This window comes from Muscardinus avellanarius (genome assembly GCF_963383645.1).
Source record: "Muscardinus avellanarius genome assembly, chromosome: 18".
Classification (NCBI taxonomy): domain Eukaryota; kingdom Metazoa; phylum Chordata; class Mammalia; order Rodentia; family Gliridae; genus Muscardinus; species Muscardinus avellanarius.
This window is the reverse complement of record NC_137804.1, coordinates 35,403,803-36,347,224: the sequence shown is the minus strand read 5'-3', so window position 1 is coordinate 36,347,224 and position 943,422 is coordinate 35,403,803. Positions and strand designations below refer to the sequence as shown.

Below are 943,422 nucleotides of genomic sequence, written 5' to 3'. Positions count from 1 at the left end.
AGTTGGCTGAGGTCTGTAGGTACAGATCAACAGCAACTCCTGCCCTTAGTGGCTTCACGGGAACTCCTATTAATTGAGCGACTATTCCGTGCCAGGCACTCCACGTGCTGAAAAGGACCCGCATCATCTTCACTACAGGTGATGAAATTAAGGATAAAAAGTTAAGCTACCTTGCTCACTGGTTATACAATTCTATGCATAAGAATTAGTTCATAGACACCAGCATGAAACTGATAATGCAAATGAAGGGGATATATCATTTGGGTATGAAAGTATTTGATTGTCCAATGGCACAGACTTGAGTCAAGAGTAGAAAAGCCATGATTTTTAAAAAATGTTTATGAAATTTTATGCTGCGAAAGTAAAGCATATGTCTTACAAAAATTATAAACAATTCAGAAATGTACAAAGTAAAAAGAGAGCATCTGTCCAGTACATAAGAGTTGAGAAAAGGAAGAAAATGTTTCAAGATCCCTGGAGAGGAGCTAAAAGAGTGAGTTAGATAACTAACCAAGAAATAGAGAGAACCAAGTGAGACCAGGCACAAAGGTACACACCTGAAATCTTAGTACTTGGGAGGCTCAGACAGGAGGATTGCAGGTTTGAGGCCAGTCTCAGCAACTTTGCAAGACCTTGTTTTAAAATGAAAATTAAAAGAAACTTGGGGTATAAATCAGAAGTAGAATGCCTCTGTGTTCAATTTTCCAGTACCAAAGAGACAAGCTAGGAAAGAGTAGTTCTCCAAAAACCATATCAGAAAACCAGATTCCTTTAAAAGGAGAACTCAAGCTGGCGTGGTGGCACACACTTGTAATCCCAGTACTTGGGAGGCTGAGACAGGAAGATCACAGGTTCGAGGACAGCCTCAGCAAGTAGTAAGACTCTCATCAACTTAGTGAGACCCTGTTTCAAAATAAAAATAGTCACGCGTGGTGGCGCACACTTGTAACCCCAGCATTTGGGAGGCTGAGACAGGAGGATCATAGATAAATCGATGATAGACAGATTAGATAGATAGATGACAGATGGATGATGATAGATAGATAGATAGATAGATAGGTGATAGATAGATAGATAGATAGATAGATAGATAGATAGATAGATGGTAGATAGGTGGAGAACTCACCACCACTTACCGGATTGCGGTAACTACCAGTTGGCAACACAGAGAAAGGGCCATGGGGTAAGAACTGACTGCCTTGTGCTTTCTTCTTTATTTCTTTGGCATCTCAAGCTTTCTTTTTTTCTTTTTTCATTTGTGTTATTAAAATAGAATACACATTCAGAAGAGTACACAAATCCCCAGCACAGAGCTCAAAGAATTTATCACAAAGTAAACACATTTGTGGAACAACCACCAAGTCAGGCAATAAAGCGCACTAAATAGCCGCTGGACGCCCTGTGTCCGCGTACATTCCAAGCTTCTACTCTCCCCTTACTCACCACAAGAACCATCCAGACTTCTAATAGCACAGATTAACTCACTCACTTTAAACCTGCGTGTAATGACAGTCACGGTACATAGTTGTTCACATTTGGCTTCTTTCGCATACCTTTTTGGGGGGGAGGAGTACTAGGGATTAAACACAGAGGCATTCTACCTCTGAGCTACACCTCCAGCCCTACTTCATTTTTTATTTTCGTGTGTATGTGTGACTGGGGATGGAACCCAGGAGTATTCTACCTTTGAGCTACACCTCCCAGCCCTTTTTTATTTTATTTTGAAACAGAGTCTTGCTAAGTTGCTGAGGGTGGCCTTGAACATGTAGTCCTCCTGTCTCAGCCTCCCAAGTACTAGGATTACAGGCATGCACCCTTGTCCTTGGTTTCTACCTTTAATTATTGGTATAGCTGTGGTCCATTTTCTTTTTTTGTTGCTGTATAGTATTCCGAGGCATGAATCCACCTTAACTGGTTTATCTGTGTTAAATGCTCTTTCATTTGGGGCTGTTATGAAGAACGGCACTATGAGTCTCACCCTCTGGTGCGATCGCTGGCCATGGAGCAAAGATGTTTTTAGAAGGTGCATCTTGTCTGTCGTGGAGCAAAGTTTCACTCTCACCAACAGCATGTCAGGGTTTCTGTTGTTTTCATTCTCAGCAGCATACGGTAGTGTCACTCCATTATTATTGTTGTTGTTGTTGTTGTTGTTATTATTATTATTATCATTATTATTATTAAGAAAGGCAAATTGCCGTGCACAAGGCCTCATTGGGATGTGTCTGGAGTCTTGGAAGCTTGACTATCCTGCGTTCTCCTACAAATGGACCTTGAGAGCTTGTTTGGAGGTTCTAGCAGGGGAGCGCAGCTACTCGTATACCCTTGACCAAAGATCGATCCTCCTGTATCCGGGGAAGGTCGTCCTCTTTGACCAAGCACGCAGCTTCAGGAGGGACGCACGTGGAGGGGTGAGGGAGGCAGGGGACACCCGCCTAGCCAGCCAGATCAGCCGAATCAACCCTGGTGATCCATGGGGTGACAGATGTCGCAGCCAGATCGCCCTCACATTCGTCACTCTTTAATTTGACCGTTCTGGTAGGTAGTGTGGGGGTCACCATTGTAGTTCACTGATAACAGGATGGAGTCGATTGCCTTTTAACAAGCATACTGGTACTTGGGATAGCCTCTTTTGTGGAATGCATGGAAAATTTCAGTCTTGGCATGGTGGCACATGCTTGTAATCCCAGTACTTCAGATGCTAAGACAGGAGGATTGCAGGATCAACGCCAGGCTCTGCAACTCTAGCAACTCTGTTTCAAAGAGTCTTGTAGCTCAAAGGTAGAAAACATCCAGATTCAATCCTCAGTACCAGCAAAGAGAAAGTTCTAAAGCTCTTTGAACTGGATAGTGGAGAAGAGGCCATAGGAAAGAAATGCCAGGTGGATGGGGATGTCAGGTAAAGTGCAACCTGATGGAAAAGCCTTCACTCTAACAGCCCATTGGTCCAGCACCATGCTGGGCACTCCCAGGCCTCTTCTCTGTGTTCCTTCTCAGTAGAGGGCAGGGCTCTTACAGGAGAATCACAGGTTGAACCAGGCTCAGTGACTTAGCAAGACTTTTGTTTTTTGTGGTACTGAGGGTGGAGCCCTGGGGCATTCTACCTCAGAGCTACACTCCCAGCACTATTTTTTTATTCTTTATTTTGAAACAGGGAGGGTCTCACTGAGTTGCAGAGGGCCTCACTAAGTAGCTGAGGCTGTCTTTGAATCGCGATCCTCTTGTCTCAGCCTCCCAAATGCTGGGATTACAAGCGTGCACCACCACTCCCGGCTTAAGGCGCTGTTTCAAAATAAAATAAGACTGGAAGTAAGGTATAGTTTGGAGACAGAATACCCCTGGGTTCAGTCCCAAGTACAAAAAAATAAAAAGTGTGATCTCTAATTAAAAGCATCCAGCCGGGCATAGTGGCCCACGCTTGTAATCCCTGTGCTTGGGAGGCGGAGACAGGAGGATCGCACAGGTTCGAAGCCAGCCGCCCTGGCTTAAGAGACCCTGTTTCCAAAAATAAAAAAGTATAAAATAGGTCTGGGAGTGTAGCCTGGGGGTAGAAGGGCTTCCAGGAACCCCAGTACCACCAAAAAGAAAAAAGAAAAAGAAAAAAGAAAAAAAAGCATCAAATGCACGGCCACACACATTTCTCTTAGAATGAAACCCAAACTCCTTAAAGTGGCAGGAAGGCCATAAGGGGTCCGAGCCCTGCCAAGCCCTCCAGCTTGCTCTGCTAACTCTCTGGGACCATCTTCACGTACATGCACGCTGGTGTTTCCCACCTGGGGTCACACACACACACACACACACACACACACACACACACACACAGCACCTCATCTCAGTCTTCAAGTCCCAGCTAAGACCAACTTCCCCAGGAAAGTTTTCCAGACCCCTCCCACCTTAGCACACTTCTCAGGACCTCATCCTCCTCCACAGGACGCGTGCTACCTGCCTTCATGAGTGGCTCATTCACACTGTTCTGTTTCTGCCTCTGGGACACACCGGCTCCCCTTCCAACCCAGGCACTCACAAATGCAGGCTGGTAAGTGAAGCCTGGAGTTGAGCTGGCTGCCCTTCTCTGGACCCCTTAGCCTAGGCGGTTTCCATCTTTATAGGTTCTTATAGAGGAAATGATATAGGATACAAAGGAGAGAGACAGGAAGGGTCCCTAGAGGAGGCGGCCTTGAAGCACACATACCTGAAAGAGAGAACACACAGACAGGGAGGACAACGGGCACGTGCTGGGGAGGCTGTGTTCTCCTCCCCTAGATTCCCAGGGCACACAGCGAGTACCGGGCAAATACCTGTTGACTTAGGGCACTGACGGATATGCTCACCAGCCCTGCTGGTGCGAGAGTGTCTGCAGGGGCGTGGGAGGGGCTGGGAGGGGAAGATGAGGTTAAAGCGTCAGAGGACGACATTGGCTTTCCACTAGTTTAGGTTTGTTGATCTGCACAGCCAGGTGCTAACCAATATTTTTATTTTTCCACACATTTCCATAAAATTTTAAGTTAAAAATAGAGCAAATAAAAGAGAATTTTGAGAGAAAAAGTTTAAGCTTCTTCCCACCGATCTATTTCTCTTACATAGTAGCCACGGCTAACAGATGGGTGACTCTTCTTCTCAGTGTGTCCAAATCATACACAAGTCCATGTCATAGATACGCATATTTACAGAAATAAGAATCATCCTGAGTCTGCTTGCTGGCAGCCAGCATTTTCCACTTATCGGTGTCAGGTCCCTCCTCTGCCCTCTGCACTTGTAGACGCCCCCTACGACTTTGGTAGTGGGAATGGTTTCTACTTGAGTAAGAAGTGGGATGAATTTGAGATTTGCTTGTCAAAGAAGAAACAGGAGCAAAATAAGGTAAGCCGAAAATCCTGGGTGAAATTAGGGTGGACGAGAACACAATGGAGGAAATGAACCATCTGTGAGAGTGACCCAGGAGACTGCCGGAAAACGTGTGCCCGAGACGTGGTCTACCACCCTGTGTATGAGCCTGTCTCTCTTACCACACCACCAGCTCCTCGACATCAGGGACTCTATTCCTTTGTGTATTTCTGGTGCCTGGGATACAGTAGGCACTTAATAAACGCTGCCAGACTTAAGTGGATGGAGCCAGGTGTGGTGGCATACACGGCTGTAATTCCAGTACTTGGGAGGCTAAGACAGAAGTATTGCAGGTTTGAAACTAGCCTCATAATTTCAGCAGTGTGTGTGTGTGTGTGTGTGTGTGTGTGTGTGTGTGTGTGTGTATTACTTGAGATTGAACCCAGGGGCATGCTACCTCTGAGTTCCACTCTCAACCTGATTTTTTTGATTCTTTACTTTGAAATAGGGTCTCTCTAAATTGCAAAGGGTCTGACAAGTTGCCGAAGCTGGTCACAAACCTGCCTTCCTCCTGTGTCAGCCTCACAAGTACTGAGATTACAAGCATGCACCACCATGCTTGGCTCAGCCTTAACGATTTAACAAGATCCTCAGCAACTCAGCAAAACCCTGTTTCAAAATAAAAGAAATGAGCCGGGCGTGGTGGCGCAGGCTTGGAATCCCCGCGCTTGGGAGGCTGAGACAGGAGGATCGCGCAGGTTCGAAGCCAGCCTCAGCTGGTTTAAGAGACCCTGTTTCTAAATAAAATATAAAATAGTTCTGGGAGTGTAGCCCAGAGATAGAAGGCCCCTGGGTTCCATTCCCAGTATCACTAAATAAATAAATAAATAAATAAATAAATAAACAAACAGCCAAGTGTGGTAACATGTGCCTGTTATCCCAATACTTAAGAGGCTTAGATAGAAGGATCGCAGGTTCAAAGACAACTCAGCAAGTAGCTAGACTCATCAACTTAGCAAAACTCTGTTTCAAAATAAGAAATAAGCTGGGCATGGTGGCGCACGCTTGTAATCACCGTGCTTGGGAAGCTGAGACAGGAGGATCACACAGGTTCGCAATCAGCCACAGCTACTTAGGCTCTCAGCAACTTAGTGAGACCCTATTTCCAAATAAAATATAAAATAGGTCTGGGAGTATAGCCCGGAGGTAGAAAGCCTCTGGGTTCCACCCCCAGTACCACCAAAGAGAAGGAGGAGGAGGAGGAGGAGGAGGAGGAGGAGGAGGAGGAGGAGGAGGAGTAAAAAAGGGCTGGGGGTATAGCTCCAAGATAGAATGCCCCTAGTACCCTAAAAAAATAAAGTAAAAAATAAAAAAGGCTGAGCTATAGCTCAGAGATAGAATGCCCCTGGGTTCAATTCCCAGTACTGCTAATAATTAGTAGTAGTAATAATAATAATAATAATAATAATAATAATACTGACAACAACGATAATAAAAATAAAGGGGTTGGAGTGTAGCTCAGAGGTAGAATGCCTCTGGGTTCAATCCCCAGTACCACTAATTAATAATAATAATAATAACAATAACAACAACAACAATAATAATAATGAAGGACTTGAGGGTATAGCTCAGAGGTAGAATGCCATTGGTTCAATCCCCAGTATCACTATTAATAAAATAATAATAATAATAATAATAATTAATAATAATAATAATGGGCTTGGGGTGTCCCTTGGGTTCAATCCCTAGTACTTGCCTGGAAGAACATTAGACAGGCATGCTTGCCTCTGATCATAACCAAGAAATCATCAGCTAAATATATTGCACTGTGCTCTGTGTATAAAAGAAGAACTTACAGAACATCCACCTCCCCTGCTATTATAAGCCATGCTGTTGTAAGTTTGGGTTTCGCCGGGCGTGGTGGCGCACGCTTATAATCCCCGCGCTTGGGAGGCGGAGACAGGAGGATCGCACAAGTTCGAAGCCAGCCTCAGCTACTGAGTGAGGCTCTCAGCAACTTAGTGAGACCCTGTTTCCAAATAAAATATAAAATGGGTCTGGGAGTATAGCCTGGAGGTAGAAAGCCCCTGGGCTCCACCCCCAGTACCACCAAAAAAAAAAAAAAAAAAGTTTGGGTTTCCGTAAGAATTTGAGGAGGTCAAACAAGAGTTGTATCACTATCGCTTCAGCACAAAATCTAATAAGTTCACTTCATTTAAATGTAAGATCCCAAATAAGTGTGTTCTTTGTGGCCAATTTCCATCAGACACATGATCAACAACTTCGAAATGAAGTCAAATTATGCGCAATTCTGTAATTCTTGGTAAACAAATTTTTTGAAAAATCAATATTCATCTTTTATTCAAGGTTGTTTTGCTTCATCTAAATACTGAAATTATCATCTGTTTTTCTTCTCCTGAAACTATGCATTTCATCTAAACTTAGAAAATCTGCATTTGCGGTAACTAAGCAAAACAGACAAAAAAGGCCGGCAATGATGCGACCCGCCAGCAAGGCTCTCTACCCTGATGACGGTCCGCTGAAGGTCAAAGAAAAACAGCCAGCAACAAGTTAATCACAGCCACCAGCTAGCAGAGGGATAAAACGATTACAGTTAATCACACAGCTACAAAATAGGAGGGTGCACAGGCGACAGGGGGCGAAAGTGCACACCGGAAACGCTCTTTCCTGAGGATGGACGGCGGGATGGGAAGAGCATTCGTAAGCATGGTGACGCTGGCATGCGTCCCTCTGTTCACCAGAAGCAGGTTGGCTCGTGTCCTGGGTGGTGAGGACAATCGCAAAGAATAAACACGGCTTTGTTGAAGACAGTACCATTCTCAGAGAAACTTGGAAATTTTGGAATGTGTTTAAAAGAAAAAGGGGACGATGCAAAGACAGATATCGGTGATGTTTGGTGCAAATGAAAGTAGTAGTAATAATAATAATAATAATACTGACAACAACGATAATAAAAAATAAAGGGGTTGGAGTGTAGTGATGGCTACATTTCACATTCTTTTATCTTTTTTTTTTTTTTTTGGTATTGGGGATTTAACTCACTTAGCTACATCACCAACCCTTTTTACTTTTTTATTTTGAAACAGTCTCACTAAGTTCCTGAGGCTGGCCTCACACTTGGAATCCTCCTGTCTCAAGCCTTCCAAGTACTGGGATTACAGGTGTGGTGATCGTGACATGCTTACATTTTATATTGTTGTAAAAGGGGTGGCCCAGTCCCCTTCACACCCTCCTAGGACGGGACTTGAAGCATGTTAAATTCCTCTACAGTGTCTTTGTTGTTGTTGTTCAATCAGTTAATTTCGAATGAAAAATATCCTCTAAAAAAGCAAACATGATTAAGAGACCAAAAATCCCCGAACATATGGAGAGTATTGACATAGTATGTATTTGGAAAATTTGAACTCTTCAGAGCTTTAATTAAGCGACAATTTCTGGTTTTCTGATATCAAAAGCTGAACTTGTATAAAGTGATTTCTGGCAAGATACCGCCATGTCTCTTTCTCCAAAACTCAGAATACTTGCATAGCTCTGATAATGATCCTGGAGAGATTAACTAAAGATTCCCAAATCTTTACCCTGAAGCAGCAGGATTCAACTACTCATGGCTGATGGTCTGCTTTTTCCAGGATCACCTGTGGACTGGCGGTGAAGTGTTGGGAAAAGTGTTTTACATTTTATTTTATTGGTTTTCCTCTATTTTTTTAAATTTTTAAATAGAGGAAAACCAAGTGTGGTGATGTACACCTGTAATCCCAGTACTTGGAGGCTGAGACAGGAGGCCCACACTTTTAAGACTAGCCTTAGAAACTTAGCAAGGCCCTCAGCCATTTAATGAGACCTTGTTTCAAAGTATAAATAAATAAATAGGGCTAGGGGAAGCCAGGCATGGAGGCATATGCTTATAATCCCAGAATTTGTGAGGCTGAGACTGGAGGGTCTTGGTTTTCGGGCAGCCTCAGCTACTTAGTGAGCCCCTTTGCAACTCAGTGAGACTCTCTTTCAAAATAAAGAATAAAAAATGGGGCTGGGGTATAGCTCGGAGGTAGAATGCCCCTAGGTTCCAACCCCAGTACCACACACACACACACACAAAAAAAAAATAGGGCTATGGTGTGGCTCAGAGGTTGAATGTCCCTCTGTATCACACACGCGTGCGTGCATGCACACACACACACACACACACACACACACACAATTTAAGCCTTTATCGATGCACTGTAAATATACAACATGGTGAGATTCAAAGTGACACCTTCACACATGTGCACAGTGTTTGGGGTATTTCCCTCCTCACCCCTTTACCCCCCACTCCTCCTTCCCCTCACACAGCAGTGAGATTGGTAGCAATATATTCCTAGACAGAAATGTCATTATTTGAACTGTCTTCTGTGCCTACAAAAAGAATGTGCTCCTTGTCTACATGTCTTCCTATTCTCCTTGACTTTCCTTTGACTCTGGGTCTCAGTAATAATTATCAAAGGAATGAATTCATCAATAAATGGGTCGCTCTCCATCTCTCCTCCATCACCACCGCTGCCTTAATTTGGGTTTCCTTAGACATGAACCCTTAGACAAGGATCCAAGTGAAAGCGGTTGACTCGGAAGGGGAGCCAGGAGACACTAGTGGAGAACAAAGGTTGGAAAGAGGATGCAGTCGCCGTGGGCAACGCGCCCAATTACTTTGGGGAAAGTCAAGAGCTGGGAAAGAGTGCATTTGATGGTTGTTCCTCCTGAGGATGAGCCAGCCCAGGTATTAACATCTCTTTTCTGTAGTCACTGATAAGGGCAGCCTGGAGGCTGGGCTCGGGGAGGTGAATTCTCTGCACTTTGGGGCTTGCAGGGTGGGTGACCAGAGCAGACAGACTGGTCCTCATAGCCTCAGACAAATAAATGCAAGAAGGGCAGTGAGAAGTTGGGCCTGGTCTCAGTGAAGTGCTAAGAACCGGGAAGGGTGGGCAGGACTCCGATACTACCTGCTACCATGAGTCTCACCAACACAGCGCAGAGATAGTGGCTCATCTCAGCTGAAGATAGCACGAGGAAGTCAGCTGGACCAGGCTGCACTGGGAAACTTCTCCAGAGTGGTAAAATCCGCTTCAGTCTTCAAACAATGTGATATAACAGAGCCGGAAAAGAACAAAGCAGACGTATGTGCTGGTACTGAAAGGTGATTGAGATGTATTGTTGAATTAAAAAAGAAAATCCAGAGGTGGACCAGCTTTAAAGAATTCTTGCTCCTGGACAAGGTGGTGAATGTCTATGATCCTAGTACCTGGGACACTGAGACAGAACGATCGCAGATTTGAGAACAACCTCAGCAAAACTGTTTCAAATTAAAAATAGCTGGGCATGGTGGCACACACTTGTAATCCCCACGCTTGGGAGGCGGAGACAGGGGGATCGCGCAGGTTCAAAGCCAGCCGCGCAGGTTCAAAGCCAGCCGCGCTGGCTTAAGAGACCCTGTTTCCAAATAAAAATATAAAAAAAAAAATAGGTCTGGGAGTGTAACCCGGAGGTAGAAGGGTTTCCAGGAACCCCAGTACCACCAAATAAATAAATAAATAAATAAAAATTAAAAATAAAAAGGGCTGAGGATGTAGCTTGGAGGTAGAACACCCCTGATTTCAACCTTCAGTCTCCAAAACAAAAGGAAGGGGGGGCTGAGTGTGTACCTTGGTGGTAAAGTGCCTCTGAATTCAATTAAAAGAGAAAAAATACTTTTTCCATTTATATAAAAAAAAAGCAAATTTACAAATGTGTGAGTCAAGAGACTCCATGTACACGTCATTCTGGGATCCCAGGATCCAAGTCCACAGACTGAAGGCAAAGGCTACTTCCTCTCCCGACCCCGCTGCTCACTAGAACTTAGCTAATGACCAGGTGCTGCTGTTCAAAACTTTGACCTTTTTTTTGAAACTAGGTCTTGCCAGGTTGCTGAAAGGCTGTGTCTTGCTATGTTGCTATGCTGTCCTCAAATCTGAGATCCTTCTGTCTCAGCCTCTCAAGCACAGGGATTATAGACCAACTCTTTTTTGGGGGGTGGGAGGCACTAGAGATTGAACCCAGGTGCATTCCAAGCTGCACTGCCAGCCCTTTTTAATTTTTATTTTGAAATAGAATCTCATTAAATTGCTAAGGATGACACTGAACCTATAATCTTCCAGTCTCAGCCTCCCAGGTACTGAAAGTACAGGTAAGTGCCATCCTGCCCAGCTTCTTCTTCCATGATTATTTTAATCATGGGCATTTGCTACTTTTTAAAACTAAAAACACTTCAAAAACTATAGTTTAAATAGATCGCCCTTTTAGAATGTCCCAGTAGAGACAGCAACTGGACAAGGGGAAAATGTAGAATTAAAAAGCTGGAACCGGGTGTGGTGGTGTGTGTTTGTAATCCCAGCATTTGGGAGGCTGAGACAGGAGGATCGTGTTTTGTGGACAGCCTCAGCTACTTAGTGAGGCCCTTTGCAACTCAGTGAGACCCTGTTTCCAAATAAAGAATAAAAAAATAGGACTGGGGGTGTAGCTCAGAGGTAAAATGCCGCTGGGTTCTATCCCCAGTACTGAAAAAAAAAAAAAAAACCTAAAAGCTGGGCATGGTGGCACATACCTGTAAAACCAGTACTTGGGAGACTGAGACAGGAGGATTGTAGGTTCATAGCCAGCCTCCATAACTTAGTGAGATCCTGTTTCAAAATAAAAAGTAGAGCCAGGCATGGTGGCACACGCTTATAATCCTAGTACTTGGGAGGCTGAGACAGGAGGATCTGGTTGGCGGCCAGCCTCGGCTACTTAGTGAGGCCCTCCGCGACTTAGTGAGAACCTATTTCAAAATAAAGAACAAAAAAATCGGGCTGAAGGTGTAGATCGGAGGTAGAATGCCCCTGAGTTCCATCCTCAGCACCAAAGAAAAGAATAAAAATTAAATAGGGCTTAACCGGGCGTGGTGGCGCACGCTTGTCATCTCAGTATTCGGGAGGCTGAGACCTGGAAGATCGCGGTTCGCGGACAGCCTCAGCTACTTAGTGAGGCCCTCCGCAACTCAGTGAGACCTGGTTTCAAAATAAAGAATAAAAAATTAGGGCATGGATGTAGCTCGGAGGTAGAATGCCCCTGGGTTCCATCCCCAGACCCGCAAAATAAATAAATAAATAAATAAATAAATAAATAAATAAACAAATAGGGCTGAGGATACAGGTCGGAGGTAGAATGCTTCTGGGTTCAATTCCCAGTACCCCTCCCCCCACACACACTAGCAGTAGGAGTGGATTGTAGGGCTGAGTGTCACCTCCAGCCCTCGAGGTCCTCACATCAGGGCGGGGTTTGCAGCCTGTAGTCCTCCTTGAGACAGAACTCAGAGGCTGGTGGGTGGAAACGGTAAATCACAGTAGCATTTGTAGTTCCTGTGACTTTGTCACTAAATAGAAATCACAGATATTTTCATATCACATTACAACACTACAGGAGCTGTGCTATTGACACTTATCAGTGTTTCTAAATTACGTCGGTTATTAGACCTGCCGCAGCAGCGTATTTAATGTATTAGAACAAAGCAGACCAGAGATATCTGCGCTCGTCCTGCACTGCGGCAGCGTCCACAATGCCAAGATACGGAATGAACGTCCGTGTCTACCTACGGGCAAGTGTGTGCGCATGTGTGCCCGTGTGTGTGTGTAAGACAATGCAATGCTATTTAGCTTTAAGGATGAAAGAAATCTCATCTTTTGCAACATGGACAAATCTGGAGAGTATTATGCTAAGGCACAGAAATGCGAGTACTGCCTGGCCTCAGTTCTACGTGGAATCTAAAATGGTGGAACTCGTGGAAGCAAGAGACGCGCGGCGCGCAGGAGGCTGAAACAGGAGGGTCACGGGTTCCGTGTCGCCTCAACAACTTTGAGAGTTCCTCGGCCATTTAGAAAGACTCTGTTTCCCAAAATAAAAAATAAAAAAGGCTTGGATGTCGAATGCCCATGGGTTCAAATTCCACTACCACAAAGAAGAAAGTAGAATCATGGTTTCCAGGAACTAGGGGTTTGGGGAAATGGAGAGAGGTTAGTCAAAGAGTACAAAGTCCCAGTCAGACACGACCAGGAAAATCTGGAATTCTAAAATAAAAACAAGGGGGTGGTGAATTGGCCCGGACCACCTTCACCCCATGCCATTTTGGCACGGGGCTGTAACTATTTTCTGTATTTCTATCTTTTTTAATAAACCTCTTTAAATCTTCAAAATAAAATAAAATATAAACAAAAGAAAGAACATAAGTAACACACATTGAATTTTTCAAGATTTTGATAACTATACATCAATACGATTGCAATTCTTTGGGATCTTACATATATTCTCATTTATTTTAAAGCATTATTCTGAGAAAGTCCACAGGCTTAGCAGACTGTCAGAGCGCTCTAAGGGGCAGTGCCGTGTGTGAGTCATGACCATGCACACGCACACACATACATGCGCGCGCGCACGTGTACACACACACACACACACACACACACACACACACACACACACGATGAGAACCTCTGCCCAAGATAACTCTTCCCCATCTCACTCCTTGCTTTATCCCAATTTCTCACATTTAAAATGGGGGTAGTTAAGCCGGGCGTAGTGGCACACGCTTGTAATCCTAGTACTTGGGAGGCTAAGACAGGAGGACCCCAAGTTCAAGGCCAGGCCCTCCGCAACTTAGTGAGACCTTATTTCAAAATACAGAATAAAAATAGGGCTAGGGATATAGTTTGGAGGTAGAATGCCCCTGGGTTCCATCCCCAGTACTGCAATAAATAAATAATAAATAATAAAATAGAGATAGTGTCTTTACCTTTTTATATCAATTAATTACTTGCGAGGCTGAAGATTAAATGAAGCTCTTTGCATAGTAGGCTGAATGCTATACCATCAAGACACACCCAGCCCTCCCTTCCTCCTTCTCCTCCTTCTCCCTTCCTTTCTTTCCTTCTTTCTTTCCTTCTTTCTTTCTTTCTTTCTTTCTTTCTTTCTTTCTTTCTTTCTTTCTTTCTGTGTGTATGTGTGTGTGCTAGAGATTCAGCCCAAGGGCAGGGGCATCCTATCTCTGAGCTACACCCCAGCCCTATTTTATTTTTTATTTTGAAACAGGGTCTCACTAAGTTGCTGAAGCCAGCCTCAAACCCCAAATCCTCGTCTCAGCCTCCCAAATACTAGCATTACAGGCGTGGACCAGCACACCTATCTCCCTCCTTTCTTCTTTTATACAAACCACATCACTTATACATTTGTATTTGAAAGAGTCAAACCATGAAACCAGCCAAAACAATTCCATCATTTGTAGCCTACAGTTTATTTTAGAGGCGGCATTTTTGTGTTTGTGAGTAGGGTAAGATAGCTAACAACTTTGACTGCTAATACTCGCCAAACCTCATTTCATCTGAAGTGAGGATTACCAGTCCACCTGCTTTACAAGGTCACATTGTTTAAATAATGATGATCATTGCTAGCTGGCCTGGTGGTCCACACCTGTAATCCCAGTAGTTAAGAGGCTGAGACAGGAGAATCACAGGTTTGAGGGCAGCCTCAGCAATGTAGTGAGACTCTCAGCAAACTAGTGAGACTTTTTTTTTTCAAAACAAAAAGAATATAAAATGCTGGGGGTGTAGCTCGAAGGGAGAGTGTCCCTGGGTTCAACCTGCAGTACCACGAAATTTATATATATATAGCTTTTCTTTGTGGTACTGGGGATGGAACTCAGGGGCATTCTCCCTCCAAGTTACACCCCCAGCCCTATTTTTTATTCTTTATTTGGAAATAGGGTCTCATTGAGTTGTAAAGGGCCTCACTAAGTGGCTGAGGCTGGCCACAAACCGGGATCCTACTTTCTCACCTTCCCAAATGCTGGGATTACAAGTGTGCGCCACCACACCCAGCTAATTTTGGTTTTTTTTTGTTTTGTTTTGTTTTGTTGCTTTTATTGGTGCATTATAGTCTCACATCATAATGTAAATCATGTTGAACAATAATAATAACAACCATTACTCTGCTCAGAGGGCCTGGTGCCTACCAAAAAAAACTAGTAACACTTTCTGGAGAAAGATGCTGGGGATTTAGGGTGTGGGAGAAGTTTCCTTTCCATTCTGTACTATATGATGTTGTACGAATTCAGTCGTGTTGCTGATTGTGATTACTGTATCCAAAAATCAGAAAACCCAAAACTCTGGTTTACTAAGCCCATGGCTGACGGATGATACTAATGTATTTCACTCCTTTGTGCTCTCTAGTGGAAAGCTTGGTCTACAAACACTAATCAAAAGAAAATAACACACTGAAGTACGCCAAATAAGCAGATGCTCAGATTTAACAACGGCGACAGAGACCCGTTTGCCTTGCTGTGGCTCCGCTCTCACTCTGCGGAGAAGCTCTTAGTTGTACAAGGTCAGTTTCTCCTGTGCGCTGCAGTGGAGACCTTCCCTGCACCCCGCCTGTGGGGGCCGGGAGAAGAGCCTGCAGGAAGTTTGGATTCCCTAAAGAAATAAGCATTCTCTCAATATCCAAGGAAAACCTAAGCAGATTTCTCTTCCGTTAACATCTAGTAAGGAGACAGAAAGTGCTAGCATGCATTTGGGAATCGTCAAAAGTGTACTGTCAGTCTGCTGTTAACGACCACCAGTAAGTAAGAATTGTATTTCTTTCTTTCTTTATTGGTGATGGGGATGGAACCCAGGGGCATTCTACCTCTGAGATACACCCTCATTCCTTTTTCTTTTTTTTTTTTTTCTTTTTTTTCTTTTTTTTTTTTTTTTTTTGTGGTACTGGGGTAGAACCCAAGGATCTTTTTTACCTCCGGGGTATATTCCCAGACCCTTTTTATACTTTATTTGGAAACAGGGTCTCACTAAGTTGCTGAGAGCCTCACTAAGTAGCTGAGGCTGGCTTCAAACTTGTGTGATCCGCCCGTCTCTGCCTCCCCAAGCCCTGGGATTATAAGCGTGAGTCACCACGCCCCAGCATCCCCCCCACACTTTTTTTTAAACAAGATCTCATTAAATTGCTGAGGGCCTTTCTAAGTTGCTGAGGCTGTCCTTAAACCTGTGATCCTCCTGTTTCGGCCTCCCAAGTACTGTAATTACAGGTGTGTGCCACCATGCCCGGCATAAGAATTTTGAGTTGTGAGTTGTGCAGAGCATTGAATGAGTAGGGAGAGGCCTATGGTTTTTTGTTTTTATTTTTGTGGTTCTGGGGATGGAACCAAGGAGCATTCTACCTCTAGGCCATGAATCTGGGGTCCTCCTGTCTCAGACTCTTAAATACTGGGATTACAAGCGTGCACCACCATCTATGTTTTAAACCAACATGAGGCCTGCCCTGTGCTTAAACTCTAAACACTCGTTGGGGGGAGGGGCAGTGCGTGAGGACCAAAAATAGTTGTGCAAAATGCAGTGCCAATGCTGCAAACAGAGTTCAAGGGTGTGCAGGTCACACAAAGAAAAGGGAACACAACTCTCTAGTCATCTGATTCCTCAACAAACCAAGTATACCTGCAGTTCCGGGCGGGGGCGACTCAGGGGACAAAGCTGTGGGCCTCCAGGAGGTCCAGGATTGCATGCCTACAACCCAGTACAGTACTTGGGAGGCTGACACAGAAAGATCACAGGTTTGAGACTAGCCTTAGCAACTTAGCAAAACTGTTTCAAAATAAAGTGTAGCTCAGAGGTACAATGCCTCTGGATTCAATCCCTGGTCACACACACACACACACACACACACACACACACACACACACACAGGAAGGAAGAAAAACCGGAGGGAGAGAGGAAGGGCCGAAGGGAAAGAAAGAAAGGAAGAATGGCATCATCCTTAGAAAAAGCCAGGTTTTAAAATCTCCAATAGATGAAGGATGCTGTCAGCAAAACACAGACTGTGAGAAACCATACAAGACCAAAAAAAAATGTGTGTGTGTATGAGAGAGAGAGAGAGAGAGCGAGAGAGAGAGAGAGAGAGAGAGAGAGAGAGAGAGAGAGAGAAGCAAATTATAAGAAAAAAGAAAAAAAGAAAAAGAAATGGAGAGGAAGCTATAAATTAAACCAGACATAGACATAAAAGCCATAACTACCGCCTGGCGTGGTGGCGCACACTTGTAATCCCCGCGCTTGGGAGGCAGAGACAGGAGGATCGCACAGGTTCGAAGCAGGCCTCGGCTTTAGAGTCCCTGTTTCCAAATAAAAATAAAAATAGGTCTGGGAGTGTAGCCCAGAGGTAGAAGGGCTTCCAGGAACCCCAGTACCACCAAAAAAAAAAAAAAAAAGCCATAACTACAACTACAGTGCATGAATGTTGTGACCTTACCTTTATCATGACTCAAACAAAGGAGTTTTTTTAATTACAATATTTAAGCCGGGCGTGGTGGCGCACGCTTGTAATCCCCGCGCTTGGGAGGCGGAGACAGGAGGATCGCGCAGGTTCCAAGCCAGCCGCGCTGGCTTAGGAGAACCTGTTTCCAAATAAAAATGTTAAAATAGGTCTGGGAGTGTAGCCCGGAGGTAGAAGGGCTTCCAGGAACCCCAGTACCACCAAAAAAAATAAAAATAAAAATAAAATAAAATTACAATATTTATAAGAAAATTAGAAATTTGAATATTGACTCTTTATGGATGTAAAGAAATTCTTCCTAGCATTTTAGGTGATGGTCTTTAAATTATATATGGGTGACAAAGCATTCTGTTGAGAGGGCACTAGAGAGATTTTATTGGAGCTGGGGGATGGAAAATGGGTGCATTATCTTGTTCTAAGCCTCCTTTTTGTATGTTCAGAATGACAGATAATAAAGTTTTGGTTATTTTTTGATCACCAGATGAGTCAGCAGAATGTGAGCAGTCACTAAAAGCACGCCATTCTCTAGCTGGAGGGGAGCTCAGATTCAGCAAGCAGGCTACTCTTACAGGGAAATAATCCTCTTCCTTGTACCTTCTACCTGGCAGTATGGGTGAGAACCCTGTTCTCATTTCTAGTGTGTGTGTGTGTGTGTGTGTGTGTGTGTGTGTGTGTGTGTGTGTGTGTGAGAGAGAGAGAGAGAGACAGACAGACAGACAGACAGACAGACAGAAAGACTGGGGATTTGGATTCAACCCAGGGATTTTCTACCTCTGAGCTATACCCCCAGCCCAATTTTTTTTTTTAATCTCTTCTTTGTAAAGGTCTCTTTCCTAGGTTGAAGAGATTCTCATTACATGCTGAAGCTGTCCTTGAACCTGTGATCCTCCTGTCTCAGTCTTCCAAGTACTGAGATTACAGGTGTGTCCCACCACACCTGGCTTATCTTTTATTTTGAGACGGGGTCTTTCTATGTTGGAAGGCTGGCTGTGTACATGTAATCACCCTCCCAAGTACAGGCACTATAGTCTGATTCTTTTTCTAGCAGAGGTTTGAATTGGCCTCCCGGTTAGCCAGCTTGCATTTGCAAAACATCTGGCCAAGCAAAAGCACAGCTGTATGGGAGTCCTTTGGGAGAGGCTCAGACAACCGTGAGGCTCATCAGCCCTCTGAGGCTCAGAGGCTCATCAGCCCTCTGAGGCACCTGCTTACCAAACTAGGTCTCTAGCTATAAGCCAGCAACCACGTGCAGGATCCAGGACAGAAAGTCTAGAAGACGTACAGGAATCAGCAGCCCATTTCTGACAAGGGGAGATGCTTCTCAAGGAAATGTTCAAAGGCTCAGCAGTCTGGAACCATTTGAGTGCCAAAAGACATGTGACACCGGTCTCCTCTTTCTCGGGACGGCTCTCTCTGGGACCCCCTTTCCCATATGTCTCCTCTATTCTGTCACCCAGGTCTGCACCATCATTTGTACATTCCAAGTTCTCCACAATTTGGCAACCGATTCTGCCCTGGGCAAGAACACATGGGCAAAAATAGCAATGAGATACCATTTGGGATCTATCAGATTGGTAAGATTTTTTAAAAATGATTATGCCTGGTGTTAGTAAAGGTTCTGAGAAAGAGGAATTGTCACGTCCTGCAGGTTGGAGTGGGGATAAATGTGTCCCCCCTTCTGAAGGGCAATTTGTCAGTTGGTGTCTAAAGCTTTAAAAATGTGCTTATCTCTTACCATAGTGATTCTGCTTCTGGGAATTTGTCCTACGGGAATTAGCTATGCACAGGATTCATGTGTGAGAATGTTTCTGATGGAGCTATTGCAGGAAAATGATAAACAACCTAAATACCCCAAAGCAAAGGACTACTTAGCTCATGTTAAAGATATCTAGTGAAATGCTACAGAGGCATTAAAACCACGTCTTATTAGCATACTTAAAACAGAAAGATATATCAAATGAAAGAGCAGATTATAAAACTGTATCATATGATGTCAGTCTTGTAAGTGCATAGAAAGAATATATACCAAAGAATTGTCTGTAGCGGGGCATGGTGACATACACCTGTAATCCCAATATTTGGGAGACTGAGACAGAAGAATCACAGGTTTGAGGCCAGCCTCAGCCACTTACTGAGACCCTTTTTCAGAGTACAAAATAAAATAGGGCTGGAAGTATAGCTCAAAAGTAGAATGACCCTGGGCTCAGTCCCCAGTAACACACACACACACACACACACACACACACACACACAAACACACACACACAGAGTCTATAATTTCCAGATAGTAAGATTATGTGCAATTTTAATTTTATTCTTTGTAGTTCTCTGCTTTTGCCAAAATTTCTCTATTGATGATTTTGTAAATTGTGAAAAAGCCACCTTATACACATACACACACACACACACACACACACACACACACACACACACAAAGAGTGAAGAAGAGAATAAGATTTGTACTTTGCCTTCTTTCCTCTCCTCCTCCTGTCAGCCTAAAGAACGACTGTCATCAATAACAGTCCTTATTTGAACAACAATAGCACATGCGTTGCCCGGTCTCCAGCGCTGAGCAACTTCTGCGCATCTATCTCTTGTTCCTCAGCACGCTGTGATAAAGTAGGTATCCATTTCCTGTCAAACACAGGAAACTTGGGCTTACATGTCTGTTTGATGATTTATTTGTTTGTGATACTGAGGATTGAACCTGGTAGCATTCTACCTCCTAGATACACCCCTAGCCCTATTTTTATTTTTTTTTTATTTTAAAACAGGGTCTAGCTAGTTTGATAAGAGTGTCACTGGTTACTGAAGCTGTCTTTCACCGGTTTTTGTTTTTTGTTTTTGTTTTTTTGTTTTGTTTTGTTTTGTTTTTGGTGGTACTGGGGTTCCTGGAAGCCCTTCTACCTCCGGGCTACACTCCCAGACCTATTTTTTATTTTTGGAAACAGGGTCTCTTAAGCCAGCACGGCTGGCTTCGAACCTGTGCGATCCTCCTGTCTCCGCCTCCCGAGCGCAGGGATTACAAGCGTGCGCCACCACGCCCGGCCTGTCTTTCACTTTGAATCCTTCTGTCTGGGCCTCCCAAGTGCTGGGATTACAAGTGTGTGCCTGCCACTGCAGCCTGCGCTACCTTAACATCTTAAAAAAAGATGCCTCAGGGAGACCTAGATTCACCCAAACCAGATCTTCTCTATCTCAGGTGCTAGGCATGCTAGCAAAGAACTGCCATCTCAGTGACTGGAGGCTGAGGCAGGACGATTACAAAGTTCAAGGCCAGCCTGAGCAGTGAGCTCCTGTCTCAAAATGAGATTTTTAAAAGGCTGGGAATGTAGCTCAGTGGTAGAGCATTTGGCTAGCAGTGTGAAGCCTTAGGCTTAATCACCAATAGCAAATCTTAAAAAATAATAAATAAGCTGAGTGTGGTAGCACATTCCTGTAATCCAAGTATTTGGGAGGCTGAAACGGGAGAATTGTAGGTTGGAGGCCAACCTCAACAATTTAGTAAGACTGTTTCGTGTGTGTGTGTGTGTGTGTGTGTGTGTGTGTGTGTGTGTTACTAGAGATTGAACCCAGAGGCATTCTACCTCTGAGCTACATCCCTATTTTTTATTCTTATTTTGAAACAGGGTCTCCCTACAGATGAGAGTCTCACTATTTGCTGAGGCTGTCCTCAGCAAGTGAGGCAAGCCTCAGCTGAGGCTGTCTCAGCCTCCCAAGGACTGGGATCACATGCATGTGCCTCCATGCCTGGCTGTAAGACCCTGTTTCAAAATAAAGTATAAATGAGCTGGAGGTGTAGCTCAGAGGTAGAATGCCTCTGAGTTCAATCCCCAGTATCAATAATGAAAATAATAACAACAATTATAACTAATAAAAAGAAAAGAAAAGCAGCAGCAGACACTGGGCTGCCAGGGGCGAGCCTGCCCACATACTGGGAGTGCCCGGAGAAACCACTGCTGGTTATTTTAGCCTGCAACTTCCGCTGGAGTGTGAAGCTTCTTAAAATTTTTAACCTCACTGCCAGGGAATTCTTTTGTTTTGTCTGCGGTACTGGGAATTAAATCCAGGGGCATTCTACCTCTGAACTACACCCCCAACTCTATTTTATTGCTATTTTTTATACAGAGCCTCCCTAGGTTAATGAGAGTCTCAGTACCTGCTGGGGCCCTCCTGAACCTGTGATCCTCCTGTCGCAGCCTCCCATGTACTGGGATTACAAGTGTGCATCACCAGGCCAGCTCTTCATTCTTTTTTTTTTTTTTTTTTAACTTTTCTTCCCAACCCCATCCTTTGGGAGTCTTTGGACCACTGGCCATGCCCATTACCATCCAAGGCTTGGTCTTTCAACTGGTTACAGAAGACACTTAGACAGCCTATTGGACCAATGACAGTTTAAATTTCGGAGGGATGGAGTTGTGCTGAACTTGGCAAGACCTCTGGATGGGACCATGTACGAAGTCTGAGGATACTTGAACTGGAGTTATCTTTTTAGTCTATCTGAATTAGAGCAACAGCTCTGAACCCTCCCCCCCAATACACACATACACATTGCTTTAGTGGTAGGTTTGAGTAACACACACACACACACACACACACACACACACACACCTTCATTGCTTTAGGTTTGAGTATCTGTCTTGAAATGCTGAGGTCAAATTTGCATCTCAGGCCACTGGCACAAATCACCTTGAATTTGCAAAAGAGGATTACTAAGTATTTGGTTTGGTTTCTGTGTTCTAAGCCCTTTCCCCCTCTCCCTTCTAAAATAAACTTCCCCACCCTCTCTCAGAGCAAAACTGCTAGTTCTGCTAACTGGGTCACTTGCCAGAGAGCCAAGGTTCTTGTCTTTTCTCCCCTGATGATCTTGCCTGGGGTCAAGCCCCACTGAGCTGAGCTCTAAGAACTTGTCAAGGCTTTCTAGTAATGCCAGTTCCTATACACATCCCCTACCGTGTCCTCTGGCCTTACCTAGCTCCTCCACCTCCCAAGGCTAGTCTAAGTAGCATCTCTGTAACATTCCAGGCAGTCCCCAGCCTGTGGCCATTCACCTGGCTCCCTGGATGAAGAGTAGGGTCCAAGTTCACGACCACTGCCTCTGTGCTGAAGTTGTGGGTGAGAAGACCCCTTCAAATGAGTGCCCTGATTCGGTTTGCTGTGCCCCTTGCAAGTATCCATCTCTGAAGACATCTGTGGTAGAAGTATGGATATACCTGGGTTTTTAAAGTCTATGTGAAGCTGGGCATGGTGAGGCTGAGACAGGAGGATCACAGGTTCAAGGCCAGTCTAAGAAATTTAGTGATACCCAGAGCAACTTACAGAGATTCTGCTTCAAAACAAATAAGGCTGGGGGTATAGCTCAGAGGTATTATGACTCTGGGTTCAATCCCCAGTACCAAAGAACGAAGAAGAAAGATAAGCCAGTTAATGGATGTGGTTGTCTGGTCCAAAAGAAGAAATTAAAGGAGCATTATTCAAGATACCGGAAAAGACCAGTTCTTTGAGGAACTGGGGCTGGGGTCACAGACCAGCTCATGCCAATTATTTATTTAGTGAATACCTAGTTATTATAATGCATGTATAGAAAGATAAACCAATATGTATATTTAACATTACATATTACAGATACATATAAATACACAATTAAGTATATACAGCTTTATAAATGTTCAGAAGCCAGAGCCCAGATCAGGAAACAGCTTTATCAGGCCCCTTCCTGCCCCTACTTTTTCCTATTTTGGGACTTTTTTTTTTTTTTTTAAGTACTGGGGATTGAACCCAGGGGCATTCTACCTCTGAGCTATACCTCCAGTCTACTTTTTTTACTCCCTCTCTCTCCCTCTCTCTCTCTCCCTCTCTCTCTCTCTCTCTCTCTCTCTCTATATATATATATATATATATATATATATATAGGCATATGGGTTTTTTTCAGTACTGGGGTTGGAACCCAGGGGCACTCTACCTCTGAGCTAGACCCCCAGCACTATTTTTTTTTTTTTTTTTTTGGTATTAGGGATGGAACCCAAGGGCATTTGACTTCCAAGCTATACCCACTGCCCTATTTTTGATTCTTTATTTTGAAACAGGGTCTCACTGAGTTGCAAAGGGCTTCGCTAAGTAGCTGAGGCTGTCCTTGAACCGTGATCCTCCTGTCTCAGCCTCCCAAGTGCTGGGATTACAAGCGTGTGCCACCACGATCACTGGGGTTCCTGGAAGCCCTTCTACCTCTGGGCTACACTCCCAGACCTATTTTATATTTTTGAAACAGGGTCTCTTACGCCAGCACGGCTGGCTTCGAACCTGCACGATCCTCCTGTCTCCGCCTCCCAAGCGCGGGGATTACAAAGTGTGCGCCACCAAGCTCAGCCTATTCTATATTTTGAAATAGGGTCTCACTAAGTTTCGGAGGGTCTCATTTAAGTAGCTGAGGCTGGCTGTAAACTTTTCATCCTCTTGTCTTAGCCTAAATCCTGGGATTGCATGCCTGCACCACCACACCTGGCTTATATCAGAACATTTTAAAATGGATTCACACAGTATCAAGTAAATTTAGATCTAGCTATCTTTGCTTAATGCCGTGTTTATGAGACTCATTCACACTCAAGCGTAGCAGTCAAGCGTTAGTTGATTCTGACTGATGTATAGTGCTTTATTTTGCACTATTTACTTATGGATTACAGTCCTGATGGTTATTGAATCATTTCCAGTTCAGGGCTATTACAAATAGTGTGGCTCCCAATACCCTAGGAACTGTCTTCCCATGAACCTAGGTATATATTTCCATTGGGTCTGTACTTAGGAGTGGAGTTGCTGGTTCATTAGTAATGCCAGTACTCAAACTTAGAGGATTTTCCACTCCACAAGCAGTTTAACTAATCGTTTACATATGGGCTTTGGACCAGGTGCTTAGGAGTGAGTATAGGTTCTGAAAACAACCTCTCAACCAGTTGAGGCATTACCAAGGGTCTCAATTTTTGCATCTGTATGATGGAACTATTGACAAAATACACTGACTTCATAGGATGCTGTGAGAACAGACCGGGGCGAGTGTTTAGCTTACCACTGTGTCTGGCATAGAATAGGCCAGGCTTTTAATAGAAGTAGTCACCTACTAACAGCTGCCCTCACTGCACCCTTAAAGAGGAAGGGTATGTGAGCACCAGGGAACCTGAGAGGGACACAGAAGCTGGTTGGCCCACTCTTGGAGGGGGCTCTGATTGACCTTTTTGAAGTTATTTTGTGTTTACAAACTGCAAACTCCCAGGGTGGAGCAGGCACTCAGATAACCTCACCCAGGTAAGAAGAGAAAGAGGGTTTCTGCTGTGCCTGGGAGGGCTCCAGAGCTGCGCTGCCCCCCAAAAAAGAGCTTTGGGGGAGTTTTTGTCAAAGACCAATAAACAGAGCCAAGGCACTCGTGGGGAGGGGAGGTCCCAGGGTTTCCAGTTCTCATGCTGTGCAGCCCTGGCTTCCCACCTGGACCTGCACTGGCTGCCCCAGCGAACTTCCAGAAGTTTAGAGCAATTTGAATGGGCTGCTCTCACCCGCCCCTCCGGTTCCTCCTTTTCACTGCCGGCTTAACTTCTGCTCTCAGCACTTAACGCTAATACCTTTGGGCAGGCTCCGCAGTGGAGTTTAACCAGCTGCCAAGTTAAATAACTGAGTAACGCGAGGATCCTAAACCGTCTCCCCAGAGAGTCGGAAATCCATGTCTCCCAACTGCGCAGGGCCCGTCACTCACCCAAATGCCTTTTTATTTCAAACACATATATCTGCGTGTGATATCATATATATATAATGGAATTGTTCTTTATTATATGAATTCTTGCAATTGTTTGCTCACCAAAGTCACGTGGCAAGGAAAAATCCCTGAAATTCCAGGTGCAATGGGCAACTTCTTTCCCCACCTCACCTGGGAAAAAAAATGACACATTCATTGGGAATTGCTTCACAGGAGTATTGGATCCGATTCTTAATTAAATGGCATTTCTAGGATTGTCGATAGTATCTATACATGCATGCATATACATGACATACATACATATGCATATACATGATACCCTTATATGTGCTTGTGATTATATATGCATCCAGGGCAGAGAGGAGAGCCTTCGGGTAGAGAAGGCAAACCCCCTCTGGCCTAAGAACATATACACGGACCAGGTTTCCCAAGACCCAGCGAATGTCCTCTGATGTGATCCTGCGATCCTGCAAATCCTGATAGGTTTGTATCACTGCCCCTCCTCCCCCTTCCAGTCCCAGGCTTCAAAGCCAGCAGCCCTTGGCTAATAGGCGCCCCTCTTGCTCAGGGGTGAAAAACAAGTCCTTGGGTACATTGAGATTTGTAAGCCAGTCTCTGAAAGCAAGCAGCGCTGCAAAACGGCTGCTTGGTGCAGCGGGCCGGGCACACGGCACCTAGCTGCCAGTGTGGCAGGCTCCCTAAGGATGCAAAGAGGCAAAGGACTCTAGCCCATCTGTCTTCAGTGGTCCGGGCCGAGGACTGTGCGGTACTGGAACCCAGGAGCACTCCCAGTGCGCCGGCCTCTCCAGGCCAGGGTATCTGGGGCTCTTTGTCTCCCCAGGGCACTAATCCGGAGAACAAGGCTCACTGATGGAAGGCGAGGCCCTTGTCTCCGACAAGACCGCCACAGCCTGTTCAAATGTTTTCAATAAAATGCTTCCTGGAGGGAATAAGAGGGTCGAAGAAGAATTTCTCTTCAGAAGTTAATCTATTTTCAGCAGCGTTTAAGCGCCACCAAGTAAATCAGATTTTAAATGTTCCTTTCAAATGAAGGAAAGAAAGAAAGGGGGCTAGGAGGGAAGCACACTTCTTAAAGCAGAAAGTTTGCTTGGTTTGGGTTCACTCCCCTCAAACAAATGAAGGAGAGGGGTGTGAAAGAAGGCCAGATTCGTCCGCACAGGTTTCCCCAAACTTACTTACTGCTCAACGCTCCGGGGAGGGGACCACAGGATGATAATGCGTATTAAAGTCAGGTGAGGAAGTAGTAAGAACCATTGAAAAGTTAAAAGTGTCCCCTGCCACCCAGAACCAGTGGCACAAGCCTCAGGGCTGGAATTGCAACACCTTTTGCGAATGGAAACGCTTGTCTTTTACTTCTGTGAATTCAAGGGCGGTGCAAACTTGGGAGCTTTTGCACAAGAAAGGGATTTTCCTCTGAGGTCGTCTACACCACTGTAAGGCGGGAAAGTGTCAGCTAAGTAATTTGCCCCAAAGTGTGGGCGATTCCTGGCATTTTAAAATGTTTTTTAAACAACAGTCCTTGGAAGGCTGAGACTAGAGGATCCGCAGGTTGGAAGCCAGTCTTGGGAACTTAAGGTGAGGCTGTCAGCAACTTAGAGACCCTGTTTCCAAATAAGAAAAATAAAATAAAATAGGGCTGAGAGTGTAGCTCAGAGGTGGAAACCCCCTGGGTTCCAGCTCCATTAACACACACACACACACACACACACATGTTTTTAAACAAAAGTCATCATTACAATAATTTGGACTAGTGACCATAAAAATGGCCAAGCAGGAGGAGCAGCTCAGCCCTGGCCGGTCCAGTCACACTCAATATGCTTCCTACAAGAGATACTCCTGTAAAATCAATAGGGAGCTGCGGCTGTGCTTAAATCTGGGGTGCCAATTAAAACACTGTGCTCCTGTGTGTGTGGCTGTTTCTGGATCCCCAGTTAGTGATGTGGAAGCGTCACAGAGCCTGGGATCTCCGAGGTCGAGCCACAGGCCTGCCAGGACTGGGTTTCCCACTCTGCAAGGTGGGAAGGGTTTGCAGAGGAGCTTTGGGCCTCTCTGGTGATCTCCACTGCCCCAGCAAAGGCCTGGTAGTGACCAAGGAAAGCATCCAGGTTTTGACTAGAGCTCTCAAATGAGATAGGATGGGAGCTGAGTGAGGCCTGGGCTGTGGCTGCAGGCCCAGTGACCTGTGGATGTGCTACAGCGTCTACAGGGGAGCCAGGCGGGTTGTCACAGGCCTGGGTGCTAAGACTTTGGCCCAGTGAGTCTGGGAATCCAGCCCAGAGACAGAAAAGAGGTGCGATCTACTAGGTCTCCATTGGCCAGTGCCCTCCTGCCTTCTGGTCAAGCAGCTGTGTCTGTCCCTGGTCCCCTGGTATCAGAACCTTCAGAATGGAGCTTGTATGCTGTATGAGCTGGGAAAGAGACTGGTCATTCCAGAAGGTGACCAGGGCCTAGCCTACTTCATTAGAAACACACCGCATTAAATGTCAGTCAGAACCTCTTTAGAGAGGGAGGTTTCAACAACTTTTGTTTTCCATTAATATGAGTCCCATCCCTGAAACACCTGCCTACCCCTGGAGCCTCCCATCACCCTTCAGGTCGGGTAATTTGGGATTTCCTCCTCCTCCACTGGAACTGGGTAGGAGAAAAGCTCACCCCTAATTCCATCAACTCCCTAACATTGTGAAATTTTCATTTCTGTAGTTGTCCCTCTTATTTTTTTTTTAAATCAGTCTAAAAAAAAAAAAAAGGTGCTCCATCTGAGAATGAATTTGGAGAATTTGGAGGGCTGGGTGGGTGGAGGGAGTCTCAGCACTCCCTTCAGCATTCCCAGTGTTCCCCAGTCTTCTATTATTCTGCCTGAAATAATCTCGTTTACAGAAAATATTTGTTTGCACTATTAGTTGGTACTGGAGTTAATTACTCAACGTGTTAACGTGAAGTAATATGTATAAAAGTAGGATCAGTGTTTATTGTGTGGGTGAGCTGTTGAGCAGTGCTTGAATAAACTGCAATTAGGGTTAGATAGAGATTAATTAACATGTGAGTGGCAAGGTGTAAAATAGTTTCCAACCCTCCACTTCAATATAATCTGCAGGCAGAGAAGGAGAAGTTTGTGGAAGCTAATTAAATACTTTCATAAAAGCCAGTGTATTCACCCAACATTTGGAAAGAGAGGCACATTAGGGGCAACTTGTTTTTACCCAAATGTTTGCTTTCTGTGGAGGTAGCACTCCTTTGTGATGCCCAGAGAGAGAGAGAGATGGCTTATGCAGCCACAAAAAAAAGCACCAGGGATGGCAAGACAGGTTCCCCGGGAAGCTTTGCAAGCCTTTCAGCCTGATGGAGCTTTCAAACCAGCAGATCTTTCAGCTGCTGCCGAGATCAACAATTACCCAATTTGGAAAAAGGGTTGGGGTGCGATGCCGGTGGCCGCGGGGAAGGTGGGGATAGAAATTCAGATTTTTGCGAGGCTACGGGCGTCCCGATCAATTGTTTCAGTGTTGGGGTGAGTGGTTTGTTTCATGTTTGGAGGGGGAGAGGAGGGTAATCTGTGCGGTTGTATTCAGTGAACATAGGGATGGCAGTGTGTTGGGTCTGGAATTCAGTCCCGAACATGTCCTGTCCTGAGTCTTGGAAATCTGGGAGTTGGGGGTGGTCGTGATGGTGGTGGTGATGTTAGGATTGCTGAACTTAGGGGCAGTGTCCCAGCTTAGCAGGACAAGAATATTAACCTCCTCTGGCCTCCCCTGCCCCAAGCCACTTTTCCTCAGAGATCTCTCCTTGCTTTCCAGAGACATTTTTCTTCTCCTTACCTGCCAGATCCACACGGGTCTGAAATGGCAGGTCAAAGAGGCCACAACTGGACGGCGAGTGGGAAAAGGAAGAAGTTCTGTAGAGGGGTCAAGAGTTATTTGTCTGCAGTTAAAACTAGAGTTCTCCTGGTCCAAGTCTTGTTGGCTTTGTGGTGGTGGGGGGGTATTCTGTGGTCCTGAGGGGCCTGGGATGGGACAGAACTCTTCACTGCTTCCCAGGAAGGGATGCTGGCCTCCGCCAGCACTTTCTCCCGCTGCTGCGCATGATCGTGTGTCTCCGGAGATGGAATTCACTATCAAACCCTCAACCCTGTTTGCTCATATTATACCCACCGTAATCCTCTTAAACTGTGGTTGTGGCCACAAAGCTCGTGGTCTTGCAAAAGCCGGCTGGCAAGATATAATTGTCCCCGGAACAAAACCAGCCAAAAGTTTTCAAAAACCCCTGCACCCACCCCTCCTCCTTCCCTAAACCTAATTCTCTCACTGGCTCTCTTGCTTGCCGTCCCCCCCCCCACCCCTAAGAACCCTCAGCCTCGACCACTTTTGTTGTCGCCAAGAGCGCCCGGCCTGCTGAAAGTGCTGGAGCGCCTCTGCGCAGTTTGTTGGGATACGCAGGTGGAATGTTCTGCAAACAGATGAATTCAGCCCCTCCAAGCCAAGCGCGGAGCGCGCTGCTTTTGTGCGCCGGGCACAAAACGCTGAATTCCTCCGAACTTACTTGGGGCCTGTCTAGAAAAGGGCCTTTTCTTTCCTCTGCTTCTACCTCTGGCCACACTAAGTCCCTGCCCGCCCCCCTTCAGGCCCCCTCCCTCTCCCCTCTGATAATCCTTCTCTTTATTTTAGAAAAACACAAAACCCGGTTCCACGCGGTGCTTTAGTGGCTAAAACTGAAAGAGCCGCCTTGGCAGAATTCAGCTCTATGAATCACTTCGGAAAATTGGTTCGGCTGAATGGCCTTAGGAGGAAAAACGTTTTAATAGGATCCAGGGGAGGTTCTGCTGTTTCAATCTGCTCCTTAAACAGGTGGAGATTGGACCTTCTCAATTATACAAACAGTAAGTACCCATCAGCGGGGAGAGCTGCCCTCCGAGTCCTCCCCGCACGCAGCCCTGAACCCAGCGCAGAGCCCGGCCTGGCCTTGGAGACCGATCATAAATCAGCGATTCTGATCGATCAGGATCTCCCACAGTCCTCGCGCTCGCGGCGCGGGCTCCCCCGGCCTCGGGCGGGGGGCGGCCCGGAAAGCTGGGGCGCACCCGCGGGCTGGGAGGCCCGGGGATCCCGGCGCGCGGCCCGGCTCCCGCGGACGCCCCGAGGTCGGCTCGAGCCGGCGGGAGCTCCCTCCCGACCTCCGACGCCAGCCAAGGCGAGCCCGTGGCTTGGGCACAAATTAATATTTCCCCATTAACAAGTTCCCCCCTCCAAACGCGACGCCCGCGTCCCTGCGCCACATCCTAATGAGGTAATTATCATTTGCGCGTGTTCGGGGCTGGCGCGGGCTCCGTGGGTAAATGGCAGTTTATTAGCACGATGCCCAGCTCGGCTGCGGAGGGCTAAGGGACACTTCGGCGACCAGACGGACGCCCGGGGGCTCTCTGGGGCGGCGCGCCGGGACTCCCCGCCTTCCCCGCGCGCCCCCAAACCCGCAGGCCCCCAAAGTTGTGAATCACGCACGGAACTCTGCCTGGGCTTGGGTCGGCCCCCCCTCCCTTCCACCGGCAAAACCCTCACGATTCCTCCCCTCCCCCTCCCGTCTCTCCCCTCCTTCCCGACTCGCAGCCGCTCGCACTTCCCCGAGCGGAGCGCGGGCGCCAGTTGCCTCCTTTTAAAGTTTGGGGGGCGGCGGCGGCGGCAGGGGGGACGCGGGGTCCGCTGCGGAGCCGCGCCGCCGCCCTGCCGGTGCACTTCAAGCGACTCCGTGTGATGTCAGCTGAATGTAAAAGACAGTGATCTCACGCGGAGGGGAAGATGTTCGCCACCACCATGTAACCGCGGAGGTCTGCATGGCTCCGAACGCATCTCCCCGGCGGCGGGGGAAAGAGGTAACCGCGCGGGCGGCCCCCCGGCCTCTCCAACTTTGCCGCTGCCCGTCGGGCGCCCGGCGCGCGCGGCGAGGCCTGGGTCCGGGCGAGGGCTGGGGGGTCAACTTGAGGCTCCGTCTCTCCCCCCTCTCCTTTTCCTTTGTAAGCCCTCCCCCGTCCCCCTCCCGTGGTCCCGGGGCAGGGCTGGTGGGTTCCTGCGCGCCGGGTGAATGGGCGGTAATTTGGTACCCTTGGGTGTACTTTGTTCTGTTTCTGTTCATTTGAATGCAAATGGGTGACCCGGGCCGGACTAGGTGCTTATTAAATTGCGGTCCCCCCCCCACCCCACCCCACCCCACCCCACCCCTGCCTTTTCCGGAATGCAGACTTAGAGGAGAGAGGCTGCGCCCCGGCCCGGCCGGCTCGGCTCGGCTCCGCGCGCCATGGCCAGCTCCGCGTCCCTGGAGACCATGGTACCCCCGGCCTGCCCGCGCGCCGGAGCGTCGCCGGCCACCTCCAAGACGCTGGCCTTCTCCATCGAGCGCATCATGGCCAAGACGTCGGAGCCCCGCGCGCCCTTCGAGCCCCGGCCCGGGGCGCTCGAGGCCGACTGCGGCCAGAGCAAGAAACTGCTCAACCTCTGCTCGCCGCTGCCCTGCGTGATCCCCCTGCAGCCCCTGGGCTACGAGGTGCCGTCCAAGACGCTGCTCAGTTACTCTGAGCTCTGGAAGAGCAGCCTCCGGGCGGGCGGCGGTGGAGGCGGCGGCGGCGGCGGCGGCGGCGGGGGGGCCCCAGTGTGCGGCGCCAGCGGCTTGTGCAAAACCAACTGTGGTGTGTGCTGCAAGGCCGAGCTGGGCCTGGCGCCGGCTGCGCTGCCCGCGGGCAGGGTCATCAAGCCGCAGGTCATCAACCAGGCGGTGGGGCTGCCGGCCAGCGGCTCTCTGTACTACTTCAACTACCTGGACTCGACCGCGTACCCGCCCTCGGAGCTCCTGGGCGGCCACCTTTTCCCGCCCGGCCTCCTCAACGCGCAGGCTCCCACGGCCCTGGCCGCGCACCCCAAGCTCTTCCTGCTGGAGAACGCCAAGCTGGCCGGCCTGGCCGCGGACAAGTTCCCCCACCCGGCTCCTTATCCCCACAAGGAGCGCTTGCCCGCGCCGCTGGAGCAGGTGCTCAAGGAGAACTCCGCCCTGAGCGCCGAGCGCGGGGTCGTCAAGGGCCACGGCAAGCTGCCCGGGGGCTCTGCGGACGGCAAGCCCAAAAACTTCACCTGCGAGGTGTGCGGCAAGGTGAGGCCCGAGTCCTCGGGGGCGGGAGGGGCGGCCCGGAACACCCCTTTCTCACGACACGAGCGCGCTCGGGTGCCTGCGTTCGCACCTGAGGTGTCCAGCTGGGCCTCAGCTTCCCGTTCTGTGAAATGGGAACGCCCCGTTGCGGCTGCTGCCCGGGACCGGCGTAAACAGCAGGCCCAGAAGCCCTTTGCTTCGGAGCTCCGGTTTCTGAGTGGGGGGTCTGGGTTGGGGGAGGCAGGCTGTGGCACCCCGGGGCTACTGTAGGCCCTCGTGGGGCGCAGCGCAAGGTTCCCCCTCGTCCTTCCCTAGGTGTTTAACGCCCACTATAACCTCACCCGCCACATGCCGGTCCACACCGGAGCCAGACCGTTCGTGTGCAAAGTCTGCGGGAAAGGCTTTCGCCAGGCCAGCACTCTTTGCAGACACAAAATTATCCACACCCAGGTACGTGGCCCCGGGTCAGTCCCCGCCCTCCCGCAGCACTCCCTCGCTCCCGGTCGGAGCGGTGGCGTTGGGGATAGGATGGCCCAGGATTCCCCTTACCCATCTGGGGCAACGCTGGGTCCCTTCGAGGTGTCCCCTACGTGGCCTCCGGCGCCGCGGTCCCAGCCTCACGGCGCGCCCCTCTCCGCAGGAAAAGCCTCACAAATGCAACCAATGCGGCAAAGCCTTCAACCGCAGCTCCACGCTCAACACGCACATCCGCATCCACGCGGGCTACAAGCCCTTCGTCTGCGAATTCTGCGGCAAAGGCTTTCACCAAAAAGGTACCGCGCCGGCCGAGGCCCCCCCTTCACTTAGCCTCGGGACTCGGAGGGTCCGGGCAGGTGGGGTGGGGGAAGGCGGGGCGGGGTCCGGGGAGAGGCAGCGCCGCGCCGCAGCCCGGAGCGCAGCGATGCCAGGGAACCGGGCGTGCGGGGTGCGGGTGAGAGCTCGCGGGACTGGGGTAGCCGGATCCGGGCCGCAGCACCCCGGGACCCTGGATTTGGGAAGTGGGGTGGAGGAAGGGGCCGATGGAAAAGGAAGTAGGAAAAAAGGAGAGAACTGCCCCGCAGGAAAAGGTTCCCTTTGTGGTCGGTGGGTTCCCTCCTTTCAAATGAAAAATAAAATTCTAGGCAATCTCTACCTCCTGGGGACAGCTTAACTGGGAAACCCGTCTGGTCCCCGGTGCTCCCAAGGCGGGTGGCCCGCTCAGATTTTCAAAAGCACTTTGGGGTCTCCAGGCGGTCATGGGGGAACGAGAGGGAGGAACTTTAAAAATGAGAAAGAGGGGGGGGAATGGGGGACGAAGCCTGGGTTCCTGCGAATTTCTTCCATCGAGGCATCAGCTAGAAAGACCTGGCGCGTCTCTGGGCTCAGCAAAAGTTTCCCGGCCCGCGGGAGAGCCGCTCTCGGGCCTGGGCCTCGGACCGGCCGGGCAGCGCGGCCCGCTCCGCCAGGCTCGGCCCTCCCTCCGGGCTTTCGGGGGCGCCGGGGCTTGACGCGGACGAAGTTTGACAACTAGTTCACTGGAAGAGGTCGCGCCCGCCCGGCCCAGCGTCCCCTTCTGTGCGCGGGCCGGGACGCCTGGGCCCGCTCGGTCCACTCCACACCCCTACTTTTTTGGTTTTGTTTTGTTGTTTTTGGTCTCCTGTAGGAAACTACAAGAACCACAAGCTGACCCACAGCGGCGAGAAGCAGTACAAATGCACCATCTGCAACAAGGCCTTCCACCAGGTCTACAACCTCACCTTCCACATGCACACCCACAACGACAAGAAGCCTTTCACCTGCGCCACTTGCGGCAAAGGGTTTTGCAGAAACTTTGACTTAAAGAAGCACGTGCGCAAACTCCATGACAGTGTGGGCCCCACCGCCCCCTCCGCAAAGGACCTGACCAGGACCGTGCAGAGCTGAGAGCCGCCGTCTTGCCCCTTCCCGCCCTGTACCACCCCTAAACAGATCAAACGTATAAACTTATTTCTAAAATTAAAAGGAAAAAAAAAACTATAGCAGAGAGGCTAAAATCTATTTATCAAAACCAGCATATTTTTGGAAAGTTAAACGTTTCCTGGATGACTGGCAGCAAACTCGTGGCTCCCACCTTTGCATATTCGGGAAATTTATTTAAATATTCAGTGCGCCGAAACGCATTTAATCCCGGGCCTCGGTTCTCAAGCAGCCAGTGTTGAACCTCAGCCTGTCACCGTGAACACCCCAGAAGAGCGCGGCGCCCCCAGACATCTCTATACAGCCATGTAATTCCTCTTGTGCAAGCGAACACGGAATATATACACATATGACTCAATAAACAGAATAATTAGTGCGCGTTTTCTTTCCCCCATCCCCTCAGCGGCTCCAAAGAACAGACGTGGAACTAGGTTTCCAGCGAGTCCCTTCCCAAATGCGACTGTTTGGAGCCCTGGGGCCCGGCGAGGCCGACCCGGTGTCCCAGGCAGAGAGGGCAAAGGCCTCCACCGGCTTCCGCGAGGTGCCAGGTTTTTATTGGGTCGTTGTTCAGACGCTTGGGATGCTGGGTGTTGCTTTATTGGGTTGAGAAAAGAATTCAAGGGTTAAAGTGGCTGGATGTTGGGGTGCCGGTTTCAGGTGCGCCCTGAAGTGTGGCGTCACCGGTGAGGTACAGAAGGGGCCGGCGCCCTGCCCCCTGGGCGACCCACGGAGGCCATTCCAGGCTCCTGGCCTCTGCTGGCGGCCGCAGCCCGAGCCCCGGGGATCCCAGCCCGGCCGCAGCCCCCCCCCCCCCCGGCCCCCAGGCCTGCGCGCCCCGGCCCCGAGCCCGCCGCCGTCGCCTCTCGGGTCCGGCCTTCTGCGCAGTTAGCCCAGTTCCTGAATAGCGATCTCCGCCGCCGAGCACGCAGATGAAATCATCTCACGCTTGCTTTCTAAGTAATGACCCAAATTAAGAGAGAAAACAGAGACCCTTCAAACAGCATTACATTAATCATCTAATCATTCCCAGGAGGGGGCCGGCCGCCGCCGCCCCGTTTGATCCGAAGCGGGATAATCAAGAGCTCGGATTACTGGAGCGTCGCGCCGGGCCGCCCCCACCCCCCCCGCACACTTTTAATATCCGCGCCGCGATGCAGCCCACGTCTCCTGGAACACGGGTCCCCGCGCCCGGAGGAGACGCGGCGCGGGGCCGGGAGCGCGCTTCCCCGCAGCCCGAGCGGGGCTGGAGACGGCGCGGCGGCGGCGGCTCTCTGGGGGAGCGATGGCCGAGGCTAAGGGCCACCCCAGCGAGTCTAGCGGTGACCTGAGCGCGGGCTAGCCTAACTCGAGGTATACAGTAGGTGCTCAGCGCCGAGCCGAGCTGGATACATTCTCTCGGGCGCTGACACCCTGCAAAGCTGCAGAGAACCATTCCCTCTTTACCGACGGAGAAATTGAGGCAGCGACCGTCTAAGGTTCTGTCCAGGGTTGTAGGGCTGCTGGGGCAAGGATTTAAACTCCCGGCGTCTAGGGCACCGGAGCTGCCCCCAGCCCCAATGGGTGGATGCGGAATCTCGGGATTGGGGCCCCGGGAAAGACGCTCCGGGCAGGGTAGAAGATCTGTCCTGGTCACAGCCAAAGCTTCTGTCCCCGGCCCTCGCCCAAATCGCAGACCCATTGCGCGGGGAAGGAGAATTGTCGATTTTGTTTGCACAGAGGACGGCGACAGCTTCCTCAGGCTGTCGCAGGGGTATTTTTAGTACCTCCGATTCAGAAATAGGAACGCGTACATTAGAATTCCATTTCCTGAAAGGAGAGCGTCCTCGTTTTTTTTTTTTTTTTTTTGTATTCCTCTCCTCCCTCCCCCCAAGTCTGGGAAGACGCAGCCAGGGGAGGGGGACGAGGAAGCCAGGGGGAATTTAAATGTTATCTCGTTCTGGCTGCAGTGCGCTGAGGAGAGACTGGGACCCAGAGGAGTATGCAGATTTCACTCCCAAATCTGCACATTGCTACAAACCTCAGGAAACCCCAGGATGGGGAGGAGGAGGACCTGGCCCCAAGGATGCCAGCCCTTAACTTCCAGCATCTCTGCCCTGGAGGTGACCTCACTTGCCGGCTACTGTGTTTTGCCAGCCTTGCCCGACTGACATCCCCAACACACCCTAAGTGCTGGGTCATCTTGAGAGCTCTGTGAAAGTTGTCTCCATCAAAATCCTCTCCTTTCTCCCTAAAGAGTTCTCTTCCGGTGGCTTGTCAGAGATGAAAGGACTGCTAGCCCACCTCTTCCAGAAGCTCCAGAACTTTAGGCAAGGCATTAGGATATCTACAGCAAAAGCAACCCCTTCAAGTGGGGAAGAGCAAGTTAAGTTGGCCGGTTCGGGGAAATCACGGTCAAGTTCTTTAAGAAGAAAAATAAAGATGGGTGTGGTAGCTCACGTCTGTAATCCCAGTACTTGGGAGGAGGCTAAGACTGAAAGATTGAAGGCTTGAGGCTAGCTTCAGCAATTTAGCAAGACCCTGTTTTAAATAAAAGGTCTGGGGTTGTAGCTCAGAGGTAGAAGACCCCTGAGTTCAATCCCCATTACCAAAAAAATTAAAAAATAAAAATAAAATAAGGCTGGGGGGGTGGTAGCTCAGAGGTAGAATGCCCCTGGGTTCAACCCCCAGCACCAGCTGGGCGTGGTGGCGCACGCTGTAATCCCAGTACTTGGGAGGTTGAGACGGGAGGATCTCAGGTTCAAAGCCAGCCTCAGCAGCTTAGTGAGGCTCTCAGCAACTTAATGAGACCCTATTTCCAAATAAAATACAAAAATAGATCTGGGGGTAAAGCCTGGAGGTAGAACACCCCTGGCTTCCACCCACAGTACAAAAATTAAAAAACAAAAGTAAAAACAACCCCCAGCACGAGAAGTAGAAAGAAGAGATTTAAAAAAAAAAAAAAAAAAGAGGGCTTCTACCATCATCCAGAGAGAGAACTTTCTTTGAGGACGTCTTCTGTAATAACTTTTCATGAAAAAGAGACTAAGAGGATCACCCAGCTCATAAAGCAGGTTGGCAGTTCTGAAGAGGGGCAGGGATTGTTTTCTGGTAAACTACACAGCAAATAAAATAAAAGTCTTTGATGGAGTAGGAGGGATTTCTGAAGTCAGGGCCGGGTACTGCGGCTCAGTGCTACACCTGGTAGAATTCCCTGCATCCTCCAATCTCCTTAAGGTTGTTTCCTCTTAACTTGATTGCTTCCTAACCGTCACACCAGCTTCCATCAATGGCTCTCACCTGAGAAGGTGTTATTTCACATCTGACTGTAATTGCAGGTAAACAGTCAGGGGTTGAAGCCGCTCCCAGGTTAACTTGTCGGTTTCCTTCGGGTGTGGGTTTCAGGAGAGGATTCCTTTACCTGAAAAGTAGTGCAGGAAGAACGGGTCACTGACTGCCTTCCACCGCCAGCCCAAGTTCCAGAAGCCAAGGCTGAGCTCTCCTGGGATTCTTCTTAGGTATTCACCATGCATCGGAATTAGTGGGTGAAAGGTTGTGTTTTCTGCTTTTTCTTCCCTTTCTTAATATTAAACTGTTTGCATGACTTGTAGTTTACAATATTAATAAATGACTTAAACAAGGTAGTCATCAGCTGCATATTAATATTCTAACCTTGATTAAATTGAGGAGGCCACCCTGAAAAAATGTTTTAAAAAATCAAATTGCGGGGGAAGGGAATCCTGTCACAGACACAAAAAAGACTCCAATTATCTTTTCCCCACAAGATGTTTGTTCTGTCCATGACTGCTCACACTTCAGCAATCTTGCCAGCAAGATTCAAAAAAAAAAAAAAGCCTTCTTCCAAAGCCACAGCCTTGTACATAACAGATTGTACAGTCCTATTGCCTTAGGCGGGTTAGAGGTTCCTCTCTGCAGAGAGCGACACGGAGAAGCTGCCAGGATCCAGACACATTTTGGGGGCACTGTGCTCATGCTTGCCTTGGCTGCAGAAGGGAGTCCGCAGGGGCCCCGCTTTTCTGCTTAGCTCGGGAGAGGGGAGCTGGGCGCGGGAGTTTCTCCTGCCGGGTGTCCAGGTGTGTGGGTGGAGAGTGGGCTGGGGAAGGTGGGGTGCCCAGAGAGTCTGGAGCGAATGCTGGGAAATCACCTCCAGGCAGCTGCGTTGCCCTTTTCCCTGCACTTCCCTCTCAAACGTCTGAGCAACCGGTTTGCTCCTAGAAACATGTTAATTGCCAACGGAGCTCATTAAGACATGCACATGCAAAACACAGCAAGGGAGATTAAATGGACAAAAGCACAATAATGAACTGTCAACAATCGAGCCCGTGACACGGCCAGGATCACTCCAGAACGTAGCATTTAGAGGCAACAAAGGATTGTCTGGGACAGGAAGAAAAGACGACCGAGACTTTTGTTTAGTCAACACAATTGATTACAAACGAGAGATTAACAGGATAGCTTCAGATTTTTTTTTAAAAGAGGCAGAAAAGAAAAGTCCAATTAAGTCCACCGAATGTTAACTACATTGCGTTCCATGCCTAGCCCCAAAGAAATTCTCATTAAACCATCCCTGGCGATCCCTTTTGGAAAGTAATTTGTCTCCCTGATGGAGCAGAGAAAGAGAATCGTGTAAAAAGAAAGCGTTAGTTCTTGGCACAATGAGCTTAGGAGACTCACTAGAAAGAGCCAAAGGCGGAGTTAATGAGCATCTGACGAACGGCTTGGATTCGGGCCTAGAGAACAGCGATGAAAAGATGAAATTGGCCAACAACTATTCTTTATATCAAACATAAAAAGGCCAATCTGAAATGGGGCTGCTCGAAACTGGTGGAAAAAAGTACCGAGCTCGAGAAAAGGGAGCCGAGGCCAGGCCCCTTGGTGGACAGCGGACAGGCGGTGCGCAGAGCTCAGCCGGCCAAGAGTTAGGACATCAGCCAGAGAGTGGGCTCCCTCTCCAGGGCAGAGCAAACCCAGCCGCCGGGGGCTCCGCAGGTGCCCAGCCCCGCCCTCAGGCTGCTCTTTCATGACTGAAAAATCTATCAGGCTAGTATTTGAGGGGTCCCCGGAGGAAGGAGGAAGTTCATGTAATCTGGTAATTAGCCCCCGGCATTCACCAAACCACTCCCCTCTTTCCTGGAGCCCCCCCCCCCCCAGGGGAGGAGAAAGCACCTTCGGGCTTCTGCTCTTCTTTCTGGGGACCATTCCACCTGCGTGGTGGGTGGTTGGCTTCCTTGTTCTGCGTGGAACAGAGGTGGCCAGGATTGTACCTGGCTCCGTGGAACAAATCAGCAAGTATTTAAATTTCTCATTGTCATTTGGCTCAAAACACAACCGTATTTTAATGTTTTCTTGTTTTCACCAAAGTAGGTCAAGGGTATATAAGTCCAGATGAGACACATTTTACACCTTCATTAAACACAAGCGTCCAGGCTTCCCAACAGGGGGAGTGTCTAGAGGTTGTTTTTTTTTTTACACTTGATGTTCAATAGAATCAGGTGAACAGATCCAGAGGTGAGATGGGGTTCCAGAAGCAGCCCACCAGCTAAGCCACCCAGAACAAAGCCTGTGTTTCCCTACCGGCTCATTTTGCCTGTCTTTGAGGTGGGGTGGATGCCATCTCAGATACAAGCATTTCGATCTCAGTTCCAGTTTTGTATTCTTTCTCCCAAATCCTTGGTAAGAGCTATCACATTTCTGAGGGCTTGGCTTACACTTCAAGCTTTGCTCAGGCTTCATAGAAAAAATGTACGTGTGTGTGTGTGTGTGTGTGTGTGTGTGTGTGTGTGTGTGTGTCTAGAAGTAAGGAAAGGAGAAGTATATAGTATATCAATTCAAAATAAAAACAGTCATCAAAGATTAAAGACTAGTTCTGGTTTCCAAAGCACAGGGGTCTTATAGAATCTAGAACGTATGTTTCTAGAAGAGAAGAAAAGAGTTTTCTATTCCCAATATGCCCAAGTCTGATATATTTGGTTTCTCCTGTCAAAGCCGAAAGACCGGACATGACCATTTGTTTGTCCTTTCTTTAGTCTGTCTCAGTGTTAGGGCTTATTTGCTGTCCTTTCTTTTCCTTTTTTTTTTTTTTTCTTTCTTATACTGGGGATTGAACCCAGGGATATCCTATCTCATTTCCCTTTCCTTCTTTTCTTTCTTCCTTTCTTTCTTTCAGCAGTAGAGATTGAACCTAAAGGCATTCTACCTCCGAGCTAAATTCCCAGCCCTATTTATTTTTATTCTGTAACAGGGCTCCCTAGGTTGATGAGAATCTCACTACTTGCTGAGGCTGTGCTCAAACCTGCGATCCTCCTGTTTCTGCCTCTCAAGTACTGGGATTACAGGTGTGTACCACCACACCCAGATAATATTCTATCTGTGAGCTAGGCCCTCAACCCTGTTTTAATTTTTATTTTGAAACAGGATCTCACTCAGTTGTTCAGAGTCTCACCAAATTGCTGAGGCTGTCCTCGAACATTAACTAATTAATGCAGCAAATTGAGTTGCCCCTCCAGTGCACATGACAGGAACGTGGATTTACCCTCAGATGGTTTTAGTATGGTGCCATGGTTCTAGCTAAGAGCATAATAATCACGTGGAATTTTTCCTTGGGGGGAGGCAAGGTTCTTTTTTTATGTTTTTGGTACTGAGTGTTGAGCCCAGGGGCATTCTCCCTCTGATCTATACCCCCAGCCTGTTTTATTTCTATTATATTTTTATTTTTTATTGGTACTGGGGGTGGAACCCAGGGGCTTTTCAACCTCCAGGCTATACTCCCAGACCTATTTTTTAATACTTTATTTGGAAACATGGTCTCACTAACTTGCTGAGAGCCTCACTAAGTAGCTGAGGCTGGCTTTGAACTTGTGCAATCCTCCTGTCTCAGCCTCCCAAGCGCTGGGGTTACAGGCGTGCATCACCACGCCTGACAGTGGCAGTATTTTTTATTTGTTTAAACAAGTTCTGGCTAGGTTGTTGAGTCTTACTGTGTTGCTGAGGCTGGCCTTGAACCTGTGATCCTCCTGTTTCAACTTCCCAAGTACTGAGATTATAGGTGTGGGTCATCACGCTGGGTTCACATGATTTTTTTTGCTAAAAATGTAGATTCCTCCACCTCATATACTAAGATGCCAAGTCAACAAATCTTGCCTGTGGCCCAAGAATCTGATACCATTTGTATCTGATACCATGGTTTCTCAGACTGCACTTTGAAAGACACAGGTTTATCATCTGTGTTCTTCCATCACCTTACCAGGATACTGCCTTTCAAAGATGAAACAACTGCATCAGCTCCTTGTAAGTCAGCTCTTACTTTTGACCACTCATTCAACAAACGTGGCTTAGACAACTGTTATGCGGCAGGCACTACTGTGTGCCGAGGTTACAAAGCAAACCAAAACAACCTTTGCCCTCAAAAAGTTCATAGTTTTAGTAGGGAGAAAAATACAACGATCTCCCCATGACACTTGGTTATGAAGACGGAACTGGGCATCCAATCCAGTCTGGACTGGTTGGTTTATGTTATTTTTGCCTGCAGATCATCATTCTCCTGTCTGGTAACAACATCCAGTATTTCCTTTTGCTCTCCCCACACTTTCTTGGTCAGTATGGTTAAGGTGGAATCTATTCCATCCCTCCATGATGGACATGTGACCCAGGCCTGACCAATCAGAGCACAGCATCTTCCTGGCCACAACCATTGGCTCAGGTCTGGCACTTGACTCAAAGGGAGCCAATGAGAATCCTCTCCTGGACTTATGCAGAGCAGAGGCTTTTTTGGTAGGTGGGATGTAGGTCTCTGGGGTGGGCCTCTTTGCTATGCTATTAAAGAGGAGCTCCTGAACTGAGAATTCCAGAGAAAATGAGACCTGGTTCTAGACCTTCAGGGTGTCTGGTGTGACTGACAGTGGACACACAGGTGGACTTTGCAGATATTTGCTCGAATAGAGTCTCTCTGCTCTATCCCCAAGACTTCTTAGTGATACTGGGTGGAGGAGAGGGAAGCCATGATGCCTCTGAGAAGATGTCATACTTGAAACCACAGAGAGCAGCAGGTGTTGGCTGTGGAGGAGAGCAAACAACAACTGTGAGTCCGTGCACCTGGAGGCCACTCATGGTGGCTTAGCTTATCATCAACAGAACTGACTCTGAAGCCTAGTTCTGCTTCTTGGTGACTATGAGAGCTGGACTGGAGGCTTGCCTTCTTTATGCCTTGAGGGTTTTTTTTTTCTCTCTCTCTGCAAAACGTGCACACCAAAACCACCTACCAAATTGGGCTACTGCAAAGATTTGAAGCAAAGTGGCGAGTCAGATACCACGGGTAACAGACATTCTGTAATGACAGAAATTCATCACTGGAAGGTGAGATTCCTTAAGAGGGAGTGGTTGGCCTTTGCACTTACTGAATGGTCTTCTGGATATAGAGAGATGTCTTAGGGCAGAGGGGAGCCTGCCACAGCCTGCCTGTTTCAGAGGGAGGCAGTGGGTGTAGATGAAATCTCATAGGCTTTGAAGTCACATCGACCAGCTGATTTTGACACCTGCCAGCTGCATGGGGAGGGGGTTATCTTAATATTCTGAGACCTAATTGCTTAGTCTTTTTGTGTGTGTGTGTGGTACTGGGGGTGGAACCCAGAGGCTTTCTACCTCCGGGCTATACTCCCAGACCCATTTTATATATTTTTTTTATTTGGAAACAGGGTCTCACTGAGTTACTGAGAGCCTCACTAGGTAGCTGAGGCTGGCTTCAAACCTGCGCGATCCTCCTGTCTCAGCCTCCCAAGCGCGGGGATGACAAGCGTGCGCCACCACGCCCGGCAAATTGCTTAGTCTTAACAATCTACTATTAAGAGGTTTCTAGAAACATCAAAATGAGATAAAATGTATAAAGTACTTGGCGCATAGATGTTCAGTAATTTATAGGTGTTTATTCTTCCTACTAATTACTACTGCCGATATTACCACTCAGGTAATCTTGGGATCCTGAGTCAAAAGGAAATTATGAAGGATCACAGTATATTTTTTGTGTATGTTTTTTCTTAAATTTTGGAACAGGATCCTACTAGATTATTGAGAGTCTCCCTGTGTTCCTGATCTTCCTGTGATCCTCCTGTCTCAGCCTCCCAAGTTCGGGGAATATAGGTGCTTGCTGCCACACCTGGCTTCACAGTGTTTCTTAGCAAGTGCAGTGCTGTATGCATCCTGAGAGCAGGGGCTCTGACCACTTTGTTGACTGCCTTGTGTGTGATGCTTTTCACGCAGTAGGAAACACTGAAACTGAGGTTGGATATCAGCTGTCATGCCTTCCACTGAGTGGGATGGTCACCCAGCCCAGTCTTCCAAGCAAGTACTTTGCACTTCATCCTCTAGCAATTCAGTTTTTATTTTTATTTATTTATTTATTGGTGGTACTGGGGGTGGAACTCAGGGGCTTTTCTACCTCCAGGCTATAGTCCCAGACCTATTTTTTTTTTTTTGAAACAGGGTCTCACTAAGTTGCTGAGAGCCTCACTAAGTAGCTGAGGCTGGCTTTGAACCTGCGCGATCCTCCTCTCTCAGCCTCCCAAGTGCGGGGATTACAAGCGTGCGCCACCATGCCTGGCTCTAGAAATTCAGTTTTAAAACGAATATATGGGGCCGGGTGTGATGGCGCATGCTTGTAATCCCCACGCTTGGGAGGCTGAGACAGGAGGATCACACAGGTTCGAAGCCAGCCTCAGCTACTTAGTGAGGTTCTCAGCAACTTAGTGAGACCCTGTTTCCAAACAAAATATAAAAAAGGTCTGGGAGTATATCCCCGAGGTAGAAAGCTTCTGGGTTCCACCCCCAGTGCCACCAAAAATAAAATAAAATAAAATAAAAATAAAAATAAATACAAATATACGCCGAAGGTATGCCATACGCCAGGCATCGTAGTAGGCATACAGGTATGAACCAGATAGACTTCGACCTTTTGGCTCTTTCATCCGGATGGTGAGATCATACACAAACCAAGGAGCGTGAAATAATTTAAGAGTATGATAACACCAGCAAAAAAATAAGAGGGTGAGCAGATAGGCTATGTCGAGCTATTAGAAATGGGAGGTCAGCACCAGCACTGGTGCGTTTAAAGTCCCCGATGCACCCAGAAACTTTGAAGAAGCCTCCATGCCGCTCCACTTGACCCCTCAAATTGGTCTCCTTGGATTTCATCGGAAAGCCTCCTCTCTCTGACAGGTCCAAATTGTCCATGGCTTGGTCCGGCTCAGATCTGCTTGGGTCTCTGGATAGTTTCTCAAGGTACGGCACAGAAAAGGAGGCACACCCCTGAGCAGGAGGTGGTGTAGTCCTTTGACCCACATACTGTTTTCCCACCAAATGGAATGGTAATTGATCAAAGCGAAAAATTTTATAGAGAGAGATGTTGCTTCCATGTTTTCAACCGTGTGTTTCCCAGCCAAGTCTCCAGATGGAGTCAGCAAAGCAACACATCCTTGACTTAAATGCGGCTGTTTAACAGTTATATTGGGTAGGCCATATTTTTCGACAAGGAGATGGTTGCTTGTCTTAGGAACCCGAGACTCTTAACAGACTTTTGGGTGAGAGCTTTCCAGGATACCACTCTTATCTCTCTCTCACTCTCACTTCCTGAAGTCACAGAAGTCAGAGTCCTAGCCGGGGCGTCAGGAAGGAGAGCGTGAACCCTTGCACCAGCTCACAGAACCGCAGCAAGGTTTGGAGGATGTCTTAGCGCAGCGCTTCCCACTCGAAAGCCTGAGGATGTTTCCGTTGTCTGTCTTTGCCCACCCAGCCTCCACGTTCCTTTCCTCTAGTTATCAGCATTCTGATTTTGCTTTGAGGGAGCGGGCAGCTTCTCCGCTGAGCACAGATCATTGGAACTTAAAGCCAGAACTCCATGACCCTGGCCAGGTACAGACGAGGGACTCCAGCTAAATTAGAGAGATGCTTTCTCTGGAATCTGATCCCCAAGCAGAGGATAGGACTACAAATAGCTGATGACACTCCCTGTCCAGGAGACTGTGGATTAGCCTGTTACTTATGCATTCTGAGTTACTCGAATTCCTCCCCTTCCCAAATCTGGTTTTACAGACTCCTATTGGTCTTGTTAACTTCCCCATTCCAGTAAATTTTTTTTCAACATAAATTGTCCAGAATCATTTTATGTGCCATGCAGGCAAAGATTTGCACTAGGATATTTTCCATCCATGACCCACCATCTTTTCACAGTCCTTAGAAATGGAACATTGGGAGTTTGGGATCTGATTTTCCTTCCCGGCATTGTATCGTCAACCTGAATCCCTTTTTACGGTTCTGAGAATCTTACACGTAGACATGGCCTCATGCATTCAGTGCTCTGCTTTGCTTCTGAAAATAAATGTTGGAGGAAGAAAACCTTATCCACACCCCACATTTGTGTTCAGAATAAAATTGTATTCAGGGAGAGGTGGGCCGGGCGTGGTGGCGCACGCTTGTAATCCCCGCACTTGGTAGGATCGCATGGGTTCGAAGCCAGCCTCAGCTACTTAGTGAGGCCCTCCGCAACTTAGTGAGACCCTGTTTCAAAAATAAAAAATACTAGGGCAGGGGGTGTAGCTTGGAGGTTGAATGCCCCTGGGTTTCATCCTTAGTACCGCCAAAAAGATAAAAATAAATAAATAAACAAACAAACAAACAAACACATGAAGAAAGAGGTTAAAAATACAGCACGAAGCCAGGTGTGACGGAGCATTTCTGTAATCCCAGGATTGGGAGGCTGAGACATGAGGATTGTAGGTTGGAAGCCAATCTCAACAACTTAGCAAGACCTTTACCAACTCAGCTGAATTCCTGCTTCAAAATAAATAAAGGGGCTACAGGTATAGCTCAGAGGTAGAGGGCCCCTACCAATTCCAAGCACCACAAAATAAATAAAAATATGGAAAAATATTGGAATTTTAGGTTGTTTTGCTTAGAAAGAGCCCTCAAGGAGAATCTGGTTATTTGCCCCTCCCATCCCCAGCACTCCCATGATACAGAAACAATTGTTCAAAAAAAGACCCCTGAACATAGACTTTAGCTAGATATCTGCTCAAGGTCAAGCCCTGAGATGGGAGGAAGCTTGGTTTCTAGGAACTTTATCTAGAATTCTGTGCTTTGTTTATTGAAGAAGACAAATCCTAAAAGCTGTTGCACATTTAGGACAAGAAGCTTTATTCTTTTCTTTCCAAAAATGAATTCATATGATTTTACGTAGGACCTTGGATATTCTTAAGGTTGTCAATGTAAATAGAAAACCAAGGCAAAAAAAGAAGGAAAAAACGGGAGAAAAAGATGCTAGCTATTAGAGTTACTGAGAAAGAAGCATCATTGCTTCAACAAACACTGAATGTCCTGGTAGTAAGGACAGCGGGCTCTATTGTCCTGTTATTACTCAAGAGACATCAGATGATACACCGAAGAGCTTCCTGGTTCCGACTTGAGATTTCTTTCAAGTTACTTCTTCAACTTTGAACACTGTGAAGGATGGGCTCACAACTCCTCAGCTCCCTTGCTGAGGCTGGCCTTGACCCTGCAGTCCTCCTATTTCAGCCTGCCAAGAGTATTTGGGAATTACAAGGTGTGCCCCACCGTGTTACAATTCTTAACCCGTAAAGTCAGGTTCTTACAGGCTAGCACCAGTTGGGCTGAGCAGTAATATCTAGAAGGTGCTGCCACGTTCAGCCATGGCACAGAGTTTATGGGGAAAATATGGAAAAGCCAAAGTTGTCTGATTATTGTGGCTGATTCATGAAAATGCATGGGTTTTTTTTTGTACAATTGCCCTCTTGTGTAGAATTCTCTATCCTATAAATTTCTTACATCTTATACGTCTCTATTCAAATGTGCAGGGTCTCTCCAGGGAAGAGAGCAGAGCAGAGCTGTATGTGTTCAGTGAGCCAGAATAAACACGGGATTTAAACTGTAGGTCGAGGATTAATTTGAAGAAGATGCACCAAGTCTCAGCGGTTTCCTCTCAAATCTATAAAGCTGACAACCGACCCCTGACTTTCTACTGCAAGGGAAGATTGTGCTGGAAAAAGAACATTCTGATGTTTGCAGTTGTGTCCCCCGAGAAGGGCTTAGTAGAACTACAAGTAGTTGTTCTAAGCTTAAAGTACCATCGCATCTTTCCTGGTAAGATCATGGGAAATCAGTATCCTCGGAAGTCAGTATTATATTGTCCATCCAATGGGAAAATAAATACCGAAGTGTTTGCTAGAGAGGGTGACTGGGGAGTTTTTCATCTCCCCATAAGATTTGTTTTGTTTTGTTTTGGGTACCGGGGGATTGAACCAAGGGGTGTTCTACTACTGCACTATACCCTAAGTTTTTTGTGTTGTTGTTGGTTTTTTTTGAAACAGAATCTCACTAAATTGCCAACGGTCTCACCTAGTTGCTGAAGATGATCTCGAATCTATGATCATCCTGTCTCAGTCTGCCAAGTACTGAGATTTATAGGCATGTGCCACTGCACCCAGCTTCTCCATGAGGTTTTTAAAAGAAATTGAACCCAGGGACATTCTACCTGTAAGCTACACCCTCAGCCCTTTTAATAATTTTTGTTTTGTTTTGTTTTAAAACTGGCCTTGCTCAGTTGCTGAGAACCTTGTTGCACTGCTAAGGCTGTCCTCAAGCTTTTCATTCTCCTTTCTCAGCCTCCTAAGTGCTGGGATTATAGGCATGCACCACCACGCCCAGCCCCTGCTGTTCTGTAATGGTGGCTGACATGAAATGGACATCTTCTTTCCTCCTGTGTGTCTCTCTTCTTTTGGTTGTCTTCTTCTTGTCCTGGGAGTGTAGCATATTTCAGAAAAATCTTTCCTGGAAAAGAAGGAGTTAAATAAAACTGACTGTGTAGTAATGCTTGGTATAAGTTTATCTTACAAAGAGACTTATCTTTGGAAAGAGCCTTTATTTCCCCTCTCTTCACCCACCCTAGATTTCCTGGATTCCTCTCTGTCTCACTCATTCTGCAATTCTTCCATTCCTTTCTTTCCAGGTATTTATTACAAGTCATATTTTCCTTATTCTTTCTATTTTACTCCCTAAGTGCACTGCAGTTACCACAGTGTGGGTTCAGGCTGCACCAGTACATCTGGTGCCCAGCTCCATTCTCAGCACCTTGTAGGCCATTGGATCAAGGTCGAAGGTAGGAAAAGGTCAGGTCTTCTTCCTTGAAAAAGTTGATGTTTATTTAGAGCCAGTTGATTTTCAACAAAGGTGTCAGACACATACATTGGAGAAAAGCGAGCCCTTTCAACAAACGGTGTTGGGAAAACTGGTTGTGCATTTGTAGAAAGGAGAAATAAATCCTAACCTCTCCCCCTGCACAGGAGTCAACTAATGATGGATCAAAGACCTGGAAGTTAGGCCAGAGACTGTGAAGCTACCAGAGGAGGGCAGAGGTTCAACACTCCAACATATAGGCACAGGTAGAAACTTCCTCAGCAAGACCCCCCCCCAACCCTCAGGAAATTAAAACGAGAATTAATAAGTGGGATGGCATCAAACTAAAAAGTTTCAGTGCGTCAAGAGAAATCATCAAGAGTCTAAAGAGAAAGCCTACAAAATGGGGTAAGATCTTTACTAGCTATCTCTGACAGAGGACTAATATCTAGACTGTATAAAGAACCTGAAAGACTTTGCACAAAAAAATAAGTAACTCAATCAAGAAATGGGCATTTAATTGAATAGACAGACACTTAACAAAAAAAGAGATACAAATGGCCAATAGATAGAGGAAAAAAGTTCAGCATCATTAGCAATCAGGGAGATGCAAATGAAAACTATACTGAAATTCCATCTGACCCCAATCAGAATGACAAGCATAAAGAAGTCAGACAACAGTAAATGTTGGTGAGGATGTAAGGAAATAGGGACACTTCTACACTGTTGGTGGGAGTACAGACTCGTGCAGCTGCTTATAGGAATCAGTGTGGAGATTCCTCAGAAAACTGGGAATGGATCCACCATATGATACGGCTCTACCACTCCTCTGGATATCTTTCCAAAGGGTCCAGAATCAGAGTACTACAGTAATATATGCATACCCATGTTCATAGCTGCACGGTTCATAATAGCCAAATTATGGACCCAACCTAGGTGTCCATTAAAGATGGATAGATTATAAAATTACGGGAAATACACACAATGGAACTCTACTCAGCAATAAAGAAGAAGAAAATTATGTCATTTGCAATAAAATAAAAGGATCTAGAGAGTATTATGTGAAGTGAGATTAGACAGTCACAGAAAGCGGAGGATCATATGTTTTCTCTAATACGTGCTGGATAGGGAGTAGCTGGGATACCAGAGGGACTCCAGATAGTGGAGGAGAAAACTCCGGGGAGCCAGGGAGGTGGGCTAAGGGAAGGGGAGGGGAAGAGTGAGGCTTATTAATAGAATCACTACCATCAGCTATGTGTACACATATGTAAATACCAGTGTCAGTCTCAGTCCTCTGTATTGGGAAATGGGGAAATGAGGAGCCAGTGGGTGGCCCGCCAAGTGCTGTGTGCATGTGTGTCACTGTCAACATGATTTACATTATGATATGTGATTATAATGCACCAATAAAAGCAAAAAAATTGGTGTGTTGAAATTGATATGTTACAGGTGCGATGCAGAACTTCCATTCTGTTATAACTGTGGTTACTCTAACATTTGCTATGGACAGGGACTTTTTATTTTTGTGGTACTGGAGATTGAACTGAGGGGCGTTTTCCCTCTGAGCTACACTCCCAACCCTTTTTCTCTTATGTTTTGAAATAGGATCTTGATAGTTGCTGAGAGTCTTGTTATATTGTCGAGGCTAGTCTTGAACCTGCAATCCTCCTGTCTCAGCCTCCCAATGAATGGGATTACAGATGTGTGCCACCGCATCCAGCTTGAGCAGGAACTCTTATGAATGTTTTTTAATATTTATGTTTCTGGTACTGGGATTAAACCTAGAGGCAATCTACCATTCAGCTACTTTCTTGGCCCTTTAAATTTTATTTGGAAACAGGGTCTCCAAGTTGCCTAGGCGGGTCCTGAACTTGTGTCCCTCCTGCCTCAGCTTCAAATTGCTGGGATTACAGGCATGTGCCACCGTACCTGGCCTGAATATTATTTTTCATTCTTTCCCAAACCCAAACGGCACATATCCTCATTTCAGTTGAGGAAAATAGAGATTCCCAAAGGCAGGCTTTTTTCTGTGTGTGTGTGTCACTGGGAATTGAACCCAGGGGCCTTCTATCTCTAAGCTCCACCCCTACACCTGTTTTTTGTTTTTGTTTTTGTTTTTGTTTTGTTTTGTTTTGTTTTGGTGGTACTGGGGTTCCTGGAAGCCCTTCTACCTCCAGCCTACACTCCCAGACCTATTTTTATATTTTATTTGGAAACAGGGTCTCTTAAGCCAGCGGGGCTGGCTTTGAACATGCGCGATCCTCCTGTCTCTGCCTCCCAAGCGCAGGGATTACAAGCGTGCGCCACCACGTCCGGCCTACCCCTAGACCTTTTTAAATCTATTTTTTCCAAAAACAGGATCTTGCTAAGTTGTTGAGAATCTCACTGAATTTCTGAGGTTGGTCTTGAACCTGCGATCCTCCTGTTTCAGGCTAGAATTACAAGCGCTACCACACTGGGCTCAGCAGGAACTGAAGCCGCGTGCAGCTCTCCCACGTGCCCCTCCACCTCTCGCGTTGTCTTCTGACCCTGTGGATATGTCCAGATTCTGTGACTCCTCCAAGTGTAATGCTTCCAAATGCCCCGTGTAAGTGGTCTTTCTCTTTCCTCCTCCTCTGTGTGTGTTACTGGGAATTGAACCCATGGCTATTCTACTGCCAACCCACCATTACCCCCAATTTTACTTTTAATTTTGAATCGGGGTCCCACTAAGATTAGTTGAGGGTTTCTCCAAGTTGTTGAGTCTGGCCTTCAACCTGTCATCCTCCTTTCTCAATCTCCCAAGTCCTGGGATTACAGGTATAAACCACCATCCCAGATGGATTAGCTCCACTCTTAAAACAGAAAACAAATTTTAAAAAAGCAGTCAGAAAGTGTTGGAGAAGTGAGGTCGATGAAGGGTTTTTCAATGTTATGCGTTGGAAACAAAAACCTGCATGTGCTGGGCATGGTGGCGCACGCTTGTAATCCCCGTGCTTGGAAGGCGGAGACAGGAGGATCGCTCAGGTTCAAAGCCAGCCTCAGCTACTTAGTGAGGCTCTCAGTAACTTAGAGAGACCCTGTTTCCAAATAAAGTATAAAACAGGTTTAGGAGTATAGCACGGAGATAGAAAAGCCCCTGTATTCCACCCTCAGTAACACACACACACACACACACACACACACACACACACACACACACAAAACCTGCTTGCAATTCAGGGCTTGCCATAATTAGGATGGCTATTTATTTATTTATTGGTACTGGAAATTTAACCTAAGGGCATTTTTACCTCCAGGCTACACGTCTAAGCCCCTTTGTTAAATTTTTTTTTGGAAACAAGTTCTCACTAGATGGATGAGAGTCTTACTAACTTACTGAGGCTGTCCTCAAACCTGCAACAATCCTCCTATCTCAGCCTCCCAAATACTGGGTTATAGGAGTGTGCCACCACATGTGGTAGGATTTTTTTTTTTTTTTTTCAGTACTGGGATGGAACCCAGGGGCATTCTACCTCCGAGCTACACACCCAGCTCTATTTTTTATTCTTTTTTGTTTTGTTTTGGGTTTTTTTGTGGGTCTGGAGATAGAACCCAGGGGCATTCTACCTCTGAGTTATACCCCCCAGCTCTATTTTTATTTTGTTTGTTTGTTTACAGGTCTGGGGATGGAACCCAGGGGCATTCGACCTCTGAGCTACACCCCCACTGCCCTATTTTTTTATTTTTTATTTTTTTTGGTGGTACTAGGGGTGGAACCCAGAGGCTTTCTACCTCCGGGCTATACTCCCAGACCTATTTTATATTTTTTTTATTTGGAAACAGCATCTCACTAAGTTGCCGAGAGCCTCACTAAGTAGCTGAGGCTGGCTTCAAACCTGTGTTATCCTCCTGTCTTAGCTTCCCAAATGCGGGGATTACAAGTGTGTGCCACCACGCCCGGCTCCCTGCCCTATTTTTTATTCTTTACTATGAAACCAGGTCTTGCTGAGTTGCAAAGGGCCCCACTAAGTAGCTGAGGCTGACCGCGAACTGCAATCCTCAGGTCTCAGCCTCCCAAATGCAGGGATTTCAAGCGTGCACAAATGCTGGGATTACAAACGTGCGCCACCACGCCCGGTTTATTCTTTATTTTGAAACAGGGTCTCACTGAGTTGCAAAGGGCCTAAGTAGCTAAGGCTGTCCACAAATGTGCGATCCTCCTATCTCAGCCTCCTGAATGCTGGAGTTACAAGTGTGCACCACCACACCCAGTTTAGGATGGTTTTTTATTTTATTTTATTTTTTGGTGGTACTGGGGGTGGAACCCAGAGGCTTTCTACCTCTTGTCTATACTCCCAGACCTTTTTTTATATTTTATTTGGAAACAGGATCTCGCTAAGTTGCTGAGAGCCTCACTACATAGCTGAGGCTGGCTTCGAGCCCGTGCGATCCTCCTGTCTCAGCCTCCCAAGCGCGGGGATTACAAGCGTGCGCCACCACACCCGGCTAGGATGGTTTTTTAATAACTTGGATGAGGACATGTGGGGTGGTATCTGCTTATGGGCTGCATGATTTCAATGTTTTCAACCGAGGTGTCTAAGGTGCCTGGGTCCTAGGAAGAAGCTCTAGCGTACATGTTCAGGTTTTTCCTTTGTTCGGGCCTCCTGCCTTGGTGCACTTCCCGCCTCCCTCCCCCATCGCTCTCCAGGACACTGGGCACGTCCCCGTAATGTCACCCAGGCTCTGACACAGCAGGAGTTCAAAACAGTGCGTTGAAAAATTAACAAATGGAGAGCCCGGGTACCGCTCCCCATTCCTGACTGATTTGGGTGCTAACTTCTATTTGACCTAAATGTGAGCCACACTCAAACTACTCTCCTTAGATAACATAAAATGTCTCATTTCAACATTTCAGGAAATAGAAACATCCAAGAGTCTGTACTTACCTAATCACCCTGATGTTTTCTCGCTTAGGCAATTGGATGTTAGCATAATTTAAAGGCTTCCAAGAGCAGTCTGATTAGGGATCCCTTCTTCGGTTTATTTTGCAAAGTATGAAAATTCACAGTTATTTTTAAGTATGAAGAAGCCACGAGTTTCTGCGAAAACTCACCTTTCGCTCGTTACAAATGCCCTTCAGCCAAATACCGTCTCGGTCCCTGCTCCAGAATTTGCTTCTGTTCGGCACTTCAACTGATCAATTTTTCAGAAATTGTAGGAGAAGAAAATAAATTCTGTCTCCAAATGATGTTTATAATCTCATATCTAAATTAAAACATGTCGATTCCACGGCAATAGTCACTATGGAAATAGAAACATATAGGCCTCAATTCTAAATCCAGCGTGTTTAGCTGGGTGGTATATATTTTCCATCATGTTTTTTAAAAAATCTGTTACAGTGTATGCATTTTCAAAGGCTTGGATTTGATAAGCTTTTAAGAAAGAGTACATGTGCCGGTCAGATCAAAATCCAGTGTATTTTGTAGTTTCAAGTGGGGTTTATGATGTCTTGTTTCACAGATGAGAGGATCTTGTTAAATTACTAGACTTATTATATGAGATTTAAAATCAAACAAAGCAAAAGCATATGTGAAATAAATCCAGGGAACCTTCTATGGCAGGAAGCTATGTCTACACATCATCTTCATTCGATTTCTCCCCAAATTCAAATATCGTGTCATGAATACTGACAAGTATAGGATGAATTTTCAAGTTTAAATAGAATTGCCACTCAGATCTCAATTTACACCTAATTATCAAGCTTAATTTAGTTTTAGAAACTGTTTAAAAATATATTTGCTAGTTCAAAAAATTGTCAGCTTAAAAAAAATCTCCAAGGTAATAATAGAAATAATTTATTCTAAAGTTATAGCATGCAAAAAAGACTTTGAACTTATTTAGAAGTTTTAGAAGTTAAAAAAGGCTTTTTTTTCCCTATTCAGATGAATAAACACTATGTCGTCATCCCTTTCAACTTTTTCCCCCCTAGCAGTTGGTTAACAAATATTCCTTCAGCCAGGATCTGTATGCCTACTATGTGCCAGGCAAAATGTTCTAAAATCGAATGTCACTTCCCAGATCATAGAAAACAAACATATGCTGTGATCATTTTGCTTTAAATATCATAAGCCAGGCATATAACTCTTTTACATAAAATATATCATTATTCTCATTTTAAAAGTACATGGTTCTTTTCGTTCGAGGAGCTCAAGATGTTTTTAGAGTCAAAACCCCTTATCATCACATTGCCCCCTGAAAACGAAAACCAAGTCCTACCTACCTTTTCTATCACCAGGCGGGCCTTTAAGTGGAAGGAAGGGCTTATGTGCCCTTGGTAAAGCAGATAGAAAATGACATCGTCTCGCAGGTCTGCTATTTCTTTCCCAGACAACTGTTAATTGATTGCAAAGTGAGGGTGGCTGAGTCTCCCCTTTATCATGAAAGATCTTTGGCCAAAATCCCATCTTCTCTCTTTCTCTCTCTCTCTCCCCAAACATGCGATTGGACCAGCATCTCTTCCTCTGTCGATACCTAACCTCGGAAATTGCTTGCTTATATACACCGTGCAGTACTATGTCGTGAAATATATAGGTCGGCCCATTCTGTGTGTGCTCAGAACTTTATCCGTTTGGCCAGCCTTTTGCGAGTACAGCTTGTGTCATAATTAACCGGAATCCTGACGTCTTACAGTCATGCCTCCAAATGCATCGGAGATCACGATGTGTGAAAGTGAGATGTGTGCCCTCCCTCCCCATTCTAATAGGGTTGACCCAGCATTGCTCTTGCCTGCTTTTGCTCTGCATTCAACTTTGTTTGCTAGATTACCCATAAACTTTTCAGACTTACACCTTTAACAGCTCTCCTTGTCATCCTATCAGCGCGTACATTTTTGTTTCTGAACTGAAGTGATCGCCCGTTGAGGAGTCACAGAGATCCATTTTAGTTTAATCTCACACGTTGCCTGGTAAATGATATGCTGAACTTAGTGAAGTGAGTGTGTCCTTTAGAGCTCTTCGCTGCAAGCAACCTTCCAGTGACTTAAGCAGTAAGGGCAGCAGGCCTTTCATATGGCAAGAGATGTGGAAGCAAGGGCCTCCTGTCTGTTTTGGTGGGGTTCTCTTAGACTGGCTTCCCTCCTTGTGAAGTTTTCCTTTAGGTTGGTATGAAGATCCTGCCAAAGTTCCAGCCTGTGTGCAACTCTAGGTGATAACCTTGCTGGGCAAGGTGGTGCATGCTTGGGAGACGGAGGAAGAAGGATCAAAGGTTCTAGGCCAGTCTCAGCAACTTACTGAGCGTGTGTTCCAGGGTGTGAAAGGGGGCTGGGGATGTAGCTCAGGTAGACTAGCCTTGGGTTCAATCTTCAGTACCACATGCAGGTGATATCTGAATATGATTGAGTTGTTGTCACGAGGGAGATTTATGGGACCAGAGACTTGCATGCTCGACAGCCAGTCACCCAGGTCAGAGGCACATGGTTCCAGGAAGGAGGGGAAGGAAGGTTCATGAAGTCAGAGGGACATTTCAGAACCGATGGACATGTTCCCCAGGTTAGCAGAAGGAAGGTACAGTGTTTTGTATTTCTATTTTGGATCACAGGGTTTTTAAAGAAATTCACATCTCAGCACAATAAAAACAGTCAGTATGGATTTTTTTTAATGTTGGAAATTCCCACTTAGTACAAAAATAGATTTTGTCTTAAAAAAATTTTTTTTTTTACTTCCTACAGTTGATTTGCTTTGTAAATTAGCAACTCTAAGTTAACAACAGAAATAGAGCGTTGAATAACCTTTGTGTCCAAAGTTCATCAATGGGGAAAATTAATTAGCTAAAGTCATCTAAAAACATTTCGTGATTTGTTTTCCTTCAGATTTGATTTGACATTTAGGTTAAACCCAGATTTGGGGGGGAAATGTTTTTGATGCTACTTGGCATGTCTTTGTACTACATTATGTGTTGCTGCAGAATTTACAAGATCAACATTTAGATGTCACCAAAGAGACATTCATCCTTGCGCCGTGCTAGACATTAGCGGGCACTCCCAAAGTGGCAGCAGCTATTTACATTGAACTTAAAGGGACAGCCACAGAAATGTCAAGAAGCAGTGCGTTTCTGGGAGAACTGGGCTTCCCATCAAGTGACCAGAGGGTGTCTTTTGTGCTAGAATGTCTTTGTATGCGCAGAGTAGAGACGGTAGCTGGTATCTTGAATCGTGCATCCCAAGCTTTCAGCGATCGTGAACTCAGCTTGGAAAGCATCCTTGGCACTCTTTTTTTTTTTTTTCCTCTTCTATTATTTAAAGAAAAGAACAAAAAATACCAGAGGTAATTTTGACTGAACATAGATAGTTGGGTGAGAGTAGGCTCATTTCTTTTTTCTTTTTCTTTTGAAACCGGGTCTCACTGAGTTGCCAAAGGGCCTTGCTAAGTAGCTGAGGCTGTCTGTGAACCACGATCCTCCAGTCTCAGCCTCCCGAATGCCGGGATTATAAGCATGTGCCACCATGCCTAGCGTGAGGGTAGGCTTATTTCATTTAACTTGATATTTTATTATGACAGTTTTGGCATCGACAAAGTTTTAGCAGTTTTTATTCTTATTATGAAAGTATAGACAAGGCGGAGAGAATATCTCAAATTGAATATCCCTAACCTGAAAATCCTATATCCAACATGCTCCAAAATCCCAAACTCTTTAGGTACTGACAAGATGTCATGCCTGGAAAACTCCACACCCGCCTTCCTGTGAAGGATGCCAGCCAAAACGTAAGCATGTGGAATGACCTTCAGGCCATGTGTAGAAGGTGTGTATAAAACAAAGATTTGTTCTTAGGCTTAGGTCCCATGGCCAAGACATCGCATGCATACAAATATTCAAATATTCCAAGATCTACTCCCAAAAAACTCCAAATTCTAAACAGTTTTGACCCCAAGCATTTCCTATGAGCAATACTCAGCCTGGATAATCAACCTTTCAATATCTTCCCAAGATAAAGCTTCTCTCTCTCTCTCTCTCTCTCTCTCTCTCTCTCTCTCTCTCTCTCTCTCTCTCTCTCTCTCTCTCCTGCTTCCTGCTCTAGTTCGTATGTTTTAATCATTAATATGTATCTTTTTTTTTTTGGTGGTACTGGGGTTCCTGGAAGCCCTTCTACCTCTGGGCTACACTCCCAGACCTATTTTTACATTTTTTTATTTGGAAACAGGGTCTCCTAAACCAGCGCGCGCGGCTGGCTTCGAACCTGTGCGATCCTCCTGTTTCTGCCTCCCAAGCACGGGGATTACAAGGTGGGCCACCACGCCCGGCTTAATATGTATCTTTCTGTGTGGCACTGGGGATTAAACTCAGGGGCATTCTACCTCTGAGCTGTACCCCCAGCCCTATTTTATTCTTTACTTTGAAACAGGGTTTCACTAAGTTGCAAAGGGCCTAAGCAGCTGAGCTGGTTGCATGATCCTCCTGTCACAGCTTCCCAATTACTGGGATTAATTAGAATGTGACACGATTCCCTGTTAGTATGTATCCTTAAAAACCATAGACATTAGCCAGGTGTAGTGGCGCACACTTGCAATCCCAGCGCTTGGGAGGCTGAGACAGGAGAATCACGCAGGTTCGAAGCCAGCCTCAGCTACTTAGTGAGGCTCTCAGCAACTCAGTGTAACCCTGTTTCCAAATAAAATATAAAATAGGTCTGGGAGTGTAGCCCGGAGGTAGAAAAGCCCCTGGGTTCTACCCCCAGCAACACATACACACACACACACACACACACACACACACACACACACACACACACGTTTCCTTTCCTTTCCTTTTACAGTACTAGAGACTGAACACATGGCCTTACACATGTGAGGCAAGCATTCTACCACTAAATTATTCTACCACTAAATAAATTTTTTTTTGAGACAGAGTTTCACTAAGTTGCCCAGGCTGGCCTTGAACTTGTAATCCTTCTGCCTTTGGAGTCACTGGGATCGTAGGCGTGTGCCACATACCCAGCTGACGTTTTCTTAGTCACAGTGTAAATATTATTGCTAAAAATACAATTATTTGATACCATGATAGCCTATTTTCTAATTTCCCATTTTGATTCTTCTTTCCTTCCCTCTCTTTCTTTTTTTCTCTCTCTCCCTCTCCCTCTCTCTCCGGCACTAGGCATTGAACCTGGGGAAAAGCTCTACCCAAACTCTTCCTTTTAATTTTAAATTCTGCAGCGGCATCTTGCTCGGGTGCTATGGTTGGCCTCCCAGGATCCTCTTTGTCTCAGCCTCCCAAAGACAGTGATTATAGCCTTGCACCACCACAGCCAGCTAAAAACCTAAACCCTTTTATAGTCGTTTTATTTGAAACACAAACTCGTATTATTTATGTGTCTGTACATCTGTTTGTGGCAAGCCATTATGTCAAGTTAATTTCTTCTTTTTCTTTTCTTTGTGGTCCTGAGGATTGAACTCTGCACACTCTATCACTGCCGGTGTGTGTGTGTGTGTGTGTGTGTGTGTGTGTGTGTGTGTGTGTGTAACCCAGGGGCCTTCTACCTCTCGGCTTTTCCCTCAGCCCTACTTTACTTTTTATTTGGAAATGGAGTTTCCCTAGGTCTCTGTGTGCAGACTTCAAATCTGCCGTCCTCCCGGCTCAGCCTCCCAAGTGCTGGGATTACAGGCATGTTCCACCACTCCTGGCTCTAAAGAAGTGCTTTGACTTTCCTGTTTTCCAGTATTAAAATGTTATTTTATAAATATACTAGCCAGTCATTCTCAAGGATATTTAACTATTTGTGGTATTTTAGCCAGCTAAAAAGAATTATGTGGCCACGATGGCTAGGATAATATTTAAGCTGCCTGATCACACTCTCTCCAGGTCAGCAAATCAGGGAAGAGCAGGACGCAGAGTCTTGTTCACCAGCTGCCCGCCCACCCGCCCTCCTTTGTAGTGCTGGGGATTGAACTCAGGGGCATCCTCCCTCTGAGCTGCACCTCCAGCCCAATTTTCTATTTTGAAACAGGGTCTCACTAAATTTCTGAGGCTAAGTTGTGGAGGCTGGCCTTGAGCCTGTCATCCTACGGCCTGGGCCCCCTGAGTCGTGGGATTACAGAAGTGGACGGCCATGCCCGGTGGCTGCTTCTGGGTCTTTGATGCTCCTCTTGTTTTAAAGGTTTATGTAGGTATTCATTTATCTCTTGATTTATTCAAAATATATTTACTGAGTGCCAGACACTGAGAGAGGCTCCCGAGACGGTGGCGAAGGACCAAGTTCTCGTCCTTACTGTGCCTGTGCTCTAGAGGGACACCGAGACGGCGCGCTCATCCGCGGGTGTGCGACACACTCAAGTGCCACAAAAGGAAGCAGGTAAATGGATAGTTTAATAGTAAATGGATGCGAACGAGAGGTGTCTTATTTTAATTTTTTCACGGCTTAATTAATTCTTGGTACTGGAAATTGAACCCAGAGACATTCTACACCGAAGCTGCGCCTTCAGCTCTTAAATTTTTAAATTTTGAAACAAGGAAGGTCTTACTAAATCTCTGAGGGTCTTGCTAAGTTGCTGAGGCTCCCTTCAAAGCTGCGATCCTCCTGTCTCAGCCTCCCATGTGCTGGCATTACAGATGTGGGCCATCACACCTGGCTAAGAAGAGGTGTCATCAGGGGGTGACCCCTACGAAGAGGCGAGATTTGAACAGAAACCTGAAAGGATTGAGACTTCCGATCAGAGGCACTAGTGAGCATAAAGTGCCCAGGTAGTAAGCCATGGGCGGTGTGGGTATGGGTGAAGCCCAGAGATGAGGCGGAGCGGTGGAAGCTGTCGTAAAGGTGGCCGGGGTCCGAGCCGTGCGCCACTTGGCTTACATGCAATGATGGAGTCTGTATTTTATTCCAGGGGAATTGGGGAGCCTCTGGGGCTGTGGCTAGACGGTGTCATTTAGATGACTAGCCGTTTTGTGATAAGAGGAGGGACAAGCACAGAAGCCCAGAGGACACTCCAGGGGGTCTTGCAGAAGCGAGCCCAGAGCGGCTGCATTGTGGTGACCAGGCTGGGGAGGGAGCACCCGACTGGCCACGGTTTTCAAAAGCAGAGCCAACGTGATTTGCTGACAGAGCATGTGTATGGTGGGAGAGGAAGAAGATTGGAGGACCCTGCCAAGGTTTCAACCTCCTTTGAAAAGAGGGATGGTGACAGCGCTTTCAAAGATGGAGAAGACGATATTTGAGAGGAAAAAAAAAATCTAGTACTTTGTTTTGGATATGTTAAATTGGAGCTGTTTAATAGATCATGCCTGTAATCCCAGTACTTGGGAGGCTGAGACAGGAGGATTGCAGGTTCAAGGCCAGCTTCAGCCACTCAGTGAAACCCTCAGCCAATTAGCAAGACTCCGTTTCAAGATAAGAAATAAAACAGGTAAAAGACTAACATAAATAATGAATCTCCACAGATAACCAATCTTAGTTGACTGTTGGATGGAAAATCTTGTTTCTCTGGTTCTGGTGTGAGTTACCTATTTCTTCTTTGTAGTTCATTATTTATGTTAGTCTTTTACCTATCTCTGAATTGTATTGTTTGCTTTTATTGTTGCTAACTTTTAGGATTTCTAGTTGGAATATTAATATACCTTCAGATATAGCATTTGGAAATATTTTATTCCATTCTATCAGTAACTTTTAACTCTGTTTACATTGTCTTTGGATATACAATATTTTTTTATTCTTTAGGGAGTTTGTTTACCCTTCTGTTGCCTGTGCCATTGAAATCATATCCAAGAAATCACTGCCAATTTCAATGTTGTGAGGTTTTATGACCCAGATTTTCTACTAAAAGTTTATAGTATTAAGATTTATATTTAGGTCTTTTATCTATTTTAAGCTAATATTTGTATATGTGTTAGGTAAGGGCCCAATTTTATTCTTTTTCATGTAATTATTATTTTTCAACAATATTTAGTTAAAAGATTAGTATTTCCTCCACCAAATGTTCGTGGAAACCTTGTCAAAAATAATTTGACAATATATGGAAGAATTTATCTCTAGGCTTTTATTTAACTCCAATGGTTTATATATCTGCCTTTAGAACAGTACTACACTGTTTCAATTATTGTAGCTTTATATGGTTTGAAATCAGATAATATACATCTTCTAGCTTTATTCTTCTTTGAGATTGTTTTGGGTATCTAGAGTCCATATTCCATATCAGGATAGATTTTTTCTGAAAAATAAATAAATAAATGATAGTTTCACCTAAAAAAAAGAAAAGAAAAAAATATTCTCTGGTAAGAAAGAAAGCAAAAAGAAATATTGAACTGTTATCTTTTAGTCATCAAAAGCTTGGTATCAGACAAATGAAACTGTTTTGTGAGATTATCATCGTTAATATTGGATAAATTGCTATAATACTAGATGCCAACCACTAAGCCAAGCATGGGAAGGAGGGATGGGGAGGGAATGGGGTGGGGATCGGGTAGGGGCTAACTGGGCGATGTGTGCATGTATATCTACAAAAGTATTTTCTTTATACCATTATGATTTATGAATACATTGCACCAATAAAAAAATAAAGAGAAATAAAAAAATATAAAAAAGAAAAAAAAAGAAATAAAACAGGGCTTGAGATGTAGCTTGGAGGCAAAATGCCCCTGGGTTCAATCCCCCATTACCACGAAAATAGATGATAGATTGATGATAGATAGATAGATAGATAGATAGATGATAGATAAGCAGGCCTAGGAGAATAGCTCAGGGGTAGAATACCCCTGTGTTCAGTTCCTGGTATCACAAAAGAAAAAGTTTATTTGATTCCAGATCCCCTTGATGTGGCTCTTAAGTCATTTTTGTATCTTTGGAGTATGTTGCATGTGTTACACTCCTATAACCCCAGTATCTGGAAGGCAGAGACAGAAGGTTTGCAGGTTTGAGGCCAGCTACAATGACTTAGCGAGACCCCATTTCAAAATGAAAAATAAAAAGGGCTGGAAGTATATCTTGGAGGTAGACTGTCCATAGTTCAATCTCCAATGCTAAAATAAATAACAGCTAGATACAGTGGTGCAATCCCAGCACTTGGGAGGCTGAGACAGGAGGACTATAGGTTTGAGGACAGCCTCAGTAAGCAGTGAGACTCTCATCACTGTAGTGAAACCCTGTTTAAAAAATATAAAATAGGGCTGTGGGTATAACCCAGAGGTAGAATGCTCCTGAATTGAATCTCCAGTGCCAAGATAAATAAACAAAACAAACAAACTAAAAGCAAGCACCCACTGGCTGATATCACTGAAGGAGCAGCCAGGAGGGGATAGGGTCAAAGACAGAGCCACCAGAAATACAGGGGAGCCTTTCCCCGGGGAGCAGGCAGAGGAGTGGTGGCCTGAGGCACGTCAGAGCGGGGAGCCAGGGGAGGAAGCTTTTCAGGAATGAGGGGTGATTAGATATGTCGGATGCTGCCCAGGGACTGGAGACAGATGAGAACTTAGAACAGACTCTGGGCTTAGGAAAGTAGAAGGCAGGGGTGACCTCCATTGCGCAGCCCGAGTGGGGAGAACTGGGAGGGGCTCAGATTTCAGGAAGTACAGAAGGACTGGGTGCAAGAGGGCAGATGTCAGCTTTGCTCGTCGGCCACGTCGGAAGGGGAAGGCTCTTGGCTAACTTCTCTTCTATGCCTCTTACAGTATAGCATAGATTTCTCCCATCTCCTAGCTCCCTTAGCGTCCCCACCCATCCCCATTTCCTGGGCTGTGTTAACACTTGTACATACAGTTGACCCCTCCATATTTCTCCACCCATAATTTTTATCTCCACCCATAATTCCTAATCCTTTCTGGGCCTAAGTAATAAATATTTGTTGGATTGGATATAGAAAGGGAGAATATGGTCAAAGGTAGCTTTGTAGGTGGACATGGTAGAGGATGCTTGTAATCCCAGTACTTGGAAGGCTGAGATAGGAGGATCTTGGGTTTGAGGCCAGCCTCAGCAACTTAGACCTTTAGCAACTTAGTGAGATCTTTTTTTCAAAATAAAAAATACTGGGAGTGTGCTCACAGGTAGAATGCTCTGGGTTCAGTCTCCAGTACTACAGAGAGAGAGAGAGAGAGAGAGAGAGAGAGAGAGAGAGAGAGAGAGAGAGAGAGAAGAAGAAGAAGAAGAAGAAGAAGAAGAAGGAGGAGGAGGAGGAGGAGGAGGAGGAGGAGGAGGAGGAGGAGGAGGAGGAGGAGGAGGAGAGAGAAAAGAAAGAGAAAGCAAAAGAAAATAAAAAAGAGCTTTTTTCTATCTAGTAAGTTTCCAAATTTAACTTCTAGGGGAATAAGTCCAATGTATTAGATGAGCAAGTGATCACCCCTTGGCCGCAAAATCAGCACCATTTCTCATGGTATTGGTGCTGCCAATAGCAGCAGGCTAGGCACTTCAAGGATTAGGGTTAGTATAAGGACCTTGGATCAGAGCCCTCAGCTAGATCGTGACAAGGATGCTAATTCTGTTTTGGTCTCTCAGCCTGTTGAGTTTATGAAGCTCAAATACATGATTTGTGAAGGCAGCAATTCTCTTCAGCCTCACGTGAGCTGGCAATTGTCGACCTCTGACCTCTGATGGTGCAATGGGGAGAAGGAAGGAGAGTTAAGAATGCTGAGCCCCAGAACAAGAAGAGGGCCCCATGCAATTTCAGCAGTCTGCTTCCATTTCACTGGCTAATTTTTTTTTTTTAAGTGGTACTGGAGATCAAACCCAGAGGCATCCTACCTCTGAGCTACTTATTTATTTATTTATTTATTTATTTATTTATTTATTTATTTTTGCAGTACTGGGGATGGAACCCAGGGGCATTCTACCTCTGAGCTACACCCCCAGCCCCATTGTTTTTATTCTTTATTTTGAAACAGGATCTCACTAAGTTGTAGAGGGCCTCACTAAATAGCGGAGGCTGGCTGAAAACCTGCAATCCTCCTGTCTCAGTCTCCCAAGTATTGGGATTACAAGTGTGTGCCACCACGCCAGACTCTTCTTACTTATTATTATTGTTTTTTGAAACAGGGTCTCGCTAGGTTGCTGAGGCTATCCTGGAATCGTCAATCCTCCCGTCTCAGCCTCCCAAGTACTGGGATTGCAGGTATGCGCCATCAGGCCTGGTTCCATGTCAATACTTGGATGATTAATAGAATTTATCTGTAATGTACATTTCCTATGAAAGATGCTTTGTTATCACCAAGTATTAACATTACTTTCAAGGTTTATCAAGGTCTTCTGAAGAGAAAAAAACCCTTTGATTTTGTACCCAGCTTCTTTTTATCTTCCACTGTAAGAAAACTGTGCCGATTTGTTTATCTAGCTTGAGGCCCTATGCTGCTTGGTCTTTCATAAACCTTCTCATCAAATGTACTTTAGTCAAAATATAAGTCCTCGTTTTACTATCCATCCAAAAATACTTACCGGACATCTAATACCCTCTAGAGATTGTGCTTGGATTTGGGATTCTAAAAATGAGCACACCTCATGCTGGGCGTGGTGGCGCACGCTTGTCATCCCCGCGCTTTGGAGGCGGAGACAGGAGGATTGCGCAGGTTCGAAGCCAGCCACGCTGGTTTAAGAGACCCTGTTTCCAAATAAAAAAGTATAAAAATAGGTCTGGGAGTGTAGCCCGGAGGTTAAAGGGTTTCCAGGAACCCCAGTACCACACACACACAAAGCTATATCATCTTTGAAATCCAGTGTGTAGTTCATACACCGGTAGCATATCTCCATTAGGATGCTGCTTTACATTGGACACGCTTGATATCGACTTAGGTTTCATAGAGTTTACAGTTGACAGAGTAGATTCACATGCATACGTTGTTCGAAGCATCTTTAAAATAATTTAAGCCTCCTATAGTGATGAGATGCTGTTTCAAAATAAAAAATAAAATAGGACAGGGGGTGTAGTTCAGAGGTAGAATACCCCAGGGTTCAATCCCCAGCACCACAAAAGTAAAATAATAATTTCACTTTGTAATATAATAATTTTTATTTCGGAGGTTGAGATGGGATGATCATAGGTTTGAGGCCAGCCTCAGCCTGCTTCAGTCTTGCTAAGTTACCCCTCAGCCTGGAGTAACGTAGCAAGACCCTGTTTCAGAATAAAAAATAACAGGGTTGGAGCCGGGCGTGGTGGCGCACGCTTGTAATCCCAGCATTTGGGAGTCTGAAACCAGAGGATCGCGGTTCGCGGACAGCCTCAGTTACTTAGTGATGCCCTCCGCGACTCAGGGAGACCCTGTTTCAAAATAAAGAATAAAAAAATAGGGCAGGGGGTGTAGCTCGGAGATCAAATGCCCCTGGGTTCCATCCCCAGACCTGAAAAACAAAAAACAAAACAAAACAAAAAAACAAAAACAGGGCTGGAGGTTTAGTTCAGATATCTAATGAATGCTTCTGGGTTCAGTCCCCAGCACCAAAAAAAGAAATTACATTTTGTGAGTGTGTGTGTGTGTGTGTGTGTGTGTGTGTGTGTGTGTGTGTGTATTGAACACAGGGGCATTCTATCTCCAAGCTACACCCCCAGCCCTATTTTTAGTTTTTATTTTGAAACAGGGTCTCCCTAAGTTGCTAAGGCTCTCACTAAGTTACTGAGGCTGGCCTCAAACCTGTGATGCTCCCATCTCAGCCTCCCAAGTACTGGGATTACAGGCATGTGTCACTGTGCCTGTCTGAAATTAGAATTAAAATTTGTCAGCTGCTTACACTTAGGTTAGTGGTCACGGACAGGCAGTAAGCTGCAGTGTTGGGCAGCACAGATGTAGAACATTTCCACTGTTTGCAGGAAAGTCTTCTTGACGATGCAGGCCTAACGACTCCATGGAAACAGAGCAGCGGTTAGTGGCAGCCTCAGGACCTGAACTTCCAAAGGGATTCTGTAGATGTAAAGAAGTGCCGGGCCGGGCGTGGTGGCGCATGCTTGTAATCCCCGCGCTTGGGAGGCGGAGACAGGAGGATCGCGCAGGTTCGAAGCCAGCCGCGAGAGCTGGCTTAGGAGACCCTGTTTCCAAATTTAAAAAAAATGTAAAAATAGGTCTGGGAGTGTAGCCCAGAGGTAGAGGGGCTTCAAAAAAGAAGTGCCGGACCCCAGCCTTTGAAGGGGAGGTATCCAAACAACTCCAGAACCTGGGATACGCTGCATTGTTTAAACAGCCACCCATTGCCTAGAGATGGGGCTGCATACTATCAGTTGATTTGGTCATTGTGTGAACATCATAGTGTGTCCCTGCACAATTCTAGACGGTGTGGCCCACTGCTCACCTGGGCTCTGTATTCCTGGGGTTTAGCACTGTGGTCAGTAAGATCTGCTGCGTCAATGGATGATTGAGCGACGCTCTAACGTTATCTGCCTTGTGGTCACTGGGTATTGTTTTAAAGATCTCGAGATTTGGCATCTTCTGAACATCCCAGGAAAAAAACATTTGTTTTCCTGGGGTAGAATATTCCAGTACAAAAAATGTTTATAAGTGTTACACACTCTTTGAATGTCTAGAAACAAGATATAAAAATAGTTAAGTGGTATTGGGAGAAGAGATAGAAATTTACTAGATAATTTTTTTGTGTGTGTGTGGTACTAGGTATTGAACCCAGGGGCATTCTACCTCCAAGCTCCACCTCCTGCTCTATATTTTATTTTGTATTTTGAAACAGAGTCTCATTAATTCGTGGAGGGCCTCTCAAGTGTGTTGAGGCTGGCCACAGACCTGCGATCCTCCAGTCTCAGCCTCCCAAATACTGGGATTACAAGCCTGTGCCACCACACTCGGCTTAGATAAAGTCCTTAAATTGAATTTTGCTTCCCTCTAATTTGACTATACAGTCTCTAAAATGGTCTTGTGTAAAATACCAGAAAAATTTCTCCATTGATAACCTAAATTCAGGGAAAAATTTAATCAATCTTTTTTTTGTGTGTGTGGTACTGGGATTAAACCTGGGGCATTCTACCTCCAAGCTATACCCCCAGCCCTATTATTTTTATTTTTTGGTGGTACTGGGATTCCTGGAAGCCCTTCTACCTCCGGGCTACACTCCCAGACCTTTTTTAAAAATATATTTTTATTTAGAAACAGGGTCTCTTAAGCCAGTGCGGATGGCTTTGAACCTGTGTGATCCTCCTGTCTCCGCCTTCCAAGCATGGGGATTACAAGTGTGCGCCACCACGCTCGGCCCCAGCCCTATTTTTTATTATTTATTTATTTATTTATTTGCGGTACTAGGGATGGAACCCAGGGACATTCTACCTCCAAGCTACACCCCCAGCCCTATTTTTTATTCTTTATGTTAAAACAGGGTCTCACTGAGTTGCAGAGGGCCTCACTAAGTAGCTAAGACTGGCGGTAAACCTGCGATCCTCCTGTCTCATTCTCCCAAATACTGAGACTACAAGTGTGTGCTACCATGCCTGCCTTCAGGGAGAAATTTAAAATTCACCAGCCAGGCATGGTGGCCATGCTTGTAATCCAAGAACTTGGAAGGCTGAGACAGGAGGATTGTAAGTTCCCAGGCAGCCTCAGCTACTTAGTGAGGCCCTCCACAACTTAGTGAGACCTTGTTCCCAAAAAAAAAAAAAAAAAAAATAGGTCTGGGTGTATAGCTACTAGGTAGAATGCCTCTTGGTTCAATCTCCAGTACCAAAAAATTCACCAAAAATAAAATAAAATAAAACTTCTTCATTGATAACCTGACCTCAAGGGAAGACTAATAAAATGGTATTGAGCCGGGCATGGTTGGCGCACGTTTGTAATCCCCGCGCTTGGGAGGCGGAGACAGGAGGATCACGCAGGTTCGAAGCCAGCTGTGCTGGCTTAAGAGACCCTGTTTCAAAATAAAAAAGTATAAAATGGGTCTGGGAGTGTAGCCCGGAGGTAGAAGGGTTTCCAGAAACCCCAGTACCACCAAGACAAACAAACAAACAAAAAACAAAATAAAATGGTAACGTAGAATCAAGAAGGAATAGTACAAAATAGGTCGACCTCAATGGTAGAGGTTAAATGAACAATTATCATAAATATACACACTAAATCATCATTTTCTAAAATAAATGCATTTTATGGTTTCCTTTCAGTACAAATGTTTGCTAGTGATTCCTGTAGTCAATCTAGACACTACTTTTGCAGAATTGCAGTCTGTCTTCCAGACATAATTTTGAGTTTTTAATTAATTAATTAATTAATTAATTTTTGCAGTACTGGAATGGAACCCAGGGGCATTCTATCTCTGAGCTACACTCCCAGCCCTATTTTTTTATTCTTTTATTTTGAAACAGGGTCTCACCGAGTGGCAAAGAGCTTCACTAAGTAGCTGAGGCTTGCTGTGAACCTGCGATCCTCCTGTCTCAGCCTCCCAAATGCTGGGATTGCAAGCGTGCACCACCACGCCCTGCTCTGATTTTGAGCTTTTTAAATAGCAAGAACTGGTAACAGTGCTATGATGTAGGAGAAAGCAGGGAAACTCCACTCTGTGGTAAGGTGCTGTCTAGAGGCATTTTTAGCCTCTGGCTTTGTTGGGGTCAGTCTCCTTTTCTGGGATTTAATTTTATTTATTTATTTATTTATTTATTTATTTATTTATTTATTTTTGGTGGTACTAGGGGTAGAACCCAGAGGCTTTCTACCTCTGGGCTATACTCCCAGACCTATTTTTATATTTTATTTGGAAACAGGGTCTCACTAAGTTGCTGAGAGCCTCACTAAGTAGCCGAGGCTGGCTTCGAACCTGTGCAATCCTGTCTCAGCCTCCCAAGCGCGGGGATTACAAGCATGCGTCACCACGCCCGGCTCCTTTCCTGGGATTTTAGAAGGATATAATCTCAGTTCCAGTTAGATAGGGTGATCACAAAGCCAGGTGTCAAATCCACAATACATTCCTCTCCTTAATTGCCAAAGCTTGACATCCTATTTGTCTCAGAAAACCCATTATAAGAGAAACAAATAAAAACACACACGGGGTGGGCGGAGCTCTCAGCGGAGCATGACATTTTCTCACAGTAGTCTTCCTCCCCTTCTGGGTCGTCTCCTCTAGTCCACAGATTCCTTACAGGTTTCTGACTGAGATTTACACTCCGGAGAAGGTAGGAACCAGGGGGAAAGAGGTAAAAAACAGAAGACTGTTTTAAAACATGGGGCCACTGTGAGTTGGCCAAATCTTGAAAAGGGGAGAATTCCATAGAGGGATTGAAAACCGTATTTGTTTTAAATAAAAAGGATTGCCTTTAAAACAAAAAACAAAACAAAAATCTCAAGCCAGGCATGGTGGCTCATGCTTGTAATCCCAGTACCTGGGAGGTTAAAACTGAAGGACCATAGGTCAGCAGCCAGCCTCGGCTACTTTGTGAGGCCATCTGCAACCTAGTGAGACTCGGTGTCAACAGAAAATAAAATAGGGCTGGGGGTATAGTGCAGAGATAGAATGTCCCTGCGTTCCATCCCCAGTACCACAAAAAAAAAAAAAAAAAGTAAAATAAAAGGATGTGAACTGAAGGAAAACAGAAGAATGTATTTTTGTGAATAAGCCAAATTCATGGCCTTCTACATTAAACTTTATACACTAGAACACAAACACACACACACACACATACACACACACACACACACACACACACACACACACCTGGTTTAATGCCTGGTATACACACTATTATGTAAAAAGTGATAAAATAATTTCTAAAAAGTTTAATTTTTATTCAAAAGCAAATATGCTCACATATCCACTGTTTTTTGAATGGAAAAGTGGGAACTGTATCAAAAGTTAGAGATTACCATCATTATCTACGCCTTACAAGTTAAGAGCCGGTGCTTCACGGGGAAAAGGTGCGCCCATTTGACATCACCTCTGTTGACACTGCTCCCTACACTTTGGAACGATTACAAGTCTCATTCCCAGAGGATTAGGCTTCTTTTTTCCCCCTTAGTACTTAAAATTTATGTTTTTGAATTTGGAGGAAAATTATAGGGTCTCCTGATCTTTAGCATTTTATAGTTTAATTTTATAGACCAGAATTGTTTCAGCAGAAAATGAGCTTTGAATATTTATGCATTTGCAACAATCCAAGAAAGGCTGTGGGGAAAACTCTGAATGGCTTTTATTTTGAAAATCCCATTCTTCTAAAAAACAATTTACAGAATCATAGTTATCACAGAGCCTAGTGGTTGAGTATAGTATGTTAGTACACTGACCCGATGGGGCATGAGCGGATGACACTGCTCTTTTTTATATGATTCTTACTAATCATAGAAAAATATTCTTTATATATGGTATGCCTCCCTTCCTCACAGAAAACAACGTTTGGAAAATTCCTACATAAGGCTAATTTGCAATGAGGAATACAAAGCCCTTTAATGGGATATCCAGGTCTCTATGAGAATTTTTTTTTTTTAAATAGCACCATGTGGTACAATCTGTTACAGTCTACAAGGCAGGGCAGGGTGGGGGAGCCCTGCAGGGGCCAGGAATCAATTCATCTCTGGGAGGTTTTGAGGTATTAGCTAAAATAGGGGGGGGGGGGACGGTACAGCTAAAGTCTGAAAATACCTTTCTTTCTGCCCTAAATTGCAACCCAGAGTATATTAGACTTTAAAAAATCCCAGGTCAACACAAACCAACTAGCAAGTTAGTTGAGGGGAGAAAAAAACCCAACCTCTTCTGAGATGGTTACATTGCCATTCATTTTGTATTTTAATCTAACCTACTGGTGATTTAATTTACAGATCTCAAAGGAAGCGTACACTCAAATATTGAGGACGCTAACGTATCAACCACTGTTTAATTTTGGAACGTGCCTACTTGCTTGACACAATATTTTCCCAGCTAACAAATGTTTAGCCTTTTTTTTTCCACTTGACTAAAAAGAAATAAGTTTCATGTTTCCTCATCTCATTCACCTTCCTGTGTGCATATGGGGAAAGACTGGATGTTAAAAAAAAAAAAAAAAAAAACCTTCCTCGTGTTCCTCTCTACTACATCTAAATCTGTTTACCAATTCAAAGCTGCTATAAAAACCTGCATTTTCCTGCTAAATCAACTGGATGGCTAGAAACCAAACTGTAATGTAACAGAAAAAAAAATTATCAATTTATTTTCATGACAGAACATTCTTGAGAAGGTATAAAATTGTTCAGGCCGCTCTGCCAGTTTTCTTATTTCTTCCTTTCTGTCTTCTCTTTTAAAAAAGATTTCAGCTTTTGAGCTGATACTTTTTATAGTTATATAACAGTTCTAATATTTTGTGACATTTTGTATTGTGACACTATAGATGAAATTGTTATCGGACTGACACCCTGTGCTGTTTATTCCTTAATTACAACTGTTAGCACTGTAGAGAAGTGTGCTAATCTGCCAGCACATATTATGAAAACAACGTTATTGTTACCCACACCAACACCCACTCAACAGGATATTTCCAAGATGGTAGTTTAAAGGAACTTATCAGCACCAAGGAAGGTTCGATGTATTTTTTTGTTGTGATTTTTTTTTAGCTGTCCTATTGTCTTTTAAAAACAAATCCGTTTGCAGTGTAAAACAGCTAATTTGTAATGTAACAGTGGTGCCCTTTACTAGCTGAGGCAGACTCTAGAATTGAGAAACAATAATATTTTTCTCTCCAGAGCTTTCGGACAGGGTATTTTTTCTTTTTTCTTCTTTCCCCCCTTGGTGGTCCCGGGAACTGAATCCTGAATCCGGGGGTGCTCTACCACTGAGCTATCCACAACTCTTCTTCTTTTTTGTTTTGAGACAGTTGCCCAGGCTGGCTTAGAATCCGAGATCCTTCTACGTCAACTTTCAGAGTAAGTTTGCGATTACAGGCATGTGCCTGGCTTAAATGAGAGTCTCCCCCTCCCCAATAATAAAAAGCAAAAGGGAGAGAAGGTCAGGTTTGTAGATGAAAAGATGGGAGGAAGGGTCAGCAATTCTTAAATAAGCAAGTGAAAATCCAATAACCAGTCCCAGCTCTACTAGATCTCCTGTGTGTATGTATATGTGTGTATGGTACTGGGGATTGAACCAGGGGCATTCTACCTCTAAACTGTAATCCCAGCCCTATTTTACTTAATTTTTCTTTTTTTGTGTGTGTGATACTGGAGATAGAACTCAGGGGCCTTTTATCTCCAGCTTACACTCTCAGACCTATTTTATTTTTTTACTTGGAAACAGGATCTTTCTAAGTTGCCGAGAGCCTTATTAAGTTTCTGAGGCTGTCTTCGAACATTGCAATCCTCCTGTCTCAGCCTCCAGGTACTGGGATTATAAGTATGAGCCACCAGACCTGTTTTATTTTTTTATTTTGAAACTAGTCTCATTAAGTTGTAGAGGGTCTCCCCAAGTTCTGAGGCTGGCCTTGAACTTGTGACCCCCCTTTTCAAATCCAAATCTGAGCCTTCCTAAAGCTAGCTACTTATCAAATGTTTTATCATTCATTTCTTTCCATCTGGGAGGCATAAAATCCTATGAATCTGTTTTTTGATAAGTGTTACTAAGTAACTTTCACTATCTTTTTGTCTATAGAAATAATGGGCAAGGTGTGGTGGTGCTCACTTTTAATCCCAGTACTTGAGAGGCTGAGACAGGAGGATCACAGGTTCAAGGATAGCCTCCACAAGTAATAAGACTCTCACCAACCTAGGGAGACCCTGTTTCAAAATAAAATAGGGCCTTGGCGGGGTAGCTCAGAGGTAGAATGCTCCTAGGTTCACCCCAGTACCACACACACACACAGAAAGAATGGTAACCACCCTGAACCTGTACCTTGTCCCCATAATAATGTAAATGAAAAGCAAATATTTTAGATAACTTAAAACCAGAATAAATCTATTTAGATGAGAATGATTGCAAGTATTTTAAATAACATACACAATGCTGGTTTAATAACTTATTTAATAATCCACTTTTGATTTTAACACTTCCATGAGTTTAGTAGAAAACAAGTCCATGACCTTGAAATAGCGGCAGATGATAACCAGAGATCTCAGTCCCATTTTTTTACTGTCATTTAGGAGGCCATGGATCAGTGGGAGCATATTTAATCCCAAAGGTCTCTGTGATGATCTCACCTACATACTCTTTACCACCCAGGTATCGCGGTGCCTCCTTTTGAATGGTGTTTCCTGCTTCTCTTTGATGTTCAACTCCAAGAGGATATGGTGCTCTTGCTAAAAGAAACTGTTCCCATTTGGGAATATATTCTTCCACTGATGCCCAGTAATGAGTCTGAAAAAAAAAATCCCAAAGTAAAAAAGCATACCAAGCAACTGAACTTGGCTCTTGGTAATAGTCTAAATGTTTATTCACTTAAGTGTGTGTACGTGTATACACACACACTCACACACACACACACACACACACACACTCACACATAGAATACATTTCCTCCACAGAATATTTTATGTTAATTTTAGAAAAAAAATCTGGCTACTTACTAGTGTTAATTTTCAAATTTCTCAGTAAAACCAGAGCCTGGCAGAATTACAGGTTTTAGAATTTTATTGTGATTTTACACGCCCTCTTGTGGCCAACCTTGTGATTCTTGCCAGTTCTATCATTTGTGGCTATAAATCATTAAGTGTGTTCGCTTAATGTTCCAGATCCCATTCCAAATGATACCGAACTGAAACGATTACAGTGCAATGATCAGACATGAGAAAATTCTTATGAATTCACATAAAATGATCTGGACCGAGATGAGATCAGGAATAGAAATATAAATAATAGGTTATAGGTATAGGACTAAGATGGATTGGCCTCTTAGGTGTGTGGGAAATAAGTATCTACTGTATCTCTAAAAACTGTCACTTTTATCCATATTTGTGTAGTAAGCAAACACTGTCAGTGCGGTCTAACCATTTTGAACACAAATAGTTGGGGAACAGCTGCTGTATTGTATTGTTACGGGTCTGACTTGAGTGGTCGTAAGCTATAGACGCTCTTGCAAGGTCGCCATGCATGTACAGGAGTTTGATGGTTTCTCTGTGACTTCCCTGGGAGGCTAAAGAGAGAGACACTGCTAACATTCTTGTGTCATAGGAGGACATTGTATAGTAGATCGACACTCTCAATCCCATTTTGGGAAGATTAGCTCACGAGTTAGATGGCATTAAGAGCACACAATTATTCACTCAGAACACTAAAAAAATGTGCAGCAGCCCAGACAGTGAAAGTAGTGAGGGATTCTAAATATCTAAACATCTATGCATGTGGTCTGAGAACAGCCTGACATTCTTAAAATAAAGGTCATCCTGCTGTGCAAGACCAGCAAAGAAAAATGCCATCGGAGGCCTGTGGTTGGGAGCTTCCCCACCATTCACACTGGACTAACCCCGATTGGTGGGCCCTGTGCTTGTGGAGGAAGGCATTGGAGAATCCAACAAAGGAAAAGACATGCCCAAAGCACGACTTTGTACCGTTTTTTTTTTCCCCCTATCCTTGATCACTGCCTTTTCTTATTACCCTAGATGACATGGAAAATTGAGGGGAAAATTCTCAGCCCTTAGTTTTGAGCCTATTCATAACTGCAGCTAGGTAGAAAGCAAAATTTATTTTTAAAAAAGTCATTAAAATAATCATGAAACTATTTTCTATGTAGTAAATTCCCATACATGTACCAAATATGGCTTATTTTTGCAAACCATCTTCTCAGTCTGCTTTTGAACTGAGCTAAATAAAATGGACAAAAGCTACACTATATTGTATGATAATATGCATTTAAATAGCTTTGTCAGATTTTGGTGAAAGGCCTCAACTGCTACTTCTAACAGTTCCAACAGGAAAAGCACTTGGCTAGGCAGGCTGCCACCTTAAGATTTCCAGCATGTTGTCTGTTACGGTGTAACAGGACAGTTGCTTCTAAGTGATGAGGGGAAAGGCACATTATCAAATTCTCATTAGATTAAAAACTATTTTCATCAAGAATAACATGCTACCTGTAAAAATAACACTGTGGACATAAAAAAGATGAATCAAATACATCTTGCCTAATCTGCTCAATAAGTAAACCTGGGAAACACATCTGATCACTGTTCACCTTACGTACATTACTAATGCGCCGAGTCTCTGTGGTTACGTTTGTTGCTTGTGGCTTACCTCAAGAGAAACCACCTCGAGCTGTGGATGTTGGTGAATCCTGGTCTGCAGAGACTTTTCTGCTGCTTCTATGTCTGTAACAGATACCCTCATTTTAAAATCAAAGTGTCTTTATCTAACACAAATGACACCTCTCTGACCAATGTCTCTCACCCAAATCTCTCACCTCAGCTCTCGTCTGGATGCTCAGTTCCGCCGAGGAAGGGACGCTGAGGTAGGAGAACCGATTACAGCTCAGTTAGCCCGCTTCTCTAAAGAGTGCAGTGTCTTACTTTAAAATAGAAAGGGGAGGTGGGACTTCATTCTGCCTTTGCACTTTCAATAGCTGGTAAATGCCAGTAATTTGTGCAAAAGGAGCTTCCTTTAAAAACACTCAGAGCATTAACTTCGCTTTAAAATCACCTAAAAAGTGCCAGATGGAAAAACTAACCAAGTATTCATCTATAAAACCGGCCAGATACTCAGATCCATACTGTGCTAACCTTAAAAGTGAAGAGTTCTAGTCTCTTCAGATGATATCAACAGAACACTAATGTATACATTTTGTTTGCTTAAAATTCTACCTTCAAATTTATACTTTATACAAAGACTCTACATATTTAGAAGAAATTTAGTGAAGTATCTCAGTACTTTCTGATGACCTTTCTACTAAACTCTATTTTGAGGGCTAGATTTCCAAATTAACTTCAGTCTCCTGTCATCCAACTGACGGAATTCAAACACTATTCTTTAATTCTTAGTTTAACTTGACATGAATATTTTCTCTTATGACTGCAAAAACTAGTAATTTGCTATAATTTTTACCCTGATGAATGCATAAAACACACGCCCCAAAATGCGGGATTCTGCAAGTTGTTACTAAAACATTTGCACCTCACTTAAGAAATGCTCCCCAACTGGCACTTCTGTTGCCCTGTGTCCACGTGCTGTGTTTATCAAGTTCACCGTGGCCCGGGTCCAAGGCCAGAGACATTTTGCTTCTCTTTTGAGCTTAGTGAATCGATAGAAAAGAGGAAGTTCTCTTGATCCATGTACACACATTGGAGCAATCTAAGTAGAGGGCTGTTGGACAGACGGAGAGAGATGGAAAAGGGCGTGGGCGTGGGGTGTGAAGAAGCCAATGCTGAACAGGAGAAAAAAGATAGCAGATGGTAGCGGCGGGAGCAAGGAATGGGTGTGAAATGTAAAAGGGAAAAACAGGAAATTCCCTAAAGGGACTCCCCAAAGTTGCACAACCATTAGTGCACCTGCTGTCTAGAGGAAGGTGATTTGAAGGGAAAAAAACACACGTCAATTTGGGGATTAAAAATTGATCTATTAGCATGTCTATCCCGTACCAGAAGTTTACAGCTAAGATGCAGGCGGAAGAGCATTTGATGCCAGTGCCGTAACAGCTACAGAAAAAGAGAAGCCTAACTCTTCTGTGCGCGCGTTGAGATTTTACAAGGTCCTGAAGAGATTAGGTCTTTCTTTTAGAATTCTAGTAGCCAACACACAAAGAGAATAATCACACTTTCAATTATGCCAGCATTCTAAGAACAGTTATAAAGTTATTGTTAGCTGCGGATCTAGGTGTTACTAGCACTGTAGGCAGTGTTAATGTTTTTCTTGATGACCAGAAAATAAAGATACTATCTCTTTAGACGTACAAATTTGCAAACAAAAGAGCAAGTATGGGCAGTGGCCCGGGGCTGGCAAAAGCAGAACTGTGGTCTCATCTCTCTAGTATTTTGCACCAAGGTTACTACGTCTCAGGAAAACTTCTTCCTTAGCCTAAGTGCTATTTTACTTATCTGGATGTTTTGTTTACCTCTCTCATTCTCCTCTCTTTAGCTGGCTCGTGTTTCTTTCTTTTCTTCTAAGTGTGAGTTTCTTGGGTTTTATGTCCCTTCAAGATTGTCTTTTATCAAGTTTCAACTACTGCTGCAGAGGACAGGCTAACCTTCCTTACTAGACCTTACTTCTTCACCCAATAAAACTGAGTACATCTTCCTACTGAATGAATGCTGGTGGGAATTTATTCTCCCAGATACTCACGTTGGGGTCCTCTGTCTTCAACTCTTCTCACTCCCTGGGAGTTAAAATTTCAAAGCTTTCTATGTTGTTCCTTTAGCCTTCGCTAGCCTTTTCCTTTCATTGCTGGCACCATGGTCTTATTGTCCATATTCATTCAACTAGCATATATATGGTACCTATTCTGACTCATGCCAAAAGTATATCTTGTTTTACTTCTATCTGTGCCAGTCACTGAACTGACTAGATGTTCTGATGAGTATATGCTTCGCATAAGTAAGGCCTTTGATTCCGTCCCCAGTGTGCCTATGCCGGTGCATTTGAACACACACATACATTCTAGAAGTGAGCAATGCATACGTTTTGTGTGCCAGTCCAAGCAGGAGGAATCCTGTGGCATCCCACCTTTCCTATCTAAGGTATAAGTTACTCTCTGTCCAGTGCAGCCACAGTGTACATGCTCCCTGCCCATTAGTCACTTGCTGGTTATCTGGGTTACCAGGTCCACGGTGAGTATCATAGTGCTTGTGTCTAAGTAATCCTCATATACTGGCCACTCCTGCGTCACAAGGCCTGCTGCTTCACCTCATCACACAGACAGTGTAGTCTTAAGAACCATGAGAAGTCATAATCATAGGGGTGAGTATACTATAAGATTTTGAGAGGGACCACATTCACAGTTTTTATTACAACATATTGTTAAAATGGTTCTATATTATTACTGTTAATCCCATACGGTGTCTAATTTATAAATTAAGCTTTAGATTTATGCGCAGAAATAAACAGTGTATACAGGATTATCTGTAGTTTTAGACACTCACTGGAGGTCCTGCAGATAAGGAGGGACTACCTCTATGTAGTTATGTTGAAAGATCCTTTAGGAACTGAGATTTGGGGTTTGAGAAAAATAAGTTAACAAACTGGGCACATGCCTGTAATACCATGACATGGGAGGCTGAGACAGGAGGATCACATGTTTGAAGCCAGCCTCAGCAACTTAGCAAGGTCGTAGCAACTTAGTGAGACTCTGTCTCAAAATAAAAAGTAAAATAGGGCTTGGAGTGTAGCTCAGATGTAGAATGCCTCTGGGTTCAGTCCAAGAGAGTGAGAGAAAGAAAAGAAGATATAGGCACAAGATCAATGATTCTAAGCATCTTCCGATTCTGCCTTGGAAGTAATGATAGTTCCTCTTGTATCTTATCTTAAAAAAAAAGATCAAAAGTTAGTTGCAATAAATAGTCCTACTGCCCAGATTGTGGGATCTAAATATATTTCCTGCCAAAAAGAGCCAAGGCTTCTTGAAGCAATGACCAATTCCAGGTCTGAGCAGCAAATGCACCCAACGAGCTGAGAAAAACTCATCACATCAGAAGGAAAGAAATTGATCATAGACTGTTAAGATCATGTCACAGACATTTGGGAACTCACTCGACGCTTCCACTTGGACTGGGTATAAATAAGAATAAAAAATTACAAAAGATTGAAATATTTCAAATCCCAGATCAATGAAAAACAACATACCTCACTGGTCACCGCTGGAGAATCAACCTATTATTTTAAAAACTCAACCTAGAGGCTGGAGGCTCAGTGGCAGAGCCTTGGCCCGGCATGTGTGCGGCCCACAGTTCTACCCAGCACTGCAAGAACTAAAAACCAAACTCAAACAAAACCCCAAGACACTAAAAGTAGAGTAAGAATGAAGTACTCTGCAAACTTTCCGACGTGACCTGGACTTCACGTGACTTATAAAGGAAGGAGTCTTTTCATCCACATAATCAGCACTTGAATGAGAAGGAACAAGACAACTGCGTGTCGTTCTTTACAACCTGTCATGAGTAGGTGCTCACTGATGCCAACAGCATCCGGTGAGACGCGCATGCGTCCGTTATGGAAGCGTTCTTCCCCAAAGCTCACACCTGCACCGGAGGCGGCCTCGGGATCTGCTCTGCTAGCCATCAGCCTCACCAGGCCGCTGAGTGCCTGAAATGTGGCAAGTCTGAGTTAGGCCATGCTGAAGTATGAAACACATATACATGTTTGAAGACTCAGAGGTTTTCATAGCAAACATCTGAAATATTCTGCATGTGCCTCATAAAATAAAATACATGTACAATAATAAATTCAATATATTTCTTTTGTTTCTTTCGTCTTTATTAAGAGTCGTTAGTGGAAAACCTCAGTAACTGGCGATGTTGGTGGCATTTGGCCAAAGGCCTCACTGCCACTTGTCCCAGAAAGACACCAGGCCACTCTTCAGCGGAAGCACTCGGCCTCTGAGAGCATTTCCTAGTCTTCCTTCCCCTGAAGTGTCTGTCCACCTTCCTCAGGAAAAAATGCTTTTCTGTGTCAAACTAAGTTTTCTGGGAGGTGATGGAGGAGAGGTCAGTTTATATCATAAGTGTTTACAGAAACAAAGTCTTCCCTCTCTCCTCAAATTTATAGCAATCTGATTATGTTTTTAAAAGGCATGCATTCCATTTAACAATTACTAATAGGGAAAATCAGATGGTGTTTACAAGGTTCTCTCTCGCTCTCGCTCGCTCTCTCTCGCTCTCTCTCGCTCTCTCTCGCTCTCGCTCGCTCTCTCTCGCTCTCGCTCGCTCTCTCTCGCTCTCGCTCGCTCTCTCTCGCTCTCGCTCGCTCTCTCTCGCTCTCTCTCGCTCTCTCTCGCTCTCGCTCGCTCTCTCTCGCTCTCGCTCGCTCTCTTTGCAGTATTGGGGATGGGACCCAGGGGCCTTCTACCTCCGGGCTACACCCCCGATCTATTTTATAGTTTATTTGGAAACAGGGTCTATGTTGCTGAGAGCTTCACTAAGTAGCTGAGGCTGGCTTTGAACCTGTGCACTCCTCCTGTCTCAGCTTCCCAAGTACTGGGATTACAACCATGCACCACCACGCCTGGCTTTACAAGGTTCCCTTTTATGGCACTTATTGACTGAAGTCTGAGTTTTCTTTCCTTCTTACATTCATATCAGTTCATTTACTAATATCGTCAGAATGACTGAGGTCTGAGTTTTCTTTCCTACTTATTTTCCTATCAATCCATTTTTAGCACACATACATTACTGAACCTACACATGTACCCCAGCCCATTTTCTATTTTGTTTTATTTATTTATTTATTTATTTATTTATTTATTTATTTATTTATTTAATTTATTTGGTGGTACTGGGGTTCCTAGAAACCCTTCTACCTCTGGGCTACACTCCCAGACCTATTTTATACTTTTTTATTTGGAATCAGGGTCTCCTAAGCCAGCGTGCGCGGCTGGCTTCAAACCTGCGCGATCCTCCTGTCTCTGCCTCCCAAGTGCGGGGATTACAAGCGTGCGCCACCACGCCAGGCCCTTTGCAACTTAGTGAGACCCTATTTCAAAAGAAAGAATAAAAAAAAAATAGGGCTGGGGGTATCACTCATAGGTAGAATGCCCTTGGGTTTTATCCCCAGTACCATACACACACACAAAAGGTTGAAGGTCATTCCCTTTTATTATATTGGATAGAACACCTAAAAGGTCAAATAATGGATGATGAGAGGTCACTCTTATTTTCTTACTATCATTACAGTACAAATTTTAATGGAACCGTGTGTGTGTGTGTGTGTGTGTGTGTGTGTGTGTGTGTTTGAACCTAGGGACAGTCTACCTTCCAGCTACACCCTCAGTCCTTTTTTTTTTTTTTTTTTTGAAACGTGGTCTTGCTAGGTTGCTGAGAGTTACACTACTTTCTGAGTTTGTCCTTGAACTCTTAACCCTTGTGTCTCAGTCTGGCAAAGTCCTGGGATTACAGGCATGTATTACAACAATGGAACTCCTTTTTAAGGTGTGTGTTTAGTATTCTGAAGTATTAGTCTTAGAAGTAACTTAACCTGTTCTTGACAAGAAGTGTTAGGAACTGGTAGGAACCTTATGGTTTCCTTATCTTTAAATTCAAAACATTAGGCTAGGTGTGGTGATACACACCTGTAATCCCAGTACTTGGGAGGCTGAGGCAGGAGGATCTCAGGTTCAAAGACAGCTTCTGCAAGTAGTGAGACTCATCAACCGAGACCCTGTTTCAAAATAAAAGCAAAATAGGGCTGGGGGGGTAGTTTGGAGGTAGAATGCCCGAGTTCAAACCCTAGCCCCCCCCAAAAAAAAATTCAGCTGAGATTATTGCTTTGCCTAGGTCTTAGAGCAATGGCTGGGTATAGAGGAAAGGATTAATGGGCAAGGCTTTGAGCCAAATCAAGTTTATCTATTTTATCTTTTTTTTTTTTTTTTGGTGGTACTGGGGTTCCTGGAAGCCCTTCTACCTTCGGGCTACACTCCCAGACCTATTTTTACATTTTTATTTTAGAAACAGGGTCTCCTAAGCCAGTGCGCGCAGCTGGCTTCGAACCTGTGCGATCCTCCTGTCTCCGCCTCCCAAGCGCGGGGATTACAAGCGTGCGCCACCACGCCTGGCCTATTTTATCTTTTTGAAAAAAGTTTTCGGCTAGACGTGGTGGGACATGTCAGTAATTCTAGTACTTGGGAGGCTGAGACAGGAGGATTGCAGGTTTGAGACCAGCCTCAGCAACTTACCAAGACTCTCAGCAACCTAACCCTGTTTCAAAACAAAATATAAAAAAGGTTAGGGGTGTAGCTCAGAGGTAGAACGTCCCTGGATTCAAACTCTCGTACCAGAAAATAAAGAAAAAAGAAAAAAGTTTTACTGCTAAAATTTGTATACTTTTAGATGGGAACCTAATGTAATATGTATATATGTCATTTAAAGTTTCTCCTGGGAGCTAGGGGTGTAGCTCAGCATGCTTAGCATGTGTGAGGCCCTCAGTTCAATCTCCAGCACCCACCCCAAAGTCTTTCTCATCTTAAAATTCTGTAATCAAGTCCTATTTATCTTATCTTCTCAATGACTTCTATAGTAAAGCCATTATTTCCAAAGTTCATAAAAAGAAAGAAAAGTAACATAAAAAAATGGCATATAGAGCCAGTGTGGTGGCGCACGCTTGTAATCTCAGTACGTGGAGGCTGAGACAGGAGGACTGCAGTTTTGAGGCCAGCCTCAAATATGGCCTCAAATTAGGGAGATCCTCTGCAACTTAGAAAGATCTTGTTTCAATATAAAAAATAAAATAAGGTTGGAGGCGTGGCTCAGAGCTAGAATGCCCCTGTGTTCAATCCCTAGTAACAACAATAAAATGCATATGCAATTATTTAGAGTATGTAAAAAAAAAGGAGAGACAGGGAAGAGACTACATCTAGCAGTAAAAGCTGTCTACAAATCACAGATGCTCAATAAAAGGGGACTAAAGGACAGAAAAATGTACAGAAACACACTCATTTCTGATGAGATAGAAATATGATACTTAAATCTTTTCTATCTTCTTAATTTTTTTTTTTTTACTTGAAAATACGTTATTTTGATAATCAGGGAAAAATACCATACCAAACTAAAGTTTCTCATATCTATAAAACTAAGTTTATTACTTTGTATTATAGATTCTCTTCAACTTATGATGAGATTCCATCCCATACACCCATCATAATTTGAAAACATAGTAAACAGAAATGTCCTTGAGTCCCCTAACCTACCGAATATCCTAGGTCAGCGACACACGCACTAGAGCGTGTGGCCGTCCCCTTTGTGGCGGCGTGGCTGGCGGGGAGCCACTGCACGTATCACCAGAGTCCTGAGCTGTGTGTGCTGTTAGCCTGGGAAAAGATCAGAATCTGAAATAGGGTTACTCTTGATGTGTATCACTTTTGCACCACTGAAAAGTCAAAAATATCTTTTTTTTTTTTGGTCCTGGGGATAGAACCCAGGGGGCATTCTACCTCCTAGCTCCACTCCCAGACCTATTTTATTTTTAATTTAATTAATTAATTTATTTATTTTGCGGGTCTGGGGTTGGAACCCAGGGGCATTCGACCTCCGAGCTACATCCTCTGTCCTATTTTTTTATTCTTTATTTTGAAACCGGGTCTCACTGAGTTGCGGAGGGCCTTACTAAGTAGCTGAGGCTGCCCGCGACCTGTGAGCCTCCGGTCTCAGCCTCCCGAATGCTGGGATTACAAGCGTGCGCCACCACGCCCGGCTTATTTTTATTTTGAAACAAGGTCTCATCAGGTCATTGGGGCTGTCCTCCAACCTGTGACCCTCCTGTCTCAGGCTCCAAAGTACTGAGATTACAAGCAGGTGCCACCATACCCAGCTCAAAAACACTTAAACTATTTTATGTTGGGAGTCATCTATATGCGACAATTTTTTTTTTTTAAAGGGTCTCACTAAGTTGCTGAAGGTCTTCGCTGGCCTCGATCCTCCTGTCTCAGCCTCCCAAGCGCTAGGATTACAGGCGTGCGCCACCACGCCAAGCCAGACAATTTCTTAGCTATCTTCTTAACTGTAGTTTCTGTACTCTTGAAACTACCTTGCAATTATACAACAAATAAATCTTTCTTAAATTATCCACTCATATATTTCGTATATGTCTATATATTTGCTTCTTAGCACTTTGGGTACTATATTATCTCTACACATCAAGTGTCAACTGATTTGGTCCCCAACACATATCCAGCCTTGCTTCCTGTAAAATTCTAGGCCAGTGAGTTCATAGGCCCATGAACATTAATAGAGCCATTTCCTGGCCTTACTTCTTTTAAAAAAAAAAAAAAGCCAATTAAATGCCTCGTCTCCCGCCTATTCCAACAGAGCTGAAGCTTAGCTTTCTCTCGGAAACCTCTTAGAATATTATAGCTTTCAAACATCTTTTTGTTCTTATTCCTTATAGTCACAAATCTATTATTATATAAGTCAGTGTTTGATCATGTGAAGTCTTAGCGTTCGCGATATTAGGAAGCTTAACAACCTTTGATCGTCAGCTAAGTCTGTAAGCACCTGGATGTGACGACGTCTGCTTTCGACTTATTTTGCTGTCTCCATTTCCAGTCTCTGGGTTTTCATCAAATACTTGCTCATTAAAAGGAAAAACGCTTAAAGACCAAATACTACATCACTTGTTTCAGGTAGGTAGCAATCAAACCTTCTCGTTTAGTTTTTCTAACTTTTCACAGCAAATTCCAGAATATCCTATATATTTCCATTTAAAAATAAATATTGCTAACACCATTGGGCAAGTAAGACATATGGCAATAGAGAATGCTTTGGTAGCACTATGGCTGTGACTTAAATTACTGTGGATCAAACTGCCAGAAGCTGAGAAGATAACTGAATTTTCCTCTTCCTTTATCCTCTAGTGAGGATAGAAGATAACTGTATCATGCCTATCGATGAAAATATTTAACAATCAAAAACTGAAAACACTGCTTTATAACTTAAATAATATAGTCTTACTACCAAATGTTTTAGTCATAGGATCTCTTGGAAGCTTGAATGGAAGCAAACTTTAGGGTTTTAATTATGGATGAAGGCACACAATTCTGGAAGCAAAGTATAGCAAGCAGCCAAAAATGTTACACATATGATTCTACTCCAAATGGGCACATTGGCCAAATGGTGAGGCCCTGCGCAATCACACACTTTGACCACCTCCTCCATAACCATCGAAAGATCTGGGAAGTCTGTTACCATAGATATGGATTCCATGTGTCGACTGTGGCTCCAATGGGGCAAAATCAAACTGCTCTTATTTTTACGATGCTTAATAATTCTGAGTTAAACACATTATTGGCACTTTAAGGTTTTCCAGGATCTCTCTTCAAATAAAAGAAGATGGAAGATGAAAAAGTGCATCTTTTATTTCTTACTTCTTGCACAGAGGTGACTTTATTTTTCCTGTAGGTGTTAATTTTCTGGATATTGAAAATATTCATCTATGCAAGCAACAATCTTTATTTAAAAAAATGAGAATTCAAATGTTATTTGTCCAATGGGTATGGATCTGAAAAAGGATGTTGACTTATTACTTCTACTTTTTACTGAAGCAATGAAATTATATAAATAAAAATCACAAAAGCCATGTTAATTTCTATAAAGGAGGGAAAAATCAATATACTTAAGTCATGGAGACATACCTTTAAAAGGTCAAAATTCCTCTTAAAAGCAGCCGCGGCTTCTTGCAACTGAGATTCTTCTTCTGTACTCTCATCTCCAAACTTAATCTCCATTTGTCGAGGTAATATTAATCTTTATGATATGCTAGAAAAAAAGCGGAAAATTTTAAATTCAATGCTTAATTGCATCTAACTTCAACGCTAACCTATTCTGAAAGTCAATTACTATGTCGACTAATAAGACGATTAAAAATTTAGGTAGTTCAAATAAGTCTTAAGTCAATCTGGGTAAAATTATTTTTATTTTCATTAACATATTCTTTATAGATGCCATAAGTACATGCTTCTGTTTTTTTAGTCTCTGTGGTCTTTTGAAATTATTTTAGAGTGTTGAAGATATGTTTTAATTTTTGGTGAAAATGCAAACTGTAATACATATCTCTCTCCTTGTACACATAGTTATATATACCTCCCCACACACATACATTGATATAACTTGCTATATGAAACCTTCTGCTTAACACTTCAGTACCCCTGAATCTCATGTTACACATTTAGAATTGTGCTAAACTTCCATATGTTTGAAGAAGCAATAAAAATATTTTTTTCCTCTTTTTCCAAGAGAAAGATGATGGTTTGATATATGAGTGAGAGGCAGTGTGTATAGAGGAATGCTCACAACAAGGTAAAACAGTCACTGAAGAAGGACGTAAAAGGTATATTTTCAAAGTTCTTCATTATATGTCACCTACATTGAAAGTTTCTTGCTGGTCAAATGCTCATTTGATCTTAAAATGATTAATAAGAAAATATGTTAGATGATTAAAAAATACGTATGTAGAATACAGTCTAACCGCTTCCCAAATAGTTGTAGGTTTTTAAGAAACACTGTGATTCATAGAGCTGTCTTGAAGGCAGAACTAAAAATTAAGGTCTCTGCACAGTCATCTTTTTATAAGGAAAGTATAAGACCAAGGAAAAGGGCCTGGTAATTAAGCAGAGGAAAGTCAGACAGCTCTTAGAGAAGAAAGAGGACTGATACTAAATGTGAGAGCAAGACTGGCTACACAATTTAGTTAGATTAAACTGCACCAAATGATCGAGGACTGTGACATGAGGGCATTAACCCAAGCTCAGGGCCTGTGACTGTACAGGTCAAATACCCATGAGGCCACCCTGCTAGGAGGCTGAGAGAAGTCCATTCAATACAATGCGAAGTCTAGAAAGGATGAGAGGAAGAGTGACTTTATCTAGATATTAGTAACAAAAGTAAAAAGATGTAGAACAGAATGATACCCTTTAATCTTGATTACTCTTAAGAGACAATGCATTTCTCTACATCCAAATTTTTCAAGTGTCCAAAAGTTCAAACGGCACACTTTCAAAGTTTTAAGTCTACCCCGTGCACATTGTGTTTCACTAATGAAGCCAGTACAACTCCTATGTTTGGGTTATACTCTTTAAAAACTTACATTTCCTCATGTTGTTTAGAAAGGTGAACTTCTTTAGTGAACACAGGCCATCTTTAATCAAAGCTGTATTATAAGCTGCTAAATAATAAAAAACAGTTACTTTAGCCACATCCTCAGCTTTGTAGTATTTGATTTAGTTCCTCGGCCCATTGGTTCTTTCAGGAGAGAAACCCTAATAATAATTATAAAATGAGAGAATACATTAAATCCAGGACGCATGGTTTTTCACATGCCAGATTCAGCTAAGAACACTATGAGTCAGGGGAACTCAACATAGCTCACATTTCCCCCTTTTTCTTTTTTCAGACCTAATCAGAATTAGAAACAAACAAGCAGTTGGTAATAAGATCAGTGAACATTTTATTGTATCAACAGAAAAAAAAATCCGCTGTAAAACTCAACACAGGAACACTATCCCTTATTCGTATGCGCGCGTACAGAGATAGAGAAGCAAACATGTATGAGAATCAACTGGAAACTCATGGCCTTCCCTTTATTGGAAGACTGCCCGGTTTCACGTCTCTCTTCCAAATAAAGTATTTTTCATGTGTAATTGTGTAGACACGCACAACTAAGTACCTGCATCTCTTCCCAGCCAGCCAGCACTGTTATTTGAGTTGAGGAAAACCCATTCATTTCCCTGGCACACTTTACACCATGAGCAAGCTCACCTAAAGAGCCTGGGCCAGATTACAGAGGGGTCTAGTGAAACCTTTCAAGGCCGCACGCCTGAAGGCGCACCTGGATGGGCGCCAAACCCCAAGGTAACTGACTTAAGTGGGGAAAAAGACAGGAATAAAACTCCTCCCTGGGGTGAGGCGTCCCTGAGTTTTCTGGACTCCAGACGCTGGTTGTCTGTTCACCCACGAGGAGCGAGCGCGTCACTCGCCCCCGCTGTGGAGTGGGGCGCCCAGCCCTGCCCTCCTGGCGTTTCCTTCCCAAGGCGGGGCTCCGGCTTCAGCACCGCGGACAGCGACCACGCTCTCGCCGCCCAGAGCTCTAATTACAGATATTTTCCAGCCAAGATCACCTCGGGCCAATCAGCGTGGCCTTCTTTCCAGTTTCGTTTCACAGACGCGGTGCCAAGGCCCCTGGAAAGTCGGTCCACGTTAAGTTTTCTGAACCGCCGCGGTCAGCACTTCAGACAACCCCCGGGGCAGGTTCCGCCTTTGAAGCCCGGATTCGCGCCGAGTCTGAGACCACCCCAAATCCCTCTTTCTCCCCGAGAAACACTCGAGAACTTTCCTCCTCCCCCCAGCTCTTCCCCTAATAACATCGTCCTCACCAGCCCTGCCGGCACCAGTGCCCCTTCTGACCGCTGGCGCACACACGCACCCCCCAGTAGGACCTGCCTCGCTCGCCCGCCGCGCCCACAGCCGGGCTTTTCCGGGTTGGCGCGGGCTACTGCGCAGGCGCGGGGGCTTCCGCGCAGGCCTGGGCGTGGCCACGTCACCACCTTAGCGCATGCGCGGCGCGGTGACGCCAATATATATATAAAAGGCGGACTTGCCGAAGGAGAGGTTAGTGCTGAGTTGTTGCTGTGGAGGAAAGGAGGGCTTCTTGTTGAAGGCCAGCGGGGAGATTTGTTTTGGTGGTAGATGCTTCTCGAAGTTTTTGGTAATGGGATCTCCATATGTTGAAAGGGCTTCAGAGGATGAAGCCGATTTCCTAGAAACAGGATGTCCTATTAGAGTTTGGAAGTGGATGAAATCTCCGCAAAGTAGCCCAAAATGTCGGAATGGACTTGACATTCAGTCTACTCAACAAAGCTTTAAGGAGTAACCTTGAAGTGCCTTGTACCGTTTCACTCCTAATTCTCAGCTCTTGTAGGAAAGAGAGTAATAATGATTGATCAGTTCTTGAAGGGTTACTGTGTGTGTATGTATGTACGATGTGTTTATAGGGTTGGAACCCAGAGATATTCTACTTCTGAGTTATACCCCTAGCCTGTTTATATTTTTCTCTGAAACTTGGCCTCATTATTTTGCCGAGAGTCTCACTAAATTGCTGAGGCTGGTCTTGAACCTGCCACCCTCTCTCATCCTCCTAAGCACTAGGATTACAATCGCCGTATTTACATGGATTATCTTGTTGAATCCCCACCATACCCCGCGTGATACTACTATTGGCTTTATTTAGCAGACAAGGAGACATGCTTGACCGTTGGTCTGAGTCATAGCTTTAAGCCAGCAGAGCACTTATTAAGTTTCCCAGAACCTTCAGGACACACTCTTGGTAATCATTCTTTTGTGCTGTTAAAGTACGTCCTTAAACATCTTTTTATTCTTTGAAATAACTTAGTGATATATGTGGTACTATCTCTCCTTACTTTACAATGGAAAGGTTAGTCATCTTTTTAAAGGTTATTCACCTGAAAAACATCAAAGATGAAAACTCCAATCCAGATGTCTTAAAAAAATTTCCTCCTGGAATAGCTATATAAAATTTAGCTCCTGCTCTTGGGGCTATTAAATTCGGTGGTTCCTTTGTTTAGAAAGTTCCTCACACACCTCAGATAGGTTCATTTCCAAGTATCTCAATGCTACTCCCTTACAGAAGCATTCCCTGAAATGCCAGTATTAGATCCCTACTTTCCTCCTCTTGCTTTGTTTCTCTACAACACTATAATTCTATATACATTATAATCACGTTTTCTTTTTGTTTACAAGTATACTCACCATTAGAACTAGAATTTATTTTTCTTTATAGCTGAATAGAATTCCATTGTGTGTATTTCCCATAAAATAATAGCATTTGCAAGAAGATGGAAGGTACTAGAGAACATTATGTTAAGTGAGATTAGTCAAGCACAGAAAGAGAAGGGACATATGTTTTCTCTAATATGCCCAAGCTAGGGAGTAGTGGTAATACCAGAGGGACTCCAGATGATGGAGGGGAAATCTCAGCAAAGCTTGAACGGAAGGATAGGAGAGGAAGAAAGCTGAGGTTGTTCAATGGAGGAGCTACACACGAATATGTGTAGTAGCATAAATACAACATGATTAACCTGGACACTCTCTATTGGGGGGGAAGGGCAAGGGAGGGGGAAGGGCACGAAGCACAATCTAAATGTACACCACTCTCAATATGTTCCACCTATAAAAATTAAAAATTAAAAAAAGAATTTGAATTTAGTGAGAAAAGATATTTTTGTCTCTAATTTGCTGATGTATTTTCAGCAACTATAACTGTCTAACATATAGGTGCTTCATATTTTTCAATGAATGGATGAAATAATTCTCCTCACTGAAATTCCATCATAATTTTAGAGAACTCTATCTGCAGTTGTCTGACTTACTGAGTTAATAGAGTGTTCTACCCCTCTTATCACATAGCAAAGATGACATATAGATCCTCAAATGGTCCGGTTCTAGGAATGAAATGGGGCTTTTGTATAGTTGCAAGGCATTTCTTCACGTGAGTTTGTAAATAAGGATACTAATTGGTAATGGGCTGCGTGAACTAGAGAAGTGAGAGACTGTGCGAAGCATTCATATGTTGCTTAAGACAAACTTTGCTATCTTCTCCACTTTGTGTACGTTTACATGGCAGCATCATTGGGACAAAGCTCTTTCAGCTTTGAGCCCAGTTCTTTTAGGTCACCGCCTCAACAGTGAACCAAAGAATAGCTTGTGAATTGCCTTGCACTCTTTTAGGAAAACAGTAACCAGTAATATATCATAAAAACTTAAAAGTTATCTAAATGGATTGCTTTCTATCATTCCATGAAAGTGCTTGCTTTCAAAGATCTATTGCCATAACTCCCCTTCTCATGACATATCCTGCAGATGATCCTTTCTGTGAGACACCTGGCTAGTGAGGAAGAATTTCTGGCAATTTCACAGTGTATCTATTAGTATTTCATTTCTGCATTTTTTTTTTTTTTTGGTGGTACTGGGGGGTGGAACCCAGGGGCTTTCTACTTCTGGGCTATACTCCCAGACCTATTTTTTTAATATTTTATTTGGAAACAGGGTCTCACTAAGTTGCTGAGAGCCTCACTAAGTAGCTGAGGCTGGCTTCGAACCTGTGCCATCCTCCTGTCTCAGCCTCCCAAGCACGGGGATTACAAGCGTGCGTCACCACGCCCGGCTCCATTTCTGCATTTTATAAAAGGTAAGATCTGAAAATTTTCTGGAAAGAGGCACTCAAGGTCTACATGTAAATTGATGAAACCTACTAAATAACCCCTGGCCCTAATAGGTTACCCCGTAAATGTGTAGTAATGTTTATGTTTCCTAACCCGTGGACTAGTTCTTATACCTGCATGCTATAAATTAGCTCCTTAGCCTCATTATATTGAAAGCATATTCTTTCATTCATGTATTCTTTTTATTTTATTTTTTTTTAGTGGTACTGGGGGTGGAACCCAGAGGCTTTCTACCTCTGGGCTATACTCCCAGACCTTTTTTAAAATATTTTATTTGGAAACAGGGTCTCACTAAGTTGTTGAGAGCCTCACTAAGTAGCTGAGGCTGGCTTCGAACCTGTGCAATCCTCCTGTCTCAGCCTCCCAAGCACAGAGATTACAAGCGTGCGCCACCACGCCCGGCCCTATTTTATATTTTTAATTTGGAAACAGGGTCGCTTAAGGCAGCGAGGCTGGCTTCAAACCTGCACGACCCTCCTGTCTCCGCCTCCCAAGTGCGGGGATTACAAGCATGCGCCACCACGCCCGGCCATGCATTCTATAAATATGTATTTATTAAACATTCATATGATGTAATATGCCTTTAAGAGTCTAGAATCTTACAAAAATATTAGGGTATATACACCAATGATAGAGGATGATGACTACATTAAAATGGATAATATTTATTGCAGCCTACTCTGTGTCAGGCAGTTTACATGAATTATCTCTTTTAGAGTTTATGAAAATCCTGGAAGCAAGGATGTTGAACTCTTACTGTTTCTACTTTATTTTATTTATTTATTTATTTTTTTGTGGTACTGGGGTTACTGGAAGCCCTTCTACCTCCAGGCTACGCTCCCAAACCTACTTTTACATTTTTATTTGGAAACAGGGTCTCCTAAGCCAGCGCGCACGGCTGGCTTCGAACCTGCGTGATCCTCCTGTCTCTGCCTCCCAAGCGTGGGGATTACAAGCGTGCGCCACCACGCCCAGCGTGCTTCTACTTTAATAGCTGAGGTAGAGAAATGGCTTCCTGAAGACTACGATACTGGTAAATGAACTTCATTCAACCTGTTTGATATTAGTTTTTTCTCCCAGCAAACAATATGGTTTTATAATTTTTATAATGGAAGAATTCCCCCAAAGGGGGAAATTTCTGTACTAAGGTGGGGGGCAAGGATATTTGGGACTCCCTTGGTTTTTCTCATGTCACAAGATGGCTATTGTTAAGTCAGTGTTGGAGGTTTCAATCTGGCTTTTGGCCTGTTGCTTTGGGACCTATTGCACGGCAGTATATCATGGTGGGAGTGCATGTCAGAGGAAGCTTTAGCCTACGTGTAGTTGAAGAGTGTCTTACAGATAGTGAGGATGCTGGAGGTGAGGCGGCACTATGAGCTGGAATCGTCAAAGACAGCGTTTTGGAAGACTAAGGTGAACTTTGAGAAACGGCAGGGTTTGAAAGTCTGTTTTGTGATTAGATACGGCGGGTGGCAGGGGAGTGTGAGGCGGAGGGCTCTATGTGAAGGAAGCAGTGTGCACAGAAGCGTGTGCCTGAGTACATCTGGTGTGAGGCCCAGCAGAAAGGAAGTCTGTGAAGAATTTTTTTCCCTGCATTTTCCTTAATTTTGAAAATTTTATTTCTGGTGCCAGAGAATTTGAAAATGGAAGCCTGATGGTATTAAACAGAAGGAGTTATCAGGGAAGATGAGCCTGGAGAGCAAAAAATAGAAATGAGAGCTGAAAAGAAAGGCCTGAGGTTAAGAAAAGAATGATTAAACTTTAAAGAACAAGATGTAATTGTCGAGCGTGATGCCACACGCCTGTAATCCCAGTACTTGACAGGCTGAGACAGAAGGATCCACAACTCAGTGACACCCTGTTTCAAAATAAAAGAATAAAATAGAGCTGGGGGTGTACCTTGGAGGTAGAATGCCCCTGGGTTCCATCCCCGGTACCACACACCAAAAAAAAAGAAAGAAAGAATTCAAAGAATCACAGAATCCTTTGCTATTTCAAAGACTTGATGTTACTAGTAGTAAGTTTGGATAATAGTTTATAAAGAAACATCTTTTTGTGTCCTCTTTGTACTTACTCTGGGTAAGCAAATATTAAAGACATAAAGAAATTAGGTGTGGTGGTGTACACTTGTAATCTCGGTTCTTGGGAGGCTACGACAGGAGGATCACAGGTTCGAGGCCAGCCTCAGCAACTTAGTGAGGTCCTATGCATCCTTAGTGAGACACCACTTTAAAGTAAAAGAGAATAAAAATAGGACTAGGAATTTAGCTTGGAGGTAGAATGCCCCTGGGTTCCATCCCCAGCAAAAGACAGAGAGGGAGGGAAGGAGGGAGGGGGAGGGAGGGAGGGAGAGAGAGAGGGAGGGGAGGGGGAGGAGAGGGAGGGGAAGGGAGGGAGGGAGAGGAGAGGGAGGGGAGGGAGGGAGAGGGAGGAGAGGGAAGGAGGGAGAGAGGGAGAGAGAGAGAGAAGTTCGTGAGATGGGTGTGGTGGCAAATGCCTGTAATCCCAGTACTTGGGAGGCTGAGACAGGAGGATCACAGGTTCAAAGCCAGTCTCAACAACTAAGTTAGAGCCTCTGGAACTTAGTGGATTGGGGATGTGGCTCAGAGGTAGAGGCCCCTGGGCTCAGTCCCCAGTAAAATGTATTTTCTCTGTCTGTCTGTCTGTCTCTTGTGCTTTAAATTGGCCTTGATGGATTTATTTTATTTTATTGTGGTACTAGGGATTGAACCCAGGGGCATTCTACCTCCAAGATATACCTCTACCCCTATTTTTTATTATTTTGAAACAGTGTTTCACTAAGGGGAGGGCCTCACTAAGTAGCTGAGGCTGGTTGTGAACCTGTGATCCTCCTATCTTAGCCTCCCAAGTACTGGAATTACAAGTGTGTGCTACCATGCCTGGCTTTCCTGATGGATTTTGACCAGAAAAAAAAATTTGTAACCAGGTTAAACATCTTTAGGAGCTTTTGTTAGTGAATCAGATATAAAAAATAAGTCTAGTTGGTACCTGATAGGGGGAACTTCCGCCTTGGTCCCTGCAGAAAGAAAAGAAACCAAGCCAAGTTTAGTAGCATTCAAGTTAAGAGATTCATTAGAGCTCATTGAGATAGCACTGACTGAGCAAAAGCTACTTTCCAAACAGAAGAAAGTGTGAGTTTTTAATTGATTTTCTGGGATCAGCTAGACTCTGGTAATTTTTCACTGACTAGGACACAGTTCCAAAAGATGTTTCTTCTTGTGAGAGTCTTAAACCTGGGTGACCATGGTCGAGTTGACCTTGCAACTGCTGAATTACTCTTGTACCTGCTGCTGTCAGCCTGTGAAAACATCCTGGTCTTGTGGCTCAGTCTGGGCATGTGTGTAAAAGAACACATATACCAGCTTCAGTGGGCAGCCAACATGTCTACAAGCAGAGCGGAGTACCACTTGACCCATAAGTTAAGGTTGCAGAGGGGACAGACATGATATGAGGTCAGACAGGTCAAACCTCTTTTTAATCCCCTTTCCATCACCCATAAAACATCTGCCCAGGTGAAGAATCAGTGTCATCACAAAAATCATCCTTCAAGGGCCTGAAGTACTTGAGGCAGCCATGATTATCGTAATCCACACAAGAGAGGTGATCTACAGCATAGCCAGTTAGAAATTAGTAATGAATTGATCAGCTTTGCAGACTCCAAAATTAGTGATTTTTTTTTTTTTTTTGGTGGTACTGGGGTTCCTGGAAGCCCTTCTACCTCTGGGCTACACTCCCAGACCTATTTTTTTATATTTTTATTTGGAAACAGGGTTTCTTAAGCCAGCGCGGCTGACTTCGAACATGCGCGATCCTCCTGTCTCCGCCTCCCAAGCGCGGGGATTACAGGCGTGCGCCACCACGCCCGGCGTTAAAATTAGTGATTTAAAAGTTGACTAAGGCCGAGCATGGTGGTGCACGCTTGTAATCCCCGCGCTTGGGAGGCAGAGACAGGAGGATCGCACGGGTTCGAAGCCAGCCTCAGTTACATAGTGAGGCTCTCAGCAACTTAGTGAGACCCTGTTTCCAAATAAAATATAAAATAGGGCTGGGCGTATAGCCCGGAGGTAGAAAGCCCCTGGGTTCCACCCCTGGTACCACCAAAAAAAAAAAAAAAAAAAAAAAGTTGACTAAGAACAAGTGAGGCTAGAGGGTTTTTCCCCAGTAAAACATTCTGCTTCTGAGGTTTTATCAGGGTCCCATGACTGGACTTGTTGAAAAGAACACAAGAGTAGAGAAGGAACATGGCATGCTACAAAGGGCATGCTCTACCATGCCCAGGGGTTCACTTCATCGTCCCAGCTGTCTGTTCCACCATGGTGGTCCCTGACTATCTCACAGTCAGCTAAGACACTGCAACAGAGAAAGAACTATCACAGCTCTATGTACATCATAGATATGCTTGGCTAACAAGGTCTTGCTGATAAAACCGGGCTTAATCCTAGAGATTTCCAGTGAGAATTTGCAAATACTTTTTCCTTCACTGGGAAAGTAAATTAAAAACTTCACTAGTCCTAAAACTCACTGGAGAAAGAATTATCATTTTTACATTGAAAGCACATTAGGAATTCTTAGGAAATAATTTGTATGTTATCATTTGTATATGCATGGTTAAATATGTTGACCTTTACTCACCAGATCTCAGTAATTTATTATTTATTTATTTATTTATTTATTTATTTTATTTTTGGTGGTACTGGGGGTGGAACCCAGAGGCTTTCTACCTCCGGGCTATACTACCAGACCTATTTTATATTTTATTTGAAAACATGGTCTCACTAAGTAGCTGAGGATGGCTTCGAACCTGTGCTATCCTCCTGTCTCAGCCTCCCAAGCGCGGGGATTACAAGCGTGCGCCACCACGCCCGGCTTGATCTCAGTAATTTAAAGCTCACTCAATCCTTTTGTCTTTTACGATACTCTCCTGGCTGTGTATAAAAATTTTGTTTGTCTTTCAGTCATGTCTTGATTGCCCACTGGCTCTCAATACAGTCACTAGTCCATGACTGTTTAGGCCCTTCTTGAAGTAGGCATTTTCTCATTCATGTCCTTCAAACCTGATTCTTTATTTTCTCCACACTTTTTCTACCTTTTGTTCTTATGATCCTGTGACAACTTCATCATTGGCTCACAACTGAGCCAGCATTTAAGAACCTTTTTAAATCCTGCTTGCTGCTTGGTAAGTGTTATATTCTGCCATTTCTCTTTGTAATGCTCTGCTGTTAGGTTTATTGAGAACATTCACTGCACTTTATGCCAGCCAGTTTTCCCTCACTTTTGTTTACTCTATGCACTCACTTGAAAACATTCATATAATTTCCTTTAAAAGAATAGCTGAAGTTAAGTTTTACTGGATTGCAACTTCTTTGTTTTAGGATCTACTGATGCATAAAAATATTCTCAGAAAAGGCTGCTGTCTTTCATTTATATGAAATCAGCATGAAGAAAACATAAATAATTTTTGAATACTTCATATGAATATATTGATTCTTTTTCTAGGGCATTGAGCCTTATTTTCTTTCTTTTTCTCTTTCTTTCTTTCTTTCTTCTTTCTTTCTTTCTTTCTTTTTTTTTTTTTTTTTTTTTTTTTTTTTTTTTTTTGGCCGGTACTGGGGGTGGAACCCAGAGGCTTTCTACCTCTGGGCTAAGCTCCCAGACCTTTTTTATATTTTATTTGGAAACAGGGTCTCACTAAGTTGCTGAGTGCCTCACTAAGTAGCTGAGGCTGGCTTCGAACCCGTGCGATCCTCCTGTCTCAGCCTCCCAAGCGCGGGGATTACAAGCGTGCCCACCACGCCCAGCTGCATTGAGCCTTATTTTCAAATCTAATTTTTTTCTCTTAAGTATTTCTTTTGTATGTCTTCTCAGTAAATATATTCTTAAATTGAAAGCAAAATAATAATAATGATGGTTCAGTCTTATAAACTCAAATTTGGATACAAATGCTACTTTTAAATTAAGGGTATTAAAAAGTTTATTTGGTTAGATATGCATTTGGGATTTATCCAGTTTTTATAACCATATCTTTCAGAAGTAAAAATATGAAACAATTCCTGTATATCTCTTTATTTGGTTCGTTTATTGGACTTGGGAAAAACATGAATTGGAGACTTTAAGAGCAGACTATAAATTAAGTTTAAGTTTTTAATGTATTTCTGTAAGTCCAAATATGTATTCTATTGGTCACTGGCTTGTTATAAGTCAGTAGCAGTTTCAGTGAGGGTAAATGCAAGCCTGACTTTTCACTCAACTAATGTTTGCAGCCCCTGGGGCTGTTTAACATAATTTGAAAAGTTGCATGAGTAAAGTTATTTTACAGTTTTGTTGTGGAACGAATATTTGATATGAACTAGGGGTTGAATGTGTTAGCTTATCTGTCTACAGATTCAAGGAGAAATAGTAGAGGGGAAAAGAAATGGATTCATCTTAACTCTAGATGGCAGTTAAACACAACTAACAAAGACCAACATTTTTTGAGATATAGAAACACAAAAATAGTAACATACACACGCGTCTGTTATAGTATCCAGTTAATTATATTCTCAAAATGATCTCTTAGATTGATATTACTAAACAAACAGGTATAAAATGTAATTACACACAATTGAAATAAGTAGTGGAAGCCTGTAATTACAAGATATTTTTTGAGCTAGCAATACCGCATATATCTGTATACTGTTTCATATTGCTTATATTTTTATACTGTAATTTTTTTTACTAACATTTAGTTCAGTATAGTGTCATTTTATGTAAAATTTATCAATTTAAACCATGTATCATTGGAAAAAGTAATACATATTTAATGTTTGAAATATTTAGATAGAAGCAGAGCCTATTTCCATGAAGAAATGTGTTCTATTAAATTTCACACAGAAATCTTGCTATATATCCATGCATGCACATTTGAGAGCACATTTTCTTTTCTTTGCTTTGGATTTAAAATATATTTTACAGGCAAGTATTTAATTTACATTGGTGACTTGTTGCTCTCTGGGGTGCTGAAATTATGTTTCTCACAGTCAGAGTTTGCCCATCTCATGGCCTCAGCTTTGCGTGGCCTGTCATTTCAGTAGAGTTGTAGAATGAAGCCATCGCTTGTCTTTTTTTTTTTTTTTTTTGTGAGTCTGGGGATGGAACCCAGAGGCATTAGACCTCTGAGCTACACCCCCTGCCCAATTTTTTATTCTTTATTTTGAAACAGGGTCTGAGTTGTGGAGGGCCTCAATAAGTAACTGAGGCTGACCGCGAACCACGATCCTCCAGTCTCAGCCTCCCAAATGCTGGTATTACAAGTGTGTGCCACCACGCCCGGCTCTCCATCCTTTGTCTTTGATTATCATACAGTGCTGGGATGTGTAGCTAATATTACAAAAAGGACTTCATGGAGACCAAAAGAGTCTTATCTGACTTGTCAGATGGCATAGAAAAGAAAGGGATGTTACAACTTTAAAACATTATTATTCTAGACTTTATGTGCAATAATTGAAATTAGAGAATACCATGCTAAGTAAGATAAACCAAACTTAGAAAATCAATCTTTATCTTTGAAAGGATTATCTGATTTGATTCTCATTTCTTTTACTCAGCCATTTACATGACAAGTCTTTATTTATTTATTATTTATGTATTTATTTATTTATTGCAGTACTGGGGATTGAACCCAGGGGCATTCTACCTCAGAGCTACACCCTCAGCCCTATTTTTTTTATTATTTATTTTGAAACAAGGTCTTATTGAGTTGCCAAGGGCCTCACTAAGTAGCTGAGACTGGCTCTGAACCTGTGATCCTCCTGTCTCAGCCTCCCAAGTATTAGCATTACAAGCGTGCATCACCACGCCCTACTTATGAGTCTCTTTCTAAATGGTGAATTATTACATAGACCTCACCTAAAGCCTAGGATTAAGGGCTTTACTGTCCCCATCTTTGAATATTGTTTTCAAGACAAAAGGCATAAAAGTACAGATAAACCTACTGGAATCTAGGATCTCATTGAAAAACTCAGACCTTGGATCAGTGTTTTTCTTTTGAGTTGGGTGTAGAATAAATGTCCAATAGGATCTCCAAGAGATGTGATCATATTGTAGAGCTCTGTGGCGTTGGAGTTATTTCCCTGGACTCCAGATTATTTATAATTTTTTTTAATTGTGATAATGGGGATTGAATATAGAAGCATTCGACCTCCGAGTTATACCCCTGGCCCTATTTTATTTTTTATTTTGAAACAGAGTCTCACTCAGTTACTGAGGGCCTCTTTAAATTGCCAGGCGTGGTGGCGCACGCGTGTAATCCCCGCGCTTGGGAGGCGGAGACAGGAGGATCGCGCAGGTTCGAAGCCAGCTGTGCTGGCTTGAGAGACCCTGTTTCCAAATAAAAATATAAAAATAGGTCTGGGAGTGTAGCCCGGAGGTAGAAGGGCTTCCAGGAACCCCAGTACCACCAAAAAATAAATAAATTAATTTAAAAAAATAAATTGCCAAGGCTGGCTTCAATTCTACGATCTGTCTGTCTCAGCCTTCCAAATACTGGGATTACACATATACAGTTCATACCTGGCTTAAAAAATTAATGGTGTGCTGTAATTGGACATAATAGGGAGACTCACATAACATTATTTAGGCTGTTTTCCTCCTCTTATCTCCCCTTTCCCACTCCCACTCTCCCCCTACCCGCAGACTCCTTTTTATATTCTACTCATCTCTCTCCTCATTTTCACAGTGCTCCTTTTCTTTCCTTTTTATTCTCCACCTTTTACTTATGAGAGAAGACACGTGGCCCTTGATTATAAGTTGATTCTATTTAGTATGATGTTCTCTAGTTCCATCCATTTTTTCTGCAAATGACATTCCTTTCTTGTTCTTTGCTGCTGAGTAAATTCCATTATGTGTGTAAACCACCTTTTCTCTAATCCATTTGTTAACAGACACCTAGGTTGGTTCCATAACTTGGTTATTATGAATTGTGCAATTATACACATGCGTATTTATGTATCACTATAGTATTCTGACTTTAATTCTTTTGGAGAGATACTCATGAGTGGTATAGCTGGGTAATACAGTGGTTCCCATTACTGGTCTTGTGAGGAACCTCCATACTGATCTCCGTAGTGGTTGTACTAATTTACAGTCCTACCAACAGTATTTAAGCATTGCTTTACCCCTACATTCTTGCCAGCATTTCTTTTTTTTATATTTTATTTTTTTTATTGGTGCACTGTATTCATACATCATAGTAGGATACATACTTTTGTAGACATACTTGCACACTTTTCCCAGTCAGCCCCCACCCAATCCCCACCCCATTCTCTCCCTATCCCTCCCTCCCATGCTTGGCTTAGTAGTTGACATCTAGTATTATGGCAATTTATCTAAAATTAAAAATGGTAATCTCACATAACAGTTTCATTTGTCTGATACCAAGCTTTTGATGACATTTCAATATTTCTTTTTGCTTTCTTTCTTACCAGAGAATATTTTTTTTCTATTTTTTTAGGTGAAACTATCATATATTTATATATTTATTTTTCAGAAAAAAATCTATCCTAATATGGAATATGGATTCTAGATACCCAAAACAATCTTGAAAAAGAACAAAGCTAGAAGATATATATTTTCTGATTTCAAGCCATATAAAGCTACAATAATTGAAACAGTGTAGTACTGTTCTAAAGGCAGATATATAAACCATTGAAGTTAAGTACAAGCCTAGAGCTAAATTCTTCCCTATATTGTCAAGTTATTTTTGACAAGGTTTCCACGAACATTTGGTGGTGGAAATATTAATCTTTTAACTAAATATTGTTAAAAAATAATAATTACATGGAAAAGAAAAAAATTGGACCCTTACCTAATCCCATATACAAATATTAACTCAAAATAGATAAAAGACCTAAATATAAATCTTAAGACTATAAGCTTTTAGGAGAAAATCTGGGTCATTAAACCTCACAACATTGAAATTGGCAGTGATTTCTTGGTTATGATTTCAATGGCACAGGCAACAGAAGTGTATACAAACTCCCTAAAAAATAAAAAAAATATTGTATATCCAAAGACAATGTAAACAGAGTTAACAGTTACTAATAGAATGGGATAAAATATTTCCAATTGCTATATCTGAAGGTATATTAATATTCCAACTAGAAATCCTAAAAATTAACAACAATAAAGGCAAACAATACCCTTTAGAGATAGGTAAAAGACTAACATAAATAATGAATCTCCACAGATAACCAATCTTAGTTGTCTGTTGGATGGAAAATCTTGTTTCTCTAGTTCTGGAGTGTGTTACCTATTTCTTCTTTGTAGTTAATCTCCTTGAGTATTTTCTCTAGCGCTGGTTTTGAAGACATAAATTCCTTCAGTTTATGTTTGTCATGGAAGCTTCTTATTTCTCCATCTAATTTGATAGAAAGTTTTGCTGGGTAGGAAATTTTTGGCTGGAAGTTGTTTTCTTTCAGAGTTTGGAATATGTTACTCCAAGCCCTTCTGGCTCTCGTGACTTGGTTTGGGAAGTCTGGAGTGATTCTAATTGGTTTGCCTCTGAATGTCACTTGGCCCTTTGCTTTTGTTGCCTTTAAGATTCTCTGCTTGGCTTCCACATTGGTCATTTTGACAATTATGTGGCGTGGGGATCCTCTTCTCCGATCCTGTCTAAAGGGAGTTCTATAAGTTTCCTGGACCTGTGTATCGGCCTCTTGCTCGATGTCTGGAAAATTTTCTGCTATTACTTCCTTGAAGAGATTGTTGATCCCTTTGGTTTCACTTTCTTTTCCCTCCTCTATTCCAATTATTCTTAGGTTAGCTCTCTTAAAATGGGTCCATATTTCTTCAATATCAGATTCCTGCTGTCGGATATTTTTTTCTAGATTAGAAACTATGCGTTCATTTTTGGATTGTTCATCTTCTAAGAGTGAGATTCTGTTCTCCATGTGTTCTAATCGGTTGTTTGTGCTTTGAATTGAGGCCTTTACTTCATTAATTGCATCCCTTATCTCTTTTTGGCTCTCTCTGAGTTCTTTTCGAAGCACCTCTATTATTTCTACAGTTATTTTCCTGATTTGATCTTCTAGAAATCTCTGATTTTCAGTTTTATCGGGTTCTGATGTTGTGGGGTTGTGGGCATTCATTGCTCCAGTATTATTCCTCTTTCCCATGATTTCGGATGTTTGTGCCTTCCTTGGGTTCTTCCCTTGGGTCACTATGACTTCACTTAAGGTGTTCTGGATCTCGAGTCAGTAGTATCTCAGACCCCACTACTCCTTTACTGGGTTTTATCACAGAGTCTCCGACCCAGAGAGTCGATAGAGGCTGCTTTAGACTGTGGGGGGTGCCAGGTTGCACGTTCTCCTATGGTGTGATATCACTGCCACCGCCCCTCCCCCACTGGGTCAAGTCCCAGGGAGTACAGTACTGGAATTTCTCCTCTGTGGCCCGCAATTTGACTCACTGTTCTTGAGTGCGCAGATGTAGCTGTACTGGCCTCGCTGAATTTGCTGCTGCTGCTGCCGGTGGCAATATAGCGCCGCTGCTACACCCTCGCCTATGGGGCTGGCGTTTTCTTCTTGGTTTTGATTTCGACTCTGAATCCCTGCAGCGTGTGCTGAGCTCAGCCACTGGGAGCTTTAGACGCTCTCTGCTTGGAGAAATCCCACCTGGCTGTTCCGCAGTGGCTCACCTCGGCTTGCTATAGCTGTCCCGTGAATTCGCCGGTGCCAGCAGTATGGCGCTGCTGCCGCGTCTGCCGCGTCCTCGGGCGCGAGGCCGGTTATCTCCTCTGTGGCTCTGTTCTCAGTCCGCTTTCTCTCTGGAGCCTGGTGATTTTTTGTTTCACTGGTGATGGTGTTTTCTGGCTATGAAAGGCGCTGATTTTGTGGTAATGGAGATTTGTTGTTAGCGGGGCTCTTAAGCCCCGCTTTTCTCGGTCGCCATCTTCCCGGAAGTCCTCTTGCCAGCATTTCTTATTGTATTTTTTTTTGTGTGTGTACTGGGGATCAAACGCAGAGGCATTTTATCTCTGTGCTACTCTATCAGTTCTTTCTTTCTTTCTTTCTTTCTTTCTTTTTTTATTCTTTTTGAGGAGAAGGAAGAGGGGGAGGAGGAAAAAAAAATTCACAGTAGAAGCAGGGCGTGGTGGTGCAGGCTTGTAATCCCCGTGCATGGGAGGCTGAGACAGGAAGATTGCAGGTTCAGAGTGAGCCTCAGCTACTTAGTGAGGCTCTTTGCAACTCAGTGAGACCCTGTTTCAAAATAAAAGAATAAAAAAATAGGGCTGGGGGTGTAACATGGAGGTAGAATGCCCCTAAGTTCTGTCTCTAGTACTGCAAAAAACAAGAAAGAAAAAAAAAAAAAAGAAAAGAAAAAGAAACAGCATAGGAAACACAGTCATTCGCCATAGAAGCAGCCTAAGAAATTGAGTTATATAGTTAAAATAGTTCACACTTTATTTTCTTAAGTTTTCATTATAACTTCTTTTACTTGTGAATCCTTTTGGGGGGAGGTATGTGAAATTTTTATTTGTGCAGGACAATTTTCTTTAACAGATGATTTAGTAGTGTGACAGTGGAACATTCATTTATTTCATACACCCAAAATACATTTACCAAAGCTATCTAATTTTATGGTTCAAATGAATTTCTGACAACTGTGAATGCATTGAAATTCCTTTTAAGATCACTTTTTCATTGATAGTTTGAAATATAGTCTGAGAGTACTTATGTGGCTTTATAGAAAGGTTTGTGAGAAATAGTTTATATATAGATTTACATAAAGAAGCTGGGCGTGGTAGCACACGCTTGTAATCCCAACATTTGGGAGGCTGAGACAGGAGGATCACAGTTGGTGGGCAGCCTCAGGTACTTAGTGAGGCCCTTTGCAACTCAATGAGACCCTGTTTCAAGATAAAGAATAAAAAAGTAGGGCTGAGGGTGCAGCTTGGAGGTAGAGTGCCCCTGGGTTCCATCCCCAGTACCACACAAAAAATAATAAATTTACAGAAAGTTCTATAAAGTTTACATAAACTTATTTGAACTTTGCTATGTAGAAATACTAGGAATATAAGATTTCTACCTTGATTGGAAAGAGTAGACCACATTTAAGCAAAACATGTATAAAAAAAGAAATACTACAGCTGGGCATGGCGGTGCACACTTGTAACCCCAGTACTTGGGAGGCTGAGACAGGAAGATCAGAAGTTCATGGCCAGCTTCAGCTATTTTAGTGAGGCCTTCTGCAACTTAGTGAGACCCTGTTTCAAAATAAATAATAAAAAATAGGGCTGGAGGTGTAGCTCAGAGGTTGAATGCCCTGAGGTTCAATCCCTAGTACTACCACAAAAAAGAAAAAGAAATACGAAAGTAGTAATCTCATCTTTCTATCCTACACACAATAGAAATTAGTGCCCAGTTTATGCTGTGAATAGAACTGAGCTTTGATCTTCACAATGAAGTGTGCTGGAACCTCACACTGGTCTTTGCTAGAAAGGCAATGTGTTAAAATTACTACACTATCGAATGAGAGCACATCTTTTTACGGGATGTTTGTGAAGGCCAAATGAGAGAAAGCCTATGAAAGTGACTTCGGAATTTCCAGGCTCTAGAGAGGAATTAACCGTAAATCAAATCTACTCTGTTAGACTGTACCATACTAGTTTTAGTACTGAGGTTGTATAAAAATTTTATTATATGTTAGAACATGAATCTTTCCCATGGACATGGAATCCCTTGATTATAAAACTTTGGTGTGTTTTATATGCATCTTATGAATTTCCAGTATGTGTGTGGGGGTGAGGGGGTGCAGATCAAACCAGGCCCTGGAGTTCTACCACTGAGCTTCACGCCCCATCCTGGTATCTTTTCAGAGATAATATTTTCTCTCATGATTGTAAGAATGTGAACTGAAAAGATGATAAACTCTAAATCTTATTTAGCCTTTGAATAAAGGTATTTACATATTTATTAACATGGAAATAAAGGTTAGTTTTTTGTAATAAATCTTGCGGTAGAACCTTGTGCTTTTTGTTTTTGTGCGTTTGTGTTTTATGGGGCTGGAGATTGAACCTAGGGCCTTGGCATACTCCCAACTCATGAGCTTTGAATTTTTTAATTGGGCTTTGTGAACTGATTTTTCCATGCCTTTCAGACGCACACTTTGTGAGTGTTCATCTTTTACTCTGGAACTTAAAAAATGAATGTTCTAAAGTCACCGATAATTAAATCTCAGTTTAATTTTAAAATGCTTTTAAATTCACAGAGCAAAGTTTCCCTGGAGAGTAGAATTAGATCTACTGGGTTTTGAGGTATTTCTTGAAGGTACAAAATTATAACACATACATGAAATTGATTCCATTGTTTTTGCAATATTCTTTAAAAGAGAGTTTACTATTTGTATTTAAATTTAGTAATCATTCTTAGGAACACTTTTACGTAGAATGAGCCTTATATAAAGCTGTACAAGAAAATTTTTATCTGTCTTTCCAGAGATGATGTTTTCATCTCTTTCAGAGATGATAATGTCTGCTGACTCAAATAGTCCATTTTATAGTCTTTATTTGATAGTAACTATATATAGTTAATATGTATATGTACTATATAATATATATATATATTTTTATGTGTGTGTGTGTGTGGTACTGGGGATGAAACCCAGGAGCATTCTACTGCCGAGCGACACCCCCAGCCCTCTTTTTTATTCTTTATTTTTAAACAGGGTCTCACAGAGTTGCAAAGGGCTTCACTAAGTAGATGAGGCTGTCTGTGAACCACAATCCTTCTTTCTCAGCTTCCCAAATGCTGGGATTATAAGCGTGCACAACCACACCAGGCTGATAGTAAAAATATTGATGTACCTATGTGTTTAATGATTCTTGCTTCAGGCTAACATTCAAACACTTTAGGTTGATAGTATTTTTAAATACTTTAAAGTGCTTTTAATATTTTTAAAATACGTTAAGAGCATTTTTCAGTACTTTATTTGGTACCTTCACACATCATACTGAGGTAGAGTGTTAGGAACATGCACACACACAACTCTTGGCGCTTCCCTCGGGGTCCCCTTCCCTGCCCCTCACCGTACGTGCCTTTGAGGTTAGAATTGGTCATTTTATATAAATACATAACATCATTTCAGCTGCTTCAGTCTTGGTGTCTTACTATCACTTTCAGAACAAATCAGTTTCTTTCCCCCCCCTTTGTCTCCAGTGGGACTGATGCCTCCGGGTGCGGCTCATGGTGGCTGAGGACATGGCCCTGGTTGTCTCTGTTTTTCCACCACTGAGCACAGTGTCTGGCATTTAAATGTTTAACAAATGAGCCATGGGAGAGCAAAAGATGATGCATATTCTAGATGAATAGATTATCACCTAGGTGGATGAAGTTGAACACCTCATCTATTCACTGGGGCATCCAGTTTTTTATTACCTTTTCTAAAATTCATTTTCTTCACAAATACAATATGGGTCAGATGTTTTTTAATTTTTATTGGTGTATTATATTCATACATCATATTGGGGTAAAAAACTTGTGTGTACAGACATGCGCACATCACTGATTTAACCCCCACCCAATTCCCACCCTATTCCCTCCCCTTCCCTCCCTCCCTTGCTCGGCTTAGTGGTTGACTTCGATATGTTTAAGTACATTGTGTGTTTTAGAGATTTTCCTCTTTCCCCCTCCTTTCTCCTCCTTTAGATTGTCTTGTTTGCTCCTCCATAGGATTTCCTTTTTCATCTAGAGTTCCTCCTATGACCCAATTCTCCCTAACTCTCACATATTAGGGAAAGCATCTGATTTCTTATTTTTTTGTGACTGACTAATCTCACTAGCATAATGTCCTCCTGTTCCATCCATTTTATGGGTCAGATTTCTTTTCCCATAAATTCATAATGATGGTTAAACAGGAAAATAGATGTATAAATATCCATAAATAGATGTACCTAGTGGGTCTTCAATTAATGCCAGTGAAGCCCACCCACCCAAGAGACATTTTGAGGGAAATCAGAATCTAAACAATAATAATAATGTTCGTGACTAACAGAGAGCTTCAAGAGGCAGCCCAGCCTTTCAGACACCTCCTTAACTTGCTGATATTGGGTAAATCAAGGAACTAAAATGGAAATATGCTGTTCTTAGGCTCAAATGCACATAAATTTTAGAGAAGCAGAATGGGTGACAGGTGAGTCTCCAGGGAAGAAGAAAAAACAAGAGCGAGGTGGGATGTTGCATTCCACTTGCCAGGACAACAGGCCCCTTATCTTCTGCTCTAAGCTAATGGTGCTCCCGCCCAGGACAGCAACGTTACATCAACCCTGGACCCTGCTCTTCCTTTTCTTCCATCAATTAACACACCAGGTCCAGGTGATGAGAGCGAGTGTGAAGTTCCAGGGAATGCTTTATGTGTGGTTTTGTGTTGATCTTTATGAATCTATACAGCATCAGCAAAAGCTGCTTACCTTTGTAAAACAAATCAAATCGTGCCACTGTTCTGTTTATCCATGAAGTAGTGACTAAAGCGAATCTGGCATGCACTAGGTAGGAACTGTACAGCTCACACTGCCTTAAGCGCTTCACATGAACCTCACTTATTCCCACAGCACTATGAGACACATTGCCCAACCCCTACTTTACAGGTGAGTAAGCATGAAGAGTTAGTTATTTCACAGTTACCCAGTGCATAAGCAGTGGTGTTTGGAACTTGACCACTGGGTTCTAGCCATGTGACTATGGAGCCTCTGGGATGCTATCTTCTCTCTAGGATACAGTCCACCCTGCTGCGCCCCAGGAGGCTGGTTCCTGTGGACTCGTGGCTTCAGGCTGAGTTTAGGTGGTCAGGTCCAGCAGGAGAGGGGAAGGAGGGAAGAGACAGGGCAGATGTGTACTCTTCTGCTTCCTCTCTGGGAGGTCCCCACAGTCTGACCTTTCAGAGGGCCCTCTTCACACTGCTCCACCGTGGTTTCTGCTACTCTCCTTTCTCCTTGTCTGTCTAGGTCCAGGGGTCATAGTGGCAGTGTTCTTACTGATCCCAGGGGAGGCAGTATTTTCTGTGGTTTCCTCATCCCCAGCCCACAACTCTGCGAACAGTCCCACTGTAAATAATCTCTTCAATTTGTCCTGATTTGAATGTACCTTTTGGCTCATTCAGTCCTTCAAATAATGGTTTTGACCTAAAAATGCCAGTGGTTTCCACAGTTCTGTGGTCTCCACAGTCCTGTGCCCAGCCTGCTTCTAAAGGAAAGGCTTTCCCTTGCTTTTGCAGGTGAATTCCTGCTCCCCCTATAGGACTTTTCAAAGCAGCTCTCTCAACCCTCCTCAAACCTCTGAAACCTCTCCCCCTTTATGGTAAAAAATAAAGAACTGCTTCTATTTCTTTCTATAAATGCCCCCAAACTGAGCCTAGGGACATTCTACCTCTAAGATTCACCCCCATCCTTTTAACATTTTTTTTTCACTGTGAAACAGAGTCTCATTAAGTTGCTGAGGGTCTCAATAAGTTGCTCTATAACCTGTGACCCTTTTATGTCAGCCTACTGGGATTATAGGTGCACCACCAAGCCCAGCTAATTTTAATGTATCAACTTGAGTGGGATGAGGAATCCCCAGATAACTAGTAAAACATGATCTCTGGGTGTGTCTGTGAGGCTGTTACTGGAAGAGATTAGCATTTGATTTAGTGAACTGAGTCAAGAGGACATCCCTTCCAGTGTGAGTGACCATTATCCAATTCTTCAAAGGGCTGAAGAGAACAAAAGGGTGGATCCTTCAAGTTCACTTTCTGTGTTGAGCTGAGACATCCATCTCTCCCATTCTGTACATCACTCCCGGTTCTTGAGCCTTCGGAATCACAGGGAATGGCACCACTGGCCTTCTTGGTTCTTCAGCCTCCTACCAAGAGCACATCATGGGACTTCTGTCCTCCATCACTGTGTGAGCCCATTCCTCAGATGCATCCCACATTGGTTCTGCGCTGAGCAGAACCCCGAATAACTTAATACTAACCAATGTATAAAATACTAAAAGCTCTGAAGTTTGATTTTAATGAAAATCTAACATAACTACTTGTTTTTAACTAGAACCAGGCTTTTTATTGTTTTTTGCCAATTTCTTAATAGTTTATTAGTCAGTCAACAATACTACAAATATTTAAAAATTACTTATTATAAATAGTTGGCAGCAAACTCTTCTATTGCAAAGTTAAATTACCAGTACAACAGACAGACTGGAAATTTAGACCCAAGGAAAATAACAATAAAATAAGCTACAATATTTAACAAAAAGTTTAAGCTGAAGACATCCAGTGTCCATAAAACCATGGGTTTGACTTCTGGGAAAATGGCGACCAAAAGAAGCAGCACCTACGAGTCCTGCTGACACCCAATCTCCATTGCCTCAAAAACAGCATTCTACAAAGCCGGAAAATACTATCAATAGAGGAATAAAACTGATAAATACAAGGGACAGAGAATAAAAAGATTAGACCAACCAGAGAGCAGAAATAAAACCTGCCCGCCTTGTGGCAGCAAGTGCCGCAGCAGCACCATCTTGCCTCACAGCTCGGTACTCCAGATAGGAAAACAATGACCTGAAGTGAGCAGCTGGAGATCCATGGGTTGTAAGTCATCAGTTCTTCCTGTGCAAATACCAGCCGCTTTCTCACATTGGTTCTACTGCTGAGAACTTCCAGTGGCTGAGCTCACCATGCCCTACAACTTCCAGCAGCTGAGCTCACCGTGCCCTCCTGGGATCCAGAGTAGAGCTCAACACCAGAAAAGAAACCCGCACCCCTCGCGGCTGAGGTCGCTGCAGTGGCGCCATCTTGCCAGCAGCAGCTGAGCTCACCATGCCCACCAGAGATCCAGACCAGTGTGCACCAAAATCGTAAGTGAAACTGTGGTCCCCACAGGAGAACTCCAAGAGCTGTTCCCCCAGGGACTTGTGCAGCCACAATAAACTCCCTGGGTCTGAGATGTTGTGGTTCAACCCAGCGAAGGAGTAGTGGCAGCTGAGATTACCACACCCTCCAGAGATTCAAAGTGGCACTTAGTAACACCATAAGTGAAGTCACGGTTCCCGCAGAAAACTGCACGATAAACTCCCTGGGTCTGATATTTTGCAGTCCAACCCAGTGAAGGAGTGGTGGCGGCTGAGATTACCACACCCTCCAGAGATCCAGAACACCATAAGAGAAGTCGCAGTTCCATGGGAAAATGCCCAGCCTGGCACCCACAGGGACTCATGCAGCCCTGATAAACTCCCTGTGTTTGACACTTTTTGGGACAACCTGGAGAGGTGGGAGTAGAGTCTGCTGTTGAACTTAGCAGAGGCTCAGACTCAGGCTCTGATCAATGGAAAGTGTAGGGGGAGACCTACGCCTAACACTAGACCCAACTAGTAGGATCTCTGGGATCACTACATACCTCCCAATCATGAATGAGGAGAAGTCAGATCAGTCCAGCCCCTAGCTGTGGGGAATAGAGACACCTCTGCTTACCTGCTGACATCTCTAAATTCCTACTACTAATATTGGATCAGATAATATGCACAAAATACAAGATTTTGAGACATCAGAAAAACAAGCCTGAGAACCCTGAAAACTAGGAACAGTGAAGAAATAATGGTCTCCAGGGCAGGATTTGCCAGTGGACACCTCAGGCCGCGACCGTGGGGTCTCCAGACATGTCTCTCTGGCCAGGGCCCCGAGTGCAGGAGAAAGTCTCTGCAGAAGCCAGCTCATATAGCCCCAAGGCATGGGAGCCTGCAGCAGGGTAGGCTGCAGATGCTCCCACTCAGCAATGAGTGCTGCCGCTCAGCAGAGGGAGCAGGGTGGGACAGGGGACAGGGCGAGCCTCTGGGCTGAGACCTGGGCCACCAAGAAAGTCGTCCATTTAGAGCTGCGGGTTGGATCCAACGAGGGGAAGAAATGAGAGACCGAGAGAGCTCCCCTTGACCCCTTGGAGACCAAGAGCCGGTGTGCAGCGGGCCCTTTGTGACGTCCCTGAATGCGTGATGCAGGCAGGGCGCAGGGAGCGGGGAGGAGGGGAGGGCGGCAGAGGAGGCTGGGCAGAGCGGAGGCCGCGCAGGCCCCACAGCGCTGGCCGCCCCTGGCCCCACCCGCGGCTCCCACACGCGCAGCTCCGTGGGGATCTGGGCGCCGGGTAGGATCCACTTCAGCACCGATTCCCAAGCCTCCCGGGTGCCTGGCCTGAGCATTTGTTTGGCGCCTAGAGCTGCGTGCCGCCCTCTCCTCAGGGTCACAGGCGTGGTTTTGGGCCAGGCCCTCTGGGCACCTCTCCCGTGCGTCCATGCCATCTGCATCCTCCACGCCTTCGCCCTGAAGCCCTGCTGCTGCCAGCTGGGCCTGGGTCTCCACCCGAGGACACGAGGTGCCCTCCATCGACTGGATGCTCCAGCCCCCCCACGGGCTCCCTTCGGGGCGGGCCATTTGGTAAATCAGCGTCGAAGCCCAGCCCCTCCCGAGGGCACTGTCTGGAGTGGCCCAGAAGATGCGGGCTCCAGTCCTCGCAGAGCTCATCCTCCATCTCTCCAATGGGACCCTGCAACTCAGGGTCCTTTTTGGTTTAGTGTGAAAGATCCAAATCCATAAAGACTATACACTTGATTAATATGTGTTCAGCCTGAAAGAAATTCAGTGATAATATATTTTCCATACAGATAAGAAATATATTACTGGAATGCATCTCAAGTCCAAATGTATTATTTATTTTCAAGGTACTGAACAATGTATTGGATTAAGTAAAATGATCAAAATGTCACCGTGAGCTTGCCAACGGGACCAAAGCTTCACAGCCCATTACAGTCACCTTAACTAAGTTTAGATATCCTGACATAGGAGAAACGGGACATCCTCCTGGATGTCAGGACAGGGAATCACGTAGGGCTGTCCAGGAGTCAGAAGCTTCATCATGCTAAGACTTGAAAACCCTGCACAGGACTTTGTCAGGCTTGGACCTTTTTTCTTTGGCTTTCTGCACTGGAGTGTTTTCCTGTCTCATGGGGCTAACAGGTATCAGCCACATGGAGAAGTTTCAGAACCAAGAATCACAGAGGTCAGTAAAACACTTCTCATCTATTTTTAGTTTTAAAAATCTTTTGAAGTGATATCGCACATATTTCATATATTGCAAAATGTGCCTCTGTTCAGATGATTCCTTTCATATAATGTCAGAATGAATCTGGACTTCCATCCCAACAGCCTTTGGCTTTGGTAGGACACAAAAGTTTTGCTCAGACCCAAATTCTGTTGGAAAAGAGGAGTCATTATAACCCTTTTTAATCTCCCCAGGAGCAGAAATAATTCACATTTATGGCACTTAGCCATAGTTCCTTCATATCTATTTAACTCTCTTCAAATATGGAACATGATTTTTAAATTTTTCTTTGAATAGAGCCAGGCGTGGTGGCACACACTTGTAATCCCAGCACTTGGGAGACTGGGACAGAAGGATTGCACAGGTTCGAAACCAGCTTCAGCTACTTAGTGAGGCTCTCAGCAACATAGACTCTGTTTCCAAATAATATATAAAGTAGGTCTGGGAGTGTAGCCTAGAGGTAGAAGGTCCCTGGGTTCCATCCCCAGTACCATAAAAAAAAAAAAGTTGTTACAAATTTGGAACAAATATTTTTTGTAGGAATTCTGGAAAAAATGATTGCATGTCAGATTTATGTAAAACAATAAATTACAGTTGTGTTATTCTTATTAGTTTTACCAAAAAGAAAAATTCACTATTTGATGAGTAAGGGGCTTCAGGATACTGAAAGGGCATTTGGACAAGAGTATGGACAAGAGTATCAGAGAAAAAAATCTGACAAAATCAGTTTTCTTGTCAAATAGAAAAGATAGCTGGGCATGGTGATGCAAGCTTGTAATCCCAGTACTTGTGAGGCTGAGACAAGAGGTCCAGTCTTAGCTATTTAGTGAGGCCCTCTGCAACTTAGTGAGACTCTGTTTCAATATAAAGAATAAAAAGTAGGACTGGAAGTATAGCTCAGTGGTAGAATGCCGCTGGGTTCAATCTCCACTACTGAAAAAAAGGGGCAGGGAATAGGTGGGGGGAAAATGGTTGGTTTACTTGCTTGTGGTTCAAAATAATCTTTTGTATTTGCAAGGCAAAAAAAAAGTTAGATGGTATGTACTTATTCTACGATAATTAGGCTTTGCAGAAGCAACAATGTTGAAGTAGAATTTGTTAAGGCAAAATATTTTTTGTAGGTGGCAGAAATCTCCCATTCTGTAGGCTTTCTCAGCAGACTCTTGATTTCCTTTGCTGCATAGACACTTTTTAACTCAATGTCATTCCCATTTATTAATTCTTGTTTTAATTTCCTAAGCTTTCTGGGTCTTATTGAGAAAGTTTCTACTAGTACCTTAATGCATGGCTCCCATGCCATCTTCTAGCAGTTTCAAAGTTTCTGGGCTAAATTTGAGGTCTTTGATCCATCTTGAGTTGACTCTTGTGCAGGGTGAGAGGTTGAGGTCTAATTCCATTCTTCTACAAATGTATAACCACTTTTCCCAACACTATATTTGAAAAGGCTATTTTCTTTAGCATGTTTTTGGCACCTTTATCAAAAATTAACTGGCAAGCCGAGTGTGGTGGCGCACGCTTGTAATCCCAGCATTCGGGAGGCTGAGACCTGGAGGATCTCGGTTCGCAGACAACCTCAGCTACTTAGTGAGGCCCTCTGCAACTCAGTGAGACCCGGTTTCAAAATAAAGAATAAAAAATTAGGGCAGGGGGTGTAGCTCGGAGGTCAAATGCCCCTGGGTTCCATCCCCAAACCCGCAAAAAAAAAAAAAAAAAAAAAAAAAAAAAAAAATAGGAGGATTTGTTTCTGAGTCATTTATTCTGTTCCATTGGTTGATGTGTCTGTTTTTGTGCTAATACCATGCTGTTTTATTTACTATTGCTTTGAGTATATTTTTAAACTTATTTTTATTTGTGCATTGTAATCATATATCACATTGGAATACTAGACTTGAGAGGATATACAAGCACACATCATCCAATTAGCCCTCATCCAGCCCCCATCCCATTCCCTCCCCCTCCCTCGATCCCATGCTTGTTTGGTGATTAACTTTGATACATATGTTTATGTACCTCCTGCTTTTTAAAGAGGCTCCATCCTCCCCTATTCCATACCCTCTGATTGGTCACCTTAATTGCTTCACTATAGGGCCCTTTCTATAGTTCGACCACTCCCTGTTGCCCGTTTCCTCCTAGTTATTGCTGATTAGGGGAAGCATCTGGTTTTTATTTTCTGCGATATTTTTCTGTGTATGCCGTGTTGCAAGTACTGATCCCACTCTTGACGGCCCCAGTGGCCTGGCTACCCAGTGGACTGATTCAGACCTCACTGGCTCAAGCAGCAGCCTTGCCTCATGGGAGGCCCCGATTCTGACCTCGCTGGCCGCCACACCGGCCTAACCCCTCGGCTGGCTCCGATCCTGGCCTTGGTGGCCCCAGCACCGGCCTAGCCTCAAGGCAGGCTCCGTCCCATCCTCGCTGACCCTGGCACCAGCCTAAGCCCTCAACAGACTCCTATCCTGGCCTCGGAGGCCCCAGCACCGGCCTTGCCTCACAGCAGGTTCCGATCCCAGCCTCGCTGGCCCCAGTACCGGCCTATGCCTCAGCAGGCTCTGATCCTGGCCTCGGAGGCCCTAGTAGTGGCCTTGCCTCAAGGCAGGCTCCGATGCCGGCCGCTGGCCCCGTCACTGGCCTACCCCTCGGCAGGCTCTGATCCCAGCCTCGGAGGCCCGAGCACCAGCCTTGCCTCACAGCAGGCTCCGATTCTGACCTTGCTGACCCTGGTACCGGCCTAACCCTTCGGCAGGCTCTGATCCCAGCCTCGGAGGCCCCAGCACTGGCCTTGCCTCACGGCAGACTCCAATACTGGCCTCGCTGGCCCTGGAACCGGCCTAACCCCTCGGCAGGCTCCGATCCCGGCCTCGGAGGCCCCAGCACCGGTCTTGCCTCACGGCAGACTCCGATCCCAGCCTCAGAGGCCCCGGAACCGGCCTAACCCCTCAGCAGGCTCTGATTCCAGCCTTGGAGGCCCCAGTAGCAGCCTTGCTTCACGGCAGGCTCTGATGCCGGCCACTGGCCCCGGCATCAACCTAACCCCTCAGCAGTTTCCAATCCCGGCCTAGGAGGCCCCAGCACTGGCCTTGCCTCACAACAGGCTCCGATCCCGACCTCTCTGGCCCTGGCACCAGCCTAACCCCTCGGCACGCTCCAATCACGGCCTCAGAGGCCTCAGTAGTGGCCTTGCCTCACAGAAGGCTCCAATGCCGGCCGCTGGCCCCAACACCGGCCTAACCCCTCGGCAGGCTCCGATCACGGCCTCAGAGGCCCCAGCTCTGGCCTTGCCTCACAGCAGGCTCCGATCCTGGCCTCACTGGCCCCGGCACTGGCTTAACCCCTCGGCAGGCTCCAATCCTGGCCTCGCAGGCTCCAGCACTGGCCTTGCCTCACGGCAGGCTCCAATGCTGGCTGCTGGCCCCGGCACCGGCCTAACCCCTTGGCAGGCTCTGATCCCCGCCTTGAAGGCCCCAGCACTGGCCTTGCCTCACGGCAGGCTTCAATCCCAGCTTTGCTGTGTCCATCGCCCCTCGGCAGGCTCTAATCCAAGCACCCTCTTTGCCCAGCCATTTATCACACGTTCTCAAGGGTGCATGGTGGTAGCATTCTGTCTCTGGAGTTATTACTTCAAAAGTCCAGGTGAGCTGGGCGTGGTGGCGCACGCTTGTAATCCCTGCGCTTGGGAGGCGGAGACAGGAGGATCACGCAGGTTCGAAGCCAGCCACGCTGGCATAAGAGACCCTATTTCAAAAATATAAAAAAATAGGTCTGGGAGTGTAGCCCGGAGGTAGAAGGGCTTCCAGGAACCCCAGTACCACCATAAAAAAAAAAAGTTCCAGGTGTAATGCATCAGATCTCTGCCTCCCCTGAGTACTGGCCACTGCCATTGCCACTGCCTCCACCATTTCAAATCTTTCCCAAGCTCTTTTTCCACAATGAATGTTGTCCAGTGTTCCTAAGCATGCATGACGGTAGCATTCGACGTTTGGTGTAATTTTTCCAAAAAATAAGGTTGGTAGGATCAGATTTCTGCCTCTCCTGAATACAAATCTCCACCGCCATCGCGGAGACTGCTTACAACACCGCCTTCCTCCTAGGTCTCTGCTAAACTCTCTCCTTACAGGTGATGTCCAAGATTCTTAAGAATGTAGAGAAGAAGCAGTCCTCCTTCGCGGGGAATTTTTCCAAAAGTTCCAGTTCATTTGGATAAGTTTTGTCTGCATCTCCAGTATCCTGTTATCCGCCACAGCCTTCTTGACCCCTCTCAGATATTTTTTTTTCTTTTTCTTTTCTTTTCCTTTTTTTTTTTAAATAAGAGAAGACAGTATGTGTGGTTTGAGGAGGTTGTGGGATCAGGCACTCAGTAGCATTGTGACCTGGGCCCGGTTTCCCCGGGGGTCCAGCATGCCCTGCCTGACCCCTGCCTGGGGCCCAGAGCCTTGTGACCGGGCCCCAGTTTCTCCAGGGGTCTGGCATGCTCCCCGCGATCCCACCCAGGGCCCAGGGTCCTGCGACCCGGCCCTGGTTTCTCAGGGGGTCTGGCGTGCCCCGCCTGACCCCCGCCTGGGACCCAGGGCCTTGCATCCGGGCCCCGGTTTCTCCGGGGATCTTGTGTGCTCCGTGCAATCCTGCCCAGGGTTCAGAGTCCTGCGACTCGGGCCCGGCTATACTGGGGTCCAGCGTGCTCTGCCTGACCCCCACCCGGGGCCCAGGGCTGGGCCCTGGTTTCTCCAGAGGTCTGGCGTGCCCCGCCTGACCCCCGCCCGGGACCCAGGGCCTTGCATCCGGGCCCCAGTTTCTCCGGGGATCTTGTGTGCTCCGTGCAATCCTGCCCAGGGTTCAGAGTCCTGTGACTCGGGCCGGCTCTACTGGGGTCCAGCGTGCTCTGCCTGACCCCCCACCCGGGGCCCGGTCGCAAGGCCCTGGGCCCTGGTTTCTCCAGGGGTCTGGCGTGCTCTGCACGGTCCCACCCAGGGCCCAGGGTCCTGCGACCCGTGCTTTGAGTATATTTTAAAATCAGGTATTGCAATGACTCTGGCATGATTCTTATTGCTGAAACTTGCTTTGGCTATTCTGAGTTTTGTTTTTCTAAATTAATTGTGTTGAATCTTTAGATCGCTTTTGGTAGGATGGCCATTCTGATTATATTTATTCTGCATTCTAAGATTTTTTTTTTTTTTGGTTAGTTTTTGCTCCTTTCATCTCAAAAGAACCTTTATTGATTTTTGCATATCCCCAAAGGCCAAATGGCTCTTTCTGAAGTTATGGTCCTTCAAGTGATTGCAGCTTGAACTTCATTTTTTATTATATATTTATTCTTATTTATGATAGTGATTTTTGTAAGTTGATTTTGTATCTGACTAAATTGGTAAAGTTGTTTATCACGTCTAGAATTCTTCTGGTTGAGCTTTTTGGGTCTTCTAAGTAAAGGATTATTTCTTCCGTGAACAAAGGCAATTTCAGTTCTTTCCCTATTTATATTCCTTTATTCCCTCCTCCCGTCTTATTGCTATTGCTAGATTTTCAAGTACTGTGTTGAATAAGAGTGGTGACAGTGGGTATCTTTGTCTTGTTCCTGATCTTAAAGGAAATTCTGTCAGTTTTCTTTCATTCACGATGATGCTGGCTTTGGGTTTACTATATAAAGCTTTTATAATGTTGAAGTGGGTTCCTTCTATCTTTAATTTCTTCAAGTTTTTTTTTTATCATGAAAGGATATTGGAAATTGTCAAATGTTTTTTCTGCATCTATTAAGGTCATCGTGTGATTTTTTTTGTCTTTAGCTTTATTAATGTGGTGAATTACATTTATTAATTTACATATGTGGAGTTTTATAATGCTTATTTTATTGATGTAACTTTGAATACAAATTGCTAGCATTTTATTAATCATCTGTGTTCATCCATGGTATTGGTGTTTCTTATGGTATCTATTTGGTTTGGGGATTAAGGAGATGCTGACTTCATGGAATGAGTTTGGCAGTATTTCTTCTTTATTTCATGGAATAATTTGAGGAGCATTGGACTTTATTCTTCTAGTAGAATTCAGCTGGGGATACATCTGGATTTGGACTTTTTCTTTTTATTGTTGTTTCAAATTTGCTTCTTTTTAGTCTGTTTACATTTTCTCTGTCCTTTCGTTTATTTAAGTAAATTGAAGGTGTCTCCGAATTTATCAATTTCTTCTAAGTTTTCCAGTTTATTGGAGTATAAGTTTTCTAAATAGTTTCTCATATTTTCTAAATTTTCATATTATCTGTGGTGACATCTTAATTTTTACCTCTTATTCTTGAAAATTTTGTCTGTTCTCTCTTTTAGTTGGTGGACTAAGGGTTTATCAATTTTATTTGACTTTTAAAAAACCAAGTTTTTTAAAATTGATTTTCTGGGGTTTTTTGTTTTCTATTTCATTAATTTCATCTCTGATTTTATTTCCTACCTTCTGCTGGCTTTGGGTTAGTTTGTTTCTGTTTTTCGAGGACCTTGTGGTACATCATTGGATTGTTTATTTGGAGTCTTTTTCTCTTAACACTGCCTTCAGGGTGTGCCATAGATTTTGGTAAGGTGTAAGTCTACTTTCATTTTGTTCTAGAAATTTAAAAACTTCTCCCTTTATTTGTTCTCTGACCCAGTCTTCATCATTCAAACTCCCCGTGACTGGAGTCAGTGGTGGTGCACTTCCTCCGGATCTTCTCCTTGATCTCCACTTTCAGTTCAGCATGATCTGAGAGGATGCGGGGGACGATTTTGGAGGTTTGCTGGTGATTGCTTTGTGGCCTAGAATATAGTTATTTTGGAGAAGGTCTCCTGAGCAGCTAAGAATGTGTTTTCAGATATTGTTGGATGGATATTCTTTAAATGTCTCTACCTCTGTACTGGTGTCTCCATCATTATGGGGTCGTAAGGATTTATTACAGTCTTGGTGAACTCCCCCCTCCCCAGTTTTAGGGTTCTTAGTTTGCAGTTGTGTTTTGGTAGTTTGTGTATTCTGTGTAATAGTTATCTTTTTATAGTGAAACCAGAGGTATCTGCCTCTAAGCCTCTGCTTCTTATAATCATGGGTAGGATCATTTATGGTATAGACCTCATTCTTTTTTAAGTTCATGTAAATTTTTTTAGGATAAATTTTTTTGTAAATATTTATCTAACATTCACATAGAATATCCTTTATTACTATTTTATCAAATGAAGATTTGTTAATCTTTTTTTTTTTTTTGACACTGGGACTTGAACTCAGGGACATTTTGCCCAGAGGCATTCTACTTCTAAGCTACACCCCCAGCCCTATTTTATTTTTATTTTGAAATAGGGTCCCAGTAGGTTGATGAGAGTCTCACTACTTGTTGAGGCTGGCCTCTAACCTGTGATCCTCCTTTCCTAGCTTCCCAAGTACTGGGATTACAAGCATGCACTAGCACACCCACCTAGATTTATCCATCTTTTAAGACCCAACTGAAGTATTAGGGCCTTCTTGAGGTTTTTACTCTGAACTCCTGTGACACTTATTTCTAATAATAATCATCTAGCTAGGCCCAGTGACGTTGGTGCATGCCTGTAATCCCAGTACTTGGGAGGGTGAGCCAAGAGCATGGAAAACTTGAAGCCAGCCTTGGCAACTTAGCAAGACCCTGTTACAAAATAAGGAATGAAATAGCTGCAGGTATAACTAAGTGGTAGAGCTTTCCTGGGTTTAATCCTCTCTCTCTCTCTCTCTCTCTCTCTCTTTCTCTCTCTCTCTCTCTCTCTCTCTCACACACACACACACACACACACACACACACACACACACACACATTTGGTATCTTTTTTTTAAATTGATTTATTTTTTAAATTGGTGCATTGTAGTCATATATCAATCACATTGGAGTACAAGACTTGAGAGGATATACAAGCACACATCATCCAATTAGACCTCCTCCAGCCCCCATCCCATTCCCTCCTCCTCCCTCCATCCCACACTTCTTTGGTGATTTACTTTGATACATTTGTTTATGTACCTCCTGCGTTTTAAAGAGGCTCCGTCCTCCAGTATTACATACCCTCTGATTGGTCACATTAGTTGCTTCACTATAGGGCCCTTTCTATAGCTCAACCTCCTCCTGTTGCCCTTTTCCTCCTAGTTATTGCTGATTAAGAGAAGCGTCTGATTTATATTTTCTGCGATATTTCTCTGTGCATGCTGCATTGCAAGTACCAATCCCACTCTTGATGGTCCCATTAGTGGCCTGGCTACTCAGTGGACTGATCCAGACCTCGCTGGCTCAAGCAGCGGCCTTGCCTCATGGGAGGCCCCAGTTCTGGTCTCGCTGGCCCCTGAACCGGTCTAACCCCTAAGCTAGCTTTGGTCCCGGCCTTGGAGGCCGCAGGAGTGAACTTGCCTCATGACAGGCTCCGATGCTGGCCATTGGCCCCTGCACCGGTCTAACCCCTTGGCAGGATTCCAATCCCGGCCTCGGAGGCCAGAAACCGGCCTAGCCTCATGGCAGGCTCCAATGCCGGCCTCGTTGGCCCCAGCACCAGCCTAACCCCTCGGCAGGCTCCGATCCCGGCCTCGGAGGCCCCAGCACTGGTCATGCCTCAAGGCAGGCTCCGATGCCGGCCTCACTGGCCCCAGCACCGGCCTAACCCCTCAGCAGGCTCTTATCCTGGCCTCAGAGGACCCAGTACCGGCCTTGCCTCAAGGCAGGCTCTGATTCCGGCCTCGCTGGCCCCAACACCGGCCTAACCCCTTGGCAGGCTCCGATCACGGATTTGGAGGCCCCAGTACCGGCCTTGCCTCAAGGCAGGCTCCGATGCTGGCCTCACTGGCCCCAGCACCAGCCTAACCCCTCGGCAGGCTCCGATCCCGGCCTCGGAGGCCCCAACACTGGTAATGCCTCACGGCAGGCTCCGATGCCGGCCTCAGTGGCCCCAGCACCGGCCTAACCCCTCGACAGGCTCTTATCCTGGCCTCGGAGGCCCCAGTACCGGCTTTGCCTCACGGCAGGCTCCGATGCCGGCCTCACTGGCCCCAGCACCGGCCTAACCCCCGGCAGGCTCCGATCCCGGCCTCGGAGGCCCCAGCACTGGTCATGCCTCACGGCAGGCTCCACTGCCGGCCTCGTTGGCCCCAGCACCGGCCTAACCCCTCGGCAGGCTCTTATCCTGGCCTCGGAGGCCCCAGTACCGGCCTTGCCTCACGGCAGGCTCCGATGCCGGCCTCACTGGCCCCAGCAGCGGCCTAACCCCTCGGCAGGCTCCGATCCCGGATTTGGAGGCCCCAGCACTGGTCATGCATCAAGGCAGGCTCCGATGCCGGCCTCGCTGGCCCCAGCACCGGCCTAACCCCTCAGCAGGCTCTTATCCTGGCCTCGGAGGCCCCAGTACCGGCCTTGCCTCACGGCAGGCTCCGATGCCGGCCTCGCTGGCCCCAGCACCGGCCTAACCCCTCGGCAGGCTCTTGTCCTGGCCTCGAAGGCCCCAGTACCGGCCTTGCCTCACGGCAGGCTCCGATGCCGGCCTCGCTGGCCCCAGCACTGGCCTAACCCCTCGGCAGGCTCTTGTCCTGGCCTCGAAGGCCCCAGTACCGGCCTTGCCTCACGGCAGGTTCCGATGCCGGCCTCGCTGGCCCCAGCACTGGCCTAACCCCTCGGCAGGCTCTTGTCCTGGCCTCGAAGGCCCCAGTACCGGCCTTGCCTCACGGCAGGCTCCGATGCCGGCCTCGCTGGCCCCAGCACTGGCCTAACCCCTAGGCAGGTTCCGATCCCGGCCTCGGAGGCCCCAGCACTGGTCATGCCTCAAGGCAGGCTCCGATGCCGGCCTCGCTGGCCCCAGCACTGGCCTAACCCCTCGGCAGGCTCTTATCCTGGCCTCGAAGGCCCCAGTACCGGCCTTGCCTCAAGGCAGGCTCCGATGCCAGCCTCGCTGGCCCCAGCACCGGCCTAACCCCTCAGCAGGCTCTTATCCTGGCCTCGAGGCCCCAGTACTGGCCTTGCCTCAAGGCAGGCTCCGATGCCAGCCTCACTGGCCCCAGCACCGGCCTAACCCCTCGGCAGGCTCTTATCCTGGCCTCGGAGGCCCCAGTACCGGCCTTGCCTCACGGCAGGCTCCGATGCCGGCCTCGCTGGCCCCAGCACCGGCCTAACCCCTCGGCAGGCTCTGATCCCGGCCTCGGAGGCCCCAGCACTGGTCATGCCTCAAGGCAGGCTCCGATGCCAGCCTCGCTGGCCCCAGCACCGGCCTAACCCCTCGGCAGGCTCTTATCCTGGCCTCGGAGGCCCCAGTACCGGCCTTGCCTCACGGCAGGCTCCGATGCCGGCCTCGCTGGCCCCAGCACCGGCCTAACCCCTCGGCAGGCTCTTATCCTGGCCTCGAGGCCCCAGTACTGGCCTTGCCTCAAGGCAGGCTCCGATGCCGGCCTCACTGGCCCCAGCACCAGCCTAACCCCTCGGCAGGCTCCAATCCCGGCCTCGGAGGCCCCAGCACTGGTAATGCCTCACGGCAGGCTCTGATGCCGGCCTCGCTGGCCCCAGCACCGGCCTAACCCCTCGTCAGGCTCTTATCCTGGCCTCGGAGGCCCCAGTACCGGCCTTGCCTCACGGCAGGCTCCGATGCCGGCCTCGCTGGCCCCAGCACCGGCCTAACCCCTCGGCAGGCTCTTGTCCTGGCCTCGAAGGCCCCAGTACCGGCCTTGCCTCACGGCAGGTTCCGATGCCGGCCTTGCTGGCCCCAGCACCGGCCTAACCCCTCGGCAGGCTCTTGTCCTGGCCTCGAAGGCCCCAGTACCGGCCTTGCCTCACGGCAGGCTCCGATGCCGGCCTCGCTGGCCCCAGCACTGGCCTAACCCCTCGGCAGGTTCCGATCCCGGCCTCGGAGGCCCCAGCACTGGTCATGCCTCAAGGCAGGCTCCGATGCCGGCCTCGCTGGCCCCAGCACTGGCCTAACCCCTCGGCAGGCTCTTATCCTGGCCTCGAAGGCCCCAGTACCGGCCTTGCCTCAAGGCAGGCTCCGATGCCAGCCTCGCTGGCCCCAGCACCGGCCTAACCCCTCAGCAGGCTCTTATCCTGGCCTCGAGGCCCCAGTACTGGCCTTGCCTCAAGGCAGGCTCCGATGCCAGCCTCACTGGCCCCAGCACCGGCCTAACCCCTCGGCAGGCTCTTATCCTGGCCTCGGAGGCCCCAGTACCGGCCTTGCCTCACGGCAGGCTCCGATGCCGGCCTCGCTGGCCCCAGCACCGGCCTAACCCCTCGGCAGGCTCTGATCCCGGCCTCGGAGGCCCCAGCACTGGTCATGCCTCAAGGCAGGCTCCGATGCCAGCCTCGCTGGCCCCAGCACCGGCCTAACCCCTTGGCAGGCTCTTATCCTGGCCTCGGAGGCCCCAGTACCGGCCTTGCCTCACGGCAGGCTCCGATGCCGGCCTCGCTGGCCCCAGCACCGGCCTAACCCCTCGGCAGGCTCTTATCCTGGCCTCGAGGCCCCAGTACCGGCCTTGCCTCAAGGCAGGCTCCGATGCCGGCCTCACTGGCCCCAGCACCAGCCTAACCCCTCGGCAGGCTCCAATCCCGGCCTCGGAGGCCCCAGCACTGGTAATGCCTCACGGCAGGCTCTGATGCCGGCCTTGCTGGCCCCAGCACCGGCCTAACCCCTCGGCAGGCTCTTATCCTGGCCTCGGAGGCCCCAGTACCGGCCTTGCCTCAAGGCAGGCTCCGATGCCGGCCTCACTGGCCCCAGCACCGGCCTAAGCCCTCGGCAGGCTCCAATCCCGGCCTCGGAGGCCCCAGCACTGGTAATGCCTCACGGCAGGCTCTGATGCCGGCCTCGCTGGCCCCAGCATCGGCCTAACCCCTCGGCAGGCTCTTATCCTGGCCTCGGAGGCCCCAGTACCGGCCTTGCCTCACGGCAGGCTCCGATGCCGGCCTTGCTGGCCCCAGCACCGGCCTAACCCCTCGGCAGGCTCTTATCCTGGCCTCGGAGGCCCCAGCACTGGTCATGCCTCAAGGCAGGCTCTGATGCCGGCCTCACCGGCCCCAGCACCGGCCTAACCCCTCAGCAGGCTCCGGTCCCGTCCTCGGGGGCCCCAACACTGGCCTTGCCTCACGTCAGGCTCCGATGCCGGCCTCGCTGACCCCAGCACCGGCCTAACCCCTCAGCAAGTTCCGGACCCGACCCCGGAGGCCCTAGCACAAGCCTTGCATCATGGCAGGCTCCAATGCCGGCCTCGCTGGCCCCAGCATCGGTCTAACCCCTCTGCAGGTTCCAATCCCGGCCACGGAGGCCTCAGTAGTGGCCTTGCCTCACAGCAAGCTCCGATGTCGGCCACTGGCCCCAGCGCCCGCCTAACCCCTCAGCAGGTTCCGATTACTGTCTCTGTGGTTATTATTTCAAAGGTTCCAGTTGTAATGTATCAGATCTCTGCCTCCCCCGAATATTGGCCACTGGCATTGCCACTGCCTCCACCGTTTCAAATCCTTCCCAGGCTCTTTTTCCACTCTGAATGTTGTCCAGTGTTCCTAAGCATGCGTGATGGTAGTATTCGACATTTGGTGTAATTTCTCCAAAAAAATAAAGTTGGTAAGATCCGGTTTCTGCTTCTCCTGAATACAAGTCTCCACCACCATCGCGGAGAACTCTTTCAACACCGCATTTCTCCTTGGTCTCCGCTAAACTCTCTCCTTACAGGTGATGTCTGAGATTCTTAACAATATAGAGAAATAGCAGTCCTCTTTCACGGCGTATTTTTCCATAAGTTCCAGTGCATTTAGATAAGTTTTGTCTGCATCTCCAGTGTCCTGGCATCCATAACGGCTTTCTTATCTCCTCTCCGATATTTTTCTTTATCTTTTTCTGTTCTGGGCCCGGTTTCTCCAGGGGTCTGGCGTGCTACTCGCAGTTCGGCCCGGGGCCCAGAGTCCCGCGACCCGGGCCCCAGCTGGCGTGCCCCGCCCGCGACCCCCGCCCAGAACCCAGCATCTTACTGGGCCTGGTTTCTCCAGGGGTCTGGCGTGCTACTCGAAGTTCGGCCTGGGGCCCAGAGTCCCGGGACCCGGGCCCCATCTGGCATGCCCAGCCCGCGACCCCTGCCCAGAACCCAGCGTCTTACTGGGTCCGGTTTCTCCAGGGGTCTGGCGTGCTATGCCCAGTTTGGCTGGGGCCCAGAGTCCCGCGACCCGGGCCCCATCTGGCGTGCCCCGCCCGCGACCCCCGCCCAGAACCCAGCGTCTTACTGGGCCTGGTTTCTCCAGGGGTCTGGCGTGCTACGCGCAGTTCGGCCCGGGGCTCAGGGTCCCGCGACCCGGGCCCCGGCTTTTGTGCGCCGCGCGCGACCCCCGCCCAGAACCCAGCGTCTTACTGGGCCCAGTTTCTCCAGGGGTCTGACGTGCTACTCGCAATTCGGCCCGGGGCCCAGAGTCCTGCGACCCGGGCCCCAGCTGGCGTTCCCTGCCCGCCCACATTTGGTATCTAATGATAAATTTCCATATACTGTTACTGAATTTTCAGGTGTGTATATATTTTGTGTATGTGTATGTGTATGTATATACGTATAGAGATCATATATGTCATAGGTTATTTATATGTCATAGGTTATTGTTTCAAATAGCTTCTACAGGGCATAGAATATGTAAAGATAAGCATATAAAACATATTGAATTGCTGGGCGTCCAAACATTTGGGACGCTGAGACAGGAGGATCGTGGTTTGCGGACAGCCTCAGCTACTTAGTGAGGCCCTTTGCAACTCAGTGAGATCCTGTAAAGAATAAAAAATAGAGCTGGGGCTGTAGCTCAGAGGTAGAATGCCCCTGAGCTCAATCCCCAGTACCACAAAACAAACAAACAACCCAACATTGAATAAATGTTAAAATGGTTGTGAAAGTTACTTTCTCCAGTATTGTGGTTCTTAGTTGGAAGGCTGGCTTAGTATTTATGGATGCACTGACCCCAATCCACTCATACAAATGGTATGGGCTCTTTTAGCTGAAGAATGTTTTCTCTGAAGAACAGTACCCACGTTTGGGAAAAACCAAAAAAAGTGTTTAAAGATCATTTAGGAAAACAAAGATTTAGTCATCACGTATTTTCTGTATGTTCTCACTGACTGCAAGTCCTCGCTTTACTTGCTCAAACTGGAGAGGTTATCCATCTGCCAGCTTCTCATGCTGAAGAACCATCCAGCCCAAGGAGTTCCTTGGGGGAGGGGCTGGCTATCTGATCTCATAGTGCTGGTTTATCTCATGAGCTGTGGCATAGCTAAGGTTTCTCTCATAAGGTCTGCCCTCGTTCTTCACCCATTACTATTAGCTTCTCAGGAACAGCTTCTGTTTCACCAGATAAAGAACAGATCTGGAGTAAGTTGTAATAGCAAGGGTATAAAAACCAAGTGCTTAATCTTACTATCAAGTGTTATGGGTTACAGCTGGGCAGGGTGGCACATGCTTGTAATCCCAGTACTTGTGAGGCTAAGCCAGGAGGCTATCAGTTTCGAGGAAAGCCTTAGCAATTTAGTGAGACTCTGTTTAAAAACTAAAAAATAATAGGGCCGGGGGTGTAACTCAGAGGTAGAAAAATCCTGGATTCAATCCCCAGTACTGAAAAAATAAAAAGTTATGGGGTAACTAGTCAGGAAGTGTTTCCAAGAGAGCATTGAGTGGGAGAGAAGAGGAGGGAAGTCTGAGGGGCCCGGGGAAGGTCTCCATGTAGGAAGAAGCAGAGTATGTGGATGGGTGGAGCCTGGCTGGAACCCAGGTGGGACGAGAGTTGCAGAGAAGAGGAAGTAAATGCTTGGCTGAGTGGAAGTGGTGAAGGGACAAGTTGATGTTTGCAGAAAGGGCTGTTTGAGTGTTCTAAGGAGTACTGATGCGATTAAATTAGTTGGTGTTTAAGGGAAGTTACTGTTAGGCTGGTAGTGATGCCTCTGTGTCCCACCCTTTCTATACCGTTAGGCTGGTAGTGATGCCTCCGTGTCCCACCCTTTCTATACCGTTAGGCTGGTAGTGATGCCTCCGTGTCCCACCCTTTCTATACTGTTAGGCTGGTAGTGATGCCTCCGTGTCCCACCCTTTCTATACCCGTTATTGAGGATGGTAGTGATGCCTTCATGGGGACGTACTGTTTGAATTGTCTCCTTGCTCAGCCCTCCTTCTCCCTCCTTTCCTCCTTTCCTCCTACCCCAAACCTCTTCCACTATTCTGCTACTGAAAGGAATGTGTATAATAAGATTATGTTCCTTTGCCTTTTTTTTATTTGTTTCTCTACCTGCATAATTTGAATGTGAATTTTAGTGCAGTTTTCCATGCTCTAGTGGACTCCATTAACAAAGTGACATCTTCCTTTTTCTAATTCTCAATGGTTTTTTAATTTGGGTGTTGGGTATTTAACCCATTGGCCAGTATTGCCAGCCATTGTGATTCCCTGGCCTCCAGGTCCCAAGTTGCTGGGGTTACATATCCCAGCACCACACCCAGCTATCTCAGTTTTTACTTGGTAATTTTACATAGGGATTTACTGACCTCCCAAGCTTTTTCATAAACACACTAAAGGCTGACTTTTATTTGGAAAATAAAGAGAGCCTGTAAGAGTATGACTCTAAATAGAAAATATTTTTTGCCCAATCATAAGTCATTTTGGAAGAGTAACCCCCTTTTTGCTAGCCATAGAGTCCTGGGTTGACAGAATTTATTTTTGCTTTCTTTCAACCCTTTGAACGTGTTACTCTGCTGTCTTCCGGCTGGTGTGGTTTATGACATCAGGTCTGCTGTCCTTCTTCTATACCTACAGGTCTTTGCTGTTCTGAGTCCCTGTAGCCACCTTGAAGACTCTTTCTTAGTGTTTGGCTTTTAGCAGCTTCAGTCTGCTATGCCTAGGTGTGATTTTCTGTTGTTGTAATCATTCTGTTTTGTTCCCTAAATTCCTTGGATCAGTGGTTTGGAGACTACAGGCCATGATTTTCAGAATGTTTCTTCTGCCTCTTTGTCTCTTTTTTCCCTTCTGGAATTCTAATTATATGTATGTAAAGCATTTGATATTGTTTCCCAGCACTTGGATCCTTTATACTAGTTTTAATCTATATGCCCATTTTGGATCATATGTACTTACCTTCAAATTCACTGACTTTTTTGATACTGGGATTATACTCAGAGGCATTTTACCCCCAAACTATACCCCCAGCCTTATTTTGTATTTTTTCTATTTTATTTTATTTTTTGGTGGTACTGGGGTTCCTGGAAACCCTTCTACCTCCGGGCTACACTCCCAGACCTATATTTTTTTTTTTTTTTGGTGGTACTGAGGTTCCTGGAAACCCTTCTACCTCCTCTGGGCTACACTCCCAGACCTATTTTTACATTTTTATTTGGAAACAGGGTCTCCTAAGCCAGCACGAGTGGCTGGCTTCGAACCTGTGCGATCCTCCTGTCTCTGCCTCCCAAGCACGGGGATTACAAGCATGTGCCACCACACCTGGCCAGACCTATTTTTTTTTTAATAGTTTTATTTGGAAACAGGGTCTCTTAAGCCAGCAGGGCTGGCTTCGAATCTGCGGGATCTTCCTGTCTCTGCCTCCCAAGCGCAGGGATTACAAGCAAACGCCACCACTCCTGGCTCTACTTTTATTTTTGACAGGGTCTCACTGAGTTATTGAGGCTGGCCTAGAATCTACAAACCTCCTGTCTCAGCTTCCCAAGTACTGGAATAACAGGTGTGTGATTTAATAAGTATCACATTGTGGTTTTATTTTGCATTTCCTAGTGACTAAGGATATTAAGCATCTTTTGATGTGCTTACTGGCCATCTGCATGTCTTTGATGAGGAATCTGTTTAGCTATTTTGCCCATGTTTAAACATTGTATTGTTTCTTTTTGAATGGCAGGAGCTGGGTGCAGTGGTTCATACCTGTATTTCAGAGCCAGCTTGGGCAACACAGTGATACCATGTGTCTTTTTAAAAATGGCATAAAATGAAGATAAATCAAGGATGACTGTTAAGTTTTTAGTTTGATTCCCTGAGAAGATGCTATTACTGTTTACTTAGATGGTTAAAGACTAGGGGAGGAAAAGGTTAGGGGAAAATTTTTAGCCATAACTTTGTCTGTTAGTTTGTGATTAAGTTTATTAAGGCCTATAATAATGATAATACTCAGTTGAATGCAAACTTGGATTTCAAGGTATAGATTGGGACCTGATACATTGGGACTTTGTGGGTTTCTGTCATATGGAATTATATAGTTCCATGAGATTGGATGGAGTTACCTAGGGACAGAGGCTATTGATAGGGACAAAAAAAAAAGAGCTATTTTAACAGATACCCAAGGCATTTAGATGTTGAAAATATGTGGGAAATCTAACAATGAAGACTTGAAAAATATCAGATGCTAAAGTAGGGAGAAATCCCTTCAAGCCCGTGTAACTGTCACTCTGTAGGAGTGCAGAGGGAGCTGGATTTGTCGGACCCCAGAGGTTCTCAGCATGTTCCTCACCAGGGAGATGAAAAGCATTACAAGAAAAACACAGACACCAGCCCCTGAACTTCCTTTATGTCTCGCGTGTCGATAGGCCTGATCATTTTATCGATCATCCCTTATTACTGTCTATTCTGCTTTGTCTTCTGACATTACAGTATTTTCTTGTAGACTCATTGTCTAACCATTGTAAGTTCCATGAGGCCAAGGTGTTTACTTTATAAGTGTTTTGTTTATTCTTAGCACCCAGAAAATCTCCTGTACCTGTTGGTAACAGAGGAGTTGGTTTGTAAATATTTGTTGAATGCTTGGAGAAGAGAGTGGTATGCTGAGCTGGGAATGGTGGTGCATACCTGTAATCTCAGCTACTTGGGAGTTTAAGGCAGAGTTGCAAGTTCAAGGCCATCTGGGCAATTTAGCAAGACCCTGTCTCAGAATAAAATTTTTAAAAAGGGCTGGGCATGTAGCGTGGTGGTAGAGCACTTGCCTACCGTGGGTGAGGCCTTGAGTTCAATCACCAATGTGTGTGGGGGGCATCGCTCACAGACTAGTAGAGTTGAGAGTAAAGACAAGCCGTGGCATGCTGCTGATGTAATTCCCACATGAATAGATTCAGAAATGGGTCTTGTGGCAATTCTATAGACGCTTTTATAGACAAATCTACCGGCAGTTCTGGTAGGAAGTTCTGTTGCTGTCAGTTCTGCTGCCCCTGCTCCTGGAGATTGAACTTAGGCCCCAGGTGTGCTAAGCACATGCGCCTCCATTGAATCATACCCCCAGCCCTTTCTTAGAAGTTTTACCATCCGAGGGAGTCATTAAAATGAGATTTGTCAAATGATTCTTGGCATCAAAATAAAGTTTTTCCAAGTTGGTAGTAACAGCATTTGTGGAGAAAGCATAACTGATTCAAGTAAAAAAATGGAACATGAAATTAATGGACACGAGGGAGGGCACGAAGAATGGGCTGCCTGCCTTCCCAGTGGAGACCGAGGCAGCCTTCTGTGGCCAGGGATCTGTCCTCCACGTGTCAAAGGCAGCCAAGTGCGAGCTGGAGGTGCAGGGGCTTGGTAAGACTGTTTGACTTTTGCATGAATTGTTTAGTTGACTTTTCTTTTTTTTTTTCCACTTTGCACTATTTTTTTTTTTTTTGGTGGTACTGGGGTTCCTGGAGGCCCTTCTACCTTTGGGCTACCCTCCCAGACCTATTTTATTTTTGGAAACAGGGTCTCTTAAGCCAGCACAGCTGGCTTTGAACCTACGCGATCCTCCTGTCTCTGCCTCCCAAACGCAGGGATTATAAGCGTGCGCCACCACGCCTGGCCTACTTTGCACTATTTTACAATTTAGTAGATAGCTATAGTAAAACAAGACAATAAAATTGACAGATATTTGCTAGATCAATAGAGAATCCAGAAAGAAAACATAAATACGCCCAATCAATATTTGACGTTTAAAATATCTCTGAGCCGGGCGTGGTGACACACGCCTGCAATCCCCGAGCTTGTGAGGCAGAGACAGGAGGATCGCGCAGGTTCGAAGCCAGCCTTGCTGGCTTAAGAGACCCTGTTTCCAAATAAAATATAAAATAGGTCTGGGAGTATAGCCTGAAGGTAGAAGGGTTCCATCCCCAGTAACACACACACACACACACACACACACACACACACACACACACATCCCTGAGATAACATTTTAAGCAAAGAAAAAATATGTGGCTGAAGGTGTTCCTAAGAACAAGGTAACCACTGGGCCTCTCTTATAGATGAATTCTCAGATTTGGTCTCAGACTGAACTGGATCAGTTACAGACATGACTGTGAGCTGGGAATGGTGGAACTTGCCTATAGCATCAGCACTTGAGAGGCTGAAAAGGAGAACTGCAAGTTCAAGCAACTTAACAAGACTCTGTCTCAAAACAAAATGTAAACAGGGCTGAGGGTGTAGCTCAGTAGTAGAGAACCCCTGGGTTCCATCCTCAATATCAACTAACTAAATAAACAAATAAATAAGAGACTTTTAAGAGGACAAATGATGATATATAACACTTTTTCATACAGGTGACGCTAAAGGAGGTTCTCTCTGGTCTAAATGGCCAGAGGCTGAGTTAGATGTTGCGCTGACCACTGATTTTCCTCAGTGGTTACACTAAAAAGCAATCTCTCCCTAATATGAGTTCTGGGGTACTGAGTTTCCCATCCGTGAACAGTCTTTCCACCCATGTTCCCCTGACAGGGTTTCTCTCCGTATACATCCTTTGATGCTGAGCGAGGGGAGAGCTGAGGCTGAAGGTCTTCCCACATGCCCTGCACTCACAGGGCTTCTCTCCAGCGTGGGTGATGGAATGGGGTTTGCACTCTAGCAAAAGGCTTGCCCACAGTCCACGCACCCACAGGGCTTCTCTCCATCGTGAGTCCTCTGTTGCCTTATGAGATCAACCCCGTGGCTGAAGGCCTTCCCACATTCCCTGCACTCATAAGGCTTCTATCCAGTGTGGATGCTGAAATAGCGAATGAGGTCTCCCCATCGCTGAAGGTTTCCCCACATTCTTTGCATTGGTAGGGTTTCCCTCCCTGTGGGCCCTTCTATGCAAGATAAAAGTAGAGTAGTGGGTGAAGGCCTTTGGACACTCACTGCACTCATACGGCTTCTGCCCAGTGTGGACTGCTTGAGGTGGGCCCTTCGGCTAAAAGCCCTCCCACACCCCGTGCACTTATATAGCTTCTCTCCAGTATGGATGACAGTGTTGATGAGGTCTGAGCTCTCACAGGTTTCCCCACATTCACTGCATTTGAAAGGTTTCACTCCAGTGTGAATCTGCTGGTGCCACATGAGGTTTGACCATCGGTTGAAGGCCCTCCCGTGCTGCATGCACTCATAGGGCTTCTCTCCAGTGTGGATGATAGTGTCTAGTGAAACCTGGCCTATCCTGAAATGCCTTGCCACATTCCTTGCACACAAAAGGTTTTTCTCCAGTGTGGGTCCAGTTATGCAAGACAAAGCTGGAGAGGGGGGTAGAGGCCTTTACACACTGGTTGCACTGTGAAGGCCTCTCTCCAGTGTAGATCTGCTGGGAGCTTCTCGCTCTTGAGCTCTCTCTCCCCCAGGTCCCGAGACTCCTTCCGATGTCCCATCCTGACCCCTGGGCTGCCTCAGCTGGAAGTCCCCTGTATCAGTTGTCCCTGGCCTGAGGCTCCCTTGATCCACGGCAAGTATGTAGAGGGGGGTGCTATGGTTTTATATTTTGTGTTGTCACCTGAACGGCGGTCTTGAGAGAGGTCTTTCTTGGCTGTCAATGACTCTTGGCTGTAGATTAAAGGACAGCCTAAGGAGAGTAATACATCCCAATACAAAGTCTTCTGGGTCAGGTCCAACTGACACATCACATCCCAATACAAAGTCTTCTGGGTCAGGTCCAACTGACAAATCACATCCCAATACAAAGTCTTCTGGGTCAGGTACCACTGATCCCACTTCTCCTGGGTAAAGGTCACAGCCACATCCATGAAGGTAACAGACACCTCACAGATGAGTCATCTGAGGTGGTGGCATCTGCCTGAGAAGTCGAAGGGCCTGGACCACCACCTGTGGCCTTCTATATGCCTTCTGGACCTTGAAGATGCCTATGGAGAATCCACAATGAGCCATTGCTTCTTTCTACCTGAACCTTACCAGAACTCATCTCTGAGGACAGGATGCTTCCTCCTTTTCCCATACTTCTTTTCCAAAAACAGGGAATAGGACGTAGCTATGATATCTGTGCTGGGTCTCTGTGAGCCGCCGCCATCCTGGACTGTGGCCCCCGGGGCTGGGGGTGCCGCGGGTCGACTTGTCCCCTGCGTCCCCTGCCCAGGGCAGTGACAGGCCGACAGCCGCACTCTGTGACTCAGTTACTCTACGTAAAATGCGCACAAAGCCCAGGCGCCACGTGGAGGCTGTGAAGACTCAAGGTGGGTGCGGAGGCCATGTCTGCGGCGAGCGCCCATGGGACACTCCATAATAGAGGAGGGAGGGGTACCAGGTTCCCACAAGTCGCAGGGCAGGGATGCTTCTGCCTCACTGCTCCGGTCTGCGAGTGCCTGGAAACACGTCCCTATCATCCCAATGGTTCCACAGCGGAAAAGCCTAGTCGACTTTTTCTTGAAGGCAGTCCCAAGTAATTAATTTACTAATGTAAACATGCTACCCAGTGGTCACTAGTATACCAAGAGCTTAGAGTGTTTTTGCAGTGTATAATACCATGCTTTCTATTTGAGATTATGTTTTATAAACTAGAAGAGAATCTGATGAGGGATGCTGACAAAGGACAGCTTTTGCCAGCTGAGACCTGTCCTGGTACATCTCTTCTATAATGAATTAATTTACTGGTTCAGTTTTATTGTATAGGGATTAAACCCAGGGGCATTTGACCTCTGAGCTACACCCCAGCCCTATTTTATTATTTTATTTTATTTTTGTGGTACTGGGGTTCCTGGAAGCCCTTCTACCTTTCGGCTACACTCCCAGACCTATTTTATATTTTTTGAAACAGGGTCTCTTAAACCAGCGCGGCTGGCTTCGAACCTGCGCGATCCTCCTGTGTCCGCCTCCCAAGCGCGGGGATTACAAGCATGCGCCACCACGCCCGGCTTTTATTTTATTTTTAAACAGAGTCTCACTAAGTTGCAGAGGGCCTTGCTAAATTGCTGAGACTGATCTGGAACCTGCCATCCTCCTGTCTCAACCTTCCAGGTACTGGGATTACAGGCCTGCCCTACCATGCCTGGCTGCATGCCTTCTTTAGAGGCACTGTTACCTGTGAGTTCAACCTAGCACACTTTCAGAACAGAAAATATAAAGGGAGCTTTTACAGGAGATAAGATAGCTGCTTTTCCTCAATGCTGCTCAGAATGTGAGGGGATCTTTAGGCCCACATACTTTTGAGAATAGCCAAGAACTCTTTTATAGATTTAGCAAACCAAGGGATGGTTTGGAACGATATAGCCTGGATACACACGTGCACACACCCACAGAGGCACTTAAGAAATAGAAAAGACAGAGAGGAGAGGCAGGACATGCTTTGTCTAGTAGAGGATATTTAGTCATTGGTATGGCAAAAGCTTAAAAATAACACTAGATGGTCTGTTAGGATGTTCTGTTGCAAAAGCCAGTTTAAATATTCTTTTTTAAAATTTAAAACATCTTATTAGTTTACTGCAACTTTGTATCATAGTGAGGTCCAGTGTGTTAAAAACACAGGTGCACACACAAGTCTTTGTGCGCCTCCCTCCCATCCCACCACACTCCCTCCCCTCCCCGCGAGCTAGTGAAATTGGTAGGAACGCTCTCACATGTTGACACAGCGTCTGAGTTGTTCCCTCATACATTCTCCCTCTTCTCCTCCCTACCCCTCTGCCCTAACCTTTACCCTTCAACTACCCAGTGGCTGGTTCTCCTCTCTCTGTCTCTCTGTCTCTGTCTCTGTCTCTCAAACACTCTCTCGCTCTCTCTTTGTGGTACTGGAGATTGAACCCAGAGGCATTCTGCCTCTGAGCTACATCCCCAGCCCTATTTTTAATTCTTTATTTTAAAATAGTGTGTCAGTAAGTTGCAGAGGCCCTCACTAAGTAGCTGAGGCTGCCTGCGAACCTGCGGCCCTCCTGTCTCAGCCTCCCGAATGCTGGGATTACAGGTGCACCACCACGCCCGGCTTGGTTCTCTTCTCTTTAGCTTTCAGAAATGAGTGAATACATACCAACATTGAAACCTAAGACTGGCTGATCTCACTTATTCTCCAGTTCTGTCCATTTTCCTGCAAATTTTGTTCTTTATGGCTAAGATCTCACTGTTTTCTCCATCCATTCGTCTGTTGACAGACACCTGAGTTGGTTCCATAATTTGACTATTGCAAATTCTGCTGCTATAAACACACACACACACACACACACACACCCCACACACACACATACCACACACACACACACACACACACACACACACACACACACACACGGTTCTGGGGATTGAATCCAAGGGTATTCTACCTCTGGGCTACACACGCATTTTGTTTTTTTATTTGTAAACAGGGTCTCATTAAGTTGCTGAGAGCTTTGCTAAATTGTTGAGGCTGGTTTTGAATCTGTAATGTCCTGTCTCCACCTTCCAAATACTGGGATTATAGATGTGCACCACCATGCCTGGCCAACATATTTTCTTAAGCAACATGAGATTTTTGTTCCCCAAAAAAGTTTTCTTTTTTGTTTCTGTTTTTCTGGTGGTACTAGGGATTGAACCCTGGGGCATTACCTCTGAGCCACACCTCCAGCCTTTTTATTTTTTAAGCAGGGTCTCACAGTCAGGTATGGTGGTGCACACTCGTAATTCCAGTACTTGGGAGGCTGAGCCAGGAGGATCAGAAGTTCATGACCAGCCTCAGTTAACTTAGTGAGGCTCTCTGCAACTTAGTGAGACCCTGTTTCAAAATAAGGAATAAAAAATCAGGCTGGGGGTGAAGCTCAGAGGTAATGCCTCTGAGTTTAATCTCCAGGACCACAGGGGGAAAAGAAAGAAGAAAGAAAGGTAGAAAGGAAAGAAAGAGGACCTCACTAATTTGCTGAGGCTTGCTGCCAACCTGTGATCCTCCTATCTCGGCCTCCTAAGTTATACGCATGCGCCACTATGCCCAGCTGAAAGGTATCTTGATAAATATTATTGACAAATTCTGTTTAAGTTCACATGATTGTTGTTCATCTTTCTATGAAAAAAGATGTTTCATACAAATTATCCTATTATAACAGCCTGTTCCATATTAGTTTATAAACGGTCATTTTAAGATATTGTAAGGATTCAAGAATCATGAAAAATAATGAATAAAAAAATAGGGCTTAGGGTGTAGCTAGAAGGTAGAATGCCCTAGGTTCTGTTCCTGGTAACACACACACACACACACACACACACACACACACACACACACACACACACACTGGCCCAGGAGAAAGGATTGACCACTGTTTATATTATGTTGGCTTATAGGGTTATAGTAGAGATGGAGCTCTGCTTCTTGGGATAGAAATAATGTTCACCATTTTCACAGTTTTGTTAGCTATTCTGCACTTAGTCCTTGACATTAACAAATCCCAAGAGAGGGCATCTCCTTTCTGAAGCGATGGCCCTTTTCCGTGTGAATACAATAACTAACGCTGGGATGCACTGAGGGTCAGATGCTAGCAGAGGAGGGGCAGGCTTTGGGCGCCGTGCGCATGCGCGCCCTTCCAGCTCTCGCATCTGTTTGGAGCCTGGGCACCCACGCTGGCTTCCATTCTCGGCTTCATCTCCGTCCAGTCCGTGGTCTAGTGGCAGTTGGTGGGCTGCGTCGGTGTGGAAACTTCTCAGTGTTACTACTTAAATGGGCGAGCTAAGGTAGCTGGCTTTTGTTTCATGCTTGATTATGGGTCTGCTCAATCAAATGAAGAAAGATTATAAGACAGTCTTCTCAAACTTACAGTGGCTGACACCGAGTACTTACTGTGTCGCCATCTGAAGATCTTCGCTTGCCTCGTTGTTTCCCTCTCATACCACTCTGTCGTTTCTCCGTTTTGTTCTTTGCTGGAGTAATTTGCCTCAATCGTTGTCAGTAGGTAGTAGAATTTACTGGGATGTTTGCTGTTTGACTTGAAGACAAGCCCTTATTCTTGAGCCGTGTTTCCACTGTGGGCAAGTGCTTTCTCATTTCTAGCACCTGGTTTAATGTAGAATAAACAGAGCCAGGTGTGGTGAACCACAGCTGTGATCCCAGTACTTAGGAGGCAAGACAGGAGGAGCACAGATTCAAGGCCAACTTTAGCAACTTAATGAGGCCTTGCTTCAAAATAATAAAATAAAATAAAATAGGTCTGGTGGTGTAGCTTAGAGGTAGAATGTCCCTTAGGTTCAATCCCTAATAACACACACACACACACACACACACACAAATAAATTTTAAAAAGTGAGCACAGTAATAGGAATGTCTTTTTATAAGTTTTAATGGCTTAGTTTCATGGCATCATCTAGGGTGGGTTCAGAGGCAGCCGGGAATGTGGCAACCCCCTTTACTCCATTCTGTCTGGTAGGGCTTTAATGGTGGAAAAGCATTATGAATACCTCTGTTGTTGGTTTACCAGTAGGAGGTGGATGGTCCCCCAAAGTGTCATTGTACGTCCCTGCGCACAGGATCCAGGCTGGGTAATGAAACTGACTGATGATGGTGAGGCCCTGGTGCCAGGGAAAGATGTGGACCTGAAGGACTAGAGAGCTGAGCCCCCCAGAAAGGGGCAGCTGCCCCCCAGCTTGGTACTCCTTGAGGGCTGCCAGCCCGCTGTTGTAACGGCACACATGCTGTCTGAATTTTTAAAAGTACAGGCTAAGTAAAATGTGCTATAGACTGAACAGGATCTGTACGCCATCAATATGTGACCCTCTGATAGAAAGTATTAGTCCCCATGGGCATAATCTGAGGAAGACTAGGGCTATGTCATTGGAAAGATGGTTTCTTCCATAATCCTTCTATATACTCTTGGAAGAGATTAATATATCATTTCTTAAATTCCTACTTACTTAGGGAGAATGAAATGTCAACTCCTACGTGGAAGGAAAATCTGTGGTCTTATTTATTTTGTGGTACCAGGGACTGAACCCAGGGACATTTTACCTTTGAGCTACACCCACAGCCCTATTTTTTTTTTTTTTTTTTGTGCTGGGGGTTGAACTCAGAGGCATTCCACCTTCTAGCTACACTCCCAGACCAATTTTATTTATTCAGGAACAAGATCTTACTGGGGTGTTGATTGTCTCACTACTTGCCGAGGCTGTCCTCAAACCTGCGGTCCTCCCGTCTCAGCCTCCCAAGTACAGGGATTACAGGTATGCACCAACAAGCCTGGCTCCCCACAGCCCTGTTTTTACTTTTTATTTTAAAACAGGATTTCACTAAGTTGCCAAGGCTGGCCATGAACCTGTGACCCTCCTGTTTTAGCCTCACAGGTACTGGGATTACAGGTAGACACCACCAAGTCCGGCTTTGTGGGCTTAAGAGTCAAACACCTGAGGCGGAGCCATGAAAAGGTGAGAGAATGGTGGACCCATGTCCTTTGCAAATATCAGAATTTCCTAGAAGTAGAAGCAGCTGTGCTGATTTATTTCATGGATTCTCCAAAAGTCCTGCTGAGATATGTCCTTGACCCTACATAGTAAATGTGAAGAGGGAGAAGTTGCTGCAAATGTAGTTAATATGCTAGAGAACGTGGTCATTCCTTCTACAGTTCAGCAGGAAAGCCTCAAGGCAGATGACGTTTGGTTCAGTGTGTAGGTAAACTTCATCCGTTTACTTTTTAGAGGTGGGAAAGCGTTGATTAATCGACCCGGCAAGGATAGTTCTTTTGTATTTTTGCTGCCTCTGTAATGATGACAGCTGATATTCCTTTTACTGTGATAAAAAAAGACATAGGGTTTTATTGGGTATTACTGTGATCTGTCAAAGGAAGTGAGTAAGCTGCTTTCATTGTAGACACGCTCAACACTAATGAATACATCAAAAACCATACTTTATTTCATGTATAGCAATACAATTTACATATTAAATAACACTATAATAGAATGATCTGATATAGTTTTAAACAGAAGAAAAAAGGGAAAATTTTCAGGTTACAAAACCCCTCCCCCCCAGAACAAATTTAAAAAAAAATTTACTTTTTCCAAATGGGTCAATGCGACAAATGTATTCAGTGACTAATTATGTCTAATTCCTATTGCACAAATGGTCAGTGGGGTTAAAAACAAGGCCCAACTTTCACAATCACTGCCTCAAAGAAATAACACATTGGATTCTTTTGGAATGCAAAGATGGTTCTTGCTACTTCAATACACAGAAATTTGAATTCACATATCCACCACAAAAAGAAAAGAAAAGGAAAAAAAAAACTATGTCGGAGTTGAAACTAGAAAAAAAGTAGCTTTATATGAAAATATAAAATTCTATGATTATATACCATAGATACAAAGTTCCCAGAAGATGCTTACCCAAGCAACAAAATATTTACAGATTTAATTATTTTAGCTATTTTGACATGAAGTAAAGGAAAGAGGAGTCAACGTGAAGGCTGGATTCTGTAGAAAGAATGGCTGCTTGCTAGCTTCAAGTCTCCTAACAAAAAAAGGAGTCACTACCCCAAATGTTGGAGAGTTGCGACGTTTTATAAAATTGACTTGTCTCCTTTTGTGGAGATGTTTATTTCTTAAAACTCAAGATATTTTTCTTGAAATTAATTATCCTCTGTAGAAAATGCTTCCCTTTGCAAATATTTAACAAAAATACTAAAAAGTTTAACAGCTAAGACAAAAGTAGAGGCCAAATATGATTGTTATAATTCCTTGCTATTTTTAGTGTGCCTTCTTTCTAGAGATAAGGAAAGCCAATATTGTATGTTAAATGGCAAGTGGGAGAGCACAAAGGGTGTAGTGAAATTAGCTGCTAAAAAGAAAAAGCAACAACAAAAAGCAGGCATATTTTTCCCTTCATAGAAAAATTCACTGGCACCACTTGGAACAAACATTTTAGAACACAGGAGTTGAAAATGCATTTTCCAGTATAATTGCTAAATTCTTAAGACAACTACATTTTGATTATTTTCTCTTAAATTATGAGTTTGGGTTTCTTTTATTTTTTGCTTAGAATTAGTAATATGTATCTTTGGTAAATTGGTATCTATATTTTAATTTTAAATACAGTATATATGCATTTAAGAAAAAAGTAATAACAAGGCAGTTGTGCTGTCATTAGAAAATAATTAAGGTTATTTATCTCAGTGCCGCTCTGGGCTAAAAACTCCAACAGCCAGACCTTGAACACCATAACCCTTCTTTGCGCTTGCTGGATTCTTCTACTTGAAATGGACTTGAAAAGCTCCGAGGCATAAAAATTAGGAAAAACCAACGAACTATTCTTAATCCTCTTTAGGTCAGGAAGTTATCGTTTGTGTTTTGGTGTAACGGATGGAGTTATGGCTACTGGGTGCAAGAATGTTTTATTGATGGCAATAAGATACTTTTGCTTTCCAGCATGGCCACCGATCACAGCAATTCAATTTTATATGATGTGTGCATTGTCTTCCTAGAGCTAAATTCTCTCTCTCTCTCTCACACACACACACACACACACACACACACACACACACACACACACCTTCTTTAATAAAATAGCACATGTTGACTCACAGTAGCGATATCCTTTCCTCTTGAACGCAAATAGTGATATCCTGCTTTTGAATTTTAAGCAGTGTGTTAAAACACCATCTTTGGGGATCTCTGTGTCTGGAAAGATGCAAGCATATTTTTGCCACTAATGAATGAATAATGACAGTGAGGATATCGCTGGTGAATGCGAGAAGCTGCTGATTACAACTCTCCTCAGTGAGGGGGTCTGGACCACTTTGGCAAGACGGGCAAATAGAAATTGCTCACAGTGCAGGGGGACAGGATCTGTAGGCTTTGGTTCAAGCCCGCTGTGGGTGTGTGGATTGCTCGCAGAGAACTCTGAACCTGTCTTTGATCGTGTTTCCACCCTATTTGCTAGCTGTCTGTTTTACCATCATGCTGGTACCCATGTGAGAGAGTCACAGAATTTACTGGATGGTATGCATTTATACAAATCCAGCCCTCTGTCAACAGCACAGAAGGCGGGATTATTTACCTTTAACCAGTGGGGAAAAGGTTACTGAAAGAGGGACCGTGAACTCCAATTCAAATGTCACTTTTAAAAGTCAAAGACACTGTATCATCTATTGGAAAACATTATCTCATATCAATACTCAGTACAACTACTAAACTACTCCACCTAGTTGACAAAAATTAGTAGTTTCTGCCATGATCCGAAACCTTTCCCTTCCGCATTCCTGCACCCTCGGCAGCTGTGGTGTTCCTTTGTTCCATCTTTCTTCATCTTAGCTAGAGCGCCACTTCTGGAGGAAGTAGAGGGGCAGTAAAGGTGTCTGGATGTCAAGCACACGCAACTTAGCAAACTTTGTAACACTTTTTTTCAAGACTAGCCTACTTAGTCCTTGAAAAGCAAACTGTTCCATGCTGCTGAATCTGAGTGATGGAAAGATGAGGCCAACCCTGGCAGATTTTGTAGTGCTTGGCCTCTGTTGGCCTGGCCTGCGCATTGAAACCCTTGGACGTGGTCCTCCAGTACATGTAGGCCAACTCAAGACAAACAGAAAGTCAGTGCTAGTCATCTCCATCTGTGAGGCCTACCCAAAAAGTATATACCGGCCACTGTGGCCTTTTTGTTGAAGTTTATTGGCATAAAAAATAAGCCAAACTCTGTTCTTAACAGGCCCAGTTCTGGTGATGATTTTACGTTTGTCAGAAGTTGACCCTTCAAAAGAAAATATGCAATAGAAGAAACGGATCTCAGTAAGTAGCTTATTTTTCTAGAAAATGCTACTGAAATGTCCCAGTCCTCCTAGTTTTCCCATTATGTACTGCAGGGTGACTGTGGCTCTAGGGTCTGGACCAAATACCTTCCTTGGGCTCCGTAGTGATTATCAACGTCGTTCACTGAAGTGTGTATGTTCTCGAGGCTAAATTACCCAAAAGCATTTAGAGCTGTCTCCTTCTAAAACTACTTGAAAATGTAGATATTGCCTTTTCTTTAAGATTCTAATTTTCTCAGTCCCCTATGAGATTTATCCATGTGTGAGAGTTTGATAGTCTTTTGCTAATATAGTATTTTCAATGTAATCTTCAGTAGAAGGATGTACGTATTTAAGAGATTTAATATGAAACATTTGGCCAAAAAGGAAATAAAAGAGAGTTAACTATATAGGTAGTTTCTATTAGATTGCTATGTGAATTTTAGAGGGCTAGTTTCAAAATTACACACCTGCAAAAGTTTTTTTATTCTCCTACCTACCATGAGGTATGGTAATATAAACCAAGACGCATTAGTAGAGATTAACTAAAGGGTGTCATAACCGAGTTGTGGAAAATATTGCCATCTCTCTACTGCAAAAGCCCTGATCTTAGGGTGTAGCTATTTCAGAGTCAAAATGGAAATAACACACACTGTCCACATAGCTACTGTGAAACTGTAATACAGAGTTATCCTTTATTTTGACACATTTTTTAAAAAGCTGTGAATATAACTGTGTAACTAATAAGAGATGTTCACATGAAGCAACTCTTAAGCCTTCTCATTTTTTAATGGATTTCTTAACCATCATAAACTGAGCTGTTTCTAGGCCATAATGTTGCGAGACCTTCTTCCCGGCTCTCAACAGCCTGCTACTCTGTAAGAGAATACAACGCTCATCCAGTCCATTGAAATACAGAAGGCATACGGCATTGAACAGTGCCTAAAAAAAAAAAAAAAAAAAAAAAAAATAGGAGGAAAAGTACAGAGCCTGCTAGTAGGAAGCAGTAGCAGTAAGAACGAAACCAAGAGTCACTGTCATAACAAAGATCTTCATCGCACTCAACTAAAAAGTAGCGCACTGTCATGGAATGTCACAGGGCTTGCTTTAGTGTCAGATTATAGGCAGTAACACTGATCAGATAGTGCAAACTAGGTAAAATTGCCTTTCACGGTGTGAAATGAGTAAAGGTGCAGATACTCAGTAGGATACCATTAGGACAAAAAATGGCAAAAAATAAATATCAAAACTTTTATCAGTGTAAAAAAGTAACCGGGTTATTGTATAACCTAGAGTCTGGCAAAAAAGGCCTCAGAAAAGTTCAGTCTTCAGAAGTTTACAAAGGAAGTGCCCTTTCAAGGCTCTGGTCACACCAGCGACTCCATGCTCTCGGCAGGGTCCGACTCGTCTGCGATCAGAACAGCACCATTTTTGTCCGCTGTCATGGGCCCGTTTCCATTTTCTTTAGTGCTGACCAAGCTGAGCATCGCTTTATAGACAAACTGGTACTGCTCCTGAAAAACAAGAAGACAGTTTGAGCCAAAGAACAGCTTAGTCATTTCATGGAAGGTAGAAATACCCATTTAAAATGTAGTTGTGGCCGGGCGTGGTGGCGCACGCTTGTGATCCCCGCGCTTGGGAGGCAGAGACAGGAGGATCGCGCAGGTTCGAAGCCAGCCGCGCTGGCTTAGGAGACCCTGTTTCCAAATAAAAATGTAAAAATAGGTCTGGGAGTGTAGCCCGGAGGTAGAAGGGCTTCCAGGAACCACAGTACCACCAAAAAAATAAAAAATAAAATAAAATGTAGCTGTGGAAAACATACTATAGAAACAGGAAAAGCAAAAAAGTTATCTAAGAAACAAACACAATATCACTGGAAGCCAGGTGAGAAGGTGCACACCTGTAATCCCAGCTATTTAAGAGGCAGAGGTAGGAGGACTGCAAGATCAAGGTCAGCCTGGGAAAGTTAGCAAGGTCCTGTCTCAAAATGAAAAAGAGGTCTGGGGGTACAGCTCAGTGGCAGAAGGCTTCTGGGTCCAATCCCTAGTACCACACACATAGGCACACACGCACACGCACACACACACAATACAACCTTGAGGCCTTTATGATTAAGATTTATACCTTCCTTATATCCTATTGATATCTGTTAGCACAGAACTCTAAATGCTGAAGCAAGGTTTCTCAACTGCAGCACTACCAACATTTTGGACCAGATGATGCTATTTGCTGTCAAGGGCTGTCTTATGCATGATATTAGGGCATTTAGCAGCATCCCCGGCTTCTCCGCATGCAGGACTAGAGCATCTCTCTGTCTCCAGACACTGCCAAATGACCCCAGGTGGGGGCAGCCCTCTTGGAGAGCCCCAGCTATAGAGTGCAAGTCGGGTACCATGACTTACAATGTCTGTGAACACTCCAGGTCTCATGAGGTTAATCATTTTTGCAACCTGGAAGACATCCACAGCATTCTCGTTCTCCAGCTGCTGGGACAGGGTTGTAAGGGCACATAGCATTCCTGCAGAGACTGCTCCATACCTGGGGAAGAAGGAAGGAATAAGATGTGGTTTCACATTTACCAAGGAACTCATTGATGGGAATGAAATTACCATCACTCCTCCTCCCCAAGAAACTAAGTAGACCACTCATCTAGTCTAGAAGACAGAAATGAATGGAATGCTGCACTAGGGAGGGAATGGCACCATTACGGAAACCTGCATAATGGTGACATTGGCTTAAGGATGTGAACCTCCTGAACTGCTTCGTCACATGCTTAGCTCGATGCACAATATTAAATGAGAGATGAAACAGCAGACTTGGGAAAGTTAGATTTAGTATCGGGGAGGAAAGAGTTGGGTGGTGTAATAGGAAAAATGAAATGAGAAGTGTAACTATAGATTGTAATCCAAGTACTAGTAGTTAAAGGCCTTGAAACATTTTTATAATTGCTAACATCTGGATCAAACTTACAAATATGAAAAAAAATGGAAACAGGTCGCACACTGCTTAATGACATTTCAGTTAACCATGAGTAGCAATGACAGTCGTCTTGGTAGCTTATAACGAGGCCGAGAGATTCCTGTTGCCCGGCGATGTCATGAGCTTAGCGACATCTCCGCAGGACACGGTACCTCAAGTGTTTGTGATGATGCTGGTGTCAGCACAGCCACTGTGCTGTCAGTCATATAAAGTATAGCACGCACAGTTACCTACAGTACAGAAATATGTGGCTTCCTCCTCCAGGTAGGTAGGTAAGTACACTCTCTGGTGTCAGAACTTAGCCCCACCATTAAGTGACATGTGACTGTATGGCTCAAAATGAAGTCAGAATTTTCAAAATTAGTCTCACATAATTATTTTTATGAGGAGCCTTCATTCTGTTTTCCAAAGTAGTTGAACTAATTTGCGATCCCACCGACAATGTATTAGAATTCCCACTTCTCCACATCCTCGCCAGCATTTGTTGTTGTTTGTGTTTTGAATGATGGCCATTCTAGTTGGAGTTAGGTGAAATGTCAGGGTAGTTTTGATTTGCATCTTTCTGATTGCTAATGATGTTGAGCATTTTTTTTCACACATTTATTGACCATTTGAATTTCTTATGTGAAGTGTCTATTTTAGTTCACTTGCCCATTTTTTGATTGGGATATTTGTTTTCTTAGTGCTGAGTTTCTTGAGTTATCTCTATATTCTAGATATTAGTCCTCTATCAGAGGAGTAGGTGGTACAAATTTTCTCCCATTCTGTCTGCTCTCTGTTGAGGTTCTTGATAGTTTCCTTCACTCTAGCAATGCCACTTCTGGATATCTACCCAAAAGAATGGAAACCAAACTACCAAACTAATATATGCTATGTTCATAGCTGCACAATTCACCATAGCCAAACTATGGAACCAGCCAAGATGTCCATCAACAGATGAATGAATTATAAAATTATGAGATATGTATGTAATAAAATTTTACTCAGCCATAAAGAACAAAATTATGTAATTTACAGGGAAATGGATGAAACTGGAGAACATTATGCTAAGTGAGATTAATCAGTCACACAAAAAATAAGAAATTGGATGCTCTCCCTATAATGTGGAAGTTAGGGAGAAAATGGGTCATTGGAAGAACTCATAGGCAATCTAATTGAGATGAATGGGAGGGGGAAGAAGGAAATTCCCTAACATACAGGATGTACATTAACAAATATATCAAAGTCAATCACTAAGCCAAACATGAGAAGGAGGGAGGGGGAAGGAATGGGATGGGAATTTGGTAAGGGCTAATTGGGTGATGTGTGCATATGCCTCTACCATTTTGTACTCCATTAAGAAGTTATGACTATAGCTGGGCATGGTGGTACACACTTGTAATCACAGCAATTCGGGGGCTGAGACAGGAGGATTGCAGTTCCAGGACAGCCTCAGCTACTTAGGCCCTTTGCAACTCAGTGAGACCCTGTTTCAAAATAAAGAATAAAAAATAGGGCTGGGGAGTAGTATCGCCAAAAAAAAAAAAAAAAAAAAAAAAACCCAAAAAACAAAAACGACTACAATGCACCAATATAAAAATTTTAAGAATAATTATTTTTGGCAATGAAGTAGGACTTCCCAAATGAAAGCACATTCAATGGGATTGGTGGAAAAGTAAATATGAATTTCTTTGCTTCACAAAACATATTAGAAAGGTACGAGGCTAAGCCGGGCGTGGTGGCGCATGCTTGTAATCCCCGCGCTTGGGAGGCGGAGACAGGAGGATCGCGCGAGTTCGAAGCCAGCTGTGCGCGCTGGCTTAGGAGACCCTGTTTCCAAATAAAAATGTAAAAATAGGTCTGGGAGTGTAGTCTGGAGGAAGAAGGGCTTCCAGGAACCCCAGTACCACCACCACAAAAAAAAAAAAAAAAAAAAAGAAGGAAAGAAAAAAGAAAGGTACGAGGCTTTTAGGCCAGGCCAGGTTGGCAGTTTCGTTTTTCACAGGCACCTGTGATGGCACAGACAGACGGATGGATGAGTTGCTCGAGTCGGGTCCTGGTCAGCGAGGGAAGTGAGGCGAGTGTGCAGATACCCTGTGGCATTGCTGTTTTAAAAACTACTGAATACAGAGTTTAAAAACTCATTTCTGCGTGAAATTAAAACATCTCGAATATAAGTAAGCCCCCAGGAGCCCTTACTCACCACCTAATTTTAAAGGTCAACTCTCCAGAGGTAAAAATTATGAATGCACGTAGGTGCAGGCCTTCCGGGTTTCAATCCATCCCGTCATTCCAGCCTTGGCACGTGGTCCAGTTTTACCGCCTCCCCGCGCACATTAGCGTAGAGGCCAGGAATAAAGAGCTAGGTGGGACGTATGCCCACTTTCAGGTTTTTCTGGGGGTGGTAGTAGCCAGGATTTAAACGAGGAGCATTCTACCTCCAAGCTGCTTCTCTAGCCCTTTTTACTTTTTATTTTGAAGCAGGGTCTGGCTAAGCTGCAGAGGTCTCACTAAGTTGCTGAGGCTGTCCTCAAACCTTCGATCCTCCTGAATCTGCAGCCCTCCCATCTTAGCCCCCCAAGCACTGGGATTAGAGGTGTGTGCCACCACGCCCAGCTCTGTTTTCCATTCTAACGATACTGCTGTAATTCTCTTCCAAGTGGTTAACTGCTCATATTCCTTCAGGATGAGAATATCTACGTCTCCTCATCATTTTAGACTCAAAAAGACCGCCAATTTGATGGGTGAAAAACCATCGTACTATCTGCTTGAACTGGCATGTCCTCGATCACCAGGATGGTTGAATATGTATCATGTTTATTGGTATCTATATTTCCTCTTTTGCAAATGCTTACTATACGTGGCTACTTTTCGGTAAGGTTTACTTCTTTCAAATGGATTTGTAGGTGTTATTTTATAGTGTCTGCAGTGCAAGTTGGAAGTATTTTTTCTCATTCTCTAGTTTCTCATAATATTGTGGTCACTTTTGTTACACTGTAATACGGTGTGGTTTAGATGTAAACTTGTTCATCATTTTTTCTTTACTTTGGGGAAATCTTGTTTAAGAATAGTTTCCCTAGCTCAGTATTTTAAGGACATTCTTCTCCATTTTCTAATTTAATTTTTCACATGAATTCATCCAAATTTGACTTAATTTTTTACTTAACCCATTTAAATCTTGTTTTGATATAAGGGAGGATTCTGGTGTTACTTATTTTTCAAATGGATAACCAATTGTCCCGGCATTTGTTATTGAATATTCTTATCTTTTCACATTGACACGAGCTACCTTCTTATTATCATATGCTAAATTCTTTTTTTTTTTTTTTTTTGGTGGTGGTACTGGGGGTGGAACCCAGAGGCTTTCTACTTCCGGGCTATACTCCCAGACCCATTTTATATTTTATTTAGAAACAGGGTCTCACTAAGTTACTGAGAGCCTCACTAAGTAGCTGAGGCTGGCTTTGAACCTGCACGATCCTCCTGTCTCAGCTTCCCAAGAGCGGGAATTACAAGGGTGCGCCATCATGCCCGGCCGTTGTTTTGCTTTTTTGCCTTGGCTAGAACCTAATAGTTTTATGTATAGCAATGAGAGAAGGGTTGTATCTTTTATGGGAAAACTTCTAACATTTCAATATGAAATAAAAATATCTGCTTATAGGCTTCTGGTAAATATCACTTAGCTCAAAGAGGATACTTTCTATTGCAAAAAGTATTTTGAGGGTCATGAATGAGCTTTATTTTGTTGCATCCTTTCCATTACCTATTGATTTTTTTGAAATCCCTTTAGTAATGTCCTGAATTCACCAATGGGTTTTTAATCAGCTCTACATTACCAGGATAAATCTTATTTTTTTTTTTTTAACAATGTGTAATTATCTTAGTGTACTGAGTTTTATTAGACAATTTTTTTTTTTTTTTTTTTTTTTGGTGGTACTGGGGTTCCTGGAAGCCCTTCTACCTCTGGGCTACACTCCCAGACCTATTTTTTATACTTTTTTATTTGGAAACAGGGTCTCTTAAGCCAGCGCGCGCGGCTGGCTTCGAACCTGCGCGATCCTCCTGTCTCCGCCTCCCAAGCGCGGGGATTACAAGCGTGCGCCACCACGCCCGGCTTATTAGACAATTTTTAATTCACAGGTTTATACCTATAATAAAATACACAAGATTGGCCTATTCCATTCTGGTGCTAGTCTTGCCTGTATAAATTCGGTCTCTGCAGTCTTCTCTGTGTTATTATTTAGAAGTAGCCTTGGCCAAGACTTGGTGGCCCTAACAGTTGGAGGACTTGTTCTTGAATTCTGAATGCTCATCAGAGTGTCTTGTGCTCTTGCTGTGAGCCATGCACCACAACTTAATCATCCCCATAACCCTTTGGTGTGCATATTATCTCCTTGAGAGATACTATGTCTTGAACAAGGTACTTGCTCAGGTGAAATACCTGGCCAGGTGTCGCAGAGCTTCAGTTGATGCATGCTAATGGCTCAGAGCAGAGACAGGCGCATACCACATGTTCACCAGACATCATCTCCTGTGCTTATTAGGAAGGCTTAAAATCTATTAGCAGTAAAGTTGTAGACAGTCTCAAATGTTTATTTCCTTTAAAATATCTGTACTATTTTCAGTTTTTTATTATGGAAAATGTTAGATATATGCAAGGGCACAAAAGTCAAGTAATCTTCACGTAGCCATCAGGTAGTCACAGGTTCCTAAGCTCATAGCCCTCTCCTTTTGGCTCTGCTCCCTCCCCTGCATATGCTGAAGCAAATCTCAGGTATTTGACTCATAATGATTTTAGTATAAAACTCTAAAAGACAAGGACTTAAAAATATAATGTCTTGACACCTAAACAAATTAAAAATTCTCAAGTGTTTTTAATGCAACTACAGGGAAAAATGGTAGCTTTCTTTTGTGTGTGTGTGTGTGTGTGTGTGTGTGTGTGTGTGTGTGTGTGTGTGGTACTGGGGTTCCTGGAAGCCCTTCTACCTCCGGACTACACTCCCAGACCTATTTTTTTAACTTTCTTATGTGGAAACAGGGTCTCTTAAGCCATCGAGGCTGGCTCTGAACCAGCGCGATCCTCCTGTCTCTGCCTCCCAAGCTCAGGGATTAACAGGCGTGCGCCACCACGCCCAGCAGAAAATGGTAGCTTTTTTAAACCTTTGTGAATTTGCCTGCTCTAATTGTTTTCTCCATCACATTTGCCCAAATTTTATCGTTTATTAGCCTTATTACCTCCTGGTGCCTATTTCATTGCTGTTTGCTTTTACTTTTCAGTTGCACTTGAGGGGTGGACTTATCTGTGTCTTTTTCTGGTTTCTTGAGTTAAGGGCTTAGTTTATTTTTAGTCCTTAATATATGCAGTTTGGGCTCTGATTTGTTTTTCTGACCTGTAGGTTGGTTTTATCCCACTGGATTTTGAGAGCTTATTTGGAGGTTGGAGCAGGGGAGCACAGCTACTCCTACACCCTTGACTTAATAGTCACATGCTGCAAAAGAGTTCCGTCAGTGATGGACAACATCATAATGGCAGCTATAACATAGCTCCTCTATTCAGGGAAGGTCGTCCTCTTCGACCAAGAATGTAGCACTGGGAGGGACACGTGGAGCAGTGATGGAGGAAGGGGACACCCACCTGACCAGCTAGATCGGCAGAATCAACCTTGGAGTTCAATGGAGTGACACATGCCAGAGCCAGATTGCCCTCACATCTGCCCCTCGGGATCTTGAGACGCAGATCCTTTACCAGCATTTAGTCTTGGAATTTTGTAATGGAATATTCTGGTTACCTCTTTAGCCTACGAATTATAAGTCATTCTAGATGCAAGATAAGAATTTGGGATCTTATTTCATTATTGGTGGCTAATATTAATGCATTATAATCACTGAGTGTGTCCTTGTATGGTATCTATTTTTTAGGAATATATTGAAGTTCCACTTTGGGCAATTTATATAAATAAGCCACCTGTGTTTGGAAAGAATATGAGGCCTCCATTAAGTTCGTCCTGGGTGCAGGCTTGCGTATCATTTGGTCGGGTTTGTTAACTGTGGTATCTACATCTTCTCTCTGAATGTTGCTTTTCAAAAGTACCCTGATATTAACATTTTAGAACTCAACTTTAGTTCTAGATCTAGTTTCCAATCCTAGTTTCATTTCAGCTCTATACTAACCCATCTCTCAAGTTTTTAATTTTACTGAGACATATATGTCTCTATTTATTTTCATTCTGAGGCTTTCATTTGTTTTTTATTTCATAATGTGTGCTCTTAGTTATTTCATGAAATCTTCCTTAGACCTCTCAGTATACTATTATCATTATTATCATTATCATTATTATTATTGTGCTAGGGATCTAACCCAGGAGCATTCTGCCTCTTGAGTGACATCCCAGCCCTAATTTACTTTTTAATTTGAAACAGGGTCTCACTAAGTTGGTAAATGGCTGTGAACCTGCATTCCTCCTGTCTCGGCCTCCTACGTTCTAGGATTGTATGAGTGTGCCACCATGCCCAACTGAGCATATTACTTTGATATCTTATTGTAGGTACTCTGCTAATGGATTTATTGTGGGGTTTTTCTTTTTTCTTTTTTTTTTTTTTTGCTATTGGTCATCCTGTTGTCTTCCCTCAGATTAAATTGTATTGAGTTGGCCTTATTTTAGCATGACATTTACTATTATTATTATTATTATTATTATTATTATTATTATTATTATTACAGTCCTGGGGATAGAACCCAGGGGCATTTTACCTCCGAGCTATACTCCTAGCTCAATTTTTTTATTCTTTATTTTGAAACAGGGTCTCACTGAATTGCAAAGGGCCTCACTAAGTAGCTGAGGTTGGTCGTGAACTGTGGTCCTCCTGTCTCAGCCTCCCAAATGCTGGGATTACAAGTGTGTGCCACCACACCCGGCACATTTAAAATTTGTTGTTGTTGTTGTGCTGATTTGGTTCATGAGGGAAGAACTGAACATTATTATCAGTTCTAGTGAAATAGTTAACTCAGAATCCCCCCCCCCCCCTTTTTGTGGTACTGGGGGTGGAACCCAGAGGCTTTTCTACCTCTGGCCTATACTCCCAGACCTGTTTTTATATTTTATTTGGAAACAGGGTCTCACTAAGTTGCTGAGAGCCTCACTAAGTAGCCGAGGCTGGCTTTGAACCTGTGCGATCCTCCTGTCTCAGCCTCCCAAGCACAGGGAATATAAGCGTGCGCCACCACGCCTGGCTCTCCCCTTCTTTTTCTTAGCTCTTTTTTTATCCAGTGAGATGGAAGAGTCTGGTGATTTGCATCTTTGTTATGGGGTAGTTACTCTGACCTTTCTGTGAGTTGCCTTTCTTATGTTTATTTACTTTTATTTATTTATTTTTTGGTACTATGATTTTAACCCTGGAGAATTTTACTTATGCCCTTCCCAACCCTTTTTATTTTTTTCTATTTTGAAACAGGGTCTCGCTATTTTTATTGCTGAGGCTGGCCTTGAACACGTAACACAACAGCCTCCTGTAGGCTGGACGGCCGCACAGGGCCTGGGCCTCTGTGGACGGGGCCTCAGTGTATGTCCGTGGACCTGCAGTTTGTATAATGCTCTGCATTTGCCATCTGGAATTTTTGGGGGGAAGGTTTGGTTCTGGGGATTGAACTCAGGGGCATTCTGTCTCCAAGCTACCCCTCCAAGCCCTTTTTATTTTCAAACAGGGTCTCGCTAAGTAGCTGAAGCTGGCCTCGGACCTGCAATCCTCCTGTCTTAGCCTCCCAAGTACTGGGGTTACCAGTGTGTGCCACCATGACTGGCAGATTGTTTTTTTAAAGCAAGGGGTCCTGCATTTTCATTTTACATTAGACCCTCTAAGTTATTGACCTCGTCTTGGCTTTTATACTGAGTACATTACTACACAGTTCCTAGGCAGGTCACCTCACCGTGCAGGTTTCCTCAGACATGCAATAGGGATCATAAAATTCCCTTTGCAGTGGGGTGATTTTGAGGACGGAGAGAAAGAACTGAGTAAGTTATGATTTGTGGTGACTCTGCAGCAGTTCAGATGGAAAGCAGACGATACATTTCTACCTTGCTTATAGAATCTCAGTAGTCGTCAGTGCTCTTTGATCTCAGGACCAAATTAAGATCATTTTTGATCTTTTTCTTATTTGGGATGTATAAATAAAATTTACTGTATTAGGAACTAAAGCTGAGAAAATGTTTAAATACCAGAATGTGTGGTGCAGGCACACAGCCTGCTAGTCCTGGAAGTGATTATTTCATCACATGTCCAGCAGCTCTGGGACTCCACACTCATGGCAGGATGAGAGCAAACAAGGCAGATGACAGCCCTGTATTGTTGCCAGGAGGGCCTTCCTCTCAGGAGGGCTCAGGTCACACTCTGAGAAGCACTAAATGGAACTAGTCTTCTGTGATAGACAACAGAGTGATAGAATATCTCCCAGTGAATAATTAATATCGAGTATTTGTGCAGAAAAACTACGGTTCGTTCTGTAAGGAAGGGGGATGATACAGCCAAAGGCCTTGTTTATGACTCTCCCATAAGACTGTGTTAAGGTCCACGCCTAAAGCTGGGTGTGGTGGGGCTCACCTGTAATCCCAGTACTTGGGAGGCTGAGACAGGGGGATTGCAGGTTGAAGCCAGCCCCAGCAACTTAGTGAGACTTTATTTCCAAACAAAAAAATGAAATATGGTTGGTGATGTAGCGTGGAGGTAGAAAGCCAGTGGGTTCCATTTTCAGTACCACCACTAATTAAAAAAAATATAATTGGCTCTCTTGGCTAAAGGTTCGTGTCATTCTAAACGATCTAGGGTTTTAGAGTTGACTTACAGGTTGATTTTAAACTTGAAATCTGACTAAAATATACACACATACACCATAAGGTGTATCAATGGCCCTTTCCCTCTCATGTAAGTGGAAAGAAGCTGAGTTTGAATACCCCTGTGACTTCTGTCCTGAGACCAAGCATAAGCAATTTGTTCTCTGTGAAATTCATATTCTTTACCTTTGAGTTTAACCCCAAAGTTCTATAAACCTTAAAACCATAACACAAACAGTAAACATAAGTAGCAGTGACTTCAGCTCTACTAATCAACTAACCCATATTTGTGTGTGTGTGTGTGTGTGTGTGTGTGTGTGTGTGTGTGTGTTACTAGGAATGAAAACCAGGGGCTTTCTACCTCTGAGCTATACTCCCAGACCTATTTTATATTTTATTTGGAAACAGGATCTCACTAAGTTGCTGAGAGCCTCACTAAGTAGCTGAGGCTGGCTTCGAACCTGTGCAATCCTCCTGTCTCGGTCTCCCGAGCGCTGGGATTACAAGCGTGCGCCACCACGCCCGGCCAACCCATATATTTAAAAGGTTCCTTTCTTACAAGTGATTGCTAAAATTCAGTGCAAGGATTTTAAAATAAATCCAACTAATTAATGTAAATAGCTAAGTTACTTTAATAATTTGATTATTAAAACATAAAATCAAAAAGGGCATATGATGACTTTTATAGGCTAGGAAACAGCTACTTTCCTTTTTCTAGAAGAACTGGCGCCTAGGCAGAAGTTGATCTATTCAAGAACCACAACATTCTGTATATAACAGGCACTGAAACAGCATGGACTTGTCACAGGCTGAGACAGAGGGCAGGTTTTAAAGACCATGTAGCAATTCAACAGGAACAGTATCTACATTTTAAAATTAAGCAGAGAGATACATACTCATCATGAACAATGGTGGGTCCATCCCTTGTTAAGGCCTCTTCCTTGATGACGTTGATCAGTTCAAAGGTACTGCTGATGGGGGCATCTGGATTAGGCCACTTGGGACACTGAAAGTGCCGAACTTCTAGGACATAATCATCCTGTAACCAACAGGACACGAGTTATGACCTGTCCTCTGCTTCGTGTGTCACTCGGTCAACCGAATGACTTGAACCTCCTCCTCAGAAAATACCTACTAGACATCACCAAACTGCAACTGTAAGAAGACAAAGACTGGGTGGGGGAGTCTGCCTGAGAAGGCTGTGCTAGTGAAACAGCTGCATATCATTTTGTTTTGGTGAGAATTCTAAGCAATAATAAATTATAAGACACTTTATGTCCTACTGTATCTTCTACAAAATTAAGGGAAAATAATTCAAGAGTTCCCTCCTCTTATTCTTCCCACAGGAAGGCAGTTATTATACACTAAAATATTGTTTACTCAAAAGACCTTAATATCATCATCTCTGCAGCACATTGCCAGACTTACATTTCTGATGGCAAAAAAAAAAAAAAATCTGGAGTTCAAGTATATTGTTTTTATAATGTTTTAGGTCAACAGACCTATTTGTATGCATGCTGAATCAGAGGAATGGTTACACTTCACCTAGCCAGCTGAAAAAAAGGGCAAATATTTGAAGGAAGTAAAAGGGAAATGTACACATATCAAATGAAGTCTCACTCAAATGCCTAGCCTGCTTCAAGGGTGGTAAATGACTTCACTGCTACTCAAAAGGGTGATCCGGGCCTCAGTGCAGTAGCTAAGCGGGAGGCCTGGTGTTTCCCGCACCTGTGTAGCTTCAAGGATAAAATCATGGATGATGATTTGTTCTTCATTAGAGAGGCACAGCCTGTCTTTGCTGATAAGGGTGACAGTAAAGGCCTCACAGTTCATGGATTCTTCTCGACTTGGCCAATACACAAACTCATCTTCTGCCTTTGGGAGGAAAAAAAAAAAAAAAAGACAGAAAAAATTCATCACTTGCAGAACTCCCAAACTGTTGTTTCTGAATTTTCTTGCAAAATGACTTTTTATGTTTACCATTTCCCATAACTCTCAAGTCATTTTTTAAATAAGAACCACGTCCCCATCCAGGCACGCTGAGTTCACTGGTTACCATAGTGTTTGTAAAACATTTTGACAGCACCTATTTCCTAGCACCTGTCGCTCTACAAGGGATGTATTACCCCAGTTGACAAAGGGTCTGAGGTATGATTGGCATAGTAAAAAAAAGGGATGCGATCTGGGTTATTAATTTCATTATTCCACCAAGATATGCAAATTGCTACTTCCTATGGATGATGTTAGTCCTAGTTCTATAGTTGAATAGTATTTTGCAAAGGGCTTTCATAGTCATTATTTTATTTCATTTTATAATATATTAGTAAAATAAAGGATGTTTTAAGGTTAAATTTTATTTTTCTTGTATTCCTTCCAATGGATTTTTATTACAAATATAATGTGTTGATGGTACAAAACAGACACAAAGCACAGAAAGGTATGAAGTGAGTAGGTGTCTTCTCTCCACCAGATGCCTGGTATTACTTGCAGATCTTTCCGTTATTAAGAGTATTTTAGGTGTACTTTCAGAATATTTTTTTTGTGTGTGTGGTACTGGGGATGGAACCTAGTACCTAGAACCTTCTACCTCCAAGCTACACCCCCAGCCCTATTTTTTATTCTTTATTTTGAAACAGGGTCTCACTAAGTTGCGGAGGGCCTCACTAAGGCTGAGGATGGCTAGGAACCTGCCACCCTCCTGTTTCAACCTCCAAAGTACTGGGATTACAAGCATGCACCACATGCTGTATATCTGATTTTTTTTAAAATTGGTAAGATCATGCAGTATTTTCTGCATCTGGCTTATTTCACTTAATATAATGATATCTGAGCTTACCGGCTAGTTCATTCTTCAACTATTGAGGTATTCTTTATAAGTTTTGGATATTACCCTTAGATAAAAATTTTTTATCAGATGAAGATATGATTAAGGATGTCCAAAGTCATCTAAAACCACACTGGTAATAAATGGGAATAGAACCTTTTTCAAAAGTTGTACATAAATAAGTCATATATGAATACTCGTGTTGGCTGTAAGGTCAAGGTATCTTTTTAACCTCTTTTTTAAAGAATGTCCTTCCTATTTATTTATTTATTTATTTATTGCGGGTCTGAGGATGGAACCCAGGGGCATTCAACCTCTGAGCTACACCCTCTGCCCTATTTTTTATTCTTTATTTTGAAACAGGGTCTCACTAAGTTGCGGAGGGCCTAAGTAGCTGAGGCTGTCCGCGAACCGCGATCCTCTTGTCTCCGCCTCCCAAGTACTGGGATTACAAGCGTGCGCCACCACGCCCAGCTCAAGGTATTCTTTAACAAGAAAAGTTAACCTTTCAATGTTGGATTTCTTGAGGAGGTAACAAAACAATTCAGCTTTGAATCAGGCAAGCTTTACATGTTCATCCATTTTAAGATTAAAAATAGATATTCTGGCTGGGTACTTGAATTCTGTCCCTGAAAATGACGGATGCCTAAGAGATCATTGTTGCATAGCTCGGGATATGATAATGGTGATGTACAACCCGCCCCATTCTCCCTGAAAATGCCTAGCTACTATCATTGAAGTCAGAAATAATCCTGAATAATGTTCAAAACAAAGAAGGCTTTGTTTAATTTTACATTGTTGCATCAGAAATGAGCCAGAAGTCCAATGCGACTTATCACCCTTTCAAGTTTCAATGTTGATTATTGCCAAGTACATTTTTATTTTTAAAGCTCAGCATAAGGGGAAACAGATTAGCAATTGGGTTTAGTCTATACAAAAGAAGTCTGTAACTGTTGTAGATTTTAATATGTTTTGTTCAAGGAAGTGGAAATATGATCCTATAAACAGGTATAAAATAATGGCGGCCAGGGCATTTAAATTTAACCGCCATGCACAGATTAAGCATAGATTTGATTCTTGATATGACCAAATTAGTAAATCATGTACAAACATGTAACAATTATGTTTTATAATCATTGTTACATTTTTGTAACATGGTATTTTTATAACCTATTATTATGTGTAATCATCATGCACCAATAAAAAGAAATCACAAAAAACTGGATCTGGTCCTGAATAAATGAATCCTCTAAGCCTTGATTTCCATGTTTGAAAAGTGGGAATAACAAGACTATTTGCTACAAAAATTATGCAGATAACAGAACTGTAGTGTTGCACAGTTTCAGCAGTCATAAGTAGTCATAATAAGAATAACCTAGAGGGTTCACTTTGATGCTGAACTCTTTTTATGCTTTTATTGATACACTCTAATTATATATCATGGTGAGGTTCAAAGTCATACCAACATAGATGCACATAGCTCTTCTCTCCCCACGCATGTTGGCGAGATTGGCAGGTCTCCCTTCGTACATGGACACAGCAATATTTGAACTGTTTCCTTCATCTCGCCTTACTCTCCCCCCCAACCCCCTCCCACTATTCTGGTCTTTCTCCTCATTTATCTCATTTATCTGAAGTCCTTTTTTTTTTTTTTTTTTTTTTTTTGCGGTACTGGGGATTGAACCCAGAGCCATTTTACCTGTGAGCTACACCCCATGCCCTATTTTTTATTCTTCATTTTTGAAACGGGGTCTCACTAAGTTGCGGAGGGCCTCACTGAGTAGCTGAGGCTGGCCACAAACCTCCCAAGTACCGGGATTATAAGTGTGTGCCACCATGCTTATAATAACTTTTCCCTTTTGTTTTCTATTTTTTCTCTAGCTTCTACATCAAAGAAAACATATGACCCTTGACTTTCTGTGACTGGCTGCTCTTATGTAGAACAATGGTCTCTAGTTCTACCTATTTTCATGCAAATGACATAATTTGGTTCTTTATGTCTGAGTAAAACTCCATTGAGTGTATATGCTGCCTTTTTTTTTTTTTTATGGCTGCACAATTCACAACAGCCAAATTATAGACTCCATAGGTACTTTTAGGAAGAATTGTGCAATGATGGAACGTTTGATCCCAGGGCTGAGAGCAGGCATGTATGACTCCATCCTGGCCTCCCTCAGCTCCACGTTCCCTGTGTCCCTGTCCCGAGGACACAGATCCCTCGACTGCGTCCCGTGTCCCCAAGCCCTGTCACGCAGACGGTGCGCTACGGCAACTGTCCTCTGCTAAGTGACAATAACAAAATACTGACTCATCTGACAAGCGAGTGCTTCAACAACCCCGCACGCCTCCAACTTCCACCTGCCAAACCGAATAGACCCCTGTTGCCAGCTAATTTGAAAATTTACACTCCAGCTTTTAGCGTACGATTCCCAACTTTGCTGCCATTCCACCATCCAGAAGCAGCCTCGGTATGCCGAAGCTGCAGCAAAACACGACAAAGCGAACAAGTCCTACTGCCTGGGCACACAGTCAAGTGCATGTCATCGAGATGAGGGGTTCAATCACAGGCTGTTCCTTCCTGATTAAAGAGCTCATTAATCTGACGCGCAGGGAGGCAGATCCTCATTGGGTTTTGTTCTGTTTTTCTCCTGTGGCACACACTGTCCACGCAGCAACTTTTCTAGACCCAGCTCATTCTGGCAGTTAAACTTAGTGCATGAGATCTAAGCAGAAGCACGCAATCCTGTTTATATGGTCTAGATGTCAATAGAGACTGTCTAAGGTGGCATAACGGAGCAATAGCTTAGTCTGTGTCTTAAAGAGGACCTAGAGGTTGGACCAAAATGGGTTTTTCTACCCCTTCCTTGCAGCAGGTCTGACTTGCCTGTGGAATCGGAAAAAAGCGATCCATTATTAGTTCTTCTGATACAATGATTATTTCTTGCCCAGAAACATTCCCATGATGCAGGTGGGCATAAAGTCAAAAGGTTACAACATGTGCTCCGTAGAGAGATGACTCGTATTCAAATTCTGTCTCCGGTTACTTGTGCATGCTCCTGGGTCAGTTCCCAGTTTTCTCAGGTACTAACTAAGCTCATAACATTGTTGTGAGGATTAAATGAGTCAATGCATGGAGAATAAACCCAGTTACATATTCCATAAATGGAACACATTGTCTATATTTCAAAAGTGACATAGAGCAGGGAAGATGTCACTCTAAAGTCATATAGATGAGGTTATTAAAAGGTCCTTTTTCTAAACATTCTGCCGTACTGCCAGGTACAGTGTAACTGAAGGGTAATATCAGTATCGTACAGTGTAGCTGAGGTTAATATCAATATTGTACAGTATAACTGAGGGTAATATCAATATCGTACAGTGCATCCGAGAGGTAATATCAATAGCATCAGAGAATCAAGTACTGGAACCGAAAGGCTTGACACTGTGGCAGCCTCTAAGTTCCCTCCCTAGCACTTATGATGTTGCAGCCCGGGAGAAGGTATTACAGTAATTGATGTCTGTGGCCTCCTGGGCTCATTAATATATAGCAGATGTGCTTTACTCACCAAGCTCTGGTTGTCTGGCAGCATGACAATGATCTGTGCATTATGATCCCAAATCATTCGCCAGAAATCCTTGGTGGTGTGCGGCAGAGGGTGCTGGGTTATGATAAACTCGTTGCTCCTGTGATAGCCCTGCAGTTGGGAAGAGGAAAAAATCAGTCACTGCGAGTGCTTTATGTTCACACTGTGGTAGTAAAATGAGTCCATGAAACAACACAGCATTATCCCGAGCCCACTAAAGTAACTGAAGAAGGCATTCCAGTTCATTCAGCTAATTTCTAGATATACTTCTGCTAGTATTGCAGAGACAATTTTCTCTCCATGTTCAATCCACTTCAAGTTACCCCTGCTGTTTTTACTTAATAGTCATTTCAACGTTTATTCAAAGACTAGATGGGTGAAATTAACAATAAAATTAATTCCTTAAGAAGTGTTTTTGTTAATTTAGGTATTTCTATACCCCCACTGTTTAGAAATCTTTTCTTAAAAGTTTCAAGATACAGAAATATCTCTACTTCTGGTATTACATATGGAGAAATTTTATTTCAAAAATGAAATTAATAACATAGGTGGTATCTGCTTTTTAACACCTTCCAGTTTACTTGAGTGTATTTGTGATTAACTGTTGACTCTCACCATGATATAAGAAGCATTAATGTAATCTGTTCCTTTCATTCCAGGCAACGGTGCAAGGCCCACACGAGCACGCTCAGCTACCGCATGGAAAAAAAGAGAAAAAACCAAAACAATAACACCACATTTGCCTTATTATCCGCAGGAACCAACAGCACTTCATGAGATTTACTTGGTGAATAACGTATCTCCCGGCTCCCCTTTCTGAAATGGCTTGTATGTTTAAAGAGCTAAAGTTTTAGCGGCTAAAGCAGAATGTAAAATAAAATTTTACTGCACACACCTAGGAGGTAGATTGCAGGAGTAGGTTTTTTACTGCAGGAAAGGTTTTCATAGCAGATCACTAAGAGGACATTCTGCAGGGACATGTGAGAGGGCTTTGGACAACTTCTGATATTCCTAAAGTTATAACAATATGTTGTATTTGCTCTTTTTTAACCCCTTGTCTCTTGATTTCCCCCCACACAAAGGGCTTAGAAAACATCAGCCTTCTTCAGTGAAGAGAAATCTCTCTAGTGATCACCCGTGCCTGTGTCTATGGTGCGCACCTACAGCGGCCTCTGCTCTGACCAGAGTTATTTATATAAGTGTTGTCATCAATGAAAAGTACCTAGATCTCAACTGCCAGAATAATTCACTGATGTAGTTCCAAGCTTATAGATTAATCTAGGACTCCAAGTTTTAAAGAAGTGTTAAATGTGAATTGTCGTTTTTATAATAATAAAAACGATTATTTTTAAGTTAAAATATGGCACAAGTAACCTACCTCTTGCATTTCTAGGTGAACTAAAGCCGTGTTTTGTATCAGATAGATGGAGTGACTTGCTGACACTAGAAGCCGCCCTTCCCAGTTGCTTCAAACTCTCAGTTGATTGAACATGACCGTTTCCCTTAGCAGTAGCTACCTCTTTACATGATACATAAAATCCGTTAAAAGATACTAACACATTGAACTAAGTCACAACGATCTTAAGACCTTACATGGCACAACGGAAGAGTTTCTGTTCTTTTCCTTGTTGCACTCTTTCTGAGCACTGAAGCATTCCACGTATTTTGCATTACACTGTGTCACAAGCTGCAAGGAAAGCAAGAGTTTGGTATTCATTCAATGGAGTACTGAAATAGGTGCTGCCTCGCCGGGCGTGGTGGCGCACGTAATCCCCGCGCTTGGGAGGCGGAGACAGGAGGATCGCGCAGGTTCGAAGCCAGCCTGCGCTGGCGTAAGAGACCCTGTTTCAAAAATATAAAATAGGTCTGGGAGTGTAGCCCGGAGGTAGAAGGGCTTCCAGGAACCCCAGTACCATCAAAAATAAATAAATAAATGAAATAGGTGCTGTCTCCTGTATGACAACTTGGAAGAATACCAACGTCGAATTCTTAATGAACCCAAACACTTTTGTGCCCCAAAGCATGCTCCCCGTGTTTCACAGCGGTGCTTCTTCCAACCATCAGCCCTGGGGCTCTGGCACACAGGTAGCGTGTGTGCAGTTATTAAACGGTGTGGACTTTTCTGTTGCATGATGGTACTGCGTTATGAATTTTGTCTGGAATTCCTCCATGGCACATAAGACTCAAGTGAGTCTACATGAGAAAGACTGGTGCTACTAAGAGCTAACCATGTTTCTTGAACATAAAGAACTTAGGTTCTCAGCACATTTTTGTTGAACTGAGATTTGTTCTAAGACTTATTATTTAAATCTTAGCCCAGTAGTTTGGCTCAACCAAGCCACATAAATAGAAGAAGAGCCAGTCTATTCTTTTGTATTGGGGGAGGTCTATCTTAATGGAGTATCTGGGAATAATCTTCTCCAAGGACTTTATTATTCCTGATATGGACCCTAAAGGTCATTTTTATTTCTGAGTATCTGATTTTTCTTCTTGAGTTTTAAAATTATTAGTGCCTGCAAATGAGCCAGTTACTTGGTTTTCAACCGAATAGACTATTTTCTTCAATGATTAAAAAAAAAGGTATTTTTAAACAAACAGGTCGAGTACTCCTTATATGAAATGGTTGGGACCATCAGAATTTTGGGTTCTTTGGGATCTTTAGAAATGATAAGAATCAAGTCTAAACATGAAATTTAGTTTCATTTATAATTTCTGTTTCTGTTCAATGTTATATGTTTGAGCATTAAATATATAATATTTAAAGTCATTAGAATATATACAATTTATGCTATTTTATAATATATAAAGATAGGTAAATTTTAATAATTTTGTGCACGAAACAAGGTTTACAGTGTGGAATTTCCCATTTGTATGATGTTGGCACTCAGAATGTTTTGGATTTCAGATTTTTAAGCTAGGGATGCATGTGTTAATCTTTTTTTCAGTTCTATTTTTTTTGCACACTGTTTTGGTGTAATTTTTAACTGTATGTCAGGATGCAAAGAATTAGATTACCCCGTGCAGTTTTAGTCCACATGGTAAACTTCCCATAGGCTCTGAAATCTTCCTTTGAATCTTTATTACAGTAACAGAAAAGAGAGGCAGAATTTAAGAAATGTTGGTAGTATTTTTTTAAGAACTCATTTTGAACATTTAAATGATACATTATAGCCTCATTATTAATTGCCTCAAATGGTTTTATAGTAGATGGAATGGTAAGACAGAGAGGAACTTAAAATTATTGTTATGAAGGAAGTCAGTGAAATTAATCTTTTTCACTTCATGTCCCTTGGCAGTGTCATTTCTTCAGCCAAGATTCAAATCTGCAGAAAACCTTACCATGAAAACTGCACAGACTCATCTCCCCCTTTCTACCTTGACACAAAATGAGAGACTGCTCACAGAACAGTGTGCAAAAGGGAAAAGGATTGAAAAGACTAGCGACGGCGTAACAAACAGGAACGCACTTGGTAATCGCGAAGACAGGCCGTGTTTGAGTTATCGCTGCTGCTTTTAGGGTCTTAATCTAATAGTCCTTATCGTCTCTCTTTTACCTATACATCAGTCAATTCCACCTCAACTTTGACTGCCTTTAAACTTCTTCATATCCCTACCAAAGAAAAAGAACAACTATTTTTGGAAAACTTAACTTTTTTTGTGTGTGTATGTGGTACCGGGGATTGAACCAGGGGCATTCTACCTCCCGCTACACCCCTGGCCCTATTTTTAACTCTTTATTTGAAAACAGGGTCTCACTAAAGTTGCTGAGGTTGGCCCTAAACCCTCAGTCCTCCAGTCTCAGTCTCCCAAATACTGGGATTACAAATGCGTGCCACCACGCCCAGCTAAAAGTTAATTTTTTCATAGTATTTTTTAGTTTAGCAACTTTTGTAGTTTCCAAATTATCTTCCAGAATAGGTTTTCAAACAGGCATATTTTGAGGATACTTTCTCTACAAACAATTATTCCTTCCAGGCACGATGGCACTCATAATCTCAGTACTTGGGAGGCTGAGACAGCAGGATCGCAGGTTGGAGGACAGCCTCATCAACCTAGCGAGACCCTGTTTCAAAAATAAAAATAAAATAGGGATGGAGTTAGAATGCCCCTGGGTTTTATCCCCAGTACAAAAAAAAATAATAATTCTTAATAGAGTTATCATCAAATAATTCAGAAAAAGTGTTTTGTGTGTGGGGAGAGAGAGAAAGAGACGGGGGGGGGCATTTTATGTCTGAGCCGTATCGCCAGCCATATTTTAATTTTTCTTTTCAAATAGGGTCTTGCTAAGTTGCTAATGGCCTCACTGAGTTGCTGATGTAGAATTTGTAATCCTTCTATCTCAGCCCAAGTACTGGGGTTACAGGTGTGTGCCACCGTGCTTGACTACAGGATATTTTTTGTTGACCAGAACAACTGACTCAAAGCGTTCTGACCTTGCAGGCAGAGGATGATGTCTATGTCCAAATAAAGTTAGACTGTTCAGAGTAAAATACGGCACTATTTGATCGACTGAAATGCTGACAATACAAATGTGCCTCAAAACTTCATAATCCTTAAATGTAATGCAAAGGAACATCAACGGCAATCCATTTCAGCCTAGACGTTAATGCAAAGACATGATCCCAAACTCAAGGCATTCTTCTGCTTCCTGGGTTCATACTAAAGGAATTACTCAAAGCACTACCTTGAATTGTTTTTCCAGCCGTGTCTTGCCCCCTACTCCTGGTATGAGGATACTGTTAACGTAGCTATGCAGCTGGCTTGAAGATACTTCAGTTTCCTTTCCAAGGATGGCTTCCAACAAGGCATCGTGGATGAAAATGTACTGCTCCTAGAAAGCACAGTGTGTGATGGTCACCAGTGGGAGGCGCTTGGCTGGCCACCCTCCCAAGGTCTGCCTTAGATGGACTCCACCCGCCACCCCTCCCAAGGTCTGCCTTAGATGGACTCCACCCGAAACAGCATCTTCCTTCAAGCATTTTATCTTGGAGGTTTGCTCCAACACTCACTTCTCCAGTGCACTCAAATTGAGAGCAGAGATGGTTTGGCGCTGTATTCCACACCATACCTGGAACACAGGTGGTTCCATGCAGCGAAACAGTGAGAAATGTGTGCTCAGTGAAGGCCTTAACAGCCATCCTCACCTACGTGTTTCTCGGGCCATAAGATACGTCTAACCCCCTAAAGCAGCTCACAGCTCCTGAGGCAAGGGCATCTGCTTCTTAAGTCATTGTGCTGTTACTGAGCAGTCCTAATAAGGCCCACACAGGAAACACTGATCCAAAGAAGAGACTGATGGTCAAGGTATCTTGTAAAATAAACCCATGAATTCTCACAGCCCTAAGAGAATTGAACCTGTCTGTCACCTCAATACCAATCATTCACCTTTTAGTTAAAGCATGTGCTAGAGTCATGAGGACTCTGGCAAGCTGCTCCTTACCTCAGTCTGGACGAGGTAGTTACGCTGTGTCCTGATATGCTTCAGGAATCCCAGGACATTAACTGTGCTTTTATCTTTTATCTGCTGCAGCATGCTGTCTATTACAATGTAGGTGCCTGTCCTGCCCACACCAGCGCTGGAAGAAACGAAGGTATTCAACTAGTATTTCATAGCCGTGGGTTGGGAAAATTGCAATGTAAATATCTAATGAACTTGGAAATTACCCGTTTTCTAGGTAACTGGTATAAATGGTGTAGGATATTCATATAGATAGCACCCAAAAACTTCGCAAGGGTATTTCTCACCACGTGAGTCTCAAGAGCACAGATTGCCTTTTTACCAAGGATGCTGGAGAGCGAATGGTGGATGCTTGTTTTCTCAGGCCTCTTGCAGCTCACACAGATGCGTAAGAGTCAGAGTGGCAGGGCACTGAGCGGTGGCTTATGGCTGTCCACTCTGCATGCCGTGGCTGGCGTGCCGAGGCATTGTGCAAGCGTCCCTGTTCTCCATGAAGACTTGTGCTTGGTTCTCCAGTTCTCCCAGCCAGTCTTTATTATCCTTTTAATAAACCCTTTTGTCTGTGTAACTCCCCAAGTCTGCTTCTACGGCATGAAGCTCAGAAACTAATATTCTCAGGATCATAAAGTTTTTCTTTTAAAAGGGTGTTTTCTTTCAGTAATCTAGTTACAGAATGGCGCATTTAGGGTACAGGGCTTCTTATCTGTGTATTTCTTAATTGTTATTAAGAAAATACTCAAGAAGATCTGAGTTCTGTAGTGCTGAATAATGAGCTTGTCTGGGCAGAATGCCCCAGGAAGCTCCCCTCCAGCTCAGTACCTAGGCTGTGCGATAGACTTATCTCCATGTTAGTGACTCCTAAGATTTGTGAAAAATGTGGAGCTCTCATGGCATTTTAGGTGGAAGATGTGCTCCAACTTGTGCAAAGGGCTTGTTTTCGGAAAGAGAGTCTTATAAGAAAAGCCTAAAAGGGATGCTTAGATTACCCATGGAACTAGCAGCATCGGTCACAGAATAAGAAACATCTACTTGGACACCGAAGCAAAACAAAAAGGCCATTATGCAAATAGTAAGTGAAAGTCAATAAAAGCATTTTTATTATTTTGGTTTGGTATTGGTAAATAAATCCAGGGGCATTCTGCTTTTAAGCTTACCCCCCAGTCCTTTTTATTTTTTATTTTGGAACAGGGATCTTGCTAAGTTCCTGAGGCTAGCCTCACAACCATTATCCTCCTGTCTCAGCCTCCCAAGTCCTGGGATTACAGATGTGTGTCACTATGCCTGGCTCAAAAAAGTATTTTTAAAAGAACCACTTAGAGAAGCCATTTATAAAATTTTAGAATGTCTGATATGGAAAACTCTTATAAATCCAATTTTTTATTTATTAGGATTAGCCTATAGTTTCCCTATGAACAATAGGGATTTTATTAATAAGACAATTTTCATCTACTTGTTGATTTTTAAAAATTGCACATGATTTCTTAATGTGACAGAGATGTAGTTACTTGATAAGACTACAGATTTATTTATGCCCATTTTCAAAGGGAGACTTGGCCTCAAAGTCCAACAACAGTAGTATATTTCCATGGTTCAAGTTCAAAAGGCCCAACCCCTGCCCCATTCATCTTACCTGTTGAGCCCCCAGGTGGAAGAAAGAAAGATGTGGGCCCTACCTGCAGTGCACCAACACAGGGCCCATGTCTGGCATCCGGGCTGCTGAGGACCTCCTCACGAAGGTCAGGACTGGGAGGGCGTACTCGGGAACACCCATGTCGGGCCACTGCGTGTAGTGGTACTGGATGACTACCCTCTCATTCTGACGACTCTTGGGATTTCCCTTCTGGCCCTGTGAGAAAGGTAACAAGAAGACTGCTTTAATATGAGGCTGAGCGTTCTGGATAAAGATACCATAAGGGTAGGTGGGAACATGGCCTCTGATTTCATCCTCCACTACTGCCCCCAAACTAGGTTATTTGCTCTTTGTGGTCCATGGTTGTGTCATGACATGGAGACATGACGTAGGTGGATGTGAAGCTCTGCAATCGCTTAGAAGATTAAGGTTAAACCAGGCATGAACATCCGATAGCCGTGCTGTGGACTTGAACCTGTCCACAGCACTGCGGGGGGGGGGGTTCACTCTGAGGCCTCCCTTCCCTGAGCGACCCCTGCCCCGGTGCTCTGCCTCCATCTGCTTGTGGGCCTTGGTTCGCATCCTTCTTCTGTGCCAGGAGGGACCATCAGGACCCCGAGGGGTTACTAATCCTCTAGGAAGGGAAGCTCTAAAGGGCAAAAAGATTCTCCATCTCAGAACCAGAGGCAAGGTCTCATTTACTGATCATTTATATAAATGTCTTTCTCAGAGTAGTTTTCCTTTAAGGGACTCAATTTTGATATTTTAACTACTTTGAATAAGAAACATCCTCTAGATTACCTTTTATGCCCTCTTGCATTTAAGTTTATCCTCTACAATTCTTAATCTCTTTTTTTTCTTTGATGATTCAGAGTCAGTGGTAATCTACACTGAAGCTTAAAGGTTGTGTGGCTTGGCTCTGTGCTACAAAGGCCCATAAGGGCTTAAAAAATAACACCCCCCCCAACTCTGCTTTTCCCTCTTAGCAGTGTATAGAATAGCTAAGATTCCTACTTCACATCTTTCTCTGACTTAGGCTATTTTTTATTTTTTTTTCTGGTACTGGGGGCAGAACCCAGGGGCCTTCTACCTCCAGGCTATACTGTGAGACCTATTTTTATATTTTATTTGGAAACAGGGTATTTTTTTTAAAAAGGATGTGGGCTTGTTTAAATACCTGAAGGTATTTAATAATACCATGAGTAATGGACTTTGTAAGTTCTCTACTGAGTACTGATTAGCTCGGGCCAGCCAGTAGCTTTAAGACAGAGAACACAGATACACAGCTACTGTTTTTTACATCTTGGTGCCATTTTTGGAAATAACTAGACATAGAAAGGACTGTTAATCCTGGATCACAGATGGGCTTCAGAGCCACCAAAATTGTATGTGAAATTGGAGGAAATGTGAATTCTCCTGGGGACGAGGAGGCGACTATTTTGTAGCAATCTCAAACACATCCAAGATGCCAAGAAAGGTCCCACGGCTGCAATTACCACGTCTAAGTCTCTGTCGAGTAACTACATTTTCTTGCTGGGCATCTAGCTAGAATTCCAAATATTGCTCTGATGATTCTTGTTGTGACAGTGGATTTTGAAAAGAAAAGAAACCCAGACAACTTGAAAGCAGGATTTCCATACAGTGTGATTCTCAGGATACTGGATATTCCGTAGCAAAGGGTTTGATGGTTAAGTCACATTTGGAAACACTAGGCAAAACAGATTTATTCACGTTTCTTAACTCGAACAGTCTGGTCACTTGTGTTCATTGTGAATTTCTAAAACAGGATACATACTGCATCCCATTCATTTCCCTTTTGTGGGTGTGTGTGGTACTGGGGATTGAACCTGGGGGCGTGCTCTTTCTAAGTTATACCCACAGCCCTACTTTATGCTTTATTTGGAAACGGGGTCTCGTTAAGTTGCCGAGACTGGCCTTAAATCTGCAATCCTCCCGTCTCAGCCTCCCAGGTACTGGGATTAGAGGTGTGTGCCAGCAGGCCTGGCATTCCCATTCTTATTGACGAGCAGGACTTGAGTTTTTATAAGTGTCTCATAGGGCTAGTATTCCCTGCGATACTCTTTGGGAAACAATGCTTTAAGCTGTCAGGAAGTTGGAATTAAAGAGCTGAATCAACACACAGATGATGCCATGCTGACTGCCACAAAAACCCGAGACGACGGCATTCTCAAGAGGCGAAGGCCGTGGAGAGACGAGAGAGCGCGGCGAGGCCGGTGCGGTGCTGCTCGGTGGTTAGCCAGCACCTTTCACACCAGACACTGATGTCAGTCAAAGGCTTGAGAAACACTTTTGGAAACCAAGTTGGTTATGAGATCTGGCCTCGGTCATACGGCCATTTCATACGAGCACAGAGGAAGATGCCCGCGCACCACCCACTCCCTCCACACCTTCTTCACTTTCGTGTTTCTGACTGAAAAACGGCGAACGGTGTAGCAGGCGTGGACTTTTGTGCTCTTCAGCGTGACGATTACGTTCCCATACTCCTCGCTGTTCTCTGTTGGCCAATACTGATCACATTTTCGCTACAAGAAGGAAAGAAAAGGCATCAGTTTCAGATGACAACGTTAAAACACAGGTAACACTGCCGCGGACTGAAGAAGAAACCCGTGGGCTGAAGTGCCGAGAGGCGGATGCCAGCTCTGGAGAGGTCGACGGCTTGGGAGAAGGGTGGGCAAGACCATCTGAGGAGCAGCCAGGAACTCCTGATCATGATCAGCACACGCTGTCGTTTAAAGAAGGTCTAAGAAAGAAAGCTGTATTTAGCCAGTCACACACGGGGGCAGGATTATTTTACAAATGAGATTTAAGTATCATTTAGAAGGCTAAGCTGGATTTATGGAAGGTCTTTCCTTTTTCTTTTTCTTTTTGGTGCTGTGGATTGAACCCAGGGGCATTTTACCTCTGAACTATACCTTAGCCCCTTTTTATTATTTATTTATTTATTTATTTATTTATTTATTTATTTATTTATTTATTGTTTTGAAACAGGGTCTCACTAAGATGCTGAGGCTGCCCTGGAATCCACAATCCTCCTGTCTCAGCCTCCCAAGTACTGGGATTACGGGCGCTTGTGCGCCACCACATCCAGCTATGGAAGGAAGGTCTTTTTAGGGGGAACGAGTCTTTGTGTGACAAAGTTGGGTCACAATAGGCACAGTAGGGACTCCGCAGTCACAGGAAGCATGGGAGAATCTGAATAATGAACTGGTTTATCCCAGCCTAAATTAGCACGTCTCATAGAAATTCATAATCCAGAACATTCTCTAGTAGCAGTCACTTTTTGCAAAGATCCTTTCAGTGATGGTCAAAGCGTTGAAGCCTTTCTGCTTCCCCTGAATCGGTCCTGTTAGTAGTTTTCCCACTGCACTGTGCATCTTCCAACGTCTTTGCTTTCTGTTCGTCCTGTCCCTTGTATTTAGAATGCCATTCCCTCCTATCCGCCTGCTTAGCTGCTCCTCCTCCTCGTTCAGCCCTCACCTGAAATATCAGCACCTTTAAAAACCTTCACACCATTGCGCATGCTCATCCATGCGGGCGCACACCACCAACACACATCTCTAGCAGCACACTGAATTCACACCTAAAAGGCCTCTGGCCTCTTTCCCACCAGACCATGAGCAAGATAAGGGAGAGAGCCCTTTTGCTCCCGCAGCTCTATACCTGGGCAGGTTCCTACCCAACAGCACGTACTCTACAGTATTTTATGGCTGCGTTGCTAAGAGGATAACCCAAGAAGCTCTTACTCTTCCTTTCTCCACGAGGTTCGTAATCATGACGATGATGCCCGTGTTCTGTTCCCAGATCATCCTCCAGAAATCTTCAAACGTAGACTTTAAAGGTCCCTGGGTGGCGATGTAGGCCTTCGCTTTGTTGTAACCCTTCAAAGACGACACAGCACAGTGTGAGATGAAAGAGCCTCACAGGAGCCTGGTTAATAATTCAAGCACCTACCAGGGCTGTCTTTCTGGGAGGGCTCTGTGCGGTACCCAGTGCCCGCCGCAGCCTCTGCTGCAGCGTGCGAGTTTCAGAATCGAGTTTGTAAAAACGCCTCTGACTTACATCGACATAGTTTGCATTGATGTAGTCGCTGTGTTTAGAGTCTTTCCCTGGTAAAGGCCTTAACTTCACCCGACTGTGATCATCTGTAGAGGAGAAGGAGGCAAAACCACAAGGTGTCATAAAAGACTGACTCGTAGCATTATGAATATAAGACAGGGCAATCACGGAGTGCGGCATCTCCGGGGCCCTGAGGAAATGCCTGGCAGAACTACTACTAAAAAAAAAGCAAACTAAGGTCCTTATTAGTTCATGTGGAACTACTGAACTACTGCCAAGTTGTAATCTTCCAAAATTTAATATTTATTTATTTATTTATTTATTTATTTATTTTGGTGGTACTGGGGTTCCTGGAAGCCCTTCTTCCTCCGGGTTACACTCCCAGACCTATTTTTATATATTTTTTTAATTTGGAAACAGGGTCTCTTAAGCCAGAGCTGCTGGCTTCGAACCTGCGCGATCCTCCTGTCTCCGCCTCCCAAGCGCGGGGATTACAAGCGTGCGCCACCACGCCCGGCTTTCCTCTATTTTTAAATCAAGGTCAAAGGCCTTCAAACTTATCCATGCCTTCGTCCCATTAATCAAAGTAAAAAAAGGTGAGTTTAGAATCAGAACAAATATTTTTAGGAGATTTCACTGTTAAATTCTGATGGACTCCCTGCCCTCTCCATACAACCTAACTTAAGGAACCACAGTTACTTCTCATAGTAATTTGAATGTAATAGACTTGAAGATCTAGTTGTCCTCAGCTTAGGAAGCAAATGGCGTGTGTCAATATGTCTCTACTTGCCCAGATGAGCGAGTGGTACAGGACGGCTAAACAAGCAAAGGAAGCTGAGTCGTCATTTTGTTTTTCCCTAGCTAGGAATATATTTGTTACAGTCATAATCACCAATAGGCTAAATCAAAAAGAAGTCGGCCTTGGGGATTATCCTGGGCATGCATATGTACATGTATATATGTATATATGTATATGTATATATATTATTGTGGAATTGAACTCGGTTGCATTATACCTCTGAGATATACCCCCCAATTAGTTGCTGAGAGCCTCACTAAGTTGCTGAGGCTATCCTTGAACTTGTGATCCTTTTGTCTCAGCCTCTCAAGTACTGGGATTACAGGCTTGTACCACCATGCCTGCTGAGCCTAAGTATTACTGATTTTAGATTATACCAGATACTGTTCAAAAGCCCTCATCATTTCTGAGATGCTCTGTCTAGAGTTCATAGGAAACAGGAACTGCCTGTTATAAATAGACCCCAAATGAAACATTTCTCCTAAGGCAATGAATGCAAACTGCTGTGCCTTAGTAGCCATTGTTATTTTTATTTATTTTTTGAGATAAAAAATAAATAAAAATTTATTTATCTAGAGATCGGAACCCACCTCTGAGATATACCCCCAACCCTATTTTATCTTTTTTGTATTTTTGAAACAGGGTCTTACTAAGTTGTGAAATGCCTCACTAAATTGCTGAGGCTGGGCTTTAACCTGTAGTCCACTTTGTCTCAGACTCCCAACTGGAATTACAAGCATGCACCACCACACCCAGCTCACTGTTATTTCTTAGACTGGCAAATAAGAACACACATACTCTTCAAATTGTAAAATTCCAGCCGGGCGTGGTGGCGCATGCTTGTAATCCCCGCGCTTGGGAGGCTGAGACAGGAGGATCGCGCAGGTTCGAAGCCAGCCTCAGCTACTTAGTGAGGCTCTCAGCAACAACTTAGTGAGACCCTGTTTCAAAAAAAAATTATATATATATCTGGGAGTATAGCCTGGAGGTAGAAAGCCTCTGGGTTCCACCCCCAGTACCACTGAAAAAAAAAATTGTAAAATTCATATTTAACTAAAAGGTAATAAGACTGTTAATAGATCAATATCACATGCACCCTGAAAGTTGTCATTGCCTGTGAAAGAAGGCTTTTCTTACATCATGTTTTTGGTACATTCAGGGTGTGATTTTACTTCTTTCTGTGACATCTGTATGCTAATCTTTGCTTTATAAAGGCATATATCTAGGGGTAGATGGAAGTAACAGGTGATGTGCCTGGAATCCAAGTGGCCAGGAAAACACCGGATCCCAACTCTGGACTGGTGAAAATGAAGAACCTAGTACAGCCACATTTCAGCAAAACGCCCTGGGCACGTTACACACAAGCTGCTTTGATTTTCAGCCTCTTCCCTGCCACCTACTCTTTAGGCAAAACAGAAGTCACCAGAGGTAGAGGCTGGTGACGTGGAGGGGTGCTGTGTGTGGACGTAAGCACCGCAGAGGTCCCGTGTCACCCTGCCTGGTCTGCATGGTTGGGTGCGTGCGTGGATGGCTCCTCACAAGGGCTTCATGGCAGCACCCCCCCCCCCCCCCGGCCAGAGAATGGAAGGATAGGAGAGGAAGAAGGCTGAGGCTGATCAATGGAGGAGCTATATCCGAATATATATAAAAGTATGAATGTAGCATGCTTAACTCGGACACTCACTGTCGGAAGGGGCGAGGCACCAGGCCCAGTCTAAATGTATACCATTTTCAATATGTTCCACATATAAATAAAATAAATAAAAAAACAAAGACTGGAGAAAAGGAAAATTTAACTTTTTCTTCCTTGTTCTCTTTTTCCCTCCTCTACATCCTCAGAGACAAGTGAAACAGTCTTGTTCAAAAGTGATTTTGAGTTCTTTTAAAGCTACTTAGAAAAAGCAATACCATTTCTATTCATAGACATTACAATCCCGTCTGTAGATATGCAAAGAAATCCACAAAAAAATAATACAAATGGGTTCAGCAAAGTTGCAGGACACAAAATCAATACATGAAAATCAGCTGGGTTTCTGTACTCAGCCAATGAGCAATCTGAAAAATTCTTTTACGTAAATATATTTTACTTTTACTTAAAATTTTTTCCTTTTACTTAAAAAATCTTTTACCTGAAAAATTTTTAAGAAATTGTAATAAAAATCTTAAGAAAATTTAATAAAATTTCTACTTAACATTTTAAATGTACAGATTTATTCTGTCTGCCAGTCACCGTCTTTTCCCCAAAATGTGAGCTCTTGGTCTAACTCTCACGAGACATACACAGCACTGTATGCTGCAAATTATGCAGTGCGGCTTGCGGAGGACTTTGCAGGTGCTCGGGTACAGAACACAGAGCTCAGGTCCCATCCCTGTCTTTGAATGATGAAAAATGAAGCCTCTGCTTTTGCTATGTTAGATCAAGATCAGAAAGAAGTTACTGACGCCCATGGAGCTGGAGATGCATTTGTTAAGGGTTTTGTCTCAGTGGGTCTCTGAAAACCCTTGACTGAGGACATTCGCGCCGGCCACCACACAGCACGCGTCATAGTCAGGCGGACGGGCTGTACTTTCCCCCAAAAGCCGGGCTTTCACTGACGGAAGAGCAGAACACAGCCAGAGTGCAGACGTGGCCCTGACCCCTTCCTGAGAACTCCCACATTAATAAAGAAGCCGATGATCTCCTCCTGCCTTTCCTACTATACTAATACTCATTCTTAATTTAGAGGATACAGTAATGCTCGTAGCATCTTTAGGCTCTCAACAACCTGAAAAAAACCAATCTTCATTTCCTTAGTTTATTAGTACCTCTTAAATGTCAATTAAATGGGAATATAACAAAAACTTTTATTTACAGCAGCTTTAAAAAACATTTAGGAATGAATTTAATAGAAGTAGCATGACACTTGTACACTGCAGATACCCGTTGTGAAATACATAAAAGTAAAAGAAATCTTAATAAATAGAAAGACCTCCCTGTACATGGATTAGAAGACAGTGCTGGTCAGATGGCATTGGAGTGCAGTAGCCCACACTTGTAATCCCAGTACTTGGAGGCTGAGACAAGAGGATTGCAGGATTGAGGACAGCCTCAGCAACAAAATTCTCAGCAATCTAGTGATGGGGTGTAGCTCAGAGGTAGAATGCACCTGTAACACACACACACACACACACACACACACACACACACACACACGACGGCAATGACACTTGAACTAGTCCTCTACAGGTTCAGTGCAATCCCTATCAAAATCTCAGCTCCATTTTGTGCAGTAGCAGACAAGCTGATCTAAAATTTATACGGAAACACAAAAAAGTCTTGAAAAAGAAGGCTCGCAAGTCTAGATTGAGGGCACACAGTTTCCAATTTCAAAACCTGTCACAAAGCTGTCAGTAATTGAGATAGTACAGTACTGGTAAAAGGACTGACATAAGGTTTAAAGAATAGAATTGAGAGTCCTGAAATAACCCATTGCATTATAGCCAGCTGATTTTCAATAAGAGTGCTAAGACAGTTCACTGAGGAAGAAGTCTGCAAACGGTCCTGGGACAAGTAGCTATCCACATGCGAAAGAATAAAGGCGGACTGTTAGCTCAGACCAGCATAAAAATTAACCTTAGCATCTATGCATGCGTGGGGAGGGAGAAGGGGGTAGTAAAGTCCAAGAGCTGTGTCTATGTATGCTTGTATTATATTGGATCTCACTATGATATATAATTGCATTATGCTAATAAAAGTATAAGAAAAATCAGCTTAAAAAGGATCAAAGAGCCGGGTGTGGTGGCCTGTGATCCCAGTACTTGGGAAGCCGAGACAGAAGAATTGCAGATTCAAGGTCAGCCTCAGCACGAACCTGCTTCAAAATAAAAAAGGTCTGGGGATGTGGCTCAGGCCATAAAGTCTTAGACAAAAACAAAGGGGTAAATCTTGCTGTGATTTCAGATTAGGCAATGCTTTTTCTGGACATGTCATAAAAAATATAGCCAACAACCAAAGTAGGTAAATTCGATTTCACCAAAATTTTACATTTTATATGTGGTTCAGAGGGCACCCTGACAAAAATAAAATGTGATAAAGATGACAAGAAAAGTTTTGCAAACTATAAAGTAGACAGGGGACCTATGCCCAAGATATCTATCAAGAAGTCTTACAACTCAGCAGTAAGAAGTAATCCAATGTTTAAAAAGAGAAAATAAAAGGCTAGAATAGAAACTTTTGTAAAGAAAACATACAAGTTGCCAATAAGCACACAAAAAGATGTTCAACATCACCAGTCAAAAAAGGGAAATGCAAGCCGGGCATGGTGGCGCACGCTTGTAATCCCCGCGCTTGGGAGGCGGAGACAGGAGGATCGCGCAGGTTCGAAGCCAGCCGCGTGCGCTGGCTTAGGAGACCCTGTTTCCAAATAAAAAATGTAAAAATAGGTCTGGGAGTGTAGCCCGGAGGTAGAAGGGCTTCCAGGAACCCCAGTACCAAAAAAAAAAAAAAAAAAAAAAAGGGCAAGTCAAAACTACAGTGGTGTGCTGCTGACACCATTAGGAAAGCTGTTACGCTGTTGAACAATGGGACAGTCGCTTTCAACAGTCTGGCAGTTCCTCAAAATATTAAACACGAGCCAGGCACGGTGTGACACGCCTGTAACCCCAGGACTTGGGAGTTTGAGAGAGGAGGCGAGCAAGTACTGAGACTCTCATCAACCTAGTGAGACGCTGTTTCCAAATAAAAATAAAAAAGGGCTGGAGGTGTAGCTTGACGGTAGGTAGAATGCTCCTGGGTTAAATCTCTACTGCCACATACATACACAAAAAGTTAAACACTCAGTTACCATGTAACCTAGCAAGTCAACTCATATATATATACACCCAGGAGAACTGGAAATATGTCTACATGAAGCCTAGTATATGAATGTTCATAACAGTATTATTCAAAATATTCCAAAGAATATAAGACTCAAACATCTATCAAATAATGAATGAAAAATCAAAATGTCCATACAATTAAATCATCTATACAACTAAATATTACTCAGTTATAGAATAGAGTACTGATACATGGGTACAACAAGGATGAATCGTGGTGAAACGTCCAAAATAATAAATTGCCAGAGACAGAGGAGCGGGAGAAACTGGGAGCGCTGGTTAACAAGCTGTAGGTTTCCTTATGGGGATGGTAAAAATATTCTAAAATTGGATTGTGGTGATGGTTGTATACTGCTCTGAATTTACTAAAGAACACTGAACAGTATATTTCAGCTAGATAAAATGTTTATCATTTGTGAATATATCTCCTTAAAACTTTATTGAAACAATTTTAGCTGGGCGTGGTGGCGCACACTTGTAATCCCAGTATTTGGGAGGCTGAGACAGGAGGATTGCTGTTAACAGACAGCTTCAGCTACTTAGTGAGGCCCTTTCCAACTCAGACCCTGTTTCAAAACAAAGAATAAAAAAATAGGGCTGGATGTATAGCTTAGAGGTAGAATGCCCCTAGGTTCAATCCCCGGTGCTGCAAATAAACCCCCCCCCAAAACAAACAAAAAACCCCCCAAAAAACAAAAAAACCCTACTTTATATAGTAAAGTTCAATTTTTAAGTGGTCCAACTAAAGTTACTATTCCATACAAGTGTATGTAATGTGGTCCTCACCATAGTGTATGTTAACCATAAACACCTCTGTTTCTGCATTTACTATCAAGGGATGTTATATATCCCTTATGTGAAGTGCTTGGAACCAGAAGTTTTTAAAGATCTTAATGGTTTTTCTTTTTGGATACTTTGCATAGACTCGATCACCTGAACATCTCTAGTCTGAAATGCTCCAAATCTGAGACTTTTTGAGAGTCACATCATCAGTGCTCAAGGAGGTCCAGATTTTTAGACGACATCAGCCCAATCCATATTTTCTGCTAATCACCCTAACCCTACATATCTATGAAAAGTGGTACTGCAGCCACAGAACTGGCCTGATTCGTAGGGCCTTCCTTGATGAAGAATGCCTATTTTTTTGAATCCCTAACCTCCGGGATGTTCCATACCCTGAAAATATGCTGATTCAAGGCTGAACACATGGGCCAAAATGGACTGGAGGGTTCATCACTTAAGGAAAGACCAATTAGGTAGCCTTTAAAGAACTCCTGTGAAATTCAGCTTGTTTCTGTTCCCCAAATTTCTATTTGTATTTGAAAGATTTGGATAAAAACAATGTCAAGATAGCTAAGTGACATTCAAACTTGACTCCTGACATCACTCCACGTGACAAGGGCGAGCTCAGAACCTCGTTAAGTCAAGGCGTCACCTTGTTAAGCTCTCTGCAATGTGGCAGCCCTAAAGAAAGAGTAAAGAGCAAGAAATGCTGAACTCAGACGCGGCGGAAGCCACATGACGGCACGTCTGCAAGTGGCATTCTTTCTTGGTATTCGGATTCTGGTTGCTTGACTTTTTGCTAATGACCTGCAGAGAAATCGAATTTCCTCGGAGTAGAAGGTAGTTGAACTTGTGTTACTCACATGCCAAAATGTTGATGTATCTGTTTTTGTGCTTGTTATCTGGATGGTTGGAGTGTTCTGCTGTGATGTTCATATCCGCTGTGCAGCGCTGGACTTCCTGGTGACGAAAACAAACAAGGCTTCAGTCCCACTTTAGAAAAAAAAGAATTCAAGTCACCGCATAACAATGTTTCAGTTAACTCCAACTGCACCAGCGAGCCCATTGACTGTAGCTGAAAAATTCAGATCTCCCAGTGACATCGAAGACAGCAGAGTTAGTACTCAGTGTTTGAGGTGATGCTGCCGGTTGTATAAAGTACAAAAGTACAACACATATAATTATGTATAGTACATAATACTCAATAATAAACGGCTTACTGGTTTACGTATTTACTGTACGTGTTCTTTCTCTATATACATAGAGTCGGTGGTACTGGAGATTGAAGTCAGGAGGATTCTATCTCTGAGCTACACCCCCAGCCCATTTTACTATTTTTTTTTTTTTGGTGGTACTGGGGGTGGAACCCAGAGGCCTTCTACCTCCCGGCTATACATACTCCCAGACCTATTTTATATTTTATTTGGAGACAAGGTCTCGCTAAGTTGCTGAGAGCCTCATTAAGTAGCTGAGGCTGGCTTCGAACCTGCGCGATCCTCCTGTCTCAGCCTCCCAAGCGCGGGGATTACAAGCGTGCCCCACCACGCCCGGCTCCCATTTTACTTTTTAAGACAGAGTTGTGCTGATTTACCATGTGCAGGCCTCGAACCTGCAATCGAAGACTTTCCGAGCTGCTGGGACCCCAGGTGTGTGCCACCACACCCAGCATACTATGTTACATATTTTCCGTCCTCATTGTAGACACGTAAATAAAGTTGACTGTAAACCAATATGCACTTTAATGGCTGCAGCAGTCTCACACGCCTTGTGTTGACTCTTGATTGCTTCAAGTGGCATACTGAGTAAGTGGCCGGTCACATCTAGGTTTGTACAAGTGTACCCTTTGGTGTTCACACAATGAGGAAACTGCCCCATGAGGAAGTTCTCAGACTTGTTCTCGATGCATAGCTATATGTATACACATACCTAGCCAAAGGATAAAATGATAAAATATTTCTCTGGCAATGATGTAGTCATTATTTCTGCCCAAGCAACTTCTGGTATAATTATTGCCATAATCAAAACAAGCATAAAAAAAGATAAAATGATTTTATTTACCAATTTGTTGTTCATCTACTTTATTCCAGATTTTTTTTTTTTCAGTACTGAGGATGGAACCCAGGGGCATTCTACCTCTGATCTACAGTCCCCACCCAACTTTTTATTCTTTATTTTGAAACAGGATCTGAGTTGCAAAGGGCCTCACTAAGTAGTAGCTGAGGCTGTCTGCAAACCACAATCCTCTGTCTCAGCCTCCTAAATGCTGGGATTACAAGCGTGCGCCACCACTCCCGGCTACTTTATTCCAGATTTGACTTAGGTTGAGACAAAAAAGAATTTCTCTTTTTGCATATGTCAGTCTAGGAGAAAAAAGATACTTTAGTTGCCACTCAAATGTGATCAACAGAAAGGAAGAGTGACAAAAACTGATGCAAAAATTGGTGATGGCTGGGCACGGTGGTGCACACCTGTAATCCCAGTACTTGGGATGCTCAGACAGGCGGACCGCAGGTTTGAAGACAGCCTCAGCAACCTAGCAAGACCCTCGGCAACTTAGCAAAACCTTACTTCAAAATAAAAAGAAATCAGTGTGGAGGTGTAGTTCAGAGGTAGAATATACTTGGGTTCAATTCTCTGTCACACACACACACACACACACACACACACACACACACACACGAATACAAATGTATAGGAGCGAAGAGAGAGGTAGGCTTAAAAGAGGAGATCAGAATCCTCCTGAGTCTTACAGAATGAATTAGAATTTTCACGAAGTACAATCTCCACCATGATCTGCAGTGTGCTCATGGGCTTTAGAGCCTCATGTTGTAAGCATGAGACCGCAAACTGACCATAAAGATTCAGTCCTGAAATGACACGAATAATAAATGACACCAACTAGTTGTCTAATCTGGCTCACATATGCATGGTCCTGACGAATTGTCTGTGAACTCTTAGTCTTAAGTGAACTTTAGAAAAATAACAGTGGCAGAAACAACTCCTTTCCACTATGATGGTCCTGAATGGTGACATCCCCCTTTAGCTAAATGCAAGTTTGCTGAAAAGCCAAATATTTCTACACTGTATGCTTCCAACCCAGGAAAGTACTGGAGCTAACTAATAAGGGAAGTCATTAGCGGTGCACAGCTGCTCCACGGAGCAGGCACAGAGTAACACAAATTTATCAGAAGTGTTTTACACTTAGCAGATGTAACAGAGTTTAGGAGTGTGCAGACTTTTTTTTCACAAAGGAGTTGCATAGCAGTTACGGATGTTTTCCACAGCGTTTACACTGAGCACGTGAAAAACAAGGAACTGGTTGTCTTTTATTTTCACAAAGCGCTTCCCACTGAGGGCTCCTCCCTTTTCCAGGAGGAACAGGCTGTAATCAGAGAATCTAACAAAGTATAAAACAAAGGGTTACTCTATGTTCAAAGGAGAAGTAATTATTGACTCTCCAATTCTTGGAAGCTGCATATTGAATTTTTCATAACTGTAGGCCTTCCCAGCTGCCCATTAAAAAAAAAGCCCCACAGGCGTTAATTTAATCCATTTCTTCAGGGAAAGTGTATTTCATGACTTTACCTGTTTCTTACCCTTGTTACATGTGATGCACTCTGCTGTTTCTGGCTCTATTCTAAAAGAGCTTATAACCTATGATTTTACAAACACTAGTTTAAAGGGCCTTCAGGTTGCCTTTGGCTAAAATGAGAAAGACTGTTCAAAAAGTAATGAGTCTGAATATGTTAACATCTATGAGAACGTGAGCTATGTAAACCACACTTGAATAGTGGAACCTGCCTTTTGGAAGTGCCTTGAAAGCCCCAGGCACGCTCCTGTGAATCGCTCCAAAGGCAGCAAACCTCTGAAGATGGACTGTATTCTGAATGATACGAATTCAGTCTATATACAGATCCCAGAGACAAGCTGTCAGCCTTTTGTTCCTGGGTTTTGCAAGTCAAACCTTTGGCATGGACCTCTTCAGGGCTGGTGGTTTAGATATCTTATTCTGAAACATTGCTTTTAGTACTTTCATCTGACATTTTTATGTGGATCTAGTGGCCATAGCTAGAAATGAGGCTGGGCCTGTATCAGAATATAATGTAGTTGACTGGGACAGCTTGGGAGCAGATGTCTGCACTGTTTAGAACGGTCATTCGATATGACCAAACTCTTATTATCTGAAACCCTGGGTCTGATCCGCCGCCTCTATTTCACTTTTCCAATTACATGAATGACAGAAAACAAAGAATTGTCATAAATAATGCTAAATCTGACTTGATTGGAACTCCTGGGGTTTGCCTAAGGCCTTCTGATTTCGTCTTGTGGGTAGTGATGTCCTCTGCAAGTCCTCGCAGTAATGCTTGGCTCACTGAGATGCTGATAATATCAACTGATGCTGGAGTGCTTTTCCTCCAGCAGAACTGGCATTTCAGAGTCAATGTGATTTTAATAGGCATTAAAACCCTGCAAAGTAACACTAGCCAGTGGAGGATAGAGTGTAACCTATTTAGCACTCTGGGAAACAGTCAAGTCTGTCTTTTCTTGTCTATGTGACAAAGGTAGAATTCTCAACAAACATGAATATTGTGAATATGAGCATTGAATAGGATAGGGCCAGTGGTAAAATACAGTAAGAAAAATCAAACGATGAACAAATAAAAATACTAACATTTGATATACCCAGAATTCTTAGGAGATGAGGTCATCGACATGAGAGGCTGTTTAGAGGGCACCTGACCTCCTGTTGTCTCCATCAAAAAAAAAAAAAAACTGAGCAGAAACACATATAGCAATCTTTCAGATCACTTGGCAAAGAGAGCCTGTACACACTCTTTTGGACGGGGTGCCTTGGTATTGGCCAAGCGTGTGTCCCACTCCAGCAGCCCACGGCCGTGTCAGAGCTGTCATCCCACAGGGGATGCGGCTGAGGCATGTCAGAACCGTCGCCCGTGCAGGTAGAGCGTCAGACACACAGCTGGGCCGGGGCAGGTGCAGATACGCTACATCTTCCCACCTCTGCTCTCTTCCACGCAGGCCACAGCGGCGGCCACGCTCTCCCAGCATTGTCCTCACTGCCTTTCTCTTACTCAGAACCCTCTGCAGCTTCTGGATCCTTTCAACGGTCTCCATTTCTAGTTTTTATTTATTTATTTCACTCCATGCCCTTTGGGAAGACTCCATGCTCTTGGTTTTATTGCCATTTACCTTGCTAAGAATGTCTCCTCTTCTCTTCCAAATTCCTATGTCTCTACCCAGAATGACTGTCTTTCCTCTCTGGAAAACCAGAGCCCAAACAAAATCTATCATCCTGCAGTTAAAATTATTTTTCATGTGCTTTACTCTCTTCTCTTCATAGAGCCTCAACTTAAATAGCTATGATTTTTTTCCCCTAAGGTCTTTAAAAAGGTTTTCTTTAAGATATCAAAGACCACTGAGTTATGTCACTCCTCAGTATTTTTTTCAAAAAAATAAAAATGAGAATCCTATAGCAATGCATGTGTACCCATGTTTACAGGAGCACAATTCACAATAGCCAAATTATGGGACCAACTGAGGTGTGTCAACAGATGAATGGATGAGAAAATATGGTATATACATACAATGGAATTCTACCCAACTATAAAGTACACACCAAGAGCTGTGATTTGCATCACACTGGTCCTCAGTATGATGTGTAATTGCATTACGATTGCAGTGTACATTATGTAATTACAATTACAATAAAAGTGTGTGTATGTAGTAGACAGATATCCAAGACCAGCGCCAGGCGTGGTGGCGCACGCTTGTAATCCCTGCGCTTGGGAGGTGGAAACAGGAGGATCCCGCTGGTTCAGAGCCAGCCATGCTGGCTTAAGAGACCCTGTTTCCAAATAAAAATATAAAATAGGTCTGGGAGTGTAGCCCATCCCCAGCACCACCAAAAAATAAAAAATAAGATATCCAAGACCAAGCTGACATTTTGTCACAGAGGCTCAGGGTCAGTGTCTGAGCAATACTACACCTCTGTGCAGACCCTTCCTTGATATATGTCATCAGCTACCTGGAAGTCCTTGTTCATTACACAGAGTGACTGTGGCCACCCGTCCCCCAGCGCATGGGCTCAGGTGGACAAAGCTTTGTTCTCTTGATTTAAGATGATCTGCCAGGCCAAATTTAGCTCAGCTGGTTAACTATAATAGGAGCTATCCCCCAAAGGATCTTGTCAAGGAGCTCTGGACCTCTGGCCTCCTCTCCGCTCCCAGCCTTTATTCTCTCAAACCCTGCCTATTAATGTTGTCAGTCTACAGAGCTTTGGAGAGTATGCCAGCACTGCACCTTTGGAAACCTTCGGCATTATGGCTGAGGGGACCAGGAAGGAAGCTGCTATATAAAACTCTTTCAGGAAGCCACTTCGTGGGAAGGCTAGTGACGCGGAAGCAGGCTCAGGTACAGGGTAAAGAGGAGTCATCGGATATTACCCTGAGACAAGGACTGATGTGATTTCCTGTGACTGCAAAAATCTTTCAGAGGTCTGAGTGTCTCACAGCTTCTCACAGTGTCTGAAATTTCTCTGACAAGGACAAAATGCTGGCTTTCAGCATCACCTCTAGACAAAGACTCAACTTTGCCAGTGAGTTGTCTTTCTCGTTCTTGTCTAAGCTGCAGCGCTCTGAAAACATGGCAGCTATGCACCAAAGTGTTTTAGTTCCCAGATTTTTAAACCAGACGATGGGGCAAAGAGAAATTTGCTTGCTATAACCCCTCAAACCCTGTGAATGCCTCTCTCCTCTGCACGCCTTCAAAATTGTGTGCCTGCAGCTCAGCATTTACTTAGCTCAGCTTGATTTTGCTTTCTCTCTCTTTTGTGGTATCGGAGGCTGGATTCAGAAGCATTCTACCTCCGAGCTCACCCCAGGATGAGCTGTGCAGTTTTAAGTTAAGACAGCCCTGGTCCTGCACCCAGCCGCTGCCGTTCACAACCTCAGCCACTGAAGCCTGTGTTCTGGGCGCTTCCTTCATGTGTAAAACGGCGGCAGTGAGCACCCACCTCGTGGGATCATGCCGAAAAAAAACAGGATAATACACACACAGTGCTGAGAAGATGCTCCAGCGATGCTCTCCATATAAGGGTCTAGAAATCCAGGGTAAAATGACTACTCTCTTGCCAAAATTTATTTTTATTACTTTTATATTGCACTTCTTTTTCTGTCCTTCTTCAGATAGCCTGCTACCATCTCTGTTTATAAAACAGGCCTCATAGTTTTCCTCCCCCGCCCCCTTCTTCTTATTATTATTTGAAACGGGCCTCCCAAGCAGCTGAGGCGGGCCGTGAGCCTGCGATCCTCCTGTCTCAGCCTCCCAAGTCCTAGGATTACGAGCGTGCGCCACCACGCCTGGCTATCTCTTTTTGTTTTCCCATGAGGTTTGTTACCAGCCTTTCCCTTTTGGCAGAGTTACCAAAAAGGAATCATGCATTTGTTTTAAAACACTTCAGATTTCCACATCATTAGAAGGCAACAGTGTTGGTTGGATTTTGAGCTGTCTTATTCTTCCCTTGCTGCTGTTGCTTTGCAGTTCTCTTCAGGAAGGAAAAAAAAAGAAAAAAAGAAAAAAAGAAAAAAGAAAAAAAGAAAATCCCTTTTATTCTGAATACCTTTGATTTTAAATCTTTCGAAATGATAACTGTAGAAGAACATTTCCTTCCTACCCACCTCCTCCCCTTCCCTAGGAGCAAATAATGTTTAAGCTATTAAAGTTCAATCGCTGTGACTAAAACCTTCAGTCACTACATGTATATATTTTGAGGACAGAAATAGGGTACAGATGCCCAGAATTTGTTAACAGGCATGCTTTTGATGCAGTAAAGCCCATTTTAAGTCAGATCGAGTTTACAGGGGTGTAGCTGATTATTTTGAATAATTAAATGGTGTCAAAACCAGCTGTGATGAACAGCACTGGGGTCTCAAATCATAAATAATTGAGAAGCCGGAGCGGCGTTGGGCCATCCTGATCCAGTCCCGCTCTCTGGAGGACAAGTGTTTGTCCTGAATATCATCAATATTGTTAAATGCCTCGCGCTCCCCGCTCAGTCATCCTGCCAGCAGTCGAATGAACTAAATCGCTTCGGCACCACACACATTTGCTGTTCTCATGAATACAAAATGCTCGACTTCAACCATGTTCTTTGTAGTGGAAGAGGCAACTTTCGGGGCCAGCATCTGAGAGTGGCATCGGATCCCTCACATGCTTTTGTTTGCTCCATGAACACGTGACTTTGCAGGGCAATAAGAGACTCCTTTCTCTCCACCGCCTTTGCGCTCATTCAGCTCTAGAAGTAACACGCAAACTTGACTTGAACCGAGTTGCTACTACACTTGCCTTTCCGTGAGCCTTTAGGGAATCCAGATTTGCACAGAGACAGGGGATTCGGGTCCTATGTTAGATCTCACTGTTCATGGGGGGGCGACTGCACCTCCCGGTGGCACAGCTCCCCGAGGATCCCCAGGTGTCCACCGTGCATGACCTCACAGCCCCAGAAGCCACTGCGTGAGGAGAGGCGGGCAGGGCAGCACCGCTATCCTTGTTCCCATTTTCAAGTAGAGACGAGAAAGAGAAAGGAATCGACTCACCCACAGAGCTAGAAGACAGCTGAGCTGCCATGAAAACTTGGCCTCCTCGGCACAAGTCTTGCTGCCAGAGCTGCGCCTTAGCTAAGCGCCTCAGTGAAGAAAAGGGCAGTCTGTTTAATAGCTCCTCATTGACACTTGTCACTGCTAAGCTGGCACGGACCCGGCGCTGGCAGGATGGTGCGCCGCTCTACCTTGCTTCCTATGCGCCAGTTCTTAAAATCAAAGGCTGCGTTAACCCACGCCTCCTCTCCAAGGATTAATAATCCTGACAACAGCCACCACTGACGATTTGCTTGGTTCTTAATAATTAACCCGGCACTTTCAAAGATGTTTATCATCCATGTTTTCTAACAACTTGAGAAATGTGGGTGACATGTGCACCATTTTTAAAAACGAGGAAGCTCGGGATCCGAGATGAAGTGGTTGGCCCAAGGACTGTGAAACTCACTACTGATCGAGCCAGTGCTGGGTTCCTCAGACGCCAGCCGGCATCTCCCCTGTGCCACGCACATCGCAGAGATGACAAGGAACCGGGGCATTCTTCTTTATGACTGTTGCTTCTGGACAGAATTACAAAAAAGTAAGAACCAGAAGGCCATCCCCACTCTTTGCCGCTTTGCTACCCCTGGGTCTGTTCTTTCACAGAAATGCATGTTCAGGACAAGTACAACCTTTGCCCTGACTTTACTGGGCAAAGATGCCTGTAAAAAGCAGAAATGAAAAAAAGAAAAAAGTCGCCACTCTTCACACTTGTTGTAATGCTTACGATACATTCAAGCTTATGCGAATCTCTGTGAAGCAAGAGTTATGTTTCTAAAAACTAATTTCCAGTTTGAAACATACCTCAAAATCCTCGGAGAACCCGTGCTGGTTATTAGAATAAAGCTCACCAATGTGTTTAACAAACTGTTTGACAGGAATGGCTTCCATGTCATCTGGGGGAATAAAATGATATTCAAAGTCACACAGAATACTTTCAGAAAACAAATGACAGCAGAGAAAGCAAATCACACTTATTTAAAACAAATATTTGATTTTCGCAAAGAGATGTATTGTACCATTTGAAATAAACACGCTAAAAGAAGGCTTCAGGATTTATTTTACATTAGGATCTCATTAGGACCATGAAATGTCTCTAAGCTGAGTTAAACAGGGCTTTTACAAAAAGGCACATAGAGAATTCCTTTACTTTTTATACTCAAGGCAATCTGTGCAATGAAATCACCACATCCTACTCTTAACTAAAACTCTGAATTTACCAACGGTTCCTGTTTGCCAAGAAATTTTTTACCGCAACCTAGGTTTTCTGTGTGTGTGTGTGTGTTTTTTTATGCTCTTCAGTGGGGTCCGGCTTGAACTTGGATCATTTAAGTTCTATTTCTAACCTTTCCAGTCTTCGCAATCTTTTGTACACAGAGAGATGCCCCGAACCAGCTGGCTCTGGGTACAACGCCATCTAGCTTTAAATGTGCAGAATTTTACTTCAAGACAGCTGTGTCTACAGGGTGCCAAAGAATCAGTTCAGCTGAATTAACTGGATTTTTTCTGGTGTTGACAGACTAGGTGTGGATTCAGGAAGATTCCACATTCCAATTTTCTGTAACGTTGTCATTTCCAAAGGACACTTTCAGTTCATGGGCCCGAAGTTATGTTTTTGGTGGATGTATGGAGACCCTGTCTGTTCCTATACAGCCACAACCACCTTGTGACTGCTTCCTCCTCCTCCTCCTCCCTCCCCCGCAAATATTTCCTTTTAAAAATACTCCGCTGAATTTGAGATAAACAACAGACATGACATTTACTTTATTCAGAGTGAAAGATCTTTGGCAAACGCACAAACATCTAAACTGCCACAGATGCTTTTCTTAGCAAAGGGTATGAGGATCTGTATGTGTAAATGAGGTCCTACTTTGGCAAGAATTTCATAGATCCAGGCCTGACAATCTGATTTCTCTTCATCTGGTGACAGTTAACATTGACTATGTCATCCCTCCTCTACTTTCTTGCCGGAGAGCAAAGCTCTAGGGTGGCTTTTTGCATCTATTGACATTTTCAAACTGGAATCATCCTTAGGCGGAAAATAGCATCTCTTATACTTTATTTAAGAAAGGTGATTTATATGTGCATAGTCCAAGTCGCTGAAGCCTGGAAATGCTACTTATCGAATAGATGGTGCTCTGTAAGCAGAACTTTGTTCTGTGTGAACAATTAAAGTCCCGAACATCTTAATAGGCAACCGTCTGAAAAAAATTTGCCAAGTTATTTACAAATATTTCAAGATCGAAGATGTTCATGAATATGCAATTATCTCGTACGCCCAAGAAATCTATAGCTCCCATGATGTAACCAGCATTAACAAACTGAGCGCAGCCAACACGCTTCCACAGAACACTGAGCAGAATGCACGGTTCAAGAAAGATTCCAGGCTTATCCGATCACTTAAAATGTCTAAAAGTAGGGAAATTCTACAATAATGATCAAGAGGCAAGGAGAGAATCTCAAATTTAGGGAAGAGTTAATATGGGCAAAGCTGAGAAGTCTCTGAAGAGATTAGCTTAAGGACTAACTCACTGCTGGACAAGAGGAACAATGAATGAGACCGGACACAAGGTGACCCTGCAGACATCCTAATACGCAGACCACAGCAGTTCGACTTATTTAGAAATAGGATGAGGAAAGAAAAAGAACAGAAGGAAAGCTATCATGCTTTCGAAGAGCACAGCGACACAGCTCTTGGTGTAATAGGAAGAGAGTGACCTTTATTTCATAATGATAGCTTAAAATGTTCAATTCCCAACAAAGTTACGGTGCCATGATTAAGGACGTGGACTATTGCTCCAAATAAGAAAAAGACATGTCAGATTCAGATACTTTCCCCAATAACATAAAAAAGCTTAATAAAAAGATTTTAAAGGACTGCCAGAGTCTAAGGCAAAGCCATGGCATTTAAAGGTCACAGCCTCTCTTCAGATCATCGAAAGAAATGCTTCGGGGTCAACAGCTGATTATTTTTCTCGCAAAGTGCACAACTCTAATATCCGAGCTAATGCCACACAGGCACAGAAATCAGTCTTCCTGCTGTACCCTGGCCAGCTGCAGCAAGAATCCAGCAGAGCTCAGTATGATGATCGTGGAAATATATGACTCACGATCTTCAATTTGCATCTTTACCCAAAGAAGTCTAGCTCCAGCCTCTGGGTTTCCAGGCACTACCAATAACGTCACACAAATACCAGGCAGGCAGACACACATGCGGATGTATGTTACTGAGCACCATCGGCTACAGTTCAGCATCTGCCTTTCACTCAAGATAAATAGCCAAGAGGTCATAAATTGTTTCCTCTGTGTTACAATATTATATTGCAATATAATATCTGACATATGACAAGTCCTGACGATTTCCCCCTCACACAGTTCTTCTAGGAAGTTCTAGTAACATGGGCCAGATGATTATAAAATTAATACAGCTTGCAGAAAAGCCAGCAGTTTAGCACAGCATCATAGACTTGATGTGCTCAGTCTTTATCTGGAAACATCCTGGATGCTGTGTGAAAAGGCCCATCTATAAGGGGTTGTTTCCAGTGAAGCTTCTAAGTTTCACTCAAGACTCAGAAAATAACACCAGCACTAACTAGCACCCAGGTGCTTCTGATGCACTTACATGTATGAAAATGCCAAGATGGGCACTACTGTTGCACCACCCTTACGGTTGAGATAACGTGTCCAGAATGACTGAAGGCCAGAGCGCGGCAGAGGGAGCAGGCTGCAGACCCAAAGGCAAGAATGCTGCGACCCGGGAGGGCGGGAGGCCACCTGCGCATGCCCTCACTGGGCACCTGCGTTCACTGGGCGCCCGGGGCTCGGCCGGGGCGACACGCGTTGGAGCAGAGACGATCGCACGACAGTGAGGACGAGCAGGCGTGGGACGCCTCGCGAGCGTCACACGTGCCATGAAGGATCGGATTTGGTGACCTGGGTGAGGACCAAAGTCACTGGTGTGGTGGGGGAGAAAAAACCGGGGAAAGCGAGCTGGAACCTCAGGCAGCATGCTTTCACGATTACAGGCTGGGTGGGAGGCTGGTGTGGAATAACAGACCACTGTAAAGGTGAGAGTTGGTGTCACTGTGGAAAGAGGGCCCTCATGCACCAGGCCTTCCTGGCTGCCAGAGACTGTGGTGACCTTTACAAGAAACAGAGGAGGGCACACATCCATGTAAGGAACCGTGAGCTGAAGCAGGTCCACTCTACTCCAGGTCTGCCCCCTGCCTACTGGGACCCACTGCTTGTCTCCATCCTCAAAGAACCACAGTTTCCCGGAAGACCAAGACACTAAACAGACTTTCTTGGTTATTCAAATAAAGTATTGCTTTATAATTTTGTACCAATGTCTTTACATATATAATTGTCATATGCCTATGGGTGAAGTCAGATCAAAATGAGACCATTACCTGTCATTGCTAAATGACCCCATTATATAGTGTCTGAAATAACTGAATTATTTGAAGAGTGAGCTTACTCTTATTAAATGGATTACATATGCTTAGTTCCAAGATTTTAGTTTTTTGTGGTTAAACTATGTAAATAAGAGGTGGGCGGGGGGTACAGAGGATCGAACCCAGGGGTGTTCTACCACTGAACTCTATCCCAGCTGTATTTTCTTTTTTTATTTTAAAACAGTGTCTCACTAAGTTGCAGAGGATCTCACTAAATTACTGAGGCTGGCTGTAAACTTGTGATCTTCCTGTCTCAGCTTACCAAGTACTGGGATCATAGGTGTATGCCACCATGCCCGGCTAGGAAGAGGCCTGTGATGTGAGTCAATCTACAACAAAACCTTTTTACATCAGTCTCTAGTTTGTAAGTACCCAAAGCAGTGCACGAGAGAGCGAAGAGAAGACTGCAACTTCTGCTCAAAGAAAAAGCACCATGTGGAGATACTGTTGACCTCATGTGCATCCCTGTCAGAAAAAAAAGGACTGCACACTTAAGTGGAAAGAGGAGTTGTTTCTGCTATCTACAGTGGGCTCTTGGCATCTTTAGAACTGAGAGGAGCAAATCACCGATACTCCAGGCTTCTCTAGCCTGTTCCTATAAGCTGGATTTGCTTTGTTTTTAATCTGAAGGAAAATCAGGTAAATGAAGAAGTTAACTTTTCTGTGTACACTTTGGTTTGATACCAGAAAGCACAAACCAGCATCAAAGCTGTGTCTCACAGGCCCTGCAGAGAGGATCTGCCCTGGGCCTCAGCACGCACCCTGTGGAAGGCCGTTAGCTGTAGCCCAGTAGAACTGTGTCTCAGTTGTTTTAGGGTCCCCGCTGATGGAACGCCTCCCGCGCATCAGCTCCCAGAGGTAGTGGTGTGAGCAGAGGAGCCAGGGCCAGCCTGCCGTGTGGTGCGCCTCGTCTCTCTGGGGCTCCCTTTCCTCGTCTGCGCAATGGGAATCACAATACTACCTAACTCACGGGGTACTGCGAAAAGCCAGCCAAATGAAGCAAGTACTTTAAGAACGCTTGGCCTATTCACAACTGCGGTTGCCTGCTTTACCTATAAGTCTGTGTGATCTAGGAGCTGTGATTGTTCCCACTTATAGACCAGAAAACCGTGGCTCAGGGAGATCAAGGAGCCTGCCCAAGCCCCACTGTAACCGACGACTGCAGGACCAGGCCAACTGCAGAGCCGAGTCCTTCCACATCACACTACTCTCCTGGACCTTACACTTGAAAGAAACTTTCCACGAAAAAGGGTTAAAACGGTATGCTCTGACTCAACTGAGATGGGCTTCAGTTACCTGGAAAATTCATGTGGGTCGTCGGATCAGCTTAGTGATGCCAGGTAAATCACGTAATAGAGCATTTATATCCCTGCTGAGATGCTAGCTGCTGGGTTGATCGGCCTAAGGTCTACTAAAGAAAGAATTCCCTCTTGCATGGGAAGTGGCAGGTATAAATACCATTATGGTCAGATGTCCATACATTACCTGTTCTGCAAACAATCCCTGTAAAAATTCATTTAGCCCTCAACAAAACTTTCAACCCTATCCCAAACCCCAACCACATCCACCTGTAGGCACAGTGCAGCAGCCCTGTGGCAGTACTTAGATAGTGCTAGCAAGATATTCCCCACAGTTCCCCAGACCTGGGCTATTATCAGGTATGCTAACCCTATCTCCAGTGTATAACTTCAATTTCTAAAACCTGGTCGTTCCCCAGAGGCCAAGTTCAAGTCTCTGTGCTTGGTTATAGCTCTCTGTCAACTTAGAAGGATAAATTAAATATGAGAGAAAAGAACATTGTCGATATTTTAGTTCCTGAGTTAGGACAGGACAAATAGATTTTTGTCTAAATCAGACTCTTATGCATGGAGTGTTGTGGACATTGGAACATTTTATTTCCTGCCATAAAAAGAAATCTCTTCATTTATGGAACAAAGAAGTCACTAGAGACAATTCTTCATTATAATCAAAAGACCAATGAATCTCCTTTGGAGATAATCTCTGTATAAATAAGATATGTCAACAAGGTTGGTTTAATCCCAAGGCTTTCCAGCTACATGTTTTAACCCCCTTTATATGCTGGCACTTGCTGAAGCCAGTGACCTTCACATTATTAAATTTTTTTTTTTTTGGGTGGGTCTGGGGATGGAACCCAGGAGCATTTGACCTCTGAGCTATACCTCCTGCCTTATTTTTTATTCTTTCTTTCTTTTCTTTTTTTGCGGGTCTGGGGATGGAACCCAGGGGTATCCAACCTCTGAGCTACACACCCTGCCCTATTTTTTATTCTTTATTTTGTTTGTTTGTTTGCTGGTTGGTTGGTTGGTGGTTCTGGGGTTCCTAGAAGCCCTTCTACCTCCGGGCTACAGTCCCAGACCTATTTTATTTTTGGAAACAGGGTCTCCTAAGCCAGCATGGCTGGCTTCGAACCTGCACGATCCTCCTGTCTCCGCCTCCCAAGAGCTGGGATTATAAGCGTGTGCCACCACGCCCAGCTTTATTCTTTATTTTGAAACCGGGTCTCACTGAGTTGCAGAGGTCCTCACTATGTAGCTGAGGCTGTCCGCGAACCATGATCCTCCGGTCTCAGCCTCCCGAATGCTGGGATTACAAGCGTGCGCCACCACGCCTGGCTTATTCTTTATTTTGAAACGGGGTCTCACTGAGTTACAGAGGGCCTCACTAGGTAGCTGAGGCTGTCTGCGAACTGTCCCATCTCAGCCTCCCCCACCACGCCCAGCTTATTAAGATGTATTCTAACTGCTAGAAAGAATGAAATCATTTCTGGATCTCTGAACTACTGGTTAGCCAGCAGCATCTGTTCTGTAACGTTCTTCCTAGAAAGTTAGATTTTCGAATTTCCAGAGAAAAGCATAATGAAGGACATTTGTGCTTAACAATTTGCACATTTGTAAAACTCTCTCAATATGCTTTATGAACAGGTTAATTCGTGAGTTAAGTTCTGGTTCCAAAAGATGTATAGGCAGAATGGCTGTAAGATTACAATGCGGCCGGGCGTGGTGGCACACACTTGTAATCCCCGCGCTTGGGAGGCTGAGACAGGAGGATCGCACAGGTTCGAAGCCAGCCTCAGCTACTTAGTGAGGCTCTCAGCAACTTAGTGAGACCCTGTTTCCAAATAAAATATAAAAATAGGTCTGGAGTGTAGCCCAGAGGTAACACACACACACACACACACACACACACACACACACACACACACCCAAAGAGGCAAAAAAAAGTCCTTCTAACCTGTTTCTTGGAGGGATGTGTTTGGACAGGTAGGCAAAGCTCTCCGGAGTCTATTTCTCACTACTTTTAGAAGTCAGCATGACTTACTGATTCCCTTCTGCTTTGGGGCTTAGAAACCAAAGCTACACATTTATGAAATTTAACAACAGCAGAATCATCCAGAAGTGGCTGATGTCATGTCTAAATGTGTTCAGTGCTCAGCATGTCTGTGAACTGCTCCGAAGTCATTCAAGTCACACAGGCCTGTGTTTACACAGGCAACGGGACCACTGCTAGGCTGAGTCTTTTTTTTTTTTTTTTCCAGAAAGGAGGAGAACAAAAATAACTAGAAAATAGATAATAAAAGGGGGGATTTTTTTTTTTTTTTAAGATGGAAGAAACGTCAGTTGAAGGATTATGAAATTCCCTAGAGGAGGATGAGAGAGAATTTGATGGAGAAGCAAATGGCTAGTGCCAGCGGAAGAAAGTGGGAATCGGGAACTCCACGAAAACCAGAGAGAGCATCGCCTGCATTTAAGAATGCCTTGATCCAATGACACACTATCCCAACACGCAGCTTGAGGTTTTGCGGCATGGACACTGTCAGGCGAGCGTGCCGCGAGGGCAGGGGCATTTCTAAGCTTGTGTGCTCTGGGGTCACACCGAGAATTCCAGTGTCAACTCTGCTATTTAACTGTGTAATCGGGCAAACTAAATAATGTCTCTGAGCCTCAGTTTCTTCATCTATAAAATGGGAGCTGCAACTGCCCTTATCTCTAGGACTGTAGTGAAAATAAACACGCACCACTTGGCAAACGAGCTGTAATTATTAGATAATGAGGTTTTTTATTTAAAAATTAACTGTAAAATACATTCTAGGAACAGAGTTTATTACATATTCTAAAGTGATGGCCCTGGAGTTCTATTCTATAATAGTTTGGTACCTGAATTTTAAATCTTACTCTATTGCACACATTTTAAACTGGTATAATGGTTCGCTTACCATTACACTGGTTATCTGAAAATTTGTGTGTGTGTGTGTGTGTGTGGGTCTGGGGGGAACGCAGCGGCATTCTACCTCCGAGCTACTATTTTTTATTCTTTATTTTGAAACAGGGTCTCACTGAGTTGTAGAGGGCCTCACTAAGTGGCTGAGGCTGGCCGCAAACTGCTGTCCTCTGGTCTCAGCCTCTGGAAATACCTCTTTAAAAAAGAGAAAGCAAAGCCGGGCGTGGTAGCTCATCCTTGCAATCCCGTGCTTGGGAGGTGGAGACAGGAGGATCGCGCAGGTTCAAAGCCAGCCGTGCTGGCTTAGGAGACCCTGTTTCAAAAAAAAAAAAAAAAATTGGTCTGGGAGTGTAGCCCAGAAGTAGAACGGTTTCCAGGAACCCCAGTACCACCAAAAGAAAAAGAGAGAGAGAGAGAGAGAGAGAGAGAGAGAGAGAGAGAGAGAGAGAGAGAAAGCACTTGTATCTGGGCATTATGGCACATGACTATTATACAGAACTTGGGAGGCTGAGACAGGAAGACTGCAGGCTCAGGGCAAGCCTCAGCAACTTAGCAAGACCCTGTTTCAAAATTAAAAACAGGGCTGGGGGGTGTAACTCAGAGGTAGAATGCCACTGAATTCAATTTCCAGTACCAAAAAAAAAAAAAAAATCACATTTAGATATAAATAGTAAGTTGATAGTCTGGAGCCTGGTAACTCATTTGAAATGATCCTATGAAAATCTCCATAGGCGAAAGACAACTCCATCCAATGATATGCTACCATGGTGAAAGCTTTAGTAGAATGAAAGGAACTCAGAAAGTTCTTATATTGAATTTCTTTAAAAAAAAAAAGACATAGTTGTATTGCTACAAGCAAAATAAAGCATAAGAGTAAAAATAAAAATAAAAATAAAAATGAAGCGGTCATGGTGGCACACATCTGTTAGTACCTTTACCTGGGAGGCTGATACAGGAGAATTGTAGGTTCGAGGCCAACCTCAGCAACTTAGTGAGACCCTATTTGATGACCAAAAAAATAAATATAAATGGTATGTATATGTTTCATAAATGTAGCTGCTAAATAGGACTTTTTTTTTTTTTTTTTTTTGGCGGTTCTGGGAATGAAACCCAGGGAAATTCTACCTCCGAGCTACACCCTGAGCCCTGTTTTTTTGTTCTTTTTTTTCTTTATTGTGAAACACGGTCTCACTGAGTTACAAAGGGCCTCACTAAGTATCTGAGGCTGTCCGTGAACCGCGATCCTCCTGTCTCAGCCTCCCGAATGCTGGGATTACAAGCGTGCGCCACCACGCCAGGCTGGGTTTGAAGAAAAACAAGAGACTGATCATGTTAAAAGCCCTTTAAGGAAACGTTCCACAGGGCTCATTTGTCCAGTGTGCCTCTTTCAACAAAAACCTGAGCACAGGAGCTGGGCAAGATGGTACCTGTGTAATCCCAGCTAGCCAGGAGGCTGAGGCACCAGAATCGCCAGTTGGAGGCCAGGCTGGGCAACTAGCAAGACTCTGTCTCAAAATAAAAAGGGCTGGGGGGGGGGGTAGCTCAGTGGTTAGAGCACTTGCCTAGCATATACAAGTCTCTAAGCCTCAGTCCTGAAGAAAATCGCAAAGAAGCCAAACACACCAAGTGCTGTGCATGTACATCTGTATCCTCTGGACCTCACCATGACACACAATTACAATGCACCAATAAAAGTATATGTAAGCCGGGTGTGGTGTGCACGTTTGTAATCCCAGTGCTTGGGAGGCTGAGACCTTAGGACCGCGGTTCGCGGACAGCCTCAACTACTTAATGAGGCCCTCTGCAACTCAGTGAGACCCGGTTTCAAAATGAAGAATAAAAAATAGGGCAGGGGGTGTAGCTTGGAGGTCGAATGCCCCTGGGTTCCATCCCCAAACCTGCAAAAAAAAAAACAAGATGAAAAAAAAAGTATATGTAAAAACCAAAAGCCTAATCCAAAACAGAAATCTCCCAGGAGACAGAAAGATCAACGTCAGGTGTGACCCACGTCACACGGCCTCAAAACGTGTCAAGTAGTTCATTTTTGCAAATGTGTTGCCTCCCATCAAGAACGCACCCGCGTGTGAGTGAGGTGCAATGCACTACCACGGGTGCTCAGCTGATCATCTGAAGGCCTTTTATTTCCATGTATTTACATACGACCAGTGTGTGTGAACTAGGAGAAACATCTAAAAGAGGGAAAAGCTGCCGGGCGTGGTGGCACACGCTTATAATCCCTGCGCTTGGGAGGCGGAGACAGGAGGATCGCGCAGGTTTGAACCCAGTTATACTGCCTTTAAAAGACCCCCTTTCCAAATAAAAATATAAAAAATAGGTCTGGGAGTGTAACCCGGAGGTAGAAAGGTTTCCAGGAACCCCAGTACCACCCAAAAATAAAAAAATAAAAAATAAATAAAAGAGGGGAAAGCACATGCTTAAAGAAATGCCTTGAGGGTGCTGAGCATTTTGCGTGGAACTACAGTGGAGCACATCTGCAAAGCAATTGCTGGTTTAAGGTGCTGCACACAGGGACGGCCAGGCAGGCAAATTATGGCTTTTCAGAAGAGTCTAGTGAAGCCAAAGTCCTGCAGCCACAAGAAGAGAAAGAGTGGTGCCGGGCAGGCCACATCTGGTGGATGGAGTTCCACGGATGTGAGAATCACGGGACCGCACCCCTCCAGAGGGCGGGAGAAAGACAGCGGCTAAGGGAAGGTTCCCACAGTCCTGGCACTACTTATGGCTTCCAAAGTGCTCTTATATGCTTGGCATCTCGCGTGATCTTTACAGCTGCCTCAGGTGACAAGGAGGGCAGGTGTCCTGTTCACTTCATAGATTCTGAAAACTAAGTCTTAGAGAGGTTGACACATTGACCCCAGGCCTCACGGTACAGCCAAGGCTAGATATAAGCTTTTATGAAGTCCAATTCAGAGGTAAAGTAAAAACAGCCCATGAAGGATTTCACCATTTATCCTTTAAAAAATAGATTTTGAGCTGAGTATACGGTGCGCACATTTAACCCCAGTAATTGGAAGGCTGAGAGAAGATCACAGGTTTGAGGCCAGCCCCGGCAACCTAGCAAAGCCATCAGAGACTTAGCAAAAACCTTCGAGTAACTTAGGGAGAGCCTATTTCAAATTAAAAACTAAAATAGGGCTCAGAGGTGTAACACCCCTGGGTACAACAACCCCCAGTACCAGAATCAAAACCAAACCCCCCAAAAACTGATTTCAGTTGCACGGCTACCCAGCGGCTGTGTACGTCAGATGAATGAGGTAGAACTTTCCTCTTAAGTGTTCTAGATGAGGTAAGAGGAAAGTGAATGTATGTGTGTAATTGTGCAAAGCTGGAGAACTGAACTAGATTCATTTCACAATGATAGTCTGCTAATTCTTGTCTACTCCCGCTCCTCTTCTGGGGTGTACAGCCCCCAACAAGGATAAGAGTTTACGGCTGATGGGGAGGAACGTACGGTAATAGATGACCTCACCCTGTCTGTATGGCACTCATTTAGTGGCCCAGAATGATCCAAGGAAAATGACTGATTTCCCTCCTGTTTCTGTGACAAGTTTTAGTGAGAAAAGTAGACCAGAACGGAGAGAACGTAGATAGCCCCAATTATCTAATCTCTTAACATCTCCAGCCACATAAAGGGCCAGTTAGGTCCCCAGCCATAGTCACGCCCGTGGACACTCAGCAAGCAAAGCACACCTTTTTGGCACTCAGAAAAAAAAGCCTTTTTTTCTGAAAAGTTTTGCAGATATTCATTGGTTTATTCAAGTCTCCATCCACCAACTAGTTAAGGGGTGCCTACTATTCTCAGTGCTGGGGATTATTCTAGCACTGAGAATCCACCCACTTACCCAGATGAAGCTGTCATCTAGTGGGAAACAATGCAAATAAGTAAAACATATTTGTCAGTGCAAAGTGTATGGAGAATGAGACAGACAAGCAGGATGACGGAGCTGTGGGTTGGGGGCGTGGCTCTATAAGGAAAGAACTGCCTCTGTGTACAAAGTAATGCCAAGAGGACAGATGTCTAAGATAGCTGTGTGTTTAGAAGCCCAAAATGAAAATCAGCAGTACAAAGTTCAAATCTGGCAAAAGGGAAAGGATGCCAAATAAAACCGGTGGGTAAGGTCTCCAAGTCCCACGTTCTGCTTATAACTCTCCTCCTGCAGAGCTTTTAAACGACTAGGGCATTTGCTAGAACTCACTCCGGGCTACACCTCTGCCCCTATTTCCACCACTAACCAAGTGTGTTAGCCTTTTACCTGAGGACAAAGGAGACATGGCGATCAGTATCGCATCCTCAGACTTCCACACAAACACCCTAAGAACCCAAACATCCAATATTAAGATAAATTATTTTCAAAGTAAGAAATCTTAGGAGAGCCGGGCATGGTGGCGCATGCTTGTAATCCCCGCGCTTGGGAGGCGGAGACAGGAGGATCGCGCAGGTTCGAAGCCAGCCACACGCGCCGGCTTAGGAGACCCTGTTTCCAAATAAAAATGTAAAAATAAGTCTGCAAGTGTAGCTTGGAGGTAGAAGGGCTTCCAGGAATCCCAGTACCACCAAAAAAAAAAAAAAAAAAAAAAAAAAAGAAAAGAGAGAGAGAAAATCACCTTTAACAAAATGTATCACAAGTTCTTTTTAAAACGTCAGCACAAATTGCCTATCCAAATGAATTTTAGTCCAGGTAGATGACAAATAAGATTTTTGTATGTTTTTCCATTTTCCCTCTGTTATTCTCCTTCCTGCATGTGTCTAGACTGTATAAACTCAGTTATGTGTTGTCCTAAAGAGGAGCTTCATACTGTAGACAATCAAAGATCTCATTAAATTACCCTTAGGTAAGGGTCTCTTAAGACTTAGCAAGATTTTAAAAGACTATAAAAGTAGTATTTAGCCGTGGCCATCACATAAAACAGAGAACAAAGGAGAAAACATCCCTTTGGAAGTACGAGTCCTGTCCTACTTACCCGGGATAGGGATAATAGGAATACTTTCATTGGGGACCACCCGAGGCGAACTGCTGTCCTCCACATAGAAATGGGCAGTCTGAAAGCATTTTCTGTGTGGAAAAAACACAAACATGCAAGTGGTGAGACCAGAGAAATACACTTTGCCCAAGTTCATCATTTTCCAGTTCCTCTCCCCAGCTTTCCCCAGCTTGAAGCAAGCCCATGATAAAGCCGGGAGACATGGGAAGGATGGCGCTCAGCATACTGAAGGAGCCGGCACAGCAGGTGAAGATGCAGTTCACATTACCAGCACATCTGCCCTGCGAGCAGAAAGGCCAGTGGCACTGACCCACTCGGGTGTGTGACAACTTGGCCGGCAGAGGAAACTCCCTGCACCAACCTCCAGGCTCACCCCCGCAGCATCCCCATGTTTGACACTTCACTGAGGATTCAGCTGCTACTCCACACGCCTCGCGCCAAGTTCAAAACCACACCTCGAGGGAATGCTGTCCTGCAGTCACACACCGCCCAGAGACACAGCAGCACCACACTCTGCGGAGTGAGGCCCAAGCCCCGGGCAGCTCCTTCACGGGGTCACAGGGCTCCCCGGGGCAGGCACGCCCAAGCCAGAGGCCCTCGCCACGCGCATCCCGCTGCCCTGCCTGCTTTCCGTCCTGGCTGGGTTTTACCTGTATTTCAAGCAGAGCAAGGAGCATACAGCGGTCATCACGGGACCTGCCGCGAACAGAAAAGCCATGGGCAGCTCAGGCAGCCTCTGCCCACCGACGCCGGCGGCCCGCAGCCCCCACACCCACGTCACTGCTCACTGCCGCCCTAATGAGCTGCCGGAAGCACGGGCTGAATATTTAATGAGGCAGCTCAGTGTGAATGGCCATTGTGACCAGAGAAGGGTCCCTGTTCATCTGGCGGAGGGGCTTTACAATAGCCAGCCCTACTGCTGAGGCTTTCACCAAGCAGGGCATCCTTCTGCTGCTCCGCGTCACTGGATCTGTCCCAGTCCTCTGGCGGCTGCCACCAGGCGACATTTGTACACACTATGGCTTTGTTTTTTGGGGGTCCACAGCCCAGCTACCAGACAGAGCAAGGCAACTTCTCCTGAGTGTCTGCTCTGTTAAGCAAAAGTATCCCAAATGGTTCTGTTGGGTACACCCCATTTCTATGCAGTCAAAGAAGGGGTACCCCATAAACCAGAGATCTCTGTGGGAATCCACAAGAGCTCCGCCTGCCATGGGGCCACTGTGACCCCATGCGGTCAGAAAGGGTCACACGCGAGTGCCTGGCACCTTTGCTTTCGGCGTTGCTTATCTGCAGATGGAGAGGAGCTCTGACCAACTGCACATTTGGGCGCTGTTCTATTACCAGTCTGGATTGCTCCTCCATCTAGGGTGTCCTGAACATAAATGATTCCAACTCTCAGCACATGTCTCACAGGACTGCTCTTGCAGCACTCAGGAAAAATGATTTTTATCTGTGAATTGCCTGGCGATTTCAATATATATAATAACACCAAGTTTATCATTCTTTACTTCTCTGTCTTTAGCATCATTTAATCAGGCTTAAGCATGATAGCAAATGGACTGTATTTCATTATTAGAATGATGAAAATCCAGCCGGGCGTGGTGGCGCACGCTTGTAATCCCCGCCCTTGGGAGGCTGAGACAGGAGGATCCCGCAGGTTCGAAGCCAGCCTCGGCTACTTAGTGAGGCTCTCAGCAACTTAGTGAGACCCTGTTTCCAAATAAAGTATAAAAAAAGGTCTGGGAGTATAGCCCGGAGGTAGAAAAGCCCCTGGGTTCCACCCCCAGTACCACAATAAGTAAATAAATAAATACGATGATGAGAATCCCCGTGGAAAGCATGAGTCTCAGGTTTTGTGTGATAGTCTCTTTCACATCAGTGTGCAAGTCGATGGATTAGTTATCACTTTTTGCGGTTTGATTCCTTCCTTTCTGACTTTCTTCCTGCACAGATTTCCAGAATATAGCAGGAAAGTTAGCTGGGCACAGTGGTGTACACTTACCCAGTACTTGGGAGGCTGAGACATGAGGATCTCAGTTCAAGGCCAGCCTCAAAAACTTAGGAAGGCTCTCCACAACTAAGCAAGACCTTGTTTCTAGATAAAACAATGAAAAGGGCTGGAGGTGTGGCTCCGAGGCAGAAAGCCCCTGGGTTCAATCTCAAGTACCACAAAACAATAACAACAACCTGCTAAAGTTAAAACACAGACATGGACTTCACAGATGGGTTGGACCCGTGTCACAGGTAAGGGCAATCAGCGCTTGCTGACTCAGAGTTCAGCCACTCAAGTATCCAGGACCCTTAAGAAGTGCTTACTCCAAGTCACCAGCGTGAGTAGCAAAAAGTTTACCAGGTCAGCCTTCAACCAAAGGAGAGAACAACAAAAGACCCTTTTAAGACCATCGTTACTATGCCTATTAAGTTTCTAAAACATAAAGGCACTAGCAGGCAGAATCCTTACGGGCCAAGTTACTGTCTACTCAGGAAGGCTACTCCCGTGTAGATTTGTTTTTTCTAGAAGGCAGGCAGTCCAGCTGGTCTCTCAGTTACGTGTGGAACTGAAGGATCCCCATGAAAACTGCCATGTGTACTGAAGCAAACCACACGCTAGTGCCCCAGGTGCTGCTGCTTATAATGGATTTTCCCTGGAGCAAAGTAACTCCGTGATTGCCAGAGAAAAGCACACAACTAGACACTGGGGTCAGCCACCCAGAGACAAAGCTCTGTGCATCTGCACCTTGCTCAAGTCACATGCTTTCAGCCCACAAAGAGATGCGGGTGGGCGGCTGCCTAGAGGACCTGGCTGGGGGTGTCCCTTAGAACGGCGGTTTCAATGCATCCAGAAAATGTTTGCTTAGCATAGCGGCCTGTGTGGATAATGCCTTCTCCGTGACTGTCTGCAATCCTCAAAACCATGTTTTAAGAAAGCCTGGCTGAGCCCTGGAGGAAAGGACAAACACCCCCCAAGTTTTAGTCTAGCCTGTGATCTCTTCAAAGAAGCAGCAGTACTGTCTCCAACTTCGAGCTCAGGAATGGAGAGAGAACTTCCGACAGCGCTCAAGTGTGCCACTGAGTGTACAATTTCCATTCTCTCTCTAGGTCCAGTTCACTTTCAAGCAACTGATCCCTAAAAGTCCCTCCTTCAATGAAACACAACTAGGATCATGAGCAGCCATTTTCCAAAAATTCCCTCGCCTTACAGAAACACGTTTGCCTAAGTGTCATAAAAAAGAAACACGCGTCCAAGTTGGGCTACAACTTAGAATCCAGGGGGTCCCCACCAGGCGTTCTGTACCTCAGCTCTCTGCTGGAACGCACTTACCCCGTCCCGGTTAAGGATCTGAGACCAGGTAACACGGTATTTACATTGATCCTGACTATCCTACTGATAACCTAAATTAATTACCTTCTGCTGACCTACAATTGCAGTATATATTTTTCTGACACCCGGAGTTTCTTGCTTTAGGTATACCTGAGAGTTTTGGAGGGTCCTGAAGAATAATCTCTTCTCTCTCTCATATCAAAGTTTCAGTCCAACAACGGTTACTAACTAAACAGTAGTACACAGCTGTCTAGTTTAGGGGCATTTAAGATACCCTCGTAGGGTGAGCCCACCCCACCCCTGCTGTCTCTAGCTGAGCAGCCCTGTGTATTTTGAGCAACTCCCCCCAACCAGGAGAGGAGTCGGGTGTACAGTGTTCCTGGGAGTCTCTAGCTCTGCCACGAAGAAATCACTTAAAAACAAAAAAATGTGGATGGCAGGTACCATAAAAGTATCCATAAAGGTCAGATGAGGATTTACAGCATCCCATATGGGATAAGAAACAGTCACTGAGACTTCAAGGCTATTAACATAATCATTGCAAATACAGAAAGTTGTGCTGAACGTACTTAAATAAGAATTTCAAGGTCTTCTGTGCCATTTCTTTTAGAACCTAAAAGATCAAAAACAGGAGGTAAATTCTGAAGTCGGAGCAAACTGTTCCGCTACTTACACTGAATAAGTCTTTGTAGGTTATAGAAAAGAATTTTTCTAATGAAGGTTTTTTTTTTTTCTCCTAAAGTTGCTTCTTAAACCACCCTTGTGCATTATTCCAGTTGTCCATAAGCAAAATTCATTGTAGTTTCCTTGAAGGAACTGAAGTTGTATTTACTCCAATGTTAAGAAGTTCACAACATCCTGATGTCTTGAGTTCCGAGTGTCCTGCCACTTGAACAAAAATGAAAAACCACTGTACTGCACTGCACGGCTTTCTAACCTCCATCCCCGGGGGCAAGTGCTGAGAGAGAGCAAGGGCGCCGGTGGCCCAGACTGCGCTGACGGAGCAGGAAGGACACGGCCCACTTTGCAGGAGGTGCTTTCTCAGTTCAAACTGGACAGGCACACGGGTCAGGATGAGGCTGAAGTGGACTCGCCGTTCCTAAGTTGGCCAGTCGCCTTCTTGTGTGCCAGTCACTAAGCAAGGATCCTGCCACACTGAATCAACTCCTGCTTACAGGTATGCATTTTTAAAGTAACCAGCTCCTGAAGGTCACCCGAATGCGTCCGGCGTGCAGCCAAGGAGGGCCAGCATTAGATCTTGGCACATTTCCATAGAAAGGTTCAATTAGGTACAAGCTACCTCTATTACTCATCGTCCATGCATCCCTTCTTAGAACCAGTATGAGCTTATACTTTTTTTGTGGTACTGGGGATGAAACCCTAGGGCCATTGTACCCCCAAGCTACACCCCCAGTTCTATTTTTTTAGTCTTTTTGTTTTTTGAAACAGGGTCTCACTGAGTTGCAAAGGCCTCACTAAGTAGCTGAGGCTGTCCGTAAAACATGAGCCTCCTTTCTCTGCTTCCCGAATGCTGGGATGACAAGCGTGCGCCACCACGCCTGGCGAGCTCATACATTTTGAAAACATTTCTAAGAAAGACATGACTAGCAGTCACGAGGGTGTGCGTGATGTCCTGTCCAGCAGCTGATCACTTGTGTGCGGACTCTGATCATCAGTTCCTGAGTCTCCAGCCCACGCCCACCCTGTGGGTGTCCAGCTCCTGGAGCAGGTGTCAGCTTCCTGGCAGGAGTGTGCGTCTTTGTATGAGTTTAGCTTCTGAGAAGCCCACAGGACACAAGAGGCGTACGGTCCTGAACATCTGCTCTTGGGCTGAAATTTCTAAAAATAACCATCTGTCTTTTCTTTCAAATAAGGGCGCTATTTTGAGGACAGAGACCTTTCCTTTCCAAAAATCAAAACTTCTTTTCTTGAGGAAGCAGGACACACGTGCAGGGTACAGCTTCTAATGAGCCTGACAGAAAGACCTACCCTTATCAGCTGTCAGTTCCAAGTCCTGGGCTCCCCGCTGACACACACCCGCAGCACACGACGAGTTCTGAGTGTTTAATTGGCCCTCTTGACTGATAACACATACGTGTGCACACACACATCTGCTCTGATCGTGCTTGCTAAGTATTAATCCATATTCCATTTCCCAACAAAATGTAGCAACCAGAAACTCTCTAGACTTCAATGTCTTTTCCCATTTCCTTTCAGGAATCTGACATATTCGTAAAGCAGAAGGCCCAGGATGATGATCACATTTCTGCATAAAGACCTTCTTTTCTGCTATTTCTGATTTTCCAGTAATAGTGTACATAACATTTGATAGGGGTTCACTATTTTCTTTTATCTTTTTCCTCGCCTCTGTCAAGAACCTGGGAATAAATAGGTGACCAACACTTTTCAGAAGCCAAATGCTACTCTTGAGTAGAGAAATGTCTGTAATTCTACTCAGCAATGCTGGGTTTTAAAAGCTTCTCACGGTTAGGTGTGGTGTGGCACACGTCTATAATCCCAGTACTTGGGAGGCTGAGACAGGAGATTCACAGGTTCAAGGCCAGTCTAAGAAATATAATAAAATCATTAGCAACTCAGATGAGACCCTGTTTCAAAATTAAAAAATAAGGCTGGGGTGTAGCTCAGAGGGAGACCACCCTGGGGGTTAATTCCATGTATCTGGATAAAAATAAAAAGTTCTTCAAAATGTAGGCATCTACAACTGCTTTGAAAAGAGGGGGCTTCTGAGGCCTGCTGTGGGTCGACACGCCCGTCCCTCCTGACAACAGGCGTGTGAGTTATCACACCATGCCTCCCTGTCTCCTTGGCTTACCACACCACTGTCCTCTACGACACTGACCGCTGGCTGGGGTGTGGGCTGGGAGGGGATGATAACATGGCTTTCCAAACTTGCTGGGGGCTCAGAATTACAGGCCACTCAGAGGCTGAAACACGGAGGTTAGAAATCAGGTCACTATCTTCAGACTAAGCTTTATAAGTTTTATAATCACTTCAGGTTGAGAAGGAATTTGCAGCTCAAAATTCCACTTGCAGACTATGGCAGGCCCAAGGCTGAGCTGCTACTGATGTTAATTAAGCAGCCCTACCTGGTCTAGAGACTGCCCGCATGTAAAGTGACAGAGGCACGCCCCTCAATGGGTTTGTTGTGGGGAACCTTGTATGAGTAAGAGGCACTTAATACACTAAAAGTTAAAAGGCTCCTGTGCCTCAGGGAGATGACTGAGAGCCAGGTTAAAAAGACAAGCCCGGGTTGATTTGAGAGGCTGATACAGGAGGATCGCAGGTTCAGGGCCAGCCTCTGCAACTTAGTGAAACCTGGTTTCAAAATAAAAACAGGGCTGGAGTTATAACTGGGAAGTAGAAGATACCTGGGCTTAATTCCCCAGTGTCTCAAAAAAATAAAAACAGGCATGGATCGATTTATTGGGGCAAAAGTTGCAAGAAATGGGAGCAGCCAGTGCAAGAAGTGTGTCCCCTCACCGTGCCCTCAGAGGGTCCTCCTGAAGAGGTGCCAGGGCTCCCCAGGACAGGAGCCTGCGGAGGGGCTAAGCGGAGATTGTTCATACACAGCAACTCTCTTGCTAGGCTTCCTTTGCTGTGTGTTAAACGATTCAGTTTCCACAACTCAGTTGCCACTGGCAGTGTCTTCTCAGAAAGGGATCTTCTGGAAGGAAAAACTCAGACACCAAAATACACTCATGGTTGGCATGTTTTCCAAACCGAGAAAGGGGACTTGAGATCTAAGAAATGTGAATGTGCTTTTGGGGATAACTGAGCCACGTGACTCACACCAGGTCTGCCTGGAAATCGTGGGGTGTGTACCTTGGGACAACGGGGCTTCCTGGACAGGAGGAGGGGAGGAAAGGAAGAAGGAGAGAGAAAAGAGAAAGTCATCTGAGAGATGGACGGGGCGTGAGAGAGGAGGCAGATGTTAAATCAAGGAGAAACATTTGGAGATATTTTGTATTTCAGCCAGGCCAGTGGCACACGCCTGTAATCCCAGTCCTGGGAGGCTGAGTTCAAGGCCAGCCCTGGCAATAAAGGAAGATCTTCGGCAACATAGGAAGAACCTATTTCAAAATAAAAAGGGCTGAGGGGTACAGCTTTGAAGTAGAATGTGCCTAGGTGTGATCCCCAGTATAAAAAAAGAAAGATATTGTGGATTTCACATGGCTGGAGAGATGTCCTGGTCAACTACTGTTAAAACCGGAAGTGACAAAAGTCTGATTTCTGCAGTAAGAATTTTACTGGAAATCACCTACAGTTAAATGTCTTTGAAAAGGAGAAAATTAAACATATTATAGGCACAGAAATATTCTCAAGACAATTAAACATATTATAGGCACAGAAATATTCTCAAGACAATATACCTCTCTGGCTAAACAGGACCTTTGCCAAGATATAAGGGATAAGTAATACTTTCCAGGAGACAAGAGAACAGGAGTTGCTTCATAAACTACATCTTTACAAGAACAAGAACCTGTGCATATTGGATTTTATGCTGTGGCTGGCTTCCAGGAAGCAAGTCCTACGCCGTAGTCCCCAAGGCCCCCGGCATTACCTAGAGAGGACGGCTTGACCCCAGGGGCTTTGAGCTGCAGCCTCACCTTGAGGACCCTACCTGGAATGTTCTGGACACCCAGATGAGGCTTCAGGGATTCTCCACCTCATCTGCCACTGCTCCTAAGGGTACTGACAACTCCCCTGCACCCCCAGTGACTCGGACTGTTCATAGCTGTGTGATAGTCCACCTTGTTTGGGGAAGAGGTGGAAATTAATTCTAATTTTACTTACTACACATTATTATTCTTTATTTACAATCTAAAATGGTCTGCTGGAAGACTTGCCGAGTACTTATTTAATTAACAAGTTGATTATATTTTGCTGTAAGTGATATACTGTAATATATCTGAAATCATTCAGACCATCTAGAAAAGTGGTTAGTTTAGATATCACACTATCAACCACGCTAAATTCCCAATGATTTAAGTGTTTACTATTTTTTTTTTTTTTTGCGGTACCTGGGGGTGGAACTTAGGGGTGTTCGATCTCTAAGCTATACCCCCAGCCCTATATTTTATTATTTTATTTTGAAACAGGGTCTCACTGAGTTGCAAAGGGCCTCACTAAGTAGCTGAGGCTGTTAGAGAACCACAGTCCTCCTGTCTCAGCCTCCCAAATGCTGGGATTACAAGTGTGTGCCACCACTCTTGGCTTTACTAATTAAATTTGAGCCTAGAAAAGCCTTGGGGAAAAAAAAAAAATCTAACCTCAGAATGGACAGACTTTCTAACAAAACTCAAAATCTAGAAAATAACAAAAATAAAATATAACTATCATTATGTAAAAGTCAAAGAAGTACCACAAATATAGTTAAAAAGAAAACAAAAAATTGGGAGGGGGAATACTTGTAAACCATATTACTGAAGGTATCTCTCTTGACTAGAAAAACACCAATACCCCAACAGAAATATGGGTAAAGGTCCAAACAAGCAGTGCGCAAATGACCTAACCTCACTTATAATGATGCTTAACCTCGCGTGTAAAACGACATGGAGACACCACGTCCTTGTCACTTAGGAGTTTAGCAAAAACTTCAACATACTTATGTAAAGAGCGTTCCAAGGCCACACACTGTTAATGGAAACCCACCTCGGTCTCCACCACGGGTCAATTTAGCACCCCATCAAAAGAATGCATGCTCTGAACTCCATTATCATTTATAAACATAATGTAGCAATAAAGACAAATGCATGCACCCTATGATGCCGCCCTTTTCTTGATTCTATCCTACAGATACACGTATCTACTTGCAGAATGACACCTGAAGTTATACACCACAATGGTGTCTGTCATAACAAGACAGATGACAGCAAAGAGATTGCTTAAATATGTCATGATACATCTAATCAAAAAATACGATGCTTCTTTAAAAAGGATGGAGACATACTGTATGTATAAAATACAACTCGTGACAAGTGAAGAAAGTAAGGTACATGGAGGTAGATGTAGTATATGTAAAGGGAGATAAAGGACCATTCATATGCCGGGCGTGGTGGTGCGCACCTATGATCCCAGTATCTAGGAGGACTGAGAGAGGATGATCACAGGTTCAAGGTCAGCCTTAGCAACTTTGTGAGATCCTGTTTCAAAATAAAAATTGAAGTCGGGCGTGGTGGCGCACGCTTGTAATCCCAACATTTGGGAGGCTGAGACAGGAGGATCGTGGTTCACGGACAGCCTCAGCTTCTTAATGAGGCCCTTTGCAACTCACTGAGACTTTGTTTCAAAATAAAGAATAAAAAACAGGGCTGGAGGTGTCGCTCGGAGGTAGAATGCCTCTGGGTTCCATCCTCAGTACTGCCAAAAATAATAATAATAATAATAATAATAATAATAATAATAATAATAATTGAAAAGGGTTGGGGACACAGCTGAGAGGTGTAATATCCCTAGGTTCAACCCTCAGTACCACACACACACCACAGAGCCAGTGCCAGCCCGCTGCTCTATGGCCAGCATTTCAGGGGTAGGGAGCCCCATCCTGGTCAGCCTTCTGAGGGGGCTGGCCTTCACCCTTCCCACTTTCTTCCTCCTTAGCCCAAAACGGAGTCAGAAGAAAACCTGCCAACGGTGGCTAAACAGCAGTCCCACAGCTGCAGGGACTTCACGGGCTCTGCTGGAGACCTCTGTGCAGCGCGGCCCTCCTCCCCCTGCATTCCTGATGATCTGGCAGGAGCGGGGACGTGGCCACAGAGAGGAGAGGGCACGAAACCCATACTCAAGAACTCCGAAACTCACCCTCTTAGGGAAAGCACATATAGCGCATTCACATCTGCTCACGATTCTCCTCCTCCTCCTCTCTCTTGTTAAAATATACTTTATTGGTGCATATTGAGGGTTAAAGAGATGGAACCATACAGCACACAGCACCCACTGCTTCCCTCTGGATCCCACCCGCTCCCTCCCCCTTCCCTTCAGAATACTGAAATTGGTACAGAGAGCTGCACATCGGATTGTTTGAGCCATTTCCTTCCTCAGGACGCCCTTCTCTTCCCCACCTCCTATCCCAAATCTCCTTTCACGGTTCTACCGTCTCTGGCTCCTTACGTATCCAGTCATTTCTGTTTCCCAATTTCTCTTCAGCTCCCATATTATGAGAGAAAAAAATAGATGATCCTTAAGTTTCTGAGACTAGCTAATCTCACTTAGCATATTCTCTGGTTCCATCCATTTCCCCCCAAATGACATAATTTTGTTCTTTAAGATGGCTGAGTAAAAGTCCACTGAGTGTATATCACACACTTTCATAACCCGTTCACCCGATGACAGGCGACATCACTAACAATCAGGGAAATTCAGATCAAAACTACACTGGGATTCCACCTAACCCCAGTCAGAATGACAATCGTCAAGAATATGAACAATAACAAATGCTGGCAAGGATGTGGGGAAATACGGACTCTTCTGTGCTCTTAGTAGAATTGCAAATTAATACAGCTTTTGGAGGTTTCTCAGAAGACTGGGAATGAAACCACCCTTCCTATTTTTAATCCCTACATCATCTGTACATTTGAGTTTTAGAAAGATAGGTTTCGCTTATAAGGCTAAATACATGCATTACGGTCTTTAAAGTTTTCAATCATGCAAATGTCTGAAAGAATGGAAAGAAAATGGATGCCACATGTATGAACTTACAGACACAGAGCACCCCAGTATGTACCAGTCTAGAAACAAAGCGCCCCAGCCCCAGCTGCAAAGCAAGGCAAAGCAAGCACACGAGACAGTCTGCAGTTGCCACCAGCTACCCGCAGGCTGAACTGACATCTCCCAGTCTTACTTTTGGGAGTTGGGGTAGAGTCGGCTGTCTAGAAGACTTCAATCCCCCAGGCAACAAAACAGAAACCCAGCAAGCCAGTCCCATGGAGACCCCCCTGAAGCTTGGCTGCCCCTCACCTGCTCCCCTTCTCTCCTCTCTCCCCAGAGGAAGGCACTTCATGGAAACGTCTGGGAAAGCCCTTGGACTTTATTTTGTTACACCCTCTAAATGGACAAAAAACAAGAGAGAACAGGTGTAGAAGACAATGTTTTCAGTTGGCCACCAAGAGTTCCACACAATCTCCCTCCCTCCCCTAACACAGACACCCTCGTCACCCAGCCTCATTTGGGTTGTTTATGGGGGTGGGGGGATACAGGAGGTTTATTTAGAGAAGTAATGGCACCAGATGAGAAAGGACAGGGTCACACTCCAGGAATGTAAAGGCAGCCTGGGGCAATGGGGTGTGCTCCAGAGGGGAGGTCCATTGAGCTATTTTCAAAAGAAAACGCTTGCACGCAGTGATGGCTGCTTTCAGGAAGGTCTTTGCTGCTGCAGTAAGAGGTATGAAGCTCAAACTTTGCTCTTAATGGCCTTCTTATAGAAGGCCGCATTACGCTGGTGTAAATAGAGGTAGGGAGTCGACCCATGACCTCACTCAGATACCTGCTGTTCTACTTTGGACACAGGCAAACAGGATGGTGTGAAATTCCATGGGCATAAACAACCGCTGGAGCCCACTGGCGACCATTAGGGGCCTTTCTTCTGCCACAATGTTCCGTGACTTTGGTACCCTTAGACCATGGCCTTGGGTTCTGTCTTTTCCCCATGAATTCTTGTCATCTTTGGACACTTTCCTGATTCACCACACAGATTGTAGAATACAGAGGAGAAGCATCTCAGAGAGACAGGGATAGCAATTGGCAAGTTATGACTATATATAAAGTCCTATATTTAAGTTTCCCTTGAAAATTTAAATAACCATAGCATCTGAGATGGAGCAATACACTTTGAAAGATGTATTTTTTCACAGAACACCTGAAAGTGCCTAATTAACTTGGTCCCCCCCAAGCCACCAGGGCTTCGCACTCAAGTGATTCCAAAGTCTGTGGATGGAGACGCAGAGGCCGCCTGAGACCCGTGCGCTCTCTTTTTTCGGAAGCTCTGCAGAATATCGCGTAGAACTGTGAGATCAGGTGGGCAGCTGCACTTTCCACTCGCTTCTTGCTTTTGGCAGCTTTTTCCTTCTAGGAACAAACACCCCCTAATTCTTGAGCATTAGGTTTTTTTTCCTCTTACTCCGTAGAAGCTTTCATTTATTTGGATAATTACTAGATTGCGTATTGGGTCAAGGTGCTTGGCATTTGAGCCGACACCGGGAGAGGCCAAAACTTGGGAATGTGGCTGAAAAGGGGGAGGGGAAGGATCACTGTAATTCGGAACTTCACGTCTCCCTCTGTTGAGAACATTCTGGAACTACAACAACTGTCCCCCCAAACATCACCAATATGCGTCGTGGCTAGGAACATTAATCTCGAAGAAATCACGAGAGTGTTGGAATGTTTTTACAAATTTTCGTAAAAACTTGAAATTTTCAGCTTCCTACAATATTTAGACTTTTTCTCAACCCTTAGCCCTACTCTGAATTCTGCCAGACTCACTCTTTCGGGAATTTTGGAGCAGAGCCGGCTATCTCCTCAGCTTTTCCTCACACACAATCACAGGCGCTTAAAACCACCACCCGTGAGCTGACAACACTTTGCTGCGAAGGAAACGCCGCACAATCAATACCTAATATCGAATAATCAGGGAGCTGCCTGGGCCGGCGGCCTCGACAACCAAACCCTGGGGAGAAGGCGCCGGGTTCTGAGAAATCCCAAAGAGGCGGCTGTTACCTAGAACAGACTAAACACAGAAGGCATTTCCATTTTCTGAGGTGAGCTTGGTTTAAAACTGTATCCATCCACCACCATTCTCCCAGCAGAACCAGTCCGGTCTTTGAAGTGCCAGGGAGCGCGTTTAATCGGCAACCTTTCTCTGCGTCTCCCTCCCCACGCTTTTGTCTAGTGACTGTGTTAGGCTGTTCCAAGAGCTTCCACTGGCATCTCCCGGCCAACTCGACAGCAGGGGGCCGGTTACTATAACAACTGACAGCTCTCTCGATGCTGAAAGGCCCCGAGTAGCCATTTGGGAAACAGTTACAGAGAGAAAAGTTGCCCGGGACCCAGGCACTAGCTGGCACCTGACCCAGACTGCCTGCACACCCGCATGGAGAAGGGAAAGACTGGTGCCCACCTCTTGGGACATCTGGGGACCTCGATGGCTTTCCACCCCGGGCAAGACAGTTTAGTATCATGGCCTCATAAACTAAAGTCTCCCAGGCAAGCTTCATTCTGGCATCACAAAATATGCTTTAGGTCTCCCCACTGGCCTGATGCACTGACCAGCTTTGAAGAGCTGAATGATAAAAACTATTCCTGATGATAAAAAAAAAAAAGTCGGGCGTGGTGGCACGCTTGTAATCCCAGCATTTGGGAGACTGAGAGAGGAGGGTTGGGGTTCAAGGACAGCCTCAGCTGCCTAGTGAGGCTCTTTGCAACTCAGTGAGATGCTGTTTCAAAATAAAGAATAAAAAAGTAGGGCTGGGGGTGTAGCTCAGAGGTACGATAGCCCTGGGTTCCATCCCCAGTGTCGCAAAAATATAAATAAATAAGCAAATAAAACAATTTAAAAAAAGATGCCCAGAACACTCATGGTCTGTCTGCAGAAGAGACAGGGTGATTACACAAAGCCACCAAAAAATTATGCCTGGAAGTTCAGGACAGTTTTGTAAAATCCTACCTTTTGATTTTCATTCTCTAAGCTCAAGAGGGCACTCAGCAACTGGGGCTGACCCCAGTGCCTTTGCACATGCAGAACGCCCTGGGTAGACCCAGATCCTACTCATGGAAGTGGCATTGGCTGTGCATACAGAGGGTGGTGTGCGGCAGGGATGTGGCCCTGAGTGCTCCCAGGTCATCCCTCCACGGCTGCTTCTGTTTGTCCTTTGTTTTATAAAAATTAAACCCCAGTACCCTCTCCTCTACTCTCTGGTCTTGCCCCCCCCCCATACCCTGGCCATGGTCAGGGCCTGCAAGAGCATTTCCTTTATCACCACAGCGGCCCAGGGAACGTGAGTGCTGCCTCCCAGGAGGGCCGGCTGGCAAAGGGCAGCGAGGTGGAAACCAGCCACTGGCCAGTGAGTCCCTTAGGAGCCACACGGTTGGCTCTGTCCAGCCCAACACTGCCACAAAGGCCTGAGAATGGTGTCACCAGATCTTCAGTTCACCACAGGAACCTACCAGCTGGGGTCTTAAGTTAAATATTATTTCCACTGGTCACAGTGGTACACACCTGAAATCCCAGTACTTGGGAGGCTGAGACAGAAGGATTGCATGTTGGAGGCCAGCCTCAGCTACTTTGTGAGACCCTATTTCAAAATCAAAAGATTTTTTTAAAAAAGGCTAAACAATTAAAAAGCTCAAAGGTAGAATAGCCCTGGGTTCAATCTCTACTACCAAATCTTATTTTCAAAATAATTTAAAAAATTTAGCCAGTTGTGGTGGTGCACGCTTGTAATTCCAGTACTTGGGAGTCTGAGACAGGAGGATTATGGTTCGTGGACTGCCTTAGCTAGTTAGTGAGGCCCTCTGCAACTCAGTGAGACCCTGTTTCAAAATAAGGAAGAAAGAAGTAGGGTAGGGGGTGTAGCTCAGAGGTAGAATGCCCCTGGGTCCCATCCCCAGTACTGCAAAAAAAAAAAAGTAAAATAATTAAGAAAAATTTTTTTAAAGTATGTCATCTTATAAAAAACTGGTCTGGCTGAGTGTGAGCTATAATCCCAGTACTTCGGAGGTTAAGACAGGAGGATTGCAGGTTCAAGGGCAGCCTCAGCAACTTAGTTTGACCCTGTTTCAAAATAAGAAGAAAAATAAAGCAGGGGCTGGCTTGGAGGCTGAATGTCCCGGAGTTCAATCTATAATACAAGATAATAATAGTAATAATAACAATAGTAAGAAGAAGAATTAAAAATTTAAAAAGTAATCCAGAGACCACTGTTTTGGGCCTTCTAACCTTTATCTGGAATAGCCCTTGTTTACCTTTGCTAAGCTATGAGCTCCGGCAGGACATGGACTCTGGCTCCTGGAGGAGCATCCAGTTCTTGGCACCAACTAGATGCGTAAGACACGGTGAATGAACGGACACATTAAAGAGAAAGTGGCCAGCCTGGAGAGTCTTAGGTGAGCCTAAGAGCTGTGTGATCCTGAGTCTGTCATCTCCCCTTCTGGAAAATATTTCCTATCCTAGGACAAGATGTCTGCACACTCTAGGTGGCTGCTCCAGGATTAAACAGCTCCGCGTACGTCCCGTACAATCCCATCCTTAGTGGTGGCTTTTACACAGCTTCTGCCTGCCGTGTCTTCGGGTTGCCTGGTTAGGAGAAGTCAGACTTAGTGCCTGTAGGAGAAGTTAGACTTGGTGCTTTGCTGGGGTGGGAGGGAGCTGGCCCCTGACTAACCCAGTCATCAGGCAGCCATGGAGGCGGCGCTCTAGAGCACAGGTGTGCAGAGCATGCGCCCCGCTCTCTGCAGCTCTCTGCGGCTCTCCGTGTGACTGTCATTAATGGGAATGCAGGCAGGCTCTGTGCTCGGGGAGGCGCACGTGGTCAGCCACCCGCAGGCACGAGAGAGTGCGCTGTCCCAGGCCCGCGCCCTTCCCGCGCATCTGTTTGCCTGGGCCTCCAGCTCACCAGCGCAGATCCCCACACAGCTGTGGTCCCCATCCCTTTGTATTTATCACACCCTGTCTCCCACAGAACATCCCGGGAAGAAGAGAGCCGCTGTGTCAACTAGGCTTGCTGTGCTCACGAGCAGCATCCCTGATGAAGAGGCACCAACACACGGCCAAATCCGAAAGCCAGGACGGTCCTCAGACTCACAGGCCCTTTTATCTGCATATGTAGCCGAACTGGCAGGGAACTGTTTGCTACAGATCTGCAGACGGCTCCATCATGAAGCTACCAGATCAGAGCAGGAAACCTTTCTGAGATCAGATTTACAAGCATGGGTCAGATGTTCTGTTTCCACTTTGTTGTTTCCAGGTCTTTCTTCTGGAATCTGCTGTTAGCACACACCTATCCGACTCTGAGAAGTAAAGCTGCTATGCTACTGGGAAGTCCTTTTCCAAGCTAGAAATGTGGTCAATAAGGTACTAAATTTATCAGCAAGCTGGGACTAAGACAGATGTAACAGTGAATATTATATAACATCAAAATCTCTTCGAAGTAATGGAGATAGAACTGAGTGGATATGCTCATTATTTGGCTTCGAGAACACCTGAAAATATAGTTTAATCTCTTAAGTTTTCTTCTGCGTGGTTTTGGAAAATATAAACCATAGGTTGGTTTCTCTTTGACCCCCCCAGTCTGTTGACCATTAATGTAAAATGCAGCTGAGATATTTATTTTCCTCTCTCTCCTTCTTCTTCCCTCCCTCCCCGCACCCTTTCTTGGAGTGAACCCAGGGGTGGTCTACCTCTGAGCTGCATTCCCAGCCCTATTTCAATTCTTTTTCAAAATAGGGTCTTGTTACGTTGCTGAGGCTAGCCCTGAGCCTGCAATCCTCCTGCCTCAGCCTCCCAAGTCCTAGGAATACAAGCATGCGCCAACTTGCAGTCTCCCACGGTTCCTTTTCCACGGGCGAACACTCACTATATAAGCTGGGCATGGAGGAGGCAAAGGCCTCCCTTCCAGGAATGCTAATCCCCTTGGAGGCAAGATAACATGATGGTCAGGACAGTGGCTATGAAATCACACTCCTTCATATCCAGGTTCTACCAAAGAGTAACACTGTATCTTGGGGCCCATCACCTAACTTTACTGAGCCTTCGTTTTCTCATCTGCAAAATGAACATCTAATGCTAGTGACTTCCTGAGATTAGTATTCTGATTCGGTGGGGATATAACCTTCTGAGCACATGTCTGGGATGGTGTAGTGACAGGCCCATAAAAGGTTCTTGAGCTGTGCAGGCCTCAGGGTATACAAGCCATTTCAGGGGTGAATCTCTGCTCACCACAGAGAGAGCTGCCTTCGATGCGACTCTCCTCGCAGGAAAGCATAAGTTAAAGAATAGCTTCGCAACACTCATAACTCTAAGTGCACGCTGACGCCTTGCCTGATGTAGCTAAACTCTTCTCCGGCGCAGCTGATAAACAGGCGGCACCCCTAGCACACTGATTACGGGGCACTTAGCTCCTCTCCCGGCATCTACCTCCAGTTACGCAGAGCAAAAAGCAATTCCCCAACCTTCCTCTTCTGAGTGTAGCAGCTGTGCCGCTCCAAGTCTTTTTCAGGAACATTAATGTCTTATAAATGGTTTGTCTTGGTAAGACAGGGGATCTGTGGCTCTGGGAATATGCTTTCTGACTACTAATTCAAACGATGTGCCGTTCCCATCTTGAGTAGTAAGGCCAGAACGGCACACTTCAAGAACTGCTAAACCGATTTCTTCTCCTTCATTTTCAAGGGCTTGAAATCATTTTCCAGAGCTTCGAACCATTTTTAATTGCTCTTAGTCATTTGGTCTGAAACATGCACTGCTCATGCTGAGTGCAGTGTTTCTAAGACACACAACAGGGTGCCATTTGCAAAAGGTGCGCTCAAACTGTCAGCTAACTCTTGTAGCCGCCCCGCCATTTGATTGCAGTTCTTCCTGGCCTCGCCTAAACTTCTGCCTTGGTACATGGTTCCTGCACCTCTTCAAGGCAGACATTTGCAAGGATCATTTGAGAGAGAACTGAAGCGTCCACCTGAGAGATCCCAGACAAAAATATTGGAAAGTACAACTGCCCAGCTGGGCACGATGGGATTACACCTGTAATCCCAGTACTTGGGAGGCTGAAACAGGAGGATCAAAGGTTCAAGGCCAGCCTCAGCGACTTAGTGAGACCCTATTTGAGAATAAAAAAACAAAAAGTAAAAAAGGGCTAGGAGTGTACAGCCCAGAGCTAAAATGGCCCAGGCTCAACCCCCAATATAGGAAAAGAAAGAAGAAAATAAATCTTCCCCTTGTTATGCTTGGATACAGAATGTTCCCCAGAAGAGCTCATGTGTCCGCAGTGCAGACATATTCAGAGGTGAAACAACTGAATCAGGGCTCCGGCCTTATCAGTGAGAGCTGGCAATCCATCGATGCCTTAATACTCTGACTTCTTGGGTGGCAATGGAGGCAGGGAGGGTGTGGCTGGAGGTAGGTCACTGGGGGAGTGGCGTGGGGCTCTATCTGTCCTTGGCCACTTTCTTCCTGTTTCCTGCTGCCCTGGGCAGCTTTCCTCCCATGATGCTTCTGCCCTGGAGCTGACCAGCCCTGGACAGAACTGTAAACCTCTCCTCCTCTAAGCTGCGCTTGTAAAGTAGTTTTGACACAGGGGCAAAAAAAAATTGGTTCACATTTTCCTACAGACCCATGCTGTTACCTGTAAAAATGCTGCTCAAGTAGTCTCCAATGGGACTCAATGCTAGGTGTCTTAGACATACAGATATCTGAAGCCTGTACCCATATTTTTTAGTTTTGGCTAACTGGGAAGTAGTGAGACTAATGACAGGGCTCCGAGGCTGTCCCTTTCAGGAAGCACACGCTGAGCACAGAGATGGCCGTGGACCTCAATGCTGGGGACAGCTGTGTCGGGGCTTCACCGACACCCACGTCTTCCCCTCCTTCTCTTTGTGTCCTTGGGGTGTGCGGCCATCTGTGGTCAGCACGAGTGAGCAGGACTAACTGTGCCCCGTCCAGGCCAAGCAGTTGAGAAGCGGGAGCCTGCGGAGCCGTGTGGGAGACACATACCCCAGAAAGAGGCGTCACCATCACCGCAGAGGACTGTCCCACCCGTCAGACTGCACGGGGGTGAGGGCCAGAGCTTCCGGTGCAGCTAAGCCAGCGGCCTGCCGCGGGGGCTGGTGAAGATCACTCGGTTCAGCGGGCCCTGAGTTAACGTGGCTGGCCGGCCCTGGGCCTCGGCGTGGCCTTCCCGGGTGCAGGCAGAGCCGGCCTGTGCCCCAGCCCACTTCCTCGGGCACGCCCTCTCTCAAGAGCAATACCCAAGCTGATTTCATTAACTTCACAATCACCCTTTCCTTTCTGGCACAGAGTGGTTCTGCTCAGTTGGTTAACCTACATTTACACTATATTTAGCTCTAAACAGATGACTTCTGGCTATTTCTAGCATGCACAACCGAGATCACGCAAAGGAATGAACTCCACAAGGAAATTCCCCACGTTCTTTTCAAGTCTTGTTCTATGCGATGGTCCAGCTACACAATGTGATTACATATAAGTGGCATCTGTTCAAATATGTACATTAAAATTTTATTGTTTATTTGAAATATTTTTTTTTCTTTTGTGGTACTGGAGATTGATCTCAGGAACATTCTGCAACTGAGGAATACTCCCAGCCTTTAATTTTTTTTTTTTTTTTTGAATCGGGGTCTTGCTAAGCTGCTGAAGCTGGCCTCAAACCTGCGATCCTCTTATCTTAGCCTCCAAAGTACTGGTATTACAGGTGAGCCCAACCTCCGTGGCACATTCTTAACTCTGCTTTGTAGAAGAGGAAGCTAAGCTGGTGGCGCAGTCGCTGTCCAATCATGATTCCCATCCTGCTTTTTACTGGTACTTCGCCTAAGACCCCATTAAGGACGACTTTCCTAATTGCCCGGTCCCAGTGCAAGTTGAGCACCTCTAATAACCAACAGAACTGTGTGTCTACTACATGTATATCTGTGTTTTGCACACAAAATAAGCAAGATTTTTTTTATCTTCCAGAACCAGGTTCCACCCTTTGGGGATGAGACGCTCCTGTAGACAGGAGGATCGCAGGTTCGAAGCCAGCCTCAGCAATGTAGTGGGACTCTCAGCAACCTAGTGAGACCCCGTTTCAAAACAAATAAAAAAAAGGGCTAGGGGTGTAACTTGGATGTAGAATGCCCCTGAATTCAATCTCCAGGACCAATAAAAAAAAGTATGCTTTCTGGCCACAGCGGTGTGAGCCTGGCTGAGCCTGGCTTGGAGTCCAGCCTGTGACTCGTGCGGTGTTCCCAGTTGAACGTGACAGGGGACTACAAGACGCCTCTCTCCCCGCCCTTCTGCACCGTCCTGGTCTGGCTCTGCCGCCCCACACTGTGCTCCCAGACACTCTTCCTACGTGTGTGCCTGCCTGCAGATCTCTCCATCCTCCCTCCTCCACACGCTCCTCCCCTGGCTTCCAGCTCAGATGTCACGCTCTCCAGGAGCTCCTGCCCCAGCCTGCCCCCCAGGCCATGCAGAAGCCCAGCTGGACTTCCCTTCTCCAAACGCTCTCCATACTCTGTTATATTTGCTCCTCGTCTCTTCCAGTGGACTGCACAATGTGTGCCAGGAAGAGGCCGCAGAAGGGCCTGCTAGGCGGGAGACAGCCTTATGATTGCTTTCATATCAAAACACTCAGCTGAACATTTTTTTTTCTTTTCTCTTTTCCCTTCCTTCCTTCCTTCCTTCCTTCCTTCTTTCCTTCCTTCCTTCCTTCCTTCCTTCCTTCCTTCCTTCCTTCCTTCCTTTTTTTGTGGTACTGGAAGCCAGGGGCATTCTACCTCCAAGTTACACCCCCAGCTCTATATTTTTTGTACTTTATTTTGAAACAGGGTCTTACTGAGTTGCAAAGGGCCTCACTAAGGAGCTGAGGCTGTTCATGAACTGTGATCCTCCTGTCTCAGCCTTCCAAATGCTGGGATTACAAGCGTGCACCACCATGCCCAGCTTCAGCTGAACCCTCTAGTCTCCTTTCCAGGCCTGGACCACTTCTCCACAATTCAAGCCATGGTTTTCCCAGCAGTTGCACTGACCACCCCCTCCCTTTTTGGGCTCCAGAGTCAAATTTAATCCCACTCCTGGTAAGCATGTAACGCCTATCTCTGCACATCAGAAGCCCGTGGGGATGGACTAGTACATCACTCCTGAGAGCCACCATCTTGGGACTTAACTATTAGTGAAAAGAAACAAAATCCCATCCCACTGGGATGGAGAGATAACGTGGGTCAGAGGCCACTGTGTGGAAACACAGCGGTCAGAGGGCCTGACAAGGGGAGAGGACGGGAGAGCAGATCCGGAGCCGGACTCCACCAGCCAGGGCTCAGGGCTCGGCTGCATGTTCTGTCCTCCCAGGCCAGACAGACTGGGCGCTCCTGAAGCGCTCAGTTCCACGAATCCCTAACTTCCTTCTTCTTTCTGCTTAAGGGAGCCTGAAGTGGAGTTTTATCAACTACAACAGAAAAGGGTTCTGACCAGACAGAACTGTACACTGCCTGGCCCACCCAGGCACCCAACACACACGTTGGTTCCCTTTCTCTTCCAGGTCAAAAGAGGAGAATGGTAACAGAACCTACCATGGAGATGTGTAAGAGCCCAGCGAGACGGTGCTGCCCACATGCCTGGTCCTGAAGATGGACCTGCTGGGCACCAACAGGCACTGCCAGCATGGTGCAGCGTGAGGGGCATCGGGAAGCAGGACTCAGGGACTCTGGGACCCACTTGCCACTGCTTCACAAATGCACTGATTCGCAGTCGACACTCCAAGCGAGTGCACTCAGATCCCAGATCCCACACTAGCTACGGAGAGTCGGGCCTCCCTGTGGCTGAGACTGCTGGCCCCGTGCGGGCCTGGACCCATGGGGCGATGGAAACAATTCTGGAGGCTCTGCTCTGCCCCATTCTGCTCAGGTCAGGTCCACCTGCCAGCCTCGTCACGGCTCTCACCGCGTCTCAAAGGCACAAGGGAAGCCCTGCGGCCCGGGCTGCAGAACCACAGTGCCAGGCCCCCAGGGCTCTGCCACACTTGCCTAGAATGCAAAATCCCTAGTGCCGCTTCTTCCACATTCTTACTAAGAAAAAACCCGACAGAAAAAAGGCCCCGGTCTCCCCTACGCTGTCTGTTCTTATGCTCAGCCAACTCGCCCATCCTAACGCTAAATCAGTTTTATCTTTGCTGTATAAGAATCCCCTCTTTTGCATTCTTTCTTGCTTTATTGGCATTCTGAGTTTGAAAAGTCTAGACTCTGCTGGGTGAATGCTAAACTCTGGCTCATTTAGACGAATGTTTTTGGGAAATATATATTAATGTAAAAATATCTTAGGTGTGAGCTGTTAACATCTTTTTCATGTTAACTCACTGAGCGTTTCCTTACCAATGGTTGTCATTTTCCCAAGGAAGCAGGCAGTTTTAAAGCTGGCCTTGCCATGGACACAGCCTGTCTACGGGAAGTGACAGTCAACACTTAGGTTTGGGCCTCAGGGATCCGTGCAGGGGTGCAGCGAGGACGCCCGCCACCCCGATCAGAAGCACTCGAGGGGCGTGGGCTTGAACTGTTTGGTACAAGGCGCTTCTTCACGCTAGATTGCTAAGCTGGGGTTGCTAGTGGCAGAGAGTGGTGGGACCCCTTTGTTCCTGTGGTGGCAGGGGGGCAAAATCCTCAGCGCTGAGCACAGCCAAGAGACAGGCATGCGGACCTGGTTACTTTCATGTCCCATTAAACGGGCGTTAGCAGCCTCCAGTTTCCTAGTGGGCTCCAGACAATATTTGTTAGCATGTCTAGTAGAGATGGGGCATACTAACAATATTTGTTAGTGCATTTCCTGGAGAGGGGGTGACACGGCACTGGGGCCAGTGTCCCTGTACCCACCCCAAAAACTGGTGCTCATAACCCAGCTGCTCCTACGGCTGCCGTCGGGCAGCTAGGAGGTCTGAGAAGACCCCATCCCTGTCCCCATGACCCAGCCAACGGAGCACAGAGCCTGGGACACAGCTGGTCTGTGCGCACGATCTGTCAGTCCCATCCTCGGATACATCTACGTGCAGTGGCTCCTTGCCCAGCACTACCCGGCCACGTCCCTCTTCAGTTTGGTGGTCTCCTCCTTGGGGTCTGCTTCTGCCTGGCCCTCTTCAGTCTACATGTAATAATGCAACTGAGTAATCCTGAACGTGAAGCACCAAGCCCTGCTTAGGCTAGGCTCAAGGGCACGGAGTTGACAGTACCCACAAGCCGTGAGAGCCTGGCCTCCTTTGCCCGCCTCTTCCCTTTCCCTGTGCTCAGGTGCTCCAGCAACACTCACTGCCTGCTCCTGCCATGGGGCCTTTGCACGCACTGTGATCTGTGCTTGGAGCTCACTCCAAATGGAGCCCATTTAGTTCCCTTGTTTAGGCTCAAAGGTTATTAGCCAGTTAGGCTTTTCCAGAGCACTCTGAACATGCCCAGAATGTCCCTCCTCTCTCCAGATTTAGTTTTCTCTATCACACATGTAACTTCTTGGGAATTAGCATTCTGGTTATTTGCTGTTTATGTCGGTCTCTTCCACTGAAAGGTAACCTCCGTGAGAACGGGGATGTCTCTTTGGCTCACCTTTGTATCACTAGTGCTTGGAAGCCTACGGGGCACGCAGAGGGGGCTCAGAATTAATGGAATGCGTGGAAGGCAGAAAGGGACGCAGGAAGACACACTGGGTTGTGACTGGTAAAGCTTGGTAAGGGCGGAGGCCGTCTTACCGAGATGAGAAGCAAAGGCTGCCAGGCTGAGCGGCCCGGCCTGCCGCAGCTGACCTGGCCGGGGCAGTAGGGCTGAAGACGCTGCCCCTGGGTGCAGCGGAAGACACCTGGTGGGTAACTGTAAGGGGGAGGGCTCAAAATCTGCCTCTTTTATCTTACATGTAATAGATGCCACACAGTAAGCTAAATGTCTCCCCACTGCCCATTTTAATTACAGCAAAAGGTTAGGAGAAGGTAAAGAGGAGTTCTCACGTGGCCCCAGCAAGCTGAACCGCTGTGGACCTGCGGAACTGGGGTCGCAGGAGCAGCATCTGAAGTCCGGAGCACACATGGGGTTTGAACCCCGATCGCCCGATCTTCCAGCAAGGCCTCTGGGGCACGAAGGCCCAGAAGCTCATCGTGTGGTGCCCTGAGCTCAGGGTGGCTCGGCCGTCCCGCCCTGACGCAGCCCTGCGGACTCACCTCCAGTACACGAGCACAGCGATGAGGAGGAGGAGGCACACAAAGGTCAAGGCCGACACCACGATCAGCGGGATCATCCACTCCATCCTCCCGGGCGAGGGGCGGCCGGTCATCCCAGACGTGTTCTTTTCTGCTGCAAGAGAAACCATCCCCGTTAGAGGCCAGAGCGGAGCGGAGCAGGGCCAGAGCATCACGTGGAGTCCTGCTCCGGTTCTGTGCTGTGTCGAAAACAGGCTGTTGGGTCTGGGCTGCCGTGTGGCAGGAGGGCGACCACGGCCCTCTCCAACCCACAGAGCAAGAACCTCTGCAACTCAGACCTGTTTCAAGGCAAAAACTTAAAAAGCAAAAAAGGACTGAGGGTGTAGTTCAGAGGTAGGATGCCCCTGAGTTCAATCTTCAGTACCACACAAACACACACAAAAATTAAAATATGAACAAAATAAGAAGAGCACTGTAGGCCAGGTATGGTGGCGCATGCCTATAATCCCGGCACTTGGAAGGCTGAGACAGGAGGATCGCAGGTTCAAGGCCAGCCTCAACAACTAAGTGAGACCTTGTTTTCAAATAAAAAATGAGGAGGGCTGGGCATTAGTTTAGCAGAAGTCAATTCCCGGTACCAAAACAGAAGAATGAGCTATACAGTAGACACCCAACCATATTCCAGAGCATTACCAACCCAAAAGGGACTTTGGATATGCTGACGAAATGTGACCACGTCCCTGGAAGGGCAGGGCGGGGCCATCAGAGGACCTCCCGGGCTTGTCAGTGCTGGGGGGGCACAGCGCCGTGTATTCACTAGGTGACCAGGACCCCTGGTTGGACAACAGTGCCACCTGGTCTTGCCTGCTACCCATCCATCCCTTCCTACAGCATCGACACCCCCGAGTCTGCTTTGGGAACCATCTCTCCCCAGCAGACACACCATGGGCCAACATCGGGGCTCCCCTCACCCCTGGCCGAGGGGTCTTGGGCTCCAGCCTGGGACGGCACTCTTGCCAGGAACCTTGACGAGCAGTGCAGGCTGAGGCGCAGCACCGCGGAGGAGACCCCGTGCCCCGGCCCCCCACCCCTGGGTCCCCAGAGGTGCAGTTCTGCCTCCAATCTGGTTCTCCAGCATTATTCCACACTGCCAGATACCCAACCCTCCCTCAAAGCCCCCACCTCTCTGGCTCACAGTGCATACTTGCCTCTAGACAGCACGCGACCTTGGCAAAGTTTGCTGACTGCTTCAGGATTCTCCCTGGCAGCCAGCACCTCTCACCAGGCAGCTCCTTCCTCCACCTTTCCAGGCCCCAAGGATCCTCAGCAGGAAATCCTATCCTCCCCTTGAGGAGGCAGATGCCTAGAAACGGCCAGATGGCCAGAGTGAAGCTCAGGTGTGGTGTAGGGGCGCAGGTGCAGAGCCCATGGCAGGGGCTAGCAGCGTGGAGGCAAAGGCAACGGAGACCGCGGGAGAAGACCCTGGAAAGCCCAGCGCCGCGGCCGGCAGCCGGGCCAGGCAAGGATTCCAAAGCTCTGCTAAAATGAGGCCAGCGCTCTGCCGGCCCGGAGGGTCCCTCTGCAGGATGGACTAAATGCAGGGCTAATCAGGCTGGGTTTCCTGGGGAGAGGAGCTGGTCTTGGCAGCAGGTATTTAAAGAGGCCAGATGCAGAAGCCACAGAGGGGAATGTCACAAGGCGTTTCACCGGCTTCCTGGGGTCACCGTACACACATCGCCTCTCGTGTTGGGGGTGCAGGCCTCCGAAGCAGGTGAGGTCTGATTTACAGGTAAAAAGACAGAGGCTGAGACTGGAAGATTGTGGTTCACGGACAGCCTCAGCTACTTAGTGAGGCCCTCTGCAACTTAGTGAGACCCTGTTTCAAAATCAAGAATAAAAAATAGGGCAGGGGGTGTAGCTCGAAGGTCAAATGCCCCTGGGTTCCATCCCCATACCCGAAATAAAAAAAAAAAAATTGGTAGCTGGGCAAAGCATATTGATTAAAAACCACTACTCAGGGGCACAGGCCTGTCATCTTAGTACTTGGGAGGCTGAGACAGAAGGATTGCAGATTTGAGGCCAGTGAGGATAGCTTACAAAGGCCCTGCTTCAAGATAAAAAAATAAATAAGGCTGGAAGTATCCCTTAGGGGTAGAGGTAGAGTGCCCCTCGCTTCAAGCCCCAGTATCAACCCCCCAAAACTATCGCAGATCATCCTATCATTTATTTATAATTGCCTGTCTGTGTTGACCTATTTTTGTGTGTGTGGTACTGGGGTTCTTGGAAGCCCTTCTAACTCCGGCTACACTCCCATGGGCTACACTCCCAGACCTATTTTTATACTTTTTTATGTGGAAACAGGGTCTCTTACGCCAGCGCGGCTGGCTTTGAACCTGCGCGATCCTCCTGTCTCCGCCTCCCAAGCGCGGGGATGACAAGCGTCCGCCACCACGCCGGCAACCTTTTTTAAAAAAACTGGACAGATACATGCCAGGCTCCTACTATGTGCCCGGCACGATCAGACAGGAGCAGCTACGTGCTGGTGGGATAAAGAGGCAGATCTATGACAAGTGATCTGACCCCAGCAGCCACTGTGCCAGGGGAGGGGCAGGTCAGAGGAAAGAGCATTTACTTGGTGGCACGGCCCCGCCCCCAGGAAGCAATGTTTGGGCAAGGACCTAAGCGGCTCAGCCAGGCCGCATGCCAGGGAGCAGTGTGTTCACCGTAGTGTTTCTGCATGCATTGGTGGGGGCACAGAGAGTCAGGGACGGGGGCACCAAGATGGAGAATCAGAAGCCATGTCAGCCTGGGCCTTAAGGCTGACTTTCGGGACCTGGGCTTCATCCGAGGGCGGGTGGGAGCTGCCACACGGCACAAAGCTGAGGCATCTGATGGGCATTTTCTTCTCCACATAATGCTGCTATCAAAGAGCAGTGGTGACTGGCCAGAGAACCAGAGTTGCAAAGGAGAATAATTCTGCAGGGTTCCCAGCGGGGTCTGCTTAGCCAGCAATCACCTGACTGGTGGTGGTGTGGCAGGGGGCATCTCTAAGACCCAGAGGTCCTGTTAATGCAGAAAATGTCAGGAAGGTTGATGGTACAGGCCGCGTGTCCAGTTGACTCGGCGTTTACACTTAGAAGCACGAGAACTGGGAGACTCCTGGTGTCTTCTCTGCTCTTTACGGAGGAGGACTGCTGCCTGTGCTGCTCCACCCTAAACCAGTGAACAAGACTCTTGGCCCAAACCGTTCCCTACACTGGCATTTCTAGTTAAGTCAACAGGCACAGCAGCGCCAGGCATCTCCATCTTCCTAAAACTAGCAAGACCAGTTCAGATTTTCTATGCCTCAGTGGGGATTTGGGGTAGTGCTCTGGCCGGGATCGGTGGGGACCGATGGTACGTTATGTTCCTTGAAACTGCAACTCCGAGATGCCACCTGTCCTTCCCTTCGTCCTCCTACACAGGTGAGTGTTGAGGGTGTTTACCAGATTCTCAGAGGGCCCAGGACCCTTCCGACTCCTCGTCATACATGGGGTAGACTACAAGGGTCATGAACTCACAGGAGTCAGAGTGGGCTCACACTGGGGCTTCATTTTGCTTCTGTGTATCATGTCTGTGTGGTAACATTTGGGGGAAAGTATGAGCAGGGAAGTGTAACGCTGCCTGAAATCCCACTGGGGACAATCCCCAAATGGCAGTGCCTGCGGAGACCTCAGGTCCATAGCAACTTGCAGCGTGAGACCTTAGGAACCACTCCAACAGCAGGTAGGTTTCCACCCTGCCTTCTGGCAGGCAGGTGGATTTACTCTTTTACATAAAGGCCAGACAAAAATAGGGGCGCTGCTGGGTTTATCATGTGTGGCATGGCGAAATAGATTTTATTTCCAAATCTGCTGTATTGCTTTGTCTTCATGGTAAGGGGGGCTGAGACTGGATTCCATCTCCGGGACCTCCTGACATCCACTCGTGGCACTCTCCCAGGGAGCTCCTCTTGCCCTCCGTGAGACCCCGAGCCCCTGGACAGCAGAGCAAGACCTGCCCCCTGCCCTTGTTCCAGCCACACTCTGCTTACTGGTGACCAAGATGAGACATGGCCCCACCTCTTTACTAATGCCCTGCTGTTTCCAGTGCCAGAAACGCCTTCCCTCTGGCCTCTGGAAGCTTCCTGACCCTTAGTCTTGAGAAGATCTGTTGGGAGCCATCTTAGCCCACGCAATGAGGTCACCATTTTGGACCAGCTTAGGTCATCAGCTTAGGACCATCTTAGCCCACACAATGAGGTCACCATTTTGGACCATGTACTATCTACATAGTACATGCTAAGTGGAAACTGTCTGCAAGCACACAAACTTCCTTGGACTGGATGGGACCGGAGGGTGGACTTTGATGCCCACCTATCCCTGAAGTGTTTACCTCCCTCCTCCCTACACTTAGCTGGTGATTGGTGCTCCCTAAACCTAGACCCTGACTGCCTTTCCCTAAAACTTAACTTGTGACCTCCTCACTCTTTGCTCTTTGTAAATCCTCAATAAAAGAAAGGCACTGGCTGCAGGGGGACAGAATTGCCTGGCTCCTCCTTGGCCAATCTCAGTAGTAAAAAGAGTTTTGGACCCAGAGTCATTCATGTGAGGGGCTTCAGGAAGCAGCAGCCGTGGCACCAGGACCTCATGCAGGCCCACTCTCTTGGCAAGAGTTTGCAAAACCCTCGGGCTGTGTTATCTCTGGAGGGCAGGGGAGATCTTGGGATCACAGGTTCAAATTCAGGCTCTGAGCTGCACTTGGTGGCACACACCTGTAATTCTGGTACTTGAGAAGCTAAGACCGGAGGATTAGAGGTTTGAGGCCAGACTCAGCAACTTAGTGAGATCATGTTACAAAATGAAAAATTTTAAAAAGGACTGGGGGGCAGGGCGTGGTGGCACACACGCTTGTAATCCCCATGCTTGGGAGGCGGAGACAGGAGGACCACGCAGTTTCAAAGCCAGCCTTGCTGGCTTAAGAGACCCTGTTTCCAAATAAAATATAAAATATGTCTGGAAGTGTAGCCCGGAGGTAGAAGGTTTCCATCTCCAGTACCACACACACACACACACACACACACACACAAAAAAAAAAAAGGAGGTTTAGCTTGGAGGTAGAATACCCCTGGGCTTAATCCCTAGTACTCAAACAAAGAAAAACCAACCCTGGCCTGATAATTTTCTATGTGACCTTTGACCTACAATTAAACCAGTTTGGGCCTGATCTATAAAATGGGATTAAAAGAACCCACCTAATAAGTGTGTGGGAAAAAATTCATGAAAAGATGTTTGGAAGGGTGCCTGGAGGCAGGCAAAGGCCGGTCCATGCCATCATCTCCATCACCATCACCACCATCACCATCACAACCATTATCATCACCACCATCACCATCACCACCACCATCACTATCACCATCACCATCTCCATCATCATCATCATCACCACCATCACTATCACCATTTCCATCAGCATCACTATCATCACCACCACCTCTACCACTGTCTTGTACCTCTCTGACTGCACACCTCACATTCAAGCATAACTTCTTCTGTTACTATAGGTCCCCTAAACAGGCTGACCTTCATCTGTGTTCAGAAGCACAATAATAAAGCTCTGCCTCCTACTTGCTGAGCAATTCTAGGTAGTGCTCTAACTCTCTGTGCCTGTTTCCTCCTCTGTAAATGAAGATGTCATATTGTCTGGTATACTGTGGTGGTGCGAAGATTAGAAGAGTCAATACATACGGAACCGGCGGTTGCCTGGCACTCCTCAGTCACTGGCTAGTGGTAGCTGTTCTGACTGTTACCGCCACCAACACCCCCACGACCTGCAGCAGCCTGGTCATCATCATTGCTTCCGCCCTAGCACAGGACCAGGCTGGTGGGGGGCGCTCAGTGGCTTTCTGCCACATCTAACTCCTCCCTGTAATAACTGAGTGCATAAGCAACGGCCACACACAACTTAAACGTACAGGATGAGGGTCAAGGGACAACCTGCAGTGAGACTCCTGGAGCCTCCAGGCCTCCACACTTCTTGCTGTCCTTCAGAAAGACTCTTGTCCTTCTGCCCACATCAGTCTGGGGCCCCAATCAAACAGCAGACTGCTAAAACTACCAGGAACATGCAACTCTGCACTGGCTCTGCCCCGTCTCCAACAGCCTCCCCCAGAGGCAGAAGTACTAGAAGCCCCCCAGTATATGCAGGGATAGGTTTTAGGAACCCCCAATGGATGGCAGAAAGCACCAAAGTTTGCACATACCATGGTTTTTCCTGTACATAATTACTTATGATAAAGTTTATAAATTAGACATGGTGAGAGATTGACAAGAACTAAGAATAAAATACAATTTAACCGCACAATGGAATAAAATCTACACACATGTGGTCTCTCAAAATATCTTAATGCTACAGGCATGGTGGCACATGCTTGTAATCCCAGCATTTGGGAGGCTGAGACAGGAGGATCATGGTTTACAGACAGCCTCGGCTACTTAGTGAGGCCCTTTGAAACTCAGAAACTGTTTCAAAATAAAGAATATAGGTCTGGGAGTGTAGCTCAGAAGTAGAATGTCACTGGGTTCAATTCCCAGGACCACAAAAACAAACAAACAAACAAAATCCAAAGTCTTACTGTACTGTAGATCTAAGCAACCTCAGTACAATTTTTTTTTTTTTTTTTTGGTCTTTTAGGTTGAGAACGTTTACTTTTTTATTGAAAGGAAGTGGTTTATTGGTTTTCTCTGGCATTCCAAATTGCCAGCATCACTACTCTTGTGTGGTGGCCTGACCACAAGCACTACAATACCAGAGACAGTCAACTGGTTAACAGAGATAGCATCAAGTGACTCACGAAAAGGGTGATGTGCGGGGAGAGGGGGTCGTATATACAGCAGGGATACACTGATGGATGAATGGTTCACATTCCGAGTTGGGTAGCGTGGGGCATCATGAGATTGCTTCTGGCTGCTAGGAGCGGCGAACAATTTTAAATTATGTCTAGAAATTTTCACTGAGTAATTTCAATCGGATTACAGTTGAACTAGGTAGCTGAAACAGTGGGAAGTGAGAATGTAGGTAAGGGGGACTGACGTTCAAATCTTTCAATACAACGGAGGTAGCTTGCTGAGAGGATGTGGCCCTGCACCTCAGTGAGGCAGGCCGGGTACCAGTTCTGACTTTCTGACTTGGGTCTCTGTGCAGCTCTGGGTAAATGACTGCCCGTCTCTGGGCCTCTGGTCCCTGCTCTGCTGAAGGGAAACAGATGACATCATTTGCATCTCAGGAGAGCCAGGAGGATTAAATGAGATAATCTATGTGAAGTGACTGTAATTTACAGCTACATCGTTTATAGGGCCGGATGCAAAACGAAACGAAACAGTTTGTTCAAAACTGTTAAAGAATTTCTAGAAGGGCCCGGTGCAGCAGGGCTGGCCCGGGCTGCGCAAGGGGCCGGGTCACGTGCTCATACAGCTGCTCCTGACCAGCCGGGCGCCAGGCCTGGTGCCTGGCAATGTTTCCCTTTCACGGGAACAAGCAACCGCCTGCACAGTATGGGAAACTCACATGCTTCCAACTGTCAGAGGAGGAAAAGGGACAAGAGACATCAGCTGACACCAGCCAGTCCCCAGGGATGTGGAATACCAGCTAGAAGCCAGGAGGCTAGCAAGCGCCTCCGCTCAGAGCATCACTGCACACTCCCTGCCTCCCGCAGGGTCCCACAAACCAGGCTTCCAAGAGCCCCTGGGTTCCATCCCCAGTAGTGGGGGGAAAAAATCATCAATGGAAGCTTCTGGTGGAGATGCTGAAGGCTGACAAGAGATGCCTAAAATCCCACATGGCAGACGAGCGGGCAGGAACCAACGTGTGCTCCCTTCAAACAGGGCGAGTCCCACCAGCGTGCAGTGCCAGAGTCCTCACTACTCCCTGACGCCTCACACCCCATCTGCTCTCTTCACTCCCGACTCATTCTGCCGGCCCGGTCCTAGTGTGCAGGACGTACCCTCGCCCAACCACTCAGCAGACAACCTTAACTTGGGGCTCGGGAAAAGGCCTAAGATCCGAAGCAAGGTCACAGCCTCACAAACTCCCGGCCTTGACCCTTACCTCACTGACCTGGCTCAGCAGAGGCAGTTCTATGCACAGTGGCTTCCCTCACTTAGACTCGTCTTTGAAGAGATGTTATTTTTGACCAATTAGAAGCTGACCACACATTGTTCTGGCTAGAGTGCAACACTTTCCCAGCCTGCACCTATCTGACCGGCGGGCGAGGGCGCCCCAGCAGGGAAGGCCACCGGGGCCCAGACTCAGGACGAGCCTGCTTCCAAGTCACCATCCAAAGGACACATGGGCCTACATGGGCAGGAGGCAGGAAAGGAGGCTGGGCGGCCTCCCCTCCTCTCAGTGTTCTTTTCAGAATCCGGCAGACTCTGAGTAAAGCGCCTCCATTCTGCTTTAAAAAAAAAAAAAAAAAAAACATTTAAAAAAAGAGAGGAAAGAAAAACAGTTTTCAGTGGCATATGTCATCACTGAATTAATGCTGTTTGCCTTTTACTGGCTTGGCTCTTATCCCAGTAGAAGCAAATACAAACGCGGCACAATGCACCGCAAAGGCTGCGGCGGCGCCGGCCGGTCCTGTGGGTGCTCCCGGGGTGCGGGACGCTGCCGTCTGCGGAGGGAGGCCGGACTGCAGTCGGAGACTTACAACCTTCCCGCATTGTTCTCAGAAACGCCGCTCAGTAATAACCAGGGAAGGTGGCTGGTTTTCTTTTTTTTTTTCAATTGTGATTTAAAAGAAAAATAAAGTCAAATTTACCATTTTAACCATTTCCAGGTATACCGTTTAGTAGTCTAAAGGATATTCACAGCGCAATTCAAAGTAGCCAAACTGTGGAACCAACCTAGGTGTCCAACAACAGGTGAATGCGTAATGAAAATGGGGTGCGTACACACAGTGCAGTTTTACTCAGCCATAAAGAACGAAATTGTATCATTTGCAGAAAAATAGATGGGCCTAGGGAACATGCCAAGCGAGATCAGCCAGGCGCAGAGTCGAGGCTAATGTGATTTCCCTCATTTTGGGGAGTTAGAAAATGGGAAACAGGTACTTCAGCCACGTGAGGCAGCCAGGAGACAGAGGAAGGGCTTAGGAAGCAGGTGGGGAGGGCAAAAAGGAGGGCGGAGGAAGAACGGTTCACATAACCTCATGCTCATGTGTGAGTGTCCCCGCCAAGCTCACTGCCGCGCACCGGCCGGCTGTGTGGGGACCACCCTGCGCCACGTGCAGGCAAGTTAGCATTGCGTTGGAACTCACTCTGATGGATAATTTCAATGCACCAGGAAAATATTAATATATATACAAATATATAAATATAAATATATATAAATATATATATATATAAAGTATATTTGCATTGCTAGGCAGCCAATCTCCACAATTTTTTCATCTTCCAAAACCCAAACTCCATGGCCATTAAACCACCACTTTTTCCCCTCCCCCAGCCTCTGCTTACTAACCTAGGCGTCAAATCGAGCAGGATTATACAGTATCTGTCTTTTTGTGCATGGCTTATTTAACTTGGCATGATGCTCTCAAGGCTCACCCATGCTGTAGCATACGTACACATACATACATACATACATACATACATACGAAATAAATGGCTGCCTTTTTAAGGCTGTGTATTATTCCACTGGGTGTGCACACCACATTTTGTTGATCTGCTCATCCGCTGAGGGACATCTGAGTGTCTTCCACCTCTTGGCTATTGTGAGATGCTGCCAGGAAGGTGCGTATGCAAATATTTCTTTGAGACCTGCTCTCAATTCTTTGGCGTATATATCCAGAAGCGGAATTGATGGATCATATGGTAATTCTATTTTCAATTTTTTTGAGGACAATAATTTTTTGCAGTACTGCGGATGAAACCCAGGGGCATACTACTTCTGAGCTACATCCCCAGCCCTATTTTTTTTATTCTTTATTTTTTGAAACAGGGTCTCACTGAGTTGCAAAGGACCTCACTAAGTAGCAGCTGAGGTTGGTCATGAACCATGATCCTCCTGTCTTAGCCTCCTGAATGCTGGGATTACAAGTATGTATCACCACATCCGGCTAGGAGAAATAGTTTAAATATGGTTTACCATAGTAGCAGCCGTGTGTGTATGTGTGTGTGTGTTAGTGAACACTCAGGGCATTCTACTTCTGAGCTATACCCCAGCCCTATTAATTAATTAATTACTTAATTTGGTGGTACTGGGGTTCCTGGAAGCCCTTCTACCTCCAGGCTACACTACTAGACCTATTTTATACTTTTTAAATTTTGGAAACAAGGTCTCTTAAGCCAGCGAGGCTGGCTTCGAACCAGCGCGATCCTCCTGTCTCTGCCTCCCAAGTGCGGGGATTACAAGCGTGCGCCACCACACCCGGCTTTTGTTTTTTAATTTTAAAGCAGGGTCTCACCAAGTTGCTGAGAACCTCACTAAGTTGCTGAGGCTGGCCGCGAACCTGCAAGCCTCCTGTCTCACCCCCCCAAGTGCTCAGCGGCACCATTTAACCTGTAATTTTTTCATTTCAATAGAAGCCACTCTAGTATGTGGTAACCCATCTGCTTTCCCAAAGTGCCACAGAGTTTGCCTTTATTATTGTGGTGCCGTGAGCGTGCCTACACCCCTGCAGGGCCTGCGGCTGCCCATACGCATGTCCTTGGCACAGGGCCCGGCTGCGTTCCCGCTGACGTGTGCGGGTGGGCCTGGAGCGCCATCTACGCCGGCGCCTGGCTCCCCTCTGACAAGGCTCCTTGATGTTTCCAAGGGCACGCTTCACCAGGCCTACACACCAGTGACTGTCTGCCACCTGGACTTCACTTAGATGTCAGGAAATTGCAGGAGTTTGATCATTCTTAATTCAACTTGAAGCCTCATAAATACAGCCAGTCCTCACCCACAGGCCCCTTGGCTTGCAAGATTATGTGATTCTGAAGTTAGTCCGAGGCAGAAGCCATCCCAATAGCTTTTCTTTTTTTCTTTTTCTTTTTTTGGTAGTAGTGGGGATAGAACCCTTCTCCAGGCTACTCTCCCAGACCTATTTTATACTTTTATTTGGAAACAGGGTCTCTTAAGCCAGAGCGGCTGGCTTCGAACCTGCGCGATCCTCCTGTCTCCGCCTCCCAAGCTCGGGGATTACAAGTGTGCACCACCACGCCCGGCTCCAATGGCTTTTCTACTGCTGTGACCAAGATGGCTGATGAGAAGAACTCAAGGAAGGAAAGGTCTGCTTGACCGCGGCTGGCAGGCTCTGAGGAAGAAAGGTCATGGAAGCAACCGGGCCAGCTCAAGGCAGCCAGGAGGCAGAGGAAGGGGCCAGGGACCCACCCCACCGGCCGCACCCCACCTCTGAACCCTGCCGCCCTGGAGACAGGCTTTCTACACTCTGGGGCTTTCTAGACTAAGCCCCAACAGCCTGCAGCACCTGACATCAAGTTCAGTGTCCTCTACAACCTGAATTTTGAATTCCAGCCTTCTGAGTGGGCTCCAGTTTTTGACATCAAGAAATATACAATCTCGCCGGGCGTGGTGGCGCACGCTTGTAATCCCCGCGCTTGGGAGGTGGAGACAGGAGGATCGCGCAGGTTCGAAGCCAGCCACGTGCGCTGGCTTAGGAGACCCTGTTTCCAAATAAAAATGTAAAAAAAAATAGGTCTGGGAGTGTAGCCCGGAGGTAGAAGGGCTTCCAGGAACCCCAGTACCACCAAAAAAAAAAAAAAAAAAAAAAAAAAAAAAAAACAATCTAGCTAGGTGTGTTGGCCCACACCTGTAATCCCAGTGCTTAGGAGGCTGGGACAAGAAGATCACAGGTTCAAGGCCAGCCTCAGCAACCTAGGGAGACCCTGTTTCAAAATAAAAAATAAAATAGGGCTGGAAGTGAGTATAGTTCAGAGGTAGAATGTGCCTGGGTTCAATCCCCTGTACCAAAACAAATACATACATACATACTTACATAATACATACTTACATGACTAAAAGAGAAATAAATGCATAATCTGTCCTAGTTCAAAGAATACCCTAGGGTGGGGGCTTCTAGCAGCCCTACACTTTCTGGAAGGAAACTCTACATGGCAGCTCAGCAACCCCTCTGCGCTGCCTGGAGTCGATAGCTGCCACCACTGCCAAGAAGATACCAGCCCGCAACAGGGGCAGGCTGACTTCTAAAAACCTCCCCAACAGAAACTGACCAACATTAACTGGCCTGGCCGAGAGCTACTCCTGGTAGACCACACAAGTGCCAGGTATGACTCATTGTAAATAAAGTACACTACATCGTGCCTAGGCTTTAAACAGCTGGGTGACACACTTGCGATTTCTGCCCTATCTTCATGAACCAACAGTTACTAACTTTTGTCTTTCTCTCTTTCCTTCTCTCTTTCTTTCTTTTATATTTTGGGTTTTCTTCTTTTTAATTTTTTTTTTAACTTTTGTGGTACTGGAAATTGAACCCAGGGGCATTCTACCTCTGATACAGCCCTTTTTATTTTTTATTTTGAAACAGTATCTCAATAAATTGCTGAGGCTGGCCTTGAACCTGCAATCCTCCTATCTTGGCCTCCTAAGTACAAATTATAGGCATGTGCCACTGCATTCAGCTTTATTTTTATCTATTTATCATCTATCTATCTATCATCATCATCTATCTAGCATCATCTATCTGGATTAAACCTGGAGCATTCAGCCTTCAAGCCACACCCCCCCATCCTTTTTAGTTTTATTTTCAAAAAGGGTTTCACTTAGCTGGGCGTGGTGGCGCACACTTGTAATCCCAGCATTCAGGAGGCTGAGGCAGGAGGATTGCAGTTCGTGGACAGCCTCAGCTACTTAGTGAGGCCCTCTATAACTCAGTGATGTTAAGTTGGGTCCTGCACTCATGTGACTTTGTGTCACATGACCTCTGCAGGGCAAGGGAGGGGCTGAAACCCCCGCGAGAATTGGGCATTCCCGCGAGTAAACCCCCATCTCGCGAGATGCATGCCTTTAAAAGGAGAGCCCGCATCCTCTAGCTTCGGACAGGCGTGCGGGCCCCACAGTGCCTCGCCCTGATCCCCGGGAGAGCCGTGCCATTAAAACTTTACATGCCACGTGTACCGGACCTCTCTCGTGTTTTTCACACTCCGCCGTACGCACATTATTTTTATTTTACTCGCATTTAATTTTTTATTTTACTTATCAAGTGAGACCCTGTTTCAAAATAAAGACTAAAAAAAAGCCGGGCGTGGTGGCGCACACTTGTAATCCCAGCACTTGGGAGGCTGAGACAGGAGGATCGCATAGGTTCAAAGCCAGTCTTGGCTACTTAGTGAGGCTCTTGGCAACTTAGTGAGACAGACCCTGTTTCCAAATAAAATATAAAATAGGTCTGGGAGTATAGCCTGGAGGTAGAAAAGCCCCTGGGTTCCACACTCAGTACCATATAAAAAAATAAAGAATAAAAAACAGGGCTAGGGGTGTAACTCAGAGGTAGAATGCCTCTGGGTTCCATCCCCAGTAACACACACACACACACACACACACACAGTTTCACTAAGTTTCTGAGGCTGGCCTTGGGATAGGCAGGACCAGTGGGACACACGTGCTAATGGCGGTGGCTGCTGTTATTTGGATGACGGGGCGCTGCAGGGGTGCCCTGAGGGATTCCCCAGAGGAGCAGAGTGGCCGGGGCACCTTCTGGGACAAGGCAGCAGAGCAGCCCGGGTCTTGTGGAAGAAGGCTGCGGCTAAGATTTGGCCTCCTTAGCTGTGGTCTGCTGCCCCCGGCCTGGACTGCCCCTTCAGCACCTGGCTCAGAGCCAACCAGAGGGGCAGCTGTGAAGACCACCATGAAAGTCTATGCACACTGGGGTTCTGAGCCAGAGAAATCTAAATATAAAATAGAGTTTGCCTCACTTAAGAAAACAAGACTGGCCAGCCCCAGCACTAAACTGCCGTGCTATGAGCTCTGGAATCACATTGAGAGGCCTGCTGCACCGATGGCCCCCAGGACCATCGCACGGCCTCCCCGGCCCGTGCCCACCTGCGCGCCCAGCACGGCTCCGAGGAGGCCGGGGCTGGTGTCCGCGCAGCACTGAATGCGTGCGAGAGAGGCTGGCGAGGCCTGGCTGCGGCGCCTGATCCCAGCACAGGCAGACGGGCCGTGCCAAACAGTAGCCACCTCCACAGCACAAGTCAGTGATGTGGCCCTGGATGTGTTTTTGGCACGTGTGAGAAAAAACTTTTGTTTTTAAGACCTAAAGATATTTAAAAATGGGAAGATTCTGGGCGTGGTGGCTCATGCTTGTAATCCCAGCATTTGGGAGGATCTGGGTTCACGGACAGCCTCAGCTACTTAGTGAGGCCCTTTGCAACTCAGTGAGACCCTGTTTCAAAATAAAGAGTAAAATATAGGGCTGGGGTGTAGCTCAGACATAGAATGCCCCTGGATTCTATTCCCCTTACCAAAAAATAAAAAATAAATAAAGAAAGAATTATTCACAAATACCTGGATTCCTAACTCAGCATGCCTTTTCTTTTCTCTTCTTTTCTTTTCTTTTCTTTTCTTTTCTTTTCTTTTCTTTTCTTTTCTTTTCTGGTGTGGCACTGGGGATTGAGCCTAGAGTCATTCTACTTCTGAGCTACACCCAGCCCTATTTTATTTTGAAGCAGGTCTCACTAGGTTAATGAGAGTATCACTATTTGCTGAGGCTGTCCTCCAACCTGCAATCCTCCCGTCTCAGCCTCCCAAGTACTAAGATCACAGGCGTGTGCCACAGTGCACAGCAGGAAGCATCTCAAAGGCAATCATCAGGTGGAGAGGAGATGGCTCTGTTTAGAAAAGACAAAAGACATGCGCACTGGGTGTGGTGGTGCAGGACCGTTACACCAGCGACTAGGGAGACTGAGAGAAGAGTCAAGTTCGAGGCCACGCTGGGTAACTCAGCGAGATCTGTATCAAAATAAAAACTAAAAAAGGCTGGGGACGTGGCTTGATGGGAGAGCATTTTCTCAGTGTGTGAGAGGCCCCAGCTTCGCTCCACAGAACTGGGGAAGGGGAGAGAGAAAAGAAAAAGATACGTGCTCTCTCGTTTGCTGAGGCCTGGCCACTTCCTAGGGTTTAACCCCCGGTTCTTTTCTTTTCCTAAAAGTACCTGTCTGATTTCTGCGTCGAGTGTGCCACTTTTTCTATAGAAGGATTCTCCTCTTCCCTTCCCCTAAGAGATAATGCTAAAAGCTACTCTTTATAGCACTTAAAATGATGTTAGCAATCATCAAAGGAATTTAAACTAACCTTTTGGAGATACTTATAAAAATATGACATAGTTTGTCGCTTTACACATTATCATTTTTTTCCAAAGATAATCAGTACTGATTTGAGTCACTGTTTTTACTTAGTGTGAAGAAAAATAAATATAAAACCGATTTGAGCAAATGTATACCCAAGTCTTCCAAATAAATCGGCACTAACACAAAAATTGATGGTTATTTCAGTTAAAATAAATGAGTGTCCTGCGGGAGGAGGCAGACGGGGGCCAGGACGGAATGAATGAGCTGGGCGAGACCGCAGGACCCTGACTGCTGTGGGTTTCCTGCTTTCGGCCTCAAGTTACTAACATCCTTTATTAATCAACAGGCGCATACATATTTCTGCTTAAACCAGGGACCAGCAAATGCCAGATCGTGGACCTAATCAGCCCACTGTGGTTTTGCAAACACAGTTTCCTGGCATCGGTCACATCCACTCCTTTACATAATGCCTGTGGCTTGCTGAGAGGCACACCTGAGAAATTGCAGCCAACACCCACAACCGGCATAGCTACAAATATTTACAATCTGTTTGCTGAAGAAGTTTGCCCACTTCGGGCTTAAAGAGTCCTCACCACCGGTTCCAAATTTAAATTGCCTAAAATTCTGAAAGAAGCACCTCTTCGGCTATAGGAAGAAATGGACCTTCCCAACAAGGTGAACATGGTGGGGAGCTCGGATTTCCTGGGGCTGAGGATGGATGGTAGCTCCTAGAGGTTGTCTTTTCTGATACTGAGGATTAAACTCAGGGGCGTTCTACCTCCGAGCTACACCCCAGCCTTCTTTTTATTTATCTTTATTTTATCTTTATTTTATCTTTATATTATTATTATTATTATTATTATTATTATTATTATTATTATTATTATTGCGGGTCTGGGGATAGAGCCAGTGGCATTCTACCTCTGAGCTCCACCCCCAGCTCTATTTTTTATTCTTTATTTTGAAACCGGGTCCCACGGAGTTGCAGAGGGCCTCACTAAGTAGCTGAGGCTGGCCACGAACCTGATCCTCCTGTCTCAGCCTCCCAAATGCTGGGATTACAAGCGCGCGCCACCACGCCTGGCTTGTTTACCTTTATTTTAGAACTGGGTCTCCCTAAGTTGCTGAGGGTTCCTCCTGTCTCAGCCTCCCCAGTACTGTGATTACAGGCGTCACCACCACACCTGGCTGAAAGGTTTTGATGTCAGCTCTTTAATGTCCTCAAAGACTTGAATAAAGGGCGCTTTGGGGGCCTCCTAGAGGGGCCATGGCGTGGCATCTGGCTGTTGACAGTCCCTCCTTCTTTGTCACTAACAGGAAGGGTGACTGTCCACACTGCCCGCTGCTCCAAGGGTGTTCCTCTTCGGCACAGTAGAAATGGAGGTCCAGTGGCCGAACTTACCTACTTGATCCGATCCCAAGAGCCACTCTTGCCAAGGCGGTGAGTGCTCTGTGATCTGTAGAACTGGAGCAGGAGCTGGAGCCCCGCACGCCCCATACCTGGAGGTGGGAATCTGAGTCCTAGGGCAAGAACCCATTCCCACCTACCTGGAGCAGGTGCGGCCCCGCCCCTCCAGCTGTGAACACTCCCAACCCAGACTCTCTGCGGCCATATTTTCAGGATCAGGGGCCAAGAAATATTTACAAGAGCAGACTAAGACTACTACTCGGCCAGAATCCCTAGTCACAGGTGAATGACACAAGCTTGACAATGAATCCCAAGTCCACTCCTTCCTTGTCTTGGGAGAAAACACACAAGTCAAGCCAAACAACCATCCCACCCGGCTTCCTGCGTTCACTTGGGCTCCCCTGTGTAATCTCCATGCAGAGACCCAAGAAGTCCTTTAAAAGAGCCAAGGAGGTGAGTCATCTCCTCCGCACTGAAATCTAACATGGGCTTCCCATGTCCAAGATGAATGGGTGCTCAGCATAGTCTGAACTCCTCCGGCCCTCTCCTCCTCACCCTGTGGTCTAAGGACACCGGCTTCTGACAGGCCCTCATCTGGTCCACGTGTGCACACGCTTAGGTCTCTAGCCAGGCTGCCCCCACAGCCTGAAGTGCTTTTCCAGAGGTGTCCCCGTGGCTGGCTCCTCCCACCCTGGTCACCTGTTCAGATGCCCCCTTGACCACCCAGTGCTGCACTGTCCCCTCTCTGCCTCCAGCACTTGGCACTATTTGAGGTCATGCACTTGTTCACTGGAACGTTCTCAAGCTCCCCTTTTGGAATATAAACCCCAGGAGAACAGAAGTGACCTGTGGTCTATTCCCAAGGCCCAGTCTGGTGCCTGGTATACATTGGGTGAAGACTATTTTTTCTTTAATGCCTCCAAATGTATGAAATTCAACTTTTACCCAGCCCGATTTTTGCTCACCGAGAATGTCATATCCATAAACAAATAACTTTTATAAGTGGCCCTATATTTCTTTTACTCAATTCCACAGAAGGCTCGTATGCACTTTGCCCTAAAAACACAACAAACAGCACTACCCATAGGAGACCTCTACTTAAAAAAAAATTAGTTCATACCAGCTTTAAGGGGAAAGTAATTCAAAACATGAAAATTTATTCTAAGTTGTATCTTAACATACGAGATCTCAGCTTTAGATGAATTTTAATGTTTACAAGTGCAAAAGCAAATAAATATTTACCAGTTGCCTTTTTTTTGCACTCTTATAACTCCACAACAGCTTCGATGCAAAAAAAAAATTGTTGCTAAACATCTTGTAGTCTGACAAAATGAAGAATTTCTTATTAAGAAAACCCTTGACAACAATAACCACCCCTCATGCTACAGCTCCCTTGCGGGAACTATCAGGACAGCTCATTAAGGATAGAACATACGACAGGGAGGAAAAAAGCCAGTGGTATGAATGAGACAAGAGGCCGGACCAGCCACGCACACCCCGGCCCTGCCATCTAGACACTGGGGAATCCACACGGCCACCGGCAGCTCTGGGAGAGAGCTTGGACCAGGACCACGGGCAACACCAGCTCTCCCCAGACTGAAGCCTGTCACTCTTTAGTTTCAAAGCAAATGCCCCTTCTCTAGAGTGTCCTCTGTTAATTAAGGTAGGTCTCTGTCTTCTCCATAATCTCTCTTTTTATTTTTTTGTACTCAGAATTGAGCCCAGGGGCATTTTATCTCTAAGCTACATCCCAGGCCATCATCGTCGTCATTATTATTACTATTATTATTTGTGTATGTTATTAGGGATACTCAGGACTGAACCCAGGGGCACTGTACTTCAAAGCTACACCTCCAGCCCTTTTGATTTGTTTGTTTTGCAGTACTGGGGATTGAATCCAGGGGCATTCTATCTCCAAGCTACACTCCAACCCTATTTTTTATTCTTTTGCAGGTCTAGGGATGGAACCCAGGGCCGTTTGACCTCTGAGCTACACCCTCTGCCCTATTTTTTAGTCTTTATTTTGAAACAGGGTCTCACTAGGTTGTGGAGGGCCTCACTAAGTAGGATGAGGCTGTCTGCGGACGGCAATCCTCTAGTCTCAGCCTCCAGAACGCTGGGATTACAAGTGTGCGCCACCACGCCCGACTTTTTTTTATTCTTTATTTGGAAACAGTCTCACTAAGTAGCTGAGGCTGGCTACAAACCTGAGCTCCTCTTGTCTCATCCTCCCAAGTACTAGGATTACAGGCATGCACCACCACGCCCGGATTTTTTTTTAACAGTCTCACTAGGTTGTTGAGAGTCATGCTACATTGCCGAGATTGTCCTTGAACCTGTAATCCTCTTGTCTCAGTACTGGGATTACGGTTTGTGTTACCATACCCGGCTTTGCCCTTTTTTTTTTTTTTTTTAAATAGAAACAGAGTCTTAACTAACTTGCTGAGGGCCTTGCTAAATTGCTGAAGCTATCCTTGAACCTGTGATCCTCCTGTCTCAGCCTCTCAAATACTAGGATTAAAAGAGTGAGCGACCACATCCAGCCCCACAGTTCTTGTTTCTTCCCTCTATTATCATTTCACAATAAAAAACCTGAGTTAGGTAGTTCTCTGGTCTGCCAGCTAACTTCTTTTTAGTGCCTTCTCCCCATCTCCCTGCGGCCTAACTTCAGGAAGGGGCATGCGCTCTAGCTAGCGGCTGCCAATCTACTATCTATCTACGGTATAAACCCCAGGCAGAATCCAGCCCAGTGCCTGGCACAAAACTGGCTGCCATTCACAGGTGTGTTGAATAGATGAGGAAAGACTGAACCCGCAATGAGCAAACCTCTTAGGACCGACGTCCTTTTCACTCTTTCCTGTCCTGCATAATTGAAGCCTCTGGGATTGTTCTGAGTCAAGGGCACAGATATCAAGAAGAGACATCACAGCAAAGCTAAGCAAGCAGGCTCTTCTTGTGCAAATAAAAGAGGGAAGCCGGGCATGGTGGTGCACACCTGTCAACCCAGGATTTGGGAGACTGAGACGGGAGATTCACAGGTTAGGAGCCAGCCTTGGCAATTTACTGAGGCTCTCAGCAACTTAATGAGACACTGCTTCAAAATAAAAAATAAAAGAGAGCCTGGAGTCTAGCCCAGTGGTAGGTGCTAGCACCCCTGGGTTTAACCACCAGTGCTGAAAAAAAGGGAAATAATAATAATAATATTTTGTTTTTTTGGTGGTACTGGGGTTACTGGAAGCCATTCTACCTCTGGGCTACACTCCCATATATATTTTATATTTTTTGAAACAGGGTCTCCTAAGCCAGCGCACGCGGCTGGCTTCCTTTGAACCTGCGCGATCCTCCTGTCTCCGCCTCCCAAGCGTGGGGATTACAAGCATGTGCCACCACGCCCAGCTAATAATAATAATAATGATGATAAAAAAGAGGGCTAAAGGGGAGACAAAGGAAGGCACAGGCGTGGACACGCACGTGCGCCCGGCACACAGCTTTTACATCGGGGCAGGTGTAATGCCCAGAATGTTAACTTCCTTCTCAGCCTTCACCAGCTACCCCGAATTCTGAGAAGAGCCAGCTGCCCCAGCAGGGGCCCGGGCGGCCACTCACCTGGGTCGACAGTGATGAACTTGCTGTCCTCGGGAAGCCGGTCCCCCCGGGTCAGGGGCGGCCTGGACGGCCCGGCGGGGTCGGTGGCCGCGGGCCCGGGGGTGGCGGAGGTCTCCGGGCCGCCGTCCTGGTCCTGGCGCGCGCCGGGGGCCCCGGGGGCGGCGGTGGCGCGGGGCCGGGGCTGGGGCTGGCCGGCCGGCGTGGCCGAGCCGCGCTCCTTCTTCTCGGCATCCTTGTCCTTGTCCTCCTCCTCCTGCTCGCGCTCGCCGTCCTCACTCTCGTTCTTCTCGTCCTTGTCCTTGTCGCCGTCCTCCGCGCCCTCGCCATCCCGCGTGGGCGCCGCGTCGCCGTCGGGGCCCGGGGAGCCCAGCGCCTCGGTGGTGGCCAGCACGGGCCGCGCCGCCTGCTTGCCGGCCGCCGCGGTGGGCAGGCGCGTGGGCCACACGGTGCTGGGGAAGGACGACATGCTGCCGCCGCCGAAGCCCAGCCCGGCCAGCAGCGTGCTGGTGACCACCGACGCCACCGTGGCCTGGCTGCCGCTGGACGACGGGCCCATCCCGGTCGCCATGGACACGAAGGAGAAGGGGATGCCGGAGGACGTCCAGGTGGAGGAGCCCGAGCTGATGGGGGCCATGTCGGCCGAAGAGGCGGGGGACGCTGTGGGCTGAGGGTGTCGCAGGGTGCGGGAAGAAAGGAAGACAGGGCGAATCAGTAACCAGAGCCTGGAGGGCCACCTGCTTGTCAAACCCTGGAGAGTTTTATTCATCCATTCTGAGGTTTCTGAAACTATGGCAAAAAGCTGACCAGAGGTGGCCCTGGAGTGCCCCACTCTGTGTGCGTGCATGCGTGCGTGCGTTACTAAGGATTGAACTCAGGGGTGTTCTACCTCTAGGCTACCCTCCCCAGCTCTGTTTTATTTTTTATTTTGAAACAGGGTCTCATTGAGTTGCTGCGGCTGTCCTCCAACCTGCAGTCCTCCTGTCTCAGCCTCCCAGGCACTGGGATTACAAGTGCGTGCCACCACTCCCGGCTGTCTAGTTACTTTGAATGCATTAAGAGGTTTTCCCAGTGCACGTGGCACAAGTCTGAAGTGACATTGCTCAGGCTGGCTAAGTGCAAAAAAGTAAGTGGCATTAAAGTTGGTCCAAAGACACTGAATAAGTAACAAACTGGCACCTCCCGCTAGACCCCTCTTTTTGGGGTGGCAGTGAAGGGCGGGGGCCCCTTATCTATGCATCATCCATTGGTGCTTCTGGTGAACACCTAGCTCTTAGGTCAGGGAGGGACTTGGAATCCGGTCTGCTTCCACCGCCTTGTAGCGGGAGCGAACGTGGTCGCCCAGGCGTGCCGTGGCAGGGTCAGCGGCGGCAGCCGCGCTCTCTACGGTAAGCACTGGGAACTGGTTTACATCTCTGCATCTCCACAATGACTGCCGCATGGACACTGCACCTGTCAGAGCCTCTGTGTTCTTCCATGGCAAAATCTATGCCTGTGTAGATGGCAACAACATTGGCAAAAACGCTGAGATCTCCACGTAACAAGCGCCCCACTTCACAGGCCAGGAAGGTGTTAAAGCGCTTGCCCAAGGCGCGGTGGCTAGGAGGTGCAGAGGCGGGGCCGCCTCAGCTCATCCCTACCACCACACAAAAATGGGGCTTATTTATGGAGTTTTGTTCACATAAGTTATTTTAGGAAAACAAGTGCAGTTCTGAGATATTAATTTTAGTTTATATTAGCTGGCACAGAATCTAAACTTCCTTTAAATTATTTATATAGTTAAAAACAATAATAATCAGGCCAAGATACTGGTACACACCTGTAATTCAGGCATGGTGGTACACGCCCGTAATTCTAGCTACTTGGGAGGCTGAGAAAGGAGGATGGGAAGGTTGAGACCAGCCTGTCTCCAAATTAAAATTTAAAAAAGGACTGGGGATGTAGCTTAGTACTAGAGTGGCCCAGGGTTCAATCTGTTGTCCTGTCAAAATATAGCAAAACAAAAGAACCAACGACCAGGATAACCCAGGAACTCATCAAGGCTTACACTGAAAACTTTGTACTTTACGTGTGATCGTGTCAGCCAAGAGGAGTTCCAAAGCTGGTTCCTGAGAACCTAATGCCACATAAGAAAAAGAACCGGACACAGAGAAGCCAGGCTTCCTTTAAAGTATTTATATAGTTAAAAATAATAATAATCAGGCCAGGCATACTGGTACACACCTGTAGTTCAGGCATGGCTTGAGCTTATGACCGCTCACTGCTCTCTGGGTGAGGCTGGGCTCATAATTTTGACACGCTGGACCTCGGTTTCCTCATTGGTAAAATGGGGCTGATAGTAATACCCACATCATGGCTTTTCTAGAAGTCAGCAGTCTGTGCCTGACATCCAGGAGGCACACAGAGTTCAGGTCACTGCTGTTATGGTCGCCACCACTAGGGATCCTATAATGATTATTGATCGTACCAGGAGTGGGGAAACGGGCACATCAGTTTAGATGTGTCCAGAAAGGTGGAAATGCATATAGTTTTGGGCAGGAGACCACCTCTGAGCTTGGGATAAATTAACCCTGTGGTATTACTGCAACATCTGATCCTCAGGATTCCAACTAATTGAAAATATGGAGGACCTTTATACTGACACAATTATACAATATAAGCCACTAGCATTGTTGCACAACTTGCTTTCAGAATGTGTTGAATTTTAAAGAGTGAATGGGTGATTTTTCTGGTAAGTACTTCTCAGTGAGCCATTCAACAACATTATACTGCCACCTCGTGGTAACAGGTGTAACTGCACGCAAATGAACAGCCCACCAGGACAAAGCAACCACTTTTCTCCACTTACCACTCCCGTTTTCACAATTCTAGTTCCTTGGAATATTCGGGTGGTATTAGCTGAGAAATAAAAAAAGCAAAGTGCAATCAATATGCCATTTTTACTGGTGTGGTTCTGACAAAACACTACTTTATAGACACAGATCTGAATTGCATATAATTTTCACATGCCACAAAATAGTATTCCCGGGCAGGTTTTTTCCAACCATTAAAAACTATAAAACCCTTCTTTGCTTGTCAGTCATACAAAAATATGCAGGGAAGCAATGTTCGGTAGTTTGCAGCCCTGTTTCTTAATCTACTAATGTAAAAATAATTTTATGTTTTTCCGTTTTATTGGGGTACAACTACATAGAGTAAAATGCACACGATACTTGTGTAACTCCCCCGTCTTAGGACACAGATGTTCTCCACTGCTTTGCTGGAGAAAAGGTCTGCTTGTGTCCCCATCCAGTCAGTACCTTGCCCCAAAGGTGGCCCGTGTTCTGACCTCTGCCAGAGTTGTGTCTGTTTCCAAACTTCATACATATGTATGTATTCGTACTGGGGCTTGAACCCAGGGGCATTCTACCTCTGAGCTACACTACCAGCCCTATTTTACTTTACAAACTTTTTCTCTAGCAAAGCAGTGGAAAGCCGGGCGTGGTGGCGCACGCTTGTCATCCCCCACACTTGGGAGGCGGAGACAGGAGGATCGCGCTGGTTCGGAGCCAGCCGCGCTGGCTTAAGAGACCCTGTTTCCAAATAAATAAAAGTATAAAATAGGTCTGGGAGTGTAGCCCGGAGGTAGAAGGGTTTCCAGGAATCCCAGTACCACCAAAATAAATAAATAAATAAATAAATAAATAGCAGTGGAGAACATCTGTCTCCGAAGATGGGGGGAGTTACACAAACATCTTGTGCATTTTATTTTGAGACAGGGTCTCACTAAGTCAGAGGCTGCGATCCTCCTGTCTCAGCCTTCCAAGTACTGAGCTCGCGGGCCTGCACCACTATGCCTGGTTTCTAAGCTTTATTTAAATGGAGTCGTATTACTACATTATTCCTCCTCTTATTTTTAGGTTGTCGTTTTTTCTATTATCCTCTTAGTGATTCTAATATGCGTTTTAACTTATTAGGGTTGATCATAAGTTAGTACTTGGCCACTTCTTAAAGAATACAAGAAGTGTTTTTTTTTTTTTTTTTTTTGTGTGGGTCTGGGAGTGGAACCCAGGGGCATTCGACCTCCGAGCTACACCCCTGCCCCATTTTTTATTCTTTATTTTGAAACCGGGTCTCACTGAGTTGCAGAGGCCTCACTAGGTAGCTGAGGCTGTCCGCGAACCGCGATCCTCCGGTCTCAGCCGCCGAGTGCTGGGATGACAAGCGCGCCCACCGCGCCCGGCTCGGAGTGCCTTATACCAAGCCCCACTCGCCTGCTTTAGCTTGTGTCCCTCATTTCTGTGTTTCAAAATCCTGTTAGATGCTGTCATTGTTGTTTTATGTGCTTGAATCATTTTATACTAACCACGCCTTACCCTTTGCGGTATTCATTTCCCTCTACAGCTTTGTTCCTGTATAGGACATGACTGGACAAAATTTCTTTAAGTGTGATAAGACACACAACAAACTTCACACCTTAACCGCCGCTCTGTGTTTAGCTCAGTGGTGTTAAGAACGCTCACCGTGTTGTGCAAACAGCACCCCCACTCATCTCCATTCACCTACACTGGGTCTTGCACAACTGCAACTCTTTAAGCACAAAACAACGAGGCATCCGCACCTGCCCTGAGCCTGGCGGCCTCCACTGACTTCCCGCTCCGTTGGCTTCACCTCTTCATGTGTGCGGTCACGCACATCTGCATTTTTGTGCCTAGCTTGTTTTACTTATATGTCCTCAAGGGTCATCCGTGTTATGCCATGTGTCAGACTCCCGTTTGGCCGGGCGTGGCGGCGCACGCTTGTAATCCCAGCTTTTGGGGGGCTGAGACAGGAGGATTGCAGTTCGTGGACAGCCTCAGCTACTTAGTGAGGCCCTGTTTCAAAATAAAGAATTTTTTAAAAGGGCTGCAGGTGTAGCTCGGAGTTAGAATTCCCCTGGGTTTCACCACCAGTACTATAGAAAAATAATAATTTCTTTTTTTTTTTTAAGGCTGAATAATTGCCCACTGTACGTTTATATCACATTTGCTTATCGATCTGCTGACGGGGATTTGGGTTGCTTCCGCCTATTAATGCTAAATAATATGATGCAGAAAAAAAATCAAGCTTTTTGGTGATTATTTATAAAACATTAGTAGGCCGGGCGTGGTGGTGCAGGCTTGTAATCCCAGCATTTGGGAGGCTGAGACCGGAGGATCATGGTTCGCGGACAGCCTCAGCTACTTAGTGAGGCCCTCCGCAACTTAGTGAGACCCTGTTTCAGAATAAAGAATAAAAATAGGGCAGGGGGCATAGCTCGGAGGGTGAATGCCCCTGGGTTCCATCCCCAGACCCGAAAAACACAAACAAACAAACAAAAAAACAGTATTATAAACTGAAAGCTTATCTGCTATATACATTGCATTAAAAATTAACAAAAAAATGCTAAGTACCAAAATAAATAACATTTGTACCTGCTATGGTTTTACCTAAACCAGAAACGACAAGTGACCTACATATATTTTTGTATGGCCTGCAGCTTAAAAGAAAAATAAAAACAAGCAACCTGAATTTTCTATCAACATTGTAAACAGTAGCTTCCATCTCAAAATCCCAGTTTCCCGATTATCTGAAGGACTTCAGCACTGGCAGAAGCGGGCTCCCCTCCTGGAAGGGTGACATCTAGCGGGGTCTGTGACAATAGGTCTGTCGCCCTCAGTTGGGCTATGGTCCCCGATTCCCCCTTATTTGCTCCTGTGTACACCTGGCCCCAAGCTTGCACTCCTTGGCTTAATAACACATTCGTTTTGCAGGGCTGGAAAGTGACCGCGCAGAGACCAGTGCGGAGGACAGCAGGATCCAGACGTCAGTGCACCTGTTCAGATTCCAGATCAAACGAGACAGCGAGGAAGCACGCAGCGGTCTCCCCGGGGCCGAAGCCAGCCTGCCGCCATCACGGACTTGCTCAGGGATCGATTCCCCAGGCCTTTGCAGGTGCACACACCTCCCTTCGTTAACACAGAGCGAGGCTTCCCAGAAGACCTGCCGACCTGCCCTTTGCGGAGGGCTGTAATGAAGGCCGGCCAGCTCCGCGGCCACTCCGCCAGAAGCGGCTACTCATTAGTCTTGAACGTTCTCCACCCGGGGCCCCGGGGCCCTGGCGAGCAGGAAGTTCCTCCAGGACCTCTCGGGTCAGGAGTGCTCAACCTGGGCTCCAGGGACAGCGGGAACGACATCTGTTCTGGCTCACCTCTCCTGCAGGAGTCTGCATCCTCTATGCTGGCGGCAGGCCACGACTCGGCTGCAGTCCCGAGGCCTGTGGTTCTGACTCCCGGGGAGACCACCATGGTTTGTGTGTGGGGCTAGGAATTGAACTCAGGGGCATTCTGCTTCAAAGCTACACCCACCCCTAGCCCATATTTTGAAACAGGGTCTTGCTAAAGTTGCTGAGGCTGGCCTTGAAGCTGCAATCCTCCTGTCTCAGCCTCCAAGTACTAGGGTCACAGGAGTGCACCACCACACCATGCTAATCACCATGTTTGGGTCCTGCCCCGGGGTTGCTGCAGCTCTTTGAGAATACCATGGGTACTCATTCCCAGTCAGAAATTGTAGCAGCAAACAGACCAGCCACCTGCCACTTAGTACTTAATAGAATAAATACATATACCGCTGTGTCTCAGATCTGTTTAAAATATTGTGACAACTGTATTTGAATGTAACTGGTTCCTCTTCCATGTATTTTACTTATTTGTTTAAAATTCTTCTTGGAGAGGATCCATGGGCTTGGCCAAGCTGAATCATGGGTCTGCAGCTCAAAGGAAAAGCTCGAGCAACCCCCTTTGCCTGAGCACGGAGAGTGTCGGGTGCCTGTGAACACAGAGTGGGCCTGCTTATCTCGCTGGTGGAGACGTGGGGTACTGAGTCATATTTAATCTTTGGGGTACTGAGTCATATTTAATCTTTGGGGTACTGAGTCATATTTAATCTTTGGGCTGGTTCATTGCTACATGGAAGGAATTGGGCTTTAGAATAAGAAAACCCAACAGCCAGGCATGTTGGCACTCGCCTGTAATCCCAGCACTTGGGAGGCAGAGACAAGAGTATCTCAGGTCTGAGGCCAGCCTCAGAAACTGAGCCAGACCCTATTTCAAAAACTACACAAATGCCAGGTGTGGTGGTGCACGCTTGTGATCCCCGCGCTTAGGAGGCGGAGACAGGAGGATCGCGCAGGTTCGAAGCCAGCCGTGCGCGCTGGCTTAGGAGACCCTGTTTCCAAAATGAAAATGTAAAAATAGGTCTGGGAATGTAGCCCGGAGGTAGAAGGGCTTCCAGGAACCCCAGTACCACCAAAAAAAACAAAACAAAACAAAACAAAAAACAAAACAAAAAACAACAACAACAAAAAACTACACAAATGCCGGGCGTGGTGGCGCACGCTTGTAATCCCCGCGCTTGGGAGGCAGAGACAGGAAGATCGTGCAGGTTTGAAGCCAGCCACGTGGGCTGGCTTAGGAGACCCTGTTTCCAAATAAAAATGTAAAAATAGGTCTGGGAGTGTAGCCCGGAGGTAGAAGGGCTTCCAGGAACCCCAGTACCACCAAAACAAACAAACAAACAAACAAAAAAACTACACAAACATAAATTTAAAAAGAGGCTAGGGGTATACTTCAGAAATAGAAACCCCTGGGTTCAATCCCTAGTGCCAAAAATTAAAAAAAAAAACCTGTTTTAAGTGGCTAAGGGATTTTCTCCAGTTAATTTGCACCCCAACATTATTTCCCCACTTGTAAAATAATCCCTGCAGTAGCAGCTGTGACCAAGTGAGGTTCAGATGAAATAATTTGTCACCACGCTCTGTAGCTTCGAGCTACTCCAAACCTGTTGCTTGCTATTCTTACTGCTGTTATTTCTACCTTAGAGGTAAGCATACTAATTATTATCTTATACAGAATCTAATATTGTTATATTTACTGTAATAAGGTAAACATTCCGCCCTGCTTCCTCAGGCTCCCAAATCAGATGTAAATTTATTACTAAGAAACCTAATTATGGAGAACAAGCCTTCTATGAAATTCTCTAAGCTTCTTTCATTCCTTTTAAAATTCAAGTCCAACAGAGGGCGAATTTTGCACAGTGCTTCCTCCTGCTCCCGAGCACCTCCCTGGCCTAGCAGAATAGATAAGCAAGCCCACCTTGGTCCAGATCTGCATGTTCACGGGGCATGAGAGGATATCGTAGGGAGGATGCTGAAGGCACTGTGGGGATGTGTAAAGAAAGACCCTGCATCTTTATCCACACACAGGGATGAGAACAGTAAACAGACTGAGCACATGCCCAACTCGTGTGGGCAAAGGAGGGCGAAGACAAAAGGGACACCGGCCATTTGCAAAGAGCCACTATGTTCAGACACTTAAAACACACTCTGCCTTGAATTTATAGCTGACACGGCCTTTGTTGAATTGCCTTAGATTCTAAACATGTAATTTTTCAAAGTCCATGCAGAAGCCAGGCAGCGCAGGGGCGATTAATCAGGAAGGCAGTTCTGCAGTGCCCAGGCTCTCGGCGGGAGCACAGGGGAGCCCGACCGTGATTTATGTCTCAAGTTTGGGCCGGTCGCAGTGAGCTCCTAGTCTGGCCTCCTGGTCTCTCCTCTGGGCCAGTGCAGACCCGGCCCTGGCTCATGGTTCAACTCAGTACAGGAAGGGGAACGGAACGTTCAGAGCAGGTGGACACGGCAAGCAGGATTCACTTAGGAAAAACACAGCCATGCTCATTTCAATTGGCTCGAATGGAGAGATGAGATCATTAGCAAAGAATATTTAAATACTACACATCAAATTTTCCAGCTAAAAGGGACCCTGGAAGAAATTTATACTGGGGGGCTTCTAACTCCAGCTTCATCATTTGTTTATTTATTTTTATTGAATCTAATACAGGGAGAGTGCCTATTCCCCAAATCCAAAGCCCCAAACTTTGTAAGCCCTGACGTGTTGCCCAAATGGTCTTGGATTCTGGATCCCCAATTTTTGGAATTGGGATGCTCATTTGGTAGTCTACGCAAACTCTCCCAAATCTAAAAACTCTGAAACGTGAACCTCTTTCTATCCCAAGCATTTCATCAAGAGATAGTCAGCCTGCACAGAGGAGATGCCTACCAATGGTGCCAGCAGTGAATACCAGGCTCCTGCTTCACCACACAGTACCCCATGCCACCCACCACGGCCCGGTGAGGTTGGTACTATTAATATAGCAGCAGTGTTTGAAATAGCAAGCTACAGCTTCAAGATAAGTTCTCAGGGTGGCACAGCTGCTAACCTGCAGCTGGCATTCACCTGAGGCCTTACTCAGGAGCCCCAGCTCCAGCCTGCTACTTGCCAGCCCCTAAAGGGCACACCACTGGCCCCCAGGAACAACTTCCTAGACCTCAGATTCTTGGGGTGCAGCCCTTGGTGTGGGAGGGGCCCACGAGTGTGCATGTCTCATGGGCTTCCAGCCCAGGACTGTGCTGCTCGTCCGTGACCCATGTGCTCTGCCGCGTGCCTGCATTCACATGCACGAGGCTGGCATTTGCTCAGGAAAAGATCCAAAGGCTTCATCCGGCCCACAAGTCAAAAAAAGGAGAGAACCACGGCCCTGTAGCACAGCTTTCTCATTTTCCAGATGGGACAGCCGAGGGCCCTAAGCTGGGGGTGGGGCAGGCCAGGACGGAGAAGTAGAACCAGCGCCCCGGTCCTTACTGCATGGGGCTGGCAGAGCCTGTCATCAGACTAAATCTGCACTTTGGCACCAGGCTGGCTGCCTGTTTTTGTACATAATATTGGAGCCAAGACAGAAATAGGTTTGGACGAGTCAAACAGTATAGCCTATCTTAACTTCTAAAAGTATTATTGTTATTATAGTTTTGGTTCTAAGGATTGAACTTAGGGCCTCCTGCATGCTAAGCACATGGATTTCACTGAAAGACACAAGTACCCATCTTTATTTAAAATTCTAATAGTACGTGCAATGCATGTATATATATGTATGTACGTATGTACGTATGTATACTGGGGATTGAACCCAGGGGCATTCTACCTTAAGCCCTTTTATATTACACTCCTAGCCCTTCATATATTTTGGAACAGGGTCTCAGGGTCTTGCTAAGTTGCCAAGGCTGGCCTCAAACCTGTGATTCTCTTGTCTAAGCCTCCTCCCACGTACTGGGAATATAGGTGTGCACCACCATACCTGGCTTCAAATTTTAATATTTTACTTATGAAATCTTTGTGATAATTTGGCTTTTAAAAACAAACATCTCATTAATGTGTTATATATCTTGACTGACTACAAAAACTTGGGGCACCTCTTTAAGCTCTGCGCCTCGGCAAAGTCTCACTTGCTTGACCCTAGGTCTGCCCCGGCACTTTCTCCCGTGCTTATGTCAGCAGGAGCACGCATCTCCATCACAGGGAGCTCAAGGGGCTCCAGGCTGGGCTTGTCCGTGGCTGGCACAGGAGAAGGATGACTCCGTTGTTTTAGGGCTCCAGGTGTTCTGTCTGTTTGACTGATTTTTGGTACTGGCGATGGACCTAGAATGCCTGGCCTGGGCCAGGCAGGCACTTTACTGCTGAGCTGCGTCCCAAGGTCTTCAGTTCTTGAGAACAGCAAATGGAATCCTGCTGGAACTCCAAAGAGGATATCTGACAACACGACCTGGGGTGAGCTGGTGAGAGGACACAGTACTAGACAACGGGTGGGACAAAGGCCAAATGCCTGGTTCCCCACAGCTGGAAAATAACAAAAACATGCACAAAAATTGCTTAGCGTTTCCTCCTCTCTTCTGGCTTATGAAACCTCCAACTTCAATGATCTATGTAATTCACCAGGATTTTCTGGGTATTTCAGGTCCCTACGTGGTCCTCAGGCAGAGTTCACATTCTTTTTCCTACGGTCCTACAGGAAAAGCCCAAAGCGTGAAGCGGGAGGAGGCTGTGGGCTCCGCGGGAGGAAGCGGGAGTCGGGCTCACCTTGAAAGAGCATCGTCTGGCTGAAGTCGCTGCGCATGTCGTTCCGACACACGGCCTGCACTCGGAACAGGTAAAGGCTATCGGGCGAGACGTGGCTGATGGTGGCTTTCTGCAGGGAGGAAAGAGAAAAGAGGGTAGGTGGGTGTAATTTTTTTGTTTCTTTTTTTTTTTTTTTTTGCAGGTCTGGGGATGGAACCCAGGGGCATTCGACCTCTGAGCTACACCCCTTGCCCTATTTTTTATTCTTTATTTTGAAACCGGGTCTCACTAAGTTGCAAAGGGCCTAAGTAGCTGAGGCTGGCCACCAACCGCGATCCTCTGGTCTCAGCCTCCCAAATGCTGGGATTACAAGCGTGCGCCACCACGCCCGGCTAGTCAGGTGGTTTTGAAAGCCAGGCGCACCTGGTATTTTAAGGCAAACCTGAGCGTCCCAGCCAAGGCTGAAAGCTGCTCCCACTGACCACAGCTCCCTTGGAGGGAGTAGACCACCCTGACTACCGGGCACGAGAACCTGTTTTCAGTGCAAGTGTGGAGGATGACAACTGACAGACCATTCTTTTTTTTGTTGTTGTTCTTGTAAATTAATTAATTTTTTTGTGGCTCAGGGATTGAACCAAGGACATTCTACCTCTGCTCTGAGTTACACCTTTGGCCCGATTTGAGTTTTCATTTTGAAACAGGGTCTTACTTAGTTGCTGAGGCTGGCCTCAAAGCTGTGATCTTTCTGTCTCAGCCTCCCATGTACTGGGATTACAGGTGTGAACTAACACGCCCACCGCCAGCATCATTCTCAACTATCGCTTGGACTATGGCTTCGGCACCTTTATACTCACAAAGCCTGGACTTCTGTCACAATGACTGCGCCATTTAAACTATCATTTATTCCAGACAGCCTCTGGAACGATCAATCACATGTTCTCCAGAGCCATGCAGACGTAAGATCAATAAGAAACTCTCTGCATGTGTGTTTCTTTGCAGTCTGAAGTCTCGGCCTATCTTGACAATGGAACATGGAGTGGGAAGCAGGAGCCCGAGGCAGAGCCCCCGGTCCCAAGCGGGGCATACCATTCCCTCGCTGTGATTCCAAGACAGCCTGTGGCACCTTAAACTACACAGCGAGGAGAGGAGCAGCCACCTCTGGGTACTTGTGCAGACTTCCTAATACAGGCCAGGCAAACCCTGCATATAGCACACTGCACCGAGCAGCAGAAATATCGCCACTGGTCTAGCACAGCAGATGGCCAGCTATGGCCCGCGGGCCACATCTGGCCCACCATCTGTTTTTATAAATAAAGTTTTATTGGCACAAAGCCATGGTCATTCACTCTCTGATGTATTGCTTATGGCCACTTGCACTCTATAAAGGCAGAGTTGGGTAGTTATGACAGAGACTGTATGGACTGTAAATCCTACAATATTTCCTATCTGGGCTGACAACTCTCAGATCAAGTATCACCAGCCAAATCCAGGGCACTGGTCTTCAATGTTTCATTCCAGCAGCCTTTGAAAATGTGAAAGTGGAGTCCACCTAAGGAGCAGAAGCGCGTGCTTCTTAAAGCAAGCAAACAATTTCCAGGCTCCTCATGGAGATGTCTCATCCTTGAAATGTGTGTTCAGGGCTGTGTACAGACAGCTGCTCTTGACCTGGGGCAGCCCCCGAGACCCGTGAATTGGTGTCAGTGTTACTGTGGCCACACCTTTCTCTGTCACCTGGAAGGCAGCTTCCCAGGGGGAGCTGTAGGTTGAGATCCTGCTGAAGACCACAGGCCTCCTTTCTCACTTTTGGAAAAGGTGGGTAACAGCACCCACCCCACAGGTTACCGGCCAGCATGCCGAGGAAGGACGCAGGCTACTGCTGACCTGAAATGCCACCCTTAGGTTCCCGGGCCCCAGGAACCATGAGCTGGAGAACTGCTCTGCTGCTATCGCGTCAGCACTCCTGATGTGCAGAGGAATTAAGAAAATTAATTTTGTGTGTCCCCAAGAAAATAACCAGCCCCTAGATATTCTTATGAAACAACTTGCTATCAAAGCATGTTTTTCTGGATCTCTCTCTGCCCTTCTCTGCAACTAATTTATGCCTCATTCTCTAACCCTCCAACCCCATCTTCTATTCAAGAGCAAAATCTTCAGTCCATCTATGGCGGGATTTATTAGAATTCACTTCAAGCTGGTATCTATTCATCTTTGCATGTTTAATTATTTTACACATAGAACCAGAAACTAAGTAAGCGCCTAGATAGTTTTTGCTGATTAATGCAAGCTAGCTCTACTTCAGAGAGAGAAAAGTCCCTTACGGACACCCAGCTGTGACAAGAGAAAGGTTAAACCGCGTTATAACCTTGGGTGCCTTTCAACAGATTCCTTTCTGATTTCACGAGGCTCCCTGTTCCCTAATGTGACCCAGATAACAGAGTCTAGTGGGGAAATTGAAAATATAAATGGAAATGAAGTAAAAGGATCTTCATCTAAGGAAACACGAGAAGTATTATTCTATAACTGATTGGATGGACCCCGAGGACTCGGTACTGGGAGGAAAAGAGTGATAACGGTCATTAAGAATCCCACTCGGCACCACCGCGTTTTTCATGTGCATATACAATTATGGGTTTCATTATTCCAAGGCTTCCTTTGATTAACAATAAACGCAGCATGGCTTTCAAACCCAAGCGTGTCACTTTGAGTTTCTGTGTGAAGACTTAGAGACTGGAGCTTGGTGGAGGGTTCGCTCTGATAAGGGAAGAGATGGCTTCCGAAGCCACCTGCTCTCGGGTGTGCCACACCGCACTGATGCAAATGTAAAAAGGAGAAGTTGGTCGTGCCCAGGTAGCGCAAAGTGAGGTCAGATGGTACAGGAGCTGAGGCCTGGGGAACAGAGATGAAATTACATGGCCACGGGTGTCCCGCGGGTCATGGGAGTGTGTGAGGTGGCACACAGGAGACGAGAAGGGGTTGCTGGGGGCTGCGGAGAGCAGGAGGGTGGTGCTGACAGCAGCAGGCATAGATGGAGGAGGGAAGAGAAGGTGGCAGAGAGGGAATAATTATAATAAAGTGTTAATATTATAAAGTGTGTTATGGTTTGGATTTGGAATGCCACCCAAAACCTCAGATGTCGAGCAGTGCAGCTAGGTTCAGAGGTGAAGCCCAGCTGGAAGAGGTGGGTCAGGGGGCTGTGGCCTTGGGGCCTCAGTCTGCCTGCGGTTCCCCCACTGACTCCTGGTAGCCATGAGCCGAGCAGATTCCTCCACCAGGTCCTACTGCCATGATGCTTCTGCTTTGGAGCCAGTCACGGACTGAACCTCGCAAGCTATGAGCCAAATAAACCTTTCCCTGTCTACGTTGTGCTTATCAGGTATTTTGGTAAGAGTGATTAAAAAAAAAAAAAAGCTGACTACACAGTGCTTGCTGTATGTGAGAAATTGTGGTGTACTTCCATAAGCATTACTATGTGTAAATAAGTATCCAAACAGACAGAGAGGGCCTGATGGATGCTCTGTTTGTTAATAAGGACAGCAAAAGCAGTCAGCCTTGGAAGATAAACACAAAGAACTTAACTAGGTGTTCAGGTGATGCAGGCAATGGCCACAAGGTCAGGATGGAGCCCAGGAGGCCCTACCGCCGTCCACCCTGGTGGGCAGCCTGAGGACAGAGGCACTGAGCTGGCTTGCTGGACAGTGCCTGGTGAGCGGCGCAGCAGAGGCCCCGGGACTGGGAGAACGGCGTGGGCCTTGGCTCAGAGCCTTACCAAGTCTTTGTCACTGTCCTTTGTGAACGTCTTCTCCTTCTCGTCCTCGTTCTTGGTCCAGCTGTAGGAGATCATGTAGTTCATGATGGGCGGGTGATAGATGGTCTCTGGCTGGCTCCAGGACACCTGCAGGGCTGTCTGGTTCAGAGGCTGCACCTTCATGTGGATGGGCGGGGAGCTGCAAACTGAAGACACACATGACCAAGGTCAGGGGCTTCCCCACGATACACCCCTCAACCGTGCACCCCTAAAGATGTCAGCCTCGAAGAGCCGAGACGCTAGCAAAGAAAAGACCCAGGTTGCCAGTACTTATGTCAACTTGATGGTAATATGGGTACATCTCTGTTCTCCATCCCTGAATTTCCATCTACCTACCTATGTGGACAGACACACACACACACACACACACACACACACCTGTTTTCAGTTAAAAGCAAGTTTCAGACATTCCAATACTTCAACCCTAAATTACTTGGCCTGCATTTCCTATCTTATGGACATTCTCCCACACAACTATGAAACCGCTGTCATACCTAAAAAATGAAATATTAACTCATGAATGTCATCTCACATAGCCCATGTTCAAGTCCCCAGGGTCTCAGAGATCACTCCTGTTGGCCATCCTCTCCCTTTATCCTCCCGTGACCTAGCACTACCATCAGGCTTCCATCACGAAGGACTTTTTGAGGAAGCCAGGACAACCGACTTAAGAACTGTCCCAACTAACTAAAGCGGTAGGCAAAACTATACTGTCAACAGGTCAGAGCATAAATAATAGGATTTAGCACGAGACTGGTTTAGAAGCAAAAGCTCACACATAAAGAGTGACCTTATCTGGGACACAGGGAAAGGGGAGGCTAAGTCCTCTTCTCATGCGGGGTGACTGGGAGGTTTAAAGGGTCACGGTACTTCTTCCTCTAGGTGTGGGGAGCAACAGGCCAGCCTCCATCTGTCTGGAGGGGGCTTTCTCAGCGTCAGCACCCTGGACCTCATAAGCCAGGATTCTTTGCTCTTGGGGACTGTACCGTGCAGTGGCGGCCCTGGCCTTCACCCTCTGGACGCCAGTAGAACCCTCTTCTTCCCCAGGTGATGATTAAAATGTCTCCAGATATTGGCAAACATCCCTCAGGGGACCAGCTGCTCTTGGCTGAGAAACACTGGTGTACAGGGGGGAAGGTTTGCAAGGGCATCACGCATCTGAGCTGATGCTGAACAGGAGGACCGAGCGGGGAGTGGGACATGGTGTTCTCTGTGCACAGGAGAGGAAGAGGTGCCTCGGCTATGGCCCAGGGAAGAGATGTGTGGAAATTAAGAGGGAAAGTTGGGGAAGAAGGGAGGGTAGAAGATGGAGGCACAGGAACCAGGCCAGAGGGGTGAGCCAGGCCCACGGACACTTGGAGCAGTGCCGGGTGCAGCTGGGACAGCTGGGGGCTAGACTCAAATTCAGCTCGTTCTCCCGTGAGCCTTGGAAGCCTCTAGAAAGACCTGAGCCTGAGGATGATAATCAGGTTGCTCGACAGGACCCCTTGCATGCCAGCTGAGCACAGGTGTCCCTGGTGTGGAGGGGTGGTGGCAGGTGTTGCTATGGGGCTAGCTGCTGCGGACGAGGCAGGGGACAGCAGGGCTGGGGAGGCAGGCTGTAGAGCTCACAGGAGGTACAGCTGGGAGACCTGGAGCAGGGCCAGGTAGGGAGGAGAGGGAGGTGCTGAGGTGGACACGCAGGCTGGCACAGGAGCTGGGCGCGGAGGCGGTGGGCTGGGGAACGGGGGCTCAGCTCTCACCCCCTGGAGCCCATCACGAGCCTGACTCCCCAGCTTTCCACCCCGGAGCCCAAGCCCAAGGCAGGCCCAGTAAGCGGGACAGTGTTCCTGCCAGAGGTGCACAGGCCGGCGTGAAGGCTCCCTGCTGGAGAGAGGCCGAGATGGGCTCTGATGGGAGGTGGTTTTTCTTTTTTTGCTCTTCAGCTGCCAAACCGCAGCTCAGCTGGTGAGACTCACTTTGTGTGACTGAGACAGGAAGGAAGGGATAAATTAATGAGGCATCCCCACCGCCCGCAGAGCCCCGGGCCATCCCTGCCTGCCGCAAACACAGGGCAGGAACATCAAGCAAAGAATCTGAAGGCAGGTTTCTGGAGATGCCCAGGGCGCCATGACACGGCTCGGACACCAGGTGGCGCCAAGCTACTGTTTCTAAATACCTGGACTTAGTAAGCGGCTTCTCCAGACAGCAGAGAGATCTGCACCCCCATCTTCCCAAATACTAACAGTGAACCAAGGAGATTTTACATGGTTCTTCTACAGCTCGGAATGGTGAGCCAACTTCTCCATCTACTCTCACCTCCTTCCATGTCCTATTTATCCATCCATTCCCCGCTCCAATTAATGCTAAGCTGTAGGAGACTGGGTCTCTCTAGCAGTTATATCACAGCCACATAAATATTTCTGTCACCCACAGGCAGATGCAACTATTCTTATTTATATTTTAAAATGAAAAAGTGGGGGTTTCTTGGGCAGATTAAGATGTGTTAATTTTTTAAAGTCATGTTTCCAAAGAAGAAAACAGTTAAAAGAATCACCCTAAATCTCAGTGTAGCCACAGATAACCACTGAGAACATCCGGGGATCTAACATCTGGACAGAAACCTCTCTCTTCATGTAGATGGGAAAGTCCACAAATATAGTTCAATGTAATGAAACAGGGTGTGTGCGGCTCTGCTAATGAATTTTTCCTGTTACATTTTACTCAGTAAGTCATGGGTATGTTTCCTTGTAATTAACCAGGACTTGCTTTCATTGCTTTGAATGAGAAGTACAGAATCCCACTGTCTCCACATGTTAAAAAATACTGAGTTAAGGAAGGAGGCAGGTCCGGCCTCTCTCTAACGGGATCAGCAGCCAGGGAGGGAATTCTATAATTAAGAGGCCTTCCAAGACCTTGCTTGCCCCAGGCAACACATTAGACATGTGTTGAGGTTTGCAGGCCTTGAGAAGAGCAGAAACTTCTCTTCTACTCTCTCTCTGCTCTACCCACCTGGAACAGTTAGTTTTTTTTGCTGGAAAAAGACTTGAAGGAAACCTTGTAGAATACTAGGAAGACCTAGAATGGAGGTTGGCCAACTTTCTCTGTTAAGAGCCACCTAGAAAATATTTTCAGCTTTGGTTTCAGTGAGCTTTGATTCCTCTGTTGCAACCAAGAAATACCCTAAAGCACAATGCTGCATAGATAATAAGCACAAAGGAACAAGTGGCTGTGAGCAGTGGTGCACGCCTACCATCTTGCTACTTGGGAGGTGGAGGCAGGAGGATCACAGGTTTGAGGCCAGCCTAAGGAGCTTAGCGAGAGCATCAGCAACTTAGTGAGGCTAAGTTGTTTAAAAACAACAACAACAACAACAACAACAAATCTCAGCAATAAGAACCATGCAGGAGGAATCACAACTCCCGACTTCAAATTATACTACAGAGCTATAGCAAAACAACATGGTATTGGCACAAAAACAGAAAGATAGACCAATGGAACAGAACAGAAAATACAGAAATAAATCCACATACTATAGAAATTGATTTTTGACAAAGGTACCAGACGCATACACTGGAGAAAAGATAGCCTTTTCAACAAATGGTATTGGGAAAACTGGTTATCCACTTATAGAAAAATGGAACTAAATCCTAACCTCCCACCCTGCACAGGACTCAAAAGGGATCAAAGGCCCGGAAGTTAGACAAGAGATGGTGACGCTACTAGAGGAGGCACAGGTTCAACACTATGAGGCACAGAACAACAACATAGAGGCACAGAAACTTGCTCAACAAGACACCAAAAGCTCAGGAAACTAAAACGAGAATTAATAAGTGGAATGGCATCAACCTAAAAAGTTTCTGCACATCAAAGGAAACCATCAGTGGTCTAAAGAGAAAGTTTTCTCTGTTTTGCCAGTTATCTCTCTGATAGAGGATTAATATCTAGAATATACAAAGAACTTAAAAGACTTTGCACTAAAAAAACTCAATCAAGAAATGGGCAATTGAATAGACACTTCACAAAGAAGAGATACACATGGCCAATAGATACATGAAAAAATATTTAACATCATTAGCAATCAGGGAGATGCAAATCAAAACTAAGCTGAGATTCCATCCAGCCCTGATCAGAATGGCAATGTCAAGAAGTCAAAAAACAATAAATGTTGGTGAGGATGTGAGGAAATAGGGACTCTTCTACACTGTATGGAGGAATGCAAATTAGTTCAGCTGCTTATGAAGATCAGTGCGGAGATTCCACAGAACACTAGGAATGGATCCACCGTATGATGCAGCTTTTCCACTCCTAGGTATCTTTCCAAAAGGGCTGAAATCAGATAACTATAGTAATATATGCACACCCATGTTTATAGCAATACAATTCATAATGGAACCAACCTAGGTGTCCATCAACAGATGAATAGATTACAAAACTATGGGAAATACGCACAATGGAATTCTTCTCAGCAATAAAGAACAAAATTATGTCACTTGCAAAAAAAGAAAGTGAAGGGTCATATGTTTTCTCTAATATGCACAAGGAAGGGAGTAATTGGGATACCAGAGGGACTCCAGATAATGGAAGAGAAACCACAGTGGAGCCAGGGAGGTGGTTAAGGGCAGGGGAGTGGGAAGAGTGAGGTTCATTAATGGAAATGCGCCCATCGACTGTGTGGACACGTGTGAAGATACCAACGTCAATATCAATACTCTGTACTGGGAAGGGGGCAAAGGGGGTGTGGGGGACACCAGGAGCCATGTGCATGTACATCAAAGTCAACCTTATTTACATTATAATATCAGACCAAAATGCACCAATAAAAGCATATTAAAAATAAATAAAATAAAATAAAATAAAATATTTCATTTAAAATAAAAGAGCTAGAGGACTTCTGGGAAGATGGCGACAGAGAAAAGTGAGGCTTACGAGCCCCGCTAACAACCAATCTCTTTTACTACAAAATCAGCACCTTTCATAGTCAGAAAACACCATCAGTAGAGAAACAAAAAATGTAATTACAAGGGACAGAGAAAAAGAGGGCTGCAAAAACGAAACACCAGAAAGAAACCAGATCACAGTGCTGTGGCTGGAGCCATGGCGCAGAGCGGCGGGCACCAGCTTTCCTTGCAGCACCAGTCCCCAGAGAGGAGGGGGACTCAGAATGGAGCTCAGAGCCAGACAGGAGATAAGCCGGCCTCATGGCCGAGGACGCAGCAGCAGCGCCTTACTGCCGGCGGCAGAGGCGACTTCACCGGACAGCTCCAGACGAACGCACTCAACAGCCCACCAGGCTCCAGAGAGGAGCGGCGGATAGCGAGCCGAGGTGAGCTGCTGTGGAACAGCCAGGCAGGATTTGGCAGATTTTTGGGGGTAGGGAGCATCTAAAGCTCCCAGAGGTTGGGCTCAGCTCACCCTGCAGGGACTCAGAGCAGAGAGCAAAACCAGAGAAGAAATACGCCAGCCTCATGGCCGAGGGCGTGGCAGCAGCGCCATACTGCCACGGGCGGCAGCAGCAGCGAATTCACCAAGTCCACTATAGCTCCATTGGCGCACTCAACAACAGTGAGTCAAACTGTGGCCCCTAGAGGAGAAATCCCAGTACAGCACTCCCAGGGACTTGACCCAGTGGGGGAGTGGCGGTGGCAGAGATATCACACCATAGGAGAACGCCCAACCTGGCACCCCCCATGGTCTAAAGCAGCCTCGCTTGACTACCTGGTTCTGAGACTCTGCGATACAACCCAGTAAAAGAGTAGTGGGAACTGAGACTCGAGATTCAGAGCACCTTAAGTGAAGTCTTAGTGACCCAAGGGAAGAACCCAGAGAAGGTACAAACTTCCGAAATCATGGGAAAAAGGAATAAAAATGGAGCAATGAATGCCCACAACCCCACAACATCAGAACCCAAAAAAACAGAAAATCAGAGATTTCTAGAAGATCAAATCAGGAAAATAACTGTAGAAATAATAGAGGTGTTTCGAAAAGAATTTAGAGAGAGCCAAAAAGAGATAAAGGATGCAATTAATGAAGTAAAGGCCTCAATTGAAAGTACACACAACTGATTAGACCACATGGAGAATAGAATCTTGCTCTTAGAAGATGATCACTCCAAAAATGAATGCATAGTTTCTAAATTAGAAAAAAAAATCCGACAGCAGGAATCTGACATTGAAGAAATATGGGCCCATTTTAAGAGAGCTAACCTAAGAATAATTGGAATAGAGGAGGGAAAAAGAAGGTGAAACCAAAGGGATCAACAATCTCTTCAAGGAAGTAATAGCAGAAAATTTTCCAAACATAGAGCAAGAGGTCGATACGCAGGTCCAGGAAACTTAAAGAACCCTGTTTAGACAGGATCGGAGAAGAGGATCCCCACACCACATAATTGTCAAAATGACCAATGTGGAAGCCAAGCAGAGAATCTTAAAGGCAACAAAAACAAAGGGCCAAGTGACATTCAGAGGCAAACCAATTAGAATCACTCCAGACTTCCCAAACCAAGTCATGAGAGCCAGAAGGGCTTGGAGTAACATATTCCAAACTCTGAAAGAAAACAACTTCCAGCCAAAAATTTCCTAACCAGCAAAACTTTCTATCAAATTAGATGGGGAAATAAGCTTTCATGACAAATAGAAACTGAAGGAATTTATGTCTTCAAAACCAGCACTAGAGAAAATACTCAAAGAGATTAATTACAAAGAAGAAGTAGGTAACACACACCAGAACCAGAGAAACAAGATTTTCCATCCAACAGACAACTAAGATTGGTTATCTGTGGAGATTCATTATTTATGTTAGTCTTCTACCTATCTCTAAATTGTATTGTTTGCTTTTATTGTTGATAATTTGTAGGATTTCTAGTTGGAATATTAATATACCTTCAGATATAGCATTTGGAAATATTTTATCCCATTCTATCAGTAACTTTTAACTCTGTTTACATTGTCTTTGGCTATACAATATTTTTTTTAATTTTTAGGGAGTTTGTATACCCGTCTGTGGCCTGTGCCATTGAAATCATATCCAAGAAATCACTGCCAATTTCAATGTTGTGAGGTTTAATGACCCAGATTTTTTTCTAAAAGTTTATAGTCTTAAGATTTATATTTAGGTCTTTTATCTATTTTGAGTTAATATTTGTATATGGTGTTAGGTAAGGGTCCAATTTTATTCTTTTTCATGGAATTATTATTTTTCAACAATATTTAGTTAAAAGATTATTATTTCCTCCACCAAATGTTCGTGGAAACCTTGTCAAAAATAACTTGACAATATATGGAAGAATGTATCTCTAGGCTTTTATTTAACTCCAATGGTTTATATATCTGCCTTTAGAACAGTACTACACTGTTTCAATTATTGTAGCTTTATACGGTTTGAAATCAGAAAATATACATCTTCTAGCTTTGTTCTTTTTCAAGATCGTTTTGGGTATCTAGAGTCCATATTCCACATTAGGATAGATTTTTTCTGAAAAATAAATAAATAAATAAATGTATGATAGTTTCACCTAAAAAAAAAAAAGAAAAAATATTCTGTGGTAAGAAAGAAAGCAAAAAGAAATATTGAAATGCTATCTTTAAGTCATCAAAAGCTTGGTATCAGACAAATGAAACTGTTATGTGAGATTATCATTGTTAATTTTGGATAAATTGCTATAATACTAGATGTCAACCACTAAGCCAAGCATGGGAAGGAGGGATGGGGAGGGAACAAGGTGGGGATCGGGTAGGGGCTAATTGGGCGATGTGTGCACATATGTCTACAAAAGTTTTTTTTTATTTTTTTTAATTTTTTTATTTTTTTATTGGTGGTACTGGGGTTCCTGGAAGCCCTTCTACCTCGGGGATACACTCCCAGACCTATTTTTACATTTTTATTTGGAAACAGGGTCTCCTAAGCCAGCGCACGCGGCTGGCTTCGAACCTGCGCGATCCTCCTGTCTCTGCCTCCCAAGCGTGGGGATTACAAGCGTGCGCCACCACGCCCGGCTAAAAGTTTTTTTTTTGAAATCCCATTATGATGTATGAATACAGTGCACCAATAAAAAAAATAATAAAATAAAATAAAATAAAGAGCTAGGGATATAGCCCCATTTCCAAATAAAAAGTAAAAAGGGTGAGGGGTGTAGCTTGGAGGTAGAATACCCCTGGGTTCTATTCCCAGTACTGTAAAAAAGAAAAAGGGATGAGTGTAGCTGTGCTCAGGAAAACCTTGTGTGTAAACACTAAAGCTCGCTTTCCTGTGATTTTCATCTGTCACAACACTCTTGTGTTTTTTTCCCTACTGTTTAGAAATAGAAAGCCATTCTTAGTTCAGGTTACGCAGAAGATGGTGGTCAGCGAGCTTGGGCCCACGCATCAGCATTCTGCTGGTTCCAGAAGACACCGGAGGCTGAACTCAAACTGCTATGTGACACGCATTATACAGTGCACCTGTGTTCTTAGCGCCGGATTCTGCCCCACAGCACAACCGTAGAAGCCACGTCCTCCACAGAACTCAGGGTCCCTCCCTCCCTTCCTCCTTCCTTCCCTTTCTTTGTACTGGGGTCATTCTACCAGGGAGCTACGCCCCTAGCCCTTTAAATTTTTTTTTTCTTTTGGTGGTACTGGGGTTCCTGGAAGCCCTTCTACCTCTGGGCTACACTCCCAGACCTATTTTTATATTTTTATTTGGAAACAGGGTCTCTTAAGCGAGCAAGGCTGGCTTCGAGCCTGCGCGATCCCCGTCTCTGCCTCCCAAGCTCAGGGATTAAAAGTGTGCGCCACCACGCCCGGTGTCCTTTTTTTAATTTTGAAACAGGACCTCACTAAGTTGCTGAAACTGGCCTCGAACCTGTGCTCCTCCTGTCTCAGCAGGTACTGGGGTGACGGCGCCTGGCTGAACCTTGATTCATACACAGAAGTACATTAATGCTCATGGAACGGACTACCTCTAACAACCCGCTCCCACACCGGAGGGCGCCTCCACAGGCTGGAATTGTCTCCATCTTGCACATTCCGGGCCCACAGCAGCGGCTGGCACACAGCGGGGTCTCCGTACGTACCCGCTGGGCAGAGGGCATGCTGGCTGAACATGGAGTGAAACTCAGTCCTTCCCTGGAACCCAAGGCCAGGGTGTCTTCCCCTTTCCTGCCCCCAACCCCATGGCTTCCCACCCTCCTCCCCGCTCACCCAGCCCTGCCAGGCCCACCCAGCCTCAGGGAAGATCTGGCTTGGAATCCTGCCTTCCTGGACACCAGAGGCCCCTCAGCCCTCCTCCTCATGACACCCCGCACACTGCGAACCACTTGTCCTCTCCTTCCCTCTCGTTCTTCTTGGTAGGGACTAAGCTCCTGATACCCATGGCAGGGGCCAGGGCCTTGATCTCTAGCACCACCAGGGAGGCCCCCTCGGCCTCTGGGCCACATGGCTGGTTTCTGGGGTCACCGTCAGAGCCTCCAGTTTGCATGGGAGTTCTGTCTCCAGTCTTTCAACTCATACCTGCTGTACGGGGGCGCTGGCTGATTAGGGAAGTGTGTTCAGTGTCCGCAGGCAGCAGCGCTCCCCAGGTGGCTGGGGAGGGCGAGGGGAGCAGACGCCCATCAAGGGCCAGTGGGGAAGCCAGCAGCTCCCTGGTGACTACGCCTCGCACTTCCAGAGTCCTGCCCACCCGCTCGCTGGGTGACGGAGGAAGCCCTTCCTCCCACACAGCCTTCACAGGGGTCCAAATACAAATTGTTTGGGTCGGTCTGGAAGAGCTGGTGTGAAAAGTGTGGGTTTGGAGCCAGACCGAGGCGGCCCCTTGTTTTGTCTTGTGGGAACGGGGTAAAGATTATAGCAACACTTTGGGTAAATAAGAAGCTGTGGCCTCAGGTCTACTAGCACCTCCAGGGAGAGCTACTGCACCTACACAGTGTTTACAAAACTGGTATATCTCATATATATAAGTGTGAGTATTTGGCCTTATACCCACACCTGGCAGTGGCCAGCGGGAACAACAGAGCCACCTTCTTCTCTGCCACAGTCCCTACCACTCCCTATTGCCTATCCCCAGCCCACTTCACCTATAGCTGCCTGGCCCCCAAGCCCAGGTGAATTTTCTGCTAGTGTCCTCTATGCACCAGGAGCCATTTCCTGATACATTCTTTTGTGCAAAATTGAAGCCTTTTAACCATACAGGAGGTGCAATACCCAACTGGCTAAACAAATATTTCGTGAGGGACCCCTGACACCAGCCTTCCTCTCTCCTGCTGGGGTCTAATTGCTTTTCTCAGGCATCTGGAATGATGGCATCAGCTCTGAGGATCTCTGCCTTCACCCCGAACCATATTTAATTATGATCCCGGGCTTCATCAAATAACAAAGCAGCAGCAGGCACAGAGCCTAAGGCCTGGCGATTCTAAATCAATGCCAAAGGCATTTCTCAGTGGTTCAGCAAGGAGATGCTAAGCCCCCCCACGCCAGTGCTCACGGAACCGGCTTTGGACAAACACCCGTGGCGCAATCTGGGAAGTCAGAGTAATCCCCAAGTGCCCTCAATGGTTTGAAGTGAGGGTTCCTGCCTCAGCCCGAGCTTCCTACGGGAGGCAGCAGGCCCACCATTGATCAGTGGACAGCCTGCTTCACAAAGCACTTTGGTTTACAATTTCATGATGCTATCAGCAAAAATAAAACTGCTGTGCCCTGGGTAGAGGGAGCTGTGACACTAGACCATGCAGGGGACAGGAGGAGCAGGGACTCTGGAGGGGCGTCCTGCCAGGGCCTGTCTGGCCCAGGCGACAGAGAGCAGGCACTGTCTGCTCTTAAAAGCAGAAGGGAAAGGGCTGGTGCAGAGCCAAGAGCCTTGCCTCGGAGTGCTTAATGCCTGTCATTTCTCTGCCGCCCAGCTCAGCTCAGCTCAGCTCAGAAACTCTTGAATACAGAATCCTACAGGGGACCTTTGCAAAGAAATGGCCTCAGGGAAGGATTCTCCACAGAAAGGTGTATCAAACACATGGAGAGAAACACAATGTCCCCCAAAGCAGAGTGTGTAGGCTGCAGACCTGGAACCAGTGCTCAGGGGTGTCGCCCCCCATCCCTGTCCAAGAGCTCATGAAGGGCACATACCCCGAGGAAGGGGCTGGCCCCGGAAGGAGGGGAGCAAAGCAGGACCCGACCCCAGGAGCATGTTTTAGATGTACCACTTTGTAGATATCGTGGAGCTAGAGGGCCTGGCTTGGTGTCCTCTCTGGTCATCCACACTCAACAGCTGAGTGCAAGAGGCAGCCTCGATGATCCCCTGCCCTCCATTAAGATGAGGACACTGAGCCAGACATGCACACCTGGAATCCCAGTACTTGGGAGGCTGACACAGGAGGATCGCAAATTCGTCTGAGGCCAGCCTCAGTAACTTATGCTTGGGGTATAGCTCAGAGATAGCACGCGCCTGGGTTCAACCCCTAGTAAACACACACACAAAGGATGAACACTCCAATCCAGAGAGACCAGGTGACTGCATGGAGGAGGATCAGAGCTGTGACTCCGTGGGTCATAACGGGGCGGCCGCTTGCATTTTCTCCACGTGCACTCCCTGCACGGGCTCTCTGTGCAGTAAAGATGGAGGAACATCACACAGCTGCTTAGAAGGCCTGTACCTGCGCCACTACCGGCTTCACGGTAGGTTCCTTAAAATGCTTCCCACTCTTCCACCTCATTCTATCCGCACACGCCCCACGTTTCTGCCCTCAATGACAAATGGGAGTGTGGGAATCTGTGGACAATTTCCAGAACTGCCTGGGAATTAAAAAAAAAAAAAAATCCCTCTAACACCCAACCTAGACCTGTGTCGTGGTCCCTCAGCATCACAGAGATAGTGGAAATATGCCCGGATCACCGGTGCCCAGTGCCCATGACCTTTCCTGGGTACCATTTTGTGCTGACGTATCTCAAGTAACAGGTTCATGCCGAGTCCCGCTCTGGGCTGGGTTCATGTGATCCACAAATCATATCATGAAATCTACTGTAATTTTCTGGGGTTGTGGCTCGATTATTTCTCTTGTTTTAGAGACTTAGCTGTAAGAGGGTCATTCATTCCTGTATTCACTATGAGGTCAAACTACTTCCATTCTGGGTGAAGCCAAGTAAGTGGTCTCATATAAGGCTTGCGCAAAAGCTTCCTGGACCCAAGTTCTATGAGGAACAGTAGGGTAAACACTTGCTGAGAACCTCCGGCAGCCAGCCAGCCGACCTAGTCCCTGACTCCCGGGGTGGCCCAGGCAAAAGGACACCGACCATTAAACCTCCTTAAAACAAACCCAACACTTGGGAGGTTGAGATAAGAGGATTGCGGGCGTGAGCTGGCTCTGGGTAACTTAGCAAAATACTGTTTCAAAATTTTAATTTTAATTTTAAAGAATGGCTGAAGGGTGTGACTCTTTGGTAGAATGTTCCTCGGTTCAAACTCCCAGTTCGGTTAAAAAAAAAAATCTCCCTAAGACAGAGTTCTTAATCTGGGGCTCCCGAGGGGCTCTGGAGAGAATTCAAGGCAGACCATGACTTAGATGAGAACACAGTACGCTGCTCTCTTCACTCACCTCTCAAAGGCGCCATTTCTCTGCATTCCACGTTGGCAACGCCCCTTAGCTGGGGCAGCCTGGTGTGCGGTCGGCAGCCGCCGAGTCTAGTGGTCCCCAGACCTGACGCTAGGTCTCGCTACTCAAAAGCCTTCATCAAGAAGCAGGCCAATCAGTATGTCACCATTTTAGAGTAATTCTATACTACCTTAGGACGACTGGCTTCCTGTATAACCAAACATTTTTTATTATGCATCTAAAACTCTGAGAGGAAGCTCATGGGAGCCACCAGATGCTGGAAAGGATCGAGGGTGCTCAGAAAGTTAAATACTCCTAGCATTAAGGATTACATAAGCCGGACACAGCAGTGCATGCCTGAAACCCCAGTACTTGGGAGGCTGAGACAGGAGGACCACAGGTTGAAGGCCAGCCTCAGCAATTTAGCAAGACCCAATTTAAAAATAAAAAATAAAATAGGGCTGGGGTGTAGCTCAGAGGTAGAATGCTCCCTGGATTCAATCTCAATTATAAAAAAAAAATACCTAATTATATGCTTTTATGGAAAATGTTCTTGCGGTTGTGTGTAAAGGTTTGATGAGAGAGCCTGGCCTCGATGTGGGGGGCTGTTTAGTGGAGAGCAGAGTCGTGTTTGAGCTAAAGTCTGATCAATGAGCAGGTGTTATCCCGTGAGCAGGAAGGAAAGAAGCTAGGGTGTGTCCAACAGAAAAAACAGACTGTGAAAAAAGGCCCCGAGAAGGGAAAGCTAGAGAGAAAATAAGTGCAGTCCCCGAGCAGAGCAAGAGCAAGGCCAGGAGCACTGGAGCTTGGCTCATCCCGGGAGTCTGACTCTGGGGTCACACTGTGCTGATGCGGGGCACCCTGGTCAAGGCCGCCCTGAGCTCTGCCGCACACCAGGGCAACTGCTCCGAGGATTTAAGTCCTTAGTGTCTTAAGCGTTGTAACTTGCAGCCCCTAGACTTTTCTTCTACACCATGCAATGGCACCTCCTCCATTGCTGGGGCTGAGTCACAACTCAGTTTCCTTCAAGCTCTGTGTTGCAATGGCCATGGAAGTTTGGAAACCATTGCTGCTGTGCGTATCTCAGCGCTCCACGTGCAGGTGCCTGGGAAGGGAGAGGCAGAAGCTGAGTTCTCCGTGCTCCCATTGCGCAGTCTAGGCTTTCCCACAGGAGTGCTCCTGACCTCGCCTGCGTCCTAGGAGTCATTTTTCTACAGGATGTCTCTGTTCTTCTGTGACCTCAAGGCTATGGGAGACATCCATGTCCTGTGCAGGAAAAGGCATTGTTGGCACTAAGGGAGGTGCCAAAGGTCAGAATGAGTCACCTTCCCAGCACCGGAGATCACAGCTGCCTCTTGGACTCTGGGTGGAACGCTGGGTTCCATGCTCCCTCTGGCTTCTTCCCCATAACTTTAGGATACTGTGATTTCTTGCCAAGACAGCACAGTGGACTCGTCCCGCCTTAACTGAACACAGCATCCTTCCTACATGGAGCCTCTTAACTTTCCTGCCTGGCTCCAGTCAGACCCCAAATAAAGGTTTGTACCAGAAACCGGACTGCAGATCAAGGGTGGGCAGATTCCCACGATGTTTGCAGTAGAGCAGATTTCTCCTGACTGGGTCTCCTGTTTCGTGTTGCTGTTATTGCTGCAAAGCAGAAGCTGTGTCACTTAAAATGGGCCCTAAGGCTGCCCTTGGCAAGACTGGTACCGAGACACCATCTGAGACGCAGGAGCCCGTGAGCTGGTATTATAAGTGATCCTAGGAGCCATGGCAAGAAATCCACAGAGATGGGCCATGCTAGGCTCCAATTAAATAGCTTACTTGAGATGCCTAGGGTTCACTTGGTCAACGCCCCCTTACTGTTTTTCGGTTGGTCCTTAAGTCATTTGTCTCTTAGAAACAGTCTTGATACCAGCTATGCCTGAAAGGAGTGCTGGACTCGCCTGACACCGACCTGGTGAGCCCGACCCTTGGGTCCTATCCTGCTACCTGCTGCTCGTAATGGTCACAGTTCTGCTGAGGGAGAAGTGGAAGGACCATCCACCTCACTGCAAACCCAAGGTAACATCTGAATCAACCGGTTGCTTGGTAAAGAGGCCTTACCTAGTATGGTTTCAGGGTCTCCTTCACCCAGGTACTGCCCCGAGGCAATGTCTGTAGAGCTTGGTCAAGGGACCCAAAAAGGAAACAGGGAGCCAGCCTGCTATTTACACGAAGGGGCAAGGGAGAGGCTGCGCCCTCTAGTGGCCCCAGTTGGAAATTCAGCACTTGGAAGAGGCTGAGCCTGGTTCTCCTGGCTGCCTCTACTAAACAGGTCCAACATGTTCCAAAGGGCTCCAGCTTCTCAGCTGGCAGATGAAAACCTAGAGCTGTAAATGTTCAGCATGTTCCTCACTGAGAAGCTCATCTCTTCCAGGAAGCACTGAAACCACAGGGCTCTGGCACTGGAGGGCAGTTAGAGTCAGACACGCTACAGGCGGTGCCAGCTCTGCACAGGCACAGATCTGAACGTGACAGCAGAGACATTCCCGTGGGTCCAAGCCAGTGCTCTGGAATCACGAGCCGCGCAGGAGTGGAGCCGGCAATAGTAAAGACACTGGCTGTGCTGAGGAGGAAGAGGAGGACGGAGGCCTCTACGCAGCCCCTGCTGCTGTCTTTATTACAGGTGACTCTGAGCCACACAGGCCGAGAAGGTGACACTCTCTTATGCCATGAGAAAGCAAGGGTGCTACCCATACTCCCAGACATGTAACTGTAGAAAACATTTTGGACCTCCCCGGGTCGGCTCAAGGGATGATCACTGGAGGAATGGGGAGGATGAATGGTCTTGTCTCCCAACTGTAATCCTCCCGTGGCTCTAAGGAGATGCTCACAAACTTCTCAGAGCCTCCTGCTGCATGGGCTGCGAATGCTAGTTAGCAAGAAAGAAGTGTGTTACTCGGGGAGGAAGGATGCTGTTGGCCTTTATTAATTTCTAGACTGTCATTCCCAAGCACCATGGCGCCCACATAAATAAGCCAAATGTCAGAGAAGATTTTTTTTCTGGTGAGCAAAGAAAAGCAGAAACTGTAGGAGGGTTTCTAATTCCACCTCAAAGATCAAATTCTGCCTACCTGCCTGGGGACAGAGAGGATTAAGTAATTAGGTAATATTTATAAAGTGTGAAAACGATTGGCAGTCCTCGTGTCAGTTATGGTATTGGCTCCACAGCTCCCAAGCTGCCATAGCAATGGTACCTGGGACATCCTGACAGCAGTGGTACCCGGGACATACTGACAGCAGCCTGCCACCCTAAGTGCCATGTCTCTGCTTTAGGCTGCTCGTTGAGATAGTGAGGAAAAACCTGCCTCCATGGTTTGTTTTTGGAAGTGAATGCTTTCACCTAAAGTGGCTTTTGGTCAGAGTGGAAGACGGCTTCCCAAATACCAGAAATCTCTCTGATTTCAGGTCCTGGGAATGGTGGGAATCTTACTTCAAATGCTCCCCTATACTCTCCCCATAGACTGCCTGGCCTGGCTAGATGGTAAGTACCCCAGCTATCCAACTCCTGTGGCAAAAATCTTATATTCCTGGCTATCTGACATGCTTAGTCCATCCACCAATCTACCCACCCAACTGCCCATCCATCTATTCGTCCACCCACCAACCCCTCACCCATCCACCTACCAATTATATTATCTATCCATCTACTCAACTTCTAATCCATCTACTCATCAATCATGCCATCCATCCATCCATCCACCCACCCATCCTCCCACCCATTAATCCATTCACCCATGTTCCCATCCTCCATCCACCCATCTATTCATCTTCCCCTCCATCCATTCATCCAACCATTCATATATCCACAATGTTCCCACTCATCCATTTACCCATTCATCTACTCATTCTAACATGTATTATGTATTGCGGAGGTATCAGTCATCATAGCACCTGTTCTCTAACCTCTAACGAGAGAGAGAGAGATAGAGAGAGAGAGAGAGAGAGAAACTTAAAAAGAGAGAGAATAATACAACAAAGAAGAGAAAGAGGAGGAAGAAGGGGTAAAAAGACAGTCTTGCCTTTCATGCCCTCATGGGGCTTATGGAAGAGAGAGAGAGAGACAGACAGACAGACAGACAGACAGACTAACTTAGCTCATGGGCTAGTGGAAGAGCTAGGTATTAGAGAAAAACATTCCTGTTGTGATAAGTGCTCACGGGAACGGCAACTGTGTCCCTGTGCAGTGGTTGGCTGAGACAGTCAGGGAGCTCCCCTGAAAGGGGAGCCCTGAGCAGAAATATGGTGTCTGAGGACCGGCACCAGAAGCCACAGGAAGTGCTGTGCAGCATGGGGGTGGGAGAGGACAGGGCCCGAGGGGCAGATCATATGAAGGGCAGTGGAGTTCCGTGGGCAGGCTTCACCGAGTACAGTGTGGCCTCACACTTTCTCAAGAAAGCACGGTTCTGAGACGCATCCTCTGATGTCATGTCCTGGGGGATGGGTGGTCATGAGCAGACAAGGCCGCCGCCACTCACCCTAGACGGGAAAGTGCAGTGATTTGCAGAACACTTTCCATGTCTTGGACCTTGTGCTCCATGTCCTACAGACTGTCACATTGAAAAGGCCTGAGTCTAGAGAGAGGTGTTTGTGATGGTTATTTCTATGTTAGAGACAAGGAAACAGGGCGTAGAGACCCACTGGGCAGGGTCACACTGGAGTCAGTGGCTGGCCTGGGACTTGAGTCCAGGTTTGCTCAACTCCCAAATCTGCACCCTAACCTGCCTCACACTGTCTCATCAGTCGCTGAATGAAAGACGTGCACCTCCTGTGTGGCCCACAGATTCAAGGACATGCAAGATCCTCACTCCAGAAGGCCTCCCGGTTCACACCAAGTACGTGCACCTCCCCGGAACTGACCCTGTGACAAGGGCCTCAGGGATCTGTGCCCTGAGCACCCAAGATGACCAGCGAACATAAAGCCAAGTGGGAAAGACTGAGAGCAGATTCCTTTTGGGAAGGAAAAGCACGAGACCCCATAAGCATGCTTAGTTCTAAAGCTCCTCCACTTGGGAGGGGTACCGAGCTATATTGCTCAGGCAATGGGATGGCATCTGAAACAGGTCACCACTCGGGGATCTGCCCGGTTCCATGGATAATGGGCAGAGTGCTGCATTTGGAGACGGTAGGATCTCGGTCCACATCTGGGCTCTCCTGCTTCGTGGATGAGCGGTTTTGGATGAGTCCTGTAGGGAGTGCGAGACCCTTCGGCTGTTAAGGAGAAGCTCTGACTACACTTCTCTTCTTGCTCACCCCACTTGTCCTTTATCCTAATGATTAGTGAACCTCCCAGAGCGGCTCTGCTCCAAAGTCCATCCCTGACTTCTTTTACCAGGTTCTTGTTCATTTGACCTGGAGTATCCCTTGATGCCTCCTACTGACCTTGCAGACTCTCTGCAAGTCCTCTGCAAACGTTCCTCATACTACTGCTCAAGCGACAGGCTGCCAGGCCTGTCCAGGTCATTCCACAGCATTGCTTAAGATCCTCCAAGCTGGGAGTGGTGGCGCAAATCTGCAATTCCAGTCCTTGGGAGGCTGAGACAGGAGGATGGCAGGTTCGAGGCCAATTCATGGTAACTTAGCAAGACCATATCTCAGAATACACTGTGTGTGTGTGTGTGTGTGTGTGTGTGTGTGTGTGTGTGTGTGTGTGTAGTTAAGATGTACAACACCTCTAGGTTCAATCCCTATTACCACAAAACAAAAACAAAATCCTCCAAAGGCTTCCCATAGCTGTAACAATTCATGACATTTACCAATTATTCATTATAAATTATTCATCCAGCCGGGCGTGGTGGCGCACACTTGTAATCCCCGCGCTTGGGAGGCGGAGACAGGAGGATCGCGCAGGTTTGAAGCCAGCCATGCTGGCTTAAGAGACCCTGTTTCCAAATAAAACTATAAAAAAAATGGGTTTGGGAGTGTAGCCCGGAGGTAGAAGCGCTTCCAGAAACCCCAGTACCACCAAAAAAAAAAAAAAAAAAAAAAAAAAAAGAAAGAAAGAAAGAAAGAAAGAAAAGAAAAAAAAAACAAATTATTGGTAACTTCAAGACCAATTATTCAAGACTTGGTAAATTGTAAATTCTAGACATTTACTAAGAGAGACATTGCCAGCCCCATGTGGCTCTTGACCACCTGAGCAGCCTCTTCTTGGATCTGCTTCCCCCTCCCTCGCAAGCCCTGCTGGTTCCGGTGCCAGTGACCTTTCCCGCCACCTTTCGGCAGAGGGCTCCTTGTCACCTCCTCCCCATGGCCTCCCCAGCTCCACTATCCATAGTGCGCTGCAGGAGGGGCCCTTGAAAGCGAGACGGCAGCTGGGTCACCTGTGGACCTGCTCCTCTCTCCCCTCAGCATGTCAGCATCTCAGCTGTCATGGTTGTCCAACCTATAATCCTAGTATTTAGGAGCTTGAGACAGGAGGATCACAGGTTTGCAGCCAGCCTCAGCAACTTAGACCTTGTTTCAAAAAAAAGAGAGAGAGGTGGGGGTGTACACACACACACACACACACACACACACACACACACACACACACACACGTGAACTCCATGTGAAGGAACCCCTCCTCATTCACTTTTACAGAGAATTTGTTCATAGCAGATGCTCAGTAAACCTCTGACGGGTGGCACTGCATCCTGGCAGAGGTTGTTTTGAGGATTAAATGAAAACAGATGTGGATGGAGGGAGCCAGCATAACATCTGGCACGCAAAAGCCCCTTCCTAGTCTTTTCCAAACCACAGGTGCTTATGCATGGCTCCCAAAGTCAATATCCATTTCAAAAGCAGCTGATGATACCTGACCCACGAAAAGAAACTTATAGGCCACAAAATATGAAACAAAATGGTCAATGCTTGCTATGATTTAATTATAGCTCATTTCAACCAAAGCTCATGTCGGGGCATGGCCCAATGGTTTCAAGAGGAGGCGGGGCTTGTAAGAGGGGATGGGGTCCTGGGGGGGGTCCACCTTCACGAGGGATGACTGTAGTTTCCCTGGGGAGAGAATGGTTCTCAGGAGAGCCTTTGCGGCAAGGCAGGTCAGCTCCTTTGTCCTCTCTCCCTCTTCCACAAATGCTTGTTTTCCTAGTCTTCTGCCAGGAGGACCCATCAGAGTCAGGGCAGATCCTGGCCCCTTCCCAGCCCCCAGAGCCATGAACCAACAGAAACCTCCTTCTTCTTCTTTTTTTTATTTTTACAAATGACCCAGTCTTGGGTATTCTGCTGTAGTAGCAGAAAACAGACTAAGATATACTATGTGAAATGCTGATACAGCATCAATATTATGGCACCCAATTGAAGGCAACCTACACCAATTCTTATGTATTTATGTGAAATGACAGTAATCATGGAGTGCCCGAGCACTTAAAAATTCTTGATAGAGCATAGCAGGACCTTCAAAAGTATGAGAACCGAGGATGTTGTGGAGTTTTAATACAGGGCTATGGTTTTAGCCTTCCTTCTTTGGCAAAGCCAGGTGCAGTGGTGCATGCCTGTAATCCCAGCACTAGGGAGGCTGAGACAGGATGGTAGCTTTGAGGTCAGCCTCATCAACTTAGCGAGGTCCTCAGGAGCTTAGAAACCCTGTTTGGAAATGAAAAATAAAAAGAGCTGGGGGTTCTGGGGGGTGGGGGATAGTTCAGAGATAGAATGCCACTGAGTCCAATCCCTAATACAAAAATATATGAAGTAATTAATTAGTAAAGGTGATGAAAGTTAGAAAGAAGGGGATAAAAAATATCCAAGGAGCTGCATAAAAATATCTATAGTTTTCTTCATAGTTCTTTTCTGTGCTAAAGTTTCTAGAAGCAACAGAACACCTTTCTGGAAGTTTCTGGGAGGGCTGCTGCCTACAAAGGAATTAAATGTGCATATCAGAGCTTCTTTTAATAAGATAAAGTAACTCAAGCTCATTAATCTGGTGAGGGGAAATGATGACACCGAAAATAGAACAACATTAATATTTTTCTCTCAAAATAGCAGAAAACCATGATTTCAATGTCAAACTCGTTTTTAAAGCAATCATGGATTTGCTTTTTTGTTTGCTAATTTAGGTAGAAAATGTGACACTCTTTCTCAATGCATTCTGATTTAAAATTGGCTAGTTACTTAGGCATTCTTACACAGCAATATATGTCCTTTAAAAACAGCTTTTCACCAAAACAGGAAGCAATCTTGAACATTAAAAATCGAGCTAAAAACAGATCCCTCCATCGGCAGAAGCAAAACCCACTTTCCAGAAAAAAATAGGGCTCTGGCTCATGAGATTGGAGGGTAGGAGGGTTGCCCGGCATCGCGTCCCTTTCCTTTGCTTTTATTATATTATACAGTGTCGCTTTAATTAAGCCATCAGATCAAATTATCAGATCAAGTAGTTTTGATTCCACTGTGGGCTGAACAGGTTTCGTTAAATTAATAAACCATATGTTTCATGTTGTTGGAAGCAAAGTTATTTTTCTCCATTTGCTGTTCCCAAAATCTTCACAATAGACAGGATTCAGCACTTAATCACAGAACGAGCTTCCATGAGCGGGGGACGGGTTGCAGAATAACTGACATGACAGCCCATTAAACCCCAGCGTCTGTCCAAGTTATTTACCGACAAAGGGCAGAGTGGCAAATTGGATGTCCCCGAACCATCCACTGAGCCTAAATATCGTTTCCATTTCCTGGAACTAAAGCTTTAGATTTTTTTATGGATGACATCCATTACATCTTTCTGCAGCAACAATCCAATATTAAGATGACTTCCCCTACCCCCCTCTTGGTCTCTACGTGCCTGGGCCCCTTGTACTTGGCCCGGAAAGGCTGGATTCTGTCTTCTGGCTTCCAGTATGTCCAATCAGCCCAAGCGTGAGTGGGATGGGGTGCATCCACTCCAGGGCCCACCACAGAGATGCTCTGTGATCGTAGCCAGGGGTGCTGAGGAGTGATGCTCTGTCAACTGGGGCTCTGATCAAGTGATAAGGCGATGAGTAGTCAATTACAAAGTTAAGAAATTCCTAATTGGTCCTAGGGTTGCAGTGGAATGGAAGGAAAAACAAAACCAACCAATTCACAGGCATGGTGACTCCCACCGTACCTTGGTAGTGGAGATGGAACCCAGGGCCTCGTGCACGCTAAGTACGTTTTCTAACACTGAGCTACATCCCCGGCCTCGCCATCACCTTTAACACTCTCATTATTTACCTTAATTAATTAATTAATTAATCTGCAGTACTGAGGATGGAACCCAGGGGCATTCTAACTCCAAACTACACCCCAGCCCTATTTTTTTTTAATTCTTTATTTTGAAACAGGGTCTCACTGAGTTGCGAAGGCCTCGCTAAGCAGCTGAGGCTGTCCGTGAACCGCGGTCCTCCGATTTCCGCCTCCCGAATGCTGAGATTACAAGCATGCGCCACCACGCCCAGCCTCTCAGTATTTACCTTAAAAGCAACCTATGCTTTTTCCAGTTTAGTCAGCATCATCTCCTGGCGCTGGTGTTCATAAACTGCAGTTCCCAGGCCAAATCTGTTCCGATCTTATTTGTGTCAGGGAAATTTGGCTGGAAGACGTTTCCCACACCCATTTATATATGGTTTGTGGATGGCTTCATGCTACCATGGGGGAGTTGAATCACTGCAGGAGGGACCAAAGGACCTACGAAGCCACAGGTATTTATTATTTGGCTCATGACCAAAACAGTGGAATAGCGCCTGCCTCACAGAATTACTTTATTTTTCTCTCTTCTGTGATAAAAGTACAACAAAAGCATCGGCCATCATACTTTTTTGGGCACTGAAAGCTCCGATCATAAGATGATAGGGAATGCCAATCAGATCAGCTTTGTACTTTGTGAATTACTGAAGACTACGGAATCCCACCTTCCCCTTTGAAAATATGTTCTCCCAGAAGATGGGCGAAGGGGAAAGGACCGTCCCACCGCCTTGCCTCTTACTGCTTGTCTCTAAGGTAAGTCACTGAGCCCTGGGGGCAATCTGATGATTGTGGCGGGGACTGGCGGCTTTCTGCCTGTGGCTCCCTTGAATTGCTCCCGTTTTCTTAGGGGTGGAGGAGGGGCATTTGGCCAGGCAGGGCTGCATGGCATGTATATTTAAAAACAAAAAGCGGTCCCTTCATCACTGGAGAAAAAAAATCAAAAGTACAAAGGTATGCTGTTTCCTATATACTAGGAAGGCTACACACACACACACACACACACACACACACACACACACGCACAGAAGAAAGAAAAAGATGCCCAATAGCCAGTGTTGGCAAGGACAGGAAGACAACAGAACCCTTGTACACTGTTGGGATCACACACCAGCGCCGCCACTTTGGGAAACAACTTGACAGTTCCTCAAAACTATAAACCTAGAGTTGGCGATGTCCTGAGTTTTTAATAGAAAACTTCAGGGGAGATGTCTGCAAGAAAATTATTCATAATAGGCAAAGAGGAGAGAACTAAAATGTTCAATAACTACTATGTGGACCAGCAACATGTGGCCTATCCATCCAGGGCTGTATTATTTGTCCATACAAGGGAATTAGTTTCTGATCTGTGTTCCCATTAACATGGATCCCAAAATATGCTAAGTGAAAGAAGCCAGAGACACAAAGCCATATATTCTGTGATCTGCCCAGAACAGATAAATTCAGAGACAGAAAAGTACACTGGTGGGTGGTAACCCAGGCTTGAGGAAGGGATGGCGGGGAAGGTGGGGAGGAGATGAGGCGTGAGCCACTCCTCGTGGGGATGGAGTTGCTTTTTGGGTGATGAAAATGTTCTGGAAGTAGGTAGTAGTGATGGTTGTAGAACACTATGAATATACTAAAGCCCGCTGAAGTGGACACTTAAAGAGAAAGAACTTTATGACACACAAATCAAATCTTAAAAAAGCTATTAGTACACAACAAAACAGACATACTATTCAGCAGTAAAAAGGAAAACCTACAAATCTAAGCCAGAACACAGATAACTGGAGTCCTAATGCCACGTGAAACATGAAATCAGGCCAGGGGGTGCCGGCAGAGACAGGACCAAGAGCTCAGTGTAGACAGGAATGAAGACATTGCTTGAGCTGTTGGAGAAAAGTCCCTCGCCCGGATAATAGCGGTGACGACAAATCACCAGATTGTACATGTGCAAGACCTGAATTTAATGGTAAGTAAATATGTCTCAAAAAGTCTGTAAAAAAAGAAAAGAAAATGGGTGGGTTCAGGATATAGTGCTGTGGCGAGCACTTGAGGCATGCATGAGGCCCTGGGTCAAATCTTTTAGCAATGTACAAAAGAACTCAAAAATAAGAAAGGGAAACTTTTCAATACTGCTGGCAGAGGTATAAAGTGATACATATAATCATCTTAGGAAACTGTCCAAAAATATCTAACCAATCATAAATATATGTACACTCTGGGGGAGCCATTTAATCCTGGGCACACACCCGATAGAGAGGTGTCCATAGATTCATAAAAGGCATGCTGCCCTATTGTTTTGTGGGTGGTACTGGGGATCAAACCCAGGAAGTTCTACCTCTCAGCCTGCCTGCCTGCCTTCCTTCCTTCCTTCCTCCCTGCCTTTCTCCTGCTGGGGATTGAACTTAGGAACCTTCTACCTCTGAGCTACACCCACAGTGCTGTTGCTGTTCCTTTGTTTTGAAACAGGGTCTCCCTAGGTTTCTGAGAGTCTTGCTGAGTTGCTGAGGCTGTCCTTCATCCTGGGATCCTCCTGTCTAAGCCTCCCCAGTACTGGGATCATAGGCTTATGCCATGATGCCATGATGTTCGACTTTTTTTCTTGTTGTTGTTGTTGTTGTTGTTTTTTAATTTTGAAACAGGATCTTGCTAAGTTACTGAGGCTGGCTTCAAACCGGTGATCCTCCCATCTCAGCCTCCCGAGTCCTGGGATTATAAGTGTGTGCCATCACACCCAGCTCCAATAATCTTTATTCTCATGTATACTATGAAGGGCCACTCAACTCTGGAATGGCCACACAAAGAACTACATCCTCTTTATAAGGTGAGACTACAATACACCAATAAAAGTATAAAATAAGAGTGTAAAAATAAGATTATGTTAAAAATAAAAGAATTGCATCTGCATGCTACGGCACAGGTAACTCTCAGTAGGAGGAACACAGGTGGTCTGTGTATTTGACAGGTAGGGCCAGCGGAGCCAGGGCCCAGTGGGGCGGGCCCGGGAGCACAGTGCTGAGAGCTGGGCGCCGGGCGGCGTTTCTCCATCTGGCCGTTGGCTGCTCAGGTGTACTGAGTTTGTGGAATTTCATCAAGTCATGTTCACATCACACTTGTACTTTTTGGGGTGCCTTTGGGAGTAGCTCAGGAGGCGCCGCCCCAAAACATGTTATTTTGGATTTCACATAGAACGCATCTGGGGAGGGACAAGTACGGGGCTGCTTTATCTGGGTTTCCCTTATCTGTCTACAGTCAGATCCTCTAAAAGGAAGTCAGTGGTGATGCGGGCCTTGCCTGGGAATTCCACTAACCCCGGAGACCAACTCGCATCACAGGAGGGAGGGTGGAGGTCGGCGCCAGCCGGCCAGGTGCCGTCACAGGCCACCACCTCTCCCGAGGACCCACGAGGACAGGTGACTCCTGTCCCCTGAGCTACTGCATCTCCTCTCTATCACACGCAGGCTCCTAGATCCCACGGGGAATTCAGACTTCACTATTCTGTGCAATGCCCCTGTCTGTGTAATACATTTGTAAGCCTTTTTCTTCTGTTAATCTGCCTACTGACGATTGATTTTATTGACTGGGTTATCAGACCTTCACAAGGTAGAAAGCTTTCCCTCCCGTACAAAGTAAAAGATTTAGCCAGGACTGCACCTGGATCTCCTCTCTCGAAACCTCTGGAAAGATGAGCAGCTCTTTCAATATTCTCACATCTTAAGAGTCAGTCATGGACGCCATGACATTTGGAACAAACTCTGTAAATGAAGAAGTGACACCCACTTTTAAGGATGGGTCCACGCTCAGACCAAATTCAGAGTAAGTGCACTGAGTGGAGGATCTTGCCAACTTTGAAAGTTTTAAAATATATTTTGGAGCTGGGCTTGGTGGCACATGCATGTCATCTCAATCCTTGGGAGGCTGAGACAGGAGGATCGTAGGTTCGCGGCCAGCTTCAGCTACTTCGTGAGGCCCTCTGCAACTTAGGGAGACCCCGTTTCAGAATAAAGAATAAAAATAGGGCTGGGAGTGCAGCTCTGAGGTAGAATGCCCCTGGGTTCAATCCTCAGTACTGAAAAAAAAAAAAAATGGTACTGGTAATTGAACCCAGGGGCATTTTACCTCTGAGCTACTTCCTAGCCTTTTTTCCTTTCCTTTCCCTTCCCCTCCTCCTTCTCACCCTTATCCTCTTCCTCCTCCTTCTCCTCTCTCTCTCTCTCTCTCTGGTCTCACTAAGCTGCTGAGGCTGGCCTCTACATTCCTCTTGTCTCAGCCTCCCAAGTGCTGGGGTTACAGGCCTGCGCCACCAGGCCCAGCTCCACTTTATGTGCGACACCACTGTGTTCTCCATGTGTTTGCTTTGCACAGTGGTGATGCAGGGGCACACCCAGCCTGCGCATCAGTGCCACAGCCTCAGCAGTTCCGAGTACTGCATCTGTGCTTGCTTGTGATATAAATTCCTTTGTTATCACATGTTCTCCATATAGACCTTTCTCTGTGTCCTGCTTTTCCCAAGAAAGTTCTCTTGGGAAAAAGTCTTCAAGTTTCGATATTTTCATTATTTTTAGCTATATATTAAAAAAAATAGCCCAGGAGAGGTTTTCTTCTCCTATCACGCCTAGCCCATGCGGCTGGCAGCAGTGTCAGCCCCAAGGGACTTGAAGCTCAAGTCTCCCCCAAGGGGACCTGACAGATGAGCTCCTCAAAAACCAAAGGAACAGAAAGGAACGGGGCCACACGCTCAACTTTCTTTCCTCTTCTTTCAGCTCCTTTCCAAGATACAAGAGCCTGGAAAATGGGTGCATTCTTATCATGAAAGTGCGCCTGCAAGTACCTGTGGAAGGCAATCTGGTTCCAGTTCCTATGAAGTTCATATGCTAATAAACTGGCTCTTTTTGGTGGAGGTGAAAATACCCTCTAAAGAGATCTCCCCAAGTAAGTGACCATAGTCAAAAGGCCGCAGTCTACCATAGCCTTTCCCATAGCACCTGAGCCCATAATTCTGCAGGAGGAGAGCAAGGGAAGGATGCCTCTTTTCACCTCAAAGCGCTAGGCTTTGAGCAACCTCATTCCCAAGCTCCGTGTCACAATTAGGACAAATCCCAGAGCCAAGGAGGACAGATAAGAGAAGAATCAGACTTCTGAATCACCTGGGATAGAAGCACGTGTTCATTCCACAGAAGAAAGTAGACGCGGAGAAGATGAAGATGCCTAAAGATGACAAACTTGTCTTATCAGACATGGGCTCTGAACTGTGAAACAGAAAGTGAGTGACTTCCAGTCGGACGCAGAGCCTGAGTTGGACCTAACCTGGCGTGGCTATGAGCAGGGCCAGAAGCAGCTCAAAGGCCTGACATCTGAGCTCAGAGAAAGATCTGCCTCTCACCAGGAAACAGTTAAAAAGTACAACATTCTCCAAGAGCCTTTGCTAGACACTACTAAGTAGTTCCAAAATACAATGTAAAAATACAGAAAGAATGACTGATCTGTTACTAGTCAAAAGGGCATTTTTAATTTTTTATTTATTTATTTTTATTTTTTATTTTGGTGGTTCTGGGGTTCCTGGAAGCCCTTCTATCTCTGGGCTACACACCCAGACCTATTTTTACATTTTTATTTGGAAACAGGGTTTCCTAAGCCAGTGCGCGCGGCTGGCTTCGAACCTGCGCGATCCTCCTGTCTCTGCCTCTCAAGCGCGGGGATTACAAGCGTGCGCCACCATGCCCGGCAAAAGGGCATTTTTTAAACATACCTATTTAACCAAAGCTATTCCCACAACACCTTCTATTTATCATCCAGACAAGTTTCTTCTATCAAAGGAGCATAGGCTCCTACACCAAGTCCCCATTTGTAGCAGGCTTTGAACGCTGTTTAATTTAAAGCTGTTTATGACAAGGAATCTTCCTGGGGGCCAGGCACTTAATCTGAATTTACCTTTCGAAGCTTCTGTCCCTAGTGGGTTGTCCAAGAAGTCCGCCATGTCGTGGTTCCAGGCGTCACGGACTGCAGACTTGGACACCACCCTGTCGTTCAGAGCCTGCTGTGGCCGGAAATTGTTTCTGAGGTACTCCACTGACTTGACGTGGTCTTGCTGCTCCGTGGTGAAGATGGAGTAAAAAGCCTCCAGCTGGACAAAGACACAGAAAAGGGAGAGAATTCCACGTCAGTCAGAAATGCGTGACCCAAAGCAACTCAGGAGCAAGAACAATTCGCCTTCCTGGACCGAGGCTGGTGAGCCCAAGGACAGAGCTGCCTGCAGGAAGCGCCGACAGGGACACGGCCATGGTCTCTCTCCTGCAAGTTAAACAGGCACGCCTCATTTGAGTGCTGTAGGGAACCCTTGCAGTCTGTGTCTCACATAAAGACCTTCAGTACTATGGGAAAGAACACAGGATTATCGTGAAGCTGGTAGATGCCGGAGCCAGTTGGCCTGGTGTGAACTTAAGCTTCATGACGCATCTGCTCTGTGACCCTGAGCAAGTTGCTGGATTTCTCTGAACCTCCGTTCTCTCCAATACAGTGGTGACAGCCATAAAAGTATCTACCTGACAGGTCTTGGTAAACATGACATGTTGACCAAATACCCAAGCCGTGTACAGCACTCAGAACAGTTCTCAGCACACAATAAGCGCTCCATCAATATTTGTGATCTAATTCTCATTAACAAGCCTCTTTTGATGTTTCAGGGGTCTAGTTCAGCCAAGCCATCAAGTTTCAAAGTGCTAAATGCACAGGTAAATTAAATTGCCCAAGTTCAAAACCTACTAGATGGGTAGGCACAAACTATTCAGGCTATCTAAAACTCAAATTTATTCATATGTAAAATGTTTTGTCTGAGTAGAACTTATCTACTGAGGTTCTTAAAAGGATCAGGTCTATGTAATTTTCTCAGCACACAGTCAGCCTTCATTAAGGATTAGCTGCTAGCTGACCATGGTGGTAGAAGCCTATAATCCTAGTACTTGGGAGGCTGAGACACAAGGATGGATCGTAGGCGGTTCAAGGCCAGTCTCAGCAATTTAATAGGACCCTCAGCAACTTAGTGAGACCCTGTCTCAAAATAAAGAATAAAAAATAGGGCAGGGGGTGAGGCTCAGAGGTCAAATGCCCCTGGGTTCCATCCCCAGACCCGCAAAAATAAATACATAAAAAAATAAAAAAGGTTAGCTTCTATTACTATTTTTTCCTTTTGTGCCCCTAGAATTAAATCCAGAGTGCTCTGCCTTTGAGCTACACCCCAGCCTGTTTTGTGTTTTTGTTTTGCAGCAGTCTTGCTAGTTGCCAAGAGTCTCACTACATCGAGTGAGGCTAAGTTTTGTCAGAGTGCTCCAAGGATCATATTTCTATTACTCTTGGTGGCCTATAATGTTGAGATCATTAAGATCACGCTCCCAGTATGAGAGAGGCCGAGATAGGAGGATCGTAGGTTCAAGGCCAGTCTTACAGTCTTAGCAATTTAGCAAGTCCCTGTTTCACAATGAAGAATAGGGCTGAGGTGTAGCTCCGAGTTAAAATGCCCCTAAGTTCAATCCCTAATCTCACACACACACACACACACACACACACACACACACACACACGCTGTTGTGTGTAAGAAATGGGGCTATGATCGTCTGTCATAAATGTGTTGTTTCTGGATCACAAAGTGATTCTTGTGAGGCTGAGACGTAAGGATGGAACTAAAGACACAGATCATAGACCACGATGCAGAATGTCCAGTGACCAACTACAGCAACTCCATGAAGTAGGAGAAAGATTTTAGAAGGAACGAAATCAGGACAAGGAGCTTCCGTGCCCTCTGGCTCCTCCGGGCTGAGGGGAGTGCCGCCCTAGGAGACAGTGTCAAGACACAGGGATTAGGACAGTGCTTGTCTAGCAAGGCCCAGCGGGCTGTCTTATGCTTCCAGGGAACCGGGTAGTAGCTGAACTGGCATGTAGAATGAAATATGAAAAAGAGAACTCCTATCTAGATGTTTGTTATACTTTTATTAGTGTGCTGTCGTAAGATTCAAAGTGATAAATACTATGGCTGCGGTGGCACACGCCTGTCATCTCAGTACGTGGGAGGCTGAGACAGGAGGGTCGCAGGTTCAAGGACAACCTCAGCAAACAGTGAGACTCCCATTGACCTAGGGAGACCCTGTTTCCAAATAAAAATAAAATAGGAGTGGGGGTATAGCTCAGAGGTAGAGTGTCCCAAAAACAAAGAAAAAGTGATAACACACGCACACATCTCTGCATGTGTTTCCTTCATGTCCCACCTCACCTCTCCCTTTCGCTTTCTCCTACCTCACAGTTAGTGAGACTGACTACGTAGGTTTTTGTTTGTTTTTGTACTAGGGACTGAACCAGGGGGCTTTGGGGCATTCTACCTCCAAGCTATGTCTTCAGCCCTTTTGTATTTTACTTTGAAACAGGGCCTTGCTAAGTTGCTGAGTCTGGCCTCAAACTTGGATTCTCTCGTCTCAGCCTCCCAAGTACCGGGATTACGGGTGCACCGCCACGCTTGGCCGAATGCCAAGGTTTATACAGACTCTGGGCGGCCATCCCGAAGGTGGGAGCCAACACCACTGCTTCTCCAAAAGTCTCAGAGAGCCACACACCCGGTGAAGTCTGCCACCTCGTCTCTTTGCAAGAGAAAGAGATGGATTCACATAGTGAATAGCCAGGAAAAATCATAAGTGTATGGATTCCCCATCGACCCATCTCCCTTCCAGTTTTACTGCTTATGTACAGTGGAAGTAAACCGTGACAAAATGTGTTCTGTCTTTTCACCAAGGTAATAAAACTAAGACGGCCCCTCACCAGCCTAATAACAAAAGAAGCCCTTTATAGGGGATCCCCGTTTGCTAAAAGTCACTGCACTTCTACGATTTGCCTTCCTTCCACTCTTCCTTCTACTGTTACTTCTTTTTACAGAGAGAAAGCACACACCTGTAATCCCAGCTACTCAGGCAGAAGGGCCACAATTCCGAGCACAGCCAGGGGAACTTAGCCAGACCCTCTGTCTCAAAATATAAAATGAAAGGCTTAGGAGCCAGGTGTGGTGGGGCACCACCAATACTTGGAGGCTAAGACAAGAGAATTGCAGATTTGAGACCAGCCTTAGCAACCTGGCAAGACCCTGTTTTAAAATTAAAAATAAAAAGGGTTGTAAGATGTGGAATGCTCCTGAGTTCAATCCCTAGAAGAAACAAAACAAAAAAGCAAGGGGGAGATGTAGTCATGTAGTCAGAGTTAGAGCATCCTTGATTTGATTCAAATAGACAGGGAGAAAGAGAAAGGTAATGAATGACAGACAAATTAAGGAACTGGGCTGTTTCCTTTGTCTAAGTATGAGCTGCTCAGATGGGGACAATTGAAGATGTTGAGAAGTCACATTGACCCAGGGATGTGACTCACTGGGCAGGATTACCAAAATCAGACTGAATGCATCCCAAAATAAGAGCAGGTCTCTGTTTTGTTAGACAAAATGACTTCCTAAGATTCTATGAAAGGAATTAACAAAGACCCTCTGGAGACCGTCCACGGAAAGACCAACCAAACGTGATTAAAAGGCTAGAGAATAAATCCTGCAAAGAAAGGTTAAAGGAAGCAGAATTGTTTAGCTTGGAGAAAAGGCGAGTAAGAAGTAATTTGATTAAAGGCCCTGCGTGGGGAAGATGCTGACCAGCTCTTCTCCATGTCCGGAGAAGGCCAAGAGAAAGGAAAGTGGCTTAAATCAAAGCCAGGAGATGTGAGCACTCTAGAGGAGGGAGCCCTCAGCTTTCACAGTGATTTTTTTCCCCTGGTGGAGCTGGGATTGAAGCTGGAACGTTTTACCTCTGAGCTACACTGCAGCCTTATTTATTTTATTATTATTAATTAATTATTTATTTATTTATTTATATTTACTTTTTGGTGGTACTGGGGGTGGAACCCAGAGGCTTTCTACCTCCGGGCTATACTCCCAGACCTATTTTATATTTTATTTGGAATCAGGGTCTCACTAGGTTGCTGAGAGCCTCACTAAGTAGCTGAGGCTGGCTTTGAACCTGCGCGGTCCTCCTGTCTCAGCCTCCCAAGCGCAGTTATTTTATCTTTTGAAACAGGGTTTCACTTAAGTTGCTGAGGTCTCTCACGTTGCTGAAGCTAGCCTTCAACCTGGGATCCTCCTGTCTCAGCCTCCCAAGAACTGGGATTACAGGGTGTCCCACCACATGTGGCTTGCAGGATGACCTATTTTTTAAAACATGGACAGAGCTGTCATACATAAGCAAGTTCGCCTGGGAACTTTCTGAAAGAGACAGCAATCTGTCCTGAAATAGGCTTACCTCTGAGATGCCAGAAAAGGGCAGCCTGAGAGAGCGTCCCGGCAGCATGGCCCCGAGTTTACTCTCCACCAGACTTGTTTCTTTGACAGTGACCCTTCTGTTCTTCTAAGAAGTTGATTTTGGATGCCTTGGGAAGGAGTCAGTCACACAACTCTACAAAGAGGCGGGTTCTGAATTTAACATGAGACCGCCTCCACTTGGCCCACACTCAGAGCTCAGGCAATGTCTCAGAAGCGGGGCCACCTCCTTGTGCCTAACCCACTCGCCGGGATCCTGAAGTTAGGCCGCCATGCTTCTGAGAGCGAGGTGATGACCTGAGCCATATTACACTGTCAGCTGGCTCAGAGCTTCGCTTGAGACCACACAGACCTGAGAGGCGGACAGCTCAGCAGACTCATCGGATGCCCGCCAGCAGGTTGGCAGCCTTCACTAAAACCCTGCCATTGGCTCTGTGGGGGGGAATCGCCAGGGACCTGCCTCCTGGGAGGCTGCCAAGCTTGGTCCCTGGGCGAGACCTCCGGACACTTGGCTTGGCGAGGGAGTAGATGTTCTGCACTTAGGCAGGTGAGCAGTGATCTTTGGACCAGAAACCCATGAATGTCCCGAAGCGGGCTTGGTGTTGTTCCAGGACCCTCACTCTTGCCTTGGACTTCTGTTCTGTTTGATTTCAAGAGCTGTCACAAGACCATAATAAAAAGGGAGCCCTATCTTGGCCCTGGGGCGGCCCCTGGGAGCACAGAACGGAGTATAGAGACAAAACTGCACCTGGGCCTCTGACCAGTCCACAGGTTTGCTACTTCATCTGACCTTTCTTCTACACAGTGGTTCTTTAAACATGGATAGAAGAGGATACCACACCTCTGTCCAGATCAGTCCACAGTCTCCCATCCTTATCTGAGGGACCCAATGATCTGGCCTGGGCCTAATTCTCCAACTTCAAGATTTTTACCCCTGCTACCTACATTCAAAATTCTGTTTTTAAGCCAACATTATGGCACACACCTTTTCTTTTCCAAAACAAAAATAGAGTCTCGCCAGGCGTGGTAGTGCACGCTTGTAATCCCCGCTTTTGGGAGGCAGAGACAGGAGCATCATGCAGGTTCAAAGCCAGCTGAGCTGGCTTAAGAGACCCTGTTTCCAAATAAAGATATAAAAATAGGTCTGGGAATATAACCCAGAGGTAGAAGGGTTTCCAGGAACCCCGGTACCACCAAAAACAACAACAACAACAAAAACTCCCAAACCAAAAACCAAAATAGAAAGGGCTGGAGTATAGTTTAGAGGTAGAATACCCCTGACATACATTCTATTAAAAAAAAAAAAAAAAAAGGTTCTGATTTTTACCCTCCTTGACAAAGATGTGGCCTTGGTCAATGTATCTCTGCAATAGGGATAACAGCATTACCCATCCCTCACAGAGCTACTGTAACTAGAAAGTGAATTATTTTATATACAAAGTGTTTAGGAAGCACCAGGATCACAGCCACTGTTAGCCTTTATGAAGAATGTGGTACTATGACTGTAGTCCATGGCTAGAAGAATTGTAAGGTGCTATCTCTGCTTTCTGTTCTTTTCCTCCTTGTTACTTATATTTCTCAAGTATATTATGGGCTAGATACTTTGTTAAGTACTTTACAGACATTATTTTGTTCCCAACTTCCTTTCACCTTGAAATAATACCATTAAAGCATTATTTAACCATTATTAAAAATGCTACCCCAATGTCATTAACACTAGCAGCTAATATTTTTGAGCTTCTAGTATGTGCAAGGACTTGTGCCAACAATAGTATGTAAGCTGGATATAGAGCTACATACCTGTAATCACACCTGTAATCCTAGCTATACAGGAGGCTGAGGCAGGAGGATCACAAATTTGAAGCCAGTCTGGGCAAATTAGGGATACCCTGTCTCAAAATTTAAAAATAAACAAATAAGCTGGGCGTGGTGGCTCACCTCTGTAGTCCCAGTACTTGAGAGGCTGAGACAGGATGATCATAGGTTCTAGGACAGTCTCAGTAAGTAGTGAGGGTCTCATCAACCTAGTGAGACACTGTTTCCAAATAAAAAAAATACATTGGGTTGGGGGTTTAGCTCAGAGGTAGAATGTTCCTGGGTTCAATCCATAGTACCACAATAAATAAATAAAGGGCTAGGGGTGTAGCTCAGTGGTAGAGTGCCCTAGATTCAGTCACCAGTCACACACACACACACACACACACACACACACACACACACACACTGGTGTCTACCCTTTGTTATTAATCATCATAGAGACAGTAGCAGTTGTATTGACTAATAAGGACGCTGGGCTTAGAGACACTCGGCCACTTGATGAAGGAGGGGAGTGACCGGTCTTGATCAGCTCACACCAGACCCTTGATGGGCTATGGGCAGGACACTGGAAAGAGAGACTCCACAGTGGAGAGGTTGAATGTGGCAAAAACAGAAGACCTTGAACAATTTCCTTTAGCTGACCCAAGGCCCTTCTCGGCTAGGAACCCACCACTGGTGACATAAACCTCTCAGCCTGTCTTAAACTCTGAAAAGAACAGACTGCAGCCCAGCACGGAAAGAACTGGGGGCATGCCCGGGAAAACTCTCCACAAGGCCGCGCTGATCCGCCCTGCCCTCTTCCAGAGGCGGGTAATAAAAACACTTGGATTTATCTTTACTTTAATACAAATAATGAAGTCTTTATCATTTAGTAAAAATAAATGAAAGTTTTTATTTCTACAATATTAAATTGACTTTTTAACTTCTGAAGAGAACGTGTAAAACACTTCCTTCTTTTATCCCTGCTTGGGGAGTAGTAATTGCATTTTAACGGGTGCCGTTTCAAGAACAATTTTAACCTTGAATTGCAAATGTGTTGGCTGGAAGTGTATATAAATCATTTCAACTTAGTTTTTATTACAAAAGTATTACAGAGAATAATTAGTTTTTAATCTGTCAGAATCAAAGGGAAGTTGAAATCCATTCATGGCATTCGTGGGCAGCAGGAGCTCTTGTCCACAAGATGTGGGGAGAGGACCACTGGCCAGAGGGAGAGAAGTGGGAAAACCAGAAGGAATAGAATTTGGAACCATTAAAAGGCTGATATACAGCAGGCCGGTGGTGCATGCCTATAATCCCAGTACTTAGGAAGCTGAGAAAGGAGGATCACAGGTTCAAGGCCATCCTCAGAAACAGTGAGACCCTGTTTCAAAATAAAAAATAAAATGGCCTGGGGAATAGCTTAGAGATAGAATACCCAGGGTTCAATCCCCAGTATATCTGTATGTATGTATGTATGTATACATATATATACACATACACATATATATCAATATTAAAATTAAAGAGGCTGATATGCACATTTTTGTGTTTATGTATGTGTGATACTGGGAATTGAACCCAGGGACACTCTGTCTCTGAACTATACTCCCAGACCTTTTACAATTTTTGTTTTGTTTTGTTTTGAAACAGGGTCTTACTAGGTTGCTGAGTCTCTAAATTGCTGACTGGCCTCAAACCTGTGATCCTCCTGTCTCAGCCTTCTAATAATTGGGATTAGAAGTGTGCACCACCATGCCTGGCTTGAAATACACAATATTTTGAGGTATGGATACATAGTGGATTCTAAATAAAACCAGAGTTCATTACTAGTGCAATAAGAAACCTAAGGATAAGCTTTAGGAACTAAAATGTCCAACTGAAGGTCACAGAGACACTTTGGCTGCACTCGACCTTTGAGGAAGGACAAGGCAGGCCTTGTGAATCCCAGTACTTGGGAGGCTGACACAGGAGGATTTCAGGATTGAGGACGGCCTCAGCAAGTAGGGAAACTCTCGTCAACCTAGCAAGACCTTGTTTCAAAATAAAAATAAAACAGGGTAGGGGTGTGGCTTGTAGGTAGAATGCCTCTGGGTTCGATTCCCAGTACCACCACAACAAAACAAAATAATGGGCCCTATTCAGTTTCCTGTTATTAAACTAGACAATAGTGACAGAATATTAAACTCTAAATAGCCTTGAGCATCCAGAGTTGTATTTACTGAACCATGGCTGCAAAAAATAAACTCAGGGAAGAGCTCGCTAAGCACGGGGCCGTGTCTCTCCTATAGCTACGGAGCGTTCTGCACGAAGCAATGACAGAAAGGCCTTCTACAGAGAGGAGAGCATCTCAGCAGGAGTAACTCCGAAAGCTCTCCCTTGGGGTTAAAGGGAGCACCCTCGCCCTGCCACTTAGAAACCGCCTCTGTTCACACGCAGCACACATCAAAGCGTTGGATGTGAGACTTCCTGAATTAAGGGCTCGCTAGCCGCCAAGGCCTTGAGATACGAGTGCAGAGCTCAGCAGCCAGGAGCCGTGTTAGAAGTGTGAACGGCTGCCAGGCGTGGCGGCACATGCTTGGAATCTCAGTCTGTGGGGGTCTGAGACAGAAGGATGGGAAGATTGCATGTTCGAGGCCAGCCTCACCTACTTAGTGAGGGCTTCCGCAACTTAGCAAGATTCTGTTTCAAAATAAAGACAAAGAAAATAGAGCTGGGCCCCCACACACAAAAAGTTACATAAAGTTAATTTTTGCCAGGTATGGTGGCACACATCTGTACTCTCAGTACACAGGAGGCTCAGACAGGAGGACCATAGATACAAGGACAGCCTCAGCATTTTAACAAGACTATTAACAATGTAGTGAGACTCTTCTCCAAATACTAAAAATAAACAGGGCTAGGGGTGTAGCTTGGGGTTAGTATGCCCTTGGGTTCAATCTTTAGTAACACACACACACACACACACACACACACACACACACAGTTAATTTTACCAGTTCCTCTGTTTTTACAGTGGGACTATTGAAGAACATAAAATGATGTATGTGACTTATTTTTATTTATTTTATTTATTTATTTTTTTTGGGGGGGGGTTAGGGATGGAACCCAGAGGCATTCGACCTCCAAGCTACACCCCCTGCCCTATTTTTTATTCTTTATTCTGAAACAGGGTCTCACTGGGTTGCAGAGGCCCTCAGTAAGTAGCTGAGGCTGTCCGCGAACCACGATCCTCCAGTCTCAGCCTCCCGCATGCTAGGATTGCAAGCGTGCGCCACTTATTTTTATTTTTACTGGACAGTTCTGGGAACACCTAATAACAGTAACAAAAACCAACTGAACTATCACTAAAGTACTTGCTTTGGCACCAGGCCCTCGTCTAGGCATTTCATGTACACGCCATTATTTGATCTTTGTGGTACCTCCATCCTCACACAAGGAAACACAGGCACTGGGTCATAGAGCAATTGAGTCATTTGTCCAGAGAAAGAAGTAGAAACAGAATCCAAGCAGCCTGCCTCCAAAGCCCGTGGCCTTAATTCCAAAGAGCTGCTCTATTTTTTTTTTTTTAATCACAAAGATAACTTTGGCTAAAAAATGGGTCATGTAAATAAACTTCCAAGCCAGGCATGGTGGAGCACGCATTCGGGAGGCTGAGACAGGAGGATTGAGGTTCACGGACAGCCTCAGCTACTTAGTGAGGCCTCTGCAACGCAGTGAGACTGTTTCAAAATGTCAAATACAAAATAGGGCAGCGAGTGTAGCTCGGAGGTCGAATGCCCCTGGGTTCTATCCCCAGACCCACTAAAATAAACAAACAAACAAACAAACAAACTTCCTATCCATTCTAGCTTACCATTACAAAGGAAAAAATAAAACATCCAAAATCAAACAAATTGAACATATGCAGGTGTATTTATTGCCTTGATGAGAGCACCCTTGATATTTAAGAAGAGCTTAAATAAAATTCATGCTGGAGAAAATGATTGGCACTGTCCTTCTGGCATCAAGAGGAGGCAGTGTTTCCTAAGTAGAAAACACTGGGATCGTGGCCAATGGGCAAAGAACCATCACTTAAGACCCTGGTCTACAGTAAAGCCAACTCTGGTACACTGGATTCCACGTAAGTGACTGCTGGTCATGAACACATTGCAGGCGACCGTCTCCACGTGCTGTCCCGTTGCTTCCGCCTCTCACACCAACACAGACAGCGCCACCATTTTGTTTGCGCGCCAAGGTCCTGGCATAATTTTTGCCTGATATTTAGTGGAGCCTATAAGCCATGCTGATACCAGGTACGGTGGCACACACCTATAACCCCACGTCTTGGAAGGCTGAGATAGGAAGATTCCAAGGTTCAAGGGCAGCCTCAATAACTTTGCAAGGTCCTATTTCAAAATGATGATTTAAAAGGGGGCTCGGGGCTCGGGGTATACCTGAGAGGTAGAATGCCCCTGAGTTAAATGCCTAGCACCCAAATAAACACACAATCAAACCAACCAGGTTGACTACCAGTCAACCAAGCCATTGTGTGAGTCCATGGGCAACACTGTTATTATCTAGACCACAGAGGCAGAGTTCACTGGCTGCAGGGCTGGTTCAAATGTCCAATTAGAGTCACAAAAAGAGAACACAAGCGGAAAAATACACGCCAGATGTGGTGGTGCACACCTATAATCCCAGTACCTGGGAAGCTAAAATAGAGGGATCACAGGTCACAGCCAGCCTCAGCGATTTAGTGAGGTCCTCAGCAACTCAGTGAGCCCGTGTTTCAAAAGAAAAAATAAAAAGGGCTGGGGGTGTGGCTCAGAGGTAGAATGTCCCTGAGTTCAACCCCAGTACCACACACACACACACACACACACACACACAAAGAGGAAAAATAAAATAAGTGACCGGCCGTGTGTATTCTAGAAGGCTTCAGGCGAGTCCACGGCGCGTGCGTCTCCAGTCTGCGCCGACTCCTCTATCCTATGGAGAGCACGCTCTCACTTCCCTTTCCGTGGGCCCGCAGGTACCCATGTGAGATGAGAGAGAAGAGAGGGAATGGTTTTTCTGAGCTGGCTGCCTTTCTAAAATGAGCATTCTGTGCTAGCTTCAGAGGGAACGCTGGCAGTGGCGGGGTGGGAAGGTTTGTGATGATAACACTTGATGGCGAGTGCTTTTCTGTCTGAGGGGCCACAGGGCCGTGACCTTGGCGAAGCCGGCCCGCTGGGCCATGCCAACAGGGGCTGCCTTCCCCCGCTGGAGAGACACGGACGCGCGAAGGAATGCCCGATAACAGGAGGATGTAGCTGAAGAGGGTCTGTCTGAGAGAAACTGGAATGCAAATGCAAGTAAGATCAATTCATTTCTTCTGTTTCCTTAAAACGCAATCCCTACGGAGAAGTCAGGTCTTGGAAGGCAAAGACAACCGTTTTTTCCTCTCCCCGTGTGTGTGGGGTATTGACAAAGCGCTGTCTCAAGAGCTCCTTTACTGGATGACCAAATGCTCCTAAGTGACACTGAACCCAACATCCGAGCCTCCAACTAAGCCTTCTGTTTGGACCTGCAAATACCTGGAACAGCACCAAAACCCAGTATGTGTTACGAGTCCTCAATTCTGTCCAGCTAACCCACTGCCACCTTCTGCCTCTCCCTTTACATGGGAAAAGAATGTTCAAGCCTGCATTTTTATTTCCTTTTTTCTTTTGTGGTACTGGGGATTGAACTCCGAGGATTCTACCGCTGAGATACAGCCCCAGCCACTTTAAATTTTTGTGCATGTGGTACTGGGGATTGAACCCAGGGGTGTTTTACCTCTGAACGATACCCCCAGATCTATTTCACAATTTACTTTGAATTAGGGCCTTGCTGAATTGCTGAGGCAGGCCTCGAACCTGTGATCCTGTTGTTTCTACCTCCCAAGTGATGGGATTTCAGGCATGTACCACCACATCTGGCACTTCCAGCCCTTTATATTTTTTATTTTGAAACAGGATTTAAGTTGCTGAGGCTGGCTGTGAACCTGTGATCCTCCTGTCTCTGCTTCCCAAATACTGAGCTTATAGGCCTGGGTCACGATACCCAGCTCAAATCTGCATTTCTTAACTTCCTTGTCTGAAATCTTTAAATCTTTGAGAACAAAAGCAGTTATCTTAAGTGAAAAAAGGGTCTCTTTAAAAAGTACACTCTTTCCTAATCCTACAGAAGTAAATATTTGGACCACAATTTTATTTTCCTAAATAAAAACAATGTTGGCTTTGCCATTAGGAAGAAAACGTGTTCTTTATTTCATTATTGCATACGCTGGCAGATCTAGTTCCTAAACCAATTTGCCAGTCCTTCCTTTTATTTTTTTTTTATCAGAATTGAATTAAAAAGAACAAAAGAAAAAAAAGTCTCAGAGTAAAATAACTTTCAATAGCCAGAGGCCAAATAAGTCAGTGGGGTCTGGTCCTACACCATCTAACTTTGTCAGAGGATAACGAGCCTCTCCTCTGTGTCCTTCCCCCTCCTAAAAAACTGGCTCCATTTACCCCTAGAAAGCAACACTGGACATCTTTTTTGGACACTGACACCTCTGATGGCTTATATAAACATGGACACCTGACCAAGGCCAGCCCGTCAGTGGGTTGCCCAACTGTCTCTACAGATTCATCTTTTTGAATACTTGACCTAAGACCTAAACTACTATCATTTGGGCCTTGAATTTAAAGGTCAGTTGATACTACAGCAACCAGACTGGGCCACAGAACTAAAAGAAAACAAGTGGAGAGAGCAGGGAACAGAATTTTTCAAAAATATAGAGTCAGTTCTAAAACGATATTGGAAACTCCCAAGATCTAAGAGACCACATGGACCTTGAAGGCAGAGGGAAAATTAAGCACTTCCCCTAACTCAGATAAAACAAAAACAAACAAGAAAACCTACTATTGTTTCTTGAAAGTACTCCCTCTACTTGATCTCCTTTAAGCTGTAGTTTCTGTTATTTACATCCAAAAGAGGCCTGGCCTCACCATCCAATCTTCTTCCTACCCCAGTCCCTATTCTGTGCCTTCTGCCCTGGTTAGAAAAATCTGGACTGTCCCACATGCTAGCCAGGCTCAACATCGTGTTGCCTGTTTCTTTAGTTATACTTCTGGTATTATCACATAATTCCAAAATTTCCTCTTCTATCTATAGCACCCTGACTTTAGCAGCAAAGCTGGTAGGGTGAAGGAGTCATTTCTATGAAAGATCCAAATAAGAATTGTGATAGTTTGGATTAAGAATGTTCCTCTATCCCTCACAGAAACAAGGCAGCAATGTTGGAAGCTGGGCTTGGTTGCCAAGGAGGGATCACTGGGGTATGGCCTTGGGGGTTATAGTAAATTCCCCCATTCTCTCCCTTGTTTCTGGTTTCCTTGATGAGAGAGCAGAGCCTTACTCTCTTCTCTTCTCTACTTCCTGCCGCTATGCCCTCAATCCCTCAGACCTGGCCTAACATGGATAGAACATATAAAATCTCCAAAACCTGTGAAGAAATAAATCTTTCCTCTAAGTTGTGTGGTCAGTTGTTTTGGATTAGAGTGATGAGAATGTTGAGCATAACAAGAACCTTCCTTGTTTAGACAGTCCTGATTAGTGGCTCAGACTCAACTTCATACGAACACCTCCCACTATTCCCGGCTCCAGTTTTGAGAATTAATGCAGATGAAATTTTACTCTTTTTCCTTTTTCCTTTCATCAGTACATTGTAACTATACATCATGACGCGGTTCAACGTGATGTACACACACATACACACAATACTTAAGTTTGATTCCCTCTGGGTCCCACTCCACTCCTCCCATTTCCCGTTCAAATGAGCAAAGGTTGGCAGTGATACCGTCTTGTGGGGACAGAGCATTATTTGAACTGTTTACTTCATCAAGCCTTTTTTCCTCTCTCCCCACCTTCCTCTCTCAACCCCTTTCCACTATCCTCCTGGTCTCGCTCCTCAGTATCTCAAGTCACTTTTGTTTCCTATTTTCTCTTTAGCTTCCACATATGAAAGAAATCATATGATCTTGACTTTCTGAGACTGGCTGATCTCACTTATAATGTTCTCAAGTCCCATTCATTTTCCTGCAAATGATATAATTTTGTTCTTCTTTAATGGTTGAGTAAAACTCCAGTGTGTCTATAAACCACTTTTTATTTATTTATTTTTTTTGCAGGTCTGGGGTTGGAAGCCAGGGGCATTCGACCTCCGAGCTACACCCCCTGCCCTATTTTTTATTCTTTATTTTGAAACCAGGTCTCACTGAGTTGCAGAGGGCCTCACTAGGTAGCTGAGGCTGTCTGCGAACCGCGATACTCCCGTCTCAGCCTCCCGAATGCTGGGATTACAAGCGCGCGCGCCACCACGCCCGGCTTATAAACCACATTTAAAAGAATCTATTCATCTGTTGATGGGCATCTAGGTTGGTTCCATAATTAGCTCCTCTTTTCCTCTCAGCACATGATGAATTTTGGAACTAATGTGTCCTTTCTGAGAATCCTCCCCTTCTATCTATTAATCCTCATGAGGTGATCCAGAGGCCTCTGGCCCCTTGCTGGGTCTCCTTCCTTTGATAGCGCCTAACCCCATTTCCATCAATTTTCACCTGTAGTTAATTGCTCAACTTAAATAAACCCACCCTCCCTGTTTAAATCTGTTCAAGCCACATCCAGAGAGGAGCGGTAGAGAACAGTGGTCAGAAATACTGGGGCTCTGGACCCAGATAACCTTAAGCATGGGTTCTGACCCTGGCATTTATTAACTATGCCTTCTCAGCCATGTTCAAACGTCTCTCTACCTGGATGACCAAGTTGCCAAGTTAGCGAGCGTAATGTGATTAAGTTGACATTTGTGACGTGCTTGGCATTTAGGGAGAGCTCCACCAATGGCAAATGTTGCTCCATTTCTTTATGTATACAAAGCCCTCTCTTTTCCAAACTATGGATTGACTTAGTGTTCAGAGTAGGGTCTTTGATAACAGACACCATAGCTTGGTTATCACCTCTGTGATCTGGGGAAAATTATACACCCTTTCTGTGCCTCTTAGTCTCCTCTATAAAACGGGGGTACAAATAGCCCCCTCTACATAATACTGTTTTTCATGAAGTTTAAATGGGTTAATATAGACAAAGAGCTTAGAAGCGTCTCTGATTATGAGATATCATCATGGGTGAGAGCTATAAACTCCAGATGGAATCTTTATACAGTGCGTGCCTGCAATTCTCCTCAACTAGCTAATTGGCAGCTGATAAACCATATTTCATTTCTTTGGTCCTGGGGATTGAACCCAGGGGTGCTGTACTTCTGAGCTACCCTAGCCCTGTTTTTGTTTTTTTAAACAGGGTCTCACCAAGTTGCTAAGGGCCTTGTTAAGTTGCTGAGGTTGGCCTTGAACCTGCGATCCTCCTGTCTCAGCCCCTCAAATACTGGGATTATAGGTGACCACCACCATGCCTGGCTGAGGAACTGCATTTTATATTTTATTTTTCTTGGGTTTGAAAACATGTTTGTTGGAAAGATTGAAGAAATCCATAAAGAACGAAGACTCAAAAAATAATTCTTGTAGGTGCCATCATGCACTGTTGGCTGGTTGAGTCAGGAGAATAGGCAAGCACCTGGCGTGCAGGGCAGTGGGTGTTACCTGGTGGTAGGAGATGGGGACAGGCCTCCGGAAGACGATCCACTCCACAATTTCGCTGCACGGAGGGGTGGTCAGAGAGCCTGTGTAGCGATAGTAGCTGCCCAGTGACGCAGGAAGAAGGTCTCGGAGGACAAACGGGTCCAGGAAGGTCTCCTTCTCTGTGCAGGGAGAGAGGGAGGAGAAAAACAGAGAGGTAAGCGGTGCCATCCAAGCCTTTGCATGGTGTCCTGAGACACACATGGGTGCAGAAGGGGCCCAGGAAGCAAGGCAGCGTTTCCCAGGATGTGAGCCAAGGACACCTGCACCTGGATCCCTCCCATCAAGAACACGCTGCACTGTGGACAATGGTGAGCAACTTCGTGGTCCCTCCCTCTGCCCCAGGAAACAGTAACAGCAATCCAGCAGGTGAAGCCTCGGACGGGTCCTGCAGAAAAGACACAGGCTCCACTGTGTGTCCCCCGCCCCTCCCAGCCCAGTTTCACCAGCTGAAAAACTGTTGGGACACAATGAGAAAATTGTCACTGGGAGGAAAATAAGGGGAGGGGAAGGGAGGAGAGCATTTTAGACAGTGAAAACAGCATGTGCAAAAGTCCTGAGACAGACAGGAATCCTGCAGTAAAGAAGGATGAGCGCTGCCTTATAATTCTCCCAACCAGGCACAGTAGGTCATCCACTTCCCTTCATGAATCAGAGATGAGTCTAGTTCCTACTTGCATTTCCAGATATGCAGCCCTGAATTTAACTCTCTCCTCATCCCTGTTAAAGATGTACTAAGATGATTGGCATAGAGATAAAATGTTGAGTCCTTAATGGCTTCCAGGACCTTCCTGGGGCCCCAGAGGTCTAAGTCACCTGACAGGTGCACCTGTATCTACAGGAGTATTCTCCCAAGTGTCATGCCCTCCCCCTCTTCCTCCATCGTTATTGCAGAGTATTTGGGCAAATGTTCCTAGACTCAAGAGCTCTATGTAACTGAAGGATGATGTAAAAACCCCCAGGGAAAATCAACTCCATTAGCAAAACTAAAATTGTAATTTCCTTTTGAAAGAGTCCACTGGAACACGACTTAACACTGACTTGGGTTTTATCACATGCCACACGCTATCCTATTTACACGCTACAAACATTAAGACATCACTCACTGTGCGTGTCAGGTCCTATTGTAAAAGCTTTCTACGTTTTAACTTCGTCTATAACTGAAAAGAACCCCAAGTCGGTCCTTCGATGATGCCCAGTCTGCAGAGCCAGAATGCAAAAGCACGTTCCTGTGTTGACAACCCGGGCGCCCGCCGTTCACGTCGCTACATCCTCACCCCCGCTCCAGGCGGTGCATGCTTTTAATATTACAACTTGACAGATGTGGAAATCAAGGCACAGGAAGATTCAGTCACAGATACATGCTGGGGATTAAACCCAGAGACATTCTACCTCTGAGCTATGCTCTCAGCCGACTTTATTTTGATCAGGGTCTCACCAGGTTGAGGAGGGCCCCTGAGGTTGCTGAGGCTGGTGATGGACTTTGATCCTCCTGTCTCAGCCTTGCAAGCACTGAGATTATAGGTGTGCGCCACCGCGCCTGGCTACGTTGTCTGAATTCCTGATGATTACCATTCTAATTGGGGTTAGATGAAATCTCAGTGTAGTTTTGATATACATCTCCCTGCTTGCTAATGATTTGAACATTTTAATGTAAGTATTGGCCATTTGGATTTCTTCTTTTGTGAAGTGTCTATTTAATTCAATTGTCCGTTTCTTGACTGGGTTTTTCTTTAGTGTTAAGTTTTTCAAGTTCTTTGTATAGTCTAGATATCAGTCTACTATCAGTTGGGAAGATGACAGAGCTCTCACTCTGCAGCTTCTCTCTTTAGACTCTTGGTGATTTTCTTTACAGAACGGAAACTTTTTAATTTATTTTTTTGGTACTGGAGATTGAACACAGGGGTGTTCTACCCCCGAGCTCCATCCCCAGCCCTCTGTACCTTTTATTTTCAAACAGGGTCTCACTAAGTTGCCGAGGAGGCTGGCCTTGAACCTACAATCCTCCTGCCTCCGCCTCCCATGTACTGGGATTACAGGCCTGGGTGACTGTGCCCAACTAAATTCATTTTTTTACAGCAGAAATTAAATGTTTACTAATAAATGCAAAAGTCTTCAAATCATAGAGCTCTATAATCAGAATTACCAGGGCAGTTTTTATTGGACAAAAGGCTGTAAATAGCGGACTTGCCCCTCCGCCCACTGGCAGGTCTGGGCTTTAATTTAAACCTAGTTACCAGCAGCCTAATGATGGGGGAATCTCAGCGGGCGCTTGGCTGGGACCGGGCTGGCCGGGAGAAGAAAATATTTTGGCCTTTGCTTGCTGCCTCTGGCTTCCTGGGCTGTGCGAGCGGCCAACACAAAGCCCGAAGCCACCCAGGGTGCGTGGAGAGAGGGCTGCCATCACTAGCTGCAGACCCACCACCTTGTGCTCTCCCTCGTGTTCCCGGGGGCCGCTGTGTCACACACAGCGCACCGACCTGCCTCAGGGCTGGCAACTGCAGGATCAGAGCGCTCTGCAGAGGTCCCTCCCAGGGCTGCCACTGGGGCGCCGGGTGTGCGGTCAGGAAGCCAAAACGCCTGCCTGCAGCAGCAGGGCCGCACCTGCGCACCCCAAGGCTTTAAAGAGCATAAAAGAACGCAGCCAAGAACACCTGCCTGGCCAACAGGGGGAGACTCCCTCTCGAAGGGACCTCTGGCTCAGCAGGATCGGGCCTCGCAAATTAGTTAACTTTTTTGGTGTGGTACTGGGGTTCCTGAAACCATTCTGCCTCCGGACTACACTCCCAGAACTATTTTTTATATTTTTATTTGGAAACAGGGTATCTTACGCCAGCGAGGCTGACTTCGCACCTGCGTGATCCTCCTATCTCTGCCTCCCAAGCACGGGATTACAAGCGTGCGCCACCACGCCCAGCCTAGTTATTTTAACTTTAAAAAATCAGTACATTGCGCATGATTACAAGCTTGGGAGGTGGAGACAGGAGGATCGCGCAGGTTCGAAGCCAGCCTCACTGGCCTAAGAGTCCCTGTTTTCAAATAAAAATATAAAAAATAGATCTGGGTGTGTAGCCCGGAGGTAGAAGGGGGAAAATAATCAGTACATTGTAATTGTATACAACAGCAGGACTCACTGACATATATGCACACGCATATACATAATGTGGCCACGTCCTTCCCCAGTGATGGAGGTCCTCTTTCCACCCCCACCCTCCTCAGGATCCTCTAATATGCTGGGCTTCTATTTGTGTGAGCTTCCCCGGCCTTCATCTCTGGCTTCCACCCGTGGCCCTTGACTTTCTGGGTCTGCCTTATTTAACTTAACATGATGTCCTCCAGTTCTTTCCATTTCATTATTTATGATATCATGTCGTTTTTCGTGGCTGTTCCGGTCTGCTGTGTATACCCCACATTTCTGAGGATGTTGGGGTGGGGAAGTAACACGCTTATAAACTGTTGGTAGATTGTAAATTAGTATAAACACTTGGGAGATCACTATGGAGGTTCCTCAAAAGACTAGGAATGGAGCCGCCCTATGACTCGGCTGTACCTCTCCTTGGTATTTATCCAAAAGAAATAAAGTCGGAGCGCGAAAGTGAGAGGTGCATATCCATGTTGGGAGCAGTGCAAATCAACATAGCCAGTTACGGGATGAGCAGAGAACTCTTGCCTGGGGTCCCTGTGCAGCAGAGCGCGAGACGGGTGCAGTGAGAGCGGGGTGGGGTCTGTCCTTGACTACCCCAAGGACAGGCGCTGGCTTACCTCATTAAAGTGCAATTGGAGCTGGGCCCAGTGGTGCACATCTGGGACCCTGGTACTTGGGGGGCTGAGACAGGAGGATCCCAGGTTTGAAGCCAGCCTCAGCAACCTAGCAAGACTCTCGGCAACTTAGCAAGACCCTGTTTCAAGTTTAAAAAAAAATAGGGCTGAAGATGTAGCTGGGAGGTGGAAAATCCCTGGATTCAAATCCCAGTAGAGAAAAAAAAAGTGCAATCGGAAGGTGCTGGTGACAGGGTGGGCGGCAGGGAGGGCGGCGGGCTGACCCTCCCGCCTCTGTGCTGGGCAGGCTTCAGGACACCTCCAGTGGGATGGGCCTCGGGCCGTGCCAGGTCAGGGGCCTTGAGGGAAGATGCCCGCTTCTCCAAACAGTCCCCGGAACCCAGCGGATCTAGCAGTGAAGGGCACAGCCATAGCAGCGACGGGCACAGCCATTCTGGTGGAAGAGGGATGATGGACACGGAGATGCTTTGAGAACCACCAAGTCCGTCCAGCTCTTTAATTTTAGGGCCGAGAAAGAAAGACAGCATTAAGTAACTGGCCCAAGGTCAAAAGCTGGAGAACACAGAGACCGGAATGGGATGCTCTTTCTTCAAGGAAAACACGGAGCATCTGGAACAGTCTGCCCGGAAAACAGCACCAGCACTTAGTGCTGAAAAAACATCCACGCACTCCGTGTACCAGCCTGTGCCCCCAGCAATGATGGGGAGCAGCAGGTGCTCACTGGGTGGGTTCAAGTCCCAACTCCACCACCTGTGAACTGTTGCAGAAAAAAGGGGCCAGCTCAAGAGAGGGGCTCAGGAAGCGCTAGATCACAGGAAACGTCTCAGAAGCGACGGGCATCTTTCTTACCCTAATTATTACTGTGAGTCTGCCAACCCAGAAAGGTCTTGCCATGGTCTTTATTCAACACTGTGTGTCTGTGTGTATACTTTAAAACTGGATTACTAGTACCTTAAAGACACGCCATGTCTGCCATGTCCTCCATCAGCCTGAGCAATACTGGTTAGTGAGCTCTGTCAATCTGCAAGCAAGGCCTTTGGAAGCAACTTATATTTAACACCTGTGCCACTTTAGGCAAAGGGCTTACCCTCTCTGTGCTATTTCCATGATCTGTAAAATGGTAATTATGAGAATATATACCCCTCGGGCTGCTGTCAAATTGAGAAGCTAATTGATGTAGAGGGCTTAGCACAGGCCCTGGCCCACCGTGGGCCCTGATGCGTCACCGCAGCGCTTGGCTGGGAGCAAGCCCGGCGGGTTCCATGTTGCACATTCTGTGTTTTAAACCAGGGATTAGCAAATGCTTTCTGTAAAACATCAGATAGTAAATATTTTAGGTTTTGTGGGCCAAGAAGCAAAATCAAAGATGTTGTGTAGGTACTGGCATAATAAATCCACTTCCACAACATTATTAACAATATTCAAAATGCTAATAACTGAGTGCAGTCTTCAAAATACACACATCTACTTAAATGAAAAATATATATATATATATAATTCTTTTTTTTTTGCAGAAATAACATTTCCCTTAATTAGGGCTGAAATAGAAAAATCATTCTTAGCTCAGGGGCAGTACAATATCAGGCAGTAGCCTGGATTTTGTCCACCTGATTTTAATTAAAATAGGGGCCCCAAACACTGTGAAGTCCCCTTGGCAAGCCACAGCAGACATGCAGGGCAACGGGTGTGTGGATGCATGTTCAGGCACCGCCACCATTAGGTAATCATTTATTTCTAATAGTACATTAACAATAGAGATTTAACTTATTTGGTACTAGGGTTTGAACCCAGGGGCATTCTACCCCTGAGGAGCTATAACAGCAGCCCTTTTTATTTTGAAACAGGTTCTTACATTGCTGAGGCTAGCCTCTAACCTGAAATCCTCCTGTCTCTGACTCCCAAGTACTGGGATGACAGGCCTATGCCGTGGCACTCGGGTAGAAATTAACTCATTTTGCTATGGTACTAAGAGTTGAACCCAGGAACATTCTGCCTCTGAGCTACCCTCTTCTCCAGCCCTTCCCCCCTTTCAGCTTTTAACTGTGTAACAAGGCCTCACTACATTGCCCTTGATCCTGCGATCCTCCTGCCTCAGCCTCTCAAGGACTGGGGTTACAGGCGTGCCCCACTGAGCCCAGTTTGGAATGAACTCTTCAGGTGTTTCTCCCCTTTAAGTTTTCTAATTTCAAAGGGCACATCAGTATACACTGATAATTCCACTTCCTGCTCACTCTTAGGGCAGTGCTCAGCGGACAACGGGAGCTCACAGAATAATGCCTGACTGCACACTCGGGGCCTTTCACAACAGTAGGCCAGCATCTCCCGCGCTGCCTATGAAGCTGCTTAAGCCACGGGTGCTCGGCCGGCCCAGGACAGCCCCAGGGCAGAGGGCAGTGCACTTCATCTGAGAGCTAAAACTCTTCCTTGAAGAACATTTTCATAAATGTAGGGATTATAAATAGAGAAGTGCTGGAGGCAAGTCCCCCGGATGCGAATCCTAAACTAATCCACTTAAAGGCCTGACCCACAGCAAGTTACTGAACTTCTCTGCAACCCGTTTCTTCACCTATAAAATGGGGTAATGTCAGAATCGACTTCCTGAAGACGTTCTGAGTATTCAATGAGCTGCCCTTACTGAGCAGAGAAGGAGAGTGCCCGACATACAGCAGGTGCATACACGTGCTTATTAAATACGCCTTGTCAGAAAAGGCAGCGTGACTCCATGCCATCCACATCAGAACACTCTTCCCCAACCTTTGTCCTAATTAGCAATTGCAATCTAAACACGCCTATTCCAGCCACTTACCAGTTGAGAAAAATATTTAAAACATTCTGCTTATAACACCATTCATTCCATTATACCGTAATAAGCAGGTACTGCGCATTACTAGATAAAAGAATTGAAAAGGAATGAATCTCATATTCTACTTTGCAAGGATCCTGGGTGCTGTATGCAGACAATATTATATTTTAATAATTAATTGTTCATCAAAGAAAAAGATGAGGAACAGGGATGCTAAATTCAAAGTTATTCAAATTGCAGAAATGAATAATGCATGATTTTATATTAAATACACACTGTATTAAGTAGGCTACGTTCCACCCAACTCTGTCTTTCATTTTTAAGCATTTTGAACGACAATATGAATAATCAGTGAGGGAGGTTTATTTGGAAAAGAAATACCTTATTTGAATGCAAACGGAGTCTATCGGAGGATGATTAAATTTTTCTTATCAATTAGGAGATTTTGCACTAGGGCTTTAAAGTCACGGTCGACCATTAAACCCAGCGCAGTCCAGTTATCCTTGCCACTTCCTTTCAACATTAAATTATATCTGGCTGGTTCTGTTCAATTTCTTATTTCTGATAGCAGTGCCAGGAGGCAATTTTAATTAAAGAAAATTTGAAAGATTCAAACATGCATAATTGGATTAAAAATGTGATCATTAAAACATTAGGTGATAATCATCTGATTGATTGCATTTTTCAGTGTGTTAATAACTTAATATTTTCAATGCTTTGGTTACATAGGAAACAAGGGGGCTCTTTATAAAATATGGTGTACAGTCAACATATGGGAGAGAGTCAGCAATTACTGTGAAGTAAGCCGGATAGGGTGGTGTAAGCCTATAATTCCAGTCTTTGGGAGGTTAAGATAGGAGGATCCCAGGTTTGAGGCCAGCCTTGGCAACTTAGTAAGGTTCTCGGCAACTTAGTGAGACCCTGTTTCAAAATAAAAAAAAACAGAAGGGGCTAGGAATGTTGCTTGGAGGTAGAATATTCTGGGTTCAATTTCTGGGGCAAAAAAAAAAAAGAGAGAAAGAGAGAGAGAGAGAGAGAGAGACAGAACTGTGGAGTGAGATTGAATGCACACACAAACACACAATACATAGCACCTTACACAGGATGGTGTTGAAACAGAACATCAACTACTGTAAGGGCTGATAGAGGCCACACCCCCAATAAGACACAGCCAATTCCGGGAAAATGGACGAGAAATGGAACCTCTAGTTTTCATCCAGTGATTGTTTAGTTTGTTTCAAGGTCCCCTCCTCCATTTTTTAAAAGCAATAAGATTAGTCGGGCGTGGTGGACACACTTGTAATCCCAGCATTCAGAAGGCTTAGACTGGAAGATCACGGTTCGCGGACAGCCTCGGCTACTTAGTGAGGCCCTCTGCAACTCAGTGAGACTCTGTTTCAAAATAAAGAATAAAAAATAGGGCAGGGGGTATAGCTCGGAGGTTGAATGCCCCTGGGTTCCATCCCCAGACCCGCAAAAATAAATAAATAAATAAAATAAAATAAAAGTAATAAGATCACTAGGGTGGGACTAGTCTTGGGCCTTGGGAGGGAAGGCAGAAGGGACAGAGTTATAAAAAAAATGGGCACCAAGAGGCTCCAAAGAGTAGGGTCTAGGGAGTGCTGCTAAAGTGCTCCGTGCACACAAGTCACCCACGGCTGGACCTAATGCAGGTTCTGACCCAGTAGGTCTGGGAGGCACTGAGATTCCACATCTTTAATAGTGCAGATGTAGCCGGGCTGGGACCACACTGGAGTCACAAGATTCTAGGACTGTATCAATAGGCTCCTACCCCTCTGCAGACTCATCTACTTCTACTTAGATTCTCAGGCACAGCCACGCTGGCCGCTCTGTGTTCCATGACTATACAACCCCGGGGCCTTTGCACTGGCTCTTTGCTCTTCCTGGAACACCTCTTCATTACTCCCACCACGGGTGGGTTCAGGTGAAATGTACCTCGGCTGCTGACAACACGGTCATATTCAAATGACCCATTTTTCAATGAGTTTTATCTTGGCCACTATCTTAAAAATAGTACTTTTAAGGGTAGGCTCATTAAGCAAGATGCGTCTGATTTAAAGCCCAAAGTCCTTAAATGGGAAGAAGCAGGAGCCATGGAGTTCCCTGGGGAGAACATCCCGGGCAGAGGAAAGCCAGGGTGAAGACCTCGTTCTTCCTGGTGCATTGCTGAGGGAAGTAAGCAAGAGAAAGAGCAGAGGGGAAAGTTCCTAAGCCTCCGCTTTACCAGGCTCCAGGGGAACTCAGATGCAGCACGGAGAGGTGCCATGGACAGTTTGGCTAAAATCTGCGAAGAGGCCACTTGGTGGGAGCACAGGACACCTGAGTCCGCCCCTCAGGGTCGAGTCAGGACCCGCAACACCACACAGGTACCGCGGACCTGCAAGGAGTCTCAGTCTGACCACAGGAGGCTGAGAATCAGAACCTAGGGGCTCAAGGGGTGGTGTCCAGAGGCTGGGGGAGGGCTCAGAGTATGAGATGACAGAGATCACAGTGGTGGCCGAGGCGTCCCCAGGGGAGCCTGCTGGGAGTTAGTTTTATGATCTAAACACAAGCCATCGGACCCAATGTATCTAACTGAATGTTGATTATCAGAGTTGTAGGGAGCCATTAAGGCTTTCGCCTAAATTATTATTTCTGACTCAGCTGACTGTCCTTCACCCAGAGTCAATAAGGTTTGGGGTCATGGAAAGTTCAAAGTAAAAGGTCTGGGAGAAGATCAGATGGTGATGGCACGAGGGTACTGATTAACCTGTCTGTAATATATGTGCTTTGGATTGGTCTTTATTGTATTCTGGTGGTGGTAGCATGAGGATGTTGACCTCTGGAAAAACAAACCAAGCGTTGGCACAAGAGATGATATTGACCCAGAAGTAGGCGTCGTCCAGTAGGTTGGCCAGTAAGTCGGCACCATAGAGAATACTGACCCAGGAGTAGTTGTCGACCAGCAGAGATATTGACCCTGGAGTAGGGGTCGGCCAATAGAGATAGTAGGCTGCCCCCCCATGTTAGAATTAAAATTAAATATTCTGAGAATCAAATTCTTAGAGTTGAATTCTTCATCCTCACGCGTCTCTTCAGAACCCGTACTTTTGCCGGCCGGCTCCGGCAGAGTATGTCGCCTCTCCATGTCCCCTAAGAAGGATGGAGTCAGGAAAGGACGGGATGAAATGGGGGCATCTTGCTTTCAGGGTGCAGCCGACCCAGCAGGCTTCGTGGCAGATCACTTCCAGGAAGAAGCACTGGGCTGAAACCATGGTGAGGGGATGCTGGGGAATGATCAAGAGCCACTGAGAGGCAGGGAGCTCGAGAGGGTGTCGGAGGTGTCAACGGGGCCCCGCTGCATTTTATAGACGAAGAAAATGAGGTTCAAGAGTGGAAGAGAGGGCACCCACAGCACACAGACACGGGGAGGCATTCTGGGTGTCTGGGGGCCCAGCACGGGACTCTTCCGAATGCTTTTCCCTGTAAGCTCGGCTCTGCAAGCCACGCCTGCAGTGGACGCAAGTACAACCAGGAGATGCCATCTCCCAGCTAGACTCCCAGGCGTATTCTGTTTTATATTTGCATGCACCACCATTCCTGGCTGTTCTTTTTTTTAAGCTATTTATTGATTTATTTATTTATTTATTTATTTTGCGGGTCTAGGGATGAAACCCAGGGGCATTCTACCTCCAAGCTACACCCCCAGCCCTATTTTTTATTCTTTAATTTGAAACAGGGTCTCACTGAGTTTCAAAGGTTTTCACTAAGTAGCTGAGGCTGTCCGCGAACCGCGATCCTCCTGTCTCAGCCTCCCAAATGCTGGGATTACAAGCCTGAGCCCCACACCCGGCTTCTGACTTCATTTAGAATCAAACAGGAACTCCTTGCCCTGGTCCTGAAGGCCCTGCAGGAGGTCAACCTCTTCTCTTCTTTCCTGCGGACGCTGACACCTACCTGCCCCCGCTGGCTGCTCCCTGTGCTCCCCGGCTTCCCTCCCACCCACCTCGCAGGTGAGTTCTGTTCATCTTCTGCTTGGCCAACGCTCAGATATCCCTCCCTGCCCGAGCACCTGCACGGACAACCTTTCCTCAGGACACTCCTGCTGCGACGGGCTCCCCGTGTCCTCCTCCTTCCTGTGTGTCCTTCCCAGCATCTCTTTACTTGTGTCCCGCCTGTCTCCTCCAACAGGCTAGTTATTGCACAAGGGCCTGGACTGTGCCTACATTTCCATTCGGCAGCTGAAACACTTCCCAGAGCAAAGGAGGTGCCGAATAGGCGCAAAACACAGGAGCAAAAGCACAAATAAGCACAGTACCAGTTGGTGTGATTTTTTTTTTTTTAAACAGGGTCTCACTAAGTTGGTTAAGTCTGGGCTTGACCCAGAGCTTCTCCTGTCTCAGCCTCCAAAGTACTGGCATTACAAGCGTGTGCCACCCACTACGCCCAGCAACCTGGTACATTTTAAATACCCAGAAAAGTCTGCCTACTGTGTTTCTTCAGCATCTAAATCATGATCAGTCCCAAGATGCAGCATCATTTCTCCAACCATCAGGAAAGGCGACCTGTCACTAATTAAATAACTGACTTGACCTCAACTAAAGATGCATCCTGATCTTGGTGTGGGTAAAAGAAAAAGAACTAAGAGTTGCAGAATCGATGAAAAGCATCCCAGGATGATTCAGTTCAACAGGACGCACAGCTTTACGGGTCTCGAAGGAGCTGGCTCAAGAGCTCTTTCTGTGCCCAGCAGGAAGGATTCTCTCAGGACGAGGGGCAGCATGAACTTTCATCTGTTTACACAGACTGGGTCCTCCGCCTCAATCCACCCTTCAGGGACCTGCACCCTGAGACTCCACTCCACGCTGTGGGATGTGCTGCAGCTGATCCTTCCTGAGCTCACACTCGGGAGCAGGAGTGGGGCGCCAGGCCCTGCCATGACCTGTCTCTACAGAAGGACTCAGGTCCTGTGCGGTAGGGCCGGACACCGCGAGGAGGGCTGGGAACTTCGGTAAGGGTGCAGGTTAAGAGACCTGGGTCTCCCCTACGGTCTCTGTCCTCGGTGACTGTCTAGCCTCCGAGTGGACTGGGGCTCTGTGTCAGCAGGACCAAATGCCCCAGCACCAACACGGTACTTTATATGGTAGGTGTTTTATAAGCAATCAGAGAAACTACTCAAGCTGAGTCACGAAGAAACCATTAAGTCAAAAGTGGGCAAAGAATGGCTCTTGGGCCAAATCTGGCCTCGCGCCTGTTTTTGTCAATCGAGTTTTCCTGGAACGCGGCCATGCCCATTTGTTTATGTATTGTCTGTGGCCACTTTGGGACTAGACATGCAGAGTGGAGTAGTTGTAAAAGAGAAAATACAGCTGGCAGAGTGTGAAGCATTTGCTATCAGTGCCCTTACAGAGACCGCTTGGTGATTCCTAGCCGGGGACTCCAACAGGAAGCGACGCACAGTCTCGTTTGAACATCCATAGGGCAAACGGGGCGGAGGGCGAGGCGTGCGCCTCGTTTCCACCTCTGAAAACCTCATTACTGGTGCACAGAGAATTAAAGACACCATCTCCCCTCCCAAGCAGGCACAGCCCAGAGAAGATTCCAGAGACCCATATTATGGCATAAATAACAAGTGCAGCTGTGGGGTCAGGGCAGGGGCCTTGGGGGAGAGGGGGCCACTTGAAGAATCAGATCCTCGAATTGAAGCACCCGACAGGCACAGTCTGAGGTCATGAGACAGTCACCGCATCCCAGTTCAAAGACACGCAGCCTCCTTCACTTTGTGAATGGCTTCAGAGGACCTAGTGTGGCATTTTGACCTCAGGGTGGATTTTTTTTTTTTTTTTTTTTTTTTTGTATTCTGGGGATTGAAACCAGGGGCATCCTACCTCTCAACTACACCCACAGCCCGATTTCATTTTTTACTTTTAAACAGGGTCTCATTAAGTTGCAGAGGGCCTCACTAAGTTGCCAAAACTGGCCTCAACCCTTCAGTCCTCTAGTCTCAGCTTCCCAAGTACTGGGGTTACAAGTCTGCACCACCATCTCTGCTTCCTAGAATTGATCTTTGAGTAAAATGGATGCTAATATTATTATTTCCAAAGAGTATTTACATGAAGATTGTGGTCCTGTCCACAATTCAGGAAATTTAAATTGTAGAAAGGCATTTGGTAACCAGACCCTGATACGAATGGCCATGGGGTGGGCCCAGTGCCGGTCATCCCTGCAACATTGTGGTGACCACAGTGGGCGTGACAGGCACATCTGTTCAGCCTCCTTTTGAGCCTAGTCAAGGGGCTGACTCACAAAGGAGAAACTAGCCACACCAGAATTAAGTGACTGGAACAGCAGTCAGGAAGTTGGGCGAGGCTGGAAGTTAGGAGCTGGCCCAGCGGAGTGCAAGGAAAGTCGATCTCAGAATCCAACATGGCTGGGTGAAAAACACTGCTCTCCCGCACAAGCTGAGAGGAGTGAGCGTATCTCCTGCCGCCTCTGCTTACCTACCCATAAAATGGGACTCAGACTTCGTATCTGTGTTGGCGCTGGGATGGAGTGAGATGGTTTTTATGGAGAACCTGCGCATGGCTAGGTATATGGTCAGCGTCAACAGGTGACCGATGGCTGCTTTATCCTTTACGCCACTTTCTTATTCTCTGTTCCACCATTCGCTCCCCTGACTGCAGAAGGACTAACTACCCCTATCCACCTCTAGCATTGTCAACGTCATCATTTCCTTTAGGGTGTGTGTGTGTGTGTGTGTGTGTGTGTGTACACACACATGCATGCAGTGTACTGGACACTAAAACCAGGGGCATTCTACCTTTGAGCTATATGTCCAGCCCTATTTTATTTTATATTTTGAAAGAAGATTTTGCTAAGTTGCTGAGGCTCAAAGTATGATCCTCCTGTCTCAATCTCAAATACTGGAGTTAGAGGTGTGTGTCACTGGTTACAGGTGTCACCACGCCTGGCTTCCTTTGATTTTATATGGCCCAACAACATCAAACAATATACATTCTATTTCAATAGGTAGTGACTGAGGCAGACTCTGAGCCTCTCAGTCATCCTCTGACCATAGACCCCAGACTCCAGTCAAGAGACGGCACTGGGAATGACGATGGAGGTTGCAGTGGTCATCGCTGGCACACAGCTCACGGTGTCCCAGGGTATTATGTGCACAAGTCACTGATCCTCAGGATAACCCAGCAGGCTGCACCAGCACCACCTGGTCACAGCAGAGAGGGCCACGCCAGCAGAGAGGGTAAGTGTCCTGTGCTGGTCAGATGGCTAGGCAAAGGTAGACACACAGATTCAAGGCAGCACCTCTGCTCATGGATCTAGGTGACAGATCCCCTCCCACGACCAGTGACAGACAGACAGCAGGAAAGTGGGTCAGAAAACCCCCCACTTTAGCAAGCACTGCCACAGTGGACCACTGGAGATCTATTTCTAAACTCATTGGTCTCCACATTTTGTTGAAACAACTAGGAAAGGCACGTCCCTGGACTCCCGTAACCCAGCTCCAGTGGTAAAGTATCGCCAAAGAAGGCGGGGCAAAGGCAGCAGCGAATTCAAACCTAACTGAAAAGGAGTCGCTTTTGAAGTTCATTCCTGTCTTGCCATTATTGTGAACAATGCCACAAACAGTAAAACAGAAGTCGCACCGCATCCCACTTCCTGGCTTTGGCTAAGAAAAGAGATGGAAATGGCTCTGTCTCTGGGGTGGTTTGATACTCCAAAAATCCAGGAAACGGTGGAAATGGCGTCAGTACGCCTGTTTCTAGAAGATTGTGAGATCAAAAGTGTTCAGATATGCATCAGTCCTTCCTGGATCCAATCTAAGGAGACAGGCCTAGGAGCCAGACCAGGGTGCTGTGTATTTATAGCACAATTCAGGAAAGTCCCCTGCAATTAAGTGCTGGAAATGTAAACTTCAAAGGGGAAATTCTGTTGCGTGTTATGATGTTTGAAATGATCAGTGGGCTGTAGATAACAGTATTGGCTTTCCCACTCGAAAGGGAGAAAATAATTCAAATGATTTCCTTCTCGAAGGTAAATATTAAAGCAGAACCCTGCATTCATTCAGTGGAAACATTTGGTTATACATGATGATTTGTGCAAGATCAAAACCAAAGCCCTCTCTGTGAAGTCTATCAAATGGTAAACAGTGCCCTGAGTAGGTATTCGTATCCCAGCATAAACAGACTGCTAGGCTAATGCAACACTACTTAGCAGACTACCTACAGCAGCTGATGTTTAGAAGAGGGAGGGTGGCAACTTTTTCTGTAAAGAGCCAAAGAATAAATTTGGGAGAGGTGGGTGGGTGAGTACTGCGGAATGAATCCAGGGGCATTCTACCTCTGAGCTACACTCGCACCCTTTTTCTTTGTTTTCTGTGAAACAGTAACTCACTAAGTTGCTGAGAGTCTCACTAAGCCTGGGAGGCTGGCTTCGAACCTGTGATCCTCCTGACTCAGCCTCCCAAGTACTGGAGTCCCCAGGCATGCACAACTTGCCCGGCTCAGAGTAAGTATGTAAGGCTTTGCAGGCCTGAAAATCTCTAGGTCACAACCTAGTTAGGTAACTCTGCCATTATACTACAGATACAACCACAGGCAATACAGAAACAAAGGAGTATGATGAAGCAATGAAACTATACTAACCACAACAGGCAGTGGATTTGTGTGTTCCAATAAAACTTTATTTATAAAAGCAAGCAGCAGGCCAAATTTGGCCCATAGACTACAGTCTGCTGATCCCTGATTACCAGGGCACTCGAAAGGAGTGTAGCAGGCCAGCTCCCTCTCTGTTTTCTCTCCTTAATATACTTAACAATCATACTCACTTTCATTATGCTCCTGCTACACGGGGAACTCCAGAGACAGAGAGAGTGGGCTATCTGAATGGGATTGTCAGGATTTGAATCCAGGATGGCATGGGCTCTGAAGTACAGCTGTAGAATCCTTGCTATTTTGAATTCGAAAGAAGCCAAATTAAAAAATAAATAAATAGAAACTCCTGCTTATTCATGTGAACACACGGAATTACTTTGCAGGCAAGTACCATTCATCTTTTCAGCACCAACCATGACAAGGACAGGGAAAAAAAAATCCACAGACTAACATTTTCCCAAGGGCGAAGAAAATCTTATTCCTTTTACCCTCAGTACTTTGACTAGCACTTACTAGCACTCAATGGGTAGAAGGAAGAACGAATTCTGATTACAGGAGCTTAAAGTTCACATCCACAAAACAGGCAGGGACTCCTCAAGCTACACCATTCCCCTCTGTTCTACCTTCCTGCCGTGGGGACACAGACTGCCTTTCTGCCTCCAGAATTTATCTTTTTCCAAAAAACCTAGTTCTGGAATGCGTCCTCTTCTTTCAAAGGCCAGGCAAAGTATTTTCAGAAACCTTAGCCAGTTAGCCTCAGATAGATAGCTTGTTTTGAGAGTTTAGACACCATCCTAGTTCTGGAATACATCCTCTTCTTTCAAAGGCCAGGCAAAGTATTTTCAGAAACCTTAGCCAGTTAGCCTCAGATAGATAGCTTGTTTTGAGAGTTCAGACACCATCAGCAGTCACGATGGTCTCAGAGTTGATGGTCCTATTCAGCTTCTTCACTGGCTCCCGTCACAGCATCAGTTTGATGGGACTTAATCAAGACTAATATCTGCAGGTGGAAGCCTGGCAGACACCGAGGGGGAAATGGCCTGGGAGCAGCAAGAGCCAGGGTCATGATGCCCTTGGCTGGGCTCTGGGCTGGCCCGTGCTGGGCCACTGCTCAAGGTGCGACTACAGGGAGGAGGACCTGGCCACTGCCTGCTTTCCTCTGCTGTCTAAGCCGTGTGGACCAAGGGAGTTGTATCTAGGAGGGTTTCTGGGGGATTCAGTGATACTAATTAGGGCTAATTAGACCCTTCCCTGTGCAGAGCAATCATGCACCCGGCAGCAGCCTGAAGACGCTCTTCTGTTTCCGCCCTGTAAGCCCACCCCTTTGTTGCTGACTTCCTTTTTCTATACTCCACAAGGAGATCCTGGATTCCAAAGCCATCTCTGAATGATAACGATCCCCCACAGTTCTTTCAGTGGCCTGCAATCAATTAGCAGAGAGAACAAACAGCCTGTCAAGGGTAATTACTGAAAAAAGTTTTTAGGAAAGTGCTGTCACTACCTTCTTCCCTTGCTGTGAGGCCACTTGGTTCTTGAAGTGTCCCAGAGGACAGCACTGTCTGAATCTCTCACTTTCTCATGCTAATCATTGCTTTCTTTGATTGGAAAATAAAACACATATGTGCAAAGGTGCACAAAGCATAAACGCACCACTGCTAAATAATCTTAAAGGGATATCTGGTGTGTGGCTGCCACGTGGGACTGGAGGATGGCCTCTCCTTCCTGGGTAGGTACTGCCTTGCGACCACATCCCACCTCCCAAAAGGGACCATTATCTTCATTTTGAAATGATTGCTATTTTGCTTCCTTGTTGGTTTTACCACCTGTATGTGCACCCTGGTCTCAGACAAAATTCTTACTGCTGTAATCCAAAACAACTGACTACATGACTGAGAGGAAGGGATATTTCTTTGCTCACAATTTTGGAGATTTCGGAGGCTTAGTTCAATTCATTCCGAGTCCGCAGAGCTCACAGATGGGTGGTGGGAAGCAGAGAAAGAGAGAGCAAGGGTCTCACATCATAGAGGCCGAAAGCAAGAGAGAAGAAGTGGAGGAGGGACTTAATATAATCTCCAAAGCCACACCTGTAGAGACTCCTCCTTAGCAACCGAGCCCCATTTCAAACATTATTGCCTTGTTTCTGTGAGGCCCAGGGGGACATTCTAAGTCCAAACCATTACGACGCCCAGGCATTATAAGTTGGGTTGTCTCATGTTTTGAATGTTATACTGAAGAACGTGCAATATATTTTTCAGCATCTTGTTGCATGTGCTTAACTTTAGGACCCTCTGCCGCACCCAGGCACCATGTTATTAAGTGGTTCATTTCTTTACATTGTGGAGAAGTGCTTCATTGTATGACTATACTACTTAACTTATAGAGCCTGCTAATGATGGGCTTTGAGGCACTTCTAGGTTAGAGCAATTAGAAAAAACAATGCCACAAACATGCTTGCACAATCTCTGGCCCAGTTGTAGCTGGGTTTTCTTGAGCCACGTACTCAGGAATGGGATATTTGAACCAACTTTGCTAGATACTGTCAAATGGTTTTCAAAGGTTTGTTCTGCTAAGTGACCATCTCACAGCAGCACAAGAGTCCCTGGCTTCGTGTCCTTGCCAGTGATCTTCACGTTTAGCATTTTTACTATTTTTTTTTTTTTGGTGGTACTGGGGGTGGAACCCAGGGGCTTTCTACCTCCAGGCTATACTCCCAGACCTATTTTATATTTTATTTGGAGACAGGGTCTCACTAAGTTGCTGAGAGCCTCACTAAGTAGCTGAGGCTGGCTTCGAACCCGTGCGATCCTCCTGTCTCAGCTTCCCAAGTGCGGGGATTACAAGCGTGCGCCATCACGCCCGGCTACGTTTAGCATTTTTAATATCTGACTATCTGATGCATACTACTAGGTTATTTTTTGAAGTTGTGCAGAGATAAAAAAAATCCTTGAGAAATTAATATGCAATAGACAGGGATCATTTTATAACTGCTTTACAAATAGTCAAATGGAAGCCGGGCATGGTGGCGCACGCTTGTAATCGCAGCACTCGGGAGGCTGAGCCTGGAGGATCGCGGTTCACGGACAGCCTCAGCTACTTAGTGAGGCCCTCTGCAACTCAGTGAGACCCTGCTTCAAAATAAACTATAAAAAACAGGAAAGAGCGTGTAGTTCAGAGGTCAAATGCCCCTGGGTTCCATCCCCACACCCGCAAAAAAAAAAAAAAAAAAAAAAAAAAGTCAAATGTACAAATCTAAGGGGACAAAAATTTATGTAAATTTTATTGTCTAGATCAAAATATATAATACTTTTACCACCCAAGAAAATCCACCATGTCCCTTCCCACCACTATTTTGGTTTATTGTCAAGGATTGGTTTGGCTGGTTCTTGGACATTTACATAAACGGGGTCATGCAGTTACATGCTCTTTTGTTTCTCGATAAATCAAGAGTTCACTATTTTTAACTGCTGCATAATGTTTCATGTCATGAATAGGCCACAACATGCATCTCTATGCTCCCACTAATGGACATTTGGGCTGTTTCTAGTTTGGAGATATTAGGACCCATCCTCCCAAGTATGAATCTTTTTTGTGGACATTTCTCTTGCACATATACATAAATGGTAGAATTACCAGCTCAGAGAGTGGTGCAAATTTCTAAACAGTTCACCCAGCCTAGAGACACCACTGCCGTCATGTGGACACAGGCTGCTTTAGAAGGCTGCAGAGGAAGCGTCCATGCTACTCTTCATGACCAAAACCTCAGTCCCAGCAGGGGAGATACAGCAAAAGGAAACGATGCCAAAACACCTGCTCTTACTGCTACTTGGGAAAACTTTGCAGGGCAGTCAATATGGATTTGCAAATTTACTTTCTTGTCCCCTCCCAACTTTTTTTTGTGTGTGTGTGTGTGTGTGTGTGTGTGTGTGTGTGTGTGTGTGTTACTAGAAATTGAATCTAGAGGTGCTCTACCACTGAGCCACATCTCTAGCCTGACTGCCTGCCAGCTTGCTCTTTCTTTCTCTTTCTTTCTGTTTATTTATTTTTTATTTTTTGGTGGTACTGGGGTTTCTGGAAGCCCTTCTACCTCTGGGCTACACTCCCAGACCTATTTTATACATTTTATTTGGAAACAGGGTCTCTTGAGCCAGCGTGGCTGGCTTCGAACCTGCGCAATCCTCCTGTCTCCGCCTCCCAAGCACGGGGATTACAAGCGTGAGCCACCACGCTCGGCTCTTTCTGTTTATATTGAGACATGGTCTCAGTCAGTTTCCCAGGCTGGCTTTGGACCTGCCAGCACTCCTACTTTGGCCTCCAGAGTCACTGAGATCATGGGCATGCACCCCATGATCTGGCTTCTTGCTTCCCTTTCCGCTAGGGACTGGGGTGACTTCAGCTATCCTAGGACTTTCTCCCTAGATTTGTTGGGAGATGATGAGTGTCTCAGGGCAGGGGAGGAAGAGGAGGAAAAAACACCATGAAGGTGAGTCTGGGAATGAACTGCTTAGTTGGGGAAGCTGTTTTGCAGGGGAAGGTTTTGTTTTGTTTGGGAGGATACTGAAGGAATTTTCTACCTTCTAGCTACACCTACAGTCCTTTTTTTTTTTTTTTTTTCCCCAAACAGCATCCTTCTTATCTCAGCCTCCCAAGTACTAGGATTACAAGTGTGCACCACCAGGCCTGGCTTTCAAGGAAAGCTTCAATCTTGTCCCTGCCCCATTGCTGGGGTTTGAAAAGAAAATCTTGCAAGGGCCTCATCTTGGGGCATGATTAGAAGACGCTTCTCTGTGGCGACGTACTTGCCCTGGGCAGACAGCTCTCGTAGGAGAGGTACAGAGCGGGGAGGGACGATGAAAGTAACAGCCACCTAGGCACCACCAGGGGAGACTGGCCACGTCGAAGGAAATGTCGAACTCTCCCCTCTGCACTTCCTCTGAGACAGCAAGAGGGCTGCCCCTCCCTTACAAGGTGCCCCATCCAGGAGAAGAGGGGCAGGATGGCATGGAGGGGCACGGGGAAAGGGGCTGCCGGACAATGTGCCACAACCAGGTAGACAGCGCCAGCACGCTGGCTTTAAGAAACAGAAAAACGGTCTGTTTTAGACGATTGGTGTGAGAGCCGGGGGCAGTGGCCCATGCATGAAATCACAGTACTTGGGAGGCTGAGACAGGAGGATTGCAGGTTCAAGGCTAACCTTAGCAACTTAGCAAGACTGTGTTTCAAAGCAAAAATTAAAAAGGGTTGGGGTGTAGCTCAGCTACTTTTCAGAGTATGTCTATCTATGCTTGTAGAAGGCAGGCACTATAAAGGAGAATAGAAAGTTTGCCATCCAAAACTGCAAAGAAAAACACATAGATACTTCTTAACTGACCCAGAGCAAAAAGCACATTTCTCAGCACTGACCAGTGAGGGAAAGCTGGTCACAAGAAAAGACAACAATTCCATTACAGTGCACAGAAAGGTTTCTTTTCTTTTTCAAATGACTTTTAAATAAATTTGGATTAGACTCAAATTCTTTCATTTTTTTTTTCTTTTTTCTGCAGTATTGGGGACTGAACTCAGGGGCATTCTACCTCTGAGCTACAACCTCAGTCTTTTTTTTTTCTTTTTCTTTGAAACAGAGTCTTGTTAAATCATTGAGGCTGGCTTTGAACTTTCAGTCCTCCTGTCTGTGATTAGAGGCATGAGCTGCCCTGCCCAGCTCTAGACTCAGTTCTTAGGAACTCATAGGAGGTAGGGCTGCTCACATACACTATTTTTTGTTTGCTTGTGGTGCTGGGTTCTTGCTAAATTGCTGACGCTGCCTCAATCCTGCAATCCTCCTATCTCAGGTTTCCAAGTACTGGGATTATAGGCGTGAACCACCCCACTGGGGTGTGTGTGAAAAAGAGAGAGGCAGACAGACAGAGACAGAGACAGGGGCATTGTACCTCCGAGGTACACACCCCAGCCCTGTTTCAATTTTTATTCAGAAACAGGGTCTTGTCAAGCTGCTGAAATCCTGGCTTTCGAGGCTTTTTGCTGAGGCTGCTTCGAATCTGTAATCCTCCTGTTTCAGCCTCCCAAGTACTGGCTCACACCAGCCTTTTTGATAAGTTTTATTTTGCAACAAGCTCTCGCTAAGTTGCTGAGGCTGGCCTTGAACCTGAGATCTCTTGTTTCCACCTCCCAAGTACTGGGATTCTAGGTTCAGGCAGATGTCTTTGGAGGGAAGATGGAGAGCTCTACATCAGCTGGGGAGGATACATGAAGTGATTTTTCAAGAGATACATTGCAGCTCCCAGGTCTACCAGCATCAGCAAAGAGCAGAAACGGGGCCATTCTCACCTGATGTGGGTCCTCACAGGCCCAGCTCTGCTTTGAGGCGCCCTCCAGTCCTGGGCCAAGACTTTCTTAGAGCTGCCTGAGGCCACTCTCCCACCTTCCCTCTCTCCTATCAAAGGGGTCAGACTGCCTGGGGTCCAAGCACTCTCCCCTAATCCTGCCCCTGTCCCTCCATCCTTCCCAGGAGCCCTCCCCTAGCCCCAAAGGCCTCTTTTGTATTCAGAATTCCATCTTGGCTTATGCATTATGCAAAACCCTAAAGACCAACAGCCAAGTTGGCGGCTGTGACCAAACTAGACACTGTTAATCTTGGTGCAAGAAACATACAAAATTCTTCTTTAAAAAAAAAAAAAATCTAGCCAAACATGGTGGCGCAAGCTTGTAATCTCAGCATTTGGGAGTCTGAGACAGGAGGACTCTGGTTCGCGGCCAGCCTCAGCTATTTGGTGAGGTCCTTGGCAACTCACTGAAACCCTGTTTCAAAAAAATAAAGAAGAAGCTGGGCGTGGTGGCGCACGCTTGTAATCCCAGCATTCGGGATGCTGAGACCTGGAGGATCATGGTTCTTGGACAGCCTCAGTGACTTAGTGAGGTTCTATGCAACTCAGTGAGACCCAGTTTCAAAATAAAGAATAAAAAATAGGGCAGGGGGTGTAGCTCGGAGGTAGAATGCCCCTGGGTTCTATCCCCAAACCCGCAAAAAGAAGAAGAAGAAGAAGAAGAAGAAGAAGAAGAAGAAGAAGAAGAAGAAGAAGAAGAAGAAGAAGAAGAAGGAGGAGGAGAAGAAATAGAGCTGGGGGTGTAACTCAGAGGTAGAATGCCCCTGGATTTTATCCCTAGTATGGTTAAAAAAAAAAAAAAATCAAACTGGGCATGGTGGCACTCACTTGTAATCCCACTACTTTAGAACAGATCAAGGTCAGTCTCGGCTACTTAGTGAGATCCTATTTCAAACTAAAAAATAAAAAGGGCTAGGGGTACGCTCAGAGATAGAATGCCCCCCACACACACACAAACATGCCAAGTGTGATGGTACACACCTGTAACTGCAGTACTTGGGAAGCTGAGATAGGAAGACTTGCAGGATGGAGGCAGCCTTAGCAACCTAGCAAGAAGCTATTTTAAAAAATAAAAAAGGACGGGGGTGGGCAGAGGGAGGGAAAGTTGGATGCAGTTCAAAGATAGAATGTCCCTGGGTTCAATCCCCAGTACAAAGATAGAAGAAAAAAAAAACAATAAGAAATTAAGATTCTAAGAGATAATTCCCAGAGCTGAAGAAATAGCAGCAACTTCTGAACTGCTGCAGAATCCATATTGATTTTTTCTCTTACACATCTCTATCACCGTTCCTAAGCCTGAGACTCTACGAAGGGCACAATTATTTATGCTCCTTCAAATTACCAGATCATACAAATCCCTTGTAGAACTTCAATGAAAAACACTTCTAGCCCCAATAAAAGTTCTTTTCAACTACTTGAAATGCCCATTTCAGAAGAATGAAATACTCTTACTACCTTTTCTTCTCAACCAAAGCAAAACCCAAGTAAGGTTTTATCCACTCCTCTTGGTCTAGTTTTATATTTTGGGATTACACTTAGGTGTGTGTGTGTGTGTGTGTGTGTGTGTGTGTGTGTGTGTGTGTGTGTGTGTGTGTGTATGGCCATTTGGCTGATATTTACTAAACACCTACATAATTTGGCCCTTATGAAGCTCATGCTGTGGTAGGTAATATGCAGGAGTATTGGAACAGGCCAGGTCAATCCAGTCACGTTCAAGTGCTTTGAAGAAAGAAACCTGGAAGATGAGACAGAAGGATGGGTAGGAGGTCATCTGATAGGATAGTTAAGAAAGAACATTTCTAAGAAGCCAGATCTGAACTCAAATCTGAAAGTGTAAAGGGTGCAGCAAGGAGAGACGCCCCCGACAGGGGGACAGCAAAGGAGCTGAATTAACCCCTCAGACAGGATGTAGGAACAGCCAGAGACTGTCTCAATCCTAAACAAATGAACTTCTGCAGGGCATGGTGGTGCCTACCCGTAATCCCAGCAATTGGGAAGCTGAGAGTGGAGGATCACAGGTTCAAGGCTAGCCTCGGCCACCTGGAGAGACCCGCAGTTACTTAGCAAAACACTGTTTCAAAACAAAAATTTTCGGCGGGCGTGGTGGGCACGCTTGTAATCCCCGCGCTTGGGAGGCGGAGACAGGAGGATCGCGCAGGTTCGGAGCCCGCCTCGCTGGCTTAAGAGACCCTGTTTCCAAATAAAAAAATATAAAATAGGTCTGGGAGTGTAGCCTGGAGGTAGAAGGGCTTCCAGGAACCCCAGTACCACCAAAATAAAATAAATAAATAAAATAAATATTTTAAGTGCTTGGAGTGCAGCTGGGAATTAGAATGCCCCTGCATTCAATCCTTCCTTCTCTTAAGCTGTGCTTCCTCTTCCCTAAAGAAACCTCTAATGTTCCCCTAAAAATAAAAATGAAAATAAAATAAAAACAACTTCTTCACAGGGAACTGTTTTTTACAGATCTCCCCCAACTTCCCAGGGAAGAAAGCTGGATTGAAGCCAAATCTCACAGCAGGTGAGGACACCACCTGCAGAATGTGTATGTCCTTCCCTAAGCTCCCTGGTGATGTGTTAGGTGGAACCTTGGGGAGGTGACTCATCTCGAGGGCAGAGCCCTCCCCAGTGAGATTAAAGCCTTTACTGATAGGGAGGTTTGGGAAGAAGCTTTGGAAATCTAAAATGGAAAGCTCTGTGGGTTCTTTCCAGACATCCCAGTTTTCTTCTTTCACTTGTTACTGATGCACAATTGAACCATTGTGAGAACGAACCAATTCATCCTGAATCCTATGTAACTGAACCCTGACAAATGATTCCAGTTTCCTTGGAAGAGAGGGAGTTGATGTTTGCGAAGCTCTACAGAGTTGGCTCATGTCTAAAGTCTAAAGATAATCCACCAAGGCGTGAAGGCATTTTATCGCCGCTGTGGGGATGAAGGTGAGATTTATGATGGTTCCTAATGCCGTTTCTGTCAATGTCTTTGGAATTCTAATTAGATTATTAAAACTCTACAAATCACGACATTAGATCCAGACGCCACTCCTCACTGCGACAATGATACTTTTGAGATGGGAGGATCTTGATGTCCCAGGTAATGGCACATTGCCCATAATAAAGTTGCAGGGACATTCCTCCAATAAAATCCCGTTGGAAAAGACAGAGCCCATTTGTCTTCCTTTCTCTCCAGGTTTTATGCCTGAGGATAAGATGCCTGCTGCACAGACATCACCAAACATTTCCATTCTAGCTACGGCTTGATAGCGCTCACACCACGCTGTTCACAAAGCCGGATGACTTGTGCTGGCTGCTTACTTGATTCTCCTAAATCTGAGAGGCAACTCAAAATTTATAAGTGAAAAGACACTTGAAAGAATATTTTCAGGAGAGAGATAAGACACACGGCAGGTTCAGCACATGAGGGTAGTATATCTTATGGTGTTTTGATTTATAATGTATGCATTCAAAGTGGTACCCGGAGAGAAACAAATAGCTTCTTGTTAACCCAGACCCATTTGCAGGTAATAAATGGGCGTGCTCTTTACCCATCAAATAATGGCTCTAATGCCCTTCAACATCAGGGGATGAGGAATGGGTGTTGCCCTCTGTCCTCTGCGAGATAACCTGGTTCCTTTACTTGGAGAGCTGAGCCTTTCGTGCTCCAGTAAAAGAAGTGATGTGGCTCACTTACCGTGATGGACGACGCCCTTCAACCCGTGGATAATAGGATCCAGTGCAGAGTTGTCCCTCGGACTGACCTACACGGGAAGGAAGCATGATTGGTTAAATCTATTCTGGCATCAGATACAACAGCCTCAGTTTAATCTCCTAAAGAGAAGGGGAGAAATAGATGTTATCTAGCAAGCTGCTTAGGTCTCCCATACAACAGGGCTCTCACCAAATGCAGGAGATTTATGACATAATAAAATCAAGCGAGGAAGTCTAAATCAAAGGAAAGAAACTTCTCAGAATACATTATAACAGGAGAGAAATACCATAGGCCATAGGCCTAGCAAAACCTTACAAAGCAACTGCCGGACTTTCTTCCCACTTTGTTTTATTAAAAGGAGGCCCCGATCAGCTAAAAAGTCATTGAAAGTTATCAGAGAACAATCCATCACCAGCCTCCTGGTGTTTGCCCCCCCCCTTAGAAAATACCTCCTTTTCCTGCCAGCCTCTTCTCCATTGTGAGGGTCCCAGTGCCCTATGAAAAACTTGGTAATATAAGGGGCATTTATAAGACTTGCTCAAGGTAGCAGAACAGGCAAGAGCAGTTCCAGAGACAGGCTCCACCTGCGGTCGCTGCAGTGTTCCCTAAAGCCAGCCCTCTCTGGCCTCCATCCCACCATTCTTTCCCTTTACTTTCAGATACTAATTACAAATTCTCATTCTTGCCTTTTAATTTAGAGCATCAACATTTGTGTGTGTGTGTGTGTGTGTGTGTGTGTGTGTGTGTGTGTGTGTGTGGTACTGGGGTTCGTGGAAACACTTCTACCTCCGGGCTATACTCCCAGACCTATTTTATACTTTTTTTTTTTTTATTATTTGGAAACAGGGTCTCTTAAGCCAGCACAGCTGGCTTCGAACCTGTGTGATCCTCCTGTCTCCGCCTCCCAGGCACAGGGATTACAAGCGTGCCCCACCACACCCGGCTAGAGCATTAACATTTTACCAGCAAAATTATAATGTGAGTTTCTAGGTGTTTCCCTAAGATATACATTGAAATACTTACAAATGAAACGAGGCTTCAAATTTGCCTCAAAATAACCCCAGAGTGGCCAGCAGGCAGAGCAAGTGGGGGTAGAGACCCAACAAGACTGATCTTGGACCCATCATTTGTGACCTTGAGTAACCTTGGGCATAGGATGGGGCATGATATATTTTCTCTACTTTTATGCATGCTTCACTTTCTTCCCCCAAAATAAAGAGCTTTTCCAAACCCGTGGCCAACATAGCTCATCTCTGTGGCCAACATAGCTCCCGCCCCCCTTCCCTCCTTGCTTCATAGTATTTACCACTAATTCACTGCTAACACAATGAGGTTGACATATTGATGAAGCTTTCAATGTGTTGCGAGACCCAATTCGATGTTTCCAGTTAGTAAATTCAGAGGAATGCATGTCCTCCCCTGGGCTGTCTTAAGGTTTTCCACACTCCCTCCCTCCTTTCCCAGCCTCTCTGCTGAGGTACAGGTCCTAGTTTGCTCCCTCTGACTGCGACCTATTCCTCTGCTTTAGCCTTTCCAGGTAACAGCGATGGTTCTCAGCTGGGGGTGTCCCCTGGTTTGACTATACCTGGAGACACTGTTGATTGTCACCACTGCAGGTGGGGGGAAGAGGAGGAGGAGTGGCTGCTGGAATCATGTGGGCAGAGGCCAGGACTGCAGCTCAACCTCCAATAATCCTCAGGACAGCCTGGCGTGAGATGCCAGTGGTGCAGAGGCCGGGGCTGAGAAGCCCTGAGGGCTGCTCCACTGTGGACAGGGATGCATCCGAATGTCTGGAGGCCTGCGGTAGGCGTGCATTCAGAACACAGACACTACTATGCACAATGTGATGTTACAGACAAACACGGTGCCGTGTAACTTAGTACCACACTGTAAACATCACAGGTATGCAGAGAAGGGATCAGTGCATTAAGTCTCAAAGGTAGACTTCTGGAAGTTGGCATGTGTGGACCTCCCAGATGCCTGAGAGACAGCTCAGACCAGTGATTTAATACACTGGTTGAAGCACCAAGCATTCTTGAAAGAGGACGTCCATAAGATACCAAATCAGCCGGGCGTGGTGGTGCACGCTTGTAATCCCAGTACTTGGGAGGCTGAGACAGGAGGATCGTGAAGGTTCAAAGCCAGCTTCAGCTACTTAGTGAGGCTCTTGGCAACTTAGTGAGACCCTGTGTTTGCAAATAAAAAAGAGGTCTGGAAGTGTAGCCCAGAGGTAGAAGGATCCTGGATTTCATCCCCAGCACCACACACACACACACACACACACACACAAAGATACCAAATCAAAACTCTATTTGAAAATAATATCTTATTTGCACCATACTAAGTAACTGATCAAAATTGTAAAATGTGGCCAAAATAGAATCACAACTCAAGAATACAAGAGAAACTAACTAGTAAATGTGGCCAAGTTTCAAAAGCCCAAAGAGAATGAAATAAGAAACCAGAGCTGGATGTGGTGGCACATGTCTGTAATCCCAGTACTTGGGAGGCTGAGACAGAAGGATTGTAGGTTTGAAGCCAGCCTCAGCAATAAACCATGGCTCTCAGCAACTTAGCAGGACCCTGTTTCCAATTAAAAGATAAGATCAGTCTAGGGGTATATCTCAGAGTTAGAATGCCCCAGGGTTCAATTACCAGCACTACAAAAAGGAAACCAAAGAAAGATGCCACGTCAAGCCCAAGTTGCAGGTAAAAGGTTCCTTGGCTGGGACAAGTGTCCCCAGAGGCCCATGTGTTAGAGGCCTGTGCTGTCAGGAGGTGGCAGGACCTTTGGAGAGGGTGTTTAGTCGGAAGTCCTTAGGTCACTGAGGACATGCCCTCGAGGGGACTACAGGACCCCTTCCCTTTCTCTTTGCCTTCCTGGCTAGGGAGTGGTTTCGCTGGCTCCACACCCCGTGAAGAGTACTGCCTCCAAAACTGAGCCAAAATAGGCCTCTTCTTTTATAAGATAATTATTTTAGGTATTTTGTTGCAGCAATGGGAAACTAGCCAACACAGGTGGTCTCTCTGATTCAGTCTGGTAGAGATGTTCATGTCAGTTTAACTATCTGCAATTATTGTAATGTCTGTGGGAGACAGCAAAATGGCCACAAATTCCTCCCATTCCTGCCACAGGCAATTCTGCAATTTAATCTTGCCATTCCTCCATTGGAAGTGGGTAACAGCCAGGGATGGTGGTGCATGCCTATAATCCCAGGACTTGAGAGGCAGAAACAGGAGGATTGTGGGTTCACTGCCAGCCTCAGCAACAGAGCGAGACCCTCAAAACAAAAAAATAAAGTAGGGCTGGAGGGCATAGCTTAGAGGCAGAACACCCTTGAGTTCAATCTCCGGCAGACAAAGCACTAAAGGAGTGGCTAACAATTTCTTCTGTCTTTGAAATGAGGCTTGTCTACATCACTTGCTTTAGTTAAGGGGAAATGTGTGAACTTGATAGAGACAGAGGCTTCTAAAGTACTTGGGATCCTAAGGACACCAAGTGAAGCATCCCAGATTGGCCTACTTTATGGTGACAGAGCCCGGGGAGCAGACACAGGCAGCCCTGGCCGAGCCTGCCAACTACCAGGCAGGGGTGTGAGTCCACCCAAGGCTGGAGGCCTCACTGTCCACGGCAAGCGGCGGAGCTGGCCGCCAGCAGAACTGACCGGCCATCTACAGAATGACGGGATGACACAGTAACTGTTTTAACTAATTGGGATTACTTATTAACAGAGCAAAATTTGGCTGTTAGAGCTTTCTATGAGGATGGACTCATAGAACAGAGGCGGGGGATGGAAAACATACCACTCTATCAATAATTTTCTTATCAAGGCATCTTGCTTATTGTTATGGTTTAAATGGTGGGGGTTCTTTTTCTTATTCAACTAAAGTTTGTTGAATAGAAAAATTAAAACTAATAGGCAAGGCCGGGCGTGGTGGCGCACGCTTGTAATCCCCGCGCTTGGGAGGCAGAGACAGGAGGATCACGCTGGTTCGAAGCCAGCCGCGCATGCTGGCTTAGGAGACCCTGTTTCCAAATAAAAATGTAAAAATAGGTCTGGGAGTGTAGCCCGGAGGTAGAAGGGCTTCCAGGAACCCCGGTACCACCAAAAAAACCCAAAAACAACAACAACAAAAAACTAATAGGCAGCTCAGTGCAGCTTTAACAAATCTTTATTACAAAATCAGTAGGAGATAGAGCAGTAGGAAATAGAGAAGGAAAAAGCAGCATGCTGACCCGCATGCTGGATATCCGAAAATGGAACTCTGGTCCCTTTTCAGGACCCCAGCCTTTAAATAGATTTTGTGTTGGTATCAGCGTTACCAAGGCAATGGGCTAGTTACTTATTCCTGAGCCAGGTGGTGCCTCTTTGTCTCCAGAGAGTGCACGTACTAAGTGCAAGGGTCAAGAATCTACCTGGCCCCTGTCTCTATTGTATTGGGCAGTATTAGTTGCTCATCAACTAGGGTGCTTTGAAGCCGCACACCAAGCTTACCTTTCCTATGCCCAGGCTGGATCCCAGAGGAGAGGAGGTAAACAGAGGCACCAGTTTCCTCTATTGTAGTGTTAGGGCTAAAGGCTTCAGTTGACTCTAAGGCTTTTACTACAGGTTAATGATTAGAATGAAGGGCAAAGACAGAGAGGAACTCTGCACTGTAATCGCGGCAGCCCCCTCCCTGCCTGAGTGCCTGCACAGCACCCAGGCTCTGACTAGATTTTACATTTTGGAAATTATTGAAGCAATTGTCCAATACCTGCATATTAATACATCTTGATGACTCTTCCCAATACTGGCACACTTATAGCTTCCCCTAAAGATTTCTCAATGGAGTCCAAATCATAAGCCCCAACAACTCCTGTCTTTCTAAAACTGTACTACCCTTTAGCAGCATGGCAATATTTCTTAGATACTGAAATCTCCCCTCTCCCCTTACTCTTGCTTTCACTTCCTGAATTTTTAGTTACCTACAGTCAACCCAAGTTTGAAAATAATAACTGAAGCCGGGCGTGGTGGCGCACGCTTGTAATCCCCGCGCTTGGGAGGCGGAGACAGGAGGATCGCGCAGGTTCGAAGCCAGCCGCGCATGCTGGCTTAGGAGACCCTGTTTCCAAATAAAAATGTAAAAATAGATCTGGGAGTGTAGCCTGGAGGTAGAAGGGCTTCCAGGAACCCCGGTACCACCAAAAAAAAAAAAAAAACTGAAAACATTCAGAAAGAAAAAATTCAAGCCAGATGTGCTGGTGCATGCCTATAATCCCAATACTTGGAAGGCTGAGACAGGAGAATCATTGAGGCCAGCTTTAGCAACTTAGTGAGACGCTGTTTCAAAATAAAAAGGGCTGGGGATATAGCTGAGAGGTAGAATGCTCCTGGGTTTAATCCCTGGTATCACCCCCCAAAAAAGAAAAGAAAAGAAAAGAAAAGAAAAGAAAAGAAAAGAAAGAAAGAAAAAAAAAGGGGGGAAGAATTCACAAAGTTTAAAATTATATACAGTTTTGAGTAACAGGATGAAATCTCATGCCATCCCATTCAATCCTGCCTGGAACATAAATCATCCTTGGCTCTGTGAATCCTCACTGTATCCTACCTGCTTGCTGGTCACTTAGTGGCCATCTTGGTTATCAGAACACAGTGTCCCAGTGCTTGTGTTTAAGTAACCCTTATTTTACTTAGTGATGCTAGCACTTTTATTACAGTACATTGTTACAACTGTTCTATTATGAGTTATTATTGTTATTCCTTACTATGCCTAATCTATAAATTAAACTTTATTATAGGTATGCATATATATAAACAACCTGGAGTTTGGTACTATCTGCAGTTTCAGGTATCCACTGAGGTTCTTGGAATACATCCCCTGCAGATAAGAGGGGATTACTGTACTCTGATGATCTGTCCAAAATGAGAGGGGATTTTTTTGTTTGTTTGTTTTTTGATACCGGGGATGGAACTCAGGGGCATTCTACCTCTGAGCTACACCGCCAGCCCTATTTTTTAGTCTTTTTATTTTTGAAACAGGGTCTCACTGAGTTGCGAAGGGCCTCAGTAAGTAGCTGAGGCTGTCCTCGAGCCACGATCCTCTGGTCCCCACCTCCTGAATGCTGGGATTAAAAGCGTGTGCCACCATGCCCGGTGAGAAGGGATGTTTTATAGTTAGGAGGACTCTTTAATGCACTTTGTCTTGTCAGATGATGTGAAGACTCAAAGAAAATGTTCCTAATTCCCCATGACTGATACCCAGTGATACTATCTGGAGGACATAAAAGAGGAAAATAATCAGGCAATCTGACCCAAGTTCAGTGTCTCTTCACTTGTGAGTATAGAGACCCTGTGTACTACCCTCAGATTGTGCTCGAAGGCCTGAGCCCAGGACCTCAGCCACCCCACCAATGGAGATCCTTCTACCCAGAACATTCATCTGCTCGCCTCTACCAGCGCTTGTCTGGCTGGGGTTGGGAAATCGATGAAGAGAAAGGAAAGGAAAGAGAGTGTGTTGGCTGGTTGAAGAAACTCAGTGATAATAATACAGACACAGTCTTCAGTCTATGTGTTGGCTCCGAAACTCAGGGTGGAGAATCCAAACAGCATGCTAATAGCGGGCTGGCTCCAGGAAGGTACAACTCTAACGGAAATCATCCCTTTCACTCATTGTTTTCACAATCGATTTGCTACTTAAGATTTGTGGACATAGCTGGGTGTGGTGCTGCACACTTGTAATCCCAGCATTCAGGAGGCTGAGACCAGAGGATCCCGGTTTGCAGACAGCCCTTTGCAACTCGGTCAGACTCAGTTTAAAAATAAAAGAATTTTAAAAAGGGCTGGGGTGTACCTCGGAGGTAGAATGCCCCTGGGTTCTATTCCCAGTACCGCAATAAAAAAAAAAGTTTTGGACATAATTAAATATACAGTTTGGGCAGCTTTTAAATATCAGCGTGGTGAGGAAGGCCGTTTTAGCCACCTGGGTTTCTATTCTGTTCCTGTGCAGGCTGGGGGAGGGTGGAAACCATCTGACTCAGGGTGTACCACTGAAGTGTCCAGTGGGGACACAGCCTCAACAGGCTCCTGTGAGGACTAAAAACAGAGCACAGAGCAGGACGCCGAGTCCAAAGGGGCAGCATCTGCCAAGGGCTGGGGGGCAGCGCGGGCAGGAGTCGGCCTGCACTGTGGCACGAGTGGGATGCGGCACTTGTGCCCCCCAGCTTCCCACGCAGGGCTTTCGACCTAAAACCTCCTTGAGCTCCAATTTCAAAAGCTCCTAACTAGCCAGGTGTGGCCGCGCACTCTTGTAAATCCAGAGGCTGAGAACAGAGGATGGGGGTTTGCAGACAGCCTCAGCTACTTAGCCAGCCCTTGGCAACTCAGCGAGACCCTGTTTCAAAATTGATAAAGGACTAAAAAATAGGGCTGGAGGTGCAATTCGGAGGTACATCCTGGGTTCCATCCTGAATACCACACACACCCACAAAAAAAAGCTCCCAATTTACGTTTTGTTTGACACCCACTGGATTTGGCAATGTGCTGCTCCTTTGAAAGCCATGCGAGGAGTTTCCCGGCTCCTGAAACTTGCTTCCTTCCACTTGGAGATCAAAGGAGTTGCACAGTAATTCTGAGAAGGGCGTGATTGCACAAATGAGCTTAACATGGACGGGAAGAAACAGATAACCCCTTCTCCCCGTGGAGTTTATGTTCTCATCGCGAAACTGGGCTCCTGGTGCTTCATTCTAGAGCGGCTTTTGTGGCATTAGTCATCTTCAAAAGGACGGCATGCAAATAGGACGGGGTGCTCTCGGCTACCGAGCTTCTCCGTTGTCTTCAGACGTACATCTGAAACGCACAGAGATGCTGGCATACAGAAAACTATGCCATGTAGGTTTGGACCAAAGGCCAAAGTCATACACATCACTGTAAAGTCGGAACTAAGTAAAATTTTCTTTTGAAATAATAGCTCACTGTATAGATTCAACAAATTATTAAATGAATAGCTAAGTTATCAATGGCCTCTGGAGAGGTGCTCTTTACCCAGGCCCCACAGGAGGCCTGTGTTTATTTCCACTTAAATTGAGAAGCAAGGGGGTGCATCAGAGCACACGTGCGGGCGTTCAGATGTGAGCTGCTCCGACCCCTTCCTGACCCCGGTACCTCTCGGCCCTCGTCTTCCATCTTAAACCTTTTCAACCTTTCAAGGCCTGGCCATTTACAAATATGTTGGCAAGACAACCTACTTGCCTTGAATCCGACATCGCCAGCTAATCCTTTAGCCATGTATACGTCACATCTAGGCGATGTCCTCTTGTGGGGAAAAAGACTTATGCTGCTGAGGCTGGATAGCTACACCGTCAACCGTGGCTTCAGGGAAAACTACATGCAGCAGGACCAGAGGCCCGTGCAGCCTTCCTGAATCGCAGAGATGACAACCCGCCCACCCGAGGGTTAGCAGGTGCCCACTGAGTGAGACTCTACTTTGCCTGATGGCACAAGAGCAAGGGCTTCTCGTGGGGTCTGGCTTCGTGTCGGATCCTCCTTTCGCTCCAAGGCTATTCTGACAGCAACATCTTTGGGTACCACTGACTAGACTTTGGTTGAAGCTGCTGTTCAGATCTTTCTGGCACAACATTTTCATGACTTGGCTCTTTTTTGTACCATTTCAGCTAGCTCTTAACCAGACCCAGGGCACTGAGCAGCTCCCTTTATTCCTTTATTAATCAGTAAGTTAGGCCATGTGTCTGTGCTCTAGCGTTAAACTATGAACTGCTCAGCTATATTGGCAACAGCCTCCTCTCCTGACTTTTTTTTTTTTGTTTTTTTTTTGCTGTACTGGGGACAGAACCCAGAGGCATTGCACCTCTGAGATACACCCCCCAGTCCTATTTTTTAGTCTTTTTATTTTTTGAAACAGGGTCTCACTGAGTTGTGAAGGGCCTTGCTAAGTAGCTGAGGCTGTCCACGAACCTCAGGTCTCCGCCTCCGGATGCTGGGATTGCAAGCCTGCGCCACCACGCCCGGCTCTCTCCTGACTATTATCAACTCACAAATACTACTTTTCTTCTTGTAGAGCTTAGAGACTCAATTTGGGATGCAAAAATTCTGTTTTATCTTTTGCTTTTTTATACTTTAATTGGTGCATTGTGTTCATGCATCAAGAGAGAGGTTCAAAGGGATGCGTTCATGCACACAGCGCTCTGTGCGCTTCCCTCTGCATCCTACCCAGTGCTGTTTTCTAACCTTGCCCCGGTGTCAGTGTTACAAGATTATTAAGAAGCAGAATCGCAGCTGGATGTGGTGGTGCACGCCTGTGATCTCACTACTTAGGCTGAGACGGGACGATCACAGGTTGGAGGCCAGCCTCAGCAACTTGTTGAGAATCTGTTTGAAGCCGGGCATGGTGGCTCACGCTTGTAATCCCAGCATTCGGGAGGCTGAGACCAGAGGATCACAGTACACAGACAGCCTCAGCTATTTAGTGAGGGCCGCTGCAACTCAGTGAGATCTGGTTTCAAAATAAAGAATAAAAAATAGGGCAGAGGGTGTAGCACGGAGGTCAAATGCCCCTGGGTTCCATCCCCAGACCCACAAAAAAAGAATCTGTTTGAATATAATAAAACTAAAAAGGGCTTGGAGTGTAGCTTGGAGGTAGATTCCCTTTGGGTTCAATCACTAGTAATCTAAACAAAATTAGAATCATGCCTGTAGCCCCAGTACTTGGGAGGTAAAAGCAGGAGGATCCCAGGCCTATAGCCAGCCTCAGCAATTTCACAAGATCCTGTTTCAAAATTAAAATAATAATAATAATAATAAAAGGGCTGGGGATGTAGTTCAGTGGTAGAGCTCTCATGGGTTAAATCCCCAGTACCATAAAATAGAGGTGCATCTGTATAAACACATCACTTTGAATCTACAATTAAAATTACAGTGCACCAATAAAATTATAAAATGTAAAATAAGAATCAGAATCAGAGGTACAGGTGCATTTAGCATTGCACATGGCCATGGAACAAAGTCAGGGAAGAAAAGAGGGACACAGTTCTTAAGCAGGCTTGGCAAGGGAAAAAGGAGTTTTGGGAAGCTGCAGGGCTTTCCCTGACGTGAAGGATTGCATCCTCCAATCAGCTGAAGGCTGAAGTCACCAGGTGTGCAACTGGCTGCAGAAGTGGCTCATACCAGCAGAGTGCTGGGGGGGGGGGGGCAGGAGGAAACTGGTGAGGAAAAGGGGGGTTTGGGAAGAAAAGACCAAATCATATGACATGCACATATGAACGCAGCACTGTGAGTCTCACTATGAAGCACAATTATAATCCACCAATAAAAGAGTCATGATAAACTAAATAAAATGATTCTTAAAATCCTGGGATCTGGTTTGAGGCTAGCCTCAGCAACTTAGCAAGACCCTCAGAACTGGTGGTGAGGTCCTGTTTCAAAATAAAAATAAAATGGCTGGGGGATTTGCTCGGAGGTGGAATGCCCCTGATTTCAATAATCCCCAGTCAAAAATAAAGAAAATACAGTAAAAAGTTTACCTAAGCTGAGTACATGCCTGTATTTCCAGTACTTGGGAGACTGAGACAGAAGGATCGCGAGATCCTGTTTCAAAATAAAAAATAAAGCCGGGCGTGGTGGCACACGCTTGTAATCCCCGTGCTTGGGAGGCTGAGACAGGAGGATCACGCAGGTCCGAAGCCAACCTCAGCTACTTAGTGAGGCTCTCAGCAACTTAGCGAGACCCTGTTTCCAAATTAAAAATAAAAAATAGGTCTGGGAGTATAGCCCAGAGGTAGAAGGCCTCTGGGTTCCAACCCCAGTACCACACACACACACAAAAAAAATAATAATAATAAATAAATAAATAAAATAAAATAAAAAGGGCTGGGGGTGTAGTTCAGAAGCAGAATGTCTCTAGGCCAGCTAGCCAACTAAACAACCAAACCAAACTCCTGGGATTCTACATTAAGCCTCATCTAATAAATATGTAAAACATCACCTAGGCTTCAAGGCAGAGACAGCCCCTGTCGGAGGGGAAGGGGCTGGCCTTGGATCATCACCTATTTTCCAGCTCTTGAGAAAGACTCCTGGGACAGGTTTGCCTGAGCAGAGGAGAACACTCCTAATTCCTCAGCCAAGGGAAAGATTAATATGGAAAGGAAACACAATTATAAATGCTAATAGGATTCGCCCTCCCGCCTTTAAATGGGGCTTTGAGTGCTAACACGATTTACTTACTGTTAATTCATAATATTAGTGGAAACTCGGCAATTCCCACGTTATCTATCTCCAGAGGACTGAGAGGTTTGTGACCAGAGAAAGTCACTGAGGATGTGAATTCTGTGTTCTTGGTCTACGGAGGCAGATGGCTGTCTGTCTCCCTTTCCCCCACATCTCCTGCTACCAGAGCATGTACATCTATCCAGGCCTCGGATTTGGCTTGGAGGAGTGGGGTACTGGAAACCCCATCCTTGCAGGGCAGGCAGGCTGGAGCAACGAGCAAATGGTACTTTCATAAGGACCACATGGTGACTTTTATCTTTTTTTTTCTTTTTCATTCATTTATCTGTTTATTTTTTGCTACAACCCAGGCCTACCACTGAACTACACCTCCAACCCATTTTTTTAAATTAATAGACTTTTCTGTAATTTGTATCACACTGAGCCTCACTATGATGTGACCCATCCCTCTCCCTCCCTCTCTGCAAAAGTTACTGAGATTGGCAGTGATACCTTCCTATGGGGACACAGCATTATTTAAACTGTTTACTTCCTCAAGCCTTCTTTTCCCCTCCTTCCGCTATTCACCTGGTCTCTCTCCGTATTTAGCTGAAGTCCCTTCTGTTTCCTGTTTCTTCCACAAATAAGAGAACACATATGACCCTTGGCCTTCTGAGACTGGCTGATCTCACTTAGCAGAATACTCTCTAGTTCTGTCCTTTTTCCTGCAAATGACATAATTTTATTCTTTATGGCTGAGTGAAATTCCATTGGTTGGGAGATGTGGGCAAACAGGAACTTATACACTGCTGGTGGGAGTGCAAATTAGTGCAACCACTCTGAGACCAGTGTGGGAGGGCCTCGAAAGACTAGAAATGGAGCCACCACGTGACCAACCTATTTTATTTTATTTTATTTTATTTTTTTGCAGTAGTGGGCATTGAACCCAGGGGTATTCTACCTCCAAGCTACACCCCCCAGTCCTATTTTTTATTTTGAAACAGGGTCTCACTGAGTTGCAGAGGGCCTCACTAAGTAGCTGAGGCTGCCTGCGAACCACAATTCTCCTGTCTCAGCCTCCCAAGTACTGGAATTACAAGTGTGTGCCACCATGCCGGGCCCCATTTTATTATTTATTTTGAAACAGGTTCTCCTTAAATTGCTGAAGATGGCCTTGAATCTATAATCCTTTTGTCTCAGCCTCCCAAGTGCTGAGATTACAAGCCCCCATCACCATGTCTGGCTCTGTATATTTAATGCTTGGGTGACAGGGAGCCTTTATATCCATGCAAACCAGGTCCCCAGAACCACATGTGCCAACCCTGCCAGTCAAAGTAAAGCTTCCTCCAGAACTAGAAAAAAGCATAGAAATTCCAACCTGGTAAAGCATGACCTAGAGTCTTAAGCTACAATACAAGTCATTTCATACCGATATTGTCGCGACGTTTGAATTAAAAAAGAAAGGGGAATGAAAAAAAGTCTGAGATGTGGGGGAGCCTGGGGCAAAAGAAGCTTATTTCAGGTTCAGTAGCTTGCTGCAAGTCTCTCTCCATTTGGTGTGGCAGTGCTGGGGGACTTTGACTTCCCCTTGTTAATAAGCCTGCCATGCACTGAAAAGCCCCAACAATATCAAAAGCTTAGGGGAGAAAGCAGAGCCGACGGTTTCCATGCTAGCGAGTGACTTCAACCAAAACACAGTAGATGTGAACTCTCACCTTTGCTTCTTCAGTCCCTCAAAGCAAAAAGCTGCCCCGGCACTCCATTTACAAAAGACACCGGAGCCAGAAAGCACTGTGGGGGGATGGCTGCAAATCCCCGCCATTACGGAGCAAGGAAAATATGAGAGACAAGGCAGGCTGGATCAAAGGGGTTGCCAGGCTGATCCTTCTGTTGAACAAACACCTCCTTAGGAGCACGTAAGGTCATCGCTTTCCATTATCAGGAACGGGAGAAGACTAGGTAAATACCCTATAGGTATCATATATAAAATATCAACATGAAGCTGGGGATGTAGCTCAGTGTTAGAGCTTTTGCCTAGCACGCACAAGGCTCTGGGCTCGATCCCCAGCACTTCAATGAGTGCATAAGTCAAGGAAAATAAAACAAAAAGAAAATGTTAAAAATTATCTGACTCATAGAAAGAGGTAATGGGGAACATGAGATAATGCTCTTAGCCCAAATTCCAAGCACTTAGTTCTTTAAGCTCAGTTGTTCAACTCTCTGTAAAGAGTCTATACTGCAGAATATGGGGGAGGGGGTCTGACTCTAAGGACCTCCAATGATCCCAAACTCCAGATATCCACGCCCTTGCCAAGAGCTGTATCAAGTGGCTTACTATGTTTTTATGATTCTGGGGTTTGAACCCAGGGGCATCTGCCTCCCAAGCTACATCCCCAGCCTTTTACAGGTTTTGCTTTTGAAGTAAGGTCTCTCTGGTTTTCTGAGAGTCTCACTACACTAAGTTGCTAAGGCTAGTCCCAAACCTGTGATCCTCTGTGTCTCAGCATCCCAAGTACTGGGATTCCAGGTATGTACCAGGGCACACTGCTCTAATTTCTATCTTGCTAGCAGATATAACTACTTACTGACTTGTTGGACCAGTGCACTTTGAAGAAGCCCATGTGATTGAGGAACTGAAGGTAGCCTCTGGTTGCAGTGAAGGGACCGAGCTCCTCCATTGTGGATGAGCTAGCAGCCCACAGCCCTGCTGACACCTGGGTGGCCCTATGAGAAGCCCTCACAGAGGACCCATAGCTCCCGAGATGATGTGTATTCATTAAAAGATGCTAGGTTTGTAGTCATTTGTTATCCAGCAGTAGACAACCATATGCCAAGACCTGCAGAGTGGGACAGGATATCTAATGGGACAGGATATCTAATGAGCCGAACACAACGCTCCCCCTCACAGCAGGGCAGGGCCCTGGTTCCCATAAGGAATTCCCACACAGGGCAGTCCCCTTTATTTTGTGTGAGCTCCTGGCCCTACAGACCTCAGCAGCTACTGACGTCACGGCTTCTACAGCTGGGCAAGAAGCAGTGCATTTGGAAGCCAGGTTCCAACCAGGAGAACTAGGCCAGACAGTGAGAAGACCCCAAGTGGCGTAAATAAACCTGGATCATCAGTCCTGGGACCAAGAGTTTCAGTAGCTTTATGGTTAAGCAGACACAGGAAACCAATAAAGTGCAGGAACCTGAGGCCAACATTGGGAATGATGGCCCTGAGCTAAAAGCAGGTGTGACCAGGTGCAAGCTCCTCCTACACCGCTGGCTGTGGTCAGGGGCACTCCTCGGGCTTTCTCCCTTGCTCTCTGGATGTCTCTGAAGATGGATGAACTATCAATGCACACTTCTCTGCAATTCCTCACAGATCATTCCCTACTCTAAACCACATTCTCGTGTGAAGGGTTTGCTGCCACGTACTATACAGGAGACTTAAGCTCTCTGTCACTGTCCTTTGAAATAACTCCGCTAGCTCATAAATAAACACTGCATTTAGTTTGCAAACAGGGTGGTCACTCCTGGCAAGGGCTACCAGGAAAGTTGTCCTAGCGTCTGATTTAAGAAGCGGTTGGGGGCTAACAAATAGATTGTTCAAGTGGACAAATATCTTTAAATCCATTAATTAGGGGACTTCTGTTCTGGTAAGTGGTAGTCCAAGTCTGGCCCCATCTCAGAGATAAGGCAGATTTATGCTAGTTGAACAGTTCAATTTTGTATTTAAAATGTACCGGAGTTCAACAGAGGATAAAATTAAATTGCAGGGAGGAAAGACAAAACCTTTCCCAGTAGGGCTTGATTCATAGAACGCGCCATTTGTAGCAGAACAGAATGGAAAACCAGAGAGCCTCTTCCGAGCGATCACTGCCTCGCTGGGCCAACTCTCTCTCCTTCGAGAAAATAATATGACTTCTTCATAGAGCATGTAGTCTACTTATTTAAGCAACAGTGCTCAGGTGCTTTCAATTCTTCTAGCAGCTCAGCTGGAGAGAATGGCCCCCGTGTGGGGAAGAGGGAGTACTGGTAACATTTAAGCAGAAAGAGGCTTATCTTAGAAGGCCTCCACTGAAATAACCTGAGAGTAAGTAACTTCTAGAAAAAAAAAATCAGATGGAGCTCCTGTAATTGACTGCAATTAGGTCATCTTCAGGTGGTTGGTTATATAATACTAGAGAGTGGTTAAATGCAGGGTTGGTGAAAACAGGTTGGTAGGCTCAGGTTCCATGTTCACCTCCCTACTTAATAGCTGGGCAAATTCCCCATCTATAAAATGGGCATTATGCCCCTTAATCTCATTGGGTGAGTAAAAGGACTAAATGAAGGTTTAGACCAGTTCTAAGATTCTTAAGAACTATATCACCTTTCGTCCCCCAGAGAAACAGGCATGCCCTGCTACTAACCCAACGTGGGACACACAAACACACAAATATCCAAATACACCCCTACCTTTGGTTACAGGGAGGCCAATAGTTTTGGGGTCCTGAGCTAAATTCAATCCATTATGGCCTTCTCAAAGGCACCCTCATCTCTCCTTTTCTGATATTTCACTTCAATAAAATGGTAGTGACTTTTCATGCAGCAGACCCAATCTTTAAATCTGGGAATAATTTTCATTCCTCTTTATTGTCATACCTACAAATGCTTCTTCAGCAATTCTGGAAGATTCTGCCTCCTAAACATATCTTGGATCCGCCCTGACTATCTCCCCGGCTCCGCCACTTAACTCCAGCCTGGGCCAGCACCATCCTGAACTAGAGCAATCCAACACCCTTCAGCTATGTGGGGCTTCCCTGTTCTTCCCACTCTATGCCCTCAGGTCTTATTCTGCACAACAAACCAGCAGTTCTGTCCAGGATGCTCACTGGAATCATCTTTAAGAAGTTTAAAATCCAAACTAAATCACAGAACAATGGAAAAAAAAAACCCACAAAAAACAGAAGCCTGATGTTGGTGTGGCCTGGGCATCTGGTATATTGTTACCAAGATGTTCCTGATGTACAGGCAGGGGTGAGAGCCACTGAGTTAGGAAGGTCTTCTGTGCTATTTATTTATTTGCTTATTTATTTAGTGATAGTAGGGATTGAATCCAGGGGCATTCTACCTCTGAGCTAACACCTCATTCCTTTTAATATTTGTGTTTGTTTTGAACAGGGTCTTGCTAGGTTACTAAGAGTCTCGCTACTTTGCTGAGGCTGTCCTTGAACCTGTGACCGTCCTATCTCAGTCTCCCAGGTTCTGGCATTACAGGCCTGTGCCATCATGCCCAACTAGAAAGATCTTTTAAGAAGTGAACTGAATCCCAACACTTGCCTGCCTACCATGCCTCTGGATCTGGCCCAGTCCATCTTCAGATTTATACCACATGGTTATCAGGCCTCCAGCTGAAGACTAGGGGAGAAATCTCGTGGAATAAAGGAGTTCACCAAATGTGAAGCCTTCCAGAATAGAAATGAGATGAGTGAAAATTCTCAAAAATATCACTGCTCCACTCCATCCCTGCAATGTTCTATCTACCCACTCATAATTCACTCGCTCAGACATTGGACAAATATTGACTAAGCACCTAAAAAGTGTCCAAAATTTTACTAGGCTATTTTGTACTGAAAATATGTCAATTAGAGGAACAAAAGAAAAATAAAACTCAGGAAGTGAAACATTTCTGTGAAGAATGCACTGCAAAAAGAAGCCCGGTACTCTTCCATAATATGCCTGCAAAAAGCCTTTGGCCAGGGATGGGGCCTGCTGGTTGTTACGAGGGTCTGAGGGATGGCCCAGGGGGCAGGCTCCCAGCACTCATGCAGAAACGACTCACGATTCATGGCACAGGGAACTGTATCTACTTGTAGATACCACTTGAAAATTTCCAGACTCTAAAAACAGCTTTTTACAAATGCTGTATCATTCAGATATCTTGGTATCCCTACAAGTCATTTAAAAAGACAAAGAGGAGCTGGGTGTGACGGTGCACACTTGTAATCCCAGCATTTGGAAGGCCAGGACAAGAGGATCTCGGATAGCCTAGGCTACTTAGTGAGGCCCTTTGCAACTTGGTGGGACTCTGTTTCAAAATAAAGAATAAAAATAGGGTTGAGGGTATAGCTCAGAGGTAGAATGCCTCTGGGTTCCATCCCCAGAATTGAAAAAAAAAAAAAAAAAGACTAAGAGGAACCAGGCATGGTGGTGCAGGGCTATCATCCCAGTACTAAGGAGTCTGAGACAGGATCACAGATCCAAGGCCATCCTCAGCAACCTAGTGAGACCCTGTTTCAAAAATAAAAAATAAAAGGCTAGAAGTGTGGCTTGGATGTAGAATGCCACCTCCATGAAACCTCCCTCCACACACACACACAAAGACTAAAGGATATCTGAAGGGAGCGCTGTTTTAGAATGCTACATTTACAGAGCTGAGCCGGCTGTGGTGGTGCACACTTGTAATCCCTGCATTTGGGAGGCTGAGATAGGAGGATCACCGTTTATGCACACCGTTATGCACAGCCTCAGCTACTTATTGAGGCCCTATGCAACTTAGTGAGACCCTGTTTAAAAAAAAAATAGAACTGGATGTGTAGCTTGGAGGTAGAATGCCCCTGTGTTCCATTCCCAGTACTGGAAAAAAAAAATTTCAAAGCTGCACACAGTTATAGGCTACACAGTGTTTTAATTCTGTTGGCAGGTGGCCTTAACGAAGCAGTATGACAGCACCTTGCAGAAGTCCCTTTCTAGTTCCCAACTTTATCCTGATCATTTCAGATCAAATCTTTATAAAATGTATTATTACATGCACCATTGCCTTCTTACACCTAATTTTGAATAATAATGATTGGGTGACCAGGTTCTAATAAAGCCGTCTTGGGGCATAAGTTCCTGTGCTGAGTGTCACAGGTGGTGTTGACATATAGGACCCTGAGTGTGGATAGAGGGATATATAATATCGATTCCTCTGAACTTTCAAAATTATATAAAAATCATTACCAGTCTATTAGCTTTTCAAGGATGCCAGGCAACAATACACATTTGATTGGGCGGCAACAAGAAATTCATTCAGGAACAACACGAAAACAAGGATGTCCTTAGTTAAGTTCCGTGAACACTGAGGCCCACATCAATGTACATTATGTTAAACGTGACTTTTAAGATAAAACTTTTTATCTTAAGTTTTAATTGAGATATATCATAAAACAGTCAAGTATACAAAGGTCAAGTGCAAGATGGGTGAATTTTCCCACAGGTACACCCAGGCAAGCTTGGCCAGCTGAAGGCCAACATTTCCAGCAGCCCCTGGGCTCCCTCTCCCTCAGGTCAATACCCCCATACTCCAACTCAATGGGGTCATACGCCAATCTCTAGCTTCATCCTCTTCCCTGGTCAATGTATCTGTGAGGTGCATCCACTTTCTCCAGGTAGTGGTAGCTCATTTTTACCGCTGTAGAGCATCCCATCAGGTGAAAGTACCACTGTTTACTTATCCAGTGACACACGCCATTGGTGGAAATGATTTCTTTTTCTGCTGTAGCAACTTGATGCCATTTATGGAGTGAAGGGAGGGCGCAGTGTTTCAGGAGAGGGGGAGCTCAGCAATGGTGTTGAATCTGAACATCATCTCAGTGGTGCCAATAGACAAACACCCAATACTAAGACTCCCTCTGCCCCAGGACCATGGGAGTCACAAAATGTCACGGTGAAATACAAGAATTGCTGGCGCTGAACAGACCTCTGGGTTTAAATGACAAGCCCTCACTAGGTGGCTGGCATTGGGCGAATCATTTAACCTTGAGATTCAATTCCCTAAACTTGTAAGATAGTAACTACTACTGTAATAGGAAAAGTCACTTTCAATATTTGAAAATTTTGACTGGCTAAGTAAAAACTTCATGGCAAGCTGCTTTTTGTTGTTTGTTTTTGGTGCTAGAGATTTAACCCAGGGCCTCATGCATACATATTCCAGCACTGCCATATAGACCCAGCCCACAGGCTTATCTGTTGAACAATCCTCCTAGTGTCCTCTCCTACTATTAGAATGTCCCTTCGAGCCAGGTGCGGTAGTGCAGGGCTACAACCCCAGTACTTATGAGGTAAGACAGGAGGATCACAGGTTCAAGACTAGCCGTAGCAACATAGCAAGACCATGAGCAACTTAATGAGACCCTGTCTCAAAAAATAAAAGAGGACTAGGAGCATAGCTCAGAGGTAGAATGCCCATGGGTTCAATCCCTAGTACCAAAAAAAAAAAAAAAACCCAAAACAAAACAAAAAAAAAACCCAACCTAAAACAAAACGGTGTGTGCTTTGGACCAATCAAAACTGTGCCTGGGATGGTTATATGCTATAATCTAGGTTGAAATTCTCAGATAATAAAGAGAAATTAGTAATTCTGACTTTAAGCAGATATATAAGTTCTCTTCTTTGGATTCAACTGTCAGCTGAATAGAGCAAACACGAGTTTCACATGAGTTTCACAGTCTTTCTATATCAATCACTTTTCACAGAGAAGGAGCCCATCTGCTCATATTCCCAACTCCTCAAAACTCTGTTGATATACACTACAGAACACAATTTCAGTTGGGAGTGTGCACCAAAGATAAACACACTTTTTAATCTCCTGAGGGAAAGGGGAGAGTTTCCGTGTGTGATTTTTAGTCATCTGCATTAATGTTGAGGAGATAAACCAACAGGAAGGTTATCTATGAATTTTAGATACTCCGTACCCTGCCTCTCAGGAAACCTGAGGGAGATTAGAATTTTGTCTGGTTGGTAGTCAGGCCACTAGGGTACAGAAAATCAGAAGGCAGGATGAGAAAAGAGACAAACGTGACGAAGGCCTGGAAGTCTGTATTTTCCTGATGCCCTGGAAATCTATAGCTTTGATTGTGTCTCATACAACTGAAGCATTCAGTCAAATCCCATCTTAGCGAGGACGTGTCTGCTAGTGCTAGCCCAAGAATACAAACTACCACATGTACTTGGGGTTTAAAAATAATAATGACTATTAATTGTATGTTTAGAAGTCAATATTCCTTATTCTGGTCTCTACTAACCCCCCCCCCAACCCCTAGTTAAACAGTTCAGTGTGTGAAGAACACTGACTATTGCAGACAGAAAGCAGAAAGCACACTGAACAGGAGCGTGACCTGGTGAGTTTCAACAATGGCCCCACAGCAAAAATGACTTCTGGTAATTAATGGTCCACAGGGGTACGTAAGTGGCTGAGGTAGCGGATTGTGCAAACAGCTTTTGCTCCTCCTCCTCCTCCTCCTCCTCCTCCTCCTCCTCCTCCTCCTCCCCCCTCCTCTTCCTCCTTCTCTCTCTCTCTCTCTCTCTCTCTCTCTCTCTCTCTCTCTCTCTCTCTGATATACCCATATAAAATACTTACCAGAGCACACACAAAAAAAGGAAAAATCAAATGCCAGCCTCAATCTGCGGCCCTCTCATTTCAGCCTCTCAAGCACTGAAATTATAGACATACTCTACTATGTCTGGCTCTGCAACAGCTTTTTAAATTTAAAAATGGGTATATTTGTTGGGCCAGGGATCTACTTCTGAGAATTCTGAGAATTAACAAGGAAATAAACTTAGAAAGTGACTAAGAAAACAAAAATGAAAACAATTTGATGTTCATCACGGGGGGAAAAAAGGCAAGTACTAAAAAAAACCCATTAGTAGCTAATTAGTTAAATATATGATGTTATCCCAGTACTTGGGAGGCTAAGACAGGAGGATTGCAGGTTCAAGGCCAGCCTAAGCAACTTAGTAACACAAGTAGCAACTTAGTGAGACCACATTCCTGGATTTAAACAAAACAACAAAAATTGGGGTTGGGGAATCTAGCTCAGAGGAAGAATACCCCTGGGTTCAATATCCCCAGCACAAAAGAAGGAAAGACAAAGAGAGAGAGAGAGAAGAAAGAAAGAAAGAAAGAAAGAAAGAAAGAAAGAAGGAGGAAGGAAGGAAGGAAGGAAGGAAGGAAGAAAGAACAACACTCTAAAGTGGTTAAAAAAGAATAAGAAAAGTCTGTAACTACTAATAGCTAGACATGACTATGACATATTACTAGGATCACAAGAACTTCACCCTCTTTAGGTAACATACATTTACAGACTTACTATTTTAGTACTGGGGATTGGACCCAGAGGCATTTTACCTTTAAGCTACACTCCTTGCCCTATTTTATTTTTATTTTGAATCAGGACTAAATTGATGAGTCACTACTTGCTGAAGCTGTCCTCCAAGCTGCAATCCTTCTTTCTCAGCCTTTCTCAGGTGTGTGCACCCATGACTGGCTAGGTGATATGTATGTACAAATGCTTTAAAACTTCTGGCCACAGAAAGAGCAAATGTCTATGGTTCTCTGTCGGGCTGGGATCAAGGGACATACAGCTTCCTTCTTCTTAGTAGACCTTCCTGTTGCCTGAAATATGCACAGGATCTATTTTTAGAACAACAAAAACAAGCCGGGCGTGGTGGCGCATGCTTGTAATCCCCACGCTTGGGAGGCAGAGACAGGAGGATCGCGCAGGTTCGAAGCCAGCCCCGCGTGCTGGTTTAAGAGACCCTGTTTCCAAATAAAAATGTAAAAATAGGTCTGGGAGTGTAGCCCGGAGGTAGAAGGGCCTCCAGGAACCCCAGTACCACCAAAAAAAAAAAAAAAAAAAAAGAACAACAAAAACATTGTATTCAAATGTATTGATTTATATTTGCATAAGTATCATATTTGATATGTATATTTTGTGATTTTGACCTGAGTATATATCAGAGTTGGGATGCATGTATTAAATATGTTGATATTATTTTAACTCCTTCATCATATCTCTTCTACCTCCACCTCTCTTTCTTAATCCCCTCCTCCTATTTTACTGGAGTCTCTCCTCATTTATCTAAAGTCCGTTATGTTTCCTATTTTTCTCTAGCTTCTGCCTATGAGAGAAAATATGACTCGACTTTTTGTGTGTGTGTGGTACTGGGAATGGAACTTAAGGGCATTCTACCTCTGAGCTACACCCCCAGTCAGCCCTTTTTTATTCTTATTTTGAAACAGTCTCGCTGAGTTGCAAAGGGCCTCACTAAGTAGCTGAGGCTGTCCGCAAACCTGCGATCACCCTGTCTCCGTCTGCCAAATACTAGGATTACAAGTGTGTGCCACCACGCCCGGCTGACCCTTGACTTTCTGATCTCACTTAGCATAACATTCTCTACTTCCATCCATTTTCCTGCAAGTGATGTACTTTTGTTCTTCTTGATGACTGAGTAAAATTCCATTGTGTATGTATACCACAGTTTCCTTATCCATCTATTGAGAGATTCCTAGGTTGATTCCATAATTTGGCTATCTCACTGCTATAAACATGGATATGCATGTATTATTATGACATTATTCTAACTACAATTCCTCTGCTAAGAGACTCAGAAGTGCTATAGCTGGATCATATGGTGGTTCATACACAAAAACTATCAACTCCAATATCAATAACATGTACAGGGAGAGAGAGGAGGGGGTGGGATCCAGAGGGAAACACACCAAATACTATGTGCATGCTATGTTTCTATGACTCTGAACCTCATCATGATGTGTAATTACAATGTACCAATAAAAGTATCTTAACATATATTCATGACAAATAAATTTTTATAATGTCTATATGGCACCTGGCAAGTATTTCTGCAAAGAACAACCCAGGGCACGTAGTGGAAACTGGCCCACCCTGGTGTCTAGCTGCTGCCCTGATCCTGACACACAGTCAGATGTTGTGACATCAGCCCTGGATTTCCTGGTGGCCTGATAACAGGTTATAGTCCAGTATAACTAATTTTTTAATACACTTCTACCATGTGAAGCTGGATGGAGCCAGAAAGTGCCAATCCTGAATATCTCAGTGAACACTAAGGCGCCTGGTCAAAGATCACACGGAGACTCTGCTAAGCATAAGAAGCAATTTCTCTAAATAGGTCCCAAGTGAAATCAGCTTTCAGACAGGAATCATTATTTTCCCCCATGAATGTGCGTGTCTGTCTCTACTGCAGTAGGGTTTCAGGCAACATAGTCTGTACTGACAGGTGGATGAGAACTGAAGAAACACCCCAAAGTGACCCCAGAAAGAGGAGTCACAGCAGAAGGGTCAAACTTGGACCTTGCGGGCTGGAGAGCCAACCGTGGGTGTGCACTTCTGGCTTTCTTTCCCACTCCTCCAGGACCCTTCCTCACACACATGAACACAGTCCTAGGACCTGGAAGTGCTCACAGTTCAGTATCATTACAACTTCCAGCACACCTTGCTCCAGGTAGGATGCCCCACATGCAGAAACTGATTCTTTTTCAAAATACTACCAGTAAATACCTAGGATGAGCTGAAAGGGCCACACACGACACTACTCTGGTGCTTTACGTTCACCATTCCCCTTTAGCAGCAACGATCCTGTGAGTTAAGAACAATGATGCCTCAGCTCATGGCTCCCTCAAGGATCGGTGAGTCTGCGCTGAGCTGTCTCTCCAAACAGAGGAGGAGGAAGCAGCCACACAAGCAGCCAGGGGGCTGCAGCAGACACGTGCACGTGCAGGTGAACTGCCCCAGCCACGGTGCGCATGCCTGCAAGGGAGGTCTGTCTCAGGTTATACGTGAAAACCTTCCTACTCTTTTTTTTAAAAGTTTTTATTGGTGTATTATATTCATACATCATATTGGGGTAAAAAACTTGTGTGTACATACCTGTACACATCGCTGATTTAACCCCTACCCAATTCCCACCCCATTCCCTCCCCACCCCTCCTTCCCATGCTTGGCTTAGTGGTTGACTTCGATATGTTTAAGTACATTGTGTGTTCTAGAGATTTTCCTCTTCCCCCCTCCTTTCTCCTCCTTTAGGTTGCCTTGTTTACTCCTCTATAGGATTTCCTTTTTCACCCAGAGTTCCTCCTATGACCCTTTTCTCCCTCTCATATATTAGAAAACCTTCCTACTCTTGATTTTAGCTCATCACCAACTTCATTTAGGAAACGCTCCCACTCTTCCTCTCTCCAACAGGGGAGACCTCATGCACACTGGCATTGTTTTGAAGTAAGAATTCCATGCAGCAGCTTAATCTTTCTGGATTCCAGTGTTTATAGGCATCTTGTGTGTTCAGCTGAATTAAAAACAACAGTCAGGAAAAAAAAAAGAATAAGGAATTGTCTCCACTCTACAGCGATGGCAGCCAAGACTTGGCAAACAAGGGGTTCAGTGAGTCGCAGTTGGAGGGCAATGGCAGTGGAGCTCCAAGCGGCCCTGGTCTTGCTGGCCCAATGTGAGCTACAGTCTACCCCCCCCACAATACCTGAACCTCTTGTTCTTGGTTTCTCTTCCCAGGCCTATGATCAATTAGTTAGCCCTTCAAATCCTTAAGGATGGCAGAGAACCAACAGGGTTAAATATTAATACAGGCCTGAAATGCATACCTGAAACCCCAGTACTTCAGAAACTTATGACAGGATGATCATAGACTTGAGGTCAGCCTCAGCAACTTAGCGAGATCCTTAGGAACTTAGTGAGACTCTCTTTTAGAACTAAAAAATAGAAAAGGAAAAAATCCATACAGATCCCCCCCCTCACACACACACAAACACACACACACACACACACACACACACACACACACACACATGGAAGAGCTTTGAGGACAGACACGCAAAAACATCAGATTCTGTTCTATATGATTTGTGTGAGGGGGGTGTAGGTGTTCACGTTCTAATTAGTATACAAAAGCAAGAGCAGTGTGGTACAACTGATATTTACAGGAAAAAAGGACCCAGGGAGAATAATATTTCAAGAATACTAACTTAGAAAATGACAGGTTCTTTTTACAGCGGGACATTGCAGAGCACCTTTATTACACTAGCTCACACCACCAGTCTCTTGTAGGAAGACACTCTAGTAGACAGACAGCATCTTCCAGGACTGACCAAGGTCCAGAATCCTATGGGCCAGTGCTTCTCAATGCCCAGGCAGGGAAACATATATCTAGAGAAGTTCAGAATGTCTACCTTGGTGAGGGTTCTGAATTCCAAATGGACTGGCCACCAGTACAATTTAACTATCCTACCCAATTCCATTTGAAGGATCTGCTAGAACAGTCCTGAGGTGATACCACCTCAGGTGTATGTACAGCTTTGTAGCGTACATACAGGGATGAAGAGACACCAGATGCTCTCAGGCTGGCTCTAAGAACCCTGCTCGCATGAAGGTCCCATACTAGAACCGCGTCTTCATCTGGAGCCCTACAATCTCCAAACCGTGAGACTCCAGAAAACGCTCCGGCTTCATCCTGCTTAGCTCTCTCCCAGGAATTCACACAGTGAAAGAGAGGCCCGGTCAAGCCCCGAAGTATGCATATCCAGACGCCATTCCAAAAATCTAGTGTCATAAACTATTTATTTATATCGATTACACAGGACCTGCCAATTTACAGCCCTGGCAATTCTTACCAGCAAGTGCTGCCTGTGTAGAGAAAATGGGAAACGATTGAGAAGACAAATGTACACACAGGTGCTTAGAAATGTGAACGGATCCTACAGAACAGAATATGAGTGTTCTGCAGCATTACTTAGTTGAGAAATATGAAGCCATACAAATGCTAATGGGGGCGTATACTGCCTTGCAAACGCTACTGCATTGTTGGTTAGCTCTTCACACATACACGGGTCTGTCTGCCTGACAAACTTGCAAGGCAGGGCCCGAGTGCCATTCCTTTATTTAGCACCTACTCTAGTGCCAAGCCTGCAGACGCCGCTGCATAAGTCTCTGCTGAGTGGATAAACGCCTTCAGATTACGGAGACATAAAAGAGTATTGACTTATTTTGTGCTCCGTGCAGTCATGCTGGCGAGAATATTCAGCACCTGATTATGGAACGCCTGATGTAATCTATACCAAAATAAAATCAGTTATGGAGCATGCTGAGGAAAATAGGGAATTGGTCATGAGTTGGTAGTTTAGTGGCAATTAATTCTTTTTGTAGATAGACTTTTCTCTTCTCCCTTCTCCCTTTTTTGTTAGGATCCCATTAGGAGACAGAAACTACACTGGTAATTTTTTTTTTTTTTTTTTTTTTTTTTTTTTTTGGTGGTACTGGGGATGGAACCCTTTCTACCTCCGGGCTAAGCCAGCACGACTGGCTTCGAACTTGCAAGATCTTCCTGTCTCTGCCTCCCAAGTGTGAGGATTGCAAGCGTGCGCCACCACACCCAGCAACACTGGTAATTTAAACATGAAAATTTAAATACAAACAATTGATAACTAATAAAATGTGGTTAACTATCAAAAACAAGAGTGCTTTAAGAGGTCTAGTGAAAGCGAATACAGAAAGTGGCTACTATCATAAGAAGATTAAGAGAGTGAGCAAGTAAGATATAGGAACTCAGAAGAAGCAGGCCTTAGGAGAGGGCCAATGTCACAGCTGCATGGGACTTATGACAAGGTACCACCACGGCGCGGTTGTGCTGACCCACAGATATGGCCTGGCAGAGGTGGTGAAGAGGCTTGCTGGAGCGAGAGCAGAGCAGCGCACACCCACAAGAGAGGTCCATGGAGCTGTGGAGAAAATCGCCAGGAAGCCCCTGCCAGGCTCAAAGGTCTGGCTTAGAATGTCGCTGGGCTAGAGCTGGTCACAGGGTAAGCCCATCTTTGGGGAAGGGACTCGCCGGAGATTGTGGGCTGCGGGGTCATTAGAGCTACTGAGATGAGTGCCATGGGCCTCCATCCTTAAATTACCAGCTGCCAGCCATGCTCTAAAGCAGCAGCTGGATGCAGGTGGGGACATCCCAGTCCCTGTGCTCCTCTGGCAGTGCTCCTTGGTACCCTCTACTGACAAAACCTACCAGGGTGCCAGCTAGCAAAGGAGAAATGTTTGTAGGGGCCAACTCCAGTCTCATAACCAAGTAGAGAAAGGTGACTTTGTAAGTGAGAAGCCATAAATGGCTAACTGGTATACTTTTCCTTTGAGCAAAAAGTTAGAAATTTCCATTGGTTCACCAGCAACAGATGCTAAAAGGACACTGATTAAAAGCGCTTTCCCTTTATAAAGGAGAATGAGAAAACAGTGAGTACTTGGAATGGTGGCTGGCACAAGTGGGTGAGCAATAAGAATGCAATGAATGAGTGAACAAATACACAAATAAATGTTTTTACCATTTTATCTTGAACCGTGACTCTGCCTTGCACACTTGTTTCTGAAAGAAACATCAGCTCTGCAGACACTAGGGTATAAATGTCGCACATTTTCTTTCTCACACAACCAGTTAAGAACACTTTCACTATAATATCTAACAGATTTTACTCAAAGCTCAATTCACATGGGAAAAAAAAATCTCCATCGAGGCTTTAATCTACTTTATACAATAATATTTATAGCAGATATAAACATTTCTTGGAGTTAGCATGCTATTGTCGGGAACTTGGAAACATTTTGGTTGAGGAATAAAAGCTTATCTTTATCACATTATCTGAAGTAATAGTTTTTTGTATACTTTATATGCTGAAGACATAGCTAATGCACCTATAATAGCACAGAAGACTTTTTATGAAAACTTAAGAATACACAAATCTCTACTGAAATCAGGACATGATTAACCATTTTACGGAAGGCGTGAGTGGTTTAGCGTATAGACCTTTGTAGCAGTTGGCCCTGTGATACACCTGAGCATCCAGTTCCACTGACGGCATTCCGATTGAGACGCAAAGCATCACAGGCACGCCAACTGTGAACATGAGATGTACCCGCCATATGTCCGCAATTTCTATTTCTACAACTGTTTCACGTTTCTCTTCTTCTCGGTCTTAATTGGAACACCTTGAACACATCTAATTTAAAGGTAAGAAAGATTCTAGTTCAATACAGGAAATCAAGTTCTTAAAGCTGGGAATAGCTTGGCATTGATATTTCCCGTGAAGGTAATCAAAAAAAGACAGCCACCACTTGTCTTCTCAAGAAGATGATTCCTATGTTAATATAAATCATTAGATCCATTCTATGGAAACCATATCTTAGAAAGGAGAATGGATGTTGGATATATACCCAAATGTATTCAAGAATGCAGGGACAGAGTTCAAATGATCTTAGCTATATAACTGCTAGATTGGAGGGAGGCTTGGTACACAGATACACAAAACATACTGCTATCTCTTCCTGTTGTCAGTACAAAGAAGAGTTTTACTAATGACATTATGAGGTTGTTAACTCAGTGGTACGGCACCTGCCTAGCGTACGTAAGACCCTGTGTTTGATTCCCATGACCACAAAAGACAAGAGAGAAGACTAGGAGAGAATAACAAATGCTCTGGGAGCAAGAGCATTTAACTCATGGGTCCCTGACAGAGTTCTCCCATCTCCCATCCCACTTCCCTTCCACAATTAGGACTTTCAAGACCACCCACTCAGTACATGGGGTCTGCCAACATATTCCATAATGTGCTCCCTAACTCTGAAACTCAAGTCCAGTAACACTCACACACACACACACACAAATTGCTCATTATGATTAGTGACACTGTCCTTGGCCCTCCTGTAACTTCAACTCTGTCTCCACAATGGCAAAACTAAGGGATTAGTAGAACATCTGCCCATATCATCTCCTTTTCCATTTTACTATAAATATACTATAGTATAGTTTGAGATTTTATAGGTTGAGTTCTGCATATCTGAAATGCAGACCATAAGAGTTTCAGATTTCAAGTTTTTTTTTTTATAATTTTGGAATATTTATATACCTATAATGATATATCATAGGGATATGAACCAAGTCTAAACAGGAAATGCAATTATGATTTATATACTCCTCACACACAGTTTGAAGATAATTCCATGTACTTTTTTAGTATGCCTGCACACTGACTATGACTTGTCACATATGTGAAAGTCAGGTATAGAATTCTTCACCTATAGTATCAGGCTGGTGCTCAACAATTTTTAGATTTTGAAGGGAAGGATTTGGGATTCTCAATATACATCTCTCTCTCTCTCTCTCTCTCTCTCTCTCTCTCTCTCTCTCTCTCTCTCACACACACACACACACACACACAGTCAAATTCAGCAGGGTTAGCATGAAAATAAATTTTGGGAAGTCTATTTCAGTTGTGATATGATACAGCCTTTACATTTCTAAGACAGATAACAATAACCCCTACATTTATGAATGCTACTACAGGAAAACAGTTCTACTAGAAATCCTTGCATTAAAGCAGAGCTTGTATCTGTTGTGTGTATTGCTCCATTCTAAGTAGCTCGTGTAATGTTCATTAAATTTACTCAATGAATGAATGAGGAAACTTGAAAAGAAACCACAAGCTCTAAATTGATCAAGGAACACTGGGTTACGTTACTGGCTAACTGACTAGTTCCTGATTCCCAAATTATATACCAGAGTCTTCACGTCTTCTCTCTAGAAGTTATAGAATCCGTGACTTGAAGATCCTCCATTGCCAAAACTGGAAATGCCAAATCCTACCCCCCATATCGAGGCCCTACTCTGTGCTCCCCCATCAAACTAGGTTCTCCTCCGCCCATAGGCAACTTCAGTCTCAGTCTCTTCCCCAAAGGGACCCTCCTAGTGTTACAGACCTCTGCAGGCAAACAAATTGATGAATAGCTGAAGGAAGTAAAAATCAAAAGAGGACTTCTATGCTGTGTCTACATTAGGAAATCTTCATTCTCCTACTGACACTGCGGTTTTATCGATGTTGATTTTAGTTGTCTACATTAGAAATTCATTTGCAGCAACAAAGTTAATAGCAATCTTGAATTTCCTTGAGTTTTATATGCTAGAAAAGAAATTATGTCAAAGCCTAATAAAACTATGACAGTAATTAACCCAAATCACACACCATAACATTAATATAGCTATTTGGCCACAGCGACTAATACAGATGCTCTGGAAACACAATGAATTTCCTCCTCGACTCTGACTAAAACATGTTATTTGTCTTAGTGGAGCTGCAGTCATAAATATCTCTGGACAACTTTCTCATCCCCCCAATTCATGCTAAACCAATGAAGACCCACTTGTAAAACATAGCTATTTACAACTCCAAAATAGCCTGACTTTTTAATTGAGACATTTCCTCCACTGAACTATATTGTTTAAATAATGATGACTTCTTTATTATAACACTAAGGCATGTTAATTGCAGGAAATTAGAAAAGACTGATAGGCAAACTAAAAATATAAAAACAAAAATTATGTTTATATAGCCAGAGTTTCTGTTTTTGTTAACAGGCCTTTAGTCTTTTTTCCCCCCTTCAATGTAATAACTGTAGAACAACACGATAATCCCAGAATAATACAATAACACTAGGTTTGATAAAATACGCAAAGCTCTGATTGTTTTTTTTTTTTCTTGGAGGTTTGGTAACACACGCCCTTGTAGGCCATCGGTTCTGGCTTGATCCTGCTAGTTCTATACTCATATACAGCCTTTTCCCAATGAAATGTTTAATGAATTCAGTTCATCACCAAGAGCAAGGCTAATGAAGAAGCAGAGAAATAACTTGGACTTCACTGCTTTAAATAGCCCTTGACGCGATAAACACGAAACCAGTCTACATCTCTCTCTCTCCTGGACACTGAAATTGAGATGAAATAACCTAACAGTGCCTGGCACATACTACAAACTTCATCATAATTTACTCTGGGAATGATTGGATGGCATATAAGTAAAGCCAAGGCAATTACCAAGAGAAAAACAGTCTCTAGACAACAGGGCCCAGGACTGCAAGCCCTTTAGGTCAGACTTCTCATAATCAGCAGGACTGCAAGTTAATTTAGGCTACAGAAAAGTTTTTTGGAATTTCAAAAGATATAGAAGTAATGCTCAAATCTCATATTTGGCTGATGAAGGGAAGTGAACAAGATGGTCACCATGAATCAGGGAAGCAGCAGGGGGTGGAAGGTACACAGGGCTCTGTACAATAATTTCACCAAGTCTACGAGATGTACAAAACAGCACTGTACCAATTCTTTGTGCCATTTGCAATTAAGAAAAGAAAGATCCCTGGATAGTTTTAAACCAGCATTGTACATTTTGAGTTCTGTAAGGGAGTAAAGCATGGGAGCCTCCTTCCCATGCCCCAGAAAGCACAGGCCAGACTGCACAAGACACCATTTAACTAATCCCTTGAGGGGGACACATGAGGCAGGCAGCTAAGCAATCAGAACCTGACAAGGCTTACATTGCTCGTACTCTCAGGGTGTAGCAGCCATGATGACCTGGATTTACTAACCTAGAGGTGGAATATCACTACTGTAATTTTATCTTAGGACACACTGTTGGTGATGTAGTTTGAGTCTTGAATGCCCTCGATCCCCAAGGCCCATGTGTTAAAGGCTTGGTCTGTGAAGTAGCACTCTGGGGAGATGGAGGAATCTGGAATAGGGAGGGTCTTGGGTTACTGGAGATGTGCTCTTGAGGGGCATTGTGGGACTCTGGCCCACTTCTTCTCTCTCTGCTTCCTGGCCCTGAGGTGAACAGCTCTTGCTTTGTCATGCATGGGCCCCATTATGTACTCCCCCTTGACAGGCTTCCAAGAATTGGCTAAACAATTATGGACTAAGACGTACCATACTGTGACCCAATATAAACCTTACCTCTTTATAAGTTAATTATCTTAGATATTTCATTATAGTAATGGGAAGTTGACTAATACAACTGGTTATAGTCAAGACAGTAAAGTAACTACAATTATAGTAGATATGTGGATAGATTTATCAGTTGTTCTGTTTTGGCACTCCCTACTAGAGCATTAGCTTGACAAGAGTTTAGGGAAAGAACTTTGGTAGTAAGTCATTTTAGGTTAGAGAGACACCCCCACTTGAAAATGACACAGAGATTTGATAATAGTTACACACGGGGCAAAAAATTTCCACCTCCTCTCTTTGCCAAAACACGATTCTGAGCAAGTATGCTGGAGAAACAATGGCATAGTAAAGGTAGACGTGATATTCTGGAACTCAAGCCAGCAATGTAGGATAATCAGAGGAATGGCTTGTTGCCAATTGTACATTTATTTCAAATCTTTTACTGCAGCAAGATTCTATACCTAATGGTGAGAACAGTAAGAAAAATAACTCAAATTATGAGCAACTCTTTATAAAATTCTTAAAACCCGGGGTCTACCTGAACAGTGACATCAAAACTCTACAAGCTGCCTTGACATAATGGAAGCCCTCGGCTGGTGAGGTTTCCAGGCTACCCACTTCTGCCTTGTCCCCAGATGCCATCTCAGCCTGTGAGCCTGGACTCTCCAGTGACAGGTGTCATCAAAATGCAGACATAGATACTCTGCCACCTGGCCTGAGCTTGCTGCTTTATTCGCCATCTGCCATAAAATAACAACAGAATGAAAAGAGGGGATCTACAGGAGAAGTCATCAGAGGCCTGAGATTTCTTCATCGGACCAAGGAGATGGAACAACTGGAGGGTAATTATGTATTCCTACTAGTTGCCTTTGAAGGCACACTCTGACTATAGAAACAAGGGAGAAATCAGGAAAAGCAGGCAAACATTCAATTGGACTAGTCTTGCTTGGATGGTATCTTACTCTCCTCTCCTCTCCTCCTCCTTGTGGTGCTGGGGATTGAACTCAGGGACATTCTACTTCTGAGTTACACCCCCAGCAGCCCTATGTTTTTTTCTTTTTTGAAACAGGGTCTTGCTAAATTGCTGAGGCTGGCCCTGAACCTGCCATCCTTCCATCTCAGCCTCCCAATTACTGGGATTACATGTATGAGCCACCATGCCCTGCTGGTGTTTCAATCTTGTAGAAGGATTCTAGTTTAACATTTGGGAAGAGAAGGCAAACTTCTGCACAGCACAGTAACTAATAGGGAGCTGGTGAGGGTTGACTGCCCCAACATTTCTTTAAGAGTTTGATTTAAGGGTCGTGTACCCAGAGCAATGCAACTGAAGGACTTTCTCATGTAAGAAGTGCCAGCATGCCACAGAAAGATCATAGCCTTGGGGTTGAATGTTCAATAGCTGGGAACACAAAATAAATAATTTCCATGGGAAAATACCTATTTAAGAGAGTGATTTTATACGGCCCCAAATCATGGAGTAAAGAAGGAAGCAGGATACTACAGAAGATGAATCAGTAGCAAACACCAGGTGACCTAATTTTTCAGACCAAGATAGGAAAAAAAATGGAGGTGGGCACTAAAAAGGCTAATAAAAACGCCTTCTCAGAACCTAATATACTAAGTCCTCTATTTAGGAGGTAGCATGACTGTCAGAGAAATCACTCTTCAGCACCATGTAATATGGGCAAGTTTCAAATTTCAACACAAAATACATCCTTTCTCCCCCTAATGCACCCGGCAGGAAAATGGAAGCGTATAAATCAGAGGGACGACCGGTCCTGTGTAACGCCACTTTCCTCCCAGCCTCCCCTGGGTCACCTCTGGAGAAGAGCCATGATTTTTTTTTCAATGGAAAAAAAAATAGACTTCCTGGCAACGAGTATCATAGACAATCCACTCAGAATGATATCATTAAATTCATTTTTAAAATAAAGGTGTTAAAATGTGTTAACAGTTAAGTACCTGTGCTATGCTAAGCACTAGACTGGAACTGAAGATGTAAAAATGGCTATGATGATAACAACTGCTCGGGAAGCTCCCATCTGAGAGTGAGCCTCAACCTGTTGCAAAAGCGTCACCAGGAAGGACAGCAAGAAGGGAGGGCAGGAGCAAGGGCACTGAGGTGGAAAGAAGAAGAAATGTCAGTGAAAACTGGGAAACCCATTCATCCTCAATGACCTGAAGGAAAGGAGATCTCCCCTCTCCCAACCTCTCTCTTTTCTTTCTCTCCTCTTTTTGGAGATGTTTTGAAAAAACAATAATGCCCGCTGTGGATCTGTGGATGGTGAAATGGGCACTCTTGTGCCTTGGTGGGAGAGTACACTGGTACAATCACTTTGGAGGACTCATCTAAAAATAAGGATGAAGCCTGACGTGGTGATGCACTCTTATGATCCCAGTACTTGAGAGGCTGAGACAGGAGGATCTAGGGTTTGCAGCCAGCCACGGTTATTTAGTGATGTCCTTTGCAACTCAGTGAGACCCTGTTCCAAAAATAAAGAATAAAAAATAGGGCTGGGGGTGTAGCTTGGAGGTAGAATGTCCCTGGGTTTAATCCCCGGTTACTTACACACACAAACACACACACACACACACACACACACACACACACAAATAAAATAAATAGAATAAATTTTAAAAATAAGGATGAAGAGTTTCTAAATGATTCACTGTCTTGAGACAATGTAGTCCATTTCTAGGAAACAATTTATAATAGAAAAAAACAAACTATAGGGGTGGATTGGGGCTATGTTAAAACACCTGGATTTTATTGAATCACTGCAACATTCTAGATGAAGATATTAACCCAAGTAAATGCTTTAGATACACACATAGCAGTCAAGGGTAAGACAGTAAGGGCTTATAAAAGGCTTCAAGGTAAAAGTTTTTGAGTAAACATATCAAAAACAACTATTAGTTAAGTTAAAGAAATCAAACTGCTCTTTGGTGTGGGAACCTATGCAAAGCACATGATGGATGGTAGAAAATTTCCACATTTCAGTGATTTGTATTCACAAGCAAAGTTGTATATGACTTCCTTGAAGCTGGGCATGGTGGTGCACGCTTGCAATCCTAGCATTTGGGAGGTGGAGACTGGAAGGTCAGGGTTCACGGTTTGAGGACAGCCTCAGCTACTTACTGAAGCCCTTTGCAAATCAGTGAGACCCTGTTTCAAAAATAAAAGAGACTGGCTAAGTTGAGGAGGGCCTCACTAAGTAGCGGCGGCTGGCTGTGAACCGTGATCCACAAACCCAGATCCTTCTGTCTCAGCCTCCCAAATGCTGTGATTACAAGTATGAGCCAACATGCCCGGCCTTGATGATAACTTTTCAATATATACAAAAGTGGAAAGAGTAATTCTAGTGAACTCTTGTGTGCCCATTGCTCAACTTCATGACCAACCTTCTTTCATCTATATTCTTATACTCCAATTAGGTTAAAGCAAATCCTCAACCATATAAAGAGAATATTTTCCCAAGCATTTCTAAAAGAAAGGATCTTGTTAACTCTTTTAACAAGTGCCCTTAGCATTTCTGGGTACCACTTTATCATTTCAAATTACACTTCACAGAGTCAAGCACTTAAATATGGTAGAAGGTTTAAAAGAGATAGGAAAAAGAAACAAAAGAACCACTTGGTTCTACTTTTAACCATCAAAAAATGAACAACAACAACAACAAAAAAAAACCCAAACCAAAGAATAACCCAAACAAACAAAAATCCATAAAGCCTCCCAGATAGGCTGCATTTGAAACAGCATATAAACTACCCATCTGTCCACTGCTCATTGGCAGCAGAACACCATTTGAAAATATTTCCATTATTTTGCTATAATGTCTTTACTATTATGTATCCCATGGCTAAAATGCCAAGCACTTAGCCAAATCCACTAAAAAAACATAACATGGGAAGCGAGGATTACGATTGCAGATTTGGGGTTATATATTTCCATGTGCATCTCGGGCTTTTTCCCCTCTTCGTTTGGTTATGAGTAGAAAGCAGAAAAGCATTCAGGAAAACCGAGTGTGTGTCAGAACACACTCTGTAATCAACATGGTGCCAAACCAGCAATACAGAAAGCCCTGTCACTGTGGCTTGAAGGTGCGGGAGCTAGACGACATGGGAATGACAGTGCGGGGGGTGTTCACTCAGGGACAAGAAAATCCTGGGAGGTGCCAAAGAGGCTTCTGATTGCTTGTTTTTATTTGCATTATGTTTTAATAGCCAAAATATCCTATATTCCTTATAAGACACAGGAAAGACCAGAACAGGAATAAGCCATCCAAATCCTTACCACACAGTACTCCAGTGCTCACATATGGGCCCTGTGCCTGTCCAAAAATTACACACACACACACACACTCACACACACACACACACACACACACTTGCGCACACATTCACATTTTGCATCCTGCAGCTCATATTGGGTAAAACAGCAGATGTTTAGAATTCAAATCCCACTCCCTCCAGTTTCAACCAATATGACCTATTAGAAAGACTCCAGTTTCCTCATCTAAAACTTAAGTCACTAAATATATTAATCACACAAGTACTATCACTGCTTTCCTCAAAACGACAAAGCATATGTTAAATGCCCAAAGGAGTGCCTGTAAAAACTACATGTATGAGCCAGGCGTGGTGGTGCACGCTTGTAATCCCAGCATTCAGGAGGCTGAGACTGGAGGATGACGGTCCACGGACAGCCTCAGCTACTTAGTGAGGCTCTCTGCAATTTAGTGAGACCCGGTTTCAAAATAAAGAATAAAAAATAGGGCAGAGGATGTAGCTCAGAGGTCAAATGCCCCTGGGTTCCATCCCCAGACCCGCAAAAAAAAAAAAAAAAAAAAAAACCTACATGTATGAGCCAAGCATGGTGGCACATGCTTGTAATCCCCACACTTGAGAGGCTGAGACAGGAGATCATGCAGGTTCGAAGCCAGCCTCATCTACTTAGTGAGTCTCTCAGCAACTTAGTGAGACCCTGTTTCCAAATAAAATAAAAAGATGTCTGAGAGTGTAGCCTGGAGGTAGAAGGCTCTTGGATTTCATCCCCAGTACCACACACACACACACACACACACACACACACACACACACACACACACAGAGAGAGAGAGAGAGAGAGAGAGAGAGAGAGAAGAGAAAAAAAAAACCTACATGCATCTTTGCCATTCTTTTTGTTTTTACATCCCCTAGCTCTATTTTATTTGGAAACAGAGTCTCACTAAGTTGCTGTCCTCCCTCCCTCCTTTCTTTCTTTCTTTCTTTCTTTCTTTTCTTTTCTTTTCTTTTCTTTTCTTTCTTTCTTTCTTGGATCTGGGGGTGGAACCACTGGGCATTTGACCTCCAAGCCGAACCACCTGCTCTATTTTTTTAAAAAATTATTCTTTATTTTGAAACAGAGTCTCATAAAGTTACAGAGGGCCTCACTAAGTAGCAGAGGCTGCCTGCAAACCCCAATCCTCTGGTCTCAGCCTCCCAAATGCTGGGATTACAAGCATGAGCCACCACACCTGGCTGCCATTCTTAATTGATATCCTGACATTTTATCAACAATAGCATTAAGTAATAATGTGACTCATGTCATTTAAATTCTCCGCCAAACATGATTTTCAATGGCTACATCCATCCAACTTCAGAATCATTTAATCACGTAATCATTTACAAAATGTTGGGCATTTGAGTTCTTTCCACTATCATAATAGTAAGGTCAAGACTTTTGTGCTCAAAACTTTCCCAACATTTAGGCTTTTTTGGGATTCATTTTCAGATGTGAAATATCTTTTTTTTTTTTCTTTTGGTTCTGGAAGTCGAACCCAGGGACATTCTGAGTGTGCCACTCTCAGCACTTTTTATTGTTTACTTCTTTTGAAATAGGGTCTGGCTACATCTCTGAGAATTTCGCTAAATCGCTGAGACTGGCCTCAAACCTGAAATCCTCCTGACTTAGTCCCCCAAGTCCTGGGATTCCAGACCTAAAATTCCATTTTGAAAAACTAATAAGTAGTGATGGGTGGTAAGAAATTAAAAAAAAAAATTCAGGCTCCACAGAGAAGATTTGCTTAAGCCAGACTTTGTGGTGACAGCAGAAAGAGATGGTTCTAAGACTCCTAAAGGGATCCAAGTCTGGATTCTAGCAGTCACACAAGTGTAGGAAATCCTACTTACATTGCCAAAGCCCAGGAAAGGGCCCTACTTCTAGCATCCATATCTTATTAGCAAATCAGAAGACACAGACATGTGTGGGCAGGTAGCCATGAGGAGACTTGGAAAGTCTCAGGTAAATAAAAATTCATCATCTCAGATTTCGACTGTTCAGTGATACTAAGTGCACTCTGGTTTCTAAGTCATTCTACATTTCAAACTCCTGGCCCCAGAGTCAGAATATATTCTGCAATCCATCAAGATCATGAACTCATTTCAGTTCTACCATCTACCATGAGTGGTTAGGAGATACCAAACTTTACTACCTACTATGAAGAGAATAAATACACATTAAAAAAATTAATATAACTTCTAGAATATTCACTGAACTTACCCACCTATGAAACTTAAAAGAAAGCCAGCAACTATAGAAAGATCAAGAGTCCTAGAAGGTAATAAAATTGGAATAAGCCGGGCGTGGTGGCGCACGCTTGTAATCCCCGCACTTGCGAGGCGGAGACAGGAGGATAGCGCAGGTTCGAAGCCAGCCGTGCTGGCGTAAGAGACCCTGTTTCAAAAATATAAAATAGGACTGGGAGTGTAGCCCGGAGGAAGAAGGGCTTCCAGGAACCCCAGTACCACCAAAAATAAAAAAAATAATATATAAATAAATAAATAAAATTGGAATAAAAAAGTGTGGATACTAGTTCAAACTTTGTGACACTGGGCTATTAACCCCAAGCCAGAGCTCAGAAAAGGAAGTTAAAAAATCAACTAATGAGATAGCTTCAAATTAAAAAGTTTATGCACAGCAAAGAAACCAATTAAGGCTTTAAAGTGAGAACCTACCTTCAAAATAAGAACCTGGGAGAAAATATTTTGTCAGCTACTTCTCTAATACAGGACTGATAAGAGAATATATAAAAAAGTTTAAAAAACTTAGCACTATAAAAAAAAACCACAAAAAGAAATAATCTGACTAAAAAGTAGACAACTAAACTGAATAGACACTTCTCAAAAGAAGAAATACAGCCAGTAAATTACGTTCAACATCACTAGCAATTAGGAAATTGCAAATCAAAACTACACCGAGGCCGGGCGTGGTGGCGCACGCTTGTAATCCCCGGGCTTGGGAGGCAGAGACAGGAGGATCGCGCAGGTTCCAAGCCAACTGTGCTGGCTTAAGAGACCCTGTTTCCAAATAAAAATATAAAATAGGCCTGGGAGTGTAGCCCGGAGGTAGAAGGGCATCCAGGAACCCCAGTACCACCAACAAAACAAAACACTACACTGAGATTCTGCCTAACTCCAGTTAATGGCACTTGTCAAGAATGCAAACAATAGCAAATGCTGGCCAAGATACAGGGAAACAGGAGCTCTTATACACTGCTGATGGGATTGCAAATTGGTACCACCACTATGGAGCCCAGTATGGGAGCTCCTCAAAGGTCTAGGAGTGGAGCCACTGTATGAGCACTCATCGGTATCCTTCCAAAAGAACTGAAGTGAGAGAATTACAGCGATACAAGCATATCCATGTTTATACCAGCACAATTCACAATAGCCAAAGCGTGGAATCACCTGGGTGTCTATCAACGGATGAATAAAGAAAATGCGGTGTAGACAAACGATGAAATTGTACTCCTCCATAAAGAAGGACACAATTATGTAATTTGCAGGAAAATGGATGGAAGTAAGAGACTATTATACTGAGATAAGCCAGTCTCAGAAAGTGAAGGGTTGTATATTTTCTCTCATATGTGGAAGGTAGAGAGGAAATAAGTAACACGAAGGACTTTCAATAATACAGAGAGGCCTGTATAGTGGTGGAAAAGGTTTAGGGAGGGGAAGGATTCAGGAAGGAAAGAGTTCAAATAAAACTGCGGCAATACATGAAGGTATTATAACCCACTTCACTAACATATGTGGAAGGAAAAGGGTGTGGGTGTGAGGTGGAGGAAAAGATACCAAGAGTTGTGTTCATGTATTTTTTTAAATCACAATGAACCTCATGATGATGTATAATTAAAATGCACTAATAAAATAATGAAAAGATGACAATAAAAAGTGCTGGGGTCACTGTGGAGGGCTGGGTGTCACGATGCTCATGTGTCCATCTATCTTAAGGATCAAGTAATATAGTAGTAAGGCAGTGAATAAATTCTTAAGCCCTCTAGAATAGCAAATTTCTGTTAGTTTTTTTTTTCCTAATTCTTTTATTAGTCTTGTAATCTCTCTCAAAAAAAAAAAAAAAATCCAGGGTGAATATAAACCCTAATCAAGGATAGTGAATCTCTACAGTAGCAACTGTTCAACCTGGCAAACTGTGATAGTGTTAAATATTATTCTGAGATATCTATTGCTTACTATAATGGCAGAAGCTAATTTCCTACCATAATGCTGTGCATTTAAAAACACTTCATTGGAAGTACTTTTGAGAACCCTAAATGCCACCTCCTCTAAAAAGTGCCTTGTGAGATCACATTCTGGCTTTGCTTATCAGCCCACTGAAATACTTCTAAAAATACAAATAATATTCTTATGACAGAAAACTCAGCAAGGACTGAAGAGAAAAATCAACACCACTCCTCTGTATTAAAAATGCACAATCTGATTTAACTCAGGTTTCAAAGTAGAAAGACTAAAGTAGAAAATGCAAATCATTGCATTTCTGTAAGGAAATTCTATTGAAAAGATCCTGTAAGAAAATAAATTGCTAGTGTTAAGGTACTTTCTGATCATCAGTCTATACATTTGTTGCTTTTTTTTTTTTTTTTTTGGTGGTAATGAGGTTCTTGGAAGCCCTTCTACCTCTGGGCTACACTCCCAGACCTATTTTTCTATTTGTATTTGGAAACAGGGTATCTTAAGCCAGCGAGGCCGGCTTCGAACCTGCGTGATCCTGCTGTCTCCACCTCCCAAGCGCGGGGATTACAAGCGTGCGCCACCACGCCCGGCTTGTTGCTTATTTTATATATAGTTTAATATTATTTTCATCATTATTTAATATACCTAACACAGTGACTTTTACTACTGGATTATTGGGGTTTGGGGAAGTTCCATTTTCTGAGCATGCCAGAAACAGATGATAGAAAAGATTCAGTGAAGTTTATTTCACATGAGGGCTATTACCTGGAATTTTGCTTTCTGAATAGATTTCCACATGCTGTGGTGTTTTCTAATTTGAAAAGAGGGTAGAAAAATGGTCCTCTTTTGCTCTCAGAAGAGGTGTATCCCTCCACTCACATTCATACAAGTAACATGAGCATATCCAAAGGCTAGGTGCTGTTGTGGGCTTCTTTAGGGCTTCAACTGCTGAATGGGACAAAGGTCTGCAGTAGTGCCGTCTCTGGCAGAGCATCAGGAACTCTATTTGGTGGGGGTCACATCGCCACTTCTCAGCTGGCAGAGGGTACAGGCAGGATCTCAAGGAAGTACAAAGGCTGTCCTTCACTGAGCCTGCTTTACAATGAGGTTGCACAATCACTGCCACCTGTCACGTGTGATAATAGCGATGTATGTCTGGGGGCTTCTTTGTGTGTCTGACGCGGGTGTCGATGGTGTCATCTTAAGTTACCATGGCCCTATAATTTCACTTTAAAGATGGTTGGCTTTTTTGCTTTGTGTTTTTAAGATGAGCTGGCAAACTGTGTACATTTAAACGTCCTTCTGTGCTCCAAATGAAATCGAAACGGAAGGTCTTTGGAACTGTAAATTGTAATAGCGTATAAAATGTGACCAGCATTAAAGGCCACAGCAAACAGAGACCGTCCACTCAACTTGTTCTTTTGTCTGGATAATTATAATCAGGCTGTAGCCTGGTCATCAATCTGTCCTGAAACACAGAGGGCAGAGAGATAATATGATACTATGAATGATGACTATAATTTTTACATATTATACATCTATGAACTGTTTACAAGAAAAATACTAATAAAATCCCAAGAATCTCCAGTTCTGGATTTATAGGTTTTACAATATGGCAAAAAGTTCATATTTACAATGGGAAGTGGTTAGCTTGGGTTGTAGCTAGAACACTGGCTGAGTGAACACACAGACACGACAACCTGGCCCTGTCCAACTTGCCAAAATTAAAATGGAAGCAGAAGACAGAAGGCCCATTCAGTACACTCACACAGTGCACCTAAACAAGAATAGAAAGAAATACAACAGAAGAAAACATCAAACGAGAAAAGTGGCAAAAAGTGAGCTCAGAAAAAATGGCCGGTATCAAAACAACAACAAGGATGTTTCCACAAACTCCATCATGAGCCGCGTTTATAAGCCCTGTCTGACCTGCTTTCCACTCCACAAGTGCTATTTTCATTAGTCACCAAGTGGCTTCAAATGCCTGCGCCCAGAGCCTGCAACTAATTTTCCACCTCCTACATAAGAACATAAAATTCTTACAGTCTTGGTAATAGAAAGAAATCGTTTTTCCTGAGGCCCCGGTTACTATCATTTCTTCTCTTTATGACAAGAAGATGCCAAGGCATCTTTTCCGCTTCTCTCCAGCTCTGTTCTCTCACCAGGGGTCCTCATCTGCTCAAAATGCCAACCAGATTAGTCTTCTACCCCACCAGGTCTTCAGTGGTCTCCCCAGAAGGTCTGGAGTTAATGGCCTTCTAGGCTCTTTGGAGTCCAGCAAGGTCAACAGTGTAGCTCTGGCCCTCATGGATTTCTTTCAGGTCTGGGATCACTCAGTTGCTCTGCCTCAGGGTCATCCCTGTGAAAACCCTGGAAGCTGAGAACTGGCACCTCGCAGCCTTGACTTCCTGGCGAGCTCACCTCAGCTCTCTTCTGTTTTCTGCTGGAGAGCATCACCAAATTGGACCCGATGCCCATCACAGGCTCTCAAAATACTGATGTCCCTTTCCAGCACTGGACATAATACAAGGTTAATCATATGTCCTGGCACACTTATATGATTACTATCTATTTGCACAAAAACAGGATGTGATGGCCACAGAGAAAGTCACTGCATGGCTACGCCCTCACCAGCACAGCATCTGTGCCTAGCAGAGGCACACGGTGATGAGGAGTATTTGGAGGACGAATACTGAAAAAGGCTAGATTGCACAATAAACATAAGATGGACAGATGTCGATGGCCGCACTCTGCCTTCTAGAGAATGCAAGACCACATGTGGGCCCCTACGCTGGCACGACAGACAGCTATTGTCATTTGTATCCTGAGGAGTCTGCCAAGTCCAGTTAGGTTGCATCTCTACCAAGACACAAATCTCTCTTTTTGGATGCCCTTCTTTTAGCTCACTGAAGGCCACCCAGGAGCTGGAGCTTGGACAGCCTTGATAGCTGGTGGCTTGGCTGTGTGACAGTCGCCCCCGACACCATCACTGTCCTTTGCACAAGAGCTGATGGTAAACAGTGCTCACGGCTTATGACCCGAGCATTTTTAAGAGAAGCTTTTATATCTCGATGTAATTGCAGGCACAGTACTGTGCGGGTTGTTTGGCCTTATTTCTCAAATTTGCTTGACAGGAAAACACTGCAACATTTCATCATCTTTAAGGCCAGAGAGAAGAATGTGATGTTGAGGCTGGGGAGATACAAGCAGAGATGGCAGACTGTCCTGCGAGGCACAACGGCCTGGGGACAGAGGTGCTCCTTTGTGGCAGCACTCCACAGCCTTGCTGGTCTGGGAACAACATAAAACTGCCTCTTGACGGCTCAACATGAGCAGAACTGCTCTGGCTTTCCAGAAAGTTCCAACAACTTAGGAGTCCACCCTGAGAACACCTCTGAGCCCCCCCAGTCTCACAATATGAACATGTTCCTTGGCCCAGTACAGAAATGACCTCCCAGCATCCACCCTGGACGGCTGGGGAGGCATGGCCCTGGCTGCTAAGTCAGGCAGGTGCCACCAGGGCCAGCAACATCCCAGCACAGAAGACCCAATGTCTCTTACTGGAACAACGGGACAGGTGGAGCTGTGGAGGTCTGCCTTCAAAGCACGACTGTTCAGAGCTGGTGGCGGGGCCCCATAGGCTAAAACTACGTGCCTTGGCCAGGTGTGGGAGTGCACGCCTGCAATCCCAGTACGAGGGAGGCTGAGACAGGAGGACTGCAGGTTCAAGGTCAGTGTGCACTAACTGTGAAGCAGACCCTTCAGTAACTTTGTGTGACTCTGTTTAAAAATATAAAATCGGGGTCGGGGGTATAACTATGAGGTAGAAGGCTCCTGGGTTCAACCACCAGTACTAGCCAGCCAAGCAACAAAAACAAAACTAACCAACGGCATAAAGGACGGCAGGAGGCAGCGCAAGGCTGAGGTTGAGAAGACAGTGAGGACATCTTGAGTAAGAAAGACGGGTTCAAATCCTGCCACGGGCTGGCTGTGCGGCTGCGGTGAACCTCGGAGTAGCTATGTTTCCTGGTTTCCTCATTTGCCAGCTGTGCAGGGAAGGTCCTACTTCACAGGCTGGAGGCATCACAGGATATAATGCACTTGTGTGGACACACTCAAACCCCACCAGCTCATCGGCCTTCCCCTCCTGCACCTCCCTCCTGGGGGATGGCCAGTCAAGATCCTGGTCCCTGCCCTTGTGCCTGGGCTGATGGAGCAGGCTGGGCTTGCCCTGCAGGCTCCTCATCTCCAGGGAGAGCAGGGAGGCCCATGTGGGCCTCTGCTCCCTGCACACCCTAGAGTCTGCCTCATCATGAACAAACCTCATGTCTGACTAGGAGGAGGGACAAATGATTGGACTATTCAACACTCAGGAGACAACTGCTATATATGCTAATAAAACAGGGTGGGTCCCCATGGGTCAATGACCCTTCCTGTCACTCAGCTTCTTGAACTGTACACTAAGTGAGCTTTATTGAAGTTTGCAGCTATTAGTGAGCAGAATGAGGATTTAATTATGCAAACCTATAGGGATTTAATTAGGCACTCTGGATCCAGGGTCCATTTTCAAGCTAACTCTTAACTAATCCCTCTTATTTCCATTCAGTATCTCTGTGATGCAAAGCAAAGGAGGGAGGTGTTCAGATGAGGTAACCCAATTCCTTTAGGCCACGGGAACACAGTCAACACTGTCTCAGTGTACAGGAGAACTGCATGGCACACTCCCCCATCCCATCTCCCCCCACATGCAAACTGGGACTTTTTTGTACTGGGGAATGAGCCTAGGGGTATTCTACCTTCAAGCTACATTCCTGGCCATTTTATTTTATTTTGAAACAGGGTCTCACTAAGTTGCTGAGGTTGGCCTTGAGTCTGCACTCCTCTTCTACCAGCCTCGCAAGTACTAGGATTATAGGAGCGTCTCACCACAGCAGTAATGGCTGAAGCCAGCCATCATTTCCATGCCATGGAATTTAAAATCCCCAATGACTACCTCCTTATTATTGGCACTACTTCTGACCAGGTGGACACCAACTAGGAATCTGACAGGTGAGCACACATTCCCAGCACAGATAAGGCCAAAAGCTGCTTTGTTACTTTTGATACTTGTGACCATCACATGTCTAGGAATTAAGGAATCCCTTGGGGTCGATGGGAGAATCATCTAATGGGGCCCTTTCACCCCCAGAGGGCTCCACCAGCGCCGGCAGGCATCTGGGTCCATGTGCGCGTTAACTGCCTCTCTGTCAACTGGCTGCTTCAATTAGACAACTATTTACTTCACTATCCAAGGTGTTGCAACTGATTGCTCTGCTCCTCTTCAAAGTAGTAGGAGAGGCACGTAGATGCTCCTTGAGGAAATCTGAATTTGGTTATCTCCTTCTGAATTACTGAGTTACGGCACCAATAACAACCCCTTAAAACCTGGTCTCACAGCCAAGGCAATCAGCGATCTGAAGCACCCTCCACGGCATGAATGTAGTCTGGAGAGCGCATCCTGTATGTGACACATGGGCGCGATGAGCTCATGTACCACGGTGTGTACATCATGAGCCAAAATTCGCGATATGGTTAGAAGCGTACCCTGTTGTTTGGGCATTTTCAACTCCTGTTCTTGCTAATTATTTTCATCAAAACTATTATTATTGTATCAATTTTTATAAAGTACTCCCCAAACTCCCCCACAGTGCTTCTATATAGGGCATCTCATGTGCAACCCACAAGTCAATCTGATATCATTGTTTCCATTGTAAGGACCAAGAAATTGGGAGGGGAGGCTCAAGAAATAAGCCAGCAGGCCAAAAGTCAGAATTTTGGCACATGGCACTTCATTCCAAAACTTTAGATGTTGGTTTTCTAATCAATGGAGCTTTTAGCATCTGGGGAAGGTTCTGGAATCATGGTTTCCTTCTCAGAGTGTTGTCATGAGCAGGACATGGGGTGAGGTATAAGAATAACACAATGGGTAAAGAACCTTACATAGGAGCAAATACATATCACCTATTATTATTTATATTGGAAGACAATTAGACATTGAAAGTCTCTTTTCAAAGCACTTGGAATTTTACCTGTTTAATCTGTTTTGGTAAGATGAGGATGCATAATTTAAAATATAAACCAGGCAAAGGGGTGCATGCCTGTAATCGTAGTACTTGGTAGGTAGGCTAAGGCAGGAGGAGGCACACGTTCCAGGCCAGCCGCAGTAACTTAGCAAGACCCTCAGCAACTTAGTGAGACCCTGTGAAAAATAAAGCTAAGCGTGGTGGCGCATCCTTGTAATCCCCGCGCTTGGGAGGCGGAGACAGGAGGATCGCACAGGTTCGAAGCCAGCCTCAGCTACTTAGTGTGGCTCTCAGCAACTTAGTGAGACCCTGTTTCCAAATAAAGTATAAAATAGGTCTGGGAGTATAGCCCGGAGGTAGAAAAGCCCCTGGGTTCCACCCCTAGTACCAAAAAAAAAAAAAAAAAAAAAAGTGAAAAATAGATAAATAAAAAGGGCTGGGGTGTAGCTCGGAGGTAGAATGGCCCTAAGTTCAATCTTCAGTACACACAAAATAAAAATATAGAGGAGCCTTGGTGCTTTCGGCTCATGGCCATTTTCTAAAGAGCAAAAGAGGGTAGCTAGGCTACCAAGTTCAGAAACGACCATAATTATTCATTTTCTTTCCTGAATGATTTATGAACTGGCTTTATATTAGTTACTTTCTTGCAATTCCCGAACATCTGGCACTAAATCCTGTAACTGGTTCACTGAAGAAAAAAAAATAAACTAGTCTCTTGGCAGCCACCTTTGGAGAGTGCCTAAAAATAGAAACAATTCACTGAAAGCTCATTAGAATGGTGGGCAACTTCCGCCATCTGCCAGGGAAAACAAGGCGAAGAGTCCAGTAAGTTTTCAGTAATGTGGATAAAGTCCCCAGCACTGAGTTATCAACGAGTTGGAATTGAGTCATTTCAGACCAAAAATAATTATATTATATTATACTGCAGACCAATGATTGGTGCTGTGGTTTTTAGGAGTATCCCTCACCAAATCCACTTCTATGAATACAAAAGAGACCTCTGTGGTAGCCAAAAGACTGATATCAAAGGAGTGCACATCAAATAATATGGAGTGGCAAGGCCCAGCGATGCATAGATTAAGCAGTCCTTCCCACTGCAACTTTATTATAGTACTAAATGATGCTTTCTTAAAATACAAATGTTAGTGTGGGTTTACTTCGAATTTGAGCAAAACCCAAACCCCAAATAAACAAGATTAGTTAATTCTGTAACTTCTGATTTGGTGCTGGGGATTGCACCTAGGGTCTTGCTTATGGTAAACATACACTCCACCACTGAACTACTTCCCTGGTCCCCTCTCTACTGTATCTTTAATTTTTATATTTATTTATTTATTTATTTATTTTTGCAGTGCTGGGGATGGAACCTAAGGACATTGTACTTTTGAGCTATACCCCCAGTCCTATTTTCTAGTCTTTTTATTTATTTGTTTATTTATTTTTTTGGTGGTACTGGGGTTCCTGGAAGCCCTTCTACCTCCAGGCTACACTCGCAGACCTATTTTATATTTTTATTTGGAAACAGGGTCTCCTAAGCCAGTGCGCATGGCTACCTTCGAACCTCCGCGATCCTCCTGTCTCCGCCTCCCAAGTGCGGGGATTACAAGCGTGCGCCGCCACACCTGGCGTCTTTTTATTTTTTGAGACAGGGTCTCTCTGAGTTGCGAAAGGCCTCGCTAAGTAGCTGAGGTTGTCCACGAGCCGCTATCCTCTCGTCTCAGCCTCCTTAATGCTGGGATTACAAGCACGTGCCACCATATCCGACTGTATCTTTTTATATTTAACTTCTTAGGAGTTTGTACACATACACACACGGGGAAAAAAATCATAAAGCTAGTATTTCTCCCAAATGAAATGTCTTCTGTACAAATATGTTCAGGTAAGTCAATGCAGAGGTATATTTTATGACTCCCAACAAATATCAGAATGGGAGATTGGATGCAAATAATTCCTTTAAAAGACATTTGTACAGTTACAACAGAGAAATGATGTGATCCCGAACTCCTGGGCCTTTTTACTCTGTCACATTTAGATGTTTATCGGTGGCAAGTTAAAAGCCCAGAAGGATAAAATATTTCTAGTATGGAAATTCTCCCAATAGATCCTGTATCCTCATCCCTCACAAGCCACAGGAGTTGCATTCTTGAAAAATATCACAGTTGGCAAAACAGAGTTACCAAGATCAAGGTATTACAGAAAAAAAAGAGGGATGCTGGGAAAAGCATGGAAAGGCTCACATGGTGCTGCGGAGTTTGGGTATGAATTGTCCTCCACAGGTGAATGTATTAGAAGCTGGGCCCCAAATGCAGCCACCGTGGAGGGTGGTGAGACCCGGACAGGTGGGGTCCTGGTGATGACCGCGGGGGAAGGGGTTCTGCTCCTCTCACAGGGGTGGGTTAGCTCTCACAAGAGCAGACTGGTTATGAAAGAGACCGGCCACCTCTCGCTCTCTTCCTTCCGCTCACTATGTCAGATCTGCTACACGTTCCTGCTGTCCAATCCCATGCACGCCCTCACCGTGTGCCACATGATGCCGTGTGCCAAGCTGCAACGCAGCCAGGGGGCCTCGCCACCTGCTGGCTCCATGCTGTTAGGGAGTTTCCATCTACTAGAATCATGAGCTGAATAAACTTCTTTTCATTACACATCACTCAGTGTTGGGTATTTTTATTATAGCATCACAAAGTGATGCTATAATAAATTAATTTTTTTCAAAGATTGCTATCATGGTAAAATGGTTAAAATGGATTTCCACCAAATTGGAAAGATCCATGCAAAATGCTCTGTCTTAGAATCTGTGTGGTGTACCTGACATCTGCTTTGGGAATATGGTATATAAAGACACTCGGAGACGGTGGGATCACTTGGGCTTTGGAGGAGTTTAAGACTTAATATTTATACTAAGATGCTGTAAACAGAGAAAACAAAACTTTCCATGGGCCAAGTGTGGTGGCACAAACCTATAATTTCAGTACTTAGGCAGCTGAGACAGAAGGATCTCAGGCTTGAGGACAGCCTCAGCAGCTTAGCAAGACCTTATTTTAAAATAAAACATAAAAAGGACTAGCAGTTTCAACATTAACCATAAGTATGAAATTAATAGGGAATCTCAAACTTCTCAGATGGCCAGCAAATTCTATATAATAATATTGCAGGTATCAGGATTCATATAAAAGAGTTAAAGAAGGTAAGTCATTCTGGTCATCGACGTCTACACAGCCAGCTTACAAAAATAAAATAAAAACATCAAAAGAGTCAGTAAGAATGCCTACAAGAAACCAGCATTAACGGCTTTAAAATCCTGCCCTGGGAAAATCTTTCTGCAATGCTGTGGAAGCACAGTGCTATGATTCGTGGAAGCAGACTCCCCTACAACGACGCACGGTGGTTTCATTGAGCCTCTTCGAGTTTTTCAAACTGAGTTTTCACTGATTGTAAGTTCAAAGGCACTTGCACGTTTTACCTTTGCTTGCCCTTCCACCTCTAGGTGAAGGTTCTATTAAATTGGTACTCGGTTCAAACATCCTTGCAGTGTCTGGGGCAGATGCACACATGGGCTCTGTAATTTTAGAGGACCTAGAAATACAACAGATTTAAATATTCCGGCCTGTGAATCTTTGTACTTTATGTTGGTCTTGCAACTGTCCGAGCCTTGGTTATCAAGGACAATGGGACTTGTCAAGTCTGAGATTGATAGTTATTTCTGTCGTATTAATCTGCAGCAGAACCTGAGCAGAGCTTGTTTAAGCCCCTCTGCTGAGATCAAAGCATGTGGCGTCCGCATTATGCAGCCGGTGAGCATAGAGCTAGGTTTCTCCACCTCAGAAGCATGACTTTCTTCTGCTAATCCTCCTTTGGGGGAGGGGGATCGGTACTGTGCACTGCTGTGGAATTAGCAGCATCCGCAGCCTCCATCCACTAGATGCCAGTAATACCTCTGCTCCAGCTGTACCAACCAAAGCATCTCGGATGTGACCACCTGTCCCCTACGGAGGACAATCCCCTGGCCCATCCCCACCCCCACGAGAACCATAAAACCGTTAATAAAGGACCATTGCAATCTTTACCCTGTTCACTCCCACGATGCTCATCCAATCACACTGCTCACTCAATACCTTTTATAGCCTTCACATGCAAGGAAGAAAGCTAAGAAGGAACGCTGTCACCAAATCCATAAAATAATTACATGCATGAGCCGAAGAGAATTTAGGATCAAAGGGATTTTAACTTAAGAACAAAAGAACAAGAATGTAATTTTAAGTTATAAGACAGTAACTCTTCGGGTATGCACAAAATTAAGAGAGGCTGAGAGTCCTTCTAAAAACATGGCATTAATGAAACAACTCTCTACCATCTCAACAGAAAAAGTAACTTCCTGATTCAGCTCTAAACAAAGGGCGCAACCCTGGAGAGACAATGCTGCTGTGTAATTGTGGGCTCCACAATTCACTGGCCTGATTTAATTTTGAACAATTTCTATTGAGAAAGGGTCTATCAGGCCTCAGCTTCCAAATTTTGGAAATGAAATATTGTCTTGAAGGGTCCCCAAAAAGATTAAGTAAGATAATATGCAGCAAGCACTTTGCCTTTAGCCCTCAAGGTTAACACAGCAGCAGTATTTGTATTCTACTTAGAAGCATCTTTTTGACTCGCTTATCAGGGAGAGAAGGGATGGGGCAAGAAAAGTTGTGGCCACCTCTACACTCAAATGTGCCTTTGAGTGGGGTTCTTTCTAGAGAACTCAGAAATAATCTGTACTGTGATAGTGGTGTTTTAATTTGTATAAGAGTGAAAGAGAAAAGAGAAATAGAGTCCAATTCTAAACTGCAGGAACTTCATGAAACTAGAAACTTCATGCTTTTAAAACAAACAGCTTAAGCCGGGCGTGGTGGCGCACGCTTGTAATCCCCGCGCTTGGGAGGCAGAGACAGGAGGATCGCGCAGGTTCGAAGCCAGCCGCGCGCGCTGGTTTAGGAGACCCTGTTTCCAAAATGAAAATGTAAAAAATAGGTCTGGGAGTGTAGCCCGGAGGTAGAAGGGCTTCCAGGAACCCCAGTACCACCAAAAAAATAAAATAAAATAAAATAAAACAAACAGCTTATAATTGTGAAATTATACACAAGATATAACTCTTATATTCTTCTCTTGTATTCTTTTCACCAGCTAAGGATTCTACAAGATTGTACTTTGGAGAGGTGACATCTATGAAGAAATTAGTACTGGGTTGGGAGTCACAAAATTCTAATTATTGATTTGGGGAGACTACTAAGAGATACAGGACCATGGTCAACCACTTAACCTTCCAGAGCTAGGCCCCTCATTGTCATGTTAGGGTGATCACTACGGAGGGCCGGTGACTATATCAGTCTATGACATGCATATTCTATGATGTGTATTAGAACTAATGGTTGCTGGGTGTGGTGGCACACGCTTGTAATCCCCGCGCTTGGGAGGTTGAGACAGGAGGATCGCACAGGTTCGAAGCCAGCCTCAGCAACTTAGTGAGGCCCTGTTTCCAAATAAAGTATAAAATAGGTCTGGGAGTGTAGAGGTAGAAGGTCCCTGGTTTCCATCACTAGTACCACCAAAAAAAAAAAAAAAACAAACCCTAATAGTCAAGACATTTCTGAACTATAATTCGTTGAGGTTACAAAAGCAAAGTACTTAGTAACCATCCTTGAAGTTCAATGATTTAATTAGAATAGATTTTCACATGATCACATTCAAAGAACTCAAAGTCTCTTAATTATGTAATGGTTTGCTGAAAATTAAATAGTCCTCTATAATGTCCACTAAGAAGAAATTTGAATTACAGGCCATCTATAGACAGGAGATGTACTGAAAAACCTGACAGGCAATAAATTCAACGTTGAACATCCACAAATCTATTCCAAAATTGCATCTGAATATTAAGAATGACTCTGGCCTTCACTTAATGTTAAGTCCTATGAAATCAATTAGCTGTTAAAATAATCTAATTGGAACATATGTATTTTAATTTTTGTGTGTGTATTAAAAAAAAGTCGTCTTAATCAACCCAAAACATTCTGAAATTGCACTTCTAGGTAATGTACTGAGAGAATTGAACTTCTAACGGGATAAAACCAGGGATGTGGAAAATGGGAGAAGGATGATATTCAAACAGCAGCAACTGGAAAGAATAAATTAAAATCATATTAGTACTGCAGTTTATCCTGAAAAGCGGCCTAAGAAAGATGTCGTAAATGATCTACCACCGCAAACACGTTTCAACACAAATGCACATGTTCTGATACTCAAAAATAGTAATTGGTGGGTTTAGGGTGGGGGAGTTGGACAGATGGGTAAAACTGTAATTTGTTCTCTTTCTCTCTCTGTGTGTCTGTCTCTCTGTCTGTCTCTCTGAGCAATGGCCTTCCTTCACATTACCATCAGATCTAGCAGAGAGAAAAATAGAGCTCTCTATAGCAATAATAAAAAAATTATTCTTCATAAAAAATAAAAAAGAATCCTTGTGGGTGGTTAAAAAATAAAAAGATCATTTTAGGTCACCATGAATAATAGAAATGATTTATATATTAATAATGGTGTTTTGCTTTGTAAGAATGGAAGAAAGAAGAAAAATGCAGAGAGTCCAATTCTAAAATTCACAACTAGGAACTTTATGTTCTCAAAACAAACTATTTATGAGTGTGAAATTATATACAAGACATAACTCTTGTATTCTTCCCTTGATATTTTTATCTGCCTAAACTGATCTGTCTCCCTCCATCTCCCAGTGACAAAATAATTGCCATTCAGCCGGGTGTGGTGACGCACACTTGTAATCCCCATGCTTGGGAGGCGGAGACAGGAGGATGGCGCTGGTTTGGAGCCAGTCTCGCTGGCTTAAGAGACACTGTTTCCAAATAAAAAATATAAAATAGGTCTGGGAGTGTTGCCCGGAGGTAGAAGGGCTTCCAGGAACCCCAGTACCAGAAAAAAAAAAAAATTAATTAATTAAAAATTAAAAAAATAATAATTGCCATTCATGAAGAAAGAATTTGAAGCCTCCCACCTTGAAAAACATAATGGCCCCCCTGGTACTTGGTGAGGAGGAGACAACTCTGAAGATACCTTTGCAATTTTCATGGAGCTCGGCACAGAGTCAGTGCTTGGTGAGTACTGCTGAATGTACCCATGAGTTAGATCTGAGCACATGAGTAAGTCAGTCAGCGAGAAAAGCTCACATTTTGTTCACTTGGAGAACCAGGAGAGAAAAGGGGGAGCGAGCAAGAAAAATACAGATGAATAAAGAGTAGCAAGAGCAAGAAAAAGCAAAGAGATTTACGTATAGATGCACCGAAATATTCCACAACGAACCCCTCAACTCTGATAGAAGCCCTAGAAAAAAGATAGCAAGAAAGAGACAGCAGAAGCCAAGAGGACAATTAGCAAAATAATCCATACTAGCTTCTTCCTCTACCATCTATGTAGATAAGAGTATGGAACGTCATGTAGATAAGAGTCAGGAGGACACAGAGTCCTCCAGATTTCTTGGCACTGAAGTACGTCTTTAAGGCCTCTGAATGCATGGCTACTTTAAGATTTTAAACTCCTGTAGCTTTTTCACAACTGCAGGCATGAATGAAATGGAAACATGCTGGACTCTCTGGAGTTCGAGGTCACAGTTTCCAGCCAAATGAATCACAGGACTCATACTCTTCATGTTCGATGTTCTTGACCATCTTAAGAGGCTCAAATTTCTGATATAACCGCTGTCGTTTGGGGTGAAGCTCACACAACCACCCAGAGGATGCTTTTGCAAACCCGAGTCATGAATGGTGTGGGCAGACCCTGAGAGGGCTCCTTTACCTCCATCCCACTTAGCACATACTTTCTGAGCAGCAATACAGCATGGCATGGGTGTGAGGGCTTGGGAAAGGTGTGTGTGTGTGTGTGTGTGTGTGTGTGTGTGTGTGTGTTAGATCCAAAGAGAAGAGGATCAAGGCACTCACAGTGCTTCAAAGAGCTCATGTTTTAGCATTCTCTGGTCCTGTACCTCCTAGGGCCACCTCCTAAACCTCCTTACTTACTAGGCTATCAGGACATCCCACTATAATTCAGACTAAGGCACCTAAATATAAGCTTCCACTTGGGCCTGTAATAAAGTATTTTCATAGTCAAGTCAAAGTGTTAGCAACAGGCAAGAGATATAGTGAGGAAAAGGCCTTCCGGTCCTCAATGATATTACAAGACAAAAGCAACAGAGCCCAGAAAGCAACAGCTTCAGCACAGGAGGAGGGCTGCAGGTCACATGGTCAACTGAGGAGGAAGCCCTGCAGCCTCCTGCAGGAGCCTGGGAAGGTGAAAGGCAAAGGCAGGAAGTGGAGAAAAAGGCTTCCTTGCCAGCCTGATGGATGAGTCATCAAGAAGTCCTCCTGCCTTCCCAGTGTCTATAAATAATCCCAGGTGCTGCCATTTCATTTAATTACTAAGCCTCTCCAGATGGAGAAAAATAATTAAGCAGACTGTAGTGCCGACATGATATAAAGAATGGGTTAGCAACTTGAGAGACATTTGAGTTCTGAAGTTTCCTTTCAACTATGAAATCAGGGCAGGAAGGGAGGGGGGATGGATGACTCTAGGGGCCTGAGGGGAACAAAATGACTCCAGGCAAATTGGTGGAATTTCAGTTCCCAAGAAGTAGAGCCGCCAAGACTAAGTAAAGAAATCTCAGGAGAATGAAGATAGGTTGACAAAAAGAAATGTTTCAAGGATGATACCCTATCCATGATGCAATTTATTTAACTGTATAAGAAATATATGTATTGATGGGGCTTTCACATCCAAACAAGATGATAATTTTATATTTGTGTTCAAAGATTCTCAAGTGACTATACCCAAAAAGAGAGCCAGAAAGAATGTCATATGAGCAAAGTTTATGAATGTAGATGCTCTTAAAGAATCATGCATTTACAATTCCAAAGTTGCATGGAATTGATGAAATAGAAATGAAAATTCAGGTAATCACGTAATAATGAGTAATGGAATTAGGAGGTGTTACTGCCCAAACCGTAAATCCAGCGATTATTATGTGTTTTATGGAAAAGCACAATTGGTCAAACCTGTGGAAAGGAAATGCCGAACTGCTGCAAGCACCAGACTGAAAGCCATAAGACACCGGCGTGGTTAGAAGGCCCTTTGGTCCTGGGTTCAAATACAAAGAAGTGTTAAATGAGCAAGAGTGAAGAAACACATTGGAAGCAAGAGAAAAAGAAAATCACTGGAAACAATTCAGAGGGTGATGAAAAAAGACTAGCTTTAAAAATACAGGCCTTGCCGGGTGTGGTAGCACAGGCTTGTAATCCCAGCATTTGGGAAGCTGAGAAAGTAAGATTGCGGTTCAAGGACAGCCTCAGCTACTTGGGTGAGGACCTTTGCAACTCAGTGAGACCCTGTTTCAAAATAAAGAATAAAAAATAGGGCTGGGAGTGTCACTCAGAGGTAGAATGCCCCTGGATTCTATCCCCAGTACTACAAAACAAAAAAAAAAAGAACAAGCCTCCTTAATGGAGAGGTCATTCTGGGTACCGGATACTCCTTACTCTGTGAACTTATACTGAAGCCAGTTAAGTCTTGTTTTGAATTATTTCAAAAGCAAACTATCTTTTAACAAACAGCCTAATTTTCTGACTGTCTTTACTTCATATAAGCCTGTTTTTCATATTTCTGATGTGTTTAACCGTGTAGGGTATTAGAATAATAAATATTTTAAGAGACTACTTTAATAACTTTTCATTTTTACGACAGTTGAATGAGGTTAACAGTAGAGAATAATGGAAGTTCTACTTTAAAAGGCAAAATAATTAATTTTTCTACTCACATTAATTACACAAGTCTTTATTCTCTTGAGTGTTTTAACAACAAATTCCTCTATGCCTTGCCAGTTGTTTATTTCAAAGTCCTTTAAAGCCACACTTTATCTTACTTATTCCCAATCCTTCCAGAGAGCTGTTAGCTCAAAGGTGATCTCTGTGAACTAGAAAGAGGCGCCCCTTCCTCCAGACACATTATTTTCTTGCGTTGGGAGACTGTCCTCCCTCCCTCCACTGCGCTCAACACAAGTACTCAGGGAGACCACGCGTGCCATCTCCAAACACTGGAAACTTTGTCCGCTGCCATTCAAAGATACTGAGACCATGCCAGGCATCCTGATGTTCCGATCATGTTGACATGGAGAGATGACGAAGGCCACGTGGAGGCCATGTTCCAACTGGAAGGCACAACTCTAGAAGCTGACAACCAGCCGGCGCTAGGACGCGACCACTGCTTTATTATGAGGCCCTTTCGTGTAAAATCTCCCATTCTAAACTGAAGGAAAGAAATGTGAACACTGCAGATTCTACAGATCAGGCCTATGAGCCACAGTGGGGCCTCAGGCAAGGAACTCTGAGTCGAGGCCAACATGAGACTCCTTGGTCAGACTCGGAAAATCAAGGGTCACTTGTTTTCTCTCAAACTTCGAAGCTAGAGAGAAAAAGAAAAAGAAAAGAACCTCGTACAAATAGGAGAAGCAAAGCAAATGTGCATGGAAATGTGTATCACTAGGAATGTCACGATCACGTACAATTATAATGAAGATTGCCCCATAAAAGCTTTTTAAAAAGTCCCTCAATCATGTGCCCATTAGATTTGTGTCCCTTTACTAACTTCATCGTATGTAATCACAGAAAAGGAAAGAGGAGGCACCAAACTGACCCAGCGCAACAGTCACATACTGGGGAGAGGAGGGAGTGAAGATAAGAGAACATGATTCTTGTGTATGGGGCAGGTCAGCACTGAGCCTCCAGCACCTACGGGAACTCGGCCTGGGAGGACTTGTGTCATGTTTATCATGTTACCCGGAAAAGAGCTATGTTAACTGGAAGGGCAGCCTCTAATCACAGGGGAGTGTGACAGGAAGGTGCCAGTAGACAGGAGACTGTTGTTTATTTCATTTTTAAATATATGTTTTGGTCCTGGGGATTAAACCCGGGGTTGTTCTACCACTGAACCATACCCCAACCCCTATTTTATTTTATATTTTGAAACAGGGTCTCACTAAGTTGCTGATGGCTCACTAAATCGCTGAGACTAGCCTCAGACCTGTGGTCCTCCTGTCTCGGTCTCACAAGTACTGGAATTACAGGCAGGTGTTCCTGCACATTTAATGTAGCAACTAGTATCATATGTGGCACAGTACTAAAGAGGTGATAAATACTTCTTCAACACCAGATCACTGGATGCCAGGTTTGAGTTTGGAAATGCATATCAAGAGCTCCCTATTTTGGAAAGAAACACGAAACTCTCGAACTTATTCTAACAAAGTGATTTTAAATACAAAGATCTCAAAAGTATGGGATCTAACTAGAGTGTCAAATTAAAACAATAATAATATTTTTTCTTTCTACTGCATGACAGTGTGAACTCAAATGTATAAACACACATGTGGAATGACTTATAAGCAAAAAAAAGAGTTCAACACAGCTGCTATCTAACTAAAACTCTGTTTTACATGTTATTATCTGTCCTCTGTTTTATATCTACAGGCTCACGAGCCAAAATTTAGAAAAGGACCTAACAAATGATGTGCACATTAAATTCTTCATATGCAAACTAGCAGTCATGTCCTAGAAATACTTTAAAAATTCAAAACCTAGATGTCACAGAGACGTATTTTGCTGGTGTGCCTGTCCCAGACTCTTAATTTGTCTAATATTTAACAAGTGTTTATAGAGTTGGAAAAACTGAAAACACTTGGTATAGCGTGCTGTGAACTTGTATTTCCAATACTCATAAAAACATTTAACATTTTTATTGTACTATAAGAAAGGTGCCCAATAAAGTAGCTGCTGGTTGGTGGAGCTGGGAGGGCAGACAGAGAAGGTGGGAACAGAGGCTCAGCTACATCAAAAGTGGAATGGCAGAAAGCAAGTTAAGCAGGGAGGTGGGACTACTTTCTGAGTACATTATAGGACCTGGTATTGCAAAAGGCAAACCAGTCACAGTTTAGGAGCAGGAGGGGTTCATACAGAATCCAAGTGATTTCCCAACAGGGCAGTATCAGAACAAACTTCTGTCCATTGTAGGGTCTCTACCCCACAGAAACAAAATGGGTGGCTATTCAGAAACGGTACTGAGCATTTACCAAGTGCTAACTGGGTACCAAGACTCATATCAGACTCATATAGTCATAATTACAATCTGCATAATTTATCATTTGTTAACCCCACTTAAAAGGTAAGCACACAGGGCTGGGGAGTTTAGTGACATCACCAGTCTGTGGCTCTTAGATACAGAAGATAGGGTTCAAATGTAAATATATTTTGCTCTGGTGGTTCAAATGTAAGTATATTTTGCTCTGGTGGTTCAAATGTAAATTTTTTTGCTCATGTGGTTCATGAAGATAATCAGAAAAAAAGACCTGTGTGGATAAACAATGAGGAGATCAGCCCACTACAGAGTGTAAAAAGGCAACTCCCAAACCATCTGACCGTGACCCACAGAAAATGACACCCTGACCCAGTACATAGCCAGTGTACATTATTGTGCAAAGACATTCACCCTAATTATATGTGATATATGCTAATATTTTCCAATTTTTTCTTTTTTCTTCTTTGGTGCTAGGGATTAAACCCAGGGACATTCTACCTCTGAGGTGCACCCAGCCCTTTTTTTGTTTATTTTGAAATACGGTCTCTCACTAAGTTGCTTGGGCTGGTCTCAAACCTGAGATTCTCCTGTCTCAGCTTCCCAAGTACTGGGGTTACAGGCAACTGCAACCATGCCCAGTCCCCTTCCCTCCATTTTATACTACTTATTCCATTATATTTAAAATATTGGTCAGGCCGAGTGTGGTGGCGCACACTTGTAATCCCTGCGCTTGGGAGGCTGAGACAGGAGGATCACACAGGTTTGGGGCCAGCCTCAGCTGCTTAGTGAGGCTCTCAGCAACTTAGTGAGACCCTGTTTCAAAATAAAATATAAAATAGAACTGGGAGTATAGCCCAGAGGTAGAAAGCCCCGAGACTCCACCCTCAGTACTACCCCCCCAAATTATGTGTGTGTGTGTGTGTGTGTGTGTGTGTGTGTGTGAGAAGAATCAAATAGCAATAGTTTCATAGCTCACTAGTAGAATAAAACCCAATAAAAACTGGTGCCATAACCAAGGCTTTTCATACATAATCTCCCACTGGAGTCTTTACCCAAGGAAAGGGAGAGCGGTAGTTAAGAGGGAGATAAGCAAGGGAGAAGAGGCTTGCCAATCATCCATCACCCACTACAAAGGGCAGTGAAATTAACATACTCCAAACCAAAAGGACTCCATCTCAATGACAAAGAAGTGCTCTCAAAAAGACAGGTGTGATAGACTTGTGTTGGAAAAAGGTTATGATGTCTTTAGTAAATCTTCCTTTGAATTGTCAGGAAGATGCTATTTTCCAAAACCGACTCCCCGGTACAAGGAACACCTGCTTGTAGTCTTCTGGAGAATTTTAAGACCGAAAGACAAATCATGAGTCTACTGCTCAGGTTGCCTTCCACGGGGAAAAAAGGTACCAGTTCCCGATGGGGATTTGGTCCAGACACTCACCAGCCAACACTACTTTAATTAGGTTTGACTTATTAAAAAGCTCAGGCAGCACCGTTCATGGCAGGGTGCCAGGTGTGGCTTCCATGCATGGAATCGGCACAAGAGTTCAGAGCGTTAAACCACGTGAACACATAAAAAGAGAAAGAAAGGATGAGACTTCACCAACCTGCTAACTTGGAAAGAGCTGAAAACTTTAGTCATGAGGGGACTTAAGGGAAGGAAAAAAAAGAGGCCTCCTCCGAGAGGTGGCCGCAGCTATTTCTTAATCTAGTTGCAAGTGGTGTTAAATTTTAAAGCTGCTCGGAAGAAAAACACCCTTTTATTTATTTTTTTTACATCAGCCTTTTAATATGCAAAAGGAACCTGTTCAAAACGTTTCAGCAGTAAAGGAACTTAGATGATAAATGTGTTCTCCAATCTGTGCGCCAGTCAAGTAGCAATAAAATCAGAATAATTCATGCAAAAATTTTCATTATGTTTCTAAACATACTTATTTACATTTTAAATCACACATTAGACAATATGAAATATCTTTCATTTAGACAGGTGTGAACTAGAAAACAGATGCATTCATTAAACATGGAACAATTCGGTGAATTAAAAAAATATATTCAGAGAACTCTCTCGTTGAAGTATTTCAGCCACTGCTAACTTACTTGAAAAAATACGGCCATGGCTCCAATTATTCTGTTCTCAGAAATTGCAGTTTGAAAGCTGTCAAAATCGTCTGGATTGTAAAAGAAAATCTGCATCTGTAAGACAATTAAAATTCGTATTAGAAAAAAATCTTCAGTAGTACAGTGGACCCATGCTCCCCGCTAAGATATTCATCTTTTTATGTTTTTCCTTTGCTGAAGTATTTCGGGGCAAAGCCCAGATAACATGGCATTTTACCCCTATATATTTCAGAATGCATTCTTCCCACAAAACCACGGGTGTTTATGCCACCCCAAAATAAATAATGCCAACGACTTATCACCTACGACTTGGGTCATGGTGAGAATTCCCTATTTAAAAAACCAGATTGAAGCCGGGCAGGTGGTGCACAGCTGTAATCTTAGTACTTGGCAGGCGGAGACAGGAGGGCTGCAGGTTCACGGACAGCCTCAGCAATGCAGTGAGACTTTCAGCGACCCAAGGAGAACTTGTCCAATGAGGTTAAACATCCTGAATTAGGAAACTAAGCCAGTGATATTCAGTCCACATGTTAAAACTATAAACATTCAAAGTGGGCAAAATTTTATAAGTCATTTGCACACAAATGATGAGAATTTGAAGGAAAATTTCAGAAGCTTTGAGAAAGCCTAGCAGGTATATATCAGGACATTCAAAAAGAAATATAATGGTAAGGACAATAATAATGCTTTGCAGTTTAGTTTGTAAAAGCCACCTATACGTGATTATACTTAGTCCTTTTAACAAATTCTATGAAGATAACTAAACACCAGACTGCCCAAATTCCAGGGCCTCCTATCCAGACCTCAGACACTTCTTCTTATATATGGCTTGATCTTCTTATATAAAACACAAATAAGCCATTGCATAAACACTATCCAGTTTGAATGCTTAACACACCTTGATATTTTAAAAGATTCAGAGAACCAGTCAAGTGTTGTGGCACACACCAGTAATCAGGGTCCTAAGGAAGCTGAGACAGGAAGATCGCAAGTTTCAGGCCAGCCTCAGCAACTTAGCAAGACCTTGTTTAAAAGTAATAAAAGGGGTATAGCCCAGAGTTAGAATGACCCTGGGTTCAATCCCAAGTACAAAAAAAAAAAAAAAAAATCAGTATAAAACAAGCAACAGCGCCTCCCACCTTTGTGCTCTCCTGGCTGTGTTCTCCTTTCCTCCCCCGCCTGACAATGAGGCCTCAGGCAAGCCATTTTCTGAGCATCAGCTGCCTGGTAAAAGAGGTATTCCATGTGGTAGGGTGGCTGTAAGGATCCAACGCCTCGGTGTAGTGTCAACACACTCAAACCACAGTAGTACCCCTGCGTCACCCAAGGGCTGCCATGTGCCAGGCTAATGGGTGCCAGACATCTTAAAACTTCTAATGAGAAGGCAATTCCAATAAATCTTCCAGGTCATCCCTGAAGACAATCGGGTCTCCTGTATCATTCGCTCTCTGTCATGACCTCTATTTCGCCTCTTTTCCAAACGACAGGATGTGATTTTCTTTAACAGGCTCAACCGCCCCATTCCATATGAGACTTTGGAGATTTGACATTGAACAATACATTCCCAATATACCCCAGAGTGACTAGGTGAGGCACAGGTCCAAGGTAACTGAGCCTAGATCTGTGAATGAACCAAGATGTGAGGTGGGAGGAGGCATTTGCTGTGTGACAGGTAAAATCGGGTAGGGCCACATCAGGCTACTTTCCAGAGAAATTTTTTTTTTTTTAATTTTTATTTTTTTCCGGGTCTGGGGATGGAACCCAGGGGCATTTGACCTCCGAGCTCCACCCCCTTCCCTATTTTTTATTCTTTATTTTGAAACCGGGTCTCACTGAGTCGCAGAGGGCCTCACTAAGTAGCTGAGGCTGTCCGCGAACCGCGATCCTCCAGGTCTCAGCCTCCCGAGTGCTGGGATTACAAGCGTGCGCCACCACGCCCGGCTTACTTTCCAGAGAAATTCTGGTACCTGAGTAGACGAATGGGAAAGGTGAGGGGGATTCTCGTGAAAGCTTTTCTTTCTTACCGCAAATTCTTGGGCTGCGAATTCCCAGCAATTCTGGCAGTTTCTTACAAATGTGTTACCTCTAGGTTTGGACAGCTACAGACATCATGAATTGACACTGAGAAAAATCCACTCAATGAGGTGCAGATTAAAACTGTTTAATACTGGGTCAATTGCTTTGGGTACCACGCTACTAATCCAAGAAAGAAACTCCAAGCAAGTCTATTCAGGAAATTACACTTCACTTTTCTTTTAAGACTCAGGCTTTTAAATTAAGTAGGTTCGCAGGCAGCGTTTTTATACTCCGGCCCATAAAGAGGGGTGACATTGTTTCATGCATCACCCGAATAGTGTGTGATACAAAATACTGTAAGACCTCGTCAAGGACACCTTCATTTACAACTAGGGAAAAGAGAATGCACTTTTAGAAAATGTATTGGAGTCAAGGCTCCACCCACCCCAATAATAAAATGTCTCATAAAGTGAACAGTAGCACAGGTCGGAAATATCAATTTTCCTTGCTATTTCTGTCAAGTTGGGTCTCCCAAATTACACTCGCATTTGAAGCTATCTAAAATACGAAAGAATAGAAGTAGATGAGGTTTTGCTGAGCGTCTTTTTGGGTATTGATGAGGTAAGTCTGGACAGAGGCTAGGAATAGAATACACACACATATACACTCAGAGACATGCATACACACACATGTATACGTGCACATACACACGTATATGGTTGTCAACGTGGAACACTATGGTAAGTTGAATAAGTTGAATAAACAGAATTTAGCAATATAAAAACGAGAGCCCTCTATATTATTGTCGTTATTTTTCAGAAACTGAGCGAGTACCCACTGTCTGCTGTGTACTGTGTATATGTATATGTATATGTATATGTATATGTATATGTACTTTACTCAGTGAAGAAAGTTCCACCATGATGCTCATTTTATGGGAAAGAAAACCAAGGGTTTCCAAATTTTATAATTCCCTCAATTTACAAAGCTCTTAAGAAAGGAAGGTGAAGCAGACTAGAGATAACCTCTCCAGCCTCAGAGTTCAAGGTCTTAATCACTGTGCTTCCTTCCAACTGGCAAGACTGTTTCCTTAGTGCCTGTCCTGTGTAAACTACCATGACTAATGAAGACACTATCAGTGCTCAGGAAACTAAGGGATCATGCAGAAGACAACGTTACCTTTGTCTGAAGGGGTAAAGGAGACATCTTTTCTTGTACTAGGGATTGAACCCAGGAGCTACACCTCTGTGCTACACCCCATTCAATTTAATTTCTTATTCTGAAGCAGGATCTTGCTAAGTTGCCGATGGCCTCACTGAATTGCTGAGGCTGACATCCAGCCCGTGATCCTCAGCCTCCCTCATAGAGTGATTACAGGTGTGCGCCACCACACCCAGCTGAAGGTGAACTTTTACCTTCAGGTCTATAAGCCAGACCTCAGATTGCTGGGCTAATAAAGCCCAGAAGAAAATGTCCTCTGCAGCTGGAGGAAGCCCTACATTTCGATTGCCTTCTGAAAACTCCTACTTCTCCCTGACACATCCCCCACGAGGTCCAAGAAAGAATTGTGATGAATTAAGAAAGGAGGAGCACACAGACAGCTCGGAGAAAAGCAATCTAACTGAGTGATCCTGTAGACGGTCCTGGGTGCTGCTGGGAGGTTTTTAATGCAGGGAGACACACGCGGGCCAAAGGTGTGGAACAGCTGAGTTGAGACACACAGGCGGGATGAGAGGGCCAGGAAAAAGCCCGGGAGGATGAAGTGTCGCGTGGGAGGCAGAGTGCTGAGCTGAGGAGGAGGAATGTGCATTCTGACGGTGGCGGGCAGGAGACTGCAGGAAGCCCGCTGGGCCGTGCTGGTGGATGTCAAAATGTAGTGAAGGCAACGAGAAAGCCCACCCCGTCACGGCTCTGACCACTGATTTACAGCGGGTGGCGTCACAGCTGAGGCCCGTTCTTTTTCATTTTCCTTCCTTTTGTGGTACTCTAGATTGAACCCACAGGCATCTACTTCTGTGCTACAGCACCCGACTTTTTTGTTTTGAAACAGGGTCTTGCTACATTGCTGAGGTGTCCTGAAACCCTGCACTTCTCCGGTCTCAACCTCCCACATACTGGGATTACAGACACGTCTGACTATGTCCAGCTTTTAAATAAATAATTATTCTACCCCCCCCCCCGCCCCATGGTACTGGATTTTGAGCCCAGGGACATCTCACCCCTAACTATAGGCCCAGCCCTCTTTTATTTTTTATTTTGAAACAAGGATTCATTAAATTGTCATGCACTGTCCTTGAACCAGGGACCCCCTAGTCTCAGCCTCTCAAGTACTGGGACTACAGCTGTGAACCACCACAGCCATCACTTAATTCAGTCTCACTTTTCAATTATGTTGTCATCTACATTATTATGAAGCCGCAATATTATGAAGTTGCAAATGTTCATTGCACCAGTCTGCTTCTCTCAGCCGGCGAGTGTCAGACAGGAAGATCTCTGCGTGCAAGAGTAGGTAGGCCCTGCTCAAAGATGAGCCCAGCACAGCACTGCTCCTTACAAGGACTACCTAATTTGAAGAGGGTGTGGAGGGCCAGGCCTGTAATCCCTGTACTTGGGAGGCTGCGACAGGAGGATCAGGGTTCCTGAATAGCCTCAGCTACTTAGTGGGGCTGGGGATGTAGCTCAGAGGTAGAATGCCCTAGGTTCCATCCCCAGTACTGCAAAAATAAATAAATAATAAATAAATAAATAAATAAATAAATATTAAAAGTAGGGGTATAGCTCAGAGATAGACCGCCCTGGGTTCAATCACCAGTAAAACAAACACACACAGACACAGACACACTACTACTACTACTACTACTACTACTACTACTACTACTACACTACTGATTTATTTCTGGAGTGAATAAGAAAGGAGAAACCTGGCCAGGCGTGGTGGCTCACGCTAGTAATCCCCGCGCTTGGGAGGCGGAGACAGGAAGATCGTGCAGGTTCAAGACAGCTGCATTGGCTTAAGAGGCCCTGTTTCCAAATAAAAAATATAAAATAGATCTGGGAGTATAGCCTGGAGGTAGAAGGGTTCCATCCCCAGTACCACCAAAAAATAAATAAATAAATAAAAGAAAGGAGAAGCCAGGCGTGGTGGCACACGCTTGTAATCCCAGCATTTGGGAGGCTGAGACCGGAGGATCGCGGTTCGCGGACAGCCTCAGCTACTTAGTGAGACCCTTAGCAACTCAGTGAGACCCTGTTTCAAAATAAAGAATAAAAAATTGGGCAGGGGTTGTAGTTCGGAGGTCAAATGCCTCTGTGTTCAATCCCCAGACCTGCAAAAAAAGAAAAGAAAGAAAGAAAGGAGAGAGACTGTGTATGACTAGAAGCAAAGATATTCAAATCACAAAGCCTCGGACACGTTCATGAATCTTTACTATTTTCTAGATTCAAGAATAAAGTGAGTGGAAAGGAGTGACCAGGATACTGAAAGAACAAAGAAGTTTAAAGCACTGGAGTAAATGCTTGGAAAAGTACAAATTTAGTTGCAAATCACTATGAAATGGCCAAGTGACCCCACATAAGGTTCTGCTAGACATAGGTTATGTGTATTACTTTTTCTTTAATCTACCAGAAATTCAAACCATTTTTGAATTAAATCTGGCCTGAAATTTTAATGTTCAAGGAAAAGACTAAATTTTAATTACCGAGAAGAAAGATAAACACACTATATAGTATAAACATATAAACACAAATATTATAAGTTCAGAACTGTGATACAGGAACATATTTTATTCCTTGTTACCTTTCGAAAGGATCTTCATTTTCTGTGTGCTATTTTGTGAAGCTATTTTTGTAGCTGTGATTAACACTAAAAATCAGTTGATTCTGAGTGGAACACATTAGCCTCCACAATGTGGTGGGTCTGGCCTCACCTGCTGAAGGAAGGAGGACTCCCTGAGAGATGGGACTCCAGAATGCAACATAGGAATTCCGCCCCAGTTGATAACCTTTAGACTTCACCATCACACAGGCCAGAAATACATATGCATGCACGTGTGTTACAGAACAAAAGCATCCGACCCAGTTACCTTGGGAGCTTCTTTGACCTCTGACCTCTGTCATCTCAGTGACTTCTGTCCGGGAGGATGTGGCCCCTGGGAGGCCCACTGCTCTCTCTCATGCCTGACAGAACATGCTCATGGAGGTGGCCTGAGTGACACTCCATGAAGGCCCAAGAGTATGGGCGCAGGAGTCACATCTGATTTGCACACCGGAAAACACTTGAGATCTCTGAGCCTCAGGGTCTGCTTCTGTAAGTCAAGGTCATCCTCTCCTTCTGGAACTCCTGTAATAACTTTTTGTTGTTGTTGTTCGGGGGATTGAACCCAGAGTTATATTTATATAGCTACTTCTGAGCTATATTCCAAACCCTATCTTATTATTTATTTTGAAACAGGGTCTCAATTGCAGAGGGCCTCACTAAGTGGCTAAGACGGGCCATGAACCTGCGATCCTCCTGTCTCGGCCTCCCAAGTGCTGGGATTACAAGCGTGCGCCTCCACACAGGGCTGGGAGCCTTGGAATAAACCTGAAGGAAGCACGTGCTCTTGAAGTCAGAATCAACTAAACAGCTCTTGTTTCTCTATTATGAATCTTTACGAGCAGAAGGAATCTGTAAATGAGGGTGAAGTGCTCCTCTCCTTGAGCCATGCAATGTCCCAGCAACATGTGGCAAAGAAACCCACGTGTGGGCTTTGTTGCAAGATTATTTTTAGAAGAACCGAGCTCTAAAGAATAGCAGGCATGCGGTATCTTCACAGGTAAAGGAGGTATTCGAATAAACATTCTGAAAGGTTTGCTTTATACAATATCATTAATCACAGAGTGGAAGGATCCTTAGTTATTTCCTTTTCCTCCCTTGCTCTGTACCATGGAATTATCTTTACAGCAGAAATCCCGATTTTTGAAGTGGAGGAAACCAAAGTACACAGCAGGCTGTGCGCCACGAGCGCGGTGCTGGGCGACCGGCCTGTAAAGCAACTGTGTGGCTTGTTTACTGCACTGTCAAGTCCACTTATTAGGTGATTTTCAGAATTTCTGGCTCAGTGTGCATCTGATTAATCACGTAAGAACGTAATCTTTGCAGTTCTCTTTTAATAGGGCAGAGTTCAGGCTTTTGGTTACAAAGGTATGTTAAGTTTTTCAGGAATTCATTAATGCTTCATTTCTGAGATATTTCTTTCATTTCAGCCTATGTTTGGACAAATATGAGGTAGCTTTAACAACTGGCTGTATCATGGCCACATCCACTTATCAGGTGGAATTTAATTACCCTCTTTAAGCCGTAACATCCCCATGAGTGAACTGAAAAAAATATTATGTCACTGCAAAATAAGTAAAGCACCTTTCACCATGACTGGCACACTAAAAGCTTGCTCGCATGTTTTAAAATCTTTTTTATTTTTGGGGGTCTTGGGATGGAACCCACGGGCATTCTACCTCCAAGCTACACCCCCTGCCCTATTTTTATTCTTGATTTTGAAACAGGGTCTCACTGAGTTGTGGGGGGGGGCCTCACTAAGAAGCTGAGGCTGTCCGTGAACCGCGATCCTCCTGTCTCAGCCTCCCGAATGCTGGGGTTACAAGTGTGCGCCACCACGCCCAGCTTGTTTTTAAATCTTAATTAAAGCAAGAAGAAGAAGAAGAAAAAAAAAAAACTGAGAGAAAAAATAGTGAAAGGGTAATTTGCAATTTGTCCAAACTGGAACCTACCCAAATGCGAGTCAATAACTGAATGAAATAATAAATGAGAGCAAGGCAGGTATGATGGTGCCTATAACCCCAGGACCTGGGGAATGAAACAGGATAGTCATAGGTTCGAGGCCAGTCTCAGCAACTTAATGAGACCCTCAGCAATCTAGCCCGACTGTTTCAAAATCAAAATCGAAATAGGGCCGGGCGTTGTGGCACATACTTGTAATCCCAGTACTTGGGAGCCTGAGACAGGAGGATCACAAGTTCGTGGCCAGCCTCAGCAACTTGTGAGGACCTCTATAACTTGGTGAGATCCTGTTTCAAAATAAAGAAAAAAAAAATCAGGCTAGGCGTGGAGCTCAGAGGTAAAATGGTCCTGGGTTCTATCTAGGTACCACAATAAATGAATAAATGAATGAATGAATGAATAAATAAATAAATAATAAATAAATAAATAGGGCTATGAATGGGGCTCAGAGGTACAATGCCCCTGAGTTCAATCCCCAGTAATAAATAACAATAATAATACTCTAAATACAGAAAACAATATAGAAGAACCTCACAGGGAAAGGTGAATCAATTAAGTCAAATACAAAGCAGACAGGGGGAGGGCAGGAAGGAAGGGAGGTCCCTGAGAGAATCAGGAAACACCCAGGCAGCTCAAAGTCCACTCGGCGGTCACCCTAGGGTCAGTGGCTGGAGACGGCATCCAAGGATCCTACGATTGATCTGAGCACTGGTAACAAGGGTAGGAGAACTCAGCCAATCATATTCTTATTATCTATGATCTTCTCTCCTTGATAATGACACTTTAATAATGAGTAAATGAAATCAGCAGTGAGTCAATGAAACCTGAAAACTGAGTAAATGAAACCTCAGTGTTCACTAGGGTGCACAGAGACGAACCATCTCCGCCTGCAGACCACAGCCGCACGTACTTCCCCTGCACCCGCCCGACTTGACTTAGGCTCCTCTAGACTCAGGGATAAAGCTACATAAATATGTCTGCTTGAGAGAGCGCACAAGGACTCCGCCACGGAGCCTGTAGTAGTATGTGGACCACACACTGAACACCCTCCTGCCAAGTAGAGGCTGCAGATGAAACCGAGGGACAGCCTCACCCTGAAACGCTCCAGGAAGGCTGACTAAATATACCCAATTCTTTATTGATTTCGTTTTCAATATTGGAGGTGAAACCCACTGCCTCATGCATGCTAGGCAAGCGCTCTGCACCCCTCATATACACCCCCAGCTCTTTTTAGTTTTTCCTTTTGAAACAGGGCCTCTCTGAATTGCCCAGCTGGCCTTCAACCTGCAATCCTTCTGCCTCCGGAATTAAAGGCACATTAGCATGGCTAATAAATCAAAGTCTTAACGATGTTTAACATCAATTCCCTTAATTCTTCCTTACCACCACTCTATGGAGGAGGTGCCATTACTTTTCTCATTTTATACAGTAGGAAATTAGCTCTTAGGTCTTGTCTAAGGGGTGATAAAGCGTACACCTGCATACGGCCTTTGACTGTAGGGCCGCACACTTGACTGGCTTGACCACACAACAGCCCGATGCGGGTCCCTAGCAATGAGAACTCTCTCTTAGTTATCTCTGCCATTCTAGCCCAAACTTTCCAGAACAGTGGCTCTCAACTAGGCGTGAGTCCGGTGGAAGTTGACATGGACATATCTAGAGATACGTATGGCTGTCACTACTTGGGGATTATTACTGGCATTTACTGGACAGAAGCCAGAGATTCTGCAAAACATACCACGATGCACGGGACAAGACTAATAACAACCTCACCCCAAATGTCATTAGAGCCGAGCTGCAAGAGCCCCGCTCGACACCTGCGTCACAACAAGCACTTTCAGGGCATATGGTAAGGCATTGTTTTTGCTTTTTTCCTCCTCTGTCCTCTTCTGTGAATCTCTGAGGGAGGAGGAGCAAGTCCCAGCAAAGGGGCTCGGAGCCTGGGAAAGCAGTTTTTCTGGATACATATAATAGTGAGCGACTCAGACATGGCTCTTGCCCATGCTAGAGGCTACAGGAATGACTACCTCTTGCATTCAAACACCCCCTCCCTCACTGGCACGGAGACGGTATACAAGGTTGGTCCTAGAAAGCAGAGGGGCTCACGGCCTTGGACAGGGGAGGGGAGGACTCCGGAGGGGCATCTGGAACTCATTTGTGTTTCAAAACCACAAAAATCACCACCACCGTGTTTGTGCTTTTTGTAATATGCAACTCTTCAGAAATTGCTTTGTACTGGGGAGTAACAGCCACATGATTCACCATGAAATGAAGTCTGGAAAATCACTTTGGATAAATGGACCTATAAAGTCAATAGAATTTCCATGACAACATAGACTGCAACACTCAACCACAAATAAAAGGTTATAAATCATTCAGAACCGATGAAGAATCAGCAGTACGTCTCCCATTTTGAAATACAAGAAACCTGAAATCTCGTTTACTTGTGACTTACTCACCCAAAGTTCCCATTAGAGTTCCTGCGCACTCCTGATACTGAGTTCCCACCCGGAATAGGTTCTGGGGGAAATGACGATGCTCCACGTTCGCAATCAAGCTAAGTAAAATTAACACAGGTGTGGACTGGTGGTCTCCCCTCCGGGCTCCCAGCCCCGGGCCTTCAAGAAGGTTCGTGCAGACAGGAGAGAGATCCGAAACCCTGCCTTTGCCCTCTGCTAGGGAATGCAGCCAAATCCAGCCTCTAGGAGGAAAGGGCTTATGTAAAACACTCTGAGGACACACCTCAAGGCACCCCGGGGCCTCCCAAGTGCTTTTGAGGTTATAAATCTAAACCACACGCTGCTGTCCTCAGGAGCCTCCACACTGGGGCATTTTTTAAGATTAGGTATGTCATCCAATCTACAGCATCCGTTCTCTAACACAGCTCTCCGCTCCTCAGGCCATCCTTTACTACCAGTGGAGGGCCCCTTCCGAAGGACTCACTGGATCCTGTGTCTGTGGCCTTTCTGAGCACTCTGCAGGCAGCACTGACCACTGGGCTGAGTAGTTAGTAAGCGCCATTAAATGATTGTGGGATGAATGAATGGAAGCTGTCTCACGTGAAAGGAAATGCATTTTATTTCTCCACTTGGGTCTTTTTCATTCTTCAGTCTCCCTTATAATAACCAATACTTTAATGGAGATGATTGACTGTGAGTGGCAGTGCAGGCCCGTAATCCCAGTCCTGGGGAGGCTGAGACAGGAGGATTGCAGGTTTGAGGCCAGCCTTAGCAACTTATTAAGCCCCCCAGCAATTTAGTGAGATATTGTTTCAAAATTAAAAATAAGATAATAGGACTGGGGATTGCGGCCTGGGGTAGAATCCCCAGCACTCCCCACCACATATATGGATTACTGGTAGAGGGGAAACCTTTCCAGAGCTCGGGATTTGGGATCCAGGGGTCCACGCATTCCCCCTGGAGTGGGCAGTGTCCGTCCCTTCTCATCAGATGAATGCCATGGTTCTGTCTATACCCACGAGCTGCTGACCCTCAGACACATTTGAGCCCTGATCTCCTGGGGAACAGTACATTCACAGTAACCTTCAAGGACTCCACGACCAGATGGGTTAGCAAACCCAATTACCAGTCTGTAATCGGACTCAGTGGAAAAACCACTCCTCTGGGACAAACACACAGAGAGTGCTAAGCTTCTGACAATCAACAATACAGGAGAAGGCTAGCTGCTCACAGATCAGGAACCTCATTTAAAATCGTCTTAATAATCAAGTCAGAGTAAGGACCTTCACTAACCCCCCAATATGGAGAGACTGTTCCATTATTGGAGGAGACTGCTTATTTAGAATATCAATGCTTTGCCACAAGTACTGCAAACACAAGAACAATAAATACAAGTACCCTTGCCCTATCACCATTGGTGTGAGAAGTAACAAAAATATTGATTAAACAGGAGAAAGAGCTGGGCGCAGTGGCGCACACCTGTAATCCCATTACTTGGGAGGCAGAGACAGGAGGATCTCAGGTTCCAGATCAGCTTCAAAAATTATTGAGACCCTGTTACAAAATAAAAAATGGAAAGTGCTGGGGGTGTAGCTCCAAGGTAGAATGCCTCTGGGTTCAGTCTCTAACAACACACACACACACACACACACACACACACACACGCACACACATGCACACACACTCCACTGAATAAAATTGAACACATGTTATGCACATGTACAGGTTATGCAACAATCTCTCTATCATGTAAAATGCAACAATAAAAAATCTTAAAACAATCATGCACTACAGTCCTGTATGTGTTGTGTATATAGGTGTCTGTGTCCCTGCGAGGCACACATGGCTTTGGGGAAAATAGTTTTTCTGGGGGAGGAGAGTGAGATTGGTTTGGGGCCAAGAGAGGTGTTTTGCTGGCTCTAGCAAAACCTCATTTAGGGGGAATATAAAACCCTTTGAAATGAGAAAGTAAAAGAAAAAAACTGAAAAAGAACAAAACTGAAATTGCCCCACATTGAGGAGGGGGAGTGTAAAGATACCAGATTGATGTGGGGACCCAACTCAGAAGACCAGACTCATCAGCAAAGTGCTCCCGGGGGATGAACGTGTCTGGGACACAGTGCGGCATCCTATGGGTGCCACCTTCCTCTCTGCCTCAGCTCTCTCTGACACATTTCTCTCTCCATTTAAACCTTTTTTTTTTTTGGGGGGGGGGTACTGGGGATGGAACCAGGGGCATTCTACCTCCGAGCTACACCCCAGCCCTATTTTTTATTCTTTATTTTGAAACAGGGTCTCACTGAGTTGCAGAGGGCCTCACTAAGTAGCTGAGGCTGGTCATGAACCTGCGATCTTCCTGTCTCAGCCTCCCAAGTTCTGCACCACCACGCATGGCTCCTCTCCATTTGTTTCTGACAGCAATGAACCAGATAACTCCTCATGCTCAGGGACACCATGAGGGGTGAGCGGTAGAGAAAAGGCTGGACTACTGCTTTTCATCCACACACACTATTTAATTCCATTAACACAGACCTCTGTTTTAAAAGTGTATTTATTTAACTTAATAGTTTCCTACCTATCTGGACATAAAATTAGAGGGTACAAAGAAATGGCTCACCTAGAGCGTGTCTTTGGTCAGAAAGACACCAGGGAATTACAGAGCAAAGCAGGGCTGCCCCAGAGGAGCAGGAGGCAGCCCTGCAGCAGGTAGGGGCTGAGCTGAAAGGCGCCCTGCAGGGGGAGGCTTGAGAGAGTGGCCAGAGGGCTCCACAGTAGGAAGACAGGACTGCTGCACAGTCCAGAACATGCCCGGGTGAGTAACTCTTCTTCCCCAAAGAATGACTTGGGATTTTAGAATCTCAGAATCAGAGGCCACATATGAGGGAGAAGAAGAGGTGCTATTTCACAATGGAAGTTCACACTTGGACTCTGCTTCACGGGGATGGAACCCAGGAGCACTCGACCTCCGAGCTATACTCCCTGTCCTATTTTTTATTCTTTATTTTGAAACAGGGTCTCACTGAGTTGCAAAGGGTCTCACTAGGTAGTAGCAGAGGCTGTCCGAGAACCGCGATCCTCCCCTCAGCCTCCCGAATGCTGGGATTACAAGCCTGCGCCTCCATGCCCAGCTCAATCTTTCTGCGTCCCTGTTTCCAAAGAGGAAAGCTGAGATGAAGCTATTACTAACTTTCAATGTTGATGACTTTTTTTGTTTGTTAAAAAGCTATTGGGAATTGAATCCAGGTGATTTCTACCTCTTAGTGACACCCTCAGTCCCCTTTAAAATTTTTTTTGTTTTTATTTCGAAATAGGGTCTTGCTAGGTTGCTGAGGCTCTTCTCAACCCGGTGATCCTCTTGTCTCAGCCGCTCAAGTGCTGGGATTATGGGTGTGCGTCACCATGCTCAGCTTGACAGTGGGTTTATAGAAACGTCTAAGGTTGAATATAATGTTAGAAAAGTTTGGTGCTGGGAGTTAACAGCACAGAGAAAGTAGAAATATCACAAAACTATGGGATCCTATAAACACTGTCTTTTTTCTTATTATTATTAACTTATTTACAAAAAACATTTTGTTGAACTGGTGAGTCAACACTAACTCATTTATTGCAGGACTTTTAAAATCTTATTGATCAAATTTTCCTTTTGGTGGTACTGGGGTTTCTGGAAGCCCTTCTACCTCCGGGCTACACTCCCAGACCTATTTTATATTTTTATTTGGAAACAGGGTCTCTTAAGCCAACGCAGCTGGCTTCGAACCTGCGCGATCCTCCTGTCTCCGCCTCCCAAGCGCGGGGATTACAAATGTGCATCACCGCGCCCAGCCTCAAATTTTCCTTTTTGAAGGATTTTGCTGTGAGCACCTGGACACCTCCTAGAGTCTACTGTTAGCATCTTCACAGACTTGCTTTTCAAACATAGCTGGTTCCTTCAGCCCTCATTTAAGTGGGTGCTGATTTTCAGGGGGAGACTCCATTGGCTGTCTTCAACACCCAGCCAGTGACATCAAGAGGAAACCAAGCAAAGGTTTTCAGGATGTGTCCTGCTGGCTTGTAGACGGGTTAATAACTCTATTTATTAATGAGGGCATCCTGAGACTGATAGATAAACTCAGCAGGCAACTGTTATTAATTTAGAATAAATATTGAGTTGAAAGGAAGGCATTAAAAACAACAAAATATCAAAACCGAGGCTTTATGAAGCCAAGAACCTACAGAAGACAGTTTCGACCAATAATCATGTCATTGATTAGCTTCATTCATGACCCGATCTGGCTACTTATAGAAAACATCCAGAGAGACTGTATGTTAAATAGAATTGTGCCCACACACTTGCTTCTCTCACCTGTCTCAGATCTATAATACACAATGTAACAGTGAACACGCCCAGAAATCTGCCCAGGAAGCCTGGTTCATTATCTCTAAACCTGACAATCAGCCACTACTGAGAGCTATGCTCACAGAGCCTCCTGCCCTAAATCTTAATGAAGAAGCTATTTTAAATCAAAAGATGCTTAAAATTGCCTGGCTGAGCTGGAATTCAAGCAGGGCCATGGATGTAACAAGGGAAATTTAAGGAGTTTAAGAAGCATTCTTTTAACAGCAAAAGACGGTAGACAGGTTCATTGTCAATCACTAGGAGAGTGAAGAAATAAGGGGCACCCACACTGTAGAATATTATGCTGTTATTAAAAGAATGGTTTTAATTCTGTATTGATAGGCACAGAGGCCCACGATATACTGTTGAGTTAAAAGGAAGGCCGTGGAACACTAGGTAATGATCATCCCATTTTTCAAGTAAAAGGGGAAAAATAGCCGGGCGTGGTGGCGCACGCTTGTAATCCCCGCGCTTGGGAGGCAGAGACAGGAGGATCGCGCAGGTTCGAAGCCAGCCGTACTGGCTTAAGAGACCCTGTTTCCAAATAAAAATATTAAAAAATAGGTCTGGGACTGTAGCCCGAAGGTAGAAGGGCTTCCAGGAACCCCAGGACCACCAAAAAAAAAGGGGGGGGGGATACAGAGACACAGAAAGTAGACAAAAACCTGGAACATCCTATAAGAAATTTAACCGCAGTTACCTCAGAGGACTCAAAATGCAGAGACAGAGATGAAACAATGACTCCAATTTTCACTTCATATATTCAGTACTGCTCAAAGATCTGTCAGTAAGAAGAATGTCTTTTATAAATATTTGAAGTAATGTGTGCAAGACAGCAACCTCAAAGAAAGTCTAAAACAGAAACCAAACAGCACGGGGAAGGCACAATTAGTTTTCAGACTGTACTAAATATTGACAGATATAGAAACAGAATGGTGTGCAATTCTAAGAGTGATTGTGAGTAAGCTCAATGCAGCTTAAGCATGAGCATGCCAGGAACCAGCATCCAGGTGAGAGGCCGAGACACTTGGTGTATGTGTTTTTACACTAGAGACCGAATCCAGGGGCGTTCTCCCTCTGAGGCCTTACTGTAACATACTGAGACCCTGTTTCAAAATAAAAAAAATAGGGCTGGGGTACAGCTGAGAGGTAAAATACCCCTGGGTACAATCTCCAGCAGCAAAAAATAAAGATAAACACAGTCAACACTCAACACTCAAGTGTCATCAGCTGTTAAGTTGCCCCTGAGCCTCCCCAAGGTCACTTAAGCTTGCTTTCAAAATGGTCCTTAATACAATGTAGACAAGTATCAAAGCATCGCATGGTGCCCCATGACTATGCACAACTTTTGTTTTTATGTAGGATGCAAAGATAATTTTTCTAAGTTATTATAGTTTCCCCCTATAACTTCCCTATGACTTTTTTGGGGAGGGATACTGGGGATTGAACCTAGGAGCATTCGAAACTCTGAGCTAGACCCCCACCCCATTTTAATTTTATTTTGAAAAAGGGTCTTGCAAAGTTGCTGAGGCTGACCCTGACCCTGGGATCTTCCTGTCTCAGTCTCCCAAGTACTGGGATTACAGGCCAGTATCACTATGCCTGGTTTGTAAGATTAAGTGAGGTTAGGAATGGGTTGTATCAGGGATTCCACATTAAAAAATACACAATTTAGCTGAAGAGCTATAGCTGAGTAAACACAGTCTCCCATCCTACTTTCCGAATTGTGTAAAGAAAAGCAGTAAGGCTGGGTCCGAGGGCCTGCAAGACATAGGAACCCGCCTGCTCATGCATTAGAGCCTTTTCAAGGGCAGGTTCTATTTTTATTCAGAGCATTATATTCCATCTGAATACAGGCCCATGTCCTGGCCTGGAGGTTGGAGTATTGGGCTTTATTATTTCTTCCAATTCGGACACCTCAAGTATTTCTAAACTGCCGGCTCAATAATTCCCACCCATGGATTCTTTCCCATGATTGTCTACTTGTGGTTCACTGGGGCCACCCTGGCTTTTGTTCCCAAGCTGGGAACACAGAATAGGGCAGAACCTATAGTACACTGGGATTTCTGAATCTTAAAACTCATTAGGTCTTATATGGAGTTCTTGGGCTTCGCAGCTTCTCACAGTATTAACCATACAATGGACAAATTTGTTTCCTTTTTGTTAAAGCATGTTACAAGGCATTCAGGCCACCGGCATGGTGGCTCTCAAAGCTGCAAACCTGTCGGGGAGAGTTATTTTCATTACTTGGCATTCTGTGCTCTAAAGCTCTGAGTTCATTTTTTAGGGTTTTGAGCCATGAGCAGTGTTCACAGCCGTATGAACAGTTGGGGTCAAGGGAGAAGAACACCATGGCTGGTGTGGGGACTGGATCACAGCAGTGGCTAACATGTGGGCACATCTCAGGGAATGGCGCCTCCCCAGTCCCAGCAAACCACCTGCAAAGAAGAATCTGTTCCAGAAAGAAGTGTGGAGCTCCTCCACCTTCTGGAGCAGTATGAAACAGCTTAAACTAGAGGATGGAGAATGTGGGTGGGCAGAGAATGGCTGTGGCTTCCACCCTTAAAGATGAAGGTCAAAACTTCACGGCCTGCCCTGCAGGTGTAACTGGGGTTAACTGAACCCTTTCCCTAATACCTAAGGCCCATTAAAACTCTGACCTCACTGCAAATGCTCCCCAGACAGCAAGCGAAAACATTCATTGTCAAGCTACCACCAGACTCACTGTCTTTTTTTCTGGAAACATGAATGATCCCTTGTTCAGATGAGAGATCTTTACTTTCTTCCTATATTTATTCATGAACCACTATGTTGCCTTGAAGAAAATCAAGCAGATCAAAGAGCATGCATAACATGTTCCAGGCTTCAGCTCCCTGTCGTCTGTCAACCTGTTTCTCTTTCAGGGATGATAGTCTCAGTGATTCTGCCCCTTGGGGACAATGGAAATGTCTGGGGATGTTTTGGGGTGTCACAATTGTGGCACAGTGCTGCTGGCATCGACTGTATCTCTGACGTCATCAAAGGGGCTGTTGATCACCCTATAACACATCTCACAAAAAGAATTCTCCAGCCCGAGATGTTAGTTATGAGGGTAAGATAACCTGATTCATCTTTCTACTAAGTAGAAGACTACCTAATGCCCTCTGTGCACAGAACAATATAGACAATATTATGGCTTGGGTTATAGTGATAACCACCCTAGACTTCCTTGTGATCAATGGCTTATTTAGAAATAGGGTCTTTGATACTGACTAAAATTATACTGACATCCTATCTAATCCCAATAAGAATGGCAATCATCAAGAATACAAACAATTATAAATAATGGTAAGGATGTGGGAAAAGAGGACCTTTTATACTCTATTTGTGAGACTGAGAATTAGTGTAGCTATTATGGAGATAAGTGTGGAGGTTTCTCAGAAGAGTGGGAATGGAACCACCAGACAGTCCAGCTATATCACTCCTGAGCATCTTTCCAAGATATTGAGATCAGAATATTATATTAATACCCGCATATCCATGTCTACAGCAGAACAATTCACAAGAGCCAAATTATGGGACCAGCCTAAGAGTCCATCAACAGATGAATGGGTTACAGAACTGTGGTCTATACACACAGTGGAATTCTACTAAACCACAAAGAAGAAAAAAAGTCACGTCATTTTCAGGAAAATGGATAGAACTAGAGAATATTATGCTAACGTGAGATTAGCCAGTCTCAGATTGTGATGGGTAATATGTTGTCTCTTATATGGAAGCTAGAAGAAACTGGGAAAAAAGGGGACTTCAGATAAAAAAGGAGAGACTCCAGTGGTGGGATGGAGGGGTCTAGGGAGGGTGTGCAGGGGGACCTGGTGAAGAAACACTTCAAATAATGTTATGCACATACGTGAAATTGAACTATCAGTGCCAATCTCAATATCATGTATGCGCAAGGGGAGGGAGTGGGGTGAGGTCCAGAAGAAAATTTGCCAAGTGCTGTGCGCATCTACGTTTTTATCACTTCGAACCTTAATTACGATGTACAGTCACAATGTACCAATGAAAGTATATAAAAAGCCAGGTATGGCAGTATACACTTGTTATCCCAATAAGGAGGAGGCTGAGACAGGAGGATCAAAGGTTTTAAGCCAGCCTCAGCAACTTAGTGAGGCCCTCCACAACTTAGCGATATCCTGTTTCAAAATAAAAAGTAAGCTGGGCATGGTGGTGCACGCTTGTAATCCCCGTGCTTGGGAGGTGGAGACAGGAGGATCACACAGGTTAGAAGCCAGCGGCTCTGGCTGAAGAGACCCTGTTTCCAAATAAAAATAGGTCTGGGAGTGTAACCTGGAGGTAAAAGGGTTTCCAGAAACCTCAGTACCACCAAAATATATAAAAAATAAAATAAAATAAGTAAAATGGGGTTGGGGGTATAGCTCAGAGGTAGAAGGCCCCTGGGTTCAATACCCAGTACCAACACACACACACACACACACACACACACACACACACACACACACAAGTATATTAAAAAATAAATCAGGTCTTTGCAAATGATCAACTTAAGATGAGACCATTAGGTTTGGCTCTAATCCGATATGATTATATCCCCTAAAAGAGGCAAGGTGAACACAGGGCAGATGCCTTGCAAAGGCGGCACACGATCTACGCACAAGCAGGGATCATCAGCGACTGCCAGTGAACCACTAGAAGCCAGGAGAGCAGCACAGAAGAACCTCTCTCCCAGCCCTTGACACGACCGGCCCATGGCTGCCTTGAACTTGCATTCCTGGCCCTGGGACCCTGAGACAGGGGACCTCTGCTGCTCCAGCCACCTTGTTACTGTGGAGGCAGCTGTTCATCTTAAGCCTCCACACCTGCAAAAGCGAGTTTAAATGCCATCGTCAGCTGGGCCAGTTGCCTGTCATGCTCAGTACGTGTGAGGATGAGACAAGAGGGTCACAGGTTCCAGTACAGCCTCAGCAACTTAGTGAGAATATATTTCAAACAAAAGTTGTTTTTTTTTTTTTTTTTTGGTTTTGTTTTTAAAGGAAGAGGCTCTGGGCATGGTGGTACACGCTTGGAATCCCTGGGCTCGGGAGGCTGAGACAGGAGGATCGCACAGGTTAAAAGCCAGCCTCAGCTACTTAGTGAGGCTCTCAGCAACTTAGTGAGACCCTGTTTCCAAATAAAATATAAAAAAGGTCTGGGAGTATAGCCTGGAGGTAGAAAGCCTCTGGGTTCCTTCCCCAGTACCACCAAAAAATAAAAATAAAATAAAATCTTCTGGTGAGATTCTATAGATGTGCAAATAACATGATTTAATTGAGGGGAAGGGAGGGGGAAGAGAGAAATTCTCTATTGCATATGATGTACTTTAACAAACATATCAAACTCAATCACTAAGCCACGCAGGAGGAGGAGGGAGGCTCTCAGCAACTTAGTGAGGCCCTATTTCCAAATTAAAAAAAAAATAATAAAATAGATCTGGGAGTGTAGCCCAGAGGTAGAAAGCCCCTGGGTTCCACCCTCCAGTACCAAAAAAAAAAAAAAAAAAAAAAAAAAAATTCACAATGCAGTAAGAGTGTGGACTCAATTCTACTAATACTTGAAACATAACTGAGCCTTAATTACAATATTAGCCACAATGGCAATTGACGTGAGTGAATCAGTTGAGCACCACCAGAAACAGGCGAGCTAATGGTAGAATTCTACCTAGAAAAGACCTTGGCTTTCAATATTTGAGCTAAGTGCCCAGCGCCACGTGAAACATTTCCTGAGAAGCTTCCACTGCTTGCCCGACTGTCTCTCCAAGGAAGGCCTGAGGCAGTGGCCACCTTTTGCCCACAGCAGAGCCTACAACTGGTCTGTAACTTCTTAGGGACTTACCTGCCTCTCTGTAGGTAAGCGGGGCGTGGTCTAAAACACACCTCTCTGCCCCGAGGCACAGTCGATACAGGAAGAGATAATGCGGTTCTATTAAGAGTGAAGACTAGTCAGAGTGGTGGCACAGGCTTGTAATCCCACCATTTGGGAGGCTGAGACCAGAGGATCGCGGTTCGCAGACAGCCTCAGCTACTTAGCGAGGCCCTCCTCCGCAACTCAGTGACACCTGGTTTCAAAATAAAGAATAAAAAAATGGGCAGGGGGTGTAGCTCGAAGGTCAAATGCCCCTGGGTTCCATCCCCAGACCCACAAAAAAAAAAAAAAAAAAAAAAAAAAGTGTGAGGACTGCGATTCCAAAAAAAGAACAAATATAAGAGGATCCCATTTTGTATCCATTTCCACATATGTGAAAGAAGTCGAATGTCCCGACACGGTTAGGTAGCTGCTTGAACGTCTTCTGTTAACCTTACCTCTTCTGTGCAGAATCTCCCGGCAATCAGGTGATGCTGGGTGACACCAGAATGACCGTGACTTTCCTGATGATTTCTCTGCATCGAATTACCTAGCCCTACATGGAAGTTTCACCTGCTGTTAGGAAACAGCTAATCTGATCAAGTGATCTTTACAAATGTTATTGTAGACAGTAATCACCTGGCAAGCTGTTCCAAGCATGTGCCGCGCACATTAGAGACCAACTGGAGAGCGGACAACTGAAGGGACAAAAGCGTCATTCCAAATGGTAGCTGAGGAACAGTGGACCTTGAATATTGCTGAAGGTCTTCCAGGAGATAGGCCTTTTCGTTTGCTCACAGCTATAGAGATTTTAGAATTGCTCTATAAGTTATCCGAGAATAATGTTCTAACACAGAACTGCAGTCACAGCAGTAGACATCGTTGGTCAGGAACAGGCAAAAGGGGACGGAAGAATTTAGCAGTGGATTTGAGGCGCCGGCGAGCCTACTGACTGGAGGGAGCCTGCCAGGGTCACAGAGCTCCTTCCTCTGGTTTTTGCTGACATGTGTGTTCATACATGTAAACGCCACAAAACTGTACACTTCATATGTAAATACTCTCATGTTATATCTCAATAAAAGTTTTTTTTAAAAGACAACACTTTATTTATTTATTTATTTATTTATTTACTTATTTATTTATTTATTGGTGGTACTGGGGTTCCTGGAAGCTAACTCCGGGCTACACTCCCAGTACCTATTTTATACTTTTTTATTTTTGGAAACAGGGTCTCATAAGCCAGCGTGGCTGGCTTCGAACCTGCGTGATCCTCCTGTCTCCGCCTCCCAAGCGCAGGGATTACAAACGTGCGCCACCACGCCTGGCTCAATAGAAAGTTTCTGAAACTTACTCTCGCATGAGCAACTGGCTTGAAAGAGCTAGTCAAATGTTCTAACCACTAGTTTAAGACTTGTGACCTTTTAAATGCCCAAGAGGACGGCAGAAGTTTGCACTTGACATTTAGATGAGAAGAAACCTCAGTCCCAAATCATTCTGGGGTCCTACAGAAAGCCCCAAATATGACCTGCCGCCATGCCTTGTCCTCTGCATCACAGGTGCAAGCACACACCATGCTCGTCTTCCCACAGCAAACAAATTCCTGCCTTCTGAATACCAAGCACCAGCCACAGAAGTTTCAAATGTATTAGAAGCAAGGCAGAGACGTTCAAAATACAGATAATCACTTACAAATTACTGATTTCCTTTGGAGAGCAATTACGTTTATAAATATGAATACAGTCTATATTAAACCATGAGAAATGACACTCAAGTATCTGTCAAGAGTCTGAGAAACCCAAAGGAAAAAAAGTGTTTTTCAAAGCCACAGGAATGCACACTAGCAGAGTCCTCTGTCACATGGTGTTGAAGCTGGGAAAGCAGAGGGATGAGAGGCTCAGGGATCAAAAATGGCTTAAAATTAAGGTGGGTGTGAGCAGAGTCCTGGGCTACCCTGCTCTCTCCCCCTTTTCAATGAACAAAGCAAAATTTAAATGAACCTGACAAAGAGAAAGAAAGCAATTTACTAACATGTGAATACATATGAGGTATTTTCCTTAGGGCTTAAATCTAACCCTAAATGGCAGGATTTTTACAGTGCTGGGGATGAAGCCCAGCCAGGGTCTGTTAACCACTGAGTTGCAGCCTGGCTGCCTTTTTTTCTTCCCCTCTTCCCTTCTCCTTTCTCCTATGGCTTGAACCCAGGGGTGGCCCACCTCTGAGCTACACCCCCAACCTGATTTTATTTAGTTTATTTTGAAACAGGGACTCGCTAAATGGTTGAGGCTGGTCTCCCTCTGTGATCCTCCTGTCTCAGCCTCCCAGGTACTGGGATCCCAGGTGTGCACCATCACACCCCGCTCTGTCCTATCTTCTTAAAGTCAAGTAACAATGAAATGATAGGGCAACCAAACCTACAGAAGGAGAGCCAGAGAAGTCCAAGGGCTGGTGACTCTTCAGGCGTTCCTCCTCCTCCTCCTCCTCCTCCTCCTCCTCCTCCTCCTCCTCCTCCTCCTCCTCCTCCTCCTCCTCCTCCCCCTCCTCCTCCTCCTCCTCCTCCTCCTCCCCCCCTCCTCCTCCATCTCCTTCTCTTCTTCCTCTTCCTTCTCTTTCTTTTCTGCAGAAATCCAGGAGTATCCTAGCTCCTATCATCCAAGCCTGATTTTATTTTATATTGTAACAGGCTCTCCCTAAGTTGCAGATGACCTCACTAAGTTGTGGAGACTGGCTGCGAACCTGCAATCCTCCCGTCTGTCCCTGGTAAGTACTGGAAATACAAGAGTGTGCCACCATGCCCAACTCTTCATTCTGCCTTTACAGAGCAGTGGTCTCTACACTGTTTTAGATGATGCACCTATTGGAACAGTTTTGTGTACATGCATGCATTTCCAATATTTCTGCTTACTGAATAAACTGAATACATATATAACTGTACTAAAACAGCATGTTCATCGTTAACATAGACTCAAAAGTAAAATAATTAGATATGGCAAAAGTAAAAGAGAGACATGATTTTGAAATATCATGCTAATCTTTGCTATTTGGTAATCACACGTGAAATCTCCCTCAATATCTCTCTCCACCCCCACTTCTTTCTTTCCTTTCTTTCAAGGTACTGCAGATTAAGCCCAGGGACATTCTACCTCTGACCTCAGCCCTATCTTTTTTTTAATTTTGAAACAGAGTCTCACTCAAGTTGCCAAAGGCCTCACTATAAATTGTAGAGATTGGCCATGAACTGCAATCCTGATATCTCAGCCTCCCCAGTACTGGGATTACAAGTGGGCACCACCACAGCCTGTTCAGAAAATAAATTTCAAGTGTGGTTCGTGGTTAATGAGAGGGCACACAGCAACACATACCAAGTTATAGTGATAATTTATACTTTTCATAACCAACTTCACGTCAGATGTGATTACATCCTCCTTGCTTTGTACCCAGAAGGCTCACAAAGAACATCTTGACTGCCCGTTAGTCTGCTTTGGGAGTGACAGTTCAGTTACAAACAGTAACGTATTTACACCAGGCTCACAGAAAATGCAATTGAACCCAATATGCACTATGAAAGCAACTAGATGCCCCAATCCTTTTTATTCCCACTTGTCCCATCAAATAACTACCAAACGAGACACATGACCTCCTGGTTCAGAGACCATCTGAGGATGCTCACTACAACATAAGCATTGACTATTAATACAGCTTTCTTTTAATTAATGAAACATAAACCCAGCATTCTAACAAACGCATTTCCCTAAGCCCCAATGCTTCAATGTTGTGCACACCGATTTGAAGAGTAATTTTATCACGTGTCAGAATTCACATGGGTAGCTTAAAGAAAATATAGATTTCCTAAGCCCAAGGCAAGAAATCTGAATGGGTTTCAAGTGGAGCCCTGGGATGATATTAGAGTTTAACATAGTGATTCCGTGGTACTCTGCGGAGGCACTTTGAGAAACTCAACCTTCGTCTACAGAATGACAGAAATGACCTGCAAAGGGCCTTTCTAGGGACACAGATTCGTGTTCAGAGCCTTCTTTCTTGCATGGTGGTTATTCAACCCGGACGCACAGCAGCAGCACAGGGAGGCTTGTTTCAAGTTCAGACTGCTGAGCTCTCAAGCCAACAATTCTGATCCAGTAGGCTCGAGAGAGCTATGACAAATGATCCCCAGAGCACAGGACATTGGACTCTAGTACTCGGTACCTCTGCTGTCCGCACTGAAATAGATTCAACAGTGAGCTTTCTGTATCGTCTTCATGTGTGATGCTCAGTAAATATTTGCTAGGTTAATGGTACCAGTGGAATAAATGGCAGACTGGTGAGACAGAGTCAGGAAATCTGAGGGTGCCCCTATTCTGCCCTAGGTAGCTTTGGGTGCTGTATAAGGAACACCAGTAACCTTGACCCCCCCACCCCAAGTAACCAGCTCAAGATTTCCTTTAAATAAAAATTCCTTGTCTGCCCCTGGAAGGGAAGCTTCTGTGGAACCATGGGCTACAAGGCTGGAAATGCAACCCCATTTACACAGAGCAGATGTGATCTGGGCACTTTCCTGGAAATAGTCACAGAAGTACAGGGATTGTCCCTCCCACTGGATTTGAACCTAGAAAGATATAAAATGAAAATACTGTGGGCAAGGCCAACAAGACAGGCTGCTCGAGTGAAAACCAGAGGCAGGCTACAGAGACTGATTTCCGGAACCTTGTATTCCTATCTGGGAACTAATCCCAACCCAATTTCTCAGCCCACTAAAAATTCCACAAAATTTTTCATAATTTTTTTGATAGCTTGTGATGGATTCTCCCATTGCCAACCAAAATCATGTGAACACAACTGTGCGGACTACTTAATATCCCTGTTTTTCAATGTCCTTATTTCAATAAAGCTACAGAGATGGGCATGGTGGCCCAAGCCCATGATCCGAGTACTTGGCAGGCTGGGACAGGAAGATTGCAAGTTCTAGACCAGCCTTGGTAACTTAGTGAAAGCATCAGCAACTTAGCAAGAAGAACCTGTTTCAAAGTAAAGAAATAAAAAAAGGGGCCAAGGCTGTAGCTCGGAGGTAGAACACTCCTGGGTTCAGTCCCAAGTATCAAATAAGTAAGTTAGCTAGTTAAAGTAGTCACTGAACTGTTGCTCAAACCCCTTCCAAGTCTGTATTTCTTTTATTCTCTACGTAAGTCAAGACTCTCTATTGTATTGTTTTTTACATATGATAGTTTTATGAGTTTTATCATATAACCTCTTTTTTAACAATTTCCCTGTTTCAATATTGTCCTACTTCTGATAGTGTTGACATGCACTAAAAACCTCAACAAACTTAAAATTTCCAATCTACTAGCAGCTATTAAAAAAAAAACCCTCTTTGGCTTCATTTTAATCACAGACTCGATTATTTCTAACAGTTCCCAATTTAATATTACTTTTTGATATTTTTTCAGCATCTAAGAAAAGCAACAAAAGTGAGAAATTCCATATACAAACATGTGAAAATTACTTCCGAACACCACCTTATTTCAACCAAGCCATTTTAGTTTTTCTCTGATTTTCTCTGGGCAGCCAGGTAGTGTCTTCCTTCCCTGCCTTGAATGCCCTCCGACCTGCCAGGCAAGCTGCGTGCTGAAGGACTTAGAAACTGCTCCCTGCGTGTGTTTCCCAGGAAGCTGTCCCAGCTGCAACGTATAGTATTCTAAACATAATGTGAGTTTAAACAGAAATCACTCCAGCATTTTCTGTGACCTATCTCACCGTTCAACTCTAGAAGTGACTGAGTCAAGATGAATTTTGTTACAGGAAACAGTCAACACCACTCAAAGCTAACTTCTATCACACGTAAAATGCCATTTAGTATGGAAAAGACTTTTTTTTTTTTTTTAAACCAGGCAGGGATTTTCATATTCACTTCTGAACAAACCTTTCACTCCCCAGTATACCCACTGGCCAAGCACCTCATTACTTAATTAGGCACTGGAGAATTCTGCAGATGAAAAACTCACTTTCAGTGTGAAAGGAAACGTGCCTGATCTGAGGTGCAACTTTAAAACAGCAAGCACCCTGCTCACACTACAAAGGTCTCCAATGGGTGAGGACGAGCGCCAAGCAAAGAGACCACTGAAAGGTACAAGAGGGTTACATGCAGATTTCTTTCCCTTTCCAAATCTTTTTTTAAGTACTTTTAGGATCTTCACTTTCTCACCGATTCAAGGTTATCGTTTCAAATGTGTGTCAGAGTAATTTTTTCTTTTCCTATTTCCTTATTCATTTCACAAAGCATTCATTTACGTATTGTGTCCCTTTTGAAAAGGCCTGAGGGAAACAGGCAGGAGGCTCCTTGTTCAAGCTTATCTCAAACGCCCTTTACTTGGGGCCTTTAATTAAATGAAAGTGACGTGCCTTTCCTGGACCAATGCTGAATGTTCCATTTTCTCCAGCTCTGTTCACTGGAAAAAGGGAAAAGAACGCACTCACCTTGACGGGCCAGGTAAAGGGGGGACTCTGGAATGATGGCACGCAGGTAACCTGCAGGACCCTAGCAGAACAAACCATCTCCTGAAGACCTTAACAATCTGATAGAAATGTAGTTCGCGTCATTTCACTCTACAAGTGTTCCCGAGGCTTCCTAGCAGTGAGAGAAGGTGGTAAGAGGGCCAAAGTTTAATAAAAGATTGTCTTTCCTGTTGATAACACTGGTAATTTCCTCCAGCAAGACTTTATAAGACACAACACCATTATTGATAGGTCTTGTACTTTTTTGCATGTGTGTGTATGGGGGGGGGGTGTTCTGGAGATAGAACCCGAGGGCTTTCTACCTCCGGGCTACACTCCCAGACCTATTTTATACTTTATTTGGAAACAGGGTCTCACAAAGTTGCTGAGAGCCTCACTCAGTAGCTGAGGCTGGCGTCGAACCCGTGCGATCCTCCTGTTTCAGCCTCCCAAGCGTGAGGATTACAAGTGTGCGCCACCACGCCCGGCTGCTATTTTACTCTTTGATGGCATTTAATTTTCTATACTCAGAGATAGCAAAATATATATATCTTGGGCAAAAGAAGGATACATTCTAGGCTGATGTACTTTTGTTGTTGTTGTCCCCCTAAAGACTCAAAGGCAAGTAGCAGAAAACCTTTGAATTGCTAAGCAAGAAGGTTCCAGACTCACATCCACCCGAAACTGATACACACACACACACACATACATCTGTGGACACTGTTACTATTTCCTCTACTTTTAGGAAGGAGTAATATTCAATGCTTCCATGTTGTCTTTTTCTTTCTTTTCTTCCTATTTTGTTACTTTGGGTAGGCTTCTTATAACGAGTACACAATTTGACCTCTTTTCTCCATAAAACAGCATCATTATGTTAACATGTTATATTAAATATGAAACACTCGGAGGTAGCTTGCAGAGGTAATTGTCTTACTTTCAGCAGGCTTCTGAGAAAAGCAAGTTTAGCTTCTCAATATGAAGTACAGTAATTAATGGCATGTCGGGTTACTAACGCACATTAAAAAAAATATGAGTGAAATTAGCTACATACCCCACTGTTTTAACTGCAGACTGCAGCTAAATAACTGTGCTGGCTTTTTTGCATTCCTGTAAATCTAAACCTAAAATCTGTTTTTCAGAGGCTGGGAGTAGAGCAGGAGAGTAAGGCAAGGAAAAGAGAAAAGCTTTTGGCATCTGAGAACGCAGAGACCTCTGCTGGGACCACTGACGTCGAGGGTAAAAGCGGCCTCGCATCCTGAGGCCTCTCCCTTCTCCAAGGACCTTGGCAGGCATCCAGCACCCAGTGAGCGGGAAAAACACATATTACATAAGGCGACAGTTGAATGGGATAGAGGAGGCTTATATAAAACTTGAACTTCCTGCAAGTTTGCAACAAGAGCACAGCATTGAGGGATGCTACTTAAGTATCAGGAAGCAGGGCATGTGAACTGAGAAATTCAAACAATCCCTATTTTCCAGATGCTACTTTCAAAGACAGCACCGAGCAATGGTGCAGATAGAGGTGGAGTGATGTTGGTCACTGTTAAAAACCAGAAGGGATATGATTTCAATCAGAAATGAAGCTTCAAACCTGGGTTCTATCCTGGGACCCTCTTGTGGCCCCAGTAGTTCTACACACGGTAGATTACTCTCCCCAGCCCCAGTAATATCCTTGGTAACAAGGCATGGTAATGCTGCCTACTTAGCACGTGTTAGAATTAATTGACAAAATGTTCACAAGTAGCTCCGCTCATAAACTTTCACCCTGTAAGTGCCCAATAAAGGATCGTGATAGTGATTAGCACGTTTGTCTCCATGTATACTGTAGGTCTCTAACATTTTTCCATGTAAGAGTCAAAATGACCCAGATAAATAGCCAACGTCTATCTCTAAATTAAAGGTTATCTTTCCAAAAAGGCTTTTTCAGTATCTTTACTCTGATTGAAATCAAACAAAGATGTTTGCACGGGGAAAATGTGACTGGTTCAGATTGTAGGCGATCCGTGAAATTTTAAATTTTGATTCTTTAAGAAATGAACGCAGGAACCAGATGATACAATCCTATCATCCCGGTACTTGGGAGGTTCAAGACCCGCCTCAGCAACTTGGCAAGACCCTTAGCAATTTAGCAGGACCCTGTTTGAAAGTAAAAATGGGCTAAAGGGATGGTGGTTATGACTCAGGGGTAGAATGGCCTTGCATTCAAACCCAAGTACAAACAAACAAACAAACAACAACAAAAAAAAAAAAACCCAGCATAGACAGGCTCCCCTGGCTGAGGGCAGTGTAGAAAGAGCTGGACGATGTGCAGGGGGGGGGGGGGGTAGAGGCAGAGGCAGGCTGCCCTGGCAGGCCAGTGCTGGCTGGTGGGGCGGCTGCTTGGCTCCCAACATGGAGGATGATTTATTTATTTTTGAAGATTTAAAGAAGTTTATTAAAAAGATAGAAATACAGAAGACGTTAGAGCCTCATGTTGCCCAGGGGTAACATGAGGGGGTGGTTCGAACAAATTCACCCTGGAGGAGGATTTAGAAATCCTATAACTCGGGGTACGAGCTCTCACATCAATCAGTGCAGCTGGCACAGGCCTTGGAAGTAACACACAAGGTGCTTGTTACTCCTCTACTGTCATTATCTTCCATAAAGAAAGGTCAGGGGAAGGCAGATTGTCACAAGGGAGGAAGAAACAGAAGCGACCTGCAGCCCCCTCATGTGCAACGTCAGAGTGTGGGGAGGGCCGAGTGGAGGGGGGCGCAGAAGGACACACGGGCAGGGCGGGGGGATCATCAGTCATCTGCAGCAGCCAACCTAAGGCTGCTCCAATTCCATTCTTAACTTTTTTTTTAAAATTTTGTAGTATTTGGGATTGAACCAACCCATGGCACTCTCCGTTACCCATTTTTTATTTATTTTTTCTTTCTTTCTTTCTTTCTTTTTTTTTTTTTGTGGGTCTGGGGATGGAACCCAGGGACATTCAACCTCCAAGCTATACCCCTGTCCTATTTTTTTTTTTTTATTCTTTATTTTGAAACAGGGTCTCACTAAGTTGTCAAGGGCCTCACTAAGTAGCTGAGGCTGTCCGCGAACCGGGATCCTCCAGTCTCAGCCTCCTGGATGCTGGGATTACAAGTGTGCGCCACCACACCCGGCTTACATATATTTTCTTGAAAAGGTGTTTCCCTAAATTGCTGAGGCTGGCTTTAAACCTGCAATCCTCCTGTCTGGATTAGAGGCATGCATCACCACACCCAGTTTCCAACTCCACTCTATGGGGTTAAAACTGGCCTTCTGTGAAACTCAGAGGGGTTGAAGGCACCGTGGACTAAGCAGGAGACCTGAAGGTAGAAAACCCTGGTCCTCACTCTTGGCAGCAAAGAGGAGTGGATGTTGCTTCATGCAACCCTTTGGGGGGTGGGGGGTAGAGCACCAGATAACATCATTGCTCTCCAAGGTGAGCCACCTCCTCATAATGCGGCCTCCCTTTAGAGAAAACCAGAGCCAGCTGTAGCTGAGCATTGAGAGGCTGAAACAGGAGGATCACAGATTCGAGGCTAACCTCAGCAACTTAGTGAGACCTTGTTTCAAAATATAAAAATACAAAGGGTTAGGACTGTGGCTTGGAAAAATACTCCTGGGTTCAATTCTTAGCAGAGAGAGAGAGAGAGAGAGAGAGAGAGAGAGAAGAGAAGAGAAGAGAAGAGAAGAGAAGAGAAGAGAAGAGGAGAGGAGAGGAGAGGAGAGGAGAGGAGAGGAGGGGAGGGGAGGGGAGGGGAGGGGAGGGGAGCGGAGGGGAGCGGAGGGGAGGGGGGAGGGGAGAGGGGAGGGGAGAGGGGAGGGGAGAGGGGAGGGGAGGGGAGGGGAGGGGAGGAGAGGAGAGGAGAGGAGAAGGGAAGAGAAGAGAGATGCTCAGTGTGCCTGGTCCTGTCACGCTGTCCATGCGTGCCCATCCAATATGACACCACCTCATTTCAAAAGTGACTAAGCGGGGCGATAGGAGGTACAGCCAGGCACAGGGCGCAGCGTGGACGGGGTGGCATCAGATCCAGGCAGGCAGGTGCCTGGAGCAGGGCTCTAGGTCATGGCCTGAGAAGGAAATAGCCGGCGCTGGGTGATGACGGTCGCCATCCTAGCGGGATTAAGGTATCTTCAGGAATTACCAAGGACACTTGCCAAGGTGTAGAATGCAGCAGCTTGAGAGTCCAATTAGCCTCCTGTGTCATATATACGTTTCTGATTCTGCAGAGATTTAAATCTCGACAAAAATGAAATTTGACTCTTCCAGCTCATGTCTGTTAACGATTGAAAAGGGGCAAAAACTGTCCAGGACGGAGAAAACTGTAGCAGTTTCTTGGCCAAGGGCGGTAGAGCTAACTCCCCACCAGCTCTGCAGCCGCCAAGTGGGGAAATTTAAATTTCCTTCAGATAAATGTTTTCCCAAATGAGAAAATGCTATTTTTAATGAAACCAAATAGCCTTAATTGGTTGTGATGGGAAGTAAACTCAGAGATAAACACTGCATAAATAATTCAAGGCTTTCCATCTGGGGAAACTTCTCCCTGAAATGGATGACGAATATTCAACCTAAGAAAGACTTTGCATCTTGTGAAAAGCAACACAATCTATCTCAGCTAACTTCCAAACCCAGAGCAGAGGCTCTAGCTAAGAGTCCCAGTGTTCTGGGACAGTCCCTGAGATCCTGGCTGCCAACCTGGCTGCCCTTGCCCCTCAACACCACCCCCTCTTCACTCTTATAATGGAAGAAAATTAAAACCTTCATCTGGGTCACACTACTTAAAAAAAAAAATCCTCTCCTCTACCACAATGCTGTTTAATTTAAAATAATTACTATGCTCAGGCTTGATTAAAAGGATGGGTAAGAAATGGTCCCAAGTTTCCAGGACATACATAAAATCCATTAAGTATTAAGGGCTATAATAAACATACAGGAAAAAGTAAATAAGAATATAGAAAGGTAATTAATTCCAATGGGTGCAGAGGGAGTGCTTAATGGAAGAGCTGGCATTTGGGCTGAGCAGTGACATATCTGGGATTGGAAGGATATTAATAATAATGACAATGTCACCGCAAAACGTATGGCATTGATTATTTTTATTTTTTATGAATAGCCAGGACTAAGATTTCAGGAGTATTCACTGAGTGCCACAGCCCAGATCAACTGCTCTGAATGCAGGAACTCACTTAATCTCACAATAATCATCTGACGAGGGGCGCATCACTATGAACTTGATGGAGAAACGGAGCACAGAGAGGGTAGGTGACCTGCTCGATACCGCACGCTGTGTCAGGAACACAGCTGAGAATCTCACGCGTGAGCACCTTGTCTACAAATGGCAGGCACTGAGACGCGGCAGAAAGAGAGGGTGGAGCGGTGTGAGCGGCTCCATCACCATCGGGGACAAAAATTATCCTCCACACAAACTACAAATTGCCACTCTGGCATTCCATGCTTCTTCTAGATGGTTCTGAACGTTAACCACCTCCGCTGGGCCATTATGACTGATAAGATGCTGCCGCTCAGTTTTCCAATGGCGTCTGATGGGATTTGAACGCTTCCACTAACAGTTTTGTTACCTCATTTAGATTTGTTCCTTTGGAACAAACAAAATTATACCATCCACTGGACGAAGTTTGGGCTTTCTACATTTTTGCAAACAGGGAGAGTCTATCCTGGTCTCCATCATAAAAATGGCAGGATTTTAGAAAAAAAATATGTAACTCATGAAAAAAAGCTTGTTCCTCTACACCTGAACCAAGATGCCCGAGCTTCCAAGCACGATATATTCTCCTGAACTGCCCAATATTTAACTGAAGGCCAAATAATTAAATAAATAAATCGCACAAAGGCCTTATAAATCAGAGGGTAATATTTTACCTGCCCTTTTAAAATAAAATATGACTTTCCTTCTCTGTGGCCTTTTTTTATTTTCTCATGCAAAGGGCTCTGTTGTGGTTGCACGTGGGGGGAAAGATTCTAATTGCATTATCCCCAAAGCAGATATAAAAATTCTTTTAATAAAATAAACACGACCACATTAAAATCACTCTAAAATAGAAAAGTCATTTGGCGATAATTGAATGTTGATTTAAAAAGTCTTGATGTGTGCTGCTGCAGGGAGAAAATAGGATAGGAAAATAAACAACATTGTATGTGGGAGAACAAAACACCGAAGGTGTAGCTATAGAAATCTAATGGAAAACACATCAGGCTTCCTTGTATTTGTTGAGATAATTTTTATGTGAGATCAAATTAAACAGAGTAAGAAAATGATTTCTGCCTTTCCTTATGCCTTGTGTTTGTTAAAAATGAAAATTTAAAACAGATAGACTTGTTCCAAAAACCATGAAGTGAGCTGCTGAAGAAATTTATATATATTCAAAGTGTATCTCTCAGTTGGAAATTTATCTTTACTACACATGGCTAATTGTAAACAAGTAAATGATTTGACCCTTTAAAGAGATGAGTCAAAGGAGAAAGATCACAACCTTAACTCTCTCCTCTGTTTCTTGATGCGCTTCTGAGGTTCGGTACGACACATTTATTCGAGGTGGGAACTGTGCCCAACGCTCAAGGTCTTCTGGGAGAGACAGCAGAGAGGCGAGCGCACCCAGCACTGAAGGAGACAAGGAGAGAGAAGAGGCTGCCCGAAGAACACCTAGAGGACACGGGAGCACGAAGGTGGGACAGATCGGAAGGCTTCTAGGTTGGGGCAACCAGGGAAATTTCCAAAAAAAGAAATTAATAATAAGAAACTGTCAGCTAGGGTGGGGGGGGGGTCAAAGGAAGAAAATTTAGGGCAAAGGAACAAGATTGAAAACCGGTAATGAGGGCTAAATCTGCGCGAAGTGTCAGAAGATCAGAAAAGCTAAATTCAAAAGGGGCTCAGCAAAAAAAGTCACATCATAGAAACCACACGGGCCTGGGGCCATCCTGAGACTTGTTCCTAAGGTGTGCGGCTGCTTGGATCTGCCTTCATTACACCAGGCCAAGGAGAAAACGGTGCTCACCTCTCTGCAGAAAGCTCTAGGCATCCATCCAGCCCCAAGCTCCCCCCAAACCTGGGCGCTCCTGGGGGAACTGGTGCCAGCCACGCCGGGTCTTCCACGGCCTTGGGCAGGCCGCACATGAAGTGCTTAAGAGCCAAGGCACATCTGTGTTCTGATCTCAACTCACCACTGCCTGGATAGACACAGGGAAGCCAGTGCTTGCCCATTAAAAACAAATGGTTATGATGCAGAATTAAGAAGAGGCCATGCGGCTGTGTGTAGTGATGCGTGCCTGTAATCCTGACATTTGAAAGACCAAGGCAGGAGGACCAAAAGTTCGAGGCCAGCCTTGGCAACTTAGTGAGGCTCTGTTTCAAATTTTTAAAAAGGGCTGGGGTGTACCTCAGAGGTACAGAGTGCTGGGGTTCAACCCCTGGGACCACCAAAAACTAAAATAAATAAATAAGAGGAGACTATAAGGGTTAATGAGATACGGCAGGGGACTTATCTCTCACCATGGGGCTAGTCAACAAAAGGGAGGTATCACACACACACACACACACACACACACACACACACACACACACACCTGTCATTGCCGCCACCTCCACTTCCATCACCAGTCTTCACTGCCATCCCCTTCACGACCTTCGCTACCACCTGCATGTGTGAGCACGTGGGTTCTAGCTGAAGGTTTTGCAGACAGAATGAGAAACTCCTTTTAGTTATCACATTAAAGCTGGGAGATATCACTGGATATCAGTTCTCAGGGCAACAGGGGAGATATCTGAATATTCAGGGTGAGGGGTCACTGGCTGTATATGAAGGAAGAGTTTGTGCAGAATTTCCTTGCGTGACAAAGAGGGGGAAATTCAAAGACACCCTCAATTCTTTGTCAAGCTCAGACAGAAAGTCCAGTCCCACGTGTTTCTAGAATCACGGATGGCATCCTCTCAACCTTTTGTGACAACAATCTGCTGAGCCCTGGAAAAATATGCCAGTACTCATCACAGGCTCCAACTGAAGAGAACGTGTTCTGTCTTCTGGATTTGCCACATTTGGCATCGGAAGAGGCTCCTATTTCTCCAAGTCCATCTTTCTCTGAAGCGCTGCTGCAAAGGATTAACTTTGCAGTTCAATTACACAGAAGAATGATATAATAACAGTAAAACAGTAAACATTTAGCAAAACACTTAATAGACTGTGGATGCCCAGAGCAGAAAATTTCAATATGCATCAACTCGTCTTATTTCTCCAAACCACACACACACGAATCAGACACCACCGCCACCCAGACGTTACAGAGGAAGAAACGGAAATAATGACAGGTTCAAGGACTTGATCCAGAGTCTTTGAGAAAGGCGACAGGGCCAGGGCTCCGAGCTGGGGCAGCCCAACCGCACACCTGTGCCTGCCTCTGCATCTACAGGATGTCTGCCCTTCCATTTAGCTTACATGAGACACTTGGTCCAAAGTACCAAAGTAATTGAAAATTCTGTACACGAAGAGGTCATACTCGGGCACTATTGCAGAAAAGCTTTTCCTAAAACTTAAATAAAAGTATGTTCTCAGCTCTGCCTAATTAACGTCCCTGGCCAAGCTCTGACAAACTCCTCTATGTCTCTGCATTATGGGTCAGTAGACATGACTCAGGAGAGCCTTGTGATCTTCCTTCAAGCTCTGTGAAGACAGATGCACTTTTCAGTAAGGATTCAGACGCCTTCATTGGGACAGGATATCATATGTCTTAATCATCACACAGAGCTTGTTCCTACGGTGCTCAACGCTGGATAAACATGTTTCTTCAACTGTACCTTTTTATCTGACATCTTAAAAGACATAAAACTGATAGGGGGAAAATTGTCTCCAATTTGCAAAACTTGGGAGTCTACTTCGGTGTGTGAAATATAAATATGCTAAGAAAATGAAAACACTCTCTTCTTCTGTTCATTAGGAAGAATCTTTCAAAATTTAGAGGCAATCCTCACATTATGTTTTATACACAGATGCACCAAGAAGCTATAAAAGAAACTTTTTAAATATTAAAGACTCAGAGCTGGTTTGTCGGCTAGAAAAGTAACTACCTATAAAAAATACTTAACACACTGAAAAAACCATCAGAAACCAACAATTTCTTATTAAATCTATTTAATGTCAAGAGTGTCTTGCTGAGTGAAATAACTTTTTAAAATATTTAACACACAGAGTCACTCGCAAGCCGAGAAGATATTTTTTATTAAACGTACTTAATGATTAGCGCTGTTCTAATGCTGGGGAAGGCAAGCGCCCTCAGCGTTACAAAGGTGCCAAGCGTTTTCAGCTGCCTTGGCAGGAAGGAGACCACCGTCCTTGCCAAGCACACTTAAGGCTCACCAGCTGTAGAAGGCTCCGAGACTCATCACCCCAAACACGTTCTGACGTCAGATTTGACACACAGCCACATTTGTTTAACTGGTCATCTCTGTAATTCTTCAAACCTATCGAAACATGTGATCTGGCGTTCAGATCTGTGCGCAAGACCACTGCAGGGAAATGTGGGGGCAGGATTCGGAAAACATCCCAAGCTTTTGTGTTGCTATTACTCGCCTTGTTTCCACAATTTTATTAGAGAGAAGGATTTTCCCCCCTATTGGGTCAAAACACTTAATTATTTCCAGAAGTTTCCTAGTGGCTTTACAAACATAATTTTTTGTTTTTACTTATGTTGTACTCTTCTTTTAAAAAAAATCTCTTTCTTTGCCTCTCTCGGGTTTCACATATGTAATGAATCATAAGGGCTATAATAATTTAGTGTATTTTTCTACTTTTCTAGTTTGAAAGTGGATCTTCATCACCCACTTAGAGTATGTGTACAGAGACTTCTGGAGAGAATTAAAAAAAAAATGAACAAACCCGGGCGTGGTGGCGCACGCTTGTCATCCCTGCGCTTGGGGGGCGGAGACAGGAGGATCGCGCAGGTTCGAAGCCAGCCTCAGCTACTGAGTGATGCTCACAGCAACTTAGTGAGACCCTGTTTCCAACAGTATAAAATAGGACTGGGAGTATAGCCCGGAGGTAGAAAAGCCCCTGGGTTCCACTTCTAGTACCACAAAAATAAATAAATAAATAAATAAATAAATAGGAACCAAATTTGGGTATGATGGCGCACACCTGTGATCCCAGTCCCTGGGAAGCTGAGATAGGAAATCCCAGGCAGCGAGTGAGATTCTCAGTAATGGAGCGAGAGCCTGTTTCAAAACAAAAGAAAAAAGAAATAAAAATTTCTTTCTTATTAAAAACTACACATCTTGGAGCATGGGGCAGTGGCATGCACCTATAATCCCAGTAATTGGGAGGCTAAAGAAGAAGGGTCACGGGTTCAAGGCCAGACTCAGCAATTCAGTGAGACCCTCAGTTAGTGATAACCAGTTCCAAGTAAAAATGAAAAATGGCTGGGGTTAAAGCTGGGCGTGTTGGCACACGCTTGTAATCCCAGCATTTGGGAGGCTGGGGCAGGAAGATCAGGGTTCATGGACAACCACAGCTACTACTTAGTGAGGCGCTTTGGAACTCAGTGAGACTCTTTTTCAAAAAATAAAGAGCCGGGCGTGGTGGCGCACGCTTGTCATCCCCGCGCTTGGGAGGCAGAGACAGGAGGATCGCGCAGGTTTGAAGCCAGCCGCGCGCACTGGCTTAGGAGACCCTGTTTCCAAGTAAAAATGTAAAAATAGGTCTGGGAGTGTAGCCTGGAGGTAGAAGGGCTTCCAGGAACCCCAGTACCACCAAAAAAATAATAATAATAAAAAATAAAGAATAAAAAATAGGGTCGGGGAGGTAGAATACGCCTAGGTTCCATCCCCAGTACAACAACAACAATAACAAACAAACAAACAAACAAACAAAGAGGCTGGGGGTATAGCTCAGAGGTTGAATGCCTCTGGGTTCTACCCCAGTATCAAAAACAAAAGCATTAAACACCTGGGAGCAAAGCATTTCTTTTAATCTCTAAAACCAACCTAAGAAGCAGTTTTATGCCTAGTTGCAGATAATAAATGGCGTGTAAAAAAAAAAAAGTTAGATTACTTTAAAAAAATATTGTAAAAGGGCAGGACCATGAGAGAATGCTGGACTATTTGATTTCAGCCTTCCTACACATCAAGGCTCAGTGCTGCAGGGAATGTCTGTGCTCCTCCTACTCAGATGCTGAAGCCCTAACCCTGGGGTTTCCGGGGGGAGGCAGTGGCGGTGCGGCACTCACAGGGAGGCAGTGCCCTTATACAGAGGAGACTCCAGACTTTCCACTCACTCACATCCACAAGGATGCCAGCCTGCCTGCACGCGGGCTTTGGGCTCTGTTTAGCCTCCTGAACTACAAGAAATATTTTGTTTTTGTTGTTGTTAAGCCACACGGTCTGTAGCATTTTGTCACAGGAGCCTCAGCAAACTAACACACATAGCCATGGTGAGCATTCCCTTGGTGGATTTGAAGTCTGATTAGAGAGAAGAGTCTGATTTTGGTGCAGGAGAGCAGGTGTGCGCAGCCTAAGTACCTGGTCTAGAAGTGGGAGGTTTTGCAATGTCAGGAGACATCTGGATTGTCGCAGCTGAGAGGGCTGCGATGGCACCCAGTGAGGAGAGGGTAGGAACGCTGCCACATGCCCCATAGGGCACATGGGCAGGAACGAGGATTGGAGGTGTCAGTTCAAGGCCTTCAGGTAGCATGATGAGAGACAAATATCATCAATTCTGTAATCTAGCACCAAGTCAACAGAAATAACCCATCTGTAGAGGACTCAGTATATTCTTATTAATTAATTAAATAACTTTGGTACTAGGGATTGGACCCAGAGGTATTCTGCCTCAGAGCTATACCCATATTCCTATTTTGTTTTTAATTTTGAAATAGGGTCTAACTTGCTGAGGCTAGCCTCAAACCTGTGATTCTCCTGTCTTAGCCTTCCAAATACTTGTCATGGGGCTCAACTGTTCTCAAGGTATTCTGCCATGACCAGATCTCCTGACTTCTGCTCTCACTTTCTATCTTAACTAGCTGCAGGAGCTGGGCATCACTAAGCACTCCAGGGCCCAGCTTCCATATTTATAAGCTAAGGATAAAATCAGTACTTCTCTGATAAGGTTACTGGGAGGTTAGAGAATACTCTCGAAGACTGTCAAGATTAGTGCCTATTGCTGGCTCAGGCAGGTTGGGGAGTACCGTGTGCGTGGTCCTGAGGGTGGTGGGGATGCGGTGGCGGACGGCCAGAGCTCTATGAGTGCAGGCTACCCAGGGGAGAAGAGCCACGGAGCGTGCCCCGGAGGCCTGCTGATTTGCTGGTGGCCATTTAATCAGAGGATGGTACAAACCACCCAGCATTTGTCTTCTGGCTGGCTTGGTGGCACACCCTCCCTGCTACTGTTTTTCTTGCAGTTTATTTACATTGTTTCCCTTTGGACTGGGAGCTTGGTAAAATGGCTCTGGGGACAGTTTTATCTTTTTCCTTGTCAAGAAGCTGCATATATAAGTGAACCTTTAAAACTATTCAGGCCAATGAATCACACTGAACATCAATACCGGGCACAAGCCTGCCTGCAGCCTGCACCGCCCCTGCCCAGCTCCCACAGAGCTGCCGGCACACGCCGTGACGCCGGTACACGCCGTGACGCCACACACGTCACGTCCGCAGCTCTCCGCACTCAGTTTGATTCTCAGCTGAGTGAGGAGGACAGAAGGAAACGGGACCAAGATAAAAAAGAGAAAGCATTTTTGGTGTGTAATAACCCAAGATCTATCTGTGGCTTTTTTTTCTTGATTTTTTTTTTCTTGTGGTACTAGGGATTGAACCCAAGACTGTTCTGCCTCTCAAATAAACTCCAGTCTAATGTATGTATGTATGTATGTATGTATGTATGTATGTACGTACGTATTATTAATTTTGTGGTATTGGGGAATGAATCCAGGGACAGTCTACCTCTAAGCTACACCTTCAGCCCTATTTTTATTTTGAATCAGTGTCTGGCCAGGTTGATGAAAAACTCATTATTTGCTGAGGCTATCCTCACACCTGCGATCTTCCTGTCTCAGTGTCCTAAGCACTGGGACTATAGGGGTACACCACCATGCTCTGCTCTACTTTATTTTTTATTTTAAAGCAGGCGGTGGAGACCCTCGCTAAGGTGCTGAGCCTGACCAGGAACCTGGGATCCTCCTGTCTCAGCCTCCCACATAGTGGGATTACAAGTGAGGAACACCGTGCCTGGCCTTTTATTGGCTTGTTTGGGTTTTATGTTTATTGTTTTTAAACTAACCTGGAATTTCTTGTGGGATTCTAAGTTTTTCCAAATTAGCCTTACCTCTTTGGAAGATTGGCTTAAAAATTACTTCTAATGAGGCTTGGTGAACTGTAGCCCCAAACCAAGTCCCTGGACGAAGTCATTTCCCTCAAAGCATGCTATACTTTTCCCAACAAACTTTAAAACTTATAAGATTTATAATTATTTAAATATCTTACGATTTGTCTATCTCTGAACAGAATGTAAGCTCCAGGGGTTTCTGCTCATGGATATAGTCTACGAGCATAAAGCAGGGTCTGGTACAGAGAAAGTTCATGATGCACTGAACACATCGAACCATTACAAGACGATTCTTCACTCTTAAAAAAAATGTTAAAGACTACCAGAGCCACCACCAATTACCAGACACAGGTCTATATCTATCTGAGGCTTTATTATTAGCATTACGTGCACATAGGAGAACAGCCACTCTCAACAAGGACAGCTTTTTAAATGAGGGGTTTTTGCAGTGGACGCAATGGCCAACTTTCCAGCTGGAAGCTGCAGCTTTTCCATTAGGGAATGATAAATGTCATTGTCATAATCAGAAATTTTCTGTGGTTTTCAATGTGCTGGCTTTTATGCCGAAAGCCAAAGCATTAATAAAGCAATTGAGGGAGCAGGATTATAAGTCTATGAATGTCAGCGGGAAGGCTTCGCATATGTCACTTTGCAATAATAAAGGACTTCAGAGAGAGTGCCAGGGGACTGGCCAGAGCAGGGCTGGTTGTGTTTTTTAAAAAGAGGATGGTGCAGACAGCCCCAAAAGCAAATAAATGAGAAAAATGGTGGCAAATTCAATTAATCACTTCTCTACGGACGCCTTAAAGCGTTGTTGTTACAATGACTCTGAAAGGTCCTGGAAGAATCTCCACACTGCCTCCACCCACCTGGCCACATCCAACCATTCTGGGAGCGATGGCTGAAGGGCCACTGTTCTGACTGGCTTTTACACTGGCAGTAGCTGTCCCTTGTATCTGGTGATGCCAAGGGGCATGATGACATGGGTGTATGCCTTCCTCTTCTAGCCTTGGTTTTTCCATGGAGAAGAGACAGTGGTCTCCAAATGCAGAACTGGAAAGTAGTATTATCCTCGAGCCCCAAACACAGCTTTGACATTCAGATTTTAATTTTAAATGTGCTCTGGGGTTTTGGTGTTCCCTGATCTAGTGGCATGATTTTGCTCAGAAACTTGGGGACTGCCCATTGCAGGGCTCCCATCTGGCCTCAGAACACTTAACATTCTCATCCATAACCTGAGTCGTTATGGCCTGTGCCTGCTCAAGACAGAGCTGTGGACGAGGACAGCAACATGGACTAAGTAAGAGTGAGATTGTGTGGCGGCCCTAGTGGCCAGAAATACTGAAGAACATCATAGAGAAAACCCATCAAAAGCCATAGCTTTGATATATAATTCATTTTTTCTAACTATTCTTATTTTCTTCTGCTGGTGTGGATTTTTTTTTTTTTTTTTTTTTTTTTTGGTGGTACTGGGGTTCCTCGAAGCCCTTCTACCTCTGGGCTACACTCCCAGACCTATTTTATATTTTTGAAACAGGGTCTCTTAAACCAGCGGGGCTGGCTATGAACCTGCGCGATCCTCCTGTCTCTGCCTCCCAAGCGCGCGGATTACAAGCATGCGCCACCACGCCCGGCCTGGTGTGGATATTTTAAAACTTTCTGTGGAATGAGAGATGCTGACCTACGAGTTCTGTGATTCCTTTCTTTCAGTCACTTGACTTCCCTGGTCGACCATCAGAACAGAGAGATGGGTACCAGCTGCTCAGAATTTTAATGGTCACATATCTGGAAGGAAGTTTCACTCAAAGACAAGAAAGATCAGAAAGACATTCCAACCGCAGACGCCGTGTACAGCGCTGCCCCGCTGCTCTTCCAAAGACCATACCATCAGAGCCCCTGAGGACTTGGACATAGCTACCTCCCATTTTTCCCCCCACAGCACTAGGGAATCTGAGCTACATCCCAGCCCTTCTTACTCTTTATTTTGGAACATGGTCTTGCTAGATTGCTAAGAGTCTTGGTATGTTTCTGAGGCTGACCTTGAACCTGCCATCCTCCTGTCTGAGCCTCCAAGTACTGGTACTGCAAGTGCCCTGCCACACGCTCATTCTTACTAGCTAGGTGACCAAAGCTGGTGACTGAATCTCTCTGTACCTAAGTTAGTGATTGAACCTCTCTGTACCTAAGTTTCTTCATATAATGTGCATAAAGGTAACACTGAAAACACAGGTTTCTTGTGAGAATTAAAATAATCTCAATTCTCAGCACACCCCCTCAACGGAACAGGATATTCACTGGTATCCTTGAAAACATCATTAAGGTGGTTCTTAGTCATTTTTTTCCCGCCCCAGTTTGCTTTCACTCAGAAAAGTATAGGGAACAATGACAATCCCAATCTTAACCAGAAAGTAAGAAAAGGTTTCTCCACAAGTGTCGTTGTATGGGGAGCCTGCTCAGAGGCAGGAGGAGCAGGGGAGAAGGTTCCAAGGAGTTGCGGTGGACGGGCCTTCTGAAGGGAGGAGGCCACGGCTGGGGCAGAGAGGACGGGGGAAGAGCGTCTGCAGGCGCAGCTGGGGTAAGACGCAGGAGCGGCTCGTGCACGTAGCACTTTCATATGGCAGCCACGCCAGCATGTCACAGGCAAATTGAACATCCAAAGTGAGATTAAAACAAGATGAACTCATCGTGTCTCTATCTCAGAACTAGGTCGGTCATTCAACCATTTCAATATTATCTTGCGGCAGCGAATTTATAGATAAGCCTGTGCAAATCCTGCCATCTGATTCCCCTTAGCATTAATAGTTCTGCCTGGCAGAACCATCTGCGGGCCTCACACTCCACTCGAGTCTCTTACACATGAAGAGGCGTCATGATTTTTCACTGATCTGAAATTAAAATTTTCAACCATAAAAAATATATTTAGATCCAAGGCTACATGTCACTTCTGAAACCTTGTCATTTAAATCACGTTAGGCGTTGAATGAGCTATAGGTGAAATTTAACTTTCACTGCATTTTGGTCTCGATCACAGCAAATTTATAACCCGGGAGTAAATCTTGCTGTCAAGGAAAATGTCTTCACTAAATCAGATTTGTTGCTTCCCTCCTTCCTTCAATACTTGTGTAAAATTGGAATGCTCTTCAATAAAATCTGGTTGTTTTCTCCCTTTCTGGCCACAAAGGCTCCGGTGAGGTTGCTAGTTGAGCCGGTGGAAACTTCAGAACTTCCCCAAATACTAGACTTGGTATTCAGGCTTAGGCACCAAATGGTGTGTTGACAATTTTTATTCAAATGCATATTGGCAAAAGCTAAAGCAATCACTTGGGCAATGGTCACCAGGAATCTTTCCTAGGTATCATTCCAACGGGATTGAAATCAGAATATAATAGTGATACCTGCATACCCATGTTTTGTAGCGGCATAATACACAATAGCCAAATCACGGAACAAATCTAGGTTTTCATCAACAGATGGACAGATTACATAATTACAGGACATGCACACAAGGAAATTCTACTCAGCAATAGAGAAGGACAAAATTACATCATGTGCAGAAAAATGGAAAGACCTGGAGAACATTACACTAGGTGAGGTTAGCCAGTCACAGAAAGTGAAGGGCCGTACGTTTTCTCTAATATGTGGAAGCGAGGGAGTCATGGGGATACAAGAGGGCCTTTAGATAATGGGAGAGAAACCCCAGGGGAGAAGTGGAGGGGTCTAGAGGAGGGCAGCAGAGGCCGAGAGGGAGAAAGAAGGAAGGAAACACTTTCACTGGTGCTATGCATTCATGTGAAATCTCAGTATTATGCATGAGGACGGGGAGTGGGGAGGGGACCAGGGGGAGGCTCACCGGACGCTATATACATGTGTGCGCCTATCACTTTGAACTACATCATGACACGAGACTGCAGTGCATAAATAAAAATACATTAGGAAGAAAGCTTTCCTGTAGCTGAGTTCCATGTCAGTGCTTTTCCCAAGTGACTTTGAGAGAATCTCTGATCATAACTAGTCCTCAAAACAAACATGTTATCTGCTGCAAATATGGGTTTCCCTCAAACTTCTTGAACTCTCCCATCTCAAATCAAGGTTCTCTGCTGCCTGCGCCCTTTCGGGTCCCTACATATTTCCCAAAGGTAGATATAACTCACAGTGCTCGGGACCAGCTCCCCCTGTCACTCTCTCAGTCCTAAGGCATTACTTTCTCTGTGAGGGCTAATGCCTCTCAAAGCTTTAATCCAGTCCTGACTTGACTCTTGAGTGGTAGATCCACCTAAGCCACTGGGTTCTTAGATCTCTCTAAATGTATACTGTATATGTTAAAACAGAGCCCATCTTCTTCCTCCTGTGTCTGGGCACACAGCACCAGCTTGTACCCAGCTCACAAACACACACCTTCACATCCTGTCTATGTCCTCTCCACACTCAACACCAAGCTCACCGGGTGCTGTGCATGCATGACTCTCACTCTGAACTTCATTATGATATATGATTACAAGGCACCAATATAAGAATATTTGTTAAAAAATCAAGACTTGCAAACCTCTTTTGCTAAATGTCCCTTTAACTGTATGCCTCCAGGCAGATGTGGGTAAGGAGCCATCATCACTGAGCTGTGTTAATTCTGAGCCTCCCAACCTGACTTTAGACTGTAGGTATCCTCAGTCCAATCCACTGTTCACACTGCTGTCCCAGTCATCTTCCTAATGGGCAACTCAGATCACACTATTTCCTCCTGTGGAATGTTTTAAAGGAGTGTCATTTCCCTTTGGATAACACTCAAGCTCATTACTGTGATGTCCATCCTCTGTCTGCCTCTCCATCTCCCTCTCTCATCAAGCAACCTGGCTTGGGCTCTGTCCAACAGCGCCCCGGGACACCTTCCTCAGATATGACATGCTCTCCATAAGCTCTGGCCCTGGACGCAGGGTTTCTTTGAACACACATTCCCACAGTCCCCTCTCCTCCACATTCTTTTAAGTTTCGGGACTCCATGGCTCCTTTCAGGAAGTGGTCACTGAGCTTTCAGGCTGGGTACATTACTCACCTCTTTTTTTCCCAATGTAACCTGTAAGTCATCCATTGTGCTGTAACTGCAGGAAGGGTATGAGTTGTCCTCCAATCACCTAGAACAATTACTAGAATATAGCTAGTGTTCTATACCTATTTGCTGATGACCCATTACAGAGCTGGGGTCAGGTCAGTCTAAGTCCCAGTACATTCTAGAGGTGAATCGACCTTCATCTCAAACTAGGTCAACAACAAAGCCTTGTCGTACTCGGTTTTTTGCACAATTAATTCCATTATAGAGACTCACGTTTTGACAGATTTGTCTGTAAATTAACATTCTTCATTTCACGGTATCTGCCGCTCATTAACTATTCATCTCTGACCAGACGCTTTGATTGACGAGCCCCTACCACTCTGAGACCCCTGTTTCTTCAATACTTGCTTGCTGGTCAGCTGATTGATCAACAATGGCATTTCCAGTAAAAGCCCGATTCCCTTTACCCGTAATTACGAGACATGCTCGAGCTGACTAATACACGTTTAACCACAATGCTACAAGAAATCCCTAGGCTGAAGGTTTTAATTTATAGGAATGTTGTATCATCTATTTAAAAATACTAATTAGTTTTATGTAACATTTTGCTCTCTCCCTACCACTAAAAATACCTTTAAAGTGGTATTTCAATTAGGCCATTTTTAGAAGCAATGAATTTGTAAGCAATTTGACAGGCTGACTTTAGCAAATTTTAATTTAAAGAAACTCTACCCAGAGCTGGGCACAGTGGCACATGCCTATGATCTCAGTACTTGGGAAGCTAAGAGAGGAGGATTACAGGTTTTAGCTCAGTCCTGGCAATTTAGGAAGACTCTCAGTAACCTGTGAGACCATTTCAAAATAAAATATAAAAAGTGCTAGGGGCAGTGCTACTCAGAGGTAGTGTTCAGTCAATCCCCAGTATGGAAGGAAGAAAGGGAAGAAGGAAGGAAGGAAGAAAGGTAAGGAAATAGTCCACCCCCACACCTGTTTTTGGAAATATGCCCTTATGGCCTTAGGTCAGATAATTCCAGGAAGTAAGTCAAGATAAAATTTCCCATCATTTTATAATTATGTGTATATGTAGAACAGGTATCTGCATAAAGTTAAGGCTGTGTTTGGATATTCATGATTTCACTAAAAGCCTCACGCAATTTAAAACTTGAGTAGCTCCGGATACACGAATGTAGTGGCAAATTGTAAACAATATATTTATTCCTCAAACTCGTATCCCATAATGGAACGTAAGGACAATCATGAAAGCAATTTATGAAGTCATTCAACTGGAGCCAGAAAATGCAAGATGGAAATCAGATTGGACAAAGCCTGTGACAGGTGGAAGGTCGCCAGGCAATCTGAAACACACTGCACCATTTTAAGAATGTTACTCTTGGATGATGTTTGTAATTCACATTTCATCATCACTTATAATAGAGTTTGAAGCAAACGCAAGGTTTTGTAAAGGTAGACCAGATCTTGCTGAACAAAGAGGAACAGGTGTATCAGCATTTCTGCACAATTTTTCTTTTCCCTTCTTCCCTTTGGCACAACCAGAATGGAAAGAGGCTGGCTAGGATTGGAGGAGGTTTGAAAGTCACCCAGGGTGTAGTCAATTTGCATTGAGTTTTAATTTATGTGTATTTTAAATATGGACAGCATCCAGATGGTAAGTTTTCCAATGGAGATGGATAAATTAATAAATAAATAACCCAGGCATCCCGTCAGAGGACATGCTGCTACTGTGACTTGTTCATAAATAATATCTAGGGTCTTCATAGTTTTTAAGAGCGTGCTAGGAATACAAATTGGTGAGGACAACCCTGTTCACCTTTTCATAATGAGTCCATCTTTAAATACTAGACACCTTGCTCTTCTATTCTGGGAGGAAAATCCAAAGTTTGTGGATGCTAAGCCGGGCGTGGTGGCGCGCGCTTGTAATCCCTGTGCTTGGGAGGCTGAGACAGGGGGATCACACAGGTTCGAAGCCAGCCTCAGCTACTTAGTGAGGCTCTCAGCAACTTAGTGTGACCCTGTTTCCAAATAAAATATAAAATAGGTCTGGGAGTATAGCCCAGAGGTAGAAAGCTTCTGGGTTCCACCCCCAGTACCACCAAAAAAAAAAAAAAGTTTGTGGATGTAGGAGGTGCATTCCTGAGAAAGGACTCTGATCCACACCTGTGCCAGCCCAGCTTGCTTCAGACACTACACTGTGTCCAGATGGTACGTTGAAGTTCTCAAGAAACTACCGCTCTTGAGACCAAATGCTGGGTTTCAAGTGTATCTGGCCTTGCAGAAGTTCAAATACAATAGTTTTTAGTACATACAAGAGGGGATATTTTAGGACGTCTGCCCTGCTCCATTATCTCTGGAAATACCCATACAGAAGATCCTGGGTATAAACCTGTGTCTGCCAAGTCTACTCTTTAGTCAGTGTCCACAGGCAACTGGACCAGGTATGAACCACACCACTCATGAGGGAGCAGGGCCCCAGGTCTAAAGGATTGTTGGTGAATTTCAAGATAAAAGCTACAAACTCAAAAATAGAGCATGTGGCACAAATTAAAAGAGGATACTTATAGAAGAAGGAAGAAACCATGAAGACAGAAACTAAAACCCTAAGACAAGGCTTCACTCCCCTTTCTAGCCACAACTGTGGGCTTGGATTCCAAGAGATGCTCCTCTATGGTTACAACAAATTCTCTTGTGTGTTTCAGCTGACTTGAGTGGGTCTTTGACATGCCACCCAAAAGTACTTCTGTTTTCCAACTGTGACCCAAATTTCTTCTTCATGGCCAACGCGCACCATCACATAACAAGGCGGTGAAGCATTGCTATGAAAGACGAGATAGGTGCATTCATGGAAATATGATCCCAGTACCTCAGCACTCCTGCTCCTGGTTTGAGCTAAACAATTTTCTTCTGACTGAATTAACAACAGGACTTAATGAAACCACACATTTCATAATGCGTTTGGTCATGCATTCCAGTTCTGTTTGGAATCAGATTCACTCCTCTCCCAGAATCTGACAGATTAAACTATTAAAAATGTATAGGCGGTAATTAGTGTATCGTTGCCAGAAACACAAGAACATTTTCCAGTGTAATGTGGATGTCACCACAGAAAGAACATTTTGAAAGAGTTCTTTATGATAAAAAAAAGTGTACATCTTTCAACAGGATTTAAAAAGGGTATCTTAAAAAGTGGCAGTCTTTTTATGGAGGGCTCTTTTTCTGTCTTCAAGAACAAAGGACATGCAGATTCTGACTTCCAGTAAACCGCCGTCTCATCCTTTCAGTAATTAATGGATGCTTTGATACCAAGGAATCCTAAAGAACATTTTTCAAGCCTAAAATGTAGGCTGCGCTGATTCCCACAGAGCACATCCAGAAAGATCTGGGGAATAAATAATCACGAGTTGCAAACACTTGCCTGGAGCATTTGGGCTCGAACCAGATTTCCAACAAGTGATGTGATTTTTTATTATAACAAGGAAAATTACTTACTGAAACACAAAAAGAGTGCCTCTCCTCCTAACCCCTGGCCTTGTCTTCTAGATGAACACACACATTTCCTGGATGATCATTTAGCAAATCCTTAAAAAAATAAAAATAAGGCTGGCTCTGGGGCACGTTTTTGATGGATTTGAAAATCTGTGCTCATGAAGGAATCTCATTTCTTTGGCTGGGCTTTTGACTAGGGTGAAATCTGATTAAGCTAGCCTACAGGTAAATTTTTGTCAGCTACTGGGTTTCAAATACAAGTCGGCACTTGAAAATATTTGGAGGAATTAGATTTAGCATGGCGTAGAGGCTTTTTCAGGTAAGCAACAAATTATTTTTTAAGCAGACTTACTTGTAGCCAAGACCCATGTCAGGCTCCGGCTGCTGCCTGGGGGCCTGGGGGGTGAAGTACCTGCCACAGCTCACTGCACTGGGGGCAGGGTAGGTACAGAAGGAATGCTGGGGCTCTGAAGCTGCTAGTGGCCTCAGACGAGCAGAATAAGAAGGCAGAGCAATGGAGCAAATTGTGGGAGACAGTGCTGAGCAGGGAGAGTGCCTGGTGGAACCAAGATCTCTTCATCCTTATAGTTTTCCACCGCCAGATTTGCCAGAGGAATTGTCCTCTCTGCCGTATTAATTGGAGATTTGTTATTGATTGATTGATTGATTGATTGTGCTACTTGTGATTGAATCCAGGGGCATTCTACCTCTGAGCTATACCCTCAGCCCTATTTTATAGTTTATTTTGAAACAAAGTCAAACTGTGTTGCTGAGACAAGCCACAAAACTGTGATCTTCCTGTCTCAGTCTCCCAAGTGCTGGGAGTACAAGTATGTACCACCATGACCAGCCCCCCCACACACACCCAGAGTGGTACTGGGAATTGAACCCAGTGGCATTTTAACTCTGAGCCCCAGCACTATTTTATTATTTTACATTTTGAAACAGGGTCTTGCTAAGTTTCTGAGGCTGGACTCAAACCTGTGATCCTCCTCTCTCAGCCTTTCCAAGTTTGGAGATTGTAGGTGAGCTCCCCCACACCCAACATAAATGGTGATTTTTAAAATCCTTTGCAGAAAAATCATTTTAGATGAATATAATGAAACTTCATCCCCAGTTTATTCACAGGGGCTGCGTGTGGTGTACACACCTGTAATTCCAATACTTGGGAAGCTGAGACAGGAGGATTGCAGGATCTTGGCAACTTAGGGAGGTCCTTTGTAACTTAGGGAAGACCTCGTTTCAAAATTAAAAATGAAGCCGGGCGTGGTGGCGCATGCTTGTAATCTCGCAGGTTTGAAGCAGACACACTGACTTAAGAGACCCTGTTTCCAAATAAAATTTTAAAAAGCATAAATAGGTCTGGGAGTGTAGCACAGAGGTAGAAGGGTTTCCAGGAACCCCAGTGCCACCAAAGAAAGGAAAGAAAGAAAAGAAAAGAGAGGAAGGAAGGGAGGGAGGGAGGGAGGAAGGAAGAAAGGAAGGAAGGAAGGAAGGAAGGAAGGAATAGGGTTCTGAGGTAGAATGCCCCTGGGTTCAATGTTCAGTACCTATCTATTTCTCCCCGCCCCCCCCCACACACACACAGCCATGGGGAGAACCTATAATAAAATGCACAAGGCCTTATGCTCCGAGATTGCCCACGTGGACTCTGAGGTGTGAGTCTGCTCTGACACAGCTGCAGTCCCGGCAACAGGATGAGGGGCAAAGTGTCAGAGAACACGGCTGCTCCTCACTTGCCTGCACCTGTCACCTCGCCAAGGGCAAGCAACGCAGTATTTGTTCTGTTTTACACAATGGTCTTTTTTAGAGAACTTTGTATTTCTCTTCTTGAAGTGAGACACTGAGGCCTGCAGAAATAAAGTAACATGCTTAGGTCCTACAGGAAGGAGGAGAGGGTCTTGCGTTCAAACCCCGTACAAATCGCATCTGCAAACCTGCTGTGTTATTCTTTGTGTCTCTGAGATGAACTTAAACGAGGTGTTCATGGGAACCTTAGTAATTTATGGAGATACATTAAAGATAAAAAAAACCTTAGTACTTGTTCTAGAGGGAAAAAAAGGGACAAGCAGTTAATAAGAAAAATACTCAAAAGTCCAAAATACTGCAGTGTCAATTGTTAAGCGCAAAGTTTCTGAAGCCCTTCTACCCAAAGAAGCCAACTAATCAAAGGCTAATATTTAACACAGTCATCATCAAACTTTTCTGAATGATAAAAGCTACTTCAGCCCAGAAATCAATTCCATTATGGTATTTATGCAGGGACACTAGTAAATCTAAGAGAAATAAACTGGCTTCACTTCCACCATTGATTAGCCAGCCTTAAGAGAAATATATGGGTTGCAAAATCATTTTTCTCTTTAATAACATTCCCTTTATTGAAAAAGAAATCATTTAAGCATCACGACAATAAAGCGCTGCAATTTCTATTAACCTTCTGAAAAACTTGTGATTAGAAATGTATCAGTAAAATATGAGAAAGAATATAAAAATGGTTTTGCCTTCTAAAAGCCAATAATCGAGGAAGTCACTGCTCGAGGTTTGCTTTCCTGACACTGGTAAGAATGGGTTAGAGCACCATTAAAGACTACAGTATGTATGGGCCATCCCAACAATCCTTATCATATTACTTTTATATGCCTTTATGTAAAAGCATTTATAATTTTTACATTAGTTCATACGATAATTGTTCTGGATTTTGGTGGCTTTTAAGGACAAGTAGATACTTCAAGGGAAAAAAACATTAAAATAATTGAAGTCACATGAAAAGAACTCGCAGAGACACGGGACTCCACAATGGCTCCAGTTTGTAACCACCAACCAAACAAGAAGCTCTCCTAATTCAAAGAAAAAAAAAGATAAAAATCAGATTATTATAAAAGTGGGAAGCCAGTCATCAAAAGAATGGGTAAAATGTTTTTTTGAATCATATTGAACTAGAATTCCTAAAAGAAGGGGGGAAAAATCTATTGCAGAGAGAGGAACCAGACTTTTATAGTGCTTTCCAGGTCTTCTGCCAAGTTCAGGAAAGAAATTCTCAAACATCTGCAAAAATTCTACAAGCAAAGTTCCCCAGAACATAACCTCAGCACGCCAGCATCAAGAGTATGTCATGCGCTGAATCCGGGCTAGAGCTCGGTGTAGAGCACCTGCCCAGCAAGGGTGAGGTCCTCGGATAGATTCCCACCATTCCAAAATAGAGATAAACAAATAAATGAATGAATGAATAAATATACTGCTCTATATATGCATTCAATATATACACACTTCTTTATAAATAATAAGTTTATTTCTCCAGTGCAGAGATGGTCAGGGACAGCTGGGGCACCACATATTAATTTTTTAAGTGCCGCGTCCTACTCCCTCTCTCTACTCCACTAACCCTGACTTCACTGCCCACACATAAAAACCTTCTGCTCCGTTTCCCAGACTGTTACATAAAGCTCTCCCTTCTAACTAGGGTCACAGGCTTGACTTTCAGACTCTAGAAGGATAATTCTTATACTCACAAATGACAATATGTTGCTAAGACCAGGTCCAGAAGTAGCAACCTGCTTATCAAGACAGATCACAACAGAAAATGTGGTGATTTACCATTATCAAGTAAATGAGAAGGTCTTATGTCAAATCCATAAAATATTTTGATCCTATACCCAATATGATTTAAAAGTAAAGCATTTATCAGACCTTTGGAATTTCTATTAATTTATTAGCTGATCAATCCCTAAACTACTAGAGTGTGCATTAAGGAAGGACTACAGAAGGAAGAGATGGATCCAATAATTTTTTTACTTTTTTCAAATACCCATTTAGCATGAATAACAAATGGTGAAATGTTAAAAAAGAATCTGCAGCCAGGCGTGGTGGCACACGCTTGTAATCCCAGCATTCGGGAGGCTGAAACTGGAGGATCGGGGTTCGTGGACAGCCTCAGCTACTTAGTGAGGCCCTCCGCAACTTAGTGAGACCCCGTTTCAAAATAAAGAATAAAAAATAGGGCAGGGCGTGTAGCTCAGAGGTCAAATGCCCCTGGGTTCCACCTCCAGACCCTCCCCCAAAGAATCTGCAGAGATATGAATACACTGGAATCAACTCTCAGCCAAGTAAACTCAGATCACCTCTGACTTGATTTGCGTTTTCACTCTATGTAAATGTAGGTATCACAGGCTCCCCAAGTTTGATGAAATGAAACATCAAAATTAGTTCAGGATAATAAGAGTTTCAGATATCCTTTTGAAGTTGCCTGTCATCAAACAGCAAATGTTCAGAGTTGAGGACGTATCTCGGCGAGAGCGCTTGCCTAGCATGCACAAGACCTTGAGTTTGATCCCTAGCACAGAACAAAACAAATTTTCTTTTTTCTCACAAAAACTCCACAACAATGAAGTAGTAACTTTCATTATCTACCCAGCCAAAATAACTACATGATGAAAGAATGGGGAGATGGGAGTTCTGTAACCACATCTTTGTAGCCTGATCCTGATGACCAGTGGTTTGGGGAAACCAAAGTACTGAAATAATGCCAAAAGGACTTGGGAAAGAATGACAAGAAAAGTCTAGAAGAAGAGTTGACAATACACGCATCAATTTGCTTAATTTAGGACATTCTACAATGCATGCATATAACAAAATATTGTGCAGTCTATCATATCATAAGTATCTAAGATTGCTGTTCATTAAAAAAATTTAAAAACTCAAAAAAAACTTTGGAAAGAAAAAGAGCTGGGAACTGGTATTTTCAATAGAGCTTCTTTTCTTTGTCTTTCCAGTTGACTGAGAGCTAAGCTTCTTTGAGTTCAGTCATTCTCAGAAAATGCTTAGGATATCCTAAGAGAAGCTTTGACAGTGAAGAAGACTCACATATCTCCGTACAGATAACATCACCGTCAGTGAAGGATTATTGTAGAGAACCTCATAATCTTATTGATATTTTTATAAGCCTTGCATGTGCCCAGGGTTCACTAGACGCCAAAACATGTTCACGAGCTCCTTCAACATTTACCACAGACCAGGGAAGTGGGTTTTAACCTCTCTACACTCAGGACTTGGCACTGCAAAGGTGGAGACTGGAAACTCCCAGTGGACAATCCTGCCAATTGGCTTCCCTATCAGAAAAACAGGCAGAGCTGCCTAATTGCAGGAAGTTTAGCTATACTGGCACCTGTGCATGGCATAGATTTTGTTTGTTTCTTTGCTTAGGAGTAAACAAAGATGATAAATAGAAAAGTAATGTATATTAAAAAATAACCCTTGGAGGAGTACATATGATAAAAAGTATTGTGAAGCAGATGGAGCGCTTACTAACAACTTGGAACAGAAATGGCTGGCGCAATCCCAGCAGGAAGGTGTACAGTCTGCAAGAAACAGGGTCTTCGGCTAACACCTCCCAGGAGACAGACCCTCATATCCAAAGGGCTAAAGGACAGTTGAGAAAATGTCATCAAGACCCCATTTTGATCAGTTCCATCGTTAGCCAAGTACAAGTGCTGATTTCTTAAGGTTTTCACTAGTACCTTGAAGGAGTGAATCACACTATCTTCTCATTAACATATTCATAATCTCTGAGGTTGATCTGAGGTTGTGTTTTAAACATAGTTTACTGGCAAGTTAATACGCATTTCTGTTGCTTTTATCTGTTTTATTAAATATTTAGAACAGGTAATTCAATCATAACATATGCAGTAGTAGAAAGTTATGCTGCGGACTTCTGAGGTTAAGTTTAATTAATTAGCAAAGGTTTTTCTTAAGTAATAAGTTCATTTTTTTAAATTTATTTACTATATTACTTTAATAAACAGATAGTAAGGTTGATGAAGAATTTTTTTAAAAGAAAAGGCTTGAGATAAGTGATATATCACCAAGAAATTAATTACATATTTTAAGTAAAATAATAGCATTATTTCTGTAGAAATAATAGTTCTATTAAAAAGCCACAGTTTACTGTGAAACACCTTTGAAATATAAGTGACTGTAGGTTTGTTATCTTAAGCTATTGCTAGGTGAATTTCAGACTCCAAAGACATATCATTCCAGCTCTTAGCAAATCAATTTGCTAATCCACCCCAGAGTTTATCAATCTTAGAGCCAATCTTTCTACCTATCACAAAAACCAGGGTTCTGTCCCCATTCATAAGGACATTAAACATGTCAAATAAATTGAAGGTCCCACTCAAACCCCAGTTCCCTGCCAATTCTCTTCTCTATCTCCCCTGTTCACACCTTAATCTACTTAAATTGAACAAAGCCTGTTGGGTGAGACCTCCTGAACTTTCTACCCTCCTCTGAGTCAACCCTGTGTCAAGCAGTGTGCCTGCCACTCAGTTATGTCCAAATGCAACGTCCATCAGTGCTGGGGACCGAGTGCCGAGAGCCAAGTGCCTGGATGTAACTACGAGATGTCGACATTGAGGATCTGGTTCTTCTAAACTTAGGCTGGAGGACGCCTCTGATGTCGAATTTAACTAAGAGAAAGAGCAGTGCATTCTTTCATTCAATGCAAAATCCAAACAGGTCACCTACAACACACACAGTATGGTACTCAGCACTGAGGTTACATAAATTAATGCCACAGACGTGGTCCCTGACCACAGGATGCTGGTAGACAAGTCACTCACAGCAACTTGCACTGGGACCTGTCAGCACTCAGGTCTACAGCATTGGTACTGAGGTCCTGAATAAAATTCTGTTAGTGTTGTGCGCTTTGTACTTAGATAGTAAGAGACAAATCAGTCCTATAGAAAAAAGGGACTGAACTGGGTCTGGTAGCACATACCTGTAATCCCAGTACTTAGGAGGCTGAGACAGGAAGATCACAGGTTGGAGGCCAGCCTCAGCAACTTAGAAAAGCCCTTTACAACTTAGTGAGACCTTATTTTAAAATAAAAAGGGCTGAGGGTCCAGCTCAGAGGCAGACTGCCTCTGGTTTCATCCTCCTTGGGGGCAGGGGAGGGTGGGGAGAGAGAGCGAGAGAGAGCAAGAGGGAGAACAAGAGAGGAGAGAGAGAGAGAGAGAGAGAGAGAGAGAGAGAGAGAGAGAGAGAGAGAGAGAGAGAGAGAGAGAATGAGAATGAATAAGTCTTATCTTTCTCCAGATAATTGATTTTGGGGAAGGAGTTAAAGGAAAAGAAACCCCAAAACAATTAAAAAAAATACCCACGCACAAAATTCCCACACACCTACAGGCTGTTTTTAAGTCTTGTATTAGGAGCCCTTATATTATATCCCAGTGAGAGAAAGTTATAGTTCTAGACAGTTTAAGAATTTACATACAACACTCTATCATATATAATGCCAAACTAAGTACCTTTCTGTTAAGCATCCCAAACATTCTGAGTTCAGTAGGCAGAAGTAGATAACACAAAGAACTTTAGCCTTGAGATGAAATGCCTGAGATATAAAGCCCTAACTTCTCACTCAGGCGGCCAGAGGGTATGTCTCACCTGCCAGGCAGTGCACCTTAACATAAATGGTGAAGTGTCTGTGTGAACACATATTCTTGACTTTTTAAAAGAGAGATTTCTAGCTTCTTTGGGAAAAGTCAGAAGTTCTGACTGAGATGGACTTAGCCCAGGTGTCAACAGGTCAAAGAGCACTGTGGCCCATTCCGACCTTTTCCCATCACATCCTGTGTCCATCCCCTAGAAGCCCCAAGTTTATCCCAGATACATGATCTGCACAGCTGTGACATTTCTAACAGGAATCAATGCAAACGCCAAAGGTCCACCAACAACGTGAGGCTAAAACACGTTATGCTGCGCCCGCACCACGGAGGGAGGCAGCTTATTGATTATCTAGTACGTGACACTACACTGTGCATTTTATAAACTCGCCATTTTAATTCCCACAAAATCTCTCAGCAGGTAGGTATGAGTGTCAGATGTTAGTCTACAGAAGAGGGAGCTGGTTAAAACGATCCCCAGGGTCCTGGCGTCGTCAAATATCAGGGATGAGATCTGAACACCAGCGATCTGGCCGGAAGCCTCAGCTCCAGCATGGAACAAGCTGAGCCCCGGCAGCCTGGGCCCTGCCCTGAGCTGTCCAAACTCACGGCTACTAATGCACAGCAGAGCCGCCCTCATCTACTGAGTGGATGAGCTTGTAACACTTCATGCAATGCATCAACAGTTTCTAAAGAGTGCTCTGTGTTTGCAAGAAAAAAACATACTTTAACTCATACATTGTTTGAATTATTTCATAATGAATACATATTACTTTGATAATCCAAAGACCACAGATGATTTGCATTTCAAGGAAAATTTATTTTTATGCCTTTCTATGCTGTCTTTCTACTTGTTTCTGCTTAGAAAAATGAGGTCTTGAAAATGACATTAAATTAGACGCATTGTTCTATTATCTTTTTCCTCCCTATTTTTAAAGGAAAATGCATTAATTGTGAAAAATCTGTAGCACACAATAAGGAGCAAGTAAGAAAAATTAATTTCAGAAAGACTAAGGAATATTATGAAATATGGAAAATAGTCACAATATTTGAAACCAGAAAGCAGGCTCTGAATATATTCACTTAGATACTGGCTGTATATATATATCTTTCCCACCCCGTGGCAAATACCAGAAATGTATAACAATGATTATCTTTTGGGGGCATTTAAAAATCTTTCCGAGAGGCTGGGATAGCTCAGTAGTGTATGTAGAATGAGGCCTTGGGTTCCTTCTCCAGCACTGCCAAAGGCACACATGCATGCCCACACCACAAACAAACAAAACTACTTTCTTGGCAGTTTTCAAGTACAAAATGCATTGCTATTAACCACAGTCACCATGCTAAACTCCCCCTCCCATCGGCTGTTTCTCAGGAAAGCAAGGGCCATGCGTTTCCTTCTCTACACCTGATTCAGAAGATGTCTGGGACTCAGCCCACAGCTTGTGCTCCTATTGGCTGGGCTGCTGGGTCCTAAGCTGTAACCAGGTTCCTCTATGGAGTCAGCTTCTGTAGATGCTGGATCCATCTAGGACACCAATGACCAAATTCATCTTAAAAATGTCACAGCACGAGTGCATTCTGCAAGGCCTCTCTCATCTGGAGATGAGCTAAACTCACTTACCATCAGCAATTAAATCAGAAGACCTTATGGATCTATGTTCCTCATGCTGGGCCGTCCTTCCTTGGGAGGTGGCTCCTCTAGGCTGCCCACATTTAGTCTGTCTAGAGCTCTTATGCATCTGAAACCAAGAAATGCCTTGCGCTTTAGAAAGCAACCACTGAAGCACTGTCTGATGAGTTTTATTAATGCAGCAACACATAACCAGAACTCTGACACTTTGTTCTTTCCTTAGATTTTTTTTTGGGGGGGTACTGGGGATTGAAAAATAGGAGTTTTCTATTTCTGAGGTACATCCCCAGCTTTTTTAATTTTGAAATAGGATCTTGTTAAGTTGCTGTGTGTTGGCCTTAAACCTGCAATCCTCCTGCCTCAACCTGCCTAAGTACTAGGATCCCAAGTGTGCACCACCATGCCCAGCTCCTTAGACCAGACTCTGAATAGGTAGAGACTGTGACTTATACAAAGATAACAAAGATTCTGACATCCGGGGAGAAAAGTATGCCTCCTGCAAGTCTATAAATCTTCTATTACTTGACTCAGGTGTTTGCTACCACTGGGAAGTTCTAGTAAATATTGAAAAGGAATCAGTGAGCATCTACACAGCTCCGAGGCACTGCTCGCCCATGAAAGCCAGGATGTTTAATTTGGATGTGGAAAAACAGGCTGCCAAATGAGTGTTTTTGTTTCTATTTAGCAGCAATAAGGAATGGGAAAAAAAGAATAATTCAAGTTTGGCTTTACAAGATAAGAAAAACCTATCTCCTTTCTTCTCTTCCCTCTCTTTTGTGGTACTTGGGTTTGAACCAATGGACATTCTACCTCCGAACCACACTTCAGCCCTTTTTACTTTCTTTTTTGAAACAGGGTCTCCCTAAGTTGCTGAGGGTTTCACTAAGTTGATGAAACTGGCCTCAAACTTAGAATCCTCCTGTCTTAACATCCAAAGTACTGGTATTACAGGTATGCCCAGCTCATACTTTCTTTTGATACAAGTTTTCATTCAGATGCACAGTGCTGGCCCCTTAGGTTCCATGAAATCAGGGCTTGTTCACTCTGCTGTGCCCCAGGCCTTAGCACAATGCTTCATTCCCAGTGAATACCCAGGAAGGCCCAGGTCTGGGGTGACATGAGGGTAGGGCCAACAAGAGGACACTAGCAGCCTAGGGACCCTTGTGTGTGGACACTGGACTGCCCCCCAGCGAATGACCAGCAGAGAATGCAGCTCACCACTCCAGTGGCTTCTGCATCAGCTCAGGACTGAGACAGATAATCTCCATCTAAAACCCCAAAGGCGTGCCTTTTAATTCTGTGACAGCAATTGCACGTGTGCATATTAAGAGCTCTCAAAAATCTGGACCTCATTGACTAACTGGAACAATCAGTCTTGATCTGCAGATATAATGGCTGTTACCGTAGGAGCTCTACTCCAGGACTGATCTTAGAAAAATCTAACGCTCAGCCTCGTGGCATGAGGCAAGACAATTAATGGGCTTATTTGGGGGTAACTAATTCATTTGGGTCTCCCCATCCTTCAGACAAGAGGTAGTTGTAACAGAGAATGGTTTGCTTCTTTAAACATCTTTTTAATGAATAAATATTTTCTCTTTCAGGAATTAGTTTCTCACTCTTTTTCTTTCATCTTAAGTACTGAGGATTGAACCCAGCACCATTTTACCTTCAAACAGTATCCCCCAGCCTTCGGTTGATTTTGTTTGTTTGTTTGTCTGTTTGTTTTGGTACTGAGCTTTGAACTCAGGGCCATTCTACCTCTGAGCTATACTCCCAGCCTACGTGAGTTATATTTTGAAACAGAGTCTCACTAGTTGAAGAGAGTATCACTACTTGTTGAGGCTGTACTCAAACCTGCGATTCTACCGTCTCAGCCTCCCAAGTATTATTATTACAAGTCTGCATCACCACGCCAGGCCCATTTTAATTTTGAAACAGCGTTTTGCTAAGTTGCTAAGAATGGTCTCAAACATGTGATCCTTATGACTAAGCCTCCCAAGTACGGGGGTTATAGGTATGTGCCATCATGCCTGGCACAGTTTCTTACTCTTTAAGTTAGTGTGTTCACAAGGTTAGGTTATTGTAATACAAGAATCTCATTTTGTTAATAGGTATTCCTGCTGATCCTATTATGGGACCATATTAGTTAGCAACTGAGATTCAGCAGCGAATGGATTCCTTCAGAACCCTGCAAGACAAGAAGGGGAGGGGATTTAATAAACAAGTAAGCAAATCGATAGATAATTGGGAAAACAGATGCCTGCTATTAAAACAAAATCAATGACAGAAAAAATAAAGCAACGGGGTTGGAGAGGGAACGTCGTGCAGTGTTGAAACTGGAGGGTTAGGACAGGGATGAGGGAGTAGAGGAATGCCCGGGAAAGAGCACTCTGAACGTAAAGAACACCAGGGAGCACCGTGCAGGGCAGTTAGGAGGAGAGCAAGTTACAGAAGTCAGATACAGCAGGGCCTTAAAGCCAAGTAGATCAACGTGAGGTTCCTTAAAAGACTGGGGATGGAGCCATCATGTGACCCAGCTGGAGATCTTCCCTTGGGAACTGAGGTCAGAACAGCACTGGGATACCTGGGCGTCCATGTTTATAGCAGCGTAATTCACAACAGCCAGACTATGGACCAGCTCAGATGAGTGGAATGCGAAGCTGTGGTATATACACACGATGGAATTGTATGCAGCCATAAAGAAGAACACAATTAAGTCACTTGCAGGAAAATGGACAGAACTTGGGAATATTATGCTAAATGAAGGGTCCTATGTTTTCACTCACGTGTGGAAGCTAGAGAGAAACTGGGAAACAGAGAGGACTCAGATAATGAGGGGAGGGAACAGTAGAACTGACTTGAGGAAGAAGATGTGGTGAAAGGGGAGACCTGGTAATGGGAACAGTTCAAATGATCTTCTGTTCACATAGGCAGTTATCAGTATCATGCGAGCACCACGTAGGGGAGGTGGAGGGAGCTAGGGGGAACTGGGAGGGAAACACACCGAGGCTATGCACGGGTCCGTTTCTATCACTGAACTCACTAGGGTGTGTAATGGCAATGCACCAATAAAAAAAAATGAAGAGAACTCTGGTATCTTTTAAGATATGACAGAAAAAAACCACTGGAAGATTTTATTTTTATTTATTTATTGTTATTTTTTTATTGGCGCACTGCATTCATACACATTAATGGGATACAAGATGGTGGAGAAGTACATGCATACATCCCCAATTAGCCCTTACCCAATCCTAGCCCCATTCCCTCCCCCTCCCTCCTCCCCCTGCTTGGCTTAGTGATTGAGTTTGATATGTTTGTTAAAGTACATCATATGCAATAGAGAATTTCTCTCTTCCCCCTCCCTTCCCCTCAATTAAATCATGTTATTTGCACATCTATAGAATCTCACCAGAAGATTTTATTTTATTTTATTTTATTTTTTGGTGGTACTGGGGAAGGAACCCAGAGGCTTTCTACCTCCGGGCTATACTCCGAGATCTTTTTTATATTTTATTTGGAAACAGGGTCTCACTAAGTTGCTGAGAGCCTCACTAAGTAGCTGAGGCTGGCTTCGAACCCATGCGATCATCCTGTCTCAGCCTCCCAAGCGCGGGGATTACAAGCGTGCGCCACCACGCCCGGCTGGAAGATTTTAAAACAACAAAAAAATGCAATGCAAGTGAAGTGTTTAAGAGAAAGTTTTCAAACCAGGCGTAGTGGAGCAGGACTGTGATCCCAGTACTTGGGAGGTTGAGACAGGAGGATTGTAGGTTTGTGGCCAGTCTTAGCAACTTAGTGAGACTCTGTTTAAAAAAAAAATAGAGCTGTTGAGTACAGCTCAGAGGTAGAATGCCTCTGAGTTCAATCCCAAACACTGCAAAAATAACTAACTAATTAATTAATTAATTAATTAAAACCAGGGCTGAAGGTGTAGTTCAGAGGTAGAATGCTCTTGAATTCACTCCCCAGTACCACACACACACACACACACACACACACACACACAATTGTATGGGATACAGCCAACAGAATAAGCGTCGCAGCTTAGTGATAGAGTCCACTACAGAGAGATGGCATTTCCCGGCCCCCTTCCTGCTTGTACCAATAACTGGAGCTGCTCCCTGCCACTGCCCCAGCGGCCCACCTCAAATGACCAAAATTCAAAGCTCAAGGTCTGAATTCTACTGAATGCCTATCACTTTCATGTGACCATAAGGCTGAAAATCCTAGGTCAAACCACTGCAAATGGAGGCCATTATACTGAAGGCGCAGCAAGATTCGGTCTGGTCGGGCTCAAAGTACTCTCTGTTAACTCAAATTCATCCTGTGTGGAGGGTGTTTGTTTTTATCTATATTAGATTGACTGGTCTATGTTCTATTCTTCAATGTAGAGTACTTATTATGTAATGAAAATGGGCACCTAGTAGCTATACACAAATGCAAATATTACATAATCAAAAATTCTAGAGAATTTTTTAAAAATTGTTTCTCTTTGCTTTTCCTTTTGGAATTGGAATTAAACCCAGGGGCATTCTCCTCTGAGCTAGACCCCCAACCCTTTTTTATTTTTTATGTGGAAACAGGGTTCAGCTAAGTTGCTAAGGCTGGCCTGGAACCTGTGATCCTCCTGTCTCCGCATCCCAAGTGCTGGGATCCCAGGAGTGCACCACACCACGTTCAGCTTCAATTTGTTCCTTTTTTAAATCAAGAAATACAAAGCCGGGCGTGGTGGCGCACGCTTGTAATCCCAGCATTCGGGAGGCTGAGACCTGGAGGATCACGGTTCGCGGACAGCCTCAGCTACTTAGTGAGGCCCTCTGCAACTTAGTGAGACCCGGTTTCAAAATAAAGAATTAAAAAAAAAAAAATAGGGCAGCGGGTGTAGCTCGGAGGTCAAATGACCCTGGGTTCCATCCCCAGACCCACCAAAAAAAAAAAAAAAAAAAAAAAAATCAAGAAATACAGACTTGATCACTTGAGGTCACATTACTACCTGATATCCCTTGGTATAGCCATGTTCCTTCCTTCTACCCACGCTGTCACTCTTGGCCCTTGCCATCATCTCTCTCCTGAAATACGACCACCATTCTCTCACCAGGCACCCAGCACCCAAGGACATTTCCTTTCCCAGGAATCCTTCTAAAATCTAAGCCAGAGGACACTGCTTCTCTAAAGGGAGCATCCCAACAGCTGCTTACCCCTCCTGAGCTCTCCCTGATCTATGGGGACACACAGCACTTCCACCGTTTGCTTGACTGCATCTCCTGCCCCTCTTCTTCCTCCTCTCCAGGAGCTCTGGCCTCCTGGCTTTGCCACAAATAGCTTGGACTGACCCCTGCCTCCGCACCTGCTCAGTCAAAGCCCAATGAAGCCAGGACGCTTTGTGTTCTGCACAGACAGGACTCTCTGAATCTGCTGGATAAACACGCACGCCTGAGAACATGGAACTGCGGAAGAGGAAAGGGAATACTGGAATCTCGGACCTGTCAGTACTGAGGGGAGGGAGTCCTCAGAACTTCCTTCATGGCCAGCATTTCCTGGCGTGTTCTCCCCATCATCTCACAAGGCATACAAATAAAAAGGGTCCTGTGCCCAACTGAGTTTGAGAGACACCCAGGTAAACAAAAGCCAAGCAGGTTTCTTTCCTGAAATACTTCTCAAGGTGTCGACTATGTTATCTCATTATCAAGCTGTAAGAGAAAGATGTATCATGGAATATTTCCTTCCATAACTGACCACCGCTCATTTTTAAGCAGAGCGTTTACAGACTAACATGGATCCTAAGAGTACACAGGGGGCATCGTTTCTGGGGCGCTGCCTGTGCACGTTATGATACGTCAGCTCACATTTATCCCGCCAATGAATGGCACACGTGTGATGAAGAGACAGAGAATAGAGACAGAAATAAAGACGAGCCCACGTATAGTGAAGCAATTAGGTGACCAATCAGAGGGTATGGAATAGGGGAGGATGGAGCCTCTTTAAAACGCAGGAGGTACATAGACATATGTATCAAAGTTAATCACCAAACAAGCATGGGATCTAGGGAGGGGGAGGGAATGGGATGGGGGCTGGATGAGGGCTAATTGGATGATGTGTGCTTGTATATCCTCTCAAGTCTTGTACTCCAATGTGATATATGATTACAATGCACCAATAAAAATAAATTTACCAAAAAATAAAAAATAAAGACGAGCCCAAAGGAAATGCGAACAGAGAGGCAGAACAGGTAGAACGGGTTCTACCTTTCTTTCACCCCAAGTCTTAATACTGAGAAAATTCCCCCAAATACAGAACTTTACAGACCAGCACAGTAAAGGATTTAAGAAGGAGCTTCAGAAGCAGAAGCTCTCTCCACATGGCAAAAGGTAGATTTAACAGTTATTTTACTGTTAACCCCTCAAACCTTTCACGGATTAACCTGAGTTTTAAGAGTTCTGTCTTTTAAGACATCTTCAAACACTCAAGAGATGAAAATTATATTTTTACATAAGATAGGGTTTTGATGAATTTGCCTAGCCGGCCCCTGTCGATCACGGTCAACGTACCCAGAGCGCAGGGCCAGCCATGCCGTCCGGATTGAGACGCGTTAGAAATGTTCTTCCCTTGGCATGGGGGAAGGGGAGCTGTCCTATGGATTTCTATGCCAGAGATTTAAAAGGGGGAGAGGAAATAGACTTTCTTTCAAACTTGTCATCTTTCTATTCCTTATAAATCTTTCTGACTGTCCTTTCGAGTGTCAATGTCACTGTGGAACTTGCTAAAGGCTTTAGATTTAAGATAGTTTGAAACCTTTCTGTTCAAATTCTGACAGGCCGAGACGGGGGTGGTATTACTGAACCACATGCCCATAATTCCTCCTGAACTGAACTTACAATACATCTGGTCTGGCTGCCTGAGGTCTCTCTACCATTAGTGACAAAGATCTCCCAGCCACCTTTATTTGAGTTCTTTAGCTCAGAAATGGATTCTGAGACTACAGCTCAAAGCCCTGAAAATAACTGTTATAAAAGAAGAAGAAATAATAGGAAAAAAACCCAGAAAACCCCTCAAGAAAAAAGTTCCTATGATATATCTAGCCTTTTCAGGAAATAAGGCAGATCCTGATATGAAACCCAACTTCTATAAATGTATGCATATTAATACATTTTATTGTATATATTTAAAGTAGACAACATGATGCTATAAAATAGAGTAAAATGAAAGTGAAATACATTAACATACTCAACATTTCATGTAGGTACCGCTTTTTCCCTCCTGTCAAGAGTATGCACAGTAGCTGGGCAGGGTGGTACACACCTGTAATCCCAGACTTGGAATGCCGAGACAGGAGGATTGCAGGTACCAGGCAGCCTCAGTAACACATGCCCTTAACAATTTAGGCTTAGGTCTCAGCCTCCCAAGTACTGGGATTACAGGCTGGCATCAATGCCCTGCTCCTCTGACCTATTGTGTGTGTGTGTGTGTGTGTGTGTGTGTGTGTGTGTGTGTGGTGTTGCAAGAGAAAAACTGTAAAAAAAAAAAAATCAGTACAGATTCCTCAAAAAGAACTCTGAATCTCCAAGCTCATTTATTATCTAAATTCAATTATTGTGATCTGGAACCCACAGGTCTGCATGGATCTACAGGGCAGCTGCTACCTGCATGGTGTTTCTAAACATGTGGAACCTGGAACCTGGAAAAGGCCAGCAAGAAAAGAGACAGACATGCTGTAACTATAAAATATGAACTGGCCTTGGGGAGGTGGGCCGGCAGGGAGGGAGGGAGGGCCTTAGGGAGGGCCGTGCCGGGGTAGGGAGGGCAGGCCCCAGCCCATTTAAGGAGGAGGGAGGACCTCGCCACCCCACTCACCCTGCTCCCTCCAGAGCAGCTGCAGCCACCTCAGAGCCCGCCCGGCAGCGAGTGGCCACCATGGTGAAGACCATGATGGTGAAGACCCAGATGTAGCCGGCCCAGAAGCCGGGCATGAGAGGGCTGCAGAAGCAGGTGAAGGTGTTCCAGAGCAACGCCTAGGCGGGGAACTTAATCCAGCTATCATCTCCATGGCGGAGCCCGTGCTGTGGCAGGAGGCCGCCCTGGTGGTGGGCAGGGATGGCCACTTCTTCGTGAAGGAGGACATCCAGCTCATCTTCCACATGGCCGCCGCCAATGGGATAGGTCGCCTGGTTATTGGGCAGAACGGCATCCTCTCCACTCCTGCTGTACCCAGCATCATTAGAAAACTCAAAACCATTGGTGGCACCATCCTGACGGCCAGCCACAACCGCAGAGGGCCCAATGGAGATTTTGAAATTAAATTCAATATTTCTAATGGAAGTCCTGCTCCAGAAGCAATAACTGATAAAATGTTCCAAATCAGCAAGACAATTGAAAAATATGCAATTTGCCCGGACCTGAAAGTAGACCTGGGTGTTCTGGGAAAGCAGCAATTTGACCTGGAAAATAAGTTCAAGTCCTTCACAGTGGAAATTGTGGATTCGGTGGAGTTTTATGCCACGATGCTGAGAAACATCTTTGATTTCAGTGCACTGAAAGAACTTCTATCTGGTCCGAACCGACTAAAGATCGGCATTGATGCCATGCATGGAGCCGTGGGGCCATAGGTAAAGAACTCGGTGCCCCAGTAAACTCGGCAATCAACGGTGTTCCTCTGGAAGACATTGGAGGCCACCACCCTCACCCCAACCTCACCTACACAGCTGACTTGGTGGAGACCATGAACTCAGGAGAGCTGCCTTTGAGGCTGCCTTTGATGGGGATGGGGATCAAAACATGAATCTGGGCAAGCATGGGTTCTCTGTGAACCCATCAGACTCTGCGGCTGTCATCGCTGCCAACATCTTCAGCATTCCGTATTTCCAGCAGACTGGGGTCCGTGGCTTTGCACACAGCATGCCCACAAGCGGTGTCCTAGACCAGATGGCTAAGGCTACAAAGATCGCTTTGTATGAGGCTCCAACTGGCTGGAAGATTTTTGGGAATTTGATGAATGCAAACTGTCCCTTTGTGGGGAAGAGAGCTTCGGGACTGGTTCTGACCACATCCGTGAGAAGGATGGGCTGTGGGCTGTGCTTGCTGGGCTCTCTATTCTAGCCACCGCACACAAAGCATGGAGGACATTCTCAAAGATCACTAGCAAAAGTATGGCCGGAACGTCTTCACTAGGTATGATTGCGAGGAGGTGGAAGCAGAGGGTGCAAACAAGATGATGAAGGACCTGGAGGCCCTGATGGCTGACCGCTCCTTCATGGGGAAGCAGTTCTCTGCAGGTGACAATGTCTACACTGTGGAGAAAGCTGACAAGTTTGAATACAGGGACCAAGTGGACAGGAGCATTTCGAGAAATCAGGGCTTGCGGCTCATTTTTACTGATGATTCTCGCATCATCTTCCGACTCAGTGGCAGTGGGAGCAGGGGCCACCATCTGACTAGACATCGATAGCTAGGAGAAGGACGTCACCAAGATCAGCAAGGACCCACAGGTCACGCTGGCCCCCTTGTTTCCATTGCTCTGAAGGTGTCCCAGCCCCGGGAGAGGACAAGACATACAGTGTCCACCGTCATCACCTGAGAAGACTGGCTGGCTGCGGTACGTCCCTCCACCCAGGACCCGTCCACATCATCTGATCGAAGAGCATGGAGAGAAGCACAGTGTACTCGCCCAGGCTTTTAGGATTTGACTTTTCCACTACCCGGTTGTTGATGAATGGCACGTCTGTGAGGCACTGTCCATTGAGATGCCCTTGGGAGCCAGGCGGGAGAGGGAAAGAGGACTTACACTGATGCCAGTTCCTTCTCATGCCTTCTGCCCTGCTGCTGTGTGGGCAATGGTCTCCTTGGCATCAGGCAGTGTTTATACCACATTGTAAGGTAGAGGCTAAGTGTCCACGAGCAAGGCCATATCTCACCCAGGGATGCCCACAAAATGGCAGCGTGAGTTCTGTTCTCCCTGAGGAATCCACGCCTTCCCTTTAATATTTAATTGTAATCCAACAAAATGCAATTTCTGGTGCCTTCTCTCCAATCAGTTTTCCATTGAGTGAGACATGCTCGTCTATAGCTTCCTGACTTATTTTACTGCATGTTCCCATTTGCACAGATATTCTGGAATGTTAAGGCAAAATAAGCTACAAAGAAAATAAATAAAATAAAGTATGAACTGAACCTCAAAGGCTTAGTTTAGAAATAGAATGTAAGACGTCTAAGTAATGACTTTTTATGTAACTTCATGGCTTAATAATGTTTTAGACTTATTAGGGCATAAATAGATTAAAACAAATTAAATTTTAACTGCTTTTATAATAATCAATTGTTATAACTGTAAAAATTGTATTACTGCATAATAAAATTGTATAGAAAATTTTCTTAAAATTAAATAAAATTACCTGTTTCTTGTTACTGTGTGTGTGTGTGTGTGTGTGTGTGTGTGTGTGTGTGTGGTGCTAGGGATTAAACCCATGGATATTTTACTTCTGAGCTACTTCCCTAGCCCTAAATTTATTTTTATTTTTGAAACACAGTCTCACTAAGTTGTTGAGGGGCTCTTTAAGTTGCTATGGCTGGCCAGAAACCTACAATTCTCCTGTCTCAGCCTCCCAAATACTGGCATTACAGGCATGCACCACTATGCCTGACTTCTTTTTAACCTCTTTGAATGTGGCTTCTAAAAACTTGAAAAACTTGGAAGTAGACTCTGTTGCTCACGTTATATTTGCTCTCAGACATTGCTGTTCAAAATTAGACTCAAGTGGTCAATCCAGGTAAACACATTGTATTTTCCACATAATTCTACTCAGAGAGCTGGCATTTCCTGAACACTTAATGCTGTCTCTGTGACTCAGCCATCTGGGAACACTGGAAACCTTTTGATGCTTTTCCTATTATGTAATAAACAGCAATTAAGATTCTAACAGAATTTTTCTATTGCATCGGTGGTGCTAAAAACCACCTAAAGCAATGACAAAAAAAAAACAATGAAATTATTTATCAAATACAAAAAAAAAGATGGCTCAGGTGTTGGAGGCGGCAGAGCCCAGATTCTTTTTGTGTATGCGTGTGCATTGTGATTTTGCATAATATTGAGGTATAGAGTATCATAAAAACACATGCATGTAACTCTTATTATCTTGCCCACAGGGTTCCCTCCTTGCTCAACCTCCCCCTCATGACTTTTAAATTGGAATTGATAATTTTGTATACATTCATAGCAGTATTTCAGCTACTGAATTCTTTACAAGCTTGCCCCCCCCAATCCCCTGGAGTCTCTGCTCATTTATCCGATGCTGCTCTTATTTCCATATATCTCTCTAGCTTTCACATATAAGGGAGAACATACATCTAATCGCTTTAAGAGCCCAGATGCAGAAATACTAACAATCTGTCAAGCACCTTCCTAGGACTAGAGCTCAGTCTTTCCTGCTATAAGAGAGCAATGGTAAGACCACCTCTCTCACAGGATGATAGAAAAAAATGGAAAGTTCCCAGCCCAGGGCATGTTTGTTAAGATGTCTAAGCTGTGATAACTATAACCAACCCAGCATTAAGCCATCTCTTTGGTTGTCTAAAGAGGGTTTCTACATTGAGACAATCTTCAGTTTTACCAGGCTTCCTTTACAGAGCCTCATCTCTTTGACTAGTTCTCAGTATGATTCCATCAGCTGTCAACACACCACACACTGGTGACAGGACATCAAAGGGCCCCAAGCCAAGTTCGCATTTAAGGATGATGGTGACAAGGACTGTCAGAATCACACCAGGGACAAGGCTGCTTCTACCTCCCAGAACCCGCTCTCTAGCTCTGTGGGAGTGGTGCTACTGAGCCTGCTCTAAGTACCAGGGCCCCCGCGTATGCTCCTCTTAATTAACATAGGACATGCACATAAAATACTGGCCAGATGGAAATTAAACATTTTACTACAAAAGGGTGAAATGCTCTGCTCTAAAATGGAATCTATATTTCAACAGAGTCATTAACTAAATTTCAACCAATTGTTTGCCATTTGATGCATATCACTACAGAGTAAGACAGGATAGGCTGTAACACAGAATTGGTCCCTCACACTTCCAGTATCCCAAGAAGAGGCAGGGTGAGGACAAGAGGCACGCTATGAATCTCCATTGATAAAGGACCCTGAGAAAAGGCTGATTCAGATGACCTCCAACAGACTCAGAAAGCAGGTAAAGAACTAGACATGGGACAAGAAAAAGTGTGACACCGCAGATAGTTACTCCTCTCTCATGACTTTCAAGTCAACTCACACTTTTTTTTTTGGGGGGGGGTCTGTGTGTATAGTACTGGAGATAGAACCCTAGGACACTCTGCCAGTGAACTAAATCTCTGGCTTTTTTTATTTTTAATTTTGAGACAGGGTCTTGCCAAATTATCCAGGCTGGATTTGAAGTTGAGATCCTCCTGCCTCAGCCAACCAAGTAGCATGGGACACCATACCTGGCTAAACAGAGAGAGAGAGAGACAAAGAGACAGAGAGACAGAGAGAGAGACAAAGAGAGAGAGACAGAGACAGAGAGAGAGAGAGAGAGAGAGAGAGAGAGAGAGAGAGAGAGAGAGAGAGAGAGAATGGGCAATGGGGATTGAACCTAGGGGCATTCTGCCTTTGAGCTTCACACCCAGCCTTTTATTTTTTTTAATGTTGAAACAGGGTTTTACTGAGTTTCTGAGGGTCTTAGTAAATAGCTGAGGCTAACCTTGAACTTGCATTCCCTGTCTCAACCTCCCAAGAACTGTGATTATAGGTATGCTCCACCACACCCGGTTTAAACAACTACTCTTTAACATGCAAAGATGTCCTCATACTTTTGACATAAGTAGAATGGCAAAAAAAATCTTGGTGTCCTCTGAAAATATGGCTTTGAGCAGGATAGCATTTGTTACAGGAATACGGGCTATAGAAAGAGAAGAAACTTACAAATCTGAATTTCCCAAAGAGAGATTTTATTGCAAAAAAAGAAAGGGAGGGACAGCATTCATATGTGTTTGGAAAAATATTGTGTTAAATAAGCCTAAATAGATTTCTTTATTGGAGAACTCTCCAAACCCTTAGTAAGCCAGTGCACAATATAAGTTTCCAAACAGGCATTTTCTACGGCTAAGCTTATTTTCAGCGGAACACAGACACAGAGTGCTAACCTAGGCCAGCACACTTACAAAACCATGCTCCAAAGGCCAGGCGTCACACAGGACTTTGATCTAGGTGGGCTGGCCCAATCTGAGTATGCCCAGCACCTGCCATGGTTGCAGCAGGCTGACAGTGTGATGCTTATGAGGTGTCCATGTGTCACTAGTGTGTGAGCTCACCAGGGAAAAAGAAGGTAGACGCAGGGGACCTGAGCCACACCTGGGGGTCACAGTAAGGGAACCAAGTGTGCAGGAGGCACCCCGAGCAGATGCATGGGCCAGGCATCAGCCAAGCTCAGGGCTAGAGAAGGGCAGGCAGGAGCGGGCCACACTGAGGACACAGCTGGGGACCTGGGCAGTGAAGACAGGGGCATGCCAAACAAACAAGGCAGACCTCAGGCCAAGCCAGTGGAAACCAGCAACTTCCTGCACCTAGACAATCCTTTGCCTCACAAAGGGAAGGGAGGAGGAGAAGACAAGCACCTGGACATGTCCAGCCCTCCAGACTGACAAACAGTTCAACACACATGCTCATGTCCACAACCACCTAGTGCTCTTGGAGACATGAGCTGTCAGTGGCTGACGATGTGCCCACGTGATGACCCAGGCCCCCCCTCAAAGACCAAAAGGCAGTTTTTTGTCATTTAGAATGTCGGTGTATAAAATGTTCTTGGTGCTGAAGCCTGATGTGAAGCATTGGACGCTGAGATTCTTACTCTGCATGACCATCCATCAGCCTGTGCTGGAAATGTTCAAGGTCTAAGGGGCGTGGCCCCAGGCCTGCAGGTAAGATGCAGGGCGCCGGCTGCAACACTATTCTAAAAAAAGATTCTGAATTCGGAAACATCTGGCCTCTGGCTTTCAGATAAGGGCTGGTAGACCTGTGCCATATGGTAATGTGTACACGGTCTATATTGAGAAAAATGTCTTCACTGCTTCCCTCTTGCTCAGATGCGCTAAACAGGGTTGGGACAAAGCAGCTGTGAGTTTTGCTGGAAAGGGCGCAGGCAGTCAGAGCGGATCACTTAAGCTTATTGGAGACTTCAACTCATGAAGCACCAATAAGTCTGAATCAACAACTCTTGAGCTCTCTTATTGTAATAAATAAGATTTTAATTACCTCAGACAATAAGCAAGCAGCGGACCTCTCCTTTAATGGTGCTCTCACAGGTTTTATCTGGAGCTTTCTCGCGGAATTAACTCCAACTTCAGTTATTAGTGAAAACACAGCATGACTCAATACCTATTAGTGCTGTATGAACCTTGTCTTGGGTTACCAACCACAGAATGGGAAATGGGCCAGGAACAGAGAGAAGGCTCCCATGGGGTAGAAGCCATCAGAGGTACCTACAGAAGTACAGACTGGAGAAGGGCCAGCAGTCACAGAGGAACTGGGGCCAGCCACTATAGTAGCACTGTGTTATCCGGTGGAATATTAGGAGTTTTGTGGTCTTAAACAACACCAATCACATCTACAGAATCCTTGTCCCCATCCAGATGAACAAATTCACAGGCTCCAGGGATTAGTAAATGGAAGTTTTGGGGGGCCGTTGCTATGCCTACCAGAATTCGGAGGTAATGTTACCTCTCCGTAGTCCTTAAACTTACCAAATACGAGCAGCGTTAGGGCCTTTGCACATCCCTGTCCTACCAGAAGGGTCCAGCTCATCTCCATCTTCATAAATATCACTGGCTCCAGAGACCATTTCTCTCCTGTCAAAATGTCCCTCTGCTTCAGAGACAGTGTTGCAACTCAGATTATACAGCTACTTAGGAGACTTTGTGTTCAATTTCTGTGTCACAACTACTTCCTCAACATCTTGAAGGAAGGGGCTGTCCTTTTCTAGTTTACCTGTGTGTCCCAACACCCACACAACAAATGACTCACAAGAAAAGTGGGCGCTTGGCCAGCAAGGGGGCTGGAGAAGTGGTGAGGGCAACTGGGGATCCAAATTGTGACCGGTCTCCAAGGCCTGGCTTTTTTCCTAACTTGAACTGAGGTGTGAAAGATGCTAGTTATGAGCAGGGCATGGTGGTGCATGCCTATAACCCCAGTATGTGTGGGAGGCTGAGATTTGAGGCCAGCATCAGGAATTAGCAAGACCCCATTTCTTTTCTTTTCTTTTTCTTTTTATTTGGGGGGGGGGGCAATACTGGGGATGGAAACCAGCATTCTACCGCTGAGCTACATCCCCAGCCCTATTTTTTATTCTTTATTTTGAAACAGGGTCTCACTGAGCTGTGGAGGGCTTCATTAAGTAGCTGAGGCTGTCTGCGAATTGCCATCCTCTGGTCTCAGCCTCCCGAATGCTGGATTACAAGTGTGCACCACCTCGCCCGGCTGAGACCCCGTTTCAAAAATTAAAATAATAAAAAGCCTTGGAATAAAGGTTTACTCCTCAATAAAATGTGCGCGGGCGCGCTCGTACAGAATGCTGGCTATTGAAGGGACTTTATTTTGTTTTTACAAAGACCACTGTGGTTAATTATTAGACTGGGTGTTTTTAAGTATAAGAACTATGAGACCAAATCTAGGATTTCTGCCAGAAAAATGCAGGTGTAATTTCTGGACATCTATGAAGTGCAGATGACCTCAAGACTTCCTGGGAAATGGGAAAACCTCCAACACTGGTTTGTTGCACTTAACGCTCAGGGAGAAGCCCCGGCTTCTTGTGGGCACATACTTAAAATCAGCCTGCAGAGTGCAAGTAGTGAGGGAGCATCGAAATTCCCAAGATCCTGACTGGTTCTTGAGTAGACTCCAAAGGCTCTGGGACCAGCAAGGAGATACGTACCGGGCAAGGTACATTTCCTCTCTAAAAGCCACAAGGGAGGAAGCTGCTTCTTAAGAAACAGGTCCTCGGTGTTTAAATATGTTTAAAATGTGGCCACAAAGTTTAAAAAATCTGATTTCACTAGACATAATGCTTCAACAGCTCAGTCTGACTGACACTAGAGGACCAGTGGGTCCTTGCAGCAGGGCCTCCTGTGCACTGGGATACTGCAGAGCATCCCTGACCTCTACCCCCTAGAAACGCACACCATACCACTGCCAGCGACGTGAGGACCTCCAGCCGGGGTGCCAGGGTGGAAAGAGCGCAAGCCTCAGATGACAATCATCCCACCAATCCCTGCAGAGTCTTCAGTAGTGACTTTTCTCTGGTCCCCATATGCAGTACATACAAGGTAAATACTGTCCCTGGTGCTGATAAATTATTCCATGCTATATATTCAGATCTTTACTTTACAGTCATCCAAGGTTCTTGAAGTTATAACATAGTTATAGGGAAAGAAATGAGCATCCCTGAGATGTTCAAACAGTATAAAATCTGTGGTAAGAACTAGTTTTAATAAGGATCTCAACGTAACCTAAAATATTACAGGCACGTTTTGGACAAAAGTGAGCAACTTGGCTGTGCATATTTTAAAGTGAAATTCAACTCGGTTACCTTTCATCTCTGCAATGCAAGTTTCTCCAAATATATCACAAAGGAAATTAACATGTTTATCACATTTTAAGAAAGCAAGCTAGGAACCAGATGGGTTTCAGTGAGGAACTCGCTTCATATGGGCACCCTCGCCATCTGACATTATTTAAAGAAAAAAATTCAAGCAGCATGGTCAAACATTAATCTGGGCCATTGTGGTTGCCAATATTGATTAGCTTTTGAATGCCATGGCTTCCTTTAAGGAATGGAAAACTGATTCTTTAAAGTCATAAGGTTTCAAAAGTACAGACGTCTACTCTGTGTATTTCCCTTTGCTTTTCAGGCACAGGGGATTGAACCGAGGAGTATTCTACCTCTGAGCTACATCTCACCTTATTTATTTATGTATTTATTTATTTAGAATGTATGTATGTATGTATGTATGTATGTATGTATATATTTAGCAGTACTGAGGATGGAACCCAGGGGTATTTATCTCCGCGATAGACTCCCAGCCCTATTTTTTGTCTCTCTCTCTCCTCTCTCTCTCTCTCTCTCTCTCTCTCTCTCTCTCTCTATATATATATATATATATATATATATATATATATATATATATATTGGGAGGGTCTGGGGATGGAACCCAGGAGCACTCTACCTCTGAGCTACACCCCCTGCCCCCTATTTTTTATTCTTTATTTTGAAACAGGATCTCACTAAGTTGCGGAGGGTCTCACTAAGTAGCTGAGGCTGGCCACGAACCCGGATCCTCCTGTCTCAGCCTCCCGAATTCTGGGATTACAAGCATGCGCCACCATGCCCGGTTTCTTTTTATTTTTGAAACAGGGTCTCACTGAGTTGCTAAGTGCCTTGCTAAGTAGCTGAGGCTGCCTGCAAAGCATGATCCTCCAGTCTCAGCTTCTTGAATACTGGATTATAAGTATGCATCACCATGCTCAGCTCATCCCACCTTTTAAAAAATTTTTATTTTGAAACAGGGTCTTGCTTAGTCAGTGAGTCTGGCCTCCAACCTGCAATCCTCCTGTCTCAGCCTTGCAAGTACTGAGAATACAGGAGTGTGCCAACACACTCAGCTACTCTTTGCATTTTTCTGCACTAAAGTATAAGAAGGGGACAAGTGATCTTAGATTTGGAGGGTGTAATAACAAGTGACGCTGAGTTTCCCAGGCCCAAGCTCCAGAGACCTGCTCTTCCAGGGTAGCCTCCAGATTAAATTTTAAATTTTTTAGGCAGAGCTGTTTTGTCCAGGGCAGCATTAACTAACTAAATGGTAGCCCAATTCTAAGACAAAAGGCTACAGAGTAAAACTGGCTGGACACAACTATCCCTCAACTTACCACCGATGGAAACACATCGGCAGGACCGGAAGGGAAACCCCACTCAGAAACATGATGTAATTTTGCTTCTAGGAATCAAGTTTTCCAAATATAAATAAAGCTAAGACTTCTAAGAAATGATTCAGTCCATTCAAAGGGAGCAGGAGGACCCATTAAGCAGAAACCCTACCCAGGAGACATACAATTAGTGTGACTAGGACGGGAAGTCCAGAGAGAGCCATCGTAGTGCAGGGAGGACTGGGGTACTGAGAATTTGTCAGCTCAATGAGAAAAACATGAAGCATTTTCTCAGAGCCGCCATCTCTGACTTTTCCAGGAATAGTCAATGAAAACAACCTCTATATGTCAGCACAAGCATGGGCTTTATGAGAGGTGTATTTTGGTTCTCATCCATGGTACCTCGATCTCTCTTCAAGGCAGACCATAGAAGCCAGAATTCCTCTTCCCCAAGGTAAACCATGGAAACTAATATTTCCCCTGCCTTTCTGTTTTGGAGCTACCCATGAAGAAATTATATTATCTACTTTGTCTAATAATGTATCATAGCCGGGTATAGTGGTACATGACTGTAATCTCAGTACTTGTGAGACTGAGATAGAAGGATTGCAGGTTTGAAGATAGCCTCAGCAAGTAGCGAGACCCTCATCAAACCAGAAAGAGCCTGTTTCAAAATAAAAATTTAAAAATAGGCCTGGGGTTATAGTTCAGGGGCAGAATACCCCTGGGTTCAATCCTCAGTACTCCTCACAAAATAGTATATCATAAGACCTTCATTTAAGAAGGGTCCCACCTTGTACCTAGGAAAAAGAAATCTTGTAAAGAGGGGTCACAAAGACCCCAATTTGTAAGGGTTGGCCAGAAATTCCACAGGCCTGGGCTGATGGCTGGGTCTGAAGACCTGAGCAGGTCTGTAGGGTTGAGCTGGGACCAGTGGGCCCGGGAACGCTTCCCCAGGGAGATAGTGTGAGACCTTGAACTACTTTAGTGAACACCAAGATGGGGGCTGCTGAGAACTGGTTGCTTCCTGATGGTAAGAAATCTCACAAATTGATTGGTCTGTGTTGTAAACATATAGTAGGAGGAACAGAGGATGAGCTTATGACCCCTATATCCTCAAAAATATCTATGAACAAAGAGATACTATCGATTTTCCCATCTTTAGGGGATGTTCAGGTAAGCTTCGAGGGGTCCCAGAGGGTCGATAAGCAGGCTTGAGGAGACGGCAGAATGGTGAAAGCCTATAGACCACTCCTAAATCTGTTGTCATGGTTCCGATTTGGAATGTCCCCCACAGGCTCCCGTGTTTCAAGGCTTGGTCCCCAAGGCAGCACTGTCCAGAGTCGAGCTTCTAGAAATGAATGGATTGTGAGGCTATAACCTCATCTGAGGATTCACCTATGTGATGGATTAACGAAGTGACCCAGTTGGATGGCATGCTCTTAGAAACCCTGGCTCCTCTTCCCTTCTGCCCTCCTTTTCTCTTTCTCTCTGCTTCTCGCTGCCACAAGCTAAGCAGCATTCCGCAGCCACACCCTTCAGCCATGCCTTTCTGCCTCACCTCCACCCAAAGCCATTGGGCCAGCCGACCACAGATGGAAACCTCTGAACCTGTGAGCCAAAACCAATGTTAACACATGGGTGTAGATACAGACTTTCCTTGTAAAGGGCATTGCAAATATTCATCAGATTATCAAAGCAGAATATAAATTGTGAGATACTAAGAGTTGAAAACACTGTGTGGCTACTTGCTTCCTTTGATTAAAACATGTTCCCAGTCACTCCACAGACTGAAACCATCCTCTTTAGTCCTTACACTTTTGTGGAAGGACTATACATTGGGAGAAGCAACCAACCAACAGATATGTTTATCACCACAAAAGAACATTCACACGCTGACCATGATTTAAAGAAAGAAAATCAGGTTAGTAATGGAAGGAATAAACCATCCCCAGCAGACATGACTGATGGAGCTGGCGATGTACATCCCGCTCACCCTGTGCGTAAGTTCATGACTTGGTGCACCCTGCCCTTCCATTTAGCAGCGTGGAGCTGTGAGAATACTGACACAGAAAGTCTCAGGTCTGAAGAAAAATGGCACCATCCATCTTGGCAAAGTTAAAAGAAAATCATAGCACTGATGGTGAGGGCATCTTTTGTGTGTGTGTGTGTGTGTGTGTGTGTGTGTGTGTGTGTGTGTGTGTGTGTGTGTATGGTACTAGGGATTGAACTCAGGGGCCTTCTACCTCTCTGAGATGCACCAGCAGCCCTTTTTAATGTTTTATTTTATATTAATTAATTAATTTATTTATTTATTTATTTTTGGTGGTACTGGGGTTCCTGGAAGCCCTTCTACCTCCAGGCTACACTCCCAGACCTATTTTTACATTTTTATTTTGGAAACAGGGTCTCCTAAGCCAGCGCGCGCGGCTGGCTTCAAACCTGCACGATCCTCCTGTCTCTGCCTCCCAAGCGCAGGGATTACAAGCGTGCGCCACCACGCCCGGTACTTAGTGTTTTATTTTAAAACAGGGTCTCACTAGGTATTGGAGGGTCTTGCTAAGTTTCCAAGGCTGGCTTCGAACCTGCGATCCTCCTGTCTCAGCCTCCCAAGTACTGGGATCACAAGTGAGCGTCACCACACCCTGCTAGGGCGTCTTTCTCAACAATAGGCAGGAGCAAGAAAATCTTCCACCAACTTTGCAAGTGAGAAAAGGTCCTAAGACCCTGCTTCCTACACCATGAGGCTGCCATTTCTAAAGGTGATAATTAAGCCACCTTTATTATTATCACCTTTAGAAATTTTAAGTTTCACACAAAATGTCACCTTCGGAAAGCAAGGTCATCACAAACTGAAAGAAATATGACAAACTCCAATGAGCACGGGTGAGTCTACCCAAACCAGGAGTCCCCTGACTTGTCAGTGTTTCTACAGTTGCAAAGGAGAAACTAGATGGCTAACATCTGCCACACTAAATAGATGACGTAGAGAAACAGAACCAGGTCCTGTCTGGGTCTGATGAGTCTGATGTTTGAAGATAAGTAAGATAATCCGATGGATGCGAACACCTGAAGTGCATCTACACTTGCAGGGCTCTCTCACCTCAACGGGAAACCTTCTGCCGTTCACGCTGTGTTCGGAGCCAGCCGAGCCATTGCTATGGCCCCAGTGAAACTCCACCTTCTCCGCCTTGAATCTTCCAGGAAGGCCGGCACCACTGACGAAATAGTCATCTTTCAACAGGATGGCGACTGTGTGGGACAGAAGGAAGGGGGAAAGAAAGTGAGCTGTGAAACCAAGCTAAGGATTTCTCATGTTGCTTCTAGTTCATGATTACCAGGATGAAATTGTTTCTTCATATGGCTATTAAAATACAATCCAAGCTAGGTGTGCTGGACCACACCTGAAATCCCCTTACTGGAAAGGCAGAGATAAGAGGATCACAGGTTCAAGGCCAGCCTCAGCAACATAGGAGACCCAGTTGCCAAATAAATATAATAAAAATTTGGTTTGAGGATGTAGCTTGGAGGTAGAATACCCCTAAGTTCAATCCCTAGTACCACATACACACAAAATAAAGCATAAAGATAAAATACAAGTCAGTAAGTAGGGTGTGCTGGAGCACGCCTGTAATCTCAGTACTTGGGAGGCTTAGACAGGAGGACTGCGGGTTCAAAGCCAGCCTTGGTAACTCATGAGGTCCTCCGTAACATATTGAGACCATTCCCAAATAAAGAGAAAATATGGATGGGAGCATAGAGCGCCACTGGATGCAATCCTCAAAACACACACACACACACACACACACACACACACACACACATCAACAGTTTAGATAATTTTGTTTATGCTATGGACACAGACAAAACTATCAATACCAATGTCAAGGACACCATGGGGAACTGGAGGAAATGTTGTGAGCATGGATGATTCCATCACCCTAAACCTTATTATAATGCATAATTATTATTAGTTTTATTTATTTATTTATTTGGTGGTACTGGGGTTCCTGGAAGCCCTTCTACCTCCGGGCTATACTCCCAGACCTATTTTATTTTTGGAAACAGGGTCTCTTAAGCCAGCACAGCTAGCTTCGAACCTGTGCGATCCTCCTGTCTCCGCCTCCCAAGTGTGGGGATTACAAGCGTGCGTCACCACGGCCAGCTATAATGTATAATTATACGTTAACAATAAAAGTACTAAAAAAAAATAAAAGTCAAAACCACCAGTCTAAATAAATTAGAGTATGCTAGCCACTGAATTCTCTTTGTTTCAGCCTCCCAAATAACGGGATTATAGAGCGGGATATGGTGGTGCATGCTTGTAAACCCAGTGCTTGTTAGGCTGAGACAGGAGGATCACAGGTTCACTTCTGCCTCAGATACTTAATGAGACCTTCAGCAACTTAGTAAGAACATTTCAGAATAAAAAATAAAAAACAGGGCTGGGTGTAGCTCAGAGGTGCAATGTCCCTGGGTTTTATCCTTAGTACTACGATGATGATGGTGTTGGTGGTGATGGAATTACAGGTATGCACCACCACACCTCTCTGAGATGATTCTTTTTAAGCACTAGTTCTTGGATCTACCCCAAGATTCAAGATCTGGAAAAAGAAGGGAAATATATACAGTGAACCAAATGCAAGAAGCAAGTTTCTTTAATCAGAAAGCCTAGCTAAAATATGAGGGGAAAAGACAAAACTTGCATTTTTTTTCCAATATGGCAGCAACAACTGTGGGAAGAAAGGGAGGATGGAGGACGACAGGCCTTACATGTGCTAAACATGAACTAAGGAAGTGCAGGACAAATCTTCTCATTCAGTCACCCAATACTGCAGATGAGCTGGGCATGGTGGCACATGCCTGTCATCCCAGTACCTGGGAGGCTGAGACAGGAGGTTCCCAGGTTCACAGCCAGCCCAGCAACACAGGGAGGGCCTCGGTACCTTACTGAGACCCTGTTTAAAAATAAAAAATACGAGGGCTGGTGGTGTTGTTCAGGGGTAGAACACCCCCAGGTTCAATCTCTCGTAACACACACACACACACACACACACACACACACACACACACACACACAGATTTACTCTACCCTTCTTTTAAATCTAAGAATAAAAAACCTCCCGTAGCAAAGAAGAAAATATACATGACAGCATCAACAACAGAGAACCTCAACCAATTTCAATCCTTAATTTCAATAACATACCTTTCTAAGCCAAGCGTGGTGGCACATGCTTCTAATCCCACTACTTGGGAGACTGAGACAGGAGGATCACAGGTCAACAGACAGCCTCAGCTACTTAGCGAGGCCCTCTGCAACTTAGTAAAACCCCATTTCAAAATAAATAAAAAATAGGGCTGGAGGTGTAGCCTGAAGGTAGAATGCCCCTGGGTTCATTCTCCAGTACAAAAACAAAACAAAACCTTTATTTCTTTAAATGATGGGAAAAAGAATTTGAGAATAACTTGGATTTATACTAAGAGAAAATTTTATTTTTGCAAAAGGAATATAATACCTAAATGCAAACAAGTCAGTTTTAATTCTATGAGATGAGGGATATATACTTTCTTTCTCTCTCTCCCTCTTTCTCTCTCTCTCTCCCTCTCTCTCTCTCTCTCTCTCTCTCTCTCTCTCTCTCTCTCTCTCTCTCTCTCTCCCCCCTAAAGTGGATTCATTCATTCACTTAACAAATTCTTATTGGCTGCTAAATCTGTGCAGGATGCCAACCAATAATACTGAATAGCTCCTAACCAAAAGCCAAATAGCGTGGGCCATGGGAAAGCTCTCAGATCCTCCCTGTCTCTTCCTGAGGAGATCCCAGTTAGAGCTTTGGAGGGAGATCCTGCATGCAAATTAGGTCTCTATAAAAGATAGGGACTAGACTAATGACCCGTTTCTAAAACAGGGCAATTAGTTTCAGTACTCCTCTATATAAAGAAAGCATTAAAAGCGAGTGAAGAAACCCTGCTCATATAAATCCCGTTTTATTGCATTCAAAAGACAGTTTTTCTCCAACTTCTGAAAACTATTCAGTGAATGTTCAATTAGCGGGAAGGCGAGTTAAAGGAAGAAATGAAGTCAAACAAGTGTTTCCCGTGCCAGTTAAACACGCAGTGGCGCCGTTCCAATGCTACTCTGTTTGGGGCACGTTTCAGAGCAGAGGTGAGCACTCTTTTCCTGTTCAAGGCCATTTGGTAAATATTTAGGCCTTGCAGGCAGTCTCTGGAGCAAACCCTCAGCTTCACCTCTGTGGCAAGAAGTGGCCAAAGACAGTATGTTCATAAACCTGGAAGCCTATGTTTAAGAAAGCTGCATGCAACCACCCGAAAATTCAAATTTGATAGAATTTTCACATGTCACAGAGTATTATTCTCCCTTTGATTTTTTTAATTATTTAAAAATGTACACAAAAAGGGGGCAGAGGGCCTGTCATTTTATCACCCCTAAAATATAGTATTTTAGAAGATTAAAATATGATCTAAGGTACTATACAATTGGTATGTGTGTAAAGATCATAGAAGAGGTCTTAAATAATACCATTATTATTAATATTTGTACAACTCCTCTGCCAATGTGAAAATACCGAAGCACTTAGCTCAGTAGTATCTTAAATACAGTTGTGTATCATGAGGCTGCTATAAATTGTAAATATAAAATTTTGATTTGGAATGCATCTGTTACAATACACTCAGGACTCCACATCATCCTATAAATATTTGATTTGTACCCTAAATCATTTATGTCTCTGTCAGGGGTCATTTTACTTGTTTTGTATGAATAATTAAAGGCATAATTAGGGAACTGTACAATCTGAAACGTTAATTTCATTTTTCATTTTGTAGAACTTCTCACCAGAGTACACAGCGTGCTATATGTACATCTATCCCTTTCCAAAGACAGGTTCTGGGTTGGTTGGTTGGTTTCCATATAAAACTGGGGATAGAGATCTTTGCCAGCTACCATGGCACAATTTCCTAATGACCACTGATAACAGGACTGTTTCCAAACAGAAGGGAGGGAAGGTGGCTAGAATGAGACACCGAGAGTCTCCTGAGCGTGAACTCAGGAGAAGACTGGCAGTTCACTGTGCCCCTCAGAGGAGTGCCTTTGGCACCTTACCCCTCCAGTGCACCTCAGTTTTCATGGCTGTTCAAAGGGGATAACAATAGTGCCTTCCAACGCTTCCACACCTGAAGGAAGCCACGCCTGAAAACACTGAGTGCCAGGAACCAGGCCAGCACACACCCAGGGAGTTATTGTCCATTGTTTCTAGAACTGAGGTGGGAACTCAAGTCCAACACAGAGGGGAGGCCACCCAGGTGGAACATTCCATTTTCAGAAGGAGCAAATAGTCTTGCAAGAAAATAAAACATGTCATCAGGCAGGGACCACAGGAGGGCCACATGTGGCCCAAATCCTTCCTGGGAGGAGATCTCAAGAAGCCAGTGGGTACTTTAAATTCATGAATATGCAGATTTTTAAAAAGGCATTTCCTGCTGGGCAGAAAATGGCCCCTATCTGTAATTCAGTACTCAGGAGGCCAAGACAGGAAGATTGAAGGTTTGAGGCCGGCCTAACAACTTAGCGAGGCTCTCAGAAACTTTTCGTTTCTCTCTTTGACATACGGATTTCATTTTTAAAAAACTGTTTATGTGCTTTGGTTGCATTATAGTCTCACAACATATCATGTTGACCATGGCATTCATGCACACAGAACTCTGGGCCTCTTTTCTTATAAACATTTTGTTGTCCACACTCCTGAAAATATGGCCGCAGAGAGTCTGGGTTGGGAGTGTTCACAGCTGGAGGGGCGGGGCCGCACCTGCTCCAGGTAGGTGGGAATGGGTTCTTGCCCTAGGACTCAGATTCCCACCTCCAGGTATGGGGCGTGCGGGGCTCCAGCTCCTGCTCCAGTTCTACAGATCACAGAGCACTCACCGCCTTGGCAAGAGTGGCTCTTGGGATCGGATCAACTAGACAAGCTTGGCCACTAGTCCAACCAAGACCCTCTGCCACTGTGGAGATGAGGAAAGCCGCCCTTTAGAGCAAAAGGCGATGTGAATGAACACAGACACCCTCCATACTGGGACCTCACAGTGAGCATGGCACCCATGCGGACACCCGCGACATGTCCCTTTTTCAATAAAGAGCACAACAAGGCTATCCCCAGTTAGCTGGCATTAAAAAACAAAACAAAACAAAACAAAAAAAAAACCCCTCCAAGCCAGGGGTAGTGGCACAAACCTGTAATTCCAGGACCGGAGGCCTGAGGCAGGAAGATCTCAGATTTGAGACTTAGGGCACAAACCTGTAATTCCAGGACCGGAGGCCTGAGGCAGGAAGATCTCAGATTTGAGACTTAGGGCACAAACCTGTAATTCCAGGACCGGAGGCCTGAGGCAGGAAGATCTCAGATTTGAGGCTTAGGGAGACCTTCAGCAACTTAGGGAGACGGTTTCAAAATGAAAGGGTAATATAGATCTGAGGGTGTTGCTTAAAGGACGACTGTCCCTGGGTTCAATTCCAGCACTTAAAAATAATCCAAGTCAACCACTAAGCCAAGCAAGGGAAGGACGGACGGGGAGGGAATGGGGTGGGAATTGGGTAGGGGTTAAATCAGTGATGTGTACATGTACGTACACACAAAGTTTTTACCCCTATATGATGTATGAATATAATGCACCAATAGAAAATTAAAAAATAAAAATCCTTTTACTGATTATTTCTATCCTTTCAAAGAAAGATAAACCTCAGCTTGGTGTTCACAGAACTTCCACATTTCCCCGATACCCCTTAATATGCCCCCTTTTCCCCCAAAGAGAGTATTGAACTAGAATATAATACATGAGAAATTTTTGATCATTTTTATATACTGTGGATATATTTTTATATTCATAATACATTTTATTTAATTATTTAATATGAGGAGTTTTATTTAATTTCATTAAACATGTCTTTTTCAGAAATTTACAACACACCAATAGGTGTTCTCAGATACACTGGCCATCGGGACAAAAATAAAGGATCTAAAATTATTTTAGTTTTCTTTAGTCTCTTGATAAATATATATTTTAACAATATACCTATTCATGTCAAATAGCACTAATTTTTCCATTTATGGAGTTTATAAACTTTTCTTTTAAAATCAACTCATTTAATTAAAATTCAGTAAGCAAAGATAAATAGTATATAATATGACAAGAATCACCTTTTAAGCAAGAGCAGTAACAGCTGAACACAGCTAAGGCAAAAATTCGGATGATAGAGAGAAAACAGCCTCAAATTAGAGAATGATGTTGTTATGGGTGGAACATTTGGGTCCCCTGAAAAACTCATAAACTGAAATCCAGTCCCCTGTGGAATGAAGTTAGGGGGGGCCTGTGGCAGGCGATTAGGTCTTGAGGGTGGCACCCACAGGATGGGCTTAGCGCTACTAAATGGGTCCTGCAGAGACCATGGGACCCCTCCGTGGGCTAGAAAGCAAGTCCTCACTGGACACCGGCTGCCAGTGCCTGGTCCTAGGCTTGCAGTCTCCACACCGGTGAGGACCCTCCGCTGTGTGAGCAGCCCGGCTTCTGGTCCCTTGTTAGAGCACCGAACCTACCGGGCTGGAAAGGACGGGGCGGGGACAGGGAGGAAGCATGCAGGTGACTGCACCTGGGGGTTTCAAGTTCAGGGGTTGTGAACCTAGAGGTCAGAGGTAAACAGCAACCTGCAGGATCTAGGCTGTCCAGGGAGAAGTGAAACTGTAAGCAGATGCACACGTACAAGGACCACAGCTCAGTGGACTCCGGAGACCACAAGTGTGAATTTGACTCGTGGATTCCCCACTGCCCATTTGGAGAAAGTCATCGTACTTCCTGGTGCCCTGGAAGCACTGGAGCAGGGCAGCAACCAACTCACGGGTTTTTATTTTTATTATTATTATTATTATTATTATTATTTTTTGGTGGTACTGGGGTTTCTGGAAGCTCTTCTACCTCTGGGCTATACTCCCAGACCTATTTTATATATATATATATATTTTTTTTTTAATTTGAAAACAGGGTCTCTTAAGCCAGAGCATCTGGCTTCGAACCTGTGCGATCCTCCTGTCTCCGCCTCCCAAGCACAGGGATTACAAGCGTGCGCCACCACGTCCGGCTTCACGGTTTTTAAAGAGGAGCTCACAGGCTGACACACAAAGAATGAGCAAAACAGCCTGAGAAAGTGCTGTTGATGCAAGCAACTCCCAGGGCGAGAGGTCTACGGCTTTCCCCAGAGGCCCTGTGTCAGGCCCCAGACCTGAGGCTGTGCTTAGGGCCAGGGAGTCAGGAGGGCGTCTGGCCACACCTTGAATAAAGAGCTTGTTTCCGCTTTCTCCAATGACCTGGTATTCATGGCACTCTGCGTAGGACATCCAGCAAGAACTTAAAAATTAAGTTCAACCTGTGTGCAGGGCTAAAGCAAATGTTCAAGCCAAAATCTACATAAGGAGCATCTGACACTAACAGTTAAAGAGAAATGGATGGGAGGAAAATCCAGCTGTTTATTATCCTCCCTGCTGCCCACTTCCAACTGCATAAGGTTAGAAAAGCCTATCGTGATCAGCTGCGAGCAGCAGGAGCCCCGACTGCTCCCACCACACTCCCAGGAGCACCATCTTGGGAGCACTGCCTCGGGCTTTTGGGAAAAGGGAAAGGAAAGTGTCCAAAAGTCAGGACTGCTGGATCCAGTTCCAGCCTCTCACTACTTCCCCATTGTCACTGACAATCTAATTTTTCAAACAATGAGCTAGTATTTACTGAAAAATTACTAGAGAATAATAAATAACCCACGGGAGCACAGTCAGGGGAGGCAGTGCATGCAAAGGTCCTGTGGTAGTGGAAATGGGTCAGAGTCTCCTTCCCTGACTTGATCAGAGGCAAAGAAATGAGTCAGAGTTAAGCTGTCTCTGTCCCTGGAGTCATAGGAAGCCCAGATAGAGGGGGAAAAGGCAGACCAGGGGAGAGAAAGGGTCAAATTAGGGAACTGAGTAGACTCTCCTGGAGACTACAGAGAAGACTCAGGAAGAAAGCAACACTGGTCCAAAGAAACACAAGCTAGGTTCCTTCAGTGATCAGAGAAGAGACACTGGGCATGCCGCCATGGAAGAGCTCCGAGAGATGGAAGCCTGCGGCTGCACTGGGTCTCTGCAACGCACAGCTAAAGCGGAGCAAGAGAACCTGGTGGACTTGGGGACCCTTTACCTAAGGTCAGACACATGGGTGTGGTGCCGAGGAAAGGGGCTTCGCCACGACCCTCAAAGTCCTGGGCAGCTTCCATCTTCACGGAAACCACTCCTGAATGTGGGGCTGTGGCTGCGGGGATGAAAGAAAGGAAAGGGGGTTCGCCATGCAGGAAGCGGAGCTTACAGTGCATCTCACCAAAAAGAGGACCAGGAAAATGGCTCCAGATAAGATGAGATAATAATGAGAAAATACTGAAGAACTCGGGCCTTTGGAATACAGTGATTAACAAAGCAAAAACCGGACGCGCACTTACCAGTCCCCCAAAGAAGAAGGGATTTTAAAAAGTTAATCCTAAATTTTCTCTCCTGGACCACTTCAAGCTAACCAGATACTTCAGGCTTTTAGAGACACAGGTTTGGGCACAACAGACATAAATGAATGAAGATGTTCCCAAACACTGTTCACTTTCTGGACCTTTGTCTTTTTATCAGGAAGCTTGACAACCTCTTTGTAAGTCCAAAGACCAATTCTTAATGACACAAAGAAAAGTCAGAAGAAAGAAGAAAGCTGGAGCCAGGGCTTTGGACTCACCCTATCCCACACGTGTCCCTATTGAGGACCATTTGGAACTGAAGTGAGAGCTGAGCATGGCGGCTCAAGCCTGTGATCCCAGTCCCTGGGAGGCTGAGACAGGAGGATCTCAGATTCAAGACCAGCCTCGGAAACTTAACTAGACTCTCAGGAACCCTTTTCAGAACAAAAAATAAAAAGGACTAGGGGCGTGTATCTTAGAGGCAGAATACGCCTGGGTTTGGTAGCTATCCAAAGAAATTAAATCAGAATACTATAGTTTGTAGCCTCACAATTCATAATTACCAAATTATAGAACCAACCTAGGTGTCCATCAATTGAAGAATAAACAATGAAAATGTGATATAAACACACAGTGGAATTTTACTCAACCATAATAAGAAAAAAAACCGGTGTCGTTTGTAGAAAAATGGAAGAAAGTAGAGAATGCTGTGCTCGTGAGATCAGCCAGTTTTCTCCCACAGGTGGAAGTCAGAACGAGATGGGAAGCAAAAGCGATGTCGCTCACGTGAGGAGAAAAAACAGAAGCATGGGAGGGGCTGGGGGGGGAGGAGGGGAGAAACCCGGACTGAGAGAAGGATAAATAAGTTTCTGCCTATACAGGAAAGGCTCGCTACCAATCTAGTATGTGTGGGGAGGACGGGGAGAGGGAATCACTCACACCCAGTGCTGTGTGCACGTGTGTCCGCGTCACTTTAAACCTCGCTATGATGTAAAATGCATTGCACCAATAAAATAAAATGAACAAGAGCGAGTCACGTGCGCACCGCGTGGTTCCAGGCCGCGGCCACCGACGCTATTAGGGAGAAGACAGGTTTTATTGAAATGAGACTAGATCTAGGTGGTTCCTGGCAATACTGCAATGTCCACTACACATAAAATAAATAAAAACAGTTCTAAAACTCGGATTCTTGGGGTTGGCACTTTAGCTTAGCGGTAGAGGAATTGTGTCGCAACTTACAAAGCCCCAGGTTTGACACCCAAGACCGAAAACAAAAGAACCCCTGGATTCCCTTTGGTGGAAAAGCATCAGGAAGAAGGGAGAGAAGGGAAGGGCCTGGCACAAACAGGAACAGCGGGGCCGTCCCTGAAAACGAAAAGCTCCAGGAGAAGAACGTGCCTAAAAAAGGCAGAACAAAATGAACAAAAATGCGAAGATGGACACACACACACACACACACACACACACTCACACTCACACTCACACACACACACTCACACACACACACACTCACACACACACACACACACTCACTCACACACACCTGGAAAACTTCCTTTCCATGAATACAGAAAAAGTGAGTGGCATGACCACACAATGAAGTTTTACTGAGCCATCCAAAAAGAACAAGACCATGTTATCTGTAGAAAAATGGGTGGAACTTGAGAACAGTAAGTTACACGAAAGAAGCCTGATTCAAGAAGAAAGACGAGGGTCACTGTGTGTTCTCACATGGGGAGGACAGGAGGGGCTTCATATGAAAACATTATGAAAAGGGGGTGGGGCAGGGAGACGGGAGGTACTAGGGAAGCCCTGGTATAAATATGTAACAGTGAATCTCAGTATTATGAATAAACATGATGAAACAAAACAAAATAAAGAGTGTTGTGCCAGTAAAAGAACAACAAACAAACGAAAACACTTCCTATCCAGTCTCAAGGCAGCGTGACGCTTGGGTGACCAGGCTGGTCCTGTGGAAGCCCATTTCAAGTGCTGCTGAGCAACGCAGGTCAACGGACACTCGGCATCCTGAAGGTGTCGGAAATCCCTGCCGGGCGCCCGCAGTGGCAACCGGGTGCCCACTCCCTGAGCCAGGCAGGGCCTGCGACTCCGGCAGCCTCAGAAGGGAGCAGGCATGGACTGCTTAGGACTGCCGTGGACAGTGGCGGGCGACGCTATGTCCTGCAGGGAACAGAACCCACGCTCCAGATGTGTGTGCAAAGCCACCTCCTGCCCTGCCGCTGGCCCTGGCCCTCAGCAAGCAGGACAGCAGGTGGAAGAGACCCAGAGAAGGGTCCCGCTCTCTCTTTATCCTGAACAGCATTCAGCTTGCTCTCTCTTATGTTTGTATGTTCTATGGTGCTACACAAAGCTAATCAACCTTGTCTTTTCTTTCTATTTTCTCTTTCTTCTCTTTCCTCTTTCCCTTCCTCTCTACCTCTCTTCCCCTTCCTTCCTTCCTTCCTTCCTTCCTTCCTTGGGATAAACTCCAGGGCCACTTTACCTCTAGGATACACCCCTCATCTTCCAGGATGGGAGATCTTAAAATTATTTAGCACAACCTCCATCCTTGCTTATCTTCTTACAAAGCATTCAAACAGAAAGCACAGATGAAGCATGCAGGAGGTTCTTTGGGGGAAGTTAAGGCCCTATGAGAAAGGCCTTGAGGGTGGAAAGGTGGCCTGAGGCAATGGAGTTCCAAGGCAGAGATGGCCTCCAGGATGAAAGGGGCTTGGAGTGTTCCCTGGGTTGTTTTATAGTTCCTTTGGATGCTTTCTTATACATGTTACCTCTTGGTGATTGCCTGCCTTCACACTCTAGTAACCCTCAGTTTCTTCGCTGCCCCTTCCACAGGGGAGGGGTCAAAAGGAGAAGGCTCTGCAGGTGAACTTCCAGTCTGTCCCACTGACCCCAGCTGCCAATGTCTAGCTAAGCTACAACTCTACTGTAACAACTCCAAGGCCAGGGAAGACAAAGATAATGGGACGGTCTACTAATCCTCATCTTTCCTTTTCCTTTCTCCGATTTTTCTTTTTCTGCTTTTGGTTGTTGTGTTGTGTTTTGTACTAGGAACATCACCACATCTAGACCCCTTGCCTTTCTTATTTTTTATTTTGAGACAAGGTGTCAGTAAATTGCCCAGGCTGGCTTCCAGCCTACAATCGTGCGCAGTCTGGAATCCTTGCCTTAACTTGACGGGCAATGTAAGAAAGGAAAACAATCTTTTCTACTGAAGTTCACATAGAAACAGGCAGACTTCCATTTTGTAAATGAAGCTTGGGTATCCATTTTGTACACATCTATTTGTTCCACTCCAAGGGGCACTGGTTCTGTGTTTCTCTTGTAAAATCTGCCAAGGGAAAACCAGCCAACCAGATTAGATTGTGAAGTCTTACTCCAGCCAATGGGGGACAGTGCAGCAGCACCTGCATCAGGGATAAAGGCTGAGTTGCCAGGCCACGCCCACTATGCCTGAACCTTTCTGCATAGAAGAAAATTGCCTTGGTTTCAGGTTTGTTTGTTTGTTTGCTTGTTTGTTTTTAAATCTGTTTCTAAGAGGCAACATGTTAGAAACTGGCCCTCCAGCGAGACCAGAATCGGGGCCTCCCATTAGGCAAGGCTACTGCTTTTGAGCCAGTGAGGTCTGGATCAGTCCACCAGGTAGCCAGGCCACTACTGGGGCCGTCAAGAGTGGTATGAGTACTTGCAATGCAGCATGCACAGAGAAATATCACAGAAAATAAAAAAAAAAAACCAGATGCTTCCCCTAATCAGCAATAACTAGAAGGAAAGGGGCAACAGGAAGAGATTGAGCTATAAAAAGGGCCCTATAGTGAAGCAACTAAGGTGACCAATCAGAGGGTATGGAATAGGGGAGGATGGAGCCTCTTTAAAACGCAGGAGGTACATAAACAAATGTATCAAAGTTAATCACCAAACAAGCATGGGATGGAGGGAGGGGGAATGGGATGGGGACTGGATGAGGGCTAATTGGATGATGTGTGCTTGTATATCCTCTCAAGTCTTGTATTCCAATGTGATATATGATTACAATGCACCAATAAAAATAAATTTAAAAAAACATAGCTGTAACTAACACATATCAGATATTAAAATAAATCTTATATTTAAAAAAGAAAAGAAAAGAAACTGGCCCCTGATCTATTTATCTCTACCTCTATTCCCTGCCATGGATTTTTTTTTTTTTTTTTTTTTTTTTTTGGTGGTACTGGGGTTCCTGGAAGCCCTTCTACCTCCGGGCTACACTCCCAGACCTATTTTTGCATTTTTATTTGGAAACAGGGTCTCCTAAGCCAGCGCACGCGCGGCTGGCTTCGAACCTGCGCGATCCTCCTGTCTCTGCCTCCCAAGCGCGGGGATTACAAGCGTGCGCCACCACGCCCGGCGGATCTTTTCTTAATTTAACAACCATTTCTTGAAAAGAGGTGTGCCTGGAACTGTGGTGCATGCACACAAATAAGAAAGAATATGGGCTAATAGGAAAGAACACAGAGTGGAAAAATGAAGCCGGGCGTGGTGGTGCACGCTTGTCATCTCAGCATTTGGGAGGCTGAGAGGAGGATCACAGGAGACCATTTCAAAAGAACGAATAATGAATAAGGCTGGGGAGTAGCTCCGAGGTAGTCCTGGGTTCTAAAGTAGGAAAATGGAGTGAGTGTGCTTTAGGGCAAACACACTTGCTAATCTGAAGTACAGGATTTAAGAAAAAGTAGGGGAGCCAGCCAGGAAGAGTGGCGCAAGCCTATAATCCCAGTACTTGGGAGGCTGAGGCAGGAGGATCACTGGTCATATGGCAGCCTCAGTAATTTAGTAAGGCCATCCTCAATGTAGCGAGACTCTGCCAAAATAAAAAAGAAAATAGGGCTGAGCTATAGCTCGGAGATAAAATGCCCCTGAGTTTAATTGTAAGTGGTAAAACAAAACAAAACAAAAATAAAACCCCCCGAAACAGAAAGGAAAGGTGGTAGATAAAAACAAAACAAAAAGCCTTCCTAGTGGTTAAAATTCATAGGAAGCACGGTTTATTAACATAAATCAGAAGTACCATTTGAGTCTTAAATTCCAGTTGCTGAGCGAGACTCTAATGTCAGAAACAGAAAGATTATCTCGAAATGCTCCTGATGAAAGCATTATCTTTTCATCCCACGACAGCGAAACAAAGAGAAATAACTTTAGATGAAATGAAACGAGAACTGGCAGGACAGACAGTTAGTTATGGCTTCTCCGGAAGAAACAGCGCGACACTATCCATCTTGTGAGGATCCTGGGACAACTTTCCAGAAGTGGGCGAGGTGCGACCACGCTGCTCTATTGATTATGGCGGATGGGATATATGGCAGTCTCGGGGTGAAGACAGATCTGAACATTAAAACTGTTTTATGGGAAAGTTACTGTCTGCATGTAATAGGCTGCTTTAAATATTAACTTTCTATATTCATATTTTAATATCCAAAAGACAGAGTCTATTTTACAGATAAGTGACCTGTAAATTTCCACCAGAAAAAAGAATAAATACTCCCTCTTGAATTTACTTTCTGAAAATAGGAAGTCAAGAAAATACTTTGTGAGTAGAAAAATATATGTTGCTTAAAAATTAATGATTTATGAAAAAAGCATTTTATATACATATGTATAAAAGGTATGAAATGAATGACCGCAGCTAATAGACCATATGGTTTATGTCATATGCATTTTTTAAAAAATTAAAAGTTTCAATTTTTCTGGTAATACTAGATTCACAAGCAATTTGCAAAAATACAGAGAGATACCAAGCCCCCTTTACCCCATTTCCTCCTATTATAACAGCCTCCTATTAAAACTCAAAACCAAAAATGGTACGGTGGCAAAGAATTGTAATCTGAATCCTTGGGAGGATGAGACAGAGAATGGCAGGTTCAAGGATCCCTCAGCAATTTAGTGAGGTCCTCTGTAACTCAGTGAGACCCTGTTGCAAGATATAAAATCAAATACAACTGGGGGTGTATCTCAGAGGCAGAAGGTCAAAGCCCCTGGGTTCAGTTCTCAGAAACCATCAAGAAAAAAAATCATAATAATATGTAAATTTTAAAAAAAATCTGGCCAGGCAAGGGGGTGCATGCCTGTAATCGCAGTTATTAGGAGAATGAGAGAGAAAGATCAGAAGTTCTAGGCCAGAATGTGTTAACTTAGTGAGAATCTGCTTCAGAATAAAAAATAAAACAGGGCTAGCGGTGTAGCTCAGAGGGAGATCACCCTTGTGCTCAATCCCCAGTATCACAAACTACAAATAAAAATATTTTTGAAAAGCTGGAATTAGCTAGGTTGCCAATCAACCCAATTCATTGTGGAAATTAGCAGCCATATGAGAAGATCGTCCATGTTCTTGGATAGGCAGAATAAATATCATCATGGCCATTCTTCCAAAAGTGATCTACAGATTCAATGCAATACCAAGGTCATTCCTCACAGACCTAGAAAAACCAGTACTTAAATTCATTTGGAAGCCAGGCATGATGGCACATACTTGTAATCCTAGCATTTGGGAGGCTGAGACAGGAGGAGGATCTGGTTTGTGGACAGCGTCAGCTATGTAGTGAGGTGCTCGGCCACTTAGTGAGACCCTGTTTCAAAAATAAATAATAAAAAATAGGGCTTTGGGGTATAGCTTCGAGGTAGAATGGCCCTGGGTTTCATCCCCAGTACCACACACACAAACACAAAGAAGATTTTTTTCATTTGGAACAACAACAAAAAACCATAATAGCCAAAGTAGTTCTCAGCAACAAAAGCCATGCAAGAGGCACCACAATATCTGATTATAGTTTGAAAACTATACTACAAAGCCATAGTAATAAAAACAGCAAGTACTGGCACAAAAACAGATATGCAGAGAAGCGGAACAGAAGACTCAGAAACAAATCCACACACTTACAGCCAATTGGTTTTTGACAAAAGGGCCAAAAACATACATTGAAAAAAAGATGTATTGGTCGAAAAATGGTGTTGGCAAAACTGGTTAGCAATATGCAAAAAAAAACTGGAAATAAACCCCATTTTCTCACCCCACACAAGAGTCAATTCAAGATGGATCAAAGACTTGGAAATGGACAAAAATCTTGCAGTTCCTTGAAGAGGGCATAGGTCCAACACTGCAACACATAGGCACAGTAACGTAACACATAAACTTTCTCAGCAAGACCCCAAAGGCACAAGAAACTAAAAGGCAAATCAATATGTGGGATTGCATTAAATGAACAGTTTCTGTACAGCAAAGGAAACTATCAGGAACCTCAACAGAGAGCTGACAGCATGGGAGAAAACTCTGCCAGCTATTCCTCTGAAGGAGGACTAATATCTAGAGTATACAGAGAACTCAAGAAGCTCCCAACTAAGAAAATAAATACCCAATAAAAAATGGACAAGTAGCCGGGCATGGTGGCGCACGCTTGTCATCCCCGCGCTTGGGAGGCAGAGACAGGAGGATCACGCAGGTTCGAAGCCAGCCTCACTGGCTTAAAAGACCCTATTTCCAAATAAAAATATAAAATAGGTCTGAGAGTGTAGCCCGGAGGTAGAAGGGTTTCCAGAAACCTCAGTACCACAAAATAAATAAATAAATAAAATAAAAAAATAAAAAAACCCACAAACAACAAATAATGTTGATGAGAATGTGGTTAAGAGGGAACTCTAATATATCATTGGTGGGATTGCAAATTAGTGCAACCACTGTGGAAAACAATATGGAGAATCCTCAGAAGAATGGGAAAATACTTACCATCTGATCCAGCAATACCTCTACCCAAAAGAATGGAAACCAAACTACAAAACTAATGCATGTGTATCTATGTTCAAAGCTGCACAATTCACCAACGCCAAACTACGGAACCAGCCAAGATGTCCATCGACAGATGGATGGATTACAAAACTACGGGATATGGACACAATGGAATTTTACTCAGCCATAAAGAAGAACAAAATTACACCATTTACAGGGAAATGGGTGGAACTGGAGAACATTATGTTAAGTGGGATTAGTCACAAAAAGCAAGAAATCGGATGTTCTCTCTAATATGTGAAAGCTAGGGAGAAAATGGGTCATCGGAGGAACTCTCGATGAGGAAGGAGAAACCACAGATGAGCAAGGAGGTCGACCAACCTGAGGGAAGTGGGAGAGGGCAGGAGGGAAATTCCCTAATGCATAAGATGTACATTCACAAACATATCGAAGTCAACCACTAAGCCAAACACGAGAAGGAGGGAGAGGGGAGGGCATGGGGTGAGGCTTGGGGAAGGGCTGAATGAGTGATGTGTGCCTGTATAACTCTACCATCTTATACCCCATTAAAAATTATGACTATGAGGCAACAATAAAAAAAAATTTTAAAAAGGATATGTGCTGCCGGGCATGGTGGCACACGCTTGTAATCCCCGCGCTTGGGAGGCAGAGACAGGAGGATCGCGCAGGTTCGAAGCCAGCCGTGCTGGCTTAGGAGACCCTGTTTCCAAATAAAAATGTAAAAATAGGTTTGGGAGTGTAGCCCGGAGGTAGAAGGGCTTCCAGGAACCCCGGGACCACCAAAAAAAAAAAAAAAAAAAAAAAAAAGGGATATGTGCTGTTCAATCAAACTTAGTTACTTGAATCCCCATTTCTCCAAATTATTGGAAAATTTATGAACCCGAGTGGCATTGTAAGATTGACAGAATGAAAAATTTCTAGGTTTGTGTTGTAAAAAGAAAGACCAGAAGCTGATTTCTGAACCCAAGTTTCTAAAAAACACTGGAAATTGACTCTCTCAAACCCAGAGGCATTATACCTTCAAACTACACCCCCAGCCTGATTTTATTTCTTATTTGGAAATGGGGTCTTGCTAGATTGAGGAAAGTCTATTTGCTGAGGCTGTCTTCAAACCAGCTATCCTCCTGTCTCAGCCTCCCAAGTTCTGGGATTTAAAGTGTGAGTCACCATGTCCAGCCCTGAATTTTAAATCAACACTCTTTAAGGAGATCAAGAAAATAATTTCCTGTGCTCTTTTCAAATTGCATATAACTGGCTGTCGCTTTTTCAAAACTCCTTCATGAGAAGCTGCCTCTTGGACCTGGTGTCTTGAATTTCAGAGTAATGAGTTCCCTTTGAGAAGTGCTGGACCCACCCCTGCTTCTTCACGCTGTGCTTCACACTCTTGGGGACAGACATGTCCCCGTCAGGCTAGCTGGGCTCTGAGCTGGCGTAGGAGCCAGCACTCGCTGAGAGGCAGTGGGCGGTGGATCACTGCAGGAAGTCAGCCAAGTGACAGAGATTGATAATGAGCTTCTGCAAGACCAAGGTCATGAATCAGCTGACACTCAGTGAACCCTACATACATGTGGAGCCTTTCACTGGTGATCCCCAGCTGGAAGCTGTCACCAAAACGTGTTATCTTTGAGGAAGGCTGTCAAGCCTGGCAAGTCAAGTAGAAAACCCTATCAGAGAGGCGATCCCATCGCCTGTGACAGCCTTCTAGCAGTCACAGGTGCTCAGGGCACCTCGACCTGCGCAGCATGGCCAGCTCCACTACCCGCAGGTGGGCGCAGGGGAGTTCCCACTGCACCTCTCCAGAGGACGCCTGCATTACATAGAGAGCAGGACCACCACGAGACTGCTCCGCGAGGAAGAGGCAACAGCCTGAGATGGGAGTCCAGAGACAGGAGGACACGTGCAAAGCACAGTGCTGACCCGCAGGACTTCCCTGAGCAGCTCCTCCACAGGGGAAGGACGGTACAGAGGGCAGCCTGCTGCAAGACACAAAGAACAGCTGTTTCTGGGGCCCTTATGAAAAAGAACCCAGAGCACGTGGTGAGCTGGGAGAGGAAGCAGGTCGGAGGCTTGAGGACAGCCTCAGCAAGTAGTGAGATCCTCGGCAACATAGGGAGACCCTGATCTGGAAAAAAAAAAAAATTGATGGGGGTGTAGCTTTTACCCAGGTAAAATGGACCTGGGTTTAATCCCCAGTACAAAACAAACGAAAAAAGAAAAGAAGCCCAAAGCCAGGAATCACTGGCTGGGTGGGAAGCAAGACTGTGCAAAGCCAGGCCGTGGCAAAGACACAGCTGGAGAGGAGAAAGAAGATGGACCTCAAACCTGCGTGCTCAGCCAGGTAGGCTAGAAGAAAAAGGCAGCCGGTGACCCAGGACAGGCTGGGAGCAAAGGCTCACTGTGAAGGTGTCGGACCGCAGGCTCTCCCAGCTCCAGAAGGAGTCCTTAAGGCTAAGTAATAACCTTAGCTGGAAATGGTTCATTTAGGAGAGGGGAGGGAAGAGAACTTGTCTTAAAGGGTTAAAGATAGATACAGTTAGCAAGGCATGGCGGCACAGGCCTGTAATCCCAGTACTTGGGGGCTGAGACAGGAGGATCTCAGGTTTGAAGACAGCCTCGGCAAGTAGCTAGACTCTTGGAAACCCAGCAAGAGCCAGAGGTGGGGGTGGTCTAGGGGAGGGTGGGGGAGTAGAAGAAGAATTAATGAAGAAAACATTTCCACTGATATTATGTGCAAAGGCAAGAACACCAATGCCAATCTCAGTGTCTTGTATGGGGAGGGGGAACGGGGAAGAAGTCAGGGAAAGCCCACCACGTGTTATGTGCACGGTGTCGCCATCACTACAAAATACAGTAGCATGTGGAACTCTAATGCACCAATAAAAATATTAAGAACAAAAACGAAATAAAATATCAAGACCTGGGAGTGTACCTCAGAGGTAGAAAGCCCATAAGATAAATGGCCAGTTCCACAAAAGTGAAAAAAACGCCAGTAGTTAAAATTATATCTTTAGCCATCAACGGTAACTCAGGTAGCAGAAAGCAGGGATATGATACAGCATCCGTGTCTACTTTCAGATCGGACAGTGGGGCACAGTGAGTGGATCTCTGCAACGTATATGGAAACCCAGAAACTGATAGTGGCCCAGAGGAAACGAACCGGGGGCAGCTTAGGGCGCTGGCAGTGGTAAGAGAAAGGACCACGCTGCCCATTCTCAAATCCCCGAATGGCACGTGGTAAATAAAGGGAAGTGGAGAGGGACCAAGATGCCGGCCTGATACGCAGAGGGTGCCACGGTTCACCTGGACTTGAAAGTTAACACTGCAGATCCTCCGGGAAGAAAGCAATTTTCTTTCCACTTGCACAGACCAAACAGAGCTCTCTGTAGCAGCGCTGCCTGTGATGCAAGCCGCCTGCCTGCCCTATGTGACTGGAGAGCTTTGGAAATGTGCCCAGTACAACCGAGGGACTGACTTTCAATCTTATTTAACTCTTAATTAAAACTTGATTTTAAACAGCCACGTGTGGCTATTAGCTACCATAGTGGATAGGCACCCGAAAGTCCATTATATATAGATTACATGTATTAACTCACGGAATCACTATGGTCCTATAAGGCTGGTTCTATGCTATTGTCTACATCTATATATTTTTAAGAAACTGAGGCACAGAATGGTCAGGTAATTTGCTCAAAGTCACACAGCTAGTTGTAAAACCAACAACTGATGTATGTGTCCCACAGAAACATGTGCTGATGGAGGAAGGGGCATTTACCGAAGGGAAAGACAAGCACAGGATATGCCCACAACTTCCAAGGAGGTGTGTAAAGCAGTCACAGGCTACCTGTTTTCCCCGTGTTTTTCATCCAGGTTTTGTTAGAAGACTCATTGTCGAAGCCATCAAGTTGCAGCTCCTGGTACTCATCCCCGACACGTGCATGGTGGTCCACGATGTCTATAGGAGACTGGTGACGGCCCCTGCAGCTGACACTGGACGTGACCCAGTGCTCAGGACCATAGGCACCTGGGGGGAGAAACAGCAGTGAGTCCTCAGGGATCCAGGGCCGGGGGCAGTGAACAGGCACAGGATGAGGAGCACCAGATCTGCCACAGAACGCTGCCCGGCATGCGCCATCCCAAAGAGGACAGCAGAGCACCGCGGGGTACGGCCCCAAGCCCCTGGCTCGACGTGGCAGGATTTCAGAAAGGATGTTACTTAAGATAGTTTTGTGTCTTGATTTACAATTAAACGTTTGCTAACTTAATCTTTCATCAGATACAGGGAGTTGCACAGAAGGGCTGTCAATGTTGTTCACATTTTTCAAAAAATTGCAGTTTCCTAAAATAGGCAGAGTATTCATTCACAAGAAAGCAACTTAATCAATTTAGCATGTTTTGCTATTGTCAACAAAATCCTCAATACAACTTTTTCTTAGCACATAGGAAAAACAGATCAAGGCTGGAGGTGTTGGCGCGCGCTTGTAATCCCCGCGCTTGGGAGGCTGAGACCGGAGGATCGCGCAGGTTCGAAGCCAGCCTCAGCTACTGAGTGAGGCTCTCAGCACCTTAGCGAGACCCTGTTTCCAAATAAAATGGGACTAGGAGTATAGCCTGGAGGTAGAAAAGCCCCTGGGTTCCACCCCCAGTACCACGAATAAATAAATAAAGACTGGGAGGGGGCACCTACCACAGCTATAAAGAGGTACAATTATACATTGAGATTCTAATGAGTCCTCATGGGGTAGAAACACAGAAAGCACACTGCATTTGCTTCTCTTCCCAATTTGGAGGTCAAGTATTACAGAGGCAATGTCTGCTGAGTGCCTAACAAGCTCTTGGGATTTTCCACATCCAACTTTTAACCTGGTCAACAAAGCTGCAAAACAACTTTCGCTACAGAGATACAAGGGACCCCTTTTAGAGATTTAGGCACAGGCTACGCCTAAACTTCACCACTTTATAAGGCAACACCCAAGACTGTCAGACAAAGAAGCTGAGGGTGTGTGTATACACACACACGCGCGCGCATACAAATATACATGCACACGCAAATCTAAATTTCTTAGCTTTAGAGTTTGCACACATGAGACAGAAGGATAGCCAGGGCCACGTTAGGAGACTGACCCTCTCACCCACAGGATTTCGGAGCCCCAGCACACACAGCCATGGGTGACAGAAGATGCAGGGGAACCTTAGGCAAGTCTTCCTCTGCTCCTGAGGCCCCGTGCCTGTCCTGCAGCCAGCCATTCATCCGCCACAGTTCTCCCACCCTCTTTATATCTAGGGCAGCTCCAATCAGATATAAACAAGGGCACCATGAGAACAGGGACAATCATAGAAAATCTTTTTAATCACAACACAAGCTTCATGGGTGCAAAAAGAATTGATGCGTCTCCAGAGAAATGATCCATGCTCTCTCCATTGGGCAGGGACTTTGGCCTTCATCTGGTTCCTGGGCCATTTCCCTAATTACCATCCCAAACACTAAGACAAAAACAGAATGGAATTCCCAGTCTTTGGGAGGCCCAGACAGGTTTGAGGCCACCCTTAGCAACCTTAAAAACCCTGTTTTGAAACAAAAAGAAATGGGAGTATAGCTCATAGGTAGAATACCCCTGGGTTACACTATACATATGTGTGCAGGCACACACACACACCTGTATATTCCAAAGACCTTAATACCTAGTAGATTTTCTGAATAAAAAACAAAACAAGCACTGAGCATGGTGGCGCACACTTGTAATCCCAGCATTTGGGAGGTGGAGACCAGAGGATCACAGTTTGCAAATGGCTTCAGCTACTTAGTGAGGACCTTTGCAACTCAGTGAGACCTGTTTCAAAACAACAACAACAACAACAACAACAACAACAACAAAAAATAGGCTGGGGCTATAGTTCAGAGGTAGAATGCCCCTGGGTTCTGGGTTCCATTCCCAGTAACCCCCCCCCAAAATAAAAAAGCAAAACAACATTTTTCTGGGATGGAATAGAAAAGGTCAAGCACACTTGGGGCACACTTAAGTCATTTGCAAGTGCCATGGTACCTCTTAGAAGAAGTTAGAATCACCATTCATTGAAGGTAGGACTCTAAACCAGGAAACGTCATGGGCCTTTTGTTCAAATTCCCTAAGACTGTGAAGGCTACAAAATGGAGAGAATATGAATTCTCATATATTTTAGTCGAAATTTACATTCATTTTACATCTCTATAGATAACAGTTTTTGTCTTTGTTTCAGGTTTCGTTTTCATTTAGTGGTACCAGGGATTGAACCCAGGGTGCCGTGCATGGTAGGCCAGTATTCTACCACTGAGCTACATCGTCCAATCCATGCACACGTTACCTTTGAAGAAAATGGAAAGGAGAATGCAAAGAATGGCTTCAGTGATTCTGTCCACAAGATGCCAAAAGAATACATTGAAAAACTAAACCAGACATGGTGGTGTGCTGGAGTCCCAGTACATGGGAGGCTGAGACAGAAGGACCCCAGATTTGAAGCCAGCCTCCGAAACTTAGCAAGGCTCTCAGCAACTTAGTGAAACCATTTCCAAATTAAAAAAAAAAAAAAAAAAAAAAAAAAAACACACAAAATAGGGCTGTCAGTATAGCTCGGAAGTAGAATGCCCCTGTGTTCAATCCCGAGCATCACACACATACACACATATTTTTTTAATGAAGTGGTAGCAGAGATATGTGATGGCTGACCAAAATAAGAATTTTAGTAAGCTATCACCCAGTCTGTATATTTAAAATGTAGAAAGCAGTGTTTTAATAGTGTGTATGTGTGTGTGTAGAAACTCGCTAGTACAAAAAAAAAAATCACTCAGTGGGAAGAAATGTGTGGGAAATGATAAAATAAATTCAAACACAATGACTCCAAAGACTAATAATAAACACAAACTGTCATTTGTAAATACAGAGACACCTGGTAATTACCCTACTTCCAATAATAATCAAAATATAGCCTATAATGTCAGAAAAGCACTTGCCATTCCTACTACTTCTCATAACCCCCCAGATGCGGGTGAAATATAATTTAGCGCTCTATAAAGTGTAATCGGGGTGGGTGCCCGTGGGATCCATTCATTCACTGGTAACAATCTGAGGACTGCAGCGCACCGCATGCTTGCCTTCGCTCTTCCACCCAGTAGACGTTCAAGTGCAATTTTAATTGAAACTGATCTTCCACTTCAGAGTTTAAATTAATTCTTCTTTGGAGCGGGTCATGCTTGAGACTCCCTTGCCTTGCAAAACCCCCGTGTCATTAGTAAAGGAAATAGGCCCCTTTTCCAAGCTTGCAGATATTGATTACCTATTCTCACATCAAGGCACTGTTGCCAGTCCACACTGTATAAATCTCTTTGGTGTTAAGACACTTTAGAAAGGATTGAGAAGCATATCATCAATCATCTGTAGTTGTACGCAGTTCCCCAGTATTAAATGCTTTGTTTTGATAAACTTTGAATAAATGTTTCTAACTAAAAAACATGACAGTAAATGAAGATGGTGCTTAACTCCAACCTAGGTTGGAAGGGGGGACCAGCAGAAGCCTGCCTCTCTGAGATAGGATATGACCCAAAGGAACAAGGAGACTCTTTCTTAGCATGCGAAGGATGTTTGCAGCAGCGCAGCTCAGCCCACTCATAGGAGCCCCCCAGCTCTGACATCTTGACCTAACATAGCAGTCTATGTTCTCAGAGAGGGAAGAGGCATGCGGGGAAAGAAACCACGGCCAGCTCAAGCTGCCAAAAGTAATTTCCAACCTGCCTATTCCAAGTCTGGCAGGAATGATATTTGGAGGGAGATATCCCGCCAACCTGCAGTACCAGGGGACTCTAACAGTGCTCCTCACCTCACTTATGATGGAAACATGTCTTCTTTTGAATAAATGAGTCAGAAACAGTGGCCAAAGGTCCGAGCCATGTAGATGTTCCTTTGTCAGGGGCACAGAGGGCTTTGGCGGCAGCCTGGCTCTGATTACTGGTTTCCTTTGGGTCTCATTATTACCATTTTAATTGATTATTAATTCTGATGTGTCTTCCCCCGCAGAGATAAACTTGGTGAAAACAGACCTTCCTCCTATGTCTTTTTTTTGTCTCCATATCAGTACCTAGCACAGGATTCTCCGATAGAATTAGGCCCTAAAGCACAAATAATTGCAAGCAAACACACACATATGTCTGTCTATGTATCTATATCTATCATCTATTTGTGTGTGATACTGGGAATTAAACTGTGATGGGCATTATACCTCTGAAGTATACATACTTAATTATTCTTAAACTTTTCTTATTTTCTGCATTCTTTAAAAGATTTCTAAAAAAAAAAAAGATTTCTCTAATCAAAGGAAGTTAACCAAAGAAAAATTTAATCTTATTAACCATCCACCACAGCTTCTATTCAAATATTGTCAAACCATTGTTCAGTAGCAAGGAGGCAAGAAAGAGAGAGACTTAAAGGAAAGGACAGCAGACGCTGGCTGGATGTGAGAGGAAGGGCGTGTCACTTGTGAGGCTTTCTTTCGGGGGCATCCATGACCCGACTACTCATGAGGATTACGTCTGGCAAACCCAAACTGAGGGACATTCTCTAAAATAGCCAGCACTCCTCCCCAGCATCAAGGGCATGAAAATCAAGGATAGAATAGAACCTGGTCACAAAACAGAGAAGACCGAGGAGTCCTGAGATGAAATTCAGTGTGCCGCAGCACTACCAATGGCAGAACTCAAACTGGAAATCCTGGGGAAGCGCCCGAGCTGCGTGCACCCTGGAGATCCACTAACTGATACACCAGGGAGTGCCTATAATCCCAGCGCTTAGGAGGCTGAGAAAGGAGGAGGACAGGTTTGAGGACAGCATCAGCAACGTTTTGAGGCCCTCCACAATTTAATGAGATGCTGTTTCAAAAATAAAAAATAAAAAACAGGTGGGGGTATAGCTCAGAAAAAGAATGGGTTCAGTCCTCAGTATTAACATAAAAAAAAAGTATTGCACCAGTGTTGGTTTTCCAGTTAATCGTGCAAAAAGATCACTCTTTTGTGGTTATTTTGGGAGAAAAAAAATGTCAGGTGTGATGGTGCATACCTGTAATCTCAGTTGTTGGAAGGCTGAGACAGAAGGATCTCAGCTTCAAGGACAGCCTCAGTAACTTATATAGACCCTTTACAAATTAGTGAGACCCTATTTCAAAATTTAAAAAAGTAAAATTAAAAAAAAATAAAATAGGGCTGGTGGTAGAAGGCCCCTGGGTTCAATCCCCCAACCCCCCCAAAAAAAAAGAAAAGAAAAGAAAGAAATATATGTGAAGCCAAATACTATCCTTTTTTTGGGGGGGTGGTCTGGGGATGGAACCCAGGGGCATTCGACCTCCGAGCTACACCCCCTGCCCTATTTTTTTATATTCTTTATTTTTAAACTGGGTCTCACTGAGTTGCAGAGGACCTCACTCAGTAGCTGAGGCTGTCTGCGAACTGCAATCCTCGGGTCTCAGCCTCCCGAATGCTGGGATGACAAGCGTGCACCTCCACGCCCGGCCCAAGCCATACTAGCTAAATTTTTTAAACGGATTAAATTGTAATGTACTACTACATTTACTAGTATGAATTGGGGGGCCTGTCTACCATCTGGTGAGTGTGACCAGTACTGCTGAACAGCACACTCTGCATGAGAGGAATTTGCACAGACAGAAAAGGCAGGAAGACACACACACACACACACACACACACACACACACACACACACATATTCTCTCTCTCTCTCTCTCTCTCTCTCTCTCTCTCTCTCTCAGCTTAAAAAAAAAACAACCAGCAAACCTGTAGGTGATATTTCATTATTTAAGGTTACATAAAAATATTATAGAAAGTTGCAGAAATTCACCTTTAAAAATTGCAGTTAAGAAACAACATTATTAGCCTAATTTATGGCTCGTTTGAGTCTTAAAATAACCTACGCTTCCTCCTCAGGGTGCCATTAACAAGCCACTATATTTTTTTCTTATTTTGAGACACTACAATTCTGTTGACGAGCATCAAGACAACGTATTCCTACAGGTGGAGAATAAATCACACAATTGGAGATTGATTCCAACTGGCCTGTTTAAGGCAGACAGAATTCCCCATGTGAAAATAATGGCAAATCCTGTAAATCTGGTGTCCTGTCCGAGAGCCAATTTGATATACAATCTTTCTTTTTTAAGCAGATTTAGCCCAGAGAATATGAACCGGCATGTTCCAAGTTTAAACCAATACTAGTTACTCTATTCAAACAAAAATGAAATAAAAATCGGAGACAAGCATCTTAACTTTGCCCTCACCCCACCTCTATCCATGTCTAGAAACACTGCTTAAAAGTCCAGATAAGAACAGTACCACTGGTGAGCTGCAAAACTTTTCTATCATTCAAGTAATTCTGTCTTGCTTCAGTTCTGTTAATAACTGACCTGAGAAAAACAGACCAAAGTTGCATTTTTTGAGTGTAGAAATCATACTTTTGTCTCAGAGCATGGAATTTTCAGTACCTGTCCACAATTTGTATTCCCAACAATGGTTTCTTTAAATACATAAAAGATATTTTGCTGAAAATAGCCATGCACTTTGAATTTATTTTACCACAATAGATCCAAATAATGGTTTCTGTTCACTAATGAAAAGCCATTAAAAATAATGAATTCTGTCCAAATCTAATTAAAAACAAAACTAATATACATGTTATGTGCTGTTTCTAGTCAAATATGCTTATTAATGCCCCCCTCAAGGAACTGTTATTAAAAGCATTTGCTGGATCCAAGCTTCTTATTCTGAATCTTGGTGTCTACTTTTAACCAACAGCAACAATCCAAAAATATATGTGTTCTGTTTTACTTAGTATCATAATTAATGCTTTTTCTCCCAATCTAATACACATTTTTCAATTATTCCATTTTTAATTGAACTACTTTATGGGATTCAGCTTGCAGTTCCTTTGCATATCCCAGTACTGGTAGTTTAATTACCTTCTGTGCATTTATTATTATAAAAATGAAAAATGAAAAAAGTGCTAAAAAGCATGCATTTCTTGTTATGTAAATGGAAAAAAAGTGCTAAAAAGCACTCAGATTACTCTCTACCCTTACTTTATTAATGTAAAATTAGGAAGTTGTTAAACTTTTTAAATAGAAATATTCTAATTTTGAAGTAAGTTAAGAAAAAGTACAGTTACCAACTTCTAGATAATAAAACCCGCTTGGCTTTTAAATGTTGGCTGTTAAGAATTTCATCCACTGACAGGCATGGTGGCACAGGCTTGGAATCTCAGTCCTTGAGAGGCTGAGGAAGGAGGATCGCAGGCTCCCGGCCAATGGCAGCTACTTAGGCCTTCCAAAACTTAGTGAGACGGACCCTGTTTAAAAATAAAGAATCAAGCCGGAGTGGTGGCACAGGCTTGGAATCCCAGTACTTGGGAGGCTGAGGCAGGAGAATCGCAGGTTCGCAGCCAATGTTGGCTACTTAATGATGCCCTGTGCAAATTAGTGAGACCCTGTTTCACAATGAAGAACAGGCCCAGCATGGTGATGCACGCTTGTAATCCCAGCATTCCGGAAGCTGAGACAGGAGGATCATGGTTCACAGACAGCCTCAGCTATTTAGTGAGGCACTTTGAAAATCAGTGGGACCCTGTTTCAAAAATAAAGAATTAAAATATCGGGCTGGGGAGGGGGGGTGTCTAGCTCGGAAGTAGAATGCCCCTGGATTCCAACCACAGTACAGCAAAAAAATAAAAAATAAAAAATAAAAATAGGGCTGGGGGCGTAGCTCGGAGATAGAATTCCCCAGCTCAATCTCCAGTACCCTCCAAAATCCTTTATTTGTCTATTTCACATCAATAACTAACCATAATTTTAGAAATAATAGCAGACGGTAGCACCAGAAATGAGAATTCTTTTGTTCATTATTTTACAACCATTATTTGTCTAACTTCCCAGAGTGGCTATTTTAGGAGTGGGTGTTAAAACTAATCCTGAGTCAAATTTTATATAAGACTCTCCAACTTAACAATTGCCACAATCAACTCCATCTCCGGAGTCCAAACAAGAATGGAAAGAGGAAATGCGTGGCAGGGGTGTGACCATCTACGCTCTACACCCTGTGCAGACACTGCTAAGGGATCTGGATTTCACGAATAAGAAATACTACAATCTGTGAATTGTTTGGCGCTAACATGAGGGTCAAAACTTCCTTGCCGCACTTGAATTAGAATCCAAGTTCTCAGTCTCTGCCAAGTCGCAGTCTTTTTTTTTTTTTTACTATGCAATGTGATATTCTTAATCAATCAGCTATTAAAGGGGAGGGGTCCTATATTATAATCTCAATTGGGAAGACCTGGAACCTATAAATAGTACTGAAGTAGGAGGATTTCCCCCGCCCCTGCTGGGGATGGAACCCAGGAGCATTCTACCTCTGAACTACACTCCCAGCGCTATTTTTTAATCTTTTATTTTTGAAACGGTCTCACTGAGTTGCAAAGAGACTAAGTAGTAGGTGAGGCTGTTCGTGAACCCGGATCCTCCTGTCTCTGCCTCCCAAATGCTGGGATTACAAGCATGAGGATATAAAGAGTGAATGGCCACCCTGGAGGTCTGAGCACTGACCCTGTCTTCACGGCTGGGTAAAATGACAGCGGTAAAGAATGCACCATGGCCCACACGTGCAATTCAGAACCTGGAGGAGTCTGAAGGTACCTGAGACAAAGTCAGAAAGTATGTGTGTTTGGCCGGGCGTGGTGGCACAATCTTGTAATCCCCGCACTTGGGAGGCAGAGACAGGAGGATCGTGCAGGTTCGAAGCCAGCCGCGCTGGGTTAAGAGACGCTGTTTCCAAAAATTAAAAAAGTATAAAATAGGTCTGGGAGTGTAGCCCAGAGGTAGAAGCGCTTCCAGGAACCCCAGTACCACCAAAAAAAAAAAAAAAAAAAAGGAAGTATGAGTGTTTATGTCCACTTAATATTCCAATCTACCCAACATCCAAGCACTCAATAAAATGTCTGCCACTAATTGGGATCATTTGTTCATTTGAAGTCTAGCTAGTAATGTTTCAAGTTGGGCTAAATATTTTTTTCCTTATATCTTTCTGATGCAACATGGAATTGTGACAACAAACACCCAAACTATTCACAGCCCTCACCAATTTTACCATCAAATGCCAAGCACCTCATGTGTTTATCAGATGGAGGTAGACTGGCTCCAAGCCTGAGGTTCTCAAGTGTCAAGCGAGGTATATCTTAAAGAGCAATACCTTTGATTTGCTGAAGATATGTTCTTGTCAGATTCTGATTGTCCACAAAGACAAAACAGAAACCATCATCTAAAGACCAAAGAAACCACCTAATGGTGAATGAGGCTAGCCCCTCAAGTTCTTGCTCAAATACGGGTCAACATGGTTTGACTAGCATGTCGTCACACAACTCACAGATCATAGTATTCCTTAACCATGGAGACCAGGGAGGGCAGGTGCTGACAGCCCTACCATATATTTCCTCTTCTCATTTCTGTTTCAAATCTAGATACTGGAGTTGACTGGGGGAGTAGTCAAACTTGATAAAGACTCAATGCTCTTAGACAGGTGTGGTGGCACAAGCTTGTAATCCTAGTACTTGGGAGGCTGAACTAGGAGGATTGCAGGTTCAAATCCAGCCCCAGCAACTTAGTGAGTCTCTCAGGGACCTAGTGAGATCCTGTTTACACATAAGAAACAAAATCAGTCTGGGGATGTAGCTCAGAGGTACCAGAGGGGTTCGATTCCCAGTACCACACACACACACAAAAAGACTTATTACACATTTGGAAGACTGAGACAGGAAGACCATGGTACACGAACAGCTTAAGCTGATTAGTGAAGCCCTTTGCAGCTCAATGCTTCAAAATAAAGAATAAAAAAAAAGGCCGGGGTATAGCTCGGAGGTAGAATGTCCCTGAGTTCCATCTCCAGTACCGTAAAAAAAAAAAAAAAAAAAAAAAAAAGAGTTAATACATATAAATTACAAAGTATATTTTATCATCACTAAGACTCCTGGAAATTCTAAATTCTATAAGAACACTACCTGAAAGAATCAAATAGGCACACAGGAAATTTGTTTATAGTCTCCAACCAACCTCAAAACCCTACAAGATATGTTCCTAAAAGTTAACTTCAAGGTTATAATGAGGACGGAATAAGTCATTATATCAAGAGCTTACCCAGTAGTGCTGACCAGACAGTAAGTACTCAATAAACACAACGATTTATACGTTCCTCTAGGAACCACATCTAAACGCGATGTTCTGGATGGAACGGCCCTGAATCAGCTCCAGAAACGGCACCTGGTTGGTATTTGGAAACTGGCAGAATCTCATCCTTCTCGACAGGAGGCTGAGTCAGAAAGAGGGTTGGCCCAGAACTAAAACTAACTCAGGCATGGGAATTCCCACCCAGATGGACTGGATTAGGTTGGTAATGTTCACAAGGCAAGGCCCAGACTTTAGTTCAGAGTCTGTTGAAGGAAACTGCCTCTTGGATGAGACTGAAGAGGGAAGGGAGACACAGCAAGAGGCCAAAGCTGTCAAGCCCAACACAGAAATGTGAGAAAGGAAAAAGAGCGGATCAAAGAACGACTGAAATTTAAATTATATCTCTACGCTTTTCCATTGCAAGTGCCTTTGGATTTAAGCCCACTTGAAGAAGCTTCTGCTATTTGTAACTTACAATATAGGATACAATCAGGACGTTGGTTTAAGAGAACAACAGTGAAATTACTCGGTGCTTTCTACATTCATCACGAAGACGAAAATGTCAAATTACAAAGATAAAAATCAGGAGAGCATGCGGCATGGAATTCATAAGGATAACATCTCCTGATTCGCCAATTCTTCTCTTCGCGTCCTCTCCTCTTTCCCTCTAAAGGAAGGTTAAATTTGAGGGAGGACTTAAAGATCTCATTTAGACAAAAGGACAGGAAACAAGTCCCTTGCTTTAAATTTTTACTCTGGTAACAAAGGAGTCACAGGATAAGAATTCATGAAAGACTTAATGGGAATGGGTGCCTCCTGCTAAAGTCCCCTGCCATAGAGACCTGCCCCAGCACAAGCTGTTATGTGGGGAAGACTGTTGAGAGGATCATGAATTATCCTGAGAGCTCAGAGCTGCATCTCAGACAGCAAAACAAACGTAGTAGTTAAGGTCTGGTTTAAAAGTGGCTGGGCTTCCTGTCTTTGTAGTAAGGAACTTTCTCACAGGGTTCCTCTGCTATCAGCATCCTGCTCTGCAGTAATTGGTCTACAGTAAGCTGCTCCAGATCGTGAGAAATTCCAGTAGGAGGAGGAAATTCCCAGAGACAGACTCTGAAAGGCTGGTGTTTGGGAGGACTGAGGGTCTTATACCAAGCTGCTGACATAAGTTCTGAGAGGGAAAGTGCAGAAACTAAAAACAGGTTTGAGAGGTGCTCCTTGAACAGCTGAGGGACCTGTCGTGGAATGGATACTGGACCAGAAAACATTTGAGAGCGTGTAGACAGGATGATTAACACCCTTCCTGTGACAGCTATAAAAAGAAGGATGTATGCTCTGAAATATATTAACTATTAAACACTATCAGGGGAAATGTCTAGACATCATGTGCCACATTTACGAGCAAAGCCAAAACAGCACAACGAATCCTGTGTCTTGCTGTCACGTTGGTGAAGAGTTGACTTTAGTTTGTCCTTCTTTCCATTTCAATAAATTTATCGCTTTTACATAACTGACTTCTTAATTTCCTTTCTCGAAAAGAAGGTAGACAGATTTAGTGGAAGTAGTGGTGACAAAGCCCAGTTGCTCGGGGCCTTCCCTGAACGTGGGGTCTAAGGCAGCACCACCCAGTCTCCACCTCCCCGACCTGGGGAGGAGGCCCATGGGAGAAAAGCCCCATGACGCAGGAACGTGCTCGTTTTCAATCCATACCTGTCCAACAGGGATAGGATTGGCAAGGAAGGCAAGTAGAGTACTCACTGAACTCAGCTGTCAAAATCGTGTTTCAATACAATATTTTAAAATGCGAAATAAGTGTGAAGAAACTATCATGAGCAAAATATGAACAATTTTTATTTACTTATATATCTATTTGTTGTGATACTGGGGATTGAATTTGGGCATTGTACCTCCGAGCTACACTAGACTATTTATTTATTTATTTATTTATTTATTTATTTATTTATTTATTTATTTGGTGGTACTGGGAATGGAACCCTTCTACCTCTGGGATACACTCCCTGACCTATTTTATATTTTATTTGGAAACAGGGTCTCTTAAACGAGCGAGGCTGGCTTTGAACCTGTGCGATCCTCCTGTCTCCGCCTCCCAAGTGTGGGGATTACAAGCGTGCGCCACCATGCCTGGCCTAGACTTTTTTTTTTTTTTTTTTTGGTTCATACAACTGCCTAGTAGATAGCCTCCCAGAAGACAGGAGGCCTGCTGAGTCCTGGGTTCTCTGGCCTCATGGGACTCAGTGGGGGGTGAAAGAGAGCTTTGTGTAGACAAAGATGAAAAATTCGAAGGGAAATACAGAAGCCGAGCCCGTGGCGCAGAGATCCCATACTCGTAGAAGAGCCTGAGAGGGCCTCAGAGGGTCCCTGTGTCCTGGAGCTCATGGTGGGCCTGGACCACCACTATAGCAAAGGAGGCACTGTTGAATCAGTTGTGAGCTCTGCTTTTCAGTGCCTCAGCTCTGCATGCATCAGCATCTTCAACCATCATTGCCCATCCTCTCCCTGCTTCAGTCCTGAGTATTACTGCTCTACTTCTCTTCTGTGTGTGGCCTAGACTTTTTAATTTTTGAACCAGAGTCTCCTTCGGCTGCTGAGAATCTCACTAAATTGCTGAAGCTGATTTTGAAACTGGGATGCTCCTTGTCTCAGCCTTCCAAGTACTAGAATTAAAGGCATGTGCTATTATGGTTGACTCTGAAAAATTCAAATCAAGATATTATAGTCTGAGGCAAAAGGAAAACAATTAGTAATCAAAAATATTTCACTAAAAATAATTTACCTTGATTACAGAGCTTTGGGAACCCTAGTCCTGGTCTTGGGATTAAATGACTGAGACACTGACATTTAAGAGCAGATATTAGCTGGGCATAGTGGTGCACACCTATAATTCCAGGACTTGAGAGGCTAAGACAGTGGGATCACAGGTTTAAGGCCAGCCTCAGCAATTTAGCAAGACCCTCAGGCATTTAGTGAGGCCCTGTTTCAAAATAAAAAATTAGCCTGGCATGATGGAACATTCCAGGCTCATTTGTCCTTACAGAAGAAAAATTAGTAATACCTATTAAAATTACAAATGTGCAATAATTTGATTCAGGTGTTAATTCTACACAAGGTTAAGGTCGTTCATGGTAGGTAGCACATACGCATTACCAAAGGCCTGTTAACTAAATTATGGCAAATCAGTACAGTGGCATACTGTGAAATTGAAAAAGAAATTTTAAAAATTTTCATGTAAGAAAAACCAATATGTATTACAATATGCTGATGCATTTTTAAAACTAAGAAAAGGAGGTCTGGGGTTTTATCTCAGAGGTGAGAACTTGCCCAGTACGTGTAAGACTCTAGGTTCCATCCCGGCACTGCAAAAGGAAGGGGGTGTCAACAACCACAGTATATTTCCCTGTCTATGTAACAAGTACCACTGCAAGCATATTTAAGGCCCTAAGACAATAACAAAGGAGAAGAAAATATCAGGGACAATTTTTCATAGATTATGCTTTTATACTCTTTAAACACTAAACCATATAAATGTACTGTTGAAATTTTAAATTTTAAAAAGTGCATAGAAACCGAAAAAAGAGGTAGAAGTTTCTGTACTAGTCTATGAGGGACAGCTAGCAGCAGACTTATGATTACATAATTATATCAGATCACATAAAGATAAAAACAAATACAAATCAAAACCAGGGATAGAACATACATACAGATTAAGAGGAAGCCTGTCTAGATGATCAGTAGTTATGATTACCCCTGTATTATCTCTGGAATGACAGTCAATACGCTATCATGCTCCAGGAAGAAACCTTGAGAATTTAATTTCATCTGAAGCTACATATAGCACTTCTATAATTAACAACAAAAAGCATTTAAAAATATGGAGAATTCTCTCCTTACACCTTGGCTTCATAATATTCTAGATAGAATCTGAAACTCCGGGGATCTTATTACACTAAAGCATCCCTCTCATGGGGGTAGTATAGACTCCAACAGGTCAAAGTTTGGTAACAGGGTGTAAAAATGTCTCACTCTTTATGTTTAGAGCACAATATAAAAAGAGTGCATAAACATATATACAATTTATGGTACCAAAATTTCATGGGCTACCTGGTGATTGGTGGGGGTTAGTATGAATAGCCTCCTGGCAATAAGTTAAATATCAAGAATAAAAAATAAAACCCTGATTTACGATAGGGGATAAGCAGGCAATCAGACCTGTTTTTGTGTAATTATTAATTCAGATATTTTATTAAAACAGATAGTCAACTTTAACCTAAGAAATGAGACAACTGTTAAGAGTTCACATTTCTGAGATTCAATATGGTCCACATTGTTATTTTATACTCTAATCCCATCTGAGAAACCCTGGAAGTTACTAATACACTGATTACTAGAAACGAACAATTGCAATTCACTCCCCAGCTGGCCGAGCCTGGAAGCTGTGATTGGACCCAAGGCCTGTACAACTTCTCCACCATGCTAGACTTCCAGGCATTTCCTCCTCCGTTATATTTAATTCCCACTCATCATTCTGACCTCGAGGGAACTCGGAAGATCCTGATTTTGTCGTTCAATTTTTGACCTGTGCCTCCTGGCAACGGCCATTCGCAAATTTAATAAATCCATCTCTTTTGTCAAGTTGTTTGATAAAAACGCTCAAAAGACCTGGTCCAAAGACAGAACTCTCCAGCATGACAATGGTGCATGTTTCAAAATTCCCTGGGAAGGGTTTTTCAATCTGTTATGAATCCTCATGTCTCCATCTCAACTCTAAGAATATCAAGAGATATTCTGCCAAGGCTGTTGCTGAACGCCAGATACCCATGTCGGCTGCCTTTCAAAATAAGGTAATGTTTTCAACACACCACAGGGTAACTAGGGACGTTCTTGTTCTCCAAGGGCAAGGCACACTTTAATCTCCTCACCTTTTCAGAAAATCACCTGGCAGAGTACATCTGATGCACAGATTGCATGATACAAAGGGAGTAGACCAGAAGAATGTAATAAACCACAAAAACTGCCACCTCTCATGTTTTTATTGTGTCTAAATGTGTCATAAACATAAAATGTTTGATGAGGCCAGGAATGGTACACACATCTGTAAGCCGGTACCGGGGAGGCAGAGACAGGAGGATCATAGGTTCAAGGACAGCCCCCACAACTGAGCAGGACCCTCAGCAACTTAAGGAAACTCTGTTTCAAAATAAAAAATAATAGGTCTGGGGGTATAACTCGAGGGTAGAATGCCCCTGGGTTGAATCTCCAGTACAAAACAAAAATATTTGGTGAAAATCTTCAGAAACTTTACGAATCATTATTATATTTTTAGGGACTAAAATGATAATGGAAAAAAAAGAAAAGGAGGAAGAAGAAACAAATAGGTGGCAAAATATGTGTACACCATAAAAAGTGTGTGTGTGTGTGTGTGTGTGTGTGTGTGTGTGCACGTGCGCACGAAAATACCTGTAATTTTATTTGTAAGTGAAGAACATTTTCATTTCAGATTTACATGACAAGATTTGGCAGCCCACTGATCATGGCCGGGATGAAACAGACAGGGGTTCCCAAACACTAAATCAAAGCCCAGTGCTGGGAGCTCCATTAGAAAAAACCCTACATTCCTTTGCTCCCAGAAGCATTCCAAGAGGAAACTGGGTTTTGAGAACAACAAAAATCACCTTAATACTAAGACTTGGCCCTGAAATCCAGCTACTAACATGTATATGTGCAAGAGTTTTACAATAGTCCACTGGCTTACTTTCCAAATTAACTCTAAGCCACAAACATCACTTACCATCCCTGTTGTATAGATGAGACAAGAGAGAGAGTAAGAGAGTTGAAACCACAGCCAAAGATCCCTGCCCCAGTAGACAGCTTTACTGTTAACATCCCCCGTACATCCATTCTTTATGAACAGGTAACATCAACCAGCCACTGACAATAGACCAGAGTCTACTCATTATCTTATTTATTTTTGAAAACACCATCTCCTATTCATGAATGAAGAAACTGCAACCCAGAAAGATTAAAGTATTAGGTATTTAGATCACACCATTAAGTAAGTGCACGGACAAGATTTAAACTCCAATAGAGAGGTCCAGACCCCATTTCACATCCTACACTGTACTTAAATGATAAAGACTTCTGGGCAGTTCTGAGGTTAGCCACATCTAGCAGTCAACTGTGATTCCATGACTAGGTCCAATAATTGAACTCAGCTGCTGGATCTCAAAGACTAAATCTCATGCCTGGCGTGGTGACACCTGCCTATAATTCTGGTACTTGGGAGGCTGAAACAGAAGAAATAGATTGGAGGTCAGCCTCAACAATTTAGTTAGACCCTTGGTAATTTAGGGAGACCTTGTTTTAAAAAAAAAAGAATTAAAAGTGGGGATGGGGATATAGCTCAGAGGTAGAAAAAAGTACTGGGAGTAGAAGTGTGTGACAGCATGCACAGTTTATAGTTTCATGACTAAGCACGAGAGAGTGCAGATATTTCTCCTTCTGGACTCTAGAACCAAGCCGTGGATGAAGAGCAGATGTCAAAGCCTATCCGCCATGTTGACCAACTTCACTGGAATTCTTGATTCAGAAGCTCAAATCCCAGAGAAAATGCTTAGTCATTTACAAAAGAGTTGGATCCTGGTTTTGAGAAACAAGTGCTCTAATTAGCAAATTAGAAGTCTTTTCCTTGCAGATAAAACTGCTAATGCCAACAAAGCCTAGATATAAAATAACCATTTTCAGAAGTGCTGGACAGGGAGGAGGGAGCGGGCTGTAATCAACTTCCATTCTCTGGGCAGCCGTGGTACACCACTGCAGGAAATTTAGACTATTCCAGTATCTTAGCAGGAGAGGTTGTTTTCATTTATTAGCAAGCTTTCTCCCCAAACACCTAACTCAGAAAAACAAGAGGAAAAAAAATATTTGATAAGAAACAGACAATTCTTTAAGCAGGAATCTATTAACCATGCATGCTGAGCCACATCACATAAATGGGCCTCCAAACCTTCTAGGTCTAAGCACCATTTAATGTCGTATTTAACATTTCAATTGGAATTTCTTTGAGGATATACCGAAGGAGGGCTGTTCCTTCCTCTATGAATAAGTCCCAAAGAGAAGCCAATCACAGGACACCAAGGGAAATAAATCAAAGGACACCGGGCTGCTGGTTCATGTCTCCTGCAGGTGTTGTGGCTCCTTCCTGTGTCTACAGGGAGTAGAAAGACTTTCTCTTCCAGGCGAAGAGTAATTTTAGGGCTGGGGTATAGCTGGGAGGCAGAATGCCTTGGGCTTCAAACCAAGTGCCACAGTAAAATAAAATAAAATAAAATACACAAAAAAGAAGAAATTGGATGCTTTCCCTAATATGCGAAAGCCTGGGAGAAATGGGTAACAGGAGGAACTCTAGATGAAGAAGGAAATCCTACAGAGGAGCAAATAAAGTGACCTAACTGAGGGCATGGGAGGGGGGAAGAGGGAAACTCTAAAGCACTCGATGTACTTAAACAAACATATCAAAGTCAATCACTAAGCCAAGCATGGGAAGGAGGGAGGGGGAGGAAATGGGGTGGGATCGGATATGGGCTAATTGGATGATGTGTGCATGTATGTCTCCACAAGTCTTTTATTCCATTAAGATGTATGATTACAATGCACAATAAAAAAAGTTAAAATAAAATGAAATAAAATGCTAAATTAAAAATATATTATCTTAATTCTACCTTCCCATAGAAGACCATTAATTTATATCTAAAATTACTTCCATGTCATTTTTAGTAATACTTTAAATGCTCATTTCATGGGCTCATTAGCGAAAATCTAAGAGCCATGTATACACACACACATAACCTTTTGTTTAAACATTCATTCATTTATTCATTCATGTTTAAAAATAGCCATTCTCTTCATCCCAGGAATTCCACCTTAATACATGTTTTTCAACACCTCTTAGTAAAGATAGTTGGAATGGCCATCTCAAACAACAAAGAATGCATCTGTTCGAATTAGCGAAATCCGTAATCTGTGTGAAGCATCAGTTATGTGCACTAAATATGGAAGAATGTTCCTCAATTCTCATCAGAGGAGGTCAGGATTATAAGGGAATGAATCGAGACATCTAAACTGCACCTAATATAAGGCTTAGGGTTATGATGCATTACTAACATTTGAAATGAGGCTTGAGATGGTTCCTAGGGCGGGTTAATATTTCTTACTACTTCTGACAAGTAGAAGGGAGATCAGGGAGCTGAAAGAGCAGAGATGAATTGAAGGTCTTGCTGATAAAAATGAGTAATAACAGTATTTTTCTAGTGGAGATTTTTTAACACTACACACTCCCTAGTGTGTTACAAAAAAAAAAAAACAAAAAAACAAAAAAAAAAAACCTGTTATGTCAATGCAAGAGGTCAAATCACAATTAGAAGCCTCCCTTAACAGGCCATTTTCCTACCAGGACCGTGGACAAGGTCAGCCCTATCACTTCTTTGACAGGACTGTATGGGGTCTTATAACAGCCCAGTCAGACATAGGCTCAGTTACAAGTTCATGTTAGAGCAGAAATTTCACTTCTTCACAAAGTCTTCCCTGATCCCGTATCCCATATCAGTTTACGTGGTCATAAGCTTTAAAAAATTGTATTGCGTTCCGTTGGGAAGACTAATCCCCTTGCTTTGCTTGAAAGAGTTTGAGCTTATGTTATCTGTGGCAGCTCCTACCTCCCATCATGGCGACCGCAAGTTTTATGGTGGAGCCAAGAAATGGCTAGAAGGTAACTGTGTCCCTGATCTCCCCAAAATGGATTAATAAACACCCAACCTAAGTTCCAACATAGTGCTTAATCCCAGTGTTGGATCAAGGCAGATCCTGTTACGCCCACACTGGAGGCTTAATCTTAGAGCCACCTGTCCATCTTGATCCATTGTTCCCTACAGAACAGCAAAGGTGTCTGGGTGCACCCAAGAAATGGGTACCTCATAAATTTTTCTTGAATTAATAAAGTGAGAAACAGATAAGTATAAATGGAAACTCAGTCCCTGGGCCTGGTCCTCTTAACAAATGTTGATTCTGTGGGATAGACATGGCATTATGCATTCTAAATTGTTGTCATACGGTTCTACTGGGATCACCAGACACATGCTCACAGCAGAACACCTGAGCTGAGGTTTGATTCTGAGCCCACCAACATTCCATCAGAACTAATATTCCACCCAAACAGAACGGGACCTGGCCATCTTCACATCTCCATTTCCCACTCATCAAGATGACTAATTAGCAGCCCAAGCTCAGGCATCTCAGGTAATGCCCCCTGCATTGCTGGCGGCTCCCTGTTTCCAGCACTGCCCACTGGACACACAGGAAATTAATTTGCAACCCTCTGCTGGCACTGACACACTCTGTAGAATCAAAGTCCTGGCCAGCAGGCAGGTAAGCAGGAAAGGTGCTGCCCAGGTTAAAATGCAAAGTGTCAGTCCATTGAAGACCCGGTGACATGCAGGTTCTATATCAGGTAGAGGCATGGGAACTACACTTAAATCTCATTCCTTCACTCTCCACTAATCCAGATCCTGTGTCAATGCAGAGACAGCTAGAAAAATGGCTTCCTTTCTGATACAAAAGACACATTTGCTTTAAGAGTCTTCTAAATAAAATGCACAGATATTTTTTAATAAATAAAGATATCATGCATAGCACAGAGCTAAAGAACATGGATACTGGAACCAGTGTGTCAAATTGGATATTTGTCAACTGGTATATACGTGGCCAGGGAAAGTTACCAAATCTCTGCACCCGAGTTTCCTCATCTGTAAAATGGGTCTAATTCCTACAGCTAACTCCTAGCACTGCCTGAGGTCAAGTGCTATAAATGGTTTCATGCAAACCGCACACTGTATGTTAAGTATTTGCTACTATGAGTAGGAGCTTTATTATTACTCAGTGCTTAAAACACAGTAAGACTATGTTAAGTCACTAGAAGAATGAATGAGCATACCTAAAACTATGCTTGGGAGTACTTTCAAAGAACCCTCTTAAATGGTTCATACAAGATGGATGTGGTGGCACACTCTTGTAATCTCAGTACTTGGGAGATTGAGACAGGAGGATCACAGTTCTGCGGCCAGCCTCAGCTACTTAGCAAGGACCTCCACAACTTAGTGAGACACTGGTTCAAAATAAAATAAAATAATAATAATAAGGCTCGGGCATACCTCAGAAGTAGAAATGCCTCTAGGTTCAATCCCCAGTCCCACAAAGGAAAAAAAAAATTAACTCATACATTGTCTGCTTGTTACTCAGTCCATCTCAAAGCCTTTAACTAAATGTTGTCATTAATCTAGATTCTTACTAACTACACAGGTATTTCGTTTTCGTTGGATTTTTTTAAAAAAGCTGAATAATTCAGACACACTGATCTATTCTGCACTCCTAAAAATTCTAGGTCAATGAAAAGATATGTAATCAAATGGCAATAGTGTGACAATAGTGTGGGTTGGAACTACTGAGCAACTCATCAAAAAGGCTTTTAAAACAGCATTCGAATAAAGCTTGGCGCTCAGGCTAAGCCACGAAGGTAAAGCCAGGCAAAGCAAAGACAAAGGAGCCATGACAAGGAGAAAGAGGGGCCGAGCCATGAAGACAAGGAGACTCACACGAGTAGAGGATCATCGGCTTCATGGGTACCTGGCGAGAAGACCAACAGGTCTTACTGCTTCCCTGCCAGTGAAGGGCAGTTCAGACATTTGGAATTCAACAGTGTCTGATTGAGGAGTTTGATCTCCAGTGGACATTTTGCCTGGGTGCTGAGGTAGGGCTGGTCATTAACTCATGACCCCACTGTAAATAAATGCTGACTGTGACATGCTATCCAGGAGTGGGCAGGAAGGATGGAGCCGTCCAAAAACTGCCATCCGTGTGCAAGGAAGGATCCACTTTCCCGTGGCACTTCCCACGTTCCCCACTTTGAGATGTGAGTGGAGGTGACTAATTCATCCCCTGACACCATGGTTTATGTTAGACAGCCATTCTGCCAATACCTTTGGGAAAGTCTCCAAAACACTTTAGCAATTATAGAAGAAAATTGTTCTCTCTGTCCTGTCAACTTAGTTCCACATTCTTGAAAAGATAACCACGCTAAGCATGTTAGGCTATCAGAAGAAAATTTGCATGGTGCTTGCAATTCTCCTTATACTAAAGAAGTCTGCTTACTAGTTGGCTTTATGTTTCCAGGATATATTAAACGAGGAACTATTATGAATATACCACGTAGGATGCATCTGAAAGAACAGACAGAATTACAACATTTGATTATTCATACAATTAATTACTGTCTCTCCTTTCCACCTCCCAAGTAGAAAGCATGAATATCCTCTAAATAGCCCTCCATAGAGTCCCACCCTCTAGAACAGTGCCTGACACATATTAACCATAAAAAGCCACTCTCTGGAAATATTATTCTTGTATCTTATTACATATAACACACATGAGTAATATATAACTAAATATATAGTTTACTGATTAATCAATATGTTCCCCATTTTAACTATGCTTCCTAGTGTAGGAAATTGTTCTTCAGAAAAACTTGATTAATGTTATTGTAGGTAGGAAAACCAAACCTGCAGGCCAAGAAGCTTCCTATGTCTGTACCACTCAAATCCTTTCTCCTTGAGATAGGTCTTATCACACCCATTTCACAGGTGAGGATGATGGTGCTTAGAGAAGTATTGACCCAAGCCAGACAATTTCAGGAGTAAAGCTAAGATTTTTCGCAATAAAGTACACCCAATTCTAAATCCCAAGGTTTCTAGTACATTTAGGAAAAGCTGATTTTCTTTTTACCTTAAGGAATAAAATTAACGCGTTCTTTGAGGACAGTCCGCTAACTCCAGTTTGTCTTGAGAGTCAACACACCTGTCGAATGTCTTGTACAAGGTTAAGCATACTTTTGAAGACACAGCCTTCTTACCATGGATTTCTGCTAAGACTTAGAGTAGCTTAAGGGATGTAAAAGAGCTTAAGGTGTCAGACCTATTGAGGCAGAACACAAATCAAAACACAGACCAACCCTAGAATACTCAAGTCCCCAGACAGAGATGTCTCTCTGCACCAGAAAGGCAATGAAATTCAAGGGAGCCACGTGTAAGGCAGTAGAGGAGGGTGATAACTGTAGAGATTCAAAACATAAGTTTAGCCTGAAACAGCTTCTCAACTCTGGCCGTGTAGGTATTGCCTAAGGGCCGGATCATTTCTCACTGAAGCCTAGCGATGCGCTGGGCATGGTAGTAGCGTGTGCCTGTAATCCTAGTACTTACGAGACCGAGACAGGAGGATTGCAGGTTTGAGACCACCCTTGGCAACTTAGTGACACTCTCAGCAACCTAGTAAGAGCCTGTTTCAAAAACCAAAATTTTAAAGAACTAGAGGGTATAGCTTGGAGGTAGTATATTTTCTAGATTCAATAACCAGTACCAAAGAACACAAATGATAATTTTGAAAAGGTTGGGGTAGCCTGAGAGAGGGTATAGCAATGTATACTTTTTTTTTTTTTTTTTCCCGGTACCTGGGATGGAACCTAGGGGCATTCTTCTACCTGCAAGCTATACCTCCAGCCCTATTTTTTTAGTCTTTTTTTATTTTTTTGAAACAGGGTCTCACTGAATTGTGAAGAGTCTCACTAAGTAGCTGAGGCTGTCTGTGAACTACGATCCTCCAGTCTCCAGCTCCCGAATGCTGGGGTTATAAGCATGCGCCACCACACCCAGAGAAATGTACACTTCTTATAAGACCCCAAGGCCTGTTGATGCTGCTCTTTCAGAAATCTTACTTTGAGAACAACCAGTCTAAAGAAAGCAGCTTCTATTCAGCTCTACTCGATTATTAAACCTGAGAAGTGGACACCCAGAGAAGACTTTCAAGCAAGGCTGGATTTTTCCATTCTATTTTTATTTTTTAAAACAATGCACAGATCAAACAGAGCAAGACTGGAAGACAAGCATGTCCAACCCTTGAAGAAGGATGTGCCTAATTTTCTTATTGAGTAGCTAAACAAAACATCAGACCAAATTTCCCCAGGAACCCTGAAAGCAGCTGGATGTGAGCAGAAAAAAGTAGTGAGGGAAATGGTTTCTTTCTGCTCTATTTAATCAATCCTGAATCTTAAGATGCCCTACGATACGACCACAAGGTCATTTGATTCCTACTTCTGTGGGAAACTTGTACACATATTCTTCTACACCGATGGACGCAAAAGGAGTTATCCGGAAATAATAAGTCACCACAACATGCAATGAAAAATATATGAATCCATGTTTGCAGAAGTGTATCCTGCCCACTTTTCTCTTTTGGGCCCTCCATCCAGGTAACGCCAGGGCCACTAGTGAAGGGTTTCCAGGAGGGAGGATGCGATGACGTGGCGATGCTAAGGCTTCTCAACAACTTTCTTCCATCTGACTCTGTGCTTAGAACACACATCATTCTAGTGAATTCCTACCAGAGCACTCCTTCACAAAGGAAGAAAACAGGCTGATGGGTTTGTTATCTGGTAGTTATTTTTCCTCTGTTCTTGCTTCTCCACATGGGAAAAGCCACATATAACCCACAAACGGGCTAATAAAAGAGGAGAATTTAGGGCAGCAGAGGCACCAAGTCAAGAGCTGATGAGCCAGGTGTGGTGGTGCAGGCTCGTGACACCAGAGTTTGGAAGGTTAAGACCAGAAGATGGCAGCTCTGAGGCCAGCCTCAGCAACACAGCGAGATCTTTTGCAACTCAGTGAGACACTGTCTCAAAATAAGAAGGGCTGGGGGTGTAGCTCAGAAATAAAAAGTCCCTGGGTCCAATCCCTAGTACTACCCCCCACCCACACATAAAAGGCTATGCCAAAAAGTAGAGGGGGGTGGGTTAAATTCTAGAGAATGTCAGAAAAGACGGCTTTCTGGATTTTGAAGAAGGCATGGAGTTTCGGTACCTGGGCAATCTTACATCCATTCCCTCTGAATACCCTTCCCCCGCATGCATATGCTCTTGGGGAAGTCACCCTTTCCTTTCATCTTGGTCAATCAGCATCTCCTCTGCCCCTTCCCACAGCTAGTGGGTCTCAGTGAGCCCTGCAGGGCTTTATCCTACTTTTGTTTTTTTCTTGTGGTTCTAGAGGATTGAACCTAGGCACATTCAACACCCAAGCTACTCCCCAGCCGTGTGTGTGTGTGTGTGTGTGTGTGTGTGTGTGTGTGTGTGTGTGTAACAGGTCTTGCTAAGTCGCTGAGAGCCTTGCAAACTGCTAAGGCTGGTTTTGAACCGGCAATTCTCCTGTGTCAGCCTCCCAAGAACTGGGATTACAGAACTGAGCCACCGCCCTAGTGGGGTTTATCCTTCTGATATCCCAGCATTAGATCCATCCCAATCTAGCCTGCCTACTCATCTCTAACTAAATACCTAACAGGTTAAGGAACTCATGCAAGTTAACAGCTCTCTCTACTCAACGAAGATGCTGGGATTTGGGCAGTTATAGTAGGCAACTTTCTACCCGCAGTATTGCCTGCCCTTAACTGTATGCATTTTAGAAGCAAGGGCACCCGAGAGAGCAAGGGATACTGGCCAGCACATAGGAACGGGCGACATCCTAACAGGTCCCTCTATAAAGCTGTGATTTCTTACTACCAACATCAGCAAACCTAAACCCATCTTATTCTCTGATCCAGAAGCAAAGAGGGTAAAAGTGCCTAATGCACTCATTAAAGACCCCCTACCCCTGTCATATATGGACGATTAGTCCTGTACTTGGGAAGCAAAAACAGTGACTCTGGTCAGCTGTCAGGCAGAGTGTATTACATTTCCCGTTCCCAAGACACATCCCATTGATCCGTTTTCCTGAGACTCAGTCTCCTGAGTAGACTCCATAACTTAGCTTTATGACTTGATCAAATGATGCAGAAAAACAACCTGAAAAGCTCAGTGATGATATTATGCACGTTATGAAGTGCTGCTGTAATGGCCGGGCAGCTGGCCCCGCAGACAGGGAATTCATCACCTCACATGGATGGCCTAACAAAGGGTTCCCTTTCTGATATCCAAGAAGGTTCTCTGTTGTACCTCCAGGAGCTAAAGATGACTGCATGTCAAAGAGGCATTTATGGAACTCCTACTGTATGCCAAAAAATGAGCTGCAAAATGAACAAGGAAAAGGGCTTGGGGTTTTGAATTCTAAGGGGGAAGAAAAGCATTAAGCAGGCAAACTAGAGCCCACCTGCCACGCTGTGTCTTGTAAAAAAATAAATAAATAATGCGAAACAGCTAAATGTGAAGTAAAAATACCTGGGAAACTCGTCACAATAAAGGGCCTCTTGACAGGCGACATTTAAGCTAAGCTCTGCTGGGTACACACAGGCGAGGGGAGAGCACCCCAGACACATGGAAAACACGGACAAAGCTGTGGTGCGCGGCACGATGTGCTCCCAGGCCAGTCGCGGGCCCACCACACCTGCGGCCCTGGGTCTACGCCGAGGTCTGCCCAACGCAAACAAACAAAAAGCCACAGTGCAGAAGACACAGCTCAGGATAGGTCAGAACAGGTGAGAAAGAGCGGAACGCGCCTCTCAATGCGAGTGTGAAGAAGAGCAAGGCCACTCTGGGCTCTAGTGTTCCGGGAAGTTCTTACACAACCTGATGGTGATTACACATTGGCCCACAGACGAGAGACAATCACTGGCATCCACCAATCACTTCTATTTATCTCTATGGATCCCTTAGAGAATGTGTGAGGCTCAGGGAAGGCAGCTCTCCAAATCAGATGAGCCTCTCTTAAATGTCTCCCTTTCCCCAGGGATTTTTTTTTTTTGGGTAAATTGACCTCGTTCTGAATTCAGATCCTCCTTTGAATCTGAATCCTAAGAAATCCCCCCCCCCTTTTTTTTTGCAGTAATGGGGATTGAACCCAGGGGCATTCTACCTCTGAGCTACATCCCCAGCCCTATTTTTTATCCTTTATTTTAAAACAGGGTCTCACTGAGTCTGAGTTGCAAAGGCCCTCACTAAGTAGTAGTTGAAGCTGTCCTCGAACCATGATCCTCCTGTGTTAGCCTCCCAAACACTGGGATTACAAGTATGCGTCACCACGCCCAGTAAATCCCATAATATTGACTATACAGGTAATTTGAAATTGGGACGTAAAATTAGTTGCATAAAGACCCTGGATACATACATGCACTGGAGGAAACAATCAGCATTCCTAATAGGCTAATACTTAATGGTAGAGAAAAAAATACTTGTAGATAAGACATGTCCAACTGATGGTCAGAATGATGGTGGGACAGTGGCACCAAGAACCCAGGACTTGCTCATAAATGGTCTTTATCCTTTAGCCCAGATTGGACAGGTGGGGCAGCCTTGGGTCTAACAGATACTCCTGTATGCTCCAAATAAACTCCTGTCTTTGCTTAAAGAACCCTTCTGTGGATTTCTCATCTTACCACCAAATGATCCTTGACTGATACAATGAGGGTTCAGAGGGTATTTAGACTCGAAAAATTTGACTTCCTCCAGTTTAACAAGTAATTATCAACTGTGTGTTCTGTGTTCTACAGAGGGATGCAAAGAAGAGAAAGACTGAATTCTTATCTCTGTAGAGCTTGCCATCCACAGGGAAGCCAATCATAACAGCAACTTATGTAAGCCCGACTCATAAAAGAGAGAAAGGAAAAAAAAAAAACCCGTAACTATGGAACCATACAAAAGAGGGCAATTAATTTAAACTCACAGAATCAAGGATGGCTTCATAGAAAAGACAGTGCTAAAACCTTTCACCCTCATCTGTCCTCAAATACAGGCAATGTCACTCTGGCTCTCCATTCACCAGATTCAAGAATATTTCTCCAATATTTGTAACCATCACAACAGGCAGAAATTAAAACAATAATAAAGTCTATAGTGATTTGCTTGGGGGAATGAAAAGGGTATCCAATAAACCAGCCAAACACATATACCTCATTAAAGCAAGTCCTCTAAGTCAGATAGCAAAAAGAAAGTACATGAGTCACAGATTATTAACCACTACAGATATTTGCTTTCAGATTGAAGAGGGGTGGCCAAACCACCCAAGTGCCATTGTCTCTGCCTAAAGACCCCAGCTGAGACTTCTAGGAAGGAGATTCAGCAATGCAAAGCTGGCTGCTGAGAATAAGCTAAAAGGGAATTACATGAAAACAGGGCTTCTTCATACATTACATTTCAGATATAATATAAAAATACTAAAACTGCCTGCAGGGTGCAAGATGAAATATTTTTTTCTCCCTTCTCCCTTTTTTAGTGGTACTGAGGATTGAACCCAGGGGGATTCTACCTCTGAGCTATACCCCCAGCCCTATTTTATTTTTATTTTAAAATAGGGTCTGAGTTGCAGAGGCTGGCCATGAACCTGTGATCCCCCTGTCTCAGCCTCCCAAGTGCTGGGAGTGCAAGTGTGCACCGCCATGTCCAGCTAGATGAAGCAGTCCCTGGGACTATGTGGAATGGATTCCTTCTACCTTCTGGCAGAGAAGCCACCGCAGGAACCAGATCTCAGACAGGGGAAAGGTATGGCGACACCTAATTGTTTAAAGAGATAGAAAAGAATTGGCCGTGGCAGGCATGAGAAGACCTATGTTTAGTGATTACATGTTTCCGTGTATTCCATACAAATGCTGCTTCCAAGTCTATAAATCTGCACAGCAGATTATACAGCGCGGCACATCCTTCCACCTAGAGCGTCACAGGAATGCAGCGCAGCAGATGGCAAGTGAGAAAGAAATATTGATCACCATGAATAATTTTTACTAAAAAGCATATAAAAACTGGATTTTAAAATATTTCAAAATAATTTATTCACTGTGGTCTCACTGTTTCACATTTCTGTTTATAAATATTTACAATGCACTACCTTCATAAAATAATTATTATTCAGTGTTCACAGTAAAGAGAAAAGCATCGGAGACTGCCTGTCTGTGTGTGCGTCTCTACTAATCTGTGTGACAATATTTTAATTTAGCATTAATTCTCAACTGTTCCCAGTTAAACACACACGGTTTTATTTGCTCTGTTTTTCAGGTGGTATTTATACACAAGCGACATGCATCACAGTACCAGTTTTTATTTGTAGTGATTCGGTGATACAAGGGAGAGACTCCAAGTTAATATTAATGTGGAATACTAATGTCTTCAACTCAACTTTCTGTTTATGCTAAACCAGTCAACAGAATAAAAAAGGGAGATAATAAGGATGGCATAGCCCAAAAAAAATTCCATTAAAAAGTGTTTTAAAGGAGAGTCACACAGTAGTAGTATTCAAAGATGAAAAAAGATGGCTAACTAGCCAATAACCATGACCCCTCCTGGATATCACATCACTTGTGCATTCAGAAATAATAGTACATCCGAAAATGGCCCTGAAAATAAAGGTATGCAACTGTACTCCTCCACTGCTGAGAAGTAAGTCTCAACATACAATAAAAAGAGACTTAGTATATTGTTTCATTTTAACATATCAATGATGCTGGAGATTCCACTACACTCACAGCCATATAATTAATACTTAAAAATAAAGAAGAAGAAGCCAGGTGTAATCTAAGTACTTATGCAGCTGAGAAAGACGGATCACAGGTTAAGAGACCTGTTGCAACCAGACCCTGTTTCAAAATAAAAAGGGCTGGGGGTGTAGCTTGGGGGTAGAATGCCTTCGAATTCAATGCCCAGGAAAACAAGAGAAGAATGTATTGAAATGGTTCTGCATAAAATATCAGGAATCTGTTCTATGACGTTTTCCCAACAGGAAGAACCTCTGAATATGTAGTGGAGGGTGGGTTATGAGAACTGGGTGTTCCGGTGATATACACTATGTAAATAATTAATGAAATAAAAATTAAAAATAATTCCTCACGGTCCTGTTTGGAGAAGGAGAATCACATGTCTGTTAAAAATGAAAACACAAGAAAACTCAAGGACTGAGCATTCCATTTTTAATACACATATTTGTTTCCAGAATCTTTCATTTTCAATTTAAAGTAGAGGGGTTGATATATTTGTTCCTTAAGCCCAGAAATAACGAACGTGGCAATTCTGTCCCTGAAATTTAAATTTTTTAATGAGCATAACATATTATGTTGTATTACCTGTATTAAGAGTAAAGAAGCAAAAGTAAGAATTCTATGACACTTCAGTGATATGAAACAAAGTCTTTCTGTTTTATTTTAGACAATATTAAAATCATCTATTGTTAAAGAACTTTCTCCAGTACATTTGTATATACATGTGGGTGCCTGTGAATGCCATTATTTCAGTGAGACTGAAACATAATAGAAATCTTTAACTCCCCAGAGTAACACAGAATGCAACCATCAAGCACATTCCCCTGCCAAAGTAAATTTAAGACATAGATTTTTTTTTAATAATGGGTAGCTATAAGAGAATTTGACATTTTGTTGTAACTGAGCAGGCGGGATTTTGGGGATACAAACATAGATATGAGTAAGTTTAAGCCACAGTGCTTATACTTATAGTGCTTTTATACCATTCTATTCTTGGTAACTAACTCACATACAGTCAGGTAGATGTTCATAAATTTTTTCTAACACTAAAGTAGCTACAGAATATCACTGCTGGTTATAAGTATTATTTTACGATTAAATAACAATTTACATATTACCATTGTCATTAGCTAATGGTTCCTATCATCCTGTGTGACCATAAAGGCATTAAAATTTAATTTATATAACATTTACTTCTCATAAGAAAAAAAGTGACCATTAACAGTTTTCCAGTTAAAAAACTCTAGCAATCTATTGGATGAATCACAAATGGTAAAATAATGCTTGGTCTCATAGATGGGGACCTCAAAAAGTAAAACAGGGGAAAAAGCTCAGAGATCTGACATATCTCACATAGGTCAGGACAGTCAGATATTCTACATCACACCTTCAGCCTAAACCATTGTTTAGTCCAAGACCTAAGGTAAGGGTTATTGTTAGATTAAAGACTGAAAGATGTCATTCATTATGTAAGGTCATTAAACTGAAACACTATGATGGTTACAACTATTTATCACAAGTTGATTCCATCAGACAATTATTAGGGAAGTCTCTCCCCTCCTCGGGGAGGCTGGGTTTGTTCAATCAAATTCAGATGCATGCAAAGCCATTTACCTAAGACAATTTCTCTTTAAGCATCTCCGTTCCCATCTGTGACCCTCCATCTCACCTCACTGCTCATTGAGATGTTTTTCCTGTAAATCTTTGCACCACTGAATACTCATAATTTCACCACAAAATATTTCCAGTGGACCACTGCTATAATTTAGCTCACAAGAAGAATGAAGATAGTTTGGGATTTTGTAAGGGATAAAGGGAAATATCTTACCTGAGTCAGTTTCTGAAAACTCTTCATCTTAAATTCTCCCCCTTGTTTCTCTTAAGTCCAGTCTCCCTACTTGAATCTTGTCTACCCAAACTGTGCCGTTTTTCAGGGTTGCAATAAACAGCTCCCCTGTGAATCTCTGCCGGCCCCTATTGCTTACTTCATTAAATAGAAAAGCTCTACAAGCCAAACCTGTCTTTATCTATCATTTTATCTTATACAGACCATCAAGGTGATGGGAGCAGATGGTATTTATAGCTCTTCCCAACACTCAGAGTCTGGAAGCCTGTGTTTTATCACCCTTGCCTGCCCAGCTTCTCTCAAACAATACATTCAGGTCGTGAATAAAAATGTGCAAATTTACTACTAGCAGACTTCTCAGCACACCATCACTAAGAGTTGCAAGGAATGAACCCTACCCGAGAGGAACTTACAGCTAGTCCTGCAAACATCCAAAGCTCAGTGATGGATGTGTCAGGATATGTGGTGGGTGTGGGAAGGTGGCGTAGATGGGATGCAGATGCCAGAGTCAGCAAAGAAGAGAAATCCAAGCAGTGTCCCATCAAAATTACCCCCCAAAATCCTTTCAGAAGATGAACTGGATAGAAGACCAGTGAATCTGTTCTCTTCCCAGATTTAAACCAACACTCTATGTCTAGTGAAGTACCATATATTACACAGTAGTTCAGTGTGTGTGTGTGTGTGTGCACGCGCACACTCTATTATAATACTATGCTATATAGTGATTCGCAACTTGCTCTTATGTAGTTAACAGATCTACCAGAAAATGCAGATCACATGGGGAAGTGACTACATGACCAGGTTGCAGTATCTGAGACAGCAGCAGATTCTAGGAGTCTATTTTCTCTGGGGTGTGTCCCCTTCAGGGTGGAGCATCAAGAGAACTGTGTGCTCTTATAAACATGGAAGGGTCTTTGTCTCCTTCTCACTCATGGAATACAGCTGATTCTTATAATCTCTCTCTCTCTCTCTCTCTCTCTCTCTCTCTCTCTCTCTCTCTCTATCCTTTTAAAATGGAGGTGAAAGTGCAGCAGTGAGCAGTGAGCTCTGGGCCAGAAATTATGTGACTCAGAAAAGCAGCAGGAAGGCTTGTCAGAGGAATCACTGGCCCCACAGAAGAACCTTTAGAACCACATGCATTACATTGTTTGCCTGCCACTGTGATATCAAACACTGGTTTCCTAAGAGGACCATAAGGAAGCGTGCAGAGGTGCTGCCTGGCACCCAGAGGTGCTCTTGTTTTACAGAGGCACCAACACAAGGTCTACAAAGACGGAGGGACAAATCGAGCTACAGCAAGGCTGAGCCAGACTCTGTTTCTAAGGCTGGCACAGAAGGATCAAAGGTTCGAGGATAGCCTCAGCAATGTTGTACAACTCTCAGCAACCTAGCAAGACCCCCATTTAAAAAAAAAAATGGTAAAATAGGGCTGGGGGTATAGTTCAGAGATAGAATGCCCCTACGGACAATCACCAGTACCACAAAATAAATAAAGAGATACCCTCCAAATTTCAGTGCTGAGGATGGTGGGTCACAAGAGAGCAAAGCAGGAGAGATGTCTGAAGCCTTCTGCAGTCTCCAGAGTGAGAGACAGTTACTGGGTGGTGGCAGTTGAAGGGAGAAAGAATGGATTAAAGATTCACTGAGAAGTCAGGCTGGCACTGGCTGACTCATGGTGAATCTGGCAGGAGGGGACCCAGGGTTGGGACAAATACAAAGGGACTTTTGGTCCCGCTGTTCATCTGACATATGGAAGGACAGGGAGAGGAGCTGGTGGGAGGTAAAGAAGAAGAAAGGTGGGAGGAGAGACACAGGGCTTGGTTTTAGGAAGGACCACAATGTCAAGGAGGGAAGCAGACTGCGCAAGCCTAAACCCTAAAGGGAAATCTCAGCCAGAAACTCCAAGCTGAGAGTGCTCAAAGGTTAGATAATAAATGTAGCTGTTATGAAGCAGCCATTGTAGGAGAAGCAGAGGGGCTTGGAGAGGCATTCCAACAGTTAAGGAAATTAATGAATAACAATGACAGACCTTTTATCACTCAAAGGCTGGATGTGGTTAAAATGATGACCTGTGCGAGGAATTCCCTTTCACTGCTTATAGCAAAACTGCTCTCAAAATTTGCAGATTCCTGGCTTAGCGGCCAGGTTAAACGGTGGTCCTATCATAACAGCAGTGGCTTCCCAGGACCAGGGCTAAAGCAACCCCGGGGCTCTGAAGCGAGCACACACTGCTTCTACTTCAAGGGTCTGAGGAATCCTGGGATTCTGACTGTCCTGTTTCTTATTTGAGGCTGAACTATATGTTAATACCAGCCAGACAAAGAAGCCTCACAGAACCAAATAAAGAAGTCGATTAGCAACTAAGGACAGCCTTTATGTACACGGTAAATGCCAGCAGTCACTCACTTATAGCCAAAGAGGAATCCATGTGCCCTGCTCAACCATCACTTCAGGTAGACTGCCTCCAAAGCAGATGCCAAAACAGGCACTGGGGCACCCCAGAAAATGAGGGGCATCCTTTGCCCTATAGGAGACCAGGGAGGGCAGAAGAGGAGACACTCTCCTATTCTGCCAACCAGTAATCCTGAACAAACATGGAAAGAACTCCTATACCATACAAAGATGAAGAATGTTTCTTAAAAAGAGGTCATAGGTTCAAGGTCAGCCTCAGCTACCTAAAGATCCACAGCAACTTGGCAAGACCCTGTTTCAAAAAGAAAAAATAAAAAGGGTTTGGTGTGTCGTTTGGAGGCAAAATGCTACTGGCTTCAATATTCAGCATCAAAAAAAGAGGGAGGGGCTATTATGGAACTAAGACTCTAAAAGCTACATACAGTTCAGGCAGTTCCCATGGCCCGCCTAGAAAAGGCATCACACTTCCTAGAGTTTCTGTCGAGGCCTCATAGAAAATGCTGCATGGGCTCCATTAGAAGTCACTGCTGCCTCGGTGGCAGCTCAGCAGCAGAGACTTGCCCAGTGCAGGCGAGGCCCTGGGTTCCATCCACACCACCACAGGGAAAGAAAAATAAACAAATAAAAGAGAACTGACTGCATTTCCCACTGGAGTAACTAGGAGAAAAAGTTAATTAGGAGAAGCGTGAGTTCTTCTCCCATGCCAGAAGGGGCTGAGATAGCCAGAAACGTCCCTCAAGTCTGCGTGGACACACGGGTCACAGAAACGTACCTCAAGGCTGCATGGACACACGGTCACATCTGACACTGACCACTCTCTGCCGGAGTGGGGGACGATGCTCCGCTTTGTGCATTATTCAGGAAAATGATGTTTTTAACCAGTTTTAAGCTCCTGTAGTGGGAATCCAGCAAAGAAAGAAGGGGTGAAAGGGAGGTGGCCTGGCTTGGAGTCCATCCTCCACCTGAACTGCAAGAATTCCTCCCGGCCGCAGGCCATGGGCCCCCCATCCTTAACCAGGAGAGCCTTGGAGGAAAGCACGGAGCAGCAGTGCAGCTCTCGCCCCGGTTTTGACTCCTTATATTAATAATTTAAAACTGAGGATCTAAAAATATCAACTTTCACATTTCCTGTGGCAAGTATATATAGGATAAAATAATTAAGGGGCTTGAATCAGCTAGTATAGTGACGAATCAAAACTACCCAGGTGCAGGAAGGCTTTTTTGCCCAATTACCCAAGGCACCAGGAAGGACAGGCAGTCTGCCCCTGACACAAACATACAAAAGGACCTCCAGTGACTTTTAAAAATATTAATAGAAGCCATTTAAGGCATGGCTGCTGCTGCTAAAGGTCTTCTTAGATCTTAAGTCTGAAAAATAATAGTCTTAAGAGCCAAACTGCACGCACACCATGTACACTTTCTCTGGGAGTATTCACTGCATTGCACATTCACCACATGTAAAAACACAAAGTTGGAAAAACAGATATGATACAGTCTCTGCAAGACTGGAACTCCCAGGAGAGCCACAGCCACGCATTCAGAAAAATGCAATTTGGAAGCATAAGTATCATCACAGGTATAAGCAAAACTGCTGGGGTACAAGAGGGCCTATGTGAGCTGGCAGCAGGCAGGAGATGGGGGAGGGAGAGCTGACAGCAAAGAGAACGTTGGGAAAGAGGGTAGAAGTGGAGTAAGAGCGGCGATCATCAGCTGGAGCAGCCCGTGGTGATCCCTGCAAAGGCGGACTTCCTTACCTACACTGCAAGGTGATTCAGAGATGAGGCTGGAGAACCTAGATCTCTTTTGCTATGTTTACCAGATGATTTGTGTGTGGGCGGGGGGGGGGGGGGGGGATTGGGAATGGAGCCCAGAGGCCTACCTCTAGGCTACACTCCCAGACCTATTTTATATTTTATTTGGAAACAGGATCTCGATAAGTTGCTGAGAGCCTCACTAAGTACCTGAGGCTGGCTTTGAACCTGTGCGATCCTCCTGTCTCAGCCTCCCAAGCGCCGGGATTACAAGTGTGCGCCACCACGCCCGGCTTACCAGATTATTTAAAGTACAATATCCACTGGTTCCAGATTCACCCAGCCACAGATCAGTGATGGCACATGTCTGTAATTCCAGTACTTGGGAGATGAGACAGGAGGATCTCAAATTAGAGGCCAGCCTCAGCAACTTAGACCCTGTTTCAAAGTGAAAAATAAAAAGAGCTGGGGTGTAGCTGAGGAGAAGCCCTGGGCTCATCCCCTAGTGCCTCCCCCGTTTCTGAAAGCTCCTCTTGTATTGCGCATGTGCAAACATCATTCTCTCATCACTCACTACACAGTTCCATATGACAGGTATTCAACACAGCGTTTACATCCCATTAGGTATTATTAAGTCACCTGGAGATTACTTAAAGTATATGGGATGATGTGCATAATTTATATGCAAATCTTATGTCATTGTACATAAAGTGCTTGAGCATCTATGGATTTTTATATCTGCGGGAAGTCCTGGAACTAATCCCCCCTGGCACCCATACCAAGAGAGGACTGTGTTAAAGGCAGTGGTTAAAAACCAAAGGCAAAAGCAAACAAGTTGAAAAAAAAGACAGAAAGAAAGAGAAAAGAAGGAGGAGGAGGGAGGGAGAAAGGAAGGACAAAGAAAGAAAGAGAAAGGAAGGAAGGGAGAGAGGGAGGGAGGGAGGGAGGGGCGGGCCAACCATAAGAATACACTTAAAGCTTCAGGAAGGGGGAAGAAAATACCACTTGCCAATAATAAAAACTGAATCCTTTAACCTCTGTAACAAATTCTTCACAGTTAAACTGAGTCAATGCGGGGGCTCGGGCAGGATGGACGGTGCAGGAGGAATATATCCTAGGCCTCAGCCTGGGTCCATGATCGCTGTCCCCCAAAGACACCTCAATTATGGCTTTCCCCAGCAACGTGCAGGCCTCAGGTGGTTCTCCTCTACATACTGAATTCCTCACACTCTGCCCCTCAGCCCGGCACAGCTCTTCTCCTTCAGATTTGTACCCCTCAGAAAATAAATCCTCGTCACACTCCCGTCAACAAGAGAAGCCGCATTATTTTTATTTCCCATCTGTTCACTTAAATCCATTTCCCCCTCAGTTATAAATAACCCGGTCACACCTGTTTTTGTTTAGTTACTCTGGTCTGTTTTTTGTTACTTTGGTCTGGTTTTTGTTTGTTTGTTGTTGTGTTATAAGCCATTAGGCCACAATCTCAGGAAGAGACCTTTCAGGGCAAAAACTCAGGCCATTAGGAGACTATTTGAGCATCACCATTAAGACTCGGAGTGGAAAGGTCCCAAGGCAGCTTTTGCGTCCGCATTTCTGCTAAGTGCCTTCGCGTCTTGTTAGCAAGTGAGCAAGTTGAGCTCCCTCACTGTCAGCGAAGGAGAATGCCTCTCTCCCTGACAGCTATATTCCCGCTGTGACAAAGATAATCATAGACATTAACGGCGGTAACAGGCTATTAGATCACCAAACTCGGTGCTTCTTCCAGGGCGGACAGAGCATCTAAAATAACACAGTATCATGAGCGCACTCTCAAAAGTAAATACGTTAACTCTCCCACTCCCAATTAACAAAGATGCTTCCACACACCTAGGCTAAAGCGCTCTGCGCTCGTAAACTCCTCCAGGTGCCCAGGGTCAGCCCCTCTTCAGAGGAAGGCAGAGCTTCCTCCAGCGCTTCCTCCCTTCCTTAATATACTTCATCTCCAGTTTCCTTGATTTCATCTCCCATAATCAGTCCACCCTTCTGCCCTTCACTGTAGCTATAGCAACCAACCATTCCTTACCTGGAGAACATTCCCCACTCCAGACTATCAACAAGCACCATGAAGAAAGGGACTGAAGGCGTTTTGAGCAAGGCTGGACTCCCAGCTCCTAGAGTAATGCCTGGACACAGTAAGCACTCAACTATTTCTTTCTTTCTTTCTGTCTTTCTTTCTTTCTTTCTTCCTTTTTTTTTTTTTTTTTGTTGGTACTGGAAAAAAACGCTATATGGACGGAACCCAGGGGCATTCTAGCTCCTAACTACACTCCTAGCCCCTTTTTTATTCTTTATTTTGAAACAGGGTCTCACTGAGTTGCAGAGGGCCTCACTAAGTAGCTGAGACTGTCCATGAACCGTGATCCTCCTGTCTCAGCCTCCTAAATGCTGGGATTACAAGCATGGGCCACAACGCCCGGCTGTCACTCAACTCTTTCTTGTTGACCAGATGAGTGAATGACGGGAATATCCAGGTTGCTTTTTGATTCTTTTCTGGCCTGCAATGGCTCCTCTCTTTCTCACGACCCTCTTGTATTTCCTTTTTAGAAATGATTTTCTCCATTCACACTCAGTGTTTCTGAAAGGCAAGCAAAGTGTCAGAAGCTGCTCTGAAAATCAAACCAGGCAGAAATCCAGACCTAACAAGTAGACATAGTCATCCCTCTGGATGCAGAAGGTGATGGTCCAGGGGCTGGGCCTCTGCAGGAAATCAGAGGGCAAAGAGTTCTCACTCAATGGGCACCGTAAACTGGAAGGACGATTTGAGCTCAGTGATGCTGGAAACCACTGGAAAGAAAAAGCCTGTCTAGAAAGACAGCCAAACCAGCCATAGCCCTGCACACACAGCTGAGCAGAGAGCCAGAACCCGCCTTGGCCCTTCAGTTCCTTTGGTCCATAAATTCTAGATTTGCCATAGCCTGAGGTACCTGGCTCTGGTTACACAGTCTAAAGCGGGTCCCGATGCAGAAGCACACACCTCCTCGCCCTCACCTAGGCAGCCTCCAGTGCTGAGATCTACACGACACCGCCACGCCAACACATGCCCAGAGTGCACGGGGAATCGGTCAGAGCCATTGCTTCTGAAATTCATCCATCCTTCCTTGAATGCATCTATACTGTATATATAATTCCTCAGGTCTAAATCAAGTACTGTACTTTCCACTTGAGGTGGTTTCATAAATTGTTATTCATTTTCTAACATTCATCTTTTTTGTGTGTGATTCTGGGGATGGAACGAGGGCATTTTCCCTCTGAGCAACAACCCCCGCCCCCCGTTTTTCATTCTTTATTTTGAAACAGGGTCTCACTGAGTTGCAAAGGGCCTCATTAAGTATCTGAGGTTGTCTGCGAACTGACATCCTCCTGTATCGGCCTCATGAATGCTGGGATTACAAGTGTGCGCCACCGCGCAGGTTCTAGAAACCATGCACCAGCACGCCCGGCTCCAGCCATCATCTTTGTACTTGGAATAGATACTTCTTCCACAGGCCAACTACAAAGCTGACCTTTGGGCCACCTTAGCTTATCTCTTTGTGCAGGCCCACAAGTTAGCAAGGGATCAGAAGCCGGAATGGAGACTCTGTTAACCTAGGCTATCATCTTTGCTAATAAAAACACTGTCACCCTGGTCAATCTACTTTGGTGATTTTTAAAGACAACAGGCCTTTTTTTTTTTTTTTTATAAAGAACTAAATCCCAACTGAAAAGCTCTGAAATGCTTCCTTACTTAACCCCAAGGATACATCCCCCAAGAAAGAATCAGATCGTAGCAGAACATTCATGCCTTCATTAGGAGCTGTCATTTCTCATCACGCTATGTCTAAATTTGCTCAAATGTTTTCACTAATTTTCAACATTTGGGTAAGAAATGTTCTAGAAGAGAGAAGATACCGCAGAGAGCCCTAATAAGAAGAGCTCGTGTCCTATGAGTTCTGCGCTTGAAAAGGTCTTTGAGAGTTGAAAGTAAACAGATGTCTTTAAATTTCTGCAACAGAAGAGAGCGGAGCCAAAATAGCACATGGATGCAATAAGCGACACTAATTACCCAGCGCAGGTATTTTGGGCCTCTCATTTACAACATCAAGACAGCTAAATCCACGGATCTGGAATATCATATCTGTGCTTGCTTTACCTGTGGGTAAACGTCCCATCTGGATCAAAACATGCTTACTGTAGTTCACGGGGCTCAGAGGACACCTTGTGAAGGTGGGAGCAGACTCAGTAGTCAAAGGTCACGAAAGTGCAGGGCCTGATATCCTCGCTTCAAACTTTTTTTTCTTCTCCCTTTGGTACTGGGAATTAAACCAGGGGCATTCTACCTCCAGGCTCTATCCCTAGTTCCTCCTCCTCCTCCTCCTCCTCCTCCTCCTCCTCCTCCTCCTCTTCCTCCTCCTCCTCTTTTTTTCTTTTATGGGTTTCACTAACTTGCTGACGATGGCCTCAAAACTACAATCCTCTTGTCTCAGACTCCCAAATCCTGAGATTATAGGTGTGTGCCACCATGCCCAGCTTTTCCTCTCAATCTTCTTCATTACAACCTAAGTCTTTGGACAGTCATTTCCAAATTAAATACCTCTCTCTTCCCTAAATGAAACCTCTCAGGGATAGCAGGAATTAACATTTTTATTTATCACATTTTTTTAAAGTTGTCTTTCAGTTTCTGCCAATTACTTGTTACAAGTTATTTTCTTACCAAGCACAGCACTGATCACACATCTCTACATGCTGTGTATAGGATAATGGATGGAACGAGAGACCATTACGCTACGTGAGAGCAGCCAGTCTCAGAAAGCCAAGGGTGGTATGTTTTTTTCTCACTTATGGAATCTAGAGAGAAAAGAGAAAATAAAGTAACAGGAAGATCTGAAGAGTAGTTTAAGGGGACTAAGGGAGGAGGAAGGAAGTTAGGAAGAGGAAGAAGGACTGAAGAAGGGAGCAGTTCAAATACTGTGGCATGGGCGAGGAGAAGGAGGGGAGCGGGTGGATGCGGAGGGAGGTACACAGAGAGCGTGTGCTCCTACGTTCTTATCACACGGACCCCACTCTGATGTACAATTGCAATGCACGCATAAAATAATTTTTAAAAGATTTCTGGTAGAGATTTTGTAGTAGAGATAACAGATCTGTACAGGTCTGAGTGTGTGACATAGCCCTTCAACTAAAAGCTGTGTAAATTTGAAGCTAGTTCATAAACTTTCTTGGAAAAATTGAAATGACCATCATCTATCTCAAAGACTGGGCAGAGAATTAAATGAGTATTTCAAATGTACTAGCAGAAATTTTATTACAAAACAGACAACAAACACTTGTTCAGCCTGATTTGAGGGGAAGGGTGCTGGTACCACAACTGAACTGTGGAGAGTGGCTTCAACCACTGAGCCACAACCTCAGTCCTGTTTTATTTTGAAACAAACCTTGCTTTGTTACTGTGGGCTGGCCTCGTACCTGTGACATTTCTCTTTCAATCTCCCAGATACTGGAATTACTGGTGTGCAGGCAACACTTTGCCCTGCTTGAGTCTGAATTTGACCCAATAATAAGGTCAAAATGATTTTTTTTTTTTTAAAAAAAGGCCATGTAATAAACTTACCTGAGTGAAGCCGGGTGTGATGGTGCACACAGCTTGGGAAGCTGAGACAGGAGGATCGCACAGGTTCGAAGCCAGCCTCAGCTACTTAGTGAGGCTCTCAGCAACTTAGTGAGACCCTATCTCCAAATAAGGTATAAAATAAGTCTGGGAGTATAGCCTGGAGGTAGAAAGCCCCTGGGTTCCACCTCCAGTACCACTAAAAAGAAAAGTGAAAAATAGATAAATAAAAAAGGCTGGGGTGTAGCTCGGAGGTGAAGAAGAAGAAGAAGAAGAAGAAGAAGAAGAAGAAGAAGAAGAAGAAGAAGAAGAAGAAGAAGAAGAAGAAGAAGAAGAAGAAGAAGAAGAAGAAGAGGAGGAGGAAGAAGAGGAAGGGGAAGGGGAAGGGGAAGGGGAAGGGGAAGGGGAAGGGGAAGGAGGAGGAGGAGGAGGAGGAGGAGGAGGAGGAGGAGGAGAAGGAGGAGAAGGAGGAGAAGGAGGAGAAGGAGGAGAATGAGGAGAATGAGGAGAATGAGAAGTTGTTTACACAGGAGGATCATAGTTCACAGCCAGCCTCAGCTACTTAGTGAGGCCCTCTGCAAATTAGTGAGACCCTGTTTCAAAACAAAGAATAAAAAATGGGGCTGGGGTGTGGCATGGAGGTAGAATGCCACTGAATTTCATCCCCAGAACCGCAAAAAACAAACAAACAAACAAACAAACAAACAAACAAAACCTAAAACCTACCTGAGTGAATAAGGTCAAAGGAAGCACTGTGTGCTCTTGGTCTGATTTTAATTTTATATATGTTATTTAATAGGCACATGAGCACTTATGCATACCTCTACTATTTAGAAAACAGTAGGAAGTTTGATAAATAGCAATTGACATCTGGCTTGGGAGTTAGAATTCTTAGGGATGGGTACAGACCACAGCTAACGGAAGAGCACATGTCCAGGTAAAAGAAACAGGCCCAACTTTGCTCTGGCCAGTGCTTATTATAATGAAAATTATTGTGAACTTAAAAAATGCTTATACATGTTTGTTAGCACATTAAATATTTCTTTATAAACAAAGTGTAAACCAACACACTGTGATTCAAATGGCTTGAGGACCATAAACAACCATGATGTTCAACTGAAAACTCTTATCGACTAGCAAGGTGGCCCCCATCTGTAATCCCTGGACTTGGGAAGTTGAGACGGAATGGTTGCAAGTCCCAAGCCAGTTTCAGCAATTTAGCAAGAAATTCAGCAGTTGAGCATGACCCTGTTCCAAAATAGAAAAATAAAGGACTTGGGATGTAACGTAGGGGTAGACTGTCCCTGGGTTCGGTGTTCAATCCTAGTACCAGAAATAAAAACATTATTTTCAAATAATGGTAGTTGATTGCCAAAATTAAGTGATCAGAGCAAAGTCCATTGGGGGGGGAGGGGGGAGAAGAGAGGGACTAGGGATTGTACCCAGGGATGTTCTATTTCTGAGCTACAACCTAGCCCCATTTTACTTTTTATTTAGAAAGAGAGTCTTGCTAATTTGCGGAGGGCCTTGCTGAGTTGCTGAGGCTATCCTCAAAACCGAGATCCTCCTATTTTAGCCTCTCAAGTACTGGCATTACAGGTGTGCGCCACCATACCCAGTGAAAAGTTCTTTTTTACGGCACCAAAAACCACCGGTCTCTTAACTGGTCATCTAGCCCCGTGAGATGACCCCTTGTAGAGAACTGCCAAGATGAGAGACTATTTCAGGCACCGGGCTCAGCTCTTGACAGGAATGAAGAACAGTTGGTGACTATAGGGCAATGCTTGCAGAGCAGTGACTGGTTTCATCTCTGATCTGCATGATGTATATGTGAGACAGGCTTTTCTTTCCCATTCAATGTAGGATGAAGAATGGGCAGAGTTATCAATGTAGCCCAGAAGATACACTGAGTCAGAGTGAGTGTTATGATTCACACTGTCCATCTGTCCAACCCAAATGCAGAACTCCTTTCTCCAAAGCATCTATCTGACAACCAAATAATAAGCACCTTTTGAATATACAGGACCCCATTAAAAACTAGAATTAAATTGGGTCCTTTTCTACAAAAACATATAATCCTCCTGATGGGACAAGTGTGGAAGTCATCGCAAGACATATAAGCACATGTTCAAAATCAGATGTAGAGAAACCTAGGACAAAACCCAGCAAATTGTAAATCTGAAAAACAAAATCTGATACTTTCTTATAGAATATTATCATGATTAAAAACTTACAGGTTCAGTGTCCAGATTTCTTATATTTTATTCATTCATGAGTGACTTCTGCAATTGACGCCATACACCCTTTCAACTGACTAACTACTCTGCATCTTCCTAGAAAATGACTTAACATTAAAGAATACGCAGAAAAATTAATGAACGTAACTGCGTCAAAAACAAGCTAGTGGTGAAGTCAGGACTCGAGCCCAGTCAAGAGGTCTTTCCATTCAACTCAAAAGGTTTTTCTTGTACTGGATCTCTATGTATAACACGCAAATGACCCGCCAAATACAAATGGCCCACCCTGGGGACAGCAGGCAGTGATCAGGCTGGACTAGATGCAGAAACTCAAATCCAACATTCAGTTTGGCTTTTTTCTTTTCTTTTTGGTACAGGGGATCGATCCCAGGGACATTCTATCTCTGGGCTACATCCTCCATTCAAAATTATATATATATTTTTTTCATTTTGAAATGGGGTCTTACTGGATTAATGAGAGTTTCATTATTTGTTGAGGATATTCTGGAACCTGTGATACTTCTGTCTTAACCCCCTTCCCCCAGACTGGGATTACAGGTATGTGCCACCACATTTGGCTTCTGTTCAGCTTTTCTTTAGAGGTAATCATTATTTCTTAAAATAACAAAATTCATCATGCTATTGGAACCTTAGGTTTCAAGCAAGAAAATAAAGTTAAACACATTTCTCAAAACATTTCACGTACTATTAGTAAAAACTAGCAGGGCATCATTTCAGAAATAGAGTGTGGATCAAAATGCACCACCTTCCCTCTTTTATACGGCTGAAACTCCAACAACTTTTCAGTCTTAAGCAACTGCTCTGCATCTGCACGGTATTTTCCTATGAAGTGGATCTAGCACTATGTTTTCACACTGGAATTTCATTACACATTTGCTTTCTTTCTTTTAGGTTTCATCATTTGTGACTTTTTTTGAGCCCTGCACATATTTACTCAATTTTGCTATGTAAGCATCCTCTTTCGAAGCTTACTGGAGGTAAGGAGCTTGTCTGTGGTCTGCTTAGAGGCATATGATGTTAAGTGATTTCACTGAGCTTTGCAATCTCCCTGTGAGTAAATATAGAGCTATTTTGCATCAGGAAAAGTGTTTTATTTTAGTTTCCATAATTTTTTTGAAATCCCGCTCAAAAACATACTGCCAATGTGATTAGCAGTTTGGTCTCATCTGCCCAGAATGCAAACAACTGTCTAAAACTTGGGTGTGGACAGTACAGCTATACCAGGTTCTGGTCTCTCCAGTTGAGCCAGTAATTTCTACGTATTATAATTGAAAGGAAATATTGATACTCAATGACAGTGGCCCATTTCCAACAAACAATGATAGGCCTGAGTCCACGTCTTCATTTTTAGATAAAGAATAGTTTATATATTAATTCCAATGAGAATTAATATCTACTTGTAAAAATTTCCACCCCCATCACACAAATCTGAAAAAGAATTACACTTGGACACTGAATAATAAAACTGTTTAAAAAAATACTAGTATTATCTTACTCCAAAAGGTCTACCTGCTCATTTCCTCTAGACAGGTAGATAACTGTCATTAAAGTTTTCATTTTCTCCTTTAGATTTAGATTTGTTTAATAAAAGGCGGGGGGGGGGGACAGCCAATATTCCAAACAGCCACACTCTTAAGTGAAATAATCAACAACAGCTTTCATTAGTAGACTCCAAGGAGAGGGTATTAGGAGAAATAACAAAAAGGAAAGGAGAAGTTACGCGCTTATAAACACGGTGATACTCAGCACGTGCGTGGGATGCTAAGTTTCCCTTCTCTCTTGGTATTTACAGATTCCCAAAGAACATCTCACACAGGACTGGATTCATAATAAATTTCAATTTATACAAAACTCCAGGGAAATATATATGAGGCACAGCCAAAGTCCTTTTCCAGATCAGAAAGTTTCTAATTTGCAGGATAAGACGGTACAAGTTCTTTCTTAAAACTCATGTTCAAAGTTTATGATCACACAAAAAAGTTTATACACCCATACCTTATGGTAATCCAACCAAATCTGCAGGTTTTTTTAAAAGAAGAAAATTTAAAGAAAAAGACAGGATGAGGTTAGAAAGAAATAAAAAGCTGCCTTGGGGTGGGAAGGATGCATATTAAAGCTTTGATAAAAATCAATCATTCAGATTTAGTTAACTACAGAGAAAAGAAATTTAAATGAAAAGAAAGAGTATTGTAAAAACCTTTGCTAAGATAAGATAGGTAACTTCAAATGCAGTCTTAAAACAGTGGGAAACCTTAAGTCCAGACAGAAGAAAAAGGTGGCATTATAGTTTTAAATTCCAATCAAAGCTCTCATGACACCATTCTATTCTAAGATAATTCACTGAAGAAGAGGAAGAAGGAAAAAGGAAGAAGAAACCCAAGATCAAATGCAAGATTGTTTTTCCTTTTCACTTACAGCTTAAAAGCTTCTTGGCAGCACCAGTAATCTGTCAGAAAGGGTGAAAAATTGTGCTTAATAGATAATTTTAAGACTTTTCTCAAAAAGATGTTAATAAACGCACTGGAGCTGGGACTTGGAAGTGGCACGAGGCGTTCCATGAGCTCAATGTTCTCCCTTCGCCGTCACCTGTTATAAATCTAAAAATGTCATCACTCTGGCTGCATGTGTCTTGCCTCTAAAATAAGCAAGAAGCTGTGAAATTGTTTCCAAGTTTCCAGGCCTCAAAGAGGAGAACGGAGAACTCATAAAGTGGGACTGCTTCAGCAGCCTCCATCAAAGGCAAGACGATCTTAGATTTTTAAACAATTGTGCTTAAGAATGGAAATCTGACCAGCTTTAAATCCTCAAGAAGGCTGCTTCAAAAGGCTTCTAAGACTACAGATCTGATAACCAGAGTCTATCAGGCGGCCTGATGCAGAATCTAGGTTCCATTGGCAAGAGGCCTGCAATTCATAACGTCTAGGATGGGAAGGAGTGCAGGAAACCCTCGGGAGCTATTCTCAATTGAAAAGGCCAGTTTGTAACAGTGGAGAACAGGGTAGACACGAAATGACCAGCAGTTCCCACATTACAAAAAAAAAAAAAAGAAAAAAAGAAAGAAAGAAAGAAAGAAAGAAAGAAAGAAAGAAAGAAAGAAAGAAAGAAAAAGAAAAGAAGATGGGCATCTTCAATCACCTGGCTTATACAACCCGGCCTCCCAAAAGAGGTCCCTTCCCCCTTGCATCGTTCCAGGAAAGACTTTAGCAATGGAAATATCCTGAGAACTTTCTCTTGATATTACATCTCATCTACAAGAAAGGGCAATGGTAGACTCTATTTAGAGAAGAGGGTTCCTATTTTATCTGACAGCATCCTGTGAGATGTCTTGAAGGACAGCCTTGTCTGCCTGGTCTTTGGACTTGAGGTATTTCTTAAGTGTACATCACTCTTCTGAACTTCAAGGATCAATCTGTTCCTAAGACTCATATCCTATCTCCTCAGATGGCTTTTAAAAGGAGATGTTTTCACAGGGTTTGTCTTTGATCAAGTAAAATCACGGAAGCTATTCCTTTCTCATTACTGCTTCTGTTAATTTTCTTCATGCGTCAGCTATATATAACATACAGGTTCTACATCCAGAAGGTAAGGCTCAGCAATACAACCCAGAATACCCACAGCATTAAGAAGAACTCAAATGCGGTTGGTTATCCCCACGTCAGGGCAGACATGCCAGAGAAAAGCAACGGGAGTAGGAGGGAAACTATACGGCTGCCCAGAGATCTGCCTCCCAACACACAGCTGGCACTGCAGCCCTCCTGGAGCGGGCACAGTTCTGTGTGTGCACACATGCACGCCAGTGTGTATGAACATATACCTGTGTGGGGGAGGTTTGACAATTTTAGAGCTTTCATTTATTTAATGCATGATGAACTATGAAGGTGGCTATGACGGCCTCTGTCAAAGATGAATTCAAGGTCATGATTGAATACTTCAGTGCATTATGATGGCCCAAGATGATAAATGCAGGAATCTCAGACCGCCTGGCACTGAAGTGAATCTCAGAAAAAGAAGAATGCAGAAGTTATTTGCCTCAATTTTCTTAAAGAGGATAGAAATAATAACTATATCCACAGTTAAGTTAAATGATATACAGGAAGTGCTTAGAACAGTTCTTTTTATAGGATAACAGTCAGGTAAGGGTAATTAATATTAAAATAATTTGCTGGGAACAGTGGTGCACAATTATATTTTGGAGGCTGAGAACGGAAGGATCACAAGTTCAAGACTGACTTGAGCAACTTAGTGAGGCTGTCTCAAAATTTAAAAAAAAATTTTTTTTAAGGGTTAGGGTATAGCTCAGTGGTAAAACAGTTCTGAGATAAATCTCCTGAAATAAAATAATTCTAAGCTGGGCATGGTAGCACGTGCTTATAACCCCAGTACTAGGGAGGCTGAGACAAGAGGATCTAGGTTCCTGGCCAGCCTCAGGTACTTAATAAGGCCCTCTGTAACTTCGTGAGACCCTGTTTCAAAAATAAAGAATAAAAAAATGGGTCTGGGGTATAGCTCAGAGGTAGAATGCCCCTGGGTTCAATCCCTAGCATAATAATAATAATAATAATAATAATAATAATAATACATTCATAAATATACAAAGCCCTCATTGGATTTTAGACATATTAGAAAGATGCAGAAAGTACAATGTTAGAGCTTTCAAAAAGAGAAGGTACATGAGAATAAGGAAAAAAGATGACATTAGCAGCACACTATAGTACTTAGATGGTATTTCCTCTATATTCCAGAGAAGGATTGGGAATTTCATTCCTCCCACAGGCTATGAAGTTTACTGGGTGCACTTTCGGTGGGGCAGGGGTGGGTGGATGTGTGTACACGTGCCTGTTGCCACCGCGCTCTGTGACACAGAGGGAGAAGCTGCAGTTAAGAGTCTGGAGGAGACGGGGTGTCCATCAAAAGGACACGAGGCAGACTGCTTTCTGTCCATCTGTTACTTAGAAAACTGAGAGGCTGTGCCTCATCCTGCAGATCACACTTCTAGAAGAGAAATGAGCAAACTGGAATGTGTTTAGAGGTGAGAGACAAGGGTGGGAAAGGGCCTCAGTTTACGGAAGCGTACAACAGCTACGGGAACGTGGATGCCGGGCCTGGAGGTGGGGGAGGCAAGAAAGGCGAGGCTGTGCACGGCAGCAGTCTCGAAACCAAGTCATGCTCTTATGTGGGAAGGGGGAGTGGGCTGTGTTAATGTGTGGCACAGGAAGACAAGCAATAAAAAGAAGGTGAGAACAGGGCTTGTTTGAAATCCACTCAAGAAGTCCCAAGATGAGATGGGCTCCGTTTCATTCATTTGTTAAAGCAATACATTTCCTGTACCGATGCTGTGTCAGCGGCCAATAGAAGTGCCAGGGTATAACACTCAGTAGGACAAGCAGGCTACCAATCGTAAGATTAGAGAATGCGTCAACTCATTTGGGCAAAATGAGTAATCGGAGCCAGATGCTCTGAAACAGAAGGGTTGCGGGTTCAAGGCCAGCCTCATGCAACTTGGCATGAGCTTCAGCAACATAGCAAGACCCTTTCTCCAAGTAAAAAATATAAAAGGGGTGGGGTATAGTTCAGAGACCTCTGGGTTCAACCCTGAGTGCCCACCCCCCACACACATACACAAAAAAGAGTAATAGAACCTTCAGGCTTTATCTGAATATTACTTCTCCCAGCTTCCCTTGTAATGAGCTACGCACATGTGACTACATTCTCACCAATAGGGCAAAAGTAAGGATAGCAAGTATTCTTAAAGGGAATGGGAAACACTATCTACTTTGCACCTTCCAGCTGGCTAGAGTGCATATCTGATGGTGGGCTGTGAGATTCTGGCAGGCGCCTTGGATGGCGGAATAACAAGGTAGGAGGAGTCTGGATCGCCAACACAACCCCAGATCAGCCTGAATCGCTCGCTTCCAACTATTACATATAACAAATTCACCGTATTGTTGCAGCCACTGTTGCATAGGTTACCACTGTAGTAGGTGAACAAAATTCCAAACAGACATACCTTGAAAACATATTTTTAAATGGTGACATCATTGTCAAAAATCCAAGTTTTTGCGTAAAGGCAAGAATATGATCAACTCTGCAGATTACCTGACCGTCCATCTCCTGGGACATTCTGACACTCGCCAGAATATGCAGTGTCAGAGGTTCTAGCTCACCGAGGACACACACATGCACACCTCTCTATGTGCACACACACACACAAAGAACGTAGTGTGAAAAGAGCGTGCAGCAAGCTGACCACCTTTGCATTCTTGCTAGAATTTATAACTTAGATGAACATGCCCCTTACTCTGAGAATCCAAATACCCAGTAGAAGAGGCTGAATTTTTATCACAAAGCAAGGTAATTATAATGGCATCTTTGAGCCCATAAAATAGTCAGGAACAGAAACACAGGTGCAGGCATGAAAGGCTGGGCCTGGCAAGCCCTGCACATGGCTCCCATGCAGAGGAAATTTGCTTCCCCAGGGCTGATGGCACAGATAGCTAATGGAGTCAGTTTCTACAGTGGAGACTATTTTCAAACTAGCTGATCTACTGATTATATGTTTGAGATAAATACAGAAGAAAGAAAAGACAAGGGGGGGGGGATCAATTAGACTATATTGTCATTTCCCAGGGCAACAGGTGAGATTCAAAGTAAAAAAAAAAAAAAAAAGAAGCAACACAATGAACCCTATGTTCAATCTCCAGCACACACACACACACACACACACACACACACACACACACACACACATAAATACACCAAGGATGGGTGACTATTCCCAGTGTCCATGTGAATCATCCTTTGATAATTTCAGATGATTGCTCCCTAAGGCTGACTGCTGCCAAATGAAGCCAGAGGCGTGCCGTGGCAAGAATCGATTAATCAATTTGTGGAAACTATTATTAATAGCCGACTTTTCTACTGAGACTTCCATGCATGAGCAGCTCTCAGCAAAGTGTACTTCAGGTACAATCTCATTTTTTCCACTAAGCTATGCACTGTCGTCATGGCTATTTTATAGATGAGGAAACTGATATTCAATCATTTGTTCATAGCATGTTTTACGAATGCCTGCCAACTGTCAAGTACAATTACAAAATCAAGTTCTCTGCCCTCAAAGACCTACATTCAAACTGTAGAAGGCACAAACTGGTATCCTAGCAACATGAGGACTGGCCACCAAGTTTTCAGGATTTCGTTACTGTCACTTTTTTAACCCTCACTTGAAGAGGAACCCTTCCACGTAGACCTAGGCACCATCGTCCCTGCTGTCTAACACCTCCCCTGTTCTACATATTTATAATGCTTCCGGGACCCCAATTATAGGATCAAAGCAGCGGCTGTGCTCAAACAGTGTTGCTTGTCTGACCATGAATTCTTAGCCATATGGGTTTCTTAATTGGCAGTCGTCTCCAGACGGCCAACTTGGCCATGCTGGACTTTAGCAAAGTAGCAAGTGCGTGGGGGCCTTCCTTGGTTTCTTCTCGCACTTGTCTTGGTCAAGATGAACGTCCTATGAGTCTGTGGCTCTGCCTGCCTCACAGCAGATTCTGTCACAAGGACGACCTAAGCAGAAAACATCGGAAGAATTCATTATGGGAGAACCAACCGATGTGAAAGGAAAAGTGAGAGAAGCGGGCCTTTTCTATATGAGCCAGATTTGTGTGGTGATGGTTGTAAGTTTTGGAGTCAAGAGATGTGGCTTCCAAATCCATCTCTGCCTTACTGTACCATTCTTCCAGGTTTCATGACTTCCGAGTTTGCATTGCCTCACTTGTAAAGTAAGAATAAAACACACTGAAGGATGTATTTGAAGATTTGCTGTGATCATGCCAATAAAATCAAGAAAATAGTGTCTCGCACACAATCCAAACTCAGCAAAAGACGGCTTTAGTAGTTCTTATATTTGACCCTTTTAAAGGTGAATGCCAAAGGCTCTCGGTCAGCGAGCAAGGAAGCTTATAATATATTTAAGCATTCATATTCTCCTACATTCTTCTGTTAGCTGAGACGCCCGAGGCTGCTAGAAATAATCACACTATTTGTGATCCTATGTTTATGCAACAGAAATGAAATGGAATGTTATGGTCTGCTGTGTTCAGCACGATGCCCACAGTGGGATAATTCCATGCAGAGCCGTGTAACAAGAATCTTTGCAACATTCAATCCAAAGAAGCGGCTCTCAGGCACAAGGCCTCGCCAATAGAATAGCATAAACAAGTCAGGCCCACCTCTGCAGACCTCTTCTTACCGACTCTTAGCAGTAGATAGTCAGTTGAACTGTAGCACCAATCTCATCTCACTTATTTTTAAAAAGCAAACAGATTCTGATAAGGGAAACTATTTTTCATCAAAAAAATTGAGTGTTTTAAGTAGCAAGAAGTAGGTTAAAAATGAAAACACAAAAGGTAGTAACTACCATATTTGGGGAACAATAAATATTGCTGGTTGGTTGGAAAGAAAGGTAACATAAACAAACAAGAAAATAAATAAACGTTTCTAGTCTTCCCTTGAGGGATATACCCATGGAATCTTAGTACTTGGGAGTCTGAAACAAAAGGATTGCAGGCTTGAGGCCAACATAAGATAACTTAGAAAAACCCTCAGAAACTTAGCAAGATCTCATATCAAAATAAAAAATAAGAAGGGCTGGTGTTATAGTTTAGTGGTAGAGCATGCCTAGGTTCAATCCCCAGTACTATGGGAAAAAAAAAATCAATGTTGCTGGTTTATTAAAAAGAAAGACAACATAGCTATTTGAGATTAAAAACCTACAGCCCCCAAAGACTCAAGTTGGAGCAAAAAAGTGGAACATCAACCTTTGAAAGCTGCTCTTTCCTGAGTATAAAATGTATCATGGTTTCTATATGAAACAAAATGTCATTTCACCCTAAAACAGTTGAGTGAAAAGGTATGGTGCTTTTCAACTAAAACTGGTTTTCAGGCTGGGTGTGGTGGCACATGCTTGGAATCCCAGTACACAGGAGGCTGAGACAGGAGGATGACGCAGGTTCAAAGCCAGCCTCAGCTAATTAGTAAGGCTCTTAGCAACTTAGTGAAACCCTATTTCTAAATAAGTTAGAAATAGAAAATAATTCTGGGAGTGTAGCTCGGAGGTAGAAAACCCCTGGGTTCTATCCTCAAAACCACAAAAAATAAAAAGGAAAAAACAAACAAGTTTTCCACTGGGCATGGTGACACACGAGTGTGATCCCTGTATCAAGGGGGCTGAGCTGTTATCAAAGATGAGAGTTCATTGTAATGTCCATCCAGGACCTTACATGGACTATCACTGGCAAATGATTAATTTGTTCTTGAACAGCTTACTAGCATTTTAGTTTTTCTTTTCTTTTTCTTTTTCTGTATGTGTGGCTATCATCTTTCTTTTTAAGCCACTAGAAATTAAATAGCGTTGATCTCGCTGCTAATTTGACTCTATAAATCTATGCAACGCGCATGGACCATAAACTTCAGTGCAGTCCTCTCGGGACTGAGGAAAATGCAGAGCCCTGTGTCTGGAGGAGGTCTGGGAGGCAGCCGCAGCAGGACAGGGTCTGACTGGCACCACAGCGCAACACACAGGGGGCTTTCTAGAAGACCCATAGCATCATTCTGGAGGTTGTACGGAGGGCAACATGGTCACAGTTAGTAACACAAGACTTTAAAAACACTGCACACACTCCACTGCCTCGCAATCGAAAATTAATTGGAAAGGTCATTTGTCTGTGCTCAACAAAATTCTACTCACCAATATCACCAATAATTCATTTAAAAAAAAAATGAAGATCTGCTCCCTCAGATGCTAAAGTGACATTTATTTAAAGACTGTAGCCGGGCGTGGTGGCGCACGCTTGTAATCCCTGCGCTTGGGAGGCGAAACAGGAGGATTGCGCAGGTTCGAAGCCAGCTGCGCTGGCTTAAGAGACCTGTTTCCAAAAATAAAATAGTTCTGGGCGTGTAGCCCGGAGGTAGAAGGGCTTCCAGGAACCCCAGTACCACCAAAACAAAAAAAAAGACTGTAGGGTAAAAATTCATTCAGCCACTTAACAAATATTTATTGTATACTGGGTACCTGGTAGGACCCCAAAAGCATGGGGGCGAAGGACAGAGCAAGGATTCAGACCAGGTCTCCACCTAGAAATTTGCAGTCCTGAGATAGAAGTGAGGAAAAAAAAAAAAAAATTCTGAAGCAGCTAATGAATAAGCAGAAATGCTACAGGTGAGCTTAGCTCCACAACTCCAATGCCTTCTAGAACCTTCCAGAGTCTTCCAGGCACAAAGAAAAGCATAAAAAGGCAGATGAGAAGCAAGCAGCAAGGCTCAGCAGTGAGAGGTGCTGAGGCATAATCAGCAAAGGAAAACCAAAGTGGGGAGACCAGAGAGGCCAGGCCCCAAGCCCTGGGGCGAACCAAGGCTCCGGAGCCTCGTGCAGTGAATCCCAGGCCCCGCTGCAGTCTTTTGCACGTCCTTTTGTAGTGCCTCTTCAACACCAGCATTAGTTCTTGATTGGAAACACTCCTGGCTGGTGCCCACTGTGAGGCCTGGCTCCCTAGAAAGGAGCCCGCACTCGAGGCTTTGTGGTCTTGCAGTTTTCACATGTCTGTTCTGTGTTCTGCCCTTTCTTGCTTGTGATTTGTCTTTAAATGGCTGATGGAGAAAACAGCTGTTCATAGCACATTACAAATCAGACGTAACGTGCATGATCCAGAGCTGCAGCCAGAGGAGCTGATGGGGTGCTGGTGCACTCCTAGGACGAGAGACAGGCACAATCTGACCTCCAGAAAGCCACTGACCTAGGTGGATTCTGTTTGCTTTTTCTTTCTTCTTCTTGGGGGGGGGGAGGGGGGCTGGTGGTAGTACTAGGGATTTAGCCCAGGGGCTTTCTACCTCTAAGATGCCAAGATATACCCAGATCACTTTTTATTCTTTGTTTTTAAACAGGATTTCACTATATCACTAGCTGGAGCTGGCCTTGAACCTGCAATCCTCCTATCTCGGCCTCCCAAGTATGAGGGTTAAAGGGATTTGTCATCAAGCCAGGCTTCTCGATGGAAGTGGTTAGGACTAGCTAACTGAGGCCCCTGCATTAAAAGACAAGAAGTCACACAATATACAAAAAGCAACTTGAATAAGTATGAATCTTCTATATTCAAAACTTCCTTAAAAAAGTACACATCTAATGAAAGCAAAATGGCTGTCATCGTCAAATTTTTTATATACAGCTGTATTTATAGATACAGTGTAGGTAGTTCCATCTTTATCTTTCTCTATAAATACTTATACTTGCAATTGTCAACTAGATCATGCAAAACTTAAAAGCACATTGTAGGAATTTTAAAAATACCACATTCTTTGTTATTCTAGTATTAATTCCATCAATATCCAAATACCGAGGACAAGAAAGAGCATGTCCAATACTTTTAATTAAAGTCTACCTGAAATCTGCTGTCCTTTTTCAAGTCTAACTGATGTACATGAGTCTGTATTCATATGCTCTGAAAGAAATGAAGGCAAATGAGATGAAGGTAAACGAAGAAATGAGATGTTGGTTTTAAATTAAAGAATAATATACGGCTAGTGGTATGGCACAGAGGTAGAGCAGCTCACACACACACACACACACACACACACACACACACACACGCGCGCGGCTTGGTTAATGGGCTTTTCTCAAAGGAAGTATGCAAAGCCTGGCCTGTAACCCCAGTACTGAGAAGCTGAGACAGGAGGTTCACAGGTTCAAGGAGAGTCTGAGCCAGTAGTAAGATTTTTGTCAACCTAGTGAGACCCTATTTCAAAATATAAAAATAAAAAGGGGCTGGGGTATAGCTCGGAGGTAGAATGCCCGTGGCTTCAATCCACAGTAACACACACACACACACACACACTTAGGAAGTAGATGATAATGAGCATATGGATTTTTACAAAATCAATCAAATGTGGCGTTTCAGTCAAGAAAAGAAACCTTAGGACTAAACATGGGTCCTTTGAAAAATCACTAGATTAAAGAAGAATGCCACCAAAGAAATACTATTTCTAAAAACTACACTGCACAAAAATTACGCTTTATACAAAACTCTTCAGTAAAGTATAATTTTAGAAAAGGAAATAGCACCTTAGTCTTCATTCCCAAAGAGAAAAGAATGTCTAGGAAAGGATTTGGCTCAGACATCATATCTGAGCCGGGCACAGTGGTGTTGCTTGTAATCTCAGTACTTGGGAGGTTGAGACAGGAAGATCGCAGGTTTGTGGCCAGCTTCAGCTACTTACTGAGACTCGATTTGCAAAGAGAAAATAAAATAGGGCAGGGGTATATCTAAGAGGTAGAGTGCTCCTGGCTTCAAGCCCCAGTACTCTCCTATATGCACAAAAGGATCATATTTGTCATAAAAAAAGAAAAGGCTAAACCTGGAAGTGAGAGCACACCCTATAATCCCAAGGAGCCAGGAAGGCGGACCTCAAGAGGATCACAGTGCGGTCAGCATGGGCAAGACCCTGTCTCAAAGTAAACAATAAACAGAAAAGTATTTCAGTGGTCGAGGGCCCCTGGATTGAATTTTGAGTACCGTAATAAACAAACAATAATTTCTGCACGTGATAAATGTCTGATACGGTTTTTATGGGTTTTTTTGGTAAAGTTTAATGTAAATGGAAAATCACACAAAGCTCAGGGAAGAGCATTTGGTTTTCATTATTCTACACCAAGGTTTCTCATTTTGGCCAAAATACTCTGCAGCTGTGGGGGCTGCCCTGCGCGCTCAAGGATGTGTGGCAACATCCCTGGCTCAGCCCACTCAACACATCAGCATCCTTGTGATGGGGAGCAGGTACCCGCGTCCACAGGGATCAGAAAGCGAACATTTACCTTTGTTTTTGGCACTAGGGATTGAACCCAGGGGCATTCTATATGTGCTATGTACCTCCATTTTGTTTTATCTTTTTATTTGAAAAGAGAGCCTTGCTGCCGGGCGTGGTGGTGCACGCTTGTAATCCCCGCGCTTGGGAGGCAGAGACAGGAGGATCGCGCTGGTTCAGAGCCAGCCTTGCTGGCTTAAGAGACCCTGTTTCCACATTAAGTTAAAAAATAGGTCTGGGAGTGTAGCCTGTGAGAGTGTAGCCCAGAGGTAGAAGGGCTTCCAGGAACCCCAGTACCACCAAAAAAAAAAGAAAAAAAAAAAAAAAGAGCCTTGCTAAGATGCTGAGACTGGCCTGAAACTTATGCTCCTTCTGCCTCCTCCTCCTGGATACTGAGATTGCATGTGTGTATCACCATGACCAGCAGAAAACTCTCTTTTTTTTTTTTTTCTTTCTTTCTTTTTCTGTATCAAGGATAGAACCAGGGACTTTCTACCTCCTAGCTATACTCCCAGACGTGTTTTTTTGTTTGTTTGTTTGGGTTTTTTTTTTTTTTTTTTGGTTTGGTGGTACTGGGGGTGGAACCCAGAGGCTTTCTACCTCTGGGCTATACTCCCAGACCTATTTTATATTTTATTTGGAGACAGGGTCTCAATACGTTGCTGAGAGCCTCACTAAGTAGCTGAGGCTGGCTTTGATCCTCCTGTCTCAGCCTCCCAAGCGCAGGGATTACAAGCGTGCACCCACCACGCCCGGCTCCCAGACCTGTTTTCTATTTTATTTGGAAAAAGGGTTTTACTAAGTTGCTGAGGGCATTACTAAGCAGCTGAGTCTGGCTTTGAACCTGCGTGATCCTCCTGTCTCAGACTCCCAAGTACTGGGATTTCACATGTGCCCCGCCACTCTCGGCTGGAAAACTCATTTTAGTTGAGAAGCACCATACCTCTCCAATCAAGTGTTTAATGGTGAAATGACATTTTGTTACATACAGAAACTGCCATAACACATTTGATACCCAGGAAAGAGCAGCGCTTTCAAACCTTATATTTGAAACATCTTTGGAATTTATGTTAAAACTTTTCCATAGAAGTTAAAACTAAAATGCAAACAAAAACCTGGTGCTTGTAATCCCTGCACTTGGGAGGCGGGTACAGGAGGATCGCGTAGGTTCGAAGCCGCGCTGGCTTAAGAGACCCTGTTTCCAAATAAAAATATAAAAAGTAGGTCTGGGAGTGTAGCCCGAAGTTATTGTAGAAGGGCTTCCAGGAACCCAGTACCACCAAAAAATAAATAAAGAAATAAAGAAATAAAGAAAATGCAAACAAAACCTTTGAACCATTGTGCCTCTTTCTCAGATTCACGTTATCACGGTAACATTCACACATTTATGTGATGGAGGCTCTTGAACTGCCATCACTGAAAAGCTTCTAGAAACACTGAGCTCATCCAGGAAACAGAAATAAGCCCCGGCTCACAAAGTCCATCAACGACTACTGTATTTCTTTCAGTAAGTTCCTGTAATTTGATCTTTCAGCCAAAATGTAGGCTATTAACAAAAAAATGGACTCAGGCCAGGTGTGATGATGGTGCACCCATGTAATCCCAGCACCCAGCGGAGACTGGAGGATCACAGTTCCAGACAGCCTCAGCTACTTGGCAAGGCCCTTCACAATTAGATAAGGCCCTGTTTCAAAAATAAAAAGACTAAAAAATAGGGCTCTGGGTGTAGCTTGGAGATACACTGCCCCTGGGTTCCATCCCAGATACTGAAGAAAAGAAAAAAAAAAAAACACAACAACTCAAGCTAGGCAGGTTGGCACATGCCTGTGATTCCAGATCTTGGGAGGCTGAGAAAGGAGGATCCCAGTTTGAAGGCCAGACTCAGCAACTTCGTGAGATCCTGTTTAAAAATAAAAGAAGGAGCCAGGCGTGGTGGCACACGCTTATAATCCCAAGCATTCGGGAGGCTGAGCTCGGAGGATCGTGGTTCATGGACAGCCTCAGCTACTTAGTAAGGCCCTCTGCAATTTAGTGAGACCCTGTTCCAAAATAAAGAATAAAAAATAGGGGTGGGGGAGACTTCCGGGAAGATGGCGACCGAGAAAAGCGGGACTTGAGAGCCCCGCTAACAACAAATATCCATTACCACAAAATCAGCGCCTTTCAAAGCCAGAAAACATCACCAGAGAAACAAAAAAAATCACCAGGCTCCAGAGAGAAAGCGGACTGAGAACAGAGCCACAGAGGAGATCCTCACGCCCGAGGACGCGGCAGACGCGGCAGCAGCGCCATACTGCCGGAGGCACCAGCGAATTCACGGGATGGCCACAGCAAGCCAAGGGGAGCCGCTGCGGAACAGCCAGGCGGGATTTCTCGGCGCAGAGGACATCTAAAGCTCCCAGTGTCTGAGCTCAGCACACGCTGCAGGGATTCAGAGTGGAAATTAAAACCAAGAAAAAAAAACGCCAGCCCAACAGCCGAGGGCGTAGCAGTGGCGCCATATTGCCACTGGCGGCAGCAGCACCGAATTCACTACAGCTACATCTGCGTACTCAAGAACAGTGAGTCAAACTGTGGGCCACAGCGGAGAAATCCCAGTACTGTACTCACTGGGACTTGACCCAGTGGGAGAGGGGCGGTGGCAGTGATATCACAACATAGGAGAACGTGCAACCTGGCACCCCCCACGGTCTAAAGCAGCCTCTATCGACTCTCTGGGCCGGAGACTCTGTGATACAACCCAGTAAAGGAGTAGTGGGGTCTGAGATACTACTGACTCGAGATCCAGAACACCTTAAGTGAAGTCATAGTGACCCAAGGGAAGAACCCAGAGAAGGCACAAACTTCCAAAATCATGGGAAAGAGGAATAATACTGGAGCAATGAATGCTCACAACCCCACAACATCAGAACCCGATAAAACAGAAAATCAGAGATTTCTAGAAGATCAAATCAGGAAAATAACTGTAGAAATAATAGAGGTGCTTCGAAAAGAACTCAGAGAGAGCCAAAAAGAGATAAAGGATGCAATTAATGAAGTAAAGACCTCAATTCAAAGCACAAACAACCGATTAGAACACATGGAGAACAGAATCTCGCTCTTAGAAGATGAGCAATCCAAAAATGAACGCATAGTTTCTAATCTAGAAAAAAAAATCCGACAGCAGGAATCTGATATTGAAGAAATATGGGTCCATTTTAAGAGAGCTAACCTAAGAATAATTGGAATAGAGGAGGGAAAAGAAAGTGAAACTAAAGGGATCAACAATCTCTTCAAGGAAGTAATAGCAGAAAATTTTCCAGACATAGAGCAAGAGGTCGATACGCAGGTCCAGGAAACTTATAGAACTCCCTTTAGACAGGATCGGAGAAGAGGATCCCCACACCACATAATTGTCAAAATGACCAATGTGGAAGCCAAGCAGAAAATCTTAAAGGCAACAAAAGCAAAGGGCCAACTGACATTCAGAGGCAAACCAATTAGAATCACTCCAGACTTCCCAAACCAAGTTATGAGATCCAGAAGGGCTTGGAGTAACATATTCCCAATTTTGAAAGAAAACAACTTCCAGCCAAAAATTTCCTACCCAGCAAAACTTTATATCAAATTAGATGGAGAAATAAGAAGCTTCCATGACAAACAGAAACTGAAGGAATTTATGTCTTCAAAACCAGCGCTAGAGAAAATACTCAAAGAGATTAACTACAAAGAAGAAATAGGTAACACACACCAGAACCAGAGAAACAAGATTTTCCATCCAACAGACAATTAAGATTGGTTATCTGTGGAGATTCATTATTTATGTTAGTCTTTTACCTATCTCTAAATGGTATTGTTTGCCTTTATTGTTGTTAATTTTTAGGATTTCTAGTTAGAATATTAATATACCTTCAGATACAGCATTTGGAAATATTTTATCCCATTCTATTAGTAACTGTTAACTCTGTTTACATTGTCTTTGGATATACAATATGTTTTTTATTTTTTAGGGAGTTTGTATACTCTTCTGTTGCCTGTGCCATTGAAATCATAACCAAGAAATCACTGCCAATTTCAATGTTGTGAGGTTTTATGACCCAGATTTTCTCCTAAAAGTTTATAGTCTTAAGATTTATATTTAGGTCTTTTATCTATTTTGAGTTAATATTTGTATATGGGATTAGTTAAGGGTCCAATTTTATTCTTTTCCATGTAATTATTATGTTTCAATAATATTTAGTTAAAAGATTATTATTTCTACCACCAAATGTTCGTGGAAACCTTGTCAAAAATAACGACAATATAGGGAAGAATTTAGGTCTAGGCTTTTATTTAACTCCAATGGTTTATATATCTGCCTTTAGAATAGTACTACACTGTTTCAATTATTGTAGCTTTATATGGTTTGAAATCAGAAAATATATATCTTCTAGCTTTGTTCTTTTTCAAGATCGATGTGGGTACCTAGAGTCCATATTCCATATTAGGATAGATTTTTTTTTCTGAAAAATAAATACATAAATATATGATAGTTTCACCTAAAAAATAGAAAAAAATAGATTCCCTGGTAAGAAAGAAAGCAAAAAGAAATATTGAAATGTTATCTTTAAGTCATCAAAAGCTTGGTATCAGACAAATGAAACTGTTATGTGAGATTATCATTTTTAATTTTGGATAAATTGCTATAATACTAGATGTCAACTACTAAGCCAAGCATAGGAGGGGGGGAGAGATGGGGAGAGAACGGGGTGGGGATCGGGTGGGGGCTGACTGGGCGATGTGTGCATGTATGTCTACAAAAGTTTGTATCCCACTATGATGTATGAATACAGTGCACCAATTAAAAATAAATATGAAAAAAAATAGGGGAGGGGGTGTAGCTTGGAGGTCAAAGGCCCCTGGGTTCCATCCCAGACCCGCAAATAAATAAATAAATAATAAATAAATAAATAAAAGAAGGCCTAGGGATGGAACTCAGAGACAGAGTAGGTTTTTCTTCTAGTACCACAAAGCACAATAAAAGAGTCAAGCAAACTAACACAAGAGATAGGGGTTCACTGGACATTCATTTGGGACGGGAAAATGTCACAGACTAAGGTCTGAGTGGTTCACAAAGACCTAGGATTAGCTGGGGCTTTTGTGAGTCCTCACAGTGTGAGGGGCGGTCACCTCGTTTGGGAGGGAGACAAGGCACTGCTATATTTCATGCAACAGACGTGTCTTTGGCCTGGGCCTGGTAAAGAAGAGGAGGAAAACAATTTGGGGAGACCAGCGGGAGCCACTGGACTCTCAGCCGCACCCCCACTAACAGGCAGAGTGACTTAATCTCTTCCTTTATGGCAGAAGACGGATGGCTCCTAACCCCTCTTATAGCTACTTTACCTTCCCACCTCCTTCATGGGAAACTCTCCTCATGCAGAAGGGGAAGCAGCGAAGGATGAGGCCAGAGCGACCGGTCCAGCCCTTCCCTGCTCCTCCTACAGCACCAATACTCTCCACTCAGAGAAGGGGGAAAGGTCCAACTTTACCAAACATAGGATCGTGACACCTTCCCAGAGGAATTTTATCTCCCGTTTCTATTAGACACAAAATGCCAGTCCTTACAAGGAGACTCTAATCCGATTCCCACCCATAGAAATGACACAAGTTTCAAGAAGGCTTCAATTTTATCATCGAGAAAATCCTACCGTGAGCCTTTAAACCTTGCAGAAAAACCACACGAAATACAGTCCCGGGGTTACTTTGTCCCGGTCATGCTTTAAAAGACATCATTTTGCAGACTCGAGATGGTTAGCAGCAACCCACAGGGAAGCGAAATCAAGCAGAGAGCAGAACCAGGCAGCTTAGCCGCGGTCATGGGAGACAGGGCTCTGGCCGACTTCCGGCCAAGTCCAGCCTGTTTCCACACACAGCAAACATCCATTCTCAACACAGCCAAGTGGGAGGCCTGCCCAGCTGGCAGGAAAAGCTCTAGCAGGCCTCTCCCTGCCCTGCACTCACAACAGCACACCAGTGAGTGAAATCCCAAGGGGCAGTTGAGAACAGTCTCCCACCATGCCACAGGCGCATAACTTGTTGGCCAGGATGTGGAAACACACCAAAGGACCAACCACACTTCCAATGATCCGGCCTTTGACTACGAGGAAAGCCCTCAGTGTTTTGAGTAGAATATACAGCTGGGGAAAAAATACGTTATGCTTTGGAAACCAATGTGTCTACCGATGGAAAAGATCAAATGAATAGAACAAAAAATAGATGCAGGATTCAGAAGTGGAATATGGCTGCTAGTTGAATTTCTTGTAGACAAAAATAGAATCCGGACACTTGACAGTCATCGGCACTCATTTGGGGCATAGAATGAATAACAGTGGATTATTTTTTAAATAAAAGGCTAGAAACACCAAGTTACCATTACACACTGTAATATGGAAAGAAAGAACAATGCTAATGGACTTCTGTTTTCTTCCTCCTGGACTTTATAGGATATTATGTTCTTTTCATTTTAAACCTCCTGGGGAAAAAAAAAAGTTTCTGGAGGCAAAATGAATAAGATGAGTTCTCTAAATATCTGTGGTCCACTTTGAACACTAAATGCCACAAACTGTGTTAAGATTTGGATGAATCTTGAAATATCACTACAAGCAGACAAAATTATAATGGGATAAAATAGATTGGAGTCAAGGCTGGCTAGCTATTCAATGGATTCTTTCTTCCAAGTGTCAGTTTCACCAAGGAGTTGCGTACAATGGCCCTCCTCCACCCCCTGGACCAGTACTTCCCAAATGTAACTGTGTCTGAGCATCACCTGGGGCTCTGACTCCGCAGTTCCCATGGTGCGGGGTGTCTGAGGTTCTCTGTTCTTACAAGCTGCCAGTTGATGCTGCTGCTGCTGGTCAGTAGACCACACTTTGAGCAGCCAGGAGCTCGGTTCCTATGGAAACCTCAGCAGCAGCAGCACCGGCAGCTACTCTTCTTTCTACTGCTTAAAGAACCTTGATTTTCTTTTGGAAGAGCAATATGTGCAGCTCAAGGGATAAGTCATGTTTGGGTCAGGTCAGCCTGTCCATCCTGATTCCCTCTGATAGGCATGGGCGTAGGGGTGCATAGGGGATTCAAATTTGGCCAAAGAGTAAGGAAATTTCAGCTGGACTTGCTGAATGAAAATGTCCTCTACTGCTCCCTCTTGGTAACTGCTTTGGACTTAACCAGGTCAGACAGCGCTCCATGAGACTAAGGGGACCATCTTGGATCCACAGGCTGGAAGGGCCAGAGGAAAAGAGCCAAGACCAAAAGCTACAGCCACCATCCTACCAGCTGGGTCTGTAAATGCGATTTCCTGGAGGACAGCCCCATTCTTCTGTTTACCCACCATGTGTGGTTGCTGCCTATACCTTACCAAGTAGCTCAGGACACAAATTTCTCACAGTGATAGAGGTGAGGAAGTCTGAGATTAGGGTCCCCACCCGGCAAAACAAAACCAAAAAAAAAAAAAAAAAAAAAAAATTTTTTTTTTTTTTTTTTTTTTTTTGCAGTACTGGAGATGGAACCCAGGGGCATTCTACCTCCGAGCTATATCCCCAGACCTATTTGTTTATTCTTTATTTTGAAACAGGGTCTCAGTGAATTACAAAGGGCCTCACTAAGTACCGCGATCCTCCTGTACTGGATGAATCCCAAGTACTGGGATTATATACATGCATCACCATGCCTGGCTCTGTTTGGGGAATATTCTCTCTCTCTCTCTCTCTCTCTCTCTCTCTCTCTCTCTCTCTCTCTCTCTCTCTCTCTCTCTCTCTCTCTCTCTCTCTCTCTCTTTTTTGCATGTTTGGGGATAGAACCCAGGGATATTAGGCCTCCAAGCTACACTTCCTGCCCTATTTTTTATTCTTTATTTTGAGACAGGGTCTCACTCAGTGGCAGAGGCTCTCACTGGATCCTCCAGTCTGAGCCTCCCAAATGCTGGGATCACAAGATGTGCCACCACGCCCAGCTTGTTTGGGGAATTCTGAATAGATGTCTTTCTGGCTTGCAGATTCAGCTGGGTCTCCACACAACAGAAAGAGAGAACATCTCTTATGACTCTTCCTTACAATCCTTGTAGGAATCCTACTTATGAGAGCTCCGCCCTCATTATCCAATGACCTCCCCAAGGTCACACCTCCAAATATCATCACGCTGGGGTTTGGGGCTTCAGTGTAGGAATCTCAGGGCCGTGCCAACATCCAGGAACAGCAGCTACTTTTTTTTCCTTTTTCTTTCTTTTTTTTTTTTTTTTTTTTTGGTGGTACTGGGGTTCCTGGAAGCCCTTCTACCTCTGGGCTACACTTCCAGACCTATTTTAAATTTTTGAAACAGGGTCTCTTACGCCAGCGCGGCTGGCTTCGAACCTGCGCGATCCTCCTGTCTCCGCCTCCCAAGCGTGGGGATTACAAGCGTGCGCCACCACGCCTGGCTAACAGCAGCTACTTTTGTCCTCAGTGGCAAAGAGAAGCCATAACAGAGACCATATGGCCCTTGATGTATAAAACATTTAGTGTCTGACTCTTCAGAAAAACTCTGACCTGGAGCAAGAAGTGAACTGCCATACTCCTCTTTCCAGGTTTCTTTTCATCTTGAGAGTACTTCTGGTATGAGTAATTATTTTATTGATAACTGTCTCTGCTGGACAATAAACTCCAAAGCTATCTTGTGTACTATTATACAACAGTATTCACCACACTGCCTGTCAATAGGACGTGCTGAAGAAGGTGTGCATGTGTTAGGAGGCCTGAGAATCGACCCCAGGGCGTTCTACCACTGAACTACACACCATTCCCCTTTTCATTGTTCATCAGGGCTTTGCTGAGCTACTGCTTGCTGGCCTAAAACCTGCAATCCTCCAATCTCAACTCCCAAGTATTGGGATTATAGGCATGTGCCACTGTGCCCAACTAGTTACTTACTGTTTTCTTTTTGTTTGTTTGTTTGGTGGTGGTGGTGGTGGTACTGGGGAGTCAACTGGAGGGAGTTCTATCTCCGAGCTTCATCACAAGCCCTAATTTTAACTTTGAAACAGGATCTTGCTAAATTATTGCATGTTGGCCTCAAACCTGCAAATCTCTTTTCTCAGCCTCCAAAGTACTGAGATGGCAAGCACGAGCCACCACACCATGCTAAGCTCATATTTTTTTTTATTCCCCAATGATTTTTGTGTGTGTGTCGGTCTGGGATGGAATCTAGAGGCATTTGACCTCCAAGCTACACCCCCTACCCAATTTTTTATTCCAAGATGCTTTGAACTTTTCATTCCTTCATGGGAACTTGCCGATATAAGGTTAAAATTTAGAATGTGCTAGACATGACGGTTCTTAATATAGCCTCCCATTTGTAATAATAGCCTGCCTTTCTTCCTGCATGAGCCCCACCTCCTTCCTCCCGGGCCACTGGTAGTTGGGACAGGATGGAGTGTCTAAATTTGGACTGGCCACATCCAGAGGGCCTATGGCTCAGAAGTGCCGGTCTGCATCTGCGCGGCCAACAGACCCCGTGGGAAGCTCCTGGGTGGGCCGCCTCATGTGTGCTGAGGGGAGTTCAGGGCTCAGTGAAGACACCCAAGGCACGCAGCACTTCCTAAGCCTGAGAGCACTCAAATTGTGAATAAAGGAAGAAAAGAAAAATTTGGCCAGTGATTCAATGACAGTCAAAGCCCCAACTGACTGCAACATAAGAGCCACAACTGGCTCGCTTAAAGAGACCATACACATGTTTATAAAATGGTCTTATCGAGCTGGGCATGGCGGCGCACACTTGTAATCTCAGTACTTGGGAGGCCAAGACAGGAGAATTACAGGTTCGAGGCCAGCCTCAACAACGTAGGCCCTCTGCAATTTAGTGAGGCTATATTTCAAAATAAAAAACAAAATAGTGTAGGTCAGAAGTAAAATATCCCTGGGTTACATCCCCAGCAACACACACACACACACACACACACACACACACACACACACACACACACACTTTATGGTAAAATAGTATAATATAAAACAATGCTCACTATTTTCAAAGAGGAATCATTTGCTTGATTAAATTAGCAGAGGTTAAGACAGAAGGATCACAGGTTTGAGGCCAGCCTCAGCAACTTGGCAAGGCCCTCATCAACTGAGACCCTGTTTCCCAACAAAAAAGTAAAACAAGTCTGAGAGTGTAGCTCAGCAGCAGCAACACACACACACACACACACAATTGTAAGTCAATATATTTGCTCTAATTATTTGGCCTTTTAATATTCCATTTTCTAATCTATAACATGGCATCATCATCTTAATGATAATAATAATTAATAATAATGCCACCCAACTTAGTCCATGTTCTCTTACTATAACAGAACACCCAAGGCTGGATAGTTTATAAAGGGAAGCGGCTTACACTGGCTAATGGGTCTAGAGCTGTGAAGTCTAAGATCTGGCGGTTGCATCTGGTGAAAGGAGAAGCACAGGCGTGGTAAGGGCAAGCACAAGGCCAGGGCTCCAGGAGCCTCGCCTTGCTTTAGAACCATCTGCTCTTATGGGCGGCAAATCCAGTCCCCAGAGCTCAGTCCTGGGGAAAACACATTAGTCCTTTCGAGAGCTCTGCCCCATGACCAAACACCTCCCGCTAGACCCGGCTGCCAGCGCTGCTGCAGGGGCGTATCACCGTCGGCCAGCCATGGCGCCCCCTGTGCATTTGCGAGATGAACAATTCCTAGACAGAAGCCAGGCGCTGTTGTTCCTCCTTCCAAAATGGAACGTCTCTCCTTGTTCCCACTCCCATTTTCTTCCCTTTGTCCATCTCTCTTCCCTTTCCTTCTCCTTTCTTTTCTTCCTCCTTTCACTCCCTCCCAATACAATTACACATCCCAGAAAGAATGTTACAGGCGATATATAAGTTGATCAATTAACAATCTACTGCAGGCTGTCTTTGTTTCTTTTTCAGAAAACATGAATAGGGAAGAGTTGGAAGTGGAAGACTTCTGCTTTGGGGAAAACCCTGGCGATTTCGCTCAGCAACTGAAGAAATACACAGGAGCAAATATCACAAAACTTGAAGACTGCCCTTGGCACATATCACACAGCTTGGGGCTTCTGCCGACACACCTGCAAAACCAAGATTAGTTTTGCAGTGTTTGGGGAAAACAGACACAAATAGTTAAAGGGCTCAAATTATGGTAAAGACCGAGCTAAGATGTCAGCAATAATTAGCTTAATACATTTTAATCAGTATGTATCAAGCTCTCGGCAGTGGGGACCATCAGGGTATACAGAGTTAAATTCTAATAGGAGGAACAACACAACACAGGATGGGCGGCAAGTGGGAGACTTTTGGAGACGAGGACTAGAGGAGGCAGGGAGGAAGGCGGGAGCCTGGCAGGAGTCCTGTTCTAGAAGGGCTTTCGTGGCAGGCCACTCTGGAAAGATGGCAGTGTAGCAGACCCTTGAACTGCAGAGAGGAGCATGTCAGAGCAGCTTGGGGTGCAGGTGAGGGCAGGAGGAGTGGCATTTCACACCACAGCAGCTCAGGATCCAGAGCGGGTCCAAGGAGCTCCTGCTGGGGCCACTCACACTCGGTGGGCACGGGCTCCTGGGGCGCAGGCCTCCTTGGGCTGCTTCAGCCTTCTCACCCGCCTGCCCCTGGCCCAGGCTCCCTGGAGGCCAGGGCTGTGTGCCTGCAACTAACACCAGCACTCAGGGAACATTTGTTAAACAAAGGAACAAACTTTCTACATGACTATGCAGGAAAGTGAGTGCAGAGAAAAGGTTTTCCAGAATTAGGTGTGCAAATTCCATTCAGCCTGGAGTTGGAACTATACAGGTGGTTCTGTTTGATTTGGGCTCAGGAGAATCAAGGCACTGGGGGAAGAGGCCTAGGGGCAGATCACATTCCCTGCAGGTGCTGGTCTCCCAGGCAGCGCAGCCAGGAGAAGCCCAGCAAAGGGCCACAGCTGCACTAACTGCACAATTCACAAAGGCCTGTACAGGAAATCTAGGATCGTGCTTTATACAATTAAAAACAGATCTGGGTGCTTCACCTATCATGTTGAAAACACAGTGGCTACAGAACCTCAAAGTGCAAATGTTAAGGTATGGTCTAACTAAACTCAATATTCGCAGACTATTCTTTTTTGTTCCTAGTAAGACATCATGAAAGGAATCCAACTCCCTGACCTGTAAGAACAGAACCCAGTGAGGCCCATGGTGAGGACCACCTACCCCGCGCACAGCCCTGTGGCTCCAGCACTCTACTTTGCAGTTCATCTTCTGCCACTCTCTGCAAGACTGTGTGGATGTGCTTTCCTTAACCCTCATCTTACCCCAGTTAACTCTGCATTAAGATTCATCATGACGACTATAACATTAAATAAAAATCCAAGAAAATAAATCTTTCCTAAAACCAAATGAGTAATCAAATATAAGTAAATCTTTCCTAAAACTAAATGAATAACCAGTCCATTTTCCCCCTCAAAACTGTTCTCAATAAAACAAAGGAAGAAGGAAGGGAATGAAGACCAAAAAGAGAGATAAGAAAGAGATGGAGCCGGGCGTGGTGGCGCACGCTTGTAATCCCCGCGCTTGGGAGGCTGAGACAGGAGGATCGCGCAGGTTCGAAGCCAGCCTCAGCTACTGAGTGAGGCTCTCAGCAACTTAGTGAGACCCTGTTTCCAAATAAAATATAAAATAGATCTGAGAGTATAGCCCAGAGGTAGAAAGCCTCTGGATTCCACCCCCAGTACCACCAAAAAAAAAAAAAAAAAAAAAAAAAAGAGACGTAAAACTCACCCTTAAGAATTTTATTGTGATGGGCTGGAGATGTAGCTCAGTGGTGGAGCCCTGACATAGCATGCATGAGGCCCTGGGGACCATCCCTACCACTGAAAACCAATAATAATGCAAACTATGTTACCATAAGACCTTCAGTTTGCTGCAAAATAACATACCATTGTAATCAGAGATTTGGGATCCTGATGAAAGAATTTTTTTTTTTTTTTTTTTTTTTTTTTTTTTTTTTTTTGGTGGTACTGGGGTTCCTGGAAGCCCTTCTACTTCCAGGCTACACTCCCAGACCTATTTTATATTTTTGAAACAGGGTCTCTTACGCCAGTGCAGCTGGCTTCGAACCTGCGCGATCCTCCTGTCTCCGCCTCCCAAGCGCGGGGATTACAAGCGTGCGCCACCACGCCCGGCGAAAAGAAAATTTTTTATCTGGGGGATATTTACAACTGACCGGGAGAAGTGGAAGACAAACATCCCATCTCACTGAATCTAAGACATTTTGATTCAAAATTCAGCTTCATTAAATGCACATTAGCATGTTTCAAGTATTGCTGATCCTTTAACAAATACTACACCAATGTTTAAAACATGCATGCATTTCAAAAACATTAAAATATTAAAAGATATCTACATCTGAGGGCATGGGAAATGTCTCTGTAACTAAGATTTGCTGTGGACATCAATTTGTTCTAAAAACTAAACTCTAAAAATATGCCTATCTCATTTATTTATTTCGTTTAGTACTTTGGTTTGAACCTAGGGGTGTTCTACTTACAAGCTACATTCCAAGACCTTTTTATTAAAAATTTTTAAACAGACTCTGGCTAATTTGCTGAGAGTCCTGTTAAAATGCTGTCTCTGGCCTTGAACCTTCCTTTCTCTGTCTCAGGAGAAAGTACTGGGATTACAGGCATGTGCCATTGTGCCTGACTCAAAACATGCCTATCTTATTTATTTATTTATTTATTTATTTATTTATTTATTTAGTGACACTGGTTACTGAACTGAGGGAAATTCCAAGCTATACCCCCAGCCCATTTTATTTTTTATTTTGAAACAGGATCAAGTCAATTTACTCCTGTCTCAGCCTCCCAAATACTGGGATCACTGGTGTGTGCCACTGCACCTGGCTTGAAAAGTACTTATTTTAAAATGAGAGGCTGCCAGCAATCAGAACGCTTGGCGAAAGCTCACCCATGCACTGACTGTGGCGCCCACGCATCGAGGAGGAGCCGGTTAAAGATGAAGGGTGCAGATCATTTCTGGACAGGGCCTCCCAGAAGCACAGAGCGGTAAGTACTTAGGAAAACACACTTGGTCTGTGAAAATGGGTTTGTCCTAGAACTGAGATACAGGGACAAGTGCAAACCCTAGTTATCCCCCAATGGAGGAAAGTATCTCATCGCAGGATCATCTTCTTTTTCCAAATCAAAACTGTCACTCCTTCCTAGACCATGTCTAAAGCTGGAACGGACTCTAGTTTCACACTTAAAACACCTTGTAGTTATGGGTGAAAATCAAAAGAATCCCTAACCTGTGCCTGAAACTCTGCTGCCACCGTATAATGCGGTTTTCTTCTCCTCAGGGGCAGCTAGCAGGCTTAGGAGAGGGCCGCTCCTGGTGAATGCATGTGTGCGCCCTGTGCAGGACCTGCCCTCCCTGAGGACAGCCCACAGGTTGTGGGTGAGAGGAGGCACCACTTTTCATCATCCAGTCCCTGAAGATTTTTGTTTTTAAAACAGTGTGGAGGGCGTGGTGGCGCGCGCTTGTAATCACCGCGCTTGGGAGGCAGAGACAGGAGGATCGCGCAGGTTCGAAGACAGCCGCGCTCGCTTAAGAGACCCTGTTTCCAAATAAAAAAAATATATATAAAAAATAGGTCTTGGAGTGTAGCCCGGAGGTAGAAGGGCTTCCAGGAATCCCAGTACCACAAAAAAAAAAAAAAAAAAAAAAAACCAACCACACGCACACAAAACAAAACACTGTGGACAGGTAGTTTAATGGGCCAGTGTGTTCACAGGAAAAGAGTAAGAAAAAAACTCCATCCTTAGAAGAGGAACATGAAACAGAATATCCTTCCCTGACTGGATACTGCCACAATTCCCTGGGAACAGAACTGGCAGCTCAGAATCATCCCCTCTCCCTAAGGTCACACGTGTACCCCCAGGGGGCAATCGCTCAGGCCGCCCAGCAAGGCAGTGGGTAAAACCTTCTCAACGTCCATGCCTAACATCTGGCAGGACAGAGACCTCGTCATGGAGGAGAGCCCTGTTTAGATCAAGGAATTTCAGCTCGGGAAAGAAATGTGCCCATTGCAGGTGGTCACCTGGACGCTGTCTCCAGTTTAAATTTACTTTCTCTAAGTGTGTTGCGAACTCTGCCGCCTGGTTAGTGTAGAAAGGCCGTGAGCGCTCCTTGCCGGCCTGCGCCTCACAAGCCACCCGAGTTCTAATCCTCCACGCGGGCAATGAAGCGGCAGCGCAGTGACACGGCAGTGCTGTTCTTGAACAACACGCGTCCCCAGGAAGCATCAGCACCCTGCAGGCTGACCTCGTGCGCTGAACACACAGGACAGCTACAGGCTCTGATCTTTGGGAGTATTTCATATACAGGGAACCAAGTTCAAACCCAACTCACTGGGTCCCCGCAGCAGACTACAGAGATTTCCTATGGCCCTCCTCCTCACAACCTCTGAATCCTCAAGAAGTCATTAGCAGCCTTTAAGAAGGAAGAAAGAATATTCACAGAATCACTCTTCCCCAGGAAATGAGAGAGCCTTTTTGATTCACAGTGTAAAATAAATCAATAAAGATCAGTTGGCTGGCAATAGAAAACATATGCTAGACAAACAGAAAGGAGCAGAGAGAGAGGATCTAAGCCATGGCTACACTGAAGGGATGGCAAGCCCTCTCCTGCCCCTACCCCCAGCTCCATGACCCTGCTCCTGGTCAAGGCGCCTTCCAAAACTCCCAAAACTCGAACGAGGCAAAAGGAAGCCGGGCGAGATGGCACACGCTTGTAACCAGCGCTTGGGAGGCTGAGACAGGAGGATCACACGGGTTCGAAGCCAGCCTCAGCTACTTAGTGAGGCTTTCGGCAACTTAGTGAGACTCTGTTTCCAAATAAAATATAATAGGTCTGGGTGTTAGCCCGGAGGTAGAAAGCCCCTGGGTTCCACCCCTAGTACCACCATAAATAAATAAATATTTAAACAAACAAACAAACGAACCTATTCCAGGAATTTTCTTCTTCCATGTGACTTCTGAGCTCACAAATAAAACAAGACAACACTGGTGGATCTTTATGAATATAGACAGTATCTATACACCACTCCTATCATAGTACTAGTTGAACAGGGAGATAGAAATTATATTTAATTTTAGATGAGATTTGGAAAGATTTATTGGTGTGCCTCAAGATCATATAACTAGAAAAAGATGCATTTAAAGGTCAAGTCTAGGTCTGTTGATCCCAATCTCTAGTGGGATTTTCAGAGTCGTGTATCACAGGGTAATTAAAAATGCATATATGCAAGCTGTGCATGGTGGTAAAGTCTGCATTCCCGGTAGCTCAGGAAGCTGAGGCAGGAGGATTGCCAGTTGGGAGGACAGGTTGGGCAACTTGGAGAGAATCCATTTCAAACAGAATCTGAAAATGGACTAGGAATGTAGCTCAGTGATAGAGTGCTTACCTAACACGTGAGAGTTCCTGGATCTGATCAAACACTACCATGCCATGCTACAGGTAGAAATGCAAGCAAACCACTAGGTAAAAAAAATGATGATTAAGGACACTTACCAATTTGCATAACTGAACACAGAGAGCTAGGATTTTTTTCTGCAAAAATCGTAACTCACCAATCATGACTGCAACAAGAGGAAGCTAAAGAGTATATACATATATTGAACATGCATGTCCAACATATATATATATATACATATATATATATATATATATATATATTCCATTTATAAGCCTGAAGAGTCTAAATGTATGTGTGACCTTGCAGTATCAGTGAGGAACAATATACTTATTTCTTACTTATTCTGATTTAGCCTAACTTTCACATTGACATCAGAGTCACCCAAGTTCTACCTTGGGTTCAACCCAAGGGCATTTTTATTTAGCATCTTCCTTAGATTACCTCTCCACCAGCTGCTTCTGCCCAAATATCTTCCCTTCTGCCCATTTATCATGATTTAAGCTATGAGGGAAAACAATACAAGACCCCTACAGACGGCTTCTTCCTTCAAACTTCTATTTAACTCGGTCTCTAAGCTTCACGATCTGTTACTTGCAGGAGGTTGCTACTTCCTTTATCCATGCCTGTTTGGATTCTTGACTTCAGTCTGAAAAGCAACCTTAATTAGATGACCCTTGTTAGCTGGACACATAACCGTGATTTTTAGAGCTGTTTTTGTCTACGCCTCAGACGCTTCCAAACCATGACACATCAAAACAGAGCTCTGCAGGAGAAAGGTGTGTCACCTAACTTCTGGCACAGCTTACACCAAGGCAGGGCGTCATTTTAGCAAGATGCAAAGAACTTGCAAGACAAAGATGAGTTAGACTTGAAGCTACTGCCAGGCAACGTGGCATGTTCCTCGCTTAAACACTCCATTTCATTCCAAGGTACCAAAACGATAATAGACTTTATTCTAATTGGATTGTCTGCAATGAGCCAATTTAAGTGCTAAATGCTGCGAATTATTCAGCCTGACATAGCAATGCACTGATGTGAGCCACTGCAGGGCAGGAGGTTTGTGGAAAGTGCGATTTCCAAGGCGTAATGAAGAGCCGTGAGTCTAACTTGGCAGACTTCCATGCGCACATTCGTATTGTCGCAACAGCTGTGTGAGACCCAGAAAGCTCTGGCTGCCACCTTGACCCGAAACGCATCCGCCACCAGCCAGTCCAGCTGAATCTGCAGCATTTCCCTCCTCCATGACTCGGACAAAACCAGGGTGAAGGCTTCCTAAGAGAAAGGCTCAGGACACAGGTAAAAATTACTCAGAAGGAAGAACAACATTCACCCTCCCCCCAAGTCCCTCTATAAAAGAGGTGGCCAGGGTGTGGCGGTGCACACCTGTAATTGCAGCTCCTTAGGAGGCCGAGGAAGGGAGACTGCAAATTCCAAGTCAGCCTGGGCAACTTAGAGAAAGCCTATTTCAAACATTTGGCTGGAAGTATAGTGGGAGAGAACCCCAGTGCAACAGAGAGCTGGCTAGAGTTTTATAAATACTTACTAAAAGCTTACAATCAGGATTAAGCATATTTAGTGTGTCTACACCTCAGTCCCTTCCGTACACCTGTCACCTGGCCATTATATGACCTAGGTAATATAAAGTAGTCCCACCGGGACACACTTTCACATTCCAAGATCAGTTACTCACTGACAACTGCAGTTTGAAAATATTAAGTGGAAATTCTAGAAATAACAATTAAAAGACATTAAAATTACTGCTGTCCTGAGGAGCGTGATGAAACCTCATGCCACCATACTCCATCCTACCCAGAACATGAATCGCCCCTTTGCCCAGTGTATCCACACTGTATGCACTACCCACCTGTTAGACAGTAGCTATCTAGGTGATCGCACTGACTAGCACACTACTGCAATACTAATGTTCACATAACATTATTTTTGTGAATAATGGCCCCAAAGCAAAAAGGTAATGTTTATTATTATATCTTACAATGTAAGATCTTTTTTCTTTTTTTTTGGCGGGCCTGGAGATGGAACCCAGGGACATTTGACCTCCAAGCTACAACCACTGCCCTATTTTTTATTCTTTATTTTGAAACCGGGTCTCACTGACTTGCAGAGGGCCTCACTAAGTAGCTGCGGCTGTCCGCGAACCGCAATCCTCCAGGTCTCAGCCTCCCGAATACTGGGATTGCAAGCGTGCGCCACCACGCCCGGCTATGTATGATCTTTAAGTTAAATGACATCATATGTATGTATGCATAGGAACCACAGTATATCCAGGGTTCAGTGCTCTGTGTATGTTCCAGGCCTTTGCTGGGGCGTGGGGGCATGTCACAGTGAGTAGGGGAGGCTGTATAGGAGCTTTGTACATGTTTGGAGCTCAAGTTAACAATTAAAATATATAAAAAATAACATATAAGTATATGCATAATTTTAAAACGTATGAGGCATTTCCCTACAACATATTGAAAAGAAAATAACTAGAGGCATCTGTGAAACTTCATTTTAACCTAAATGATTACTATCATAAATCATAAAGGTGCCAAATTTCAAAGTGAGATTTTATTCTCAGCACAGTTTTGTCTTAGCTTTACCTCCAGAAATCTGTTTTTGCTTGGTTTTGGTGATTCCAGAGATCTGACCCAGGGTTTTGCATATGCTAGGGAAATGCTACCATTGAGCCGCCTGGCCAGCTGTACAAATGATTTGGGTTAAATAATGCCGGGGGCATAGATAAACAGATGTCCCTTGGGTACCAAGTAAGTATTAAATTGAGATTTTCAATTTTAATGTATAGGTCTCGGGATGTAGCTGGGTGGTAAGTGGCTAGCATGCACCAAACCCTGGGTTCAATCTCCAGTACCATCCAAAAATTAATTTATAACAATGTTAATCTGGCTACTAAAACTCATTTTCAGCACAGTGCCCTATGTCTGAATTAAAACTCTATTTTCATTAAACATTATGACTTCACAGACACAGCCAAAAATAAGTCTAGAAGCCTGTGAAAAACTCAATTTGCAAAGGCCAACAAAGAAAAATACACAGCCAACATTTATGGCTCAAGGGGAAAATGTTTCTTCAGCCTCCTGTCTCAAGGACAAATTAAAAACTGTGCCATCCCTATTTGGGCTAAAGGATTAAGGAACCACAACAGTCCTGCCTGACTCCGTGGCCCTCTGTACATCTTGTATTCATAAGAATCTACATTTTCTGAACATCCTCCTCTGCTACCTTCCTCACAAGAGGGAAACGTGACATTAGCCCAAACCATTAACTCTGGAATGGACTGCTATTATTTGTGCTATTTGGCTTGAGGTTATAAATAGAAGCCAACTTGTCTGAAATCCAGTGTCACCATTTGCTATTTCCCATATTATTCAGGTTCAGGTATTTCATTTTAAGTCAAGTGATAATGAGATGCTTTGCCAACTCAAATAATACCTCCTAAGATTTAGTGCTCTTGCTGAAAAATCTACTTTCCATTTACACAGCGTATCTGAAAAATAACCAGACATATGCTTTGGGAACTGCTGCCCCACCCCAAGAGAAAGAAAAGAGTTCTTCTAAGGCCTCATTCTGTAGAGACTCAAATCACAGCTTCTGAAATCGGATTCACAAACTTTGTTGCATGCTGATCTCTAGAAACAGGCCAAAGAATAAGATGTTAACAAATAAGATTTATTTTGCAGCTCTAATTACAGAACAACAACGCCTTCCCCCAAACTGAGGCCTTCTCTTGCTAAAAACAGTAGACACATGAACACTTCCACATTAATCAGGATTGCAACTCAACTCCCCCGCCACCGCCATAGCCAAGTTAACAGACAAGAAGTGAGAGCACTGTCCTGAAATACACAGCAAACCCAGAACAGGAAAGATGGGGGAGAAAAAGAATGCCCGCTTCAGAACTTGCAAAGACAAGAAAAAGGAGGGCTGACAGAAATGTTCATCTTCAAATGATTTTCCAAATCTTGTCCTCTTCATCATTATGTAAGTAATAGGTTTATGCTGTCAACGTCACACAGTATCACAACATTTGCAGAAAAATAGAAATGTCTCTTGCATAGTCCACATGGTTCTCCATACCTCTTCCCATATTCTTGTTCAGAGAGTAACAAGGATTTGTCAGGTTTGCAAATCTTCTTCTGGTCTTCTCAGTTAAACTTACTTAGATACTGGGGTAATCACACCTTCTCCTTAAGGTCAATATTCTACTCCCATGGTCATGAGATAGGAAGAAAAATGAGCCCAAGGAAATAGGCAGATTATTTGACTCTAGAGAGTATCATTTCAGAACATCTTTATTCATCAAGGCCAAGACCACTGTGACTAAGTAATGAAGAATAGTTTTAGATGCTTAAACTTGGAACATGAAAAGAAGGAGATGGGCAACTCTCTGCCGCCCACGCTGCTGTATTCATAGCATAAGGAGAAAGAGTCCATGGTGGCTACCAGATGGAGAGCAGCTACCAAATATGGCTGAGTCCCCAGCACACGCCTCTAAAATTGGGCAGGGCACGCGAGTTTAAGAGTCCCCAGCAAGGAACAGATTCTCACCGGGTCTTAAAGTAGAAGATTCATCTCCAAGGACATCGGTGAGCTTCCTATCTTACTACAGCAGCCAACATGGTACCACAGTGTGAAAGAGGGAAATAAAGTAAATTCTTCCAACACAGGAAAAGCAGATCAGGACAGTAAAAGGCTAAAGACCAGGGGAATCGTTATCATGACCCTCATCGGGTTGGGTTTCTGATCGGGATGTCAATTGCAGAACCCTACCATTGTTCTACTCTGGATGAGAAGAAAGAAAACTCCAAGAACCAGGGTTTCCATTCAGATGGGTCATAAGCCAGAGCTTTTGTGATTCAAGAAACACACTACATTAGGATGAAAGAGGGGCAGTTTTGAAAACTTCTGCTGGAGGGCAGACACAAAAGGGGATTCTCAGTGGACCTGTGCTATTCTCTGAGAGTTGAGCTTAGTCTCCAGGACTGTGGCTCTGTTTACACAGCTTTGTAGATCCTGAAGTTCACTGTCATTGAAGAGAAAGCCAAATAAAGAACCAACATCTGAGTAGTTCTTTAGAGATTAGAAACGCAGCTAAGTATCCTCCTTGTAAGCTGTGAGTGAGGAAACAGATCCAGTCAACAGTGCTGAATTAATACAGCATACTCTTTCAGTAAGAGAAAGGCACAGACCACCACATCCCTTTTTAAAGACTACCAAGTCAAGATGAAAAACAAGATAAAAGAAAAAAGAAAAAAAAAAAAACCCACGTAGAAATAAATAGAAGACCTAGAAAACGCTGGGCGATTGCCAAAGGCAGGAATCACAAGGTAGGCTACCAGCTCAAGAGTTCAGTCTCGTGAATTAGAAAGAGGTGGCTTGGCTGTGGAACACAGCTGCCATGTGCTTCCTTGGCAGGTGTTCTTGCAGTTAACAGCTAGCCCAGCTGTTCACTATAGCCCTTCTTGTGCGAAAGTTCCTGTTATTTTCTGCAAGAGGAAAATGCGTAAAGAGAAAAGGAATGGAAAGAAGAACATATTTTTAAGTGGTGAGAAAGTGATAAAACCTAAGAACCACTTGATGCAATCCACGCACTCCATTGCTTCTCAGTAAACCAAAATGCCCACATCAGAATGCTCTTGAAATATATCCAGGCTTTGCATAATTTAAACGCTTTAGAAGACACTCCTAACTGCATGGAGAATAAAGAAACACCAACCTCCCAATCCTAGTTCCCAATTGACAAGAATAAGGGGAATTAAATATCAAAACTATGCAGATTATTCAAGTATATCAGACAAAAAAGCAAGAGATCAAAAAACATCCTAGAAAGTGTGGAAGAGACTGCCTGTCTTCTGTGCATGAGAATCAATCATAATGACAAATTCCAATGGATTTTTCTTCTATTTCTTTTTACTTTTTTTTTCTTTTACATTAAAGGATAATTGAGTCATGTTTAAGTGAAGCTTTGCAGCCTGAGTTCAGTAAGCAAAGCCTAATTCTAAAGGATGCTGAGACACTATGGAATGCAAATCCATAGACAGCTTTTGAATTTAAAAGGAAACCCAAAACACACAGTCTCCAGAACATATGAATTTATATCTTTTCAGTGAGCTATTTCTCACCCAATTAAAGGAAAGTGCTATTTTGTCTGGACTGTTTTGGTCTTAGAAGTGGTAAGGGGCCATAACTGCATTTAAAATGAGAATTATTTATAAAGAAGCAAGATTTTAAGACTGACTCTTAACTTTTATATATGTTCTAAGAGTATCAAAGACTACTTTAAAAATCAAATTCTGAGGGGGCTCCAAAACACAGTAAACAGCACTTAGATAAGATCCTGACTTCTTCCTCTTTGTACCACTCGGGAAAAGAAAAGGTTTGATTACATACTAGGAGGATATCAAAGAATGCACACTGACAATTTAAATAGAGGAAATTGAGGGCTTAAATCATCCTGGTGAAAAATGCACAGATTTATCAACAGTGAAAGAAACCAAATTGAAACAACTTGAAAGCTACTCTTCAGTGCTATTAAAATATAATGAAATTATGAACCTCGATTTTGGTAGAGCTTTAGATAAACAGGTACATGCTACTAGCAATGAAACCAACTCCAATCTTCCTAAATAATCCAGCAGACTTTAATAGGAACTGTTTAACAGTGGTAATTCCAAGGAAATAACTGCGTGGCTGGACATTAATTTATAACAAGAAATATTACCGTTTATTATAAAAAACAATTTAATTTCAAACTAGGGAAATGAGACAATTCCTGGCATAGCCACACATTATATAATGGCATTTATGTTAATTCAAGCATAACACATCTCCATTAAATCAGACTTGTAGACAATGTTAACAGAAAGATATGTATATTTTATTCAATCAACAAGGAAAGTCCAACTTATGGATATTGATATAGTAAACATAAAAGGCGGAATAAAAAGTAGATCCATCTGAACAAATCAGTGCAAATGTGAGACAGGAAGTCAGTGATACACCTTTTTTCAGTTTGGTTTTATTACTGCTGTTTTGCACTATTAGAGATTGAATCACGAGCCTCTTGTTTGCTATGCAAGTGCTCTACAACTGACCTATATCTCCAGCCATTCTTACTTTATTTTGAGAGAGGATCAAGCTGACTTGAAATGTGTCATCGTACTGGCTTAGTCTCTCAATTACCTGGAGTTTCAGGTGTACACCACTGTATCAGGCAAATGTACCCATATTTTTATTTCATTTATCTTATTAAATGCGCTTGTATGTCCTGCATGCCTGGCTGTATGATTAAGATACAGAAAGGACAAATAAAGGCATAAGGTACTAACCTCAAAGAGTTCAAAGGGAAATGCCTCCAGTTCCCTTTCTCCTTTCGTTGTATGTGTTACGGGGTTACTGGGGATTCGACTCAGAGTCATTATGCCTCTGATCTATATCCCCAGCTCTATTTCACTTATTATTTTGAAACAGGTTCTCACTAAGTTCCTGAGAGTAGACTTGAACCTACAATCCTCCTGTCTCAAGCCTCCAAGTACTAGAATGTATTAAATACCAGTTTATAAATGTAAAGAAAAGTTCCAAAAAAGGAAGTAGAGATTGTCATGGGGGTGCTTTATACTTTTATTGGCACACACACACATCTTCATTTAAAAAGACCCATCAGGAAAACATGCATGAAGATGCTCAACTGTATCTATATGGGGAGGAACAGGTTGTAGATAACTGAGGCCTCCTGCCCTATGGTGACAGGTAAAGAGAATGGATGGAAGGATAGGTGGGAGGGCGGATGGATGGATGGATGACTACACAACAATCAGAATCAATGAACCAGAGTTACATAAGGCAATTGGAATAGATGTGGAAAGATGGCACAAAAAGATGTGTAATAAGACACTAAGATCTATAACACAAAAATAATCAAGGGAATTAAAAATACAAGCAGTGGGCTGAGGGTGGAACTCAGATGTAGAGCTCCAGCCTAGCATGTGCAAGGCCATAGTGAAAACCATAAAAGAAAGGCCTGGGAGGTAAACTATACTTAAAAAAATAAAGAAAAGCCAAAATTTTCTAGTGATGTGTATCTTCGGGGAAGGAAAGAATGATTTCTGAGAGAAAGAGAAAAGTACAGATGAGAAAACAGACCACAAGGGACTCCTTCACAGACCAAAGATATTGACTAAATCTCAGGAACTGAGGCTCACATTTTTAAAAGTAACATGTTCAAGTGATTTGGAAATTAACTTCCATCCTCATCAGCAATTAAAAAAAACCTCACTAGATACTTTATACATATGATCATGGCAGCAATATTAGCAACCACATTGTTTTTTAACCACATGTATACATTCATTTTTATTTTTTCCACCCTTCACATTTCAACTTAAAATCTTTATAGCTGGGCGTGGTGGCTTGCAATCCCAGCACTTGGGAGGCTGAGACAGCAGGATGCCAGTTAGAGGCCAGCCTCAGCTACTTAGTGAGTTCCTTTGCAACTCAATGAGACCCTGTTTCAAAACAAAGAAAAAAGAAGGCTAGGGGTGTAGCTCCAAAGTAGAATGTCCCTGGGTTCCATCCCAAGGAAAGAAAGAAAGAAGGAAAGGAAGGAAGGAAGGAAGGAAGGAAGGAAGGAAGGAAGGAAAGAAGGAAGGAAGGAAGGACTATCTCTCTTTATATAGTCTCAAAGATTTAAAAACCTGATGTGACAGGGATTGCTATTAGCTAGCTGGGGATACATGTAGCCTGAGAAAACAGTAACTCTGTTTTCCAAGAAATACTTGTATCATTTGCCTGACTTCGTATAAAAAGAAATGTCTAATTTCTGATAACTGATCTTTGAATTTTCTAATGAAGAGCTACCATGTGGGCGCTAATGTGCTCAAAAAGTTATCTCAAAATTGGCCAAAGAATGAAGCTAAGAGAAAACGTGCCATTAAAACTACCTGGTTATGAAAGGGGGTGAAAAATCCATTTTATTCCAATTCTTTGAACATGAAAAAGTCTCTTTAATGTTTCTGAGGAAAAAACCATATTATTTAGTGAAAAGGCAAGTCACTGAAAGGAAGAGGAGGGGTCCTTTCCTGGGATGGGCAGAGCTAATTTTCAGACCCCTCTGCTAATATCTCAGCTTCCACAAGATGTCCAAGAAATTCAGGTACTTAAGACCCTTAGGTGAAAGCACAATGCTTGACATGATTTAAACGTGCAGCCACAGCAACAGAATCGATGCTCTTTCTATGGATGTCAGTATTTGTTTTTATTACGTGGATGGTAACTTCTCCCTCACCGAGAGATTCTCATCATGCCTGCTTAAGTGTATCATATCAAATTAATTCATGTGTGCTTTCTTGCTATCTGTCCTTAATTCCTGCACAGAAGAAACACAGAAGCGGAAGGACCCAGAATTTATTGCTGTTCTAAGTCACTGAGTTGTAGAAGACAGACTTGTGGATACTAAATTACTCAAACTTGAACCCTGTCTGCATCAGCTTATGGGTGTGAGAACTGAGGCCAAAAGGCTAATAGCCTCTCGACATTTATTTTACAGGATTTCCATTTCCAAAACTGTTTCAGACCTGTTCCTTGGTTTCTGTTACCAAAGTGATACAGGAAGGAGTTCTTTAACTTTACTACAATTGAGAAAGAAACTCCATTGGCAGCCCTATTTCAGATAAAATCAGGGCAACTAAGGATTTCTCTTAATTACAGGAGTTGCTACCTGCAGTTTGCTTAGGTTTCTACCTAGCGTCTGAGTCACTGTTCTTATTAGAAATAGAAATTCCTAACCGGGCGTGGTGGCGCACGCTTGTAATCCCAGCATACGGGAGGCTAAGACCAGAGGATCGCAGTTTGCCGACAGCCTCAGCTACTTAGTGAGGCCCTCCACAACTCAGTGAGACCCAGTTTCAAAATAAAGAATAAAAAAATAGGGCAGGGGCTGTAGCTCGGAGGTAGAATGCCCCTGGGTTCCATCCCCAGATGCGCAAAAAAAAAATAATAATAATAAAAAAAAAATAAAACTTCCTAACAGAAAAGCTTTTCTGTACTCCTCTGCACAGTTTTGCCTATGAAAGAACCTTCAATAGAAACATTCCCACTAAATGATGACACACAGATGTCATCTTGAGAACCAATTCAACAGGACTGATGAGGCAGCCTGCAGAGGCCTGCTGAGTGGAATCAGGAGGGCACATCTGGGCTCTGCTGGCAAGGCTGCCTGATCGATTAGTGATGTCTTCCATGATCATGAAGGCAGGGAGGGAGGCCATGCACCCAGAGATAGAGAAATCAGTCTCTCCCAAGTACTGTAAACACTTTTTTTTTTCTTTTGGGTCTGAGATTTGAAAGTCATCCTTTAGCTTCTCTTAGTATACGATCCAGGAACACAGTCTAAATCTGGCCAGTAGCTGTTAGGTTCTATTAAACCACCATCAATGTAAAAAAAAAAAAAAAAAAAAGTAGGGGAAACTAGGGGGAAAAAGGCAAGAAAAGTGGTGTCCTAAAAAACATTTTTTGAGAAAAATGGTTTAAAACTTCAAAGCTCTGTGTGATTTAAGGTATCCAACACAATAATGCCATTTATTGGCCCAATTACTTCTGTTTTCTATAAAGAAAGAAAAAATGTGTTTTTCTCTTTCTCAAGAAGAAATCTGGGATGCTTTTTAGAGCCTTAAAAATCTAACCTGAATTAGATTATGTTAGATTGAAAAAAATGTCATAAATGTCCTATGTCAATACAATGAATACAGGGGCATTTGTGGGGGGTACTGGGGCATTCTATATTTGAAATACACCGTGGAATATTGTACCTCTGGGCTATACCCACAACCCTTTGCTGTCCTCAAAACTGTGATTCTTCTATCTAAACTTTCCAAGTCCAGGAATTATAGGCATATGACACCAAGCCTGACTCAACTGCACAATTTTTAAATCTCAGGCATTAAAAAATATTCTCTTCAAATATGATCTCATTTTCTTCATAGCAAAAAAAGATCCTTCCAAATTTAATGATGCCACGTGCATCTCTAGAGCTAAAAGAAAACTCGAAAAATAAAACTAAATGTGTTCATGTCTCTCCAAAATGAAATACATTAAGAAAAAGTAACATTTACATGATTCTTTTGGAAGACAAAGAAGTACAAGCGGCCTTCTTACCAACATGATTCAGCTGGGCGTGGCAGCCTATGCCAATAATCCCCGTATCTGGGGAGCTGAGACAGGAGGATTGCCAGGTTGGAGGCCAGCGGTGCGTATAACTTAGCAATACCCTTAGCAACTTAGCAAGACCCTGTTTCAAAACAGAAAATACAATAGGGCTGGAGCTGTAGCATAGAGGTTCAATCTCCAGCAACACACACACACACACACACACACACACACACACACACACACACACACTCAAATACCATGATTCAACGTAAGTGGTTGTTAAAATATTATGTCCATGCCAGGCGTGGTGGCGCACGCTTGTAATCCCCGCGCTTGGGAGGCAGAGACAGGAGGATCGCGCAGGTTTGAAGCCAGCCGCGTTCTCTGGTTTAGGAGACCCTGTTTCCAAAAATAAAAATGTAAAAATAGGTCTGGGAGTGTAGCCCGGAGGTAGAAGGGCTTCCAGGAATCCCAGTACCCCCCCCCCACACACAAATATATATATAATGATGTCTTGTTTTATTTAGAGGATTACTTGGAAAGCCAAGTAGACGCAGATAACGAGTAAACATGCTTCAGCCACTACTTTAATTTTCATGGACTTAATAGACAGTGTTCTAACGATACCCTTGGAGGTCCCAGTTGATGCCATGACAGCAAATAAAAAAAAAAAAACTGGGCAAGTACCTGAAGCTGCCTGTTCCAGTTTCAGAAGGTTTCCCTCTACTTTGACTTTTCACTCTAATATGAACAAAAACTCAGAATGTTCTGGAGATGCATTCAGACATCACCAATCCCTGAGGATTTGTGTTAAATAAGACAACAATAACAAACAAAAAAATGGACAAACTAATAAGACAGACCAAGCAACAGTCAATAAAAAACTTGAGTCTGAGAAAATAAAAGTTGAACATAGAAAATGAGGTTGGAAAGGCAGACAAGAAAGTCTAGGACTCAGATAAACACTATCAAAAGACAAAGGGAAAATGATCCTAAAAGAAATGCTGAGCTATAGACATGATCTTAGAAGATTCTAGAATGACTCAGAGAAAGCACACAGCAAGAGCACTTGAAGGAAATGAGGCCGGGCATCGCGGCACGCACATCTGGTATCCCAGCACTTGGAAGGCTGAGCCAGGATTGGTGGTTCGAGGCTGCCCTCGGTAGCTCAGTGAGACTCTGTTTCAAAATAAAAGATAAGCTAAAATAAAAACTGAAGAAGGGAGGTGGGTGTGGTGGTGCATACTTGTAAACCCAATACTTGGGAATCTGAAACAGAAGGATCATAGGTTCGAGGCCAGCCTCAGTTACTTAGTGAGGCCTTCTGCAACATAATGAGACCCTGTTTTAAAATAAATAATAAAAAAAATAGGGCTGGGAGTGTAGCTCAGAGGTAAAAATGTCCTTGGGTTGGATTCCTAGTTCCAAAATAAATAAATAAATAAATAAGCAAGCAAGCAAATGGCTCAGGTTCACTACATCCTTGGGAACATAGACAAGTCTCCCTTCTACCTGTAGCCTCTGTTTACCCCACTAAAATACGTTTACCTGTTTAGCACTCTTGTGGTAACTCCCATGAGCACATAACACAAGCCCCATGAATCAGATCATCACAATAACTTTCTGATCATTACAGCTGGGTTTTAATTATCTATAATATAGCAATCTTTCAAACAGAGAGAAGCCTGTTCCTTTAAAATAACTGAATTCTCTGAGGTCTTCCATACCTGAAACAAGTCCCTTTTTCACCAAAGTGTATTTGGGGGAGGCAGACAGCAGGACCAATTCCCAAAGGACCAATTTTCTGCCCATTTGCAAATTTCCTCTGGAGCATCAAAAGGGAGGGAGGAAACAGATGGAGGGGAAGAAAAAAGATGCAAAAAAGAGAAGGAAAGAAGCAGCCACATGTGCTGCAAGCCTGTCAACCCAGTACTTGGAAGGTGAGGCAGGAGGATCACAGGTTCAAGGATAGCCTTGGCAATTTAGCAAAACCCTATTTCAAAATAAAAAATAAAATAGGGCTGGCGGTGTAGCTCAGAGATAGAATGGCCCTGAGTTCAATCTCTAGTACTACTAAAAATAAAAAGAAAAGAAAAAAGACTAGGATAGGACATAAAAGTCCTTCTGATTAAAATCAAATATCATTTTACCCTTTGGTAATATTTAACAATTTACTTCACTGGGCTAAAAACCCAATGTAAAATTACTAGGCTGTTTTTTGTCCAGTGGGAACAAAATGTATATGTGAAATTTTAAATGCCAACATATACGTCTTCCTTAGCTTTTACAGACTGGTTTTACGCCTCTTTAAGCCACCTAGGGAACAGCTTTTTAGAAAGACTACATTAAACTCTGAGGAACAATTTAAATGCAGTGAAAAACCCAGTTGTATGCTTGGGGATTACGTAAGAGTCAGCCAGCTGACCACAAAACTTGGTAGACAGGAGCCAGAGGCCCGTGGGCATCTGCCAGGAAGGTTTTCAATGCTATGACAGGCGTCTACAGTCACGCTTCCCACCAGGAAATATTGTATCAAAGGAACGGTGCCACAACCTGGGAGACTCCATAACAAGGGCTGAATTTGCTTGAGACTGGAAGGGGATGGTCAGTCCAGTGACATAAAAGCCCAGCAGCAGAAACCATTGGCCCACAGAAGAGGCAGAAAACAAAGGGTATTTTCACTCCCTTCCCTTGGCATAGTTTTCCCGTTTCAGGAGACTTTCACAGTTTCTTGAGTCCTGAGAAAAGCTCAGCTCTTTCTGGATAGAGATTCCCAATCACAGTAGTGTGCCCACAGTGGTGTGTCCTGGCACACCTGAGGCTGCTGGGGCCCCACAGCTGCACTTGGGCATTAAAAGCAGAAAGACAGGATGAGGTTATCCCCAGGAGCATGGAGCCACACAAGCTCGATCTGACCTGGGTATGGAAATAAATGCCTGCTCCTCATCCGACTCCCTCAGTTCCAGCCCGAGAAGCCCAGATATGAAGGAGGCTATTTACAGAAGCATCTCTGCTTGCCAATAAGGGACATTCCTTTTTCTGGCTGACAAGTTTAACTGGGTCCAGCAACTTGAGGAGACAAAGCAGATACATAAAAAAAAAAAAAAAGAAAAGGGGGGAGAAGAGCAGGTGGTATTTAATTACATGCTTCCTCTTAATGAAATATAAAAATAATAGATCAGGGCGCTGGGCACAGTGGTGCATGTTTGTAATGACGGTATTTTGGGAGGCTGAGACAGGTATCTCAGGTTCGTGGCCAGCTTCAGCTACTTAGTGAGGCCCTCTTCCAAAAATAAAAAGAATAAAAAATAGTGCTGGGGTTACAGCTCAGAGGTAGAATGTCCCTGGGTTCAATCCCCAGTACCACAAAGAGCACTCATGATCATTAACATCTTCAAATAGGGACAAACTCTCACATGATGTAATCATTAGGCCCTGGGCTTAATTTGATGAAAATACAGAATACCATAGGTAGTCCTCTACGATTTCTGTTTTCCTCTCCACAGTTTTCAGTTACCCATGGTCAGCTCTGTTATAAAAACACTGAATGAGAAAAATCAGAAACGAGCAGTGCTTAGGTGGTATAGTGCAGGCCAATCTGAGTGGCCTGATGGAATTTCAAGCCATGCTGCCCCGTCCTGCCTGGGATAAGAATGAGCCCTGTATCCAGAACACCCATGTCGTGTGCAGCACACACCCAGGCACTGGTCACTTAGTGGCCATCTCAGTATCAGATCTACGGTCCCAGTGTCACAGTACTTGTGTTCAAGTCACCCTTGTCTTAGTAATAACCCCAAAATGCAAAAGGAACAGGCAATTCAGATATACCTAAGAGAAGCTGGAATGTACTTTGTATAGGTACCACATCTCACATTATCACGATGCAAAAAGATATACTATGACTGCTGGCCCAAGGGTGCACACCTATTATCCAGTTCTTGGGAGTTTGAGGTAGGAGGATTGCAGGTTCAAGGACAGTCTTAGCAATTTAGCAAGATCATTTCAAAACTAAAAAAGAGGGCTGATTATATATCAGTGGTAGAATTCCCTAATCTCTAGAACCAAGAAAACGGGAAAAATTCTAAGAGAGAGAAACCACATTAGCCTTCTATTATAGTCTAACACTTCTATTTTATTATTTTTTAGTTGCTAATCCCTTACTGTCCTTTATTTATAAAACTCTATCAAAGGTATGTATAGGAAAAACATACTACATAGAGTATCTGGTACAGTTTCATGCATCCACAGGAGGTCTCCAAATATATTCACCAAGGATAAAGAGAGGCAGGGTGAAATCATGCTATTTCATGAGGTCAGCCAAGCTGATGTATTCAGAACAGACTTTGGGGCAGCAAGGGCCAAGTGGGAAGACGACTTAAAATAACAGTGTACATGTGTATTGATAACAACACGTATCCTTGACCGACAATTACTGCTCTCTGGGCTTCCTGGAGAATCCTGTAGGCCCATAAAGGGAAGGAGCGGAAGTTAAACTATACTCCAAGGAAAGGCTCTGGGAAAGAGGCAGCTTCCAGGTGTGTTGGGGAAGCACCATGTTCACACTGATGCTCGTGGCTGAGGATGGGAGACATGCAGGGAACAACACAGCACCAGGGATGGGCGAGAGGCGGGGCAGGGCAAGGCACGACATCAGCGCAGTCAGAACATGAGCTAGGGAGGATGTGCCGGGCCCTCCACGTACACCTGCGCTAGATGCATGCACTCAGCCCCCAAAGGAAAGCCATTTACGAGGAAAGGATTACTGAGGCCAGGGTGATACTACACGTTCCAGAGGTGGTAAGACCACAGGAAGTCCAAAAGACAGAGTGTAAAGCCCACCAGAACTGGACTTTACATATACTCCGTTCGCTGATATGGGCAGGCACACAGAACAATGAATGTATTATGTGCTCCAAAAGGATTTACCAAGTAGGAATAAAAGCAGGAGAGAGGGCTTAGGGAAGAAAGTTAATGATTGCGGAGTGCCCAAGAAGTGTTAAGGCACTGCTGACATTTTATAGGCACTAGCTAATGTGGTCCTTACAAATTTATGATGTAATTGCTTCTGTATTTTACAACTTACATCTTTATCTCTGTGAAATCAGGACAAATCTTATGATTGATGGTACTCAGCTGTCGTGCGCAGTGACGACTCTTTCACGATCTTCCTCAAGCAGTTTTATTACCCCAGGTTCTTGTACAGTTCCCGTTCCTCTTTAATGCTCTCTCAGGTAAAAACAACATCAGTCTTCTATCTCCTCCCTCATCACTCCACCAACCCTCCTCCGTGGCACTCTACGTCTCTGCTGCAGCACACACCGGTCACAGTGGTGGCTTTGTGAACATGTCCGTCCCAGCTCGGAGCCCGGAGCAGTCCGCCAAGGAACTGCTCTTCCTGTCCACCAACCCTCTTCTCTTTCTCCTTCTCTCCCGCTAGGGCATGCGCGCTTTTTAGCCTTCTCCTGGGCGGGCAGGTGGTAGCACGAGGCGTTGCATCACTAATTATCCGTAAGGCGCCTGATAGGGCTCACTGCGCAGGCTCAGGGCACCGCCAGCCTCGTGAGCCTCGTGACTTGGCTGCAAGCCCAGGCGCCATCTTGAGTCCACGCTGGCAACAAGCCTGGGTGCCACCTCGGTCCTGCCGAGTGGGCCCCAACACTCAGCAATACAACATAGCTCATTGGCAGTGAGTTTTCTTCCTTAGTGGTACTTAAAAGAAGGATACATCTTATGACCAATGTTGCGACCTTCAGTTGCATGAAATAAAAGTATTATTAATCTCAAATTGGAGGTGATAGAAACTAAGCTGGTGAATACCCAGTCCTATTATTATTATTATTATTATTATTATTATTATTATTTTTAATTTTGAAACAAGCTTTCACTCCTTTGCTGAGGGCCTAAGTTGCTGAGGCGGGCCTTGAACTTGCAATCCTGTCTCAGCTTCCCAAATACAGGGATTACAGGTGTGTGCCGGCAAGACCAACAAGCCAGTGCATGTATAATGCTCTCTCTATACCAAGGACAGCAGAGGACTTCCTCATCCAAGCTGCTCTGGATTATCATTACAAAAAAAAAGTCCCTAAGAAAGGGGGGGGAGGAGGCATAAAAACACCCCTAAAAACTACCAGTTTTAAAATATCACTTTAATAAAATAGATTCCTTCTGCTTTTTTAAAGATGTATATCTCCAGCGATGATATCAATGTTACAAAATCCAAGTAAAAGAAAAGAAAATCAACAAAACACGGATGATGAATTTGCCTAAAACAGGATGGTTCAGACCCCAGGAGCAGGTGGCCACCCCAGGAGAGCAGTTGGCAAATTGGCTTATCTCCTGAGCAGTGTGAAAGGCTCTGTGCTGGCTACACTGAGAAGTCAGGGAAGCTGTTAACACTTACCTTGGTCACAATGGAGGGGGTTCTAGTGGTAAATGCTTCTGCATAGACTGAGGGATCTAGAGTCAGAATTAGGGAGGATATGCATTTTGCATATATCATGCAAATTCACTCTCCAATTAGTAGTGTCCAAGGGACCCAAAGCACTATATCCAAGGCTTTTCTTATCTCACTTCCAATTCTACCTGATCTCAATGCATCGGCAGTCAATAGAGACATTAATTAAAAGTAGAAAGCTATCCAATAACATTTTGCATAGAAAAACACATAAATGATGGCAGCTCTTTGCTTGCCAATCCAATCTTCCTGATCCTTGTCTGTTAATACACACAGTTAAAAAGCAATGCAAATAACATCCTCACTCTGTGTGGTTTAACCTGTACAGAAAGCTACAAATATATGCAAGCGTGGTAGCAAAATATAACTTTGGAGAAACAGCAAAATGTAAGCCATACATATAAATAAAATCTACTGGTATTAGGACTTAAAAATATTTAAACAGACTACTCCAACCTCTGAAAATTCACTTAAGTCCACTGGGCTTGCCTTCTGTTCTTGCAAGGGCACCACTATCCATGTAAACAAAGAAGGCTTAATACCTGCCAGACCCCAAACTAAGAATTCTCTATGCTTTTTATTTTCCATTAACCTTCAAAGATATCTGTAAGGTCATTGCTGTAAGCATCTATTAGATTAAAGATGAAGTAATAGAGTCTTCCGGGGATTAGATCCCTTGCCTAAGGCCACGATGGGGCCTGAACTTGTACCTGGCTGCTCCAACTCTGAAACAAGTATTCTGTATTTCCACCTACATATCTCTCTCTCTCTCTCTCTCTCTCTCTCTCTCTCTCTCTCTCTCTCTCTCTCTCTTCTTTCTTTCTTTCTTTTTCTCTTTAAGATACTGGGAATGGAACCCAGGGCATTCTGCTTCTAAGCTATACCCCCCATCCTATTTTATTTCTTATTTTAAAATGGGGTCCAAGTTGTGGAGAGCTTTTGCTAGGTTGCTGAAGCTGGTTGCAAACCTGGGATTCTCCTGTCTCAGCCTCCCAAATACTAACAATTTAGGTATGTGCCCCCACACCCAGCTTTCACCTACTTTTTAAAAATGACATTACGTGTATAGAATGGCAAGCACCTACAGCAGCATGCTCTGAATTAGCTAATGGAATCTCCCTTCTAACTCTTCTGATAGCTGTTAGTGCCTAACAATCCTGCTACAAAATGTCCATGAGTTGGTTTTCATGAGCTGGGTTTTATTCAACCCAACTCATGTCCACTGGCATCAATGGGCATCCAAGGATGTTAGCTGTGGAGCCGGGGCCCTTGGGGTGCTGCACTGGCAGGTTCCAGGAGGAGGCATCTGGAGCAACAAGAGCACCACTCAGGGCCAGATGACTGACAGCACACACATTGCATCAGAGGGCGGGGACTAAAGGTGTTTCTGCCAGCGCGGCAGGTAAACATCAATTTGCAGGCTTCTAGCAGATCCACAGATGTGCCCGAGACTGGAGGAGCAGGACTTAATTGAGAGACTAAGCTGGGAGGAGAATTAGCACCACGGCAGCAATGGTAAAAGTCATTTATTTTTCTAATTAAATTCTCAAACTAGAGGGAGTCGCCTATTAAAAATACAAACCAAAACAGACTGTGGATGCGAGAGGTTAGTGTCAGCATTATTTTTTAACGACGATAGAGATAAAAGAAGACATTATAACCTTATGCTTCCTTATGGCCTCCAATTCTGGGCATTAAAAAAAAAAAGGAAGACACGAGTTGCAACCATCATACCATGTCAATTGATACTTGTAATTTGAGCTGATGCAGTCAACAAGACTATTTGTGTTTAAAGCTGTGTTAGAAAATTACATTAAAAAAGGCATTTATAGCGCAATTTCTATTTGGAAAGTGCTTTGCAGTCATTTTTAAAAGTAATTCTTAGCAACAACCATGTAAAGTAGGTCAGAGTTATTATCCCTTATGCCTCCTTTTTCAAAAGGCTGAGTCAAGGAAGGTACAAAAAGGTTAAGTGATTTTCCTGGGGTTGCACATGAAGTAGGTAACAGATCTTAAGATGTTACTACAGCTGCCAAGTCCTGAAGGTTGATGTCATCCAAGTGGCGCCCATTCACACTCTGCCTCCATTTTAGAATTTCTTGGCATTTTTCTACCAGTGAATATACACAGATTTCTGTCTCCATACCCCCCAATCTACTGAGTTAGATCCAGAAAGAGGTTCTGAAGCTGGGTGTGGTGGAGCACGCTTGCAATCCCAGTACTTGGGAGGCTAAAATAGGAGGACTGCAGGTTCACAGCCAGCCTCAGCTATTTAGTGAAGCCCTGTGCAATTTAGTGAGATCCTGTTTCAAAATAAATAATTTTTTTTAAAAAAGGCCGGGGTATAGCTTGAAGGCAGAATGCCCCTGGTTTCCATCCCTGGAAAGAAAGAAATGAAAAAAGAAAAGAAGAAAAGAGAAAGGAAGAAGAAAGGAAGGAAGGAGAGAAGAAAGAAACAAAGAGTTTGATAAAGAAAGAAAGAAGCTGGGCGTGGTGGCGCACGCTTGTAATCCCCACGCCTGGGAGGCGGAGATGGGTTCAAACCCAGTCTCCCTGGCTTAAAAGACCCTGTTTCCAAATAAAAATATAAAAATAGGCCGGGCGTGGTGGCGCACGCTTGCAATCCCCACGCTTGGAAGGCAGAGACAGGAGGATCACGCAGGTTCGAAGCCAGCTGCGCGCGCTGGCTTAGGAGACCCTGTTTCCAAATAAAAATGTAAAAATAGTTCTGGGAGTGTAGCCCAGAGGTAGAAGGGCTTCCAGGAACCCCAGTACCACCAAATATATATATATATATATATATATATATATATATATATATAAAATCTGGGTGAATAGCCCGGAGGTAGAAGAATTTCCAGGAACCTCAGTACCAGAAAGAAGAAAGAAAGAAAGAAAGAAAGAAAGAAAGAAAGAAAGAAAGAAAGAAAGAAGAAAGAAAGAGTAGATATTCTGAAAATACAGTAACAGGTGGTCCCCATAGGAGTCCTCAAGAAAGTGTGGCTTGGGACTTAATACTTGTAAGCCTTCTGGAAGGTTCATGCTCTCCCACGGGAAGAATTCAAGCAGACAGAAGTATTATATGCAAGGTTGAGACTCTGCCAAAGCAGAAACTGAAGACTCTCTTCAAGGAAATCATAAAAGAAATCACTTTCAATTCACCAGTTTTCTGCAAGGCATGGTGGTGCACATTTGTAATCCCAGTGCTTGGGAGGGAGGCTGAGACAGGAAGATCTCAGGCTTGAGGCCAGCCTCAGTGACTTAGCAGCAAGGCTGGGGTGTAGCCTGGTGGTAGAAAGCCCCTGGATTTAATCACACACACACACACACACACACACACACACACACACACGTATATTTTGCAAGTTTTCACAGCTTTCACTCTAAGCACAACTATTTCAGGCAGTTTACCCTTTTTCTTGGAAAGATTTCCTTTAGGTTTCATTTACCTAAAAATATTAGCAACTCTGTCTCAGAGTGCATTCCACAACCACCCCTTGCTTTTCATTCTGCTTCCTAACTAGTGATAATCCCTCCAGAAGAGCCAAGCAAACCCATCAAATCGAAGAGAATCCACTCAGACCACACAAGGAGGCCAGGCACTCCACAGAGCAGGTGGAGTGTGTGATTTCATTTAACCCACCCCAAGAAAAGTCAACATTTCACGAATAAATAATATAAACAAGGGGTTGGTTGACTAAGTTGGCCAGAGACATACCAGGACATTCTCGGATCTAAGCCTAAAGCCAGATCAGTCTCACCTCAGAGTCTCCACAATCATTTTCTTATTGTTTCTTTTTGAATTCTTCTTTGGACTTTTCACATGTCTGTATTTATTCACTTCAGCAGCAAAGTGGATTGTCCAAAGAAGCCTCCCCTCATATGCTCGGGCCAATGACCAAAGAGAATGCACTGAAAAGTCATGCAAGGACGGTGAGCAGGGCCTGGGAGACAGCCTGCAATGCAGCACGTGACCGGTTCTAATGTCGAATCAGAAAATCCAGGTTGAAATCTGAAGCAAATGGCACAGATGCACTGCCTGGCAGGACCTGCCCAAAGTCACACCCTGAACCCTCTGAAGCATGGATTCCCGATCTTATGTTTACCACCCACTTTTCAGAAAAGAATTTCTTGGCTCTCCCTGGGTGCTTCCATTATTCCCATATTTTTTCCAATGCTCCCCAACTGCACCCCAAGGCTACAACGTACCTGTAGAATCTCCCAGCATGTCCCCCAGGGGTGGTGTCCCCAACATAGGGAATCCAAGGAAAGCAGAGTGCATAGAAAACCATAGCCTAAGGGAAATAGGATGGCACTACAACAAAAGACAGATAGGAACAGGAGGGGCACGGGGCATAAAGACATGGAGATGACGCGACCCTGCCAGCCAACAGGCAAGGAGAGTCACAAGAAACACCTGATAAATCTATATTTGTTCACAATGAAGATTCTCAGCATCGTAGAAATGAAGAGGAATTGCTGCAACATGATAAGGAGCATCTGCAAAACACCGCTAGCTGCATCACGTCTAATGGATCGAGACTAAAGGCTTTCGCCCTAAGATCAGGACGGAGGCGGGCGTATGTGCTCTCACCGCTCAAATCCAACTAAGCACGCCAAGTTGCAACTGCTGTCTTTTGGCATGAAAGAGAAGCAAGGCACACAGGAAGAGAGGGATGCCGTGACTGTCTACACAGAGAATCCCCAGGAATCTCCAAAACTGCTACAATTAAAAACGAGATCAACAAGGTTGGGGGACAACAGATCAACCACAGAAGTCAACTGAATCGCTATTTCTTAACAATGAACACAAAACACATCAGCCAAAAACTACACTGGTAACAACTAGGCAAAAGGAAATGAAAGATTTTGGCATACACTAAACATGTAAAGGATCTGGATGCTAAAAATTATAATGACACTGAAAGCAATCAAGAAAGATGAAAATAAAAGAAGACGGAAACTGTGTTCACGGACGCTGTGACTCAACATGGCGAAAATGCCAGTTCTCCCAAAACTGCTCTGTACTGTTACTGCTTCCCATCAAAATGTCAGCAAAGGTTTGACAGTTGTCAATAAGATTATACAAAAGAAAACAAGCACTGGAATAGATAAAAAATCTCTGTTTTCCAGAAGATTTCAAATTAATGAAAGAAATGCGGCACATTTACAACAGTAACTAGACAGGCACCGGCCAAAAACAGACAGAGGGACAAAGGGATTTGGGGAGAACAGGGAAGGAAAAAGGATATCAACCTAAACCTCACATCTCAGACAAAATTTAGCCCATAGAATATTGAATTAAGCCTATAATGTGTTTTGGGCAGGCGTGATGGGGCACGCTTGTAATCCCAGCATTTTGGGAGGTGGAGACCAGAGGGTCACGGTTTGCGGACAGCATCAGCTACTTAGCGAAGCCCTTCACAACTCAGTGAGACTCTGTTTCAAAAAAAAGAAAAACATGCCGGGCGTGGTGGCGCACGCTTGTAATCCCCGCGCTTGGGAGGCAGAGACAGGAGGATCGCGCAGGTTCGAAGCCAGCCGCGCGCGCTGGTTTAGGAGACCCTGTTTCCAAAATGAAAATGTAAAAAATAGGTCTGGGAGTGTAGCCCGGAGGTAGAAGGGCTTCCAGGAACCCCAGTACCACCAAAAAAAAAAAAAAAAAAAAAAAAAAAAGAAAAACACACAATGTACTTAAACATATCGAAGTCAACCACTAAGTCGAGCAAGGGAAGGAGGGGTGGGGAGGGAATGGGGTGGGAATTGGGTAGGGGTTAAATCAGTGATGTGTGCATGTTTGTACACACAAGTTTTTTACCCCAATATGATGTATGAATATAATGCACCAATAAAAATTTTTTAAAAATAAAAATAAATAAAAAAATAGGGCTGGGGGTGTAACTCAGAGGCACAATGCCCCTAAGTTCCATCCACAGTACCACGCATACATACACACAAAATATGTATAATGTGAATCTATGAAACTATTTGGAAAACAGGGAATTCTTTTTTTTTTTTTTTTTTTTGTGGTACTGGGGTTCCTGGAAGCCCTTCTTCCTCCGGGCTACACTCCCAGACCTATTTTTACATTTTCATTTTGGAAACAGGGTCTCCTAAGCCAGCGCGCGCGGCTGGCTTCGAACCTGCGCGATCCTCCTGTCTCTGCCTCCCAAGCGCGGGGATTACAAGCGTGCGCCACCACGCCCAGCGAAAACAGGGAATTCTTAGAATGTATGAGTAAGCAAAGACTTGTTATAATTGACACCAAGTAGAACTTGTTAAGTTGGCCCTGATCAAAAGTTTAAACTTTGTCTTTATGACCACTCTCAGCAAAGTCACTGAAGACAAAAAAAAGTTACAGTCAGCTTGGGTGAGGGGACACACTTGCAAGCCAAGAACCCAACAAAGGACTAGTATTTAGAATATAAAAAGAACTCAGAAAATTTAGTGGTGAGGGGGAAAAAAGGTTCAATTCAATTAGAAAATGGACTGAAAACATGAAAAGTTATTTCACTGAAGAGAATATACTGATCGCATATAAGCAGATGGAAAGGTGGATAAGATCATTTCCTGGACATGGGGGAAGTACAGGTTACAATCAGGATGAGAAGTTGCTACGCACCTAGGAAGGGCAACATGATAATATAAAAATCTGGTGAGGATGCAGAGAAGCCGGCTCACAGGCATGTTGTATAGGAATGCAAAATGATGCCACCAATCTGGAAAATCATTTGTCAGTTTTTTCCTTTTTTTTTTTTTAAACCATACTACATCCAACACAGCAATTGTTGTCTGGGATATTTCTCCTAGAGGAATGAAAACTTAGATTCACACAAAACCTGTATCCCAGTGTTCATGGCAACTGTACCTATCATGGCCCCCAGCTGGACATACTCCAGGTGTCCTTGAACGGTTTAACTACGGAACATTCATCTGCTGGAGTATTATTCAAAAATAAAAAAGAACCAACTTTTGATACAAACAATCCCTTGGATAAATTTACAGGAATTTCCAAGTGGGGAAAAAAAAACACCAATATCAAAAAATGACATATGACATGATCTCATTTATGTAACATTTTGGAGTGACAAAAATTTTTAGAAATGGAGACAGATTGGATGTTTCCATGAGTTGGAGACTAAGGAAGGAAGGGGTGGGAGAGGTTTCTAAAAGGGAAACCTGAGGGATGCTCAGGGCATTGGGTCTAGTCAGTTTGTACCTTGACTGTGATCATGGGTTCTACACAAGTGTTAACACTACACAGAATGTACAGAGCATGTGCACCAAGCCCTGGGCTCCAGTCCCAGCATGCAAAATAGATGAAAAATTAAATTATAAATATTTATATATTATAAACATACAATTATATAAATTATATATATTATATATTTATTTACAAAACTGCATTATGATGTGAGCCTATAATGCACCAATAAAAGCATTAAAAACATTGTATTTTATATACATATATATATATACAATTAAGTATGTAAATCAAACTCAAAAAATATGAATAAAATGAATGGGCTATATCGAAGCCAAAATGCTGTGATAAGCTGTACTGGAGCTTTGTGGGATGTCACCTTTGAGGAAATTGGGCTAAGGATCAAAGAAATAACTCTATTATTATCATCCCTGTATTATAGTCTGCATTTGAATCTATAATATCGATAAAAATTTTAAAAACAAACAAACTGCAAGCTGCCGGCCAGGATAGAGATGTTGCTCTATCCTGGCACAGATCCTGAAACAGAAATGGCTTTACTTTCACAGTTGTTGAAGGCAACCCCAAAGCAGCGTTTAATAAACAAAGGCCTCCTTAGAAGAATCACCTGAGGTTGCGAGGCCTTGTAAATTGAGATTTGGCTGGAACCCTCAGATCACTGGCAGAATGTCTCCCAGGAGCTCATCTGCAGGAGCAGGAGGTGAGCAGGACATACACAACAAGCTTCCTCCCCAAAGCCCAACCTCAATCTTATCATTTCTGTCAGCCCCTGTTTGCAATAAAGCCTTATCTAAAACTATTACCATCGAGCCTAATAAACAGGTATTTAGAAACACAAAACTTGACTTCCTAAAATAAATCGCCCTCCTGGTGATATTGTCAAAGTCAAAAAGTGGTTCCTTGGGTCTGAAGACATGTGGATAATTGCTCCTTGGTTTATAAGGTCAAAATCTTCTGCATTTATATGCACAGCGGGTGATTTTACAAGCTGGGAAACCTGGAGCAAATCATTAGCTGAACTGTAAACTTAATCACTGCAAGTCGGGCCAGTGTATCTAAGAAAGATGAAAGCAGAGGGCATTTCAACACTCTACTGCTGCGGAGAAAGCAAGGCTGCCTCCTAAGGAAGGGCCGAGGTTCGGCCCTTCCTTGGAAGGAAGTGCCCTGCTCCAAAGACTCTGCACGTCCCTGGGCTCCCACCAACATCAGCTAAGTCGAAGTAACACTGGGGAAGAGCCATCATAAGACAGAACTCCTTTCAAATGCTTTTCTGTTTACCAGGTGTTACAATGGGGATCAATTCTGCCCTGGGAGACACTTAGCAAAGTCTGTCTTGGGACATTTTGATTATCACACTAGAGGGCGTCAAGGGACAGGGATACGGCTAGGTGTCCTACACAGGACAGCCCCGCAGCAGTTACTGAATCCCAAACGTCAATCATGCTGAGGTTGAAACTCCTTGATATAGAAGGATACGTGCATTTAGACTTCCTCGTGTATTGAGACAAAAGAAAAACTAGCAGATAATAAAATATAGAGAACAGAGGCTGAGGCAGGAGGATCACAGATTTGGAGCCAGGTTTGATTAAAGCTCAGGGAGGCCCTGTTTCAAAATAAAAATGAAACGAGGAATGTAACTCAGAATACCTGTGTTCCATCCCTAGTAAAACACACACACACACACACACACACACACACACACACACACACACACACACAGTGTTACACGAGGGGTCTTGAATGTCCTCCAAAGCCCTATGATTTGAAGACCTGGGTGGTAGAAGCCTCAGGAAATGGCTCCATTTCTGATCCTCCAGATTTTCCATATTAAATGTGTTTCGTCTCCTAAGTAGTTTCTATTCCTATCACCAGGTAAGGGCTGGCCGTTTCTTATTAGATTGTAAACGCAGGGCAGCAGGTTTCTCTGTGAATACTCACTACCACCAGCATTTACATCAGCCACTCAATTAATGGTCTCATATAAACAATAACTTCAACAGGGAGGGGACTACCACTCCTGTTCGCCAGGCAGCAGACGCCTGGCTGACGCCTAAAACATGCCTGACATCGGTGTTCTTGAAGAATTGTTTATGTAAACAAGATGTTTACTTTGGATCCTAACCACATGAAGTAGATGTCACAGCTTAGAAATCCACGTCCAATCAGCAAAATTTTATTGTACATCATTGAGAGCCTGGCTGGGCTAGATAAGAATGATAAAATAGTGAAGTTTCAGCACAGCTCCTTCCCTCAATAAAGGGAGGTTTAGAAAAAAATATTTTTCCCCTAAAGACTTCAAAATGCACCAGGGCAACTAAACAGGTGAAGAAATAATTTTGTATTAAAGAAAATATCACTCATTCTTCAAGTGGCATGAGTCAGTAAAACCACAGGAGCAGGAGAACTATAGTAGTTGAGAATACACATAAGCTGGGCCTGGTTATACACATCTGTCATCTTAGTACTTAGGAGACTGAGAAAGGAGGCTGAGAAAGGAGGATCACAGGTTTGAGACCAGCCTCAGCAATTTAGCAAGGTTGTCAGCAATTTAGTGAAACCTTGTTTCCAAATTTAAAAGACAAAATAGGGCTGGGGGTGTAGCTCAGGGGAAGAATACCCCCAGGTTCAATGCCTAGTACCACAGGGAAAAAACAAAGAACTAGGGATGTATAGTTCAGAAATGGAATGTGTCTGGATTCAATCAAGAATGCCAAATGCAAATAAAATATAAAATAAAGAAGGAAAGTAAAGCGCACACACAAAGGCCAAATCATGGCTCTTCCATCTACAAGCCATATAAGCTAGCCACTTCAGGACTTATTTTCTCAGAATGTGAAGAAGCAATATTAACAGCACCCACTTCATGGGATTATTAGGATAATGAATTTAGTTATTACACATAATGCACTTGAACAGATCCATTACTCAATTAATAAGAGCTATTATCATCATTACTAGTAGAGAAATTGGAATTTCCCAGAATTGCACCTTGGTGTTCTTGAATCTTCAACAAGCATTTCAGAACACCTTTCCACAGCTTGTAGGCAAATTCCCTTTCCCAAATTATGCTCCCCGCAAAACCTTGATTAAAGTTCCTCTATTTTCCCAATTCAGAGCACTCCAGTGAGATGTTCCCCGGTCACACAACGCTCCAGCAACACTGGGCTGCGGGACATCAGCCCCCAGCAACGAGGCAATGCCCTGGCAATATGACAGCAGAGACGTCCCTGCATCTGTGGCCTCCCTGCAGCCAAAACTGGGAATGGGGCTTCAAATGCACAGGCTTTAATTCTTATTCTGCACTGGGCCTTCTATTTAGCTATTTGCCAACCTATACCGTGAAGATGGTCTTATTAAGAACTAAATAAAGGCCGGACATGGTGGCGCATGCTTGTAATCCCCGCGCTTGGGAGGCTGAGACAGGAGGATCGCACAGGTTTGAAGCCAGCCTCAGCTACTTAGTGAGGCTCTCAGCAACTTAGTGAGACCCTGTTTCCAAATAAAACATAAAAAAGGTCTGGGAGTGTAGCCCGGAGGTAGAAAGCCTCTGGGTTCCACCCCTAGTACCACAAAATAAAATAAAATAAAATAAAATAAACAGGGATGGATGGCCACACAATAGCAATGTCACGGAATATCTGTAATTTACTTGTTGCCAAAGCTCACAAGCCTCCTTTGTCCAAAAGCTTATTGATTCAGGACCTGAAGAGAAAACTGAAAACTGTGACCATGAAAAGGTAAAAAATCAAAACAAAAGAACAGAGGATCCTGGATCGTGGACAGCCTCAGCTACTTAGTGAGGCCTTTTGCAACTCAGTGAGACCCTGCTTCAAAATAAAAAATAGGGCTGGGTTCTATCCCCAGTATACTCCCCCCCCCAAAAAAAAATAACAAAAATAACAAATACATCATCACTCACAACTTTGTATGGAAAAAGGCTGTTTGGACAATCTAATGGGCTAAGATAAATCCACAAAAAAAATGAAGACAGGGAGAGCCGAAGAATAGAAATGGCACCGCATTTGCTAGATTGTTCCTGTAGTTAAATTTGTCACTCCAGTTAACCTTAAATATCAAGCTATGGATTATTTTATGTCCAATAAATAGCTTAAAGGTAATAATTGGGTTTTCAGCCTGACCTTCAGACTGCAAAATGAATCATACTCTGCTACTAAAAAGCATGCCACAGCTGTCCCCGCCGTACCCTGCCGAGCAGCTCACGTGGGTAAAAACTTAAAAATATCTTTCTACACAAAGTATGAGAATAGTTATGTGCAAAAATCTCTCAATTTGGCAGCCCCATAACAGAATGCCTGCGAAAAGAATTTTATGTGTTGCAAGAGACAATCCTCCCTTACTCAGTTTCTCTGACATTCTTTACTTATTTACAGGTATATGTCTCTTTACTGAGGCTCTTATTAAAATTAAATTCAGATTATGAATATTGGCTTGTGGCAAAAGCGACAAAGGGCCATAAACTAAATATTAAAATATAACACACACGATGACATCTGTAGTTCATTATGGAAACAGTTTAGCAGGGCAGGACAGATTTCTGGGGCAGAGTGTGATGCCATCCTCCCCAGAACAGTCCACTTAGTGGAAGATTCCATTCTGAGACAATATTAATTAACTTTAAGTTCACTCTAATGTCTAGACATTCTCACAATTCAAGCATACAAACCAGAAGTAATAGCAGCAGCCTTCTGAATGAGCCGTGAGAACAGAAGAACATTTTAATGGTTAAGTTTCACATCATGGAAGGTATGTGTATGTGTGCGTGCGTGTGCCTGCTATTTCGGTAAAATTTAAATTGCCTAATCAAATTTGACATAATAGGGACATGTACAAATGACAAAGGAATTAGCTTGAAGGATCCCACTAGCCAAAATCAGTTTGAGCACCAAAATTTCTACAGTGATAGATTATAACCCACTGAATACATCACGGATATGTGAGTCTTAAGAAAAGGCAATGAATGAGCAAGTATATAAATAAATGAAAAAAGAAAAAACTTCCTTACAGTAAAATGACAACTGGGTAAAGAAATAAGTGAAGAAGAATCTCAGAGGTACAAAACCATCATTTGGCAACCATGATGGTAACAAGGACAATTAATGGATGTCAAATAATGGGGTAAGATTGATGAAAAATGGGTTGTATACACATGTTCAATTTATCACCTAACAAATCTTTTTTTTTTTTTTTTTCCTTTTTGGTACTGGAAATTGAACCCAGAGTCATTCTACCTTCAAGCTATTGCTGAGAGCCTCACTAAGTTGCCAAGGCTGGCTTTGAACCTGCAATCCTCCTGCATCAGCTCCCAAGTACTGGGATTACAAGCTTGTACCACCATGCTTGGCCAAATCACTTTTTTTTTTTTTTTTTTTTGCAGTACTGAGGATGGAAAGCAGAGACATTCTACCACCGAGCTATACCCCAGCCCTACATTTTTTGTGTTTTAATTTTGAAGCAGTGTCTCAATGAGTTGCAACGGGCCTCATTAAGTAGCTAGGCTGTCTGTGAACCGCGATCCTCCTATCTCAGCCTCCCAAATGCTGGGATTATAAGCATGCATCACCACACCTGGCTCAATCCTTTCTTAATAATAACTTGGGAAAAGATTAGTTTTACAGTTGGGAAATCTGTTGGACTTCTTAAAAATTATGCTGTTGATATGTAAATAACAACACCAGTTATTTACAAACTGATCTCCGTTGCCTCCTGATATGATAACACTGAGAGAAACACAGCATCCCCCGTATGTGTTCCTGTAGGACCAACGTCGACTCATAAAGAAACATCAGGTAAACCGAGGAACATTCTAGAAAATGACTACCCCCTACTCTTCCAGATGTTGATGTCACAAAAAGTCAAAGACACACTCAGAGGCTTCTTTAGGTCAAATGAGACTAAAAAGACATGACAACTAAGTGTGATGCTTGGCCCTGGACTGGGGAGAATCCTGCTATGAAAAAGGAAAAGAGGAGCTGGTTGTGGTCACACACACCTGAATCCCAGTCACTGGGATAATGAAACAAAAGGATCGCAGGTTCAAAGCCAGCCTCAGCAACATAGTGAGACTCAGCAAGCTAGTTAAGATCCTGTTTCAAAACAGAAAATAAAGCCTGGTGTCATGGCACATGCTTGTTTGTTTATTTATTTATTTACTTACTTACTTACTTATTTAGGGGGTCTGAGGATGGAACCCAGGAGCTTTCGACTTCCGAGCTATACCCCCAGTGCTGTTTTTTATTTTTTTATTTTATTTTATTTTTTTATGGTACTGGGGGTGGAACCCAGAGGCTTTCTACCTCCGGGCTATACTCCCAGACCCATTTTACATTTTATTTGGAAACAGGGTCTCGCTAAGTCGCTGAGAGCCTCACTAAGTAGCTGAGGCTGGCTTCGAACCTGTGTGATCCTCCTGTCTCAGCCTCCCAAGCGCAGGGATACAAGTGTGCGCCACCATGCCCAGCCAATAGCACATGATTATAATCCCAGTACTCAGGGGGCTGAGATGGAGGATCACGGGTTCGCAGCCAGCCTCATTTACTTAGTGAGACCCCTCACAGCTTAGTGAGAACAGTTTCGAAAATAAAGAATAAAAAATAGGGCTGGGGTATGTAGTTTGGAGGTAGAATGCCCATGGGTTCCATCCCAAGCCACACACACACACACACACACACACACACACACACACACACACACTAAAATAAAATAAATAAAATAGCTGGGAGCAAGGTAGGAGTGGAAAGGGCCTGGGTTGAATCCATACCTTGATCCCAAAAAAGGCATAATTGGTACAACTTATCGAATGTAGATAGGCATTTTGATGAAGTATGCCAACATTTGATTTCCTGATGATTAAACTGTTACTATGTAAGAAAACATTTATCCAAAGATATCTGTAGTCAAATAGTTTTATTTATATGCAAAGTCTAAAAGTTATAAAGCATAGAAATAAATGCACAGAGAAACACACACTGAAAATTTTTGTTGACTTTGAATTAAAAGTTTGCAGATGGGTTTTGTAGTACTTTTTTAAACTCCCCTCAAAGTTTGAAATTATATAAAAATGCAAAAATACTCAAAAATCTCCTAAGAGTTTACAGCGTGGCATCAGTAGCTCACCCTTGTGTAGTAGCTATCTGATTATCTGCTGCAACTTTGACACTTTTGGCTTTTTTTTGGGGGGAGGGGTACTTGCAGTGACACCCAGGAGCTTTCTATCTCCGGGCTATCCCCCCAGACCTGTTTTATACTTTATTTGGAAACAGGGTCTCAGTAAGTCGCTGAAAGCCTCACTAAGTAGCTGAGGCTGGCATCGAACCTGTGCGATCCTCCTGTCTCAGCCTCCCAAGCATGGTGATTAAAAGTGTGTGACTTTTTCTTTTTTAACATACCTCTCTTATTTGATCTTACCTTAATCCATTTTGTTACTCTCTACAACTCTCTGACTGAATGTATAATGCTGCTCTTAGAGAAATACTACACAAAATCTAATTTAAGAGCTTTGCATTCCCAGGAATGTGACCTCAGCAATACATAGATAATTGGCATATTAATTTTTGTGTAAGAATAAAGAATATACACAAAGACACGCTGAGGTCCTCTTTTTTGCCCCAAATAAATATGGATTTATGGATGGTTTAACTTCTCTCCCTCCCTCCCTCCCTCTCTCTCTCTCTCTAACTTACTTAAGCCATCATCCATAATTAAGATCTGGAAATATATGGCCTAGAACTTTCAAAAATCACTTGCAAAATCCACAATGTCATTACTGCTCAGAATCATCACACAGATAAAGACAAAAGTCATAGAAATTTCATTAACTGCTAAGGAAACTTTCTGCTGTGTGGAAAATTTTTTGTTTGTTTCATTAGCCTTAAGAAATCTGAATATAAAGACTGAGGACGTGTTTGGAAATAGTACATTGGGAAATCTTTGAGAACATCCTCAAAGTTTCACTGCACGCCTGATCCATAGCCTGCGTTTCTCACTGTGTCTAGAGGTCTTGTTAAAATTACTTTAATGGCTCTTAGTTAGAGCAAAGAAACAACTGCCAGGGGTTTAGAAACCACAGCAGAGTCTCATCCTGTAGATTTTTGCTTCAAACTTTCTCTGTCTCGCCAACAATGGCAAATTTGTTTTACCAGGCTGAAATGCGTATGTAATGTAGTGCTCAAGAATCAGATGCTATAGTTATACTTTAAAAATAGTATTTACAGATAATGTTTCAGTGGAAAACAATCAGAAAATTGGAACCACAGGGTTTTTTCCTCTTATTAGCAGAACGTACAAGACGCTTCATTGATTTGCTCGATTGTCCATGAACACTGTGCCCTGTTTCTCTTCATCCCTAATCAAAACTTCGCTGGGGGAGGGGGATCTAGTCCTCTTCTGATCAATTCTCCACCAGCAGAAAAAATGCTACATTGCACAGAGTTGGTGAGGCAAACATGTAATCAATTGTTTACACTCAATTAAGCAGAAAATAAAACCCTTCTATTTGGAAGCAGATTATCTATAAAACACCATTCTGAAAAGAAACAGAAACTGGGAGAGCTAGTTAACGTGACTCAAAATTGTCTTGGGCCATGACTCACGAGAAAGTGTATCCTCAGCAACATATCTGTGTCAAACAACCCTTCCTGTCAACCTCACATATACCTGATTTGATATCTTCGATTTCTGCAGACCCCAACCTCTACATGGGTGGGCTTTAGCTGGCAAGTAAGATAAGACGTAAATCATACAATATCAGAGAGCATAGTCCTTCAGCACTCTCCAATTTAAGTCTGGCCTTCCATCTTTGCAATGATTTCCATGTGACCTTAAACCAAATACTTAAAAAAAAAAAAAAAAAAAAAACAGGCATTGTAGCACACACCTGTATTCCCAAGTATTTGGTAGTCTTAGGAGGATTGCAGGATCAAGGCCAGCCTCGGCAACATAGCAAGACTCCAAGTAACCTAATAAGACCCTGTTTCAAAACAAACAAAAAAAAATTTAAATGGGTTGGGGGCGTAGCTAAGAGGTAGAATACTCTCAGTTCAATCCCAGTACCACAAAAAAAAGAAAAAAGAAAAAAGAAAAAAGAAAAAAATTGGCCCCCGTAACAAGGCATATAAAAAGATAGGTAAATAAAAATAAGGGAACTATAAGTAGTCATTTAACATAATGTCAAGACCTGAAAATTCAAAGTAGAAAGGCTTTCTGTATCTCCTTGATTTTCCTTGAAAGGAAGTGAGTTTACCCTTCATCCCCTATATGGGGAGAGAAATAATTCTCCATCGCAATCCTCAGAGCCATTTTTCTCTGTAGAAAGCAAAAAGACTTTTCTGACTTGAAAGTCAGAGCGGCCGGGCACAATGAGGCACACCTGTAACCCCAGGACTGGGAGGCTGACACAGTAAAATCTAAGGTCCAGGCCAATCTCAGCAACTGAGCAAGAGCCTGTTTCAAAAATAAAAAACAAAAAAAAAAAAGACCAGGGTACAGGCCAGAGGCAGAATGTCTCTGAGTTCAATTCCCAAACCCTCTGACAAAAAAAGAAAAAAGAAAGTTGAAAGAGGGATCTACAAGTACAAGGAGCCATCAGGTAAGCTCTGGCTTCTCTACCTGGAGAGATAACCTGCCTGTGACCAGCTCTTTCTTCTTATGTTTTTGTTTTTCAGGTGGTCTAATGGACTGGGATCAGGGGTCAAGGTGTGTGTGTGTGTGTGTGTGTGTGTGTGTGTGTGTGTGTGTGTGTGTGTGTGTGTGTGTTACATCTACCTTCCACTCTGAACGAAAACAACTTGAGAGTTAGAAAATGATTGTCAGAGTAGCTGATCCAATGAGGATCTACCCACATGCCCCATCTCTACAGGGAGAGATCTTAGGATTTAAACTCGGTGAAAAGAATCCATGTTCCACAGGATGGTGAGCCAAGCTGCACTGTGCAGTCCAGCACTGCACTGACTGAACAGATTGCTTGATCTTTACCTTAATTGGCCTCGACTTACTGGGGTAAGGGCGAGAGGGTGACAAAAATGTCAAATAACAAGAGCGAACACGCCTAAGGTCCTACACGCAGAAAAATAGATCTATCCATACAGGAAAAAGTAGAACACACACACACACACACACACACACACACACAAATAGCAGCATTTTTCAAATAATCTACAGTATTAAAAGAAAACCCACACAGTTGTTATTTTGGAAAAAATAAGAAAAGAAAAGAAAGAAACAGCTGAACAGAGATTTGCAGGCAAGGCTCAGAACATATTTTGCCCAGTGTCTGGATCTAAGCAAAACTGTCACAGTTTACCCTGCTATATGATCTATGAAATTCACAAATTGGCTGAAAAGACAGCAAAAACCCCACCTCTACACCTCATCTACTTGTATTTTCGTAAAAGAGCATGACTTTCAAATTGGCAGAGGGAAATAAATGACATTTTGCTCCCGCCGACAATGAAAGCAAACAGCACATGTCAAGATTATTTACCGAGTGTGCGTGTAGGCAGATCCGTAAGCGGCTCTGGGCCTGAGAGCAGGCATCCCATTAAACCTAAAACATCCCGCTTTCCCCACTTTCACCATGCTTGTCCTCTAGGGTTTCTTTAACTAGGGGCATTTTAAATCTGCCAGGAATCAGATCTGAAGATCACTCCCCTGAAATTGAACAGAAGTAGCCAGGATTTGAAAACTCAATGCACAATGCAACCTTGCATAAACACCTGCTTTCTTAAGCCAGGTAGAGATGAGGAAATTTAAAGATAAGTGAAATTTATGCCATGAAAGGAAATTTCAAGGAAAACTTAGTTAAATTATTATTCCAATTACACAAATGTTCCTCAGTTTTTCAAACACACTGGTCCACTGCTGTCCCTGAAGCCTTTGTGTGAACTGTTCCCTCTGCTAAGGACTAACCCTATACAAACAACTCCGGGGGCTTCATGTCTTATAATGGCTTAAATGACAACTTCAAGAGAGTGTCTATGACCTCCCTTCTAGGCTGGCCAAGGGTCCCAGGACCTTCTTCCTTCCCAAATACTAGATATGACTTCTAATCATTTAATGCATCTTCTTCACGGATCTTTTGTAGTCTGTTATAGTTTGGGTCTAAAATGTCCCCCAAAATTTTAGGACTTACAGGCAAGTTCAGAACCTGTGATGCTTTGGGGAGAAACAAACTTTCAGGAGGTGGGGCCAAGTGAGACTCAGCTAGATCGTTTGTCCTTGAAGAAGACACTGGCCCCCACTGGCCCCTTTCTGTCTCTGTTTGCCATCCACGGCACCAAGAGCCAACCATCTCTGCACACACTTCCCACAACAAGATACCATGTGGCCACAAGTCCAAAGGAGCAGGGTGTCGCTGTGAACATGAGCCGCAATCAATGTTCTCTCCTTTTAAGTTGATTATCTCAGGTATCTGTTCCCAGGAGAGAAACCTAACACATTTTCCTGCTACATCTACCTCAAGGGCAGCCCCAGCATCTCTGCTGGTACTCAGAACTGAATCCAGTGACACTAACTCCAAGCTACACCCCAGCCCTTTCTTTTTATTTTATTTTATTTATATATATTTTATCATATATATATATTTTTTTTTGGGGGGGGGTGGTACTGGGGGTGGAACCCAGGGGCTTTCTACCTCCGGGCTACACTTCTAGACCTATTTTCTATTTTATTTGGAAACAGGGTCTCACTAAGTTGCTGAGAGCCTCACTAAGTAACTGAGGCTGGCTTTGAACCCATGCGATCCTCCTGTCTCAGCCTCCCAAATGCTGGGATCACAAGCATACGCCACCATGCCCGGCTTTCTTTTTATTTTTTTATTGAGGCACTGGGGACTGAACCCAGGAACATTCTAACCCCAAGCCACACCCACAGCCCTACTTTTAAATTCCTTATTTTGAAACAGGTTCTCAGTAAGTTACAGAGAGCTTAAGTAACTGAGGCTGGCCACAAACCTGCGACCCTCCTGTCTCGGCCTCCCAAGTACTACAATCACAAGGGCGCATCACCACGCCAAGCTTCTTTCTTTGTATTGTGGAACAGGGTCTCCCTACATTGCTACAATCCTCTTGTCTCAGCCTCCCAAGTCGTGTGATTACGAGTGTGTGTCGCTCTGCCTGGCACAAACCCCTTCACCTGGTGGGTGTGCCATGGGCCTTCATGCCACGCCACACACACCAACTGTAACCAAACTGATTACAACAACATACATATCACTTTACCAACCATACAGACAGGTTCCAAAAGAGGCAAGGCTGAAGAAAAAAAATAAAATTCCGAAACTCCCAGAACAATTGAGTACAAGAAAGAACAGGAGAATATAAATTCTCCAGAGATATCAGAGGTTTTACACTGGTTTCTGCCATTTTAATCACCAAAGGCTCATAAACAAACATAATAAGCATACAATGAAGAGTACCATGAGAGAAGTAATATACTCCAGACAAGGTACTAAAAGACTATGATGTGCATTTTTATATTAATCTTATTCCTGGCCCTGTTTTCAATCCTAATTCTCAAAGGTATTGTTCTTAGCTCCCATGGAACTTGATTCCCACATATTCCTGTAAGGTATTTAAATTTCTTTTCCAGAATAAGATGTGTTTTGAATTAATAAAAGAGAATTTTGTGGGGTACTAGGGATTGAACCCAGTGTGTTACATTTTTTCGCTTTTGAATCAGGGTCCTACTAGGTTGCTGAAAGCTTGCTACATTGCTGAGGCTGTCCTCAAACCCGTGAGTGTCCTGTCTCAACCTTCCAGTTACTAAGATTACAGTACTCCAGTCCATGGGGCTACAAGCTTATTAACGTAACTTCAGAAGATGTCCTATCAAAGCCATCCAATTTCTAGGACACTCTGGTTTCTGAAAATAGAATATAAACCAATTTAACAAGCCCGGGCCTTTGGAAAGCCAGCCCATGTGAGCAAGCCGCGTGGTTTGCAGGAAACAGCTTTTCCCCGAGTTGCGGGCATTGTGTGAACAACAAACGCAGCCGACTGGCCCACAATTCATGAGTTACCCAGATGCTCCTTAATTACGTTTCAAAATGCCAAATGATTTTTCCATTTGGAAAACTGTTCCCAGCGTATGTTCTCAGGAAATCGAAGTCTTGGCATCCCCTTCCTTGAGGAGGAGAAATGAGTACTGACACCGGGGAGGCACGTGGGGGTCAAGTGTGCACCTGGACCCTGAGCCAGTGTAAGTGTGCAGTTAGGGTGGGTCCCAGGGTAGGAATATACTTCAAGGGTGGGACCGTGAAGCCCGAAATAAACAGTTCTGTCACTAAATGTCCTGGAATGCTTAGAAGCAGTCAAAACAACACCAAAAACCAGAGGAACACACTATCGAGCAACTTACAAACCTACGCAGTGTTCATATGCAACCTTTTGTGAAATACGCATGTGATTCACCTGCACTTTCTTTTGTAAGCCCTGTAAGAACAGTTATTAGTGAAATCTATTTTACAAATAAATCACAGAGGAACCAAATGCACCAACCTGTAACGCTGATGCTTCATCGTTCAAAACTAGTAAATATAAAGTAGGCCTGGTGGTGCATCTACAATCCCAATATGTAAGAGGCTGAGACAGAAGGGTCACGGTTAGAGGCCAACTTCAGCAAATTCAAAATAAAAAATAAAACAGGGCTGGGGAAGTACCTCAGAGGTAGAATGGCCCTAGGTTCAGTCTCCAGTAACACACACACACACACACACACACACACACACCTATTAAGTATTCACAGACTTGTACTGAAGATCGAAAAGGCATATTCAAACTCCCAGCAGGACCCCCATAGTGCTCAAGCAGGACCAAGACATACACCCCAAGGATATTTGGTGAGGTCTCAAGCATTTTTTATTGTCATGACTGACACTGGCCCCTAGTGGGCGATGGCCAGCCTTGCTGCTAACCATCCTGCACTACACAACAGGCCCCCAATGTCAACAAGGCTGTAGCTGAGACACACTAGAAACACTATTACAGAAAAAAAGAAGATCTGGAAAAACTGCCAGAGCCGGTGATTTTCCCAGTGTGCCCCATGGTCCTGAAGAGACCCATCAGGACAGAAAAGGAAAAGGAACTCAAGCAGAAAGGGATGGAGGTGAAGACAGTCTCTTCAATTCCACATGTTGGAAGGAGAGGGAAAGCAGAGTGCTGTATGACCATATTCTAGGAACGTGTTCTGTACCTAAAAATAAATGGCACCAACATTGTGGGACCTGTCACTACTTTTACTGCTTTGTGATTACTAACTTGCTCTGGACATCCCAAATGGCTGAAACAGTACTGCTAGAAAATGACACAAGAGGGACACAAAACAGATGGCCGAGGATGCTAGGATCATAGCGAGTAAGTGAAATGGACAGCAGTGGAGAGTTGTAGGTACTGTGGCAAAAGCAAAACAAGACTGGAGACAAAAACAAAACCCGCCTAAAGAGGTCACTGCGAACGGAACCAGGAGACACCAGCTGCTATAGAGAGAGCCTAAGGTCTCAAGGCATTCCCAGGAAAGGCCACCATTAGGAGTGCTGATTAACACTGCCACCTCCACCAGCCCCCTGCTTCCTTCTCTCCGGTCTTCAGCCTCTCCCAAAGGCTCTCCCTCAATCACAGGACTTCAGGTCTTCTCAGTGGGCAACAAACAGATCCACCTCTGAATACATTCTGAAACATGAGTTCCAGGAAAGGTGGTAGTGGGGAGATAACTATTCTCAACAGATTCCATATTTACCACCTTAATTGTTATTTTGTCTGCCTCTAGCAACTAGACTCCCAGCTTCTTATTAACTATTATCAATTATGGTTGGTATATGGTAAACAATAAGTATGTGAAAAAATGAATTAAAATATCCTTATTAGTTTGCTGTATGTGGCAATTTTACTAATGAGGCCAGATGCTGATGGGGCTCTTTTGCATAAGGCAATGGAGACAAGATGCAAGGAAGGGAAGTGTAAAAGAAATCATGGCTGGGTCATTTTTCACGTGAAGAACAAGGGGCTACTCTAATCCTTGGTACAGTTATCCACATCCTCAACAATAAAGTAGAATTTGATCTGCTTTATTATAACATAAAAAAATTTACAAAAGCGCCAGATAAGGGTATATAAATAGCCTAAACTGAGCTATGATTTAACATGTCTGTGTACACGAACAGTAACAGAACATATATCCCAAATACATGAGGAAAACAAGATGTCTCATCTCACCACATCTATTTAGCATTGTGCTGGGCAGGGCAACTAAGCAAGGAAAATGTGCAGCATCCATCGTAAAAGAAACAAGTAAAACCAGCTGTATAGCAGGAGATATAGCCTTATTTAGAAAAAAATCATAGAAATCCACAAAAACAACTATCAGAGCTCATTAATAAATCTAGCAATTTTATAGGACAGATATATAAAACAGTCATTTCTATAAATTGGCAATGAATAATTATAAAGTAAAATTAAGAAAAAATTCCACTTAGAAGAGAATCAGAAATATATAATAGCCCTGAGCATGGTGGCACATGCTTGTAATCCCAGTACTTGGGAGGGTAAGACTAGAGGATCACGGTTCAATGACACCCTCAACTCCTTAGTGAGGCTCTCTGAAACTTAGTGAGACCTTGTTTAGAAATAAACCATAAAAAATAGGGCTGGGAGTACAGTTTGGCAGTACAACGACACTGTGCTTCATTCCTGGTACCACAAAATAATAATAATAATAATAATAATAATAATAATAATAATAATAATAGACGAGTTAGGAGTACATCTTAGTGGTAGAGCACACCAGCCTAGCTTGCTAAAGGTCCTGGGTTTGATCACTGGCACTGTTGTAGTAGTGGTAGTAATAATAGTAGTAATAATAATAATAATAGCCGGGCGTGGTGGCGCACACTTGTAATCCCCGCGCTTGGGAGGCAGAGACAGGAGGATCGCGCAGGTTCGAAGCCAGCCACGCGTGCTGGCTTAGGAGACCCTGTTTCCAAATAAAAATGTAAAAATAGGTCTGGGAGTGTAGCCCAGAGGTAGAAGGGCTTCCAGGAACCCCAGTACCACCAAAAAAAAAAAAAATCAACAAAATAATAATAATAATAATAATAATAATAATAATAATAATGATGATGATGCCTGGGAATTAAATTAACAAAATAAATGCAAATATTATACACTGCAAACCATAAACACCTTGAAAAAAAAGTAAATAATAGCTAAATAAATTGGAAATATCCCCATGTTTATCTACCTAAAAACTTAATAATATTCCAGTCTGAGCTATGAAGACACTAAGCAAAACATATTCTAGGCCGGGCGTGGTGGCGCACGCTTGTAATCCCCACGCTTGGGAGGCGGAGAAAGGAGGATCACGCAGGTTCGAAGCCAGCCGCATGCGCTGGCTTAGGAGACCCTGTTTGCAAATTTTAAAATGTAAAAATAGGTCAGGAGTGTAGCCCGGAGGTAGAAGGGCTTCCAGGAACCCCAGTACCACCAAAAAAAAAAAAAAAAAAAAACATATTCTAGACCAATACACCCTCAATGCTTCTGTAAGGAAGAACTTTGGTTCAGTTCTTATAAAAAAAAAAAAAATGAGGCTAATGGCACAGGATTTATTCCCTGGTAAATTTATGCTGCTTTGCAATGATCACTACTTTTGTTTTCTATACCTTTCATTAGATTTTCTTCCCATTAGAATATGAATATGGTTGAATGAAATGTCAATTCACAACTGAAATGTTGACCAAAGAAAGCTTGTGTTCAAAGCTTATATTCACTAGCTGGACTTAGCAGCCAACAATTAAACCATCTAAAACAAAAGAAGAAAGACTTAAATCCTACTCACATTTTCTATGGCTATTCTATCAGGAAGCTCTTCAGAGCATAAGGACCTATCACTCAGGAAGATCTGTCAGGCATCCTGAAATTAATGTCTTTCTGTGTGGTGCAGCAAATTCCCCAATATTCATAATAGGTTCCATCAATAAAACTGAAAATGTTAAGTGTTCCAGTGAGTTTGGGTGATAAATGGCAGGACAGGAGTGACGACTCTGATAACTCAGACATGTCTAGTGAAAACGGCCTCATACCAAGAGTCCCCCGTTTAACAATGGAGATCTCAGGAAGTACTTCTCTCACTTAATGACCTTGGCACCATTTCAGATTAAACACTCCATTGTGCAAGGAGCTAATTATGTGAGGATTAAGTGTGAAGAATGACAGGGACATTGACTATACAGCATTCAACTTGTTCTTCCTTATTTTGAAAGTTGCTGTGGCAAACCCAGTAAGCTCCACCACACACGTAGCTTGGAGCTTCAATATGTTAGAACCCAAAAGATACTCTCCCTCGCCTACTGGCAGGCATTTTCTATTTACTCCTTCCAACCGCTACCCATTTCATTGATTCAGTGGTATTGCCTCACTTCTCTATTTATAAATGTGACCATCCCATTATCATGTTTCTGATACACAAGTAAGTGACTTCTATCTTTTGACCAAAGCGTAAATGAAACTACTAAAACTTATTCTGTTTAAAATACTTGTATTAGCCACTAAAATATAATACATTTCTGTACACTGGATGACGGCTTCCTACCACCCTCTCTGGTCTAATGATAAACTACAAGACAACTCCAGGTAGGCCCCTTTGTGCTTTCTCTCCAGTTGGCTTATTAACCCCCTGCTGGGAGCATAAACACTTAGACCAGAGTTTAAAGAGGACAAATTAACTTCTGAGGACCAGGCCACCAGGCTCAGATACCTCTCTGCCCTTCCAGAAAAAGCCATGTTCTTCCTGGCTCTGCCTCCCTGCATAACCAAAATGGTCCAAAAGGATAAAATCAGGAAACCACAGCAATTTTTTTTTTTTTTTTTTTTTTTGGTGGTGGTACTGGGGTTCCTGGAAGCCCTTCTTCCTCCGGGCTACACTCCCAGACCTATTTTTTTTTTTTTTTTGAAACAGGGTCTCTTACGCCAGCACAGCTGGCTTCGAACCTGCGTGATCCTCCTTTCTCCGCCTCCCAAGCACTGGGATTACAAGCGTGCGCCACCACGCCCGGCGTAAACCACAGCATTTAAATATGAGTTTTCTTCTGTCTGGATTAAAATGTTAAACATTCTTCTTTTGGGCCCTGGATATTTAACATCTAGGAGATTATACTTTTGAAACAAAGAATTGAAAAGGAATACAAAGCTTGTATTAGGTAAAGACTACAGACTTCCTGAAGATATAAAAGTGTCAGACCAGCAGGGCGTGGTGGTGCATGCTTGTAATCCCAGCATTTGGGAGGCTGAGACAGGAGGATTGCAGTTCAAGCTACCACTTAATGAGACCCTTTGCAATTCGGTGAGACCCTGTTTCAAAAGAGAGAATTAAAAAATAGGGCTGGGGGTGTAGCTGAGAGATAGTATGTCCTTGGGTTCCATACCCAGTACAAAAAAAAAAAAAAACACACACTGCCAGACTGATTTACAAGATACATTTCTTAATGTGCAAAAGGGGACAGGGAAGAGGGCTTCCAGCAAAGGGAGAAGTGCAAGGAATCAAACACTTTATGAATGAACTGCTAAAATTAAGTAAACAGATTACATGTACTTAAAAAATGTGGTATTTTACAGCAAAAAAAAAAATGGTATCAGATAGAAGTGTTAAGCAATGAAAAACAACAACAACAAATCCCATGGATTACTGTCAGCAGAATAGGGAAAGCACAGTATAGAGGGATATGTACAATATGATCCCATTCTGTTTAATATATATGTGATATAGATATTTGGGGGGAAATCCTGGCAATTTTTATACCTAATTATTTCCTTCTTTCCTCCCTCCCTCCCTTCCTTCCTTCCTACCCTCCTTCCTTCCATCCATCCATTGTGGATTGAGAGCCCAGGGGTATTTTACCACTGAGCCAAATCCCTAGCCTTTTTTTATATTATGTTGTTGAATTGCCAAGGTTGGCCTCAAACTTAAAATTCTCCTCCTTCAACCTCCTAAGTCATTGGGATTATAGGTATGAGACATCATATCCACCTGTGCCTAAATTTCATTTTCAGGAGTGTGTAGTAATAATGTAAAAAGAAACGAAGATAGGAATTCAAAAGAAGAATTCTCAGTATTATTGTATATTATTTAAATTTTGGGAATAAGCCTATTATTGCTTTTGTAATAAAAATACCAGGTACTAATCTCAAAAATTCTTACTAGAATATACTCTCAAATTAAAAATTAATTTATCATTTAATATTTGGAAACAATACTTTCAGGGCTTTATAATTCATAAAACTAACATTTATAAACTATTTATGTGAAATAGTATTCAAATTTCTATCTGGCTGAGAAAATAGAAGAAATTGTTTTAACTTTGCTTGGCTATTTCTGCTTTTTTTTAAAAAAAAAAAAACAAACTTATATTGAACAATGTTAAGTTTACAGAAATTCAGCAGTTTCCAAATATCTCTCCCAGTTTCCCAAATGTGATGCCAGCAAAGCCATAGCACAGTGATCCGACCCAGGACGTCAAGGTCAGAGGGACAGGATGGATGAAGGACAGGGAGCAGGCGAGTATGTCAGGGCTGTACCTCACCTCCTCTTCAGTTCCAGGATCCGCTCTGCATTGAGTCGCTGTCCTTCTTAACCACCTGCACACTGTGACCTCCTCTCAGTCTCCTGGTCTCTTACCATCCTGGCCAAAGAGTCCTGATCAGTGTGTGCAGATTGTCCAGCAGTGGGGTATGTCTGGTGCCATGCCAGGACTGGAGAGGGTTCACTCAGAAAGACCTTGGGCCAGGTGCAGTGGCGACACCTGTAGTACTTGGGAAGCAGAGACAGCAGGATCCCAGGTTCAAGGCCTGGGTAACTTAGAAGGAAACTCTTTCAAAGTAAAAAATAAAAGAGTTCTGGGGAAGCCGGGCATGGTGGTGCATGCTTGCAATCCTCATAATTGGGATACTGAGACAAGAGGATTGCAGGTTCACAGCCAGACTCAGCAACTTAGTGAGGCTCTTTGTAACTTAGTGAGACCCTGTTTCATAAATAAATAAATAAATAAATAAATAAATAAATAAATAAATAAAACAGAGGTGGAGGTGTAGTTAAGAGGTAGAATGCCTCTGGGTTCATCTCCTAGTCTGTCTGTCTGTCTGTCTGTCTGTCTGTCTCTCTCTCTCTCTCTCTCTCTCTCTCTCTCTCACACACACACACACACACACACACACACACACACTCATGCACAGGTAAAGATAAGTCAGATATAAAATGTCCATGGATTCAATTCCCAGCTGAAAAAAAAATTCTTGCTAGAGGTATGAAGGAGGTTCGTAAAGTGTGTGCACATGTGCACAGAAACTCAGCCGAGACATGCCTCCACGCTGACAGCTCTCCATCTGATAGATGTCTTAAATCACCAGCTACCCAAGCCAGATGATACTAACACACAGCAAACCATCATGTAGCCTTCCTTGTGTGACACATCCCAGTTTACCAAGTACATAAAGCCTGCACTTTACTGATTAATCAGGTTGCTTGTATGATTTTCATTAAAAACATTGACTCCTTTAGTAGAGGATCCTCTTTCTCTTAAAGCATTTTGTTTCGCAGATGGAATAAAGTACCTCAGATGTTCCCCAAGACAGTCCCAGGCCCTTTGAGAACCGCCCCCCAAACCTGACCAATGCAATCACTGGGTACTCCCCCTCAAATGCCTGCTGGCCTCGCAGAATGCGGAGGGGAGGAGGCTCCCATCAGTACCAATACGCTCCAGAGGCTGGGCGGCTCTGCACTCACGTGCTTTCTACCCCCTGAAAGGAGAAGTATCCCTGAGGTCTTCTGCATTCTCATTCACCATCATGACACAGGCCCATAAGCCGAGGGGGGACTTCAAAGGTAAGTAGCAATTTTCCACTCCAGCTCCTACTATACATCTGATGGAGTTCTCAGATACATAGGACCTGGCGGCGCTGCTGCTCTCCAGATCTGCTTCGACTTCTGGCTCTAGGCAGGAGGACTTCTTTAATGCTAGGCTGAGCCCACACTGATGCAACACCAATGGGGAGAGGCCTCGCAAGTCCAGTTGTGGGCAGCACTCCCATGCTGGGCCGAGGGGGTGTCTCTCAGGCCAAACTAAGCGCATGTTAGGCTGGATCATCCTTTGTCAGAAGGATCCTGTGTATTGTGGGATGTTCACCTCCATCCCTGGCTTCTGCCCTTACCAGCCTTGTCCCAAATCACAACAATCAAATATGTCTTCACTCATTGCCAAATGTCCCCTGAGACAGGTGCAGAACCACTTTTTGTAGAGAGTCAACCAATTTCACGGACCTAGTCATACAAATTTAAAGTGTGAGACTGAGAGGGCCATGGCGGCACATGCTATAACCCCAGAACTTGGGGAGCAGAGACAAGGACCACAGGTTCCAGGCCAGTCTCAGCAACTTGGGCCTTGTTTCAAAATAAGAAATAAAAAATAGGGCAGGAGGTGTAGCTCAGAGGTCGAATGCCCCTGGGTTCCATCCCCAGACCCTTAAAAAAAAAAAAAATATATATATATATATATATATATATATATATATATATTGGCTCCATTGGTGCTCACCAGTGCTGGCTAGATTAACTTGGAGAGAAAGACATTGGGTGAGATGTGGCCAGACGTGAAAGCACGAGCTTCGCGAAGGAGACTGAAGAAAACAGCCAAGGCTGCGAAGCCACCTTGAAATCCCAAGGCTTGGATGACAAAGACAATATCAACCTCCTGACGGTGCTGCCCAGGGAATCCCGGCTGCAAAGGTAGGGTGCAGGAGAGGAGGCAGGATCAGGGTGAAAAACTCAGAATACTTGTTCCCGGAATCATCTGACTGGAGCTTCTATTGCCAGGGTACCACAACTGCACTTTCTGTACCTTTACCCATATTAAGCTAGAATGACAAAAGATCAGCTGACGTTTATTGGGTGTCAAACACTGTCAAGGTTCCATACTTAAAGGAGAAGAAGATATTGATTCAACCTACCGGACAGGTTTACAGGGGAAATGACAGGAGAGAAGGTCCAATTTCCACCTCATCTCACAGCCGAGAAGAACAGAGGCTGAGACATAGACCAGAAGAGCACACGTGTCGCTCTGATGGTTGAGAATTTGAATTGGTGTTGGAGGAGGGAGCAAAGCAACACAATTCACAAGAGTCAGGCTGTGGAACCAATGTAGGTGTTGGCGTGGATAAAGAAGATGTGATACATACACACAATCGAATCTTACTCAGCCACGAAGAACAAAACTATGTCATCTGGAAGAAAAGAGATGAAACTGGAAAACAGGTCAGAAATAAGTCAGAATCAGCAAGTCAAGGGTCTTAAGTTTTCTCTAATATGTGGAAGTTTGGTGGAGGGAGGGATCTTACAAAAAGAAACTCCAATAGGATTGAAAACGGAAACAGGAACGAAAAAGGAGGAGATGTACAAATGAAAAGATGGGTCTATGTTGTGTTCATGTACAACTACGCCACAATGAATCCCACTAACAAGTACAATTATAATCAGCAATAACATTTCTTTCAAAAAAAAAAAAAAAAACAGAGAGAAGGGAAAAAACCAATCCCATACCCAGAAAACACCTATATTCATTCAAAACCCCTCGTGAAACATATAGTACCAATTTATTTTCTTCAAGAAAACAGTATTTTGATGCATAAAAATAAATGCCACATGCAGCCCATAATGCATACTAAAGTATTTTTTCAGCTATCTAATTATTTCAACTGCCCAGACACAATCTAACTGACAGCTATCCAGTCACCATCATTATTCAAAAGATACCATGTTTTGCTCTGTTTGCATCAGATCTGTTTTGATATTTAAGATATGAAATCTTAGAGGTGAAGTGAGAAGGTATCAGCATTAATCTGCTGCGCCTTCCCACGAGTGGCTGCAGGACCTCCCACGGTGTAAGCAAACCAAGCGCATATCCCTGCTGCCTGCGAGAGCCTTTCAGGTGGTAGCCAGTTTCCTCCCCTCACAAGCTGCTGCTATAAATTATAAATATTCTTGTACATGTCACCCAGCTCCATGTATCAGAAGTTTCTCTAAGTGACAAATGGAACTGCCTGATCCTAAATATATACAAATCTTCAACGAGTGAATTACCATACAGCTCCCCCAAATGGCAGCATTGGTTTACTCCTGCACAATGGATCTTCTAAAAAGAAAAAGGAAAATGGCACATTTTACATCTCTTTTTTTGTTGTTTGTTTGTTTTTTCCCCCCGTTGTTGTTATTTTGTTTTGGTACTGGGGGTTGAACCCAGGGACCTTTCACCTCTGAACTATACCCTCAGTGCATTTTTGTTTGCTTTTTTTTTTTTTTTTTTTGGTGCTACAGGTGAAGCCCAGGCCCATTCTACCTCGGAGCTTTATCCTCAATTCATTTTATTACGTAGTTTAAAACAGGACCTCCCAATGTTGCCTTAAGCCTGTGATGCCTGAGTACTGGGATGACAAGCCTGTGCCGCCCAGGCCATAATTCACACCCTTAATTTATTCTTTGGTTCTTCATCATCACACTGATGATTGGGTGTGAACAGCCATCGACTTCTCACATTTTCTAGACATTTTCTCAAATATCTTCCTATTCCACTGCAGTGGTTTTATTAATCAAGGTACTATACTTCTGCTCCAAAGTCTGGTTTCTTCTGGAAATAGATGGAGTAGACATTTAAAGAGTTCACATCCAAAGCAGCCCAGAGATGGCTCAGCTCTCGTGAAACACACTCGTGAAGAGGAGTGCGGGAAAAGCCCGTCAAGGAGGAAGCGCGCCCCTGCCGTACACACGGCACACTGCTCAGCGGGAAGGGAACAGGAAACTAGCTACTGCTGACAAACGCTGATTCAGGCCACCCTCATCTTATGCCACCATCAAGCTGTGCTCAGAACAAATGTGATGCCCACTTTACAGATGGCAAAGTGGAGTCTCGGATGGAATAAGCAACTTGTCCAAGATCCCAAAACCAGGGAGCGGCAGAATCCACAATTCATTCCGACTCCAGAACCAACATTCTTGCTGCATTTCAAGCAGCAGCTCCAGGAGACTGGACTTTTGTGCAAGTGCTCGGGGCTCTCCACAGCAAATGCACTTATGCAGAACAATTCTTTCCATAGTAGGACATTTTGAAGTGTCACTTTTCCTGAGTTTTAACCGTTAATGGAGGATATAAGAAAAGCTCTGTTATCCTGGGAGCTACAGGGCAGGCCTGGCGCAGGGGTAATTCAGCCTTCAAGGTCTTGGACTCTAAAAGCTTTGGCTCTGTGCTGGGCTTCAGAAAGCTTGGGCAAGAACTCTCCACTCTGAAACACAGATCCCTGGATCCTTAATGGCGATGGCCTTTAAAATTAAACAGCCTTGCAGAGCAACAAAGAGAAGAAGAGAGAGGAACAATTTGTCTCCTTCAAAAGGAGAGGCACACAGGCAATGTTTCTGGGGAACCGCAATTCCAAAAGGCCCTGGTGACTTTCAGGCCCTGCTGCCCTGACGACCAAAGCTCCCAGCCCAGAATCTACAGGCCAGACACAGAAAGAATTCTAAAGCAGACAGCTGGAGAGAAACCAGTCTTTACATCAACAAAACTCCCCTCTTCTCATGGAAGTCACTACGGATTCTGCCAAAAAGCATCAACCATGTTCCAAGAGGGCCAGAGGACAAAATTTTCTCCATTAATAACAGACACCCAGTGAAAAAGCACCAGTTTTATGGCTTTGTTTCCTTTGGTAGTGGTATTGAACCCAGTGTCAGCATCCCAAGTACTGGGATGACAGGCATATGCCACCATGCCTGGCCAATTTTTGTTTTCCTTTTGAAACAATAAAGGAGAATGCTGGAAAAGTGATCTGAACGAAAACTTCAACACACTCTACTGGCCTATCATTCTAAAAACAGTGAACCCTAAAAGCACTAAGAGTCTAAAAAATCAGCTTCAATCTTTCCTAAAACCTTCAATTTAAATCTTTGTGACTGTTCCACTGCTGATGACATAGTGCCATTGATTGAGCTATCCATGAACAATCTAACAGATTCAAAAACAGAACCCTAGAATGCACAGCTTGGTTATCCACTGCCACCACTGCCTCTGCTCTAACCATCATTCCAATCGGACTGGAAGGTTTAACAGAAGGCACTTTCACAGACTCAGCATAGAGCTGTGTGATACTCAAAACGGAGAGGTAAGAAATATTTTTCTTTCCATTTTGCTATGGAAAAATTAGCATCAGCAAAGTATGTTACATACAAAAACTATTTATATCTATCCCCGACAAAAAGCAAGAAAACAGAACAATGTTTTACACAACAGCATCTAGGGACACTTTTGTCTAAGATCCTAAAAGGCAATACTACTGGGTACTTCGTGCGGCTCTGATCTCAAGGTTGGTGGCCACAAGATTTATGTTGAAACCTTAGTTCCAAGGTGACACTCTTAGGAGGGGGGCCATTTGAAGGGGAGACCTGTGCCAAGTGCCTCAGCTATGACAGAGCTGAGAGCAGAGGAGGAGAGGAGATCTAGTGGAGAATGGCCCCAGGCCTTCTGCACCCAGGACAGGCAACCTGGCCAAGCTCATAAGCAGACACTTTAAAAAAGCCAGTGGAGTCTACTCCACAGGCCCAAAAGCAAATTCTCATTCTGGGTGTGAACAATTTTTTAGTAGTGCAGCCAAAACACTCATTTTATTTTCCCAAAGATCTGCCCAAGGGCTGACCACAAGATGTTCTTCATTCTGTGTTTTGTGCAAAAGAGCATCACTTCCAGGGGCTTGTGTAAAGAAGCCCTTAGGTCAAGGGAAGCGTTAATTGGTATCAATGGAAGCAATAATTTAGCATATCCTGGTTTACTCTTATGCAACTACACAGAGTTGTCAATTTAAATTCAATGATAGAGCCAGTCCTGGTGGCATAAGCCTTTAATCCCAGTACTTGGGAGGCTGAGACAGGAAGATTCCAGGTTCAAGGCCAGCCTCCAAGGCTTAGCAGGATGCTGTTTCAAAATAAAAATAAAATATGGCTGGGTATATGGTGGGGGTAGAACACCCCTGGGTTCATCTCTAGCATGAAGAGAGAGAGAGAGAGAGAGAGAGAGAGAGAGAGAGAGAGAGAGAGAGTTGAGAAGAGAAAACAAAATATAAATGACACAAAGACACTTCAGAGAAATAGGAATTTCTGAAGAAATCTGTACACTGCTACTCCTCAGGGCCTAAGCCTTGCTACAAACATTGGTGTCAGAATGATGTGGAGAAAATAAACGGGTAAAGGGAGCAAGAAGAGAGAACAAGGAAAATGTAACTTTAAGGTGACAAGGCCCGTGAGACCCTGCGCATGGTGGACCATCCTCAGAGTGGTCTGTTGATCAGACTACAGATTACACAGACAAGGGCTCCCCTTGGGCATCTCTCAAGAGAGTTGTCTCCTCCATAGCACTAGCTGACCTTCAAGAGTTTAGAAGGATGCCTGCTGATAAGACAGTGAAGGTCAGGACCAGGAGCACCCTAAATCACCTTGTGACTGTGGGACTGAGGGACTTCTTGCCCCCCCCCCCAAGAAAGGCCCTACAAAGGAAGAGTCTGCACTCCCAAACGGTTTCTCTCTTCCTCTTGAGATGCCCCACACCTTCTCTTGAATATGTATTTCCTACTTTCCCAAATAAACTTCTGTCCATTTGTGACCAGCTTATGCTAAAATGCATTCATTCTTTCTCATGACATTACCTTAAGACCCCACCCATCCTGAATTCCTAAGTCGAAAATAAAAAAATCAACACATGACCCCCCTAACACCCCCCCAAAGGAACAAATGACAACAGAACTGGAAAGAAAGGACCAAGAACAGATCCCTGAGCATTCATCCCAGGCCACAGTGTCCAAGCGAAATCCTGTCCCCTAGGGGTCCACGAAGCAGGAGACCAGACTGGCTTTGCCAAAGAAGTTCCTCTGGGGGATCAACCCAAAAGCCAGAGATCACATGATTCTGCTAAAATCTAAAGAGAACCAAGCAAACAAACAAAAAAACACACAGAATCTCAGCAAGTCACCAAATCAGACCTTGTTATAAAAGTGTGTGTTGAATTAAATATGAGGCTATCGCAGGTACCAAGACTGATACCCAGAGGACTTCAAGATAACACAAGCACTAAAGAGCCTGACCTGAGAAACCCTGCATGCTAGGAGAAATACTATTTGACCTCAACCCTGGGAGTTATTTGTGCTTACTCAAAAAAAAAAAAAAAAATCTTCTTCAAACAATTTTCTGTAACAAATTGGCCTCAGGTAATTCTATAGGGCAGATGCGTCTACTTTGCCCAACACAATCTTTCCTCGTGTTGAGGAAAATTTAACAGAAAAGGAAAGAGACTGGAAGATGATGAAAGAGGAGTGGTGGGGAGGGCAGGGCCAGGCAGAGCGGCTGAAAATGAGGTCAAGACAACCTCGGATAAGATCCCCCAGACGTGCCTTCTAGCACTTGGGGATCTGGGAGTGCGTTCTGAGAGGCCAGGCGTCCCGAGGGGGGTGTGAGGGGAGACAGGAGGCACTGCCAGCTCTCTCACCGTGGGGCCTGTCCAGCTGGAAACAAGCTGTAACAGGATCTGCAGCACAGCACTGAGATACAGATGGGAGGCCACAGCTGGCGACATAAAGGCCAGGTCCAAAGCCAGGCAAGAAAATGGGCTCCAACATGGCTCCTCTCTGCCCCTTGGCAGTTCTTCACTTGGTCATAGAAGACTCTAGGTACAGATTGTGTGAAACAAGAGCACACAGGGTTCTCCTGACTGACCCTAGCTGACATGCTGCACTGAATGTACCCATGAGGTCTTCTCATGCTCTGGGCATCGGGGGCCAGCACATCCCCCAAAGCCCAAACCCCCAAGATGCACTCAAGCGCCATGAAGAGCCCCAGGCAAACCCAGGCAGAGGCTGGCTCGGAGCCCACCTGCACTGGGCTTCTGCTTCAGTCAGAAGTGCCTGCTCCTCCCCATCTGAATTTGGGTTCCTTAAACAAAGACCCATGTGCTGTCTCTCTGCACTCCATCACTATTCTGGAAGAGTCCTGGGGCTCAGAGAACCCCTAAAGATGAAAGGGAGGGAGGTAGAGAAGAGGTTCGGGGTGATGCCTACAATCAAGTCAGAAGGACCTGAGACCCACTTTTTGGCCCTCACCAAACTGTATGACCTTGGGCAATTCATTTTACCTCTCCAGGCCCTTGTTTTTAAATATGAAAATGAGTCATAAGAGGATCAAATGAATATTAGATGTGAAGAGCTTAGGGTATGACTCACACAAAGCAATAAATTATTAAAGTTATTATTATAAAAGAAGAGAAGGGAAAAGGTATACCCTGGAGTGGTTATCCGACTTCAATTATATGTGCTCAGCCTCTTATACAAACCAGTTACCCAGCAGGCAACTAATTCTCTTTAATTTCTTTCTGGTTATTTATTTATTTATTTATTTTGTATTGAGGATGAACCCAGAGGCACTTTAATTCCCAGTTATATGGACAGCCCTCTTTTATTTTTTGTTTTGAAAGAGTCTCACTAGGTTGCCGAGAGTCTCACTAAGTTGCTGAGGCTGGCTTTGAACCTGTAATCCTTTTGTCGAGACTCCCAGTATTGGGATTACAGGCATGTGCCACCATGCTTGGCTTCCCATGGTTTTTTGCTTCCATTAATTACACATTTAACCACTCTCATGGAGGGCTGAAGGTTCTGGGGGGCTGGGGGAAGTGGGCCATGCCAGGTTCCCAGAGGGGTCGCCATCATTGCTGGCTGTTGATGACTGTGGCAACAAGGAAACCCCACGCAGCTCCAGAAGGAACTTACAGGGCCAGGAGGCCATCTGGGTACATCTGGTACCCAAGCCCGGGCGATCCGATGGAGGACTACTCCTGGCTCTCAGAAGGATGTTGTATCCAGTCAACTAGAAGCCTTGAACTCTAGCAAACCCTCCCCTGATTGCTCCACAGAAATGTAGTTTGTACAAGAAAAGAGCTTTGTTGGTGTCTTGCCCAGCTGCTAGCCAGGTGTCCTACAGTATCCCATCCCATAGCCACAGCCCTGGCCTCACACTGGCCAGCACAGTGGGGCAGATTCCTCTGGGGCCACCCCCTGGCCAACCCCGCCTTCTGCTCCTCTGTGAGAAGCTGGAAGAAAGAGAGGATTATCAAGGTCAAGGTCTCACCATGGGCAAAACCGGAAGCATGGCCTCTGCATGGAGAGGAAGACAGGGTGCTCAGCAGTCAGCTCAGAACAAGAAGATGATACCACGGGGAGCAGAGACCCAGCAGAGGCAGCTGGAGGCACCAGTCCTCAACTGCCCACAGATGAAAGTGAGCCCTTGGTGGCGGCCAGAGGAACCGCAACACAGATCATTACACACACCGAGAAGCAGGGGGAGCTCACGCTGCTTTCTACCTAGGAGCCAACCAGAATCCCTGTAGGAAGCCAGTCTCAGCACCTGCTGCACTACAGAGACTTGGGCTGGCAGCAGTCTACAGGCTGATGAGTTGCTGCTGCCTCTGAACAGCTGAAGAGTCCAGGAGCAGCAGGCAGGAGATAAGAAGCCATATATGCCCCAGGCCTACGGTGGCTGCTCTCACCAGATGGCCATCTGAGAGCCTAGGGTTTGCCCCAGGATGATAGACAACAAAACCTGGCTACTATGGCAGGAGACTGTGTAGAAAGTCAGAACTTAGTCCATGAGAAGGCGCTGGGCTCTGCCGCGCTCTGGAGAGAAAGCAGCTTGCTACCACCTGCACCGCCAGCATGGGGCACAACTGTGTCCAAGAAAAGATGATTTTATTAGTACCAGTCGCGAGCCAACTGAATGAGGGCAGGTCCCCTCGCCCGGTCTCCTCCACAGCTGAGGATAATAGCAAAAAGTGATGCGGTCAGCAGAAACGGGGCGCTGGGTTGGGAGGACAAGAGTTCAAATCCTGCCCTCACCATATACAAGGCACATGCTTTGAACCAGGATCTCTACACCCAGGTTTCCCCAAACCCTTTTTTCTTTTCCTTAATGGAAATAGGGAAAAATAAATTCCTCATGGGATTTTGGGAAAATTAAATGAGACGCCACACAGACAACTGTAACTGGTAACTGCCATTATCATTACTGTCAAGGCAGGGTACTGGCTATGGGTTGACAAATGTGTATAGAGCTGGATTCCCCTTGTATTGAGCCCATAGGTGGAAGGCATTTCTCCCCTGCCCCCCCAGCAACACCCCAGTATGCCTTGGGGCAAAAACATCACCAACCTATTAGTCACCAAAAAGTCATGCACAGACATGTCCCCACCATGTCCAGATGCCAGGTGCAGGCGTGGCACACACCTGGAACCCCAGCAACTGGGAGGTTCGAGGCCAGCCGCAGCAACTTGCCCTTGTTTTAAAATAAAAAACAAGGTGGGCATGGTACTTTAATCCCAGTACTTGGGAGGCTGAGACAAGAGGAATGCAGGTTTGTGGCAGCCTCAGTACTTAGTGAGGCTCTCTGCAACTTAGTGAAAACTTGTTTCAAAATAAAGAATAAAAAATAGGGCTGGGGGTGTAGTATAATACCCCTGGAGTTCAATCCTCAGAGCTGCAAAAACATAAAAGTAAAAAATTGAGGATGGGATACAGTGTGGAGGTAGAATGCTCGTGGGTTCAATATCCACTTTTGACAACACTTTAGATAGAAATATGGAGATTCTGCAACAATCTAGAAAAATGAGGAAACAGATATTACACGTGTGAGATGATGAGTCCTAGTGTTAGGGATTGGGAGGATATGGTTGTGGGGAATCTGTTCCCTGGGAACCTCTGCTAGGGTCCCGGACACACTTACCCCCAACCCATAACAAAACCCAAAACGACCAAAAACAGAAAGGAAAAAAAAAAAAGTGGATTCTTGTCCTAAGCTAAGAATAAATATGTATAGCTTGGACAGTTGCTGAAGATTTAAAGAAGTTTATTAAAAGATAGAAATACAGGGTGTATTCATTTCGAGTCACTCCTCCATGCCAGTCTGGTATGGAGCTGTATTTCTATTTTCTGTATTTCTACCTTTCTAATAAACTTCAGTAAATCTTCAAAAAAATAAATAAAAGATAGAAATACAGAGGATAGGTACAGCTCCATACCAGACTGGCATGGAGGGGGGACCCAAATGAGTACACCAAAGAACTCCAGTTTACTGAGTGTTTTTATCCTGACCAAGTCCATGGCAGGTCCTTTGATCTGTAGATATGCTGGCTATCTCTAGCCCAGTCGCTCTGCTGTCTCCTGGCAGATTTGCCCCCAAGGGGAGAGGGGCTTCCCCTTCTCCTTCTCCATCTCAGAACACCTTTTGTTTTACACCCCAAGATGTGTTAAATTGTTTCTCCAGGATCTTTAGAAATATAAATTAGAAGTCCCTCCTTCCTACCAATCCTGGTTTTTCTAGTACAAAGGATATATTTTTAAAATTGGAAATATTTCCCAATACTGATACATTAATACATTTTAAAACCTCTTTCCAATACTAGTACACTAGGGTATTCATCCTCCTTCCCAATATAGTCTCGAATCTGGTCTCCTCTCGAATTCCATGGCATCAATGTTGAAGGGAAAACCTGAAAAGGCTGGAGTTATTTGCACGCACCCAGTGGCCAGTGAACCGAATTTAAAGATGGCAACCTCAGCCAGAGGAGAACAGCTAAAGGTCAGTGAGTAATGGCTCAAACAAATTCAGTTCAACATGTAAAACTAATCTTGATAGCTCATTAGAGAATGGCCAAGTGACAAGCAAATGACTCTGGTTTCCTAATCCCCCCAGGATTGGCTTTAATTCTCCTAGAATCCTCAGGATGTTCAGTCCTTGCTAGCTTTGCTGGGAACTGGACAGAATTAGGTTGGAAAATTCCATACGCAGCAATTGGGAGACAGGGGTAATGCTACTGTATTAGCCTACTTTCTGCTGCTATACAAAAGACGGTTTCTTTGTAGAGAAAAAATGGTTTGTTTAGCCGACAGATTGGGAGGCTGAAGGCCCATGATCAAGCAGCCCAATTTGCTCTTTCTGTGGTCAGGGTCTCATGGCAGATGGAAGTAAGACGGGAAGATGTGTGAGAGGGAGAGACGACAGGTGAAACAGGAGGCCAGAGAGCAGAGAAGAGCCTCTGTTGCTCTTTTAAAACAGGAACTAAGAGGGTGCCAGGAGAACAGAGTTAAGAGTTAATCCCTTCTAAAGGCAGCCCTTCATGGCCTGATCACCTCTCAGAGCCCCACTGTGTTATAATCAGCACCCTGAGGACCAGGCTCGAATCACACCCAGACCATCACAACTAGCACCTTATCCCTGTGCCTCACAGACAGGTGACTGCAGAGATCAGGGCCAGGAGACCAGGTCTCCACCTTCACTATCAGGACACTCCCATCACATGGGATACTGAAAGAAGCCTGGGGGAACAAATAAAAGGATGAAGTGATAGGATAGGTTTTACTTATACAAGAGGAATTGTGCCACTGCCAATTATCAATGGCAGGTGGGAAGCTGGGCTCTTGTGGAAATGGCTTGATTCTGTTGTAATAACCTCATGAAGTATTTTCCCCCTTTTACAAACGTGAAACACCAGGGTTTCAGAAGGTGAGTGACTCCAAGTTCCACAGCTGAGGACGGTAGGGTCCAGAGTTCAATGCAGAGCTGTCTGGTTCCAGTTCTCCTTCCTTCGGCCACATTGAACCTAACTAATCCTGGGAGACTTATTCAGAACTGGTATTGAGAAGCAAATTCTGCTACATGCATAAAAAAAACACAGAGGTTCTTTCTAGGCTGTTACTTCAACCTGCTGGGCCATCTCTCTTCTGCTGAAGGGGGGAAGAGGTTAAAATGTGCATGCATAGCTGATCTTCCTACAACAATGTGAAATAATATATTCAAATTCTATAGAAACAGGTAGCAAGTACCTCACACCAGGCTCCCAGAGAGCAGGAGACAGAGCCCTGTCTCAGGAACCCAGAGTCATGCTCCTCCAGGAGACATATGGACTCCTAAGCCCCCAAAAATGAAGACTTAAGATTATGCCTCGCATAGCAAGTGAGCAGAGAAGGCGAGGAGAAAGTGAAAGGGGTCTTCCCCATTCCAAACCCCTGCCTTGAAGACACCTGACCTTCCAGAGGAACGCGGGTCTGAGAAGCCAGAAATCAGGCCTATGCCCCGCGACCTGCAGCTCAACACACACTCTGACTTTCTTCCCATGTTTGAACAATTATATTCCCACTCAATTTCTCCCCCTAATTGTTATTATGGAGATGCCTGAGCTTATTTAATTTTTAAATTATTTGTTAGTGTATTGAAAATATACCATAGTAAGGTTCTATGTGATAAAAACATACATGAACACAGCTCTTGAAACGTACTTTTATTTCAATTAGTTAATTAAATCATTTATTTTGAGGTACTGGGGATGGGACCCAGGGGCATTCTGCCTCCATGCTACAACCGCAGCCTGATTTTGTTTTATATTTTATTTTGAAACAGGGCCTCACTGAGTTGCAAAGGGCCTCACTAATTAGTACTGAGGCTGACCTTGAACCCTGATCCTCCCGTCTCAGCCTCCCAAATCCTGGGACTACAAGTTTGCACCACCATATCGGGCAGGAACATACTTTTCAAGCTGGAAGAATTTTAAATATGTACCCACCACCAAGATGTCTTCCTTAATATCACCAAGGAAGGAGCCCTGGGGAGAGGTAGACGGGTCCTGAGAGAAAGAGGGGGTAAGAAGGACTTCACGGTACATGTCATCGCTTTGGCCAAAATCCCCGACAAGGACAATGTGAAAGAGGAAAGATTTACTTTGGCTGATGCTTTCAGAGGTTTCAGCCCTAGGCCAGCCAGTTCCAGGGCTCTGGACCTGAGGTGAGGCTGAATGTCACGGCAGGAGGCCTGGATGGAGGAGAGCTGCTCCACTCTTGGCAGCCAAGAGCAGAGAGGAAGGAGGCAAACAGGGAGGAGCCAAAGATACTGTTTCCAGGACACACTCCAAGAGATGCAGCTCCTCTAGCCACACCCACCTGCCTACAGTTCCCACCACCTCTCAAGAGCCCCCAGCTCCCAGAGGATAAACCCACTGATGGGGCCTATCAGAGTCATGCTGCTTCTGACTTATATTTTGTACTCATTGACTGTAATCAGTGCTAACACTGGAGAAGAATTTAGGTGCTTGTAATCCCTGCGCTTGGGAGGCTGAGACAGGAGGATCGCACAGGTTCGAAGCCAGCCTCAGCTACTTAGTGAGGCTCTCAGAAACTTAGTGAGACCCTGTTTCCAAATAAAATATAAAATGGGTCTGGGAGTATAGCCCAGAGTTAGAAAGCCTCTGGGTTCCACCCCCAGTACCACAAAAAAAAAAAAAACAATAAAACAATTTAGATGCAACTAATGAAATCTAACTTTTTGGTTTACACTTAGGCAACTAAGACCCTGAGTCTAAATGAAAGATTCTAAATGTCATACTCAGGGTCACATACTAAAGGGGGGGATTAATACTAATTGGTCTGACACCTGCCAGAAAGTAAGACAACAGGAGAAGCAATTCTAAAATAGATTTTGACAAGCAGGTCTAGAAAAGAAAGTCCAGATAACTGACAGCTAACTGTAATATGCTTCCCCCACCCCCGCATAGTACTAGGAATTAAATCCAGAGGTATTCTATCACTGAGCTATACCCCTACCCTTTTTCATATTTTGAAACAGGGTCTCACCAAGTTGCCAAGGCTAGCCTTGATCCTGCAATTCTCCTGTCTCAGCTGAGCACTAGGATTCTAGGGGATACTCTGGCAGCTTTGTCTGGATGTATTCAGCTACTCTTTTAATTTGTTGTGGGGGGAGGCTGGGGGTGGAACCCAGGGGCATTCTACCTCTAAGCTATAACTCCAACTTAACCTTATTTATTTATTTAAAGTAGGATCTTGCAAAATGGCTGAGGTTGGGCTCAAATCTGCAATCCTCCTGCCTCACTCTCACAAGTACTGGGATTACAGGCCTGGTACTCTGCTGCTCTTCAAGTCCAGGAAAGTCCCAGCATAACAATAACCCCGCATTACTGTTAGGGTTCCTCGGTCAAAGGCCAAGGTTAGAACACTGTCACTACCAGAGGGTTTGGGTCCATTTATTACTAGATAAGAACTACATCTAGTATCACAACCTCAGAGTAAAGGGGCATTTACCCATTCTGGTGCTGCTTGTGTCACATCTGCATTCTGCCCACATGAGGTTCTTTGAATAATTTCACAACCCATATCACATCTCTTGAAACAGCGGTGCTCTCTGCCCATCAGGATGGATGGCAGAAAATTTCAACAGTGTGATAAAACCCAGGGCATCGGCATGCACTAAATACCCTGGTGTGATGAGGGCCGCTGAGGCGCTCCCAGGCCACTCTGAGGAAGTCAGCTGGTGGAGTATGCCAACACAAGCCCTCCAGCGCCCATCTCCCACTAATTAACACCACTCCAGCCTCCCACCAGGCTTGTGAAAACCACTGTGGCTTATTCGGGTTCACCTGGAGCTGAAAATTACTTTGCCAATAGCAGAGAACAATGCTTTGCTCATAAACAACAACAAAGACAAGCCTCTTCAGTGGCCCCTGCTTCTTGGTCTTTTATGTGGAGCATTTCTCCAAAGCTTTGAAGAGAAAGGACAGGCTTCTACTAACAACCAACGATCACAAGATGGTAAAAAGAGACAGTAGTTCTTCTCCTGGAGGGCTTGCTCCTCTAGTGACACCTCTGATCACTGTCTTCCTGGGATTCTGTGTTCCGCCCCCAGATTGACAGAGCTCTGAGGAGCAATGGCTGCATTATTTTTTTTAATCTTGTAAGGAAGCAGAGAAACACAGCAGAAACTCCAGAGAAGGCCTGTGAGAGCACACATCTTGCTTTAAATCTGCTATCACTGAAATGTCCTGAAGACACGCTCACTCCCTAAAAACACCTTCCAACAGCCCGTCCTATAGTTGTAAAACTTGTCAAGAAAAAGAAACCAATTATTGACATGTGCAACAATTCGGATGATTCTGCAGAGAATTAGACTGAATGGAAAAATAAAAGCAAAGAGCCAATCTCAAAGGGTTATGTTTTATATTTAGACCATGTTAAAAGAGCAAAATGGTAGAAATGGAAGAGGTTAGCAGTTGCTGGGGGTTCGGGACAAGAATAAAGAGCCGGGAGGCAGGTGGGTGTGGTGACAAGGTACCACTTACCCTGGTCCTGAGGCTGCTCAGGATCTTGACCAGGGTGATGGAAATGTGAACTCAGGTGATAAAATTGTACAGAACTTAATAAGCATGCAGACACAGAACAAATATACAACAGACGTCTCTGCACGATTCCTAGCTGCATGTGAAATAATTATCTGAGAAGTTTTGTTTGTTTTGTTTTTTGCTTTTTGCTTTTGTGCGGAACCCAGGGGCATTCTACCTTCGAGCTGCACCCCAGCCCTACTTTTTATTCTTTATGTGAAACAGGGTCTCACTGAGTTCCAAAGGGCCTCACTAAGTAGCTGAGGCTGGCCGCGAACCACAATCCTCCTGTCTCAGCCTCCTGAATGCTGGGATCACAAAGAAGTTTTCATTTTTAAAAATTCAGCTACCCTTCTGTGCTCTGGGAGGGGTAGACAGTCATTTTCTCTGCTTCAGCCAGATGGTTTTTTAGAAAGAAAAGAAATTATCTAAGAGTCTGTGACACCATAGAATATGACACCAAGTGTCATCAAGATGGAGTATGGTAAGAACTGAACATCTGAAAGGTTAGGGGCAGGATTTCCTTCCCAGTCCAGCACCCTTGCCACAGACTTCAGAGTCACGGCCTAGCATGGGCCAAACTTTTTACTCTGAAACCTACAATGTTCCATCCTCTGTCTCAAACCCTTTGTTATGAGACTCAGCAACCAAACATGATTCTAGGGACGGATATACCACCCGGAATCACCAAGTGTATTTCAGAGTTAATAAACGTGAACGAAATACCAGTTAATAAGTGATACAGGCCACTGATAAAAATTGAGGCTGTCCCAAGACGAGAGCAGTAGTTTATGAAAAAATAATAACAACTATCTACTAAGCATCTGTTATGTGCCACAGGTGATATTAAGTGCCAGGGATATATAGTGAGCAAAAGAGTTTGGGTTGTGGAGTGATCAAACACAAGACACGGAAATGATCCATGCAAGCTGAATGCCGTAGGCAGAAGAAGTTTCTGTTTTTGTTTTGTTTTGTTGTTTTGTTTTGTAATTTAAAACCAGTCCAAGAGAATGGTAATTTTGGTAGGGTCTCTCAAGGGACTTGGACTCAGATAATTATTTCTACAACTGTTCATTCATTCTTTGATTAGTCAGAGAGCTTTCTAAAATTAAATTTCTGCTTATTTAAAAATAAAAGAATAAAGAGTCTGGACCAGATCAGTGGACTGACAAGTGAAACTCCTCGGGGGCAAGGGGCCCTGTGTGGACTCTGGCCCTGGGCCTCGCTCAAGGAAGCAACTCTTCTAGTGTCAAGTATCGGGGGCGGGGTGGGGGTCACATAATTTTGCTTCAACAAAGATTTCTACAGGTAAAGGAAGGAAGGAATGAGGGACACGGAATAGGAGGAGGAAGTAAGACTGAGTTCACGCCAGCTCTGATTTCACCCTGCTGTGGCGTTTTATGATTTTTAGATGAAGGTTAATTCAAATCAGTCATGGATTTCAGTCTGGTTTCCTGACGCTGAGGCTTGAGTTACTTAATAATCTTCCCTAAGATAGAACCTGTTTGGTCCTACAATGTCCTTTATGATTAAAGAAAATGTCCCTAAATTCTTAAAGAATATCTGGTACATATCAGATATGTAGGAAATGATCAATAATGTTCTCATGATAAAGCACACAAGCATCCTGACATATTTTAAAATATCAATATGAATTTGAAACACAGTGATTATAAAAAGCAACATGACCGTTTCACTTGAGAGTGCCCACAGGACTAAGCCCCATTCTAGATGGCCCCCAAAAAAGCCACACACACAGCCACAAAAATAAAGACATCCATCCAGAAACTTCTTTGTCTCCATCTCCTAGTCCTTTCTCAGGCACTGCATAACCAGAGGGAAAAAGACAGTATTTCTTTTTAAATTTATTGGTAGACACTTTATTAAAAGGAGTCTGTAATGAGATAGTAAGCACAGTGGATACACTCTTTAAATTTTAATTTATAGTCTCCTGCAAATTCACACAAAGGCATCATAATTAAAAACTGAGATTTTACTAAGAAAGGGGGCATCGAGGTAGCATGAGCCCAGATCGCAGCTTTTCTCAACTAGCATTTTGTGATCTGCTTCCTAGAAGATCCATATATTATAATAGTGTGTTTTATAACTTAAAAAAATACCAGAGAGTAAATATTCATTTACTTGTTCAAACAAATACATGCAGAACACCTAATATGCCAGAGAAAGTTTAATACACACACACACACACACACACACACACACACACACACACACACACACACTTTTCTGTTCGGTACAAAGAATATAATTGATGCACCGAAGTTCACTTGGTCTAATCCCATGATTATATGACATTTCTATTATAAACAGTCTACTGGGTGTACACTTGCTTTATAAATGAAATGGCAAAATTGTGCTCATTTTTTAGGAACAAAATTGGTTTGAGGAGCACTGTTAGGCAGAATATCCTTTTAAGAGAAATAGATGAAAGGCGCTGGTGATCGTGCTTGTGCAGGAGAGCTGGAATGAGCCGTCTCCTGCCGCTTCCTGGACTGGCTCAGTGGCAGTGTGCCACCTATTGTTCCAACGTGAACTTTACTGTGTGTGGTCTTCTGCTGGGGACTACGGGGACAAAATACCCTGCTCATTTGCCCTCATGCTCCCTGCCACTACTCCAACACCTGGAATACAAATGGGCCACAGGGAAAATAACCTTAAAAAAATCATTACAACCCTTTGAAAAATGTGCCTCGACCTCAAGCAGGGCATGTTGGCACGTGACTGTAATCCCATTTCTTGGGAGGCTGAAACAGGAGGATCGCAGGTTTGAGGTCAGACTGAGGAACTTAGCAAAACCTTGTTTCAAAATAAAGAAACAAAGCCGGGCGTGGTGGCGCAGGCTTGTAATCCCTACGCTTGGGAGGCAGAGACAGGAGGATCGCGCAGGTTTGAAGCCAGCCGTGCTGGCTTAAGAGACCCTGTTTCCAAAAATAAAAAATAGGTCTGGGAGCGTAGCCCAGAGGTAGAAGGGCTCCAGTACCACCAAAATAATAAAAATAAAAATAATAAACAAACAAATAAATAAATAAAATAGGTAGGGGTGTAGCTCAGTGGTAGAATGACCCTGAGTCCGGCCTCTAGTACCAAAATGAAAAAAAGCACATTAGACTCAATTTATGCAGAAAAGTTAAACAGGAGCAATGAGGAGGAGGAGGGCGTGGTGGGTGTCTAAGGCTACAGGCCAGGCGCAGGCTCATGGCCAGGTCAGCCTCCCCACAGCAGGGACTTATCCAGCCCGTGTCCACAGGGCTGACAGAGATAGCCTGGGTTAGCCGAACCTATGTCATTTCTTCCAAAGGAAAATCAAAACCATACTTGCCTGTGGGACAGGAGAAAGAAAGAGAGAGAGGGAGGGAGAGAAAGCAACTGGTACCACAAACCCAATGTAACATTCAATACGAATATTATCACTAAAAAGTTGATGAAGTAACAGTAACTATCAGTCTTTCCCAGATTAGCATAAAGACACTAGTAACAGCAAGTTATAACAAAACCATTTAGAAATAAAAGTAAAACAAAGCCTTAGGACATATAAGGCCTCAACCTGATTTTGTGATTGGACTCCACCAGCCTGACTTTTAAAAATCCCTAAAATATAATAATTCCCTAGCCATAGTCAAGGATCGTCACTGGTGAGGTGCCGCAGCAGGACGGAGGCAGCCCCGGCGCACACACCTGCTTCATGGTCCGTCTCCCCTCTGTCCTTGGTCTACCCCATTCAAAGAAGCCATCCTTCACCAATCAGAACAGCATGATTACTTAACATCTGACCCTTATCGAACATCAATGGCATGATGCTCTTGGACCCGCTGTAGGTGGATGGCATCGCAGAGGGAGATCTGTGATGCGCTATGAATCCACAGGGCTGAGTGAGTTCAAGTCTTGCCTGGGCTGCAGAAAGGGGAGCAAGTCACTGCAGCCTGGTGCTTCTGTATGTTATAGAGAGGACACCAAGACCTGAAAGGGACTTTCCATTTAAACTCTGAACAGGGTGTTGCAATATGAGATTTCTGGAGTAATGAGGTATTTGGACTTTTACTACAAAACTGCCAAATATTAAACGTATGAGGCTATTTGGAGGGAATAAAGAAGAAAGATTAGACACACATGGGAATATAAAGGAGAATGGGAAATGACCAGAAAAAGAAACGGCCAACAAATGCAGGCATTTAATCTTTAAAAATACAGAAAAGTACACTGGAATCAGACGCAGATGAAATTAAATCGGAAGACAACGTTTCAAGTGACGCTGTCACAGAGCAGAACTGTCTCTGGGACATCAGGCCAATGATTTACCTGGGAGGCCCAGGCCTCACAAACAAAAGGGATGAATTCTGTCTGTCCAGCCCTCAGCACAGGACTTTCTGGAGATTAATCACTAAATCTTCAAAAGGCATCCCAAAGAAGCATGACCCTAGTAGGCAGCTTTAGAGTTAGAGCTGTGTGTAAGGACCTGGAGACATGTTTATAAAGTAGACTTGCAAAAAGCAAGCCACAGAGGGTTATGAACACTAAAATCTCATGTATATAAAAAAAACTAGAAAATGGATGGAAGAGGGGTGAGTATGTATGCTTGCAATGAGGACAGAGGTGGGAGAGCACAGCAAGGAGGCGCAACCTGTCATCCCAGGACTTGGGAGGCTGAGGCAGGAGGAGGGCAAGTTCGAGGCCAGCCTCACGAACGCAGAGAGGCCTTCAGCAACTTAGTGAGACCCTGTTTCAAAATTTAAAAAATACTAATAATCATAAAAAGGCCTAGAAGAGCAGCTCAGAGGTAGAATGGCCCCGGGGTTCAATCCCCAGTGCGGGGAGGCAGGAAGGGGAACGTGAAGAGCACCGTAGAAGAAAAAGCAAGAAAATTATAAGTAGTACGTGTTCTATTTGTAGAAGGTCTACTCTATTGTATTATTTTATATCCCTAGAAAGTATTACAAAACTACAAAGTCTACTTTCACGTGAACTTTCAAAAACCATTTCAAGTCTTTCTTTAAACTATGTTTTAAAGTTTTACCATGGAAGATTTAAATTCTCTAAGAATTCAAGGAAACACAGAATCCTAGAACTCACGAGAAAACCGGGACCTGGGCAAGCGTCCGGCTGTGTCAGAGAGGCGTGAGGAGACCTCCACACCCCCAGCTCACAGGGACTAATTACCACGCTGGAGGTGTGAGCCACAGGGATGGCTTCAAAGCCACAGTGCCTGGAGAGCTGCGCAGGAAAAATTACTTGCATTGGGGTAGAAGAAGACAGATGAACCATGCCCACTGTGTGCTCCGGGCATGTGTGTGTGTGCATGTGTGCACGCACGCATGTGTGTGTGTGCGTGTGTGTGAGAGATGAGAGAGACAGAGACAGAATGACTCAAGGTTAAACCTAGGGGCATTCTACTTCTGAGCTACACCCCAATCATATTTTATTTTTTATTTTGAAACAGAGTCTCCCTAAGTGCTGAGGCTGACCTTGAACCTGCCATCATCCTGTCTCAACCTCCAGATATTTTGATACCACACCCCGTTGTATGCTCGTGTCTTACAGTCTGCAGCTGTGATGCCGGAGACCTCAGTGACCCTTCTGGGGCCTGTGTAGGAGACTCGGTCCAGAACACACGGCGAGCCGTAGTGGCAAACACAAGCACTCACAGTAACTGTGCTCAGCTTCTGTTGCGGCAAAATAAGAAATACTAAATCACAGACCTGTCCGAAAAAGTCTTCATAACGCTGTCTGCCAGCCTCCCTCCGGCTTCAAAGAATCAATGCAAAAATGGGACGCGCTCAGCAAGAAAAAAATGTATTCTTGAAACATATGGAATTTTGAAATTTAAAATCAGAAGCGTAACATGAAGATCCACCTCCAGCCTTGCTGGTGCACCAGAGACAGAAACTATGCCTCCCTGTTGTTGTCCGAATTCATTTCCTCCACCCACCCCCATCCTCAGTCGTTGGGACGTATGGATCTTCAAATACCAATATTCTCCCCAGACACCTGGTTTAAACCTTCAGGATGTATTGCCCACTCAGGCCCGTCCTGTTCCAGGGTGGCCTTGCTGGGCTTATCTATGTCTCATGCACTCACGCAGCTCCAGCTCGATAGCCTGGGAACTGCCAAGGCAGTACACCTGGACCCTGAGGCACTTTTTGTGGAAGGCTTTCCTGGCACAAGCTGCCTAGTCAAAGCCTCCAGAACCCAGTACCTTAACGCATAAACACATACTTACCTATCATAGTCTCTACTGGTCAGTCACTAACCAGACTGCAGTTAAGACACCCAAGGGGGCCTATGTCAGCAGGGCCTCCTGCAAACTGGCAGACCCACTTCCAAAGCGACTCGCCCGTGTGACCAGCAAAGTGGCCCTGGTTGACAGCAGATGATATGGGGGATGGCTTGTTCCCGGACAGCACGGCGGAAGCCACACTGCCTTTATGGCCTCATCTGAGAAGACACACGGTGTCACCTCTGCCGCAGTGCACTGATAAACGGCTCTGATTCTTTGTGGGAATGCCTGCCTGTGTATCTCCTCTAAAACCTCAGTTTCCTCATACTACTTTGCAGTCCACCTTAACATATTTTATTCACATTACACTATCTCTTTTCTTCAGTTGAACCTAAACTCCACAAGGGGAGACATGTTGTACGTTCAATTCACTCTTCTGTCCCTGGCGTCTCACAGCGGCTGTCACACAGAAGTTATCCAGTACCTGGAAGCCAGGGGAACAAATAAGAAGGGACATCACCCGGGAGAGCAAGAGGGTGATGTCCGCTTTACCCATCAAGTCAAGGGCTTTGAGAAACCCAGCCTTTCGGATCGCTGCAAGCCAATGTATTATGTCCCCAAACATTACTCTGGGTGATGCTAGGACTCTCCTTGAAAGAAGAAAGCAGGCAATTTCCACAAAGCAAACTGTGGGACAGGGCTCTCGGCCACACAAGCAAAGGCCGTGGTCCTCACAGCCAACCTGCTGGAAAGAGGCACGGGTGCCCTGAAACAAGAGCACTGAGTAACTTGGAAATCTCGAGTCCCCGGTGCCAGTCTTGATTCTATCTCAAAACTGAAGACTCAGCATTTCTCTCTCTGGGATTCAGCTTTGATGTTCATGTGCAGCCAGACATTTGTAACTCAGATCTCAGCCCATTAAGAATGTCTCAGAAGCCAGGCTGGCTGTATGTGGCGATGTGCTGTTTGTTTGTTTGTTTGTTTGTTTGTTTGTTTGGTTGGTTGGTTTGTTGGTTGGTTGGTTGGTGGTACTGAGGATTGAACCCAGGGGCATTCTACGTCTGAGCTATACTCCCAGCACTCTTTTTTACTCTTTATTTTGTTGTTGTTTTTTCAGTACTGGGGATTGAACTGGGAACTTGCACATGTTAGACAAGTGCTCTGCCACTGACCTACATCCCCAGACCTTTTACTCTTTCTTTTGAAATAGGGTCTCACTGAGTTGTGGAGAGCCTCACTAAGTAGTTGAGGCTGTCCATGAACCTGTGATCCTCCTGCCTCGGCCTCCTTAAGGACTGGGATTCCGAGCATGTGCCACCACGCCTGGCTTACAGCAACGCTTTTAAAATCTGTTCAGGGCTAGAGCACATTATATTAAATGAAATAAGTCAGACATAGAAAGACAAATACCGTATGCTCTCACTTGCATATAGAAGGTAAAAAGCAATGTGAAAGAGGCAGAAAGTTTTGAGGCTAGGAGGTGGATGGGGAGATGGAGGGAGGACGGGGACAGGACACAAGTGGAATGAGGAAAATTTTGTAACACCCTGAAGCACAGTATGATAACTATTAGAGAAAGTGACTAATCAACTATTTCGAAATAATAGTGGGGATTTTGAATGTACCCAACACGAAGAAATGAAATATGTCTAAGGGATGGAAATACCATGATGGATATGCTGACCCTGATCTAATCATCATGTACAGTATAGATGTAGTGAAATGTTACAATGTACCCCACGAACATAAAGCAAACTCCAGATCCACCATGAAATAAATCCTACTTCAGAGGCATGTTTTGCTTGCAAAGAGGATCTCTAAGGTTTGCTTAAAGACAGTGCTTTCATTTTCACGGTGTCATTAAAATTTTAAAGATGTCCACCATAAACACTGGCAGAGATGTGTGTGAAGGTAGAGAGGCAGATGTCAAGGAAATACCGCTGCTGATAACGATGAAATATAAACAGCTTAAACGCCCAGTAATGAAACCACAAATAAACCACCCTGGGCACAAGGCAGTAAGAGAAAACTTTGTAGCAGTTTTAAACTGATGTACATAAGCTTATATAAGGCATAAATAACACCAAGTCAATCTTTTTCTTTTATTTTATTGGTGCATTGTAGTACAAGATGGTGGAGGCACACATGTACACGTCTCCCAGTCTTTAAAAGTATACTATGGCCGGGCGTGGTGTCGCACACTTGTAATCCCAGTGTTTGGGAGGCTGAGAGAGGAGAATCGCACAGGTTCGAAGCCAGCCTCAGCTACTTAGTGAGGCTCTCAGCAACTTAGTGAGACCCTGTTTCCAAATAAAGTATAAAATAGGTCTGGGATTTTAGCCCAGAGGTAAAAAAAGTTCCTGGGTTCCACTCCCAGTACTCTGTGTGTGTGTGTGCGTACTCACACATACATGCATACTTTCTACGATAGCTACTATTTCCCAAGGATGGACACACACACACACACACACAGCAAACAAGTAGTACATAAGCACACCAAGTGCTGGCTTTACATTTCTTTTTTGTTTGTTTGTTTGTTTGCTTTGTTTTTTAATACTATGGATTAAACCCAGGGAGATTCTACCTCTAAGCTACACTCCCATCCTTTTTTATTTTTTCCTTCCATTTTGAAACAGGTTATCACTATGTTGTGGAGGGTCTCCTTAGGTTTCTGAGGCTGGCCTTGAACCTATAATCCCCCTGTTTCAGATTCCCAAATACTAGGAGTACAGGTGTGCACCACCATACCCAGCTCAGTGCTAGAAAGGAAGAAGGGCCTGGAATTATTTGCAAGGAAGAAGGGCCTGGAATTAGGGAAGAAATAACAGAATGAGATTTCTTTCAATTTCTTAACAGGAAAATATAACCCTGCATGGCTTATGACAATTAAAAACTAATCATGAACTAAAGTAGCCTCGAAAATTCAAAATACTTCAGTCAATATTGCTCTCAGAACCTTACAGAAGCAGATTAAAATAAAAGGAGCCCGAGAGGTTCTGGGAAGATGACCACAGGCACAATAATTTGGGTTAACTAGTTAACTAGTTTTGGACCTGCACTGGGTGCACCCAGGGTTTGCTCTATGAAGGGTCGTGGTTACTCCACTGTGGAAAAGCAAAGGAAGGTTCGAAGCCAACAAGCAGCTGCCCTTTGGCTACTGTGCAGGCTGTCCTCACAGAATCTCCTGTGTTACTAAGTCCATGACATTCTCTCCCACAACACAGGAGGCCTGGGCTTCCTGGGGCCGAGGGGAACCGCCCCCCCTCACGTCGGTGCAATACCCTGTTTTACTTCCATTTGCCAGGGAAAGCTTTCAAAGTCTAAATTACATAGCACTCTCCTGTATGTGCCTGCATTTCCAGTTTATAAAATAAAACCCTCAAATTATTCATGAAAATGCCCCATGCTGTAGGTGCCAATAATCGGTTTAGGTTAAAGAAAATGCTTAAAACAGGCCCCCCACCATTATGCTGATCGGAAAGCACTAATTATGGCCACAGTTTTATGAAGAATGCTATCTATTTCCATTCTGAACAGATTTAGGAGGAACTGTGGTTTCCTGTTCCAGGGTGTTGTCCAAAAATGACTCCACGGAACTCTGCAAAAATAATCCTTGGGGTTTTTGTTTCAAAAGGAATGAATTACTTGGAGTGTTTCCCACTTAAAAGGAAATGGGCCTGTCCCAGCTGCTAAGGACCCAGTGTGCTCCAGAGACTGCAGGAACAGACATGATTTTGGTTTGAACAATGCTTATTGAAATCACGTGTGTGTTTGTGTGTATGTGTGTGTGTGTGTGTGTGTGTGTGTGTGTGTGTGCGCGCGCGCGTGCAGATAAGTCCTATTCTCCGTCAAGGGGAACTACTAGGAAATTTCCTTGCACATCATTTTCTTCATCTACAAATTTAATCATCTTTCTCTTCTAGAAATGAATGAATCATGTTTCCAAAGTACCTGGTACATAACAGGGCCCCAAAAGTACATGAGCACACATGAGTGTACGCATGCTTACTTTTTAGTAAAGTATCTGATTAAGTATAAAGCGACCAGGGTACAAGGTACTGACCTCTTCAGCACTCTAGGTTCCTGGTATCCTTATAGGAATAACTTTCATTTTAAGCAAAGGCTTAATAAATAAAAATAGTCTGAAACAACATTTTATCATGAAAAGGAAGCACATTTTCAACATCATGAATTCCTACAGCAAACATTAAGATATTCTAAAGTGCAACCCTACTTTGAAAAGAACATCCTTAACTTGAAAACTAACTGAAGGTGAAGTTTGCCAAAAGATTCATTTGAAGAGGAAGGAGAACCTGGAGCCCAGAGACACAAACTTGCTTGACTCAGGGCGACATAGAGGCAGCCTAGTGACCAGGGCACAAGCTCCTGAAAGGAAGGCAAGGACCGCAGAGGACCTCTCACTTCTGCTCCACAGAGGTCCAGATGGCCACCTGCAGACACCATCCTGGCGGAGGGAGAAGGGCACAGCCCGCCTGGAGGCTGTCACTTCTAACCAGCCTACCAGCTCTGCTCTGCCAGCCCCAGGTCATGAGTCACTCTGGGGACAGGTTCTCTGGCATCCAGGCTCCAGCCAAGGGCAGGAAGTGCCCAGAGTTCACAATATACACTCAACCACAGCCCAAAGCAGAAGAGGCTCCATAACCCACACACATCAGGGGTGGCCATCAAACTCCAGGAACAACCCTGCCCCTGCCTGTTTACAGCTCCAAGCAGGGGGCGAGGATCCTTTGCAAACACTTTTTAGAGAATCTGAAGACCAGGGAAAAAGCAGAGCTGGAAGCAAAAGGCAACTCTATATTTAGAATGCAATTATGTAAGAGTTTAAGCACAGAAGCAGAACTAAGCCTCCCCATCCCCCATAGAAGGGAAGGCCACCACCTCTGCCGGGACAGAACGTCCCTGTGAGGCTGGCCGCCAGAACAGGGAGCCAAATCTTCCCTCCTGTAAGTTTTTCTTGTCTGGGCAAGGCAGAACGGTGCTGTTTTAATCATTTATTTATTTTGCTTTGGATTTCAGGACAAAGAATAAACCCCATACAACTAACTCATTCCAGCCTTTTCTGTATTTTTTCTTTTTGCTCGAGCTTTGGGGGCACACACAGCCTCAGTTCCCCAGGGAACTCATCCACCAGAACAAGGTCGGCGGCGGTGGGGGCCGAGGCTTTCATGTCCAGCTTGGTGTTCTAGAGCTGCCCGAGGAAAGCCCCACACGGAGGAGCAGCTTGAACAACAGACACTCACGGTCTCACAGCTCTGGGCGCTGGGCGCGGGAAGTCCAAGGTCATGGCCTCGGCAGGGTCGGCGCCTCCCAAGGCTGAGGAGAAGCTGTGCCAGGCCTCTGTCCTAGCACTGCTGGCAATCCTTGCTATTTCTTGACTGGTCGATACATCGTGACCTCTGCTCTTTGCCCTGAGTGTCTGTGTCTCTGTCCAACTTCCCCCACATTATAAGGACATCAGTCATCCTGAACCAGGGGCTCACCTGCTCCCGGGTGACTGCAACTTAACTCATTACACCTTAAACGCCCAAATACTGTCCCTTTCTGAAGTACTGGGGGTCAGGACTTCACATGAATAGGGAGAAGGGGGTAAAAATTCAACTGCAATAAATGTCGTGCCGAATTGTTTATGTCAATTGAATTCGGCTAGCCATGTTGTTATGGGATAGATGTGGGGTGTCTCCTGGAAAGGCTGACATACTGGCAATGCAGAAATGTTCAGAGGTGAAACCACAGAACCAGGGCTCTAACCTCCTCAGTGGATAGAGCCAGGGAGGGAGTCACGGCTCGAGTGGAGGCGCTGGGTGGTGCTGGGCAAGTAGAGCAGGGCTGAAGGAGAGCGTCCCTGGGCGTGATCTTGGCAGGATCTGTCCCTGGTCCCCTCCTTTGCCTCTCTGCTGTTGGGCGCCCTGAGCATCTTTCCTCTGCAGTGCTCTGCTGCCGGATCTTTCTACCTCGGAGCCAGATGAGCGTGGACAGAAGGCCTGAAGCCATGAGCCAAATCTTTCCTTCTCTTAAGTTTTTCTTGTCTGGAAATTTTGGTCACAACCAGGAAACTTCTACTAAATGCACACATGTTCTGTCTTTCACTAAGCTCTCTCCCAGAGAGCTTGCTATGGTCCAGAGGTTATGACAAGCCCCACATACAGGAGGGGCTGCTGCCATGTGCTCCTCCAGGAGGAGACTCAAGTCCAGAGGGTGAGCACCTGCGCTCCACGCACGATCCAGACAGGACAAGAAGCCCAGTAGGTGGTGTTTTGTTATTTTTTTCTTCTCTAAAGCCTATGCCAGAGCTGCTCCCGCGCTGGGTCCACTAGAGTTTCACTGTGAGCGTTTCCTAGGAGGCAAAGCCACAGGGATGACTGCATCGCTCACTGCTTAAGGGAGACAACTTGTAGCTCAGATGTTAATTGCTATTGTAAGGATTAATTATCTGCTATTGTAGCTTTGAGTCTTAACAATGTAACAATAATTATCTCTTAAACATTACCTGTAAAAGAAATAAAATATAGCAGTTTAAATTTTCAGAGCACTTATCAGAGGCTAGACACTGAGTGCATTACACATCTTCAATTCTCCCGATATTATCATTTATTATCCCTATTGGATAGATGAGATAACTGAAACTTTGAAATCACAGATTTGAGGCCAGCCTCAGCAACTTAGGAAGAATCTGTTTCAAAGTAAAAATAAAATAAGACTGTTGGTGTATCTTGGAGGTAGAATGCCGCTGGGTTCAATCACTAGTAACACACACCAAAAAGAAAAGAAGAGAAGAAAAAGAAAAAGAAAAAAAAATGACCCATCTAGTCTATGACCCAAACCTACAGAGGCTAAGACTTCAAGACTCTCTCCCAGAATGCCTCTGCCATTTTCCTTCATACAACTTATTAATGTTTATGATTGTGTACCAATAAAGTTAACGGGCATTACATTACACACTCTGAAGTATTTCACAGACTTTGCAGGGATCTGTCTTATAAAGAGTCTGCACCTGGCAAGACAGAGAACCACAGAACTTTCTCTTGTCTCCCACACCAAACACACCCTTACATCAAACATGTTCCTTGAAGAGATCTCTGGTGAGGGAGTTCTAGTTTAAGTAATGGCTTGGCATGGAAGTTTAAAAATGAAGTATGCAATTTTTAAAAACCAACATGATGGGTTTTCAGGAGGAAAAGTCTCAGAGGTTTCAAGTCTCTGGATAAGATCAATAGACACCTTCCCAGTGGGGCCATCGGCCTTGCCTCAAGGGGCCATCCCCGGCTTAAATGTCCTTGCTGTGAGATCATGTGTCCTCACCTCTCCTAGCCCAGGATTCTTTCTGTTAAATTCCAACCCAGTAACCAGGAGATGCATTTTCAAATGATCTCTCAGCATTTTCCACCCACTAAAAGTGCTTGGGAGCTGAACACTTTCTTCCCTGAGTGCCTCCCAGGGATTCTGCCTGGTACCTGTAAGTCACTAATACTTTGCAAACCCAGAAGAAGAATATGAAAGAACATCCACCTGCAAGAAGCTGAAGTGGCTGGGAGTGTGACAAAACAAACAAACAAACAAAAAAAAAGGAAGCAATTAAGCCATTCCCTTCATAAATCACCATGTAAGAAATAGATGTTGGAAACCCATATGTCTCCTGTAGTAATAAGATTAGGAAGAAATAAACCAGAGGTAGGTTTCCCCTTGTATATGAAATTACAATGCCTTTCAAGACTAAAATTATTTCATGTGTTTACAGCTAAACTATGCAACCATTTCATGTCTGTTTAAAGTTATCATCCAGGTATGGTGGGCCATGCCTACAATTCCAGTATTTGGAGGCTGAGATAAAAGGATTATAGGTTTGAGTATAGCCTTAGAAACTTAAGACTCTTAAGCAACCTAGCAAGACCCTGTTTCTAATAAGAAAAGAAAAGGACTGGGAGTATAGCTTAGAGAAAATATACCCTTGCATTCAATCCCCAGTACTACAATTTTTTTTTTTTTAAATTGCAGTTAGCCCAGCGTGGTGGCGCACACTTGTAATCCCCGTGCTTGGGAGGCAGAGAAAAGAGGATCGTGCAGGTTCGAAGCCAGCCAAGATGGCTTAAGAGACGCTCTTTCCAAATAAAAAGTATAAAATAGGTCTGGGAGTGTAGCCCTGAGGTAGGAGGGCTTCCAGGAACCCCAGTACCACCACCCCCCACAAAAAATTGAAGTTCGATGGTTTCTAGATTTCATAAATAAAATAAAGAAGTACCAATGAAATTTGAACTTCAGATAAAGGGCAAGTACTCCTTCAGGATATCCAACTCACCATTTGTGACATGATTACAGTAAAAACCATTTGTCCCTTACCTAAAGTTCAACTTAACTGGGTATTCTGGTAAGTCTAACATATTATTTGGTCACCAATATTATGATGCAAAAGAAATAAGAAATGTGAATTTTTATCCCACAGCTCTAAGAGGTAATAAAGTCAGGCAAATTATCACATGCAATCACGCAGTGTACAGCATGGAAGAGAGAAATGAGGAAAAGTGGCTGACCGCACAATTCCATGACAGAAACTGTGAATGGCACCCAGGGCTGTGCACCACAGCAACCCCCATGAGTGAGCAGAAAACGGAAGGTTTAACTGCAGTCGTCTTTGTAGGGGATTGCAATTTCTACTTTTATTTGATAAATATACTTAAAGGAGCCAGAGCAGTGTTGAGCAGCACAAGAGATAAATAAGGCTGTCTTTGAGTAGGCTCTCAAACCCCAGACCACATTTAATTCAAAACACTCAAGGTTAGCTACCTGCTGCTCCAAATATCCATCACTCTGAGCTCAGGGAATGCACAAGGTGGTGGCCCCAGGGCACCACATACACACAAATACAAAGGCAGTAACACCTGGCTCGCATCCTCATCTGGACTCTCAGTAGGAGAAATGTCCCCAAGAAAAGACAGTGCACACTTAAGCTCACTACAACTTTTATTTCAGGGCTATAGAGGAAAGATGTGAAAGGCCCAGCTTTAATGAACCCACTTATATTAAGTATGTATAAAAGTCATCCCCAGTCCTATTGTTTTTATTTTGAAATAGGGTTCTCTAGGTTGATGAGAGTTTAACTACTACTTTCTGAGGCTGTCCTCAAACCTATAATCCTCCTGCTTTAGCCTCCATGCCTGGCTGGAGGCCAACCTACAATGCTATATTTTATTTTTTGTTTAAAAACGAAGTCTCATTAAGTGTCTCTGGTTGCCCTCATAGCAGCAATTCTCCTGTCTCAGCCTTCCAAACACACCATGCCTGGCTTACAGAATTCATTTAAATTATGATATAGAAAAGATGTCAGCTGTTTCAACAAAATGTGTTTTAATTTCTTCGGGCAAAGATGTGGTGAATTTCCCAAACTCCCTCTCTGCAGTGCAGATGTGGTCTAAGAAAGCATTTAGGCCAATGGGATCTGGAACACGCAATAGGCACTATTTCAGGCCTTGATGCATAAAACGTTCACAGGATCAGTGGGGACACCAGAGCGACAAGAGTGAAGGAGCCTGGGTCCCCGAATGATATCTGGAGGGGAGCTCACTGACCAACCTGCGTGAGTCTGACGTGCTGAAACACCAAGATTTGAGAGCCAGTCACACTCATCAACAGTATCAGTGCATGCCTAACACACTGCAAATCAAATGCCAACGCAAATTATATTTCATGAAATGCCTGGCATCTCTTTTACAACTCTGTTGCTCTGGCCTGATTTATAATGCTTCCCACTTTATGGAAAAAGTCTCATTTCTGATTCATTCTGTGAAAAAAGTCTAGACTTGCCCCGTTTGTCACTTTTTAAGCTTTCGCAAGTCACAAGACCACCAATATTGGGAAATGAATAAGTTTATGGTTCATAAGGAGCAAGAGACACCAGAAATAAGTTGATAAGCTATAATTAAGTATTAACGATTTGTATTAAAAGTATAAATAGAGTACTATAAAGTTAGTATTTAAAGCAGTATACAGCCAAAACTAATAGTATAAAAAAATAACACATACACAGAGGAACTAGAAACAAATTCACATATAAATGAAACTCAAGGGAGAGATAAATGGGTGTAAGATAAAAATCACCCTCAAGGAATATTTTGAGTCAACTCATAGAAGAAAAAATTAATTGAAAAGTTTTGGTGAAGCAGCAGCATTTCCGCTGACTGAGCATGTATGTCAGGGACTTTAATAACTTTGGCAGTTCCTAGATTCTATAGTCCTTCCCAAATCCACGAGGTAAAGCCCTGGGGCAATTTTCTTCTATTTTTTATTACCCTATCCCAAACATTTATTCTATCAGCAAGATTCCATGACTAGAAAAGGTTTTTCCCTTACAACACTGAAATATTAGCTTGAATCTTTCTCTAACACAGCTAAAGTGAAAGACATTATTAGTTTATGCCAACATTTGGTACCTGAAGTATTCAGAGAGGAAAAAGAAAGTCTGTTAAAATCATGTTTCTTAAAAAAAAAAGTTCTCCAAGTTACCAGTTCCATACACTCAGAATACTGCAAAACTTAGGGGAAAAAAGAGAGTATTGCTGTTTATGTTCATATCATTGATAGCTTCAGAAATTCACATTTGATGGCTGTTTGAAGGAATCCTTTCCAAACTCAGTCAGAAGATGAAAAAAGCAAAGTAGGAGGTCTAACTGCATTTTCATTGTAAGTTAACTTAATTAGGGTATAATTTACATAAAATAAGATCTATGTATTTTAATTATACCCTCTGTTTATTTAACAGGATAATAAAATCCCATAGCTGGCATCCAATTCAGGATATAGAAAACAGTGAGGGCAACCTTCCTCCATCTTCCCACTGGCCATAAAATTGTGCCTAGTTTCTTCTCCACTGTATCACTGTATCAATGGAGAACATCCATTGGATTTTCTTAATGACAGTTTGAAGTTTTGTAGAGGCTTGAATAAATGGAATCATAGAGTCCATCATCTTTTATGTCTGGCATGTTTCAATCATGATTATCGAGACTCATCAAGGGCTTACCTGTAGATTCCTTTCTACGGCCACACTGGATTTCTCTGTATGGATCTACCACAATTCTTTGCTCCACAGACAGTTCTGTTGTTTCCTCTTTTTGCCAATTAGGAACAATCACATACAAGTTTCTTGGTGAATCCTGTGGTTTTGACCACTGCAGCTTTACAGACCAGATGATCTGAGCTGCCCACTTTGTTCTTCCTCCATTTTGTTTTTACCAATTTATGTTACAAATTTGTATCAGTCTCCTGTATTTCTCAGATATTTTAGAATCAGGTGCCAATTACAATTCTAAAAGGCCCAGGTCTTTGATCAGATTTGACTAGAATCTAAACATCAATTTCTAGCTCTACTTTTAAGAGATTCCACTATGTGATCACCATGGTGGCACACGCCTGTAATTCCAGTACTTAGAAGTCTAACATAGAATGATCCAACGAGTTTGAGGCCAGCCTCAGCAACTTAAGACCATACTTCAAAATAAAAATTAAACCCATGCATGGTGGCATAATTCCAGTACTAGAGAGGCTGAGAAAGTCTCAGCAAGCAGTGAGACTCACATAAACCTAGTGAGACTGTTTTTCAAATAAAAATAAAATAGGGCTGAGGAATAACTTGGAGGAAAAAGGTCCATGGGTTCATTCCATGGTGCCACAAAAAAAAAGAAAATAAATAAATAAATAAATAAATAAATAAATAAATAAAAATGAAATAGGGCTGGGGGTATAGAATTCTACTTATAAGTAGAATGCCCCGAGTTCAGTTCCCATTGGATTGAGAGACAGACAGACAGACCAACCAATCTCAATATTGGAGTTCCAGTTCCATCTTACCCCATCTCATGCCTTAGTCTACCATGGAACCGGCCCAGACAGGCACATACCAAGGGAAACTCTGAGAATGCCTGGGAGCTGCATCTTCTGCTCCAGCTCTGCTTGATGGCTCACCCTCTATGGGCCTCCTCCCCTTCCCCAGTGATAAGTTAGGTCCCTCCCCCACACGATCTCGCAGTGGAACCCCGGAAGCCAGAAGCTGAGATATCCCGAGACTCCAGGTGCCTCGAGCCTCCAAACATCGCGATGTACAGATGTCGAGAGAATCGGCGTGCCTACAGAACAGCGGGTGACCCCCATTGGTCACGTGACTCCGAATGCCTGTATTTACATGATCCCCTGCCCCTGAGCAACCTGACCACTTCACGGTATCCCCCCTTGTTAATTGCCTGTGGACAGAAAGCCAAGATTGCCCTTTTGTGGAGCCACTTCCTAAACATAAAAACACTTCTTGGGGCAAAGTTTAATCTCATCTTGTTTGACCAGACAGTGAAAAGGATTCAATCGAAAGGTTTAAAAAGAGCCCACCTTGTACCTCTGATGGTTCAATGCCCCATTAGTCCGTGTAATGACTTTATACCTACAGGACAAAGGGTTTCCCCCTACTTTCCTTTAAGAGAAAGAAAGAAACCTCACAAAAGTAAAATCATTGTAAAGAAAGCAATTGGCTTTCAATTTCTATACCTAGAGAGCCACTGAAAGTCCTCACATTAACGCCTTTTCAACAACCATCTGACTTCAAAGACCAAATACAAAGGTTCTCCCCCTCACTAGGATATGACTGCCAGGTATATATAAAATTCCTCCTTCACGGCTTTAGCTTAAACTTCCGCATTCATGCATTTTTATTTCTTCTGTATATCAAACAGTAAAATAAAAAAGGTAGATAAGGTATTAAAAAAAAAAAGATACGGCAGGGTGTGGCGGTGCACGCCTGTAATTCCACTGCTTGGCAAGCTGACATAGGAGAACTGCAGGTTAAAGGACAGCCTTAGCAACGTAGCAAAGCCCTCAGAAGCCAAGCAAGACCCTGTTGCAAATTTTATTTCAGCTACTTTTTTTTAGGGGTGGGGTGGTACTGGGGATGGAACCCAGGGGCCTTCTAACTCCGGGCTACACTCCCAGTATTTTATATTTTATATTTTTTATTTGGAAACAGGGTCTCTTAAGCCAGTGGAGGCTGACTTCAAACCTACGTGATCATCTTGTCTAAGCCTCCCAAGTGCGGGGATTACAAGCGTGCACCACCATGCCCGACTTAAAACTTTTTTAAAAAGGGTGATAGGGCCAGGCATGGTGGCCCACGCTTGTAATTCCCGCACTTGGGAGGCAGAGACAGGAGGATCGTGCAGGTTTGAAGCCAGCCTTGCTAGCTTAAGAGATTTTGTTTCCAAATAAAATATAAAATAGGTCTTGGAGTTTAGCCCGGAGATAGAAGGGTTCCATCCCCAGTACCACCCCCCCCCCCAAAAGTGATAGGAGTGTAGCTTGGAGGTAGAATACCCCTGGATTCTAACCGGGGGGGGGGGGGGTATGTATTTCTTGTATCTACTGGAAATGATCTGTATCATGTATATTTGTTTACTGGCATACTGCCTGTCTCTATGCCACCCCTCTCTCCCTCCCTTTCTTTTGAAAAGGATTTTTTAAAAAATATCCTACACACCCCTACATAGAGACTGCTCAGCCATTCAAAGATTTGTTGATGAGTAAAAGAGTTTTTATTCCTAGAGCTCAGACTGGCAGGACTCAAGGAAGGATTACACAATTCACACTCTGACATCATGTGTAATAAAACTCCAATCATCCCCATTACGCACTCATTAACTGCTTATTAAATCACTTACTTTAAGACATCAAAGCTTGGAACAATAAGATGTATTTGTCCAAACCCTAACTCAAGGCGTAACACATTTACTTCTTAGGTTTTCATGGGCGCCCAACCCTGCGGATTTTTCACTTTAAAGATTCAGTAACTAGAACAACACAGATCAAAGTGGATCCTCCATATTTTGATAGAGAATTGGCAAAGGATACTCTTAAGAATGCGAACTATATTTAGTCAACAAATTAAGGGCAATCAAAATGATTAACTGAAGCAAAATCCTACCAATTAAGACATAATCATATAAAGTAATAGGATTTAGCCACTACCAAGTACCTACCTACAAGGAAATGCGTATGATGTAATATGAAGAGAGAAATGCAAGCACACATCTAAATATACATGTGCGAATAAACTCTAAGCATACACATAAATATCTCTGTGCTGTGTTCCCTAAATCCTAAGACTCCATGAATTTTGAAATACAGTCGTTTTAATAGCATCTTTTTTGAAGGAAAAAGAAATAGTATCACATAAAATACATACAGCTCTGAGACGCAGTAGGATTACAAAATGCACCCAGTGTTTGAGAGGGGTGAGTTGTATAATGAAGAAACTGCTGTGTAGGTTGGGGGAAGAGGTGTGAGTGTAGGGGTGGGGGCGTGGGAAAGGAGTATAGACAGGAAATCACAAAATATCAAAAGAAGTTCCTGTTCCAACGTGTAATTAACTGTTATTTTATTTCTCTAAATTTCTGTTTTCAAATATCACTAACTTGAGCATGTGTTGCTTCTATTACCTGAAAACAAACTTTATCAAATATATTTTAAAGCCTTCTTTCAAACAAGAAAGAAATAGTGCTACATAAAGATGTATTATAAGGTGAGTTCCTATCTTTTCAGTTCAAGCCCTATGCATACCGACAGGACGGATTTAAAACATTTTCAGCTGCGGCTCTTGGAGCCGGTCCTTCCTAGAAATGTCTTCTGGCAGCTGGAATATATTTATCGTCTACCTTGGTGTGTTTTTTCACTTATCTTCCTTACTGATCAGGGGCTTCCAGGAATAGTCTGTCGCATTTTTAAAGAATCAGAACAATATCACGGGACATTCTTTTGTATTTATTTCTTTCCATGCATCTAAAATAACGCTCACTATACAAAGGCCAAACTCAGATCTACCTACGCGTAAATAGTATTCAGGCATAATCAACCCAAGAGCTATGTAAATATAGGTAGCACAAAAAATGAACTGTTCCTGTGGCCATAAAAACAATTTCATCTAGAATTTCTTTTCTTGGGCATGTTTCTTATGTTAAATCCTATAAATGAAAGATTATCATCATTACGGAGTTCTAGTATGTTAGTTTCAGACAGGTTTACAGCATTTAAAATTCCTTATTAATGGCATATAAATCAGAAACCCACATATATCTTTCAATACTACTGAATTCATAAAGCACCGGATTAGGAGACATGTTAATTAATATATACTAACTTCACACTATTGTTCACTTAAAGACCAGATCGTTAGCCACGAAAGGCTTAGGTTTTATATAGATCCTTTTTAAAATGCAAACTCTCAGAATCCTGGAAACAAAGACACTAATAACATGCTATCAATTTTATTTACAGAAACACTAAGACAAGAATTAATTCCAAATGACAGTTTTACCAGGAGGAAACAAATGAAGAAGAGAAAGAAGAGGAAGACTGATAAGAATACTCAGTGTCTCAGGTTTACTCTAATCACTCAGTATAGATGGTTAGATGTTATGGGAATAAAACTTGGTAGCCAGGGTGGTAGCGCACATTTGTAATCCCAGTACTTAAGGGGCTGAGACAGGGGGATCACAGGTTCGCAGACAGCCTCAGAATAGTACCAAGACTCTTTTCAAAATAAAAAATAAAAAAGGCTGAGGGTGTGGCTGGGAGGTAGAACACCCCTAGGTTTAATACCCACAATCAAAAAGAGTGATAAAATCAAATAAAACTTGGTCACCTGTGTTTTATATTTTTTTCTAATTGGTATTTGGTTTAAAAGGTCTAGTACATATATAAAATTTAAAGCATCACTTATTTAAGAGGCTACCTGTATATAAGAGAATTGCAGCCATAAACCACTATCCAGAGTTTTAAAAACAAAAGACTGATTTTATTTATAATGTGGTACTGAGTATCACAATGGAGACTCTTGGCTCATCATTTCAGCCAAACATTTATAGACTTGGCATGGCATATCAAAAGCTTAAGGCATGTCAAAACATTAAAGGAAGGTTAAGTTTGGCAATCTTATTTTGAAATTGAATCTGAAAGACATCTGGATGCTTCATTGGCCTGAATCTACAGACAGGCCCAACCTCTAGGATTAATTATTTAATACAAAAACAGAAAACCAAAACAACAAAAAACTTATTTGATTAATCTCAGACAGGCACCCAACAGCACAAGTCTTTCAAGTTACCTTCTCCTTGGATAATATATTCAAGACACTGATTCTGATGCCTTCACCACTTGCCATAGAAACCCGGCCCGCTGTCCCAGCTTCCTCCCACCCACTGGCCAGTGCCCGTCCCCAGCTATGTGCCCCCCATGCTGATGCCCAACCCTATGAACTTCAGCTTAGGCTGCCTCCTGACCAACATGTGCCAAAATAGCTTAAGTTGAAATGCACTTTCTTCCCCGAACCTACAGAACCTGCTGTGATCTTAGCAACACTGCACTGCAGCATGGCGCTTCCCTGGCGGCGTCCAGCATCCAGGGTCAACTGAAGGTTCAGCTGGGTGCACGGCACACATCTGTAGCCCCAGCACTCCAGAGGCTGAGAAAGGAGGATTGGACAGCCTCACCAACTCAAGGAGATTTTTAGCAACTTAGTGAGATCTTGTTTCCAAGTAAAAAAAATAATGTAGGGCTGGAGTGTAGCTCAGGTGTGTCTCTGGGATCAATCCACCAGTAACACACACACACACACACACACACACACACACACACACACACACACACCTTCAAGGTTCAAAGGTTTCTATGGAATGTCCATAACTTATACTTGAAAAATACTCGATCCAACTCTTTCAAGTCAGAAACCCTGTATATTTGAAGACATGGTTTTTAAAGCAGCAATTAAAGTCAAGCAGGTCTTAAGGGTGGGGTCCTAATCCAAAGGACAGATACCCCTGTCAGAAGAGCGAGAAGAGGAGAGGGGCAGTGAGGACAGTGTGAGGGTGTCGCCTGCAGCCAAGGAGAGGCCCCAGGGGAGACGAGCTCTGCCAAGCCACACATCCTCCCTCCACCTCCGGCCTCCCGAAATAAGCTCCTGCTATTTAAACCAGCAGGTCCAGGTGTTTGGTCATAACTTCCCGTGAAGACTAATGTACCTAGGTTCACTGTCTTTGCTTATTCTGGACAGTCCTTCAAACTTATCTCTGAAAATGAATCCTAATTCAAAATACGGTAGACACATTGAAGACAGAAATTCTTCCTGCCTTCCCTTCACCTCAAGTAGACTGTCCTTCAATTCAGAAAAGGTAGCTGCCCTGCCTGGCTTGTCAGTCAGTCAGTTGGTGGGTCAGTTTATTTTAGTACTGGGGATTGAACCCGGGGACATTTGTCCTCCGAGCTATACCTCCGCCCTTACCCCTTTTTTAAAACAGGTGCTTGCTAAATTGCTGAAGGTCAAGATATGTTGCTAGAGCTGGCCTTAAACCTGTGATCCTCCTGTCTCGGCCTCCCAAGTTCTGGGATTATAGCCAGGAGACATCATGCCTGGCTCTTGCCCGGTTTATGATTGCCTTCAACAGTCTGGTATTCCCTGCATCCCTTCAGTTCTGCACAACACAGGCATCCAGGCCCATTTGTGACTCTCTGTTAAAAGCTCAAGGTCAAAGAGGACAGGATTCACCCGTGTGGTGGCGCATGCTTGTAATCCCCGCACTTGGGAGGCGGAGACAGGAAGATCGCGCAGGTTCGAAGCTAGCCGCGTGCATTGACTTAAGAGACCCTGTTTCCAAATAAAAAAGTATAAAAAACAATAGGTTTGGGAGTGTATCCCGGAGGTAGAAGGGCTTCCAGGAACCCCAGTACCACAAAAAAAAAAAAAAAAAAAAAACAAACAAAGAGGACAGGATTCAAAATGAGTATCACCTATTTGACAAATGGTGCCATCCTGATCAAAGCATTAAAACTCACTGCAGCTCTGCTTCTCCACCCAGAAGTGATAGCTGTAGGCATCTGATACCCTTAGTGTCAAACCTGGATGTCAGCAGTGGCTGAGAGGCACACAGCGATGTGTGGGGAAGGAAGAGGGGCACAGAGGACAGTGGCTGCTCCTGTGTCTTGGCACTATCACTAAATGAAGCTGGACATGGAGATGAGAGCCTGGTGCTTATTCTGGAGCTGAGATGACCATCTTTGTACACCAACACCAGGCCCCAGAGGGGACAACCTCCAAGCACATTCATATCAACTCTTTCTAAGCACTTACCATGTGCAAGACACTCAGAAATTAAGGAAGAAGATGGAGGATGCCTACTACCAGAGGCTCGTGGGTGAAACAGACCAGAGACGCATGCGGTAGAAGAGGAATAAACAAAGAAAGGCAGCATGGAAAGGACAATAGCGCCTGCGAGGGCGAAGCCCCGCCACTGCTCCTCATACGGCTCAAGTCTGGAGGCGCCTCACCAGCCGCTCACTTGCAGTAGGGGCCAGGGATGTGGTTTCCACATTATTCTGTTGTTGTTCTCAGTGGAAAGGAGAATTGAACCCAGGGCCTATACTCCCAGCCCTGTATTAACTCTGAGACAGGGGCTTGCTAAGTTGCTGAGACAGGCCTCATAGTGTGGTTCTCCTTATCTCAGCCTCCCAAGTATTGGATTACAGGCAAGTACCACCATACCCAGCCAGGTACACATGTTTTATGTGTTTTTAAACACATGTACTGCAAAGAAATCTTGAGGACAGTCAGATTGGAGAACCACTGATGTAGACACCAGGTTGCCACCAAAGTCAGATCATCAAAGGCACAGAGGGTAGTTATGGAAGAGCCTGGAACAGAGGAGAGAGCATGGGTTGAGCAGAAGTCGATTGAAGAACTGAAGCCCCTTTCTCCCAAGAGAACACAGGGGCAGAGTCGCCGCAGTGACCTGAGGAACAGCGGCGGGCCTCTTGCCCAACACCAGAGACACCCAGAACCCTCCACGCTCAATAGCACCATTCACAACTAAATCATCTCTCAATGGACCTGACACTCAGGATGCTGGATGTTGGGCATATTTGAACTTTTTCTATATATATAGCTGAATTAAAGCACAGTAAAGGATTCTAAATGTGAAATAAATCCAAATTCATAATAATAAGTCTACAAAAGTAAGACATCATTGGTTTAGACTGACAATCTGGATGAAATAAAATCCTGCCGTCTAAATCCTTAGCCCTGGATTCCCAAAACGACCACTTCAAAAAATGTTCAGGAAGAGAAACCCAAATTAGCACCTCCCATCAAAACCAGATTTTTAAATAAATTAAGCTCAACAGTAAAGAAAGTTCCATATTGTAAAATGACCCTCTGCCAAAAAAGTATCTTTGAGAGAGAAATCATCTTCCGGCTGAAAAAAAAAACCAGGTTTAGGAACACACTTGACAATATAAATATTTCAGATGATCCCCATACCAATTTTTATCAAAGTTCAATCTAACCATTGTAACTGTAAGAGATTCTTTGTTGTGTGTGAAGAAATGACTCAAGGGAGGTAAGATGTCAAAAGAAGACGCTTTAACAAATATCCTTTCAAGGCAAATGTCTTCCTTGACAGATAACCAAAAAGAAAACTGGAAGGAGCCAAGAAAAGTACCTTCTGATGTTCTGAAGACCTCTACTAGTCAAACTGCTGTGGCTAACCCAGGGCTCCGTTCAAAGAGGCGATACCCTTGAAAACACTTCAATATTAAGAGTGGGCTTCAGAGGAGCAAAGAGAGAGAACTGGGAAGAAGCCCTTCCAGGAGAGGGGTCTGCGCCCCACACACAGCCGTGCAGGGCCTCATAAAACCTAAGTTTTTAAGATAAACTCATGCCAGTAAAAAGCTCTTAAGATTTCTTCTGAGAGTGTCTCAGTGGACTCCCTCTCACAAAATATGCAGGCTTAATTTTGACAGATGAAGCAGGGGACATACATATAATCCACTGTAAAACGTTCGACCAAGAGACTCTACCTGCCTTTCCGGCTACCTCTGCTCTGCATGAACGATTAAGAAGAAGCAAGTAGGGCCTGGGATGTAGCTCAGTGGCAGAGTGAATGTCCAGCACGTGGGGGGCCCTGGACTCAACCCTCAGCACTGTAAAAATACAAATAAAGAAGCAGGCAGATATGGAAAAGTGTGTGCTTTTTTTTTCCCCCTTGGTGGTGCTGGATGTTGGAGCGGGGACATTCTACCTCTGAGCTACACGCCCCACCCTATTTTAAAACAGGGTTTGGCTAGATTGCTGAATCTTGCTAAGTTGCAGAGGGTGGCCTCAAACCTGTGATCCTCCTGTCTCAGTCTCGCAAGTACTGGTATTACAGCATACACGCTCTTTTAACCCAGGAGAAATATTCTGAGTCTCAGTTTTCTTAGCAGTAAAATGGATAAAATAATAGCCACCCTATAAAACCACAGAGGGAAATGAGTGAGATAAGAGATAAGAGCCCAGTGCCCAGACCACAGCACAACACGCCAGGCAGCAGCACCGCTAGTTCCAAAGGCAGGAATCGAGTCCAGCCCAGACTCTACCAGCCGTGTGGCCGGGGACCAAGCGTTCCACTTCTCTGCACCTCAGACTCCCTCTGGGAGATTGTCACAATACGGTCTCCCTGGGTCGCACTCAAAATTAAATGAATTAGTACAGGCAAAGGGTTTGAGCAATGCCTGTCAAGCAATACTATTTAAAAAAGAAGTCATTTTTTAGGCCGCAAATTCAATCTTCCAAACTCTATTTCCAAATCCAATAATTTTGAAAGTGGAGCTTCTATCACCATGTCAAAACCAAAAGCACAGCTGTGGGAGAATATGCCCATTACAGCTAAATGGAAATGTGACTCATCTGCATGGAATTGAGCATGCAAAGCACCTCCTCCTTCTTGTTGGCTGAACAACATGATTACACTTATTTTGGCAGATATAATTTCTTGATTGACTCTTTCTGGGATATTTATAAGATACAAATGTATAAATCAGTGTATAAATATAATCCTTCATCTAGAAACATTATAGAATATTAAATTATTTTTTAAAAGCATCCCACCTAGAATAGTTATAAACAATTATGCTGTGAATTCATCTTCTCTTTTCTTTTTCAGTAAGTAATTTTTCTCATCTCCTTTATCTGAAGTAATTAGAACATTTTTACTAATTTTTATCAGTGTCTATCATCTATGTGTCCATATGAATGTATACTTGTGTCTAGCTATTTACTGAAACCAACAATTCTGATTCAAAGTGATCTCATTTTTTCAATAAGACAAGTCTTTGAATCATCATTTTCTGGAAGAAGCAATTTAAAAATATCCCAAACTTGGTAAGAATTTTTTTCTGTTTCAATAGTCACTGAATTTGACCCCTTCACAGAACTAGTTCATTGAGATTAAGTGCACTTATCATTAAAAAATATATATTTCAGCCTTTCCCCACCCCATTCATTCTGGAAAATTCTATGTCACTGATGCACAGACACAACTATAGGGGGAGTATCTGGGTTGCAGCAGTAAGAAGGTAACAGGTGGCTGCCATCCAGGGCACAAGGAGTGGTGGCTTCCGTCTAATTCCATCTACACCTGGGTTGAAATAAAAGCAAGGGGTAGCCAGGCGTGGTGGCTCACGCTTATAATCCCAGCATTCAGAAGGCTGAGAACTGAGGATCGCGGTTTGCAGACAGCCTCAGCTACTTAGCAACTCAGTGAGACCCTGTTTCAAAAAAAAATTTTTTTTAAAGACTAAAAATATAGGGCTGGGGCATAGCTCAGAGATAGAATGCCCCTGGGTTCCATCCCCAGTACTGCAAAAAAAAAAAAAAAAAAAAAAAAAAAAAGAGGAGGAGGAGGAGGAGGAGGAAGAAGAAGGAGAAGGAGGAGGAGGAGGAGGAGGAGGAAGAGGAGGAGGAGGAGGAGGAGGAGGAGGAGGAAGAAGAAGAAGAAGAAGAAGAAGAAGAAGAAGAAGAAGAAGAAGAAGAAGAAGAAGAAGAGGAAGAAGAAATAATAGGGCAGGGCAGCAGGTGTACCTCAGAGGTCGAATGCCCCTGGGTTCCATCCCCAGACCTACCAAAAAAAAAAGGGGGGGGGTAGAGATTATACAAAACAAAAGGCTAAAAAAGGTTTTTAAATTTGAAAAGTGGAAAGTTTCTTCTTCCTCTTTTTCTTTGGGGTGAAGTGGTCGTGGGGACTGAATACCGGAACATTCTACTTCCAAATCAAACCTCCATTTTGAAACAGGGTCTCCCTGAATTGCCAAGGCTGGCTGCAAATATGTGATCCTTCTGTTTCAGCCTTCCATGCACTGGGATTACAGGTATGTGGCACCACACCCTGCAGAAAACTTTCTTTCTATATGTGAGTTAATGGGTGGGGGGGGATCACTCTCCATGATTTTATGCAAGGTATGTGAATTAAAATTATCCCCGGCTTCATTTAATATCCAATTTCTTCTTTCACCATAACTGGATACTATGCACTCTCACAATTGTGAGACAGATGTTTACATATATTAACATAATTCCGTAAGTCCTCAGCATCAGAACATCCTGGGTTATGCCTGAATTTCATCCCTTTATAGCACCTATCATTAAAAAAATGTACTTCACAGCTAAATATCCATTATTCCCCTAATGTACCTCAAAACCCTGAAAATATCAAACTGTTCAAGATATGTCTTCAAAGGTTAAAACAGAAACAGTCATACTAAGTCTTAAAAAACTTAAGAAAGCCAGGCGTGGTGGCGCACGCTTGTAATCCCAGGGTTTGGGAGGCTGAGACAGGAGGATCGCACAGGTTCGAAGCCAGCCTCAGCTACTTAGTGAGGCTCTCAGCAACTTAGCGAGACCCTGTTTCCAAATAAAATATAAAATAAGTCTGGGAGTGTAGCCCAGAGGTAGACAGCCTCTGGGTTCCACCCCCAGTACCACCAAAACAAACAAACAAACAAAAAACTTAAGCCCCAAACAAAAACACGCACTTTAACTCCATAAATTACAACTTGCTAAGAGCGTGTATCCAAGAGAACCATCCCCAGTTCTGAATAAGTTGAAGATAGAGAACTATTAACAAACTTGTCAAAAATCAGCTAACATGGGAGCCCTGAAAGTCTGTTCTCCATTTTAAAGATAGATACATACGTTAATGCATGCACGCGTACGTACATACATACACACACATACATACATGCATATATATGCATACAAGTTTCTGATATTATGTATAATACAGCCACACAATTAAATATTTCAACCTGCAAAATGGCAACATTCTTTGTTATAGAAAAGCAAGACAGTTCACACTGCACAATTCCAACGAATATCAGTCTCAAAATTCACACAGTGAGCTTTCCAAAAGCATGGCAATTCTGATTTGCTACCCGGGTCTCAGAGCTGGCATCACTCCCAGGGTTGCGCCAGATGACATCACAGCAGTTCTAAGAGCCGGCTTTTAAATGCATTTTTAAGTGAATAAATTTGACCAGCATTTGAAATAAATCTAACTTCTGAGGACAAGTCCTGTGTGTGACAAAGACGCTGCCTTCCTACTACAGTATTTAAATCATCAGAGGCAAGCTCTGCACCCTCCTTCCTATCCGATTCCACCATGGAACCTCATGGCATTGCTAAAACTAAGAAGAATGAAGTGCTCATCTTGTGTTATCTGCAATCCTCTCAGTCCCAACAAATCACAGGAAACACAACCTTGCCCCCCCCAAGAAAAACTCACTTCAAGTTCAGAGCTCAGCAGATCTGTAAAATTGCTAATTTTTCTAAACTACATGCCACTCATTTGCAAGATGACAGAAATTTAAATTAAAAAAAAAAAAAAGGACTTGGACATGGTGGCTCACAGATGAAATCCCAGTACTTGGGAGAGTGAGACAGAAAGATCACAGGTTCTGAGAATAGTTCCAGCAATTTAGGAAAATCCTGTTTTGCCGGGCGTGGTGGTACACACTTGTAACCCCAGCATTCCGGAGGCTGAAACAGGAGGATGTGGTTCTAGGACAGCCTCAGCTACTTAGTGAGACACTCTGCAACTCAGTGACATCCTGTTTCAAAATAAAGAATAAAAATAGGACTGAGGATTAGCTTAGAGATAGAATGCCCTGGATGTACTGTGGTACATTCACAATACCACACAAAAAAAGAGAAATATCCTGTTTCAAAATAAAGTATGACTGGGGTACAGCTCAGAGATAGAATGCCCCTGGGCTTAATCCCCAGTACCAAACATGAAAAAAGAAGAGAAAAGAAAAGAAGGAAAGAAAAGAAAAAAATGAGCTCTAGAACAAAACAACTGCAAAATTCTCTAAGTACCATCAATACTGAAAATAAACTTTTCTGGTGAAGTAATACACTTTCCCTGCCCACGCTTATAGTGTTTTGATCCAAGAGAGAGAGAGAGAGAGAGAGAGAGAGAGAGAGAGAGAGAGAAGGAGAGAGAAAGAGAGAAACAGATGGACAGAGACAGCTCAACGGCAAGAAAGAAGAAAGGTGGGCCAGCTTTTGGAGTAGTTAACCCCCCACCCCAAGGCTTTCTTTTGACCTGATCCCATAAGCCGGGTTTTTCCCGGTGGCATCCTCGGGAGCAGTGATCCCTGTAAGTGAGGCATGATGAATGTGCCCGGGCCTGCACTGGTGTCAATGGAGGCCCGACTGGCCTTGGCTGTGGAGACAGAAAGGTCATTCATTACCCAATGTGAACAAACAGAAAGCACATTTGTGATAAATAACGGTCATTATTGAACGACAACGCTCTCTGGGAATCCCTCAATGCATCGCTGACATTAATGTACTATTTGTGGAGGGCTCAGCGAGTCTCTCCCGGTATTATTAAGTGCTTCTTGTTTTATGTGGGACACCACGGAGACATTTACTTCCCCTACGTGGGGACGCACGAGCCTCAACACAGAACGCATCCTTTCACGGGGTCGGCCTCGGTGCTTGTCCCTGCACACACACCTGCACACCCGCTGTGCGCCCAATGTGCATCTCCAGTGTAGCCAGCAGCGAAGGCATCATGCACCACACAAGCTGGGACACCATCTGCCCTGGGTCCTGACATCACCTGGAAAGATTCCGTCACCTGGGTGAGCGTCTGACGCACTTAACCAAGAGATCAAGAGAATAAGAGAAAAGATGTTGGTCCAAATTGGGTCCCTTGGGGAAGTGAAAACCAGCCCGCACCTCTCCTCACAGAATCTTCACCACTGTCCCCTCACGTGGGCTGTTGCTGGGCAACTAGACTTGTCACCCTATCCCCAGAGTCCTTCCCCAAGCCAACCCCGGCTGGCTCAGCTCCAACCCTCCAGCGCACAGCACCTGCAGTCTCCCCTTCCTCCCAGGGCACAGGACCTCCTGGCGAGGGCAGAAGAAGCACCTATGGTTGTGCTTAGCAACTGTCACCATGCAGCCCCCCCTCGTGTGGCCTTAATCCTGTGCCAGGACTATGCAAATAAAGGAGTCAGGCCACTTACACAGAGAGCCTGCGCACCTGTCCCAGTCCAGAGGCAGCCTTTCATTTGTCTACTTGGGATGCCACTGACTGCACGTGCTACAGAGTAGCTGCATGACACATGCTATGTCAAAGGGTGCACAGATGTGCAAACAGTTATTAAACATCCCCCACACTGTTGCATAGGGCTAAGTGCCTATGGGAAAGTAACTTACCCCTTGGTAAGGATAAGGCTTGAAAATTTTAAAGTGTGACCAGCAATTATTTTGTCATAGCAATGCTTACAATAGAGACCCCATGAAACATAATTCTATATACCAAGAAGTAGGGAGAATTGTAACCTATCACAAAAATGTAGCCCAGGCTCACTCCTTCACTATCACCAAAGGAAAACTAGCTATATTGTACATGGGCCAAAAGCCAATAATGCATAATTGACTAAGCATCATCAGTTGATTAAAGGAAATATACATTTAATGAAAAGAAAAGCAGCTAAATTTTTCAAATAAATAAAATTTACTCTTCAAAGGGTACATACACAGTAATATGCTATTATGTCTTATTATAGACATTTGAAGGTACTGTTTAATGTGCACAAAATGCTGTTATTGAAAGATTTTTAAATTTATTTTATATATATATTTTTTGGGGGGAGGGGATGGTACTAGGGGTGGAACCCAGAGGCTTTTTACCTCTGTATATTTTATTTGGGAACAGGGTCTCACTAAGTAGCTGAGGCTGGCTTTGAACCTTTGCGATCTTCCTGTCTCAGCCTCCCAAGTGCGGGCATTACAAGCATGTGCCACCACACCTGGCTCTGAGATATTTTAGAAAGTACGTGAGTACGTGATAGCTCATGTCCTTAGGTCACTATGCTAGCGCTATAAGGAGAGGCCATCAGTCACAACCTGTATCTTAAAATGAAAAAAAAAAAAAAAAGGATCCGAGCAGGTCACAGGAAGAGCCTTCTGTGGTTTCTGACTTTGGCCCTCAGGTTGTGAATTCCATTTCTATCAAATGATGACAGCCAGTATGGAGGCAGAAAGGGAAAGAGTGAAAAGTCAAGGGAGATAGAGCACAATTAGAAACCTACAAAGACGTGAGTGAGAGCTGAGGACTAAAACCAGAATTATAATAAATTGTATTAGAAACTAAAAAATGAGAGTCTTGCCAGATGTGGTGGCACACACCTGAAAATCTCACTACTTACTTGGGAGGCTGAGACAGGAGGATCACATATTTGAGGCCAGCCCCAGCAACTTCCTGAGACCATCAGCAACCTAGTAAGACCACGTTCCAAAATAAAAAATAAAAAGAAGTGGGGTGAAGTCAGAGGTAGAATACCCCTGGGTTAAATACTAAGCACAAAAAAGGGAGGGGAGTCTTTGACTTGGATTTCTTGGGGTGAACCAAATTATGCAGCAAAAATAAAAAGTCTTCCAAAATCGAAATGTAAAACAACAAGGTGTTTTGTAGCTCATGCTCCAAGTGACACACTCGGGAGACGAGGCCCAACCTCAGCTACTCAAGCTCGCAGGCTCGGGAAGCTCCTGACTGCAGAGAGAGGGGTCAAGGGCAGAGCACGCCCTCCCTTCACAGCTTCCACCTGGAAACCGTGCTTTCTGCTAACCCTCACTGCAGTTGCCTGAGCAAGTCTGAAAGCCATAGGGCTGGAGGTGGAGGGCCCAAAATGTCCTTGAAATAGAGCAGTTACTACTTACATCACCAAAGGACTTCAGGACAGCTTGGGCTTTGCTACCATATGACCAACTCAAAAAAAAAAAAAAAAAAAAAGTAGCTTTCAACTTTCAGAATATTTTAAATGTGGCCATCAGGTTTCATGAGCCTAGCAATACTCAACAAATGAAAAATAGGGAAGTCACATTGACCTTTGCTTATAAACAGGGTTAAAAAGGAGGTATTCAACAAGCATGATGGCTGCCACTTGTAATCCCAGTACTTGGGAGGCAGAGACAGGAGGATCCCAGGTTTGCAGCCAGCCTCAGCAACGTGGTGAGGTTCTCAGCAATGTAGTGAGAGGTTGTTTCAAATTAAAAAAAAAAAAAAATCAGACTGGGTTGCAGTTGGGAGGTAGAACGCCCCTGGCTGAATCCCCAATACCATACACACTAAAAAAGGAGTATTTTATACAAATAGTAGGGTAAGAAACATTTTGTATAACCATAAAAAAATACTTTGGGTCAGGGATATAGCTCAGTAGTAGAGCACTTGGCCAGCACAAATGGGGTACAGTGTTCAACCCCCAGCACAGTGCAAATATGAAAGGAAGGAAGAGAGAGAGAAGGAAAGCCATGCTTAACTCCAGACTGCCACCAACACAAACATGAAACATCATGCTTACATGTTTAACAAGTCAACAGTCACCATAAAAGGGACTGGGAGAACAGTATTCAATGTTTAAGTTTGGGAAGACCTGGAGACATGGACTGGCTGACCCCAAGGTTGCTGTCACACGTTTCCGGGGTGGGGGGAAGGTTCAGGTGAAAGGACGAATGCATTTCCCGGTGATTCTCCAGTGACCTGGATTAATCAACTACAGCCTCCGGGTCAGTACTGTGTCAGATCCGATTTGCATCACTTGGGTTGGCACCCTTGTCTCCACCACGCCCACCTACCTGCGCTGCCAGTCACTGCATGCAAGACACCCTGGGAGAGGGCCCCCCACACAGAGGGGATCGATGCTTAGCAGATAAAACTAAAATCGCAGGAGACAGAAAATTATTCAAATACCGTGCAATATTCTTTCCTGCCTCATACCTAGAATCTAGTAACTATCCCCCAATTTAGATTTTTCTTTTCACCAAGGTTTTGCAAGTATAAAATTTATAGCTATAATGTACAGTGCAAAATCACCCAAATAATAGGTATGGAACATTTATATTTCCACTTTTCCGCTTGGTAAATTCTGGTCTATACTATTTCTTTGGATCCAAACTAGAAGCAAACTCATCTCTTAAATGACGGCAAGTCCCACTTATATTTTCCTTGAGGTTCTCTATTTACCGTGTTCGGTATGAGCAGTTAACATTCGGGACCTTTAAAATAAAACCTGGGAGGACAGTAAGCCCTTTGGGAATCTCTTCATTAGTGATCTATTAAAGTATGGAGACATATAGATGTCAAGTGTGAACAAGTTCTGACCAATAACCTGAAAGTCTCTCCAGCCTGCATAAACCTCAGGGGTCCATTTACTGGTGCATCTTCGGCACCCTGACTCTTCTCATAAATCATCATCTAAGCAGACCCTGGAGTCACCTCCTTCTCTCCAGCCTGCAATAAACCTTTACCTTGCCCTTGTGCCCCCGTCTATATAAGGAGCTGGGGCTATCCGTAAACCATGATCCTCACGTCTCAGCCTCCTAAACGCTGGGATTATAAGTGTGTGCCACCACACCTGGCTCCGAGCCCTATATTTTATTCATTTTTTCCTTTATATTGATGAATTGTAGTCATACATCTTAATGCAGTACAAAATGACAGCGCATACATGCACACATGACTCAATTAGCCCTAACCAATCCCCACCCCATTTCCTCCCCCCCCCATCCTTCTCATGTTTGGCTTAGTGATTGACTTTGATATGTTTGGGAATGTACATCATTTGAAACAGGGTCTCGCTAAGTTGCAGAAGGCTTTACTAAGTAGCTGAGGCTGGCCGTGAACCTACGATCCTCCTGTCTCAGCCTCCAAGCACTGGGATTACAAGCATGTGCCAACACACTTGGCTTTGCCTCTGCCCATATCTGAAAGCCAATTTTGGGCCATAAATGTGCTGTCTTCCATACACTGTTGTTAAACTTAAGCCCACTGGGTCTCGAATGGCAAATCACCACGACTAGCAGGCAGTGGTCTACCTCTACGTGCACAATTCTCTGGATTTCGGAAGAATCGCAGTTTTCTTAAGGATGCCATTGAGGCTGAAAACTTGACAGAGGCTCCATTTGTAGCTTGCTACTAGTTTCCCTCCACATCACTCCCTACATGTGCGAACTGGTGGTAGAAGGCTTTCTGGGGTTTCTGGGTGAATGATGCTTACTCTTTTATGAAGCAAAAATGTGAACACCCATGGTGGGCATGGTGGCAGACTCTTCAAATTTCAGCATTCAGGAGGCTGAGACAGGAGGATCACTGTTCGCTGTTGGGGCCAGCCTCAGCTACTTAGTGAAGCCTTCTGCTACTTAGGCCCTTTGCAACTCAATGAGACCCTGTTTCAAAATAAAGAATAAAAAATAGGGCTCGGAGTATAGCTCAGAGATAGAATGCCCCTGAGTTCCACTGGGGGGAAAAAAAAAAAAAAGGTTAACATCAATGGTTAACATCCATGGAAGCAAACAAGAATTCAACCTGGCTTCTCAGGCAGAATTAATAAATTTATCTATGAATATGAGAAGTCTTCTCTGCAGAAGAGCCTAAAAAAAATTAAAACTATTTCAACAGGAGGAGTTTGGTCTGGCTTATAAAGCTATTCAAAAGTCTCTGAACCAAATCTCAAAATTCCCAACTGACTGTTCACCATCCTAATACCACTAATATTTGCCATCAGTATATCTGCTAGACGGAGAAGTCTAAGAAGTGCCGACAGTTCTCCATCGCCTTACTTTATCAATCCCTGCCTGCTCTACGACTCTGTGTACACTTTACGTCCATGAAGAACAGGCCTAGGTTTTCCTTCATCTTAATAACTAGTCTACATATAGTATGGATGGCCACAAAGCCTTTAAGTTTTCCATCACTTCTGCTACTTAACATTGATTACATTTAGCTGGATATGATGGCACACACCTGTAATCCAATCACTTGGGAGGCTGCGACAGGAGGATTGCTGGTTTAAACTAGCTTAAGCAACCTAGTGAGTTTGTCAGCAACCTACTGAGATCCTGTTTCCAAATAAAAAGTAAAACAAGGCTGGAGTGTAAAAGGTCCCTGGGTTCAGCATCCAGCACCACACACACAAAAAAAATTCCATTTTGCATGCACAGATTTTTTACACCAAAAATGTCCACCAAAACTTAAATTCTACTTGCTTCTCTGCTTTGGGAAATATGATTATTCTAATTAATAACCCTTGTGCAACTGGGTCACCAATTCTGGCTCCATCAATCTCCCAGAGCAACCAAATTTTTGGGTAAAAAGTACATATAATGGGATGGGACAGATAGTGGAAAATATTCAGCCTCAGGGATTCAAAAGTCTTCGAGGATTCCTAATTAGGAAATAAGCCCAAGAAATACAACAGGATACTGAATATAAATACAGCCTAGGGAATATAAAGGAATCCCTCAATAACAACAGAGAACAGACTCTCCCTTGCTCTTCCCCTGTCTGCTAAAAAGAACCATAGTGGGAACATTTTCAAGTCCCTCCGCCACGTAGGGGGTATTCCTTCAAGATGAGGTCACAAAGTAAATTTTCTTATTGTGTGTGGCTGGAAGAGTCCATTTGACTACAAGGGTAAAGGTTACTACACCAAGGACTAGCAACTATTTTCTCACCAAAAATACACCATTAGTGGCCACATTAAAAATAGTTCCACATTGGAAAAATTCCTTCTTGGTTCAATTAGGAAGAAATTCTCTGGGCTCTGAGAATTTTCACCCATGTAATGCTCCCAGGGACATGGCTCCTTTCCTTCAAGCGCCCAATTTACTTTAGTTGTTCATTTGGTTTTTCCAAACAGGAAGGAGCCCTGGGAAGTTAGGAAGGAGTTTGTCTTCAACATTCATTACCAGGACTGGATTGAAAGTGTCCAGTGGTGATTTATTGTGACCAGAGATCAAGGACAACACTAACTTCATATCTTCTGTTAGCCCTCATCAACGGGAAAGTTTCAGAAGAAAGGGACAACAAAGAAATTCCCTAAGCATCAATATCACATTTCCTATAGCCAGAATTACCTTCAGACTGGCCTTTCGCCTTTCCAGTTATATAACACGACCCCCAAGGCTGTTTTACATTGGGGATTATGGGTAGAACGAGGGGAGCAATAAGAAACAGGCACCGAAGTCAGAGAAACAGTACTGCTGAGACAAGAATGCAGCCTTCCAGATGCGGTTCCAAAGCAAATGCGCGGAGCAGTCACATTTGCCAAGAAAAACGGGGATTCTCTTCTTGGCTCTGCCAAGGACTACAGCAAGGACTACTTGGGCAAGTTCCTGAGGCTGTCTGGGACACAGTCACCTGATGCCTCGGAGAGGACAGAGTCGGACACCTTATTAGGGCCTGCCTGACAGGCAGACCAGGCCAGGCTCCTATACGGACCTGGCAGAGCCTGACGGGTGCAAGTTACATCATCTGCCAGGAGCTCTGCCTACTAAGCTGTAAAATGAAGGAAACAACCGTGATGAGCTTGTAAGGGGGCTGTGGATTCTCTGTGCCCTGAGAAGCACTGGGAGTACTTCTAGGAAAGCGTTTTCTATCCTGACCATCCTTAGTGGTCCCATGACTGGCATTCCCACATCCATACAGTCACTCTCAACTCCTCAGTCCTTCCCCTCTTCCTTTGCCTTTTTCTCACCTTAGGGCGATCCTAGACTGCCCTCATTACCTCTTTAATTCGTGGGGCACATCACTTTCTCCCCATCAAGAAATGGATCATATAAGACATGTAGGACACTTGAAGGTCATCCACATCAGAACGGGTCACAATAAAGATGGCTTTGCTGTTGCTGTTAATGACTATACTGGCAAAGAATTTTTTGTTTGTTTTATTACTGGGCTCTTTTTGGTACTCAGAGTCTCTATACCTCTGAGCTACTCTCCTGGCCCCATTTTCTTTTTTGTTTGAAACAGAATTTCAGTAGATTCTGGAGAGTCTCACTACATTGCTAAGGCTGTCCTTAAACCTGTGATCCTCCTGCTTCAGCCTCCCAAATACTAGGATTACAAGCGAGCACTACCATGCCCAGCTAAAAATAAGACTCCTAAAGCTAGCAGAAGTAACTACTAAGCTGGGCATGGTGGTGCACGCTTGCAATTCCAGCATTCAGGAGGTAGAGACCAGAGGATCCTGGTTCAAGGCCAGCCTCAGCTACTTAGTGAGGCCCTTCACAACTCAGGGAGACCCTATTTTAAATAATAAAAAATGGGACCTGGGGTGTAGCTCAGAGGTAGAATGCCCCAGGGTTCCATCCCCAGTACCAGGGGAGGGGGGAGAGCAAACAAAAAGAGAAATAACTACTAATAGCTAGAGTAAATCTATAAGGACATGAGTACTGTAATACATAGACAAGTCCATAAGAATTGTGTCATTTTAAAGTCTGAAGAAGGAAAGTAATACTTAAAATGCTTGGTGTACAGAAAAAAATTAGGCCTGTAAATGTTCACAGTGAATCAAAAATATCATGTTGAATGAAGGTGTTAGAGGTAACAAGTAATCAAGTTCCCGGAGGTGGCCAAGGAACCCCAGGAAATATCACTCATATACACTTTCCCATCACTTAACAGAGGAGGTGCAAAAAGAACCCCAGAAGATGAACGCCGGAGCTGTTGCCTGGACAATCCCCAGGGTCAGGTGCTTCCATCTACTGACCTGCAAGGCCTGCTTTTACAATTTGATAGCCACAGTGATTCAACACCAATAAATTAGTGTTTGAGCACCTAGAGCCACAAGGACAAAGAAGTATGGGAATGAGAAATTTTAAAAATGGGGTGTTTTATAGTACGTTATGTGATTTTATGGGTCAACGTGACTGAGCCCTAGTGTAGCCAGGTTAAACATTATTTTTAAGTGGGAGTGCAAAGGTGATTCTGGGTGAAATTAGCGTTTGAATGGACTCAATGAAAGAAGCAGATGGGCTTCAAAGGAATTGAGTGCCATCCAATCTGCTGGGGGCACAGGAAGTTTCATCTCTCTCTGGGAATGTGTGTGCTAGAACACTGGTCTTCCAAGGACCTGAGTCAGATGGAGGTGAAGTCACACCCTTGGTTCTCCTGTATTCCTGGCTTGAAGATGGCAGAACATGGGACTTCTCGGCCTTCAAAAATCACATGAGCCAGGTTGAGTATCCTTCAACCATAATGCTTGGGACAAGTGTTTTAGTTTTTGTTAGGGGGAAAGGGAAGGGATTCTGTATAAATGTAATTACATGTATTATGGGTGGGATTCAAATCTAAGCACTAAGATTCATTTAAGTTATATATTACATACATAGTTTATATATCATATAATTTATATAATTATAATTTACATAATTTATATATTTGCAGTATATAAATTATATACAGAATTTATATATTATATACATAGCCTGCAGGTAATTATATACATAATATTTCTAATAACTTGTACATACAACAAAGTCATTATATGGAATTTTCCACTCAGGGAATTAAGTCAGTACATAAAAAATTTCAAATTTTTAGAGCAGTTCAGATTTGGGATGGCTAACCTCTTTCACAAACCTCTTTATCAATTCTGATCCTCTGAAGAACTCTAATACAACTACAAAAATCTCCTGAGAATTATTTAGTATATCATGTTTTACTCAACCCTTTTTTTTTTTTCTTAATGATACTGGGTGGGGATAAAACCCAGGGACATTCTAGTTCCGAGCTACACCCTCAGCCCTATTTTTTTAGTCTTTATTTTGAAACAGGGTCTCACTGAGTTGCAAAGGGCCTCACTAAGTAGTTGAGGCTGGCCCTTAACTGTGATCCTCCTGTCTCTGCCTCCCAAATGCTGGGATTACAAGCATGCACTACCACTCCCGGATCACACTTTTTTTTCTTAATCTGCCCTTTTCCAGCATTACCAACAAAAGCCACAATGTCATGAAACATTTAAAAAGCAGAAACTAGCAGTTCTGTAAAATATATTATTCATCTTTGCTCAATCATGTAATTTTTTATTTTACAGTTTACCGCCTCGCCATCCAAATAAGACCCCATGCATTAAGATGAAGCAGCGTATTCTCAAATCTCATAACCTGGAGGTTTCTTTTTATCTAAGTTAACTTTGATCCCTTTGTTCCGTGAAGCTTCCCCTGGTCTAAATTTTGCCAGTCTGGCCAGCTGCATGTATCATTAACATGTTTCCCACTTCATTTCTGTAAACTGGTAAGTCCAGAAGCTTGGTCTGAGGACAGAACCACATTGTGGTGATAGAACCACCTCATAGTTGGTGGATGTGTCTATCAGAAAAGAGATGAGACCCAGGCATCTCCTATCTGTGAGGCCTACAGCTCCCAACGGCTTTGCCTTAGAGCCACAAATTTATTCAAAGTTACAAAACTAGGGCTATCTCTCCTTGATTCACTGGGAACTCCAGTGAGGATGATCTTGGACACAGAACAGCGGCCTCAGTGCCTGAACACTCCTCTGCAAGGAAACCACCTTCATCAGTCACTGGTGACCACCTGTCCTCACACCGCCAAAACTCCTCCAGCCTTTGTGTTTGTCTGAGGTCGCTTCTCTGCTAAAGGCTAAAAAACCCCACACAGAAACAAAATCCCTTGATTTCTGGCACACTCACAATCATCTGTCTGCTGGTTATATATGCAGATCAATCTGGACAGTTAGAAAATGCACAGTGCACAAGTTTTTCCTGGACCATCTTAAATTGGATACTCTATTGTCTCTTTAGCGTATAATGATATTGTCAACAAGCTCCCCCAAAATCTAATTCTCATTCTCCTATAGCGATAATATTTTTGCAAGGATGCACAAAGGATATTTTTTGGCTTTTCATTAATGAAACATACTTTCATATTATGTCTCAGACATGATTTTCTGAGGAATACAATGGTCCTTTCTATGGAGTTTCAAGGAAGTTTCTTTCAATAAGGTTTTCTTACAGTGTTTTATATTGTTTTTTCTGTTTACTCTCAATTTTTCATTTGAGGAGTCTTATCACACCTATTTTGGTTCTTCTTTGCAAAGCTTCTATACAACTTTTTCCTCAAATCTTTTTCATTTTTATTTTTCTCTTGGTTATTAAAATGTTCCACCTCTTCAGGGCACAGTTGCACATGCCTGTAATCCCAGCTACTTGGAAGCTGAAGCAAGAGAGGCAAAATTCCAAGGGCAGCCTGTGCGAATTAGTGAAACCCTGTCTCTAAGTAAAATAAAAAGGACTGGGGTTGTAGCTCCATTGTGGGACACTTGGGGAGAGGAGAGGAGAGGAGAGGAGAGGAGAGGAGAGGAGAGGAGAGGAGAGGAGAGGAGAGGAGAGGAGAGGAGAGGAGAGGAGGTTCCATCTCTGCTTCCTCTATATATACTTGGGGATGCTCCTTACCAGGAATTGAATCCAGGGATACTCTACCTCTGAACTCCATCCCTAGTCATCTTTGTTGTTGTTATTTTGAAGCAATGCTTCACTAAGTGGATAAGGCTGGGTTGAACCTGCCATCCTCCTGTCTCAGAAGTACTAGGATTAGAGACTTGTTCCACTGCACCTGGTTTGCTTCCTCTGTTTTTCTTTAAGTACCTGCATTACAGCTTGGATCTAAAATATTTTCCAAATACCCATGTTTTGAAGGATTGGTTCCCAGTTGGGCACTATTGGGAGGTGGTAGAAACTTTAGTTTAGACCTAACGGGATGTCTTAGGTCATTTGGGGGCATGTCCTTAAAAAGGCTAGTGGGACTCTCGCCCCTCCTATCTCTTTTCACTTCCAGCTAGCACAAGTAACCAGTATCCTCCACCACGGCGTACTATCTCACCACAGGCCCAAAAGCAACAGTCAACCAACCGTGGGCTAAACCTACCTTTTCTCTTTTATAAATTCATTATCTCAAGCGTTTTGTTACAGAAAAAGAAAGATAACTAAGACAATGAGCAATTGTGTTTACTAGTGTCTTTTTCTAGTTCATACTTAATTTCTGAAATCTATTTCTACTCCTTTCCTCAATTCTGACTTCTTTTCAAATCTTCATTTCTCTAAGACTAATATATCTGGCTTACAGTTTTCAACTCTTAGGAGTTATTCTTCTTACTCTCCTTTATAAAATTAGCTTTATGTAGAGTTCAACTGTAATCCTTCCTTTTGCTCATTTACATAAAATAAACATTACCAAAGAGAGGAACAATCAAATATCTACATTCTTGTTTTCACACAATAATTCTGCTTTCTCAAGTCCGTCATTTCAATGCCCAGTCTCAACAGGCTTCTCTTTCCTAGACACCCACTCCTCCTCCTCACACTTATCAGCCCCCCTGTGGCGAGTTGTACCTTAGAACTGAAATTTGGTCTGTTCAATTGGAAAGAAAACAGCACAGCATCACCAAATCTTGCTGTATCACAGTCTCCTTGTCCTCATTCAGTAACTGAGCATACTGTGGAACCATTCCCAGGCTTAGACAAACATCTCACATGGGCGCACCTCCTCCCCTAGGAGTACACACAGTCTTTAGCTAACGAGGGGGATTCAGTCTTCTATCTGTTCCCTCTAGAGCCAACACGGGTTCCATAGCTGTCTACTCTTCCCCGTTCACACGTACGCTAAGATGGGTGGGGATACCTCATTGCCTATTTCACTGCAGGCATCATGTGGGATCTCACAGTTTAGCTTTCTTAGAGGCCATTATTTTTTAGTGGAGGAATTTGAGATTTAAAAACTCGCTATTGGTGCTTTCTCTTTGGAATGCCGTGACAATTCAAATTACTACAATTCTGAAGACAAACCAAAGAGGAATAAAAACATTTCAACTACCTCTAAAATTAAAAAAAAAAGCAGCCACCTACCAATCTTCCTATGAAGTTATTCCAGCACTCATTTCATGAAAAAGTTTAGTGATTCAAATAGAAAAGGTTTAGCATTGCTTTTGTTTCACTTATCAACAGTTATTTGTAAATATATCATAAAATAGATATAAAAAAGAAATTATTACTAAAATAGGTCCCTACACCACTAAGCTTTATAGTATTACCTTAAATTTTACCAATCATCTCAACTCCCAAATCTGCACTTCCACATGAATCTACAAGTAAGACCCTTCTAATCAGCACAGCAAGGGGTCAATCCTTTCTCATCAAATTCTTCAAATCTGAACACTTCCCTCTACCTCCCTCATTATTACCCTACACCAGATTGTCATCAACTCTCACAACCACTACAAAAACAGAAATCTGTGTCTCTCTTCATACCATGGTCAAAACCTGCATCAACAAAAAGTTTGTATGTTGGGGGGTGGGGGGGTACTGGGAGTAGAACCCAGGGGCTTTTCTACCTCCAGGCTATACTCTCAGACCTACTTTATACTTTATTTGGAAACAGGCTCTCACTAAGTTGCCAAGAGCTTCACTAAGTAGCTGAGGCTAACTTTGAACCTGTGCGATACTCCTGTCTCAGCCTCCCAAGCGCTGGGATTCCAAGCGTGAGTCACCACACCCGGCATCAACAATTTGAACATAGGTATTCCTGGGGAATTTCTCTGGGAAGGTGACATATGCAAGGAAGTCTTGGGCTTCAAACCTTTGAGAATCATTAACACTCAGCTCTCCAGCAGTTGATGGGACACAGTCAGATGCCATCACTGGCTCTTGCTTTTCACGCTGTTCGGGAACACCAAGACACAACACAGCGGCAAGCCAACACGAGTAGCCTCATGTGTGACATGCACGTCCCCAGGCCCCGACGTGCTCACCTGAGGAGTAGCAAAATTAAATTTTGTTGCTTCTTGGAGTCTTCTTACAGATTTCACAACAAGCTTAAGAGAGATATTCAACAGCAGGCAAGGATACTCATCCAACTTAACCCATCTGCTCTGTTTTCAAAAGATCTTGATGTGTGAGTAATATTTTCAGGGGTTCAAGATGGCTAGTAAATAGTAGTCTTAGAACAAAAAAAAACGCCTGTGCCAAAGTAAAAATGAAAATAATAAGAAGTCCATGGTAGAATTTCAAAACACTAGTTACGTTTCTATGACAAATCAGAAAACCCATGGTTCTGATCTGCTTCATTCGGTCCCATATCTCCAGTACCTATAAGAGTGCCCAGCATGTACCAGGCGCTTTATAAATATTTATTGGATGGATGCATGGGCCTCCCTTAACCTAATAAATTGCTGCTGTATCTTTCATCTTGCTTGGTAATGACTGAGACCTTAGAGCAATATAGCTCTCAATAACCACTTGCAATAAAGAATGGATAAACTACTTTTGCTCAGTAAAACAATGAAGCTCATCATCTGGGTCCCCACAATCTTGCCAATATATAAGCTCGTATTCGCTGATTAGCTCAAATGAGAGATGACACTGGGAAACGGTTATCCCATCTGTAATGTATTCCATCTCTAAGACTGCATTGGAAACAGGGTTACAGCCAATCGAGACAGGAAAATGAAACAATGAGATTTCTTTTAATAATAAACAAAACTAAATTTGAGAAAGCAACAGCCATTATCGGCTTAACTAGCAGGCAGTTGTCATACAATCCGAGTCTGAGGTTGCCCTGTGCAGAAGATAATGTGCTGCATTTGGAGCTAGGCAGATAGGAGTTTAAATCCATCTCTACCACTGGCCAGTCTAAGGCCCCACATCTTAATTTATAAACTAAGATTAAAACCCATTAGCTCTGTTAGGCATGGTGGTTCACCCCTGTAACCCCAGTATTTGGGAGGCTTAGACAAAAGGTTTGCAGGTTTGAGGACACCTTAGCAATGTAGCAAGACGTTCAGCAACCTGGTAAGACCCTGTGTCAAAACAAACAACAACAAACCAACAACAACAACAATAATAATAATAATAAATGATAATAATAATGGTAATAATAATTAATAAAAAGATCTGGAAGTATAGCTTGGAGGTGAAATGCTCCTAGGTCCAAACCCCAATACAATCCCACCCCCCCAAAAATCCTGTTCTGTGAGTTCACTCAGTGTTTCTACCAGGGGTAAAAGAGATTAGGTATTCAAAGCGCTTCGTCCCGAGCTTGGCACAAAATGGTCTTGCAACAAAATTTTCTAAGCTCTTCCCAGATAAAAATAAATGTCCCTTCACCCTGGATGAATAAAACTAGTGGTGGAAGAGAAACAAGTGAGACAGAGGTAGAAAGAAACGGAGAGCTTGCAGGGTGCCCACATTTTTCTCTAGGGTCTTTTCCTTTGGCCCATAAATGTGGATCCAGGTTGCTAATCCTGACGCTAGCATTTTAAGCAGCCTTCTGTGAGACCCACATTCCCCGAGAAGGACTTGAACAGCAGAGCTGAAGTTAGGACAGGCAAACAAAAAGCCAAGTGGAAAATGTGGGCCCACTCGAGGAGAGCTATGCTATAGTAAGTCACAGGCCAACCAAGCGAGCTCTGGCCAGAAAGGCCTCCTGCTGGACTTCAGACACACTTTCGCTGTTGAAAACAAGAGAGTCTGTCCTTCGATCTGTTCCATTATACAAGAGATTAAATAAGGCAGCAGTTACTGAGCACAGCTCAAATCCGGCCCCACCACTTAGAAGCTAAGCTGCCTGCCTGCAGAGGAGCCTCAACGTCCTCCCCTTCGCTGGCCTTAAAGAAACTCCAGTCAGTATCTGATGTTTCTGTAAGAATTAATATGCAGCTGTGCGTGGTGGTCACGCCTGCAATCCCAGTACCTGGAAAGATGAGACAGGAGGATCACAGGCTAAGAGACTCTCAGCCAAGTATTCAGACTTTCAGCCACCTAGTAAGATCCTGTTTCAAAATCAAAATATAAAAGGCCTCAGAGGCAGAGTATCACTGAGTTCAATCCCCAGTAACCACACACACACACACACACACACACACACACACACACAGTACCTGTCATAGCACAAAACATAAATGTTTGGGACATAAAGAAACTACTTTGAGGCTTCCCTCTTTTCATCGGGTGAGAAATAACAGTCATTTCATCATAGTTTGGCTATGATAAATCAAACAAGATTTTCCATGGGAAAAGCCAAGAATAGAGTATGCATTCAAGAAATGACTACTATTACTATGAATGCAACTACTTCAGCTATATAAATGACATCCAGAACTCTTCATTTCGTGATGGCTGAGAACAAACCACTACAACACTCCCCCACCAAACACACATGGTTTTAGAACTTAAATTCCTCTCAGTCTCTAGAGCCTCAGAACTATCCTCTACCACTATGTTGAGCCACAAACAAAATCTCATGCTAGAAAATTTTACCACGTTCTACCTCAACTCCCCTGTCAAAGTATCTCAAGAGCCTGGTCATTGCTGAATGGTAATTGATGGGAACCTGGGTCAGGTAATCTGAGCAATTATTCATTACCTGTAACAACACCGCAGATACAAGCTACAATCTGAACACCTTCATAATGTGTGGGACATCACTTAAGAGCCTAGAGCATCTAAGCACACGCAGATGAATCAGTATCCTAACACAGGAAGTAAGCCAGTGGCGCAAGCTTGTAATCCCCGCGCTTGGGAGGTGGAGACAGGAGGATCACACAGGTTTGAAGCAAGCCGCGCTGGCTTAAGAGACCCTGTTTCCAAATAAAAAAATATATAATAGGTCTGGGAGTGTAGCCCGGAGGTAGAAGGGCTTCCAGGAACCCCAGTAGCACCCCCCCCCCAAAAAAAATCTAACACAGGAAGTGCACATTAAATATCCACTGACCTGCAAAATAGTTGTTCCCAGCACCTTTGTCCTCAGACACTCCCCACACCCCATCCATAGCACGGGAATGAGCTTAGAGTTGGACCAACATGATGGGCTCCCACAGGTGAAGAACGGGAAACTCAAGGTATTTCTACTTCTTCAAAGACCCCAAACTGGGCTCACAATGTAGCTCAGTGGTAGAGCATTTGCCTGGTATGCAAGGGGTCCTGAGTTCAAACCCCAGCACTGGGAAAACAAAGGCCCGGGACCATTTTGTTGTTCTTGTGACGCCTTAAAAATCTCTACTGTGGAAAGCAGCTCATTGAGGAACTACCTAGAATCCTAGGAAATTTAATGATGAATCTGAATTTAACTTGGTATATAAGGAACTGTTAAGAGGTTTTTCTAGACAGACCTACAGTTCCTACATCTACTATGAAAAACAACTCATTGAGTCGTTATGAGGAAATTTTGGAAATTCAGTAACAAATATGAATGTAAATGGGTGAGTTTTCATTGTACTGCTAAAGTGTACATATCCATCTTGCATAATCTCAACCTGTACAAAGAACTCTTATGTATAAAAGAAAAATTGATCATGCTTGAAAAGATGGAGAATAAGTATCTGCTAAGTGGCTAGCAGATGGAGTGATGAAGTGAATTAATGCAAGAATGTCAGGTCTGTGCTCGATTACCCCAAGACAATAAATCTAAAACCATGGTTTTGACACACAAAAAATCCAACTGCAGCTACCAGAAAGACGGTGCCAGAAGATATGTTCTTTGTTGCAAGGATGTGCCATATCAGGTTACAAGCATCTCTTCATCCCACAAAACCACATATATATATATTTGGAAACCTGATACATCCTAGCAATTTTTCCTTTGGAGACACTAAGAACAGGTCTATGGTTCTCTCCCACCATATCCTCCAGCACATTTTGAAATAAAAGCTTTTTTTTCCCGCAAGATGGGCCTACTAATAAATTAAATTATTTCTGTTATGCCACAACTAATGGAGAGAAAGCAGAGCTCAAGGTGAGCAATAATCTAAACCGTTAGATCTGATTTGTAACCTAATGATATTCTGGCACTGGCAGAGAAACAAAACAAAACCCAGGCTGTAATAATAGGCAAGGTGTGCTGTCAGCACTCCAGAGAGAGTTTTTATATGTTAAGCCTGCGGGAATTTGGAAAAGCTCCAAGGAACCATTTTCTCCCTTATCTGACTGACACAGCTGATTACACCTTTAAATTATGTCTAATAATGAATATTGCCTCTGTTAATCAGAATATGCAAGCACAACTTGTGTTCTGCTAAAAACAAGAAAGAAAAGAAAGAGGAGGTCACTTAACACTGCAGGACCGTGGGCCCGATGGAGGGCAGGTCACGTGACCCTAGACGTGGCAATTCGTTTCCCACGGCCTGATCATCCTGGCTCCTCTTGATTTTCTGCTGAAGAACAGTCAACTCACCTGCTGGATGGTCAGATTTCTGCCACACTAATACTGTGCGACCAAAAGGATGGAGCAAAGAGGAAAAAAAGGTTGGTGGTGGAGAAGAGCCAGCATTTATTTCTTGCCCACTGGTACTTAGAGCACAGGGCGATAGTTAAGCCACAGGCAGGGCCAGCAGTTCCACACGCTCTCATTCTGGGATCCGCAGGGGGCTCGTGACCTACCCTAGGTCCTGCATTCTGCATGCCAGGTGGCACAGACTGAGAATCAAGTCATGCAAACATGTTCAAACTCTATTCGTGTACATTCTGCTGTACACCACTGACCAAACAGCATCAGGGGGCCCAAACGGGTGGCATGGCACAGCTGCACAGTAAAGAAGACATAGGACTATTCCAGAGAGAGTGTGTCTGAACAATCGACCTGCCCTCTTCTTGACGGTCCCTCATGTGCCTCCAGAGCTCACCAAGGGTGCACTTGGGATGCAGGGAAAGATGATCCCTGAGCTGGCAGGTGTCTCTGTGGTGTCATGCTGGTGGCAGAAAGATAAAGACCCACAAATGTGGACTCAGCTTGCCCTCCTTACAGCCCCTCTTGGGGAAAAGAGATCTCCAACACAATTACTCAATTCAAATTATAATGGATGCCTGGTTCATTCTGGTGAGTTTCCATGGGTTTCTATTCCTTCTCTCATCGAAGGTCACAGTGAAGACAACTGAGTTTCTACACGAAAATGGCTGTGAAGTGAAATTGGCCCGGCAGCAGGAGGAGCTGGGAAACGGGCTAGGCAGCCAGATCGGGAGCCCGCCCTGCAGGGCTCTGCATGGAGAGCACACCCCCAGCGAGGTCCTGTGCCAGCAGAGGGGATGGGGTACAAATGTTAATGAGGGCACCCCTGGCACCATCATTGCCCACAGAGGACCTCTATCTAAAACAAACCATTCCCCCATACTTCTTAGCTGGCTCCTGTCTGTTCCTTCCTGATCTTCCTTTAGTTGGAATTCATGGACTTTCATTACAACCTTCCTAGTGAGTGATTTCCAGATGCAAACTCCCAGCCTGAATTACTCCTCCTTTGGATCTCTTCCTTTAAGATATCCCAGCTCACCCCAAACTCACTCTGGGCCCACAGACGCATGCACCAGTCTGCCACAACTCTGCCCTTCCTGCCCTCAGCATCACGACGAGGCCCTCACCTTCTCCACTCCACAGCTCCAAGTACCGCTGGTTACCTGGCCTCAGCCAAGAGCCATCTATGCTGTGCACACAGAGCCCACATCCAGCTCCAGAGACCCAACAAGAACGATGCCTTCTCAGCCTCCCCTGACAGCTGCCAACCCCAAGCCAGGCGATGGAGACCCAGAAGTGTGCACTGGGACTCCAGGAGACCTCTGTCTCCCTCCGAGAAAAGACGTGCAGGGCAACAGTCAAACTGGAACCAGCCTAGGTTTCTATGAGATGAATGGATTGTGAAATTATGGTATCTACACACAATGAAATTTTACTCAGCCATAAAAAGGAACACACTTGGGTCATTTGTAAGAAAATAGATGAAACTTGAGAATATCCTACTAAGTGAGATCAGCCAGTGGCAAAAGTGAAGAGTCATATTTTTTCGTCCTAATGTAGAAGGTAGAAATGAACTGGGAAACCAAGAGGACTTCGTGAGGGGAGACATGAGTGGGAGAGTGGAAGGATATTTGAGCAGGGCAGTAAGGGGGCAAACGGTGAGATCTGATGATGAAAACAGTTCAAATGATGCTTCATTCATAAATGAAGTTAACGATATCAATGTTACTATTACCTACGGGGAAGGGCCTGGAGGGAAACACACCAGGGGTGCACGTATGTATCACTCTGAACCTCACTATGAGGGATAATTACAAAGTACCAGTAAAGTTTTTTTGGGGGGAAGGGGTGGGTCTGGGGATGGAACCCAGGAGCATTTGACCTCTGAGCCACATCCCCTGCCCTATTTTTATTCTTTATTTTGAAACAGGGTCTCACTGAGTTGCGGAGGGCTTCACAAAGTACCTGAGGCTGTCCGCGAACCACGATCCTCCCGTTTCAGCCTCCCAAATGCTGAGATTACAAGCGTGTGCCACCACGCCTGGCTACAAGTAAAAGTAAATAAATATATATATATATATATATATGAAAGAAAAACTGGTGTTTTCTGCAGCTCACAAGCGTCTTAAAACTACGAGAGCACACACCTACACTGCACCTGGCCAGCACATTCCTTATTCCTTAGCTGGCTTTTTTTTTTTTTTTTTTTTTGGTGGTACTGGAGTTCCTGGAAGCCCTTCTACCTCCGGGCTACACTCCCAGACCTATTTTATATTTTTGAAACAGGGTCTCTTACGCCAGCGCGGCTGGCTTCAAACCTGCGCGATCCTCCTGTCTCTGCCTCCCAAGCGCGGGGATTACAAGCGTGCGCCACCACGCCCGGCCCTTAGCTGGCTATTAAAACACATTTGTCACCTATGTCTATTCCCCTTCATAGAAATAGAGAATGATTATATTATCTTTGGGCTCTTACAACGTGCCAAATCTGCTATTCGCGTCACACAAGGTATTCATTGCACATAGGCGCCCCTAAGTGATCATCATCTGAACATCCATTTTACAAAAAATTAACAGGACTAGAACTCAAGGCGAGCTGCTCCCTGTAAAGCCCCACGCTTCTCCTCTGGTATCTGTGGGGTGCTTTCTATGTGCCAATACTGTTATACTGCATTATTACCTCTTCTAGCTTCTTTAACTGCCCCCCCCCCCCAGCAGGCAACTCCTTCTAGACTCAGCTTAGAAACTCATTTCCCAGGGGAAAGGAGGCCTCTCCGAAAGATTCAGCAGAAAGCCCCCAGCAGTCACCTCCCCGGGAACTGTGCAATTAGTTCCTTTTCTTGGAACCCACAGTTCCTACTTCCTACTGGTAGTAGGTAAAATACATGCTGCACCTTACTCTAGACTTGAGGCCGAATGGCAATGTCTGCTACTCATTCGCTTTGTAACAGTCCCCCTCCCCGGGAGGATCATGAGATTACAGATAAGGAGCTTTTATAGAAGCAAGAGTCAGCCACCACTTCACATAGTCTTTCCTTTATTCCTACATGAACTGCAGAGCTGCTACAGCCCCCTTTTGCAGGTAAAGAATCAAAATGGGGCAGGGTCAAGTCACCTGCTGAGAGTCACACATCTAACAATAAGAAGATGGGTCCAAACACAATGTGACCAGTAAAAATAATAATAAAAATCTGAATGGTATAGTATACCTCTGTTTTCATAAGAAAGACACAAAGGGTCGAAACTTTAAAGTACCTGGATCAAGAAAAGCAGGTAGAACTGGACTCCAAGGTTTATAGCCTTCTTCACTGCCACATCTGAACAACAGGGTTGGATTTAAGAACAACCTTCCTTTGGTTTCCTTGCCAACTTCCATGTGGGAGGCCAGGAGAGGGAGGGGCTCAGTATCTGGGCCAGGGGATCTAGATACTTTAGGCCGAGCTTGAAATCTCTGCTTCGGGATAAGGATGGTCTGTCCTATATAATTAAATCTGCTTTAAGGCCCAATACAAGATTATAGAATTTAAATGGCTCAGAGAAATTGATTCTTTCTGGATTGGGTTATGATGAGGTTGATAACCTATTTTAAATTTCCCACACGAGACCAACGGACTACCTGCATGAGAATTATCTTGGTGACTTAAAAAATAAAAAAACAAACAAAAACAGAGACTTCACAGTTCTTGAAATAAGGGCGGGTGACAATTATGAAGGTCCCAGAGGTTTCTGATGAGCTGCACAATGTAAGAACCACTACATTCCAGTCCATTCCACTCCTCAACAGCTAATGAATCTAAGACATATCCATTTAAAAATATCCAACCAAACAACAAAATCAAGCAGTGTCTCATAGTATTGGGCTTTAGTGTCCAATAATATCATTTTCAAAAATAATGAACTAGTTTGTTGTTTGTGGTGCCCCCCACCTCATCTCAGCCTGTGCCCCAGGATTGAACCCACAGGCATTCCACCTCTGGCCACGCCCCCAGCTGTTGGATTATTTTTTTTTTCTTTGAAACAGGGTGTCCCTAAGTTCCTGACTCTGGCCTCATTGCAAACCTCCTTTCTCAGCCCCCATCCCAAGTACTGGGATTACCAGCATGCCCAGCTAACTAGTTGGTTTTTTTAAGTGACACAGAATGAAAATCAATACACACCTTTACAGGGCACACATGATATGTCTATACATATATGCAATGTATTAAGAATCAGGTTAGAGTAACCAATATCTCCATCACTTTAAACATGTATCATTTCATTGCTGGAATAACATTAAAAAACCTTTTTTTAGCCAGGCATGGCGCTGCACAACTTTAATTCCAGTAGCTAGGAAACTGAGACAGGAGGATTGCAGGTTTGAAACCAGTCTCAGTAACTTAGACCCTGCTTCAAAAGAATTTTTAAAAAGGTTGAGGATGTAGCTCAGAGGTGTAATGTCCCTGGGATGAATCCCTAGCACCACAAAACCCCTCTTTTATGCCTGGAATCTATAATGCATTATTGTCAGCACCAGTTACGCTCCAGTGTAGCTGAACACAAGAGCTCATTTCTCTCATCTATGACACTGTACCTGTGGACCACCCTCTCCACCTCCCGCCTCTGGTAAGCAGTTCTTTATTCTCAGCTTCTTCCAGATCAGCAGCACCAACTCTGAAAGGCTGCAAACTGAGATTGTGAGGCCTCCTCTCATTTGGCTACATTGGAAGGCCTGATCATAAAAAGCCCATCTCCACCCAACACATTTCAGGAGTGACTATTGATACTTCTGTTTGTACACGGCTATCAGGGCCCTGCCTGGATAGGATTACACAATCAGAAAGCTTCCGCCTGCCCTTCAACAATCTGATAAACAGGATTTAACAGCAGCAGCTGCAGGACTCCATGCCTGAAACTCCCATCCTCTGGAAACCCGGAGTCACAATGCTCCACTCTACGACAGATCAAAATGTCAGCTCCTAAAGAGGGCCACTCACTGAGATTCTCGGGTGGAAGGAAGGAAAGAACGGGCTTTGCTTCTAAGACAGGCACAAAGAGTCTTGATCTACAGTTAAGAGTTTGCAAGGTCAAAGCATCATCTGGATAACACTCAATAGAGTGTGTGTGTGTGTGTGTGTGTGTGTGTGTGTGTGTGTGTGCGCGCGCGCGCGCACATGCGCGCATGTGCTAGCTTGCTCATATGTGTGCATGCGTGTGTGCACGTGACACATGCCTGCAAGAGATTCTATTACAAGGATGGAATCTACACAGTGGGGGATGTCCATGCTTGTGTGATTTTAGGGTGTGTGTATATACACTATCAGGCATTCACAAGAAGTCATATTATTTTAACAACTTGAATCATTACCAGCTAAAAATTGAAGAGAAACACAAAATCCAGTTAAACCACTCCAACTTAAACTGATCAAAATTTGTGAAAACAGAATTGACCACAATTTTTACAATTCCAATATGATGAAAGAAGAATGCGGAAATTCAAGGAAACACGGCTCTCAGGATCAAAGCTAAGGTTTTTTTGCTTCTTTGTTGTTTTTTCTTTGGTGGTACTGGGGGTGGAACCCAGAGGCTTTCCACCTCTGGGCTATACTCCCAAACCATTTTTATACTTTATTTGGAAACGGTCTCACTAGGTTGCTGAGAGCCTCACTAAGTAGCTGAGGCTGGCTTCGAACCTGCGCGATCCTCCTGTTTCAGCCTCCCAAGCGCGGGGATTACAAGCGTGCACCACCACGCCCGGCTCAAAGCTAAGTTTTGACAAGGTCACTCGTAACCAGATACTCTGGACCAGAGACAGAGTGTAGCAAAGAGGAGAAATGACAAGTAACTTTAAACTTTCCACATGCTTATGAGTTTGGTAAACTTCAAAATATACTGGTTCAACCAGGCATGGTGGTGCATGCTTGTAATCCCCGTGCTTGGTAAGTGGAGACAGGAGGACTGCGCAGATTCAAAGCCAGCCTCGCTGGCTTTAGAGACCCTATTTCAAAAAAATATATATGTGTGCGTGTGTGTGTGTGTGTGTGTGTGTGTGTGTGTGTGTGTGTGTGTGTGTTGGCAGTGTAGCCCGGAGATAAAAGGGTTTTCAGGAACCCCAGTACCCCACACACACACACACACACACACACACACACACACACACACTGGTTCATCAAACCAAGACATTGTTATTAGTCTCTGGCAAAGTATTAAATTTCCTGGTGTCTCCCTACCAATGGAAAAATGCCCTAGTAATGATTTTCAAGTCTCAGAGATTAGGAAGAGATATAGACCTGTGCAATTGATGTTGGTAAGATTCTGAATGGCTTCTTTCCCTTTTACAAATTGTCCTCTCTGAGTGTGTAATAAATAACTGGAGTACAGAAAATGAAGAATTTGTAAATGGCAAAATAAGACATGACCTTGTATCCTCTGTGTATGAAGGGTCTGTCCCTTAAAATGATAAAAATCTGTAGTCCTGCTGTGTTTCCACCGCAAAAATCCTATTAAATCCCATACAACTTAAACAGGTATACAAGCCATGGAGTATGAAACTTAATTTCCAACTCGGTTCATTTGATTTCCTAAAATTACATCAACAGCAAAATCAAACACGAGGCAGATGCTGGTTTTATGAAACCTCTAGTAGGTAAAACTCTACTTCAGCATTTAAAGAATAATTAGCACTCTCTAGTTGGGCTAGAGAGCCCCCAGTACCCAATTCTGTCCCTTCTCCTTTGTTTGGTCATCATTGTAACAAACTCAATCTGCTAAAAATCATAGTTTTTAGATAATTTCAGGAGAAAAAAAAAGATGCTCATTAAAATGCACTGTAAATCCAGAGGCACAAAAAATTATAAGAATATCCACGACTCAGAAACCAAAGGGACTTAATCATTAAATTCAATTTTCCGCTGACTGCATCCAAAATGAGCCAGAGAGCAGGCAGGGCATGTGTATTTAGAACTCGGATGAGGATGATGGTGAATCAAAGTCTTTAACCCATCCATTACAAATATCCTCCGAGTTATCCTGGGAGATGCTGCCTGGATGTGCTGTGCTGACAGATGCGTGGGCTCGCTAACCTTAAAAACCCAACATTATTTCTCGCCAACACCATTATTTCCCACAAAGTCCATTCTAAGATCACTCAGCTGAGCACGCCTGCTATAACTAGATTGCTCACACCCCTCTCTGTCCACTCGGGAAGACCAAAATGATCAGGCTGGAGAGCATTTCCGTCTCCCCTGTCTGCCGAGATCAAGTTCCAGCAGAAAGTCAAAGCATGCAAGACTGTATTCGGTACATTTGATGCTCATCAGTTTAACAGAAATCAGCTCTGAAGGCCTGTCCCGGAATTTGACAATCATGCCACCGAATTTGTCAGCATGTATTAGAATGCACAGAAATGTTTCCTTTTTCTTAAATGGCAAAGAAAGCATATGACTGACAGCTTAATAGAAAACACAGCCACCATACAAAATCAAAAGGTCATGTTATACCTTACAAAGCGCAGTATTAGTAAACTCAACCACTTCACTACTCAACATCTATTCTTTACAAGAAATAACATACAACTAAAATATGAGTTTTGCAGTTTTTACTTCCAATCACAAAATAAAAAGAATAGGAGACTGGATTGAGTTTAGACACTCACGTATCCCAGCAGAGTGGTTGACCTACGGGCTGATTGCGAGTCCGGGACACCCTGTCACTTAGATTTCACCATCTTTCAGGCTGTGTGGATCATCCTAACGCTCCCTGCACAGGGAAAGTCACCACTGAGGGGTTGCCACCTGGGGCCACTTTGATTTTCTGTCTTTCCCATTTTCAGAAGGACTGAGCCTGTGATTTCCACTAGGAGGCCAATCGTTATGAATAAGCACAATGGCTTGGTGGCATGTTTTTAAAAGAAGAGAGAAAAACACGGGAGCCACCATTGATCCTAGAAAACATCCCTTTCAGCAGCATTTCTTTCTTTTTTCCTATTTTGGAGAGAGAGAGAGAGAGAGAGAGAGAGAGAGAGAGAGAGAGAGAGAGAATGAGAATGAATGTATGTGTGTGTGTGTCTGGTATTGGGGATTGAACACAGAGGTATACTACCTCTGAGCTACACCCCCAGCCCTATTCTATTTTTTATTTGGAAACAGGATTTCATTATTTGCTGTGAGCCTTGCCAAGTTGCTAAGGCTGGTCTCGAACCCGTGATCCTACTGTCTCAGACTCCAAAATACTAAGATTACAGATGAATGCTATCTTAGAAGCATTTTTTTTAACCTTGGTTCTGGTAACGATTTGGGACAAATCATTTCTAAGCTAGATCCCTAACCCTTATTTTTTTAATTTTTGAAGTAGAGTCAGTATTACTAAGCTGCTGAGGGCCTAAACTGCAAGTTCTGACCTCAACCCTGAAATCCTCCCATCTCCGCCTCCCAAGTAATGGGATTATTGACTTGCTCCATTGTGTCTGGCCTACATAATTCTTTGTAACAAAGGACAGAACTGTGTAGCCAATATGTTTATCAGCATCCTGGCCTCTACTCACTGAACCCCACTGTTTCCCATTCCACTGTAAAAATCAAAAGTGTTTCCAGATAATATCCCCTTGATGGGGGGAGGGTTGTTACCCAGTATTGAGAAAGGACTGCTTTAGACCAAAGAAATAAGTGCTTTAAAATGAGTAAGGGGAGCCCTGGCGATGTGCAGGAGGCGTGCTGCAGATCTACCTGGTCTCTGTGGGCTCCCACCTGTGGCTCCGGGGCCAAAGAAGATGGGAGCCACTGTCAGCAGGAACACCAATGTTTTTATCTTAAAGCATCGGTCAAACTCTTCACAATGTGTTTCCATAAAACTCAACCCCAACAGAAAAGCACCTGCATCTATGCAAGAGAAGGAGAGCGAGCATCACGCAGCAGGGGAGGGGGAAACATTAGGCTTCAAAACCACTGCTCTGGCAAATGCCTGATACTATGAGGCCTATTTTTAAAAGGGCTGGAGGGTAAAGGATCAAAAAAATTCAAAGTATGTTTATAATATCTTTTCATCTTTTTGACACATCGATGAAGTTCCCCCTCCTATTTCTTTTTGGGAGGGGGGAGAAGTCAGTAAATCCCACAGTAAAAATAAAAAAATGAGCATATGAGCAAGAAAAGCAAACCGTCAGCACTTTTAAGCTGTCCTTAAACAAAAAGACACTGATGAGACAGATTTATTTTAACCCCCGGCAGCGGGGGTTGCCAAATACAGTCGATTGCAAAGTACCACTGGAAGGAAGAGGGTTCCTGTGTCACTCGGGAGATACAGCAAACCAAGGCTGGCGGCTTGAAAGCTGAGACCCAAGGCTGCTTCCCCTCCTTATAAATTGGGTTACTCAGGCGACAGAGCTCACACCTCAGTAAAAAGACTAAAACCAGTTGTCACCCTTATGCCCCAGTTGCCTCTCAATTTTAGGATCTTTCCAATAAGAGAAGAAAGGGAGTCCTGGCCCTTCTGTCCTCATTAACCTCAAACAACAATGGCGTCCTGAGATTGACCTAAAAGAACTGTTCTCAGTGCATCAACACGGTTCCCGGTTTTTCTGTGTCAGATGTTGAGTGAACCAGCCAACACTTGAAGAAATGATGACTTGAAGAAAGCACATGGGATTTCTTTCCCCTTGGTACTTGCGATTAAAACCTAGGGGCATTCTACCACTAAGGTATACCCCCAACCCTTTTTATACTCTATTTTGAAACAGGGTCTCACTGAGTTGTTGAGGCTCTCATCAAGTTTCTGAGGCTAGCCTCGAACCTGTGATCCTCCTTATTCACCCTCCCAAGTACTGGGGTTACAGGCAAGCAGCGCATCCAGCTAACCAGGGTTCTGGGATTGCAGGGTTAGCTGGATGCGCTGCTTGCCTGTAATGGAAAGAAAAAGAAAGAGAACCTGGAAGTCGTTCTTTTTCTTCCCTTTGGACATGCACTCTACTCATTCTGCATGAATGAGCCTGGTCTGCTTTTTCACTAAACATTTTCCAAATTTCCCACTAAACCATAAATCAACTCCAAGGGAAAGGTAGTTGTTAATTCAACTGAAGGATCTGGCCTGGGTAGATTGTTCACACCTGACAGTTATGTCACAGTGAAAGTGCAAACTTTTAACTTTACAAATGCCTAGTGATCGTTCTAACAGGCCTAGAAGATGCAAAAGGAATAGGAAATTTTAAATCTCTTGAGAAAGAATCAACTTGGATCATGAGAGGGCCAGTGTATGTGGTGGATCACCCAGTCAAAGCCTAGGCAAACACTAGATGTTCACCAACAGTCAACACAGTTTTGTAAAACAGCATTGTCAGGAAATAAACAAAGACATTTAAAAAAAGCATTAACTCATCAGGCGTGTAACAAAACATAAACGGGAGTTGAAGAGGACTGGTGAAGTACAGTTTGCTCAAATAAATGTTTCAGGCAAACCTCCTATGATTTATGTTGTCCAACACAGCGGCCCTTGCTACATGTGGCCAATGAAACTCTTGGAACATGGCATAGTCATGTTAGCTGTTTCTAGTGGATAACACATACCGGATTTCAAATGCTTAGGAAAGCAGAATGTAAAATACTTCACCAATAACTTTATTGACTGCATGTTAAAAAAATAAGAATTAGGAGATAATGAATTTGAGAAAGTACACTTATATTTAATGCACCTGCTTCATTGCACTTTTTTAGTGTGACCTCTGAAAATTTCAATTTGCCTATGTGACACACATTCATGTCTCACATGATATTCCTGTTGGATAGCAGTGCATCTGTAAGAGCCTGACAGAAAATATTTTGGGCTCTGTCTATGGTGCAAAAGCAGCTGTGGATAATATGCCAACAAATGGGTGTGGCCATGTTCCAACAACATTTTACTTGCAAAACAGGCAAGCAGCTGAACTGGGTCTGTTTGCCCTAGTTTGAATACCTGAGGTCTACTGACAGTTTCCTATAAGAAGAAAGTGAACATCTCAGAGGAGGGTGGTCTGAGTGTGATCACCAAGATTTTCTGTATCGAGAATGAACCTTGGACACATCTGGGTGTTCCTGGTCCCTGCACTGTCCATCACGCTCACGTCTACCAGGCCTTCTATACAAGGTCACGTGCTGTGGCTCAGATATAAAATGTCCTCAAAGGCTCATGTGTGGAAGGTGTGGCCTGCAGCACTGCAGTGTTCAGAGCCAGGGCTTGAGGAAATTGTTAAGAACCTGAGGGCTCTGACCTCAGCAGTGGGTTTGATCCCTATTTGAGGGATTTGTATTGATGGTGTTATTGGAAGATGGCATTAACTCTAATAATCCTAGTACCTGAGAGGCTAAGATAGGACCGCAGGTTCACAGCTAGCCTCAGCAACTTAGCAAGACCCTTTGCAACTTAGTGAGACCCTGTTTCAAAATAAAAAATAAAATAAGGTTGGGGGTATTCCTCAGTGGCAGAATGCCTGTGGGGTCAATCCCTGGCACAAGAAGGAAGGAAGAAAGGAGATGCAGGATGCGGGTCACTAGAATCATGCCCTGGAAGATGTGAAGTGGTGTGTGTGTGTGTGTGTGTGTGTGTGTGTGTGTGTGTGTGTGTGTGTGAACCTCTACCTCCAGCCCTTTTTTATTTCTTGTTTTGAAACAGGGTCTCCCTAAGTTGCTGAGAGTCATACTGTACTGCTGAGGCTGTCCTTGAACCTGTGATCCTCCTGTCCCAACCTCCCAAGTGCCTGGATTACAGGTGTGCACCCCACCTGGCTGGACAGGTGTACTTTACTCCTGGCCTCTTCCCACCCTCTTCCTCTCCTCTCCCCCTCCGTGATCCTCTGCCATGCTTTTCTGCTGCACCTCAGGCCCAAAAGGATGTAGCCAGAAAACCATGGGCTGAGACCTCACACACCAAGAGCCCCCATTCAATTGTTTCTCAGGTATGTGTCAAGTCAACAGAGAGCTGACTGACACATGGATTCTATTTGTGCTACCGTTGGTATCCTACAGGGAGGTGCTGCGATATGGCAGTTGATGAGTTAGATAATGTATGTTTCTATCAGGGACTGAAAAGTATGTCGACAACATAGTTTATTGTCCAGACTAAATCAATTTTGAGACAGAAAATAAGGGAAGAACTAATAACTATGTCTGGATAACAGGCTCCAATGGGGATGTGTACAATTATTCTACTGATAAAAGCGAGAGCTGCAATAAAAATACAGGCCACCTCCATGGCACACACCTGTAATCCCAGGAGTGGGAGGCTGAAACACAAAGATTATAAGTTCAAGGCCAGCCTCAGTGACTTACTGAGGGCCTCTTTCAAGATAAAAAGGGCTAAGGTTGTAACCCAGAATGAGATTGCCCCTGGATTCCATCCCCAGTGCCACAAAAAAGAAAGAAAGAAATACAGGTCAACTTTTTCTAAGATGCATATAACAATAAACTGTTGATGGTGTTTCCTCTATAGCAGAAGGAACTGACATTAAACCCTTCCTCTAACATGTAGCAGGGCTGGCCCCCCAGCCCTTGCTGAGGAACACCACGGTGGGCATCCCTGCATTCTCTCAGCTCCTCTTAGGTTGGCTTACAAAGGTGTATTTTACCATCGCTGTGCAACAACCCTGGTTTTAGTTGTTCAAACACTGATAGATGATTTTAAAAAAGAGTAGTTTTACCTCAGCTGGGTAAGGAGTGCCTGTGGGCTCTCTGGACTCCTTCTCCCTCTATAGATTACTGACATTTTCCAGAGTTTTCAGAATTCACCAGAGCAGAGCTGCAGCTTGCACCTGAAGCTGAGGGTGGCCAGCTGCACAAATCTGGAGCTGCACTCCATCTGCCCCCACCCAGCCTCCAGGGCTCCTGAGAAAGTTCTTCCTTCAGATACCTGCTATGCATGGTGACAGGAACACCGCCACACAGAGCCAGCTCCGAGGTAAAGCTTGTGCTGTGGATGGTCACGTCCCAAAGCATAAAGGTCTCGAGATGCTGGGCCCAATCAGCACCAAGGCCAAGACACGCCTGGTCATTCTCTTTATTGTAGAACCAATCTGCACCTGTTGTGGGCATCTGAACATGGCTTATTCTAGAATCATCACCCACACCTTCCTCCCTCATCTTGATGCCCTTGCTCCTCCAGTCCTCTGCTTTCTTTCTGTGTATCTGTGTAAAAAGTAAATAAATAAATACACCCTGGTGTCATTGGTACCTGGAAGTACTGTGGAGGTGCATGTGTGTTACATGGGCCTCTGGGGTGCAATTACTACAGCACGTGTGCTTTTGAAGCAAAATTAAGCAGTCAGAAGCTATTTCCCGCCTTGCAAGCACTCCCCTGAGCTGCCAGCCCATCTGCGTTGCAGAAGCATCTGGTCACAGACTTTGAACCTCTCCAGGAAGTCACTCGCAGAGCAGGCTGAAGCTGGCAGGGCTGTGGCAGAGATCACCCTCCAGGATGCCGATTAAAAAAAATTGTAATAAAAAAATGAAATGAAAGTTTTATTTTAAGTATGCCCCTAAATAGCTGGGAAAGGTGTAAAAGACCTAAGAACCCATCATAGTTCTGAGATCCAACAGTGACAAGAAGCCATGAGATCAAGAGATGGAGGCTGCTAGAATGCTCCCACCCAGGACCAGTCAAGACCTCAGCCTTCTGGTTGAGTCTCCTGAGGGCACCTGCTACTCACACATCGAAGCAGACTATCTACTCCACTAATCAAGCTCTTGCTTCCAACTCTTGTTTTGTATTGGAGATTGAACTGAGGGACATCCTACCTCTGAGCTACATTCTCAGCCCTGACCTCATTTTTTAAAGTTTTGAAACAAAGTCTCCCTAAATAGCCTTGAACCTTCAATTTTCCTGTCTTGCCTCCCAAGTACAGGGGCTGCAGGTGTGCAGCACCTCCTCCAACTCTAAAATTATCAGGTTTGCTATCTCTCAGCCATCTCTTATTTAAAAAGGGGGGGGGGGACAAATGAAAACACATTCATCAAGGGCTTCTTCAGATGCAAAGGGAAAAATGAAGAGATCCAAAATCATGCAAAGGTTTCAAGGTGGGCAGCAAAAACATTACCACTTGAAATGCATGAAGGCAGCAGTAAGGAGGCAGCTGGTTAAAACGCAAAGTGACTTCGAAAACTCTTATTCCTTTCTGGGAAATGTTCTGCACACCAGTCTCAGAGGGAAAGCAATGAGGTGCAAATGAGTCTGACCAGTGTTACACGGAAAAAGGTAATTTCATGCCTGATAATATTTTCAACACCCAAAGAGCTCTTCTTACCGTACCAAAGGAATTAGCTAGATATCATTTGACTATCGAATTGTATAACATTTCCTTGGGAATTCATATGGCGGTCATTAATGTTAAGTTGGCCTTCTGGCATTCATACATTCACCGCCTTCCATCGCCTTCTGAATGTTAGTCAATAACTTCTTTAAAAGCCCCATACTATATGGGCAAAATTATTCTCCATGGAAAAAGTTTATTTCTAAGTGAGTTCATACAATAATCTGTATTAACATGCATGCTTATACTTTAAGAATGGATCAAATGAGTCTGTTGTAGCAATACACACCTGTAATTCTAGTACTCGGGAGGCTGAGACATGAGGACTGAAAATTCAAGGCAATCCTCAGCAACTTATCAAGGCTGTTTCAAAACAAATAAAAGGCTGAGGTTGTACCTCAGAGATGAAAGGCCCCTGGAACCAATCCTCAGTTTAAGAAAAAAAAAATGGATAAAGCTGGGAATGGTGGCGCACACTTGTAATCCCAGCACTTTGGAGGCTGAGACAGGAGGATCACACAGGTTCAAAGCCAGCCTCAGCTACTGAGTGAGGCGCTCAGCAAATTAGTGAGACCTGGTTTACAAATAAAGTATAAAATTTGTCTGGGAGTATAGCCCAGAGGTAGAAAATTCCCTGGGTTCCAGCCCCACTACCACACATACACACAAAAACAAGGATAAAATCATGTGACCATAACTATTCCAACAGGATTACTATATTTGGAATTCAGTAGACAGACTCGAAATCTCTGCTTTCTTTATCTTATGCTGGGAAGGATGTGTAACTGGCTCTTTTTTCTGCATTCTCATTCTTTCCCCTCCATCCCTCCATTCCTCTCTTCCCTCCCTCTTTTCTTTCTATTTGACATTGGGAATTGGAGCTGGTACCCTTGTTACTCAGGAGTGGAGATCTAGGGAAGTTTAAAGGGGGATGCCTGCTCTGCACCCCACTCCGGCTGTGAGCTTTAACACTTCTGACAGGGGCCTGGAGACCAGGGCTTGGGGGCACAGTGCCCAAACACACAGCTCCAGTAAGCTCTCAGCAAAGACACCAGAAAAGAAACCTACTTCCCAGCCCCCGATTTACAAAGGATACCAGGAGGTAAAATGATTGTTGTTTTGTACCAGTCTTAGGCCAGAAAGCATCCATCCAGCCTGCCTATTATGGCCCAATCCTCATTTCCAGGGGACACTGTCCTTCTGTACCAGTATTGGGAACGGCTTAGGAAGATTTGAGAAAGCTCCGATTATTAATAGATATATTTCAGAAATAATTGTGTCAAAATGGCAGACCTGGAGAGGGAAAGGCTTGGCTTTGGTCAGGAAGCAAAGAGCTACTGAAACTTAGATTGACTTAGCTAAAAGTAATTAGCAAGTCAGTAGGAGAGGGGAGCTAGGCCTTTCTCTGTCTAAAGACAGATCTACATGATTAGATAAGCTAATTAGGATGGGAGGAGAGGTCTACACCTCGCCACACCTTGCTGGGGAACGAACCTTACAGGGACATTTCCTTCATCAGAATTATGTAAACAAGATGGAGGTCATGGGTATAAAAAGTCCGGTCCACGTGCTGTATCTTGGGGTGGTGAATTGGCTCTGACCACCCCCCCCATGCCATTCTGACATGGGGCTGTAACTATCTTCTGTGTTTCTTTTTAATAAACTTCAAATCTTCAGCATGTGTCCGAGCTATGTATACTTATCCTTAGCTCAGGACAAGAACCCATGGTTTTTCTGTTTTTCTGTTTTTGGTTGTTTGGGGTTTAGTTGTGGTTTGAGGGAAATTGTGTCTCCCCGGGAACAGTTTCCCCACAACCATAACATCCCACACCCATAACTATTTCACCGCACCATCTCTTCCCAATCCCTAACACTTCTGTCATGTGTTGATACCTGTATCAACATTTCCTCCTCTTCTGTTACTGAGAAAAATGCTAACATTTATTATACACTTAATGTCCAAACATTGCCCACCATAATCCCTGCATTTCAGAAGTCAGACATTATTAGTTATATGACTTGTACCAATTTCAGTGATGTTTAAATATTGGGGGAAGGACAATTTCAAACATGACTAAGTGAAGATTACATCCTGATGTCAAAGATATTAGCATGCAAAGAAGAGAAAGTCTCTGCCTCAGTACAGTTTGCTAAATCATATAAACCTCAAAGGAAGCGATACAGTCAGCCTTGCTCCAGTATTTCAAAGGTGATGGCCATCTCAGCCCCTGCGGAGAAAGAACATGGGCCCACTCTTTGGCTTTAAGAAGTGGGAAGGATGGCTTCTGCCATTTCTAACTGTCCTCCCCTAGATTTCTTATCTCCAAGCTTATCAAGGTAAATCCAAAAACAAATGGAGGACCTTTTCACAAACACATGCTGAGTGAGATGATAACTGATGTTCTCTCCCTAAATGGTCTGGCCCTGGGTGAGGTCAGAAAAGAAAGTGCAAAGATAAAATCCTTGCTTCATGCCTGAGGGAGAGAACAATAAACCAGGTAAGAGCAACAGCACAGGTAAGTGACCTGTTGACCTAGAGTCCTGGAGAGGCTGAGCTTAAGATTATTCACTCCATGTCACCTGTGCTTTGAGAAGAGCACAGGAGGAAGTGGAGGAGACCCTGCACTGGTGGCCCAAAGCTCCAGGCAGAAAGTGCTCGGGCCCTCTTCCCAGGCCACCCTGGGGTCTTGCCCACACCCCCCACACCCCCAGCGCACAGGGCTCTCTGCAGGTTTCTGTCCTTTCTGCACAGCTTCAGGTACCTCAAAGAACCAGGTCCTGCCCGTGCGGCCTCTTGTACTACAACCACCAGCTCTCCTGCAGGAAGGACCCAGAGACTCCTCTTCAATACTCACGGTGTAAACCATAATTTATTTCAGTTCTTTCTTATTTTGATTCATATAAGAGCAAGTATCAATAATCTTTGCTCCAAGACAAGTTCCTATAGTCTTTTCCATCTCTCTGGAGAAGATAAAAGGGTCTGAGATCCTCAGGAAACCAACGAGGGGTTATACAGTGTAGACGGTCAGATTAACAATGCTCACTCTGCCTCCTGAATCCCCTGTCACTTTAATCTTGCTCAATATTTCACATTTGGGACACGCTTCCTCACCTCCCAGAGACATTATTTTCAGGGTTTAAGCTATGAGGACGTCCCTTCTAGTCATCAAATCTAATGTGATGATTATTAAAGAGAATTTGCTAATATTAATGCCTGCTTTCAACATGAGGGCCTCTTCTGGCTTTGGCTAATAGAGAACAGGCCAGAGATGAAATCTGACCACAGTTCAGGAGATTTCTGCTGCTGCTGCTGCTGCTGCTCCTGCTGCTGCCCAACTGTTTAATATATCACGTAAAATAGAGGTAGGGATGCATGCCTGCTCCAAGTATGATCATGCTAAAGCCACAAGGAACTTCTACTGTCCAGAGACAAGTAAATGGAGGAAGGAGGCATGATGAGTGTCATGTTCCAAAATGCAACAGAATCAAAAGCTTTATACATAGTATTTACTGACCACTTAGTAGCCCTGCATCTGCATTCTGTTGCTTACTCTCAACACTTAGATACTGTTATCATCTACCAATCCAGCAGGAAAAAGGAAAGACTTAGTGACACTCTGTCTTCCTGATCTTTACAGCCTATATTGATAAATGTCTTTACTAGAGCAGAGAAATGTAACACAGGCCAAACCCTGCAGTCTGGGCTTGAACCAGACAGGTTGCATTCCCTGCCCTATTGTTGGCCACATGCGCTCAGAAACACTGTATTTTGTCTGTTTCCTGGGCTGTAAAATAGGTTAATCATCAGATACACACACAGGGCTGGCTGAAAGATGAAATAAGACAGTTGGCCCAATATATTAAGAATATACTACATATGTAATAAATTTTGTTCATCAATACCATGGCTGTCGAGGTGGGATTTGGAGGGGAAAAACTCCAAAAGCTACCTGCACGTATGCCTTCGTCACACTCAATCTCACTATGACTTATAAATGCAACACACTACTAATAAAAGAAATGAGATACAGATGAATAAACACCAGAGCTGCTACTCCTGTTACTAAGAGTGATGTCACACTTCTAGTTAAGTTTATGACACCAACAACTTACTATTCATTTATTTTAGGAATTTATGCTATGCCCCAATGTGTTCAGATGCCAACATTAACCAGAAATTATTGTTTGTAACACACTCCCATTCCTTCTTACTCCCATGCATAAAAATCTGAGTCCATTCGCCGGTGAGCTAAAATAAAAGGAATTCATAATCAAAGTCAATTCAGAGAATGAAAGCCATTAGAGGTGAAAATCAACGCAGAGAATTTAAAGGCCCATTGTTAGGTTTATCCTGGACCCAACAGAGATCTTCCTTGTAACTTGATGCAGCTCCTCACTCTTCAGAGTCCACAACCTGTAGATCTCGGTGAAGACGCATAAGGGAGCTTTCCATGTTTTAAAGGCGTTTGCATATTCAACTTGTAAGCAGCAATCTGCTGTGGTATAAGCAACGCATGCTATCACTGACGGCTTATATTTCAATGTTTTTTACACCAAAACAACAAAATATTTAAACAGTTAACATCTGCTCGAAGACCTAAGAGATGAAAGATTTCAGAAGGCATAGGAGGAATGGTTGAGGAGGAAAAAAGCCATACTACTCTAGGGCCGGATTTTGAGAAGCCTGACCTCCCGTGTCAGAAGAGAGGAGTCAAATGCCAGCAAATGTATGGAGGGAAAACGGAAACCGTAAACAGTCTGAGGATATTTACATGAACAGATGGCAACAGGAAAATAGATGAGGAGGGCTTCAAAAATAATAGTTATTCTAGCATCCTTTTTAAAAAATGCCCAAACAAAACATCATAACAAAACGTGATGAATTGAGTCATAAAAAGTGGGGGGATGGGATATAGAAAAGTGGGGGAAACCCATGATACAGACAAAAGCACAAATGCAAACTGATCTTTGGTGCTGAAACGATGAGGCAGTTGGGTAAACTGAGCCTCCAGCACGAAGCAGACAACTGACTGCTACAGTCCCCATGTCTGGGGGTGTCCCCTCCCAACAGCACAGTCAGTACACTCCAACAAGATCCCTGCAACAGGCTTTAACGTACAGCAGAAAAACAGCAGATTAGCTACAACTGAATAACCAAAGAGATGTTTATTTCTGTTCGGCAGGGAGAAACAGACAACAGATGATACTCTGCTTCTTTTTCATTACATAGCCAAACTTGGAATTAATTTTGTTCCTTTTAGCTAAGAGGAAACTGGTAGTGGCCGGGGGAGGGAGACAGCAAGAGGACGGCATCCAGAAAGTTTTTGGCTTCTGTCCATGTGTAGGTTAAGACATTTGGGCCCATTTCTCCAGTGTATTACTTGGCTATCTTTTGAGGAAAGGAGACACAAATTTAAGCCAAGATGAGAAAAATGAATTGACTGGGTTAAATAATTAAAAAGCTTACAGTATATGGCTTCGGGTATAGCTGGTTCCAGGCTGATTCTCTTTCTGCCTTTTAGGACAAGCTGCTTTCACAAAGCCAAAATTGTACCACACTCTCCTTTAGACGAGAAACATCCAACCAAAGATAACGCCTCTGTTTAAGGGAACTGGCATTAGGGCTTGGTGGCTCATGCCTGAAACGCAAGGACTTGAGAGGCCGTGACGGGAGAATGGCAGGTTTGAGGTTAGCCTCAGCAACTTAGGGAAACCCTCAGCAAACTAGCAAGAGCCCATTTCGGTATGAAAATAAAATAAAAAAATAAGTTGGGATTCAGAGTGTAGCTCAGAGATAGAATGCCCCAGGTTCAATTGCCAGTACAAAGAGAAGACTAGTAAATTCAAAGAAGACAAATCCTGAGATATTCAACACAACCATTCAACCTATCTAATATTCCGTGTGCCACTGAAAAGACTTTCTTAAAGATAAAGAAAAAAATTTACTTGCATGGGAAAATGCAAGTAAAATGGAAAAATGGCTGCATCATCATGACTGTCATCATCAACATCATCATTTTATTAGAAAGAGAGCAGGGCCTGGGTACCTCAAATGGTTATAAATACCTAACCCGCCCTGACCTCAAGCAGGTGACCAAGGTAACTGGATCATTTGCATTCTGAAAGTCACTTGGAGGTGTGGAATCAAAGGTTGGAAATACACGTCTCCAGGAACTCATTTTTGCAAGAGGAAATCATTTCCCAGTCTCTGTGGGAGCAAGCCTGAATTACAAATCTTAAAAACAACACATTCTAAGTACCCAAGGCAAATGTTGACTGTGGTTTCCCTGCGCACTGAGAAATTATGGCTTCTGGCTTCCCAAACCTGTCTGCGAAGCTTGAAAATCTAACAGCTCGGGACCAATTATATATAAATATATGTAGAGAAGTCAAGTCAAATAAAAAAATTTACATCATACTTCTCTCTTGTCTTATTAATAATTTAGCAACATGACAACCATTGATTAGACCATCATTTTAAACAGATGACCAATGTCTCATCTTAACAGTTATAGGAAAAAGGAGTTATTGATTTGCAATTCATTTTAACCAAGAATATCCTTGCTAATATACAATGATCAAAAAATCAGCCTTCACATATATATATATACTTTATCTTATTGATTTTCAAAGATTTACCAACAAAACAACCACCTATCTATGGCAGAGACTAATGAGTTATTTGGATATACTTACCTTACATAAAATAACTAAATCACACTGTGATTAATTGAATCAAAGAAGCCCTACCAAAAATATATATATTTAAAGAAACCCAAGAATTTTAGAGATGAAAGATATTCTGGAAGTGAACGGTTCTCTTGTGAAGCTGCTGTAAAGCTATTTGCAAAAGCAAGGGCAAAGTAAATAGCTCTACAGGCTCTGCTCCAGGACTTCATCATGCATATTAGTAAGGAAAGTTACATTTATAACCTTACACATAAAAGGATATTTTATACACGAAGGTCAGTATAACAGGAGCAGCAACCCAGTTCTCCATACTTCTTATTCCAGCTCTACAAACCCTAATAAACTAATATTGAAATTTCAAGCACATGGCTTGAGTTTTGCCACCATGTTTGATTTTAATTCAAACTATTGGATGGGAAGACTTTGTACTCAACTGTATGTTTATAATTAACGGGTGCCTAAGATACCTAGAAAGACTGAATGGCTGTCTGGTGCTCCCTGTGCCTGAGGAGGGGACAAAGACAGAGAGGGTAGAAGGAATCAGCCTGAAAGGCCATACCAGCAGCATGCTCCAGCCTTGGCAGGGAACAAGAATTTTCTAAGTCAAGAAAAAGGCAATGGCTCCTCAGGACCGCCCCGCGCAGCCAGGTGAGACAGATACGGGCAGCAGGGTCAGCAGCTGGGCTCAGGCAGTGCCTGGGAACTCCACAAGCCATGGAGGCACCAGCCAGTGGAACACACAAAACGGAACACATAGCCGGGCGTGGTGGCACACACTTGTAATCCCAGCATTTGGGAGGCTGAGACAGGAAGATAATGTGGCCAGCCTCAGCTATTTAGTGAGGCATATTCTACCTCTGAGGTACACCCTCAGCCCTACTTTATTCTTTTATTTAAAAAAATATCCTATTTATTTATTTATTTATTTATTTATTTATTTATTTATGGTACTGGGGTTCCTGGAAACTCTTCTACCTCCGGGCTACACCCCTAGACCTATTTTATATTTTTTTTTGGAAACCGAGTCTCAAGCCAGAGAGGCTGGCTTTGAACCTGCGCGATCCTCCTGTCTCAGCCTCCCAAGCTAGGCATTACAAGCATGCGCCACCACACCCAGCTATTCTTTTATTTTGAAAGAGGGTCTCAGTAAATTGCAGAGAGCCTCCCTAAGTTGCTGACGCTGGCCACAATTCTGTCTCAGCCTCCCACAACCTTCCTGTCTCAGCCTCAAGAGTACTGGGGTTATAAGTATGCATCACCATGCCTGGCTTGAAGACCCACTTTTAAGCATTATCTTTATCTCACCTCATTCATAAAAGAAGCTGAAAATAACAGGCAACTCACAAGAAACAAAGGATCTCCAAAGTAGTTACCATCATCTGCAAATAAACTTCAAGAACTACAATCTAAACAATTAGGATTTCTATACTATTTCTGCACCATTTGCTCATTCAGAAAAAAAAAAAAAACTTAAATACTGATGATACCCACTTACATACATAAATGAAGATCTTCAGACACATTAGGTCATGTGGGAAAAATACTCTCCATAGCAAATACTGAACACATAGTACAAAAAAGTACAAAGTACTGAATACAAAGAATACAATGAGGGAGACCTAGGATTATTCTCTTCCTCCAAGTTTCAATGACATTTTCTACCCAATCACTGTAGCAATGATAGCACTCGTATCCACTTAAGTATCCACTTGTGTGTTGGTCTACCCAACTAGTCTGAATCTAGGGGCAGACATACCAGTGCCCACAAAGCAAGGCCCATTAGGTCAAAATGAGACTAAGACATCACTCAAGCAGGGGAAGACACCTGCAGACTAACAAGGAAGGGTGACAGTGAGCATCTGCAGCTAGGATAGAGTAACGCTCCGCTCCGCAAGAGGGGTCCCCAACTAAGAAAGGTCAACAAACTAGAGCCCACGGGCACTCCAGCCCTCCCTTGCTAAAGTCTTATTAGAGCACATCCCTGAACAATTAACCATCTAGCTACAGTCTTTGGCAGCTTTCATAAGGCAGAGTCCAGTAGTTTAGGTTCACAAAGGCAAAATTAGGTAAAGCATTACTCTACCAGGTGTATTCTACCTTGGAGGTACACCCCACAGCCCTATTTCAGTTTTTATTTGGAAATAGGTCTTACTAAATTGCTGGGCGACTCACTAAGTTGTAGAGGCTGGCTTCGAACCTGTAATCCTCCTGTCTCGGCCTCCCAAGTACTGGGATCACCAGCATGTTATCACCATGCCCAGCTTAGATATTAATATTTAAGAAAAAATTGGCAACTTCTGGTGTAGAAGAAATTGTAGTAAAATTTCCAGTGATCTGTGAACTTGTCAGAGAGAAGAAAGAATCTTCAATTTCAATAATCTCAGACTGACAGCTGAACTCAACATTTAGCAATTGCTTCAATTATCGATGCAGGAAAACCTATAGTACTTTTAGCAGTATTTTAGTACTTACCATCATCAGAAATCACTTTACAAGTTGCTACAGGTATCTCAGTACCAGACATTCCATAATATTTATGTTATGATAGTTGTTGGACCTGCTAGCAGATTTTGTGTTAATAAACCATTCATCTATTGCCAATCACAAACTTTAATTTTGATAACTATCTCAAAATATAATTATCTTCATAATCATATGTTCTCTGGTTGACACAGTTACAGAACTTCCTTCTAGTACCCTGGAGTGAGTGGAAAGTGAAAGCAGCTTAGGAGGCCCATGTCGTGCACAGAGATGCTGCCAAAAGCGCTCTGAAGCAGGTGATAAATCACTAGTACTGCATGAGGGACAGACACTGTCCAATGTGGACAATTTTAGGGACAGAGGGAAAATCAAGAGACAGAAGGCTATCAAGCTCAGACCTACCATCTTCGCTAGTCCAGATATTACAACTGATCTTTTTCTCGAACCAACTTGCAAACGGGTAGTCTCCCCAACATTGGGCTCCATCTCAAGATGGAAGTGCACCTGTGAGACCCAATGCCTGGGTAAAGGTGGCCTCCTGTCGGGAGTATTGGAGACGTGAGGGTATCCACAAGGGCCTAACTCAGGAGGTAATTCTCTAAATAAAAGGAAACAGATTTATAGCTCAGCAAGTAAATAAATCAGCCTTTTAAGAAGTTTCAGAGAACTGACTTTAATGACTTCCTCAGGAACCACTGTGAAATAATGTCCATGATACCCAAATTACGGGCTTTTGGAACTTCAGGACTGGACGTGAAGACCCAGAGTAGGAAAGCAGAGAGATTTAAGGTCCCTGAGACCAGCTGAGCAAGGCCAGAAGGGACTCATCAAGCAGACCAGGGGTGATTCAGGTCCATGCCTAGTGCTCTGTTATCCAGAAGTACTCCACAGCCCGTCCAACAGGCAAGCACTAATGACACCGCTCAGAGTCTTTGCCATTCCGACACTGTGAGATAAGCCACTGTTATCAGTTATAAAATGTCCCCTGAAGAGCTCATATATTAATGTTCCGGGTCGATATCAGTTAGTCACGCAGGTTATAATCTTATCGGTAGGAAAATCCATTGCACTGGATTTATCTAGGTGGCAAGGTGGGCTGGCGGGATGTGCCTGGGGTGTGGCCTTAGCGATGGTGCTGTCTTTGATTCTCTTGCTTGCTTGGTCTCTCCAGCTTGCGGCTTCTATGATGTAAGAGCAGAGCCCCGCTCTCTCCTCTCAGCTTCCTGCTGCCTTGACCTGAGCCCCAGACCCTGTCTGCATAGACTGACAGAGCCTGGAATCTCCAAGAAACTGTGAGCAAATAAATCTTCCTTCCTCAACCCCAGAAGGGACTCATCAAGCAGACCAGGGTGGATCCTTGTGTGGTCAGTCTTTTGATTGTAGCAGTAAGAATGTTGACCGAAACACCCACCCACTAAACCCGAGCACAGGGAAAGTCTTCCAGCAAAGACAGTGTGATCTCAACAAAACTGCCTTAGGCCAATGAGAAATAAGAAAGAAAAGAGGAGAACTGCATTAATGCAGCCCTTACTACTACGGGGCTCTTCATAGTTTTGGATTCTCTCCAAAATAATTTTCTATAACTTTCATTCTCATCAGAAAACACAAATGAACATTAAAAGGACACTAGGAATTATTCATGGCCAATATGCCATCCTTGTCAATCACTTTATATGGGGGGAAGAGAGGACAGAGGATGTTAAAAGCTTCATAAGAATCTGTTAAGTTAAAGATCTCCCTCTCACTGCTCCCTCTCAGAAAACAATCCAGGTCTCATAATATTTGAGATTCTAAGCTATAAAGTACTTATTCTAACATACAGTCTAAGGAAAAATATTAGATTCTATGTTATAAAATACTTTTGAAATGACACACTGGATCAGTATTTTTCCTTTGAGATTATATTCTAAAGAATCCAGTTGAACTTCGGTAAGACATGGAAGATAAACTCTGTTAACACATAAATGGAAAATTAATAAGCAACCTTATAAATAGGGCTGAACCTATGTGTTGGGTCACATAAAATAAATCAGAACATGTCTGTTTGTTCCCTGTCTTTGCGTATATGTCTGTGGAACTGGAGATTAAAAGTAGGGGCGCTCCACTTCTGTGCTACATCCTCAGTCATTTGTATTTTTCATTTCAAAACAAAGTCTCGATAAACTACCCAGGGCTGGTGGTGAACTTGCTATCCTCTTGCGTCAGCCTCCCAAGGAGCTGGAATTATAAGCATGCTCCACACTCCTGGATCTTCCTCTCTTTTCAGCACAGTTACAGTGAGTATGGCTTCTATTCCCACTGGGATGTTTCAAAGACACAATGCTAATTTTCTTTGGCTTTTAGCATATTTTAAAAAAGCATGATCAGACACAGAATAATTATTTTAAAATATATTAGTTCTAAAACTTGACAGACATATGTCATTTCTGGGGTTTAAAAAGAAACCATGAGACATACGGATAAAAATAGAAGGACAGCAAAGGTAAAGTAGTATTTTTTTTCTTCCGAATATAAGATTCCTCCCCATTGGTGACATTGCCAGTGAGACCTGCCCTGCTCTGAGATGGAACCCTTTCCTCCTTCCCGACTCTTCTCAACCTTGTCTCTCCAACCACCCTTGAATTCCTACAATACTCATAATAACCAGCCCTGTTGGTTTAGAATTTTTCTCAAAGTCCTCTAAAGATAACAGACTATGAGTAGTAGCCAAGTGATAATGAAATGTCTCACAAGGCTCAAGATACCATGGTAACTCACAGCCAGATCCTGTGCCAAACCAAGTTTGGCCGCTAACATGTGGCTTCCATGACGTGAAGTGAACTCACATTAGAAGCCAGGAACATTTGAGAGCTAGACACAGTGCACACACTTGTAATCCCAGAATTTGGGAGGCTGCGGCAGGAGGATCACAGCCTCTGCAATTTACCAAAACCCTGTTTTAAAAAAAAAAAAAAACAGAAAGAAAAAGGGGTAGGGGTATAGATTAGAGGTAGACTGTTCCTATGTTTGCTTCAGTACCCAAAATTAAAAAAAAAAAAGGTAGAAAAAGTCAAGAAATAAGAACATAAATGGAATTTTCAGGAGCTAAAAGAAGAAGTGCCAGTTGCCCAAGGCAAATCCTCCTCTTTTAATTTCTGAATAACCACCATAATGTGCACATCTGATACCACCCACTCCAGCCCCTCCTATTATGGGATAAAGACTGTCTTTTTTTTTTTTAATTTCCTACAGTAGGAAAAAGCCAGAAGCACATACAATTTTTAGAGAACCTACAAAGTGACAGGCGCTGAAGGTGGCATTTATTTATAAATCTAGTGAGTCTTACTGTTTTGAGGAGGCTACAGAAAAGGCCAGATTAGAAGAAGGGGCTGTGACCCTTGGAAAAGGGGAAATGCAAAAAGAGAGGAGGATTGGGTGTGGCCAGCCCAGCTTCCCTGAAGTGTGTATGTGTGAGCGTGAGCGTGTGTGTATGCGTGCATGCACACACACTTCGGTAAGACAGACTGTTCGCCGAACCTACACATGGGTTCAGCCCTATTTACAAGATTTCTTATTAAATTTTCCATTGTTGTTAATGTATATTTATCTAGAAATAAAGACATTATTCTAAGATGTGTCAGCACAGTATGGCCATGCTTCCAACTCAATGTGCAATATTTCATATTTCCCATTTTATTTTTTCCTCCCTGAGGATACCTATCTATCAAGTAGGCATTATCAGTGAAAGCCAGGTCCACACCAGCAAAACAGAGCAAGACTGATACAAATTATAAAGCTAATTTAACACCAAAAATCTGCTGGTACCAGAAAAACGCAGCTAATGAAGGTCTAAGGATGTGGGAAGGACTTTAATTAGCTTGAATTATCTGGATAATTACATTGATTTTTGCTAAAGTAAATCCATTCTTAAATGGGGAAGCTAATTATATAAATATATATCTCTTCTACCGTGTTCTAGATTTTTCAAACCAAAGGATTTGGGGGCTAATTTTTCCAGGTACACACTACACTGCACACTGCATCTTATATTTGTACAAGCAAACCCCTGGTGTGGGCACGATCCCCCAAAAGCACGTATATCTCCTGGACTGTCCTCCCGTAATTGCCTCCTCCTAAAAACCCAATGCACCAAAGGTTAATGAGCAGAACTTATACTTAATTCACAAACATGGCTTGGAAAAATGGTGAGCAGTTGCCAGTTACAGGCAGAGCCACGAAGATTTCTGTTAGCATTCCTGCATGTAATTAGCCTCTCAGCTATTTATAAATGCATAAATATACCTGCGCTCTACGTAACGATGACAGACAGTGACAACATATTGATATACAGTGCCACTTTGTAGTAGGAAATGAATATTTCATTAGCTGAGTTATCACAGCTGGGTGACGACCTTCAACTCTCTCATTTTAAATTCATTCATTTTCAGACTATTAAAGCTGTTCGAGCACACCACCAAAATTACAGATGTAGAGGTAAATTCTCAAGATAATTTCTAATTCCAAAAAAGGTCAAGAATATGCATACTAAATTCTTAAAAAGAATCGTAGTGCGTAATGAGCATGAATGGGTCGTTTTACTTGTTAATGATATTTGCTTCTACACGTGAGGGTGGAGAAGCAAAAGAGATGGGTCATGGGCACTGTGAAATTATCAGGTTCCTACTTCCCTAGTACAACACACAGGAAACTTAAAAATAAACATCTATTCAGGCCTGGGTTACAAGCCTGGAATCCCAGTACATGGGAGGCTGAGACAAGAGAACTGCAGATTCAAAGCCAGCCTCAGCAACTCAGAGAAAACGTGTTTCAAAATAAAAAATAAGGTGGGCGTGGTGGCGCATGTTTGTAATCCCAGTACTTAGGAGGCTGAGACAGGAGGATCACAGAGGCTCGAAGCCAGCCTCAGCTACTTAGTGAGGCTCTCAGCAACTGAGACCCTGTTTCAAAATAAAATATAAAATAGGTCGGGGGCGTAGCCCGGAGGTAGAGGCCCCTGGGTTCCATCCCCAGGACCACACACAATGTAGACACCCATAGGTTCAATCCCCAGTGCAAAAAAAGAAAAAAAGACTCTGAAGGCCAACAACCTAGTCCTAGTAGTGCCAATTTCCCCATGCATAGTATTTCTCAGAATCAACTTAGGGATTCCTTAGTTTCTCCTGCAACTCCCAAGGTTAAACATACGTTGTTTGCAGAATTAATAGTATTTACATGTTGTCATACATATTAAAAAATGACTGAAAGAGATGAAGGAGGAAGGGAAGAAACCTATTAGTTGGTGATAAGTGTTTCTCGCAGAATACAGCACTGCCTAGCCTCATTCCCCATGTGGCTGTCAGGCCTTTCCTAGAAACAGAAGGACGGTGAGGCGCCCTCACACAGCTCCTGAGGCTTCCGGCTGGGCCACCACTCTGGCCCCCGTGCACCCTCTACCATTCCTAGTGCTCCCTCTTCCCCTTGCAGCTGTTTCTCAGAGGTCTCTCTGGACATCTCCTCTGCTGATCACAGCCAATCCCAAATCTCTGCTCGCCCCAACCCTCAGGCTCCAACAGCCAGTGGCCAACCGGACCTTTCCAAGGGCACAGCTGCTCTGGCCTCCAGTAACCCACTCAACCCCACACAGGGCTTTCATTTCTCTCTGCCTCAGAGTTCAAAACATCTGGTGAAAATCTCCACGATAAAGCCCCGTCTTGTTGGCCCAAGCTCGTCTTCCTCAAATGCCCGTCCCCAAATCCCTCCCAAGGCCAGAATGAGCTATGCCGGTCCTGGTATCCATGTCAGGCTTTGTCTGCTAAACCAAGGCTGCAGCCCCGGGCCTCACCTCACCCCGATATCATGTTAATCTCAGCCCTCAGCACACATCCTTCTCACCCTCCTCGCCCACCGCAGAGAGGGCAACGCCACTACCACCATTCTTCCCTGTCCACCAAACCTGCTCTGGGTCCTGTCACAACACACCCGTTTCCCAACCATTTTGCAGTTATCTGTGCTGTGATCTGAATTGCCACCTGTCTCTCCCACCTGGACGACAATGAGTGCTCCTTAAAAGCTTTAGTTTGTGCTTGGCACAAACCGCATAAATCAATCAATAAAATAGACTTCTAAAAGTTATTTACAAAAGGAGAACAACAACCACACTTGGGCCACTACTGCGCTGAAAGAGCATATACTGGAAAGAATACTCGGCTGTATTCAGTATCCATCACACGGGCCAAGAAAGGTTTCAGGTCAACTAGTTGACTAGGTTACGAAGTCTTCTTCCCTCTTCTCCTACTGGTACATCTCACACAACGACCCTGCCTCTATTCACAACAATTACCCTGCTCCTTAAAACCTCAAGAACTCATTCAACACTCACAGCTGTACTCCCAACTACCTGGCACACATCACACTTTTAAATCAACTACAGGTGCAAAGATCATCTGAATACTTGATTTTCGTACCAAATACATTTTTGTAAAGGCTGGATCCAGCCTGATTTGATGGTCCCTGCTCAATATACCAACAAATTTAACACAAGACTAAATTGGTAAATGGACCGTTGTCTGTATCTACTGTTAAATTGGGACTGATGGGCTGGTCAAATTACCCAGGTCACTGAGGAGATGGTGACTAAAACAGGTACATGTGAGTGAGTTCATCTTTTAGGGGACATTCTACCCCAGAGCCACATATACTCCCAGCACTAATTTATGTTTGTATTTTGAAACAAGGGTCTCACTAAGTTGTAGAAGGCCTCTCTAAGTTGCTAAGACTAGTCTTGAGCCTGTGATCCTCCTGTCTCAACCTCCCAAGTACTAGGATTACAGGCATGCACCACCATGCCTAGCTGACTGAGTTCATTTTGTTTAAATATGTAGTGGAGCCTTTAGAAAGAGAGAGCGTCGGTTCGTTGGTTCTGAGAGTGAGTTTATCTTTAACATGAGTGTTTGGTTTTGGTTTTTTTTTTTTTTTGAAGATTTAAAGGAGTTTATTAAAAACATAGAAATACAGAAGACAGTTACAGCCCCATGCCATGAGTGACATGGGGGAGTGGTTTGAATGAATTTACCTAACAAGAGTTTTAATAAAAACCAAAAGAAGGTGGAAACAAAGTTCCCTGGCCTTAGAAGGCTCAGAGTCCAAGTGGAACTCTGTAGTGGCAGTTCTACAGAAGGCCACAATAAAGTAACTCCCCACTGCCTGACTTTGCTTGGGCTGGGACAAGGTGCATGTAGGGAGGCTGCCCTAGGCATCCCAGGCTGAGCAGAAGTGCTGGCAGATTTAAGGCATGTTTATTAAGCAAAGAGGAAGAAAAACTAATTACACAATAAATTCAGTGGATTAGTAAATGACATCCTTAACATAATACAACTGAAAATCAATGACTATCTACAGTCAGAACTAGATAGTGTCATACTGACAAAGAGCATACCATGACCATGGACAAAAATGTATTCAATGGTGGGGTCAGGGCATGAGAAGAGAAGGTATCTATTTCAAATCCACTGATCCACATAGGATTTTAAAACACAACATAAGCTGGGTGTGGTGGTGCACGCTTGGAATCCCAGCGCTTGGGAGGCCGAGACAAGAAGATCGCACAGGTTCGAAGCCAGCCTCGGCTACTCAGTGAGGCTCTCAGCACTTAGTGAGACCCTGTTTCCAAATAAAATATAAAATATGCCTAGGAGTATAGCCAGAAGGTAAGAAAGCCCCTGGGTTCCACCCCCCGTACCACAAACAATAAATAAAAAAAAAAAAATTGGAACATTAAAAAAAAAATAGTTTCTTTCTCTTGTGTGTGTGTGGAAGATGGGGGTACTGGGGGTCGAATCCCAGGGGCACTCTACCTCTGAGTTACATTCCAGCCCTATTTTTATTCTATATTTTGAAACAGGATCTCATTAAGTAGGGCCTCACTAACTGAGGCTTGCTGTGAACCTGTCATCCTCCTCCCTGTCTCCCCAAGTGCTGGGATTACAAACGTGCACCACCACGCCCTGCTAGATTATCATTTCTAATGAATTAAAGGGCAGTTATCCAACTGGTATTATAGTTTTTACCCATTATTTAGACTCATATCCCCAGACATCCTTCAATGTTTTATCTGAAAAAGAACACATCACTAAAATTCTTTCATATGATATAATTTGCAATTCATTAGCTCTCTTGCTTCTAAGGTTATGAACTTTTTTAATGTAGAGGGAAGAAGGGGAATAGATACTGAATCCCCCACTAGATATGGCCACGGGACATCGTTCTGCTACAGATGTCATCGCTGAGCTTTTTCTCCCCATATCCTCTTCAAATTCACAAGTTCAAATTTTGGTGGACACACCAAGTCATCCCCAATTAGCGAACTGAGCTAAGGAGACCAAGGTCAGATACTCCAAAATCTACATAATTACAAAACTTCCTCCCCGTTCCCTCTGGAGGCCCATTCTGAGAGAGCTCTAGGCTAATCAATGCTTTGGTTAACAAAATCCCATTAACTTATAATATCACTCTATCAAGTAGACCGCCCTCTACAACAAAAAGGGTAGATACAGGCCAACATTCTAATTCCATACTTCTTTTATCTTCATATGTAAAGCTCATTGTCAGGAGTGCCTACAAATTATTTATTTAGTTAATGAACGGAAAACAAATTCTTAAACCAGGGATGCAAATTCAAGTCTCTCCTGGGAAAAGGCAGATGTATAAATGGGGCAGTGACATTACTGAGCCAGGTGCACACCTGTAATCCCAGTATTTCAGAGGCTGAGACGGGAGGATTGCAGGTTCAGGGTCAGCCTCAGCAACTTGGTAGGCTCCTGTTTCAAAATAAAAAGTATAAAGGGCTGGGGGTGTAGCTTGGAAGTAGAATGTCCCTGGGTTCAGAGGAAGCATCCTGGACATGCTGGGATGCAGTCACACCTGCTGTTTCATTGCCTGATTTTGTCTCATTTAAGAATCTGTGCACTGTGATTTTAATTGAAGGAAGAGATTCATATTGGGCTTTCCAATTAAAATTGTCATTTTTTTAAATGTTGGAAACAAAGTTCAAAGACATTCAAAACACTGGGTGAACAAATAAAATATTTGTGGACCAAATGCAGCCTGAAATCAGGAGCAATTCCAGTTTGCCAGCAATTTGATTTCATGTAAAAAGATAATTTTTTAAAACCCATGATAGTACATCAAGCATTCTGAAATTTTTTACTGCAGGTATGCAGTAACTGCCTGACCTTACTCAACTGCTTCCCAGTTACACAAATTGATCCCTACAACCAAAGAACACAACAAACATGTGATCACCGTGCTCGAGGCGCTGATTTAAAGGCTGGCTCCCAGTGCCTTGCGCCACGTGGTGATGCTTTATGGAGCAAGCCTCATGTCCTCTTATTCAGAAAAAAAAAAAAAAAAAACACTTGGAGATCACATGTGACCTCCATGTCCAGCAAGAACACTTAGCGAGTAAGCTCTTGTACCAACTTTTCTCAAAGTGTCTTAGCTTTGGGTTCCTCAACAGTAAGCCCTGAGACAAAGGTGTCTCAGGACACCTTTGGGAGGTGACCCAGCAAACAAAGGAGGAGGAGGAGAGAGCAAGGCAGGGAAGTGATGACATCCAACTCTGGTCAATTGCTGGCTCAAAGCCTTCGTCTAAAGGATATGCATCTCCCCGGCCCTTCTGGGTTGCCAGATACAGGTTTCCCATGGCCGCTGAAAGCCCATAGTCAGGGAGGTTAGCATGCACAAGATAAATAAATAGGGACCAGAAATGAAAAAGAGATATGCAGGGAATTATCTCGACTTCCAGTTTACAGTCCTGACGCTGAAGCATGAGCTAAAACAAGAGAAGTTAAGATGCCAAGCTTTTTAATGCAAGCTTAGGTGGGCTGTCTACTCTGAGTTGGATCACACAAACCTCCTACTACCACTTACATGCCAGATGTAGTGGAGTGTCCCTGAAATTCCAGTATTTGGGAGGCTGAGACAGGAGGACTGCAAGTTCAATACCAACCTCAGCAACTCAGCGAGACCCAGTTTCAAATTAAAAGGGCCAGGGGTATAGCTCAGAAGTAGAATGCCCATGGATTAAATCCTCGGTACAAATAATGAATGAATGAATGAGCGAGTGAGTGAGTGAATGAATGAATGAATGAATGAATGAAGCAAGCTGGCAAGCATTTCCACAACTTCCATCCCTCAACTTCTACCTGCATTTTCACTGGCTGGAGAGCAGAGAAAATAGACTCCTTCTAGGGAGATATTTTAGTCTCAGCGCTCCAGGGACAAGTCATCTGGATGCACAGTGCCAGGCACCAGGCCTTCAGCCCCAACACTGGCATGTATAATTAGAAAGGCAATTAGGAGCAATCACACTCTTCTGGCCAATTACTGCCTCTCACAGGGGGGCTCACTCTTAAAATTGGACCTGCAGTCAAACTGACTTGTACAGCATTCTCTCTTCCACTGTGGTCTCTCTCAGGATTCATCAGCTATTCCCCCTGTTGACTTAGCTCCCAGCACTCCTTGGAGAACGTGGAACTTGGTGCAGTTTCCTAATGGATTTTAATCTATGGCCAAAATGAAGGTGTCTCAAAATAGCAGTGTGACTGACCATCCGCAGTCTTCTGTAACTTCTAAGATGGAGCTAAGACTTTACAAACCGTTATATTCGTATATTCCTTGTGTTATATGAAAATACCACGACTGACCTTGAGTGGCTGCCTTTTGGCCTTAGAATTCTATGCACTTTAATATGCCCTACAAGATTCTGCAGGATCTAGCCTGGTCCTTGCTCCTTCCCTCCCTCCCAGACCTCATCGCACCTTATTCTTTTTTCCCTCAGCTGACTCAGCCTCCATGGTCTTTGGTCAGATGCCAGGACAAGGTCTGTGCTTCTCCAGGACTTGCTGTTCCTCCTACCTGGAATTCTGCAACTGGCCTCATGACTAGGGAACCTTCACTGACCATCGACAGAAACAACCCCTTCATGCTATCACTACGGAAGAAGCATTCACCTCCCACATGGCTAAAGCAGCTTTATCTACTGACGTGTCCCACTAGTTCCTCCCGTCTACCCCACTGAGCTGTGTGTCAGGTGCACTGGGACCAAATGGGTAACGTGCTGTGGTGGAGCCAAGAGTGCCAAGGAGCGGCCACCAAGTAGTAGCTGTACGAATGAATAAGAAATTTCCTTAGTGCCTTCCATGGGATGGGAATTGCACCAGGCATAGGAGAGCCAATCATAATTGAAACCCTGGCTGAGAGTCAAAAAATGGACAAAGTAATAGGACCCCATGGCTCTGTCTCTTACAGATTTTCTTTAGAACAAAAATATGGATGGTAGGTCACTTGATTACCACCTGCCCTGTCGCACACATCTAGAAACAAGTCTATACGTAATGACCTCCCTCACCACAGCCCAGAACATGTTCAAATGGCTCTTTGTGAAACCCGTCACCTGTGCCATCTTGGCTCTCAGGTTTAATCTTTGGGCTGCAAACAGCCCTTGGATTTAAATCACCATCGTCTATGTCCAAGTAGTAGCTGTATGAATGAATAAGAAATTTCCTTAGTGCCTTCCATGGGATGGGAATTGCACCAGGCACAGGAGAGCCAATGATAACTGAAACCCTGGCTAAGTCCCTTCCTATTCTAATACTGTCACTTTTACCTTCCTGTATAAATAAGCAACAGTATCTTGTCAGTCTCTCTGTGGAATTTGTGGACATACACCCTTCTGGAATTAGCCAATGCTTCTTGGTCTTCCCAAGAGAGAGAAAATGTATTGCCAACTAACATGTTCAATAAACATAGCTGAAATAAAAGAGGGAGGAATCAAGATTGAAACATCTCATGTCTCTGCCTTCCCTGTCTAACATGGTAGCCACCAGCCACATGTGCCTATTTAAACCTATTGAAATTCAGTTGTGCAGCCATCCTAGCCTAATTTCAAGTGTCCTGTGGTGACAGGCAGCCAGTGGCTACTGTGTGAGCACAGAATGGGATGTTTTCATGATCAGAGAGAGTTCTATTAGATAGTGCTGGTATGACTCTTCAAAAAACAAAACTGCCAAATAAGTACTTAATTACTTATTGATTAAAAGAACGGTTATATCTGACATTCCACAAAGATGTTTACTAAAATAAATGCTTCAAATAATTATTTAAGAACTTTAAGGGGGGGCACTGGGGATTGAGCCCAGGGGATTCTATCTCCAAGCTACAACCCCAGCTCTTTTTACTATTGATTTATTTTGAAATAGGGTCTTGCTAAGTTGCCGAGGCTGGCCTTGAATTTACTGTCCTCCTGTCTCAACATCCCCAATACTGGGGATTACAGGAATGTGCCACCCCATCTGGCTCATTTAAGAACCTCTCTATATTTGGTATAAAGTTAGGCTCTGAGGAGATTCAAAGAGGAGAGAAAGCCTGAACCAGGACTAGTATGTAAAGCAAAGCACAGCAGGGCAGTCAGTAGGCAGCTACAATTCAATGCAAAAAATATAATAATAATAATAATAATAATAATAATAATAATAATAATAATGGCAGCCAGATGGGCATGCAGTCACTAGTAGGAACTGGAGAATGGAGTGAAATTTAAACTCTAGCAACATTTAGGCCAAGAAGTAATTTTTGAGAAAGTCCTTAAAGAGAAGAAGGACTTGAACAGAAAACAAAGTGCCATCCCAGATTCAAAATGTATATAAATTAGCTTTCGGTATAGGGAAAAAAAAAAATCGAGAATGTTCACAAAAGACAAATGTCTTTGTTACTCAAGTACAAGAGAAGCTGTGGCAATACTGGGTTACACATCTTTGTAGCCAGATATCACCAAGCATTCACAGGCTACACTTAAAAAGATAAAAAAAAATTTCTTTTTAAAATTTATATTTATTTTTATTTATTTATTTTTGTGGTACTAGGGATCGAACCTGGCAACATTCAAATTCTAAGCTGCGTTCCCAGCCTTCTTCTTCTTCTTCTTCTTCTTATTATTATTATTATTATTATTATATATTTATTATTATTATTATTATTATTATTATTATTATTTTGAAACAGGGTTTAGCTAAGTTGCTGAAAGTCTCACTGAGTTGCTGAGGCTGGCTTCAACCTGTGATATACCTGTCTTAGTCTCTAGAGTCCTGGGATTATAGGCATGCACCACCATTCCTGGCTTAAGGGAGAGAATGTCTTATGGGTATAGTTGGTGCCACTCTAGTATTTGTAAGGCACCCTCCTGCTACTGGTAAGACCCCAGAGTCAAAGTGACCTTCCTAGCTCACTACTGATGATACCTTCTCTTAAATTTTGGCCTGGCCGGGCGTGGTGGTGCATGCTTGTAATCCCAGCATCCGGGAGGCTGAGACCAGAGAATCGTGGTTCACAGACAGCCTCAGCTACTTAAAGAGGCCTTCCACAACTTAGTGAGACCCTGTTTCAAAATAAAGAATAAAAAAATAGGGCAGGGGGTGTAGCTCGGAGGTTGAATGCCTCTGAGTTCCATCCCATACCCGCCCCCCAAAAAAAATCTGAGCCTGGGGAATTAAGCTGAACAAAATAAAAGAAATTAATAAACACAAACTGATTCTTTCCACCATCAAGGGCTACACTGGATTCCTCAACATACTTGACAAAGAAAAGGAAGATACTTGTATCGATATGAATCCATTCATTCAGACTAAATTGAAAATTCCAATCATAAAGAGAACTTAGAGTCAAAGTCCTGTAGCCTTTTAAGGCATTAGATCAAGCCCGCAGCCCTCAGTCATCTGAAGGGAACTCCAGCAGGCCACTTGGAGAATGCAGCAAACAGTGCCATTGCCTCAGCAAACAGTGCCTTCACCCCCAAACATCTCCCCAGGATACAGTGCCGGGGGGCTACGAGGCAGAGTGAGGGCTGGACCTCGCCTACTCGCATTCTCTGCACAGACCTCCTCCCTTCTTGCTTGTTGTCGATGGGAATGAGCTTTTCATGTGAAGCCATGTTGACTTTTTAATATAAAAATTAAAGTTTAGCCGGGCGTGGTGGCGCACGCTTGTACTCCCCGCGCTTGGGAGGCAGAGACAGGAGGATCGCGCTGGTTCAGAGCCAGCCTCGCTGGCTTAAGAGACCCTGTTTCCACAGAAAAAAGTAAAAAAATAGGTCTGGGAGTGTAGCCTGTGGGAGTGTATCCTGGAGGTAGAAGAGCTTCCAGGAACCCCAGTACCAAAAATAATAATAATAATTATTATTTTTTTAATTAAAATTTATGAAAGTATCAAAACAGAGATTGCTATTATGAGGCATACATTTCCCCTGCAACATTATTATGATATAATTAAAAAGACAGTCCCATTTCCAGCCCAGAAGGCAGACAGGCAAACCATAGAGGCTTACAAAATCTTCTGCAGGCTTACAGAGTTTACAAATGTTCGAAAGACTTGCTTTAAAGAACAAAATGTTACCTAAGAATCTCAAAGTAGCCACAGAGATTAAGTGGTCGGTCCTGGAAAGAGAAGTTCATCTGCAGGGAATGTTAAAATACTAAGAGCCCAAGAAAGACTTGGAGAAAGTCTCCAAGAAAGACCCCTTGGAGGTGGACTGAGTGGGCATTAACAAAAGAATAGAGAGAGAGGGACAGTCTCTTACTGGGGTCTGAACTCATGGGCATGCTATCTCTGAGCTATACCCCCAGTCCCTATTTCACTTTTTTTATTTTGATACAGAGTCTCCCTAAGCTGCAGAAGGCCTTATTTAGTTGCTAAGTCTGACCTCAAATCTGCAATCCTCCTGGTCTCAGCCTCTCAAATATTGCAAATACAAGTGTGCCATAAAAGAAAAGATTCTTAAATCAAAGAGAATCCATCCATCAACCATCAAGCACACAATAATAAATGCTGACAAGTTGGGGTGGGGGGCTCATACCCTGTTAGATTGTAAATTAGTACCACCAGTATGGAGGTTCCTCAAAAGACTGGGAACAGAGCCACCATATGACCCAGATATACCATTCCTATGTTCTACCAAAAGAATTATTTAGAATACTATGGTGGTACACATATACCCACACTATAAAGCAGGGGAGAGGGCTGGAAAACAGGAGGGATTAAAAAAAAGAAGGCCACCTGCCTGAGCTGGGCATGGTGGCACATGCTTGTAATCCCAGAGGATGGTGGTTAGCAGACAGTCTCAGCTACTTTGAGAGGCCCTCCCCAACTCAGTGAGACCCTATTTCAACAATAAAAAGACTAAAAAATAGAGCTGGGGGTGTAGTTCAGAGGTACAATGACCCTGGGTTCCATCCCAAGTACCAAAAAAGAAAAAGGAGAGAAAAAAAAGGCCGCCTGTACTGGCCTCTGTGAGGTGGGGGAGGTGAGCAGGGAAGTGGTAAACCAGTGGGCACCAGGAGCTCAGGGCCCAACCCCATTAGATAACAATTCAAACTAAGGACCGAAATTCAGAAAGCGACATTGGCTTCTCAAGCCCTAATCCTGACCAATCATAGGAGAGCAGAAAGAGACATTGGCTTCTCAAGCCCTAATCCTGACCAATCATAGGAGAGCAGATGGGGAACCTCAACAGGGCTTAAGAGCCCACCTCTCAAACACTCTGGTGGTTGCTCTGTCTTGAGGACTCCTCCCCCCACGTGGAAGGTGGAGCTGTTGCTGACTTCCATCTTTCCTTGACCTAAACTTTCCTATTTCTATGCTCGTTCTTAGTCCTTGGACTCCAATTGTTGAAATCCACTGGAGAAGAACCCAAGAAGAGGAGACACCCCTTTTCACTTACAGCAGCACAAATTTGCAGCAGCCAAATTATAGAACCAACCTCGGGATTCATCAACAGATGAATGGACAAAAAAATTTACATACAGTGAACTTTTATTCAACCATAGCAAAGAACAAAACTATGTCATTTACAGGAGAAGGAGTGGAAGTGGAGCGCGCCGTGCAGGGGGACATCAGCCAGGCTCTGAAATGTCAGAGGACGCGTGTTCTCTCCATGTGGAAGCCAAAGAGAAAACAGGAAAGAAAAGGGGCCTCCTGAAAACAAGGAGAGAGACCAGCAGAACAAGAGAAGAGGGCTGAGGAAGGCAGGAGGGGAGGAGGAAAGGGGGACTGTGGGAGGAAACAGGAGATAATGCTATGTTCACATAGGGAGACACCACTACCAACTGCAGGTAAGGGGAGGAAAGAGGAGGAGCCAGGTGGGCTGTAGAGGAAGCCACCAAGAGATGTTGTATAGTGGAGGAATCTGTCACTTTGGATCTCATTACAGTGCATAACTGTGTGCATCAATAAATTTTTTACAATAGACTCCCCCCTCCCCCCCGGGTCTGGGGATGGAACCCAGGGGCATTCAACCTCCAAACTGCATTCCCTCCCTATTTTGTATTCTTTATTTTGAAACCGGGTCTCACTGAGTAGCTGAGGGTGTCTGCGAACCGCAATCCTCTGGTCTCAGGCTCCCGAATGCTGGGATTACAAGCGTGCGCCACCACGCCCAGCTATAATAGACTTCACTTTGAGGATGAGTTCTGACATTGTACAATCCCTGTGTCACATAAACACCTGTTCCAATCTGGTTTTTTGTTTTTTTTTTTGTTTGTTTTTTTGGGGGTTTTTTTTGGTGGTACTGGGGTTCCTGGAAGCCCTTCTACCTCGGGGCTACACTCCCAGACCTATTTTTACATTTTCATTTTGGAAACAGGGTCTCCTAAGCCAGCGCGCGGCTGGCTTCGAACCTGCTCGATCCTCCTGTCTCTGCCTCCCAAGCGCAGGGATTACAAGCGTGCGCCACCACGCCCGGCCCAAGCTGGTTTTAACCAATAAACTTTTTATTAGGGTTCTGTTTTCTTAATAACCTGAGAAGCAACTCAACAGCCGTGTGTGGATTGGGAGGAAGGCAGGGACCCCAGCCAGCAAGCATCCTTCACCTGCCTCTGCCTCTGCGCACAGAGCCATGTGACAAATCTCTTGTGTTGACTCCATTATAGTTGACAATGATTTTAACATTGTCTAATTATAAAACAAGGACTTTAAACTTTGAAATCTCTCAGGAGAGTCGTCAAGACACAACCAGACTTGTAAACAGAAAAACTGGAGTGGACACGCTTTGCTTCCCTGCGCGCCAGCCGGCCTGGGGCCCCTCTGCCTAGGCCACAGCTGCTCTGCTGTCCTCCTGAGCCAGCACCAACTCTCATGTATTTAATTTATCTAAAAGCCAAAGTTTCAAGTGCCAGTAAACAAACTTGTATGATCATCTGTGAAAACGATTAGCTAAATTATATAAATAACTAGCCCTGATGCCCAGATGGGCGGGAATATCTCACACTCTGGGGACCACTGGACCCATGGACTGCGGAGGTGCTTCCCAGAAAGAAGCCAATGTACAAATAGCATCCTCCACTCCTCCCTGCTTACCCCCTCGCCTTCAACTATGTCACCTCTCAGGATATCCTGGGTTTGCCCTTAGTTGTCCTCTCTCCCAACCTCAAGATGGTTCAGAGCCTAACAGAGTTTCCAAACTTGCTCAAGCTATCCTGCCCTCCTGGGATTCAATGGAGAAAGAGACAGAAGAGAAGTCATTTTTTTTTCTTTTTTTCTTTTTTTCTTTTTTTTTGGTGGTACTGGGGTTCCTGGAAGCCCTTCTTCCTCCGGGCTACACTCCCAGACCTATTTTATATTTTTGAAACAGGGTCTCTTACGCCAGCGCGGCTGGCTTCGAACCTGCGCGATCCTCCTGTCTCCGCCTCCCAAGCGCGGGGATTACAAGCGTGCGCCACCACGCCCGGCAAGTCATTTTAATTTAAAATTTCTTTTCAAGAAAAGACAATTCACTAATACACACCAAGTGGGAAGTGTCCGTTTTGTAGACATTATCATTATTTTGGATATCGGTTTAGTATCCCATCTCCATAGTAACCACACCATTAAAAAAAAAAGTTACTAGGGATGCTAAAGTAATAGGCCTGAGCATGTTGATGATCTTTAAACATGAGCTAACACAGAGACAGAAATCATACAGAATGCTTGGCTCCTGTGGTCAGCAGGAGGCTCAAAAAACTATGGAAATACAAAATTAACAAGCCTTTTGACTTCTGTGGTTTTTGTTTTGCTTTATTTTTAAAGACAAAAATAAAGGATGACCCAAAGATAAAGCTCTCAAGGTACTGCCACTCGTTGTTTCTATGCTCTCAGGAGGCAGAGTAAACAGAAAGTGAACAGAGAGCGAGGTGGCTGGCAGGCTCTCTGTCCTCCACTCAGCATGCCGGGACTAAAGGCTTCGTCTTGAAAAATCAAAACTTCGTCCTGACACATCTTGGTTTCTCATTGTTCCAGTGATCTGAGAAGGTGATGCTCCGTGTAAGATAGAGTAAAAAAGTTGGCTTCCTTTTCACTGAGCCCCATGCTCACTGCCTCCATCCACGTCAGGTATGAAAAGAAACAGGCATGAAAGAGAGAAAGCCACAGAGATGGTGAGCTGGAGTGTCTCGGGACAAACCGGAGCCAAGAGAAGCCACAGCTTTTCTGCAACCAGGGGGAGAAGACTGGGAAAACCCAGCACACCAGGGTTGAAAGTAAACAAAGGGTTGACAAGCATCCTGTCCAGGCCCAGGAAAAGACTTACTGGGCAAGCAAAGGGGGCAGCAGAGGGGGCAGGGAGGTGCTGAGACAGAAGGACCTCAGGTTCACAGCCAGCCTCAGCAACTCAGACCCTATTTAAAACTAAAAAATAAAAAGGGCTACTGGTATAGCTGAGGTAGAACACTCCTAGGTTCAATACCCAGGACAAAAGAAAAGGTTTCATTGTACCCCAATAGTGAAGCAGCAAAATTTTAAGTGTACTAAAATGTAAATTACAAATAATTATAAAAGCTATTAAGTTGCAATTCAACATAAAATTCTAACCCAGATAAGTACAATTTCCTTCTCTAACAGTTAACTCCAACCACAGGTTTTTTTTTTTTTTCCCCCTTCAAATTCTTTATGAAGCCAATTCCTCAGAAATTAGAGAAGACCTAAAAGAAACCGATTACATGTTCGGAGAAAGTTAAAAGTATTCAAATTATTAGTCTCATCGCCATGCAAATGAATAAATGAATGTGTGTGTATGTCTGCATATCCTGCAGTCTACCATACTCCAATAATGAAGATTAGACCCTGGCCACTGATTGGATTAAACTCGGGACCACAACTCTGATCCTTTATGTAAACAAATGTGAAATGAAGATCTGTTAACTCTCATTTCGCAAAAGCAGCCAAGGTCTAAAAACAAACCCAACTGCTTCCAAATATCAACCTGAAACAACGGATGGTACAAGCTAAGGTCCAGCACATCCCTGGGACGGAGGCGTCTCCTGGCCATCAGGTTCATCCTACACTCTAATCAACAGCACCCAATTTTTTTGGGGGGTAGACACAACAAAAATTACAGGGAAGTGAAAGCCCATCCACTTCACTTACTATGATAAGTAATTAGACACAGATAAACCCTGCCCACTTGTCAGAAGGAACACTTTAGAATTACCTACGGACACCTGTCAGGTCACCTACGATGGCCAAGGTCACTCCCTTGTATTTCTACACTATTCTCCACAATTGCTAATTATTTCCTCCTGCTCTACAGCAGTGATTCTCCACCAAGAAGGATCTCGCCTCTGCCTCCTCCCGGGCCATGTGGGAACATCCAGAAACACCTCTGTCCCAACTGAGAGACGTGTTGCTCTTTACAGTAAGGGAGAGCAAAAGGACCATCGAGAGCATTACTTCACCATATTTTTTTCCCTTTCTCTCATCTCCAACCCCATTTTTTCCCTCTTAATATTAAATTTGCAAACATACTCTTCCCTGGGACTCAAGCTGCTGAAGCCACATGGTCTTGGCATTTTAAGTCTTTAACTTCATGTTATCACAAATTTGTTTCTTGGAGATTTGCTCCTTCCATCAAATTATTTGTGGGTAACAATTCCCCAATTCCCCAATTCCGCGTGAAATAAGTCTCATGCATCATCATCCACTTACGGACGGTATTATATAAAACGCAAGTCCGTAAATTTCAATCTCGTCATCCCCAGCAAATATTTTCATTGCTGGTGACTTGAACGTGTATTTTTGTCACATTAAGTTAAATAGCATTGTATCCTCCAAGGAATTATTTCATATAAAAATGTTCCATCATTTCCAACCAACAACAACCCAAAAAAAGGGAAAATATTTCTAATGCACCTGGCATAGATTTTTCCTTTTGCTGCTTAATGGTAAGTGTCAATCAGGTGAAACATTTTTTCAGATTGAAATTTGCCTGTCACCACAATCCGCAGCACTGCAGCCCCCTGACTACTGTTAGGAAACCATTATGATACCAGACATTGATCCACCTCGTGAAAATCAACTCCTACCTCCCAGCCCCGGCCTGCAGGCACGCTCTCCCCCACCCACTCATTTTCCTCTTTCTTCCCCTTCCTAAAGCAACATATGCCCGCACAGTGAAGAGAGTTTCCAATTCTTTATTAAGGGTGGACTAGAAAAGGTTCTGAGAAGTCCTGCAATAAAGACAAACTACTCTTAAGCTCACATTCAGCAATCAAATTTGGTCACAGAACTCTCCTCAGCTACTGCTCCGGGCACAAACCTTAGGAAACCACTCTCTGAGCAAACACCTGTACTTAGTCCCTTGTGAGAAACTTCCTACCCCACAAATCAGTAGCGAGGTGGTGAGCTGAGGAATGGGTTCTGCTTTGGCGATATCCTCCGTGTGCAGAGAAACTCTACGCCCTGCGGCAAGCACCAAGAAACCAATAAAAGTATTTAAATCTGGGCCAGTATCGGTCAAAACGACGGTAAAAGTCTCCCGATGTCTGAAATTAATTCCTGTACTAAATGTCCCTAGCAAAAAAGACATATATCACACCTGTGAGTTGCAGAGAGATAAATTCACCATTAGTTGTGATAAATGGTTAGACTGGTGGCTTTTCTGATGAATGATTCTGTCTCGGTCAAATCACAAGGCTATAAACATGGACTCTAAAAACTGTATTTATGATGACTATTTTACACACAAAATCCAGAATCAATTAGTATATCTTTAATTATTGTGTTTCCTGTCCTCCCAATGCATAAATCTACTCTGTCTTGGAACAGAAACTCCAAGTAAAATATCAAGTGATCTTAACCTGCACTTGAGGCCTGCCGCAGCACATAGGAATATCATAGAACTGTGAAAATGGGGATGCTTCCCACTGTTAACTCTAAGCTTTACCTAATTTATTAAAATAACTAACAATTAACATCAAAAATAATTCAAATGCTATTAATATCCTGTAAAACATTCCACAAAGGAGTCAGACTTGGTGGTACATGCCTATAATCCCATCAGTACTTGGGAGGCTGAGACGGAGGATTGCAGATTTGAGACCAATCTCAGTAACATAGCGAGGCACTCAGCAACCTAATGAGACCTTCCTCCAAAACAAAAAATTTAAAAAGTGTAACTTCACTGGGCGTTGTGGTGCACATTTGTAATCCCAGTACTTAGGAAGCTGAGACAGGAGGATCACAGATTAGAGGCCAGCCTCAGCAATTTAGCAAGACCCTTAGCTATGTAGCAAGACCTTGTTTCAAAGTAAAAAATTAAATTTAAGCCTGGCATGGTGGTACACACTTGTAATCCCAGCATTCAGGAGGCTGAGACTGGAAGATCGCGGTTCACGGACAACCTCAGCTACTTAGTGAGGCCCTCCGCAACTTAGTGAGACCCTGTTTCAAATAAAGAATATAAAAAAAAATAGGGCAGGGGGAGGTAGAATGCCTCTGGGTTCCATCCCCAGATACGGAAAATAAATTAAGTTAAGAATGAGCTGGGGGTATAGCTCAGAGGTAGAACACCACCGGCTTCAATCCCCAGGACCAAAAACTAAAGTGATGCTTTTACTAAGCTGTGTTTTAAATGCTCAATAGCTACTTTATTGTCATTTTAAACTAAAAAACCACTTTAACATAATAATGGTGCGAGAGAATACACTTACTTAGGATAAGAACATATATTTCCTTAGGGGGAGGGTAAGAGAGTGCTAGGGATTGAACCCAGGTCTTGCATGCTACACAAGTGCTCTACTCCTGGGCTACACCCAGAGACTCTATATTTTCTTCTTAGAATGCAGTCTTTATATATACCAAAGAAATTTGAAATTCTAAATCTACCCCATTTTATATATATATAGATGGAGATTTTTTAAATGTGGTATCAGAGAAGCTAGACTCAACATCTAGGAGAAAAAAAATTTTTAAATAACTTTTAAAAAAGGCTTTTTTCAACAGCATTTACTGAAGAAACTCTTTTTTGAGTAATTCTGAAATTAGAAAATACTCCAAGGAAGGAAAAAGATGCTCAAACACTGTAAACACTTCTTTGGATACATGACCTTCATCTGCAACATTTTTCTAGATCTGATTCCCAACTTGCAAGGACAAAGGGGGCTGGAATAACATGAGAACACACAGTTCAAGGGTTGCTTAGGACACTATCATTCTGATGTTAAAAAAAAAAAAAACATTTCCGGGTGGGCCTAACATATGAAGGATCCCATGTGTTTTCAAGCTCTTAGAGACCCATGGGCAGACCAGCAGGTCTAACAAAATAACAGGATAAACACAGGAGATCTGGGATGTGTAACCTACAAAGTCAGCAGCTGTATTTGAAAACAACATTCTTTCCCCCAAAAGAGAAAGGAAGAAAAGAGACTTTGAGTTCCCTGGGGACCATGACCAGATAAATCCATGTTTAAAATCAGACACGTATAAGAGGGCTGGAGTGGAGCTATCAAGGAATAGTAACCACCTGCTCTTTGCACAGGAGTAGATGAAGACGCGCTGTTCTACCCCAGCAAGAGGCAACTTTTGTTTAATCTGTACATAGGGTTGAAGGATCTATTGTGGGAGGAATATGAGGCCATTATTACAACATTTACATAATCATCAAATATTAAGGCGTTGACACTGGGTGGAAACCTGGATGGGGAAGGCCTGCCAATCGCCAACCTGGCTCTCTTTCCCTCCCTGTTTGAAAAGGGACCAGTTAAGAAATGGCCGTGCCTTCCCAATCCCCGGAGGGACGTGCCAAGGTTTACAACTGGGTGGCTGTAAATCTCTTTGCAGAGGCTTGGCCCGCTGACTCTTCAGGGTCCTTCATGGTTAGCAATACTAAAATGGATATTATTGCTGAACAGCCTCTTAGATCAAAGAGCTGACACATGGTGGAGCCCTCGGGGACCTCAAAAATAAAACAGGAATATAAGCAATCTCGCCACCTCTTTGCTGCAACACAGCCATCGTTCATGACCTTCACGTGGCATGAGGTGGCTTCTCACCATGACTGGAGTGATCCTGCCTTTGTGATTTCCTGCCTAGACTTCTGAGTGGTCCACTTGCCCAGCTCTCCATTACTACTCTCCAGTCTCCAAGGAGGACTGAACACCATACCACTCACTTGATGCCCCAATGCATCCATTATCCATCCCGCAAAACACAGCATGCTTTGTTCATGCCAGAAAACAGCGTATCAATTAAATATCTGCATCCATAACCTGCTAGCAGCACAACGTCAAGACGACCCACTGCCTGTGAGCAATGAATCCCGGGGCCTCTGGTCCAGCAGCACTGAGTCTTGGGTACCAGACCATACTTTTTCCTGGGGACTATTCTGTGCACTGCAAGATACTGAACTACAATCCTGGGCTTCCGCCCCCTATACACCAGATGCCTGTGCCAAAAAGTGTCAACAAGATGACATCTACCTTAAAGATGGCAAAGTACAGAGACTGCCCAGAGCCATCTTATGTCATGTAAGATGACAAACTGCCCTTATGAAGCCATCTGTCAGGGGTATTTTCCAGAGGCTAAAAGACAAAAGATCCTATTGGAAATGAGTTCCATGGACGTTTAGGAAAGAGTCCTGGTAATATCGCTAGCGGCAGTGACCCTGTGGGAGGCACTGAAAGAGGACTTTGCCCGGCTATTCCTGGCACAGCAGGTAAGCAGCCCAAGTGGCTGTGAGTGTGGAAACGGCCTTTTCACACCTTAGTGGATGGTGAGAGAAGGGGCAATCTTCCCATGAAAAGTCTGTTACAAGACAGCTCATTAGGAGCGGGTGTAAGAATGTAAAAGCCACAGGACCTTCAAAAGGTGTCACAACCGCTCCCCAAGAGCAAGAGTGTGGACTGTGTACTTAACAACAGTGACACAGAAGTACCTCCCATTATCCCAGTGAGCCAGAAGCAGAAACCTGCTAAAAATGGCTTTCCTTCATAGTCTCAGATGCCAGGCAAACAGCCTGGGAGAGGTGCCGGCTTCATTTTCCTGCTAAAATTTCTCAGGGACCAATCGATACTGAATGGACTACAGGCACACAAGCCTGGCTAAAAGGAGCAATACCGTTCCACACTCGAATCTAGGGGAAGGGGGGGATGGGCGGGGGCCAGAGAAAACAGGATTGTGGGAGGAAAAAGGGTCAGAAGTAAGTAGGGCAGAGCTACTAACTAATGCCTTTGGGAACAGCAAAATTTCAGATAGCTTCAGGAAAGAAAATGTTTTTCTCCCGGGAAATGATTTTCAAAATGGGAGAATGAGAATCAACATATGGAGGCATGGTAGCGCTTGCCTATAATCCCGGGTTTCGAGAAGCTCAGGAGGATCACAGGTTCAAAGCCAGCCTCGGTGATTTAATGAGGCTCTCAGCAACTTAGTGAGACCCTGCTTCAAAATAAAACATAAAATAATACTGTGGGTATAGGTTGGAGGCAGAATCCCCCTAGGCTCAATCCTCAGCACCACCCTGCCACAAAAAAAAAAAAAAAACCCTATACAAGAAGACTTCCCAACTCCATTGAAGATCTCAAAATCAATTCAGTCCAAGAACTGGGTTACAGAGCCCAGCCCATAATAAAACATCTGCCTATCAGCATTTTCGCTCTCTGAAAAACAGAGGTATTGAAAACATTTAACAAGCCCAGGCATGTAACCCCAGTACTTGGGAGGCTGTGACTGGAGGATCACAGGATGGAACCCAACTTTAGTAATTCAGCAGGATCCTCAGCAACTTAGATAGATCCTGTTTCAAAATAAAAATTAAAATAGGAATAGATGGGGGTGTGCCTCAAAAGTAAAATGCCCTGAGTTCCATCCTTCTCCCCCCACCCCTCTCTTTGGTGGTAGTGGTACTGGGGTCCCTGGAAACCCTTCTACCTCCAAGCTACACTCCCAGACCTATTTTTATACTTTTTTTATTTTTGCAAAGAGGGTCTCTTAAGCCAGTGCGGCTGGCTTCGAACCTGCGAGATCCTCCTGTCTCTGCCTCCCAAGCACGGGGAGGCGCCCAGCTTAAAAAATTTTTTTTAAATAGATTTAGAATGGATGGAAGAAGATGGGTGTAAAGCCTACAACTATAGGATCCTCAGGATATCTCAAACTTGGGAGGGGCTTCTAGGGAATTGGCAGAGGGGAAATTCAGATTTGCTGGGGCAGATGATGAGTCATAAAATGTTTTAAATTTAATTTATACTTATATATATCATCTTTTATGTACTACGTATATATTTTATATAGTATACCTGAACGGTCTGTATAAATCCACAGACACACAAACATATGTCTATGAACCACGTGTGGTGGCAAATAATTGTAATCTCAGCACTTGGGGGGCTGAGACGGGAGGATCACAGGTTTGAGCTCAGCCACAGCACCCTAGTGAGGCCCTCGGGAATTTAATGAGATCCTATTTCAAAATAAAAAACAAAATAGGGTTATGGAACCAGGCGTGGTGGCGCACGCTTGTCATCCCCGCGCTCGGGAGGCAGAGACAGGAGGATCGCGCAGGTTCGAAGTCAGCCGCGCTGGTTTAAGAGGCCCTGTTTCCAAATAAAAATATAAAAATAGGTCTGGGGGTGTAGCCCGGAGGTAGAAGGGCTTCCAGGAACCATAGTACCACCAAAAAAAAAGAAAAAAAAATAGGGTTATGGCTATAGCTTAGTAATAGAATGCCCCTGGGTTCAATGATTAGTGTCACAAAAATAAGTATGTATATATATGTAAATATAATCAAGTATACTAGATTCAGTATTTGCAAGGAGTCATGGTTTCTGAATCAGGGTACTAAATACTGTCTTTAAGTTGCTTGTTTGTTTTTTTAAGAACGTGAAGAATAGACATTCAAGTGGGGCTTCTCAAGAAGCAGAGAACACCTCTGGGGTCTCATAGCTCTTTTTTGGAAGACCCAGAGAGGGGGTAGGTGGGGGTGCATGGCAAGGACAGCGGTCTGAAGCTTCTTAGAATCCAGAGTGGTGGCGGCTGGGTGGCTCCTGAGCTTGACCGAGAGTCAGACCCTCCTTAGGAATCCTTTGTTCACCAAGCATCTCGGGAACCTCGAGTGGAGAAAGGAGTGTGCATGGTTAAGGGAGCCGGCCTACTGAGGATCTTTGCCTAAGAAAGAACAGGCCCAATTGATGAAGGTAACAATTAAGAAGTGTCTAGATTTTAAAGCTATACTTTCCCTTTTCCTCCCAGTTTGTCTCATTTTTACCCCCACCCCAACCCCTTCGACTTGGGTCTTTCGATCTTAAGGGTTGGTGAAGGACGGAAGTCCATCTTCTGCAGCTTCTTCAAAGTACCTTGCAAGGGGTTAAAGTCACATCCTAAATGAACTAGAGGAGACAGAGAGAAAGTGGTTTCAGTTATTGAACTGGGTTTCTTTACAGTCCGATCAGAAGCTAACATCACCGAAAGGCACAGCCCCAGGAACATGAGAATCAGTAGTTGGTCTTTTTCTTATATGCCTGAAGTGTCTGCGTGCCAATCATGTCAAGCCTGTCATCAGAATTACTAAATGGGCGTTCCTAAGTCTGGTTATTTAGTCAACAAAGTCATTCATCTTCTTTTCAATGGCACTGCAATTGCAATGAGCACTTTACAGGAATAGAATTTTTTTCCCCAATAGTGGGACTTGAACCCAGGAGCACTCTTCCTTTACCTCTAGAATAAATTATTTTTTATTTTGAAACAGAGTATAACTAAGTAGCTGAGGTTAGTGTGAACCTGTGATCCTCCTGTCTTAGCCTTCCAAGTACTGGGATAACACTATACCAGGCTGGAATCTCTCTTTTTTGGTAACCAGTGACAGGTTTGGTTTTAGAGCATTTTATGAAGACTCAGAAGATTTGAGCATCAGTGCCATATTTTATTTCTTCTACAAGCCTAAAAGCAGAAATACCAATAAACTGCAGTGTATAATATAAGATAGAGCCAAAGTCAGAAGATAGCCAGTTAAGTTACGTGGGTGGGCTTCTTTAAATTTCTTTGTGGTACTGCGGAATGAACCCAGGGGCATTCTACCTGTGCTACACCTCCAACCTTATTCCATTTTTTTTATTTTGAAACAGGGTATTACTAAGTGTGGAAGGCCTCAGTAACTTGTAGAAGGCCTCACTACATTGCTGAGGCCTCCTCTCTCAGCCTCCCAAATGCTGGGATTACGATCGTACACCACCACGCCTGGCTGTACCCTTTGTAATTTTTCACATCACAGATTTGACTGTAGGGCTTAAAACATAAAAGTTTTTCCATTATTTCCAATATGGTGATAAAACCTCACACAAAAAAGAATGTATTTTGCCATATTACAGTGCCAACTGTACTGCTATTCAGGAAAAGAAAAAAAGGGTTTAAACTGGCCCACTTTTTATAAAATTTTACTAGGTACAAACATAGCCTAAGAGAAAACTAGCAGGGTTTGGCAGGCAGAAAGGGCAACAGGAGACAACAGAGTCAAAGTCTAACAGACTCTCCCAGTGAATCCACAAGCCACTCCAATCGGTCCTTGGTGAAAAAGGACAGTAGCAAGTAATAACAGGGGTATGAGAGACCAACTCATATATAAAGTGTGCCTTTTGTAGGTTAGAAGACCTGCAGCCTAGAGGCAATTAGGACCATGCAAGCCTGACTCTATTTTCGGGGTTGCCTTTGGTCAGCCACCCTTTTTCTTGGAGATTTTAAATTAATCATACCTCCCCCCACCTGTCCACCCCTCTCCCCAAGAAGTCAGTCTCAAATACAAGAATGTTATCCTCTCCAACTTATGACCAGAAGAAAAGATATTTGACTATGATCCATCACAGTTGAGAAATATATACTTCTCTATAACTCTCTGTATGCCTAATATAGGCTCACTAAATTTATAGATTAATGAATATAAGGATTTATGTTACGTCAAAGTAAATATTGACCTTAATTTCTGCCTGGGTCAATATTTACTGCTTTGCTCAATAAATCTTGATGTTCATTTTCAAACTAAGTCAATACCAGTTCATTAATTTCTACATGGTTCATATCAGTATCTTATAAATTTGAATTGCCAGTGAAAACATTTCACCTAAAAAATTTAGATACAGCCAATTAAAGAGGCTCGTGATTTTCCTCGGGCTTCCCTTTCGGGGTTGTGTTGTGGTTGCGGCTGTGTGTTTTCACCTTTCTCTCCCCTTAATCCCTCAAACTATTACAAAGAAAACTGCCTGGACTTGACACAATTCAGCCGTCTATTCTAAAATGAAAGCATCAATATTTTGCGGGGTGTGGTAGCCTGTTAATTCCAGCCACTCAGTAGACTGAGACATCAGAGATTTAAGGTCAGCCTGGGCAATTTAGAAAGACCCTGTCTCAAAATAAAAAGATGTATCTCGCCAGGCATGGTGGCGTAGGCTTGTAATCCCAGTATTTGGGAGGCCGAGGTAGGAGGATCCAGGTTTGAGGCCAGCCTCAGCGACTTAGTGAGGCCCTCTGCAACTTAATGAGACCCTGTTTCAAAAGAAAGATTGAATTGCCAGTACCACAAAACAATTAAAATTCAAAAAAGAACTGAGGTGGGTGTGAGGGTAACGATTTGGTATCAAGGAAGTTGGAACTCCAAAGAAATCACTCATGAAGAATCACTTGTCTGGAATGGCAATCATGAAGAACACAAACAGTAAGTGGTGTTATATGTCCCTGACTTTTATGCTAATAGTTGTGAATTTAGAAATGAAGTCCTGAAGTAATGATAGAAAGGTGCCCCCAAGACAGGCGTGGGGCACGCTGGGGAGCCCCGTGCTTGGTGCTGAGTCAGGAGGGTGCCGTTCACGGCCAGCCTCAGCCGCTCTGTGAGGCCCCGTTTCAAAATAAAGAATGAAAATAGGGCTGGGGATGTAGCTCAGAGGTAGAATACCCCTGGGTCCAACCCCCAGCACATGCACGCGTGTATACACACACACACACACACACACACACACACACACACACACACACACTTCAGTGGTAATGTGCCCCTGGATTCAATCCCCAGTGCCAAAATATAATGTAAAACATACACACACACACACATATACACCTAGGACATGATATGCCGGGGTTCAATCTCAAGTACTAAAATAAAAAAGTAAATAATACATCATGCGTGGTGACGCACACTTGTAATCCCAGCGCTTGGGAGGCTGAGACAGGAGGATCACACAGGTTTAAAGCCAGCCTCAGCTGAGTGAGGCTCTCAGCAACTTAGTGAGACCCTGTTTCCAAATAAAGTATGAAATAGTTCTGGGAGTATAGCCCAGAGGTAGAAAAGCCCTGGGTTCCATCCCCAGTACCACAAAAAAAAAAAAAAAAAAAAAAAATAAGCCGGGCGTGGTGGCGCACGCTTGTAATCCCCGCGCTTGGGAGCAGGAGACAGGAGGATTGTGCTGGTTCGAAGCCAGCCGCACTGGCTTAAGAGACTTTGTTTCCAAATAAAAATATAAAAATAGGTCTAGGAGTGTAGCCCTGAGGTAGAAGGGCTTCCAGGAACCCCAGTACCACCAAAAAAAAAAAAAAAAGTAAATAATAAACTCCAAATACTGCAGCTGTCATTTACCCACATTTCAAAAGCCCCATCAGTCACAAGTGAAATCACTGTCACCCCAAAACAGCACTGAATGCTTTCTTTTTCCTAACAGGCTTGTTACCAATGGAGGTATTCATGTCCTCTTATATATCAGTATCCATTAACTTCACAAACACTCATGAATTCATTTCCAGAGAGAAGATGACAAGAAACTAGAAGAATAGAAAGGATTCGCGTTTGGTGGGTAAAAGATGAAAAAAAAAAAAAGTTGAGTAATAGATTTATTTAAAAAAAAAAAAAAAGCCCAAGCATGGCCAAGTATCAAAACCTGCTCTCGTTATTTTACACATATGGCAAAGTGTTTTTATCCTTTCTACACAAGCCCTTGATTGTTGTGTGACCATATGTGTGTTTTTTCACCCGCTCTATCCCTGTACCCACAGATCATGTACAAAGGAAAAAGAATACCTGTGGGAAGGCAGTTTGTTCTACAACTGGTAACCTACCTTGCGGCTGTCCTCTCCCAAAACTCTTATGAATAGGGATATACAAAGATTAATTACACACAAAGGTTTTATTCAAAGAACACACAGTTAAAAGAACATAAGAAATATGTACAAACAAATTCTGCCTCGGAACTACACCCCCATTCCTTTTGACTTTTTGTTTTGAAATAAGATCTCGCTAAGTTTGCAGAGGGTCTTGCTAAATCAGGGTGACTGGCCTCTAACCTGCAATTCTCCTGTCTCCACCTCCCAGTACTTAGATTATAGACATATACCACCCTGCCTGGCCCTTTTTTTTTTTTTTTTGCAGGTCTGGGGATGGAACCCAGGGGCATTTGACCTCTGAGCTACACCCCCTATCCAATTTTTTATTCTTTATTTTGAAACCGGGTCTCACTGAGTTGTGGAGGGCCTCACTAAGTAGCTGAGGCTGTCCGCGAACCACGATCCTCCGGTCTGAGCATGCGCCACCCCACCCAGCCCTATCCATTTTTAAAGGCAGGGATCTGCCAACATCATCTCCGGCTGCTTTTATTAGAGCATGACACCTGGCATACAATATGCAGTTAAGAAGTGCAGTGAACAAATAAATACTTCTCACTTTCAAACTGTAATCAGATTAATAAGAATGTGTAGAGAAAGTGGGAATTAACTGTAAAAGATCAAAGAGGAGACCAGGCCCCCGAGAGAGAAACTGGTCCAGGCTGAGCACGGAGGCGGAGGCGCTCTCCTAGCTACAGTGGGTCCAAGGCCAATTCCTCTCCGGCGTCCTGGTTCCAGCAGATCAGAGGGTGCCTATTGGGAAGAGCACATCTCTGAGGAAAGGACTCCCTGAAGAGACCTTGTAGGAGGCATTAGGAGAGGAGCAAATTAGACGACAATATTAACATTAAACCTGCTGGGTTCTACGTGCCTTTCAATCTTCTAAGAACAAAAGCAGATGTCAGCAGTCATGCGTATTTCGATTTACCCTCTACACACACTCTTAAAAACAGGTATGGAAATGTAATTTTAAGGAATTTAATTATATCTTATGTTCTTGGAGGGGAGCTCATTACTTACAGGTTTCCAACAGAGAAAGCTTTTGTCAATCACCCACTACTCTTATCTAAAGTTCACGGCAGGAGCCCCACACTTATGGTGAGCGCGTAAGCAAAGACACTTCTTGCTATCTTAATTTTGCTCGACCCATTTTGTCCCAGTGCAGGCATGGTGCACAGGCCTGCCATCCCAGCACTTGGAAGGCTGGGGTAGAAGGATCCACAAGTTCAAGGGAAGCCTCAGCAAGTAGTGAGACTCTCAACCTGGTGAGACCCTGTTTCAAAGTAAAAGCTAAAATAGGGCTGGGGGTGTGGCTTGGAAGTAGACTGCCCCTCGGTTCAATACCCAGCAGACACACAAAAAATAGAATCAAATCAAATCACGCCTCTACACACCCTAGTGCATGTCTGTGTAAAACAAAATATTTTTTAGGTTTTATTTGATTGAACTCAAGGGCCTTCTGCCTCAAAGCCAGACTCCCAGCCCTAATTTTACTCCCCAGACAGAATCTTGCTAAGTTGCTCAGACTGGCCTCGAAACTGTGATCCTCCTTTCTCAGCCTCCCAAGTACTGGGCCTTAGGTGTGTGCTACAATACCCAGCAGTGTGGTTTTATTATATTTATGACTGTGTAGTTGGGTGGCATAGAATTAAGAGCCTGATGGGCAATACATCCCCTGCTTCACAGCAGAAGCCAAAAATTATACCAACTGCTTGCACATAGTTCCTCTAATCCTCAGAGTCACCCTAAGAACTGCACCTGTTTATCTTCACTTGACAGTTCATCAAGTCGTCCACCCGAGGGCAGTTAGAAAGGGCGTTGGCCAAGGAAGAAGACCTCTCTCAATGGCACTGTTCAGCCTTCCCCTAGCCCAATGCCAGAGCTTTTGCAAGTAATTTTGATCCTCACATGTTTTAATTTTAGATTCCTCTAACACTGCGAGATTTCCTATTTGTCTTGATTTGTAAAAAGTCTTTATACACAGAAAGAACATGAAGTAAAGACTACTAAATGCAGAAAAAAATTGGGGGAGGACAACAACCTGTTTTTCTCCCAGTATTTGAGAGGGAGGAGGGTAAACAGGTAGCTTTGAAAAATACCCCAGATTTCCACTTGGACTGGTTCCAGATTTGTTTCTCATTTCTCTTTCCTGCAACTGTGACCTGCCCAACATGTGTTACTTTTCATATAGTAATTGCAGAGGTTCTAAGCAAACTCCAAAATTCATGAGTTGTCAACACCTCAAATAACACAGAAAAATACCTACATCACAGCTGGGTAAATTCAACAGAAGAGAAATTGTTTTAATATCCCCAGTCAGATACTCAAACGCTTATATTTTTTCTGGTGTAATTCTGCATGAAATACATTTAAAAGGTCATTCTCTTTTCTTCCTCTCTATGTTGGCATAAGGAAAAGAAACCTAAAGATATAAATCAATCTTGATATTACCTTGCTATTGCTAACAGTTAACAAGAGCTCCTGTTACACTTCATACCTTTTATGGACGATGCTTCCATGTTAAACTCATATATTCTGACACCTTTGTATAAAAAGAGTAAAGAACCAGAGAGGTAACCCATTCTCGACTGCAAACAGAACAGGTTTCTCAATCAATAGTCCTAAAGTTGTTGGTGTTCGCAAAGGAATTGTTTGATAAGCCTATAAAACCCAAGTATTTTAACATTTCATATATAAAGAGGGTGTCTTTATTATCTAAAGTAATGAAAGAAAAATGAACTTAGCTAGTCCTAAAATGGAAAGTGAAGAGTTACACTAATATAAATGAACAACAGTCATAATGATATCCTATAAACAAGCCATCCATGCTCAAAGCCACATCACCTCTCCAGTACGGAGTGAGATACCACTGGAATAAAGAAGCAAACATACGTTACCAAACGTCACCCCACACACATGCCATCAGGCGCGGGACGCAGGCATCCACAACACCCAAACCTGCTGGTCTCCCCTGTCCATCCCGAAATGCCGCCCACTTCGCTTATCTTCCCTCCTGCCAAGTCCTTTCCAAAAACCAGATCACCAGAATCAAACTCAGTGCCACCTAGAAGGCTGGTCAGGGATGCTGCAGCTCAGGGTACATGCAGAGAATGAAAGATGTCTTCCCAATCACTGAATACTTCTACATCAGGTCAGACTAAGAACTGCTCAAAATCCCTAGCTACAGTAATGTGAGCAGTAGTTGGTAAACCTTTTCCTTTAAGAGACAAATGGGAGTCTCTTGGCATTCTAAGTCAAAAGATCTCTATCCAAAATACTAAGCTCTGCACAGACACCCTACTTTTGCACGATCTGTAAAGGAAGGAGACTTTTGCATATTGCTAAATGGTAAAGGAGAAAAGTATTTCCTAATACATGAAAACTATATAAAACTCAATTCCAGTGTCCTAAAGGTTTAGGAGAATATAGCCCATCTGACCAGTAATACTTATGGCTGCTTTTATGCTACAATGGCTCAGTTGAGTGGCTAAAATAGAGACCACAGGGTCTGAAAATGTTGATGTTTCCTACCTGGATCTTTGCAGAAACACTGTGCCAGCCCCTAACCCTCTACAATTAGTCACTCATTCCACTGACACAGACAGCAGCTAAATCCATACACAATGGGCTCCATGAGTTCCAACAGAAACACCCAACAGAGGACAGGCCATCAAGCATCAGTCCGTCCCCAAGCAGGCACCGCTGGCATCCATTCTTAACCGAGTAATGGGAGAAGTTTTAAGCCTTTCATTTCTTTACTGCCATTTGCGATTGGAGATGCTGATGGGATGTAACTTCCAATTTCCTGGCTAACAGCATTATTATTCTAAATTGATGAACTGTAAATAGCAGGCCACTTTATGCCTCTTCCTGACTGATATCAGAGGCACAGAGTACAAAATAATAAATTTTCTTTGGGTTTCTTGGCAAGAAGCAATATACACGTAATTTTGGCCTTCATCTCCCAATTTCCTTCATTTATCAGAAATGGTAACAAAAAGGGCATAATTAGATAATTCTAATCAGAAAGCACTGAGTGTGATGGAGGACTTCAGAATCACTATCTATTAGCAGCAAAACAAAACAGATAGGCCATTATCCCAGGAGGAGCAGGAGATTTATCAATAGACAAAACGATGCAAAAAGCCAATAGATAAGGTATAATTAAAGATCAGACCTATAAATTTCACACTGACATAAATTTAACAGGATTTGCAGGTGGAAATTTAGAATTTAAAACCAGAGCATGTCTATGAAAAGAATATCTTTTGGTTCTATATGCAACAACATTGCATAATGCATAGATTTATGACTAAAACTAATATTCCAAGCCTCCAAATCCTTCTGTAGAGGAATTTGAATTTCTCAGTGTCAAAGTTATTTCCAACGAGGTCTATCTTCTTCAAGTGTTCCTCCGTAATTAGCCACAATCCACTATGTTTTTTTGAGCTTCAAACCTTTTAGAAATAACAATCCACCTGTCATAGTTTGGGTGGTTGTGGGAAGCATGTTCCAGAAAGGCCTCTACATTGTTGTAGGTCTCCATTTTCTTGCCCTTGAAATGTTAAAAAAAATTATTTCCAATGTAATGTTCAACATAGTTGTAACGATGCTCTCTTACTTCACTGGCTCAAGGCTAAATGCAAAAATAAAAATTTAGAGAACTGCAGTGTACAGAAGTACCATAAATTTCACAAACAAGATCTGACTTGAAACTAAAATTGTCTTTCTCCGATTAGAACATAAAATATCCAAGGCCTGGTCATATTCAGCAGCCATTTGAGCAACTCGAGACAAGTGTTTTATTTTTTGATCTCTGAAAGCCTGGGGGGGAGGGGGGGAGGATGGTCTGTGTCTCAGAAAGTTACCAGTTTGGTACAATAACTATTAACAAGGCAAAGGAAAATTCATAAATAAATGCAAATTCAGAGGGAAAGCAAAGCAGGTGGGAAAGATCCATTAAGGTACTTAACAGACTAGAGGGGGGGAAAACAAGCTGGCATATTTCAACTTTTCATGAACTACAAAAAGTCTGGATAGGACTCAGGTATGACAGTGATTAAAAGTATATTTTCCAGTTTAATGGGATGTTAACTGGCCTACGATCCCAACCAGAAAAGCTCAACTTACCAGAGTAAGCCCAGTATGGGTCGCCCGAAGCCTTCCGCCTGCGGATCTGCACAGAGCTGCTCTGTTTGCTGTCCTGCAGGGCCCCGACGTAGCCTTCAGTCAACGCTGCAAGAAAAGGAGACCACAGTGAGACAAAGTCCTCACCCGGCTGCACACACCGGCCCTCCTTGTTGTACAGAAAATGACGACTACAGAAAAATCCAGAGATTATCCTGACTACTATTCAAATTACAAATAGCTTTCAATGAGCCTTAGTACCAAGGAGCGCACTAAGTACTTTGTTTCTTTGTTTATTCATTTATTTATTTATTTATTTATTGAGCGGGTCTGGGGATGAAGCCCAGGGGCATTTGACATCCAAGTTACACCCCCTGCCCTGTTTTTTATTCTTTATTTTGAAACAAGGTCTCACTGAGTTGCAGGGGGCCTCACTAAGTAGCTGAGGCTGGATTTGAACCTGCGTGATCCTCCTGTCTCAACCTCGCAAGCGCTGGGATTACAAGCGTGCGCCACCATGCCCGGTTCAAAATAAACTTTTAAAAAGGTCTGGGGTATGTAGCTCAGTGGCAGAGCAGCCTAGTTTCAATCCACAGTACCACAAAAATGAAAGAGTAGGTGGAGAAGTGAAGTAACTTTTGCTTGCCCAAAGTCCTCTGACAAGCTGGTAGGACTGAAACCTGTGTTTTGGGTTCTCCCTACATGAATAAGCCTGCATTCTCAGTGTAAAGGCCCCCAGGCCTATTTGATCATCATAGTGCTAGGACTCATTCTGTTTTACAAATGATGAGTTAAGGCTCACAGATCCCCATGGTCCCAGGACACACATAAGCATAAGGCAGATCAAGTTACAGAACTTAAGCATCACAGAGCCAAAGCCAGGGCCTCTGCTCCTCAAAGGCAGCACAATGTGACCCCTGGGGAGCTCCGGAAGTTAGCACCCAGGCTTCCACACCATCAGGTCACCTGTGTACTGAGGACAGAAAACAAAGTCCTCCAAGGTCAACAAAACTCAGAAAAGAAATACTGCTTCGTGATGTATTTTTGAAAACAAAATGATTCCAATCTGCCAAGTAAAAGACAAAAACACGCGACACCATTATGGAGAGCTCCCAGCTGTCTGCTCCAGTCTTCAAAGCCCTTCTCCCACCCTCTTCATAAATGCAAATTTCTCTTGTCACAAGCCCACACCTGAAGGCACAGAAGAGTGAGAAGATAAACCCCACAGGTGCCCAGAATCCAAATGAAACAGAATTACACACCAACAATACACACCGCCTGATTATACCAATATTCAAATGCACCCAAACAAAATCAAGTGCTTAAAAAATGATTAAAAGAATTGTATATTTATGATGAAGTTGTCAGCAGGAAAATGCCACACATCCCCTATTCCAAATTAATAGCATCATGAAGTTATTGGCTTCAATGAGAAAGTGACAATCATGAGGAAAAATTAAAGTACTTCAGGCTTACAGTTCAAATGCAAAGACTACCTTTAACACAAGTGATGCTTAAACAAGACTATTCTGTAGAGATGAGCCCTATGCTATTCAGCTTTTCTTAATGTGATCAAGATACCGAACAAGAACAGTTCAGAGGGGGAACGTTCATGTTGCCTCATAATTTCAGAGGACTCGATCCATGTTGGCCAGCTCCAAGACAAAACATCATGGTGATAGGGTATGAAAATCTACTCAGCCATGACAGCCAGGAAGCAAAAAGAGATGGGGGAAGTCCTCAAGACCATACCCCTAGTGATATACTTCCTCAGACCATGACCCAACTCCCTACAATTACCACCAGTAAATGCATTCAAATAGCCAACAAATAAAGTAATCCACTAATGAAACCAGGCCCCACATGATGCAATCCCTGCCTGAAAGCACCACCTCTGAACCCTGCCACAGTGGCGACCAAGCCTTCCACACCTGAGCTCTTGGGGACCATACAGATCCAGAGGACAGCCTAACCTTGAGAGGAGCATGGGATCTAGTGAGTGCCAAACACACTTTATAATGTCAACCTGTCACCAGCTCTATCTGCTCATTCATCCTGTTGATTCATCAGAGTCAAAATCTAAGTTGCTGTGCATTTGTAGAGTACAATAAAAGTTTAGGTACCATTCACCCAATCCATTCTACAAGTTTGTGATAAGTAAAATAAAAAATTAAATGCGAGTAAAATAAAAATAATGTGCGTACGGCGGAGTGTGAAAAACACGAGAGAGGTCCGGTACACATGGCATGTAAAGTTTTAATGGCACGGCTCTCCCGGGGATCAGGGCGAGGCACCGTGGGGCCCGCGCGCCTGTCCGAAGCTTGAGGACGCGGGCTCTCCTTTTCAAGGTATGCATCTCGCGAGAGGAGGGTTTACTCGCGGGAACGCCCAATTCTCGCGGGGGTTTCAGCCCCTCCCTTGCCCTGCAGAGGTCATGTGACACAAAGTCACATGAGTGCAGGACCCAACTTAACAGTTTGCAGATGAGATACTCAAGAGACCAGGAAGCTGATTATTTCAAGATTCTGGAGGTTAATTCTCCATCTCCTAATTTATTTACTCCCTCCACAAAAGCAAACCAAATAATTGGTAGGCTTATTTATTTTCTATGTATATGAGAAACTTTTTCATTTATGTATTTAATAGGCTACAAATAATGAATGCTAAATAATCCTTTGTTTTTGTGTCAAGACACAATGCTTTTTTAGGGGGGATAGAGAGGAAACTGAACCTGGGGCACTGCACCACTGAGATACCAATCAGGCCCTTTTAATTTTTATTTAGAGACAGGGCCTCACCAAGTCATTTAGAGACAGGGCCTCACCAAGCACTGGGATTACAGGTGTGTGTCATCACACACTGATACAATGCTTTATAAATGCTAAAAACTATTAAGTAATATTTTATAGGTGGCATAAATTTGAACTGAGCACCTATCCTGGGCAAAACAGGCCACACGAATGAGTTTTAAGCACTACAGCTAAACTGTGGTTGGGTGCTGAATTCCCTGTAGCAAATTTACTGATCAGGTAGCACACAACTAACTGGTTAAGGGTCACCACCTGACTGGCTGATTGACTGAGCTGTGGCCAGTTAAGCTCTTTTCTAAGATGCACCTTCATTTTTGCATAATTTCTATACAGTCACCTTGGTTGAAATTTCCAGAACCTGCTTAATTTGCAAATCATTTTTTTTGCTCATAAACTTTTCTGAATTTCATTGGTCCAAGCGATTTTTTAAAGTAGTGGGAATTTACTGCAGTTTCTATTTTTGCAACTTTCATACCCCTTTCTACCTAATTCAGTACCATGTGTAGGAGAACCACCTGCCATCACTTCCAAAATAGTCAATCATATATACCATCTTCTGGCTCCAGTGATAGGTTCTGGCATGGAGACTATCAGCCCAAGGTAACATTTTGGGGAGGTGGGGGGTGCTGGGGATTAAAGCCAGAGGCATTCTACCTCCCAGCTATACCCCCAGGCCTTTTTATTTTGAAATAGGGTCTTCTTAAGTTGCTGAAGTTCTCCCCATATTGCTGAGTCCAGCCTCAAACCTTCTAAGTCAGCCTCCCAAGTATAGAATTAGAGATGTTCATCACCACAGCTGGCAAGTCAGAAATTCTTCTGTTTGAAGGTATTTGAGCACCACCACCCCCACAGCCTCAAGAGGGAGGCTAAGGACTCAGTTAGAGATGAACGAAGGAACGCAAAAATATAGATAAATAAAATAAAAAGAACCAAGCCAGAGGAAGCAGCCTAAAGATTAGTTCTGTTGGCAACATTTAGCCCTGGACAAAGCCAATTTGAAGCCAGCCCTACCTGTGATTTTATAGGTACATGAACCAATAACCTGTGAAAGCTGCTTTCTCTGTCTCCTTCATGCAAAAGATGCTCCACTGTCGCTGCCTGGTGCCTCATAAACACTCACTGCAACTTCTGAGCATCAGTCTCCCCAACCATGAAGGACCATTGCTGGAAAAGAGGCCTATTGTCAACCCCGGCAGCTTTGGAGAAAAAACAAAACCAACTGTGCCCTAGACCTCACTAGAAAATCCAGGTTTTATTGGTCTGGGTGGGGTAGTTATAGGTAGGGTAAGAAGGAAAGGAGGGAAGGGAGGGAGGGAGGGGGAGGGGAGGGAATGGAATGGAATCTTCCAGGTGATTTTCTTAATGTATTGCCCATGCTAGCTGAGAACATTTGTACATTGCACCTTGCAGCAGGTAACTCTATTCTGAGGCCAAGGGTAAGAAGAGAACCACCAAAGTTCCCAACTAAGTGGGAACCAGGTCCCATTTATCTCTGCCATTCTGACTCCCTTCAGTCTATAACTCCACAGCCGATATCTTCACACAAATGAAGGGCTGGCCAAACAGAAAGAAAATGGCTGGCTACAGAAGTAACAAGAGTGCAGTACCAATTTCAAAGTCCACACAAACCAATTGGGAACTGAGCAAGAACAGAGTTCTCACTGGAGAGCTTGTGTAGAAAGTCTGCAGAAAGGGAAGGGTGGAAGGAAGGGTGGAAGGAAGGGTGGAAGGAAGGAAGGAAGGAAGGAAGGAAGGAAGGAAGGAAGGAAGGAAGGAAGGAAGGAAGTTTGCTTGGAGGATATTAACACCTACCTATGCTCAGATCAAAAGATAGAACACAGATTCAAATCCCCACCTCTAGTCCCCCTTTTTCTCCTGGAAAGAGGGAACTTTTAATGTCCCAGAAGCTCTGAGTTCAGTGAATGGCTCATGGGGACACAGGCCCCTAGAAGGTCTCTGCCTGGAGCAGTATCAGGGCTGCTTTCTTTTCCTGCTGGGAAAGCAGAGTGGGCAAGCCCAGTGCTGTCTCCAGTAAGCTCTGGCAACTTCAAGCTCTGGCTAAGGCCATCAGCCTGAGGGCCTCTCCTCCCAACTCCCCAAGTCCAGCAAACTATCCATGAAAGAGCAAATCCACAAAGCCCAGTCAAGCTCAAGAAATGAGAGGTTACCACCAAAGCCCTCCCTTGACGTCGCACATCATGGATCAGTACCCCACAGATCAGACACCTTCACCACCGAGGACACGTGTCCTATGAGGAGGACCAGGGACCTGAGTCACGCAGCAGAAAGGCCAGTCAAAAGACACATCTCTTGGAACAAAATGAGAGGCGTGGTAGTGCTGAACGCAGCCCAGCTAACCACAGCAATTGAGGGAGGGCTAGGCCATGCCAGGGAGATGGGTTACTTCCTCACCACCGTTCCATTTCAATGTGTACACTGCAGGCAGATGAACAGGAGAACCTGCTTATGAAGGGCAGAGATCCAAGGAAAGACGGAGCATGTGTACTCTTAGGCTACTGCCAAGCCAGGATCCGCAGCAGCGCTCCAAGCATGGTATGTATTCATACCATGGGAGGCTGAGACAGGAGGATCACACAGACTTGAAGCCAGCCTCGCTGGCTTAAGAGACCCTGTGTCCAAATAAAACATATAAAAATAGGTCTGGGAGTGTAGCCCAGAGGTAGGAGGGTTCCATCCTCAGTAACACCAAGAAAAAAAATAAAAGAAGAAGAAAAGAAAACATGGTATGTATTCATAGACAGGGAGCAAAAAAAAGAATGAATGAATGATGAGTAGATGAATGAATGCTAGTATGCATAAATGAATGTACACATGAGTGAATGTATGGATGAATGGCCAGTGAATGAATGCATGCATGTGAGAATGAATGAATGAATGCATGCATGACAGAAGGGCAGATGGCATCTGTGTTCTGGCAGGTGGTTGCTGTATTGTCCATCGGCGTGCATGTGTGTGTGTTTACATTAGCCTTGACCACACACCCTCTCCTCCCTCACTACCTCTCCTTTGAGCTCCTGTGCATCTCTTGAGGCATCTGAAGCAGGACAGGAATGAGCCTGAGTCCTACAAGGCATGAGGAAGGGAGCAGGTGGCCAAGGACTTTTATCACTTGGCACCAGGCTTTTTTTTTTCCAACAGATAAACTACTCACTAAGGGTGACTATGTTGAGTTAGCCCTTTCATCACATCTGTCAGTTATGTGTGATTCTTATTCCACCCCCGCCCTAAAAAAACATAATTGTTTATGTACTTGCAGTAATTAAGAGAAAACAAAATGTTTAAGTTCTCCTCTCTTAATGCAGTACAATCAATAAGAAGGTGCTTTTATTTAAAAAAAATTAACTATTACTTGAATAGCAGTCAAAAAATGTATATAGAGTATGTGAGGCAACTTAATATTTTATTAGCAAGAAGCAGGGATTTGCAAATAGAAACAGTTCTGTGGTTCCCAAGTAAAGCTTCAGAGTCAGCACACCAAATTCAATCGATTCTAATACTCTTTGTACTCTTCCGAGCTCAAATAGCCAACCAGTAGCGGCATGGCAATGATATGGTATGGCTATGAATCATGCTATTGATTTTCAATATCTTCTGTGCAGAAAATTAAATTATGCAAATGCATGCCTTTACGGATCCTTACCTTAATGCAAAAGTGCATACCTGCTTATGTCAGCAACTTAATTACATAATTAAAATGCGGCATGCTTATGAAAATATGTAGCTTTACTCTTCAGATCAGACAATATAAGTATAAATCTGCCTATGGTTATGGTGTGAATAATGAGGGGGGAAAGATGGCGTTGTGCAAACGTGTCCTACCAAGTTCTGCAGCACCAAGCCCCATGGTTTATGGGGCTGAAGTCATTCGTAATGGAAAGTACTTAGGAGGCTGAGACAGGAGGACTGCCAGGTCAAGGCCAGCCTCAGCAATGTAGGGAGAGTCTCAGTAACCTAAGGAGACTGTTTCAAATAAAAAATAAAATATGGCTGGTGGTGTAGCCTGGAGGTAGAATGCCCTGGGTTCAATGCCCAGTAAACTCTCCCACCCCAGCAATGACAATAAAAAGAAGAGGAAGAGATACACAGGTGTATACTATCTCTCAAAAGTCAACATTAGTACGATCTTAACCAACCCACTCAGCCCAGATGAGTGACAAACGTGAGCACCAGAAGGTCAAATTTTCATTTTCCATGGTCCATGCAGACAGTGGAGTAAGGAAAGGGCCTTAGTGAAGAGGAGCCGGTATTCCCTCCCACCTCCAGGAGGATTTTTGTGTCTCCCTTCTGACAAGTTGACAAGTTGCAAGTAGAGATTTTTTTTTTGGGGGGGGTGGTACTGGGGTTCCTGGATGCCCTTCTCCTCCGGGCTACACTCCCAGACCTATTTTATATGTTTTTTCATTTGGAAACAGGGTCTCTTAAGCCAGCGCGGCTGGCTTCAAACCTCTGCGATCCTCCTGTCTCCGCCTCCCAAGCTTGGGGATTACAGGCCTGCGTCACCACGCCCCAGCTGAAAGTAGAGATTTTAAAATCAGTTGCCTTAACTAGTAAGGGCGGCTTACGCCTCACCCAGCAAGAGAACCCCGAAGTCAACTTGATTACCAGGCAGCCCGCATGAGTGGCAAGTATTTTCATAAGCTCCATCTCCGCTCAGGACTTCTACCCAGCCCACCTCATTTCCAGCCCAGAGGGAAAAAGAAAAGCGTTTCCAGACCCAAAGGCACAAATATAGGATATACCTACAAAAATATCCTCAGATCTTCATACTACTGAAGATATCAACGGAACTGTTTCCTGTGTGCATTATTTAATTTCCCAGAGCTATTAAACATAGTTTATAAGAATAAATGTTTTTATTCCGGGAATATAAAAGCAGATGTGTAACCCATCTGCCTGAACTCTATCTTTAGGATGCTGTAATCAGTACTTGTGACTGGGGAAGAAAGGTGAGATTTAAAGCTGTGTAACTCGCCGGGCGTGGTGGCGCACGCTTGTAATCCCCGCGCTTGGGAGGTGGAGACAGGAGGATCGCGCTGGTTCGAAGCCAGCCACGCTGGCTAAAGAGACCCTGTTTCCAAATAAAAATATAAAATAGGTCTGGGAGTGTACCCCGGAGAAGGGTTTCCAGGAACTCCAAGACTACCAATAAATAAATAATAAAGCTGAAGCTGTGTAACTCCCCTGAGCTAATTTACAGACGGCCATTTCCTTCAAGAGCCCCACTCCTCTTGGTACACTACACCTAAGTAATGCTCTAGACAAATATGTCTCTTCTTATGGTTTACTACCAGAAAGAAGCAAGGATCACTGAGCCCACATGCCATATGAGTAAAGCCATGACAGCCACGCACAGTGGCTCACGCCTGGGATCCCAGTACTTTGGAGGCTGAGATAGGAGAATCAAAGGTTCAAGGCCAGCCTCAGCAACTTAGCGAGACCCTGTTTTAAAATAAAAAATAAGCTGGGCGTGGTGGTACACACCTGTAGTCCCAGCATTCGGGAGATTGAGACCTGAGGATCATGGTTCGTGGACAGCCTCAGCTCCTTAGTGGGGACCTTAGCAACTCAGTGAGACTCTGTTTCAAAAAATAAAAACTAAAAAAATAGGGCTCGGGATGTAGCTCGAAGGTAGAATGCCCCTAGAATGTCCCTGGGTTTCACCCCGAGTACTGCAAAAACACAAAAAAAGGAAAGGAAGGAAGGGAGGGAGGGAAAGGAAGGAAGGAAGGAGAAAGAAAGAAAAAAGAAGGAAGAAAGAAAGAAAGAAAGAAAGAAAGAAAGAAAGAAAGAAGAGAGAGAGAGAGAGAGAAGAATAGAAAATAGAGCAGGGGGTGTAGCTAAGAAGTTGAATGCCCCTGGAGTTCCATCCCCAGACTTGTTAAAAATGAAATAAAATAAAAATAAAATAAAAAATAAAACAGGGCTGAGAGTGTAGTAGAGACAGAACACAGAAGGAAGGAAGGAAGGAAGGAAGGAAGGAAGGAAGGAAGGAAGGAAGGAAGGACTACAACAAACAAAGTAAAGATCCCTGAAGGATGGAGAATTCCGCAGCAAGTGCAATTTTCACAAAATTTAAAAGAGCATTTAGGAACATTAAATCCCACACAATACTCTGAAATGACTATATCTTTATCTTTTTTTATGCCTGCAATAGGCAAAAGTATCAAATTATAGTTAAAAGTAATTAAGTATTCCCACCAGCCTTTCATTTCCTTTGTGCCTGTATTTCAATTAATTGTAGTGAAATATATTTGATGCGTGTCCCCAAAAAGCAGAATCAAGAAGTGTGTTCCTCAGCACCTACTGTATCACCAACGGCCCCTCCTGGTGTCTGTGATAGGAAGCTGACCTCACACACAATAGATGGCATCACAGTAGATTGCCTATTTTATCATATTCAAATATACCTCTTGTCCCAACTCCAGGAAAACACCTTTTCATCCTCTAAAGTGATAAAGAGGCCTAATATAGAGCCACAATTTTGTAACTGGAATAAATTATTAAAACTCAAAGGCAACCCAAGAGAAAAAGGATCACACAGCAATGTTGTATCCTGAGCGGTAAAAGAAACCCAAAGAAGACCTGGAAAGGGGAATGGCCAGGAAAAGAAAAAACCAAAGTTCTCTTCATTATTCTCCTTGAAAATAATACCCACCCAAAGGCACAATACAATTTCTTAAGAAAAAAAAAAAAAGGACTAAAAAGGAAAAAACAAAAATCGGAGCTACCCCTCTGCTGTTAACTCTGTCTTGCTTTAAAAAATCCAGTAACAGCCGGGTGTGGTGGCGCACAATTGTAATCCCAGCGCTTGGGAGGCAGAGACAGGAGGATCACGCTAGTTCGAAGCCAGCCGCGCTGGCTTAAGAGATCCCTGTTTCCAAATAAAATATAAAATAGGTCTGGGAGTGTAGCCCGGAGGCAGAAGGGTTCCATCCCCAGTACCACCAAAAAAAAAAAAAAAAAAAAAAAAAAAAAAAACTTCCAGTAGCTGGGCATGGTGGCACATGCTTATAATCCCAGCATCCTGGAGGCTGATACAGGAGGATATCCATTTTCGGCCACTAGTGAGGCCCTTTACAACTCAGTGAGCCTCTGTTTCAAAATAAAGAATAAAATATAGGCCTGGGGGTATAGCTTGAAGGTAGAATGCCCCTGGGTTCCATCCCAGTACTAAAATAAATAAATAAAATGAAAACTCCAGAAATATAAAAATTAAAAAAAAAACACTTTCCAACAGGTCTGAAGAAAGGTACATTTGGAAAACAGATATATAATGAGGTGTATCTGAAAATCACTATGATTCACTCTTTTCTGCAGACATCCACTTGAAAGAAAAATTGGGCTCAAACACTTAATAGCAAGGCACGGTGGCACAGGCCTGTAATCCTAGTACTTGAGAGGTTGAGACAGAGGATTGCAGGTTCGAGGGCAGCCTCAGTAACCTGGTAAGAACTTGATTCAGACTAAAGAAGAATAAAACAGGGCAGGGTAGAGTAGAAAAATTCAGAGGCAAAAAAACCCTTGGTTCAATCATTAGTACCAAAAAAAAAAAAAAGAGCTTTATAATATAAGATAGAAAAAAAAACAACCAATTCTTCCATTCCATTTTGGTTTTGGTTTTTTGTGGTACTGGAGATTGAATCCAGGGGATCCTACCTCTAAGCTACACCCCCATCCTCATTTGCCTTTTTATTTTTTAAAAACAGTCTCACTAAATTGCAGAAGGCCTCACTAAGTAGCTGAGGCTGGATGAGACCCTGTCATCTTCCTGTCTCAGACTCCCAAATACCAGGATTACAAGCATGGCTCACCACGCCGAGCTTCCATTCCATTTTAATACTGTTCACAAAAATCAATTTTCTTCATTCTATAATAGGAGAATGGGGGATTCACTGTGGGTAGTGTTGCAGAAATATCTAAGGCTACAGACTTATACTTCTGGTTTTAGGACTGTGGGGTCTCCTTGACTCCTTAATTATCCACAAAATGGCAAACACAGCCCAGAAAAGACACACTGGTGACCACCATGCCAAACACAGTCCCGCGTTTTGTATTGCCCACTGCCTGTGTGTGTGTGTGTGTGTGTGTGTGTGTGTGTGTGTGCGCGCGCGCGCGTGTGTGTGTGTGCGCGTGTGCGCGTTTGTGTACACCCATTTAGTCAGATGTCAACAAGGAAAACCCAGGGTAGAACTCCAGCATCTATGTTTCTATTTTTCTATTTCTCTGTGGCCCTGAGAATTGAGCCCTGGGCCTCCCACAGACCAGCCAAGTCTCTACCAGCGAGCTACATCCCCAGCCTGTTTTATTTTTTATTTCAAAACAGGGTCTGGCTAAGTCGCTGAGGCCGGCATTGAACCTGTAATCCTTCTGTCTTAGCCTCTCAAATACTGAGATTACAGACATATGCCACCACATCCAGTTCATCATTTATATTTCTTAAATAGTCTAGAGTGGAGTTTGCCTTCATAGTCTAGCACAAAACATTACTAAATAACATAAGTTATTTAGTAAGTTTATTACGCCCTATTAGCAGACACTATTAAAAGGATGATCAAGCTGGGAGTGGTAGCACACACCTATATTCCCATTACTTGGAAAGCTGAGATAGGAGGATGGCAGGTTCAACCCCAGCCTCAGCAACTTAGCCAGACTCTCAGACCATGTTTCCAAATACAAAATAAAACATGACCGGAGGTATATCCCAGAGGCAGAATGCCCCTGCAGCATAAGGGGGAAACTGGGATCAATATACTGTTTCCTGTAATTTTTCCAATAATATTATAGTTTAGGTATAATTATGCAGGAAAGATATGCCACTTGCCCAAGAACACATACCCCTGAGCCAAATATTATACTTAAGCTTACACATTTAACACTATACTGAAACTATCCCCACCTCCAAGCCTGCCAAATTCCTGGGATAAACCCAAGGCCTCACACATGCCACACAAGCTCTACCACTGAGTTATATATATCTTCAACCCTGAAACTACTCCCCACAAAAATAATTTTTTTATATATCTTAAAAAGTCTTCAAGGCCAGGCTCTGTGGTGCATTCCTGTAACCCCAGAAACTGGGAGGCTGAGGAAAGAGGCTCATGGGTTCAAGACTAGCATCGGCCAGACTCTCAGCAAGTTAGCAACACCTTATTTCAAAAAAAAAAAAAAAAATTTTTTTTTTTTATTTTTGTTGTTATTTTGCGGGCCTGGAGATGGAACCCAGGGGCATTCAACCTCTGAGCTACACCCCTGCCCTATTTTTTATTCTTTTTATTTTGAAACCGGGTCTGACTGAGTTGCAGAGGGCCTCACTAAGTAGCTGAGGCTGTCCGCGAACCGCGATCCTCAGGTCTCAGCCTCCCGAATGCTGGGATTACAAGCGTGCGCCACCACGTCCAGCCTTATTTCAAAATTTTAAAAAGTGCTGGAATGTATACTGAGGAAAAAGGAGTCTCCTGGGTTTAAGCCCCAATACCAAAAAGAAAAAAGAAAGAAAGAAAAAAAAGAAAGTATTTGAATTAACAGCTACACTACTCAGTCAAAGGTAGATAAAGATCACAAATGGGCAAGTTTCTACAAGAAGCCTCAGACAACTAAAAACAGAACAAATTCAAAAGAAGAAAGTTGTGCAGGCTCTTCTTGCTGCCAGTGGTAATTGTCTAAGATAAAAGCCTCTTCCCAACAGTACTAGCAAGAAAATGTATAGTGATTTTGTTGAAAATATCCAATTACAACTATACAAACATTGGTTTTTGTCTATGAAAAAGAAAGCCACTTCCATCAAAGGAAGAAATAAACAGCATTACAACTTTCATTAAGGAGAGAAATAAGAAGGCTATATATTGAATAATATATTCTCTTCTTTCAAATTCCTTTAAATGTAAATTGTGCCAGGCAAGGTGGCACACACTTGTAATCCCAGAAGGTTAGACAGGAGGATCGCAGGTTCAAGGCCAACACTTGGTGATTTAGCATGAACCGGTCTCAAAATAAAAAACACAAAGGACTAGAAATATAACCCAGAGGTAGAATGCCCCTGGTTTTAATCCTCAGAATCACCTCCCCAAAAATGTGTTAACTGTGACTGCTTAGTACATTTTACTTTTAAGAAGTAATTTAACATAAGCCTTTTATGTAGTCAAGTCACATACATACACATATCCCCTGTGAAATACTGAAATAAAATCAGTAAACAGAAATTATTTAAATAAGGCTGGACAGCCATTTGAAAACCTCAGCCAATGTAAAAACTCTAGAAAACTGTGCCAGCAGCCGGCAGGTGATTCCCGAGCCTGGAAAAGATGAGACCAGCAGACGAGATCAGACTGGCTACTCGCGCAGAGAAAAGTAAATTTTAGGCTGTGAACGTGTCCCCCAAATTTCATATGCTGGCAACTGGGCCCCAAGTTCAAACGCCTATGGTATTTACAGGAGGGGCAGAGAGGTGAGTGGGCAGAGGGCGAAGCCCCGCTGAGTGCAGTACTCCATGGTGGGGGGGCAGGCTGTCAAAGGCGAGGCGCTGGGAAAGCTGACTGTCTCTGACGTGCTCTCTCGGTCTTCCCACTTCACGTATTAGGATTTAGCAAGAAAGCCCTCACCAGATATCACTATCTTGCCTGTGCACTTCTCAGCACCTAGAAATGTCAACTAAGTAAACCTCTCTTCTTCACAAATCTCCCAATCTGTGGTGCTTAATTGTAGCCAGAGAAAACAGACTAAGACAGTAACTTTCACAGTAACACCCACCAAGATAATTCTCAAATGTGGAGACTGCAGAGACTACTGTAGGCTACAAGTTCATTTGAGCAACACAGTGCAGGTGGACCTGGCTCCAAATATCTCATCTAGTAAACCCACAAAGAGGTCTTTGAATTCCGGCTGGCCGATGACTCCGAGGCCCACAGCTGACTGTTCCCAGAGCTCTGTGCTTCTAGTCAGCATTGCATCTCTTCTACCGCCATGCTTACTGTTTGCTTAAGGAGACCCATAGTATCCTCTTGGCCAAAATGAGTTTCTAGGGAGTGTGTTCTCTGCAGGGCACTGCATCAAGCATCAACACAGCCGCCTGCTTGCTCCAAGCTTCACTTGGATTCATGGTGAAGCAGCTCCAGAGCCATGGTGAGTAGGGAGGGGAAATACTGGGGATAATCAGGTAGAGAGGCTTGGTGGGGACGTGCAGCACTCAGGCCTGGGGAGCGGCGAGCAGGGAGAAAGTCGTGGAATCAGGAGGCCAAGCCTGGGAGCAGGGGGTAGAGGGGAAATGAAGGATGCAGAGGGGAAGATCCCACAAGACCCACAGCCAGGTGGGGAGGCAATAAAGCACGCGGAGGTGGCAGCCCGTGTGGTCTCCTGGAGGACATCTTTAGAAGACCTGCACTGGTCTGCAGTGCAATTACAAAGCTGTGCGACCATCACCATACTCTAAGTTTAGAGCATTTTTACCAATGCCTGCCTTTAAAAAATGGCTCTTCTGGGTAGGGAAAAGACTGGAGGAAAGCAGGAGAAAACAGAAGCTTTCCTCTAATGGTATGGAGGTGTCAGGAAAAATATTCCCTAAGAGTCCTAGAAGCACAATTTGGAGAGCAAAGTACTGAGGCTGCTATGTATATTCACCTGGTCATACGCTCATTCAACCAGTTTTGGTATCGTTTTGTAGGAACTTCACCTTGGCCTCATTCACCCAAAGTAAGAATGGTCAAAGCCGGGAGTGGTGGCCCAGGCCTGTAATCTAGTACTTGGGAGGATGAGACAGGAAGATCAAGGTTTGAGGACATCGTCAGCAATTTAGTGAGACCTGCGCAACAGAGCAAAACCCTGTTTCAAAATTAAAAATAAAATACGGCAAGCCGGGCGTGGTGGCGCATGCTTGTAATCCCCACGCTTGGGAGGCTGAGACAGGAGGATCGCACAGGTTCGAAGATGGCCTCAGCTACTTAGTGAGGCTCTCAGCAACTTAGTGAGTCCCTGTTTCCAAATAAAATATAAAAAAGGTCTGGGAGTATAGCCCAGAGGTAGAAAGCCTCTAGGTTCCACCCCCTGTACCTCCAAAAAATAAAAAATAAAAAATAAAATAAAATAGGGCTGGGGGTGAAGCTCAGAGATAGAAGGCCCAGGGGTTCAATCTCTAGTACCAGAAAAGGAGGGAGGGAGGGAGGGAGGGAAGAAGTCCCTCCTGTCTGAACCTTGGAAAAGTACAGAACACTCTACTGAGGATTCCAGAAGGTCCCTACATGGGGATTTTTTAAAAACCCATTTTATCATTGTTTAAACATACATGTAACCATGGCCTTAACCCTAACTTCTCTGTCTCCCAAAATGACTGAAAAGATTCTTCTACCACTAGATAAGATCAAATGGAACAGAAAGCAATGTAGACGGGACTAGTTAATAAATTAAATCTAAGGTAATTCCTCTCTGCACAATGATAGCAATTCTGTCTTTAGCAACTACTGAAGGCTGTCTATAACCAGGCAAATGCAGTCAGGGGAAAATATGCCATTGCTGGCGTCCTGGCGCATGCTTGTAATCCCCCCACCACCCCACCCGCTTGGGAGGCGGAGACAGGAGGATCACACTGGTTTGGAGCCAGCCTCCCTGGCTCAAGAGACCCTGTTTCCACATTAGAAAAAAAATTTAGCCGGGCGTGGTGGCGCACGCTTGTAATCCCCATGCTTGGGAGGCAGAGACAGGAGGATCGCGTAGGTTCGAAGCCAGGCTTTCTTTGATTCAGTGAATGCAGACCTGTCCCTGGCTTGTAAAAGGAAAAATGAATAAATAACCCAGGGACTGGGTTAATATCGCCCAGGCAACTGCTTTAATGTTAAGAGTCAGAATATCCCAGGGCTACAAGTTCATTTCTGTTATCTCCATTTTTATTAAGTGTTAGATTTGCTTCCTTTCCAGCAAGAGTGAACTTGGCTTTGTTCTGTTCAATTGCAGCAAGAAACCATCAGAAGAAATATCTCACATTTTGCCTTGCTTCAAGAGGAGTTATTAACTTAAAATAACACAATGCAAGTCTCAAGGAAAATAATTTAAGAGGGCTATTACAACCTTAAATAACATGATTTAATTAAAAAAATCTAACCACATAAAAATTTTCACCAGATCACATCAAGATGGCTAAAGCACTTATCTCTAAGCCTGTTTAAATCGCTCTAAAAGCAATTTCTTCCATAATTATAAAGAAAAATTTCATCTTTTTTGGGAAAAAAAGAGCTATTTAACCAAAAGTCCTCCCCTGATTAAGAAAAGATAGCAATTAAGTAAGTAGGATTTTTTTCGTTTTTCTTTCTCAGTTCCACTGCTTCTAAAACCTTCCTTTGGCTCTGACAAGTCACATTATAAGACCCATCTGAAGAGTCAAATGGAAAGGCAATTTTATGACTTTAGAAAGCTCAAAACCAAAATTGAAAGTTTCGGGTCAATATTCTCCCCCCTCAAAACTTATTTGTAGACAAAAAGCTGAGTGAAATCAATTTCAAGGAGACAGTTCCACTCTGAATTTAAATCCTATGACTTTACAAGAGGCCTGGATGGGGAAAAGAAAAACAATTTCCTTTTATTTTTTAAATAAATGCATTGATATTGACTGGAAAATTTACATTTTGGCGGGCTTCAATATCAGGCAAAACTGAATGATGTAAATTGTTCCCTTTGATTTTGCACAGAAGATTAGAAAGATGCAACATAAGTATTGACATATACTGGAGAAGCCAGAAATGATGGTGAATGCCTGTAATCCCAGGATTTAGGAGGCTGAGACAGGAGGATCTCAAGTTTACGATCAGCCTCAGCAACTTAGTGAGACCTTGTTTCAAAATAAAAGCATAAAATAGAACTGAAGCTACAGCTCAGAGGTAGAGTGCCCCTGGGTTCAAGTCCAAGCACCAAGAGAGACAGAGACTGATTCTGGAATAAAACAATATAACATCTGGGCCAAAACTAGAAGACCATAGATGAAAGAGATCATGAGTAAACTGTGCTAAATTTTACTCACAGCCGGGCGTGGTGGCGCACGCTTGTAATCCCCGTGCTTGGGAGGCTGAGACAGGAGGATCGCACGGGTTCAAAGCCAGCCTCAGCTACTGAGTGAGGCTCTCAGCAACTTAGTGAGACCCTGTTTCCAAATAGGTCTGGGAGTGTAGCCCAGAGGCAGAAAAGCCCCTGGGTTCCACCCCCAGTACCACCAATAAATAAATTATTACTCATGGAGGTCTACTAAACAGAATGGTTTTTAAATATCACCTCTGAGCTGGGCTCAGAGATACACCCCTGTAATTCTGGCACTTGGGAAGCCTAGAAAGAAAGATCACAGGTTCAAGGCCACCTCAGCAACTTAGAGAGACCCTGTTTCAAAAATAAAAAAGGGCTGAAGGTGTAGCTCAGAGATGGAACACCCTTGGTTCAATCCCCAGTACACGGATGGATGGATGGATGGATGGATGGATGGGGTATGTGTCTCACCTCTGCAGGACTGGCTAGTGAGTGCCAGGTGAAAGGCGAGAGACCAGGCTCCTAGGAGCCAGGAAGAACCTCCAAGCCCCTTTCTTCTGGTGCAAGCCAATCCAAAGCCAGAGAGAAAAAAAAAAATCAGCTAATGTTAGATGATACCGAAATCCCTGATGATATCGGAGGTTTATTCAGGCACCAGTGTTACAGAAAAAGTGAGAAGAGAAAAGAAGAAAGGCCTGTGTGGAAGGCATGGGTATGTTCTTTGTAAAGGTGATGCTGTAACCAGAGAATTCTTTTATTTTTTTTAGGGGGGGGGGGTGGTACTGGGGAATGGAACCCAGAAGCATTCTATCACTAAACTACACCCCCAGAACTATTTTTTCATTCTTAATTTTGGAACAGGGTCTCACTGAGTTGCAAAGGGCCTCGCTAAGTAGCTGAGGCTGGCCGTGAACCTGCGATCCTCCTGTCTCAGCCTCCAGAATGCTGGGATTACAAGCGTGCGCCACCACGCCCAGCTCAGAGAGTTCTTTTTAAAATCATTTACCCAAATTGAAGAGATGCTCACCCTGAGGATAAATCAGTGGAGAGGATGTGGAAATGAGATTGGAGATACTAAAGCAGAAAGCTTTCAAATATGCTTGGGGAAGAAATATGGATTTCCTTAAAGCTCCATCTCAATGTCAAAGAAGCAAGTCCAGTACTAAAACTCCTCCTACACTACTGTAGTTTCTAAAAGAAACAGATAATCAATACAGGTGCTGGTAGCAGCTAATACTTTCTTTGTAGTTTCTGGGAACCAGGAGGGAGGGCACTGGAGCCCTTCAACTGCAGATGTCAGCTCCCCAGCACAAGACCTCTGAGGGTGAGTCATTCCAAGTAAAAAACAAGGCACCCAATAAGCAAGGTGGCCCACGCTGTAATCCCAGTACTGACGAGGCTGAGAAGGAGGATAGCAGATTAGAGGGAGCCCCAGCAACTTAATGAGACCCTCAGCAACCTAGCAAGACCCTGTTTCGAAATAAAAAATAAATGGAGATATGGTTCAGAGGTCGAAAGCCCTGGGTTCAATCTCCAGTACCACCCCACAAAAAGGAACCAAGGCACAGAATGTTTAAGTCCTTTCTCAAAACACTGCAGGTGACAGAGAAAGGAATGCAAACCCAGACACTGCACAGATAGGGAAAAGGGAGTAAAGCCCCGCCGGGCCGCCTTATGAATGGTGCATAAAGTAAAATAAATGCGTGTTTATATCAAGAGCCGTGTGCACGCGTGCTCAGGTCACTTTGGATCTTGCTGTGGTGTATAATTACAATGGACCAACCAATGAAATGATAAAAAATAAAACCTGTTCAAAACCCTGAACTCAAGAAACCAACACAGTATGTTCAGAGTGGCACCAATACTGTGGTGTGGGAGGGGGTGGTACTTGGGACTGAACCCAGAGGTGCCCAATCTCTAAGCTACACCTCACCCTTGTTTGTAAATTTTCATTTTGAAACAGGGCCCCACTACGTTGATGGAAGTCTCAGTTTCGCTACTTGCTGAGGCTGTCCTAGAACCTGTGGACAAGTTCTCAGCTTCCGGTGCTGGGATCACGAGGCACGTGCTCCAGTGAGACCTTTAAGCCAGGACCCTCTTGGACAATTCTAATTTTACATATCCGGTCACAAAAACCCCAGTAGACACACACATCCCAAGCTCTAATCCCAGGGGAAATACAAAGCGTGTTTTCCTGTTGTTGTTGTTGTGGTGGTGGTGGTGTGGTGCTGGAGATTGAACCCAGGGGCATTCTACCTCTGACATATGCCCCAGCCCTATTTTTTTTTTTTTTTTTGGTGTGTGTGTGTGTGTGTGTGTGTGTGGTACTGGGGTTCCTGTAACCTCCAAGTTACACTCCCAGACACTATAAAACTATAGTTTTTATATTTTTATTTAGAAACAGGGTTTCTTAAACCAGTGAGGCTGGCTTTGAACCTGCGTGATCCTACTGTCTCTGCCTCCCAAGGGCGAGGATTATAAGCGTGAACCACCACGTCTGGCTCCCAGCCCTATTTTTAATTCTTTATTTTGAAACAGGGTCTCACTAAGTTGCAGAGGGCCTCACTAAGTGCTTGAGACCGGACACAAACCTGCGGTCCCTGTCTCAGCCTCCCAAGTACTGGGATTACAAAACATATGCCACCATGCCCCATTTACAAAGTGTTTTTGATTATCCTGTTAGAAGATTTTTGCGCTGTAAAAACTCTCTTGTTGCACCAAAAATGCTATAATAAAAGTGATAATTCCTGAAAATTATTACAAGGCTGACAAAGAGAGTTCTCACACCACTGCCTACACAGGGAGGCATTATGCTAAGAACAGCTCACTGCTGAGAAAACAAGTCACTTTTCTTTAAAACAAAAAGAACTCCTTCCCGCCAGCGCCTGCTCAGAGGCAGGGATGAGAGAGGACCCCGAGGGACAAGACTTCCACTGCTACTAGGAAAGGCAGGGAGAGGGGGTTTTATTTCGATTACATGTTAAAAATGCCATTTGGGACATAATAGGTTACATGAAATACATATAGAGAGAAGTGCATATATTTATAATACATACATGTATAAATATGTATACTGGGGCATTACTGGGTTTTGAACTCGGAGCGCTCTGAGCTCCACCCCCCAGACCTTTTGTTTTCTAAATAGTTATTAAAGTTAATTTTATCCGTGTCTTTTCACTGTTTGGTGGTTGTTACTAGAAGTTCTAAAAGAGAATGTTCCTTTGGGCACACAGACCCAAATGCCCTTAAAATGTTATTGGAAGCTTAATGTGTTGGAGATACACACCTACAATCCCTGTACTTGGGAGGCTGACTCAGGAAGACTGCAGGTTCAAAACTAGCCTCAGCAATTTGGTGAGACTCTCATCAATATGATAAGACTCTGTTTCAAAAGAAAAAATAGAGCCGAGCGTGGTGATGCATTGTGATCCCAGCATTTGGGAGGCTGAGACTGGAGGATCTGGGTTTGTGGACAGCCTCAGCTACTTAAGTGAGGCCCTTTGCAACTCAGTGAAACCCTGTTTCAAAATAAAGAATAAAAAATAGGGCTGGGGGTGTGTAGCTCGGGAGTAGAATGCCCCTGGGTTCCATCCTCAGTATCAATCAATCAATAAACAAACAAACTAGACATGGTGACATACACCTGCAATCCCGGTACTTGGGAGGCTGAGATGAGAGGATCGCAGGTTTGTGGCCAGCCTCATAAAATTAGTGAGGCCCTCTGCAACTAAGATTCTGTTTCAAAATAAAAAATAAACACTGGGTGTGGTGGTGCACACTTGTAATCCCAGCATTTGGGAGGCTGAGACAGGAGGATCGTGGTTTTTAGACAGTCTCAGCTACTACTTAGTGAGGCCCTCTGCAACTCAGTGAGACCCTGTTTCAAAATAAAAGATAAAAAATAGGGCTGGGAATGTTGATGGGAGGTACCATGCCCCTTGGTTCCATCCCCAGTACTGCAAAATAAATGAATGAATGAATGAATAAATAAATAAATAAATTAGGGCTAGAATGTAATTCAGAAGGAGAGTACCCCTAGGTTCAATCCCAGTGTCATATAATAAAATAATGTTATTGGAGAATGCCCCCATAAGGCCACGCTTCTATTGGTCTATACGTGAGGCTCCAGAATCAATTCTCACAGACTTCCAATAATAGGCAAGCAGTCAACAAAACACATGATAAACACGCTTTGTGTCCTCAAGTCATCAACCACGAAAATCCACCGCTAACTGGATAATGAGGAAAGGAAAAACCTCCTACACAGTAAGTTTATAGAAGATATTTTTAAAGAAGCCTTCCTAAACGGGGTGTTTTTTGCCAGCCCAGAGATAAGTGTGCTTGCATTTCTTCCTGGGCTGGGTTTTGAAGGTCACGGCATCCACAGCAGATGTGGCCTGGTTTGAACCAGAAAGGTCGGCCTGACTAATCACAGTTACTGTAAAAGTACAACAGCTGAGACACTGTAGCAGCAAGAGTTGGTGGGCTCCCGCCCAGCGGGTCAGGCCCTGGCCCCCGGAGCAGAAGCCCTCGTCACGGGCAGGCTGCCTAGGAGGAACCCGCGCGTGCGGGTGGCGGTGGTCACCACGCCGTTCTGCAGAACCCATCACATCAAGAGCGGAGGTACCCCACACATCTATAGAGAAACAAGACGCGCTCTCATACTCCTGGAGCAAATGAAATAATGAACCATTATTTGCTGGCAACCATCTTGAGACGGTGGAACTGATCAATAATCATATTATCACACATCGAGGCAGTTCCATGATAAATTCTTTTTTTAACAGCATTATTGCTTTTACTGATTATAAAAGCAATAAATATCCATGATAGAAGCACATTAGGCAAAGTGCATTAACAAGCAGAGTACATTAAATAGTCAAGGGAGTACATAAAAAGCATAAACAAGAAAATAAAAATAGCCGGGGCCCCTGTTCAACTTTTGGTGTATCTTCCTCCTCTATTCCAAAACCCATAGGCTCATTTTTCAAATGCATGGCGAATCGTTCAAAGAGAGTTTATGCCAAATGATTCAACCGCAAAGTGAAAGAACATCTAAAAGCACAACTAACTTCCTTAACATTTTTTAAAAGTATCACCACTAACAGGCCACGCAGAAGGACAGCTCCGGTCGCTTCAAGGCCTGACATGGTTTAAAGCAAACAATTTATTTCTCTTCTGGAGGCACGTAAGAGCAAATGGTGCCAGCTGAGAGCCAAATGTAAGAAACCCACAGGAGGAGCTTTTTTTTTTTTTTTTTTTTTTTTTTGGTCAACCAGTATTTAGAAATGAAAAAGAACTTGTGGCAACCCAGACCTCAGTTTCCTGGATCAAAGTCTTCCAGTCTCCAAGGAGTCCACATCCTGCGGTGACCACTGGCCCTGACACACAGTTGTGGGCCTCCTTCATAATGGTGCCCGTAACCCCAAGTGGAACACCGGGGGTCAGCTGCCAGCTGTCCCCCTCCGAGGCTTCATTAAGCCCAGTTGGTCACCAACAGTGGCCAGGCCCGGCAGTGCACGGCTCCATCTCAGGACTAAGGAGGCTGAGACAGGACGACCTTAGGTTCAAGGCAGAACAGCATGATTTAGTGAGGATGTTTCAAAGGAAGAAGTAAAATAGGGACGGATTTGGAGCTCAGAGTAGCTGGCCCTGAGTTAAATCCCCAGAGTCACCAAAGGAGGGGATACGAAATAATTATAACAATACGCTGCTCTTAGAAATTGAAATTTTAACTGGGCGTGGTGGCGCACACTTGTAATCCCAGCATTTGGGAGGCTGAGACCAGAGGATCTTGGTTCACAGACAGCCTCAGCTACTTAGTGAGGCCCTCTGCAACTTACTGAAACCCTGTTTCAAAGTAAAGAATACAAAATAGGGAAAGGGGTGTAGCTTGGAGGTGGAATGCCCCTGGGTTCTATCCCCAGAACCGCAAAAAAAAAAAAAAAAAAAAAAAGAAAGAAAGAAAGAAAAAGAATTTTACTCTGTGCTAGGTGTAACTTTTACTATTAATTTTGATCCTTTAACCCTCATGATAACCTTCAAAGTGTTATTCTGCTATAGGATATTTAACCAGTGTTACGTATAAGCTGGTCGTTATATTCTGGTATTCTTTTTTAGCCTGTGGATACTCTAACTCCTCAAAATGCTCTTCTGACCCCTGACTCTGTTATTATTTTACTAATGATGTGAATCTGATTTATTTTATTTGTATAACAACCATGGTTTTAACTTTTTAAAAATTATGATTTTTTATTTTTTTTTAATTTTTGAAGATTTAAAGAAGTTTATTAGAAAGATAAAAATACAGAGGATAGGTACAGCTCCATACCAGACTGGCATGGAGGGGTGACTCGAATGAATACACCCAAAATTATGATTTTTTTACATTGCAGTGACTTAAACAACTTTCCCAAAAGTGTTTAACTCAGGCTTACCCCTTTCCACTCCTTCGTCCCAAACCTCTGCACTCAGAATAAAAGCTACGGAAAATCTAAATTATATTCAGTAGTTCAATCTCAATAAGTAGGAACAGTTTAACATATCATGAACTCAAGGCATCTGTCTTGAGTTCAAAACTACCATAATAATCCTTAATGGCAGGAAAACAGGCAATTGAGAGGCAGCCACTGGAGGAGATCTAATTCCCCCAGCAGTGTTTGATGGATTACAAAACAGCTGTGAAGACATTTTATTTAGTTAGTTTTTGGTGGTCCTGCCGGTGGAACCTAGGGGCTTTCTACTTCTGAGCTATACTCCCAGACCTATTTTATATTTTTATTTGGAAACAGGGTCTCACTAAGTTGCCAAGAGCCTCACTAAGTAGTTGAGGCTGGCTTCGAACCTGTGCGATCCTCCTGTCTCAGCCTTCCAAGTGCGGGGATTACAAGTGTGTGCCACCATGCCCGGCTTGACGACATTTTACATGCCCTACGTAGGACAGTATCTACATAGCAACTGGCAACATCCTGTATATTACCCATGAAGGGCAGTATATTTACATCATAAAAATTCTTAATACAAATGAGATCTGCTATGCTCCCCAAATTATTCCCCCAATTTCTCTAGATACACTCTGAACAACCAAAGCCATACACTCCTCGATCAATGGTAGAAAAGACCCCAAGTTAAGGGACATCCTACCGTCTCCCGCACTAGAGGGAGATGGTGAACAGGACAACGGCAAGAGAAGCAGACACCACAAAACACAGTCCCTGAGCTCCAACCACAGTAATAGGCAGGCTTGACTCAAGTCTGAAGGAAAGAACAGCAGCCCCACGCAGAAGTAAGTGATAAGGTCATATCATACTGCATGAAGACCCTAGAGTAAAGCTATGGGGGAGACTCCTCTCTACTGCCACTGAAGGCGGTCAGGAAGGCCTGGCTCTTCTCCAGCTCACACTCAGCAGGGCCTCATTTGATGTCTACAAGGCAAACAAGGAGCATTGTTAACAGCCAGTGCAGATCCTAAACCCAAGACAGGTAGGACTCCAGGATCCCAGCCATCACCTGCTGAGCCCAGCCTGGTCCTCTCTCCGTCCTAAGGAAAACTGGATTCCAGAAAAAGAAGCAAATAAAGCAGATAATAAGCAGAATTCCCAGTGCTTTGGAACTGGCTTTCAGGAAAAGTCCCACATGAAAGCACAGACTCCTCAAAGGGGCCCGGGGTCCTTTGGAAACACAGGGTTATTTCCAGCAAAAACAAAGTCAAAAATAAAGGCTTCAAAAGAGGACCATCACAAGGAAGAACAAAATAAGTCAACTAGCTCCATCCAGTTGTTTTTCTTTTGGGGGTGGTACTAGGGATGTAACCCAGGGACATTTTACCTCCGTGCTACACTCCCAGCCTGTTTTATTATTTTTTTGTTGCTGTTGTTTTGTTTCGAAACAAGGTCTCCCTAGGTTGCTGAAGCCCTCACTATGTTGCTGAGGCTGTCCTTGAACCTATGATCCTCCTGTCTCAGCCTCCCAAGTACTGGGATTACTAGTGTGTGTCACCACACCCAGCCCTCTTTATCCCATTTTAAGACTTGTACATAGAGATGATGATTCAGGCTGCATGCAGTGGGCAGAGACAGACCCACAGGCTACTGGTGCAGAGAGGAGAACCCAGAGAGACACCAATGATGAATGGCCAGTTGGTTTTTGACAAAGATACAGGAAGATACTTTTCTTGGAGGAAGAAAAGTCTTAACACATTGAAACACTGGCTGCCCACAGGCAACACTGTCACAGCACTGGGGACTCAGCAACTCAACATGACCCTGTTTCATGATAAAAAGGAAAAAGGGCTGGGTGTAACTCAGATGTGGAATGTTCCACATGCAATCCCGGCACCACAGGAAAAAAAAAAAAAGAAATGGTTATACACTGTATGACTCCCCGCATATAATATTCTGAAAATGACTAGATTATAGACATGTAAGACAGATTATTGGCTACCAAGATTTGGGGATACAGGGTGCAATTTTAGAAGGGCAGAAAGAGGGGGGCAGTGATGGTGATGGAGTGGTCTGGCTCTGGACACCAGTGGTAGTTAACAAGGCAAGAGATAAATATCAAACAATAGTAAACATGCATCCTATCGGTGTCTAAGTCCTAGTTTTGATAACAATGGAAGATGGAATAAATTGAAAAAATAAGGCCAAAGATATATGGGGCCTCTCTATACAGCTGTCAATTACAGATCCACATCTTCCTGTGAATCTATATTATTTCCAAATCAAAAGTTATCTGTGTGTATATATAAAAGATATACGAATCAGCAGATATAGACATGCATATGGACATCTTGATCATCCCCAACACAATCTTTTGGCTTTATGAAGATGAGAAAGTAATATGAGCTCAATAGAAACCATGCTTAGAATTTTAACTTTTGAGTTGTGCCCAGGCCAGTAATATGCTGTAAGATATTCTCTTGGGATGCTGGTCGACATCTGCAAGCACCGTCAGCAGCACAGCCACGCAGGGAGAGGACTGACTGCAGAGCAAAGGGTGTGAGCAGGCTGGGATACTGGGTAGGACAGGTGAATTACATGCATTTCCCACTTAGGATATTTTCGACTAACAATGTATGTATGTGAACATCTATCTATCTCTCTATCCGTCCATCTATGTACATAAAAGCCAGGCCCTCGGCAAGTTAGTGAGACCTTGTTTGAAAATTAAAAAAAATAAACAAAAGAGATGGGAGTAGAGCTCAGAGGTCTGGGCTCTATACCCAGTGCAAAGACAAAGACATACGATAGTTTAGAGATTCTACAGATGGTCTAAGAGCAGCAAACAACAGCACCATCTCTGCCTCTATCCAACCCACTGTGATAACCCCACATGGAAACACGGAAATCAGACCAAGAGAAGTACCGGCCTACATGGACAGGAATAATGGGATAATTTCCCTAATTTCTTATTCCACCAAAAATTAACATGCATATCTTATTGACCATAGTAGTAAAAGCAAGAGGAATCAGGGAGGGAAGCTGATGAAACTTAGCAACTTCTTAGAAAGATACTCCACAGAAAACGAGATTGAGAGAATTAACGGCCCAACAGACATTTTAAAAAGTATGGCAAAAAGCCCTACCGGGCGGTGGCACACACTCATTACCTCAGTACTTGGGAGGCTGAGATAGGAGGATCACGGGTCCTTGGCCAGCCTCCGCTACTAGTGAGGCCCTCTGCAACTTAGTGAGACCCTGTTCCAAAATACAGAATAAAAAAGAGGGCTGGAGGTTGAATGCCGCTGGGTCCAATCCCCAGTAACACACACACACACACACACACACACACACACACACACACACACCAGTAATTTCCTGTTGACTATCTGATAAGATACTGGAAAGTAAAACAAAAGTGTGTTCCCACACATTCCCAGGCCTTTGAACAATGTGCCAATTAAAGGGTGGGTTATATAATTCCTACAACAAAGGACACAAAAAATAAGCGGTCCTAAATATCTGTCATGGGTGACACACTGAGGCTCTAACACAGGGACCGGCTACTAAGACACCTCTAAACTGCTCACCCGCATCTGTCCCCCACCCTGTCCTCAAATCAACCACAACTTCCGTTTCTAATTTTCAAGTCATCCCACTTGAACTACTATTTCCCTAACTCCAAGATGCGGGCTGGCACCTTCATACAGTTCTTAGGAGTGGAAAATATATTTTCATGATTAAATAACTACATATTAAGCATCTGTGTGCCAGACATTTTAAAAACTCTCAAGGAAAATTTTAAGATAAAGTAGAGCCGGGAGCCTATTAAAGGAACATTTATTTTGATAAAAAGATACATTTAAAAGCCAGGTGTCCTGATGGTGCAGCCTGAGAAAGGCTGAGGAAGAGCCCGGCGTGGCGAGGCGTCCCCAGCTCTGAGGAGGGTGAGGCAGGGGATCGCCAGCCTTGACACTCTGGGAGACTCAGACCCTGTTTCAAAACTCAAAAAAGAGAAAATAGGGCTGGGGTGTGGCTCAGAGGTAGATCGCCCCTGGGTTCCATCTCCAATACAAAAGAAAAACAAAAAGGGTGAGAAAAGTGGCTGCAAAGCCCCCTCAGCAATTCAGCAAGACCCTCAAGGACACCCTGCTTCATAAAGGCTTGGGGTCAAGCCGGGATTGGTGGCCTGCTCGTAATCCCAGCATTTGGGAGGCCACTTTTAAAGGACAGTCTCAGCTACTTAGTGAGGTTCTTTGCAATTCAGTGAGACCCTGTTTCAAAATAAAGAATAAAAAATAGGGCTGGGGGTGTAGTGCAGAGGTAGAATGCCCCTGGGTTTCATCCCCAGTACAGAAGAAAAAAAAAAAAAAAAGGCTTGGGGTCAGCTTAGAGAGAAATACCTTAAATTCCACCCCTACTACCAAAAATAAATGAAAAAGTAAAATAGGGCCAGAAATGTAGCTTGGTAGCATGTGGCTAGCATGTGTTAACCCCAGCACTGCCAATACAAAGAACCAAAGTAAACAGACATGACCGTAATTAGTTACCTAATCTAAATACCTATTTCACTTTAAAGTATAAAGTTAGAGGAAACAGGAATTTGATATTGCCTTCCATAGTTCATATTGTTGCTTTGAACATAAACCCGTCAGGGGAGGCTGGCTCGCGGACAGAGCTTTGGAAGCCCAGTGTGAATGCCGGCAGGTGGGTTGCAGGCCCGTCTCCAGCTGTCAACCTGCCCTGACCTGCTTCCTCCCGCAGATCAGGATCCACGCAGCCCTGCGTCTTCTTCTCCTGCTTTGTGAGGGCTGAAACATGGCTCTGGAGTTCACAGAGCTGGATTACAGAGGTGTGGGCTGTGTGGGCTGATGGGAGGTGCTGGGTGGCGGGCACACCACCCTTGTGCATGCAGGGGTGCCAGAGTCTTGGGAGTCTCTTTGTTCTTGGCAGAGTAACCTCGCAGCCCCTCTGGTCTGTGTGCGCCATGTGTACGGGCTCTCCTCTCTCGGTCACCCCCCCCCTTCCCTTCTGTCATGGGAAGGAGGCGGGGCATAGGACCCAAGATCACGATGGGATACAAGAAACCACCTAAGTGTGGAACAGAAGCCGGGAAGGCTAATAAGATCAAAGGGTAAAGATGTCAAGAACCACCGGCCCTAGAAGGGTAAAGCCCACCCAAGAACTCCGCAATCACTCCCTTCGGGAGCCTCTCCCCTGTGCAGGCGCTATTCTGTCTCTTATCCTGGCCTTATTTCCTTGGTTTACCAATAAACCTTCAGGTTCTTACACCCTTCATTGTTCTCAGGCTTGATTCATCAAAATCCAGTAATAAAAAGTGCCCCCTCTGTACCAGGGCCAGGAAGGCATCCTGAGACGCCCGCCCTCCAGTCCTTCACCTGCTGCCTCAAATCATTCTGAATCGCTCGGCCTATGGTATTGTGTTATAGCAGCAGAAAGCAGCCTCAGACCAGCCTAACTCCACAGGGCCCGGCGGGTAGAGTAGACCCAACTGGTCTTTCTTCCCTTCCAGCTGCTGTGAAGGCCACATGGCATGGCTGCACCTTGCCACCTGGAGGGAAACTGCTCTGCGGGCAAAGTGACACCCAGATGGCAGGGCAGAGCCAGAAACAAGGATGTGGGTAACCAGAAAACACCTGCCCCAGGATCTCTAGGATGTGCGCCAACTCCTTCCTATTTTCTCACTGCTCTATGTTGGGTCTTTCTATTTACCACCGACAGCAACCCAGGTGACGCCTAAGTCTTGCTTATATGGCAGCCCTAATCAGGGGGTGGTCACTGGAAGCTTAACCAGAGGCAGTCTCTGGGGTTTTTAAACAGAACAATATGACTTGACCAGGCATTTCCTGACTTGGGGAAATATGCAATAAAGGCGTTAAATATGAAGAAAAAGACACAAAAATAGGCCTAAAATACACTGGTTCTCTTCTTGATTTTTAATGAGTGTATAATATTCCATCAGAAGATCAAGCCCCATGGGCAGCGGATATGATAGCTTTTTAAAGAGTTAAAAGAGGGTTCCTTTTCTCTGGACCCTTTCTGCCATCTCCCAGGCTAAAGCCCAATAACTTTATTCATGAGTTAAGAAGTGACTGTAGCGAAGGGCACATCCATGAATTTGCAGTCATCTTTACAACCGGAGAAGCCATTGCACGCTGGAACTCATCGTCAAATCTCAAACGGTTAGCAATCTAATCACATCTGATGACACTCTATTACTTAAAGTACTAAAACAACGCAGGGTGCAATTCTGCGGCAGGCAGCCATGCGGAACAGTAACCAACTCTGCGATAGCCCCAGAGACTGGCCAGTGACCAGGAGCGGAAACATACAATAATTCCAGCTAACAAAGAATCAGGACCAAAGGGTAAAATTTGGTGCAAATTTATTATGCTTGGTTAAATTTACAATGTAGTTGAAAAGGCAAGAAGAAGTTAAATAATGCTGTTAGGCAATCACCAGAGAGATGTCTGATTAAGTGCCTAGCAAATAGAATAGACAATAAATTAAAATTACGAGCAAGAAAAGCAGACCTAAAGAGATCACAGGTAAAACACTGAAATACCCAAGGCCAACACAGCAGAAACGAGCGAGATCTAAGTGGCTAAGTTATAGTGGACAGTATCTTGCAACTGGGTAAGACTTCAAAAGCCTTTAACTGCCTTTTTTCAAGACTGGGATTAATCCATAAATAGAGATCAGCGGGAGCAATCCAGCTGTCTCAGATGTACAGGTCCTACTCCCAGTGTCATTTTATTTTTAATTTTATGTCTTACTCGGAATTGAACCCAGGAACAGTCTACTTCCGAGCTATATACCCCCAGCCCTATTTTATGTTTTATTTTGAAGCAAGGTCTCACTAAGTTGCGGGAGGCCTCACTAGGTTGCTGAGGCTAGCCCCAAGCCTGCAGTCCTCCTGTCTCGGCCTCCCAAGGGCAGAGATTACAGGTACGCATCACCACGCCTGGCTCCGATGCTATCGATGTTTACTCTGAGCTCGGAATGTGGCAAGGACCGAAACCAACAGGCTGACCTCTCCTGCAGCGGTGGCGGAGCTGGGTGGGAGGCGCCACTCGAGTGGAAGAAGGAGCAGGCGGGCTTTCTGGGCTGCAGATGGCAGGGTTTCTTGGTCTAGGGCTGGTTAGCCCAAGGTAGAAAGCCTCTGAGTTCCACCCCCAGTACCACCAAAAAACAAAAAAGAAAAAGAAAGAAAAAAGAAAAATATATAGAATATTAAAGGTGCTCAGCAGGAAAGATTACAGAAAAGACCAGAAGAGAAGAAAGATCGGGCCGTAATTTGCCACAGAGCAGCCAAAGCAGCTCTCATGAAAATGTGCACTTGAAGCCTGGTGCCAGTACTTGGGAGGCTCCATCAGGAGGACTGCAGGTTCAAGGCCAGCCTCAGCAATTCAGTCAGCCCCTAAGCAGCGGCTCAGGCCTGTAACCCCAGTATTTGGGAAGCTGAAACACGAGAATTGAAGGCTGAAGAACAGCCTTAGAAATTTAGCAAGGCCCTGTTTCAAAATTTAAAGGGCGGGGGGCTGGAGATGTAGCTTGGAGGTATAAGAACCCGGGGTTCAATGGGAGGGATTGAGAGAGGCATTTGTGCAAAATCCACAAAATAATTAAGAGCAAACCATGTAAATGCCTGAGTAAAGAACATTCCAGGGAAAGGAAGAGCAATCCAGCAGCCCTCCCTTCCCGTGCTTCCCTTCCCATGGTTTCAGCGGCCTGTGGTCAAGTGTAGTCTGAAAATATTAAATGGAAAATTCTAGAAATAATTCACAAGTATTAAATAACTTTCATTATAGTATGATTACAATATTTTAATGTTGTTGTGACTCTCTTACTATGTCTGATAAATGTTATCAGAGTTAAATATATAAAGAAAAAAACACAATGCATGTAGGGTTTGGGACAATCTGAGGTTTTAGACATCCACTGAGGGCCAAGAAACACATTCCTTACAAATAAGGAAAATTACCTCACAAAATACTGAGGGGGAGGTGCCCAGTAGGCCAGGCACAGCGCAGGGTCCTCTGGTCAGGGTGCAGGGCTGGCCCCCGCACGACTGTGCTCAGGATTGTTACGGAAAAATATGTTACGGATTGAGAGAAGATGGTTTGGGGGAAACTGTCCCCGAGGACCCCTGTTAGGGTCCTGGACACAATTTCCCTCAACCCACAACTAAACCCAAAAAACAGAAAACCAGGAAAAAAAAAAAAAAAAAACGGGTTCTTGTCCTTAGCTAAGGATAAGTATACATAGCTCGGACACTTGCTGAAGATTTGAAGAAGTTTATTAAAAAGATAGAAATACAGAAGATAGTTACAGCACCATGTCAGAATGGCCCGGGGGGGGGGGGGTCAGAGCCAATTCACCACCACAAGATACAGCACGTGGACCAGACTTTTTATGACCTCCATCTTGCTTGCATAATTCTGACATAGTAAATGTCCCTGTAAGGTACCTCCCTCAGCAAGGTGTGGCAAGGTGTCTCCTTTCTGGAAGGTGGACCCCTCCTCCCATCCCAGCTAGCTTATCTAATCATGTAGATCTGTCTTTAGACAGAGAAAGGCCTAGCTCCCCTCTCCTATTGACTTGCTAATTACTTTTAGCTAAGTCAATCTAAGTTTCAATAGCTGTTTGCTTCCTGACCAAAGCCAAGCCTTTCCCTCTCCAGGTCTGCCATTTTGACACAATTATTTCTGAAATATATCTACTAATAATCAGAGCTTTCTCAAATCTTCCTAAGCAACTCCCAATATTGGTACAAGGATCACATACTGCCCATAAGAATTCCTCAGTAAATTGTAGCCGTCACCATTGTTATTATCAGTCTTCTTGCTTGGGACATTCAGAGATTAATTTTTTTTTAAGGCACAGAAAGCCGGGCAGGGTGGTGCAGGCTTATAATCCCAGCATTCAGGAGGCTGAGACAGGAGGATCACGGTTCATGGACAGCCTCAGATACTACTTAGTGAGGCCATTTGGAACTCAGTGAGACCCTGTTTCAAAATAAAGACTAAAAAATAGGGCTGGAAGTATAGCTCAAAGGTAGAATACTCCTGGTTCTATCCCCAGTACCACACACACACACACAAAAAAAATGCACAGAAAAACAGCTATTATGTTTATCAGACACACAGTTTGCAACATGAAATTTCAGGGAACATTTACAGATGATCACTAACTTATGATAGTTTTTTGGTTTGTTTATTTGTTTGTTTGTTTGTTTGTTTGTTTTTTGAGTTACTTAGAATTAAACCCAGAAGCATTCTACCTCAGAACTATGCCCCAGACCTTTATACTTTTATTTTGAGACAGCATCTTAGTAAGCACAGGCTAGCCTTGAACCTTCAATTCCCCTACTGAGTAGGTAGAAAAGAAGTAGGCAGGTAGGGAAGAGGCCTAGGAAGAAAAACTTACTTTCCTGAGGGGCAATGAATGCTAATTAACTTCCAAGTTAATTAGAGACCAGCCCTTCCAAGGTTCAGAGATAAAAATGACCAAAGCTTCACAAAACCATCTGTTTACTAATCAACAAACCCAGGAGACATCACTGGAGCAAGTCTGACACCTCTACTGAAAGGAGACCCCTCAGGGACATGCAAATACCCTATGCAGATTTTAAGAATAGCCTCCCAGACTCCAATTAACAGAGGACATGCAGACATATATAAACCCTTAGAACAGTCACCAGGAAGGTTACCCACTCTGGGAACCCCTCCCCTTTGGGGAACTTTTCTCTCTCGCAGGTTGCGTTGGCTTCGAGAGAAGGTGGGGTGCAATTGAAGGCACTTGGCCCAGGCTACACTTGGGTAGTAACCCTGAAGGCCTCCACTGGACATCAAGGCCGACCAGGGCCCCTAGGGGTGACCTGCACTTCTTTTCTGGCAGATCATGTGGTCTTTGGGAGAAAGCAGCTTGCAACTGGAGGCATTTGGCTGGGGCTACCCTCAAGTATTGTCCTGAAGGCAACTGCTGGACATCAGAGACCCGACAGCCCTTAGGGGTGTTCTGCCACTTTCCCTATTCTTTTCTGGGATATCCTGTGGACTTTGGAAGAAAGCAGTCTGCAACTGAAGGCATTTGGCTTGGACTACCCTCAAGTATTGTCCTGAAGGCAGCTGCTGGGCACCAGAGTCCCGACAGCCCTAAAGGGTGTTCTGCCACTTTTCCCTATTCCCTGCTGTTTCCAATAAACTTCTTGCTTCCCTTCCTGCCATCCGCGGGTGTCATTCTTCACTCGCCACAAACAAGAATCCGGTAAGGAAACACCGTGTTTCTTCTCAAGAAACCCCGTTTCACTACCTTAGCCTCCTGAAAGGTTGGTATGATAAATGTGCACCATCTCCTGCACCTACTTATGATAGTCCGGCATGACTTTTTCAACTTGGCCACTGTGGAAATGATGTACATTCAGTAGAAGCCATACTCTGAATCATCGTCTTTGTCCAGGCTGGTGATAAGTAGTAAGAACCTCTCTTGTGTAGCTGGGCAGGGGCTCAGTGTGCAGGGCTGACCAGCATGGAGCTCAGGGAGTGAGGTGTATAAAATGTATATTCACCTCATCAGATTTCCATCTTACAATAGGTTTATTTATATATAACCCCATTGTAGATCAAGGAACATCTATATATAAAAATCAGACAAGAGTATCTTACTTTTATTGTATTTGTGTGTGTGTGGGTCTGAGGGTGGAACCCAGGGGCACTGGACCTCCGAGCTACACCCCCTGCCCTATTTTTTATTCTTTATTTTGAAACAGGGTCTCACTAAGTTGCAGAGGACCTCAGTACGTAGCTGAGGCTGTCAGAGAACCGCAATCCTCTGGTCTCAGCCTCCTAGATGCTGGGATTACAAGCGTGACCACCATGCCCAGCTAAGAGTATCTTACTTTTTTAGCAAGATTAAAAAAAAAAAAAAAAAAAAAGTTTGCAAAGTGTGGTGGTGCACACCAGTACTTAGGAGGCTAAAATAGGATCCCAAGTTTGAGACCAGTTCCAGGAACTTAGCTAAACCCTACTTCAAAATAAAAAAAAACAAAATAGATCCTGTTTCAAAGCAAAGGATAAATAAAATAGGTCAGAGACAGAATGCTCCTGGGTTTAATCTCCAATACCAAAAAATTGTTTAAGGCAAAGAAACGGCATGAAAACAGTTTCTGGAGCCAGTATCCCTGGGAATTTTAATGTAAAACTTGATGAGTTTGGGTTTTGTTTTGTGATACTGGGAATGGAACCTACAGGCATTATACCTTGGAGCAATGCTCCCAGGCCTATTTTTAAGTCTTTTTATTTTTGAAACAGGGCCTGACAGAGTTACAAAGTAGCTGAGGCTGTCCTTGAACCCTGATCCTCTGGTCTCCACCTCTGGAAAGCTGGGATTATAAACAGAAAGCTGGAATTACAAGCAAAAAGCAGGGATTACAAGCATGAGCCACTACGCCCAGCTTGGTGAGTATTTTTACAAGATGGTTTGAGGCAGGTTTGTCTTTTAGCCCTAAAATGCTGGGACAACAGGGCTTGTCCTATCCAACAACAGGAACAGATAAGGACACATAAAAAAAGAGTAATAAATATGCCATCACCTTATGAGAAGGGATCATAACTTATTTATATATCCATGGCCTTACAAACTTAAATAATAATAACCCAGAATGCTTATAAAACAGCCTGTTTTCCCGGTGGGTAGATGATCCTCCATTGTTCGTTTGTTTTGTAGTAAGAAATTGATCTCTCTACAGGTGAGACACGGCCTTGATAAACAACGATACTCACTGCCAGACAAGGATGCGAGAACTGCCAGGGTAAATTATTCATAAAGAAAAGCCATAAAATTGCCACAAAATAGCACTTCAGGGGCAGAAGCGCTTCTGCAGAGTTCAGGATGAGATCAGAACCTGAGAGTGAAGACGAGGATCCCCAACTCTGGGCAATAAACAAACCGTTCCCTAAGGAGCTGAGGAGCAAAGCGGGTGGCGGGAGGTGGAGTTCAGCGCCCTGAACCTGCAGCTCCGGGGGACTCTGGAGGCCACTGCACAGGCCCCACAGGCCCTGCGGGAGGACCCTCCCCTCCTGCTCTCATCTCCCAGGGCGCCCAGCAGCAGAGGTGATCAGGAGCTATGGATCTGTTTAACAGAATAAGCCCTCACTTTTCTTTGTATTTATTTATTTATGTGTTTGTTTATTTATTTACTTATTTCAGTACTTGAGATTGAACCCAGGGGCATTCGACCTCTGCGTTACACCCCAGCCCTCTTTTTTGTATGATTTTGAAATGGGGTCTTGCTAAATTGTTGAGGCTGGCCCCAAACCTGTGATCCTCCGGTCTCAGCCTTCCAAGTACTGGGACTACTGACCACTACTCCACGTGCACAGCTAGGCCTCACTTCTACACCATAAAGAAGTATGTAAACTGGCATGGCGATGTATGTTCGTAATTCCAGCACGTGGGAGGGCTGAGGGAGGGAGACTGCAAGCTCATCGCCAGCTCAGCAACTTAGTGAGGCCTGTTTAAAAATAAAATTAAAAAAAAAAAATGAAATAGGGCTTGGGTGTAGCTCAAAGGTAGAATGCCCCTGGGTTCAATCTCCAGTACCAGCCACAAAAATAAGAATTAAATAACTGCTGGGCCTAGTGTCCATGATCCTGTTTCAAAAGAAAAAATAAAATAAAATAAGCCAGGTGTGGTGGTGCATGCTTGTAATCCCAGCATTTGGGGAAGCTAAGACAGGAAGATGGTGGTTTGCAGACAGCCTCAAGCTACTTAGTGAGGCCCTTTGCAACTCAGTGAGACCCTGTTTCAAAATAAAGAATGAAAAATAGGGCTGGGGGTGTAGCTCAGAGGTACAATGCCCCTGGGTTCCATCTTCAGTATCGCCAAAAAAAAAAAAAAAAAAAAAAATAGGGAAGAAAATGCCTGTTGAGCCGGGCGTGGTGGCGCATGCTTATAATCCCTGTGCTTGGGAGGTGGAGACAGGAGGATCCAACCTCGCTGGCTTAAGAGACCCTGTTTCCAAATAAAAAATATAAAATAGGTCGGGGGTGTAACCCAGAGATAGAAGGGCTTCCAGGAACCCCAGTACCACCAAAAAAAAAAAAAAAAAAAAAAAAGCCTGTGGGTAGGAACCAGCACACTCTCTATTTGCTTTCCGACTCAGAGGTGCAGGGATGTGGCCGCACATCATCTTGACCATCTTTCTTTCTTTCTTTCCTGGTTCGCTTTTGGAGCTGTTCAGAACCCACTACCCTCCTGCCTGTGGCTTCATTTCTCTTGAAAAAAGTGTGTTCGCTCCGCTGCAGTCAGGCAGCTGAGCCTGCCCTGATCATCCTAAGCGGGGGAGCAGGAGTCCAAGGGGCCTTCCTCTGCGCAGCCCAGCGAAGCCTAGGCAGACACAGGCTCCAGGCCTCACCCTGGCCTCAGGACACTGCCCGGCTCCTCATGGAGAGAAAGCCAGGCTGGACGGCCCTCGAGCAGCAGAAGCCCATCGTCTAGAAGATGTGGGTCCCGCGTGAGTGCACAGTACTCAAGCAGCAGCCTCTCCATCCACAGCGTCTGCTCCTTCCCAAGACCAACACTGAGGCTCTGGTCTGTCTCGGTATTGAGCGAGCTCCTGATAACAAAAACCTTCAATTGCCTTAAATGATCCACACTGTGTTTCTATTATTGTCATACAAACAAACCCAAAGTGACCTGCAGAGATAAAGAAGGTGGTGTAGCCAGGCGAGGCGGCACAGCATGGGGGCACACACCTGTAATCCCAGTACTCTGGAGGCTGAGACAGGAGGATCACAGGCTCACAGGCAGCTTCAGCTACTTAGTGAGACTCTCTGCAACTTACAGAGACTGTTTCAAAAATAAAAAATAGGGTGGGGATGTAGCTCAGAGGTAGAATGCCCCTGGCTTCAATCCCCAGTACAAAAAAAAAAAAAAAAAAAAAAAAAAGATGGTGATATATTTATCAGAATTAGACTGCGGCACCAAGAACAGAAAGGGTCAAATAAGAGCAGCAAGAACAGATGCTCCTGGCTACTTGTTACTTCTCTGCGCCCTGAGCACAGAGGCGGGTGCAGGTGCGGGTGCGGGTGCAGGGTGCAGGGTGCAGGGTGCAGGGTGCGGGTACAGGGTGGTGGGGAGGCCCCAGCACAGGAATGACATGACACCCCTGAACAAACTGGGGAAAGAAGGGCTGCCTCTGGGTGAAAGGAGCCGTGCAGCTCTGTGGCTCAAAGGATCGACACAAGAAACGACCCGCAAAAAGAGTATCACAGCGCTGTGCCGACTGCTGCTATCTGGCAACTCTGCACATCGTACCAACCTGAGGATTCCTTAAGACCTGGCCGTCATGTCCACATTCCAACTGGCAGGCAAGAAGAAGAGACAAAGGATACGGCCCTCCGCTTTTCTGGAAGTGGCAGGCCATTCCCTTACCTCCCGTCAGCCAGAACTTAAATCATGGCTAAGTACAAGAAAGGCTGCAGGCTGGTCTTTATTTTGGGTAGCTCTGTATTCAACTCCAAAACTAGGGTTTCTATTGTTGAAAAATAAGAGAAGAGCCAGGCATGGTGGTGCCTGCCTGTAATCCCAGTACTTTGGAAGCTGGGACAAGAGGATCGCAGGTTCACAGGCAGCCCCCATAACTTAGTGAGATCGCAACAAATTACTGCGATCCTGTTTCAAAATAAAAAAGGCTAGGGGTGTAACTCAGAGGTCGAATGCCCTTGGGTCCAACCCCCAGTGCCCATCCCAAAAAGCAAGAGAATGCAAAGGGCAGCCTGCAGACAGTACCCAAGTTTCGCTAATGCAGAGGTATATGACTAAAGGTAGGATGTGGCTTCTCCTTGAAGTGTCTAGAGCGTGGCACAGTTGACATCTCGCAAAATATATTAACAGCTGCAGAGCCCATCCTTTAGAAAGCCAGAGAGGTCTCACGGCAAAGGAATTTAGAGATCATTCAGTTCAAATCTCTCATTTGGGTATTAATGTCTCATAACTAGACCACGTTAAACAGATCCGTAACGCTCGATTTTTAAAATATGGCATTATCATTCATTTGTAACCTACCCGTCCCGTTGTTAATCATTACAACAAATGCTTTACTGCCTTTTTAACATTTAAATCACCCGTGCAATTAGCACAATGTCTAATAACAAATCGAAATGGGTTCATAACTTTCGCAGGCCATTTACTCAGAGCATGGGTGCCTCCTTGCCAGGTAATAGAGAAGGTGACCACCTTCGCTGAACCAAAAAGGGGGACATGCGGCCTGCCACACACTGGGAAGATGTTAGCTTCTGCTCAACGCAGAGGCCAAAATAAAAAACCTGAGTCCCTGGTGTGTTTTGTTCTGTGGTGACAGATTAAACCCAGGGGAATTCTACCTCTGTTTCATTCATTAATTCATCCATCCATCCATTCATTCATTCTTGAAACAGAGTCCCACTAAGTTGCAGAGGGTCTCACTAAATTTTTGAGACTGGCCACAAACCTGGGGGTCCTCCTGTCTTATTCTCCCATATACTGGGATTATAAGTGTGCACCACCAAGTCGGGCTAGGTCTGTTTAACCACAAGTAATACTAACTTTGGAATAATGGAATGATACTAAATTTGGCGAAGGGGATGAGACTTGGAAAAACCTAATTCTCAGCTCCCCAGGAAGGGTTATTTACATATCTGCCTCATTCTCTGGGTCTAGGTTTTGCCTAGCAGAACCCTGGTATATCTATGGGATTAAAAATAGTTGTTGCTTCTAGGCATCTGTCAAAAGGCTGACAGGAAGGGAACACTGTGAATCCAGAGACATGCATTGTAGAAGACACTGGAAAGTCAAAACAAACAACACCACACACAGAGAAAAGGACTGCTGAAAAGATAGGGGAATCCCAGAGCTGATATAAAATGCCATTGATACGCTGCTTCCAAAACCCCTGGGACCAGGGGGAGCTCCTGCTTCCCACAGAGCACCCACTCAACAAATGGCCAACACGCTGTTGACCACTGAAGGTGCTGCAGGCAGTGCCCATGCTTTGCTACTTCTGCTGCATAGATAAATATGTGCAAACAAAACAACATATTACTCTGGGCTTGGGAAGGAAGGGATGTTTAGAGACTTAGCAATTCATGAGTGTGTTCCTTTTAAAGATAAAAATCTTTCAAGCCACTATGATCATTTGCAGGTGTTGAATGTACCTGCCTAGTGTAGTTTGCCTATGTAAAAATGTAACTCAAATTTAAAGGAAAAAGAATTGATGACTGCGAAACTAGAATCTTTTTCTAAGAAAATAATTGTGTTGATAACATTGTATCTAATAGGCCCTTTTCCCCCACAGTTAATGTTTTCTGATTTTACAGAAATCAGCACTTAACCTAAATTCAAGCAGGAGAATAAGCATGTAAAGGGAAAATTCTATCATTAACAAGGGTCTATTAGGATCTGGGGCCCTTGACTGACCAAATGACTTTAACAGAAGTTCCTTCTCACAACTCCCCAAGACTTAAGTTTTCTTATTTTTAAAATGAGATACCGTAGCCGGGTGTGGTGGCACACGCTTGTAATCCCAGCATTCAGGAGACTGAGACCTGAGGATTGTGGTTCATGGACAACTTCAGCTACTTAGTGAGACCCTCTGCAACTCAGTGAGACCTGGTTTCAAAACAAAGAATAAAAAATAGGGCAGGGGCTGTAGCTCGGAGGTCAAATGTCCCTGGGTTCCATCCCCAGACCCACAAAAATAAACAAATAAATAAATAAATGAAATGAGGTTAGCCTCTCCTAATAAGAGGTAATTCCTCCTGGAAACCTCATTTTTTCCTGCTTTGAAACTAAAATTAAAAAATCAGTTATTCCTGAGTCTCAGTCAAGCTTGCTGGCCTTGAACAAGAACCATAGCACTGCCGGGCGTGGTAGGCACGCTCGTAATCCCAGCATTCGGGAGGCTGAGACCGAAGGATCGCGGTTCGCGGACAGCCTCAGCTACTTAGTGAGGCTCTCTGCAACTCAGTGAGACCCGGTTTCAAAATAAAGAATAAAAAATAGGGCAGGGGGTGTAGCTCGGAGGTCGAATGCCCCTGGGTTCCACCCCCAGACCCGCAAAAAAAAAAAAAAAAAAAAAAAGAATCACAGCACTGGTTCTCTGGGTCAACAACTGCTAACTGTAGATATTGGGCCTTAACCTCCATAATGAGCCAATTCCTTATACTAAATATCTCTAACATCCATATTCTATATAGGTAAGTTTTATTTTATATAATATTATGTATATGTGTTTTATTTTTCTGGAGAAAACTGACTGATATAAATATTAACTAATCACTCTGTATTTAATCAAAGATAAAAATGCTCATGTGCATGGATTGGGCTTTATATTTTCACTATAATAAAAAAAACTATGAACAGTGGTGTGGTCTACAGACTATGGAATATCTCTGTTGTGGAATACTAAGTAGCAGGTAACAATGGTAAGACTACTATTTTCAGAGTTATGTGTACAGATTTTCAAGATATATTAAATAGTAAAAAAGTATGTTGGGGATGTGAAAATACTATTTATGTAATATGAAAATTAACTGCTCCAGGAGCAACACACACCTGTAATCTCACCACTTAGGGGCTGAGACAGGAGGATCCCAGGTTCAGGCCAAGCTCAGCAACTTAGCAAGATCCTGTTTTAAAATAAAAACTAAATAGGGCCGGGGTCTCAGAGGTAGACTGCCTGCCTCAGGGTTCAATCCTCAGTCCCCCTCAAAAAAAATTTTAGATACTTCCCCATAAGTCGATGTACAAATTCACAACACCCGTCACTGAGAAGGTTCTGGAATTAGGAGGTCAGGTGTCTTTTCGTATGTTTAGGATTTGTCGAATAGCATTTTATTTACATATTGCTTTTCTAAATAAAAATCAAACACAAATATTAAAAGATTGGCGTGGTAAGATAAAAATCAAGAAAGAAACTGATATAGTCTTTACACTCATTCTCCAAAGCAAGAAACTGGGATCTCCTTCATCTCACACCTTGAAAGATACTATATCACTCTATATTTTCCAATTTGTTAAAAAAAAAAAAAAAAAAAAAAAACAGGCCAGAAGCCAGGTTTCAACAGAAGACAGAGCTCACACTGGGCCCTTCATCGCCGGAACAACAGTGTGTAATCCTGCCAGGCTTTTCTACAGGGTTGTTTTAAGAGCAGGAGCCCCTGGTTCTAAAGGCTCTTCCAAGTCCGGTGCCCAGCGCAAGCACTTAGGCTTGTCCGCGCTGGTGGGGGCCCGCGGCGCGCTCGGAAGGCCTCCCCTCTCGGCCTCGGGGCCAGGATGGGGAGCCGAGGGCTCTCTGCGGCTTCACTGGCCCTGAGAACACATGCAAAAAAATATGAAGCGGCTGCAGAAGGAGAGGCCCGGGAACAGGAACATGCTTCTGTGTGTTGCTTGATCTCGCTAGCTACTGAAGGAAAGCAGAGGGTAGAGAGGAGAGGAGGAGGGCTGGAGATGAGACATCGAGAAGGACCTCAGCCTCAGGAGCACCGCAGAGAGCACGCACCCACGAGACCCCCGTGGACGCAGACACGCGCACCATCCTGTGCTAGCTCCACTGTCCACTCCACGCTGTGCAGCAAAACAAACAGGACGCAAGGACGACAACCTCACCTGCCCCAGGCTCGTGCCTGATATCCTGTGATGTGGAGGCTGAGGCAGGAGGACCCACGCTGGAGGCCAGCTGAGGCCACTCAGCGAGATCCGGTCTCAAAATAAAATTTAAAAAACATGGGAAGATGTAGGCATATTAGGATAGATTTTTTTCTGAAAAATAAATATATAAATATATGATAGTTTCACCTAAAAAAAAAAAAAAGAAAAAATATTCTCTGGTAAGAAAGAAAGCAAAAAGAAATATTGAAATGTTATCTTTAAGTTATCAAAAGCTTGGTATCAGACCAATGAAACTGTTATGTGAGATTATCATTTTTAATTTTGGATAAATTGCTATAATACTAGATGTCAACCACTAAGCCAAGCATGGGAAGGAGGGATGGGGAGGGAATGGGGTGGGGATCGGGTGGGGGCTGACTGGGCGATGTGTGCATGTATGTCTACAAAAGTTTTTTTTGTATCCCACTATGATGTCTGAATACAGTGCACCAATAAAAAATTAAAAAAATAATAATAAGGCCTGGAGCCGGATGTAGTGCCACACCTGTAATTCCAATACTTGGGAGGCTGAGACAGGAGGACTGGGGGTCAGAGGTCAGTAACTTCCCAAGACCCTGTTTCAAAATAAAAAAGGCTAGGGGTGTAGTTTGGAGGTAGAATGCCCTCAGATAAAAAGAAAAAAAAGAAAGGAAAAGAGAAAGAGAGAAAGGGCTGGGGATATAGTTCAGTGACCCAGCACCTCTGGGTTCAACCCTCAGCACTGCAATCATCAATCAATTGATTGATCAATAAGGCCTACTGGTGTCCCCAACACCAGGTTTATTCCCTGTATAGGACTCTTCTTCAATATATGGTTATTGTTTAGTGAGAGAACACCCTTCCTTTTAATGACAGTAAATGGTATCTCTTTTCCCTGTAAATATCCCTATTAAGCCATTTTATTTATTTACTTTCTTTCCCTTTTTTTTTGTTTGGTGGTATTGAAGACTGAACCCAGGAGCATTCTACTACTGATTTACACTCCCGGCCCTTTTTATTTTTTCTTGTTCCTAACTTTTTTGTTTGTTTGTTGTTGGTTTTTTTTTTTGGTCTTTTTGGAACTGGGGGTTGAACCCAGGGCGGTGCACATACAAGGCAAGCTGCAAGCTCTTTGGCACTGAGTTCCATCCCAGCTGCCCTTTTTATTTTTTACTTTGAGACAGGCTATCAGTGAGTTGCTGTGTGCTGGCCTCAAACCTACAAACCTCCAGTCTCAGCCTCCCAAGTACTGGGATTACAGGCATGCACGCCCATGCAGAGCCTTAGCGGGCAAATGGAAAGGTTGGCTATTTTACAGTAATCCCTCCAGTTTTATTTTAAACTTGGGCGTGCAACCCAAAGCCTGAAACTACCAAAAAAATCAATATCCTTGAACAGAGAGACAGAGAATCAAATCAGAATCTCCCCTTCTTCCCACTGCGCAGCTCCCTCCAAACACCGCGGAGCCATCGGATACAGTGGCCCCACTCCAGTCCCTCAGCACTGCTATTCCCGCCCAGGCTTCACGCCCTGCCCAGGCTTCAAGCCCGAGGTGTTCCCAACACGGCTTCTTCATCAACACCTGGAGCACTGTGGTCATTAATGGGTGAAGAAGCAGTACGAGGGCTCGGCCTCAAGTGTCTTCAATATCATCAACCTCAGCACAACGGGCAGGGCTGCCTGGTATAGACATGCCAGAACAGGTCTGCTCGGAGAAAGAACCACAACGGAGCCTGTTCACAGAAGCTGGAAGCTGAACGGAAATGTGCAGGTGGCAAAGAGGTCAAAGGGCAAGTGGCAAAGGTTATACCTCGGAGGCCACGGGCAGGGGCCAGGCAGGGGCCTCGGAGACTGGGGGGAGTGGAGCCGGAAGGGGTGGCCTGTGGTCCCAGTACTTGGGAGGCTGAGACAGGAGGACCTCAGGTTCACAGGAGCCTCAACAAGTAGTGAGATTCTCTGGAATCTAGTAAGATATCCTTTCAAAACGAAAATCAAGCCCAGCACAGTGGTGCAGGCTGTGACCCCCAGTAACTAGGACGCTGAGACAGGAGGATCACAGTTTCGCTGCCAGCCTCAGCAACTCAGTGTGGTCCTCCACCGCTTAGTGAGACCCTGTTTCCAAATAAAAAATAAAATAGGCCTGGGGGTGTAGCTCAAAGGTATAATGCCCCTAAGTTCCACCCCAGTAGCCAAAAGAGAGTGGGTAGTGGTGTAGTTCAATGGTTAGTCCCTGCCTAGCAGCTGGAGGCCCTGAGTTCCACGGGGGACAGGGGCACTCATCCCTCCTGAATGTGTGCAGCCCAGTATATTAAGCCCCAGAGTGAATGAGTGAGCGGGGGATGGCAGCATTCACTTGCCGGGGCTGTCAGCTTCCTGTTCTGGTCTCCATCGGGGGCGCCAGGCAGGTAGCTGGGGCCTATTCAAAGGAGATTCTCTTCAAGGCGCAATCACCACACCAGAATGTTTAAAAGAGAAGTGAACAGGAGGCTGATGGTTCTCAAAGGTAAGAGGAGGTGGGTACCATTTGCCCCTCCCGTGGACAGGGGCCAAGGGTGCTGCTACACACTCCACACGGCACAGGATGGCCTCACAACGTGTCAAACAGTAGCAAGAACCGCCACGGACTATCTAGAGACCCCACGGTCTACTTGGTGGGTACCGCTGACATATCCAGTTCACAGATGGGCAAACTAGGGCAGAGAGAGTTACAACACTGGCCCATAGAGACCTGGGATTAGAAGGTGGCTGTTGATTTCCAGTGCCTGCGAGGGGCACCATTACACTGCCTGGCCCCCCACACAACCGACTTTGGTCTCTCCTCTCCACTGCAACTCCCTGAATCCAAGAGAAGCTGGGCTCTGACTCATCCTCACCCCCAAGCCAAGGCAGCCTCAGAGGCAACCCACAAAGATGGAGGATTCTCAGGGGTCAGCAGTGGTCCAGCTCACCTCAAAGGAAGGCCAGGGGATCATTTCTTTTTAGCTATGATCGTACACACCAGTACCCAGAACAATAAACCCAAAGTAACGGAAGGCTTCCTCAAACTGCAGACAGAACTTCTGTTTACTGAAATACCCTTTGGAATCAAGGAATCCTGAGCCAATGTGCAGGGCCACAAAATTTCATACTAATCTGTATGTGCTTTTCAAAGGGAAGAGTCGCCTTCTGATTACCTAAGGAGGGAAGGAACCAGCCACTCACTGCTATGCCCAGCCATCTCACAAATACGCAAACAGGCAGGGGAGGCGAAGAGGCCTCCCAGTTGGCAAAGGAGCGCAGGAGAAAAGACGGCATCCGTGCCCCAAACCTGTGTGGCGTCGCGTTAATAACTACTTCCAGTTTCTAAATTTGGATCGCTCAACTATTAGTACCGAGATTATTAAATACAATAACACCGGAACAGGAGACATGTCAACCTAGTTCAGCTCAGCCCCTCTCTCGAGGCCAGCCTGGTAGAAGTTAACATTGTTGTAACCAGTGCCTCTTTATAACCTTTTAAGCTCAGGTAATGCTGAGAAGGTGCATTCCTCTATGGTCCTCTGTCTGTTTTACCAGGAGCATCAGTCAGAAAATGAGGGACAGCTACCCAGATGGCCTAATGCAAGTTGCCAAGAAATGCCTCAAAGTGGCTGTCCACTGATCTTTCACAAAATCCTGAGAAGTCATCCTCTGAGGAGAAGTTTAGGTTTGCAAATCACAGGCGGCAGCAGAGGGAAGTGGTGGAGTGCCAGGGCTCCAGGGCAGGAGAATCAATACTCAAGTGCAAGCTACACACCCCCTACGATTCACCATGGCACGCCCCTGGGGGCCAGGTACAAACACCTGCCAACAGGCATTCACAAGAGGCTCTCATGGTTTTATTCGTAACAGCCTAAAGCTAGAAAGAAGACAGGCGTGGTACCACATGCCTGGAATCCCAGTACTTTGAAGGCTAAGACATGAAGATTGTAGGTTTAAGGATAGCTTGAGCAACGTAGTAAGACCCTCAGTAACTTAGCAAGTCCCTGTTTCAAAAATAAATAAAACATAAAAATAAAAAAATAAAAAGGGCTACAGGTGCGGCTTGGAGGTTGAATGTCCCTGGAGTCAATTCCCAGCACCAAAACACATAAACAAGCAAACAAATAAATAGAAACCGGGCGTGGTGGTGCACGCTTGTAATCCCTGCACTTGGGAGGCTGAGACAGGAGGATCCCACAGGTTCGAAGCCAGCCTCAGCTACTTAGTAAGGCCCTCTACAACTCAGTGAGACCCTGTTTCAAAAATAAAGAATAAAAAATAGGCCTGGGGGTATAGCTTGGAGGTAGAATGTCCCTGGGTTCAATCCCCAGTATTTCAAAAATGAATAAATAGATGGATAGATGATAGATAGAGCTAAAAAGTTTAACAATACAGAAAAGTATGGGTTATTTTACCTTTATAAAACTGATACAAACTAAAGAGCAGTACCTCACACGGCTGATTCTCAGAGTGATTCTCTGTGATTTACAAGTTATTCTCAGAGATATATCAGGTAGCGATGAAGCCAGATACAGGAGAGGAAGTGCTGCTGGGCCCTTATGTGAGGGTCACTGGGCACACTATCTGCAGTGAATGTCATACCAATAGTGTTACCACCAAAGGGACAGGGGAAGGGACGGGAGCTAGAATGCTGGATTTTTTTTTTTTTTTTTTGGGGGGGTACTGAAGATGTCTACCTCCAGGCTATACTCCCAGACCTATTTTATACTTTATTTGGAAACAGGGTCTCACTAAGTTGCTGAGAGCCTCACTAAGTAGCTGAGGCTGGCTTCGAACTTGCGTGATCCTCCTGTCTCGGCCTCCCAAGCACTGAGATTACAAGCGTGCGCCACCACACCCGGCTGGAATACTTTGTCTGGATTTGGTTGGTGTCCACACAGATGAAGCAGTACCACACCTATACAAAGCCGTAAAGCCCAGATCTCTGTGCTTTACTGTAGATACAGAGAGGTAGATGAATATGTAAATATGTATGTTTTAACCAAACTACAAAAATATCTAATTGTGTAAAGAAAAGTAAAAAGAAAAAAAGTGCATCTCTGCTGCTTCTTAGTTGAAAGACTCAAGCCCGGATACTTTACTTTTCAAGCCTCAAAATCTTTCTCCTCTAATATGAAGATAACAGCCGGGCGTGGTGGAGCACGCTTGTAACCCCAGTACTTGAGAGGCTGAGACTGGAGGGTCGTAGTTCTCCTCGGACAGCTTCAGCTGCTCAGTAAGGCCGTCCTTCCACAACTTAGTGAGAACTTGTTTCAAAATGAAGAACAAAAAATAGGGCTGGGGGTGTAGCTCAAAGGTAGAATGCACTTGGGCTCCATCCCTAGTACTGCAAATAAATAAGTAATAGATGAGCGAATGAATAAATAAATGAATGAAAATTAAGCCAGGCATGGTAGTACACAGCCTTAATCCCAGTAGTTGGGAAGCTGAGACAGGAGGATCACAGGTTCAGAAGCCAGCCTCAGCTATTTAGCTAGGCTCTCAACAAATTAGCAAGACTCTGTTTGGTGGTACTGGGGGTGGAAGCCAGAGGCTTTCTACCTCCGGGCTATACTCCCAGACCTATTTTATATTTTATTTGGAAACAGGGTCTCACTAAGTTGCTGAGAGCCTCACTAAGTAGCTGAGGCTGGCTTCGAACCCGTGGGATCCTCCTGTCTCAGCCTCCCAAGTGCGGGGATTACAAGCGTGCGCCACCACGCCCGGCACAAGACTCTGTTTCTAAATAAAAAATAAAATAAAGTTAGGGATATATATATCTCAGGTGTAGAATGCCCCTGGGTTCCATCCTTAGTCCCACACCAAAAAATAAATAAATAAAACAAAAATAAAAAGATAAAAGAAAGATAAAAGTTGGCAATCACATCACACCGTGGCAAATATTAATCAAGACTTAAGGATGGATGGAATCTTAGCATGATCCCTCAAAGGACTGCTGAACAAAAATTACAGGAGGCCAATGTTTGGGGCTGTTTCTGCATTATTCCGCAACAGACCAGACTGAACCAAGATGGAGCCGCTTGTGCTAAGCAGCACAGAGCCAAAATGAAACTCACACAGACCCACTCTCCTCCTGAGTGCTCACTGGGTTTTCTAGGCTACCTGAGCTGGTGGAAGGAGGGCGTGCCCTGGGCTTGAGTCCTTACCAATATAAAGTCACCTGAAATAACCAGATGTTAAAAAAAAAACACACCTTTTTTTCCTATTCTCTCTTCTTGTTCGTACTTCATAAAGCCCATGGTTCTGGCCCGGCAGGAGCGCTCATTCTACTTGGAAGAATGAAGGCTTTCCAATTCATAAAACTGGAACCAAAGCCAATTCAATCTATAACTAAATTTATTGTAATTTTGTCTTTTGACAGCACACAGGCTGCTATTATTTCTATCACTGTCATTACGATTCTAATAATTCTTTGGCGATATCTCTACATAGAGGTAAGAATTAGCCACTGAATGATGTGTGCTTTGCCAACCCTCCTCTCTTGGTCTAAATAAGTAAAGCCGGGCATGGTGGCTCATGCTTGTAATCCCAGCATTCGGGAGTCTAAGACCGGAGGATCGTGGTTCGCGGACAGCCTCAGCTACTTAGTGAGGCCCTCTGCAACTTAGTGAAACCTGGTTTCAAAATAAAGAATTAAAAAATAGGGCAGGGGGTGTAACTCGGAGATTAAATGCCTCTGGGTTCCATCCCCAGACTTGCAAAAATAAATAAATAAATAAATAAATAAATAAATAAATAAATAAAGTTAAGCAAACATTATTATTATTACAGCATAAAATTTGAGATGCAACAGAAATAAGAAAATATGACCTGGGCTTCCTCAAACTCAGACCCACCAGAGATCTGCAAATGAAACCCAGCCCGCCCAGCAGGCAACATCTCTGTGCCTTGCTTCCAAGGAGATATTGAGGAGCTGTCAGCTACCTTGTTAGCTGTGGGTGCAAATGCGAGAAGAATCACATCACTATTCTGCATGTTCTGACAAGACCAAAAGGAAACACAGCCCCCTGTGAATCAGAGAGCCCAGCATGCAACCTGATTAATCACGAGAGGAAAAAGCCCACCAGAGGAGAAACCGAGATGGTGGAGTGCTGGGGGGAGAACACGTGGGGGGAGATTCAGAACAAAGGGCAGTCCAGGGGGTGGCAGAGAAATCTCTCACTGCCTAAGTTTCCAGAAAGCCAGGGTCTGGTCCCCCCTAGACGTTTCTCCTTTCCAGGCTAATTGCCGGGATTGCTTAAATGGTAGGGCCTTTTGACCTGGGTGGAGGCGAGCTTCCAGGGGTAGCTTTAATGATAGGCTGCACATCTGTTTCTGATCAGAGTGGCTAGGCTGTGTCACGTGTATTTCCTGCAGAATATAAGAGTAACAGATGTCAGAAACGAGGCAGGGGTACACACCTAGAATAAAAATGCCAACACTGAACACACGTGTACAGAAACGAGGGTATCTCTCCTGCATTCGGGAGGGAAAACCCAAACTGTGAACATTCTAGAACAAGGTAAGACTGTGCTGTGCCTTTCTTTTAAGAAGCCCTCGAGCTCAAACGCCAAAGACAAGTCAAGTTCACTCCACTGTCTTCCAAACGCATCGTCATGTCATTGCTTCACTGAGGATGGTGACTAGGAGAGGGAAATTAAACAGAAATATGTTATAATGGGTAATAAAGGTAGGCAACCAGGGAATTCATTGAGCCCAATTTAGTTATAAATTTCCTTTAAAGTTAAGCTAAATATAAAGAAGAGGCAATTAGGTGTGTGCATTTAGCACCGCACCGAATTACTTTGAATTCATCTCCATCTAGGCAGGACTGTGAGAATCTCCCCATCTTGGCGTATTTGCGACCTTGTGCCCTAATCTATTTACTCACAGACATACCTAAGAAAATAGAGCTGGATGAAATAATTTGGCTGCTCTTTATGAGAAAACTCTCACATCTGTAGGTTTTATATTAGGATCTCACAATGTGGTTTCGGCAACACCAACATAAGAGTGAACTTATTTCTTGGCTATAAGTAAGTTACACCTGCATCTGGCAATCCTTGGGGGTGGGAACAGGAGGGATTACAGGAGGCCACGTGCATCACCTTCTGTGAGATGGGGAGAGGTGAGCAGAGAGGCAAGAGAAAGCAGGCTTCAGGAGACCAGGCCCAACTCTAGATGATAATTCAAATTAAGGATTAAAAATGGACAAACGCCATTGGTCCTCCAAGAAGCAATTCTGACCAATCATAAAAGGGCAGGTGGGGAACTTCAAAAGGTTTAAAGGCCCACCTCCCAAGAGCTTCAGTGGTTACTCTTTTGAGGACACCCCCCCCCCTGGTGCTGGAAGGAAGCTTCTTTGTCTTTTGTCTTTGACTTAAAATAAATTCTCGTACTTCTGTGCCCTTCATTAGTCCTTGGACTTCATTCGTCAAAATCCACTGGACAAAAACCCAATAAGAAAGAGACACCCGTATCATATTGGTACCCCAAATGGGACTTGAACCCACAATCCCAGTGAAGGAAGAATTTGGCTTCAGTAGCAAGAAGCAGAAAGGGACACTGGATATGAAAAGACCTGAGATCTCCTTGCCACCTACTCACTAGGGAAGGATTGCTCCCCAGAGGGCACAGAGATCATTCCTGCTCCCAAAAGTCCCAGACTTGCAGACAGCTCTGCCCTGGAACTCAAGGGCCCCTCAAGATCACAGAAAGAAAAAAAAAATGGTTCTTTAAAACCCTGCAGAGCTCTTTCAAAAGCAGCCACTTTCAGGTGGAGGCTCTTTTTTTTTTTTTTTTTAACCTTATCTTCCTAGGGCTTTTCAAGAGGTTGGGTTTTATGCAAATCACCCCTGTGGGTTTCTCAGTCATGACAAGCATTTTCTGGCCCTGAAGAGGGCTGCTTTTGTTCCCCTTTTCAACAATGGATTCTCACCATCTCCTGGCTTTTGTTTCTCTAGAGTAGTCTAACTCTTTTGTGATGCAGAGGCAGACAGTTGATACTAAGGTGACAGTCACTGCTAGAAAAAAAGCAAACCTGTGTCCAGGGACTACTACCACCAGACTAGGCTGCATTCTGGGGCGCAGGGCGGGGCGGGCGCCTGCAATGTTCACTTTTAGCTCAGAGAACGATGAAGAGGCGCTTTGAAATAGCAGATAAAGGTAAACAGAGCATGTACCAGGACACCTGACATCACCTCATCCAATCTCCCTTACTGGTGCCTACAGATCAGAGACTGGCAAATTGTGGTCTAGAGAACCCTGAGGACCCCAACATACTTTCAAGAAGTACAGGGGCCAAGCACGGTGGGCACAAGCCTGCAATCCTAGTACTTGGGAGCCTGAGACAAACAAGGATTGCAGGTTTGAGGCCAGCCTCAGCAACTTAGTGAGGTCCTCAGCAACGTACTGAGCCCTTTTTTCAAAAATTTAAAAAATAAGAAAGGGCCAGGGTGTAGCTCAAAGGTAGAATGTTCCTGGGTTCAAATCCCTGTACTATTAAAAAAAAAAAAAAAAAAAAGGGGGGGGGGAGGTAGAGGGGAATTTTCCGGAGACTACACTGTCACTGGTCTGGGAGTTTCCCTCAATTATTATCCCCCAAAAGAAATAATTCATTTGGGGGACACAGGGTGAAGACAATGGGCTTTATTGGGTGAGTTCACCAGAAGGGTCACAGGACTGGCTGGTCTGGGAGTGGAAGGAGACGAGTGCACCGCTGCATGGAGAAGTAATTTTTATAATGTCCAGAAAGCCCACCCTCCTCGTGCATAGTCATCTGGGGCGGCTACTGCTCAGTGCGCCTTTCTAATTCGCCATGTTGAACTTTTCGCTGGTGTCTACAGCCGCTAGGTCAAGGTCTGGAGGTCTCTGACCACGGCTGGACAGGGCAACCTGTGGATCTCTTCTCAGGGAAGGCTCCACGAGGTCCCATTTTCTTTCCCTGCCCTGCTCATCTATAGCTAACTCCCTAACACCAAGACTCGTAACATCACAACACAGAGAATCCAAAAGCCAGCGGTCTCTGCCGAGCCCCAAGTGAAGCCAGGCCGCTCTTCCTTCCCACAGTTCCGGTTTGGGTGCGTTATCCAAGTTCATAAAATGTGCCCTTTATGTTAGCTACCATGCTAGGGTTTTAGTATTGTTATTTAAAACAGTTAATAGTGAGGCCCTAACTTTTTCTAAAATTTTTTAAATTTTTCAGTTTCATATTTTTAAGTGGTAAATACTAATATAGCACACAAAACACAAGTTACGGCGGGGGAATCTTGTGCAATAATTTTTTTTTAAGGGTGAAGGAGATCTGAGACTTAAAAGGTTTCAGAATCCCTACTCCATCCCATAGTCCAAATATAACCTACCTGGTTTTGTGAGACAGGCTGGACTAGCACACATATATTTATTATATGAACTCTCTACGGGCCAAATGCAGTGTGAGTATTTATTGGAATACAGCCACACCCATTTGTTAATCTTATCTCCATCTACTTTTTAGTGACAAGAGCAAAGTTCAATAGTTGTGGCAGAGATGGTACTATTGATAAGCCCAAGATATTTAGTATCTGCCCCTTTTATAGAAAATGGTACCCCAGGTGTGATGGCACAAGTGTGATCCCAGTACACGGGAGGCTGAGGATCCCAGCTAGGAAAGGCCAGCCTCAGCAACCTAGCAAGACTCTTAAAAAAAATAAAATAAAATAAAATAAAATAAAATAAAGGGTGAGAGTATAGCTAGGAGACAGAATGCCCCAGGGTCACTCCTCAGAACACTGCCCCACCTCACACACAGCTGACTCATAAGACATTTCAGGAACGTAGCCTCTTACATACCTAAAGCAGCTGAATCTCTAGAACAGCCTCAACCTTTTTGTTTCATTCTTTTTGGGGAAGGGGGGTACTGGGGATTGAACCCAAGAGCATTATACCTCCAGCCAGCCCTTTTTATTTTTCTGTTTTGAAACAGGATCTTCCTAATTGCTGAGGCTGCTCTGGATCCACCTGTCCTAACCTCCCAAGACATGCCCAGCTCAGCTTCAACCCTCTCTAGATCCCTCTGTCCAGTCATCTCGCACATAGGATACCTATAAAATCTTAAATTCAGCAACAAATGTGTTTTTGTTGCCAAGTTTAAGTATTTGTAGGTGTCTTCATCTGGGATGCTGGGGTATGGTAGGTTAAAACATTGAATTGGCATTTTATGCCCATGGGTCTCAACACGTGTTCTTCCCTCCAGCTCAAATAAGGTTCTCTCGCTCTCTCTGAGTTCTCTCTCACTCTCACTCTCTCTCCCTCCCTCCTCCCCTCTCTGAAATGGCATGGTTGATCCTTGAGCACCACAGAGTCATCCCTGACTCAACTCAGAAGTCACTCTCAGTCAGCCTTTCAATTCTTCTCCACCTATGCCCAGACCCTAGCTCCCTTTCCTCCTCATCCTGGAAGACACTCATCTTCTAAGAGAAAGCCCTGCCCTGCTGCAGATTGTCTTGGGGGGTTGGGGGAGCACACCTCTCTGGGACAAGGGCCCAGCCTCCTTGGGCACTCCTTAGCACAAGGTCCAGCCACCTAATGGGCAGAAAACACACGCTGGCGCTACTGGACCCTGGCTGGCAGACAGGGTGATATGAAGGTAGATACAATCAGGAGACAGCGCCAGGGCATTTAACCTTAAGAGCTGGAACACATCAGGGAAAAGGAATCGCATGCCAGGTTTACCGACACACCCTGGGTAAGAAGTGGAAGCATTTGAATTTTCTCTTACATAAAATATATTATTTCCCATCACAAAACCTAATGGAAACATAAAAGTCATTTATTCGAACAAGTCTTGGACGGGTATTAAATTCAGAACTTCTCATGTATTAATCATTTCTACATCTTGCTAAATAGTTGGTCCTTAATATGACATCTACCTCTCCATAAAACTGAAACATCTGATATAATGAATGAGCAAATTGCACTTTTAATATTCTTCCATTGTTCATCTTTTTTTCATTTTTATTCCAAGAAATAGCAACCAATTAATAAAAGTTCTTAGTCTCACATCATATCCACTTACCAGAAAAAAAAAAAAAAAAAAGGCAAGGGCTGAGAATATACTGGAGGAGAAAATATACCATATACCAATATATGTTAACTGGACATGGTGCACGATGCTTGTAATCTCTGTATGTGGGAGGCTGAGACAGGAGGGATCTTAGGTTTGAAACCAGCCTCAGCAACCCAGTGAGACTAAAAAAAATTATTTAAAAAAAAAAAAAAACACAACTTCTGAGCCAGGCGTGGTGGCGCACACTTGTAATCCCAACACTTGGGAGGCTGAGACCTGGAGGATCGCGGTTTGTAGACAGCCTCCGCTACTTAGTGAGGCCCTCTGCAACTCAGTGAGACCCGGTTTCAAAATAAAGAATAAAAAAACAGGGCAGGGGGTGTAGCTCGGAGGTCAAATGCCCCTGGGTTCCATCCCCAGACCCGAAGGGAAAAAAAAAAAACTTCTTTTTTTTTTAAATAGGAGCCGAGCCAGGAGTGGTAGCGCATGCTCATAATCCCCGCACTTGGGAGGCTGAGACAAGAGGATCACACAGGTTCGAAGCCAGCTTCAGCTACTTAGTGAGACCCTGTTTCCAAATAAAGTATAAAATAGGTCTGGGAGTATAGCCTGGGTTCCACTCCCAGTACGGTGGGAGGGAGCGAGAGCGCGCACGCGCATGCTGAAGGTGTGGCTTTGAAGGTTGAATGGCCCTGTGTTCAATCTCCAGTAAAACATACACACACACACACACACACACACACACGTGCTTGCACAAAAGTAGTTAACTTTTGCCATGAATTTTTTCTATTCTGCTTTTTCCCACAGTACAGTTTATAATAAAAGAAGCTACTATCTATAAAGCATGTGCCACCAACTAGTCTTGTCATTCTAGTACACTATCTTATTTAACACATCAACCTGCAGAGCTAAGTAATTGTTATTCACATTCCTTAGCTTAAAAAAAAAAAAAAACTGGTTGAGAGCCTAACTTAAGGATGAATTGCTCCTAGGTTGTCCAGTGGGATTTGAACACTGGTTTGTGCAGTTCTGAGGGGCATGCAAATATAAAGAATGCTACCTGCAACTTCAATGTAACAAGAAACACTTCATCAGGCCATTACCTGACTCCAAGCCTGCTGGACGGGGAGCTGAATCCTTAAAGAGACACCACATGGTAGCACAGGAAAATGCATCATTTATTAGTGCTATATTAGTAGTCACTACACAGTGAATTTATTATTCACGAATATTAAAGTATACCTAAAACATAGTAACATAAGAAATATAGGGTGGAATACTCATTCTTCATTCTTCTGACCTTATGTATACCCTACAACCTAAAATGCACTTATCTGTAACCTATACATGATAAATATCTTCCTTTCTGCCCCCATCAGTAAGTTCCTTAGGATTCAAAGCCCAAGCGGCTGGACCACACCTACTGGTCTACCCATGAGCTTCTCAAAGCATCAACTCTTTGCTGAAATACTCAATGCCAACATCTGTTCTTGACAAGAGCCGAGATAGATGCCTCAGGTAAGCACCATCTGCGTTATCAACCCTGTCGGGAAATTTTCCAGAATGTGCCCTTCTACAGTCTTTAAATATACGCTCACTGTACACGATTCTGACAATCCCTCAGCCTAAACAGAACACGGTGGTCACCCTTGATCCCTTTCCACCCAGCGCCGCCCCAATTCCCTGACAGAATATGGTTTTGTTCACACATTTTTAGTCACTTTCAAAGTAAACACATAAACATCCACCGACACTTGCACACATATTTGGGCTGGTCCTAAAGCTCATTTACTTATAAACCACAAGTGGGGTCCCCTTCGTGTGTACGCGGCAAGTCTGCAACAGTGTCTACTGCCCCCTTACACTAGACCTCTCTGCAAGCCGGGATGCACAGGCTTATTACACTTGAGACTAACTAATATTGTGCATTTAGGGCATACCAAAGTTTATGTAACCATTCCTCCATTGACAGACGACGTGGTTTTATTGGGTCTATGTAAAAACCCAGCAGTTCCTTCCAGAAATCAATCATCCCCCAGCAGTTTCATCTGAGAGATGTAAAGAAACAATAACGCGCCTTTCGAGGAAGACAGCTCTGAGGTCTAAAACTGTCTGGCACTGAATGTCTCATCTATTAATTTCCTTGGGGAGGGAAAGATCACTCTCCAGCAAGAGCCCGACAGAAGCTCAAATGCCAAGGGACGGTTGCGGTTATTTGAGGAGCTCTGTCTCTGGCCAAATACTACTTAGAAGGGCATTTCAAGAGAGCAGGAGTCAACTACCATCACCCTGTGAGTTTTCTCTCAGGGCGTGGACTCTATACAGGACACCATGCTGGCCTTACTGTGCTGTGCTGGGGAGGGAGGAAGGACCGATCCCCTGGGGAACCTTCAGAGCAAAACAGGCTGATGTTCCTGTGTGCATTTATTCAACCTGTCCATCCTTTCCTACATTTCCCTCACTGTGCATGTATTGACTTCCAGGAGATGGGATCAAGGCAGACAGGTGCTGAAACAGCTGTCCTATGTAACACTGTTCCCATCAAGTATGGGGACAATGAAGCTTTTACCTTTTGCCCCAGAGAGAAGCAGCAACAAATGGTCAGGAAGGTGTTGACACAGCCGGGAGGCCCCCTTCCTAGCCTCTGCCACCTCCCCTCTCTCTCTTCTGGGGCTTAGTGGCCTTGAACACCCGGCCTTCCTAGAGTGATAGCAACTAGTCCAGCCATCTGCCACATACAATGGGAGCCTGTGACAGTGTCATAACAAGAAAATGCCACTACCGGCTTGGCAATGAAGCCGGGAAATCTCTGGCTGGCCACCTACCCCAGGAGGGCTTGGACGGCGCCCCAGGAAAAAAAAAACTGGGAGCAGACAGCCCTGGGCGGGACAGCAGGGCTTGCGAGGCTGGCCCTTGCCTGGCGGAGCTTGTTTAAGGAAGCTTTACTCAGAACTCCACTACAGCTTTCTACCTAGAAAATTATTAGAACGCAAACTGAGACTTCCAGAAGGTCTTCAAAATAAAGAAATAGAGGCCGGGCATGATGGCGCACGCTTGTAATCCCCTCTCTTGGGAGGCTGAGACAGGAGGATCGCACAGGTTCAAGGCCAGCCTCAGCTACTTAGTGAGGCTCTTAGCAACTTGGTGAGACCCTGTTTCTAAATAAAATATAAAAGAGGTCTGGGAGTATAGCCCAGAGATAGAAAGCCTCTGGGTTCCACCTCCAGTACCACCAAAAAAGAAAAAAAAAAAAAAGAAAAAAAGAAATAGAAGCTCGCCAGGACCTCAAGTTTCTCTGCTCACCTAACCTCACCAGCCTCTCACTGGGTCTAAATTCCAGCTGCCCTAGATGAGAAAGGTGGCCTTTTTTTTCCTCTCTCTTTTTAGCTCAATGTGCTCTTCCAAGGGTCCCTCCCAAGTGAATTTCATACATGCCCCACGGTCCACATTATAACTCAGGTGGTCATAAATATGCATCCAATTTCTCTTTCCAAGGGCATTCTGCCTCAGAGCTACATCCCCAGCTTGATTTTATTTTTTTTGTGTGTTCAAACAGGGTCTAATTAAGTTGCAGAAGCTGGTCTCATAACTACAATCTAGCCAGGTGTGGTGGCGCACACCTGTAATCCCAGAGACAGGAGGATCACGGTTTGCGGACATCCTCAGCTACTTAGTGAGGCCCTTTGCAACTCAGTGAGATCCTGTTTCAAAATAAAGAATAAAAAATAGGGCAAGGGGTATAGCTCGGAGGTCGAATTCCCTGGGTTCCAACCCCAGACCCATAAAAATACAAAACAAAACAAAACAAAACAAACTACAATCTAATCCTCCAGTCTCAAACTCCAAAGTACTGAGATTACAGACTTGTGCCACCACGCCTAGCTACATCCAGTTTCACTGGAAATCTTTCTAGACCAAGTAAATAAATCCGTGTGTATTTGTACACCTGTGTGAATGTGTATGTGTGGGTGTGTGTATATATGTATGCATATATGTATATATATATATATATATTTCTTCCTCTATATTATAGATGATAATAAGGGAGATACTGTATAAATCTTGCCCTAAACATATAATTTCAATCACCAAATCACCTCTGGATAGTGTTAAGGATCTTGGTTACAGAAGCCCCAAATATGAATTGCAAAAATAAGTTTCTCTTAGGCTAGTAGAAAGTATAGTATTCATTCCTAGAATAAAAGTCCAGATGATAAAACGCTGTGGCACAGTCCTCAACCCACAGGGAAGGCGCCTGGGCAGCCCAGGTTGGCTCCATGGATACTGGTTTCTCAAGCAAGTACAGGGGCATCGGAAAACTTCTCAACTTCTGCCCCCTGTCAGGCCAAAGGTGGCACTAGACATGCTCAGGTATTTCCCCTGATGCTCAGAGAAGACAGGCAGGCCAAATTCGAAAATGGCAAATGGGTCAAGGTCAAGCCTCCCTTTCTAAGCTTCTCTACTGACAAGGCTCACACAAAACAACCCAGAGAAAGAAAGCTGGGCTGTGGCAATGTTTCCATTGACTAGGCAATGACCCAGAAACAGGGAAAGGACACGGGATTTAAAGCAGCAGCTGTCAGGGGCGCAGACAATTGAATTTTGCAAACAGAAACTTAAGTCCTCTAGTATGGAAACAGGAGGGGGAGGTGGGGTATTGCTCCCTTCTTTGACTCAGGGTTGCCAGAATCCCTGACTCAGCGAGGGGCCAGATTAGACTGCTGCAATCCTCCAAAGAGCCCCAGAGCAGAGGCAGACAGGAGCGCCCTCCCTGCCGTGCAGCTAATCACCAACAAAGCTGGAATGGGCTCCCGCAGCTAGTAGCCTCCAAGTCTCCGGAAAGATGGAGGCAACTAGAAAAAGAGGGCTGATGAGCTCAGGGTTTATTGAACTCAACTCCTCAAAGACCCCCAGCAGGGCTGACAAATGCCTGGATATAGACAAAGTAGCTTCTTGGGGACCCACACTTCCTGGATCGGTCAGCACAAAGCCATTTTTGGCTTGAGGCCTGAATGTAATTCTCCAGGGCAACACCTGTCTACATCCTGGTCCCAGCTGACCCTTGGGAGCAATATAAACGTGTCTGGAAATATGGGTTACCCCAAGGGATTACTGCACCCAGAGCCCCTTACCCAGCGTGGCACCTGTTTATCAGTAGGACTGATAACTACCCTAACAGACCTAGTGTGGAGAAAGTGATGTGGCCACGGCTCAGAAATTGCAAGGTACCCTCAGAGGCAGGGGCTGAGTGGGCACAACTCCAGACCACCTAATTATGGGCTTCTGTTAGGAAGCAACTTGCAAAAACCAGAACCCAATTCCTCTTTGGGAAGCTGAACTTCTCACTCCCCTGGCAACATAATGGCATGTGATTAAACTGTCATATTCTGTTAGCCCTTCAGTAGACACAGAAACAGAAAGAGTCATAATCCTACCGCAGAGCTGTCATATGCAGAGGGCTATTTAACAAATTGATTTCCTGTAAAGGAGCAGGTATTGCTATGCACTCCTATACCACCCCCACAAATGTTTCTCTAAGTGACTGCAAATTGGCCTGAGAAGAACTTGTCTAATGTGTTAATAAAAAGATTTCCACGGCCAAGGAAACTAAGTCCCAGTTAAGAATAATTGACACTTTACTAACTCATCATGCTTTTCCTTACTTATATATAAATATGTTAAGTTTCCTTTTATTTTTATTATTTTATCACTTGCTTGGGGAAGAACGAATATCTACTACTACTACTACTAGTAGTAGTAGTAGTAGTAGTAGTACTACTACTACCGCCACCACCAAGAATATCAACCACCGCCACTACCACTCCCAAGTAGATCCCAAAGCCACATTCTCAGGCCAGGCCAGGCCAGGCGCCCTAATGAATTCCCAGGTTCATTTACGGCCTCAGCAAACCCATCCAGAAGGTGAGCTCCCCAGCATTGCCCAGAAAAATCACCCATCACTGCTACCTGAGCGCACCATGGCTGTCACCCTGGGTGGTGACTTGTGCCTGTCACTGCACATCTGGGTACAGGTACAGGGTGAGTGACTGAGGACCGAGCTGAGGTACCACTGATGACCCTAAAGGAAATTCCAGATAAGAATTTATTTATTTATTGGTACTGGAGGTTGAGCTCGGAGACATTCTACCTCTGAGCTATACTTTCAGCCCGTTTTATTTTTTATTTTGAAACAGGGTCTAAGTTCCTGAGGCTGCCCTAGGATCTGTGATACTCCTGAATCAGCCTCCCAGTACGGGGGATATAGGCGTCGGCCACCACCCTTAACTCAGGTAAGTGTATGGTTGGGCAGTAGTCCCTCTGCACCCACAGACACGCGAGACTATAGATGCATGAGCCATAAGTCTTTATTAGTTCAGCCCACTTGTCCCGGGCAGCCTCCCCCGCCCCCATGCCTTCTCTCTCTCTCTCTCTCTCTCTCTCTCTCTCTCTCTCTCTCTCTCTCTCTCTCGAAATCTCTCTGTGTCCCTTCAGATCGCTGCGTCCTCTTTTTATCAAAGGGGAGTGGTTTTCCGTGGGAACCCCGGAGCTCCCACGGTAAGGAGGAGGGCCTTCCTGGCTTCCAGCCCCACCCCTGCCCCGTGGGGGCTTAGAACCTAACAGTAAGATTTTCAAATCAACCCATTCCCAGCATTTCTTCAAAAAATTCCCTAGGTATTTCCCTCTCAAATGGAAAGTAACAAATACTTTGGTTCATTTCATGGTGGGTACTGGCTAACTGGTGATCTGTACATGTTCTCTTCTTCCTGTTCCTAACGGGCACCTAGTTCATTTTTGGTTAAACTGGTCTGGGGGGGCTTCTTTATTGATTTTGCTTAAATTTAATAATGCATACATCTATTATTTTTAAAAAGCCAAAGAAAAAGGTGGAAAAGGATTAGCAATGAAAACTTTACCTTCTTCCCTCATCTCTCTACACCACTCAATGATACCTCTATTCAGGTCCCTTAAAAATGTAATCTCAAACCGGGAGTGATGGCACACACTTGTAATCCCTGCGCTTGGGAGGCTGAGACAGGAGGATTGTGCGGGTTCAAAGCCAGCCTCAGCTGGTTTAAGAGACCCTGTTTCCAAATAAAATATTAAAAATAGGTCTGGAGCCAGGCATGGTGGCACACGCTTGTAATCCCAGCATTCGGGAGGCTGAGACCAGAGGATCGTGGTTCGCGACAGCCTCAGCTACTTAGTGAGGTCCTCTACAACTCAGTGAGACACTGTTTCAAAATAAAAACTAAAAAATAGGGATGGGGGTGTCGCTCAGAGGTAGAATGTCCCTGGATTCCATACTCAGTACTGCAAAATCAATCAATCAATAAATAAATAAATAAAGTAATCTCAACCAAGCATGGTGGTACACGCCTGTAATTGGGACGCTGCGACAGAAGGATCATAGCTTCAAGGCAAGCTTCAGCAACTTGGTAAAACCCAGTTTCGGGGGGGGGGGGAAGGCTGAGGGTATACCTCAGAATTAGAATGCCCCTGGGTTCGATCTCCAGTACCACCAAAACAAAACAAAACCTCTAGCTATTGTTGCATGCCTTGCTTCCTGCCCCCATTAACAAGACACCCAGGGAAACAGAGATAGAGATATATAGGTAAACATATGTATCTGTTCACAGGGAGATGCCCAACTATCTGTAACAGCTGCACATATGCCATCATTTAACAGGATAATTTATTAAAACTGTTCCAATTAATGGGTTGTCGGATTACTTCTAATTTTCCTCAAATTCAAACCATTACAACAAATAACCTTAACATAAGCCATCCTGTGCCTTGGACAGGTCCTCAGCGGGAGCACGCTGAGGGTGGAATGACCAGGCTGAAGGAAAGTGCGAGTCTGCAATGGGCACGGCCTGGTGAATCTCAAGTCCCCACGAGTGACATCCCAGGTGCCTCGTTTCCCCACAGCCTCACCAACTGTTAGTGCCAAAGGCAGTTCTAAGCTTGGCCGGAGAATAATGAGAAAACTACCATGGGCCAGGGTGGGCCAACTTCTCCATTCTCTAACTCCCAGTTCGTTTTTGTTGCTGTTGTTTTGTTTTTTTGGTGGTACTGGGAGTGGACCCAGGGATGCTCTACCAAGCTACACCCTCGGCACATTTTATTTTATTTTTTTTTTATTTTGAAACAGAGTCTCCCTAAGTTGATATGGCTGGCCTCGAACCTGTAATCCTCCCATCTCTCAGTCTCCTAAGTACTGGGATCACAAGCATGTGCCACTGAGCCTGGCTCCTAACTCCCAAATCTAGCTGCCACGTGATATCAAAACCACGTAGGTGCCAGGCTTGGTGGGCTTCCTCCATAAAGAGCTGAGGTCCCATCTTTGCCTCCTGAGAAGAGCGATCCTTGAGAGTCATCTAAATTCTCTAAAGCTGGGTGTCCTTGTCACCAGATGGACCTTGTGTGCATGCACTCTTCTACTAAGTAAGAGCCAGTGACTCCTGGAGCGGACCACAGAGAAACCCTGTTTCAAAATCTAAAAACTAGAAAAAAGGGCTGGAGGAAGAGTGCCCCAGGGCTCGATCCCCAGGACCACCCTGGGATGCACTAGGTTTTAAGTACTTAATAGGAAGTTTAACAAATGTTCCCAATCATGACTGACATTCAGTAACTAATCCTTCCAAGCCCAAATGAGAGGTGTTGGCCATAGGAGGCCTGAGTGTCACGTGCCGGGCCGCCCAGAAATGCCCACCTCTGTGCCATCGAAGTGATAGCCACATTCTGGGGATGTTGAGGAACTGGACAAGTTTGTTACCACAGTTGATAAAATGCCATGAAGTAAATAAGCATGGTAATATGATACAAGCAATGCACGACGGGAACTCCGCTGTAACTGGTGGAACAGCTACACCTGCAGCGAACTCCCTTCAAGAAAGAAACTGCTAGCCAGGTGTGATGGCGCGTGCCTGAAACCCCAGCACTTGGGAGGCTGAGGTGGGAGGATCACGGTTCTGGAGGCCGGCCTTAGCAAATTTGCTTTTTCAAAACTGAAAAAGAAAGTGCTGTAGGTGTATCTCAGAGGTAGAATGCCTTTCGGTTCAATGAGAGAGAGAGAGAGAGAGAGAGAGAGAGAGAGAGAGAGAGAGGCAGAGACAGAGATCATCAAAGCAACATTGTCCCCAAGTGCTGTGCGCATTGAGAAGACTGGGGGTACTGAAGTCATTTATCGGGGACCCCAGGCTCCTGATCTTCCTACTGGGCTGGCAGAGACTGCTGAGTCCTCGTGTTGATCCTATCTCCCCACCTTCTTCTGCCACAGACGTTACCTCCAACCAATGTCTTGCACTACTACCTCTGTCTTCATCCCAGGATGGGCACTTGATGCAGCAGGGTGTCAAGGATGCAGCTACACTTCATTAACCTGCTCCATCTCTTCCTTGGTCAGGCCTTCCTCTTTTTATGTATACGTGTTATTGTGTGCGCATGTGTGCACAAATACTGGAGAAGGAACCCAGGGCCTTGTGCGTGCCTAGCACACGCTCTACCACTGAAGTGAAGCTCCAGAGCCAGACCTTGCTTTTGAGCCAAGCTAACTGTGCTCGCAATGGGACCCGTGGTGTGATTCCGTCTCGCACGCCCCTCCTCACTCATCACTTCAAATCCTCTATTTATTCAGTGCAGGCGTATGTGCGTTGCTTCTTGCTCACTACCTCACTGAGTGAGGACCGCCTGAAGGTGCAGGCAGCGCTCCGATGGGAGAGACATGGAAGGAGTGGGGGGACGGGAGGAGACAGCCCATCTCCAGGAGACTAGACTCAGCCCAACTAACTTACCCCGGGGTCAGTCAGTGGCCAGGAAAGGACTCACACCCATGTGTGCAAAGGTCAAGCTCACCTTCACCACCCTCTACTGATCCTTCTACAACCTGGACCCCCATCCTCAGGGTTTGATGGACACTAAGCACACCAGTGCACACTTGCTGGCTTTTGGTTTTGACCTTGTGCTCAGCTGAATCACATGGTCTGGGGCTCCGGAAGGAAGTGATAAATCCCCGGGATCAGAGGTCACGGCTTTTGGGACTCCGTGCTTCCCCCCAGTAACAAGCACCCCAGGCTCAGGAGACCCAGCCACTCTGTATGCGTTCCTGCCATCTTTTCCAACCTCAAGGAATATGGCAAACGCTGACTCCAAGAAAACCTACTCTCTTCATAAACTGCTACAGCCAGGTGTGGTGGTGTGCATAAAGGCAATCACCAAATCCCACTGCTCGGGAGGCTGAGACAGGATCAAAGTTTCAAGGCCAGCCTCAGCAACTTAATGAGACCTTGCTTCAAAGTAAAAACTAAAAAAGATTGGGAGCTTAGCTGGGAGATAAAATGCCCATGGGTTGAATGTTCACTAGGAAAAAAAAAAAAAGTTCCAACCATAATACCCTATGTGAAAAACTAAAAGTAAGCTCGCCTTGAGACAGCCAACCACCCGCTAAAAAAACACACGGAGGTAGAGAGATAAGTCCAGAGCAGTAGCAGGGAGAGACACAGACAGCAAAGTGCCAACTTGGATGAGCGCGTGCACACACATGCACACACACACACACACACACACACACACACACACACACACATGCAGCAGTATAGGCTGTGAGTATTTAACAACCCAAGGGCAAAACTTGGTCTGAGCTACTCTGACCAACATAGGAAACATCTCTGATCACTCTCAGGAACAGGAAATGTGGCCAGTGGTCTGTGCTGTTTGGTCTGGAGGAACTCTCAAACTTTAGCAGCTGCAAGACCGTGTGGGTGCCGTGCTGCTGGCCCCACAGCACTGCTGTACGGAAGGCATGCAGCCAGGCGCTCCCAAATGTTACCAACGCACTCTCACCACAGCCCTGAGATAATAATCACATAATTTCTACACTGCACATAAAGGCTTTCATTAAATGCCTAGACTCAAATGGGAAGTCCTTTTCATAAATCAATGTACCATGTTTTATGATGTAGGTCTACTTGCTGTGCCGCTACCTCCAGATGGTAGCCCCAGGCCTTTCTTTGGTGTGTTCCAAGGCTTCTGACTGTCATGGGAGATTGAGGTAAAAAAATGTAGAGAAGCTGGGTGTGGTGGTGTCGCACACTTGTAATCCCAGCACTTGGGAGGCTGAGACAGGAGAATTGTGCAGGTTCAAAGCTAGCCTCAGATAATTAGTGAGGCTCTCAGCAACTTAGTGAGACCCTGTTTCCAAATAAAAATAGAAAATAGGTCTGAGAGTGTAGCCAGAGGGTAGAAATCCTCTGAGTTCCATTCCCAGCACCACCACCAACAACAACAACAAAAAAAAAAAAAATGCAGATCCCAGTACTTGGGAAGCAGACACAGGAAGTTTACAGGTTGGAGGCTATCGCAATTTAGAAAGACCTTTGGCAACTCAGAGAGACCCTATTTCTTTTTCTTTTATTTTTTTATTTTATTTTATTTATTTTTTTTTTTTTTTTTACGGTCTGGGGATGGAACCCAGGGGCATTCAACCTCTGAGCTACACCCCCTGCCCTATTTTTTATTCTTTATTTTGAAATAGGGTCTAAGTTGCAGAGGGCCTCACTAAGTAGCTGAGGCTGTCGGCAAACTGTGATCATCCTGTCTCAGCATCCCGAATGCTGGGATTACAAGTGTGAGCCACCACGCCCGGCTCAAAATAAAAATTTCTAAAAAGGGCTGGGTGTGTGGTGATTAGGAGGTAGAAGAGGTAGAATGCCCCTGGGTTCAATCCCCAGCACCAAAAGAAAAGAAACATTGAGAGAGCACAAGAACTAAATATAGTAGCTGGAAGAAGAGTCACTGTGTCCCAGGATCAGGAAAACAGTCAGGATGGATTTCCAGTGTCGACTGGCTGCTGGACCCGAGTGTTTGGCTACTGAGACCAGAGTGTTTGAAAAGGCCACAACCCAAGAGTGTTCCAGGGACAGCCAGGTCAGCCCAAGGATGAGGAGCGGCTGGGCGTCCTCTGCAGAGGAGATGCGGATGCTTGGCTAGCCACAGAGTACCGGAACCACATATTTCCTAAAAGAGGAAAAAATTACACCCTTCGCTTGGGAAGGAAAATGACAGTCCCACAGAGGATCGGCACTAATCCCAGGCCGGCCCATGGCAGCAGACATCCTCATGGCTTTGCTTCCATGAAGCCCACTCAGAAAACTGCCCCAAGCCGCCGAGGCAGCCAGGTCTGCAGGCCTTCCCAGGGCTCCCAGGCTGGGACCACTGGGAGCCATCTGCCCCGCGGGCTACAGTCATCACGCACGCCTTCATGCAAAGCGCAATTCAACTTTATGAAAAAGAAAAACATCTCTATGGCTCCATAATGACCCACTTTTCAGGTGTGATTCCCTTTAAATAGTCAGCAGGACACCTGGAATTTTGTCACACCTAAAACCAAATCCATTCTTCTACCAGAGAGGAGCCAGTCATGCCACGTGAAAAATGAACCTGGAGGGGAAGTGTGCGCGGCAAGACGACGTGGCGAGCAGACCGCATACGCTCAGCTTCATCTTCCTCTTGCTGTTTTGTTTTAAATTTTATTTCCCTGGGGGCATTCGTACCAAACAGAATCTTCCTCTTGGTTGCTTAGGAATTAATCCGCTCCTGCTGTTTAGACCTCATCTGAGTCATAATCCTCCATTTGTGATGTCACAATTAGCCACTTGTGGTGATGATTATAATGTCATGAACAAAGGATTATGACTGGGAGTTGGAAACAGAACAGCAAGCACGCTGACTGCTGGGCGCGCAAGTTCCTCTGGTCAAATAACCATCCCCGGGAATCCAGAATTGCAGAGCAGGATGGGGAGACGAGAGGGGAGGAATCCACCTTGTGATGAAACATGCTACGAACACAGAGCCGGCCGTCTTGCCGGAATAAACATGGAACAATTACCAGCTATGCTTGCCCCCTTATCAGAACACTATATTAAGAGCCTTTTTTTTTTTTTTTTAAGTACTGGCGATTGAACCCAGGGGCATTCTACCTCTGAGCTACTCCCCCAGCCCTACTTTTATTATTTATTTTGAAACAAGGTCTAAGTTGCAGAGGGCCTCATTAAATAACTGTGGCTGCCTGTGAACCTGGGATCCTCTGGTCTCACCAAGTACAAAGATTACAAGCTTATGCCACTACACCCAGCTATTAAAAGCTTTTTTATGAGCCGGGCGTGGTGGTGCATGTTTGCAATCCCCTTGGGAGGCTGAGACAGGAGGATCCTGCAGGTTCGAAACCAGCTTTAGCTGGTTTAAAGAGACCCTGTCTCCAAATAAAATATAAAATAGGTCTGGGAGTGTAGCCTGGAGGTAGAAGGCCTCTGGGTTTCATCCCTAGTACCTCCAAAAAAAAAAAAAAAAAAAAAAGCTTTTTTATATTTTTATATTGAGTTTTACGCTTTTTTCCCCCCCCCCAATCTGAAGTATTGTATTGGGGACTGAAACCAGGGCCTCACACATGCTAGGCAAGCACTCGATCACTGAGTCCAATGCTGAACAGTAAAATAAACTCCGATTTGGACGTAGTGGCACACACCTACTATAATCCTAGTGCTTGAGAGGCTAAGAGTGGTCCAAGGCCAGCCTCAGCAAGTTAGTGAGAGGACTGGTGTTGTAGCTCAGAGGTAGAATGCCACTGGATTCAATTCCCAATGCTACAAAAAACATAAACTTCAGTCCTTCATCTATACCCATTGTTGTCAACATTTAGCAGAGTCTGCTTTTGTAATTTCTATGCCCATATTTTTTCTTCAACTACGTGGGGGTATACTGCAGGTATTATAAACCCTCGACTCCAAATACTTGAGCAAATTTCTTTTAAAAAAAAAAAAAAGATATCCTCTTACATAATGGCAATACACGGACAGAATCCAGGAAATTGAACATTGATAATATTATCTAATTTATAGTCCTTATTTGCACTTCATCAATTGTCCCAAAAATTTTTGATGTCATTAGTCATAAATGACTAGCTCATTTCCCATCAATCCTCCAGATCCTCCAGAGTCAATAAAGTTATTAATCCAAAATTCAGGATCTTAAAACATTAAATCCAGAGTAGAAAAAGTTTCAACAGCCACCAATTCCGCTGAGTCCCCTGCCTGCCTTTCTCAGACACTTTATATGAGCTATCTCCTCTAAGGCCTATGAAGATTCTATGGGGCACAGGTCTTCCCCATCCATGGTTAGCAGAAGAGAAATGAAAACGCATCCCCAGAGGATGAAGCATCAAGGACAACACATCAAGGTTAAAGAACAGCCTGGTCCTCCCCCATGACAAGATTTCCTCTAAAGAGCTAAATTCCTGCTAGTTCTCCCAGACAGTCTGACATGGACAGATCTCTGGGAACCAGTCAACCTTCAGGACAAATGAAAAGCAGATCGATTACCCACTGTAAATGAGGACAGCAATTAGCAATGCAGAGGGCTGATTGTAATGTTTCTGCATCTCATCATTAAGAAATATTCCAGTACATGCCTCGCCCTCTGAGCAGGTTTTATGGTTGGGGGGTACAGTGGGCAATTTCTTTGGGATTATTAACTGCCTGTTTTACAGATTCAGGAATGCCATTTATTCTAAACACAGAGTGAAGGTTTTAAAAGCAAGAAAAGAAGCTTTTCCCAAGCTAAAAGCTTTTAGTATGGGATGGACCTTAAATCGCCTATTTCACATAGACAGAAATGGATCCAGGGAAACTGGAACAGTATGACTTTTCTTTTTTTAGAAAATATAAAGATATAAGATTAATTCAACTTGATTCAAAACCAAAGCTGTTCATCTCAACTGGTTGTGGAAATGTACAAAAATTCACAGCCTGAAAGCAAGGGCCACATTTGAAAATGATGACTTTTACATTGCTTTTATATCCTACATATTTAAAGACCCTCTCAAAAAGCATATGGCAGCCGGGCCTGGTGGTGGACACCTGTAACCCCAGTACATGGAAGGCTGGGACAGGAGGACGGCAGGTTCAGGTTAGCCCTAGCAACTTAGCAAGACTCTCAGCATATAGTGGGACCCTGTTTCAAAATAAAAAATAAAAAGGACTAGGGATGTAGCTCAGAGCCAGAAGTGAGTATAAGGGCGGCCTATTCACCACTGGAATGCCAGAGCCCAGACCAAGGGCTAGCACCTTCACAATGCCTTCTTTTCTTTGTCATTTCTTTCCTTCTTCATTTTTTTTTCTATTTTTTAAAAATATTTTTAGGCACTGGGTATAGAAGCCAGGGGCAATGTACCTCCGAGCTACACCCCGAAGCCTATTTAAAATTTTCATTGTGAAATAGCATCTCACAGGCATTGACCTCAAACCTGTGATCCTCCTACCTCAACCTCCAAACTTCTGGGGTTACAAAGCGTGAGCCACCTCGCCCAGCACCTTCCCCCACCCCCTCTCTTAAGAAATGGAGAGTTTCATTCAAAATATCAAAGACATGTTTTGCTGGTATTCATATCAAACTGGATAAAGGCCAACATTTTTTAATCAGGACATTCCACCTAAACCCCCAGACTCCTGGCTTCTCATGAAGCCCATCTGGGCAATGTCATGGGTGAGCGGCACCCAGGACAAGGTTGGTGTAGCAGGTACCAGTGACAGGGACGAAGACCCTCCACTCCGGGCTCTGCCACCCCTGCCACTCACGCGGGCGGCCTCATCGCTAACTGCACCGAGACGCTCCTGAGAGTGAAACAGGCCGGGTAGATGTCTCAATGGCCACTCATGGGAGGCCTGCTGGGCACAGGCCTTGGCTGTTTCCTAGCAGCCGCTCTGGTTGGCTCTGCTACTCTGTTCTGTGTTGGGATTGAGAGCCTACACATTTTAATGTCTAATTAGTAAACTGCTTAAGGGGACAATCAAAATTGAGAAAGAGAAAATGTTCCACTAACAGGGCAGTTCAGGAAAAGTGGGACACGCTGACGTGGGCAAAGTGTCACAGGTGCTAAGTTTCCTGAGGACTCTTCTAGGCTTTCCATCGGCTTCCTTTAAACCCCATGAACCTTGGATCAACTGAGAGTTTTTTGTTTTGTTTTGCTTTGTTTTAGGTACGGAGGATTGAAACCAGTACTCTGCACATGATAGGCAAGCACTCTGCCACTAAGTACATCCCCAACACCCATCCGCTACACATATAATATACTCTCTCTCTCTCTCTCTCTCTCTCTCTCTCTCTCTATATATATATATATATATATATATATACACACACACACACACACACACACACACACACACACACACACACACATGCTGGCCTCCAACTTGGGATCCTCTTGCCTTGGACTTCCAAGCCACTGGGATGTGCCACTGTCTCTGGCAAGGCTGAGGTTTCATGAGCTGGAATCTAGTGAGGAGACCTTAAGTCTATGCCGGTAAGAATCTGCAAAGGCCTACCCTGACCTACAGGCCTAGTTCATAATAAGGGGCTGCTCAATTTCTGGGGCCTTTTTACAGAAAAAAACAATACAAAGTCCTTTGAAAGTGAGCAGCTCCTCACAAACCTAGTGTGCCTCCTGCCTCCTGATGTGCAAATCGTCAAGATTCCATTTACATCAGACCCAGCGCACAGTTGGGCTGCTGGCCAAACGTGGCAGCCATTAGTTTGAAAACAGTTTGAAACGCTCCAGCTTTGGCGGCAGTCATAAAACCAAAATCAATTACCGCAGCGTTGGGAGTCTGTACGTACATCCGTCCCTCGGGCTGCAGGCTCCCCAAGCCGTCCCAGACTGCGGCACAGTCTCTGGCAGTGCCTGCAATCCCGCCACACCCGTGCTTCTGACCACGCTCTCGCTCTCCTCACCAGATAGCTTAGTGGCAATCATACTGAAGAAACAATGCCATTATTCCAGAAAAGCCTTCAAGAGAGAAAAAGAATGCATGTAATACGGAGAGCTCTTGTGAGGGGTGGGCACTTGGAGGTGTTTCGGGGGGAGGGGAGCAGGTAAAAGATAGCACTGGCTGCTTCAATATGCATCTACTTTTGGAGAGCAAAAAATAATTTTAGTCAAATCCCAAGAAAATGGGTGAGTTTGAGGTTGTTTGAAATCATTACCAAAATGGGACATGGTTATAACAAAATAGGGACTTTTTTCTGAAAACATGGGATTCCAAGCTTAGCAACTTGGAAGCTGGGGTAGAAATTTTACTTTGGACTCTTGGCTGGAGAACTTTTGTGTTTGTTTGTATTTTGTTTATGGAGACTATTGTTTATTGCTTGTTTATTGAGACAGGTTTCCCAGGCTGCCTCCTCCTGCCTCAGCCTCCCAAGCAGCTGAGAGATTATATGTGGGAATCCCTGTTTGTCTCCAGAGAGCCTTTTATCAGAGATAGAAAACTTGTCTGAGGATTCTCTGAGCTGGAAAGATCACAGATGCAATACAGAGGGAAAAGCTGCCATAGACTACACTTCTTTCAAAATAAGATGGGGATAAAGGGCCATACCAGGATGCACCTGCCAATTCTTTTTCTGTTTATCTATTTATTTTTTAATGGTACTAGGGATTGAACCTAGGAGCATTCAACCCCCACGCTACACCTCCAACTCATTTTATTTTTTGTTTTGAAACAGGGTCTTCCTGAGTTACTGAGGCTAGTGTCAAACCTGTGATCCGACTCTCTTATCCTCCCTGGGGTTACAGACATGGGCCACTATGCCAGGCTTGTACCTGCCGATTCTTTTTTATTTTTATTTTTATTTTTTGGTGTGGTACTGGGGTTCCTGGAAGCCCTTCTACTTCCGGGCTACACTCCCAGACCTATTTTTACATTTTTATTTGGAAACAGGGTCTCCTAAGCCAGCGTGTGTGGCTAGCTTCGAACCTGCGCGATCCTCCTGTCTCTGCCTCCCAAGCGCGGGGATTACAAGCATGCGCCACCACGCCCGGCTGTACCTGCCAATTCTAAAACATACGCCTCTCTTGCAGTTCTTAGTCCCCTGCCATGTATTACGATGGCACTACTTGTAAAGGCAGGCATCTTAAAATACACATTGACTATTTCTTCTCTGGACCAAATATTAATTAACTATTCCTCTTTCTGTAGTTTTGAACACCCACCAGTCCACCTTCCCCTAAGGTGTTAGGTTGCTGGATGTTAGGGTTTGGATTTGATGTGACCCCCAAAATCTCATGGGCTGGGTGCAGCCAGGTCCAGAGGTGGAGCATGGCTGGAGGAGGTGGAGCACTAGAGGGTGGCCCTGGGCTTGAATCTGTGCCAGTCCCCTGCCCCCCTTTCCTGGCCACCGAAGAACAGCTTCCTCCTCCACCATATTCTAAGCCCTGCCGCACAGAGGTTTCCTCTATGGTACCAGCTGATCAAGGACTGAATCTCTAAACCCACAAGCCAATACACCGTTTCCCTCTAAGTTGTGCTCGTCGGGAATTTTGGTCATGGCAACAATAAAGCCGGGAGTGGTGGCGCACACCTGTAATCCCAGTACATAGGAGGCCAAGACAAGAGGATTGCAGGTTTGAGGCCAATCTCAGCAATTACCCATACCCTGTTTCAAATCAAATTAGATAAATAAATAAAATAGGGCTGGATTTTTAGCTCACAGGTGGAATGCCCTTGGGTTCAGTCCCCCATACCACCAATTCATCAATAAATAAAAGCTAACTAAAACAGTGGTTTGCAAGTAACAACAGTCATTTAGTACCCATCACCCCCTCCCTTTCTACTTGCTCAAGAGCCCAGCCTGCTGCCTCAGCCCAGCCCCTTGCTAATGGCTAGAGGGTGGTGAGCACCTAACAATAACAAAATACCCTAATCACCCAACTCCAAAACTCTCAGCTGTGCCAACACATGCTGTTTCCAGTAACAGCCCTGAACCTCTGGGTACTGAAGCTCCCAAAATGAGGAACAGCTGCACCTAAGCCACCTATTGAAAGTTCAAACCAGGTATAGTGGCACAAGCTTGTAATCCTAGTGCTTGAGAGACTGAGACAGGAGGATCATAAGTTCGAGGACAGCCTCAGCAAGGTAGTGAGACTTTCATCAACCTAGCAAGATCCTGTTTCAAAATAAAAATAAAATAGGGCTGGGGTGTAGATTGGAGGTAGAATGCCTCTGGGCTCAGTCCCCAGTACCCGTGCCACACACACAAATGAAAGCTTGTTTCAAAACAAACAAAATTGTTTCAAAACAAATAAACATTAAAAAAAAAAAAAAGAACAGGGCTTGTATCTCAGAAGAAGAACACCCATGGGTTCAATCTCCAGTATCACACACACACACACGAAATCTGAGAATAGATGTGTCTAACAATAGGGTATTGGTGAAATGACGTCCATGTTGCAGTGCATGACCTGGCTCCTAAGAGTGAGGACAGAAAGGGAAGGGAGGTAGAGGCCAGTAAACAGACCAAGGAATGTTACCTGTGTAAATGAATGGACCACTATAAATCTCATTATCACAGATAATTATGATGCTCCTAAAAAAATAAAAGTGATGACACAGCTGTGAATGAGGGCCCGAGAGCACGCGTGTGCCTGAGCGACACAGAAAACACTGAAGCAAATCACAACCATGAGCCTCTGTACCCAGTGCCGAGCTGCAACCCATCCTAGCTAGTCTTCAGGCTAACGCTGAGCTAAAGCGTTAGCCATGATGTACCCTGAGTACTTGGAAGCCACCACCAAATACTGTATCGAAACATGACTGCCTATAAAGCATAATTCTGTTTTTAAGAAAAAGTCCAGCCAGGCGTGGGGGCGCACGCTTATAATCCCAGTACTTGGGAGGCTGAGACAGGAGGGTCCAGGTTCTTGAACCACCTCGGCCACTTAGCGAGGCTCTCTGCAACTGTTTAAAACTTGAAAAAAAAAAAAAATCGTACTGGGGGTGTAGCTGGGAGGTAGAATGCTCCTGGGTTCAATCCCCAGTGGAAAAAGAAAGAGGAAGAAAAAAAGGAAGGAAGGAAGGAAGGAAGGAAGGAAGGAAGGAAGGAGAAGGGAGGGAGGGAGGGAGGGAGGGAGGGAGGGAGGGAGGAAGGGAGGGAGGGAGGGAGGGAGGGAGGGAAGGTCCAACAATACACACATGCTAGGAAAAAGTCTTTGCACACAATTGCTGACAACAAGACCATGGATGATAGCTTCTGGCTCATATCATTTTACTCAACTTCTACAATGAACTCTGTGTTACTTGCATTGTAAAACTAAATTGAACTCAAAAGCAGTCCTGTCCTAGGAATGTTTTAGTACTAGAAACGCTGTCATCTTAACTGTCAGTTCCAACTAAAAATACCAAAGTTGTTGGTAAATCTTATTCTTCTATATTTGCTCAAACCTTACCATTCTAGTCTAACTCTCCCATCACCTCCAACACACACACACACACACACGCACGCACGCAGGCACACAAGCACAGTGCTTTAAAGAACATTGCCTGCTACCTATCACATTTCAGTTTTTACTAGAAAATATCATTTATTCAAAAAATGTTACGAGCTGGTGCAGATTTATAGGGTAGCAGCTCTGAATGACAGACATCTGCGGTGGGTAAGGCTAGGCTGTTTCTTGCTTTGTTGATTCAACAATCAGCACTGAACGTCTTCTGTTCTGATTTATTTTAACTTCTGCTTAATTAAATGCATAAAAGAACTAATGTGTTGGATTTGGGGATTTAAAATGACTTTCACCCAGCTGTTTTTAAATGCACTAGGAAATTTCTTGAATATAATTGTTCTTTTCGAGGAAAAAAAAAAAGCAGACTGTAACCATGACATTTACACAGAGGGGAATTATCACCTAGTGACACTGGCTGACAACTTCTAAACAGTAATTCCCACCCAGAGTTCAAAACTCATTCCAGGATTTCTCCCGCCCCTCATGAGGTAATGTAAACACTGCAAGAAGAAAAGGTCAAGAGAAAATTATTTCAAATTCATTTTCTATCAACCAACAGATACTCAATGAACATTTCCTAAGCAAAACAGAATCCAGCAATACATCAGATCTCCCTGTTTGGACAACCAGGGAACCTCTCCTTCTACCTACAATTTTTTTAATTGAATATTTATGGAGTTCCACTATGGTTATAAATACATTGGGTAATAGTAAAATCTGGAAATGAGAGGAGGGATATGGATATCAGGATCCAGATCTCCCTTTTCTTTTTTTTTTTTTTCCTTCCTTTTTTATTTCTCTCCCTCCTTCATTCTCTGGTTCTCAGGATAGAATCCAGGTATGCTCTACCACTGAGCTACATCCCCAGTTCTTTGACTTTATTGGGAGACAGGGTTTCCCTGGATGACCCAGGAGAGCCACAAACTTCCCATCCTCCTGCTCCATCTCCCAAACTGACAGATTACAGGTAAGCAGCATTCCTCCCAGCTAGGATCCACATCCTTCTACTCAAACCAAAATGAACGCTTCTCTCTCTGGGGCAGTGGGGTTTTCTCATGCACAATCATATTGAGGAGATAGAAAGGAAATAGGCAGATAGAGAAAAGGCCTTGGTAGAAAAAAGCTAATTTCCTGAGTTTCCTGAGGGGGCAACAAATGCCTGAAACGCCAAAGGCTCAGAGATAAGAAGGCCAGAGCTTCACAAAGCCATCCTGAGTTTCCTAATCAACAAACCCACCAAGCAAGTCTGGCATTCCTGAAAGGAGACCCTTCAAAGGACTTGCAAATGCCCTATGCAAATTCTCCTTGGAATCTCAAAGTCACCCTAACCAAGAACAGACTTGGAAGCGATCAGGCATAGGCCAGTCAGATTGCAAAAGGGGGGACTTTCCCGCTTGGGACCCCCTCCCCTTTTGGGGAGCTGTTCTCTCTCTCTCTCTCTCTCTCTCTCTCTCTCTCTCTCTCTCTCTCTCGCAGGTCGTGTTGGCCCTCAGAGAAGGCAGAGTGCATCTGAGGGCACGTGGCTCTGGCGACTCTTGAGTAGTGACCTGAAGGCCTCTGCTGGACATCATGGCTGACCAGGCCCCTAGGGGTGACCTGTACCTCTTTTCTGGCAGATAGCGTGGACTCTGGAAGAAAGTAGTTTGCAACTGATGGGCACTTGGCTCGGGCGACACTCAGGTAGTGACCCTGAAGGCAGCTACTGGACCCCGGAGTTCCGACAGCCCCTATGGGGTGTTCGGCCACTTTTCTCTATTCCCTTCTGGCAGATCGCGTGGACTCCGGAAGAAAGCAGCCTGCACCTGAAGGCAATTCGGTTTGGGCTACTCTCAAGTATTGTCCTGAAGGCAGCTGCTGGACCCAGAGTTCCAGCCCCTTTGGGGGTGTTCAGCCACCCTTGTCCCCTTCCCTGCTGCTTCCAATAAACCTTTTACTCCCCTTCCTGAGGTCTGCGGGTGTCATTCTTCGCTCTCCGTAGACAAGAACTCGCCGAGGTTTTCTCGCAAGAAACTCCCGTTTCAATATGGTCCTCTTTCTTTCTTTCTTTCTTTTTTTTTTTTTTTTGGGGGGTGGTATTGGGGGTGGAACCCAGAAGCTTTCTACCTCCGGGCTATACTCCCAGACCTATTTTATACTTTATTTGGAAACAGGGTCTCACTAAGTTGCTGAGAGCATCACTAAGTAGCTGAGGCTGGCTTCGAACCTGCGCGATCCTCCTGTCTCAGCCTCCCAAGCGCGGGGATTACAAGCGTGCGCCACCACGCCCGGCATATGGTCCTCTTTCTAAGTCTGTCTTTTTTATCTGGCAGAAGGAGTGCTGGGATTGACCCAGAACCCCATGCAAACCAACACACATGTTCTATCACCAGGCCACACCCTAAGAAATTTACACTGCTCTCACCCCATCCTCCCCATCCATCTAGCATTGTTCTCACACCTATATTTAAAAACAAGGACCCAAGCCGGGCGTGGTGGCACACGCTTGTAATCCCAGTATTTGGGAGACTGAGACTGGAGGATCACGGTTCGCGGACAGCCTCAGCTACTTAGTGAGGCACTCTGCAATTCAGTGAGACCCTGTTTCAAAATAAAGAATTTAAAAAAAAAATATGGCAGGGGGTATAGCTTGGAGGTCAAATGACCCTGGATTCCATCTCCAAACCCGCAAAACAAAAAAATTTAAATAAATAAAAACAAGGACCTGCAGTGATATTTTATCTACTCAACCTGCTTCCCCATGACAAGCTGGCTCTCAGTAACAGCACCAATTCCACCATCTACAGTGTATCACAATTATTTTGCACACCAAAAAATATCTCAATCAGGGCTCACCTTGGTAAGTCTCTATCTGGTTTCCTCTCTCATGAGACCATTCAGGTGCTTGGTCCCTGACCAAAACCTGGAACCCAGAGTTCCAGGTGTAGCTGAAAATCCACAGAAATCACTATGACTTTCAGAAAGCACAGAGAACTTGGTTGACATGCAGGGCAGATTTTGTTTTACATGGAGAAGCAACGTAAAACATTTTGGAATCCAAAATATGAGGGGCTTTCCAAAACTGTTTTCTCTGAAGAAAAAAAAAAAAAAAGAATGGTTACAGCAGGACAGGGGGAATCTGAAGACCTCAAACAAAAGGATCAAGCCACACAGAAAGGTTGTTTTTTTGTTTGTTTGTTTCTATAGAAGCCTAGTTTTCATATTTCTTTTTTTGCACCTGTCTCTCCTGGACACTTCGACAGCCTGCAGAGAGACAGCATCTTCTTCTGAAAATCAGTCATATTCTCAGCTCCAACAAAGGGTCAGAATCTTCAGATAGCCTGAGTGTCCCATTATTGCAGAGTTTCTACTTCACAACCCAAGTCAAGTCAAGCCTACCCAAGGCTCAGATTATAGCCCCCCCAAAATTGTCAAGGAATGGCTCTTATCTGTGATTCCACTTAATTGTTTCTCAAAGAACTAAGCAATCACTGTGAACAACAACACAAGCTCAATAATAACATATTCCCCTGCGTGGTGAAAACATGCACCTAGCCTAATGCCAAGGACCAAGGCTCTGGAAATGTAGTGGGGCTGAAGGAAACGTTCAGCACCAGCCGCCCAGAATGCGGTACCTCTGGAAGGTTTGTGTTTCACACCAGGGAGGTTAATGAGTTATTGGGTCTCTTCTAGGTCTAGCTTTGGAGTATGACCATATGGGAAGCTAAGATAAGCAAAAAAAAGATGTGGCCTTGATCAATGTGGGGGCAGATAATACCATTCTGAAAACAGATTACAAGTCTGCAATGCACAGAAACATAATTTAAACAAATGTAACAGAAAGGATCCCCACCAGGCAAGGTGCTCTAGGGAGGAGCTCAGCTGTGTCTGGAAGCCATGGTGACATTTTAAGTCCCCTGGGAGGGGGTTAATTCTCCCCAAATCCTTAGATGACACCTTGCTGGCTAGAAAGAATTAGCAAATTTTCAAAGAGAAGCTGATTTCAGAATACGCCAGCCCCCCTCCTGGGGCTTCCTAAGTTTTCATACATTAGCCGTACTAGTATTGGGAAGAGAGGTTTTAAAATGTATTAATGTACCAGTATTGGGAAAGATTTCCAGTTTTAAAAATATATCTTTTATACTAAAAAAGCCAGGGCTAGCAGAAAGGAGGGACTTGTAATTTACATTTCTAAAGAAAAGGAAAGAAAGCTGGAGCCAGGGATGGAAGGAAATCCCAGATCCTGGAGAAACAATTTCACACATATTGGAGGATAGAACAAAAGGTGTTTGGAGACACCTTTTCTTCTGAAGCAAATCCACCTGGAGACAGCAGAGCCAGGGCTAGAGATAGGGGGCTAGCATATCTACAGATCAAACGACCTGCCAAGGACTTGGGCGGGATAAAAACACTCAGTAAACTGGAGTTCTTTGGTATTTTCATTCGAATTGCCCCCCTGTGCCCATCGCTCTTGGGCATAGGGCTGTAACTATCTCTGTATTTCTATTTTGTAATAAACTTCTTTAAATCTTCAGCAACTGTCCAAGCTATGCATTATTTATTCTTAGCTTAGGACAAGAATCCACAGTCTTTTTCTGGCTTTGGTCGTTTTGGGTTTTGTTATGGGTTGGGAGTAAGTGTGTCCAGGACCCTAGCAGGGGTTCCCGGGGAACAGTTTCCTCAAACCATATTTTCCCAATCCGTAACATTAGCCACCACTACTACACACTGTATCCCGTGGAAATCAACCAGTGCAAAGCTGACAGAGAAAAACTACCAGTTGGCTTTCCTGCCTACCAGCCCCAGGGCTGGGCGGTCAGGCATCTTCCTAAGAAGCTGTGTAGGGGGTAGATACCATCCCATCCAAGGGACCGGAAGACTACTGGCCAACGGGGTTATTGTTGTCCAAGATCAGCTGGGTTCAATTCCCAGCAACACACATACACACACAAACACACACACACACACACACACACACACACACACACACGAGAGAGAGAGAGAGAGAGAGAGAGAGAGAGAGAGAGAGAGAGAGAGAGAGAGAACGAACACCTGGTAAAGTCTACAATAAGTAAGAAAAGATAAGAGGCAGCACAAGCCACTGGCACAGATGTGACTGAGGCCACCATCATGAGCTGCCTGTCACTGTTCTAAGCCTCTTGACACACACACCAACATGTACACACAGAGGAGAAAATCCAGGGCCTCAGGTGTGCTAAGCACATGCTCTACTACTATGCCACATTCCTAGCCCCCAAAAATATGTTGTTTGATTTTGTTTTTTTGTTTCCGCTGCTAGGGAGGAACCCAGGGCCCCCCACGCGCGGGCACTCCAGCACTGAGCCACACCCCCAGCAGCCAGGCGCACTTTGAAATCTAACCTTCTGACCTGGTTCTGAGTCTCAGAGAACAATTCCTAACATCTTGAAGCCACAAGAGCCACCCATCAACACTGCACAAGGAAGCACAGAGAAAGCCCTGCCTGACACCCAGCTCTGACTTTATGTCCTAATTAACAAAAATCAAAGCTTAAAATTGCCAGTCATAGGTGAGACACACTTGTAAGCCCAGTACTTGGCGGTCTGAGACAGGGTTGTAGTTTCAAGGACAGCCTCGGCAAGTAGTGAGACTCTCATCAACCTGGCAAGACCCTGTTTCTAAATTAAAGGGCTGGGGTTGTAGCTCAGAGGTAGAATGCCCCTGAGTTCAAGCCCCAGTAGCAAAAGTGGGCGGAGGATAAAATAAAATGACCAGAAAGCAGCCCAGCCTCCTTCACTCCCAAGGGCCCAGAAGGAAATGACGATAATAAAAAAGCAATGCACACTATTAGTTTTACCAGGGGACAAGACTGTAATTATAAAGTGTTTCCATATTAACCAAAAGTTCAGCATAATAAATGAGCCTTAAAAAAAAAAACCTAGGGCACCCATGACTTGGTGTATAGTATTCTGTGAATTCTGCGGGAGCTGGAAGCACCATGTTGTGGCTCTTACTAATTTCAGATAGAGAGAATCCTGTGTGCGGAGTGACTTCTAATAAGGGACAGCCTTGGTGTGACATACGTTTCACCCAAGATAATGCCACCTCTTGAAAACGTTAGCCGGTCCCGTTTGTTGTGACGCTTCTCCAAGATCTTATTAGACTTAGGAAGTGCCTACAGTATTTAGCGGACGGTAATGTTCACAAAGTAACCTTTGAAAAAACCTGATAAAACCATAAAACCAATTAAAGCCCTACACGGTCTCCTCTAACACTTTTGTAGAATTTGCATAATTTCTGACTTGACAAAAGAAACTCATTTCTTGGTCTCAGTCTTCCCCACCGGGCGCGGCGTGTTTATAAAATCAGCTTGTCACCTTCTATCCAGAGGCAGGTGCAAAAAAGCAGCACGAATGGAAACGTTCCTAGAGCCGTGCTCACATATTGCAGGCGTGAAAGCCGCTCCGTGGAGCCGCACTGTCTCTGCTCACTTGCCATTTCCGTGACACCTAATTGCAGGCTCCCTGGCAAGTGTCCATCAAGCTATCCCGCTGCACCCGCTCCCCGCGTCGAGATGCTCAACGTCATCTGTTCTATCGCTTTCCCCGGTAGAACTGCCGGGGATGCCCCGAGGAAGAGGGAGGCTCCATAAATGTTTTAACGTCCATCCTAGCACCACACAGGGTACCTAGGCCCTCCACTGACGCTTAAGATGAATTTTAACTAAATGACATGTTAAAGTTCATGAAGTTATGGATTTTTGTCTTAATTTCCCGTTTTTCTAGACCATACATATGGATGAGCTATCCATATCTTGGGCAGGGGAGGCTGGCTCTTTCTGTAAGGAGCCAGGCAGTAGTAACTACTTCACACAGGGCAGGTCATAATCTCTTTGTTGCAATCACTGGACTCTGCCACTGTAGCAAGAGAAGAAACATCAAGCCAAGTCACCAAAGGAGTGGTTGGATTGCAATAATGCTTTATTTACAGCATGCACACCAGCAATCCCAGTACTCAGGGGACTGAGACAGGCAGGCAGCAGATTCGAGGCCAACCTCAGCAATGCAGTGAGACTTTGTTTCAAAATAAAAAATAAAAAGAGTTGGGATGGAGGTAGAAAACCTCTAGGCTCAATTCCCAGTACCCCCCCCAAAAAAAAACTTTATTTACAATTAGTATTAGGCCAGATATTTGCCTATAGATCATGTTGCCAATCCCCAGTCTTATGGACAGAAATCTTAGAATATAGAATGAAATCAAACAGCAGTAGACAGACTGGTGTGTGTGTGTGTGTGTGTGTTACTGGGGGTGGAACCCAGGGGCTTTTCTACCTCCGGGCTATACTCCCAGACCTATTTTATTTTATAGCTGAGGCTGGCTTCGAACCTGCGTGATCCTGGGCAATCCTCCTTTCAGCCTCCCAAGTGCAGGGATTACAAGCGTACGTCACCACGCCTGGCGACAGACTGATATTTTTAAGATTTTTTTAGTGGAGTAGTCTTGGGCAAAGTTGTGACCTAATTTTCTTTGCTGCAGTCTCCTTGCTTATGACATACAGAAGTTGTTGAGCCCTGCCAGTTCAGCCAGGCGTGGTGGTGCAGCCACAAACCTGTGAGCCTCCTGTCTCAGCCTCCTAAATGCAGGAATTACAGGGATGTGCCACCATGCCCAGCCTAGATGCATTGTTCTTCACATAATTAATACCGTTATCCAAGAACGAGTACCAAACACATATTTTTTTCTTTGTAATGATTATGTCAGAGATGGCAGATTTTCTAGGAAAAATTAGAAATTCTGTTCCCATCTCTGCACCAATGCCTAGGCAGAAAATTCATAAGAATTTTCTTATTTTCTACAGGCTGGGGCTGTAGCTCAGTGGCAGAGCACTTTCCACTCATGCAGGTAGTTTATGGAACTAACATGTCAAATCAAGTACACAAGTTATGCAATACAAATTTAAATTGTTGGGGGCACATTGAGTTATTCATAAGTTATTTGTGGCTTTCTTAAGACTTGAGTTCTTTTGTTGTGATTTGGAGTCATAAAAATCCATTTTCACTGTTGATTTCAAAGCCAACTAAAGTGTTTAATGCTGGTTTCAGGCAACAGGAGTGAGCAGATGGCTGGGTCTCAGTTTTAAAAGCTCCTTTTAAATCATCAGTTCATCCAGGCATGGTGGTGCATACCTATAATCCCAGGACTTGGGAGGCTAAGACTGGAAGATCTCAGGTTCGAGGCCAGCCTCAGCAATTTAGGGAGGCCCTCAGCAATTTAGTGAGACCTGGATTCAAAATAAAAAATAATCCAGGCATGGTGGTGCACACTTGTAATCTCAGTACTTGAGGGGCTGAGACAGGAGGATCACAGGTTTGCAGTCAGCCTCAACTACTTAGTGAGACCCTCTATAATTTAGTGAGAACCTGTTTCAAAGTCAAGTATAAAAAAATTAGAAAATTAAAAATAATATAGGGCTTGGGATGTCGTTCAGAGGTAGAACACCCCTCAGTTCAAACCCCAGTACCAAAACAAATAAGTTAAATTAAATAACCTGGGGAGGGGCTGTAACAGTACCATCATATAATTTATTATTAAACATAAAAGCATGGTGGCTCACACCTATAATCCCACTACTTGGGAGGTTGAAACAAGAGGATTGCAGGTTCAAAACCAGCCTCAACCATTTAGTAAGTCCCTCCACAATTTAGTGAGACTCTGTTTCAAACTTAAAAAGAAATTAGAGCTGGGGTATATCTCAAAGGCAGAAAGCCTATGGGTAAAATCCTCATTACCACACATACACACACACACAAAAATGTAAAAAATAACTAAATAAAAAGTAATAAAAATAATGAAATAAAAGCAATTATTAAGACGAAGTCACCCATCCCTTCTAAGTACTATTCCACACCATCTTTGAATAAAGTAAAAACCTGGCATTGGGCTTTCTTAAGAACATTTCTATCAAATCTGCCTGGAGACATCGCTGGACTCACAAAGGGTGGAGGTCACCGCTGCAGCTGAACACCCTGCAGTGCACAGGGTGGAGACCACCGCCAGGAGCCATCAGCCCCAATACCATGTCAGCAGTGTGGCAGTGGGGCCTCTGCCTTGGATCTAGGGAAAAGCAGCCACGGCCATCACCCTCCCCCCACCGCCGCTCCATGTTCAGGGCTCCATCTCACCCTCAGAACACAGCAGAGCTGCCTTTTCTTTCTGTCAGAGGCCAGAAAACGTAGCACAGAGAGGTTGAGCTACTGCTCCTGGACCCACAGCCTCCAACTCATCAGGACCTGAACCCAGGCCTGGCGGTGCTCACACACACTGCCCTGCAGGGGAATTTATTTGGCCAAGGAAGACTGGTGGATTCAACTTGAGAGAAATAAGACACCCGAAGCCTCCAAGCTGCTATCAAAGAGTGTGCTTGTGACTGTCAGGCCAGGAAGTCACCAGGACAGGGAGCAGAAGAGACCTGTCACCTCAGCTGCCGGAGGGGTCCTCAGCGCCCCTGATCTCCACGGGCCTGGCCGGTGGGGGACGAGCAAGGCTTTTATCAAGCACCGGGGAGTGCATTACACTCTGCAGCTCTTTCCCTTTTATAGGATTTTCTTAGCAAACTCAATAGTCACCAGCATCCAGGGAAGGTTCACACCATTCTTGAATAACTGAGGCAGCTACCTGCTACTGCTTCCCCCCCAAAAAACCACAAAAGTCCAACATAAGTCTTATATTGTTTCATTGTGTTAACTCCTCAAATCCATTAAATTCCAGCTAAGATCTCCATCTAAATATTTCATTTTTTAGAAAAATAAAATTTTAATCAACTAAATAACATTTATTTGCATATCCATAAAAAACTCGTTATCTTTTGCTTTGAAATCTTTTAAGTCATAAATTGACCCAGACTTGTCAAGATAACTCTTTGAGCCTCCATAAAATGTAGACACATATGAATAAAAGAACTGTTGGTTTGCACGAACCTATTTGTATGACTTTGCACAGTGGATATAAAAGCATATTTCCAGGGAGAGAACACTGAAGACAGTGAGGCAGGCTAGTATAGAGAAGGCCCGATGATATATGCATTTCTCCTCCTCTCTCTTGTTGAAACAAGGTCTTGGTAAGTTGCTGCAGATCTTGCTACAGTGCTTAAACCTCTCATCCTCCTGTCTTCCCAAGTACTAGGATTACAGGCATACACCATCATGCCCAACTAACAAAATCTAACATTAAATATAAATCCCCTAAAACAGGGGTCACAATAACAGAACCACTGAGACTTCTCAGAAAACTCCACTTGCCAATGCTACAAGAATAAATAAATAAAGCAGATGATACCCAATGCATTAAACTTCATACAACCACCAGACAAAACTCAACTACTCAGTATCATCTTTTCATGGCCTCTTTTGCTTGTTTGTGGTATTGCAGATTGAACTCAGGGGCATTCTACCTCTGGGCCACATCTCCAACCTTTCTATTTTTTATTCTGAGACAAGAGTCTCTCAAGGTTGCCGAGAGTCTCGTTAAGTTCCAGGCTGGTGCTGTCTCTGCCTCCCAAGTATTGGAATTATAGACATGCTCAGATCTCTAAAAGTCTTTTTAACCCCTTATCTCTCATTCATAATTACTCTTTACAGCACAAAGGTGAAAGTAACTAGTTTTTACTGTATAGCCAGACTTCTACTAGACCACTTTACTGGAACCATCACAGTTAAAGAAAGCAATGATGTTGGCATGCTCATGGACTGAGGACTGCATGCAGGTGTGAGCCCACCACACCCGCCCAGAAAACATACAAGAAGCCTAATGTGGTGGCACACAGAGCCTGAAGGACAGCATGCTCGAGGCAAGCTCAGTAACTTTGTGAGACCCTGTTTCAAAAATAAAAAAAGGCTGGAGGTATAGCTTGGAGGTAGAATGACCCTTAGTTCAATATCCAGTACAAAAGAGAAAGAAGAAAGAAAAGAGGAAGGGAGGAAGGAAGGAAGGCAATGTCATACAAGGGTGTTCTTTCTGCGAATGTCCATCGAGAACTTTTCATATGCTGTGGCACCTGGCATTTGCGGATGAATCACACAGGTGTACAATGACCTGAACAGTGATTACAAGTCCCCGTCCCCAAATCTTAGGACTGAACCCAGGGGCAATCTACCTCACAGCTACATCCCCAGCCCTTTTTTATTTTAAAACCAGGTCTCACTAGTTTTCCCAGGCCGACCTCAAACTTTCAATCCTCCTGCCTCTGCTACCCAAAAACTGGGATTGCGGGCATAGGCCACCATACTGGACTGGAAATTACAATGTTTTAAGCGGCAAAGCCAGGTTCACACCAAAACATGAGTGGGATGCCAGTGTCCTTGCCCTTTAAACTGGTTTTGAAAACAGGACAGGAGCCACATCATAAGCTACTTGGAGACAAGACAGAAGCCAATATCTATATTCTACATCTACAACACTCTTCCTACTTCCCTTGCTCCTCACCCATATTTCTGCATCTTGACAGTCACAGGCACTGAGATGCATCAGGAAGTATTTGTTGACAGGCCTTCCATAACTACAAATGGAATGTGTTGATACTAAGTAGGACCCGAAAACGATCCCTCTGCTGCCCCTACAAAGGCTTTGCCCAGGATCTCCACCACTGTTGGTCCCAATGTGGAGGGTATGTATGCCAAGGAGAGTCACCTTAAGAATAAAGTGATGACTGCTCCTCTCTGACATCTAATGCTGTATAACAAATGATCCCACAACTCAGTGGCTTCTAATGGCCAACAATGATCATCGCACAGTTCACGTTTATCTAGGTGGTTTTGACTCAGGGTTTCCCATGAGGTAAGAATCAAGGTGTTGGCTGGGATATGTGACTGGGGGCAGAGCCTCCTCAGTTCTTCCCCACATGGGCTCTGCACAGGGCTGCTTCTTCAGCTTCCTCACAACATGGCAGGTGGCTTCCCCCAGAATGGTGATCCAAGAAAAACAGTCTCTTCAGAGATCTAGTCTCTAAAGCCACTGGCCTTTCTACCATATTGGGTTCATTACTAATGAGTCACTTTTTCTGGCCCATATTTAATGGGAGGCAAATTAAGTGCCAGTTTCTGAAAGAAGGAAATACTAGAGAATCTGTGGAGCCGGGCGTGGTGTTGTACACTTATAATGCCCACGCTTGGGAGGCAGAAACAGGAGGATCGCCAGCTGTGCTGGATTAAGAGACCCTGTTTCCAAATTTAAAAAAGTATAGCCGGGCGTGGTGGCGCACACTTGGAATCCCCGCACTTGGGAGACAGAGACAGGAGGATCGCGCAGGTTCGAAGCCAGCCGCGCGCGCTGGCTTAGGAGACCGTTTTCAAATAAATATGTAAAAATAGGTCTGGGAGTGTAGCCCGGAGGTAGAAGGGTTTCCAGGAACCCCAGTACCACACACACACACACACACAAAGAAAAGAATCTGTAGACATATTTTTAAACTATTGCTATTTTTAACATTCTCCAAGATGAGAAGAAGAAAGCCAGTCTTCAGGAGAGCCCAAGTTATAACTAACCATAAACTCAGAACTGTGAAAGTGAGGTTAGAGTTGGTTTCTGCAGGTTGATATAATCCAGTCAACAGGAAAGCAACACCGAATAGTACATAAAAATCAGGAAAGAAAACCATGCATGGCAAGGAATTAAGCCTGGTGCTTAATCAATATTTGAAAAGAAAGTATCAGGGATTGAGTTTTAGGGGTTTTTGTTGTTGTTCTTGTTGTTTGGGTTTTCTGATAGACTAGTGTTCTGAAATCAAAATTATTACAAGTTAATTATGTATTATCTGAAATGGCTGGAAAGAGAGATGTTTCAGATTTTGGAGGTTTTTGGATTTTGCAATATTTGCCTAAACTTTCCTGGTTTGAGCATTACTAATCCAAGAATCTGAAATCCAAAATGCTCTAAAATCCAAAACTGATTGAGTGTCATATTGGTACTGAAAAAGTTTCAGATTTCAGGGCATTTTTTATTTTCAGACTAAGGATGCTCAACCTATTTTTTTTTTCTTTTCCAAAATTACATTTCAAAACTAGCTCATAGGATCTGGGTTTTTAATTTATCTAGGACTGCTTTCTTTAAATAAGAATGCTACTATGAATATACATGTTGATGTCTACTTTTTACCCATAGCACAGAGATATAGAGAAGGAGGGAGAAAAGGAGAGATGATTAAGAAACAAAGACTTAAGCTGGGACAGGAGGATCACGGTTCAAGGACAGCCTCAGCTCCTTTGCAACTCAGTGAGAACCTGCTTCAAAATAGAGAATAAAAGCTGGGCGTGGTGGCGCACGCTTGTGATCCCCGCGCTTGGGAGGCTGAGACAGGAGGATCGCATAGGATCAAAGCCAGCCTCAGCTACTTAATGAGGCTCTCAGCAACTTTGTGAGACCCTGTTTCCAAATAAAATATAAAATAGGTCCTGGAGTGTAGCCCGGAGGTAGAAGGCCTCTGGGTTCCATCCTCAGAAACACACACACACACACACACACACACACACACACACTAAAAAATATGGCTGAGGGTATAGCTCAGAGGTAGAATGCCCCTGGGTTCCAACCCCAGTACCAAAAATAAAAAATAAAAGAAGAAACAAAGATTTTATCCAACGTAAAACAAAGGAGATAGAATTTATAAACAAAAATGAAATAAACTTGTCCTTCAGTTTCTAGTGTTCAGGGTATTTAAAGCATGGTAAAATGTCTTGGCCTAGAAAGAGTCATTCACCAAAGATGCTACAATCCTAGGAGACACTCAGTGGTGTAAATGTTTACACAGTCTAAAACTGCCTTGGGCAACGAGATAAATAAGATATATATAGCTCAAGCAGGAACTTCTAGAAACCAGAAAACTTCTCTCCAAACTAAACAAAAACAAACAAGCAAAAGTGGCAAATCAGGACTTTACTCTCAGCAATCCCAGAGAAAGAGAACGTTTCGCATCTCCTTCTTAGTAGTAGATAAGGCGCCCAGGAGCGGCCCAGGAGCAGAGCACACGTTCAGCAAGTACAACGCCCTGGGTTGGACCCACAGAAAGACAGAGAAAGGAAAAGGAAATGAAAGAGCGGGAGGGAGGGAAGAGGAGAAAGGGAAGGAGAGAGGGAGGGAAATGTTCACATCTGATTAATGAACTGTATTCGGGATCCTGTACCTACCAATCACCGTCATTATCAACAAGCACACACAGTGTTATACAAAACCTGTTACCTCTCTCAGAGATTTTCCTCTGAATCAAAGGGTATCCAGGAACCCCAGTACCACCAATTAAAAAAAAAAAGAATCTGTGGACATATTTTTAAACTATTGCTATTTTTAACATTCTCCAAAATGAAAAGAAGAAAGCCAGTTAATCCTTGTCTTAATATCATGAAGTGGACTTACGGGAAGATGGCGACCGAGAAAAGCGGGGCTTAAGAGCCCCTCTAACAACCAATCTCCATTACCCCAAAATCAGCGCCTTTCATGGCCAGAAAACACCATTACCAGAGAAACAAAAAAATCACCAGGCTCCAGTGAGAAAGCAAACCAAGAACAGAGCTCAGAGCCACAGAGGAGATACACCGGACTCACGCCCGAGGACGCGGCAGCAGCGCCATACTGCCGGCGGCAGCGGCGAATTCACCGGATGGCTACAGCAAGCCGAGGTGAGCCGCTGCGGAACAGCCAGGCGGGATTCTTCAGCGCAGGGAGTATCTAAAGCTCCCAGTGGCTTAGCTCAGCACACGCTGCAGGAACTCAGAGTGGAACTCAAAACCAAGAAGAAATAAGCCAGCCTCACGGCCGAGGGCATGGCAGCAGCACCATATTGCCACTGGCGGCAGCAGCAGCGAATTCACCGAATCCAGTACAGCTACATCTGCGAACTCAAGAACAGTGAGTCAAATTGCGGGCCACAGAGGAGAAATCCCAGTACTGTATTCCCTGGGACTTGACCCAGTGGGGGAGTGGCGGTGGCAGAGATATCACACCATAGGAGAACGTGCAACCTGGCACCCACCATGGTCTAAAGCAACCTCTATCGACTCCCTGGGTCGGAGACTCTGTGATACAACCCAGTAAAGGAGTAGTGGGGTCTGAGATACTACAGACTCGAGATCCAGAGCACCTTAAGTGAAGTCGTAGTGACCCAAGGGAAGAACCCAGAGAAGGCACAAACTTCCAAAATCATGGGAAAGAGGAATAACACTGGAGCAATGAATGCCCACAACCCCACAACATCAGAACCCGATAAAACAGAAAATCAGAGATTTCTAGAAGATCAAATCAGGAAAATAACTGTAGAAATAATAGAGGTGCTTTGAAAAGAACTCAGAGAGAGCCAAAAAGAGATAAAGGATGCAATTAATGAAGTAAAGGCCTCAATTCAAAGCACAAACAACCGATTAGACCACATGGAGAACAGAATCTCGCTCTTAGAAGATGATCATTCCAAAAATGAACGCATAGTTTCTAATCTAGGAAAGAATATCCGACAGCAGGAATCTGACATTGAAGAAATATGGGCCCATTTTAAGACACCTAACCTAAGAATAATTGGAATAGAGGAGGGAAAAGAAAGTGAAACCAAAGGGATCAACAATCTCTTCAAGGAAGTAATAGAAGAAAATTTTCCAGACATAGAGCAAGAGGTCGATACACAGGTCCAGGAAACTTATAGAACTCCCTTTAGACAGGATCGGAGAAGAGGATCCCCATGCCACATAATTGTCAAAATGACCAATGTGGAAGCCAAGCAGAGAATCTTAAAGGCAGCAAAAACAAAGGGCCAAGTGACATTCAGAGGCAAACCAATAAGAATCACTCCAGACTTCCCAAACCAAGTCATGAGAGCCAGAAGGGCTTGGAGTAACATATTCCAAACTCTGAAAGAAAACAACTTCCAGACAAAAATTTCCTACCCAGCAAAACTTTCTATCAAATTAGATGGAGAAGCCGGGCGTGGTGGCGCACGCTTGTAATCCCCGCGCTTGGGAGGCAGAGACAGGAGGATTGGCAGGTTCGAAGCCAGCCGCGTGCGCTGGCTTAGGAGACCCTGTTTCCAAATAAAAATGTAAAAATAGCTCTGGGAGTGTAGCCCAGAGGTAGAAGGGCTTCCAGGAACCCCAGTACCACCAAAAAAAAAAAAAAAAAAATTAGATGGAGAAATAAGAAGCTTCCATGACAAACAGAAACTGAAGGAATTTATGTCTTCAAAACCAGCGCTAGAGAAAATACTCAAAGAGATTAACTACAAAGAAGAAATAGGTAACACACACCACCAGAACCAGAGAAACAAGATTTGCCATCCAACAGACGACTAAGATTGGTTATCTGCGGAGATTCATTATTTATGTTAGTCTTTTACCTATCTCTAAATGGTATTGTTTGCCTTTATTGTTGTTAATTTTTAGGATTTCTAGTTGGAATATTAATATACCTTCAGATATAGCATTTGGAAATATTTTATCCCATTCTATCAGTAACTTTTAACTCTGTTTACATTGTCTTTGGATATACAATATTTTTTTTATTTTTTACGGAGTTTGTTTACCCTTCTGTTGCCTGTGCCATTGAAATCATATCCAAGAAATCACTGCCAATTTCAGTGTTGTGAGGTTTTATGACCCAGATATTCTTCTAAAAGTTTATAGTCTTAAGATTTATATTTAGTTCTTTTATCTATTTTGAGTTAATATTTGTATATGGGATTAGGTAAAGGTCCAATTTTATTCTTTTCCATGTAATTATTATTTTTCAACAATATTTAGTTAAAAGACTATTATTTCCACCACCAAATGTGCGTGGAAACCTTGTCAAAAATAACTTGACAATATAGGGAAGAATTTAGCTCTAGGCTTGTATTTAACTCCAATGGTTTATATATCTGCCTTTAGAACAGTACTACACTGTTTCAATTACTGTAGCTTTATATGGTTTGAAATCAGAAAATATATATCTTCTAGCTTTTTTCTTGAAATTTCAAGATCGTTTTGGGTATCTAGAATCCATATTCCATATTAGGATAGATTTTTTTCTGAAAAATAAATATATAAATATATGATAGTTTCACCTAAAAAAAATAGGAAAAAAAATTCTGTGGTAAGAAAGAAAGCAAAAAGAAATATTGAAATGTTATCTTTAAGTCATCAAAAGCTTGGTATCAGACAAATGAAACTGTTATGTGAGATTATCATTTTTAATTTTGGATAAATTGCTATAATACTAGATGTCAACCACTAAGCCAAGCATGGGAAGGAGGGATGGGGAGAGAATGGGGTGGGGATCGGGTGGGGGCTGACTGGGCGATGTGTGCATGTATGTCTACAAAAGTTTGTATCCCACTATGATGTATGAATACACTGCACCAATAAAAAAATATATATATCATGAAGTGGGTATTATTATTATTATTTTCTTCCTTAGTTGCCTAAATGTTTCTGGAGGATGAGCTCTCAAAATCAGGCCTCTGTATCCAACCCTGTGGACGCTCGGCAGCCCCTTCTGCGCGTTAAGAAGGGTACACGGCACTGTCGCAGCATCTCTCTCTGCAGTGACCAGGATGCAGTCAGTCAAGAGCTCCTGGAAATTAAACTAGAAGATACGATGCAGAACTCGCACAATTACAGCCTTAGTCAAGGAGAGAACACACACCTTCCACACACCTATGAAGAGCCTAGCCAGACCAACAGCTTTGGAGCTACAAGAATAAAACAGGCAGCGACTGGACTCCGATGTGCATCAGGCTCTAACTCAGGACCCTCAGGAGCAGGGATCGGCAAGGTCCGGCCCTGCTCCTCTCTCAGTGCCCCGTGCTGGCCAGGCAGGAAATGCACAGCAGAGTTCCGGCTCCAGAACTGAGGGCTGCCACAGCATCCCAACGACACCATCCAGGGGGAGGCCTGAGCACGAGGGCTGCATTCCTAACTGAAACAGGCTCGGAGGTTAAGTGCCAGAGCATGGCGGCACAATCCATGATGTCCAAGGTGTTCGCTTGAACTCCAAAATCCCAAACAGAGCAAACAGGATGCCATAGGCAGAAATTTCCACACCTGACTTCACATTCCATGCACAAAATTATAAGAATGTTGTATAAAATGGCCTTCATCTATCTATATAAGGTGTATACAAAACGTAAAGGAGTTAGGGGTTCAGTCTTGGGTATCACCCCAAGATGTCTCATTACATATACACATACACAAGTATTCCAAAATCCACAGTCATCTGAAACCTGAAAATCTCCTGGCCTAAGAATTTTGGATAATGAACGCTCAACTCATTCTGTGTCCTTACTTGAGGATGATCTTCTGTGCATATGGCCAAGAAATCCAGGCTAAGGTGCACAGGCCCATGGTCATGAGCCGAGAGCAGGCTCATCCTTCCATTCTGTAAACACTGTACCTAATAAGTGCTAGGTGCTAGGCAGCAGAGTGAATAACACAAATAATAATAAAAAAAAAAAAAACCTCTTGGCACTCTGAAAACCTCTATCCTAGCTGGAAATACTCACAGCGGGACAAACACTCATTTCAGGGAAGAGTGATAGGAAAAAAACATAGCTTGAAAGTCAAAGTTGACGGAGGTGGAATGGGAGAATAGAAGCCGGAAGCTGAGTCAGATAATAGAACCCCCACACACACCTTTTGGAGAGGGCACTGGTCATTGAACGCAGGGACATTCTACCACTGAGCCACATCTCCACCCCTATTTTTTAAATTTGGAATCAGGGTCTCACAAAGTGGCTGAGGGTCTCACCCAAGTGCTGAGGCTGTCATCCAACCAACCTACAATCCTCCTGTCTGAGCCTCTCAAGTACTGAGATTACAGGTGTGCACCACCATGCCCAGCTCGGATATTTATTTTAAAAAATGGATGAGCTTAAATTGTTGATTAACTTTGACAAGGTCACATCAATAGTTAAGGGCGAGCTCGTATTTGAAACCATAGCTCCCTGGGCCTAAGACCAAGCCAAGCTCTCCATCACTCAATTGTACACTGCTTCTTCTAACCCTCAGCCTATCCCTCAGATGTCACCTCGTCACTCTCCAGGGCCTCCTTCTCTTATCAAGGACTTCTGGATTCAATGTCCAGCTGTGGCATAACAAGGACCGGTACCCGCTCGAGTCAGACAAGAACACCCATAAGCCAGCAGTCTAGGCAGCCGCTGGGCTCGAAGCCAACCACACTCCCAGGCCTGTGTCAGAAAGTCACCTGATGCAAAAGGAAGAGAGGAACTGAGGAACAGAACTCCTATTCCATGAGTGGTGGTGCACAACTGTAATCCCAGTGCTTGGGAGGCTGAGACAGGGGGATTACCGTTTTGAAGAGAGTCGAGGCAACTTTAAGCAACTCAGCAAGAACCTCCTTCAAACTAAAAAGAGCTGGGGGTGTAGGTTGGGGTAGAGTGTTCCTGAATTCAATCTCTAAAATTTAAAAAAAAAACAAAAAAAGGAGCAGGACATGAAGAATGATTCCAATTCTGAGATTCCGAGTGCCTTCTTTCCAGCTCTTCCAGGGACCTAGAGTTCTTAGGTTTCCCAAACAGGTTCTGAATGGAGCTGCAGGTATTGTCGGGGTGTGTACCTCGGGCAGCGCCATAAGCACAGGATAAGTGCAGGTGCAGAAGTGCACGCGTGCACACGCACGGAGACACACACACACACACACACACACACACACACACACACACCACACACACCCCAGCATCAGCAGCACTCCAGGGCCAGATTGGCCCCAGCTGCTCAACAAACCCTCTTTTTTACAAGTAAACTACAAAGGCCGGCCCACTGCGCCCTGCTATCGATCCACTGCAGGACAAAGAGAAACAGCCTCCACAGCCTCTGGGTGGCCGTGGGAGCAGCACTTCCCAAGTCGGGATCTAAACGCCTGGCTGTGAATGACTGCGTTAAGGCCTCTTGAATCCATCATGCTTTTAATCAACTGATTACGTTTTGAACAAAGAGCGTGCAGGACACGCTGGGGAAAGCGAAGAAAGTGAAGATAGATGGAACATCAGCGTCACACACAAGCCAAGTTCAGGGCAGGCTGCCCCAGAACATGGCCTGTGGGCACCGAGAGAACAGCAGAGGCAGGGAGCTCTCTCTGCTCCTCCTGGCTTTTCTGAACACATAGGCGCCGGCTAGAATCTGAGCACAGGTCTCATGAGCCCCTGCACTGGATGGAGCCTAGCCTCAGCCCTTTGCTCTGTATAAAGATCATACGTCTGTATGGAGGTCCCTCAGACTACACGCTTTCTCCTTTCTTTGGCTCTTCATTCTGAGACTCCCGTCTCATGCAACTCTTATAGAAACTAATTTGTGTGAGGTACAGTGGTGCGCCTTCTCTTTCTCTGGGATTGCTGAGACTGAAGTCTTACTAGTTTTATCAAATTTACCACTTTGCAAGAAAGGCACCATGAAGTCAACTCTCTACTAAACCATTCTGAGCCAGGCATGGTGGTGAGCACCTGTAATTGTAGTACTTGGGAGGCTGAGACAGGAGGATCTCAAGTTGGGAGAAAACCTCAACAATGGGATGAGGCCTTCAGTAACTTAGCAAAATCCTGTTTCAAAATAAAAAATAAAAAAGGATGTGGCTCAAAGGTAGAATGCCCGAGTTCAATCCCCAATAACAACACAAAAACAAAATACCAGAATGTGCTGTTTTGATTGGCTTTCCATATTTACAATTCCCCTCTGTTACAAAGACATAGTCTGTGGTATTTCTTGTAGATTCGGTCTCATGCTGATTTCATTAGAAAACTGCGAGCAAGCCGGTGGGGGGGTGCATGCTTGTAATCCCAGCACTGGGAAGGCTGGGACAGGAGGATTGCAGTTTGCAGACAGCCTCAGCTACTCAGTGAGGCCCTGTTTCAAAATTAAGGATAAAAAATAGGGCTGGGGTAGGGTTCAGGGGCAGAATGCCTCCAGGATTCCATCTCCAGTGCCACCAAAAAAAGAAAGCAAGCCGGGTGTGGTGGCGCATACTTGAAATCCCAGCATTTGGGAGGCTGAGACCGAAGGATGGCGGTTCGCAGACAGCCTCAGCTACTTAGTGGGACCCGGTTTCAAAATAAAGAATAAAAAATTGGGCAGGGGGTGGAGCTCGGAGGTCGAATGCCCCCTGGGTTCCATCTCTAGACCCGCAAAAAAAAAAAAAAAAAGGAAACTGGGAGCAGATTGAGCCAAGGTTAATTTTTTGCCCCCCTGGATCTGGGACCCAGGGGCATTCTGCCTCCAAGCTACATCCCCTGCCCTACTTTTTATTCTTTATTTTGAAACAGGGTCTCACTGAGTTGCAAAGAGCCTCACTAAGTAGCTGAGGATGTCTGCGAACTGCAATCCTCCTGTTTCAGCCTCCGAAATGCTGGGATCACAAGTGTGCGCCTCCATACCTGGCTCCAAGGTTACTGATCTCACAGGCAAACAGGTTCTAGAGTTTTCTTCCTTCCTTCTTTCTCTTCCCTTCTCTTCCCTTCCCTTCTTTCTTCTTCTCCTTCTCCTTCTTCTTGTGGTATTGGGGATCGAACCCAGAACATTCTACCTCTGAGCTCCACCCCCAGCCTGGTTCTTTTCTCTTTATTCAGAAACAGGGTCTCATTAAGTTTCGGGGGGCCTCATATTGATAAGGCTAAGGATCACAAACCTGCAACCCCCCTGTTTCCGACTCCCAAGTACTCCCAAGTACTGAGGTTACAAGCATGGGCCACCACGCCTGGCTTAGAGCTTTATCATAGAGGTTGGGCCCTTACTCAGGAAAGAGGTTGCCATGGTGAGTAAGGAAAGGTGGACAGGTACAGAACAGCACCACTGAGACCCAGCAGGGAAAAATAATTTGCAACAAAACAAACATAAACACAAGGACATCGCTACAACTGTGGCTGATGGCAAGACCCAGGAGACCAGAAACCTGTGAGTTCACTGCCCTACCCAGGGCACCTCAAACAGGAGCGAACGCTGACGTGTAAGTCTAGGAGTGAATCAAAGCATCGCTCACGAAACTAAAGAATCGAAAAATTAAACATCCATCAACAAAATGATGGAAAATGATATTGGTCCATTACTGGAAGATAACCCTGGAGCCAGATGTGGTGGCACACACTTATAACCCTGGAGGGTAATATAACCTGGGAGGCTGACAGGTGCAAGGCTAGCCTCAGCAACTTAGTGAGAACTTGTTTCAAAATAAAAAAATAAAGTAGGGCTAGAGGTATAGCTCAGTGATAGAACATCTTAGGATTCCATCCCTGGAGGAGGAGGAAGAAGAGGAGGAGGAGGAGGAGGAGGAGGAGGAGGAGGAGGAGGAGGAGGAGGAGGAGGAGGAGGAGGAGGAACGATGGGGAACAGGGGCAGGTGTTCTCAATATAAAAGGAGAACACAGGCTGCGGACACCATGGACAGGCTGTCTTGTCTATCGGCGTGTACAGCGTCTTTTCTACACATAATGAATACAGAAACAAAGCTACAAGAATGTAGAACAAAATGTCAAGTTCCACTTATCTCTAGATTGTGAGATGCTTTTCTAAATATTCTCTTTTTGCTTATAATTGCTTTTTAAAAATTACCTTTCCTATCTTACATGTACAGTTGGCCCTCCATATCCATGAACCCCGCAACCTCAGATTCAATCAACCACAGATCAGAAATACTGGGGGGAAAAAAGCAAATTACATCTCTACTGAACATGTACAGTCTTTTTCTTTTCTTGTCATTACTTTCTAAACAAAGGTATTGTTTCTGTAGTGTTGGCACTGTATTAGCTACTGTTCTTTTTCTTGTTCTGGTTTTTGGTACGGGGAAACTAAACCCAGAGTCCTTCTACCTCTGAGATGTACCACAGTCATTTTTGTAATTTTTTTTTTAAACAGGGTCTGTTAAGTAGCTGAGGTTGTCCTCGAACCTACGACACTCCTGTCTCAGTCTCCCAAGTACTGGGATTATAGGAACGCATCGCCATGCCTGGCTATTTTAGCTATCGTATGTAATACAGAAGTGATTTGGAGTACACAAGAGATTGTGCATAGGTTATGTGCAAATAGTATACAGCATCTTATATAAAGGACTTGAGTATCTATTAGTTTGGGTACCTATGGGGGTCTCTGAAACCACCCCCACAGACACTGGTGGAAAACTGCTCTTATAAACTGTCCTACAATGAGGAAGAAATTGTTGGTTGACACAACTTCTACCCCCATGACATCTAACATTCATATTAGAGACTTCCCTCTCCTGACACTTTGAGAGGGAGATTCTGCAGCTGCCAAAGCAGGTTTCTGGCCCTTTACTCAGTGACAGATACTGGCAGTGACTGGATGAATGTTCTCCACGAGGAGCAATTTGCCCCCCAGGGGACATGTGGCAACCTCCGGAAATACTTTCGGTTATTCCAACTTAAGCAGATGCTAGAGGGTAGAGGCCAGGGTGCTGCTTAACAGCCGATGGTGCATGGACAGATGCCACAACACAATTCCCTGGCCCCGAGATATCAGTACTGCTGAGGTTGAGAAGACCTGTTCAGAGGCAGCAGAATAAAAACCACTTGTTGCCCTGAAGTAGAGATTCCGAGGACATATCCTAAACACAAGTAAGAGAAGAAAAAATATGATTAAAGGTACCTAAAGTAAAGCTGAGTGTTGTCGCACATGCCTGTAATCCTGGCATTTGGGCGGCTGAGACAGCAGGATGGCATCAGCAACTTCCTAAGACTCTATTCCAGATAAAAAGTAAAATAGAGCTGGTGGTGTAGCTTGGAGGTAGTGCCCCTGTGTTCAATCCCCAGTAACAAAAATAAAATAAAGTGAGCCAGGCGTGGTGCTGCATACCTGTGATCCCAGTACCTGGGAGGCTGAGACGGGAGGATTATAACTTCAAGGCCAGCCTTAGCAACTTAACGAGACTCTGTTTCAAAATTAAAAATTAAAAAAAAAAAAAGGCTGATGGCGTACCTCAGAGGTGGAATGCCTTTGGGTTCAATCCCTAGTGCCAAAAAATAAGTAAATAAATATACTCAACGTGTTATTAGAAGAGTCCAAAATGGCAGAGAAGGGCACACGTGCAGTGGCAGGTACACAGCAAGGACCACCAGGTGCCCTGTCCACGAGGCAGCACAGACCTGCACCGCAGACAGCATTCCAAGCTGAGCTGGGCCCATGCAGCCAGGAAACCAAAAGACGGGCTGTGCGGATGGCCGCACACTTATTTAATTATTACTTACTTATGACTGACATGGGTCAATGTCTACAGAGCGTCTAGCCCCGCCTGAGACACAAGAAGCACAGTATTAGGAGGCGACTTGCTAAGCACAATGCACACATTCAAACACTTCCGACATGTTGGTACATGGAAACTGCTTCGCTTCGCCCTCAGTGCCCGAGAATCCAGGGAAGGTGGATCGCTCTACAGACCCTTTACCATCTCCTGGAGAAAGCAGCCTGCCAGGAATTCTGGCTTCATTATGTGTGTTCGGAAGGACCGACAGCCAACAAAATAGCAACCACAGGAACACATCTATAAAATGGCTGCGACCATCTATCATCCACATACTTTTGTGTAAAATCTAAAACAATAACCATGAAACAAAATATAAATGACAGGTTTTTTTTTTTTAAGTAGAGCTCTAAAGGGAGTAAGATTACTTCCTCTAAGAATGAAAATCAATACACAAGAACTTAATCAACTAAACTCCACCAAGATACCAGATGGCCTGTTAAGTATTTGGGAAATTTTGTATCTTACAGCCAATACACCCATCTGGTAGCATATAGAAATTACGTTTCTCTTTTAAAGACAGAGATGGAGACAGAGAGAAAGAGAGAGAGAGAGAGAGAGAGAGAGAGAGAGAGAGAGAGAGAGAATGTGTGTGTGTCCAAACACATGTAATTGAAGTTGATGAATAGGGCTCTAAAAGTGTAGACAGAAAGAAAATAAATATAAACACACACAAAGATAAATGTGTAATTTATCCAAGCCATTAGAGTCAGCAGAGCCACATAAACTTTTTACTAGACAACTTCACAGCAAAAAAAATACAGGTTCAAATTGCTGAATCATTGTTCAGATGTAAATAGGATTCCTAAAACTTTTATTGCTAGTTAAAATTAGTTTACAATGTCAACAAGAAAAGCAAGTCATAAAGGCAAGCCACGGTAGACACCCTTCCAATCACACACATCTCCCGAAAAAAGCTCTTTTGCAAATCAAGAGTTAAAACAAGAGCATTGGAAAATGATCGCATTAATAAATGTTCAAATAAAACCAGATTGCATTTGATGATGAAATGTTTATTTAACATGATTAAATTTTCACACCACTGTTGGGAAACATTTATTCCAGGGAAAAACAGGCTGCTGGCCAGAGGGCTGTGGGCTCAGTCACAAACGGTCTTCCTTAGTCAGCACCAAGATCCCAGGGACTTCACGTAAAACCCCACACAGGCAGAGGCCGCGTGATTTTTGCATCCTAATAAAGCCGGTGCCAAACGTCCCTTCTCCTGCTGGGGCTCCATCATTCAGGAGCTATTTTTTTCTGGCCACTTCTCAACTGTTTTGTGCAGAACTCTCCACTGTGCCTCTTAAACATGAGTCTCATTCCACAACAATCTTGTGTTACACATTGCTGTTGCTGTTCCCAGCGTGCAGGGATGGCAAATTCCCTAATGCTTCCCTGGCGTTCGACGTGTTGAGGATTATGGTGCATGGAGCCCCCACTCCTGGCCGGCTTCCTTGATTCCGTTTTGCAGCCCCTTTGCAATGGAAGATAATTTCTCAGCAGCAACGTACGGTTCTGGTTTTCGCACTTTTGACTGCATGTTATTGCGTTTGTAAAGGACAAAAAATTGCCAATCACGGTGCTTATGGGTTTCATTTTTCCTCTTGAGAAAAACAGAAGAGGGAATTAAGGACAGAGAAACCAGAGACACTCCGATTAGGTTTTGTAGTAAAACCCAGGGTCATGCTCACCAGGACTTTGAAGCTACAATTTGCAAAAGGTATTGTTTTACAGTCTGCTTTTGATGAGCCGGAGCACAGCACACAGTGGCTGAGATAACAGCCTAAGGCACATAAGAAAACCAGGTTCAGGCTTTGCACCCAGGCTCCATCAGCTACCAGCCCTCGCACCCTCATGGGATCTTGAACAAATAACTACAAGTTTCTAAAGTGTCAGCCTGCTCATCTGCACAACAGGACAATCCACTTCTGAAGAGGAGTCAAGATACAAGCAAACTGCCAGGCTCTATGCTGAACACAAGAAAGCCCGATTGTTGTCCTGACTGAGCCCACCTGTGGTCGGATTGTCCCCCTCCCCCACACCTCATCCAGGTGTTGCCAATGTGACAGTATATAAGAAGCGGGACTTAATTGTTCATTCATTCATTCATTTTTGGTGGTGCTGGGGATTGAACACAGGGACATTCTACCTCTGAGCTAAAGCCCAAATCCTTATTTTATTTTTCCTGTGGAAACAAGGTCTTTCTAAGTTGCTGAGTGCCTTGATAGATTGCTAAGGCTGGCTTCTCACCTGTGATCCTCCTGTCTTAGCCTCCCACTGATTTATACCAAGTTAATGGCACCGCATTGTTTCCCTCTGGAAGACACAGCAATAATGTACCATCTTAGAAACAGACAGCAACCCTCCACAGACACCCAAACTCACTGGTACCTTGATCTTGAACTCCCCAAGTACCAGAACTGTGAGAACTAAATTTCTGTTGTTTATAAATGACCCAGTCTCGAGCATTCTGTTATAGCAGCAGAGACTAAAACAAACCCCAAACTGACACTAGACTTTTTAACCTTAGAAGTAAACTCGCATGTTAAACCTGAACTCCTTAACTTTGGGGTTTGTTGAGACAATTGCAGAAAAAGGCATTTTTTTTATTTTGTTTTCATGTAAATAAATAGCTGCTTTAAAAGAGATCAAAGTCCTTTGGATTGGAGATTCACTGACAAACCCCCTGTGACATTCGTCACTCTTATCTGGAGTCTGAAATACACAAGAATCACATGAAAACAAACAGTCCATGGGAAAACAGTGAAACAATATGCCAGTCATTATCCCTCCAATTCAGGGCTTCAGAACCTTACAAAAAACTTCTACCCTCTTTCCTTGGGAGGATTCTAGATGCCAACCAAATGCACAAACAGGACTACACAAGCATCCGCTTGGTGCGTAGCTTGGGATCACACCCCAATCACATACCTTGCATTCAACTGCTCCCACAAAAGGAAATGTTCTTCGCTCAGGATGGAGGAATAGAGGTATTTCAAGATGTGTAGTTCCAGAACAAAATCTCATTGGCGGCTCAGCTTCCATCTCCCCTTCTTCTTCTTTTTTTTTTTTTGCGGGTCTGGGGATGGACCTCCGAGCTACATCCCCTACCCTATTTTTTATTCTTTATTTTGAAACCAGGTCTCACTGAGTTGCAGAGGGCCTCACCAAGTAGCTGAGGCTGTCTGTGTACTGTGAACCTCCAGGTCTCAGCCTCCCGAATGCTGGATTACAAGCGTGCGCCACCACATCCGGCTTCCAGCTCCCCTTCTTGTAGTGTATCATGTACCCTAATAGGAGGAAGCCAAGTGTCCTGTATCTGGATCCTTGGAAACAGAGGTTGCGCCTGGACACAGGAAGTATTCAAGGAAGGAACGGACGTATTCCTTGAAGATGCCATAGAATCCACAGCAGGTGGAAGTGACTGAGCTCAGCCAAGATTTAGTCATGAGACCTGTGTAGGGAACAGGATCACATGGGTGCTGGAGCTACTCCTAAGTATTTTAGTCTCAGAAGGTCTTCATCTCCAGTGAGGTCCACTATACCTTCCAACATTCCAACATTTTCCTTTATTGCTTCCATCACTAATATAATTTCAGGGGACCATGCACAGGATCAGTTTAACCAAGTATTAAGTCCTTGCTTACTTATCACGAAATGATGAAATGTCTAGGGCTTCAGGCATGTTCAAACAAAACACGAAGAGCAGAAGGGTGTCAGCAGGTGGGCCAGCTGTCGTGGACCGCAAAGGCACACTGAAAGTCACTTCCTGAAAGACCACCTCGAGAGCTGAGTGTGCCCAGTATTTACTGGGGCTTTACAAAGGCCTGGCTGGAAGGGAGAGGACACTGCTTCCTAATGCAGTCAGGTGTTGGGTTTCTGAATCTACGTCTTACTGAGATGGATCTATCTGGGAGAGTTAATTACATTCTCTGTGACTCCGTTTCCTTCTCTAGAGAAATAACAATGCTGGAAAATTAGATAACATGTGGGTGGTGCTTTGGCTAAAATCTGGCAGGTGGGAGAACTACAATTACTGTTCTGAGAAAATGCAGGGAGGGGTATGACCAAGAATAAAATGAGAGATACAGAAAACTGATCAATACTACCAATGCTAATTGTCATGTGCCCAGTTAAGGAAGAGAGTGTGACAGTTTCCTCCAAGCTGGAATTGTACTTACCACCTGACCCAGCAAGCGTACTCCTGAGTATTGATCTCAGGCAAACAAGAACTTGAGTTGAATCAAGTATTCACAGTAAGTAGCTTTATTTGTAATTGCCCCAAATAGAAACACATACACATACAACCAAAAAAAAAAAAAAAATGACCTTCAAGAAATGGTTAAACAAACCAAGCTGAGTCCATATGATAGAACTCTACTCAACAATGACAAAGAACGAGAGATGTGTCAAGAAAACTGAACCCAAGGATTGTATGCACAATTCCACTGATATAATTTTCCTGAAATGACAATGATTCGTGACTGGCAGGGATGAGGGAGGGGGAGGGAGGAGTATAACTACAGAGTATAGGACACGGGATCTCCGTAGTGCAGCATGATTGTATCTTGGTTGAGGTGGTAGCTGCATAAATCTACATATGTGATAAAAACATATAAAACTACACACACATATACACACCACATGTGTAAAGCTGGTAAAAGCTGAACAAAATCTGTGAATAGGGCAATGTCTACTTCGTAGTGTTGATATACTACAGTTATAAGGAGGGACCATCAGAGGAGACAGGTAAGGAACACACAGGACTCCTCTGAAGAAAAAGAAGTTCCTAAAAGAGGTATTTCTGGATGCATAAATCCCAAAGAGTTTTGGACAAAGAAGGCTAGTTTCATTAAGAATTTAAAAATCTAGCGGGGCATGGTGGTACACACCTGTAATCCCAGTACTGGGAAGCTGAGATTGTTTTTCTTGTTGTTGTTTTTATGGAACCCAGGGGCATTCAACCTTTTTTTTTCTACTTATTATTATTATTATTTTTTTTTTTTTTGCAGGTCCGGGGATGGAACCCAGGGGCATTCGATCTCCGAGCTACACCCCCTGCCCTATTTTTTATTCTTTATTTTGAAACAGGATCGCACTAAGTTGCGAAAGGCCTCACTAAGTAGCTGAGGCTGTCCGCAAACCTCAGTCCTCTAGTCTCAGCCTCTCGAATGCTGGGATTCCAAGCATGCACCACCACGCCCGGCTGCTCTTTTTATTTTGAAACAGGGTTTCCCTGCATTGCTGAGGCTCTTCTTGAAACTTCAGTCCTCCAAGCTCAGCCTCCTGCCCGGCATGGTGGCACATGCATGTAATAGCTCGGAGGTAGAATGCCCCTGGGTTTCATCCTCAGTACCGAAAAAAAAAAAAAAAAAAAAAAAAAAAGCAAAGTTGATAACATAGTCTTAAAGTACCTGATTTTCAAAAAACATTTTAAAAATTAAGTAATAAGTATTAATACTTAATTAATACTTAATTAATCCAGATCCCAGGATCAAAGGTAGGTGAGATCTGGGGTTGGGGAACGACAAAACAGTCTAGCCCACTGCCTGCTCCTGTAAATATTAAAGTTTTATTGGAACACAGCCATGCTCAAGCACTTACTCATGCCGTTACTGCTTTTACACCACTACAGCAGTATCGAGTAGTTCCAAAGACTGAATACCCAGGAGAACCAAAAATAATTCCAATCAGGCCCCTCAGAGGTAAAATTTGCCAGCCGCTGGGCCAGAGCACCAACCAGTTAGGGCAATAAGGTTCCTTCACCACCACTGCCAACATGGCTTTTCCCTTGTCCCTGTGACCACAAAACCACAGCAGATCCAATGTCTGGGGCAGATGCACATGGGCAGTGGGGTCCGGTCACATGCACACAGGTAGCTGCAAGGGAGGCAGGAAACCTGCGTTCACATAGACTCCAGCCAGGGCTCATAAAGGGCAAGGCAAAACCACAGAAAGGGCTTCAGCAGCAGAGATGAGGTATCTGAAGTGTGGATACGGCTGTTAACCACAACCCAAGTGAGTTACTTTTTACTTTCTGTGGCTTGACCCAAACACAGGGTTTTCTGCCAACCTGACCAGTAAAAGGTGTTAATCATCATCACCAAAAATATTTGCTAAACCTTGGCTTCTCTTTATTTACTTTCATCTTTATTTTCCCTGTATCTTGTAGATGGGATGGAAATTAAACCTAGGAGCATTCCACCTCCGAGCTATATTCCCAGACCTTTTTATTTTGAAACAGGGTCTCTCTGAGTTGCTGAGGGCCTTGCTAAACCGCTGAAGCTGGCTTCAAACCATTTTTGATCAAATACTGTCTCAGCTTCACAAGGGTTACAGGCATGTGCCACCACTTCTGGCTTCCTTTGTATCTTTTATACTGTATTTTTAAACCCTGGGTTGGAATTGCTTAGATTTTTTTTTTATGTCATTAATATGATAGCATGCAAAGTCTTGCCCAAGCTCAGAACCTCTTCAATTATGTGTGTTTATGATGAAGCTAATTTTAGAAGACAAAGCAAACCAGGCAGACTAATGTTCTAACAGCTTCCTAGCAAAACGGGTTCTGTGAACCACAAAGCAACACCTTCTTTTCTTGTTGAATTGACACTGAAATAAATGAGTGTCTTGCCCATTCAAAGAGGAAGCAAGGCAGACACTGACACACATCCACACCAGGTCTTGGAAGACTGAAACAGAAAAATCTCAAGTTCAAGGCCAGCCTCTTTTGAGATCCTGTTTCAAAAAACTGAGGCTGGGGGTGTAGCTCAGAGGTAGAATGTCCATTGGTTCAATACTTAGAACAACAAGAAGAAACAAACCAAAAAAAAATAGTAGGAGGCAAAAATTTCCAAAACTCTAAAAGATTACATGTAACTAGAGATAAAAAAGGGGGGAGGGGGCAGGGTTTAAGGACTATCTCATTCAAAACACCTCTTATACATTTTAAAGAGTTCCATAAAGCCTGGCATGGGACACAAACCTGTAATCCCAGTAATTGGGAGGCTGAGACAAGAGGATCATAGGTTCAAGGACAGCCTCAGAAATCTAGAGAGCCCCTAAGAATTTAGCAAGATGCTGTTTCAAAATAAAAAGAGCTAGGGGTGTATCTCAGAGGTAGAATGTCCCTGGGTTCAATCTTCAGTACAAAAAAAAAGGAAACCGTAAGTCTTATTTATGATGAATTACACTCCTAGCATCTGGGATTTCTAACTGGTAGACTGCTTCCAGTTAACTAAAGTCACGCTACTTCCGAGCAGGACAGAGGTGGAACAGCAAGCACAGTGAGTTATTATTTATATTTTTTGGCACTAGGAATTGAACCCAGGGGCATTCTACTTCCCAGCTAACCCCCAGGCCTTATTTAGTTTATCATTTGAAACAGAATCTTACTAAGTCACTGAGAATTTCCCTACATTGCTGAGACTAGCCTTAAACCCAAGATCCACTCGTCTCATCTTCCCAAGTACTGGGATTGCAGGCTTGTGCCACTGCCTGGCTTAGAATCGCTCCTGAAGTACCTTCAGCAGCTTTAAGCTCTTCTGTGGGAGCAATCGTGGTTCACACAATCCTACCTCCGCAGAGACCAAAGACAACGGTCACCTACTGGCCATCACCCTCTTTGGAAAACAGTACAGAGAATTTCTACTTAGACCAGCACATCAGTTTCACTGTAAGTTTACACGACTCATAAGAAGAAAATAAATAAATAAAACCAAAGCTTGGAGAAAATGACATTCAAAACCCAAGCTGAAAAGTTAACCTCAGCGCATCTGCCAAGGATGATTTTCCAGAGATGACAAGACAGAGGTCTGAGACGGTGGGTGGCACCTCTTTATCAGCTCCAAGGATGCCAGGGCACGTAATTAGCACCCAATTAGTTATTAATAATTTAATACTCGCACATCTGCTGCAGCTCCAGAGGTGTGCAGTGTAATATAAGCGTGATCGCGGTCGACTCTGTTGGGGTAGGTGCTGTATGCCGAATGGACTGGCTTCCACAGGGCTCAGAGGAGGCCAATCTCAGGAGACCCATCTGCTCCATTCCACAGATATGAAGAGTCACTCTGAAAATAAAGGGCTTCAAGCTCCAGTACCAAAAAAAAAAAAGGAAAAAGGGGGGAGGGGGAAGGTTTCTTCACTGCTAATCTCCAGAAAGAATACTGTTCCTAGAAGATGAGGGGAAGGATAGGCAACGTCACGACAATGTATGAGCATCTAGACAAGTTTCTGAAGCACAAAAGATCTTGAAAATATGGGACAGGACTTCAAGAAACTTAGGATTTAAGAAAGGAAGTGAAATCCTGGCAAAAGAAAACTAACAACACTTATCCACACAGCACAGGAGCAAAAGCTTTCTGAGATGCTGGGGTAAACAGCGTCCTAGCACTTCCAAGAAATGTATTTTAAGGAAAGAAGGGCACGTGTTAAGATTGAGTTAGAGAGGCGTTCATCACAAAACTCATTACAACAGCCACAATTGTACGCACTGTTTATTTAGCAGTGAAAGAATGGTTAGGTAGAATCATGGTAAGAACATTAAATCAAACAGCTCTCTACAGTCAATTCTAAAGGTTTGGGGAGAAATGGAACAACACTCAAAATAAACAGATCAATGAAAAGGGCCGAATACAAAAGCAGGCTACAGAATTCTTAGTCTGTTTTTTAAACTGAACGACGTATATGCACACAAATGTACCAAAGTTTTCAAAGCAACCAGCTCAGAGAGAGTCATTTTCCCTGTATTTATTACAATGAACGCAGGTGGTTTTACATTAAGTTAAACAACAATAGTTTTTCTAGTGATACCCTACCATATTTCCGTTTTTTTGTTGTTCAATTATGTTATGGAAAATTTCCATCATGTGTTAAGATAAATAGTATCAAGAAGACCTGCCCCTCTCCTCTCTCAGGACACACCCACGCTCCTTCCTTATTACCTGAAACAAATCATGATTGTATCCATCTATAAACATTTAACATAAAGATAGGAAGCTTCACCTGAAAACCTTCAACAGCCGTTCCCTAATACTGCCTCTTTTCTAAGTAGACCTCAAATTTTCAAATACCTCGTTCTTACTGTTTCATTTGAAGCAAGTGCCCAAAGAAGGCCCTACTTGGATTGGCAGGCAAATCACTCGTGCGCATGCTGTGTGTGTGTGCGTGTGTTAGGTGGTAGGGATTGAACCCAGTGGCATTCTAACTCTGAGCCACATCCCAGCTCTTTTTGTTTTTTATTTTAAAACAGGGACTCAGTAAGTTACAGGGGCCTCCAAAATTGCTGGGTCTGGCCTCAAACCTACCATCCTCCTGTCTCAACCTTCCAAGTACTAAAATTATGGGCATGTGTCACAGCATTCAGCTCCCAAAAGCTGCTCTCCCCCCCCCCCTTTCATTGCAGTACTGGGGATTGAACCAAGAAACATTCTACCTCCAAGCTACAACCCCATCCCTATTTTTTAGTCTTTATTTTGAAACAGGGTCTCACTGAGTTGTGGAGGGCCTAAGTAGCTAAAGCTGGCCTCGAACCCGTGATCCTCCTGCCTCAGCCTCCCACGTACTGGTATTACAAGCGTGCTCAACCACGCCTGGCTTCCTCCATTCTTTTTTGATCTGTGTCTCCTCTGTTGCCCAGGCTGACCTCAAACTCATGATCCTCCTGCCTCATTCTCCAGGGTCTTTCTAAATTTTTTTTTTTTTAAATACAAACACACTATACATCCAGGCTTCCACTGCAGATTGACCAGAAGCCACCACCAAAAGCATCATTATGTTCAAGTCAAACCTCGGGTTCAGGGAGGGTCCCCTCGAGGACAACATGGTTGCATAAAGGGCGTCAAGGAGAACAGATGGAGTGGATTCTCCTACTCTGCCACCCGGTCACCAACTCAAGGAACCAGAGCACTCTGATTACTTTCCCTCAACCATCAGCAGACTCTAAGCTGCTCCCCAAACCCAAAGCCGGGGTCTGTGGCTTCAACAAGTCTCCCCAGAGGCGGGCCTGGGAAGGTCCTTTCACCAGGCCAGCAAAGCCTTGCACACGGACAAAGCACACTCGAGAACAGGGACATCTGCAGCCTGAACCGACTGCACCAACCGGAAGGCCAAGGGGCTGAGGCAGGGGCCGGCGCGCCCTGGCTCGGCCGGCCAGCGGGCAGCTCTGTGGCTGAGGACAGCTGCGGGAGACGGTTAATAACTCGGGGTCAGTGCATGGGTTTCTGCTTCGGCCGTTTGATTTTATAAACTAACAATCCAGACAAATGGGAAGCATGGCGAGGTCTCTGCAGGTAGACGACGAAGGCGAGGCGATTAGCAAGGCTGCGCGGCGGCAGCTGCAACTGTGCAGGATTCCTCTGGGGCTTCCAGATGGAGAGGCTGGGCATGCCCCCCACCCCCGCCGATGAGGTCTCCTCGGAAGGCATCATTAGCTAAATGCGTCTCAGCCCCCAGGAACGGGCGGCCATGAAATATAAATGCGACACAAAATTAGAACCATCCATTCTAAATCTCAAATCTCTGCAGCAGGCAAGACTTACTTCCTGCTTTTAATTTTTCTAAATGGCAGAAGTGCCCAAAATATAGACCTTGACTAGGCTTCTAGATGTGGGCCTGCCCTTCCCAAGCCAAACAAAGAATTTGCAGGATTTTGTTTTGTTTTTTAATCGTTGTCAGACTGTATGAGGACATCTGTTGACACTCCTAAGCCTGGATGAAGTGTCTATGTAAGCACTGCGGGCCCATCTAAACAGAACCCATTCCAGGTGGGTCAATGCACCACAGCTGAGGTCAATGCACCACAGCTGATAAGCTTTGGATGAACTAAGGATGTTCACCTGAATGATAGAGCTCACTCCCTGCTTTTGGGGTTTTTGTTTTGTTTTGTTTTTTTGTTTGTTGTTGTTTGTTTGTTTGGTTGGTTTTTTTTGTTTTTGTTTTTTTTTGGCAGGTCTGGGGATGGGACCCAGGGGCATTCTACCTCCAAGCTACACCCCCTGCCCCAGCCCCATTTTTTATCCCTTTATCTTGAAACAAGGTCTCACTAAGTTGTGGAGGGCCTAAGTAGCTGAGGCTGTCCGCAAACCGCTATCCTCAGGTCTCAGCCCCCCAAATGCTGGGATAACAAGCAGGTACCACCACAAACGGCTCCCTGCTTTTTCTTTAAAAATGCATCAGTAAAGAGTGGCACAAAAAACAGGCAAAGGAAGTGAACACCTGGAAAGTTTCTCTTCTCTTCATCACTAGAAGGAATTTAAACCGACTTCTCAGACTAACTGCGGTCCACAGGAGAACCCTGTGCTCGGCTTCTTTCCCTGCTGAGGTTTCTATTCCCCCTGGTCAACACCCCAAAGGGAGGAGCACTCAGGGCTGCTCTTCACTGCGATATTACCAGCGCCAAGAACATGAACTATATCTGTTTCACTAGATCCGGAAATATGTCGGAGCTAACAAGACCCGCCAAGGTGATGACTTCAAATTCTTCCCTGTAAATATGCATCTAGGTTTATGTAATCAGAAAATAACCGACCTGAACTTTCCTAGCCGAAGCTGGACTCTCCCTGACCGTCCATCTCCACACCAAGTTCCTAGAGGCCCCTCAGGTGGCAGCAGAGCACCAATGACCTGTCCCCTTCTCTCCTGATGTACAGGCCTCCAGCCCAGACCTCTGCAGGAGGAGAGCGATGCCAGCGCCTGAGGCCCGGTCCAATCTAGACCCAGTATGTTCTGAAAAGAACCCAGGGGGAAACCGGAAACAAGAAGAGGAAATGTCCAAAAGCAGTGGTTCTTGAACAGATCAAGAACTGGGCCTATAGCCCAGTAGTTGGGAGGCTGAACCAGGAGGACTGTAGGTTTGAGGCCAGTGAGCAATTACTTAACTAGCAAGACCCTATTTTCAAAACAAAGAATAAGTAAAGAAAAAGGGTCCAGGTGTGGTGGCTCATGCTTGCAATCCAGTACTTGGGGGCTGAGACAGGAGGATCACAGCCTCCGCTACTTAGGCCCTCTGTAACTTAGTGAGACCTTGTTCCAAGATAAAGAATAAAAACAGGTCTGAGGGTAGAGGTAGAATGCCCCTGAGTTCAATCCCCGGCAATTTATTTATATATTTATTTAAATGTTTATTTAAATAAATAAATATCTGAGACAGGAGTGGTGGCGCACGTTTGTAATCCCAGCATTCGGGAGGCTGAGACCGGAGGATCGCGGTTCGCAGACAGCCTCAGCTACTGAATGAGGCCCTCTGCAACTCAGTGAGATCCGGCTTCAAAATAAAGAATAAAAAATAGGACAGGGGGCATAGCTCAGAGGTCAAATGCCCCTGGGTTCCATCGCCAGACCCGCAAAAAAAAAATAAATATCTGTGATCCGGACTGAGACCTCATTTCCATTACACCTGGAAGCCCATTTCACAGAATGACAAGGGTCTCCTGGTGACCCTTCTACTCCGGGTGAGAAACGCTCACACTTGCCAGCCACAGGCCTTAGCAGGTGGCTTCGCTGCTCCAACCCATGGGGGTGACAGTCACAGTGGCTGCTAGGGAGCCTGGCCACTGGTTTGCATTCATCGAGCTGTGTTCATGAGAGAAAGCCCACTGGCGATGGCCACAGCCAGGCTCTCTGCCCCGCATCCTCCGATCCCTCCAGGACAGCTCCCATCTAAAAGACAAGGCACTGATGGCATCTTCCGCACACCAACAGCAGCCTCTTTACTTCTCCCTAAGAGCGCAATGAATTTTCCTGCCCACAGAAAACTGAGCTGTCAGTCGTTGGGCATGGGCAGGACTTTGAGAGGGCGGAAGGAGGGGAAAGTTTCTGGGTGGCCAGGGGGCTGGTAAGGGCTCAAAGTCACGGCCAACATGCTGAGTCTCCAGTGGAATGCAAACTTGGTTAAAGAGACAGAAGCCCGGCATGGTGGCACAACCTGGAATCCCAGTACTTGAGAGGCTGAAACAGGAAGATCACAGGTTCTAAGCCTGCCTGGATAACTTAGCGAGGCCCTCGGCAACTTAACAAGACCGGCCCCATTTCAAAATAAAAATAGGGCTGGAGGTTTCGCTCAGAGGCAGAATGCCTGTGAAAACAGTGTCTGAAGGCTCAACATTTAAGGATAACAAATCAGGAGTGGTGGTGCAAGCCTGGGAGCCCAGTACTTGCGAGGCTGAGACAAGAGGATGGAAGATTTGAGGCCAGCTTCAGCAATTTAGCAAGGCTCTGTTTCAAACCAAAAAAAAAAAAAAAAAAAAAATGGGGCTAGGGGTGTAGCTCAGAGGTAGAAAGCCCCTACATTCAATCCCAAGTACCACACACACAAAAAAAAAAGACTAACAAACTTCTTTTGGCAAGAATAGCAACCAAGAACTTTCTTTCAACTTTTGCCCTTAAAAATTCCTTAAGACTGAGTCACAGCTCCAAGTGATAACCAAAATCCGATTATGATGCAGAGATTACACACAGTTCTCTTAAGGAGATTGTTCCAGGCTGAGCAAATTGTAATTCACAGACTAGAAAGATAAGATGACTATCCTCATTTCCCCAGGGACCAGGGAGACAAGGTCCATAGAGGCGGGCCGTGTGCCTGGGCAGGGCTCTCCATACAGCAGCCAGGGGTGATTGACATCTTCGTTTGTGTGCATGACCAAGGAGGATACACACACACACACACACACACACACACACACACACACAATGTGAAGCAAACCAGGCCGGCTTCGGAGAAGGCGCAGGCCCAGCGGCCTGTGCGTCAGCCTCACCAAGGACCAAACACCTAAGGGGAACACGACTCGGAAGAAATAAGGAGTATTCTGTCTAACTGGGAAGCTTCCAGCTTCAGCCTGGATACTGCAAAAGCCACAGGCTGCTCTCTGGCCTTCATCTTGTTTCTTAAAAACAGCCCCTAGCAACATACCTAGCACCCAGCATGCACTTAGTATGTAAGTCCTATTGCCCCCAGTTTCCAGAGAAAATCGGCCATGCTAAGCGAACCAGGTTTGACTTGGAAACATCCCCCAAAGGTTTGGTCCCCGGGAGGCTGGGCCTGGGCGGGGCTCACAGTGAGCAGCTGTTGGGAGGTGGTGGCAAGGGAGCTGGGACCTGTCTTTTCCCCTGGTGTCTCTCTCCCTCTCTCATTCTGCTTCCAGCTGCCACAAGATGCCTAGAATCCCAGAATTTAGAAGCTGAGATAAGAGGGTCACAGGTTTGAGGCCAGAGCACAGTAACTTAGTGAGACCCTGTTTCAAAATAAAAACTAACAAGGCTCTGGATGTAACTTAGAGGAAGGACACCCATGGGCTCAATCCCCAGTACGGCACGCAGAAGTCCTACGGAGCACAGTGGGGCACAACTGCTATTTCAGTGGGCGGGAGGCTGAAGCAGGAAGGCCACGGGCCCTGGAGAAATCAGCAAGACAACTTAGCAAGAGTGTTTTAAAATGAAAATAAATAAGTAAGTGCAACGGGCTGGAGGGTTAGCACAGAGGTAGAATGCCATGGGCTCATTTCCCAGTGCCCAAGAAATAAGGAAGAAGTCCTATGCAACCAAATCCTGCCTGGGATATGACTGACGGTCTCCAGTGCGTAGAACTTAAGTCTTTACCACAGGCTCAGGAAGTCCACACGAGTATTTTACAGGGTCTCGGCTCTCCTTTGAACCTTGTCTATTATAAATACAGGCTTTAGATATATTCTCACTCTGTGATGGCTTACACAGCTGACTATTTGCAGGGCAAACGAATGCAATCAAACACTGAAGCGTCAAGGAGATTAGACAACTGTCAAAGTCTGAACTATATCAACAGCTCGGGAGCAGCTCTCTCAACAGTGCGGCGACAGACAGTCTTACACCACAAAACAAGCACAGCAGAGGTGAACACAGGAGACGCAGCGGCACAGGCCAGCAGCTTGTTCCTAAGACTCGTAGAGAACCATCCTGTCATTAGGGTTCTCCTCAGAGGGCACGCACAAGCATCTTTCTCCAACAGCTAACCCGAGAAAAACTCTGCTCCAGGTGGGTAGCGAGGTCAGAGGAGGCAAGGAGAAAGCTTTTAAGCCTCTGCTAAGTGAGGATCAGGAAGGAAAGAGCTGCCCTGCAATCCGTGCTTTCAAAAGAAGAATTCTAGTCTAGAAGTCTAGATTTCTATGGACCCAGCATTGGACAAAATTCAACAGCATTTCATGATTTTTAAAAACAACAGCACTCAACCATACAGGAATAAAAACTCTTCAAGCTGCTAAAGGAGATCTATCAAAAACCTACGGCCGGTAGTGTTAAGTGCCATAACACAAAAAAATCAGGAGAGCAGGGTGTGGTGGCGCACGCTTGTCATCCCCGATCTTGGGAGGCGGAGACAGGAGGATCACATAAGTTCGAAGCCAGCCGCGCTGGCTTAAGAGACCCTGTTTCCAAATAAAAATATAAAATAGGTCTCGGAGTGTAGCCCGGAGGTAGACGGGCTTCCAGGAACCCCAGTACCACCAAAAAAAAGCAAACAAACAAACCAACCAAAAAACCCTACAGCTAAAAGAAAAGTGGTAAGAGTATATTTTCCCCCTAAGATCAGTAACAAGATAAGGATGTCTGGGATCCCATTTTTTTTTTTTTACTTCTACACTGGTGATTCTACTCAGAGCAATTATGTGGAGGGAGGAAAGGAGGAAATAAAATTATTTATAGGCGTCCATATTGGAAAGTATCTGTTTGTGGATGATACAATCTTCTATATATAAATCCTAAGAAATCTACAAAAAAATATGCTAGACAATGAAAGAAGTCACCAAAGTTGTGTGGTCCAGGATATCCACATATTAGCCATGAACAATCCAATAATTAGATTGAAAGTGTGTGTTTTACATCACCTCACCCCAAACGTCAGCTCAATGACTTTTCACATCAGATTCTGGGAAAACTACATGAATTGTACATGAAACAGACACTCACCTAGTGCTTTCCATAAGCCAGACAATGAGAAATACTGGTAAAACAACAACAAAAAACTAATTTTGCAAAAAATCCTTGCATTTCCTTTTTGTGTTCTAGTTGGAAACACAAAACACCAAACAGATGAACACATGAAGATAACTTCTGGTAGTGTTAAGTGCCATAAGACAAAAAAATCAGGAGAGCAGGGCGCGGTGGCACATGCTTGTAATCCCCGCGCTTGGGAGGCTGAGACAGGAGGATCGCACAGGTTCGAAGCCAGCCTCAGCTACATAGTGAGGCTCTCAGCAACTTAGTGAGACTCTGTTTTCAAATAAAATATATTTTTAAAAAAGAGGTCTGGGAGTATAGCCTGGAGGTAGAAAGCCTCTGGGTTCCATCCCCAATACCACCACACACACAAAAAAAATCATGAGAGAGAGATGGAGGTTAGTTGGATAAGTGGATATGGAGGCCTGGGAGCCCTCTCCCTCAAAAAGTGATAATTCTAACAAGAAGCCAATTCAAGATGGGGTGGGAGATGCTCTGAGCAATGGAAACAGCATGTATTAAGAACCCTGATGCAAAAACAAGCTTGGGATCTTCCTGCATTGGCTCACATGTGGGCAAGCACAGGGCCAGCACCCAGCAGGAGTTGGGAGCTGTGTGTGGTGTGAAGCCATGGTCAGGAAGCTGGGGAGAAGAGAGGAAAGCAACGGATACCATGTGCTCACTCTGATTCTTTTGTGGAAAAAAATGGTCAGAAATGCTTAGCTCTGTTGCGAGCTCACATGACCTGTGGACCTGGGTACGCCCACTGCCTCTCTGAGCCATAATCTAATCTGTCCCCACTGTCAACCACTAGCAAATGACTGACTTAAAGCTCTTTGCAAACCGAAAATGGCTGCTGAACCTACGACAAAATTAGCATCTACCTCCCAGAGGCCTTCCTTGATGTCTCAAACAGACGTGCAGCGAGCCCTCTGTCACATCTGCAGAAGCAACCAACCAGAGTCAACAGAAAGGATAAAAAATAGACTGCATTTGTATTTCACATGGACAGACTTTTTTGGGGATCAATTAGATGACTGTAATTTCTTTCTCCAAAAACCAAGAGCACTTTATCTCCTTGAACACTGATCACTTTCTATCCAGTCTTATCTATGTGATATCACTTCCTCTAGTATAAATTTTTGCCCCAAATCTCACCTCTGCAAAATTAGTCACTCCCTGAAAGAGCCCCCACTCCAAAAAACAGAGCATTGCTGCACTGTGCTTGGTGGTGGTTGTTTATTTGTTTTGTGGTACCTGGGATTGAACCCAGGGGCATTCTACCTCCGAGCCACACCCCCAGCCCTATTTCTTATTCTTTATTTTGAAACAGGTTCTCACTGAGTTGCAAAGGGCCTCACTAAGTAGCTGAGGTTGTCTGCAAACCAAGATCCTCCTGTCTCAGCCTCCCTTATGCTGGGATTACAAGCATACGCCATACCACCTGGCTAGACCTATTTTTTATTCTTTATTTTGAAACAGAGTCTAAGTCTACTGCATCCAGCAAATAAAGAATCCTCCCATTGATAATTAAACACCTGCTAATTCCTACAAAGGCATTCTAAACTTTTTGTAAAAAGTAAAGAGACTAATGAATAAAACATTCCCTTTATTCCACAGGGTTGAGTTCAAGGGGAAAAAAGGGGTCATTAAAGAAAGCCTGTCAATTCTGCAGAACTTGGTGCTGCAGCCAGTGACCATATTTCAACTTACAGTACTTTGAGGCAAAAGGTTATATATTCAAATATTCATTACCCCAAGAATACTTAAAAAGAAGTAGGCCTTGTAAAGTCTATGGTTATCATGAAGAACAGAACACAGGTATGTCGTTGTGACTTTAAAACTTTGTTCCATGAAAATCCCCAACATTTAAGATAGAGAGGAAAGTCTCACATGCACATGCCCTGCCTCCCAGATGAGAATATGAGAATTCCCTATCTCTCTCCCTCTCGGTGTGTGTGTGTGTGTGTGTGTGTGTGTGTGTGTGTGTGTGTGTACTGGGATTTGAGAGCAGGGGAAGTTTATTTTCAGGCTATACACCCAGCCCTTTTTGGTTTTTATTTTGAAACAGAGTCTCTCCAAGTTTCTGAGGCTGGACTCAAACATGTAATCCTCCTGTCTCAGTCTCCCAAGTACTGGAATTATAGGCATGTACCACCAAGCCCAGCTCTTAAGAAGTATCCTAAATAGGGCATGGTGACTGGTGCTTGTAATCCCAGTACTTGGGAGCCTGAGACAGGAGGTTCATAGGTTCTCGGCCAGCCTCAACTACTTAGTGAGGCCCTCTGCAACTTAGTGAGATCCTGTTTCAAAATAAAATAGGACTGGGTGTGTAGTTCACAGGTAGAATACTTCTGGGTTCAATCCCCGGTACTGCAAAAAAAAAAAAAAAAAAAAAAAAAGAATTATCCTAAAGCAAATTCTAGATATCATAATTTCTCCTATAACTAATTCAGAATCTATCTAAAGAGATAGCCCTCTTTTAAAAATATAATTCCAGTATTTATGATCTTGTCTAAACCTAAAAAGTGACAATAACTTTTGTGTGTCTGTGTGTGTGTGTCTGGGGATGAAACCCAGTGGCATTCGACCTCTGAGCTACACCCTCTGCCCTATTTTTTATTCTTTATTTTGAAACCGTGTCTCACTGAGTTGCAGAGGCCCTCACTAAGTAGCTGAGGCTGTCCACAAACTGCGAACCTCCGGTCTCAGCCTCCTGAATGCTAGGGTTACAAGCGTGCCCACCATGCCCGGCGATAATAACTTCTTAAATCAGATAACATCATTTTCAAATTTCCCATTAAAAAAAAAAAAAAAACTTTCATCAATTAGTCCAACTCAGGACTCAAAATCCACATATTGAAACTGTATGGTAGGTCTCTTAATTCCTTTTTTCAATTAATTTATTTGGGGGTGGGTACTGAAGATCAACCCCAGGAGCATTCTACCCCCAACCTACACTCACAGCCCTTTTTACTTTTTATTTTGAGACGAAGCCTTGCAAAGTCACGGGGTTGCTGAGCCTGGCCTCCAGCTTCATTCCACCTGTTTCAGCCTTTTATCTTAATTCCTTTTCAATCCAAAGGGGTTTCTTCGCTCTATACGCTGTTGGATGAATTTGCTGAGGAAACAGAGTAACTTTACCTGGAACCTGCCCTCACTGGGGCTTCGCCGACTGCGTTTCAGGCGTGTATATAATGTGTGGCTCCCTCCCCAGTCTGGTCCAGAGGTTTGGGCTGACCTGAGTTACTATCCCCTCCCACCCATCCCAAGAGCACATCACAGGTGGAAGTGTGGGCCATGGGAATGAAGTTGGGTAACAAGCTAACAGTGCCACAAATGTGCCAAGCAGGGTTCCAAGCCCCCCTCCCCTGACTCCTGCCACTGCTGGAAAGAAACAGGCACCTCTGGCAGCCAGCGGCGGCGGGACAAAGGAACAGCTGAAGTTGCTGCCTCGCTTCCCTGGCCAGGCTGGCGAGCCTGAGACGGTGAGTAATTGGACTGATGAGTTAAAAACCAACCTAAATAACATCTTTGTAGCTCAAACGTAAACAGCCCCAGTTCCTTGTCAAAAGGTGGGTTGTGAGCATTCCTGCTCCAATTGAAAAAGAAAGCCTTCAGGTCACCTACCCATTCCACATCCCGCCAGTGTGAAAATGACACCCTTTATATCTTATGTTAAATAAAAAATAGAACTCAGGCTATCAAATCCCTTTTTAATGGCACACCAGCAGGCAAATATAGATTTTCAAGCAATAAGCAATTTCTACTATCACTGCTAAGGGAAGGGGGGAAAACAGCCTTTCTTTTTTGCTGCTGTCAGGATGGACGATTAGAGTGTAGAAAAATGCTTTTTTAGTTTTTAAAAAATGCTTTATCAGGAAATAGGCCACCATAAAGCAATTCATCTATACAGCAACGCGGAATGTCATCAGTTTTACCTCCAACTTGAATCGCACTCTTGATTCCGATTCAGCTGTATTTCAATTACGCCTTTTATTTGAAGACAAGCCCCTACAAACACATAATGTCCCCTAAAAGTGATCTTAAAAAAAAAAAAAAAAAAAACCAACTGGGACAAGAACGTTATTTATTTAATGCATAAACTACTGTGTTTCACGCAGGGGGTAATGGTCTCAGCACTTGCAATATTTGCAAAGAAAAAGAAAGCAGCTGTAAAAACACTGGGTTCCAAATTTAAAGGGATTGAGGAAATTCTGCAAACAGTGGAAACATCAGCATGTTTTAATATTTATGCAAAGAATGTGATTTAAGAGAATCCTACCTTAGCCAGGCAGAGTGGCCCATGCCTGTAATCCCAGTGCTTAGGAGGCGGAGACAAGAAGAGGTTCGAGGCCAGCCTCAGCAAATTAGCAAGACCCTGTTTCGAAATTTTAATAAATGGGCTGGGATTAGAGGTAGAATACCCCTGGGTTCAATTCTCAGGGGAAGGAAGGAGAGTCCAGCTCACACCAGAGGCTTAAGTATATAGTAGTATTGTTAGTAAATGCCCCAAGGCAAGCTGGGTGTGGTGGAGCATGCTTGTAATCCAGTACTTGGGAGGCCAAGACAGGAGGGTCACAGGTTAGAAGCCACCCTCAGCTACTTAGTGAGGCCCTCCACAACTTAGTGAGACCCTGATTCAAAATAAAGAATAAAAATAGGGCTAGGAGTGTAGCTCAGAGGTAAAATGCCCCTGGGTTCAGTCTCTAGTACTGCAAAAATAATAATAACAGTAATACCCTGAGGCCGCCTGTACCAGGACATTCCAGGGCATCATGGACAGAGTTCACCAACAGCACTGGCCAGCCCACAATATGTAGGTCTTGGGCCACATCAATACTTTGTTCTACAGAATGCAAAGGAGCATGGAATAACAGACTGTGCATGTTCGTACAGAATTACCTGGGCTTCTCCAGGTTGTGGGCTTAGAGCCCATCCAGGTGAATGCCCCAACCCAAGAGCAGAGACAGAGCTCATAGCTGGTACCCTGAAACTGCCCATGTCGTGAGATTTTAAGAATTTAGAGAGATAAGTTTAAAGTCATTTATAAAATAGAGCATCTTTTAAGGGGGATAAGACAACTTTTCATTAACAACCTTTTTAATTTAGAGTTTCTAAAATCAGAAAAAGGGTGCAAACACAGTATCAATCTCACTAACTGTGTAGCACACTATCAATCTCCTCACTGTGTGAGGAGGAAGGAGCCAGGAGTGGGGTTGGATAAGGAAGGAAACACATGCTGTGTGCATGTATTTATGTATCACTTTAAATCTATGATGTACAACTATAATGCACCAATTAAAAAGAAAGAAAAGATAAAGGGTATAAGACCAAAGATTCCTCAGTAACATTTTACATAAGTACAGTTAACAGGTTCAATCGTGCCCTGGAAAAAGATAGAGTAAGTCCCAAGGTACTAAGCCTCAGTACTTCAGAAGGTGACTTTATTTGGGGATAAGTCTACAGAGGTAATCAAGTCAACACCCGATCTCAGGCTTCTAGCCGCCAGGACTGAGGTCAAACACACGGCACTCAGTGAGTGGCACCTTGTCACGGCTACTACAGTGGACGAACACATGTACCTCTTTGCATGGCGAAATAAAGGCCAGAAGAGTCTAACAAGAGAAGCATCAGCTGTCGGTGACAGTGGTAAGCGGTTTCCATATGCTGTGACTGATTCCTGAGAACTACAAGACTCTACAAGGTGAGGTCTATTATGTTCCCAATGCAGATGGGGAGTCTCAATTTGGGTATCAGGAGCTGCTGCTATCAGAGACCTGTTACAGGGGCTTAAATACATAAAGGCTGTGTTGTTGTTGTTTTTCCATACAACAAGAGGCCTGAAGGCAGGTGCAGCAGGTACACAGCAGTTTGAAGAAACCGCCATCTCTGCAATTCCCTTGGCCCTTCCCTCATGGTCTCAAAGTGTGTGCTTCAGCTCCAACTATCTCATCTAAGTTGGACATCTGCAAAGCAAAATGTTGGAAATCAATCAGAACATACTTCTCGCCTAGGGAACCTCTCTGGTACAGCTTTCCTGGAAGCCCCAAACAATAAGCTCCAAGTGTAATTCATCAGTCATTCCTACTAGCGTGGGAAGGTGGGGAATGGTTTTTACAGTGGGTTCGCTGTCATCTGCAATACCAGAGGAAAAAGATTTGGTTAGAAGGAAGAAGGCAGTAGATCTTTTCTTTTTCTTCCCTTTACTTATTTATTTTTATTGAAGACTCAACTCAGGGCATTCTACCTCTAAGCGACATCCCCAGCTCTTTCGTGTGTGTGTGTGTGTGTGTGTGTGTGTGTGTGTGTACCTGGAGATTGAACCCAGGCATGTTTTACCTCCCAATCCCCAGGTCTCTTTTGTTTTGAAACAGTCTTGCTAAGTTGCAGAGGCTGGCCTGGGGACTGGAATCCTCCTGTCTCAGCCTCCCAAGCACTGGGATTACAGTCACGAGCCAACATACTCAACTATTTTGTATTTTGAAGCAGAGTCTAAGTTATTGTCGCTAGCCTTGAACCTGCACTCCTCCTGTCTCAGCAAGCAATGGATGTTGCACAAATAGGTTAAAAACTCGCCCCAGTTCACAGTTATTTAGTGGAAGAGTCAGGATTCAGATCCATGTTTTATCTTACTCCCATACCCATACTTAGAACTATGGTGCTGTACCTCACTCGCAGACAAACCCAAGACCTGGATCAAGGAGAGATTGCATCAAAGATGGCTTCAGAGGGTGTCGCCTCCCAAGAGCTGCTCCAGAGCCCAGTGCGCTCTCCTTTGGGGTTTCAGGGTCAACTGAGAGCCTCTGAGTGATGAATTCAAGTAGCAATGGGGCCAGCATAGCCTTTAGTGTCCCCCAAAAGGAGCATCTTCCAAGTAGACACTAGAGGCTGTATTCTGTGTTGGCAGTAGGTTTTGGGAAGAGACCTACCCGATACGTGGGGGTGCACCCTCCGGGCTTGTTCGTTCAAAGGGCCCACATAATCCTTCAGTGGGTGAAGCCCTTCACAGGTAACCCTTTACTTGGTTACTACAAAAAGCAACTGGAGGTTTTCTTTAATTGCTCCTTTCAAATTATAGAAGGCCAGTGTTTATAGGCATCCACTCAACATGGTCAATACTTATCTCTGCTAATTAGGGGAGGTTTTCTTTCCCAGTGTAAGATAGCATCACTAAAGAATTCAATTCTCTAGCCTGGTGCAGAAATAAAGAAAAAAGGGCTGCCCAGGTTATGTCCTTCAGGCTATGTCCTCAGGTGACAGGAAACTGAGCCTTCCCCACTCCACACCTGGTGATCCACTCTATGACTGAAGCTCCACGTTCAAGAACCTCAGAGAGCTGGCCTTGGTGGCACACGCTTGTAATCCCAGCATTTGGAGGCTGAGACAGGAGAATCACCCTTCATGGCCAGCCTCAGCTACTACATAGGCCCTTTGCACCTCAGTGAGACCCTGTTTCAAAAATAAAGAATAAAGGCTGGGTGTGGTGGCGCACACTTGTAATCCCCACGCTTAAGAGGAGGAGACAGGAGGATCACGCAGGTTTGAAGCCAGCTGCGCTGGCTTAAGAGACCCTGTTTCCAAATAAAAAAGTATAAAATAGGTCTGGGAGTGTAACCCAGAGGTAGAAGGGTTTCCAGGAACCCCAGTACCACCATAAATAAATAAATAAATAAATAAATAAATAAATAAATAAATAAAATAAATTAGGGCTGGGGGTGTCACTCAGAGGTAAAATGCCCCTGAGTTCCATCCCCAGTGCCAAAAAAAAAAAAAAAAAAAAGAGCCTCAGAGAAAGAAAGCTCAGCCAAGCAGGTGGCACTCATCTGTTATCTATCCTAGTACTTGGGAGGCTGAGCTAGGAGGGTCCCAGGTTAGAGGTCAGCCTCAGCAACTCAGGGAAACTTTCAGCAATTTAGCAAGAACCTCTTTCAGTATAAATAATAAAATAGGGCTGTGGTGTAGCTACAAGGGAAAATGCCCCTGGGCTCGATCCCTGGTACCCAAAAGAGAAAAAAGAGGAGACAGCTCAGCCCTAGTGAACCTCCTGGTCCTTTCTCCGGCTTCTCCATGTCTTAGTCCCCAGTCTTCCTCAGCATCATTCAGGCATCCTGCCCTCCCCGACAAGCTGATCAGAAGCTCTGAGTGGGCTCTAGGCTGAGGGCTATTGCAAGCATACAAAATATATGTTAAAAATGTTGTGAATATATGAAAAATATGTCAAGGATATAGGTAGAGCGTAGGGACAGGTGGACTGGCCAGATATGCAAAGAGGATGGGGCAGAAGAAGGATGTAACTGACGTGCCCAAGACAAAGTAATGGACACTCCCGGGCACACATCCGTAGGATGGGACAACTGGACGACAAGGTGAGGATGAAGTCCCGGACACACATCCCGGACACACGTCCATAAGGTGAAACAGCTGGGAAAGCAAGATGACGGCCGAAGTCACGAGCCTACGCAATCAGTGACATCAATTTAGGGCATATATGACCCAGTAAATGGCCAGACTGGGGGCTCTGACCCACTGTCTCCAGGAGGATTGAAAGTTGGCCCAGCCAGGGACGCTCCCCTTGCAGCTGCCGGGCGATTCCTCTAGGTGACAGTCGGGTTCATCCCCGTCTGACTCCCCAGACCCCGAGCATCTGCACCTTGACCATCGCCGATGCTGTGACAGCGACCCTGAACCCTGGTGACCCGCGGAGACCCGTGTGCCTCAGGTAACCAAGTGCTATCTGGCTCGTGGCTTAGTTAGAGAAGGACAGGAGTGTTATGCGCATCGTAAAATAAACTGAGTATTTGTGAAGGACGTTAAGTGTGACCCGTCAATCTCACCATCCCTCAAACAGGACAGGAAGGGAGCAACTCACCAGCCCCATATGCTCGCCCTGCACCGACCAGCCTGCGATGCTACCACACCTTCCTTCATCCTGGGAATAAAAACAGGTGCCTTTCCAAAGCCAAATGTTTAATGTTGATTTAACTCAGTCAAAATCCACGCGACTACTGCCTGCAACCAAGAGATCTTGTGGCATCAGCTTGCCTGCATGTGAGGTATTTCCTTGATATTAACAACATATACAGTAGAAAACTAGTCTCTCCATTTGACCTCAGGAGTTGATACTTGGGATTCCAGAAGAGGAAAATAAATAAGAACATTGTTGCTTTTACTAAAAGCAGCAGAATCATAATCTCCCTGTATGACATTACAGGTGTAAACGTATCTCCTAAAGTCAACAAGGACGCTGGGCGTGGTGGCCCCGCTTGTAATCCCCGCGCTTGGGAGGCTGTGACAGGAGGATCGCGCAGGTTCGAAGCCAGCCTCAGCTACTTAGTGAGGCTCTCAGCAACTTAGTGAGACCCTGTTTCCAAAAAAATATAAAATGGGTCCGGGAGTATAGCCCGGAGGTAGAGAGCCTCGGGGTTCCACCCCCAGTACCACCAAAAAAGTTAATAACAATAATAAATAAATAAAGTCAACAAGTAAAGTAAATACCCTAAGTGACCGGAGCCTTTAATTTATTAAGAGGCAGCTGCTAGAGCCGGGTGTGGTGGCGCACGATCGATCGTAGTAATGCCAGAATTTGGGAGGCTGAGACAGGAGAATCCGGGTTCCTGGCCAGCCTCCGCTACTTAGTGAGTCCCTCCCCAACTTAGTGAGACCCTGTTTCCAAATAAAGAATAAAAAAATCAAGCGTGGGGTGTGGCTTGGAGGGAGATTGGTTCAATCTCCAGCACCACCAAAAAAAGAGGCAGCTGCTAACTGGAAGCAGCCAAAATGTACTGCCCTTCGTCTGCTCGGTAAGCCACACAATTTAGACTTCTTGCCTATTAACAGAAAACAGTTAAAGAATGGGCAAAACCAGAAAACAGACTCTAAAAGACAAAAAGTTTTACTTTGCTCATTGATAGGATTTGCAGCACATATTTGTATAATAAATTAAAGAAAAACACTTGCAGTTGTAAGAGTAATTTCCAAGATTCTCAAGTCCTTGTTATTTAGTAAAATTAGGTCTTTACCTGCAGTATCTAAAACTAGACAACATAATCTTTCCCATCAAAATGGGTGACAGATCCTAAAAATACATACTGCAATCTGTCACTTAAAAATAATAGTGAAAAAGAGAAAGAAATCACCCACACTGATTGACATAAAAAAACTACAGAAGTAGTTTTTTGTTCAGTGCTAATTACAATTAGCCAAATCTCCTTCCTGAAACCCCTCTCCTCATTCACCTTCTGTAAGCCTAGAGTAAGCCCTCTGATTCAACCCGGAGCCAAGGTTTGGAGACTTAAACACAAAAATGCCGCAGGAGAAAGACTTGGCTTTTACCCTCCAGGAACTTAATTTACTGAGGAACAGAAAAAGCAGGACATCTAAGTGAGCATGGTGGCCCAGCACACACTGTCCCATCTCTCGTTTTTCTTTGGTTTTTGTTTTGTTTTGTGGGACAGAGGATCAAATCCAGAAGCTCTCTACCTCTGAGCGACACCCCCAGCCCTATTTTTTATCCTTTATTTTGAAACAGGGTCTCACTAAGTTGTGGAGGGCCTCACAAGTTGCTGAGGCTGTCTACAAACCTGAGAGCCTCCTGACTCAGCCTCCCAAGTACTGGGTTTACAAGCGTGCGCCGCCACACCCAGCTTTATGTATTTAAGATGTTCTTCAGTTGAGTGAGGACTTTCAAAAGTGTTTTTGAAACTTGCCGAGGACAGGAACTGCAGAGAGAATACTTCCACCAAAATCAAATGAGCGCCTACACAGTGGCAAACCCATGCTGCCTACTGAGCAAACACCCTGCTCAAACCCAGAGGGAATCCCTCGTGTTGCCCTCAGCCACAAACAAGGCACACCCAGAGGGCTTTACCAGCTCGCCCGCCAGGCTCAAAGAGGCAACACAGTCCGGGCTAAGGAATACGCAAATCGATCCATTAGCTTATTCAAATACGGCAACTATTCCAACTTTGAACCTAATACTTTGAACCCCTAAGCTCTAATTGGCTTCAGAGAAGAAATAATGTGCGGAAAATTTATTGTGTCTCAGTCTCCCTAACAAAGGGAGGGAGGGAAAGAAAGGGAGAGGAAAGAGGGAGGAGGAAAAGAAGAGCAGGAAAAAAGAAAGAGAGCTACTGAGATGAATCGGGAAGTGAGCTTCTTGGGCATGACATCCCTGGAACCCAGGAGAGGCGGGTGAGCTTCCGGTAATTTAATGTCTTCCTACCTGGAGAGAAAAACCACTCCTGAATAATCAGTATTAGTCCAGGCAATCTGCAGCTCTCACCACATAACTGGACGAAAGGGTCAAGGTTAACAGGTGTCTGAACTATTGAGGGAAAGGCAGGCAACCCAACATCCTCCGTTACCTGACAGTGTCACCTAAAGCTTTTTTTTTTTTTTTTTTTTTTTTTGCAGTACTAGGGATGGAACCCAGGGGGGGCATTCTACCTCCCCCCCAGCCTTATATTTTATTCTTTATTTTGAAACAGGGTCTCACTGAGTTTGCAAAGGGCCTCACTAAGTAGGTAAGGCTAAGAACCGTAGGCCTCCTGTTTCACCCTCCCAAATACTGAGATTACAAGAATGTACCACAACACCCAACTACCAAAAGCAATTTTAATTAGCCCATGTTACTTCCAGCCCCGAGTACCCAGGCTGCATAAGGAAACACACTGGAAGCCAGATATGGTGGCACACACTTGTAATCCCAGTACTTGGAAGGCTGAGACAGGAGGATCTTGGGTGCACAGTAAACCTCACCCAGTTAGTGAGGCCCTCTGCATTTTACTTTCCAAATAAAAATAAAATAGGAGCTCAACATGGTGGTGCATCCTTGTAACCCCCGTACTTGGAAGCTGAGACAGGAGGATCTCAGGTTCAAAGCCAACCGTGGCAACAGAGCAAGTGTCTCAGAAACCTAGTGAGACCCTGTTTCCAAATAAAGAATAAAATCACACTGGGGCATAGCCTGGAAGTAGAATGCATCTAGGCTTAATCCCTATTACCGAAAAACTAAAATAAGCCTGGGATATAGCTCAGAGGTAGAATTCCCCTGGGTTCCACACAAAGTACCACAAGAAAGAAAATTTACTGTAGCCAGGCACCAGCGTGTACACCTGCAATCCCAGCTGCTGGGGAGGCTGAGGCAGGAGGATCACAACTTTGAGAGCAGCCTGGACGACTTAGCCAGACACAATCTTAAAAGATAAAGGGGTTAAGGGTGTAGCTCAGTGGAAGAGCACCCCAAGTTCAATCTCTAGTACAAAAGAGGGAGGCAGGGGGGGAGGAAAAAAGGAGAAAAGGAAAAGGAAAAAGAAGGAAAGAAAAAGAGAGAGGGAGGGGAGGAGGGGGAGAGAGAGAGAGAGAGAGAGAGAGAGAGAGAGAGAGAGAGAGAGAGAGATAGCACACTGAGCATATGAGAACAAATATTTACTTGCTATCCAAAACAGTTCTTAATACTTTACATGTTACACATTGCCAATAAAAATAAATATACATATGTCAGGAGCATGAGGCCAGTTTCCTTCCTGATAAGACAGTGGGATCAATGCAGAACACGGATCCACACAATACTTATTAAAAGGGTTGTTTGGTTAACATCAAGCACCCTCAACAACCAAACTAAATGACACCGCTTCGGAACAACTCCATTCGCTGGAGGAGTATTTGATTCCTAGCTGATTCTGGGCGCACACAGTGTCTGACCATTACAAATCTGTAGGGTCACCTCATTATGAGTCCACACTGCAACCAAATCCCATTTTCCCTCTGCAAATTCAATTCACATCAATAGCCCCATACATCACCAGTGACTGCTGTTGGCTGCCTGATTTCGAAACATAAAATTTTTTTTGAAAGATTACTGCCAACACATAATAGGCAAACTGCAATTTCAATTCCCCATGCACGTGCCTGGAGGAGAGGGAACAGAGACTACAAAATGTAAATGGAGCCTGTGGTTACCGGCTGTTTCTAGGCCCCAAGACATCCTCCTCCCTGTCCCTCCAGTCCCAGGAGGTGGGAAAGAAAGTATTAAAAGCACCACCATTCAAGAAAGTCCCCTTATTATTCGACTCAATGCTGCCTGCTAGTTTCTCAATTTTCTGAGCTGCGTAGACAAAATTAGGCAGTGGTGGCTGTCCACAGCCAGGCTTCACTAGGCGGGGTCCAGGGTGGAGAAGCAACGTGGATGTGTGAGGTTATTTATCAAGTGGTTTCAGATGCAACTCTAAAGAATCCGCCACTTAGCAGTTGTGATATTTCAGGGGTGAAATAAACCCCAACAAAAGTAGACTTGCTATGAATCAAAGCGGTCCATCGCCTCAGTTTCCAAAACCTACTCCAATAGTTGTAAATTTCTGGTTTGGTCCAGGATATCATTTTCCAGATTCAAGAAAAAATCACGATCTACCTCTGATGTCCTTATTCTTCTTCACTTCTTCCAGAAAGGTCATTTTTTAGGGCGGGTGGGGTACTACAGATAGAACCCAGGGCTTCATTCATGCTAGACAAGCACTCTACCACTGAGTACATTCCCAGTATCAACTTATTAATTCATTTATTTATTTTGTTTTTCTGGGGATTCAACCCAGAAGCCTTCTGTCTCCAAGCTACATCCTCGTCCCTTTTTATTCTTTTGTTTTGAAACAGCATTTTGCCAGATTGCTAACGTCTTACTAAGTTGCTGAGACTGGTCCCAAACCTATGATCCTCCTGTCTCAGCCTCTCAAACACTGGCATTATAGGCATGCTCTAACATACCCAGCCACATTTAATTTACTACACAACCCACTGTTATTATAACGAGAAGATAAGATACCATGAATTCATGCTCCTCTGTACAATGGGAGACTAAGTAGGTGCTGCGGGCTCACTGTTTGGTACTGGGTTTCTCAACAGTTGCACTTTTGACATTTTCGAACTGGTAATTCTTTGTGGTGGAGAGAGTGGGGGGCTCTTCTGTGTACTATAGGATGCTTAGCTGCATCCCTAACCTGCATCTAACAAAAGCAATGGTATTACATCACTCCTTCATCCTGACCTGACAATCAGAAATGGTACCAAACATTGCCAAATGTCCCCTTAGTGGAGAACAAAACTGTGACATCCCGGCTGTGAACCACACTGGTCTGGTAGGTCTCCATCCCCATCAACAGGCAGAAATGGTACGTATATGATTTCTCTACACAGGGAACTCCATACAGAACTCCAACAGACACCCAAGCAATAGTCTAGCAGGCCCCGTGGTCCTTTCTTGAACACCAAAGTCCAGTTAGCCTGTCAATAGAAGAAGGCTATGGTAAGGTACTGACCGTGATCACTAAAAAAGTCTACTGACGGACAATTGGACTCTTTATAATAAAAAAAGAACAGGCCCAGTGGTGATGTACACATGTAATCCCTTGTGACTCAGGAGGCTGAGGCAGGAGAACCGCAAGTTTCAGCAGCATCAGCAATTCAGCAAAACCATCTCAAAATTAAAAGGGCAGGCCGGGCGTGGTGGCGCACGCTTGTAATCCCCGCACTTGGGAGGCAGAGACAGGAGGATCGCGCAGGTTCGAAGCCAGCCGCACGCGCTGGCTTAGGAGACCCTGTTTCCAAACAAAAAAGTATAAAAAATAGGTCTGGGAGTGTAGCCCAGAGGTAGAAGGGCTTCCAGGAACCCCAGTACCACCAAAAAAAAAAAAAAAAAAATTAAAAGGGCAGGAGGCTCAGCAGTAGAACGAACTGCTGAGTTCAACCACCAGGACTTCGAAAGAAAAAAAAAAATGTTGCCACTTTATTATTACATTGACCCAATAACCATCCACAGAAGAACATCTGGAAATATTTATCATGAATTTTCCATATTCAGCAAAAGAAGGCTTCCAGAAAGTTCATTCTGTTAGCCAAGATATTTTACTTGATTGATTAAGAAATTATTAAGATTTTTCTTTCAGAGCCAAACACCCTTAATTGAAGAAGAATGTGCTGTGATATTTAGTTCAATGGAAACCAAGAAGGGAAAGATGTTTTTCCCTCAACAACCACTGCTGAACTTCTACACACCAATACTCAAAAAGACAATTTTTATTTAACAGTTTAAGAAACCAGCTTCCAAAAGCTCAATTTCCATCTGCAATTATAATCAGGCCTGATTTAGAATACCCCACCATGTTTTAGCCTTAATTAAAAATGGCACATCCTAGCAAGGGAATGCAATGTGAATTCACAATTTGAAAATTAGCAGGACATACTCACAATCACACACACACACACACACACACACACACACACACACACACCTAATGCTAGAGAATCTAGGCTTTGATGACTTCACTATTTGACCATTTTCTTAATGAATATAACTTCAGCATAAACTTCACGTCCATATTTTAAATTAGAAAGGCAAATAAATTTATATTAAGATGATATGCCAGAAATACAAAATGAGTTTTTCTGAGCCTGCCATCTCCCGCGCAGCACACGGCTAGGCCTGCATTCTCGCCACTATTATCTTTACTCCTCATAAAAAGCACAATGCTCCAGCACAGTACTTCTGCTGATGCAAAAATAGTTTCTCTACCACACTAAATGATCAGATTTACCAAGTGCCAGTTGGCCTCTTTGTGAGCTTCATAATTAGTTAGAATAATGTGTTTCTGCACATTTATAATACAACATAATTTTTATATTACAATTACTTAAAATGGTCTCCAGCACTAACAGGCCTTTGCCTACAGGACATTAATGAATTCAGATATTCTCCGAAAAACACTATAGAAACTCTCGCTGTCAGTTGAAGTCCTTTAAAAAATGACGATTACAAAGACATAGAATGGAAGGGACCTAAAAACCACACAGGTAGAACCTGGAAGCACAGAACTGAAATGTTCTAATGCCTATCTACTCTGGGGTGGCTTCTTATAAAACTCGCACTCCTTCCAAATATCCTTAGTGTTAGGTTCAGGATTCCCTGCCGGAGCTGAGCCTCTGGCAAGGAAAGTAAGAGGGGGTAAAAAGCTGTAAACAATAAGCTTGCCTCCCCAGTAAGCCTCTAAAATTAAGCCTTTCTCAGTTGGACAATTAGCTTTATATTGCTAATCAGAGAAAAAGAAATGAAAGCCATCTGGTTCTTGAAAGATCTGTATCTGATTAACAGTATCTTCCAGAAAGCAAACCTATGTACAAGAAGGAGAGTGAAAGGAAGAGGGCAACCCTTCAGAATTCTTAAAAAAAAAAAAAATGCCCTAAAAAAGGATATACCCTTGTATACCCTAAGAAACCCACAGGATATTCAAATCCCTAGCGAGTTTATCCAGAAACTTAGAAGAGTATTACACTGTCACCCTAGCTGGGCAGACCTCGAGACTCCCAGCTCTACCACTTACTACCCAGCAAGCCTTTGGCAAACAACTGGACCTCTCAATAGCAGGCAAGATCCTTGGTCCTCCTCATACCCAGGGCCTTTGCCAGGACCTCCATGAAGTGTACTACTTTCTCTCTCTCTTGACTTGGGGCTTGACTGTGGGACTCAGCAGCTGGACATGTTGAGTGAATGTAGGGCTGCTCCTCAAATATCAAGACCAGGGACGCAACTAGCACCAGACACAGAACAGGATGAGACATTCGATCCTTCTACCAAGGACCCTACAGTCCTTTTTCCCCATCACTTTCTGCCCGTCCGTTTTATTGGCCTCTCACTGAACCAAGGTTTCTGTCTTCCACCATTAATAGCAAGATGTCAGTGACAGCAAGACCATTTTCGAAATCTCCTTGGCTCAATGAAGCAGCGTATCCACAGCAGCTGCTCAATCTCGGATGGGTGCATTCGCCAGCTTTGTGTCACTGTCACCAAAATACAAGAACAACTTAAAGGAAGGAAAGTTTATTTGAGCTCATGATGTCAGCGATCAGTCCATGGTCAAGCATCTCTACTTCTTTGGGCCTGAGGTAAAGCAGAACACCGTGGCAGACAAGAGTGCTGGAGGAGAGCCGCTCAGCTCATGGCAGCTGGGAAGCCAGGGGGAGGGAGAAGATAAACCCTCCAGGGCATGCCCCCAGCGGCCCACTTCCTCTAACTTGGTCCAACTTCCCAGCAGTCAATTCAGACATCTGTGAATTAATCCAATAAAAAGTTCAGACCTGAGCTGGGCATGGTGGCACACAGCATTTGGGAGGCAGAGACCAGAGGATTACGGATCACAAACAGCCTTAACTACTTCACAACTCAGTGAGATCCTGTTTCAAAAATAAGAAAGCCTAAACATGGGGCTTAGGGTGTAGCTAGGAGGTACAATGCTCCTGGGTTCCATCCCCAGTACTACCACCAAAAAAAAAAAAGTTCAGAGCCCTCATACTTCAACCACTCCTCAACTGCCCCACCTCAGTACATCAGTGTGTACGAGAAAAAAAAGGCTTTAAGGGATATTCCATGTTTAAGTCACAACAGAAGGCTAGCAGGTTTCACAGCTTGAGTTTGGAATGCCCCCCCCCCAAAATGGTTGTGTTGAAAGCATGCCCCCAATGCAACAATATTCAGAAGTAAAATAACAATCAGGAGCCAGGTTAGTGGTGCATTCTTATAATCTCAGTACTTGGGAAGCTGAGACAGGAGGATCACAGGTTCAAAGCCAGCCTCTGAGACCCTGTTACTGAGGGCTGGGAATGTAGCTCAGAGGTAGAATGCTCCTGAGGGTTCCATCCCCAGTAACACACACACACACACACACACACACACACACACACACACACTGAATTGGGGCACTAATCTCATCAATAGATAAATGCACTGAAGGTGTAATAGTTTGAATGAATGTACTGGATGGTAATTTAGCAGGGAAGGTGTGACTGAAGGAGGGGGGAGATCACTGAGTGCGTGGCCCTGGGAATTAGATCTGTCCCTGCTCACTTCCCGTTGGGCTCTCTCTGCTTCTAGCCACCGTGATGTGACAATGTTTTCCCTCCGCCATGCCTTACCATCGTGGTTTCTGCCCTAGAACCAGGCAACTATGGACTGAACTTTGAAACTACGAGTCTAAATCAACTCTTTCTCCTCTAAGTTCTGCCTATCAGGTATTTCTGTCACAGAAACAGAAAAGTGTACTAAAACAGGGGCCCACCACCAATCATTCAATTGTAGCCACGGACACAGACTTACGAGGGCTGCCATATAAAGTTGGGAATTTTATATACCATACAAAGATTCAGGGTCAACTGAGGGAAATGAAATTCAGCCCAACTACCGAGCTGAGGCCCATGGCACAGCACTGCTCTCCACCTAGAGGAAGGCATACCTTTCTTCTCACAAAGACATCATCTGTCCAAAGGGACACCTGAGGAGAAGAGGAAGAGCACCTGGACCTGGAGGGAGAAGAGCCTGGTGTGAGCACTGGCATGCAGGAAAGCTGAGGAGGGCGTCTACACAGAGGAGTGGCCCAACATGTGGTATGAAGGACTGAATGATACACTCAAGACTGTCAGCCCGGTTCCTCTCCGTTGGAGATAGCAGTTATGTATCTACATAGGAAAGCCTTAACATGAACTATGCGGTATTGAGCAGAATTGGCAGTATCACTGTGAACTTCTATTAGTATATAAAACTATGGAACAAATAGTTATAAATGTGTATAGAGACATGCATGGGAATTGTTAATCACTAAAGTGTCTGGGATCTGTAACAACCCAAGGGCAATGAACACACCTAATGTCCACATTGTGATTCCTAAATAATATTCTCCTCTCAAAGGAATCAGAGCTCCAGGGCCAAAATCCCAGGGCTAGGGCCAGAAAGCACAAGATGTGCCTGGAGCTTCTTGCTCCAGAGAGTAAGGCAGTACTCGTGCTTGGGAGGCAGAGACAGGAGGATCACACAGGTTCGAAGCCAGCCGCATTGGCTTAAGAGACCCTGTTTCCAAAAATAAAAAATAGGTCTGGGAGTGTAGCCCGGATGAAGAAGGGCTTCCAGGAACCCTAGTACAACTAATAATAATAATAACAATAATAATTAATAATAATAGTAATAATAATAATAATAATAATAATAATAATAATAATGGTGGAGAAGTATCCAAGAGGGCACAGGCGCCATCTGAAAGGAATTCCCAACATCTGAAGGTGAGGCAATCTGAGCACAAATAACAATGACAGATTATAACCCATTAATAAAACAAAATTCTCCACGTCCATACAGCACCATCGGCTGAGGACACATGAGCCTTTGAGGACACTGAAGATCCAGGCCACGGCTACTGCCTCAAGAAAACCATCTCTCAGCTCTCCTCTCACGTCGCTGCCTTCAGTAACCCAATAATGGCCCGTGTTTTACTGAGACTACACCATGTTCAATTTATGTAACCACTTTCCCCTCCACAGCAAACAAGTCCGGTTCATTCTGATTTCATAGCTCCCCTTCACACAGAGAGTCTCCCGCCGATTAAGTCATTTGTTCCCCCCGAATCTCATCAAAGTTTGTCCCTCGCCCTGTAATTGGGCGGGATTTAAACAGATAACTTAACCTTGAGAGGCTGTTCATTTGACTCCACACATCCTTCCAATCTGAGAAAAACACAAATTCCCATTCACCTCAGAACGCCTGTGTTTAATTGTGACAGCAGATCGGAGAGATTCATCTTCAAAGAGCTGACTGAGCCACAAGGGAGCATTCATACCTAAATACTGAAGTGATCGGATGCTCTGGCTTACAGGGAAGCAGGCTTGGAAAGATGAAAAGTTTCCAAAATGTCATTGGTCTATGCCTTTCTTTATTAAAAGTATATTTTTAGCATATTTTTTAATCTCTCTGCATTAAGTCAGAAAGTAAGAGACATAGTTTATTCTCTTAAGAACGGAAAAAGTTCATCATTTTCTATTGCTGTCAGCCACGTTTGGTAAGATGATGCTAGGCTTTTGAGGGTCCTAGTCTGAAGGGTATGATCATCTCTATTTCCCTCTCCCTTTCCTTCTTGCAGAATTTGGGATTGAACCCAGGGGCATTTTACCTCTGAGCTACAGCCCTTTGTAAATTTTTATTTTGAAACAGGGTCTTGCTAGGTTGCTGAGAGTCTCACTATGTTGCTGAGGCTGGCCTTGAACCTGGGATTCTCCTGTCTCCGCCTCCCAGTTACTATGATTACAGGCATGTGCCACCACAGCCAGCCCTTCACTCTTGTGTGTGTGTGTGTGTGTGTGTGTGTGTGAGAGAGAGAGAGAGAGAGAGAGAGAGAGAGAGAGAGAGAGACTGGGGATGGAACTCAGGGGCATTCTACCTCCAAGCTACACCCCAGCCCCAGTTTTTATTCTGAAATAGGGCCTGACTGAGTTGCAGAGGGCCGCACTAAGCAGCTAAGGCTATCCGCGAACCACGATCCTCCTGTCTCATCCTACCGAATGCTGGGATTACAAGCATGCTCCACCACACCTGGCTTCTTCACTCTTAACTATGTAGGAATAACTATTCTTTTTCCTCCTCCTCCACAGTGTCAGTGTGACCCTCTCTGCAGTGGTAACTGTGGCTGTCTGGAAAGCACTTCCCCCCCGGTGACCCAGACAGCAAGAGACGCAGGGACGGTGCAGGGCGCAGCTGATGTGCTCTTTGTCATCCCCGTCCTGTGGCAAAGGCCATTCCACCAAATGATTGCAAAGTCCGCAGAGAAAAAAATAAGCAAAGAAATTAATTCCAGGAACCAGAGACTTCAAAACCCGAACAAGTGCTAGGATCCCTCCCCCAGCCCCAAGCTGACCTCATCGCCTCCTCTCACATGATTTACAGCCTGGCAATCTATCTCTTCCCATTGATTACCCTGCTATTATGGGCTAGAACTGCTCTCTGCCCATTCCCAGAACTCTGAAGTGTCGCACTGAGAATACATTAATGCACCTTTAATGTAGAGAAGACAAGGGAGAAAAAGACCAAAGGGACAAGACAGCAGAGGAAATGCTCGGAGCCAAGGCTCCCAGCAGAAGCAGCGGAGAAACAGCTGGCCAGGGAGCTGGCCAGGCATGGCCCCGCGGTGACCTGGGCCTGCTCGAGCGTTTTTAACTGGAAACAGGCCATGTGCTACACTGCCCAGAACTGCCTGGTACCAAATGGGGAGGAAGCGCTGGGTACCTCTCCGGGTGGGCGGAGGACATCCGGGCCAAGCACAATGAGGAGTCCCGGCAAAGACCTCAGAAGCAAGCCTCGCAGGACTGCCTGCTCCCAGACAAGGTTGAGTTTGTTTTGCTCCTTTTTGTTTTGAGACAGGTTTGACTTAGGTTGCTGAGGATTTTGTAAAGTTGCTGAGGCTGGTCTTGAACCCCTTGGGTCTAAGCCTCCCAAGTATTGGGATCATGAGTGTGTTCCCAACCCAGAAAGATCTTTAAATGAGAGCCTTCTCATCTCCATGGAGTATAATATGGTTTATCAAAACCTCGATTCAGCTGGGTGTGGTGGTACATATAATCCCAGCATTCGGGAGGAGGAGACCAGAGGATTGCTGTTTGCGGACAGCCTCAGTTACTTAGCAAGGCACTTCACAACTCATTGAGACCCTGTTTCAAAAATAGGCAGCTAGGCGTGGTGGCGCATGCTTGTAATCCCAGCACTTGGGAGGCTGAGACTGGAGGATCGCGGTTCATGGACAGCCTCAGCTAATACTTAGGCCCTCTGCAACTTAGTGAGACCCTGTTTCAAAATAGAGAATAAAAAATAGGGCAAGGGGTGTAGTTCAGAGGCCGAATGCCCCTGGGTTCCATCCCCAGACCCGCAAAAAAAAAAAAAAAAAAAATATATATATATATATATATATATATATATATATATATATATATATATATAAAGGCTATGCCGGGTGTGGTGGCGCACACTTGTAATCCCCGAGTTTGGGAGGCAGAGGCAGGAGGATCACGCAGGTTCGAAGCCTTGCTGGCTTAAGAGACCCTGTTCCCAAATTTTAAAAAATATATAAAAATAGGTCTGGGAATATAGCCCAGAGGTAGAAGGGTTTCCAGGAACCTCAGTACCACTATATATTTCAAAATATATATGTTATATATATGTTATATATATAGTACCACTATATGTTTCAAAATAAAGAATAAAAAATAGGGCTGGGGGTGTAGCTCAGCGGTAGAATGTGCAAGGGTTCCATCCCCAGTGCCACAAAATAAATAAATAAATAAATAAATAAATAAATAAATAAATAAATAGTTTTCAAAAATTAAAATCATGAAAAGCACATGAAATACAGATTTCAGTGCCTGTAAATAAAGTTTTATTAGAGGTATGCCTGTGCCTATGTTTCTACTCCAACGCAGGGAGTTGGTACAGATAAAGACTGCCCACCTGCACAGCCAAACATCTAGCTCCTTACCAAGAAAAAGCTTCATACCTTCTGCCTTATCTCAGCCATGAATTTCAGGAAAACAACTCCAAGGAAACTAAAGACCCATTAGAAAAGTGTAGTGACTGAGCCACTGCAGCGATGGGCGTGAAGACTGAGGCAGGAGGGTCTCTTGAGTCCAGGAATCCCAGGCCAACCAGGGCAAGAGTGAGACCCTGTCTCAAAAAAGAGAGAGAGAGAGAGAGAGAAATGTAGCTACTAACGAAAGTATTCTTTTCCTTCTTATCAGGCTTCCATCTTAGATTTACCAGAAAGATCAGCAAAAGAGACATAGATAAAGGCAAGATGCTGCTCAGAAATAGACCGGGAGAGCCAGGCATGGTGGCGCACACTTGTGATCTCTGCGTTTGGGAGGCTGGGACAGGAGGATTGCACAAATTCAAAGCCAGCCTCACTTACTTAGTGAGGCTCTCTGCAACTTAGTGAGACCCTGTTTCCAAATAAAGTATAAAATAGGCCTGGGAGTGTAACCTGGAGGTAGAAAAGCCCCTGGGTTCCACCCCGCTACCACAAAAAAAAAGAGAAAGAAATAGAAGAGAAAAGTGACCGGGAAGTCACCACACCGGCCGCTCTGCACACAGGACTCCACTCTCACAGGGCTCGCTGCTGATGGGTGTCCCCCTTTCACAGATGAGGCGATCTTGCCCGAGAATCTGAATGATGACCTCACAAGGTCACTGTGCTGAACCCCACAGGTTTAACTTACGAGATGATTCGGATCCCCATTGGTAAACATGCACCCTCTTGCCATTCAGAAAGAGAGAAAGTGAGAGCGTGAAGGAATAAATAACGAAAAGTGAATGAAAAGAGAAAGCTGGTCATCTAATGGGGAAATGCTGGTGTTCCTGAAGACCACATGCCCTGGCATTGAGCTCTGAAGCAACTTTCAGTTCCTGTACTTACTGCCCCCCTGAGTGGAGCCCAATCCATCCCAGGGAACACCGCATCATCTCTTTATCCATCTGCTAGAAAGACCGCTGGCCACATCCCAGCATCCTTGCCCACGAGTCTCCTTCCCCCGGCTTACCTCCCTGGGCAGTTCTTTATATCCAGCAGTAAATCACTTGTAATCTAAGAGACAGTGAAAATACATCTACCAAAGATTCTGGTCTTCTAAAATCTCCTAACGAAGACTAATGGTACAGCAAATATTGTTCCTATTATTTTGCTATGCCCAACAGCAAGCACATGTGATTTTTACAGTGTGCCAGGCAATGTTCCAAGCACAGCAAATATACTAATGCATTAAATAGTTAATTCTCATAGTCCTACAAGTTGGCATCATACTTACTTTTATTTTACAGATTAGGAAACTGAGTCACAAAGAGAATAGACTAATTTTGCCAAAATCCCATAGCCTGTAAATCCCTTAGCAAAGCTGGGATTCTAAATTCACACTTTGACCCCAAACTTCAGTGGCTCATGCCTGTATCCCAGTACGTGGGAGACTAAGAGGATCGCAGATTCAAGGTCAGCCTTAGCAACTGAGTGAGGCTGTCAGCAACTTAGCCAGACCCTGTTTCAAAATAAAAAATAAAATCAGCTGGAATTGTAGGTCCCTGGGTTCAATCTCCAGTACTAAGTTAAAATAAAATAAAATAAAACATTTTAACTGGGGAAAACCTACTGTGTACAGTCATCATATACCTGTGCTACTCACAAAAAAATAGTCCTTAATTTTTAACTAACTGGGAAAAGATGAGGAAGAACAACCCGCCTAAATCGATAGAAACATTTTCTTAAAATCCAATATTATTTCTTATTTGAAAGAGAAAAGAAAGTCAGGCATTGTGGCACAGGCCTGTAATCCCAGTACTTCAGAAACAGAAAGAGGATTTTATAGGTTCAAGGCTAATTTCAGCAACCTAGTGAGACTGTTTCAAAACAATGAAATAGGGTTGGGGATGTAGCTGGAAGTAGAATACCTCTTGATCCCTACAACCACCCAAAAATGAAAAGAGAAAGAGAAAAGTGACATCGGGGATGCTTGGCAGTATGGGACACTTCCAGGTAATTTCCTTTCACTGAGAATCAAAGGTCAGGGCAAGAATTGCTTACTGTTTTGGGGATTTTTTTTTCTTCAGTACTGGGGATTGAACCCAGGGCCATTCTACCTCTAAGCTATACCTCCAGCCCTATTTTTTATTCTTTATTTTGAAACAGGGTCTCGTTGAGTTGCAGAGGGCCTCAGTAAGTAGCTGAGGCTGGCCGCGATCCTCCTGCGTCAGCCTCGAATGCTGGGATTACAAGGGTGCACCATCACACTGGGCCTGTTTCCTATTTTTCTAAGCATCTGAAACTTTCTGGTACAATTCCGCCTTTCTTCGCAGGGTGAGAGGCTCTTTCCATGACGAAGGCATGTCATCCTCAACAATCCCTTTCCTAAAGGGAAAGGCGGATGGTGTAGTTGGTTTTAGTCCCTACCTAATCCCTTGCAGAGACCAAAAGCTTCCAAGGCTGGCCAGGTCCCACGCCACGGGTGGTGGACACAAGGAGCCCTTGCCCATCTTCACCCCGACCCCCGGGGTGTCGGACGGTGTGCCTCTTCCACAGGCCCACAAGAGCGGCCACCCCTCAGCAGAGGGGTGAAGTGCTCACCCTCCAAGTGCTGTCAGCCAGGGGTCAGCACACAGATAGATGAAATCCTCCCACCTTCCAGCACCAGATGAGGAGCAGCCCCGCCCAGCACCAGGAGAGAGCTCCCAGGGCCCACAGTTCATGAGGTCAGGGAACGAGCTGGCGCCTCTCTGGAGCCTGCTGCTCAGGTCAGCTCAGCTATCAACAATAAAGAAGGAATCGGGCACAGCAGCACATGCCAGTGGTACATGCCAGCACTTGGGAGGCTGAGACGGGAGGATAACAAGTTGGAGGCCAGCCTTAACAGTGTAGTGGGGCCCTGTTTCAAAATAAAGACAAAAAGGGCTGAGGTTGTAGCTCAAAGGCTGAGTGCCCCCGAGTTCAATCCCTAGTACCACACACACATACACCAAATTCCTAGCCACAATCTGGCTTCCTTGCTCCAACTCTCTTTCCAACCAAAAACTAAAATAAAATAAAATCCACCAGAAGTGTAAAGACTTCGTGGTCTGCCTTACTGTGGGATGAAGAATGCCGTGAAAGGACGTCAGCAGAAACTAGTGCTTGCTGCCCCTTGCTGGCTTCTGACCCCGGCCAGAGGAGAGTCCTCTGACTTCCGAAGTCCTGCAGCCTTTCCTCAAGACGACATTCACCAGCATTTAAGTGAGGCCCAAGTCTCGAGGACGGAGGACGGAGGCCGTGTACCGCGTCAAGGCCACAGCCGACACTGATCCCCGCTGCTGTTTCACAGACGACCTCGCACCACATCCGTCTTCCCAGCTCAAGTGTGGAGCGTGAGGGAACGGGAGCCATTCGACACCCCTAGAACTCGATCATGCCAGTTACCTGGTTCCAATGCGGGATACATATATATTTAATGTTTTTAGCCGGGCGTGGTGGCGCACGCTTGTAATCCCCGCGCTTGGGAGGCTGAGACGGGAGGATCGCACGGGTTCAAAGCCAGCCTCAGCTACTGAATGAGGCTCTCAGCAACTTAGTGAGACCCTGTTTCCAAATAAATTATAAAAAATAGGTCTGGGGGTATAGCCCGGAGGTAGAAAGCCTCTGGGTTCCACCCCCAGTACCACACACACACAAAATAAATAAATAAATAAATAAACAAACAAACAAATAAAATAATGTTTTTGTGGGAGGGTCCTGGGGAGTGAAGCCCAAAGCTCTATTTTCTATTTTTAATTTTGAAACAGGGCTAAGTTGTTATAGCTGTCCCAGCCTCCCAAGTACTGGGATTACAAGCACACACCATCATACCTGGCTTTTGTATAACTTTTTCTTGGCATATGTGAATCATACAGGATAGTGGGTTTCGTTGTGGCATACACCTCCCCGGCCCTTCCCTGCTCCTCCCCCCGACCTCCTTCTCGCCCTCGTGTCTTGCGTCGACATGCAGGACGCCCCCTTCTTCTCCTCTAGCTTCCACATAGAAAACACCCTACACTTGTCTTTCTGAGTCTGGCTTACTTCACTGAATACCACACTCTTCAGTTCCAACCACTTCCCTACAAATGACATCATTTCCTTCTCCATAGCTAAATAAAGTATACGTAGAAACCGCCTTCTCTGTATCCATTCATCTGTGGGTTGCACCCAGGCCAATTGTATTTACTAGGATGAACACCGGTATACAGGTGCCTCTAACATGGCACCTGCCATTTTCACCTGCTTGACAATTCTGCCCTTTACTCTTAGCAAAGACCCCTCTCTCCTAAGAAAATGCCACTCGTTATTCAGTAATAAAAAATAAATGCACCAGGTGTCCCAAAGGCTGCCAGCAACCGGGAACCGAGTGGGACCGGATGCCCTTCCAAGGAAGGATGGATGTGGAAGACAAAAGCCTTCTAAGTTCAAATCCCAACACTTGAACTTGTGATATTTATTTACAAGTCACAAGCCATGACTGAACACAGACTCAGCACACAATCATGCTTCCCTCAACATTTACTACCAGAATGAGAAAATAAATGCATGCTTGATGAAATGTTCCACCAGCTAAAAGCATCTGGACTGGGAGGTGCCAATTAATCAGACGGAGAGTTTGTTCAAGATCCAAGAAGGCTCCGTGGTCCAGATATACCTGAGCTCCCATCTCAGCCACCCCCTTCAGCAGCTCCGGGATGCTGGCTAGCAGACCAAGTTCATTACCACCCTAAATCTTCTCATTTACACAGACAGGAACAACTTGGAATGCTGTCAGGAGGACTAAATTAGGTAATATATATCAAGGCACTCAGCTCTGTACCTGAATGTACTAGAAATTTTATAAATAATAGATCCTCCCTCTTCTCTCTTAATCTGCCATAATCAACCCTCAATGTGGAGTTGGCCCAGCTAATGGAATTCGGGGCAAATAAAATGCACAATGAGCTGTCAAAAGCATAAGGATAATATAGTGACCTCAGGCCCAAGTTCAAATATCTACTATGCCCCTGCTACTTAAAACTGGTCCACCTTGCTGAAACCCCGATTCCTCATTTGTTAAAGAGAAATATGGTAAGTACACTTTGGATGGTTGAGAGGTTTAACTGAGAACACATGTGGAAAACGTAATAGCCAGCCGGGCGTGGTGGCGCACACTTGTAATCCCCGCATTTGGGAGGCTAAGACCGGAGGATCGCGGTTCGCAGACAGCCTCGGCCACTTAGTGAGGCCATCCGCAACTCAGTGAGACCCTGTTTCAAAATAAAGAATAAAAAATAGGGCAGGGGGTGTAGCTTGGAGGTCAAATGCCTCTGGGTTCCATCCCCAGACCCGCAAAAAAAAGAAAAAGAAAATTTAATGGCCATAGCAGACGAGGCCACTGAAATTAGTATACGTGTGGGCTCTTAGATTAACTTTTTATTTTCTTTTATGGTTCTAGAGATAAAACTCAGGGACATTCTACCTCTGAGCTAATTCCCCCAAGCCCTATTTTATTTTTACTTTTGAAACAGGATCCAAGTTGCTGAGAGCCTCACTAAGTTGCTGGACTTGGCCTCCAATCTGGGATCCTCCTGTCTCACCTCCCAAGAACGGGGATTACAGGCTGTGCTACCATGCCAAGTTAGTTTACTTTTGTTGTCTAAGCTGGACTTGTACATAGACCAGTTGTCCCAACAAGCAACTTAAGACCACCAAAGGACAAATAGAGGTTGAAGTGTGCCCTCCCCAAAGAGATCGAAAGTCCTAACCCCAATTCTTCAGAATGTGACATGATTTGGAAATAGGGTCATTACAATTATAATTAGTTAATATGAGGCCATCTGGAGTATGATGGTCCCTTAAACCAACTGACTGGTGTCCTTGTACTAAGGAGAGAGACACTGAGGGGAAACGGCCATGTGAAAACAGAGACGTGGCGAGCACCTGGAGAGGGTAGAGGTAGGTCAGAGTGATGTGTGTATGGTCCAAGGAGACCAATGGCCGCCCGCCTGCCCCCCCACCACGGGCCTCCAGAATGGAGCCCGCCTGCCCACACTGCATTTGGGGCTTCTGGTCTCCACATGGAGAGGCAAGAAACTCCTGTTGCCCTAGGCGCTATTCGACACGTTTGTTATTGCTGCCCCAAGGAACTAATAGAGAGGGTGACCCTGGCGACCACCCAGCTCTGCATGGTGTCAACACTGCTGCCCTGGCCAATCCAAACTAGAAGCCAAAGAGAAGCTGGGTGCGGTGGTGCACACCCATGATGTCAGGATTGAGAAGGCTGAGACGGAGGGTCACAGCCAGCCTCAGCTACTGAACGAGGCCCTCGGCAACTTAAGACACTGTTTCTAACTAAAAAGTAAAATAGGGCTGGGATGTGGCTCAAAGGTAGAATGCCCTTGGGGTCAGTCCCTATACAGAAAGAAAGAAAGAAAGAAAGAAAGAAAGAAAGAAAGAAAGAGAGAGAGAAGAAAGGAGGGAGACATGAAGGAGGATAGAAATGTGTGGTAGCGAATCATTAGAACAGTATTTAACACCCCCGCATGTATATACAAATAAACAGATGCACAAACCTATACACACATACACATGTACACACGTGTAATCAACACATATTCCTACACAAACACAATATACATGCATATACACATGCACACATAAGTTGCATGCACACATAGATAATAAGTATACATGCCCACACACATATGTACACATGCATACACATGTATATAGTCACACCCATGTGTGTACGCCTGCACATTCACACATATGCACTTGTGCGCCCATATACCACACATACACGTGTACTTGCATATACCTAGACACACATATTTTTACATGCATGCACATACATACACCTAGACACACACACAAGGGCACATGTACACACACACTAGAGACATATACACACCACACATAGCATCCTAGCAGTGATGACAGCAAAATATAGCGAAATAAGTAGCAAGTGATAAGTGTGGGACAGTCATTACTTGTTAAATATAAATTAATTCTAAGTGATCTAAAAGCCCATGTTTAATAACCAGCTCTCAAAATTCCTGAACATGTACCAATCCGTCCTCCTGAGCCAGCAGGAGGGTGACCCCAGGAAGGAGGCGAAGGGCAGAGAGGAGGCCTTCCAGGTGGCTCCAGCCCCTGCCCGCCAGCCGCCGCCGGGAGGCGGTTTTCCAAATGCAGCCCCTCGCAGCAAAGGGTCCGCGGGCTGTCAGGGGCAATAGGCAGAGTTTGGTTAATTAAGCAGGTTTTACTGCAGCTAAAACTCTGGGCCTATCTTCTCCCTGGTCCCATAAAGCATTCATGGCAGTTCAGTTTTTAACCAATACAGGAGTAATTTGAAATCAATTTCCGCTCTCTTGATGAACAATGGACTATTTGGTGTGACCCGCAAAGAACCTGCGAGGCTCCCCACACGGCTGGAGGCAGGGCTGCCCAGGCCCCCAGGGGCTCAGGTGCCAGCCGCGGGGCGGCATCGCACCGCACCACGCGGTCTCAGGCATAAGGGAGGCCCACCTCATCCTTGGTGTCCAGTCACACGTGATCAGGGACGCCCACCCGGCCCTGGGCATTCGGCAGACCCAAGAAAACAGGCCACTCGCTGGACCCCAATCCTGCCACACACAGGCTGCAGGCCAGAGAGGCCTGCGCTGCGGCAGAGGCCAGCAAGCCCCGCGAGCTTCTGGCCGGCCAGGCAGCTGCATCTCACACACAGCACAGGCGCCAACTGCTCCGGGGTCTCCCAGCGCGACTACTGCGCCCAGTAACCGCATCCATGCTTGCCGGGTCTACATGACACTGCTCCAGGGAGCTGTCTGCCCCCTCTCCCCCACACACGACTTGCTGAACTTCCTTCCTCTCCCTTTCTGCCAAATGTCAACTTTTCCCCAAGAGAAATATTTAAAATAGATGGCAACCCACCCAACTCCCCACCTCCAGCCACTCCCAGGTTCCCCATCTTTCTCCCCAGTTTCCTGACACTTACCAGCTTCCCCCTCTAAAAGTCCTGCGCCACAAGAGTAGGTATGACTTATGGTTTTGTCACTTTTCCAAATACCTAAACCAGGGTCCAGTACACAGGAGGCACTCGGGGGAGGATGGCCAGAAGAACTTTTGCGGAAGAGATGATCTCTCATTGATCTTCAAACCTCCAGCAGCTGAGACAAATTACACTCAGTTTTTGCTGAATAAGTGAATAAAAGAACATACCTGGAACTCTGAATTGAGCCCATAAATAACCTCAGACAACAGCGGATATAATGAAATACCTTTGGGTGTAGCAATTTTCCCCTGGGCATTAGATGACCGTGAACTGGGGATGTAGCTCAGTGGCAGAGCACTTGCCTAGCGTGGGTGAAGCCCTGGGTTTAATCTCACGTACCGGCTGGGTGTGGTGGCGCACGCTTGCAATCCCAGCATTTGGGAGGCTGAGACCAGAGGATCGCGGCTCACGGACAGCCTCAGCTACTTAGTGAGGCCCTCTGCATAATGTTCTTTATTCAATTTTTTAAATATATTGGGGTTTCAAATATAATTATATTTGCAAAATAGATTCCACTTCTACGGGCAATCTTGAAAATACCCAACTTTAAGACATTTTAAAACAAAACAAAGCCAGGCGCAGGGGCACACGCCTGTAATCCCAGCACTTGAGAGCCTGACACAGGAGATGGGCAAATTCCAGGACAGCCTTGGCCACTTAGCAAGCCCGCTTCCAATAGACATAAAACAGAGCCGGGCGTGGTGGGCACGCTTGGAATCCCAACACTTGGGAGGCTGAGGCAGGAGGATCGCGGTTCGCGGCCAGCCTCAGCTACTTAGTGAGGCCCTCTGCAACTCAGTGAGACCCTGTTTCAAAATAAAGGATATAAGTACAGCTGGGAGTGTTGCCTGGAGGTAGAATGCCCCTGGGTTCCATTCCAAGTCAGCCCCCACCCCAAAAGAAATTATAGCTCAAAAGTCAAGCCAGAACACAAGGATTTGGCCAGAGGCAAAATTCCCCTTGCCGAATCCCCTGAATCACCCAAAGCTAAACAATGTCTTGTGCAGTGTCCTCATTTCAAAGTCTTCACGTGGTGACTGGGGGTTCAAGGCCCAGTGAAGCCACTCCTAGGTGAGATGTGAGACACACAAAAGTAGTTATCTGTCTAGTCACTATGGGTTGACTTGTAGCCCCCAAACTACTGGCCTTCTAACTCCCAGTGTTTGACCCCCAGGTCCTCAGAATCTGCAAATAGGATAACTGCACATGTAAGGGTCATTAGGAAGCCCTTAATCCCATATGCCTGGAGTCCTTATTAAATGGGGCAGTTCTGGCACAGATACACACATACTTGTCTCCAGGACATGAAGGCACTTCTGCAAGCCCAGGGATACCAGAGATCGCCAGCAATGCCCCCAGCAGCTGTGGGAGAAGCCTGGAATTGGTTGTCCATCACAGTCTCAGAAGGAGCCAAAACTGCTGGGAGGCTGAAACAGGAGGATAGCAGGATGGAGGCCAGCCTCAGCAACTTAGGGAGACCGAGCTTCAAAGTAAAAATAAAGTAGTAAGGAGATAGAAAGGAAATAGGCAGATAGGGAAGAGGCCTCAGTAGAAAAAAGCTTAATTTCCTGAGGAGGGAGGGGCCAAGGTTCAGAGATAAGAAGGACCAAAGCTTCACAAAACCCTCTGTTTACTAATCAACAAACCCAGGAGACATCACTGGAGCAAGTCTGACACTCCTACTGAAAGGAGACTCTTCAAAGGACATGCAAATACCCTATGCAAATTCTGAGAGCTGCTTCCCAGAATTCCCAGAATCCCAAACTCACCACAACCAACAGAGGACATGCAGACATATATAAACCCCTAGCGTAGGAGTCCCTCTCCCCCCTCTCTCAGGTCGCGTTAGCCTTGAGAGAAGGTGGAGTGCAATGAAGGCACGTGGCCCAGGCTACACTCGGGTAGTGACCTGAAGGCCTCTGCTGGACATCAAGGCCGACCAAGGCCCCTAGGGGTGACCTGCACTTTTCTGGCAGATCGCGTGGACTCTGGGAGAAAGCAGCCTGCAACTGAAGGCATTTGGCTTGGGCTCCTCTCAAGTATTGTCCTGAAGGCAGCTGCTGGACCCCAGAGTTCCAACAGCCCCTTTAGGGTGTTCGGCCACTTTTCCCTATTCCCTGCTGCTTCCAATAAAACATTTACTCCCCTTCCTGCGGTCTGCGGGTGTCATTCTTTGCTCACCATAGACAAGAATCCGGTAAGGAAACGCTGAGTTTCTTCTCAAGAAACTCTGTTTCATCTTTGATGAAACGCCGGGTTTCTTCTCAAGAACCCCGCCCCCCGTTTCATCTTGGGGGCTCAGAAGAAACCCCCATTTCAGTAGGGCTGTGGGAATTTCTTACAAGTAGATTGTATCTGAGTTCCATCCCCAGTAGCACAAAAGAGAAGGAGGATGAGCCTCCAACCCTGATCCACCTGGACCTCAGATTTCTGGCCTCCTAAACTGTGAGGCAATAAAGCTCCATTGTTTAAACCACACCAGCTGTGGTGCTTTGTCACTGGGGCCCTGGCACACTCAGTACCCCACACGCCACGCTTCCTCCTGCGGCCCAACGATACTGACTGTCAAGCAAGTTCTGGGACACCAGTCTTGTAACAACTTCTCAGATGTCTGGGTTCCATGACAGTGTTGTTCTGTTTTTACCATTATCATTATCATCATTATTAATATTATTTTATACTAAGGATTGAACCCAGGGACAGTCTACTTTCAGGCTACACCCCCAGCCATTTTTATTTTTTATTTTGAAACAGGGTCCTGCTAAGTTGCTGAGAGTCTAGGTTGCTGAGGCTAGCCTCAAACCCGTGATCCTCCGGCCTCAGCGTCCCAAGTATTGGATTGGAAGGTGAGCACCACCATGCCTGGCTCATGTATGTGTTTTATATACCTCATCACTCCATCAAGTAAAGAGCCCAAATAATTGGGAGGCTGAGACAGAAGGATCGCACAGGTTCGAAGCCAGCCTCAGCTACTTAGGAGGATCTCAGCAACTTAGTGAGACCCTGTTATCAAATAAAATATACAATAGGTCTGGGAGTGTAGCCCGGAGGTAGAAGGCCCGTGGGTTCCAGCCCCAGTACCACCAAAATTAAATTAAATTAAATTAAAAAATAAAATAAAATAGGTCTGGGAGTATAGCCTGGAGGTAGAAAGCCCTGGGTTCCACCCCCAGCACCACCAAAAATAAATAAATAAATAAATAAATAAATAAACCAAAAAAATAAGAGACGGCCGGGCGTGGTGGCGCACGCTTGTAATCCCCGCGCTTGGGAGGCAGAGACAGGAGGATCGCGCAGGTTCGAAGCCAGCCGCGCGCGCTGGCTTAGGAGACCCTGTTTCCAAATAAAAAAATGTAAAAATAGGTCTGGGAGTGTAGCCCGGAGGAAGAAGGGCTTCCAGGAACCCCAGTACCACCAAAAAAAAAAAAGAGAGACAATAAAGTGTCAACACAGGGCAATGAGCATCACCTCCTAGTCCAAGGTGAAAACTCAGGATACTGGCACATTCCCCAAACGATCAACAAAAGCCGTTCTCGTCTGTCCTGCCATTCTCCGCGGCGGTCCCTTCCTTTTCTCCCGTGGTGAGTGAAAACGCCCAGGGGGACACGGCCCATTCATCAGCATTCCCAGCCAGACAGCGAGCTGCTTAATGGCTTCATCGATTCCTTGTTTTGTTCTCCATTATGTGTTATTGGCTTGAGAGAAGTCCATACAAGAGGAATCAAGATGGTGTTGGCAAAAAGGCTTATTTCATTTTAAGCCTGTTACCACCGAGACTAGTCGACCCCGAGGAGAAGCAGCGGGCCTCAGAGCCGGCGCCTGGGCTGCGAGATTCCTATTCACCCCGGGCCAGCGCCTCCTTCCCAGGGCCGGCGCCGCGTGCGGTCAAAGCCTCAGCTCCGGTGGCGAGAAACACAAGCCGTCGGCGCACTTGAAGTGGATTTTTCATGCTAGATAATGTTTTGTTTTGTTTCCTGCGCCCTGATAATGGCTCTGAATGCTTTAGGAGGATACATTTCATATTAGTAAAATGACCCTAATTGCTAACTAAACACAAGCTGCTCTGTCCATTCAATTTCACATAAATATCAATACACAGCAAAAACAAGCTGATCAGAAGGCTCCCGGAATGCTGTCGAGGAAACTCAGAATCTTCAGTCCTCTCAAAGTATCCATCTTAATGGATTAAATTAAATAAGACATAAGCAAACAACACCCGGGACGTTAAAACAGATTTACTGAGTTAAGGATGATGACCTTACACAAAACTCCATGCGGTAAAAAGATTAAATCGGACTCTTTAACAAATGAACCTGGCTGGCCTGACAGGCTGGACAGCCTGGAGCATCTGACTCGAAGGCCCCGGGGAAGGAGAGCGCCTGCGTTAAGTGTGCTGCGCCCTTTCTTTCAATCACACACACAGCACCCCGGTTTCAACGTGCCCACCCCTCAAAGCTTGTGTGTTAGATACTAGATCCCAGTGCAGATGTGTGGGGCTTGGAGCATGCCTCTGGGGACAGTCAGATGTCGCTACCTCGGAAGTGGGTTCACTACCCCAGGATGGATGTCTTAGAAGAGGACCTGCCCCTTCCTCTCTCTCCTATCTCCTCCCTTTGCCTTCCTGCTGCAACCAGAAGGTCCCTGCCAGATGCCAGCCCCTGGATATCGGGCTTTTATTCCAACCTCCAGGGCCATGAGCCAATACATTTCTGTTTTTTTTTTTTTTTTTCCGGTACTAGGGATGAAACCCAGGAGCATTCTACATCCGAGCTATACCCCCAGCCCTATTGTTTTATTCTTTATTTTGAAACCGGGTCTCACTGGTTGCAAAGAGCCTCACTAAGTAGCTGAGGCTGTTCTTGAACTGCGATCTTCCAGTCTCAGCCTCCCAAATGCTGAGATTACAAGCCTGCACCACCACGCCTGGCCATTTCTGCTTTTTAAATTACCAGTCTCAAGCCGGGCGTGGTGTCGCACACTTGTAACCCCAGCATTCAGGAGGCTGAGACCGGAGGATCGAGGTTCGTGAACAACCTCAGCTACTTAGTGAGGCCCTCTTCAACTCAGCGAGACCCTGTTTCAAAATAAAGAAAAAAAAATCGGGCAGGGGGTGTAGCTTGGAGGTCAAATGCCTCTGGGTTCCAGCCCCAGACTTAAAAAAAAAAAAAAAAAATTAGCTGGGCATGGTGGCGCACGCTTGTAATCCCCACGCTTGGGAGGCTGAGACAGGAGGATCGCAAAGGTTCGAAGTCAGCCTCAGCTACTTAGTCAGGCTCTCAGCAACTTAGTGAGACCCTGTTTCTAATAAAAATATAAAAAAAAAAATAGGTCTGGAAGTATATCCCAGAGGTAGAAAGCCTCTGGGTTCCACCCCCAGCACCACCAAAAATAAATAAATAAATACCAGTCTCAGGTACGCCATTACAATAGCCCACAGTGGACGTACTAGGTTAAACTGCATGAAATCCTTCAGAAGATTACTTGCTTTTAGAAGAGGGCCTCTCACCTCATATTCATGCAATTTTTCTTCCTGTTCCCATCCTCGCCATGTGTCAAAGGGGAAAGAATCATAAGCCAGCAACTGAGAGACCCACGTCTGCCGCAACTCGCTGTCATCTCGAATGACCCAGACTCCTTCGGCCTCAGTCGGTCTCATCACGAATAAGAAAACGAGTTGTACTAGTCAAAAGCAAATCCTCTTGTAGCTGGGAAGACTACTTTAATCCCAGTATTTGGGAGGCCGAGACAGGAGGATTGCAGGTTCAAGGACAGTCTCAACAACCTAGTGAGATCCAATTTCAAAATAACAAATAAAGGGCAGGGCTGCACCTCAGAGGTAGAATAAGCCCCTGGGTTCAACTGCAGTGTGCGTGTACACGTATGAACGTGCGTGCGCGCGCACACACACACACACATGCACACACACACGCATCAGCTGTCAAACTTTGGGTGGGGCTGTATCTATAATTTACATATACACTTGGACTTGAGTCTTAGAGTGTGTGTGTGTGTGTGTGTGTGTGTGTGTGTGTGTGTGTGTGTGTGTGTGAACTGCAACACTGCTGTCTTACAGAACACAAAACTTTAAGGAAATAAGAAAAAGGCCAGCCAGGCGTGGTGGCGCACATTGTAATCCCAGCATTCAGAAGGCTGAGACCGGAGGGTAACGGTTTGCGGACAGCCTCAGCTACTTAGTGAGGCCCTCCGCAACTTAGTGAGAACCTGTTTCAAAATAAAGAATAAAAAATAGGGCAGGGGGCGTAGCTCGGAGGTTGATGCCCTGGGTTCCAGCGCCAGACCTAAAAAAAAAAAAAAGGAAATGGCAGCTGCTTACCCTCCAGTCCCTATAGCTTGACTCCAGCTAGCTTGGGCATGCAGCAGAAGACAGAGCAGCTGCCTGCGCGGTCCTGCCTTCTAAGGTAGAATAAAACACAAAGGAAAAAGGCAGGAAGGAGACTGAACAAGCCAGGTGTGACTTAACCGCGGAGGCCTGTGGCAAAGGTCCCCAGGCCCCTCACTCCTCGGCCAGGCCAGCGAGGCCCTGCCACCATCGGCTACACTCCAAGGAGTATCTACTGGTCAGACAACAGAGACCACCGAAAGATCCAGAAAGGTGGCCGGACACCATACTGGAAACTCACTTTCAAAAACCACGATCTGTTGCTTTATCCCACCCACGAAGGGAGAAGCAGGAGAGAGCACTGTGGGTGAGAGCGCGGAGGTCACAGCAAGACTGTCTCCTTGGGTGCCGTTGGCATCCCTCCAGAAGTAGTTGAAACAAAAGCCATTTCTACCAGCAAGACAGCAAAGGCCCATCAGGGCCTGGGAGATGACCAGACACATAATCCCTAAGACTGGACTGATGTCATGCTCGCACCTCCTCCCGCTCCTCCTGAAAGTCTGCTATAAAAGAAGAGCCGTAGCCAGGCGTGGTGGCGCACGCTTATAATCCCTGTGCTTGGGAGGCTGAGACAGGATGATCACGCAGGTTCGAAGCCAGCCTCAGCTGGCTTAAGAGACCCTGTTACTAAATAAAATATAAAATAGGTCTGGGAGTGTAGTCCAGAGGTAGAAGGTCCCTGGGTTCCATCCTCAGTACCACCAAAAAAATCAAAGAGAAGAGCCATAGCTGGGCGTGGTGGCACACACCAGTAATCCCAGCACTTGGGAGGCTGGGGCAGGAGGATCACAATCTGGAGGACAGCCTCAGCAACAAAGTGAGACTTTCAGAAACCTAGCAAGAGCCTGTTTCAAAGCAAAAAAAAAAAAAAATTAAAAATTAAAAGGGCTGGGAGTGTAGCTGAGAGGTAGGGTACCCCTGGAGTCCATCTCCAGCACCACAAGAAAAGAAGAGCCCTGCACTACCGCGTGTGTTTCCCTCACTCAGAAGGCAGTCTGCATTCTCCCTTGAATGTGTACCCTCCCCCTTGGGTACTGAGGAGAGCACCCAGCACATTTTACCTCTGAGCTACACCCCCAGCCCTTCTCACTTCTTATGTGGAAACAAGGCCTCACTAAGTTGCCAAGGTTGGCCTTGAAGCTGCACTCCTCCTGTCTCAACCTCCCCAAACTGGGATTAAAGGCGTGTACCACCGTGCATGGCTTGAATGTGTATTTCTCCCTTTCCTAAATAAATCTGTCTGTGCCCCTGGCTGGCTTGTGTGAGCCAGGGCCTGGGCCGGTCCCGAGCTGTGTCCTCTCTCTCCACCACTGGGAATGCCTCTGGAGCCTCGGGGAGTCAGCTCCTCCCAGGACTGGTCCAGCATGGCAACAAGAGCTTCTGCGGAACCACAGGGCACAGCGTCCACGTCCAGGCCAAGGATGCCCCCGCCGGCTTGGTTCCGCCCAGAGAGACGGACAAGTCTGCAGCTCCTGGTAGGCAGGCCCAGGCGGCCTGTCCAGATGGAAACTTAAAAACGCAGGTCATGCCGGGCGTGGTGGCGCACGCTTGTAATCCCCGCGCTTGGGAGGCGGAGACAGGAGGATCGCGCAGGTTCGAGGCCAGCCGCGCTGGCGTAAGAGACCCTGTTTCAAAAATATAAAATAGGTCTGGGAGTGTAGCCCGGAGGAAGGAGGGTTTCCAGGAACCCCAGTACCACCAAAAAAAAAAAAAAAAAAAAAAAAAACGCAGGTCATCGTCTGTGTTGACTAAATGACAAACTCCTATAAACAAACAGAGCAGCCATCTCACTTTTCATCCCGGTTAAGGAAAACATCTCCATCTTCCCACAACAGGTGAATAAGGATGGTTGCTTAAAAAGAAGTCTGCTACTGTAACCATTCCCACTGTAACCATTCCCTCTGATGTCGCATCCTGCTCCACACATTGTTTCTTCCTGTAAACCATTCCCCTGAACGTGCTGTGCAGATTTCCCTACCCTGCTTTATTGATAAGTCGCTGAGGGGCACACAGGATGCTGAAGGACACCAGGCCCTGCACAGCCTTGGAGGCTCAAACCCGACAAGCAAAGTCCATACTTAACAGACCCGCAGGCAGGCGCCTCGGCAGGGCCGCCCATGTGGATGGGAGGGGCCTGGCGGGGGCTCCGGTCCTCTCAGTAAGCGCGTTTACAATCACTGCCCTGCTCTGCGGGAACCCACTGTAGAGAGCCACAAAAGCCCGACCTGCTCTCCCTCCTTGAGCCTGCTTCAGCCACCAAGTCAGATCGTCTTCAGTGGGACCAGAATGAAGAAATGTCCGCAGAACTGACAATCCAGAGCTGTTTTTATTTTGAAAGTCTCCCTAAGTTGCTGAGAACCTCATTAAGTTGCTGAGGCTGGTGACCTCAAACCTCCTATCTTAGCCTCCTATCTTAGATCCTCCTATTTTAGCCTCCCAAGCACTGAGATTGCAGGGATGCATTACCCCACCCAGCTAGCCAGCCTTTCCTGTCCTCTCTTTGTGTTTAAATCTGTCTTGAGCCGGGCGTGGTGGTGCACGCTTGTAATCCCCGCGCTTAGGAGGATCGCACAGGTTCAAAGCCAGCCTCAGCTACTTAGTGAGGCTCTCAGCAACTTAGTGAGACCCTGTTTCCAAGTAAAATATAAAATAGGTCTGGGAGTATAGCCCGGAGGTAGAAAGCCTCTGGGTTCCACCCCCAGTACCATCAAAATAAATAAATAAATAAATAAAATAAATCTGTCTTGAGCCAGGGTACTCTGATTCATCCTTTTTAACTTCCGAATACCTGTTCATTTCGTGGCGGGGGGGGGGGGGGTGTACCCAGGGCATCCTACCTCCAAGCCCCATTTTATTTTTATTTTGAAACAGGGTCTCACTAGGTTGATGAGAATACCACTACTTGCTGAGGCTGTCCTCTAACCCCTGATCCTCCTCTCTCGGCCTCCCAAATGCTGGAATCACAGGTGTGCAACACCATACCGGCTCCAGCACTAGCTCATTTCATCCGAGCACTCAGGAACACGTTGGAAAGACGGGGAAGAACCACGCTTAGGACGTAGTTTAAAACTATGTGTTTAAAAATTACATTTATTTCAGAAAGCAATTGTCACAATCAATATCCATTCATTACACGCTGCAGTGAACACCCAGAGATGCATTCTGCCTTTTACACACAGCTGTCCATTTGCTGTCCGTATTGCTGACAAAACTCGTAAGTGATTAAGGAGGAGAGACAAGTTGTCCGCCGTGATAACACAGAAGCGCCGTCTTCCCAGGTGCCTTCAAGGTTGAAAGAAATGAGGTTTGGATGAGCACCGGCTAGCTATTAATTAGATTTAGTGGCAACAAAATATTACTCTTCAGGCACTTTAAAGATCTGAAGAAACAGCGACGACGGACGGACGGACGGAGCTCAGCAGAATTTCTTTGTGCGTCTGGTTTCCCGGCCCCTCCTTTCTAATTCCGCTCATTACGCTTCCGTGAGAAAGGAGATGAAGAGGGGTGCTGCCGAGTACATGCAACTGGTTTTAAATTCCTCATTCATGTCCAATTTTTGAAAGCCATTTCATCTTGGGTAGCTAAGAACAGGAGAACTGGACACGCAGCTTATTCTTAAGGAACAGGCTTTAAGCCTTTAAGCGACGATTCCCACCCCTGCAACTGAGCAGTGAGGAAAATCTGGGCCCCCCCACCCCCGTTTTTACCTGGCTGGCTAACAAAGGAAACACTGGTTGCTACACGAAAGGGGCTGCGGGGCGGCCGAGGAGGAGCCCCTCAGCAGGCCTCTCCTGACCTGCATCTGGAAAGCAGCTGCACGGGATGCGGCAGAGCAGAGGCCTGGCAGCGGCCGCCTCACCCTGCGCAGTTCGCCTATGGATGTGGGTGCATTCACCATGTGAGGCCCTGGGTTCAACCCCCAGCACCTTGGTGGGGTGGGGTCTGCACGTCTGTAATATCAGTACTTGGGAGGCTGAAACAGGAGGATCATAGGTTCAAGGCCAGCCTCACCAACTTAGACCTTCAACCACTCTGCAAGACCATTTCAAAATAGAAAATAAAAAAGGCTGGGGCCGGGCGCTTGGGAGGCGAGACAGGAGGATCGTGCAGGTTGGAAGCCAGCCGCACTGGCCTAAGAGACCCTGTTTCCAAACAAAAATACAAAAATAGGTCTGGGAGTGTAGCACGGAGGTAGAAGAGCTTCCAGGAACCCCAATACCACCAAAAAAAAAAAAAAAGGCTGGGGATCTAGAATGTCCCTGGGCTCAATCCCCAGTAACCCCCTACCCCTAGCCCCCCAAAAGTCTCAATGTGCTAAATAACCACTTGAAGAATCGCCCCAGTAGAGATCCTAATCCACGACACCCCCCCGCGGGGCCTGAGCGTCTGAGACCCCGCCACCCTCACAAGCTCCAGGTTAGGCCAAGCATCCTGATCAGGAGGAGACTCTGAGACACAGAATATCCCAGAATGCCCCAGGCCCACACACAGCCTCTGTCACTTCTGCCTGCCTGTGGCATCCATTCCCGGGACACCACCTTCAGCGCGTCCCTTGGCCACCACACTCAGGCCACAGGTGAGGGACACCCCAAGTGAGTCTGAAGCAAGTCAGCCCCAAGATTCAGGCTGAACCTGTGGGGAGCAGACACTCATGGGATGCCCAGAACCGACCGGCCTTCAGCAAGTTAAAGGATGTTTTTTGGCGACAGCATGAGTATTGAGTTCACCCCTGCTAGGTGCATCCTACAATTATCACTAAGAAAATAATTCGAGTAGCCGGGCGTGGTGGTGCACACTTGTAATTCCAGTACTTAGGAGGCTGAGACAGGAGGGTTGCAGGTTCACGGCCAGTTGCTAGTGAGGCCCTCTGCAACTCAGTGAGACCCTGTTTCAAAATAAGGAAATGAAAATAGGGCTGGGCATGTAGCTCAGAAGATGCCCCTGAGTTCAATCCCCAGTACCAGGGGGGAAAAAAATTGAAACCATTTTGATTAGACCTAACTTTATTTTTTATTTCTATTATTATTATTATTATTATTATTATTATTATTATTATTATTTTGGTGGTATTGAGGTTCCTAGAAACCCTTCTACCTCTGGGCTACACTCCCAGACACCCATTTTTTGTATTTATTTTTAGAAACAGGGTCTCTTAAGCCAGCGCAGCTGGCTTTGAACCTGCATGATCCTCCTGTCTCCACCTCCCAAGCGCAGGAATTACAAGCGTGCGCCACCACGCCCGCAGACCTAACTTTATTTTTTTATTTATTATGGTACAAGTGATTGAACCCAGGGATGTTCTACCTCTGAGCTACACCCCCAGCCCTATCTATCTATCTATCTATCTATCTATCTATCTATCTATCTATCTATCTACCTATCTATCTATCATCTGAAACAGTTTCCTTAAGTTACTGGGCACTGGCCACAAACCCGGGATCCTACAGTCTCAGCCTCCCCCAAGGATTGAGATTTCAGGTATAGGCCACCACACTCAGCATTACTTTACATTTTTAAACTGGCGTGGTGCAAAGCTGGGAGTGGTGACACAGTTTGTAATTCCAGTACTTGGGAGGCTGAGATAGGAGGACCACAGTTTCAAGGCCAACCTCAGCTACTTAGTGAGACCCAGTTTCAAAAACAAAGAATAAAAATAGGGCTGGGTGTATAGCTTGGAGGTAGATTTCCCTGGTTCCATCCCCAGTATCACAAAAATAAATAAATAATCAAAAATTAAAATTAAGGAAAAAGTAGCACAGTGCAGACTCCATTTACTCCAGAGCCCCGCTGAGGCGCGCCCTCATCTGCCTAATTCCTCAATTTCTTGCCATGGACTAGGGCTGGGGTCTCTTGTGGTGGCCCAAGGTAAAGTGACTGTCTCCTATTAACCTAACCTAGTGCCCTAACCATATGCCCGCATTCCTCTTTTTACTTCCATGCTGGGTTGAGATGTCATCCATCGACCGCCCACCTCTCAGCGCTTCACCCAGCAGCTGCCACACAGCCAGAGCGCGGCAGACCTGGCAAGGGACCAGGCCATCGGGACCACACAGACAGCAGAGGGGCCCGGGCTCCCCGAGCTGCCCCACCCGCCAGTCACCTGAATTCTCAAAAGTGCAGAATGAAGCTGGGAGCGGAGGCCCATGCCTGGAATCCCAGTACTTGGGAGGCCTAGACAGGGAGGTTGCAGGTTCGCGGCCAGCCTCAGCTACTTAGTGAGGCCCTCGGCAACTTAGTGAGACCCTGTTTCAGAATGAAGAACTATGGCAATGTTCCAACAAAACAGTATTTATGGGCCTAAAGTTTTAATGCCCCAATATTCTTTGGTCTTGAAGAATTATTTTTTCAATTCTTTTGAACAATTAAAACATGTAGCTGGGTGCAGTACTTGGGAGGCTGAGACAAGGAGGATTACAGGTTGGAGGCCAGACTCAGGAAACTAGTAAGACCTTGTTTCAAAACAAAAAAATAAAATGGAAGGGCTGGGGATGTAGCTCAGAGGTAGAAGGTACCTGGGTTTGATCAGTAGCAAAAAGAAGAAAGAGAGGGGAGTAAAATTATCTTCTTGGCTGCCAGCTAAAAAAAACAGGCGACAGGCCACACTTGACCTTGGGCTGACCCCTGTATTACAGGGAACCCTGTAATGTAGAGAGGAACCATGAAACCCAACCTTTTAAGGAAGGTTCCTTCCCTGCAGAGGACAGCCCTGCTGTTCCTGCCTGGCCTGTGGGAGGTAACTCTGAAAGCTCAAGGACACCGAGGGGCACAGGAGCATATGCACGCATGCGTGTGCAAACTCCCTATAGATATCAGTTTACCCACCTTAAGCCTTTTTGGGGGGAGTGGATTATGATGTAGAGAACATCAGTATAATAAAACATGTATAACTTATAAAAATATGTATATAAGGGATCGATGTTCAAAACTTGCTCTCTGCAACAAGAATATGAGATGGAAGAGTTTAAGGAAGTGATTAGCGTCCCTCTTCAGAAACAGAACACAGACCCTGCCGACAGACCCTGACCTGAGGCAAACCTGAAGGCAGCCCTCCGTTAGTGATTGCTTTTCATTTGTTTGTTTGTTTCTGTGGTATAAGAGCTTAAAACCAGGATCATTCCACTACCAAACTACAACTCCCGCTGGAAGTTTTTTTGGTTTTTTTGTTTTTTGTGGGTTTTTTTGGTACTGGAGACTGAACCCAGGGGCATTCTACCTCTGCGCTACACTCCCAGCCCTTTAAGACATTTCTTTGTACTGGGGGTGGAACCTGGGGCATTCCACATCCAAGCCCAGCCCTATAGTTCATTCTTTAATTTGAAACCGGGTCTCACTGAGTTGCAGAGGCCTCACTAAGCAGCTGAGGCTGTCCGCGAACCGCGATCCTCCTGTCTCCCGAATGCTGGGATTACAAGCGTGCGCCACCACGCCCGGATTTTTTTTGAAACAGAGGCCTGCTAAATTGCTGAGGCTGGCCTTGAACCTGCGCTCCTCCTGTCGCAGACTACTGGGCTCCAGGTGTGCTCCGGCTTGCCCATGAGCCTGTGCCCTTCCAGGACAAGGTCATGGAAGACAAAGCTTCAGGCCTGAAGACTAAAGAGACGGCACCCAGGAGGACGGGGTCATGAATCTAGACCCTGGACCTGAAAGAAATGTGTTTTTGAGAAATATTTTTTAGCCAAGCATGGTGGCACATACTTGTAATCCCAGTACTTTGGCAGCTGAGACGGAAGGATGGCAGGTTCGAGGACAGCCTCGGCAAACAGTAAGACTCTCATAAACCTAGCAAGACCCTGTTTCAAAACAAAGATAAAAAAGAGTTGGGGTGTAGCTCAGAGCTAGGCCCCTAAGCACCTGTAGCTAGTTTTTCTTCTTTGTCATAAAAATTCTTTTGATGGTACCTTGAATGAACCCAGAGGTATTATACCTCCAAGCTATCCCCTACCCAGATCCTTTTAAACTTTGTTTGTTTGTTTATTTATTCATTTGGTGGTACTGGGGGTGGAACCCAGAGGCGTGCTACCTCCGGGCTATACTCCCAGACCTATTTTATTCTTAATCTGGAAACAGGGTGCAATCCTCCTGTCTCAGCCTCCCAAGCGCGGGGATTACAAGCGTGCGCCAGCCTGCCTGCTGGATTTCTTAAGTTTCACCCTTACAAAACCCTGTAATAAGCTGGGTATGGGGGCTCACATCTGCAATCCCAGTATTTGGGAGGCTGAGGCAGGAGGATTATAGATTCAAGAGCAGCCTTCAGCAACTTAGCATGACCCTGTTTCAAAATTTAAAAAAAATAAAATAAAAAACCAGGTGGAGTGTGTAGTTTAGAAGTAAAACACCCTTGGGTTCAATCCCCAGTTGCAACAAAAAGGACCCCAAGTAGATGGTTCCAGGGACAGGGTCTCCATCCCGAAGGTGGACGGGATTCGGAGGCCGAGATGTACCCGTGCCCTCCCGCATCCATTCCTGGTCCTTGCTTCCAGCTCGCCAATTCTCACCATCCACTGGCCTCCCGGGATGCCAGCCTTTCCAGGGTGGCTCCTCTGCGGTCCCGGGAGCCCTGCACGGGAGACAACTTTAGAAACTGAAGGATAAACTGAACAGAAGGAAAAACCGAGATTTCGTTTCCTGCCCACCCACAGTGACAACCTAAGGTAAGAGATCTGAAGCCATCCAACTCCCCTGCACAGAGAAGGCTTGCCGCGGCACCGTCAGCCGCCTGAACCCACTCCCAAGCCCGCCCGTGAACGCGACCTGTTAATTGGGTCCCTGGTGCCGCTATCATAAATACATACTACAATTGGCGGTGTAATTAACAAGCTTCGGCTGCCAAGACAACCACCTTTTTTAATAATATTACTATTATTTCCCAGCTGAAGAACTTCTCTTTCCTGACCTTAAATTTCAACTCCTGGGTATTTGGGGATGGCAAATGTCTACTCAGAGGGATCTGTTACCTTGTGAAAGCAATTAGAGTAGCGATTAACTCAAAGCCCACACTACCAAAACAATAAACAAAATAGAACTGAGCAAAAATAAACCGTATTAATAATTTCCTTTGTCTTAACTGGCCTGTGTCTTCATCAAAAATACTTGAAAGGAGCCAGGTGTGTGGGCTCACGACTATAATACAGGTCGGAGGCCAGCCTCAGCAACTTTAGCAAGACTCAGCAACCTAGTGAGAGCCTGTTTCAAAATGCAAATTAAAATGGGCTGGGCGTGTAGCTGGAAGGTAGAATGCCCTTGGGTTCAATCCCCAGAACCATGGAAAAGAGACCGTTAGGATTCAGGAGCCCAGTGAGTGCCCTGACTTCCACTCTCCTCCCGGATTATGGAATTGATGGATCCACACGGCAGGGTGGGTCCCTGGCACAGCAGGCCCCCAATAAACACCACAAGAGTTTGGATCCAAGAAAGTCTTCTCCAAGAATCCGCGGCCAACTGGCCAAAGGGGAACTTGAATCTTCATCTTTTGTTTCATTTTGATATTCACGATATAGCTCTACTCTGCACTTTTGTGGTGTTTGGGGATTTGGTGCTGGAGGTCAAATGCTATTCCATCTCTGAGCTACATTCCCCACCCCTTTTATTTTTGAAATAGGGTCTAAGTTGCTGGGGCTGGCCTTGAACCTATGATCCCTGGTCTCAGCCTCCCAAGTACTGGGATGACAGGCGTGGACTCCAACACTCAGCTCTACTGTTTTTTGTTTGTTTGTTATATTTATTTATCTATTTATTTACTTATTTTGCAGTACTGGGGATGAAACTCAGGGCATTCTAACTTTGAGCTACACCCCCAACCCAATATTTTTATTCTTTATTTTGAAACAGGGTTTCACTGAGTTGCAAAGAGCCTCAGTAAGTAGCTGAGGCTGTCCTTGAACCTCCTGTCTCAGCCTCCCTCCCAAATGCTGGGATTACAAGCGTGTACCACTACTTCTACTGTTTTTAAAATGTGTCAATGGCCCACCAACAGGCTACAGGCTATGACTGGATGGGGAAGTTATCCATATCTGTTTTCACCCAGGTACCTTTGCAAATTCCTCAGTTTTCTGTAATGAACATTTGTTACACTTCAATAATCAGTGAGAAAAACAAGGAGGTCAAAACAACATTTGCATTCAAACACAGGAGTTCCCTGCAGCCAGGGAGCTGATGAAAATGCTAATTCTGATCCTGGGTGGGGTGGGGGCTAAGAGCCAGCCTTTCCAGCAAGATTCTTTGCAAGGGTCCCCACAAACCCAATGGCCCCTGGATTGCTAAAAATCTACAAAACACAAAAATAAATCTGATGCCAACAACCCCAGTCCTAAAGAGATGACCATAACAAGGCCGTAAATCATAGCAGCTTTCCACTGAAAACTTAATGCGCTTGGGACTGCAGCTGGAAGAAGTTAAAAAAAAAAAAAACCAAACATATAAACAACAAAACTGAACTTGACTTGCAAGTACAGGGCTCTGCTGGAAATGCTCATCTTCGTAGTCAAACACAAAAGAAATTGCTTCTTATTGATTTTAATTTAGGTTGCAACACTTGCTGTCCAATAATGCCAGCAAAGGAAGCTGCGCTCAGGACAGGGTGAGAGGAGGGCTCTGGAGCGGCGGCCGGAGCCCTGGGCGACGCGCAACTCACGGCTGTGCCTCAGTCTCATCCTCGGGGCCTCGTGCCATTACGGGCTCTTTTTATTATTTTTTTAATTTAGGCTCTAAATGTGGTTCAATTAAGTTTTACTCATTTCCTCCCAGATCCTTAGGATTCTCATTTACAAATAAAACAAAGAGAAGCAGTTAAGGGGAAGTGTTATCAGTGTGTCTGCTCAGGAGAAGCTGTCCCTAACACCGAAATCAAAGTCCTCGATTCTCCGAGATGAAAAGCTCAAAATGAATGAACTTGAAACACCAAGTATATAGGAAGGCTTTCTGTCTGGCAGGGGGGAAGGTCCCACCTTCTCAGCATCTAGTTACCTACCCTTTTGTATCCTTCCAGGTGCTATTTAAGGTCCTTTGGCTGAAATGGACAAGGTAGGCAGAAAAAAAATGTACTAAAAGAACCCTGGGCATCTCAAAGACTCCAATCAGCAGCCAAACAATCCAGCTTCAGAAAGGGCAAGGACCAGACAGCTCTGAAGATTCAGGCGCAGGAACTGAGAGACATAATAGGGTGCTCGCGTCACCTGGCTCGAGCAATCAAGTCCAGGGAGAAAAGGTCTGGCCGGCCTCGCCTGAGCTTTGCACCACCCTCAGTGGCAATGAACCGAGCCTGCTGGTCTGCAGAGGGGTCTATCAAGACCAGGAGAGAAGGGGCAAAACCTGAAGGGCAGCAATGGTGCTGTTAGAAAAAACTTTAAAAAGGTAACGAGATGCTGGGCGGGTAAGAGTGAGAACGGTATAAGAAATCAACAATCACCACATGCTTGCACGGGATTCGTGTTCACTTACCATCTCTGAGTTCTTACATCAACTCTACGGAGACAAGAGCATCATCCCAGCTTATAAATGAAGTAAATGAGGGATAGGGACACCTGGCACCCCCCCATAGTTTAAAGCAGCCTCTATCGACTCCCTGGGTTGGAGACTCTGTGATACAACCCAGTAAAGGAGTAGTGGGGTCTGAGATAATACAGACTCGAGATCCAGAGCACCTTAAGTGAAGCCATAGTGACCCAAGGGAAGAACCCAGAGAAGGCACAAACCTCCGAAATCATGGGAAAGAGGAATAACACTGGAGCAATGAATGTGCACAACCCCACAACATCAGAACCTGATAAAACAGAAAATCAGAGATTTCTTAGAAGATCAAATCAGGAAAATAACTGTAGAAATAATAGAGGTGTTTCGAAAAGAACTCAGAGAGAGCCAAAAAGAGATAAAGGATGCAATTAATGAAGTAAAGGCCTCAATTCAAAGCACAAACAACCGATTAGACCACATGGGGAACAGAATCTCGCTCTTAGAAGATGAGCAATCCAAAAATGAATGCATAGTTTCTAATCTAGAAAAAAATATCCAACAGCAGGAATATGACATTGAAGAAATATGGGCCCATCTTAAGAGAGCTAACCTAAGAATAATTGGAATAGAGGAGGGAAAAGAAAGTGATACCAAAGGGATCAACAATCTCTTCAAGGAAGTAATAGCAGAAAATTTTCCAAATATAGAGCAAGAGGTTGATACACAGATCCAGGAAACTTATAGAACTCCCTTTAGACAGGATCGGAGAAGAGGATCCCCACGCCATATAATTGTCAAAATGACCAATGTGGAAGCCAAGCAGAGAATCTTAAAGGCAACAAAAACAAAGGGCCAACTGACATTCAGAGGCAAACCAATTAGAATCACTCCAGACTTCCCAAACCAAGTCATGAGAGCCAGAAGGGCTTGGAGTAACATATTCCAAACTCTGAAAGAAAGCAACTTCCAGCCAAAAATTTCCTATCCAGCAAAACTTTCTATCAAATTAGATGGAGAAATAAGAAGCTTCCATGACAAACAGAAACTGAAGGAATTTATGTCTTCAAAACCAGCACTAGAGAAAATACTCAAAGAGATTAACTACAAAGAAGAAATAGGTAACACTCACCAGAACCAGAGAAACAAGAGTTTCCATCCAACAGACAACTAAGATTGGTTATCTGTGGAGATTCATTATTTATGTTAGTCTTTTACCTATCTCTAAGTTGTATCGTTTGCCTTTATTGTTGTTAATTTTTAGGATTTCTAGTTGGGATATTAATATACCTTCAGATATAGCATTTGGAAATATTTTATCCAATTCTGTTAGTAACTTTTAACTCTGTTTACATTGTCTTTGGATATACAATATTTTCTTTTATTTTTTAGGGAGTTTGTATATTCTTCTGTTGCCTGTGCCATTGAAATCATATCCAAGAAATCACTGCCAATTTCAATGTTGTGAGGTTTTATGACCCAGATTTTCTCCTAAAAGTTTATAGTCTTAAGATTTATATTTAGGTCTTTTATCTATTTTGAGTTAATACTTGTATATGGGATTAGGTAAAGGTCCAATTTTATTCTTTTCCATGTAATTATTATTTTTCAACAATATTTAGTTAAAAGATTATTATTTCCACCACCAAATGTTCGTGGAAACCTTGTCAAAAATAACTTGACAATATAGGGAAGAATTTAGCTCTAGGCTTGTATTTAACTCCAATGGTCTATATATCTGCCTTTAGAACAGTACTACACTGTTTCAATTATTGTAGCTTTATATGGTTTGAAATCAGAAAATATATATCTGCTAGCTTTGTTCTTTTTCAAGATCGTTTTGGGTATCTAGAATTCATATTCCATATTAGGATAGATTTTTTTTCTGAAAAATAAATATATAAATATATGATAGTTTCACCTAAAAAAACAGAAAAAAATATGCTCTAGTAAGAAAGAAAGCAAAAAGAAATATTGAAATGCTATCTTTAAATCATCAAACGCTTGGTATCAGACAAATGAAACTGTTATGTGAGATTATCATTTTTAATTTTGGATAAATTGCTATAATACTAGATGTCAACCACTAAGCCAAGCATGGGAAGGAGGGATGGGGAGAGAATGGGGTGGCGATCGGGTGGGGGCTGACTGGGCGATGTGTGCATGTATGTCTACAAAAGTTTGTATCCCACTATGATATATGAATACAGTGCACCAATAAAATAAAATTTAAAAAAAATAAAAAAATAAATAAAATAAAATAAATGAAGTAAATGAGGGATAGGGACACGAAACTAGTCCCTGGCGGAGCAAGAAGTCACTGCAGTCTCCGTTTACAAGATCAGTGTGAGAACACCACGAGCTCTCATCTGTGCTGCTGTCCAGCCTCCAAACTAGAGGACAGGGTCCAAGTGCTGGACGGTGCGCCCAGCGCCCCGAGCCTCCCAGCGCTGAGGGCGTCCTCGCGTGCGACAGTCACAAGTGGCTACACTCCATGAGGAAGCAGCTAGGAGACAAGCAGACACAGGTCCAAGTCCCAGAACTGCGGGACTCTGCCCCAGGAATAAACTCATTTAGCCGCTGGTCCGCCACCTCTGCTTGCTGGGTCCCTTGCTTGATGTGTGAACAGGAAACACCAGCCAAGCCTTCAAAAGTTCATAGGAAGCCAGGCATGGTGGTGCACGCTTGTAATCTCAGCATTTTGGGAGGCTGAGACAGGAGGATCTGGGTTCATGGCCAAGCTCAGCTACTTATTGAGGCCCTTCGCAACTCGGTGAGACCCTGTTTCAAAATAAACAATAAGCCGGGCGTGGTGGCGCATGCTTGTAACCCTAGCATTTCAGAGGCAGAGACCGGAGGATCTCAGTTCGCGGACAGCCTCAGCTACTTAGTGAGGCCCTTTGCAACTCAGTGAGACTCGGTTTCAAAATGCAGAATAAAAAATAGGGCAGGGGGTGTTGCTTAGAGGTAGAATGCCCCTGGGTTCCATCCCCAGTACTCAAAACAAAAAAAAAAAAAAAAAAAAAAGAATAAAACATAGGGCTGGGATCCATCCCCAGCAACAACAACAAAAAAGAAAAGGAAAAGTCTCATTTCTCTTGCTTCTGAACATTAAGAAGTCTTGACTGGGTTTTTCAGCATTTTTACTATCCTTGGTTTTTGGAGCTTTACCTTGATTCTCTAATTCACACACATTTTCAGAACCCCATAACACCAAGCAGCATGTGGAGTGTCCACTACATAGCTGGCTTAGACCCATTCCTGGGCAGGACGACTGGACGCCCTCCCACCCCCATGCCAATAATTAAAAATCATATCATAGCTGGGCCTGATGGCACATGCCTAACATCCCAGGACTTGGAGGCTGAGATAGGAGGATTATAGGTTCAAGGCCAGCCTTAGCAACTTAGTGAGACTCTTTCAAAATAAAAAAAAAAAACAATAAGTGCTGGGAGTATAGCTCAGAGGCAGAAAGCCCCTGGATTCAATCCCCAATAGTAAAAAAGAAAAAGAAAAAAAAAAACAGGTACACTAGACATATTGTACCAAATTACCTTTGTGGTTGGAGGAACTCAGAAGGATGTGCTCCAACGGCTGTGTGCGTGTCTTTCTGTCACTGCTCCCCAGTGTGATGTATAATTACAATGCACCAAATTCTTAAAAAATTATCTTCAGACTCTGTATGCAAGATACATACGAGACACAAACAAATTTGGTGTTTATACGTGGGATGCCATTACCAAAATATCTCATTATGTATATGCAAATATTCATAAACTCCAAAAAGAAACCCAAACTCTGAAGCACTGTTGGTCCCAAGCCTTCAGATAAACCACGCTCAACCTGTATTCATAACATATGTGAAAGTGCTGTGTACTCGGCACTCCCAGCCAAAATAAAGGTACTTAGTAACTGCCAAGATAAAGAAACAACTCGGCTTCTCTCCTTAGCCCTCCTTTGTTTCTGTTATCCCCTCTCGAATTCCTGTGGCTACACACTTTCAAGTCAGTGAGCGCAAACTAACTTCCCAGGAGACCCAAGCTGTGTGCAGCCTGCGTTCAGAAAAGACCCAGCCAGGCATGGTGGCACATGCTTGTAATCCCACTATCTGGGAGGCTGAGATAGGAGGATCGCAGGTGCACAGCCAGCCTCAGCAACTTAGTGAGACCCTGTTTGAAAATAAAGAAATAAAATAAGGCTGGGGTGTAGCTCTGAGTTGGAATGCCTCTGGGTTCCATCCCCAATGCAAAGAAAGAAGAAAGAAAGAAGAAGAAAGAAAGAAAGAAAGAAAGAAAGAAAGAAAGAAAGAAAGAAGAAGGAGGGAGGGAGGGAGGGAGGGAGGGAGGGAGGAAGGAAGGAAGGAAGGAAGGAAGGAAGGAAGGAAGGAAGGAAGGAAGGAAGGAAGGAAGGAAATGATTTGGAAAGACTGCCAGGAAACTCTTCTCGGAAAACAAAGGCTTCTGTTGTGTGTGGAAGGACAACTGGCCTGGCCTTCACTCTTACTGTCTGACTAACCAGTGACTGCTACTAATTAGCAGGTGTGGTGAGAAGGAAAGAAAAAACAAGGCTTGGCACCTTTCTCTCTGGAATTAGACTCTAAATTTACAACAGCTTCTCCAGGCTAGAAATAAATGCGAGCACAGTGCGAGGAGATTCATTACTCAACGTGTCCACCCATTCAGCCTTAAAAGGTACCACTGGGCCCGGCGTGGCGGCGCACAGCTGTAATCCCAGTGCTTAGGAGGCTGAAAGAGGAGGATTGCAGGCTTCAGAACAACCTCAGCAATTTAGCAAGACTCTCAACAACCTAAAGAGACCCTGTTTCAAAATAAAATAAACAGCCAGGTGTGGTGCTGCATGCTTGTAATCCCGGTATTGAGGAGGCTGAGACAGGAGGATCGCAGGTTCGTGGCCAGCCTCTGCAACTTAGTGAGACCTTGTTTTGAAATAAAGAATAAAAAATAGGGCTGGGGGTGTTGCTCGGAGGTACAATGCCCCTGGGTTCAATCTCAAGTACTACAAAAATTAAAAATAAAAATAAAAGGTCAGGTGTGGTGGCACATGCTTATAACCTTAGTACTCACGAGGCTGAGACAGGAGGATCGCAGGTTCAAGGACAGCCTCAGCAAGTGGTAAGAATGTCATCAATCTAGTGAGGCCCTGTTTCAAAATAAAAATATGGCCGGGCGTGGTGGCGCACGCTTGTAATCCCCGCACTTGGGAGGCAGACACAGGAGGATCACGCAGGTTCGAAGCCAGCCACGCGCGCTGGCTTAGGAGACCCTGTTTCAAAAAAAAAAAATGTAAAAATAGGTCTGGGAGTGTAGCCCGGAGGTAGAAGGGCTTCCAGGAACCCCAGTACCACCAATATATATATATATATGACTGAGAGTGTAGCTTGAAGGTGAATACCTCTAGGGTTCAACCCCCAGTACCACAAAAAAAAATTAATAAATAGGGCTGGGAGTATACCTTGGAGGTAGTATACCCTGGGTTCAACTCCCAGTCCCCCCAAGAAGAAAAGTATCCACTACTTCGCATGTAATCTCAGTACTTAGGAGGCTAAGATCAGAGGCTAGAAGAGGCCAGCCTCTACTTCACCTGTAATCTCAGTACTTAGGAGGCTAAGATCAGAGGCTAGAAGAGGCCAGCCTCTACTTCGCCTGTAATCTCAGTACTTAGGAGGCTAAGATCAGAGGCTAGAAGAGGCCAGCCTCTACTTCACCTGTAATCTCAGTACTTAGGAGGCTAAGATCAGAGGCTAGAAGAGGCCAGCCTCTACTTCGCCTGTAATCTCAGTACTTAGGAGGCTAAGATCAGAGGCTAGAAGAGGCCAGCCTCAGCAACTAAGCAAGACCCTTAGCAACTTAGTGAGACTCTGTATCTAAAAAAATAAATAAACAAACCAGGCTAGGGGTATAGCTAGGAGGAAGAATGCCCCTGGGTTCAACCCCCAGTACCCCCAAAAGAGTACCAAAAAAAAGTTAAAAAATTCACTCCCACCGCTCCATGGTTACTCCTTAGCCATAGATAGATGGGTGCCAGAAGCTAAGTTGGCAAAAACACCTGACTGGATCGCGCCCTGAAGCTCTGAGAAGTCAGAGGCCAAAAACATGTTTGCTATGCTCCAGCACTAAGATAGCAATGAAGGGCACACAAATATTTTCTTTCCATCAAAAGACATTACTTCTCTGTATCTGCTCAGAAACCTCCAAAAACCAGTCCAAATGACACAGTCCCTTTTGCTACCATACCGTCTGCAGATGAAGGGGGTCATTATATCCTGCCATCCCAGGAAACTTACAGAGCCAGGAATTAAGAGTAACCGTGTTTTTTTTTTTCCCCCAGCTCAGAATAAATTTTTATTTAGTTTACAATTTTCCTGTTTTGGGGGAGAAGGGTACTGAGGATTAAACTCAGGGGCATTCCATTTGTAAGCTACATCCACAGTCCTTTCTGTTTTTTATTTATTTGGGGGGCTGTACTGAGGATGGAACCCAGGAACATTCTACTTCTGAGCCCCACCCACAGCTTCTCACCTTTTTACTTTGAAACAGAGTTTCCATACTTTGCTGAGGCTCTAAGGTGCCCAGGGTGGCCTCAAACCATTGACCCTGCTGTTGTAGTCTACGAAATACTGGGATTATATATAGGTGTGGGCTACCATGAGCTAAGTAAGTTGACAACTAATAGTTAAATATTCAGGGACATTTAATGTATTAAATTTTGCAAACAGTGTAATATTGGAGCTGGTTAGGAAATGTCAACTGCCTAGTAAATGTAAAAATGAAGGGAAAAAAAGGCCCTTAAACCGAGTACCCTTCCTTAAGGATTTCCTCCCCACACAAAAGAATCCCTGGCTACGGGGTTTTTCCCTCTCAGGGAACCCCCTTCCCCCCCTTTTGGGGAGCTTTTCTCTTTCTCACAGGTCGTGTTAGCCCTGAGAGAAGGCAGAGTGCAGTTGAGGGCACGTGGCCCGGGCTACTCTCGGGTAGTGACCTGAAGGCCTCTGCTGGACATCAAGGCCGACCACGGCCTCTAGGGGTGACCTGCTCCTCTTTTCTGGCAGATCGTGTGGACTCTGGGAGAAAGCCACCTGTAATTGAAGGCATTCGGCCTGGGCTACTCCCAAGTAATGTCCTGAAGGCAGCGGCTGGACCCCAGAGTTCCGACAGCCCCTTTGGGTTGTTCAGCCATCTTTCCTTACTCCCTGCTGCTTCCAATAAACCAATTACTCCCCTGAAAGAAAAAAAAAAAAAAAAAAAAAGAATCCCTGGCTACATTTCTTGGCATCCTGGCCCACCAACCCAAAAGGATTAGCTTCCCACTACACTAGCAAAGACCCTCAGGACACACAACTCGGTCCTAGATGGGGATCCACCTTGGGGGACAAGGTGAGCAAACACTGAAGCACCTGGGCCAGCTGGGCCCTAGTCCCTCCCGCGGTGTCCGCACTGGGCGCTGCAGCACTTGTAGGAGGTAGTCATGGGCTCATCTGCAGAGCGGTGTGAAGCTGCATGAAGTAAGCACAAGGATGTTCACATGCGGGACGTGGCTCTGCAGTGGAGTACATCATCTACCCCTTTTAGCTTTGGATACTCCGGTCTGTTACCTTGCGGGTGAAGTTGTGCACAGAGGGGCACGTGTCGCAGGCGAAGCGGTGGCAGCGCTGGCCCTCCTCCACGATCAGCCCGTTCCTGCCCCTATCCCGCCCCGCCGCCTCTCACCGCCCGCCTGCGCGCTGAAGAAGCCGCACACCTCTTCGCCCCCGAACAGAAGCAGAGTAACCGATTTTTATTTGTTTATTTATTTATTCATACTGGGGATTGAACCCAGGCACGTTCAAAGTTTGAACTACACCTCCAGCCCCCCACCCTTTTTTTAATAGGCTCTTGCTAAATTGCTGAAGCTGGCCTCGAACCTCTATCCTCCTGGCTCAGCCTCCCAAATACTGGATTACAGAAGTGCACCATCATGCCCAGATTGCCAAAATGGCAATCTTTAAATCCTTTTACTTTATTATTGGTCACAGAAATAAGACACACCCAGCAGGGTTTTTTTTCTTTCCTTACTCACATTTTAACATGGGTATCTTTTTTTTTTTTTTTCCCCAGTACTGGGGATGGAACCCAGGGGCATTCAACCTCCAAGCTACACCCCCAGCCCTATTTTTCATTCTTTATTTTGAAACAGGGTCTCACTAAGTTGCAGAGGGCCTAAGTAGCTGAGTTTGTCCATGAACCTGGATCCTCCTGTCTCAGCCTCCCAAGTACTGGGATCAAAAGCATGTTCCATGTGTATCATTTTATTAAATTTCAAATGCATTTAGAGCCTTCACCGACTCCATAGATGCCTACAGGGGCCAAGTGCCAAAGAATTAGAACATCTGCCCAAGTTAGCCTTCAGCTCTTAAACACCTGGCCTTTCCTTTTTCAGAACTCAGCTACCAAACTTAAAGTAACTCAGAGCTCAAAACAAAAGCACATGGCAGCGCACACCTATGCTCCCAGTACTTGGGAGACTGAGAAAGAAGGATTTCCAGTTCAAGGACAGCTCAGCAACTTAGCAAGACCCTGTTTCAAAATAAAATCAAGCTGGGGCGTAGCTCAAAGGCAGAATGCCCCTGGGTTCAATCCCCAATACAGAAAGAAAGAAAGAAAGAAAGAAAGAAAGAAAGAAAGAAAGAAAGAAAGAAAGAAAGAAAGAACTGGGGGATACTCAGAGGTAGAATGCCCCTGAGTTCAATCCCCAGTACCAAAAAAAAAAAAAAAGACAATTCACCAATATGTGTCGACGTTTTTCTGTGTATAAACAGAAGCACCATGTTGTTAGAGGGAGGACAGCTGGCTTTAGTAGGAGCTCAGTACCAACACTTTCAGAACTATCTGACACTGGGCAACTTTCTTAGCAAAATTTCTGTCTGCAGACACAGGAAAGGCAAGGCTGAACTGCAGTTAGGACGTGTCCAGCCCCTAACACAAGCCTACATCCTTTTATCAGGTCCTGCTCATAGGAGGTGTGCAGTACCGTGGTTGACATTGGCCACATGCATGGAGGGAGCAGTCACAGAATTTCGGCTCACCATCCCTCACCCCCTCAAGAATGGCGGGAGAGAGGGTGGCTCATCCTAAAGCTCAGAGCTTCTGATGCAAAACACTGCAGTGCTGGGCAGAGAGGAAAGGAGCCATGACCAGAGCAGGTGCAGGTGATGCAGCCCTCTGGAAAGGTGCGTGCCTGCAGGATGAGGCAAGGGAACTAACTGCCTACGAGGACTGTCTACGAGGACAGGATGGTCTGGAAACGTCTCCTGTAAAAGTCACCTAGAAGTCCCCAGAGAGCTCCCTTCCCTGTGGGTTGCACAGCTGCTCTCCCCTCCCCAGGGCTTCCAAGGCAGCCCTGCCCCCTAAAAGACCAACACCCTTGTTTATCCCCAGTAAAAGTACAAGTGAAACCCAGATTCTTATCTCCGGCTCCAAACAAAGAGTTGATATCCACCCTGCAAACTCCTGCTGGAGAAGTTTCCCAAAGAGAACTGGAAAAAAATGAAGTAGGGCAGGCCCATATCAGAAGTCCATGCTAGGAGGGCCCTGGCCACTCCAGCACAGCTTTCTGATAAGAGCATGCTGGGTGTCTGTCATTCTCCCCATCTCCCCTAGGAAGAGAGGGCCCTCCATATCCACCAGTTCTGCAACTTCAAATCAAAAATATCCCCCTAAATCTTTGCATCTGGCCAGGTATGGGAACTGTTACGGTTTGGGAGAATATGGTTGTGGGGAAACTGTTCCCCGGGAACCTCTGCGAGGGTCCCGGACACACTTTCCCCCATCCCATAACAAAACCCAAAATGACCAAAACCAGAAAATTACCACGGGTTCTTGTCCTAAGCTAAGAATAAATATGCATAGCTTGGACAGTTGCTGAAGATTTAAAGAAGTTTATTAAAAGATAGAAATCAGCCGGGCGTGGTGGCGCACGCTTGTAATCCCAGCATTTGGGAGGCTGAGACCTGAAGGATCTCGGTTCGTGGACAGCCTCAGCTACTTAGTGAGGCCCTCTGCAACTCAGTGAGACCCGGTTTCAAAATAAAGAATAAAAAATAGGGCAGGGGGTGTAGCTCGGAGGTCAAATGCCCCTGGGTTCCATCCCCAGACCCACAAAAATAAATAAATAAATAAATAAATAAATAATAAAAGAAATACAGAGGATAGGTACAGCTCCATACTAGACTGACATGGAGGGGTGACTCGAATGAATACACCAAAGGGATCACAAGTGGACCAGACTTCTTATACCCATGACCTCCATCTTGTGTTTGCGTATTTCTGATGTAGTGAACATCCCAGTAAGGTACCTTCCCCAACAAGGTGTGGCAAGGTGTCTCCTTTCAAGAAGGTCGACCCCTCCTACCATCCTAGCTAGCTTAATCATGTGAATCTGTCTTTAGATAAAGGCCTAGTTCTCCTCTCCTATTGACCTGTTCATTACTTTTAGCTATGTTAATTTACATTGGAATAGTTGCCTGCTTTTAGGCAGAAACCAAGTCCTTGCACAGATTTGCCCCTCACCCAATTTTTGAAATATATTAATAATCATAGCTTTCTCACATCTTCCTAGGCCATTCCCAATACTGGTGCAGACCAGACAGGGATAAACCAATGCCAGGAACTTGGCTGTTATTTCCAAGAGTGTACCCATGCCAGCATGCTGTGAAGTAAGTATGACTTACCTCATCTATTCCTCAAAGGACCCCAGGGAGAAAGGGCTGCCACCTCACTTCACAAGTAGGCAAGGACCCCAGCACACTGCCCTGACACCCCGACTCCGGCGTTCTCCACCACTGCGCATTCCAGAAGGCAACCTTCTCTGGCAACGATAAGAGTTTCTCCTGGCTCCAGTTTTGAGGCGGCAGGAAAGGGAGAAGAGGTAACCAGTGTCACACAGAGGAGCACAGCTGTGACGTGGCCATGTGGAAGGTAAGCCGGGATTGAAAAGATAAGCGGTCTCCAATAAAAGCAACGCATGACACATACTGTGAGCATGCCATGTATATGAACCACACATGTGATTTCAAATGTAAGCTTTATTAAGGTAATGTAAATGGCAAGACGAACGGGGAGCCAGGCCCAGTGGTACATGCCTATAATCTCATCAAATCAGGAGGCTGAGGCAGAAGAATGAAAGTTTAAGGCCAGCCAGGCATGGTGGCGCAGGCTTGTTATCCCAAGACCCAGTTTCAAAATAAAGAATAAAAAATAGGGCAGGGGGTGTAGCTCAGAGGTCGAATGCCCCTGGATTCCATTCCCCAATACTGCCAAAAAAATAGACAGACAGACAGAAAGGGAGAGAAAGAACACAAGACAAAACAAAAGAAGGCCTGGGCAATTTAGCAAGATCTTATCTCAACATTAAAAAAAAAAAAAAGAAAAGACAGGGCTGGGGATGTGGCTCAGTGGTGGAGCCAATATTGAAGAGAAAGAGAGAAAAGAAGGAAGAAATCATATTGATGTTAATAGTTTTCTCACCAGGCATGGTGGTACACACTTGTAATCCCAGTACCTGGGAGGCTGAGACAGGAGGATCGCAGGTTCACAACCAGCCTCAGTGAGGCCCTCTGTAACTTAGTGAGACCCTGTTTCAATTCCAAAAAAAAAAGTATTTTTTCAATATATCTAAGATATTATCACTTTACTAGGCAATCAATTAAAAACTGTAATGAGATTCCTTACATATCTTTTTTCACACGTCTTTGAAATCCAGGGTGTGTTTTATTCTTCAGCGCATCTCAACTCGGACAAGCCCCGTTTTGAGTGTGCAACAGCTACGGCAGGCTCATGGCCACCAACCTGGACAGAGCAGCTCTATCACCTCTGCACAGGAAGACGCCAAAAGGGCGTCCATCAGAAGGGGCCTTTCAGGAGAAAAACTCCTATCTACTAAACAAACACAGTATTCCTCGATGTCACACAAGTGCCTGGTGTGGACCAAACACCAAGAATGTATCTGGTATTGGCTTCACAAAATAATCCCTTCTGCTTTTATTCCTACTTTCCAATTACCTTACAAAAATAACATTCAGAGGACCACTCCAAGCAAGCCACCCTAGAGGTAACAATGAATTTATTCAGAGTAAACACAAGATACTTTACCAGGTATAAACAACAGAGGAACAGGATCCAGTAAATCAGTAACAGCTTTAAAAGCTGCTGTCACCAGGCCCATACTTAACACTTATTTAAATAGGTAAGAATTCAGAAAGGTGTCACTCTACAGTGCAAACAGTCCCACGAATGCCATAATCTGATGCAAAACCTCTGGGCTTTGAAGAAAGGAAAAATAAGCAAGTAATTTTAGATCTCTAGCCTCCATTAGTGGAGCTCACCAATTAGAATATGATGTAACCACCATCAAGAGATGGGATTTTTTTCTTTCCCTGAATAAACAAATGTGAGTCAAATATGAGACCAAAACAATTTCATGGACTAGGAAACTTTAGAAATTGCCCGTGTAGCAGCACATCTATTTCCAGAGATGTTAAAAGTCTTTTAGATATGCTTCCCCTTATTATGCTGTGTTCAAAGGCTGGCTAATGTGACTTAGTATAGCACAGATAGGGTATAAAAGTCCTCTCCCAGGCCAATTCTTGCGAAGGAGTCTAAGACCTTCATTCCAGCTTCAGCAACCAAGAGTTCTGTTATCCATTAGCAATGTCTGCCATGACTAGGAGCGTGGGAAAGCCAACTTCTAAGCCCTCTGTAGAAAATCTGCAGAATAACTCAGGGGGAGGAAGGAGACATGAGCTGCTGACTTTCACAACTGTCCCTGTTCCCATGCATTCAAGGGAAATGAGAGGCCCCACATTAACACAGAGCTACATAACAATGCAGGTATATTTTACGTGCACAGATAATCTCAGTAATAAAAGTACCAGGAGTATTCAGGAGAAAACCTACTCCTTCAGGCTGCAGGATCAAGCCTGCACTGCTGCTATACTTTGGGTCTAAATCATCTCCCCAAAGCCCAGGTGTTGAAGGGCTGCTCGCCAGCCTGGGGAGCCACCTCCATAGGGGAACAGACCTTCTCCCCAATGAGCTCCCACCCTGAAAATACTGCTCCCCACAGGGCCAAGGGGAAGGGCCAAGCAAGCACAGACTGGCACCATGAGCCAAAATACTCTCTCCTTATAAAGCTGCTTACTTCAGGCATTTTGTCACAGCAACGGAAATCTGAAGAGCTATTTCTGCTAAGTCCCTGTCAATACAAAGTATCCCAGAGTAGCCTTAAATGTGAGCCTTAAATATATCTACCAATTGGTCTGCTACCAGAGAAGGACACCTGGCAGCATCCAGAAAGCCAGGTCCAATTCTGGTTCTACCCCTCCCTTAGCTATGGGGTCGCTGCTCCCCTGAGCTCAAGCTTGCCTGCCTATTCACAGGGTCGCTTGGCATATCTATCTATCTATCTCTCTCTCTCTCTCTCTCTCTCTCTCTCTCTCTCTCTCTCTCACACACACACACACACACACACACACACACCATTCCACATCTGAACTACAGCCCAGTCCTTTCGTTTGTTGTCTCACTAGTTGTTGAAAGTCTGACAAAGTTGTAGGGCTCGCTCTCAGACACGCAATCCTCCTGTCTCAGCCTCCCAAGTCCTGGGATTATAGGTATGTACCGCCTTCCTTGGCTGAAAGCATATTTTTGCAAACATCTGTTCCATAAGTCTTGCGCAATGGCTATTATAGAATGCTGCTTCGTGTGCTCAATGTTTTTCTGGTGATTTGCATACAGTCTCAGATAATCTTCCCAAGGACTCTAGGAGCTTAAAGCTCCCATTATCCCATCTTACAGATGAGAAAACCAATAAAACTAAGTAAGTACCCAAAGTTAGAGAAGGACAAAGTTAGATTCACTCCAGCACCCTTGCAATTCAGAAAACATGCATTGCCAGTCGTTGCTTTTAACAGAACCTCTTTTTTCTTTTTCTTTCTTGTTTTTTGTGATATTGATGATAGAACCCAGGGGCATTCTACTCCCAAACAATACCTCCAATCCTATTTTTTATTCTTTAGTTTTTGAAACAGGGTCTCACTGAGTTGCAAAGGGCCTCGCTAAGTAGCTGAGGCTGCCTACAAACCCAGATCTCCTGTCTCAGCCTCCAAAATGCTGGGATTACAAGCGTGCGCCACCCCTCCTGGCTTATTTTTCATTTTAAAACAGGGCCTCACTAAGTTCCTGAGGCTGGCCTCGAACCTGAAACCCTCCTGTCTCAGCCTCCCAAGTTCTGGTCTGGCTGATATGTACCACTGTGTCCAGCTCAGACCTTGCTTCCAAGCTTCTGGGCACCTAAGAGTGATCTCCTTTGTTTATGTGGTAACATTGCTGGCATGCTCCAGAGATTTACTGGAATTCAAGTTTCTCTCCACTTTGTATCATGAGCAAAGGCAGAAATCTCAAGACCGGCCCCTCCTATCGGTGAAGATGCTTTAACAACAATGGAAGCTTTTCTTCTAGACAACACCACCTTTAAAATGCTCAAAAAAAAGAAAAAGCCAGGCGTGGTGGCGCACGCTTGTAATCCCAGCATTCGGGAGGCTGAGACCGGAGGACCGCGGTTCGCGGACAGCCTCAGCTACTTAGTGAGGCCCTCTGCAACTCAGTGAGACCTGGTTTCAAATAAAGAATAAAAAATAGGGCAGGGGGTGTAGCTCGGAGGTCAAATGCCTCTGGGTTCCATCCCCAGACCCGCAAAACATAAATAAATAAATTAATTAATTAAATTAAATGTTCCAAAAAAAAAAAAAACCTCTAATGCCCACCTCCTATCACAAGAAATAATTTTAGCAGTTTCTTCCCAAACTGACCAATTGAGAAAATGAGGGGCTGGTGCCTAAAACTGTCAAGAGGCTTCCACACCCTCCACTCTCGGACCCTGTACACTCTTGAGTATGAGAAAATGACTAGTTTCAGAAGAGAAAACAACTGGCTGGCTAAGGAGGGAAGCAGAGTAGGCAGAGACCAGCAATGTGTTCTAGGAAACTCAGCCTCTGCCCAAACACATTTGGAATCACCGTGAGGCACCTGCCAACACGCGTGTGACGGAGGGAGAGCAAGATGGCCAACCAGTACCTGTCGGCCACGCCAACCACTCAGCCCCGCACCCGCTAGCTAGCCCAGCTGCCCAAAGCCATCAGGAGCAACACAGCAGCGCCCTGCTGGAGCAAGCCGCTGCCCTCTGCATATCACGTCACTGAAAGCGCGCCCATGCACGCATCATATTGGGAATTGAACCCAGGAACATTCTGCCTCTAAGCTTCACCTCCAGACCCCCCCCCCTTTTTTTTAGGGTCTTGCTAGGTTGCCCAGAGTGCCGCTAATTTGCTGAGTCTGGTCTCCAACCTGAGATCCTCCTGTCTCCGTCTTCCAAATGTCAGGATCACAGGTGTGCTGCGCCACACCCAGCTGAGCGCTTTACTTCTAAAGTAACCCCAGAACCAAAGCAGCAGTGACACAATGACCAGCAGACTGATCGAATGCAGCCAACATTATTCCACAATGATTTCTCTGCAACCATCAACACACAATTCTGCCCCTGACTAGAACATATCCTAACCAAGCACACCTAGTACAGCTCCAGCCTATAACCCCAGCTACTCTGGAGGCTGAGGTAAGAGAATCGCAAGTTCAAGGCCAGCCTTGAACTTAGCAAGAAGCTGTCTCAGAATTTTTTTTAAAAAAAAGGGCTGGAGATGTAGCTCGAGAGTGGCCCTGGAGCCAGGTGTGGTGGCGCACGCTTGTAATCCCAGTACTTGGAAGGCTGGGGCAGGAGGATCCGGGTTCACAGACAGCCTAAGCTACTTAGTGAGGCCTTCAACAGCTTAGTGAGACCCTGTTTCAAATAAAGAAGAAAAAATCGGGCTGGAGGTGTAACTCGAAGATAGAATGTCCCTAGGTTCAATCCCCAGTACCACACACACACAAAAGAGTGCCCCTGAAGCCAGGTGTGGTGATGCACACCTGTAATCCTAGTATTTGGGAGGCTGAGAAAGGAGACGCAGTCACAGATTCCAGGCCAGCCTCAGCAACTTAGCAACCCTGTTTTAAAATGAAAATAACAAAATAGGGCTGGAGGTATAGCTCACAGGTAGAATGAAGTTCAATCTTCAGCATCCCCCCAAAAAATCCTCTGTATAAAAAAAATAAATAAAAAGAGTGCCCCTCGGTCCAATCTCCGGAATTAAAAAGTAGAATACATTCCATTTTCAGCAATAAGATAACTTGGGTGGCCAGCAACAAGAGATTTATAGCAAGCTTTTCTAAAGATGGACTGTACCAGGCATGGTGGCATACACATGCCTGTAATCCTAGTGTTTGGGAGGCTGACACAGGAGGATGGCAGGTTCAAAGACGGCCTCAGCAATGTGCTGATACTCTCAACAACCTCGTGAGACAACAGCAAAAGAACCATAAAGAGCTGGGAGTGTCCCTGGAAGGTAGAATGCTCCAAAGTTCAATCCCCACGCACACACAGATGGCCTCTAAACCACTACAACATACAGTCTCGGGACTCCCTTAAGGGAAATGCTAACCTTGGAGGACACGATATACAAATGTGAGATGTCTGGAAACTACATACAATGATGGTGATGTCTTGTAAAATGTCTTGTAATCATCCTGAAGGGCATTATCTACTCATCAGTCCTCAGATACGACTACTGCCACGGGACTGAAGAGAGCAAGGGGCAGCGGCTAGGGCGCCGGGAGTCCAGGCGGGCGGGCGTCACGCGTGGGGCGTCATCCCCTCGGACCGTCCCTCTGCCCAGCCACATGCCGGCCACTCTACTCAGGACCAAGCACAGGCTTTCATGTTGTCAGAAAACCTAAGATACGTGGGGTTTCAGCCAGGCGTGGTAGCGCGCGTTTGTAAAATCCCAGTACTTCACAGGTTCGAAGCCATTCTCAGCAACTAACTGAGGCTGTCAGTAACCCCATTCCTAAATAAAAAATAAAATGGGCCTGGGGGTGTAGCTCAGAGGTAGAATGCCTCTGGGTTCAATCCTTAGCACCAACTAACACACAAACAAACAAACAAACAAACATGGTATTTCTAACACTTATTAGAACCCCATTTGCAAAAATGAGGGAGCAGGGGTATTATGTAAAAAAAAAAACAGAAGTGGACCCTCTAATACACCATTTCCAATACTAATCTCCTCGGACCCTACTATACTGATCGCTGGGCTCCCCTTCACCCCCCCCCCCTTTCTTTCCTTACAATAAAGGGAGCAAATTCTTAAATCAAATGAGAGATTTTTCAAATCTGTTTTTTTTTTAATACTAGGGATTAAACCCATGGGCATTCTACCTTCAAGCTATGCTGCCAGTCTTGAGGGGCTTTTTGTTTGTTTGTTTGTTTGGTTTTTGGTAGTACTGGGGGTGGAACCCAGGGGCCTTCTATCTCCAGGCTGCACTCCAAGACCTATTTTATTTTTTATTTGGAAACAGGGTCTCTTAAACCAGCCGAGGCTGGCTTCGAACCTCAGCGATCCTCCTGTCTCAGCCTCCCAAGCTGGGGCAGGGGGTGGGGTTTTACAAGCATGCGCCACCACGCCCGGCATCTTGGGTTATTTTTATTTTGAAAAAGTGTCTCAGTGAGTTGCTAAGAGTCTTACTAAGTTGCTGAGGCTGGCCTCGAACCTACATCCTCCTGTCTCAGGCTCTCAAGTACTAGGACTATAGGCGTGTGCCACTGCACCAGACTTTAAGTCACTTTTTTAATTGATCACAGTAACAGTTATATAGCTATATTACTGTGAAATATCCCAACCTGCACAGCCAGAAAAAAGACCCCACTAGGACAGCCGCACTCTGGCCTCTCAGGCCAGATGGAGGGGAATGGAGTGGCGTGGCCGGAAAACAGTATCGGCACTCACACCTATGGACCACCAACCCAGCAACACCACCAACCCAGCAACACCACCAACCCAGCAACGCTTGCTTGCCCCAAACAAGCATTTTAGAAAACTGTCCCTCAAGCCGTGCATGGTGGCGCACGCTTGTAATCCCTGCACTTGGGAGGCTGAGACAGGAGGATCGCACGGGTTCGAAGCCAGCCTCAGCTACTTAGTGAGGCTCTCAGCAACTTAGTGAGACCCTGTTTACAAATAAAATATATATTAAAAAAAAAAAAGATCTGGGAGTATAGCCCAGAGGTAGGAAGCCTCTGGGTTCCACCCCCAGTACCACCAAAAAAAAAAAAAAAAAGAAAAAAAAGAAAAGAAAACTGTCCCTCAGATAGTAGTAATCACCTACAGGGGAATAGCCAAGGCCCCCAGGGACCAGCTGAGTATTGTAAATAACCACTGCGGGCCAGGTGCGTAGCCCTTCCCAAGGGACAGCCACTATTTAATGCCAGTTTAGAGTTCTTGCCAGGTAAGAACATGGCCTGAGGCTGCTACAGCTCCCAATTTCTCAATAGTAACCCAGCCTTTTATGGGGTTTTTATTTCTCCCCTGGGGACAGAAGGCTTTTGACCACCACTGTCTCCCCCGTGCCTGGGGACAGAGCCTGGCACACTGCAGGGACTCCAAAAGTATTTGTAGCCACATAAACATAATTTTTTTTGGTAGTACTGGGGATTGAACCCAGAAGTGACCTACCTCAGAGCTACACCCCCAGCCCAATCTGCCCTATTTTATTCTTTATTTTGAAATAGAATCTAAGTTGTTGAGGGCCTCACTAAGTTACTGAGGCTGGCCTTGAACCTGTGCGCCCCCCCCCCCCGTCTCGGCCTCCCAAGTACTGGGATTAGAGGTGCACACGTTGCCCAGCAGAAATGTCCGAATTTTAACTCAGTGTTTTCTTTTAGACTCACCAGAGCCAAATGGAGCATCTGTAGTCAGGCACCCCTGCAGACCTCTAGGCAATCCAAATGCCTGTCCTTTCTCCACTTCTCCTTTCTAGAGTGAGACAAGATCCAGAACTAGCCTGTGCTCTCATTTTAGACACTGTCCTCACTGCCCCAATCATTAGGTATTTTTAAAGTCAGATAGTTTGGTTTGTATTGTTGTTATGTGGTGCTGGGGATAGGACCCTGTGGCATTCTACCTCTTAGTTTAGCAATTTAGTGAGACCCTCGGTAACTTAGCAAAACCCTGTTTCAAAAAAAAAGCCGGGCGTGGTGGTGCACGCTTGTAATCCCAGCATTCAGGAGGCTGAGACCAGAGGATCACAGTTTGCAGACAGCCTCAGCTACTTAGTGAGGCCCTCCGCAACTTAGTGAGACCCTGTTTCAAAATAAAGAATAAAAAATAGGGCAGAGGCTGTAGCTCGAAGGTCGAATGCCCCTGGGTTCCACCCCCAGACCTGCAAGAAAAAAAAAAAATCGTGAGTCTGAGACAAGAGGACCACAGATTTGAAGCCAGCATAGGCAACTTAGCGAAGCCATTTCCAAATTAGAAACAAAATTGGGCAAGGAGTGTGGCTTGGAGGTAGAATGCCTCCAGGTTCAATTCCCAGCACCAAGAAAAAACAGCCAGGAAGGTGGCACATATCTGCAATTCCAGCAACTCAGAAGGCTGAGGTGCAAAATAAAAATAAATAAATTTTAAAAGGCTGAGAATGGCCGGGCGTGGTGGCGCACGCTTGTAATCTCCGCGCTTGGGAGGCTGAGACAGGAGGATCGCGCAGGTTCTAAGCCAGCCTCAGCTACTTAGTGAGGCTCTCAGCAACTTAGTGAGACCCTGTTTCCAAATAAAATATAAAATAGGTCTGGGAGTATAGCCCAGAGGGAGAAGGCCTCTGGATTCCACCCCCAGCACCACCAAAAAAAAAAAAAGGCTGAGAATGTAGTTCAGTGGTAGAGAGCCACTGGGTTCAATTCCCAATATAGAAAAAGAAAAAAAGAGGAAGATAGAATAGAAAAAAAAGAAGCCACCACTGGCCCATACGCCAGTGCTCAATAAACATCTGCTGAATGAATGGGTTTCTAGAATTAGAAAAGAGGCTTCGAAGCATCCCATTAACAGAGGTGCCCTCGGCCTGGCGCCCTCCCCTGGAGGTACTCTGCGGCCAAGGTCAGCAAGGTCAAGCAGGTTTCTCAGCACTGCAGGAACGGCAGCAGGGTGTGCACCCCACCAACCACATCGGAGCCGGATCTCCAAGCCGTGACAGCGCCACGCTGCTCGCCTGCAGCATGATCCCTAAAGTTCCAAACAATGTGGCAGCCACTCAGTTAAGGGTGAGAATAACCCCAGAGAAATCCAAGGTCATGTGCATGATCAGACAGCTGGTTAGCAGGCTCCCAGAGCTGATTCTCAGGTGCAAAGGAGAAACCCAGAACCCAAACCATGTCTTACATGCTTACACAGCTCCTCAGACCTGCTCCTGCAGTCATGCGTGATTCAGCGCCCACAGCCCACACTCAGGATGGTATATGGGGTCATAAAAATACCACATCACTGCAGAGGAACCCGAGTCAGTGCCCCAAACAGAATCTTTCAAAGTACAAATCAAATCGATGTAGACCATTCTGAAGAGAAGCCCAAAAACTTACCACCAACAAATTCACTCTGTCCACAGTTATTATCAGCTTGTTCAGAAGCTAAAGTAATTTGCAGAAAGGTCGTCTCTTCCATGGGGCCAAATAAAATCCTATGCTAATTGCATTACCTCCTTATTTAATTGTTGCAAATACAGGAAGACACCTTTATTTTCCTCAGCCCAGTGTTTATAGTACTGCCCCAATCATTAGGTATTTTTAAAGTCAGATAGTTCGGTTTGTATTGTTGTTATGTGGTGCTGGGGATAGGACCCTGTGGCATTCTACCTCTTAGTTTAGCAATTTAGTGAGACCCTCGGTAACTTAGCAAAACCCTGTTTCAAAATTATAAAAAAAAAAAAAAAAAAACCGCCAGGCGTGGTGGTGCACACTTGTAATCCCAGCATTCGGGAGGCTAAGACCAGAGGATGGCAGTTGGCTGACAGCCTCAGCTACTTGGTGAGGCCCTCCACAACTCAGTGAAACCCTATTTCAAAATAAATAAAAAATAGGTGTAGCTCGGAGGTAGAATGCCCCTGGGTTCCAGCTTTAATATCACACATACACCAAAAAAAAAAAAAAAACAGGCATAAATCCTGGTATGGTGGTGCATGCCTATAATCCCAATACTTGGGGAGGCTGAGATAGAAGGATCACAGGTTCTAGGCCAGTCTCAGCAATTTAGAGAGAGCCTCAGCAATTTAACAAGACCCTGTTATAAAATTAAAAATTAAAAAAAGGAAGAAAGGTCTAGAAGGGTACAGACCATGACACAGGCAGGGTAAGCTGGGCTATTAGAACCCTTGTTCCCATTTTAGAGATAAAAAGACTGAGCCCGTTTGCCCCGCGCATGTTTGCCCCGCGCATGTCTGCGACAGGTCGTGGATTTCACCTTGGATGCTTGGGGTCTTGGAGTGGTTTATGATGAGAGGGATGTGTATCTGGAGCTCCACCCACCCCACTGAAACCACTCGTTGAAGGCAGCACAGCCACCCAGTGACAGCTTGGAGATGGCGGCTCTGCGCCTCCATAGCCACCCAACAGGAGCACTCATTTATAACTGGCCTGTGCTCTGTAAACAAATCCCTAACCAACGTCTTCAAGACAATCTTGAAAGTGCAGGTGTGGAGCCGGGCGTGGTGGCGCACGCTGGTAATCCCTGCGCTTGGGAGGCAGAGAAAGGAGGATCACGTGGGTTCGAAGCCAGCCGTGCTGGCTTAAGAGACCCTGTTTCCAAATTTAAAAAATAAAATAAAATATAAAAAATAAAATATAAATATATATATATAAAATAAATAAATTAAATAGATCTGGGAGCGTAGCCTGGAGGTAGAAGCCTTCCAGGAACACTAGTACCACCAAAAAAAAAAAAAAAAAAAAGAAATGAAAGAAAGAAACTGCCAGTATCTCCTCACTTATCCAGACTCTGCTGATACGCTCGGTAGACTGCTTATGGCTGCACCCCTCTCCAAATTATTCCTAAGTAACGAGTGTATCTGATTTAAGCATGCTGCAGAATTCAAGAGGCAGCCCAGCTCTGAGGCCGATAGTAGCTGATAGGAATTCCTCAAAAGTACACCCACCGCAGCTCCCGTAAGAGTATCACAGACCCAAAAATACGAGCAGTTGTCCTATTTCTTCCGCGGCGTGTTACGTATTCCATGAACTGTGCTTGCATTTCTTCTTTTTTAGTTGCTACATTTCGCCAGCCAACTGTGTCACTTTGCTACTCCCCAAAAATAGCCAAACCGAGTAGTTTAAAATCACATTTTGTTTGGCCAGAAAACCGTCATGCTGATCTCAGTCTGCAAAAAAATGATTAGAAGCCCAGGGCTGTGCTGGGGACGTGGTCCCTCCAGCTCCTCTGTGGGCCTGATTCTGAAAATTCAGAGACAGGGTCGTGTGTGTGTCGCAGGGTCACACAGGTGCAAAATGAAAACGGCCACCCCAAACGCTCCGTGAGCTTTCCATGAGTGGCTCCAAATTAAAACCCCAAAATGACAGGCACAGAGCAGCCCCGTTTCCCTCAGCTAGCATGAAGCCAAAGCCTGAGAGTGGGCTCACATCGCAGGGCGCAGGAGGGAGGTTTGCGAGAGTCACACAGTGTGTTTGAAGCCTGCAGAAAGCGCTGATCCAGGACCCAGCAGCCTCCCTGGCAACGTGGACTGGACCTCAAAATGGCTGCGTGGATGTCCTCCCCTCACTAGCAAAGCCAGGCACAGACATCCATTATCTATGGTTTATACAAATAAAAGGTAAAAGTGTTTGTGTACACGGTAGTTCTTTGCGATTCTCCTTTCCTCTTCCCACACACTCCTATCCAAATGGCTTTCATAGACATAAAATTAGTGAGGTCCTTCACAACTCAGTGAGACCCTGGTTCAAAAAGAGGTGTAGCTCGGAGAAACGGTGTCCTAAAAAATAGGCCTGGGGGTGTAGCTCGGAGGAACAATGTCCCTGGGTCCCCTCCCCAGTACTGCAAAAAAAAAATATATATATATATATATACATATATATATATGTATATATATATATACGCTAAATATTTGTCACACACAGCGCTAAGTCCCACACTGTCACTCAAGCCGAGTAAAGAGAATTCAGTACTCCATTTCACAAAGGAGAAAACAAAGCGGCCCAGAGAGGTTGACTTAACTTGCAAAGGTAGCAGAGGAAGTAATGGCAGAGGGAGGCTGGCTCCAGAGACCAAATTCCTTTCTCTATGTTCTTTAGAACTCTCAAAACAGTCCACAGTCCACCGACTCTCAAAACCCCGCTGACAGATTAGCGCCCTCAGTCACCATGGGAGCTGCTTCCCGCCAAGTATGGGTGTGATGCCGCCCAGCTCAAGGAACCTCCAAAACCAAAACCAGGCACAAACTCTGGCTGCCGCTCCACGCAGCCTTAAAAGCACGTGTGTGTGTGTGTGTGTGTGTGTGTGTGTGTGTGTGTGTGTGTGTGTGTGTGTGTTAGTTACTGAGGGTGGAACCCAGGATGTTTTTTGGAAACAGGGTCTCAATACGTTGTTGAGAGCCTCACTAAGTAGCTGAGGCTGGCTTCGAACCTGTGCGATCCTCCTGTCTCAGCCTCCCAAGTGCAGGGACTACAAGCGTGCGCCACCAAGCCTGGCTTAAAAGCACTTTTTAAAATGCTCTTTTACTGTTACTCATATCAGTTTCTACAATCATAAAAATCTGGCCTGCACAGGCCTAGCAAGCCATCTTACGTCCATTATAGTTTTCTGTCAGAAAAACATTTTGCTATAAATGATACCAACTGAAATGCCCCTCGATTACAGGTGTCCCTAAAGGAGGGGACAGCTGCCCAAAGAATCCCCTGGCAACGTATAGGAACCTACCACACCCATCATTCTCAAAGCTAACCATCCTTTCAACAGTAAGGGCAAACCATGAGTTTATCTGTTAACTGTTAACATATCCACCATCAGAGAGGTTTTTTTTTTTTTTTTTTTTTTTTTTGGTGGCACTGGGGCACTGTATCTGAGCCAAACCCCCAGCCTATTTTTTATCCTTTAATTTGAAACAGGGTATCAGTAAATTGTGGAGAGCCTCACTAGTAAGTTGCTGAGGCTAGCCACAAACCCGTGATTCCCCGCATTTCAGCCTCCCAAGTTTTGGGATTACAAGCTTGTGCCACCATGCCCAACCAGATGAGACTTTTCTGAAAGTGAAATTAACCTATGTTACTTCAAGATTATATTCTTTTAAACTGAGTGTGGTGGTACATGCTTATTATCATAGAACCTAGGAGGCTGACAGAGATCGAAGGTTCAAAGACAGTCTCAGCAGCATAGTGAAACCCTCAGCAACTTAGTGAGACCCTGTTTTTCAAAGAAAAAAATAAAAATGGCTTGGGGTATAGCTTGAAAGTACAATGCCCCTGGGGCCAATCCTTACTATCACAATAAATAAATAAATAAATAAATAAATAAATAAATAAATAAATAAATGTGTTTAGCCGGGCGTGGTGGCGCACGCTTGTAATCCCCGCGCTTGGGAGGCAGAGACAGGAGGATCGCGCAGGTTCGAAGCTAGCCGCGCCGGCTGGCTTAGGAGACCCTGTTTCCAAATTTAAAAAATGTAAAATTAGGTCTGGGAGTGTAGCCCGGAGATAAAAGGGCTTCCAGGAACCCCAGTACCACCAAAAATAAATAAATAAATAAATAAATAAATAAATAAATGTGTTTATATATGTATATATCTATGAGTGTGTGTGTGTGTGTGTGTGTGTGTGTGTGTGTGTGTATTTCTTTTTTTCTTGAAGTACTGGGGATGGAACCCAGGGGCATTCTACCTCTGAGCTAGCTACACCCCCAGCCCTATTTTTTATTCTTTTATTTTTTGAAGCAGGGTCTCACTGAGTTGCAAAGGGCCTAAGTAGCTGAGGCTATCTGTGAACCGCTATCCTACTATCTCAGCCTCTCAAATGCTGGGATCACAAGTGTGCACCACACAGCTCTGGAAATTTGAGACAGAAGCACTGTAGGAAAAAAAGGAAAATATATGTTTCCAAAAACACTCATCTTTTAGAGAGAAAAAGAAAAAGAGGAGAGAATGCTAGTGATCAAACTCAGGGCCCCATGCTAGGCAACTCCACCACTGAGCTATCCCCCCCCCAAACTTGAAGTGATTTTGTTGTTTTTATTGTTATTACTCAACACAAACACAATGCCAAAAATAAGCCAAAGCAAAATCCGTAACAGAAGCACAACATGGTGGCACAAGCTTGTGATCCAGTACTCAGGAAACTGAAACAGGAAAATCACAGGTTCAAATCCAGCCTCAGCAATTTAATAAGACCCTATTTCAAAATTAAGAAAAAATAAATAAAAAGGAGTGAGGGTAAATTAAAACAGGCACTGAACCTGGGTGTGGTGGCACACGCTTATAATCTCAGCATCTGGAGGCTAAAACAGGAGGATCCAGGTTCACAGACAGCCTCAGCTGCTTAATGAGGCCCTTTGCAATTCAGAGAGACACTGTTTCAGAATAAAAAATAAAAAGCAAGCCGGGCGTGGTCACGCACACTTGTAATCCCAGCATTCGGGAGGCTGAGACCAGAGGATCACGGTTCGCAGACAGCCTCAGCTACTTAGTGAGGCCCTCCACAACTCAGTGAGACCCGGTTTCAAAATAAAGAATAAAAATAGGGCAGGGGCTGTAGCTCAGAGGTCTAATGCCCCTGGGTTCCATCCCCAGACCCTCAAAAAAAAAAAAAAAAAAAAAAAAAGAATAAAAAGCAGGGTTGGAGGTGTAGCTCGGAGTTAGAATGCCCCTGGTTTCCCCCAATACCTCAAAAAACAAAAGCTTCAGAACTGCAATCTGCAATTTACTTTCAAACTGTTTAGAAAAAAACTTGTATGTATGAGAGGGAGAAATACCATGTATGTGTATATAGAGAGAAAGACAAAATAATTACAGTAAATTTTTTTTCTATTTATAGTATCCTGGATTGAACCCAGAGACATTGTACCTCTGAGGTACACCCCTCACCCTTTGTTTTTTTAGTTTAAAACAGCATCTCACTAAGTTGCTAAGGCTGGCCTGGAATTTTCTATCTTCCTGTCTCAGCCTTCCAAGTGCTGAGGTTACAAGGTGTACCAGTACATCCGGCTAATTATGATAACTTTAATATTGAGATAATCTTTTTCAGACCTCTCTGGAAAACTGATATTATTTCAAAATTTAAGGACAAAGCTGGGCACGGTGGCACATGCCTGCAAGACAGCCTCAACAACTTAGTGAGACCCTCAACAACTTAGCAAAACCCTGTCTCAAAATAAAATGCAAGGGTGGCACAAACTTGTAATCCCAGCATTTGGGAGGCTGAGACAGGAGGATCACGGTTTCCGGACAGTCTCAGCTTAGTGAGGCCCTCTGCAACTCAGTGAGACCATGTTTCAAAATAAAAAATTAAAACAGGGCTGGGGGTATGGCTTGGAGGTAGAATGCTCCTGGGTTAAATTCCCAGTACTGCAAATAAAATAATAATAATAATAATAATAATAATAATAATGACACTGAGGTAGAACACTCCAGGATTCAACTTCCAGTAACACACACACACACACACACACACACACACACACACACACACACACTCAGTAACAGCTATTTTTGCAGGCATGTGTTTGGTTTCCTAAGAGCGCAGAACACTGCCATACACCTGGATTCGGTTTCTTGCAGGCAACAGTTGCTCCAATTTCTCAGGCAGGGAAATGGAGGGACTGGATCTTTTAATTCTCTGCAAACATTCACAGAGGACCAAAAGCATGCCCAGCCAACCCTGGCCCGCCATGTGCCCTTGCCACCTTGTTCTGGGACATATGCAGTGAGTGTTGCCAAATTCTACAAGAAGCTCTTCCTGCCTGGTAGCCCAGGTCTTCTCAGGATACTCCCAAGTCCCAGCCCCTTCTGGGGCGTCCTCAGGATCTCTCAGTGCTACATCCTAGGCAGGTGGAGAGTTCAGAGCGGACACTCTGCCTTGGCTTCCGTAGACTGGCACAGGTTGGCAGGCCTTTGATCCCCTACACAGGCACAGCCCAAAGTGCAGGGTGACTGTCATCAGGGAGTGGTAAGGCTGTAAGCCAGGCACACCCAAGGCTGAGGGAGCTCCAAAAGTCCTGGATTTTTCTCATCAACCCCAGGTTATAAGATACAGTTGCAAAAAAGTTTGTGCCCCAGGATGAAGGCATTAATCATAACTCTTAATCTCCCTAGTCAGAATGCACAACCACATTAGAATCTTCATTCTGTTAGAAAGCCAGGGACATGGTGGTACATTTATAATCCCAGCATTCCAGAGGCAGAGACAGGGCAGCCTCACTGAGACCTTATTTCAAAAAATAAAAAAGACTAAAAGTAGGGCTGAGGTGTAGCTTGGAGGTACAATGCCCCTGGGTTCCAAGCCCAGTACCACACACACACAAAAAAAAGACAAAAAGACACTGCCTGGTCCCACCAGCTCAGAGTAAACCGAGTGGAAATCCAGATTAAAACCACCACCACCACCAAGCCAGGCGTGGTGGCGCACGCTTGTAATCCCAGCATTCGGGAGGCTGAGACTGGAGGATCGCGGTTCACGGACAGCCTCAGCTACTTAGTGAGGCCCTCTGCAACTCAATGAGACTCAGTTTCAAAATAAAGCATAAAAAAATAGGGAAGGGGTGTAGCTCGAAGGTTGAATGCCCCTGGGTTCCATCCCCAGACCCACAAAAAAATTAAAAATAAATAAAAATAAATAAAAAATAAAAAAATAAAAAATAAAACCACCACCACCAACCAAGCCAGGCCCAGTGGCGCACGTTTGTAATCCAAATACTTGGGAGGCTGAGACAGGAGGATGACAGGTTCCTGCCAGCCTCATCTATACTGAGGCCCTCTGCAACTTAGTGAAACCCTGTTGCTCAGTGTAGCTCAGAGGTAGAATGTCCCTGGGTTCCATCCCCAGCACCATCAATAAAAAACAAACAAACACCACCACCCACCACTTCACAGGAAAAGGGAAATGCCCCAAGCAGGAACCTACCCAGGAGGAGTGAAGTACTTTCTTCTCCTGAGTAAGACTAAGTATGCAGACTCTTGAGTAGAAAGTGGGGCGACAGAAGGAGAAGGAGGTCACTTAATAACAATCATTTTGGGGCATTTTTGTGTGGGGGTCTGGGGATGGAACCCAGGGGCATTCAACTCTGAGCTACACCCCCTGCTTTATTTTTTATTCTTTATTTTGAAACAGGGTCTCACTAAATTACAGAGTGCCTCACTAAGTAAGTAGCTGAAGCTATCCACTCAGCCTCCGAAATGCTGGGATTACAAGCATACACCACCATGCCCGGCTATTTCAGGCCATTTTATTTATTTGTTTGCTTAGGTACTGGGGAGTGAATTCAGGGGCTCTCTGCATCCCCCCTTTCTTTGAACCTGGATCTAAGTTGCTGAGGCTGGCCTCGAACCTGTGGTCATCTTATCTCAGCCTCCTAACGACTGGAATTGCAGGCGTGCACCACCACACCGGACTCATTTTAGATCATTTTTTATGAACTGACATGAATATCAGGAAGGTCCCTTTCAAGTGGTATGTATACAGGTATAACTGATAACACTATATATATATTTGGGGGGGGGGATACTGGGGATGGAACCCAGGGGCATTCTACCTCCAAGCTACACACTAAATTAAATTGGGTATTTTTCAAAAGAATAGAAAGGTAAATCTGAAAAAAAATTTTGTTGTTGTTTTGCTGCATTCAGTCATCAGCATTCCCTGGTCATCTTTGGGTGTACAACATCGTTATCAGTGAAACTGGGGACACATTCCACACTTCACCACTTTTCTATGACCTTTCTTCCTCCGGGGACTGCCGCTCCTTCTACATTCAAAAGGCCCTGTCGGGCCCATTTGCAGTAATTTTCTCAGGTCATCCACTCTCTTGGGGAACACCATGAAGAAAGGGCCCCAGAGAAAAGGGAGAGGTTCATTTTCAAACAAGACACTTGAGATGGGGGAGGGGGAGAAAACCGTGTGAGTTCTCCACTATGATTTCCAAATACTACCTTTTTCTAAGTACACGAGGGAAGCCTATCAAAACTGAGGAGTGCCCAGCAGTCCTGAAGCTCGCACATGCAAATACAGGCTGAAAACGCTTATGGGGAGAGTCAGAATTCTCCGGGTACAATCACAGAGCTGACCAACTCTGACGTATCTAAGGCACACGGTGGGCTTGTCCATCCTCAGCGTCTCCAACGGCAGGCAGCCCCCTGGACGTGATATAATGACAGTACAAAACATCAGAATCAAAGAGAAGTTTCACTCTCAGGACCAAAAGAGGGAAGAAATCTCTGTTTTTCTTTAAAAAAAAAAAAAGAGAGAGAGAGTTTGTGAATAGCTAGAGAATGTAAAACAGATAAAATGTTAACTCTTTCAAATAACATGATTTTACCTCCTGTCAGAAGCAATTAAATTCCCAATGACTGATAGTACAGACCAGATACTTAAAGTGGACTACACGTAGGATATGCTTTAAAATAATGAATCCAGGCAGCAGGAGAAGGGAGGGTCCCATGACAAGAGCCCGGGTGGACAACTTCTGAGGGTGGGCGGGAGATACCCGGGGATCCACTGTAGTCTTCTATCTTCATATTTTTTCGATAGTTTTAACAAAGACGTAGACGTAGAAGAACGTTAAGCTGCCCCATGCCGCCTTTGATAATACTTCCACTTTTTGCTTGGAAAGCATCGCTTGAAGCCCTAAAGGTGAGCAGAACCCACACCTGCCACGCTGCTAAGACTAAGAGACCCGTTTGAAGTTACCAGGGCTCTTTCCAAAGGCCCTCCCCTAAAATACAGCGACCGACCCTGCACCCTAAACAGAGGGGGGCTCTCATGCAATCGCGAAGTTGGGGCAATTCTGAGAGCAAGCAGACAAATAAGCAACAAGGGGTTGGTTGGGCTTAAGACCCCACAAGGAGGACCCTAAGCCAAAACCTGAGGCTTTTTTTTTTAATCTCTGATGTCAAACACACAAACGCTTGCGAGGCTGTCGTGGGGCCCCAGAGCTCCCTGGACCCATGCGGTTTCGGGGGCCAGCGGCAGCAGCGCAGAGCGATGGCCACCTCTTGGCACCCAGGGCCTTCGCAACCCCCAGCCTGGTCCCCGCCGCGCGGAGGTGGCCAAGGCCGACTAAGCCCAGTGGCAGCAGTAGGACGAGCGGCTCCGGGGCGCCCCCTGAGGTCCAGCGGCGTCGCAGCATCCTCGGAAAACCGAAAGCCGGTGTCTCCGGGATCTGACATTTTAACTTTGCCTGGCTCCAAAAGGTGGGGCACCATCCGCCTCCGCCCCCCCGCCCCCCCCCGCCAGTGCACTTTTCCAAAGCAAAGCCGTGTCTCCCCAGTGCCTACCACCACTGCCCCTTGGACCCCTCTTCAGGTCGAGGGCTATTTACCTCCAGCGTGGGCTCCGAAAATAAGGACGATGGAAAAGCTCCAAGCCCCGCCAAGCGGCATCCCTGGCGGTCCCATTTTGGATTTCCAGCTTCCTCGGACACCAGGAAAAAGACAGACAATCGCGGCGGGAACAACTGGCCACATCCGCGAAGAAGAGGGCCAGAAATGGAACTGGAAATTTCAGTTTCGCAAGGCTGCCCTCCTCTGCCTGTGAAACCCGAGTCCTCAAAAAAGTGCACCCCAGTGTACACCTGAGGCCACTCGGCCGGCAAGCCTGCAGCACAGGGGAGCCCCGCGAGGGAAGATTGGTAAAACAAACACTGATCAGTGGTCCAAGAAAGAGAGGGCAGCCCTTTCCCTGGGGAGATGCACCATGGTCCCCCACTCTTATAGAGGCAGTACCCCCTGGTGGGCAAACCCCAGGCCTCCAGGTGAGAGTGGATGCTCGGCCTCCGGGCTGGGTTTCTGGACCGTGGCAAGAATCCGTTTGGCTCCAGGGATAGGAGGATGCGCCGAGAACAGGGGACGCCGAATTAAAGACGGTGCTTGGCCTCTCTGCCCCCCCAAGCCACCCCCCAAACTGCAAAGGGGTCAGCAGCTGCCAGTGCCCCCCGTAGCGGGTCCCCTAGGGCAACGAGGGCGCCAGTGCCCTGATCTGGGGCGCGCAACGGGGCTGGAGGACCCGCTGCACCAAAATCCGGTGCTCCGGCTACCGAGGGACCGGCGGCGATTACAGGGAAAGCGGAAACCTCGGGCACGTTCCTCTTTCGCTCGATTCTGATAACCCCCACCTCCAACTATCCAGGAGCTAGTGGATGAGAAGGCCGAATAAAACAGGGATTCTGTCCTTAGGGGAGCGGGGGCTGGAAAGCGAACCGCCGCCTCTCTCCTACTCCTCCCGGCTAGGGCAGAGGACGTGGCCTCCATCCCCTGGGAGGGAGCTGGACAGCTTGGAGGGAGCTCGGGCTGCAGCCCGGGGGAGAGGGGAGGAAGGCGGATGGCCTCTGCCCTCCCGGAGGGGGAGGGTCTCCGGCTGCACACCGTACGTGCAGGGATTTATTATTGTCAATGGCCAAACTGTTCCCTGTGTCAACCTGGCCAGAAAGGAGCGGGTCTGGGTCTGCACCCCCTGCAAAAGGGCGAAGATGAAGGTGGCGGGGCGCGCGAGACTGGGGGAAACCCGCCCCGGCGCGAACCCGCCCCCTGCGACCCGGACCCCCGCAGCCCGGCCCGGCAGTGGAGCCCCGGGATGGGGCCGGGCGGGGGAAGGCACCCACCTTCCCGAACCGCCCGCTCCCTGCGCTCCCACGGCGCCCTGGGAGCTGCTTCGCGCCGGCACCAAGGCGTAGCCCGCGCCCCAGCCCCAAGCTGGGGTAGGGAGAGGCGCCCCCGGCCCCGGAGCCCCGAACGCGGGCTGCTCCCACAGCCAGATCCTGTGCAGCCAGCCTCCAGCTTCTATCCCCGAACACCGGAGCGTCCAAAGGGCCGGCGGGCTGCAAAACGAGCCCCCCCCCGGCCCTGACCCCTTCCTTCCAGGGCTCCCCAAGCCCAAAGAAGCTTCCTCCCCACGGCCCCGCTCTCCCCGACTGTCCTACAAGTCTCTCTTCTCGATCGGCGCCGCATCAGCCAAGCAAGTCTCCTTTTCTCCCGAATCCAGGTTCCCCGGTACCCCCCCCCCAAAATCTAAAGCGAGAGCAGACCCCGGGTCCCCATCCTCCCGCCCGCCGCGACCACCAGCCTCCCTCCACCTCGCCAGACCCCGCGCGGCCGCCGGCGCCGGCCCGCCGCCCTCGCCCCGCGCCCCGCGCGGAGCCCGCACTCACCCGGGAAGCACACCACATAATGCAGCACGGAGCTGGTGATTTTCAGGAACAAAATCCACCAACACGGTTCCAGTAACCTCCGCATGTCCGAAAACGCACATCGAAGAGAGGGGCGCGGGGGTAAACTTGTTGAGTAAGTTCCTCTGCGCGCGAGCCTCCTCCGCCGGGGCGCCCTCCCGGCTCGCCCGCTCCGGGCCCCGCACCCGGGGGGCGGCCGGGCGCCCCCGGCGGCTCAAGGGGCGGCGGCGGCGGCGGCGGCGGGCGCGGAGCGGCGCCCTGGGCGGGCGGGCGCGGGCCGGGCTTCAGGCGGGCAGCCGCTCGCAGGGCCCCGGGCAGGGCCGCGGCATGCCTGCGGGCGCGGGCCGGCGGGGCAGGGGCGCGGGGGCGGCGGGGTCCCGCGGGGCCCGAGGCGGCGCGGGCGCACACAAAGGCTCGCGGAGGGGCGCGGGGGCGCGGGCGCCTTCAGTCCCTGCTCCTCAAAGTTGTGGCTCCGGCGCAGGCTGGGGAGGAACCGGGAGCGCGGGGCTGGAAACTGGCCATGCCTCCATACAGGAAGTAACATGTGAGCCTGGATCCTGGCAGAGACTTTAAAGCCGGCGAGCGGGCGGGCGGCGGCGGGGGCGCGCGGCGGCGGGGGCGCGCGCGGCGGGCGGGGGCGCGCGGCCCGGGGCGGCCGGCGGCGGGGGCGCGCGCTCCGCGCTCTTAAAGCGGCCGCGCTCGGCCGCCCCCTCCCGCCGCCCGGCTCTCCAGGCGCCGCCCCGGGGTCGTGCGCTGCACGCGCGAGGGTGGGTGGCCGGGGGGCGACTCCGGCCGGGTCTCGCACCCCGAGGATGGCGGCCGCCTGCTGGAGCCGGCCTGTCTTCGCCAGACCCCGGTGGTTCGAGCTCCTAAAGACCCTCCGCGCTGCGAGCGTTGGGCCAGATCCCCCGACCGCGGAGCTCGCCGATCCGGGATCTGGGGCGGGATGGCGGCGGCGGGGCGCGAGTCTGGGGACGGGATGGGGCTACCGGCGACCTCTGGAGGGCCGGGGAGGGGGGCTCGGCTGCTCCGCCTGGGCAGCGCCCGCGCCCCCAGCCCCGCGCATCCTCCCGCCTGCAAACAAAGCCGAGCGGCCTTTGCACTCGGGCCGCCCGCGTGGAGATTTCATTTTTCCCCCCTTTTCGAGCTTCCATTGGCCGAGTCCGCGGTGGGGAGAAGGGGGAGGGGAGGGAAAACGATCCCGGGTTGCGAAATCCAGCCCTTCCAAGTCCCACACCCCCCTTCCCCGGAGCCCCGAAGGATCGGTGCTGGAGTTTTCCCAACTCGCAGCGCCTCGGGCCGGCGAGGAGACCGCGCCGCGGGCGCCACTGCTCTCCGGGCTGTGGGGAGAGGGGAATCGGGAGGACTCGGCTTATCTGTAATGAGTTTTGTCCCTGGCTCTCCGTGAGATCTTTATCGCTTAGACTTCTAAGCGCCCTATTTTGCCTTCGTAGGCTGGTGCTCAAAGTGGGGGAGGCGGGCTTTTGATTAAATGTGCGATCGAGCCAAGGTAATTAGGCATTTGTAATTTTTGCCTAATTTCTCTGCCTCCGTTTAAAGGCGCTCTTGGAATGTTTTTAACGTGTCCCTGCCGTTTCTACCACGGCAGGATCTCACTCCCACCCAAATGTCCCAACCGGATACTCGGTTTTCAAATAATATACAGATGTTCGGAGAGCCTCCCTCCCGCAAGATGTCATTAGGAAAGCAGTTTCACACACACACACTTGCAAGGAAAAACCTTTGAAAAGTTAGATTGGGGAAGACAAACCCATAAAAGCCAGGAAGTACCGGGGAGGGCCCCAGCTCTGTCTTTAGCAGAACTGGGTGAACACCCTCCCCAGGGTGAGGAATGAGGCCAGTTTGTTTGCTTTGGAATTCGGTTCTTCCTGGTTTTGTTGGAGTCTTAGCTCCCTGGTGAATGCATGTAAGAACTAGTGTTCCTGGAAATGTTGCCTTTGAGGGCCTTTCATTTTTCAGAAATTTGAGATGGGCTGGAATGACCCCAACAAACCAAACTTTCATTAGAGGGTGAGTGTGAAAATGGGGGAAATCTGAATAACACTCGGGGCAGCATCCTTGGACGAGTTTCCACATCTGTAAAATGGGCATCATGAACGCTGTCCTGAGCTGGGCGTGGTGGCGCACGCTTGTAATCCCAGCACTTGGGAGGCTGAGACTGGAAGATTGCACAGGTTCCCAAGCCGGGCTCAGCTACTTAGTGAGGCTCTCTGCAACTTAGTGAGGCCCTGTTTCCAATATAAAATAGGTCTGAGAGTGTAGCCAGGAGGTAGAAAGCCCCTGGGTACAAAAAAAAAAAAATGTTGTCCTTAGCAGGGTGCATGCCTGTAGTCCCAGGAGTTGGTAGGCTGAGACACGAAGACCACAGGTTCAAAGGCAGCCTCTGCAACTCAGCAAGACCCTGTTTTCAAAATAAAATAATAAACCAGTCATGGTGACATACACTTGTAATCCTTGTACTTGGGAGACTGAGGCAGGACTATCACAGGTTCCCTCAGCCAGCCTCAGAAACTTAGTGAGGCCCTCTGCAATTTACTGAGACCCTGTTTCAAAATAAAATAGGGTGGCCAGGCATGGTGGCCCACGCTTGAGAGGCGGAGACAGGAGGATCACGCAGGTTCGAAGTGCTGGCTTAAGAGACCCTGTTTCCAAATAAAAAGCATAAAAATAGGGTTGGGAGTATAGCCCGGAGGTAGAAGGGCTTCCAGGAAACCCAGTACCACTAATAATAATAATAATAATAATAATAATAATAATAATAATAATAATAATATACAAAATAAAATAGGGTGGAGTGGGGTACCTCACAGGTAAAATGCTCATGGGTTCAATCCCCAAGAGCACAAAAATAAATAAAGTGGATGGAGGTGTAGCTCAGAGAGGGACTGCCCCCAGATTCAATACCCAATACCAAACAAAAACAAAAAACTGCCCTTTATGGCATGCTACCAGGCACAGTTTGGGATTCTACCTATAAAGTGCTTGCTAGACCAACAGATGTATTACGCAGCACCCTCCCTGGGCGTACTAGGAACATGACAAAATATATAAAAGCCTCTTCCCCTCCACAGGTGTGAAGTCATAGAAAAGATGGTTCAGAAAACGCTGAAATGTGGCCCAGGAAGAAAGGGCTCAGAGTCCCAGAACCCCTCGCCACCATGGCTCTGGAGAGTTGATGATCACTACCCTAGCTGTACAGGCTAAAGTTGCACATCACGGTAGGTGTGGCCTGCTGACTGTCCCAGGGCCCCAAGTTCACCGTAGTGTGCTCTTGAAGCACAACCCAGGGCTTGTCAGTTCCTATAAAAGATAAAAGTTTTCCAGGCATACTACACAGATGTGTTTTCATTGATTCTATAACCATACACCAGACTCTTTCTAGTATTGGTGCCTCCAAATTGTCTGGCTGCAGCCCTGCCATGCTCCTACCTCATAACTGCAACACACACACACACACACACACACACACACACACACACACACACACCATGTGGTGAAGGGTCCTGGGAATGTGAAGGGGAGGAGCTTCCTACCTTGATAGGAAAGGCTGAGAAGAAAAGGTGCCGCCATTCATAATAAGTTACAAGTTGGGCTACAGCCAGCTGGGTCCTGCTCAGGGTCTCCTGTAGCTGAAATCAAGATGTGGGCCAAAGCCAGGTGAGATGGTACACGTCTGTAATCTCAGCATGTAGGAGGCCAAAACAGGAGGATCACATGCTAAGGCCAGTCTCAGGAACTTAAGGAGGCCTTCAGCAACGTAATGAGTCCCTGTTTCAAAAATTAAATAAGCCAGGCGTGGTGGCACACGCTTGTGATCCCAGCATTGGGGATGCTGAGACAGAAGGTTTGCAGTTAGTGGCCAGCCTCAGCTACTTAGGTCCTCTACAACTTAGTGAGACCCTGTTTCAAAATAAAGAATAAAAAATAGGGTTGGGGAAAATAGGGCTGGGGTATAGCTTAGAGGTAGAATGCCCCTGGGTTCCATCCCCAGTACCACAAAAATAAAGAAGTAAATAAATAGGAGTCAGGCGTGGTGGCGCACGCTTGTAATTCCAGTACTTGGGAGGCTGAGGCAGGAGGATCACAGGTTCTCCACCTGTGGTCACTCAGCTACTTAGTGAGGCCCTCTTCAACTTGGTGAGACTGTTTCAAAATAAGAATTAAAAAAATATATAGGGTTGGGAGTGTAGCTCGGAGGTAGAATAGCCCTGGGTTCCATCTCCAGTACCACAAAAATATTTTTAAAAATAATTAAATAAATAATTAAATAAAATAGGGCTAGGAAAGCCGGGCGTGATGGCGCACACTTGTAATACCAGCATTCGGGAAGCTGAGACCAGAGGATCGCAGTTCGCGGATCCTTGGGAGGCTGAGGCAGGAGGATCACAGGTTCTCCACCTGTGATCACTCAGCTACTTAGTGAGGCCCTCTTCAACTCAGTGAGACCCGGTTTCAAAATAAAGAATAAAAAATAGGGCAGGAGATGTAGCTCAGAGGTCTAATGCCCCTGGGTTCCACCCCCCAAGACCCACCAAAAAAAAAAAAAAAAAAAAAAAAATATATATATATATATATATATACACATACATACATATATATTAGGTCTGGGAGTTTAGTCCAGAGGTAGAAAGCCCCTGGGTTCCACCCCCAGTACCACAAAAAAAAAAAAAAAAAAAAATTAAAGAACAGTTTCTTCCTTCCTCTTTTCCCCTTATTGGGGGTTGTGAGCCCCAGGGGCATTCTACCTCTTAGCCACACCTCCAATGCCCTTTTTATTTATTTATTTATTTATTTATTTATTTTATTTTGAAACAGTGTCTAGCTGAATTGCTGATGCTGGCCTTAAATCTGTGATCCTCCTGTTTTAGCCTCTCAAGGGATTACAGGTGCTATCTTGCCTGGCTCAAAGTACAGTTGCTACTAAATACAGACCACTTTCTATCCTAAAGCCAAAAATCCCAAGTCCACCTGTCAAAGGTGAAAGGCCATCAGTGTAGTGGGTGGCTAAGGCTCAGCCCTCAAGCCAGCTTAGCTGCATTCTGTGTTCCTGAGGCCCACATGACCACAGACCACAGAGCCGCTTCTGTCTTGGCTTCCTCATTTGTGAAGTGGGAAAATAGCTGCATCTCCTTCTAAAGTGAGAGGATTAGACAGAATTAGTATACATAAAGTACTCAGAGCCGCGCCAGGCACCTAATAAGCACTTAATAAATGCAAGCTATTACTGTTATCTGGTCACCCAGCAATGTGATAGAGAGTGAACATCTGTAATTTTCTGCCACCCGGCTTCCCCAGCTTCGAGTAATAGCACCCCACTCTCTCTTTGTGCAGGTCTCCCCAGATGGCCTAGCAGAGTGGAACTCTTTCTTCTCCACCCCCTCCCTTGACTCGCCAGAGACCCGTGCCCCGCCCTCACCATGGGGCGCCGCTAACCCTGAGGCCTGACTGGCCCTGAGGTACAAAGGAGAATCACACTTCTTATTGTGTGAGCCCGAGCTGCTGAGGCCCCCCTGGACCAGCCTCACTGGAGACGAAGCCCTAGGAGGAGCGGGATGCAGGATGCAGGATGCAGGATGCAGGTGCCCCTCCCCCCAGCCCCTCATGCTTTCAGTTGGGTCCTTAAATTCAGTTAGCACAACAAATTCGGGACTTTTCAATCACTCGAGCTGATAAATTCCTCTTATTGCTTATTCTTCTTTGACGTGGAGTTTTATTGAAACTAAAAACCTGAAATCTGGAACCGACAATGACCAATGAGTAACACGTCCACATTTTACGGAGAAAGAAGCAGGAGTGGTTAGGATTAAGTGACTTAGCTGAGTCCGTGGAAACTGAAAACAACAGAAGACTCAAGCTTCTGACACCCTAGAAAAAAATAGGTCTGGAGCCAGGCATGGTGGCGCACGCTTGTAATCCCAGCATTCGGAAGGCTGAGACTAGAGGATCCTGGTTCGCCTACAGCCTCAGCTACTTAGTGAGGCCCTCTGCAACTCAGTGAGACCTTGTTTCAAAATAAAGAATAAAAAATAGGGCAGGGGTGTAGCTCAGAGGTCAAATGCCCCTGAGTTCAATCCCCAGCCCCCCCCCAAAAAATAGATCTGAGAGTATTGCCCCTGGTTTCCAACCCCCAGTACCACTAAAATAATAATTAATAATAATAATAATAATAATAATAATTAATAATCAATCAGGTGTTGGTGGGAACAAGTCATTCCAAAGCTTAGTAGCTTCAAACAGCAACCCTTTTGTTCTGGTGGTGGTGGGTTCTTTGTTTGGTGGTTGTTTTATTTATTTATTTTTTTATTTTTGTGGTACTGAGGACTAAACCCAGTGGCATGCTACCTCTGAGCTACACCCCTAGTCCTTTTCTTTTTTTTTTTCTTTTTTTTTTTCTTTCTTTTGCAGTTCTGGGGATGGAATACAGGGGAATTTGACCTCCAAGTTACACCCCCTGCCCTATTTTTTATTCTTTAATTTGAAACAGGGTCTCACAAAGTTGCAGAGGGCCTCACTAAGTAGCTGAGGCTGTCCGCGAACCACGATCCTCCTGTCTCAGCCTCCCAAATGCTGGGATTACAAGCATGCGCCACCATGCCCGGCTAGTCCTATTCTATTTTATTTTATTTATTTATTTATTTATCTTTTTTTTGTGTGTGTGTGGGTCTGGGGATGGAACCCAGGGGCATTTGACCTCTGAGCTACACCCCTGCCCTATTTTTTATTCTTTTTTATTCTTTTTTTTTTTTTTTTTTTGGTGGTACTGAGGGTGGAACCCAGAGGCTTTCTACCTCCGGGATATATTCCCAGACCTATTTTATATTTTATTTGGAAACAGGGTCTCACTAAGTTGCTGAGAGCCTCACTAAGTAGCTGAGGCTGGCTTCGAACCTGCGCGATCCTCCTGTCTCAGCCTCCCAAGTGCAGGGATTACAAGCGTGCGCCATAACGCCCAGCTTTTATTCTTTATTTTGAAACCGAGTCTCACTAAGTTGCAGAGGGCCTCACTAAGTAGCTGAGGCTGTCCGTGAACCGCAATCCTCCAGGTCTCAACCTCCCGAATGCTGGGATTGCAAGCGTGCGCCACCACACCCGGCTGTCCTATTTTATTTTGAAGCAGAGTTTTGCTAACTTGCTGAGGCTCCCCTGTTATGTTTTGGGGAAACTGTCCCCGGGGACCCCTGTTAGGGTCCCGAACACAGTTTCCCTCCAACCACAAAAAGATAAAAAAAAAAGCACGGGTTCTTGTCCTGAGCTAAGGATATATACACATTAGCCCGGGCTCTTGCTGAAGACTTACAGAAGTTTATTAAAAAGATAGAAATAGCCGGGCGTGGTGGCGCACGCCTGTAATCCCTGCGCTTGGGAGGCAGAGACAGGAGGATCGCGCAGGTTCGAAGCTAGCCGCGCGGGCTGGCTTAGGAGACCCTGTTTCCAAATAAAAATGTAAAAATAGGTCTGGGAGTGTAGCCCGGAGGTAGAAGGGCTTCCAGGAACCCCAGTACCACCAAAAAAAAAAAAAAAAAAGATAGAAATACAGAAGACAGCCGGGCAATGGTGGCGCACGCTTGTAATCCCCGCGCTTGGGAGGCAGAGACAGGAGGATTGCACAGGTTTGAAGCCAGCCTCAGCTACTCAGTGAGGCTCTCAGCAACTTAGTGAGACCCTGTTTCCAAATAAAATATAAAATAGGTCTGGGATTATATCCCGGAGGTAGAAAGCCTCTGGGTTCCACCCTCAGTACCACCAAAAAAAAAAAAAAAAAAAAAAAAATTGCTGGCTTAAGAGACCCTGTTTCCAAATAAAAAAGTATAAAAAATAGCTCTGGGCTTCCAGGAACCCCAGTGCCACAAAAAAAAAAAAAAAAAAAAAAGAAAGAAAGAAAGAAAGAAAGAAAGAAAGAAAGAAAGAAATACAGAAGACTGTTACAGCCCCATGCCATTCAAGAGTGGTACAAGGGGGGTGGTTCTAAGGAATTCACCAAAATACAAAGCACCGAACAGAGTTTTTATACACAACACCCTCCATCTTGTTCACGTGATTCTGATGTAGTAAAAACCCTGTAAGGCTCCTCCCCCACCAAGGTGTCTCCTCTCACAAAGGTCGAAGGTCGACCCCCTCCTCCCATCCTCTAGATTATCCAATTATGTAAGCCTGTCTTTAGAATGAGGATGTGGAAGTCCTAGTTCCCCTCTCCTATAGACTTGCTAATTACCTTTAGCTAGGTTAATTTACATTGGAATAGTTGCCTGCTTTTTTTTGGCAGAAACCAAGTCCTTTCACCCATTTTTGAAATATAATGATCAGAGCTTTCTCAAATCTTCCTAGGCCATTCCCAATACTGGTACACTCCCTAAATTGCTGAGAATGGCTTTGAACGTGTGATCCTCCTGTCTCAGCCTCCCAAGTACTGGGATTACAGACATGCACCATCGTGCCCAGCGGTTTATTTATTCTCCATCCCATGGACTGGAAGCGGGCTAGACTACAAATGGGCAGCTCTGCTACTGACCTGGTGTGAGGTCACCTTTCAGCTAGAGCACCAAGCACACAGGGGCTGCACACTCTAAAATCCTCTACGCATCTCAGCCAGGGGTCCCTGGCAGTCCCCATCCCCTTAGGTTTGCAGCAGCCCATCTCTTATCTCTGCACAAAGAAGACCCAGGTAATAGGAGAACAGGGCAAAAGCTACAATGTACCTTGAGATATAGGTTTAGCAGTTGTATGACACTGTTTCTCTTGCACTTAATTGTTCAAAACAAGTCCCATCACCAAGTCCAGTTAAAGAGGAGCTGGTAGAAGCCAGGTGTGGTGGCTCATGCTTGTAATCCCAGCATTTGGGAGGTTGAGACAGGAGGATCACAGTTCATGACAGCCTCAGATAATTAGCGAGGCCCTCTGCAACTCAGTGAAACCCTGTTTCGAAATAAAAAATAAGAAATTGGGCTGAGCTGGGCGTGGTGGCTCATGCTTGTAATCCAGTGCTTGGGAGGCTGAGACAGAAGGATTTTACAGGTTCAAAGCCAGCCTTAGCTACTTAGGCTCTCAGCAACTTAGTGAGACCCTGTTTCCAAATAAAAATATAAAAAATTAGGTCTGGGAGTATAGCTCAGAGGTAGAAAGCCTCTGGGTTCCACTCCCAGTACCACCCAAAAATAAATAAATAAATAAATAAATAAAAATAAAAAGTAAAAAGAATTGGGTATGTACCTTGAAGGTAAAATGTCCCTGAGTTCAATCTCCAGTAACAAAAACAAAAACAAACAAAAAAAAAAATTGCCAGTAACTTTTATTTCTTTTCCTTTATTAAATTTCTTATATTTTATTATTTATTTATTTATTTTTGTGGGTCTGGGGATGGAACCCAGAGCATTTGATCTCTGAGCTACAACCCCTGCCCAATTTTTTTATTCTTTCTTTTTGAAACAGGGTCTCACTGAGTTGCAGAGGCCTCACTAAGTAGCTGAGGCTGTCTGTGAACCGCGATCTTCCAGTCTCAGCCTCCCAAATGCTGGGATTATAAGCGTACGCCACCACGCCCGGCTAAATTTCTTATATTTTAAAATGTTTCTACAATGAATTTTTAAACACAGAAACCATTACTTTGAAAACTTTTAAGTCTTATTGCCTTGACAAAGTGCCATAAAGTTGGTTTGAGCAGAGAAAATTAGTCAGAAAGTCAAATAACAGCTTCTTCAACTTTATAATAAAGCCACTAATTCTTCTTTATGTGTGAAAATATGAGGTTCCCTGCTCAGTCTGCACTCCTTACAGGATTCTCAAGCCAGGCATGGTGGTGCACGCCTGTAATCTCAGTATTTGGGACTAAGACAGGAAGAGTACAGATTCGAGGCCAGCCTCAGCAACTTAGTGAGAACCCTATTTCCAAATAAAAAATAAAATAGGGCTGGGGATGTAGCTAAGAAGTAGAATACTCTTGGGTTTAATCCCAGACACACACACACACACACACACACACACCCTGGGAAATATATCCCATTCAGTATATCAAACAGGAAGATTGTAAAAATCTAAGGGATAATTTGAGAAGATCAAGTTGTTTTAAGAAAAATTATCAGGTAAACCTGTAATCACCAAGCCCTATTCAAGAGGAACTGGTGGTATGCACCTGTAACTCCAGCATTTGGGAGGTTGAGACAGGAGGACTGAAGTTTGGAGCCAGCCTCAGCTACTTAGTGAGGCCGTTTGCAACTCAGTGAGACCCTGTTTCAAAATAAAGAATAAAAAAATAGGGCTGGGGGTGTAGCTCGGAGGTCTAATGCCCCTGGGTTCCATCCCCGATACCGCAAAAAAAAAAAAAAAAAAAAAAAAGTGTATGTAGAGGCCAGGCATAGTGGCACCTGCCTGTAATCCTAGTACTTGGGAGGCTGAGACAGTAGGATCGTAGGTTTAAGGCCAGCCTCAGCAATTTAGCAGGACCTTGTTCCAAAATGACAAATAAAATTGGGGGTGTAGCTTGGAGGTAGAATGCCCTTAGGGTCAGTCCCGGTACCATAGAAACGGAACAAAGCACAAGTGCATGTGGGAATGGCTTTGGCTCTCCTTTTGCCCCTCTTCTCTGCTCTTGGAAAAGGATGTGGTGCTGGAGCTGGAGCAGCTTCTTGGCAGAGCAGAGATAGGCAAGAGTCCTGGGTCTTGGAAGACATTCATTAGAGTTCCAGACTTCCTACCTATGGAAGAACAGATTTCTATTTCTTTAAGCTACTGTTGGAGAAATTGTCTGTTACATATTTGTGTAGAGTTACATATTGCTGAAAACTACCCGAGCTGATACAGTTGTTATGCAATAAATCTGACTTTCTCAAAACTGAGGTTTGATTTCTTTTCCACAGTTATATGACACATACAAATTTGTTATTAAAATAATGTAGCCAAGGCTGGGTGTGGTGGCGCAGGTTTGTAATCCCAGCATGCTTGTAATCCCAGCATTCGGGAGGCTGAGATCTGAGGATCGTGGTTCACTGACGGCCTCAACTACTTAGTGAGGCCCTCCACAACTTAGTGAGACCCGCTTTCAAAATAAAGAATAATGAGCCGGGTGTGGTGGCCCACGCTGGTAATCCTCGCGCTTGGGAGGTGGAGACAGGAGGATCGCGCAGGTTCGAAGCAAGCTGCACTGGCTTAAGAGACCCTGTTTCCAAATAAAAAAATATATATTAAAAAATAGGCCTGGAAGTATAGACCGGAGGTAGAAGGGCTTCCGGGAACCCCAGTACCACAAAAATAAAGAAAGGAAAAAAAGAAAGAAAGAATAAAAATAGGGCAGTGGGTGTGGCTCGGAGGTCAAATGCTCCTGGGTTCCATTCCCAGACCAGCAAAATAATAAATAAATAAATAAATAAATAAATAAATAAATAAATAAATAAAATAAGGTAGCCAGGGCCAGGCATGGTAGCTCACGCTTGTAATGCTAGCATTTGGGAGGCTTAGACAGGAGGATCCGGGTTCACGGACAGCCTCAGCTACTATTTAGTGAGGCCCTTCGCAACTCAGTGAGACCCTTTTTCAAAATAAAGAATAAAGCCGGGCGTGGTGATGCACCCTTGTAATCCCAGCATTCGGCAGGCTGAGATGACAGGAGGTGTAGAGAGGAGATTGAATGCCCCTGGGTTCCATCCCCAGACCCGCAAAAAAAAAAAAAAAGGAATAAAAAATAGGGGTGGGGGTATAATGCAGAGGTAAAGAATGCCCATGGATTCCATCTCCAGGCCCACAAAAAAAAAAAAAAAAAAAAAAAAAGAATGTAGCCAGGCATGGTGGCACACACCTATAATACCAGTACTTGGGACACTGAGTCAGAAGGATCACAGGTCAAGGACAGTCTCATCAACTTAGCGAGGCTCTCTTCAATTTAGCGAAACTCTGTTTCCAAATAAAAAATGAACAGGTCTGGGCTGTAGCCCAGCGGTATAACGCTCCTTGGTTCAATCTCTAGTACCACACACACAAATATATGTTTTTATATATATAGTTCGGGATTTGTAAGACCCTGGGTTTAATCTCCAGTTGATCAAGGAAGGAAGGAAGGAAGGGAGGGAGGGAGGGAGGAAGGAAGGAAGGAAGGAAGGAAGGAAGGAAGGAAGGAAATGAGGGAGGAAGGGAAAGAGTAAGAGACGGGAGAAGGGGAAGGAAGGGAGTAGGAAAGGAAGGAAAGAAAGTATGAATTTGATATGGAGAGCTTATTGTCATGTAGAATAATTTAGATATATATTTTACTACATAAATTATATCAAATACTGCTTAATTTTATTTATTTATTTATTTGTTTGTTTGTTTATTTTGCGGGTCTGGGGTGGAACCCAAGGGCATTTGACCTCTGATCTACACCCCCTGCCCTATATTTAATTTTTTATTTTGAGCCGGGAGTGGTGGCGCACGCTTGTAATCCCCGCGCTTGGGAGGTTGAGACAGGAGGATCGCATAGGTTCGAAGCCAGCCTCAGCTACTTAGTGAGGCTCTCAGCAACTTAGTGAGACCCTGTTTCCAAATAAAATATAAAAAAATAGGTCTGGGAGTATAGCTTGGAGGTAGAAAGCCTCTGGGTTCCACCCCCAGTACCACCAAAAAAAAAAAAAAAAAATAATAATAATAATATTTTTTTATTTTGAAACAGGGTCTCACTAACTTGCGGAGGGCCTCACTAAGTAGCTGAGGCTGTCCATGAACTGCGATCCTTCAGTCTCAGCCTCCCAAATGCTGGAATTACAAGTGTGCGCCACCAAGCCCTGCCTCAAATACTGCTTAATTTTTAAAATGATTAAGGTAGATGTGGAAGTTCTGATGTGGAAAGATGTCTGAAACTATGGTAGCCAAAATTCATATGACTTTATTTATTTATTTATATTTTGCGGTACTAGGGGTGGAACCCAGGGGCTTTCTACCTTTAGGCTGTACTTCCAGATGTATTCTATGCCTTATTTGAAAACAGGATCTCACTAAGTTGCTGAGAGCCTCACTAGGTAGCTGAGGCTGGCTTTGAACCTGTGCAATCCTCCTGTCTCAGCCTCCCAAGTACTGGGATTACAAGTGTGCACCACTACACCCAGTTTATGTTACTGTTTTAATTAATAAAAGCCAAAGAAAATTAAGCATTCAGTTTCCTGTGGCACTCAGCTACCTCCCTTGTGCTCATCAGCCATCAGCAGCTCATGAGGACCTCGCTGGAAGGTACAGTGGGGAGATCGCCAGCGTTACGGAAAGTCCTATTGGACAGCACTGGCCCAAGAATATTTCACAAATGTACAGTAATAAATGAATAGATTTAGAACAGCCTCTTTGATCCTGGCGTGGTGGCGCACGCTTGTAATTCCAGTGCTTGGGAGGCGGAGAGGAGGATTGCATAGGTTCAAAGCCAGCCTCAGCTACTTAGTGAGGCCTCAACAACTTAGTGAGCTCCTGTTTCCAAATAAAGTATAAAATAGGTCTGGAAGTATAGCCCGGAGGTAGAAGGCCTCTGGGTTCCACCCCCAGTACCACAAAAAAAGAAAAAAGAAAGAAATTAAAAAATAGAATAGCCTCTTTGACAAGTGGAGCTAGACTTCTGCAATCAAAAAATATAAACAAAGCAGGGCGTGGTGGCACACACCTTTAATCCCTGTACCTGGGAGGCTGAGACAGGAGAAATACAGCCTCAGCAACTAAGTGAGACCCTGTTTCAAAATAAAAAGTAAAATAGGGCTGGAGGTGTAATTTAGAGATAGAATGCCTCTGGGTTCAATCCCAGTACCACACAAAAAATACACACACACACACACACACACACACACACACACACACACACAGGTATAATAAAAAATTTTAAATGAACATCTACCAAAACCTTATAATTTACACAAAAGTTAGCTAATTGGGTCCCCAGTACCAAAAAATAAAAATAAATAAAAGGGATATTGGCTTCAGGAATGGCTGAATCCAGGGGCTTAAACACTGCCAGCAAGAACCTCTTCTAGTTCTCGTCTCTCTATTCTAAATGGGACTTACTCCCAGACAGGCTTTCTTTTCAATGGGCCTAACTGTCACCAGATCAGTGTGGGTCTTGTGCACATTCTAGAATCAAGGGCCATGCCAGCTCGTGGCCAAAGGAGCAGAATGTGCTCATGGGCCTGGGCCATGCGCCCACACCTGGTGCAGGAGTGTGAGGAGTAAACTGATACCCCCACAGGACTGAGAGTGAGGGCCAGAGGTTCTAAAAAGAGAAGCAAGTTGCTATTACTAGAGTAAAGAGAATCCACGCTCAACAGGGTAGAAAGCATGGACACCACGGCCTTCCTCTGGGCTTTAATTCCAGATTATTCTATACTTTGTTGACTACTATATCATAAACAATCAATTTTTTTTTTGTGTGTGTGTGGTACTGAGGGTAGAACCCAGGGGATTTTTCTACCTCCGGGCTATACTCCTAGACCTATTTTATACTTTATTTGGAAACAGGGTCTCACCAAGTTGCTGAGAGCCTCACTCAGTAGCTGAGGCTGGCTTCGAACCTGCGCGATCCTCCTGTCTCAGCCTCCCAAGCGCGGGGATTACAAGCGTGCGCCACCACACCCGGTGACCATACATTTTTTGAAACCCAGAACTCTGCCTTATTTTTCCTTTTAGCTTCCAACACTGTACACCTTCTCCTCCACAAAGTAATATTGGTAGCATTCTTGATTAAGTGGCACCTAAACCTGGCATGGTGGCACACACCTGTAATCACAAAACTTGGGAGGCTGAGACAGGAGGATCGCAGGTTTATGGCCAGCCTCAGCAACAGAGTGAGGCCCTATTTCAAAATAAAAATAAGGCCGGGCATGGTGGCACCCGCTTGTATTCCCAGAGTTCGGGAGGCAGAGACTGGAGGATTGGGGTTCTTGGACAGCCTCAGCTACTTAGCGAGGCCCTTTGCTACTCATTGAGACCCTGTTTCAAAAATAAGAAAACTAAAAAATAGGGCTGGGGGTCGGCCGGGCGTGGTGGCGCACGCTTGTAATCCCTGCGCTTGGGAGGCAGAGACAGGAGGATCGCGCAGGTTTGCAGCCAGCCGTGCTGGCTTAAGAGACCCTGTTTCCAAATAAAAATATAAAATAGGTCTGGAAGTGTAGCCTGGAAGTAGAAGGGCTCCCAGGAACCCCAGTACCACACACACACACAAAAAAAAATAGGGCTGGGGGTATAGCTCAGAGATAGAATGCCCCTGGGTGACATCCACAGTACCACAAAAAATACATAAACAAATAAACAAACAAATAAAATTAAAATTAAAATAAGATAGGTTTGGGTAGTGTAGCTCAGAGGTAGAATGCCCTTAGGTTCAATCCCCAGTACTCCCCAAAAAACATGGCATCTAAGCATTTATTAATATGTTTATAAGACTGTATACTGTGTGAACATCAAAAGCCGACAAAGGCACATTATTTCATGTTCCTCTGTAGCCACGGTAATGGCCACGATTCCCTTCAATCTCTCTGCTCTCTGCTGAGGTTTAACACGTAGAGCTCCGTTTTCCAACCACAGCAAATCAGTCTTTACATGATCATTTATCACTTCTGCACACTCAGTAATGAAGGTGTCTTTCTTTCCACATTAGCAATTCAGGTGGGTGAAAGAGCCATGCAGATGTGTGACAGAAGACCAGAGAATTGCATTAAACAAGGTTAAACAAGATGCCATTTTCTGTGCGGGACATGGTGCCACACGCTAGTAATCCCTGCGCTTAGGAGGCTGAGACAGGAGGATCCCGCAGGTTCAAAGCCAGCCTCAGCTACTTAGTGAGGCTCTCAGCAACTTAGTGAGACCCTGTTTCCAAATAAAGTATAAAATAGGTCTGGGAGTGTAGTCCAGAGGTAGAAAAGCCCCTGGGTTCCACCCCCAGTACCACCAAACAAACAAAAAAAAAATTCCATTTTCTTGGTTCCTCTTTGCTATAGGAATTTTGTTGATCCTCAGAATAAAGGGGCCAATTGCTTGAAAGTTTTGTTTTTCAAACTCTTAGAAGAAACCCGGGCGTGGTGGCGCAGGCTTGTAATCCCCGCACTTGGGAGGCAGAGACAGGAAGATCGAGCAGGTTCAAAGCCAGCCGTGCTAGCTTAAGGGACCCTGTTTCCAAAAACAAAAAAACACCAAAAAAGAACCTCTTAGAAGAAAATTGTGCCAAAATATTTTTTTTCTATTATTGGAATAGCAGAGATTGGGAAGAGCAGCCCATATACAATGACCTGTATTGTGTGTGTGTGTGTGTGTGTGTGTGTGTGTGTGTGTGTGTGTGGTACTGGAGCTGGAACCCAGGGGCTTTCTACCTCCGGGCTACACTCCCAGACCTATTTTATATCTTATTTGGAAACAGGGTCTCACTAAGTTGTAGAGGGCCTCACCTAATAGCTGAGGCTGGCTTTGAAGCTGTGATCCTCCTGTCTCAGCCTCCCAAATGCTGGGATTACAAGCGTGCGCCACGCCTAGCTGACATGTGTATTTTTATGTTATTAAAGTAATGTCTGAGCCGGGCATGGTGGCACACGCTTGTAATCCCAGCATTTGGGAGGCAGAGACCAGAGGATCGCAGTTCTCAGACACCCTCAGCTACTTAGTGAGGCCCTCCGCAACTTAATGAGACCCTGTTTCAAAATAAAAAATAGGGCAGAGGGTATAGCTCGAAAATCAAATGTCTCTGGGTTCCATCCCCAGACCTGCAAAAAAAAAAAAAAGTAAATGTTTGTGGCCAGCCTCAGCAACATAAGAGGCCCTCGGCAATTTAGTGAGACCCTGTTTCAAAATAAGCTATAAAATAGGACCAGGAGTATAGTTCAGAGGTAGAACACCCTTGGATTCAATCCCCAGAACCACATACACACGCAAAAAAGGAAATCCCTTGGGGCTGGAGATGTACATCATTGATAGAACACTTGCCTCCCAGCATGGTGAGGCCCTGGGTTCTACCCCCAACACTCCCAAGAAAGAGAAAAGGAGGAGGAGGAGGAGAAGGAGGAGGAGGAGGAGGAGGAGGAGGAGGAGAAGGAAGAGGAGGAGGAGGAGGAGGAGGAGAAAAGGCTAGGTGCAGTGGTACACACCTATAATCCCAGTTCCTGGGAGGCTGAGACAGGAGAATTGCAGGTTTAAGACCAGCCTCAGCAACAGCGCAAGACTCAGCAAGCTAGTAAGACCCTATTTCAAACCAAAAAATAGAAAGGGCTGGGGGTGTAGCTAGGAGGTAGAATGCCCCTGGAGTCAATTCCCAGCACAACCCTGACACACAAAAGAAAATCATCCAGTGGGGCGTGGTGACACACGCTTGTAATCCCAGTACTTGGGAGGCTGAGACAGGGGGATCTCACAGGTTTGCAGCCAGCCTCAGCTTCTTAGTGAGGCTCTCAGCAACTTAGTGAGACCCTGTTTCCAAATAAAATATAAAGTGGGTCTGGGCGTATAGCCCAGAGGTAGAAAGCCTCTGGGTTCCACCCCAGCACCACAGAAAAAAAAGAAAAAAACGAAAAGAAAATCATCCATCAAAAATTCTTTTTTTTTTTTTTTTTTTTTTGGTGGTACTGGGGTTCCTGGAAGCCCTCCTTCCTCCGGGCTACACTCCCAGACCTATTTTATATTTTTGAAACAGGGTCTCTTACGCCAGCACGGCTGGCTTCGAACCTGCGCGATCCTCCTGTCTCCGCCTCCCAAATGCGGGGATTACAAGCGTGCGCCACCACGCCCAGCTATCCATCAAAAATTCTAACGTAGTAACTCTGGAGTCCTGGTGAATTGTTCTAAAGTATTACAATTTAGTTGCCCTCCCTGCCATACCCAAGTAGGCCTCCTAAGACCTGGGCTGCCTCTCCACCTCCCTCTTGCCTTCCTCTCTGCTTGGGCCTCTAAATGTTCCATCCACATCAGCTTTCTGTCTGTCTGACACAGTTAATTCCCACTTCAGGGGCTTAGCTGTCGCCTGAGCCTCCTGCTCAGGAGTTCTTACCCTAGGTACCATTGATACTTTGAGCCAGATCGTTCTTTTTTCTTCCTTCTTTCCTTCCTTCCTTTTTTGTGTTACTGGAGATTCTAGGGCTCAAACCCCGGCACATTCTACACCCTCAGCCCCTTTTCATGGTTTTGTTTTGAAGTAGGGTCTCATTACGTTGCTGAGGCTGTCCTCAAGCCTGTGATCCTCCTGTCTCAGCCTCCTACCAGAGACACCCGGCAGCTACCCTGGCCTGCAATGAACTTTCCCTACATGGACGGGCCTCCGGTCTCTGGTCTCTCGGGTTGCACTGACCACTCCCAGTGAGATGCTTAGCGGCATCCTGGCCTCTGCCCACTCGGTGATAGCTGCGCTCCTATAAGATGTGACAACTAAAAATGTCTCCCTGTACTTCCTAAAGTTTCCCTGGGAGCAAAGTGCCCCACCCAGGGCTGCTGGAGCTGGGGTTATTTTCCTCAACTCTTGTTCTTCCATGTTCACAATTTGAGCTCAGCTTCAGAGAGATTCCCCAGACCACCCGCCGACTGGTCACTTTCCAGCCCGGCACTCTGTCCCCTCCCTGGAAAGTTCTGACACTGTGTGCACGGGCCCTGTGGCTGTCTTTAATCTTTGCCCTTTCTCCTCTCTGGGAGCCCAGGCCTGCTGCTCAAACAGCTGCACTGTTCTGCTTCCCAGAGCTGGGATCAGAGCCTGCGCAGAATCGGGGCTTAATACACGTCGTTGTACATGTTGGGTTAACGAACAAAAGAAGAAAAGAGGATGGGTGGTTTTGCCCGCGGGATTTTACCAGCTCATGAATTAGTATTTTCTTTGCAGAGGGTTCTGCTTTGGGGAGTTTTTTTGTGTTTTTTTTTTCTTAGTTATTTTGGGTGCTAAGCATTGAGCCCTGGGCCTTGTGCTTACCAAGGGCACACTCTACCACGGAGCTACACCTCCAATCCAATGGGTTTCTACTATGTTTAAAAAATTGGGGTGAATTCATTCGACCCACCCTGAATAGCTGAATAGCATGGGGCTGTAACTATCTTCTGTATTTCTATCTTTTTAATAAACTTCTTTAAATCTTCAAAATAACTTTTTTTGGGGGGTGGGTCTGAGGGTGGAACTCAGAGGCATTCTACTTCCGAGCTACACCCCTGCCCTATTTTTTATTTTTTATTTTTTATTTGAAATAGGCTCTCACTAAGTTGCGGAGGGCCTCATTAGGTAGCTGAGTTGTACGTGAACCGCGATCCTCTGGTCTCAGCCTCCTGAATGCTGGGATTACAAGCGTGCACCACCACACCCGGCTTTCATCCCCAGACCGGCAAAAAAAAAAAAAAAAAAAATTATTTTATTTGGTAAGGGGGGCCTGGTGTGGTGGTGCACGCTTGTAATCCCTGGCTTAACAGCAAGGACTCAGAAGCCTGCTGCCTTATAGACTTGGGGCTTTTTTTTTTTTTTTCCTTTTTTTAAAAAATATATTTCTTTTTTTTATTTATACGTGGAACATATTGAAAATGGTGTACATTTAGATTGTGCTTCGTGCCCCTCCCCATCACTTCCCTTCCCCCCTCCCAATAGAGAGTGTCCAGGTTAACCATGTTATATTTATACTATTACACATATTCGTGTGTAGCTCCTCCATTGAACAACCTCAGCTTTCTTCCTCTCCTATCCTTCCGTTCAAGCTTTGCTGAGATTTCC

General features: G+C 44.6%; 2 protein-coding genes and 1 pseudogene across 4 annotated transcripts; 2 read left to right on the top strand and 1 right to left on the bottom strand.

Moving 5' to 3' along the window:
* Positions 1 to 29,689: 29,689 nt before the first annotated feature.
* On the top strand, positions 29,690 to 33,979 carry FEZF2 (FEZ family zinc finger 2; the record flags this gene model as incomplete). The annotated part of the gene is made up of 6 exons (XM_080715200.1): positions 29,690 to 29,829; positions 30,718 to 30,812; positions 31,178 to 32,080; positions 32,393 to 32,527; positions 32,718 to 32,850; positions 33,720 to 33,979. The coding sequence occupies exons 3-6, from the start codon at positions 31,235 to 31,237 to the stop codon at positions 33,977 to 33,979; spliced, it is 1,374 nt and encodes a 457-aa protein (XP_080571326.1). The 5' UTR covers positions 29,690 to 29,829; positions 30,718 to 30,812; positions 31,178 to 31,234.
* Positions 33,980 to 143,148: 109,169 nt separating this feature from the next.
* Positions 143,149 to 923,820, bottom strand: PTPRG (protein tyrosine phosphatase receptor type G; the record flags this gene model as incomplete). 2 transcript variants are annotated; one of them, XM_080714880.1, is made up of 30 exons in its annotated part: positions 143,149 to 143,295; positions 144,184 to 144,319; positions 154,461 to 154,603; positions 155,293 to 155,439; positions 159,955 to 160,083; positions 160,588 to 160,664; positions 161,566 to 161,659; positions 164,657 to 164,803; positions 165,413 to 165,548; positions 167,104 to 167,276; positions 169,469 to 169,603; positions 170,825 to 170,959; positions 171,141 to 171,223; positions 178,440 to 178,536; positions 187,032 to 187,123; positions 199,901 to 199,992; positions 211,221 to 211,307; positions 224,147 to 224,279; positions 244,466 to 245,129; positions 247,311 to 247,360; positions 255,427 to 255,535; positions 259,172 to 259,356; positions 286,893 to 287,085; positions 302,730 to 302,887; positions 328,092 to 328,158; positions 388,720 to 388,815; positions 467,701 to 467,849; positions 487,758 to 487,937; positions 728,651 to 728,755; positions 923,736 to 923,820. In XM_080714880.1, 30 exons carry the CDS (start codon positions 923,818 to 923,820, stop codon positions 143,149 to 143,151), a joined length of 4,224 nt encoding a protein of 1,407 aa, XP_080571006.1. The 2 variants fall into 2 exon arrangements, with proteins under 2 accessions (XP_080571006.1, XP_080571007.1); XM_080714881.1 differs by lacking the exon at positions 211,221 to 211,307.
* On the top strand, positions 454,591 to 456,250 carry LOC308276942 (phosphoglucomutase-1-like; annotated as a pseudogene). Its single transcript has one exon. The product of its transcript is annotated as a phosphoglucomutase-1-like (transcript).
* Positions 923,821 to 943,422: the final 19,602 nt, after the last annotated feature.